The sequence below is a fragment of the Diceros bicornis genome, chromosome 15 (assembly GCF_020826845.1).
Source record: "Diceros bicornis minor isolate mBicDic1 chromosome 15, mDicBic1.mat.cur, whole genome shotgun sequence".
NCBI lineage: Eukaryota > Metazoa > Chordata > Mammalia > Perissodactyla > Rhinocerotidae > Diceros > Diceros bicornis.
The window spans coordinates 21,700,945-22,852,518 of NC_080754.1; the positions used below are offsets into that span (position 1 = coordinate 21,700,945).

Here is a 1,151,574-nt window from a genome sequence, read left to right on the forward strand (position 1 = left end):
GCAGTAATAATAATAGTAGTTATTGTTATAATTATTACTCTCTCCTGTATGTTAGATCGTGATCAGGGTAAAGAGAAACAAGGTTGAGAACAATCTTGACTCATGATGGGTCTCTGCTCTAGACTATGCCACGTTTTGGGGATTAAAATTTGAGAGATTGGTCTGAACTCTCCTTGCCCCTGAGTCTTGATTTCCAAAATTTAGGCTCATTGTCCTGTCTCCTAGTTATATCAAGACATCATGCCTCCTAAACTGGATTTCTACCTCCCTTCCAGCCTCCTCTGATTCAGATATCCTTTCTGAAGCACTGCTTTCATTATTTCAATCCATCTCTCTTCCTCCTCCTCTGACCCCATGTCTCCTCATTAGTTATCAGATGAAGGCCAATTGTTAAACCTGGCATGCAAGGTTTTGAATTATTTCCTTTGCTGAATCCCTCTCAGTTTGGCTTATCCAGTTTGTCCTGGGATGGTTTAAAGATTGTAGTCCAAATCTCAAACAACTGGTTCTTCTCTGTTTAAGATAGTGTTGAAGGCGGAGGGAGCCGTAGTCTTTCAACCCATCGTGAGAAGTTGTCGGCCTCTATATACAGGGGCCTAAAGTGAGTCTGTAGCCAGTTTTGTCATTTAAGGTGTAAGGTATGGTTATCATTAGAAGTTCCTTCCTCTGCCTCAGTTTATTCTTACTGTAGAATTGATAGATTAAGATTAATTGGTAGATTAAGCTTTCCTGAATATCTTTCCCAGAACCAGTCTTCTTTATTGAAGTTTGGGCTCCCTTTATTTTGAAGATTCAAATAATGACATGACGTTTTTGGATCTGGGTGTCTTTGGCTAAACATTGGTTAGAGCCATAAAAGTATCCTCATGACTACTCTCATTGAATTCCCTCCATGTAGGGTTTTTCTCACACCTGGTGAGGTGTTTTCATTGGTGATTGTTTTGGGAATTTGAGTGGTTGTGTATCTTTTTAATTGTAACCACTTGTTCAGCCTGTGTTCCATAATTGTGTTGTTTTACCTTTTCACAGATAGCTAGTCATAACAACAACTATAAACAAGCTAAAATACTTTTAGTCACCAATTTATTCATTTGCAAATACTCATTGAGTACCTCTTGTGTGTAAGAAACTGAACTATACGTTGGAGATGTATAGAGACAACTAAAAATAATGGCTGACATTTATTGATTGTTTTCTAAGTGCCAGACACTGTCCTAGGGGCTTTGTAGTCATTATTTTATTTAATCCTCATTATATAAGGTAGGTATTATTATCCCCATTTTACAGACAAGAAAACTGAGATGTGGGAAAATTAAGTAACTTGCCAAATCAGACAGTTATGATGGGGCTGGATACCAAAATAGTGGAATATGACTCCAAAGTTCATGATTTTGTCCAAATATAATCACTGCCGTCAAGGGACTTAGAGTATAGTAATGGAGATTAAACATGAACCCATAAAAAACCAAATAACCCAATTTAAAAATGGGTAAAGGATCTGATAGACATTTCTCCAAAGAAGATATAGAAATAGCCAATAAGTACATGAAAAGTTGCTCAATATCATTAGCAAATGCAAATCAAAACCACAAAGAGAAACACTCACACCCATTAGGATGATTAGAACCAAAAGATAGGTAATGAGCGCTGGTGAGGATGTGGAGAAATTGGAGTCCTCATACACTGCTGGTGAGGATGTAATAAGGTGCAGCTGCTTTGGAAAAGAGTCTGGTAGTTCTTCAAAAGTTTAAAAAAGTAGAATTATCATGTGACTCACCAATTCCACTCCTAGATATATATCTAAGAGCACTGAAAACATGTCCACACAAAACCTTGTACATAAATGTTCATAGCAGCATTATTCATCATAGACAAAAAGTGGAAACAACCCAAATTTCTATCAACAGATGAGTGGATAAATAAAATGTGGATTTCCAGACAATGAATATTATTTAGCAATAAAAATAAATGAAGTACTGATACATGTTACAACATGGATAAATCTTGAAAACACATAAGTGACAGACACTAGTCACAAAAGACCACGTAATGTATGATTCCATTTATATGAAATATCCAAAATAGGCAAATCTATAGAAACAGAAAATAGATTAATGATTGCCAGGGGCTGGAGGGAGGAGGAATGAGGAGTGACTGCTAATGGGCACAGAGTTGCTTTTTAGCATGATGAAATGTTCTAAAATTGATTGTGATGGTTGCACAACTCTGTGAATATACTGAAAACCATTGAATTATATACTTTAAGTAGATGAATTGTATGGTGTGTGAATTTCATCTCAGAAAGCTGTTATAAACCTGAGGTAACTGAAATATAAAGTAGCATTTGGTAACTGTCATACAGAGGCATAGCCAAATACTAGGGAAATTCAGAGGAAAGAGACCATTTCAGGCTGCTGCAGTTAGGAAAGTCTTCATTGGATGATGGGATTTTGGTAGAGATGGGACGAGGCGTATGAAATTGGAGGAAAGGACAAGAAGAAAGTATTTCTTGAGAAAAAAATGGCAAAAACAAGAAGGATTTTACAGCATACGTCTGGGAAGTGGTGAAAGGTCTCGTTTGGCTGGTGTGCTTGGTGCTGGTGGTTACAATAACCAAGTATTGCCACACTTTGAAGAATATGGGAGAAAATATTTAAAATTATAACTTTGCCCCCTGAATCTAAGGAGCACTGTTATGACATGGTATAAAGGAGGAGGAAAGCTTGAGATGATAAGTTGCTCTAGACCATGGTGGGAGAGGTATGAATACGAGGTGAGGAGATCATCTCTGAGTCTTTCCTCACTGGAAGCTCTAAATCCCATTTCCTTATTAGCTCATGTAGACATACATTCATGAAAAGACTGCCCGGCTTGGGGGAGTCCATGGAATGCGGCACCTGTAGAAAGAACCTTGCAGTACAGAGTATTCTTCACGGTTTCTCAATACCGTGGTAGCATCAGGATGTTCCTCCTCTGCCTCAGTGTGGAAGTGTAACGTAGATCTAGACTCAAGCCCCGTAGCACGAATCAGAGAAGTGACATGAACTGATCACAATGATTTCATTCCATTGTATTCCATTCCCCAGTTATTTTATTGAGCATACTGTGTAAAAAATCTATGCTAGATGTTGTAGGAGCTTTAAAAACAAGACATCCCTCAACAGTTCATGTTAATGGATGTAGCTTTAAGCTTATCTTGAAACTTCATAGATGTTTCCTTCACTGAGCCACTAAAAGTGACTAGAGGAACGGAGAGGTTCTGGAGATCCAAGGAGAGGAGCTAACCACACCATTCACAGCCAGGTGAGGTGAGGGATCCAAGACGAAACTGCTTCAGGCCCCGATCCCCAGCAGGAGGCCTCCTGGTCTTGTCTTTACCTTTCCTGCCCTGTTCTAATAAGCCTGTCTATCAGAAGTGTTCCTTCAAACCCTTGTCTAAAGTTCACCCAGACTGTGTGCTGAGTGTAAGGACTGGGTCAACCCAGTTCAGACGCAGACTCAGTAATCCATGTGCTATGGGGCTGGAGAGGGAGGGGCACCCTAATAAAGAGCTGGCCACCACTGAACTTGAGTTTAAAGGGTAATGGGAAAGGCTTTGAACAGGAGACACAAACCATCCTTATCCCTAAGACGAAGACAATAGAGAATAAATCTCATTTGTTCTCCTTCCTCTACTCTCACTGTCTGTAGCACATTATGTGTATAAGGTCTGTCTGTCCATGTTTTTATTTTTCAGTTATAAAGCATTTATTGTAATGTAAATGTAAAAGATCACTATAGAAAATTCGGAGATATATAAAGAAAACAACTAAAATCACACATAATCTCACCATCTAGGAGTAACCACTGCTAATATTTTGGTGTATTTATTTTCTCTCTTTTCTATATGCACATATTTTTTCCCACAAAGTTGAAATCATACATTTGTGTAAACGTATATTGTTTTTTATTTTTATTTTTTCACTAAAAATGGTAGAGTGAGCATTTTCTATCTTATCTATTTATTTATTTTTTTGTGAAGAAGATCAGCCCTGAGCTAACATCCAGGCTAATCCTCCTCTTTTTGCTGAGAAAGACCGACTCTGAGCTAATATCTATTGCCAATCCTCCTCCTTTTTTTTCCCCCAAAGCCCCAGTAGATAGTTGTATGTCATAGTTGCACATCCTTCTAGTTGCTGTATGTGGGACGCGGCCTCAGCACGGCCGGAGAAGCGGTGCATCTGTGCGCACCCGGGATCCGAACCCGGGCCGCCAGTAGCGGAGCGCACACACTTAACCACTAAGCCATGGGGCTGGCCCTCTGTTATTTAATTATTCTTCAAAAATGTGATTTTTTAAAATGGGCACAGAATGATTCTCCAATATTGGACATTATGGTGTTTTCTTAGCTCCACTCTTCCACCACAATGCCTTGCCAACAAGGCAGCTCTAAGAAATACCAAGTCTCACAGAGCTCGTTGCCAAGATTTTGCTGCAACAGCTTGGTAATAATAGTATCACCAAGCCTTCTCCCTGGGGCCTGCCACACAACCATCCCTTCAAAGACATGCTGACTCCACCTCACTTGCTTCTCACCTGGCTGATCAGAGGGACCAGCTGTGATACAGGTAAGCTCTTTCAATGAGGAGACTATTTATTTGAGAGAAATTGTTGACCATGACTGTGAACTGAAGGATAATGTGGATAATGGATTTTGTGAGTGAAGTGTTTAGTTATCTACTCCAACTGTATCTGGTCCCTTTACACTTATGTCTCCACATAGAGCTGGTTCATAGATTTCTCATAGTTTTTCTGTACATGCGAGGTGAAAAGGGTACAAGCTCTGGAGGCAATGCCTGGGTGCACTGCTGGAATTTTCTGTTTTGGCATAGTTGATTCTTATCCTTAGTAGTGTATGAATTTCTTTATTCTTTTTCCTGTTATATAGTGAAACTTTGTAAGAATGTTACACCAAATTCAATTCAATTCAGTTAATGCAGTAAGCACTTATTGGGTACCTCTGAAGTATGGAACACCATGATGGATGTATGAAAGACAAAGAGGACCCAGCCCTGCCTGTAGGGAACTTACAGTCTAGTAGGGGTGATAAGATATGCATGCAAACAGCTATACGTAGACCAGATTATATGAATATTTAATGATGGAGAAATGCTTACAAAATAGTGTCATGAGGAAAATTAAATTGAACACTCACCTGTATATACAAATTGAGTTCTCTTAAAAGGCGCACATATGAAAAACTGAAAGGGAATACTCCAAAACGGTAATAGTGATTGTCTGGGCAATGGACTTAAAAGTAATTGCAATATTCTTCTTTATTCTTTTCTATTTTTTCAAACATTTTTTTACAATAAATTTGGTTTACTATTAGAATTGTTAAAAATAAGATTTATTAATGGGTGAGAGTACCATGAAAAAGTACAAAATACAGTGGAAGTACAGAGGAGCAAAGATTATATCTGACTGGGGTGGGAGGAGGGGAAGGCTTTAGAATTTAAGTCTTTCATAGTGAAAAATTTCCATCTTAGAAATAGATAATGAAATTTTATGGAGTTGAAAAGACATATTCCTACTTTTTTCCCTATGATATTTGACTATAATCTCTCTATTAACTGTCTATAGCTCTAGTAGCTGCTAGCTGGAATATTACCTTTTAAATTTTATATTATTTTAGGTGTGTCTTTAAAATTTTTTACTAATCTACCACAGAGAGATCTTTTCTAAATCAATAGCTGTCAATCATTAGTCATATTCCTACTTAGGGTATATAGACTTGACGAAGAATGTCTCCATTTATCCCACTGACCCCAGAAATGCTTTATTTGGTCATTGACTGGCAAGGGCTGCTCCTTAATGCTCCTGTTCCTCTGAAGACTTCTGTGTCTGTTAATATTCAACCCAGAGAGCACATATTCTCCAGGGTCTAATAGGCCTCTAGGAAAGAGACTTATTGTAACATTCCACAAGCCATCTGCTCCATCAGCCTGTGAGCTTCCTGTTCTCTTGGTGGACACCCTGGGTGACAGGACTTCCCACAGTGAGTGTGAGTTGCAGAGGTTTGTCTAGACAGAATTTAGGTGACATGCACAGGCTTCAACTAACCTGAAAGGTGAGAGTCTCTGTTCTGTGTGACCCTGGATGAATTATTTACCTTCTCTGTGCCTTAGTTTTCTCTCCTATAAAATGGAGACAATAATAGTATTTACTTCATTGTCTTATTTTGAAGGTTAAATTTGGCATTTGTAAGCATTTGATATACAGTTGCTATTATGCTGTATCATAGAACTGGAAGATTGTGGTGGGGTTTTTTTTCTCCTTAATAAGATAACAGGAAGAAGAGGAGACAAGAAAATATTCTGAGAAGATATGATAATCTTACCTTTCTTACTTTGAAATAGTAAGGGATAAAAAAAATACGTAAACAAATAATGCCACACGATGTGGTTCAGGCAAGGACAAAAGTATGTTCAAGATACACAAGGGGGAATGATGAACTGGCTATGGGATCAGGGAGGGCTCTGAGAAGTGCTACCTGGGCAGAGTTTTAAATGGTAAGTGAGTAGTGAGATGTAGCAGATGAGGGTGGTGGTGATGGGAGACATACCAGGCATGGACGGTCTGGACAGCACCATGACTTAGGCATGGTACTGGTGGAATTGAAGTGTGGGAGGATCAGTGAGAGATGAGACCAGACAGGAAGGCTGGATCCAGCTTAAGAGTAAGATTGTTTTTACCTGTATGTAGATGTACATTTGTGTCAGAGCTTCTCAAAAGGGCTGAGTGTTCCCCGACCCCTTTATCCCACCCCTTCCAGAGCTGTCCTAGGCTCGTTAATACCATTCCCCTTAAAGTGCAGCCCTGGCTGGGAAGACTCATTTAGTGCTGTCTGTTGGTTACTTTTTTCCATTTGGGAAGCATGGCTTCCCAGATACACCTGTACATCTACTAGTTATACCTCTTCTGCTGCCGACTTTCCCCCAGCAACATGCAGAAAGGCCAGTGACAGTTGCTTGGGAAGCTGTCACTGACCCCTCAAACATCATCTCAGGGCTGACCGTGATCCAAATGAATTAACATATGACTCACCTAGAGAGACAGATTTGCATATTATAGAAATAGAGTTCCAGGTTCATATAGCAAAGCAAACAAATCTGCACAGGATCAGCCTGAGTGAACTTGACTTGGTGGGCATCCCACGTCGAATGCTGAGGTGCGGGAAGCCTCTGTTGGCTAAGGGCGCATCTGGTGGGCGTGGAGTATGGAGGTGGTGCCTGTGGGGGCCTTCCTTGGACCTAGCAAGGGTGGCTGGGTTCTGCTGGCCCACACTCTTTCTTGGCTGAAGCAAATTTTCTGCCTTTTTTTTATTCCTTACAGAATGTCTTTCTTTTTGGTGACTGTCAACATACTTCTACTTGTTCGTGATGCTGGTGAGTCACTTCAAAAAAATGTTGTGGGCATTTCTGAAATAGCTTTGGGATAGTGAGGAAAATAGTGATTTGGAGATTTAGAAAAACACAAACCAAGCAAATGATTTAATCTTTCTGAACCCCAGTCTTTTCATTTGTTAGATGAAAACAACAGTGCTGTATTTGTTTCACAGGAAATGGTGAAGAGCAGATGGGAAACTATAACAGACACAAATTGTAAAGCATTATTGTTTACTCTATTTTTGTTTTTTAAAATGAGAACAACCTTCCCATCCCCCTAATTTGGTTTGTCCGTTTGAGGCCATATCTGGATGACTACACTTATTCACACGTATAATTTGAATTCTCTCAACCAAAAAAAAAATAAATCTAGACACTGCTCCCAACTTCAAGTGACTCTGACAAGTGTAAATTTAGATATAGTATCACAGAATATTTGAAATCAGTCTGTCCTGAAAAATCTAGATGGGCAGTCAACACAGGGTTTATGTAACTCTTTATCTTCAAAAATGTTGGGATGAACAGTATATAGACGTTGAAGATATTAATGTAATTCAGCTAACCAAAAGTATATACGCAAAAATTTCTTTAAAAAAACATGTGTATCCCAAACCTGCAATATAACTACTCCACAAAGTGATCAGACACATTTATAGTTTTCAGGCATATGCCATCACTCAGGGACCTACAGCAGTTCTGCCAGTCTTTGAGAGGTGGCAGCAGCTTGAAGACATCTTCAGACTCCACAGATCTACTCAGGAGTAGAGGCCTGGTCTACCCAGATTACATTTACTGGCTCTTTTCGTTTGATGCTTGGTTACTCTGTGTGTGTGTGTGTGTGTGTGTGTGTGTGTGTGTGTGTGTGTGTGTAGAGGGGAGCACTAAGACAAAGTGAAATGGTAATCCACTCATAGTCAGAAAGAACCTAACAAAATAAATTAAAGGAATGGGTGTGTATGTAAATGAGAAAGAGAAAGGTGTGTGAATTCTAAAAATATCTTACATTTTATAGCAACATTGACAACACACTACCATGTGCTAGGTACTAGAGTAGGTGCTTTAGATATATCTTTCCACAGTTTTCAAAGTGTTTTCCCCATTATAAGCTTTTTGCTGAGCTTTTGCCTCAGCTTCTTAGGCCTTGGGAAGGTAGAGACACAATGGTCTAGAAATAATACAGATTGAAATAGACAAAAGAGTTATTCAGATTCAAGTAGGACCATCTGCAGACATAAGGCAGAAGTTGGCTTTTCTATTACCAGTTACATCATCAGTAGATCCTGTTTCATGATTAATTGGCTAGAGCCTTTGGATTCTTGAATCTGAGACCCTTTCCCTTGGGGCCAGAAAGGGTACAGCTGTAGGAGGACCTCCTGGGTATAACCTGAGAAGCTAGGATCAAGGACCCCTCCTGAGTCAGCTACATATTCTTATGAGAGATTGGGAATAGGGACAGCTTACTAACGTATCCACCCATCTGGTCCACTCCTGTCCCTCTGGAAAATGACTGAGCCATGTCATATAAAAACAGTCCCTAAGATCCCAATTGTTGTTGTATTTCATAACAACCCTGGGGCAGGTGTTCTTATCCTAATTATACATAAGGAAACTGTAATTCAGAGGGATGAAGTGATTTGCCCGATGCCAAATGACCAGTAGGATGGATTTAGAACTAGACCTTGAATTTACAAATCTTCAGACTAGGATTTGTTTATAACTATAGTCCACTGCTTCTGGTTTCTAACCACATCAGACAAATAACAATTTGATCAGGAAAGCACTTAGTTTTTTTACATGCAAATCTAGCCTTCTAAAGGTTATGTAAGTTGTCCCAGCCTCCTTCTTCCATTCTCGTCTGTCTTCCTTTGTATTCATTCAGTCATTTATTTAATTAGTCATTGATTCATTCATCAAACCGTTAGAAGAAAGAACACGGCTCAGATGGGGGGCTCTGGATCCAGCCTGCCAGGGTTTGGGTCATAGCCCTACCACTCACTAGCTGTGTGTTCCTGACTGACTTACTTCACCTCACTGTGCCTTGGTTTTCTCAGTGGTCAATTGGGGGATAGAATAGTACCTACTTCAGTATTAGTATGCAGATTAAGTGAATAAATTCAGGAAAAGTGTTTAGAATATGTCTAGCACATTGTAAACAATTAATAAATGTTACCTTATGTATTAGAGTTCTCCAGAAAAAGAGAACAATCAAAATCTATGTAAAGAGATCATGTGATTATGGAGGTGAGCAGTCCCAAGATCTGCAGTGGATGAGCTGGAGACCCAGGAAAGCGATAGTATAGTTCCAGTCTGAGTTGGAAGGCTCAAGACCCAAGAAGAACCTATGTTTCAGTTTGAGTCTGAAAGCAGGAAAAGATGGAAGTCTCAGCTCAAATAGCCAGGCAGGAGTAGTTCCCTATTACTCAAGGGAGGGTCAGCGTTTTTATTCTATTGAGGCCTTCAACTGATTGGATGAGGACCACCCACATTAGATAGGACAATCAGCGTTACTGAGTCTACCAATTCAAATGTTAATCTCATCCAAAACACCTTCACTTACATGCCCAGAATAGTGTTTGACCAAATATCTGGGCACCCTGTGACCCAGTCAAATCGACACATAAAGTTAACCATCATACCTGATATTTTCTTACTGTATCAAGTCCCATGCTAGGTACTCGTGAAACAGGATGGTTAAGATATAGTCTCTGCCTTCTGTGGATAGTCTATGGCCAACCTCACCAAGAGCTACGTGGTTGCCACTGCTGGAATGAGCAGATTGCATCTGTTACTCAGCTGGAATGTCCCCTTGGAATGGCTTAGAAGCTTCCTTGCCTACTAACTTGCACCATTTGGTTTTTCTGTTGGTGCTTCATGTATTTTTTCTTCTATTTCTTCTCACCTTATTATATCAAACAGCACCCTTACTCAGGCTCACACTGGCTAGCTCTTCCTCCTTTCTGATGCTTGTTATCTACACAGTGTCTCTAGGAGAATAAAAGATTCCCTTCTTATTGGAGTCTCTACTTTCATAATGCTTCAGTTTCATTATTCTGTCTTACACAAGTTGGGAATTTAATTAGTCTCACAGGCTCAAAAGTTTGGTAATGATGACCTGAAAAGTTCTTTTTAAACTCCACAGGGTCTTGTTTCTTTCTGTAGTGCTAACAGTATCCTACTTTGTGACCCTGAGCAACTTTTTCCTGGCTTTCAGTTTTGTCTTTTAGCAGCAGAGACATTTGGCAGAAATCTCTGACTCGGAAGCCCATTTATAACGTAAAGTAAGGACGGATTGTTCTGATTGAAGTGGAAAGGGGGTGGAGGTCTCACTGATTTGGTCTTCCCTTGGCTGTCAATAGCAAACTCTGGGGTGGGCTTTGGGGAAAATAGTTTGAAAAGATTTAATCAAATGATCTCTAAGCTTTCTTCCAGCTCTAAGCTATCAGGATTCTATTCCATGTCATGATTCTATGAATAGTACATAGGGCATGGCTGTATTCCCCACAGCCTGTACCCACTTCTGTTGATAATTCTGCTCAGACCAGTAGGTATTTGAGGCAGGTAGAATAGACTGACTTACTGAAAATCTGTTTCTGCTTTCTGATGTGCCTTCCTGGATTGCTGAGATTAGAGAGTAAAAAACTACATTTCTAAGCTTCCTTTGCATTTTGGGTTCTGGAAATGATATATGCTCTGCCAATCTGATTAAATTGGCAACTGATTTAGGTGGAGAGAAAGGTGATAGTGCCTGAGGCATCCTTTCTATTGCCAGTGTGAATCTAGCAGGTGCAATCTGGCTCTGGAGCTGATGCCTGCAGTGATGACTTCCTGATTTAACAGCTTCCTGATATGGCAAAGGCAGCATCCACTGGCAGACCAGCTCTGCAGTGCTGTTCTGAGCCTGACATAATGTGGGGAAGGACAGAACACACATATTGCCAAGTCTCACCTTCCATGACTTCTTTGGGCTCATTCCTCCAGCTAGAGTGATTTCTTTTATCTGTTATTAACCTGAATACAAGAGCTGAGTTTCACTGGTCTCTATAAGTACTTTACTAACTTCATTTCTTCTTTGATGTTCTCAGTGTCTACAGAAGAGTTACGGGCCCACCCTTTCACTGATGTTACCCTCTCCTGCCATTTCTCCTTTGTAGAGGGCCCAGAAAATCTTGAGTTTTCTTGGGAAAGAGAAGACATCAAAGAGGAATATGAGGTAGAGGATGATAAAGAATATTACCGCTTTTTCAGGTACTATGATTTTTTTGAAGTTTTCTCAAAGTTGGTTTACCAGTTTCACAATAACACAGAGCAACTAGAGGATCAAAACTCCTTGTATGAGGGAAGAGTTTCCGTGGATCACGCTGGAATTTCTGAGGGGACTCTATCACTTTTACTAAGAAATGTGAATTTTATGGATGAAGCTATTTATAAGTGCTCAGCCATCACACCAAATGGAAGAGGTGAAAGTACAATTAAGCTAATAGTAGAAGGTAAGGGAATTTATTACATGAACTTGGTTTCAAGCTCTATCTCTGTTCATGGGGTAAATTATAAGTTTTCTCTTCTGGTGTTCTCACTTTTTCTCTTCTACTCAAATATTATAGGCTCTTCCTATTCCCATCATGAGAGTCTGGTATTTGGAATGTCAATTCATCTTAGCTAAAAATATTACTCTGAACCAAAGTTGCTGTATCTGCACTTATCCACATCATTCACTCATTCAAACAAGAAGCAAAACATAAAAAAAAACAAAAACACTGGCCTTATCCCAAACTCACCAAACAAATTGTAACACTAAAAAGCCAAAATGTTACATCACATAATACTCCTACATGAAAACTCTGAGATATGATGTGTGGTTTAGTGAGAAGAGCCCTGCATTGGGAGTCAGGAGGTTCTAGTTCTAATTCTGGGTGACTCTGGACAACTCCTGTAGCTTTTCTAGACTTCATTTACTCACTATTAAAATGTCGGGTTGGAGTGGATCTCCATAGTGCCCCAGGGATCCTCACCCTTCTCAGGATTGCATACAGAGTGGTCTTCTCCCCACCAGAGATCTCATGAGGGTTGAGAGAGGCATGGCAGAATTCCTCCAGGGTAAAAGTTGGAATTGATGGGAAGGTGGTGGTGAGAATCATTTGTTATCGTCTATGATTCTCAGTAGGGTATCTGAGGTCAGCAGAGAGTCTGAGATGAACCCCCCAAAGAAGAGAAGAAGCAGTGGTAGGTGAGACCTGAAGGGCAGGAGCATATGTGTATCCTGATTTTCTCTCACTGTGCCTGGATCAAAATTTTAACTACAGTGAACCTTAAGATGTGTTGCCTACATAAGGGTTAATGTGAAAACTCAGGGTAAGATTTCTGCTAGCCTGATCCTCCTGGGTCTGAGATAAAAAAGGAACTACTTGTTTTATTTTTTTCCAACCAGACTCTGAAATGCCCCAGGTGCAGTTTGATAGCATTAATGATGAGAACGTGGCCACATGTATCTCCAAGGGCTGGTACCTCACGCCCAATGTGACCTGGCTGGACAGGGCAGAGAGGGACTTGAGCAACCACAGCACCGTGGAGGTCCTGGAGGAACAGATGAACGGCTTCTACAGGATGTTCTCCATCCTGAAATACCCTGTCAAGTTAAATGAGATATATGTCTGCCACATAACAGAGACAGATGTGAACAACCAGCCCTTCAGAATCATCCGCAAGTACCCGAGTAAGTGAGTGGAAGCACAGTGTATTTCACCACAAAGAAGTCATCATTCATTAATATTTATTGAATGCCAAATGTATCAGGCACTCTTGGGCACTTTGGAGATTTAAAGAAACATCAGGAACATAAGCTTGCAGCCTGGGGCAAGAGAAAGTGGTGAGGTGGAGTCTCTTTGGGTTTGAAAAAAGCCCACTCTTCAGGGACTGACAGCTTTGACCCTGATCCGTGTGGCTGTTACTATTGGTGAGGCTTCTCTTCCTCTGTTAAAGACATCAGCTTTATGATGTGACAGGCTGAGTAGGCACAGCTGTCATTTATCAGCTTCTCACCACATGCCTGGTCCTTCACATATGCCATTTTAAGTCCTTGACTCAACCCTGCAAGGTAATTATTATTGCTGACCCCCTCCTGGATGAGGAAACCAAGAAGTTAAACCATTTGACTAAGGACACGGCTAATAAGCACAAGAATTAGGATTCAAACTCATTCTTTCTAAATCCAAACTTCATGTACTTTATTTTCTTACACCACACAGCATTTATATATCTAAGACTGTACACTGCATGAATAGATCTAAATCATATATTTGACCCCAGGTACTTTCCACTCTAACATGGTTGACTCAGGGGCATTAAGTTCCTGTGTTACAGCATCCAGAGGCTCAGGCAGAGCAATTGATCTATGCTGCCACCTGTGGCCTCACCTACCTCTTCCCAGGAGGAAGGTGTTGGTGATGAGTAAACTTGCACCATAAGCTAATTCCTTCTACTTTTTTGTGTCCCTGACTTAGATCCTTTCCAAGACCTTCTTGGAGGGTTAGACCTGGCAGGGACTTTAGCCATCATTTTCTACTAACCACAGCATGTAGGAATGAGGAAACAGAAGCTTAGAGAGCTAAGATAGTTGTCCAAGGTCAGACAGCCTCTATACAAGACGTATTAAGGGAGTCTGGATTCATGCAAAGGTTGGTTGGTCACCTTTCAGGTATAGTCTATATGGTCCTGGCAATTAATTGAAGCATTCAGGTCACTTTTGCAATCCTGGATCTCCCAGTAACTATCTGTGAATATTGTACAACTGTTAAATTATTGACTAAAATTTTTAATGACATAGAGAAAGGCTCCCAATGTAAGTTAAGTTAAAAAAAGCAATATGTAAGCTAGCATGAGCCCAAGTTGTTAAACAATATGCAGATTAAAAAGATAGAAAGTGTTATAATAATAATTATTAACAACAATTACTGGTTACTTCTGCATGTTGGGATTATAGGCAATTTTTATTTTCTTTGTAGTTTTCTGTCTTGTGCAACATTCTATAATCAACATGTATTATTTTTATAATCCAAAAAAGCTTTTTTAACATCTTTATGAAATATAATTCACATGCCATAAAATTCATACATCTGAAGTGTACCATTCAATTGTCTTAGTGTATTCCCAGAGTTGTACAACCATCACCACTGTCCAATTTTAGAACATTTTCATTACCCTAAAAAGAATCCCCATGCTCATTAGCAGTTACTCTCCATTCCTCCCACCATATTCCCCAGTCCTAGGCAAAAACTGATCTGCATTCTGACTATACAGATTTGCCTATTTGGACCTTTCATATAAATGGAATCACACAATCTGTGGTAACTGACTTCTTTCACTCAGCATAATGTTTTCAAGGTTCATCATGTTGTAGCATGTATCAGCGCTTCACTTATTTTTATTGCTGAATAATATTCCATTGTATGGATATACCACACCTTATTGATTCATTCATCAGTTGATGGAAATTTGGGTTGTTTCCACTTTTTGGCTGTGATAAATGATGCTGCTATGAACATTGGTGTACAAGTTTTTGTGTGGACATATGTTTTTATTTACCTTGGTATATACATAGACGTGAAATTTCTAGATCATATGGTAACTATTTTTTAATGAATTACCAGACTGTTTTCCAAAGTGGCTGTACCATTTTACATTCCCACCAGCAGTGTATGAGTGTTCAAATTTCTTAACACCCTTGTCATTACTCATTATTACCTGTCTTTTTTTTTTTTTCCTGAGGAAGATTAGCCCTGAGCTAACATCTGTTGCCAATCTTCCTCTTTTTGCTTGAGGAAGATCCACTCTGTGCTAACATCTGTGCCAATCTTCCTCTATTTTGTATGTGGGTTGCCACCACAGCATGGCCACTGACAAGTGGTGTAGGTCCGTGCCCAGGAACTGAACCTGGGCTGCCAAAGTGGAGCATGCCGAATTTAACTACTGGGCCACAGGACCGGCCCCCTGTCTTTTTTATTTTAGTCATTCTACTGGGTGTGAATTTTATCTCATTGTGGTTTTTATTTGCATTTCTCTGATGGCTAATGATGTTGAGCATCATTCCATGTGCTTATTGGTGATTTGTTTATCTTCTTTGGAGAAATATCCATTCAAATCCTTTGCCTATTTTTTAAAAATGGGTTATTTATCTTTTTATTATTGAGTTATAAGACTTCTTTACATATTTCGGATACCAGTCCCTTATCTAATATATGGTTTGCCAATATTTTTTCACCTTCTGTGGGTTATCTTTTCACTTCATGATGATGTTCTTTGAAGCAGTAAAGTTTCTGATTTCGATGAGGTCCAATTTATCTATTTTTGTTGTCACTAGTGCTTTTGGTGTCATATCTAAGAAATCATTGCCTAGTCCAAGATCACAAAGATTTACTCCTATGTTTTCTTCTAAGAGTTTTATGATTTGAGCTCCTACATTTAGGCCTATGATCCATTTTAAGTTAATTTTTGTATATGGTATGAGATAGGGGTCCAACATCATTCTTTTGTGTATAGATATTCAGTCTTCCCAGGATCATTTATTGAAAAGACTATTCTTTCCCCATTGAATTGTCTTAACATCCTTGTCAAAAATCAACTGACCATAAACATAGGGTTTATTTCCGGACTCTCAGTTCCATTCCATTGAACTATGTATCTAGCCTTATGCCAGTACCACATTGTCTTGATTACTATAGCTTTTTAGTAAGTTTTGACACAGGGAAGTGAGTCCTCCAACTTTGTTTTTTTTTCAATATTGTTTTGATATTTCCATATGAACTTTAAGATCAGCTTGTCAATTTCTACAAAAAAAAAGGCACCTGAGATTTTGATAGGGAATATGTTGAATCTATAGATCGATTTCGAGAGTACTGCCATTTTGTGTGTGGGTGTGTGTGAGGAAGATTAGCCCTGAGCTAATGTCTGTCGCCAGTCCTCCTCTTTTTGCTGAGATAGACAGGCCCCGGGCTAACATCAGTGCCCATCTTCCTCTACTTTATATGGGATGCTGCCATAGCATGGCTTGACAAGCTGTGCGTCGGTGTGCGCCCAGATCCCGGCCGCCGGCTGCAGTGGAGCACGTGCACTTAACCACTACACCACTGGGCCGGCCCTAGAGAGTACTGCCATTTTAACAATATTGTCTTCCAATCTATGAACGTGAATGTCTTTCCATTTCTTTAGGTCTTCTGTAATTTCTTTCAGTGATGTTTTGTAGTTTTCAATGTATGAGTCTTGTACTTCTTCTTTTGTTAAATTTATTCCTAAGAATTTTATTCTTTTTGATGCTTTGTAAATGCAATTGCTTTCTTAATTTTATTTTTGCAATGTTCTTTTCTAGTATAAAGAAATACAATTGACTTTTGCATATTGATTTTGTATCTTGCAACCTAGTTGAATTTGTTTATTAGTTATAATAGTATTTTTATGGATTCCTTAGTATTTTCTACATACAAGATCGTGTTATCTATGAAGTTCCTTTCCCAATCATGATTACTTATATTTCATTTTCTTGCCTAACTGCCCTGACTAGAACCTCCAGTGCAATGCTGAATAGAAGTTAGAGTAAACATTCTTGCTTTGTACTTGATCTGAAGGACAAAGCATTCAGTCTTTCATCATTAAATATGATGTTAGTTGTGGGTTTATTGTACATGGACTTTATCAGGTTGAGAATGTTGTCTTCTATTGCTAGTTTGCTGAGTGTTTTTATCATGAATGAATTTAGGATTTTGCCAAATGCTTTTTCTGCATCTATTAAGATAACCGCTGTGGTCTTTGTCCTTTATTCTATTAATATAGTGTATTACACTGATTGATTTTTGTATACTGAACTGACCTTGTATTCCTGGAATATATCACAGTTGGTCATGGCATATAATTTTTTTTATATGTTGCTGGATTCTGTTCGCAAGTATTTTGTTGAGGATTTTTGCATCTATATTTATAAGAGATATTTTTCTCTTCTTGTGTTATCTTTGTCTGATTTTGGTATCAGGATAATACTGGCCTCACAGAATAAGGTGAAATGTGCTCCCTTATCTTCTGTTTTTTCGGAAGGGTTTGTGAAGGATTGATGTTAATTCTTCTTTAATTCTTCAATTTTTGGTTTTGTTTATTTTTCTATTGTTTTCCTATTCTCTGTTTCCTTTATTTCTACTCTAGCCTTTATTATTTCTTCCCTTGCTTTGGGTTTAGTTTGCTTTTCTTTTTCTAGTAACTTAACGTGGAAGGTTAAGTTATTGATTTGAGATCTTTCTTCCTTTTTAATTTACATTAAAAATTGTATTTTAAATTTTAATATACAGCAGTAAGTTTCCCTCTGAGCACTGATTTAGCTACATCCCATAAGATTTGGTATGTTATGTTTTCATTTTCATTCATCTCAAAGTATTTTCTAATTTCCCTTGAGATTTCTTCTTTGACCCATTGGTTATTTAGGATTGTGTTGTTTAATTTCCCCATATTTTTTAAAATTTCCTAAATTTCATTCTGTTATTAAGTTCTAATTTCATTCTATTTTAGTAAGCTTTCAAAATGTGAAGTGTGAGTTCTCCAACTTTGTTCTTTTTCAAAATTTTGGCTATTCTGTATCCCTTGCATTTCCATTTGAATTTTATGATTAGAGTGTCAACTTCTGATCAAAAGTAACCTGGGATTTTGATAGGGATAGCGTTGAATCTGTAGATCAATTTGGATAGCATTGCCATCTTAATGATATTAAGACTTTTGACCCATGAACATGTGATGTCTTTCCATTTATTTAAAGGTATACTTTAAAAAAAATGCAAATAAAATGTGGAGGCCCTGAGGTTAAGTGAATTTGGAGAGAAAAAAGAGTGGTATGTGACACACTAGAGAAGTGAAGTCAACTTTAGTATTAATTTTACTACCGTTGTATTGTTGAAACATGTAATGGCTCAAACCCAAACTCCAGTTGGAGTCATTCATTTATTAATTCAACAAATATCAGCAGAATGCTTAATTGGTGCCAGAGAGCGCCAATAAGATAAACAAGATAGACGTATTTCCTGCCCTCATGCAGTGGACAGGTTAGGGGGGAAGACATAGATTAAATGAGTGAACACTGCAGAGTGAGGGCAGTTATGATGGAGAGAAATTGGTACAGCAGGAGCATGCAGAGGGCCTCCTCCCCTGGTTTAGGAGGCTAGCACTGGGTAGGGTAGTGGCTTTCCAAGTAAAGCCCCCAGACCAGCAGCATTGGCACCACCTGGGAGCTTGCTGGAAATGCAAATTTTCAGGACCCCCCCCCCCCCTACTGAATCAAAAACTCTGGGGGTAGGCCTAACAATCTGTGTTTTAAGAAGGCCTCCAGGAGATTTTGATCTACTCTCAAGTTCAAGAACCCATGGTGTAGGGCATCAGCCCTCGGGGGTGGTGAAGACACCCAGAGCATTTCTGGCCTCTCCCTCCTTGTGAGGATGGGGTGCCATCTCCTCAAAGCCACGTGAGGAAAGCAGAGCTCCTGGCTCCTTACCCTATTCCAGTACAAGACCAACTAGACAGACTCAAGAGATGTAAATGCCGTATTTTGAGTTGTCTTTTCCTTTAAAGGAAAGAAAAGAGGGGGTTATCTGTTCCCCAGACTATTAAGCCAGTCCCCCATATTCAGGAGTAGTTAGAGACTAGAATAAATTGTTAATGAGCTGACTTCAAGGAATTCCCTCTTTTATGTCCCCTGAAATTTCAACCCTAAAAATGGTCCTGGAAATGCCTAAAAGGCCCCTATATTTTACTTTTCTTCACCTTCTTTCATGGACTTATTTGTATAAGGCCCTTTGAGATCTGACATATGCTTGTTTTTCTAGCCTCATGACTCTCTGTTTTTCAACACACGGCTATTGCTCATTGCTCTCAGCTTACTGACTCCTTGTGGTTTCTAGGTTGTTTTATTTTTTCATTCTGCCAAGCCTTTGTAGAGACTCTGCCTATGCTTAGAACACTTTTCTTTTCTTCGACTGCCTCAAAGACTCCTGCTTATCATTCAAGATTTGGCTCAGACTTTAAGCCCTTCTTAACTCTCTTACTCTCATTTCCATTTGTTCAATATTTCATTCGTTCATCAAATATTTGTTGGGCTACAACTCTGTGCTAGATCTCTTTTAGGCATTGGGGATACAGCAATGAACAAAAACAATCCCTGTTCTCATGGAGCTTACATGCTAGTAGTGGGGAGAAATAGGCAGTAAATAAACAAGTCAGTAAATATGTAGTATGTCACTGTATGAGTCCATTTATATGAAATACAAAAACAGGCAAAATTAATCTATGCTGTTTCAAGTCAGGGTAATGATTACCCTTGGAGTATGAAAGGGGACTAGTGGCTAGAAGAGAGCAGGAGAAGACTCCAGAGGTGTTGGTAATACTCTGTTTCCTGATCTGGGTGCTGGTTACATGGCTGTATTCAGTTTGTGACAATTAATTGAGCTAGACACTTACACGTACTTTTCTCTATGTATATTACATTTCAATATAAAGCAAAACATTTGTGTAGTATATAATAGATGGTGAAGAGTCATGTAGAGAAAAATAAAGCAGGGAAGGCAGACTGGAAAGAGGGGAGTTGGGGGGAGGGAGGGTTGCAATTTTAAATAGACTGTCCAGAGAAAGACTCACTGAGTGTTTAAATTTTAACAAAGATTTGTAAGAGGGGAGGGAGCCAGGCCTTGAGGTGGGCAAAGGCTGACGGATGTGAGGAATAGCAAGGATGCCAGTGATTGGAATGGTGAGAATGTGTGGGAGAGTATAAGAGATAATATCAGAAAGATAACAGGAGGCTGGATTGCATGTGCCTTATAGGCCATTGTAAAGCTTTTGGCTTTTGCTCGTACTATGGGAAGAGATGGAAAGCTATTGGAAGGTTTTGAACAGACTGAAATGATCTGACTTATATTTTCTTTTTTTTTTTTAATTTTTTGTTTATTGCAGTAACATTGGTTTATAACATTGTATAAATTTCAGGTGTACATCATTATACTTTTATTTCTGCATAGATTACATCATGTTGCAAAGTGAAATAAGTCAGAGGGAGAAGGTCAAATACCGTATGATTTCCTTCATTAAGTAGTAGATAATAACAACAATAAACAAACACATAGAGACAGAGATTGGATTGGTGGTTACCAGAGGGGAAGGGGGGAGGGAGGAGAGCAAAAGGAATAATTCAGCACAAGTGTGTGGTGATGGGTTGTAATTAGTATTTGGGTGGTGACTTATATTTCAAAAGTATCTTTCTGGCTACTTCTGAGAAAAAACCCAAGAGAGGCAAATGTGGAAACAAGGTGACCAGTTAAGAGGTTGTTATAATAATCCAGGTAAGAGAAGATGATGACTTGATCCAAGGCAGCCCTAGGGGAAGTGGTGAGAAGAGATTGGATTATGTATATATTTTTGAAGGTAGAGCAGATAGGATTTGCTGACAGATTAGATGATGATGTGAAGGAAGGGGAGGAGTCAATGATGACTAAGGTTTTTGCCCTGAGCAACTAGAAGAGTGGAGTCACCATTTATTCTGATCAGGAAGTCCTGGAGTTTGGTTTGCGATGTATTAAGTTAGAGATGCCCATTTCAGGTATTTGAGAGACAATGTTGAGTAGGTGGTTGGATATGAAATTGGAGTTTAGGAGAGAAGTCCAGGCTTGAAACATAAACCTGGGAGTTGTCAACCTACAGATGGTATAACAAATTATGAGACTAGATGGGCTCACCAAGGGAGTAGTCATAGATGGAGGAGAGTAGAGGTCCAGACACTGAGCCCTGTAACCCTCCAACATTTATAGGTCAGGTCAATGAAGAGAAACTAGCAAAGGAGAATGAGAAGGAGTAGATAGTAAAGCAGAAGGGAACTGAGGAAAGTGTCATGACCTGGAAGCCAAATGAGGAAAATGTTTCAGGGAGGAAGTTGTGTGATCACCTGTGTCAAAAGCTGCTGATGGGTCAAGTAAGATGAGGACAGAAGAGATCATTTGAGACAAGGAATATGGCAACTTTAGGGGACTGAGAATAGATCACTGGACAGTTAACACAGAGGACAGTTTGTTTCATAAGGGAGCAGTAGAGAAACGTGTATCAACTGAGAAAGTTACATGGTCTTGTTTTCTTTTTTTTTAGATGAGAGAAATAATAGCATGTTTGTATGTTGATAATGAACAAATGGAGAGCGTAAAGTTGATGATGCAAGAGACAGGGAAGAATTACTGAGTAATGTCTCTCAGTAGGCAGAGGGGCTGGGGTCTAATGCACAGGTAGAAGGGTTGGCCTTGGGAAGATTATGTAAAAGGGGTAATAGAGTATGTGGGCACAGATGGAGAAAGGTGAGTAGTGTGGGAGCTTCTGGAAATTCTCTTCTTGCTTCTAATTTTCTTAGTGAAATAGGAGGCAAGTTATCAGCTGAGTGTGAGGCTGGGGATGGCGGTGTTGAAGGTTTGAGGAGAAAGCATGAAATAGTCACCTAGGAGAGTAGGAGAGATTAACTAAAGAAAAATAACAGGCTTCCCGGGCAGTATGAAAGGCACTTGTGAGGTTCATGGCCATGAATTTAAAGTGAGAACCCTCAGCATGGTCATGTGTTTTTCTCCAGCCACATTCAGTGGCTTGTGTGTGGACACAGAATGGAGGAGAGTCGGGTTAACCAGATGTTGGGGTTTTGCCATGCAAGTATGACAAAGGAAGACAGATGCATGCTAGAAAGTGATGATAATAATCAATCAAGCAATAATAATCGATGGGATCTAAGCTGGGTTAGGAAGGATGAAGGATAAGAAGGGGGGGAAGGACAGTGAAAAAGTGGTAGGATCATTAGGTTTTAAGTCTTGATGGCAGCCAAAGAATTTTTAGAGTTGGGTACTAGAGAGAGTGAGCTGAAAGGATGGAAAGTAGTGATTGGGGAGTTTCAATGCTTGAAATTGAGATAATGGAGTGGTTGTGGTTATTGCTAATGATAAAATCTAATTCTAATCATGGGGAGGGTGGCTAAGATAAGATGGAAAACAAGATCCTTGGAGGAAAGGAGGTCGAAGTCCTAAGGAGGTCAATGGATGGATCATATATGAGATAGTGACACCAAGAATTATGACAGAAGTAATGTTGGACAGCTTGACATAACCAGCAGCTAAAACCAAGGAATGTTGGTGGGGAGCAATAGAAGCCTGTAACATGGAAGGGTAGTGAGTGGAAAAGTATAATGAGAGGAGATTTTAAGCTAGAGGTGTGTAGAGAGGAGGGAGGGAGAATGATCTGGAAGCCATAACGAGAAGCAAGGAATTCACTTACCCTAAGTGTATGAAGGATGTTGGAAAGAAAACCAGCACTACTTGAAAGGGTGATGGGAAAACCAATTTCAGTTAGAGCAAGAAGGTGAAGAAAATGTTAACAGAAGAAGTTGAGAATAAAAGGAGTTTGCTGATGATTGACAGCAAGTTCCAGAGGGCACAGTAGCAGGGTTTCAGAAGTTGGGAATGGGTTGGAAATGAGGTCAGAAGAGGGACGGTGCAGAGTCATATGGGTCTCGGAGTCCATGGGGTGAAGGATACATTGGGGGTCTTGGGCTTCTCGTGGTGTTAGACATGAGTAGGGAAAAAGACATGATGAGATTAGATATGGTGGTTTCAAGGCAGACCATAATGGCAAAGCTGTGAATAGCGTGGAGGGAAAGAGGGTGATGGTGTTGTCAGGAGCACACAGAATTCTGAAGTCCTCTCTTTACTCTCTGCGATGGAGGTGTGGAGGCCAGGGTGGACCAGACTTATCTGGAGCACGTGGAACTCTGGGACTCCTTTTTGATTCTTGTGGGTGATGGCGTGAAAGCTGGAGAAAGAGAAACAGGACAGCCACATACAGCAGCTCAGGTTGTGCATTTTACAATTCAAGGGTGCTCCATCTATATAGAGTCTAAAGTGACTGGCACCCCCTGAATGAATGCAATGTGACTGCCCTGGAAAAACACACTCTCTATTGCACCTCAAACACATTATATTTACAAACTTATTGCATTGCTGAAATTCATTCTTATTCATCTTGTCACAAGGCTGTGAATCACTCATGAGCAGGGACCACGTTTCCCTCTCTCTCTTTTCTGGCTCCTAACACTTAGTAGGCTGTTAGAATAGGTGTTAGCTCTTAACTTCTGAGTCTTATCCTCTTGGCACCAGAGATGCAAAATAACTTGGAACCTTGAAATGGAAATGCACGACCTCCTTATTCCTTTTCTCAGGAAACGTCAGGGGTATCCTCCTCCCTTCTCCCCCTATGGGCTCACAGACTAACAAGCAGACTCTGCAGTCTTTCCTTGGCCTGGGATGAGTTCCTTCAGCGTATACTGGAATGTGGTGGGATTTGCTGACTGATGACATCAGCTCCTCTTACATGTGTCTCAGCCCCACAAGCCTAACAGACACAGCGGTGCTACTCCAAGGCCCTGCGCCTGTTTCGCTTGTGTCCCTTCTCTCTCAGAAAGTTGGTAGGAAATATCTTATTCACTTCCCCTTTCCATTTTGCTTCTTTAATTGTTCCCCAAACAATATTGTTGAATTAATGAATGAGTAAATTGGAATTTTGCCCTACAAATGAAGGAGAGCTGCTAGTGGTGTCTGAAAGTTATTTAGGGCTACTGCTCTTAGGAGGAACAGAGAGAATTCATCTTTCACAGCTGTTCTTTCCTGTGTGACTTTCAGAAATGCACTGTAGCTGAATTCAGGGTTTGCCTCTAATATACAACTCTGGTCAACCATGTTTTCTTCCTTTCTTTTCTATAGGGAGAAGGTATCCTCACACATATGACTACTATTAAGAGATCTGAATCACATCCGCCCAAGGACCAGACTGTCCTGCCTTTAGCCACTGGAGCTCCTGGTTTTCTCTTGAGGATGATATTCTTTTTGTCCCAGGCACCTGTCTGTTATAAACAGAAAAAGAGTAAGGAAGTAACAGGTCCGGTGTGTTGGATGTTGACTAAAACCATAGGAGCTCCCTTATTTTGTCTCTTTTAGGTCTGTATGTTAAAGTCTTATATTTTTAAATCTCTAATTCTCTCTTTTATTTATAAGATTTATTTTTATTGACCTTATGCCTCTCACATGTTAAGTCCTCTGGGTCAAACTTAAAAATCTTAACTGCAAATGAATGACGAGTAAAAGCCTGATGAACTCTCCACCCTGTGTACATTTCATTGATGAGGTGCTTCAGTGACAGACACTGCCGGAGAGTTCAGGGCAGACCGGGTTTTCTCTAAGCCACATGTTTTAGGTTTTGGTAATGATGTTATATGGCACTTCACTGATACAAAGGAGAACCTGAGAAAGAGACATCTTCCTAAAACTGATTATGGATGGGAATTGTTATATTTGTAAAAGCCCTCTCTGGGTATTACTGGGCAAAGCCTATGGAAATCTTGGAAATGCAAAGAAGATGAGACTAACTCTTGAACTCTTCTGATTTGCCCAAGTGATTTCAGAGTCTTTATTATTCCTATACCCCGCTTCCCAAATCTCTCCTATCTCTATGCTTTTTATACAGATTCTCCTCCTTTGTTCCTTCTGGAAAGTAGCCTAGGGGCTGGGCCTTGTAGGAATCAAGCTTAGATTATGGGAGAGAGGAGAAAAAGGCACATAAGAGAAAAGACCAGACAGACAACTGTCCAGGAAGCAGAGATTTTAACTGGCCCAAAACCCAAATTTTTTGAATCACTGGATTCAGGTGATGAAATAATTTCCATGGAAATAAGATATATGTCTGCTTCTAAATCCTCCATAGAGGATGGCACAGGAAGAAGGCACACCAGGGAGGTTTGTACAACTGTACAGATTTGACGTCTGCATTCTAGGGTAAATTTTTACCAGGCTGAACTTTTGAGGTGTGTGCTGGAGGTTGCTGGGGGACCCACATTGGCTGGCATGACTCCTGGACGTGTCACGTCTGGGGAGACCAAGTTGGACTGGGGATCACATTTCAGGGAACTTCACAGGCCTGGCCTGAACTGCATTCACAAATCTACTTAAAAGAAACCAAAGCGGGAGAGGATGTGCAGACAGTGATTAGAACTAAATAAAGAAACTTATGAATTACTGACACAGGATCAGCAGCTACATAATGGAGAACACTAATTAGGGATTAGTGGTTCATACTGATGTGATCTTTCAAATAAAGGGAAACATTGTGTGACAAGGTAGAATGAGTATGAGAGGGACCCAGGTTTGAATCCTGACTCTGTTCCTTGCTAGTTGTATGGTCTTAACAAGTTCCTTAAACTTTAGGAACTGTATGTTCCTTATCTGTAAAATATCTTTTGCACAGGGTCATTGTGAGAATTATGAGAATGTATAATAGATGAAAATAATTGATAATAATAATGATACTTGACACTTACATAGCACTTTCTACGTGCCAGAGACTATTCAAAAAACAATTATATACATTAGCTCATTGGACTTAAAAAAAAAACAGGAATGAGGTAGGTACTATTATCAGTCACAATAAGAACGATGTTATGATTCAGGTCAATTAGAAAGAAGCTGAAACATGAATCTAAAAATGACTGGCATTTATGAAAGACAAAGAATATGTGAGGATATATATTACTGACTACCAGCTTTAACTATGGAGTCTGAATTCTGAAGCAAAGAATTCTGAAGCAAACATTTTGCTTTGAGTTGTCCCTGCTCCTTGGAAAATGACAAATTCTGCCAACTTGTATAATTAAATCTAAGCTAGGAACTAGAAGGATAAAGTCCCTTATCTTTTGGGGGCAAAAATTTCCTTTCAAACATGTTTCATTCTGTTGAAATTTTATACAAGTTTCCTGGTTAAATATTTTATTCTTATTCATTGACAATCTTGTCTCTTATTTTCCTGGCAATACATTGTTTTTATAGGCTCTAACATTGTCAAGTTTTTGTAAAAGTTTCTTATCTGACCACAGCAGGTCAGATAAGACCTGTGCATTCCTGTGATAATCATCAGGGTGCGTTTCTTGTTCCTATCTCCTAAATTCATTTAACTTATTTTCCAACAAGTTGTGTTACTCCATTCCATATGTGCATGGTGGTTCCTTCTCAGTTTATTTAAAAAAATTTTTTTTCCTTGTCAGTTTTGACCTCTTGATAGAATCCACAGTATTATTTTCCATCTGAATTCTCTACATGCTATGCTCTCAGCATGTAGCATATATAAATCCAACCCATGGTACCATTTCTCTAACTGTGTACACTTTTTGTTAATGATGCCATGAGGGAGCAGGAGAAATACACACACCCAGAGATTCTCAAAAGGGTTCTATTTCTTTATGATGGACTCTTTCAATTCAACATTTCCGTTTTTTCTCACTTGACCATCTTGTCTACACAAAGGAATACTATCTCTACGCTGTCTATTCCCAGCTCTCTATCTCCAGCCCAGATCTCTTCTAGAAACTTTTGATTCAACTGCTCACAAGATATCTCCATTTAGATGTCTTAAGGCAACTCAGATTCAACCCGTGCAAAACTGAATTCATCATCTCCCATTCCTTTCTCCCTTCTCCAGCCAAGTAACTTCTGCTGTCTTACCAATCTCAGGAAATGGCACCACTACCAAATTGTCCAAGCTGGAACCTTGGAGTCATTCTTGACTGTTTATCTCAACTCCCAAAGCCAGTCAATAGCCAACTCATGTCAATGCTACCTCTTTAACCTCCTGTTAGTCCCCAGCGCCATTATCTTAATTCACGTCACCATTATTTCTTGCCTCATTCCTGAAACAGCCTCTAACTGATCTACTACTGCTAGGTCTTGCCACTCTCATGACAAAGGGTTAATAACCATATGTGAAGAACTATCACAAACCAATAAGAAAAGGCCAGCAACCAACAGAAATATGAGCAAAGGGAAAGAAAGAAAAGGACAAGAACCAATAATTCATGGAAAGATGCTCAATCTTGCAAAAGGAATAATAAAATAAATAAGTCAAAAATAAAGCAACAATGAGTTTCCATTTTTGGGGATTGTCAGAGGCCCCAAAAGTTTAAAGACACAGCCCTTGCAAAAATGTAGGGAAATAGACATGCTCAGTGTATTTTTGGTGCGAATGTAAATGGTGCGACCTCTTTGAAGGACAATTGGCAATTATAAGCAAATTTCTAAATCTACATACCTTCTAAGAGAATAAATTTTTTCACTGTATTTTCTTTGATACAATTTCTTTTTTTTCTTACCATGTGCCTATCTTACTTTTTCAATAAGAAATAAGTGTTAAACAATTAAAAAAATTTAACTCCTATTGAGAGGACGACTTGCTCATTCAGGCAGGTTAATCATGAAACAGCCCTCAGCATCAGTAGTCCAGGGTTTACTCTCTCCATGCCCCTCATCCATGCTAGATTTACTCCAGGGATCTGAGGCATCTGCTTACATCTATCTACTCATTCATATTCTTTTTTCCCCTCTTCCTCCCCTTATTTCAGAAGTAATTCAAGAGGACTAATGGGAACTTGACACAGGTGCTCCAAAACTAAAGCTAATCAAAGTAATTTGTACTAATTTGCACAATTCATAATATTACATTTTGATTATAGTAAACTTACCTTCTGAATTATGCTTCTTTCAGGCTATTTTAATTCATTGTCACTTCCTGAACATAAACATACTGTGATAACAAGAAAATTGCTCCCACAGCATGGTAGAAGGTTGGGAGGGGCCAACCAGTATTTAGAGTGGTTGTTGACAAGGTACCCTTCAAACTGGGTTTCAGATTCCCTTCTGAGAATGAAAATTTGACGAATTAAATTGTGATTAATGAGATCAGTAATCTGTAGCAATAACATAACCAGAGATTGCCTTTTAACATTTGATTCGTATTTGAGTAATACCCCAAATCCAATCAAGGTGACCTGGCTATAATTTTAGAGAGGCAAGACTTCTACACTTATGACTAAAATTAAGAAAACTTAAATCTCATCAATCGTAATGAGCTCTTTTGAAAGACAGAATTATTGGGGGTGGGAAGTGCATGACACTTGTAAGAATCACTTGGACAGGGAGGCGGAAGGCAAATATTAGTCTCGTGTCTCCAAGATGGAGCAGAACAGAGGGTTTTAACCAGTCGACATTCAGTCCACTTGGAAATATTTATCCCTGTGGGATACATGTGTATCAGGTAAAAAGCCATTACAGTTATCCAACCAGACCCTGGCATGCTCCCTGCGCCACCTTCCCGGGTTTATTTGGCTTCTCATACAGGTTTACCTGCAGTCAGCAGCACCTGATGCTGTTCCAGTCTCATAAGATCCATGGGGGCTTTAGGAGTCACTTAGTTTAACCTCCTCCCAATACAGGAATGCTCCCTGACTTCTCATTCCAGGACGCACCAGCCATGATTCTTTTAAATAAACTTGTTCTATCAGTCCCTGAGCAAACTTTCCCTCCCAGCTGCAGTCCCAAGATTTTATTAGGAGAAACTCTTCAGGCCTCTTTTAAGGCTCCTGAAACACAAATCCACTTTTATGAGGTAAATGGTTAATGTTCTCACAACTTTATTTGACCTTAATTGGGGGGATGGAAACCAATACAGCTATCATTTTAATTTCTTTATTTATCAATAGTATCCAATAAAAAAAAAAGAATCAGGAGTTACAAAAACAAGTTAAATGCAATATGGAAGCCTACTAAATACAAATACGTTTCACAAACACATAGGCAACAGAAATCTGCTCAAATTACTTCTTGAAATTGACTATTTAAAAACATAAGTGTAAAGGAAAGACATTCAGACTGGTCCACGTGGGCTTATTAGCAGGTGGAGGAGCCCTGCTTCCCAAAAACAGTGATGGAGTCCAGAGTCATGGCATGTGAGAAGGTTTCCATGGACACTGAATCTTAACAGATGCTGTAATGTTTATAAAACCATATACACACAGAGAAAACCCAAGGAAGCTTGCAGTCTAAGCCCGGTGCTTTTAGAGCTGGAGGAACTGAACCTGATTTAATCTTGTTTATTTGCTCCATGCAAAGCTCTATGCAAGACTCCCGGAACTAGGCTAGTTAGCAGCTTTCTGTGAATGGTCATCAGATCATGTGATTCCGTGGTGCAGGCAGTAGCTTCCCTATTTACAGGAGGAATGCAAAATTGCTCTTGGGAATTCAATGTTGCAGGGTAAGGTAGTCTTCGATGGCAACCACTGTCCTAAATGTAACTGGTGAGGAGACACTCTGGCTTCTGCCCTCTTCTCTTCTGCCCTCTTCTCTTCTGCCCTCTCTCCCATAGTGTCCAGGGGCTGGCAAATTGATCAAAGCATGCTGTTGGGGGTTCTTCAAGACCCTTGGACAGTGAGGTGCATTTCAGACTGCACAAATGGGGTTCGAAGAGAGCTCTGAAGTGGGATGATATATAAAAGCTTAGAATTCTAAACAAAGTGGAGTTCTCCCTTCCAAGGAGAACAAGGAAACTTGTTTAGAAGGAATTCCATTTTCAGCACAACTTCCTCAGAGCTGCCTGTGCGGCACACCCTACATATAATTTCCCTCTGGTGGTCTGTAATCTGCTTTTTGAAAATGAGATCTTATGTGAAGTTTTTAATCTTTGCTACTCCAAATGCATCTCAGACATGGTATTGAGTGGGGTTAATAATCACAGAGGCCAAGAGACACAGGAACGACTGACTTCTCCCCAATCACGGTTTTAAGATTCAATTTCCATTTTTCCCCCCCTTGAAATGTGAAATCTTCTTTTGTCTTCATTTCTAAAGGGAAAGCCATTTCTGTTTCCAAGGTTAGAAATGAAATGCAAATGGGAAGACAAAGTGGAGTGGTTCTCTTTCCCACTTTCTTCCTGGGCAGGCTTCACCTGAGAGGGCTCTCCATCACACCACAGCCTGTGGGGCCATTCAGACTGAGGTCAGATTTGGTTGTCTTGTTTTTGACTGTCTGACTCTTCTTGTTATAACAACAAGGTTCCATTTATCCTAAGGAGAAGGAAAATCATAGGAGCCTGTCTTCTTCTGGACCAATGATCAGAATCACAGAATTTCTAATTTATCAAATAGAAAGGTTAATGCATTCCTACCTGCTCACTGAGGAAACTGAGGCCCAGAAATAGGAAGAGACAGGGCCAAAGTCACTCGCCACCACTCTCCACTGATCCACCACTCTCACTGGGGGATCAATGAGCATCTCAATAGGCTGGGATATCTAAGCCTTGCTTAGCTGCACTTGTCTCCATCCTTTGGAATATTGATTTGCATGAATTTATCAGAATAAATGAAAACAAATTAGCTTTTTGGATCTTGAAAGCTTTGTATGGAGATGCTTGTTCTTCCCCTGGCTTCTGTCTGAGGCACCCGCTGCTCCTCTGGCAGACTGCTGACCCACTGGAAGTCAGGGGGCCAAACTCTGGGCTGCATCTAGTATGTGATGAGGCGGGGGTGTCTGGGTTAGAGCGGTCCCTGCACCAGGAAGAACCCCAAACTCTCCCACCTCTGAAATGGTAGGACTACTGAAAAATAATTACAAAAGCTTAATTTCTAGTCAAGAAAATAAAATATTAAAAAACAACAACAATAATATAATGATAATACTTGAAGAATGAAGTCAACTTGCCAAAAAAAGTTTTACAGAAAAATAGCACCTTTGGTAAAAAGTATTTTAAAAATTTGGTTAGGTCTCTAAGGGGCTCAAAGTATACAAGTATCTGCATCATTTGGGTAGACCCTCCCAGAAACTCCATCAGGTCTGAGGGACACTGGGTAACTAGCAGGATGGCTGTGCAACTAGAGGCAGTGGTTGGGGCCATGAGGAGAAGCACAGGCCTGTTATGCTGATGGCAAAAGGAAGAGCCGGAAGCAGCAAGTGTTCTTCTCCAACGAGCTTCCCAAACCCCTCCTCTCTAGAACAGCCTGCTAGGTTCCCTCTGGCATTGCTGGCTCTCCCTGCAGCATGGTTATAGCTGTAGGAGACTCAGAAGTGGTTCAGATCTGGGTCTGCTCCTCTGCCAACCCTGATGCAGTTTCCTTATTTGCCTCCAGCCCCCGAGCACCATTTGCACAGTTTCTCTCAAAGCACTCCTAGAAATGAAGGCTATGGCCCTTCCCCTCCTAGCCAGCCACCCTCATTTCCTTTATTGCAAAACAAATAGACAAAATAAAACTCATTGCTATACAAGCAAATACTGGTGATTTGGCGGTTGTAGCAGACACGTGCGTATACTGGACTCAGCGCTGAAGGGGAAGAGGAGGTGCCAGGCTCCAGACACCGTTCCCAGATGCCTCCTCATCAGATCTCTTTGGTGCTCACTCTCTTGATCTTTTCAGCTGTTTCCTTTGAGAAGCAAGAGAAATAACCATTATGAAATACAAAAAAAAAAAGGGCTGACACTTATCTAGACCTGAAGACTTTATATAGCATTGACAGATACATGCTCATGCTGAATTTTATTTCTGTTTACTTCTCTGTCTCGGCTGTGGATGACGAACAACTCGAGGGCAAGGATCATGTCTTATTCATGACTTGGTCGTGTAGGAGCTGTCACTGAATTAAGAGCTGACCCCATTTGAACGCCTATGAAATAATCAGGCCAGACATTATTATCCCCATTTTAAAGATGAAGAAAAGGATACTAAATGGAAGTGCTACAAGATGTTCTGAATCCAAGTCCAGAGAAGCGTTAAGAGCATCAGGCTCTGGAGGTAGACCCCCTGAGCTTGAATCATGGCTGTGCTATTTTCTGGGGGACTTTGGCCATATTATGAAAACTTCTGTGCCTCCACGTCTTCAACTACAAAATGAGGGTGATAAAGTACCACCTCTTACAACAGTAGCAGATTTCTCCAAAGATATTCTCACTTATGGCCAGTAAGCACATGAGAAGATGCTCAATACCATTAGTCATTAGGGAAATGCAAATCAAAACTACAGTGAGATGCCACTTCACACCCACTAGGATGGTAAAATAATGGACAATGACAAATGTTGGTGAATTTGTGGAGAAACTGGAACACTGCTGGTGAGGATGTAAAACGGTACAGCCACTTTGGAAAACAGTGTGGCAGTTCCTCAAAAGATTAAACACCATTACCATAGGATCTAGCAATTCCACTCCTAGGTATATACCCAAGAGAACTGAAAACATATGTCCACACAAAAACTTGTATGAGACTGTTCAGAGCAGCATTATTCATCATAGCCAAAAAGTGGAAACAACCTAAATATCCATCAACAGATGAATGGATACAAAAATGTAGTAGATCTACACGATGGAATGTTATTTAGCCATAAGAAGGAATGCAGTACTGATTCATGCTACAACAAGGATAAACCTTGAAAACATTATGCCAAATGAAAGAAGTCAGACAGAAAATGCCATATATTGTATGATTCCATTTATGTGTGTCCACAACAGGCAAATCTATAGAGGTAGAAAGCAGATTAGTGATTGCCAGAGGCTGAGGGAAAAGAGAATACAGAGTGACTTCTAATGGGTATAGGGTTTCTTTTGGGGATGATGAAAATGTTTTGGAATTAGTAGTGATTATTGACAAACCTGTGAATATCCTAAAACACTAGATTGTACACTTTAAAAAGGTGAGTTTTATGGTATGTGAATTATATCTCAATAAAAAAATTAAATAGGAATAAAAAACAACAACAGTGCCTGGCATCTAGAGGATACTGTTAGTGCCTCATCCATGGCCCCTTGCCTTTAATGTTTCAGTACACTGCATGGCTTCTAACTGCCAGCACCTGCATCTCTCAGCCTGAGGCTTTCTCTGGCTGCTGGAGCCTGCTCTGCCCACACATGCTGGCAGGCCAGATGCCAGGGAATTCATGTTTCCTGGTAGCAGCCCTCAGCCAATGGTTGACGGGAGTTCATGTAGGAACAGCCCAGCTTCCCTCCCCCTCAGGTGTGGTAACTCTGCTCCCCGAGTTCCACAACAGGACTAAGCTCCACTTGCCTACAGTGCTAACTTGTCTGGATATACACTCTCGATTGCTTCCTCCCCTTCCTGGGCTCACTTCCCAACTTCCCTTCTGGTGTTTCCTGGGATTGCCTCCCTAATAAACTATCTGTACTTGAGTCCTTGCCTTAGCATCTACTTCTGAGGGAACTCACATAAAACAGAGACACTTAAAAATGTTAGCTATTATAATTCACTCCCCACTTTCTACTCTGATCACTTCTTCACCCTAGACGAAAGGAATTCCTATTAAGTTCTTTTTTTCTTTTATGGGGCTGTACTCATCTGGAGACTCAAGGCTGCTGAAACATGAAAAAGCAAAAGGCTGCTTTTGTTTAAAAAACTGACATGGGTTTCTACACTATCAGTGACAATAATGATAAAATGCATATAAAAAAACCATCAATAAATATGAGCAATTATTAAGCAATCATTATTAATATTAATAATTCTTTATTTTCAAGTCAAATATTTAATCTCAATAGTTAAGCAGTTCTTGTGACCATTATATTCCTTAAAAACTTATGTCAGACATAAGGCTTGTATTACATAGGGGAGCAGAATTTTCTACCCCAAAATGTGGCTCTTTGGTTTATTTTTAAGAACAAGACTCAGGAAAAACTTTTGACCTTCCACCTAACTGTCTAAAAGAATTTAAGATAGAAGGCCTGTTCCAGGAAGGAGCTATCGCCATAGATCACTATAGTATAGCATGAACTAGGTGTGGTAGACAGGGAGGAACCTAGCAAGGCCCATTTGATCCAAGTCCTCTCCAAGTCTCATTGTCTCTGCAAGGCATGGCAAATGTTTGGTAAACAAACATTTCACCTCTATGTGAATTGCCTTCCTCCCCTTTAAAGTCTCAAACCACTACCCACAACATACTCCTTTGTCTTTAGCTGAAGATGGTATTTAAGGGGGTGGCTTCTGTCATTTTGGCGAGTGACTCAGTTTTCCTGGGTTTCTCCCATGTATTCATGTTATTAAACTTGTTTAATTTTCTCCTGTTATTCTATCTCATGTCAATTTAATTCTTAGACAAGCCAGAAGAACCTAGAAGAGTAGAAGAATATTTCTTCCTCCCCCAAAAATTACCAGACCCAGTCTACAGACAAGTGATCTAAGGTGCAATATCCTTTGTTAAGACTACATGGTAAACCAGTGGAAAGATAGGCCCAGGAGTCCAGCATATCCATGTTTTCTCTCCAGGCCCTTAGCAAATATATCAGTGAATCACTATTCTGCTAAGAAGCTTTTCCCCAAGAAGGCCTTCAACTTAATGACACTGAACCTGAACAGAATTCTTATTTATTATCTTCTCAAGTCTCGAGGAAGCAGAACCTCTAAGTTCCCTGTGTTTGTCAATCCTGGGCTGTGTTCTAGCCAGCTTGGCATTTAACTTAAATCCTTTCTGCTATGGTCCAAATCCACTAATTTCACACTCATTGAGAGCCAACTATATACCAGGCCCTGTGCTAAATGCAGGGATACAATGGTGAGCAAGCCACAGAGCCTGTCCTCAAGGAGCTCACAGTCCTCAGGTCTGGGCACTGACAGGAAACAGTAACACTTCCTTAGACCACGCTCGTTTGCAAACCACTTCCAACCTATTTGCAAATCACCACCTGGCTGATTCTTACTTATAAAACGACTTACCAAGTAGTAACCTACATCTGCTGGAACCTGCTGGCCCCACAAGGACTCCATCAGGGAACCGTCTGTATCGTGGTTTGATACCCTAGGTGTATCATTCAGGATCTACTGTATTGAACAGAGCATGTCTCCCTGGTCTCCTGGGGCATTAGGCAGCGTCTGAGTGGTGGAAGGGCCTGATGGTGACGGCAATACCTGAACCAGCATGGAGGCTACAACTCACCTGGTGCTTTTGGAGCTCCTGGACATATCTGGTCATCTCCTCCCCTGTCTGGGTCTGTGCCCCCTTCTGATTCTTTCCTGCAAGAAGAAATAAGGCTCAGAGCAGTGGTGGCTAAGGGAAGCCCGTGAGGGATCCCACCAATATCTACCTTTTAGGCTCTCAATTTCATCTCCCATTTAACGCACGGAAGGAGAGGTGAATTACCCGCATTTCTCTGAATATCAAGTGTCCTAGTGCAACTGACACCTCCAAAATAACACACAATAAACAAAGCAATCGACCTCCACTCTTCTCTGGCCTCTGTTCCTAGTGGCCCCTTCAACTGCTCCAGCATATCCATGCCAGGAGGCGGCCCTACAGAAAAAGCTACGGAGAAAATCTGGGTCCTGACTCCGGAAGTTCCTCTGGGGCAGTGATTCTCAACCATTCATATGCCCTCAGAACGTCCTGGAGAACGTTTAAAAATACAATTGCTTGGGGGCCGGCCCCGTGGGTAGCGGTTAAGTGTGCGTGCTCCGCTGCTGGTGGCCCGTGGTTCGGATCCCAGGCGCGCACCAAGGCACCGCTTGTCAGGCCACGCTGTGGCAGCATCCCATATAAAGTAGAGGAAGATGGGCACGGATGTTAGCCCAGGGCCAGTCTTCCTCAGCAAAAAGGGGAGGATCAGCATGGATGTTAGCTCAGAGCTGATCTTTCTCACAAAAAACACACACACACACAAAAATACAATTGCTTAGATTCCACCTTCAGAGATTCTAATTTAACTATTGTGAGGTGGGGCCTGGGCACCAGGATTTTGTAGACTCTCTAGGTGGTTCTGATGTGCAGCCAGGGTTGATAAGCATTGCATCTAGCAATGTTTCCCAAGCTTGCCTAATGATAAAAAAAAAAAACCCACCACAGAATACATCTTAAAAACACAGGTTCCTGAGCTGCTCTTTTGTGGATTCTGATTCAGCAGGTTTGGGATGGAGCCCAGGAATCTGTACGCTTATGAGCATAGTGTTTGTTGTTAGGAAACGCCACTCCGCCACGTCTTCCCGATTTCAGCATCTATCTGCCCCTCACAGCAGTCTCCCTCGGCTCTGGCTCCACTTGGCTTCACACTTCAAGGCCCCTTCTTCTTTGCCCCATTGGGATTTGTGATCTGAGAGCAGACTAACTTTCAGGTACTGACCTAAAAATGCCCTGGAATGCCACCTCTACAGTGTCCTCTCAGATCCTTGGGCCACACACCAAGATGTGCTCAGGCCCCTGGGGCACCACCATCTAGAGTGCTCTTTATACCCACCTAGGGCTCTGAACCTGGGCCATCCCAGGAGGGTGGATGAGCTGTCCAGTGGGGCTGTGGAAATGGGCATTGTTCCATGGGGGTGATCATTTGGATTTTGTCTGATGCATGTGATAGGGCTTATCATCCAGATGACCAGATGACCATGCTTCTCCTGTAAACCAGCGGATCACCAACTGCCTGCATCTTAGAAATGGATGGCTACTTCACATGCCAGACCAGGAGCAGTAGGTGCGGAGAGCTACTACAGGGAGTTTTGGGAAGATGAGTACAGAACGCTTCCTGGTTGAGGCAGGCTGGGCAGTTTAGAGATGCTCTCTCTCGGCTTCAGTAGCTACTGTGTGCTTGGCCTTACTACCCTGGCTTAGTTTTGACTTCCAGCAACTTCTAGGCATTTATAGTCTCTAAACAGCCTCTTCCTGCTTATCCACGTGTTTCTGGAATTAGGTTGGCGTCCTGCCTTCCCACACTGAGAAGCGACTTGGTCCCAGGCAGTGGGAGACTAGCAGTTCCCTGGGTAGTACTGAGTTCCATTTGTACTGTTGGTGTTACTTGGGCTTCTTGTCTGGAAGAACCTCTTCCCGGGTCCTTGACCTCTGTCTCCCAGCTACCATCTTACTTGACCTTCCTGAACATGGTCCTAGGACCAGCCTGTGCCTCCCTGCCTCCGTTGAATATTTTAGGTTCATCCCATCTGGTGTAAATTTGGGGCTTGGTTCCTTCTAACTGACCTTTCTTTCAGACTGAATGTGACCCTCCATTCTAGATCTGGCTTCACCCTTCTGTCTTGCCCCCACTCTGAATGGTGCCTGGTTTTTTCCTAGGGCTCAGCTTTGATTCAAGAGTCCCTTTTGATCATTGGCATTATTGTAGCCCAGGATCCTAATGGGAACCCTAGTGGTTTCAACAGAACTTTTGGCTTCTGCGCTGGTCCCCCAAACTCTCTCTGTCATCTCTCTCTCCCCAAACCACCCTGCCCATGTCTCAACTATCTCTTTTTTTCTTAGGATTACCCAATTCTGTTAATTTAAAGAGGGTCTACGAACACTTCTCCTTTTTCTGCTGGGTATAGATTGCAAGGAGTTGTTTTGTCTTCCAACCACCTGAGGTCTTTACACATAGGATTTCCTAAGCCGTCGTAAGGATTAAGTGAATTCATACGTAAAGTGCTTAGAAGAGTGCCTGGCACACAGTTCTCATGAAACAAATGTTTGCTTTCATTATTATTATTACTATTCCAATCTCATATCAACATTTGATCTTGCCTTGAGTCTTGAACCTCTCTTGTTCCAAGCCTCTGGAGTGATTTTTGCACTTAATGCATCTAGCGTAAGTGCTTTGCGCTCAATGCTGCCCCCTGAGAGCTCCAACATTATAAGTCTGAGACTGTCACTTGCTCCCCAGTTCCCTTGTTCCAAGCACTGACTCTTCTCCATCATCCCCACCCTCATTTCTCTCATGGTTATCTCGTGAAGGAAGCTCTCTCCTTGCTGTTCTTTCTTTCTGCCTGAGGCTCAGCTCACCGTCGCAGGTCATGGCTGTGCAGACCCAGTTTCCGCAGGCGCAAACGCAGCGGTTACAGTCCACCTCGGTCTCAGCGCCATCCGCATACGTTTCATCCTCCAGGGCACACTCTGACGGGACCAGAAACAAAGGGCAACAGTTTAGGGTGATGGTGGAACACGACATCTTGGCTATAGTCTGTACACCTTACCCTTTTCCCAGGCAAGACCTGCCTGTCCCTCAGAGGCGCCATATCTGGGCAAATGCCACCATCAACCCTAAGATTTTTGGACCCGAACCGCAGCATGGAGATGATGGACTGGAGCCATCATGGAAGGGAATTTTCTTAGAAGGCTCTGGAGAGCTCCACCGATCCTCTCTATCTGGGCCCCTCAAAATGCCCCCACTCCCTTCAACTCCCTATTTCTTAAGTTAAGCATACTCTTCTCTGGAGGGTTGAAGGATGGGTTGAGGCACTTGAGGAACTCTTGGAAGCTGAGTTTCCAGTCAGCATTTTCATCAGACAGTTCAATGAGAGCATCAACACAGAGTCCTCTGAAACAAAACACAGAGAAATGTGTCAGTAAGACCTCAGCTTCACTCCCCAAGAAAGGAAATAAGCATCAGGATTATATACACCTGGGCCCTCAGAGGAGGCCAAGGTATCTGTTAATGGAGCAAGTTTCTCACAACCATTATCCATCCTGACTCCTGTTATGCATCCAACTCTTGGTTTGTTATACTGGATGTCAGATCACTCAAGCTGTTCAAATGTTCCTCCCAAGACGACTACAGTTTCCTGAATGGTTTTGTCCACGTTGATTGACAAATGTTTCACTACTGGCACACTTCCACTAGCAATTGCCTTTCCCCACAGTATAAGCATCAAGTTAACCAATGTAAGAAAGTCAAAACAGAAGAGATAGGAACAGATGATATGAAAGGAATGTTTGATTGGAAAGAATATGGAGTTCAAGCAAGCATAACCACTATCACCATTCTAGAAAGAGATCTTCCAGAAAAGTTTTCTAGAACCCCAGCTCTCTCACTCTCCTCTTGACCTGGACGGGAGCCCTGGCTCAATCACTTACTACCCCATCACTTCCTACCCAAATGGCCTCGAGCTGGTTATTCAACCCCTCTGAGCCTGTTTTCTCATCTGTAAAATGAGGACAAGGAGCCCTCCTTCACTGGGACCTTACGAGGCTCAAACAGTGAACTTGTAAACTATTATCTGATTTCACGTTATCAAAATACAAAGGATTTGCAGATATTATACTTTAAGGCCATGGACTATTATTAAGAAAGAAGTATTCTAGAATCTGGGCTTCATGCTTTGTATTTCTTTTGAATGCAAGAGGTGCCTTTCCTATTTTTAATTCTCACTGATATACTGGAACCACACCAGAAGTTTCTTAGGGGTTTTTATTAATGTTTACTCTGGAATAATACCAGAAAAGGAGATGGACATGCTCACATTTGTAATAATTAGGGTTCTCTACATGAAATAGCACTGATAATCTTAAAAATCAGAACGAAAGCTATTTTAGACCCACGGTTAAATAATACATTAAAGTAATTCCTTCGGAAAATTAACCATTAAAACATCACCCACAACACTCAGAAACAACTTTGCTTTGATGCAACCTTGATAATTTATTTTAAAATTACATTCTTCTATTCCTTGCAAGTTCTGGCCAAAAACAATAACTACTTGATCAGATATCGGTGCTGCTTAATATATTATTAGTTCAGAATGTTCACAGAATAGACCAAGACAGAATTCCTATTTTGCTTTTTACTTCACACTGACAGTGGTGGCTCCTCTGCAGGTAGGAAGGGGTTCAAATTCCCTCTCCTATCCAGCCTTCCCCTCCTGGATGACTCCTCGACCTACCCACCTAAGCAGCTTGTTGTTCTCCTGGTCTGCATAGGTGGTGATGTTGATGGCGGTTTCATTCTGCTCCACAAATTTCAGGAATTCGCTGGAGTCCAAGCGAGAGTCACCATTATCAAAGTTCTAGAAAGGGGATGAAGAGATCTTTCGTGCAAGTTTTGTAAAACCCCGGTTCCATTATTCCCCCATGTGGCTTGGCCCTTCTTTGGTTCATCTTGTTCTCGACATGTTCCAACCCTGCCCTGGCCTGGCCTCAGGGAGCTACAGCAACAAGGCTTGAAGCCCTGGGGCACCCAGAGAAGGCACCTGCACCCCAAGATGAGACAGTGAAAGTGCCTGGGCAGAGGCCACTGAGGGCCTTTGAAACCCAGACCCTGCTCAGGAGGGCAGCCTGAACACAGGCCCGTGCTGCCCAAGAAGCCTGAGGTGCTTGAGAGCACTCTGGAGCTCCATCCCTGACACGACCCGCAGACATTCTCGACTTTACCCATGGGTCCAGGCCAGCCACCACACCACATTCTCAAACCCAAAAGAACATGTAACAACAAAGTTGTGCATCAGCATCTCTGTGGCGGAGCCCAGGATGTGTATTTCTAACAAGTTGCTTGAGAATAATGAGGCAGGTGATCCTCAGAGCTCACTTTGGGAATCACAGGACCACTTCTTGCTGCTTGATTTCCAGCCTTCCTGGCCTGCTCTCAGTACTTAACTTTCACACTGGTACCCCTAACTGACTACAGAAGGGAGAAGTCAAGGCAAAGGCCCCAGAATAACCTGCAGGCAGAAGCAGTGCAAAGCCCCCCACCGCTCTGCCCTGTGCGGTGGGCCCCACTGCAGATGTGTGCACAGGTCCTCGGCTTACCCAGCATAGGCTGTCCTCATGACCCAGCTGACATGCCATGAGCGAGAGGCAAGGGTATAGTGAGCTCGGGCACTGTCCCTGCTTTGGCAAGATACTAAACTGACACCTCACCCATCTGGGACCATTCAAGATGCCCAGGCCCTAGCTACAGGAGGAGGGTGTCAATTTTAAGGCTCAGATCAAATTCCAAGTTGGACACTGCTGTTCTCCTAAATAGTTCCAATGGAAAAAATTTTTTCAAAATTCCTTCCCTAGGCTGCCTCTTACTGCTGCTCTGGGAAATAATCATTACCTCTATGTTACTTGCAAGGTGGCTCCCCAGATAGTGTAAGGGATTCTGGAAGAAAACTCTGTACAGGTTTCCAGGTAGAAGGGAAACATACAGCCACCGACTCTCCTTCCATGACTGTCAAGTGTCACATGTATTCCACTCTAAGGTGGTAAATCTTTCATTGGCATGTATAATGACAGGTATGTAGAAAACGTGCAGGCCCTTACTCAGTACCTATTTATTTTCTTGTCCTAATTCCTAGGAACAGGTCTCTGATATTCCCTAGTCACAATACATTCACCCTGAGGAAACTTCCCTAAGTGTTCACCTTGTGAGGTCTTGATTAATTAAAGGAGAGAAATGAAAGAAGGTTGGCCAGGTGCCATTCTTAGCAGCACCGGCCTTTCTTGAGTCCAAATGTTGCAAGTGCTGGTCAGACCGGAGCAACCCGCATAGACTCCAACACCATCAGGGCCTGATGACAGAGTGAGTGCAGGGAGAACAGCCCAGCAACAGCTGTAGACCCAGAGGGCATCACGGAGTCCCCGGGACCCAGGCAGTTCTCAAAAGGCGGTGCTGAGGGCACACACTTCACTTCAGTGGGACCAGAATCCAGGCCTGAAGCTGAGAGGAGGTGCCAGCCTGACTGCACCCTTATCTCATGGGGGCCTCCCCAGGCCAGATCTGTATGTGGAATCCATAGGAAAACAGAGGTCTGGTCCCTGAACAGAAACAGCCTGGAATGCCTGGGGGGTTGTGACCTTGGATCACGGACCAACATAATTCACTCGGCCTCTGTTCAGCCAGCAGGTTACAAATGCAGTCCCTCTGTATGCCTGCATTTCCCAGTATACTTGAGATAACAGCCCTTTTCTTCTATGTAACCATAGGGTTATGGAAAGGCAGGAAGATGTGTGTTATGAAACCCGTATTTGGGGCTTACTGCAAGTCTGGAAACCTGGAGACTGTTCAGAGAAGATGGGTTAGGATAGGCACTCACTCACACACAGCAGCTGGGGCAATGAGGGACACGACACCAAGGTAAGGAAGATAAGAAGGCTGAGCTCCAGTTTCAGCCCTGGCCACCAGGAGGCTGCCCCCAGAGTTCAGGCTGTGTGTGACATGGCCATGAAAGGCTCTGTCTCCTTGGGTCTCCCCTCTTCATTCTGCTATGCTTTCACCTAAGAAATGGTGGCTGAATCACCAGTTGAGGTGAGAGTCTGATTTTGTTCTTATCCACATTCTGATTAGATTTGCTTTTCAACTAATTTTCATGTAAGGAATGTCAGCTGGGCTGGAGGGCAGTTCACTGGTTCAGAAACAGTCTCTGTGAGATATCAGCTCTCTCACCAACAGGCAGCTGTTTGCCTATGGGAAGGAGTCTCTCTTTGAAGATAGCACCACATGGGACTCTGATATTCATCAAAAAGTAGATAGTGAAAATGCTTATTCTCTCTGAAGACAGTGCCAGAGTGTCTGGGAAGAGTGAGCATTGTGTTTGTCAGTCATGATCAAGCCTTCTTGGCTGGGAGTGAGAATGCCCCTGAGAAAAGCTACTTTCTCAAGGGGCCCTGCAGTTTGCAGAAGGGAGCCTGTATAGTAAGTAGTGCCAGGGGAGGTGGAGATGTGTTGAGGGGGGTACGGGGCCCAGCTACTTGGGAATCAAATTAATAAGAGCTGTCAGTGATGCCTGAGGCAGGGTGCCATCAAGGGGCCACTATGAATGGTTACAAGGTCCCAAGAGGCCCCTTGGAAAGAGTGTCCTGGGCCCACAGCTCCTGTGCTCTAATGACCATTGCAAAGTCACTGCTCACAACAGATCTGGCAGGTGCTGCTTACTCAGCTTTTGAAAAATCATTTTCTTTAAGTTACTTTTTGCTCCTGTCTGACTCTCCTAGCTCAGCAATACAATGTGTTTTTCTGTAGCCAAGGAACCATCCCTGGCCCCAGGGGCTCCATAATGTGGGAGTGGTTGAGACAGAGGACAGAGTGAGAAGGGTGGAGCTTTCTCTCCCAGGTGTGATCTCAAACACTTGGAATCCAGAGAGAAACCTATAGAAGAGAGAAGCCTCTATCTAAAGACAATAACACAGGGGCCGGCCCCGTGGCTTAGTGGTTAGGTGCGAGCGCTCCGCTGCTGGTGGCCCGGTTTTGGATCCCAGGTGTGCACCAACGCGCCGCTTCTCTGGCCACGCTGAGGCTGCGTCCCACATACAGCAACGAGAAGGATGTGCAGCTATGACATACAACTATCTACTGGGGCTTTGGAGGAAAAAAAAAAAAAAATAATTAAAAAAAAAAATAAAGACAATAACACAAGCGGAGTCTTAAATGGCCAGATATTTCAATCCAACCCATTATTTCTCCATCTGTGGGGTCCATAATGTCAGTCAGAAAAAGGAATCCACAGACTAGGCTGGTGTTGACCACGTTGGGTGGCCACTGAGCTGCCAAAAAGTCCCTCATGGGTCTTGGGTTGCTCCTGAGTTTGGGCTGGTTAGCCCCTGGGCCAGCAGGCCCTAGAGGCATGTGATGAGGGCATGTACATCTGGGGATGAAGCATCCGAGCGCATCTACCCAGAGATGCATGTCTGTAAGTGAAGGGGGCTTTTTGTTTATGTGGGTATCTGAATGTGTGTGTCTGTGTGTAGGATGTGTCTGTGTGGCGCGCACGTCTCTGTATGTGGTGTGTGTGTGTGTGTCTGTGCTTCTGTGTGTGGTATGTTTTATCTCTGAGTGTGATGTGCATATATGTTTGTGTCCTCATCAGTCAGCTGGAAGAGCGCCCTTAACTGCTTCTTCTAATAACTGTCTCAAGCTCTCTGAAAGATCTCTAAGCCATGGTAGCCGTACTCATTGCTACATACTATTTCCTTCCTCATTTTGCTTTTTGGAAGCAGCATCTCTCCTGGCCCTAATTGGAGCAATCTGTCTCTTCAACTAAATATGATGAGAGCAGCAAAAACTAGGTTTATGAAGAATCCTGGACCCATGAAATACTAGTCCATTGACTTGTCTCAGATGAAGAGGATTCTGCAGGACGTGGATGTCAAGTTAATGACTTAGAGAAATATCCAACTGGGTGGGAAAGATGCTGAAGCGACCTGGGCCTGGGTGAGATCAGAAGGTATTTGGTAGCAGCAGCCAGCTCTGTAAGGTGTCATATGGGATTGGGGGATAGAGCCTGGCCATATTTTTCATGGACAGGCTCTCTAAGACCTTTGTGCCTTTAACTGCCCAAAGGGAGCAGTTAAATTTGTGTTAGATCCCAAAGGCTTGACTCCTGGACTCCCTCTGATCAAGTGGGTCAGGAGGTGACTGTCACAGCTCCATGGAATGATCTATGATGAAGAAACACTCAGGGACTCTATGCAGGTTTATATTTCCTCGTGCTCCGGGGAGACGTGATCAGGCAAGGGGAGAAGAAGTCTCCCTTTCTCTGGGGCTGAACAGTCTTTGACCTCAACTCTGGATTACCTTAAAGTACTTGTCTAGGATTTCACTGTAGTTGCTGCCTTTAGAGAACCAGCCATCTGGAATGATCTCCGCTTCCAGCCACTGGATGATGCGACGCCGGAGCTCATCGCGGTTGGACTGATAGCAAACGACTGCAGGAAAGGGGAGGAGGTCAGCTGAGCGGTGAGGACCCCCATGTCACCAGCACCCACTACGTGGGCGGCTCAGTTCCCGGGGCTCTGCCTGTGCCATCTCACCGCATTTTCACAGCACTCCAGGGAAACAGGATTATCACAGAGGAGTCAACCCAGAGTACATGCTGGAAAGTGTCCAACCCAGGATTGAAGCTCATGTCTCTAAAAAATTTATAAAGACTGAGAATATTGAAACAGAGAGATTATGTTGCTTAGGTCAGAAAAAAGTAGAGCAGAAAAATAAAGGACATTTTCATTAATTTTAGGAAGCTAAGGAAAAAAAATCAATCGATAGAACAGCTCTCTTTGGCTCAAAGATGAGCTGAAACAGTAAATGAATAAATGAGAACATTATAATTCTTTATGCCACTGGATTTCTGGTTCTTTCTATATACCTTTTCCCTCTCTCACCAACTGGGTCTATTAAAACTTTCTCCCACTTAAAATTGTACACTGCCTGCATTATCCTTTATTATAAACAACAGAAAAGGAGGCCGAGGAAGGGCCGTGAAGCCCTGCTCTGGACAGCTGCTGTGAGCCATGTGGAAACAACAGGTGGACTGAGAGGTGGGGGGATGGGGAAAATCCTCTGGGATGTGAAAAGGGCACGGGGTCAGGGGAATGGAAATCCGGGCACTGTCCCCACTCTGCCACTTCCTAGCTGTGTGACTCAGGGAAATCACTTAATCTCTCTGAGCCTCAATTTCCTCTTCTATAAGGTAATTACAATAAGAGCTACCTCACAGGGTTACTGTGAAGATCTAAGGAAAAGTATATGCTAAAGGGGTCTATCAGCATAAATCATGATGAAATTTTCACTTTTACTCATAGAAAACCATGGAAGAAGTCTTATTGGCATTTCCAATCATCCCCTTTCAAAAAGAGTTGTGCTTTCTGAATCTGCTCGTCCCGTGACGTGCACATGTCTCACAGAGTACTGGAGGAGAGACTCAGTGGCTTTCCTGTCCTCAGCAAAAATGGAAAACACAGCCAACATTCTGACCCAACTAGCTGCTTCAAATGGCAAGCACAAAAAAATGCAGTTTTGCAGCTTTTCTGAGCTGTGTTGAGGGCGACCAGCTCTAGGTCACAAGTTCTGACACACAGAAGATCTTGTGAGCTTCGGCAGGGATTGTGGAACGTGAAATTTCCATCTTGAAAGGAATCTCCTCCCTCAGATACACACTGTAGAAAGAACAGGCACTCACCTGGGCTGGCAGATGGACGGACAGATTTCTTCTCTGCAAGACAAAAGGAGAAAATGCATAATGCAAAGTGAAGAGAAAAGAAGATTTCTGCACATTGCTAGGATTAAAACTGCCCACGTTAAGGGGGCCACTCGTAACCTCTTCATCACTTTGTCTTGCGTCCTTGTTCCTCTCCTTCTTCCAAGAATGGGGATCTTTTCTTCCCTGCATTGTTTGACATTTTGAGGCCCCCAAGTCCCTCCTGGTCTCACACCTCCTCCTGTTAGCTTGGGGGAGGGGGCCACTGGGACTTTGAGAATTCATATGGAATCATTATGGACTCATGTGAATCATAGGGAAACGGAGTGGAGACCAAGATGTGGGAGAGAGCTTCCTATTTCTCCAGGGAAGTTCAAGGCTGAGAGACGCTGGGCAGGGAGGTGGCTTGGCAGGGGCTGGTGTCTAATTAGCAACAAGCTTGGGACCCCTTCCCTCTTATCCTGATGGCAATGATTTGAGTGTAAAACAGAGGAAATATAATACTACCAGGGCAGAGAGGCGTCCAAATTTAAAAAGCATGGGAAAAGTGAAACTTAACCTGCTTTCTAAAAAGGTACAGAATTTGTTTAAACACTTCCCTATTATTATTGATTACTGAGGTGGTCCCCTACCACTATCCAGCTACAGACAGTGCTGGAAGCCACCCTGGGGGTCTGATGCAGGAAACCCTGGGCAGAGGCCCCGGGCCATCCAGGGCAAACCCGGTAGGCTCATGAACGCCAAGAGGATGCGTCTCCAAGCAACTGGGTGGTCTCCACAGCTTTGGGCGCTGCGGTCAGGGTGGAAAGGAAGCCAAGAAGCTCGCCACACTGGTCTGTGCCCTGGCTTCCCATAGCCGAGTTGCCAGGCAGTGGTGAGAGCACGCCTTACCTTTGCAGTGTCCGTCATAATCGACCTGGATTTTGGAGCCAGTGAGGCAGGCGTCTCGATGCAGCTCACAGTGGTTGAGGTAGGTCTTGCCGTTGCTAGCACACACCGGCCTCTTGTGAGGTTTGCATTGCTGAAACAGACCCGCAGAGGATGATCGTGCAGAGGTGTGCACGTGTGCACGCGCACGCACACAGAGCCATCTTGTGAGGGGACTCCCCACCAGCAGAGATGGCCTCTATCCCACCAGGGCATAGGGAGCCTCGGCTCTGGCACCAGTGACCCTACCTCACTCAATGTTGGAGGCGCCCCATCACCCTGCAGCCCCGCATGGCCCTCTGTGCCGATCCTGGTCTAGGGTCATCTCTTCTATTCAGGGAAGACATAGACCTCCCCTCCCCCTCCCTCTACCTTATCAATTAGCAGGAAAGACATTTTATTAGAAGTCAGGAATCTGGATTCTCTGTCACTTTGTAGAGTCACTCAATGCCTTTGGATGATCTAATAAGATCCCTTAAAATTCCAACATTCTATGACACAAAACAGCTAGAGCTGACAACTGCAAATGTGGAGAGACTGAAAGGCAGGCAAACACACAGCCCTCCCTCAATTCTTCAATTACTCCGGAGTGCAACGATAAGGATCTTTGCTCTCTTGCACTGTTTAGCATTTGGCCATTCTGCTTTCCTCCAAATCTCGCAAAGCTTGCTGTGAGGCAGGGGTGGGGAGGCCTGTTCTTTATGAAGAACTGCAGAGAATCACGACAGGCAGGGAAACGGACTAAAGTTCACTTGACAACTTGATTCTGCTTTGGCTAAAGTGCCATGGTCACAGGGAAGCTCAGTTTCTTTAGACTTCTGTGGTTTTTGAAAGGGGAAAGGGGGAAGCAAGTTCAGCTCAGACCTAATAAAGGCAGCAAAGCAAGAAAGAGCAGACGTGGTGAAAAGAAACACAGGACACTGGAACTGGAAGGTAGCCCAACCTCTCCAACCCAACGAGAAAACCAAAGCCCAGAAAGATGAACTTCCCTTAACCAATACTCATTATTGAGTTCTTCCTACGTGCTGGGCACGGGGCACAGCCAGACATGGTCTCTGTCTCCATGGCATCCAGTGGCAACTCACTTGCTCAAAATCACACAACTATATGGGGCCAAGCTGAGACTAGACGCCAGTTTCTGGACCCTAAGTCAAGGCTCATGCCATCACACAATGGCCAGGTACACCTCTGGTGAGGACCTCCCAGGGTCCCCAGGGGATCTGGTATTCGGTTTCTGAGTCAAGGGACTTCCTTTCTGGGGCAATGGACCAGGATCCTTCACCTGGGGACTAAGTTGGGTGTATTTATTTCAGGAAGACAGACGTATCTCCAGGCATGGGTTGGTTTGATGGAAAGGGGAAAAAAGGGCACACATTCAGGCTATTCATGTTCACCTGAAGAGCGAGAACTCATCAGAATCCTGCTTACGGAAGAAGTATTTCTCGAAAGCTCACTTTGCTTTTTAAACTTCACTGAAAACCAAACCAAACCTGAAAAATGTGCATTCTGTCTACCATTTTTTAAAAAATTTGCATATCCTTTGACCTAGCAAGCCCTAGTGGGAATCAATCTTCCAGAAATAAAGGCAGCAGCATGTAAGGATATTTGCATAACATGTTATTGTTTGTAGTGGTAAACAACCCGTGAAACAACCTAAATGACCATCTATAGGAAAATGATTACATAAATCTGGTTCTTTTACATAACTAAATATTATGCAGATGTTAAAAAATGAGTTAGAACCACATGCACTGACCTGGAGGGTGTCTGTAATATATTAATGGTACAAAATGCAAGTTGCATGTATCTATGTCTATATATATTATGATCCCATTTTTGTGCAAAATAGGGGGAAACCCTGTAAGTTTATAGTAGCACAGAAAAAAAAAACACACGTGAAACAAATATATACCAAAGAATTAACACTGGTTATCTTAGACTAATGAGATTTGGGAGTTATGGGGAAGATTATTAATTTTATATTTGTACAAATGTCTGTACTATTTGACTTATAAAAAGCAATTGCTGGGGGACCAGCCCCGTGGCTGAGTAGTTCAAGTTCTGTGCCTCCGCTTTGATGGCCCAGGTTCGCAGGTTTAGATCCTATTCCACTCATCAGCCATGCTGTGGAGGCATCCCACATACAAAGTAGAGGAAGATATTGCCAACAGATGTTAGCTGAGGGTGAATCTTCCTCACCAAAAAAAAAAAAAAAAAAAGCAATTGTTAATTTTGTAATTTAAAAATCTTACAAACCTAAGCATTTTTCTTCTGAGGAAGATTCGCCCTGAGCTAACATCTGTGCCAATCATCCTCTATTTTGTATGTGGGTCACCGCCACAGCATGACCACCAATAAGTGGTGAAGGTCTGCGCCAGGGAACCGAACCCAGGCTGCTGAAGGGGAGTGAGCTGAACTTAACCACTAGGCCACTGGGCTGGCCCCCTAAAGCTAAACATTTTTTAAAAGAATAAAAAAAACATCCTTGCATTCACGTCTGATTTTTAACTCCTGGGATGAAAATTCCACTTCTTTCAGATAGACAAGGTGTGCATTTACGAAGATGACGAAATCCTTGGCACTGCTCTGCCAACAGGTAGCTCCAGCAAGGCAGCCACACTGGCCCACGCTGGCCACTCTCCTCTGGCTCCTGACCTCAGGACTTACCTCGATGCAGAGGCAGGTGGGCTCTCCCTTCTCTGTGACTGCACATTCCCGGCCGGCTCCACAAAACACATTGGCACAGATCATGGATTTGCTCCTTAGTTCTTCCTAAAACACAAAATCATAAAGGAAACCATGTCACTGAGATGAGCCCATCACGGGAGGAGCCAGTGGTGGTGATTACCTTTCAGGCTCGGGCCTTGGTCTGGAGTCGCGGCTCATGGGGTTGAAGGGTCCTGAACAGCCAGAAGCTGTCCCCAACGGTCAGTCCAGCCTTGCTGGCACTGTTGCAGCCTAGGCCCAGCTACCTCTGAGTCCCTGAGATTGTTTCTTGAAGAGCACGAGCTCATTGCTTGCATGCTTCCTTTCTCCTAAAAATGTTTATTGAGCACCCTTTATATGCCAACGCTACGCTAAGGACTGGAGATATAAAGGCACAGTGCCTGTCCTCACAAAGCTCCAGGGCTCTCTGAGGAAGCAGCAATAAAGAGAGCTTTAGGAACGATTATGGAAGTGCAACAAGAGGAGCACCAGGGAGCTGGAGGGAGGAGGAGGAAGAGAATCAAATGAGACTTTCTCAAGACAGGACGCCTTAACTGATTCTTAAAGTAGGAGAAGAGTGAGCCAGGCAGAAATGGAAACATCTGAGAGATATCTGAAGGACCAAAATCTCACTGAGTAGCGTTCAAGGCAATATCATCTCAAAAAGCAAAAGGATGGCCAAACCATCGGAAACATGGCTCTGCTATTATTCAGTATGGTCTAATTCAGCCCCTGTCCACATCTGCTTCTGGCTTCGAGACAGAGGGCCAAACCACCTAAGAGATGGTAGAACTATCCTCAAACCACTTGTGGTCAGACATTTGTCTTCAGACATATGCAGCAGAACTGACAAGGCAGGGAATGGTCCCAGTCTATGCCACTGAAAATGTGGGTGTTGGGAGACACTAATTGTTGGTAATGCATTCTTTCCCTCACATTAATTGCTGGCAGAAAGCCAGCCCCACATTATTTGCCTCTCAGGCCAGCACTAGGGGTGGCTGAATGAAGGAGAATGTGATTCCTCCAGCCTCTCTCCCTGACTGGATGGGCAAGCAGAGTCACCACAGGCTTCCAGGCTCCTGCCCTTGGGGGCAGCATTGGCTGTGACAAAACCAACAAAGATGGCAGGAGCTGTGATGGGGTCACGGCACTGGCTGAAGTAAAGGTGCGGATAGAACCTAAGATTCCGCCCTTCAGGCCATGTCTACCACGTCATGCAGAGAACTCACACCCACGAAGCTTGCAACAGTAAAATTCTTATAGTCGGTAAATGTTTTATATCCAAGAATAGGTCAAAGAAAGGAAAAAACAAAGTAGATGTTGAGAGCTAAGGGGCTGTGTCCAATACAGCTGGTCTGCTGCCACACAGAGGCTGCTTTGCAAACTCCAGGTTATTATTTTTTCTCTGAGCCATCTTGCCTGTCATGCAGGGCTTCCATTGGTCTAGAAACCCTTGCCATGCTCACATTTCATTGGCTCACATGCTATTGCTAAACCCATTCTTTTTTGGATGTTGCTAAGGCGAATTCAATAAAGCTGGCAGGCAGCGAAGAAAAGAGGAAGTAATTCCCAGAAGGACTGGGAGAGCTGTTGTTTCCTAAATGAGGAGTGGAGATAAAATCGAGCATATTCTCTAGGCAGGGCCCTCCGAGAAACTGTGCCTGGGAGGGGAAAGCAGCTCTAAAAAGGAAGAGGAAAAGGCTATTGCCGATCAGTGTACAAAATCTCAGATAAGACGACCTTCTCCTCTCCCCTTCACGAAACAACACTGTAACCGAGGGATACAGACAAATCGATGCCCCTCTGTGGGTGTCACATGAGTTACAGACACACAAAGTCATAGAAAAGCACACTCAGACATACGCCTACACTCACAGACACACACAGCTCCACCGGCTGACACCCACAAACTTTTACCACTTAGTAGCTGTGTGTTTGTAACTAGTCACTTTAATTCTGTGAACCTCAGTTTCCTCACCTGTAAAACGTAAATACTAGCCCTGCCCTGTGAAGATGAAATGAGATAATATATTTGGAATTGCATCATAAACTGTAAACGAGCTGCCTGTGAAAGTGTTATTCATGTTAATGCTTCCCGAGCTTCTTGCAATCGCCTGTGGCATTTATAGAGCTTCCTTTCATCGTATGCTGTTTTTAGTGAGTGTTAAAAATACAAGCTCTTACTTATAGGTTGAATTCATCCCAAGTCATTTTTTAAAAATAGTTGTCAAAAATCCATTTGAAGAAACAGATACTCCTTACCTAAAATATAAACTAATATTGACAGGCACAATTAAAATTTACAAAGTGTTTTCATACATACCATTTCATCTTGCACTGTGAACAGCCCTGCAAGAACACGTACACTGTGAACCCCATTTTACAGATGAGGAAACTGAAGATTGGAAAGGTCAAGTAACTTGCCCAAGGTCCCAAAGCTAAAAATGGGAGGAGCTTGGATTCCAACTCAGATCTTCAGACAACAGATGATTAAGCTCCCATTTATAAATACTGGGCACTCTATTAAGTGATTTTATTATCCATTGTCTTATTCAAGCTCTACAACACCATAAGTTAGACATCCTAACTATCCCCATTCTACATGTGAGGGAACTGAGCCTTAGAGGTTAAATAACTAGACAGTGGCAGAGCTAGGATTCTACCCAACCAAAGGGAAAACCGTTCTTTTATATATTAATTTCATATCCAGAAGATTTAAGGTTAAGGAAATTATGATGGGGATTCGATCTGCATAATTAGCACATATTGGGAGAAAGTGCTTAAGAGTGTGTCAGAGAGTTAGACTTGAATTCCCACGTCCCCCCTCTGCCCCTTACTTGCCATGGTTGTGGGCAAGGCACTCTCTTTAAACCTCAGTTTCCTCATGTGGGAAATGGGAACACGAATCTCTCCGAGGGCTATGTGAGAGCTACATGAGTGTGCTGCACGTGGCAGAGTGCCTGCCACACCACTGGAAGCAGCCATTGTTACAGTGGGCATCGATTTTCAGACAACTTGCCCACTGAGATGCTGATGTCACCTGGGGCGGTCAGGTCCCCACCTCCCCTACACCAGAACGACAATACTGAGAGCAGGGGGACTGACTGCATGGAAAAAAGGAAGGGTATAATAACCCCCGCCATCCTGTTTGAAGACCACAGAGAAATGCTAGTTACACAAGCATTCCTCTTTGCAGGTGGCACATTTGTCAATAGGTGGCAATCTCTCTCTTTGTCTCGCAGAGCCCAGAGCCGCAATGCAGAAGGGCAGCCTTGGCTCCTGCGGCTCTTCCCAGCTCTGTCCTCCCAGTGAGATGCGGTGCGGGAGGTGGGAGAATGGGGTGGGTGCCCCACAGGCACAGGCAGCAGGGCCTAAGAACTGGAGATTTGCCGACTTGGGAAAAAATGTCTTACTGAAGCCCTCAGAGCCCTCCCCAATTCTTCCCATTCACAGGCATGCTTTAACGCAGACATCAACAACGAAGCAAATTCTCTCTCCAGAGGTGACCTCTTTGTGCCATTGAAAGCCCTTCTCCAAGCCCTATCTTCTCTGGGAGCTGGAGTTCAGGAGCGTCCCTGAGGGTCCTGGAAAGTTCCTTAGGGTGGGAAGTGGTCTTACCCGTCTGCTGAGTGACTGATTCTGAGTGGGGGAGAAGAACATCTTGAGAGGGGATGAGCATGGCATGAACATGCTTATGGGACAAGGCAATGGCTGCCTGGTAGGGAGGGGTGTGGCGAGGAAGAGAGAGATGAGGCAGGGCGGCAGGTGACAGGGGGGCCGGTCTCGCCAGCTGGCCCAAGGGGCTGTCTGTGGATCTGATGGGCAGTGAGGACCTTGGGAAGTTTGGGATGGGGCAGGTGACATGATGAATGTGGTGCTTTGCAATATTAATTTGTGTCCAGTCCCTTCCAACTCAGAAATTCCAACTCAAAGTGCAGGGCAGCCTGGATGGAGAGAGGCTGGAGGCAGGGAAATGTGCCAGGGTGAGGCAGAGATCTTGTGTGTGTGTGGGTGGGGGGTGCCTAGGGCCAACGCTAATTTAATTACAGCACCTACAGCTGAGTGAGGCTCTTCACAGACACCTCTGTCCTCACAATGTCTGTGCAGGTTTCCCTATTTTCAGTCTCATGTAACAGATGGGGAGGAATTTAAGATTCAGAAAAGTTCTGTGATGTAGAGGCCACATAGCTAGTAAGAGCTGAGTCAGAATTGGAACACAAGGTCACCCTGACTCCAGAGCCTCGATATTTCTATGGGGAGAGTTCAAGGGAGCGAGCTGTGGAGAGAGGGTACAGCTATGAGGGCTGGCACAGGGAGAGGTCACTGGGCATAATGCCGTTCTCGTAAATGAAATAGAATTGTTTGCTTTACCACCATAACAATTTTAGAAATTAGGTGTCAAGACTGTATGAGAATTTCACCTATGTATAGACAACCACACTGGCATTTGAATATTCTCTGGGAGTGTGAGGTCACAGGTGTATGAACCCATAAGTCTGAATGTACCTGTGAGAGTGATTGAGTGGCGAGGCGGCATGTTCTGGAAGCATGGACACCCTGATATACTGATAAAAATCAATGAATACTTGCTTCCAGTGGAGAAACATCAGGTTTCGAGTTTTATCCTTCTGCATCATCTCCCTGACTTGCTTCTATGTTGTTTTCATTATGTGTTGCAAGCCATGCTCTGGGGGTTTGGTCTGATGGTTAATTTTCACAGTGCAAACTCCCCTTGGTAAAAGACTGACTGGGAACAGCAGTGACTTTTACCAGGGAAAGAAAAACTTGCTCTCTGAGCAACTGTCAGTCACTGCATGGTAATAACGATACTTTATACTTGTACAGCAATTTCTATTAGTCTGTAATTTTTGCTATTTTTTTTGATTCTGAAAACCTTTTAGGATAGGCAGGCAGGGGTTATCTCTAAGGCCCTTCCAGATGTAATATCCTATGATGAAGAAACCGAGGCTCACGGCTATCTGTGACTGGTCCAAGACCTCATGGTTGCAGAGCTGGGTCCTGGCCCGAGGTCTCCAGTCTTTAATTCCAGCCCTCTTTCCACTGAACCACTTTGCCTCTTTACAAACCAAAGCTCGGAAAGGTGTTGTCTTGGATCCAAGGTCTAAAAAAACAGGAATTATTTTTGCAATTGAAACAGATCCTTTGCAAAGGGAAAAGCAAGTTATTTGCAAAACCACCAGTAGAAGCGATAGTGTGTCTGAGTTTCTGGGCTGACTAGCATGAGGTCTGAACATAAAACACGCTTTGAATGTTTAAAAAAAGTCTTCTGAAGTAAAACAATTTCTGGAAGAACAGTGTGCTTTGGCAGGGGAGGAAGCTTATAAGCAAAGCCATAAAACTGTCAGCTTAATATACCATCATTTCACTAAAGTGAACTGGGTCGGCTCTGTCCCTCCAGCCTTTTCCTCCTTCCCAACTTTCTTTTCGGAAAAAAAAAAAAAAAAAAAACTGCCCTACGCGTGCCAAGGTGAAATTTTGGCTTCACTTGCCACTATTCTGTGACAAAGCGGCTTTGTTGACATGAGAAAGGCTCTCCTTGCTTTGCCAGAATTAGTCATGGAAACTTCACAGGAACACCAGAGCTCCTCAGATACGTGGAGCGCCACGGCACTGGGGACAAAGGAATTCACAGAACTGGGGAGAGCAGGAGGAGGCCTGGGTGGGGTGTGGGGTGGGGCGCTGGCTGCTCTTAGGCGGCCGTTCTGGAATGGAACCCAGTAGCACAGGCCTGAGAAAGCCGAGGAGAAAGCAAAACCACTCCAGGACCTTGAAATCTAGCTGGAGTGTCACGTGGCCTTGCTCCAGTCTCTGATTCTTTTTCTCTCAAAAGAATGTGTTGGTGCGTCATTACACATTCTAGGGAAAGAGGAGGAAGGAGTGGAGATCCCTAGCCATTGTCCTGATGTGTGTGGTGGCATCTGTAGTCCCTCCCTCGTACGTGCTCACAACCAATCCCGCATCTCCAGGTCAATGCACCAGGGCCAGATCCAGGTTTTGTGGGGCCTGAAGCTGAAACAATTTGAGGGGCTCTCCTTAAGAAAAACAATACACCATTATGACTGCAGAGTTGGGCACAGGGCCTTGGAAGGGGCCTTGCAAGTAAACGGTCCGAAACTGAAGCTTCATTAGCTTCACAGTAAATCTGACTCTCCATCTGCCCTATTATTTTCTTCATAAACAAGAAGGCTTTGGGGCCCTTAGTCTGTTAGTCAGAGCCCTATTTAACATTTTATGCACACATAGCTTATCTCAAGTAGACTAAGCGTCTGCACATTTTGGCTTCCCACAGACCAGGGAAAGTGTCCTGCCTGAGAAAATGCCCGGTAAACGTTTTTTACAATAAACGTCATCTGGGGTCCATTCAGGTTAGTGTCAGTGTCAGTGGCCAGTGACAATGGCACTCAGGATGTTTGGGGGAAGGTGTGGCTGGGCTTTATGACAACAAAATAAAGGATGTATCACCCCAAGGGGATTGGTTTTAAGATAAAAAAATAAAAATTACAGGGCCGGCCCCGTGGCTTAGCGGTTAAGTGCGCGCGCTCCGATGCTGGAGGCCAGGGTTCGGATCCTGGGCGCGCACTGACGCACCGCTTCTCCAGCCATGCTGAGGCTGTGTCCCACATACAGCAACTAGAAGGATGTGCAACTATGACATACAACTATCTACTGGGGCTTTGGGGGTAATAAATAAATAAAATTAAAATAAGTCTCATTTATAAAAAAAAAAAAATAAAAAAAAAAAAAATAAAAATTACAGACTTGTCATTCAAGAATTACCTAATTCTCCTTTGTGTTAATTTCTACGTTCAGCCTCTATCACAGCTTATGGGGTAACATGCTCCTGAGGTTCTCTACTCATTATGTGATCATATGGTGTGTGCCTGGAAATGACTACTTTCAAATTTCACATGGGACGAGGCTGTTTACCTTGACCACTGCCTTTATGATTTTACAGATTCTCTCACATTCTCTAAGTGTTTCCCTTGTCAGACTGAAGGATCTAAACTGCCACCTTCACACGGAAGCCCTTTCACCTTCCCAGCTGCTCATCTGCCATCTCTGGAATGCCTCCCCCTTCATATATTAGGTCTTTGTTGAGGTGGCCCAGAAAGCACGGCAAACTAGATGCTTGGTTCCTATATAATGGTGAGTTCCGTTTTCTCTAATGGTCTTGTCAGTCATAACGGAAGTATACAGCAGCATTTGGTAAGCACTTACAGAGTTAGAAATATGGTAGGCCCTTTCATACAGGACTGAAAATAATCTCACAATGGTCTGTGAGGTGGGAGGATTCGTCTCTGCTGGCAGTGAAGAGACTGTGACACCAAGTTGCCCCGTGACTGAGGTAAGAGTCAACCCAAGCGGCTCTGACTCCAGCACCTGAGGAGGGCGTCTCTGCTCTCAGGCCTTCAGGTCATGGCCACAGCGATGAGCTGGGGTGTCTGCTCATGGAGTGCCACGCTGTCTCCCCGACTTAGGCACATCCAGTGACTCCACTCTGACTGACAGGGTCTATCAGCCTCCCCAATATCTGTCAATAGGCCTCAGAGTGATCCCTGGGAACTCCCAAGATTTCCTGTCAGTCTTCCTAAAGAGTGCTTTCTGTAAATCCCCTAGTTTCACAATTTCACCCTTCAGTTTTTTCAGAACGCCCTGGATAGAGCCTTTGAAGCCAGACCATCTCCTCCCTGAATTAGTCTGCTAGGTTTGAGAATGGTATTCATTTTCCATTCTCCGACCATATTCCTAAGACTTGTCCACTTTAAAAGACAAAGTGGAGGGTATGCATAGTCCTCCAGTCTTCTCCAGTCCAAGGCAAGTACTTTAAACTCATCACAAAGCATATCTGATGAATGCCTCTAACAACAAAACAAGAGTGATAACAGCCGGTGACCAGCATGGTGCAAGCTCCGGGGCACATGCTCTGGGGGAGTATAGGATGTGGCCTCTGCCTTCACAGCAGTTCCTAACCTAGTCAGGGCGATGAAACTAACACACAAAGCCCAAGGCAGTCCTGAAGTAAATGGGCTGACTCCAGCAGATGGGGCTTCATGGATGAGATGAGACTAGAGCTGAGCTCTGAAGAATGGTAGGATCTGGATGGAAAACCTGTAGGTTTCTAGGCAGGTGGGTTTTAAGAACAGTTTGGCAGTGGTAAATGGGAAGAAATAGATGAGGAGGAATTGGGGGCACAAGGAAACCAACTGGAAAGAGACTGGGGTGTTGTAAGGTGGTGGCATGGATACAGAGAAAGGAAGAAATCCAAGAGAAATTTGTAAAGAACAAGGAGATCTGGCAACATACTGGATAGAGGAGAGAAAGGAGAGAATCCAGGGAGCTGCCAAGATCTTTGGCTTTGAGGGCCTGGAAGGTTGCTGCTATGTCTGTCAGAGATAGAGCCCTGGGAAGGGACCGAGTGGGGGAGGGGCAGGCAATGATGAGTCAGTCATGGACATAAGTCTCAGGGGACAGTAAAACATCCCACTGACAGTTGACAATAAAGGACTAGAGATGCACATCTGGACATCATCCGTATAGGAGTGAGAAATGGGGTTAAGAGAACAAACGAGCTCAGGAGGAAAGGGTGGGAATGGAGGGCTGAGGGTGGCTGAGCAGAGGAAGGGACAGGATGAGCACAGAGAGGAGCAGGAAGGAGAACAGGCTGCCGCCAGCCCAGATGGGGTCCTTGTGCAAAGGCTCAGAAAAGGTGCCCGCCCCTCTGGGCAGATGCAACACCAGGCCAGGTTACAGGGCTTGGCAAGCAGAGTGCAGGCTGGATTTCAGCACCTTCACCTCCTCGTGCAGTGAACAGCCTGTACAACCGTATGAGGCCTCTGAAGGCAAAGCAGCCAAGAAAGCAGAGTAGGTGCATTCAGAAAACTGGGAGCAAAACCAGGAAGTCTAGAGAGCTCCAAGAAATGGATAATGAATGTCACTGAATGAGAAATGATTTGGCAAACGTTGGGATGAAATAGCCAAAAAAAAAAAAGCTTTTGAACCTCTGCTGAAACTTGAACAGTAACCCAGAGGGCAGACCAGGCAGAGGCAGTGAGGTCCTACGTAAGGAGAACTGACGTGCCTGGAGACGGCCCTGGACATGGCCTTGGACACATCTCTGCCTCTAACGCACTGTGTGACTTAGGGCAAGGTGCTTGACCTCTCTGGGCCTGAGTTTCCTCATCTATAAAATGAAAGGGTTGTAGATGATGCCAAAGTCCCATAAATTGTTAGACTTCTCCTAACTAGAAAGTACAGGAATTTACCATTTCAGACGTTCCTGAATATCAAACTTCAATCTCCCAAGGAAGCTAACCTAAACGCCCAAACTAAAGAGACTGGTTATGTACAGAAGCTCTCACGGGGGCTTCAGGGTTTTTGCTGGGCTTTGGCGGGGGAATTAAAGTTAGCTTTCGTAGTCAAAGGATTTTCATCAGTAATGTCTTTTCATTCCCTCCTGGATCACGGCAGAGGAAATCAGGGGAGCAGTAACGGGACTCCAACTGAGTGGCCCAATTTCACTCTTAGTTAACCGGTTGGAACGCTCTGCTCCCCTAGAATGCCATTAATAACGCTTTTATTCTGTTTGTGTTTGCTTTGCAAGGAAAAAGGGAAGAAAAGAAGGGAGAGAATGGCTAAAGGAAATTCACATGAGATTCACAATTCTTCATTCCTGCCAAGAACCTGTCACTGAAGTATGTCTGGGACTGCCAGGGCTCACATTTACTCAGCATTCATGCTCTAATTATTTCCACATGTAGTTCAAGGAAAATGGTTGATTAAAAGCAAAAAAAAAAAAAAAAAAAAACAACCCAAACACCTAAATCCCAATACCCTCAACTAAAGAGGGGAGGCAGCTTTAGAGCAGCTGTGCAAGAGTTCCGAGAACCAGTTTTAGAAGGGTCCCTGCAGGGCCTGCCACATCTGCACCAACAACCTCGCACATTCCTGCCACTCCATCCCGAGGAGGCCAACCCTCTCCCTCCCGCAGCTTCCCAAGCCCTGAACCAAATAGGATTCACATTCTTTGGACTTCTGAGTGGAATGCAGGATTTATTCCCTTGCTTTGGTGGAAGGCAGAAGAGATATGGATATAGGCTAAGAGCTATGAGTTCTCCTCTTCACCATTTGCCCTGGGATCTACTGAATTTAGGTAGCTCCTGATTTCACATACCTACCGGGGAAGGAATCCACTGTGGCAGAGAACTTGGGTCCCTTCTCTGAACTGGGGAATACTCCCCTACCACATCTGCAGCTCCTTTCCATTATCCCAATGTGCACATGGCTCCCCCTAACCCTGCAAGCTGAGCCACCGCTCTCCAAAGTGGTTCACATGACCTGGCACTGATGCCCGACACTGTCATCTACTTCGCTACATTTAACAAGGTCTTTGGCACGTGGCTCAGTCTTCTTCCTCTCTGCTGGGTGACTTCATTGTTTACATGGCCTCAAGATCCTTGGCCTTCTCACCTCCAGGAACCCTCACATCTCAGGTCCTCTGGCTACAGGGAGCTTCAGGAGATGTCTGTGAATGGAGCAGGAGCCACAGCACACTAAAATAAAGGGGAGAGGGCTCCTGAGGTTCTACATTTTGAAATGAGAACTCATTATCCTTTGAAAATGTCAGCACCACGAGGTATTATTAGACGCTTCTTTAACTTTCAGATGGGCAGAGAATGTCCCACAAGACCAGCTAAAAAAATAATGTCACCATCTGGGAAGTCTGATTCATTGTCTGGATTGCCCAAATTCCTCCTGCCCTTCAAGTCTTAGCTCAAGTTACGCCGCTCCATCCTCGGTGACCTTCTTCTGATTGGTATGAATTCCTCCTTCCTTCTCTGACCTTTCATTCCTCTTTGTATGAATCCATTTTCATCACTTTTTAAAAAATTTAATTGACTGTGCAGATTTTGTCTTCCCAGCTGAATTATAAGTTCCTCGAGGACAAGGAGTGTGTTTTAGAGTTCTTCCACAGGCCTAGCATAGTACCCTGTGCCACTCAATCAACCTATGCTGAAAGCATAAAAGGGCGGCTGAAGCACACGGCCCTGAGGACTTGGAGTAGGGGCAGAAAGACAGCCCCTGTGCCAACTCCTCTCCTGGGACCAGTTTTTTTGGGGAAGTAGCCTAAAGACCCCACCCTTCTCCCTCAGGCCATAAATATTCTGCCTGGAATTTCACTAATTAGAGATTGTTTTAGACCCACAGAAAGACATTGGTGTGTGTGTGTGTGTGTGTGTGTGTGTGTGTGTGTTGGTGAGGTGCACAGGAGAGCAACGGGGGGCCGAAATGGCTCTCAGTCACTTCTTTTGTTCACAATTAATGTATACGCTGGCTGACGTGCTGAGGGAATGAGAACTTGGCGGAGGGAGAGAGGATGGAGGAGGAGGTAATGCGGTAATGTGAGGCACCTCAGAGGAGGGCGAAATTGGGCGAGACTTCAGAGTGCAGGGTGGGGGCGGCAAAGAGCAGCCTGACAGCATGGTGGCCCATACAAGGGAGAAGTCGAGACGAAGAGAAGCAAGTGAGAAGAGCCAAGAGAAATTGTGAAACTGGGCTTATACCCAAGGCAGCTGCTTTGTGTTAACTCTTCTCAGGAACCCTGGCCCCTACAGTGCCCTATGAGGTAGAAGGGAGGCAAGTTGATCAGCCTCCTTAGATCAGAGAAAGAAGTTTCTTGCCTTTTTCTACCCCTCCCCTACGGCCAAAATATTCTGGGGGTCTCCCACCACTCCCCTCTGGCTCACCCACTGGGCTGACCTTGCAGTGGGCTGGAATACACTGAAATGTAGTTGCCAGGCAAGGGCAAGGACTTAGCTCTGCCCAAGTGGTTTATTTCCCCTGGCACTTGGCCATCTTAAAAGGAACTGTGATGTCTAACAAAGAGCTGAGACCACTTGACAGAATGGAGGGGGCAAGGGTGGGGGCACTGCAGGGAGGTCAGGGTTGACTGGGACAAAATAGAGCAGAGACACCCAGAGACTCAGCAGAGCAGTGCAGCATGAGTCTCCGCTTTAAAAACCGGGACAAAGCCCAGGAATCTTCAGGGGCAGTGTTGCTGCGAAGCAGCTGTCAAGTTTCCAGCATCCTGGCAATTATTCTCCAGCCCAAGGAATGCAGAAGGGGTTAAAACCCAGCAAGAAACTTCGGGCTAAATGAAGTCTCCATATGTGTGGCTCGGTATGGTTCTAGGAGAAGCAGACAGATGTAATTAGAAGTTCTCAGACACTGTGTTGCCATGGCAACTGCTGGCCAGGAGAAAAGTGGGGGAAAACCTGGAGTCCGAGGAATATAGTCTTCCGAGGAAATGCCAGAGGCAGGTGGTGTTCATCACCCTCAGGCTCCCAGGGCAGGGCTTGTTCCTCCAACGTGCCCACTCCAGAATCTTGAAGACCCTCCCCACTCAATTCCTCCTTATCCTTGCTTCCCTGTCCCCAGATATACATCCCCCCACCAACTATAAATGCAAATGAAGGGCTCCCTTCAGATGGCATCCAAAAGAAGTCGATTCCTGGAAGAGAGGTTGTGCAGCTGACATTGTCCTCTGGGTAGCTCTGGTCCCAGGAGCTTTCTGGATCTGAGTCTGAGGATCAGTAAGGGAAGCTGCAAGCTTAATTTACATATCACGATGGAGCCCAGCTCCTCTATGAGGAGGATGCTGGATGCGGGCTGCAGGACAAGTTGGGGTATGTGAGCTTGAGTGGTGGAATATCTGCTCGGAGTAGGGCAACTGTATATTTTATCAGCCAAACTGGGACATTTTTGAGAGTAACAGGGGACCTTATAAACTGATATACTTGGACAACAGGATGATGATGTATTAAGATGACACACAGTCACCTTAATTATTAGGCAGCCTGAGGGAAAAATGCTTATTTTTATTTTATAGAGTAGGAATTCTAATCTGGTTCTATGAGCCCCCAGAAACCCAGTTATAGATTTTGGGGCTCGATTTTCCTAGGGCATAACCTAGGAAAGATGAGACACCCAAGAAAGTACTGCTCTGGGCATGGACTGCCTCTTGAGCCTAAATCTCCCTTGACTCAAGTGCCCCCTGAGGCTATTCCTGGGGTTCTGCTGCTGCACAGCTGGGGAACCTGGGTGGATGGGACAACTTTTGCTTCAAAATCTTGGTCATTACAAATCCTTCCAACTGCTTCTCTAAAGACAGAATCATTCATTTCATGCATTGTTGCCAAAGGCAGATGGCTCTCTATGAATTTACGGCAATAATGTGGTCAATGGGGTGGGATCATTCCACAGCAGCGAGACCTAATAAATCTCCCCCTGAAGCGGGGAGGTTTCTGGGGGTGCGTTCTTATACATTCCTTAACAATACAACGAGAAACAGTGGCTCAGGGAGCCTGCGGTCACAAAACCCAGGGAAAGGTCAGACTCTCCCAGGGAACCAGCAGAAATGACTGTATTTTAGGCATAATACAGCCAGCCTAGAAATTACGAGCATGTGGTTCAGCCACAAGCTCAGTTACAAAATTGTAGGATGTTTAAAGGATAATAAGGCCCACCCAGGGTGCAGCCCCTAGTATTTTCTCAGAACTCTGGGCCTCACAGCTATTTGGTATGAGTTCCTGGCAGTTACTTGGCAACCACAGCTGGTGGTGGTCCTCTTCTCTCAACCCTGGCTCAAGGGTGGGAGTCATTGGGGCCAATGTGCCTTATTTACCTGCACCCAAACCCAGACAGTCTTGGAAAGTGGGGTACAAATCTCTTAGCTTAATGTGGAGCTTCCCCAAAGTTTTTAGGTGGCAATGAGGGGCTCTTTACAACCTATAATCACAATTAACACCACTGCTCTCTGCTGGACATGTGTGTCAGGAAGTTCTGGCACCTACTGTGGGTCCCTTGGACTTTTTTTTTTTTTTTGGTGAGGGAGATTGGCCCTGAGCTAACATCTGTTGCCAATCTTCCTCTTTTTGCTTGAGGAAGAGTGGCCCTGAGCTAACATGTGTGCCAATCTTTCCTTTATTTTGTATGTGGGTTGCTGCCACAGCATGGCCTGATGAGCGGTGTAGGTCCGTGCCTGGGACTCGAACCCGAGAACCCCAGGCCGTCAAAGCGGAGTGCACCGAACATAACCACTACGCCACCGGGCCGGCCCCTTAACAGACCAGTTTAGAGGAATGTTAACCTTTCTGGGACAAATTAAGAACTATATAAAATCAGTCCCTTTGAAAAAAGCAACACTCCAAACACAAATTAATCTGCATTTCCTTATCATTGTCCAACGCGGAATTGAACAAAACCTATTTCTAAGCAAGAAGGCAATACACGGGACAAGCTAGCAGCAAAACAGCACACATCATGCTGGGTGCTAGGGACTCAAGAAAGGAGAAAGCACAGTCCCTGTCCCTAGGTTTAGATGAGGAGATGGGGCATAAATACATGGGATTTTTAACAACAGAACAACACAATCTAATAAGAGATAGCTCAAGACCACGTGTAGCTAAACGCAACATACGGTTAAGTGACAAATGTCTAGAGCAGAGCTGTCCAATAGAAATACATCATCAGTCTCATAGATGATTTAAAGTTTTCTAGTAGCCACTTTAAAACGCCACTTTGACATTTTAAAAAGTCAAAAGAAACATAAAATTTTAATAATCTGTTTTATTTAAGCCAATATATCCAAAATACTACCCTTTCAGCATGTAATCAATATTATTAATGAGATATTATACATTTTTTTTTTCATACTAAGTCTTTGAGACGTGGTGTGTATTTTACATTTACAGCACATCTTCATTGGACTAGCCACATTTCAAGTGCTCAGTGGCCACTTATGGCTAGCAGCTTTTCCTACTGAACAGCACAGCTCTGAACAGTAAGTCTGAGGTCAGACATATTCCTGAGGGCTGAATCGACGAGGAGAGCTTAGGTAGAAAGAGTAAGACTTTCTTTAACTTGGAATGTTTTAGAAGTGGCATATATAAGTGAAGTCAACAAATATTATCTGAACACATGGGTAAGGCAGCAGGCCGGGCTGCGTCTGGGACCAGGATACTGAAGTAATGAATACCCAAAAGAGGCAGGCGCCATGGGCACGTCAGCCTAATTCTGGCTCTGCTTTCAAGGCCTGTGGACAAGTCACTTCCCCCCTCTGGTCTCCACTAAGGAAGATAAAATGATTGCCACCTCCTGTCTTTAGGACTTTGTATAACTTATCTCATGAAATAATGATAAGGGGCTAATTAAACTACATATTTTGAGCCTGCTCTTAACTATTTAAATACACTTTTTTTCTGCATAAAAGTCCATGGACAAATTTGGCAATGAAGTGGATATTTCTCAAAACCTTTTTTTCATTTTCTTGGCTTGACTGCTCTACTCTGTTGCCGCCAGCTTTCAGTAATATTACACACACACACACACACACACACACACACACACTTGTAGTGCCTTGAGATTAAAGTCAATGAAAACATGCACGTTCTATTCTTCCTGAGACATTCCTGCCTTGCATTTTTTCCTTGGAACAGTTGGGAAGTCACAGCTGGGGAGAAGGAGCTGTAAAACCTACTTGTGCCAGCCAACCAGGCCTTAGCTGACAGGAGGCCCACCAATGAGAGACTGCCAGGTATTCTGCTCCGTTGTAGCAAAACTCCCTATTTTTACAGAGATGAAAATCCTGTGAGACCCTCAAGCTGTAGCAACAACGCACAAAGACCTCCTTTCCTGTTCTTTTTGTTTTCCCCCAAGGACTACATTAAAAACTCTACACAAAATCCTACTAGGTTAGTTGCTGCAGGCAGGTTATCATTTGCAGTAAAAATACTCCCAAGTATTACGTAGCAATATACTGTAGTTCTCAAAGCTCTGTTCTCCTTCATTTTTAACTGACTAAACACTGGAGAAATGCCACATATTTCACTGCTTTTGCTTACTCGCACTCCACTGAAAAGTGGAGCAACATGCTGTCTGGAGGTCAGGAAAGCTGGTCTGTGGGTGAACTGGAAGAGGCTAGAGAGCAGGACTGCAACTAAGTGGGGGTGGTCTGCTCCCCAGGACTCCATCTGCTGCTGATCTCTGTGCCTTTGCTGGAACTTTCCCCAGGATAAAAGACTTCTCTGAGATCTAATGTGTAAGTCCAGAGACACTGTTTTACCCATACTGGGGACATCACAGTTGCCATTCAAATGAAACAGGAAAGAGAGCAAGAGCAGAAAGGATCCCAAAAAGTAAAGGTCTCAGCAAACGGTGAGGTCAGAGGACAAAGTGACCAGAGGCTTTGGGGCAAAGAAATAACAATAACAGAATTTAATGCTTTATTTTACGTTCCTTGGGACATTAGCTTACTCTGGGAATCATGCCCAGTTAAATCAGAATTGCTCATCATGGGAGGAAAAGATCAAAATATTTACTATTCAGCTAGCCTCTGCTTAAATTGCAGCTTTACCTGGAGCTGAGAGAATCAGAATCCAGGTGGCAGACTACGCAAGCCCAGCATTACTACCACGTCCAAGGTTAAGCAAAGTGTTGATGCGCAAGTGCTGTGAACCACTGTCCCAGGTGCACAATAAACTTACAGAATCTGGCACAGAGATGACTTGGGTACAAAGATTATAGGCAGGATACTATGCCATCTTCTCATATCGCATATGAGATATTTGGATTCATTAATTAATCCATTTGGCCAGGGATTAATTCAACAAATATTTACTGAGCACCTTGCTAAGCTCAGTTCTAGATGCTGGGGATTTACTGATGAATGAGACAGAGGAGGGCTCTGTCCTGAAGGAGCACATATTCTAGGGGGAGGACAGTGGATAAACACAAATAACAAAATCATTTCAGATTGTAGTGAATGCTTAGAAGAATACAGAGGATGTTTGGCAGAGAGATGTGGGAGAGAGGGCATCACTTAGATGGAGTCCTTAGGTAACGCTCTCTTGAGCTGAGACCTGAAGGATGAAAGGAGCAGTTCAGGCAGAGAGAAGAAAAGCGCGAAGGTTCTGAAGCAGGGTGGAATTTGCTATGTTCCTGGAACAGAAAAAAAGCCAGTGTGGATGCGACACAGGGTCCAACAGGGAGAGCGGTGAGAGGTAAGCTGGGAACAGCAGGCTAGGGCTGGAGCACCTGGGACCTTGTAGGTGCCGATAAGAAGTTTGTATTTTATTCTTAATGACAAAGGGGCCACTGGAGGGTTTTACATAGGAGAGTGACATGATCAGACGTGTGTTTTATGAAGATTATTCGGGCTGCTATGTAGAGAAGTAGATGGAGAGAGGCAAGAAGGAAAAGGGGGAGAGCAGCTAGGATGCTACGGCAATAGTCCAGGCACAAAATGATGGTAGCTCAGACTAGATAGTGGCGATGGAGACAGAGAACAGTCAATGGAGGGGTGATACTTTCTGACAGTAGAGCCCACAGGACTTGCTGATGGACTGGGTTTGGATAGGGAAGGTGAAACAGTAGAAAGAAGATTCCTGGGTATTTCAAGTTGATAATCAAAAAACTCAGCCAATTTTAGGTAGGCATGGACATGGCCATGCCAGTGGTCCAGTCTGGAGTCACTCCCAGAAGGGTCTTCCCTCAGACTGGCCCTGGAGTCCACATGAGTCCCATGCCTTCCTGATGAAACTGAATTAGTTTAGGAAGTGAGTTCAGCAAGCCCACTAAGACCTGGGGTCAGATGTAAATAAACTCTGTTTATGGAAATCTGTCTAGAATTGACCCATGTTTCCAAACTGTTCCATGGACTACTAGCCTTAAAATATTTATGGTATTTTTTGAAATGCTGTTCTGTAGTGAAATGTCTGGGAAACATTGCTTATAATACTTTCCACCTAGAGAGGAAAATAAATAATGCACATGGACACTGTAAGGCTCTGAAAAGTCCTGCAACTAAAAAACCATTTAACCTAACACATATATTAACATCACTCAATACACAGTTTGAGAACCCTCAGTCTAGGCTCTGTATGTCTCTCCCTGTAGTTCTGCCATCCCCTGGAATTCAAGCAAAAGCAACAACAAGAAGAATAGCAGCTACTATTTATTGAGCGTTTACCTTGTGTAAGGTACTTCATATTACTATTTCCCCTGGTGTACGCAGTGTATACAGGTCCCATTTTAATTTACAGCTTTTACATTATCGTTTGTTCTTGTGAGTTCTGCTTACAGACTATGCATTCGCCAAGCAAAAACAATCACAAATCTTTTCTGATCATATATATCAGCAGCGTTCACTCACAGTATTTCCTCATGAAGTATTTAAGACAAAGACCAGACATTCTTCACTTTATAGCCCGTCTTCATTTACTTACCTCACTACAAGTAACGGCGAGAGTTTCCCACCCCATCACTGCCTCCCTCCTCTTCCTGCAGTCCTCCTCATCACTATTTTCCTTCTTCCTGTTTACTCCACCCATTTCTAAACCAGAACTGTCTTAGGACAGTTCCTTGAACATCCTTGGGCTTGGAATCTCTATTTTTTGTCTCTCTGTCAAAGAGAATGTCATGACTTTCCGAATATGGCTGTTGCATCTAAATCCACAGACTGGTAGTCTAGAGCCCATAATAGCCCTCAGCTATCCGGGAAACACACACACACGCACGCATGCACGCTCACTTCACCAACTGAGTGGAGAGAGAAGACTTTTTCCTAGAGTTAGACAACAGATCACTGGGGAATGAGGAGGTCTTGACATTCTAGGCCACCATAACATGAGTAATTGTGGTCACTAAATGACAATGCCATTTACACTGAGCAAAATAATGATAGCATTACCCAGAAAAATAACCTAATCACCAACTGAAATGTAGCCACTGGGGAGGAAGCCAGCTTGCCCTCTAATCCATACAGCAATTTGGTGAAGCAACTTAAGCAGGAAATGAAGAGCCTTCTATTTGATCAAATGTGTAGAAGGAATTTAGAGGGAAAATGCAATTACCTAAGCTGTAAAATGACCAACACAGTGGGGTTAATAATCCTCAAGCGTTGGTTGCTCTTATAGGATTTCACATCACCTTCGTGGTTTCTTTATTTTTGTTTAAAACAAGAAGGTGCCTATATAGTGCATGTCACAAATACAAAAATACCAAATTTTATAGTTTCTTATCATCAAGGTTATATTATACACATTCTTTGTAGAAAATAAAGAAAAACACAAAGACTCTTTTCCAGTCGTATTTCTCAGAGAGAAAGCTGTTAACTTTGTAATTGTCCTTTAAACAATATGGCCCCCAAGTAGCTTAGGAGATTTTATTAAGAACTAAGTCTGCAGTGAGTACTGAATTTATTATACCCAACATTGAGGAAAGACTTGAATGTCTGGCCTCTACTCAAAACACTTCCCAATCCCATTCTCCCTTCTAGTCCCATCCCCCAAGAAAGGAAACTGAGAAACCCCAAATGAACTCACACCTGAAGTGGCTGTCCTCGTGCTGGGGTTTTCTTTGATCATTAGCCAGCTTCGGTGCCAGGCAGAAAATTACTCTTCTGTTGAACGTGATGCAGACACCAATTAATGCATCAAGTAAAAGGCCTTACCCTTAAAATAAATAGCTAAACCAGGAACTCTGCTTCCCTGCGTGTGGCTGTTGGCAAGGCCAAGGCCACACAGGATAAGAAAGGAAAGGAAATAGAAAACGCCAAGCACAGAAGACTAGAGGATGTGGAGGAACAAAGCACAAACGGACACATTCCTGGAAGATTCTTAAGACTCGAAGGAGAATTTCCAGATGAGTTCCCCGCTTCTGATGTAGTCCTCAGCCTGCCCCCAATTAAGCATGGCATCGTAATTATTGCATATAGTGAAGACCCAAGGATGGGGATGCCCTTAGAGAAGTGAGGCTGAGCGTTCTGGGATTTGTAAATTCTGCCTCCATCCCAAAGCAGGTTTTGTGAGCTGGGCTGGGCCACCCAGAAGCCACACCTGGGCCTTCCTGATAGAGACCTGACAGTGAAGGGAACTCAGGTATGTCTGAGTCTGTGCTCAGTGTGGGCACCTGGAATTCTGCTTCAATAGCTTTTAGCTGCTTTAATAGGAATTCCACACATATCAATTTTGTACTAAAGTTTAAATGAGCCAGGTATCCTGGTCCGAGACATCAGGAATTTCTCTGGACTGTCTTTGAGCTCTTCATCCATTTTATTTTTCTCTGCTGCAAATGTTAACTGAAAATATGCTTAGTTAGCTTTTAACCCTGACAGAAGCTAGTCTGTCATACTAACCAGGGGATTTGAGAGGAAAAACACACCTCTTATTTTTGGAGTGAGATAGGGAATAAACGCATGAATGAATAACATACATTAATTAAGTTGATGTTCATTAACAAGCAACTTCACAACCACAAAAATAAGCACTGATCTATGTGCCTAGGCTCAGAAAGGAATCAGGACAGCATAACAGAAGTCAAATACTAAACTAAATTAAACAAAACAATCAAATTAAGGGAAATTCAATAACATACAGTTGTCCCTCAGCATTGCAGGGGGATTGGTTCCAGGACTCCCCCGAATACCAAAAGCCAAGGATGCTCAAGTGTCCCTTATAAAACAGCATAGGATTTGCATCTAACCTACACCCATCTTCCCATATACTTTAAATCATCTCTAGATTACTTATAATATCTAATACAATGTAAATGCTATGTAAATAGTTGTTATACTATATTATTTAGGGGATGATGACAAGAAAAAAAGTCTGTATGTACATGTTCAGTACAGATGCAACGTGGCAGACCTTTTGATCCGCGGTTGGTTAAATCCGTGGCTGTGGAACCCACGGATACACAGGGCCAACTGAACTTACATGCTTCTCTTCATTAGTTTTCACAGGAATTTGTTTTTGTGAGGGAAGTGCATTTGAGCTATAGGTAGATGGTCATGTTCTATAAATAGTGAAATTTAAGTCAAGTAAGTAGTGTCAGTTAAGTAGTGAAATTTATGTGTGTGTATCTGTGTAGATAGTCTACCCTGGAGCACAGCCAATTTTAATTCAGTTCTGACACTGTACAAGTAGCCTTCCTAATAAGGAAAGCCACATACAACACTGGGCTGGCCCCCCATTCAGAATCAACAGTCAGCACAATTTAGCACACTGGGATTATCTGGTGGGATTCAGGGACTGGAGTGTACTTAAGGTACCAAGCATTTAAACAGGACTAAAACATCTATGTTGGCCTCTGTTTCCTCACTGGGTTCACCCTTGCAAGTTACTTGATTTAACCGCTGAGGTCAAGGCCAAAGAGTAGTGCCCTCAGCTGTAACAAGAGCCCTGCACTGATTTAGAGAGAAGGGCATGGGGACCAGGCAGGAACTTCAGCAATACCTGTTCAGGAAACCCAGGATCCTGGTCATGGGCCAGGCAACATGGTGAGAAGGCAAGAAGGGTTCCGGAAAACAAAATCAGGGTCCATGCCACATTTTCAGACAACTATTTTTATAAGCCATTTCAATACTGCATCATTATTTTTAAAAGAAAATGTGAACATTTACAAAGATCAGAAGAAAGTTTTTGTTTTTTTAATAAGTTCAATAGAAGCTCAAGTTGCACACTTCGGAATTTTGGGTTGTCTTTTTTTTTTTTCAAGATTCATTGCTCAACCCCAAGGGGACGCAGCATTCTTCATTTCTTGCCCAGTGTTGTTGAGCAGCTGGTTTCTAAAATGGAAAAGTCAAGTGTTTGGGATTCCTGGGCATGAAGACTGTTTGTGTGCCACACGCAGCACTGTTTGTATTGCACTCAATACACACAGGAGGAAGTAGGGGACACAAATGCCTCCTGCTTTTATTCATCCTCTTTTCCCATAGCCAGGCCAGCTTCTCTTTCAAACTGCCCCTCCCTGGGCCATCAGTTAAGACAAGAGCTAATCAAATATCCTAACTCATTAAGTAGAGTATTTTGACAAGCCAAGCTAAAATGTCCGCCTACTTCTGTATGGATAGGATTTCAGAGCTGGGTTTAGAGCCCACTTGCTCTAACCCCCATATTTTGCAGATGAGGCGCCCAGCAACTTGCCCAAGTTCACACTACAGTGGAAGGCAGTAACGAGGCTCATTGCCTGGGTCCACTGTGTATCCTGGGTTCTTTGCTGCAGCCCATCTCCGGCCAATACATGGAGGCTTGTTTGAAGCCAGCTCCCACCAGGGATCTGTGTAAACTCAGCCCTGGCTTTAGCCAGCACTGCGGGGATTCTCTCAACTCTGAACCTCTCAAGACAGCTGACTCCTGGCAGTCTCACAAATCCACTCACCTGCTTCTCGCATGTGTGGCTCATGCCAGCCCCCCCCGCCCCGAGACAGTTTAAGGCAGACTAAGAAAACTGGGGAAATGAGTGAGGAGAGGGAACGCAAGTCAGAGCTGCAGAACCGCGCAGATTGTGCTGGAAGGCGCAGTGCCAAGCAGACACTGTCTAGACACTAACCGGCCTCTCCAGAGAGGGGTGTGGGGAGGAGGGGAGCAAGGCAGGAAAGCCTGCTTGCTTTTTGTTCAGCTAATGCAAACACATGACACCACCTCTGACAGGCTCCAGGCTGGGAGTGCACTCTGTCTAAGACATTTCTTCCTCAGGGCTGGAATTCAGCTGTGGGCTGAGGGGAGTTGTGCTAATCCAGCCATCAGAGGGAAGCTAGGAATGCTGTTCTCAATTCCTGGAGAATCCTAGTTCCCAAACTAGACCGAGTTGGGCAACAGCCAAAAGTGGCACATTTGTGGGTGCAAAAGAAGAAATTTTTAAAGTTTCCATTTCTATCATCTTAGCTAATCCATGAAGAAAATTCACAAAAATACAGAACCGGCTTTTGATGGAGGCCTGTTATGTAAATTTTATAAGACTCCGAATGATGTCAATTTATAAAATGTATAGATAGAGAAATGGCCACCAGAGTCCAATAAGCATCATATGTCCGAGAAAACGTTGGGTTTGAGGAGCTTTGCACATCAGTTAGAGACAAGGTGCCCTTTCCTCTGGGTGGGCAGACAAGCCCATGCCAGGGCACACAGCCTGGTAAGCAGAGTGCAGGGTGGAGTCAGCCCCATTTGCCCCCTTAGCCAGCCACACTTGTGCAGTGGACAGTCTGAACAACCATACCCAGTAACTCTTAGAGCTTGCAATTTGATTTTAGTCAATGTGGAACGGTTGTGAATACATCTGAAGGACCAAGCAACTGCCATAAAACATCTCCTGAGTCGCTGGCCATTACGCTGCAAGCGCTCAGATGGAAGACCTCCACTTCAGTGCGGGTCAGAGAAGCAGCCGGACCTGAACCAGGTCAAGACCACGCCCTGTCTAGGCGGCCAGAATGACCAGGCCTGAAGTGTTGCTCCAGGCACTGACAGCTGATGTGGTGGGAAGAGTTAAATGACAGGGTCTATGCAGTTTTTTTTTCTTTTTGAGTCCCTGTTACCTAGCAAAAATGTCTTCGCTTTGTTTTCAAAGTCACTTTCAGAAATGAGACTCAGCGGACCTTGAGCAGACTTGAACACAGAGGATTTGCCCTGAGAGTTGAAGTCCTGGGTTTGAATCTTGGCTTTACTATTTACTAGGTAGCTGATTTGGGGTAACTAACTGAATTCTCTGAGCCATGGTTTCTTCACTGATAAAACAAAGATTATAATAACTGCGTCATCAGGTTCTGAGAATGCAATAAGATAAGGCTCTTTCCCTCTCCACCCACCTGTTGTCTGGCTACCCACCACTCCTTGTTCAGGGCTCAGCTTGTGGGGCACTCCCTCTCAGAGGCCTTCCTGGAGCCCCCAGCGCCAGGTAAGTTCTCAGCCCTGTCCTAGCACGTTCCACACCGGCTCACTCAGAGCCTGTGCCCCTGTCTGCCTCCCCCACTGGACGGCAAGCTCCTCGGGGACAAGGTCTGTGTTTTAGTCACCACCACTAACTCAGTGCCTGACAGAGAACAGGTTTACTTTCCTTTCTTGAGTTTACTTTGAGAAATTTTACTTTGTCCCAGATGGGTGAAGCAAAATAATGCCTCAAGACTGTGCAGCTTTCTCGCTGCCTGAAATGTGAACCTGGTGGTCTATGGATGTTTTGACAGCTCCTCAAGCAGCCAAACACTCCAGAATGACCTCTGTGTAGTGGCGGAGGAGGAGGATGTGAAAGAAAAGGAGAGATAGGAAGGTAGAGGGGAAAGACGAAGAAGAGAGCAAAGAGCCACACGAGGACCAATAAAGAGACTGGGCTCGGGGGCCTGGGAACCAGTGGCCACGTGGGGCTGCAGTCAGGGCTGGCTGCCAGACACAGCAGTGCCCAGCAGAGAGCTAAAGGTTTGTGTGCAAAACACCCGAAGCGTTGCCTTGGTTCCCGAAGGGACAATCCCAGCCTGCTCCGGGAACATTTCCTACCCTGTCTTTGAGAGGAGGTATTTATTTTTCAAACAATGTAAGCAAAGGGTTCTATTCCTTTGACTGATCCTATTTTTCCACACCCCAAATTTAGAATTTGTGGCCTAGTAACAGGCATGCTATGGAGACTATAGCAAGAATATATGAAAATGACCACTCCAGAAAAAATCCACGACACCTGGTGGCCACCTCCATCTGTAAGAACGAGGGACACAGAAGTGAAAAACTGAACATGGACAAATTCCAGAGGAGTTTTGTTACCTCTCTTCTTTGCCTTTTCTCACTCTTCTTCCCTTGCCAGTTCGCTCCCTTGTTCGTCGTGTCTTTAGGGAGAACCTATGCTGGCTTCCACAGCCCGCTGCCTGTGCACAGGAGGTGCTCAATGAGGGCTTCACTCTTTTCCCGGAGGAATGAGAGAGCTGTGGCTTCACAGAGGAAACGATGTCTAGAAGTCGGAAGGCAAGATTGGCTCAGGAGAAGAAAGGGTTCTGATATGAATTATGGGCATAAAAGCGTCCACTGAAATAAATAATCCTAGTTTTCTTTTAAGAAAGTGATCCTTGGGCCGGCCCCGTGGCTTAGCAGTTAAGTGCGCGTGCTCTGCTACTGGAGGCCCGGGTTCAGATCCCGGGCGCGCACCGATGCACCGCTTCTCCGGCCATGCTGAGGCCGCGTCCCACATACAGCAACTAGAAGGACGTGCAACTATGACATACAACTATCTACCGGGGCTTTGGGGAAAAAAAAAAGGAGGAGGATTAGCAACAGATGTTAGCTCAGAGCGGGTCTCCCTTGGCAAAAAAAGAGGAGGATTAGCATGGATGTTAGCTCAGGGCTGATCTTCCTCACAAAAAAAAACAAAAAAACAAAGAAAGTGATCCTTAATCTCAGGAGAGACTCAAAGAGGCAAGCGGAGTTCTGCAAGGCATGAGCACACACGTGCACACACACACACACACACACACACACACACACAAACTCATATACATCCCCCAACGCTTTTAGAGCTCTTCCAATAGAGATGCCATAAGAATGATCATAATAGCTAACACTTACTGCACTCTGTGTGCCAAGACACTCTTCTATTTGTTTTATAGATGAGGAAACAGGGCCAGAGAAGTTAACTTCCGCAAGATCACAGGGCTAAGGAGGGCAGTGTGAGGATTTAAACTCAGGTAATCTAGCTCAAGGCCTGAGCGCTCAACCCTCATGCTGTACTTCCTCTCAAGGATCAATCCATAACCTGAGCCAGCATACAGGCTGTACAAATACAGACAATGCCTAATGAATGTTAATGTGTAAATTGAGAATTCTCTTGTTGAAATCATTATGGAGTCAAAAACATTCTTTGTCAGTACCTGGTAGGGACTGGCGGAAGGGACTTCATCTCTTGCAGGCGTTCGTTTTTGCTGTTGACTACATGTCATGAGTAGAAGAAACCTTTTCCATTGTCTAATTGGATAGACAGGCAGAGAGACGGCCATTATTCCCACTTGACAGATGAGGAAAGTGAGCTCAGGGAGGTTAAGTAACTTGCTCAAGGACTCACAGCTAGACAAGGCCAGAATTCAAACCCAGGCCACTACCCGAAAGCCTCACTCTTAATTGAAGCTGTAAGTCAGAGACATTAGGTGACTTTAAAAAGGTGATATCAGGTAGAAAGGGGCAGAGCAGGACTGCTGCTAAGTCAAGGACTCTTTCATTATCCTACAATGTTCTTAATAATGAGAAGGGTCTGTGACAGGGTCTGTGTAAAAGATAAGACTTGGAAACACTCAGAGATGATAGAAGGGAATGAAGGAAGGAACTCAGAGGAAGGCTTGAGTGACATGAACATGGGACAGAAGAGAAAAGCACCAGCACCCCAGGAACAGACACAATCTCGGATGCAGTGCCACACAAAAATCCGCCACCTACCGGACGGACTGGTCAAGTGGACAAGGTGGATGGGCTGAAATGGCCCCAGTGGCTCAAGCGGAGCCTCTCAAATTCTGAGAAGGCATCCACCCCACTGCCACATTTCGGGGTTTTCTGAACCAGCAGCAAGAGGTGAGGAAGGGGGTGGTAATTTCTGTGAAAGCCATAGATTTGGCCCCTGATAGCCAGGTCCAGTTGAGCTGTGCAGTAGCTACGGTGGTAGCAGCTCCTTCAGAATAGGGACCTACGTGGTACTGTCTTTTAGTTCCACACTATTCCATGTGCAAAGTGACCAGCACAATGTCTGGCACTTCTATAGATCAATAAATTATACTCATTTTCTATCAATAAAGGATAGAATGAAAGACTAGGGCAGGGGAGACAAATTTTGCCTTAGACACAGGGTTTTAAATCTTGACCACAATAACAAGACAAAGAGACATTTTCCCTACATCAATTCAAGCCCATATCCCATGACACACGCATGTATAAATCTGGGCCTGCAACATAGCATGGCTTTTGCCATGTGTCACATGACTGGTTTTGGCAACAGCTTAGTTGGTCACAAATAGTGTCTGGGATTATTCAGGGAACATTTTAAAGGTCATAAACTCAGACTTAATCCTGGGAATAGTTTATTGGTGATGACTTCCAAACGAGCATATAAAAAGTCTGTGAAGAGATTACATGGAAATCTTCCAACCACAGCAGAAAATGCAGATTTACAGGATATATTTTATACTTCAACTACCCAAAGAGATTTCTATTAGCAGGTTATTGCCAGACAGCTGCTAATGCAGAAGCTGTTATCTATGACAGCAGCAGCTCTGAGAGCTTTAGCGAGAGCAACTGTTCACACCATCAGAACAGCCAAGAAAATTCTCATTATCATATTTTTGTTGATGGCCAACATTAGAGGGTTTGGCTTACTTTAAGGTGTTCGAATTCATCTGAAGAACTTAGAAGTCTAGGCCAGGAATGAAGTGCTGTTTTCTTGACATTTTCATCCATTTGCTGCCCTAATCCTAAGACCTATTACCCCATGTTGTCTTTGTTTTACACAGTCCCAAACTCTGCCTTCGAATCATCTTAATTTTGGCTAAAGATATACCAATGCTTGTCAAATTGGATTGAATTTTCCAACAGGAATGGCAAATATCTTCTATCTCACATGTATATACAGACTGATTGCTGGTGCCTACCTAGAACATTGCTGAGAAGGATTTTCAAACCTCCTCCAGGCTCAGAAGGAAAGAATTCTACGACTGATTAGCAGTGTCTGTCATGGGTAAAGGGAAGGGTAGTGGTGACATGCATGCTATGTTTGTGCCATCTCTGCAGGCCATTTATCTCACAGTGTTGGGAGGCACTTATTTTTATTGCCTACAGTGTCTAGTAGGTGCATCACTTACATCCGTTGATTGATTTTGAAAATTTCTCTGAAAGGAGAGATGAAGCGTTAGTTTATCTTTAGGCGGTGGAATTACTTAGGTGGTGGTAGTTTTATTCTTTGCTCTAGTCTTTTCCATATTCTCTAAGCTTTTTATGAGTATATTTTATCAGAAAATAATACATTAACTTTTTTACTTAAATCAGATAGTGTATATGAGGAGGGTAAATTCCTCTTAAAAAGGAGAGGGGTCACGAGAATCCTCATGATAGATTTTTTTGTTTGTTTGTTTTGTTTTTTAATTTTTTTTTTTTATTCATTTTTTCCCCCAAAGCCCCAGTAGATAGTTGTATGTCATAGTTGCACATCCCTCTAGTTGCTGTATGTGGGACGTGGCCTCAGCATGGCCGGAGAAGCGGTGCGTCGGTGCGCGCCGGGGATCCGAACCTGGGCCGCCAGCAGCACAGCGCGCGCACTTAACCGCTAAGCCACGGGGCCGGACCTCATGATAGATTTTTTTTGTGTGTATGTGTGAGGAAGATTGGCCCTGAGTTAACATCCATTGGCAATCTTCCTCCTTTTTTTTTCCTTGAGGAAGATTGTTGCTGAGCTAACATTGGTGCCAATCTTCCTTTATTTTTTTGTATGTGGGACACTACCACAACATGGCTTTACGAGCACTGTGTAGGTCCGCACCTGGGATCTAAACTCACAAACCCTAGGCCACTGAAATGGCGCATGAACTTAACCACTGCTCCACCGGTGGGCCCCCTCATGATAGATTTTAAGACATTTTGTAATATTTCTCCATAAATTTTTACAGAGTTGTAAGGACACGGCATTGGAGTGGGCAATGTTCTGCTTTTTAAATTGAATCATAATCATTTGCCAGAGCTTTCAAAATTTTTGTAAACATAACTTTTAGTGGCACATATTGCTATCAACTCTTAACTCTTCTCCTGTTGTTGGATATGTAGTAGGTTTTAAGTTTTTAGCTATTATAAATAACGTGATAGGGATCTTACATAGAGTCTCTTTAAAAGTAATAATAACCAGGGCAAAGCGGTCAAATAGAATTATTTGAGTTTCTTTCCTTGATTTAGTTTCTCAGTGTACATTACACTGAGCCCCGGAATATTCTCTGCAAAACAATCAAGTCAGCTCCCCCAAAGCTGATCCAAAGTTTGCTAAAACGGATTCATGTCAATATAGACTGTATTAAACTGTGTTTGCTATATGTCCTTGTGGCTATGAGAAAAACAATTTTCTACTGTAAGCACTGTTAACTACAAGTTAAATGCTTAAAATAATATCCAAATTGCAAGTCTCATATGGAGAAGATTAATTTACCTTTTCATTAATTATTAAAGGTTTATTATTATTAAAACATGAATTAAAAGCTTGCCAAATGTTACTAGGGCCAGATATCAAGAGACTGAACTAATTAAATGATAATGATCCTTGAGTGATGAAATGTAACCTTGATCATATCTACTCCTCACTTTTTTCATTGTAACTGTTTCCACACACCCTGAGTTCATAGCCTCCTTTCTGCACCGACTCCCTCAGTCTTGACTGGGTGGTTGGCTACATGGGTGTATCCATATGTAAAAGTTCATCAAGCTATACATTAAAGATGTGTGCACTGTACTAATGTAAAATAACTTGAAAAACCAAGCGAAGCCCTATGTTAATGTAAAAAAAAAAAGCAATAATAATAATTGTAAAGATACTTGTTCACCTTGTAGTTATAATAATACACATTATAGCTGCCAGAGTTTAAAGCCCCTGGCCCACCATTACTTTGTAAGCAACCTGAGGGTAGAGACCAGGTCTTACGCTTTATCCACGACGCTGCCCTGTGTATAGGTAGTGCTTAGCCTGCAGCAGGGAATACTGCCTGATGGGCACCGTGAAGGGAAGGACCCTGCCATTAATACTCACTCCTGCAGAAAGCGCCCCGCGCCAAAGTCACAGGCACCAGAAGATAGCACCTTACAGAAAAGCATGCATTTCACCTGCAAGATATTAATCATATGGCTTACAAAACGAACTCATCAAAGTGTAAGTTTTTTTTTCAGTCCTATAATATCTGGTGTCATTAAGCTAATACTATTTGTAGCTGCTAGAAATTTTCCGTCTGGATGTCCAGTTATTTGAAGAGGAGTAGGAAAAAGACAGTGTGACATTCTCAATTCTCCATGTGTGACCACTGGTATTCACGGTTCATCCTTTCCTTTCTCCAGTCTCCTGGAAACACGTCTCTCTGCCTCACTGACTCTGAAGACTTTATTTTCTTCTTTGGGACATTACATCCACTGCAGCCTATGCCTCCAATCTTCTCCACCTCACAGCTCCTCCCCCACTAGCTCCTGAGCCTGGGAACTGACTCCTGCTTTCCATCACCCAATCCAGAGACTTCTTTCTATGGGAACTGTAACATGTCCCCCTTCTAAAGACATTCCAATGGCTAGGGCCTCAGTTTGCAGGGCGCTTGCCCATCTGTTTTGGCGATTCAGCAGAGTCCCAGCTATGTTTTAACATCCCAATTTCCAACCATGGTCTTTAGAACCACAGCAAAGTTTATTTGCCAAAGGATAAACAAACAAGAGATTATTTTAGTGGTTTATGTACAAGATGGATATTAAAATCCTAGTTTTGCTGCAGCTCCAAGAAGCAGTCAGGATGTGGGTCAGACTCTAGGCCTGCCTGAATCCACCATTAGAATAATTCTAAAGAATATAGAGGAGATCCCACATCGGCCAATAAAACCCCTACTGGTTGACTGTATGTTGATAATAGGGTGTAAATGAGGTTAAGGAATCTGGCTTCAGAAGGACAATGCCCTAATAATCTTCTTGTCTATTGTTATTGTTCTTGTTACTATTACCTTAAATGATGCACTCACAGTTTGCAGGTTAACTATTCCCTTACTGGAACAAGTGTTCTGATTTGTGAAACAGTCCCCTGTACATGTGCTATCATGATGAATTTATAGAGTTGGAATGCTGGGGATCAGAGTGCCAGCAGAGACAACCACCAAGGAGAGTGGGGGTGTGCCTGGACACCTACCAAGGCTGTCTTTGGGAAGCAGGCAGTTGTGCCACAGGGTCCCCTCCAGCCTGCCATGTAGAGTGGACTCAGCCTACTGAGACTCAAGGGCGCATGCACTAACGCCTCGGTTCTCAACCTCTCCCCGCCTCCACCATCAATGCCTCTCAAGGAACTGCAGTAATTCCCAGTGGGAGGGAGATGGGTGAGGGGAAGGGGGCAGGCCCAACAGAATCGAGTAAAGGGGTAGCTGTGTGATTGTTAGTTGAAGCACTCCCTCTGCTGCGACGCCCCACCTCCTTCCTCATCCATACCAGATACTAATATACGCTCATCAAGAGACATGAGCCACACCCCCCAGCACCTCCTTTCCAGCACAGACTCTAAAGAGTGCCTGGGTGAGAGCTCTGGTGGATGGGGCAGAATTTTGATGGAGACTGCCTGAAGAAATACATTGGTGATAGAGTATTAAGACAAAGAGAGAGTAAGAAAGAGAAGAAGCAATCAAAAAAGCAACCCCGAGCTGCCAGTAAGAGGTCACGGAAAATACTCAAAATATAACACTTTCCTTAATGAGATCTGTCAATAGTTTCTTGAATCTAACCAAACAGGATGTACAGCCTGGCATTAACAATGATGACAACCACCTTTTCAAAAGCTTGGGACACCTCTGATCCTGGAAGTCTACTATTCCAAAGGCCTGGCTTCTTCAAATATGAACATGATTTGTCAGGCGATCACATTTTTAAAAAATATGCTGAGTTGAATCCTTGTGCTTGTATTAAAGCAAAAAGCACCAAAAAACTTAGTTTATTTTCTATATTTCATTTTTTAAAAGTGCAACAATATTTGTGCAATGTTAGCCCTAAAGTCTACTAAGGTGGATTCATGTGACTAGAGGCTATCAATATCATTATTTGGCTTTGTTTGCTATATGTTGTTATAGCCAACAAGGAAAAAAAATTTCAACCACAAGCACGTTTAACTACACGACAAAATGTTTAAAATAACATCTACATTGCTAGGGTTAATTTACCTTTTCACTAATAATGAAAGGTATATTATTATTAAAACATGGAATAAAACTAATAAAAAAGGTATATTATTATTAAAACACAGAACTAGGGCCAGACACCAAGAGAGTGGATTGATTAAAAGATAATCCTTAATAATCTGGAATCATAAAACGTAACTAGATGATACCTACTCCTCCCTCTTCACACACCCTGAGTTCACAGCCTCTTTTCTGCGCCAACTCCCTCAGTTTTCATGCCTCAGCACTTCCTGATTTTGCTTCTTTCCCCATGGATTTTGCCTGGGAATTCTCTGAGAGTACTTTCTGCTCTTCTACCTCAAGCAGGAAATTGCTGCTGAGGGAACTTCCTATGAGAGCTAAGCTTTTCACTGCAATGCACTAGGGGTGGGGGTATATGCAGGCTGCCCAGGATAGATCCTGGACCTTGGGCCACACAGCCTTGTGGTGAGTGAACCAACAGCTCCTCACACTTCATGTGTATTTGCATTCCTGTTCCCAGCGATTTCACACACTAGCTGGCAATTCCTAAGCCCGCTGTAAAACCAACCAGGGATTCACCTCATCCATCACTGGACTGTGGCTGCCTTTTGAGGGCCACAGCAGGGAGGGAAGGGTGTTCCTTAGCTAGGGTGAAATCAGCCAGTGAAGACAGATCCTCCCTCAAATTCAAACCCTGGAAAACAAAATGCATGAGAAGCAGAGCTGGAGTTCAAGATGGGCTCCACAGGTGGGGGAGCTGGGATCAGATCCTTCTTCAGAACTAACTAGCTATGTGACCTTGGACAGCTTACCCAATCTCCCTAAACTTATTTCCTCCTCTATAAAATGGGGATAACAAAACCTACCTTACAAGGTTCGGGAAGCTTTGAAAGAAATAAGGCATGCAGTCCAACATCTGCAATATAAGAAGTACAGGGCAAATACAAGGTTCTTCTGTGGGGTAGTGGTTGAGAGCCTGGAGTGTAATGCTGGACTGCCTAGGTTCAAGTCCTACTCCTACCTTTTTGTTTTTTGCTGAGGAAGATTCACCCTGAGCTAACAACCACTGCCAATCTTCCTCTTTTTGTTTGTGGGTTGCCACCACAACATGGCCACTGACAGATGAGTGGTGTAGGCCGGCAGTGGGGGAACCAACTCACTGCTGAAGCGCAGCACTGGACTTAACCGCTAGGCCACTGCGGCTGGCCCCTACTTCTACCATTTAACAACTCAGGGAAGTGGATAAATTTGTAACCTCACTGATTCAGTCTCCCCATCACTAAAATGGGGTTTATTATAACATAAAGCAGATATCCAGTAAATATTAGGTATTTCTTTACTTCATTGTGAGTAAAAACAGCTAGCGTTTCCAGTTCAACCAACAATGCAGTAGTGAATTAGATGAGAGTTCAGTATAATGTGTATTTTTTTTTTAATCGTGAAGAGCTTGCTTGCTTTTATGATTTTTTGGGACAGAGTCAAGCTGGGATGCTAAGGGTGGGGCTAAACTGCAATATGAAGAAGAGGGAGAGGGAGAATAACCACCCACCAGGGAGCTATTTCTTTTGTAATGTACATTCCATTTCCTCTCCCTCATGCTTTTTAATTCCTTCCACATTTCCTGCCATAATTATCAAATGTTTGGTTTCTGACCTCACTTTTCTGGAGACCAGAGCACAGGGAATTTAGAATTGTTTATTTTCTGTCCATAAACCTTTGAGTTAATGGAGGGGCTTGTGAGGGAAGGGTTTGTTGGTTTGTTTGCAGTGCCTCAGGAAGGTCACTGGAGTTGAAAAGAAAACATTATCAAAAAAGCGCTGAAATACTTTGACTGGAAACGCGGAGCCCCAAAGAGATCAAGGGATCTCTCACACTTGCGCAACGCTAGCTTAAGGGAAAACAGAGATTTTAAAAGGCCGTTACATGGCCCTGATAATAACACAAAATCCGAGGGCATTTTACAAAGAAAAAAAACCAAATTTCAGGGAATCATCATCTTACTTGATAAAAGAGAAAAAAATTTATTCCGCCCTAAAAGAAGAATCTCTTGAGATGTTTTTTCTTCCCCCGAGGAGACAGACTCGGAAGGGAAAAGTCCCCAACTATTCTCAATTTCCTCTGAAGTGAAGGAAAGAACTCAAGGCGCCTCTTTGAACTCGGCTGCTGCTCTGGTCGCCGCCTCCGTCGCGATCGGCCCAGCTCGTCCTCTCCCCTCCCCACTCTCCCTCCATATTAGTGCGGTGCGGCTCCGCTTACGGCCCAAACTACTTTTCCTGATTTTGAGGTCTAAGTTTCCCAAGTAGCATTTCTGCTCGGAGCGCCCCCATCACTCCACGTATGGAAACTCCCGGTCCCACCCGGGAGAGCATCCCCAGGACGAACGCACCGCCCGCCCGACGCGCAGCCCCATGTGGCCCCGGAGCCCGAGTTCGGACCTCCGCAGCGGCTCGCCTACCTCGGCGTGGACCCAGGCGACGGCCACCAGCGCGAGCGCGAGCCAGCGTGTCCACATCTGCGGAAGAGAGAAGAGCGAGACTGAAGGCACCGGGCCCCGCGCCGACCCCGGAAACTTCTTCGGGTCCCGCAACCTCGTCCCCTCCGCCCGGCCACCCCCGGCCGCCCGGAGGGGTCGGGCCGCCGCGCTCGGCCCCGCGCCGCGCACCGCGCTCTCACCATGGTCCCGTCCCGGTCTCCGGAGGGCGCGGGGCACGGCGGCTGCGGCGAGCTCTACGGGAAGGTGGGAGCTTCGCTAGTCGCCAGCCTCGGAGGAAATCCGACCTGCGCTCGCCGCCCCTTAAGACCCCTCCTTCCCCGACTGCCTGCCCCCCAGCTCCTCCCCATTCTCCTCCCCCTTCTGCAGCAGCGGCCCCCGCGGCTCCGGGCTGCGCTCCCTCCTCCCCGCCCCTCGCTCCGGGGAGCCCGCGTGCGTCCTGGCGCCGCCCGCACCCCTCTCCCCGCCGGGCCCCTCGCCGAGCACCCTTCGGTCCCCAGGACGTGGAGACAGAGGCAGAGAGGGGGGTGTCCGGGGAGACGCTGCAACAAAGGCGGAGGGGGTGTGTTGGGGGGGAGGGCCGAAAACCCAGCCCCGGCAGGGGCCGCTGGCTTGCAGCAGCTCGGGCGGGCTGCGGGCGCCGGCTGCGGCGGTGGCCAGGTGGGCGGTGCTGCCGGGGGCCCCCGGCCCGGGCTGGGGCGGGAGCCTGGAGGAAAAGGCGCCCTGCGGCCTGGGGAGCCGGAACCGCCCCCCACGGCTGATAGAGAGAGGGCTGGGGGTACAGAAGGACCCCCCCCACAGCCCTGGGTCCAGGGCGCCACTGCAGCCAGAGCGCGAGAAATGGGCGCAGGTCCCGGAGGACCGGACGGCGTGGAGAAGGCTCCTTTGGGTTCAACTGTGGATTTCCTGGGGGGAAGGTGGCGACCGTCCTCTTCCACTGAGAAGATCCTGACTCCAGCGTTTGCCCGCAGCCTCATCCCGTCCTTCCCAACGGTCCAGGAGCGACTGGTGTCCCCCTCCTCTCCGTCCACCCTTCACCTGTGTCCGTGTTCCCACCTCTATCATCCCAGGTACCCTCCATCTTCATACTTCCCATCTCCACCAACTTCTTCCCAGAGGCCTTCAAGTGTGTGCTGCCTCTTTGACAGTGTTGACTCCCCAAACTGCTCCCAACTGCGGCTTCTTTCCCACCTTGCGTCGGTTTCTCTGGTGCTGAGGACTTGACACCTCAAATTTAATCTGACCAAGGCTGAGCCCCACTTTCCACCAGCTCCCAGGCCTGCTCATCTACCTCTTTCAGAGTGGTGCCTCGAAAACCTATCTCCACTTCCCAACCCCAGCTGTCACCATATCCTGGCAGTTTCCCTTTGAGATGTCGTATGCATCCTGTCACCCCCGTTCACATTTTCACTTCCCCTAGGCCAGACCCTCATCCTCCCTCACTCGGGAACTCTGGAAACCCCCTCTTGCTGCCTCCAGCTCCAGGCTCTCCTCCCCTGGTCTCCACTGAACCCATTGCCAAAGTCTCATTACCTGATCTAAACACTGTCTTCCTCATGCTCTTCCCCTGCTCAGAAACTTTCAGCACTCTTCTTCCCACATCAAATGCAAACTCTCTGCCTTTCTTTCTTGTAAATCTTCCATTTCTGGGGCACCGTATCCATCTAACCTTACTTCAGCTACTTAGCATATGCCCTCTGCTCAAGTCAGGTGAGTCTTCTCATCGTCCTCTGAACTTGTCATAGTCACTCTTTTACTGTGGTTTGTTGAGTGCCTACTGTTGCCGTCTTAGGGGACTTCAAACAACACCTGTATTCCCCATGCAAGTTCAGAATCCATTGAGATAGCTGCAGGAGTCTGTTAGATTGATAAAGAGCAAAGTCTCAGCTTTGTCCCTGGTAAAAACTGGAATGGTGGCCATGGCTTTAGATCTGCAGGGACCAGGACCTGCTTGTACTTCACCCCAGAATTGAACATACCCCTAGTCACAAGCAGAATTGGAAAGTCTGCTTGTATACAACGGACTGCAGTTTTACAGTTTCTGGAAAAGCAGAAAACATGTGCTTCCTGGGGCAGACCTGCTCCCCAAACTTGAGGGGCTGGAGTGACGCATCCCTAGTTCCTCTTTCAAGCTCACCAGTTAGACAATGCATTCCTGCTTCCTTGTTATGGAACTAAGAGAAGTAGGGAACAAATGTCCCCCCACCAGCTACTCTATCTCAGTCTTGTTACTGCACAAAAAGGGATTTCTCTACCTGATGCACATAAAAAGCCAATAATTACCCCACCAGCTTTTGAGAAGAGAAAAGGCTTTATTGTGAGGTCCACTAGCAAGGAGACAGGAGGCAAGGCTCTCAAATCTGTTTCCCTGATCCAGAGCTTGGGGCAAAATTTAAGAGGTTAGGGGAACAGGCTGGTATGCAGAAGTGCTTACAGGGCAGGTTTTCATCGGAGGGCTTTAAACATTTATGGTAAGGTGTGAAAGGGGCTTTAACACCAGATCTTTCTACACAGTGGACCCCTCGCTTCTGTTGAGAGTTCAACTTCCAAGTTCCCCTTGTGTCCTGGTCCTTTGGTTTGGCAGCAGGGGGTTGGTGGGTGGGTGGGGTCGGGGGGGTGGGCAGAGTGGAGGAATCTTTGGTTCCGGTGTTATTTCAGGTCAAGATTTTCTCTTCTGTGCATGCTCTGGCTACATGACTTGCATTTTTTGGCTTTCTCCTGAAAAGCAACCGTAACCTTCTGTTGAGATGGGGTCAGTTTGAACCCATCCTAGAGGGCGCATGGTTACAGTCTCTATGCCACGACGGAAAGGAACTGTGATGTGCAAGGTTTGGCTTCTGTCCTCTAGTAACTCATAACACTTTTCATTTCTTGCACATGCACTGCACCCCCTCAGTATCTGGCACCACCTCCTTTCCTCCCTTCCTCTCTCTGTCTATTCAAATTGTCTCTTTTTTTGCAGGACCCAAGCAAAGCTTCATTGCTTCTCTAGCTCCTTTTCTGACAATAACTTGGCGTAATGGAAAGCACATGAGGTTTGAGGTCAAACAAACCCGGCTTTCAATCCCGTTGCTACCATTTACTAGCTGTGTGATCTTTGTCAAATTACTTAAACTCTCCAAACCTAGGTTTCTGCATCTGACAAAGAACAGCAATAATGCCTTGCGGCAGGGTGTGAAATTTAAATATCATACCTTATAGCAAGTGCCTGGCAGTAGACTCCCATAAATGGTAGCCGTTATGATCTCATTGATCTGCTTTGTATCTGAATTGCAGTTGGTACTATGTGCCAGGTCCTACCAGAGCCATTCCACATGTCTTGTTTTATTTAATTATCACAACAAACTTAAAGGTATTTTTTTATTGCTTCCATTTTCCAAGTAAGGAAACTGAAGCTCAGAAAAATTTGGATGCTTTTCCAAGGTTAATAGTTGGTTTTACAGCCTTACAACTTGGTATTTTATTGCATACTATTATACAATGTTTAACACTTGTTCATATAGTTGTTGCTCTTGATTCTCCAGCTAGATTTTAAGTTGCTTAGGGCGTGAACAATGTTTTTCATATCTTTATTCTCTCTACATTTGGGGCACAACTGATGGATTTGATTACATCAAAATTAAAGATTCCTGTTCAATCAAGGGCATCATAGAAAAAATGATAGATTAGAAAGAGATATTCAGTATGTAAAACTGACATGGAACGTATAACTGCAATATATATGTGACCCCTGCAAATTAATAAGAAAAAGACAGGAAACACAATGGAAAAATGGGCAAAGGGTATGAACAGGCAATTCTCAAAAAAGGAATCCCAAATGGCCAACGAGCAAAGATGCTCGAAGTCACTGGTATTATTTAAACCATGCAACAAATTTATGAAATCAGTATTATTTTATTACCCCCATTTTACAGATAAGGCAACTGAGACACAGGGAGTTTAAGTAATTTGTCCCAGGTTACACAAGTGGTAAATATTACTTTACACTCATCACAGTGGCAAAAATTAGATAGTTGGACAATGCCAAATGTTAGTATGTGAGTAGTGCAGTCTTTCTGGTGTACTGTAGTGATTAAGAGCATGGTTTTAGGAACCAGATTGCCTTGGTTCAAATTTGCCTTGGTAGTAAATCTTGGCTTTATTACTTACTGTCTAACCTTAGGCAAGTTACTTACCCTCTCTGCTTCTGTTTCCTCATTTGTAAAATGGGGATGATAATAGTACTATTTCCATAGGGGTATTGTGCAGATTAAATGTGTTAACATATGTAAATTACTTAGAACAGTGCCTGCTACATAAACTTAAATTAATGTGTGCAACTAAGGGAATAATTCAATAGAAGGACCTTGCAGTTACTGATGATAATTCTGTTACAGAGTATAGTTAACTCTCTACAATAAACAAAAAACAAAACAAAACAAACAATAATAATAATAAAACAAATTGCATGAGGGAGTTGACATATCAGTGAGGAATTTTTTGGTTGCAGGTGATAGAAAAGCCAACTTAAATAAATGGCTTATACAATTAAATGGAATTTATTGGCTCATATAGCTGAGAGATCCAGGGGTAGGTCTGGCTTCAGGAAAGCCTTCATCCTGGAGCTCAAATGAGGTCACCGAGGATCCAATTTCTTGCCATCTCTCACCTTTACCTTCAACAATCTTATTCCATCCCCGGGTTCCACCTGGTGGCTCCTGGGAGTTCTGGTCTGTGCTCTCAGGTGGTAAACTGGCTGCGGTGCTGCCCTCATCACGCCCTTGGACTGCAGCGTCTGCGTGAGGGAGAGAACCTCTTTTGGGAGCTGCTACGAAAGTCCTAGGATTCACTTTTTTTAAAGCCTGAGTTGAGTTTCTTGACATCCCCATACTGATCACTGTGACTGAGGGGCTGGGCGGGGCTGATTAGCTTAAGGCAATGAGGACCCACCCAAAAGAAAATCAGGCTGATGTTGACAGGAAAAGCAAGGAATGAATGCCAAGACTAGCCAAACCATGTCCACTGCAGCAAGGAATCACCAACCTACACTGTGAAACCAGTGATCTCCAAAGGGGGGTCAGGGTCCCCAGAGGGCATGGGAAAAGAATATTAGAACTTCTATTTTTACTTATTTCCAATCTAAAAATAGAAATTGACTTTGCAAATATGTACATAGACTCTGGCGCCCATACTTGGTCCATATGTCATGAGTTACACCCCATCGCCATGTCCCATGAGGAGAGAGTGGGCATGCTCCCACACAAAAGGACTGACAGCAGTGGGCTCCCTTTAACGTATTGTGATGTACTGCAGTGTGCCCACTTAATAGATTTACATATTATATTATCTAGTTTTAACTACACTAGATAAAAAACATTTCAGCTATGAAGCCATAAATTGAGGATAAAGCTTTTTCCTACTAATAATAAGAAAAGGGCAGAGCTGACATGTTTTCTGCTTCTGAAAAGAGTTCACTGTCTGCCACATTAATAAGGTAAGAACAATGACTTAATCAGATCTGACAATAAGTCAGTCAAATAATTCAGAAGTCACAATAGGCTATTTGAAATATGGATTCGCATTCATTATTATTAGTGATATCCTCATCCTAAGTATGCTTTGGGAAATCAGTTAACATGTCTGGAACATAAAGACAAGCATCTACCTTTTTTTTTTTTTTGGTGACGTTTGAAGATATGCAATACTCAATTCAGTACTTTAGAAAATTTCTCTCAATTTAATATTAAATATTTAGATACTTTCTTTTAGGTTTCTTACTTGATGGCAAAAGACATATCTTTAGGGGAAATAATTGTCTCCCTGCTCTAATCAGGAATAGTAGAAATAGGACGTGGAAAACAATATGATGACAAGCTAAAATGCGATCTTTGGTTAGTATACACCAATGGAATTGGAAAAAAAATTTAAAAAAACATATATATACACACACATATATGTATATATACATATACATATGAAGATTAACAGGAAAAAAAATATATGTATGAAGATTAGCAGGAAAAACAAGTATTAGAGCAAATTACACCATGCAGATTTGATATATGGTGAATGAAAATGTAGATATTTCAAATGTTTCCCAGCTTATTATATTGGCTAGATTCTGTTTCAGTAACAAAATAAACAAAAAATTGTTTTTTTGTGAGAAGCTAAGGAAAGCTATACTGGAAAAGATACATTCTTAATAATAAATGACTTCTTTAATGAAAGCAATATTTTCTGGAAGAACCACGAACGTGAAGCCACAGAGGAGTGGTTGCTTTGAATGGATCAGAAGAAGAATTCGAGGTAAGATTCCACAGCTTCCCTCACATGTGGACTCTGCTGTACCGTCGTAGATGAGCTACTGCAGCCAAGACACAGGGGCCAGAGCTGCACAGCATGTTACAGAAAGTCACGGATGTGGTCAATTTTATAAATTAACATAGAACAGAATATTTGTAATAATAATGATATGGGAAGTGACTATGCATACCACATTGAGACTCACAGATTATCTTGGGACAGGGTCTGTAAATATTGTTGAACTTGAAAACAAAAATCTTTGTTTGAGATAAAGATAGCTGTCCCAAATTTGTTATCTTTTTACGTGATAACAAGTAGAATACTACCTATGAGATTAAAAAAAAAAATCCACACACAATCTACCACTTCAAGTAAACTTTGTGATGCTAATAATGAGTAAGAAAATCATTGCTTTTAAAAACAAACTTGTGCTATGGAGAAATTTTTTTTTTTTTTTTTTTGGTGAGGAAGATCAGCCCTGAGATAACATCCATGCCAATCCTCCTCTTTTTGCTGAGGAACACTGGCCCTGAGCTAACATCCATGCCGATCTTCCTCCACTTTATGTGGGATGCCGCCACAACGTGGCCTGACAAGCGGTGCCTCGGTGCACGCCCGGATCCCAACCGGGGCCGCCAGCAGCGGAGCGCTGCACTTAACTGCTCTGCCATGGGGCCGGCCCCTATGGAGAAAATATTTTGAAATTGAATATTTGGAAATGTTTCATCATTAGGTGATTTTGTTGTCCAAAACAATAAAGGTGTGGCACCCATAAAAACTCTCATATATGCACATTTTAAAAACTTGAACAAAATTTTCTAACCTGTTTAAAAATCCTCCAACAAAGAATTCCAATGGTCTATTCATTCATTTGTGAAAAATATGAAAATGCAGGAACTTTCAATTAATTTGAAGGACAAATTATTTCTAGAGCAGATGGAAATTTACCAGCCAAATTGCAACAAAAACTTTTGCATGATTGGTTTATAGGACTGAAAAATGAGTGTCGTATTTTGTGTGTGAGACAATGATGTATATCTTCCATCTAGGTCTGTGTATATTTGGAGTGTATTAGTCTGCTAGGGCTGTTATAACAGAATACCACAGACTGGGTGGCTTACACAACAGCAATTTATTTTCTCACAGTTCTGGAGGCTGAAAGTGCAAGATAAAGGTGCTGGTAGGTTGGTTTCTGGGGAGGCCTCTCTCCTTGGCTTACAGATGGCCATCCCCTACTCATGTGGCCTTTTCTCTGTGTGCGTGCATCCCTGGTACCTCTTCCTATTCTTACAGGGATACCAGTCCTATAGAATTAGGACTCCACCCTTCTGACCTCATTTAACATTGATTACCTCCTTAAAGGCCCTATTTCCAAATATAGCCACATTGGGGTTTAGGGCTTCAACATATGAATTTTGGAGAAACAATTCAGTCTGTAACAGTGAGTTATCTTTCTCACCTCTGACATTCATAAAACCAAACATCAAAATAAGCTGGACTTAGAATCAGACCTTCAACTCCCTCTGTCACAAAATGTTAAGCAAATATTTTCTAAACGAAATAAAAACATCACCCTCACTAAATTTACTATTTTTATTTTTCCAGTGAGAATAAAAAGGATTTTGACCATAGATAAGTAAAATGAAGTGTTTTTAAAATGTTGATTATTGGTAGAGGTATGTGACCACAAAGTTTGAAGACCACTGCTACGGAAAACCAAATCTTTCACTTAGGCCAAAAGAACACATCTAGAATTCAGTACAATATTTATTACTGTTAATCACATTCATTGTGACATTAATTACCTTCATTGTGACATTTTGTTTAATCATTTAAAGGACCTATGACAAGATGCTTTCATTAGCAACTTGGGAAAATAAAGTATTAAATATTTATGTGTTTATTGACCTATACAGAGCAACATACAATTTAAATGTATGCCTATTCTGCCCTGTATAAACGTGCTGGATCCGCACAGTCTCCTCCAAGTTAATTTCTGAAAATTCTGTAAATTGGTGGTATAAATTTTAATATTATATTCACAAAACTAAGATCTATGATAATCAATCTACTTATCACAAGCTTGGCAGGCCTATTAACTTGGATAAATAAAGGAATTTCATATCATGAAATCCTCGTGATATTCAGTACACATCTATTCCTTTTGCAGCCATGCTTTCACCCCCCTTCAGGGAACCATATCCAGCTTCCCTCTAGAATACTACTCCTCTTCCACTGTCCATCTGTGTGTTCTACTCCACTCTAGAGGTAAAGCAATGATTTACGGTAAACCAATCAGTGCATTTCATCCCCCTGACCACAGTTCAGGAGTGGGTATCTGACAGAAGTCTGGCCAATGAGATCCAATTCCAAGATTTTTGTTCTACCCATCAGGAAAACTGACCCTCTCTTCCACTGGCCCAGGTACAAGATAATGTGAGTCTAACGCTGCAGGAGGCCACCTCCTGGGGCCTGAGATACTGCCCACCCTAAAGAGGAGAGCCAAGTGATGGAGCCCAATGATATCACCAGAGCCTCAGACTGAGCTGGACCTAATTAGCCCCAGACTTTTTAGCTTTGTTGTCTGCTTGTTTTTGCTTAGGCTGGGTTTTTTGGTCACAACTGAAAAAATTCCCAACTGATCATCAGGCCATAAAAATAATTACAGAGTGTTTCAAACAATAAAATACTTAGCATAAACAAATGCTACAGTCCTTTAAGCCTAATATTTGTAAGAGCTATGAAACATCAAAGCTGGGAAAAGGAAATGATTTTCTCAAACACTTGCAGAAGAGCAGATGTTCTGTCCACTGCACCAGGCTGCCTCCTCATTTCTCAGCCTGCTGCAGCCATGGGGATGTGTATTATTTAAGATATCTTTAATGCAAGTGACTAAACTCGACTGATACTAGCCTAAGCCTAGAGGGAACTCGTTGGTTGGTGAGGATACAAGGGGTTGAAGGAAGAGCTGCAGAAACCAAGGTCTCAGGGACTTGAATGCGACTTATGATAGGCTAAAAAGAAGCTCCCTCCATCCCTGCCAAGATATATGCACTTCCTAATCTCTGGAACCTGCAAATGTTGCCCTGTATGCAAAAGAGGGAATATTATCCTATATAGCAAAGGTGTGATTAAGTTAAGGATCTTAAGAGGAGGAGCTTATCCTGGATTATCCAGGTGGGCCCTAAATGCAATCATATGCATCCTTATTAGAGAGAGGCAGAGGGCTATTAGACACAGACAGAAGATAAGAAGAGACACGCAGAGAGAAGGTGATGTGAGGATGGAGGCAGAGATTGGAGTGGTGCAGCCACAAGCCAAGGAACACCAGGGAATGCTGGCAGCCACCAGAAGCTGGAAGAGGCAAGGAACAGATTGTGCCCCAGAGCCTGCAGAGGGAGTGTTGCCCCGCCAACACCTTGATTTCAGTCTTCTGTCCTCCAGAACTGGGAGAGAATAAATTTCTGTTGTTGTAAGCCACCAAGGTTGTGGTAATTTTTTATGGCAGCCCCAGGAAATGAAAACAGAACTCAGTGCTGTAAGTTCTCACTCCCACTTTCTCTCTCTCATCAGACTCTCAGCTTACTCTGAAGTTTTAGTTTCTCCACATGGCTGAGAAGATGGCTAGTGCAAGTCCCCACGTTGCATCCTCCTGGCTTTGGAATCTCAGCAAAAGAGAGTGTTTATTTTCTCAAGGTCCGTATATCCAACCCAGGGAAGGATTCTGATTGGTCTTGATGTGTCATATGCTACCCCCGCCCTCCCGAAAAAGCATATTGCCATGAGGGAGGTCCTGTGGTTGGCTGTGTTTGAGTAATGATACCATCCCTAGAGCAGGCATCACAATCTGATTGATAGCCTCTCAAACTTCATAGTATGCGGGAGGAGATTTTTCCAAAGAAGGGACACTCGGCAGACTAAAACAACAAATACTCACTGCAAGGCAGCCAGCCAGATTCCTGGGCTGTTTCCCAGCTTGGGACACAATGGGGACATGTAGAATTGTGGGCAGAAGAACAACAGACTTGTCCCTGGGACATGAGACATTGGGTAGTCCCTCCTCTAATCAGATGTGGGAGTAAACAACTTTCTTTGAAATTCATATGGAGACTGGAAAAGCTGCGTGTTTGATCACAACGATGGGCCCACCCTCCTGTAGGTTCCAGACAGAGTGCGACTGGTCTGGGCTGGATGAAAGGGCAGCCTCAGTGGCACCATGAAGTTAATTGGCAGCATCAGGTTATGGTTAGGTTGGGGCGCTCCTAAGAAGACTCCTGGAGACAGGGGTTTTTATGGCCAGAGCCCAAGGCTGAAGAGATCATTTCCTCATTCTCTGGCCACTTCATTTCCCTCTCTTCCCCTCCTTTTAGTCTCCTTCTCTCCAATACCTCCCTCCCTCTTCTTTCTCTCTTTTTCTCTCCCAGCTCCCACCCTTGGGATGGGATGCTACCGCACCAGCCATGGGCTTTGTAGAAAGCTGTTTATGCTTTTTTTCCCCACTAAAAAGAAAATGCCTTCCCCTGCCTAGTTCTGGTGGAACACTCTATTATCAGCATAATCACTGACATTTATCATAAAACCTCACTGAATGAGATTCTCCCAGGGCTGGGGCTACTCTCTGGGAGTAAATCAGGCACTTCTGAGCAGTGACAGGGCTTCTTTCAGACCCTTAGGTATTATTTTTAATGTACCAGCAAAACCTAAAAATGGAAGTGAATAAATGCAGCTGCTTAAAGGAACTGACCTGCACACGACGGCCGTGCAGTAAAAGAATTTGGCTCATTACGAATGTGTGAACGCGGCAGAAAATGCTCATTTTCACTGACTTTTCGTGGTAAATGGAAAGGCTGCCATTCACCTGCTGAATACAACTCAGAGCGAGCCTACCAGAGACACTGCCTGGCTGCCCCTCCAGCTGGGTCTGCCCCCTTGATGTCTCCTCTTTGCCCTCATTAAATTTTTAGTCGCTTGTAGCTCCTTCCAAAGAAAGCTGACTCTTTCAAGTTACTGATTTAAATAGCTGTAATGGATGCATGGGGGAGGGGGATGTAATATTTCTGCAAGGAAGAGACCTATAGTTTCTTTCTTTAACGTGAGGAAATGGTGCTACTCTAATATGAATGAAAATCTATGGACCCAATTGACTGTGTGTTGGGGGTGCCCAAGACCGCTCTCAGGTTCCATGATTCACTAGGAGGGCTCACAGAACTGGGCACATTGTTGTATTCATGGCTGTGATTTATTATAGTGAAAGGATACAAAGCAAAATCAGCAAAGAGAAAAAGCTTGTGGGGTGAAATCCAGAGGAAACCAGGTGCAAACTTCAAGAGTCCTCTCCCAGTGGAGGCACAGGATGCACTTAACTCCTCCAGCCACAAACTGGGACACACATGCGAAATGTTGTCTACCAGGGAAACTCCTTAGAGACTCAGTGCCCAGGGCTTCTCCTGGGGGCTGGTCATGTAGCCAGTCTCTGCTTAGCACATACCAGAATCCCAGATTCTTAGAAGGAAAACAAGTGTTCAGCATAAGCCATTCTGTTTGTACAGTGTAGGCGCAGTGAGCCACTCTCATCAGCTCTGAGAATGGTAGGAACCTTCTTGAAATCCAAGTCTCCTGATGTCAACCATAGTCCAACCTTGCAATCAGGGCTTTCTAAGGATAGCAGTCTCAGGCCTGATATGTTAACTCTTTTCTGCACACAGTGACAACGAAACTTTTCAATTCTTTAGTCTCCACAATTTACCGGTGACCATAGCATTTCCTGCATAAGTCTCGAAGTTATAAAACAGAACTTATTAAAGATAAATTAGGAGATAAACCACGAAGCCTCATGTCTGTCATGCCCCCAGTTTCTTCTGAATGGTACTCACATGCCCTGTGCTTACCCTGCTATCCTGGCCATAAATGATGGAACAAGGGATTTCTCCTTGAGTCAAAAGTTAGTGTGCATAGCTGGACATGATCGAGAACAAGAGTCATAGAGTCTGACCAAGAAGGGGAGCTCCGGAGTGGGTGGTGACAAACTGGTCCAATCCACTGTCTTTGGAAGAATAAATGCTAGATGGAGAACGTGAAAGTGGGTGACTAGAGCTCAGACTGAGTGAGGACAACGTTGAGATATTGTTCCAGGTCCCTGTAAAGACTGGTGCTTCTCAATCTTGGAAGTCTAGGGTTAAGCTGGAGGTGATACCTCCTGGCTTGCATTCTCATGTATCCTTGCAATGAACATGTTTCCTTCACTAATATGAGTGTATCTTTTCCAAGCAGCCTGAGAAAGCCTAGCTAACACAAGGGTAAATATTCCCTTTACAAAGGGATTAGGCAAGGAAAATGACAATAGTTGTACTACAGGGTGTCCAAGGAAAATTGAAAGCATATCGTTTAGGTCAATAACAGGAAGTAGTACCTCGCATTGCAAAAAGGAAGTTTCAGAACAATTCCATTCCCTCAAAAATAGAAAACATAAGTAGGCTTAAGAAAAGCTTTAGAGCCAGCCCTGATGGCCTAGCGGTTAAAGTATGGCGTGCTCTGCTTCAGTGGCCAGAGTTCAGTTCCCGGATGTGGAACCACACCACTTGTCTGTCAGTAGCCATGCTGTGGCAGTGGCTCACACAGAAGAACTAGAAGGACCTACAACTAGAATATACAACTACGTAATTTGGGGAGGAAAAAAAAACAAAAAACAAAGAAAGGAAGATTGGCAACAGATGTTAGCTCAGGGTGAATCTTTCCCAGCAAAAAAGGACTCACCAATTGTCTTAAAAAAAAAAAGGAAAGGAAAGCTTTTAAAAATTATCTGCATGGTTGAGTCATAAGGAGTTATTGGGAAAGGCTTGATATGTTGGGACTATTTCCTCTCCTATGAGATGGATGTCAGGAAAGAGAGTGATGATCTGCTATGACATAACTCTCGGTGTCCTTGGCACATACAATCCTAGGCAGGATGAACCCAGGATGGTCCGGAGCAAGAGTTCCTCTTGATGAGGCCACCAGCAGGGGCTGTGATGTTGAGAATAGCTCCTGAGTATTTGAGTCCCAGAAACCCCAAACTAGACTTGAATGGTGAGCTGAAGCACCCTGATGGGCTCAGTGGAAGGCGATATTCAACCCGTGTATTCAAATCAGGCTCAGAGGCAGGAGTGTAACGTACTTATCAACGTGTCTGTGGATTAAATATATCTCAAGAGTCAACGTTTTGGGACTCTGCAAGGATGAGGGTAACTGGAAATATCCTCCATGGACACCGCTTAGCCCAGGATGTTCTTGTGAAAGACCCCTCAGAACATGTAGTTAGGGTGTGGGAACACACTACCTGCCACCTGGCTAAGCACTTCAGAGACTCCCATGGGCATGTTGTCGGCCGAGGCAGGACTGTGATTGGAAAGGCTGGTTTCATGCCAACATCGCCACCTTCTTGAGGAAAGGATAACCTCTCTTTATCTGGCATGTGACCTTTTAGTTGAACCTGGAGTGTTTGGGGCTGTTCAGAGATAGTGCTAAATGGCACAAGAATACTTACTCTGTGTTGTTCCCTAGTGAGCTTCCTGCAGTGAAAGTGATAAAGGTTGCCTGAGACTATCAGGTTTTAGTATTGGGGCCATTTCCATCCTTTGTTATTAAAAATGGGCTCGAGGTTTCTTTCTCTATAGGGGGAGGGGAAAATGAATGGCTTCCTGAAGCATTCAGGGCACTGTTATGCTTTTGAATACAGAGCAGTGGGTCAGACTACAGATTCTGGAGTCTGAGAGACCTGCAGCTTACTAGCTGCTGGGGCTAGTTGCCTAAGCTCTTTGCTCTTTAGTTTCTTTTGTAAAATGTGAATAATAATAATATCACACAAGGTTTTTGTGAGAATGGAATTGGATAAGGCATGTAAAACACTCAGCATAGTGCCCAGCACACAGTGAGTGCTCAATGACTATTAGCTGTTTATTTAACTATTTTATTTTTTCATAGGTACCAAATCCTGCATATGATTACTTTGTCCTAGAATTCCATCACAGGAAGTGGTTGAGAGCAGAAAGTTTTATGGACGTTTAGCAGGGGTAGATTTGGGCCGTTTGTAAAATGTAGTAGATCTTTGGCGTTTGTGGAGTTCAGTTTTGTGGTTCCAGCTATATGTAGACAACCTCAAGGGTCCATGACGTAGTATATGTTATTTACATATATCTCGCCTTAGTCTAAAAGGGATAAAAAGAAGTCAGGATGCAGTGGAATCGTTTTGAGTGCCCATCCAGCCATGTCCTTCTCTGAGAACTGCCCCCCACAAGAGAGATGGACCCCCATGGCTGGCATTGTGCCTCATGACCCCTCCCCACAGCTGATTGCACACCTGACCCAGGAGAGCCAGTTCGGTGTTTGAGTCAATCTGATTTTCTCTCCTGGATTGTTCTTGTTTTCAAGAGATACATGAAGAAGAAATTGGGGATAACATCTCATGATATCTGAAATTTCCAAATGGTTCAAGAAAAAAAGTATGTATATTTATTATGCAGGGAGAGAGAGAGAGAAAGCAAACATCACAGAATTATATCATTGGTAAATATAACTAAAGGGTATACAAACGTTCCTTGTATTATTCTTTCAATTTCTCTTTGGTTTAAATTTTTAAAAGTTGTAAAGAGTCTTTAATGGAAAATAAAAAGCCCTTTAAAAAAGAGAGTAAACAAAACTCCTTGAGTTAGAAATTAGCTCCAGAGCCTCTCATCATCTCTCCTAGGCTTTAAGCTGAGAAATTGCGTGTTAATCTTGGGTGGAGGGGCCAAGCGCACCCAGAAGAGAATGCTCTACTTCAGGGAGAGACAAGAGAAGCAGAGGTGCAGACACACGCAGTGGGGAGAGAGCCTGAGGTCCCTGGGAAACCGGGAGCATAGGCTGGATTCCTGCTCTCCTGGTTCTGGCTCTAGAGCCCCGGTTCCGGTGCAAGGCCTGGCTCTTCTTTCTGCCTCTGAGTTCCATGAGGTACCCTGGTATCCTTCCAATAAATTCTCTTAAAAAATTTTTTGTTTACGATAGCTTGTGTCGTCCTGGTCGTTGTGAACCAATGGGCTCTGATCAAGCCCCCTGGCCGGCCTGTGGTAAACCGGTGCACTGGGGCACGTATGGGACTCTTTTTCTGAGTGGTGAGTATGGAATGAATGGCTCAGCTGGACAGTGTGCCCCGCAGACTGCTCACATCTGCCTCTTAGTGGAGTGTGGACAACACGGAATACAAGTATTAACTGGAAGCATCATTTTCATTGGTACTTCATAGCTTCTGAAGAGGTAAATCGTATGTGTAGTGGGAACATATTCTTCAGGCCACAAACTCAGATGTGGGGTGGGCAGTGCAGGGAGTAACGTTCTTTTCTTTTCTATTCTGAACTTAAGTCCTATCTGCAGCCTGCTTTCTACCTGGTAGCAGAATCTGAGTTTGCTCACTGGGTTCAGGGTTTTGCCTCTTTTCCTCTGGGGGAGTATGTTGGGGAGGATGGGCTATACCCCTGGGTCATCACCACTGATGCAAGCCTGGCATCGACAAAGATGTCCCCTCACTCTCTGGTCCTTCTGGCCCTCCTGTGAGGTTTCTCCCAGCTGACCTGCTCTCGGGGTCCAGACCTGCTGCCTGGGTGCACAGGGCCTCTCTGAGGCAGCTTCTGGCCTCCCAGCTACTCCCTCTCTGGGGTCAGACCATTCAACTCTCGCCTGCCCCACAGGGATGGAGTCTTAGTGCTCCCTGGGCTCACATTTCCCCAGCAGAGCCTGAGAGTTCTGTTTCCCTTCCTCCCTGGCTTAGCCTGTGGAGGGCACAAGGGCCTTTCTCAAGTCACCTAGGTGACATTCTCTTTCTCCTCTCTTGTGCAACTCTCATCCCAGGCTTGCATAGACCTCGCAGAATTCTTCTCTGTCTACTGTTGAAGGCACATTTTCTTTTAAAACTTAGTGTTTTGCTGTTATTGGAGTACCTGCACTGAAATAGCATATTTTGTTGTTTTCTTTAATTACAAAATAATCAGAACTAACAAAGAGAGACTTTCTATATTGCTCTTTTAGAAACATGAAATTCACAATCTAATAATATATAATATGGCATGATTTTATGCCCTGAATCTTTTTGGATATTAGCTTTTGATATCTAAAGGCCAAACTTTTGGATCTCAAAACACTTTTTTCTTGCAAAGCCTATTTTGAAACCCAAAAGCTAAGGACTGAGTTCTTTGTTATTTGCCTTTTGTTGAAACAAACCTACCCTGAGGCAATGACAACTTGAGGTCTAGGTCAAATGAAGACTGGTCACAGGATATACGAAAGTGTAGGGGTGGGTAGGAGAAGAACACACCAGGTTATATTATCCACTCTCTATGCCAATGTAGTATTCATGAATTAGGGGATTTAAATAGGTCCCAGAGTTTCCCTTGCCAATGCCAAGGTTTTCCTAGATCTTGATGCCAAGATTCTACTATATGGTAACATCTCATCTACCCGAAACTTGGATTGGACGGGGCAACCTCAACAATCTAAACACAGCTGGAGATAGGAGGTAACAAGCAAAGTCTCTAAGTCACTAAAACAGGTTTCATAGAAGCCATACACCAAAGAATTCATTCATAGGCAAGCCCCTTAAGCCCTCAAATCAAGCCTATTTGTTTTTATTTACATATTCAGACACACTCAGTTATCAAGTTTCTAGGCTAGATTGGGGTTGGAAGTGACAGAAGGATCTGGTTGTATATTGCAGACTGTAAGAAAAACTGCTGATAGCGTGATATCACAGAGGAGTCAGAAGTACAAAAATCAGTTTAAAACATCAATGTTGTCTAGGGACTTCAGTGTAAAGATGACATGTCTTAAATTTCTCATTTGTTCTTGTAACCAGTACTATAACTGATCTGTGTCTTAGAGCTTAGTGGCAATTCAGAGTAATCTAATCCAAGTATGAAATATGGGATTCATAATTTACTAATATGACATGATAATAATAGTGTGACATGATTTTATAGTCTTTTGGGGCATTAGCTTTTGATAACTAAAGCCAAGCTTTTAGATGTCAAAACTTTTTTTTTTTGCGAAGACTGTTAGCGGCTGAATTGTCTCTCTCCCAAAACTCATGTGTTGAAGCCCTAACCCCCAGTACCTTAGAATGTAACTGTATTTGGAGACAGGCCTTTAAAGAGATGATTAGGTTAAATTGAGGCTATTAGGGTGGGCCCTAATCCAATCTGACTGGTGTCCTCATAAGAAGAGTAGATTAGGACACACAAGAGAGACCCAAGGATGTGCACACACAGGGAAAAGACCACGTGAGGAAACACAGGGAGATGGTGGCCGTCTGCAAGCCAAAGAGAGAGGCCTCAGAAGAAATCAAACCTGCAACACTTTCATCTTGGACTTCCAGCCTCCAAAACTGTGAGAAAACAGCTTTCTGCTGGTTAAGCCACCCAGTCTATGGTAGGTCTATCATGCCAGCCCTAGTAAAGTAATACTGAGACTATTTTGAAACTGAAACGCCAAGAACCAACCTCTTTGTTATCTGCATTCTATGAAGAAAGCCTACTTGAGGCTTTATAGTTTAGTCACAGAGCAGTCTAGGGGATTTTCCAAAGTCTCTGGGAAGACACAGACTTGAACCAGGGCTCTTCCCTCTGGGCAGCAGCTTAGGGCAGCAGAAAGAACATAAGGTTTTAGGTCCAAATCGAGGCTCTGCCACTTAGAAGATGGGCTGCAGTTCATATAATCTCCTTCACTTCTCTGAGCCTCAGTTTGCTCATGTATAAAACACAGACGAGCTGTGCAAATTACATGAGATTACATTCAGGTTACATCTGTAAAATACCTAGCACAGGCCTGGCACGTAATAGGCGGATAACAAAACGTAGGTCTGTTATTATATCTACTATGCTTTATTATGACCTTAAGCCAGCAATAAAGATTGTGTTTGGTTTTCTCTGAAGAAAGGGAGGGGGAGTATGTTATTTTTAGAATAGATTTTTAGCCTTATGAGATAAGATCCAAATGTCTTGGTGGTTAAAGGGATAGCATTAGGAATTCAGAATGCTGGATTATCCAGAACTATTCTCCAAAGACTGTCAATAGTTGACATTTCAATGTAAACATTTTGTATCCTCTGAGCTGCTTTTAATTTTCATTCTACTTTTTAGTTCTCCACTCCAAGGACCCCAGTTCTCTCATGTATGACCCATGGCTTCTCAGAATCATTCACAACTTTTTTTTTTTTTACTATATTTTATTCTTTTCTGTATTTCCCAAAATGTCTATAATGACTGTGTATTAATTTTAAACCAAGAAAAACACCATCATAAAATCTACCAAGGGGTCAGGTAAGAGAAGTGCGCAATGAATTTGGTTAGTTGGTCATTGCTGACCTTAATGGATGGCGTTTGAGTGAGTGATGGTGACAGATGCCAGAGTGCGTGGGTGGAGGAGTGACTGAAAAGTGAGGAGGTGAAGGTATGCCTGGATGAGAGTGTGAAAAGGGAGCTGGATTTGGGGAAGCTTTTTTTTTTGGATGGGAGAAGACTTGGATGTATTTATAGGTGGTGAGGAAGTAGCTCTTGGACAAGGTGAGATTAAAAGTATAGATGAGAGCAAAGCCTGGGAGGGGGCAGGAGTGATGGGGTTGAGGCCCACACAGGGAGGAGGTTACCCTGGGACAGGAGGCTGAAAGCTCTTCTTCTAGCACAGGCAGGAAGGAGGAAGTTAGGGCCATGATATGTAAGGTTGGAGGAAGAGGGAAGAGAAGTTGAAGGGTTCCTGCCTGATAGTCCATTTTCTTTGTGACAAGTGATCTCAACTGCTGAGATTGAGGGGGATAGGCTGGAGAAAGGGCTCATGGAGCGAGCGTGGAGTTGCCAACATGGGGAATGAGGAAGGGCGTGTAATAGGGACAGGTGAAATCATTGCTGGTCAGGGCTAACGGCCTGGTCAAGGTTGAGAGAAAAAAGGGTTATAGAGACAACTGTGAGTTATTAAAGGTTTTTGAGAGGAGGAGTGACTTGATAACAAATGTGTTTTAGGAAATTTGTAAAGTGCTGGTATATCAGATGGTGCAGGTAAGCTTTGTCAAATTCTAGGGTGACTGGTAATGGGGAGGAAGAAGGGATGGTGAGCAGGGTCCTCTTGAAGGAAGATCGTCTAGACCTTATTATAAGGGAGATATCGAGTCACATTTCTCCTTGGCCAGCTGGCTCCCTGTGACACTCTGACAGTAGAGCATACCAAATGGAGACAGGAAGGCTGGAGGAGATTCTTGGGACTGTTCTGCTTTCTGTTCCTGTCAGTGTCACCCCAGGAAAGGTTCTTCATCCTGTTGATGACAGTTGGTTCTGGTTTCCATTTTTTCCCCCACTTTCGAGCCAACCTCATAGCGTCCTCTTGGAGACACCAGCCCCAGCCAGCCGCTCCCCCTCTCCTCAGAGATCTGAGGTCCAGTTTAGTGGGTCCCTCCTCTGAGCTTTGGAGACACCAACACAGACAGGCAGCCCCCAATTCTGGGCCCCGGCTCAGCAGGGCCTTTCCTCTAAGCTTCTGGATTCTGATAACCCTGCCCTCTTCCCTTTTCCCCTAGCCCTAGTGATGCAATTCTATGTTACCTCAGGGCTCCCCCTTTGCCTTTCAGTGCCCAATACCTGCTCAAGCAATTTCTGTCTTTTTTTTTTTTGTGAGGAAGATCAGCCCTGAGCTAACATCTGATGCCAATCCTCCTCTTTTTTCTGAGGAAGATTGGCCCTGGGCTAACATCCGTGCCCATCTTCCTCTACTTCATATGGGACGCCGCCACAGCATGGCTCGACAAGCAGTGCGTCGGTGCACGCTCAGGATCCGAACCGGTGAACCCCTGGCCACTGCAGCAGAGTGCGCCCACTTAACCGCTTGCGCAATGGGGCTGGCGCCAAGCAATTTCTTCAGTTAAATTCTTTCTGTAAAAAATAACTAGTGCGGTTTTTGTTTTCTTAATTAAATTATTACCATAGAATCACTGTATTAGTTTGCTAAGTTTACCGTTACAAACTACCAAAAACTGTGTGGCTTCGAGACATTTATTCTCTCACAGTTTTGGAGGCTAGAAGTCTGAAATCAAGGTATTGGTGGGGTTGGTTCCTTCTGAGGGCCGTGAGGGAAGGATCTGTCCCAGGCCTCTCTCTTTGGCTTGTAAATGGCTGTATTCTCCCTATGTCTCTTCACACTGTCTTCCTTCTATGTGTGTCTGTTTCCAAATTTCCCCTTTTTATAAGGACACCAGTCATATTGGATTAGAGCTCACCCTAATGACCTCACTGTAACTTGATTACCTCTGTAAAGACCCTATCTCCAAATAAGGTCACATTCTGACGTACTGGGGATTAGGACTTCAACGTACGAATATTGGGGTAGGGTTGGGGGGCTACTATTCAACCCACAACAGTCACCTTCAGCATAAAGAACAGCAATTAGACAAAACTGTGTGTTTAAGTTTTGGTTAGCCCACGTCCAGCTCTATGTCCTTGGGCAAGTAGCTTGATCTCTCAAAGTCTCAATTTTTATCCTCTATGAAATGGATATAGTAATTCCTACTTCAAAGATTAAATTAGATAATATAAGAAATCCCAATTCTCCTCTTTCTCTTTTAACATATTTTCTAGGAGACGATAAATGTGTTGCTCCTTCCTTTCCTCCTACTCACTCTATTAGTCTTATCCTGTTTAGAAGAAAAGGTGGTGTTTGGATGCTCACAATTGGCCTTGAGACTTGACTGACAAGGGCTGTACTGACCACTGGACATTTGTACCTCTATGAAGAGTTTGCTGCAACCTTTCATTCTAACTCGAGTGGTATCACTAGGGCTTCCTCCTAGCTGCCCTTTGCTCTGTAACTCATTTCTCTGCTCCCTTTGGCATGATCTGGGTGTGCCTCTGTTACAGACCCCACATCCCCAAACAAGTCTTGGCCAAGTTTCTCACTGCTACCACACCGCTGCTTCTCAGGGGAGAGTGCTTTTCCCCACACTACTTTGTTTAGAAATTCTTGTTCCTGGAAGCTAACAAGCTGTGAGTTTCTTAAAATGTAATGGTTACCTATGAACAGCACAGCTAAATATAGTCATGGAAAATGCAGTATTTTGAAACAGAAGAGCATTGTTTAAACAAGATTTTGAATAGTTTCTTCCATGTAGGAATATAGTGAGAGGCCTCAGTGAAGCCTGTAATGTATAATATTTTGAAAAGAAGTGGAATTTCTAGAATGGTGTGATACTTAGTTTTATGTATCAACTTGACTGGGCCATGGATGCCCAGCTACTTGGTCTAGCATTATCCTGGGTGTTTCTGTGAGGGTATTTTGGGATGAGATTAGCATTTGAGTCTGTAGACTGAGTAAAGAAGATTGCCCTCTCTAACATGGGTGGGCCTTATGCAATCAGTCGAAGGCCTGAGTAGAACAAAAAGGCTAACCTTCCCCTGAGTAAGAGAATTCCTCCTGCCTGACTGCCTTTGAACTGGGAGATCAGCTTTTTCCTGCCTCCAGACTCAAACTAAGACATTGGTTCTTTCTGGGTCTTGAGCCTGCTGGCCTTCAGATGGGAACTACACCATTGGCACTCTTGGTTCTCAGGTCTTCTGACTTGGACTGGAACTACGCCATCAGTTCTCCTGGGTCTCCAGCTTGCTGACTCACCGTGCAGATCTTGGGACTTGTCAGTCTCCATAGTTGTGTGAACCAATTCCTTATAATAAAACTCTTTCTATATATATACATCCTATTGGTTCTGTTTTTCTGGAGAACATTGACTAATTCAGGCTAGAAGGAATTTTAGCTGTGCTTCTCAGACTTCATTGTGTCTATGCATCACCTGGGACCTTGTCAAAATGCAGATTCAGATTCAGGAGGGCTGGGGTGGGACCTAAGACTCTGCAGTTCTAAAAAGTTTCCCCGGTGATGCTGACACTGTTTGTCCACCAACCACGCTTTGAATAGCAAAGCTTTAGCAAACACGAAGCAGAGGTTCTCAGTCTTGGCTGCACATTAGAATTATCTAGAGTGCTTTTAACAAATATTGATGCCTGGTTCCCAACCCCCAGAGTTTCTGATTTAACTAGTCTGTAGTTAGACTCAAGCATCAGAGTCTTTTTTTTTAAAGCATTCTAGGTGATTCTAATGTGCAACCAGGGTTGAGAATCACTGCGCTAGTCCAGGGCTTCTCAAAACTTTAATATGTGTAGAAATCACCTGGGAATCTTGTTAAAATGCAGATTCTGAGGCTGGAGCCCAAGATTCTGCATTTCTAAAAAACTTCTAGGTTATGTCAAGGCTGCTGGTCCATGGACCACACTTCTAGTAGGAATGGTCTAATTCAGTGTTTCTCAGCCCACTGACATTTTGGGCCAGATAATTCTTTGTTTCAGGGGGTGTCCTGTGCATTGTAAGATGTTTAGCAGCATCCCTGGCCTTTACCTACTAGATGCCGGTAGCACACTCTCACACCCACCAGTTGTGACAGCTAAAAATCTCTCTGGACTTTGTTGAATATCTCAAGAGGCAAAATCACCAGTACTCCCACCACCATCCCCCCTGCCCTGTGTTGGTCTAATCCAACCTCTGGTTTTACTGGAAACTGAAGTCCTGTTACAATGTCTGCATCTTCTAAGGAACCTCTAGATATTTGAAAGCTGACAGATTACAAAATGACAGAATAATGGCCCCCCAAAGATATTAGTGTCCTGGGGTCGCCCCGTGGCTTAGCGATTAAGTGCACGTACTCCGCTGCTGGTGGCCCGGGTTCGGATCCCGGGCGCGCACCGACGCACGGCCATGCTGAGGCTGCGTCCCACATACAGCAACTAGAAGGATGTGCAACTATGACATACAACTATCTACTGGGGCTTTGGGGGGAAAAAAAAACATATTAGTGTCCTCATTCCTGAAACCTGTGAATATGTTACTTTTCATGGCAGAAGAGGCTTTGCAAATATGATTAAATTAAGGACCTTGAAATAAAGAGATTATTCTGGATTATCCTGGTTGGCACAATGTAATCTGTAGAGAGTGGAAGATGTGATCTTGAAAATAAGGTCAGAAAGAGAGAGATTAGAAGATGGTCTGCTTTGGCTCTGAAGATGGAGGAAGGGGCCACAAGACAAGGAATGTAGGCAGCTTCTAGAAGCTGGAAAAGGCCAGGGAATGGATTCTCCCTTAAAGCCTTCCAGAAGGAATGCATCCTTGCCTACACCTTGATGATAGCCCAGTGAAACCCATTTCAGATTTCTGAACTGTAAGAGAATAAATCTATGTTGTTTTGGGTCAATAAGTTTGTGGTAAATTGCTACAGCAGCAATAAACTAATACCTAGGGGAACTTGATAAGCAGATAAATAGTCCTTTGTTTGGGGGGAAGCAGAAGTAAGGCAGCACTTAGGTAGAATGGAGTAGTTGGGAAGGTGATTGAGGAAACTGAACAGACTCAGAATTGGGAGGAAGAATCAATAACACTGTTCCAAGTGAAGAGTAATGAATGGACAATTCCGTGTGGCCCACGGCAGGGCTAGTGGGAACAGGTGGACAAGGCAGACACTTGGCAGATTTGGGTGGAGTGCACATGTGGGGCCATAGATTACCAGCTCACTGCTTCTGTGTTGTGGGCCCAGCAGGCTTGGGTGGGGCTTTGTGGTCCTCAAGCTGGCTGCAATTAGAATCACCTGGGGAGATTTAGAAACTCCTGCTGCTCAGGCTGCACCTCATACCAATTAAGTAAGAATGTCTGGGGATACCAGTAGTTTTCAAAACTTTGTGTGACTCCAATGTGAAGCCACACTTGAGAACCACTTTAGAAGGGAGAACAGGTGATGGACAGACCAATACATGCACTAAACTCTAATTAACTTGTTTCTGGAACAACAGTCCTTTGGTGCTTTGAGGTGGCTGTGTTCTTGGGGGGATGATGCAGGTGAGAAACCTGGTACCACCTGATGTTGCACAGCTGGTAAGTGGCGGAGGAAGGACTAGGACTCAACCAGGTTGTATGTAGGCGGGTCCAACCACAAGGCAGTGGGGACCTCAGCAGCAGGGCGGGACACTGGGGGGAGAAGCAAGCTGCAAAAGCCGGGAATATTGAGTGCCAGGGCTGAGACTGAGGGTAGGTATCTAAATCATGGCATCCAGAGAAATTTGGGGAATTCACACTCATGCTGGACTAAGGTCAATATCAAGGAAACAAGGGCAAGTCTCCAGGAACCCATGGACCACCACAGCCTTCACCTGATTAACTTCCTGGGTCTTTTAGGGTGTATCTTAGAGGCACTTCTTCCAGGAAGCCTTCCCTAACCTCCAAGCCTGAGTTAGAGTCTCCCTTTTAAAGCACCATTTAATAGCCTGCCACATTTAATCCTTCCAGGCCTGGGGTGTAGTAAATGGTCCTCCATGTCCTCGGGCTAAATGTGATAGTAAAAGCAGTGCTACGGCCCATGGCTAGAGTCTGTTTATTATTACACAGCCTCTGGATAAGGCAAAAACATGGCACTTGCGGCAGAGTAAGAAAGTACACATTGAACCTTGATGTTAAGGGGTAAAAAAACCGCAATTACAACCAATGTAGGTAATTAAGCTAAAGTTTCAGGGTAACGTGCCTAGGGGCCTGAGTTCTTGGCTTCCTATACCCTGACAGGACCCCACCTCCCAACTCCCAGGGTGGCCATTGTCACCAACAGAGAGTGTGTATCAGGAGGGACTAGAGAAGATCCAAGAATTTGTGCTTACCAAGCACCTCTAGCTGATATTGCTTATCCTTTTGCTGACAGCTATATCCTTTAAGCCCATGACAGTAGAGTGAAATTTGCGTACAATCTATATATTTGGGTGTTAGTTCTCATCAATTCTAAAACCCGGTCTTCTGTTGCACTAATGACCACTTTCCACTCAATATTATAATTGCCTATTTGGCTGCTTAGACCCTTCACCAAACCAGAATGTTTAAGGTGGCAGAGAATCTACATTTTTTACTCCTATATTTTCATTATGAATATAGTGTCTGTCACATAGTAAGTGCTTATTCATGTTTGTTATATATGGTTGAGAATGAGATGAGTTTTTGGCATGCTGAGTTTGAGGAGCCTTTGAGGCCTCCAGTAAAGATAACTCTAAGCAGTTGGTTGCATAAGACAGGAGCTTGGGAGGTTGTTCTGGGCTGGAGTTAGGGAAGGTGGTTAATGGCCATGGACAGGAATGAGGTCACTAAGTCAAAGCGTTTAACGCAGGGCATTATCAACACTTGGGGCTGGATAATTCTTTGTTGTAGGGGGCGGTCCTGTGCGTTGTAGGATGTTTAGCAGCATTCTTAAACTCTACTCACTAGATGCCAGTAGCACCTCCCAAGTTTTTGACAACCAAAAATTGTCCCAAGACTTTGTCAGATGTTGCCTGGAGGGTAAAATTGTTCCCAATTGAGAATCACCGGTCTGGAGTGACTGGACGCGTTGGAAGGGCAGCACGTAAATGTGTGCATGTCAGCAAACACGGCTCTGTTGCTTCAAATGAGGGGTCCTTCCTCATTGAGTCCTGACCTCACCTACCCTTCCATCCTTTTTCTCCAACACACGCACTTTGGTGTTGGAAGTAGCAATATGGCATTGACAGAAGCAGTAATTATGTCTATGCTGCTTAGTGTTAAAAAAAAAAAAAGAGTCGTACTCTCTGTCTTATAAAACTGGGACTCTTTCTTGAGCCTTATTTCATCGAGAAGATACCACCTCCCTGAGTGGGAGCCCCGCTCTGAGATGCTTCACAGGTCTTCTAAATTCTTGAGGCCTCGGATAGGAGCTGAGACCTCTGAGAGAAAGTAGGTCTGCCTGGGAGTGGGGTGGTTCTGAGGAAGTAGTTGGAGCAGGTGCCAAATAAGCTATTTCTTCCGGGGCTCCACACACCAACCCTTTCCTTTCATGCTTGGAAAATATGTGCTGAGCTAACCACACAACAATAGCTCCAGGCAGGCCCATGAGTGATGTTTCTAAAGATGGATTTAATCATCAGAATGCTGCACATAAGTTGAAGTTTCAAAATGAATTCACTCTGCCTTCCAAACTATAGGAACATGAGAAATAAAGCCACCAGGGGAACTCAGAGGGGGTGACTGTATGTCATCCCATAACGATGCTGGGAGGATGTTTGGAGGTCTTCTCTTCAGGCTCCAAGCAGGGAGCAGGAAGGGCTATTTTCTTTCTATAGCCCTTCCTGTATCTCCTAGAACATTTGCCGTGTTGGAAAAACCTCATTTAGATTTTTTTTTTTGTGAGGAAGATCAGCCTTGAGCTAACATCTGATGCCAATCCTCCTCTTTTTTTTTTCGCTGAGGAAGGTTGGCCCTGAGCTAACATCCATGCCCATCTTCCTCCACTTTACATGAGACGCCGCCACAGCACGGCTTGACAAGTCGTGCGTTGGTGCGCACCCGGGATCCGAACCTGCGAACCCAGGACCGAAGCAGAGTGCACACACTTAACCGGTTGCGCCAGTGGGCCAGCCCCTCATTTAGATTTTTTGTAGACAAAAAAACAAACTTATCTAAGAAAACGTTACCTCTTCTCTGTCTAGTGTTCTAAGCGTCTCTTTTTTTCACTGTGCCTTGTGATGAAATATTCATTAGAACATGAAAAGGATCACAGTTTAAAAGTAGGAAACATGGAAGGGGCCATGATCTCTGTCAACAGAGCAGCATAATGAAGGTGGAATGGGGCACCGGACCCTTTCATCATTCAACATTTATGGGGCTTCTACTACGTTCCATGCTCTGTGCTGGTTATGGGAGATGTAGATGGAAAAAAGTACAGATTGGAACCACAGGTTGGTGGAGGAAGACAAAAAAAGTAAATAGCTGATTGCCAGCCAGGGTTATAAGCCTAATGACAAGTAAGGAGTGCTGTGGGTACACATAAGGGTTCAGGGAAAAGATCTCAGAGATGGTGTCATGTAAGCAGGTCGGAGTCACCCAGGTGAAGGGTGTGGTTGGTGGGATGGGTGGGGAGTGGGGATTCCAGGCCAAGGGCAATTCAGAGGCTCCAGGGGAGAGAGACCACAGACTGGAAGCAATTTAGTCTGGCTGGAGTAGAAAGTGTCAAGTTGGGGAGCGTTAGCAGAGGAGACTAGAGAAGTGTGCATGGAGGAATCCACGTACGGAATTCTTCGGTCAGGAGCAGGAACCACCTCAAGGCCAGGAGTAGAGGTACCGATATCCCCACCATTGGAGCCTTGCTCGGCCTTAGCAAGAAAGCTCCTCCAGCCTCCTGCTGACTCCAAACCCAGAGATCAGGCTCAGTGAGAAGCCAGCAGGCCCAGAGTGGGGTTTTGGTCTTGGCAGGGAGTGGCGTTGGATTTTTTTGAAGTCTGCATAGGCATAGATGTGTCTAGTTGTCACACTGTAGTTCTAAGGCCAGGCTGAACTTTCTTCCACGATAGTAGGATGTGCTCTAAGGGAATAGTTATGTAGAATGGGGCAGTATGCCTCATTTCCATTTAAAAAAAGTATCTTTCTACCAAAAGATGAGAAGGAGTTCATAAATAATTGATGGTAATTAGAGGTAAGCAGCAATTAGAGGTAGCTGGCGTTTCTGTCAGTCATTAGGGTATAAGCAGACAGTGCCAGCTTAAAGGTACAGTGTCAGGGTGAACCCTCCTCCATGCCACCTGTCAAAATCTCTTCTCCGATTGGCCAAGCCTGTGATCTTGCTGGGCCCCTTAAGAGATCTCACCTCAGTACTGTGAGCCTCACCCTGGGGCCACCTTCTCTGTAGCACTTCTGCTCCCTCACACCTACCATAGCTGGTTCTCCACTCCCAGGATCCCTCCCGTCACCCACCAAACGAGACTCCTAATAGAATTCCATCAAATTTCAGAGCCCGAGGGAGCTTGCAGAGCGTAATATCCAACTTTTTCATTTAACAGCTGAGGAAACACAATTTATAGCTGAGAGCTGTTGCAGGAAGCCATTATCTGAGATGCGAGCTGAGTAACAGAGACAGCCTGACTGCAGCCAGAAAGGCCATGGAGCAGAGAGCTGCTCAGAAAGGAGCAGAGATGAGAGATTGCAAAAGAGGAGTCCCTGGTTGCCTGGTTCTGTCCGTTCTTGAGGTCCAACTACATTCCTGCTGGCAGGTTCCATGAAACATCCCTGGACCCTAATTACAAATTCCCTTTTCTGCTTATGGTAGTTAAAATCAGCTTCTGTTAACGTGTAAGGCTGTTACTTCACACACACAGTGAATCAGAATACAGGCACGTAAAGTCATCTGTAAGAGAAAGGGTGACTCTCAAGCTGAAACTCTAAGTATTGGTGTATTAGTTTCTTGTGGCTGCTGTAAAAAATGACCACAATCCTGGTGGCTTAGAACAACAGAAATTGATGTTCTCACAGTTCTGGAGGCCAGAAGTCCAAAATCAGTATCACTGGACTGAAATCAAGATGTCAGCAGGGCCAGACGCTCTCTAGAACCATGCTTCTTCCAAAGGCTCTAAGAGAGAATCTGTTTCTTGCCTCTTCCAGCTTCTAGTGACTGCCACCGTCGATGATTTGTGGCCACATCAATATCTTCGATCTCTGCCTCTGGGGGTCATGCTGCCTTCTCATCTTCTCTCTGTTCATCAAGTCTTCCTGACCTTATAAGGACACTTGTGATTGTAGTTAAGGCCCACCCAGATAATCTAGACTAATCTCCCATCACAAGATATTTAATGTAATCACATCTACAAAGACCCCTGTGGCCGATAAGGTAACATTCACAGATTCCAGGAATTAGGATGTAGATATCTTTTGGGGGACCATTTTATATCCCACCACGTTTGGAATATTTAAAGACTAAGGTGCCAGTTTAAAAGGATGCTATCTGGAAATGGAATGATAAAGAAAGGTAGCACCAACGAGCATCTTCAGCACTGGGTAGAATAAAAAGTATCTAGACCCAAAGAACACAGGATCTGACCCTCATTGTTAGCATATACCCCTAGAGGAGATGGATGCATCATGTTATTGTTATTGTGGTTCAGACACAAGCCACTATGATGACTCAGCTAGCATCCCTTGTTCTGATTTCAAGGACCTCTCTAATAATTTGGCTGCTTATGTTGATTAACCTACAGTGACAGAATATGCTGTACTGTACACCAAAGTACCTAGTTTGTTGGATCATTACATTTCTCATTATAAATGTAAAAATAAAAATTCTGCGTTTTTTGCTCATTAGTTTCCATGAGTTTGGGTAATACATATCAGGCTTTGAGATGAGGGCTGTCCATTTTACAAGCTCAGAAATATAATTTGCCAGCATGCTAATAGTGAACCCATCCCTGAAGGGGCAGTCAAACCGAGTTGTAATCTCTTGGTTCTAATTCCAAATTCCTAAGGAAAGAGTATCATTGGCCAAACTTGAGTCAATTTCCTACCCTGGAAAAATCAACTATGCCTAGGGAACACGGACCCTTGGAATGTACTGCTTTTATTTTATTTATTTATTTTTTTGGTGAGGAAGATTGACCCTGGGCTTACATCTGTTGCCAATCTGCCTCTTTTTGCTGTGGAAGGCTAGCCCTGAGCTAACATCTGTGCTCATCTTCCTCTATTTTTGTATATGGGATGCTGCCACAGCATGGCTTGATGAGCGGTGTATGGGTCCATGCCCCGGATATGAACCTGCGAACCCTGGGCCGCTGAAGCGGAGTGCGTGAACTTAACCACTACGCGACAGGGCTGGCCCTGTACTGCTTTTATTTTATATTCATTAGGGAGGAATAGGTGAGTCTCCCCAAAGTTGGAGAATGTGGCAAACAAAGGACATAATATCTGTGTTGTACTTTCACTCTCAGAAAGCATTCTATTTCCAAATATCTCCTGTACCATCTACTAAGTCTTCTTCTTGATTACATATTTGTGTGTCTTTTCAGGATTCACGGTAAAACTGTAGTGTCTCCTTCCTCCAGCGTATTCTTCTCACTTCTACCAAATTAATCTCTATAAAATACCTTTGATTTATTATCTATGATGGCTATTCCTCATATACTATCTCTGTGTTTTTAGATTTATGTATGTTTCTCCTGTATTTTATTACTTAATATTTTTTAAGCCAACTCACTCTATAATTAAAAACATTAATTTAAAAAATAAACTCTCTCTACTATAAAGGAAATATTTTCCTTAAATAGAAGGTAATCATACAAATAAACGTAACAGGATGTTAGAATAAGGTTTCCAACAATTTTGACTGAGGCTCCAATACCATATGCAATTTACAGTAGGTAATATTACCACAGTTAGTGTAAGATAAACTCCTCACATGCAAGTTTACAAAGGAAATTGTGGAGAACTGGTTCCATGGTTGTTTTTGCACCCCTTAGTCAGATCAATGGTATTTAAAATGAGTCAGAGTATGAAGGGAGAGGGGGATTTGTGCAGGATCTCTTGGGAAGGATCTGGTGCTATGCCAGAGACCCAAGGGAGGGAGTACTACCTTCTCCTCAGACCTGGTGCATGAAGCTTCCTTGGGATCACATGGAGAGCTATGGAAGGTGTTCCCTGCAGTTAGAGGATATAGAGCAATGGCAACTGAATCCCACCTAAGAAAGGGCAGAAATGGCTGTGCTAGGATTGGGCTGCACTCTCAGTGTCTTGGGGACAAAGGAGGTGTGAAAGTTTTCTGTGGACCAGATGTGGGCCACTTGGGACAAAGAGAACTGGAGTTGGGTCAGATCATCTTGGGTCCTTCCAATTGAGTGGCCTGGAGGAACTCCAGAAAGAAGAAGCTATGGGGGAATGCTGGCTTTTTAGGCGCTAAGAAAGGAGTCAGTGACTGCTCAGACTAGAAATACTTGTGTTGTGTCCTGCAACTGGGAGTGATAGAAATCTTCAAGAAAGTGCCTGCAAGAAGGAGCCAGGTTTCACCTACTTGGCCTGAAGAGCTCTCAGCTACCAGCCAGGAAATACTGTCCTCATGCCTTTACCTCTCCTCCCTCTGACCTCCCCTTTTGTACCCCTGGAAAGAAGTAAGATAGCAGCTAACAAGTGAAGGAGGAAGTGAGTGGAGAGAGCAGAATCCAACCATACTCCCATCGGGAAGGTGGGCAGCTGTCAAGTAGAGGTCTTGCCCAGAGGAGTGGGAGGAGATGGAAGGGTTGACTAATTTCTAGGACTTGACATTCAAATTACCAAATTAAGACTGAGTTAGCACATAAAATACTGTAAGGCTGTCTTTTACCCAAGAGCTAGCAAAAAAAGACACTGGGCTTGCTGAGATATTATCCAGTGGTAGTAAAAACGATTTCCCACTGGATAAAGTTTAAAGGAGACCTGGGAAACAAAATATAAAGTTGGATTTTGATCACGTCACAGTGGTACTTGTTCAACATACTGCTTACAAAAACATTGTGAAAACAAAAAAGTGATACCTTTAAAAGTTAAAATTAGAAAACCCAGGACAATCAAGTAGTAAAGACAATTTATATTTTAAATGCATACAAGAAAATAGCTGCTTAACTTAAACATGTGAAGCACTCCTTGGTCCAGGTTCCAGATTGGCCAGTTGGGTGACTGATGTTGCCACTAAGCCTAGATGCTTCCTTGGTTCAGGGTGGGTGGTGTCCCTGCTTGGTGGTGTGACACAGGTGGGGCACATTGACAGTCTAACCCCATTTGAATGCAATCTCAACATGGGAATGACAGCCTGCATTAAAATAAACACTTTATAAAATAAAAAAAAGTTCAGTGGTGTGCCTTCTGAAATCATGCGTACCACACTCTGCCGGAATCCTTGGGCCCCATCTTACCTGGCAGACTTTGTCTCTCGCTGTCCCCCGCTGGGCCCATCTGTGCAGGGCAAAGCCCCTCTTTGCTGTTCTCCACTCCAGCCCTATTCTCTGGGCTCCAATCCTCTAGTGATTCAAATCTGCTCTTCCTTCAGAATTCGTCTATTTCATCTTTCAATTCTATCAATTTTTGCAGCTCTGTTGTTTGGTACAAACATATTTAGGATTGTTGTATCTTTCTGGTGGATTGACTCTAATTATTACATAATGTCCTTTCTGTCTCTGGTAAGTTGCTTTGCTCTGAGGTCTACTTTATTTGTTATTAATACCACCATTCCTGCTTTCCTTTGATTAATATTTGCATGATATATCTTTTTCCATACTTCTACTTTCACCCTGCCTATATCATTGCATTTGAAGTGAGTCTCTTATAGATAGCATATAGTTGGGTCATGTTTTTAAATCCAATCTACCTATTTCTATCTTTTAATTGGTGTATTTAGACCATTTGCATTTAATGTTATTATTAATATGTTAGGGCCTAAGTCTTGCATTTAATTTTATTTATTTTAATTTTTTGTTAATGAAAATAAGCTTTATTACCTCAAGTAATAAAAACATACAAAGATGACAACAGCTTTAGTCATTTTTTTCCAGATGTTTTGATCAACTCACAGTAAACACAGATGAAATGTATACAGTCTCAGAACAATATTGTTGTTTGGTTGGCTGCTCTGTCTTTTGTCTTTATAACTTGTGCATTTTTAAATTGACTTCAAAGCACTCATAGTCATGCAAATGCTTAAGCAAAAAAGAAGTTACGTTATGCAGAATCTATAACGTATGGCAAACAGGGACTGGCTACTAAGTAAAGTGTGCTGCCAGTAGTCATTAAAACCAAAATCCTTAGGGTTGTGTTGGCTTATGAAAAGGAACAAGGAACGATTTTGGTTACATAAGTATATTCAACAAAAAGACTATAATGAGAGACTGGTATCTTGGAGGCAGACTACAGTTTGCTATGATAGATAAATTTTAGGTACATCTTTTAAATCAATGCTTTAAAAAAAGAAATACCTGAATAGTTCCCAACTACTTAAAGTGCAAATCCTCATCAACTGCAAAATCTTTTCTGTAGGTTCAGAGCCTAGTGAACCAGGAGAGGGAAAAGGGGAGGAAAAAACTAAACGGTCGCCATTTTGAAAATGTGTTTCATCTAAACAGAGGATAGGAATTATAACTTCTCATCTCGTAAAAAAGTGGAAAACCTTTCAAAACTAACAAGGTGGCTAGGATCTGGCATTCTGTACTGTCTCAGCCAAGCTGTCCCTAACCAGTCCTCTAGCATGAACGATGCCTGGGTGTAGATGGGTCTGATCACTTTCAACCCTTCTATGATGATCAGCAGCTCTGCATATTTGCTTTGAGGTACCTGGCTGTTCCCCGTTCCCTGGGCGTAGCCTAGGGATGGTGGCTGGTAGTCACTCAGCAGCAAGCAGGACTGTGAGGACATTGCTGTGAAGGTGAAAAGTGAGTGGATGCTTGCAGCCTTGTAGAGGGAGGCCACGGACATGTGTGCAGTCAAGTTTAGTTTGCACGACATGCCCCTCCCCTCCAGCCATCAGTGGCAGACGGCACCTGGGTGTAGCCAGGGGCAGGCCCCTGAGTGTGGCAGTGGCGAGGCTGGGCCAACAGTCAGATGGCAGTGGTGGCTTAGCCCTGACCTCTGTATGCTGGTTTGTGTACCCATCTGTGTGTTCACCAAGCTCCTGAGCACTTTTTATTATTTCCATTTTATTTTTTGTTTTCTGTTTTCTCTGCTTTTCAGTTCTGATTTTTTTATTTATTGCCTTCCTATGGGTTACTTGAACACTTTTTAGAATTCCATTTTGATTATCTGTAGTATTTTTTTTTTTTAAGATTATTTATTTATTTATTTATTTTTGTGAGGAAGATCAGCCCTGAGCTAACATCCATGCTAATCCTCCTCTTTTTGCTGAGGAAGACCGGCTCTGAGCCAACGTCTATTGCCAATCCTCCTCCTTTTTTTTTTCCCCCAAAGCCCCAGTAGATAGTTGTGTGCCATAGTTGCACGTCCTTCTAGTTGCTGTATGTGGGACATGGCCTCAGCATGGCCGGACAAGCGGTGTTTCGGTGCGTGCCCGGGATCCGAACCCGGGTCGCCAGCAGGGGAGAGCGCGCACTTAACGGCTAAGCCACGGGGCCAGCCCATATCTGTAGTATTTTTGAGCATATTTCTTTGCATAGCTTTTTCAGTAGTTGCTCTAAGTATCATGTTACATATACCTAACTTGTCAATCATTTTACCAGTTTGAGTAATGTTAGAGAAGCCTTACCTTCTTTCATGTCCCTTTACCCTCCCCCATTTGTAATTGTCTTAAATTTGTTACATATGGAAGCACATCAGACAGTGTTGTATTTTTTTTTTTTTTTGGTGAAGAAGATTGGCCCTGAGCTAACATCTGTTGCCAGTCTTCCTCTTTTCCGCTTGAGGAAGATGGTTCCTGAGCTAACATCTATGCAAATCTTCCTCTACTTTGTACAGGGGACGCGACCACAGTGTGACTTGATGAGCAGTGTGTAGGTCCTCTCTGGGATCCAAATCCATGATCCCAGGGCTGCCAGAGCAGAGTGTGCAAACTTAACCACTACGCCACTGGGCTGGCCCCGACAGTGTTATAATTTTTGCTTTAATTGTCAAACATAATTTTGAAAACTCAAGAGAAGAAAAGTCTATTGTATTTACCCACATTTTTGCTGACTGTTCCTCTTTACTAAGGTTCCAAGGTGCCTTCTTTTATTGTTTCCTTTCTGTTTAGAGAACTCTAGTCAGTCATTCTTGTAGTGTGGGTCTATGGTGATAAATTCTCATAATTTTCCTTTACCTGAGAATGTCTTGATTTCCCCTTCACACCTGAAGGATATTTTCGTTGAGTATAGGAGTCTGCGTTGAAAGTTCTTTTCTTTCAGCACTGAAAAATATTGTGCCACATCCCTTTGGCCTTCATGATTTCTTTTCTTTTTTTATTTTTAAATGAATTTTTCTTTTTTTTGAGCAAGATTGCCTTGTGCTAACATCTGTTGCCAATCTTCCTCGTTTTTCTTTTTTCTCCCCAAAACCCCAGTATATAGTTGTGTATCATAGTTGTAGAGTTATAGCTCTTCTATATAGGACACCACCTCAGCACGGCTTGATGAGCAGTGAGCAGGTCCATGCCCAGGATCTGAACCGGTGAACACCGGGCAGCCGAAGTGGAACACACGAACTTAACTGCTGCACCACCGGGCTGGCCCTGTGGCCTTCATGATTTCTGGTGAGAAATCTGCAGTCATACAAATTATTTTCCACTATGGGTAAGGTGTCATTTTTCTCTGGCTGCTTTCAAGAATTTTTCTTTGAAGTTTATTCTGTTTGGGTTTCCTCAGCTTCTTGAATCTGGAGGTATATGTCTCTTGCCAAATTTGGGAAGTTTTCAGTTATTATTTCTTTGAATAATTTTTCAGTGCTGTCATCTTTCTCTACTTCTGGGACTCTGATGACACAAATGCCAGGTCTTTTGTTATGATCCCACAAGTCCGAGATGCTGTTCATTTTTTCCAGTCTATTTTTCCTCTGTTGTTCAGATTGGGTAATTTCTACTGTTCTATCTTTTATTTCACCGTTTCTTTCCTCCGTCCCCTCCATTCTGCTGCTGAACCCATCAACTGAGATTTTTATTTTGTTCTTTGTTATCTTCGGTTCTAAACTTTCTATTTGACTCTTTATGTCATCTATTTCTTTGCTGAGACTTCCTGTTGTTCTGCCGATCCTTTCTAGTCTTCATTTGTTTCAAACATGTTTGTAATTGCTCATTGAAGCATTTTTATCATGGCTGCTTTACTATCTCCGTCAGGTAATTCTAACATCTTTGTTATCTCAGTGTTAGCAGCTATTGATTGCCTTTTTCGTTCAGTTTGAGGTATTCCTGATTCTTGTATGATGAGTGATTTTTGATTGATACCTGGATGTTTTCATATTGTATGAAACTCTAGATCTTATTTAAACCTCCTATTTTAGTTGGCTTTTCTTTGATGCTGCTCTGATAGGAAAAGGGCACTGCCAACTTGTTACTGCCAGGTGGAGGTAGAAGTCCAGATTCCTCATTCAGCTTTCATTGATACCCAAAGTGGGAAGCCTCTCTTTACTTTGGGACAGGGTTAGGAGTTCTGATTCTCCATATGGTCTCCACTGGCACCATGATGGAGGTAGCCTGGCTTCCTGAAAGTCCTGACTTTTCACTAGACTTCCTCCAATACCACTCCAGCAGGGAGGGGAGGTTGAGGCATGTCTCATTACTGCTTGATGGGGATAGAAGTCCAGGCTCCTCACGTGGTGTCCACTGACACTGTTGCACCAGCCCAGCAGAGGCATTTGGTGCCTTGTCACAGCCTTCCAGGGATGGAAGTCTAAGCTCCCTACTAGGACTTCGCTGGTGTGGGAGAGGCTGAAGCACAGTTTCTCCTTTGGTGTTTCAGTGAAGTAGAGTGGGTTTTGTCTAAAAGTCTTCTGTCTTGCTACAATGCCCATTTTCTGGTCCTTTGGCTGGAAAGAGCGGGCTTTTGCTGAGGCTTTCTTTTGTCTGCATCTGTTGGTGTTTCTGAGTTGCACACGTCTTCAGATTCATATCTTGGATCTATGAGGCAAAAAGAACCCAGGAAATTCACCATCATGACATTCCTTGGGTCGTAAAGTCCTGTCTTTTTGCCATCTTTCAGAGTTTCTTATGTTTGTTTTATATTTTATGTCCAGGGTTTTCAGTTGGGCTTAGTGGGAACAATAGGGAAGAGTACATCTTCCCTACCTTCCTGGAAGCATAAGTCACTGGGTATCTTTTAAATCGTAATAAACACTTGGTGATTTGACTTGGGTACATAATTTTCTCCCTTCCCATTCCTACCCTTCACACAAATACAAAAGAATAAAAGCACCAAATTAGTAACATATTTTAAATTAATTAATAATATAAATATATGTAATTAATTAAAAGGTGTGTTGATTTAAAGAAAAAAATTAAGTAAATAAAATAAAGATATAATTTAAGATACATGTATATCTACCTGTGTAGATATTTTTATACAGGTAGTTACACGAAAGCTAACAGATTCAAAAATATTTACACACAGACTGATGCTGCAAATTGGTGAACTGTGAATACCTTCCAGAGGCTCTCAGATTTCAGGCCTTGGGATAGAAGCTGATCGTTACCCTGGATGCAAAACCCTGAGCAGTGTCAAGAGTAATATGTTCCCTATTCTGCACACAGACAGTGGATCTGGGCACTTTGGCTTGTGGCTTCCTAGTACACATATCCTCATCCATCTGTCCTCCAGGACAGTTACAGCAAGATAGTCAGACAGACAGATAGACACACACACACATTGTGACACACTTGAACGAGGCTAATAGAAAAGTGAGTGAAATGGTTTGAATATAAGAAGGAAAGTCTATGAACAATTAATTAGGAGGCATGGTGTGGGACAAAACTAACATTTGTTGATCATTCACTATGTATCAGATACTCTATAAACATTATCTCATTTAATTCTTAAAGGTTGGTGTCATTACTCTCTTTTAATAAATAAGTAAACCGAGGCTTAGGGAGGTTAAATAACTTGGCTATGATCTCATCTAATAATTGCAGAGCCCAAATTTAACCCCTGAATTGTTGGATTTGAACATCTGCTTTGCTGCCCATCTCTCTGGAAGAAGGCGGGGCCTGGGAGAAAGAAGCGTTAAGAGATAAGGTAATAGAGATGTTTCATAAGTCCATGAGGTGGCCACAGGGGATTGATAAGAGTCACTGGACTTCACTGCCTTCCTCAGTCCCTCCTGTTCTCACAATTATGCTGTGCATTGTCCCAGAGTCTGCAGCCTTCTCTTCCCAGGGTGAACTTTTATTTCAAGGGAAAAGTCTGAGCTGGGTTCTGCTCTCCTCTCAGATCTGAAGGGAGTTGGCCAAGTCTCCCACTCCTGAGTGTACATGACTAAGAGGGATGGGAGGGGGCCCACAGCACAGAGACCTATTGCCAAGAACATCTCAGGGTGGAGAGACCTCTGGAACATTTTTTCCATTCTGCATCAGACAGGGTAAAATTGATTAGCATTTAATTGGTTTCAGCTGTTCTTAACATGTTGCCTAGAAAATGTCGATGTACTTTGCTAAGTTCAATATTCCTTATGGTTAACAGATTGAAAGCCAAAAACACCCTTGAAGAAACACCAGAAATCAGTGTTTTGGATCACACTGAGTTCTTTGCTATTGTTCACCCATTTGGAATGCTCTGGGAATGCTAAATACTTTGGATTGGGCATAAGAAAAAGAAACAAATCTGTGTCTGATAAGACTCTTGGGTAGAGAGCTTCCCAGAAATAAAGATATCTAGATTGCAATCGCAGCTTTTCCTGCAGAGCCATTTGATTTTCCTAAACCTCTTCACCTCTCTGGACTGCACTCAGTTTCCTAATCTAGAAAATGAGGAGAATGAGCTCAATGATCTTAAAATTTGCTCCCTTCTCTCAGATCCTGTAATTGATTTTCATTGTTCTGATGCTTTGGTACAATGCTGGTAAAACAACAGTACAATGCTCTCTAATTAAGAAGTGTGCAGACTAGCCATGGCAGATTGCATCTTGGAACCCAATGAGGGAGAGGTTTCAAAGGACATAAAATGGTTAAGGCTTAATCAATAGGCCCTAGAGCTGAATCAATAGTCTTCAAAGGCCAAAGGACAAATGAGGGGCTGGGAAAATCTCCGACTGCTTCCCTGTGTGTTCTTGGGCAAGGACACTTCAGTCCTCACTCTTCATGTCTCCTTCTATGAAACACAAATAACGACACCTACCTGTTAATGCAAAAATATTTGTTAAGAGGTTTGGTCAAAAGATAGGATGCAAATAGTGTGTATCACACACTGAGGGCCACAGAGGGGGTACCCTACAGGAACTGCTCTTTCAATCCTCCCTCTGCTCTTCCCTGCAGTCCCTTAAATTGCTCATTCTCCAACTTTCTCTTTTCCTTTATTTCTTCTCCCTTGCTACTTTTCTCTTGCTGAATCACCTTCTCTGGGTCTTCTTTTTACCAATGCTCATGGAAGACAGAGGTGGCACCTAGAACAGTGAAAAGCCCAGAGCAGTTCCATTCTGTAATGCAGTTGCTTAAGAGGACCTGAGAAGGAGCCTTCTGAAGGCCTGCTTGCCATCCCCTTAGCTTTAGAGGGTCCACAGCAGTTGTTGCTCCCTTACCACCAAACCTCAAGTTAGCATTCTACTGACCAACTTCCAGTCCTGACCCCAAGGCCTGCGGAACTCCCCATCCATCTCCAGCAGTCCCAGGGGCTTCCTCACTTTCCCCCAGGGCTGTGAGGCAGAATGAGGACTTAGTTAGGCTTGAGCAGAGAGAGCCGTGAGGCACCTCCATTGACCGCTTTTCCCATCCTCTAAAGCTAAGAACTCCAGGGCCGGCCCCGTGGCTTAGCAGTTAAGTGCTCGCGCTCCGCTGCTGGCGGCCCGGGTTCGGATCCCGGGCACACACCGATGCACCGCTTCTCCGGCCATGCTGAGGCTGCGTGCCACATACAGCAACTAGAAGGATGTGCAGCTATGACATACAACTATCTACTGGGGCTTTGGGGGAAAAATAAATAAATAAATAAAGCTAAGAACTCCCCTATACTTCCACAGATGAGTTAATACTAGAAATAGCTCAGACTGCTGGACCCATAGCTGATGCTGCTGCATCCATGGTCCAGGACCCTTTAGGGTCACAGGCTTTCACAATGCGGGCAAGACTAAAGCTGGATTTAGCAAATGCTAGAGCCTTGCTGTGAATGGTAACATTGAAGAGCCGTTGGCTTTGGTTCTTCAGGAGTTAACATCCCCTATGAAAAGAGTAGATTTGTGTTAGCAACACACAGAGCTATGATACTGAAGGCAAGACTAGATATTGAAAGTTTCAGGCTGCTTGAAACTTCACAAGAGTTACTGTATCAATGTGGAGCCCTCTTTCCCAGGGCCAAATCCGAAGCGTGGGAGAGAGATCAGTCTTGTTCATTGACTTACCCACTTGGGGATGCCAACCTCACTAGATTGGAAAATGGATGAATAGTGTTGTCTCCCTCTGGAAATGTCACGTGTTCACTTGGGAGGGGAATGAAGGCTTGGAGGCAGCAAGGTCTTCTCAGTCCCATCTGATGGCTTTTTATCAGCCTGGGTAGGACTGGCATGTGCATGCTCTTCTCCATAAGTAGCAGAACATTCCATCTCTCTGAATACCCCTAAAGGAGCAGAAGAAAATTGAGCCTATTGAGTGAGCCTGCCAGCACAGCAAGTCTACTTGCTACACACAGTTGTGCACTAACTACTCCCTCAGAACCTCTCGTGATCTTATTTAGGCCCCCTCACTGCATCTTTCCCTGTCAACTTGGGAATTACTATTTCAGGCACCATTTCTCTTAAGAGTTTACCCGTGGCTGGAAATGTGAGGAATCCATGGAATAGAAATGAGAAAAAAAGATGAAAGTGCTTTGTAACCTCTAAAGTGCTAGTGTTGTTTATTATTGTTGTTGGTATATAAAATCCCACGGACCCTCCCCCAGTGGTTCCTATATTCTATGGGCTGAGTCAGGGAATAGGGCCCTGGCATCTGGTGACATATGTCATATTCCCCAAGGAGAAGCCCAATCCTGTCCTTCTAGGCTGGCTAGCATTGGAAATAAGCCCAGACTCATCTTTTTTTTTTTTTTCCCCCCAAAGCCCCAATAGACAGTTGCATGTCATAGTTGCACATCCTTCTAGTTGCTGTATGTGGGACACAGCCTCAGCATGGCCGGAGAAGCGGTGCGTTGGTGCGCGCCCGGGATCCGAACCCGGGCCACCAGCAGCGGAGTGCGTGCACTTAACCGCTAAGCCATGGGGCTGGCCCCCAGACTCATCTTATTAGGTCCTGATTCTGCTCTTCCTCTGCATAGTCATAGCAACACCCGCAGACATTGACCCCAGGCATTTTCCCTAATTTCCCAACTCGAATTCACCTTGAGTTACAAATGGACGACGGAAGAGCACATAATTGTCTTCATTTTGATTGTGAAGAGAGGACGTGAGGCAGCTTTTATTCTGCAGTCACTCTGTGCTGCCCACATATTGCTCTGGCTCAGGTGTGGGAGAGAAGGGTGTGGTGGGAATTGTGCACCAGGTCTCCCGGCTCCCCCCCAGCTCTCAGCACAGCCTCGGTTTCTTCTCTGGGTTCCTTTCCCAGCCCTTCTGAAGGCTTCTCTTTCTTTCTCTGGCATCCTTTTAGTTTGAACTCCTGTAAACTATTAATGAGCCAGGCAGCGTTATCCAATTTTTATACATTGTACGATAGAGGTTTATAAGAAAACAAGCCACAATTATGAAAGGTGCCGTGAACACCGAGTTCTACACTGCTGCTTTTGAATTGGCCTTCGTTAAAAACTGACCATAATTCTTCTGGGGTCAGGACTGCTAAAAATATTAGGAATTAAGTTGAAAATTCTACGCTTTCATTATGCCATTTTCCCCGGTTGTTTTCAGCCAGAAAATCTGACACATCTTAAGATATGTTGCTTTTGCCATCTGCCATAAACTTAATTTTCAGCCGTTACACCTTGGAAACTCAAGACACTCAGAATATTCTTATTTACATTCAGAAAAAAATATTTTATTTTAATCAATCAGGTTTACCAGTAATTAGGTCAGCTGGGATAAACCTGAATTTTTCCTCTTATTTTTAATGGTGACGAAATGATGGGAACTATTGTATCCCATGATTATGCATTTAGATATTGTGCTATCAAAACACACCAATAAAGGAGAAACAATGAAATGAAACAGATAAATAGGAGAAAATTCTATCCCTCTCCTCCCGCCCCCCATTTTTTTTTGCTATTTGAACATAAACAATTTCACTAACGTCCAGGGAAGTTTAAATTCTTCTTGTTAGGATGACTATTATGAACTCCTCTCTAAGCGAAGATTTTGTGGTCTGAAGTCATTGTATTCTTAGGCTTTGGTCCAAAATGACTTCATTTTCTGCCTGTTGGGATTTAAGAGAGACTGCTAATGTAAGGGCAGCAGTTTTGCAAGCCAAAGATGTCTTTTTTTCTGAGTCATGTTAAATAGGCCTAAACTGTGTGTTAAGATGCTCATCAAGCTTCTCCAAAATTTCAATTAAGTATTGCAGAATTCTACTTGGCTCCACCATGGAGTTAATTAAAATGTACATTACAGATCTGATAAACTTAACAGTGAATTGGCATTGGGAAGGCATAAGAACAGCTATTAAAACTAAAAATAACAGTTCTCAGAGAACAGTTCTCAACCTCATATTAAACACATCAAAATTAATTTCAGCGGCATCAAAATGTTGACATGCAAGTCAGTTGAGGATTTTTTTTTTTTAAATTGGTTTGAATAGAATAGCAAAAGCAATTCTAGGGTTTCAAGATGGAAATGAAGAGTTTACTAATCATGAGTCCGTCTGTTGAGAATGATGCAGCCACCTTAGCTACTAACATCAAGCCTGCCATAACTGACACCACTGTGGACCAGAAAGTCAACACTGCTGCAAGAGCCTGAGCTAGAGGAAAATTGACACCTAAAAGCTCTCTCTCAAGTCAGTTACTCCAGCCTTCAGAAAGCAAAAAAATGTTTCAGAAGTTACCTTAAAAGATAATCCAAGATGTGCAAAAAAGATTTTTGTAAAAGTGCGTTTATTACATTATTTGTCATAGTGAGAAATTGGAAACAGCCAATTAGCCAAAAAGAGGATTGCTTTAACAAATTATGGTACATTCACACAGTGGAACACTATGCAATCATAAAATAACGTTATGTTGTAGTAATACTTTATGATATATTAAGACAATTCTTAAATACATGAAAACAAAAAAGCAAGTTAAAAAATAATGGACTCCAAAAGTTAATAATGGCTATCTCTAGGGCAGTGCCAAAAATCTGAATTTTTTTCTCTCTGTCCTTTCCATATTTTTTCTGTAATCAAAAAAAGAGAAATAAATGCCATAAAAATACTTTTCATTTGCAAAATCTGCTGAGAGATGGTGCGTATTTTAATTTCTTATTTTTAAACAAGAACTCTCAAATTACTTGCCTTTTTAGAGATGCATTTACTTCTTATATTTCTCAACAAGTAAAAAAAATATCTGTCACTTCTTATCATATTTGAGTTTTCTACTCTTTACTTATGTGATGCTTTGGGGAAATTAATTTTGATTGTGCCAAAGTCATTAGAAATGGCCTTCATTTTGCTTCTGTGAAGACTCTTTAAAAGTTGTTAGGTCGTGCTAATAGGCTGTTAAATTGGTCAAGAAGCCACCAGGTCTGAAATAAAACAGTTCTTTATTACCTCAAAAACCTCCATGGACAAACTCCACCCTCGAAGAGACATGCAAAGCCCAGAAACTGAAAAGAAGACATACGTGCTAAGCCAGGGTGCTCCTGCATGCAGAGCACAGATCAAGCTACTTGATTGAGATGGAGAATTGAGGCTTTGACCAGTCAGACTGGGCAGTGGGGAAACATCAGGCCTTAGGTCAGTACACTCTTGTGTGGGAGGATCCCTGTCCGCAGCAATTTCACAGCACAAATGAGAATGACTCTCGGTTAGATGGGAAATTCCATTAAAGCCTATTATCCAGGATTGTCAGGAAACTAAAGTGTTATTGTATTAGCTGTTCCTGATTTGAGATGCATGTTAATAAACTACAAAATCTCAGTCTCATCTCACTTTCTCTCTCTCTCAAACAGAATGCATACACACACAGGCAGCAGAAAGAGAGAGACATTTTAACATCATGACTCATTACAGTAGTTGGAATTCTCCCTGGCACATACTTCAAACCTCCACTCCACCCCCTGCACAAACCCAATGCGTGAAGGATCATGGGGTCCCATTTCTCTATGCTTCTGGTCTTAAATCGCCCAGATTGCATGCTCTAGGGAAGGAGATAGCAGAAACTCTAGGCCACAGAGGTGTGGCTGGCTGGCTCAGGGTGGTGAGATGCAGGAGAATGCAGCTGCTGGGTGCTCATACCGTGTGGATAAGGAGAACCAAGTCAGAGGAGGGGAAGAGTAAAGTGAGGAAGAGTAGAGAGAAACTGGAGGTAAGTGGTTAATAACATGGGCAAGATCAAGGCACTGAGCTTGGCACAGGCAGGGAAGAGAGTGGGGTGGGGCTGGTGTGGGAGTGGAGAAGGGCTGAGGAAAGCTGGATAGGAAGCATGGTTGGCAAAACGAAGATTCTTTCGATGGAGGTTTGTGGATTACAAATAGTTTTAGTTTTGCGAGTCTGAAAATATCTTTATTTTTCTCCATCACTCAAATTGTGGTTTAGCTGGATATAACAGTCTAAGTTGACAGTTTTGTTCATTCAGCAGTTCGAAGACTGTTTCTCCATTGTTTGTAGCATTTAATGTTGCTGTTGAGAAGTCTGAGAGTGCTATTCATTTTTCTTCTTTTTTTTTTTTGATAATCTGGGTTTTTTTCCTGGCACATTTAAGACTTCCTTTTATTCCTTATGTTCTAAGTCTCATTACAATGTTCCTAGGTGGGGATTTATTTTTATTTATCCTTTTGCTACCAAGAGTGGTATTTCGATCTCAGGACATATGTCTTTCTTTTGCTCTGGAGAATTCTCAGCTATTACTTCTGTGTTCAGCAACTTATATTGCTGCTCTGTCGTTCTTTTCCTTCTCTTTTCCTGAGACTCATGTTATGTGCATGTAGCCACTCTTTTGTATATTTAAACCCTTTGTATATTTAAACCTCTCTGTGTCGAATTTTGGGTGAACCCCTCAGTTTTATCTTCTCAGTGACCAGTACTTTCTTTACTGAATCTAGAATTCATTCCATCTATTAAGTATTTTTAAAATTTCAAGGACTACTTTTCCATTTCTGAGAGTTCTCTTGGGTTATTTTGCATATCCATCTGTTCTTGCTTCATCTATGCCTGTTTATGTTCCTTAATGGCGAGTTCCTTTTTATAACTGTTATTCTCTTATTCATCTCTTTGAGCATCCTTGTCGTAATCAATTTGTTATACTGTTCATTGAAATTAATTTCTTTCTGCAGTGAATTCATGTTCTGATTTCATATTTTATTGACTGTATTTTTTTAGGATTAGATTTCTTGGATCTTGGAATTTTTATTTGCAGGCTTATTTTGAATTGAATTGTTTTTGTTGTTTGTTTTCAGTCTGCTTTTTTCCTTTTTTCTCTTTCCTCTCTTTTCCTAGGTTTTCAAACCCAGGCCATGGATTTCTTTCTCTAAGTCCTTTGGTTTTGTGGTTGTCTCTTTACTTGGCCCCCTGGAATTTCATTTGAACTAGATGCAATAAAGGCAGTTCCGGGTCTTGGCCATGGTGATGTCAGAGACATCTCAGGTCCAGTCACCAGACCAACATATGGCTGGGTTCTCGTCCTGATGTCAAGGCTGGATCTGTGTCCTCTCATCTCCTTAGGTAAACAGCCTCTCCTAACTCAGCTCAGCAGGCTCTGGCTAAGGCAATCATCCTAATGCAGATCCCTTGTCTCAACTGGAGTAGGCTCCCAGTCATGCAGCCACCACTGCCTAATTCTGGACCAGGAGACCAGCAGGTCCATGGCTTCAGCCCAACTCACTCTTTGGCACTCTTGCTTTTTCTTGTCCTTGGAGATAGCAATCTTTCTTTCCCCTTGAACTCCACAATGTCATTTTTGTTTTCTTTTTTATAGTTTATCTGTGTTTGAGGGAAGGACAGCCATGCCAAAGTATGAACTTCCTGTCCCATCTTATTAGATGTCCAGCAGCTGTTTTTAAAAATCTACCTTGCCATACTTTCACTTTTCTGTGACAGACAAGTGACCGTTAATGAGTACACAGGCCATGGGTTGTAGTCTTTAAGGACTAAATGGGAATTTTGTATTTAGTAAAGTTAGAATTACTTGCTGGTTACAAAAATAATAGGACATGATTTTCCCCATCAAGGTCAAACCATTCTCACCGGTCAAGAGTTCTGTATCTGAATTGATTTGCAAATTCTGTGGCCCCTCAAGACATAAAATCCAGAAAAAGCTAAGTATATTCTCTTAAGATTTTAGAAAAGATATGTAATCATAGGATTTTGGACCTCAAAGGAACATCAAAGATTGTATATTGTTGGCCCGTCAATTCTGGACCTGGAAAAGGAGACTTAGAGAAATTAAAGGTCTTGCTCGAGGTTTCATGGTGTGCTGGTAGCAAAGCTAGAGCTTGAAGTAGTTGGCTTCTCCTAGGTTTGTATTTCTCTAATGAACTTGTCCATAGCATATATCAGAAGTGATAGAACTAGGATGCTTGATAAATGATTTCTACTGAAATGCTTAATTATTTACAAAGTGGAGGCATTTCACAGAACAAATCACATCCAGGCTTCTTAAGGTCTCAATTTCAATCTACTGTGTGTTTTTCAAATGCAAATATGTGGATACCAGCATTTCTTGCTCCAGATAGGAAGCAGAGTTAGCCAGGATGCTCCTCATTCTGTAGCTCACATGGCCATTTCCTATCAAGTGTCTAATCTAGATAAATATGAGAGAATAAAAAAATAAGAATAGATACAACAATAGCATAGTATATTTCAGGGTCCACATTTACAAGCATCAGAAGCTGGCTCGGGCTGATTAAGCAGAAAAGTAATTTATTACAAGGGTTTTGTGTAGCTCACAAAATTGTTGGAAAGGCTAGAATCAGGCCTGAGGATAAGCTTCCAGAAACAGGTCCCAAACTTTAGAACTAGACTGCTGAGAAAACCCATTGCTGCAAGCCCTGAGCACTGGATGCTGCAGTGAACCAAATGCTTACAGGAACTTGGTTTTACTGAAGCTGTAATTGCCATCAGCATCAATGCCATTTCTGGGCAGAACACATCATGCCGTGAATGCCACCCTCCGGAATGGTGCAGTGTTGGTACTTTTCCAGTCATGGGAGCTCAATTGTAACCCCTGCTGATCCTGAAAGCCAGTCTCCTCTTCCACCACCCTCAGCAGCACAATGGATTCTGTGCAAAGCTTCCTTCTTCAAGCAGGAATCTGCTGTGTTTGGATATGTCTAATTGATGTACTCTGGCTCACACATGACCGAGCTAGCAGCAAATGAGGGGCTGGGGAAGCAAGTTTTCTGTCTTCTATCTTGCAGAGCCAGGGCTCTGAACGCAGAAACTTCCCCAAATATAGCAACAATATTCAGGTACCAGGCAACTAGAAAGTTTGCCAATGTTTTCTGTATTTAGCAAATTAAAATTGGCAAACAAAGGAGCTGAAGTGCCCCTGGGGGTGCCTGTGGGGCAAGACCATCCATTGTGCTTCTTAATCTCCATTTACCCTCTAAATCCACTCTCTACCCTGCACTGTGTCCCTGGGGGCTGACCTGTATGGACTGCATCAACCAGCTTCCTGACCCTCTGCCTCCAGCTGGGTTTGGCCAGTAGGAAGGGCTGGCAGGCGATGGGAAGGTAGCAGAGGGTGAGATTCGGCCATTGAGTGCCCCAGTTCCCTCTTGGCTGGCTGCAGGCTGTTTCTCTCCTGAAAGGCCCTCCTGTGTGGCCTCTCCTGCAGCTGGAGTTCTGGCTACCACTCCTTTCTCCTGCCCATCCAGGCAAGTGGTTCCCACTGTTGTTGGCCCTGGGGCACTTATCCACCCCTGTGGCTTCCCTTACCCCTCTCCACACCTTGTAAATAGCTCCTTTTAAACTCTCCTCAATTATCCTGTTTGCACGTTCCATCAGTTCCCTGTCAGGATCTTGAATAACAAAGACATCCAACCCCACTGGGACAAGCCCGGATCTTATTTTCTCATCTCACCAATCAAATTCCTGAGTATTTTCTCTTTTGTTGTCTTCTCAAATCCAAATCACTGATTAATTGAATTAGATGAAGACAATATTTTAAAATATGACAGTAGGAGAAATATATCATTAAGGTTTCAGAATTTATTTTCTGTAGCTGTAGCTAAGTTCTTTTCAGTCCTGGCCATGCATCATAAGAAGCTCTAAAAAATCATGGATTTGGGGCTCCATTTCAGATCTGGAGGAGGGAGAGTGGGTCATATATATCTTTTTAAAAAGTGTATTGGCTGGTTCTGAGGCGAATCATAGATAGATTTTAGGGAAGAAGGATTCACAGAAACAGCACAAGGTGATAGATACTGCTCCACCATTCCACATATTCCAATGGACGTAGTGCTTGCTTCAGAAGAACTACAACTCTGAGAAGGCGAAAAGTAGTACCCAGTGTACTCAGGGTACTAATTTTTAACAAAGAGAAAAATTGTATGTGTCTGAATTCTCATAAAATTCTTCAAACGGCTTCCTTGCTTAAATAGCTGTTTTCCCCAGTTGTTTCTGATTGATGGATAATTTGCTCTCACATTCTAACAGATGTCTTAGCCATTTCTGTCACCTGTAACATAAAATCTTCTGCACATAAAACCTTTACTAGTATGATACAGTAATGAATCAATTGAAATTTCCACTGCACTCTGCTTAAAAAAAAAAAAAAAGAAAAGAAACTCCCAAGGAAACAAGGTTATATAAAGGCAATAAATAAATGAATCAATTGGCAGTGGAGGTTCAACCCACTCCCCAACATCTACTCTTAGAATCATGTATGTGATCACTGATCTTCAGAATGATGGATGTGGGAACTGCATTATCTTCAGTCTTGAAAAATTGTTTCCCTGTGTTTAATATTTACCAAGTGCCTTTCATATGCCTAGCTCTGCTCCAAGTTTTATGGGGAATGGAGAAATATACTCTGTGGTGCTTGCCCTCAAGGAGCTTGCAATATAATGGGAACAACAGTGAAAATTATTGAAATCATATTAAATGCTAAATAGTGTGGCATTCAGTGGAGAGAAGTTCAGAGAAATCTGGTATGTGCCTGTGTGATACATATTTCAGTGTCTGTAACTGGTCAACCAACTTAGACCAGTCAATCCTGGTGGGTGACCCAGTTGGCAACTGTGCTCACATCTGTCGTCCCAAGGCTTCTCTTAATGTGGCTTGAACTTGTGTTCCATTTTTAGCATCCACATCATACAACTGCTTCTCCAATGGTTTTACAATAATCATTCTAATGCTAGGTTTCTTATATCTGGCACTTATGAAATTCATTTTTTGAACCTATAAATAAAAATTTATACTCATCCTTATTCCAATATTCTGGTTGTTTGAGGCCCCTTGTCCCAATTCCTTAAAATAATTTGGACTCTGTTTCGATCATTCAACTTATTAGCTTTCCCTCCAACATTGGTCACCTGAAATTTCAACTTGGATGCATCTTAATTGTAAGAAATTTTAGTGCCCTGTGAGGTTTGTGAAACCTTGTTTATGTTTTCTCATTTTGTCATCAATGTCTAAGGGCAGTGTTTATTCCCTTTCTTACAAGTGGAGCCACTGAAGCTCAGAGTGGCGAGGTGACTTACTAGCAAGTACAGAGCCAGGACAAGGATACATGTCTTCAGACTAGTGCCTTGGTGCTTTTTCTTTCTTAACATACTATATATTTAAAAAGAAGTCTTTTCGTTTATTTTTAATTTTATAGGCAATATGTTAAGTAACGTTAACATTGCATAAAACCAGACACCATAGATTAAGTGAACATCACTCTTGGCCCTTCCTCCAACCCCATGTCCCTCTCCAAAGGTATTCACCCAACTCAGCTTGGAATATATTCTTCAAGACCATTTCCCATGCGTTTCTTCACTCCTGGAAATAGTTCATTTCATGGGGTATCACATTGCACATGTTTTTCTGAAATTTGACCTTTTCACTTCAAAACATATTTAGAGCCCTTTCCAAGTCAGCATTTATGTATACTACTCATCTTTTTATCTGATGCACAGTGTTCCATTGTAGGGATGTATATAACTTATTTAACTTTCCCCTTGTTGATAGACATTAAGATTGATGTCTATCAATCTCTAGTTTTGTTACCATAAAAACACTGTAATAAATACTTTGTACATGACTCTTTGGGTACATGTACGGGAATTTCTCTAGGCTAGTTACCTGGAAGTGGAGTTGCTGCTTGAAATGTGTATGCATTTAAGATCTTGATAACAAATGCTAAAATTGTCCTCCAAAAAGGCCTCCCGATGTATATTCCCACCAACGTGTACGAGGGAAGCACTTCCCCATATTTCAGTAATATTTATTAATACAAATTGCTTTAGTTTTTACTAATCAGAATTGCTCTAATTACTGAGTTTGAGCATCTTATATTTCTTCTTCTACGAATTCCTTATTCTTATTCTTTTCATAATATTCTCTCTACTATACTTTATATTGTCCTCATATGCACTTCCAAAAAAAAAAATGTGTTGAAAAAGACAAAGAACACCTACAGAGCTATGTGTTACAACCTTAGAGGCCTTCTTTGATGGACGTGGATCCATTATCAGATATTTGAAAGCAATTCTCTGGCCAGCAGTGGATCCCTTGAACTCATTTACAACATCACTCCATCTTGTTCAAATGAATATTATGAGCATCTTTGCAAAACATTGTGTTGAAGAAAAGATTAATTGTGCCTGGTACTCTTAAATTCTACCTACCTTTTAGTTCTATCAGAAAATAATATAAAGTTAGTTTAGCCTGTCTTAATGGTTAGCTCATAAATGTTTATGTAATATGCATTCTAGAACATAGCAGAAAGTAATGCCAAGCTTGTTCACTCTATAGATTCCATAATCCATTCTTTCTCCATTTAGAAAAATCTGTATTTTTGCCTGGCTTAGATTTCTGGCACCTGTCCTATTTTCTATTTCCCTGAGACAAGAGGCAGTGGCTCTGAGACCTATAATCTTTTGTTCAGTCTGCAAAGCTGTATACCGGGTTCGCTCTGACTCTCTCCTCACTTAGCTTGGGCTTCAATTTATTCTCTATCATATCTGTTATACCCTTCTCAGTCTGAAGATCATGTTCCTTGCTGGAGGAGAAGGAAGCAATTGAGTAGCTCTGCCTTTTCTCTGTTATCATTTAACAGAATCTCCTCTAAGCAGTCAGCTTATCCTTTCTTTCATCTTCTTGCTTCAAACTGTGTGTGTGTTTTTAAAGCCCTTTCTGTGGTCCTCATCATTTAGCACTCCTCAGCTCATTCTGAATTTTTGCCTTCTGTCACTTTCATCTTGGTTTGTGTCCTTTCTTTCATTTTTTTGTATGTGTCATTTCAAAATATAGACTCATCAGAGGACTCCATGTTGGGTCATATTGGCTTCTGCAGGTAATTGTTATAGTACAAAGTTTAATTTTTCAGAGTTTCACAATAAAAAAACCCAATGTATTCCTTTTTATTGCCTCTGGCCTTGGGGTTATATTTATATTTCTGTGAACTTGCTAAAGTTTGTTTTTCTAAAGCCTCAATTACATGTCTATTATACCAGAGACGTTTTTTCTATTACAGATTCTAGGGTGACATGATCCCTTTCTTTCATCTTCAGGAAGGCAAGGACTGCATTTTATTTCATATGTTTGTTGAAAGATTTCTATCATATAAACATCATCAACAAATCCATCCTTGCTGGTCAGAATTCAGTCTAGTGTAGGGTTTCCTTCATTCCTTCTTGTACTTTTTGAAAGATGGAATTATTAGGAAGGCAAGTCAAGAATGTATTAAATTCTAAGATTGTTGTAGAGATTTTGAACAGATGTCTAAGTAGTTGAAGTAACACATCAGTATTACATGTTGTCTCTGTAACATTTTTATCATTTGATTTAGGAAAGCATCCTCCAGCTCTCCCATTTAGCCTGGCATTCTTAGCATGCTCCCACAAATAACCATCCTCTCTCGCTCTCATTTAATCCTCTCCATATGCTGTATGCTGTACTTGCAGATTCCACATATTTGCCATTTTGACACATTGTGGTACTATATATCCATTTTTATCAGATCTGTTTATATTGGAAAACATATACCATTTCATTGCTTAAACCAGTTCCATTTCCTCAAGTCTCAGGAACATCTAGGAAATTATATTTATCTGTGTGGTGGATGCTATGATGCTCCACCCATTCCCCTTTGGGAATAAAGGAATTATTTCAGCTACTGGGAGTGCCACTGAAGCCAGTCTTCACCTGTCAGTCTATGTGGGGACTGCCTCAGCTGAGGAGAGCTGCCTCACCTCCCAAGGCCATGCCCCTTCCAGGGTGCCCTGCGTCCAATGACTGATTGGTGTGGGCATCGAAGGCCGGCCTTCTTGCCCCAATTCAGGACAGCTCTGAAGGGTCATCACATCTTCAGAACTCCTCAGCAGGGTTGGCTGAGGCATTACATTGAGACGGTACGGGAACTCCACTTCTCCCTCTGCTCAATTCTGCTTCTTCCCTTCCAGTCCACAGGCATTAATCCCAAAAGCACTCTCTAATAAACTTCCTGCAACCTAATCTCCATCTCAGGGTCTGCGTCCTGAGAAACCCAACCTGGGACAAGCTGCTTGTCTTAAAGTTTCAGTTATATTTTATTATCTTGTGCATTGAAACATGAATAATTGAGCCTTAAGTACTATTTTTTGTCTGGTTCTCTGTTATTTCCTTAGAATTACTGGGCCTCTCTTTCTCCTGCTGTGAATCTTGTTTCTACGCCTTTCACGTTAACTTCCATTTATGTGATTTAGAACTTTCTTCTGAGCCTTTTTCTCCTTTCCCTTCAAACTTCATGTGAAGCCCTTTGACTAGTAAGCTTTGTCCCTGAAACGTTTTTTTTCTAATCTTCCTAACGTGTAGTCCCTGCTTTGCCAGGAATCTGTCATTTTTGGTATTATAAATCAGAATTGAGAAGAAAAATATTGACACCATCTTCTGAGACACTTTTTCACTTCTAGTAATCATCTTAATCTTCCAAAGGCAAAACTTCCAACTGGGAGAGCACGATAGTGCTGGCGTAGTCAGCCCTCTGCCTGTAACCCTCCCTAAGCAGCAGCTCAGGGTCCTCTGTCGGAGGGTCTCTTGCTGGGGGGATTCAGTGTGAGGCATTTCACACTGCCTCTGGAAGGGCCCAGTGAGCTCACGTCCTCAGAGGTGTTCTGGAGGCGAATGAGCCCTGTGTGTCAGTTTGGGTCCTCTGGGAAGCATGAGGGGACAGAGTCAAGAGTTCAAGAGTCAAGATAAAGGGAGAGGAAGCAGGCTAGGATAGGGGGAGATTTCCAACCATGAGGTGGATCCGACACCTATGCGAGGAAAGTAGGAAAGAAGCAGAATTGGGCAGGGAGAGCCTCAGACTGTGCTGTGGATTTAGCAAAGTCTCAGCCAACCCAATGGGGAGATTTAGAGCAAAGACTGCTTGTTAGAGGTGTCCTGCAGTGGGCAGAAATGGCCAGGCCCTAGCATCCCTGCTGTGCTCTGCCTGCCCCAGAAAAGCCTAGCCAGGTCTTGAAAGTTGAGGCAGCTCTTGAAGGTGCCACAGCTGGAAGCTCTCAGGGACCCATACTCTTTGCAGCTGAATGGCAAGTTCTTTCTTTCTTTTTTTTTTTGGTGAGGAAGATTGGCCCTGAGCTAACATCTGTGCCCTCTATTTTGTATACGGGATGCTGCCACAGCATGGCTTGATGAGCAGTGTGTGTGTCTGCACCCAGGATCTGAACCTGCAAATCCCTGGCCGCTGAAGTGGACTCTGTGAACTTAACCACTACGCCACAGGCTGGCCCCACTAGTTCTTTCTTGCACCTCCATGGCTGCCACTGTCCTCCCTTATGCCATGAGGGTCTCCTTCTCTACATATATTCAGGGAACAGCCCCTCCAGGATTCTAGTGGGCCCCTCTTCTTGAGGGGAAGTGTAGAAAAGGGAGTGGGAAGATCTGCAGCCCCCATTGCTCACAATACCGTCTAGAATGGGGTTCTCATTGCCAGTCGGACAGTGAGTGATCCAGGCCCAGCACCTCATCTTATCATCTGCTTTCTTGAACCATTGTCTATATCAACTGTGACAGGTGGGTCCTCCAGGAAGCAGATGCTGAGACACAGTTGGGAGTGCAAGACATTTATGGGGGGTAGGAGGTGGGGACGATGCCTGAGAAAAATAAAGGAAAGAAAGCAGAACAGGGTAGGGAAAGCCTTTTGATCACAATGGTGATCTGGCACAATGGTGGTCTGTGAAAAGAAAGGGAGAAGAAAGCAGAATTGGGAAGCAAGAGCATCAGGCTGCAATGTAGATCTGACAGTCTTGGGCAGCCCAATGGGGAGCTCTGGATCAAAGATGGTCCATTAGAGGAGTCCTGCATTCATTAGAAATGGCCTGGGGCCGGCCCCGTGGCTTAGCGGTTAAGTGCGCGCGCTCTGCTGCTGGCGGCCCGAGTTCGGATCCCGGGTCCGCACTGATGCACCGCTTCTCTGGCCATGCTGAGGCCGCGTCCCACGTACAGCAACTAGAAGGATGTGCATCTATGACATACAACTATCTACTGGGGCTTTGGGGGAAAAAAATAAATAAATAAAATTAAAAAAAAAAAAGAAATGGCCAGACCCTGGCCCCCTCATTCTCAGCCCTTGCCAGGGGGCTGCCTGGCAAGAGCACAGTCTTGGCTCTGCAGCTGCAGGCTGTGGCAAGTTCTTTCTTGAAGGAAGATCTGAGTGGCAGGCCTCCATGCCCCTACACCTTGTCCGAGAATGACAACACAGGCTCCATGACATTAGGGAACCAACTTTCAGCCTCTCTTATGATACGGTCGCATACCCTGGCCTGACTATGGCTTTACAATGTGATGTACCATCAGGGGCCCTAGAAATCTAGTTTGAGGTGGAGGAAGAAAGGCCTTGTTTGTGAAATAAAGCATTTCATCCCATAGGGAGGCTATCTTTCAAGAACACTAAGAGAACACATGCTCTTCAGTACCCAGCAGAGTGGGGTGTGCTGCTGCTGCTTTCGTGTTTCTGGAATTCCCTCAACAGGGAAAGCCCCATGGGTACTCTGGTTCTACTTTTCAACCTCTTGAGAGTTATTTTGCATCATCTCCACCTCCTCAGAATCCTTTTTGTTTCTGATTTTTTTCCAGTATAATGTCTTTAAGACTATCTGGGGACCCTCTCCCTTTCTAATGGTAAGTCATAGCACCAGAGAGAGGGAAAGGAAATGATAACTCTCCTGCTAACACGTCAAGGTGATATTGTGTGGGATTCTGAGATAATTGAAGACAGCTACCCATTTCCAATAAGTGGCAGGGCATTAGGCATGGAAGGCTTAATTGAGAGGGTGGGTCTTAGGCAGGCCAGAGGTAGCCCAGCCTGCCCTTGGTTAGGCCCCCAGGGGCCTCATTGTTCATGAATGGACTGTAGGTTGGACGGGGTTAAGGATGTTATCGTCTGAGTAGAGGGGCCCAGGCCAGATCTCTTTTACCCTGAGGTACAAGGGAATGGGACATATTTAAAGGCCTGGAGAAAAAGCTATGCTTGGTCTTAGATTGTCTTGATTGGTGGTAGTCTCTGTGTTTATTTTCCCATTTGATATCCCCCCAGTCTGTAGTTCAGTCGGAACAATCTTGTCTCGTAGAGGCTGTGCTACAGTTTTCAAGGGAAGGATCATTTGTCTATACTCTGATCAGAGCCTTTAGAAAGGAGGTACTCAGTGTAAAAGGGGAAGACCCTGAAGACAAGCTGACTCTCATCAGGTTGTTCTCTTCAGTCAACATTGAGGATGGCATATTTCCCACAGAGGGTTTATCAAACCTTAGCACTCTCTCTTCTAAGACAGTGCCCACCTTGCATATACACAACAAGTATTTGGTTAGCAACTCAGGCAAAAACAGAAACAGCACCCATCCTCCAAGTCCTACAATATCGTCCTCAGGGAGTATACTTTCTCGGTCTTAAATCCCTCCTCATAAATAAATCATTTTATTAGTAGAATTGGCTAACACTTGAGTACTGATCACTATCCAGGGACTGTTCTGAGTATCTTACAATTATACATGACCCCATCTGCCCTTCACAACAATAAACTCTATGAGGTAGGTACTGTTGTTTCCTCCCATTTTGCAGATGGTGAAACTGAGGAATAGTTCCCTATTCTATGACCTTTTCCGAGGTCATATAACCAGCAGGCAGTGAAGCCAGGGTGTAGACCAAAGCAGCCTGGGTCCAAGTCCACCTAGGAACCCCTAGACTACACTGCCCATTAAAAGATTCATCAAGGGGGTTGGCACAGTGGTGTAGCGGTTAAGTTCAGTGCACTCCACTTCAGCGTCCTGGGTTCACAGGGCACAGACCTACACCACTCAACAAAGCCATGCTGTGGTAGCATCCCACATAGAAAATAGAGGGAGATGGGCACAGATGTTAGTGGAGGGCCACTCTTCCTGGAGCAAAAAGAGAAAGATTGGCAACAAGTGTTAGCTCAGGGCCAAACTTCCTCACCAAAAAAAAAAAAAAAAAGAAAAAAGAGATTCATCAAGTCTCCCTGTGGTGCCTCAAGAAATCTTATAGGAAGATTCAAGAATAGGTGGTTACTTGATAAAATTTAAGACAAAGAAAGGTCCTGTACTGGGTGGGCTCTCTTACCTGTTTCTCTCAAAGGGCGCTAATATTGCCATATGCCAGGCCTCTTCATGAGGGGTGCTGACTCTGGGGCTTCTGAGAAGGCTCTTTTAAGTTTGAAGGTTGGTCTCCCTCTAAGCAGTCTTGGCCTATTAGCAAAGCAATTAATACCAGGAAAGGAGTTTACTTCCCCAGTGGCATTCTACAATAATTTATCTATTTCTTCCCACCTTTTTGCCAGGACCATTCAGTGAGCTTCCTGGTTTAGGGATCCATGAGAAGCCTCTTAAATTCACTTTGGTCTTTTCTAAATTGTTATTTCCTACCCTTAGGGAACAAGCAGACCAGTGAATGCTTAGTAATAAATTAACGTGGAAAGTACACTAATGCATTTTAGAAAGATTTTTCTACTGGAAGGTTTTTCCAGTTAACCTTCCATCTCCCATTACCCAGAAAATTAAATTAATAAGAATGTCCAATTCCCTGAGCAAGCTGGTCAATCCATATTTCAATGTAAAACAAAATTTATGGTCATTAATCTAATTTTTCTGTAGAGAATCTATTCATTTGATTAATGTTTTTCCTCATAACTCTCTCACTTACTTTGTGAATCTCTCCAATCTAGTTTTTCCTTGATGAGAATGGTTTAAGAATTCTGCCTTGAGGATAAGAAAATGTTCTCAGAGTTGGTCCATGGGATAAATATCACAGAGGAGCTACTCATGGGACAAGGAAATCCACATCATTTTTCCCATTGCCTAAAGCAGGGTGGTTAGACATCAATGAGGTTCTGATTTGTGTTCCAGCACCAGCTGGACAATACTGATTGGCCATAATATTGTATGATGTATATTAACAGCTGTTAGATTTAACTGTGAACCCAATGCCATGTCCTTTCGCTAAGTTTGTGGATGTACTAGTTACAAGATTCTTCAAAGCCTATGCAGCATTTCCTGGGTTTCAGGGAAGCTAGGACCGTGTTTCTCAAATCATGGTCCATGACTGTCTACATCAGCTCACCTTAAGAACAGTGTTAAAAATGATAATGCCTAACCCCTTGGCAGAATTACTGAATGAGAATCTTCAGAGTTGGGCCCAGGCATGTGCATTTTTATAGTTCTTAAGCACATTGAAGTTTGAGAACCACAGGCTAGCCAAAGTAAACAGTGTAAGTTAAGAATCAACTGAGGGTAGGATTTTTTGTGGATATTCACAACCTGATTCTAAAATTTATATGGAAAGGCAAAGGAATTAAAATAGTCAAAACCATTTTGGAAAAAAAACTAGCTTGTAAAATTCATGCTACCTGGTTTCAAGACCTCCTAAAAAGGTAAAGTAATCAAAACTGTGTGGTATTGGTGAAAAGATAGAGCTATAGATAAGTGGAACAGAATAGAGAATCTAGAAGTAGACCCATACAAATATGGTGAATTGGGTTTTGACAAAAGTGCAAATGCAGTTCAATGGAGTAAGGACAGTCTTTTCAACAAAAGGTGCAGGAACAATTGGATACCCATAGGCATAAAAGTAAACCTCAAACTATATGCCCAACCTTAAGCAAAAATAAACTCAAAATGGGCCATGGACTTAAATATAAACTGTAAAACTAATAAGAAGAAAACAGGAGAAAATCTTTGTGGGTTCGAGTTAGGCAAAGAGTTCTTAGATAGAACAGCAAAAGCATGATTCCTAAAAGAAAAAAATGATAAATGGGACTTGATCAAAATTTAATATTTTGCTTTGCACAGATATGGCTAAGGGAATGAAAGATGTTACAGACTGGGGAAAATATTTGCACATTACATAGCTAACAAAGGACTTTTATCCAAAAAATATAAAGAACTCTCAAAACTCAACAGTAAGAAAACAAACTCAATAAAAAAATAGGCGAAAGACTTGAACAGATATTTCATCAAAGAAGATAATATATGGATGGCAAATAAACACATGGAAAGATGTTCAAGATCATTGTTTCTTAGGGAAATGCAGATTAATTCTACAATGAGATAACACTATACACCTATTAGAATGTCTAAGACAAAACAATCTGACAATTCCTAGAGCTGATGGGGATGTGGAGCAACTGGAACTCTTATATATTGCTGATAAGAATATAAAACGGTACAGCTGCTTTATAAGAAACTTTGGTAGTTTCTTATAAAGTTAAAGAGAGATTTATCATATCACCCCACAATCCCACTCTCAGGTATTTATCCAAGAGAAATAAAAATTTTTGTTGACCCAAAAACCTATATACAAATATTTACAACAGCTTTATTCATAATTGCCAAGGACAGGAAACAACCCAAATGTTCTTCAGCTGGTGAATGGATAAACAAACTGTGGTACATCCATACAATAGAATACTACTCAGCAATAAAGAATGAACTATTGATACAGTCACCAAAATGGATGACTCTCAAAAGCATTTATCTAAGTGAAAAAAGCTATATCCAAAGGCTACAAACTATATCGTTCTCTTTATACGACAGTCAGGAAGGGCAAAACTACAGGGACAGAGAGCTGACCAGTGGTTTCCAGGGACTAAGGGAAAGGGGAGTTTTTGACTGTCAAGGGGCAGCATGTATGAAGGAGTTTTTTAGGGTAATGGAACTGTTCTATCTCTTAATTGTGGTGGTGGTTACATAACTCTTCGTGTTTGTCATGACTCAGAACTATATGCCAAAATATATGAATTTTACTTAAATGAAATGTAAAGGAAGAATCAGCTAAGGCATGTCTGATTTAAAACTGCCAGTGAATCCAAAACAATATTTATTGAGCACCTACCATGAGCAGGGCCTGGACAGGCGGCATGAGCAAAACAAAGCCTCCTAATCAGCTCCTCCTCTCTGTAGACACTGACACCAATCCACCGGAAGAACAAACAGGTACACAAATAACGACCATGTGCAGTGGGGAGCATGCACCCAATAAAGGAACAAACAAGGTGTAAGGGGAGAACATTGGATTCTTACAAAGAGAATTGTCAGCTTGGAGAACTGGAAGGCTGAGTCACCACAGAAATAAATCAGATTGTACACCGACCAAAAATTAGATGGGAGAAAGTGATGAGCATGGGAAAAAGTGATTATTGATCAGGGAGGGTAAAGTAATAAAAACAAACTCTAAATGTAATGAGATTGAATCAATGCATGTAATGCTATTTTTAAAAAGGCAAGTCAAATAATTCAGTACAGATGCCTCCTGGGGAAGAGAAATGAACAGATAAAGGTTGTGGAATAAAGTTGTATTGACTTTAAATTCCATAAGCCATTTATTTATCAACCTCCCCCCAACCCCAATAAAAATAGTTCCCTCCTCTGAGAACTACTATTGGGAGAAAATGCAGGTCTCCCGTAAGTGGAATATGAAGGTATTATCAGGAGAGACCTCTGTTCCTCCTGGGTGTAAGGGAGTCCTCTGGTAGTTATATTCTAAAGAGGAGGTTGGTATCAAAGAGGTATAAGATTAAAACTCCCGCCTTATAGCATCATGTGTCCCCGATAGTGGATCTCAAAGTGTGGACCCTGGACCAGCTGCAAAGCTTCATTTGGGAACTTGTTAGAAATGCAGATTCTAAGGCTTTACACCAAACCTTCTGACTCAGAAAATGTGGGGCTGGGCCCAGCCAACTGTATTTCAGCAAGTCCTCTGGGCGATTCTGATGAATGTTTGAGAAATTGGAGAGTTTGAGAGGATGTCAAAACTGAATGCTGTTCTTAACGATTGTAACCAGCTGAAGCTCAAGAAGGATTATCAGCTTCTAGTGACCATTCACCCAGACCCTTACTGTGCCTGACTGAAGACTCTCCTGACCAAAAACAATGGGATTTGTTTTAACCAATCACATAAGACCTACGGTCTGGCTCTGTTCTATCCAGAGCATTAATTTTCAATGCTTAATTAGCATAACCACCTTGAATCCCTTCCATCTTTTTTTTTTTTTTTTTGTGAGGAGATCAGCCCTGTGCTAACATCCGCCAATCCTCCTCTTTTTTTGCTGAGGAAGACTGGCCCTGGGCTAACATCCGTGCCCATCTTCCTCCACTCCACATGGGACGCCGCCACAGCATGGCCCGCCAAGCTGTGCGCTGGTGCGCGCCCGGCATCCGGGCCAGCGAACCCCTGGCCGCCGCAGCGGAGCGCGCACACCCAACCGCTTGTGCCACCGGGCCGGCCCCCCTTCCATCTTTCTAAAGCACTTACAAAAGTCTGACTTTTCCCCCTCAGCAAACTAGTCAGTGAATTTTTTTTACTTATGAGTGTTTTTTATTGTCAGGCAAATAAATAAACTCTCAACTCTTGTTTTTTACTGTTAAAGCTCTGGTAGTCTTTGTTTTATTCTTTTACAGAGAGCAGGCAGTCAGCAAATGACTTAAGTATATAAGTTTACTTTTACATCCCTGGACAAGTATCAGAATTGGAAGACCTATATTCCAATCCTGTGCCAACCTAAATTGATGGAAGGCCTTGAACGAGCTACTTAACATCTCCGAGAGTCAGTTTCCTCATCTGTAAAGGGTGAGAATGTAATTATCCCCACCCACCTCAATCACATAAAGGCTGTGAAGTTGCTTAGAAAGTGGAAAGTGGAGACACATGTAAGCATTGTTATCGTTTTGTGAGCCTTTCTCAACACTGCGCTCAGTACCCTCAGTTTTTTCCCTTGTCATCAGAGCATCCCACAGGGAAAGCCTGCAGCCTGGACATGGTCCAGACATCTCTGGAGGCCTAACCAGCAGAGCAACCTTTACTGTCTTGGAATTACTGTGGGTGAATGTTATAGTAGAAAATATTCCAGCCTGGAGGATCATGGATAAAAACATTAGATAATTATAGGAATACATTATAGACTTGCCATCAGAATTTTGGAATGACATTGCAAATTGGTGCGTGGTTTACAATAAAAAATGTTCTAATCCTTGGAATGAGCAATTGGTTTATAGCAAATCTTCTGAGATTCCCCAAAGGCAAGCCAATGAGAATTTTGGGGTGCTGAGCGTCTCATTGCCTGACATAAACAAATAGGGTACCGCTGATGTCAGTCTGTAGCAGTCCTAGGAAATAAACTGCTGCTTCCGGTAAATAGCTGGTAATTTATGTTGAATTATTTGCTAAGGGCCAGATCATCCCTTGTAGTGTGCACAACATTTCTGAAGAATAAAAAATAAATGTTTTTCTGCCTAAATAATATCCTGACTCAAGGCAATTATTGCTGTAATGTATCTGACATAGGAATGATTATGACGCTTCCCCAGGGCCTTTAGGAATAAGATTTTTCTAAATTTTTCTAAAGCATGCTAACATTGAAAAAGAAAGTAGACATCAAGGCTTGGCTTAAAAGAGGCAAGCAGTGAATAAGTTTAATGGAGAAGGGAAGGTGACATCATTTATCTAAAACTTATTGTGTGCCAGGCACTGCACTAAATGTGCATATTAACTTTATCCTCACAATAACTCTGTGAGGTAGGTATTATTACCCTCATTTTAGCAGAATAGGACACTGTGGCTCAGAGCAGTTAAGTGGCTTCCAAAGTCACACAGCACACAGTTTACGGCAGAGCTAAGATTCCAATTCAGTAGGTGACCTCTTATCTAGACAGTTGCAGTAGCCTCCTGTGCTAGATAGTTTCCCAAGCCCCTCCAGATCCCCTCTATGGCCTTCTTCATCTTACTCGGTGCGCACAGAGGCTGCGTCAACTTGCCTTCTGGTTTCCAGTTATGTTTGGCCAATGGTTGGTACTGGCAGAAGGTGAGAGAGAGGGAGAGTGTGGCCAGGGTTTCATGCTCCCCTCTCCAGCTCCCTCCTCCTCCATCAACGAAAAGTCTTAGCTCCTCTCCACACAGAATGCTTCCTCTGGGTTTTGATAACCACTCCCTCCTCTGAGGGCCCTACACCCTGGCCATGTCCTCTCAGATCTCCCCGTTTCAGTGTGCCGCACAGTTACAGTAAATTTTACCTTGACCGGCTTATAAGACATCAAAGCTTAGAAATGACTGCCCCTCCATTTAGTTGTTTTGTTGTTGGTTCTGATTCAAATGAAGTTGTCGAATGATGGACACATTCTGCTTATCCCACACAGTGTTCTATCTGAATGGCTCCTGGTTCAATGCTTCAAGAGCATCTCGACCTCTGGCTCCAGCTCACAGAGAAAAACATACGGGTTTTTTTTACAAGCAAAAGCACTTCGCGGAGCCATATGTGGTTTCTGAATGACGACCTTCAGAGTTTGGTGAAAAATAATAACAGACCCTGACATTTGTATGAAGTTCTATAGCTTTACACTCAGTACTTTCTATTTAAGGATGTATTAAAATCTATATGCATGTCCAGAAAATAATAGCTGAATATGAAGCTACAGTAAAGTTATTTTTTAAAAAACAGGTGATGACTGAACTGTCATCAAGACACATAATAGCTGATGAAGGTCTTGTTCCTGAACTATTTCATTAAGCTAATGAAACTGGTCTGCTTTGGCAGTGCCGACTACCTCCTGTTCTCCAAGTGAATTCATTACCCATGATTTTAGAAGAATGAAGAGGAAATAGAAGCATACTATCAAATAGGAGAGATACAATGAGTATTTATTACATATGTTAATGCTAAAGGCACAAATAAAACCTTTGTGATCAGCAAATGTAACAGTCCTAACATTTTCAAAGGTGTCACTGTTAAAAGTCTAATGTCACACAAGGATGGGAAATAATTTTAAAAAATTGGTTGCATCATATTTTTGTGCTTGAAATGACAAGGCATTTTGGAATCATCATCTTACTTGAAGGTAGTTATTCTATCTTTAGATAATTACAGCACTTAACACAAGAAAAGAAGATAGAAACGGAGAGTATTTTAAAATATCTTTCTGTCACCATGAAATGTCCCTTTTAATCTCTAGCAATATTTTTTACTTCAACGTCTACTTTGCCTGATATTAGTTTACATCAGATTTACTTTGATTAGTGCTTTGTAGTATATCTCTTTTCCTCTTTTCGTTTTCAACCTTTCTCTATCCTTTTATTGAATGTGGGACTCTGGTAAATAGCATGCAGCTGAGTTTTGTGTTCTTATCTAGACAAATTTTGTCTTTTAACTGGATTGTAGACCATTTACATTTAAAATAATTAATGATATAGTTTGAGTCTAACATCTTGCTATTTGTCTATTTGTTCTCTTGTACTTTATTCCTTAATGTCTCATTTCTTGCCTTCTTTTGGATAATGAAAATATTTTCTATTTCATTTTTCTCTCTTATTCCCTTTTTAGTTGTATATTCTTACATAATTTTTTTGCGGTTACCCTAGAGATTACAATAGCATCCTTGATGGATTACAGTCTACCTTAAATGAGTACTTTTGATTTTACCACTTAAATAAGGCGAGAACCTTTGCATCAGTGTAACTACATTTGCCACCTTCCCACAGTTTGCGCTATCGTCATATATTTTACTTCTACATATTATTATTTTGATTTAAACAGTCAATATTCCTCTATATTTAACCACATATTTACCCTTTCAAGCGCTCTTCATTCTTTCCTGCATTTCCATGCCATCTGCCATCACTTTTCTTCAGCCTGAAGAACTGCCTAGTATTTCTTTTGGTTCACAGCTGCTAGCATTGAATTCTCTCAGGTTTCATTTGTCTGAAAACATTTTTACTTAACCTTTATTTTTATTTTTGCATATGTATTGTGGCATGATTTACATATAATAAAATTCACCCATTTTAAGTGTATAGTTTGATGAATTTTGGTAAGTTGCTTGTATACATGTACACAATTGTGTAACTAGCCCCCTGCAATCCAGTTTTAGAACTTCTATCACCCTGAAAAAGTTCCCTTCTGCCCTTTTGCAGTCCATCCTGGCCCCCAGGAACCACTGATCTGCTTCAAGTCATCACAGTTTTGCCTTTTCTAAAATTTCATATAAATGGAATCATACAGTAATATTGCCTTTTGTGGCCAGTTTTTTTCATTTAGCATGATGTTTTTGAGATTCATCCACATTCTACATGTATCAGTAGTTCATTCCTCTTAATTGCTGAGTCGTATTTCATGGCATGGATATACCAAATTTTGAGTATCCATTCACTAGATGATGGACATTTGTATTGTTACCATTTTTGGCTATTATGAATGCTTGTGCTACAAATATTTGTGTGTAAGTTTTGTGACGACATGCTTTCATTTTTCTTGAGTAAATATCTTGAGTGAAATTGCTGGACCATATGGTAAGTGTATTTAACTTTTTAAAAAACTACCAAACTGATTTTCAAAGTGGCTATACCATTTTGCATTGCTGCTTGTAACATATGAGGATTCCAGTTGCTGCACATTCACCAAGGCTTAATATGTCAGTCTTTTACATTTCAGCCACCTTAGTGAGTATAATGCAGTTTTAACTTGGCATTTCCCTAATGACTAATGATTTGAGGCGTCTTTTCATGGGCTTGTGGGCCATATAATATAACTTCTTTGGTAAAATGTTTGCTCAAATCTTTTGTCCAGTTTATCTTCGTCAAGTCTTGAGAGTTCTTTATATCTTCTAAATACGAGTCCTTTGTCAGATACATGTTTTGTTTTGCAAATATTTTCTTTCTGTTCATGGTTTGCCTTTTCATTTTCTTCATGCTGTCTTTGCTATTAATATAGTGGATTATATTGAATGATTTTGAAATATTGAACCAACATTGCATTACCAGGATAAACTCCCTTGATTATGGTGTATTATTCTTTTTATATATTACTGGATGCCATTTGCTAATATCTTGTTGGGATTTTTATGTTTCTGTTTATGACATATATTAGTCTCTAGTTTTGTTTTTAGCACTATCTTTGTCTAGTTTTGATATTAGGGTAATGCTGACCTCATAAAGTAAGTTGGGAAGTGTTCCCTCCTCTTCTATTTTCTGGAAGAAATTATGTAGAAATGATGTTATATCTTATTTAAACATTTGATGAATTCACCAGTGAAACCATCTGGGCTTGGAGCTTTCTTTTTTGGAAGATTTTAAACTACGAATTCAATCTTTTTAATAGCTACACTGCTATGCCAGTTATCATCTTGGGTAGGTTTCACAGTTTGTGATTTTCAAGAAATTAGTTCACTTCATCTAAGTTGTTGAATTTTTGTGTGTAGAGTTGTTGTTCAAGTATTCCCTCATTATTATTATTTCAATATCTGCAGGGTCTGTAGTCATATCCTCTCTTTCATTCCTGATATGGTAATTTCTCTCTCTCTCTATCAGTCTGGCTCAAGATTTATCAGTTTTATTGACTTTTTTTTTTAATTTTTTGTTTATTGCAGTAACATTGGTGTATAACATTGTATAAATTTCAGATGTACATCATTATACTTCTATTTCTGCATAGATTACATCATGTTCACCACCCAAATACTAATTACAACTCATCACCACACACATGTGCCGAATTATCCCTTTTGCCCTCCTCCCTCCCCACTTCCCCTCTGGTAACCACCAATCCAATCTCTGTCTCTATGTGTTTGTTTGTTGTTGTTAATATCTACTACTTAATGAGTGAGATCATACAGTACTTGACCTTCTCCCTCTGACTTATTTCACTTTGCATAATACCCTCAATGTCCATCCATGTTGTCACAAATGGCTGGATTTCATCGTTTCTTATGGCTGAGGAGTATTCCATTGTGTATATATACCACATCTTCTTTATCCATTCATCCCTTGATGGGCACTTAGGTTGCTTCCAAGTCTCGGCTATTGTGAATAACGCTGCAATGAACACAGGGGTGCATGTATCTTTACGCAGTGGTGTTTTCAAGTTCTTTGGATAAATACCCAGCAGTCGAATAGCTGGATCATATGGTAGGTCTAGCCTTGATTTTTTGAGGAATCTCCATACTGTTTTCCATAGTGGCTGCACCAGTTTGCACTCCCACCAGCAGTGTATGAGAGTTCCCTTCTCTCCACATCCTCTCCAACACATGTTGTTTCCCGTCTTGTTAATTATAGCCATTCTGACAGGTGTGAGGTGATATCTCCTTGTAGTTTTGATTTGCATTTCCCTGATAGTTAATAATATTGAACATCTTTTCATGTGCCTGTTGGCCATCTGTATATCTTCTTTGGAGAAATGTCTGTTCAGGTCTTTTGCCCATTTTTTAATTGGGTTGTTAGTTTTTTGTTGTTGAGATGCATGAGTTCTTTATATATTTTGGAGATTAACCCCTTATCAGATATATGGTTTGCAAATACCTTCTCCCAATTGTTAGTTTGTCTTTTCGTTTTGTTGATGGTTTCCTTTGCTGTGCAGAAGCTTTTTAGTTTGATGTAGTCCCATTTGTTTATTTTTTCTACTGTTTCTCTTGCCCGGTCAGACATGGTGCTTGAAAATATGTTGCTAAGACCGATGTCGAAGAGCGTACTGCCTATGTTTTCTTCTAGAAGTTTCATGGTTTCAGGTCTTACATTCAAGTCTTTAATCCATTTTGAGTTAATTTTTGTGTATGGTGTAAGGTAAGGGTCTACTTTCATTTTTTTGCATGTGGCTGTCCAGTTTTCCCAATACCATTTATTGAAGAGATTTTCCTTTCTCCATTGTATGTTCTTGGCTCCCTTGTCAAAAATTAGCTGTCCACAGACGTGAGGGTTTGTTTCTGGGCTCTCGATTCTGTTCCATCGATCTGTGTGTCTGTTTTTATGCCAGTACTGTTTTATGTTTTGGTTACTATAGCTTTATAGTACACTTTGAAATCAGGGAGCGTGATACCTCCAGCTTTGTTCTTTTTTCTCAGGATTCCTTTCGCTAATCGGGGTCTTTTGTTGTTCCACATAAATTTTAGGATTCTTTGTCCCATTTCTGTGAAAAATGTTGAAACTTTGATACGGATTGCATTTATGTAGCTCTCTCTTTAAGTGCAGCTGATCATTTAGTTCCTTTGTGCCACCACTGAGCTTTCAGCAAACCTCCATAGTAGTACCCACTACATTGGGTTGAAATTGTATTTTTACATATCTATCTCTCCCTTTCAAAACTATAAGCTCCTTGAGAACTGAGTTGCTATCTTAATATCTCTTGCTTAATACAGTGTCTGCCACATGATGGATGCTGAATAAATGTTCATGTAATAAATAATTAAACGAGTGAATAAATGAGGTACAATTTAAAATATCTCTTATTCTTAAATTCGTTTAATATTCATTCAATATTTAAAAATTCTTGGAGAAAATTATGAGTGTGCTGTATTTACCGTATCTCCTAATGCAGAAGAACAGAAGGTAGCAAATTAAAGCCTTACAGATATACACTAGCATAAATTCTCAATTTGGTGAGGAAGCTTCTTCACACTCAATCAACAAACTTAATGAAAGTGATACAAGTGTGGGCTGAAGCTACAGGAGGTTAAAGTGACACAGATTCTTACTGATGCAGAAATAGTAGTGAAAGTTTCAACTCTGGGCAGTCACAGAGCATAGAGAATCTTGATGGGAACTCAGAGGATTTGGGTGACTGAGAGGAAAAGCTTGAGGAAACATTATTTCAGTCTGTAATGTAATAATGAAATGCCCCTCGCAGAGGGGCAAGAATGCTTCCCCGAACTCTTCCTTTCTGAACCATAAAGAAACAACTAACTATATAATATTGGTTTTGAATTAACTGCATTTCATTGATAATTCTTTGAAAATCATTCTCCATCTATGTCATCTGTAGTATCTCTTAATTAACTAGATTGTTCAGTTAATGAGCTCATCACTCCATCCCTAACCAGTCTATATAAGGGAAAGTCACTGTGTATTCAAAAATAACAAACCAACAAACCAAATACCCTGATGCCTGTGTTATCTTCTGAACCATAATCTGTTACTGTCATAATTTGGGTCATCTCCAGCTTGATCTATGCTGGAACTTTGCCACCCAGGGTGGGTGGATGGGGGTCAGTGGGGAGCTGGAATGAGGCAGGAATATTCTCTACCAAATTGAGATAAGAATCAGGAAAACTGTCCCAGCCTACAGGGACTGGTGCAGAGCAGGAAAAGAGCCTGAGACAGTCTCAGCCTTCATTTCTGACTTCCGTTTTGGCAGGATATGGAGTCTGCAGTGGGAAGTCTCCTCTCCACGAATTTGGAGATCAGGAACATAAGGTCGCATTTGAGTTGAACTAGTAAAATTCACAGACAATGGATGTGATTAGTGATCTGTGGGTGTAAAGCAAGAGACTGTCTGATATGTGTGGACCTCACAAAACTCGAATCAAGGTAGGCGATTTGGGTGCATCCAGAGGAAGGCAGGTCGAGAATGTGAATATCATTTAGTAGAAGATATTTGATCAATTGAATTATACATTGCCTAGAAGAAGACTTCGCAAGGTGGATGGGGGGGTTGGTGGACAGAAGGGGAAGTGGTCAGCTTGGGCTTCAGAAAATGAAAACCCAAGGAGTCTCAACTTGGCAGTGCCCAGCCAAGCACTGTGCAGAGGAGAGACTCTGCCCTTTGTGGTTGCTGGAGAAGTATGCACGGCTACGGGACAGGAGTGCCTCTTCTGACCTCTCCTCAGCACCCTACATGCCCCATGCTCAGCATTTGTGTTCATCTGTTGTTGGCCTGTGGGCATTCTGATTCTAGGACTGGCTGCCCTGGACGGTGGACAAAAGCTGTTCAGTCCCTGGGAAGAAATGTTTCTCAATGTAAATTTATAAGTTTGCCATGAGTAACCTAGTGGATTTTATTGATTCAAATGACCCTGGATTCCAAAAATCCTTCTGAGATCCTAATGAGGGTAAATGTTGGAATTTGGAAAGTGGTCAGTTCCTCAAGGGGATACTACCCATGAGACCTCTTGGTAGGCAGCTACAGCCTTCTCCCAGGAATGCACTGACCTCATCTTCAGTCCCTTTCTACCTTCAACAGACAGTACCACAGTATCCACTTAGGTCAAGGATTCTTAACCTGATCAGACCCAATGACTTATTTTTAACTGAATGTTTTGTTAGGTCCCATTTATTAGTCTGAAAAGGAATTCACAAATAATAAACCTAAAAACATATTTTTAAAAACTCAATATAATGTCCTAACTACAAAAATAGAGAAAAAATATTGATTGAAGAGGAAAAATTTGTAATAAAATAATATGTATTGTAGTATATTAATACTTGGGGATGACTAAACAGAAGACAGAATGAAGTAGTTGCTGCTTCGAGATCAGAGTGGATATGACAGAGACAAATGGAGATGGAGATAGATGTGCTGGTGACTCAAATGCCAAGAATGATGTTGCTGTCAGTGAAGTGCTTTTCTGAAATTGTGACTACTTTTGGTAAAATTCTGAACCAAACAAAGTACAATCTTCTTTTGCTTTAAAAATGCTTAGAGGTGGTTTACGGAAAATTCAGTGTATATTAAAACTACGCAAAAAGAACTTATATTTCCAGTTAAAATGGGATTGAGTTCCCCACCCAGATAATTACAAACAAGTTTTTCCACACAAATGTCCAGTGTGACTTCTGGAGGTTACACAGGACACATGACATTTCTTGGTTGTGGTGCCTGTGCTGCACATGATTAGACAGCCGGCATCCTTGGTTCCCTCTCATTAAATGCCACTAGTGCCCCTCCCAATGACTGTGACAATCAAAAATGCCCCCTTGAGTTTCCAGTACATCCCCTAGGGGATGGTACCCCTCCTGTTGAGAGACACTGAATTAAGTGAACAGGAATCAGTCTGAGCAAATGTGCCCTGTCCTGGCATGACACAGTCATTCCGTGACCTGACATCACAAAAAACTCTGGCTGGCAAGAAGAAGGGACTAAGCTGGATGAGGTTGGGTAGGGTATTTAGGTCTAGAATGAGAAGCAGAGTTCCAGGCAGGACAACAAGTCAGAACGTATGAGGGTAAACTAGGGTAACAGTCAGCTGTGGGACTTGGGCCAACATATATGGAAGGGCCAACACAGACAGAACTGTGGCTCTGGGGCCACATGGGTACCCAGGTTTGTTTTTGGTGCCCCAGATCCCAGATCTGGCTGAAAGGGAAGAGTTTGGGGTCAACACAGGAACCTAGAAGCAGTGGCTTGGTTTCTAGAACTTGGGTCTGGCAATGTGACTTATTTCCAAACCCCTTATGCACAGCCCCAGCCAGAAATGACTCAACGTCGGGCATGGGTTTAAGTCTTCTCAACTGGTAGCAGCTGAGAAGAAAGCCAAGGCAGGAGAGACCAACAGCCTCAGTGTAGCAGCACCATGCCTGTGACTGGAGAAGGGATATCTACACAATGACATTTGATTTTCTATTAGAGTGTTCTTTGCCCTCATTTTTAACAGAAACTTATCAACTCATTCTTCAAACAAAAATACACGCTCAAGAGAACAGGATTTGGGCATTTACAAACCATTCCTCACCCACTCCCACATCATTTATCTGTCGGTTTCCTGTGGGTGGAAATAAGACAGCTGCCAAGAACTCAGATCTGGAGGCCACTTCCAAAAGCGAGGTCATGAAGGCGTGGCCACAATTCAAGGCAATGCTTATATACTGAATAACACAATTCATAAGGGTAAGTACATAATTTTGCCTGGAGCCTGGACTAAGGCCAGCCCCACAACCCATGCTTTGACTCAGGAGATGAACAACACTCACACAAACCCAATACTCCCTGAAGACCATCTCAACAGGAAGATGCCTCATCTCCTGTGACTGTTCCCAAAGTCCCACCCAAGACAATTATCTAATCTCTCCTTGGGATTCAAATTACCTAATGTTTTTACTCCATTGGATTGAGCTGGAAAATAGTAAAAAAAAAAGATGCTCTTATTTCAATTACCACCCTTTCAGAGGTCTTGTTATTTCATCTGTCCCACATTCATTACAGTGGATGGTCATGAGAACGAGTTCAGCTTCATAGTTCTTGATGGAATGTATTAGCAAAATTAAGTCTCAAAAAAAAGAAAGATAAAGAAAAGCATTTTGTGCATGAAACAAAGATTTTCCATTTTAGCAGGTAAAAAGAGGAAAGGGACTAAAGAAATTATTTGTTATTACAAAATAATCGGAGATAGCCGATGATATTTTTGCTTCTTCCAGAAGCTTTGATTTAATCGTGCTGTGAAGTGCAAGATATTGCTGAATTACACACCTGAGGTCCCGACTCATTTTGCTGACCTCTCACTTGCTGACATCTTCTGTCCCTCCACTCTTTCCACTCTCTCCTGATGGCTCCTACCTCCCTACATACACCATCCTCCAAGCCTGTCTCGGCCTCTAGCTTTTGAGCATGTGCCTGGGTGGATTTGAGGGCTGCTTACCTTTTGGTTGTTCCCACAGTGCCAACGACCAAGGAGTTCATCCTCTGTTAGTTTAAGATCTGAGAGGCTACCAGAAGTAACTCTGGACAAGGCACTCAATGTAAAGGAAGGGCATCTACATGTGTGTGCTGTATATTTCTCTGTGATTTTTTTTCCATGTGAATGTGTCCTCAGATTTTCTTCCTGTGTGTATCTCAATTTAAAAACCTAAATCCAGATCTACTTCCCTGCTCAAAAACCTTATAGGCTCCTGCTGCCCACAAAATCAGTCCAAGTTTGTGAAGATAGTATTCAAGGCCCTCTATGATTTATCCCCCAACACACCTTTCCAAGAAATTAACTCCTCTAGCCAAAATGAGTGATGCTGTAAAAAGCAGTGGCTGAGTGTGAAGCTTCTGGGCTCAACTCCCAGCTCAGTCACGTACAAGCTGTGTCCTCAGGTGAGTTATTTAGACCTCTCTATGCCTCAGTTTCCTCGACTGTAAAAATGGGATAATAATAGTAATAATTTGAATTGTATGAGAGTCAAGAGAATTAGTTGACCTTAGCTGTTGAGAAGAGTGTCTGATAAGTGATAAGCATCATCTACTATTATCATTACTATTAGTCACGACCCTCAACATATTTGCATTTTTCTATTTTTGTACCTTTTCTCACAGTTACCAATTTCTAGAATGCTCTTCCCTTCTCTCCACCCCTCTAAATTCTTCCCATCCTTTAAAGTCTTGATCAGATTTTTCCTTTTCCACAAACTTCCCTGGACTGCTCAATTCACAGTGTCCTCTTCTTCTGTGTACCAATACACAAATTATCTATTCTAATAATTTTGCAAATGGTCATTTGCTGCTTTGTGGCACTTCTTGTATTGCCACCTCATGATATTAACTTCAAATGTCATTTCACCCGATCCCCTCAGTCAGCCTGTGTGAGTCCTTTGGAGGCAGGGACTCAGGCTTGTCCTTGGCTAGAGCTCAGCACCTGTTACATTGTCTTTCCAATAATAGCTCAGTAAATACCTGTTTATTGGACTTGATTTGATCCAGGGGTTGAATGCAAGTTTGCTGGATGCTTTTGGAAGCGGTGAGCTAAAGGGAGTGTAGAAGAGTTGGAACCTTAGCTACTGACTTGTAGAACATTTATGAAGTGTCTGTGCAAGGTGCTCCACTTCCACCTTGCATCTGACAGGGCGTCACTCCCCTCGCTCCAGGAGGAGGCACCAGGACTGTTGGACTGGTGATCCACCAGGATGAGATCAGTACTGTGTTTGGCCAGAGGGGGCAGGTTTGGCAGCCAGAAGGGCTTTTAGAGCAGCAATATGGCAGGAGGCAGGGACACAGTCTCCAGGGCTGGCTGTAACATGAAGAGGTCTCCTAAAGAGCAGTTGCTTCCACAAAGAAGTTTTGCAAATTCAGACCTTCCTTCCCTGGTTGCTCAGAGTTGGCCCTGGGTGGAAACCTTTGGCATTTAAAAGGGCCAAGGTCAGGTAAGATAGGACCAGAGCTAGTGTGGTATTGAGTCAAGATTTCCGGGTTCTAGTTCAGATTCTTTCACTAACTTCCTGGGGGCCTTGGACGCTTATGTCATCTCCATGCTCTGAAGTTTCCTCATCTGTCAATGAGGGTGTTGGATCAATATGTAATCCCTGGGGTCCCTGCTGTCTCTAATATTCTGTCACACTAGGATTCTTCTCATAGTGGAGTCATTGGTATCTACAAGGGGAGAGACAGAGACCTCCCTTGGCTGGGATTCAGATTCTTCTTCTGGCCAGGGGAGCTCAATTGAGTGAATCCCTAGGGTATGGGATGGTCTCATTTATTGGGAGCGGCCCTACTTACCACAGTCTTAAAATCCTTCTCCTTCTCCACCAAATCGAGGAAAGTAAGGACTTGGGACATAGAATAATGAAGAGAGGGCAGGGTAATAATGGGGCAAAGGTCTTAGATTGAGGCCATCTCTGTTTAGCCAATCGTCCTCGCCTCTGGATTATCACTGAGTGTTTCTTCCTTGCGATCCTGATGCAAAAACGGAAGTCACAGTTGCTGATGAGGATAGAATTCCAGGAAGATGCAGCAAGACTGCACCGAGGCTTGGTACCCAGTGTCACAAGTTGTCAAAGAATCTACACAGGCCTTGGGCTCAGCCTTACTGGTGCATTCCCTGGCCTGCCCACCCCTCCCAACGCCAGAAGGCACTCTCTCCTTCTGGTCACCCAGAGGTCCTCAGCTGTTTTCCTCAGATGCTCCTGGCTGCTGGTGCTTCAGCACCACCTCTCCCTCTCAAATGAAGCTCGCAGTAGCCCCTCCCACTAATTCCCCTCTGCTCCCCAGCCAAGGCAGCGAGTCTACCTGCTTTATTTACATCAGGCTCCCGGGGTGTGAGATCACTGAGGCCATGTCTCTTTGTACCTACGAGCCCATCTTGTGCCTGGAAAATCATGCTGAGGAGGAGGAGATTGCTGCTGCCACCACGGGAAACTGGGCTGTGTTCTAGGATTTGGGGAATAGTGTGGCAGGCAGATGACCGTCCAGCGTAGAACATGTACCAGGACACTAGTTCTTGTAGGACAAGTGGTCAACGTGGAAACAGACATCTGTCCCTCTTACTTATTTCGCATTCTCATTTCGCCTTCCCTCTTCCTGGCAATGCAGCAGCCCTGCTAGGTGCGTGGCTCTGTGACCCTTGCAGGAGGGGAGCAGGAAGAAGAGGAAACACAGGGCCTGAACCTCCAAGGAGCTTGCAATCTGGTCCGAGAAGCTAGGTATACACACGTTTGCAAGAGTTCAGAAGGGTGGCCAAGAGTAGGGGGTTTTCTCTGGGGTCTATGTTGAGCTTAAGCATCTAAAAGTCCTGAGTTGATTTTTCTGGAGAGATGAGCCATAATTGTCTGATTTCAAGGGCACACCAGACCTCCCAAAAGGATGAAGAACTGAGCTCAAGTTAGAAGACCTGGGCTGGGCCTTGTAATGACCTTAAGACACCACCTTGGCAGTTTATGTTTATTTCCTCCGGTTCCTACTGATTAGAGGTGGGGAATAACCACTCACCAAGTTTTCCACTTAAAAGTATGCTTTTAAGTACTTGATTGTAATGGGCCCCCTTAACCTACACTTATCTAGACCTAACAATTTTAAAAACAATGTATGTGTTCACTAACTTGATGATAATCTTCTCCAACTGTTCTGTAATCTCTGCTGCCTGACCCCCCTCTCCCCTGCCCAAGGACTCCCCTGCAGAGCTCTCTCCTCCCTTCTAGGCACCCACCTCTCTTCCCTTCCTAAGAGCCTTTCCACCTCCAATTCACCAACATTTGAACAGCTGTATAAGCACAAAATGTTTAATTTGGGAACAGTGTCTGTGGGAAGGAGTGCTTTGTTAGTTTCCAAGTGATGCAAAGCTTAATTTAGAAAGTCATAGAACAATCCTTCTGGTTCTGGAAGTCACGGAGATTATGGATTGCACTGCAGAGGCAACGTGCCTGATGAGGTTAGCACTTTGCAGCACTGAGTTTTTCTGCAGCAGTTTCATTTTTATGCCAGTTCAGAGACACAGTGGGTCAGTCCAGTCGAAGCATTTACTCCCTGAGGACAGGGCCTTTGTCTTGTTCAGCCTCTCTGTGTGGCCAGGGCCTAGCAAGGGAAGCAAGCGGTATGCGTCTTTAAATGTTGGATTGCACTGCATTGCCTGTCTGCCACTACTCCCTACTTTGGTCTTAAACTTGGTCCAAATGGGTTCTGGAACTAGGAACTGGTAATGGTTACCAAGTATTGAGCAGGACAGGGACAGGTGTGATCAGATCAAGCCGCCACTACCTTCCGTGGCTCCAGGAGGCTTAAAGAAAGTTCAAGTGCCAAGATTGAAGAGTATCATGTCCTACCAGATCTCATGTCAGAATCTGCCTCTCAGGGACGCACATGATTAAGATCTGAAAAATAATGAGAACTGGGATAGCACACGATAGATCTGGAGGTAAGGACCATGAAATGAGGAAATGAGGGGGATACATCACCACCACCACCACAGCCACAGTACTGGGGCTGGAACTGAGTCAGCTCCTGTTTAGCAGCACAGCACAGAGCCCCCACTCGGGACACGCTCAGGGCCCTCATTTGGTGTCTGTGGGCTCCAGGGAAAGCAGCCTTCCATCAGATGCTGGGGGTGCTTCTTGACTCTCATGGGAAGTTCTGGAACCTTAAAACACATGCTCAGTTGCATTTCTTGATTCCCCAGAGCCTGAAAGCCCAGAAAAAGAATTTAAACTCTGCCCCTCCAAGGGGTCAGATATATACAGACTGTGTGATGAGCTAGAGGTCCCCAAGGGTCAATCCGGAAAGAAAGACAATGAGAAAGATCCCTGAGAGACAGGTTCCATGAGTGAAGACACTCTGGCTGATCCAGCTGGACTGCCTGAGTATTTGAGGACAAGAAGCTCCAGGTAGAGTGCAGGGCTGAGTCCCTCCATTTCCCACCTGGAGCTCCTCGACCCCTGATCCCAAGAGTTCCAGTGTGTTCCAGAAATGAAGGGGCTGGGTCTGACTTAAGAAACAAAAAATTGTGTCACTAGAGGTACAATGATTCGGGTGTGGGCATCTTCTCTAAAAGTCCTGGAAGACCTTGTTCTGCTGGTCAGGGAGGGAGACCGCCACTGGAGGTCAACGACTTAGGGGGGTGGGCAGCAGCCTGGCAGCAACCAATGAGCAGTAGTGAGACTGTAGGATGGCAGGGCAGCAGGCCCGGAGTACAGAGACCAGAGAATATACACGAAAGACATGACTGCGCTGCTAAGTGGTGGCAGAATTAGCCACTTTTGCTGTACAGCATATTCTAAATTTTATTCAAAGGGTTAGTTTTTGCCACATCTTGACATCTTTCAGAGCTCAGCCTGTGGGTGGGTTCATCTCCATTTATTTTTCATTAACATTTACTAGTGGACCTAGGATGATACAGAGAAATAACGAGAAAGCAGCACAGAATGAAACAGATTCAGAGAAAACCGGAATTACAAGAAGAGATATACACAAAGAGACACTGAGAGAACTTGAGAAAAGGGATTAGAGGTAGAGGAACACGGAGAGAAAGCAATTTGGGGGAGAGAGAGAGATTAAGACGATGTTCTGCGGGATGCTAGCTGGTCCCCCAGGATGGGGATCAGGCCGTCCTGGATTGAGCCTCCCTGGATTGAGAACCTAAGAGAAACCACAAAGCTTCATTGTTTCGTTTGCCTGGGAGGTTTTGGCTCCTAGTAACTTGGGCGCTGGTGTTCTGACACACTGCCTGAGCTCCCCCTGCTGGCCACTTTGCAGAATTTCACCATCTGGGTCCAAAGTGCAATCGGATTACGTAAATCTTCTCCAGCTTTGCCCACTCATTTTTTTTTTCCTTTCTTTTCTTTTTCTTTCTTTCTTTATTTTTTAATTTATTTCCCAAGTTCCTGGTTTCTCCGAAGCCTGCTGTCTAATGCTGGGGCTTGACTGCCCTGACTGATTGCCACAGTCCTAACGCCCAGCGAGGGCAGTCCTGAGAGACCCGTCCTAATGAGGGTGCCCGCAGGAGGCTGGCTGAGCAAACATTTATTAAACCCGCGCCACATACAAAGTGCGGTGGAAAGAAGGCCTGGAGGGAGCTCATTTGGCCTGTAGTCGTCTCGCCTCAAAAGCGACTGCTAGAATTAAACTGGCCTTCTGGGGTTAGGGTGAGGGCACCCTCGTCAGTTCTGAGCCAACAGAGCAGCCGTCCAAAATCAGTCTTGAGAAGAGCCTATCAGGGCTCCGGTGATGGCGCCCTTCCATTTTTCTTCTCCTCCTCTTTCTGCCCGTTCATCTTGTTCTCTGCATGAGGAAGAGGAATTGCAATGTGCAAAGCCCTTGGGGCAGGAAGGAGAGAAACACAAGTCTCCCCAAATGCCAGGCTGATCTTACTGCTAAGAATAGCCTTTATCTCTGGGAGGAAAGGCAGAAGACCTGTTCTCTCTTCTCCCAGATGAAGGTTGATTTTAAAGGGGCAGCACCCAGTCCTAGGAAGACAGCCAGTGAGCCCTGTTTTTCCTCAAGTGACTGAGTTCTGAGTCACAAAGGCTGGAGAGGGGCAATGTGGGAGGAGAGAACTTGAGTCCAGAGGACCAGGGAAGCACGTGAGGGAGGAGGCAGGAGGGAAATGGAGCGGGAGAGAACCAACAGGACGGAGGAATCTCTGTTCCACCCTGAGCCCTGGCTTCTGCAGGGTTATTGGACCCTTGGGGGTGGCGCTAGGGTCAGCAGTGGAGCCCCCTCTGGCTGTACATGAGGATCACCTTGGGGGAAAGGGACAGATTTCCAGACCCCTGGCTAGGATGTATGCTTCCCCACCCCCCACCAGCTACTCAGAGGTTAGAAACCCAAACCATCTCTCTAAAAATTAAGTTTTCTTTCATAAAAGTGCTGCGTTTCTCTGAGGGCTGAAAGTACAAATGTTCCTAAAACATTAGGTCAGAGGCATAAGGTTATTTTCAAGGACTCTGGGTGAAAACATCAGAAAGGATTCCCTTTCCTTTGCTAACTAAAAGCTGAACAGATTTTTACAGTTAACTGCATTGCAGAAAGCCGTAATGGTCCTCCGGGAAGTAGAGTCACTTCTCTTTAGTCCCCTGTTCTGCCCATGCCCACTGTTTCTCTCTCTTATCCCCCTTCCCTCCCCTGGCTTCTCTCCTCTCTGCTCATCTCCGGTTCAGCCTTTCGCTCACACTGTCACCTGGGCTCCCAGGCTCTGGCTTCCTTTTCCGCTCACCTTTCATGTCCCTCCTGGATCAGCCTCCTTGGCCAGAGTGCCCATATGGAAGGAAGGGGAAGAAAGTGTTGCCATGTCTGTTTAGGATCCCCAAATGTCTGATGCCCTGAGAGTCCTAACAGGGCAAACGGATATCCCACAGAACTTGAGGAGAATCAGTCTCTGGGTCTTTCTTTACTCAACACTCAGTCTACAAACCACCTCTGAAAAACTACTGGACAGTTGACAGCCTGTAAATTGTATTATCTCCTATCTCGAATAGCCCTCACCCACTTCTACCGTAGAAAAGTATCTTAGTGACTCATGACTCAATAGGAGCAGAAGGGCCTTGGCAGTCGTCTCGTAAACACAAATCATGGTTATTTATCACAAATGAAAGTGGCTCATAAATAACTAAAACTGGTTCAGTTCTGCTTCTGTTGAATAAAGGGAAAAACTCACAAATGTCGAAAAGTAAAAAAAAAAAAGAGTATGGCTCTGCAGAAGATGTCATTTCTCTGTATTGCTATAGCTGAATAAATTGTAGCGATTTCCAAAATGCTCCTGGAGAAGAAATGATTTTAGAAGAAAGCTTCTCTGTGTTGTGAGTTTGACCAGCAGAGGGCAGACTTCAGTTATAAACGGAAGCCTGCAGAGTGGATGATGGGGAAAGGGCAATGTAGGATTCCAAGGTTATAAATTGCTTATTCCATGCTACGTGTACCCCTGGAGATCATAGTCCAACCTGCTGATACGATATGAGAGACTAGATTTCAAGGAATTAGTTCTAAGCAGGGAATGACATGACTGTAAATGTTCCTTTGTTTATAAGATTGAAACTTGGGCAGAAAAGGCTGGTTCTGTATACCTCCTCTGGGTGCTGCAAGCTGCCTTTTAATGTGAGTCACCGCAGTGACTCAGCCCCATCCTGGATCTGCCACAGTCACTCAAAGCCACATATTGTTTACAGTGGAGATGTGTGAACTTTGTATCTGACTTGGAAAAGCAGGTGCTGTGTCCAGGACTTGGTGAAGAAGTTCCTACTGTTGGTCATTCCCTTTTGTTTACTGAATATAGAGAAACCTATTCCTTGGGAAACAGAGATAGGAATGAAGACTATTAGAAATGTTTCTTTAAGATTGGAGCCAGCCTAGCAACTCCACTTCCAGATATATACCCAAGAGAATTGAAAACATATGTCCACACAAATACCTGTACATAAATGTTCATAGCAGCATTATCCATCTTAGCCAAAAAGTGGAAACAACCGAAGTGTTCATTGGCTGATGAATGGATACACAAAATGTGGTATAGCCATACAATTGAATATTATTCAGTCAAAAAGGGATGAAGTACTGATACATGTAATGACATGGATAAACTTTGAAAATGTCATGCTAATTGAGAGAAGCTAATTATAAGGACCACATATTTTATGATTCCATCTATATGAAATGTCCAGAATAGGCAAATCCACAGAAACAGAAAATAGATTAGTGGTTGCCAAGGGCTGGGGGAAGGGAGAAATGGGGAGTGAGTGTTAATGAGTATGTGATTTCTTTTGGGGGTGATGAAAATGTTCTGAAATTAGATAGTGGTGATGTACAACTCTGCAAATATACTAAAAACCACTGAATTGTACACTTTAAAAGGGTGAATTATATCTCAATAAATCTGTTTCTTTTAAAAAAAAGAGTTTGACCATGGCAGATGTTATAGAGGGTAGCTCAGAGCAGGAAATAAGGAGAATATGAAGAGAATATTTGACTTCTGGGAGAGCCAGTCCTACCTCCAAGCAAAAAAATATTTTGGATGAAAACAGTAGATTTAGTGCAGGCTGGCAATAGAGGTAGCCAAACTCAGTGTAGGAAGCAAGGATAATTATCCACAAGCTGAATGGACCCAGCATCTTCTCTAACTGACTGACTTGTAAAGGGTGACACCTCTCTGATTGTGTGGGCCTGGTAACGCGGGTGCTAGTTCACTCGAGGCAAGAGGGCCACATATGTGTTGATGTCATGGTGACCCCCTGTGCAGAGGGAAATAAGGGAAAATCACACTCCTCAGGCCACAGTAACAAGAAAGACTTCCCAAGCTCTCAGGAGCTGGCGAAGAAGGAGGGTGATAATAGTTAAGTCACCAGCACAGCTGCTGGGGGCCTCATGTCACACTTGAGTTCCAGGTGTATTATCAATAATGCCCACAGACAGAGTCTAGGAGCTCGTACTCTGTTCCTCCCCCAGCTCCCCCAGCATCTCGCAGAGGCTGAGCCCATGAGAGCCCTCAGTAAGGACCTGGAAGAAGTGGAGAAATGAAGAAAGAGATGAGCACACGACAGAAAGGCCTAGCGAAGTACCCTGGGGTGACCGAGCCACGGCCTTTTACGCCTTGTGTGCCTTTTAAAATGTATGTTTACTGATTAAAAAAAGAAAAGCTCCTTCCTGTTCTGTAATTGCTTGTGGTGAACAGGGAGAGCAATGATCCTGGAGTATGATAAAATATTTTCCAGTCCCGTGTTTTTCTCCAAGTCTGGTCCTCTGGGTGAATGTTACGCATTTTAGGGAACCGGGGACTATGTCTAACTGTGTCTTACAAAACCTCCTTAATTATAGATTCAGCCAAGAGATGGGAACTCAGTAACTAATTATGTAGCTAGGGCTTCAAACAGGCATTGGAGCCAGAGCTCATAATACTTCTAATTATGCAGTAAATAAGAGGTTAAAAACAACTGCCCAAACACCAATTGTTTTTAATAAATTATGTGAGTTCAGCTGTAGAAAGAATTAGATTTGGGAGCTGGGCAGATCTGGATCTGCCACTTGGCCATGGCCTTCAGTTATTCCTTTAGTAAATGTGAATTGATCGCCTCCCATGTACCAGGCACTATGTTAGGCATTGATGATAGAAACACAAATGAGAAAAGTTGGTCTCTACCCTCAGGGAGCTTACAGTCCCAACAGCTACTCAAAATACCTGTTATCTTCAAAATGTTGCTAAACCTCTCTGTCTAGATCTGTAAAGTGGGAAAAAAAAAGATACCTAATTTGAAAGTTGTAGTAAGAATTAAGTTGAATAGTATGAACAAAATGCCTAGGACATTGCATTTTTTTATTAATTTTTTAATTGATGTCATAATAGTTTATAACATTGTGAGATTCCAGTTGTACATTATTATTTGTCAGTCACCATATAAATGTGCCCCTTCACCCCTTGTGCCCACCCCCCAACTCCCTTCCTCCTGGTAACCACCAAACTGTTATCTCTGTCCCTGTGTTAGTTTATATTCCACATATGAGTGAAGTCATACAGTGTTGGTCTTTCTCTGTCTGGCTTATTTTGCTTAACATAATACCCTCCAGGTCTATCCATGTTGTCGCAAATGGGACGATTTTTGTCTTTTTTTTTTATGGCTGAATAGTATTCCATTGCCTATATATACCACATCTTCTTTATTTAATCATCTGTCTATGGATACTCGGGTTGCTTCCACTTCTTGGCTATAGTGAATAATGCTGCAATGAACATAGAGGTGCATAGGCTCTTTGGATTGTTGATTTCAAGTTCTTTGGATAAATACCCAGAAGTGGGATAGCCAGGTCATAAGGTATTTCTATTTTTAATTTTTTGAGGAATCTCCATATTGTTTTCCATAGAGGCTGCACCAGTTTGCATCCCCACCAGCAGTGAATGGAGGTTCCCTTTTCTCCACATCCTCTCCAACATTTGTCATATTTTGTCTTGGTGATTATAGCCATTCTCACAACTGTAAGGTGATATCTTAAGGTGCTTTTGATTTGCATTTCTCTGACAAAAGATGTTGAACATCTTTTCATAAGCCTATTGGCCATCTGTATATCTTAAGACATTGCATTTTTAAAAATGTTGCTTCTCAGGGCCGGTCTGGTTGTTAAGTTTGGCATGCTCTGCTTCGGTGAATGGGGTTCGGTTCCTGGGCGCAGACCTACACCACTCGTCAAGTAGCTAAGCTGTGGCGGCGACCCACATACAAAATAGAGGAAGATTGGCACAGATGTTAGCTCAGGGCGAATCTTCCTCAGCAGAAAAAAAAAAATTACTTCTCTTCCTTGTATATACACCCACTTGGTAGCATTTTATCATTTACTACCACATGCTAACATCTTTAACCAAACATTCCTAGCTTAAAGTGAGACCAAATGGGTCAGGGCTTTGAATGGAAACCCCAAAGCAAATCCGTTAAGAAACAGTATGTGTTGTAGTTGGGAATGTGGGGGGCATCAGAGAGATCTCTGTTAGAAACCAACTATGCCACTTGCTGATTTGGGGCAAGTTATTTAACCTCTCTAAGCTTCAGTTTCCTTCTCTGTAAAGTGGGGCTAATAAATCTCATGGAGTTGTTTGGTGATTAAACAAGATACTATATGTAATACACTTAGCCCAGTGTCTGGTACATAATGGGTGCTTGGTAAAAGTTGGTATTATTTGTCTGTCTTACTCTTAGAATATCAGCTTTTAGGACTGGTGCTGGTCTTGAATAGCGTCATGCCCAAGTCCTCGCTTTACAGATGAGGAAACTGAAGTTCAAAGTGGTTTGGCCAAGTCATACAGTTAGTCAGTGGCAGACCTGGAATCTGATTCCCACCCCAGTGTTCTTTGTCTCTACTTCATGTTCAGAGGCGGATTTGACTAGAGTATTGGTTTCTAGGGACATTAAGCTCACACATACAGGGTATGATGGGAGGCCATCTTCCCTCCCTTAGCTTCAGTGTCTTTATGTACAGTGATGGAACTGCCTAAATGATTCTACTCAAGGTTCTAAGACACAATGTCTTTCTGAAGAGAAGCTAGGGAACACAGGCAACCACGAACAACTTCATCTGGTCCTTGCTTAGGTCAGGCTCCTGTTCTGTTTAGAAGATTAGGTATAATAGATGTAGGATTCCCATCCATGCCTTCCGCTGCAGGGAACCATGCCCGACCCTAGAGGTGGCTGCCCTCTCAGCAACAGTGACATTCAAACTGCAGATCATAATCTATTGGTGGGTCTTGGAATAAATTTAGTGGGGCAGCATTTCAAGAAATGAAATAGAAGAGAATTAGAAGTACCAGAGTGTATACAAGTAGTAATAATAAGTATTATTTTGTGAAATCTTTGTTAGATATGTCATATATGTGTGTGTTGATTTATGTACTATGGTTGTACGTCACAATTTAAAATATATTTTTTTTTATTGTGGGCTATGGTCCAAAAGAATTGAAAGCTACTGCTTTAAGGCATGATCTATGTTGCCTGAAATTTAAAAAAAATTTTCACTTTTTAATTACAGATTCATTCATTCACTCAACAAATACTTATTGAGCATCCACTAAATGCCAGGCTCTGTTCTAGGCACTGGGAATATAGCAGTGAGCAAAACAGACAAAAAATCCTGTACTCATGGGGCTTACCTTCTGGTGGGGGAATGCAAGTCATGTATAGATAAGGTACAGAATTTAGGAAATACACACAAGGAGAAAGGAAGGAGGGAAGGAAGGAAGGGAGGAAGCAAGGGAGGAGGGAGGGAGGGAGAAATGCAGGGCATTCATAATCACACAACCCAGAGAAAACACTGTTAGCATTTTGGTTTATGTTCTTACAGATTTTTCTTCATTTGCATACGCCATTTATCTTGCCATGTAGAGGACTTCAGGGTAACAGGTGTCACATAAAATACAGGATGGATGCTGACCAAAACACAGTCCTCGAAGCAAGACAGGAGAGCCTTAGCTTTTCTCTCCATCTGCTTCCCTCCTCCCTCTTCCTTTTATTCCATGGTGGCCTCCCCATTGCTGCTTCTCTCTCTTCTATAGTAATTGTACCTCCAGCTCCTCAGCCTTGGAGCTGGAGACCTCTGTTGGACATGAAATAGGCACAGTGCTGGCTGACCCAGCAGAGAAGTTCTGTGCCAGGGTTCTGATGAATATTGACTTTTAATGACTTGAGTGATTTAATCATTTTATGGATTTAAAAAAAAAATTTGAGGTCCAGAGAGGTTGTGACTTGCCCAAGGTCTCATAATGGGACATAGAGTCAGGAGTCTGAAATGCCTTGTGCTCCACTGTGTAAGGGCTTTGGTTTGGCCATCTCCATCTGCCATGCATTTCAGATTCTTTTCTTATTGTGACAATATATTAAAAAAATTTTTTTAAAGATATTAAGCTGTTGTAGTTGTTTTAAGTTGTTTTCTAGGAGGTACAAACTGGTTAGACTTATCCTGACTTAAGAGACCATTAATTTAGCCAATCTCCTTGGATTTTGTGACTGCCATACTGGAAGCCTTAAGAATAAATGTAATAAGAAGCTGCACTTGGGTCCAGCAGACAAGAAGATAGAATTGGGTCCTTTCCAAAGCTGTATTTATACTCGGATGCCTCAGTCTTTCTCATTTAATTTAACAAGCTATTTCATGAGGTAACTTTATCTTTAAAGAAACTTTTTTTTTAAAGGGGAGATGGTTTTTAGGAGAGAGCAAGGAACTGAAAATCAAGAGGTTTGGACTCTAATCCTAATTCTGCTGGGTGACCTTGGACTAATCACTTCTCCTCTTTGAGCCTAAATTCCTCATTTCTACAATGTGTGTGTGTGTGGCGGGGGCTAGACTAGGAGTTTTCACACCATGAAGTGGGGCCTCAGGATTTCCAGGACATATTTCTGGGCCACACTGGGAGATCTAAAGGGGCTCCAGAACCACACCGCCCTCTCATCCTCCTCCCCTCCCCGACTCAGAGCAGCATCCCTTTTCTTTGCCTCACAGGCGGAGAGTCTGCATAAGATTCTATTTGACAAAAAGGTTCTGGTTTTTTAGCATTGAAAAATCACCAGAACGGCTCAACGATCTGAAAGAACCTTTCTTGTTCTAACACTTTGTTTCTAAGTTCAAAAATTTGCTCCTGATTTTTCTTTTTAGCGATTTCTTTGCTCTTAGGGACACCCTCACTGATCACCCCTTACTTATAAATACTTTCTCTGCTGACTCCAGCTGACTGCTAACCGTGTGTTATGCTGGCTATAAAGATCCTGGAAATGAGCTGGTCTGGTAATCCTGCCCTAATAGCCTTGCGACTGGCAGGGAAGAAGCTTTGCAGCACTGCTCATTTGCTGACCGGGGATTTTATTTATTTATTTATTTTATCTTGCAGATGTTTGTTCCAACCACTTTGGAAAAACAGTTCCAGAATCGTCCCCAGCCCCGGCCGGCACAGCAGCATCCTCATTTGTATGCTGCCGCTTTGTCTAGCAGAAGGCATTCTGCAGCGCCATTCCTAAGTGCTCCCCACGTAGTAAGCAGCTATGCAGGGCGGATCGCACAGCCTCTCCTGCAGATTTAGTTTTTCTGGCTGTCTGTTTCGCCACCATGTGCTCGCAAAGTCGCCTCCGAAAGCCAGCGATCTTTGGCTGCCCCTGCAGACGGGGCTGAGCAAGGCTGTGCCAGCCTAGCCCTTCCTAGAGCATCCCAGCCTTTTCTGGTACAGATTTATTTCACACACAATGTAAAATATTTTCCCAGAGCGGAGCAAGAGAAATTTTTCTTTACACAGAACCAATTTGGACTTTCATCTAAAATTCACTAGTGCTAAAAGCAGACAGAAATAAATCAGCATTTTCTACGCCTGCAGGTCAGTAAGGTTCAAGAACTTGCTGCTAGATGTGTAAAATCAGGATATAGGATGGGGAAGGTGAACACTGATTCAGGGCCTGTTATGTATCACACTGAGCCTTTTTTACCTCATTTAATCCTTTAATAACCCTCCTAGGTAGGTACTCTGATTCTCTGATTCCCATTTGTTAGAGGAAGAAACCGAGGCTCAGAGAGGTAGAGTAACTTGTCTAATACACAGTTAGGAAGTGGCAGATGCAGGAACTGAACTTGTTCTATCCAGCACCAAATGCCATGCTCTTTCCACGCCACCATGCTGCCTCGTGAGAGCATGCTGACTCATTTGGGAAGTTATGTAAGCTTGTAAATCACATTGAGATTCTCAGATAATGTGACTGCATAAAGAAGAACAAAGTGTTGCCACGAGAGCTTTGGTGCAGTGGCACCAGTGGAGGGAGGTGCTCCACTGTCTGGGAAGGATTTTGCGAAACTGTTGAGAAGTAAAGGGCTGTACCAGTGGAATCCTAACCAGAGGCAATCATTTGTCCCTTCCTCTCCCAACTTCTTCAGTAAATAAATTTGGTTTTAATTATAAACATATGAATAAAGCTATCTATCCATTGAATTCACAAGTAGTTACTCAAAGTCTAGTCCAAAATCTGGCCACCTCCAGAAGGTATGTAAAGGTGCCCAAGACCATAGGGTTCAGTACCACTCAAGACAGTCACCTCCATCAGAGGAAATAAGCAACGGTGGTCTTTAGCATCACACACATACCCTTTTTATTGAATACAGGAGTGCCAGAATCACAACTGCACTTTGGGAAGTTATCCCTGGCCTCTGTCTGGGGAGAGAGTGAGAAGGGAGGCAATGAAGTGGGTACCATCGTTGTCCTTCCCACATCCCCTTGGTACTCACCACTACACACTGAAGACCTGTGACCCGCTGTGTTCTAGCTGGCAGCATGCTCAGCCCATACACGACACAGGCCAGAAGTGCTAGGGAGTTCTTGCCCCTGAGAGCAGCCATAAAGCAATGATGGGTGGAGAGTTGGATAAATACCTCAGCTCTCTTGCCTGTCTGTTGGAATAACTCTGAAAGTGTGTTCTGTATTGTCTCCTAGAGCTTCCCAGTGGGATGGAGCTCCCTCCCTGTCCTGCAGTGCTTGATAACACACCCGGACTGGCTTCTTTCACTTCCCTGTATCACTCCCCAACTCAGCTCCCAGCGTCTCCTGGGATCACCTCTCAAGTAAATTGTTTATACTCAAATCCTTGTCTCAGGCTCTTTTTAGGGGGCTACCCAAAGGAAGACCTTTCAATACCTCAATGTAGAGGTACATAATGGGGGCCTGGAGGAAGGGAGCAGAAGTGAGAATGGAGAGGAGGAGATGCAATATTCATTCTGAGATTAAGGACTTCAAAACTGGCTTAATGGAGCGCCAGGGAGAAGGGAGACGGTGAAAGGACTCTGCAAGGACATTGGGTGCCCAGCTTGAGCTCCTGGGTGGATGCTGATGCCTTGAACCGAACTAGGGAATATATATGTTTGGGGGTACGAAAGTAAATCCAATTTGGGATACGTGGGAGAAAGTGGCATCTGGCCCTGTGATGTCATCTGCAGAGAGAAAGTACCCCCTTTGCCAAAAGCATCTTCCCAAACTGCTTACCATAGGGCTTGAAATTCTATATTACTCATTCCTTTGGCTTGCTTTTTCCAGAATCCTATTTTTAAAATGCTAGTGAGATTATTGATAATTTTGTTACGTGTGATAATAGCATTGAGGTTATGTAGGAAAAAAAGCTCCTTAACTGTTAGAAATACATGCTGAAGTATTTATGGGTAAAATGAAACACTGTGAGGAATTGCTTTAAAATAATCCAGCAAAAAGAAAAGTGAAATGTATATGGAGGAGGATAGATAAAATGACATTAGCAGAATACTTACAATTGTAAAAGCTCAGGGATGAGTTCATAGGGTTCATTATACCATTTCCTCTACTTTTGTGTGTATTTAGAAATTTCCATAATGAAAAAACAGAAGTCACCCTGATATTTTAAAAATGCTCCTGGGAGGATATCATACCCAACCATCTTTAACACTTGTGAAAAAACAACTACAGAAGTGCGTTTTAAAACTTTGGTTGGGTTTTATATTTTTAGAATATTTAGAAGAAAAGGGGGCTGGTCCTTTTAAGAAATAGACTTGTTAGGAGCTGGATTTTAAAAGAGAGAAGAAACTAGGATTCAGATGTAGAATATCATACATTTTGCCAAGCTTTTATCCTTACCACCATTCTCCAGAGAGAAAGAAGGCATCTAACAACGTTCCATCATGCCCTGCCATGATGGTCCTATATCAGGACCTCATTTTATCTCCAACACTCTGTCTAGGGATCCATTTGACAGATGAGGAAACTGAGGCTAGAAAGATCAAGTCTTTTGCCTAAAGATCACATGGTGGAAAACTGCAGGGGACACTTGGAGAGGGGCCTGGGTCTGAGGCTCCATGCATCTGGCTCTGAAGTTTGCGATGTCCACAGCCTTCAGACTTGCTCACCGTGGTTGGCCCTAGATCAGCTTGCCATTCAGAGAAGTGGTCATTCACACACTGGCTCCCACTGAATAGATTTTCTGGGAATTGGCCTGCTTCTGCTCAGGATGAGCCCAAACCAAGAGAAATTAAGAGCATGCCCTCTTGGGACGACAGGGTGATAAAAGCTCACAGACCAAGCAAGGAGTGTCAAGGAAGCATCGAGCCTGTTCACCCCAGAGCCGCATGGGATTGACAGGAGGTGGCAGGAGAGCTGGAGGTGGGCACAGCAGCTGGAAGGGCCAACAGGGGTGAGAGGCAAAGATAAACTGAACTGTAAAAAAGCAAATAACTCCATGAGTAAATGTAAAATGTTTAGAAATGCAGTGTTTCTTTAAGTACTTATTTATACTTTTATTTTTTTAACCAACTTTAAGAAAGAGTAAAGGAGATAAGTAAATTATAATTATTTCCTCTTGTTGGAGTATTATGAATCCATGATATTATGGATATAATTATAATAAAGACTACAGAAAAAAATGCTTATTTTAAAAACTTAAATGAAAAAGTAGAATACAGTATATCTATAGCATCATTACAATTTTCAAAGAACATCCTCTACATGGAAAAAAGATTGGAAGAAAAAAATGTCAAAAATTTTGTGACTGTCCTTAGGTTGTAGAAATACGGATTTTTTTATATTTTAATTTTTCATTCTATTTTTTAATTTTCTTACAATGAAATGTATTTCTTTTTGAAATAGAAAAAAATATTTAAAAAGAAACCAAAGAACTTTATTTTACTTTTTATCCTTGTTTAATCCAGGATAATGAAGATGCTTATTAGAATAAAAGAGGGTAAAGATATTTATGGTTTCATGCTGAGAAGATAAACATAATTTGGTAGGAAATCTGAGCGAGTGATGGTAGGTTATATCTTAGCTGCCCTCAGTTAGCCATATACGCATGAAGCAAACCTCATCACTGGGCCTCCACCCACTTTGATTGATCAAGAGATCTGTTCACCTGAAGATCACACTAATGATAACAGAACACAGACCACTGGCAATAGGTCTCTCTCTAGACCTCAGGAGGTTAAATTTGTACGCCAACGCTTTTAGTTAGCCACCTCCTTGGCATTTTTAAGGAGTCCTAAGAGTCAGATTTTAACTCTTTCAGGAGCCCTGATAGTCTTTCAGAGGCCACACTGGTGCTGCATTTTTGAAAGCCAGACTCAACCCAGGCAAAAACATCAACTGTATCTTTTACCTGGATAGAGACCTGCTCTCCAAGACTGTTGAACACAAAGCTGTGCTACACCCACCCACAGTATCTACAGAGTTCCTTCACAGTGGGAGCGGTTTCTGCTAGCTGATTGTTTCTAATCTGTCATTTAGAAACATGAAACTCAGTAGCTTTATCGAAGAGGCTTTTACCAAAACCTAATAAAGGAAATACAAAAAGTTTCATTATAATCCAACCAGCAGTGGAGTCTGCTGTGCACAGGGGCCTGAGCCAGCCTCTTGAGGGGACATGTAGAGTAAGAAACGGAACTGGCTCTTAGAGGAAAGGGAGAGGAAAACAACCACCACGTTGCCTGTAGAACTGAGTAGAATAAAGGAAGTAGTGTATGTATTTGGGGAAGAGAAAAATCACCTCTACTTGGGGGCTTTACAGAAAGGTTTCCAGAAGATGTGGCATTTGACGTGGACCTTGATGGATAGAAGATTTCAGTTGGCCACAGACAGCAGGGAGGGCATAGGATGGCATTGATAGAGGGAGGGATATCATCAAGTAAAGGAAAAGATTAAAAAAAGGACAACACTATCTGTTCCACATTTTAAAAAACACAAGTGGCTCTCTGAACTAAGAACCCAGGAGTTATGACGTGGCCTACAGCTGCACTTGGTTTTGCTGAGTTTAGATTTGGCGGCAGGTGGAGGAGGAGGCAGCTTGGCTGGAGGTGCTCCCAGAGCAGACTTGGCAGGGGGTAAAGGAGGAGTCATGAGACAGTGCCAGCTGCAGTAGAGCTAGGACTGGGGGGAGAAGCAGAGATGTTAAAAGGGCATTTTGTTGGGGCCGACCTGGTGGCACAAGCAGTTAAGTGGACGTGCTCCGCTGCAGCGGTCTGGGGTTCGCTGTTTCGGACCCCGGGCACGCACTGATGCACCGCTTGGCGAGCCATGCTGTGGTGGCGTCCCATATAAAGTGGAGGAAGATGGGAATGGATGTTAGCCCAGGGCCAGTCTTCCTCAGCCAAAAAAAAAAAAAGAGGAGGATTGGTAGATGTTAGCACAGGGCTGATCTTCCTCACACAGACACACAAATAAATAAAAGGGCATTTTGTTTTGTAATATACCATTATCCTCTGTAACCACATAAAATCTTCAGTAAAAGTTGACATTACCGGACAATGCTTTTGGACTTGAGTTTTGAACTTGGGGTGGGGTGAGGTGGGGCCGAAGGGTGATGGGAATGGAGTATAGCCTGGAGGTGAGCATGGGATGAAAGCAGAGGCAGCCGGAGGGCTGTAGGCACATTTGCTTAATATACTCACTTTGAAGTGAAGAAAGGCAACTGGTCACTTATTCATTCACCACTGCCGTGATGTGCCAGATACCGTGCTGGTGTTGGGATGCAGGATGAGCCAAGCCTGGTGTGGTCCTGCTCTTCAAAGAGCCTCCATTCTAGTGTGGGGGTGGGGAGAGACAGGGATTAATTAAATAATAAAAAATGTAAAATTAGGATTGTAATTAGTGTTATGAAGGAGAGGTCTATAGCGCCACGAAAGCTCATAGGAGGATTTGAGCTTGCTGGTTAGTTAAGGGGCTATAGAATTGAGTTCTGAAGGATGAACAGGAGTATCGAGCGTAATGTTTAAGGCGGAGTGAAGAGTAAGTGCAAAGGCCCCATGGATGGAAGGAACTGCAGAGATGCCAGTGTGGCTGGAGCACAGACAGCGATGGGGAGCACGGAGCCAAGTGCAGCTGAAGAGGCACGGAGCAGACCCCACCGGGTCTTGAAGTCATGTAAAGGCTTAGTTAGGGGTGACAGGATAGTGTATATTTAAAGAGGTCACTCTGGCTGCTGTATGGGAAAGAAATGGGAATGTGGCAAGCGTGGACGTATGTCAGAAAACCAACTGAGAGGCTCTTGCTCTCCCCAAGCAAGAGACGATGCTAGAGCAAGACTTTATCCCAAAGAAGAAAGCATGACATACCTCAGCTAAGAGAATTATATGTGAAACTGACAACTTGCAAGAAAATGTCACCTTACACTTTGTAGGAAACTTATTGTTCCTTTCAAGTACAAATATGTGCTTATGTAAGTGACTTTAGTAATAAGAATAGATATATGCTAAGACTAGGATGAAAAGACTGTCTCTGAAGAAGGGGAATGCAAAATGTAATATTCATAAGCTTTTGGATATGTCTACATGACAGATGTGTTTCTAAGTGTACTGTATATTTTAAGCAGAAATCTTTTCTTTCCTGGTTGGTTTGTACACAGCACACTAAATGGATGGAGTGAACAAACCATTATGTATGAGTTGCTTTGTCTTTATGCTAAAAACAATTCACAGATGCACACGTATTAAAATGTTTCCAATTCACCTTCAATTCCCCCTGTGTATTCCAATCTTGCTCAAGGAGAAATTAACAAACCACAATGGCATTGGGAGATTATAATACACCTCTATATTGTAAATAGATCAAATAGACAAAGATGAATAATGATATGAGAGATCTAAACCACACATTTAACAAGCTCGATTTAACCTTGCAGTCAATTAATACAGAATATACATTCTTTTTAAGCTCACGTGGAACTATTATAAAAATGACTAAATATGTTTACAAGGGTGTGTTCACCTTGTAATAACTCATTTAATGGCAAATGACTGTTCAAAAAACTGACCACACATGAGGTCACAAAGAGAGCCTCAGCAAATTTCAAAGGACTAATATTATACAAAGTTCTCTGACAATAATGCTATTAAATTAGAAATCAACAATAAAAAGATAGACAAAACAAAACATCTTTTGGAAAGTGAAAAATGCATTTCTAAATAACCCATGAGTTAAAGAAAAAAAATGTAATGGAAATTATGAAATACTCGGAACTACATGACAACGAAAATACTAATAAAAACTTGTGGAGATGTAGCTAAAATGAAATGTACAGAATTATATGCATAAAAAAGTATAAAACATGAATAAGCATTCCGCTTAAGAAGCTGGAAAAAAGAACATTAGAATAATCTAAAAAAAAAACAGAAGAAATAAGTATAAGAGGAAAAATTATTGGTTAGAGATGATTAACAAAATAAAAAATGGGTTCTCTGAAAAGACAAGGTAGACAGGGTCGGCCCTGAGGCTTAGCGGTTAAGTGCGCGCGCTCCGCTGTTGGCGGTCTGGGTTCAGATCCCGGGCGCACACCGACGCACCGCTTCTCTGGCCATGCTGAGGCCACGTCCCACATACAGCAACTAGAAGGATGTGCAGCTATGACATACAACTATCTACTGGGGCTTTGGGGGGGGGGAATAAATAAATAAAATCTTAAAAAAAAAAAGACAAGGTAGACAAACCTCTAGCAGAGTGGATGAAGAAAAAAAGCAATAAATAAATAATATTAGAAGCAAAAAGAGGATCATAATTATAAAGACAGTGGAGACTGAAAAAAATCATAAGATGAGATTAGAAACTCTATGGCAATAAGTTTAAAACAAGATATTTGAGAAAATTTTAATTATCAAAATAGATTCCAGAAGAGACAGAAAATCGGAACAAACCAATAACCACTTCAGAAATTGAATTGAAAGCCAAAAGTATCCCCTGAAAAAAGATGAAAGACTCAGACAGTTTTATAAGATAATTTACCAAGCCTCCAAGGAATAGATAGTCCCTGTCTTATATAAACTGTTTTGGAGAGTTTTAAAAAAAATGAAAGAAGGAAATCTAGCCAACTCGTTTCATGTAACTGTATCACCAAAACTAGACAAGAACAAAATAAGAAAAAGAAAATTATAGTGCTAATTCACCTATAAACATAAATGGTAAAATTCTAAATAAAATGCTAATACATTTAATTCATCAGTATATTAAACAACATTATCATGGCCATGAAGTAGAGTTAATTTCAGATGCAAAATGACTCCACATCTGAAAAACCTACCAAGGTTCTCCATCTTAATTTCAGACTAACAGAGAAAAATCATATGACAAGATGCCAAAAAATGCAGAAACAGCATTTGATTAAATACTCATTCAAGATTTTAAAAAACTTCTGGCAAGAAATGTAAGGGAATTTTCTTAACCTGATAAAGGGCTACTACCAAACCCTACAGCAAACGTATTTAATGATGAACTAACAGACGATTTCCTTTTAAAGCTGGGAATAAGGTGGGAGATCCTCTATTTTCACTATTATACAACATTGTACTGGAGTCCTAGCTAATGTAATAAGAAAGGAAAAAAAAAATAAATGTAAGACTTGGAAAAGAAAAGGCAAGATTGCTATTTGCAGAAGATATGACTGACTATATGGAACAATCACCAAAAGAATGTATAGGAAAGCTAACAGGACTAATGAAAAGTTCAAAAGGAATACTGGTTCCAAGATCAGCATACAAAAATCAATAATATTACTATATGTTAGCCATAACCATTTAGAAAATGTAATAGGAAAAAGAAACAACAATAGCAATGAAATCTATAATGCAGCAGGAATTAATCTAATAGAAGAGGCCAGAGTTCTTTATGGAGAGTTACAAAGCATGATTGAAGGACGTAAAAGACCTGATTAACGATCATGGATGGGACGATGCAATATTATAAGGATGTCTATTCTCCTCAAAGCAAGCTATAAATTTAGTGCAATTCAGATCAAAATCCCAATGGATTTTTTTTTCATGAAACTTGACAACTTAATACTAAAATTCATCTGAAAGAGAAGAGGAACAAAAGTAGCTAAGACAACTTTGAACTATAATAAAATGGAGAGATTTGCCCCATGAAATAGCAAGACTTATCATAAAGCTATAGTAGAAACATATAGAAAGTGATGCGTGTTTGTAATGGACAGACTGTGAGGTCTCAAAACGCCTGCTGGGTACAATACCACTTCTGAAGAAAGCAACTCTACGTGAGTTTTCTAAATATGATATGCTTCTGTGACTTAGGTGGATCTGCTGGATAAAAACAGTTATGTAATCTTGTTCATGACTGATTTGGACAGTGCCCAAGTCAACAGAGCCATTGATAAATTGTATACAATGAAAGCTTTGGGGCAATCTAGATAGAACAGTGTCAAACTGACTCAATAATATCCTCTTTTAGAGAAATAATAAATGCTAGGTAAACAAAGCGAAAGTGGGTTACCTGAGCTTAGGTGGGATGCTGGAAACTCTGGAATATTCTTCTTATTCTCCCTTGGAACTGCTATTGATTTCAATTTTGGAAGACAAGTTCCCAGGGTGGCTACACAACCGAAGAGATGATTCTTTGCTACTCCGTGTTCCTGGATCTTCTTGCAATTACATTAATTCACATACCGCTCTGTGTCTCTTCCTTGCAGACTTAACAAGACTGACAACAGGAAGATCCAGGTTTGATGGGACTTGAAGCTTATATCTTGAAATAATGCAACCAAAAAATTAGGAAAATGAATTTATCTTATATTTAACACATTTTAGGTTACAATCACAACTGTGTGCTTATTCTGATAAATCAAGTATTAATATGTGGGGACATTATTTTTATTTAGCTCATTGTCCTTCACTTTGCATTTGATTTTTGCAGCTGGGACATATTAGCAAAAGCGTTAGAGGGTTTTATCCAGTTTCTTTAAGAAAAAATTCCAATGATGCCTAGAAGAATTTTCCACAAATTAGCTCCTGGTTCTGTATATTTTATTTATTTGTTTATTTTTTTTTTTGGTGAGGAAGATTAGCCCCGAGCTAACATCTGTTGCCAATCCTCCTCTTTTTGCTGAGGAAGATTGGCCCTGGGCTAACATCCGTGCCCATCTTCCTCTACTGTATACGTGGGACGCCTGCCACAGCATGGTTTGATAAGCGGTGCGTGGGTCCGTGCCCGGGATCCAAACCTGTGAACCCCGGGCCGCCGAAGCAGAGTGTGTGAACTTAACCACTACGCCACTGGGCCGGCTCCCTGGTTCTGTATATTTTAAACCTTCTTTCTCCTCCTCTACCCACGTATTACCCGGCCAGGCTCATAGGATGAGTTCATATCACAATATAAACTCTCATCCTGCACCTTCATGGCACACTGGGTGATAGCAGTATCCCTGGAAGCCATTCCTGCACCCGGATGGCTAGCAATAAGCAATAATTTAACTCGACCTGGAATTGACGTGAATTAAATAAATATATCCCACTAAACCCAAATTTTCATTTGCCAGATCCCCAAAATGCTTAAGGCCACTGCCATACCACCCAACAGGAGGGAAAATGTGATAGAAGGGAGGTCCAAGAGGAGAGACACAGCAGGCTTAGGCAACTATGATTAAAATATCTTATTTTTCTAATTTTACAAAGAAAAGAACGACCGTGCGAACACACTGCTAGGGCCTTGCAGTTGTATTTGAGAGGGCTCGTGTAAGGGGGCCTCTTCATTAGCGCGTCAGCATATCCTTTGCTGACATTCAATGTTAGGACAAGATTTCTAAAAATAATAATAAAGGAAAATACTCACTAAATGTCAACTGCTATTAATTACTGATTAGTTAAATCTCTGAATATTGGGTTTATTCTCAACCCAAAGTTAGGACTTTATTCACAAATTTCCCTATGATCCTACCCAATTAAAAGAAGGAATACTCTTCATATTGTTGCAAGCTGGAGGTTATCTGCTTCTTAGGCTTTCTGTACTCACCTGTCTGTCTTCTGTTCCCTGAAACCCGGCCCCATTCACATAGCGTGACCATCCCTGCATATCTGCACTTCTCTCCTCTACTTCACCACTTCATCCTCCCACTTCCGGCCAAATACAGGTACATATACTTAGTCCTTGTAATCCATGTCCCAATAAATTCTGATAAATTCTATGAGGAGATTTCTTAGAGAAGTAAAAGTCTTCAAAACATGAAATATTCATTGATGAAATGATAAAATGACCACTTGTGAAACTGCTCTATCTGCTAACCCTAGTGCCTACACCCACCCCTATCGAAGTCTTGGTCATCCATTTGGGGATCTCCAGCCCTCAAATACAACAGAAATCTATCGCAAATCTTACAAAAGATGTGGAATTTCATAAAACTGATGAAAGTGATGTTGGTGAGCTGTTGGATCCACAAGCAAAGTCACTAATACAGGAAGAGCCCAGAGTTGGACCAGGTAACAAATGAAAAACAGAAAACCGATAAGAATGATGACGACATCAATGCTTCAAAAGGAAATAATTTAGTTTCAAAGGATTAAGAGAGAGCCTTGGGAAAACTGGATAAAGCCCTCCAACACTTTTTCAAATATGACCTTGCTGCAAAAATCAAATGCAAAGTGAAAGATAATGAGCTACATAAAAATAATGTCTCCACAAATTAACACTTGATTTATTAGAATTAGCACACAGTTGTAATCGTAACCTAAAATGTGTTAAATATAAGATAAATTCATTTTCCTAATTCTTTGGTTGCATTATTTTAGGATAAAGTCCCAATCAAGTCTTTTTCTTTCACTATGGAATCTAGGTCTCCGTCTTAAATAGATTCACTCTGAGGTCCTTTTCTGGAAAAAAGAGGGACAGGAAGACCTCTTGTACTCATCTCTATGTTTCCCAAACATGCAATATTACAAGAATCCTCTCAGAAAATTGTAAAAAGTACAGACTCCCAGGTTCCTCTGCCAGACCAATTCTGTATCTCCAAGAGCAGAACAGAACCTAGGACTCCATATTTTTAACAATCACCTTAAGGAATCCTTATGACAATCAAGCAAATGTTATTCCCACGTAACAACCTTAACTCACCCAAAGTGAAAGGATGAGCGTATTCTCTCTGTCTCCCCCTCCCTCTTAACCTTAGAATCTTTTTTCAACATCGTCAGGGGCTTGTACTCACTGTTCCCCTTTCTTTTTCTTTTTATTCTTTTTACACGCCCTTCTTCCTACATCAGTGTCTAATCTATAAACAAAAGGTTTTTGAAACTTTTCAATGTAGTCTTGAGAATTAACAACCTGCTCCTGCTTCTCATTTTGTTTCTTCTTCTTAATATATTAAGACACCTTTGAAAAACACAGAACTTCCTCTTTTTCTCTCTCCTTCAAAATCAAGTTGAGGGCCGGCCCCATGGCTTGGTGGTTAAGGGCGCACACTCTGCTACTGGCGACCCGGGTTCGGATCCTGGGCGCGCACCTACACACCGCTTCTCCGGCTACGCTGAGGCCGCGTCCCACATACAGCAACTAGAAGGATGTGCAGCTATGACATACAACTATCTACTGGGGCTTTGGGGGAAAAATAAATAAATAAATAAAAATTATAATAAATAAATAAAATCAAGTTGAGTGATTTGTCTCAAATTTCTTTTCTCTATATTCCCTCAGCCTGTGTTCTTATGAGCCCATTTTTCTCTGTATTCATTGGGACATTAAACTGCTTTGCAAATATTATCATATTCTTTCTGCACTTTCTGTACTGCCTGATTGTCAGCTCCTCGAAGACAAACACCACATCCTTCACTTCTGCTTTTCCCCCACTGGACCTAGAAGATTGACTAAGACTGACTAGTGTGCAGTGTGCTTCACGTGATGGGTGCTTAACAAATATTTTAAAACAGTATCAAAATGTTGAAGAAATTTGACAGCAATGCTGTTCCTCGTCACTTTAAGTGCCAACACTTCCTAGGTCCCTTTCTCTGCCTAGCAACCATTTCCCAACATACCTACACGTCCCCGGACGGTTCACCCAAGCTGAAGCTCTCTTTTGATCCAGCTTTTCTTGCCTGAGTTATGGAAATATTGTTTACATATTTTCCCCTAAGCAGTATCTGATTGGTACCCAAAGAGCCTGCCATGCAACTTGCAGTTGCTCTTTTCCCTTGCTAACAGTGGGGCAGAGAGAAGGACAGTAGGGATGGAGAAGATGTCTTTTCAGGTTACCTTCCTTTCCTCCTCAAATTGTCTTTCACAGTCGGACACAATGCCCCAATGCATATTTTCATATCTCTAAGGTTGTTTTTCATTCTTAGCACTTGAAGAATGCTAAGGATTTTAGATAGGAGGTTTAGTATTTTAACTAAGATACTGTTTCTTCACGAGCTTTTTTCAATACTTCATTTTTTTCTGACCTACTCTAGTCAGGCAGGCAACACTTCTCTTATAACATCATTCTGCTATTAAACGTTATTTCATGCCTATGAAAAATACTCTGCTGCTGAATTTGTATGGATCTACCGTGGTAATGTACAGAAAAGCTTACTCTCTTTTTCTTGGATAGGGAATTATGTTTTGCAAAGCACTTTGGCATCTACTCATTATTTTATGTAATCCTCACAACTCTGCTAGGTGGACAGAATAGGAGTCATTATCTCCAGGATAAGGTAGAGGAAACTCAGAGAAGTTAAAGGGACTTGCCCAAGGTCACACAGCTTGGATGGACCCACACTAAACAGGATTCCACAGTCAGTCCCATTTCTGGTCTCTGCCAGTCCCACACAGCTCAGCTTCACATAACAAGCGCTGTTATGTCAGTAAAGATAAGGCTGCTAGGAAGAAGCGACAAGCGATAGATCGGTGGGGATGGGGGTGGGGGTGGGGGGAGCACACTGCGCATGCGCAGATCGCTAAACGGGAGCCAGGACACTGACGAAGGTTGAGGAAAGAGGCTGAGTTCCTTGCTAAACTCTGTCTCCAACTTCCGGCTAACGCGCAGGCGCACTTCTTCAGGATGACGGTCAGAATAAAAAGGGCGCCCCCCCCCCCCCCCGCCCCCGAAGCCGCGCAGGCGCACTTGTGCGCCGGGCTGCCAAGATGTCGTTCCCCAAGTACAAGCCGTCGCGCCTGGCCAGCCTGCCAGGTACCCTCGACCCAGCTGAGTACGACATATCTCCGGAAACCCGGAAGGCGCAGGCCGAGCGGTTGGCCATAAGATCCCGGCTTAAACGGGAGTACCTGCTTCAGTACAACGACCCCAGCCGCCGAGGGCTCGTCGTGAGTGGGGGGTCGGCCGGGCGGGAATCGAGGGCCAGAGTCCGGGCGGCCCCTTCAGGCGGGGCAGCCCAGACCCGCCAAGGGTGACCACACAGCGGGGCAGCCACCGTTCCCGATCAGTGTCTTAGAATTGAGCCCTCTTCCAGGCCCAGGGAGCAGGCCAACTCACTGGCCCTTTGACCTTGGGCAGAGAACTTGGTCAAGAGGACGGGTTCTGGATTCATACCTGGCTGGGTTTGAGTCTTAGCTGGCTCACTTCCCGCCTGGGTGATCTTGAAAAAGCTATTCAACTTTGCAGCTAGCCTCGGTTTACCTATCCGAAAAATGGGGGTAATATAGTACTTCGTATCTTATGAGGCTCTTAGGAGAATTAAATGAAATAAGGCACGTGACCGGCCAGCACAGTGCCTGGCTTGCAATGAGTTTTCAGGAAATGTGTTACCTATAAAGCTGTTCTCCATCTTTCAGTGCACAGTTCATAGCAATATTGCTCTCTCCTGATGCGAATATAGTGATTCTTCAGTTTACATCTTTTAAAAATCCAAAGACCCTGCAGCTTGTTGACGCTTAGCAGTCAGATGCCAAGGCACTACATACTCGCAAAGTATGAGCTTGGGCAATTTGCCTAACTGCTCTGAACCTTAGTTTTCTGATCTTCATATATGGGACCGGTAATACATTCTTTATAGAATCATTGTGAGGTTAAATGAAATAGTCTGTGAAACATTCCCGGCACATAATATATGCCCAGTTATCTGATAGCTATTATTATCTAACAAGTGTGCTTTTAGATAACTTTCTGCACACGGGCTGTGTAAGTATGATGTCAAATAGGGTTTTTTTTTTTAAAAAAGGCTTTTCCCAACAGTTGCATTGTCATTCTGTAGAAATCTTAGGAAGTTGTGAGGATTGAAGGAAATTTACAGTGTGCCAGGCACTGGCTAAACCCTTTCTGAATATTATTCAAATATCACAACTAATCAGAATTAAGCCCTATAACTATCCACATTTTACAGATGAGAAGACGACATGGGAAGGACAAGTAGGTCACAGAGTGATACTCCGTTAGCAAGTGATAGAGCAGAATTTGAACCTTGGTCTGTGTAACCGAAAGCATCTACTTAACCATTTGGCTGTACCATCCCCAGCTGGAACTTTATTTGGGAAGAAGGTGTGGAGAGAGACATTTATTACATATGTACTCACACAAATGGATTTGATGTGCCAGATAGTGTGATGTAGTAAAAAAGAATGAGGCCTTGAGGGGCTGGCCTGGTGGCATAGCGGTTAAGTGCACGCGCTCCACTTTGCTGGCCCGGGGTGCGCAGGTTCGGATCCCAGGCATGCACCAGTGCACCGCTTGTCAAGCCGTGCTGTGGCAGAGCCCCATATAAAGTAGAGGAATATGGGCATGGATGTTAGCCCAGGGCCCATCTTCCTCAGCAAAAAGAGGAGGATTGGCATCGGATGTTAGCTCAGGGCTGGTCTTCCTCACCAAAAAAAAAAAAAAAAAAAATAAGGCATTGAGTCCGACTGAGCTGTAGTTTAAACTCCAGATTTTCTTTTTTCCAGTTCTGTGACTCAGGGCAGTTTCAGTTTTGTCGTGTAAAACAGAAGTAGTCATACGTGCCTCATTGGTTGTTCTGTTAATTAAAGGAATGCCTGGCACTTAATCATGTATTGATCAATACATGGAAGGTCCTTCCTAATTTTTAAGAACGATTGATTCAGTGAATAAATAATTGCTCAGGGTCTGTTATAGGCCAGGCCCTGTTTCAGATGCTGCAGTAACAGTAGAGAACAAAACAGGCACAGACCTCTGTCCTCAGAGAGCTGTGTTTCCAGTGGGGGAGACAGGTAATAAACAAGTTAAAAAAAATTCAATCATTTAGCATGTTAGATAGTGGTAAGTGATAAGAAGAAAAATAAAGCAAGGAAGGGGATTAGGAGGGTGTGTAGTAGGGCGGGAGAGCAGCTGCAATTTTAGATAGGCCCAGGAAAGGCCTCGCTTGGTAGGTGACATTTGAGTGAAGCTCTGAAGGAAGTGAAGAGAGGGAGCTAGCCACACAGCTTTCTAGGAAAGTGGCGTTTTAGGCAGAGGGGACAGCAGGTGCAAGGGTCCTTGTGCAGGAGTGTGCCTGGTTAATTCTAAAAATACTGAAGAAACCATCGTGGCTAAAGTGGAGAAAGGTGAGGGCAGAGTACAAAGAGGTGAGGTCAGAAAGGTACCTGGGACTAGATCACACCAGGCCTTGTAGGTCATTGTAAGGACTTTTACTGAGTAGGGAGTCCCATAATCTGGACTGACTTTTAACGAGATCTCTCTGGCTGCTTAGTTGAAAATACACTGTGGGGAGCAAGGGCAGGAGCAGGGAGAGCAGTTCGGAGGCCTTTGCAGTAATCTAATCTCTCTGTTGACGGGGCTACCCGGGTGGTGGCAGTGGAGGTGGTAAGAAGTGGTCAGTTCTGGGTATGTATTGAAAGTAGAGCCAACCAGGTTTGCTGGCAGATTGGATGTGGGGTGTAAGAGAAAGAGAAGAGTCAAGGGCAACTCCAAGGTTCTTGACCTAAGCGATTGGAAGAGTGAACTTGCCTTTTACCAAGATAGAGAAGCATGTGAGAGGAGCAGGGGTGGACGTGGAGTGCAATATTGGGAAATCAGTATCGGATACATCACATTTGACATGCCTGTTAGACGGCATGTCATCACTGAGCAGGCAGTTGGATATTACATCCAGTTCAGGGTAGAGGTGTAATTTGGGGGAATCATCAGCCTAAACATGGATTTTTATAGCCATGTGACTGGAGAAGGTCGTCAAGGGAGTGAATGTAGCTAGGAGAGATCAGCAAGGTCTGAGGTCCAATATTAAGAAATTGGAGAAAGAAGGAGGAAGAGCACAAAAGAGACTAAGAGGGAATGGCCAGAGAGTCAGGAGGAAAACCAAGCAGCTGTGTGCTCTGGAAACCAAATGAAGAAATGATTTCAAGAACGGGTGTTCACCATGTTGGATGCTGCCGATAGTCCTTTGGACGTGGAGTGGTATCAAAGAACTGTCTCCCATGGCGTGTGTATTGGAACCTCTGTTAACAGTACCAGGCTCAATGAACTATGGTCATGGGGCTGTTGGTATTTTTATGAAATGAAATGTCTGCTTCTGGAAGACCGATCTGGCAGATATTAAAGTGTAGAGCAGTGACTGGCAGATTGAGAATTCTATCCTGAGGGAGTCATTCAAATACGTTCATAGCAGAAGGGTAGATACAGAGTAGAGGTATTTATCCTTTCACGTGTTGAGCTTGAACATCCCCATGAAGCTGTATCTTGTGTCTTCACCTTCTTTACTACTTCTGCAACCAGTTTGGTTTAAGATGTTAGTGTGGAAGATCCAGTTTAATTTTTGTGGTCCTACCAATCATGACTTCTTGGTGTTGGTTAGGACCTTGAGTGTTCCTCTTGCAGCTTAGTGTTAAAGTTTGACCTTGAATGTCCTCCTCACAGCTTAGTATTAAAGTTTTAAAGCAGATTTTATTTGCTTATTTTTATCTCTCTATCAGTTAATTGGAATAAATAATTTTGTAAAATCATTTGGGACTTTAGCTAATTAAATTTAATTGTGTGTTTGGGGTAGATTTTGCTATTCTTACATATTCTAGTGTAAATATTAAAAATGGACAATTACTATATTTTTGTTAACCGAGACAGTCTGATGATTTTTCTTTAAAAACAACCTTCTCTCTTCTACAAAGCTGTTCTAATAGTGTGAAATGTAATAATTTTGCTCTTAATATCAACCAGTCAGCTTAAAAACCTTACAGTTCAGAGTTAGCCTACGTCATTCTTCACTGTCCTGCAGTTTATCTGTTGCCTGCAAAGACCAATGTGGGGGTAGCATTAGAAAGGGTCCTGGAAACAAAGTACAAAGCATGACAGAGCAGATGAAGTCTGTTTGTCCTCATCGGGAATACTGTATGGTTCCGTTGGTCACACTTCAAGAAAGACAATGAAGCTGAAAACAATCTAGAAAAGAATTTTAAAAAATGATCAAAGAGAAAAACTGGCTTCTCTGACATCTTAAGATTAGGATTCTTAAATTTTAAACAAATAGAAAGCTGAAGGGTGATATAAGAGTTTTAAATTCTGAACGATTTGAATAGGATCATCAGAATTATTCAGCAAATACTAGAAATGAAAGATCTTCCCTGAAGCTGTTTAGGAGTATTCAGAGTGTACCCTTAGCTGTAGTCAAGAACAAAGGCATCTCCTATGCTCCTCCACACAGGTCCTGATGAGACTGTTACTCAGTGTGGCCCGGCTTGAGTTCCTGTAACTTTTTGTTTTCATGAATTTTAGGAAGATCCTGCCTTGCTACGTTGGACCTACGCAAGATCAGCAAATATCTATCCCAATTTCAGACCCACTCCCAAGACGTCACTCTTAGGAGCTCTGTGTGGAATTGGGCCCCTCTTCTTCTGGTATTACGTTTTCAAAACTGACAGAGTAAGTATTAGGACGTGATGTTGGGTGTCTGGTGGGTCCACTCTGCTGGCCGCTGCTCTGCCTCTTGGTGACTGCTCCAGCTCCTCCCATTGTGGCCCTCTCCTCTTCCTGCACGTCCTCTCTTCTTTTGGCTTTGTTCCTTTCCAGCAAGAGTTGAAACAGAAAGTTTCAATTATATTTTTGGTTTTATTGCTTTATTGTTTAAACTCTTATAGAAATATACTTTGTTAAAAATCTTGATAGTCTCTGGGTCTTTCAAATTTAGCTTAATGGCTGCTCTAGAATTTAAAGTAATAAATCGATCAATTTAAATTTCTAAGACTTGAGCTTAGCTCATGAAAGTGTTCCTAGCGTGTTTTAGATGATGTAAGAAAATTATACTGTGAATGTTAAGTGAGAGAATACAGAAATAACTTTAAAAAGTTAATTTCTTTTTTCTCATTAGATATACAGAAGTTAAACTTTTCTATTCTGATTAACTTTTAGATATTGTCTTTGCAAATTTTTATATTTAGTTTTCTCAGTTCATTTGTTTTAAAGAGAGGTGTTTATTGGATTAAGTATTAGCAGACTACATAAATCATTTAGTGTATTCTCTGTTTGCATAAATTCTAGTTATGTTGGTCACATTTTGTGACTTAATGTTAAAACTTTTATTAATACCCTAACAACAGAAAAGCAAAAGCAGCCTGTGGTGGGAATCACTGCCATCAGTGGCCTGGGTATATGATTGCAGAGAAAGCCAAGCTTATCTTTGATGGTAGACCACTCTGGTGCTAGACCTCAGCCCCAGCCCCCAGGCCTCATGTTGCCATCTAGAATGGAGCCCACCCATGTAACTCTGCCTTACACTGGCCAATCCACTCTCCTTTTAGAGAGTATGTATTTTGATTATCTGATAATTACCACTTAACAAAAAAGTAGGCCACACTTACCCAGGAGGTGTTTGCGTTTTGCTTTTGATGTATGCTTTTTAGTGTGGTAATATAGTTCTTGCTAAAATGTGGGTAAGATATTTTTCAATAGAGTGTCTGCTTATTGTCCCATTCTTTCTTCAGACTACCACTTCCTCACTCATACTCCATAGGCTTTAGAGTATGGGGGATTGGAATTAGGATTGGAGTGTTTCATTCCTGTTTTTCGAAGTTGTACCATGGGTTATGCCAGAATGCATTGTTTGTAATGTACTTTTTTTTCTGTCTATACAGGATAGGAAGGAAAAACTTATCCAGGAAGGAAAATTGGATCGAACATTTAGCATCTCGTATTAAGTCTGGCAATGATGACTATATGTATTGTTTAAATAAATCTTCTATTAATCATTAAATAGTTTCTCTTTCTTAACATTACGTTGATTCAACAAATGCTTGCTGGACATTGTGGAATCCCTAGTTTGTAAGCGTTCATAGTTTAATGAAGAAACACATTCACGTTCATTCGTTCAACCAGTCATTCAACAAATGAGTGTCTGCTCAACAAATGAGTGTCTTCTGTGAGCCAGGCCTTGTGCTATGTGCTGAGAATACAACAGTCAGTGAGACAAACTTAGGTCCTGAGCTTCAGGAGTACATACTCTGACAACTGTTTATTCAGCAGTTATTATTTGAGTGCTTATTATGTGTCTGATACTACTTAATACCTAAGGTCTTGTCTGGCTCCAGCCTCAGTGGTAAATGCAGCAGAACAGTAACAACAGTGTGGTAAAAAATGAAGGAGATTCAGGAAAGTGATGTAGGCAAGCTGATGGGGAAGCAGTTCTGTCTAGGGAGATGGCATTTGATCTAAGCTCTAAAGATCAAGGGCCAACAGGGCAAAACAGTAGCACAAAAGGGCAAGGTGTGTTGGGTATGGCTGGACTGGGGCCACTGTGGGGTGTGGAGACAGACAGGGTGGAGGCCATGCTGAGGAACAGAAGTAAAATGATTTAGAGCATGGGCGTTGGAGGTCAGATCTGGCCTTGGAGTCTAGCAGTTAGAATACCAGGCCTGCGTATCCTCATCTGTAGCATGGAGATAGTGCCTCCTACCTCATGAGGCCACGAAGATGAAAATGAAATAACAGAGTATTGCTCAATAAAATAAAGCTGCCCTGTGCTTTGTAGTCCAGTCTTGAAACAGTAGGGTAACCAGTTCACCTACGAAGGCAGAGTAAAACCAGGTGTAGGAGGAACAGCATGTTCTCTAGGGCTGATTTACGTTAGTTTATTGGTTTAACTTTCAAAGCATATTCACAACTATTCTTCCATTTGGTCCTTGTATGAGCCTGGGGTACCCCAAAAAGCAGGGCCCAAGAAAAAAGCTTGTATGCAGGTAGTTTATGTTGAGAAGTGATCTGGGAGAACAAGTGGGAGACTCATCCGAGTGAAACGGGTAGAGGGAAAGCCCATCACCTGTGCTACTGGCCTGTTGCCTCAGAGTAATGGGCTTAATTCCACTAGGGACCTTCTAAGGAGCCCTGTGGAATGTACACAGAATTTTCCCTCCAGATATGGAAAAAGCGAATATTTATCCAGTAGCTCCTTTTCCTGTTGGTTGAAAGTTGTCTCATGCGGTTAATTCCCATGCATTTCCAGGTATGGGCATGCCTCAGAACAGCTGGCTGGGTTATTATAGGCATCTCACATGGAGGAGGAAGGAAGCTTAGGGCGGAAAGCAAGTGATGTGCTGTTAGGCTGAGGTGAAGTATTGTCAGGTCACACCTGCAGGCAGCTGAGAGCTTCAACAGCAACGGGAGTAAAAAGATGGGCCAAGAGGAAGTGAGGCGGGCACAAGAGGTACACGATTTCCTCATCCACTCCAGGCACTGCTTGGATCTGTGCACACATTAAGTCCAATCTGTAACATGTCATTCAGGGTGGTGGCTGGGTACAATCTCAGCATAGGAGGGTTAAAGTCCACACTGTTGCAACTGGTCAGAGGCCATAACTGATATTCATCATTTCCCCCCACCATGCTTTCTAGATTTCCCTTCCCTTGGCCATCAATTTACCAGATCTAGATTGCTTGCCTGATGGAGTCAGCAGGACCTTCATTTCCAAAGACCAGAACCTTAGTTACTCTAGCATCATCAGGCCTTGGTTGCAGCAATCGCCTGGTCACAGTTATCCCTGGACATGGAAGCATCAAGATGCACCAGTGAACCCCTGGGCTCCAGGCATATCCCATCCTGCCCCCACTGTGTAGCAGCAACCCTAGCTCCTTGTAATCACGGTCACTTAGTGCTGTCAATATGGAAACCTTTTTTTTTTTCTGTCTACTGTTTCCCAGGTACAAAAACCTGAAAGTGACCAGGAGAGAGTCAGAGCTTCAGATTAAAGTGAAATCTTGTGATACTGTGATTTATAATAAGAAATATATATTTGGTCTTTGTCTCTGTTTATGGCACAGAGCTCCTAAAACCCTTCAGATTTCCTGAGTGATGAGATCAATAAAGGTGTCTCTTGTTATATTAATGGAGTGACCTTTGGACCACACCTAAGGATGGGGGCTGGTTGCCAGGAGAACCAACCATGTGATTAGGGGGTTGGAACTTTCAGTCCCACCCCGCTGACCTCCTTGCCTCTGTATCCTTGCTCCTCCACTTACTGGTGAAGTGACCTGGAAAGTATTTAAATTCTCAGTGTCTCAGTTTCCTTATTTTCAAAATAGATATACATACATTGTTATTAAACTCATTGTTTAATGAGTTATTTATGAAGTATTTAGAGCAGTGTCACACATTAAGGTCTCAGTGTTTATTATTATTATTTTTAATATGATTGATAAAAACTTGTTAATTTGCTTTGCACTTATTGAGGTCTAACTTTTCTTCATATATTTTTGTCCATTTATATTTATTTTGTTATTTGCTTGCTCAAGTCCACTGCCCAATTTTTCTGATGAAATATGTCTTTTTTCTTAATGATTTTAAGGCTTAAACAAGATAAATTAAAGATATTAATCATTGATCATACCAGACTTCTTTCATTGGGAGTTATTCTAGTACACCTTAGTAACAGGATAAACGTTGACAGTATATCTTTGGTGCTTAAACTCTGAAAGAAGGCAGTACCCAGAGAGGCATAGTCAGAATTTTTTAGAACTTTTTTTAACATTGACTATTATTGAGCAATGTGTTCTTGAGTTTAATCAATTTCAAAAGATTTTTTATTATCATGAACAATGCCCCAAATTACACACAGAAGTGGTCTGGTGACAACATCAATTGCCACCATATGAGCTCTTAATGCTGCCATGTGTCTTACTGATGCTACTAGCCCTGGGCACTGGGCACAGGAGCCCCCACTGGTACTGCTGCCTCTGTTGACCCAAGAACCCAAGTTTGTTGCAACCACAGCCATCAGAAAGACTTCCTCAAGGTCCCTATATCTTCCCATCACTTGCTTCTCAGTCCAGGATCATATGATTGGCTGAGCCTAGGTCATGTGCTTGAGTTCTAGCTGCACGGGAGCTGCAAAAGCAAGCATGTGGCATGTTCAGCTCTCAAGTGTGAGGCAGGTAAGGACTTCTCAAACATAAGAAAGTGGTTCAAATGCTGAGCATCCAAAAAAATGACAAGTCTGTACTGAGGAAGGAAACCAGGAACCACGGCATAAGGCCCTTATCACAGTTAAGGAGTTTAGACTTCATCATGATGGCAATGGGAGCCATTGAAGGCATTAAGCAGGAATAACCTGATCACATTTGCATTCCTGGAAGATCATTCTGGATCCTGGAGGATGATCTCAGGGCAAGAGAGGCTGGAAGATGACCAGTAATCAGGTTGTTGTAAGACTTTAGGCCAGAAATGATTTCCAATTTTTGAGACAGCCCTCAATGCAGAACAAAGTAGCCCCTACAAATCCCAAGATGACTCATTTGGATGTGAACTTGTTGAAAGCTTTATGAAAGTCTGAATATATTATCTCTATTAGTTCTTCTTTATGCACATGCATGAGGAGTCAGTCTTCTAAATAATTCCTTATCCTTGTATGACATCCCTTCCCCTCTCTCGAACAATATTGCTTCCCTAACAAGCTGATTTGCTTAAGTACTATGTCTTTTCACCCTTTATTATAGATCCTGCCTGGAGAAAAAGATTACATTCGTGCTCTGATTGAAATCCCCTTGGGTTCAGTTCCTGATTTATTTTCCTTCTTATTTTTTCTCATTCCTAGTGGCACCTGACACAGTCTTCTCATAACTTTGGGAGAGACACAGGGTATTGTTTGTCTTTACATTCTTTAGGATCCTTAATGGGTTATTTGAAGAGATTAGAGATCTGTACAAGAAACTGTCTTGATCAAATATGCATGATTAAAAAATATGGACAGCATTTTAGATTTACTAAAAATATATTCAAAGATTCTGAATTTTCAAAGCTTCCGCTGCCTCTTTCTACCTTTGTGGGAACAAATAGAATTTTATCATGTTTCCGTTAGAGGACCCATTTGCACCTATAACTATGATTGTAATGCTTCCAGTAATTTCCCCTCTGGCCGTCTTATTTACTGCCATTTCTCCAGCTGAGATAGAGACTCCTCCTTCTGCTGATAACCCCTGAGCCGGGAGAGAAACTGAGCCGTGTCATCTACCTGGAGACCCTTCATCATCCCAAGAAAGCACAGTGTGCATCGATCTCATTGCCAAGCTTCAAGGTTTAAAGAATTAAAGTCAAGCTCCAAGTCTGACATCTGACCTCTGAATGTCCCTGGAGAGGGATGGCTGGTGAAACATCTGAGATTTCTGGAGCAAACCGGGCATTAGAGTTCAAGTTCATTTTCCCCATAATCACCAGGGGTATCACCTTATCAGTTTTGAGTCAATTCTTTACTTCCATGACTAATTGCATTTAAATCGTTCATCTCATTTAATAATTAGGCTCTGAAAAACTCTTGGAGGTTGGGAAGGAGGCAACTTGCTGTGGCTAGCTCCAGAAATTAATATAGGAGGGACTCAGGGGCTGCAATCTGGTATGAAATTGTCCTGGATAGGAGAAGGTGGTAAGGGACTTCTCTTGAAACTACATTTGCACAGTTAAGTACATTTTTTTCTACTTACACTATATGTTTCATATCAATTAAAAACACAAAGTTTTCTAAAGAGGGTTTTATTTATACTTTACGTAAAATGGAGACAGCATCAAAGAATGTTATTATTTCATATGGAGTGGCTGGGGTGATGGTAGATGGAGATGCGGGTGGTCAGTTACCCTGAAGCCATCTATTAGAAGCTGGATAGGCAGCTTCTCCTCCAAAATCAAGCTCTGCAGAAGGGGTGGCACAGATGTGATTTGGTCCCATCAGGGCATTTGGGAGGAGACACCAATGCAGGCTGCAAGGACAAGGAGCCACTGTTGGTCTGCAGGTATTGGGGACGGTTGGTTTCCTGGAGCCACTGGGGCAGAGGAGCCTGTATTCTATTGAATTCTAGTAGGACACTGGCCGTCAGATTTCCTCTGCATTGATCAAACGCTTATTGAGCCCTGATCATTTACTAAGCACTGAGAATACTAATATGAAGAAGATACAGCTCCTTCTTGGAGGGACTCCCAATGGAGAAAAACAATTATAGCAGCCAACACTCACTAAGCTTTTAGCTGTGTTCCAGGCACTAAGCTAATGTAAGGGCTTTACACACCTCTCAACATACTTTAAAAATTCCCGTTATGCAGATGAGATTTAGAGAGGTTAAATAATTTGCTTGAGTCCTCTAGCTAATAGGGGCTGAGAGAGAACTTAAATCTGGGCAGCCTGACTCCGGAGGGCATGTCTTTGACATTCTTTGAAAGGGATAAAGACGCATGCTGTGGGGAGTCCAGTACTGAGAAAGGCGAGCAAACCGCCCCATTTGTTAAACTTCTCTTCCAGGCCGTATAGAACTGCACACACATGGCTTTTACAAGATATCCCTGTCAATAGTGCTGTAGTGGGTTGTGTCGAAGCTGCTGATTTAATTTTAGATTTAAAAAACCTGGAGTAGGCTAATTAGCGTCCCAAAGACCCACATGATTAGGCAAGATTCCTCCAGGAAAAGCTCTGCCTCGAGTCGTATGTGAACTACTTGTATCAAAGCCACTTTAGATTTTGTCTTAACTTTCACTTTAATTGAGCTATTAGTATGCACTGTTGAGATCTTAAACCGAACTTCAATATGGTTTTCTTGTTTTAAGACTGAAAATATGACAAAAAGGAGGCAACACTTCTAAATTTTCCCCACTTTGGGCTTCTGTTACTTATTGCATTAGAAGGTTACATGGCTTCCTCTTCAGATAAATGCTAGTTTACCCAGGGACAAGGATCTTGGCTTCCCCATTCCAGTGTCTCCTACAGCAGGTGGCACAATAGCCTGCCTAAGGCAGGAACTACAAAGTATTCACTGAGTCATAATAGCAACAATAAACAATAACAACACTAGCTAATATTTGCCTATGCTCACTATGTGCCCAAAGCAGCATGGGTGCCTTCAATGCCTGCTCACATTTAACTCCCACCAAGTCCCTGTGAAATAAATCATTTCCTTCTGTCAAATGAGGAAAGTGAGGCTTAGAGAGGTTAAGTCACTTGCTCAAATTCATTCAGCTATGACAGCACCACCTGGATTCCAGAGTCTGGATTCCTTACAAACTAAGTACTATCATTATCCACGTTTTACAGCTGAGGAAACAGAGGCTCAGAGAGGTTAAGTAACTTGCTCAGGGTCACACAGGTAATATGTGGTAGATCCTGGATTTGAACCCAGGCAGTCTGGCTCTAGCATCTGTTCTCAACCATGCACTCCACTGACTCACAAAAGGATAAATAGCTCAGATTTGTGATGCAATTATATACAGTTGATTATATCAAATTGAAGGCTAGCTGATCACTAAATGTAACGAAGTTTAAATGTCAGCTCTCAAGCCTATTTTTTTTTTTTTTTTTTTTTTGTGAGGAGATCAGCCCTGAGCTAACATCCGCCAATCCTCCTCTTTTTTTGCTGAGGAAGACGGCCCTGGGCTAACATCGGTGCCCATCTTCCTCCACTTTATATGGGACGCCGCCACAGCATGGCTTACCAAGCAGTACTTCGGTGCGCGCCCGGGATCCGAACCAGCGAACCCCGGGCCGCCGCAGCGGAGCGCGCGCACCCAACCGCCTGCGCCACCAGGCCGGCCCCTCAAGCCTATTTTTTATTTTTATTTTTTTCATTTTAGTAGTAAAATATCTTTCCAGAAGGACAAAATTTCCTTCAAACCCAGAAGTGATAACTCATCACTCTGGAAATCACAACACAGAAACTGCACATTAACTTTAACTTATAAATAGTTTACATCTCGGCCTTAGGTTTCCTAACTTCCCTCTCCTCCCTCTGCACTCTCCCTACGCCCCTCCTGGGCATCAGAGCTCATGCTTTCTGGTGGGAGGCAGGGGCCCTCCCCACCACTGCCTGGTAGCCTGCTTTTCCTCCCAGGTAATCCCTCACTACACACCCTGCTCCATCCCACCCCGTTTACTGGAACATTGGGAGCTTTGGGATTTTTTCCATCTCCTTTCTGCAGACTGTAGGAAGCCCTGATTTATCAGGACCAGGATCTGAGGTTGGAAACAGAGCGTGTTTTGGACACTGATTTTAAGTTGGTTTCTAAGACGGTGGTCCTCAGCCTTGCGTGTGCATTGGAATCACCTGAGGAATTTCAAAAAAATTTCTCATTTGGGTTCCATCCCCAACATTTCTAATTTAGTTGGTCTGAGGTGTACCCTGGGCACTTGGAGTTGTAGAAGCTGCCAGGAGATCCAATGTGCAGCTGGAGTTGAGAACCATGGTGTCTAGAGGAGGGTTTCTCAACCTTGGCAGTATTGACATTCAGCACCAGCTAATTCTTTGTCATGGGAGACAGTCCTGTGCATTGTAGAATGTTTACCAGTATCATTAGCCTTTACCTACTAGATACCAGCAGCATGCTTCCCAGTTGTGATACCAAAAATGTCTCCAGACTTTGCCAAATGTCACTGGGTGGGGGGAGGGTGCAAAATCACCCCTGTTGAGAACCGTGGGTCTAGAGCCATTGCTGGTAGCCTGAGCTGTGAGAGAAGTCTCCCCAAAAGAAGAGAAGGGTGGCTTCTACTGCACTCTCTCTAAAAGGAAGATATAAAAAGATGCCACGGGGATCTGGCAGAAAACCCTCCTGTCGTTGGAGGAAACCTAATCAGGGGGGCTTTTTCTTTAGATTTTCTATTTCTAAGCAAAAAGATGGTATATTTCTTGGGAAGCATCGTAGAGGAAGGTAGCTTTGAGAAAAGGGAATTAAGGAAATGATACAGATCTTTCTAGCTGATCTGAAGCACAACAGAAGGAAACTAAATCTTTTTTTAATTAGCATGAACAGCCTGGCCTGGATGAAATATTGTCTCCTGCTGACGAGTTGCTGCCAGTGTGAGGAGCTAAAGTACAAGGGCTTGGATGCTAAATGGATGTAAATCCAGAACGTTGCCTTAGGAAGACTTTACATCAAACTGATGATAGAGTGAACCAAAATGGGTGAGAGTCTAGGTACGTGTATAGACCAAGGTTAGAATGAGCTCATTATGGAGAGGCTGGAGTTTGGGAATAAAATGTTTTAGTGGTTGTCTTCTTTGGGGTTATTCTAGGGAAGAGCCCAGGAAGCACCATGGGAGAGTGGGGAAGTGAGAGGGAAGGAAGCTAACAATGGGGACATGATCAGACATAGGCAGTGGAGCTCAGTCCCTCTGGAAGTGCAGGGAGCCAGGGCTAAACACGAGCCTCAGAGGTTTAGGGCAAGAGAGCTGGCGTGTTTATCCACCAATTCCCATTCGTCATTGTTTGGGGGCTGCATCCAGGGCCATTCAATCCTCAGCACTTTCCCGGGTTCTGGTTTGGGCCTCAGGCAGAGTTCTGGTGTGGTGCTGGCAATTGGAAGGGCCGGTCAGCTCTGGATGGGGGTGCTGATGGGATGTAAGTGGGCCACTGGCAACTTCTGCTACAGTGGTCAATTTTAAAATTCACATAAAGGTATTGACTGCTTTACTAGTTAACAATGTTTAATTTTAAATAAAGACTTCTTTATATTAAGGAACATTGGGAAGGCACACCAACATTTGTCACCCTCCAAGACATCTTCACTTTATTGTCTGAGATCGTGAAATACCACTGCCAGAAACCCAGCAGTCATCCCAGCCCTGGCCTCAGCTCCTCTCTCCCTCATCCCTTACATCCAATCCACTAACAAGCTCTTTCAGGTCTATTCCGAAACATTCAGGAATTTATCCCCTTCTGTCTCTGCTGCCACCTTATCAGTCCAGGACAACGTTGTCTTTCACCTGGACTATTGTAGCGGCCTGCTCCTAGCTCCCCATACCTGCTCTTCTTTCAGTTTCTTGAACCCACAAGGCTTTTCCTTGGAACGCTCTTCCTCCCCACCCCACCCCAGCCCAACCCTACTCTTCCGATGACTTGCTCCCTCCGATCCTTTAGGTCTGGCTAAACGTCACTTCTTCATTGAAGACCTTCCTTTCTAAAGAAATATCTCCTCATCCCACCTCTTATTCCCATCTCAGTTCCCGTTTGTTTTCTTCTTGGCATGTTTCACAATTTGTAATTATTCTGTTTGTTTATTTCATCTGTCTCCCTCTCTGTAGGGAGGGAGAATGTAGAATGTAACCTCTTTAAGGGCAAAGACCCCATTTATCTTCTTGACCACCCATATCCCTCATAGGGTTGCCAGATCTAGCAAACAAAAATACAGTCTTCCCAATTAAATATTTTTATGAATAATTTTTAGTATAAGTATGTCCTATGCAATATTTGGACATACTTATACTAAAAAATTATTCAGTTTATCTGAAATTCAAATTTAACTGGGCAGCTTGCATTTTACCTGGCAACCCTAGTTCCTAGGCCCTGACACATAGCTGACTCGCACTACATATTGCTAAATACAATTTGATAGCAGTATATCAAAATTGCTACTATGGCAACAAAGTGGGGGAAATGTACTAAAACTACAGAATTAACAAATACCACTTCCCATTCCTCTCTGTTCTGATTTGCCTGTCTTCTCACTCCAGGGGAACCTAAGCAACTCACCAAAGCCTTGGGCACCCCACTACTTTGGAAGGGATGGTGACCGTAGGAATGGAGGTGTTTGGAGCAGCTTTCCTACACAGCACTGCCTCAGTTTTGTTGTGGCTCTGTGCTCGGGCCTTCATCTTCTTTGGCCCTGATCTCCCCAGACTGTGACCTCGCTAAGGGGGAAGACGACTTCTTCCTTTTCAATCCTTCATCCCTAGCATCTTGCTCTGTAGCTGGCACATAGCAAGGACTCAATGCATGGTTACTGAATGGACTGATAAATGAGTGAATAGTAAGGTGACTAACTGTCCTGGTTTGACTAGGACTGAGGGGTTTCCTGGGATGTGGGGCTTTCAGGTCAAAAATCGAGATAGTTGGTCACCCTCAGTGAATGGTGCTCACTCTTGGTGGCTGGGCTTCTTGTCCATTATCACCATATTGGCTGCTACATGACTACCAAGATTAGACAGGCTCCTGGCTTGGCTGCCCATGTTTTAGGATGAGACTGGATGTTTGGAGCTCTGCTGATCCCCCCACCCCCCATGCTTCCCTATACCTGGAGTGACTCCTCAGGCCTTGGCCTTGGCATCAGCCTCAGCTCATGGTCCTTATGTTGGCCTGTCCTTCCTTGTGGTTTGGTCTTGTGGTCTGTGGTAGACACCCTGCGCTTGTGCTCCTAGAATAAAGGCACTCAGGCTAAGTACATGTGAAGGGGTCCTGGTCTTAGTCCAATCTCATGGACCCCAGTCTTGACTGATACAGGTCCGCCTCATCAAGACCTGATTATGACGAATCGCCACTTCCACAGAACACCAGCAAGTCTTTATTAAGTAATTAAGCTGACAGAACTTTCCAAATACATTTCTACAAATGTTTGAGTTACTTGACTGTGAAAAACTAAGTTCTCATTTTAACCAACCTCCTCCCCCAATGCTGCCAGAACGTGTAAGATTCTAAAGGAAACGGCACGAATCCAGCCTCAATTATGGTAGCAGTGCTCCAGTCTCAATGAGGTCCTGCTGGGTTCCTGGAATTGGGAGTGAAGTGGCTCTTGAGAGGTTCCCAGCACTTGTAGTAGTTCTCATCCAAACAATTAGAGGTCTTCAGCCCCCACTTGGTGACAGCCAGACTTAGAGATGACTCAAACATAAATGTCTGTAGGAAATGAAGATGGGGACAAGAAAGAAAAAGTGAGGTGGGTAATAAAACACCTTTGATCAGATGTCAAGAGATAGATGTCAAGAGAGAAGATGTGGGTGAGCAGAATCTTTGAACAATAAATCACAAGCGCTAGCATGGTGAAGAGAGCAGGCTCAAGGCTTGGGTTCGGGCTTATAAGCACATGATCCTTTGTGCAAGACCCCTCACTTCTCTGAGCCTCAAGCTTCATTCTACAAAATGGAACTGGGCACGTAAGCCTCACATTGTCCTTGTAGCACTATGGAGCTAAATGTGCTAGATCCAAGAGCAGAGGCGGGAGAGTCCTAGGAATATTCGTCTTCTAGGGGCCATCACTTTCTGTGGCTGTGTCCTTGTGAGGGAGGTCATTTTGCTGAGGAGGAAACTGAGACTCAGAGCTGGGAAATGATTTGTTTAAGGTGACGGTAGCAAGAAGTTGCAGAGCTGGGATTTGAGACTTTCTTTTTCACGACTCTGATCAAGAGAGAGGCTGGAAAAAGGAAAAGGAGGAAAAGAAGGAGTGAGGAGGAGGCAGAGGGAGGGAGGAGGCTGGAATGGCTGTAGCACTTTTAAAAGCCCTATCCCAGAGGGTCTGAATGGTGGATGTCCTGCTCTGTTCAGGTTTTTGTCTACAATGGAAAGAATATGCAAGTGCTCTGTGCATCCTCGACAGTCCAGCTTCACCAATTGCTGATTTTCCTACCCACTGTGGCTTAAAAGAAACAACAAATAAAACCTTACAATTCTTATGTACTCACATTGTTGGAAATTTTAAAAATATAGATGGACAAAAGGAAGATAATTCTCTCGTACTTCTCAACCCCGAGAACCCATGTTAATGTTTGGTGTCTAATATACATTAACTTCTTTTTGCCTAAAACAATGGAGATGTTTATCCCTGCCTGCCTTCCCATGACAAGCTGGATATGAGGACCAGATGAGATCATAGGGAAGTGCTGTGCACATTATAAAGTGCTATTCAGATATAAGGGTGGTTATTATGGCCATTATTGCTGTTGTCTCTTTGCTGACTGCTTCTTAGGAGACTTGCTGTCTGACTGAAGTAACAAAACCCCATCCCAGCTGAGTTATGAAGACAGTATTATATAAAGTTAATTTATTCCAAACTGGAATAAGGATAAGGCATATAGATGGACCTGGGTCCAAATTATATGACGGGAAATGGTGAGGAAGACACAAAGTTAGTCTAGGTAAAGTGTTGGACCTTCCGCCACCAGGTAGTCTGGGCTCCCTGGCTACCTAGGGCTCCCTAACCCCCTACATAGGAGAGCTCTCTCTCCCTAGTGCTCCAGGCCCTAGGCATTTCGCAAAGCCTTGCTCCGCACAGAAACAGCTCTGTCCTGTGCCTCAGTGCTGCAGAACACTGCTGCCTGGTAACACTGACTATCAAAGCCAAGTTGGGCACCCAAGGTTACTGAGTGCCAATTCTGGGGTAGCCTGTGCACCTCCAGGAGCCTTTGGAGGCAACAGCTTGACTGAGATTGCCAAACTGCTTCTCATAGAGACGTGGGGGTTCTACAGAAACTCTGCAGAGGCCCTCAAAAGGGGAAACAGCCAAGGTCAAGCAGATGGGACTCTTGCGCTCTCGCCCTCCAGATCAGCCCCATCAACTCTGATCTTGGATTAGGGACTGAAAGCAAACGCATTGGTCAGAGAGACAGATCAAGATCCCCGCTTAGGTAGTTTGCAACCTGGGCATGGAGTCAGGCAGGTCTGTGCTATTGATTTTAAAGTCAGGTAGCCTTGAAGGCATTTGTTTAAAAATGTAAAGCAAATTTGCATATTATTTAGCATAAAATTACTCCTTGTGGTCCATAAACTCTACTTCCAAGCATGCAAAAATAAAATAAAATCAAGTACCGCAGCCAACTGCAATTGTGTTCGGCCTCAGGGTTTACGGTCTGACACAGGAGGAATACAAAACAGGTTTTAAATCCCATCAGTTTCATCCCACGCCAAAGGCAAGCAAAAGAAAATAAGAAAAGAGCTGAGAAGTGCTGCTCACAAGCCCTGATGACAGTGAGGCAAAGGCTTCCTGACTTGCTTTGGCTTGAGAAACTGGCTGAAGGTGAGATCCTGCATCGCCTGCTATGTGGCCCTAGAGGATTCTTTCAAAACGCAGGAAACGACTCTGAGACAGAGCATATATACACAGGGCTGCATACAGATAAGGGAAGACCCCCCCACATAGTATTAATAATATCCCCTTATATTTGAACAGTACTGGACAGTCTGTAAGGTTAAATCACAGCCACCTGCTGGGTTGGATACCATGCCCACTCTACAGATGGAGAAGATGAAGAACAGAGAAGTTAAGTGGCTTGTTCAAAGTCACACAGGAACTAAGAGCTAGGATTTGAAATCAGGTCACTCCAAGTCCAAAGCAAGTTCTATGCTATCACATCAGGAGTCTAGTGCACACACAGGGGAGCGTGCATACATACATGAGAACGTACACACACTCTCCTCTGCTGACTCCTCCTCTGTGACTTTGGAGAAATAAAAAATAGCCACTCCTCTCAACAAGGTTGGGGAGCCCAGAGGCCACCAGAGCGTGGCGTTTAACTTGCTTACCATGGTGCCTTCAGCAATCCTCTCAGGGGCCAGCTTGGCTTTGCTGGCCTTCTCAAAGCAGTCGGCATCAGGCCCGTGGGGGGTCATTGAGTTGTGCAGGCTGCCTCCCCCTGGCAGGAACCCACCTTGCTTTGCCTCATAGTGACCTTTGATGAGGCCCATAAATTCACTCATGCAGTTCCCTGGGAAGGTTGAAACAGTATTATTTTTATTATCCAAGGCAAGACCTATAAAACACCAAGACCTCTCAAACATTATTTCTACAGAATGCCAAGAAGATAGGGGAATCTGACAAATTTTATAGGATTAATAAAGAATACAGATAAACATGAAAACAACCACAAAACATTCATTAGTGTGGAATTCTTGGTAGGCAAAGCTCTACTCCATGGCCATGTGGCTTATCAGAGGCCTTAAATTCCACTGTCTGAAGGAAATCATGCTAGATCTAAAGAAAATTGGAGCCTAGACAAGAATTTTAATAATAATTAAAATGCACATCATAATAAAGAGCTCATATACTCCATCATCTAGGCTTACAAGCCCCATATCAAAACTGTCTTTTTTCCCAGATCTGAATCCCTTCCCAAATTGCACCACAGTTGTACATGGCATCACCATATTTCTGGTTCTCAATCTAGAAAATTGAAGTGGTGTGTGTGTGTGTGTGTGTGTGTGTGCGCGCGCGCGCGCGCGCGGGCACGCGTGTGCACTGATGGAAGGTTGATGTAATGGAGAGAACCCTGGACTTGGAGTCCATTATCAAATGACAATCTGTGTGAAAGGATCTTAGTATCTATAAAAACCAGTCCATAAATGCCATATATGCTAACAAATATTATCTTCTATATCTGAGCCTGATATCACCTTATTCTCCCATTTTCTAAAATGCCTCTTAGATTCATTCTTTTCTTTCTACTTCCATTGACATTCTCTCTATAGAACTCTAAACTCTTAAAACTGGAAGGGATCCCTACTTCTATTCAATACAGAAGAAATTTCTATATCATTCTTGACATATTACCTCTTGGGCTCTGCCTGAATGCCTCCTGTGAATGGAAGCTCTCTACTCAACAAAGCAACCTATCATATTATTGAAGAGCTCTGGGTGTTGGAAAGTTCTCTCACATTAAATAGAAATTTGCTTTCATATAAGTTAAGTATATTGGTCCTAGTTGTGCTTTCTGGAATAAACAAAATTTGACAAAAATCACCATGTTCCCATTTTTTCGATCTTATGATTCTATTGCAAAAAGTTCCTTATTAGAATAGTAACACATTTAGAGCAGGAATTAAAGAAATATAACATCTGAGTAAATGTAAGTGCCTTTCCATCCATCTACCCATCTATCCATCCATCCATTCATCTCTCCATTCCCCACCTCATCTATCCGCCTATCCATTCATCCAGCATATATAATTGGACACTGTGCTAAATACTGTGATAGAGATGAGTACGACAGAGCCTGTCTAAAGTTATTCTTAGTCTGTCCCATGAGAGCGCTGAGAGTGCAGATCATGGACAGAGGAGAGAGATATAACATTGGCAACCCTTGCAAAGCCAAAACGTTTGATGTGATAAATGCCCCTCCCCTCTTCTTTGCATGCGAAGTGTAACCAAGTGTCAGAATACTTCCGTAATTAACTAAGCAGCCATAACCATCCTGCCCAGAAAACAAAATGCTGCTGCAGGCCTCTGCAGAAAAGGTGCGACCCAGATCAGAGCTCTACTTGCTTCTTCATGGAGCAGAAATCGAGGAAAAGAAGCAACTGTAACCCTCAAGTGTCCACATGTTAAAAGCAGTTCTGCGCATGACTTAAGGATGCTGTCATACTCCTCAATCTAGTATGTGTCCTCAGGGTCACCTTCATGGCTTAATTTTAAAAGAGAGCCAGACAGAATTCATCTTGGATCTGAATATGAATTTAGGTAGCAATGAGTTTGGTGATGACATTTCTATATCATTTTCTATATTTCAAAGGACAGTGAGAGGGCAGACCTTGCCTTTCTGATTAATGCTGAATCCAGATGACTAAGGTGCATTAAGATGACTGGAGGCAATATTTGTACAGAAATAATTCTCCACTTCTATAAAGTCACATCAAAGTAGCAAAGATTTTGATTATTGCTACAGCAATATTTTTAATATCTCTGGTAAAAATAATTTGTAACTTGGGGTTCTGTGGTTTTTCCAGCTAACTCAGGGCAACCATACCTTTCTGAGATCTATCTATCCGGGGCCAAATTTACTTGAGAGTCTTTTAAAAATTTGTAAGAGGCATTTTACAAAGCCATTTGTTTCAGGCAGTCTGAACTACAAACCAAAATCAAAGAGTGGGTTGAGAGCTGTATCCCAGCAGCAGACTTGTCCAAGTCACACTGCTCTGTTGTCTCTGGCCCTGGGTGGGGAGACAAGCCCAGGCCAGCATTTCTCAACACGTGGTCTGCAGCCCTTGTGCAGCAGAACCCCTGACTTGCTAGTTCAAAATGCAGATTTTGAGGTTCAAACTAATTAAACTTTCTGAAAGTGGACCCTGGGAATAAAAATTTTTTTAAAAAAAGCATTCTAAGTGAATTTTTTTTTTTTTTTTTTGGTGAGGAAGATTCGCCCTGAGCTAATATCTGTTGCCAATCTTTCTCCTTTTGCTTGAGGAAGATTGTCTCTGAGCTAACATCTGTGCCAATCTTCCTCTATTTTGTATATGGGATGCCGCCATAGTATGGCTTGATGAGCAGTGTGTAGGTCTGTGCCAGGGATCCAAACCCACGAACCCCAGGCTGCCAAAGTGGAGCATGTGAACTTAACCACTACACCACCGGGCTGGCCCACTAAGTGATTTTTATATCCCCTGATGTTCTTAAAGTGTGGTCCTTGGAACAGTAGCATCAGTATCACGTGGGAACTTGTTACAAATGCAAATTCTCAGGCCCCACCCTGGACCTACTGAAGCAGAACGTCTGAGGGTGGGGCCCAGGAATTGGTGTTTTAACAAGCCTTCCAAGTGACTCTGATGCATGCTAAAATTTGAGAACCACTGCTTCAGGCACATAGGGCAACCTCAATACAAGAACTACGTGAACTAGGGAATTATCAAAGACTAGCATATGAGGTACAGACTATAAACCAGAGCAATTCTCTCTCCTAGACAACAAGACCTCTAGGGCACTAACTTCCAGGAGAAGAGTTAGGGCCCGTGATGGGCTAGACACTCTTCAGAAGCACGTAGTTTGTTATGACTCTATTCACAAAGTACCTGCTGTCTTTGTAGTGGTAATTGATTGTGTCCTTTTCTCCACCATAATGGTGTCACCTTAAAAAGGTGATGCCAGAATTTGACCATGAAGTGGCCTTCTTCCATCCTGAGGGCCTTGGTTCCCTACCCCATGCAAATGCTTAAGTTGCCCATTCAGTGTACTGTTGTGTCCTGTTGAGCCCTGGGAGCTGGTACATACAGAGAGGAGCCTCGTATAGACAGAAGACCCTGAGGTTACCTAAGGAAAGGGGGTTGTTTTTTAGAATGTCCCAACTGAAATGCACCTCAGAGTCCTTCCAGAACTCTGAGTATAAAAATGCCATCTCCAGGAAGTGGAATTGTACGCTGACATTTAGGTTGGATCTACAGCTAGCTACTGGACAATTAAATGCCAACCTCATTAAGTACAGCCATGAAGTACCTGACTCATTCTTGGTGATGCATTCACTTATTAAATAAATATTATTAGATGCATATCACAGACCGGACGCTGTGCTAGGCCCATCAGTTAGCGGTCATGAGTGTCTGCTCTGGCATCAGACTGCCTTCAGTTAAATCCCTACTCCACCACTTAACTAGCTGTGAGGCCTTGAGCAAGTTACTTAACCCTTCTTGTCTCAGTTTCACTTTCTGAAGAAAAAAGGGGGTGATGATACTACCTATCTCTTACAACTGTTATGTGGATGAAATGAGTTAGTACTTTTAAAGAACTTAGAGCCATAGAAAATGGCCAATAATTGTTAGCTATTAGTAATAATATTAATAAAGTAAAAATAATAGATTTGCTAAGTTCTAATCTAGGCAACAAATGCTGTGCAGAAACTGCTTCCAGAATAGAATCCAACCCCTAGTGTGGACTGCTGTTTGCTTTACCCCACCGAAATTATTGGAGAAGGCACATTTACGGGCTCTTGAACCAGACTTAGGTGATGAGCTTTCCCAAAACAACAAACTAACCAACAACATCCCGCTGAAACTCCTCCCCACAAAGAAGCATCTGAAATGTAAGGAAACTTCTTGCTTCACACTTGACCAGCCTTTCTGCCTCTCTTCAGGGCCAGAGAAACTGGGTCTTAGGCCTTACCCAGTGTTTTCTTTTCAGTGTCAACACATCACTGCCATCCCCACAGAAGTTGCGGTATTTAAGCAGCTTAAAGTCTAGGCCTTGGGAGGCAGGACCCTGAACTCCAGCCTGGGCAGAGTGTTCCAGAAACACCTGCAGCAGTATTCCCAATGGGTAATGCTCACCGTTTTGCTGTCTCTTTGGTTTCCAAATGTGGCTTGGTAAAAGAGAGACTTACTATGGTAATAAGGAGGCCTGAAGGTCTTGTCAGCAACCCCCCATCGAGGTGGGAAGATGACAAAATCAGCGATGGCCACTCCAGGGCGGACGGACTTGGCAGTCAATACTGTGAAAATGGATGGGTCCTGTGAAAGCACAAGGAGAGACAACACACGATGAAAAGGAGGTGACTGGACCATGACACACATGTCACCCACACATGAAGGCGTTTTCAAGTGACACTCTAATTTCTGTTCAAACCACACAGGCCAGCCTAAGAAGTCTGGGCTTGTCATCAAGGTGCAGTAATCACTCATCTGACTTTCCCCTCTTGCTGTGCTTGAAGCAAAATGAATTGACACCAGCTAAGAGGATTCTGAGCCGCTTTTTCACCCTGCTGAGCCCCCATTTCATGTAAGTACTACCCCGTGGGGCTGAGAAGCAGTGGTGCCTGAATCACAACCTCAGGTCAGGATGACCAGAGCTGGGATGTGCTGCAGGGAGCTCTGGGCAGAAGGGATGCTTGGAGGAAAGTAGAAATAGAAATAAAATAATATCCAAGTTTTGGCATAGACGTAGGATGTGCTTCTCTTTGGGGGAAACACAGAGACTCCAGACGGTATGCTCACTGCTTTCTTGCCCTTGTTTGACTCCCAGGTCTATAATACACCACTTACATCACTAGTTTAGGCGGTGGTAGTGTAGAAGGGAATAGGTTCAGGGACAATATTACTATTTTTAATGAACTTCAGAATCCTTCAGTGGAAAAACTGAGATTCAGTTTAATTGAAATCAACAATCATGTTTGCTTTCAGATGCCATGAGCGGGTCTGGGATTCAAAGATGACTGAGATCTACTCCTTGCCCCTTTAGCATTATCGGTGACAGGAGTAGGGATGGGGCACTGAAGGAGTAATAAAACAGGTGCATGAATAACTCATCACAGCAAGGTGTCAGGGGCAATCTAGCTTTATAGATACAGATCCAAGGGAGTACAGAGAGTGCCCCTCTACACCTGAGAGGATCAGGGAAGGCTTCAAAGAGGAGGTGACATTTGAGGTAGGTCCTGAAGAATGGAAGGAGAAAGAAAGAAAAAGAGAGGGAAGGAGGGAGGAAGGGAGGAAGGAAGGAATGAAGGAAGGAAGGAGGAGGAACGGAAGGAAGGAAGGCAGGCAAGAAAGGAAAAGGCATTTTAAGCACAGAAAACAGGAAAGACATCAAAATGCCCAGAGATTTTCTAAGAGGCAAGAAAGCTAAGGCCCAGGGTGCATTGGCAGAAGGGAGAGGGGCAAGAGGTGGTACTGGAAAATAAGTCCAGGGCCAGATGGCGAGGAGCATCAGATGCCACGCTTCAGAGCTCAGACTTAATGCCAAACCACGGGGAACCTGCAAAGGTTTTCTAATGCAGTGGTAGAGCGATCAGATCTGAATTTTGGAAAAATAACTATAGCAGCACTACAGAGGAGACTGAACCCGTGTAAATGCAAGTCAAAAACCAACCCTTGTTGCTGTGAGAGTTAACACTTCTTCATCTGTCATGAGAAATGATCTGAAACTATTAAAGAAAAGGTAGTGAGGCTCAAATCAAACTGATTCCATCAGTGTCTCAGGATCCTTCTTCATGCTGTTTGGGGCTTGATGCCTCGTTTTCTTTTCCCTTTTGGTTTTATTAAGAGTTGCTGCTCTTCAGAAAGGTAGTTTTTTCCCCTCAGAGATAAGCTGAACTGGCACAGTCATCTTTCTCTCTCCGGTTCTTCGGCTTCTGCTCCAATTATCCCTCAAGCTTGTGGGTTAAGCTCATCTATTATGAACTAGGCTGCAAAGTGAAGTCCCCCCCAGGATCTCAGAACTAGCGCTTTATCACCAGTGTGGGGCTTTGGGAACCTGCACTGTAGACCAGGGACTTATTTGTGGCCCCCGAATTGAGTGAAAAATATGATCACATTCATATGCTAGAATTTCTTTGGTTTAAATTCAAGCCCATGAGGAACTTTAGAAGGGGGCTGTCTGCTCCATCACTGCTAAAAGCAGCCGAGAGTGGAGGCACTGGAGAAGGCAGCTGGAAAAGCAGACTCTTGGTATGTGTGAGCAGGACAGAGAACTTTCCAAATCCAGAAATGTTCCTTTTTCATCACTCCATTCCTAACATTAGCAATTGGTTTTCTTCTTGGGATACACTTTCCATGAAGAAATTGAGTTCTTAGCCATCTATGAGGGCTACTGTGAGTACTCTGTGTAGAGGACTGCACTGTGAGTGTTGAGTGTCTGGCTTGGCTCTCTCACTAGCTGTGTTGTTTACTCCTTCACCGAAGCCTTCTCGCAGATGACTCAAATTCCTGTCAGCTAGTGACAAATGACTGTATCTCAAGCTTCCAAGGGTGACACTGGAAATGTTAAACCTGTGAATGTCAGGGATCTACTGTGGACCCCTCCCACCCAAGTGTTGCCCTATCCCCAGAGCCCCTCCATGGTCCAGACTTACTGCATGGTCGAAGGCCACCGAGTTGATGACCATGAAGTTCTCCAAGTTGTACTTGTAGGGTGTATAGTTGCCGTGCCAGGCCACAACATTGAACGGGGAGAACTCCTGATCACAAAAAAAGCAGGAAAGGGTGAACTTAGCACCTAATGCTTTTGTAGCTGGGATTCCACAATTTGTACTTGGCATTACTCTCTCTTTTTTGATTTGATCTTGTCCTCATAATTTAATAAGACCATCCTTTGGGAGAAGTATAAACCTGAATCATTGTGTGGTTGCTACATACGTCCTCAAACTGTCCCTCGCAAAGCCACTAACCCTATTTTTCCAGTTCATAAGCTGCAGCTGCCTCTGATCCTACATGCAGCAGAAGCACAGCACATTCTCCAAGTAGTGCCTTTTCAACAATTTTTAACACAATTGTGAGAATATGTGGATGCCAGTAATTCTCAGACAATCTGGGCCACCGTCTGGGTTTCTTGGTGCAGAGGGCAGGCACTTGCTGTGACTGGTCTCCAGGTAATTTCTGCCTAGAAGAGCTTCTGGTAGACCTAGTGCCTGGGACGGTGAGTGCAGGAGGGCAAGAAGGTCTCTAAGAGTTCCAGCCCCAAGGACTTGGGATTTCAGAGCAATCCGCAGGTGGTGCTTCTTGGGCCTGCCCTGGCGTAGGAGAGGTCAGTGTTCTATTATAGGAAGGTGGTCCCCACTGTAGCTATGGGTCTGTTCTGGAAACAGAATTCAATTCAGAATGTTCTAAAGACAACTTTACTGAAAGGACTACTCACAGAGGTGTGATTAGAGTTAAGTGAACTGACTTGAGATGGTGAGGTATCTGAGCCTACCAAAAGTGGGAAGACATTGCCATTCTTAGGCCCGTGAGATACGGGAAAGAAACAACAAGGTCCTAGTTGTTGTAGGACTCTGGCAAGAGCTAGAACCATGAAGAAGAGGGCTTCCCAGTGGTGTGCTGGTAAATATTTAACAACTAGCTTTCTGGGAACAAAATAAAAAGCTCTGATTTATAGTATTTATTGATTTCTGGGGTATAAATACTCTCACCATGATCATTTTTGAGCTACCAATGTGAAGTCATGGAACACAAAGCTGGGAAGAGATGTGTATATCAGCTCTTGCAAGCCAGTATGAACTGCCTCCAGCACACTACTGAGGCTACCCAACAGGAACAGGGGTCATGGAGGGATGTAGTCCCAAACAGGAGAAGCAGGAGAAGAAAAATCCCAACTTGTCTTTCCTCCTGCCCTCCAATTTTCTGTGAGGACCTCCCACTGGTTGAACCCAACCAAAAGCCAGCTGGCTAGGGAGCCTGGGTAATAGTCCATATCGGTCAACCTCCCAGGGCACAGATCATGGCAGAGAAGGGAGAATGGATCAGTGGGAGCTCACACAGAGAATAACCAGCACAGGGTCTACTTGGAAAGTAGAAACCCATGGAGCTGCTGGGTGCTTCTAGAATGGTGGTTCTCTATCAACCGCACATCAAAATTAATATGGGACACATGCTAAAAATTTAGATTTTAATGTAGATTTCCACACCCCACCCCCCAGAGGTTATCATTTCTGCCAGGCTGAAGTAGTATTTAAGGATCTGCATTTTAAATAATCTTCCCTAAGAATTTCTGATGCAAATGGTCCTGAACCACATTTTGAGAATCTTGACCCAGAGAGTATGAGGGTGACAAAGTGTCAATGAGGGTGACAATTAACCTTATGGGTTAATTTTAAGTGCCAAACTAGTTGGCCTCTGCTGATTAGCATACCTTTTCGAAGCTGCCCAAGGGAAATAACATGCCTCGGCAAAATATAAGCAATAAGTCAAATGGGAAAAACAGAGCAGAAAAATAATGGTAAAGAGCAGAGATCTTTGGATAATTTTTGTTATATTATTGCTTTATGCTAATATATTACATATTCAGTATATTAAATAAAAATATAATATTTATGCCTTTGCTTATCTCCTGAGTTTACCAGGCTGGTGGTATAAACCAAATCAGGCTATTTAACTGAGTTCTACTTTTTTGTATCAATCATTGCTTGTATTTGAAATATGGTGGTCATTGGTGAATATAAATCTTGGATGATAGCTCATTAACTTCTTTCCTTTTCAGAACATATTACCCTGCCTGTATAGTATGTTTTCCACACCATTTATAGAGACCAACATATTGCTGGGATTTTCCTTGCTTGGTGAGTAGAAAGAGCATGACCTTTGGAGTCAGAAAAATATGGGTTTAAATGCTGGTTATGCCATTTACTGTGACATTGGGTAAATTATTTGTCACTACTTGGCCCATTTTCATGACTACAAATAAGGCAAATAGTACCTTATTATAGTATCTTAGTGGTATGGTAAAGATAAAAGAATACAATATGTGTAAAGTATTTAACATTGGCCTTGGTAATCAGTAGGTACTCAATAAATGTTCATTCCCTTCCCTGCCTACCCACCCTCTTACTTTACCTGTTTAGCAGAAAATAGCTTGCCCTGGTATTTATTAATTACAGTGTAGCCATCTGGCACTTGGCGATCTTCATACCAGGCAACAGGTATCAAGAAATCACGAGGATTGGCCAAGCCATTGGCTCCTGGAACACAGTCACCCAAACATCTTTTAGACACTTCCGAAATCACACAGGAAAGATGCCCACGGTTGCACCAAGACAAAGGGCTTTCTTCCACATCAGGAGCCACTCCACAATTTGCTTTCATTGTTCAAAGACCCATTGGATTCCCAGTCTTGCATCTTTTTATGAAGACCCAAGGAATTTGGTCAGAAAAAAATCATAAAAATTATCATTATCATCGCCAGCATCACCTCCTAAATTTGTAGAGTGAATATGGTTTATAAAACCATTTTACATGCATTATCTCATCTCTACAGGTGAGAAGAGGGGAGGAGAAGAAGACACCAGAAAAGGGGAAAAGGAAATATATGGTAGAATACTAGACCTTTTTTTCCAAGAAAACCCTGATGACTAGAATTCATCTACAGTCCTCGAGAAAGGGGGGGTCACATACTGTTGCCCAGACTCGCCTCTGCTCCTCAGACAGAACTCAGAATCAATCCATGTCTGTAAAATGGCTCTCCAGCCTGACAAATCTGTCTGCCACTCAGGGGAAAGCTATTCAGGACTTGCCAGCTTACCTCTGCTTAGAAGCGAGTGTTCCTCCAGAGAAAGAAAATAAATCAAAAGACCAAAAATGAAAAGCATAAGTGCAAAAACATAATTTAACTCTGAGAGGAGAGACCTGGGGAGTGTTTTATCATTTCCAGCTCCTGGGGTTAAAAAATATAAACCCCCAGCTGGTTAGTAAATTATATATATTTTCCAGAGGGTTCGTGTTCCATGGAACCTGGAGGCTATGCTGACTGTGGAGCAGCAGGAAGCCAGACCCAAGTGGGAAGAGCGGGTGGTGAGCAGGATGACAGACGGCCCATCATGGCTCCAGCTGCTTCTCTGCTGCCTCCCACTTTCCTCTGACTATTTGGATCCCCCCAGGGGAGTGACCAGAAGGCACATGCTGGCCTGTCCCTGTTTTGCTCTAAAAAAGCTGTTGACAAGGAAGGGAAGAACTGGGAGGTGTGGCCACCACTTTTAGCAAACATGCCAAAGATGAAACCAAGGGGCAATTTTCCCAACTACACCTTTCACTCCAAGAGATGTTTTGAGAACAACCCCTCCTACCACCTTCACTTCTCTCCTGCATCTCCTGCTCCAGCTTGCCAGAAGAATCGGGGGTGGGGGGAACTTGGTTCACTTGTGAAAGTTTTAATCTGCCTCATGGAGGCTGTGGTTTCTAGCTCCTTCATGGCACTGAATGACGTACCTTTTCTGACTGTTAAGTGTGTTGTTTTTGTGGAGTGTGCTCAGTAGGCATGTGACGTTCACAGATTATATGTCTCTCAGTCTGTTTCCCCTTTCTGTAGGAATATGGCCCCTGCCATTTTTATGGCTTCCCCCACTTTATTATCTACATACAACCGATTGACTTAAGAAAATGATACCTCTCCTATTCACAAAGCTCATTTCCATTTGTATGCTTTCCCTTAAGCTGCCTCTTTCCTCTTTCTTTTTCCTCAACTTTCCTCAAGAATAAGTCAAATCTCCTCTCTTCTGTGAAGTTATTCCTGGTGACTTGGCCCACAGTAACCCAAATTTCTACACCCTTTAGGGTACACCGTACAACCAGAAATCCATAACATACCATCTTGTTCTCCAATGGTCTGTATACTATTCTAGAGAGAAATTTACTTAATGGGTTGGCTTGGGTCATTTTCTGTTATGCATGTATTTCATGGGAAGAGGCTTGTGTTACCCTCATGAGGTTCCTGTCATTACCCTCAGCACAACATGAGAGCCGAGACAAGCTGAAGGATTGATGCCCTCATGAGCTAATTAATGAAGATTTCATTTCATCAGTTGGGTCAGCCATGCAGCATGGAGCCCCTGAACTCAGAGTTCTGAAAAAAACATCTGGGATTGCTCAGGGAGTTTCTGAAATACCCAACTACACTTGGTCTAGAAAAGAAGCTGTATAGAGAGGAAAGTTGAAGTTTGAGTGAGATAATGAGGGGAGAAGGATGTTTAATTTTCATGCAATTATCTGTGTCCTATATCTCAAGCCAGGCTTAGAGGCTTGTAGTAAAGATTTACCAATTGGTCCCAGGTCAGGCAACTCAAAGTGGACACCATAGACCTCCAGGATGTAGCCCCTGGTCTCCTCGAAGACATCTATGCTGAACCGCATTCCTCTCTGGAACAGGAAGCAGACACTGGTATGTCCTCCCAAATCATATCTGTAGTTATAAAGAACTTGCCCCACAGCCACAGCCAGCCCTACATGCATAGGTTAAGCTGTAGTCCGTTGAACTGTTTGAGAGGTGACCAGCTCAAAGATGAGTTAGAAAGCAAAATTTAACTCTTAATCACATCTGTGACCCAAACCAATTCTAGTCTATTCTCTCACTGGGTTCAGAGATAACAGTGCCCTGATTTAGCCAAATTTTTAAGAAATTCATCTTAACTGCCCTCCACCCCCATCCAGGGCCTTATCCAGAGTGCACATAAATATTTAGGAAGGCAAATTGACAGTGCTCTTTGCTTGGTGACTGTGTACTATTTTAAAACAAAGCAGGCACCCAAGCCTGCTCACTCTTCTGCACAGGGAGCCTTCTGTGAAACTCAAACTCCCTCCCCATTGCCTAGACATGAAAGAAATTTTAGAGTTGGAAAATTTTAGAGTTAACAGCAGTGCAACATCTGATTGCTCCCAAATTAGGGAGCAGCAGGGAGGAGAAGGGGACACACCACCAACCTGAATGACGCAGATCTCGTTGGGCTGTACAAGCATCTTGCCAAACTCAGTGTAAATGAGAAGTTTCCCTTTTTGGGGAACTAACAAAAAAGACAGGGCAGCTGTGAACAACTCTTTTCGTGCAAGAACTACTTCATGAAGAGTAAAAGGCTTAAGGGCTGCATTTGCATTTCCATTTCAAATGAAAAGAGCTTTATTGAGTCTTATTGGGGAAAATATATATTCTGACAACTTAGGTTAGCTATTTGACTATCTAGAAGAAAGTGAATGAAAGAATTGACTCTGATTTCTTTTTTTTTTGGTTGCCCGGTAATGAATTTGTATATGCACAATTCTGTAAATTAACCAAGAAGGGCAGCAGAAATAGCATGGAAAATCACCCATTTCTGATCATTCCTGTAGGATCCTGGCATTTGCATGTCTAATGTCTACAGCAAAATGTTCACTCCAAAATATCGGTACTAAAACCATCAAAAAGAATAGGCAGACTACAGAAATCTCTAATAGACATTCCATTTTAGTTGGTTTCATGAAAATTTGTATTTAAATTCCAGATATCAATGACAGATGGCTTTTTCTTGGGCAAGTTTGAAGGCAAATAGAGTTATCTTAATAAGTTAATCACACGTTGATATTATTCCTCATTTCTTTTCAGCTGCCCAGATCTCCCATATCAGAAAGGCCCAGCAGAAATGGGCAAAGACAGAGAGACCAGGAAATAGAGTAGGAGCTTTAGGTACACTGCGAATCTTTCCCAGACCATCAGTTGCCTTTAGACCACAGTGTGTAAGTTGCACTAAATAAGACAAATTGAAAGATGAAGGAAAATAATATGTGTAAAATTAAAAAGCAGCTTGTGACTAGGGATCAGTAAACAGTGAAGGGGTCTGAAATCTTCAAAACTTACCAATCAAGAAGTCCCCATCTGAATTATAAAAACATCTGAAACATATAGAATAATTCCTGTGATTTTCAATTTTAACACTCTCCAGACAAATTAATTGACTGCACAGATTATTATTCAGTATCCACCATGTGCCAGGCTTAGTGCTGGGTATAAAATGGTGATGAAAATGACCCATTCTCTGCCCTCATGGAGCTTAGAGTCAAGCAGAAAGTCAGACAGCAATCAAACAATTACAGCACTCTATCATAGCAAACTGTAACAGCACTATGAAGGTCAAGGTCAGGGGAATGGAAGAATAATGGACCTGATCTAGTCTGAGGCGTCAGCAAAGGCTTCCCTGAAGAAGGGACACTTAACCTGAGATCAGAATGAATCATCTAGGCAAGGGTTTGAGGCAGGGGAGAACATTCCAGGCAGAAGGAACAGCATGTGCAAATGCTCTGAGGCAGGAGGAAAATGCTCTGTGGTAGGTTGAAAGAACTGAATGAAGGCTAGTGTGGCTCAAGTAGAGAGAGAGTAAGTGCTTGCTAGGAGGGTGGACTCAAAGGGACATCTCCAGTGTCTTGTTATAAGGCTATGATCTTGGTCCTGATTCATGGCTCAGAGAAGTTAAGTGACTTGCCCAAGGTCACTCAGCCAGGAAGAGTGGATTGGGCTTTGGACACAATGCTCTGGTTCCAGAGGTGGTGTGCAAAACCACTATGATATTCTGCTTCTCAAAGAAAAGGCAAGAATGCCATTTACACATATTTTCTGATTTAAAAAAATCTAATAAGTGCCTCTATTTAGGAACTTTAAGCTTATATTACAAAGCTATTAGCTGAACCCAAAGTCTGTCAGCTTGACCTGCCATCAATAGGTGGTCCCGATGTCTGCTCATGCAGTGTGACTTTGGACTCAGAAACAGCCCTGGGAAGCCTTAGAAATTAAGGATATTCTGACTCAAACCTAGATAAAGTCAAAACTCCTCTTGGGCCACTCCTGCTTTCTAGTGCCCATTGTTCCTTTTCTATTTGCATTGCTATAGTGACATTCTTGTTTATGTCACTGGACTTGGTCAAGATAGACATGTTCACTTATTATCATTATTAATAAATGTATATAAACATTGCTGTGGAAAAAAACAATAACAACAACAACAAAATCCCAGCCTTCACTCTCTGGACAACAGCTCTTGGGTAATGGGGATGTCCTGCCCCAGCACTGAGCCACTCACCTGTTCGCCATGGAGGTGTTGCAGAGGAAAATGTGGATGGCAAGCCCATTGTTAGACCTGATGTCTCCAGCTCCACACAAGGTGTGTAGGCCCTGGGGGAGATCCGCAGAAGAGGGAAGGGTGAATGTGAGTAGTGCCCAAGAAACCAGCCCTTCTCCTGGTCCCTGAGCGCTATGAGGCAAGATTCTACTGGTCCCTTTGGGACCAGTGAGACATTTGTGATCCAGGCTGCCTCCGGGGAACCTGGGATTTATTGACTTATGTCTGGTAGGTGGTGGCTCACCCTAGTTGCCAGCCATGGCCCTAGATCTTAGGGCCATCAGATGTTCTTACAGAGCATCAATTCATTATTTGGCATTTTATCAGTTTGGTGTTTAAGATCAACCTGAAGGAGAGATTCCTTTGGAGGTAAAATCAAGCACCTAAGAGGCTTGGGGAGGAAGGTTGCAACATTAGAGACCAGTTAATGTCCCTCACATACACACCACTACGTGGGCAGCCCTCTGCTTATGAATAGGGTCAGCCCTAATCTCTCTTGAATAGCACAGAGGAAAGCATTCTGACCAACTGTAATCCTCTCTACTGATAATCCACAGTCCAAGAAATCTGAACACACGGGCCTCCTGAAAACAGCCCTCAGCCCCAACCTGCAGATAGAGAGCCCAAATTCACACGGGGTGGGAGATTTCTTTTCATATTTCAACTCAATTTGCAACTCGGGGGTCTATTTAGATGAGTCTACACAGAGCTTGGAGCACTTAATACAGATAAGGAATTCAACATGATCCATCCAATTTGGCCTAAGGCTGTGTACCTGGACTCTCCTTAAGTAAACCATGAGGTGAGGTTCATCTCCAGAACCCTCCACTGGCTTCTTTGAGCTCCACTTCCTTTTTTTTTTTTTTTTTTTTGTGAGGGAGATCAGCCCTGAGCTAACATCCGTGCTAATCCTCCTCTTTTTGCTGAGGAAGACCGGCTCTGAGCTAACATCTATTGCCAAGCCTCCTCCTTTTTTTCCCGAAGCCCCAGTAGATAGTTGCATGTCATAGTTGCACATCCTTCTAGTTGCTGTATGTGGGACACGGCCTCAGCATGGCCGGGGAAGCGGTGCGTAGGTGCGCGCCCAGGATTCGAACCCTGGCCGCCAGTAGCGGAGCGCGTGCACTTAACCGCTAAGCCACGGGGCCGGCCCTGAGCTCCACTTCCTTGTAGCTCCCCTTCCCCTCCCCTATGTATGCTTTTCTCTGAGCACAGGTGTTCCAATACTCCCAGCACCTGTAACTACCAAGCAGAACTTATAATCAGTATTGTACTAACTAGAATGCCACTCTCAGTTGATGCGATTCTAGCTCAGGGACCCATTTCGGGGAGTTCATGAACTGGGATGGAAAAAAAATTACGTATTTATTTCACTAATCTCTGACTGAAATATATCATTTCCTTCAATTAATGCGAATGTAAGCAACAAACCACAGCGGTGTTAGAAGTGCCTGTAACCTTGTCACTGATAGAAACATGCATATTTTTATATCATATTCGGTTGTTATAGATACCCCGAAATATCAGTTACGCTCATACTTCTAATAACCAAAGTTATTAGATCTTTTCATAGATCTTGTGATTTACTGCATTAATAAGGAAGCATATATATTACTATAAACCATACCAAATTTATTTTAATATTTTTGTCATTGTATTTCAACATAATAGGCTTCTTTGTAATTTTATGTACTTTATTTTATGCATTTAAAAACACAGGCTTCACCAGACTATCAAAGGAGACTATGGAACAAAAAGGCGAAGAACCTCTATTCTAACCAAATACAAAGGAACCTGAGGTAGGTAAATGCTCAATTTCCATTGGCCTTCAGAGATGTTGTAAATAGCTCACCGGTGCCCTTTGGTGTTAGGGGCCATATGGTGCCTGTAAGTAAGACATCCGTCAGCCAGCCCCCAAAACAGGCAGGTGGTACTGTCTCTGCTGCCTCTCCAAGGCTGCTTCTCCTTGGCATTTAGCCTGCAAATGGCTGGATCGCTCACCGCGGAAGAAAGGAGAGCAGTGGGAAGGTGTGGATAGTATTGACTTACACTCACGAAGTCCACTTGCTTCTGACATGCTTTTGGAATCTCAAATGGTTTCCATCTAAGCTGGAAAAAACAATACACATACAGGAAAATCATTTCACAAGGGGAAACTCCAGACTTTTTAAATAAATAGCATCGATTACACAGCAAAAGGGCAGCTGCTCCCTCTGTGAGGCTCCCACGACTTGTGATTTTATTATTTTAAATTTAATAATTATCCATCATTTCCTTAAAGAGGATCAGTTGGGTTCTGCATGTGTATGTGGTGTGTCTGTGTGTTTAACCCATATATACATATATATTGTCTTTGTTCTTTAGCACTGTAAATTATAAAAATAAAAAAAGATCATTGCTTCTTATTTCAGAATCTGTTTGTTTCTTTTAACATTTTGCTCGGGCACATCAGTGAGTTTTGACTGATGCTGCCTTTCATGGCTATTTATAATCAGCTCCCTTCCCTGGCATGCCCGCCTCTCTGTGTGGGCTGCTGACACTGCAGGGGAAGCTTCTACTTCTACTTCCAGCCCTTGGAGTTTTGAATTATTTCTTTAAGAGAAAGAAAATGCATCCAGCTGAGACTGGATTTGGTAAAGGCAGTACCAGGTTCAATTTCTTCACCAAACCCCATGTTTGTCCCCAGGTTGCCGGAAGGTTCAGTTTAAATCACAACAGTCTTTAACTTAATAATGAAATGATCTAAGAAAGTGGGGAGAAAAATCAGCAGGTCTGGGCCCTACTCGAAGTATCAGCCCAGCACTGATTAATCAACTTGGCAGCAGGCCTGATCCCACCAGGCTGGCAGCTGATAAACCTAGCAGCCTCAGGACATCTCATGGAGTGACCTGCACCCTAAGAGCTGGCTCCACTGGCTGCAGCGCCTGGTCAAGGCAGGCTGGGCAGGGGGCGCAGTGCCTTCCATATTTCAGAGAGACAGCCATGTGGGAAAGATGCAGCAAGTGGAAAAGGTGACGCTGGGATGATTTTGCCTGTCTGACATACACAGTCAGGCAGCTGCCTGTATTTCTTAAAAGCAAAGCAGGATTATCACACTCTGGGTCTACCTGAAAAGGATGTAAAATGTTGATTTGAAAAACTATTGAAATCATGCTTCAGCAAGAAGGAAAAGGTTTAGGACTAATTCATTAAAGATGATATTTCCTGGGGGTGGAAGGGGAGCTGGAGAGCAAGGATCTAGGTCAGGGTCTCTCAACCTTGGCACTATTGACATTTTGCAATTTTTTTTGTGTGGGAGGCTGTCCTGTGCATTCTAGGATGTTTAGTAGCATCTCTGACCTCTACTCACTAGATGCCAGTAGCACTTGTCCAAGTTGTAACAACCAAAAATGTCTCCAGACATTGTCAAATGTCACCTGGGGGACAAATTTACCCTGGTTGAGAACAATTGACCTAGGAAGTTATTCCTCTGACATCTGGAAGGGCCACAGCTAAGCACTGCTGGCTTTTCTAGGAGAGGTTCTGGTCTACTATCAACCATTACTTGCTGCTTCCCTGTCTAGTAGCAGTGCAGAGTTTGTATACCCAGGAAGATTGTCTGGAAGATAACACTACCTAGAATCTTGGTTCCAAGCAGAGTCATCATTCTAGATTTTCCAATGGAAGGAACTTAAGTATCAGATCAATGGTTTCCTGGACAACTTTTAGATCTATCCAAAGATTCTGAACTCTGTTTACCCATGAGAATCACCTGGAGGGTCTTTGAGACCCAAGACAAAATTAAATCAGAATCTGTGGAGGTGGGGCCAGGCATCAGTATTCTATAAAGGCTCTTCTAATGTGCAGCTACAGTTTAAGAATCAGCACACCCAACCTAGAGAGTCTATGATTCTTGTATTGCTGAACCAAGCACTACGTTCAGAAAAGTCCACCCAGACAACCAACCAACCAATTAATCAGTCAACTAAATCGTGGTAACTTGGGCCAGATGTGGCAGTGACATGCCAGTTACCAAATAGCAAGGATGATTAAATAACGCAAGTCTAAGAAACAAACCTAAGAAAAAGGGGAGAGAAAGAAGAAAGAAAGGAGAAACAGAGAGGAGAAATTCCAGTAAGAGGGAAGCACTGCCTGTTTTGTTGCACTGAGACAACACCTTTGTAGATCTTCCCAAAATTAAAATGCCTGTTGTGAGTAGAAATAAAGTCCTGGCCCCCAGAGAAGAGGTTCATCTTCTGTGAGTGGGAATGACTAAACCAGAGAAGCTGATGGGTTGGTTTGGTTAGGTTTTTGCTGGTCAGTTTTTCAAAGTCTTCTGTAGCACATCAGCCCTCAAGTCATGGGGTAAGAGAACCTGGGGTGGTAGGTGGAAGGGCATCCCCATGATGATGTCAGAAACATGCCTTCAATAGGGCCCACACCCTGGATGAAGTAGTGGCCTTGAAGCACCTTGTCTAATGCAAAAATGATGCCCTTCAAAAGATGGAGATGGTATAGGGAAAGGAATAATTTATCTGCTGGGTCTGAGGGCAGCAAATTGTACAGGGCCTATATTCAGCATATCATGAAGGATAATAAAGACCCCAAGGTGGTTCTGATAAACCCAGTATCCACAAGAAGAAGCCAGCTTTGGATCTTCAGGCAAGGGATTTGGGTCAGGGTCTTTGGTGTGATATCTTGTTGAAGATGAGGAGGGAGATTTGGGGAGAGGATGGACAGGAAGAGTCCATGGAGTGGAGCATAGAAATATCTCCTGCTAAAGTTAGATGTTCAGCTTAATTGCATGCTGTAGACTAGCGACCCTCTGAGTCAAGGCCAGTCCAAGGGGGCTATGCATTGGGCTGAGCCAGGAGACCTGGCTTCTGTTACTGCCTCTGTTACCCTTTACTCTGTGACGTCAGGCAAGTCATTTTCTCTCTCTAGATTGCGTTTTTTCTTACATGTAACAATGGAGTGCTGGAGAAAACTATAATTCCATAATTCTCTTCAGAGAAGAGCTTCTGAAAGTAATAAAAGATGCTTGTTAACTGATCTAGTCCTATAACTTTTTAACAATTTTTTATCCATATTATACATTATTGCTAAATATCCCCAACATAGAATTTAATTATTAAATATTTCAAAAACAATGAAATCAATTGTAGTACCTGATGCAATGTCTTGACTATAGTGGATATTAATAAATTAGTGTTGAAGAGTTGAATGAGTTAATAAGTATAAGGCACTAAGAGCATTGCTAATAACTCAAAGAACAAGACTAAAGCAAAATTGTGAGATTTTTGGAAGTCAAAATGACATTCAGGCAATATCTAGGAAATTCACAAATGCTTCTAAAAGTCCAAAGATTATTTCTAAAATGTAAGTCTGTTCTTTACACACATAAAAACACCTTAGTTCTTCCGTTTTCTTTCTGATTTTCTGCCCAGTCGTCCTATCAACTGTTGAGAGAGAGGTGTTGAAGTTTCCAACTATAATTGTAGATTTGTCTATTTCTCCTTTCAGTTCTATCATTGCTTTACATATTTTTCAGCTGTATGCTGCAAATTCTGTTGGAAAATAAACTTTTACTTACTAGAAATGAAGTAGTCAAAAATAATGTGAAAAGCATGTTCAAGGGAGTCCAAAGTCAGAATTAAAAATTCTTTAAGGTTACCAAAGGAGAAAGACAGAGAATCAGTGGCAACATTTAATGATCAAGATTTGAAATTCATACTCAAGGATGAAAAGTTAACCAGAGAATTAGCCTTAGCATTTCCAGAGTTAGAAGACCAGGAGTTGGACTGGAGGATCTAAGCATCCCTCTGAACACTGAGATTCTTTGATTTACTGATATTCTCTCCAAAATTGCCTTGGACTCAACTAGATTGGATGAGTTAGACACTCTCAACAACACTGGCTAGCTAGAGGTAGACATATCATTAGAAGTCAGTGCCATTCATCCAAGAATTCGGAAATAACTCACAGATGCAGTAGTGATCACAAAGTGTAAGAAATTATTAGCAGCAGCTCTGGCTAGGAGAGGTCCAGGGTCACCCACTACAGTGAGTTTCAATCCAGACTAGACAGGTAGAGAGGTGAATAAAATAACACAGTGGCTCGCTAAATTCTTCAGCAAATCTAACAATTTGAGGAAAATAGCAACATGATTTATGTGAAGAGAAATCAGGCTTTGAGTGACTCATTTGAGTTTTTGAGGTAATAGGCAAGAGTACAGGTAAGGAGGATTCAAGTTCTGTACTTTATTTAGACTTGCAAGTCTTTCATGAGGCTACAAAAAAGATGAGCATTTATGGGATTTGGATGACATTTTTTCATGGATAGAAGCCTGGATCCTTGACCTTGCCCTTGAGTATAAAACTAAGGGCATTACATCCATTACTCAGCACTTAGCATAGAGCATGAAACAGTGGTCACTCAATAAATATTTGTTGGTTGACATTTAATTCTCACAACAACCTTCTGAGACGCCTATGATTATTATCATCTCTATTTTAGAAGTGAAAAATCTGATGGTTTAGAGCAGTTAAGTTTTCTCTACCAAGAACTGAGGCCAATACTCTCTCAGCCTCTCTTAGTAACCTATACCCTTTAGTCTCAGCCTGTCTTGATCTGCTTCCCAAACTATTCACGATATTGCTGGCTCTTGAATCCAGGCTTTGCCTCCTTTTAATGGTCTTATACTTGGTCTTCCAAACTGACCCTTATTTAACTGCTCCTCCAGTGCTGAGTTGATGGCCTAGTCTGACTCTTGAGACCTGAACTCTGCTAAGGTCCTCCAGTATCAACATTCTTATCTAATCCTCTTATATTAATTCATTCAAGTGACTTATTGAACCTCTCCATATGCCAGGTTTTATACTAGGTGCTGGAAGTGAACATGACAGTCTCCTCCCTCAGGGAACCTATTACAGAAGACCCTGAAATTGTGGACATTTTCTGATAGGAAATGGATAAGTAGAAATGACTTTAGAAGAGAAATATAAACAGGAATGTTCCCTCAGGAATAAGTCCTGGCACAGGGCCCATTTAACATTTTTATATATGGAAAATAAGAGACACGCATGATGAAATAATCTGGTTTGCAGACAGCTCCAACATCTTTCCAAAGAGTGAAATGCAAGTTAATGGAGATGAACTGCAAAAAGAGCCAGTAAGCTGTTCATAAAGGCTGAAGGGGGCAATGTGCACTGCAATGTTGGCAAACATCAGTGAATACATTTTAGGGAAATGCAATCTAGTCTATTTATAGCATGATGGGATCTGAGGTATCAGGGCGTCAATTCAACACATATTATGATTCTACTATTTGGAAGAAGGCATGTGCTGGACACCGCAGGTCATATGAAAATGACGGAGACACAGATCCTACTCTCAAGTACTCTGAGAAATAGAAATGGTTCAATGAAGAAAGTGGTATTTAAGATGAGTCTTAAACTACAGGTGGGATTTGGATGGGTGGATATTAGTGAGAGAAGAAGAGAAAATTCCAGGTAGATGAAAGCATAAAGTACTAAGGCAGGAAAACTTAGAATATTGTCCTGGAATGGTGACAGTTCCAGTATGGCTTGTGGGGAAGGGAGATGGAAGAGAGTGGAGGGTTTGAAAGATATGATAGTGAATCAGGGCTCTTGATCACCTGTCTTGGGAGCCTTCACTTGATTGGCTGGGCAGTGGAGGGGAGGGGTCATAGTAGGATTTAAAGATTTTCTAGATGATAACTTAGTAAACTGAATCTAGCAGCAAGGTGTGGGATAGGGTGGGGAAGAGACATGGATCAGTTAGGAGGCCATTATAACAGTCCAGGTAAGAAGAAATAAGGTCTGAGCCAGGTGGTGTTAAGAATAGGAAGGAGAGTATAGATACCGGAGATATCTTGGAAGCAAACTCTACAGCAGTATTTCTTAAAGAGTAATACAGAGCCAACCTGCGTGGAAATCATCTGGAGAGATTCCTGGGTACCACCCCAGATATACTGAATTAGAATCTCTAGATAGTGAGTCTGGGGAATCTACATTTTCAACAAGTCCTCCTGGTAATGCCTATGTACACTTGGGAATCACGATTCTATGGACTTGGCACCTAATTCAATGTAAAGGGAAAAAGAAAGAAGTTCTCAAAGGTGACTTTAAGGATTCAAACCTGGGTGTGTGAAAGAATGGTTGTGTCACTAACAAAGAAAAGCCAGGGAGAGAAGAGAGTTTGGATAGGACTATGATGGCTTCAGCATGGAACCTGTTGCATTGGGATACATACACAGCAATGTCCAATGCAGGTTTTGAAGTTGGAGGAGAGATTTGTAAAACATATTGCAGAGAGGTGATAGTTAATGTCATGGGAATGAATGACATTTGTTAGACTTTAAAAAGTAAAATATGGGAGATGTGGAAGATGGCAAGAGGGAGATGAAGAGGATAATAGAGTGTAAATAATGTTCTACAATGAAGGTAGCTCCAGAATGGCTTCCAAACCCTAGGGTGGTGGGACTGACTTCTACGATGTGGCCTACCAGGTTATATTAAGTTTGGGGTTGGAGATATGTTGGGTGAAGTTAGATCTCTATAATTCTGCCTGCTGAGGTGTGTGTATATGAGGGGGATTTTGGGGGAGAGAGAGGTGGGAAGCAGAGTGGGCTAGAAAAATCCTTGCTGCTCAAGGAGTTCCTCCTCTTAGTTCACCAAAGCTGGGTATTTCTTACCAACAGTGATTAACCTTTCATCTCTAAGGCAAAGAGAGTCCAACAAAAGTGGGAATCACTAACTGATATTTGGAAGGAAATGGGGAGGAAGAAGATGGAGAGTGTTTTGGGTGGAATTTTCTCCTAAAAATTCATATGTTGAAGTTCTAACCCCAGTACCTGAGAATGTGACTGTTTGGAGATAGGGTCTTTACAGAAGTAATTAAGTTAAAATGAGGTCATTCAGGTGGGCCCTAATCCAATATGACTGGTGTCCTTATAAGAAGAGGAAATGTGGACATAGAGAAGTAAGTGAAGACACAGGGAAAGGCAGCCATCTACAAGCCAATGAGAGAGGCCTCAGAAGAAACCAACCTGGCCAACACCCTGATCTTAGACCTCTTGCCTCTACAACTGTGGGAAAATAAATCTTCACTGTTTAAGCCACTCAGTCTGCGGTACTTGGTTACAGCAGCCATAGCGGACTAATACACAGCGGGGGACAGCAGGGGTGGAGTGGGCAGATGGAGATAAGAAGGAGAAGAAAAGAAGAGGGGAAGAAAGACAATAAGGAAGAGGGAGCGAGGAGCAGGAGAGAGGAAGTACTTTCCTGTCTCCCAGGAGGGTGATGGAGACAAGAGAGTCCAGTTCAGGACCTTGAAGATCGCCTATTTTGCAGGTGTATAAAATGTCATAGAACCCAGGAAAGTTCAGAGATTCAGGAAGAAAAGAGGGAAATCAATTGTTCTAGGCTTTGGGATATTGAGGAGAACAGAATTGTATTTAGCCATGGATGACTTATAATAGTAAAAACAGAAACAATCTAAATAACTGACAATAGAAGAATTATCTTATAAACATAGATAATAATGTCACATTAAAAATTATCTACACTCAAGAAGTTTAAAAAGACATGGAAAAAAAGCACAAAATATGACGTTTAAATTTAAAAATCAGAATGTAAAACTGTATTATAGCACGAGTTTAATTTAGTAAACATATATGTAACTGATTTTTTTTAAACAGCATTAATATGAGTATTCACAGCCTCTTGCCCTTCCCTTCCCTGCTCCCTACAGAAAATTCTGATTTGCCCATTCCCACTCCTCTCAGTCTCTTGAACTCCAGTCTTGCCATGTAGATCAATGTTATATGTGTGTGTCTCCTAGGAAAAGGGGATGGGGACCTACACTGTAAGGGCACTTTCTTGAGGCAGAAGGGAAGAGGAAGCAAGCCATGAACCAGTGGTCCAGGCCTGAGTAGCTTGGGGAAGATATGAGGTGAGACAAGAGAGGACTAGAAGCATGAGGGGATTGGAGTCTGGGAAAAACAGGGAAAAGAGGATTTTAAAAAGTGTTGGTATAGGTCATATGTTGGATATTCTTGAACGTTTTCAGGAGGAGCAAATAAAGATTGGAATTATTTTCAATTACTTTTGGTCTCCGGATGCATAGGACCCCAGGCTTTATTTATTTACATATAAGTACAAAGAAAAAGACTGGAAAGAGAGAAACCAAAACATTAGAAGTGGTTAACTCTGCATTGGTGAGATTATTGGGCATTGACACTTTTATGTTAGTTTTGAATAAAAAGATGTATTAATGGTGGGAGGGTGCATTACTGTTGTTTAAAGAAGGTATAAACAATTTCAATAGAGTGGTCTGGGCAGACTGAATTGCAAAAGGTTGAGGAGTGAATGGGGGTGATAAAGTGGGTTTAGATTACTTTCTCAAGAAGTCTAGCTATGAATAGGAGAGACTTGGGCAAAAGCTTAAATAGGTGGGAAACCCAAGACATTTTTGAAGGGAAGGGGGCTTTTAGGACGGGGAAACCTAAACAGTTTGACAAATTAGACAGTAAACACCCTGTAAGGTATATTGTTTGAAACATTTTTGATAATTTGCACATCCTGGAGGCAGAGGGAATTTTATGATGTGGTCTTTAATTAGCTTTGAGGTGTTTATCACTTGGTCCAAATTATACTGGCTGAGAACTAAAAGGTAATTTCCTCAGCTGAGGCTCAACTGGGTCAAGAATCTGACTTCCCAACAATCAAGAGGTTAGGGATGTTACAATAAGAAAGATAAACTTTAAAGGACTCTGACCTTTTCACAGAGAAATGCTGATTCAGGAATTCTAATTGAAATCTGTAAAATCACAGTTAAATTGGATGCAGATTTGGTCATTAAATTCTGAGATTTGAGAAGTTAGAGGAAGGCTCACGATGAACAAAATTAGGTATATTTCTTATGTGAGACATTAATGGATTGAACTTGTTATGTCCACAGGCTGAATCTAAATATACTCACAGAGAGTTTGTATTAATTTTTAGACAACTGATTAAATATACACTAAAAGAAAATGAAGGTTTTGGGGGCATTGTCCCCAATCTTACTGGGAGGGGATCAAAGATGACAGTGATGACAGCATAGCCCATGATGCTTTCTTGGAGGAAACATTAGGTAATTCTCAGGCCTTCAAATTCCCAGAGATGACTAACAAGGGGAGTTGGTGAAGCTAATGAATTATTTGATTTGGTCTGTGACAGGTGAAGACATACCTACCATACAGACTCCAGCTGGGAAGGACTGTCAGATGAGTACCTCAATATAATTTTCTCAGATTTTGTCAGTGAAAGTCTGGAATACATACTTGGAAGAGGTTATGAGAGGGGGAAAGTGATGAATGTAGATTGCTGTGGTTATTAATGAAGCATAAAATTGGAAAGAGATATTAACTTGTAAGGAAGGTGTAAATGAAAAGAAAAAAGCATAGATATAGTGAGAATGGCCAGGGTGTATATATCAGGGCAAGGGAAGCAGGATGGCCAGTGACGTAGGTCACAGAACAGGAGGACAATAAACCACTACCTTGACAGAGCTGGTGTCCACAGAGGCACTACCGAGTTCTAGCGCACATCTGTCCCAACATGTGTGAGCACAAGGTTGAAAATGAGCAGGAGAAATATTAGAGAAGAAATTCATTTGGTGGCCCCCTATGGCAAGTGTTTGAAGGAATTCAAAACAGGAGAAAGGTAACAAGTTCAAGGAGAAATGCAAAGCCAAGGTTAGAATGGGAAACCTAGGGAAGGGGGGGGCGAAACAAATAGGTATTGAGGATCTACTAGACAGCAAGCACAAACTTGTGATGCAGCTGTTTTGATGCCTCTGTGTTAACTCAGGCTTTTTAATGCAGTTGCCTCACCCGTCTCAAAATGTATGTTAAATATTTACGAAATAATGGATTAACATGCACAAATGGCATACCTAGCTCTCACCTATGATGAGAGACTTCCATTTTCTACTTTGTTAATTTCTACATCACTTGAGTTTTTATAAGTATATGTTATTTTTATAATACGACAAAACCAGAAAAATTCTATTGGAAAGAGGTTAGCTTCCATGGGTAAGCTACCTGTACCCCAAAATAATCATTATAAAGGGGTATATTCATGTTAAATAAAATGCATCTATAGTAGTCATAAAATAATAATAATATACAATAAAAAGATATTACTGAGCATATTACACATCACACAGTAGATTCATATCACGCACATTTTCCTTAAAGGTTAGGTTCAAAACCTAACCCCCACCGCAAATAAAATTATATAAAATAAGTGTGGCTCCACTCTTGCCCACATAACCACAAACAAGTCTATGAAGATGTATTAAGGTCATAAAGGCTTAGATGACTGGTGTGGATGGTATGAGCAGGCAGGGCCACTGGAACTCCCCGCTCCACCCCATTTACCACTAGTTATTTGATAGTGTCTTAAAAGTCCCAGGATTTGAATTCCCAAATATCTGCCTATGGACTTTTCCTATAGTCCTTCTTTTAGTCTAGCTCAATGGTTCTCAAATTTAGTGTACATGAGAATTACCATATACAGTAGCACACACAAAACCAAGTATCCTATACTTTATGGGTGATTTAAGAGATTTTTCAGAGATAATTTTCCTTGTACTTAATTTTTGTCTTACTTGCTGATTTTAAGTTCCTCTGTATAACAGGATATTTGGCTCTACTTTAGAGAACTGCCAAAAACTTAATTGCGGATTTTTTTGCCCCCAAAGCCCAGTAGATAGTTGTGTGTCATAGTTGCACATCCGTCTAGTTGCTGTATGTGGGACGCGGCCTCAGCATGGCCGGAGAAGCGGTGCGTCAGTGCGCGCCAGGGATCCAAGCCGGGGCCGCCAGTAGTGGAGCATGCGCACTTAACCGCTAAGCCACGGGCCGGCCCTAATTGGGGATTTTCTATGCTGCCTGAGGCGAAAATTAGAGAACTCATTGTGGTTCAAGTACCCTTTCAACATTCCAAAGCTAGTCTATAATAAAGGCTTAATTTATTTAGCCTGACCAGGAATCCTACCAAAGTACAGGTATCCATCCTTTATATTTTCTAATGGAAGATGGAATCCTGTTATCAAGCAGTCAGGTCTATTTATTGATCAAAAAACAAACGAGTATGACTATTGTAACTCTAAGAGAGAAATTAGAGAATTTGAGATGTAACCCATTGAGGAGTCAAGCAGATTCTCAGAGAATGAACAGTGACTTTGGCTAGAATGATTTATGGCCCTTTAGGAGATGAGTGGGGAAGTAAATGGTTAAATGAGTGAGGTAAATGATTAAATGAAGATGTTCTGCCAGATGCATTCCTAACCCCGGAGTGTGGGAGAGAAGGGATAAGATGGGATTGGATGAGGAGCCCAGGCAAGACTCAAGGACAAGCTAAAGACAGGGTCCCCAGATTGGTTGTGCAGTTGTGTCCCGCACAAGGGCCCTGCCCGGTGGAAGGGGAAAGGGGCAAGAGCTGAAAGCCTGGCCTTGTGTCTTGGCAGGGGACTGTGCCTGCGGGGCTGGGGGCTGGAGCAGGGGCTGACTTTTTCCCATATGCTCAAAGGCAATGTATAGGCCAGTGGTGGACTGAGGAGGATGTCTGCTTATACATTAAACTTCACACAAGTTTAGGGGTCAGTTATTTAGACAAAATATCCTTGCTTCAAAATGGCTGTGAGGTGGATAATATTTCAAGATGTGAACTCACATTTTTTTTCCACTCTGAATGCCTCCTTTTTGAAGGGGGGTGAGTAGTATTCAAGCAGGTACTTAGTGCTCTGAGATTTCCATAATTAGGGAAGAGAGGCAGCAGAGCAGGAAACCAAAGGCGACTATGAATTATTCAAGCTTTTATTCTACAAAAAATCTAAGCATTTAGGGGAAGGGAGTTTGTAGGTATAGACAAAACATCTTGGTAAACCAAGAGGAGGCAACAGATTTCCTTGGGCTGTGGGAAGGAGAGAGAGAGAAAAAGAGAGAGAGAGAGGCTGATCAATTTATGTGGACTTTGAATACAGAGGGGCTCTTGAACCTGTGACCTGGCAACTCCCAGAAGGAGGGAATGGCTGTGTGGCATATCCAGGGCCACAGGACCAGAAGTGGCCTTGCAGATGATTCCATGCCCAAACTTGCCATGACAGTAGCAGAACAGTGGGCATCTCAACACTACCCAGTGAGGGAAGACCAACCAGCAAGGCCCAACTCCACTCCTACTTTGGTATTGTTTGAGACCAGCGATTCCCAGGGAAGACTGAAATGAATTTGTTTTCTGCCAGTTTGGCAGATGGGGACCTCAGAATAAAACACAATATAAAATGAAAAAACAAATTTACCTGAATACAAATTCTGAGATTTATATGTACTACCACTGCCTTTAAGTGAATATATCAAAATGGCTGTATCAAAGTCATAGTTCTTGCCTCCTGTGTGCCTGGCACTGTACAAAGTATGTTTACACATGTTCTCTCACATAATCTTCACGACAGCACTGCATGGCTGATGTCGTGATCATCCCAGTTTATAGATGAAACACTGGCTCAAAGACACAGTGGTAAGTAGACGGGTGCGGATGCAAACCCAGGTCTGTTTTTCTTTCTGCATTCTATGCCTGTTATCAGTGACAGGTACCTAAGCACAGGGATGAAGGGAATATGCTGGGGTTCTCAGAAAGTTGAAAAAATAGAGCTCAGTCCATTACACCATGGGGTCTGTCTCAACACTGGAAGTAGAGTATGTAAATGGTACCGATACACAGAAGAACAGCCCACTGGTCACTAGACCAAAAGGAGGAAACTCTTAGGAGAGGAATGGAAGTTCCTAGGTCTGCAGAGAATGTGACAGCAATCCATCACCACAATGGAGTTACAGAATCCAGCTCAGAATCCAGCCTCTCATCCCTATATCAGAGGCCTCTTTTCAGATATGTAAATGTTGAATGTGTTTTCTATCTTCTGTGGTAAGTTAAGATTAAAACCAACCAACCAACCAACCTATGGACTTGTAGATATTTTCACTAGCCTATATAATTTCCATTCATCCAACTCACCTGGGCACTCCTACAGAGTCTGAACCACTTCTGTGCCTACCTGGAAGCCATTAGGCTAGAAAAACACAAGTTTATACCCATACACACACACACACACACACACACACTCACAATCAATCAATTCCAAAATTCCCACCCAAGTTTGAGCAAAAGAATAGACATGCTTTAGTATTTATTTTTTAAAACTGTGTAATTTCTCAAAGACCTAGGCTTAACTTAAATATTTATATTCAAGGCTTTGGATATATGGTATGCTCCAATTCACAGGGCCAGGTTACCTGGTTGGGATCAGGATCAACTTCATCCCAGTTGTGAGTGACATGGCCTTGGTCAATGGATTCAAAGGGCTTGTGAGAAACTGAAGGTAGAATCCTATACAGCCAGCTAGGGGGAAAACAAGGACACAGAAGTCTTAGGGTGATGTTATGAGTGATACACAGACTGGCTCAGGAAGTACATCAGGAAGACGCTCAAGTCAACAACGATCTGTGGGCTTTAATGTGAGAAGCAATGACACAGCATCACTTCTTAATAGCCACTGCTGTCCAGAGCCCCAGCCTCTTCTCACTTTCCACTCCACCCATCACTCTTCAAATTGAGGCTCAGCTTGTGGTTATTCCCATACTGACAAAAAATGAAGCACTGTCCTTCCCAAAGACAACTATAAAGGAAGGGGAAGTACCTTGAGGGATATCTGTGCAGGAAAATCCATAGAGAAACATTAGCTTAGGGGCCGGCCCCGTGGCTTAGCAGTTAAGTGTGCACGCTCCGCTACTGGCGGCCGGGGTTCGGATCCCGGTGCACACGGGCGCACGGCTTCTCCAGCCATGCTGAGGTCGCGTCCCACATACAGCAACTAGAAGGATGTGCACCTATGACATACAACTATCTACTGGGGCTTTGGGGGAATAAATAAATAAATAAATAAAATTATTTAAAAAAAAAAGAAAAACATTAGCTTATATACGTCATCAGATACTAATCTTTGCTCTGGAAGATGAGGACAATGAATCCTATGCAGATTGAGAGAATATGGGTGGTTTCTTCGTTATTTTTGAAATATAAATCAATTTTCTTCTTTAAAATAATAAAAGTAATACAGACCAGTGGTAAAAATAATTCAAGTAATGCAAAAAGTCCTGAAAGGTAAATGGCTTTCTTCTCCAATTTTTTCAGGGCCAAAATCCTCAGACTATTTCCATGTATATTCTCTCAGATATCTCCAATGCATATATAAGCAAAATTGCCAAATCATTGTACCACTTTGTTCTCACAACAATAATGTAGGAGAGTGCTTGATCGCCCACATCTTCACAAATATGGGGTACTATTAATACTTTTGGCCTTATAGGTAAAAAATAGCATCTTATTTTTATTTTGTATTTCCTTTATTATGAGTAAGGTTGAGAATCTGTATGTTTATTGGTCCTTTGTAATTTTTCTATAAATTACTTGTACAAGTCCTTTACCAGTTTTCTATTGGATTGTTTGTCTTTTTGATATTAATTTGTCAGAGGTTTAGAAAATTAACACTTGTGTACTCCAAAATTATAAGACTATCCGTCCATATTTTCTTAGGGTACATTTATGGCTTTGTTTTTTCTTTTTTTCTTTCTTTTTTTCATGTTTTACTATCTGTATACGTCAAGGCCTGAGCCAAAGATCTCCCTGCCAGGACCCATATCTCAGGCTTTAGGAAGAGAAGACGATACTGATGAAGGACATCAGGAGGAGAACTCTCCAGAAGTTGAGAGGAACACTGACACTCACTAAGAGGGACCCAAGTCCTTTCAGAGGCCGTTACCCTGACAGAGAAGGAAGAGGAACACTACTTCTGACAATGGAAGACAAGACCTACCTGAACAGGCTCTGATTCTTTAAGCCCTAGGACAGTTTACTTCAGGGAGTGGAGGTGGCCTGGCCTGGCCCCCTGGGGAGTGGAGCTGGTTACTGAACCATTTGGGAGACAAAAGGGCTAGATTTGTTCAGTTTCCATTTGATTCCTACCATTCTAGATGATGCGACCTCAGACCTTGGACTTCAGACTATGAATAAACTAAGCTTCTTCAGCTTCTAGTAGTACATGGAGTTGAGAGCACGTGTGTGTATCTTGGAACCAACTGTGTGATCCTGGGCAAGTTACAAAACTTTCTTGATCCTATGTTCCACATTCTTATCTCTTAGGATTGTTGTGAGGATTCAGAGTTTATGTACCCAGAATGCCCAGCACATAGTAGGTGCTGGCTATTAGATGTGTGTTGAATTGTCTGTCTATCCCTAATCATCTTGGTTTTTACGATGGTCCAAGTGTTCCACATTCTCTGTCCTGACTCTCACCTTCTCAGGACCTAAGGGATCAATCAGCTAACTAATCTGATAAAAATTAATTCCTGATAATCTCTTATAGTTTTGTGGATGCCCCGTACTCTGTGGTTTAAATGAGTAGTGACTAACTCTAAGAATTCTGGGCTTGCTCACCTATGGGTGGGGCTGGTTCCAGCTTCCCACTGGGGATTTTTGAGCATTTTCACAAAATTCTTGTGGATACCTTTGGAGAGTTCTAAACAGATGGGTGAGCCATGCCTAGTGTCCCTGGTTTTTTAGCTGAGTTTATAAAACTCTCCAGGCAGCACTACATTGCCCTGGACAGAGATTTAATTCTAATTCAGGGAATGGTGCCAGCTTCTTAATGAAATGCCAACAGCTCCTTTTCAGCCTCCCGGAACAGAGCTCAGCTCCTGCTGGCTGAAGATATTGCTGAATAATGGGGGCAGGCAGCAGAATCTGGAGTCCAGGTGTCCCGTTAGTGAATGGGCCATAAAGTCAAGAACACAGTCATGGAGGCCAGGTTGTCATAAATTAGAATGGATAGGAATTGTCTGTGTACTTACCTTACCTTGACTATTTGGGCTTGTAGAAAGATTAAATAGCAATATAATTAACCCCTGATTTTTGACAAGTGTGGAAAACTCTCTCTTCCTCCCTCCATGCACGTATCTACCAAGAGAGAGGCAATATTGATATTGACATGGTAGCACAGCACCTGTCATATCTCACACTCAGTTCTCTGACAGCCTCCTAGGGATAGCCTGTATTGGAGGGAGAAACTCTGCTATGGTGGCAATAATAATGATTATGATTATAATAATTAATGTTAATTGAGCATTCACCATATGCCAGGCAATGTGCTAGGCACTTTACAAACATTCTTTCCTTTAATCCTCACCACAACTATGAAATACGTTCTACTATCTCTCTACAAATGAGGAAGCAGAGGCTCTGAGAGGGTAAATGACTTGCCCAAGGTCACACAGCTGGAAAGAGAAGGAACCAGGATTTAAACTTGGGGGGCCTGACTCCAGAGTGGGCATGATTAACCACTAAGGTGAACAATCTATGATTTGTGTGGTCTGTTGTGCTTTTGTACTCACTATCTCTTACTTCTCAGGAGGACTCTGTGGAGATAAACCCAGTCCCTTCCACTAGGCAGTACAAGACTGCCTGCCCTCCTCCACAAATCTCCAATATCAGTAGCAGCCCTCCTCGCACATGCCCTAGCTTGAAATTTCTACAATTAGATACCACTTGCTTAAGTCACAACCCTGATTGCCTTTCCCCAAACCACAACACCTGCTGCATGCAACCTGCCCCATAGGAGTTAATCGAGGGAGTGAGTTCATTGACCTAGCTCGTAGGATTAGAGCAAACGTGGAACATGACACATTGTGCTAATGAATGAATGTGCTGGTTTCCAGCAAAGGCAAATTCCAAAGAGTAAAAACCTTATTAATTCAAACCACAAGGGCCCATAATATGTAACCTTTCAACTACCCAAGCTTGGATTATCCAACATTTTCATGCAAAGAACATAACACTTCTAGTCAGCTGAGGAAGATATTGTGCTGAATCTTCTATAATTTTGCATTAATCATTATTTAAAAAAAACAAAACAAAACCAAATACACCAAAACCCAAAATTCAACTGGGATTCAAAATTCAAAATTAAATCCTTAGGGGATGGCCAGACTATCGGGAACATTTCCTTCTGAGTACAAATGAGAATCTGTAAATGGAACTGGATATCTGTGTTTTCCAGGCTCTTTGCAGCTGCTCTCTCACCTTCTTCCACCAGTCACTTGATTCCAGTGGGAGATAAGGCCCATCCTCCCCTGACTATGACCCAGAGCACAGCCTGTGAGAAGCAGGATCTTGGGCAGCCCTGGGAGGCTGTGGCCCAGGTGTCAGAGACAGCACTCAGTACTAGTCATAGCTCCCACAGTCTGCAGGTCAGAAGTAACCTCATCCTTGTACCTTCTCTTATTGGTGCTCCTCGGACAAGTGAAAGCCGATCCTGAGAGCTGCTCAGCATACAGATTGTAGGGGCAGACTTGAGGATTATTCTAAAACAAAGGAGGCAATAAATAACATCACTCCAATCAGAAAAGCATCCCATCTTCCCACCAAGCAACACAGTGGGGGAATTCTGTCCTGATGGGGTGCTCTGGGCCACTGCACATGACCATTCCCAACCCATATATATACTTCCTGGTGTAACTTTTTAGGTAACTTTTTCCCCTGATTAGAAAAGTAATACATGCTTATTACAGAAAATTTATAAAACATAACCCATTATCTCACCACCCAGAAATAACCCAATATTGACATACTGGTATATTTTCTTCTATTCTTATCCTCCAAAATAAGGATCCTATGATATGTGTAGTCCTGTAATAACCAGGACTTTTTTTTTAGAGAAAACACTTTATCAGGAGCATTTTTTTCATGCCATGAAATATTCTTCAAAAAATTTTGAAAAAAATTTTGTTTGTCATATTTTTCCTGTTGTAACCAACACTAGAGGGAACATCTTTGTGCATATATTTTTTAGGACTGATTATTTTCTCATCATTGTCATATCTTATGCTGTTCAAGGGAACTGCAAGAAATCCCCTTAACCATGGACCGAGGAGATCCTCCTGAAAGTCCTACAGTTAGTCTACTATTTTGGATTGGGTGCTTTGCCATAGGTAACCGTTGTCCAACTTTATTGTCCATATGGTCATTGTTCTGTAACCCAATTGTCTTAATGATTTGTGAAACTCCTAGACAGTTCACAGGCTAAATTACAAGAGCCACGGTGGGTAGAAGCTCTTTGGCCTAAGGGCTGCTCATTCATTTCTACAATTCAGAGCTCTCTACTATTCACTCATACCTGTCCTTCTGGCAAGGCACCTGGACAGCAAGGGTCCTCTGAGGCACACTCATTCCCGAATCCAGAAATGTACTGCATATGACGAAGACACAAAGGTCACCATTAATGGGATTTAAAGAGCATTTGACAACACTGACAGTCTATGAAGGTAAGAATTTCTATATGGACATGTATTTGTGTATGATGTTCCATACATAACATCTTTGCTATGTCTTGGTGTGTGAACATTTAGGAAAGATAATATGCTCTGTGTGAATTTTAAATACCACCAATTAATTGAGAGAAGAGTGCTGGATGTTGAATACACTGTCCACCCTTAGCTGTACTTAGTTCATTTATGGGCTTGTTCTTAATTATCCCACTCCAAGAACAGGCTCTTTAATTCTGGTTCCATCAGGGAGTTCCCAAGAGAGGAGATGGCTCAGGCATCACTTCAACTCCAGGTTAGTAGGATCTTGCTGGGCCTAAATTGTAACCTCCTTGAATTTGAGCTTCGTTCCCCCTCCATACTCAGAAACAAGCAATAGTAAAGAGGCATGTGGATCCAATCTGACAGCAAAACCCTTGAGAGAGACCTCTCCACACTAGCCTCGCTGCAGGTAGAACCCTGCATTATCTGGCTCATCTATAGAGCACTTGTATATATATTTATATCTATGTAGGTACATGAAAAGGAAGTTTGAAGATATGGGTGGCTTTCAGGAGATGTGCCAGACCAGAATCTGTCCACAATGGCACAACGCAGTCTATTCTGATTGCTATCTGTTTACTTTACACCCAGAGAAAAAAAAGTTAGGGGGTTTCTTAAAAAAGTCAAGTATGTGGAGCCCCTGAAACATTTTCTTACAACATTTAACACCTTGTGAATTCTTGTTCACTGTCTGGCTTCTCTGCTGGTTTGTAAGCTCTGTGAAATCTGGCACTATGTCTTGTTTACATCTATACGCCCTGCGCCCAGGTATAGAAGGCACTCAATAGACATCTATTTTTTGATTTAGTTTTTCACTTAGAGCCATTTCTAATATGAGTGTATGTATGCTGCTCTAAGTAGAGTCAGAACCCCCTTTTCTCCAACTTCAACATTAAAAAAGGCCATTTTCTACCCATAGTTCTTCTTAATAAGTGTGCTTAGTTTTAGCCCAAGATAAAGAAAGTGCTTCCTCGCTCAGTCAGTGAAATGCCACCATCTGAGCACATGTCTGTAAGAGATATAAGAAGGATGGAAGTGGGTGGAGGGTAAGCCTTCTAGAGTTCTCAGCAGCATGGAGAAGGATGAGCTTGATGGAACACGCCTGGATGTGTGAGCTATGATCAGGCCAACAGTCTATATTTGGAAGGAATATCAAATGTGAAATGTTATGACCTAGAAAGCAATGGAAGTGAAATTATTCTTTTTGCCTCCAAACACAAATTTTTGGATATTTGAAAATCTATCAGCTCTAAAAACACCAAGTTATACTATAGACAGATTGATTGACAGCAGTGGCATGATGTTTGGAATGATTTCTTTGGGGAAATGGCAGAGACCATCCAGCATTCTGACTCCACCGAATACAATTTTCTTCTCTCTAAACGAACCTCATGCTCACCATCAACAGGATTGAATTTGAGCTGCTGAGAAATGGTAATGATGTCAAATTATCTTCAATTCTGTAGAATGGAATTTTAGCCCCACGTGTGACTGAAGCCACCGTGTATTACAGGGCCTTCACTTTGTTCAGCTGGGCATTGTTTCTTTCTGCAGGAGAGGAAGGTTGGAGTGCTGAGGAACACAGCTGAGCTTTCTGGTGGGCAAGGGTGGATTTACTCATTAACCTTCCCCATTCTTTGCAACTGCTGGCCTCAGAACAGAGTCCAGGGTTATACGTATGTTGGGACAACGTATGTGTGGTTCTGAAGCATTCGATTCAGATTGCTTTAAAAAATAGAAAAGAAAGTAGAAAGAACAGCTGGTGGTTAGGAAGAGAGCCACCCAGCTCTGAGAGAGGTGTGAGTTCTGAATCTGTTTCTCAATCTTTGCCGCCTTGCATTGGCTGAAGAGGAAGGTGAAAACTGCTGAGTCACTCTCAAATCAGTTGGTTTTCCTAATTCTCTGAGAGAAAAATTACAGATGAGTTTATTAGAACTTTAAAATGCCAGGTCCCTCGCTGTTGAAGGTATCGGAATTGAGGAAGCAGTATTCTGCAGCTGCTTTCCCAAGGCTTTGAGATCAAAGACAGAATCTGAAGTCTGCTTATATTAGCTGTGAAAATCCAAGCGTTCAACTCCAGCTGGTTCAGTGACTATCTACAAATATACCTCATACAAAAAACCCCTCAAAAACCTAACATTAAACAAGTGTCTTTGTATGTTTTCTTCAGTCCAGATTTCTGAATAATTTGATCCAATGTAAAAATATGATTTCATTTCTTTCCAAGAGAATTATATGCATCCTCTCTAAATGAAAGAACAAATTACTGAGCTCCATGTAACTTGAGGACCACCATTCTTGGGCAGCTCCCTAGTATACCGCTTTTTAATTCTCACCTGGTCCCCAGGATATGATTTGTTTGTCAGAGCTGTTTTATGGGGTGCTTTCTCCTGACTCTGATTCTGGGTAACACCCCGATGGGACAAGCAGATGGTACACCTCACTTCCTTTTACTGGGCATGAAGGAAAGAGAGAGAAATCAGGGTAGAGATGGAATTACAACTACGTTTCTTTTCCTGTGGAAAGAGTCCAGTATTTCCAGTTAACTTCATTGGGAACATAGAATATAGATTGTTAGGGGAACTTGTGGATTATTATGGGAGGCCGAATAATGACCCTCAAAGATATCCATGTCTTAATCCCTGGAACTTGTGAATGCTACTTTATACAGCAAAAAAGACTTTGCTGATGTGATTAAAGTGAAAGATCTTGAGATGGGAAGATATACTGGATTATAATGTAATCACAAGTGTCCTTAATAGAGGGAGATTTGACTACGGAAGAGGAAAAGGCAATATGATGATGGAAGCAGAGATTGGAGTGCTGCACTTTGAAGATGGGGAAAAGAGCACAGTCAAGGAATGTGAGCAGCCTCTAGAAGCTGGAGAAAAGGGCACAGTCAAGGAATGTGAGCAGCCTCTAGAAGCTGGAAAAGGCAGTGAAACAGATTCTCCCTTGAGTCTCCAAACGGAACCAGCCTTGCCAACACCTTGACTTTAGCCCAGCAAAACTGATTTCAGTTCTGACCTCCAGAACTGTAAGAGAATAAATGTGTTGTTTTAAGCCACTAAATTCCTGGTAATTTGTTACAGCAGAAATAGGAAACTAATACAATAATTTTGTAGACCAGTGGGTTTGTCTAATTGTTAGAATCACCCCAGAAGTTTGTTAAATACAGACCCAGACCTAGTGAATCAAAATATTTGGTGGAGCCCAAAGTCTGCATGTTAAACAGCTCTTCATTTTAGAAATGAGGAAATCAAGACTCATAGAAGTGAAGCAACTTGAGAACATAGGGTGGTCTATTTTAAATTTAATTTTATTATTTTATCTTTTGTATTTCTTTCTCTAGTTGTGCTGCTTTTATGCAAATGTGATTTTATTTGAGGCTTTGTGTTGACATATCCATTAAAATGAAGAAATAAAAGCTGAGAAATGTTTTTTTACTTATATAATGTTTATTGATCAGAATGATGCAATCTGGCTTTCTGTGTTTGGATTCCTGATCTCTAGAGCTAACCTTTCCTTGTGGAGATTAGACAGCAGGCTGGGAAGAATGCCTTTGAAATCAAGAACAAAGATCAGCACGCAATTTACATTGGTGTGCTGGTGCTGTGCATAATAAGTTGCTTAAAAATTTCAGCAGGATAGGATTTTAGATATAATTTATTTATAAATGGTAAGGATGTTTCCAACTCCTGCTGAACTCCCCCATAGGATTTTCATCAGGAAACAAAGTTTTTATGCACTCTTCCTCTTCCAAGACTTCAACTACCACGATTGATATGATGACCTCCCATATCTATTCTCCTAGCCCTACCCATTCCCCTGAGATCCAGATCCATACTTCTGACCACCTCCTGGGTATCTCAACTTGGCTGTCCATACAGCAACTCAAATTTAGCTGAAACTCGCTTGGATCCCAGCACATGCAGGGCTCTCTCTATGTGCTGCATCTGCACTCGGTGTTTCCTCTGGCCCCCATCCCTTTTCACTTAGCCAATTTCAACTTCTCTCTTAAGACTCAGCTTAGGAACAGCCTCCTTCAAGAAGTTTCTCTTGACCCTACCTAAGCCAGACTGTTTCGTTCCTATATTAATCTGTGGCTTCATGTACTAATATATAATGTTTGCTGAATGAAAGAATGAGAGTTCTTTCTCAGCCTTTCTAACTCTCGATCAGACATAAAGATAAAGAAACAAAACTCTTTTACTTTGGTGCTGAGTGTTTTCACGATCCCTATTGACTAAGGAGATGTTTGATTCTTCAAAGTCACCATTAGTTGAAGGGCATTAGGGAAGTGCTCAAACTCTGGATTCTAGAAAGAAGCCTGGAGTCTGGCTCACCTGGCTCAAGTCAAGGTTCCGGGCAGGTCTATTCAGTTTCACATGTGTCTGTTGGGCACTGATGCAAGCCTGGGCTGGACAGTAGGCACGAATTTAGAACCTGGGAACTTACTCTCTTTCTCTGGCTTTAAGGCACTCAGTGTAGTAGATGCCATTAAGGCTCCTTTTGGAGCCTGCGCTTTGGATTTGGACAAACCCAGGTTCTAATCCAGTCTCCATCACCTAGTGGCAGCGATCTTGGGCAAGTCACTTAATCTCTCTGAACTTTACTTTTTTTGCTGGTTAAATAGAAACAAGAGTGCCTACATCCCAGATTTATTTTGAAGATCACAATATGAGTTAATTCATTAATAGCACATAACCCACATATACTTTTCAACTGCACATCAAATAATAAAAAGGAATTATTTCGTAGAGGAAGTGCTAGGGCTTCTACTGGCCAAGGGCTGATTGTGAGCCTCAAAATAACTGACTAGATTAAGCATATCTAATTGGTGAGCTAGAGGTGGTCCAGGAAGCTGCAGCAACAGGAAGGTGTCGGAGAGTAGGGGCTGGGAAGCAGACACAGTGAGAAATGTGTCCGAGGTGGTGGAGGGGAGCCCTATGATGTCTACAGATTCCCAAAACAAACAAAGGCAAGAGGTAGACGATAAGAGCTTCATCTCTTTTCTTTATCATCTCTCCCTCATCCCCGCATCCCCAGCCATGCCTACAGACAATATGGTGAAGCCTCTGAACACAGGGGTTTGGGCCAGGGGCTCTCTAAGTTCTTTCTAACTCTGACACTGGAATTCTCAGAAGCTTCCATAAGTTCCAGCTGAAGTGGCCACGGCAAACTTGCCAGATAGTTTCTTACCTTCAACTCAGCCATTTTCCTTCTGCGGCAGGCGTGATGACTTCAGGAAACCCAGGCCCAGAGAGGGTATGAAGCCAAAATGCTTCTGCTTTTCCTTCACGTCACTCTCTGGATGTGGTTATTCCCACCGCTGCACTGTGCTTACCGGTCAGCAGGCTGCTCAAGCCAGCCACAAGAATTGCCAAACTGACAGAGTAGGGAGAAAGTCCAACACGCTTATTTCCAAATTGCTTACACAACTGCCTCTGTTTTTTATTAAACTCAGGCTGTTTCTGGAAGAGTTTGCAGAGGCCTATTTCCTCTTCACCTGAGGAAAAAATTGGCCAATTATTTGTTCCAGTTAAGAGAAGGAGGCTTATTACTCAAGGCAGAGAAGTTAAAGCTCTTTAGGAAAGGAATTGTGGTACTGAGTGTCTGCTGTGTGTGGCAGAGGCTTCTTTGCTCAGTCCTGACTCAGGCTGGGAAGGAACAGAGCATAGTGCTTCCTCTCTGGATAGCAGTGAGAAAAAGAATTGTGCTCTGACACACATATGTTGACACACAGCCACCTGAAACAGGAACTAGGTTTAGACAGCTCTCCATAGACACCTCTGAGGGATGGGCTAGGTTAATTGTTCAGAGCCTGAAGGACTTGATTTAAAGCAAACTATGTTTACTATTGCTCCTCTTAATTTCTTAAATATATGTAGTGTTCTTATAAATTCTTTAAGAATCTTGTTTCCTAATGCCTTTATCCCTCTAAAAACAGACCAAGGGATTAATTTCCAGCCACCTTTTCCATGACTCCTTTGTCCTTCGTCTTGGCCATTCTCCTTCGCCACGGTCAGGTATTAACTTCATGGCTAATCGTATTCAGGAACAAAGAAACCATATATCAAGTGCCTGTTCATGCCAGATTTTTCCACAGACACTACCTCATTTAATATCACAAAAACAACTTTGTAAACTAAGCTTTCTTATCACAAACTCAAGTGCAACAGACCAGGCAGGAAATGTAAATGGGTTAAGTAGGCTAGGTGATTTTTCAAGATAAGACTTTTTATATGAAGCTCCAATTTTTAAACATTGGCAACTAGAACAAACAAATGAATGAATGAATAAATAAAACCATTGTGGTAGATTGCAAAAAATGCCCACAATTTCCATCCATCCTTGTATGCATGCCCCTTTGCAATGTGACTTTGCTGCTCCTCTCATCAAGAGATGCAGTCTTGTTCTTACCTCCTTGAATCTTATTTTGGCCAATAGCAAACATGATACAAGCAGATGCTTGAAAAGTGCTGTGCCTCAGGATTTGCCCATTTTTTGCTACTTGAGACCACCATGCAAAGAAGTTGGGCTAGCCTCCTTGAAATTGAGAGAACACATGGAGAGAGAAGTTCAGGCAACAGCTCAGCGCGAAATGCCAGCCATGTGAATGAGGCAATCTGGCTGCCAGATGATTGCAGACACGTGAGTGATCTCAGGTGAGACCAACAGGAGAACCACCAGCTAAATTTAGCCCAAACTGCTGACCCACAGAATTGTGAGCAAATAGAATGGTGTATTTTATGCTACTAAGTTTTGGGGTGGTTTGTTAAGTGGTGGTAGATAACTGATACAGTTATGTCAAAAAACATGCATGCAGGTTTGAAATGACTATGGGCTGCAGTTTAGACCCTCTGCTTTAGATAAATGGGTCTAAGCAACCTCTAGATGTCCCCTGGTTCCAGCCTACTGCAGTAGCAGCAGAATGATTTGCCTGTGTATGAGGTGTTAGCACAGACAGAGCCAGACCAAAGGGCCATGTCAACAGAAACAAGTGACAAGTTGGTAACAAATTGTGTGGATTGATGCCTGCGGACCAGGAAGTTTATAGGACATCTCAGCATCTGTCAGCATAGACAGATGACATTGTGGTATTACACAAGCTTCCCTGGAATTTATATGCAAATCTGGAAGGAAGAGGGGGGTGTAGACCCCAGCTATCCTGAGGCTGTTTTTATTATTCCTGCAGGATGCAGGCTCAAAATCAAAATTGAATTCAAGAAAAATATTTCTTGCATCTGAGTTTATGGGGACATTGGGTCTTGAATCTCTATTGATCTTGGGAGTTAGTCTTTGGTAGTTGGGGAAAAAAAATGAATGTGAGCCAATAAAAGACAAAGGAAAAGCTTTACTGCTTAATTTTTCCATAAACTTTCTAGCTCTTTCCACTGAATCAACTTTGAAGGCAGATTTAAGAGATGTTTCAGTTCTTTCCTGAGGTGTGAGAGATTTCCCAAAGAGTGAGAAAGAGGTAACAAATCCTTGACTGGATAACAATTACTTTGAGGGGCCTGAAAATATTTAAAATTGAATAAACCTATTGACAAACTTGAGGGATTTCTCCTAAGTGGGTTAACTTTATTTCCTGTCTTTTTCTGTTTGTATAACAATAATTCAATAAAACAAATAATTGCTTTGTAACTGCTGTGCAGGCACTGTGCTATATACACACAGGACACAGAATAAACAAAACACAGCAAGAGAGAGTTCTGATTCTACGTTTGATGGCTTTCCATTTTAATTAATGTAAACACACACATTCATTTTACAGTTATTGAGGACCTGCTATGTGCCAGACTCTGTGAGATGTGGGGGATACAAGAATGTCTAAGATTCAGTCCTGTTCCCTGGTAGGGCAGCGTACTGGAGAAGACTGACCAATCAATGGGCCGCTACAACGGAGTGCCACATATGCCGGGACAGGGAAGAGCCCAGGGTGCTATGGGAGGGATTAGGGGTGCCTAGCCCTAACTAGCAGGGCACAGAAGGCTTCCCAAAGGAGATAATGCCTGAGCCAAGTCACATAGAATAAGAGTTGGATAGCGCATTGAGCAGAGGGAACAGTGTGCGCAAAGACAGAGAAAAGGAAGTGCAGGGCATTCAGAGAACTGTGTTTATGGCAGTGTGACTGAAATAGCATTATGGAGGGGTCTAGTGAGGAAGGCTTCTGGAAAAGGGAGAGTTTGGGCAGGTATTTGAAGCAGGGGAGTAGGGGGACCTTCTGGGCAGGGTGTGCCTTCTAGCATTCATAAAGACACCCACCAGAAGGAGCAGGTTTTGTGGAGGGGCAAGGCAAACATATACTGGACCAGAAGAGTCACAATACTGAAGTGTTGAACAAGAACAAAGATGCTAAAAACTAGACAAAGGAGGATGGATTCAGTGAACTGACATTGGGAACATGTGAGATGGAGAATTTGAAAAGGACTAGGAATTGGAGACCAGGTATCTGCTTCTCCCAGATTATAGCAAGAGATAGGTTTACTCTCTGCAGCAGCTCTGGAAGAGAAGCCAGAGAAATTCCGGACTCACAAACACCAGGGAGTAGGGAGTAGGACCAAAACCAAGTGTAGTAAGTGATGATGAAACCTCCAGCCTCCTTCTCCTGCTGCACTTCCAGAATGCTATCAGCAAGTGTTCTACCCTCCAGACAGGAGACTGGAGGATTCTTCTCTAGGACAGCCCATAAATACTATTTTGATAAAATAGTTAAACATAAAAGGTAAAGTCTTTCTGGAAATGCTTCTTTTAATGAGGTGGATATCTCTCCCCCAAAGCCCATTAATTCATATATCCATGAACAATTCTTATTTCTAATTCTCATTTCTAGAATGAGACAGGATTCAGCATCACTTAATCTTCTTTTTTGGTTTTACAGACATAAGTGTTCAAAAAATTTGTTCACCTAGATAAGTAGCTATGAATGGAAGGAATTTTGTTATGATATCACTCACTTCTTCTGAATTAAATCACATGGTGATCTAACATTAAACATTATTTTTAATGACCTATCAGTCAACAACTCAATTAGGAAAAGCCTTGGTTACCCAGCTATTGGAATCACTGACTTTAATTAAATGTTACCCTTTCACTTAGAGGTGCTTTGTCTCATTTACTCAGACACGGTTGGTAAAATAAAAATGTTAATTTTATACACCTTTGCCTTAATAATTATTTTTGATAAAAATGTCATTTTGATATTTTGATAGACCAAGCAAGAAGCCTTGCTATGAAAGATTGTGCCACAGACTTAGATATTTCTTACCAAAGCTCTCTTTGCTTTGTTCTTAGGAACTCTTTCTTAAGACCTCTGCATTTTTTTTTTTTTTAAATAATTAGGGGGAGTGGAACAAAGTCCTTAAATAAAACTAATACTTAGAACTGTCCTTTTGTTGGCATTCCTGAAGACGTTCACACCCTGGGGCAATATAGATTTCTACTGTACTACTAGAAAGATGTTCCTTTTCTGTAGTGGGAAATGGGCTACTATGAAAGTAGAGGAGGGAAATAACTAGCATTGAGCTGCATTCGCAAACAGATCAATTTTAACATACATATGGGAATTGATGACCTGGAAAATGATTCCCTTAAAACTGTCTGTGCCCATGTACCTCTTAGTGGGGATATTTGTACCTATCCCAGTTGGAAGACCACTGAGCCACACCAAGAAAGTGGAAAACATTACATACAAGAAGCTGGGGATTGTTACAGGTAATACGAGGGAGAGCGTGACAGGCCAACAGAGCAATCGCTCCAGAATGGAGTTAGAGGACAGAGGACTCCAGGACAGATGCCTCCAAGAAAAGATGGAACTGATAGATTACCTGATGTACTTGAAGGTATTGAGCAAGATTTTACATCCTTGTTGGAGTTTAGGGGTTTCGTTCTTCACCATTACTTATTGATGACTTTGGTAAAGCCTAGTGGTTAGACAGCTGAGAAAACAAATGTGGTACAAGAGAGGAGTTGTGAATAAGAAAGTCAGTCATCTTATTACATTAGAAACAGACACACTTAGAGGGCAAAACATTGGTAGCAAATAAAAATGGTAGCAGTACATCAAAGACAAACATTTCCTGTTTTGCCAATAGAGGGTGTGACAATCAGGTCATGATTGCTGTGGCATGTGTGGCCTTGAGAGGGAGGAGTGGCTCAGTTCAGTAAGGTGAGATCAAGTAGAGGAAGCCAAAGATGAACTTGATGAAACTCTGCTATAATGGTGCCATAAAGCACAGAATCTGTAATCCATGTATTCTCTACTTTTTGATATGAGTTCATTATCTTTCTCAAAGGGTGGATCCTGGACTACTTGCAGCAGAATCACCTGGATTACCTATTAAAAATACAAAATCCTGTCCCTATTGCTATACATAGAATTGGGCGAGGGGGACTGATGAAATCCTGGAATCTGCATTTTAAACAAACACTTCAGAGGATTTTTATGTACTTTTGCGTTTGAAAGCTACTGCTTTAAGTCCTTAAATGGAAGTGCTGACTAACTGTAACTGGAAGTCGGATCCCTTTCCTACTCTGTGGAGCAGCCCTGGCAGGATCCAGCTCCAATTTTGCATGAGGCAAACACACTGCTGACTATTTGAGGCTCAGGGTTCCCCCAGGGCTAGACTTCCTGGAACCCTTCCTCTCCCATCACAGTGATTTAACTCAGTCTTCGGATTGTGGAGAAATGAATTTTTCATTTCCTTCTCCTCATTTCCCCCAAATAGTATCTTCCTTTGAATTTTAACAGATATTAAATCAATGCAGACATCCTGTTGGACCTTCAAACTTCTTAAAATAGATGCTACCTGTGCTTTAAAAATTTCAACTAAATCAACATTTATTAAATACCCATACAGGGCCCTACCTAGGTTGGGTGCTACAGCATACACTATTGAAATGAAGACTCAAAAGCTCTGATTATGGCAGCAATTAGGAGGTTTTCATCTCAGTCCGACGGCCCAGCACGTCAGTTCCATGCAGTCCATTTTCAGAATGGAGAGAAAAACAGCAGGGTCAAGGCACTTGGATTATATCATGGATGCCTCAAGTTCAGGGACGTCTGAGAACCCGAGATAAAGCTGATATGGATCAACCCCCTTGGGAGCAGCTCTTCTTCTTAGAGCACTAAAGTGGACAGACCAACCCAAATCCCTAGTTGGATTCCAACTAAGAGTCCTGCCACCTGAGGGACAGATGAGTGGCCATATGCCTTCACATCTGGTTGCCTCCACAATGAGTAAGAACACTGGTCAGACATCTAAATCACAGCAGGAAAAAAAAAATCTTTCTCTGTTGGTAGCAATTTGTTCCATCAAGACACTAAGAAAATTAAAGACTAACATTTTTTAGAAAGTATTTTGGTATTTACATTTGTTTATTATCTAAAAGCAACTTTTATGAGCAGGTCTCAGGAAATCTTGATAAAATTATGTGCCAAAAACATTCTTTTTGAAGAACTCTGGCTAATAATATTCATTTTGGCAAACAGCCTTATTTTGCTGCTACTAATACTTGCAACAAACGCACCCTAGATTATTAAAAATTATTTTTTCTTAGAAAACCATAATTCAGGGAGTCAAGCCTGACGGCAAGAAGGAATGGAGTTGAGGAGTACTGCTAATTTTTCAAGGCTGACCCTGAAGGCATCAGTGTTGGGTTACTTTTATTTTATTTTTTAATAAGGAAGAAAAGAAAGAAATTGGGATTTTTTTTTTTTAAGGGAAAGAAAGAGGCAGAAAGAGGAGAACACGAAAGGGTTATTGATTTATTTTTTAAAAGAGAATACAAAGAGCCTTAGCTGGTTTAGGTCTTTGTGTATACATTTGTTTCTACTTCCTCACTGGACAGCCTCTGTCACAAAACACTTGTGCCAAATTCCATCCAGATCCTGATTTGCATAGCTCTCTTTTACGCCAAAAAACAAATCAGGGCTAAGTCTTCTGGGGGAGGATGCAAAGAAAGACTGGAGAATATTCTAGCTGATGAAAAGTGTTTTAAACATCCTTTTCCAAATTCCCAAGACTGCCTTTCTAAAAGCACTCTCTAACATTCTTATTTTAATATCCTCTTTCAGCATACCTTGAATTCCAAAGTACTTCTGAAATTTAATTAAAATGGAATAGAAAGTAAATTTAGTGTTTTTTTCCTAGTTTTAAAATCAGAAGCTGAAACTTTGTATTTATTGTTACTGTATTTTAATATGGAACAAAACCAGGAGTGCAGAGACCTGCAGCAGAGGCAGAGAGAGAATGTGGGTGAAAAGGTGTTGTTGAATAAGGCAACAAATTACAGTTTTTGGAAACTAGGTTTATATATTAAAGAAGAACTGGGGAAGAGAGAAATCAAGAAGCAAAAAAAAAAAACATGGGTAAAAAAAGTAACGACAGGGGCTGGCCCCGTGGCATAGCAGTTGGGTACACGCGCTCCACTTCAGGGGCCCGGCGGGGGGGTTCACGGGTTTGGATCCTGGGCGCGCAACGACGCACCACTTGTCAGGCCATGCTGTGGCGGCGTCCCATACAAAGTAGAGGAAGATGGGCACGGATGTTAGCCCAGGGCCAGTCTTCCTCAGAAACAAGAGGAGGATTGGCATCGGATGTTAGCTCAGGGCTAATCTTCCTCACACACACACGAAAAAGTAATGATCAACAATTATGCATATACACACACATCACCCTCCCCCAAAATTTTGGATTATGAAATCCAAGAACCCTAGTCCATAATTCATGTAAATGTGTTGCTCTGGAACTTATTTTTACTTCTCCCCATAAATACATTGTTGACATAAAGAAAGATATTCTTAGTTTACGGACTATAGTTAAGGGACAATTCAAGAGTTGATTTTTCCTTCAAAAAAATAAAAACTGAAGAGGCTGTAAATCTCTCTTGCTGCCCTTGTGCAGGTCTTAGATTTCAGCCTCCCTATTTCCAAACAGAAAACAGTAAGAGAGTGCAGACAGCTGTAACCTAAAGAGTGAAGGATTTAGTGAGCCATCAATTTCTTGCAGAATTCTTCCTTTCTGGTACTGCTGTTCTCTATGTATTATTAATCTATTTATATTTAACTCCAGCTATTAGTCTGCCTCTTCCAGCCACTGAGCCATTTTCAAAGGAGAGGAGAGGGAGACAAGGGTTGCTATTATTAGGCATCTTTGTGTGTGATGAGGGTGGAGACAATTAAATAACACCATTTTGCTTCTTTGAAAATGACACAAATTATTTGGGGTGGACAACTCAGGGCTAGTTAATACAACCTTTACCTTCAAGAAGGTAAAACAATAGAGATACATTTCTGAGGTACTTAATTAAGCCTTCAGCAAGGAGTGTGGGAAAAATACAACCCAAAATACCCTCCAGTTCTAGGCAAGAGTCAATTTTCTCTGCAGCTCTGTCACTGCTCATTTACTGCATCATTTTGACAACATCGCATATTTCCACAAGGCTTTTACATAATCTATAAACAGGGAAAGAAAGATGAGGAACAGAGAGAATGGGGACAAAGTTGGGGACCCCACCCCCCACTGTCACTTCCTTTCGATTTTCCATTAAAGGGTGAGGCTGAAGGGTGGCATTTTAAGATGATTTCCTAAAAGGCTGAGACGTTAATAATCAACATAGCAAGAAGAAAGCTGTGAAAAACTGCCACTGCTTGCTCACTCTTCCAAAAGATGAGTGCAATTCAGTCATAATGAAGGCTCTTCAATGTTCCTCCCCCAAACCTCTTTCGATCAGGAAAGCCTGGAATCTGTAGGCAAGAAAGATAATCGCATTAAGTCTCAAGCAGAGTTCAAATGCTAATAGCCTTTAAATTTTTTCCCTTAGTTTTTGTTTCTGTATGTTGCCTCTTGTTCCTTAAAGAAGCACTATTCTGAGGTTTTACTCAGAAAACCACAACAGATCAAATAAGAAAAATAAATTCTACCAAAATGGAAAACATTTGCCAACAAATTGGTGATAGTGTCACCTCAATCAGAGAGGATGAAGGTGAATCTCGTAACATTCACCTATTGGACTTTCATATGAATTATCTGTATTGTGGTAGACTCTGCATATATACCTTTGGAGTCTAAAACAAATGATTCTTTTCTATTATTTTATAATGTAAACTTATCCCATTTTTTTTGGTCTCTTAGACCCTTATTTTCCCTTGATCTGATTTTTTCTTTCTTATTTAACAGGACAGAAGAAACTCAGTTGCTTGTGCCTACAAAGGACTTCCCTCCACTTTTTTAAAATCACTTCTGAAAATAAATTTGGAAATCACCAAATTTAGGAACCCATTTTATCAAGAAAAGATACCAACCTGATTACCATCTCTTAAAAAGTATCTCTTCTCTATGACCTGTGAGAAACAAATAAAGATTTTAAGGGTTTAGCACACATATCTGGAAAAAGTGGTTAACTGCAATGTCCACTGACAGGACTAAAAGGCATATATCCAAATTAAGAGTCTTTTTAATCGCTATAGACATCTAGTAAAATGAGTTAAACCTAGCGTTAATGAGATCAGGATTGTGGGAGTATTTCCATAAAAGTCTGCCTCATTCCAAAAAGCATTAATGATAGATAAAAAAATAAATTAACAAACAAAAATGACTAAATAATAAGAAAATGACATAAGATCCCATGCAATTTCTAGTGTATGGCAGGAAATTTGGCTCTAAATTTCCTAGCAGTCAGCCTCAAAAGGTACCAAAGAGAATCCATAAGATAAAAGCAGAGCACTCGTCTACTACAATAGTACAGCTCTTCCTTACGGAGGAGGCTGTGTAACGTAATGAACAGTGATAAATTCTGTAGGTCCTCAATGGAGGTGGATGACACAACATCAACAGCAGTCAATTAGCTTCTTTTTATGGACTTAATCTGTACCCTTCTTCAGTAGTTTCAGAAGTATGGTTAGTGGGAGAAACAAAGTGAAGCAGTAGATGTATCTGCACAAATCCATCAGCACTATGGAAAAGAAGCCCTCAAAGTATATGCCCTAATATAATGAGTTTACGAGCACCATATGTTCAGATGATGCAAAACTTTTTAAAAAATAATGAATTTTGTTCTAACACTTGAGAAACTACAACGGTTGCAGAGACAGTATTATTTTCTTTACTTAGAGCTGTTGTGATTAAGAAAAGTTAATCAGATGAGAATACAAATTAGCTGGAGATTAACTCTAAGACATTGGAATCTAGAATTATGAAGCTAAGAATGCCTCTGAATAAGTGCAGAGCATCTTCTTCCAGGCCTGTGCCAGCTTGCTCACACTGGCCTGACAGCCAAATCATTTGGATTCTTTCTATCTTTGTGACTACGGCTGGGTTACTTTTAGCCACAAGAGACCCAGGGTAAGGTGGCATTCACTGACCCCAGAGGTTTAGAAAAGTTGGTTCATGATTAGTACACATCTCAAAATACTCAACCCCACAAAAACCAAGAAGGGACTGATTCTCTTTCCTCTCTCCAGGGCAGCACAGGAATATCCTATCATGTAGAGTGGCAACGAATTACTACTAGCCAAAGGAGACTAGAGGAGGAGTTAGATTCCCTCTTGGAAAAGAAATCTTTACACTAAATTCTGGAAGCTACGATGTAGAGAAAACTGGGTGAAATTTAGCTGCCAAGTGCCTTGGTTTCAGGTAACCACCTCAGTCTAGAGATCTGGCTAACCTCCTAATCCACATACTCTTTGTTGCGATTTAGGCAATGAAGAGAGAGGCTACCTTTTTGCTTTTGCTCATAACTCCCTACTTTCACCTTGCAATGTCCTTCCCTTACCAAATCTTGCTCTCTTAAAACCAACCAAGTTCCCTCTGATTTTTTTTTTAATAAAGCCTTGCCTGACAACTTGGGTCACACTAGTCTATAACCCATTATTTCACTAGAATATAACTCATTACATTTTATTTTTTAATTTCAAAATTAACAAATTTAAAAATTTAAACAATATATTGTGGGGTCTTTCCATGTCAGATACATATCTCTAAGATGTTCATCTTAGGGGATGGAATTGTGTATCAGATGGGGGCCATAGATCTACACCAAATGAAAGTTCTTACATTTTAAGTTTGAAAACAACGTAGAGAGAAAATCTGGTTTCTTGCAGTGTTTCCCAACATTTTTCATGTCATGGCACATTTAGAAAATGCTAATATTTGTACAGCACACTGGGGTAAATGGAAGAGGCTGCCGGTCACCCAGCCCAGGGGGCTCTGGCTGCTCTGAGGACTGAAGGGATCAATATCTTGGCACACTTGTGCCCTATTTGCCACACAGCAGTTGGGAAGTTCTGCAATGAAGCAAAAATTTCCAAGTGATCTAATATTAAACAGGGAGGGGCATGGGGCTTATCTTATGCTGACATACTGGATAAAGGGCCAAATATTAGATCCTTAATTAGCTAAAAGAAAAATGATTAATAAAAAAGAGCTATGAGAAGAGAAATGTTTTTCTTGGGAGATTACACTTAAAAGGAACTATAATACAGAAATTAATCTTTCTCAATAATATATACAGAAACACATTCTATTTTACCTTACTACACAGTGTCAATATTGGGCAAACAACTTAAACTTGGGCAATACTACGTGCAATGCAGCCATATGGCCTTGTGAAGGAAAGACAAACAGTGCTCTAATTTCCCAGTACGCTGAGTCATTCTACATTCTCACTCCAGTTCAGGACAACAAGATGAAGCTAGCAAGAGTCAATAATTGGAATGCAAATGTTTCTGATGGGGAAAGATTAGGGAATCAAGAAGACAACATAACCTTAAAAGCAATAGTCATGTTTATGTGGAGAATATTAACAGCTGAGAGAGCAAAAAGAACTCAGGGCTTTATGCAGAATCTCCTCAGTTCAGTGCCTTTTGTGGCGGTTAGGAGGTGAATGAATACAAAGAAAGCTAGAAAACAGGAAAACATAAATTGTTCTAAGGAGGAGAATTAAGTATCTTTTAAAAAACCCCATTTAAATCCAGTAGCTTTCATCCTTTGCTTAGAGAACACTGCTGATAGAACAAATATGCCAGCAGGTCTTGAGCAATAAGATAAGACAACAGATAAGACAGATCAAAACAAGTATTATTCAGGCTGTGAAGTCTAAGACAAAGGAATAAAAGGACAAAGCATTCTACAAAAAATTTAAATTCTCATAATATATAAATTAAGTTTAAAAATAACTTAATTGAAGCCATTACCTTATCAAAAAACCTACTGAGCTTGACAGCATTGGAAGAGCCCGCAGCTAAATATCGTGGATTTGTGCAATCCTAGAAGATAAAACATAAGATCCACAATTAAAAGTTAGGAAACATAAGCTCTTTGTTAGTTACTACTGTTCCTGTTGCACATTTCTATAGTAAAATATTAGGCATAATACTCTCATAAAATATTCATGTAATTTTCAAATTATAATGTGCAAAGCAAAGAGAAAAGCACTAAAGGAAGATAAGGCTACTTTTGTTATTTAAGCAATTTTAGAGGACACTGAACATATTCATCATCAAATAATTCATAAAGGAAAACAAGAGTGCTAATACCTTACTAATAACAAAACCAACATACTAATCAGGTGACCTACCTACATTTACCCTGAAAAGCAGACAGAGCCATTAAAAGCAGCAAACACTTCACTTTTTCGTACTAGTTACTGAATAATGCTCAACTAATTAAGTACTGTGCAGTTCATACGAATAGTAGGAAGCATGAATAAAGACTTAAGAAGAGCAAAGAACAAATAGAACAGTTGCCAGAGATTTCTCTCATTGACTGCAGGGTACTACATCTCTTGGTAGGCCATTAAAATAATAATAAACAACAGACATATTTTTTGATAATAAACAATAAGTTTGTTATTATTAAATATCATTAAGTATTATTATTTAATAATAATTAAGTAAACAATAATAAATAAGAGATATATTAAGTAGGATTTTTAAAAATAGGGAAAAAATGAGGCCCAGAAGAGACACCCCAATCTGGAACATTAAATCATTACAATGATTTAATGTTCCTTAAAGGTTTATTATCCTTTTCCTGGAATTCCAGCATTGTGTTGCCTTTGCTTGTCATCATTGACTTGCCACCTCAAGAGAGAATACAGTGACGCACCACATGACAACGTTTCCTTCAATGACGGACAGCATATACGACGGTGGTCCCATGGGATTAGTACCATACAGCCTAGGGGTGTAGTAGGCTATACCCTACAGGTTCGTTTAAGTACACTCTATGATGTTCTCACAAGGACGGACTTGTGAGAATGCATTTCTAACAAGGCATTTCTCACAACGCATTTCTCAGGATATATCCCCATCAAATGACGTATGACTGTACTTTGATTTTTACCTCAAATGCCACCTAAGACCAAACTATGAGGATATCACATAGGCTTCTTTGCAAGAATGATATTTGTCTTTCAGTTGTAGATCATCTGTGTCCCTTGGGAAATTACTAAAATTACTGTTGTTGCATTTACTCTGTTTTGTAATCTCGAAGCCTATGTGATTCCTTTCCAATGAATTTGTAACAATCACCTATATTATCCATATACAACATTCCAAGACTCACATTTTAAAATTTGGCTGGAAACTATATAATACATTTCCCAAAACCACAATAAAAGAGACTACAACAAACTTTTCATAGATCACAGAGTACTAGAAAAATCAGAGGTCTTTGAAGCCAGCAAGCCCTGAATCAAATATCTGTCCCAAATTTCTAGACTGTGTGACATTGGTTAGGTTATGAAATCTTTAAAGTAGAGCTTGCTCATTTGTGAAATGGGGTAACCTCACTTATCCCATAGGATTTTTGTAAAAATTAAATGAGATAATGCATGTCTGGCACACAGAAGGTACTGAAATATTAGCTCCCTTCTCTCTTCTTTCCAAGAAAATGCTATCTGATTGAATTATCAGACACAAAAGCAGCTAACATAATAAAAGAAAATTCTATATATGGATTACATAGACTGAACTATCATTGTGCAAACTGTTGTATTTGAAATAACGTTTGAACACATTTATACGGCAGTTGGGGCACATAAGAGAAAACCTTAGATAGACTTAATGGTAGATATGTTTTACAAAATGGATATTGATTACGTAGTTATCAGAGTGTCAAAAGACTTCAGAGATGATTTCAAATAGAGCTGAAGTACTAAACACAAAAACTAAATCAAGCAGCAAACAAAGTCTCCCCAAAACTTAAGTCTAAGGATCTACAATTTCAGGTTGACTAAGCTAGAGAAACCCAATGATTTTAGGATGAGAATCTTAAAGCTGACAGAGCCATCTGCTATTGATCATGGCTGAAGGCAAAGCCTGAAAATTAATAGCTCTAAATAGCTTGTCTAAGCTTGAGAAAGGAATATTAACTAGGGAAGATGCTTCAATACGCTCACTTGGAAGTAAACACATAGACAAAAATTTGTACTAGAAAAAATAAACTTATCAGGATTTAAAAAAATAAGTAATCTTCTCCCTGTTCATAATTTAAACAATTTGCCTTTTTTCAGGCACAAGTTAACTTTGATTCCATCTTTGATGGATACACAAGTTATATTCTTACTTTTCTATAGTTTTAAGTAAATTTATACAGTAATCAAAGATGCTAGCACTAATATTGTTAATTAGTTTTTTAGTTGAGGCTTTATATTTACTTGCTGAGTCTTTTTGACTGCTAGCTCCTTTTGAAACTCTTATCCAATTCTCCTCTTCCTTTTTTCTTCCCTACATACTCAAGATCCTCTTGTTTCTGCTGTGTTCTTGAAGCAGATACTGATAACGGACAAAAGTATGTTGTACATGAACTCTGTGGAGACAGTGTTTGCCAAAGTACCGCCACTTGAGTACCTTACATCTTGTTAACAATGAAACGATGACCCTACCTTTGCCAGTAAAGTAGGAAAAACATATCTAGGTGATTGTCACAGAAATCCACAGGCACTAGAAACAGATACATTCCAAAATACATTAAAAGTAATTACTGCAACGAATTAAGTGTATTGAATGGTCAATTTCCCTTTGGAAATAACATTCAAATGAAGTAACCTCAGCACTTCTTCAACAAGGATATTATACATTCTAAGTAGCAAGAATCCTTTGGAATATCACGGTCCTGTGCTGACCACTTGGGGTATATGCTGAATATTCCATGGTGGCAGCTAAGAAAAATAAGGCAAAGTAGAAGGTAAAAAACAATGGAATGGTAGACAGAAGCTGACTCATTTGTTGGTGAGGTTGAACCAAGCGGTGTTCACAAATGTTGACCCACAGAGTAAGGGCATCAGAATCACCTGGGTCACTTGTTAAAATTACAGAGTCCTGGTCCTTCTGCCAGACCTTATGAATAAAAAGCTCCAGCTGTGGGGTAGTTATTCAAATTTTTTCACAGATACTGTTGGTAATACGAATATGCAGTCAGGGTTGGGTAACTGTTAATCTAGATGATTTCTAAGAGTTCTTTTAGCTCCAAAATGTTAGTTGAAGGATAATTAAGTGGAAAATAGGCTTAAATGTAGAGCACAGTCTCAGAAGTCAGAGTGCTTGGTTTGACCTGTGTAACCTTGGCCTAGTTAACTCTCTCTGCTTCTAGTCTTCATCTTTAAAAATGGGGATAATAACAGACCTACCTTATAGGCATGATGTGAAGATAATGCATGTGAGATAATGTACGTAAAGCACTAGAACAGCGCTCAGCACGTAAGTGATCAATCGATGGTACCCATTGGTACTATGAAGCCACCACTCCCACCACACGTCTGAATGCCAGTGCATTGAATATGTGGCAGAAATCCTACTTGTGAACAATGACACATAAACCATGACTGAAGCTGCTGGCCAGAATCCTTCTCTGGGCAACACTAAGTGGTTTATACGAGGACTTTTCTTAGCCTTTTTAGCGCCCAGTTCTAACTGAGCAAAATATCTCAGGGAAAGACTCAATCCTCTGTATACACGTAAGTTTATATAAACTAATGCTTATGAATCACACCTGGTTCACAGTTTGTAATTTTCTCATTTATCTATTTGTTTGCCCTTTAAGGTAAATTCTGTAGTTTAAGAAGCTAAGAGGCTTTTCTAAAGAAATAATAATCAAGGTACAGTATCAATGACTTTCTTTGTCACTTTAATTTAATTATTTTTAAAAAAAAATTAATTAAATTACTTTGATTTTGGTATGATTTTTAAAAATCTTTTCAAGAAAAAGCCCATCATTGACATTATTCATAGAACAAAGTTTGAATACTACAACAGATCAGCATACAAGGAGGCTGAAATGACTACGGACATCTGACAATCTATGTTGATTCCAATCTTCACTACATTTTGGACTAGAACTCAGCCTGATTTCAAGTATAAAGCTTCTTTTGTGAGAATATGTGACTTAGGAAGTCTTTGGTTTTGCCTGCACCTGATAATAATACAAAGATGCATTAGTGAAAATACACACCAAATTAATCTCTTCTGCATTGAAATCCTCGGCCAAGAAAGCAGTCCTGGTTAAAACTTCATGGCGCTTGTTTTCATGAATCTGGTCCAGTTTAGTCCCTATTACCAATAGTGGGATTTGGTTATCAGCAAACTGTTCCCGGTCATAATCCCTGTGATAAATAATAACGAAGAGGTGAAGAGAATTTACCTTTCTGATGTAGATATGTAATATTTAAATTCAGCTAGCTTATACTATTTGACTGATAATTCACTGATTCTTGGTCACCCATCACCAATAAAACTACTTTTCTCCCAATTTCTTCCATCTACTTGTTTATGTATCAATCCATCTTTACCATCCATGGAGTTCCAACTATTCATCTAACTACTCAAAATTTGTTCCCATGAGTCTTTCTAGACTACTTGAATAGCTGAGTGCCCACCAGGTGTACTAAAGTAGGTTAAACTGACTTCTCTCAAAGCTAACAGCTCAGGAATTTTTCTGCGCAGATGCAGAGAGTGGCTTCAAACCTCAGTGGAGAGAAAACTCAGGAACCTAGCACGGCACTCAAGCCTTGTGCCAGAGGGGAAAATGGTAAGCTTCTAGGTGCTTTCTGGGGTATGTAAAAGCTCTATATCTACCATACACATTTCTGTCTATGAATAATAAAGAAAAATAGATCATTTCAGGAAAATAAGAAATAGGAATGCTGAAGGCCAGAAGAAATCAACCACAGGTGATGCTATAGCCTGGAGAAAGATGGATTCAACAAATGGGAAGGGAAGGAAACAGCTGAAATGCAAAATGAATAGTAAAAGGAAAGAATTAAGTACCAAATAGTTGTTTGTCCTGACACAAGAGCTGCGGGAGGCAGAGGACAGGCAATACGAATCATTTAGGGTTAGTGGTCTTGGGTCATTAGCTATTATAATCCTTTTCTTCTATTTTTACCCAAAGGACAGAGTGGTGTTCTTTCTATTACTGAAAAGAACATAGAGCCCAATGTTGCTGAATTAATTTAAATTCTATTCACATATGAGAAATAAAACAGATTTGGATTTCTGACATGTTATAAGCTCAATTTACAACAGTCAGCAAAATCTGGTTGTAAACACCTTATGACAGTAAATCAATATTGCATAATACAATCAATACAACTCGGTTGAGCACAGCTTTTTTCTTTCCTTTAACATTACTTTTCTTTCTCTTTGAATAATCTAAATTGGGGGTGTGTGCAAAATTTTCAAATCTTTTTGCCCTTCATAATAATCTTACAGAGCCTCAGTTACTGTTCAGCCTTGGAACACAAGTGTTTTGAACTATGTAACCTCCCATTTCATAAATATATTATCATTCTATTTAGTGCATCAAAGCCAATAATAAGTTGAGTTAAAGATCTTTGATTTTTCTTGCCAACATCAACCCTGACTTAGGAGAAATGGTCTAAAACTGAAATTTGCTTTATTAGAGAATGAAGTGTTGAGAGTGTCCCCCTTTTGGATTATTTCCTTTTCCTATACTCACTAACTCCGACTCACAAGCAAATTTTTACATATATTTTTATCAAACGTCTTTGATACACATATATCTCTGTCATTTGTAGTCTTGCACAATCTCTTGCACATTAACATATTTAAGTATTATAAATGTAACATAACATATATGTGTTGCCATATATATATACAATTTATTCTCTTATTTCTCTTTTCAGCTTTCCTTTTTTCTCACTTTCATTAAATCTTACATACAATTTGAAACCAGATCTTTAGATTCTTTGTTTTTAAACCATTAGGTAAAAAACTAATGGATAGATAAGGCTGATAATACCTTAACACCACAAAGAGACAGACAACCAGGTATTGTATTACATGCACAATACCACCTTGGCAAAAACAAAAAACGTTGCATCTTTCAGACCACTATATTTAACTACCATTTTAGAGAAGATTTAGGATTCAGAGAAACAAATTTAACAGACATTACAGGGATACAATCAGCAAAATCCAGGATATACAAAACTCTACAGGGCAAACAAGGCATCTTCTTTCACAAATAAACTGCTAGAGGGTAAAAAAAAAAAAAAAGGAAGGGGAACTTAAGATCAAAAGAAACTTAAGAAACCAAACACAATGAGTGGACCTTATTTAGATACTGTTTTGAACAAACCAACATTTATGAGACATTTGGGGAAATTAAAATAATATGTGATATTAAAGACTTATTGTTAAATTTTAAGTGTGACAATTATATTTTGGTTATGTTCAAAAAGTCTTATCCTTTAAAGTTACACATTGAAATATATATAGACAAAATGATGTGATGTCTAGGATTTGCTTCAAAAAATAAATGGAGAGACATACTGTGTTTATGGATTGGAAAATGCACCAAAAATTCTCCCCAATTTGATCTATAGGTTTAATGTAATTCCAATCAAAATTCAAGCAGAATTTTTGTCAATATAGACATGCCGATTTCAATTTTATATGGAAAAGCAAATGAGCTAGAATAGCTAAACAATTTTGAAAAGGAATAAAGTGGAAGGAATCACACTAATTTTAAGACTTACTCTAATGCTACAATAATCAAGACATTGCTGAAGGGATAGACACACAGATCAACAGAACAGAATTAAGGAGTCTAGAAACAGACCCATATAAATATGGTCAACTGATTATTGGCAAAGGAGTAAAAGCAATTCAATGGAGAAAGGGTAATCTTGTCACCAAATGGTTTTGGAACAAATGGACATTCATACGCAAAAGTCAACCTCAACCAAAACTTCACACATTATAACTAATTCAAAAAGGATCACAGATCTAAAAGCAAACTTAAAACTCTAAAACTTCCGGAAGAAACATAGCAAAACACCTACATGATCTGGGATTAGGCAAAAAGTTCTCAGACATGATACCAAAAGCATAATACCTAAAAGAAAAACTTGATAAATGAGACTTTATCAAAATGAAAAACCATTGCATTGTGAAAGACACTGTTAAGACAATAAGAAGAAAATCTACAGACTGGGAGAAAATATTTGCCAATCAAACATCTTACAAAGTGTTATTTTGGGTACATTCCTATGATTGCTGTAACATTTCAAACCAATTGTGAAGTAATCTGGGCTTACCCATTTGTTACCAAGACTCCAGTTGGCACCAAATCCCTGTTGAGAGCCTCCAACGACCAACGATACAAATTTTGGGATGACTTCTTATTTGTTAAGTCATGTACTAAAATAATACCTAAAATAATCAGAGAAAACATGTTGATATTCTAACAATTCCTCTTCATTTTACAATTGGCAAAGTGAGGCTTAGTAAATACAAGCATTAGGTTGCTTAACAAACCTAGTATTTTAGTATTACTAACAAACTCAGACACAATTATTTTAAAATTTCCTCTAGAAATTCTTACAAATGATTACCTACAAAATTTTCTTTGTCAGTTATGTAACTTTTTGTAATTCTACGAGGGCTGACAAAATGTCATTAAACTTTTAGAATGTCTTTTCTTCTTCATTCAACACTTACTGAGTGCCTACTCTGCCTGGTCCTAATTGCAAAACTACCTCGTCAATAAACAGAAGCAAAACTACATCAAGTATATAAGAAATTATATTCATTCGAAAAGTTAACTGTTTCTGCACGGTGCCTAGTACTGTCACAGACATTATACATACACATATTACTTACATTCACCAAAAATATTAAATAAAAAATGCATTAAAATGGTATTGATTTAATTTGATACAATTTCTATTCTTTAGCTGACAAAATGTTTTTCTGTAGATCACCTGGGCCTAAAATCAACTCAAAAGTCTTATTTTTTAGTTCATTGAATTAATGCTTAGCTATGTAAGCTTGCTACCTACAAGAGATTTAGTTAATAGAGCAAAAGAAACATGCCAGAGAAGAAAGTAGGAAGAGACAGTCAAGAAATATGAATAATAGAAAATACATGGACTTTTGAGAGATTGAGGAAAAATAACAAAATGTAATGAAGTTTAGAAATACAATTAAACAGAAGCAGTTAAGATCCTAGACAGAAAGGCAGAGCAGGTAATTATTACAATAAGATACAGACAAAAGAGGAAAGCTTTAATGCCTAGTGGAATTTAGGGTATCATCTTGTGGTCAAAAGACTACAGGTTTTCAAACCCCCAACCCTTTCGTATATTACCCAGATTCTACTGTGAAGAGAGGACAGGAAAATGATGATTCCTCCATCTTCAAGACGTGAGATATGTCAATTGGAAAAAGAAGGGCAGAAGAGTTAGAATTATTTGGCTCCTCTAGTTTTTACAACGAAGGTGCTTGTGCAAGTTATAGTTGACTTGTTCCTCCTAGCTCAGATAAATCTGTATCACTCCTGGCATCTGGAACAAACAGAGATCTGACAGTTGCCCCCATATCCAACTGCACTCACTCTACCTTCCTCAATAAGGGGTTCTATTAGGCATCAAGGACACATGATAGAGGATAGACTTAAAAAAGGAATAAAGAGCTACCATTAAAGAATATAGCTAACATTTACTCAGCACTTATGTGCTACACATTGTGCTTTACATGTGTTATCTAATTTGATTTTCAGAACAGTCCTATGAGGTAAGAATTGTTTTACCTCATTTTATACATGTGGAAACTGAGGCTCAGAGAGGTTGGGTAACTTGCCCTAGGTCATGTGGTAAGTGGGGGTAGCCAGAATTTGAACTCAGGTAACCTGACAGTAAAAGGCTGAGAGAAAGCAGAATCAAGTCTCACTTAAGACAAAAGAGTGGCAGATATTTTCTCCTCTCCCTATTTCCCAGGTATAAATATCACAAAATTATGGGTGAGACTTTTGGTTGGGAGGGTGAAAGGATTACAAAGGCCTAGATGAGCTATTAGATGGACTGGGAGGAGTTTATCTTTTGAGGATCTCTATTTAAGGCTTTTGAGCTCTTAAGGGCATTTGAGTACCCTTTTCCTTACTCTCCCTCTTTCATTTGGGCTGAGAGTTCTTGCTTTGTAGACTATGAGGTGGGGCCCAGAGGAAAGAAGTCAGGGTGATAGTTGATCAGAATATGTTCTAATCTTAAGAGAGAGAGGTAGGACACTTTATAGGTTTCTTTTGGGGATTACCAGCCTAGTTCATCACAGTGGGAGGAAAGTAGCATATGGAGGGGAGAAAGTTATTGCTAAGAATAAAGACTGTGCATTTGAATGGAGTGATCCTTATGCTCTGTTTCTTAGGAGACTAAGAATGGTAGACGGAGTAAAGAACCTTGAGTGCTTCTACCAAGAGAAATGTTCCATTGCTAGGATGAAAGAACACAGAAATTTGCTTTTATTAACAAGGATTTTTTTTAACCTTTAAGAAACAGGAATATATCTCAGTCTTATCTGTAAAACTAACATAGGATATACACAATTATTTCAATAATATTCAAGGACGAGACAAGTCACTAATGAATAGTTAGGTATAGAAAAATAATCAAATAAATGCGGATTTAGATGGATTTCTTCTTCAGTACTTAAGTTTGCAACTCAGCATTCCACAAAGTTTCTAGGATTTGAATGGTCTTTATTATTTATTTATAATTCTTATCTTAACTTCTCAAAAAGATCTGAACAGCAAAAGTGTTATATATCCAAACTTCTCTTTGCCAGATCAGATTGATATCAACTTTGACAAGTCATTTGGCTGATATAATCCAAGCTTATCACTTGATTCTAGGTCTAAACCAGGCTTCATTTCTTTCTCCCCTTTTCTCTAAAAAATCACCTAACATTATACCAGTCTTATCTGACTGTTTTTCTCATCCATATACATTCTATTAATATATGCCATTATCATGTACTTTCTTGCATGACGATATCATATATTAACACCACCATCTTATAACAATGTTTTGTTTCATTTATGAATGTTCTGTTTCTTCAATTAGATTGTGAAACTTGTAGACAGAATTCTGAGCTAAATGGGACATAGGTCTGAACTAACACAACTCATCCTGTATTCTATACTATGTATCCAATAGCAAGAACCTTCTTTACTTCTTTTTGTAGTATCCACAACAGCTTATGATATGAGAAGACAAGCTATTGAAAGAAGAATATAAGGAGTTAAGAAGGTACTGAATGCAATGCTTCATTCAGTACTGAATGAGGTCTAAGCATAGTATAAATTAGGTCCTATTAATAGCTAAGCAAACACCTGGAGGGAAGGGGTGAGATGCCAAATCTTTTGGTACCTCAATCAAAGACAAGTTGAAATTATATTTCACAGTATAAAAAGTGGCTTAAAGAATGAATTATAAAAAGAGAAGACGATAAAGAAACGCTATAGGTAAATCACAGGCGCCAGTGGTTTAGTCCCTTGATACAAAGTAGGAACTCTATGAATTGCAATTATGTGCTCTATTACACACCTCCACCTGGAAGTCTGCTCCAGGTATTTGAATATCTATAACTCGATGAAATTTCTGCACCCCTAAAAACACCATTAGGTAGCTGTTTATAATTACACAAGACTCCCTCTAAGGGAGAGATGAAAGAAATCTTTATCTTGGTGACATCTGGCTTATACTGTGGGACTCCTAATGGTTCTATTGTACCTACTCAACTGACTGGAGAACAGCACTCCCAGGGGACAGTGTTTTGAAAGTTCCACGTTTTACGTCAAGTACCCAAAATACAATTTTATTTCTCAATATTTAGCATATGACAATAATATAAATAGAAACACTTAGACAAAGCAAATATTTAACGTTCTGAATTACATGGTTAGAACCTAGAAACAAAATGGTATGTGATATGCAGATTTAAATTAAGAGTTGTGAGTAATCAGATCTTTCTTAAATTAAGTCCAGCATCCTACAGCATTCCATATCAGATGATCTATATTCCTAGACCATTAACAAATGGTAGAAATAAAAAATGCTTTACCATTTACAGAGTTGTAGAATACTGCTCTTGTGCTTTTTACACTGCTGGCACTGCCCACAGAGCCTCCAACATCCCATAATTCTATATAGTAGGTCTTCTCTTCTGGGGTTCCTTCTTTGTAGTCATGAACCTAACAAATCAATCCATCAAAATAATTATTATAGCCACTAAGAAAACTGATAAGCACTCTCATCCCAGTTTAAAGCATTGGACAGTCCATATCAGCATCTCACCCTCTGATCCTCTGACTACCACCTGCTATCTTTCAAGCTTCCTCCCTCTAATACTTCAACTCTAATGATAATCTTTGACCTCAGACGACCCTATAGTGACCCTATAGTTAACTGATCCTAACACCTTTCAGGGCTCCCCCTTCCACTTCCAAATCCTCACTTTCTTCCTAACTAACCATAAATTCCATGATTCATTATTTTAGTGAAGAATCATATTGTATTCACCCGAAAAAAATTCCAACCCGATTACAGTCATGTGTCACTTAACGACAGGGACAAGTTCTGAGAAATGCATCGTTAGCCAATTTCGTCTTTGTGCAAACATCAGAGTGTACTTAAACAAACCTAGATGGTATAGCCTAGTACACACCTAGGCTATAAGGTATTAACCTTATGGGACCACCATCGTATATGTGTTATGTGGTGTACGACTATATATTCACCTTTTCCCTGATTCCATGTCTGCAACCCAGCTAGCTGAATGTGAAGCTCAGAAAAATACACACTCAAGTGGGCTGGATTCATTTTAAATTCCAGTGTACCTTTGGAGCTGCCCTTCAATCAGTTCCATAGTCCATTTCCTCTTTTCCTCTCCTAGATAACTCGTACTTTCTTCTCTTTTTCAAATTTCCAATATCTCTTCCCTATTCTTAAGCACAGCTAATAACCTTGCTTCCTGAGACAGAAGCCATCAGAAGAGAACTTCTACAACCTGTTCTTCCCCTATCTATCCACATCCTTGCATCTGTGCCCACATAATCTGCTTACCTCCAGCTATTATAGATAGGCTATCTGTGTCCCTAAGGCCAAATCCCCCTCTTGTGCATGAGATCCCATCTCCTCTTTCTTATCAAAGAAAGATAAGATTGGTGTAGCTCCACCAATTCTCCCCTCTCTCCCTTTCATCATCAAATTTTCCCTCTCTGTCAGATAATTCCCACCAGCACACAAACATGCCATAATTTTTCCTATCTTAAAAAAAATCCTTCTCTTGACTTCATGCACCTTCTCCAGCTACCATGTCACTTCTCCATTCCTTTTTACAGCAAAGCCCTCCAAAGAGTTGTCTGTTCTCAACTGTCTCTAATTCTTTTCCTTACATTCTCTTCTGAACTCATTCCTGTCACACTTTTGCCCCAGTTACCCCACTGAACTATTCCTTGTCAAGGTCACCAATGGCCTCCACATTGCTAAATCCAATGATCAATGAACAGTTTACATCTTACTCTACCATTTGACACAACTAATCACTCCTCTGCCTTGCAATACTTTCTTCTCTTAGCTTCCACGATATCATACTCTCCTGCTTTTCTTCCCACCTCTCTGGCTAATCCTTTTCAATCTCCATTCGGGTTGTCCTTATCCTTCTGAACTCGTATTGTTGGAGTGCCTAAGGTTTAGTTCTTGGATCTCTTTTCTTCTCTCTCAACACCTGCTCTCTTGGCAATTTCATCTAATCTTACGATTCTAAATGTCATCATTATGTTGATGAATTCCAAATTTATATCTTTTCTGGACCAGTCCCTTGAACTTCAGACTACCATATTATTAGAATAAAGCTAAGAACCAGATTATAGTATGGTGGTTCAGGGGTGTACATCACAATCTTCTAAGAATTTTTTTTTTTTTAAGAAATATACAAGCTAACAAAAGCAAAAATAAACATATGGGACTACATCAAATGAAAGAGCTTCTACACAGCAAAGGAAACCAGCAACAAAATGAAAAGGCAACCTATGGAATGGTAGAAAATATTTGCAAATCATACATCTGATTAGAGGTTAATATCCAAAAGATATAAAGAACTCACACAACTCAATAGCAAAAAAAACCAAACAATCTGATTAAAAAATGGGCAGAGGATGGGTTCAGATCCCGGGCATGCACGGACGCACCGCTTCTCCGGCCATGCTGAGGCCGCGTCCCACATACAGCAACTAGAAGGATGTGCAACTATAACATACAACTATCTACTGGGGCTTTGGGGGAAAAAAGGAGGAGGACTTGCAATAGATGTTAGCGCAGGGCCAGTATTCCTCAGCAAAAAAGAGGAGGATTAGCATGGATGTTAGCTCAGGGCTGATCTTCCTCACCAAAAAAAAAAAAAAAAATGGGCAGAGGAACTGAATAGACATTTTTCTCAAGAAGACATACAGATGGCCCACAGGTACATGAAAAGGTGCTCAACATCCCTAATCATCAGGGCAATGCAAATCAAAACCACAACGAGCTATCACCTCACACCTGTTAGAATGGCTGTCATCAAAAAGACAAGAGAAAACAATATTGGCAAGGATGTGAAGAAAAGGGAACTCTTGTGTACTGTTGATAAGAATGTAATTTGTTGTAGGCACTAGTGAAAACAGTATGGAGGTTCCTCAAAAAATTAAAAACAGAACTACCATATGATCCAGCAATCTCACTTCTGGGTATATGTCAAAAGAAATGAAAACAGGATCTGGAAGAGATATCTGCATTCCTATGTTCATTGCAGCATTATTCACAGTAGCCAAGACTTGGAAACAACCTAAGTGTCCATCAGTGGGTGAATGGATAAAGATGTGGTATATATACGCAATGGAATATTTATTCAGCCGTGAGAAAGAATGAAATCCTACTATTTGCGACAATATGGATGGACTTTGAGAGAATTATGCTAAGTGAAATAGGCCAGACAAAGACAAATACTACATGTATCACTTATACGTGGAATATAAATAAACGGTCAAACTCATGGAAACAGAGTAGAAAAGTGGTTGCCAGGGGTAGGAGGTGGGGGAAATAGGGAGAGCCTGGTGAAGGGGTACAAACTTTCAGTTATAAAATGAATAAGGTCTGAGGATCTGATGTATAACATGGTGACTATAGTTGACAACGCTGTACTGCATAAGCGAAATATGCTAAAAGAGTAGAACTTAAATGTTCTAATTAAAAAAAAGATAAACGTGCAGTGATGGATGTGTTAACTGGATGGGAAAAATCCTTTCACAATGTATACATATATCAAATCATCACAATGTACACTGTAAATATCTTATAATTTTGTCAATTATATCTCAATAAAGCTAAAAAAAAAGGAGAGAGAAAAGTCCTTAAAAAAAAAAAAAAAGGCAATATGCATGGCAGACTTACAGAATCAGGACCTTTGGGGTTCAGTCCTACGCATGCTTACTTTGAACAATTCTCCAAATGATTTTGCTGTAACCCTAGTTAAAAACTGCTGATTTTATAGAATGGAACTATCAGGAGGTGTAGATTGTACTCCTTGATTGCCATTCATTATCTCCAATATCTTTGGGCCTTAGTTTCTTTGTCTATAAAATGAAGGAGTTGTATTATGTGTATTATGTGGCTTTGAAATAATAAAAAACAAGATAGCCTGGTAGTTAAAATAGATGTCATAAAATGCAGTAAAACTCACATACTGTATTTAATAGAATGCTTCACACTTTTTACTTATTCCCAATTTTTCTGTTCAAATCCTTTTGTCTAAGGAAAAGTTTAAGTAAATAAAATACTCTACAGATAGGCAAATTGACATTAAGAGAAGACAATTATCAACTGATTGACAACAGAGGATAGGACAGAAAAACAAGAATAGCAAAGTTATAGCAGTTGGGGACCATTTTGGATAATGGAAATTAATCCTATATATTGTGATAAAAAGTATCACTATGTTGCTATATGGCATAAACAACTAATCACATGTGATCATGCTAAGGCATCAATAAAAAGGTTTAACTACATGAGTTCTGTTTAAGAAAACAGGGAAATGTATATTTTAACAAGATTTCCAAGCAAAACCTCTGAAAAAAAAACAATACAAGGTGTTATAAGTAGTCAGTTATTTGTTATCAAAAAGCTCAGCCACGTTAGTGAAGATTTCTTCATCCTGCTTCCCTCCCCCTGTACCCTAAAACCAATCAGGGCGGGTTAGGTACTCCTCCTATTTGCTCCCATAACACCTTGTACACCTCTATCATTTCACTAACCACACCGTCTTATTTATCTGCTGACATCTCTTCTATTAGACGATGAGTGTAAGGACAAGGATTATGTATTATTCATCTTTGTAGGCCTAGAAAATAGCATAATACCCAGCACATATTAGATGCTTGGATATGTTTGTTTAAATCAACAAATAAATTTAGGATGTCTCTTCCTCCAAGGTTTTATCACATTCAGTTTATTATTTTACTGAATTCCAGTGCTTCTCAAGTACAGTTCTGAGAATAAACTAAATCAGAACCAATAGGAAGCTTGTTAAAAATACAGATTCTTGGACCGCTCCTGAAGCTTCTTGTGTGGAGCTCAAAAATCTTTATTTTTAAAGAAAGCTCCGTAGGTGATTCTGATACATAATTAAGTTTGGCAACCACTGGAGTACCCAACATGTTTCTCTAAAATTATTTAAAATGTCTAATGTTGCCTCCCCCAAAAGACTGTAACTCCTCTAAGAATAGCCACTGTGTAATACAATTTCAAGGTAGCATGCTCTCTTGTTAGCTTTGCAATGTACCAAGTCTGCTAGCCAGCTCCCTTTTGGCTACACATACTCCCAGACCAGATTGACCTACCCACCTCTAGTCTTCACCACCACAAAATACCTTCTCTAATCAAATCTTTTCACGTTTCCTTCCAGAATTAGAAGAGAAGGTGGCCTTCTTTTTTTCCAACTTGCTCAATTAATACTAAGTTTAACTTAATTCACATGGAATGAGTCCTAAGAACTTTAAACCAGTGGCTTGTAGCTTGTAGCTATGACATTCTATCCTTTACATGGATGAGTGATCTCCAAGGGAAAGCTTGACATTATAACAAGTATTGCTCTTGACACAATAAGTGGTACCTTGGGGCTATACTAAGAGCCCAACATGATGGAGGGTAATGCCCAACTATAAGAAATGTGTTTTATATTTAAATCAGGTCATCAAGGATCTGATACTTAAAGTTATTACAGACCTTACAGCTATACAAGGAAGGATTTTCTCAACAGGTAGCAACAGTATGTGCTGATCATCAAACGGGAAAAGGAGACATACTCCTCAATGCTGCTGTCACTTTTGGTACTTCTCTTGACTTTTTATTGGAAAACAAATCAAGACTAACTACAAAGGTTTTGTCTCATTTGAAGACTTTATTCATTGTTTGTAACTTTTAAAAAGCAGAAACAAATTTAGTAAAGAAAATTATATACATCAAGAAAGAACACTGGATATTATAGATGCTCTCTAATAAGTTTGGTTTAGTATGTGTGCCTGTAGGATTACTATTAAAGAGAAGCAGGAAGGCAGGAGGTTTTAGGAGAGAGTTAGGAGAAAAGAGAGGACAGAAATGAGCAACTAGGAGAGTGCAGGAGGAGCAGGAATTGAATTTGTCTCATTCACTGCTATACTTCCAATTCTTTATGGTGTCGGATCCCCAGTAGGTATGCAACATATGCACTGAGTGAACAAATTAATGAATGAATAGTATAAAGGTTGCTGCTAATTGCCCTTTCCTATCCAGTAATCTTGTTTCGCCTTCAGCCAAGCTCATTTTCTCTACGGTATTTTTTTAAAAAAAACCTTCACTTTCCTTCTGTTCTGTACCCATTTACGGCATTACTTAACCTCTAAACTTTGTGAAAGATTAACTTAAACCCCTGTCTCTATTTCCTCTCTGCCTACTCACATCATTTGGTTTCTGCCACTAACATTCCATTGCACTTTCAAAGGACAGTACTGACTTTGTCATCACCAAATACGATTCTTTTTTCTCTCCCTCAGTCCTTTATCTCTATAGTATTTCATACTAAAAATCAAACCCTCCTTCGTGAAATTCCCATCTCTCATCGCTCTTGTGGTATTTCATCATCTTGGCTATCCTCCTACCTCTTTGATCAATCTGTCTCTGACCCCTCTTGTCACCTTCAACTCTCTAAATATACCCCTAGGTTGTCCCTCAGCTCTTCTCTCTCTAAATTTTCTTTTTTGAAAACCTCGTCAGCTTTCATGGTTCAGGATTATCTCTGCACGGAAGACTCTAACTCAGAATTCTCTCTTAAGCTTCAGCATCTTATTTCCAAATGCTTTCTGGACAGCTTCAGTTGGATAACTCACAGATACCTCCCTTCATCATGTCCAGAACTGAATTTATTATCATTTCCTTCTCTTTCACGTAGAATATATAGCCCCTCCTTGGGGAATAGTCCATTTGTCCATTGCCCAGGCCACTCATTCAAACACTAATACACAGTATAATTTTCCATTCTTCACAGGAGCCTTACTTTCTCTCTTGAACTGCTGTAACACTAATTTTCAGTATCAGTGCTGTCCCACAGAACTTTCTGTGATGATGGAAATGTCCAATATCGTAACCACTAGCAACATGTGACTACTGAGTAGTAGAAATGTGGCTAGTTCAACTGAGGAACTAAATTTTTAACTTTGGTTAATTTAAATTTAAAGTGCCACATGGGGGCCGGTCCCGTGGCTTAGCGGTTAAGTTCGCGCGCTCCGCTGCTGGCGGCCCGGGTTTGGATGCCGGGCGCGCACCGACACACCACTTCTCCGGCCACGCTGAGGCCGCGTCCCACATACAGCAATAGAAGGATGTGCAGCGATGACATACAACTATCTACTGGGGCTTTGGGGGGAAAAAATAAATAAATAAAATCTTTAAAGTGCCACATGAGTTTAGTGGCTACTGTACTTACAAGTATTAGAATACTTTTTTCTTAATACCATTCTGGAAAAAGAGGCAGCACAGAGTAGGGAGAATGGAAAAAGAGGCAGCACAGAGTAGTGATCAAGAGCACAGGCTCTTGAACCAGACTCCCTGGATCTGAATCCCAACTCCATTACCTACTAGCAACGTGACCTTGGGCAAGTCATTTAATATCTCTGTGCCTCAACTGCTTCATGTGTCAAATAGGGACAGCAATAGTACCTACTTTGAAGGGTTGTTGTGGGAATTAAATGAATTAGTATGTAAAACAGGTGCCTAGCCTAACTAAAAAGTGTTAGCCATAATTCATTATTATTATCATTTTAAAGATCATTTATATAAAAATCTTGTCCCACCTCTAGATCCCACCTCATATTCTTAGTGAGGATAGAGACTGCTTTTTAAAAAAATTTCTCCACAGTGCTTCCACAGTGTTATGCTGCCCAAAGAGAAATTCAATAAATATTGATTGTATGCAATGTGTAAATTAGAGAGTTAAAATCCCATTAAAGTGAACCAGAAATGACAAATCAATTTCCTTATTTATAATTTGTGAAAAGATTAAGTTCCGTAAGTCTTGTTTTCATAATTAAGAGTAGCCATGCATTTATATTTGTCTCATTAGACTTGGGGCAACAAAATTAGAAGACAGGAATGAATGAATACCACAAAATAAAACTTTTCTCCCTTTTCCCTTCAGTTCAGTTATGAACACCTCTGTACTGCATACTAAATCCAGAATGTTAATAATTACTGAGTACATACATTAAGCTCATTAGCTTTACCCCATACTTGAAATTAAACAATTACATTATCACCTTTATCCATCTCTATTTTTGGTTGGCTCTTAGATGTGAAATGAGCTAAATGGGGCAACTGTTTCTAAGAGTTCTGAAGAGTGTGTATTCATGGGTCTACACTGATTCCGGAGATCCTTCTCACAGGTTTCAATTACATGGAAGCTGTAATTGTAACATAAAAGCTGCTACAGAAGAAAGTGTTCTTTCAAGCTATTTAGGTAAAGGCTTTATCAGATTTAATCATTCTTCTAGAGGGAAGAAACGTTCACTTCATTATAACAATAGCCAAAATGATTTACATGTCTAAGACAACTTTCCTTAAGATTATCAATCAAGAAGGCCTTTCACTTATGTTGTTGCTCAAGAAATGCATTCTTCATACAGATGGAAGACAGAGATCAACCAGCCCAAGATACAATGAAGGGTAATAAAAGTAGGTCACTTTCAGCCCCAGATGCTCCATTCTTCCACAATAATGCAATCCAAGCCAGGCTGGCTTTAAAGGAGTCAATTAGTACCATACTCTTTCCAATAAAATCAGTCACGTTACATGAGATGTGTCTTTGACTACTGTAGCCTTTATTCCAGCCTCTTTTTGGGCAGTTTTATGTCCTTCCTAGTATTCTTTGGAACTATGGAGGGAGTTAAAAAATCTGTAGTCTAGCATTAGCTAACTCAGAGGAACTCCAATTTTACTTTCTCCAAAGCAGGGGTTTCCAAAGGGAATTGTTACTGTCACTTCTAAAACTGGGTCAGAGTCTTGAGAACTAACTAATCTCATGCTGGACTGCTCTCTGGCACTTGCATAGAAGCACTCCTTGCAGACACAACCAAGCCTCCATCTTCATATACAGGGGACTGTTGGGACAAAGTTTCCTTTGGAAATTTTGCCACCAGCTACACTCAACACATTTTACATCTCTGTTATCCTCAGTTACCACACTTTGGGTCCTTAATTGGTTTCTCATATTCTCATCCCTACCCTGCTTTCTGCTTCCTCTACCCATCATTCAACCTCTAATTGTTTCCTTCCTCCAAACCTTTCCACTTTTCTCCTGGAACCTTACTCCATGGTTATAAAATTCCAGTATATCCTTATCTTCAACCTCACTGTACCAACTGATGCCAGCCTCTACTCTGAAGACACAACTTCTCCTGCTGCCCTCTCAGATGGATGCGGTTCACTCTTCCTCATTCTAATTACCTTGGAGTTGAAAAACAGGAAATGCCTTGCTTACTCTTCAAAGCTCCTTCCAGTACATTAGTCCTCTGCCCTTATATAAAAAAACCTGTATTCTTTAGAGGCTTTGGGCCATCCAGCCCTACTCCCTTCCCTCTCCCCTAGCCTTACTGTTAATACCTGCTAGCTTCCTATCAGTATCGGATTCATAGTCTTGCCCCTCTGCTCTAAGTCGTCATTAACCACTCCCACATCCACTTGGAAAACTGATTCTACATCCTGTTTGATCAGTCTTGCCAGAGGTCTATCAAGGACCATTTTTTGGCTTTGTTGATTTTCTCTATTATATATTTGTTTTCTATTTCAGTAATCTCTATTCTTTTCTTTATTATATCCATACTTTCTTTGGGTTTAATTTGCTGTCTTTTTTTCTAACTTCTTGAAATGGGTAGTAGTTTCACTGATTTTTTTCAGGCTACCTTTTAGAGCTCTAAGGCTCTAAATTTCTATCTACACACAGCTTTAGCTGCATCTCTGAAATTTTGTTCATTGTGTGTCAAAATATTGTTTCATTTGCATTGTGATTTCTTCTTTGACTCATGGGTTGTTTAGAAATGTGGTGCTTAATTTCCAAACATTTGAGAATGTTTATTATCTTTTTTTATTGATGTTTTAATAGTTTATAACATTGTGAAATTTTTGGTTGTACATTTTTGTTTGTCCATCACCATATACATGTCTCTCTTCACCCCTTGTGCCCACCCCCCACCTCCATTGTCCCTGGTAACCCCAATACAGTTTTCTCTGTCCATGTGTTGGTTTATATTCCACATATGAGTGAGATCATACGGTGTTTGTCTTTCTCTTTCTGGCTTATTTCACTTAACATAATACCCTCCAGGTCCATCCATGTTGTTGCAAATGGGACGATTTTGTCTTTTTTTATGGCTGAGTAGTATTCCATTGTATATATATACCACATCTTCTTGATCCAATCATCAGTCGAGGGACACAGGTTGCTTCCACTTCTTGGCTATAGTGAATAATGCTGCAATGAACATAGGGGTGCATAAGCCTCTTTGGATTGTTGATTTCAGGTTTGTTGGATAGATTCCCAGTAGTGGGATAGCTGGATCGTAGGGTATTTCTATTTTCAATTTTTTGAGGAATCTCCATACCATTTTCCACAGAGGCTGTACCAGTTTGCATTCCCACCAGCTGTGTATGAGGGTTCCTGTTTCTCCACATCCTCTCCAACATTTGTTGTTTTTTGTCTTGGTGATTATAGCCATTCTAACAGGCGTGAGGTGGTATCTTAGTGTTGTTTTGATTTGCTTACCCTGATGATTAGTGATGTTGAACATCTTTTCATGTGCCTATTGGCCATCAGTATATCTTCTTTGGAGAAGTGTCTGTTCATTTCCTTTGCCCATTTTTTGACCGGGTTGTTTTTTTGTTGTTCAGTTGTGTGAGTTCTTTACATATTATGGAGATTAACCCCTTGTCAGATATATGTTTTGCAAATATTTTCTCCCAGCTGGTGGGTTGTCTGTTCATTTTGATTCTGGTTTCATTTGTCTTATAGAAGTTCTTTAATCTGATAAAGTCCCACTTGCTTATTTTTTCTTTAGTTTCCCTAGTCTGGGTAGGCATGGCATCCAAAAAGATTCCTTTATGACCAATGTCAAATAGTGTGTTGCCTGTATTTTCTTCTATGAGTTTTATAGTTTCAGGTCTTTGATCCATTTTTGAGTTAATTTTTGTGAATGGCGATAGCAGATGGTCCACTTTCGTTCTTTCGCATGTGGCTGTCCAGTTTTCCCAACACCATTTATTGAAGAGACTTTCCTTTCTCCATTGTATGTTCTTAGCTCCTTTGTCGAAAATTAGCTGTCTGTATATGTGTGGTTTTATTTCTGGGCTTTCAATTCTGTTCCATTGATCTGTGTGTCTGTTTTCGTATCAGTACCATGCTGTTTTGATTACTATTGCTTTGTAGTATGTTTTGAAGTCAGGGATTGTGATGCCTCCAGCTTTGTTCTTTTTTCTTAGGATTGCTTTAGCTATTCAGGGTCTTTTGTTGCCCCATATGAATTTTAGTATTCTTTTTTCTATTTCTGTGATGAATGTCACTGGGATTCTGATTGGGATTGCATTGAATCTGTAGATTGCTTTAGGTAATATAGACGTTTTAACTATGTTTATTCTTCCAATCCATGTGCATGGGATGTCTTTCCATTTCTTTATGTCATCATCGATTTCTTTCCATAATGTCTTGTAGTTTTCATTGTATAGGTCTTTCACCTCCTTGGTAAGATTTATTCCTAGATATTTTATTCTTTTTGATGCAATTGTAAATGGTATTATCTTTTTGAGCTCTCTTTCTGTTAGTTCATTATTAGCATACAGAAATGCAACTGATTTTTGTAGATTGATTTTGTACCCTGCGACTTTGCTGTAGTTGTTGATTATTTCTAATAGTTTTCCAATAGATTCTTTAGGGATTTCTATATATAAAATCATGTCATCTGCAAATAGTGAGAGTTTCACTTCTTTGTTGCCTATTTGGATTCCTTTTATTCCTTTTTCTTGCCTAATTGCTCTGGCCAAAATCTCTAGTACTATGTTGAATAAGAGTGGTGAGAGTGGGCAGCCTTGTCTCGTTCCTGGAGAACGTTTATTAATGATTGATTTCTAGCTTACTTTCATCGTGCTCAGAACATACACTGTATTATTTTATCCATTGAAATTTGGTGAGATTTGCTTAATGTCCCATTATATGGTCAATTTTGGTAAATATTTCATGCACACTTGAGAAGAATGCTTTTTCTGTAATTGTTGAGTACAGTGTTCTAAATACGTCAATTAGGCTAAGTTTGTTAACGTTTTGTTCACATCTTTATCTCTGATTTTTTTATCTGCTTGTTTCATCAGTTGCTAAGTGTTATAAGGATGAGTATTATAATCTCCAACTATACGTGTTGATTTGTCTTTTTCTCATTTTAATTCTGTTCATTTTTTGTTCACATAGTTTAAGGTTATATTACTAGATGTGTATTAATTTAAGATTATTTAAACTTCCTGAAGGATTTAACATTTTATCATTGTGATATGTCCCTCTCTATATCTGGTAATACATTGTGCCTTGAAGTCTATCTTGTCTGATAATAAAACAGCTAAACCAACTTACTTTTTTTCCAGTTTTATTGAGATATAGTTGACATTTAACTTTGTATTAGTTTAAAGTGTGTAATATAATGATTTATGTATATATTGCAAAATGATTACCACAATAAGTTTAGGTAACATCTATCACCTCACATAGTTATAAATTCTTTTTCTTGTGATGAGAACTTTCAAGATCTAAGTGTCCATCAACAGATGAATGGATAAAGAATACTATTTAGCCATAAAAAGAAGGAAATCCTGCCATTTGCAACAACAAATACATATAAATATATGTATCTCTTGTAAGTAGGATACAATTAAATTTGGTTTTGATAACCAGTCTGACAATCTTAGTTTTTAAACTTGATTCTTGGACCTTGCCCCCAGATATTCTGATTCAGAGTTATATATGGTGCCCAGGAATCTGCATTTTAAGAAGCACCTGAGGTGATTCTGATATAGGTGAATAGTGCTTTGAGGAAGACTGGGATAAGAGAAAAGCTACAAACTACCTATACCAGAAATGAAAAGAGGAATATTACTAAAGATCCTACATATATTGAAAGACAACAGAGGATACAAGAATAATTTTTTTGACAATTTTCATGAAATGGACAAATTCTTCCAAAAATGTAAGTTACCAAAATTAACAAGAAAAATATAGTCATTTTCATATTTTCTTTAATGCTATTTAAAAATTTCCCAAAAAAAACTTTAGGCTCAGATGTGAATTCTTTCAAATATCTAAGCAAGAAATAAGACCAATCTTACATAGACTCTTCCAGAGAATAGATACAGAAATAACACTTTCCAACTCATTTTATGAGGCTAGCATAATAATCCTGATATCAAAACCCCACAGGAAGATTATAAGAAAGGAAAATGATAGGCCAATCTGTCTCATGAATTTAGATGTAAATATTTTAAAAAATATTAGCAAACTGAATCTAGCGATATACGAAAAGACCAATATATCAAGACCAAGCTGGATTTATTCCAAGAATGCAAAGTTGGTTTAACATTTAAAAGTCAATCAACATAATTGATCATAGTAACAAAATAAAGCAGGAACATTACAATTATCATGAAAAAGCAACGGATAAAATCCAACGCTGGCTCATGATACAAATTCTCATCAAAATAGGAACAGAAGCGAACTTCTTTAACCTGATAAAGCATATCTACAAAAAATCCTACAGCAAACACCATACCTAATGGTATTACGTTGAAAATTTTCCGAGATTGGGAATGAGACGAGGATGCCCATTTTTACCACTTCTATTCAACATTGTACTGGAGATTTAGACAATTCAATAAGAAAAGGAAAGAAAAAAAACATGACAAAAGGTAAATTACATGAGCAGACTGGGCTCTGGGTGGGGGATAAGAGGGGCAGGGCAGGGGTAAAGAGGGGGGCAGAAAATTGAACCATTTCAGTTCAATTTCAACTTCAACTTATAAAGCACTATGCCTTAACTTCACATCTATTAAGTTTCTCTGATCCTCCCAACAAACCTGCAGGCTAGATAAAGCAGGCGTTATTTACCTCTATTTTGCAGATGACATACTAAGGCTCAGAGAAGTAAACTGATTAGTCTACAGTCACTCTTTAAGAAGCAAAAGGCAAGACGGGGATCGACTCAGGAGGTGGGAGTTTAAAGGGAGCTAGAAAAGTCCAAAGAGAAACTTGTGAAGAACTTGCTACTGGGTGTCCCAAACTTACAGAAAGTTGCCACTGAACTCATTATCTGGAATTTGTTTTTTTTTCTATATCTAAGAATTTGGGAACATAGCAGGCTGAAATGACACTGACTTCAAATTCATAGAAATGCCATAAAAATATTTTTAAAAATAAAGAGGACAAGCTCAAGAAAGGAAAATCCCCAGATGCTAGAAAAGAAGACAAAACTTAAAATCAGAGTGAGAAGTGGGAACTGACCCAGATTCAGATATAGCTTCAGGGGCTGGTCCCTGGAGTTTTAGTGCCCATCCAGGAATAGAGATTTGTTCTCTGTATATGTGGGTGAGTGACAAAGACAAGACTGTAGCTCCCTTCATGAAACCTGGACCCTTGATGAGCTTCCCAGTCAGTGCAAGAGAGTAGGAAAAACTCTATCCACCGGCTCAGGAAGGCAGGAAAAACTTTCTATTGGGGCCCTTGGGTAGGGGTGGTAGAGAGTAGATAAAAGGTCCACAAGAAATGGAAACCACATGCCCATGCTTCAATCAGATATTGGGGGAATTTACATTATCTAGATGGCACGGAAACTCCTAGCTGAGAAATTACAAGGACCACTGAAATCCCTAGTGCTCTGGCAGCAACAGAAATGAAAAGGCACTGTTCTTTCACAACACAGCATATGGGACTTCCACAGGGAAGAGGAAAAAAATCCTGTTGAAGATGTGATCATCTTTAAGAACTACAAACTATACAAACACACATTTTCATGAAGTAGAGTCAGCATACACAGCAAGTAGGACATCCACAACCCACCCAGAAAAAAATAGAACCATCCAAAAGAAACCATAAAATAGTATGTTAAAAATGATTAAAATAAAAAGTAAAACCATAACGAAAGATCAAGACATTTTGAAAATTATCAACATTTGAAAAAGAACCAAAAGGAACACCTAGAAATTAAAAATTACAGTTACTAAAGTGAAAAACTGAGTGGATATATTAAAAAGCAAATTAGACATAGTTGAAGAGATTTTTGGTTAACTGGAAGGCACATATGAGTACATCACCCAGAAGGCACCAAGGAGAAATAAAGAATAGAAAACATAAAAGTGCAATTAACAGATATAGAGGACAAGGCCGGCCCCGTGGCACAAGCGGTTAAGTGCGTGCCCTCCGCTGTGGCGGCCTGGGGTTTGCCGGTTCGGATCCTGGGCGTGCACCGACACACTGTTTGTACAGCCATGCTGTGGCAGCATCCCATATAAAGTAGAGGATGGGCACGGACGTTAGCTCAGGGCCAGTCTTCCTCAGCAAAAAGAGGAGGATTGATATCAAATGTTAGCTCAGGGCTGATCTTCCTCACACACACAAAAAAAGATATAGAGGACAAAAATCTAACAGAAGTTCAAAAGGAGAGGATAGAGGGAATGAGGGAAGACAAACAAACAATGGCTGAAAATTTTGAAAAATGAAGACAGATATGAGAAGCACAACAACTTCTGAATAGGATGACTAAAAACTAATCCACACCTAGACACAGATTAGTGAAACTACAGAACATCAAAGACGCTATTAAAAAAAACCTTTTAAAAGCAACTAGAGAAAAGAAATTACCTTAAAAATGAATAATAATTAGGCTGACAGAAGACTTCTAATTAGCAGCAATATAAGTCAAAGACCTTGGAACAACAGCTTCAAAGAACTGAAGGAAAATAACTGCCAATCTAGCTACCTACCATTCCTTCTCTATTTATTTCTTAGCTCAACAGAGAGAGGTATGCCAGCAGAAGAGACACTTAGGATGAGCTGGAATTAGCAAACACCAACAATATCTGGGAAGATACTTAATTCAATGGAAACTGCACCTGTGTCTCCTATATGTGAAGTGGAACAGATGACCTATACAGAAGCTTTTGCCTTTATACTATATTTCTAGCCAAAAGTTGGCTGTCTCAGTGGCAGAGGCTTAGGCAGAATTATTTATGGAACATGTTAAGTGAACTCTAGATATATAGCATAGTAATTAAAATTGAAATCTCTGGAATCAGACTAATTGGGATCAAATCTTGACGTCGCTTGTTACGCATTGAGTTAATTTGGTCAAGTTACTTTACTCCTCTATGCCTTAGTTTCTGTAGCTATATCTCACAATTCAAAAAAGATTAAATAAGCAAAGACATGTAAAGCATTTGGCATGGTATCTAGCACAGAATAGGTGCTTAATAAAGCTCAGGCATTATTATTACTTAGTCTTGACTAGAGTACTGTAATTTGATCATGCAGTTTGAAGGAGTTATCTTTAACATGACTACAAAAAAACTAAAATATAAGAAACACATACTCTGACATCCACTGAGCAGCCCACAGTCCATGATGGATTTCCCAGCACTTGATTTTGGCACAGAAGATGAACTAGTGAAGATTTCCCAACCCCTGAAAAAGATATGAGAACTCTGGTCATATAAGAGACACGCTGAAATCTATTATGGCAAAAACAAGATTGAGAATATGCAGTAATAATGGTATGTAAAGTATGGCTGTTTAAAGGATTTCACCATACCAACCATTTAATAAGCTTTATTGATAAAGAGAAGATGGTCGAGGACAGTGGTTCTCTTAAATTTAGCATCAGAATCACCTGGAGGGCTCATTAAAACACAGAATGCTGGGTCCTGCCCCTAGAGTCTCCGATTCAGCAGGCCTGTCTTGGAGCTCAAAGATTTTGCACTTCTAACAAATTCCCAGGTGATGCTGATGCTACTGGTCCAAGGGCCTCGCTTTGAGTACTAGTCTAGGGAAATTTCATATGAACTAATCCCTTTCCTTTCGAATGATTTCATCTATTTAGCCTATTTTAGAATTGTAGAATATTAACAGATCTTAGAGGTCATCCTCTATCCTGACCACCAAGGCAGAAGTCTCTACCACAGCACCTTGTTAGATAGTCTTCCAGATTGTGCTTGAACACTGTCAGTAACAGGGACTCATATTTCACAATTCCATACTTAAGACACTTGAGTTCTTCCACACAGTGATTTTTAAAAGGGAGCCAACCATTTGGCCCAGACTTACCCTGTGGAAAAAGAGAACAACTCTACTCCCTCCTTCTACAACATGGCCCTTTATCTTAGGGCAGCATTTTATTTTCTTTTAGAGCTCCTGGATTGAGGGCAATCTAGTTATTAATGCTAGGGCTAGCATTCTGAGATCTGTATGAAGAGGAAAGGAAATGAGTTCTCCCTGTACGTCCATGTGTAGTCACTCATTCAATTAACAGCATTTTAAGATACCATCATGACAAGCATGATTGGTGAATCTTGATGCATCACTAGTTGTATCAAAATTTAGACCATCCCTTTGTGTGCATTGTGTGTGTATGCAACTATCACTTACGTTTATTTTTTATTATAAAAAGTTATATTTACAGATAATCTAGAAAGTATTAAAAAAAGGAAAAAATCACCTGAAGAGCACTGTTGTCAACATGTAGGTTTATTTAATTCCATAAGCAGGGTTTTTCTGTAAGCAGGTTGTTACCGTGAATATATACACAGTGTACTTAGCAACAATAAAACATAAGCCTTTGTTTACACAGCTGGTTCTGTTTGGAATATCCTTTCCATCCTCCCCCTCCATTTCCCCTCTGTTGGCCTGGTGAATTATTTTTAAGACTCAGCAACATTCTAGTTATAAAGTCTTTTCTGACTCCACACAGGTAGAACTGAGCACATCATCCACCATCGTCTGGGTCTCCACTGTATCCTGTACATTTTTCTACAGAGCACTTAAACACATTATTGCACTTGTTTGTTTATAGGTTTTATTCACTCTGTTTAAGTTCTCTGAGGACTGGGACTGGGTTTTACTTATCTTTTTATCTCCAGTACTCAGAACATGGCCTTAATTAGTATTTATTTAGTGACTAAAATTTTCCATGTTACTACAGAATCCTCCTAAACATTTTTAATGTTTCCATTGTAGTTCAGAGAGTTGACATGACAATTTACTTAACCACTTCCTCATTATTAGATATTTAGGGTGTTTTGAAATTTTACTATGCTAAGAAAAGATTTCTATTCAATGTTTAAAATTATTTCCTTAGTATACTTTCCCAGAAGTGAAATTAATATGTAAAAGGAAGTGCACATTTAAAGTTCTTGATATATATTGACAGCTTTCATCTGGTTACTCTGCCACCAGACATACACATAGGCCTGCAGGTCTTGTTGTACCTCAACACTATTGTGTAGGTGCTTTTTCATCTTTGTTAATTTGATAAGAGAAAAAAAGGGACATCTCGCTTTAGTCTGCATTTCTCTACCTTCTGGTAAAGATACACATTATGATCATCTTTGCTAATCACTTGTCTTTCTCTCATGAATTATCTATTCATGTGCTCTGCCCATTTATCTACTGGGTTTTAGTGCTATCAGTTTACACAACCTCCTCATATATTAGCGGTCTCCTGTAACTGATGAAACATTTTCCAGGTTTCCCTTTTATTCTTCTTCTTTTTTTACATACAGACATTTAAGATTTTTGTGCACTCAAACTTAGCTTTGTCTTTGTATTTACTGCATTCCATCTGTGACCTTCAGGGCATGCTGTTGATGTTTGTGTTTGCACGCAGGTTTATGTTGGAGACATATATCTAGGCATTTAGTTATCAGCTTGATGCAAGGCTTGAGCTTCTAGTAACGCTTAACTGTGTCAGAGTAAACATCTTTATGCAGTAATACTGTATAGCTCTCCATGAATTAACTTTGGGTGATAACAGTTATCTAACACTGGATGAACTCTCAACAGTAAGAACAACTGAAGTACCAGGAACAATGGCTAACTATTTATTTATTTAAGAATTTTGGGAGGTTCTGATTCTGTGTTTTCACCATTAAAACTAAATTAGATCAAAAGAATGCACTTGGTTTGCTGGGGGGACAAAGGCCCAATATAATGAAATAAATACCAGCTCCAAATATAATTGTTGGTAATGTGTTATGCTCATCTCTTATCTCTGAAAGAACAAAGAGAAAACAGTATTTGCGGATTACTGACACTTTCATGATTCCTAACTAAATTAGCAAATATCTCTATGGGATACAAAAACAAATCTCTAAGTCCCAAGTCATTCCTTTACAAATTTGTGAAATCCTCAAAATTTCATGAGGGAAATAAGCCTTTATTCAAAAGTAAACTTTTAAGTTTGAATACAAAGGCAGATGAAGTGTAAAAAGTATATTCTAACCTGTCAGATAGCAAATCACTGTTAAAAGGGAACTGATAAAAAGACAGTAACTGACTTGGCACATAGCTTAACATCACTGAATGTGTGACGAGATTAATCACTTTTCCTGGTGGGCATGGCTGAGACTTCTGTTTTATAACTAAACTATAATGGGGAAAAAAAAAAAGCTTACTAATTGCCTGATCACTTTTCTACATTTAATGCAGCAGCCAATTCAACTCTGTTATGTAATGCATTGATGTCACAGTTATAACCCCAGCACCTAATACAGTGCCTGCTATGTAATAGGTACTCAAGTATTTTTGGAGGAAAAAAAAGAAAAACCGACTAGTTCCAACAATATGTAACATGGAAGGATCGTTAGATGCAATGGAAAAGGGAATTATAGATGAGTGAGAACACCCACTTCACATATCATAAAGAACCATGTTAGCTCTGGATTCCAGTTCTAAATCCTACTTGATGATACTCTTGCCAAGTCTCTTCAAACTACCACTACTTTCTTCATCCGTAAAACTGAGTAATTTTATTAAATAAACATCACCACTTCAAGCTAAAGAACTGGAATTGACACAAATTGGATTAGGTCAATAGAATTTCCTAATGCAACTTTCTTAAGGGAATATTAAACAATGCTCTCTGTAAAATTTTTCACAATACAAATAGTCTTCAGGCAACGTGAAAACGTTCTTAACCTTCTCCTCTCCCTAACAACTTTGTTCAGTTCTTTAAGGCTAGTTCTCAAGCTCTTTGGGGTATGTCCTCTCCACTTCCAATCATCTGGCACAACGTCTTTGCTCACAGCACACATTCAAAGGTCAACTCCAGAAAAGCAAATCTATGAAATGCACAGCTAGCATTTATTCCAATTTCTTAAGGAGCATAGGAGTGGAGGTTATAGTGAGAAAGAGAAGATAGTGAGGGGGGAGGGAGAAATGCAGACTTCAGTTCTAGTTTTCAAATGTCCAAGGTGTCAAAAGAAGAATTTTAACACTAGGATTAAATTGGGCTTAGCTTCATAATATGGTCTTTATCTTAATTTCTCTATTTCTTACAACTTAGCACATAATGGACTTTCAATTACGATTAAAGAGAACAAAGAAATAAAGAAGCCCAGCTGAGAGTAAAATAGGACTACCACCCAATATCTCATTTCATAATATCGCTTAGTATAAAGTACAGGGACTCTGGGTTCAACTTGGTTCTATCATTTACATCTCTCTGCCTCACTTTTCTCACCTGTAAAATAGGGTAATAGGGCTGATCTCAGGATTAAATGAGTTAATGCATGCAACGCATTTGGAACAGTGTGTAAAAATTGACTACAGTGGAGCCATTAGAGTTGGAGCTGCCTTTCCAGAAAAACTGCTTTGCTGTCTTGAACACTGGACTGGGCCAAACCTTTGGACCGGGCCAAAACTGCAATTGTTTTACAAGCAATTGTTTGAGAAGTCAGCAGGAGAATCGATAACCAGGTAGCAAAGACTGAGGATGTGGACTTTCTGAAGATAGAATCAATAAGCAGTCAATGTTTAGCCAAGACTAGCTCTTTGCCTCCAACTGCAATTAAAACTCTTTGTAATACAACCTCCCTTTGCCTTTAAAAGCCCCTGACTTTTACTCCCTAGCGGAACATGTTTTGGATTTCTATCTGAATCTGTGTCTCTCAAACTGCAATTCTAATTGCCCAAATAAATATCTGAGGCTTAAATTGTAGTGATTTTTACTCGGTTGACAAGTGTCATCCTTCTTAGTGCCCGTTTGACCTCCTTAAGGAACAAAATCTCTTGAGGGCATAGTCCTAACTTCTGTCTCCTTTGCACGACGCCCAATACAGTACTCAGTGTGAGCATATCTTTTAAAACAAAGGAATTGACAATACACGCTAGTCGCCAAGGAGACCAACGTGGAGAGTTTCCAAGGCGGAGAAGGGCCGGGGCTCTAAGCCCCCCACCCACACGGCGCCGCTGCTGCGTCAGAGCAAAGTCCTCTGGGAAGTGTAGTCTTGAGGGTTGAGAGGGCTTTCAGCCACAGGCCGGAGCCAGTTAGTTGGAGGGGAGGGACTAGTGAAGCGGGAAGGTTATCGAATAACTCAAAAGTGCCGGGAGCCCCAGAGTTGGGTTAAACCGCTCACCTGAGTCTCCCAACACCAGTACCTTCACCCGATCCAGGGACGCCATCTTGCCACAACCTTGCCGGAGTTAACGCCTGTTCCGGGATTGTAGGCCAATCAGAGCTGAGTATGGACGGCCGAGCCTTCAATTTCATTGGCCAATCGGAGCGCGACTGTCTTGATTGAAGGCTTCTCTGTGCTGATTGGCCCGCCTGGTTAAGAGTAGCTGTGGTTTCCAAAGCTGGTCGCAGGAATAATGCGTTTTCTTTGTCGCACGGGTGGCGTGGCTCCTTTAAGCCGGTAGTTGAGGCGCTGAGGGAAGCTGTAGTGGGAGTGTTCGAGGATTCGCTTTGGTAAACCTTATTCCCTGTTCCTTGTTCTCGGTTCCCTGACCCGGAGCCGCATTTCAGGGTTTCTCCTTCTCTTCGCTCCTCTCTTCTTAGCTACCTTCCTCCTCTTAGCTCCTCTGTTGACTTGGTCCTCTTGTTGGTCCTCCAAAGAACCATTGACCCCGGAGCGGCCCCGTGTGCGACCTCGGGTAGGACGGCCTTGGCTGCGACGAGCGTGGCCCCCGGACTCAGCTGGCAGAGTCCGAGGGAATCTAGGGCCTCGGGGGCTCGCAGTGGGGAGGAGTGAACATTACTGAACCGGGCTCGTGGAGGGCAGCTGGTCCGGAGGTTTCGCGGTGATAGCCGCTTTATGTAGGAAGGCGTGGAGACTACTATGAAATATGGTAACTGAGAAAACCACAGTTAGATGTATAGAATCCAGGTTCTAGAACTGGAATAGTGGTATACTGAAATAATCTACCTGGGCTCTCCGCATCCACTCCTTTTTCCTTTTATTTTTCACCCTGCAGTCAGCATAATCTTTTAAAATCGCGAATTTGATCCAGTCACCTCCTGCTTAAAACCATTTGAAGTTAATGAAGAGGGTTTCCAATAGCCTATCTCTCTTTTACTCTGGAAGCAGCAGTGGAGGCAGTGAATTGGGGGAAGCTGGCAGGGTGGGCATGTTAGAAGAACACGTGCTTAGGGGATCTGTTGAAAGTTTTATGGAAGTACTTGCCTAGCTGTGCTGGAGGCTGGAAAGTCATTGGTGAACTATTGTAAGCCCCTGGTCTCAGAGATAGACATGGAGAAAAGTACAAGTCTACGCACCTGAAGGAAGAACGGGAAAGAGCTATGGGAACGTGTGGAAGGGAGTCATACTAAGCTACTCGGGAATCTGGAAAGGTCTCTGAGGAAATGTCATTTGAGATATGAAGGATGGCTAGGAGAAGGGAGTTTGGGCTTAGATTTGGGGGCAGAAAGAACAGCATGTGCAAAGGCCTGGAAGTGGGGAAAGCATGTGTGGCTCATAGAATTGCGACAATGCCAGTCTGTCTGGAGGTGAGGTTGACAAGAGTAGACAGTGCAGAGAATGCATTCATTTCAACATTGTTTCTCCAACTCTGTGCCTGGTACACAGTAGTCCTTAAATGTTTTTTTTTTTTTTCTTTTTTTTTTTCCCCCCCAAAGCCCCAGTAGATAGTTGTATGTCATAGCTGCACATCCTTCTAGTTGATGTATGTGGGACGCGGCCTCAGCATGGCCGGAGAAGCGGTGCGTCTGCACGCTCGGGATCCGAACCCAGGCCGCCAGCAGCAGAGCGCGCGCACTTAACCGCTAAGCCACGGGGCCGGCCCTAAATGTTTTTGTGATTAGAATGCATATGGTTCAAAAACAAAACCAACTTGCCTTTGGGGTCTGGGCTGGGTAGGGAGATAGGTGAGGCTGGGAGATGACTGATCATCATCTCCCAAGGGCTAGCCCTGAGAAGTCACACACTCAAAAGTCTCCAGAGGCCAGCCAAGCTCCTTCCCTGTTTAAAACTGTCGACTGCTCTTCAGCTTATTGTTTCCATGTGGTAGCATGGCTTCACGTTTTTCCTCAGATATTTCCAGTTTTCAAGAGGAGCTGAAAGTTGAATTTTATGTTAAATCTCACGATTTTTAAATGTTGACAATGTAATTGTAATTCAGAAAATTTTCAAAACATTCTTTGGGTTAAACAGTGTGGCACAGGATGCCAGTTTGAGACCTCTGACCTAAGTAACTTAAGAAATCCAGAGATTGAGGAGGAGATTCAGCATAAGTGGGGAAGTAGAAGTGGTGGAGGAGAGAACGCAGTGGTCAGGAAGGAGGATTTTAGAACACAGATTTTGAACAAGGTGGCACAGCATGACTTCTTTCCTGAGCTCCAGGTTCATTTGTTCAGCTACCTGCTGGACATCTTCACCAGAATATTCTGTGGTATCTCCTCAAAGACAAGCAACTAAAAGTTGAATACCTCGTTTCTTCCAAACTTGTTCCTCTTCAGGTGTTAACCTATTTCTCATACTAGTACTTTTCTCTTTCTGGATACACTGGCTCAAAGCAAATAGCTACATGTTATTGTTTAATAACATATTAAACTATGTTATTGTTTAATGGGTATAGCATTTCACTTTTACAAGATGAAAAGAGTTACGGAGATGGATGGTGGTGACAGTTGCACAACCTTATGAACGTATTTAATACCATTGAACTGTATACTTAAAAATGGTTAATTGGTAAATGTTATGCGTTTTTTACCATAATAAAAAAATTGTAAAAAAAAAACACCCCTAAATAGCTATTTAAATTTTTCCTACCCTGTTACTCCATTTCCATTATTATTGGGTCCTTTTGATTTTGTTTCGATAATAAGTTTCATTCATCCTGTCCTCTTACAGTTGTGCTCTCCTCCGCAGCTTAGGTTTGGTTGCTATATCTCCTCATACCTCCACAGTGCCTGCATCTTCACTTACTTCAGTCCAGTTTTCATATTGTTGTCAGAGTCACTTTCCTAAATAGGGGGTCTTATTCTGAATGCCAATACATAATGGAACTCTTATATCAGCCTTACATCTGCTTTCAAATCAGAACACTTTACACGAATTATCTTATTTAATCCATCCATCAACTCTATGAAGAAGGTGCTGTTTATCACTTTTTATATATGAGGAAACTGAGACTGAGAATTTTCAAGGGTCCTGGGCTAAGAAATGATGGAACTGGGATTCAAAACTCAAAACAATTGGATTGCGGAGTCCTCATGTCGCTCCCTTGCTCAAATCTTAAGGGCCCCCTAAGGTGTTTCAGGCAAAGGAAACAGGCTGAATGATAAGTGGCACCGGGTCCTCCCCATGCGGGATGTGCATTGCCAGTATATGTAATAGCCAGGCACCAGATTTGTCTGGAGCAGTGGTCAGGGACTTTTTCTGTGTATTAGAGATACCCAAAGAACTTTTAAAATAAGATAATTGCTTGATCTGGCCCTCCCAGCCCAGCTGAAAGAGAATCTCTGGGATTGGGGCCCAGGGTGGATATTTTTAAATGCCCTGCAGATGATTCTGCTTTACAGCCAGGGATGAGAATTATTGGTCCGGAAAATGGAGTGTGTGGAGTGGAAGATCAGGGAGGGGAATACAATAGTAGGAAATAACCCTGGAAAAGTGGGTTATTTTGACATTTGTCTGCCATTCTTTGGTCTGTTGGAAGTTTCTGAAGCCATATGTTGTGTTCTGCCAACTGTTGAGCATGTGAAACAAAACAAACCAAAACTGGATTCAAGTACAATGTATAACCAAATTGGAAAGGAGAATAAAATGTATCCAACAGCTGCTTTGGTGTTGACTCCAAGCACTTGCTTGACATCCTTAAGCCTTGGGATGATGAGAAGGCTCTAGGATCACAGGTTTTGATCTAGGTGCTACTTTGTTATCTCTTGTATATAGTCATGCCTGAGTATTTACAATCTGAAATATATATTATAACTGACTTTCCTTTTATTTTTCCTTTATTACAAGTAGGGCATTATATTTTTCTCCAAAAAACTATGTGTGTAGATTGGTTATTTAGGAATATCTTTTTAATGTAGTACAGTGGATATAAAAATATTTCTTACAAAAAGATTAAATCTGATAAGGTTGATGATAACCACTGATTTTAAATAAAAGGTTCAATAGAAACTAGTGTTAATAACAGAAGATGATTCCCTATTGAAATAGTTCAATAGGATGTCTCTGTTAAAAATTTCCCTATGGTGTAGGGAAATTTCATTTGACATAGTCTGTGTGGATAGCCTGGTCATTTTTAGTTTCGGGCCTTTTAAATCGATATGGAGGCTATCCTTATTAACAGGTGCTTCCTAAGCACATTACTTACATTCTCATTTATTCATCACAACAGCCTCATTGAGGTACTTGATATCTGTATTTCTCAGAGAGTAAACTGTGGCTTGCAGTTGTTTAAGGGTTTTGCTTAGGTTCACACAGCTACTGAAACAAAACACAGGCTGTCTAACTCTGAATTCCAAAGCCCAGGCTTTTTAACAACATATGAAAGTCTAGCCCATGCCAGTTTGGGCTTCTAGAAGACAGGTTTCTGGGTCATGACAGGAGAATTGTGTACAGTTAGCTTCTGCTTTGTCCTGCAAGGGATCCAGCATTTAAGAATATCTTGAGCTTTTTTTCTTTTTTAAGGACTGTATGGTGTTTACTTAATTGGTCATCAGATTTAACTTTGCAAGGTTGGTAAAGCTATCTGGATCTAAGTGTTAATTTCTTTCAGATTTATAACAGTGATTTTGCCAAACACCCCAACTGGTGATTACTTATACTCTTATTGGTTTGTTATGATTTTATTGTGAGAGCATGACTATGTAAAACATCCTAGAATCTATCTTGGTAGAAGAATTTTACTCAAGAAAGACACTTTAAGGATATGCTAACTGCTGGGTTTCTCAGGGGGGTTCCAGCATTCCAGATACCAAAGATCTATAGCATTAAGAACAGTGAGACTTCATTCAGCTTTTTCGTGTGTCTCTTTCTGAAGTGGGCTTGATATATTGTATCATTGCTACAAGTAATAAGTTACTTTTTCAGATCAAGCACACTGTAGATCATGAAAATAACTTTAAGAAATATGTCAGGGCCGGCCCCGTGGCTTAGCGGTTGAGTGCGTGCGCTCCACTGCTGGCGGCCCGGGTTCGGATCCCGGGCGCGCATCAATGCACCGCTTCTCCGGCCATGCTGAGGCCGCGTCCCACGTACAGCAACTGGAAGGATGTGCGGCTATGACAGACAACTATCTACTGGGGCTTTGGGGGAAAAATAAATAAAATCTTAAAAAAAAAAAAAAATATGTCAAACTTTTTAGATGTAATCTTTTGTGTACTCTAGAGGAAAATCTTGTTCTCTGTTAAATGCTTAGGTATTACATCTTTTAAAACAATGTTTTGAGTACCTTTGTGGCACTCCAAAAATAGTGGTAGCTACCAGCTACCTAATGGGTTGATTATTCTAGATTTAAAATGATTACTATGTCCTTAGCCTAGCTAATTTTCTCTCTCTCTCTTTTTTTTTTTTTTTCTTTTTCTGAATTCAGTATATTTAAAGCTGAAGTTTGCTGCTAAAGATGGCAGACCCAGATGTCCTCACGGAGGTTCCTGCAGCACTGAAGAGGTTAGCCAAGTATGTGATCCGGGGGTTTTATGGCATTGAGCATGCTTTGGCCTTGGATATCTTGATCCGGAACCCCTGTGTGAAGGAGGAGGACATGCTGGAGCTGCTCAAGTTTGATCGGAAGCAACTTCGATCAGTTCTGAATAATTTAAAGGGAGACAAGTTCATCAAATGCAGAATGAGGGTAGAGACTGCTGCAGATGGGAAAACCACTCGCCATAACTACTACTTTATCAATTATCGTACTCTTGTAAATGTGGTCAAATATAAATTGGACCACATGAGAAGGAGGATTGAAACTGATGAGAGAGATTCCACCAACCGGGCTTCCTTCAAATGTCCTGTCTGTAGTAGTACTTTTACAGACTTAGAAGCTAATCAGCTCTTTGATCCCATGACAGGTGAGATTTTTCCAGTTTATAAATCTTTCAAGTAACTTTTAAAAATAAAATATGTATGTATCCTTTTTCTTAAATTGATTCATCTAATTTTTAAACCAGTCATGTATATTATTATAAAAGTGAATGGATTGGTATTGGTCAGCATATAGTCATTTTTAGTCTTATTGTCCAGTTTGACTATCATACTACTTTTAAAAACTTTTACAAAGCCTTTCTCCTTCACAAGGGAGTGTACTCTCCCATCCATGGCCCTCTTACCTCTGTTCCCACCCCCACCCCTTATTTATTTATAGCTGCAGCCTAATCTGAAGGGTTGACTTTGAGGCTTTTCTGACAACTTTATTTTTGACCTCTTCATTCAACAAATATTTGAGCACCTACTTGTGCCCATCACTGCCAGACAGTTACAGTACAGTGTTTTTAAATGCTTTGTTAGTGGAAGTGCAAAGTGCTGTAGGAGTATATGACTAGGGCACCTAATCTGAATTGGGAGAAGGCCTCTGGAGGAAGTTAAGTAACAGCTGAGACCTAAAAGATAAGTAAGAGCTAGCCAGGTGAAAGCAGAGGGGCACCTTTTCCAAGTTAACAAATCGATAAATATTTAGTCTCTTAGCTATTCATTAATGGAAGAGAATTGTCAAAAAGCAACAAATCTGCTTCATTTAATTAAATAGTTTTAAGGATTTTTATCAATACAGAATTCATAAAACATGCATTTTCTAAAAAATGCAGTATGTCTAGCATTAACATGAGAAACTTTAAAGTGCTAGGTTGTCTAGTTATTTTGTCTTGCTATTTGTAAATTAGAAAAGAGACTATAGTTTTGCTAATTACTCAGTGAATCAATTCTGTATTTTCTAGAGGTAAAAATCGAAAGAAAGAGTCAGTGCTGTTAAGTTACGTTGTCACTTTGTAGGGCTGAATTTAGGAGTATAGGTCACTTTTTAGTTCATAGATCTACCTTTTAAAAAACTATCTGAAAAATGTAATTTAAACTTGCATACATGAAATATTTTATTGTAAAAAATTACAGATTTATGTACACATTTAATTTTCTAATTTTTGTATATGTTATGTATTGTACATTTAAAATTTTTTTAATGGGAAATAATCCCAATATCAATTAAGATTGTTGACAAAAAGAGCTAGCGATAGCCTATGACTTTTTTTTTTCCTTGTTTACTGTGAAGCAGTCATTTTGGATGAAATCATCTTAAGTATTCACATTTGTGTTAAATATTTAATTTGTCTGAACCTAAGTAGTTACCTTGAAAGGGCTTAATTAGGAGAGATCTTGGTTATAAGAAAATCTTAAGCATCCTGAGTATGAGAATTGCTTGAGTGTGCTGTAGAGGAAGGCTGTAGAGTACGTCTGGGGCTCTTTCAAAATAGACTAGAAAAGTCTCATGATTTTTGCCATTCACTCTAACAGATTTCTTAAAGGAGCTCTGGGGTTTGGTTTTGTGGTTCTCTGCAGATGTTGGTGTTACAGTGGTCATCTTCATCACTCTTGACTGCAGTGGAAGGTGTTATCCAGTCCCTCAGAGAGGGTAATCTAAAGTAATGTGCTTCTACTACATTTATTCATCATTTGATTCTTATTTAATTTCACGAAACTTTCTAAAAGAAAGTTGTTCCACTACTTGTATATCAGTATTTAGGAGATTGATCTGTGATGCTCTTTGAATTTAACCTAGGGTTAGTGTCTGAATGAAACTAGTTGTAATCAACAGGTGGCCTCTGGAAGAGATGGCCTAACACCCAAATATAGTCAAGGTTATTTGAATCAGGGAGTTGAGATAGGGTAGGGGGCATGAAAACATTTGCTAAAAAAAAGCTAAAACTGAAACAGTCATTTTGTGGCCAGTCTGAACAAAGACTGTATTATGAATATGAGGGTATGGTCAGCATGAAATGGAAAGAAGGGGTTCAGGAGAGCAAGAGTAAGTCGCTTTACCTTGGTATCACTCAGGGGAGGGTGCCCTGATCCGCCAACATTCATAATCAACTTAATTGGCAGTTATGCCCCTACAGTGAAGCCTGAGGTATCATGGAAAATTCTTAATCATTGGTGACCGTCGTTCTGAGAATGTTCTTGACTTTTGATTGTAATTTGGTTTTTCATTTGGACTTTCCTTTAAGGAGAGCATGTGCTGACTGGGTGATAAACTAGGCCCCAGTCTGTTTGTCAGCTCTGGGGTTTTGTTTTGTTGCACTGTTAATACCTTGACACCTTGCCTTGGTCTATACATTCCCTTTAGAAATCTTAGTCTGTTTCTCTCTGCTCTCTTCCTATTTTGCTCAATATTCACGTCCTTCTCCCTCATTTTGAAGAAGATAATAAACATTTGGTATGTGTATCAAAAAGGAGGAGGGAACTTCTTTTGCTGTGATATTTATGCTCTGTTTAAATGGATAGATTACAGTTTTCATTCTAAGCCCAGTCCTGTACAAAGCTATTCTATGTCATGGTTTCTATTGGAGATTGACAATATTTCTGACCAAATGATGGGGGTAACTGATGGGCTTCTATCTCCATTCCCATATCAACACTTATTAGGTTGAACTGTGGTTTATATTACCAATTAGGGAGTATTCTGGAATTAGATATGAAGCCTTCTAGAGTTTACTGTTTCCCTGACAAAAAGTTCATAACTCGAGTGTATGGAGAGCTCTCTGCCACTGGACAAAGGATAGTGACTCCTAGATGAGCATTGGGAATTTCTGTGCTCAGGAAACTCTGAGTCCAGCAAGAATTGTTTTACCAGTGTTGATTTGCACATAAGCCAGTGATGTTCCCACTTCAGTTTACAGATTTTCCCTACCCCTTCTCTTATTCCTAAAGATTGTAGGTTCTCTCCATACTTTCCATTTATATTTTGCCTTTGGTGTTCTTGGGTTGAACTCTCTCCAAATGTTTGATGTTTGGTATGCATAGATACTCTATTTCACTAAAATGGAATAGCCTAGCCTTTGCCCACTAGTCCCTGGTTTCAGAAACTTAATCAGGCAAAACCAGCTGTTTTACTTCCTGAAATATGGGTGTTTTGTCTAGTTAAAACAAAGACAACATGACATGAAATCCCTCAAATTATCAAAATAGCATCTTGTGGTTCATAAATGTATGTTTTAGATTTAGCAAGCTTTCTGACCACATAAACAGACTTAGAATTTCTACTTTAGCAATCTCAACCATGGATGATTGAGTTAATGGCACTTCTAAGTTAAATTCAGCAACATGCTTCCCCAAAAGGGAGGAGGAGATCATATTCTCTTTTTAGATGTTAAGGTTAGATTATATGGAAATAGCTTTATATTTTCCATTTTTAATTTAAAATTATGCCGCCATAAAGCCAGAGAAATTTTTGAAGAGAAAAAATTGCCCACAAAACCACCAGCCTTTTGCATAATACCTATAATTACAATCATAGCCAAGAATAGTTTGTGAACTCTTGGTTCCATAATGTATCAAACTCCAGTTTCTATCTAGTGTTCAAAATGTATTTTAATAGATATGATCCCCCCCCCCATTTTCCTTTCCACCCCTTTTGGGCACTTCGATTTTATCTATTTTTTTGCTAGTATACATTTGATGCTTTGAATACTTTTGTGTATATAGCATTTTATTCCTGTTTAAGTTTTTCTTTAAGAAGAATTCTCAGCAGTGGGAATAATGGGCAAAAGAATATAGTTTTAAAGCCTCTGTAAAGGCATATATGGCACTGTCGTTTTATTGTGGGGTAAAATTGTTAGATGTTTGAATTAGAAATAGTTTGGGAGCTGCTGTTACTGAATTCACCTAGAGACCTGGGGATCTCATTTTAAATAAACTTTGAAATAAGTTAAATTTTTAAAAAAGGAATCTTGTAAGTGTGTATTTAATAAAATCTTAGAAATAGAAATTTAGAGATTATTTTATCTAGCTCAGCTCATCAAATGATGTGTGTGTGTGGACGCACATACACATGCCTATGTTGTACTCTAGGGTTTGGAGGATCGTACAAAGTAATAAATAAATCGAGGGCTATATAGATTTCTAGGATGTTTTAGATTGAATATTAGGGAAGAATATGATAGCTTTCATGGAGACTCAGCTTGTTTTGTGACTCCATGGAAAAGCCTTAGAGACAGACAGATTTTAGGATTAGTATAAAAGAAGTCTTTAATAACGAAGTCTAAAATAAAATGTCTCAACTGCTAAAAATAGCCAACAGTGGGAATTGTTGTAGCTCTTCCAGTGGTTGGTTCTGAGTCACTTGGAATATTCAAGTAAACCCCATATCTACTTGGGGTAGTCATATATAAATTTGGGGTTAAATCATAGAATCCCTTCTTGCTTTGTGACTGCAGGTAAAGCTTTTTGGTTTATAGACAGATTAGTTTCCTGATCCCCATTTCATTAAAATTCCTCTTTAATTCTCTTACCTAACATTTTTAAATTGTTAGGGTCTTACATTTGTGGGACTCTTCAAGACTTGTTAATAGTGTTTACCTTCATAGAGTGGGCTACTTTTTCCTGTCTTCACCTTGTTCTACTTAGGACAGGAGATATCTTATAAGCAGTGTTTTCAATTCCTAAAATGCTAAAAACACAAACAAACACAAAAGAGAAATCTTTCTAGGATTATTTTGCTCAATTGCTGAATTGGAATCTTCCCCAGGATGGGTTCATTACAAAATTATACTGGAAAGCTCAGAGGTGTGGATTTTTTTGGGGGGTGGGTGTGGGTATTATTAGAATAAGTTAAAAAAATTAAAAATAAGTTATAGAAAGATGTAAGGAACAAGTATCTTACTTCTTTTACCCCTTCTCCCCACCTCACCAAACCCTTAGCTCTGATTTATTTATTTATTTATTTTCTTGTGAGGAAGATCAGCCCTGAGCTAACATGCATGCCAATCCTCCTCTTTTTGCTGAGGAAGACTGGCCCTGAGCTAACATCCGTGCCCATCTTCCTCCACTTTATGTGGGACACTGCCACAGCATGGCCTGACAAGTGGTGCGTCAGTGCACACCCCGGATCCGAACCCCGGGCCGCCAGCAGTGGAGTGCGTGCACTTAACTGCTACACCACCACGGGGCCGGCCCCTCCGATTTTTTAAAATAATTTTGTTGCTATTGATTTTGAGGATTTGAGAGCTTGTTTTAAAAAAAAAAAAATCTTTTGTGTTTTATCTTTTTTGCATTTTGATGCTGATTACATTGGAGCTAATTTATTTGTGAAGAATTGCTTTTTAGTTTTGATACTGGCATATAATATTCTTTTGATAATTGTCTTTCAAATAGTCATATCTAAACCACAGACTTTTTGCCTGCTCACTGCGTGTTGAAATGAATTTGATTTAGGCCTAATTTAGAGAATTTATTGCAAGCACCATACTTCAATTTGTTATTTTCCCTCCCAGGCATAGTACATTTTTTCCCCTTTATAATGAGTTCCAGAATCTAGGAATGATACATGATTAGACCAAATCTAGATGTGTCCGTTTAAGGAAGGACAGAAACCAATTTGGTTGATAAATTGAGTTTTGAGGTATGGGGTTTTATTGTGTACATCATTAATAAATTTGAGATCTAAATTTAAAAATACATTAAACCTGCTTGATTTTTTCCTTTTGCATGCAAACAAATGAGTATTTTACAGTGTTATGTGTTCTGTAGTGAATTGTTAAAGGATGATTTTTCAAATTCCTTTTTATTATAGATAAAATAATTCTAGGAAACATATAACTATATTCCTGTCACGTCCGTTACTATTTTATAATAGCAATTCCTTTTCCATACATTTACCCTTACCCAATTAAACTGAAGAAATTTGCTTTATGAAATAAAGTTTGGAAATTAGAATAAAGGTGACTTTTTGAGACTAGCGTTTTAATATATATGCCCCTGAACATTTTGAGGTATAAAAGTTATAACAAAGGACTTGATAATACTTTCAAAGAATAGCCCAAGAATGACTGTATAACTTCTGTATATTAGTTAAGAGGGGGTTGAGTGCTTCTGGAGAATTCAAAATAACATTTGTTTTCTTTCTTCTAAAAATACATAAGTAATATAATGAATATATGTTAAGGACTCAAATAGTAGAAAAATAGGTAGAATAAAATGGCAAACTTAGTTTTTCCTCTCTATGTTCTCCCACTCAACCCAGTCCCTACTTGTCCCACCTTTCAGTGTGTTAACAACTGTTAAGTTTTGTGGTTATCCTTCCAGTCCTTTTACATTACATCCCAACCCTACCTTACCGCCCCCCATAAGCCCTTTTGAAATCTAAGAAATCAAAGTGATTCTTAATTAAGTATTTTGTTGTTATAACAGCTTATAGTTATTAATGCTTGGCCAACTTCTGATAGTATTGTCAGGTTTTTTAGAGCACTTATTACATAGAGGCCTTTTGCATAATCACTGTGTTCAGTGGACATCATTTTCAGAATTTTTTTTTTTTTTTAAGCCATACCTATACCATAGTAAAGTGACAGTGTATTAGGATTCTAGAGCCCTGGCTTCTTGTCTTGGGCTATGTTGGTAACTGTTGTCTTGGGCAAGTCCTGTAATCATTTGAGGACTTTTTGTAGCATGTGTAAAATAAGTTCAGTTTATTCTATACCATGTATGGTTTCTCTCAACTCTAATTTGAAAGCACCCTTTAATTTGGAGAATAGTTGACATTTTAAAAGTATATATAGGCTTGGGATTGTTTTATCACTGCTTGTAGAGGTGACTGTTGGTTAATTTGAAAGCCTTGGTTAGCAATTGAAACTCTTGGTTATAGTAGTGTTCTTGTAGAGAACATGCTCTGTTCAATTATGCCATCGTCAGAAACACATTGTGACATAATGCAGAATAATATTTACAATTTTCTGGCAATCTTATTTTCCCAAGATCCCCAGTTCACTCCCTTTCCCTATATATACAAAATCCATAAAATATTCAGTGGGAGGGGAACCAATGTCCAAATATGCTTCCTAAGGTGTATATGGTGGTTGGATTTTTAGAGTGTGGTAAAATTAATCTGATATGTTAGTGACATGTCTTGAAGTTTTATAGTTTCCTCTTTATCTCACTAAAATCCTAGGAGTTCTGGTTCTAGATACTTGGTTTTAACATGGAACTGTTAATTGTCTTTTATTTTTTTTTTCCTGGAAGCTTTCTGAGTCAGGAAGAGTAAAATACTTTTTTTTTTTCTTCCCCAAAGCCCCAGTGTGTAGTTGTGTGTCCTAGTTGTATGTCTCTCTAGCTCTTCTATGTGGGACACCACCTCAGCATGGCTTGATGAGCAGTGCATAGGTCTTAAGAATTTGGTTTTAAGTTAAAATAAGTATAAATATCTTAGAAATATGATTAAAAACTGTTTGCTATGCCGCACTTAGGGGTGAAATTACTTTGAAATCCATCAGTGATAGATGGATAGATAGGTGATAAATATAGCAAAATATTAATTGTAGAATCTCGATCATGGGCACATAGATATTCACTGTAAAATTCTTTCAACTTTTCTGTAGATTTGAAAATTTTAGTAATAACTTGGAGGAGGAGGAGTGGAGATATAAACTATTTGCTAAAGGCTAGACTTGAGGATTTTTCTTGCATGACCTGAGACTTTTGTTTTCTCTGTAGGAACTTTCCGCTGTACTTTTTGCCATACAGAGGTAGAAGAAGATGAATCAGCAATGCCCAAAAAAGATGCACGCACACTCTTGGCAAGGTTTAATGAACAAATTGAGCCCATTTATGCATTGCTTCGGGAGACAGAGGATGTGAACTTGGCCTATGAAATACTTGAGCCAGAACCCACAGAAATACCAGCCCTGAAACAAAGGTGAGTGTAGGCCTTGTGTCTTAACCAAGAACACCTGGGAGCTTGCCCTTGTCTAACTACCTGTACTTTGGAGAGCAGGAGTGGGTAAGTAATTTACCAGGAGACTAAACACTATAATGTTATGTGGATTCTAAGCTCTGCCACACTTGGCTTATTAACTTGTGCCTGTGGTGAGATTTGTTTGTACTGAATGCAGAACAGTGTGGGCCTTAGGCAAAAATCTTTAAATAGTCAGATTTGACTTCAGCTACTCACTCTGCTTGGGCCTGCTACAACTCTGCCAGTTGTTATCTCATCCTCAGTTGGTTGTGCCTCTTGGGGATATTTGAATTTTCCTAGCCAAGTTCTGAGGGGTGAAGTTCTTGAAGGGATACAGCATTCGCTTTTTTGTTTTTGAAGCTTTTAACCACACATTTCTCGCCTGCCTTAGTTTTCAGTGCAACTTCCTTGAAAGTGAAGTATAGTATGTGTTACCTATGGGTTAATACTTCTGACTATGGCTCTCTATTTTTATCAGTGTTCCCTAACATTTGAATTGCAGAGAATTGTTGGACTTGCAGCAAGCCAACTGGTTGGTGATATTTAAAGTCTTCCTATCTTTCTTAAATGGAATTCCTTGCCTTTTCCATCATCTCTTATTTAACACTCACCTTAAAGATCTTTAAAATTTTAGTTTTGAAATAATATTCTTGCCTTACCCTGAGTAGGAGTTGTATCTTTTAGAAGTTCTAGAATTTTTAAAATAATCTAAAAAGATTTAAAACTGAATTGTCACTAGTGTCATCATTAAGAGACATTCTCTTTGTAGAAGAAATTTAAATATGCAGAAGGAGTGAACCTAGGTGTCTCTCATCTACATTTTCTTTAGTATACATTTGCTGGTGATTTAGATTTGTCTGTGTCTGTGGGGAAGGTAGAAATAAAATCTGAACTCTCCATAGTTAAACTTACCTTTTTTTGTTTTTGAGGCCATAATAGTTTATAACATTGCAAAATTTCAGTTGTACATTATTATTTGTCAGTCACCATATATGTGCCCCTTTACCCCTTATGCCCACCCCCAACCCTCTTCCCATCTGTTAACCACTAATCTGTTCTCTTTGTCCATGTGTTTGTTTATCTTCCACATATGAAATCATGTGGTGTTTATCTTCTCTGTCTGGCTTATTTCACTTAACTTAATACCCTCGAGGTCCATCCATCTTGTTGCAAATGGGACGATTCTGTCTTTTTCATGGCTGAGTAGTATTCCATTGTATATATATACAACATCTTCTTTATCCATTCATCAGTCAGTGGGCACTTGGGTTGCTTCCACGTCTTGGCTATTGTGAATAATGCTGCAATGAACATAGGGGTGCGTAAGTCTCTTTGAATTGTTGATTTCAAATTCTCTGGATAAATACCCAGTAGTGGGATAGCTGGGTCATGTGGTATTTCTATTTTTAATTTTTTGAGAAATCTCCATACTGTTTTCCATAGTGGCTGCACCAGTTTGCATTCCCACCAGCTGTGTATGAGGGTTCCTTTTTCTCCACATCCTTTCCAACATTTGTTATTTTTTGTCTTGGAAATTATAGTCATTCTAATGGGTGTAATATCTCATTGTAGTTTTGATTTCCATTTCACCAATGATTACTGATGTTGAACATCTTTTCATGTGCCTGTTGGCCATCTGTATTTCTTCTTTGGAAAAATGTCTGTTCATATCCTCTGCCCATTTTTTGATCAGGTAAAAATATCTTTTAAAAAATATTCTTCCAAATTTTAAAATTTGTTTGACTTGTATTCAAATCTCTCCTGCCTCAAACTGGAATAAAACCAATCTTGAGTTTCTGTAATGGAGTACTGAAAACAAAAGACTTAAATGTAGTCTTGTGCTAACATTTATTTTAACTGTCCTGTTCTTTTTCTCTACTCTTCATGTTCTTCTCTACTCAAAGTACTAAATACTTGCTAACCATCAGAAGATAGTCTTCAGAGTTAATTCTAAAGATAGAGCATAGATAAAAACTGTGTATTCAAGATTATACACAGAGAGAAACAGAGTAGCTTCAGAAAGAGTGAGTGACTCATTTAAGAGTCTGGATGAAGGGGAGACAGATAAGGACAGGGATGTAGTGGGCCAGGTCAGAGCTAGAGAAACCTTGGGTGGAGAGAGACTGAAAAGACATATGGTTAGCTCAGGGAGACACTTTGGGGGCAAACAGGCATATAGAGCAAGCTCGACACAACAAAATAAGGATCTTGGCTTGAGGATAGTAGAGACGTTAAAAGGAGTCACAGAGACAACTGAGTAAGAGAGAAGAGACTCAGAATGCAGGGCAAACATAGAAACTCATAAATACAGATCACACCCAGAGAGAAGAGAAGAGAAAGAAAAGTGAATGCTTGAAGGAGACCAAAATTCAAAAGGCAGCTTCCACCAGAGTGAACAGATTATAGTGAAGGCAGTGACGCAACCTTTTGGAAGACAACATGGAACAGGTAGAAGATAGAAAGAGCACGACTAGGGACAGATAAAGATTAGACTGAGACAAACCTAGTGAATAGTGTAAAAGATAACATTAGATGAACGCAGAAAGAAATAAAAGGTAGAAAGAAACCAATTATTTGCAAGTGCAGCATAAGACTTTAAAATATAGCAAGACAAATAGGTGGATTGGGCACAGAGAGGTGCCTAGTAGACCTAGACTCAGAGTGGGAGAGCAAATAACTGGTATGAAGGCCATGGGAAAGGATGGTTTCCAAAGCAGCGCTGGGTATAGCTAGAGGCAGTAGCTAGAAGGCATGGATTAAATGACTGGACCGGCGTGGATTGGACAACTGGAGAGTGCACATTTCTTGATAGCAGAAGTGGCAGTGGGCCTGTAGAGATCCAGAGGCAGAGCAGGAGGGATGGGATAAGCCCAGCATTACCTCCAGAGGATGGTCAGAAACACAGTGCTCTCAGGGAGCGATGTAAGGGGCCAATCAGATACATGGGCAGAGATATACATCAGAGAAATCTCAACTGAGCATGAGGCAGAAGGCTCAAGTAGATATAAGTGGGCCCAGAAGAGCAATGGAGTAAGCAGGAATGAAGTAGGGCCAAAAAAGAAGGAAAAATAGTGAGTGGCTTCTGAGAGAGAGAAGTGGCACAGGACATAAAGACAAGTGAAGACAAGTATTGCGTAGGCTTCAAATGAGACAGGCCTCCACCAGGAGACAGTCCAGGATCCAGGGAAAAGATTTAGAGAAAAATGAAAGAGAAGTAAAGGAGAAACATGGGGCAAAGAGAGTCAGTCAGTGGACACTGAAAGGAACACAGCAAAAGGTATGGAGACAGAGCAGGTAGTTCATGAAACATGAAGATAGTTTAGGGGATAAAACATAGCTGTGTAAAGAGAGAAGAAGGGAGAATCATGCACAGAAGTTGATGCAGAAAGCATCAGTAGCAAGCAGAGAAAGACAAGGCATGAGCTTAAACACACAGAGAATCAGGTATATTCAAAAGAATGTGGAACAGACTGAAAGTGAAACAAGTAGATAGAGCAGCAGAAAGACTGAAAATTTGGCTTAACTCATAGAGATGAGGAAACATAAGTGACTAGAGAAAGATAAGGAATGAGCAGGCCTGGAACAAGCTGAGAAGATCGTGGGTAGCAGAGGTAAAAAGCAAAACAAAATAGACTGAGAATTAGATCATGGTTACTGGGTAGACATAATGGTGGGGGGTGGACATGGAGCATCAGTGTAGGTGCAGAGATGGAAGAATACAACTCAGTAGAAGAGAGGCTGATCTGTGCATAGGGATATGCCTTATTTGGTGAGTAGCTGGAGAAGAACATTAATTCTAAGTTGAGGTCTGGCTTTGTAGAATACTTTTCTAGCTTCTCAGCATGCCAAAAAGAAAAGTGCACAAAACCACTTAGAATTATTCTGGGTGGAGCTGAGAGAATGCTTTTAAAAATATAATATGTGTTTTGTTTGTTTTGATTTTTTTGTTTTGTTTTTTAAACAAAATACTCGTGAAAGATGTGACTGGGAGAGATTTTTGCCAGACCAGTGTCTTTAAGTGGATTATGTCACCATATCATTCTCCCCTCTTCCTAAGTAGATTTATTGAAACATCTTAAACTATAAAACCTTAGTCAAAAAAAAAAAAAAACTTAGTCATTTATATGCACCAGAGGATCCAGGAACTTAAATATAAATATGATATATTCTTCTAACCCATTCAATTTTCACCCTGAGGTGTGAGAGAGGTTTCTCAGAATTGTTAAAGCATGATTGCTAGAGAGCATTTATTTGTAATACTTCAGTGACCACCTCCCCAGCTGCCCTTCTTTTCCAACACCAAGACTTCAATTTTTCTTCTTCTTGTCCTCCTCTGATCTTTTTATATAGCAAGGACCGTGCAGCAACTACCGCTGGATCTGCTGGCCTGGCAGGTGGGCACCACCGGGAAGCATGGGCCACCAAAGGTCCCTCCTATGAGGACCTATATACTCAGAATGTTGTCATTAACATGGATGACCAAGAAGATCTTCATCGTGCTTCACTGGAGGGCAAGTCTGCCAAAGAGAGACCCATTTGGTTGAGAGAGAGCACTGTCCAAGGAGCATATAGTTCTGAAGAGATGAAGGAAGGTAAGAGTAGAAGTCAGTAAAATGAATATGTCTTGGGTTCAGTAGAAAATGAACCTGACTTAGCGGGAAATTGCCTGGGCAATTCTTAGTTTTATTAGTAATCCACTATATCTGTTTTACCAAACATTTGCATTATATTAGGAAGTAAGAAATTGAGCAATAAGCATTAAAGCCAACCAATATACTTGTATTATCCTTCAAACTTAGTTGAAATAATAAATAGACAGCTTTTTAAATCTCCATTTTTAAATTTGAGAAATTACTATCTCTTTATCTTAATTTCTTGGAAAAGTGCTATTGTGTTCAAAGTGGCCAAATTCACTTCGTTATTCTTCTGTTGCCCTAATTTACGTACATTTTTATTTCTCTGAATTGGGACCCATAACTATACACTAGTCCAAACTTTTTTATGTTGTCTCCTCATAAACACCAAGGAGTTTGTGCTATTTGAATTACATAAAAAGATGCTACCTGAGTAAAGAATCAAAGATTCTCACCATCCAAGAAGATTGGTGGAACTTTATACTAGAAGATTTTAGAAATCTCTGTGAGCCCTAAAGTGTTAAGAATTGCATAATAACCAGAAGTTTGAGAACTGCAAGATTTTACTTTTTAAATTTGAGTCTTAAGTTACTGGATTCAAAGACTTTAGGTGATGGTGGTTGAGGAGTGTGTAGAAAATAGGAGGTAAGACCAAACAAAAATTACTCAGAAACTAGGAAGCAGAGACGAAAGGAAGTCTGTACCTCTGGTTAGATTTCTTCAGCATTAGAATCTATGTGCCCCTATTCCCAGGTTGTGTATTATGACTAGCATATCACCTGAGTATGCTTCTTTAATGCTAAAGAATCATCTAAAGAATCATCAGTAACTGAAAAACACTTGATTTTGGCCTTTCTCCTAACCTCTTTTCCCTTCATAATTAGTATTTACTGTGTCTGCTAAGAATTGTAAAAGTAGTGCGGAGTTGGGTAGTGATGGTAAAAGCAGGAAATACTAGTAGTGTGATTCTCTTGGTGTTTTAATTCCAATCAGAAAAAGTTTTCCTTGGCAACCATACTTCACTCTCCCTCCTTCCCACTGATTAGCTTGGCTATGATGTTTAGTTATTTCAATTCAAATTGTTTTAGATTATATAGTAGTTGTCAACTATTTAATAGGTGTGTTTTCCCCAACTTGGCTTCTTGCCTGTTCTTGAAGCAACCAAACCTTCTTTTCCTTGAAGTTAGAAGCAAAATTAAATACAACTATTGTTAGGGAATATTAAATACAGTTCGACTCATAAGCTTAACATTTGATGTTTACAATTCCTAGAATGATAGAATTTGATTCATAAGGCCTTAAATAAGTCATCTAGTCTACCCAATTTAGTTTTGTGAATATTTCTTTCTATATAAAATAGGATAGTATTGCTGTCATGTCTAAATTTGTCTTTGTGAAGTCTTATGATAGTAGAATAGGCTCCATCCAGTGAATGTGTGAAGTGAGTCTTATTTGTCCTACACTTAATTTTCATCAGACTTTAAGTCTTTTTAATATCTTTCAGAATTTTATGGACTTCAGTCATGTCCTCATTACTATACTGAAAGTTCTAATTTTTTTTGATTCTGCTTTCGTTACAAATAGTCCTCTTCCCTCAAGCCACCTCCACCCACAGTTTTAGTTTTATTTTAATTGTCTTTTTCTGGACCATCTTCAATCATATTATACTTTACTTGATACCTAGTGACCAGAACAATACATGTTGTTCATGTGTGGATTTATCATTAATGATTTGAGTTCTGTTTCCAATGTCCTTCTGGTTTTTGCCTAATACTTGGTTGGTTTGGTTCTGGAAGCATATGAAGACCATGTGCCCGGATTTTTTCAGACCCTCTCCTGCCCTGTATCTGATAGCTTGGACCATGTCTTTCAGTATATTTTAGATTATTTTTCTATAGGCAGATTTTCTTTTGCCAGTATAGAAGTAGATGGTCCCCGACCTATGATGGTTTGACTTAGGATTTTTCAACTTTACAGTGGTGTGAAAGCAATATGCATTCAGTAGAAACCATACTTCAAATTTTGAATTTTGATCTTTTCTTGGGCTAGCGATATGTGGTACGATACTGTTGTGATGGTGGACGGTGGCAGCGAGCTGCAGCTCCCAGTCAGCCATGCGATCACGAGGGTAAACAACGGATACACTTAGAACCATGCTGTACCCAGACAACCGTTCTGTTTTTCACTTTCAGTACAGAATTCAATAAATTACATGAGATGTTCAACACTTTATAGGCTTTGTGTTAGATGATTTTGCCCAACTGTAGGCCAATGTAAGTCTTCTGAGCACATTTAAGGTAGGCTGGGCTAAGCTATGATGTTCAGTAGGTTAGGTGTATTAAATGCGTTTTTGACTTATGATATTTTCAACTTACGATGGATTTATTGGGACATAACCTCGTCGTAAGTTGAGGAAGGTCTGTAGATCTGCCACTCTTCTGCCCACGTATACAACCTTCTGCTCTTCCTATATTTTTTTGCTATCTTCTTGGCCTTTAAGCACCCAGAATTGCTTAGCATCATCTGTGAACATGACAATTTCACAATATATGTTTTCTATGTAATTTATAACTATTAAATAAGACTGTTCCTACAACCAATGTTTCTACTTTACCATCCAGAGATTTGTTCATTTACCTTTATTTTTTGTTTCTTGTCTTCATCTATAACAGAAAAATTCCTTTTTCTCCAAATCTCTCAAGACCTTTATCTGTTAGATATGACTTGATTTAGTTTACAAAACTAAATTGCTTTTCCCCAAATTTTATATTTCTTTAAACATTAATCAAAATATTATGTTGGTAATATTAAGCTATTTGGAACGTTCTTTTAGAAGCAGTGATTGCTGTAGAGACTTGTATGCATTCCTTGTCTTTTCCTGTTGAAGAACTGCATTGGCAGTAAGGGCTCTAGGGAGGAGGTTCAGCCTTTGGCAGTGTTTTAAAGTAGTTAAGTTTGATTTTAATTCTCAGTTTTACATCCATGTTATCAAAAGCCTGTTTTCTCTGACCTAAACTTTCACTTTGTGAATTCCTGTTTCCCTTTCTCTTATCTGCCCAATATCTCATCTCAGGAGCTAATCCATTCTAATGTGTTAATGAGAAGATGCTTTCATTTCATCCATAGCCAGAATTGACCATTTCTGAGCCTTCTCTTGATGATAATGATGATAATATTCTAAGTGCCAGGCTTATCTTAAGCACACCACAAATATTCACTTAATCCCCACAATAATCCCGCAAGGTAGATGCTATGATTTATTTCGCTTTTTGTACTTGAGAAAATTGAAGCAAAGAGAGATGAAGTAACTTGGCCCAAATCATGCAGCTAATAAGCGTTAGAGTCAGGATTTGAATCAAGAAGCCAGGTTCCAAACAACATTTTTAATCCTTTTATATATTTTAAATGGCGATATGTTTAATATTATTTTCAGAATACAGAATACAAATGTTTTTCTTAAATTTTTCATCTGTAATGTATCAGGCAAGATGTGTACAGAAAATGATAGGAGGTGTGTGGTGAGAGACACTTCATTCCTGATACTAGATTCCTTTTTATACAGAGTTCAAAGTACGCTTAGTTTGCTTTAGGAAAATGAAGCTGCATTTATTCACTCATTTATTAAATATGTATTCATTGCCTAACAAATGATAGGCACTATTCTATTATTTAAATAAATAAAATTATAAAAAAAACAAAACAAAAAAACCCATGTACTTAAACATTATGCTACTTAAGTTCCAGTTTGTGAGAAACAGCTTGAATATACTATAGGCAGCAGCTCAAAAAATGGAACCAGTGAAGTCTGTGTTGTTTTCTAATATTATCTTATATTTAAATATAATATATTAACATATTATTTCTTTTATTAGGTATAAAGGAATGTCTTATATACTTTCTGGGTTTTTCCTCCCAGGTGGCATAGATATAGACGCATTTCAAGAGCATGAGGAAGGCCGTGCAGGGCCGGATGATAATGAGGAGGTCATGCGAGCCCTGCTCATCCATGAGAAGAAGACCTCCTCTGCCACGGCGGGTTCAGTGGGGGCTGCTGCTCCTGTGACCACTGCCAATGGCAGTGACTCAGAGAGTGAGACCAGTGAGTCGGACGATGACTCCCCACCCCGTCCAGCAGCTGTGGCTGCACCTCATCGGGAAGAGGATGAGGAAGACGATGAGTTTGAGGAAGTAGCAGATGACCCCACTGTTATGGTAGCTGGCCGTCCATTCTCCTACAGCGAAGTGAGCCAGCGGCCAGAGCTGGTGGCCCAGATGACACCAGAGGAGAAGGAAGCATACATAGCAATGGGACAACGCATGTTTGAGGACCTCTTTGAGTGAGCTTTCCCTACCTTTTCCTCCTTTCTCTAATGCTCACTTCAAAAAGAAATTCCCTACCTTTGAAGACAAGTATTTAAGTGGCTTTCTGACCCTCTTGATGTAAAGCAACTATTAATCTTGCACAGAGAATAATGGGAGAGAAAGTTTGATTTTTATGCCAGAAACTTCCCAACAAGGTAGGTTGGCTATAAGCATTCCTTTTCCTGCTATTACTACAGTATTAATATTTTACTGTATTTCCTTATCTAATCTTTTTTCTTTCCTTTTTAAGACACATTTTTCTCCCTTCTGAATGAGTGAGGGAAGTCTGTAAGGTAGATTCTTCCTGTCTGTGTACAGAAGCCCACCATAATAGGTTACAGTAATTCACTGAGCACATCCGTTTTGTCTATTCTGACAAGCGTTCCAAAAAATCCTGATATTGCTGCCAACCACAGCAGCTTACCAACAAGCAAATCATTGATGAGGGAAAAAACAATCTTAAAACTTCATATTGCCTCATAATTGAGGATGGAGTCAATATGTAAGAGGAGGTGGGAGTGTGTACAGAAGTGGGATAGATATGCCTAAATCTCATGATCAATATCTAAACCAAAATTTGTGTCTTGGGAACTGACCTGGCTGGTAGATTCTATTTTGGTTTGGATGTTGGATGATAGAAAACAGAAAGTGTGGTAAACCCATATGAAGAAATTAGAAACAAACATGGACATAGGACAAGGAGTCCATGTAAAGGGCTGAAGAGTAGACATCATTGGAAACAGTGCCTTTTAGAATTGCCTGAATTTTTGCTGATTTGGAAATCCTTTATATAAAGCTGAGACTGGTCTCCTTTTCCCTTCTGTAGTGCTATAAATCGTTCAAAGAGGCCATTCCAGCAGAAACCAGCATATAACAATTGATTACTCCTCTCTTTTCTCTCTCTCAACGTTGAAAGCCTTGTCTCCCTTTTGATTCTTGTCAGACATGATATTTTAGAGTGCATCCAGTATATTGTTGAGCATTCTAACCTCAAGGAACATAGTTTATTTTTGGTTCTGATATGTAGCATGGTATTATTCCCTAAGGCAGAAATTCAGAAATAAGGAACTTTCATACAAGGATCTATAACAATTGTATTTTTTGTATTATTTTCTCTTGCATTGTGATTTTTAAGTATTTATCATTTATGTGTGAAGTTAAGATAGATTTTAGAGTATCTGAACCTTGTATGAAGTGATGTTTCATTTACCTGGGTTGTATTAATGACTGAATGTTGACAATAAATCTCTTTTATACTGACTGAAATTTGTTCATTTCCAGCTCTGTGACATCTTGGAGCATAATTAAAATGAATACTCGTCCCATTAAAAAAATGTTTCAGACTTGTTTCTCTTATTAGTTGTATCCCAAATAATAGATGCAATTGTATATGGTCTAAACTTTGTCTGGCAATAAGTTGCCTTAAGAATGACTTTTATGTATGTGCCTTGTACACGTGGGGCTATTCAACTTTTAAACATTGTTTTTTAAACTTTCATAATTCTAGAAAGAAGTTCATTTAAATAAAATTGTAATTAGCTGTTAAGTTTTAAAACGTAGCTGTAGGTGAACTGTCAGCTCTTTATTTCAATGAATAAATGTTTCTTGCTATTTTTTCTTAAATCTAACTTGCATGTTCTATTTCCTAAAGCTACTGGTCTATTTTTCTTTCCCATTATCTACCAATGTCTTAAAGAATCATGTAGACTAGTTGCATGTTTCTTTCATCTCCCTCTTGCAGTCTGAGTTTAGCCCTGTTGCTATACTGAAACAGCTTTCTCCAGTCCTCATTGTCTAGCCTAACAGCTCTTTATTTCTCAGTCTCTTTGGCTGCTCTTCAATATTTGATGCTGTCAACCCATCTTTTCTCCTTGAAATATTTTCATTTGGTATCCTAACCATTACTCTGTTCTGGTTCTCTTTACTTAGTTGGCTATTGGCTATTCCTTCTCAGTCTTCAGACTTTATTTCCTCCTCTATATGTATGAGCATACCTCAAGGTCTAGTTCTTTTTTCCTTTCTTGTGTGTGTGTGTGTGTGTGTGTGTGTATGGAATTTGTGTTATGGAAAAACATCACAGTGAAGACAAAAATATGAATAAGTATATTCATTGCTGCAGTGTTTGGAATAGAATGGATAGATACATAGATAGACTAAATGTGCATTAATCATGAATTAGTTAAATTATTTTTCCATATAGCCATCAAAAAGAATGTATTGTTAGGAAAAGATATCCATAATGTGTTAAGTATAGAAGGATTCCATTTTTCTACGTGTATGTGTGTATATAAAGAAAAAAGAAGCAAACATAGTATTTACTATGTGTCAGACACTGATTGCTTTACATATGTTGACTCATTTAATTCTTTATAACAAACCTGTGAGGTAGATATATGTATAAATATATATATAATTAGAGATGAGAATTACAGTGGTCTTCATGCGTTATAATGGAAAAGATACTCCCATTTTGGAAAAAGAATCAAATGGACATTTAAAGAAGTGCATGTAGAAAATACCTGGTAGAATTAAATAGCAGAGTGACAAAAGCAAGCTTTTTATGTTAATGCTAGGATTTTTAGGTGTGCCTTTTTTATTTTTTAATCCTGGGTTCATCATTTCCTTAGACAAGCATCTCTGAATTTATACTCAAAATTAATAGGAAAATATAATTTAATATGTAAAATTTTGGACATTACCCACATATTTCAATAACATATCTAATGACTAAATAGAGTTTGATATTACTTTGTCAGACAGATTTATGTCTGTTGAGTGGCACGGTATTCTGGTGAGAAAAGCCAGTCAGTGTCAGAATGGCCAAAAGTGGGAGCCCTGCCAATTATCAGGCTCTGAAGGTCTAGTGAGGCAGGCTCACACCCAAGGTTGGTCAATACATGTTGTCACAGTGTCTGTTGACCTCAGGATGGCTGGAGTTACCACCCACAACCTATAATAAGAGATGGCCAGGAGCTCGTAGTCTCTGAGTGAAATTGGCTATAGTATAAACCAAGTGTCAGCGACCCAGGTGTCCCAACCTTTCCACTGTCCATTAAGATTTTAATAGAACATTTTTATCCTAACATCATGGGATGCTTCTTTCAGTATCATTTCTTTTTGTGGGGGAGAGTGGAGTGGAGTGTGGAAGGGGTTGGTGGTTTGTATCCTCCCACTCTACCTCTCTGCTTCCCTGGCTTCTCCACCTGTCCTCTGCACCCCCTATACCGACAGCCACAGTGCCATCAACACAAGTCTGTGTAGCAGATCTTCACTGAAGTTTTTACAGTAATGAGCAGTGAGAGTGGTTTTTTTCTCAGCTTTGAATAATCAAGGACTATAAGAGTGGATCGTATACGTCCTTGTTCTTAAAGAGTCCCTTCGCCATTCTCACATTTTCATCCCAAGTAGAATCCTGCCTCCAAATCTTGCTAAAATGTCAGCTTCCTTTTTCCTTCTCTTCATCACCTCTTTCTTTCCAAAGGCCGTGAAAAATTATAAGTGAATTAGAATAACTTCACTCTTTATTTTATTCCTATTCTAAATAGTGCCTTGAAAGCTCCTATCATATCCAAAGTGGGCTATCAAGATGTTTCCCTAACCAAGGAGCCGTCTCCCCCTCTAGGAGTCAGCATGGGATGTGAACTGTGGCATTAAAAGGAGTTCTCTTCTCTTCCCACTGCACTAAAAAATGTTACTCATCATACTTTGCCAAAAGTGAGGTGATGAATAACAACCCTGGCCCGAGGTGATCCATAACCTTGTATCTAGTGGAAACTGCATTCATTCTATCTGCCCTTGAAGTTGAAGCCTTTATCTTATTTAGCTGCCCCTTGTTCTCAAAACAACTTAAGGAGTGTTAAGTTTACATGATTAAAAGAAAATATCATTTAGCATAGCCTGGAAGTCAGGAGGCTAGGTTCTAGTCCCAGCTTCAGTTAACTAGACACTTGCACTGTGATGCTGTTACCTGATGTAATCTTTCTGGGCCAGTATCTCAGCTGTCAGTAATGAGAGGATTATGCTAGAATCACCAATGATTCCCTTCTGCTCTGATATTTTATGGACGTAAGTGGCAGGTAATACATTTTAACATGAGGCCAAATAGTAAAAACCCCCCTAAAAAAACAAAAAGTCTTCTGATGTGCTACAGCAATTCAAACCAGGTGAAGGATATTTTAATTGAGGGAGTAGTGTAGGTGGCGGGTTTAGGATTTAGAATGTAGCAAACCACAGCATAAACAATTGTTAGTTATGGTTCCTTTTTCCTATCTTGCCAACATACTTCATTTCTAATCATCTCAAAGATGGAGGAAAAAAATAATTGAATATTTCATAACTCTGAGTATTGTTTTGAGAGAATTGGACACTGGATGGGAACAAGATTGGGAAGAGCAGTTCGTTTTCTTTTCTACCAGTTGGCTGTATGGCTAGATTCCCAGCCAGGACCACAACAGAAAGACTTAACATATGTACTTTCTTGTTCTCTTTATTCTTGAGTTTAAAAAAAGTAAGAAATGACAATCAAAAAAATCAAATACGAAAATCTTTAGAATTTAGAAATTGGTGTAATTCCATCTTTTATTTAGCAATTTCACATGTGTTATCTAGCAGAGCGGGGCTACTATCTCTGTTTTTTTAAAATATCTAAAAATCTCTTGGGGAAGTGAGGAAGATTTTCAGAAAGAAAGTGGCAGTATAATAAATTTACCGTCTGTTCTGTTGGCTTTTTATATTGTAAAAGAAGCAAAATAAACTGTGAACCAGATAAGTACCGGCACTCTTAAAATGTAAAGCCAAACAGATTGAGAAGGGGAAAGAGTCATGCAATTTTACTTCTTCCTTTGAACAGCTAAAGGAATGAACTGATTCTGTGTGCCCTCCAAGGAAGAAACAAGTACCTAGCTCCTGTTCAGAGCTTCATGTCCTTCTGAGTACTAGAGGCTGCCTTTCCTATTCCAGTTGCAAAGCAGATAGGCCTAGTACAAGACCCAGTTTCAACAAGCAACCCACGTTTCCCATCACACAAAAGGACATTATCGCCTACCTAATGTAAATATGTCTGTGAAATTCGTCTGGAAAGAAGGCTGGTGCCAGGTCCTAAAGTGCCTTGTATCATGTCAAGGCGTACAGAATGGTCATACAGTTTTTTATTGTTGTTATATAAATGTATTAATTATTTAAAAATTCAACCAGTAAGACTTACATAGTAAAAAATGAGAACTCGCCACCTAGCCCATCCCCATCTCACTACCTCAAGATAACCATTGTTGATAGTTTAATGTGTATCATCACAGATTTTTTCTAGGCCTTTAGAAAAAACATACACACATACAACAGATATATTGTAATGCTTTTTAAATAAATGCAATCACATACACATTGCCATTTGCTTTTGCCATCTGCCCTTGGATCTTTCCATATCAATATATTTAGATCTGCTTCAATTTTTAAAATAAGGACTAGATAGAATTTTATAATATAGTTGTATGATGGTTTGTGTAACAATTCCCTTATTGAATGGCATGTAGGTAGTGTCCAGTTTTTCACTATTAAAATGCTATAATGAATTACCCTCAAATTTTCATTCTCTGAGTATTTCTGTAGTATAGAATCATAAAAGAGAGCCGGTCAAAGGGCATCTTCATTTTAAACTTTGATAGATATTACCAAATTGCTCTTCAAAAAGACTGTTGAAGAATTTAAGCAGGGGAACAATTTATAGCATTGATGTTGGGTTGGAGTTTAAACCTGGAGATTATTAAGGCCATTTCAATAGTCTTGGTGAGTAATTTGGTCTAAAGAACTGCCCAAGTCAGTGGGGATGGAAAGGAGGGAACAGATTTGAGAAACTTTGGGGAGGTAGAATTAATGGATTTGGTGACTCTTTGGTTAGGACAGGGCCTTGGATGGGGCTCAAGTTTCTGACTGGATGGTGGTTCCATTTACTAAGATTGGAAATATAGAAGGAGGGGCAGGTTTTGCTTCTGTTTCAGCTCCCATCTCAGTAAATGGCACCACCATTCCATCTACATGCTCAAGCCAGAAATCTAATAGCCATCCTTTCTTTTTTCCATCCCACCTCCAATTCATCAGGAAATCCTGTCAGACTCAAAATATAATCTAATTTATATAATCTAATTTTGAAGGTAGAGCTGACGGGACTTGCTGGTAAACTGAAAATATATTCTAAATCTGACTTCTCCGGGCCGGCCCCGTGGCTTGGCGGTTGAGTGCGCGCGCTCCGCTACTGGCGACCCGGGTTCGGATCCCGGGTGCGCACCGATGCACCGCTTCTCCGGCCGTGCTGGGGCTGCGTCCCACATACAGCAACTGGAAGGATGTGCAGCTATGACATACAACTATCTACTGGGGCTTTGGGGGAAAAATAAATAAATAAATAAATAAAATTATTAAAAAAATAAATAATTTCACCTGGGCCCAGCCCCATGGTGGGGTGCTTAAGTTCGGTGTGCTCTGCTTCGACGGCCTCGGTTTGCGAGTTCAGATCCCAGGTGTGGACCTACACCACTTGTCAGCCATGCTGTGGCAGCAACCCACATACAAAGAGGAGGAAGATTGGTACAGATGTTAGCTCAGGGCAAATTTTCAGCAAAAAACAAAAAGAGAAAAAAATAATTTCAGCTGTTTCTTTTTACTTCTTTTTATGTGGCTATTAGAAAATTTAAAATTGCACATATGGCTCACGCCTGTAGCTTGCCTTATATTTCCACTGGACAGCACTGGTCTAGGGCATTGTCTTCAGGAGCTAGAGTTACGTGTACTGTGCTTAGTGATTATTTGAAATTTTCCTCATATACAAGTTTTTGACCTGAATGCTGTGTCCACCCCATTTCCTCCCCAACCCTCTACCAGAAAGGTAGGCTCTGTTTTGTTTGTAGGCTTTGTTCTTGGAAACAATAATGGACTTTGCTTCTCATTTAATTTTTCCCCTTTTAGGGATGGGGGTGGTTGGGGTGAGGTATTTTTATTTTGTTGTTTTTTTTTTCTTGAAGTAGGATGAAATGTAGAGATAACATCAGCAATGGTGATAAGCAACTGAGATATTTTGACTATTGAGACCAATGTTGTGATGTTGAAAACGCTGCGGACTCCTGGGTAATGGGGAAACCTGAGCACCCTGTGAAGCCCTGCTGGAGATGGAGGAGCTAAGAGCCACTCCTAAATCAGAGGAGAGTTGGAAGCCCAATGTGTTGCTCTCTATGTGTTACATTAACATAGAGTGTATGTGAAAGCGCTTATGTGTTTACTGTCTGTATCTCCCCCTCGCTAGAATGTAAGCTCCATGAGGGCAGAGGCCTTGTCTTTCTTGCTCATTGTGGTGTTCTGCTCATGTCCCTGGCTCAATGCCTGGCACATAGTTAAGTAGTCATCAATACATATTGAATGAAGAAACAATTATGTTTATTCAGGCCAGGAATAAACTATGGCCTTTATATAAAAGACTGTTATTTTCAATTCTATCATTCCTTGTATACCTAATGTTTGTGATGCTGTTTTGTATTAATTATCTTCCTGTTGGGAATGCTTACAGATGGGGAGTGCTGATCTGCATAGCCAAGGGTGTTTTCCCAACACCCGGTGAAACTACCTCACCAAAAGTACGCCTAACAGATACATCCAACCCCAGGCTTACGCATGAATTGGTTCACTTGGTCTAGGTTAAGATCATTCTCTAGAGAGGAAGTTTGTAACGAACAACGATTGTCCTGTTTCTTCAATTAGGGGGTTTTATTTGTCTCATAATAAAATTGATGATCCCATGGTTTCCTTCATATCAAAGACCCAGCTTCCTTTTATCTTTCTGCCCAGCCATTCTTGGCAAATGTTTATTGCTTCGTGGTCACATAATGGCTGATCCACCTATACCTTCAGGTAGAAAGAAGAGAAAGAGTAAGGGGATAAAGTTTTATGCCAGCTGGTCAATATCCCTGTCTCTTTTTTTTTTTTGGAATTTTTTATTGTGAAATTCACATGACATAAAATTAACCATTTTAAAGTGAACAGTTCAGTGACATTTCATACATTCACCATATTGTGCAACCACTATCTCTATCCAGTTCCAAAACATTTTCATCACCCCCAAAGAAACCCCAGTACCCATTAAGCAGTTGCATCCCATTCTCCCCTCCCCCCTGCCCTTGGCAACAACCAGTTTTCTTTCTGTCTGTGGATTTACCTATTTTGTATATGTCGTATAAATGGAATCATACAATATGTGACATTTTTGTCTGGCTTCTTTCACTTAGCGTAATGTTTTCAAGGTTCATTCATCAGTACTTCATTCCTTTTTAGGGCTGAATAGTATTCCGCTGTGTGTATATACCACAATTTGTTTATCCATTTAGCTGTTGATGGACATTTAGATTGTTTCCACATTTTGGCTACTGTGAATAATGCTGCTGTGAACATTCATGTACAAGTGTTTGAGTACCTATTTTCAATTTTGGGGGGTATATACCTAGGAGTGGAATTGCTGGGTCATGTGATAATTCTGTGTTTATGTGCTATTTCTTTTTAAAGTAATACCTCTCCCAGCACTGTGTGCAATAATTACTGTCATTAATTGGGGAGTAGACAAGGCCTTGTAACCAAGATGTCTGTTTTGGATGTGAGAGTCAACAGAGAATTCCAGAACTCTGGGGTTTGTGACCAGAGAACCTTTCCTGGCAACAACTACAGAGGAAAGACCAATAGGAAGCATGCATATGAGGTAAGCATTCAAGAGTCCTGGATTTCCTATCCTGAAGGAATTAGCTTCTCTGATTTCCTCGTTACATCCATTCCTGGGATTCAGACACTAAGTCATAACATGGACTCATCCTGGCTCCTAGAGCTCTAACCTGAAACTGATGTCTATGCTCCTATTCTCTGTCACATAGTCAAGCCTTTAATCCAGGGTCAGAAGTGGGCTAATGTCTTCATCTGGTTAAGCATGAGGTAAGGCCCTTCTGTTTGAACATGCTTGGAAGTATACCAATATCAGGGATGGTGATGATGGCAATTGTTAAGATCCAGAGGATGGATTCAGAACTAAATTACCTCTCACAAGTATTTGCTCAGTAGGAATTCAGCTTTAATCAGCCCTATTCCACTGGTTTCAAAAACGGGAGGCTGGCAGCTTTTCATTTCAGGGTAGTGACCTACCTGGGAGGTCTAAAGAATGATTCCGACAACGCTCCAAGAGAATGCTTCCCTGCTGTTACGTGCCTATGTGCAGGTATAATGTGTATGTAGGAGGGTGGAAAAAAGGCAAGACAGGGCGGGCCTTTATGTTTAGTGGGTGGGTGGAGAGGACCTACTGTGCTGTGTATGTCAGTCACATTTCTCATCTCTTTGACAGGCTGTAACTTCCAGTAAATTTAGTGATAATTTCTTTGCTTTTTCCACTGAGACTCATTAAGCTATAAAATTATGGCAGTGTTATGGTCATCTCTGTCTGCATTGGTCTAGCTCCTTCAAGACTGACACAGTCCTTTCTCTCCCTCTCCCAACCCCAACAGTTGGGACAAAAACACCATTCAAGCAAAGAACTAACTGAAAGTCTGTTTCAGTGGCTGCTTTTGCCTCCTAAACAGCCATTTCTCAAAGAGTGCATTGGGCCACTTTGGGAATTCTTCACTATGTCCTCATTGTGCTCTGACAGATCTCGGGGATTCAGCACCTGTCTCCTTACACCACCTCCCCATCCCCCAAAGTGCACTTGGTAAATTCCTTTTTAAACTTACTTTTCTTTCTCCAGTAAGGGCTACTCTCCCTCTGCCTTGAATTCTCCCTTGATTTTCTTCCCTCCTCTGTCCTGTGTCCTCTTCTCCACAGTCATCACTTCTGGAACAAGCCTCTGAAGCCCACTTCCTAGGGTGGACCTGGGTGGCTTTCATTTGCCCACCACAGTTTGCATTCCTCCCCGCTCTCCGTCTCTGTGATTCAGCTGGGATAGGCGGCAGTCACAGGGATTGATTCAGAGAGGAGCATATCATCCAGGCCAGGCAAGGAGAGTTACCTCAGGATTTTCATTGAAATAAGAAAAAGGCACCCTCTTTTATTTACTAGGGTTACTAAACTAGCAGAGCATTACTGGTAGCTGCTGGGGACAATCTTTGTCACCATTTGAGGATAATATGCCTGAAAATGAAACCAACACAGCAGAAGGAAGACACAAGAGATAGAGAGAGAGACAGATTTCCAACCATAACACTTTAGCATCTGAATCCTGCCACACTTGAAGCCATTTTTCCCCTTGCAATTATTTCTATTATGTGAGTCAATACATTTTATTTTATTCTTAGGCCACTTTGAATTGGGTTTCTATCCCTTGCAATTGAAAGTCTTGACTTAGACAATGCCTCTCAGCCCACTGATATCTCCACTTCACCTTCACTCTGTCTTTCCCTCTGGGCCCTATTCAGTTGGAGACAGCGCCTCACCTCCACCCTAAATCTCCTCACCTCTTCCTGCTGACCCACATCAGTGTTATAATCCCATATGTACACTTATCTAGGACTTTGTAGTCTACTGAGGGGCTCTCCTATCTCATCTGATCTTCACATAAAGCTCTCAGGAAGGTAGAGGAGGCATTATGATCTTCTTTCTTCAATTGAGGAAGCAAATTGAAAGAAGTTTATGATGATTTGCCCATATTGTATTCATAGTCACTGCTGGGACGCAAACCCAAGTTTCCCGACTGCTGATCCAGAAGAGCTCTTCCTTTTATATTGTGTTGCCTCCCCTGGGTAGAAACATGGCTCTAATGTAAACTCACACTCTTTTCTCCCACGGAGACCTCCTTTCTCTAACACCTGTAGGCCCAGTGGGGCAAATGACCTCATCTTTGTTTCAGTATCTCTTTCATGTTGGCTGTTTAGGGGAGCAGAATTTACCACCCCAAAATGTGTCTCTTTGGCTTGATTATTTTTAAGAACAAAAGACTCAGGAAGAAACTTTGAACTTCCCCCTAACTGCCTAAAAGAATGTGCAATAGAAGGCCTGTTCCAGGAAGGAGCTATCACCATAGATAACTATAGTATAGTATGAACTAGGTGTGGTAGACAGGGAGGAACCTAGCAAGGCCCATTTGATCAAAGTCCTCTCCATGTCTCATTGTCTCTGCAAGGCATGGCAAATGTTTGGTAAACAAACATTTCACCTCTATGTGAATTGCCTTCCTCCCCTTTGAAGTCCCAAACCACTACCCCCAACATCCTCTTTTGTCTTTAGCTGAAGATGATATTTAAAGGTCGTGGCTTCAGCCATTTTGGTGAGTTACTCAGTCTTCCTGGAGTTCTTCCATGTATACATGTTATTAAACTTGTTTGATTTTCTCCTGTTATTCTGTCTCATGTCAATTTAGTTCTTAGACCAGCCAGAATAACCTAGGAGGGTAGAGGCAAATTTCTCCCACCCCTACAGCTGTCTTCCATTTTTTATCATTTGGATTCCATTTCATCTGTCTGTACCATCTGCTACAAGTCTTTGTTATAGGTTACTTCTCAAGAACTTAACCTAGTTTAAGAATATGACTGATTCTGGGTTATATTATGAATTTGGCCCCACTGCCCATTTGAGAACCCCTTGACTGCTTCAACTCTCCAACATCTTTAACAACCCAAGACCTCACATAGGGCCCCTCAAATCACCCACCATCCCTACATATCTTCCTGATATGCTTTTTATGCTCCCATGCCTGGGCTGGAGAGTGCATCAGCAAAGCTAACTCAGGCACTACTGGCCCTGCTGCCTATTGTCATCTGGGCCCTTCCTGCTGTACAGATCTCTAGATGGCTACAGTCCTACAGTGGTTGCTTCTCTCTCCCTCAACCTTTGCCAATCTGTTCGTGATCTTGTTTTCTCCATTTCTTTGATGTCAGATCAGTTTGCCTTCATATAACTTCTATAATAAACATTATTTGTTGCCTATTCAGCATCCGTTGCTCCCTTCCTAGTAGTACCTAATTTGTGCTAAGGGATCCTCTTCCCAAGACAGTACATGTGCTTCAGGAGAAGCTAACTCTATAGTCATCTGTACATTTGGTCCTGATTGAGCCAAGGATAATTGTAGTGGTAACTGGGGCTATTCACAAATATTCTAATTCTCTTAGATACATGGTAAGATTGCATTTCCTAGCTTGTTGAAGTTAGGTGTGACCATGTGACTTGCTTTGGCCAATAAAATGTGAATAGAAGTGATATATGTCATTTCCAGGCAGAAGCCTTTAAGAGCCAGTGAATGATTCACTAGGTCCTCTTTCCCCTGCTGCAGTGATTGCTGAAGCATGTGTCAAGATGAAGCCTCCATCAGCCGGGGTCCCAGAGTGACTACAATAGCAGAGCTCCCCCTGCCGATCTACACTGACATGTAGTCAGAGCAACAAATAACCTTTGGCTCTATTAAGCCACTGAGATTTGGGAGTTGGCTGTTACTCTAATATAAGCAGGCCATTGTAACAGATATAGTAATCTCATCTTCTTACCAGCGTCTGGGTCAGGAACCTAGCCTAAGACAAGCAGTCCATGCCATTCTTTGGTCAAGGAATTGGTTGAGAAAAAGGCTCGTGACTCACTTGGTGCACTGAGATGAAAATGGAGATTTACTGGGTCCTTGAAAAAAGGAAGTTTCCTCACATTTAAGAGAGCCACCAGAATAGATGGATTCTCTCTTCCTCTGGATGTTATGCGTAAATGTGAAGCCTGGAATTACTACGGTCATCTTGCTACCAGCCTGAGGATAAAGCCAACACACGGAGAGAGCAGTACCAAAAGAATCACAAAGAAATGAAGCCAAAACCCTGACTGAGTCATAACCAACCATTACCCTACCCCTGGACTTTTTCAATTAGAAAGGCCAATAAATCCCCTTCACTATTTATGCCATTTGAGTTGGGTTTTCTGTTAGATACCTCCAAAAGCAACTGAACAGTTGTAACTTCCTTTCTCATTTCTTATCTCTACTTGCCACTCTTCCATCCAGTCTCAGAGAAATAATAACTAATAATAGTGTCCATTTACAGAAGACTTACTCTGTGTCTGGCACTATTCTATGTGCTTTCCAGAAAGAGATTCTGATTCCATTTCAGAGTAGTAAATACATGTGTGAGCTCCTTGAGAACGGGAATCTTTTCTTATCTATATTTGTTTCCCTCACAATGGCAATTTGGTACAAAGTAGGTGCTCAACAAATATTGATTAACAGAACAAATATAAATTGAGCTTTACCCTTAAAGAGCTTACCGTAGTATTGACTATCCAAGTCTCGCAAACCTGAAAGATTAGAGACCAATACAAGACAGTATAAGCTGTTAGGTACTAAATTGAAGTTCCAAAAGGCATGTTACTAACAGCAAAGGCTATGGAGAAAAGGCTGAAGGTTGGGAGTGAAAGGCTTTGAAGAAGGTCAGACTTGATCTAAAAAAAACGGTCAGATTTGGATAAGCATAGCAGAGTGGGAGAGTCGATATCACTCAAAGTTAGGGCAAAACAAGCAACAGCATGGTGTCAAGAAGGAACATGGTGCACTAAAGAACATTCAATTTAGGTGCTCAATAAATTGTATATTTTTAAAAAATTTTTCTCATGAGACAATAGAGAGTCATTTTCTCTTGAAGTGTTTGATGTAGGCTTGATGAAAAAAAAGGTGTTGTGGCCACTCCCCTGACTATTTAACTACTTACTTCCTCAAACCTCTTGCACATGGTAGGCAGTCAAAGATGTTTGTGAAATTGCAAAGACATCCATCCATGTGCTATTTCTCCCCAGAGAAAGGAGTTTCCAAGGACTTGTCTGCCAAGCATTCTACTTCTTTTCTTGCTCTCTTAACTCAATGCTGGGCACACATTGGCGCACAGTAGGCCCTTAGTTAAGTACTTGATTGAATTGATTTAAATCATCTGGTTTAGGAAGAAATTATTTGCCTAGTGAGCCTGGTCTCTCAGTATATCAACACTTCATCAAACCTCTGTCAGATCAGATTCTCAATAGGGTATCTTAAATACATGCTATTAAAATACCTAAATAGAAGTCCCATCTGTTTGAATAGACTGAGCCTGATGAATCAGCTAGAGAGGTGGGAGGCTGATCCAGCCAGATGTGAACCGATCAGGTGGGGAACAGGCAGCTCTCTCTCCGTTTGCCATCCTGGAGTGCTCACACTAGAACGTACAGATTTATAAAGAGAAAACTGGATCACCAGTTAGCAAAACATGAGGACTGAAGCAAGCCACAGGGCAGTGTCTGTGGGCTAATTGACAGAAGACTGGCTGGAGCCCCTCGTCCCAGCTGTGGCTCACGCTAAAGTGTGTGTCAGCGCAGGAGAAAGAGGAACCCAGGGAATTGCCCCTTTCATAATTCCTGCACCTCTGGAAGCTAGATTTTGTTTTCATGCAATTGTAAAAAAACATTTTAAAAAACAGGATTTATTTCAGGAACTGTCACTAGTGAAGTCACCAAGGACTTAAAGACCAAAGAGAAAACACAATGATGGAAAAGTGTTGAGGAAGCTGCATACTTTTTTATTTCCCCAAGAAGGATTTTGCACAAACATCCTTCCCTGATGAGATGTCATCAAGCCCACATTTCCATGGTCTTGGCTGCCAGAGTCCTAATCACGGTCAGCTTCTCAATGACCACCATCTCCCTTCTCCCACCTCCCCTTAAATGCTCTGGTTGTGGATTGTACTCTTCAATGCTGCCATTAAAGAAGGAAAAATATTTGAGGGGTCACTCTTCACCACACCAAAATACATGTTAAAAAATGTTCTTTCCTAAGCTCTACACCTCTTGGTAGCACTTAGTGCACAAGGCCTTGCATACAATAGGTGCTCAATCAATAATATGGTCATTTAAATTGAATCACTTCTCAGTTTTCTTGGCTAAGAAAAAATTTTGATGTCCTTTCATATTATCACCACTGATCTGATTTCTCTTCTGCTCTGCTGTCAACTTGCCCCTCCATAGCTATGTCCTTAACCCAGAGCCCCATACACACAAGCAAACACAGTCCCACACTATCCCATTCAGGTGTTTCTATTGCTCCTTTAGAGTTTTTTTTAGGGTATTTTCATTATTAAATAGAGGAAGTGAGAAGAATAATGTATAAGAGTCAAAAGATCTGGATTCTGGTCCTAGCTGTGCCATTTACTTTGGATCTGAGGTAAGTGACTATGTGCTCAGATTCCTTATCTCTGAAATAATAATAATAATAGTAATAATAATATATACCCGACTTACCTCCCACGTTGGCGCAAGTGTCAAATGAGCTAAAATATATTAAAGCCCTGTGAGAACAGAAAAAGCATTTTGAATGACTGTTCTTAATATAAGAACCTCACCCCTTCTTCCAAGATCATGTTATCAGTGAAAGCACATGTAGTATCAAGAAATCTTCCAAAGTGTGTTTCCCTGGAAAATGGTCTCTTTTCACCTCCTTTCCCCAGGAGAGGCCAGTTGGCTGGCCTCCTGGGGCCTGGATGGGACATTTTTACTCTGATGAATTCACTGAAGTCCAGGGTCAGGCCCTCAGTTTTGCAACACCACAAACTTGATCTTGGCAGAGCCTCTGAGTTGATCAGACTCAGGGATGCTGACCATCTAACTCACAAGAGGCTGATATACAACCAGAATGCCAGTTTATTAATTTACAATGGGAAACCTTTGGCTTGATCTTCCCCTTTTCTCCCTATAGGCCAGTTGCAAGGGAAGGGAGATCATCAGAAGGTTGCTCACTGAGTAGGGAACTTTGACGAGGGGAGTTAGATGATTCAAATGTTTAATAACATCAGGCTCTGCTCATCTGGCTCTGCTAGCTCCTCAACAGGAATCCACCCTCCAGGTGGTCTAGATGTTTCTGGCATCCTGGTAGGGGACCCAATTCCAGAATCCTGCTTGCATGAGCCCGAGTGTGCCAAATGTGCCCTTTTTCCCACGTTCTCTTTGCTGACCAACACTCTTCTCACCTACACATTGGTCTTTATATATGTTAATTCTTTTCAGACCTCTTGCAGTGGAACTATGGTTCCCAAAGCCAGTCTGCTGACCGGAGTGGGGCTGATTGTCACAAAAGCACCTGGAGGATTTACAAGGAAATAAAGACTTTTTTGGCTCTACTAGAAATTCTAATTTTATTGGATCTGTGGAAAAGTTTAGGAATCCGAATATTTACGGGGATCTCAAGTGACTCTGATCATTAGCCAGGTTGGGGAACCATTGATATAAAAGTCTTATTTGGCTAAGAATCTATACTATCGCTTTAAGATGACTTTGCATATTCTGATCTGATCCATTACGGATTGATCGTATAGACTAACTCTCAGAACAAAATGTTATTTCCTAGTTCTCAAGGGCCAATCACTGTTGCATCCTTGAACCAACCAACCTTTCTTCCCTCTTTCCTTTCTTCCTTCTTTCCTTCCATAAATATTTATAAATACATAATGCATAAGGAAGCTTACCAAGAGAAGATTGTGGTAATCAATGCTCCAAGTGCCAAAAGCAAAAGCTGCTTTTAAGTGATAATAGACTTTGAGGATTAAGATATATAATCCTGGTGCATAGATAGCTCTAAGGCCAGCCAATAGAAACCAAGGCCTGACATTGAACAATCTAGAGACAATTTCCCTGTGGTAAGTAACCCTGGGTCTTGGCATACTTCCTGAGCGCATGTCCTCTAGGAAACAACCTTATGCTCACAAGTGGCCTTGAGGGAAACTTACAAGTACCATGTCCCCATCCCACTCATGGCAAAGAAAACAGCTGTCTTTCCTCTCAAAATGGGACATGGTTCCCATCTCACTAGCACCTGGCAGTGGCTTGCTTCCAGCAGCACACCTAAATCAGGGGAATTAAGTGAGAATCGTCTAAGGAGGGGTGCCAAGTGTGAGCGGCATCTCAATATACAGGCATTGTGCCCCAATACTTGATATGCCTTCTTTTTGTTAGTGCTGTCCAGTCAATTCTTACTCCTAGAGATCCTGTGTACAGCAGAGGGAACCCTGCCTAGTCATTTTGCACCATCCTTTCACCTTCCAGTGCTATAGCAGACAATGCTCCGCTGCTATTCATAGGGTTTTCATGGCCAATTTTTTTGGAAGTAGGTGGCCAGGTCTTCCTCTTAGTCTGGAAGCTCCACTGAAATCTGTCCACCATGGGTGACCCTGCTGGCGTTTGAGATACCAGTAGCATCACTTTCAGCATCACAGCAATACGCAGCTGCCAAAGTATGACAACCAAGAGATGGGTGGTGTGGTTCCCTGACCAGGAAATGAACCTGGGGCCACAGCAGTGGGAGCAATGAATCTTAACCACTAGACCACCAGGGCTGGCTTGATATGCCTTCTGCATTACAAAAAGCACTGATAGGGGTTAATATCCCCATTTTGCAGAAGAAGAAATAAAGCTCAAAGAAGTTAAGTAACTAGCTAAAGATCATGCAAGCAGTAAGTGGTGGAACTGGGATTTGAATCCAAGCCCACTCAGCTCTTTCCATGATCCATACTGCTTAGTAAACGGGGTTTTGAAGTGGGAGTTTTGAGCATAAGATTCATTGTGCTATGCATATGTATTTATAGATAATACTTAAAGTGTCTCTATACAGAAATATACATATATATATCTTTTTCATATATTCCCCAATGACAACTATCACATTCCCACGTATAAAATATACTAGCATCTAAATCTGTATTTGGTTACACAGCTAATTCTGATTCCTTTCTGGAAATAAAAAAGCTATAATTGGGGACAGGATGGGGAGTCAGGGAGTTAGGATACCTTGGCTCTGCCGTTCACTCACCATGCGCCTTGGGAAACTCCTTTTTCCTCCCTGTGTCTCAGTTTCTTCATCTGCGAAAGGAAAGGTCAGACTTGATCTCTAACATGCTAGGATTCTAAGAACCTGGTGACAACTGTTACCACGTTTCTTAATTATTTTACATCAAAGCATAGCAATTGAGTACCAGAAAAAAGAAAGCTGAACACATATATTAGAAGAGTATTTAAAAATAACTAACATTTATGAAGCACTTTACAGATGCCAGGGACTGTACTAACTAATTTACAAGATTTTGATTAATTCTTATCACATCAACTCCATTTTTATTTATCTGGCTCTGAGGCACAGAGAGATAAGTAATTTGCCCAGGATCACATGGCTGTTAGGTAGAGAAGCCACTACTGACATCCAGGCCTGATTCTAGGGCCAGCTCCTAAATATGGTCCTATCCTCTACTCTCTTGCTGTATGGCTCCCATTCTGATGACTGTGTAGGACAATTCTCCAAGTTCATTAGAGATTATCTGACCTTGAAATATGAGGAAAAAGGAGCCCATATGAGCCCATGTAAGGGAATTTCCTAGAGACTGTTGTTATGATCATCTTCCTCTGAGGTGGGAGCTGTAAGAGTCAGATTGAATATGTTCAGATTCAGAAAGTATGTTTTCATTTCAACTGTATCAGAGAAAATATGATACTGGTCAGCAGGCCTGGCCGTAAAATTGTTTCTATTCCTTAGTTTTATTAGAAAACTTTGTTTTCCTAATATCAAGCTCATAAAAGTTAGGCCCCAATTCCTCTGACTGGGTTTAAATAGGAGGAAATAAATCAATGAGGGAAAAACTCCTTTGCTGTCTGGTACTGATCTCTGGAGGTGAAGGGAAGAGGAGGAAGGGATGGTTGCTGGCAGGAAGACAGAGAACCATCAAGGGGCTGAGTCTTGTACAGACTGGGGCTGCTGCATTTGACGTCCATCCTGTTCAAATGATGCCTTAATACCAGCCTGTCGCCTCTGATCTTCCTGGACAGGGAAGTTGAGTAGCTAGGCAGAGCCCTGGTCTAGGAGGAACTATAAACATATCATCAGCCTCATCCACCCCCAAGGGATGATACCTGGATCAGATCACAAAGTGTCCAATCCTGGGACCAGGGACAGGGGAATAGGGCGGATGGTGCAGGTAGTGTCACCACTTCTTTCTGTTTTCCTCCTTGCTCACCAACCGTATTAAAGAGGCCTCTTTTTCTTTTTTGTGTGCCTTGTATTAACACGTCATGCAGGTGGGTTGGAGAGAATTGAAAAAGGCTGTCTATAAATTGCTCAAGCTAATTTAGAAGTTATTCTGCATCATGTACCCAAGCCTACACTTTCAATAATGTCAGAAAAGTTTGCTTTACTTTTGCAATGCATCAATAGATTAAATGGCATTTTTACTAAACCTACAAGTGACACAAAGCTGGAAAGTATAGCTACAAGCCTAAATCAGAATTCAAAATTGTCTAGACAGTCTGGAGTGTCTTGTCTAACTCAATAAGATGAAATGTATCAGAAATTATTGCAGAATTCTATATTTAGAGTAAAAAAGAAAACCAGCTGTTCAGGACGGAGGAGATTACCTGGACAGTGTTTGTTCATATGAAAGAACTGGGAACTTGAATTAACCACAAGTTGAATACTTGCCAACACTAGGATGTGTCTGCTGAAAAAACCTACCCAATCTTTGAGTGCATGAAGGGAAGTGAGGTGGAGATCACAGGCAGCCCTGGTCCTACTGCAGTGGGCTGTGGTTAGACCACACTGAAGTACTGGGTTCCGTGGTAGGGACCACAATTCTTGGGGGATATTGACCAACTAGAGCAAGGCAAATAGGATGATGAAAGTCAGGAAATCAAAGGTAGTTAATAGAAATGGTCACATTTAACCTAGAGAAGAAAAAAAGTCAACCAAAGGAAACCAGATCATTGTCTGCAAATATTTCAGAGGCTCTGTGTGACAGGCAGAATAAATTTGTTCTTTCCTGTCAAGATGTAGAGCTAGACCAAGGAGTAGAAGTTAGGAAGGCATATTTCAGTTCAGCATAAGAGCTGTTTAACAGCTGAGCCATCGTCCCAGAGAGGGGCAGCTCCTGGGTTCTAGAAGTACTATGGCAAAGGATACCTTGGAGGAGACCTTTACACTAGGCAGAGGTGAGGTGAGAAGTGAGGAGGCATTATTTGTTTGATTTATATTCCTTAGACCAAAGTAGCCACCATTGTCTCTATTTTACCCCAATTGGATTCATTTCTCTGATTTCACCTGATATTTCACATTTATTCTTGGGCCTCAAGTTTGAAGCCACCAACATCAGCCAGAGGACCAGGCCTGAGGATTCAAGGCCCATGACTTTCTGAGCAGGGACCACCACTTTGGAAAACCTGAGCCCCTTAGGAATTCTCCCCACAGTGAAACTCAAGCTCTTGTTTTCATCCATTTGCTTAAAAACAGAAAGACTCACTTTGTTTTTTGAGCATATATTAGACAATTATTGTTTCTGCTGCAGAAATATTTTCATTATTCCATATATGGTACTTTTATTTCTTTGAGTTTTATTGGGTAATTTGTAGACACTTTTTTCCCTGCTTTTAAAAATGATGAAGAGAGCTTTGATAATATGATAATTTTAATAATAACTAAATTTATTACATAAAGGAAAAAAAGATGAATAGGAAGTTTCTGCTGTGAGGCTTGACTGTGCGGTTAAAATGATAGCAGGAGACTTCTCCCTGCAAGGTGCATCTATTCAGCCCTGAAAGAGATTGACCACCATGCCCCTATCATCTCTTACCTTACAGCTATCCCAGTAGGAAAGGCAGACAGTCTCATTCTTAAAATCCTTGATCCAGGAGCTTAGGAGAATTATAGCCCAAGTTTCTTTTCAGGAGAATACAAGCATGGCTTCAAAATCTTGTGGAATAAAATAATAATAACAAAAACAACAAATACTTTCAGAGCACTTACCATGTGCCAAGCACTATTTAAGCATTTTACGTAATATAATTCGTTTAATCTTCACAATAACCCTGTGGTAGGTGCTATTATTATCTCCATTTTATAGATGGAGAAAGTAAGACATGGAGAAGTTATGTGACTTGCTCAGAGTCACAGAGCCAGCAAGACAGGAGGCTGGGAGTTGAGCTCATGAGTTCTGGCTCCAGAATCCAGGCTCTTAACCACCATACTACATATACTACCATACCATGCACCCTCTCCTTTTTAGAACAGCACAGTTCCTTAAGATAAACCCATGACTAAAGTTTCTAGCTTCAACATCTTATAATCTTTTTCAAAATGTGTACTTTTTCCATTATAAAAATAATAGTATAGTGGCTCAGAATCCTGACTTTAATGTCAGATAGACCTGGACTCACAAGCAGGCTACTCACTGATAAGCTACTTAATTTCTTCAGTTTCCTGATATGTGAATCCATAATTTGTAAGGAGGATTAAGCGAGATAAAATATGTAATGTGCTTAGCAGAGTGCCTGGCCCAGAGTCAGTACTCAGGAAATGTTAGCATTCATTAATACGTATTATAATCAAAGAAAACATGAGAAGACTGAAAGTAGAAAGAAGAAAAAAAACCACCTATGGTTCTACCACCTGAACTGAATTTGAGCTATTTTCCTTTTGTCTTTTATCTATGTGTAAAAGAAAGTAATGTTTTGCTGTTGTTTATAACTCTGAGAGGGTGGTCCTGATAGCTAGGATGCCCTCTGTTTGTTGAGCACGATTGGATGGTGGGGATAAAATTTGGAGGTAGAAGTTAGTGTGTATATGTGTGCAGAATTGCTCTGCATAATACAGGCAGGTAAATGAGATTCCCTAGGGGAGAAATGACTTAATCTCTGGATTAGATCCTCTGAGCAGTCCCTATTAAAGACAGAGAAGGAAGCCATTGAGGGACCAAGCTTTAGAAGTGCCCCTGTCAGAATGGACTACATTTGTGATGTCTTTATACCAGTTCTACATTCATTGAGCATAATCATGAGTCTCTGAGAGCTGAGCTTGAGACACGTGTGAGGAGAGCCATTTATCCAGCCCGCCATCCCTCCAAGTCATTCTTCCCTGACCTATTACTCCCAGAGGCAGCCGAGGTGCTCTCTTCCATGTTTCTTTATCTCAAGTTGGGCTCTTGTGGGAGTGGGAGCACACATGAGCCAACTTACATCACATTAGTCAATAGTTCTGTGAATGCTTTATTAATAGGGAATCTGGACCAGGAAGATTGCTTCCCTGAGGGCTCGAGTTAAGGATAGCCACCTGAATCCATGGAGAAAATACTTGACCAAACTAATTTATCATCACAAGCTAATGTTGCTGAGTGATAGCCTAGAGAAGGATTTTACTTCCCACTAAAATCCAGGCACCAATGTTGCTATTTAATAATTTAGTTTTCTTTGCTTATTTATATCCACAAGTGGGATATTTTAGATTGGTTTGAAAGTTATCGCTTACCCATTAAGTAAATCTGGACCCTAAACTTTGCAGATCCCTTGTGTTGCCAGAATCATACCTCACTGAGAAAGATTAAGGGGTAAAAATAATAAAACAGAATAAAGTCTCTCTATTTCTATGGCTAACCTTTTATAGAACCAGAAGCTTCTTCATCAGCCACCTGTGGATAGATTTTCAGCTTGATCTAATCAGCCATGATTACCTCTTGCTGGAACTATGGGGAACTAGTCCCTCAGTTTGATCAAGACTGTTAGGAAGGGAAAAAATAAATCCTGGAATTTTAGATAAAATTTGAGCACATCCTAGAGTATGCTCTACAAAGACATATTACATGTAAATCTTCTGTTAAGCATTTAGTAGAAAGTTGGCCAGGATGACCCCTAGTAGGTACACTAACTAAAATGAGGAGGGGATAGGAGTGAGGAGGTGGAGTTTAGAAGGAGCAGCAGCTTCCCAGGCAAAGCCAGGCCCTTTCGGGAAATGCAACGGGAAATAGGGCAAAGGTAAGAGGAAAATGAGCCCAGCCCTGGGAGTCCAGAGAGTCAAATCCAAAGAGTCCAAGGGCTAAGGTTCTGGTCTTGCCAAGGCACCAGTGCGGGAGGTAGAGGTGCATAAGGAGGACTGAGAAATCCCAAGTAACCCAAAGATCCAGATTTAGAGGAACCATTAGTGAATCCAAAGAGGGCACTCAAGGGAGGCTCTCTCTGAAAGCATTTTGGGGTTGTTTGGCTCCTGTATCATTAGCAATTTTTAGCTTCAAGTAAAAAAAAAAAAATCTGATAAAAGTGTGACTTAAACAAGATGGACATATATTTTTCTCTCAAATAACATAAAGTTGGGTAGTCGGTAGTCCAGAGTGGGTGTAGCAGCACCACAAGGTCATCAATGTCCCGGCCTTATTCTTTCAGATGCCAACACCCTTAGCTTGTAGTTTCCATGTTCAAGATTGCCTCATGGTCACGGTTGGTTTCTGCAGCTCCAGAATTTACCATACGGGTAGGAGGAAGGAGGAAGGGGGGAGAGCAAACATACACTTATCAACTGAGTCAGCCAGTCGCCTCGAAAGAGCATTCCCTGCAGTATTTCACCCTGTGATTTCTTTTTACATCTTTTCACCAAATCTGTTTCACACGACCAATCCTAACTAAAAGAGAGGCTGCGGAAATATGGTTTTTAAGCTTGGCACTGAGTTGCCTTAAGTAAAATTGAAATTCTCTTAGTAAGGTAAAAGAGAATTATGGATATTAAATAGGCAATTGACAGTCTCTGCCACAACCCCCAACCATTGAATGACAGAAAAATTATTTCCAACTCCCAGTTATGTGTTGGGTGAGGCTGTAGATGTACTGGTGTCTCTGGATGTCCTTTCATTGAGGTTAAGGACAGATAACAATGATATTAAAAAGGGATGCCTATGAGAACAGCCTGGAGGAAGCACATCATGATGATTACAACGGTGGGGAAAGTGATGGGAGCATGACTTTTCTACTTCTCTCGTTATGCATTTGTTTTATTTTAAATTTTCTTTTTTAAAAATAGAGGATTTTCTATTGAGTTCCTTTTTCCTATTTTAAGACTCCTTGTAGAGGGAAGGCATTTGGGCCAGCCTACTTAAAATGAGACATATGCCCAATGTGCAAAGTAGGCCAAAAGGCCACAAAATGTGTTTAGGAAACAAACCAGGGCATCTGAGATTGCTCATGTATAAACATACTGTGTGTGTGTCATTTTGAGCTCCATGTCATAGGGGAGCCATAACGAGCTGGCAAAGGCCCCCAGGAGGGAAAATCAGAAGATGAGAGAGCTGCCCCAGGAACGTTACTGAGGAGCAGGTGGCACAGTAGGAGGCCTATGGGAGGGCGACCTGGGTTCTAAGTCTTTCACCATTCCTGCCTTTAACCAGCTGCACGACCCTGGGAAAATCAACCTATTTTGTCCTGGTTTTCTTACCTATAAAATGAGAGAAGAGGACAACGTGATCATTAAAATTCTTTGCAATCCTAAATAGTTGTATTTTCTGGAATTGTGAAACCAAGAGAGAAAACTGAAATATTTTGCAAGGTAAGGGTAAGGGGCAATGAAAGTAAGCAAGTAGTCTAACATGTGAAGAGGTTTACCCAAGAGTAAAAAGACTTAGAAGAGGAACATGAAAACAAGAAAACCATTTAGGGATGATTTTAGGTGCATGGTAGCTATATGGAACCCCCTTGGTTGGGAGATTTAATATATACCCTGTTGATGAATTGAACATGCTGACTGCAATTCTAGCACCAGGAGGGAATCCCCATGTGCATCTGGTTGCAGCCACCCAATTAAAATTCCTGAAAAAAAGAATTACTTTTATAAACATCTAAGTCAGTGAAATGGACTAATTCCCTTAGAAAGACCTGTAATGCAATTATTTTAAGATAGCATTAATTCCACGATTCTCTTAACCTTGCTGTATACATTTCCCTAATGTCTGTTCCTTCAAACTCCCAGTCCTTTTCTCTTTAAATCTGCACAATGTTTTCCTCTTTAGATTTAGGAACACCTAGTGATCAGTTTATCTTACTTTCTGAATGCCTTCTAATTGAAAAAGTATGTATGTACTTTTAATTGGAAAATTAAGTGTCTGTGTGCACACATGCAAGAGATTGCTATGGTTCTTCTGAAACATTTTCCTGGAAAATACCTTATAATCTAATATACTGCTCTAAGGAGATTTGTTTTTCAAATGCAAATAAGGCCCTGAATTCTGCAGAAGAAATGGAGCTTCTGGCACTATCACACTAATTACAATTATTTTGTTATAATAGCGGTTCCTTGAGCAAAGCTTTGCTCATTCTTCCTGCCACCTGAAACTTGAGGATGAGGAGGTAAAGTCTGTTTCCTGGGTTGGTGGAGAAATCAATGAGCAGAATGTTAAGGAAGAGGAAGCAGAACAGTGCAGATTTAGCCCCAATTCAGTGCAAATTCAGGCTCTTCACCTACATTGTGGCCTCAATGCAGCCTCCACTCCTTGTTCTCCCTAAGCCTGAGCCTTCAGGATTGCTTTGATAAACTTGGGGATCCTAAGGCTTCTGCTCCAAGCCTCTGCTTTCATTTTCAGCACACGGCACTGACGTCATTCCATGAAACTGCTCTTTCAAAATCTCCCTTCACCTTGACGTAGAGAAAACCCTTCTCATCCTTGTTCCCTCATCTCACCCTCCAGATCCAGAGAAAGAGGTCTAACCTTTGCCTATAGGTAATTTCTGTAAATCACACCCCTCCAAAGTTATTGGAGACCTTATCTCTGGTAAACCTGAAGGAGCTGGGCTAACTCTCATCAAGGCCAGACTCAGCACATTATTGGAGACTAAAGAAAACCTGAGGCAGAAAACTCTGAAGAGCAATGTAGATCTTCACTAAAGTTTCTTAAGGAGATGGAGAACGGATAAACAAAACTTCCTTAAAATATCTTGTGAACGTCTCTCCTTTCCAAATCCCACTTTCTTCTTACCCGCATCTCCTTCTCTATTCCCACCACCTGATCTTTGCCTCTGGGAGTCAACTTCATCTTCTGAAGCCATTTGGCTTCCATCAGCTTTCCCAGTGACCCTCTCCCCTCCTCACCATATGGCACAATGAAGGCTCAATAATTAGCTGCCAAAGAAAATCTTCTTTCTTTTCAGAGCCCAGAGGACTGAGTAATACTCAACATTTAACATTACAAAATAAGGATAAGAATCATACTTCACAGAGTTGTTGTGAGAATTAAATGAGATAATATATATAAACTTCTTAGACTAGTGACTGGTACAAGGTAAGTGCTAAATACATTTTAACTCCTATTAGCTATTTTTTTTCTGGCATACTTTTCCTTTTCTAGCAGGTTTTATTTCCCATTTTCTCCTATTGTCCCTCCTAAACAATCTACATTGACCATTTCAGACTATTTTTTTCTTTATTGTTTTTAAATGCTAAGCTTCTTGGAAAGATAAGCTATTCCTCTACATTTTCATTTTCCAAATGCCTATTATCTCCTCAAGTTCTGGATTTCCAGTTCAAAAGTTGAAAATAACATGAAAAGAACACATTGCAGTACTTAACCATAGCCTTACAGAGCTGTTAGTGCTAGAAGGATGATGGGATGGAGAGAGTATCAGGCTAGGTAGAGTGGGCTGGGAAGACTTTAGTAGAGTTCGGGAAGAGAGGAAGACAATTTTTGGCAGAGAGTGAGGAAGGGGATTCGGATGGGCATGAACTGTGGTTCAGAGCAGAAATGTATAAGTTGTGTTCAGGGAATAGTAAGATTGTTATAATGAAGCAGAATGTCTCCAACAAAGCAATGAAATGTGAGGTTGTTGAACAGTATAATTTGTGATGAATGAAGATTAGGCTGGAGGTAATTGGTAGAGAGCTTAAAGCAAGTATCTGGATTTAAAGCAGGGAGCAAGAGTAAGACCATGTAATTCAGGCTCAGTATTATTAATAATGACGATGATAGTCTTACTTTTGGAGGGCCTACTGTGTACGAGGCATTGTGCAAGAACCTCCTAAATGGTCTCCCTGCATTTTCTCTTATTCTTCTGCTAATCCTTTCCTCAATAGAGCAGTCACAGTAATTTTTTAAAAATATAAATCTGATCCAGTTACTGACTCCTCCCACACCCTTCTTAAAATCTTTCACCAGCTTCTCTTTGCTCTTATGAAAAAGGCCACAATCCTTTACATGGCCTATTAGTCTTGCCAGATCTGGCTCCAGCCTCTTCAGCTTCAAGTCTTGCTCTCTTTTGGTCCCTTAACACAAGTCCTGCCCACTCCTGGCTCCATGCTTCACAGACGCTCTTTCTTATCCTGGGCAGCTCCTGCCTGCACCTCTTGGTCTGGTTAACACCGCCTTGTCCTCCACATCTCCATTTAAATGACACTTGGTCAGGGAAGCCTAGGTTAGGTTCCGCATTAACCCCTCTTACAGTTTTCCTTCATAGCACAGACAGCCATGGAGGTACACCAAGTGGGTCTCCCTTCAAGAATTTGCCATTCAGCTGGAAAGAGTGCAACTGACTGACTGCCTTCTTTTTGTGCCTTCAGGACCTGTCTTAGCTTTCTAGTCAAGGCCACATTCTTCTGGGACAGCCCCAATCTAATGACTGGACGTAGTGGGTGGTCCTACTGCCCGGTCATTTCTGTCCAGTGTGGGATTCTTTAATGGGCAATGTTTGTTCCTAAGTCCCTCTTGAACCGGCCAAGCCTTTAACAGATCTGCATTGTAGTCTGAGGCTCTTCCTGCCTGATTCTAGTTCCTCTGCCCTTAAAGTTTCTCAGGCACTAACCCCAATAAATCTCTAATGCTTCTAATTCTGTCTTTGCATCTGCTCCCTGGAGGACCCAAGTGACACATAGCACTTATCACTATTTAAACTTATATATTTATTTCTGTAATATGTAATTCATGTTTGCACCACACTGAAAAATTCATGAGGGGAGGGGCCACTTCTACACTCAAAATTATAACCTTAGTTGTCTTCCAAAATACATAAACGCCCTCAAAAACTATTTGTGGCAAGAAAGTGAAGAACTTTCACATGCATTATTTCACTAATCCTTTGAAAGAGTTTCTATTATTGTGCCATTTTGAAGATGAGGAAAGTGAATGAGAGAGATTAACTTGCCCAAATTTGAATCCAGGTGTGTCTGACATCAAAGATCTTCTAAACCTCTACTTAATTCCCTTCCTGAGTAGGTGAAAAAGAGGATCAGAATGACTCTTCAACTAGGACCTTTGGGTTTTTATCTTGCTGGGTCCTTGTTCCTGCCAAATATTGTGAGCTTGATTTGAAAAGGGCTCTTACCTAATTAGTTTTTGTATTTCTAAGAGTGCCTGGCACACAAAAGTGCTCACTCCATGTAGTAAACTGGATGGGCAGTGGAGGGAAGGGATGATGCTTAAAGAAGATGATTCTTGCTGCCTCTATAGATGCCAGTAAAGGAGTATGAGTCAACTCTACAGATTCTCAAGGGGAATCAATGCCCAGGACTCTGCAGCACAGCATTCTTTGATCTCAACTCTCCTCTCTCCATGTCTAAGGCTATATGGCAGTGTCTTTTGTAAAGTTTCCATTTGTGCTGCAAACAGAAATCAGTACATCTGAGAGCCAGTCACTTTCCTCTTGCCTTCAGAGTTGTGATGCACTTGATGCAGCTAAGAATGAATTATTGCAGTAGAGCCTGGAAGGAACCTTAGAGAAAGATTTATCCTATCTATTTTGTAGGAGGAAGAAATTGAGGCCCTTAGAGGTAAAGCAACTTGCCCAAGTAGCCAGGGTAGAACTGGAACCAGATCAGATGTCTCTCCATTCCTGACTTCCAGCCTGCAGAAGAAATTAAGGATCTTCATTTTGCTTCTCAGCGGTAAAGCTAAACTTTGCTTCAGAGAGAGTCACGCAACCATCTTTTGCTGGGATGTGGCCCGGGGGAGAGGAATGGGCCATGGGGATGAACAGGATGTTCTAGAATAGCAGTACTGTGCAAGAATCAGTATTTCCTAGACAAGCCAGACTTCTGACAATAAGATATACTCGCTGGGAAGAGAAGTGCAGTCCTTGACTACAGAGTTACCTAATCTAGTTTGGATCTTATTGTTGGAAAGTCTGACCAAATTTGAGTTCTCCTGCACTACTTTCTCAAATCTTTAATAGTTCTAGCCTAAAGCAGTCACTGTTTTCTTCCAAGGAGCTCGTGCCACTGCTCTGACATTGAGTGTCCCTGTGTGAATATTTGTGCCTTCCTGGTATTATTTTCATCTTATAAATAAAAAAGGGCAAAAATAGGTCCTGCGAAAGGTCATGCCACCTCAATATTAGGACAAATCTTTCTTCGTTACAAGGGTCAAAGGGATTCTCAGAGTAGGAGAGATGGACCAGGTACCCCGGTTCTCTCCCAGCTGCTGGTCCTCCCTGTCAGCCTGCCAAGAGCCAGTGCCGCAACTCTCTTAGTGCCCATCATTATCCTGGTTGGCAAGGAGGCCCTGCTGGGTTTGGCGAGGGTCAGGGCACAGGGCCAACCAAGATGAGAGGCCACAGAGAAGAAGTGAAGAAAAAAAATCCTGGGGAAATGCATCAAAACAGTGCTGAGAGCAAAACTCTGGCTACGGACTGAGGATTGGCAAGAAAGCGAAATAGCCCTGTTCAAGGTCAGAGACATGAGGACATTTCTCAAGTTGGAAACTGAAATCAATTCTTTCCTTTCAGCCTTGCAGCTGCATCTGGTGGGTGCCTAGGAAGCTGGAACACTAAGAGACAGGCCTGGCAGCAGCACTAGTAAAAGGCAAAGAGGCCCACAGACACAGGGCTGGAGCCAGAAAGGAACCCATTTGTTGACCCTTGTTGTGGGCCCCTTGCTAACAAAGGCAGAGCCACTCCATCATGGGAGCATCTATTCTTGAGCATCTATTCTAGAGCATCTATTCCCATTTTCATTATGATTAGTTTTTCATAAGCTTGTTTTTAAAATATAGGAATGTCCTTGTAGCTAAGGCTATGTTTTGATGAGAGTCGGGGTAAGAGGAGACACTTCCTCTATTATGAGGCTTAAAATTCAGGGCAGGAAAGCCACTGTACTTCTTACCAGAGTCAGTTCTTGCCAAGACAGGGCCAAGTGTTTTGGATCGATGGGACAAGAGGAAGAGAGGTGGGGAGTATAAAAAAATAAAGCCCCTTTTCTCTCTCTTCTGCTTCACTGTTTGGTGGAGTGCATAAAGGTGAATGTAATTTAGGAATAGAGAAGGGGGCGAGGGAAAATAGCATCCAGAGAAGAAAAGTATCACAGAATGAGAATTTCTAGATATAGAAGAAAATTCATATTTTGAAACTTTAAGTATAAAAGACACATTTTCACACATATATAGTTTATGTAGATCCATAAATGAGCAAATAAACTGAGACGTGAAAGGGAGAGGGAATACAATGGCCACGACAATGTGGACTGGAGGCAGATCTGACAGCCTCTACAATGGAGAAGAAAGAGAAAAGATGTGGTGGAGGCTAATAGTCTGCCCTTTTCACATTTCAACTCAACCAACATTTATTGAACACCAATTAGGTGCCAGGTATTGTGCCGGGCACTGGACACTCACGAGCTAACAAGATGAAAATTATACCACTAAGGAGTTCACGTTCTAGAGGACAAAATAGATTTGTTCACAGACAATATCAAAACAAGGCGAAACGTGACAGATTCAATTGAAGTACAAGCTGCAAGCTACAGAAGACAGAGGAGGCTGAGATTAACGCCATCTAGCAGATCATGGAAACCCTCATGAGAGAGGTGACTTTTGATCTGGAATTTGAAAGATGATTTTCTTTTATTTGTTCTTGCATTGATGTTTTGCTTATTTGAATAGGTTAATTTATTAGCTTAAGAAAATTAAATCTCTCCATTTTGCATTAAAACAACAATAGCAACAACATGTGTGATAACTCCTTGGGGGACATTATCGTTATCCATCAGAGCTAAGGTCCACATTCAATTGCTTCAAAAGCCATGCAAAGGGTCTTTTGGAAATAAGAGAATGCAGAGTCCAGAGATAACCTAACAAACTACAGTAAGAAATAGGAACTTCTCCAGCGCAAATGACAACACATTATTTAAGAAAAGCAATATTGGCCCTTCCCCAATAATATGCAGCTATTGCATCCTCGTGATCCCAGCTCAGATCATATTTATAATCCACTTATTTTTATATGTGAAATTGCTTTCAGAATATAGCAGATGTTAAAGTCAGAGATTGGACTGCCTCATTCAGGTGTTTTAACCAGAGGTCAGCAAACTTTTTCTGTAAAGGCCCAGATAGTACATATTTTCAGCTTTGCAGGCCACACGGTCTGCCATTACAACATGAAAACCAGCTATAGGCAATATGTAAATGATGAGTGTGACTGTGTTCTAATAAAATTTTATTTACAAAAACAGTGAGCTGGATTTGGTCCTAGAGCCATAGTTTGTTGACCCCTGCTTTCAACCATCAGTTTAGCATGACTTTCCCCAAACCCACCTACTTTCCCACTTCTGTAATGTGAAGGTATCCATCGAGAGCATAGACCTCCCTTTCAACCCCCCATTTGTATTTTCTAATCAATAATTTCCTTCTTATATTTTAAAATCAAAACATTCTATCCCTACCCTCTAACCTAGATTTTCACCTCCATTTTTTTCTACCTCTAGCCAGGCATGTCTTAGTTACATGGATTAATCTTCTCATCCTTAGCAACAACTGTGGCTAAGCTGCTCTGGAAACAGATTTTCCAGAGCTCTATCCTAAAATGCGGCATAGATTGCTAGTTGTTAATCTCAATATTTATTCTTCTCTTTCCTTAGTAATATAACCCCCAATATTTATCTAGGCACATAATCACCCAGAATATAGACATTTCCCAGTCTCCTTGTAGCTGACTATGATCAGGTAATTAAGTTTTAGCAAATATGACATAAACAGAAATATTGTGCAGCACCTTCTAGGAAACCATTTTAAAAGGCAGCTGCTGAGTGTCTTCTGCCCTTCTTCTTCATCCCTTTTTCCATCATGCTACCTGGAAAAATGATATGATGACTGAACTCTAGCTACCCTCTTGGGCCCTGAGGGCAAGGACTTTATCATAAGGATGTCTAAACAGTGAGCTGGAAGAAGCATTAATACCTGAGGACTGTGGATTCTCACTCTACCCCTGGGCCACCTTACTTTTAACTGATAGAGTAATAAACTTCTGCCTTGTTTAAGTCACTGTTACTTGTAGCCATACTTAATCCTAATGAATACATTCAGATGCTTTAAAATTTTAAATAAGAAAAAAAATTTTTAAACAAAGACTGAGATGAGCTTCATTGTAGTTCTTAAAATGACTATTTTTTAAAAAAACAATGACCATTTTAAGTTTTAAATCATTGAATATTTATGATTGTTGCAAGTGCCAAAAGAGAGCACAGGTGTCTATTTGAATTTATTGGAAGTTTGTACTATAGCTTGTAAACTTGCATTGCTTCTTATGAATTCAAGTAACAGAGGGAATTGAGAAACATTTACTAATACATTAAGTAATCCTTGGATCTGGAGCCTGCTGGTTCTCTCTGCAACACTGTTAAAGCAACAGGGCAAAGGTCATGCTATATAACCAGGTTAAATTGACACCATTAGGGTGCTGAACACAGCAGTAGCTCTCAGAAGAGCTGAGGGTGTGTTTCGTCTACAGTTCACCTGTTGCCTACTTGCACACCAGGCTTGCAATCTGCTGCAATGCCTCCCCCACCCTCAAGCTTGCACTCTAAGGCCAGCTTGTTGGAGGAGGTAATCGAGAGGACATGGCTGCCAGTTGACCTGAGAGTTGGACCCGGGCAATCAGAGGCTCCTCACCCCCTCCCCTGTCCTTGGAATTTACGTTCTGCCCACCGTTCCCACAGTGGGAGCTGTTCCATGAACACAGCCTTGGGAGAGAAAGGCACTGTTGAGACCATCTGGGTGGTATATGTGACTGAGCCCAGTTAAGGCCTCTATATACACTTTACGATTCTGGCAGGCAGGTGCGGAGATCTACTTGTCTTGTGGGGGCCCAAGACAAGCTTCATATGTAAGTTCCCTTGCTTATTAAACCTGCCACCTGCCAGTCTGGAGTGGTCTGCCTCTTTCTTTGGTCTCTCCTCGCCCTCTGTGTAGAGGGGCCAGTTTGTGAACCAACACAACTTCTTGTGGATGATAGGATATACAAGGACCAGGGAATCCCACAGGCATCAGCTTACACTCTCATCTCTTCGCAGAGGAGTTTGTCCTTTGGTTATCAGTCACACTGTCTGAGTTCTCACACTGTTGTAGGAGTTCCCTATGAGGCGAGGCCTGGCAGAGCAGTCCTCTTCCGCCTGATACTACAGAACTGGGCAGCATAATTTGTCTCTTCCTTCTTTGCATTTGGTGTGGTGTTCCCTGGCATGTTGATTTGTAAGACACAGGACAGAGGCAAAAAGGTTACACACTGGCCCTGTTTTTCTCTATCTGCCACTAGCTGGGCAACGTGGAAACAAAGATTGCCCCTTTCCTCTTGCGCTTTACTTAAGAAAACGAAAAGTAATAAACCACTATTCTTTACTTTCATTCCTCAGAAATGTTTTAAGGCAGTGGTCACAAAGTTCCTGAAAGATTTGTCTTTCAGGGGCCCAAGATATCCCAGTCTATAGTTTATCTTTCTTTCCAACCTTATCTCCTCAAACACTACACTTCCTCCTTCTCATACTAAGATGGGGAGATGCTACTGCTCCTCACCCTATAAGACCAGAGCCAGTGCCACACTTTCTTCAGGTATATTATTTGACACCCCATGCCTGGTACCGATTTCAGGTTTAGATAAACTCTTTCGCTTGCAAGGAACAGAGATAAATGAGGAAGAGGCGTGGCTATTCTAAGGATCTACTTGGACTGTAACTGAGCTTGGAAATCCGGTAGGAGCCAAAGCAGTTCCAGAGACTGGCCACTTTCTCCAGTTCTCTCAGAGACTTATGGCTTCTCTAACTAATGCTGTCTCTGATGCTTTCTTTTTGCTCTCCTAATTGGCTTTCTCTTCATTCATCCACCAAATATTTGCTGGTCACTTACCACGTGCCAGGTACTGCTCTAAGCACCAAGAATGGAGCAGCAAACAAAACAGACAAAATCATGGAGTTCAAAACTGAATGAGAAGAGACAGGCAGTAAACAGATGGAAAATGTGTAATGTCAAGGAGCAATAAATGCTATGAAGAAAAATAAATCAGGGTAAGCAGATAGAGAGTAGCAGGGTGCTGTTTTACATATGATGGTCAGAGTCAACCTCTCTGAGAATGAAATGGGTAAACCATTCATACCTATGAGGAGGCACAATTTGAACACAGACCTGAATGAATTGAGAGAGGGAGACATGGGGGCAGGGCGTGCCTACAGAGGAAACAGCAAGTGTAAAGATTCTAAGGCAAGAATGTGCTTGTCATATTAGAGGATCAACACAGAAATCAGCTGTGGCTGGAATGCTGAGAGCAGGGAAAAATTCATAGATAATAGAGGTCAGAGAGGTATCCAGCAGCCAGATTACACAAGGCCCTGTAGGGCATGGTAAAAACAGTCATGATCTGATTTCCAATTTAAAAGTGTCATTCTGGTTGTTGTGTGGAGACTAGAATGTAGGGGAGCAGGAGTGAAAGCAGAGAAGCCAGTCAGGAGGCTAGTGTGATAATCCAGAAGAGAGATGATGACAGCTTGGATTAGCATGCCACTGCTGGGGAGGTAGAAAGTGGATGGAATGGGATAAATTTTGAAGAATTTGCTCATGCAGTGGATATTGAATATGAGAAGAAAAAAGAAATCAAAGATGATTTAAAATTTTTTTGGCCTGAGAAACTGGAGGATGTCATTTACTGAGAAGGAAAACATTGGGGGAAGAGTAGGTTTAATTAGAGGATATCAAGATTTTAGTTATGTTAATTTTTTTCTCATATCGATGAGTTTATTTTAGTCTCTGAAATTACCTGTTAATTCTCAGTGGCATTTCTATAGCATTTAAAGATAGTAAATTAAGCGTGACAATTGTGACACGTGGCATAGCAGCAAATACAATTTGGAGTTAGAGAAGTCATTATTTTCATGATCCTTAGCAAGTTTAGCAATAAAAAATAGTGAAATAATAACAACGGAAAATTATTGGTTAGCAGTTACTATGTATCAGGTACTATTCTAAGCCCTTTACATTATATTGGCTTAATCCTCTAAACAACCTCAGGGGAAACAAGCATAGAAAGGTTTCCTACTTGCCCTAGATCACACAGCTAGTGGTGGAGCTAGTATAGAAACCCATGTAGTTAGTTCCAGGGCCCATGCTCTTAGCCATTATGCTCTAGTGCTTCATGTGCTTTTATCCTTTAGTCTATTAATGCGGTGTATTACATTGATCAATTTTCATATGTCAAACTACCCATGCATTCCTGGGATGAATCCCACTTGGTGGTGATGTATGATTCCGTTTTCTGGTATTTTGTTGAGAAGTTTTGCATCTGTATTCATAAGCAATATTAGTCTGTAGTTTTCTTTTCTTGGGATCTTTGTCTCATGTTGATATTAGGATACTACTGGCCTCATAGAATCAATTAGGAAATATTTCACCCTCTTCGATTTTTTAGAAGAATTCATGAAGGATTGAAAAGCTGGGCTTTCTTCTTGGGAAGTTTTTCAATTCCTAATTCAATCTCTTTACTAATTATAGGTCTATTCAGATTTTATATTTCTTCTTGAGGCAGTTTTGGTAGTTTGTGTCTTTCTAGGAATTTGTCTATTTTCATCTCTATTATGTATTTTACTGGCATACAGTTGTTCATAGTCTTCTTTTAAAATCCTTTTTATTCCTGTAAGGTCAGTAGTAATGACCTGTTTTTTATTCCTGATTTTAGTAACTTGAATATTCTCTTTTTTCTTGGTCAGTATAACAAAAGATTTGTCAATTTGTTGATCTTTTCAAAGAATCAACTTTTGATTTTGTTGATTTTCTCTATTGTTTTTCTATTCTCTATTTTATTTATTTCTGCTCTAATATTTATTATTTCTTTCCTTCTGCTTGCTTTAGGTTGAGTTTGTTCTTTTTCTAGCTTATTAAAGAGGAAGTTTAGGTTATTGATTTGTGATTTTTTTCAGCTTTATTGAGGCTAAGTTACAAATAAAATTATAATATATTTAAAGTATACAACATGATGATTTAATACAGGTATACATTGTGAAAGGATTCCCACAATCAAATTAACACATGCATCACCTTATATATTTAAGTTTTGTGTGTGTGTGTGTGAGAACACTTAGGTTCTACTTTCAGGAAATTTCAATTATACAATACAGCATCATCAACTATAGTCACCATATTACATATTATATCCTCAGACCTTATTCATTTTATAGCTGAAAGTTTATACTTCTTTAGCAACCTCTCCCCATTTCCCCCACCCCATAGTACCTGGCAACCAACATTCTACTCTCTGCTTCTATGAGTTTGATTTTTTTTAAAAAAAATATTCAACATATAAGTGATACCATGCAATATTTTTCTTTCTCGGTCTGGTTTATTTCACTTAGCATAATGACCTCCATCCATTTTTTTTGTGAGGAAGATCAGCCCGAAGATCAGCCCTGTGCTAACATCTGCCAGTCTTCCCAGTCTTCCTCTTTTTGCTGAGGAAGACTGGCCCTGAGCTAACATCCGTGCTCATCTTCCTCCACTTTATATGGGACGCCGCCACAGCATGGCTTTCCAAGCAGTGTGTTGGTGTGCGCTGGGGATCCGAACCAGTGAACACTGGGCTGCAGCAGCGGAGCACATGCACTTAACTGCTTGAGCCACCAGGCCGGCCCCTAATTTTTTTTTGTGTGAGGAAGATCAGCCCTGACCTCTTTTTTTGCTGAGGAAGACTGGCTCTGAGCTAACACCTGTGCCCATCTTCCTCTACTTTATATGGGACGCTGCCACAGCATGGCTCGACAAGCAGTGCATTGGTGTGCACCCGGGATCCGAACCAGCGAACCTCCGGCCGCCACAGCGCAGCACGTGCACTTAACCGCTTGTGCCACTGGGCCAGCCCCCATGACCTCCAGATTTATCCATGTTGTAAATGGGGTTGCTTTCTTAATTTCTCTTTCCAAGTCTGTTTTTAGTGTACAGAAATGCAAGTGATTTTTATATATAGATTTTGTATCTTGCAACTTCATTAAATCAGTTTATTAATTCTAACAGTTTTTTTTGTGGACTCTTTAGCATTTTCTATATATAATATCATGTCATTTAAAAACAGAGACAATTTTACTTCTTCCTTTCCAATTTGGATGCCTTTTATTTCTTTTTCTTGCCTAATTGCTCTGGCTAGGACTTCCAGTACTATGTTGAATAAAAATGGCAAGAGTGAGCATCCTTGTCTCGTTCCTGATCTTAGAGGAAAATCTTTCAGTTTTTTACCACTGAGTATGATGTTGGCCTTTATTATGTTGAGGTACATTCTATCTATACCTAATTTGTTGAGAGTTTTTATCATGAAAGGATGTTGAATTTTGTCAAATGCTTTTTCTGCATCATTGAGAGGATCATATGATTTTTATCTTTCATTTTGTTAATGTAGTGTATCATATTTGTTGATTTGCATATGTTGAACCATCCTTGCATCCCAGGAGTAAATCCCACTTGATCATGGTGTATGATCATTTTAATATACTGTTGAATTTGGTTTCCTAATATTTTGTTGAGGGTTTTCCATCTATGTTCATCAGGGATATTGGTCTATAATTTTCTTTTCTTATAGTGTCCTTGTCTGCCTTTGGTGTCATGATAATGCTGGCCTCATAAAATTAATTTGGAAGTGTTCTCTCCTCTTCAATATTTTGAAAGCATTTGAGAAGGACTGGTATTAATTCTTCTTTAAATGTTTGGTAAAACTCACCAGTGAATTTTGATTGATTGAAGTGTTATTTCCATTTACATTTAACGTATTACTGATAAGGTAGGATTTATGTCTGCCATTTTATTATTTGTTTTCTACATCTTATATCTTTTTTGTTCCTCCATTACTGCCTTCTTTTGTTTTAAATAGATATTTTCTAGTGTACCATTTTAATTCTTTTATCATTTCTTTTACTTTTTTTTTGGTGAGGAAGATTCGCCCTGAGCTAACATCTGCTGCCAATCTCCCTCTTTTTTTGCTTGAGGAAGATTAGCCCTGAGCTAACATCTGTGCCAGTCATCCTCCATTTCGCATGTGGGATGCCTCCAAAGCATGGCTGATGAGTGAAGTAGGTCCATGCCTGGGATCTGAACCCACGAACCTGGGCCACCAAAGTGGAACATGCAGAACTTAACCACTTGGCCATGGGACTGGCCCCCTCTTATTTATTTTATTTTCTTAATGGTTGCTCTGGGGATTATAATTAAAATCTTAATTTAAAACAATCTAGGTCAGATTAATACTAATAATTTCAATAGTATACAAAAACTTTGTTCCTACATAGCTCCATCCCCTCCCCTTTCTTTGTTCTATTGGCATACAACTTCTATCTTTATTCGTTATAAGCCTATTAACACAGTTTTATAATTATTGCTTTATGCAGTTGCCTTTTAAATCAGATAGGAAAAGAAAAGAGTTACAATTAAAAAATATGTTTATATTGTCTTTTACAATTACCTAAGTAATTAACTTTGCTGTTTCTCTTTATTTTTTCATATGGATTTGAGTCATTGCCTAGTGTCCTTTCATTTCAGCCCAAAGATCTCCCTTTAACATTTCTTGTAAGGCAGATCTGTTAGTGATAAATTCTCTCAGTTTTTGTTTATCTGGGAATGTTTTAATTTCTCCTTTGTTTTTGAAAGAAAATTTTGCTGGATATAGGATTCTTGGTTGACTGTGCTTTTCAGTTAGCATGCTGAATACATCATCCTACTGTCTTCTGGCCTCTGTGATTTCTAATGAGAAATCAGCTGTTAATCTCATTGAGGCTCCCTTGTACATGATGAGTTGCTTGTCTGGCTGATTTCAAGATTTCTCTCTCTTTGGCTCGCAGTAGTTTGACTATGACGTGTCTCAGTGTGAATCTCTTTGGTTTTATCCTACTTGTAGCTTGAGTTTCTTGGAAGTTGATTAATGTTTTTTGGTCAGATTTGGGATATTTCCAACCACTATTTTTTCAAATATTCTCTCTGCCCCTTTCTCTATCTCTTCTCCTTTTGGAACTCCTGCTATGCATATGTTGATACGCTTGATGGTGTCCTACAGGTTTATGACACTCTGTTCACTTACTTCATTGTATTTTCTTTCTGTTCCTCTAACTGGATAATCTCAATTGACCTATCTTCAAGTTCATCGATTTTTTTTTCTTCCAGCAGCTTAAATCTGTTGTTGAGCCACAGTAAATTTCTCATTTCAGTTGTTGTACTTTTCAACTCCAAAATTTATATTTGCTTCTTTTTAAAAAATTATAATTTTTATCTCTTTATTGATATTCCCTATTTGGTAAGACATTGTTCTCATATTTTCCTTTAGTTCCTTAGACAAGATTTCCTTTAGTTGTTTGAACATATTTATAATAGCTGATATAAAGTCTTTGTTTAGAAAGTCCAATGTCTGGGCTTCCTCAGGGACAGTTTCTAATGACTGCTTTTCCTTGTTTCTTTGCATGTATCTTAATTTTGTTGTTGAAAACTAGGCATTTAAAATAATGTGGCAATTCTGGACATAAGATTGCCCTCCTTCCCCATGGTTTGTTGGTTTTGCCCTTATTGTTACTCTTTACTTATTTAGTAACTTTCCTGAACTAATTCTGTAAATTCTGCATTACTTGTCATGTTTTATCGCTGAAGTCTCTGCTTGGTTATCCCAGTGGTCAGCTAACGATTGCACAGTAATTTGCTTAAATGCTTTGAACCAATATGTCTCCTAGCCTTTGCTGATGAGCTCTGTGTATAAGCTGGGGCACACCTTCAACTCTCTGGTAGTTTAAAACTCTGCCTTATCCTTTACTTCCTGCTTATGTAGAGCCTCAATGTTAGCCACAGTCAAGAGATTAGGGCCTTCACAGGTCTTTCCTGGGCATACACACAACCTTGCACATGAGTGTAGCCTTCTAGATTTCCAGGAATATGTTGGAGCTTTTCAAAGCCCATATGTATATCTCATTCCCCAGCTTTTATTTATTTATTTTTTTTTTAATTTTTTTTTTTTGTGAGGAGATCAGCCCTGTGCTAACTTCCGCCAATCCTCCTCTTTTTTTGCTGAGGAAGACGGCCCTGGGCCAACATCCGTGCCCATCTTCCTCCACTTTACATGGGACGCCGCCACAGCATGGCTTGCCAAGCAGTGCGTCGGTGCACGCCCGGGATCCGAACCAGCGAACCCCGGGCCGCTGCAGCGGAGCGCGCGCACCTAACCGCTTGCGCCACCGGGCCGGCCCCTCCCCAGCTTTTATTTTTAAGTTTTTTGGTCAGCCTCTGATTTGCCCCCAAATTATCTCCCCTTCAGGCAGTTGTGACATTAAACAATGACCACTAATTGTTTTTGACCAATGCCCCAGGGAAAAGGCTGTACACACTGAATGAGCTCTGAGCTAGATGAGAAAAAGCCCTGTGAGTTGGGGTTTCCAGGGAGCTGTCAGACAGGTCAAATAATAATAGTTCTCTGATATAGGGGTGCTCCAAAGCAATTCTCTTTCCCTCCGGTGGCTGCTAGGCTGCTGATTTCCACAGCTATTGTATTCACAAGGCTGTTAATTTTCAAGGCTACTGAGGAGTTGGAAAGAGGGGCATGGGAATAAGTCAAGCTAAAACAAAACAAAACTCACTGTTATTACCAAAATTTGACCATTTTCTTGAATAAATGCCTTTCAGATTGTTGCAAGTCTTTGGTTAATTTCCAGAGTTCTGAAAAGTTGATTTTGACTATTTGTTGTTAGTGTTCTCTTTGTTTTTATGGAGGAATGGATTTTTGGCGGTCCTAACTCTACCATTCTGGAAGTGTTTCTCTTGAATATGTTAAATTTGAGTTATTTATTAGCAGAAGGCAGGATTGCAAAATTAACAGCATGTAATCTGGAAGCAGATTGGCTTGGTTCTGCCAATTTCTAGCTGTGAGAACCTTGGCCTCAGTTTCCTCTTCTATGAAGTGAATATATTAATAGTATTTATCTCTTAGGCTTGTTGAGAGTATTATATGAGTTAATCACAAGTAAAGCATGTAGAATAGTGCTTGACAAACTATGACTTGTGGGCCAATCCTGCTTACTGTTTTGTTTTTTAGGGTCCATGAGCTAAAAATGGTTTTTACGTTTTTAAATAGTTTTAAAATCAAATGAATATTTCCTGACACATGAAAACTATATGAAATTAAAATTCCAGTGTCAATAAATAAAGTTTTATGGATACGTAACCATGCCAGTTCATTTACATGTTGTCTATGGCTGCTTTTGCAGTAAAACAGCAGAGTTGAGTAGTTGTGACCAAGGCTGTATGGCCTAGAAAGTCTCAAATACTTACCATCTGGCTATTTTTAGGAAAAGCTTGCTGACCTCTAAGATAATACATTGACAGGCATGAAAGAACTCAATAATTGTTAGCTGTAATTTTTACTAGATAACTCGTAGTTACTGCTCAGTCTCTGCTCTTTTTTAGAGGTATATTCCACAGAGTCCACACTTGTCTCAACTCTGTCTCATTAGGTCACATTGTACTCACCATGGCCTCCCAGTCTCAGCATGGTCTGGCTCCTGTCTCCCTCTCTGAGCTCATCTTTCCCTCTTGCTCCCTCTGGTCTAGTTGCCCTAGCCGTCTGTCAGTTCTGGGAATGTGCCGAGCAATTGCCTTCCCCAGGGTCTTTCCATTCGCTTTTCTCTGTGTTTGGAATACTCTTTCCCTGACTTTTCACAAATCTGGGTTTATATCATTTTTCAGGTCTCAGTTTAAATCTCACACCTCAGCAAGCCCTTCCCAGACCATTATCTAGATCACCCCCTTGCTATTTCTTATCCAAATACTCTATTTACTTCCTTCATGGCAATAATAATAATCTGTAATTATCTAATCTATTTATTTGATTAAACTACTTTTTTGTCTGCTTCCCCACTGGAAAAGCTCCTTGAGAACAGGGACTTTATGTTTCTTAGTCTTTATTATAACATGGTAGTGCCCTCATTAAATATTTGTTGAATGAATGAATGATATTTTAGCTTCAACACCTATAGTTAAGTATATTCATTCTTTTCTTTTCCTTATATTCCCATGCCAAGGAGACTGATTGCCCTTACTTATCTTTTTGGTCAAGGGTATGTCACAGGTCTCTGGCTGAGCTATTGTTTGGCTGACTTTGGTCAGATACCCTTCTCTGGTCTGATCGACTATGGCCAGGAACTGGGAGTGAAGTGGAGTCACAAGGGGCAAAACAAGGCTCTCTAGGGTCTGTCCTTTCAGCAGGAGCTGTGGATGTATAGGAAAAAAGTAGAGTGCAATCAGAAAACAACTTTGTACTTTTCTTTCACTGCCTACATTCTGTGCAATTACATTTTCCTCTACTCCCAGATGAAATCTTGGGCAGACCTCACAGTTTATATGCTCACAATTAGATAATAAAATCCTGTCTCCATTGGTCATTTGATTTCCTAAAACAGTCTTAGTTCAGTAATTAGTATGTCTAGTCCAGTGTAATAGTAAAAATTCTGAACTTCATTCAAAGTTACGTCATCTTCTTTCCTCCAACTTGGACGTACTTCAACTGGAAGCTTGCTGTGCAGGTGGGTGTGGGTTGTTTCCTTTTCTTCTGTCCCACTCACTGGGCTCACTCTGGCTCCTTTAATATTGAAGTGTGAGGAGGCAGGAGGGATGTGGGACAGCAAAAGTCTGACCAGCACTACTGTAGTGGTCTTAATTTCTTCTGGCTGGGGCAGAGATGCAGGCCAACTCTCTAGGGGTGCTTTTGTGGCCTCCTCAGAGATCCCCCTGAAAAGTACTCAATTGTAGCCCCTTCAACTGTCAGAGGGGGGCTGCTGACAACCCCTCTCTGCACCTCCCCAGAATTTCTTTATCCATTGATACTTCTGAGCCTCTTTCTGCTGAAGGTTCTCTTGTCCCTCAAAGAAAACCCTCCTGGCACTATTCTAACCAGTTCCAGGTCAGCAGCCTCTCTGCTGCATTGTCCACAACTGACTCACAGCAAACAAGCGCCATGGCTCATTGTCGGCAGGGATGTAGTTACTTACCAGCTGCAGTGCTTTGTTCTGCTGCCTCAGGTTACTTCAAGCCGTCTCTAGCCCTTTAGATTTCTCATGGTTGACCTGGAGACACATATTGAACTCTGGTGTCCTCCTTGACACCCCTCTCACTGGGCTTGAGGTACAATACAGGGGTCCATGTGGGTGCAAGTTAGGCGTGATGAGGAAAGCAAATGTCACCACGCTTCCACAACTCACTCGAGAAGATATTCTTTTCTCAATCTCCAAAAACTCTCTCAGCATCTCCAACCTTATTTTTCTAGGCAGGGAAGGGGTGACCAAGTAATGGTTACAAAACAGTAAGTCCTGCCTAGGGGATCCGGCACCTCACTTTGGAATGTGGGAGTGGTTGGCATTCATTATCATAGAGGCTTTGGCCAAAGGCAGACAGAGTCTCATTTTAACGTCTCATTACACATGTCTGGTACCCTCTGAAATATTACATGTCTCATGCATGAAACGCTCACTTAACTTGTGTGTGTGTGTGCCAGTTTTTATTAATTCCAAAGATGCATCATACACTTTTCAATCTGTTCTGGTGGTTTTGCAAAGGCCCATGGCCAAAAAGTTTTAGTTTCATTTATAAACTAACTTAGACTATTGGGTCTATATGAAAAATATCACAAGCAAAAATTAAATATTTTTAAAATAGTTTCAGGTGTGCTAGGTGGGGTGGTACAGTTTTATTGCATGGCAGATTCTACTTATATCCCTTGAAGCATCATTTTTGTAACATAGCTTATAAAGGCAGCAGAAGGTAGTTCTGCATTTATTACTTATGTGTTGGTGGAGTGAGAAAGAACAATTTCTAATTTCTGCCAGTAAAATTCTTTTCTGTTCATGTCTGTTGAGCTTGTTCTGGCAGTAATCATATTCTCCCTCCCTCTTTCTCCCCCTAACCTTAACAGAGATACATTTGTGCTCATGCTGGATTGATGTAGGAAAAGTAGAAAAACTCTTCTTGTTTTGGAACCATTAATTTCTTCTTGAATTCAGAAATTAGGATTGAGTAGCCTACACATCTAATTGTCTTCTCTGCTATAAAGTGGAGAGAACTTAAAAAGACAGATGCAGAGTTCAATGCTTTGTGACATTTTATTAACAGCCTGAATCTCTTTAGCCCTTACTAATTATTTTCTCTCCACTCCGCTATCTATTCATTGACTTACTCTTTTCTAGAACCTTCTTTTTTTGAGTGTGGATGACATTGTGCCTGGATCAGCATAGGTGCTCAATATATATTAACAAATGGATAAATGATTTTCTAGGAGTATCTGCCTATATGGGTACTATGGGTACCACAGTATTTATAGAGCCTCATGTTAGGGCTGCTTGATTAGAGAGCTGTCCAGGTATATAGAGCCAAGATCAAGAGGCTATGGAGTTGGAGGGATATTACAAAGTGCAAGTCCCTGTTCTAGTTGATGCTAACTGCCCGTGGACTCAACGCAAACAAGAATAGTTTGACCCACACTTTGTGGCTCCAAGGCTGATCTTAACTGGCTAGAAGAAGAGAAATGGTAGTCTTACAAACTCTGGCTTAAAAAAAAAAGATAGATCTGTGGGTCGTATTTTATGTCACTTCCAGCTCACATCTAAATAATCAATTAACATACCTCTCAGGAATTCAACCCACCAAGAAAGCTGTTAATATTCGGTTCTGTTCTATAGTTTGTAAGTTTTGTGGAAGATGATCCTTTGGAGCCCTGGGCACCCTCACACTGAGGCCCAACTCCCTTACCATGGAGACTACGCTCTCTAATCAGAAAGAGGAGCTGCTATAGTTTACCATGCATGCCTCTCTCCTTTGAAAACTCCTTGTCTGCCTTATCTTTTAAATCTGTGTTCTTAACTACGTATAGTAAAAGCTGCCATTTATTCATCTCTTACTATATGCCAGTCACTGTGCTAAGTACTTTACATAGATTATCACATTTAATTCTCCAACGTTCCATCCTAAATCCTGAGTTATGCTCTCTCTTTTCTCTATTCACCAGGAGAGCTCATCTGTTCCAATGGCTTCAACTATCACCATCATACTTAATCTGGATATGTCCACATTACCAGGTCCACACACCAAAAGCTCACTCAATGTTTCTCCATGGATGACTTGCCATCACTACTCTCTAATTCAACATCTTGGAAACCTGTTCTATTCTCTTCTCCTGTATTCTTTCTCTGTATATTACATCATCATCTTCGCCATCACCCAGGCCTAAAACTTGCAGTCATCCTTGACTCATTCTTCTCTTCTTTTCATGTATATATGTGAGAGAGAGATTCACCAAGTCCTACTGATTTTCTTCCCTCTGTTCCCTGTACCACAATACTACATCAGATCTCCTCACCTTACATGTGAATGATTGCAACTCACTTCTGAGGAGCCTACCCAATTCCAGGTACTTTGCTCTTTGATGCATTTTGTCACCACCCTTGGCCAATCTTTTACACACCCCTTTCTCGTGTTACTCTGGTTGCCAGTGGCCCACTGAGCTGAGTCCACATCCTTATTCTGGCCCTGCTTACGTAACTCTATCCATGCCACCTCTTTTTTTTTTTTTTTTTTTCCAAATATGCAGTCACTGCCCTAGTCAAGTCCAGGGCCTTCTGTCATCCTCACCACCAGGTCTCTGTTTATACGGTTCCCTTCAACTAGAATTTTCTCCTTTCCATTTTTTTGGATGAAAAATCCAAGGCTCAGAGAAGTTGAACAATTTTCCTCAGATTATACTGCAAGTGATTGAGCAAGATTTAAACCTATTCTTCTGATCCTCAAGACAGTGCTTTCTTTCCTTAGCCACAACGGCTTGTTTCAGAATCAGATTAATATAGGATGGAATCCATAGATAGAAACTCAAATTGCATTTGTGTAGCCCCTGCCTGACAATAAAATACTACCAGCCAAGACAACTCTAGCCTCTGAAGATTGTCACTCTAATACTGGGCCCCAGCCATGGCAAATGAAGACATTTTAACATGTCCAGCCAAAGTAATCTGCAAAATATGGCTTAATTTTTAATAGCTATGTGATCTGCGGTCCCTTCAAGAAGACTTAAAATTCAAAGAAATGATAGTTGGATGCCCACAATTTGTTTCAAAGTTACTGAAATTCTCCATTCAAATTCAAATTCAATCATAGGGGCGTTGCTCCTAGTTGTCCTAGGTTTGTACTTTAAGCTGCACCCAAAGTTCTAGCACTGGTTTTTTTATGTTCTAAAAAAGGATCAGATAGCATATGTTCAAGCTGAGCAAGCTACTAGGATGCCAATAGCATGTTTCTGTAAACTTTTGATTGTAAATTTCCTCTGCAAGTAGGATTTCTTAGGGTCCTGGCTAGTGCTGCTTTTAAATGAGGACATGACCTTTAGTTCAAATGGATATCAAAGATGACTAGACTCTTATCTAGAATCTTTCTTAGGTGTCCTTAGAGTGCAGAGATCCGGATTTGTGATCTAGCTGCTAACTTGCTGAATAACCAACAGATGTCTTTCTCCATTCCCATTTCCTTTTCTAATGAAGGAAGGTAACAATTGTCTCTTTCCACGCTCCCAAGGGAATCAAAGGATTAAGGATGTTGTGAACATTATTGAAAGAGAGGTTATATTTTATTACATAAAAATATCATGAATGTAATCCCATCTTGGCAATAGCTGAGTTTTATTACAGGTACATACAATGGGCAGTTTTTGTTCTTATTTAGTCAGCTGCATAATTTGTCATCACCACATTGATTTCAGTCTGAAAAGCCAGATTCTCAGAAACATAAACATCAAATTTGATTCAAACTAGCAACACTCATGGCCCTGATAAACCTTTAAAGAGAATTAGAAACTAGACAGTTGTCAAAATCTGCCTCTGGAATCTTCTCTTTTCTTAGATTTAGTGTTTCAGCTCCAGAGGCTAGTTGCTAATAGCAGCAGAAGACATGTCAACCTCATTCCAAACTCTCCAAACCATGATGAAAAGCTACTAATCTTCTGGGGTGAACACAGCAACTTCTTTCCATTGTCTTCCCAGTAAAAGAAAAGCACATATTATACCACAAGCCAGATACGTTGACTACTCATTCTTTAATTAATTTGATTAATTTATTAAATTAATTTAATTAATTAATTAATTTATGGTGTGTAAAATATTCTTTGCAATTATTGGGGATGGGGAGGAAGGTTCAAAGCTGAATAAGACACAGTCTCTGCCCTCTAGGAACTCATAATCCAACACAAATTTGTTGCACTATCAATACCATAATTTATATTTCATATCTAATAACTGAATTATTTTTCTGCCTTTCTTTCTTTTTACACACGGAATGGTGTAAAAAGCTTCAGATGAGTGGTTCAAAAACTTGGGTCTTAAGACTGGCTCTGACATTGACAAGCTTGTTTGACCTTGACAAATCAGTTTACTTCTCTGGGCTCCACTGTCTTCATCTGTAAAATTCCAAGCTTTAAAGTTTGACTCATTCCTCCAACATTCATCAGCTACTGTTAGAGGACCTACTGTATGCCAGGCACTGGTCCAGTACTTGGTTTACCTTAGTGACCTAAATAGACACATATTCCTGCTCTCATCTTCTCTTGCATTCTATAGGGGAAGAAGACAGACAATGAACAACATAATGATAAATAAATAATAGAGTATATTAGAAGGTTGTAGTGCTATGGGATAAAAAGCACAATGTAAGGGGGAATCAGGAGTGTGGGATAGGGTGGAGTTGCAATTTTACAGAGAGTGATCAGGTGAGACTGCAAAAGCGCCATTTAAGCAAAGACTTGACAATGCCCTGTCCATTGACCTCTCCAAGTATTTTTTCCTATGTGGTAAGAGGGAAAACAATTAAGACAAATGATGGAGCAAACACCACAGAGATGATTCTACCTTTTCTTGCTTTGTTCTTTCCTTTCCTTGCAGCTGAAGTTAGATATATGATCTAGAACTTCTCTGTCGAATATAGCAGTCAATAGCTATATGTGGCTATTGAGCTCTTGAAATGTGGCTAGTCCAAGTTGAGATAGTCTATAAGTGTGAAATACAAACCAGATTTCAAAGAATGTAAAATATCTTGTTAATGTTTTTATGTTTATTGCATGTTGAAATGATAATATTGTGTGTATGTTGGGTTAAATAAAATATATTTTTAAAATATATTTTACTTATTTTTTTCAGTGTAGCTACCAGAAAATTTTAAATTATATATGTAATTCATATTACATTTCTATTGGGCAGATCATATCCTGAACTTGAAATGGGGGTTTTGCTATTAGAGCAAATGTCAGTCTTGCCTTGCTAGGTAAGCCATCTCTCATTTTGCTGAATGTCTTTCCTCTGGCATTCCTCAAAAGTTTTCCCCCTGTGGCTCTTGTGTCGTGGAATGCAATCACAGGGTTCACATTTCTAGAATTTAGGATACTTTAGGGCTATAATTAAGATACAATGTGGTGGGGCCGGCCCCGTGGCTTAGTGGTTAAGTGCGTGCACTCCGCTGTTGGCGGCCCGGGTTCAATTCCGGGCGCACACCGACGCACCGCTTCTCTGGCCATGCTGAGGCCGTGTCCCACATACAGCAACTAGCAGGATGTGCAACTATGACATACAACTATCTACTGGGGCTTTGGGGGAAAAAATAAATAAATAAAATTATAAAAAGATACAATGTGGTACAGGGAGGGGAGGAAAAGAAATTTAGGTTCTGGGATAGAACATAATTTTGCAAGGTCATGTTTTAGAAACTATAAGGCAGGCCATTTTGATTTGGTGGTTATGCTAATTAGAATGAATTATTTCTATCTTTAATCTTCATTCTGAACTTAATGATAGAAAATGTTAGCTGTCATTAAGTGGTGAATGAGGGTAATGCTGGTATAAAATAGGAACCATCTCTCCAAACCACAGCTAGTCACGGAGGTCAATACACCTTTGAGAGTCAAACTTAAAATTGGGAGAAAGGCCTATATAAAATACAGGTACCTCTTTTTTTTTTTTTTTTTTTTTTAATAGAAAGGGTATAGCATGGGACCAATTGAACATACAGCTCTAAACAATTCACTTTCTAGAATCCTGAGTTCCCCTGAATCATATTTTTGGAAGTATTCTAGAGCCAGGGAGAAGGCTAAAACATTGTTCGGCTACCTTTCTTTAAGCAGGCAAAGAACTAAATTTTCTAGCTCAGGGAATTTTCTGTTCTCTTTATGATGATTCCTCAGGGATAGCAATAAATACTTACTGAATGACAAGAGATTCCAAAATCTCCTTTAGGATCCCATTTCAGTATTTCATCCCTCTGATAGGAAGCCTTGCTGGTATACAACCAAAATAATATTCTTTATTCTAAGCCAATTTTCTTTTCTTTATTTATTTCATCCATGGAGAACAACTGATGGGCACTAGTCTCTCAAAATTTTTCAGGTATATAAAAAGTTTGAATGCAATTCATCCCTCTCTTCTTCCCTCCAGCAAATTATTGTGTTAGCTGTAAAGCTCTACACAGTTGCACAGTGGTGTTCCCTACTTTGTATTTATATTTTTGTGCCTCTGTCTATAAATCAACTACCTTGAATTTTCTTTATTGAACTTCATCCTGTTGTTCTATTTTTGCATTTATCAAGGTCACTATCAATGTTCTTTCTTTCACCTCATCTTACCAAATAGATGTGTTCCTGAACCTGCAGTATCAGAATGCCATAAACCATGGCACTACTAAAATATATGTTGCAATAGGGAACCAACAGAAACCAGCTTCCACTGAAGAACATAGAAAAGAAAGAACAAGGAATGTGGCATTATGAGAAAGTCAGTAATTGAAAACCAGATAGGAGCCATTCACCACAGAACACAGGGAAGAGGAAAAGACAGAATTCATTGAAAATACAACGATTCCTAAATATCCCAAGTTAAATTATATAATCTGAATATTCTCAAATAGGCTATTTAGAAGTCCCCTGCCCATCCAGTTTAAAACAATTCAGTTTGAGCTCTTTTTTTCAGAGCACTATTCTTTGAGGTCAATGGAGAGTAAATCTTGTTCAGGTCCCAAAGGCTCTTCTAGCCATTCTTTGTAGACCAATATCACCATTGGTGAGTTCTCAATCTAACTGTTGTTGTCTTGCTAGGCACCAAATAAAACTCTAACTGAAGGGAATATAACCTTTTCCAACTGACCTGAAGAATCATTGCCTCAATAAAAATGTAAAATACTCAGGAGTCAATTGCTTACTGATGACTCAATCATCATGCGTAAGAAAGTGTAGGGTAATACTGTCTTTTGTGACTATGTGGATGAGGGAAGGGGAATTCCTAGAAAAGTAGATGACAATTCCAGGTGTCTTATATAATTACAATTATCTAGCTGCTTCTCTGTCTCCCTCACTGGTCTGTAAGCTCTTTGAGGGTAGTGACTGTGTCTTATTCATCTTGGGATCTCCAGGTCTCACTTCAGGGCTCAGAACAAAAGGTATTCAGTAAGTAGTTGATCAGTGAATGAACGAATCTATATATAAATGAATCAAGTAACCTATCTATCCATGAAGGAAAATAAGTGGCAATATTAATATTTCAAAGCAAAATTATTCATTTATTTCCTATAAAATCATTAATAATCTGTGTATAATTCTATTCTACACTGATGAAACATTAAAGTAATAAAGTCTTTAATTTTATATAAATTAGTTTGGAAGATAAAAAATATTAATATATAAAATTATATATATACATAATGTATATGTATATATATGACAGTAGATGGAAATGACAATTAAGGTGATCATCAGTGTGGCCAAGGTTTAACCAAAGAAAGTAGCAAGTGAATCTTGAATCTGATTTTAATTGAATGATGGCCACAAATTGATGGGGAGATGTTGAGAGCCACCCAGGCAAAGGAAAAATCATTAAAAAATGAACAAAAATGGGAATGATCAGGAGTTGGGAGGAAAATGGTAAGAATATCAATTTGACTTACCCCATGCACAGAATACTAAGAAATGAGGAAATATTAATACATACACATCTATCTATCTATCTATCTATCTATCTATCTATCTATTTATATTTGAGTCAATAGGCAATTGGAAGAAATTGGTGGCTCTTCAGCAAGAGAACTGCAAGATGAACAGCTGTGCCAGGAAGAACTGGAGACCAGAGGAAGGAAATCCAGCCAGGAGGATATTGTGATGATATGAAGGTGAAGTGATTAGGGTCTGTACAAGAATGATGACTATGGGATCACATAGGAAAGAAGAGACATGAAAGACATTCAGTGAAACAAACCAAGGTATATACATGGAACTTTGTACCAAGGTATACACATGGAACAAAGAAAGGTACTCAAAGGTACCTTTGTACCAAGGTATACACATGGAACAAAGAAAAGAAAATTTGAGATTGTGAGTAAGGGGAAATTTAGGATATATGTATCATTAAGAATAATGGAGAATTCAGGAAAGTACCATATTTTGAAGGGGACAGTTTTTGACCTAAGTTTTAGTGTCATTAAAACAGCTACTTCTAGAAGTAGCTAGAAGTTTAGGACTAACAAGGAGAAGTCAGGGCTAATTTCTGAATCTTCCTTCCTCTCAGCCTGATTGCTTCTCCACTCTAGGAATGATTTTCTGTTTGTTTATTTGTTTGTTTTATTTGCTGGCTTTGGACCAAATTGGAGACACACTCCTGCCTTTATAGGAAGTCTGTATGAGTCTCTGAGCCAAGACAATTCTTTCATTTATTCAAGTGACATGAACTGAGGATCTTCTCTGTGTCAGGAACAATGCCGAGTGCTGTAGACACAAAGATGAAAAGATGACCACTTAGTAGTCATCCAAACAAATAATTACAGGGCAGGCCTGGTAGCATGGTGGTTAGGTGCACACGCTCCACTGCGGCGGCCCAGGGTTTGCAGGTTTGGATCTCGGGTTCATACCGATGCACTGCTTGTCAAGCCAGTGACAGGTGGAGGAAGATGGGCACAGATGTTGGCCCAGGGCCAATCTTCCTCAGAAAGAAGACGAGGATTGGCAAGGGATGTTAGCTCAGGGCTAATCTTCCTCACACGCAAAAAATAATAATAATTACAAAAAATATAATAATTACCAGTGAAACCCAGGTTCCTTAGTCATCCTTGCTTGAGGGTAAAATTCAGGGTATAAAATTCCTCATGAAACTATGTCTCTAGCTCTGTCCCCAACCTGCTCAGCAGAAAATCCAGCCCTTTCAAAAGCCTCCAAAATAATTGAGGATTTCTCAGAAGTGTCACACATTTTCTCTCAGCTACCAATGGTATCTTCTTTACACATCAGGGTGCATGAAAAGTTCTAGATCTAAACCTACTTCAGTACTGCTAGAATATAAAGTATGGAGTAAAGCCTAGTAGGATATGAGGCTCGACAAGCAGGGAGAAGTCGTATCTCTACTGGATCTCTCTGACTTCTGTAAGATATCTTCATAATTTGCTTTTATGAAATGGTACCTAGTCTTCATAGGAATATTCCACAGGACTGCTGTTTGTTCAGAAGAATAAAGAAAATTAAACAGATCCCTTTGTTCTGCATACTTGGAAATCTTTAGATGTGAGTTCGGCTGGCTTCCTCCGATGGAATGCTGCCATTTGCCTCCTTTGGACTCTCCATCTCTCCGTTTTTCTTATTTTTTGTCTTGTAACAGAGCCTCTCACCAATTTAATCTCTGGCTCTTTGTGACTAGGTAATCTTCTCCAAGTCATATACCTCTCTAGGCCTGAACACTGCCTTTGGGACTTTCTCCTGAGAGGGTCTTTAGAGATACCTGATTGTTTTTTTTTTTCACTTTTACCTACTTTGCTGGCCAATGAAAGGAATCTGTTCTCTCACAAGAGGTGCCATCCTGCCACCTGCAGTAGTGCTGGCTCTCTATCCTCAGATTTTCCCGAGCCAGCTTTGGTTCAAACTGCGACTCGTTATCTGCCTCTAATTCCACAGATTAGCCCCTTCCTCCTGTCCTCTCTTTATATAGTCTGTAATGCTCTTTTCGGTTCTCCAGGGATATCCTAGATCAGTGCTTTTCAAACTTTAAATTACACAGGACTCACTTGGGGGTCATGTTAAAATGCAGATTCTAATACAGCAGGTCTGAGCTGGGGCCTGAGATTCTGAATTTTTAACGGTATCCCAGGTGAAGCCCATGCTACTGGCCCATGGATCACACTCTACATAGCAAGATTCTGAAGACTTTCTTCTTGGGGGCCTACCCTAGCTCGGGTCTAAGTAAGCTACCTCATCTGAAGATGAGATGGTGGTTGCCACTGCATCTGGTGGGTCCAGTTACATTTCCTTTTGCCTGCTTCCAACTTGGCCTCTCAGGACTCAGCATGAGTCAAAGTGGAATCAACCTCATGTCTGGTCACCAAATGACAGTGAACATCACACAAGCCCTTCTACTACTCAGCTCCAAGCTGCCCCAAAGCAGTTCTCTGTGTTCTCCTGCCTTTCTTTCTGCACCTATTACCATCCTTGGAGATCTGTTTCCCCACTAGTTTGGCTACAGAGTGAGACACAGACTCCTTAGCATTCTAGTCTCACAGCCTCTTGAGGCCCACAGGCCCTTCTAGTTTTAAGGCTGTTCTAATTGTTTTGGCAAAACAGTTTCTTGCTATATTTATAATAAAAATTATAAACAGAAGGAAGTTACAGAGATTAAAGTTTTTAAAATCCTGATCTCTGTTTTACAACTGCAGCCATCTTCCTCTGAGATGGTAAAAATGGATGCCTCAAGTCCCTTCCCTCTGTTATCAAAGTCTTACATTCTTCTGGATGCCTCATATCTGTTATCTTTTGGTTTCTCCCTGCTTTTCTGGTTTTGTGACCTCCCTCCTTGGTTTCTCTCCAATATCTCACCCACTCTCTGATGACCCGCTCATTTCTTCTATGTTCTGACTCTGACTTCCTAATTCTGGTCCCTTGCGTGCTGCAACCTGTCCAACTCACCATTTTGCTTCCTCCAAGGAGGCAAGGAACCAGAAGACCATGTTGGTTTGACAGTAATCTTTTAGATGTTTTAGAATGCTGACCTTGCCACTATTACTTGACTTTGTTCCCCTTGACTGCAGCTCTGTCTCCTGACAGGTACTTTGAACCGTGGCTGTATTAGGACCATGCCTTTTTCAACTGCCTGGATAAGCCACTGAACTGATTATTTTCTGCCACTTATTTTGGACTCCCTGTCCCTATCCCCATTTTCTACTTCTAATCTACAGACCTGCTGCCAAACAACAAATATTTAGCATAAAGCAATTAGGGCTATCCCCTACATTTGTACTGGATTTACTATGAACAAACTGACTGTCCTTGCTACCTTTTAACGAGTTGAAAAATCTCAATTTTGTATTACAGATTCAAAATAAGTTGAGAGGGAATATGGATTTCTTTGAAAGTTGATCCACTATTCTTCAACTGCACTGGCCTCTTTGCATATGCTGTTCCCTTCTAACATTTCCTCCCACTGCTCTTTACATGGCTGGTTCCTTCTCATCATGTATGTCTTAGCTTAAACCACCTTCTGGAGACCCTGGCATCCTATCTAAGAAGTTTCCACCTTCTTGTTTCATTATGCTTGGATACTTTATTCTGTGTATTTTCTACTTACCCTAATCACAAGTTGTGCTCATATATTTATTCTGATATTATTTATTTTTTATCTATTCACTAGGCTATAAATTCTACAGGGACATAGGAATTGTGTCTGGTTATCCAATATTAAATCAGCATATTAAATAAATTTAATACTTGGTGAATGGATGCTTGAACTGGACCTAACCTTGGTAGGAAACAAACATGCCAGCATTAACTCAACCAAAAGAGTGTTTTAAGACTTCTCAATGATGGTGGAGGCCCAAAACTTTGAGTTGAAATAGGCTGAATGGGAAGCCTGTAGAGTCATGTGGAATTCTATAATTCCAGAAACCCCAAATGGGTTTCAAGGCTAATAAGCAATCAAGCATGGTTGGTCCTTTGACCTAGTTTTTGCTGAAATCCCTCCTGAGACCATCAAACATGATTAATTATTGGATTAACAGATAAAGGATTAACAGTGCCTCCTGGTTCAAATGGTTTGAAAAGTTGATGTAAGGCATTTATATTCTCTTGTATTCAAGTCTGTCCCTTGAAAGATTATTCTTTTTTCTCTGCCCTTAAATTTTTTGCTATAGCTTCTGTAAATGACTGGAAAGATTATCACCTATTGATTTTTATTTTTCTTTCAGTACAGGTAAAAAAAAACAGATGTGAGGTCTCTAGGTGAGTCAAGAGGTGAATGGGGAGAAGTATAGCCTGGTATGATTAGGGAATGGAACTCTGCACGATTTTAGAAAGGTTAAATATGTGGTTAGAGCTCCCTGAAAACAGCACTGAAGAAAATAAAAATAATTTTCTGCCATAGTTGTGAGAAGGGAAAACAGGAGCATAGTGAACATTTTATACAACATTCTCAGTCTCCGTTCTCAGAAGAAGGCTTCATTAGGTTTAGACTATTCAACTTTATTAAACCTAGAAAAAACAAATAAGCTTCATGTAAGAGAATAACACATATATGAATGTGAGTAGATGTAACTGTAAGAGGGGAGGAAGAGGAAAGTCATTCTTTGTATGCACAGCAAAAAACAAAGTTCTTTCCCTGGAGTGTGAAACCATTAGAACTGCAAAAGCGCTTGGTAGAACTAGAACCAAATATGTGCCTACCATGTAACTCAGCAATTCCACTCCAGGATATACCCAATAGAAAGGCATACATATATTCACCAAAAAACATGTACTTGAATGTATATAGAAGCACTATATATAATAGTCTCAAACTGGTACTACCCAAATGTCCAACAAAAATAGAAAGGAAAAATAAATTGTGATATATCCACACAATGGAATACTATCCTGCCATGGAGAATTAAGATCTAAAACTGAACACAACAATCTGAAAAAACTCCACAAATGTAATATTGAGCAAAAGAAAACAGACACAAAGAGTATACATGATATGATTCAAACGATATAAAATAGGAATACAGGCAAATCTATGCTGTTAGAAATCAGGATAGTAGTTACCCTTGAAGAAGAAAACGGGGACTAGAAGAGGGCATTGGGGATTCGGGTTCTGGAATGCTGCTAATATTCTGTTTCTTGATCTGGGTATTGGTTAAATGGCTGTATTCAATTTGTGAAAATTCATCAAGCGGCATGCCTATGATATATGTACTTTTCTGTAGGTACGTACTACATATTAATTTTTAAAAAGACAGTTCCCCTGTGGGACTAAGGATTCTCTATTTCCCCACCTATCAAATAGTTACTCTCTTTTCTCCCTGCTTTCATGCTGTTTGGTTAGTATCTTGAAAATTTAGAAGAGGAACAAGAAGCAGTGATTTAAATGGCTAAACCCAAATGAAAAGAATGACAAATAAAGTTAAAAAAAAAAAAAGAAAGAAAGGCAGGAGCAAGAAAGACCAAAAAAAAAAAAAAAAAAGAAAGAAAAGAAATCCCATCACCTAGTGTCAGCCCTTATCACTCCCTTCTGGTGACTGAGCTTCTCGACCCTTAAGCAGCCTCCATCGTGCCGCAGCCTGTCCATCAGAGCAGCCAAGTTCTACACAGTCTGAGAGCTTTGTCAGGAAGACACGGCTGAATGGAGAAAGGAGACAGAATAAAAGAGGAGGAAAGGATAAAAAGAAAGAAAGGGAGTCACCATCTTCAGTGAGACTTTTTATAAATCACTACCTGCACACTGTTTTGAAAATTTTACTTATTTTCTTGTCATTTAACTATTCAATGGCCACTTTGGGAAATACACTCAATAAAAACCTGAGACTATAGTTTTTAAAACAAACACATTTAAACTAGATAAAAGTTCTCCATTTATTCCTTAATATAAGCAAAAACACTGAACTTATTCTTTCAATACCTTAGCCAAATTTTACGTTTTATCTATTTCAAACGGTATTTATGTAAGTGAATTGCTTTCATTCTCAAAAATTTCAATGGCCTACAGGAGATAAAACGAGAAATTACTTTCTGACAAGACCTGACCTGGCTGGGGCCAGTGAGTTAAGCCAGAGAGTAAAAACACAAGAGTCAAACAGTTTGATCCCAGGTATCACCAATGTATAGGATGATTTGTGATGGCTCCTATCTGTTCCTGGGGTATCTACATGATAACTTCTAAATGAAAAAAGCCAACTGGCTCTTTTGTGTGCAGAATACCAAACCTTCCGGAATATCTGGATGATCCATTTTCCATCCAGAAATGAAGCATTAACATAAATATTGTTACTATTTTCCAATAAGCTGGAAAACAAATTCTCAGAAGTCTAAAGAAGCCCCATGGACTATAGTCCTAGGTAGAAGAAACTCCAGTGATCACCAGGTGCCAATTTCTCATTTTTATAGACAAAGAGGCAGAGGTGACATAGCTCATTCAAGGTGACACAGGGAGTTGGTGACTGGAGCCCCGGCCAATCCAGTCGGCATCCCTGGGTAGTACGTGATGCATGTTATCACATATTCTTTTAAAAATCTGTTTTCATATCAGTTTCAGGGCACAGAAGAGACTGAAACTTGACAGTTTTTAATTTTTAGATATAACTATCATAGAACTGATTGATTGTAGAGTACAGTACAGATTGTAGAATAAATTCCTCCCCAAAATTTCTTCTTTAAAAAATGTGTTCCTCCAAGGATATTTTCTCTGTCCCTCATCTTTTCTTCCATAATCTCTTTCCTGCCCTTTCCCAATATCACTCAATCTTTCATTATCTGTTTTTATTCATTCATTCTTCTTGTTTCTGGATTCAACTAGGAGATGATTTAAAAATAAATATGTGGATGAAAATTTTCACATATAGACCTTTTACTAAGTTATAAGAATATTGAAGTAGGAATAAAATTCTGTCTTATGTAAAATTTTACCCAAATTCTATTTCCTTTTGGAAAGTATTTTGGTATAGAACATCATTCTGAATTTTTTAAAATAAATTATTTTCTCCTTAATCTTGAATAATTGTGGAAATTTAAAGAATATTTGGTAGTAAATAAGTATTTTGTTATGTAGGTAAAGTTTTTACAAAGTCTTTAAAAGAAAAAAGCATTTATTTTTCTCCTTTGGAAAAAACAAGGTTTAAAAGAGTTGTCTCAGACACTAGGGTATCATGAGATGAGGATATAATCTTTTACAGTTTACAAAGTATTTTAACACAAATTAAACTTGCTTAATCCTTACAAAAGTATGAGAAGCAAACAGGAGAAACGTTGTTATTACCATTTCACAGATGAGGAAACTGAGACTAAGAGAGGTAAAGAGATTTTTGCACAGTCACATAGCAATTTAGTGGCAAGAAACAACCTGAAACTAGATTTTTGGTCTCTAAGTTCTATGTTTTTTTTAAATGCTATAACATGGCTGCTACCCCTGTTCTCCCTCACTACCCCCCCACCCCTTCAACTGCCCTCCGCATTCCACACGGTGCTTCTAAGGTAGACTGTTCAGAGAATGTACTCAGGAAGACATATTGAATTAAGAATTCTGGCTGTACAAGCCTCCGCCCTCCTACCCAAGTGAAAAAATTCTGGCAAAGCCATCTGTTTAGTCAAGCATGTGCCTGATGGCTGTGGGAGGATCGACAACTGTACCACCATGGATTCAGGCCCTAGAGAGTAAATATTGAAACATGTGTTTGTTTCTGTACATGTGCCTCAGGGCTCAGTGATGGGCACATTTTAAGGCTCTAAATAATAATAGTGATGGTGATGCTGCCAGCCCTAGTACTATGGCAGTACCTGAGCTTCACTTGAAGGAGAGCTTCAGCCATTTTGCTGATTACACATTGTCTCTCCCATACCTGCCTTGGTTCTCTCCTTCCTACTCTCCCAGCCATATTTTCTCTTTTGAAGGGCCCGCTGTGTATTCCCACAGATTCTTGACAATTAACTTCTTCCAAGGAGATGCCTAAATTCCTATTTTTTCTCCTCTATATGATGGGCTACCTCACTCCCTGTATCAGTAAGAAGCAAATAATACAGTCATGATTTCTCAAGTAGGGTGAGCATCAAGTGTCATGGAAATATACAAAACAAATAGAAAGCTGTACCTGCCCTCAAATACCATCACAATTGGTTTGGAGGGTAAAAGATCGGGTCACCTAAGAAAAGCAACCTTGAAATAGGTGCTCAATATTATAGGTGATGGCACATAACAAGAGAATCAAGGGAATTCTGAGTGAAGGAATCAGGTGGGGTTACACAAAGGTAGCATTTAGGAAGGAGAAAACAGTGTCAAGTGGTGATTTAGGTGGGCTTAGACCCAATAGTCTCCATCAGCACTCATTCCCAAACTATGCCAAATAAACCTACAATCCAAGTTAAGAAAAATGAGTTTTCTATCCAATATCAGTTTCAAAATAAGACCCCTTGCTACTCTCCTCAGATCAAGTTGCCACATAACCTAAGTTTCTCAAATTTAGAAGTCCTGGAAATACACTGAGAAGTGAGTTTCAAATGAAATGATGCATGTAGAATTTTAGAAGAAAGATTTGAGACAATTTTTTCACTTGGAGACAGAAGTCTGTATAAAGCCAGTAACAAGTATGGAGAAAGGAGATGCTGCTCAAGTAAAAGGAAAGCCATGTCAGGTTGTAGAGAGAAAGGAAAATGGAGACTGGAAAAGAAGGATGAACTGATGGAGGTTCCTGAAGGCCAGACTAATAACAAAAATGGCTAACATTTATCAAGCCTCAGTTACATACCGGGTTCTGTGTTACGTATCATAGTACACCATCTTATTACAGTTTCACAACAATCCTACGAGAAAATATTACGAATCCTATTTTTGATGATGCAATAAAAGGGTTAAAAAGTGTACCAAAGTCACACGGCTAATAATTGACACATCTGTCTGAATCTGCAGTTCATGTCTTTTCCCTTTTCATAATTTGAATAACAAGTAGCTTAGATCTCCTGCGTTAGGAAGTTGGGAATCTTTATAGGTTTTATTGTTCAATTAAATTTTATTTTTATCAGAATAATATATGCAAATAGTTTTAAAAGTCAAATATAGGACATAAAATTTAGCAGTTCCCTGTCCACTCCTCCCCATCTCCAGGTACTGCTCCTCAGAGGCAACCACATCCATTTCTTTTAGTTTTTTTCATTCTATTCCATTTTCCATATTTCAAAACGAGATGGTTGACTACTATGTATTATCATTTTTAAACATTACCTATTGATATCTTGTTTTTGTAGGTGAAGATTTATTTTTTATATACTTCCACCTCTTCTTCCTCTCTCTACTCTATCCTCTCAACAATTATATGATTTGGGGGGGGTAAATTAATAGTCAGTGTTTACATTATGATATATAAATACTGTTTACTGCCTAGCTAGGTAATATACTCTGATTATGTTTCCTTCTTATGTAACTTTTTGGGTTTTTTTTGGAGTAAGAAATTGTTTCAGTTTTTTAATGAGTTTGTTTCTTATACACCTATTGCTAATTCTTTCTAAATGCTCCATAAATTTTTAAAAACATCTCAAAATACTATTTCCATATGGTCAAATGCATCAGATAACCTATCAGTTCCTTTTTTTTGGCCTTGAGAACCTCTCTCTGTCCTTGTCTCCTGCCCCAATCTGAACCAGTTGTCCTACTGTCATCTTTCCCTACTCTCCCATGTTGGAGTTCATGTTTCCTGAATTCTGTATCTTTTCATTGCTTAGTTTACTCTATTGCTTTTGGTGGAGCACATCCCCCAGAAGCATCCTAAGAAAGGGTACGTGGAAGATCCAGTATTGAGTCCTTGAATGCCTAAAAAATATTATTAGTCTATTCTTATAATTGATTGATAATTTGACTTAGTATAGAATTTAAGGTTAAAAATCCCCTTAGACTTTTTTTTTTTTTTTTTTTTGGTGAGGAAGATCAGCCCTGAGCTAACATCCATGCTAATCCTCCTCTTTTTGCTGAGGAAGACTGGCTCTGAGCTAACATCTGTTGCCAATCCTCCTCCTTTTTTTTTCCCCCCCAAAGCCCCAGTAGATAGTTGTATGTCGTAGTTGCACAACCTTCTAGTTGCTGTATGTGGGACGCGGCCTCAGCGTGGCTGGAGAAGCGGTGTGTCGGTGCACGCCTGGGATCCGAACCCGGGCTTCCAGTAGCAGAGCGCATGCACTTAACCGCTAAGCCACGGGGCCGGCCCCCGTTGGACTTTTAAAGGTATTTCTCCGGTATCTTACAGCTTCCCGTGTTGATTTTGAAAAGTCCAATTATTTCCAATCCTTTGTTCATGATTTGTTTTTTTCAGAATTTTATGTTTATCTCTTATGCTATTATTTTCTATGAGTCTTGGTGCCTGGGTCTTTTTCTTATCCTTTCCTTTCTATTATCCATCTTGTCATTTATTCTTTGAGAGCTTCCACGTCTTTGTCTTCCAAGCATTCTATTCCATTTTTATTTTTATCATATTTTTATCAGAAGTTCTCTATTAACTTTTAACTGTTCTTCCCTCCCCATTTTTGCTTCATTAGATGCAATAGGTTTTCTTTGTTCCCCATAGATATTAACCTATGAGTATTTTATTTTTGGAAATTTTTTTTCTTCTCCTTGCATTTTCACTGTTTCTTCTATGCTTTTTTTTTCTTTTTTCTGTTTGTTCAGTCTATTTTTCTTTTTATTTTTTGGCAAGGAAGATTCTCTCTGAGCTAATATCCATTGGCAATATTCCTCTTTTTTTTGCTTGTGGAAGATTAGCCCTGAGCTGACATCTGTGCCAATCTTCCTCTATTTTCTATGTGGGATGCCTCCACAGCATGGCTGGCTAGTGAGTAGGTCCGCGCCCGGGATCCAAACCCACAGACCCAGGCTGCCGAAGCAGAGCGCACAGAACATTAACCACTTGGCTGCGGGGCCGGCCCCTTGGTCTATTTTTCATATTGAAGGCTTTCTTCAAACGTCTGGTCATCCTTGTCTTACCATTCATGTGTAAGAATGAAGGATTATAAAACTGGAAGCTCTGTGTGTGGGGGCAGTAGAGGGTGATAGAGCAGCCACATAGCTTTTTCACTGAGGACCCCCAAATGCCATATAATGACTATTCTGTGGTGTCCTTCGGTGTCTACAGAGAAAAATCCCCCATGTATTGTTTGGGGCCAATATCCCAGCCTTTGTGAAGAGAGTTTACAGGAAGAAACAGACGAAAGGGGAGCAGTCTTCCTATTCAACATGCAGACTTTAATTTATTCCCATTATTTTCAGCTTCCACCCTCCCTCCTCCTCTAGTGACCCTAGCAACCCCAAATTCAGAGGCTCCCTAGTCCATTTTCCAGAAAATAAATCTCTAGTTTTATGCAAGGATAAAGGAAGAAATCTAGGAGCTGTAAGCCTTTGGCACATTGATTTCAATTGGTCTCCTGTTATCAGCTTTATTCTTATGTCTGTCTCCAGGGGCTCCTGTTCTTCCAAGTCCGGAGGCTTTAAGAGGTCCTATGGAAGAAGTCACCCAACTTCTCATCAGCATCCCACTCTACAAGCATTTTTGTTGCTTCCTACTTTCTGCTAGGATGACTATTATTCCTTCATCCACCAAATTTCTTTTTTTGTTTTCTTTGACCTAAAGAGTTAAAAACAACAATACTTTATCTTCATTTTAGTGGGATTTCTGAGATATGGAAGATATGTGTATGCCTAATCTGCCATGTTTAACATTGTCACAGGTTGAGTTCCCTGGAAGCAGATGCTAAGATAGTTTAGAGTTCAAGCTTAGAGACTAATACTTATGAAAGGAAAGAGGAGTAAGCAGGACTTGGCAGTCAAACCATGATTCAGGTCTGACAAAGCCTCAGCCAACCCAGCAAGGAGCTCTGTAGTGAGCAGTGCTAGTCAGAATTGTCCTTTATCCTGCCTTACTGGAATGTGGGCTGCCCCAGAAGGGTGTGACCTTGGGTGTAAAGGAAAATCTCAGTTTTCCACCTGTGTTTTTCTCCTATGTGTCTCCTTTACTATTCACACTGATCACTTAACTTTTGACCCTTCTGGTCACCAAATATGTGGAGACTTTTCCTCACAAAAGCAATTCTCTGCACCCCAGCTGGGTGTCCTAAAACTTAAGTCAATTCTGACGCTATCTACCAGGAGATAGTGTCAGATCCCACAGGTTAAGGACTCATTACCACAAGACTTCTTCTACCCCACTGCAGATGCCAATTACAAGCAGTAGGTCCCCAGGTTACCCACAACTTCTGTCCAACTTTTCTACAAATCAGAGGTTCCCATGACCCCTTCCTCAGGTTCCATTTATTTGCTAGAGTGGCTCACAGAACTCAGGGAAACACTTACACTTACCAGTTTATTAAAGGATATGATAAAAGATAAAGAGGAACAGTTGGATGAAGAGATAGATAGGGCAAGGTCTGGGAGGGTCTCTAGTGCAGGAGCTTCTGTCGCTGTGGCGTTGGGGTGTGTCACTCTCCCGGTATGTGGAGGTGTTCACCCACCTGGAAGTTCTCCGAACCCCCTGCTATTGGGATTTTTATGGCGGCTTCTTCACATAAGTATGATCAATTATTCACTCCATTTTCAACCCCTCTCCCCTCTCTGAAGAAGCTGGGAGTGGGGGGCACGGGGTTGAAAAATCTAAGCTTCTAATCATGGCTTGGTCTTTCTGGTGACCAGCCTCCATCCAGGAGACACATCTTTAGAACAAAAGATGCTCCTAGTGCTCTTATCACTGAGGAAATTACACGGGTCTTAGGAGCTCTGTGCCAAGAAATGGGGGCAGAGACCATTACATATAGTTTCCATTATTTCACATTGGGCAAGGCAGCTCTCTGAAGCTGAGGCCGACCCTGAAGGAGCTGACAGCGGTAGGCTCTGTGCTGACTGTGCTCCTCTCGGCTGGGCAGCAAGTCCTTCCTTGAAGGAGAATCTGGGTATTGTATCTACATGGCTACAACAGACAGAAAGCCCACATAGGTTTTCTTCTAAAACAGCTTTATTGAGATATAATCCACATACCAAACAACTCACCTACTTAAAGTGTACAATTCAATGACTTTTAGAATATTCACAGAGTTGTGTACCCATCACCATAATTTTAGAATATTTTCATTACCCCAAAAGGAAACCCTGCTCCCCTTAGATGTCACCCCTCAATCCTCTCATCATCCCCAGCCCTAGGCAACCACTAATCTACTTTCTATTTCTACAGATCTGTTGTAGCATACATCAGTTCTTCAGTTCTTTTTATGGCTGAAGAATATTCCATTGTATGGATATTATTTATCCATTCATCAGTTTATGGACATTTGTTTTTTTTTCACTTTTTGGCTATTGTGAATAACACTGCTATAAATATTCATGTACAAGTTTTTGTGTGGACACATGTATTCATTTCTCTTGGATATAGATCTAGGAGTAGAATTGCTGGATTATATGGTAACTCTATGTTTAACTGTTTGAAGACCTGTCAAACTGTTTTCCAAAGTGGCTGCACCATTTTACATTGCCACCAGCAGTTTATGAGGGTTGCAACTTCTCCACATCTTTGCCAACATTTGTTATTGTCTGTTTTTTTTTTATTATTATTATTGTAGTCATTCTAGTCATGTGAAGTGGTATCTCCTTGTGGTTTTGTTTGGAAGTTCCTTGATGGCAATAATGTTGAGCATCTTTTCATGTGCTTATTAGCCATTTGTATAACTCTTTGGAGAAATATCCATTCAAATTCTTAGCCCATTTTAAAGTTGGATTATTTGTCCTTTTATTATTGAGTTGTAATGGTTCCTTATAGACTCTAGATACAAGTCCTTTATCAGACATAGATTTGCAAATATTTTATCTCATTCTGTGGGTTGTCTTTTCACTTCCTTGATGATGTCCATTGAAACACAAAAGTTTTAAAATTTTAATGATGTCCAGTTTAATCTATTTTTTCTTTTGTTATTCAAGCTGGTGTAATATTTAAGAAACAATTCTGTAATCCAAGGTCATGAAGTTTTATACCTATGTTTTCTTCTAAGAGTTTTATAGTTTCAGCCCCTACATGTAAGTCTTTGATCCATTTTGAGTTAATTTTTGTATATAGTATAAGATAGGGGTTCAAATATGGTTATCCAGTTGTTCCAACCACCATAAACGTTAAAGCTTGAGAATGGCATGATTAATTTAAAAAAGTTAAGAAAACAGATATTGAGCATCTACTCTGTATGGAGGATTATATTAGGCATTATGAGCTATAGGACTACTGTCCTCTTTCTGGTCATTAGTTTCTGATTCTTATGCACTGGACCATTTGCTTTTAAATTTTATTTAATAATTGACTGTATGAGAGTGTTGAACAGGATAATGGTCATGCACAGAGTATTTAAAATATGCCACTTAAGAATTCTTTTGTGGTTGACATGCATCCATTAAAAAGTTCCTTTTGAGTAGACTTGTTTAAGCACCTATGAGAATTCAGGAAAAATGGATTGAGTACTTAGTATTTGTTATGCATTGAATTAAATGCCAAGGATACAAAGAAATATAAGACATGCTCTTTTCTGTCATTGAGCTCACAGTGTAGTGGGAGAAAGTGACACATTCTAAAGAAATTTCAACCCACTGTCTCAACCATCATCCTATCTCATACCAAATCACCTTGTCCCTGACATTCTAAGAGACTTCTTTTTTTTTCTAAGAGACTTATTGAAATAATAATTTGTTTTCAGAATTCTTTGTACTTAACAAACATCTAATCTTTTTTTTTTTTTTTTTTTTTTGTGAGGAGATCAGCCCTGAGCTAACATCCGCCAATTCTCCTCTTTTTTTGCTGAGGAAGACGGCCCTGGGCTAACATCTGTGCCTATCTTCCTCCACTTTATATGGGACGCCGCCACAGCATGGCTTACCAAGCAGTGTGTCGGTGCGCGCCCGGGATCCGAACCAGCGAACCCCGGGCCGCCGCAGCGGAGCGCGCGCACCCAACCGCTTGCGCCACCGGGCCGGCCCCAAACATCTAATCTTAATTAAGGAAAATGATTATTTTTTAGGATCCCATGCTGGCTCCTGATGGTCACCACTTCTTTATCTATGTGCTTGAAGCCATTATAAATAAATCTGTTTTCAATTTTACACTTGTTTTTCCTTAGTTCCTATTCATAGAGTAACTTTCTCTTTTACCTTGCCACTTTTGTTAATTGGCCAAAAGTTAATCCATTCCAATCTTCAGGCTCTTTTACTATTTTCTATGATTACTGAATATTAATCTGTAACAGTTCTGCGAAATTGACTTTTCTCATAAATTTAGTTAGGAAAATTTTCAACCTTACAATCTGACTCTTTACGTAATACTCTTCTTTTCCATCTTAGTAAATGCAATCACTTAATAGTGGACCAAGTAGGGCAGGGAGATACAGTCCAAAATCAAGGGCTATAATGAAGAAGAAGTTACATTATACAAGGTAGGGAAAACAACTTTTTAAAAAAGATAATGTATGAAAGTGACTCTCTGTAATTTAATGGGATGGGAAAATAAATAAGAATAAGCATAAAGACCTTGATCTAATTTTTAAAGTACAGCATATATTTTTGGTCCTGAGGGTTCTAGTATAGATAGCAAAAACTTATCCGAGCCTCAAATATCCTTATCCTAAAATAAATACACTTGGGTCTGAAAGCATGGTGCAAATTCATAAGTGTCTTCCTCCCTTCCCTCTCAAATTCCAGCCTCGTCTTGGCTATATGCACTCTGGGGGTCTGATTATATTCTATTTCCTAGGAACTGGCCTAACTGGCCTTCTCAACCCCTCCCAAAGCAAATTTACTTTTTCTAGCTCAAAACTCCCAAAATTCTTTGAGTTCTTGCATTTAATCTGAGTTTCTCATTTGAGAGATGTGCCTTATCCACAGGTTCGGCAAAAGTAACTGACACGTGTTCCCCTTTTGAGCTCAAGTTATTGATTCTTACAACTCTGGGTAATTTGAAGACATGGAATTACCAGAGAATGTAATGTTTTTTCAAAGTTTGAGGATTTTGTAGAATAAGCGAATCTTTCTGACTGTCCATCACCTATTATCGCAGATGATGTACCCAGCAGAAGTTTGTAAAATTATGGACTTCAGAATATGCTTTAAAGTTACTCTTAAAAAACCTAAATCCATGACGTCTAATTTTTTCTTGTACTTTGTCTCCTTCTAAACATATAGAGCCATAGAAATCATCCTCAAGTGAGCTCAGCCTCAGCAGTTGGGTTCCTATTAATGGAGATTTTACTATAGGAAAATTCATGAAGTAGAAAATGTCTTTACTAAAAAACAAACAAGTGATTACAACCCAAACTCTACCAATGCTCCCAACTCATGATTAGAAGTGAACTATTTTAAGTCTTTCCCCTGATTTTCACATGCAGACAAAGAATTGTGTAAGCTGTATTTTCTGTTTATCCTTTTTATTGTAATTTCACTGTTTACGCTGCACCATGAGGAGAGGACCATTATATGCGAAATCATTATGAATTATTGTTGGCAGGAAGAAGAACAGCCAGAATAAGTGATTAAAAAGAGAATGAGGCAAGGGTCTGGTGGGGATAGGGTGCGGTGCTGCAGCTGCTGCCTCAGCATGAGAACAGAGACCTGTTATGCACGTGGGGGGAACACATGGTCCGCTTCCAACCTTGCAGAGTCCCTATTTCCACTGAGTTCTCTGCTGACTCTGGTTCTCAGTCCAGAAGGAACTGGCACAATGTTTACTACCTGGAGGGATCAGAAGTAAAGACCAAGACCCCCACGGTGCCTTTGAATAAGTAAGCTTAGAAAGCCCAGAAGGGTGGACAGATTGTTAATAACAATGAGAGATGGGTATGCCTTCTATAGTAAGGTCTAAGGGAATACTATCTATGGGCAACCAGGAAGAAGAGCCAGATCTCTGCCAGAAAAACATCTCATTGCCTGGGTGGGGACTGATCAGAGACACTGGCCCTGTGTTTATATACTGTTTAGAGGACCGTTTAGGAAGAATGGGCACAAAGAAGCAGCCATTCCCCTGTTGGAAATTGCCTCCTAGAAATTGCCTTCCCTTGGCATGGTAGGCCCCTCATTTTTTGCATAAAACACGCTGGCACCCGGACACAAAGCTCTTTGGAAATTCTCCCAAGTGTCCTTTCTGGGAGATGCCAGGTTCATGTCAGTCACCTAGGATCACAAAATCTTAGAATCAAAAAGGAAGAAGGGGCCTTAGAGGTCATCCAGTTAGCTGTGTATGCCCAACAGACACTGAGTGAATCATGAGTTTTCATCAAGTTTGGCATCTGCCTGTGAATTTACATGATGTCATTTCAATGCTGACAAATGTGCAGCCTGGCTAGAGCCAAACTTGTGTGGGATGCTTCATCTACAGGGGTTAGCTGGTTAATTTGATGAGAAATCAGTTCTTTCTGACTCAGTGGCCTGCAGCATCAGCACTCTTGCCTGGTGTGGGCTTCATTTTCCTGTCACTGTCACCATGATTGCTGGGGCTATGATTTTCTCCCTTCCCCATTCTTCTGCTGACTTTCTGGTGGGCTAGCTAATTGGCTTACTCTTCTCAGCCCCCTTGCACTCTGCCTTCTCACAATCTCTCCCCTCAAATCAGGGAGAAAGAGGGGCATAGATCAGGCCTCATGTCTCAGAATGAGGGTTGATTGTCCATCTTCTCTCAACTTGAAATTCTTCCCTTCTCTTCTGGGGTCAGGATCTCTCCATTCCCCTCACCCCCTCCCTCAGCAGCACATTGGGAGGAGTAAGCAGTGGAAAGTCCTGCATTGATCCTGATTTCAGCTTATGGGTCAGGGCCTGAGACCAGGCCAGACATGAAGATGGATCTGCAGAGATTTAGTTCCAGAGAATACCCTTGAGTGGGGTGAAGACACAGGAGTCTGTGTCCTTCAACTAGAGGACCTCCTAGCTACAGAAGCAGTGAACCAGAGGTGGGATATGCTGCAGACCTTTCTCTTAAACCCCCTTGGCCAAAACTTCTCTCCTGACCTGAGGCCATGGGACTGAGAGAAAGATACAATCATGTTAGAGAAAGAACCATTGAGAGAGACTATATGACTGAGAGAAGCCGAAACAGGAAGAGATAATTTTACTTTGGAGATGAATAAAAGCAATATTCGTCCATTCCATTTCTAAACCAACAAGTAATCCTTCTCTCATCAGAGAAGCTTAAGAGGTATGATAGGTAAACATCTATATTAAGGGGGGAAATCTCCATAAACTCTGAATCAGTGATTTTCGACTTTGGCTTCACATTGGAATCATCTGGGGAGCTTTAAAAAATACTGATGCCTGAGTCCTACTCTCAGAAATTCTGATTTAATTGGTCTGGGTGCTGCCTGAGCATTGGAATCTTTAAAATCTGCCTGGTTAAATCTAATCTAACAGTCAAGGATGAGAACCAATGTTCTGAAGAGAAATGATTATATGTAACAGGGAAACTTTTCAGAAAGTTTCAGAAACTTTTCTAGAAAGAGAGATACCATCAAACACCTTGGAATCACTTAGGACTCTCCTATAGAAGGGAAATTACCCTGGAATCTGAAGGTGGTTTCTTTCAGACAGGCAGGGGTACAGGAGCCCCTGGAGTCTGAACTCAACAGCTGCTGTCTAGAGAAGAGGGGATATGAGTACATACTTTGGGTTTTGAAAGTTCAAAAGAAAAAGCTACTCAACCCTTTGCTGCAGATCCTCAGAGAGAGAAAAGGGATAGTGGTTCAGGGTCCGCTGATGTCCTGGCAGGTGCCTGTGTGGGGCTCTTACCTTTGCTTTTGCTGCTCTGCGCCTCAAATTCTTCTCCCTCTTCTCAAGTTCCCAGCTCAGAATGCAGCTCTCCTCCCTGCAGTTTTCCCTGACTACCTCAGGTAAAACTACCTCAGGCATTCCTAGAGTCCGCATGCATATTTCTATTCCCGCACTTGTCACATTGTATTACAGTTATTTGTTTACCTGCCTGTCTTCTTTCCCAGCTAGACTGTGAACTCCCTAAAAGGAGTGACTTCACTTTTCATCTTTTCGTAATAAACGTTGAGAGTGCCTGACACATGGTAGGTGCTTCACAAATATTTATGGAACTAATCAGAAACAATAGATTAGGTTCCTAGACTAGTTCAAAATCCTGTTTAATTTACAATGTAATTGAAATAGATATACAAGTAATAAATGATTGAAAGCAATAATGTGGAATCATCTCCATCTTTATAGTACTATGAAATTTTTTTAAACACACAGAATAAATAAGAACATTAAATTCATAATGTAGAAATTTCTCAACACGCTACCAGTCAGTGTCCAGGTATCACGTGCCTGGGGTAGAAGAGTGGCTGGAGGTGAGGATGGGAAGACTTATTGGAGCTGTTGTGAGAGGGTATGCATGCTGGGGGAGGCATTTGGACTTTACTCTGTGGAGGTAGAGGAGCCCTCCAAGCAGGAAATTACAAAATCAGATTAGTCATTTAGAAGAAGATCAATTGGTTCAGAAAAGGATCCGTCTGGTGGCTTTCTGGCAGATTTATCGTAGTGTGGCAAAGTAGGAATACCAGGTAGGAGGCTACTGTCCAAGTGAGAGGTGGAAAAATGTGTCTTCCATTTCTAGTTCCAGATAATAGAGTTACCAATCATTATGGGCTGAATTGTGTCCCCACCCCCCACAGCCCAAAATTCATATATTGAAGTCCTAACTCCCTAGTACTTTAGAATGTGACTATGTTAGGAGATAGGGTCTCCAAAGAGGTAATTAAATTAAAAGGAGGTTATTACAGCAGGCCCTAAGGCAATATGACTGGCGTCCTTACAAAAAGAAGATATTAGGACACAGATACATACACAGAGGGAAGACCATGTGAAAATATGGGGAGGAAATGGCCCTCCGCAAGCCAAGGAGAAAGGCCATAAGAAACCAACTCTGATGACACCATGATCTCAGATTTCTAGCCTCCAAAATTTGTGACTTTCTCCTCCTCTGCCCTTCCATTCAACCTCAGACATACACTCATGTGCACTTAAATATATAACCTTAGAGAGAATCTGCAATATAGCCCTGGTGGCTCTGTTGGTAGCAAGTAATCCTGTCCCACCTTGGTTACAGTGACCACAGTAGTTATCTGACTCAAAGAGACCCATTGTATAGACCAGGCTGACCAACTGGTCTTTCTCTCTCTCTCTCTCTCTTTCTCATTTGAACCAAGAAGCCCAGGGGTTGAGGGCAGTGGCAGCTGAAAAATGTTTATGGTGGAATCTTAGATTGAAAACTGAGAGTGGCTATTGCTGAGGTTTCTGGACTTGTTTCTTCTGAGGCCTCTTGGTTTGCAGGAACACTGTATCTGTATAATAAACTCCACAGCCCCCTTTCCTTGAGTTCTTTTAAGTAGATTTCTCTTCCCTGCAACCAGACGTGCCCTAATACAAAGGATAAAATGAATTCTAAGTCTGAGATTAAGCTTTAGAGACTAAAGCCATGAATAACCACAGATACACCCCAAAATGTATATAATTTCACATATCCTTTTATTCTTTAGAGCAAAGGACAAAGTCTGTACCATATTGGGGGGCAGAATAGAGAAAGAAAAACAAAAGTGGTTAAGCAGCTGCTTCCAAGATTTATGTGAACTTTGTTTTGAATCTTCTTAAAAAAATATTCTCATTTATATGTGAGTGAGTACATATGTCTGAATATATGCATATGCCAAATATACCAGAATAATGGATAGAGTGCTGCTTAGAAAGGAAAGAAGGCAGAAGATATGGAATTGAAGCATGAAGTTCCATGATACACATAGAAAGCAAACAATTTAAAATCTATTCCCATAATACTAAAATGTATACATGAAACATGAACATTGTATAATTTTTTTCAAGAAACTCTAAACAGATGCCTAAATTTTTCATTTTCTTCAGCAATTTTAAGTGTTATGAATAACCAATTGGAAGGTCTTATCTAAATCCATGTATTATTTTAATCAAGGAAAATTTTAGTAGCTTTCTGAATTATAATCAAATTCCTATATGTGAGTAGTGAAATCATTCCTAATTCTTTGAAAATACTTGATGGGGTGATTTTGAGGTGTGATTCATTTTCTTCTCTCTGACTCATTTTCTCCACAGGAGCATTGCTTTCTATGGGCACTGCCTTAGATTCAGGCTAATGGCCCAGCTTCCTCTTATAAGAGGGTTTGGGGAGGCTTTCTGGATTCAGTGGAACATTTCTAGGCAGAAATGTTCCTGCATTCAAGATTAGGATCTGAATATGGGATTCTAACCTGGTGAGGTGTGGCATTCTGAGGGAGGGGGCTGGGTGCTTCCCTCTTATTGACCCAGAACTGGCTGCCCCTCAGGATGGCCCTCCAACTGGCTCTCATTAGGAGGAGAGACAAGCCAGGCAAGGTGGATCTGACCTTCCCTTCTCAGTATTTGTGATAGAGGAAATAACTGGAAATCAAAGATTAAGTGGTTAGTCCAGGGTCAGAAACATGGAGGCCAGGCTGGTTTAGAGAACAGAAGAAACAAAACAATAAGGATGGTCTAACGGTTGGGTGCACAGGTACAAAGTAATGCTACTGGGGCTCATACTCCAGCTGGCCACTTATTTACTGAGTTTCTTGACCTCTCCAAGTTCTAATTTCCCCATCTGAATAGACATATGGTAATAATAGTACCTACATCATAATGTTGCTTTGAGGACTAAATGTGATAAGATACGTAAAATGATTTGATTCTATCTCTTGTGTGACCAATGTTTTATATTAGTAATATAAAGCTCGCCAACCTAGAGGAGAGACATGCAGTGAGGAGACAGGGCCAGGGGCAGTAACATGGAGTGGGTATGGGGTAGGTATAGGCTGCATCTCATACTGCCTTGTTCTCTACCTGTGCCTGTCACAGAGGTAACCTGTGCTCTTCTGGCTGGGCAGCTGCACCAACACATAATAAGAGATTTGGAGACTCCTCAGAAAGCAAGCAACAGCTGTGCCTTTCTCCTCTGCTCAGCTTATTTTCTACTGAGATTAAAAACAACCCCCCCCCGCCCCACCCAAAAAAACAAACAAAAAAAAAACCCATCTCTCCAGTGAACCAAGAGATGTAAGTGGCAGGCCCAGCGACAGAATATCTGGCTGTCTGGCTCCTGTGTGCTGGAGCCTCTCCACCCCCGCCCATCTCCATCCTAGTTTTGGCTTCTCCAGTCAGACTTCTCTGCATAGCAGCAGAGGGTGTGCTCAGCAGCTCTGTCCAATGACTGATGGACCTGCAGCAGCCCCCGCTGAGGAGGCCAGGCTGTGATTCAGACTTCAGAGCACATTTGGAGGGTACTGCTTCTCAGCTGCCAGTAACAGCATTAGATTTGGTATTTTATTAGTGATGGGCACTCTGGTCACTTTTCTGACTAATCAGTTCTCTTGTCTATCTAACCCTCTTCCCAACTACCCTGTATCTTTACCCTTCTCTCCCCTGTCATCCTTCTCCTTATTTGTCCTTGTGAATAACTACATATTTCAATGTATTTGGATATAAGATCCTCTCTCTAATTTGATGGACAATGAAACTTAATTGTGAATCCCTTTGGGAGGGTTCTACTTAATAGTAGGTGAGGCTATTCAGAGGAAGCCCCTTAGCCTACAAAGCCAATGCCTTTTAGGGTTAAATGAGGATCCTCAGCTGGCCTATACATCCCATAGACATTTTATTCCACCCTTAGGTTTCCAGATTCAAGGACCCCTCAATCTGATCATGTGTGCAATCAGACTATTCTTTCCAAAGCCTGGGACCTTGAACCTTCAGGGACAAGTCTGATGCCTCTCATAGTCCTATGGTAAATCCAGGTTATCTTATCTACATGCATACTGTATTTTTGCAAACCACACAGACCTGTTGTTGATTGTGACTGAAATATTTTTAACACAAGGACTAGACCAGAACACTAGGGTTTGACAAATGTGCCCCAGAGATTGCTGGGGTGACAGTGAGTGTAGAAGGGGGCAAACTGGCAGGCTCTGAACCTCCCCACCCTAATATAAGAAGAGAAACTGCTCTATGAGTTTTGCATATTTGGTTTTGTGCTGGATATTCTGCTTGCCTGTTTAAATCTATTCTCTGCCCTTCTCTATCTTGCTCTTTGCCCCTAGGAAGCTGACTTCTATGGACTTTGTCATTTGAGCTCCCTTGCCTTCTAGCTTTCCATTGGGTTCAGCCAATAGGGGGAGCAGCAGGAGATTGGAGGGAAGAAGGAGAAAGAAGCAGGGATATTTACTCCCCTGACTCCTTCCCATCTAGGCTGTGGTTTGGCAATGGCTACATTCCTCTACCAAGGTCCACAGCTCCTATCTGGTGGCCCTTCCTATAGCTACGGTTCTTGCAGGTTCTGGTAACCACTCTGCCCACTCGCTTGCCCCTTCAGGCCTAGGGGTGGCCATGCCATTCCACTGTGGCTAGCCCTGTGGTACTTTCACCTTTCCTTGCTGTCTTCCCTTTACCCCACCCACACTTTTGTGAATAGTTCCTTTATTAAACCCTCTTCACTCACCCTTTTTGAGTTTTCCATCTGTGTTTGAATTTTCCATACTAGGACTGTGACTGATTCTGTCTACTATTATAAGATTTTGTTTAGCAAAGGATTCTACCGCTAAATAAAATTTGGGAAACCACAACACTGGATCAATCAGAAGCACTGTAAGAACAAATGCCACATTCTTTGTGCGTGTGAATTACCCAAGACGGCTGAAGCAATGTCTTCAAAAAGCCATTGAATTAGATGATCTTTACCATACATTTTAAAGTTTCTATTGAGGAGTATATTTAATTCAGTACTAAATTTAGTTACTAAATAAAGGCTAAAAGAACTCTGGAATCAGACAGACTTGAATTCTGACTCTGGCACTTACTATTTCAAGTAAGTATTTAACTTCCCTAAACCTCAGTTTTCTCATCTGTAAAATGGAAATAATAACATCCTGTAGCTCATGGAATTGTTGTGAGAATTAAATGAGATACTGTATGTAAAGTGCTTGATACTGAGCGTGATAGTTAGCTTGATACTCAATAAACTTTAACTTTTGCTATTATTATTTATAACAATAAAATGCAAAAGAATATATCAAATCAGCCAAAGTTAGCAGTTTGAAGAAATAGTAGTTTGAAAATCTAAAGTTCTGGATGGGGAAGCAACAAGTGTTTCACTTAGACAAAGACCAGAACTGTTTCTTCCTGGAGCTGGCAGTTGTTTAAATCAGCCTTCCTGTCCAAAGACCCATGGTGAACCAACATGCATTCTGTGCCAGGAGAGATTTGCTGGTGTCATCACTAAATTCAGCCAGGCATACAAAAGGCAGAGAAGGTAAAAGTAACCTGAGGAAGTTACCAATGCTGGAGATCCTCCTTCAAATCTTGGCTCAAATCTCAATGAGATCTACCCCTGACCTATTTAAAACTCCAACTCATTCCCAGTGCCCAGAACTCCTGATCTCCCTCCTGTTTTTTTTTTTTTTTAACTCTGTTGCGCCCATCAGTTTACAACATTCCATACAATTTGTTTATTTATTTATTACATTTCTTACTTATTGTCTTTCTCCTCCAATTAGGATATAAACTCCATAAAGGCAGGATTTCTTTGCCTTGTACACTGACGTCTGCCAACTCGGTACTCAATAAATATTTGTTGAATGTTGTTGAGTCATCTCTGCATTACATTGTGTGTGAGATTTGGCTACCCAAGTATGCAAAATGATAACCACAGGGTGATTATTTAATTTTATTTAATAGATGTTTACATCAGTTTAACAAGTCAGTTGTCATTTATGTCTGGCCTCCACTCGAACTGTGTCTGTTTAGCAGTCTGGCACAAAGTGGGCACTCAATAGGTGTTAGTTCTCCTGCGTGTTTAACTGTTGGATATAGCTTTTTTTTTAAATCAGTCTCTGTGTACATGTATCTGTGTGGGTGGGTATATCTCTGAGGCACATCTGTGCTTGAGAGCAGTGTCAAAAGCCCTCAACTATCTATTTACAGCTTATCAGAGAGAAGACATTAATTGCTTCTTTAGTATTCCCTTCTTGCTTCTAGTGTTTCCCCCTCATTTCCTTCCTCCCCCAACCCTGGAATGACACATTTAGTTTTCTAAGTTTTAACTGTTTAGTTTGTTTCCCACGTTGAATGTTTGATAGGACAGAAGCAAGCAAAGCCCAGCAAAACTTCTCTTAGTCAATACGGGTCCTGTTTGTACTTTTTCTCCCCTATTAGAAAGCCTTGTGATTCCTGTCCCAGTTACCTTCTAATGTGAGCAAGAGCCCCTTCACTTGCTTTCTTCTAATCAAAGGTGAGATTGGAATTTGACTTGATAGTCCATAACATTAAGTCCAAAGGCATAGTCCAAAATCTGGAACTAAATCCAAGACAAAGGATTTGTGATGGACATGATACATGATACCAAGTGGAAGAATCTTGGAAGGGGAAACCAGAAGTTTTCTGAATCAATGGGAAGAGAGCTTTTATAGGACACCTGTGATATGAACTGTTAAGAGTTCTCATCTGCTCTGGATGGCTATTACCTATTTTCTGAAGACCCATGGAGATAAGGTATCCTAACAGGGGATAGCAAATACGTTCCATTGTATGGGCCAACTGTGTTTGGTTATGACTGAAACAGTATTTCTCAGAGTGTGATCCCCAACCAGCAACATCAGCATCACCTGGGAACTTGTTAGAAATGCAAATTCTGGGTCCTTACCTCAGACCTACTACATCAGAAACTCTGAGGTAATCTCTATTTTATAAGTCTTCCAGGTGATTCTGATGCACCCAAAGTTTGAGAACAACTGGTATAGAGTTCTATGTTGAGAAGAATTCTAATCTGAGCTCAGTGGAGAAAAAAATTCAGTAATCTATTAGTGATGTCTGCCATGAACATGAGAGAGAGGAGTGGCAGCGAGTATGCCATGTATTTGTGATCACAATTCTAGATAGAGTTAATAAATATAATGCCAACAAGTGATCTAAACAAGCTACTAAACTTTAGCTACCCAAAAGTTCTGAAGAACTAAAAGAACAATTGGTCAAAGTAAATAACAAATGCAGATGGAATGGTGCCAGTGGACTGATGGAGAGCCACATGACTCCTCATCCATAAACAGTGCTCTGGAGGAGACTCTAGAAAATATGTTTCACTCTAAATTTGGCAAGATGTGATGGTAATAAACATAATATTTATTGTAGCAGAGAAAAATAACTCACAAGTATCCAGAACTTCTTTTCTCTTGATCCAGAAGGAGAATTATGTGCTCAGTAGCTGAGTTTATGGGTCTTTTTAAATACAGAATCAGTGTGAGAATTGAAGAAGAAGATTGAAAGGGACCCAGAAAGGAGGGCTTGCTCTACAAGGGTAAGAGAAGAAGGTTATTGGAAGGATAATATAATAGGCCCAAAATGTGAAAGGAATGTAGGATAAGAGCCAAAATGGGCTGATTTGTGGAAGGGATTTATTTTGAGTTTTGAAAGTGGTTTGGAAATGGAATTGAGGGAGGTGAAAGGTATATATAGAGAGAGGGATAAAATTTTAAGAACTTTCGCTGTGTTAGGACAAAATTGGTATTTTTAAAAGGTTTCTGTAAAAATTCAAATAGGTTTTTAATTATTATTATCACTATACTTACTATTTTGGTTGTTGAACTATTTCAGAGTGATGCCATGTTAAAACTGAGCTTTATTTAGGTTAAATATTTGTATATTTATTTGTTTGTTTGTTTATCCCCTGTCTTCCTCTAAAAATGCTTTATTTAAGGTGGCTCACAGACAACAGTAATGCTAATAGCTTGTTTTTGTTTAAAATTTTGAAATTGTAAAACTGTTTTGATATATCACCTTTACGGTAGAGCATCATGGTGAGGCAAGTGGCATGACATTATTATCCCCATTTTTCACATGAGGACACTGAAGCTCAGTGAGGTTATATACCTTGCTCCCAGTGAAACAACTAGTAAATGATGGGTTTGGGGTTCAAACTTGGGTCTCTGAACTCCAAATCTAGCATTCTGTTTATTACCTCAGATGGTAACAAAGCATAAATTAGGAACATTAGGAACATTAGGAACAAATTGGGGAAGGTAATTTGTTTTAAACTTGAAATTTACATGGTGTCTCATAAAATATGGTTATACTTTTCACCACACCTTGGTATGTAAGGAATTGGGATCTTATCTGAAAGGTGAGATTATTACAGGTTTTTGCAATTGTGAACAAGGAAAGTTTTTCAGACTAAAACTGGAACAATGACAGGTTGAAAGCAGAAGGCACCCAGTCTAGCTTAGTCTAACTACAGAGGATTAAAATCAACTTTTGGTGGACATTACTAAGAGAGGGCTTTGGGGTTAAGTATACGTCTTCAGAGAGTGGGTACAGATGGAATAGGACAGAAAGCAAGCTTGCCACAAGACCATCAGAAACCTGTGATTGTAAACTGCATTTTTTTAATGTTGTTGTACGCTATATTTATTTCCCTTTTTGTTCTTCCCTTCCTATTTAATAGAGCTATGTTGAAAGTTCTGTCCTGCCTAAGCCACACCAAAGGGAACCAAGGAAAGGGGTTTGGTTCTATTCGGGTCAGAGCTTTACCTGTAGACCCCTGAGGTTTCAAAATGGTGGTGTAAGTGGAAAGGTGAATCTCTAGGAGAAAGAGTTGGGCTGATGTGGTCAGTTGGCTCTTCCTACCTAGAGATCCCTTTTCCTTGGATAAAATGTTGGAGGAATGTAATCTTTTTAGTTTTGTTTATTTCCTCGAGAGAGAGAATCTTGTATCTTCATATGATTTGTATGAGAATTGAGGCAGAGTAAAGCAAAGGAGCGGTTGGGAGGAAAAATTAATAATTATCTTATAAGCATAGAATTTAAAAAAATATGTTGATACTAAAACTGTCAAAAAAATAAATAAATGTTTAGAACGAGGCTTTTCTCTACTGATGTCTGGTCTTTGCACTTCCCAAATTCAAAAGAAATATTTTTTTTATGTAAGTTCTACACAGTGTCAGATGACACACAACACAGTATAGCTTTCAAATGCAAAAGTAAAATAAATTTGAGGATGCCTTTCCATTTTTCCAAACTGAAGAGAAGAAAGAATTAAGGGCTTTATTTGCTTATAGACTTCTAGTGTAAAAATTGGGGAGTTTTCCTATTCTGCTGATTAGGCCTTGAAGCCTGGAGATAAACAATGGTTGCAACAAATATTTACCTCCTTAGAAACTGGAATCAAGGAGCATATTGCCCTAATTCTTCAAACACCATAGAGAAATAAAGAAAGAAAAAGAGAGAGAGAGAGAGAAGAATAAATAAATCTAAAGATATAGTAATTGGAATATGGCTTTTCCTGATCCATGAAGGACTTGAAAGATCATCATTGACAAGTTAGAGTTCAAATATATACAAATGAGAATACTAGACTATATTTTAACAACATTAGCATGTTTTCCTAGCCTATATAAATTGTCATTGAAGTTCTATTTATCTGGTGTTATTACATAATCACCTGCTCCACCCTGGCAGTGAAGTGAAGCCTGTAGCACTAGAAATTTATTTATATTTAATTCTGTGGGCACCCATCCCTACATTGGTACATGCTGTAGGTTGGTATTTACATGCAAACTAGCCAGCCAATTATTTATATTTTTGTTTCCCCTACAGCAGAATGGTGAAACCAATTTCTTGCATGTATAATTCTAAGAAGGAGTGTAATTCTAATAAGAAAAAAGGATTCATATATACTGTCCACTAAAATGTATAATTCCAATGCTACCAGGATGACCAAGCACATTTTTATATGTAAGATGTGTACTGCAGTTTGTTTTTTAAAGGAATCCTTCATGGATATAAGAGAGGAAGAATCACCAAGAAGAGAGACAAGTTGCTGTTTCCACTATTCTATTGCCAGATGTTCTGTTGCTACTTCTGCAAAGTGAACAGAAAGGTACCCAATTAACTTCCTTGAGTACCCAAATATTTAAAAAGAGTCAGCACACAAAAACCTTTCAGCAACCTTCATTTGTAGGCAGGGTAACCACAGAGAATCAATAAATAAATTGACCAAGCACTTGGAAGAACAATGTATTTGTCACAGGGCCATGTTGCTTACTGACAGTACACCTGACTGGCTTCCTGTTCCCGGATTCCCCTAACCCAGGTGGCTGCTCCTTCCCAAATCCACTTGGAGGCTCTGCTTCCTCCCAGGTCTTGGAACAAGTCTTACCCAACTCACTGATTTGAGACCAAGTCAAATTTGATGATAGCCTCTCTCTAACTCCGGTGTCCCAATTGTTCCTGGTTGGGTTCATTTCCTATCCAATTACATAATTGAGTGGGTTTCTTGCCAATTTCTCTAGATCTCATGTTTCTCTCTTCTCTGAAGCTTATATATCAGTTTGCTAGGGCTGCTGTAACAAAGTACCACAAACTAGGTGGCTTACACAACAGAAATTTATTGTCTTACAGTCCTGGAGACTAGAAGTTCGAGACAAGGTGTTAGCAGAGTTGGTTCCTTCTGAGGACTGTGAAGGAGAATCTGTTCCATGCTTCTCTCCTGGCTTCTGGTGGGTTGCTGGAAATCTTTGGTGTTCCTTGGCCTATAGAGGCATCACCCCATCTCCACCTTCATATTTACATGGCATTCTCCCTATGTGTGTCTGTCTCTTCACATGGCATTCTTTTTATAAGGACACCAGTCATATTGGATTAGTCATATTCCACTATGACCTCATCTTTAATTATATCTGTGACAACCCTATTTCCAAACAAGGTCATATTCTGAGGTACTTGGGGCGTTAGGACTTCAACATATGAATTTTAGGGGAACACAATTCAACCCCATAACAGCTTAGTAACTCTTGTCCTAATTTTCAAATGTTGTCCTACTTGATTTCTGCCAGTGGCATGCATGTGGCTCACCTTTGGTTGCTTACTCTACCAATTCTTTGATAAGCATCTTGGATTTGATTTCAACTTCACCTGACTATACTCATGATCTTTCTCCTCTGACCTTATGACACTAATGCCCTAGCTCTACATCTACCATGGGATTCACGTCTCATTATGCTAGCCCTGTGTAGCAGGCAGAATAACGTCCCCCAAAGACATTACAAATCCTAATACCTTGAATCTATGAATATATTAGGTTCCATGGCAAAGAGGAATTGAAGTTATAGGTGGAATTCAGGTTGCTAATCAACTGACTTTAAAATAGGGAAATTACCCTGGGTTACCCAGGTAGGTCCAATGTAACCACAGGGTCTTTAAAAGTGAAAGGCGGTCAGAGAAAGAGATGTGATTATGGAAGTAGGGTCAAAGAGATGCTGTGTTGCCTCTCTGAAGATAGAGGAAGGGGGTTGTGAGCCAAGGAATGCAGGTGGCCTATATCATTGGAAAAGGCAAGGAAATGAACTCTGTCCTAGAGCAACCAGAAAGGAACAGAGCCCTGCTGACACCTTGATTTTGGGCCAGTAAGACCCATGCCAGACTCCTGAAGTATAGAACTATAAGATAATAAATTTGAATTGTTTTAAGCCACTAAGTTTGTGGTAATTTGTTATGGTAGCAATAGAAAACTAATATACCCTAGAATGAAAAACTTCTGGATGTGCCCTTATGTTTAGACACAAGTCTTTGGATGACCCTGAAAGTTCTCCTCTCCCCCTACTCCTAGGCTTGCCCCAATTAACCCACTCTGCCACCACTTTGAACCTTAGAATGAACATGCATTAGATGCAACATGGTGTAATGCATTAGAGTTTGCATGGGCATTGAAGCCAGATTTGACTGCAAATTCTGGTTTTGCCACTTTTTTAGAAAGATGTATGACTTTAGATAAAGCACTTAACCTTTCTAAGCTTCAATTACCTTTCCTTTATCTACAAAAGGGAGATAATAAGGCATGCTTTTTACTTTGAGGATTAGTATTAATATCTGTAAAGGCACCAAATGCAATGCATTGTATATATTAGGTACTCAGTAAGTGGTATCTATTATCAAGGCATTTAAAATTCTTAAGATTACTGTTTTATTTTTCTACCACATGTTATTTTTAATCAAGGTTCATTTTGGAGTCAGGAATGTAAAGAGGTAATGGGATCTTGAAAAGAAGACTCAGTGAGGCATTGTGTCTCACAGTACTTATTGATGAATGGATGGATATTCAGGAATGAAGAATCAAAAAACTGACAAAAATGTGTCCAATGACTTTCTTCGGGGGGGAGACATCCTGAAATAGAAGAGGACAGCACCCGTACATTGAGTTAATTATGGAATATGTGTTGTTCTTCAGTAGACAGAGAATAAAAAGATATTTTCTCTGTTGAATAACAATGTAATTAACTTGAAAGCTGTTTGGGAGATCACATGTACGTATTCTTTTTCCTTCAAAGGACTCTACATCTCAGGGCCTAAATCTGCTTCATCACGTCATCACATCATCACAAAGTTGAAAGCCACCAAAAGATCTTTAGAAAAATGGAAGTTACAAAACATCTAAAAACTACTCATAAAAAAAAGTAGTTTATTAAAAAACTATTTTTAAAAATTTCTTCTGTCTAAAAAAAGCAAGGGAAAAAAATAACGCAGAGAATGCTAAAGTGACACTAAAACCTTGTAGTGAAACTTGATGGTTTGAAGTGATAATTTCCTTTGAGAGTTTAAATAAAAAAACTTCAAGAAATAGCAATAGTTGTTGATAATCTTAATGTACTCAGTTAAAACCAAGGGCAAACCACCTAAGGCAGTACTTTCTGAGTTGAACTACAGAGCTACAAACTCCAGAATATTTAAAACCATGGTATTTAGCAATCATTGCATCTGAATCAAATAGTGCAGTTTTGTTAAATATTTGTCACCTAATTAATGGATACAATCAATTTAAAGTATATTTTGGGACTCAAAATGTATTTCTAATTTTCAGAAAGAAAGAACATAAGTAATAGACTTTTATTAAGAAACAGGAGTAATTGTCATTAGTCAATTCTTGCTGCTGCAAATTTCTTCAATTCAAAAAAGGGAAATATGGAGTTAGCACCATGATCACATTTTACAGAACTGGAAAGCAAATGGTATCACCCTTGGAATGGCAGATGGGATCCAATGGATAATTCTAGTTGCAGAGAGCAATTGTGGTGACTGGGGTGAGGCCAGAACAGCAGTTGTAAAGCAGAGGCTCTTCAGGGGGTAGGGGAAGCTCCAGGATGGAAGAAGAGTACCTGGAAGAAATACACATCTCCCTCCTGGAAAGGAGCCAGATACCAGGTTCAGACAGGTTGAAGGTTGGAATGTGGCACCAGAACCCATGTGATGTAGAAGGAAGTAAGTGGGATTTATGAAGAAGTAAAAAGGTGCTAGGCATGTCTAGGAGAGAGAGAGAGTAATGAAGAAATAGAGCCAGAAACAGCATGACATCACCCAGGATCACTGATCGGGAGCAGACTAGGGGACACACTGTGGGACTTCAGAACCCAGCAGGCAGTTACTTCTAAAGATGAGCTTGTGGGCATGGCCTAATTTCTACAATGTCAACCAGGACCTTCTGCCCACTATTCTCAATTCTTTAAGTGGTCAGGTCTGGCCAGGTGGACAACAGTGTGAGTCTTGGCAAGCAGCCTTCTGGTGATTTGATATTGCAAAAACAGAATGTCTTCAGGTGGTAGGCCCCAGAATGCAGTCTGGGATGCTGCCAAACAAATATATCCTGAAATATGCTGGAAAGGCCTTGCACAGCAAGGCTATTGGCACTTCTTCTTTCTTGTCTAAGATGTTCCGATTTCTTCAGCCAGTGACAAAATTGAACATTCACTCCAAACCAAGACATAACCTGATTTGTGATGAAGCAGAAAATTGTTGCAATTTGGGCAATCCTGTAATTTTTAGCAGTCTATGAAATGGGAAAATGAGATATCAGGTACCCAGAGTCAATTGGAAACTTCCTAATTCATCTCAGTTATTGCTTTATGTAATCATTTCAGGCAAGTGGCCTTGAACGAGAAGTGAAGTCCCCAACTACATTTATAATTCTAAATGGAATATATTGGTGTAATATCTTGCCCTTTGAGTTGGGAACACTCTAACCTCATTCCAAAGATTGATAAGTTGTTATATGAACTGGGAGTGTTTGCTCTAGTTTACCTGGATGCACAAGTTAAGTATACCCAGCTAAAATACAGAAAAATATCTGAAACATTGCAGGTTGATGCTACATGCAATCCACATCTAATCAGAAACCATATTATTTCAATTCTGCCTTTTAAATATCTCCTAAATCAATCCACATTTTTTTCCAGGCCTTTTAGTGACATTATTCTAGTTTAGGGCCCATCACCTAGATTATTGAAACAGCTTTACCTCATTTCTTTTTTTCTTTTTTTGTGAGGAAGATCAGCCCTGAGCTAAAATCCATGCTAATCCTCCTCTTTTTGCTGAGGAAGACTGGCTCTGAGCTAACATCTATTGCCAATCCTCCTCCTTTTTTTCCCCCAAAGCCCCAGTAGATAGTTGTATGTCATAGTTGCACATCCTTCTAGTTGCTGTATGTGGGACGCGGCCTCAGCATGGGCGAAGTGGTGCGGCGGTGCGCGCCGGGATCCGAACCTGGGCCGCCAGTAGTGGAGCGTGCGCACTTAACCGCTAAGCCACGGGGCCAGCCCTCTCCCTCATTTCTTCCAATTTCTTTTCCATACTACAGGAATTACGGTCTTTCTAAATATTTAACCTAATCATTTCACTTTCCTGGTTAAAACCTTTAATGGATTCCCACTTTTCTTGGGCTAAAGCCCATATTCCTTAAAATGGTCTACAAAGATATTCATGTCATTCACTTTACCAATTTGAATTCCCTATTCCAACCCCAGTGGACAACTTTCAGCTCCCATCTGCCATGGTCTCTCACCTCTGGGTCTTCTACTTTATGTTCTCTCTGCCTGTCACATTCTTCATTAACTCTCTCCCAGTCCTCTCCCCTGTTCAACTTTCATGGCTAATTGCTACTCGCCCTTCAGGTTTGGGGTACACACTACTTGTGCTCACTAGTATCCATCTTTCCCTCTTCATCCTTGGCACCTGGTGGGACTACATTTCCTAGGCTCCCTTGCAGTTAGGTGTGACTGTGAGTTAAAAAAAAAGGTGGTGGAAGTGATTTACTACTGTCAGACCTGGTCCATAAACCCTGCCACAAGTAACCTTTGCTCTATTTCTCCACCCACCATCTGACTAGAAAGTATTCAGAGGACTTTGAGGAGGACAGAGATCTAAAATGAAGGTGCCTGAGACTTTCATTTGACTATAACGTGAGCAAAAAGTAAATCATTAGTGTTTTAAGTTGCTGAGAAATTGGGGTTTGTTTCAGCAGCTGGCATTAGTCTCCTTAAGCAACACAAGGTCTTAGCTTAGTTTTAAATTTCCCTGAGAAACGTTCTTTGATTGACAATATCTATCTTCTTCACTCTATTGTAAGTTCAGTAAGGGCACGGACTATTAACTTATCACTATCGTATCTTCAGTTCTTATTACGGTGTCTGTACACAATGCATGAACAACCAAAAATATCTATTGAATGTTAAACTAAGGGGCTTTATACTGAAGCTTAGAAAATTCAAACTTGAGTTTTCAGAGGTTAAACATATAAGATTAAATTAGGAAAAGTACATTTAATGCCTCCATGGAACAGAGAGGAAACGACGAAAAACTGGAAAATTCTTACATCCATGCAAAAACAACTTAAAAGACCAAATCAGCATGTTGGGGACAAGAAGTTAATACAAAGTGCCTCACTTAAGCACTCTAGCTGGTCTGCTTTTGGATTTTACTTAGAAGAGAAAACCATGATAAGGATATATGTCACCTGGAATGTCAAGCAGCTTTTGAAAAGCTGAAATAAGCTCTGATTTTTCCTATCAGTTTTTAGAGCTCCAGGCATTTCAAACCTGTTCAAAGTGGCAGTTGACATGTCCGATAATGGTTGAAGCACTTTGTTATAAGACCACAAAGTAATAGTCATCTACTTATGAGAAAAATATCACCAAGAGAAAGAAATTTGTCTTCTCTATAGCATTAATGTAAAGCAATTTGTACTTCTTGGATAAACTGGATCTCTATCTTTGGCCAAGATTTTTTTGTGTGTTAAGTGATCACCAGGCTCTCTCTTAGTTAGGGTGTGCTGGCCTATAGAAATAATCCTGGAAATGGCAGTAGGAATGAATTTTCAGAGAGGGAGAGAGAGAGAAAGAGAGAGAGAGAGATCACATACTAGAATATTCTCTGTGCGAATAGAAAGCCTAAGATTTTCGTATTTCATGCATCTCCCTCAACTAATAGAAGTTATACAATTGATTTTCACCAAAATTAGTTATGCCATGAATAAGAGAGGGTAAGGAGAAAGTGGTATTCATAATTTATTATGGTTCTACATTTCTTTTACTCATTAGAAATTATTAGATCTCTACCTCACCTGTTTGCTAAAGGAATGCAGAAAACATGATTTCAGATTGGATTTTTAAGGCAAACACCATTAGTTGTCTGCTCTAAATCCATTCCTGTTTCTTCCTTGCCTGACTTTGTTTATGCCCAGCCCCATATGATACAACATGATTGGTAAGCCAATTATGACTACTTTCCTTTCCTAGTCTGTCTTGCAGCTCAGGGTAGCCATGTCATCCAGTTATAGACAGTGAGCCCTAAGATGAAATCTGTGGAAGGAGTTTCTGGGAAAAATTTTCTTTCCTGATAAAAAGAGACAAATGCTGCTGGCACTGTTCTTCCTTCCTATTTTTCCTACTTTGAATGCAGATGCTACTATGAGGCAATAAGCACTTTGGCATTGTTGAGCAGATGAACATTAGTTCAACAAAGATTAGCCCTTGTTTCTAGGCTATTAGCAATATGAGAAAAATAAGCCCCTATTTGTTTAAGCCTTCATTAGTCAGATTTTCAGAAACATTCAAAAGCCTTGACCAATACATAGAGAGAAAACAGTAGAAAACATATTGAAACATATTTAAAACTCACACCAGATTCCAATGCATACCTTCCTCTCATTAGCTGGCCTAATAGAGTCTGGGATATAAGACTTATGTGCATTTTGGTATTCAATTTATGAGTTGAATTGTGAAGATGGGAAAAATGAGTACATCATTTAGTTAAGAAATGCTGTTGTCAGTTACTTAAGAAAAAGCCTGTGTGACTTTTAAAAAGTGTCTTACACTGAATCATGAAGAAATAGAAAATTTCAGCAGACCAATAACAAATAAGGAGATTGATTCAGTAATCAAAAATCTCCCAATGAAGAAAAGCTCAGAACCAGAGGATTTCACTGGTGAATTCTACAACACATTTAAAGAATTAACACCAATCCTTCTCCAACTCTTCCGAAAAATTGAAGAGGAGGAAATACTCTCAAACTCATTTTACGAGGCCATCATTACCCTGATACCAAAGCCAGATAAGGACACTACAAGAAAAGAAAACTACAGGCCAATATTCCTGATGAATATATACGCAAAAATTCTTTTAAAAAAATGCTAGGAAACCAAATTCAACAACACATTAAAAGATCATACACTAGGGGCTGGCCTGGTGGCATAGTGGTTAAGTTCGCACGCTCCACTTTAGCAGCCTGAGGTTCCCAGGTTCGGATCCTGGGTGTGGACCTACACACCACTCATCAAGCCATGCTGTGGGGGTGTCCCACATACAAAAAATAGAGGAAAAATTGGCATGGATGTTAGCTCAGCAACAATCTTCCTCAACTAAAAAGAGGAAGATTGGCAACAGATGTTAGCTCAGGGCCAATTTTCCACACCAAAAAAAAAAAAAAAGATCATACACCATGATCAAGTGGATTTTATCTTTGGGATACAAGGATGGTTCAACATACACAAATTAATAAATACGGTATACCACATTAATAGAATGAAAGATAAAAATCATAAGATTATCTCAATAGATGCAGAAAAAGCATTTGACAAAATTCAACATTCTTTCATAATAAAAACTCTCAACAAGCTGGATATAGAAGGAATATACCTTCTATTCTAAAAACCCTCTAAAACCTTCTGAAAACCCTCAGCTAATACCATACTCAATAGTAAAAGGTTGAAAGCTTTCCTGCTAAGATCAGGAATAAGACAAGGGCCCACTCTCACCATTCATATTCAAATAGTAGTGGAAGTCCTAGCCAGAGCAATTAGGCAAGAAAAAGAGAAAAAAAAGGATCCAATTTTGAAAGCAAGAAGTAAAATTGTCTCTAACTGCAGATGATGTGATCTTATATACAGAAAATCCTATACAGTCCACCAAAAAACTGTTAGAACTAATAAAGTTACAGGATACAAAATCAACATACAAAAATCAGTTGTGTTTCTATACACTAACAATGAACTATCTGAAAAAGAAATAAAAAATCTCATTTACAGTAGCATGAAGAATAATAAAATACTCAGAAATAAGTTTAACCAAGGAGATTAAAGATCTGTATGCTGAAAATTATAAGATATGATGAAAGAAATTGAAGAAGACACAAATAAATGGAAAGACATCCTGTGTTCATGAATTGGAAGAATTAATATTGTTAAAATGTTCATTCTACACAAAGCGATCTACAGATTCAATGCATTCGCCATCAAAATTCCAATGGCATTTTTCGCAGAAATAGAAAAAATAATCCTAAAATTCATATGAAACCACAAAAGTCCCCAAATAGCCAAAGCAATCCTGAGAAAGAAGAGCAAACCTGGAGGCATCACAAGTCCTGATTTTAAACTTTATTACAAAGCTATAGTAATCAAAATAGTATGGTACTGGCACAAAAACAGACACATAGACCAATGGAACAGAATGGAGAGACCAGAAATAAAACCACGCATATACAGTCAACTAATATTTGACGAGGGAGCCAAGAATACTCAGTGGGGAAGAGAAAGGATAGTCTCTTCAATAAATGGTGTTGGATATTTTCTATTTGTAGAAATGGATATTCACATGCAAAAGAATGAAATTGGACCTCTATTTTATACTACTCACAAAAATTAACTCAAAATGAATTAAAGACTTAAGTGTAAAACCCCAGACTTTAAAACTACTAGGAAAAAACATAGGGGAAAAGTTCCTTAACTTTGGTCTTGGCAACAATTTTTTGGATGTGACACCAAAAGTACAAGCAACAAAAGCAAAAATAAACAAGTAGGACTACATCAAACTAAAAAGCTTTTGTTCGGCAAAAGAAAAAATCAGCAAAATGAAAAGGCAACCAAAAAAGACATACACATGGCCTTCAGGTACATGAGAAGGTGCTCAATGTCACTGATCATCAGGAAAATGCAAATCAAAACCACAACAGAACTACTATATAATCCAGCAATCCCACTTCTGGGTGCATATCTGAAGAAATTGAAATCACTATCGTGAAGAGATATCTGCACTCCAATGTTCCTTGCAGGATTATTCACAACAGCCAAGGTATGGAAACAACCTAAGTGTGCACTGATGGATCAATGGATAAAGAAGTTGTGGTATATATATATACAATGGAATATTATTCAGTCTGGAGAAAGAAAGAAATCCTGCCATTTGAGACTACATGGAGGGACCTTGAGGGCATTATGCTAAGTGAAATAAGTCTGACAGAGAAAGACAAATACTGTACATTCTCATTTATATGTGTAATTTAAAAATGCCAGACTCATAGAAATAGAAAGTAGAATGGTGCTTGTCATGGACTGCGGAGTAGGGGAATTAGGGAGATGTTGGTCAAAGCGTACAAACTTTCAGGTATAGGATGAAGAAGTTCTGGGGATCTACTGTACAGCATGGTGATTATAATTCACAGTACTGTATTACATGCTTGAAAGTTGTTAAAAGAGTATATCTTAAATGTTCTCACTACACACACACACACAAAATTATAATAATGTGAGAGGATAGAGATGTTAACTAACCTTACTGTGGTAACTGTTTCACAATGGATTTGTGTATCAAATCATCATGGTGTACACCTTAAACTTACATATATTATATGTCAATAATATCTCAGAAAGCTGGAAAAACACACATACATTCTCTCCCTCAGCAAGGAGAAGCAGGTATGTACCTCCTCAAGCTGCTAGGATAGATATCACCACAGCAGCAGCATCTTCCTGAGTATTCACTGAGGAACCCCTGCTAGTCAGGAACATAACAAGATTGCTCACTGTCACCACTACTAGTTAACATTTCACTGGAGGTATTGCTCAATTCAATTGCATGAGAGAAAAAAAACAGAGGTATAAAAACTGGAAAGAATGAGGTCAAAATTATGACTATTTACAGATGATATCATTGTATGACTGGAAAACCCATGAGAATCAAATGACAAAAAAACACTACAAATAAGAAAATAATTAAGTATGTTGCTGGGATATAAAATTAAAACATGAAAATGAACAGTTTGTAAAAAAAATGTCTTATAGTTACAAAAACATAGGTACTATATTAGATGGGACTAGCAGTTAGACAGATAATATTAGAATGCTGAGATATTATTCTCACATGTGAGGGTTTTTTTTTAAATTACCTATGACTGTGAACAGGATTGGTCATGAAGTCTGGGGCATGGCCAAACCCATGGTCCAAGCCAGGTAGGTGGACTCAAACTATGGGATTAGGGAAGATAAGTCACTGACAGAAATTGTCCAGAAAGAGTTTTGATCAAGTCATGGCTTTATAGATCCCTATCAACCTATTATGGGGATTAGAAATGTTTGATTCTTAATTTTTTGAGGGTTGGAAAATTTGGAACTCACTCATCAAATGTCTCTCAGTATTAGAAGTTGGGCAAGCTCAACCATTGAGCTGACCCAGAGCATGTTAAGAAAGAATAAATGTTTGGAATCAGAAAACCTGGGTTTAAGGTCAGAGCTCTGACACTTAATACCTCATTGACCTTTGTGATTGAAAATCACTCTGATACTCAGTTTTCTCCATGAATATAATACTACTTTTCCTTTGTTCCTTCCAGGGTTTCTGCTAGGCTGAGATAAGATAATCTATGTGAGATCTTTTTGTATACTGTTAAATGTTATGTGAATGTTAATTGTTATGATGATGGTGATGATGATGGCAATTCAGATGCCCAGTGTGGTTCCTGGTTATTACTCAGGAATTACTAGCCTCTCTTAATTATTTCCTTCTAAAAATCGCAGCAGACTCCTGAGCACTGTCATTCTATAAACGTCTCTGGCTGGGTTCAGAGAGCAAACAGAAATCGAGGGTCCAATTGCTGGAGTCATGGCTGTGCTATCAGTTAGCACATTTCTGGTAACCCCTCAATGTTCCTGCCAAACTGAGGTGTGCTTTTCAGCTCACAGACTCCTGTCATCCGTCACAGGCTAAGAGATTTTTCGCGAGGGAAGAAAAGTCTAAGAGACTTTTGTCTTCTTGCCCTTGAAAAGAAAATATAATTGTTTGGCAGAAAAACCATTCACAGGTCTGACAAAGGCCTAACATTTATTCTTGTAAAATGCGCTTATTATGAAATAGTGCAGACATATAAAAATTTATAGTGAACATTCACATTCTACCCAGCTTAAGAAATAAAACACCAGAGATACAGTTAAAGCCCTTTGGTACCCCTCCCAGATTGCATCTCAGGTAACCAGAATCTTGAATTTTGTTGTTCATCATAGAGGGCTTTTCTCTGTATTTTTGTTACCAACCAACATCAATTCTTTATAAGAACAGATCTTACCAGACTTATCACAGTTCTATATCCCAATATTCCTTCTTCATCTCCTGTTTTAAAGGTTATAGCACTTCTTTTTAAAATTGTAAGTTTCTCACTATTATACATGTTTTTGACATCTCAAGAACTCAGTTTGTTGGAATATATATATTTTAGTAAAAAAATAAAGCACCAATACTCATTCTCTTTATACATTGCAGAATGTCTTCCCCACACCTCTCCTCTTCCTGAACCTCTTCCCCCTTCTTTATTTGCATTGGCATGTGGACTTCTTGTTCCCACCAAATGAGTCAGTCGAGATAGAACGGATGTCAATGTCTCCCGAAAAAAAGATGCCATACTGTCTTGTAGAGTCACAAAAAAGCATTAGTTTGAGCCAACACTGAAAAAAATTGGGAGAGCTCACATAAAAGTCTGAATTTCTGGCTTTTGAAAAATTGAAAAGACTGGTAACACAGTGCCCACATTCTTAAATGGCAAAAATCCACTTGAACCAAGTAGGAGCTGCTTCTTGTAGATGGGGCACTCTCCATTTTACCATACTCCTCTCACTCTTTTCTTCTCTCCCTGAGACTAAGACCAACGTCAATTGCCATTTATTAATATACTAGGACTGCTGATGTTCCTCATGGTAAAGAAAGAATTTTTTCTTTATCCATATCAGTGCTATCAAAAGTGGTGAAACAAAAAAATCAATCAAAAGGGCCACATCCACTCTGAAGCTCCTCTCAAATAAACACAGGAGCCTAGAAAAAAGTGTGCTCACTTCACTATCACAACTTTAAGAGAAGTCCCGTTGTTCCTTTGTCAACCAGATTGTTGTCTCTAAGGTCCTCATCTATAAAAATGTATTCTGTTCACTCTCCCAACACACAAAACCACCAGCCTCTTCCCTTGTCTAGATTCACATGCAGTTTTAAGATAGACTTGAAGCAATGAGCGTGGAAAATGAGACAAGAGAAATATAGAAAGAGGATAAATGTCAAAACACTCCCAACATAAACCATAGTTTCAAATTTAGGAGTGAGGCACAGGAATAGACACATAGTAGACAGCATTATTTGCAAAAAAATTTCACAGAGGAGACCTACTTTAAATATGATTTATAAAGTGTTACTGGTGGGATTAAGATGTCTGCTTTTTTAACATCTCATCAGGAAGCCAATCTAAAATATGATGATGAAGGATAAGCTCTAACCTTGGAAATTAGATTGAGAGGTAAGGCTGTAATGACCGAAGCACTTTCTGGACTAATAGGGAATATTAAAAAGGAAGAAAAGGAAAGTAAAAAAATTGTCTTTAGCTCACAGCATCCAAGGAAAAAAGTCACTGTGTGTCTGGCAGATAGACACAAGATTTCCAGCCACTAGCAAGGTATTCTCTGGACAGAGCAGGTATAAATCTTTTGGCTTTTGCATAAATTATTCAAATACTTTCTCTCTGACTTCACGCTTAAGAAAAATCTTCTAATTATTATTTTGGGAAGAGTGTGTCCCACCTAATAGACATGAGGACAAGCACCCCCTGGTGTAAGAACATCTGATTTACAAACAGCTGGTACCTTTGGAATATTTTCTCAATAGTACTCACAACCCTGTTTCACATACCAATCTTCCCATATGGGATACCCCTGCTGTTTGTTCTTCTACTGCAGGTCACATGAGAGGTGTGGTAGAGAGGTGGGAAATTAAATGTATGTTTATCTAGAAGCATCAACCTAGCCCCAGGTGACTGCTCCTATAGTAATCCCCCTCTTCCCACCTCTTCTTCCCTATGCCCCTCTACCATCTCTGTCATGGGAGGAAGAGTGTCAAGGGTGTCAAGGATAAATGTATTCTTGGTATCTTTATGAAGAATTCAGAACGTCTTTTCCTATGTAAATAATATTATAAACTGTGGCTAAATGTAGTTGAAATAGTACTGAGAGCACCACATTTGAGCATATTTTTGGCTTGATCAATCTTTTTGAATTAGCCTGGGACTCCAAGTCTGATTGAAAAACATACTCCACACTTAAAAAAAAAAATCTATGTACAAATGAGATTTTGGAAACAATTTGTTTCTGAATTTGGGAAATGTCTTTGCTCTTTATAAATTATTGCTCATCATTAATTTATAATCACCTGGTTTCATTATCCTTGATTAGAACAACACCAAAAAAAGTGTAATAAGGGGATCTGACTTCTTCTGGGAGTTAGGGAAGACTACAGAAGGCTAATTTGGGGCCTGAAAGATACGTGGGAGTTAGCCCCTTAAACAAATGGAGAACAAGTATCCCTGTTGAAGAGCCAGTATCTGCAAAGAAGCCGAGGTGAGGAGGAGCTTGGGGTACCGGAAGAAGTAAAAGGCGGCCAGTATGGCTAGGGTATATTAGCATGAGCTAAGGGTGGAGTGATAAGCAAGGGCTAGATCCGGCAGGATTTTGTAGGCCATGTCATAGATTTTAGACTTCACTCTAAGATCAATGGTAAACCATTGGAGTATTTTAATCAGGAGAATGACATGTTTAGATTTAGTGTTAGATCCAGTCTCTAGTCTACAGTGACCCCATGAATGTGTAGCTGTCCCCCCAAATTAGCCTGTAGCAAATAGCTGCCTCAACCCACTATACTGCAACCAGCAGCATGCTATATAATGCATTTCTATACCATAACCAGTAGCATTGTATATAATGCATTTCTAAGTCCATTCTCGGAGTGAGCCCTATAGGATCTTTGTGTCCCACAAGGCCTAAGGAATGAATACAGTGACTAATATTTTCTTTATTTCATCTTCAGTCTTTTAAAATCTAAATAATTTATCAATTTTTCCACTAGCCTCTAAGCTTCTTCCTAGAAGTTTGACAGGAGTTCAGAATTTGTGTCAACTCTTTTAGGCCACTAGGAATTCATTTAGGGAACTGAAGTGGCACTTTATCAGCAAACTGGCATGGAAGCCCATTTCTTTATCTTTGTATTTGTTTCTGCTTTTGGGCCATTCTGCAAAGTGGCAGTTACTTAAGGCCTGAGAGAGTAGATGCAGTGTCCAGATTGTGTAATTTATGAGCAGTGAAAGATTCTACTGGGAGAACTTGGTTCATTATAAAATGCTTTATATTATAAGCATATTTAGAGACTCTTTGGCATCAGTCTTTTTAAAAAAATTAAATAAATAAAAGTAACTAAATATAATTCAAACCCACCCCAGACTTGTGCTATTGTCTTTGTCTCATATGTGCAGAACTCTCTCTGATTATCCAGAGAGCTCAGCCTGCAGAAGCAGTGTGTGTGGGGGCGGGGTGGACAGAATGAGATTTTGGCCCTCCATTTGCAAACTGCTGTCTTTTCAAATGATGCACACATGCTTGGTCCATCTGTCTTCAAGGACTCGGCAGAGTAGTCAGTAAAACTTTCTATTCAGTGTTCAAAGCTGCATTGCCAAATATTAATAACTCATTTTATTTATAACTTACTTTCCAAAGAAGGAAAAACAGGTGGTACTTATGAAGAACTCAATAGTAGCCAAATTTCAAAGGTCAGATGCTGCAAGTGTGGAATGAGAGAAAGCATTTTGCGTTCATACTCTTACTGTAAAAATGTTTGCCTGTGGTTCCTATTCCCAATCATAACACTAGTACTTAAGACTGCCCAGGACCTCTCTCTACAGCTGCCCCCACCCCCTAAATCATCATAGAAGTTCCCCAGGATGCAGACTTTTAAAAATGTCCTCATGGTCCTTCATTTACTTCCTACACAGTCTTGTTCTGATAAATTATGGCCATCTAATCTCACAAATTGATCCATGAATTGTTTTAGTGATGATTGTTTGGTGTTAAGCCCCTCCTGGACATGATGACTACACAAAATAATGTGTATGATGGTGAAAGATTGTAGCTATGTGGCATATAGGAAAGATAATGTGGACAGATAGAATCTTTCTCTTGTCAGTCTCCCATCCTATGGTCATGAGAACAACAATAAACTTCCAAGGAATCAAGAATAGAAGAGATGCTAGGAGACAGATTAATGAAGCTCAGATTTTCAAAAGGGCTTTCCAATCTTTCCTTCTTTTCATGACAACACTGATTCTTCTTTTGGGAAGTTACTTCTTTCCACAGTGGAATGGAATATTAGGGTGCTTGATGTCCCCTAGCCGTGGGGTGGCCATATGACTCAATATAACCAATCAATTCTCAGCCCCTGGATGAGCATCAGAAAGACTGAATTTGTGTGGATTTCATTCACCACAATAGGGGCACCTTGAAGAGGCCATTGATTTATTCTTACTACTGAGACACCCAGAACTGCTCTGTTTTTGATCTTTCTGAACCTGGTTATTTAAATCTTCTCTTTTTAGTCCTTTCAATGAATTCCTTTTCATTGCTTAAGTTAGCTGGAGTCAATTTCTGTTGTTTGCAAAGAACTCTAATTGACACAAATGTTAATTCTAAACTGGTGAATATGGTATTCATTCTGTAAGATTTTAGGGATATGGGCAGTCATTAGTATTATCCACTAAATCTTTCCATTTCCCCTACCATTTATGTGGTAGGACTGTTGTTCTAAGTCCCCTTTGAAGGTGTGGCCATGTTATTATTTTGGCCAATGAAATGTTATTGGAAACGATATGTAGCATTTCTAGGTGGAAACTTTAAAAAGCCAGTGTGCAGTTTGCCACTGTTTTGGTGATGAGGGAAGCTCATGTCCTGATGAAATCTATTAGCATAGGTCTCCGAGTGACTATGATGAGAGCTTGTCTGATGATCTGCATGAGGCTTGTAGCATGAGGTAGATAAACTTTTGTTATATTAAGCTATTGAGATTGGGGGGGGGGTGTCACTAACTAATACAAAAGTGACTTTAGAGGATATAGAAAAATGGATAGTTTTTTGGTCGCCAGCATGAAGTCATAAAGGACAAGACATGTTGGATATTTTATTCCTTCACTTTTAAAAGTCAGAGTCATTAGATTAGAAATATAAGGAAAATGGAAAAGACTGGCATTTCTCCAACTTAAGTAATAATTGAACCCTATTACGAGGAAAGAGAATAGAATCTATCTGAATTATTTTTATTTTAAGGATAATTAAATATAAATAAAACTATATACCAAGATCATTCAATATGAATGCTAATAAAGCTATAAAACCAATACTATTTACATTCATTCCATTAATTTCATGTGACAGTTGCTATTATTTAGATGAACTAAATACACTGCTTAGCAAGGTGAACATGGCACTGACTTCCACGGGTTTGATCTTCCAATTCTACCACGTCATGTGATGATTCAGGTCACCCACGTCTTTTCTTTATTTGAAACACTGCAAAATCATCACTTATAGAGGACACAATGATGTCATTTGGTCTGCTATTTGTGCGCATGCATCATTTATGTATTAAGGCACCCTCTGCTTTTTTTAAACTCACAATTAAAATAGTACTTCTTGGTAACCAATGTCAGGATAAATGCAGACCCAGGAAGAGAAGAAATGTGGCAGTCCTCAATTATAAAGAAGTCATCCAAATTATATTGCATATATCTGTATTGATTTTTAAAATATTTTGATTAAAATGAAAGGACAACATCAGAATAATTATCATATGGAACTTGAGGACTTCTGAGGATATATCTGTGGTCTACTAGGGGCAGTATATGCTAGTCTGAAAAACATTGAAATTGATATAAAATATCCAAATTTCAATAAGACATGTGAGACATGTCTCACAACACTGGACATCATTATGGATGGACAAGATAATGAAATTATTAAACCATAGCATAATTAGCTGGATGTTTATTAATGGGTCAGTATCAACCTGGAGGGAGGTCTCTAATGGCATGGTTTGGAGTTCTATCCTGAGACTTGTTTTGTTCTATAATTTCATCCAAGCCACAAATAAAATACAGACTATGTATTTGACAAATATATCAATGATAAGCTGGAGATGAAACCAAATATGTTGCATAAAGAAATATCCAGAACAACCTCTAAACCATCTCCCTCCCAAGATTTGATTCTTATGCCATCAGATGTCTATTCCACTCACTAGTCTGCCTGTTTGCAGTCATGTACTGACCCCCAGAAGATCACTCCTCCTCATTTCTGTCACTCTCTCCAATAATACAGCTGTTTTGATTCTTGATGATTTCTTTATACACAGAGATGATCCTTCCAATTACCTGATTTTTTAGTTTCTTGACCTCCTCTCTTCCAATGACCTTTTCTTCCACCTCACCTCAGCCACTCTATAGGTCATACCTTAAACCTTGTGTTTGTCAATAACTGAAACCCCTGCATGATTTCATTTCAAGCTTTCCACACTGACTACCACCTCCTCTAACCTTTCCAGTTCATTTCTTCCAGTATCTCAATTCCAACAATCCTTTGAACTCACAAGGACCAAAAGTATCTATCCTACTTCCTTTTCACTATCTCATCACTCGTCTTCACTTTTTTTGTTATTCAGCTTTAATTCTGTAGTGAATCATTATGCTAACTCCCTTGCCTATACTCTCAGCCTCTTTCCAGTTTCTCACTATATTGTTCTCACTTGTCTTCAATGCTGGTTAAAACTAATTTTATGCCTCTTGCATGCCTGTGCTTGTTTAGTTGACATGACTAAAGAAAAACACACAATCATGCTGACTGGTCTCACTTCATGTTCATGATCATTAACCTTAAGCGGGCCCTTAATGCTGCCTAGCAATTATACTTCCACTCTGTTAGACTTAGATAATTATTTCATTCCTTCTCCTTTCTTCTTAAACCTTCTCCCTCATCTTCACTCTTAGTTTATGATCTTGCTTCCTCTTTTCCAGAGAAAATAGAAACAATACTCAAAGAATTTCCAAAAGCAACATCACCTTTTCTATCCACCCTAGTGCATCTGTGACCATATACTCTGCTTTCTCCCGTTACTATGGATCAACTCTATGTACTTCTAGATAAGGTCAGGCCTTCAACTTGTGTTCTAGATCTTTTTCCTTCTCTCCCACTTGAGGATATCCTCCAACTATTCTCCTCAGTTCTCATGCATCATTGATTTCCTCCTCTCTAATGGATTTTTCCTAATAGTAAACAAACATGCTGTTTTTATTCTATCTCCCCCCCAAAATCACCCTTCTCTTGATCTCACTTCCCTTCCAGCTACATATCATTTCTCTTCTTTCCTTTATAGCAAAACTCAAAGAAAAAGTTATTTATACACTCAAGTGTATAAATAAAATAAATCTAAAATAAAATAAAATCTCCAATTCCTCTATTCCCATTCTTTCTTGAATCTGCTCTAAAGAAGCTTTTGCTCTTGCCACTCCAACACAATCACTCCTTTCAACATCATCCATGACTTCAAGACTTCATCCTATTAGACTTGCAGCAGTATTTGACACAGTTGAGCACTCCCTCCCTTCACTTGGCACGCAGAACACACTCTATTGGTTTTTCAACTACTTCATTGACTGCTCCTTTTCATTCTTGTTTCCGAGTTATTACTTCTTTATGTTGGAATGCCCTAGGGCTCAGACTTTGCACCTGTTGTCTTTTCTATCTATACTCATTCCCTTAGTGGTCTCATCCAAAATAATGCCTTTAAATACCAAATGCTGGTGACTCACAAGTTTATGTATTTCTACTATTTATAGCTCAGACCTCTCCCCTGACTTAAATATGCAACTATAAACTAACAGGCACCAAAATATTAACAGGTCCAAAACTAAGTCCTAATCTGCCATTCTCTAAAACTTTTTCCTTCCTAAGTTTTCCCCTGACCAGTTAATGGCAACTCCATTCTTTTAATTGCTCAAGCCTGAGTCTATAAACTTCCAGTAATAGTGTGACATCATGCACTAATGGATTATCAGTTATTTAATGGTTCATCATATTAGTAAATTTTTTTCAATTATTGATCAACTACTTATCTCAATATTTCAAGTAAGAGAACTTCTATTTTAAGTTATCTAGGACCAAGAAGCTAATTTCCATATTTCTGGGAACTATAATTTAAGAGGGCTACAGGTATCTGGAGAGTAATAGGAGGAAAGTGATCAAGATATTGAGGGAAAGTAAAGCCATGTTTTATGAGGAATAGTTGAAGAAATTGAGGATATATTTAACCTAGAGAAGAAAGAAATTGAAGAAGTGATATCTTATTAGATATTTCTAGAGTCCTTCATGTGGAAGGGTGATTACCACACTTGGACTATCCATCTTGGTTCAGTTAGGCCATCAGAGATGTAACAATGCTCTCTTCCTCTGAGAATGGATGAAGTTGATAATCAGCCACTAGGAGAACATGATACTGCAAGACCTTGGTCAGTTAGTTGCCAAGATATCCTTTATATATATAACAACAAAGAAAGGGAACAATATCTTGAGATGTTTTACAATCTTAGTATCTTGCTGTATGTCCTGAGGATTTTTGCATGATTGTTACTTTGCAATATCTCTACTAGAGTATAGAGGAAGCCCATCATTCAGTGTCCTAAAAGAAAACGTTTACTTGGATATTATCATATCTCACATGAGAAAGAGATCGGCAGGCATCTCACGGGTAGAGAAGCAGTGATAGGATCATGTCCATAGAGCCAGACTCCACATGAAACTTTTTCTGTCCAATCCTCTTAAGACAGGTGCTTCTCTTCTGCTCAGATGTGTAAATGTTTAAGGGATATTTCCTTCAAGGGCTAAAAAACAAATGGGAGTTATATGTGATATCTTTCACTTATTGTTCTGAACCTTTCACTCGGGCTTTATAAAAATAACCTATTATTTAATTTTTGATCTGGCAAGGAGAAGACAGTCTTTCCCTGAGCTTCAGCTGAGAATTCCCAAGAAAACTTCTTTTAGCACCAATAGGTCAAAGTTGCAGAGTGACTGATTTTGGACGCCTATGAAAACAATTTTATCATTTTCAGGATGTATTGCCTCTAGAGAGGTGATTCTCAACCTTGGCTGTATTTGGAATCACTTGAGAAGTGTTAAAACATTCTGATTTTGGGCTCCTAACCCTAGAGATTCTGGTTTAGTTGATCTGGTCGATAGCCTCAGCATGGAGATTTTTAAAAGCTCCCATGGATGTTCCATTGTGCAGCCAAGGTTGAAAGCCTCTTCTCTAGAGACATTTTACTCCTTCTTGCCATTGCTAGCGGTGGTGAGGGTAGGGTGTTGAGTGGGGAAAGAGTGTTACAGATACATGCTGGATAACCACTTGGAGCAAATGTTGTTGAGGTAATTTAAATATTAAACAGTTGATTGTAGTAGATGGTCTTTTATATCTTTCCCAACCTTGAGATTCTATCATTTTGTATTTACTCACCACAATGCACCTATATGGAATCAAAGAAATACATACAAGGACACAAATTCCACTGAGCTGTATAAATCGGGATGATTTTGCAAGTATAGCTGTATTCCTAGCTGCTGCCTCTTTGGGTGGGTGAACTATTCTTTTATTCTGACTGCTTTTCAGTGCACATGATACAGTTTTATTAGATTACATTATTCACAGCATCACTGATTCAAAGTGATGTTATTAACCTGCTTTAAGAAGCTTCTTAACCAGATGTGAGGGCTCGTTAATATACATTATGATGTTAATAGTGCACGTGAATATGTGTGAGTAGGTGGTAGGGAACAGAAATTTAAACCAAATTAAAAATGTGAGAGAGACTGCAGCACATGGGAAATAAATGCTCATTGCTACTAGTCTCAATTATTTTTCATTATTTTCAAGGTCAAGCTGGCAATTTTTCACAACTCCTACCCACAAATGCCCTTCCCGATTGATTGACTCTTACAGCTAGAAGCTTTCCTTACACCCAGGAGGCAAGTCTGCTTTTTTATCGTATTAAAAAAACCTAAATGCCAAAGTGAAAATAATACTGAGTTTCTGTTTATTTTTATCTGAAAATTGAAACACCATGCAAACTCTAAAGCAATGAATTTAGTATTAATTCAGGATTTTTAAAGAAGTTTAAATGATTTAAAAAATAATATGCTGAGGAAATTTTTATTTTTACACAATGTAAATAAAGCCTATTATAATCCTGCTAGGTAGGAATCTTCTAATTCTGCCTTCCCACTTGATTAAGCATGCTCTCTGGTGTGGCAAAAGAAAGAAAATCTTTCCGTCACCATACCTTCACCATTCCTATCGTAGAATGAATAAATATGTTCACTTATAACAGTGTAGGACTTTTTCTTATGGATATTTTTGTCCCCTAAATCAACCATAACTTGGAGAATCAGGGTAAATGATCATAATTCTGCATGTAGAAAAGACGAGAGGTTCCCAGGGATTCTAATTGTCATACTGATGCAACAAAGAGAAAGACATATATGAAGTTTGGTAGGAGTAAGAGAGTGTGGTTAAACGGGAGAAGATGGGAACAAGGTGGGAAGTAGGAGCTTTTAGTAGGAAAAATCCCTCCTCAGTTGCTAAAGGGGTGGGGTGAGAGTTGGAAGGCATGGGTGGGTGCTGATGTTAGTATCGTCTTGAAGATTTGATGCTAGGAGGACTAGGACGTTATCATTTAATGGCTTCCATTTTCTCTATTCAGGGCAAAGCTATCAGCTGGGGTTGCAATGAGACAGGAGAAGTTGAAGGGTTGAAAAAGGAAATATGAAATAGTCATTGCAGACTATGGACTTGTTCAATTGGTTATCATATCTTACTCTTGGATCTTTAATGGTTTGTTCTCTGGTTTTACCTCTCTGCCTCAAAATATTATTCATTCCTATCCCCTCCAGCCCCTCCTTTTTCACTTTTTCATTTTCTCTGCTTTCTCCTTTTCATTTACATTCACACTTCTTGAAATAGTAATTCATAACTATCAATTCTTTTTTTAAATTTTTTTAAATTTTTTTCCCCCAAAGCCCCAGTAGATAGTTGTATGTCATAGCTGCACATCCTTCTAGTTGCTGTATGTGGGACACAGTCTCAGCACGGCCGGAGAAGCGGTGTGTCGGTGCACACCCGGGATCCGAACCTGGGCCGCCAGCAGCAGAGCGCGTGCACTTAACTGCTAAGCCACCGGGCTGGCCCTATAACTATCAATTCTTGCTCACATTCCATTTGCTCCTTAAATCCTTAGTGGTTGGGAAAAGGAAGATGACCCAGTGAAGGAGGGGAAAGAGATCTCAAAGAAGTAGAAGGAAAATCAGCATAGAGCTGTGTTGAGGAAGCTAAGTATAGAAAAAGGTTCAAGAAGAGCTAAAACCAACCTTCTCAATTCATTCATCTCTTCTTCATTGAGGCACCTGAAAGAAATAATTGGTTATTCTTTCAATGCCATCACAGGGCTCTGCTTATACCATTCACATTACTCTCATAACAGTGTTTTATAATTAATTGTTTGTGTGTCTGTCACCTCCCATACTCAATTATTATCAGCTTTTAAAGTCAGTATTACTCTTTTTCTTTTTTGTTCCCTATAACATCTAGTATTCTACCTAGTGCAAAACATGCATTCAATACATATTTGTTGAATAAGCAAAGCATTTAATCTAATTTGTGGCTTAATTACATCTTCAAATCCAGGCTTGAAATTCTAGCATGAATCATGAATATCATGTAGAGTCACTCATTCAGCACATATTTACCTATCATGTGCCAGGCACTATTGTAAGTGCTGGGGATATAACCATGAACAGAATAGGCAAAAATTGATGTTTGTAAGCCATTTTACAGATTATAAAACTGACTCATATCTATTCTTGGTATTTTTCCTCTTTTCTCATCCTATACTATCAAAGTCTAAGGCTTTCATGAAGCCTGAAATGGATAAGGGGAATAAGCCTCCTTCCTCATGATCTCCTTTGCTTCTCACATCTTTTGGAACATGCTTTTGTAGCTACTCCCCTTGATTCCTTCAGTTTTCTTCCTTTCTTGGACTGTGGCAATCTCTGTAAGAGCTGATGAATTATAAATATGGTAACCACATTTTTAAATTTACAAATCAGGGCACATATTCTTATAAAAGGTTTATTTTTTATTTGTAAGTGAATTTACCAAAAGTCTTACAGTGGTGTAAAATTTAAATCACATTTAATTATACATATAGTGAACAACCATCATTAAATAGTATGCAATTACATGAAGAGAAATAAAAAAATTCAGTCAAGACATATATTAGTTAATACAATATTTGCATTGTCATTTTCATCATCTGCCGTTGAAATGATGGCACATTATTCCTCTCATACTTGTTTAAAGAACTCAGCTTGCTTAATAATTGTTTGTTCTTTCCAGTTTTTTTCCAGCATTTCTTGGCAAGTTTCTGAGTTCTTCATATGGATTATCAGGAAAGATTTTACAATATCAAAGTCTGCCAATGGTTATTCCAATCTTTAAAAGTTGTTAACGAGGAAAAAAACAGAAACAAAGAACAACCAAGAACAAGCAAATAACAGCAACAATTCTCCATCCTGGAGTTTGGACAGAAAGAGACTGAGTTTACACATTTCTTTCTGTTTGGAAGAATAATGTTTCTATGTTGAAAATCTTTAAACATATTCAACCATCTTTGATCTATAGATACATTTTCCATTGTCCCATTTCGCTAGCAAGTTTTTGTTAAGATATGACCTAAGGACAGAGTGTTTATTAAACAGATAATATGACTAAGTTAATCGCCTGTTTTCCAAGATTAATCATTCTGGGCTTCCTCAGCTAAACCCAGCCAAGCTTATAGTTTCTACGAAGATTTCCTTTCTGAAAGACTAGTTAATTATTAACCTAAAAATACCCAGCTCCCTACTTCCCAAGGTCCAAATCATAACAAACAGTATTTTAGTAGTTTTCATGTTAAGGTCTTTTACTTTAGTGGTAAAATTAAAATTTTTTTCTTACAATTCTCTTATGATCACCAATACTCATATGAGATTTTTGGCACTGAAAAATAATAGCTAACATATGTGGAGGGTTTCCTATGTGCCAGGCAGCGTGTCGAGTGCCAGCATGAATTCTCTCAATCTTCACAGCCATCCTATGAGGTTTGTAATTTTATCCTCCTTTTATAGATAAGAAAATTGAAACCCAGAGAAGTTAAATAACTTGTTCAAGGTCACACTGAGTAAGTAGCAGACTCAGGTCAGTCTGAAATCATAGTTCCTGCTCTTAAAAATACGCTATTGTGTATCCTCCCTTCCCCATAGGTTTTGCCACTCAAATTTAAAAATGGCATTATGAAAAACAGTGGTATTTGTTGAGAAACTGGATGGTTTTTGAGATGGTTTTGATGGTTTATGAGAACAATGGTACAGAATATTTTAAATAGAAACTCCCAGAAAATTCAAGAATTTTGGTCTCCATAATTAAAGCACATTGGACACAGATACACTTGAAAAACTACGCAAAACAAAGTAATATTTGCATTAAATGAAGAATCATGGCTAAAGACAATAGAGAATGGGAATAATGGGGAGGAAGGAAGGAGGCAGAGAAATAAAATTTGTTTTTCTAACTGAGTAGAGCTGGAAGGAGCCATAAATCACTCTGGCTGTTGCTGAAAAAAATACTTGTAAAGTTCCTCAGCTTGGCAAAGGTTAAGAGAACAACGTTTTGGCAGCCCAAGCTAGCTAAGGAGCTGGTTGAAATGGAAAGCTTATCCTACCTGGCCAGAAAGGACCCACTTAAAGGGTCTTCTCTTGTCTTAGAGTCTGCAATTGGGCAGGCAAGAAATCATGCATCCTTCTCCTACTCTCATGGGTCTGTTTTGGAACTTTTGTTTATGGTAAAGCAAATTTAGGCTGGCATCCTGGTTTATTCTCTAAAATGCTATTGTGCCAATTTCAGCAGAGCTAATAATTTATATGGACATTTACAAAATCTTAACATCTTAACCCTTTGTTAGCCATTACAAAACAATTAATTCAGTAATAGTATTATTAAATTTCATGATTGCCATAACGAAAATAAATGCACATCCCACTTAAACTGGTGCAACCGTCATGAGTCATGGTGAATCAAAGCTTTGGGAAAGGAGAGGGGCCAGGTCTAAAAGGGACCGTTTCCACTTGTCTCCATATTCCAAACCCAAGAAAGGCTGTCAACCCTTTGTAGTTTTTAGCATCTAGATCAGGGTCAGAGAACCTATGACCATGTGGTCTGAATCTTGCTCTCAGCTTCAATTTGTATAACAAATTCCAAGGGTTCACATCTCTATTTAGTCTATAGTGGTGAAAACCCAATCTGGTTTTAAAAGTTTTAAATATTCTTTTAAGATTTGTTTGTTTTCCCATGAAATTATCCTTCTCTAGGTCTATCTATGTTTCTTTCTCTATCTTTTAAGCTCCCCCATGCTTATTTTCTCATTTTTTCCCCTCAAATGGCAATAACATATGGCAAAATTATAATTTTAATTTGCTGATATAATTGAATGGAGGTTTATGTTATTACTTTTTAAATTTGGAAATCAAACACTGGAATTACTAAATTTCTTTCTAACCTTAAAGTTCTGTGAAAACTTTTATATTTTCTTCCTCCAAACTGAAATTACAAGCTTTGTTTAAATTATGTTTTACCTTGTCATGGTTTTCTACTGTTTAGTTGATCATCCTTACCAATTCTTACCATCTTAAAACTCTCTTTGAATTTTTTTCAACATCTAAACAAAAAAAGTCAATGTAGGTGGTATGGGATATCACTTTACAAAGGTTCATTGTAACATGAGTTCTCCACAGGGATTTAAGCTCTTAATGAGGGTATAAATTGGTGCAAGCTTTTAAAAATAAGTAAAATTTAGAACTAAGTATGAAGACATATTACTTTGACATAGTAATATCCCCTAATAGAAAAGCTGATTGAGGAGTTCTGTCTGAGGAATTAATATTATGCATATTTTTAATATATGAGGCAAATTTATGAAAAAAATCTGAAACTTTGCCAAAGATTTAGTATGAGTGTTCTCTCCATTATATTTAAAATAGTGTAAAATGAGAAATAAAATATCAAAGAATATGGAAATGATTAAATACATTGTGTAAATATCCGTATGATTGAATATAATATTGACATTCAAAATGGTATTTCTGAAGAAGATTTAATGAAATGGGGAAAGCTCGCAACAAAACGTTTAGTTAAAAAAACCAGGAATCAAAATGGTATATACTGGACACTTCCAATTTAAATATGTTCTGAAAAGGACTAGAAATAAATGTCTAGATTTTCTAAAGTTTCTATAATAAGCACACCTTACTTTTATAATCAGACATACATGCACATGTATATAAATAGAAATAGTAATAAAAAATGTGATCTCCAGGAATCCCTAATTGGGAGACAGATACTTTTCAGGATTCCTGTGTTTTTTGCCTACTGTAGGCTTCAGTTCATCTCTATTGGCCAGTACCTACATAGATACCCTTTTAATTACCTTTTCAATGAGGCTTTGTAGAATTTTGGAAGAGAATGCAGTGAACTTTGACCAAATAAATCATATAAAGACAGAACTTTGGATTGGAAAGAACCTTAAAGATCATCTAGTCTGAACCCTCTTCCTCTCCTTCAATTTCAGCAATAGTCAATCCAAAGATGCAAGTGACTTTTATACTAATAATAATGGGAAAATAAATTCAACTCTAAAGTCAATTCCTATAAACTATTTCATTAAAGCAAAAGAATAATGAAAATAATAACAATACATTTGTATAATGGTTTGTATTCTACAAATCACTTTTATATATATAATCTCATTTGTTCCTTATAATAGCCTACACAATAGCTTATATAAAGAAAAAACTGAGGATGAGAGGCTGAAAGTCCTTGTTAAGTGCCCCAGCTAGAAAACTCAGTCCTGTCCCAAAACTAAATCCCTTTATCTTACCATATCCCAATGTGATGGATGGATATGTGAAAATCTATTTTAAAAGATGTACAAAGAGCTGATTTTAATTACATGTTTAATAACAAATATTTGAGTTTTTCCCTAGAAGGCATGAATTCTGTTTGCAATTCTGTCATTGATTGTGTGCTGAGCCATACTTTGTATGTTCTGGGTCTATCCTAATGACCCCAGCCTGTTTATCTGAAACCCCTGAGAGCCATGACATTATTTAATTAACCTGTGTTTTCTCCCTTTGTGCGCTTGGAGTAGGCTGAATAAGAGATTTTAATGCTGGTTGCTATTTCCTTCCATATGACAGAAAGCTGACAATTATCAACCAGTACCCCTCCTGAAGGATGTATAATAGAGTCAGAAAAAAGTCAGATGAAGATTTAGTAAGGAAAGATAATTCCTAAGCCTCTTGAAAGTTTTAGCAGAAAGGATACAGGTGGAACCTATTTTTCAACTGTGTTCTCTTAATGAAATTCTAACTCCTAGACTGGCAAATAATAAAAGATGGTGCTATAAATTGACTGACAAGTCAGAAGTGAGTGATAAGTTAGGTTGCTCAGTCTAAGACCCAGTATTGCTTCACAGGAAGCAGACTGAAAATGTTCACACTTGCTAATGTAAATAATTGCCAGCCCAGCCTTATGGTAAGTCTTGCATCATCACCCTCCCTCCACCTAAATTCTCCTTCCAGCTGTTCTGATATTTACTGAGACTACAGCCTCTCTGAGCAATTTAGTACTGCCTTGCTACGTCTAATTAGTTATTGAATAATTGATTTTCTTCTTTTTTAGTGGGATACTCCCCTGGGACTCTTAATATATTCCAAATTATACTGAGATTTCTTGTGAGATAAGAACCTCTTATTAGCTTGCCATCCCATAAGTTCTCTGCTTCTAGTACTCACTCTCCTCAACTCCCAATGTCTTTTTAGTTCCAGTATCCAAACTCCTTAGCAGCTATTTTCCCTCTTTTTCTGTTCTGCCTGTTTTATCCTAATATTTACATTTTGTAATAATTTCCTTTTCTAATATCAAATATCTATATAATGGGACTTCTTTGGTTTTCCCAAAGAAACCTAACAGCATAAGGAAAGAGCTTTGGGATATGATTTATATGAGTCCAAATTTCTATTTCACAACCTTCTAGACGTATGATATTGGGCATACTACTTAACCTTTCTTGCTTCCATTTTCTCACCTATAAAATGGAGTTATCAATAGCTGCCATACATGATTGTTGTGAGGATTAAATGAGAAACTAAATGTAAAATTGTTTACATGGTTCCAGCTCATAGTAGATGCTCTCCTCAAAGACTGTTGAATTTGATTATCATATTGTTACGGGCTGAATTGTGTTCCCCCAGAATTCTTTTGTTGAAGCCCTAACCCCCAGAATGTTACTATATTTGGAGATAGGGCATTTAAGAGGTGATTAAGATAAAACGAAGCTATTAGGATGGGCCTTAATTCAATCTGACTGATGTTCTTATAAAAAGAGGAAATTTGGATACACAGAGACACCAGTATGTGCACACACAGAGGAAAGACCATTTAAGGATACAGTAGGAAAGAAGTCACACGCAAGCCAAGGAGAGAGGCCTCAGAAAAAACTAAACCTGATGACACTTTGATTTTGGGTTTCTATCCTCCAGAAGGGTGAGAAAATTAGTTTCTGTTGCTTAAGACACCCAGTCTGTAGTATTTTGTTATGGCAGCCCCGGCAAACTAACATACTCACTATTATGTAACATACATTCACTATTTCACAAGAATTGACCTCTACCCTTTTTCTTATTTCAGGTCCTATTTAATCTTCTAACTAGTAATAGGACAGTGATTAAGAGCATGATCTTAGAAGTCAGAGAGGCTTGAATTTGAAGACTGGGTTATCCACCTAAGCGACATTGAGTGAATTTCTCAAATGTTTCTGAGTCTCAAATCTCCTCACCTGTAAAACAGCGACAATACTTGTCTCATAGAGTTATAATAAAGATCAAATTAAAAGAGATTTTTGTAAATTTCATAGTATAGTGTCTGGCCCATCAGTGCCGAATTACTGGTAGAACTTATTATCTTCATACATGATGAACCATTTGCATGTGTTTTGTCAATCTGGCTTAGTTTTCTCCCAGCCTCGTCAGTTAAGCAAATATTCTCTGTGTGAAGTGCCACACGAGTAAATACTTTCTACAATTATTTGATTATTTTTTGCATGTGGAAAAGCAGCTTCTATTAGCTTCATTGTTGGCTTGAATACAAGACCACAATCCCTTAAAGAGAGTTGTAATATATTTTTAACACATATCCTAAAAATCCTTCCAATGTACTAGATTTGTTTAAATGATTTTGTTCCAAGGACCAAGCTTAGGCTATTTTTCTTTTTTGCAATTCTTCATACTTATCATTTTGGGAAGACATCATGACTTATCCGAAACTCCTCTCCATGAGGTATTCTTCTAGTTTGCAGCAGAATGATCAAAGCTCTCCATTATTATTATCTGATCCAATTCTAAAGTTCCCTACATTATTTATAAGGTATATTTCTTGGTCTGAACTCTTTCCCTGTACCAGATGGTTTATAGAATAACATCTTATTTATCTTTAATTAATTAAGGGTAGAACTTGCTTTCATAGACATTTCATTGTGCTGCTTTCACTTTGTAAGATTTTTAGGCTATAATTGTTTATGCTGTCTCCTCATGTACGTAATGATCTGTCTCTTGCTCATTTCTGTCCTTTGCTCACAGTTTGTAAATTGGCATCACAATATCTTCTGTCCACAGGTTCTCTCTCTCTATGAGATTGCAATTTATTATGTTAAGATTTTTACTTGCTGTCATTTGTTCAAATTAATATTTACTGGGCACTTACTATGTATAAGGCACTGTGCTATCTATTGTGGAGGAATAAAGATATTTACAATAGTCCCAAAGAGTCCACAATCGCAGCCTAATCATATTTTAATTTTTTGGGCTTCTAATATCCGTTTGGAAACATTTATATATTTTGACTTGGCTTTTCTTCTACTTCTCATTCCTATTTGTTGTCCCATCTGAAGTGATATCTACTCTGTCACCTCTTTTTAACTCAAGTAGGCCAATGAATTCTCTCCAGGGTCCTCAAGCAGAGTCTTTGTCAATCTCTTTTGTGCACTTTTTCATTCTCAGTTCTCCCCCCATTTTTAGAATGAAAACCACCCCTTCGTTTGCTAAGATACTACAGTGTTAGTGTTGGGTGGTTTAACCGGTTTTCTTGCAAGAGTTATATCTCACTTTGCTGAATCAGGATATCTTTTTTCTTCACTCTCATCAGGAGACCAAACCACCATTTGGTATAGGCTTGTTTTCATTTATTTGAAAATTAAGAAGTTGCTGATAGACTTTCTGATGAAGGGAAGGAGGGCACCTAAATCCATTGTGTTAGACAACAATGTTTACTTCTCAAAGAGTTAGAGCAATACTCTTTTTCTTAAAGAAAAGCGAGATATAAAAAAGAGGAAAGCAAACTCTTTAGCCTTAATAGGCACCTATGCTTGAAGGTGAAATGAGCTGGGAAGAAGAGAAGAAAAGTGGAAAAGGAATAAAGACAAAGATACATACAGTTAGGAATCCAATATAAAATTTGGAACCCTACCAAGATCTGGTTTACATCAGACATGGCATTTGTTTCCACCCTTATTTTTACCTCTCCCAAACAGGATATAATTGGGTACCATCCCATAAATCTTTTACTAATAACCATTAATAAACCAATTGCTCAAATCCCTTTAAGTGCCTACTATATGTGAAACTGTGCCAGGTGCTAAACAAGATAGGAGAAATACACAATTCTATGCCTGCCTTCGAGTGTTACTGCCTAGCTGTGGCAATGAGAGACTACCAGACAGTATTGGGGGTCTTGGGGAGGTCTCAAAAGGAGTAAAATAGACATTAAGTACTGAAAAATTCACAAGGAGATGGTGAGCGTTGAGCTGAGGATCTGAAAAACTGGGCTCTATTCTGTCTCTGCCATTTCCTTGCTACGTGACCTTTGGAAACTCATTTCTTTCAGGTCTCGCCTTTCATCTCTCCCATCCCTTGCCTCCACAAGGGGGTGGGGGGAAGACAGAGAGAGAAAGAAAGAAAAAAGAAGAGGTCAACCTTGAGGATTTCTAAAATGTAAGAATATTTGGGATGATTACTAATGAGCTCTGTTGCGTTGCCCAGACTGAAGTCTACAGCTGGCTACGGCCCTCTGAGCTGCCCTTCATTTTCACAGACCAAAACAAACGAGGTATAGATTTTCCCCAATTCAGTAGCAAGTCAGGGATCAGAACCAAATCTTCCCGTCCTGACGCTGTTTCTTAAAAAAATAGTGCATCTTTCAAAATGATTAGTGTGACTCACAAAGCTTAAAATATATTCTAAACACGGTTTACTAAGAGAAATGTTTCTTGAAGAAAAAAATAATCTTCGTATATGTCAAAATAGAGGGAAGGGGTAATTCTACGTATTAGAGGAAACAAGGTGAGCAACTAATTCCTTAGTATCTGGAAGGCTATATATTCCAAAACTCTATTGAAATACAATTCCTTCTGGCAGAGGTGACCCGTTAAGCCATTATGCAAGTAGCATGGCAGTGAGGGGAGCCCAACAGATGCACCTGGAGAGCGGGAATAGGTTCATAGAGGTGATAAACTGGAAAACACTCGCCCAGTCCACAACACTGTCCAGCGCCAGACCTAGGGAAACCCTTCCTGCAGCCTCGGACTCAAGAAGCCCGAGTTCGCACGCTTCCAGGCATTCTATTGATTCACACTTGCGTCCTTCAACAGGTAGCGCCAATTACAACCCCCAAAGAACGGCCCCCCAGCATACTGGCCAATACCGCTGTCAATCAAATACTTCGCCTACCTGTCTAAATTCTCCCCTCCTCCTTCCATTGGCTTTTTCTCCGGCCTATCCCCAATTTCTTCCGCGCCTCGCGACCGCGTAACTCGGTCCTATGGAGCCAAAGATTGGAGCCGAGGCTGCTCCCGCCCTTTGACGTCCCGGTGCTCTCCGCCCCTTTCGCAGGCCCCGCGCGGCCAAGGCAGGAGGGGGCGGGGCGAGCGAGGGGGCGGTTAGGGGCGGGGCTTGCCTCCCACGGCGGGAGGGCGGAGCCTGCAGTGGAGCCTGCATGCTCGGTTAGGACCTCGGAGAGCGCCGGGCGCCGTGACCAGAGGGACTGGAGAAGCGGCCGGAGCGGGCCGGGCCGGACCGACGCCTGCGAGCCCGCCACTCTCCGCACCCTCAGCTTCCCGGGTTGGCAGGCGGCTAGTGACGGCTGAGGAAGGTGCCTAAGTCGGGAGTCAGATAGTCATACCTCTGGGACGCCGACGCCGCCGTCCAGCAGCGGCTTCCTCACACCTGTGTGTGTCTGTGCGCGTCAGCGCCCGCGCGCGAACGTCTGTGTGAGGGTGTTTGTGTGTGCTCCGGCTGGGCGCGCGGCTGTCTGTGTGAGGGTGTTTGTGTGTTCGCGCGCCCGCGGGCGAGAGCCCCGCGCCTAGGCGCTCGGCCCGGGGAGGGACGGCGGGCACGGCGGCTCTGCGCGCCCGGCAGGCTGAGGCGGGACTCGGGCCGCAGCAGGCGCCGCCACCGCCTCACGTCCCCCAAGAGCCGCTGCCGTGCTGCGGGGAGAGCGGACGGCGGGCGAGCGCGGCGGCGGCTGCGGACAGAGCGGGGCCGGGTGGAGGGGGGGAGCTGCAGACGCGGGGAGGGAAGGGGAGGCGGAGGGAGAAGCGGAGGCAGCCGGCGCCGCCGCTCGCCCCTCCCGTCGGCTGTTGCTGTGGGTCATCCGTAGACGCTTTGGCGTCCGGGCTGTTGTGGGGTGGGGAATGGAAAAAGGGCCCCCCATTTCCTATTGAGAAAAAGGGAGCGTTGAAGATGATGGGGGAGAGCCCAGAAGGTAGTGGCAGAGTCAATACCGGCTACCTCCTCCAACATCGTTTTTCCGAAAATAAAATATTCTGAGCTGAACCTTTAGAAGAAAAGCCCGCTCTTAAGAGAGAGACAGAATCTTGGTCTGTTGACTCTGGTTTGATTGTATAATAATGATGATATAATGCTAATGACGATGATGACACTGCCTTTTATTTTTACCCCAGTGCTGATAAAGCGTAGCTACAGCTGGGGAGAAAGCACTTGAAAATTTGATGTACGAGGAGGAAATACTGTAGCTTTTGGAATTGTGTTTTATTAATTTTTTTGAAGGATATGCTTTTTAGAATTAAAATTTGACAAGATGAAGCCTGACTTTTTTTTTTTTTTAGTTGTTTATAGCCAATGCTGGTAAAATGAGGACTGTCTACTGCCTTGACTAATGAAAAGCTAAACACTTTTACCCAGGTATAATTCCATGTGTTAAGTCACCCTTTCCTTTGAATTTCTCAACAGTGTTTAAAATGAAGAAGTTTAATTTCCGAAAAGTTTTGGATGGCTTAACTGCCTCCTCTCCTGGCAGTGGTAGCAGCAGTGGCAGTAACAGCGCTGGTGGGGCTGGAAGTGGTTCCGTGCATCCAGGAGGGACTGCAGGGATTCTCAGAGAGGAGGTTCAGGAAACCCTGACTTCAGAGTATTTCCAGATTTGCAAGGTAAGTTCTGAATTGGCTTGAAGCCTATTATTTCTTCATTTTACTGTTGTTTGGAAAGAAGGATAAAACAAAAAACAAAAAAACCCACCAGGGACTGGAAATTGTTGAGAGGCCAGAATCAGCAAGTGTGGTGCAGAGAACTCTGTGGATAGGTCAGTTTGAATTAATAAAGATATTACAGGCATCAACTTCGGCATCAATTTAAAAAGCAATGGTAGTTTAAGGGGGAAATAAGCAAACAGAAAAAGTAGAATTTGCAAGATTAATGTTAAGGCCCAATAGTGGACAAAATTTTAATGTAATATTTATGTATGAGTAGTAAACTGAAGGAGAAAACCGTAATTCTCGTTAATCTTGTGTTGTCAGAGAAACTAATTGTCTTTTTATTTCACTGTTCAGTATAAAATAAAGCTATTAAGATGTTGCTAGAATTAAGTAGATAATAGCTAGATTAATATATCCATTTTAAAAGATCTAATGGCATTATTTTAAAATCACTGTTTAAGATTCTGAATAAAAACACCTCCAGCTTAAACTCTTAAACAAACAAACAAATGACATGGGCTTAATACTTGTGAGAATTTGTAATACTTGTCAGAACTCAGAAATAGCTTGTGTTCTGGTTTAGTGAGGAAACATTTTAGGTTATTATACTTTAATGTTGAGATTTTAATAAATAAGCAAGAGAAATTTCTGATGGGGAGAGATGAGAATTTACAAAACAAGCATTATGTTAATATGTAGAAATACTGTTATATTTGCTTACATAAAGTGATTTACAATTTTATTGTCTTTTTTTTAGGGTAGCCTAGAAATGTGCTTTTGACCTGCCATGTGCAATAAAAGAGCTACTAAGTCATTCATATGATACAGATGAATATAGTTTTATAAATGTGTTTGAATACATAAGAAGAAATAGTAAATTTTTGAAATCACAGAAATTAAGTATTAAATTTTTTGGCACTTCAACCAGAATTTTATTTTGAAATTATTAAAATTATTTTTGTATTAAACAAATTATGTATAATGAGATAAGTTTCGATTATTGCCTTAGTGGCCATTCCCAGTAGGGTCGTTATAAAAACATTAAATCTATAGTTATTAAAATATTATAAATTAGTTTACATAAAAACGAGTTTATTTTGAATTAGGTTAGATAAGCAGATTTAATTCTAACCTACTCTGTGAGGTTTGTATACAATACAATTTTGTCCTCCATTTGAAGTAATAGATATTTTGTCATATCAGAGAGGGGCTTAATAGTGGTCATGAGACAAATATGTAAAAGGTCCTGGGGGCCAAATTTGAACTTCTAGGCAGGGAATTATGCCCTGATTCTCTCGTTTGATGTATTACTATTTCTATTCCAAGATTCTGAAAAATTTTCCAAATTCTCTGAGTTCATTAAAGTGATAGTGTTGCAGGAGAGGTTTGGTTTAGTAGAGGTAAAATTGCTATAGAAAAGATAAACTTCTGAAACAGAATGGCATTGGGCTGTTGAGGTGAATGCAAGAGAGGAAAATGGGATATATAGTCATCTTATTTATTCAGACAAGAGATAGTCATCAAAAGTGGCAGAAGTTAAATACATACTACTTCAAAAGCATATGGCACGGTAAGAGAAGCACTGGCCTAGGAATCAGAAAATTTGTGTTTTATTTAAAGCTCTGCAACTTGCCAGCCATACAATCTTGGGCAAGCCATTTATCTGCCTTGAGCCTTGATTTTCTTATCTGTAGTATGGTGATAAGTATTTCTGCTCATCTTACGTAAGAGAGTTGTTGGGAAGCTCAAACAAGACAATTAGCTGAAGGCAATGTATACATTGGAAAGGCGATAAAATGTATATTTATATTATTGTTAAAGTTTTAAAATCACCTTGTTCTTAGTGGAATGACTATAACCAATTGGTTATAATGATATTAGGTAACAATTTTCAAAGAAATTATAAGGATAGATAGCTGTATAAGCTGAACACTAATAGTATTGAAATCTTACTAAATGGGGAAAGTACTATGGTATCTTTGGATAGGCATATAGTTAATTTTAAAAAGTGGTTGTATAACTGTACTTTAGGTTACCTGGACTATAATAAGATATAAGAAAATGAATTAAGGAAATTCCAAAATTAGAACTATTACTAAAATAGAGACTTCATTTGGACTCACTGAGTCAATGTGCAATGAACATTGTATTCTGAGTACTAAGCAGTTGGCACCTTCTGGGTACTTCTACCTTTTCAACATGGCCAAAATTAAAATACAAATCTAGAATGTGCTCTTTTGAAAACCATCCTCTTCTCTATTTTCTGATCAGTCATCAAATCCTATCTAGTCTATTTCCTTAGTATGTCTAAAATTTATTCCCTTTTCGCCATCTCCAGGATTTGTTTATTCCATTGTATTTTTTTGCTTGGTCTTTTGAAATCACTTCCTAACTGATCTTCTCACTTCTTCTTTTACCCTATTCCAATTTGTTTTGTTATAATAATGGTTATTTCTGAATTATGTTAAGTATTTCATCTCCCTGCTAAAAATTCTATGTTGGTTTCCCTAGAGCAGTGATGCTCTACAAACAAAAGTCTTATGTGAAACTCCAGTAAATGACATCTATTAAAACCAATAAATATGGTCCTTTATTGGCATACTCTTTTTAAATAAATTGTAATAATATATTATACAGTCAGTCAATAAAAAATATTTTTTTATATTTGGTTTTTGTTGTATAATATTATCCATAGGCAAGTAGTGGGACATTTGCTAGCCTTAAAAAAGTAAAAATAGAAAGCTACAACCTTTATAATCAGTGACACATCTATAAGAAATTCAAACACACAGAAATGGTGGAAGAACTTTCTGTTGAAGGTCAGCAAAAAACAGGTTAATACATTGGTTTACTGCGATCTGTTTTAAGTTTAGTATGTATGCATTTGAATGCTCGTGTTTAGATATTTGTGAAATACATACATGAACTGCCCTTTATGAACTTGAATTCTATGAAACACAATTTGAAACCACTGCTCTGTACAATAAACTTCAAACTGCTTAACTTGATCTTTATATAGTTCCCTTCAGAAGGGGTTCCTGTTTACCTTTCCATCCTCATTTCCTCAGCTCTCTAAGCATATTGCATTCCCTGAAAACACCATATTTTCTTATAACTCGATGCCTTTTCTCAGTCTATTGCTTCTAACTAGAATATCTCTTACAGCTTTAACATAATTGGAGAATTCCCAGTTACCCTTTACCTCATAGTACAAATACCACCTCCATAAAACCAGCTCTAGCTACTGCCTTCCTCGTCTACCCACTCCAGGCAGAGTTAGCTTTGTTCCCCCTGTTCTCTGTTTTCCTATAGCACCTGGTGTATACCTGTAGTGTGAATTTAACACCTTATTGTGATTAAATTTTTTTTTTTCTGTCACTGTCATTATCCTGTGAACTCTTTAAGAGGCAAATATATTTTGTTTCCTTATCATTCTTAGAGTGCTCACTACCTAGTAGGCCAGTGCTTCTCAACTCTGTCTAAAAGAGAGATTTCTAGCTCCACCTCAGTCTTAGAGAATCAAAGTCCCTAGAGATAGGGCCTATGTGCTTGCATTTTTTCAAAAAGGCCCGCAGGACATTCTGATGCACTGTCAGTATTGAGAACCATTATAGTAGGCACTTGATATACTTTAGAAATGAAGCAGCATATACATGGTTGGTTGATTAATTGAAAATAAATTAAAGCAGAAAGTCATTAATTATATATGTCTTAAACATTTTATTTTAACTGAAAACATATAAATATAAATCACTTTACAAATCACTTGATAAATGACCAGGATTTTTTTGTTGAGTATTGGTTCTCTGATGAGAGTTCTGTGTGGAATTCTCTTCCATAAACCATCTCAAATTCATTAGGTACAGTTTTCAGTTTTAGTTTATTTAAAGTAGAATAAGAACTTATATGCTTTTGAAGCAAATTAAATGTCGGGCCCTTCTGGATGATATATATATATATTATCTGAAAGTTTATACACGCGTGTGTGTATAATCTAGAGGAATATATATACACACACACGTATACATATAAAGTATAGATGAACATATATTTTTATAGTTAATTGACGCAAACCTAATTAAGCTGGAAGCAGGAGAGTATGAGTATTCTAGCTAGAGAGTTTAGTGGTTTTAAGCATTCAGTGAACCATTAGTATCAGTCTATGTTTTACAAAGAGAATGGAGGGGTTTTGTTAATGTAGCAAGTTGGTTAAATTAAAATTAGAGATATCGCATTTGGCCTTTGTAACAGTCCTGTAAGAAAGGCAAGGAAAGTATTAATATTTTTATTTTACTGATAAGACATCTGAGGTCAGAGAATTTAAGTGGTATTCTTAGGTTTCCAGGTTGGTAAGAGACATAGGTCTGTTCTTTGATACTCAAATCCAGTACTTTTTCTGCTTCATCTTTCTTATTTATTAGACAAGGCAACATGATCAATTCCTCAGGAAACATAGAGACTTTGAGAAGATAAAGACCATTCTGTTGGCTCTCCGTTCAAAATAGATCCCAAATCTGACCACGTCTCTTCACTTACACCATATCTCTTGCCTGTACTACTCTATAGCCTTCTAAGTATTTTCCCTGGTTTGACTCAGGCCAGTCTCATGTCATAATAGGTAGAAGAATCCTTTTAAAATTTAAACCATATCATGCCATTCCTGGTCACAACTCTCCAGTGGCTTTTCATTTCTCTTAAAAATAAAAGCACAAGTCTTATTATGTCTCGTAAAGCTCTAAATGATCTGGCCCCTGACATGACATCATTTTCAACTGTTCTGTTACTTACTCTGCACCAGCTACTTTGGCTTTCTTACTGTTTCTCAGACGTGATTCCTGCCTCAAGGCTTTTGCATTTGCTGTTTCCTTTACACAGAACATTTTTCCCCCAAATAATTATATTACTTGTTCTCTTTACATCATTCAGTTCTTAGTTCAACTGTTAACTTCTCAGAGAGATCTTCATTCACCACTGCTCACCCCCTTTACTCTCTACCCTTATCCTGATTAGTTTTTCTTGATAACACTTACAAAATTATATTATAGTTATTAAATTATATATTTATTTGCTTCTTCTATTATAATGTAACTCCATGAGTTCAGGTCTTTATTTTGTCCACAACTGTCTCACTAATTCATAGAACAGTGCCTGCCACATAGAAGGCAGTCAAATATTTGTTTAATGAATGAATGAATAAGTGAGAGCAAGGAAGCTGATAGAATGATGTGTTAAGAGCAAACTAGATATTATTCTGAACAGCCTTTTAGAAAAGGCTTTTATTAAATAAATTTTATATTACATAAAGACAAGGAAACCATTCAGTGAAAGTGTGACACCACTTTAGGAACATGGTTTATAATTTTCAAAAAGATATGGAAAACAATAATGTAGAAAGATTTAATTAAATTTATTTCAGTTTTTACGGAGGAAGATAGTAACATTCTTGTTTCTAAGTGATGTTTTTAGGGGAACAATTCAGAAGTATTAGATTCACAGTGACAAACATACGGAGTGTTCTAGACCTAATTAACAAAATAAACAAAAATAAATACATTACCGGAACCAGATGGCATAATCCCTGAAGTTGTGAAAAACTCTTGAATTAGCCAGCTCACTAGTCATCAACATTTATAAGCTGTTTTTATAAGTGGTCATGGCATCAGAGCCAACATGTGGCTAACTAGTGTAACTTCTGCAGGGAAATGGATTTATAATCACGATTCTTATACCAGATGTAGTATCAGATCTTCTCAGATAAGTAGGTATAAAATCAGAAACATAGATGTGGGCTGTGGAGAGTTGGGCTTTCCAGGACCCGGAAAGCTGAAAGGAGATTAAGTACCTAGATATCCCTGACTATTATGTCTTCTTCAGGTTTTCCCTTGTCTCCACATTCTTCTAATTTCACATCATTTTACGTGGGAGATTCTGCAACTGAGATTGGTACAAGACCACGATCACAGTTCTACATTTCTGTAATTTTCATTCATTAAAAGAACTATACAGGATTCCCTGAGCTGTGTAGACTTGTGTCATTCTATACTTATAAACCAGTAGAATAAAATATAGTACAATTGACACTGCAGGATAACTTATTATGGATAAAGCATCTGACAATGACTTCATGCTCCTGTCACCAAAATGGACAGTAGAGGATGGGCATTTTTAAGAATAGTAATGAAGGCAAACCAGAAGGATTAAACTACCTTGTTAGGATTGAGATATTAACAAATTTAAGAACCAAGAAGAATTAAAATAAAAAAATTTTTAAGAACCAGAAACCAAAGGCAGATTATTCAGTACTCTAGGCTCTCTACTTTCCTTATCTTAAGAGCATAAGGGTCCAGGGGCCGGCTTGAGTAAGTAATTATAGACTTGTGGGAAGTATGTTTATAAATTTTTTAAGTTACCATAGAAAGCAATCACGTTTTCTCACAAAAGGTCCTTTGATGTTAGTATGTTGTCAGCAAATTGGGTGTTGATCTTACTTAGTATGGCAGTTCTTAATGTTCTTAAAAACAAACCGTGCTGTCATATTTTGTGTATGTCTCAATATAGAACTAATTTAAAATCTTACCTAATTTCCAAGTTTATCTATCTATAGGATTATTACTAGTGATTAAACTAAATTCGTATTTCTTGAAGTTTAGTGCATTTCTGTAGAGCCCCTTCTGCCTTCACTTGAAGATGTGCCTTTGAAAAATCAGAGTTAAATTCCATAGTTTACTTTTTTTTTATAATTTATTTATTTATTTTTATTTTTTCCCCCAAAGCCCCAGTAGATAGTTGTGTGTCATAGTTGCACATCCTTCTAGTTGCTATATGTGGGACGCGGCCTCAGCATGGCCAGAGAAGCGGTGCGTCGGTGCGCGCCCGGGATCCGAACCCCGGGTCGCCAGCAACGAAGCGCGTGCACTTAACCGCTAAGCCACTGGGCCAGCCCTCTGTAGTTTACGCTTAATGATAGAATGATTGTATTGGTTTCCCACATTATAGTTCTATAAACCATTTACGTATTAGTTTAATAGCAATAAGTTTGACTATATCCATTAAAGGTTTCAAGTAGAAGCCCTCTTAAGCTTTTAAATTTAGTTTTTTTCCCACAAGAGAAAATTGAGTTTTTGTTACTACTTAAATGTCAAAATAATGATATTTATGAAAGATTTTGGTTATAGCAACTATTCTTTTCCTTTTTAATGTAAAAAAGAAGATAACCTTTCTTAATTCTTTTTAATATTTGAAAGACTAATTTTTAATGTGTGTAATACACAAGTGTTTTTATTTAAAAATATATATTAATATACAGGGGAATCATTTCTAATTTTCTAAGTAATGCTAAAATTTATTTATAAGAACTGATAGAAAATCAATGATTAAGTTTTAGAAAGCAAAAAATAGAAATTATATTTAAAGGATTTAGAGAAGGTAGTTGTAAAGAATAAAATATAAGAACCTCCAAAAAGTACATAATAGGCCCACTGTGATACCTGTGGAGAGGCTTAGTTAAATAGAGCATTCATAGTCACTGAAGGAATACAACAAGAAGATATTTTGACAGGTTTATTATTCAAAAGATATTTATTATACAGTGTTAAAAATGATTAGGACATAAACCATTCTCAGCCAACTGACTATAATAAAAGTGAAATAATGCTTTTTGGTTGATTTATCAACGAATTCACTTAAGATATTTTCTGGACTTATGTAAGATATTGGAAAGAAGAGTGTGATCTTTGTTCTATTGGAGGCCCCAAATTAGTAGTTGATATTGGTGGTGTATAGAATGATTTTGAATATAATGTCATATAATAATGATGTATAATGAATACAATGAATTTGAGTTGGAAAACAAATATAGTATTTAATGTTTTAATTTTAGTTAAATGTGTTATAATTGGATTATATGTATTCAGTAAGTATCTCTTGAGTTTAAAATAGCATATAAGCAACATCTATTAAGATATGTAGGTTTTATTATATATAAAACTGATCGTTTTGTAATGGTGGGTTTAGATGTAGATGTAATACCTGGATTTAAAAGGTAAGGATTGGTGGCTAGAGAAAACTGTTCTGTTTCTTCTGTTTTTCTGCTCTGTTAATCACCTATAAATTTCAGTGACATTAGAAATCTAGTACTTTACCTAAATAAACACAATAAAATTAGTTAGACGTCAAGAAAATTGGATTGCCCAGTGTTTAGTCTAATTTGTTCATTATAAATTGACTAAAAACCTGTGTATAAATCTACAAACTAAAAAAGGTTGAAAATCATTAGTGGTACAGTAAATTGAGAAGTTAGATTGAGTCTGGGGAAAAGCCTATAGTTTGTAAACATCTGGATAAAGGGGAAATGTAAAGCTAGCAAAGGAGACATAGGAGAACTGAGCAAAATGATATGAGGAAAACTCAAGAGTAGAGGCAGATAATCTGAAGCTTTCTTTAGAAAGAATATTAAGAAAGAGAGAAATTCAAGAGTGTCTCAGCATTGCAGAAAGGTCAGGGATGGTGAAAATAAAACAAACAAATTCAAAACAAACAAACAAACAAACCAGAACTGCCAAGAGACAGCTGAATTAGACCAAGAGGAAGTTGATTAGGGTAAAAATATTTTCAGTGAGATGATGGATAGAATTAAGGTCACACTATAATAGAGAATAGAATTGATAGAATCAGTACTTTTGAGTAGATGTATAAGAAGTTGATTTTATGTAAGATAAAAGTGGTGGGAAAGTAGCAGAGATGGTACATTCTGATATCATTTTGGTATATTGTAGGGTGTAATACAGTTAAGGCACAGAAGAGAAATTGAGGCTACCAGAAAGGGAAGGGTAGGTGGGGAATCGAGGTAAGATTTCCCTTTAAATTAGTAAGGGTATCTGACTTTGAAATTTTTTCTTTACTTGATGAGAATACATATTTCATTTTAATTCTCAGTAAACTCTGTGCTTTATCTCCTTTCAGGTAAATAAAAATATGTGATTCTACTAGAATATTGAATTAGTTTCCTATTTCTGCTGCAATAAATTACCAAAAACTTAGTGGCTTAAAACAACGCAAATTTCTTATCTTACAGTTCTGGAGGTCAGAAGTCTGAAATGGGTGTCACTGGACTAAAATCAAGGTGTTGGTAGGGCTGCATTCCTTTCTGGAGGCTCTAGGAGAGAGTATTTTCTTTCCTTTTTCAGCTTTTAGAGACTGCTCACATTTCCTTGACTGGTGGCCCCCTTCTGTCTTCAAAGCCAACAGTGGCCAGTTGAATCTTTCTCACATCGCGTCACTCTGACACTAAGTTTCCTGCTTCCAATTTCCGTACTTAAAGACCCTTATGATTATATTGGGCTCACCAGAATAATCCAGGTTAATCTCTCCATCTCAAGGTCCGATGATTAGTAACCTTCATTCTATCTGTAACCTTAATTCCCTTTTGCCGTATAACCTATTCACAGATTCTTTGGGGAGCTATTATTCTGCCTGCCGCAAAGATGCTCATTACTTTCATCTGTCTTTTGTTTTTTAGTTATTTTAAGGAAAATAAAATAACAAGAATAGAGAGAATAGTATAATAACCCCCCGGCTTCAACGATTATAAACTTTGCAAATCTTTATTTCCCATTTCATTATTTTAATGCAAATCTCAGACATTATACCATTTCATCTGTGAAAACTTCCAATACTAGATGAGGACTTTTCTCCACCCCCTCCTTTTAAAAAATATAAACCCAATACTGTTATCACATATAAAAACGTTAACACAAATTTCTTTACATAATCTAATATGCAGTTAATGTTTAAATTGCCTCAATTGTCCCCTAGTGTCTTTTTGTAATTGATTTGTTTGGATTGGGATCCAAATAAGGTCCACATTGCATTTTTACCTGGCTTGAAATTATCTTTAATTACATTTGTGTAAAGACACAGAATTTTTTGTTTTTGTCAATAAGATCAACTACCCTGTGCTTTTGTGTGTGTTGTTGAAACAAAACTCTTTGTGTGATTCCTTTATGAACTAGAAGACTATGTGTGAGGAGGTGGGTGGGTTGTTCAGTATACCACAAGATGAAAAGTAGACTTTTAGAAGTTGTTTTCTAGAGCTGGTTACATCTTTTAAGAAATTGGAAAAAGAATATTTTTAAGTCAGCCTGAGCTATTCCTACTTTTTGATGCTGCTGTGGGGGTAGATTGCCCTGAGAATATTAGAAAAAAGGAAAATATAAAAGACAGGAAAGACATAGGATATGTCGAAGTGAATAAGAGTGGATTGGATTCTTTAGGTTGCACTCAATGGTATTAATTTTTATCTATGAAACAAGTTATTGGAGGGATAGGATGGGATACAGTTTCACATATGTCTTCTTTTAAGTGAATATTTAAAAGACAGGTGAAAAAATAAAACATTTGACAAGAACTCACTCTGCAGTACTTAGAATTATATAGCAAGAAGCTGAAAATAGATTGGCCAAGTCTATTTTATCTCTAACTTAGGTTTCCTCTAAGTTATAGGATACCCAAGACTCAGGTTAATAGGCTAAATATACTTGAAGAACTGAATTGAAGGATGGTAAGAGGAGAATCAAAATAGTGATGAGAAACATACTTTAATTTATTGAGAGTTCCATTTATAAATAATGTGTACATGATTTTTATTGACTACTTATGTAATTCAGAATGTTCCTTATTCTGATTCTCTGCCATCCTCTGGTAGTTTATTATTGGATCTGTCTTTGCTTGTTTCAGTTCTATCTTAATCAAAATTCTTTTGCTGTTTGAAGTAATATTCAATACTCTTGTGTTTTGACACAGCCACCCAGCCTAGGTATTAGATAATTTCTCTACTGATTACATACATTACTTATTTATTGAAGGCCTATTTTATATATAACTCTATACTGGGCACTTCTTAACTGGGCTATCATTTTTTAGGAATGAGTTTGCAAGGCCAGCACACACTATATGAAGCATTTATATTTTTATGTGATTAATGATTTGCATTATGTGTAGTTTAACTTTTTGTAAATTTTATGAAATTTCCTTTTATTCTTTTTTTTTATTTTTTGCTGAGGAAGATTTGTCCTGAGCTAACATCTGTTGCCAGTCTTGCTCTTTTTTTTGTATGTGAGCCACTGCCACAGCATGGCCACTGATGATTGGTGTAGGTCTGTGCCTGGGTACTGGGCCACCAGAGTGGAGCGAGCCAAACTTAACTACTACGCAGCCAGGGCTGGGCCCTTTCATTCTTTTTTTTAATGGCTTAAATTCTTTGCTCCCTTGCCCTTTCCTTCTTCTTAACCTTTTATTTCTATTTTTGAATCATTTTATAATGTATTTACTGTCTTTCTGCTTGTCCTTTACTTACCTTAATTTCTATTTATATGCTTTTGGCTAAAAGCTCTTTTATTATAAAATGAAAGAAACTGGAAAATGTTTAAAACACATTTCTTTTGCCACAATTTTGTTCTCCTAACAAGTCTAATACTCTTGTTGGGACTATTAATATAACAAAATAACTCTTTAAGTCACAGTTTCTCTTTTATTTACCAATTTCTTCTTGAAAGAATTGGAAAGTGTTTAATCTTGATCTGCTCAGTGTGGTCCTCAAAGAATTATCCTCAAATCATGCTTTTTTGTTCCCTTTAACTAGTTTAATTTCTGTCTTCATACAAAGCAATGTTATACATTTACCATGAAAAATTTAATTTTATCTTTTTCCACAATGCCCATATATTTTTTTCTGAGGAGAGCTATAGGTTTAAAAATCTTGGAACAGAAGATAAATATCAAGAGGATGGGGTGCTAAGAGCTGAACGCTTGTGAGTTGACAGTTGAAAGCTTAATTGAAAGTTAAGTCAGTATGATATTGGCCTGTTCTTACGTCAATATCATACGCACTTAATTTTCAGGCACTAAAGACTGGCCAAAATAACTGGGTTTTGGAATATTTTGGAATATTTAAAAGTAAATGTCCAACCAAAGACTGCATACCTGAAGTCAAACATAGTTGGGTTTATTACAAGGGAGATTGCATGCCGTAGGGAACCATGAGACATCTCAGTAAGAGGGTATTAGGAATGGCTTATGACAGGATTTGGGCTTGTGTTAGGTGATTTTGGGAAAGTTCAATGAAACATGAATTGAGCGTTGTCAGAAAGTGAGGAACAATTCTATCATTTGATATCCTAAGATTTTTTATCTAGGAGGCAAGAGGAGTGGCATGGGGCTAAAGCTGTAATTACTAAAGAAGTAGCAGTTGCTTACGTTAGCTGGATGAGGGGAACATTTAATCATTAGTGTGGTTTGCACAGTATTCTTACATTTATCATTATCCAGACATGATTCTGCAGCGGTTTTGTTTTTGTCTTGCTTCATCACAGTCATAGAGTGGCCTTGTTTGATGTTGGGTTTCTGTGAAATTGTTCATGTTCAACAGGAGAACACCATAGCCTAGCTGTTAGTGCCAGGCAAGCTCCAGCTGACAGCTGTTGGAAGCTGCTTTTTTCTCCTTTAGCGGTTTATTACTTTTAAAGTAGGGCCGGCCCCGTGGCTTAGCGGTTAAGTGCGCGCGCTCCGCCGCCGGCGGCCCGGGTTCGGATCCTGGGCGAGCACCGAGGCACCGCCTCTCCGGCCATGCTGAGGCCGCGTCCCACATACAGCAACTGGAAGGATGTGCAACTATCTACTGGGGCTTTGGGGGGAAAAAGTAAATAAATAAAATCTTAAAAAAAAAAAAATCTTTAAAGTAGTTTTTGTAGCTAAAGTGGCTACAATATGTTGCTAAGCAGGCCTGCTTCAATACGTGGATAAAAGAAATTTTTCTTGTTGATTGACAGCCAGCAATCCACATCGGTTGATTTGAATTTGTTATGTAATTGTTGGACAACAGCTATTGTTTAGTATAATTATATACTTGACATAGTGTATTTGAAAACAACTATCCTAAATAAATATAACACTTTCTTGTGCTCTTTTCATTTGCACTGTTTCTCTATTTATTTACATTTTCTTTTCCTCTCCATTCTGAGAAAATAATGCAGGTTTTACTTCCTCCATCTAATAGTCCCTAGCAAGCAGCCATTTTTAACTCTAGCAGGTAAATAGAAGATTTGAAGTAACTCTTGTTTTTTTGAGTGTTCAACCCTGCAAATCAATTTAATATTTTTGTATAGCCAGGTAAATATACAAAATTCCATTGACTGTGGAAATAAAACTAATTTTCAAAGATAAAACTATTTATAGAAATAAAACTGATTTTAAAAAATCCTGTAGGAAGCTCTGTTGTGTATGTATTAGTCTGAGTGAGGTAAGCTGCCTATAATGCTCTGATTTTTCACCTAACTGTGTGACATCAGCTAAACCAGTTACTTTAGCTAAGTTCCAGAAGGGAAATTATTATCTGGCCTGCATTACTGCAAATATTTTACAGTGCTCGAGTAGTCTCACTTCTGTTTTTCTAACCCTTCTTTTTAGTCACTCCTTTACTGGTAAACATAGATTATTTGATAAAAGAAAATTATGTGAGGTAAAATAATATCCTTAGCAAATATGTGTTTTGAGGAGAGCATTGTATTTGGTAATAGGATGGCCAGGCTGAATAAATCATACTCAGAAACTTAACTTACTGAGTCTGGTGGAGATTCAGGCAAGGAGATGCATAGGCCGTGGTCATAGAAGGCAATTTTTCTAAAAATTGTATTTGCGTGCTTTAGTGGGATCACATATAGGCAGAGATTAAAATTCAAGATGAAAGCTAGAAGAGTAGAGGCAAGAATGGTGCGGGAGGAACTGTCATACTGGACACGATTCCAAATGCTCGGGTTGATCTTGAGGAATGGGGATTAATGATCATTGGCGGACCAGCAGCAGAGCTGACTCAATACCAAGTCTATTGGCCAGGGTTTTATTAATCCTCTTGACCCAGTGAAAGGATTAATTTTAAAGGAATGGTAATAGTTTGCTAAAACCACCAAACTGCTTTCTTCTTGTAACTTCACACTACAAAATAATTTTGAGATTTTTTTCTGTCCCTTTTACTCTCTCTGCCCAGGTTAGTTCTAATGAGCTGCTGTTCTTAGCTTTTTTCATGATTTATTTCTTTCCCTAGGTTTTTCATCTTTCTTTGTTCAGTCTTTGTGCTGTCTCAATTGTTTTTGCCAAATCATATTCTGACTCTGTTTACAAATTAAGAATAATTTTTGGTACCAAATTGTCTTGAAGCATTTTAAAATTTCCTTTCAATATCTTTTTAATTTCTCTTAAGATTTTTTCTTTGACCTGTATATTATTTGGAAGCATATTGTTTAGTCTCCAAGTATTTTGGGGTTTTCCAGCTATCTTGCTCTTATTGATTTCTGGTTTAATTTCATTGAGATCTTAAAGCATACTTTGTATGATTTCAATTCTTTTAAATTTGTTAAGATGTGTTTTATGGTTCAGAATGTGGTTTACCTTGGTGAATGTTCTATGTGAGTTTGAGAAGAATATGTATTCTGCTGTTGTTGGATGAAGCACTTTATATATGTCAGTTAGACCTGGTTGATTGATAGTATTTTTCAGTTCAACTATGACCTTACTGATTTTTGGCCTACAGGTTCTGTCAATCGCTGACAGAGGGGTGTAGAAGTCTCCAACTATAATAGTGGATTTACCTATTTCTCCATGCAATTTGATCGGTTTTTGCCTCAGGTATTTTGATGCTCTATTTGTTAGATGCATACATATTAAGGATTATTATGTCTTCTTGGAGAATTGACCCCTTTGTCATTATGTAATGCCCCTCTTTATTCCTGCTAATTTTCCTTGTTCTGAAGTCTGCTTTGCCTGAAATTAATATAGCTACTCCTGCTTTCTTTTGATTAGTGTTAGCATGGTATCTTTCTCCATCCCTTTACTTTTAATTGATCTGTGTCTTTACAAATGGGTTCTTGTGGACAACATATACTTGAAGTCTTGTTTTTTTTTATCCACTTTGACAGTCTCTGTCTTTTAATTGGTGTAGTTAGTCCATTGATGTTTAAAATGGTTATAAATATAGTTGGATTAACATCTACTGTATTTGTTACCATTTTCTATTTGTTCCTCTTGTTCTTTACCTCTTTTTTTTGGTCTTATACTCTTTCTCTGCCTTCTCTGGTTTAACTGAGCATTTTATGTGATTCAATTTTCTCTCCTCTCTTAGCTTATCAATTATGCTTCTTTTTATACTTTTTTTAGTGATTGTTCTTGAGTTTGCAGTATATATTTACATCTAATCCAAGTCATCTTTTAAATAACACCCTACCACTTCATGGGTAGTGCAAGTTCAGTATAATGGAGTATTCCAAATTCTTCTCTCCTGTCCCTTATGGCATTACTGTCATTCATTTCACTTATCTATAGGTGGTAATCACTAAATACTTTGTTGCTATTATTATTTTGAACAAACTATGATCTGTTAGATCAATTAAGAATAAAAAAAATAAAAGATTTTGTTTTACCTCTATTTATTCCTTCTCTAACACACTACTTTTTTTAAATGTAGGTTTAAGTTTCTAACCTATATCATTTTCCTTCTTTCTGAAGAATTTCATTTAACATTTCTTACAAGGCGGGCCTACTGGTGACAAATTTCCTCGATTTTTGTTTGTCTTAGAAAATTTTTATTTCTCTTTCACTTTTGAGAATAATTTCACTCAATACAGAATTCTAGGTTGGTGGGTTTTGTCTTTAAACATTTAAAATATTTCATTCCATTCTCTTATTGCTTACATGGTTTCTGAAGAGAAGTCTGATGTAATTCTTATCCTTGATCCTCTGTAGGTAAGATTTTGTTTCAATCTGGCTTCTTTCAAGATTTTTCTCTTGGTCTTTGATTTTCTGCAGTTTCCATATGATATGCCTAGGTTTAGATTTTTTGATATATAATTATCTTACCAACATCAAACAAGGCCACTCTATGACTGTGATGAAGCAAGACAAAAACAAAACCACTGCAGAATCATGTCTGGATAATGATAAATCTAAGAATATTGTGCAAACTGCACTGATGATTAAATGTTCCCCTAATCCAGCCAACATTACTTACTTAGAAAAAAAAAATCTTTTGGTATTCTCTGCGTTTCCTGGAACTGCAATTTAGTGTCTATCATTCATTTTGGGAAATTCTCAGTCATTTTTTTTTCTTCAAATATTTTTTCTGTTCCTTTTTCTCTTCTCTTTCTGTTATTCTCACTACATGTTTCACACCTTTTGTAATTATTCCACAGTTCTTGGATATTGTCTTCTGATTTCTTCATTCTTTTTTCTCTTTGCATTTCAGTTTTGGAAGTTTCTATTAACATTTCTTCAAGGTCACTCATTCTTTTCTCAGCTGTGTCCAGTTTATTGATGAGTCAATCAAAAGCATTCTTCATTTCTGTTACAGTGTTTTTGATTTCTAGCATTTCCTTTTGATTCTTAGAGTTTCCATTTTTCTGCTTACATTACCCACCTGCTCTTGCACATTATCCACTTTTTCCATCACAGCCCTTAGCATATTAATCATAGTTGTTTTAAATTCCTGGGCTGATAGTTCCAGAATCTCTGCCATATCTGAAGCTGATTTTGATGCTTATTGTCTCTTCAAACTGTGTTTTTTGTATTTAAGTATGTCTTGTAATTTTTTTTTGAGGGCCAGACATGATGTACAGGAACTGAGATAAATAGGCTTTTAGTGTAGGGTTTTATGTTTATCTGGCTAGGGACTAGGCTGTGTTTTCTGTTTGCTGTACCTGTAGGTATCAGAGGCAAAAATTTTCTCTGATGTCCTTGTTTTTTGTCTCCCCGGTTGTCTTTGGGTTTCCCTAGAGACTCCTGCTTAAATAAAGTCGGAGTTGTGCAGTTCTTGCAGTTGTTTTCCCTTGTTGTTATAGAGGGGCCCTATCAATATGGTGGTAAGATGCAAGGGAGCGGAAGTATTATAGTCCTATGATTAGGACTCAGCTTTAGTGAGCCTGTGTCCTTGGGCTGTGACTTTCACAAGTGCTTCTCAGTTTGTCTTTTTTCCCTTGGGTGAGACAGGAAGGCTGGAGTTGGTATTTCCCTTTCCCCACCTTGAAGGCTAGAGGGGCCTGGTGTTGAGTATTTCCCTTCCCCATGTTGGTTAGTCTCTGGTAAAATGGTTTCTCTTGAAGACAGGACTTATTAAGAAGAATAGAATCTCTGGGCATATTTCAAAATGGCTACTTTTTCCCTCTTCCTGCCAGGAGCAGGAGGGGTTTTTCTCCAGTCTTCACTGTAAGAACCTAGTACGGCTCCTGGAGGTAAAACTCATGGAAGTGTGGGGACCTGCCCTAAGACTGGGCCCCTTGGAGTTTTTAACACTCAAACTTGTCCACACTGAACCTCCAGCAATTTGTCAGTTATAGTTCAGGTTTTCCTACTCTGATACTGGTGCGTTTGTGGAGGTTTCCACTCTTGGGCTTCTGCTCCAGTAAGTTGTGATTCTCTATGTCTGCCTGTCTGTCTCTCCAGTTTTGGGGTCAGTGGTTTGCCCTGTGACTTCAGTTTTCTGAAGGTTTTAAGAAAAGTTGTTGATTTTCACTTTGTTCTACTTTTTTTTGTTTTATAGATGGGAGTGATGACTTCTAATCTCCTATGTACCAGACTAGAAAGTAGAATTTCAGTTACTTTTTTTCACAACAAATAAACTTAAAACCTTGAAGTCCACACTGGAATTAATTTATATAATTAGAAGAGGGTTTCAGCATCATAATAATAGTAAATAATTGTTGATGATTTACAACTTACCAAGTTATTTGTAGACTTTAAATCTGATTTTGAAACACGTTAGTAAGGGTGACACTTTAACTTTTTCAATTATATTGAGGTTCGCTGTGAGTTATTTTAAATTCAAGAAGTGTTTAGTGAGTATCTAAGATGTACCCAGAATTCTTTCTTTTAAACTTTTATTTCATTTTTTGTTTTACAAGTAATGTATATTCCTGGTGGAAAAACTAGAAAATACAAATAAGCAAAAAGAAAAACTCCCATTATTTTACCCAGATATTACCACTATTAATGTTTTGCAGTATTTATTTTTAGATGTTTTTCTATGCTTATGATTACATGTAAAAAGTTTTTATATAAAAATGGGATCTATACATTCTTCTTTGTAACTTTTTCCTACTTAATATATTATGAACATTTTCCTCATCTGGTTATTTATTCATTTTTTTACATATATTTGAGTGTTTGCCTAGAGTTCTATTATATTTATGCATTCTAGCTTGTTTAAACTAATCCTCAGTTATTTCTAGTATTTTACTTTCATGAAATAACTATAATAAATATCCTTATGCATCTTTATTTACTTAGAATTTTTCCTTAGGATAAATTCCTAGGAGAACAAGTTCATAGCTAAAGAATGAGCATTTTTTTTAAGGTTTTTGATATATATGATCAAATTGTTCCATTGAAAAGTTGTACAAGTTTATATTCTTATTAGAAGTTTATATTTATTTGTCAATTATACCTCAGAAAGATGGGGGAGGAAAGAAGCTTATAGGAGTAGTTGCTTCCTTTTACCTTTGAAAACCCTGGAAATTGCCATTATTTTAAAAATATTTGACTATATAATTGGCAAGAGATGGTAACTCAGGTTTGTTTTAATTTGTATTTCATTGGTTAGTAGTGAATTTTGTACATAAAAATATTTATTTCTCATTTGCTTTTCTTCTATAGTTAGATGTTATCTTTTGAGTATTTTATTTTGGGCTATTTGTTTTTTCTTATTGTTTACAAGAACTTTTTATATATTAAAGATATTAATACTTTGTCTACTGTGTTATGTATAAAAAGCTGTTATAGCACTTTGTCTACTATATTATGTAAAAAGGCTTTAATGCTCCCTTAATCTTATACGAATATGTGCCTAAAACAATTTGTAATATTTTGTTTTTAATATGTTTTTTTTTTGTGTGAGGAAGATCAGCCCTGAGCTAACATCTGATGCCAATCCTCCTCTTTTTTTTTTTTTTTTTTTTTGCTGAGAAAGATTGGCCCTGAGCTAGCATCTGTGCCCATCTTCCTCTACTTTAAATGGAATGCTGCCACAGCACAGCTCGACAAGCAGTGTGTCAGTGCTCACCTGGGATCGAACCGGTGAACCCCTGGCCACCATAGCAGCCGCGCTCTCACTTAACCACTTGTGCCACCGGGCTGACCCCTTAATATATTTTTGTAGTAATACATTTTAATCCATCTTGAATTTTATTGTCATATGGTGTGAGATAGGGATCTAAGTTTGTTAAACAATCAGCCAGTTGTTCTAGTACCAGTTATGGAATAACCCTTTTTTTCCTCACTGATTTGATTGCTACTTTTAATCAGATATTCAGTTATTTTATTTACTTGGCCTGCTTTTCAGCATTTTATCTTATTCTATTAATCTATGTCTTCTTATACTAGTATCACAATTAAAATTATGATTGTTTTATAATATACTTCAATATTTTATAGCTCTTCCATCTCTTATACTTCCCTTTTCAAAAATTCTTGTTTAGTTTCAGGTTTATATTTCCAGATAAACTTTAGTCTTCTTTTTCTCAAGTTTCATAAAAATCCACTTGGCATTCTGATTGTTATACATTATGTTTTAATGTTAATTTGGGGAAAACTTGACATCTTTTGAATATTGAATCTTCTGATTTTGTGGTATACCTCTCTAGTTATTTTATTTTATTTATGTATTTTTTTACATTGATCAGGAATGTTTTGTAGTTTTTTTTTTGGTTGTTGTTTAAATAGGTGACATGTTTCTTGCTAGGTTTCATCCCAGAATTTTATTTGTTTTGCTATTCTGAATAGGAGCTCTTCTTACAATATATTTTTTGTTTAATACTAATCTAGAAGAAAGCTAGTATTTTGGCATATTGATTTTGTAACTCTTTCAATAAACTTGCTAAAGTCGAGTTGGGATAGAGAGATCCCTAGCTTTACTGGAGAGATATTTAAGAGAGTGTACCAATTTGTATTTCTGGAATAAACTCTATTTAATCCTGTTATACTTTAAAAAAATACGCTACTGGAATTACTTTTCAAATATTTTACTTGGGCCTTACCTTTTGTCTTTCTAAATAGAATTTATGTGTAATTTTCTTTGGTGTGGGTGTCTAGAGTGTGTATGTGTGTATATATGTGTAGTCTATGTAAGGTTTTTGAATTTGAGTTTAATATCTTCATTTTTTTCTGTCTGAAGGTTTGAAAAATACTCTTTTGGCTGGGATCAATATTTTTGAGGGAATTTTTTTTGAAACAAAAATTTTATGGTAATTGGTCAATTTGGATTTTTGCCTTTCCTTTAATGAAATTTACTAATTTATATTTTCATCGGAAATTATACATTTCATCCAGTATTTTATATTTATTAGTACAGAGTTATATATATGTTTTTATAATAAAAACTCTTTTGTAACTGTGGCTATATTTCTCAATCTAACATTATGTGTTTATATCTTTTCTTTTTCTCTTTTTTAACTTTTCCAGAGGTTTGTCTATTTTATTTGTCTTTTAAAAGAACTAGATCATGGAACTGATACTTAACCATTTAAATTTTTTAATTTTTCCCCTTTCACTAACGTGTCCTCTTTAATGTCTACTCTTTGGAATTTGAGATTTTTCTTTTTGTGAGTCTGTATGTGATGAATCATTATAAATGTTCAATTAACACTGGAAAGGAGCGCTAGGAAGTATTTTCTATTGGGGGGGACAAAATTCATTATATATTTGTAAATCTTACTAGTCATATATACAGTGCCTCCATATCTTTGTTTGTTTTGGGTTTACAAGATTAGCTAATAGCAGAGAGATATATTATCCCACACAACTGTTGCATTTCTGTTTTTCTTCTTTTATTAATTTATCTTTTATATTTCAATACAGTGATATTTGTGCCAAAGCATTATGATATGTCTCCATTGTGAGGTATACTCTTTAGCTATATAAAATATTTGCCAACCCATTTAATGCTTTTTGCCTTGAATTCCAGTATTACTAGTGTAATCCCAATTTTCCATTTGTTCACGTTGCTTTAACCTGATATTTTGCTAGTTTTTACGAGATTTTTGGAGTTTTTTCTAGGTGTTAATTTTGTGAAAATATTACAGTTAGCTTTTGTTTTTTAACACAAATTGAATGTCTTTTTCTTATTAATATATGCTTAGGTAAAATGTCTAACAGTTCCTCTCCCTGGAGGCAACTAACGTGATCAGTCTTTCATGTATCCTTCCAGAGATAGTTTTTGTATACACATGTAAATATATTTTCATTCTGTAGCACAAATTATAGCATAGTATACATACTTCTGCACTGTACTTTTTTACCTCGATAGATAAGATGATATCTTATATATCATCATATACAGCTCTACCTTACTCTTTCTATGAGTTGCATAGTATTCAATTGTATGGCTATGCCATCATTTATTTTACCAGTCCCTTATAGATGGACATTTAAATTTTAAAAGGCATTTATTATATGCTGTAATAAGCTCCCTATAGATAAGCCTTCATTCCTAGAAATGGAATTGCTTAGTCAAAGGAGATATATATTTTAAATTAGTATTTTAGTGTTGAAACTTCTCCCATTTATATTTATTATTATAGCTAACACATTCTTTTTGTAGTTTTTGAATTTTATTTTATATGTTTTTAACAGCTTTATTGAGGTATAATTCACAACCATACAATTCACCTACTTGAAATGTACAATTCAAGGGCTTTCAGTAAATTCACAGAGTTGAGCATCCATCACTACAATCAATTGTAAAACATTTTCCTTATCTCAAAAAGATAGCTGTTACCCTTTAATCCTCTCATCTCACCCTTCCATCTTAGGAAACCAGTAATCTACTTTCTTTCTCTATAGATTTGTCTATTCTGGACATTTAATATAAATGGAATCATACAATATGTGGGCTTTTGTGACATATTCATTTTAATGCTTTTTGTCTGTTTTCTTTTTTTGATTTTTGCTATATAGATGGCATTTTCTTTGCCTTTTTCAGTGTTGAGGAATATACATATATTTTCAGTGTTGAGGAATATGTATATATGTATATATTTATGCACACAGCAGATGCACACGTGTAGACACACATTCGTAGACACAACAAAGTTGAGTGTGTGGTGTGGGTATATATATTTTTGATTCAATTAGTGATTACTTTTACATTTTTCAAAAACTATTCTTTAATTCCTCCTTATCTAATTGTCACAGTTAAGTGTGAAATAGAATCTTTTGGGTCTGTTTTTTGCCTACTTTTTAACTCCATTTTGAGATGTAAGTTTAGCATACTTTTATTGTATACTCCTACGTCTATACAAGCCTTTTATTGGTATAGTCCTGAGCTTTAGTGTCACAATGTTGTTAATTTTATAAAAGCTCTCTTAAATTTAGAAACAGTTTTTGACTTTTGCATTATTTTGCAGCTATTTTATTTAAATTAAAATAAATTAAGTTTAAATAATTTAAATATCTATTAAAATTTATCTCTATTTTTACTAGTTTCAGTGCTCTCCATTAATCTTTTTATACCAACACTTTCCCATTCATTTTATAAATGGTATTATATACTACACTTTCTGAGTTCTTTGTATCTAAGAATATCTTTCTGTAGTCCTAATACATGAATAAAAAATTGAATGGTTAAAAATTTCTCTTAGCCTTTTCCCCTCAAAATCTATGTTGTTCCATTTTCTTTTCAAATGTTTTGAGTAGCAAAACTTCAAGATCTGCCTGAGACGTCACATAAAATAGGACAAAAATATCTCTTGGATTGATCAATAATGAAGTAAACCTATTGGTGATCTATTTTTCCCTCTTGGAGATTTAAATTTTCTTTTTATATGATAAAAGATATAAGATGTCCTCTGGTATAGAAAGCCATTTACCTGTATTTGAACATTTTCCAAACTTATGTGACCAATGTCAAACTTTGTGACCAATTTTCAAACATATGTGATTTATGTGGGTGGTTATGTGACCTTTTTGATATAACACCACTTAATATCCTCCAGAACTACTGTTCCAAAGAATATACTTAGGGAAATAATGATTTAGTGTATTTTTCCATAATTAAATAATCTCCTTATGCAATACATTATTGAATATGTGAATACATAAATTGAATTCAGGACTATTCTACTCGTCTCATAAAACTGGGATGCAGATTGAAGACTTTCAAGTCTTGGGGAAACCATTGAATCTCTTGGAAATAATTTGAAATCATCACAAGATTTTAGACCTGGAAGAGAATTTAGAGATAACCAAATCAAATGTATGCCTTTTACATTTAGGGAAATCAAGGTCAAAGAGATTAAAATTACATTATTAAGATAACATTAAGGTTACATTAAAGTTAGATAGCGTTAACTATTGTTAGATTTTTGTCAGATTTTTGCAAAGGAAAATAACCTATTCTATGTTCTTGAACTAGAGATAGAACTCTATTTTAATAAACACCTCATAAAATTTAATTCAATATAACAAATATGTTCCCATATCCCATCAGTGTCTTTTTGTTAATCTCTTGAATACTGATTCTTATTTAACTAATGCTTTCATATGTCTCTTTGATTTTAACATGCTGTTCAATAAAGCTGTACTTTTATTATGGCATTTTTGTATTCAGCAACTTTATCTTAGAATAACTTTTTATTTTAGTTTTTAAAAATAAAAACCTGTGATGTGTTTTTCAAAATTCTGTTGACTGTATAAAGAATTACTTTTTTTAATAGAAAATTATAGGATATTGTGATGGGGTACTCACCTCATCACTTTGATAGAATGTCTGCTTTATACATACCATATGTCATTGTCTAGAGTAGAAGATATCAGATATCACAGGAGGAAATTTTTTATTTGGAAGAGTTAATTAGACATCTAGTTTTTGAGAGTTTGTATCAAGTATGCTGTTTGCTTTTGGTGGGTGGTTCAGGTAAATGGCATTTGAAATGCCTTTTGACATGTTTGCAGTTAAGTGAGAAGAGGAAAAATAAGTTGAAAGTTATTATTGCTAGGTGTACTGTGGAAAGGTAAATCAGTTCAATTTTCCTTTCTCTGCTTCCTACCTTAACTCTCATAGTAAATTAGCCACTGATAATTACTTTGCAAACAACTTAATAATTACTTAATTTTTATATTTGGAATTGATTCTGGAAGGAAAACTAGATAGCGTTCTTTTCTTAGTCTCCTTAACAAAAGAAATAAAAATAATTTAAAACAAAGGAATTAAGATTCTGCGAATATTTGGTGAACGAATTCCACTGCTTTTTATTAGCTGGAAATAGTAAGAGAACTTTATGGCAAACCCAGTCAGCCTACAAGGGCTTTGGTGAGCCCTACGAGGGCTAAAGGAAACCTTAAGTTGTATTTTGGGGAAATATGGATGTTTTTGAACTCTTGATGTAAATCTTTACTTTTATTTTACTGGAATGGTTCCTAATTGTCTCTGTGATAAAGAAGATGCTCAAGAAGTGATGAAGGAATATGAGAGGGTCTCTGTTTTGGATGAAGGGGGCCTTGGTTACTATATGAAGCACTATATGATAATATGAAGCACTATGGGTACATAATATGGTAATTTACAAAGTGATGTGGATGAGTTTTAGCTGTTTGTTATCTGGCTAAACCCACAATTGCTACCCTAAGCTGACCAGTGCCACCTTTAGTTTTAGTTTCTGTTGGCATTGAATTAAAACAATTTCTAAAAGCAGAATACCCTGTAATAAACTCCAAGACATTGATAAAATAGCATTGCGAAAAATGCACAGTAGGGGGGAAAACACCTCTTTATATAATATCCTTCTTATCCCTACTTATTTGAAAATATGATATACATTTGGTGTTTTCCTTATGAAAACCAATACTAATAAGAACAGTGAATGTCTTCTACATAGTGTATAGCATTGGACAACTATTTTTAGTGAGGATTTTGAAGTATTTTGAATTGTTAAAAGGTATTTCAGTTTTATTTCTGATTCCTCTTAAGTGTAGTACTAATCTGACTGGTAGAATAGTCTATATTCCAGAGAGTCCTTGAGATAGATAAAGAAATTGAAAGGCAAGGAAAGCCTATTCACCCACTGATCCACCCATTTGGCTGACTAAGAATTCCTTAACAAAGAAATTATATGGAAAATTTTAAACATATACAAAAATAGAAGAGTATTAAAAACTATATGTCTCCATCACCCAGTTTCAATAATTATCACATTTTGTTGTTCTTATTTTGTCTGTTCCTTTCCCATTTCCTCAAACACAGAGCCTCTTTTTTTTTTTTTTTTTATTGGGGAAGATTCGCCCTGAGCTAATATCCATTGCCAATCTTCCTCTTTTTCCTTGAGGAAGATTCACCCTGAGCTAACATCTGTGCCAATCTTCTTTTATTTTGTTTGTGGGTCACCATCACAGCATGGCCACTGACAAGTGGTGTAGGTCCACACCTGGGAACTGAACCTGGGCTGCCGAAGTGGAGCGCACTGAACTTAACCACTAGGGCATGGGGCTGGCTCCCACAACTTTTTATTATTGGAATGTTTTATTTTATTCTCATTTTGGTATAATTTCAGACTTACAGAAAGATTACAAAAATAATACAAAGAATTCCATATATCTTCATCCAAATTTCACAAATATTGTTTTACCACATTTGAGTTACTATTGTTTTCTCATTTTCTGAACTGTTTGAGAGAAAGTTACCCCTTTGTCCCTAAATATGTAAGTTTTTGTCTCCTTGAAATAGGGACCTTTTTTTTTTTTTTTTTTTACAAAACCAAAGTACAGTGATCAAGATGAGGACATTTACATTGGTATAATACTATTATCTAATCTATAGACTTTATCCAAATTTTGCAAATTGTCTCACTAATGTTCTTTATGGTAAAATAAAAATAAATTTTTTTCTGAGCCAGGATCCACTCCAAGATCACATGTTAGATTCAGTTGTTGTATCTTTTTAGTCTTCTTTAAAATGGGACAATTAGTCTTTCTTTGCCTTCTATTATCTTGATATTTTTGAAGAGTACAGGCCGGTTATCTTATAGAATGTAGAAACAATTTGGGTTTACTGGAATAATTTAAAACAATCCTAGATATTTATTATTTCACCTAAAAGTACTTAACCTATGTGTCTCTAACATGTAAGGATTTAAAAGAAGCAACTATAGTGCTCTTATCACACTCAGCAAAATTAATAATAATTCCTTAAAATTACTTAATATCTAATCCTGTTCAGTTTTCCCTGATTATCTCAAAAATGTCTTTTTATAATAGATTTGTTTGAATAATGATACAAAGGCTATACATTCTATTTCTTTGCATATATCCCTTAAGCTTCTTTTATTTTATAAGAGTTCCCCTTCCTTTTTTCCTCATGCTATTGATGGTTGAAGAAACTAGGTCATTTGTCTTAAAGAATTTCCCATGTCCTGTATTTGGCTGATTGCTCAACTGAGTGCTCTTAACTCCAGGCTTTTTAAAAAGAGGGGCAGTGGCTTAAGAAGGAAATAATGGTACAAAACATCTATTCCCCTGATCTACACCCTTGGTTCCAGGGCGCGTTATTTTCATGATTGAGGCATTCTTCTTTACAATTGTTATAGTGTTGTTGATGACTCTTCAGTCATGGTTTGGCTTTGCTCTTCGGTGTCTGCCAAAAGTGCTCCTTCTAGAGTCGGGCAAAAGAATCAAGTTCAGTCTAAAATGTCGTTTGAACTATCATGATGGTCACTGTAACAATTTTAGTAGATGATCAGGGCTTATTTAGTCTCGTAATTATAATTCTATTCAACTCCATCTGCTCTATTCCTAGTCCTAAAGTTGTTACAACAAAAATGAAAGATTATTTTTTGTTAGCTTGTTCTACTCCTAAGAATAATTTATTTAGAAGCAAGGGTGTAAATATTATTGCCTCATCTGCTTTATCTTGCCTAGGGAAAGACAATTGAATAAAATAGAAAAACTATTCTTGCCAGTAATGACCAGTTCAAGCTAATGCCTTTCTGCCATTCCATAGAACTTTGCTAACTTCATCATTTTTTTTTATGTTTCATCACACAAACAAACATAAATATATCCACATGTGCCACTAACTAGACTAGATCATCAGCCTCTCAGGAGGAGAAGGTAATGGTAAATTGAGAGATGCTAAACATAGAGCAAGTGGATTTAAAGGACTAGATGAAGCCAAGGATAGTCCAAATGGATGTCTGATATCATTTTTGATATTACATTTAAATAATAAAAGAAGGCAATGCTAATAATAGTTAACATTTATTGAGTGCTTACTTCTGGTCATGCACTGTCTGAAGCACATTAGAAGAATTACCTCTTTTGATTGTCATCACAACAACCCTATAAAGTAAGAACTGTTCTTATTCTCTAGAATCAGCTAAGGAAATTGAGGCTTAGAGAGGTTATATAACTTGCCTAAAGTCATATAACTAATAAGTGTAGAACTGTGATTTAAAAATCAGGTCTGTCTAACTTGAGAGTTTAAGCTCTAAACCAGGTCAAATTTTCCAGTTTTTGTGACTTGTTTCACTACTGCTAAGTCTTTTATTGCTAGTAGTTCTGACTCTTAATTCCTGCTTATTTAGCTGAAAATAACCTCCACCCACTTAAATATTTGGTTCTTTTAGACTATCTTGGGTCTTTTCAGACAGATCTGCCTAACAGCAAATGCAGCCTGTCTGTAAAACAGGCAGGTCTATCCATAAAATCTTGTTACTGCCAAACCAAAGGCTTTCTTTTCTTTCCTTCTTTTTTTGAGGGGCTTTACAAATAATCATTTATTTTGCTTATGATTCAGGTTTTCTGGTCTGGACCCACCAGCTGATCACAGACAGGGACTTGGCTCTCTGCTGTGTCTAGGATCAGCTGGTGGGTTGGCTGGTGGCTGGATGATCTAGCATGGCCTCACTCACATGTTTGGTGGTTTGCACTGGCTGTCAGCTGTGATACCTTGGTTTTTCTCCCTGTGGCTGCTCATCCTCCAGTAGGATAGCTTGGGCTTGGATCAAATGATGGTCTTGAGGTTCTAAGAGCAGCAAGAGATCAAGCCTCAGTGCACAACCACTTTTCAAATCTCTGTTGGATCTTGTGTTGCTAATGTTCTGTTGATCAAAGCAAGTCACATGGCTAAGGCAGAGAGGGAAGAAGGATATAGACTCCCCCTGTTGATTGGAGGGAAAAGACTTTTTGGCCATTTTTGCCATCTGTCACAGAACTCCAGGGTGGGAAACACAGTGAGCCTTTTGAAACATTTTAGCCAGGACTTAGAGCTCAATGAGACATTAAAACTGTGTGTAGTGTGACTGAGAACCTAAAATTATTTTTCTGAGTAGTTATTTAATTTCCTGAATTCCAATTATTGAATAATTAATTCCTTCCCTAATGATTCTTGATGTTTTCTTTATCATGTATAAATTCAACCAAAAATCATGGTCTGCTTCTGAGATATCAATTCTGTTTCATTCATCTGTGTCTATTCTTACCCCAGTGCCATACTGATTTAATTATTATAGATGTAGAATATGTATTAAGTGGTTTTATTATTATTTATTTATTATTAAGACCTAGTTTTTTCTTATTATACTTTTCCAAAGTGTCTATATTTCTTGTTGAACTTAATAATCTCCAAATATATCTCCTCTAGCACACATAAAATGCATTGAGATTTTGATTTAAAAAATTGTATTAAATCTGTAAATTAATTTGAGAAATAAGTACCTTAATAATTTTCCTATCCATGCAGGTATCTGATCTCTTTCTCCATTTGTTCAGATCTTTTATATTGGTCTTTTTTATCCTGTGTATTTCTCGTCATGATTCCTGATTCCTGGTATCACAGAGTTGTTGCTACTGTGAATGAGTATATTTATCCTGAATCCAGATCTTTTAGTGAAATTGATTAATAGAGGTGTGTGTGTGTGTGTGTGTGTGTGTGTGTGTGGTGAGAACTCTTGAGATCTACTCTCTTAGAAAATTTCAAGTATACAATATATTATCATTAACTGTACTCACCATGCTGTACATTAGGTCTCTGGAACTTATTCATCCTATAACTGAAACTTTGTACCCTTTAATTAATCTCTCCTTTACCCCTACCCTCCAGCCTCTGGTAACCACCATTCTATTCTGTGTTTCTATGAATTCAACTTTTTTTTTAGATTCTACATATAAGTGAGATCGTGTGATATTTATCTTTCTGTGTCTGGCTTATTTCACTTAGCATAAACTCCTCCAGTTTCATTCATGTTGTCACAATTGGCAAGATTTCCTTCTTTTCAAAGCCTAAAGAATATTCCATTTTGTGTGTGTGTGTGTGTGTGTGTGTGTATACACCATATTTTCTTTATGCATTCATCCATTGATGGACACTTAGATTGTTTCTGTATCTTGGCTACTTTGAATAATGCTGCAATGAACATGGGAATACATATAACTCTTTGAAATATTGATTTTCGTTCGTTTGATATATACCCAGAAGTGGGATTCCTGGGTCATATGGTAGTTCTATTTTTATTTTCTTGAGGAACCTCCATACTGTTTCCCATAATGGCTGTACCAATTTACATTCCCACCAACAGTGTACAAGTGTTCCTTTTTTTCCACATACTCACCAACACTTATCTTTTGACATTTTGATGATAGCCAACCTAACAGGTATGAAGTAATACCTCATTGAGGTTTTGATTTTCATTGCCCTGATGACTAGTGATATTGAGCATCTTTTCATATACCTGTTGGCCATTTGTATGTCTTCTTTGGAAAAAAATGTCCCTTCAGGTCTTTTGCCCATTTTATAGCAGGGTTATTTGTTTTTTGGCTATTGAGTTTTATGAGTTCCTTATATATTTTGAATATTAACCCCTTATCAGATAGATGTTCACAAATATTTTCTCACATTCCATAGATTGCCTTTTCATTTTGCTGATGGTTTCCTTTGCAGTACAGAAGCTTTTTAGTTTGATGTCATCCCATTTGTTTATCTTTGCTTTTGGTGTCTGTGCTTCTGGTGTCAATTTCAAAAAAAAGAAAAAAAAAATCGTTGTCAAGACCGATGTCAAGGAGATTTTCATGTATGTTTTCTTCTAAGAGTTTTATGGTTTCAGGTTTTATGTTTAAGTCTTTAACCCATTTCGAGTTGATTTTTGTGTATGGTCTAAGGTAAGAGTCCAATTTCATTCTTTTGCGTGTGGCTGTCCAGTTTTATCAATACCGTTTATTGGAGAGACTATTCTTTCCTCATTGAATATTCTTGGCTTCTTTGTCAAAAATTAGTTGTATATGCATGGATTTATTTCTGTGCTCTCTATTCTGTTTCATTGGTCGATGTGTCTGTTTTTATGCCAGTACCATACTGTTTTGATGACTACAGCTTTGTAATACAGTTTGAAGTCAGGAAGTGTAATGGCTACAGCTTTGCTCTTCTTGCTCAAGATTGCTTTGGCTCTTTGGGGTCTTTTGTGGTTCCATGTGAATTTTAGGATTGTTTTTTCTGTTTCTGTGAAAAATGCCATGGGAATTTTGATGGAGATTGCCTTGAATCTGTTGATTTGTGTAGAATGGACATTTTAACAATATTAATTCTTCCAATCCATGAGCACAGGATATCTTTCCATTTATTTGTGTCTTCTTTGATTTCTTTCATCAATGTTTTAAGAAAATTATAAGCCAATATCCCTGATGAGCATATATGCAAAAATCCTCAACAAAATAGTAGTAAACTGAATTCAATAGCACCTTAAAAGGTTTATGCACCCTGATGAAGTCAGATTTATCCGTGGGATGCGAGGATGGTCAATATGCACGAAGCCATGAAAGTGATACATCACATTAACAAAATGCAGGATAAAAATCATATGATCATTTCAATAGATGCAGAAAAAAGCATTTGACAAAATTCAATATCGTTTCTTGATAAAAACTCTCAAAAAATGAGGTATAGAAGGAATGTACCTCAACATAAAAGCCATATATGACAGACCCACAGCTAACATAATAGTGAAAAGCTGAACACTTTTCCTCTAAGATTATAACAAGACAAGGGTGCCCACTCGCACGACTCCTGTTCAACATGGTACTGGAAGTCTTAGCCAGAGCAATTAGGCAGAAAAAAAGAAAGAAATAAAAGGCATCCAAGTTGGAAAGGGAGGAGTAAAATTGTCTCTGTTTTCAGATGACATGATCTTATATATAGAAAACCTGGAAGACTCTACTAAAAAACTGTTAAAACTAAAAAATAAATTCAGTAAAGTTGCAGGATACAAAAATCAGTTTCTTTTCTATACACTAACAACAAATTATTTGAAAAAGACATGAAGAAAACAATTTCATTTATGATAGCAACAAAAAGATAAAATACTTAGGAATAAATTTAACCAAGGAAGTGAAAGATCTATATACCAAAGACTTTCTTGAGGTTACTATTTCTATAGCTTTCTGCTACCCCAGGGATTAGGGATTATAAATCTTTAAGTATTAGCTTTGGGATTAGTGTTTTCCAATATGAAAAAGACCTCCTCCATTCATAGCTTCTATTTCAGTAGATGAGGTTGGTCTTCAGCTTCCAGTCTTTTCTTTCTTAACTTTTTCCCTCCTCTTATATTGATACCTCTCCCTTCTCTAGGAATAAAAGCACTGCTACTCATTATGATAATCTCATTGTGAAAAGGTATTTAGTCAATGTATTATTTTATAAAATGTCTGTCTAAGTGTTGTCTTTCCCAGGTATTTGTTTTTTGAGTTTTTGTTGCTGTGGTATAAAAAAATTTGTTGTCCTTCGGAGAATTGCGTCTTGGGCAGCAGAGTAAAATAATGGAAATTTTGGGGGTGAATGGGGCCAGAAAATATTTACATTTCTCCTGAAATTCTGCTTTGGTGAATACAACTCTTAGAGTCAGAATAAACAGCTCACATTTTGCCTTCTCAAGTATCTACCTCCTTCTCAGTTGTTACCTTATGGACTGTGCTGGCTGTAGTTGAGGCCTATTACCAGCAGTAGCTTAAGGTGGAGGTGGCCCTGATAGTGCGCAGGGTCACTAGCCTCTAATTTGTTTTCCTTTAGTAACCTTTGCCAGCCTTTTCTTTTCCTCTCTGAGCATAGACCTTGTTCTCCCCTTCTTAATCATAAGTTTTTGAGTTCTTGTGTCCATTTTTTACTGTACTCTGAACCACTATACTTTGCCATCACCCGTGCTCTTGTTTTTTTCTGCCATATATTTGCAAAATGAACTGTTTTTACACATTGCAGGAAAATTAATAAACTAACGCTTTAGATTTTTACAAATACCTTGAGTTACAAAGCCTTGCAAATTTAAAGGGTTGCATGGATCAGTTTCTTTTTAACCTAACATGGCAAAGCTTATTCTAAAATGGCCTTGGGAAGTAGGAGGTAAAACAGCATTTTGCTCATCTTTATTGCCCTTTTTTTCATACCCTACCACTCAAAGATCAGAAATGACCACTGCTCCTCCTTTTTTGATACATTCTTACTATTTTGTTGATTGAAGCATGAGGCATAAGGATCAGTTGATCTTATTTACACTACTTAGTAAAGTTAGGAGCAGAAGTGTTTGGTTGTTGTCTTTGTGGTTGTTTTAATTCAATGGCTGATCTTGATTCTACCCCAAGCTGACACTTTGAAAGCCATTTCTGGCTCTGGTTTTAAATTCCTGTTGTGCAAATAAGGAGGTTACATTCTTTCATCCTGGGACAAGACCAGAGTACTGAAAGGCTACATAGCTCTCATTTCCAAAGCTGTCAATCAACCTGTGTATTCACCAGCTTAGTGACCTTGGACAAGTTGGTTAACCTTACTAGGCCTCAATTTCTTCATCTGTAATGATACCACATACCTCATAGGGCTATAGAAATAAATGAAGATTAAATGAGATAATCCATGTAAAGTGTTTTCCACTGTACATTATGTGTAGTAAACAAATGGTGGTGACAGCAGCCTTGGGGGCAATGATTGTGTGCATGCAGTCTTCATTGTTTATTTCTAATGTAGCTAGAGGAAACTGTCATTTTCAAGTTCTTTGCTACTGACAGTAAATAGGCTGAGGAAAGAAAGATATCAGTTCTGCATTACTTCTTTGGTAGGGAGCAAAATGCTGTTGTTTCTGCAAGTAGATTGTAAATTTAGATCTTATTTTTATTTATAATGGATGCTCAAAATGCCCACCGTCTCTAATATTGGAGATTTAAGGAGGTGCCATTGAAGAAGAGAGGTGGCCCCAAATACTTAAAGGCTATTTATACTTATAGACATAACAATAGTACCAGATATCTCAGCGGACTGTTTGAAATGCAAGTGTGTAGCTCATGAGGGAATCAAACTAAATAAACAGCAAATCATCTTTAATAGTCTAACACCATAATTAGTTAGATAATTAGTCTTTTTGAATCAGGGAACAGAACACTAAATATAAACTCCTTGTTTGTTTCTTTTAAGGAATACATTCTTAGTGAGAAATACAGAATTACCTATCTTTCTATCATGTGTCCCTAAGTCTACCATGGTTTCTAGTGCTAGTATTTCTACTAAGAGTACAGTATGGAATTGGAAAGGATCTTAAAATAATTTTGTTCATTCTCATTATCTTATAGAGGAAGAAACTGAGAGCTTAAGTAATGTGTCCAGGGTAGATAGTCCGTGACAGAGCTGGGACCTGAGCTAGATCTCCTGATTCCTAGGGCAATATACTTCCCCATCATCCTGTCTATAGTTTTGCTCTACAAGATTTTCATTTTCTTTTCTTTTAAAGTGATTTTTATTTATTTACTTACTTTATTTTTTGCTGAGGAATATTCGCCCTGAACTAATATCCACTGCCAATCTTCCACTTTTTGTATGTGAGCCGCCACCACAGCATAGCCACTGACAGATGAGTGGTGGAGGTCCGCGCCTGGGAAATGAACCCCGGGCTGCCGAAGCATAGTGCACCGAACTTAACCACTAGGCCGCTGGTGCTGGCCCATAAAGTGATTTTTATCTTACTCCAGAGCCAAATTATTTTTCTATGATTACTAATTTCTATTTTTATTATATATCTATGAGGAAAGATCTTTAAGTTCACAGAAATTTGTTTGATATCTATATAGACGCATAAAATAGATTCAATAAAAATGTACATATTTCTTTCAAGCATGATATAGAATTAAGTTGAAATGTGTTGAGGTGTTAAATAAGCTGTGAATAGAGGCTTGTGTAGCCAGAAAGAAAATAAAGGTTTTGGATAAGTAGGAGGGTTTAAATGGAAGTACTAGGATAGTAGGAAAGATGGAATGGAAGTGATGACAGGAAAAGATATTGTGAGTGAATAGACAGAATGCCACATTTGACTTCTTGAAAGAGATCTAGAAGTGTATGATGATGAGGCTGTGTTCATTTGAGGCTGATTGTATTAATTGGTGATGGTCAGTTGAGTTGAAAGAGAGGGCAGAATGATGTAGTCAAGGTGTATGATAGATTTAGGCAAGGATATTGAAGACATAAGGCTGTTAATAGAGCTTAGAGTAGAGAGAAAACATGTAAGCCAGAAGATAAAATCACCCAAGAAGATGAAAATGAGTCGTAGGGGTGGAGAAAAGAATAACAATGGAAGTACTTTGGAGAGAACAATCTGGCCACACTGGAGACTGTTCTATCCTTCAGTTCTGTGTCCTTTATTACATAATAAAGATGATCGAATTGGATACCCTCTAGGGTATACCTATGGTTAGTTCATGTTATTAGTGTGCTAGTATTCATATTACTGCTGTCAGTACATATTTGTATGTATGTCTCTATATTTTTCAGTAGGGAGAATTGGGCCTGTTCATATATTATTTGGTGTGTTTTTTGAAGGTGTGTGTTAACATACCCACAGAATACTATGAGAGAAGGTGATAGTATGAAAGATAATGAGAAAATATTAGAAAAGTAAATGCATTTAATTTGAACTTGATTCCCTCATATTTTGAAATGACAGTTTTCTAAGTACTATAAACTTGTGTTTATATAGTATGCTCAATTTATACAATCTTATTTACATGCATTCTCTCAATTATGAGTTAGATTTTTTTGTAACATTAACAGTATGAACTATAGAATCAAAGTTACTCACTGTATGTTTTAAACTGTTGTGATAAAAGTCAGTAGTTCTTTGAGTTCCTGTGAGCCTCTTGAGCTTGAAACAACAGAATCTCTGACCTCAAATGGTTTGTAATAAAATATGACAGGAATAAACACAATTAGGTAGTAAAGAATAACCGTTTATATTAGATTTAGTGATACATTAGTATCTATAACATATTTTCAATTAAATAACTGTATATATTAAAAATATCATCCAAATGTGGATGCTTGTTTTGTTTTAACACCTGAGCGTTGTATAATTCAGTTGCATAAGGTTACAATAATCACAAAGGTGCTCAGAGGGAAGAGGGTGAGAATGATAGCTATTAAACTTTCAAAAAAAATCTCAAATGTGCTTTCTTTGCTATGAAAAGTTGAGACAACAGCTCCAAATATAGAGATAATTATATATTGATTTAAAATTATTCTAGATAAAGATTTTATTTCAATACTTCAAATGTTCAATACTTCAAAAATATTTGATTACAATTATTCATCTTTCTTAAAAATATAAGAGAATAGTTTTGAAGGAAATATTGCTTATATGTGTTAATCATATTGTTGAACTTTGAAAAACCTAACTATTTAATCATAGCACTGAGCTAAGTGAAGGGGACAAATTAAAGGCATAGTCCCTGCTCACAAAGGAACTTAGAACTTATCTGGGGAGACCAAAGGGCGATAATCATTCTTCAGTAATTTTAAGTAAGTGCTAAACTGTGGTGTTGGCTTAGAATTTTAGCACATATTTCATGTAGGAGTGAAGCCTTGACCTGGAATTTGAGAGATAAGTAGGTGAATATTTTATTTTTGAAAAATTCTAATAATTAGGACCTCATTTGTTTATCATTATGTATAAATAATTTTTCCACTATTCGGTTTTTGTAGATACTTTGAAAAGAGATGCTTTTAGCAGCTTGAATCACAGAACAATAATGAAAAAGTTTTTGAGGTATATAAACAAATAATTGCTTCTTGAATACTAAATTCTGATGGGATTTTGTTGTCACAGCTACAACACAAACTACGTCAGCTCTTTATTTCTAATGGAATTCTAACAGTTGTTTTGTAACTTCTGTAGTACTAAATAAACATTGAGATATATGAGTATAATCCTGCTATTAATCAGATTAAATTCCAGTCTAGTGGAAAATATTTTCTCTCTAAATATTTTACATATTAGAAAATATTTTATTCAGTGCTACTGAATACAACATTTGTTGTAGACTTTTAACAAATTTGACAGACTTCAAATTAACAACTGAAAATCTAGATGGGGATTTCCCCCCAATTTTATTATAATTGGTTATTGCTAGTGCAGAGGAAAGTTACTGATTTTTGTTTATCACCTTGTATCTAGACGACTTACCACATTCTTTTATTTCTAAAAAATTTTAGTAATCTATTTTGTTTCTTACTTTCCTATATTTATATATATTATTTCAATTTCTTGTCTTACTGAATTAGCTTGAATCTATAAAAGAAAGCTGAATAATAATTGGAATAATGAACATGTATGTTTTCTTCCTAATTTTAATGGGAATGATTATAGCTTTTTGCTGTTTAGTATCATGTTTGTTGTTATTTTTGTTATTGTTAATATTTATCATCTTTAAGTAGTTTTCCTCTAATCATATTTTACATAAGGTGTTTACTTGAATTGACTGCTGAATGTTATCAAATGCCTTTCCAGAACCTTTTGATATAATCATAAGGTTTTATCTTTTAATTTGTTGATTTAATGATTATCAATACATATCTTGATATTGAGCTGTCTTTGTATTGGTTTAAATGAGATTAGGCAGTCAAACCTTTGTCTAAATCTAACAGAGAAATACCTTTAAATTTTATTTTCTCTTCCATGCATATTAGAGAAAAAGAAAAAGTACCAATGATTTTCTTCTGGCTTTATAAAGAAAACTCACATGTATTTATATTTTTCTGAAAATGCTATGTCAATTTAAATATTACTATCATGGGAACACATTATTAAGTAAAACAACCACTCAGAATTACAGACTCCTTAGAGATTAAAGATTACATTCACAAGAGGTAGTAGCAATCTATAAAGTACAGCTGTCTTATTAGACTCCTTTTTGGAAATAACATTTGCAAAGACTTTTATATGATGAAGAATATTATTTGCTTTTCTGTATCTGTATCTTGCCAAAATTTATTTTGTAAGCAGTTAGAAGTGCCCCTAGTTTCAAGGCTGAGGCCTGGAAAACTTCAAATTTAAGTTAAGGAAAGGAAAAGGGTGAAATATGTTAGTAACAAATGGAATATGAGGTATATATATTTAATATCTATACTTACATTTCTGGAATAAACTTTATTTGCTTATGGTTTATCATTGTTAGGATACATTACTGGAGTGGATTACTAGTATCTTATTTAGTATTTTGTAACTATATTCATAAGATTTATAGTGCTTAAAATAATCTGAAATTATATATACTGTATTGTGTGATGAATTTCCTGTGAAATCACTAACACAATCAAAATAGGGAACATTTTCATCACCTGTGGCTGTTTGCAGCAGCCCATCCCTCTTTCTGCCCCTGGACCCAGGCAACAACTGATTTGCTTTTTTGTCACTAGAAATTGTAGGAATTTTATATAAATAGTCCCTCCCTTTCTCTCTCTTTCTCTCTCTCTCCCCCCAACCCTGTCTCTCTCTCCTTCCTCTCTCTGAATATATATATACACTTGATGTGTTGAACATATTAAAAGATGATTTGGGTAAGTGAGGGATGAGTTTGGGGTTGGATTAGTGACAAGCCCATAAAAACTAAGCAAGTGAAACTTGAAAAAAAGTAACCTCAGGGAACAAAAACATTTGTGAAGCAAAATAAGAGACTAGTAATAATAGAGTGTTAACACTTAGTTCTCACTGGCCCTGTACATGGAGAGCAGAGAGAGACCAAAAAAAGAGGCAGACCATGCCGGATTGATAGGTGGCAGGTTTAATAAGCAAGGGAACTTACAAAGGAGGCTTGTGTGGGCAGCTGCAAGACGGTAGATCTCCATATCCGCCTGCCAGAATCTTAAAGTTTATATAGAGTCCTTAAATGGGCTCAGTCGTGTATACTGTCCAGATGGTCTCAGTGCCACATTACTATCTCAAGGCTGTATCCTTGGGAAGCTTCTAGCTTGGGGAAGGCAAATGGTAGTGCATATTCCAAGGACAGAGGAGGGAGTGAGGTGCCTCTGATTGCCCAGGTCAAGCTCTAGAGTCAACCGGGGGTCATGTCCGCTCGAGAATCTCCGTCAACATTCCACCCTTGTGACTGGCTCTTACAATCTTCATATGCCCCCCTCGTCCACAGCATACTTTGAGTGGCCAGCAAGGGCTTTCACTAGCATGGAGGTGGCTCATTTGGCAGCTATCTGGCTGCATTGGAGGCAGATGCCACAGCAACAGTACAGACACATGCAAGAGAAAACACAGATTAAGACAATGATTCCCAAAATTAGTGACAATTTTTTCCACCAAGAACTCCATGATCTGAACCACTGATTTATTAAGCCCTCTGGGCTGGGAGTCGAATCACTCAGGGCATTCACTTGTGCTTTCATGTGATTTAATAAAGATGATACATTAGCAGACTTATCAGGTATGATACAACACGCAACATTCTGTTTGGATAATTATACAGGTGCTCCCTTGTAAGGCAGCGATAATGTCCAAGCCATCCTATTTTGGAGGATAGCTTTTCTCATTAGAGACATTTCAATGTTCGATAAAGACAGGCTTAGCTGGCTATCATTTAAGGCTTGCTCGGTGAATTTACTAAGGGCTTCTATGTGTGCTCTAATGTCCTCCAGGCCAATGGGTGGGACAAAGACTGTAGCCAAATGATCGTACCAGTGGAAAACAGAATATGCCCACCTGGCCTTGAGGAGAGGGAGGTTGGCAGCCTTAGCAACTTGACGTGATTGTGCATACCACACATGTTGGCCAGGGAAGGCAACACTATTAGGCATGAGGAGATGGAGTTGGGGCAGGATATGCCAGACCAAGACCCCTACCTTCTCCCCTCTTTCAACTCCATTCCAGGCATAGTTCATTTCAAAAGGTCTGGCTTGCAGCAGGACGACAGGATCTCAGTGGAGACTGAGTCATTTTCTCTCACCCAGGGGTGCAAAGTAACTCACCCATCCTGGTGGGAGGTCCCATTGCAAATTCCAGTGGATAATGCCTTTCCTAGGCGTGATGGGACTTGGTCTTCTCAGCAGCTTAGCACATTGATCCATGGTGAGAGTCAAGGCAGTGGCTGTTTCCTGTAACTTCCCTTCCTTGGTTGGGTGTCTCAGCAAAGGTCCCCAGTCTGGCATATGGGGCAACAGGCCTTACTGGTTGATCGTTCAAATGTATTAAAGCCTGGGATAGTACATTAATCCACCTGGCCAAGGTGATTTTACCTGTTAGTCTGCTACTTTAATATTCTATTTTTCCTTTCTACCCACCCTGCTGCCTGTGCATTATAGGGGAGGTAGAACTTCCATTCAATGTCATGTTCTTTTGCCCAGTCTTGCACATCGTGACCTTTGAAATGTGATTCCCTGATCACCATCTATTCAACAAGGGTAGCCATACATGGTACTCAGCTTTTCTAATCCCCTAATGGTGGCAGCCTGGTTTGCATGGTGACAGGAGAAAGCTTGGGTTAAGCCAGATTTGGTTTCCACACAAACCAAGGCATATTTAGAACCCTCACTCTCAGGGAGAGGGCCAATATAATCAATTTGCCAATCCCTCATGGGTTGGTAACTCTAGTGGATGGCCCCAGACTCCTTTGGTAGTCGTCCTGGTTGTTGTTTAGAACACACAGGACATGGTAGTTACTGCATTAACCAAGTCACTGTATTTCAGGGGCACACAGACATCCTTGGCAATACACCATCTGACATGGGCATTCTGGTGGCTGCTCTTTCTAGGCTCCCAATCTGCTGTAGCTACTGAAGAGTCAGTTGCTAAGGCTCATACTTGGGCTAGGGCATCAGCTTCCTGATTGCCAGGGAGTGTCAGTGCCTTATGAGCCAGTTGTGGAAAACAATGAGGACTGCCTGAGGCTCTCACAGGTGGACCCAAATGTCTTTCCACATATCCTGACCCCACAAAGACTTATTCATGATCAGCCAGATCCTCAGCTTCCCATTGTCCAGGCCATAGGGTTAATCCCTTTAGAACAGCTCAACTGTCAGTGCAAAGAATTAACAGCCAGAGCTCATGAGTGATCACCAGTCAAACTGCTCTGAGTTCAGCTCACTGGCTGCTATGATTTGTTCCTGTTTCCATCCAGATAGTGTCAGTGATAGGCTGAATAATGACAGTAGTCCATGTGGACAGATTGCCTTGACTAGATCCATTTGTATATCGGGCATCAGCAGGAATTTCCCCCACTCCCTTTCTACAGGCTGCAGGGGCCACCAGAGGAATAGGGGTTGGGGCATCTAGAGGATCTACATATTCTACAGGGCATAGTAGCACCTGTATTTCTAGAGACAGTGGACTGGTGGACAGAGTGCTCCTCTGTTGCAAATAGGCATACCGTTTAGTCAAAGTGGGAGTTTGAGCCATGGCAGAGGTGGGTCAATGGAACATATTCTTACCACCTCTTGATAGAAGGGAAGTTCTTACTGAAATATGCTGTTCCTTCGTGAGAGGCTCTACCTGGAGGAGCGCTGTGGACACTGCTAGGAGGTGTTGCTCTATGGGGGTATATCATGTTTCTGCCTCCTATCAGAACTGGGACCAAAATCCTAGAGGTACTCTCTCCTTCTGTTGTCTCCACCACAGTGCCCAAACCATACCTTCCAGAGTCACAGACACATCTAACTCAAAAGGTAGCCCTGCTTGGGACATGCCCAGAGCTTTAATCTCTTCACTAGTATTTTTACTTTCTCAAAGGCAGCTTGCTGCTCAGATCCTGAGTCCCGCAGGTACCCATTCTTTACCAGGTGATATAAAGGATGGAGCCAGCCTTGGTGGTCTAGTGGTTAAGGTTCAGTGCTCTGCCATAGCCTGGGTTTGTTTGCTGGTCAGGGAAACACACCACCTGTCTGTTGGTTGTCATACAGTGATTGCTGTGCATTGCTGTGATGCTGAAAGTCTGCCACCGGTATTTCAAATACCAGCAGGGTCATCCATGGTGGACAGGCTTCAGTGGAGCTTCCAGACTAAGACAGACTGGGAAGAAGAACCTGGCCACCTACTTGAGAAAGAATTGGCTGCGAAAACCCTATGAATAGCAATGGAGCATTGTCTGATATAGCGTCGGAAGGTGAGAGAAAGGCGCAAAAAGATTGGACAGGGTTCTGCTCTGCTGTACACATGGTTGCTAGGAGTTGGAATCGACTTGATGGTACTAACAACAACAAATAAGGGATGGAGGCACTGTGCCAGGTGGAGAATGCAAGTCCTCCAGAGCCCCCAAATTCCTACAGAGGCTTACACCTCTTTCACGTCCTTAGGGGTTAGATAGGTTTGTACCTTGTCAATCACAGCTTCTGGGACAATGTGCGTCTTACCTGACCAAACAACTCCCAAAAACTGTACAGCAGTGCCTGGGCCTTGAATTTTCTGTGGATTCCTCTTATGGGTACCTCTATCCTTTTCCTCAAAGATGTTCCAGCAAAACTGCAGAGTGTCTTGCAGCAGAGGCAAGTCTTCACATGTTAACATTATATTGTAATGTTATTGTAATGGGCCCATTTTGCTAATATGGGGAAGGAGAACAGGGTCATCATCCCATGACATATTGTGGGGCTCTGCAGATAGCCTTGGGGAAGCACTTAAAAGTTTCATTATTGCCCCTCCCATGTGAAGGCAGATTGATCTTAGTTGTCAGAAACCTGTCCTTCTCAGAGTCTTTCCATGAATCTCCTGGAAGATAAAGGACTTTTATTAATCACATATATTTATACAAGATAACCTAAAGAAAGTTTAGCATCACTTCTTATTTGACAATGCTCTCCATGTAATTTAACATATCAAATAAGCCTAATTAGTTTAATATCCTTCTTTTATCAGGAGAGAGAACACATCTTTTGAAATATTTTAAGGGCCTCTGGAAAATCCTGAAGTTAGTTGAAGGTCAACAAGACTTCATTTAGAATTTGATTTTGGGGAAGCTTGTCAAAAATACCAAAAAGTTTAAAAAACTTGATTAAATAGGATCAAAGGTCACTGTGAAACAGTACTTAGTTATCCATTTAACCAAAGTGATGAATAAAGACTTCAAAGGCAAATGCAGCAAGTTCTATGGTTGTAAAAAACAAAACAAAACAAAACAAAACAAAACTTAGCTCTTTTTTTTTTTTTTGGTGAGGAAGATTGGCTCTGAGCTAACACCTGTTGCCAACCTTCCTCTTTTTGCTTGAGAAAGAGTGGCCCTGAGCAACATCTGTGCCCATCTTCCTCTATTTTGAATGTGGGTCACTGCCACAGCATGGCTTGATGAGTGGTGTAGATTTGTGCCCAGGATCCAAACCCGTGAACCTGGGCCACTGAAGTGGAACACACAAGCTTAACTCTACACCAGGCTGGCCCCCAAATTTAGCTCTTTTAATAGAGAAAACTCAGTTTTCTTAAGTGATGGAAGACCTGATAAAGACAACATGAAGCATAGGAAATTATTTTGATAAAACATAGAATCTTTGTTTTCCCAGCAGATTACTTAAAAGGTAAAGAAAAACCTTTCACAATCTCATCAAGAATAGACCAATAGTACAAGAAAACTTTGTCTTTTAGTGGATGAAAGAAAAATAAGTTTCAGTATTACATAAGTACACTATTGATATTAAAGCTTATCTTTCTTTAAGCCAATTAAAGAGCTTTTTTACAAATTAATTTTGACAACACTCTGCGGAAGTAGAAAAACATCACATATACATAACATATATTCATAGATATACATAAACATATAGATAGACACAGAGACTCCATAGCTTTCATTCCTGCAGTGAATGTGGCCTGATCAGGGCTGTCAAAGGCAGGGGCATAGATTACCCGTCTCATTCCCAACTCCCTAAGAATTTGCTGTACCTCCTCTATAGATTTCCAGGGTCCCATATGCCCAGGGACGTTCCCCTTGTTGGGCCAAGCCTTCCTGCAGGATAGAATAATCCGATCTATAAGGGAGTGAGTCCTTGAACCCCCCAGTGCCATGCAGGGACTGCCAGAGGGCAGGCTGTGTGGTGATGTTGCTCATTTTCTCCTCCTCCTGCCCAGTCAGAGAAATGCTATCGCCTCCCATATGCTGTAGCCGCACTAACCATGCCTGGATACTTTCCCTGGCATTTTGCTGGAACTTGGCAACTATATCAATAAGCTCAGTAGGAATATATTCTCTCATTATGAATGTTTCCTGAACTGGGGGCTGCCCTGCTGGCTGGGGTTTGTTGCTTTGTTTTTGCTTTCCTTTGTATTAGGGGTTGGACAGCATGGAGTGTTTTGTCCATTTCACTGTCAATTATCACAACACCCTCCTCTTCACTCTCCTCACTTTCCCAGGGATTCCACCTCTTAGTGTCCCAAACAAGCTTTGTCACAAGTGCTTGGACCTTAATCCATGGCAACTTATGCCCTCCTAGCTTTGCAAAATGGCATGCTATGGTCTCTAACTTATTATCCTGTTCTCTCACCTTGTCTGCCAGCCCTGAAGCTAGCAGAGTGGTGGACGATTGCACAGCCTTCTCTAACCTCAGCTCTTCTTCCAACTTTCTAACTCGAACTTCAGCCTCTAGTTGGGCATCAGTGGGCAGCCAAACTGCTCACAGTAGAGGACAGCTCACTGCAGCAGCCATTCATTTTTCTTCTTTGCCAAGTGCACCATGTACAGTTCCTCAAACAAGCACATTAGACCAGCTGGTGTTTTCAGGGCATCCTGGTACTCATGCAGTGGTCTACAAGCATCTAACAGAGAAGCCACTCCTCCCCATATAGAGGTTGATGGTCAACTCAGAATTTCCCCCGTGGATGCCTCTTTCCCAAGGCCCATTTCTTTGGTCTCCTGGCTGGCTCACCAGTTGTTCGTTCCCAAATGGCCCTGTACATGGAAGGTAGGGGGAGACCAAAGAAAGAGGCATACCACTCCAGATAGGTAGGTGGCAGGTTTAATAAGCAAGGGAACTTACATATGAGGCTTCTCTTGGGTGGCCACAAGCTGAGTAGATCTCCACACCCAACCACCGGAATCTTAAAGTTTATATAGAGGTTTTAACAGGGGTCAGTCATGTATACTGTCCAGATGATATCAACACCACATTACTATCTCAAAGCTATGTCCTTGGGCAGCTTGGGGAAGGCAAGAGGAGCACGCATTACAAGGACGGGGGTGGGGGGGTGAGGTGCCTCTGACTGCCCAGGTCCAGCTCGTGGGTCAGTCAGCTGTTATGTCCTCTCAATGACCTCCTCCAAGATCACTGACTGTTATGATTTGTTGGGAGGATGGGAATATGGCAAGGGTGCTTGTATGTGTAATGAGAGGGTGGGTGTAAAAGAGAGAATCTTTTTTTGAAAAGTCAGTAAGTAGCAATATAAAAATGTTATTTTGAGACACATTAGGTAAATACCAAAATAAATAGCAAAAAGATTGAAAAGTAGTTGCGTCTGGGAAGTAGGAACTGGGAAAGGGAAAGGGACGGATGACTTCTAATTTTCATAATATGTCCTATGGAATTACCTGACTTGTTAAACTATGTGCATGATTGAGTGTGATAAAAATATAACTAAAATGAGAGGAAAAAAGGATGTAAAATTTCAAAATATTAATGTTAATAAACAAACATTCCATTTCTATTATATCTACTTCCAAATATCTTGTAAAATGGTGGTGTAGTAGTGCTTTATTCTTCTTTAATTTTAATATCAACTGCCTTTTAGATCTTTGAACATAATAGTTTTCTCATTCTTTCAGGAAATTTAAAACTCTGCAAAATTGGTACCAAAATTTCAATTGCCAGTGGCATTTGTATAAGCAGGTACTTTGCCAGACTTGTGCATATAGGTCAATTTTACCTTTTTGTCACAGTGTGATGGGGTTTCATAGAAACTTCTTATTTTTGTTACTGTTATGCCACTCCGTGGTGTCATATGCCTGTCATAGTCCTCTTAGTCTTTTCCTTCATTTGAGGGAGCTGGAAATTATTCAGCAATACTTTCAATGATCCAAGATGACATCAAATTCAGGGAAGAGTTGTGGATATACACATAGGCCTAAAAAGCTCAAAGTTCTTAAGTAATCTGGCTGTTATTGGAAACAAATATCATTGAAATTGAGAGAATTTATCAATAGGAGTTGCTCCACAGTTACAGCAATAGTTGGTTTTTGCTTACCAGAATATATTGTGTCCTGTGAATGTCCTTTTCTGCAGGGGAATAGCCCAGATATTTCATCTCAAGTTATTTGACTTTTTGACTTACTGAACAAATTTTGAGACTACAATTAACTTCCAATTTCTGGATTCAAGATCAGGAATGATTACCCAACTCAGCCCTTTCCTCAGAGAATAATATTTGTTGACCAAACCAGGCAAGTGAACTTAATAGCAGAAAAAGCATGTTTTGTATAATCATAAATATTTACAGGCAAATCTTCTATCTAGAAGAATTTTTAAATAAAATAAGTTTATTGCCTAACTGTAATATTCTATCTTCTGTAATCTATGTGTTTTTTTTTTTCTATATCTGGTAGTTTTCAATCATTACATTCATGTTATTAGGTGAAGCCTAGTGTGTGATTCCAGGTGTTATATGCTCAGATTATAGAAATGATAGCTTTGGCATATCAGTACTATATGGATGTGATAAATAACAGGCATGAACTACCAATGTGGTAGCAAGCTGGAGTCCTAGTAGCGTAGAATCAAAAGCCATATTTATTTCTTTCATTTTTCAGACTAATGATCAATACTGGGGAACATTTCTCATAAATTAACTTGGTGTTCTAATAAATATTTACTTCTTTTTAGGAATGAATGGTTGAGGTGGATATTAGGATGCCAGTTAGGATTGTAACAGGCCATAATAACTGTGGATTAAAAAATGTCAAAATTTATTTCTCTTTCATGAAATCTGTCCAAGCTTAAGCAACCCAGGACTGATTCAATGGCTCTGTGGTGTCTAGAACCCAACAAAGTCTTTCTATCTTGTTTCTCTGCTATCTTGAAAATATGGCTTCCATCTCATGTTCTAAGGTGGCTGTTCCAACTCCTGCCATTGTATCCATTTTCCAATCAGTAGGAAAGTGAGAAAAATAAGTAGTATTTGCCTTCACTTTAAAGGGTTTATATAATTTCTGCTCTCATTCCTTTGTTCAGAATCTAGGGTAGCCTGCAGTGGAGGCTGGGAAATATAGTGTGAACTGGATTGCTACGTACAGAACTCAAAATTTTATTACTAGAGAAAAAGGGGAAAAGAAGATATTGTGGAGCAATAGGCAGTTTCTGTCACAGGTAGTTTTGAGGCTGTTTTGAAATATTATGATAGTATTAAGCCTAGTCAACCAGGCCTAATATAAATACTGCTTTGTCTTAGTGTATTGCTTTCAGTTCCACGCTGGGCTTTCTGTGTTTTCTATATACTGAGAAAATTAAAATTAGAACTAAACTAAAACTAAAATGTTCAGAATTCCTTGCCAGCTGGGTTCTGGTTACATTGTGCCAATGGGAGGCACTTGTACCAGATTAAAAGATATGAAGAAAGAAAAGTTCTTTTGCTTTTGGCAGTGCCTCTTTCAGTGTCAGCAATGAGTACAGGTTTGTGTCTTTCATCTCAGAGGTGGTAGCACCTTCCTTAACCTATGGTAATATAACCAAGTCTTCCACATATTTGTAACCAATTCTCTGTTATATCTTTCTTTGCTTCAAATATCTGGAGAGATTTATGAAACTGTTGATACAGTTGGCCACCTTACCTCATCCCCTGCAATATTTTGAAGGGAGAGTGCTATGGACTGAACTGTGTCCCCCCAAAATTCATGTTGAAATGCCCAACCCCCAATGTGATGGTATTTGGAGATGGGGCCTTTGGGAGTTAATTAGAGTTAGATGAGGTTGTAAAGGTGATGCCCTTCGTGATGGCATTAGTGCCTTTACAAGAAGAGGAAGACAGAGAGAGCGTTCTCTCCCCATCATGTGAGGACACAGTGAGAAGGTGGCCATCTGCAAGCTAGGAAGAGGGCTCTCACTATGAACTGAGTTGGCCAGTAATTTGATCTTGACTTCCAGGATCTAGAAGTGTGAGAAATAAATGTCTTGTTTAAGCCACCCAGTCTATGGTATTTTGTTATAGCAGCCTGAGCAGACTAATATAGAGAATAAAACAGAAGAAAACAAGAGAAGCAAAATAATGTTAAGAAAAATTAAGAACCTAATTTTATTTGTTGGTGATTAGCTTTGCTGCCACCATCTTACTTCATCAACTGAGCATAAACTATAGTATTTCAATAACCCTTTCTGACTGTCTAAAATTGAGAATTTTTTGACCTTGACGTAGTAGTCTTCAGACTCTGTTCCCCCACATTTTTCTCTTGCTTCCTTTTTTTACTGCATCTGTCATTCCAGTTGGTAGCCTTGATTCTTTTGAAATCAGCCAGGTACTCCAACTCATCCTCACGTCTTATCGCATACTTTGTCTGATGATGCAATAGCAGAACATTTGATATTCTTGAGGGGAACAATATTTTTTTCTTTCAAAATAAGATATAATTTACCTACCATACAATTCACCCATTTAAAATGTACATTTCAGTGGTTTTTGGTATATTTACAGAGTTGTGAACAACCACCATAATCAATTTCAGAACATTTCATCACCCCCAAAAGCAACCTATCCCATTAGCAATCAATTCCCATTACCCAGAGCCCCATCCCCTATCCCTAGGCAACCAGTAATATAATTTATTTCTCTATATATTTTCCTAGTCTGTACATTCCATATAAATGGAATCACATAGTATGTGACTGGCTTCTTTCAGTTAGTGTAACGTTTTCAAGGTACATCCTGTTGTAGCATGTCAGTACTTCATTATGTTTTATTTATTTATTTTTTTGTGAGAAAGATCAGCCCTGAGCTAACATCTGCCAATCCTCCTCTTTTTTTGCTGAGGAAGACTGGCCCTGGGCTAACATCCATGCCCATCTTCCTCCACTTTATATGGGACACCGCCACAGCATGGCTTGACAAGCAGTGCGTCGGTGTGCGCCTGGGATCCAAACCAGCGAACCCCGGGCTGCCGCAGCAGAGCGCGTGCACTCGCCACCGGGCCGGCCCCTCATTCTGTTTTATTGATGAATAATATTCCATGGTATGGATATACCACATTTCATTTATCCATTCATCAGTTGATGGATATTTGAGTTGTTTCTGCTTTTTGGCTATTATGAATAATGCTGCTTTGAACATTTGTATAAAAGTTTTGTATGGATTTCTTTTTCTTTTCTCTTGGTTATATACCCAGGAGCAGAATCACTGGGTCTATATTTTCCATTTTGAGGAACTGCCAAGCTATTTCCCAATAAGACTTCATGATTTTACATTTCCACCAGCAATGTATTAGGGCTCCAATTTCTCCACATCTTTGTCAACGTGTGTTAATATCTATCTTTTTTTTTTTTTAAGTATTTTTTTCTTTTTTTTTAAATTTAATTAATTAACTTATTTTCCCCCCAAAGCCCCAGTAGATAGTTGTATGTCATAGTTGCACATCCTTCTAGTTGCTGTATGTGGGACGCGGCCTCAGCATTGCTGGACAAGTGGTGCGTCGGTGCGCGCCCAGGATCCGAACCCGGGCTGCCAGCAGCGGAGCGCACGCACTTAACCGCTAAGCCACGGGGCCTGCCCAATATCTATCTTTTTTATTGTAGCCATTCTAGCGGGTGTGCAGTTGTATCTTATTGTGGATATGATTTGCATTTCCCTAATGGCTAATGATGTTGAGCATCTCATCGTGTGTTTATTGGTCATTTGTATATATTCTTTGGATAAATGTCTATTAAGACCCTTTGCCCATTTTTACATTGATTGTCTTTTTATTGTTGAGTCGTAAGAGTTCTTTATGTATTCTGGATATAAGTTCTTTATCAGATATATGATTTGCAAATATTTTCTCCCATGCTATGGGTTGTCTTTTTACTTTCTTGATGGTATCCTTTACAGCACAGTTTTTAATTCTCACAAAGTTCAATTTATGTATTTTTAATTTTGTTACTTGTGCTTTTGATGTCATATTTAAGAAACCATTGCCTAATCCTAAGTCACTGAGATTTAAGCATATGTTTTTTCCTAAGAGTTTTATAGTTTTGGCTCTTACAGTTAGGTCTACAATCCATTTTGAGCTAATTTTTGTATACAGTATAAATAAAGGGTCCAACTTAATTCTCTTGTATGTGATATCCAGTTTTTACAGCACCGTTTGTTGAAAGACTATTCTTTCCTCATTGAATTGTCTTGGCAGCGTTGTCAAAAATCAGTTGACTGAAAATGTGAGGATTTATTTCCAGAATCTCAGTTCTGTTCCATTGATCTTTGTGGCTGTCCTTACACCGGTACCTCACTGTCTTGATTACTGTAGATTTGTATAAGTTTTGAAAATGGAAAATGTGAGTCCTCCAAATTTGTTCTTCTTTATCAAGATCATTTTGGTGTTCTGAGTCCCTTGACTTAGGGTCATATGAATCGTAGGATCAGTTTGTAGATTTATGCAAAAAAGCCAGCTGGGATTTTGACAGGGATTGCATTGATTCTGTAGATCAATTTGGGGAGTGTTGTCATTTTAACAAATGACATTAAATCTTTTAATCTATGGCTATGGGATGTCTTTCGTTTTACTTAGTTCTTTTAAAAATTTTTTCAACAATGTTTTGTAGTTTTTAGCATATAAGTTTTGCACTTCTTTTGTTCATTTTATTCCTGAATGTTTTGTTCCTTTGGATGGTACTATAAATGAAATTATTGTCTTAACTTGATTTTTGAATAGTGCATTGCTAGTACATAGAAATATTATTGATGTTTGTACATTAATTTTGCAACCTTGCTTAACTCCTTTATTAGTTCTAATAATTTTTCATTGTATTTCTTAGGCTTGTATATCGTGCCATCTGCAAATAGTTTTAGGTCTTCTTTTCTAATCTGGATGTCTTTTATTTATTTTTCTTGCCTAATTGCCCTGGATAGGACATGGAAGTGGCAAAAGCAGACATACTTGTCTCATTCCTGATTTTAGAGTGAAAACATTCATTCTTTCACTAATTAGTATGATGTTAGCTGTAGGTTTTTTGTACATGCCATTTATCAGATTGAGAAAGTTCTCTACAGTTTCATTTGTTGAGTGCTTTTTAAGATGAATGAGTGTTGGATTTTCTAAAACAATTTTTCTGCATCTATTGAGATAATCATGTGATTTTTGCCCTATATTTTATTGATGTGGTATATTACATTAAATAATTTTTTTCTGTTAAGCCAACCTTGCATAACTGGGGTAAATCCACCAACTCATGGTGTATATCCTTTTTATATGTTTCTGAAATTAGTTTGCTAGTTTGCCCCTGTATTGAGGATTTTGCACCTATATCAATAAGAATTAGTGGTTTTCAGTTTTCTTTTCTTGTGATGTCTTTGTCTGTTTATAGTATCAGGGTAATACTGGCCTCATAGAATGAGTTGGGAAATGTTCCCACTTCTTTTATTTTTTTGGAGAGTAAGTATATTCTGATTTTTGTTATCCACATTGCTCTACAGGAAGATTATGAATATCTCCTTCTTGACAGTGTTATGTTTATAAGTCTGAATAAAGAAAACAGTTCCGAGTCAAGAGGGAAAAACCTCGGTTAAGAATCATAACTAGAAAATGTTTTTATCTGGGTGTTTTTTTACCAACTTAGTTGAGAATTCTCTGGAGACTATAGAACAGTGGTTGGTTAACGACATCATGGTACATTCATACTATAATAAGCTCTTCAACCTTTAAATAGGTTGAAGTACATTTACACATTTTTTTTGTGGTAATATTTCCATGATATACTGTTGAGTAAAAAAACAGATTGCAGATCTGGTTATATATTATGTAATACACATATGCATATATGTTCATATATACTTTAAAAGAAAAAAAGAAGGTTATGCAATGAACTTAGAGTTTTTTTCTGGGAAATAAGAGTTTTAGATGAACTACGTACTGTAGTTTATCTTTCATTTCATCTTTGACTATTTACAAGTACAATATTTTGTTATAAAAATATTTCCATTAATAAATAGTTCTTGGAGCACTAAATATCTGATGAAGCACAAGATGAAGGTCTCTTTTTTCTTATATATGTGGGTTCTCTATTTCTTTGAAAAGTTATAGCACATTTCATGTTGAAATTAATTCCTAATATTGCATATTCCTTTTTCACATGTTAGTCTTATATCCTTTATATTATGAGCTTTTAATATTTTTCTTTTCTTTTTTTTTCCATTATGTTATTATAAAAGCTTTCAAACATACAGAAGAGTTGAAAGAATTATACTGTGAACACTCATGTATGTATGTATGGGTGTGTATATACACCCATACACACATACTCAGCATCTAGGTTTGACAGTTATCATTTTGCTGTATTTACTTTATTGTATGTCTATCTACCCATCTATACATATTACTTTTTTGGATGTATTTTGCAATAAGTTGGAAGTGTCAATACACTTCACCTGTTAAAACTTCAGTATGCATGTCATGAACTAGAGTTCAGTATTTGTTTATAATGCTTTTTTTCTTGTTTTTTTTTCTTGAGGTACAATTTACATACAGAGAAATCACAAATTTTATTGTACCATTTGATGAGTTTTGACTAATGTTTACACTTGTGTAACCTAAACCTCTATCAAAATGTGAAATACTACCTTCACTCAATAAAATTTTTTCATACCCCTTCCCAGTCAGTTCTCCTCAAGTTAACCACCATTGTGATTTTTTTTCACCATGGGTTGGTTTTGCTTGCTCAGAATTTAATATAAATGTGATTATACTATATGCACTCTTGTATATTGCTCCTCTTACTTAGCGTAACGTTTTTGAGAATCATCCATGTTATTGCATCTGTCTGGTTTTCTTTTTTAATTGTTGAATAGTACTCTATTGTATGAGTATACCACAGTTTTTTTTTTTAATTCTCTTGTTGTTGGACACTTGGGCTGTTTCTAGGTTGTTATATATAAAGCTATTAGGGGCATACTGATACAAATTATGTGGACTCTTCATTTTCTTGAATATATACGTAGGAGTGGAATTTCTAGGTCATAGGACAGGTATATGTTTAGTTCTATAAGAAACTGCAAGACATTTTTCCAAAGTGGTTGTGTCATTTAATACTCCTACTAACAACATTTTGTAGTAGTTTTTTTTTTTTAAATAACAAAAATATTTTAGTAATTCTGGTGGTTGGATAGTGGTATCTTGTAATTTTAATTTTTATTTCTCTTGTGACTGTTTTTACTGTTTGTTCTCTTTCAGACAGTTCGGCATGGTTTTCCTTATCAGCCCACAACATTAGCCTTTGATCCAGTTCAGAAAATCTTGGCTATTGGGACGAGAACAGGTGCTATTCGAATGTATCCTTAATTTTTGGTTCATTATTTGCTATATTAATACCAATTATATTTCCTTAAATATTCAGGCAAGTGAAATATTAATGATCAAATTAAGTTTATTTTTCCTTAAAAAATGAGTAACAATTGTGAAAACTCACATTGTCAAATTTATTGGCATATTTTTAATGTATGTGAGAGAAGTATTGATGTCCCTTCTTTAATTCCTGATACTGGTAATTTGTATCTTCTCTTTTGTCCTGATCGGTCTGGCAAGAAGCTTATCAATTGTATTGACTTTCAAAAGAACCAACTTTTGGTTTTATTGCTTTTCTGTATTGTTTTCCTATATTATATTTCATTGATTTCTGCTTTGATCTTTTTTATTTCCTTTTTTTGCTTAACTTTGGGTTTAATTTGATCTTCTTATTCTAGTTTCTTAAGGTGGAAACTGAGGTCATTGATTTGAGAATTTTCTTCTTTTCTATTACATGCCTGTAGTGATGTAAATTTCCTTCCCAAATCTGCTTTAATGTCATCCCATTTTTTACATTAAACTTTTTATTTTGAGATCGTTGTAGATTTAATTGTGGTAAGAACAAATAATACAGAGAAATTCCATGTACTCTTCACCCAATTTCCTCCAACAGTAACATCTTATAAAACTGCAGTGTAATATTACAACCAGGATATTGACATTGATACATTCAAGGTACAGAGCATTTCTATTACCACAAGGATTTTTCATGTTGCCCTTTTATAGCCACACCCTGTCTGTCCAATTTCCCTACCCCTATCCTTGACTCCTGACAATCACTAATTTGTTCTTTATTTCAGTAATTTTGCCACTTTAAGACTATTATATAAATGGAATCATACAGTATGTAACATTTTGGGATTGGCTTTTTTCACTCAGCATAATTCTCTGAAGATTCATCCAAATTGTTGTATGTATCAGTAGTTCACTTTTTTTTATTGTTGAGTGCTATTTCATGGTATGGATGTACCACAGTTTGTTTAACCATTCACTTATCGAAAGACATCTGGGTTCCCAGTTTTTATAATTTTTTATAATTAAAGCAACTATGAACATTTGTGTTTCTGTGTGAACATAAGTATTCATTTCTCTGGTATAAATGCCGAGGAGTGCAGTTAGGGGGTCATGTGGGAGTTGCATGTTTATTTTTATAAGATGATGCCAGACTATTTTCCAGAGAGGTTGTAATATTTTAAATTCCCACCAGCAGTGTATGAGTAATCCTATATCTCCACATCCAGCAGTGTATGAGTAATCCTATATCTCCACATCCTTTCCAGCATTTTCTGTTATTTTTTTATTTTAGCCATTATGATAATTTTGTAGTGATACCTTGTGGTATTTTTATATATTCTAGATAATAGTTCTTTGTTAGATATATGGTTTGTAAATTTTTTTTTCCAGTCTTTACCTTGTCTTTTCACCATCTTAACAGGATCTTTCAGAGTACAGTTTATCAGTTTTTCCTTTATTGATTGTGCTTGTAGTATCATCTCTTAGAACTCTTTGCCTAACCCTGGATCTTAATTATTATTTTTTTCCTAAAAATTTTATAGTTCTACATTTTATATTTAAGTACAGGTCCCATTTTGAGTTAATTTTTTATTGGCATAGTCTTTGTTTGGTTTTGGTATTGGGGTAATATTGGCTGCATAAAAAGAATTGACAGGTGTTGCTTCTTCTGTTTTCCTAAGAGATTGTGTAATATTGCTGTTAATTCTTTCAATGTTTGATAGAATTCTCTATTGAAAGTACTTGGGCCTGGAGATTATTTTATGAGAGATTTTGTATTACAAATTCTATTTACTTAATAGTTATAGGACTACTTTGCTTTTCTGTTTTATCTTAGTTGAATTTTGGTAGTTCATAATCAGTCTTACTAGTGGTTTATAAATTTTATTGATTTTTTGGAAGAACCAGCATTTTGTTTAATTGATTTTTCATTGTCTTGGTTTCAATTTTTTTCTGATATCTTTTTTTATTGAGATATAATTGGCATACAATGTTATATTAGTTTCAAAGTGACTTATCTTTATTATTTCTTTCCTTTATTTTTCTTTGAGCTTGTTTTGCTCGCTCTTTCTAATTTCTTTCTCTCTCTTTTGGTGAGGAAGATCAGCCCTGAGCTAACATCCATGCCAATCTTCCTCTTTTTGCTGAGGAAGACTGGCCCTGACCTAACATTCGTGCCCATCTTTCTCCACTTTATGTGGGATGCTGCCACAGCATGGTCCAACAAGCAGTGGGTCAGTGCGGGCCTGGGATCTGAACCCGGGCCTCCAGTAGCGGAGCGCGCACTTAACCGCTAAGCTATGGGGCCGGCCCCAGGTCTTATTTATCTTATAACTGAAAGTTTGTACCTTTTGACCACCTTCACCAGTTTTGCCCACGCCCCCCACCCCACCTCCAGCAACCACCAGTCTGTTCTCTATATCTATCATTGCGGTGTTTTTGTTTGTTTGTTGTTTTTTTTTTTTGATTCCACATGTAAGTGATATCATACAGTATTTGTCTTTCTCTGTCTGACTTATTACACTTAGCATAATGCCTTCAGTGTCCGTCCATTTTGTCACAAATGGCAAGATTTCCTTCTTTTTATGGCTGAATAATATTCCATTGTGTTATATACCACATTGTCTTTATCCATTTGTTCATTAATAGACACTTAGGTTGTTTCCATATCTGGGCTATTGTGTAAGTAATGCTGCAATGAACATGGGGGTGCAGGTATCTTTTTGAATTAGTGTTTTTGTTTTCTTTGGATATATTCCCAGAAGTGGAGTTTCTGGATCATATGATAGTTCTATTTTTAATTTTTTGAGGAACCTCCACACTGTTTTCCATAATGGCTCTACCAAATTACATTCCCACCAACAGTGCACAAGGGTTCCCTTTTTTCTACATCCTCAGCAACCCTTGTTATTTCTTGTCTTCTTGATAATAGCCATTCTAACAGGTGTGAGGTGATATCTCATTGTGATTTTGATTTGTATTTCCTTAATGACTAGTGATGTTGAGCATCTTTTCATGTACCTTTTGGCCGTCTGTGTGTCTTCTTTGGGAAGATGTCTATTGAGATCCTCTGCCCATTTATTATTATTATTTTTTTATTTTTATTTATTTTTATTTTTTTGTTTATTGCAGCAACATTGGTTTATAACATTGTATAAATTTCAGGTGTACATCATTATACTTCTATTTCTGCATAGATTACATCATGTTCACCACCCAAATACTAATTACAACCCATGTTTTAACTGGATTGTTTGTTTTCTTGCTATTGCATTGTATGAGTTCTTTATATATTTTGGATATTAACCCCTTATCAGATAGATGGTTTGTAAATATTTTTTAGTATTCAGTAGGTTGCCTTTTCATTTTGTTGATGGTTTCCTTTGCTGTACAGAAGATTTTTAGGTTGATGTAGTCTCACTTGCTTATTTTTGCTTTTAGTGTCAAATCCATAAATCATCACTAAGACTGATGTCCAGGAGCTTATTGCCTATGTTTTTTTCTAAGAGGTTTATGGCTTCAGGTCTTATGTTCAAGCCTTTAATCCATTTTGAGTTAATTTTTGTGTGTGGTATAAGATAGTGGTCCAGTTTTATTCTTTTGCATGTGGCTCTCCAGTTTTTCCAGCACCATTTATTGAAGAGACTAACTTTTCCCCATTGAGTGTTCTTGGCTCTCTTATCAAATATTAGTTGACCATATATGCATTGGTTTATTTCTGGGCTCTTGATTCTGTTCCATTGGTCTGTGTGTCTGTTTTTATGCCAATATCATACTGTTTTGATTACTATAGCTTTGTAATATAGTTTGAAATCAGGAAACATGATGCCTCCAGCTTTATTCTTTCTCGAGAAGGTTATTTGGGGTCTTTTGTAGTTCCACACAAATTTTAGGATTGTTTGTTCTATTTCTGTGAAAAATGCCATTGGAATTTTTATAGAGTTTGCATTGAATCTGTATATTGCTTTGGGTAGTATGGAAATTTTAACAATATTAATTTTTTCAATCCATGAGCATGGAATATCTTTCTATTTATTTGTGTCTTTAATTTCTTTCATCAAAGTCTTATAGTTTTCAATGTACAAGTCTTTTACCTCCTTGGTGAAATTTATTCCTAAGTATTTTATTCTTTTTGATGCAGTTATAAATGGGATTGTTTTCTTAATTTCTCTCTCTGGTAGTTCATTATCGGTGTATAGAAATACAACTGATTTTTGTATATTGATTTTGTGGGATCATTTTCTTTCCAATCTACTCTGTCAATCTACTTCTTTTAATTGGTATATTAAGGTCATTTACTATTAAGGTAATTATTTATATGTTAGGGCTTAGGTCTGCCATTTTTATTTCTTTTCTTTTCTTTTTTTTTTTTTTAAATTAAAGGGCCTCAAACAAGGCTGCTCTATTTACCCGTCTGGAGAAATTGATTGGTTGATTGACTGATTGATTGATGAGGAAGATTCACCCTGAGCTAACATCTGCTGGCAATCTTCCTCTTTTTTTGCTTGAGGAAGATTAGCCCTGAGCTAACATCTGTGCAGGTCTTTCTCTATTTTGTATGTGGGTTGCCGCCACAGCATGGCTGATGATTGGTGTAGGTCCACGGCTGGAATACTAACCCGCAAACCCTGGTCTGCCAAAGAGGAGCGTGCTGAACTTAACCACTATGCCACGGGGATGGCCCCTTTTATTTCTTTGTTTTCTGTTTGTTTCCTGTGTTTCTTGCTCCTATTTCTCTTTTCTTACCTTCCTGTGGGTTTTTGAATATTTTTTAATTATTCAATCTTGATTTATCTGTATCGTTTTTGAGTACATTGCTTTGTAGAGTGTTCTTAGTGGTTGCTCTAGGTATAATAAACACACATAAATTATCATGGTATACTGGTATCAACGTTTTTTCATTTCAAGGGAAACATAGAAACCTTAGTTCCAATTAGCTCCCCTTTCTCTACTTTTAAATTATCTTAAGTATTTCCTGTATATACCTTGAGTACCATTTCAGATGGTACTATAATTTTTGCTTCAACCATCAAATATGATTTCAGAAACTCATAAGAAGTAGAATAATCTATTGTATTTACCCACATTTTTACTCATTCTTATGTTCATTTCTGATCTTCCAAGCCTTCTTCTTTTTACAGGGTCTTTAAGGTGAAAATATGGGGTGTTGATTTGAGATCTTTCATCACTTCCTTCTGGTTAGAGAACTTCCGTTAGATATTTTTTAAGGGAAAGTTTGCTAGAAACAAATTGTCTTAGTTTTTCATCATCTGAGAATGTATTTATTTCTCCTTCATTCCTGAAGGATATTTTTGTTGGCTATGGAGTACACAGTTGACAATTATTTTCTTTCAATACCTGAAAAATGTATGACTTCCTTCTGGCCTCCATGATGTCAGATGAGAAATCTATTGTCATTAAAATTCATGTTCATTTGTAATGCTTTGTTTGTCTCTGGCTGCTTTCCAGAGGTTTTTTTTGGTTTTCTTTTTTTTAGTTTTCGCAAGCTTAATTGTGATGAATTTGGCATGGATATTCCTGGGTTTATCTTATTTGGTGTTTGCTCAGCATTTTGCATCTGTAGGTTTATGTATTTCATCAAATTTGGGAAGTTTTAAGCCATTGTTTTTTATAATAGTTTTTCAGAGAAGAAAAATATCTTCTCTCCTTCTGGGACTCCAATTATATGAATGTTAGATCTTTTGTTATTGTCCCACAGATTTCTGAGACTATGTTCATTGTGTTTTTCCCCTCAGTCTCTTTTCCCTCTGTTGTTCAGATTGGATAAATTCTATTGATCTCTCTCCAAGTTTACTGATTTTATCCTCTGTCATCTCCACTCTACTACTGAGCCTATGCATTTTTATTTTGGTCATTGTATTTTTCAATTCTATGATTTCAGTTCTTTTTTAGAACCTTTCTTTCTTTACTGCTCTTTTCCATTTTTAATTTGTTTCAAGAAGATTTATAATTGTTTATTGAAAGATTTTTCTGATGGTTGCTAAAAACCTTTCTCAGATAATTACATCTGATTCATCTTGATGTTGGCATGTTTTGATTGTCTTTTCTTGTTCAAATGTTATTATCGTGGTTCTTAGTATGATGAGTGATTTTCAATTGTATCTTGGATATTTTGGATATTATATTATGAAATTCTGGAGTCTATTAATCTTTTTTTACCAGGTAGTTTTCCTGTTGAGGTATAGCTTGAGGGCTAGGTGGGTGTGTATGTTCGGTTTCCAGATGGGCCCTGTTAACACACCCACCCCCAGCAAAAGTGGGTACTGACTCACACTGCCTCATTTCAGATGGGTGGCGTGGAGTAATCTTCCCACTGGGCCCAGTGACATCAGGAGAGGTAGGAAGCATAGTATCAACCACCTCTCCTTGCACCACCTTCTCCTGCCTCATTAATGTGAGTAGAGGTTTATCTCCTAGTAGGCTCCTCTGACACAGCAGAGGTGCTGATTAGCCCTGCTTCCCCCACCTCGTTCAATCTTGTTGCTGTCAGGTGGCTGTGGGGATTCATCTTCCCAATGACTACCCTGCTGACATAGAGTGCTAGAAGAGTGTATGTGAAGCCTAATGATGACTAGCCCCACGTGTACCACCTCATTAAATCTTGTTGTCACCGAACTCCACTGATGCTACCTTGGTGGCAGAATTCGAACATCTCTTCCTTATGCTGGACAGCAAGTAGAAGATCAGCTGCTCATTCAGACTTACTGATACCACCCCATCAGGATTGGATTGCTGCCGCCTGCCTCCGCTGGTCTGGAGATGGTAGATCAGCATCCTGTGTAGCACACTGATACCACCTGGCAGTGGAACAGAGTGCTACCTGCATCTGCCAGGCAGGAGATGGATGATTAGCTTTCTGCTTGTGCTCTTCAACATCACCTGCTGGGGGAATTGAAGTGTGCTCCCTGAAGGGTGGAGGTGGGATGGGGTGGAAGATCGATTTCCCAGTCAGCCCGGTTGAACTCCATGGAGTAGGGAAGAGGAGAGTATGTTTTTTTTCATTATCCTTTGGCTAGAATAGGGTAGGTAATACTGCCAAAATTTGCTTTTAGGCCACCCTCTTCTCAATCCTTTGGCTGGAAGAACAACCTTTTCTTGGAGTTTTTGTTTTTGTTTTTTGTCTGTGCCAGTTGATGGTTCTGGATTGGAGACTTCTGCAGTGCTCTGTCCAGGATATATTGGACACAATACGGAAACCCAAGGAACCCACTGCTGTGTCATTCTTCAAGTCCTGAGGTTTTTAGGCATTCCTCCTCCTTTCTACCTTTCAGAGTTTCCCTATTCTTGTTTGTAATGTTACATCCAGGATGTTTTTAGTTGTAAGAGACAGAAAGTAGGAGGAGTGAGGCTACTCCATCGTGGCAGAATTGGAATTCTTCATCCCCCCATTTTAATACATTATGTTTTCCTTTCATTCAGTTTAAAATATTTTCTAATTTCTGCTTGCTTTTTTTCTTGACTTATGAGTTATTTATAAGTGTTATTAGTTTCCAAATATTAGATATTTTTCTAGAGATCTTTCTCTTATTGATTTCTAATTTAATTCCCATTGTGGTCAGAAAATATACTTTGTCTGACCTGAATTCCTTTTAGATTAATTGAAGCTTGTTTTATGGCCCTGTCTGTGGTCTATCATGATAAATGTTAAATGTGCATTTGAAATGAATGTGTATTCTGTTGTTGGGTAGATTGATTTGTAAATATCAATTAGGTAAAACTGATTGATAGTGCTATTCAAATCTTCTGTACTGGTACTGATTTTCTGTCTACTTCCATCTATTACTGAGAGAGTGGTATTGAAATCTCCCACTATAGTTGTAGACTGATCTATTTATCCTTGCAGTTCTGTTAGTTTTGTTTTGTTTCATGTATTTTGAAGCTGTTATTAGCTGTATAAACATTTAAGAGTGTTAAGTACTCTTGATAAGTTGGCTCTTTTAACATTATGAAATGACTTTATTTGTCATTTCATTTGTCAAATGAAATCAAATTTCATTTGATTTGAAATTGCTTTGTCTGATATAGATATAGCCACTAAAGCTTTCTTTTGATTAGTCTTGACATGGTATATCTTTTTCCGTCTCTTTTATTTTAACCTATTTGTTAAAATAGGTTAAAATATAACTTAAAGTGTGTTCTAGGCAGCATATAGTTGAGTGTTGCTTTTTTGTCTAATTTGACAATCTTTGCCCTTTAAAATTATAATTTTTTGATTTTTATATTAAAAATAGATTTATGTTTTAAAGAATTATTTTTAAGAGATGTTGCTTTTCTTGTTATGGCATACATTAATCAATTTTTAATTTTATCTTTAAATATTATCATATAGTACATTTGACTTTTCTTTTCATATATAGTTCTATAAATTTAAATACAAGTTTGCGTAACTAGTAACATAGTCAGGATACAGAACAGTTCCATCACCCAAAAAAAGTCCCTTATGTTGTCGCTTTATAGTTAATCCATTTCCCTACCCATAACCATAGCAAGTACTGATTTATTTTTCAATTGCTATAAATATTATTTTTGAGAATATCGTGTAAATGGAATCATACAGTTATGTGATCCTTTGAGGCTGGCTTCTTTCACTCAGTATAGTGTCTTTTAGATTCATCCAAGTTATTATGAGAATTAAAAGATAATTCATTTTTATGTTGGAGTTGTCTTCCCCTGTATGGATATACCACAGTTTGTTAATCCATCCACTTGCTGAATAATATTTGTGTTGTTTCCAGCTTTTAGCTATCACCAATAAAGCTTCTATGAACATTCATGTATAGATTTTGTGGTAATGTAAGTTTTCATTTGTTGGGTAAATCCAATGAGTGGGATTGCTGGATCATAAGGTAATCATATGTTTAAATTTATAAGAAACTGTGAAATCAGTTTCCGGAGAGGCTGTATCATTTTGAATTCCTACCAGCAACGTGAGTTGCAGTTACTATTCAGCCTTGCTAGCAGTTGGTATCGTTAATATTTTTTGTTTTAGCTATTCTAATAAGTATAATAGTGTTATAATGTGGTTTTAATTTCCATTTCCCTAATGGCAAAGAGATGAACGTCTATTCATATCCTTGTTTGCTGTCCTTACTTCTACTTTGTTGAATTGTCTGTTAATGTCTTTTACCCATTTTTAAATTGGATTATTTGTTTTCTTATTGCTGAGTTTTGAGAGTTCTTTATATATTCTGAATATAACTATTTTATTGAATATGTAATTAGCAAATATTTTCTCACACTCTGTAGCTTGTCTTTTCATTCTTTTAATGCTGTCTTTTGCAGAGCAAAATTTTTAAATTTTGATGAAGTCCAATTTATTAATTTTTTCTTCTATGATTGTCCTTTTGGTATCATGTCTGAGAACTCTTTGCCTAACCCAAGTTCAGGTAGATTTTCTCCTGTGTTTTCTTCCAATATTTTAGGTGTTTTTGGTTTTACATTTAAGTCTGTGATCCATTTGCAGTTAATTTTTGCCTTTGGTGTAAAGTATGGATCAATGCTCATTTTATGACATGTAGATATTTAATTGGTCCAGTATTTTTTTGTTGAAGAAACTATTTTTTCTGCACTTAATTCCCTTTGTACTTTTTTCCAAATCAGTTTTCATATATACGTGGGTGTATTTCTGGACTCATTATTTGTTTATTTTATACCAATGTATTGTTTTGATTATTTTAGCTTTAAAATAAGTGTTGAAATTAGAAATTTATTCTTTTTCAATTTGTTTTGGCTTTTCTAGGTTCTTTAACTTTCCATTAGAATTTTAGTAATCACATTGCCATTTTCTACCAAAAAATTTTGTTGAGATTTTGATTGGAATTGCATTGACTCTATGGATTAGTTTGAAAGGAATTGGTATCTTAACAATATCGAGTCTTCCAGTACGTTAACATGTTCTACTTTTCCATCCATTTGTGTGATTTTTATTTCCTTAATCATAGTTTTGTCATAGTTAGTACTTATACCAGAGTTAAAGTGAGTTGACAATAGTCTACACATGATATCTCTTCATCCTTGAGTTAATGTCTTTTATCATTTAAAAAATATAGAACACACTAAGGATGATATAACAAATTTTTATGTCTGCCAACCATGATGTTAGTTTTTTGTAATGTTCACTCCTTTTTAAAAAAATTACTTAAAATATTACAGATAAATTTGAGATTTCTAATTTCCTTTCTCAGCCGAGTTTCTATCCATCTCTACCCAAAGTGGGTCATTTATCATGATTTGGTGTATCTTTTACTTGTTTTTGTTCAACTTTTTTTTTTTGTGTGTGTGAGGAAGACCAGCCCTGAGCTAACATTCAATGCCAATCCTCCTCTTTTTTTGCTGAGGAAGACTGGCCCTGGGCTAACATCCCTGCCCATCTTCCCCCACTTTATATGGGATGCCACTACAGCATGGCTTGCCAAACAGTGCGTCAGTGCGCACTGGGGATCTGAACCGGCGAACCCCGGGCCGCTGTAGCGGAGTGTGCACACTTAACTGCTTGCACCACCGGGCCGGCCCCATTGTTCAACTTTTTTTGTGTGTGTGTGAGGAGGACCAGCCCTGAGCTAACATCCAACGCCAATCCTCCTCTTTTTTCTTTTTGCTGAGGAAGACTGGCCCCGGGCTAACATCCATGCCCATCTTTCTCTACTTTATATGGGACGCCGCCACAGCATGATTTAACAAGCTGTGCGTTGGTGCACGCCCGGGATCTGAACCAGCAAACCCCGGGCTGCCTCAGCGGAGTGCGCGCACTTAACTGCTTGCACCACCGGGCCGGCCCCTGTTCAACTTTTTAAAAAGCTTTATTGAGATATAATTTAAACACCATTAAAATCAACCATTTAAAGTGTAAAATTCAATGGTTTTTAGTATGTTCACGGAATTGTGCAATAATCACCACAATAAGTTTTAGAACATTTATGTCACCCCCAAAAGAAACTCTGTTTCTATTAGCAGTCACTCTCCATTTCCCTTCAGCCCTCTTAGTCCCACGCTACCACCAATTTAATTTCTATCTATATAAATTTTCCTATTCTATATATTTCATCTAAATGAAATCGTATAATATGTGGTCTTTTGCAACTGGCTTATTTCACTTAGTAAAATGTTTTCAAGGTTCATCAGGTTGTAGCATATATGAGTACTTCATTTCTTTCTATTGACAAATAACATTCCTTTGTATGGATATACCACCTTTTATTTACATTAATCAGTTGATAGACATTTGGATTGTTTCCACTTTTTGGTTATTATGCATAAATGCTGCTGTGAACATTTGTATACAGGTTTTTGTGTGGGCATATGTTTTCATTTCTCTGGGGCATATACTCAAGAGATAAATTGCTGCATCATACGGTAACTCTGTATTTTACATTTTGAGGAACTGCTGTACTGTGTTCCAAAGAGGCTAGATGGTCTTACATTCCCACTAGCAATGTATTGGGTCTTCAGTGTCGCCGTATCTTCCATATCCTCCATATGGATATCCTTGCCAACACCTGTTGTTATCCATCTTTTTTATTATAACCATCGTTAGTGGATCATGCTATCTCATGAATTGGTTTGGATTGGCGTTTCTCTAATGACTAATGATGTCGAGCATCTTTTCATGCACTTGTTAGTACTTTGTATATCTTCTTTGGACAAATGTCTATTCAAATCTCTTGCCCCTTTTAAAGTGGGTTATTTATTGTTTTATATTAGTTTGTAAGAGTTCTTTATATATTCTGGATACAAGTCCCTTATCAGATCTATGATTTGTGAATATTTTCTCCCATTCTTTGGGTTGTCTTTTCATTTTCTTGACAGCATCCTTTAAAGCACAAAGATTTTTGATTTTGATGAAATTCAGTGTGTGTGAGAGTGTGTGTGTGTGTGTGTGTGTGTGTGTACAGTCATGCTCCATATAATGGTGTTTTGGTCAACGACAGACCACATATGTGAAGTTGGTCCTATAAGATTAGTACCATATAGCCTGGGTTTCTAGTAGGCTATACCATCTAGATTTGTGTAAGTATACTCTGTGACATTCACACAACAACTAAATCACCAAATGGCACATCTCAGAAGGTATCCTGTCATTAAGCTATGCATGACTGTATATACATTTTTTTTTTTTTTTTGGATTGAGGAAGATTTGCCCTGAGCTAACATCTGTGCCAATCTGCCTCTATTTTTGTATGTGGGTCACTGCCACAGCATGGCTGACAAGTGGTGTAGGTCCGCACCCAGGATCCGAACCCGTGTACCCGGGCTGCTGAAGCGGAGCATACCGAACTTAAGCACTACACCACGGGGCCGACCCCTATACAATTTTTTTTTTTTGCTTATGCTTTTGGTGTAGTATCTAAGAAGTCATTGCCTAACCCAAGGTCACAAAGATTTACTCCCGTTTTCCTCTAATAGTTTTAGCTCTTATATTTAAGCCTCTGATCCATTTTGAGTTAATTTTTGTGTATGGTTTAAGGAAAAGATCTATATTCACCCTGTGGCATGTGGATATTCAGTTGTTGTAACACCATTTTCTGAAAAAACAATTCTATCTCCATTCAGTTGCCTTGGTACCCTTGTCAAAAATCAATTGACTAGGTATGTGAGGATTTATTTCTGGAATCTCATTCTGTTCTATTTATCTATGTCTGTCCCTATGCCAGTACCTCATTCTCATGATTACATGTTGAAATTGGAAAGTTTGAGTCTTCCAACTTTATTATTCTTTTTCAAAATTGCTTTGGTATTCTGTGTCTCTTGTATATTCATATGAATCTTAGGATCAGCTTGTCAATTTCTGCAAAAAAAGCCAGCTGGGATTTTGATAGGGATTGAATTGATTCTGAAGATGAATTTGGGGAGTATTTTCACCTTAACAATATTAAGTCTTTTGATCTATGGATTTGGGATATTTTTCCATTTATTAGGTGTTCTTTAATTTTTTTCAACAATGTTTGTAGTTTTTAGAATACAAATTTTGCACTTCTTTTGTTTGTTTCATTCCTGAGAATTTTATTCCTTTGGATGCTACTATAAATAGAATTATTTTCTTAATTTCATTTTTGGGTAGTGCATTACTAGTATATAGAAACATAACTGATTTTCATACATTAATTTTATAACCTGCAGCCTTGCTGAACTCCTTTATTAGTTCTAATAATTTCTCAGTGTATTTCTTAGGATTGTGTATGTACAAGTTTATGTCACATGCAAATAATTTTAGGGCTTCCTTTCTAATCTGGATATCTTTTATTTATTTTACCTGGATAAAACCTTCAGTACAATGTTAAATAGAAGTGGCAGGGGCAAACATATTTTTCTCATTCCTAATCTTAGAGGGAAAGCATGCCTTGTTTTACTAGTATGATATTAGCATACATGCCCTTTATCTGATTGAAGAAATATCCTTTTATTCTTAATTTATTGAGAGTTTTTATTATGAAGGTGTATTAAATTTTGTCAGATGCTTTTTCTGCATCTACTGAGATAACCAAATGGTTTTTGTTCTTTATTCTGTTCATATGGTATATTACATTAGTTGATTTTTCAGTGTTAAACCAATCTTGCATTCCGGAGATAAATCTCACCAGGTCGTAATAAATGACCCTTTTTAGATGTTGCTGGATTCAGTTTGCTCATATTTTGTTGAGGATTTTTTGTCTATATTAATTAATTATTGATCTTTAGTTTTCTTTCTTTGTAATGTCTTTGTTTCTGGTATCAGAGTAATACTGGCCTAATAGAGTAAGTTGGAAAGTGTTTCCTCTTCTGATTTTAAAAGAGTTAATGAAGAATAGGTGTTAATCTTAACTATTTGGTAGAATTCACCAGTGAAGCCATCTGGGCCTCTGCTTTTCATTCTGAGTTGTTATTTGAATATTAAATCAACTTTTTTAAAGGTCGACTCATATTTTTTATTTCTTTCGAGTCAGTTTCAGTAGTTTGTGCCTTTCTAGAAATTTGTTCATTTCATCTAAATTATTGTTGGCATATAATTATTTATAGTATAACCTTATAATCTTTTTTATTTCTCTAAGACTGATAGTATGTCCCATTTTTTACTTTCTGGTTTTAATTATTTGAGTGTTCTCTCTTTTTTTCTTGGTTGATCTAGCTAAATGTTCATAAATTCTGTTGATTTTTCTGAAAGAACCAACTCTTGGTTTCATTGATTTTCTTTATTGTTTTCCTATTCTGTATTTTATTTATATCCGCTCATCTTTATCATTTCCTTTCTTCTGACTTCTTGGGTTTAGTTTGCTCTACTTTTGTAGTTTCTCGTGGTGGAATGTTAGGTTAATTGAATTGAGATCTTGTTTTGTCTAGATGTTTACACCTCTTAATTTCCATCTAAGAAGTGCTTTATCTTCATCCCCCAACTTTTATTATGTTGTGTTTTCATTTCTATTCATCTCAAATTATTTTCTAATTTTCCCTTGTGATTTCTTTTTTGACCTATTGTTATTTAGGGGTATGCTGTTTAATTTCCACATATTTGTGAATTTCCCAAATTTCTTTCTGTTACTGATTTCTAACTTCACTTCATTGTGGTCAGAGAACATAAGTTATATGATTTCAATGCTTCTAAATTTATCGAGGCTTGTTTTGTGGCCTACCTGGTTTCAACTTCAGCATGTAAAGAGCTTGGAAGTTGTCACTCCCATCCTTACAACAATAAAATGTTGATCAAACTTAAAATTAACAACTTTCCCTGGACATATGAGAGAACTGATATTGCAAAACCTACACCCTAAAATCTGGAGAGAAAAGCAAATCTAGAGAGTCCCAGCTGGTACAGAAGCCACTGGAGCCATAAGCTAGTAGGAATACTCAAACGGTAATTTTTTCAAATTGTTGGATGCTGAATGTAGGATTAGCATGAAAGTAAGAAACTTCTGGGTGCCAAAATGTTAGGGGAACTCTTCCATATTTTCATGAGTTTTACCTCCAAGAAATGCACCAGGTTCTCATGGTAAAGATTTGAGAAAGATCCCCTCAGTACCCTGGAAAGGGGAGGAGAAGAATAATCATTGTGAAATACACCCAGAGCATTTTCCATAACAAGGACTTACTCTCCTGGGGAAAAGGCTTTACCAGAGCCTTATCCCAGCTAGGGGAAGGATATTGCTCCAACTTTAGACCACTGTAGCCTTTCTGTCTTACCAAAGTGGGGGCAAAGGCAATACCACTGGAGAAACACTTGTGAGCGTTGCATCTCAGATACACAGGCCTATTAAAAGACAGAGATTTAATCACAATATTATTGAACACTTCCTTTCCCTTATACCTTATCACAACAGTAGGCTCAGTATAACAGATGTAGACTCTCTCTGAGAGGGAATAGAGAAGTCCAAAGTCAAGAGGGGAGACAAAAACAGACACCACAGAAATTTGAAGGCTCTGACATACATATACAGCTACAGAAAACATCAAATACTCCTAGCCAGATTAATATAAATGCTTGCACTAAAGGCCATTTACCTCAGTTTCTATTAACCTATACAAACATGTCTGATTCTCAAAAAAGAAATTGCAGGGCATTCCAAAAACAATAAAAGATGCAATCTAAACAGCAATAAAAAATACAATCTAAACAGGTAAAGCAAGCATCCTAACCAGACTCAGCTATGACGCAGATTATGGAATTATTAGACAATGAATTTAAAATAACTATGATTAATATACCAAGGGCTCTAATGCAGACATTAGACAACATGTCTAAAAGTAGACAACGTGTTAAGTGGATAATGTAAGCAGAGAAATGGAAACTCTTGAGAAATATTCAAAAGGAAATACCAGAAATCAAAAACACCATAGAGAAACGAGGAATACCTTTGATGGGCTTACCGATAGACTAGACTCAGGTGAGGAAAGAATCATTGAGTTTGAAGAGAGGTCAATAGAAATTTCCCAAATGGAAATGTAAAGAGAGAACATAATGGGAGGAAAAAACACAACAAAATATCCAAGAACTCTGTGACAGTTTCGAAAGGTGTGATATAAGTGTTATTGGACTACCAGAAAGAGAAGGAAGAGTGAGCAGAACAGAAGAACTATGTTTGAAGTAATGATGGTTAAGAACTTTTGAAAATTAATAGCAGACACCAAATTACAGATCAAGGAATCTCAGAGAACACCAAGCAGGATAAATACAAAAAAGAAAACTGCCCTAGGCATATAACATGCACCGTAGATAAGCAAATGCAAAGAGAAATTCTTGGAGTGATATCACCAAGACGGCAACATAGGTCATGCCTGACTTCACTCCCCCTCACAAGAAGAATGACTAACAACTATTCATGAACAAGACACCACTGAGAGAATCCTAGAATACAGGAAAGTGGCTGAAGCAACTCTCTGCACCACAGAGACCAAGATGGACTGCATTAGAGGGGTAAGAGAAACAGCTACACACTGACTGTGTTGCGCCTTTCCCAGGCCAGCACAGCACCACGTGGAGAGGTCTCTCCTGAGCTTCCAGTTCCTTCAGTGGGAAAAGAGAGCCCAGGGGGCATAGCCAACGCCCCCCACAGCATTGTAGGTTGCTTCGTGGGGGCCCCTACTCTGGTCTTGCCCCATGGGGATTGCAGGGGAATCTGTGGAGCTCAACCACTGGAACTCTGACTGTGATGGAGAGGCGGGGAGGAACTTGCAACAACCAGCACATGGATCTTGGCAGACTGAGTTTATACCTGCAGTGCCCACGTAGTAATTCCACCCAGCAGCTTTGCTCATCTGCATAACCAAGTCTGTGGTGCATCTGACTGAGGAACTCACTGGGTGCAGATCTGCCTGATTCGAGTCTTCAAAGAAGGAGTTTTGCCAGCCCTACAGCCTAGTTTGCCCACGCCCAGGCAAAAAGCTGGGTCGTACCCCCACCTCCTGGAGAGAGTGTCTCCTGGCCCCATCTGGCCAAGAGGCTGGCAAGAACACCTGGAAGCTTTGTGGCCCAGCAACATTTGAGCTGAGAGGCTGGCAGGTGGAGCTGATCCTCTCCAGAGCAAGGCCAGTACTGGATGTGGAGGGTTTCCCTGCTATGCCCAGGCAGGGGGATTAATTCATAGCCAAGGCTGAGGGTAGCTCCCAGCCCCTGTGGACTGGAAAGCCTGTTTGGGAAAAATTAGGAGTTGCCTGGACTGGCCTCTCCCCATCCTGCCCAGACAAGGAAACTGAGACATAGCCCCACTCACTGTGGAGAGTGTCTCCTTGTCTCCTCTGACCAAAGGGGCTGGTGAAAGTACTGGGAAGCTGTGTAACCAGCAACACCTGAACTGAGAGATGGGTGGGCAGAGCTGATAGTCTGCAGAGCAAAACCAGTGGCCTGTTTGGCCAGGGAACTTGGGGCTTGAGTTGGCTTGAGTTAAGACAACAAATAAAGAGCTTTACTGGCTTTAGAACTGCTTCTCCCTTTGTCCCTGGGCAGGGAAACTAATTCATAGCTCCTCCCTCTCATTGCTGAATACAACCTTCAGCCTGCCCTGTCACGAAACCTAACCAGAGCACTTGGGGAGCTGCATAGCCCATCCAACAGCCCTGCTTACAGTGGCACTTGAACAGAGAGCACAGCCTTGGCTTTCTCCATCTGTAGGGCAAAATCAGTGGCCTAGCCTGACCAGGGAATTCAGTACAAACTCTTGCCTGATTCAGGTCCCCAAACAATGAGCTGTACAGACCCTCGATCCTGACCTGTTGCCCTGCCAGGGCAGGGAACCTCATTCATAACCCCATCTACTATTGAATATAGTACCCAGTTCTGACTGTCTAGTAGGCCTGACCAGAGAATCCAGGCAACTATGGAGCCCATCCTACAGCCTCTTTTGGGTAGGGAATGAAGTCGGCAGTCATATCCAATTGTTTTTGGCCAGTGGCATACTCCACATCCCTGACCTCAGAGCTCAAACGGTTGCCTTGCCCCCAAATAGACCATAATAGCAGACACAAGGACATTACCAGCAGACATGCCCAGAAACCCAAAGTGAGCAGGGACTTCTTTGAGTCGAAGTGAAAGGACGCTAATTAACATCATAAAAATATAAACAGGTAGTGTAAAACTCATCGGTAATGATAAATATATAGTCAAAGTTAGTCAAAGTTAGATTCTGTAATTGGGCAATGGTGGTGCGTAATTCATTTACAACTTCAGTTTATTTATTTATTTTTTTTTATAATTTTATTTATTTATTTTCCCCAAAGCCCCAGTAGATAGTTGTATGTCATAGCTGCACATCCTTCTAGTTGCTGTATGTGGGACGCGGCCTCAGCATGGCTGGAGAAGCGGTGTGTCGGTGCACGCCCGGGATCCGAACCCGGGCCGCCAGTAGTGGAGCGCGTGCACTTAACCGCTAAGCCATGGGGCCGGCCCTACAACTTCAGTTTAAAAGTTGAAAAAAATGAGCCTAGTAATAATAACCATAACACAATAATCTGTTATTAGTTACACAATATAAAAATATGTAAATTCTAATAGAAATAACCTGAAATATGAGGGGAAGGAAAAGTAAAAGTGTAAAGTTTAGGAATTCTATTGAAGTTAAGTTGTTATCAGCTAAAAATAGAGTGTTATAATTTTAAGATATTTTATGTAAGCCTTATGGTAACTACAAGGAAAAAAACCTGTAGCAATTACACAAAAGAACATGATAAAGAAGTCAAAGCATAATGATACCAAAAGACATAAAAAAAAGACAGCAAGATAAGAAACAAGGAACAATAGATCTACAAAACAACCAGAAAACAATTAACAAAATGGCAGTAAATGGATTAAATTCTCCAATCAAAAGACATGGAATGGCTGAGTGGATTAAAAAACAAGATCCAATGATGCTACCTATAAGAGACTCACTTTAGCCTTAAAGACTCACATAGACTGAGAGTGAAGGGATGGAAAAAGACATTTCAAGCAAATGGTAATCAGAAAAAGCAGGGATGGCTATAATTATATAGGACAAAATAGACTTTAAGTTAAAAATGGTCAAAAGAGACAAAGAAGGTCATTATATAATGGTAAAGGGGTCAATCCATCAAGAAGATATAACAATTGTAAATATTTTTGCACCCCAAATCAGAGCACCTAAATATATAAAGCAAAAAGTAACACATCTAAAAGGAGAATAAACAGCAATACAATAATTGTTGGGGACTTGAATGCCCCACTCTCAACAATAGATAGATCATTCAGACGAGAATCAATAAGGAAACAGTGGATTTAAAAAACACTATAGACCAAATGGACTTAACAGACATATACGAAACATTCTATTCAACAACAGCAGAATACACATACTTCTCAAATGCATGTGAAACATTTTCTGGGATAGACCATATGTTAGACCATAAAGCAAGTCTTAGCAAATCAAGAAGATTGAAATCATACCAAGTATTTTCTTTGGCCACAATGGCATGAAACTAGAAATAATAAGAAGAGGAAAACTGGAAAATTTATGAATACATTAAATAAATAACACTTTTGAACAACCAGTGGATCAAAGAAGAAATAAAAGGGGAAATAAAAGTTCTTGAGACAAATGAAAATGGAAACAACATACCAGAACTTATAGGATGCTGCAAAAGCAGTTCTAAAAGGGAATTTCATAACAATAAACACCTACATTAAGAAGCAAGAAAGATCCCAAATAAATAACCTAACTCTATGCCTTAAGGAAGTAGAAAAAGAAGAACAAACTGAGCCCAAAGCTAGCAGAAGGAAGGAAATAATAAAGATTAGAGCAGAAATAAATGAAAAAGAGAACAGAAAAGCAATAGAAAAGATTAACCAAACTAAGAATTGGTTCTTTGAAAAGATAAACAAAATTGACAATCCATTAGCTAGACCAATCAAGGGAAAAAGAGGATCCAAATCAACAAAATTATAAATGGAAAAGAAGACGTTACAACTGATACCACAGAAATACGAAAGATCATAAGAGGCTGCTATGAACAACTACATGTCAACAAATTGGACAACCTAGAAGAAATGGAAAAATACTTAGAAACATACAACCTACCACGACTGAATCAGGAAGAAATAGAAAATCTGAATAGACCAATTACTAGTAAGGAGATTGATTCAGTAATCAAAAATCCCTGTGCCAGCAAGATTTTTCCTAGACTGTGACTGAGATGGGTTGGAACCCAGTTACGGGGCCATTTCAGAATCTACCGTCTGACCAAATTTGGCAGGTTTATCTCCAGTGGCTCCCACACTGCAGCTGAGAGGAGCTGGAGCTGGTTCCAAGGGCACTTCCGGGTCCACAGCCAGGACCAAGGTCTGTATACCTATTACCTGATGCATGGGTGGGTGTGACTCCTCTGGGTCCCTGGCATATAGCATATGCTGGTAACAGACACAAAGCCAAACAGGGCTATAGCCAAGTTCTCAGGGGTAGGGAGCTATTTCCTTTTCTGTAGCTGAGACCACAGTCAGTGAGTCAGCCACCTGGGTTTGAGCCTGTCTTCTCAAAACAACTCTCTTAACTCTTGGACTGCACCGGGGTTTCACAGTCTCCTACCTGCATCCAAAGCTCCCAGGGAGACACTTTTTTCTGTGCATGTATGCCAAATTATTGTTGGGGGAAATAGGTGCTAGCGATATGTCTTATTTGGCCATTTTGCTGACGTCTTATGCTGTATAATGTAATTTGCATCAACTAAGACTAAGATTTTTCAATTCTTTATTTACAAAAATAAGGATGACTAAAAAGCAAAACATTAGTTGCTAGTAAGTTAATTTCTTTTTACTCATTAATATTGGTGCTAATTAATATGTTAGAATCCTTGACTTTTATTATATTAGACTCGGGAGACCTGGTGTTGATTGTTATTGCCAACATGAAAGTGGTGCAGCTGTCCTGCAGCTCCAATTCTTGATCAATGAGGTAAGGATTTTCTTGACTGTTTATCACACACACACACACACACACACACACACACACACACTGCATTAGTTGATATTATCTTTTTTATACTATGATTCTAAATGCTTAAAGATATATATGAATGCAATATTATTCATGGTCACATTTTTCATAAAGGACTGTACTCCTGTATTTGTCAGTCTATTAAACTTAAAAGGGAAAAGGTTGTATATACCAAAAGATTCTGTTATTGTGATTGTGTAGCATTATTTATAGATTAATTATTTAAATAGTTTATAAAAATTTACTAAAATCCTTGGATTGTCTTACTGATCATTAAAGCTTCCTTCTACACACTCTTCTCCTACCAACTTAAATTTTATAATCCAGCACTAGCTTCATGTTTTGTCTTTATCTTCCATGAAATAATCTTTTTTACTTATTTACCTATGGACTCTTTTATCTGTCTATATCTCCGTATGCATTTGTTGGTATGTGAAAGCATTTGTATTTATTTATGTATCCATAGCTATTATGACAATTGGCTACGTACTCTAGCCCTATTTTTATAGACCTATGGTGATGAGGAACTCCCTAAAGACAAAGTGTGTATTCATAAAGCTTGGAAAGATTGCAGACCTTCCATTACTTGAAGGCTAATTAAGGCCTTCTAGACTCAGATTTTTACAGTGGATCCTTGAGTTTTCTAGAGCTGTTTTAAGTGAGCTAGTCAATGCAAAAATGCTTTAAGAGTTTGTGCCATACCAAACTCAGGCACTTAGCAGATTGAACTCAGTGCCTTGAGGAAAACAGATGAAATACCACTGGTTGTTTTCTTACAACATGAACAAGATCTTTTATTCAATGTCTTCATATATGTGTGTATATATCTCTTTCTAAGAGTTTATAATCGTAAACATGGATAAAATGCTCAAAGAACATTGTGTTAGAGATACCTGAGGCATGAGAAATTTGTGATATTGGCATATGTCCACTATTTACTTCTCCTGGCTCAAAGTCTTTGTCAGAAGGCTGTGAGAGTCTCCTTATTCACAAACCTAGCATATTTTACCTTGTAGGCATACTTGCTATGGGGTACCAAAATGAGAGAAGCAGATAAGGAAGAAAAGGGAAAATGTTTTTTAAAAATATTTTATTATAATAACCAGTCATTAGTATCTAGAATGATAACCTTTTTGAAGTCTCAGTGTTACTCTGTAGCTCCTAGTTGAGAGATCTCAGCCTTTTGCCTTCTGCATGGATGTGTACTGGCAGGCATAAATTGTTTCCAGGTGATTTTCTCTGGGTTCAACCCTCTGAGAATTGTCTTCAAGGCCCTAAGTTTACCTCTGTTCTACATAGCTAAGAATAAGTACAGACAAGCCTTCAGCATCCTTCCATTGTTTACATTGTCTATCCTGAACTACTCACCTTGATCTACCTCACACTCAGCTTCTATACCTTTTTCCAGACTTCCCAGTTTCTGACCTCATGACTGGTGTTTTTATTCACAGTTTTTAATCTTTTCACAGATCTTCGTTAGCAGTGCTTCTTGTAGATTCACTTTGCTTTTGTAAATGAGCCCTAGACACCCTGCTGATGTGCTTACTTTCATGTGTCTTATATCTCTGTTGGTGCTGTTATACTTCCCTCTAAGGATGTTACCCCTAGTTTTATCAGATAATTAGTAATATTGACTTCCTCTCTAGATTTATTCAGCTATTATACTATTATTGAACGTATGCTGCTTTATTTTAATTCTGTTGCCTTTGGCATGTTATATCTTTTGCATAGCACATAACTATTTACTGTAGAGAGTGTTTTATTAATTTCATATATCAAGTTCTATCCTATCCTAAGTGAATTTCCACTTTCCTGAGAAATGAGATCTGTATCTTATATCTCAAAGAAAAAAAAACTGTAGCTCATCAGGCACTTCTAAGCAACCCTAATAAATTTCCAGTTTGTATATATGAAACATTTGGGAACAGTTTACAAGTAAAGCAAGCAAACAAACATAGAAATCCTCCAGGCATATGTAGGGTACATTTTATTGTATGGAATGTAATTATCTATGAGTTCATATTAAAATGTATATACCAATGTGTATCTCTTTGAATACGTGTATTTATTACATATGCAAATTTATAAAATTTTTAACATTTTTAAAGGATATATTCTCTGATTATGATTGGTGTTTTAAAAGCTATTCTTTGAGACAAAAATCACGGGCAAACAATAGAAAGAGAACCATCGTAGGATATATGAGCATTTTTGTCTTAGGAATTTTTATGAAAGAGCATTTTTGGGGGCTGGCCTGGTGGCATAGTGGTGCGCTCCGCTTTGGCAGCTCGGGGTTCGCAAGTTCGGATCCCAGGCGTGGACCTGCACACTGCTCATCAAGCCGTGCTGTGGCAGTGTCCCATATACCAAGTAGAGGACGATGGCACAGATGTTAGCTCAGGGATCATCTTCCTCACACACACACAAAAAGAGCATTTTGATTCCTATTTTCTTCTCTCCTCTAATTCCTAAAGAAGAAATAAATTCTAGGAATTTCAATATAGTTCTTCCTGGCATCTACATGGGATAATCATTTTAATATCTGTGATTAGTGTTATAAACTATGAAAGGTTACTTGTAACAGAGTTCTCTGGAAAATATGAAAAGAATTTTAGGTATCTCAGGAGGACCATGATTCTGCAAGATCACTTTTAGAGAACCCATTCAATACTCTAGAGTAGCTTCAGGCTCTGTCATAGGGCAAGCATTGACATTTTTAGCCAGAAAACTCATAATGCTAAAAGTTCTGACATAGTTTAAGATAATCTTACTTAACTCAGTGAAATAAATAGTTAGGCATATATATGAAGTCATACATGGCAGCTAGTTATCTGTCCATATGGTGTCTGCCATATTAAGAGGTAGAAAACATCCTATTGTATTTGAAATAGGATTAATTATATTTGGAGATTTTGTATAAAAAAGAATGTTAGTATTATTTTTATAGTTATACTGAATTCCTGTTTGAAAAATGTTTTCTTTTATTATAGATGTTTTCTTTTATCATAGATGAAGCTTCTTGAACTATAAAAACAAATTAAAATATACCAGATATACTTTTTTAGGAAGAATATATATTTTCCAACTATGTAGAAAATTCTTACAAATGGTGAATTTTTATATGATCAGATTGCAGTTGTAAAACTGGGTTGGCTATTTGCTTCTCTGTAAAGCTATGTGTAGTATATGTGTGACTAGAAGAAACAAAAAAATCAAATTTTTTTGATTGTATCTTCTTCCCAAAGAAGATACAAAAAATTCTTTTTCTTTTCTGAAGAGAATACTCCCTGAGCTAACATCTGTTGCCAGTCTTCCTCTGTTTTGTATGTGGGCCACTGCCACAGCATGGTCACTGATGAGTGGTGTAGGTCCGTGCCTGAGAACCGAACCTGGCCGGCCGAAGCAGAGCGTACTGAACTTAACCACTAGGCCACCAGGGCTGGCCCACAAAAAATTCTTAATAGTCACAATGATGCTTACAATAATTATTTCTTTCCACTGGTAAATGCATATTCCTTGAGCTAGTCATCCTGACTAATCCATATGTAGTAGTTCACTTGCTTCTTCCACTCTCAGCATTCTTAGCCTTCCTGATTGAAATATGTGCAGTTGTCTCTTCTTGTATCTCTAGGTGATATAGAAACAAATAACTCTTCCAGCAGTGAAAAATTCAGTAAATTGTTCAGCTCGTTGTTTTTGCTTCACAAAAAACCCTAAATTAAGTAAATCACTCACTCACTTTGTCTTCTTTTTGTTCAGGGTGCTTTGGTCAGTGCAAGTTCAGATGATACACTTCATTTGTGGAATCTTAGACAAAAAAGGCCAGCTATTCTTCATTCTCTTAAATTTAACCGAGAACGGTAAGAATGTATGAGTTAAACAATTTCTCAATGTACAATAAAATTATTTCCGGAGTGAGTTTCAGGTTAGCTTTTGAAAGACTTTTTTTTTTTTTCATAATCTTAATAGCTAGAAATAATTTAATGCTTATGCTTGCTTTATAATAGTTTATTTTCATAGAAAATTCATAATTGATATAGATTCAGTCATCTACTAATGGGGAACTCCTAACATTTTTGTTCTTCTCACTACAAACCAGCACTTCAGCAATGATGTGTTCTTTTCCCTGGGCCAGGGAGTTGAAAACCTTGACCTAAAATTTAAAAGTTAAGTAAATACTAAATGTACTTCTACGCCTTTTCATTGTGGCAGTTACTTCCTACACTTTCACCCTTTTGCTTAAATGTTTTTTTATGTTTAAAAAAATATTGAAACAAAAGTTTTAGGTATTCAAAAATGTTGGTACTAATTGTTGAGCAGCATTACACATCCAAGATTAATGTTTTCAAAGATGGTTATTTGATCAAAATTCAGATTCTTCCGTTTTATAATGAAATATTAATAATCAGAAAGAGAAAATTATATGAATGAGTATGGGGAAAGTGTTTAGATTTTATTTGTAACAAACTATACCAGTTTTAATGTTTCTAATGTTGAATTCAACCAGGCTTAGAACACTCATCCACTTAACTGATAGTCTACCTGAAATGAAGTAAAATTTGTATTTTATTATCTGTCTCTGTAATTTAACTATAAAATAATCTGATATTGTTTACTATTTAGGAAACAATCAGACTCTTTGCAGTGAATGGGAAGGGCCATCACAGGAAAATTTGATATTAATGAAAGAAAAAGAAACCTCTGAGAAGTAAATTTATTCAGATTAGCAAGTACTGTCAAACTGAGAGAGGTGAATAATAGAGGCAGGCAGTCTTTGCTGAAAACTCAAGATAGTGCTCATTTTATTTTGTTGAATGGTAATAGTTCATAAGGAATCATTGCTATATAGACAGAGCTTAATAAAATAAACCTGTTTTTATGGGCATGGTGAGAAAAAAAGAAGGCAGCTATACAGACATTCTTCCTTTTTCTACCTGAAGCTTTTACTTTTTCTTTTCATATGCATACTATACTATTCAAATCATTAACCCTCCGTATTCTGAGTAGTATTTGTGAGTATTATGTCCACAGTATTTTAGGATTCAGCATCAATGGAAATTTTTATTATATCCAATATTTTTTGAGAGGAGGGAATTTATATTTTAGATATTTGCTAAAACTAGATAGGCTATCTTTCTTTAGATTGGATCTAATTTTGGTTATTTTATATTAAATTTTAAAATAATATAGCAGAAATTTCAGGGTATTGAAAAATTTAAAGATCAGTCAAGAGTTTTCATAATATTCCTGTTTCTTTACCATTTGTAAGATTTTTTGCTTGTTTGTTTCAATGATTTGAGTAGATCTTGCTCTACGCTTTTGTGTTAATGGACACAATGGGTTTTTTTCCCCTCACAATTGGAATGTTGAAGGAAATGTTCTGGCCCCTTTTATGACCCTGTTACCACATGAAGGGCACGATCTGCTCACCACAAGACAAAAGCCAATCGTCAGGAGGCGAGATGATGGCAGAGAAAAGGCATTTTATTACAGCTTTCTACCGAGAGGGAAGATGGCAGACTAATGTCCAAAAGAACCATCTTAAGGGGGCACAAAATCTTACAGCAGTTATATAGGCCGGTGGGTTATAGGGGCAGGGGTTAGGAATGTTGACCCTCTGGTGTTACAGATTGGGAGTCGCCACACCAGATCCTTCAGTTTTCATTGATGATATCAGCATAGACGCTCTGTTTTGGGGTCATCACATTCCTAAGGAACTCAAAAGACTCATAAAATCTACAGGGCAGTTAGACCTCCTGGAGGGTGCATATCCAGCTGTGTTAGTTAGTCAGAGGTCATTCAAAGTTACAATAGGGTTTCTTTTCTACAGTATGGCTTCCCTTATGTCAACCTTGTCTTGAGCCAGTATCAGCCCTTTTGGGGGGAAGAAATAATTGATGGTGAGGATTTCCAATTATAATTTTATTATCTCAATTGAGGTGAATTTAACTGGTAGCAACATAAAAAAGCAAGCTAACAGATTTTGGACAAGTTTAAATCATAGGAACTTTGTAAGCATTGCCTATTTTAATGTTTGCAAAAAGTGATATTTATCTTTTTGAGAAAGATAAATTCATTATCTTGAATTCAAGAATAATCATTAACTATCTTGACTTGAGAATAATCATTAACTATCACAATTTTTTGTGGAGGGGGAAAATTATCTTTAAATGTATGGTAAATGGGAGGTTTAGGTCTATAAAGGAGAATTTAATCAAGCATCTTTTGGAACTCTAAGCCCTCTTAAATTAGCCATTTAACTATGTAAATTTCTATATATCCTTATGCTTATTGCCATATATATACATATGTATATATATTTAGTTTATATAGTTTATGCTATAACTTTTAGTGGTTTTTTTCATAGGGCACCTTCAGCCTTTGGTCTTACAGTCTTTGAAGGCAGCAACCAGCCTTGATTTTGAGATATAGGTTTAGATATTCCAGCTGCTTCTGGTGGATGATCCTTGGATTCCTTTCAGATATGATTTAAACCTAAATATGGAAGAGAAACTGTTTTGATTTCTGTCATGCATGATATGAAAAATGAATAAAATAAAACATTCACATTTTAGCCATATTATAGCCCTTGCTATCACTGATCATAAATTGTGTAATGTTGGAGAAAGCATAGAGTTGTTTTATATGGTTTTCAAGCAAAATTCAATATGTAGGCTATGATATATAGACTTTAAATTATTTGTACTTATTATATCATGGTTTATTTTTTCTATCCGTGGTGTTCTTCTAATTAATATCATCAGCATACTTCTAAGGAATAGTAGCTAAACCACAGGGAAGGAATATTTTGTTAAGAATCCTATAATTTATGAAATCTTTAGTGATTTGATCCATCAGAGTTGTCTTTTGGAGACACAATTCATAACCCAAATTTAAAATATTTTGCTTTATAAAGGTAATTTGAATTATTTTTCTTTTAAAAATTTCCTGAATAGTTAACATATTTGCCTGGTTTGACATTCAAAATATGCAAGTTATATATACAGTGAAGGATCTTTGTTCCATTCCTGTCCCCTGGACACTTAGTCCCCATCAGCAGAGGCAAGCAGTGTTATTAATTTTTGTGAAATTCATTATGTACATATATAAGCCAATATTGTATGTAACATAATTTTCTTGTGTATTTATAAGCAAATATGAAAATATATATTTCTGTTACACAGATTGTAGCATGTTATACAAGCAGTTTTGTATCTTACTTTTTTTCTCTTTATAGTATACTCTAAAGATCATTTCTTATCAGTGTGTGAAAGGCTTCTTTATTCTTTTATTGGTGTGTAATATTACCGAATTATCAAGGAACTATGTAAATATGAAGTGTACACCTTGAAATAATTTTATACCCATGTAACAAACACGCAAATCAAGAAACAGAAAATTACTAGACCACAGAAACCCTTCTGTGTTACCTTCCAATCACTACTTATCCCCCAGGTGTAACACTCCTGATTGGAAACAGTATAGATTAGTTTTGCCTATTGTTTTTGACAATTATAGAAATGGAATCATACATATATACTTGTTTGTATTTCGCTTCTTTTGCTCTATGTTATATTTGTAAGTTTCATCCATGTTGCTTGTAGCTGTAGTTTGTTATTTTCATTGTTATATAGTATTCAATTTAATGGATATTCTTCAATTTGATTAACCAGTCTACCTCTATTCTCTTGCTTATAATTAACTTTTTTATTTCCATTTAAACTTTAAAAATAGCTTGTCAAATTCCACAATAACATTTGCTGAGATTTTAATTGGAAATAATTTGAACCTGTAGATCAGTTAGGGAGAACTGACATTTCACTTGTTGATGAGGGACAGCAATATTAGTTCATTGTCATTGACAATGACAACATTGATTTGTTCAATCTATGAACATGATACATGTTATATCCCTCCATTTACTTAGGTTTTCTTTGATTTCTCTAAATAACATTTATAGATTTCTCTCTAGAGTCTTCTACATTTTTATTAGATTTAGTCATAAATATTTGATATTTTTAATGCTATTGTAAATTGAAAAATTTACAATTATATAAATGATACTTAATGATAAAATTATATTAAAAATATTTTCTATAAGGTTTTTGTTGGAATATGGAAGTATAATTGATTTTTATATGTTGACTTTGTATCTAGTGACTTTGCTTAAATTCAATTAATAATTCAAATAGTTTATCTGTAGTAGATTTTCCTATGTACACAATCATGCCATCTTCAAAGTTTTATTTCCTTCTTTATAGTTTATATGTCTATATATATATGTTTATTTCTTTTTATTACCTTATTGCACGGGTTAGAACCTTGTATTAGTTATTTATTGCTGTGTAACAGTATTACCACAAACTTAGTGGCTTAAAAAAACATACATTTATTATCTCATAATTTATGGATCAAGAGAGTAGTCGTGGCTTAGCTGGGTTTTCTGCTTCAGGGTCTCACTAACTGCAATTAAGGCAGCTGCCAGGGCTATGGCCTCAGCTGAGGCTTGATTGGGAAAGGATCCATTTTCAAGCTTATTTGGTTGTTGGGAGCATTCAGTTCCCTACCAAGTTGTTGGATCGAGGGCCTCAGCTTTTTGCTCTCTATTGACCAGAGGCCATCTTCCATTGCTTGCCATATGGCCCTCTCCATAGGCCATCTCACAAGATAGCAGCTTGCTTCTTCAAAACCAATAAGGGAGAGAGTCTCCTCAAAAGATGGATGTCACAATCATATGTAATTTAGTCATGGAAGTGACATCCCATGACCTTTGCCATATTGTATTTGTTAAAAGCATGTCACAGGTCCTGTGCACACTGAAGGGGAGGGGCATTATGCAAGGACAAAAATATCAGGAGATGGGGATCATGGAGACAACTTTGGAATCTGTCCGCCATAGACTTCCAGTACAATATTGAATAAAAAAGTCAAGGACAGTGCTTTTCTTGTCTCATTACTGATCTTAGGGGGAATATTTTCATTTTCATGCTGTAGGTTTTTTTGTAGATATTCTTTATTAGATTAAGGAAGTTTCTTTTGCTCCTAATTTGTTATAAGCATATATATTTTTAAATCATGAATGGGTGTTGAATTTTATCACATAGTTCTTATGCATCTATTGAGATGATCATGCGATTTTTCTCTTTTTTATCTATTAGTGTGGTAAAAGACATCAATTGATCTTTGAATGTTAAATGAACCTTCCTAGAATAAATGCAACTTTTGTGATGTGTTAGCTTTATTGTATATGCTAATATTATATATGCTGGATTTGCTAATATTTTGCTAATGAGTTGTTTCAGAGTTTTATATCTATGTTAACAAGAGCTTAGAATGTAGATTTCCTTTCTTTTGAATTCCCTTTCAGGTTCTTATGTCATAGTTATTCTGACCTTATAAAATGAATGTGTCCCTTTTCTATACTCTACAAATATTTGTGAAAGATCGGTGTTGTTTCTTTCTTAAAATTTGAAAAAAATCACCGGTAAAACAATCTGGGCCTGGGTTTTTCTCCGTGGGAAGATTTTAAATGTCATATTTAATTCCTTAATAGGAGTAGGAATATTCAGATTTTCTGTTTCTTCTTGAGTCAGTTTTGGTAACTTGTGTTTTTGAAGAAATTTGTCCTATTCATCAAAATTTTTCAAATTTATTAGCCTTAACAGTAGAGTCTATATAGTAATTTTCTGTTTTCCATGCCTGATATTGGTGATTGGTGAGTTATTTTTTTTCTTCATCAATCTTCTGGGGATTTATCATTTTTGTCATTTTGATAGATTTATCTTTTGATTTCATTAATTGTACACATGTTGTTCTAGTTCATTGATTTCTACTCTTTTTGCTACTTTCGTTCAGTTTAACTATCTTTTAACTGGATTCTTGAGATGGAAACTTACATAATTGATTTAATATTTCTTCTTTTCTAATATATGAATTTAGGCTATAATTTTTCCTCTAAATACTACTGTTTTAGCTGCATCTCACAGATTTTAGGTTTTTCACATTATTTTCATTAATGTCAAGCTAAAATCTTTTATAATTTCTCTATGATTTCTTCTTTGAATGTTGTGTTATTTAGAAATGACTTAATTTCCAAGCAATTGGAAGTTTTCTATTTATCTTTTTTTGTTAGTAAACAATAAAATGCTGCTGTGGAGAGATCATAGTCTATATGATTTCATTTCTTTTGGCATTTATTGAGACTTGTTTTATGATCCAGAATATGGACAATCTTGGTTAGTATGTACAAACTGAATTTTTACTCATCTGTTGTTGGATTCGTGTCCTGTATGTGTAAATTAGACCAGGTTTGTTGATTTTGTTGTTTGGATATTTACATTATTACTGATTTCTATTGGTATTTGTTCTATCTGGTATTAAGTGAGGAGTGTTAAAATCTTCCACTATGATTATGGATTTGACTATTTCTCCTTTTAATATTAACAATTTATAAGTTTTGAAGCTAAATTGTTGGATGCATACAGAATTGGAATTGTCCTATGTTCCGTATATGTTTATTCCTTTATCATTATGAAATATCTCCTTTCTCTTTAGTAATATATCTTGTTTTAAAATATACATTGTTGGTAGTTGTATTGCTACACCAGCTTTTCTTGATTAGTGTTTGCATAGTACTTATTTTCCCACGATTTTATTGTCAACTTTCTATGTTCTTTTCTGAAGCATATAATTTAAAAAATCAGTCTGACATTCTTGGTTTTGTACTTGGTGTATTTACATATAATATAATTTATGATATATCTAGATTTATGTCTACTGTGTTAATGTTTTTTATTTCACTTTAATTTTTATGTTCTTTTTTTTTAATTTACCTTGCTTTCTTTTGACTTAATTTAATATGCATTTTTTTCACTCTTTTTTGAGGGAGGTTACCTTACGGATTTCAACATGTAACCTTCACTTATTTCAGTCTACAACAGTATTTCTTTTACCATTTCTTACATAATGACAGTAATTTAAACTTTAACCTCCATTTACTACCATCCCCTTTGCTTTTTGCGTTGTTAATGAGTTGTATTTTTTTTTTTTTTGGTGAGGAAGATTGGCCCTGAGCTAACATCTGTGCCCATCTTCCTATATTTTATATATGGGATGCCACCACAGCATGGCTTGATGAGCCGTGCGTAGGTGCACGCCTGGGATCCGCACCTGCGGGCCGCCGAAGCAGAGTGCGCAAACTTAACTGCTACGCCACCAGGTGGCCCTGATGAGTTGCATTTTATTTCTACATTCATTTTAAACTCCATAATGCATTACTAATATACTTTAGTATGTCCATATTCAGCTTTTGGTAATATATTTTTACCAATATATATTTATTCTTTCTTTTGATCTTCATTTCTTTTTGTAATTCTGTTTGGATTAATTTCCTTCTGTCTGAAGAAATTATTTTACTGCAGGTTTGTTAGGATGGAATCTCTCAGTTTTTGTTTGTATTATTTCACTTTTTAGAAAACTTTTTATTTTTAAATAATTGTATATTTGCAGGAAGTTGCAAAAATAGTACAGAGAGGTTTTGTTCCCTTCACCTAGCTTCCCCCAGTGATAAAATCTTATATAACTATAGTACAGTATCAACCAGGAGATTGACATTGTACAGTCCACAGATTCAGATTTCACCAACTTTACATGCACTCATTTGTGTGTCTGTGTGTGTGTGTGTGTGTGTGTGTAGTTGAGTATACAGTTATATGCAATTTAATCATGTTACACTTTTGTAACCAGAACTAAAATTAAGATACAAAACTGTTCTATTACCGTAAAGATCTTTCTTAGACATCTACTCACTCTCCTCCCTCTGCATCTCATTCCTAACCCCTGGAATTCACTAATCTGTTCTCCATGTCTGTAATTTTGTCATCCAAGAGTGACCAAATGGTGCATCGGCTCTTTCACTGAACATAATTCTGTGGCAAATTATCCAAGTTGTGTGTATCAATAATTCATTCTCTTTTATTGGTGAGTAATATCTCACAATATTAGTATACCACAGTTTATTCATCCATTGAAGGACATCTGGGTTATTTCCAGTTTGGGCTTATTACACATAAAACTGCTATTAATATTTGTGTACAAGTATTTTTGTAAACATAAGTTTTCATTTCTCTGGGATAATTGTTCAGAGTGCAATTGCTGATTGTATGTTAAATGTTTGTTTACTTTTATAAGATGTAAAACTATTTTCCAGAATGGCTATATCATTTTATATTCCCACCAGAAATACATGAGATCTGTTTCTCCACATCCTAACTAGAATTTGTTATTGTCACTACTTTTTTTTATTTTTTTTTATTTTAGCTGTTCTGATTGGTAAAGTAGTGGTGCCTCATTGTGGTTTTAATTTGCATTTATCTAGGGGCTAACAATGTTGACCATCTTTTTGTATGCTTATTTTCCATCCATATATCCTCTTTGGTGAAATGTCTATTCGTGTCACCTGCCCATTTTCTAATTGGATTGTTTGTTTTTTTTATTGTTAGATTGTGAGCATTCTTTATATATCCTAGATGTCAGTGCTTTATCAGATATGTGGTTTGAAAATATTTTCCTTCAGTTTTTAGCTTGTCTTTTTATTCTCTTAACAGGGTCTTTCACAAGGAAAAACTTTTAAATTTTAAGGAAATGCAATTATCAATTTTTTTCTTTTGTGAATGTTTTGGTGACATGTCTAGGTCATGTCTAGGTGTCTTTGCCTAGCCTTAGGTCACAAAGATTTTCTCCTATTTTTTTCTAAAAACTTTTTATGGTTTTACATTTAGATCTATAATCCATTGTGAGTTAATTTTTGTATGAGGTGTGAGATTCTGGTTGATGTTCATTTTTTTGGAGGATGTACAATTGATGTAGTACCATTTGTTGAAAAGACTATCCTTCCTATATATAATTACTCTTGCACCTTTGTCAAAACTCACTTTGATGTATTTGTGTGGGTCTATTTCTGGGTTCCCTACTACTTTCCATTGATCTAATGTATCCATCCCTCTGCCAATACCACACTTCTTGATTCCTGTAACTATATACTAAGTTTTAAAATTGGGTATAGTGATTCCTCACATTTGATTTAATTTTTCTCTTTCAAAATTGTGTTAGTTTTCTAGTTCTTTTGTCTTTCCATATAAATTTTAGAATAAGTTTTTCTAGTTCTACAAAAAAATCTTTCTGGGAATTTGATAGGAATTACATTAAATCTATATATCAATTTGGGGATAATTGACATCTTCACTGTGTGTCTTCCAATCCATAAATAGAGAATGTTTCTCCGTCTATTTAAATCTTTGATTTCTTTCATCAGTGTTTTATATTTTTTTAGCATACAAATCCTGTACATGTTATGTTAGATTTATGTCTAAAATTTACTTTTGGTTTTAAATGGTATCTTTAAATTTTTGGTTTCACATGTTCATTGCTAGCATATAGGTAGATACACAATTAATTTTTTTATGTTGATTTTGTATCCTGCAACTTTACTGAATTCACTTTTATTAGTTTTAAGCAGGATCAGTTTTGTGTACATGGAACCTCTACAGTCGGACAGGGGCCTGTGCTGAGAAGGGCCTGTGCTTGGTTAAATGCTCTGCTTTCACTGTCTTGAAATTCTTAGTAATTTTATGTTTGAACTTGTGTTTTATAAATTAAGTTTCATGGGACAATGGAACATGCATGTGAACAGAAGATATAAGCACAATGTATGTGTCTTCTGCCATTTTTTGCTGCCCCATTCTCATATGGCATTTGTACTGCCCACCACAAAGCTTCTATAAAACTCAGTCTTTACTCAGAGCTCTGTGCTCAGAAGGACTCATGCTTGGTTAAAGGCTCTGCTTTCACCATCTTGAAATTCTTAATAATTTTATCTTTGGATTTGTGTTTGGTAAATGAAGTCTGATGAAACAATGGAGAATGTGCATGAGCAGAAGAGAGATGCACAGCATATACGTTCACTGTTTCTTGCTGTCCCATTCACATACAGTGTTTGTGATGTCCCATGAACCAGAATTCTGAGGGATCCACAATGCATGGGAATTTGGCAAGACCAAAATGAGCACAAGGAAAGTATATTACATCTGCAACTGAGAAATCAGGGACACTGACAGGCCTGAAAGACTATACTTTTCATACAAACTAAAACTTCCTTCAAATGCAGAAAGAAGTCAATGGCATTCTAAGAATCACCAATGACCAAGGAACCTTATCATATCCTTTTTTATTCATGTTACTTTCCTCTAGTAGCTAATCACTTATGCTGAAAATAATGACACAGAAAGAATGGTACAGCAATCCATAGTTCCTTTTTCTTTCATTCTTTCCTTCTTCATCAGTAAGCTGAAGGTAGAGAGTGTTGGTAGCATGTGTGTTATCAGGAAGTGAAAGAAAAACAGTTGTTAGCTTTGTAGTGATTATACATTTCTCATAAGAACCATATACGTATGCATCTATGAGCTATAAAATAAAAATTGTTTGGTGATTCTGCATATGAGTTAAATATTCTTATATTTGCATTTAAAATGGTAAAGCACAACATAAAGATAATGATAAAAATCAAAAAGTTTAAAATTCTAATTTTTGTTTATTTAGGAAAAGCCACGATGAAAAATCAAGAGAGACTGCAAAAGAAAGAAAAAGTTTTATATTTTATTACCTTTCATGACTCTTTTTCCTGCTTTTTGAATAAGAGACCCTGTACCTTTATTTTGCACTGGGCCCCACAATTTATGGAGCCAGCCTTAGTTCTAGGAATTTCTTTTTTGTATGTTCCATGGGATTTTCCACTTAGACCAAGATGTCATCTGCTAGTAGGAAAAATTTTATTTTTTTCTTTCCAATGTGTATGTCTTTTATTTCCTTTTTTACCTTATTGCACTGGCAAGATCACGTAAATGAGAGTGGTAAGAATGGACCCATTTGCCTTGTTCCCAATCTTAGGGTGAAAGCATTAATTCACTCTTTTACCATTAAGTATGATATTAGCTGTAATATTTTGTAGATAATCCTTATTAAGTTGAGGAAATTTCCTTCTACTCTTAGTTTTCTGAGAGTTTTTATCATGAATGGTGTCAATATTTTATGTAGGAGTTGAAACTTACCTCCATGTAGGTCACCTTGTCTTCCTTCTTTATAGTATAATTTTCTTACATATTAACTCTACATAGATTTAAAATAACATCAGTGTTATAATTTTTGCTTTAACTCTCAAACATAATTTTAAAAACTCAAGAGAAGGACAGAATATTATGGTTACTCGTATTTTTACTCTATTTGCTATTCTTTCCTCATTCCTGATATTCCAAGTTTACTTCTTTTATCATTTTATTTCTGTTTGAAAAATTCCTTTAGCCATTTTTATAAGTTAATTCTGATGGCAACAAATTCTTTTAGTTTTACTTCATTGCATATGTCTTGATTTCACCTTTATTCCTAAAGGATATTTTTACTGAGTATAGAATCCTGAGTTGACAGTCTTTTCTTAGAGCACTTGAAAAACACTATGCCAATCCCTCTAGCTTCCATGGTTTCAGATGAGAATACCACTGTCTTTTGAATTGTTGTTCCACTATGGGTAATGAGTCATTTCTTTCTAGCCTCTTTTAAGATTTTTTTTCTCTTAGTTTTCAAAAGTTTGACCATGATGCATCTTGGATTTCTTTGGGCTTATCCTGTTTGGAGTCTAGTCACCTTCTTGCATCATAGGTTTATGCTTTTCACCAAATTTGAGATAATTTCACAAATATCTCTACCATTATTTCTTCTAGGACTTGTTCAGCCTAACACACTTTCTCCTCTCCTTTTGGGATTCTGATGATACTAATGTTAGATCTTTTCCTGTTGTTCCATAGATCCCTGAGGCTCTTTTCATTTTTTTTCCAGTCTATTTTCTCTTTGTTGTTCAGATTAGGTAATTTCTGTTGATCTGTCTTAGAGTTCCCTGATTCTTTACTCTGTCAGCTCTACTCTATTAGGGAGTCTATCCAGTGAGCTTTTGATTTTGTTATTGTATATGTCAGTTCTATAATTTCTATTTGATTGCTTTTTATAACTTCTATTTCTTTGCTAAGATTTTTCATTTGTTTCAAGAATGTTTATAATTGCTCATTGAAGCATTTTTATGATTGCTGCTTTAAAATTTTTTTCAGGTGATTCCATAATAGGGCCTCTTGTATTGGCATCTGTTGATTGTCTTATCTTATTCAAGTGGGAACACTTGAATCTTGGATAACCAGAATTATCCTGGTTCTTGGTATTTATCCTGAAAAGTTTGGGTATTATTTTGTGAGACTAGATGCTATTTAATCATTTTTGGCAGATAGTCACTCTGTTTACGTGTAGCATGCAGGACCAGGTCGATTGGAAGTTTAGCTTCTCCACGTTCACCCACCCACCCTGCTGATACCTCCTAGCAAAAGTGGAGCACCAATTTTCAGCACCTCATTTCTGCTGAGAGGGAATATAAGTTGAGCTTTGTAGTGGGTACTACTGACGCTAGGATGGGGGGAAGTGGAGTATCGAGTAGCCTGAGTCTTACTGCCTCATTTTGCTTCACTGATGCCAGGTGAGGGCTGATGCTCAGCTTCCACTTGATCCCACTGACACCAGGGTAGGGAAAAGGTGGAGTGCCAACTAGTCCCTTCTTGTACTGCCTTGCTCAGTCTTATTGCTACTGGGTGGGCGTGCAGGCTCAGCTCCCTGCTGGTCCCTGCTACACTAGAGGGGTGGAAAAGTAGATTGCTGATTAACTCACCTTGCACTAGTTCATTCAGTCTCCTTGCTGTTGGGTGTGGGTGAAGGATCAGCACCTGCTGGATGCTACTGACATCCAAACAGGGGAATTGCAGTACTACCTTTCCCCATCAAGTAGGGGATGCGAGATCAGCTCCCCACTTGGCCCTGCAAACACTGCTTCAGGAGAATCAAAGCATCATCACGTATTTCTCCCTACTTGGCCCTGTTAAAATGGGGGATGAGGGGCAGTTTTTCCTTTTTTTGTTTGTATGAAATGGGGAAAGTATTTTCAAGAAGGTATTCTGTTTTGTGAGGTAACTCTTTTCCCTGTTTTTGTTTTTCATTTTTCTTTTTGCTAAGGGGAACAAGCTTTTACTGGAGTCTTATCTTGTTTTCACTTATGAGCAGTTGTAGATTAGAGGCTTCTCCAGAGCCATCATAATATATGAGGCAAAAAGAAAATCTTGGGAACTCACAGCCATGGGGTTCCTCAAGTCTCAAGATCCCGTGGCATTCCACCTTTTTCTTTCCATGTTTTAGAGTCTTTCTATGTGTTATTTGTTTGTGTTGTATCCAGAGTTTCTTAGTTTTAAGAGTTTTTTTTTTTTAGAGTTTTTTAGTAAGGCAGAGAACCTAGGATAAAAGAGGCTATTCTACCTTGAGCAGAACTGGATGTTCCAATTTAATGATTTTTATTAATTTTTTTTGAGATAATTATAGATTCATATGCAGTTAATACAGAGAGATCCCATGTACTCCTTACCCGGTTTCACCCAATGGTAGTAACATTTTTCAAGACTATAGTACAGTATCACAAACAGGATATTGACATTGACACAGTCAAGATACAGAACATTTCCTTTACCACACGTTGCCATTTTATAGTCAGACCAACTTCAATCTCACTCTCCCCTCCCCAATCCTTAATGCCTGGCAACTACTACTCTGTTCTAAACTTTAAATTGATTTTTTTCACTCAGTTGTAATAATCTGGAGATTCATCCAAATTGTTGCATGTTTCAAAAGTTCATTCCTGAATAGTATTCCATAGTATGCATGTACCAGTTTTTTTTCCTTAAAACTTTTATTTATCTTTTCCAGTTTTATTGAGATATAATTGACATATAACATTTTGTAAGTTTAAGGTGTAAAATGTGATGATTTGATGTGGGTATATATTGTGAAATAATAACCACAATAAGGTTAGTTAACACATCCATCACCTCACATAGTTACCATTTTATTTTTGTGGTAAGAACTTTTAAGATCTACTCAATTAGCAACTAACTTTCAAGTATACAATACAGTATTAACTATAGTCACCATGTGGTACATTAGATCCTCAGAACTTATTCATCTTATAACTGGAAGTTTGTACCCTTTGACCACCTTCATCTATTTCCCCCCTAGTTTATTTAGCCATTCATCCACTGAAGGACATCTCAGTTATTTCAATTTTTTAACTATTACAAATAAATTTGTTATCGATATTCATGTACATGCTTTTGTGCAACTGTAAATTTTCACTTCTCTGGGATGAATGCCCAGGAGTGCCTTTGGTGGGTCACATGATAATTGCATGTTTCGTTTTATAAGAAATTGCCAAACCCTTTTCCAGGGTGGCAGTACCATTTTGCATGCCCACCAGCAATGTTTGAGTGATCTAATCTTTTCACCTCTCGCCAGCACTTGGTTTTGTTAATATTTTTTATTTGTATCCATTCTAATGGGTGTTTAGTGATATCTCATTGTGGTTTTCTTTTTTCATTTTTTTAAGACTTTATTTTTTTTAGAGTAGTTTTAGCTTTACAATAAAATTTTGGGGGAGGTACAGAGATTTCCCATATACCCCTTGCTTCCACACATGTATAGTCTCCCCCATTATCAACATCACTCCCCCATTATCAACATCACTCATCAGAATGATACATTTTTACCAAGGATGAACCTACATTGACACATCATAATCACTCAAAGTCCATAGTTTACCTTAGGGTTCACTGTGTTTGTTGTACATTCTAGGAGTTTGGACAAATGTATAATGACATATATCCATCACTGTAATATCATACAGAGTATTTTCACTGCCTTAAAAATCCCCTGTGCTCTACCTGTTCATCTATGCCCCCCACTCCACCTTTGGCAACCCCTGACCTTTTTATCTTGTTCATAGTTTTTCCTTTTCCAGATGTCATATAGTTGGAATCATACAGTATGTAGCCTTTTCAAATTGGCTTCTTTCACTTAATAATATGCATTTAAGGTTCCTCCATGTCTTTTCATGGCTTAATAGCTCATTTGTTTTTAGTACTGAGTAATATTCCATTATCTGGATGTACCAGTTTATCCATTCACCTACTGAAGGACATCTTGTTTGCTTCTAAATTTTGGCAATTATAAATAAAGCTGCTATAAAATGTGCATTTTTTGTGTGGACATATATTTTTAACTCCTTTGGGTAAATACCAAGGAGTGTGATTGCTGGATCCTATGGTAAGAGTATGTTTAGTTTTGTAAGAAAGTGCCAAATTATCCTGTATTCCTGAGTGGCTGTACCATTTTGCATTCCCACCAATGATGAAAGAGAGTTCTTGTTGCTCTATATCCTCACTAGCATTTGATGTTGTGAGTATTCCAGATTTTGGCCATACTAAGTGTGTAGTGGTATCTCATTGTTGTTTTAATTTGCATCTCCTTGATGACATATGATGTGGAGCATCCTGTCATATGCTTATTTGCCATCTATATATCTTCTTTGGTGAGGTATCCATTAAGGTCTTTGGCCCATTTTTTTAAATCTGGTTGTTTGTTTTCTTATTGTTGTGTTTTAACAGTTCTTTGTATATTTTGGATAATAATCCTTTATCAGATATGTCTTTAGCAAATATTTTTTCCCAGTCTGTGGCTTGTCTTCTAATTCTCTTGACGTTGTCTTTCACACAGCAGAAATTTTTAATTTTAATTAAGTCCAGATTATCAATTATTTCTTTCATAGATTGTGCCTTTGGTGTTGTATCTAAAGAGACATTGCCATACCCAAGGTTGCTTAGGTTTTTTCCTATGGTATCTTCTAGAAGTTTTATAGTTTTGCACTTTACATTTAGGTCTATGATCCATTTTGAGTTAGTTTTTTTGAAGGGTGTAAGGTCTGTGTCTAGATTCCTTTTTTTTTTTTCGCACGTGGTTGTCCAGCTTTTCCAATATCATTTGTTGAAGAGACTCTTTGCTCCGTTGTATCACCTTTGCTCCTTTCTCAATAATCAGTTGACTGTATTTACAGAGGTCTATTTCTGGGCTGTTTATTCTGTTCCTTGCATTGTGGCTTTAATTTACAATTCCCTCCTGTCTCATTTTGCTGAACATCTTTTCATGTGCTTATTTGCCATCTGTATATAAACTCTTCATTGAAATGTCTATTTGTGTCTTTGGTCTATTTTCTGATTGGGTTGTTATTTTTTTTTTATTAGACTTTACTTTTTGAAAACAGTTTCAAATTTACAGAAAAATTGAAAAATAGTACAGTTCCCATATACCCCTTTACCCCATTTCCCTTATTATTAACATCTCACATTAGTATGGTACATGTGTTACAGTTAATGAACCAATATCAATACATTATTATTAACTAAAGTCCAAATTTATTCAGATTTTTTTAGTTTTTACCTTTTTATATTCCAGGATGCCATCCAGGATACCACATTACATTTACTTTTCAAATCTTCTTAGCTCCTCCTCTTGGCTGTGACAGTTTCTTAGAGTTTTCTTGTCTTTATGACCTTGACAATTTTGAGGCTCCCTGGTCAAGTATTTTTGTTGGATGTTCTTCTATTGGAATTTGTCTGCTGTTTTTATCATGATTAGACTGTGGTTATGGATTTTTGGGAGGATCATAGTCCTCCCAAAGGATCACAGAGATAAAGTGTCATTTCATCATCTCAGGGGTACGTACTATCAATATGATTTAACACTGTTGATACTGACTTTGGTCACTTGGCTGAGGTAGTGTTTGTCAGGTTATTCCACTACAAAGTTACTCTTTCTTCCACCTTTCCATACTGTTCTCTTTGGAGGGAAGCCACTATGCACAGCCTACACTTAAAGAGTGAGGATTTATGTTCCACCTTCTTAAAGGCAGAGTATGTATAGAAATTATTTGGAATTTATTTGCAAAGGAGATTTATGTCTTCTCTCCCATGTATTTGTTTATGTATTTATTCATTTATTCATTCAATTAATCATTTATTTGTATCAGTGTGGACTCATAAAATCTTATTTCATATTTTGGGTTATAATCTAATTCTAGTTTATTATTTTGTTGCTCTTATTATTCCATCTTTGGTCATCAGCTCTTTCAGTTGGCTCCTGTGTCCCTTCAACTTACCGGCATCATTATAGGCTTTTTTATTTTAAACACTTTCTTACTTTTTGCTTCATCTCGTATACTTCATGCCCCGGTTCTAGAATCAGCCATTTCTCCATTTTCATTTTATTGTATTAGAAACCAAGATATGGACACTAGGTGTGCTCTTTGCTACTGGACCATGGTTGCTTCTAGGCTCACTCAGTTAACACAGCAAAGAAATATTTGTGTATAAATTAACCCATGTCTCTATGCATATCTATAAATATTTTTCTTTGTAACTATTTGTATCTATATTAAGGTAAATATGAATTCATCCTGATGTCTCCAACTGTAATTCATTACCACGTGGGTCCTTCCTGCTTCTTCCCCTTGCTTATCTGTAAATTTCCACTCAAACATTGAGAAACCTGGCTCCTACCATCCACTATCCATTTACTTAATTATTCAGCTTCAGTATACTTGTATATCAGTATCAGAATTATTAACCCATACCCCTGTGGGAAACAGCTTTATCAACTAGCGTATACTGTTTATGTGCAATTTCTTTTGTCTTCCCCAAATTACTTAGGTCAGCATCTTTTCCCCTAACTCTCTTCAGTGAGGTTGTTTCATACATTTGTAATAGAGTATCTTATCACAGTCTGCATTCCTTCCAGGGATCCTCTGAATTCTAAAAATGATTTTTGAAATTTGCATACACTAAGGTTTATTCTTTGTACTGTAAACTTGCATTGGTTTTGAAAAATGCATAATATCATGTTTCACCATTACAGTTTCTTAAAGAATAGTTTCACTACCCTAAAAATTCTGTGATTCACCTATTCAATCCTCTCCCGTTTTCCCCGAGCCTTTCGCAGCCACTGCCTCTCTAATTTACTTTTTCCACGATGTCATATAATTGTACTTTTACATACAGTATGCAGCCTTTTCAGATGGTCTTCTTTCACTAAGCAATATGCATTTAAGTTTCCTCCATGTCTTTTAGTCACTTGATAGCTCATTTCTTTTTATTGCTGAATAATATTCCATTGTATTGTTGTATCAGTTTGTCCATTCACCTATTAAAGGACATCTTGGTTGCTTCCACTTTTTAGCAATTATGAATAGAGGTGATTTGAAAATTTGCATGCAAATTTCTTTGTTTTTAGTTCAGTGGGAAAATACCTAGGACCACAATTACTGGATCACATAGGACTATGTTCAGCTTTGTAAGAATCTGCCAAACTGTCTTCCAAAGTGGCTGTACCATTTTGCATTCCCACCAGAAATTAATGAGAGTTCCTGTCACTCCATATACTTGCCAGCATTTGATATTGCTTGAGTTTTGGAATTTAGCCATTCTGATAAGCGTATAGGGGCATCTCATTGTTGCTGTATTTGCAATTTCCTAATAACAGATGATGTTGAGCATCTTTTCATCTGCTTATTTCCCATCTGTATATCTTCTTTGGTGAAGTATCTGTTTAGATCTTTTGCCCATTTAAAAACTTAGTTGTGTTCTCATTGTTGAGTTCTGAATTTTTTATATATTTTGTATACAAGACCGTTAATGTATTTTGTATATATTCTGCCAAGTCTGTGGTTTGTCTTTTAATTCTTCTAACAGTGTCTTTTGCACAGCAGAAGTTTATAATTTTAATGAAGTCCAACTTTTCACTTTTTATTTCATTGATTGTGCTTTTGATGTTATATCTTAAAAGTCATTGCCAAACCCAAGGTCATTGTAGATTTTTCCTGTGTTTGCTTCTAGAAGTCTTATGGTTTTTGCATTTTGCATTAAGGTTTACGATCTATTTTGATTTTTGTGAAAGATGTAAAGTCTGTCTAGATTCATTTTATTTGCATATGGATGTCAAATTACTTAAGTACCATTTGTTAAAAAAAATCCTTTCTCCAATGAATTGCTTTTGCTCCTTTGTCAAAAATCAGTTGACTATATTTGTATGGGTCTAGTTCTAGTCTCTCCAGTCTATTCCATTGATCTATGTGTCTATTCTTTTACTAGTACGATGCTGTTTAGGGTATAGTCACTTCAAAATAAGTCTTGAAAGTAGCTAGCGTGAGTCCACCAGTTTTGTTGTTGTCGTTGTCTTTCTCCTCATTCTTTCCCCATTTCTCCTCCCTTACCCCAGGCCCTGCTCCTCCTCCTCTCCCACCTCCTTCTTCTCTATTGTGTTGGCCATTCTGGGTCTTTTGCCTTTCCATACAAACTTTAGAATCATTTTGTCATTATCTACAAAATAGTTTTCTGAGCTTTTGATTAGGATTGCATTGAATCTATACATCTAGTTGAGAATAGTGGACATATTAACAAAATCAAGTCCTCTAACCCATCAACATGGAATATCCTTCCATTTGATTTTTTTAAATCAGAGTTTTGAAGTTTTCTGCATATAGATCCTATGTATATGTTGTTAGAATTATATCTATGTATCTCATTGTTTTGGATCCTCTTATAGATGGTATTGTGTTTTTAAATTCAAATTCCAGTTGTTTATTTATATAGATAGGAAAGCAGTTGACAGCAATTGTCCTGTATCCTGAAACCTTACTATAATTGCTTATTAGTTTTAGGAGGTTGTTTTTGTCAATTCTTTGGAATTTTCTACATAGATGATCATGTCTTCTGTGAACATATACAGTTTTATTTCTTTCTTTCCAATCTAGAACCTTTTGTTTCTTTTTAATTGTCATATTTCACTAGCTGTGTCTTCCAATACAATGTTGAAAAGGAGTGGTAAGAGGGAACATCCTAGCCTTATTTTTGATCTTAGGGTACAAGCATCTAGTTTCTCACCATTGAGTATGAAGTTGCTGTAGTATTTTTGTAGATATTCTTTGTCAAGTTCAAGAAGGTCCTCTCTATTACCAGTTTACTGAGAGTTTTTATCATGAATGAGTGTTGGATTTTTTTCAAGCAGTTTCCCTGCATCTATTGATATGATCTTTCTTCTTTAGACCGATGATATGATTGATTACATGAATTGATTTTCAAATATTGAACTAGCCTTGCATGCCTAGAATAAATCACACTAGGTTATAGTGTAGAATTCTTTTTATACATTTTTAAATTTGATTTGTTAATATTTTGTTGAGGATTTTTGCATTTATTTTCATTAGAGTTATTGGTCTGTACTTTTCCTTTCTTGCAATGTCTTTGTCTGGTTTTGGTATTAGGCTAATGCTAGCCTCATAGAATGTGTCAGGAAGTGTTGCTTCTGCTTCCATTTTCTGAAAGAGAGTGTAAACAATTGGTGTAATTTTTTGCCTTAAGTGTTTAGTAGAATTCACTAATAAACCCATCTGGGCCTGGTGCTTTCTTTTTTTGGAAGGTTATTAATTATTGATTCAATTTCTTTAATATATATAGGCCTATTCAGATTATCTATTTCTCTTTGTGTGAGTTTTAGTAGTTTGTGTCTTTCAAGGAATTAGTCTATTTCATCTAGGTTATCAAACTTGTGGACATAGAATTTTTCTTAGTATTCTTTAATAATATTTTTAATATCCATGGGATTAGTACAATGATCCTCCTATTTCTGATATTGCCAATTTTTGTCTTCTCTCTTTTGCTCTTGATTAGTCTGGCTAGAGGTTATCAATTTTATTACTCTTTTCAAAGAACCAGCCTCTGGTTTTGTTGATTTTCTCTATTGTTTTTTTGTTTTTGTACTTCTGCTCTGATTTTTACTATTTATTTTATTCTCCTTGCTTTAGGCTTAAATTGTTCTTTTTTCTCTATTTCCTAAAGTGTAATATTAGTTTATTGATTTTAGATCTCTATTATTTTCTGAAATATTAATTTAGTGCTGTAAATTTCCTGGTAGGCATGCTTTCACTGTACCCCATAAATTTTGACTAGTTGTGTTTTCATTTAGTTAAAATATTTTAAAACTTTTCTTGAGATTTCTTCTTTGAACCATGCTTTATTTAGATTTTATCTCTCATTATATGGGGATTTTCCAGCTATCTTTCTGTAATTGATTTCTGCTTTAATTCCATCATGTTTTGAGAATGTACTTATATAATTCCTATTTTTAAAATTTGTTAAGCTGTGTTTTATGATCCAGAATGTGTTTATCTTGGTGAATATTTCATGTGAGCCTGAACAGAATATTTTTTGCTTTTGTTAGTTGGAGTAATCTATAAATGTCAATTAGATCAAGTAGATTGATGGTGCTGTTTTAGTTGCCTATCTTCTTACTAATTTTCTGCCTGCTTGATCTATCAGTGACTGAAAGATGGGTCTTGGAGTCTCCAAGTATATTCGTGAGTTTTTCTCTTCTTGCCTGCACTTCTATCAGTTTTTCCTCTTGTATTTTGATCTCTGATGTTAGGTGCGTACACATTAAGGATTCTTATGTCTTCTTGGAGAATTGACACTTTTATCATTATTTAATGCCCTTCATTCTCCCTGATACTATTCTTTGTTCTGAAGTCTGCTTTGTCTAAAATTAATATAGCTACTTCAGCTTTCTTTTGTTTAGTGTTTGCATGGTATATATTTCTCCTCCCTTTTAACCACTCTGTGTCAGTATTTTTAAGAGTTTTTGTTTAGATATAGTAGGGGACTTCAATACTCTACTTTCAGAAATGGATAGATCATCCAGACAAAAAAATAAATGAGCAAATAATAGACTTGAATGACACTTAGACCAAATGGACCTAACAGACATACACAGAACATTCCATCCAACAGCAACAGAATACACATTCTTCTCAAGTGCACATGGAACATATTCCAGGACAGATTACATAATAGCTCACAAAACATGTTTTAGTAAATTTAAGAAGATTGAAATCATACCAAGTATCTTTTCCAGCCACAGCTCTATGAAATTAAAAAGCAATATCAGAAAGAAAGCTGGAAAATTCACAAGTATAGTCATGCATCAATTAATGACAGGGATATGTTTTGAGAAATGTGTTGTTAGGTGATTTCATCATTGTGCGAGCATCATAGATAATACTTATGCAAACCTAGGTGGTATAGCCTACTACACACCTAGTCTATATGGTACTAATCTTATGGGACCACCATCATATATGTGATCCGTCATTGAGTGAAATGTTGTTATGTGGTGCATGACTTTATGTGGAGATTAAACAACATGATCTTGAACAACCAATAGGTCAAAGAAGAAATCAATAGAGAAATTAAGAACTATCTTTAAACAAATGAAAATAGATGCAGAACATGTCAAAACCTATGGGAGATTGCAAAAGCAGTTCTAAGAGGGAAGTTTATAGGGATAAACACCTACATTAAGAAACAAGAAAAACCTCGAAAACCTCACTTTACACTTCAAGAAACTAGAAAAAGAAGAACTGACTAAGCCCAAAGTTAGCAGAAGGAAGGACGTAACAAAGATCAGAGCAGAAATCAATGAAATAGAGACCAGAAAAACAGTAGAAAAGATCAATGAAACTAAGATGTAGTTCTTTGAAAAGGTATACAAAAAGACCAAAGTTTAGCTAGATTAAGTAAGAAAAGAAGACAGAGGACTCACATAAATAAAATCAGTAACGAAAGAGGCAACATTATAACTTATATCACAGAAATACAAAGGACTATGAGAGACTACTATGAATAAGTATATGCCAGAAAGTGGATAATCTAGAAGAAATGGATATATTCCTAAAACATATGACCTACCAAGGCTGAATCATGAAGAAATAGAAAATCTAAACAGAGAATAATGAGTAAGGAGATTGAATCAGTAATCAAAAACCTCCTAACACAGAAAAGTCCAAGACCAGATAGTTTTCCAGGTGAATTCTACCAAAATTTAAAGAACATTTAACACCAATCATTCTCAAACTCTTCCAAAAAATTGAAGAGGAGGGAACACTCCCAACTCATTTTATGAGGCCAGCATTACCCTGATACCAAACTCAATATAGACACTACAAGAAAAAATTACAGGCCAATATTTCTGTTGACTATAGATGCAAAAATTCTCAACAAAATATTATCAAACTGAATTCAACAGCACATTAAAATGATCATTCACCATGATCAAATGGAATTTATCCGTGGATCAAATGGGATTTATCCCTGGGATCCAGGCTAGTTCAACATACACAAATCAATAAATGTGATATACCATATTAATAGAATGAAAGATAAAAATCATAGGATCATTTCAATAGATACAGAAAAAGCATTTGATAAAATACATCTTTTCATGATAAAAATGTTTGACAAATTGGGTGTAGAAAGAATGTTCCTCAGCATAATAAGGGCCATATATGACAAGCCAACAGGTAACATCATACTCAGTGGTAAAAGTTAAAATCCTTTCCTCTAAGATTAATAACAAGACAAGAATGCCCACTTTTGCCATTTTTATTCAACATAGTACTGGAAGTCCTATTGTTTTTGGATGACATGATCTTATATATAGAAAATGCTAAGGATTTTAAACCCTCCACTAAAATTTGTTAGAACTAATAAATGAATTCAATAAAGTTTCAGAATACAAAATCAACATACAGAAATCAGTTGTATTTCTATATGCTCACAATGAATTTTCTGAAAGAGAAATTAAGAAAGCAATCCCATTTACAATAGCATTGAAAACAATAAAATACTGAGTAATAAATTTAACCAAAGAGGTGAAATACCTGTACACTAGAAACTATAAAACGTTAATGAAAGAGGTTGAAGAAGACACAAATAAATGGAAAGATATTCCAGGTTCTTGGATTGGAAGAATTAATATTGTTAAAATGTCCATACTACCCAGAGCTATCTACAGATTCAGTGCAATCCCAATCAAAATTCCAATGACATTTTTCACTGAAATAGAAAATGATCCTAAAATTTGTATGGAACCACAAAAGACCCCAAATAGCCAAAGCAATCCTGAGAAAGAAGAACAAAGCTGGAGGCATCACAATACCTGATTTGGAGCTATATTACAAAGATATAGTAATCAAAACAGTATGGTGTTGGCATAAAAACAGGCGTAGAGATCAGTGGAACTGAATAAAGAGCCCAAACATAAACCCCCACATATATGGTCAATTAATTTTTGACAAGGGTACCAAGAACACACAATAGGGAAAGGACAGTCTCTTCAATAAATGGTATTGGGAGAACTGAATATCCACATGCAAAGCAATGAAATTGGACCACTGTCTTACACCACTCACAAAAATTAACTCAAAATGGATCAAAGATTTAAATGTAAGACTGAAAACTGTAAAACTACTAGAAAAAAACAGGGAAAACGATCATTGACATTGGTCTAGGCAATGATTTCTTGGATAAGTCACCAAAAGCACAGACAAGAAAAACTGAAACAAACAAGTGGAGCTTCTGCATAGCAAAGGAAACAATCAACTTGAAAAGGCAACCTAGAGAATGGGAGAAAATATTCACAAACCATATATCTGAAAGAGACTAATATCCAAAATATATAAAGAACTCATACAACTCAATAGCAAAAAAACCAACTAATCCAATTATAAAAATGAGGAAAGAATCTGAATAGACATTTTTCCAAAGAAGACATACAAATAGCCAACAGATATATGAAAAGATGCTCAACATCATTAATCATCAGAGAAATGCACATCAAAAGCACAATGAGATATCACCTCACACCTGCTAGAATGGCTTTTATCAAAAAGCAAGAGATAAAAAATGTGGTTGAGGATGTGGAGAAAAGGAAACCCTCATACGCTGTTGGTGGGCAAGTAAATTGGTACAGCCATTCTGGAAAACCGTATGGAGGCTCCTTAAAAAGTTAAAAATTGGGGGCTGGCCCAGTGGCGTAGTGGTTAAGTTTGCATTCTGCTTTGGTGGCCCAAGAGTTTGCAGGTTTGGAATCCCAGGGGTGGACCTACGCACTGCTCATCAAGCCATGCTGTGGCCGTGTCCCGTATACAAAAAAAAAGAGAGGAAGGTGGGCACAGATATTAGCTCAGGGCTAATCTTCCTCAGCAAAAAGAGGAAGATTGGCGATGGATGTTAGCTTAGGGCTGATCTTCCTCACCAAAGCAAACAAACAAACAAACAACAACAACAAAATTAAAAATTGAACTACCATATGATCTAGCAATCCCATTCCTGGGTATATATCTGAAGGAACTGAAATCACTATCTCAAAGAGATACCTGCACCCCCATGTTCATTGCAGCATTATTCACAGTAGCCAAGCTATGGAAACAACTTAAGTTTCCATCAATGGGTGAGTGGATAAAGAAGATGTGATACATATATACAATGGAATATTTCAGCCCTGAGAAAAAAGGAAATCTTGCCTCTGGAAACATGCCTACCTTTGTGAAAACATGGATGGATTTTTTTTTTTTGAGGAAGAGGATTGGAGGGCTGGGATGTGGCGGATGGGGGTGGGCGGGGGTCTGGGCAGGGAGTGAGGAGGATGCAGCCGTAGGGGGATGGAAATGAGGGTGGAGGAGAAGAGGAGGTGGGAAGAGAGGAGGCAGAGCTGCAGGGGGGCATTGAGAAATGGGACGTGTGGGAGCAAAGAGCACTGTGCGAGGTTTGGGGCTGGGTGGGCCTGAGGCCTGGGTGATGCCCTCTCTGCTTAGGCTCGGAGCTCGCCAGGCCCAGGCCCAGGCCCAGAGTCTCCAAGGTCATTGGTTCCCATACCACCCAGAGAGTAATTGTCAAGAGGTTGGAGTTGAGGTCCCCTTTTGCTGTGTGCTATGGGAATACTGGACCCAGGGAAGGACAAAAATTGCTTATCCTTAAATTTTCGCTTAATCCTCACTTTAATCCGTCCTCCTTTTGTGGAGAGAAGAGGCCGACTGAAGTGCAAGGAATTGAATCTGCCAAGGTCTTTTTTTGAGGCCTTGATCTCTTCATCGAGATACCCCCCTTCCCAAGGCCTTTAGAAGGAAGTCAGGGAAGGAAACAGGCCTCCATGGCCCCCACTCCCATGACAGCTTTCACCATGATGAACATTCTGCTCCTCCCAAGGCAGTTGACTCTTAAACCCAGTTCTTCAAAATGCCTCTCACCTCGGCTCCTTCCCTCAACATGGATGGATCTTGAGGGCATTTTGCTAAGTGAGATAAGTCAGAGAAAAACAAATACTGTATGATATCACTTACATGTGGAATCTTAAAAAAACTGAACTTGTAAAAACAGAGAGTAGAAGGGTGGTTACCAGGGGCTGGGCTGTGGGGAATTGGGGAGATATTTAAGGTTGCAAATAGTAGATAAATAAGTTCTGGAGATTTAATGCACAACATAGTGATTATAGTCAATAATACTGTATTATGAATTTCAAAGATGCTAGGAGAGTAGATCTTAACTGTTCTCAACACAAAAAATGAAATTGTAATTATGTACTACAATAAAGGTGTTAGCTAACACTACTATAGTAATCATATTGCAATATATAAATGAATCAAACCAACACCTTTTACAACTCAATCTTACACATATTATATGTAAATTCTATCTGAATAAAAAAATAACATATATTGTTTTATAGGCAGTGAATATAGCTTATAACGAAGAAATAAGTATTCCCAAATCCTCCCTCTTGTCCATTATGTTGTTGTTTCCTTTTAATTCATCTATTTGCAATAATCACATGATACAGTATTACTATTATTATTTTAAACAGGCATTTGTCTTTTCTATGAATTAAGAAAAAGAAAATATGTTCTTTTACCTTCATTTATTCCTTCTCTCAAGCTCTTCTTTTTCTAATGTAGATTCCATCTCCCTGAAAAACTTTCAACGTTTCTTACCAGGCAACTCTGCTGTCAAAGAATGCCCTACCCTCCCCACCCCGCTTTTTTTTCTGAGAATGTTTTTATTTCTTCATTTTTGGAGGATAATTTCTCTGGATGTAGAAATCTAGGTTTGTGAGGGTTTTTTTTCCCCCAACACTTTAATTCTTTCACTCCACTCTCATCTTGCTTTCATAGTGTCTGGTGAGAAGTCCACTGTAATTCTTATCATTTTCTCTCTATAGGTGGCTTTTTCCTCCCCTCTGGCTTTATTCAAGATTTTCTCTTTGTTGATTTTCTGCAGTTTGAATATGATATGCTTAGGTGTAGATATTTTGTATTCATCCTTCTTCGTGTTCTCTGAGCCTCTTGGATCTGTGGTTTTGTGTCTGTTGTTAATGTTGGCAAGTTCTCAGTCATTGTTGCTTCAAATATTTCTTATGTTCAGTTCTCTCTACTCCTGGTATTCTAATTATATGTATGTTATGCCTTTTGAAATTGTCCCACAGTTCTTGGATATTCTGGATTTTTTCTTTGTATTTAAGTTTGGCAAGTTTGTAGTTACCGATGTTCAAGCTCATTGATTGTTTCTTTGGTTGTGTCCACTGTACAGATGAGCTCATCAAATGCATTCTTCATTTTGTTTACAGTATTTTTGATTTCTAATGTTTCCATTTGAATGTTTGTTAGAGTTTACATCTCTCTGCTTATATTATCCATCTTGCATGTTGTCTACCATTTCCATTAGAGCACTTAAAATATTAATCATAGTTATTTTAAATTTATCTAATAATTCTATTATTTTTATCGCATCCTAGTCTGGTTTTCAGATGTTGCTTTATCTCTTCAGACTTTTTCCCCTTGCCTTTTAGCATGTCTTTTTTGTTGAAAGCTGGACATGTGTGCTGGGTAATAGGAATTGAGATAGATAGGCCTTTAGTGTGAGGTTTTATATTGACCAGTAAGGAGTTAGGCTGTATTGATGTTTGCTGTAGCTGTAGGTGCCAGAGGCTTCAAATTTCTCTAGTGCCCTTGATTTTGTCTTCATTGTTTTCTGGTTTTCTTAAGAACTCCTTCTTATATAAAGATTTTTTGGGTTGTAGTTTGTCCTGAGACTTCAATTCTCTCCTGGGTCCAATAGAAGTAATTGATTTTCATTTTATTAGGCCTTTCTTTTGTATTTTTTTTTTTTTACCATTCAGTTTTGAGAATTTTAAAATTTATACTAAATAGTAGTCTTTTGTCGGATATGTGGTTTGCAAATATTTTCTCCCAGTCTATAGCTTGTATTTTCATCCTCTTAACAGGATTTTTCATAGAGAAAATGTTTTTCGTAGAGAAAATTTTGATGAAGCCTAATTTATTAATTCTTTCATTATAGATCATACTTTTACATCAAATCTAAGAATTTGTTGCTCTGTCCCAGATCCCAAGGATTTTCTCCCATATTTTTATTGTAAAAGTTTTATATTTTACATGTAAATGTGTGCTCTGTTTTGAGAATTTTTATGTAATGTTTGAAGTTTAGTTGGAGATTCATTTTTGTCTGAATAGATATCCAATTCTCCAGTACTATTTGTTGAACTCTTTTTCATTGGATTGCCTTCTACATTTGTCACAAGTCAGTTGAACATATTGAGTGGGTTTATTTTTCTGTGTTCTCGGTTCTTTTCCATTGACCTATATTCCTATCCCTCTGTCACTACCACACAGTCTTAATTACTGTAGCTATATATTAGGTCTTGAAATTGGGTAGACTGATTTCTCCTACTTTATTCTTATTTTTCACAGTTGTTTTAGCTCTTCTAGTTTCTTTGCCTTTCCATATAAATTTTAGAATAAGCCTGTCTACAAAAATCTACAAAATATCTTGCTAAAGTTTTGTAAAAATGTGAATAGACATTTTACTATGTTGAGTATTAACATCCATGAACAGAGAATGTCTGCTTACTTAGATCTTTTATTTCTTTCATCTGGATTTTGTGGGTTTTATCATACAAGTTCTATAATTGTTTTTATGTTTATACCTCAGTATATCATATTTTGAGTGATTTTAAATGGTATTGCATTTTAAATTTTAGCTTCCACATGTTAGTTGCTAGTATCTAGAAATGCAATTGAATTTTCTATGTTTATCTTATATGCTGCAACGTTGCTGAACTCATTTATTACTTATAAGAATTTCTTTGTAGATTCCTTGGGGTTTTCTATGTAGACCATTATGTTATCTGCAAGTAGGGAAGTTTTAGTTTTTCTTTTCTGATCTACATGACTTTATTTCCTTTTCTTGCTTTCTTACACTGGCTAGAACTTCCAATACTATGTTGAAGAAGAATGATGAGAGCAGGTATCCTTGTCTTGTTCTTGATCTTAGGGGGAAAGCATTCAAGTCTTTCACCATTAAGTATAATGTTAATTGTAGGTGTTTTTTGTAGCTTCTCTTTATGAAGTTGAGAAAACACCCTCTCATATTATTTTTGATAGCTTTTATCATGAATGAGTGTTGAATTTTTTCAAATGCTATTTCTGCATCAATTGATATGATCATGTTATTTTTCTGTTTCAGCTTTTAATATGGCGAATTACAATGACTGATTTTTGAGTGTTGAGCTAGCCTTGCATTCCTGGAGTAAGCCCTTCTTGGTCTTTTTATATATTGCTGAATTCTATTTGCTAATATTTTGTTAAATACTTTTACATCTGTATTCCTGAGGAGTATTGGTGTGTAGTTTTCTTCCTCCTCCAGCTTTAATGAGTTATAATTGACAAAAATTGTATCTATTTAAGGTTTTCTTTATTTTTCTGTTTTTATCTCATTTTGCTCTGAGGTAATCCTATCTTCCTAGAATGAATTGGGAAGTTTTCCCTTTTGTATTTCCAGAAGAGATTGCTAGAATTGGTAGTGATTCTTCTTTAAATGTTTGATAGAATTTTCTAGTGAAACCATCAGGGCCTGAAGATTTCTTTTCTGGAAATTTAAAAATTATTAATTAAATTTTCTTAACAGTTATGACTATTCAATCTATTTCATATTTGGGGAATTGTGCTAATTTGTGCTTTTCAAGGAATTTGTCCATTTTATCTAAGTTGTCAGATATACTTGTGTAGAGTTGTTATTATCATATTTAATTTTGTATGATCTGTAGTGATAGTCCTTGTTTCATTCCTAATATTGATAAATTGTCTTTTCTATCTTTTTTTTAACTTGTAGGTCTTGTTGGAAATTTTTCAATTTTATTGAACTTTTCAAGGAAACTGCTTTTTGTTTCATTGATTTTCTCTATTGCTTTTCTGTTACCAATTTCATTGCTTTCTGCTCTTTATTATTTCCTTTTGTCTATTTGGTTTGGGTTTATTTTGCTCTTATTTTTCTAGGTTCTTGAGGTGGGAGCTTAGTTATTGATTTGAGACTTTTCTTCTTTTCTAATGTATGTATTTACTGCTATAAATTTCCTCTGGGCCTTGCTATAGCTGTGTTCCACAAATTTCGATTTATTATATTTCCAGTGTCATTCAGTTCAATGCAGTTTTTTAATTCCCTTGTGAAAACTTCTTAGACCCCTAGATTAGAAGTATGTTGCTTAGTTCCAAGTATTTGGAGATTTTTCCTATTATCTTTTTTTTTGTTGATTTCTTAGTTTGGTTCCGTTGTGTTTAGACAACACATTCTATATGACTTGAACTATTTTAAATTTGTTGAGGTTTGTTTTTTAGCCTAGGATGTAGTCTATCTTGGTATATGTTTTGTGGATGCTAGAAAAAATTTACTATTTTGTTGTTGTTTGGCAAATTATTCTATAAATGTTGATTAGTTGCTGTTTATTGATGGGTGTGTTGAGTTCTTCTGTAACTTTACTGATTTGCTAGAAACAGCTGTTGAAATCTCATACTAGAATCATGGATTCTGTTTTTCTTTTTTCACTTCTATCAGTTTTTTTGTGTGTGTGTGAGGAAACTTGGCCATGAACTAATATCCATTGCCAATTCTCCTTTTTGCTGAGGGAGGTTGGCCCTGAGCTAACATCCATCCATTCCTCTATTTTATGTATGGGATGCCTCCACAGCATGGCTTGATGAGCAGTGTGTCAGTCTACGCCTGGGATCTGAACCCGCAAACCCTGGGCCACCTTAACACCACTGGGCCGGCCCAGTTCTATCAGTTTTTGCTTCATGTATTCTGCAACCTGTTGTTTGGTGCATGCACATTTAGGATTGCTATGTCTTCTTGGTGGACTGACCTTTTTATCTTTACATAATGTCCCTCTCTGTCTCTGGTCATTTTCTTTCCTCTGAAATCTTTTTTATCTGATAATGATATAACCACTCCTGCTTTCTTTTGATTAATGTTTGCATGATATGTCTTTGTCCTTTCTTTTACTTTCAGCCTACCCATGTCAATATATTCAAAGTGAGTTTCTTGTAGACAGAGTATAGTTAGTTGGGTAGTGTTTTTTAATTCACTCTGCCGATTTGTGCATTTTAATTGGTGTTTATATTTTATGTAATTATTGATATGTTAGGGCTTAGTTCTCATTTTATTTTTTGTTGTCTGCTTGTTTTCTCTGTTTTTCATTTATCTGTTTTTTTTTCTTGCCTTCCTGTTGTTTAATTGAGCAGTTTTTAAGAATTCCATTTTGATATATCTGTAGCTTTTTTTTTCAATGTGTCTGTTTGTATTGCCTCACTTCTTTAGTGGTTGCTGTAGACGTATTATATATAAACAACCTATCACTCTCTACTGCTGTTGAATTTTCCCAGTTTGAATGAAGTATAGAGAACTTTCCTTTCTTTACTTCACTCATTTATAATAAATTTTCTTCTCTCTATATTTAGAACCACATCAGACTGTGTTATAATTTTTCCTTCACTATCAAACATAATTTAGGAAACTCAGAGGAGAAGGAAAATGTATTTACCCGTATTTTTACTCTCTCTGTTGTTTTTTTCACACTTGATATTCAAAAATTCCTCCTTTTATTATTCCTTTCTCTTTAGTGAACTCCCTTTAACCATTCTTTTAGAGTTCATCTTTTAGTGACAAATTTTTAGTTTTCCTTCACCTAATAATGAGTCTCGTCATTCTTTATTTCTCCTTTATTCCTGAGAGATATTTTTGGTGGATATAGAATTGTGGATTGGCACTTCTTTTCTTTAAGCACGTGAGTAGTGTTCTAATTCCTTCCGTCCTCCTGTTTTCTGATGAGAAATCTGCAGTCATTGGAATTTTTTCCCCTATGGTTAAGGTGTTATTTGTCTCTTGCTGCTTTCAAGAATTTTAAAATTCTTTTTAGTTTCAGGTGTTTAGCTATGATCTGTCTTGGTTTTATTTCTTTAGGTTTATCCTGTTTGGTTTTTCTGTTTCTTGAATCCTTTAGTTTGTATTTTGCCAAATTTGGGAAGTTTTTAGACATTATTTCTTTGGCTACTTTTTCAGTCCTATCTTCTTTTCCTTTCCTTCTGGGACCCTGATAACATGATTGTTAGATATTTTGTTTTTGTCCTGCAGGTATCTGAGTCTCTGGCATTATGTTTTTACATATATTTTCTACTTGTTCAGATTGCATAATTTATGTTGTTTCATCTTCAAGTTCAGTGATTCTTCTATCCCCTCCATTCTGCTGTTGATCTTATCCATAGGTTTTTAAATTTTCTTTATTGTATTTTTCAGTAATAAAATTTGCATTTGGTTCTCCTTTTTATCTCCTGGTTCTTTGCTGAGACTTTCTAATGTTTTTTGATTTCATTCATAATCGCTTGTTGTATTTTTATGATAGCTCATATTAAAGATTTATAAGTGAATTCTAACATCTGTATCATCTTGGTGTTGGTTTATATTGTCTTTTTTCATTCAAATTGAGATTTTCCTATTTCTTGGCATGATGAGTGATTTTTTTTTTTTTGTGAGGAAGATCAGCCCTGAGCTAACATCCATGCCAATCCTCCTCTTTTTGCTGAGGAAGACCGGCCCTGAGCTAACATCTATTGCCAATCCTCCTCCTTTTTTTTTTTCCCCCTTTTTCTCCCCAAAGCCCCACTAGATAGTTGTATGTCAAAGTTGCACATCCTTCTAGTTGCTGTATGTGGGATGCCGCCTCAGCATGGCCAGACAAGCCTTGCGTCAGTGCGTGCCCAGGATCTGAACCCGGGCCGCCAGCACTAAGCTACGGGGCCGGCCCCAATGAGTGATTTTTAATTAAAACTAGACATTTTAGATATTATGTTCTGACACTCTAGGTCTTATTTAAACCTTCCGTTTTGGATGAGTTGTTTTTACATTGCTCTGGCAGGGGAAGGGCAGATATCATCTTGTTACTAACAAGTGTGAATAGGAGTTCAAGTTCCCCAGTTGTCCTTCATTAACACCTGAGATATGGAGAGACACTTTGTTTCTGCTGGTTGGGGTGGAATTATGTCTCTCCCTTACACTTCTACTTTTATCAGCCTGATCAGGAGATCAGTGCCTCATTCCTGTTCCCAACATGACTCTCACTAACTCAATACTCTTGTTCAGAAATTGAAATATTCTGTGAATTTAAATGAGTGTAGAAAATGTTATTTCATTTGCTAGAGGAGAATGAGAATAAGCTTCTCAGAGTTGCATTTGCCAGAATTCATGATGTTATTCTCTATGGAAATGGAGAGATTTGACTTATTTTTAAAACTTGACAGTTTTGGAACTATTACACACAACAAAATCAAGTGAGTTTCTTATTGTCTGGTTAGTTGATTAATAGCGCCTTAACGCTGTGAATGAAATTCGATGAAATTATCACTTATCTGTTTAATTTTGTCTCTTGTATTATAATTTTAGTTAGGTATAAGTTGTCCGAAATGATCAGATTTTTTTCTTAAAGAAATTTTAATTCTTTATTTTTTCTTTTATATGATTTGAGTTTTTCCACTAAAATTCTTAAATATCAGTCTTTGACTTAAGATGCTGGGAAATCCTAGGGTAGCTATCTATCCCTTTCCCTGGCTGTTGTGGTTCTTATTGTCATCATTATTATAATCATCATTAGCTCTTTTGGGGAGCCTATATAGCCACAAGGCTTTATCCCTACTACTAACTGAGTAATTGAGATTCTTATCCTAAAACTTGAAGAGTAAGTAAGCAGCAGTCATTCAACCACAGAACAATGTTTTTTAAAATATAGTTCATAGATTATCTGTATCGGAATCACCTAGAGAAGTGCTTCCTAAACTTTAGTGTGTACATGACTCGCCAGGGGGTTCTTCATAAAATACAGTTTCTGATTCTGGAGTAGGGCCTGAGATTCTGAATTTCTACTAAGCTTCTAGGTGATGTCCGTGCTGCTGGTCTTTAGACTTTATTTTGAATAGCAAGCACTGAGGATACTTGTTAAAATATCAGTTATATGTCTCATCCCAGATCCATGGAGTCACAAGTTGTGTGGCTGGGAACTGGGAATATGAATTTTAATGAGATATTTATTTATACCAAAGATGAAAAATTGTTGCTATTATTTAGTGGTTCTTAACTATGGTTGTGCATCAAAACCACCCATAACACTGTTGCTAAATATTACCTCAGAAGTCCTGAATTATTATCTCTGGCATTTGTATTTTTAATATGCAGAATCATTATACACATGCTTCTGAGTGTAACCAGGTTGTCAAGCATAATTATAAGTATTATAGAGGGGATTGGAGACATTTGTCATCATGCTTGTTACTAGAGGTTTCACCTGAAATCCAGACAAAAAATAGGACTAAAATTGAACGATGTTAGAACTTAGGGGGAAAGAATTTTCAAAGTTGAAATCTCCCACTAAATTTCGTATACCATAATTTCTGTAATTTTAAACCATTTCCTTTTTTAAAGTATGTTTTTGGCTTGTGTATTGACAGTGTTTCTCAAAATAAGGTCTGGGGGCATAATCTTTGGGTTATGAATTTTCCACAGTAATTTTTGATTGTACTATTATTATTTTTATAAGCAGACTAATGGAAACATTCTGAATGATTTGAATAAACCATTTTGTGTAAAAATACGGGTCCAATATGTGAAGTTAAATTTGCATTTGTGGTTGTGTTGGCACCAACTAGTGTTATTTTAGTTGTTATTGATTAATAAAAGAACAAAAGTGGACTATGCACATGTGTTATGTATTCATGCCAAATGATTGTAAGATTATGTGATGGTGTACTATACAATGGAGTTCAAAGCTGTTCAAGTAGAGGCAAGTGGTGCAAGAGAAGCACTGAGTAAGTATAGACACACCAAATTCAAAGAACCTGTGCAGTCAGAATCATGTCCATGTTGTGAGGTTATTTTCTTTCCATAAAAAAATTGATGTGTCACATAAATTAATGTCATTAATTTGAATTCTAGTGGTAGTTTTATTTGTATTTAGTTTGTACTTTTTGTTTTGTGTGTATATAAGAGCTATAAGTATGAGGGATTTATGTCTTATTTAATTTTTATACATAAGTTAAAAAATTATAAAAGTCAAAAGTGAGGATCAGCAAGAAATTTTAAAGCTTTGTACATTATTCAAGCTTGAGAAACATTTATTTTGTTTCATATCATTGTGTAACATATATATCAAATTACAGTTATTTGATCTTTAATGGCCCAATTCAAATACAATTTTCTACATTAGCTTTCCTTGATTTTCTTTACTGGAATTTATCCCTCCCTCCTTTGACCTCTTTGTAGCAATTAACACATTTTACTTTTATTTTTCTTACTTGTCTTCTTGTCTTATCTCTCCTATTAGATAGTGTGTTTTTTGAGGGGAAAAGAGTTGGTGTGTTGTGATCAGGGACAGTACTTTTTATGAAGAATTATTCAGTGAAGTTTGAATAAATGCATGAATGGATGGAAGACTGAAAATGTCTTAGATGGACAACCCACCAGCTGGGAGAAAATATTTGCAAATCAGATATCCAACAAGGGGTTAATCTCCATAATATATAAAGAGCTCACACAACTGAACAACAAAAGAACAACCTGCACAAAAAAATGGGCAGAGGTTATGAACAGACTTTTCCAAGGAAGATATACAGATGGCCGATAGAAACATGAAAAGATGTTCAGCATCACTAATCATCAGGGAAATGCAAATAAAAACTACACTAAGATATCACCTTTATACCCGCTAGAATGGCTATAATCACCAAGACAAAAGATAACAAATGTTGGAGATGTTGTGGAGAAATGGGAACCCTAATTCACTGCTGGTGGGAATGTAAACTGGTGCAGCCTCTATGGAAAACAGTATGGAGATTCCTCAAAAAATTAAAAATTGAAATACCTTATGATCCAGCTATCCCACTGCTGAGTATTTATCCAAAGATCCTGAAATCAACAATCCAAAGAGGTTTATGCAAAAGAGAGAAGTCAAGATGGCGGCATAAGCAGACTCTGAACTCACCTCCTCCCATGGACACAGCAAAGTTACAACTACTAGTGGAAAGATTACCCCTGAGACAGAACTGAAAACAGGATAAGGGGAACTCCTGCAACAAAGGACAATCCTAATCGAGGTGGAAGAGGCAGAAACTCCCTTCTGGAGAGAAAAAACAGCCCCTTCACAAGCCGCAGCGCCTCATGGCCGCCTGGGAGCAGCCCACAGGTACGCAGCCTTCCCTGGAGGAGCGGGGCCCTGAGCCGGGGAGCGCCCCCGCTGTGGGCATTTTGTGGACCCAACACAACTGAGATGAGTGGCATAATATCTGACTTTGCCTGCTACTAAAACATTGGGGAGTACCCCCAGAAAAGCTGGTTCACAAAGAAATTAAAACCGGCTCTTAAAGGGCCCACGCGCAAACTCACTTGTTTCAGAAAGCAACCTAAAATCACCAGAAAGAAAGGTGCACAGTGCTTTGGTGAAAAGAGACTCACCTAATAGGCCCTGAGTGCATCTCAGTGAGAGGTGAGACCCCAGGGACTGGGACATTGGCGGCGGCCATTGTTGTGGCCTGGTGTGGGCGTGCTGACACAGACGCCATTGGAGATCTCCCTGGGGCCTGCTATCCAAGGTCTGCCCCACCCACTAGAGCACTGATTTAATCCAGCTCAGCCAGGGCAGGCAGCCCACCCTAGAGACTGACCCCACCCAGCAACAAGCCCTCAGGCAACTTGTGGGCCTGCATAGATTGGTGACTGGATTCTCTGCAGCCTGACAACTGAGCCCACTTCAGAGGGGCAGGGCATGCACAAGGAGTGGGTGGAGAGTGTGGGGCAGTGGTGGAGTGTGTGGGGCTCCTGCCGTGGAGAGACTGGGTCCACTTCAGGAGGTCGGGGCGCGCACACGGGGCAGGACTGTGTTGACTGTGTGTGTGGACCTGTGGGTGGCAGGGCTTGTCAGCTGCAGAAGACTTGTGCTTCTCAAAGACCCACATAGGGGGTTTGCCCCACCTTCCAAAGCCTGAAACAATTGGGTGCTCCAGTGCCTGAGGCCAGCCCCACCCAGCTGCAATCCTCAGAGAGTTGACAAGCGACCGAAAGGCTGGAGGCTTATAGCAATTGTAAGCCCCTGAGCCTAACAACCTGCCACGCTGGGGGCCTACTCACTTAAAAGAAATACTGCAACACAAATGTGGTATTAGAACTTGCAGCCAACTGTGCTGGGGCTCCCCACACCTGATAAAGAGACTGAAGGGCCCACAACAACTACAAGCAGCTGAGCATTACAACAGCTGGCCAGGAGCATAACTCGGCCTCCCTGGGTGCCTACAGAGAGAGCAAACAGGCCACAACAGAAGGACACACATAGACCACATAGGGGTCACCCCTGGAACGTTATGAGCTGAGGGAAGCACAATGCAGGCCTCCTAAGGCATCACTTATATAAGGTCACCTATCCAAGAGCAGGAGACGTAGCTGACCTACCTAATACATAGACACAAGCACAGGGAAAGAGGCAAAATGAGGAGGCAAAGGAATACATTCCAAGTAAGGGAACAGGACAAAACCCCAGAAAAGGAACTAAGTGAAACAGAAATGAGCTACCTACCGGACAGAGAGTTCAAACAAAGTGTTAAGGATGCTCACTGATCTGGGGAGAAGAATAGATGAACTCAGGGAGAATGTCAACAAAGAAATGGAAGATATAAAAAAGAACCAATCAGAAATGAAGAATACAATACTTGAAATGAGAAATTCACTAGAGGGACTCAAAAGCAGAGTAGAGGATACAGAAGAATGGATCTGCGAGCTGGACGAAAGACTAGAAGAAATTACCGAAACTGAACAGGTAAAAGAGAAAAGAATTAAAAAGAGTGAGGACAGTCTAAAGGACCTCTGGGACAACATCAAGCGCACTAACATCCATGTTATATGTGTCCCAGAAGGAGAAGAGTGAGACAAAGGGGCAGAGAATCTATTTCAAGAAATAATAGATGAAAACTTCCCTAACCTAAGGAAGGAAACAGACATCCAGGTACAGGAATCACAGAGAGCCCCAAACAAGATAAACCCAAAGAGGCCCACACCAAGACACATCATAATCAAAATGTCCAGAATTAAAAATAAAGAGAGAATCCTAAAAGCCACAAGAGAAAGACAAGTTACATACAAAGGAAACCCCATAAGGCTATCAGTTGACTTCTCAGCAGAAGCCTTACATGCTAGAAGAGAACGGCGCGATATATTTAAAGTGCTAAAAGGAAAAAACTTACAGCCAAGAATACTCTACCCAGCAAGGTTATCATTCAAAATGGAAGGAGAGATCAAAAATTTCCCAGACAAGCAAAAATTAAAGGAGTTTGTCACCAAGAAACCAGTGCTACAAGAAATGTTAAAGGGACTGGTTTAAGGGGAAAAGAGAAGACCACAAATAGGAAAAATTATCTATTTCCATGATAAGAGGGTAATGGATACAAATGCACAAAAAAGAGGTTAGATATGATATCAAAAACATAACATGAGGGAGGAGGGGAGTTAAAGAGTAGAGCTTTCAGACAGAGGTCAAACTAAAGAGACTATCAATTCTGTATAGAAGGAGAAAGGAACAGAGAAGGAGTACTAAAACACTGAGAAAAAAAGTTAAAAAATGGCAGTAAGTACATACTTATCAATAGCTACTTTAAACGTCAATGGACTAAATGCTCCAATTAAAAGGCATAGGGTGGCTGATTGGATAAAACAACAAGACCCATATATATGTTGCATACAAGAGACACACTTCAGACCTAAAGACACTCACAAACTGAAAGTGAATGTCAATGAAAAGAAAGCTCGGATAGCAGTACTCATATCAGACAAAATAGACTTTAAAACAAAAACTGTAAAAAGAGACAAAGAAGGTCATTACATAATGATCAAGGGAACAATCCTACAAGAGGATATAACACTTGTAAATATCTGTGCACCCAATGTAGGTGCACCTAAATATATAAAGCAATTATTAACAGACATAAAAAGAGAAATAGACAGTAACACAATAATATTAGAGGACTTGAACACTCCACTTACACCAACGGATAGATCATCCAAACAGAAGATCAATGAGGAAACATTGGCCTTAAATGACACACTAGAACAGATGGACCTAGTAGATATATAGAGAGCATTCCATCCAAAAACCGAAGAATACACATTCCTTTCAAATGCACGTGGAAGATTCTCTAGGATCGATCACATATTAGGCCACAAAACAAGTCTCCATAAATTTAAGAAGATTGAAATAATACCAAGCATCTTTTCTGACCACAACGGCATGAAACTAGAAATCAACTATAGGAAGAAAATCAGAAAAGCCACAAATACGTGGAGGTTAAACAAAATGCTACTGAACAACGACTGGGTCAATGAAGAAATCAAAGGAGAAATCAAAAAATACCTGGAGACAAATGAAAATGAAAATATGACATGCCGGAATTTATGTGATACAGCAAAAGCGGTTCTAAGAGGGAAGTTTATAGCAATATAGGCCTAGCTCAACAAACAAGAAAAATCTCAAATAAATAATCTCATAATGCACCTAAAGGAACTGGAAAAAGAAGAACAAACAAAGCCCAAAATCAGTAGAAGAAGGGAAATAATAAAAATCAGACCAGAAATAAATGAAATAGAGACTAAAAAAAAATAGAAAAAATTGATAAAACCAAGAGCTGGTTCTTTGAAAAGATCAACAAAATTGACAAACCTTTAGCCAGACTCACCAAGAGAAAAAGAGAGAAGGCACAAATAAGTAAACTCAGAAATGAAAGAGGAGAAATTACAACAGACACCTCAGAAATACAAAAGATTATAAGAGAATACTATGAAAAGCTATATGCCAACCAATTCGACAATTTGGAAGAAATGGATAAATTCTTAGAATCATACAACCTTCCAAAACTGGATCAAGAAGAAGTAGAGAATTTGAATAGACTAATCACCAGTAAGGAGATCGAAACAGTAATCAAAAACGTCCCCCAAAATAAAAGTCCAGGACCAGATGGCTTCCGTGGTGAATTCTACCAAACATTCAAAGAAGACGTAATACCTATCCTTCTCAAACTCTTCCAAAAAATTGAGGAGGGGGGGAAGCTCCCTAACTCATTCTACAAAGCTGACATTACCCTGATACCAAAACCAGACAAGGACAACACAAAAAAAGGAAATTACAGGCCAATATCACTGATGAACATCGATGCAAAAATCCTCAACAAAATACTAGCAAATTGCTTACAACAATACGCTTAAAAGATTATACACCATGATCAAAGTGGGATTTCTTCCAGGTGTGCAGGGATGGTTCAACATTCGCAAATCAATCAACGTGATACACCACACTAATAAAATGAAAAATAAAAATCACATGATCATCTCAATAGATGCAGAGAAAGCATTTGACATGGTACAGCATCCATTTATGATAAAAACTCTGAATAAAATGGGGATAAAAGGAAAATACCTCAACATAATAAAGACCACATATGACAAACCTACAGCTAATATCATCCTCAATGGTGAAAAACTGAAAGCTATCCCTCTAAGAACAGGAACCAGACAAGGATGCCCACTGTCACCACTCCTATTTAACATAGTACTGGAAGTCCTAGCCAGAGCAATCAGGCAAGAAAAAGAAATAAAAGGGATCCAAATTGGAAAGGAAGAAATGAAACTGTCACTATTTGCAGATGACATGATTTTCTATATAGAAAACCCTAAAGGATCCAGCAGAAAACTTTTAGAAGTAACAAACCAATACAGTAAAGTTGCAGGATACAAAATCAACATACAAAAATCAGTTTCATTTCTATACACTAACAACGAAGTAGCAGAAAGAGAAATTAAGAATACCATCCCATTTACAATTGCAACAAAAAGAATAAAATACCTAGGATTGGATTGGAATAATTAGCATAGTTAAGATGCCCATACTTCCTAAAGCAATCTATAGATTCAATGCAATCCCTATCAAAGTTCCAACAACATTTTTCACAGATATAGAACAAAGAATCCTAAAATTTGTATGGAACAACGAAAGACCCCAAATAGCTAAAGGAATCCTGAGAATAAAGAACAAAGCTGGAGGTATCACACTCCCTGATTTCAAAATATACTGCAAAGCTATAGTAACTAAAACAGCATGGTACTGGCACCAAAACAGACACACAGATCAATGGAGTAGATTCGAAAGCCCAGAGATAAACCCACACATCTATGGAAAGCTAATCTTTGACAAAGGAGTCAAGACCATACAATGGAGAAAAGAAAGTCTCTTCAACAAATGGTGTTGGGAAAACTGGATAGCCACATGCAAAAAAGTGAAAGTAGACCCTTACCTTACACCATACACAAAAATTAACTCCAAATGGATTAAGACTTGAATGTAAGACCTGAAACTATGAAACTTCTGGAAGAAAGCATAGGCAGTACGCTCTTCGACATCAGTCTTACCAACATATTTTCAAGCACCATGTCTGATGGGGCAAGAGAAACAATAGAAAAAATAAACAAATGGGACTACATCAAACTAAAAAGCTTCTGCACAGCAAAGGAAACCATCAACAAAACAAAAAGACAACCTAACAATTGGGAGAAGATATTTGCAAACCATACATCTGATAAGGGCTTAGTCTCCAAAATATATAAAGAACTCATGCATCTCAACAACAAAAAAACTACCAACCCAATTAAAAAATGGGCAAAAGACCTGAACAGACATTTCTACAAAGAAGATACACAGATGGCCAACAGACACATGAAAAGATGTTCAAAATCATTAACAGGGAAATGCAAATCAAAACTACAATGAGATATCACCTCACGCCCGTCAGAATGGCTATAATTAACAAGACAGGAAACAACATGTGTTGGAGAGGATGTGGAGAGAAGGGAACTCTCATACACTGCTGGTGGGAGTGCAAACTGGTGCAGCCACTATGGAAAACAGTATGGAGATTCCTCAAAAAATCGAGGATAGAGCTACTATATGATCCAGCTATTCCACTGCTGGGTATTTATCCAAAGAACTTGAAAACACCAATGCGTAAAGATACATGCACCCCTGTGTTCATTGCAGCATTATTCACAATAGCCAAGACTTGGATGCAACCTAAGTGCCCATCAAGGGACGAATAGATAAAGAAGATGTGGTATATATACACAATGGAATACTCCTCAGCCATAAGAAACGATGAAATCCAGCCATTTGTGACAACATGGATGGACATTGAGGGTATTATGCAAAGTGAAATAAGTCAGAGGGAGAAGGTCAAGTACTGTATGATCTCACTCATTAAGTAGTAGATAATAACAACAATAAACAAACACATAGAGACAGAGATTGGATTGGTGGTTACCAGAGGGGAAGGGGGGAGGGAGGAGGGCGAAAGGGATAATTCGGCACGTGTGTGTGGTGATGGGTTGTAATTAGTATTTTGGTGGTGAACATGATGTAATCTATGCAGAAATAGAAGTATAATGATGTACACCTGAAATTTATGCAATGTTATAAACCAATGTTACCTCAATGAACAAAAATAAAAACAAACAAACAAACAAAAACAAAGAGGCTCATGCACCCCTATGTTCATTGCAGCATTATTCACTATAGCCAAGAAGTGGAAGCAACCCAAATGTCCCTTGACTGATGATTGGATACAGAAGATATGGTATATGTGTGTGTATATGTGTATATATATATACACACACATATACAATGGAATACTACTCAGCTATAAAAAAAGACAAAATTGTCCATTTGCAACAACATGGATGGACCTGGAGGGTATTATGTTAAGCGAAATAAGCCAGACAGAGAAAGACAAACACTGCATGATTTCACTCATATGTGGAAGATAAACTAACACACAGGCAGAGAGAACAGTTTGGTGGTTACCAGAGGGAAGGAGGTTGGGAGCTGGGCACAAGGGGTGAAGGGACACATTTATATGGTGACTGACAAACAGTAATGTACAACTAAAATTTCACAATGTTATAAACTATTATGACATCAACAAAAAAAGTCTTAGATGATTTACTATAGGGGAATGATAGTGAATATGGATATAGGGACAAGATCATTTTTCCAAGGCTCACATATCACAGAAGATGCTTCATCTTGCAGGTGGTGGTGGTAAAAATACATTACAAATGAAAATGTGACTATTAAACACAATAAATTCAGTTCTATAAGGGTATTGATTAGTCACTTATTAGGGTTATCGAATATACAGCACAAGTGTAATCATGCCCCCTCTCTCTCACCTATGTCAGTCATCTTAAGTATTTCACATTATTCTTTTTTATTGGGTTCATATAAAGTCTGGGACTCTTTCTTAATTAGTTGTTTAACCACTACCCATCGGTTGGACACTGGACATTAGATGAAACTCTTTTGTCATCAAGGGTTTAGTTTCTTGTCAAAAAGAATGAGGAAAAAAGAAGTATTGGTTCAAGGAATACTACTAATTCTGTTTGGATCTTCTTCATGTATTCTATTGTTCTTGTACTGTAAAATCTGTCTGTATTAAAATTTTGTCTCCTAATAGTTCTTAAACTTTTCTTCTTAACCTTGGAGATGACTGTGTAATATTGAAGTGCTCTTTTTCTACCCGAACTCCTGTATTTCTGTCTACTTTTATGAGATTAGTGTTCTTTCCTACTCTCCCTGTGATTCAGAAAGGATGATCTTAAATTCTCTTTCAAATGAGTTTCATCTTTCTACTTAGGTTGAATTGAAAATTGATCCTTCATTGCCTAGAAACATGACCATCAAGTTATTTCCTGTGGAACATTATTAAATATCCCTTGGCAATAGCAATTCTAAACTTTAGGTTTTAATCAGAATTGTCTAATATCGTATAGGTTATACTTTAATTAGACTGTCAGTTAACTCTGTGAGTATGTAATAGCAGGGCTTCTAGTTTTTTGGATGTACCGTGCAAGGTGCTTTCAGTGGAATACTTTTTTGTGTGTGTGTGAGGAAGATCGGCCCTGAGCTAACATCTGCCAATCCTCCTCTTTTTGCTGAGGAAGACTGGCCCTGGGCTAACATCCATGCCCATCTTCCTCCACTTTGTATGGGATGCCACCACAGCATGGCTTGACAAGAGGTGCATCAGTGCTCGCCCAGGATCCGAACTGGCGAGCCCCGGGCCGCTGCAGCGGAGCGCGCACACTTAACCGCTTGCGCCACTGGGCTGGCCCCACAGTGCAATACTTTTGAGTAGACAAAGTTTGGTTTAGAGAGGTAGGCTGTTGAATAAGTCAGTGAACCACATTGAGAATATAAATTCGACAGACTGGATGTTAACTCTTATATAAAGAGGTACAAGATGGAATCTTATTGGGAACTTACCATTCACATTCCTTTTTTGTTTGTTTGTTTTTTATTCCATATTGGTCTGTCCACGTGGCATCAGAATACTGTCCAGCTCTTCTAACAATTTACCGGCTCCTTTTCTGAGTAACCTCTAGGAAATATGATTCAATAACAAGTTCTAGCAGGGGATAACCATGATCTTATCCCCCTTGTCTTTTTAAGAGTGATTAAGGACCATGAGTAGGCCATACTAGAAAGAGTGATAATGCTGTGAATAGAAGACTCTGGTAAATTCTCAGATTTCATATATGGGAGTCATGGTTGCTCTGACTGGAACAGGTTCCCAGAGCTGATCAGAAAGCCCATTTGAAGATGAAGGTAGAACAAAAAAAATAACGGACTAGTACTGTGAATCTCTGACCTTCCAAGTTTTCGTTATACTACTACTTAGGTGCCAAGCATCTGAATAAAACGTAAATAATCTATCATCTCATGCAGACATAGCTAAAAACTCTCTGAGAACTCTGAAATTTATGTTTCAAATGTCCCTAATTTCTATTTGAACTGACTGTTACCAAAAAAACCAAGCAAACAATGTAGCTTGGTAGAAAGATGGTACTTTTGCAACCAAACAGGAACGGATTTGAATCCCAGCCTTGCCACGATTAGCTGTCAGTACTAGGCAAGTAAAAATAAAAATTCTTGGCCTCAGTTTCCTCTTTGTAAAACAGAAATATATATCTGTCTTGTAGTGCTGTTTTCAGAATTAGAAATAATATATATTAATGCCCATCTCAGACACTTATTTAATAGAGGTTATTATTATCATTATTTTTAATGGTATTTTCTATTGTTATTTATCCTATGCCCTCTACTATAACTAAATGCTACTTGAGTATATACTAAACTTTATTGTTTATATAGCTATCACTTCATAATAAGTGTAAGGAAAATATAATGCTGGCCAGACATAAAATTTAGATATTTTAATTGTAATTTTCTTTCTTTCAGAATTACTTACTGTCATCTACCTTTCCAGAGTAAATGGCTCTATGTTGGAACAGAAAGAGGAAATACACATATTGTAAACATTGAATCTTTCATTCTTTCTGGGTATGTTATCATGTGGAACAAGGCAATAGAACTGTAAGTTTGAACTTGAATATCACTTTATTTGACTTAAATATTTCATATGGTTATGTAACATATATATCAAATTACAGTTATTTGAAACATCTATAGCTAATTTATGATTAATTTGAGTTAAAAGTTTAGCTAAAGTAATTTAAAACCATAAAGCCTTTTAGAAATAGATATTGTAGTATTAACATATATAATTTTAGACTTTCTAACTACTGTAAACAGTTAAGGGTTATGTATGCAAAATTTGGTGATAAAATAGTAAGTCTCTTTCTGAAAGTTATACATGGAAATCATCTCATTTCTTTGTAGTCAACCTTAGTATAGCCACTTCCAGCAGGAATGGCAAGTGGATTGTGACCACATTTAGTTTTATGTAAAAATAATCATGATCAGTTCACATATTTTTTAATGCTGGCAGGTTATTCTTCACTTGCCTCATTAACACATTGCTCTGGCTTCAAAAGAGAATCAGTTTATCAATATATTTCCTGTTGTGATGCATATAGCTATTTGGGTGTGTAGTTGATGGCAATTACCACTTTGACTTTGGCACTCATATTTAAATTTCTGCACTTATAAAATATGAAATCCTTAAATGTGAAACTTTGTGGAATTCCAAGCCATCTATTTGTAGTATGTACACAAACAATTCTCCTGATTAATGTGATAATCAGAAAAACAATTTTTCTTTAATAAATGTTTATGCTCTGTACATATTAGATCCTTAATAAGATACGTTTGACTTGAGGCTGGCTCATTCTCTCTCTCATATATATATTCTAAGTGACATAATTAACTTTTCTCCAAAACTCAGATTAAAACAGCCTATTTTTATGAAACTTGACTCTTGTCTTTATAGTAAATCTACTATTCCCTATTCCCAGTGTTGCAATGTGCATGTGTTTTACTTGATAGGGAAAGTCGTTACTAGTTATATTCTTGTTACAATATTCCTTTTGTATTATGTCCTAATGGGTCTTTTATTAATGATAATTTTTCCTTCCTCATTAGATTAACAACTGCTCCGGGGAAGAATCTTTGTTTATTGCTCTTTTCCTTTTTTTTTATACTTGGTTTATTTTGGTGATTTCCACAGAGTAGCTACTAAATGACTAATGACATTATTGAAGAATTAATATGATAAATAGTTACACACTACTATTGACTTACAGCTTTCATTTATATTTATAATTGGTCTGAGCTATTTTGCTCATATACATTTTAATGTTCTGTATATGTATTTTTAAAAACATTTATTTTATAGACAATTATTTCTCCCCCAAAAAGTTAGGAGTTTTTAACTATTTAGGAAAGACTTTTTCCCCCTATAATCTTAGTCCTATAAAAGCAATAAATAGGGCTGAACTTAATGCTTTTTTTCATAATATTGTTTTAGGATATTGATAAAAATGCAAATAAACTTGAGATTGAATTATAGAGCTTTTATACAAATTTAATATTAGTACAACTAGTAATAGATACATCATTTGTGTTCAGCTGAACACAACACAACACACACAATTGAGCTGCTAAAGTAATTATAAAGAGTTTATTATCTAAACAGATTAAATATTTCACCACTCTTGCAATGTTTTTTATATATTCATTTACTTAAATCCTTTTCATAGTTCAAATTAATACTACCTGAACTAGTGACTTATACTTTACCTATATGTATTTATATAGTCTATACTTTATGATGTCAGGCTAATGAAGAGTTTAAAAACGTATATTATAAAGAAGGGTAAAATTAGGAGAAATTAAAGAAGTAAAATAAGGCATTTTTATTTTTCATAGTATACTCCTATATATGCATCAGAATAAAATCTACCATTTGTATAAATCCAGTGTTTTATAGAGTTGTGCATGCCTCTGAAAATGTCCTTGAAATATCCTCAAGAAATTATTAATAGACAGCATCACCTCCTGACTATTTCTTGGTTTACTTAGACCAGATTTCCAAAAGTGTTTTCCATGGCATTGTAGTTCCATTGTGATGGATGTAATTTTAAATGCCAACTTCCAGTCTCCCAGAACTGTCTTTTAATTGCTTTCTACCTCTTGAGATACATAGAAAATGCATGCCACTTCCTGTTATTATGTGTCAAGTGTATGGGACAATAATAAAATATGTATTAATTATAAATAGTCATTTCATAAATAGAATTTTAGAGATAAATTTTAAGAATACGTTTTCTAAATATGACAAATGCAGAATTGTCTATAGGATATATGTGAGATTATTTCTATTTGAAGTCCTTACTTGAAATACTTTTCATTCAATGTTTGTTATTTTTCAGCTTATTTCTATTTTTAGTGAATTCCTACTTGTAATTATAGGCAATTCCCAAAATTATAAGTGGTTTGTGTTCCCAAAATGTGTATATTGATTATTTGGAAACTGGAACACATTTTCCATAAAAACAGTGATGTTTGTAGAACACCTCATAAAATAGCAGTATAGAACTAAACTGACAGTACAAAAATATTTTTCTGAGAAAATGTATTCCATGTTATAGCACAGAAATAGCTGTTTCTGCAGGGCAACCCTAGCTTTTTAAAAAATTTAACCTATTTTTTCTATATATGATTAAAACTGGAATGTGAAATTCAGAATTAAATCATAAGTGTAAGGCTTGTATTTAACCAACAATCATTCAAACATATTTATTGAGCACTATGGTATGCCAGTTGCTGGAAACAAATATGAACTGGTAAGACATGGTTTCTATCATATCAGGGCTTCCAGTCTAATAAAGGTGAGATTAAGTAAAAAGGCAATTATGATACATTGGAAATATAATGTGGCAATTCCATAAGAAGGACACCTAAGATAGACATGGGGTCTCAGAGAAGTATCTGTGAAGGAAGTTACATCTAAGCTGAGGTCTGGAGGATGAGTTTCAGTTAGATGAATGGAGACCTGGGAGAGAGGGGTGAGAGTGTTCCAGGAAGAGGGAACAGAAGATTTAAAGGATGGAATATGAGAGAGTTTTTGTTTCATGCACAAAAATTTTAAGTAGTGTAGTTGACTGGAATGGCCAGAGGAGAGGATGGCAAGAGATAAAGCTGAGGAAGTAATCAGGATATATAATATGAAAAGCCTTGTAAGCAAATTTGAGAAGTTTGGACTTTATCTAAGGCAAGGAGCTAGATTTTGATGGGTTGTGAGCAGAGAATTGACTTGATCAAATTTGCGTTTAGGAAGACTACTCTGAATGCAGGTATGGAGAAATGATTGGAGAGAGAAAAGACTGTATTCTTGGTAAAAATTATGATGGTGGATAGGAGTGGACATATGCTGACATATTAAAGAAAAAGAAGGTAGGAGAGGCAAGACTTGGGTATTGTGGGAAGACAAGAATAATAGAGAAGAATTAAGAGTGATCCCCAGGTATATGGCTTGAGCAACTGTGTACATAAGGGTGTCCTTTAGTGAAAGAATGAAGGAAATTGAGTAGATTGGGAGTAAAATAATGAGTTCAATTTTAGCTAGGTTGAGTTGTATGTGTTTATAAGACATTCAAATGGAATGGTATGGGAGAATGGCAGAAAGTGGGATATATGGATCTGAAGGTAGTGAGATCAGAATTTACGTGGTCATTGAAAACATGAGAATAGATGAGATTGTGCATGCAGAGTGTATAGAAAACAGGTAGCAAACTAATAGACAGTGAACCCATTCTGACTCATAAATATGTTTTGTTTGGCCATCATAGTATTTAAATATGTTATGAATTATTAGTTTCTAATATTTAAAAATTGGTAGAGTATAAATAAAAATGTGGATTTATAGCTTCTCGTGAAAAAAATTCATGATGAGACAATCCTAGTCCAGTATTCTTGAATGGCAGTCAGTAATCAACTAGAACTGAGTAACAACTTTCCTTTTGTAGGTGGCTAATGAGCTATCCAGTTTGGCACAGTTCTTATTCAGCCTGTTTAACTCATTGGAAATACCTTCCTGACTCCTGTGGGCTCTTGAATTCATGACCACATATAATATGAGAATAGATTGCAGTCTAGAACAGAATAGAAAGGAATACCAATATTTAAAATATAGGAAAAGAAGGACAGTCCACAAAGGAAACTATCAAGAAGCCATTGTGGTGAATGAGAGGAAGAGAAATAAATAGAGATACTCAGAAGAATTACTGAGTGTTAGTTAGAGGGATATTACATGAATTTAAGTTCATTGATTAATTCTTTCTAAAGTGATTTTTGTGGGATTTACAGAATCCAGAGTACATAGATGCTTTTTTATTTTTTAAGTCAATTTCTAATGGCCATACATTTTGCAAGAAATAGTTTTTGGTTTTTGGAAGTCTAATGTTAGGGAAAAATTCAGAAAAAGTACATCAAAATGTTAATAGTCATAGCTAGGCAGTGAAATAATATGATAAATTTTTCCTTTTAACTTTTGGTATCTTCTAAGTTTTTTTTTTTTTACAATAAATAATATTTCTTCTATAGTCTTAAAACGTCATTACAAATAATTGAAGTTTAATGCTAGATTATTTTCTGAACTTGAGTGTTTTATCAAGTCTGAGACTCTAAACAGAAGAGTTACACTCTTCTAATGGAAGAGTCTTGCGTATGGTCTAGTGTTTCTCAAAGTGTAATTCAATGATTCTCTTAATATGGCCAATGAAAAAGGATTCTATGGACCAATAATTTTGGAAAATATTGAAGTTTGCAATGGTAATTTGCATATTATGGCTCTAAAAAGTTCTGTAGAAGAAAAAATATTAAACTTTGTTTAATTCAGGGTCTCCCAAACTTTTTTGATATGTAACATTCTTTATGTGAAACACCTTTTATATTCACTAGTTTATCATGGAGTATACTTTGATATTTGTTGTTCCAATCAAACCCAAGAGACACATAGGGTTTTGTGGTTTGTTGGATATTATTAATTCCCAAAGGATAATTGAAGGACATTGTCCCTTATCAGAGACATTTATACTGTAATAAAGCACTTCATTTATGTGTAAATGATGTGTTACATATAAACACGGAAGAACTCCAAAAAGCTCTGTAAACTTTTTATGAAGCCCTGTTTAGTTTCTTTTCTTCCTGCGTATATTCTAGAATAGTAACTCTGATTTCCAATTATTCCGATGATTTACAGTGATTTTCTTCATATTACCAATCATAATGCATACTATTTAATGAATACTTACTATGTTTCAGCATTGTATTAGGTGCTGTATGTATATTCTAATCCTCACAATTGTTTCATAGGGTCACTACTACAATCTGTATTTTTAGATGAGAAAATTTAGGATAAAACCACTAACAAAATATGTAAAAAATCTTTATTTATTCCTCTGAGTCACTCTGTGGAGTCAGTATCTGGGGAACCTTGAGTTACTTAATTTGTCACTTTTCTCTGATTGCAAAGAGTTTCTAAAATTTAAATCTTTATTATTTTGTGCAGAATCTTCGATGGTTTTCATGTGTGCTTAAGAAATAAATTATAACTATGTCAATATAATCATAATAAAATTAATCTGGCACAATTAGGTCATTGAAGAAAGGATGAGGAAAGAAAATAAATCTATGGTAATATCAGGTCATATCATATTTAACCATGGCATAATCATATTCAGCAATGATATCAGTTAAAATAGGAAATATAAAGAAAAATGCCAGATATCAGAGTAGAATAAATTTAAAGTCAGATTGACAGAGCATAGGTCACTTTAACAATATACTCTTAGACTTATAATTATCTGTTATTGATCACCATAGATAACTAGATAAATGAGATATAACCAGTGAACTAGGTTTCCCTAATTTGTCAGTTTTCTCTAAGCTGCCTATTGCTACAGAGAGTTTCTTTGTAAATCAAAGGAGCCACTGTACCTTTTCTTAGGAGCAAAATCAGAGATTTCATTCAAAGGAAATTTCAAATCAGGTATGTACTTTGCAATTTGTCTGAAACAGGACTACAGCATCAACCTTGTGGCTGTATAAGTTTTCTTTTGTCTGTGTAAGTAAAAGTTCAATTTCACATTTTCAGAGGCCCAGATCTGGCAACAAACATATAAGATAGTGAAGAATCTCATTGCTATGTGGATCTATAGGTTTAAACCTGATTTCTTTTTAAATCACACCTACTTTTATAGAGTTAGTAGGAGAAAGAAAAATAGTCTTAAAGAAAAACAAACAAAAACTCAAATTAATCTAAACTAAACCCCAGAATATTGAGAATGTATTCCAGTATAATCTTAATTTCTTTGTTTCAGTCTCTAATGGTAATGTGTTTTAATGTTTATTTTTTAATTACTGTTTTGAATTGATTTAACAGATCCACAAAGACTCATCCAGGTCCAGTTGTACATTTAAGTGATAGCCCAAGAGATGAAGGGAAAGTGAGTATTATAATACCATTATTCTTGCATTTATTTTTTTCATTCTTGAATAAAGTGTTTCTTACTATTATTTTATAGCTAACATCTATTACAGTTCACAGCATTCAATGAAGGGAAAGTGAGTATTAGAATACCATTATTCTTGCATTTATTTTCTTCATTCTTGAACAAAGTTGTTTCTTACTATTATTTTATAGCTAACGTCTATTACAATTCACAGCATTCAGTGTAATCTAAAATTAAAATATGTTGAATGAATGAATGAGCAAATAAATGATCGAATGAATTATCCACACTAATAATAGTCCCAAGTTAAGTCTTTAGTTTCACCTAGAGCTAAAGTTGATATTTAATTCTAGAATTTTGAGGAAGGCATGTAATATGTGGAACAATTTAATTTTCAAATATTCTGTGGTTGAACTTTACAATATGATTATCAATATTATTAATCATTGGCCTCTGCTATTCAGTTTTGGTAATGATAAATGACCAATATTAAATAATTGTAAATGAGCCAATCTTGATTTTATAAATAGGTAATAATATAGAAAATGTTTTCAGATTACAGAAACAATCCTTATTCATCTTGAAAAAATTACAATTTTTCTTTGATGATGAGGAAACAAAGTAGATAATGTGAAAAGGTCTAAAGCATCACTTTCATTATAAATATTGTCTCTTCAAATATATAATTTTGCTAAGTACTATAGAAAATACTTGAATAAATTATTGGGTCTAGGTTTGGTTCTTTGTTTATTTTTAAATGATAGAAACTAAATCAGCCTAATGAATATTGAACTTGAAAGGCAAGTCTGCCTGATGGTGATAGAAAGAACATTGGATTTCTTCAATTTGATCCATAAATACGGTGTAATCAGGTGTCATTAGAATTTACTTATTTTTTAAAAATTCACAAACTGATTCTAAAATTCATAAGAAATATAAAATGTTGAAGAATAGCCAAGAGATTTTTGAAAAAGAAATACATTGTGGAGAGAAGACAAGAGGGTGGCGTAGGTGGACTCTGCACTCACTTCCTCCCACGGACACAGCCAATTTACAACTACTCTTGGAAAAATTACCCCTGAGAGAACTCAAAACTGGATAAGAGGAACCTCTGCAACAAACAACAATCCTAATTGAGGTGGAAGAGGCAGAAATTCCTTTCTGGAGAGAAAAAACGCCACCTTCACAAGCCACAATGCTTCACGGCTGCCCGGGAGCAACCCAAAGGTACGGAGCCTTCTGTGCAGGAGTGGGGGACCTGAGCTGGGGATCGTTCCCCCATAGGCATTTTTTGGACCCAGCACAGCTGAGACGAGTGGCATAATATCTGGTTTTGCTGGCCGCTAACAACAAATTTATATAGAACAGCAAAAGACCCTGAATAGCCAAAGGAATCCTGAAAAAAGAACAAAGCTGGAGGTATCACACTCCCTGATTTCAAAATATACTACAAAGCTATAGTAACCAAAACAGCATGGTACTGGCACAAAAACAGATGCATAGATCAATGGAATAGAATCAAGAGCCCAGAAATAAACCCACATATCTATGGACAGCTAATCAATGATAAAGGAGCCAAGAATGTACAATGGAGAAAGGAAAGTCTCTTCAATAAATGGTATTGTGAAAACTGGACAGCCACATGCAAAAAAATGAAAGTAGACCATTATCTTACACCATACACAAAAATTAACTCAAAATTGATTCAAGACTTGAATATAAGACCTGAAAACATGAAACTTCTAAAAGAAAACATAGGAAGTACGCTCTTTGACATTAGTCTTAGAAACATATTTTCAAGCACCATGTCTGATGGGGCAAGAGAAACAATAGAAAAAATAAACAAATGGGACTACATGAAACTAAAAAGCTTCTGCACAGCAAAGGGAACCATCAACAAAACGAAAAGATAACCTAACAATTGGGAGAAGATATTTGCAAACCACATATCTGATAAGGAGTTAATCTCCAAAATATTTAAAGAACTCATACATCTCAACAACAAAAAACTAACAACCCAATTAAAAAATGGGCAAAAGAACCGAACAGACATTTCTCCAAAGAAGATATACAGATGGCCAACAGGCACATGAAAAGATGTTCAACATCATTAACTATCAGGGAAATGCAAATCAAAACTACAATGAGATATCACCTCATGCCCGTCAGAATGGCTATAATTAACAAGACAGGAAACAACAAGTGTTGGAGAGAATGTGGAGAGAAGGGAACTCTCATTCACTGCTGGTGGGAGTGCAAACTGGTGCAGCCATTATGGAAAACAGTATGGAGATTCCTCAAAAAATTAAGGGTAGAACTACCATACGATCCAGCTATTTCACTGCTGGGTATTTATCCAAAGAACATGAAAACACCAGCGCATAAAAATGCATGAACCCCTGTGTTCATTGCAGCATTATTCACAATAGCCAAGACTTGGAGACAACCTAAGTGCCCATCAAGGGACTAATGGATAAAGAAGATGTAGTATATATACACAATGGAATACTACTCAGACATAAGAAACAATGAAATCCAGCCATTTGTGACAACATGGCTGGACACTGAGAGTATTATGCTAAGCAAAATAAGTCAGAGGGAGGTCAAATACTGTATGATCTCACTCATAAGTAGAAGATAAAAACAACAATGAATAAGCACATAGAGACAGAGATTGGATTGGTGGTTACCAGAGGGGAAGGGGGGAGGGAGGAGGGCAAAAGGGATGATTAGGCACATGTGTGTGGTGTTGGGTTGTAATTAGTCTTTGGGTGGTGAATATGATGTAATCTATGCAGAAATAGAAGTATAATGATGTACAACTGAAATTTATACAATGTTATAAACCAATGTGACTGCAATAAAAAAAAAAAAGAAAAGAAATACATTGTGATATTGGTACGGGGGGGATCCAAGACCAATAGATCTAAATAAATATTCCAGAAATTGCTCAGGCATTTGGGGGAATATTGTATATTTTAGAGAAAATGTTTCAGGACATGATAGACTATTGAATAAATGGTGTTGGACAGTTGGCTATCCATTTTGAAAAAAATAGTAAAACCTCTACCTCATACCACTCATAGAAATAAATTCCAGATGGGGAAAAGACATAAACATTAAAACCACAACTCAGAAAATTTTAGAAGTAACTGTAGGAAATGAATTGTTACTGTGAAGTAGGGATGTCCTACTTCGTCCTGTCCTTCATCCCTAGGCAAGATATAAAACCTAAAAGCTTTAAGGAATATGCCATAACAAGACAATCATGATAATAGACAAGCAACAAGTAGGAGACAATATTTGCTACATATATAGCGACAAATAATGAACATGCAAAATATATAAAGAACTTGTACTAAATCTTCATCTTTCATAATCCAAAATCAATAGATAATATCTAATAAATCGAGAAATGGCAATATAAATATATTTAGAAAGATGAAAGTAACTTTACTAGAAAAGACAATTATAAGAGTTGAAGTTATGGTTGCCTCAACTCTAGAGAGCAGAGTTTGGCAGTGAGGAGGAAACAACCTTGCTAGTAATCACTAGGGGAATGCAATATACCATTTTTTTATCCATCAGATGGGCAAAATATTAAAAATTAAAAATAATAATATCAGGTAATGAAAAAGATATTGAGAAATGGGGATCTAGATGCAGCAATACTAGGTATATATCACTGTGGGCAATTTGGCATTATCAACGTTTAAAACATGTATTCATTATGACTTAGAAAATCCATTTCGGATATCTATCCTATTTATATGACCAAGGAGCAAAATATTGAAAACAGCCTAAAGGTCTATTAATAGAAAATTGAATAAATGAATGCTAATATATTCTTTTTTGTTTGTTTTTGTTTTGTTTTTTGTTTATTGCAGTAACAGTGGTTTATAATATTGTGTAAATTTCAGGTGTACATCATTATACTTCTATTTCTGCATGGATTACATCATGTTCTCATGTTCACCACATGCTAATATATTCTTACTGTTGAATGCTGTGCTGATATGGAAAGTTCTTTAAGCCATATTTTTGAAAGAAAAGTTGCAGAACAATAAGTGCAGTATAAAACCACTTGAATAATGCATTTGTATTTTTACTTATGTATTCAAATACCCAAGACAAAAAGCCTGAAATAATATGTACAAATATGGAAAGGATACTGGAGATTGGAATTGGGGAAAATGGTCAAAGTTATTTTTATTTTACTTGTGTTGTTCAAAATTTTATGAACTTATATATGAATATAATGTGTGTTAATTGCATAATTAAAAATGAGAAGGAATGCAAAATAAATTGGCGTTAGAGTCAGAAGACTATATGTTTGAATTGTGGCTCTACTGCTTATTGGCATATAACCTTGAATAAATCACTTGACTTCTTGTAGATTAGTTTTTCCATCAATAGCCTTCTGTCACATAAAAGTTTTTAGATTTAATATATTCAAATTTATCAGTCTTTTCATTTGATTCTGGCATTTTGTTTCTTATTCAGTAAATCTTTGCCTTCCTGCGTGAAAATATAATCCTATTTTTCCTATCAGTTTTAAGGCTTTCCATTTCATAATTAGATTTTAATTGATATGTAATTTATTTTATGTTGGCTTGAGATAAGGGTATACTTTAATTTTTACATGTAAATAATTCATTTATTGAATAGTCAGTTCAGTTTCCACTAATTCATAAGGACATCTCACTCATATATCAAGTTCCCATATTTGGGTGGGTCTTTTTCTGCACTTTTTCCTCAGTTACATTGATATATTTATCTATTATGGTACTAATAGCACACTTTATTAGTTATAATAACTTTACAAAGTATCTTAATATCTGGTAGGCCCTCCTCCTTCTCCCTCCCCCATCTTGGCTTTTTCTGACCGTTTATTCTAGTATATGAATTTTAGTATCAGCTTATCAATCTCTATGTAAATCCCTGTTGGGATTTTGTTTGAAACTTGGACATATTGATTAATTTAGAGAAAATGTATATCATTAAGATATGAGTGTTCCATCTATAAATATGACATATTTACTTTGGCTTTCTTTTATGTTTTGCTATATATAGCTTTATCACTTTTTTCACAAAAGTTGTACATATCTTTTGTTAGCTTAATTCTAATTACCTTATAGATGTTATTGCTGCTGTGAATTAATTTTCTTATAATCAGTTTCATAGTTGATAGTGTATGAAATATTGATTTTTGTTATTTTATATTCAACTACATCACTGAATGTTTTGTTTTTAAGAGCTGTCCTTAGATTGTCTGGAATATTCTATGTATAAAAGCATAGCAAATGTAGACAAATTTTGTTTCTTCCTTTCCAATATTTATAGTTTTGTATATATATATTTCTTTTGTTGGAGAGGAACCCCATGCAGTGTTGAATATAAATGGTTTTAATGGGAACTTTTTTTTGTTTCCGACCACAAAGGAAATGCCTCCAAGATTTCAACATTAAGTAAGATGTTTGCTGCAGGTCTTTGGTTGATTGCTTTTATGAAGTTAAGTTTCTACCTATTTCCAGTATTCTAAGAGTTCTAAATTATGAGTGGTGTTGAATGTTATTGAATGCTTTTCTACATGTATCAAAATGTGTTTTGTGCCAGTTGCAGCCTATTGATAGTGATGCTGTCATCTAGAAATGCCTGGGGCCACTCAACTGGGCCTGAGGCGAGCTCCCACAGATATTTCCCCTTTCAGAACTTGTGTTGTGGCTGGACTGGCCCTTGTGGTTCTTGTTATGATTGCAAGATGCACTTCAGCAACAACCATCAGAGAACTTTGAAAAACAAGATTTATTACTCACAGGTCCTGTAGGGTTCATTGTATGCGCAGGGCCACACAGTGAGGTCATGGGTGGAGAGAGAGAGCACGTGCAGAGTTGGGGTTCTGCTTTTACTTAAGTCAAGGGTGGAGTGCCTAGGGTTTCACAGGTTCACTTTTTATTGGTGAATTTAAAAGAGAAGAGCGGAATTAAAGTGCAGGAAGGGAAAAGCAAATGGTCAAATGGTCAATTTATCTAGGTCAACCAGAGCTTTCTAAAAAAAATACCCAGAATTTCACGGGTGGAGCAGCCTGGCTCTTTCTCTAGTCATGTAGCTGGCAATGCGTTTATTTGAGATAGAAGTTCTTGAAGTGGAGGCCTCAGCAATCAAAAGCTGAATGTCAGGCACTTATGTTACAAAAAGCTAACTGTCAGGTGCTTACACTATAAGATGATTTTTTCCTTAATTTGTTCATTTGTTGAATTATTAATAGATTTTCTAATTTTACACGTTTTTGCATTTCTGGGATAAATTCAATCTGGAAGGGGAAGGCTTCCATGGAGGCTTGTTGGTAAAGTGAAAGAAGGAACAAATTACTGATGTTAAGGTTCCTACTGAAACAAGATAGTATCATAGAATTGGAAAGGAGACCACCCTCTCCCTAAGATACTGTTTACTAAAGAAGCTGCACATTAGTCTATCAAATAGAAGAGGGTGCTCTTGAACTGAGAGATACCTGTATTGGGCATAGTGTTGTGTCAATCTCCTTGGATTCTCTCAGCCTTGCTTGTCTCCCAAACCCTTGGCTGCTTGCTTCACCTCAGTTTGTCAGGGTTGATCAGCATCATGCAGTACTGCTTCCTGAAGTTGACTGGCTATATTACCACCCAACTTGGAGCCTTCTGCTCGCCACAAGATGTGCCAATAGTCAAGAGGCAAGGTGGTAGGAGAAAAAGGACTGTTTTATTACAGCTTGCTAGCAAGAGGGAAGATGGCCGACTCATGTCCAAAAGAACCATCTTAAGGAGGCATGAAATCTTACAGTCATTATATAGGCCATTGTGTTATTGGGGAGGGGGTTAGGAATGTTAACCTTCTGGTGTTACAGACTGGGAGTGCTATACCAGATCTTTCAGTTTTCACTGATGATGGCTATCAGCATAGATTCTCTGTTGGAGGGTCATCACATTCCTAAGGAACTCAAAAAAGCAGTTATCATCTTATGCAGCTAGGAGGTACACGCAAAAGCAGGGATCATAAAATCTACAGAGCAGTTAGATCTCCTGGAGGGTGGATATCCAGCTGGGTTAGTTTGTCAGAGGTCATTCAAAGTTACAATAGAGTTTTTCTTTTCTACAGTAGGGCTTCCCTTATGTCAACCTTGTCTTGAGCCGGTATCAGCTATGCCCAGAGTCTCTGGCTCCTCCCTTTAATTCTTCAGAATTATTATGTGCCATACTATATGGAATTATAATGTGCCATACAGAATTATAATGTACCATACTATAAGGCATGAGATCTTGCTTCCCTAACAGCTGCCAAAGGAGTCAAATGACAACTCTGAAGTGAGAGGGTGTTAACTTCCCATGGAAAAAACCTTGACCAATATTAGATAAGACACCTAGGTACCCAGGTGACAAATGGAGTTTTGGCTCAAGTGTGTCTTATAGTAAGTCCAATGAGTATGCAGATGCACCCAGTTATTTCACAGCCCAATTGTATAATTCGTACAAGTATGTTTAGAAGCTGCCATAATCCTCATATTGGTTTCCTGACATTGGAATTAGAGCCATTACAGTTGGAAGGGACAAATGGAAACTTCTGAGACTGTCACTCCCTGCCAAAAGTACAAACAAAAGCCAGGCCATATCTCTGGAGGAGTTGCAAAGCGTAGTTAGACTTGAGTGATGCAATGGTAGTAATCACTGATACATCCTTGTTGAATTCCATTGTCTGGGTTCTGCAAAAAACAAGATCGATGGAGCTTGGTGTTAATAGACCACTGTAAAATTAACCTAGTGATACCCCTAATCACAGTTGCCTTGCTGTTGATACTTGTACAGGTGCAGATCAACACAACCTATGTCACTTGATAAGCAATGACTGATATAGTGAACTCTTTTTTCTCAATATCCATCAGCAGAGAGGATCAAAAACAGCTTGCTTTTATAGAAAGGGAAAACAATATAACGTCACAATCTTTTTTCAGGACTGTGTTATTTTTCCTGCTCTCTGTCGTAGTATAGTCCTCAGAATCCTTGATTGTCTTGATATTCCTTAGAAAGGATACTACTTCACTTTCTTTATTATATAATACTAAGTGGATTTGGTGAGAAGTGACAACTACCTATATAGCTCATAAGACTCATGTATCAGAGGGTGAGAAGAAAATCCCACCAAGATCTAGGACCTTGCCTTATATGTGATGATTTTGAGGATCTAATTGTCTGGGGCATGCAAGGGCATCTCCTCTAAGGTAAAGCATAAGCTTTTGTACTTCTCCTTCCTAAAAAAGCGTCATATCACTTTGTGGGCCTTTTTGAATTTGGATAATAGTATATAATGCCCTTGAAATTACTGTTACAAATTATTTTTTTAAGTTATCCAACAGTCTGCTAGTTTTGAGTGGGTCCTAGAGACAAAAAGGGCTCTTCACTAAGTCCAAGCTGCTTTGCAAGCTCCCCTACCACTTGGTATCTATGATCTAGTAGGTCTGATAGAATTTAATGGTAGATAAGAATGCTCTGTTGGAAAGCCCAATAAGAGAGTCACAATAGCTACTCTCCATTTTCAAAGCAACTCCTGGCATGCTAATGGGCCCTTGTAGAGACTGAACACCTAACCATGGGACACCAAATGGCTATGTAACTTGAGCTGTCCAGCATGAATTAGATATTATCATATTCATTGAGTCATATGATTGGGTGAAGGAAGTGACAATCCATTTTACAATGGAAGTGGTATATTGAGAAAATCAGCCTTGAGCTTGGCATAAGTAAGTTAGATAAATGGAGATCCCAGAATTTCATCTGCAACAATGGCTTTCTCTCAAGCCACATATATCGACTCATGGGGTAAGAAAGGAATACGTGAAATCAACTGATGGGGGAGGATAGAATTCAGGCCTTGTTCACAGGTCAGATGATTGGTTGGTACTATCTGGACACAGACTACTGCTCAATTACATCTCCACTCAGGGATAACTCTGAATGACCTGATGAAGAAAAATCCTTACGGTGGATAGATCCCCAAGCAATACACTTGATTGTGCATTTTATATGGAGAGTGAAACACAGTAATAAAAAAATCCAAAATAAAAAAATTTCTTTCCACTTGGAAATTTAAAGACTCTTCATTAAATAACTATTAGGTCAAATAGAAAATACAAACCAAAATTGAAGAATAAACATTAACAATAATGGGGCTGGCCCGGTGACATAGTGGTTAAGTTAGCGTGCTCTGCCTCAGCAGCCCAGGGTTCACAGGTTCAGATCCTGGGCATGGACCTACACACCACTCATCAAGCCATGCTGTGGTGGCATCCCACATACAAAATAGAGGAAGATTGGCACAGATATTAGCTCAGGGACAATCTTCCTCACCAAAAAGAAAAAAAATAACAATAATGCAATACTACTTATAAGAATCTATGAAATATAATTAAAACAATTATCATAAAATAATTCATAGCCTTTAAAACTTATATGAATAAAAACAGAAATTTAGGTAAATTTAATATGAAATAAGAAAGCTAGAAAAAGAACAAGAAAATAAAGCCAAAGGAAGCAGAAGAGATATATAAAAAGCAGAACTTGAGTTAGTTCTGATTTTAAGGTATCTTATAAATTCATCAACATGCTGGTTCTTTGAATAGAACATAAACAAAATATGCAAACTACTATCTGACCTAATCAAGATAAATAGGGAGAAAACAAAGTTACACAAATAATACACAAAACAAGGGAAGCACACTAAAACTAAGGAAATGTTTAATAAACATTCAAATTAAATTATTTATACAACTCTAAGCAGATAGATATAAAAGCCTAGGTAAAATGGGTAATTTCCAGGGCAAATAAATTTATCAACATTGACACCAATGGAGACAGCTTAAGAAAATGAGAACCTTATTAAATTATTATTCCCATACATAAGTTCCAGACCCAGATGGTTTTACAAGGAAATCTTACTAAATTTTCATATACTATATAATCCCAATGCTACATAAACTATTCTAAAGTAGGGGTTGCCATTATGGCCAGTGGGACACAATCTGGCCTGCCTCCTATTATTGTAAATAAAGTTTTTTTTGAGACTGTATGGTCCAAACAGCTTAAAATATTTACTATCTGGCCCTTTACAGAAAAAGTTTACTAACCCCTGCTCTGAGTATACTTTTAAAAAAGGAAAATATACAAATTGTTTTTATTTTGTGAATGACAACTAAGCCTGATAAAGGTTGCACAAAAAAGAAAAACATGGATTTATTGAACTTATTAATATCAATGGAAAAGTCTTAAATAAAATATCAGTAGACAGACTCCAATAGCATGTTCAAAAACCACACACTGTGACAAGTGGTTCAAGGATGCATACTATGAGAAAATCCATCAATATAGTTCATGTTGTTAAGAGATCAAGGGAAAAAAAATTATGATCATCTCCATTGATGCTGAAAATGTCTTTGGATAAGATTTAATACCCATGGTATTTCCATTTTTGATAATAACAGACTACCTTATTTCAGATCAGTCCTCCCACTGGGAGAACTTGAAAATTTGGACAAAATATTTTTGAAAATCTGAAGGTACCAGACAGTGACCAATGTAGTGAAGATTTGGAGGCCCTAGATCCCAGAGAAAGCAACACAGAGAGGTAAACCAAACATCTGGCACCACCTCTCTCCTCTAGGCATTTTCCTATTTGAAAAGAATGGCTGAGATATTGAGTAAACAGAAAGTTATTGGCTGAGAGGCTAAGCAAGGTTTTCTGCAGTTTCATGGGGCAGGAGGGTGGTGGTGAAAAAAAGGAGGTCAGGGCAAACCAAAAATAAAAGTCTCTAGTAATCACTCCAAGCTTCCAGTGTGACCCCAAAGGAACATGCCCTACAGGTAAGGTTGAACTGAAAATATACCAGCCTTCTAAATGACTGAAATCCTTGTTAACATTATCTGAATCCTTTTTGGGATTAAGTTGATCTGCTTTAGTCTAATTACATGACGAAAACAAAGATTAATCCTTTCTGGAAGAAGAAAACACTACCTAGAGCCTTTATTTGTCTCTACATTTCTCCTATACTTAGCCTCTATATTTAAAGTAAAAATAACATTGTGTATACAAGAATCAGAAAGATCAGAATTGACCAGAAACTAATTGACTAGAACAAACAGAAACTAGGGATAGATCAACAGGAGATTCAAATAGCAGTTATAAAACATGGACTTTAAAATAAATGTGATTGAAATGTTTAGTAAGCTAAAAATGATGGGGGTTTCAGCAGAGAAGTGAAAAATATAACAGAGAATAAAATAACTGATGATAAACAGATAAAGAGAGAATTAGTGACCTGGAAGATAGATCAGAAGAAAATATCCAGGTGAAATGGTGAGACAAAAGGTTAAGAGTATTTGGAACATAATGAAAAGGTGTAATATATGTGTAACTGGAGTCCCAGAAGAAGAGAGAAAGAGAGAGAATGTGATAGCAGCAATATTTGTAGAATGAGTAGATGATAATTTTCCAGAACTGATGATAGATAATCAGAAATCCAAGATGCACTACAAACTCGGAGCAAGCTTAGCAAAAAGTACAGTTCACCTTGGCATATCAAACACAAAGAGAAAAATCTTAAAAGCAGTCAGAGTGTAGAAAGAAAGAAAGAAAGAAAAAAAAACCTGTAAGACTAACAGCAGACATCTCAAGAGAAAAACGGGCAATGAGGACAATTGAGTGATAATGTCAAGGTGCTGGGGAAAAAGGCAACTGTCTACACAGAATTTTATACTCTACAAAAATATCCTTAAGAACGTGTCATCAAATTATTGCAACTTAATATAATTTGCAATATTTCATTAACAGAAAATCTGCTCTAATGATAAAAACTAAATAAATTCTCTCATAAAATAAAGTTGATCCATTATAAAAGAACAGAGATAGAGCAATAAATAACAAGAAACATTAGTAAATCTAAGGGAATAGTTTATAAAAATTATAGTAATGACTTCTAGGAGTATAACATATTGAGAATTAGTATACAAGTTAAAAATAAGTCAAAAGTTGGGGGGAAGTCCACTGAACTAAAGTTCCATGGTCCTTATAACTTCTAGAAAGTAACACAAGTACTAATTTACATTATAGTTTGACAAGTCGTGCAAACATTTTGTATTCTTGTGAGTACCACTAAAAGAATAATAAATATATGTATAATGGATAAGTTAATAGAGTAAGATACTGGGATAATAAAAATTAGCAACCCAAAAGAAAACAAAAAAGAAGATAACATTAAACAGATGAGATAAATATAAAACAAGTAGGTAGATTTGTTCTAAAGTATGTCAACAATTACATTAAATATAGACAAACTAGCAACCTAAATGGCAATAATTTTCAGACTGTCTTAAAACAATGATATGCTTTTTCAAGAAACACACTTTAAATTTAAGGATATGAAAAAGTTGAATATAAAAGGATAGGAAAAAATATAGCATGTAAACCCTAAGCAAAGAAAACTGATGTAGCTATACTAATATTAGACAAAGTAGATGCCTTAGTTGAGGCTGCTGTAACAAAATACCATAGACTGTACGGCTTAAACAAAAAATGTTTATTTCTCATAGTTCTGGAGACTGCTAAGTTCAAGATCAAGGTGCCAGCAGATTTGATGTCTGGTGAGGGCCTGGTTTCTAGAAGGCCAACTTCTTGCTGTGTCCTCACGTGGTAGAAAGGGAAAGAGAGCTCTCTGTAGTCTCTTTTGTACGGGCACTAATCCCATTCGTGAGGGTTCCACTCCTATGACCTAAGCACTTCCCAAAGGCCCTGCTTTCTAATACCATGACATTGAGAGTTAAGATTTCAACATATGAATTTTAAGAGGACACATACATTTAGTCTATAAAAGTAGGCTTAAAGGCAAGAACATTTTCTAAGAGGAACATTTTGTAATAGAAATAGAGTCAATTCAGTAGGAGATGTGATAATCCTAAATTTGTATATGTGTAATAACATAGCTTTATAGTGTATAGGCAGTGCTTCCTTTGCATGGTACCGTGTTAACTGAAACGTGCACATCTGAACTGTGTTTTTGTTTTGCATGGTTCCTTGGTGTGTGGGTGTGTGTGTATGTATAATTTGACAGAACTAAACAGTAGTACTGTATAGTAGAACTATACAGTAGTCGCCCCTTGTCCACAGTCTCGCTTCTCATGGTTTCAATTACTCACAGTCAACCAAAGTCTGAAAATATTAAATGGAAAATTCTAGAAATAAATAATTTCTAAGTTTTAAATTGCATGCTGTTCTGAGTAGTGTGATGAAATCTTTGCCATCCTGCCCAGGATATCCTTTTATCCAGCCTATCCCATACTGTATATACTATCTGCCTGTTAGTCACTTAGTAACCATCTTGGCTATCAGATTAACTGTTGTGATATCACAGTGCTTGTGTTCAAGTAACCCTTATTTTACTTAGTAATGGCCCGAAAGTGCAAGGGTAGTGATGCTGGCAATTCAGATATGCTGAAAAGAAGCCATAAAATGCTTCCTTTAAGTGAAAAGGTGCAAGTTCTCGAATTAATAAGAAAAAAAAATCATACGCTGAGGTTGCTAAGATCTACGGTAACTTTTATTACTGTATATTGTTATGTGTTCTATTTTTTTATTAGTTATTGTTTATCTCTTACTGTGTCTAATTTATAAATTAAACTTTATCATAGGTATGTACATATAGGAAAAGACATAGTATATATAGGGTTCAATACTCTCCGTGGTTTCAGGCATCTACTGGGGGTCTTGGAACGTATCCCTCTCAGATAAGAGAGGACTACTGTAAAGCAAATTTGACAGAACTAAAATGAAAAATACTCAAATCCACAGTTGTGTTGGAGGTTTTAACACACCTCTCTGAATCACTGAGAGAATAAACAAACGAAGTGATTAGTGAGGATAAAGAAAATTTGAACAACATGATTAACAAACAACTTAATTGACATATACAGTACCTTACATCCAACACGTGCAGACTACACATTATTTTCAAGTGCACATGAAATATTTACCAAAATTCTACATTTGTTGAACCATAAAACATGTTTCAATAAATTTCAGAGGATTAAAATAATACATAATATATTCTCTAACCACAGAATTTAGCAAGATTGTCAATGAAAGATAAATAGGAACTCTCCCAAATGCTCAGTAATTAAGCACACACTTCTGAATAACATATGTCAAAGAAGAAATCAGTATTGAAATTAGAATATATTTTAAATTAAATTACACTGGAAATATGATATGTCAAAACTTATAGAATGTAACTAAAGCTATGCTTAGAGGGAAATTTATAGCTTTTATTGCATTTATTAAAAAGTGAAGAAAAACTGAAATTCAATAATCTTAGTGTAAAGATAGTAAGATAGTGAATTAAACTCAAAAGAAAGTAGGATAAAGATAATAACAAAGATGTGATGTTTAATTTTATGTCTTAACATGAATGAGCCATGGGGTGCCCAGATATTTGGTCAAATATTTTTCTGAGTGTTTCTGTGAGGGTGTTTTTGGATGAAATTAACTTTAAATCAGCAGACTGAGTAAAGCAGATTGCCCTTCCCAATGTGAGTGGACCTCATCCAGTCAGTTGCCTGAATAGAACAAAAGGGCTGATTGTACCCTGAGTGAGAGAAAATTCCTCCTTCCTGACTACCTTTGAACTCAGACATCAGCTTTTTGCTGCCTCTAGACTTGACCTGAAACATCAGCTCTTCCTGAATCTCAAGTCTGCGGGCCTTAAGATTGCAATTATACCATCAGTTCTCCTGATTCTCAGGCCTTCAGACTCAGACTGGAACTGTGCCATTGGGTCTCTGGGTTTCCAGCTTGCCAGCTCACCCTGCAGATCTTGGGCCCTGATAGCCCCCATAATCACGTGACCCAATTCCTTATAATAAATCTCTTTCTCTCTATATATACATCCTATTGGTTTTGTTTTTCTGGAGATCTCTGACTAATACAAAATATGAGATCAAAAATTAAAAGAAATAGAAAACAAGAATGTAGTACATTAGCAAAAACAAAAGTTAATTCTGTGAAAACACTAATAAAACTGATGCATCTCTAGCAAGTCTGATCAAGAATCAAACAGAGAAGGCACCAAGGAACACAACCAATTTGCGTTCATCCCAGGAATATAAAGTTGTTTTAACTTTTCAAAATAAATGTAATTTGCATATTAACAGAAGTAAGGAGAAATAAATGCATGACAATAAAAAGCTACATAAGAAGCATTTGATAAAATTCAGCTTCTCTTCATGATAAATAAAAATCTCTTGTTACAGTAGCAAAAGGAAGGAACTTCATTAACCTGAACTTTGCTAATTTACCTAAAACTATGAAAATATTCTCCTTAATGGTGAATTAATAAAAGTTTTCCTCCTGCAATCAGAAATGAGACAAAGATGCCGACTATACACCTCTTCTGTTTAACGTTGTACAGCTATTGACAATATTAGTTTTTAAAGAAGGTGAAAAGGAATTGGAGCTCTCATATGCGGCTTATGGAAATGGAAACTGGTACAACCACTTTGGAAAACTGCTTGGCAGTATCTATTAAAGTTAAACATACTCTTATCCCATGGATCAGTATATACCTGACAGAAATGCATACATGTGTTCACCAAAAGACATATACAAGTTTGTTCTTAGCAATATTATTTCATCAACTATGAAATGAATAAATAAATTGTAGTAGTGTCATACCCAAACAATGGAATACTATTATATTAATGAAAGTGAATGAATTACTGCTATAAATATCATGTTTAGAAATAGGAGCAGGACAGAAAAGGATATGTAATGTATAATTCCACTTACTTAAAATACAAAAACAGATAACAGTAACCTATAGTGTTAGAAGTCAGGATAGTACTTACCTTTAGAGAAGAGGATGAGGATATTGACTGGGTAAGGATATGAAATAGGCGTCTGAGTGGCTTGTATTGTTTTTCTTCTATTTCTTATTTTTCTATTGTATTTCTTGACCTAGGTAGTAGTTTCATGGATATGTTCACTTCATCATAATTCAATAAAGACACATTTATAATTTGTGTACTTTTATCTATGTATGCTTCAATAAAAATATTTATTAAGAAATTAAACACCTATTCCTAATAAAATAAATTTATAAAAAATGAATCAATTCATACTTCTTAACTATATATATGTCAAATATATATATAATCTGGGATTTATTTAATGGGGAGACACTAGAGGCATTGCCACTAAAGTCAAGAAGAAAGTAAGGATGCTCACCCGCTCCACTATTTTTAACACTATAGGATGTTTTAGTAGTGCAGTTAGACAAGTACAAACAATTAAAAGCATAAAAATTAGAAAGGAAGAGTAAAATAGTCTCTATTTTAGATTATATGATAATATACCTGGAATGCCTAAGAAAATCAACGTTAAAATGAATACAAACAATGAAAGAATTTAGAAGATAGCATACTAAAATCCAACTATAGAAACCGTGCACACAGAAAAGATAATGAAGAGAAGATTCCATATAAAATATCAGCCAAGTATTCAAAACAATTAGCTATAAAGTTAACAAGAAAATCTCTATACAGAAAACTTTAAACTTCCTAAAAGATGTAAAAGTATGCTTGAGTAAATGAAAGGTATCCTTTACTCTTAGATAAAATGACTCATTATTTTTTCTTCTGTTTCTTGAAGTTTACTCTTTTTTTCCTTGACTCTCTAAAATCAAATGCTTATATTGGTAAAAAATTTTTCTTCTTTTCATATGTATTTCTAAAACTATAAATTTTCCGCTTGATGAAGATTCATCTATATCCCACAAGTTTCAATCTGAAACTTGTTCAGTTCTATTTCATACTTTTCATTATGATTTCTTCTTTGACTATAATTACTTGGAAATATATTTTTTAGTTGATGGTCTAGGTTTAAGATTTGGTGCTCTCACTACCATGGCCTGGGTTCATTTCCCGGGTCAGGGAACCACACCACTTCACCTGTCTGTCAGTAGTCATACTGTGCCAACTGTGTGTTGCTGTGATGCTGAAAGCTATGCCACTGAGATTTCAAATACCAGCAGGGTCACCCATGATGGACAGGTTTCAGTGGAGCTTCCAGACTGAGACAGATTAGGAAGAAGGACGTGATTACCCACTTGCAGAAAAATTGGCCACGAAAACCCTATGAATAGCAGCAGAGCATTGTCTGATATAGCACCAGAAGGTGAGAGGATGGTGCAAAAAAGACAGGACATGGTTCCAATCTGCTGTACACAGGATCCCTAGGAGTCAGAATCTACTCGATGGTATCACCAACAACAAAAAATATTTTTTAGTTTCCAAAATATTTTTGTCAATGATATCTAATTTCATTTCATAGCTGTTAAAGAACATAGTGTCTATGATTTTGATTCTTTGGTATTAAATAATTATTTTAACAGATATTTATCAGATACCTATTTTCTTCAGATACTGTTTGAGGTCCTGATGATATGTAGTGAAGAAGTCACCCTACTTCTTTGCCTTTATGGTACTTACATTCTATTGTGAGGGAGCTATTTTTTAATTGACATGTATATATAAACATATAACTATATAAAATATATAATTATACCAAATTGTATTTATAATATATATTTGTAGCTTGGGCTATGTTCATGATTTGGCATGGTCAGACATGATTGCAGAGTGTTCTTGTTTTTAATCTTGATTCATCATGGTCAGAGAGTGACCTTGTCTGATGTCTCCTGGGTGTCAGGGGCTGCTTTTCTCTTTCTCAATTCTCTAAGTGATTCTAATATCTTTTCATATTTCCTATATCATAATATTGTATAGTTATCTCAGTAATTTATGACATTTTGAGATTCAGTATTTTATATATTTTGTGATTACTGAGGCTATTTCTAGTAATGTTTTATAAACCAAACAACTTCTATCTTTCAGTTGTTTACTATGAAAAATGTAATAGCATTTTAGAATATTATTTCACTACATCTTGGGGCTCAAATTTTGAAAGGTTATGTTATTCATTTTCTTGCTTAAGTTGGATTTTCGAAACTTTTTAGACTTGCAAATCTCCTTTCCATACACGCCATAGAAATTTTTTCTCATACACTCCACAGGAATGGTTTTATAATTCATCATTATGTCTGGTATTAAAAAGAGTTGATTTGAAGTTAAAACACATCTTAGTACAGTATATATGACTTCATATAAATTTTATTTTAAGAAATATTCTTTAAGCTCACACTTAATTTTGACTTTTTAAATTTAGCAAATCATTATGCCATTTATTTTAATTTAGTATGTAAAGAAGCTCAAATTTTTTGTTAAATCAATTTTAAAATTTATTGTGTGTAGTTTAAAAATAAAACATTTAACTATATGTTATAGCTTCAAAAATAAGTATACGTTTCTTTCATGACCTGATATTTGAAATTTTGTTTTCTGTTAAAACTACTAGCTGGTTTATTTTTGTTATTTTTTGTGTTCTTTTATAAAATGTTGAGGTAAGTGATTAGATCTCAGGATGCTGTGTAGGAGTAGCTTATAACCACCACTATATTTTCTGTTTTTATCATTGGTTTTTGGAATTATTGAAACATCATTATGTACTGTATAAAAATTTTCATCAAAGAAATACTGCTAATGGATTTCAAGAAAATCATCTTAAGGCAAATTCATGGGAAATATTATCATTATTTAACATTGGTCTATTTTTATTCTTCTTGTTTTTTTAACCAGTGATAGATTAAATTTGACAAAATGTAACTACAGATAATAACTCAGAATTGTATTATAGTAAAAATCATCAGTGCAGCTTCAGTGTTTAGCTGAATGACTGAGTCTTGAATGATCATCTAATACTCATCTGTTCTCAAATACTGCTGTTTTAAAATGAAGAATATGTATTTTGTTAATTGTCTTATTGATTTATACATAAATATCAACCATTTTTAATGATATGAATCTCTAGAATACCTTTGTGAACTTCTGAGGGTTCATAAATCATCAGTTTAAAATATTGACATGAGTCAAAGAGAAAATAAGATTTGATAAAGAGAAATTTGAAGCCAAATTTATGGCCCCATTTTTCATGTGCATGCACCTGAATTGTATATACATTGTTTGTTAAACTTATCCCGTTTTATCCTTTATTTCATTTTCATTTTCGATCCCGTTTTTCTTTGGTTCCAATTTTTAATTTATTTTTATGTTGTATCATATATATTTACATGTTTCCTAAATTTCTCTTTGGAATAAGGCAGATTTCATTGGTAAATATTGAAGTAGAGTTTATTTGCCAGTTTTCTAAATGTAGGAAACCTACATTCAAGTTCTGGAAAAATTAGAATTCTAAATAAAGTTGTGTTATTCAGTATGATTTTACTTTATTGTATTAACATTAAATTTTACTTGGAGCAAGTTAAAATTAATTTTAGAATTACAAAAATGATTGTTCTAATGTTTTCCAGCTGCTAATAGGTTATGAAAATGGTACTGTAGTATTCTGGGACTTGAAATCTAAAAGAGCAGAACTGAGAGTTTATTATGATGAGGTAAGTGATTTCCACTGAAATATATGAAAAGAGTCTTGTGACTTCATTCCTGCTTTCTACATTTAAGCTTTGTACATTACCAATATTTTTATCATTGGACAACTGCCTGGTTCTGACCCAGTGTCTCACACTGCCTATTGGTATTCACAATTTCCAACTCTGGGTTGTTCTCCTGAGTGGGAATTCTGCCTTGACTGCTATTTTGGCCCTTTTTGACATCTTATATACATTGGCGACTGGGGCTTATTACCTATCCTTTTCCTTCCTTTAGGCTCCATGGTTATGTCTTGCCTCATTGCCCTTAAGGTCTCTAAAGACACTATTCACACCTTTCTTTGAAAATTCTTTTTCTGTGGCAGAAAGTTTAAGTGGTCAGTTTGAAAGGCCTTATCTTCTAATACTTTCTTCTTAGAATAAAGAGAGATTTTGTAAATAGTAATACTTGGTAAGACTCAGTAAGATCTTGAAGTAAGTTTATTGTACATAGTTGAGACTTGATTAGGTTTTTATTTAGAGAAAACAGTTAACTTCTATTTATCAAGGAATAGTCTCTGAATTGATTACTTCCGTTGTTCAAAGATTGATTCTAGGCCATTAATTACTTCCCCTTCAGAAGATGCTAGTGTAAAGATAGGGAGGCTGGGGCAAAAGATGAAAAAGTGGAATTATTTCTTGTAGCTGTGGAAATAAATAAAGGTGATTATCATCTATGCTCTCAATTAAATTTTAAAAATGGTAGAGTGAGGAGAAAGAGGAGGAAAATACAGGTCAAAAATCACTGTTTGGTATCACCCACACTTATATGGGAAAAGTGTTGAAGAATTTAAGGCAACACTGAAATAAATAGAGAAAGAAATTTTAAAAACAAACAAAAACATTTCTTTTAAAACACTTCACTTTTGTGCTCCCTCTCATCTTCTCATAATAGTTAAGTTTTTAAGTTTGGTGCTTAAAGATATAAGCCTTCAGCTATCTCACTGCCCCGCTCCCCGCAAATTCGTTTGTTAGTGGTTCTGGCAAACTAATATTTTTCGGTATCTATAAGATAGTTCTCATAGTCACAAAGAGTTCAGAGGTAAATATTATAGCAACTGGGTAATTTGGTCATGATTGATGAAAAATACTGTGGCAAGTGATGTCATACAATGGTGCTCTTTAAGATCAACTTCCAGGGCATCTTGAATCATAAGGAAAGAGGGTCCTAGGCAGCTAAGCTCGGATTTTCCTTTTGTTAAATACACAAAATACAAAGATGAGGATGGAGATTGCTTCCTCTCTAAAGACTAGCAGCTAGATAGGAGTCCAAATACCGTCTGGGTATTTAGCCAGTTGGAACTAGAGCAGACTAGCTAAAAAGGAAATCCAGAGGAAAATGATGAATCAACTAGTTTTCCTATGGCCTTAAAAAGTGTAGAAGGAAAGTTTCTAACCTTAAATTTGAGCAAAAGTAATTTTGCAATGAATTGTTTAAATAAGGATTAACAATGTTCAAGTCAGTAGAGTACTATACTACATCTACTTTATACCTAGAAGTCATTTTAAATATTGATTTATATAATATATATGTATAAATCTATCATCTATCTTAATGCACAATTATATGTCCTATCATTTTAATAGAAATAATTATATACTTCATTTTACTGCCAAACTTTTCAAACTTTCCTCAGCACTTTATCTCTCATATTGAGAAACCATCTGTAATACTTATCTGAAATGGTTTTTCATAAGTCATCAGTGATCTCCTCATTAATACACACAGCGACTCCTTCTTAGTCTTTTAAGTTCCTCACTAAACCTGTGGCTTGACATCAGCCCCTCCTTCTTAAAATGGTTTCTTCCCTTGTCTGTGTCTTGCTACCTCATTTTTTTACTGCTCCTGTCTCCATTACTGAATCCTTCCTTAAAGATACTCTTCAGGATTCTATGTCTTCACCCTCTTCATTTCTCCTCTAATTGACGTATATGTTCATATCCACTCCCATCAATTCAAATATTACCTTTATACTAATAAATTTAAAATCTATATGTATATCTCTAACCCTTACCTGTCTCCTGAGCTCTACATCCAAATATCTACTTGTTACATAAGTCCAGAAATATCCCAGTGGCACTGAATTTATATTTAAAGACCTGAACTTTTTTCTATGTTCTCTTTTTAAATTAAGTTTTCATTAGTTATTTCAGTTTAGAACCCTCAGAGTCATATTTGACCCTTTCTTCTTCTTCATGTATCATATGTAATCAGTTTTGTAGTATTCTTTTTTTTTTTTGGTGAGGAAGATCAACCCTGAGCTAACATCCAATGCTGATCTTCCTGTTTTGTTTTTGTTTTTTTTGCTAAGGAAGATTGGCCCTGAGCTAACATCTGTGCCCATCTTCCTCTACTTTATATGGGAAGCTGCCACAGCATAGCTTGACAAGCGGTGAGTCGGTACGCACCCGGGATCCGAACCCACGGAACCCGGGCCGCAGAAGCGGAGTGCGCACACTTAACAGCTTAAGCCCCCAGTTTTGTAGTATTCTTGATTATATTTTTATATGTATTGTCTCATTTATTTCCCCTTTTTTCATTCCTACATTCAATGCCCTAGTTTAGGTTATCTTTTGCCTGGAAGACTATAATAGCCTTTAACTAATCACATATCTTACTTTTTCAGTATATCTTTCACTAATAAAATAATCATTTTAAGACATAGTCAGATCATGGAATTCTCTACCTCAGAACCTTTGAATGGCTCCCAATTGTCAATACAAAGTCTTTATTCCTTGACATGATGTTTAAGGCACTGCTGCTATCTTTTCCCTTTAGTTTAATTTACTGCATCCTTCTATATACTCCTTACATTTCAGACATATTACTATCTCCTAAACATACCATTTATTTCCCACCTCCAAGCCTTTGCTCCTGCTAATTCCTTATTGTGACCTCCCTTCTTTCCTCTTCTGCATATCAAAATTCCATTAGTTCTTTAGCAACTGTAAAGCTATTTGGACTATCAAACTAGCCCATTGATGAATAGGCATTGATGAATTGAGAGTTTTGTTTTGTAAATCCAAGATCATTTTCAGAAATAACTATAAGAATTTTACTTCCACATTAACTGTGAAATTTTTCATTACATCAATATTTCTTAAATAATCTCTCAGAGTTTGACATGAAGATAACCTTTTTAATTCCTTGAGTAACTACTGTTTTTCCTTTTTCAGATTGTTGCCTAGCTTTTTGGGTTTCCTTTTTCTTTTTTGTTTTTAGGAAACTTAGTCACAGCCACTGAGTTGACCAAACTGGCTAGTGTTTTATCTTCCATATTATGTTTTCTATTTTTCAAAATTCTTGAATTAGTTGTATTATATGTATCTTTTTCAGTAAACTCTTAAAGTCCTTTTTTAAGAAAAGAGTAGGGTATAATCAAATAAATAGAAATTGAATATTTACCCATTAAGTCGGTTCGAATGCCAACTCGTCAGTAATGCACTATTTGACATCCTCTTCCCTGAGAAGTTGGTTTTACATGCCTACTCTTCAGTAAAATAAATGTACTTCTTTTATAGTACTCACATAGTTCTGTTTTATGTTGTAGCTGTTATTTTTATATCTGTCTTCACCAGTAGGTAGAAATTCAATGGGATAGGAAGAAGAATTAGGGCTGGGGATGCTTTCTCTGCCCCCACAATTTGTAGCAAAGCAGTCTAAGAGAACTTGAAATTGAGTTTCATCCAAGTTAACCATAGAGGAGGCAAGGAGAAATGACATTTCCCTTGAGCCATTTCCCTTCTCACAAAAGTGAGAAGAAATAGGCAGAGGAACAGACAAAGGAGACTTTTTTTCCTCTAACTGCCTCTACTGAACCCTGGTGAAAAAGAAGTCATCTCTGCCTGGTAATGAAGGCAAGAGTGAGAGAAAACATAAGTCCAGGGTTTCATATTATCTCTTCCACTTAATCAAATCTTACTTCTCTTGAGGTACAGCTCATATCCTATTTCCTTTATTATATGTCTAATGATTACTCTAGCCATCAGTTATCTATAACTCTAATAATACTTACTGTTTGGAAGTTCCAAACAATAAGTTAGTTTCATGTATATGTGTATATATCTATATCTATGTCTGTATCTATATCTATATCTATATTTTAGTATGTAGTATAAATACATAACTTTTGTGTGTGTGTGTGTATATATATACATATATGTATATATATATAACTAAATGTTAAAAGTTCCAAACTGGGGTCCGGTCCGGTGGCATAGTGGTTAAGTTCGCGCACTCTGCTTCAGTGGCCCAGGGCTAGCGGTTCGGATCCCAGGCGCGGACTGACCCACCGCTAGTCAAGCCATGCTGTGGCTGCATCCCATATAAAGTAGAGGAAGATGGGCATGGATGTTAGCCCAGGGCCAATCTTCCTCAGCAAAGAGAAGAGGATTGGTAATGGATGTTAGCTCAGGGCTAATCTTCCTCTCACACACAGACACAAAACGTTCCAAACCATAAGTATTATTAATATGCTTTTATGTCAATCTTTCCTATCTCGCAGTTTTTTAAGTTCCTTTAAGGAAAATCTCATGTTGTATACATCTGTTCAGCTTTTATGACTACTAGAGCTTCTCTCATTGTGCTTAGCACATTACCCAAGTTCCATATATACTTTATTAATTTAGGAAGAATACCAAGAGTGTGGAAATATGTGATGACATTACTTATTCAGTCAACAGATATTTTACTGGGTACCTGCTTTATGCAAGACACTGTGCTACCACTGGGAATAAAACAATTTTGGAAAATGGAATAATTACATTTTAATTTTGTCTAATTCATGTCTAGAGAGTGAATCTGTAAATATAAAAAATTTTTAAACCCTTCTTGCTTTAAATCAATTTAAATGGTATATGTTAGAGGCAATATGGTAAAGAAAATTGGGTTTTGTAGTTAGATAGACCTTCGCTTTGAGTTGTGTGACCTGAGCAAGTATCTCAATCTCTCTATGTGTAAATTAGAAAAAATAATACCTGTTTTATAGGATTAAATGAGATCATGTACATAAAGTGCTTACCATGGGATCAGGCAGGTAGTAAGCCCTCAGATGGTAGCTTTTATGTAAATTATTTTTTAAATTGCCTGCTTTAAGTGTAACTAGGCCTCTACTTTACCAGAAATTATCTTCTGATAACCTTGCTTTTACTTCTACGTAAATAATTTTTCGAAGAAGCATTATAGGATATAGGGAGGACATAGACTTTACAACCAAAAATTCTGGGCTCTGTTGATATTACGACATTTACTTAACTTTTCTTTATCTCAGGAGATGAGTTTTTGTAGCCTTTTATAAAGCCTGTAGACAGTTGAAGCCAAAGATATTATGATCTGGGTCAGAAAAATTACATATATTTCTTAAGTGTTATTGCTGTAATAATTTTATGTCAGAATATTTTTCCTTTGGAATATAAAATGATGTAACATATCGACTTTTCTTCTACTTGTTTCTAAATGTTATTTCGTTAGGCTATTCATTCAATTGATTGGCATCATGAGGGCAAACAGTTCATGTGCAGCCATTCAGATGGTAGCTTGACTTTATGGAACCTGAAAAGCCCAAGTCGTCCTTTCCAGACCACAATTCCACATGGTAAGATGTATGCTTTCAAAAGAAATAAAACTCTGGAGATACAGTGCCTTGACTTAAAGAAGGAGAGGTGGTATCAGTGTGTTTGGTAGAAAGAGGTGATAGGACATCGTGTCTGATTCTCAATACTTTTTATACCTCCTTTGGATCCCCACATTATGTCCCCAGACTTTCTGTACTTCCCTTCTTCCTGTCTATCCACTTTCCTACTATGTAAGTGATACTTATATAAAGACTTTCCTGACCAAAAGTTGGATAATGGATGGTTTATGTATCTGAAGCAGAGGAGATAATATAGGAAATTTGGCCAGTTTTAAAGGTCAAGGAGCTAGTGAGAGAACGGCACTATATAGATCTGACTGTCAGACCTAATTCCTATGCTGCTTTATAGTCTGTTGTTTTCTAGATTCTCTCAATTATTTCTATTTTTACCATTTGATTCCACTAAATTATGAGAACTGTGGTTTTTATCATAGGTTGTATCTATCTTATCATCTTCCTCGTTGAAAGGAATTATTTAGGATTTATGTAGGACCTGTCTACCTAATTGGGCAGAATAAAAATTTCAAATGTATGCATATCTTTTATTCAGATGACCATATTATTTCCGAGAATATTGGTGATGATCTGAGTTTCATGTTTATCTCACACCGTTGGTTGTTTGTAAGAACAGAGAGGTCAAAACCTAGCAGTTAATCAAACACATTCTATTTTATACTTTCTGAGCATTTATTATAGTGTCACATTTAGAAAATAGTGGTGATACATTTTTTATAATGAGTGACCCGTAAATCACAAGATGGAATTATTCCGTCTTGTATCGATCTGCCCTTTTTTGTATTGTAGTTGCATGCTTCATCTGAAAATGATTAAATTATTACAATGTTTAACCTAGCAGCTTTACTTATAGATTACTTTACATTTAGACACTTACTTAGACATACTTTATTTAAAGATTGCCATTATGGAAACTTTGAGTAGGTGTTTGCTATACATCCCACTTGGGTTTAATTATTTGTTTCTACGGTGGGTTCCCTTCCTGCCCCCCCCGCAAAAAAAATCCTGATGCCTTTTATTTGCAATTATTTGCAAGTGTGTAATATAATTTATTCATAAATTTTCTATTTACTTCTATTCTTCTCAACAGCCAATTTCTATACAAGTTCTTTTTGGCTTGATTGGGTATTTGATACTTTCATGTGTTCTGGCATATCCATATTTATTTTATCGATTTGGGTTGTTTTCTATAATTCTCTTTTCCTGTTGGAAGAGATGAAGTTCTGTTCGCAGGTTGTTCAAAACATCAGCATCTGTGTCTCTCATAACATATAGATCAGATTAAATTCCTGCTGCCTCACCATGACATAGTTAAGCAAATGTCAGTGATTTTGACAATAGAGGCATCCCTAGTCATATTTACCTACATTCTTCAGGTTCATTTTGGTCCCTTTGGTTTCAGCTGTTTTTATTTTCTAAAATAAAAATTTCCTATAAGTACCACTCTAGTTGTAGCCTACAAATTTTCATATGTAATATCATTAATAATTTGTAATTTTCATTAATATTCAGTTTGAGGTATTTTCTAATTCCTATTATAATTCTCCTTTAACCTATGAGTTATTTAGATGTATGTTTTCTAATTTCTAAAAATATTTTTTATTATAGATTCTAAAATTAATTGTAGTCAGAGAATGTGGCATGATACTATTCTACAAAATTTACTGAGATTTGCTTTATAACTAGATACACACAATTACCAGAAAGTTCCAAGTATGCTGGAGAAAAATGTACATTTTCTAACTGTTACACAAAGGTCAAATTTGAAATTTTTTTTTACTTTGTATTGTTTAAATCTTGGTGAAGATTTTATTATTTGATTTTTGAATTCTGAGATAGGTAAGTTAAAATCTCTATTATTATGGATTTTTCCTTACAATTCTGTTCATTTCTGCTTTATATACTTTAAAAACCAAATATGTCAAGGTGGTTGGTTGATAATGTTACTCAGATCCTCTGTAATTTTACTAATATATGACTAGTGCTATCAATTTCTGAGAGAGTGGTGTTAAAATTTCCCAATGATTGTAGAATTGTCTACTTTTCACTTTAATTCTGTCCTTTGTTGTTTCATGTATTTTGAGGCTTTATTATTAGGCATCCGTTATGTCTCCTGTAGAGAGCATGTAGTTGGGTCTTGCTTTTTTATCCAGTCTTATATCATTTAGTTGGAGTGTTTAGTCCATTAATATTAAATACAATTACTGGTAGGATTCGATTTAGGTATACAAATTTATTATTTGTTTTCTGTTGGTCATATCAATTTTTTGTTGTTCCTTTTTTCTCTCCTTTTTCCTTCTTTTGCATTATTTGAAAGTTTTTATTAGAATTCCATTTTAATTACATATAGGCATTTTATCTTCATATATTTTTTTAATCAGTTGCTCTAGGAATTATAGTATACTTCCTTAATGTTTCAGAGTCTGTTCGAGTTAACATTATAACACTTTACATAAGTAGAAATTTCACAACCATATATATTTATTTACTTTCACCCACTGTCCTTTATGCAATAGTTATCATATGTATTATATCTAAATATATTGTTATAATTTTTGCTTTTTTTTAACTAAAAGGAAAAATATTCTTTTGTATTTTGTCTTATTTATAATTTTCAGTGCTTTTCACTTGTTGCTGATGATACAAGAACATCATTTAGCATTTCTTGTAGAGTGCCGGTCTAATGGAAATGAATTCACTTAGCTTTCATTTATCTGAAAATTCCTTTTTTTGCTTTCATTCTTAAAGGACACTTTTGCTGGATGTAGATTTGTGGGTTGACGCTGTGTGTGTGTGTGTGTGTGTGTGCGCGCGCGCGTGCTGTTTTTAAGGTGCTGAACTCTTTAAAGGTGTTGTTCCACTGTCTTCTGGCTTACATAGTTCCTGAATGAGAAATGTGTGGAATTTCGATTTTTGGTTCCTCCGTATATAGTGTATTGTTTTTCTCTGGCTGCTTTCAAAAATTTTTTGTACCTTATATTTTCAGCAACTTGATTATGATATGCCTAGGCTTGTTTTCTTCAAGTTTATTCTGTTTAGGGTTCTACTGAGCTACAGAGCTTCTTAAATTTATAAATTTATATCTTTCACAAATTTTGGGAAAATTTCAGCCTTTTATTTCTTCAAATATGTTTTTCTGCTCCATTTTCTGTCTTTCTTCTCTTTCTGGGACACCAGTTACCATTTTGGTAGAATTTTTGGTTTTGTCCCACATGTCTCTGAGCCTGTGTTGGTTATTTTTGGCAATCATTTTTTTCTCTGAATTTCAAATTGGATAATTCCTATTGATCTGTCATCAATTTAACTGCTCTTTTTTTCTGCAATCTTCATTCAGCTTTTAAGCACATAAGTTATTTTTTTATTTCAGGTATTTTTTCGAGTTGCTACTTTTTTTTGTTTTCTGTTTCTCTGCTGAGATTTCCTCTTTTCATTCATTATGATCATTTTCCTTTCCTTTCCTATCCTTTGAACATCGAACTTAGCTATAATAGCTGCTATAAGTGTTTGTCTGATAATACCAATATCTGCTTCACCTTGAAGTTGGTCTGTGTTCATAAGAATGGCTCACATTTTCCTGCTTCTTCATATGTCTAATAATTTGGAGTGTATCATGGATATTCTAGATGTTATGTTGTATATACTATAGAATATAGTCTTGTTGCCCCCTTCCTTCCTACCCATTGTGTCTCCTAAACTGAGAAACTGTATCTGGATTCATTATTTTTCTACAAATCAAAATTTTCTAGACTACAATAGTAGGCTTTGTCTGAAACTCAGATTATTGGGCAATGGTGGGACAAGAGGGAGGGTGGCCACAGCCAATGAGGTTAGATTAGTACCTATTTCTCTTGACATTAGCACTGTGATGACATTGCCCTTGTTGTAGCTGGTTTTCACTGGTGCTGCAGACATTGATATTTTTTTTCACAGTAAATTGTAATGGTTTCAAATATTTATTCTTCAGTCATAATGCCCTCAGCTAAACACACACACATGCACACACACACATCTACATACATGATCTTAAACCCAATGCTATCAAATACTTAATAGCGATGTTGCTCAGAAACAGGACAGAGGTGTCAACAGTTATCATTGTTACTTAACATTTTCCTGAAAATACTTTCCAATGTAATTAGACTTGGAAATGAAACATGATATTTAAAAGTTTAAAAAGAGTTCAAAATTATAATTCCTTTTTGATAATGCAATTGCACACCTAAAAAATAAAAACTAATTAGGAATACTATTGAGTATAACATGAGAATTCTGTATACAAAACAAAATACAGTGGATGTATAGAAACATTTTATTTATTTATTTGTTTTTATGTATGTATGTGCTAGAAACTACTTATTTTATTTTATTTTATTGAGGTCACATTAGTTTATAATATTATATAAATTTCAAGTGTACATCATTATATTTCAACTTCTGTATGAACTGCATTTTGTTCACCACCAAAAGTCTAGTTGCCATCTGTAACCATACACATGTTCCCCTTTACCACTTTTGCCCTCCCCCTGCCACCTTCCTCTCTGGTAACCACCAAGCTGTTCTTCGTATTGGTATGTTTGTTTATCTTACACATATGAGTAAAGTCATACCATAGTTGTCTTTCTCTGACTTATTTCACTTAGTATAATACCCTCAAGGTCCATCCATGTTGTTACAAATGGGACAATTTTGTCTTTTTTATGGCTGAGTGATATTCCATTGTATATATATACTGCATTGTCTTTATCCATTCATTCATTGATGGGCACTTAGGTTGCTTCTAAGTCTTGACTATTGTGACTATTGCTACAATGAACATAGGAGTGCATATATCTTTCCAAATTAGTGCTTTCATTTTCTTTGGATAAATACCCAGATGTAGAATTGCTGGATCATATGGTATATTTTTAATTTTTTGAGAAATCTCCACACTGTTTTCCATAGTGGCTGTACCAATTTACATTTCCACCAGCGTTGTGTGAGGGTTCCTTTTTCTCCACATCCTCTCCAACACTTGTTATTTCTTTTTTTTTTAAGAATAGCCATTCTGACAGCTGCGAGTTGAGACCTTGTAGTAGTTTTGATTTGCATTTCCCTAATAATTAGTGCTGTTGAACATCTTTTCATGTGCCTGTTGGCCATCTGCATATCTTCTTTGGAATAATGTCTGTTCAGATCCTCTGCCCATTTTTTGATTGAGTTCATTTTCTTGTTGAGTTGTATGAGTTCTTTATGTAATTTGGATATTAACCCATTATCGGATATATGATTTGCAAATATTTTCTCCTTGTTGGTGGGTTGTCTTTTCTTTTTGTTGATGTTTTCCTTTGCTGTGCAGAAGCTTTTTAGTTTGTTGTAGTCCCATTTGTGTATTTTTTCTTTTGCTTCTCTTGCCTGAATAGACATAGTGTTTGAAAAGATACTGCTAAGACCCGTGTCAAACAGCATACTGCCTATGTTTTCTTCTAAGAGTTTTATGCTTTCAGGTCTCACATTCAAGTGTTTAATCCATTTTGAGTTAATTTTTTTGTATGCTGTAAGATAATGGTCTACTTTCATTCTGTTGCACGTGGCTGTCCAGTTTTCCAAACATCACTCGTTGAAGAGACTTTCCTTTCTCCGTTGTATGTTCTTGGCTCCTTTGTCAAAAATTAGCTGTCCGTAGATGTGTGAGTTTATTTCTGGGCCCTCAATTCTGTTCCATTTATCTGTGTGTCTGTTTTTGTGCCAGTACCATGCTGTTTTGATTACTATAGCCTTTATATTATATTTTGAAATCAGGGAGTGTGCTACCTCCAGCTTTTTTCTTTTTTCTTTGGATTGCTTTGGCTATTCAGGGTCTTTTGTTGTTCCATATAAATTTTAAGATTTTTTGTTCTATTTCAGTGAAAAATGTCTTTGGGATTCTGATTGGGATTGCATTGAATCTGTAGATTGCTTTAGGTAACATGGACATTTTAACTATGTTAATTCTTCCAATTCATGAGCATGGAACATCTTTCCATTTCTTTATGTCGTCTTCAATTTCTTTCAATAATGTCTTATAGTTTTCAGTGTGTAGGTCTTTCACCTCCTTTGTTAAATTTGTTCGTAGGTATTTTAATCTTTTTTTGTGATTGTAAATGGGATTGTATTCTTCACTTCTCTTCCTGCTAGTTTGTTGTTAGTTTATAGAAATATGACTGATTTTTGTATGTTGATTTTCTACCCTGCAACTTTATTGTATTCGTTAATTAGTTCTAATAGTTTTTTGGTGGATTCTTTAGGGCTTTCTATATATAGAATTATGTTATCCACACATAGTGACTGCTTTACTTCTTCCTTTCCCATTTGGATGCCTTTTTTTCTTTTCCTTTCCTCATTGCTCTGGCTAGGACTTCCAATACTATGTTAAATAAGATTGGTGAGAGTGGGCTTCCTTGTCTTGTTCCTGTTCTTAGAGGAATAGCTTTCAGTTTTTCACCATTGAGTATGATGTTGGCTGTGGGTTTGTGGTATATGGCCTTTATTATGTTGAGGTACTTTCCCTCTATGCCCATTTTATTGAGAGTTTTTATCATAAATGGATGTTGAGTCTTGTTAAATGCTTTCTCTGCATCTGTTGAGATGATCATGTGATTTTTGATTCTTCATTTTGTTAATGTGGTATATCACATTGATTGATTTGTGGATGTTGAACCATCTCTGTGTCCCTGGAATACATCCCACTTGATTGTGGTGTTTTATCCTTTTAATTTATTGTTGTATTCAATTTGCTAATATTTTATTGAGGATATTTGCATCTATGTTCATCAGTGATATTGTCCTGTAATTTTCCTTTTTGTTTTGTCCTTGTCTGGTTTGGTGTCAAAGTGGTGTTGGCCTCATAGAATGAGTTAGGAAGCATCCCATCCTCTTCAATTTTTTGAAGAGTTTGAGAAGAATGGGTATTAAATCTTCCTTGAATCTTTGGTAGCATTCACCAGAGAAGGCTTGTGGTACTGAACTTCTGGTTATTTAGAAGGTTTTTGATTACTCTTTCAGTGTCTTTGTGATCAGTCTATTCAGATTCTCTGTTTCTTCTTGACTCAGTTTTGGGAGGTTGTATGATTCTAATAATTTATCCATTTCTTCTAGTTTATCCAGTTTGTTAACATATAGCTTTTCATAGTATTCTCTTATAATCTTTTGTATTTCTGTGGTATCCATTGTAATTTCTCCTCTTTCTTTTCTGATTTTTTATTTATTTAAGCCTTCTCTTTTTTTTCCCTTCATCCAGCTTGGGGCTGGTCAATGTTGTTTATCTTTTCAAAGAACCCAGCTCTTAGTTTTATTGATCCTTTCTATTGTTTTTTTAGTCTCTATTTCATTTATTTCCACTCTGATTTTCATTATTTCCTTCCTTCTACTGACTTTCGGCTTCATTTGTTCTTCTTTTTCTAGTCCTTTTAGGTTTATTGTTACATTGTTTGAGATTTTTCTTATTTCTTGAGGTAGACTTGCTATAAAATTCCTTCTTAGTAACACTTGTGCTGCATCCCATACGTTTTGGTATGTTGTGTTTTCATTTGCATTTCTCTCTGGGTATTTTTTGATTTCTTCTTTGATCTAGTAGTTGTTCAGTAGCATGTTGTTTAGTTTCCACATATTTGTGACTTTTCCAGCTTTCTTCTTGTAATTGGTTTCTAGTTTCATTGCATTGTGGTTGGAAAAGATGCTTAATATGATTTCAATCTTCTTAATTTATTGAGGCTTGTTTTGTTTACCAACATATGAGCTACCTTTGAGAATGTTCCATGTACACTTGAGAACAATGGGTATTCTGCTGCTTTTGGATGGAATGTTCTATATATATCTACTAAGTACATCTAGTGTATAGTGTTTCCAATGTTTCCTTTTTGACTTTCTGTATGGATGATCTATCATTGATGTAAGTGGGGTGTTAAAGTCCATTACTGTTATTGTATAATAATATTCCATTGTGTGTGTGTATGTGTATATACACAATGGAATATTATTCAGCTTTAAAAAGGAAGGAAAATCTGACACATGCTACAACATGGATGAACCTTCACGTTATACTAAGTGAAATAAGCCAGTCACGAAAGAAAAAATACTGTATGATTCCATTTACATGAGCTACGTAGAGCAGTCAAATTCATAGATGCAGAAAGTAGAATGGTGGTTGCCAGGGGCTGGGAGGAGGGCTGAGGAGAGTGGGAAATGGGGAGTTATTGTTTAATAGGTATAGAGTTTCAGTTGGGGCAGATGAAAAATTTCTGAAGATGGATCATGATGATGGTTACACAACAATGTGAATTACTTAAAAATGGTTTAAATGGTAAATTTTATGTTATGTGTGTTTTACTACAATTGAAAAAAAAGTACGTTTTCTAGTCTCTCTTGCAGGTATGTATGGCCATGTGACTATGTTACAGTCAGGGAAACATTACTATTTGGACTTCTAGGCGAGTTCCATAGAAGGAGAACAGTTTTCAGGGACACTTTTGCCCTTGTTCCCTCTTCCTTTTTTCTTCTTGCCTTAAATGAAGATGTGATGTCAGTGGCTCCCATAATCATTTTGTATCTTGAGATGATCTTTAGGATAGAAGCTATCAACTAGAATGGTGGAGCCAAAAGTGGAAGTAGTCTGGGTACCTGGTGATCAGGAAGCCACCCTACCAACGCTGAACTTACTTTCTCTGGACATCTGTTATGTGAAAGGAAATAAACCTGTATTTTGCTTAAGCTGCTGTTATCTGGCCAAATGCAATTTCTAACTATAAAGAGGTTTTTAATATTAAAAAAAGAAGAAAAATATTTTATAAATGGGTCACAGAATAAAACTCAACTCTCTGCCTTAGAAAAAGAGAAATACAGAATAAAGAATTGAAAAATGTAAAAGTATAACAGGCAAACCAAAAGTATAACAGCAGATTGATATCCTGACATTATACAACATTGATTTCAGTTTAAGAAGGATGCTTTGTAATGCTATAAGCTAATAACCCCCAATGATGACATAACAATTATGATTATCTAAGCCTCCCCTCCAGCAAAAATTAGCAACTGCTCTCATGAAGCAAAACCACGTGAAATACAAGGAGAAAGAGAAGGAAATAAACTAAAAACAGGAGGCTTTAACACACATACTACTTTTAATCTAAGATAAGTCAAGTGGAAAACAAATAAATAAAGTTATAGAAAAGTTAATAATGTAGATCTTCTAGATATGTAATGAAATTTATAACTGATAACACAAATTATACTTTCTTCTCAAATACATATGGAATATTAAAAATTGACTATATGTTAAATCACAAAGAAAAATCTTAATAAATTCCATAAAGTAGGGATAATAAAGCATTCCCTGACAATGAAGTTAAATAGAATAATTTAAAATATATGTCCTTTGTGTCTATCAATGGATGAATGGATAAAGAAAATGTGGTATATATGTATAATGGAATATTATTCAGCCTTGAAAAGGAAGGAAATCCTGCCATATATGACAACATGGATGAACCTTGGAAACATTTATGCTACGTGAAATAAGCCAGTCACAGAAGGACAAATACTGCATGATGCCACTTATATGAGGTACCTAAAATAGTCAAACACATGGAAGCAGAGAACAGAATGGTGGTTGCCAGAGGCTGGGAGGGCAGAGTGAAATGGGGAGTAGCTGTTCATCTGGTATAAAGTTTCACCATGATTAAGATGATTAAGTTCTAGAGATCTGCTGTACAACATTGTGCCTGTAGTTAAAAATGCTGTATTATACACTTAAAAATTTGTTAAGATGATAAATCTCATATTAAGTATTCTTACCACAATAATTGAAAAAAGCCTTAAATAAATAAATAAATGTCTTTCTATCAAGAAATGTAAAAACTCTTTATTAAATAACATTCAAATCAAGGGTAAAATAAAAACAAAATTGTAGACCTTCTGAAAAATAATATTGAAAATACTACATACCAAAACTAAGGAATTCATTTAAGACAATAGTTAGAAGAAATCTCATAGCCATATTTAATGTAAATAAAAATGAAAGTCTAAAGTAATTAAAATACCACCCAGAAAGCTAGAAAAGAACAAAGAAGTAAACTTATAGGAAGAAGGAAGGAAATCATAAAGATAAAACAGAAATTAACAATATGAAAAAGTAAAAACAGAACAAACAAAAATTCTAATGTATTGTTAAAACAGTAAAAGAAAACAGATCTGTAGCTAATCTAATCAATACAGAAGAAAGAAAATATGAAATAAGAAATTACATGGGAGAAATAACCTTTGAAATGGAGGAATTTTTAAAAACTCATAAAAGTGTATTTTGTACAACCTTCTGCAAGTGGAGTTGAGAACTTGAATGAAATGAATAATTCCAAGGAAAATACAACTTACCAAAACTAACCCCTGTAGGGATAGAAATGATAAATACACAAATTTCCATGGAAAAAATAGTTATCAAGTACCTAGCCAATGCTAAACCACGAGGCCCAGATGATTTTAGAGGATTTTACCAAATTGTCAGACCAGATAATTCCAGTGTTACAGAATTTGCTGTGTATATTGTGCCAGAAAATAGAAAATGGGGGGGGAGGGCGGGGAAGAAAAACATCCCTTTGTTGTTCTTGATCCTAGAGGGAAAGTTTTCCTTCTTTCACCATTAAGTATGATGATAGCTCTGAGTTTGTCATAGATGTTCTTTATCAGGTTAAGGAATTCTCTTCTTTTCTTTGTTGAGTTTTTTTTTTTTTTCACCACTTAAATGTGTTGGACTTTGTCAAATGCTTTTTCTATTTCTATTAAGATAATCATTGTAATTTCTATCCTTTATTTAATATGGTTTATTACATTGATTGATTTTTTTGATGGTAACCATATTTGCAATCCTGAGAAAAATCTCAGTACTTCATTGTGATATCTCTATCTTCTCTTCATACCAGTGTAATAGTGGCCTCATAGAATGGATGATGGCTTTATAGAATGAGTTAGAAAATATTTCCTCTTCTGTTTTGGAGAGTTGGTGAAGAATTGGTATAATTCTTCTTCAGAAGTTTGGTAGAATTCATCAGGGAAGCCATTTGGGCCTGGGCTCTTTGTGGGAAGTTTTCCAATAACTAATTCAGTCTCATTACTTGTTATAGGTCTATGAAGATTTTTGTGGTTTTTTTTTTTTTTTTTTGGTGAAGAAGATTTTCCCTGAGGTAACATCCATCCCAGTCTTCCTCCATTGTGTATGTGGGTCACTGCCACAGCATGATGGACAAGTGGTGTAGGTCTTCACCTGGGATCCAAACCCATGAACCCAGGCTGCCAAAGGGAAGCGCACCAAACTTAACCACTATGCCATGGGGCCAGCCCTGATTTTCTAATTATTCTTAAGTCAATTTTGCAAGTTTGTGTCTTTCTGGGAATTTGTCCCTTTCATCTAGGTTTTCTAATTTGTTGACATATTGTTATTCATAGTACTCCTTTATAATCCTTTTAATTCTATGAGGTAGGTAATGATGTCCCCTCTTTCAATCTTGATTTTAGTAATTTCAGACTTTTTTTTGTTGGTTTGGCTAAAGCTTTGTCAATTTTCTTGATCTTTTCAAAGAACCAATTTTCAGTTTGATTTCCGGTATTATTTTTCTCTTCTCTACTTTATTAATTTCTACTCTAATCTTTATTATTTACTTCTTTCTGCTTGCTTTGGGTTCAGTTTGCTCTTTTATTCTGTGTCATAAGGTGCATAGTTAGCTTATTGATTTGGTATGTTCTTTTTTAATATAGCTGCTTATTGGTATAAATTCCCCTCTCAGCAATGGTTAAGCTTCGTCTCAGGAGTTTTCGTACATTGATCATACATTCTTCTCCAAGTATTTTGGTTTCTTCTTTGATCCATTTATTATTTAGTCAGAAATCAGCATTGTCACTGCAGCTTTCTTATGGTTGCCATTTAGATTTATCTTTAAATCTAAAGTGTGCCTCCTGTAAACAGCTTGTAGTTGGATGTTGTTTTTTTTTAATCCAGTCAGACCATCTCTGCCTTTTGATTACATTGTTTAATCTGCTGACATTTAATGTTATTATTGTTATTGTTGGATTGATGTCTGCCATTTTAATTTTTTCTTTTCTATATGTCTCATGTCTTTTTTGTCTCTCTAGGTCTCCTTTACTGCTTTTTTTGTCAGTAAGTTAATATTTTCTAGTGTAACATTTTAATTCCTTTAATGAATTTTTCACTATTTTTGAGTTATTTTCTTAGTGAATGTTCTAGGGCTTACCATATAACCTTAACTTATGAGAATCTACTTCAGACTTATACTAACTGAATTTTAGTGTGATATAGAAACGTATTCATAGATGATTGTATTACCTTTTGCCTCTTTTCATCCTATTATTATACATTACATCTGTATGTGTTACAAACCCAACAATATATTGCTGCAATTTTTACTTTATACATTTGTATGTCTTTTAAAGGAGCTGACAAAAGAAAGTAGATCAAGTGTATATTTATAGAATTTGTTACATTAACCTTTTTGCTTATCATTTGTGGTTCTCTTCATTTGTTCCTGTGGATTCAAGTTACCACTTGGTGTCATTTCCTTGCTCCAGTGTAGCTTTATTCCATCCACCTTCTTTATGTTGTTATTGTTAAATTTATTATATATCCCACATTACAATTGTATACATGTTTTTTTACAATTGCTTCTTAAATCAGTTGAGAAGATTGGAGAAGAAATATGCAATTATACTATCTTTTATAATTATCCGCATAATTACCCTTACTGATACTCTTTGTTTTGTGTGGATTCAAATTACTGTCTTTCAGCCTGAAGAATTTCATTAGTTTTTTTTTTTTGTAAGAGAGTTCTGCTAGCAACACATTCTCCAGTTTTTGTCATCTGGAAATATCTAGATATTTCATCTTCATTTTTGAAAGATAATTTTCATGAACATAAGATTCTTGGTTGACAGGTTTCTTTTTTCTTCCAGTACTTTAAATATATTATTCCACTGCCTTTTGGCTCCATTGTTTCTGATGAGAAAGTCAGCTGTTAATCTTATTAGGGCTCTCTTGTATTTGATGAGTCATTTTTCTCTTGATGCTTTGAAGATTTTCTTTTTGGCCTTCAGCATTTTTACTGTGATGTGTCGGGGAGTAGACTTCTTTGCTTTTATCCTATATGGAGTTCACTGAGGTTCTTAGATGTGTAGATAATGCTTTTCATCAAATTTAGAAAGTTTTCAACCATTATTTCTTTGAATGTTTTTCTGCTCCTTTCTCTCTCTCCTCTTCTTCTGGTACTCCCATTATTCATATGTTGGTGCAATTAATGGTATCCTACATGTTTTTGAGACTGTTCATTTTTCTTCATTCTTTTTTCTCTCTGTTTTTCCTGCACTGTTGCAATAATCTCCTAGTTTTTCCAGCATCAGTATCTTACATCTTCAAAATTACTGTATTAAATAAAGCCATATTAATATTTCTGAAACATTGGTTTACACACATCACCTTCCAACTTGAAATCTTCCAATGTATCTCCATTGTCTGTATTGAAAATTGGTTTTATAAATTGCCATTGTATGGCTTCTTTGTACCTCATCAATACTGTTTTAACTATTCTCCTCTATGAATTATTTCATCTAACCCAAATTGGCCTATCCATTATTCCCTCAATAGAGCACAAAAAAAGACATGAAAGAGACTTCATGTCTTTTTTTCTGCTCTGTTACCCAAATCCCATTTTTTAATGCTCAATCTAGCTTCTAGGAAGTCTTCTGTAAAAGTCTAGAAAGTTTTCTATTATAAGAGGAAGCCACAGGTTTATTCTCAATTCCTACAGCATTTCATGTCTATCATTCATTTGTTTATGGTACCTCATATTGTCATTTTTATATTTATTTTGTTTAATCTAGTAAATTTTAAACTTCTTGGTGGTCAGTTATTTCTTCGAACCCTGCCACTTAGTACAGTGCTCTGACCATAAGCAGTAGCAATAAATGCACTTGCTGATAATGATGTTTTATACAACATGACCTTTAAGCTTATTTCAGTTACTACAGGTAATGAATATAAACAAAGCAGAAAAGTTCACCCTAAAATTAATTAGCAGATTTGGAAATTGAAATAAAACATTAATTAATTAGATAATTATTTTTTTCTACTGAAATCAGTGCGTGATACTGCTGTGTATTGATTGAAAAATAGTAATTGGTTCCATATATATATATAAACAACTGCAAATATACTGTTTTGATTAGTTAATGGCTTGGAAATTATTAGAGATGCACTGAACGAGAAAGATATCAACTGAGAATAACGGATCTCTTTCCTGGCAGTGTCACTTCCTTCAGTTCCTTCAATTCCCACTCATTACCGTTACTACTCATTCCTTCCCTCAATTCCCACTCATTACCAAAACCACTAATGACCAACCAGTTGTTCCTCACCCTTAAGACCACCATTTAGAGTGGGTCCCTGACCCATAGTTGTCTCTTTGTAAGGCCTCGTGGTCTACATATAATGTCAGCAGTTCTTTTTTATACATAATACTGATACTTTTTAATCTTTTTTTATAATGTGAATGAATATGACCAGTATTTTATTATTGGTTGCTTATTTAGTTGACATAGGGTAAAAGAAAGAGAAGGCAATTTCAGAAACCATGCTATGGAGCAGATAAGGTATGTTGTATGCTGATACCCTGCCCTTTAAACAAATTGAATAAAACTATCTTGACATGCTATTTGGATTTGGCTGGGCCATTCTGAAGCTATCCTGAAAACGTAAACTTATATGCATACAAACGTCTCACTACATAATAGGTACCTGTGTCTATAAACAACAGTGGCAATAGAAGAATAAATAAGGGTACTTGTTAAAATAAAAAATATATCATCTTAAAAAACTTGTCAATTTTATCAAAATGAGACACAATTATAAGGAAAAGCATAACTAGAAAGATAAATGTGTTATATGCAGAAGTAGCTTTACTTCCATATCCTACTCTTTTTGATCCTTTATTCAAAATCCCATGGAGTCTAACATAACCCTTCCTCTACGAGAAATTTATTTTTGCTTTATGCAAAGTACATCATTAAAATTCTTAAAAATCATGAAATGTGCCATCTGTGTTCGTTGTCTAGTGGACTTTCCTTTAAATGAATTTGTTGAAAATGCAATGATTTTGATAGTCTATCATAAGCTTTAAATGGCAAGTATTTCTGCATATGAAAGGGGTTTGCTTGTATTTGTAGATAAAATTTTGAGCCTAGTATGGATTTTCATAACAGTACATTTCAGTATGCAGATAAGTATGTATGTGTGTGTCTTCAATTCTAAAGTTTATTTTATCTTGAAACTTAAATAACTAAAATAACTTCCTGAGACTAGGTTTATACGTGGAGAATGTAAAGCAATACAAATATGATAAAGTTTACAAGGAACTTTATTGATTATATAGCAGTCAATTGTTAGGACTCAACAAATTGTTTACAAATTAAACACAAATGTTAGGATGCATAGACGTGTTTATCCTCTTAAGAAAAACACATTATTACATTATTATTCTTTTTTCTTTATATTCCTGTAGTCAAACTTTTTAAATTCTCATGGAAGAGGAGAATTTAAATCAGATTTAATAAAATTCTTTTTCTTTCTTTAGGAAAAAGTCAAAGAGAAGGAAGAAAATCTGAATCTTGTAAACCAATTCTTAAAGTAGAATACAAGACCTGTAGAAATAGGTATGCATTTTTACTTTGGGGGATATGGGAAAATATGTAAGAAACAGAGCCAAGAAAGGCAGATAACCTTTAATGTTTATGTATTGTTTAAAGCTTTACATAATTATATTAACTGGCTGAATCCTCTTCATTGATAATAACAGATTTCTTATTGTTGAATAGTCATATCTATGATGTCATTATTATGAATATGACAAATAACAACTGTTAATTATTTGTAAATTTCTATGAATATTTAGTTGAGTATTATATACATTAATTTTAACAATGTAGGACTTTTTAGCCATGCACATTACAAGTAGCAATTATTCAGCATTATTAAGCAGAAGCGATGTACCTATTGGTATTGCACATGAAAGTATTAAATACATAACCAAATACATAACCAAGTCTCTGTACTTTAGGATCTTACATTCTGAAATTGGAAGGATTATAGTGTTGGAAAGATAAGCATTATGAGTATTGGCATAATAAAATAGTAGTAAATTTTAAGATATAGAAAATTACATAAAAAATAATATTAAATAAAACTTTATCTTGTATAATGTATAGCAGACATATCCTGTACATCAACAATGTTCTTTTTACTTGCAATAATTGTTAATGGCAATATTCTCATCCAGAATTACCATAATTACAAATCTTGCCTAAACCTTAATTTTATTTTAACTCTAAATTGGATAATCCTACTTTATGTTACTTATGTGCTCACACTAGAATGTTTTCTTGTCATCATAGGTACATTTAATCTTTTTTATAGCTGCTTTTCTAAAGGTTTAATAGTATAAAATCACGGTCATTTTTAACTAGTTAGTTTATATATATATATATAAACTAGATAGATCAATACCTCTTTAGCCCAGTCTAGTGTGACTATACATAACTAGTAAAAATGACCACAGTTTTATACTATTATAACTAGAATATTAAAACATTTCAAATTGAATCATTATGGATGGAAACATTTTACATATATTCTTTTCTTTCTTAAAATAGCGTTTATAATTTAAACTTTGCTTGAGTCTTCAGGTTCAGTATTATTTACATTAGTTGTTATATAGAGTTGCACTTCAAGGATTATTGAGGTGTGGGGTACTATATTAGCTATTCCTAGCAGCTTGTGGGTTTTTTTCCCCTTTGTTTTTAAAAGTTTTTCTCCCTCCTTCAGTTTTGGGCTACCAGGACGTCTTATAATTTCCATTGTGTTATCCACTAGTATCTAGTCTTTTGTTTTCTGTAGACTAAGAAATTTGAAACCCAAATTTGTAAAATGAGAGTAAATAGGTTCATGTGAAGACATGAGAGGTTTTTCCATGAAAAAGTACATGATCTATGGACTTTATGACATCTATTTTGTTTCTCAGAGGCTTTTTAAAAAATGTATTTCTACGAGGGTCTCACCGATATTTAGTTTAATTCAATTATAACAGTATATTTTAAGATATTACTAAGTACTATGCACTGTGTACTTTGTGTTCTAAAATGAAAGTGAGTACTGCCTGCTTTTGAATCTGTTATGGTCTAGTAACAGAAGGAAGGCAATAAACTAGTGGTTTCTATACAGCATGTGAGGTGCTTTTATAGAGATATGCTATGAGAACGCTGCAAAAGGGCACCTAACTCCAGCCTAGAGGGAGTGGGAAGGAGAACAGTGAAGAGAGAGATCAGTGAAATTCTTCTTGGGAAAGGAGATACCTGAGATGGGACTTAAGGGATGATAGGATGGTGCTAGACAAATGGAGAAAAAGGTGAAGGTGAAGAGAAGGTACTTTAGGAATCAGGAATTCAAGTCAAGGCAGTATGAAATAATGATTAAATCATTGGCTTATAGAAGAAGACAGCTATGTAACCTTGAAAGTTTTAATTAACTCTTTTAAATTTTAATTTCCTCATCAGTAATACCCATCTTGTTGTGATGTTTGTGAAGATTAAATGAAATTATGCATAAAGTTTGTAATGTCATGAGTTTCATGAATGGCACATAGTAGATTTCTTAATAAAAAGAAATTATCATCATCATCAAAGCCATGATATTTCACATTGTTAAAATTATTCAACTGATCCTAAATTGTTGATTTGTTCTAGTAATTAGTAATCCAACTTTGTGTAGAAGTAATTTTTGTGATTTCTAATGTCAATTAATTATATATTATTGATCATAATTACTACCGTTTCACCTATTGTGCACTTTAGTATGTTGTGTCTATTTGTTGTCATTACTACTATATTAGAAAAGTCACCTCAGGGCCGGCCCGGTGGCGTAGTGGTTAAGTGCGCATGCTCTGCTGCGGTGGCCCAGTGTTCACAGGTTCAGATCCGGGTGCGCACCGACGCACCACTTGTCAAGCCATGCTGTGGCGGCGTCCCATATAAAGTAGAGGAAAATGGGCACGGATGTTAGCTCAGGGCTGATCTTCCTCACAAGAAGAAAAGAAAAGTCACCTCTAGAAGCAGTGGTTCCACAGCTCAGAACACAAGGAGACTAAAAAGCAGAGGAACATTGAAGTTGAGTACTGAAAGGTATTGCCACAGCACCATGAGCCATAGCTGAAAGTGGAATTAAATAGCTATATTTCCACTCCATCTAGTACACAGTAGAAATTTTGTGAAGTCAAAAATTGAGATGGCTGTGGCAGGAGCAGGAACGTTAAGAAGAGTTCTACCACATATGCTGCAGCAATAGGGCCTCTTAAAGGACTGCATAGGTAGCAGACGTAAGGGGTATGTTTTCTGCTTAATTTTATCTTAGACCAGCCATTCACAAACTTGCTTTACATTTCTAGGGATGAACAACCATTCTGTTTAGGCATCTTCAGTCCCCAATCACCAATTTGCTTACTGACACTCCAACCACAATGGTCTCTAGCTTAATAATTTTATCCTCTTCAAAAAAAGGAATATTGATCTCTCTACCTGCTACCACTAGCATTACCAGGTTCTCTGTAGTTAATAAAAATTACTTTCTGCTAGTCCTTTAATCCCTTCCTATCATGGCCACCTACTGATAGGCTTCATGTGTATTTAAGTTCTCCAAGCCTCAGTATACCCATCTGTTAAGTGGAAATAATAATAATAGTTCTCTCATTGGGCTATCATAAGGATTAAATACAATAATGCATATAAAGTTCTTCACACAATACCTGGAACATCATAAATACTCAACAAATGTTATCTTAATATGTATTATGTTACGCTACACAATTTATTGTTTAATCCTGCTGCCTTCATTGAGACAAAATTTTAATGCTTTTTTCTTTAATATATTTTATCTATTTTACAAATTATACAGTAAAATAGACTTTTCTTTTGATATACAGTTCTATGGATTTTAACACATGTATAGATTCCTGTATCACCACCACAATAAGAGTATAGAACATTTCCATACCCCCCAAATTCTCATTTGTTATTCCTTATAGTCAGACCTTTCCCCAGTTCTAACCCATGGCAACCACTGACCTGTTCTCCATCAGTATAGTTTTGCCTTTTTGAAATATCTTGTAAATGCAGTTATATATTATGTAACCTTTTGAGCCTAGCTTCTTTCACTCAACGTGATGCCTTTGAGATTTATCCAAGTTGTCATTGATAATTTATTTTTATTAATGTTTTATTTATGTATGAAGACACTGTCAATTATATAGTTATTTATTTCTTTTATAATAATCCATCTGATAAGTATCCCAAGATACACTTGTATTAAGTAGTAAAGGAGGCAGTTTAGTGTAGTATAGCATTTACCAAATTGTGTCCCTTTAATCACTAACAGTATTCATGGAAAAAAGGCATCTGTAATCAAATAAGTTTGAGAAATCTGAGAAATTCTGGGTTATATAAAAATAAATTGGATTCTTTATAATTTCTCAGAATCTTTAATATATGGCATGAATTATATATTTTTAAAAGGGAGATATGGTTTACAAGTGTCAAATTATTAAATTAAATAATTATTTTTTTGCAAAACACCTAATAAGTTGTATTCCGCAGTTTGGGAAACATTAGACTAGACATGAAAAACATGGACTTTGGGTCTGGGTTTGAATCTTTGTCTGCTGCTCACTAGCTGCTTGACCCTGAACAAGTTGTTATTTAACCTGCATTGATTCCAGGTTCCCCATCTACAAAATGAGTAGTAGTACTTTGTTTATCACAGTTGAGGATTACACAGTTGTGAGGATTACATGAAATTTATTTTATATGTACACATAGCACAGTATATACCACATGGTAAGCATTCAGTAAATTGTAGCTATTTATTACTACAGGCAGTGTAGACCACTGTTTAGGAGACTAGGCTTTGAAATCTGATAAATCTCAGTTTTCTTTTGGGTTTTTCTGTTTAGTTGTTATTTAACCTCATTAATAAAATGAGAACAATACTTATGAGGATTTAATGTGATAATTAAATATCTAATGCAATTATCCATGAGTGGTTCCCTGAGCATTTTCCTGAGGAAATAACTTCTTATTCAATCGTTCAGTAGTTTACAGAAACATGTATATATATCAACAGTTATCTTCAGATCCAATGTTTTTTGATTCAGAGTCACAATAAGAGCAGAAAAGGTTTTGCTTCCTTGCAATAGTTTTAGAAAGGACATATTTTCCAATGTGCGTACAAACAAAGGGAGAATAAATTGCTTTTTATCCTATGTTTGGATTAGTACTAGGAGATGAGAGTAAATTCACCCACTTTTACATAGAAAAAAATAGATATTTATGGCTTTTATTAATATTTGGAGCAGATAGTTAAGTTCAGTATGTATGAAGAGATATTATGTTCTCCAAGTCTTGACCTTTGTTGCAAAACAAAGCAACAAACACAGGTGCAAAAACCTGTACTCATTTCATTAAAAATGATTTTTAAATCTGAAGAAATCATCTTAATAATATAAGTATATATTTTATAGAAAAAACAAACTTGCTTCTTACCACCATTAGTAGGTTGGTCATTTACTATGTCAAATTACTGGGACAAGACTAACTCAAGTCAATTTATGCAAGACTCAAGGAAAATAAGAGCATTTTTCCTTATTTAGCTTGCAACTCAAATATTTGTGTCAAAATGTTAAGACAGAATTATAAATAAAAAATAGTACAAGCATTTTATATGTAGGTTTTGATGGAGACTTTGAAAAAGCTTTTATTCTTGTTATACAGCCAGCATAAGACTGGCAAATGTCCCATTGGTAATATTTGGTACTATGTATAGTACAAAATGGAAAAGAAAGGGAAATCTTATAGAGGGATTTCTAGAAACAAGTAGACTACTCAGTATAGCAGATGGATGGAAGTGAATTATTTATAGAAGCATATGTTCTTAAAAAATTTGGTACAATAAAATGTGTAGTTCAATGTGTAGTTCTTTTTATAAAAATTTTTGGAGGAGAATATTTTCAACTTGGTATTTACTTATTGAAAATACTTCATATCAACACATATTTTCTTTTATGTACATAACTAGAGATATAGGTATCATTTGAGAAAAGTGAAAAATTATGAAACTATTTCATAACTTTCTGACAACTGTAATACTTTATGGTCATCTCAGCCCCACTCTATTATCTAATTGTATCTTGCAACTAAAAAAGACTAAAAAATTTGTTTGAAGTTAGTTTTACAAGCTAAATAGAACTGGCTGGCCCTAGGTAAAATCAAGAAGAAGACAACATTTATTTTTAGTGAACTATTTTTCCCTTACATATTAGTTTTCTCCATCTGTTTATCATAACCCTTTTTCCGTAGAAATTTCATTATGTAGAATTTTCATGTTACCTTCCAGCATTCTGAGCTTACCACTGTCACATTTCATTTCATATTGAAATTTGCCTCTTTTACCTCTTAGAGATTTTGGGCCCCACATGCCAACTGATTAGTATGTTAAACTAACATAGCCTAATATTCTAATGGTAGTGATTTTGATTTTGGGAACCAACATAATATATGTGAAGATGTCCTTTTGAGTCAGTGAGTACCTCCACCTTCCTCCAACCTCGTTGCCTTTCCCCCACCCCACCTCAGCACCTTTAGATTGATTTATTAGTAATTTTCATGGTGAGATTGTACCTCCAGAAAAAGGGAAAAAGTAGAACAGTAAATTGTTGGGTGAGATATTTTGGGCCATGAAAGACTTTTGCGTTCTGTCAAATTACATCGTGTATACTCCCCACCAAACCTGTTCTTTATTGGTTCAGTCTCTTTGTGTCATCTTAACTTCTCAGTCTCATTAACTTTTTTCCCTATGTAGTGAGCCATTCATAATATTTTCTGGTGGACTGTCCTATGACAAAGCTTGCAGAAGACCAAGTTTAACCATCATGCATGGAAAAGCAATTACAGTGCTTGAAATGGATCATCCTATTGTTGAATTTCTAACTTTATGTGAAACACCCTATCCAAATGGTAAGTAACTGAAATGAAACTATTAATGTTGAAAATCATTTTGAAATGATAAGTTCCTATAAAATTAAGCTTAAATATTTTTAGTTTTGGCAGCTGACGTCTACTGTGGTACACCACTGTGAGCCCAAGGTGCTGGAGCAGGTTCTGCAAGTGTACCTACTTGACAAACTGGAAGTAAGACAGATGTAGTGCAGCAGTGCTGGAGTTTCAGGTTCTAATATCAGGTAAGTGCTTTAAACTTTGATAAGGATGGTGGAAGCTGAGCTGGGAGGGTCCAATAGGGGTCTGGGGTGAAATCACTTGGGGAAACTAAGGTCTCCTAATAGCTCTCCTAGACCAGCTCCACCCATCCCATTCCAACGCCAATCAAAGTTAAAGCACTTACCTAATATCAGTGATCTGTAACTCTGGTGGTGCTGCATCTGTTTCACATCTGGCTTTGCTTCAAATGCAACTGCAGCACCTCTGATTATTCTAGGATTGCTGATGTGTGGTTAGTGATTTATTTCAATTTTGAGTAGAATTAGTCAGAAGGGCCTTTGGGAGGAGATGCTTATATATTTTTATCATCTTAAATATAAATACTTTTTGTAAATGTAAAAACTAATCTAACTTATATGTGAACTGTGTAATGGAATCTATTGATGATGAAATATTTTACTAATGAAATCTAAAAATTGAGAAGAGTGAAACATAAAAAGGGAAATATGAGTTTATGATTAAAACAACATAGTATGTACATACATTACTACATTTTCAAGAGGGAACGTGTAGATATAGAGGAAAGAACACTGGAATTGGAGACAGGATATTTGGGTTTATGATTTAGCTCTGCCATTTGCTACCTATGTGACCTTAAACAAGTCACTTTACATTTATGAGTTTGACTTACCATTTGTAGAAAGAGAATAATAATACTAACTCCACATGATTATTGGAAGGCCAAAGTGAACACACTTTGTAAACTATGAAGATATATATAAATTGTGTTTTATTTTAAATATATTGTTTTAAATTCGTTAGTTTCATATTTAAAAGATGGGATAAATTGATATGAAATAACATTCAATGTGGCACTTTATTTCCAAGTTGCTAGGGACAGACAAATTACCCGTGTCATTAATTAGTCAATGAATATTTATTGGATGCTTCTATGGTCTCAGTACCACAAGGACTAGTTGAGAATACAGATAAAATATGAAACTGATCTCTGATGTCAAATCACAAAATCTGGTCAGATGAGGGAGGTAATTATGACTTAGGTTTAAAAAATATAGCACCTTATTTAAGTGCTCAGTTATATGGGTCATAGTTTAAATAATGTACTAATTTATAGGCTGGGCAGATAGTTGATGACTGAAATATTCATGCAAAGCTTCATGGAAAAAGTAGGATTTAGGCCTTGAAGAATGACTTAGGCCTTGAAAAGGATATTGAGTAAAGGTTGTAGAAATTGTGAGGTTTGCTAGAGTGAGATCAATTTATGGAAAATATTGAAAGCCTTTTGGAGATATTTGCAAATAGGGAGCTACAGAGGAATTTTGAGGAAATAATAAGGTGAAAGAAAGCAATGTTTTTAGTAAGATTTTCTCAAAAGGAGTGTGTGAATTTGAAGAGAACACTGAAATCTAAAATTCCAGATTCCTGCTGGGAGGCTTTTATGATAATGTACATTAAGATGGTCAAGATCTGAAACAGAGTGCTGCCTGTAGGAATGGAAAGAGGAAAACTCAGTGAATTTGGTCAACAATTGGATTTAGGGGGTGACATGATAGATGAGTGAAAGACAACATATTTTAAGAGTAGTGTTTTTTATATGCAGTAATAACAGTTTTTGGAGAGAAAGATAAGTCTGATTATGAGTCAGTAGAGTTGTTTGGAGAGCAGAAAAAGAGAAAAGTCTTTAATATTTATGAATCATCAGAATACCGATGTTCTTCGGAGTTATGAGAATGAATGGTAAAGGAACAAAGGAAGAATGAACGGAGGACCAAAAGCTGAGCTTAGGAAAATGCTTCCTATTAAAGATCCTAGAGAAAGAAGATGTGCATGCCAGAAATAGAAAGTGATAATGTGTGGTTGCAAAGATCAAACACTATATGTGTATGTGTATATAAATTTCTGCACATCAATAGAGATGTTAGGACAATATCTAATAATGTTAAATAAATTATAAATGTTCTGTAACCAACTCTAATCACTTCCAAGCCACATATACAAGTCTTTGTTTTTCAGAGAAGTGGTAAGGAGGATGGAACTTTTTGTTTGTCAGGGGCTAGAAGAAATAGTTTAACTTGACTCAGTAAAATCTAAATGTATTTTATTAACTATTGCTAATTAAAACAATAATACATCAAAATGCTAGAAAAGTACTCTAAAATACGCAATATGAAAACTTTCTTACTGCCCTTCCAGAGGCAATCACTATTAACTAAGTTTCTTATGTATTCTCTCAAAAATAATCTATGGTGCATGCATATGTGTACTTATTTATGTATGTATCCATTTTCTCTTTTTTTCTACAAATGACAGCATACTCTATGTGCTGTTCTGTATCATACTTTTGTTTCACTTAACAGTATATTTTGATTATGATTCCATATTAGCAAATAATGGAACTTCAATTTTCTTTACAGCTGCATAGTGATAAATGTTATACATATGTTAAACAAAATAAATTTGTTAACACTTTTTAATATTGCTGAATCATTTGTGACATCTGACAATTCAACCCATTTCTCAAAGAACACAAATGCCTAATCCTCTTATCTCAAGGAATATTGCCCAGAGTAACTAACCAACTATACTCAGAATTCATCAGTTTCACATCTAGATTTAACTGTATATGGTCCTTTACAAGTGTTATAAGTAATACATTTCTCTTCAGAGAAGTAGTAATTGTGATAAAGCTTTTCGCCTTATTGGAGGCTAGGGTTAAAATACTGAGCCTGCTCAAAAATAAACCAGTTAATCTAATAAAGGAAGTAATACAGTTGGCATCTATTGAGCACGTACTATGTGTTAGGCTTTGCAGTAAACATCTTCACATACATCTAATCTTCATAACATTCTAAGGTAACTATTTTGCCATTTCAATGGGTAAAGAAATTGAAGGTCAAAGAAGTTAACTAATTTGCCTAAGATCAAACCGTTAATAAATAATAGATGCAGAACTGAAACTAGTACTAACTCTTAAGGAAATCTTTTTATTCAGTGGATACCACAGTACACCAAGTACTTCTACAAAGGTGAAATTTTTGCTCCTAGTTTTTATTTGAAAAGAAACAACAATATCTAAAATAGATGTAACTGTCTAAAATGATAATTTATTACTTTTGCTTATTTGTGCCAATGTCTCGGCTATTTTATTTTTGTGGCAATTGCTTCCCAACCAATGATTTTCCTAAAGAGGGGAGAGAAGAAAAAGAGTAAACTAGTACTATAGAACACCAGTGTTTTTCAAACTGAAACCAAAACCAAAAAAATAAACAAAAAACAAAAAAAAACCCCAAACCTAAAAGTATTGAAACAATGTTGAAAAACTTAAAACAGCTCTAAGAGATGAGGGAGAAAGGAGCAGGGTCGGGGGGTTCAGTTTGAGAACAGGTTGAGTAGCAAACAGTATGAGTACTGCATACTGTCACACAGATATGTACTCAAACAAGGACATGCTCCTTCTCAGTTTTTTGTGTCTATTTTTTCTCTCATAGCATGTGACTTATAAACATAAATATGAATAGGTTCTGTAGCTTCTCAGGACTGGAAGGACTGTGAAAGCCATCTATTCCAGTTTCCCATCCAAGAATTGAATACTTTGAACAAAATTCTTACAGAGTGATTGTTAAGTTTAGGATTAAATACCTCTTAAACTACCCAGTAGAAACTGCTGGTATAGTGAAAACAGAATGGAATTTAGAATCTGAAGTCCTGCGTTAAGGTTTCAGCTCTGTCACTTACTAGCTTTGTAACGGTGTGCCAATATCATAAACTCTTTGGACCTCAGTTTTCTCTATGAAATGGAAAAATAGTAATACCTGCTCTAGCTACTGAGAATCAAATATCATGTATGTAAAATATAAAATGTTTTTATAAATACTTTTTCCTTAAATTGAGAATAACACTTTAACTGTGGCTTTCCCTTATTAGTCCTTTATTAGAGATGGAAAGCAATGTCTTCCCTGAGCACTATAACTCAATTAGCACTCCCCCACCAACCACAATTCATTTCTTATACCATTGCCTTTATTCTTTTCATAGCTCACATTACCTTCTGAATTAATCTTATTTATTTAGTACTTGTTCATGGTTTGTATACATCCCTAGAATGTAAACTCTATGAGAACAAGGACCTTGTCAGTCTTATACTCCATATATCCTTTGTTCTTAGAACAAATCCTAGACTACCCTCAGACTCACTGCTTTTTTTGAGGTATATACTCTTGGACACATAGTAGGCAGTCTTTAAGGACATGTTAAATTACATTCAATTGCAAGTAAATTTTTGGTATAAGGAGTGTTGCTCTCATGGGGAGGTGAATATGTATCATAGCCTAGAGAATCAGAACTACTATTTCCTTAGTATATCTCCTTATAGGCATGAAATCATATCTGAAATGGAAGGTTATGGAAGAATAGGATAAATGTTTGTGAGATGGAGGTGACGACTCTCTCTCTTCATATAATCTACTGCTATCAACACCTCATGATTATTGAGATATATTTAACTCTATGCTATGCAACTTCTCATTTCTTTGTTGTTCCCTGTAATGGTCTTAAACATTGTTTGAGAAACACAACATACATTTTTTAAAAGTGCTCTTTACTTCTTACTTTGGCTCATTTTGGTCTTCTCAAGTCATTTAAATGACATTCGTATAGGAGACAACGGAAAAGCAAGTTTGGTGATTTTATAAAATGTGAAATATGAAAACTTTTCCATTTTTTCTTTTTTTACTTGTAGAATTTCAAGAACCCTATGCCGTTGTAGTGCTTCTGGAGAAAGATCTCATTGTAGTTGATCTGACACAAAGCAAGTAAGTTATCCATGTACAGATTAACAGTAATTGTTTTTAAACTCTACTCATTACAATTAAAATACAGGCAGACATTATAGATAATTGGCATTAGTATTCTTTAGGTGGTAAATATTCTTTATGTGGAATATTGTTTTACTAGAATTACAGAAATGTAATTTGGTTCGATAATGAAAACTAAACCAGCAGAGTTTAAGGGACACTGAGGAAATTGTGAGACATTTTAAAGGCAACGCCTAATGTTTGGAAAGACGCATTTGGAGACTCAGGAGACATAAAATGGATCACATTTATGCTGTTTCCCTAAGCAAAAGCAACTGTTATGAAAACTTGTCTAATGTGCTGTCTGGCCGTCTGTGAGTCTGTTGACTAAAGGAAAATGACACATGATAAAAGTATTACTGAACTCCTGCAGCAGACAATACAGAAGAGCAGGGTCTCGAGGGCAGAGAAGATAGAGGCCTTCTTTTACTTTCTTTGCTTTTTCGTTATCTTGTGGACAATGGAAATGAATATAAAATATTGCTGTTAGAGTGGTACTCTCCACTCCTTTGCACGAACAGTAAAAGTAGACTTGAAATTGATGAACACTGTCTTCCTGCTGCACATTTTCATTATAAATGATAGGCATGAAACTGATTTTCTCTCATTCTTTGCCCTAGACTCACTGATCTTCTTTTAGACCCTTGTATTTGTAGAATTTTTGTACATTTTCTCTCCTCTGCATGAAATAATCTTCCCTTCCTTTTTCTCCTTGTTAACATCTTATCTATAAGACTCTCAACTCAGATATCATTTCCTCATGGAAAAAAATTTTCATTACCTATATAATTTGGTCAAATATCCTATTAAAGGCTCTCATAGCTCCCATATTCCACTCTTCATAGCTTTGTCATAGGTGAAATTTTCCATTTGTTATTGTTTCAAAGATTGTTTCCCTACTAGCCTGTAGGCCTCCTGAAGGAGGGGATTTGTCTCCACATGGAGTAAGTTCTCAATAAATTTTTGGTGAATAAATTAAATCCTGAGTACTACTTTCCATGTAGTTTGTAAATATAACAGTCCAAGTTTTTTTTTCATGCTGATTTGCAGCATATAATATTTCAATATTTTGAAAAGGATATAGGATTTGAGCCATAAGATCATCATAACTGAATTCTGCCTAGCTGCTCTATTTATCAACGTTAAACTTGATTAATTTTTGTGTACATGTATGGATTTGTATCTCTTCCTCTAAGTTCTAATATAGGTTTTGTTAAAATGCACTCTTTTGATCTTGCTGGTACTTGACTCTGCTTTCTGTGCCATATTTGGTGATTCCTCATACCTTGTCTAACATCCTCCAAGATCCACTATACTTTACCTTTAATACTCACTTTCTTCAGTATATACATTTATTCTTTTGTTTTAAACCTTTTTATTGTGGTAAAATATACACAACATAAAAGTTACCATTTTTATACATTCTTATTCTTTTCATTACCTCATATAAGTATGTGAATTGACATTTTGTTTGCAAGTTTTTATCTAACATTTCACCTTCTTCAGCACCATGTTTTAAAATCTGTGATATTCTCATTTCATTGTCTATTACAAGAAATTTAACATGTCGAAAACTGAATATATTCTCTTTCCCTCCGAACAGTTACCTTTAAGCCATGTTTAATGTTAACATTAAATTGCAGCTTTGTATTCCCTTTCAAATTAATTTGTAAATTCCTTCTTCTTTTCTTTCTTTTTTTCTGTTTAATCCTCTACATGAAAGCAAGCATTAGGGCTTGCAAATTTTTTCCTATTCTTGTTTTCTTGGATTTATATCTTCACTTAATTTCCACAGCAAGCAGTTTATGCTTTTACGTCTAAATTCCTATAGTACATTTTTAGTTATTATTTCTCTCTTAAATATCTTTTTCCCTACTCTTTGCCAATACACTAAAATAACTTCCCCAAACATTTTCATGATTTTGCTCACTTTGTCAGGAGTCTATCATTGTAACATCTTGCAGTTATCAAATCCCAAGTTGTAGATCTGATCTTTAAGGTGATCCATTTATTTTACTTCTAATTCTTCAATCTCAGAAATATTGATAATTTCTAGTCTGAAACAGGAACCTCTGATCCATCTTGTTTAACCTACTTGCCATTTAGTAAACACAATTTGCTTCTTTCCATCTGATTTTGCATATACTACTATTCTTATCTGGGATACCACCTGTAGCATTTCAGATTGGAGGGTAGAGAACTTCTGTCAACAGACACACACACCCATCCCATACTCTCTGGAGATTGGACTAAGTTTCTAATTAATTTTCTAATAATATGGGGAGAAAATTATTTTTAATAACCTCTCTCCCCTTTGGTTTTGTACTGATACCTATTTTTAAAATTATGATTACATAGGCTTGAGGATATGAAATTTACTGTACCCATAACTCTACATTCCCACTATGTTCTCTAGTTTACACAGGAAATGATCTTTAACATATATAATCACACACACATCTACACAGCACACACATCTTTCCAATTACTCCAGCAGAAAACAAAAACAAAATACTTGCCGATATATTACCTTCCTTGGAAAAACATGTCAAATTTACTAAGATATTTTAATACTTATAAATATATAAATATTTAGATAAAATTATACATAAAGTACCTAGTTGATATGTTTGAATAAATTGATCATTCAACTTGCTGCATAATATTTTCAGTTTAACAAATTCATTCTATTCATATTAACAAAGTGATGTCACTGAGGAATTTTGGAATTATGGGAAAGAAAATGAATTTATTCAAATAAAATTCTAGCAGTATTCATATTACATTTTATAGATAAATATTTTTAAAAGAGCATTCTTGTTCATGTGATCCTTGTTTTATGATGCTTAAAACACAATTAAGTGAAATGTATAATTAATATTTAGATTTTAGTGTTTGTTTTATAAAAGTTATTTCATTTTTTTACCATTGCAAAATGACACTAATATATTGTCTTCATCTGTTAGTTTTCCAATCTTTGAAAATCCGTATCCCATGGACATTCATGAATCTCCAGTTACATGCACAGCATACTTTGCTGATTGCCCGCCAGATTTGATTCTAGTACTCTACTCTATAGGAGTCAAACATAAAAAACAAGGATACAGTAATAAGGTAAAAGTAACAATTAAAAACAAGTTTTCTTGTGTTCATATTCACATTAAATGATCATACTTTTTCCTGTTATTTTCTGACTTTCTATATAAGAAGACTTGAAATAAATTCTTTTGAAATCATAAGCTGGCATCTATAAAAGACATAACTTCTGAAATTCAAATTTCCTAAATGCTACATAGCTTTAAACCTACAGAAATATAAATTTCTTATATACTAAGTATATAATTATACAGTAAGGTATATTTATATATCATATATGTTTATATACTTAGTATATATTTAAATTAACATATTTGAATCATAAGATATAACTTTTAATTATTTTATATGAAGGGTTATGTTTTAAGAAATTTTTAAGTCAACTCTAGTTAATCATTTCTTATCAATCGGTGGTTAGCAAGACAATTATCGAAAGTCATTTGTTAAATAACTTTCTAAAATTACATTTTTTTATATTAAACTACAGGATTCAAATACTTACAGTTTTAACAGACCCCCTATTATGATTTTTATTATTTGTACAGGGCTGTTGGGATGGACAACTCTAGGAGTCATAATTTACATAGTATTCTGTGTTAAATTGCACCACAGTAGTTTGACAGTACAGACAATGTGGCAGATGTAGCAACACTGTATTTGTATGATTAAAAAATACTTTGATTTTTTATATGAATGGTAATATTTGTTGAAATCTATATTTTCAAAGAAGATGTCATTGTGCATTTGGAATTGTTTGTTCAATGAAAGCATTAAAAGATAGCTACACACTTCATCCTTCATTACTTTCTAAATATTTATTTTTAAGTGAACCTTTTACTATTATTTTAAAATATTTTCATTTTAAATTCATAAGTCATTCAAATTAAAAAATAAAACTTATCAATTCTTCCTGGATAATCTGTTTAGGAGTGGCCAATCAGTGGAGGAGCTTGGAACCTTGGAACACAAACATATCCAGAAATTATTATTACTGGGTAAGTGGGATGTGATTTGTGAGTTTATCAATTAATCAACAAAAAGATTTCATTGAATTTTTCACTTTCCCATAATTGTGCTCTAGGCAAACTGACAGTTTAAAAGTAAAAATATAAGACACAGCTTCAAATCTTGATGGGAGATGGAATCAAACCTTTAAAAACGTAGACTTATAACAAAAATAATTAAGTGTAGATTACAAGAGCATAAGAAAGTGAAAAGAAGAAAAATACTAATCATGAGAGGTTAGTAAAGGAAGAATTCCTGTGGAAATCTTAGATTATTAGCCTTAGAAAGGCCCTTACTAACATCTGTTGAGTCCTGGGAAATCCAGGAATCACTGCTTTGTATCCCCATCAGGTGGTTATTTAAAGTATGCTTCAAAACTTATAGCATCAGAAATGTCACTACTTCCTATAGCAACCCATTTCTTGCTCTAATATTAGGAATGAAAATAAAGACATAGCAACAGATAAAGATGAGATTTAAAAGATAATAAGGAGTTCTGCTTATGAGATAAGGCATAGATGTACTTTTCCCTATTCTTCCCGCTAAGTACAACTAAAACCCCTGGATATTATATATTAAACAAGTATAAGATGACTGGAAAAGATGGAGAGAAGTCAGACTGGCTAGGGCCCCCGAGACTCAAGGAATAATATGGTGGTGAGTTTCCTGGGTTTTCTTTTTGCCTCATATATCCCAGAGTTGGAGCTGAAGAAGCTGGCAACCTGGAACTGTTAATGGGCACAGACAAAAAAAGCCCAACAAAAGCTAGCTCTCTCTAGCTAAAGGATGAGGAAAGGGACAGCTTATCAAGACAGAAAACTTTTAGAAAATAATGTCTTTACTCTAGGTAACACAGAAAAAAACTACGGCCCTACCCCAACCCACTCCAGCAAAGGCTGAGTGTGGAATCCAGACTTTCACCCTCATCAGGCTGTAACAAAGTGCCTCAACTTACCCACAAAGGGTGTATCAGTCACTAACACAGTGCAGAGGCTGAGTAGGGAGCTGAGACTTTTAACCCTGCTGGGTGGTAATGAAACCTACCACCTGTGGTGTTAGAGGAGATCATGTGAGGAGCCAGAATTCCCACCACTGCCCAGCAGTAATGAGGAGCCACACACTCTCCCTGTTTTATGTCAACGGAAGTCCAGTGAGAAAGGAGAGAACTGAAAGAGAACATGGATGAAAAAGTACCTAAGGAAATAGTGGCAGAAAATTTCCCAAATTTGGTGAAAGACGTGAACCTATAGATTCCAGAAGCTAAGTGAACCACAAGAAACCCACAACAAGATGCATCATAGTCAAACTTGTGAACACTAAACACCAAGAAAAAAACTCATGAAACAGCAGGAGAGAAATGACACTTTACCAATAGGGCAAAACCAAGTTGAATGATGGTGGATTTCTCATCAGAAACCATAGAGGCCCAAAGGAAACTTGAATCTTTTTCAAGTGTTAAAAGATAAGAACTGGCAACCCAGAATCCTATACCTAGAAAAAATATCCTTCAGGAATTAAGTTGAAATCAATACATTCTCAGATGAAGGAAACTAAGAGAATTTGTCAACATCAGACCTCCACTAAAAGAGTGACTGAAGGAAGTTCTATAAACAGTAAGCAAAAATATGGGTAAATACAATAGGCTTTCCTTATCTTGAGTTTTTAGAATTATATTTGATGGTTAAAGAAAATATTATAATTACATTGTCAGATGTGGTTCTACATATGTATAGAGGAAATATTTAAGACAATTATAAATGGGAGAAGGTAAAGTGATGTAAAAGGGGGTAAAGTATCTATACTTCCCTCAAAATGGTAGTATGATGACACCAGTAGACTGTGAGAAGTTATGAATATACAATGTAATACCTAAAGCACCCATTTAAAAAAACCTATGCAAAGAGATATACTCAATAACATTATTGATGGATTTAATAAAATAATTCAGGTAACGCAGAGGAAGGGAAGGGAAAAACACTGACAAAAAATAGAGGGAAAAAATGGCACACTTAAGCCCTAACATATTAATAATTATATTAAATGTAAATGATCTAAATATACCAATTAAATGCATAGACTGGCAGAGAATTAAAAAAATGATCTAACTATATGTTAATTACAATACAGTCACTTCAAAGATAACAGTATAGTCAGGTTAAGATAAACAGGATGAAAAAATACTCTATAAAAGAATCAATGGAGAGTGACGTCAGAAAGATATCAGAATACTAGTCCCAGACTTTGTTCTCCTACAGAGACACTGATGTAACAACAATATATGGTCCGAAAGCCTTTATGGAAACTCCAGAAACCAAGTAGGAAGTCATAGTATCCCAGGCAAGCTCAAAGCCACAAACAGTCTCATTGAAATGGGTAAAAACAGCCATTTCATTTCAACTGTGCCAGCTCCTCCCCCAAATTGACACAGCTCTTGTTCAGGAGGAAAGCCCAACTTGCATCTTCTTTTATGAGAGGGAAATAGAGGAGTAGAATGTACATCCAACGTTCCTGCTTTTCAGGAGGCTTCCCAAGAGACTAGTTTCTATCTTACCTGAGTCAGAGTGCTGATGGAACCTGGATGCCTGGGAGCTGCACAGAACAAAAGTCAGCTCAGTGGCTTGTTGAAGTGCCAAAAAGTACTGCAGTTAGACAATAGAGGGAGGAAGAGACTACAGGCTCCTGAAAAAGAAACCAATAAACTTCTCTAATGAGGAAATTAACGCACATAAGCCCAGAGAAGACGCATATCCATTAAATGTTTGAGAGCTCCCCGGGATCTCTAGCTGGGCTGACTATTGGAGGTTTTCCTCTGTACAAAGCCAGTCCATTAGAGGTGGCTGTATTTTCAAATGCTAAATTCACAAGAAGAAATAACAAGAAACAGGGAAACATGGTCCAATCAAAGGAACAAACTAAATGTCCAGAAACTAACCCTAAAGAAATGGAGATTTGTGAATTACCTGACAAACAATTCAAAATAATTGTCTTAAAGAAGCTCAATCCACTACAAGAGAATACAGATAGACAACTAAACAAAATCAGCAAAATGATGCATGAATGAAATGAGAATATCAACAAAGATATAGAAACTATTAAAAAAATAACTAAATTGAAAAATTGACTAGAAGGGATCAACAAAAGAATTAATTAATCACAAGAAAGAATCAGCAAACTTGAAGATAGGTGATATGAAATTATTGAGTCAGAGAAAGAAAAAGAAAAAAGAATGAAGACAAGTGAAGAATGCCTAAAAGACTTATGGCATATCATTAAGCAGACCAATATAAGCATTATGGAAGTTCCAGAAGGAGAAGACAGACAGAATGGGGCAGAGAACTTATATGAAGAAATAATGGCTGAAAACTTCCCAAATCTGAGGAAGTAAATGGACATCCAAATTCAAGAAGCTCAATATTCTCTAAGGAAGATGAACCCAAAGAGGCCCACACTGAGACACATTATAATCAAATTGTCAAAGACAAAGAAAGAACCTTGAAAGCAGCAACAGAAAAGCTATTCATGTATATGGAAACTCTCATAAGATTATCAGTGGATTTCTCAGCAGAAACATTACAGGCTAGAAGGGAGTGAGTAATATATTCAAAGTGCATGAAGAAAAAACAAAGCCAGGCATGAATACTACAGATGGAAAAGTGTACTTCAAAGGAGAAATAAAGACCTTCCAAGATAACAAAAGCTGAGAACATTTATCACCACTACACGTGCCTTACAAGAATTGCTAAAGGGAGTCCTTCAAGTTGAAATGAATGGACACTAGACAACAAAATGAAAGCATATGAAAATATAAAGCTGCCTGGTAAAGGTAAACATATAGACAAAAACAGAATCCTATAATGCTGCAGTGGTGGTATGTAAATCATTTTTAAGTTCAAGTATACAAATTTAAAAGATAAAAGCATTTTTAAAAAACTTTAACTATAAAACTATATTAATGGTTACAAAATATAGAAAGATGTAATTGTTGACATTGATAACATAAAATGGGGGAGAAATGTAAAGGAGTAGGGTTTTTATATGCAATTGAAGTTAAGTGGTTATCACTTTAAAATAGATCAGTATAAGTATAAGATGTTTTATCTAATACACATGATAACCACAAAGAAAATACCTCTAGATTATGCACAAAAGAAAATGAGAAAGGAATCAAAGTATGTCACTTCCAAAAATCAATGAAACACAAAGGAAGGCAGCAAGAAAGGAAACAAGGGGCAAAATAAATACAAGATAGGAAACAATTTTAAAATGTCAATAGTAAGTCCTCTCATATCAGTAATTTCTTTAAATATAAATGGATTAAACTCCCAAATCAAAAGACGTAGAGTAGTTGAATGGATAAAAAGAGATCCAACTATATGCTATTACATGAGACTCACTTTAGATATCAAGACATACATAGACTGAAAGTGAAAAGATGCATAAAGATATTCCATGCAAATGCTAACCAAAAGAGAGCAGGGGTGACCATACTTTTATCAGACAAATAGACTTTAAGCCAAAAACTGTCATAAGAGACAAAGAAAGACATTATATAATGATGAAATAGTCAATTCACCAGGAAGAAATAAAAGTTATAAATATATATGTACCTAACAACAAGGCATTCAAATATATAAAGCAAACATTGACAGAATTGGAGAGAGGAATAGGTAGTAACAAAAAAATATTAGGAGATTTTAATTCACCACTTGCAGTAATGAATAGATCGTTCAGACAGAACATCAATAAGGAAACAGAGTACTTGAACAACACTATAGGCCAATTGGATCTAACAGACATGTACAGAACACTCCAACCAACAACAGCAGAATACACATTCTTCTCAAGTACACGTGAAATATTCTCTAGGATAGATCACGTAAGGCCACAAAACAAGTCTGAACATATTTGAGAAGATTGAAACCATGACAAGTATCTTTTACAACCACAATGAAATGAAACTAGAAATCAATAGCAAAAGGAAGAATGGAAAATCCACAAATATGTGGAAATTAAAAAACACCCTCTTGGACAACCAATGGGTCAAAGAAAAAATCACAAGGAAATTGGAAAATATCTTTAGATAAATGAAAATGAAAATACAGCGTACCAAAACTTAAGGAATGCAGCAAAAGCACTACTAAGGGCTTTATAAGTAAACCTCTGAGAAGTTTATAGTAATAAATGCCAACATTAAATAAAAGATCTCAAATCAACAACCTAAGTGTACACCTCAAAGGAGTAGAAAAAGAAGAAAAACTAAACCCAAAGTCAGCAGAAGGAAGGAAATAATAAAGATTAGAGAAGAAATAAACAAAAATGAAATACAGAATAGAAAAACAACAGAAAAAATAATAAAAACTAAGTTGTTTTTTTAAGAGATCAATGAAATTGACAAACTCTTAATTAGACTAAGAGAAAAGAGAAAAGTCTCAACAAATATCAGAAGTGAAAGAGGAGACATTACAATTGATGCCACAGAAACAAACTGTTTAACCTCGAAGAAATGGGTGAATTTCTGGAAACATCCAACCTACCAAGACTGAATCATGAAGAAATAAAAAAATCTGAACAGACCTATCACTTAGTAAGGATATTGAATAAGTAATAAAAAACTTCCGAACAAAGAAAAGCCCAGGACTAGATGGCTTCACTGGAGAATTCTACCAAACATGTGAAGAAGAATTAATACCAGTCCTTCTCAAACTCTTCCAAAAAATTGTAAAGGGGGGAATACTTCCAGACTCATTCTATAAGGCCAGCATTACTCTGCCACAAAATCAAAGATACTATCAGAAAAGAAAACTACAGAATAATATCCCCAATGAATATCAATGCAAAAATCCTCAACAAAATACTAGCAAATTGAATTCAGCTACATATCAAAAGAGTTATACATCATATCCAAATGGAATTTATCCCTAGAACGTGCGATGTTTCAACATATGAAAATCAATCAATATGATACACCACCTGATCGTCTCAGATGATGCAGAAAAAGCATTTGATAAAATTCAACATGCTTTCATTATTAAACATTTAACAAACTAGTAATATAAGGAAATTGCCACAACATAGTAAAAGTCATACAAGAAAATCACACAGCTAACATCATATTCAATAGTGAAAAACTGGCAGGGATGCCCACTCTCATGACTCTATTCAACATAATTCTGGAAGACCTAGGTAGAACAATCAGGCAAGAAAAATAAATGAAAGGTATCCAAATCAGAGTGGAATTATCTCTGTTTGTAGATGACATGATCTTGTATGTAGAAAACTCATAAGTTTCCACAAAAAAACTGTTAGAATTAATAAACAAATACAGCAAATTTGCAGGATACAAAATCAACACACAGAATCAGTTACATTTCTGTGCACTAACGATGAACAATCTGAAAGAAAATTAAGAGAACAATCCCATTTACAATAGCATCAAAAAGAATAAAATATTTAGGAATAAACTTAACCAAGGAGGCAAAACTCTTATATAATAAAACCTACAAAACACTGATGAAAGAAATTAAAGACAACTCAAATAAATGGAAAGATATCACATGCTCATGGAGTAGATTTAATATTGTTAAAAATGTCCATACTACCCAAAGCAATCTACAGATTCGGTGCAAATCCTTATCAGAGTCCCAATGGCTTTTTTTGCAGAAATAGAAAAAAAACCATCCTAAAATTAATATGGAATCTCAAAGAACACCAGATATCCAAAACAATCCAGAGAAAGAAAAACAAAGCTAGAGTCCTCACACTTCCTGATTTCAAAACATGATACAAGCTAATCGAAACATATTACAAAGTAATCAGAACAGTGTGGTACTGGCATAAAGACAGACATATAGACCATTGGAACAGACTAGAGAACTCGCAAATAAACCATCACCAATATGGTCAAATCTTTGATAATGGTACCAAAGCTATACAATGGGGAAAGGATAGTCTCTTCAACAAATGATTTTGGGAAAACAGAATTTGCACATGCAAAAGAATAAAGTTGCACCCTTACTTTACACCAAAAATCAACTCAAAATGGAAAAACCTAAATATAAAACCTGAAACTATAAAACTCCTAGAAGAAAACAGGGAAAACCTTCATGACACTGGATTTGGCAATTATATTTTGCTTGTGACACCAAAAACACAAGTGATCAAAGCAAAAATGACAAATTGGACTACCTCAAACTTAAAAACTTTTTTGAAGCAAAGGAGACAATCAAGAGAGTGAAAAGGCAACTTTTGGAAAGGGAGAAGATATTTACAAACCATGTATCTGATAAGGGGTTAATATCCAGAATATATAAAGAACTCCTACAACTGAATAATAACAACAAAAAATCCAATTAAAAATGGGCAAAAGACTTGAATAGATATTTCTCCAAAGGATATATACAAATGGCTAACAAGCATATGAAAAGATATTCAACATCACTACTCATCAGGGAAATGCACATCCAAACCACAATGAGATATCACTTTACCCCTATTAGGATGACACTATAAAACAACAGCAACAAGAAACAGAAAATAACAAGGGTTGGCAAAGACGTGGAGAAATTAGACCCTTTGTGTATTACTGATTAGAATGTAAAATGGTGCAGCTGCTATGGAAAACAGTATATAGTTTCCTGAAAAAAGTAAAATTAGAATTACTGTATGATCCAGGAATCCCACTTCTGGGTACGTATTCAAAAGAATTGAAAACAGGATATCAAAGACATACATGCACACTCATGTACATTGCAGCATTATTCACAGTAGCTGAGAGATGGAAACAACCTAAATGTCCATCAACAGATGAATGGATTTACAGAATGTTGTATTACATACAGTGTAATATTATCCAATTTAGTCTTAAAAAAGAAGGACATCATGTTGTATGTGAACTTCATGGAAATTAGGCTAAGTAAAATAAGCCAGTCTCAAAAAGACAAATACTGCGTCATTCTACTTATATGAGATACTGAGAATTGGCAAATTAATAGAGACAGAAAGTATGATGGTGGTTGCTATGGGCAGGGAGAGTGGGCAAAAGGGAATTGTTTGATGGATGTGGAGTTCAATTTTGCTAGATGGAAAAATTCTAGAAATCTTCTCAGCAATGTGCTAGTTAACACTACTGGACTATACACTTAAAAATGGTTAAGATGGCAAATTTTATATTATGTGTTTTTGGCCAGAATAAAAAAAAGAAGCAATGTAAATTATAAAACTGAAAGTTATTATAACTGAAAATAAGAACTAAATAAATAGTTTTAACAGCATGTAGTCACAGCTTAAAAGAAGATTAGTAAACTGGAAGACAGTGAGTAGACAATATCCAGATGGAACCACAAAGAAAAATAATAAAAGCATAAGAGATAGATGATACATGGTAAAGAAGTTTAAACATATGTGTTATTGGAGACACAAGAAGGAGATAGAGAATAAAGCAGAATAAATTGTTGAATGATAATAGCTATGATTTTTCCATTGAGACACAAATTCAAGAAGTCCTAAAAACCGAAAGCAGAGTCAATAAAAAGAAAACCATTTACATGGATTGCAGTAAAACTGATGAAAATAAAGCACAAGGAAAAATGTTCTGGAAAGCAGCCAGAGGTGAAGATATTTTACCTTAAAAGGAGCAACATAAGGATTGAGAGTTGATTTTCTTAACAGAAATGGTGAAAACAGAAGGTGTTGGAATGACATCTCTATAGTGCTGAAAAAAATTACCAATGTAGAATTTCATGCTTAGAAAAACTGTCCTTCAAGTATGAAGGCAAATGTTTTTTTCAAACAAATGTTGAGAGAATTTGTTGCCAGCAGAACTGCACTAATAGAAAACAAACCTAAAGGGAATGCTTTAGATAAAAGGAAAACAATATCAAATAGAATAATAGAGATGCATAAATTAAATAAGAATAATGGAAAAAAGTAAACATAGGAATAAATCTAAATAAATATTGACTTTTTAGAAGAACAATAGTATTATGTTTTGGTATAAGTATTAAAATGTCTAATAATTTTTAATAATATTGTGACGTAGAATGAAAATACATTTTAATGATAGCACAAAAGATGGGAGAGAGGAAAATAGAGATAAAATATTTAACATTCTTGCTTTGTCTGGGAACATGTAAACTACCAGTTTAATCTGGACTCTTAATTTAAGGATCAATTTTGTAATATCTGTAGTAACCACTAAAATGATAGTACAAGAATATGATACCTAAAAACTAATAAAATAGAATAATATTTTAAAATGTGATTAATTCTTAAAAGGACAGAAAGGAAAGAGGAAGAAGACAGAATAGGTTAGACAAATAGAATATAATTGTGAGGATGGTATATTTAAATCCAGATATATCAGTAATTACACTAAATATAATTTGACTGAATTTTCCAATTATAAGACAAAGACTGTCAGTCTGAATAAAAAAATAAAGCCAAACGCTAAGCTGCTTATGAGAGACACATTAAATATATGTATACTAAAAATTTGAAAGTAAATGTATGAAAAATTATACCGTGTAAACACTTAAAAACATTGGTATAGCTCTACTTATATCAAAAGTAGTTTTTCACTGCTGCATAACAAATCACCCTAAACCTAGCAGCTTAAAACAACATCCATTTATTAACTCACAGCTCTATAGGTCAGACATCTGGCACTGCATGATTGGAATCTCTATTCAAGGTATCATGAGACTGAAATCAGTGGGTCAGCCAGGCTGAGTTGTCATCTGGAAGCTCTGAAGGAAAAATCTGCTTCCAAACTCTGTCTTTTTCTTAGAAGAATTTAGTTCCTTGTGTTTGTAGGACTGAGGTCTCCATTTCCTTGATGGCTGTCAGTGGGGGCCATCTTGGCTCCCAGAGGCTGCCTGCATTCCTTGCCATATGGCTCCCTCCACCTTCAAGCTAGTAACAATGCATCTAGTACTTCTCATGCTTCAAATCTCAGACTTCTTCCATCTTTGACCTCTAGACCTGTATTTATAGGGCTCACGTGATCATGTCAGGTCCATCCAAATAGTCTTCCTTTCTTGGAAGTCAACATAATATAACTATCATGGGAGTTATATATTCTGTATCATATTCACAGTCCCAGGGCTTATATAGGAGTATCCCAGGAGGCAGGAATCCTGGGGAACATTTTAGAATTTTGCCTACCACAGTAATTAAAGCAAGAAGCATTACCACAGGTAAAAGGGACTATTTCAAAATAGTAAAAGGATGAATCCACCAGAATTTTGAGTGCAGAGCCTCAAAATATACAAAACAAAAATTGACAGAAAGGAGATATAGACAATTCTGCAATAAATGGGACAAATTATTACAAAAATCAGAGAAAATCCATAATAATAAAGAAGTTTTCAAAAGCATGATTAATAAACCTGACTTAACTGACATGGTTAGAACATTACACTCTACAACTCAAGAATTTATATTCTTTTCAAGTGCACATGGGACACAGACTAAAACTGACCTCATGCAGGGCCATAATACAAAGTGCTAATAAATGTCAAAGGATTGTAATCATATATAAGATGTCCTCTGATCACAGGAGAATTAAACTAGAAACGCATGACAAACATATATATGGAAAACTCCCAGTTTTTCAAAATTAAGCAATTTACTCCCAACTAACTTAGTGGTTAATGAAGAAATCACAATAGAAATTTTTTAAATATCTCAAACAGAAAGATAGTGAAAATACAATACATCATTACGTGTGGCTAGATCTAAATCTATGTTCTGAAGTAAACTTATACCCGTAACTATATGTTAATAAGAAGAAAGACTAAAATTTAGTGATCTAATTATTTAAGTTAGTAATTATAGCAAAGTTATCCCAAAAAGAAAATAATAATGTTGAGAATAAAAATTAATGAAAGAGAATGCAAATGTACAGTATCAAAGATCAACAAAGCTAAAGTTGGGTTATGGAAATAAATAATAAAGTTGGTGAAGGTTTGTAAGATTGTCAGGAAAAATAGAAGGAACAAACTTTATTTATTTATTTATTTTTGTGAGGAAGATCAGCCCTGTGCTAACATATGCCAATCCTCCTCTTTTTTTGCTGAGGAAGACTGGCCCTGGGCTAACATCCATGCCCATCTTCCTCCACTTTATATGGGACACTGCCACAGCATGGCTCGCCAAGCGGTGCATCGGTGCGCGCCCAGGATCTGAACCGGCAAACCCCGGGCCGCCGCAACGGGGCACGCGCACTTAACCGCCTGCACCACCAGGCTGGCCCCAGAACAAACTTTAATATCAAGAATGAAAAAGAGGATTCACTAAAGTCTTACCATCAATTGAAAGATAAGAGGATGTTTATGACCAACTTTATAGTAGCAAAATTTGAGAGAGAAAATTTTTAGAAAAAAATACAACTTACCAAACCTGGCACTAGAAGAAATAGAAAATATGAATAATAATATATCTATTAAAGGAATTGAATCAAAATTTAAAACCTTCCACAAAGACAACCCAGGGCCAGATATTTTCTTTGGGGAATTCTTGTAAACATTTAAGAAAGAATACTACCAACCTTTCACAAAATCTTCCAGAGAATAGAAAGAGGAAATATGCCTAAACTCTTTTTATGAGGCCAGCATATTTTTTATACCAAAACCTGGCAAGTACATCACAAGAAAGGAAATTTATAGGCCAATCTCTTTCATGAATGTAGATGCAAAACTCCTAAGTAAATTGTTAGCCAATAGAATTCAGTGAAATATAAAAACCAAGTCAGTTTTATTCCAGGAATGCAATGCTGGTTTAACCTTCTAAAAAAACTCAGTGTAATTCACCTCAGTATGTAAAAAAATTTGAAAAATCTCATGATCATATAATTAAATGAGAATTTGATAAAATTCATCATCTCTTCATTATAAAACCTAGCAAGCTAGGAGTATAAGGGAAATTCTATCGTCTGAAAAACAGTTTCTATTAAAAAAAACGACAAACAACTAAAGCAAATATTGTACTTATTTGTGAAATATTTAAAGCCTTTCCCCCTATATAGAGAATGAGACAAGGGTGCCTGCTGTCACCCCTGATATTCAACATTAAACTTGGAGACCTAACCAGTTCAATAAGGCAAAAAATGGAAATAAAAATATAGAGATTGGAAAGGAAGATATAAACTGTTGTTACTCAGAGACAGCATGATTATGTATGTGGAAAGTGCAAAATAATGTACAAATAAACTATTTAAATTAACTTAGCAAATAAACTTTAAAAAGACTTTAACGAGTCACTGAATACATTAGTATACAAAATTCAACAATATTTCTATATACTAGCAACAATTATAAAATAAAAAATCTAAAATTATACAATTTAAAATAGCATCCAAAAAAATCACATAATCTAGAAATAAACCTAACAAAAGATATGCAAGATATCTTCAATGAAAATTGTGAAACAAATTGAGAAGTAGGAAAAGACAAATATGTAGAGAGATATACTGTGGTCTTTAATTAGACTCAGTATTGTAAAGATATCAATTTTTTTCCCAATTTGATCTAGAGATACAGATGTGTTCACTTTGTGACACTTTGTTGTACTGTAATCTTTTGATTCGTGCTGTGTGTTATAATTAAAACTAAAAATTTATTTTAAAATATCAAGAAGTTACATCACTGAAAATGTCTGAGTAGCCCTTGGTCCTTCCACTAAAGAAATGGTTAAGTTGGCAAAAATGGAATCAAATTTTTCAGAACTCTAGAATCTAATAGAAAATGTATAACAACGAGGGGAATGCTTAACACAGAAAGAAATTGCTATAAATTAAACAAACAATGGGGATGTAATGTACAGCATGATGACTGTAGTTAATAATACTGTATTGCATATTTGAAAGTTGCTAAAAGATTAGATCTTTAAATTTCTCATCACAGGAAAAAAGTTCTATAACTATGTATGATGATGGATGGTAACTAGATTTATTGTGATCATTTCACACTATGTACAAATATCAAATCATGTTGTACACCTGAAACTAATATAATGTTGTATGTCATTTATACCTCAATTAAAAAAATAGAGGAGCACATATGTAGATGCAAGTTATTAGTAATGTTAGTACTTTGTTTGGATGGCTGACTTACAGAATTTCAATATAATTATATTCTATATATTAAATCTATATTACTGTTTTGAGAGGTTCAGTGGATTCGATCGGAGGCGTAAAAGAAACTTTCCAACCCAAACAAATGGACTGGATGCACACTTTATTATATAGGGAAGGGTAAAGGCAAAAGTCAGCAAATAGATCCGAATAGGTCAATAAAAAGAGGAAACAACATCAGATCAGCCGAAAAGGAGAAACATCAGACCGATCGAAGGGAAACAAGATCAGATCCACCAAGAAGAGAACTATCATATCGGCCAAAGGGGAACAACATCTGATCGACTGAGAGAGAAAAATCAGATTGGGTACTTACAACATCCACGCTCTTACACCAGGGAGAGTCCCTTTAAGTGACACGGCTAGGTGGGAGTGCCAATGGAAAGAAGTCCTGGGCAAGGCGTCTCCCCCACAGGCGAGACTCTCATTAGGCCCCAGGTTCTAGCAGCTTATATAGTATGAGTAATCTCCAGAGTAAGCTTTTGCCAAGTAAGCATTTGGTGTTCTCATGCACAAATGGTTATCAGTTGTGTACGTGCATTGAGCCCCTTGGCTATTGTCCCAGCCCAGCACAGATGGCCAGTCTGCTCCAGGCTACAATGCCCAAAGAGTCTTGTAATCTTACAAATTGCAACTATCTCTGTGGGAGAAGGGCCAGTCCCCTGGAGAAGGGCCAGTTTCCACCACATAGAAAGCCGCTTTATATTCCTTTGTATGCTAGTGGCTGTAGGTCCATGGAACGGCCAAACATGGCTGTACGCATGTCAAGACAATTACATATATTGTTCTTTGCATATACAATATTGCATGATAAAAAATAAAATAGAATTAAAGGTAGTTAGAGTATAGAGTCTCAGACCATCATCCTACAGAATTTTTCGGTAATAAAGTTTTTTTTGGTTATATCTATAAGTGAATAATTAGAGTACATAAACATACAAAGCATTCATAACAGCTTTATTTATAGTAGCCAAAAACTGAAAACAAACCAAATGGTCATCAACCGGTAAATGGGTAAACAAAATGGGGTATATCCATACAATGGAATACTATTCAGCAATAAAAAGGAACACATTACGGATACATGCAACAATAGGGATTATCCTCAAAAACATTATGCTAAATGAAAGATATAGACACAAAAAAAGTAAATATTGTGTGGGTTCCACTTATATAAAAATTCTAAGAAAACAAAATAAATCTATACAGGCAGAAAGTAGATCAGTGGATATCTACTGGAGATGGAAAAGAAGATTGCATATTGGCATGAGGTAACTTTTGGAGGTGATGGAAATGTTCTAAAACTAGATTATGGTGACACTGTATTCAATTTACTAAAAATTATCAAACTGTACATTTATATTGGGTGAATTTTATGGTATGTAAATTATATCTTAATAATGCTGTTAACAAAATAAAGGCACTCAATTAGCAACTACAACCCTCTCAAAAAAATCAAGTGACCATATATGTGTGGGTCAATTTCTGGACTATCTACTCTGTTCCATTTATATATGTGTCTATTTTTTTCACCAATAACAATAAGTTTATGGTAGCTTTAGAATGAGACTTAAAGTTAGGTAGTTTCATTACTCCAACTTTGAAAAATTTTTTTAAATTTCCTTGGGTATTCTAATTCTTTTACTTTTCCATATAAATTTTAGAATCTGTTTATTTCTACAAAAAAATTTTTGTCATATTTCAATTGAGGTTACATTGAATCTATACATCATCTGGAGAGAACTGACATCTAGTAAGTCTTATAATTTAAGAATACATTATATTTCTCCATTTATTTATGCCTTATTTGATTTCTTTGATGAGCATCTTAGAGTTTTGAGCATGCAGATCTAGCACAAATTGTGTTAGTTTATATATAGGCATTTCATGTTTTTTGGTGCTATTGTAAATGGTACTCTTTTGTAATTTCAGTTTCCGAATGTTCATTGCTATTACATAGAAATACAATTGATTTTTGTACGTTGACTTTGTATCTTACAGTTGTGCTAAACTCATATATGAGTTCTAGTATCCTTTGTGTAGATTCTTTGGGATTTTCTACATAGCCAATCATGTGATCTGCAAATAGAATTTTATTTCTTCGTTTTCAATCTTTATTCCTTTTATTTCTTTTTCTTCCCTTGTTGCAGTAGTTAGGACCTCCAGTATGATGTTGAATAAGATCAGCGAGAATGAACATTTTTCCTTTGTTCTTGATCTTAGGTGGAAAGTATTCTATCTCTTTCACCATTATGTATATTAGACAACATCTGTAGGTTGTTCCTAAAAGCCCTTTATCAGGTTGAAGAAGTTTCCTCTGTTCCTAGTTTATTAAGAGTTTTTTTCATGAATGGATGGTGAATTTTTGTCAAATGGTTTTTATGCATTTATTGAGATGATCATATGGTTTTTCTTCTTTAATCTGTCAGTGTGATGTATTATAATATGGTGACTGATTTTTTTTTTTTTTGAATGTTTAACTGGCCTTGCGTTCCTGGGATAAACCTCACTTAGTCATGATGTATTATCCTTTCTATGTATTTCTTGATTTGATTTGCTAATATTTTGTTGACAATTTTTAGATTTATGCTCAAGGGATATTGGTTTGTAATTTTCTTTTCTTGGAATGTTTTTCCCGGTTTTGGTGTCAGGATAAAGCTGACCTCATAAAATGTGTTGGGGAGAATTCTGTCCTCTTTATTTCTAGATGAGTTTTTATATAATTGATGTTATGTTATTACCAAATAATGATACAACTCTAGATAGGTTTAAGGATTTGCTTTTTATGTTTTTGAAGCTTAACTTTAATTTCACTATGATACTCATTTCAAAATTATTTTAATGTAATCAAAATTAACTCAAGTATCATTTTTATTGAGTGTAAACAATTTTATATAAAAATAAATTGTTCATTTTCCATAGGCCAGTTTTCATTGCTCTCTATTACACAAAAAAACTTCACAGTAAAATCTAAGTAATTATTGTTCTTTTTAAATTTAGATTTTCATGTATTGTTTAAAAAATAAACCATTGTTTTGAGCTTAGAAATGGTTTAGCATACGTTAGTTTTCATTGGAATGGTATTTTTGAATTGAATTTTAACAGCAGCTCACGTTTTTGTACGTTTAGAATGATTATGATCTTTTTATTTACTATACTTTAATTAATGCTAATTTATTTCCTATCTAGTCATGCAGATGGATCAATAAAATTTTGGGATGCTTCTGCAAGTAAGTTTTAAGTTTCTCTATAACAGAAAACACTTGGTTAATTTTTACTCATAGCCATTCACCACTTTTTGGTTTGGGCAATTAACATTTCAGATACATTTTTAGTACCCATACATGGCTGTGTTACAAAAATTCATTTCCTATATTATTTGATGAGTTTAAATATTATCTCTACTGTATTTTTCTTCTATAATATAAACAGGACTGAAGTCACTCTTTATCAGCAACCCATTATATTTTCAAGAGGCAAGGTACATTGAAAAAAGTACCAAACTTTGTCAGAATAACTCTGTTTAAGAAATTCATTTCACCTCCTAGCTCTGTGGTCTTGGAAAAGTGCTTTTATCCCACTAGTCTTCACTTTTCTTTCCCACTTGTCTACCAAGTCCTGGGACAATCAGAAGAAATTATTTGATAAATGTGAAATTTCTTTTCAAATTCTTGAGAATTACATAATTTAAGGAATAAATAAGGTACTCTGCTCAATGTTAAAGGGCATGCAAAGATATTTAAGACTTGATTATACCCATACATACCCTTCAGAAAACTTATAGTCACTAGAATAGATAAAGGAATGCACGTATATAACTACAGGGCAAACAATATGATAAGAACTCTAAATGTAGTAAAACCCAAATTCTGTTTGTTATCAGAAATGAGAGCTTTATTTGAACTAGGTAGATACAGGAAGAGTATTTTGATGGGTAATATTTCATGTGAGTTTTGAAAGATAGTTAAAATTTTGACAGGAATGGGAAGAGAGAAAAAATGAGCAATGACTCTAAGTCAGTAAGATATAGGTAACTCTTTTGGAAATAAGAAATACAAGATAGTTCTGGAGGTTGGGATTTTGTAGTAACACCAGGAAATCCAAGTAAAAACATCTAGCAGTTAGGAAGAACAGTCAAGAATGGAAACTAATGAAAAAGCAGCATAAAAGTAATATTTGAAGCTACAGAGGTGAACAACTTCTGAGGAAGACTATGATAAACAGAAAAGCAGAGGGAAGAAGGTTGAATATTGATGATACTCTGAGCCTGCAAGCTAGAGTCCTTCAGCAATGGAGCAAATGATTAAAAGATTTAAAGCCATGAATTCTGAGGCTCCTTTCTGACCTCACACAATAAAGAGCAATTGCTCAGGGAGAAATTCTAAAGGAAAACAGATTTTCTTTTGACGAACATTTTCATGTAAATTTGAGTTTGTTCTAGGAACGCAATTAATTGCATACTGACCTCATTGCTTGATTCCCACCACCTGAAAGTCACTCCTTAGCTTCTAAAATGTGAGAAGACACTTTAACATTCTAATGATTAGAGTACATACCACCCTTAAGCATGCATGTTAATATTTTAAGAACTTAATTTTTAAATAAAATATTGTTTTACCACCTTCAGAACATATATTGCAAAGGTTTGCAGCATATTTAATATTTTTAGTGTAATCAGTTATAAGAGCATATCTCCAATTTAATGGATGTAATTAAAGAAATATCAGTTTGCCAATTTTGTGGAATTCTGTCCAGTACAGGAAGTGAGGTTATATTGAATTTGAATAATTGAGTTTATGCTATGTGTATTAGTTTTAAATTGCTGAGTAATAAATTACCACAATTTAGCAGCTTGTAAAATACCTATATTATCTCATGGTTTCTGTGTGTCAGGAATCTGGGTACAGTTTAGCTAGGTTCTTTGCTTGAGATCTGCTGAGACTGCAGTCAAGGTGTTGGCTAGGGCTGTAATTTCACCTGAGGCTGAATGCTCTTCCAAGCTCATGTGGTTGTTGGAAGAATTCATTTTCTTGCAGCTTTAGACCTCAGTGGTGACTTGTTGCCTCAAGGCCAGCAAGGGAGTGTCTCTCTAACCTTAGGGAGGGCCCCAGTCCCTATTTTAAAGGGCTCACTTGATTATGTCAGGAGAATTAAGATAATCTCGGTTGATTAACTCAAAGTTAACTAATTAGGGGCCTTAATTCTGTCTGCAGTATCCTTTTACCATTGCCATGTCACATCAGATAATGATGGGAGGGATACCCCATCTGACCCAGAAACAGGGCTGTACCACCTAATACAATGCCTTGTGCATTTTAAAAACTATTTTAGTTTGACATAATTTTAGGCCTTCAGAAAAATTGCAAAAAAAATTTTGAAGTGTTGTATAGCCTTTAGCCAGATTCCCCAAATGTCAATGTATAATATATTTGTTCTTTCTCTCGCTCCCTCCTCACCTCTGTCCCCCTCCCTTATTTTTTCTCTCTCCCCTCCGTATATTCACACATGTACATATATATAGCTTTTTGTCACCATTTGAGAGTAAGTTGCAGACATGATGCTCCTCTAACACACATGCCCCTAAATACTTCAGTGTGTATTTCCTACAAACGAAGGCATTCTTTAAATAATCAAATTGTAGTTATCAAAATCAGGAGATTAATATTGATACAATACTATCATCTAACTGTTACTGCCCAAAGGGGGGTATCGTCTGTCTGCCGCAAGACATGCCAATAGTCAAGAGGCAAGGAGGTAGGAGAGAAAGGACTATTTATTACAGCTTACTAGCAAGGGGGAAGATGGCCGACTAATGTCCAAAAATACCATCTTACAGAACAAAGACTACAGGCTGGTTATATAAGGGGCTGGTCTCCTGGTGGAGAACCATCTGCTCTCAGGGTGGGGCATCCATGTAATCTCCAGGTGGAGGCAGACATCTTGTCTTAGTTTCTGATAGTCTTTTGTTTTATTGGATATGCATCAAAGACCTGAGTAATGCCCTATACCCTGATCTTTCAGTTGTCCTTGATGATGGCTATCAGTATAGACTCTCTGCCCAGGGGTCTTCATGTTCCTAAGGAACTCAAAAGAACAAAGTTAACCACGTATTGCAGCTGGGAGGGGCCATAAAATCCACAGAGCATGTCAGTTAATCAGAGGTGATTCAAAGTTACAACATGGTTTCTTTTCTACAATATGGCTTCCCTTATGTTAACCTTGTATCGAGCTGATATCATAACCTCCAGATCTTACTCAGTTTTTGCCAGTTGTCCCAATAATATCTTTTACACTAAAAGAAAATCTAGGATCATTTATTGCAGTTATTATATCTTTTGAGTTTTCTTTAATCTAGAATGGTTCCTGAGTCTTTATTTCATGAAATTGACATTTTTGAGAAGTTCAGGCCAGTTATTTTGTAGAATCTCCTTCAGTTTGGGTTTGTCTGATATTTCTCATGATTAGGTTCAGATTATGCACTTTTGGCAGGAACTCGCAGATTTTTAGAATTTTTCTCAAGGGTCCTTGGTAGAATCAGAGCTTTTTTATTGGGGAGTTATCATCAGGGTCTAAAATGGAAAAAATATTCCCCCAAATAAATATTCCTGAAAATAATTCACAAACCCAAAGTTTGTTAAAATTATAACTGACCTATTCCTAACACAAAGCCACTCTGAAAAGGTTCTTTCTAAAATAATTACAGATTACTGGACTCCCAGTATTACTAGCTGGTAAATTATAAATGTTTCTCATCTGAAGGAGTGTCTAAAACTTTGTTTAGAGGAGTAAATCATCTACAAATAGCATCAACCTCTCATTAAGCAATCAAAGGAGAAAACTGTAAAAAAGAATTGAGGGGTCTGCCTTAGTAGAGAGTTAGGTTCAGTATTTCCATTGTAAACTATCTGAGCCCCAGTGTTTTTGTCAATAAATGAGGATAAAAATACTCACTTCATGGGACTTTTCTAAGGATCACATGAGACAATGCATACAAAGGACCTACATATTCCTTGGTTTATAGTGTATGTTCAATAAATGTTTATGTTTTCCCTGTTGTCCTCCTCCAGCTAAACTGTACTGATATGAGAGCATGACATTGAGTGCTTACTTGTTAAAATGTAATTTATTTTGTCTACTTGGGTTTTACTTTTGTGGTTTAACAAATCTAAGAATTAAGTTCAAATTAGAAGATAACTCTGCTTCAATATCTTATAGTAACTCTGCAAATGCTGTACAAGCTAAAAACTTCAAAAGTGTTTGAAAAACAGAAAGTAGGAGAAGGAAAACAAACATGTGAAATTGTGGAGGAAGATCCATATGCTGTTCAGATGATTTACTGGTGTCCAGAAAGCAGAATATTCTGTGTATCAGGAGTCTCTGCATATGTCATAATTTATAAATTCAGCAGACATGAAATTACAACAGAAATAGTGGTAAGTCATTTAAAATTTAACTTTTACACTTAAAGTTATTAAAAGACAGCAATTATCATAGTTAGCTAGTTTGTATGGTTTTAAGCCATCAAGAATGCAGTATGTGGCCAGTAATCCAATTCATAGGATTTTTTTTTTTTTTTTGTGAGGAAGATCAGCCCTGAGCTAACATCCGATGCCAATCCTCCTCTTTTTGCTGAGGCACACTGGCCCTGGGCTAACATCCGTGCCCATCTTCCTCTGCTTTATATGGGACGCCGCCACAGCATGGCCTGACAAGCAGTGCATCGGTGCGTGCCTGGGATCCGCACCTGCAAACCCCGGGCCGCTGCAGCGGAGCGCGCGCACTTAACCACTTGCGCCACCGGGCCAGCCCCAAAATTCATAGGGTTTTTAATTATTCTTATTACTTAGTATAACATATTAAAAAGTAGTTTGGCTTAAAATGACAAAAACAGTTCTCTATAAAAATTTAGGATTATAAGATAGGATGGAGTATGCCTATAGGTTTTATACAGACAAAAACTGATTTATTTTATGTACAGATGTCAAATTAATGCAGGCTTTGTTCTATATCTTTATTAAATTTTTTAAAGTTTGTCTTTTCTTGTCAATTAATTGCCGTTAGTTATTATTTCTCAACTACAATAAGATTATTTTTAATTATTTTCTATGTAGCAACATTTTTTATAAGGTAGAAATAATTATGAGGCTGCCTTACCTAATCTTAACTTTAAAACTAATGAAATAATTTTTGTTCAAAATAGTGATGCTTTCCTGGGATAAAATAAATCTAAATTAAGTCACGTATAGATAATGGGTCTTCTCTACCCAGTCCATTTTGTCATTTTATCAGAAAATAAAGATTATCTACTAAAGGGCTGTATATAACTGTTTTTACCTTGACAGCTGAAATCAGGTATTATCCCTTTAAAGTACGTTAGTTAAAATTCCAAGCTTTGGAGTCAGATAAGCCTAGGTTTTAATTCTGGCCTTACCAGTGAATACTTCTGTGACTGAGCAAATCACAAGGCTCCATTAGTTTGTAGCAGAGTCTGGGTAAGACTCAGTTTTATCACCCATGTAATTTCCTGTATAAATAAAATGGAAAAAGGAAAGTAATAATAAACTAGAAATAATAATGCCAATTTCATACAGTTCTTGTGATGATCATATAGTCACTAGCATAGTGTCTAAGTATAGTTAAGCACTTAATAATTGGTAATTGTTATTGTCACAAGACCTTCTTTGTAGGTTTAAGATAATTATGACAGTCATTTTGGTAATATTGCTGTATTCACCACCCCATAATGATATGTTTTGTAAGCAGTTGTTTTCAACCTCAAAAATGCTGATTTTTACATCGGAAAACAAATGTTTGTTATAAAATCAATTTTAATTAAAGCGTTGAATGCATTCATAAAGTACTTAATTTTTATACATTTTTAGTTTAAAAAAAGGTTTTTGATCACCTTTTTATTTGAATATAAATTATCATCTGTTTTTCATTAAGCAGTTCTGACCAAGCTAATGAAATTAAACAAGTAAGAGCTAAGCTAATGAAACAAACAAAAATATGGAATTTATTTTGGAAAATTTTTACTGAATTAATTCAAAGTCAAAATCGAATGAAGGTTTTTTTAAAACTAAAAAGACGTACAAAAAGCGATTTGTCCAGTTTAATTTCTTTCATTAGAATAACCATGACCAATTTCTCCTTTTATTTATCATATATGGAATTGTAATTTATACTTTATCGTAAGAAATATTTACTATATAAAAACTTTATCTCCACTAGTAGATATTTTTCTTACAATTCTGAAGAATTAACAAATTTTATATTTTTTGTGAATGTCATTGGATATCCATGTAATTCACTATTTAATTCAGTTTAAAATATCTCAGCTTTACTATAAATTGAAATTGAACTTATTAACCTGAAAAAATAATGAATTACCAAAAAATTATCAGATGTTTTAATGTGATTATTTATTATTATGACTAGATGTTTTAATGTGATTATTTATTATTATGACTCAAATTAAAACTTGATTTTTTTTAAGTCATTAGAGGTACGACTTCAGTATGATGTTGAAGATATTATTACCCCAGAACCCGAAACAAGTCCTCCATTTCCAGATCTCTCATCCCAGCTTCCTTCTTCAAGGAGTCTTTCCGGAAGCACTACCACTGTGGCTAGTGAAGGAGTAACAAAGGACAGTATCCCATGCCTCAAGTAAGAGTCGCTACCAAATTTTAGAACAATTTTACATATTAATCCTATAATTATTTGCAACTGTGTCAAATAAAATCATTTTTGTCTCTCATTAAGTTGTTGTCAAGTAACCTACAATCCACCAAAGGGTATCCTGGTCTTTTCGTTGAATATCCATGAAGGGGACACAATATTTTCATTCTTTGTTACTAATTCATATATTTCTTTCCGTGAAGGACCCTAAAGAAAACATGGCTTTGATAGAATGGGAAGACATTTGGCAGGGCAGAAACTTGACCACTTGCTTAGTAGTTCCCAATTGAAAAAGTATATTTGGGGAATTTATTCCGCTTTCTTGGAATCAAAAAGAAAGCCAGGTTTACTATCTACTACAAGAATACTATGGTAGAAAAAAGGGTTTCTCTCATGATTGCTAGGATATTGCACAATATTTCTTTCTTTCTTTTTAACTGATGCTATTTGGTAATAAATTATATTCTCTCGGTATAGCTAAACAAAGTTTAGTGTTATTATCAAATAAAACTTAATCAAGCCCATAGTAATATTATCTTAATTGTTTTTATGCCTTTTAGTAATAGGGTATGAAAGAATGCAGTTTCCTTAAATTACTACTTACTGCTTCTACATCATCAAACCAAAAGTTTTTAGTATTAGCTGGTTGGAGAATTGAGCCTAAACAAGGAATTTCTCTGAGCCTCATATGAAAATACCGGCACACCTCAGTGATACTGTAGGTTTGGTTCCAGACTACAGCAATAAAGCAAGTCACATGAATTTTTTGGTTTCCCAGTGCATATAAAAGTTATGTTTATTATACTGTAGTCTATTAAGTGTGCAATAGTGTTATCTAAAAAACAATATACATACTTTAATTAAAAAAATACTTTATTGCTAAAAAATGCTAACCATCATCTGAGCCTTCAGCGAATTGTAATCTTTTTGCTAGGCAGAGAGTCTTGCCTTGATGTTAATAGCTGCTGACTGATCAAGGTAGTGGTTGCTGAAGGTTGGGGTGGCTGTGGCAATTTCTTAAAATAAGACAATGAAGTTTGCTGTGTCGATTGACTCTTCCTTTCACAAACAATTTCTCTGTAGCATGCAGTACTCTTTGATAGCATTTTACCAGAGTAGAACTTTTTTCAAAATTGGAGTCAATCCTCTCAAACCCAGCCACTAAGTTTATCTGATATTCTAAATCCTTTGTTGTCATTTCAACTGTCTTCATAGCATCTTCACCAGGAGTAGATTTCATCTTAAGAAACTTTGCTCATCCATAAGAAAAAACTCCTCATCCACTAAAGTATCATGAGATTACGGCAATTCAGTCACATCTTCAGGCTCCACTTCTAATTCCAGTTCTCTTGCTATTGCTACCATATCGACAGTTACTTCCTTCTCTAAAGTCTTGAGCCCCTCCAAATCATCCATGAGGGTTTGAATCAACTTCTTCCAAACTCCTGTTAATGTTGATATTTTGAACTTTTCCCATGAATCATGAATGTTCTTAATGGCAACTAGAATGGTGAATCCTTTCCAGAAGGTTTTAGTTTACTTTGCCCAGAACCATCAGAGGAGTCACTATCTATGGCAGCTATAGTCTTACAAAATGTATTTGTTTAATAAGATTTGAAAGCCCGAATTACTACTTGATCCATGGGCTGCAGAGTGGATGTTATGTTAGCAGATATGAAAACAACATTAATCTCATTGTACATCTTCATCAGAGCTCTTGGGTAACCAGGTGCATTGTCAGTGAGCAGTAATATTTTGAAAGGAATCTTTTTTTCTGATCAGTAGATCTCAACAGTAGGCTTAATATATTCAGTAAACCATGTTGTAAACAAATGTGCTGTCATCCAGGCTTTGTTGTTCCATTTATAGAGCACAGGCAGAGTAGCTTTAGCATAATTCTTAAGGGCCCTACAATTTTCAGAATGGTAAATAAGCATTGCATTCAACTTAAAGCCACTAGCTTTTGAAGTTTTGAAACCAGGCATTTACTTCTCCTCTCTAGCTATGAAAGTCCTAGATGGTATCTCCTTCCACTATAAGGCTGTTTTGTCTACATTGAAAAATCTGTTGTTTAGTGTAACCACCTTCATTAATTATCTTAGCTAGGTCTTCTGGATAACTTGCTATAGCTTCTATGTTAGCACTTCTTGCCTCACCTTGCACTTTTATGTTATGGAGTGGCTTCTTTCCTTAAACCTCATGAACCAATCTGCTAGCTTCAAACTTTTCTTCTGCAACTTCCTCGCCTTCACAGAATTGGTGAGAGTCAGGGTCTTGCTCTGGATTAGGCTTTGGCTTAAGGGAATGTTGTGGCTGGTTTGATCTTCTATGCTGACCACTAAAACTTTCTCCATAGCAGCAATAAGGCTGTTTCACGTTCTTATCATTCATATGTTCACTGGTGTGGCAATTTTAATCTCTTTCAACAACTTTTCCTTTGCGTTCACAACTTTTTGGCCTGTCTTGGCTTTTGACATGCCTTCCTCACTGAGCTTAATCACTTTTAGCTTTTGATTTAAAGTGGGAGACATGAGATTCGTCCTTTCACTTGAACACTTAGAGGTCATTGTAGTGTTATTAATTGGCCTAATTTCAGTATTGTTGTGTCTCAGGGACTAGGTAGACCTGAGGAGAGGGAGAGATACAGGGAATAGCCAGTCAGTGGAGCAGTCAGAACACACACATTTATTAAGTTCTCCGTCCTATATGGACGCAGTGTGTGACGCCCCAAAACAATTACAATAGTAACATCAAAATCACTGATTACAAATCATCATAACAAATATCATAATAACGAAAAACTTTGAAATGTGAGAATTACCAAAATGTGACACAGAGCCATGAAGTGAGCAAATGATCTTAGAAAAATGGTGCCAATAGACTTGCTCAACACAAGGTTACCACAAACCTTCAATATGCAAAGAACGCAGTATCCGTGAAGCACACTAAAGCGAAGTACAATAAAACAAAGTATGCTTAAATCTGAATCTGCTACTCAAGGAACTTGAGACAACTAATTTTTTCATTTCTTATGAAAACACTTTCGGAAAATTTAAAGATAAGATTTCAGGAGCAAAATCAGTTTACCATACACTTAGCAGTTGCTATACTTTGTAATCATTGATTTTTCCTAAAAAATTTTCTTGGGAAGTAAGAAAAGGAAATATAAGCTGGCATTACTGGTAGGAAAATCTACGAAGAGGAAACATCATCATAAAATTTTAGCAAATGGGAAACTTTCATAATCTTATAATTTCACATATTTAATTTTCCCTTCATATCACTTAGCTTCATGTAATTGATTTTTATTAAAAAGAAAACCGGAAAGAGAGCAAGCAGTTCTACAAAGCTCAAGAAATCATTGTAGGTTGATTTGTTTATTAACTAAGAAGACCAGTCATTAAAGTGTGGGTCCTCAAATGACCTAAATATTTTTCTATAAAATTTTTAAAATTTAAAAGAAAAGGATAAGAGAGAAAAACTAGTGAAATCAACAAAAATCTGGTAGTGAAGATGAAGTAAGCAGTAACAAGTGTTGAAGCATTTAATGTTAACTTAAAAAGTAGCAGAGACAATCTTAAGGGTAATCAAGAGAACCAAAGGGAAAAAAATCAATATAATCCTACATTATGTATATAACCTTCTAGGGACCAAGCAGCAGAACTGATCTAAATATGTTATTCTGTGCATCACATCATTTACAAGTGGTTCTTGAGTTGATATAATCCATGCTTTGCTAAATTACATGTTGGCATCCATCCCTAAATGACTTTCCTTTGCTGGATTTAGATTTCCATATACCTTAGCTGATAAATAAGCATTTAAACTAGCCAACTCTTCATTTTTGGCAGTATTACAGTTCTTATCAATATTCACATTTGTGCAATTATTTGACTTTTTTTTTTGCCTTTGTGCCTCCTAGTGTATAAAACGGGTGGTCATGATAAGCATCATTAAGTGGGTGATAGATGAGGGAGCTGGCTGAAGACTATCTGGTGGAAAAGTGTTCCAGGCAGAAGGCACAGCTAGAGCAAAAGACTTAAAGTGCCTGGCATATAAGGAGGTCAGTGTAGCCAGAACAAAGGGAACAAGGTGGATGTAATGGGGAGCGTAGTAAAAGATGAAGTGAGATAGGTAATACAGGGCCCATTATAGGCCATTGGAGGACATTGGCTTTTATTCTTAATTAAACGGGGAGTCATTATAGGGTGATGAATAAAGAAGTGACATAATCAAACTTAAATTTTAAATTCATCACTTCGGTGGCTATGTTGAAAATGGATTTTAGGGTGGAAGGGAAGGCTAGAAGGTGGGAGATCAGTAAGGAGGCTATTGCAGCTAAACAGAGATGATATTAAGAGCTGGAAGATTCAGCAAATAAAAATACAGGATACCCATTTAAATTTGAATTTCACATAAACAATGAACATTTTTTAGTATCAGTATATCCCAAATATTGCACGGGACATGTTTACAGTAAAAAAAAAAAAAACTTATTTATTGTTTATTTGAAATTCAGATTTAAGTGAATATCTTGTATTTTTGTCAACTGTAATTAGGATGGTAGCAGTAGAGAAGTAAAAAAGTGGTCAGATTTTGGATATATTTTGCAGGTAGCACCAACAGCATTTGATAATTGATTGAATGTGAGGTACAAGAGATGGATATTAGTCAAGGATGACTTTAAAGGTTTTTTAACCGAATAACTGGAAAGATAGGAGTTGCTATCAAATGGAATATAGAAGCCTGCAGGTGGAGCAAATTTAGAAGGAATTCGGATTTTGGATATGTTGAACTCTTAAGTTGGGTGGGAGATTAATGGTCATTCTTTTTATTGTTATGCATTATGAGTTATATTCATATATGTAACAATTATTATATAAGAAAAATAATTAAATGTTAAAAATACTATCCTCAAAAGGAAAAAAGTGATAAAGGCCAGTTGGAGTTGTGGACCTGACTGACTGAAAACTCCTTAAAGAAAAAACTAAGGAATCACAAGTGGCTTGATGTATTTTGAGAAAACTAGAAGACATTGTTCACCTGCATACTGCCCTCAATGTCTGGTGTTGTATATTTCTGTAAGAAGATTCTATGTAAATTCTGAAGATAAGCATGAGCATACTTACTTAAACTGTATGTGATAGAACTACTTTTTCTTTTTATTCTAGTGTTAAGACACGACCAGTGCGGATGCCTCCAGGGTATCAAGCAGAACTTGTTATTCAGTTGGTGTGGGTGGATGGTGAACCTCCCCAACAGATTACTAGTCTTGCTGTAAGCTCAGCGTATGGAATGTAAGTAGCTAACGTTCTAATTTGTATTATTTATCTCATATGTTTGATGTATTTAAATGTTTCTTTTAAAATACTTAAGTGAAGTCCTAAAAATGGAAAGAAGCCCTTATCTGGATTTTTATTAGATTGGAAATGGTATAAGAAAAATAATGATTTAAATATAAACTGTGGTTATTTGTTCTTTCTTGATGTCAAACTTGTGATAATATTCCCACTTTTAATGTTGTTAGGATGTTATTACAATTACATTTTTTATTTTTTATATTTTCTATCCTTTTCCTTCTTGTGTTTCATTTTGGATACTTTCTTCTGACTTGTCTTTTAGAGTTCACTAATTTTCTCTTCAACTGTCTCTAATCTGATGGTAGATCCACCCATGGAGTTCAATTTCAGTTATTTTCAGTTTTAGACCTTGCATTTGGTTCTTTTTAAAGCTTCCTGTCATCTTCCTAAATTATCATTCTTTTCTTTTACTTCCTTGAAAATGTTGAATATGGTTACTTTAAATATGTGTTTGATAACTCCAAGTCTGGTATCTAGTTTATTATTTGTCTTGGTTTTTGGTCACATTATATTGTCTTCATATAACCTAGGTTTGCTTTTTGGTTTTGTTTATTTTTTTGTAATTGAACATTATATGAGCATTGTATACCATCATACATACAGTCATGAGTCACTTAATGATGGGGATATGTTCTGAGAAATGTGTCCTTAAACAATTTTGTCATTGTGCAAACATTATTGAGTGTACTTTACAAACCTAGATGGTATAGCCTACTACACACCTAGGCTTTACTAATCTTATGGGACCAATATGGTATATGCAGCTCGTCACTGACTGAAACCTTGTTTTGCAGCACATGACTGTATAAACATTATAGAAATAATTTAAGGTTTTAAATGAAGTTTATCATCCTCCAAAAAGTACTTACATTTTCTCTGACAGGCTAAGCTAAGAGGCAGTAGAAGGCTTAGAACAACATAATCCAATCATACATCCTATCTTTGAAAGTTGGATTGTATTTCCTTTAAAAGCTAATTTAATTCTAATTAATTCTTAGTCCTAGGTTATAGCCCTCCATAGAAATTGTGCCAAATTATATTCCCACCAGCGATGTTTGAGAATGCCTGATTCCCCACAACCTGTCTAACAGTAGTATATAACCAAACTTTTAATCCCTGTCATTTTGTTAAGAGGAAGTATGTTATTGTAATATTACTAGACTTTTCTCACATCGTAAGTGGCATTGAACACCTTTTCCTGAACTGTGACATTTCTGTTTATATTCTTTGTCCATTTTTCTGTAGAGTTGTTGGTCTTTTTCTTATAGTTTTGTGAAAACTACTTAGGTAGTAGGGAAGTTAGCTTTCTCTGTGATGTAACTTATAAATATTTTCCTTGCTTTTGTTTGCTTTCTGACTGTTTAGGATGGTTTTTTCCATGCATAAATTAAAAAAAAATTTTAAGTAATTCTATTTTTTTCTTCTTTTATGGATCTAGATTTTGTGTCATATTTAGAAAAGCCTTCCTCACTTCAAGATAATAAAAATTATTTTATTTTCTTCTAATATATTGCTTCTGTAATATATTTAAGTATTTATCTGGAATTTATTTAGGTATAAGGTATGAAATAGGGATTAAACTATATTTCTTTCCTGATGACTATGAGTTGTACCAATACCACTTAATCCTTTTCTTTTTCCTCTAAATTTGGAATTATCTTTTATCAAATAATACATTTTATAAATATATTTTGCTCTATTTCTATACTTCTCAGTCTGCCCCTAAGCTAAGTCTGGTGAGCTCTAAAAGAACTCTTTGAAGGCGCCTGACAGGGGGACTAAAATAAAATCTTATCTTGTATTCCTGAAGTTTTTGGGGGGTGGAAGATGTATATGAACATAGATATTAGGAGCTTGCTTCTTGACTGAAAAATTCTTTGGTAGGAAAGCTGGCAGGAAGGGAGGAGAGGAAGGGAGTGTGGGACAGCCAATAATCCTATTTTGTATGGCAGAAATATATGCTTGTCCTCTAGCCCAAGAAGTTACCATGCAAGATGGCTGAGCACAAGCCATTTTCAGTGTTTCCTACTCAAGAGATTGACCTACAAAGGCAACGGGATGGCAAAATTAAGAGCCTATGAAGGTATATTTCCAGGTTGGGAAGCTGAAGCTTGTTAGAATAAGTCAGTTAAAGAGCATATGTCCCATGTAAAGTAACTGTGGGGGTGACAATCACTACAGAGCCTCTGAAGAACCTACACTTGTCTGAGAAAGACAGCTTGGACACCTGCCTCATAGACATATTCACCTGCCAAAAAACTCCAGCTCAAGTGGCTACCCATATAAATTCCACCAAAGTTTTAAGGAATAAGTAATATCAGTATTATACAAAATTTTTCTGAGAATTTTGAAAGAAAAAATCATATTCATCTCATTTTATGAGCCCCACATAACTTGATGCCAAAACTTGAAAAGGGTATTACAAAAAGTGAAAATTATAAGTTTATATCATGCATGAACATAGATGCAAAAATTCCAACCAAAATATAAATATAGCAGTAAAAAATTACATATCATAACCAAGTTTGGTTTACAACAGGAATGCAACATTTAACATTTGAAATAAACCGGTGTAATTCATCACATTAACAGGATAAAGTAGAAAACCATATGATTAAGCCATAAAATGCAAAAAGCAAAAACATTAGATAAAATTCAACATCTATTCATGATTTAAAAAGAAACAGTTAACTAACTTAAACAAGAAGGAAATTTCCTTAATCTGATACATGGCAGCAAATATCATTCATACAATGTTGAAAACAAGACGAGAACAGCTGCTATCACCACTTCTATTCACATTGTGCTGGAGGACCTAGCCAGAGCAATATAGGAGGAAAATAAATAGAAGTTATATGGATTAGAAAAGAAGGAAATGGAAAAAAAATTATGATTGTGTATGTAAAGCATCTAAATAGCAGATAAATTATCAGAATTAGTCATTGAGTTTAACAAAATTGCTAGATATGAAGTCAATGTAAAAAGTATATGTAAGTCCATATACTTAAAAAATAGAAACTAAAATTGTATAAAAATAAAGATTACATTTACAATAAAGTAAAAATAATAAAAGATCTAGGAATGCATCTAATAAAAGATGTTCAAGACTTCTATACAGAAAACTATAAAACTTAAATTATAGAACCTAAATGATGGAATGGAAAATTCAATAATACTATAAAGATGTCAGTTTTTCACAAATTGATCTATAGATATACCACAATACCAATATAAATTTCAGCAGATTTTTTTCCTTGAAATTTAAAGCTGGTTCTAAAACTCATAGAGAAATGCAAAGGGCCACAATTAGCTAAGACAGTATTGAAGAAAAACAGAGTTAAAAGATTTGCTCGACTAGAAGACAAGACTTATTAAATAAAGCTATATTAGTCATGACAGTGTTTTTATTGGCACAAAATAGGTAGACAAATAGACCAAAGGACAGGATAAAGAGCTCAGAAATAGATCCAGGCATATATAGGTAAATTGGTTCTGCAGATGAATGGAGGAAATGACTGTTTTTTCCCCCCAATAAATAATACGAAGTCAATTGAATAATTATATAAAAAAATGAAATTTGACTCTTTTTTCCCACTGTACACAAAGATTCTAGAAGATATTATAAGAAAATATCTTCATAATGCTTAAGTTAAAGAAATATTTCTTCAACATTACTCAAAAAGTATTAACCATAAAAGAAAACGTTAAGAACTTGGAAAAAGGCATCATTAAGAGAGTGAAATGGCAGGACAAGGAAGAAATATTTGGATTAATTGCATCTGACAATAGTCTCATATCCAGAGTGTAAAAAGAGTCTCATGAATCATCAATCAGAAAAAGACAACTCTGTAGAAAAAAATTAAGAAGAAATTTGAACAAATGTCACAAAATAGGATATCTAAATGACAAATATATTTTCATGTATATATGAAAAGGTACACAACCCCATTTGTAATATTGGTAGTGTTTTCAAAGATATTTAGTAGCAGGAATTCTCATACACTATTGCTGAGGGTAAATTGATGAATCTACTTTATAAAATTGTTAGCCTTATTTACTTCATTTTAGCATACATATATCTGCATACCCCGCAACGCAAAAGTTTCATTTCTAGGTATATACCAAATGAAATGTAAGCACATGTGCACCAAAAGACAGTAGCATTATTTGCAATGGCAGTATTATATTTATAATAGTCCCAAATTACAAATAATCAAATGTCCATCAGAGTAGACTGAATAAATAAATTATAGCATATTAATCCAGTGAATTCTACAGCAATGAAAATGAATGAACTACATTTACAAGCAACAATATATAAGAAAGAAGCCAAACGTCTATCAAAAACAAGCAAAACTGATTTTTGGTATAGGAAATCAGATTCTAGGGGAGGAGAGAGGAGTAATAATTGAGAGGAGCATGAGGTAGCTACTGGTAACATTCTATTTCTTGACCTAATGTTAGTTACATGGGGTTGTTCACTTCACAATAATTCACTGAAGTGTACAATTATGTACACTTATATTTTTGTATGTTATACTTGAATAAAAGAGTAAAATATGAAGAAAATTGTTTTTAAATAATTAATTTTATTTTTAGAAACTTATTTCATAAATATACTCAGTATTTGAGTGCAAAGTAACTTATGAAGGATATTCATTGTTGTATTATTAATACAAAAAGACTAGAAGCAACCTAATTGTCCATCAACAAAGTTCTAGGTAAATAAATTAGAGTACACACAAATATTGTGAAGCCATTTAAAAAATTAGCTTCCTGTGAGTTTCCATAGAATAATTACCAAAATATATAGTCAAGTTAAAAAAATCAAGATTCAGGATATTATTTACACTATGCAACATTTTTTTATCTCTAATATGCTATAATATAAAAATGCAAAATACATTTTTAAAATTCCTACACATTGATAAGAAAAAAATAACCCAATCAAAAAATAAGCAAAGTATATACACAGGCAGTTCACAGAAGAAAAACAAATGGCCAATAAACATGAAAAAATTCTAAACTTCACTAGTAACAAGGAAAAAATAAAATAACAGAATAGAAATTTTTGTCCATTATGTGGGCAAATTTTTAAGGATTGCTAATATTTTCTGTTAACAAGAATATGAGGAAATGGATCCTTTCATATGCATATATATCTTTTAAAATAAAACCAAGTGTATCTTTTGACCCTGAAATTCTAATCTTACTGAAATTTTTACAATTTCTGGAGACTCTCACTTATACACAATTTTGTAGAAGGATGTTCCTTGTGTCATTATATGTAATAGCGAAATATTTGCCACCTCTGTAAATGTCTATAAATAAGAAGATACTTTTCTAAAAACGTTATTTTTGTACCATAGAATACAATGCAATAGTTAAAGAACACAAATAAGGAAATATCTCTTAGACATATTGTGAAAACAAGAAAGTTATAGAACAAAAATATGTGCTTGTTAAAACATAGAAAAAGGGCAAGAAAGAGATAAACAAAACTGTTAATGGCAGTAATCTGTGAAAAGGGGATTGGCATATAGTGGGTTGATTAATGGGGACTTCTATGTTTTATTGTTTGAATTTTTTAAAGTAAGAATATTTCAAGTATAATTTTTAAAACTTAAAAAAATAAACAACAAGAAAACTTGGTGCTGTGCCTCTGAAAAACACCTTCCTTAGGGGTTTAGGGATGTGAGTTGGTGAGAATCATTAGGTACCAGAAATGGTTAGAAAAACTTGGACCTCTGAAAATACTCACTCCCTAGAATGCAGGGGAAAAAATTCCTGCCCTTATTCAATTTATATTCTAGTCAAGGTATGTAATAATGGAGGTATATAATATACTGTGACTTGAAAGTCATTAAGAAGAGTAAATATAGAAATTGATAGAATGCAACAAGGTAACTGAGAGAACAAAATGTGTGGAAAAAAGAGGTTGAGAAATCAAAGTCATTGAAGGAATCTAATGAGAAGATTAAATGTGATTATTTCACTTTTATTCTAAAGATAAAAGGAATTATGTTGAGTCAGCTCTATTATTATCAGCTCTTCTTCTTCCCATAATTTCCAGAGGATACAGAACCATAGAGCTTGATGGTTAGAGTTAGTGGAGAGCTCTGTTTTTTTTTTAACTGAGAAAATCTGTAGCGTTAAAGAGCATAAACGCTAGAGGCAGATTCTTTGGGATTCAAATCCTAATTCTGCTACTTTCTAGCTGTTGGATCTTAGAAAAGTTACTTAAGCTTTCTGTGCTCAGTTTCCTTACCTGTGAAATGAGGGTAAAATGTTGAGAGGATTAAATGTATTAACAAATATAAAATGTATCTTTTAGGCTCAGAGCAGGATACACATGACATATTCAAAATAGGATAATTTGAGGATTTTTTAAGAAATGGATTATTTATCTAGGATGTAGAGAAACAACAAGAGATAGTGTAGTATCCCAGGGCTAGAAAGAACAGTGCCTTATTACCACCTGTCAAAGAATAACTCAAAGACATAGTTAATTATTACCATGTTATTTACTTGAATACAGAGTAAACCAATAATAGGTGATTTTTTTCTAACAAATACAAAAACAGAATTTATATATAAGAAAAAGAAAAAGCAGAGAAAGAAAAATCACAGACGCTTTCTAAATAATAAACTTTGTGTTTTCCTTTCATTGGGTAAGATGCTAATGAGTTAGCAGCTAACAAAGAGACCAGTCAGGGTATTTGCTCTTGGGCAGCTGTATGAATCATCAACTAAAACAGTTTTAGTTATTTATGGCTTCTCCAGAAGACCTTAGCTGTTTAATTTGTGACGTATATGTCAAAGACATTTTCTGTATTATGTTTGTCATCATTTAGGAATACTTCCATCTGCGTTATGCCAGATCTGTACCATTTTTTGGTTAGAATTCTCAATTTCATCCTTTTGGTCAAACTCATTTCCTAAGCTGGCTGATCATGAGAGCCTCAGCCTCTTTGTGAAGCAGATTATTAGTTGAATTGTGCCCCAGGACAATGGCTTTGTAGCAACATTTGAGTACCTGACATTAGATATCAAAGAAGGACAAAAACATGAAAATAATCACAATTATTATAAAAAATATTTGAAAATCACTTACTGTCTGATATCCTACTTGGCCTAAGTCTAAGTGGGAGAATAAATCCCAAGGATCAATGTAATCAAGTTTAGCTGAGTAGTCCTGTTTTTCCATTGATTATTGACTGTTCTACTCTTTTGAAGAATTTACCAAGGGGCAACTGTTAAGTCAGAAACTGTGCAGGGTCTGAGATTGTTCCCTTTTACAAGCTAGTTAATTAGCCTGCCACACTTTTGTGTGTTTATTTATTGACAGAAAACAGGCCTCTGGCTCAGAGACAAAGGTAGTTTATCATGAACAGCAAAAACAGCAGCTAGAGCAACATCTTGCATCAGTTCCCTGAGCCTCAGCACCAACAGGGTAACATGGTGAGGGACAGAGGGTACCTGCATATACAGTGGTATTACAAAAGAAGAACTCTTAAGTTTTAAAAACTCAGATCTGAAACTAGGTCTGCTGGTGACCTGTCCTTCCTCCCATCTGGAGAGAGACACCTTGTCTTTACTCTGGAATGTAAGCAAATCTTCTCTGGGGAAGTGAAGGAGGGTCTTTATCTTTACTACCCTGTATTATCTCCAGGGAGGGAGCTACCTCTAAGCTTTACTATCCTGGGATGTCTCCTTATACAAACATTGTTAACTTGGCTATAAATGCCTTCACTAAGAGGACCCAGACCATGGAGAATGGTCTACCAATAGTAATACGATGAGGAACCTATTGTACATTATTATTTAGGAATAATTTAGCCAATTTGTTTGTATTAATCTGTGAGACCCTTAAAGCTTGAATTGTTTTACTTGCCATTTGAGTCTATGATCAGAGATATATTGCGGACTTCTCATTTTTGTTTAGGAAGTTTCTTCTAGAATAGATTCTTGTCAGAACCTTTGAAATCTAATGTCTTGTACTTTTTTGGGTATATTTCCATATTAGGCTTTTAATAAAATGTGAGTAACTGAGGATTTTTCTCTGAACTTGGAAAGATAATGTAACAAATTTAAGAGTTGAAAATTGATCTTACCATTTCAGTGTCTGTTTCTTAAGAACGAGGACATTCTTTTACATCATAAGCACAGTACGTTTATTAAAATCAAAAAATTCTACTTTGATTCAATACTATTATTGACTCCACAGAACATATTCAATTTCTGCATTTGTCCAAATAATATCAATTATACTAGTTTTTCCCAGAACAGAATCAAATCCAGGATGTTACATTGCTTTTAGTTTTTATTTCTTAATCTCCTTTAATCTGGGACAGTTCCTCAGCATTTATTTGGGTTTTTTGACCTTGATATTTTTCAAGAGTACAGACTAGTCATTTTGTTTAATGTACGTCAGTTTGAATTTGTCTGATATTTTCTCATGGTTAGAATCAAATTAAGCATTTTAGCAGGTATACCACAGAAGTAAGGTAGTATCTTTCTCAGTTTATCATTTCAAAATGTACAAGATGATGGTTTATGCTAACATTAGTGGTGCTAATTTTGATTGCTTGGTTAAGGTGATGTCCACTAGGTTCTCCACTATAAAGTTATTATTTCCCATTGTAAATAGTAATTAATTTATGGAGAGATATGTGAAATTATGTAAACATCATCTTCATCAATCTTTCACCCATTAGTTTTAGCATCTGTTGATGATTTTCTAACTCCATTATTCTCCCTATATTTATTAATTAGTGTTTTACTGGTTAGAGAGCATAACTTCCTATCCTATATAAATATTTATTTATTCGCTTATTTACATCAGTAGGGAATCATGGATTTCTGTTTTATTCAATGAGTTAAGATCTATTACTGTCATTTGTTGTGATGCTCAAATTATCCCAGATTTAGCCATATGGAACCCCATCATGATGGCTTCTGTGTCCTTTTGATGTGTCCCCACCATTTTTTTAAGCAGGTTCTTGTTTTCTGGTACTATATGATGTTCCAGGTTTATCTTATAGATTCCTTACCCTAGCCCTGAAATCAACTTTTCTGCAAGGAACTCTGGAGAATTCCAGAGAATATTATTGGAGAATGTTATTTAGAAACTAGTATCTGGCACATATATACACATATATATATACACACACATACACACAAACACACACACTCAAATACTGTATATATGTATATATTTATTTATAAATATATATTTGTATGTGTATATATATATTTTTATGTATGCTTGTGTGCCAGATATCGGTTTCTAAATAGTATTCTCCCATATATATGAATATATATATGTGTGTGCATGAATGAGTGTCTAATTCTCTTATTGCTTGGAAGCTTACCAGTATATGAATACATCACAATTTGTATATCCATTCTCCTATTAATGCACATTGGGTTATTTCTATTTGGAGGCTATTATAAATAAAGCTTCTCTTAACATTCTTGTACACATTTTGGGGGACATGTACTTTCATTTCTATTGGTAAATACCTAGGATTGGAATTACATGGTAATAGAATATGTTTAATTTTAATAAGACACATCCAAAAATTTTCAAAGTTTATACAGTGTACATTCTAACCAGCAGTATGTTAACATTCAGTTATTCCACATCCTCACTGATAAATTTGGTGTTGTAAGTCTTCTTAATTTTAACCTTTCCAAAGGGTCTGAAATAGTATTTTATTGTGGTTTTATTTTGCATTTTTCTGATGACTAATGATGTTGAGCACTTTTTTCATGTCTGTTGATCATTTGTGTGTCTTCCCTTAGGGAGTATCCGTTCAAATCTTTTACTCAATTGTTTTTCTTTTTATTGTTGACTGCAGAAGTTTTTAAAAATAAATTCTGTATTCAAGTCCCTTTATTAAGTATATATGTTGCTAATATTTTCCCCCAATCTCTGACTTACGGATCCATTTTTCATGGTGCCTTTTTATGAGAAGATTTTAATTTTGAAGTAACTTAAGTTACCGATTTTTTATTTTATGTTAATTGCCTATTGTGTTCTTTTTAAGAAATCTTTGCCGACCCCAAGGTTGTTTGTTTGTTATTGTTGTTTTAATAGAAGTTGTATAACTGTTGCATTTATATTTAGGTCTGTGATCAATCTCAAATTAATTTTTGAGTATGATGTGTAACAAACAGTTGGTTTCCTTTTGTCCACATAAATTCAGTTGTTCTAGTACCATTTGATAAAAAGATCCTCTATTCTCCATTGAATTCTTTTGGGGTGGTTGTCAAAAATCAAGTGCGGGTCTATTTCTGGAATCTCAACTCTGCACCATTAATCTATGTTTCTCCCTATGCCAATACCACATTGTCTTAATTAATGTAGCTTTGTAGTAAGTCTTAAAATCAGGTAGCATAAGTCCTTCAAATTTATTCCACTTTTTCAAAATTGTTCTGGCTATTCTAGGTCTTTTGAATTCCTGTCAGGAACACAGCTGAGCTGTTAGGTGTCAGAGTAGCTAATTAATACAACAGTGAGCCAAAATTAAGCCATTAATCACTTACTTTGAAGGTGTAAGTAAGAAGCTACAACTGGAAAAAGCATGAACTCCTCCCTCTTCTATTTTCCCTCCATGGAACAACATAGCAGTTGAAGGTCAAGTGGATCAGCTCAGGCATAGAGTTCTTCTCACTGTTGAGGTTGCCCCAAACAAAAGGCTCTGGCAGTCTTATGGTCAGAGGAGAGGGTGAGGGGGGAGGGCTAGGAGTGGAAGAGTATAGGGTACAGAGTCAGAGTGGGGAAAAGTGTCTTCAGAGTCTCCCCCTTTCCCCAATAAGGATATCTCAGCAGAGGCGCTTGAAGAAGACTTCTGCACAGGCCTCAGAAAAGTAGACCTAGCAATGAAGGCACTTGAGCTAGGAATGCAAATGGGCATAAAAACATGACCTGCCCAGAAAATGGGCCTGAATCTTTGACTGCAACTTCCTTCAGAGACGGCCAATGCAGTTTAAGACCAGACTAAGTCTGGTCTTAGGAGGTCAGCTTTCCCCTTGAGAGGCCTGCCAGGTGAAGCCTTTGTAATTGCCTATGGTGAGACCTGAAAACTCACACAAAGGTTTTTAGCCAGGAGCTAGACTCCTCAATTTCCACATACATTTTAGAATCAGCTTGTCAATTTTATCCAAAAAAGCTTGCTGAGATTATGAATGGGGTTACATTGAATCCATAGAAAATTTGAGGCCAATTGGCATGTTCATATTATTTAGTCTTCCCATCTATAAACATGATATAGTATTCCATTTATTTGGCATCTTCATTTCTCTCAGCAATGTTCTGTAGTTTGCGAGTATACTGTTCTTCCGTATATTTTGTTAAATTTATCCCAAAGTATTTCATATGTTGATGCTATTTTAAATAGTATTATTTTTAAATTTGTTTTCCAATTGTTCACTGCTGGTTTTTAGAAACTCCAGTGTTTTTGTGTATTTAACTTGAATCTTATAACCTTGTTAATTCACTTATTGGTCCTAGTAGTTGCATGTGGTTTCCTTAAGATTTTCTACATAGACAATCATGTCTCTATGAATAGGATCAATTCTACTTTTGACTTTCCACTCTTTATTTCTTTTTCTTGCCTTGTTGCACTGGTTAGGACTTTTAGTACAGTGTTGAATAGACATGGTAAGAATGGACACTTTGCTTTCTTCCCAGCCTTAGGGGGAAAGTATTCAATATTTCACCATCAAGAATATCATGAGCTCTAGACTTGTCAAAGATGCCTTTTAATCCTAATTTGCTGAAAATTTTTATCATGAGTGGCTTGTGGATTCAATCAAATCCTTTCAATGTATTAATTCAGGTGATCATATTGTTTTCTCCTTTATTTTGTTACTGTGGTGAATTACACTGATTAATTTTCAAGTAATGTACTATTATTGCATTCTTGGGATAAATCCCACTTGGTCACAACATATTACCCTTTTAATATGTTACTGTATTTCATATGACAATTTGTTAGGAATTTCTTTTGATGAGGAATATTAACCTCTAATTTTCTTTTCCTGTAATGTCTTTGTCAGGTTTTGGTATCAAGATTTTTAGGCTTCATGAAATGAGTTGAAAAATGTTCCCACCTACTCTACTTTTAGAAAAGTTTGCATAAGATTGGTATTATTTCTTTCCTAGATGTTTGACAGAATTAACCAGTAAAGCCATCTGGGCCTAGAGTTTCTTGTGGGAAGGTTTTAATTACAAATTCTATTTTTAAAATAGATATATGGCTATCCAGATTTTCTGTTTCTCCTTGTGTCACTTTTGGTAATTAGCCCTGAGCTAACATCTGTTGCCAATTCTCCTCTTTTTCCTGAGGAAGATTGGCCTTGAGCTAACATCCATGCTCATTTTCCTCTACTTTATATGTGGGATGCCTACCACAGCATGGCTTGATAAGCAGTGCGTAGGTCCACGCCTGGGATCTGAACCTGTGAACCCCTGGCTGCCGAAGCAGAGCATGTGAACTTAAACACTATGCCACCGGGCCGGCCCCTGTTTAACATCTTTTAAGTGCTTATTTCACATTTGTACATCTGTTTGGTGAAATGTCTGTTCCAATCTTTGCCTATTTTTTTATGAAGTCATCTTCTTATCATTACTGGGAGTTCTTTGAATATTCTGAATAAGGTATATATTTTCCAAATGTTTTCTCTCAGTCCATGGCTTGCCTTTTCATTTTGTTAATGGTATTTTCTGTAGAGCAAAATGATTTAATTTTCATGTCATACAGGTTATCAATTTTTTATTTTACAATTTGTGCTTTTCGTGTCCTATTTAACTGTTGCCTAACCCAAGATTACTGTGATTTTTTCTTGATCCATTTTTTTTTGTCAGAATTCTACTTTCAAACTCAGTCTTTTTTTTTTGCTAGGAAAGATTCATCCTGAGCTAATATCTCTTGCCAATCTTCTTCTTTTTTTTCCTTCCTCTCCAAAGCCCCAGTGCATAGTTGTATATTCTAGTTGTAAGTCCTTCTCATTCTTCTATGTGAGCCAGCGAAACAGCATGGCAACTGACAGATGAGTGGTGTAGTTCCATGACTAGAAACCGAAGCCAGACTGCCAAAGCAGTGAGAGTGCCAAACTTTAACTGTTAGGCCCTCAGGGCTGGCTCCCTTGATCCATTTTAAGTTAATTTTTTTGTACTATGGAAGGTAAAAGTTAGGGCTCAATTTTTTACTTATGGATATCCAATTGTTTCACCATCTTTTATTGAAAATATTATCTTTCCTCTGAAATGCCATAGCACTTTTGTCAAATGTCAATTGACCAATTATGTGTGAGTTTATTTATGGACAGTTTTTTTCCCATTAATATTTATGTTTATCTTTATTTTAATACCAGCCTATCTTGATTCCTGTAGCTTTAGAGTAGGTCTTGAAATTATACAATGTAAGTCCTTAAACTTTCTTCTTATTTTTTGAAACTGTTTGGGCTATTCTAGATCCATTGCGTTTCCATATACAGATGGTCCCCAACTTACAATGATTTGACTTATGATTTTTCAGCTTTATAATGGTACAAAAGCAATACACATTCAGTAGAAACCGTACTTTGAATTTTGATCTTTTTCTGGGTTAGTGATAAATGCGGTATGATACTCTTGTAATGCTGGGCAGTGGCAGCAAGTCACAGCTCCCAGTCAGCCATGTGATCACAAGCGTAAACAACAGATACACTTACAACCATTCTGTACCCAATCAACCATTCTGTTTTTCACTTTCAGTACAGTATTCAACAAATTACATGAGATATTCAGCACTTTATTATAAAATAGGCTTTCTATTAGATGATTTTGCCCAAATATAGGCTAGCGTAAGTGTTATGAGCATGTTTAAGGTAGGCAAAGCCATGATGTTCGGTAGGTTAGGTGTATAAAATGCATTAAATGCATTTTCAACTTATGATGGGTTTATCAGGACGTAACCCTATTGTAATTTGAGGAAGATATGTATATTTTAGAATCATGTTTTCAATTTCTTAAACAAAAAAAGAAGTCTGCAGGGATTTTGTTTGGAACTGCTTTGAGTTTGTAGATCAATTTGGGGAAAATTAACAAGATTGAATCTTCTAACTATTGATCAAAGTACATCTCTCCATATATTTAGGTCTTCTTTAATTTCCCTCAGCAGTGTTTTATAATTTTCCGTGTACATATTTTCTACATATGTTGCTAAATTTGTGCCTAAGTGGTTCATAATTTTGATGCTGTTATAAATATTGGATGGAGAGTTCTATAAATTTCAGTTTAGTCAAGGAGGTTGATAGTGTTGTTCAAAACTTCTGTATCCTTGCTAATTATTTTTTGCCTAATTGTTCTATCAATTATTGAAAGAAGAATGTTTGCATCCTTAATTGTGGATTTGTCTATTTTTCCTTCCAGTTCTTAATTGTTGATTTGACTATTTTCCTTCCAGTTCTCAGTATTTCTCCATGTACTTTGAAGCTCTATTGTTAGATGAATCCACGTTTAGGATTGCCATATCTTCTTGATGAATTGACCTCTTAATCATTATCCCTATTTATTCCTCACAATTTTCCTTGTTCTGAAACATACTTTGTCTGTACTAATATTGCTTTAATATAGCCATTTAAGCCTTCTTTTAATTAGTGTTTTCATGTTATATGTTTTCCATCCTTTTACTTTATATTTAAAGTGGATTTGTTGTAGGCAACATGTAGCGGGTCTGAGTTTTTATCCACCTAGGTAATGTCTGCCCTTAATTGGAATGTTTAGACCATTGACATTAATGTGATTATCCATATAGTTAGGTTTAATGCAAGTATTTTCCTATTTGTTTTTCTATTTGTCTCATTTGTTCTCATCGCCTTTTTTCCTCCCTTCTTTTGAATTGCATATCTTTTAGTGATTCTATTTTATCTCCTATATTGTCTTAAGTATTTAATTTTTTAATTTTAATTTAAAATTTTTTTTAATTAAATTTTTTATGGTTTGCTCTGTGGTTTACTATATATATCTTTCTTTAAATTTTTATTTATTGCAGTAACATTGCTTTATAACATTGTATAAATTTCAGGTGTACATCATTATACTTCTATTTCTGCATAGATTACATCGTGTTCACCACCCAAATACCAATCCCAACCCATCACCACACACATGTGCTGAATTATCCCTTTCGCCCTCCTCCCTCCCCGCTTCCCCTCTGGTAACCACCAATCCAGTCTCTGTCTCTATGTGTTTGTTTATTGTTGTTATTATCTACTACTTAATGAAGGAAATCATACGGTATTTGACCTTCTCCCTCTGACTTATTTCGCTTTGCATAATACCCTCAATGTCCATCCATGTTGTCACAAATGGCTGGATTTCATCGTTTCTTATGGCTGAGTAGTATTCCATTGTGTATATATACCACATCTTCTTTATCCATTCGTCCCTTGATGGGCACTTAGGTTGCTTCCAAGTCTTGTCTATTGTGAATAACGCTGCAATGAACACAGGGGTGCATGTATCTTTATGCAATGGTGTTTTCAAGTTCTTTGGATAAATACCCAGCAGTGGAATAGCTGGATCATACGGTAGTTCTATCCTTGATTTTTTGAGGAATCTCCATACTGTTTTCCATAGTGGCTGCACCAGTTTGCACTCCCACCAGCAGTGTATGAGAGTTCCCTTCTCTCCACATCCTCTCCAACACATGTTGTTTCCCGTCTTGTTAATTATAGCCATTCTGACGGGCGTGAGGTGATATCTCATTGTAGTTTTGATTTGCATTTCCCTGATAGTTAATGATTTTGAACATCTTTTCATGTGTCTGTTGGCCATCTGTATATCTTCTTTGGAGAAATGTCTGTTCAGGTCTTTTGCCCATTTTTTAATTGGGTTGTTAGTTTTTTTGTTGTTGAGATGCGTGAGTTCTTTATATATTTTGGAGATTAAGCCCTTATCAGATGTATGGTTTGCAAATATCTTCTCCCAATTGTTAGGTTGTCTTTTCGTTTTGTTGATGGTTTCCTTTGCTGTGCAGAAGCTTTTTAGTTTGATGTAGTCCCATTTGTTTATTTTTTCTATTGTTTCTCTTGCCCGGTCAGACATGGTGCTTGAAAATATGTTGCTAAGACCGATGTCAAAGAGTGTACTGCCTATGTTTTCTTCTAGAAGTTTCATAGTTTCAGGTATTACATTCAAGTCTTTAATCCATTTGGAGTTAATTTTTGTGTATGGTGTAAGGTAAGGGTCTACTTTGCATGTGGCTATCCAGTTTTCCCAACACCATTTGTTGAAGAGACTTTCTGTACTCCATTGTATGTTCTTGGCTCCTTTGTCAAAGATTAGCTGTCCATAGACGTGTGGGTTTATTTCTGGGCTTTCGATTCTATTCCATTGATCTGTGTGTCTGTTTTTGTGCCAGTACCATGCAGTTTTGGTTACTATAGCTTTGTAGTACATTTTGAAATCAGGGAGTGTGATACCTCCAGCTTTGTTCTTTTTTCTCAGGATTCCTTTAGCTATTTGGGGTCTTTTGTTGTACCATATAAATTTTAGGATTCTTTGTTCTATTTCTGTGAAAAGTGTTGTTGGAACTTTGATAGGGATTGCATTGAATCTATAGATTGCTTTAGGAAGTATGGACATCTTAACTATGTTAATTCTTCCAATCCAAGAGCACGGAATATCTTTCCATTTCTTTGTGTCTTCTTCAGTTTCTTTCAGCAATGTTTTATAGTTTTCGGTCTACAGATCTTTCACCTCTTTGGTTAAGTTTATTCCTAGGTATTTTATTCTTTTTGTTGCAATTGTAAATGGGATGGTATTCTTAATTTCTCTTTCTGCTACTTCATTGTTAGTGTATAGAAATGCAACTGATTTTTGTATGTTGATTTTGTATCCTGCAACTTTACCATATTCATCTATTACGTCTAAAAGTTTTCTGGTGGATTCTTTAGGGTTTTCTATATATAAAATCTTGTCATCTGCAAATAGTGACAGTTTCACTTCTTCCTTTCCAATTTGGATCCCTTTTATTTCTTTTTCTTGCCTGATTGCTCTGGCTAGGACTTCCAGTACTATGTTAAATAGGAGGGGTGAGAGTGGGCATCCTTGTCTGGTTCCTGTTCTTAGAGGGATAGCTTTCAGTTTTTCACCATTGAGGATGATATTAGCTGTGGGTTTGTCATATATGGCCTTTATTATGTTGAGGTATTTTCCTTCTATCCCCATTTTATTCAGAGTTTTTATCATATATGGATGCTGTATCTTGTCCAATGCTTTCTCTGCATCTATTGAGATGATCATGTGATTTTTATTCTTCATTTTATTAATGTGGTGTATCACGTTGATTGATTTGCAAATGTTAAACCATCCCTGCATACCTAGAATAAATCCCACTTGATCATAGTGTATAATCTTTTTAACATATTGTTGTATGCGATTTGCTAGTATTTTGTTGAGGATTTTTGCATCGATGTTCATCAGTGATATTGGCCTGTAATTACTATATATATCTTTAACTTAACAAATAAATAAATAAATGACATTATACCACTTCACATATACTGTAAGAACTTTATAACAGTATACTTCTATTTATCCTCTTGTTCTTAGTACTATTGTTGTCATATGTTTTATTTCTATACATGGTATAAATCCCCAATAAAGTATTATTTTTGTTTTAAATAATCAGTTATATTTTATGAAATAAGAAAACTCTTTAACATTAATCCACATATTTACCATTTCTGGTGCGCTGCATTACTTAGTGTGGATCCATTTTCTATCTGGTATCATTTCTCTTCTGCCTGAGGACTTCTTTTATTATTTCTTGTAGTACAAGTCTCCGAGTGATAAATTCCCTCAACTTTTATTCGTGTGTAAAAATCTATATTTCACCATTCGAAACATATATATGCTGGGTATAGAATTTTATTTTTACAGATTATATTCACTTGTTATGTTAACGATGTCAGTCTATTGTCTTTTGGTTTCTGATGAGTAGGTTTCATCATTCTTAAGTTTGCCCCTGTGTAGGAAATATATCTTTTTCTCTGTCTGCCTTTAACATTTTCTATCACTAATTTTCAGCAATGTCATTATGACGTTTGTATTTTTCTTTGTGTTTATTCTGCTTAGGATCCTTTGAGTTTCTTAGATCTCTAGGTTTATTGTTATCATGAGATTTGGCTATCGTTTGGCTATTTTGGCTATCATTTCTTCAAATATGTTTTCTGCTGACCTTTCTTTCTAAAAGTCCAGTTACGTTTATTCTAGATTGCTCAATTTTGTCCTGGGGTCAGTGATGCTTTGTTGGTTTTTTCAGGTTTTTTTCTCTTGTGTTTCATTTTGGAAATTTTCTATTGCTATTGATTCAAGTTCACTATTCTTGTCTGATACAATGTCTAATAGTCAGAAGATTTTTCATTTCAGATATTATAGTTTTATCCCTAGAAATTTGATTTGAGTCTTTTTTATATCTTCAATTTCTTACTTTATCACAGTTATCTTTTCCTCAACAGTCTGGACTATCTGGAATATATTTTTTATTTTATTTTTTTTATAATTTTTTTTCTTTTTTGTGAGGAAGATCAGCCCTGAGCTAACATCCATGCCAATCCTCTCGTTTTTGCTGAGGAAGATGCCCTGGGCTAACATCTGTGCCCATCTTCCTCCACTTTATATGGGATGCCGCCACAGCACGGCCTGACAAGCGGTGCATCGGTGCATGCCCGGGATCTGAACCCGGGCCTCCAGCAGCGGAGTGTGTGCACTTAACCTCTATGCCATGGGGCCGGCCCCTGGAATATATTTTTTAAAGCATTTTTAATATCCTTGTCTGCTAATTTTATCATGTTTCATTTATAGGTATGTTTCGGCTGATTTATTTTTTTCTTCTGGTTATTGGTCATATTTTCTTGATTCTTTATACGCTTGCTACTTTTTACGTAATGGACGTTGTGAATTTTACATTTATGGTGGTGTTTTGTTGGATTCTTTTTAATAGTGTTAGATATTTTTCTGGAAGGCAGTTATGTTACTTAGAATCATTGTTTTTAAGCTTTTTTATGGTGGGTCCAGAAAGGCCATTAGTTTATGGCTGATTTGTCCCCACTGAAGTGTCCCTATTGAAGTGATACCATATTTCTGCTTTTCCATGTATTAGGAGATCTTAGCAATTTGCCTGGTAGTAACCTGCAATATTCTCAACCTTGTGTGAGCTTTGGGAATTGTTCTGCTTTATTTTTTGGTGGTTCTTTCCCAAACCTGAGATAGTTTCTTCACATGGATACACAGATCAGTACCCAGCCAAAATTCTGGACCATTCTGTAAATCTCTAGTGTACTTTCTCTCTAGTACAGCTCTCTTTTCTCTAGTATTTTGCCTCATAAATTCTAGCTACTTTTGCAGCATCAGACTCTGATGTCCGTCTCCTCAATTCAATGAGACCACTGATCTCTCTTTGAGTTTCAGTTTCCTGTGCTCTAGCATGGGAAATCTCTCCATTCACTAAGCTAGAACACATGACTAGAATTCCTAGTTAAAGTTTACCTCCATTGTTATTCTCTCATCTTATGCTATGTTGCCTGTTGACCAATATGTGAAAACTGTTGTTTTATATATTTTGTCCAGTTATCTAGTTGTTTATGGTAGGAGATTAAATCCAGTATCCTTACTGACTTTTCAACAACCATTGTCTGACCATACCAACGCTAAGGTATAACTTTCTAGTATTTTTATTTTTAGTTCCAAGATAAAACTAATTATTTTGGTTGGTGTCAAACGTTCTAGTTGCCTATTTTTATTCTTTCAGTATTGCATTTGGGAATTCTATCAGACTTCTAAGCAGAAATAATTAACTATATTTTAATATAAAAAGTTTAGAGATATTAACTTGCTACAATATGTAGTATGTAAAAGATTGCATTTACTTATAATAATATTAAGATTGATTATACTTTTGTGTGGAAAATTTTGAAAGTACTTTAAGAACAGATTTCTGATTTGTTACTCATAAAAACCCTGTGAATTAGATAAATCTAGTATTATAATTCTCATTATAAAGTAAAGAAAGTAAAACCTGGCAAGATTCATTCATTTTTCTCCAAGTCATATAACCTATAAATGATAGAGATGGGATCTTCTGACTTTTATAACAATACTTTTTCCAGTTTCCAAAGTCTGTCTTACTGGAAGATGTAGAATTCGACGTGAAATAGCAAAACTCAACGTGAAATAGCAAAACATCTAGTATGGTGGAATTTTTCTTTTAATTTGTTGTGAGGAAGGCAGTGTGGTGGAATGGAAAGAACTAAATTGAGAGTAAGCAGATGATTTGTCAACCGGATTCAATCTAAGTAATAAAACAACGTGGAATTTATGTAAAATGAGCAAAACAACATTCATTCAGCTAGTGTATATTCAGTTTAGAAAGCAAAAAGCACAGATTTACAATTGTTCAGCCAGAGGGCATGCTATAAATGGAGAAAAAGAGAGTAAGTGTATGCCTAATGGTTAAGTTGACCACAATGCCTGCTTAGGAGAGCTGTTTTAATTTTTCAGTAGATTTAGTTAATAAAATAATCAAATGGTCTTTGTCTTTTAATAAATGGGACAAAATAAAGAACAAAGGAGTGATAAAATTTTAATTTTTTGTGAATGAAAGTTATATTTCTGTTTATATCTACTACAGTGTCTAAACCTTAAATATATGAGTTAATTTTTATGTAAAATTTTGTGTTAAGTATATACTCTTTGTTTAAGAAGAGAACTAATTTGGAGCCTAATAATTTTTTTAAAAAGGCATCTAATTAGATACCTAAGCATCTGTAGCTATTAAAGTGTAACATTACTTGACCTTTGTGCCCCTTGCCTAGTAAAAAGATTTTATGTGATTCTTCTGTAAAAACCTAAGACCAAGTTAAAGAGCAGATTGGGTAAACACTACTTATATGATAAAATTGATGATAAAACGTGATTGTGGTTCATTCCTGTTTTTTGCAGTGGTAATTATACAAGGTCAACCTATCCTATGTAAAGGCATAATATCCTTCGTGACTTTACACCAATCACTGCCTGACTCTAAGGCGTTACTTTCCAATAACCTTATCTTTAATTCAAGGATAAAAATAATAATGGTTTCTGTGATACATTCTAGTTGCATATTTTCTTTCTCCCAGAGTTGCATTTGGGAACTGCAATGGGTTGGCTGTGGTGGATTTTATACAGAAGACAGTACTGTTAAGCATGGGAACCATTGACCTATATAGATCAAGTGACCTATACCAACGACAACCCCGGTCTCCTCGAAAAAACAAGCAGTTCATTGCAGGTAGGAGATAAAACAAGATGGTTGTGAACTTGATTAGTTCATCTGTTTTCTTACCTTTAGATTTCTTGTCGTTCTGTGATGCTATTCAAATGCATGGCAATATAAAGTCAACATAATTTACGATACCGTGTAAGTAAAACTGGACAGAAACATAGTGAGAAACTTTGAAAGGGTAAAGAAGGTTTTTAAACTTCAGTTTGCTGTTAAAGTTAGGAAGTATTTCAAATTCCTTAGGTTGAATTCCTAAGAAATAACAGAAAATAAGAACCTATTAAATATAAAAATGCTAAGATCAGACTCTAGTTGAAAAAAACTTCTTGCAACGGTTGTATTAAACAGGATAATTTTCTTCTAATACATCTGGCCCTTTTAAAATATAATATTTGGTCATTCACTACTTTTAATTTTTTAAATTAACTCCATATTTTAGCTGTCATCTTTCCTTGTTGGATGAAGACTTTCTTGGTGATATTTTTACAAATGCAAAAAAACGTTGTTAATTAACATTAAAAAATGCTACGAGGGGGCGGCCCGGTGGTGTAGTGGTTAAGTTCGGGTGCTCCACTTCTTTGGCGGCCCAGGGTTCACAGGTTTGGATCCTGGGCACAAACCTATGCACCACTTGTCAAGCCATGCTGTGGCAGCATCCCGTATAAAGAAGAGGAAGATGGGCACAGATGTTAGCCCAGGGCCAATCTTCCTCAGGAAAAAAAAAAAGTGTTACAAAAGATGATATATTTCTTGACAGGACCAATAAATTGATTTATTTAACTATAAAATAAAAATACATAAGGTTAATTAGGATATAAGCAGAAATACTTTCTATATAATGCCAAACTTTGATATGCCAAATTATGACAGATTACTGAAATTTCAGTATATATCCAAATAGTTGGCTTTGTAAACATTGCCAAAATTTTGTATATTTTCTGTCCACTGACAGTTTAGTTAAAAAATTAGCTGAGCTAAAAGATTTGCAGATGGAAATGCATCCTATAGTGTTATGTTATTTTAGACAGTTCTTTTAAATTTCTTTGCTTTTTTTAAATAATCAATTGAATATTGAAGCCTTTACTAAATATACCAGTGCAAAAAATATTTTAAAATAAAAAGAGTACATGATGGTAGGTGTTATTTTCTAAATAACAGGTGTGCCAAATTTTACATCTGAATGTGATAATAAAGGAAGTTTCCTTTTGGACTAAGGAAAAATTACATGATATCCTGAAATTCTTCTTGTTTGTTAATCTTTCTTTTGTAAACCACAGCCCTTTTCAAATTGCTAGTTTAGACCCTTTTCAAGAGCACTAAAGTTCTCGTTCAGAACCTGGAGTTTCTTTGTTTTTTGTTAGGGATCTAAATTTTTAATAATATTTTAGGAGAGTTGGAAATTTCAAATTCTACAGGTTCTGCCTCTACTCCTGGCTTTTGAAAGGAAGGCAGAATAAGAGAAATTGTGCATGTGTGTACCATAAGATTCCCTCATGATTGGGAAAGAAAAGGTTGACTTTTGAAAGTTTATGGACTCTATGGTAGGAAGATATTAGGGACTAGTATGTACTGTTTGCATGTTGAAAGCAACAATTCAATCAGAAAAGCTGTGGATCCTATGACAGCATCTAAGTTACTTGTTGGATATACTAATAGTGTCAAATATACTTTGTCACTGGATATACTAACTTTGTCAAAGTGTATATTTTGACAAAGGTAGTACAACTGTTATTTAATTTAATTTAAACGTGATTGAGCCTCAAAATTGTGATTAGAGATTAGAATTTTAATGACTTTAAAATCAGAAAAAACTGTGATGAAGTCATAACTCCGTATTTAGTGTATAAAGTGACTACAATGAGTACTCACTTTATGTTACAAAAATAAAATATTAAAGGTGAAAATCCCTAAGCTTTCTTTTTAATATGAAGATTAAAGGCAACCATTTTGATATTTATGAGGTAACATACATATTATTTATAAGCCAAATAAGTTTACTATGTAAAAAACATATGAGAAATATGCCATCTATTTTAATGATTTGATTAAATAAAACTACTACAGCATTCTCATCATTCATCTATCACCTCTTACTTTCTAATTGATTTATTTTTTAATATCTCCTTTCTAATTTGATTACCTAAACTTGCTGCAATTTCTTCATCTTGGCTGTTCTAGATACTGGTATGATATCACTTCCTTTCACTTTAGACTATTTTTCTCTCTTTTCTCTGCCTGCTGCTGATGCTGGTGTTCTGGCATGTTCCAAAGACAACTTTTGCATGCGTGGCCTGTCTAACTTTTATCCTGATTTAACGAAACGGATCCGTACTTCCTATCAGAGTAAGTTCTATTAAGGTTAGGCAAATAGCTTTTTAAGTCATAATGCTTGAGTTAAATCCATACATCTGTGCTTGGTAATGTGTTTTTTAAAACACATTCAGCATGCATGCAAATTTTTGTTTTGTTATGGAAGTGCAACCTGATAATTTTAATAAAAATTATACAAATAGTTCAAATAATTATTGTCATATACCCATTTACTCATATCCATTGTTTCAGTGTTTATTTCAAACCATGCAGACCATGTCCTATTAGTTCAAGAGTCCTTGTCTTTGTTTTGAGGAGGAAGAGCCACGGTGTCCTTGTAAATAATAAACCTGATATACCAGTATCAATAATAATTGAATGCTTTCTTATTTTGGAAACCTTGTACCTTTGGCCATTTTATAAAATTATTCTAACCAGGGCCACAATATTTGCTTTTTCTAAGTAATTAGATTTCTTAGAGGTAGCTAACTATTCCTAATTTCTGATGCTTTGTGTTAAAATAGAAAACGCAAACAGGTTTCTATAGTGATTTTAGGTACCAAACACTGTGAAGTTGGGGAATTAAGGTCACAAATTAAAGAGTCAATAATATTAACATTTAGCATGGTAGCAAATGCAAATCTGAAGATGGTAGAGTAAGCAATTCTAAAAACTGGTGCAGAAAGAGTAGGGAGTGAGGGTATACTTGGTGGTGCAGATGATACTAGTAATGTTATAGGTGAATATTTATTGATATGAGAAGATGCTTCCAATATATTGATCAACGTTACATTAAAAAAGCAGATTACTTAACGATATATTTAAGATGGCCTCATATTTGTGTAAAATATACATATATATGTATACACACATAACGCACATGTTGTTTGTATCTTGACTTTCTTCAGACCTCACCTCACCAGCTTGTAGAACTAATGCAATCACATCACTTGTAAAAACCTAAAACTTTGTGGGGCCAGCCCTGTTTCATAGTGGTTAAGTTCGGCACCCTCCACTTCAACAGCCTGGTTTCACGGGTTCGGATCCCAGGCATGGGCCTACACCACTCGTCAGCCATGTTGTGGCGGCGACCCACATGTGAAGTGGAGGAAGATGGGCACAGATGTAAGCTCAGAGCTAATCTTCCTCGACAAAAAAAATTAAAAAAAAAAAAAAACCTAAAACTTTGTGTTCTTTTAGCTAATGGAAGTCAATTGCTATGCAATCCTTAAAATTTTTCTGAGAGTTCCCAGAGGGTGACTTATTTTTGCTCATAAGTATTCTCCAGTTTTCTGCTCTAGCAGAGCACCCCCTTTGGGGTGCTTCCCACTGCCTCTGCTCCTGATGCTTTGTGATGGAACACTGATATCTATATTGGCTTCTGCTGCTCCTAAAACAGAAACTTATTAGGTATTATGATCGTCTTTCTTGACACCTAAAAATTACATGAAATTTCAGTTTTCATAAATAAAGGTTTTTTGGAAGACAGCCATACTTATTCATTTACATATTGTCTGTGGCTGCTTCCACACGACGATGGCAGAGTTGAATAGTTACAACAGAAACCTTATGGCCCATGAGACCTAAAATATTTACTGTCTTGCTCTTTACATAAAAAATTTGCTAATCCCTGCCCTATACCATCCTTTCACATCCATCCCCTGCCGCGTAAAGGGTTTCAGCCAAAACCTTTCCTGTAAATAGTCTCCATGTGGTTTAACACACATACTCAGACTTCTGAATCCCAGGTTAGCCTTCTCAAGGTGGAATCCTCCTACGTGTGTGTGTGTGTGTGTATGTGTGTGTGTGTGTGTATGTGTGTGTGTGTGTGAATGCATCCATCTATATAGATAGAAAACGTTTCTGGAACATGAGATTGTGGATTTTAGAAATTTCTTCTTTTAGTTTTAATTTATTTTATGATATTTCAATAATAAACATGTAATGCTTTTATAGTAAGAGAAATTGGATACTGAGAATAAGAAGCAGAAACACGCTCTTAGTTAATCAGAATTCTACAGTATCAACCACAATGTAAAGGTTAAAGAAGTACTGAGACATGCTGGTTCACCTCTGACCCTTTAAGAATCTTATAATTGCCCTCAGAATAAAAAAAGCAAAGATTTTTAAACTTTCATTCAGGGTACTTTAAAATATAATTCCTATGTATATCTTCAAATGAATTTTCCACTACTCTTCTATAAAAATACTCACCTTAAGCCAAGTGTATTTATTTTACTACCCTTATGATTTACTCATATCATCCCCTCTTTGGAAATGCCTTGCTCAAATTTCACTCCTTATAGTAAACCTTTCCTGCTGCCATCAGAGCCCTGTTGTGCCAATTCCTTTATTTAAGTGCCTACGGTGTACAGGCTAGTACACAATAGTGTCTGAACCATTTACTTGGTACTTATCCTAGATATGTTTGTATGTTTACTTATTTTTATGCTTATGCTCTACATTTCCAAATGCATAATAAGAACCTGAATACCATATCTAAAATTCTTTATATCCTCTACACCAAGCACAGGTATGACCTCAGTAAGTAAATGATGGTAGTGGGATAGAGCATGACAGCAGGCTCTTTTCACTCACATGAATAGCCAAGAGACTTTTCAAATTTGATAAATGAGAGCAGAAATAGCTTCTATAGTTACTGGGTTCACTGGAATTTTGCAAAAGAAATCATGGTTTCTTCTAAACAAAGACCTAAAGTATCAAGACAGAAGTAAAATCAAGTCTTTAGAAGGCCATAGAGAGATTTTCCATGTCTCCACCAGTGGACTCCATGGGGGCTCAGACAAGCCCTGGGATTTTAAATCAGATTTCTTAAAGTCCTCTTGATAATCAACATCTTGTATTTTGATAAAGGACTGAGTTTTTAATGACTTGAAGGTATATCCTAGAATTTTCTTTTAAAAATAAATTTTATGAAAATTTGGCTGTAAGTTTAACTATTGGGTCATATAAACTGGTTACATTTCTACAGTTTCATTTTATTATAATAGAGACTGTACAGATTTTTCATGAATTGTTACCTAGCTTTCAGAAAACCATATCCACATTGTCCCTCTTTGGGGAAACTTAACCCACTTCCATTGAGTGTTTATTCTATTCTGGGATTGTGCTCAGCAGCTTGACTCAGTGTTATATTATTTAATGGTTGTTATAACCCTTTGAGGCAAATAGATATTTGTTAGTAGATTCCCCTACAGATGAGAAAATTGAAGTTGAAAGAGATCAAATTAGTTTCTCCAAGTCACACAGAATAAGTGGGACTCAAACTTAGGCCTGTCTGATGCAAAAGTGACTTCATATGCTTTCCGCTATGTTATCCTGTGTCTCTAAATCTTTTAAAGTTTCAGGTGCCTTGGAAACCAATTCCATTATTCTATAATCAGAAACCACAATTTTTTTTCAGTTTTCACCCACAATCAATGAAATAATATATTCATAAATGAAATAATCTAAAGTTGTTTTTCACAATTGAAGAGATTGGACAAGGTGCTCTGTGAAATCCATTTTTATATTGTATTATATTGTATCAGTCTTGCTCTCAACGTGACATCACATTCTATTTTGAACCTTATAGGTTTCATTTCTGGAGAAACATCTCAATTCCTGTTTTTTCCTGGGCTCTTTCACTGGTCACCTTGTAACGTAGGTTAGGCTCCAGGGAGCTGCGTTCTCTAAACCTGTAAATTCTCATCTGCAACTCTTTCACATCATAGAATAATAAAACTTTATAGTTCAAAGTCTATATTTTACAGATTATGATTTGTGGAAGCAGTGAAATGCTTTGGAAACAACAGCAGACATAGGGTCATAAGGTTTATATTAAGTTCTACCTTTTCTACTTATTAACTATTCATGACATTTGTAATCTTAAGCAAGTCATTTAACTGCTCTGAGTTTCTTTTTTCTCATATATAAAGTAAAAATTATAATTTCTAACTCCCTTAGAGACTTTTGGAACTTTTACGGGTTAATGTTTGTAAAAGCACTTCTATAAATATTAGACATTATTATTATAATAGATGAAACCAAGCCGCAGAGGAGTTAAATAACTTTTCCAGAATTACAACCAATCTTTGGAAGATTTAGGGCTAACACCCAGTCAGCTGCTTCATCACCTAGTGTTCTTTCTACTTGTGATTATGTCAGAAATTTTGGTAGTTAAAAACTGATAGTATGCCATTTGAACCAAAGGAGGTTTGAAAAGTAGGCTTAAGGTAGAGCATTGTCAGAAAAATTTGCTTGTGCATTAATTTGTAGTTATGCAATGGGGAATCCTTTGGAAAGTCTCAAGCCTATCTCTAGATATTTTTTCTCTTCCACTGTATGGTTTTTTCAGAATGTGGGGAGTGATAACATCCTGGAAACACAAATCAGAAACATAAAGAAAAATTGAAAGGGGAAGATAAGACTACGAGAGAACTAGCAAAGAGAGGCAAAAAAATATTAAAAAAAATGAATGGAGAAAGTCAAGAATGGAGGAGGAGTAAAACAAAGAAAGAAAAAGAAAAGAAGGAGTGCCTCAAGGAATAAAAACTAGCAAAAATTATGGTAAACAATAAATGTGAAAATTTCATTCATTCAAAGAATATTTGTTACGTATCTTCTGTGTCAAACATTTTCCTAGACACTCGGTATACAGTGATGAGTGAAATAATTATGGTCTCTTCTCTCGATTTATAACAGAAAACACATAGATAAAGAAATCCATAGATATACGATTATAATCAAAAAAAGGCAGCAATGCTATGAAAGAGAAAAATGAGATGAGGGAGAAATAGACCTATTTTTGAGAGTGCTGTCAGGGAAGGGCCTGTCTGAGGAGGCAACATTTAAGTGAAGCTTTGCAGGATAGGGAGGAATCAGACAAAGCTTTAGACTTAACTTCTGACCAAGATAGAGTAACAGGGACCAGATTTAACCTCCTACTTCAAACAAACAAACAAACAAAGAGACATAATAAATGAAACTATGGTTTTTAAGACAAAGACATGAGGCAATGAAAAATAGTAATCTCTGACAGGAAGGGAAACAAAAGAAGTGAACCCTACAACTACACCTGTTTACTGCCCTGAGAGAGTTTCTATCCTACAGCAAAAGGAGGAGGGGAAAACCAGAAGGAAACCACTCGACTCCTTGGTTGAAGAGAGGGAGATGAGAAACCAGGGAAACCAAAGCAGCTAAAGTTCACAAAGAGAAGATCCCAGAGTTCTACAGAGTTTCCTGCTCAAACAAAGCACTGATCAACACATACATATCACGAAACTGACCAGTGACAGGTAAAGAACCATCTGAAAGGAGTGAAGGAAACAGTGCTCAACACTCAAAGAAAATAGTGCCTATTCCCAGCAGCCAAAGTAGAAAAAATTTATAATTCACATCCACTTCTAGTTAACAGAGTCTAGCCAGTGTAATCAGGCAAGAAAAAGAAATAAAAGTTATCTAGATTGGAAAAGAAGTTAAATAGTCTTTTTTAAACAGGCAATGTGATCATCTATGAAGAAAATCTAATGAAATCTACAAAAAAGCTGCTAGAAATAATAAGTGAGTTTAACAAAGTACAGGATATAAGATCAATATATGAAAATCAATTTTATTTCTATCTACCCACAAAAACAATTGAAATTAAAAAATACCATTTATAATGACATCAAAAATATGAAACACTTAGCCATAAGTTAGACAACAGATGTGAAAGATCCACACATTGAAAACCAGAAAATATTGCTGAGAGACATTAAAGAGGACCTAAAAAAATTAAGAGTTACTCCGTGTTCATGTTTCAGAAGACTTGATATTGTTAGAATGTCAGTTGTTTCCCAATTGATCTGTAGTCAATACAATCCCAATAAAAATCCAGCAGACTTTTAACAGATTTTGAGAAAATGATTTGAAAGTCCATACAGAAATGCAAAGGAGTTAGAGTAGCCAAAACAGTTTTTACAAAGAAACAATGTTGGAGGACAAACACTACCTGCTTTTAAGACTTTTAAAAACAAACTAGTGTTGTTGAGGCAGTTTGGTATTTCTCCAAAGACAAATAGATCAATGGAACCCAACAGAGACTCCAGAAATACACCCACACATATATGGACAACTGATTTTTGACAAAGGTGCAAAGGCAATTAAGTAGAGAAAGAATGATCTTTTGTACAAATGGTATTGAAACAATTGGATATCATTGTGTAAAAAAATTAACTTTTGTCCATACTTTGTACCAAATTTTTAAAAATTTGCTTACGATGGATGATGAACCTTAATATAAAACCATAAATCTAGCTAAAAAGGAGAAAATTTTTGTGACCTTGAGATAAGCAGCAGTTTTTTAGATAATAACCAAGAACATGCTCCATAAAAGAACTTATGGATAAACTGGACTTCTTCAAAAGTAAAAATTTCTGCTCTTCAAAAGATACTGTTATGATAATAAAAAGTTAAGCCACGGACTAGGATTAAATATTTGCAAAGCATATATCTGATAAGGGACTCATGTCTTGAATATATTTTAATAATTTTTGAAACTCAGTGATAAGAAAGCAAATAACCCAAAAAAGAATATGGGCAAAAGGTTTGAAGAAACAGTTCGCAAAAGAAGATATACTGATAGCAAGCATAGGAAAAGATACTCAACAACATTTATCATTGAGGAAATCAAACTAAGACTATGAGATAACATTACATATCTATTTAGAGTGGCTAAAATTAAAAAGACCCATCATACCAAGTACTGGCAAGAATGTGGAAGAAATGGAACTCTCCCACAGTAATGGTGGGAATGTACAATGATATAATCATTTGGCAGGTTCTTAAAGATTTAACCATACACTTATAATATGATCTAGCCGTTTTACACCTAGTTATTTACCCTAGACAAATGAAAGCATATATCCATACAAAGACGTTCATAGCAACCAAAAACAAACATTGGTAATAGTCAAAAACTGAAACAACTGAAGTCTCCATCAATAGGGTAAATGGATAAGCAAATCGTGGTATATCCGTTCAATGGTTTACTACTCAGCAGTACAAAGGAATGCACTATGGATATATGATACAACGTGGATGAATCTTAAGATAATTACACTGAATAAAAGAAACCAGACAAAAAAGGGTGCATACTGTATGATTCCATTTATATAAAATTCTAGGAAATGAAAACTAATGCATAGTGACAGAAAGCAGATCAGTGGTTGCCTGGGGATGGGATGGGGCACTTATAGGGAGGGCTGGAAGGAAGGATTACAAAAGCACACAAAGAAACTCTTGGGCATGATGGAATTTTTATTATCTTGATTGTGGAGATGGTTTCACAGGTGTATACATATGTCAAAATTTATCAAATTATGTACTTTATAAATATGTCAATTGAACCTTGATAAAGCTATTTTTTTAAAAAAACTAGCCACTTGAAGAGCAGGGAGCAGTGTATTCCAGGCAGAGTGAACAGCTTATAAGAAAGTTCCAAGGTGGTAAAGGACTTAAGTATCTTCTGGAAATAGAAAGAAGGCCAAAGAGGCTGGGAGTGTATTGATTGAGAGGGAAAGTGGGTTAAGATTTTGATGTCTAGATGAGCAGACACAAGCAAGTATAAGAAATTCAGTTTTGTTTTAAGCAGGGCAATGATATGCTTTGATTTATGTCTTAAAAATATCATCCACACTGCTGTATGAAGAAAATATTGTGGAGCCAAAGAAGAATGAAAGCCAGTATACTAGTTAGGAGGCCAGTATTGTACTCCAGGCAAGAAATCAAGGTGGCTTTAACTAGAGTGGTATCGATGTCGTTGGAGAGAAAAGGATAGGTCCAAGAATCATTAGCACTTATAGAGCTACTAGTTATTATTCAATGTGGGAAATCAGAGAGTGGAATCAAAGATTATTCCCAGATTTCAGCTTGAGCACTGATTGTGTCTTAATATTATTTACAAAGATGAAGAAGCTGGTAGGGAATAAAGAGTACAATTTTAGACATGTTAAATTTAGTATGTCTGTCATTTATCTAAGAGAAGATGTCAAGTGGACAGGTAAACAAATCTGAATATTAAGGTTGTAATTTGAGTCTTTAGTATACAGATAGTATGTAATGGCATGGGAATAAGTAAAATTACCTAGGCTGCCAGGGTTTGGGGGGAGCAGAAGGAGGGAAGAGGAGATTTATGGATAGAAGCATCAAGAATTTCAACATTTAAATTCCAGAGGAAGAGGAGTAGTTGGCAAAGAGGACCTGCCAGAGAGAAGAGAAAAAATGAGGAGACTGTTGCAGAAGCCAAAATAAGGGGGAGCGTTTCAAGAAGTGGTCAGCCATGTCAAATGCTACAGATAGGATAAATAGGAAAAGCCCAGAAAAATGACTAGTGGGTCTTGGTCTGTGAAGGTTATTAGTGACCCTTTAAAAATAGTTTTGGAAAAGCAAAATTATATTAGACTGAGGAGTGGCAAGTGAGGAACACAAAAGTAGATAACTGTTTCAAGATGTTTGGCTATGAAGGGGTGCAGAAAAATAGGTCAGTACCTGCACTGGAATAAAATGTTAAAAGAAGGAATTTTTTGTTTTTTCATTTTTAGATAAAGAGCATGTTTTAAATTTAATGTGAATATGGAATAATCTATAAAGAAAGAGTTTGATGATAAGGGACAGAGGGAATAACTAAAGGAGCAAAATCTTTAAAATTTTGGGGATGGAGTCAGAGCATATGTACAAAAATTGGTATTTGATAAGAGGCTTTCTTTATTGTAATAGATAGGTACATAAAAGGAGAGAGCTAAAGAAGGAGAAGGATAAATTGAAAAATGTGTGATTTGGTTGAGGAATGAAACAAGTGATTTCTATATCTCTGATTTTCAGTTCTGTATTTTAATGAGTTTCCTTTCTTTTTGAAATCAGTTTTACGGTATAATTTTTCTCATTCCAAAATTTGTGTTGAAAAGAAACTTAATTGAATTGTATTTAGTAGGTAAAATATAAGGTTCCATCTTTGAATTTTAAAAAAATAAAGAAATAAAAAATAGGGGAAATATTACTTTGTAATATGTGTGAGTTTTCTGAAGTTTAGTTAACAGTAATCTCAATGTGAGTCAAACAAATAAAACAGGATGATATAACTTAAGGCAACCAGGGATCAACCAGGGATGATTTTGTCCCCCAGGGAACATTTGGCAATGTCTGGAGACATTTTTGGTTGTCACAATTAGTAGGAGTGGTGCTGCACTGGCATCTAGTGGGTAGAAGCCAGAGATGCTGCTAAACATCCTACAATATACCACCCCACAACAAAAAATTATCTGGCCAAAATGTCAATCAAATTGGAAAACATTCAGACCAGAACATTTTATGTGGTAAATGATAATTTGGTAAGAAAATCCCAAAAAGTGTAGACTGTTATATGTATGGAGACATTTGTGTACTGGGGATTAGTCGCCTAAAGAATACTGATATTTTAGCATTCACGAGTGGGTACTTCAAATACTATCATGATTATTGTTATCAATTAAGGTACACTATAGGTTTATATTCTTAGAAATTTATAAAAGTTGATATAATTCATTGTACCCAATAGAGTTTTGTCTTCCAATATTCAGTTGTCTGTTTACCATAAAATTTTTGTATCTGTTCTCAACCAGGATTTATAGAGTTTTTTTAATGAATCACTGTACAATTCTTCCAAGTTTAGTAGTCAGTTTGCTTGACTTTATTCATGTATCAGACAAAACTTTCTCCACATAATCTCATGGAAATCTCGCCATTTAGTGCTCAATATATTATTAGGAAAAGCACAATTATTTGGCATGCACCTTGAGCACTTTAATGAATACCTACTGGTGTCAGTAATGGATTAACCAATTTAACTGGTTTCCATTCCTTTGGTCCTCATGTCTTCATTCAGCTTCCACAGTATTTCCAAGACGTAAAGTATAAATGAAGGAGGGATTTCCATTTCCAGATAGGATGTTGAAAGACATAAAAGTCCTTCATCCCTATGGTAATGACAATGATGGCAACAACAACAGTAGTAAAATCCTGTGATAATAACAATGATAAAATTAAAATCGTACTTTTCTATGAAGCTATTGAAGAGTGGTGGATTCAAAGAATCCTTGATTAACTGAATTCCAGAAAGAGAAGAGCCATTCATAGATGAGTAGAAAGCTGCAGCTGCTTCTATACCTGGGGCAAGTGACTGACCTAGGCACAGGGGGAAGGAGTGAGCTTTCCATAATTGGACAGACTGCAAAGAATAGGAAAAACCATTGTAATTTATTAACTGCCTGGAATGGCCTATTGAGTGGGAATCTGAAATAGCTCTAAACACAGAAACAAATTATTCCATTTGGCAATTCTCTGCCACCTAACACTCACCACTTTCAGAATTTTTTTGAGAAAGTGGCGGTGCAGGTGGACCTTAAACGACGAGAGAATTCATGTGGTTTCAAAGTACTTGCATTCTGAGGTTATTATAGAATTTGACCTAAGGTGAATTAAACTATCTGAAGCTGCATCCCAACCCTCTCCCTTCACAAATATTGAGAACTTTAGGAATCAGCCCCTCGGCAAAGGGAGCGTGGATCTTTGAGTGTTGGACTGAAGAGGAAAGAGAGATTTTCTTGGTCCGGTTTTAAAGGGAAACTTAATTTAATTAAAGCTGCAGGCCAGCCGCAGCTCAATTCAATACTTTGTAGAATCTGAATGATTAGCCCTTCCCTTAAGCTGTCTGACAAAAGAAATGAAAAAAAGAAAGGATATATATATATATATACATATATATTCCAGTCATATATATATACTTCAGTCCCCACTATTCTTTTATACACAGCATACTATCAGAAATTAGAAAACATGCAAAGAAGCAGAAAATCATGGGGGGGGGAAAGTCAATCTAAGTAGACTCACAGATGACCCAAATTGAAATTAGCAGACAAGAACTTATGAACAATTATTATAAGAATTTATAGTAAAAGGTGGATTAGAATAGGGGAATAGGTTTGGGAATTTCAGGAGAGAAATTGAAACTCTAAAAAAGGACCAAATAGAAATTCTGGAAATGAAAATAATGTATCTGAAATCAAAAGTTCACAGAGTCACTTTAACGATATATTGGACAGCCGTAGAAAGTATCAAAGAAGTTGAATACAGGTCAATGAAAATGATCCAAACATAAGCGGAATTAAAAAAAAAAAAGTTAACAAAACCTAAATGAACATCAGTAACTTGTGGCTGAACTTTTTTTTTGAATTTGATGAAAAACATGAACTCCAAGATCCAAGAATCTCAGAAAACCCTACACTAGAAAAATTCAAAGAAACCATACTTAAGATTTTAAAGTAAAACTACTGAAACCAACATCAAAGAGAACACCTTAAAAGTAGTAAATGAACATACATACACACGGGAACAATGATATGAATAAAGAGTGATTTCTCATCAGAAATAATTGAAGACAGAAGACAACAGAATGACATCTTTTAAGTACTAGAGAAAAATAATTGTAAATCCAGAATTCTATATCTAGCAAAAATATTTTTAAATGAAAGAAAATAAATTTGTCATCAGCAGACCTGCACTACAAGAAATGGTAAAGAAAGTTTTTTATGGCTGAAAAAAATACCAGATGGAGATTTAGATATGCAGTAAGAATGAAGAGCACTGGAAATAGTAAATATCTGGGTAAATATAAAAGATTATTTTATCTTTTCTTAAAATCTTTAAAAGTTACTTTGCTCTTTAAGTTAAAAACTAATAATGTATTGTGGAGTTTATAACATGTAGAAGAAAAATATATGAAAACGGTAACAAAGGATGGGAGGGAGGTAAATAGAATTATACTGTTGTAGTTTCTTTTATCATAAGAGAAATGATGCAATAATAATTAAAGGTAGATTGTGATGAATTATAGATGCATATTGTAATCCCTAGAACAACCACTAAAAAAGTACAACAGAAAGGTGTAGTTTACTAGCCGAAGAAAACATAAAATGGAATACTAATAAACATTTGATTTTCTCAAAAGACAGAAAAGAAGAACAGTGGAAAAAAGAACAGAGGGGACAAACTGAAAACAAATAGGAAGATGATAGACATAAACCTAACTCCATCAATGATTATATTAAATGTAAATGGAAGAAACATCCTCCCCCCGAAAAAAGGGGCAGATATTGTGAGAAAGGATGAAAAAAAGACCCAACTATATGCTCTTTATAAGAGATGCACTTTAATTATAAAAACACACAAATAGATTAAAAGTAAAAGAAGAGAAAAAGAATTCCATCAAAACGCTAAGCCCAAGAAGGCTGTTGTGGCCATATATGAGATGAAATAGACTTCAAGACTAGGAGATAGAGAGGCAGTTCAAAATTATAAGAGTTGCTTTATCAGGAAGATATAAAAATCCTATACTCATATAGACCTAATAAGAGAAATTCAAAATATATAAAGCAAAAATATATAAAGCAAAAATTGTCAAAACTAAAGAAAGAAATAGGCAAATCTACAATCATAGCTGAGGATTCATCATTTCTCCTCAGTAACTGATAGGACAAATAGACAAAAACTGATAAGGATATAAAAAACTTAAGCAACTGTCTTAAATTTGACCTACTGACATAAATAGACACCTACACCACAGAAATGAAAATATGAACTCTTTTCAAGCGGACATGGAACATTCACAAAAATAGACTGAGTTATAAAACAAGTTATAATGAAATATAAATTATAGGAATGAAATCAAGCAGAGTATGTTCTCTGATAACAATGAAATTAAATTAGAAAATAATACTAAAATTGTGTCTTAAAATCCCCAAATATTTGGTAATTAAAATTAGCTCCTGGCTTAAAAAAGAAATTACAAAGGAAATTTTAAAATATTTTTGAACTGAGTGAAAGTATAAACACAAACTATCAAAATTTGTGAGATGTTGCTAAAGTAGTGCTAAAGGAAAATTTAAAACATTAGATACTTATATTAGAAAAAAGAATGATCTCAAATTAATAATCTAAACATCTTTGTTAAGACACTGAAGGAAAAATGTAACCCAAAGTAAACAGAAGGATGGAAATAAAGATCAGAAATCAGTGAAATAGAGGGTAAACAACAGAGTAGATCAACAAAATCACAAGCTCTTCAAAAAGATTACTGAGATCTATAAAACCCTACCAAGACTGATGAAAAAAGAAGAAAGAACATAAATAACCAATACTAGGCATGAAAAATGGAGCACCACTGTGGATTCTACAGACATTAGAAATAATAAAGTAATGTTATTGACAACTATATGCGTATAAATTGACAATACACATGAAATAAAGAGATTTCTTGAAAGAAAAAAATTGCAAAAACTGACACCAAACACACTGAAAAATATAAATAACCTCATATCTTTTAAAAAATCTTGAATTCAGAATTAAATACAGGAAAGAAAACTACAGGCCATGAGTGGCTTCACTGATTGATTCTGTCAAACATTTAAGAAAGAAATAACCCTAATTTTATGCAAACACGTCCAGAGAATAGAAAAAAGAAGGAACTCTTCCCAACCGGTTATCTAAGGCCAGCACAGTGTTGAAAACCAAAACTTGGCAAAGACAGTAACTTAGATGAAAAGTACAAGCTAGTCTCACTGATGGACATAGGTGCAAAAATCATAAATAAATTATTAACAAATGGAAGACAGACATATGTAAGAAAGAAAAAACATCATAACCAAGGTGGATTTATCCCAAGAATGTAAGTTTAATATTTGAAAATCAATCAATGCAAAACATCTGATTAACATAATAAAGGAGAAAATAATCACCTTAATATATGCAAAAACAAATTTGTCTTAATTTGACACTTATTTATGATAAAAATCCTGAGAAAACCAGGAACAGAATATTCCCTCAATTGAATAAAGCTCATCTATGAAAAACCTACAAATAACATCATGCTTGATTGTGAAATATTGAATGTTTTTCCACTAAAATTGGTAACAAGGTGATGATGTCCACTCTCATCACCTTTGTTTAGCACTGTACTTGATGACCTTGTAAGGGCGAAAAGCAAGGTGAAAAATAATATGCCTAAAGATTAGAAAGAAAACATTAAAACTCTCTTTATTTGCCAATGATATGGTGTATGTAGGAAACCCAAAGGAATCTTCAAAAAAAGCTACAAAAACAATGTGTGAACATAGCAACATTGAAAAATACAAGTCAGTATACAAAAATCAATCATATTTCTATGTAATAGCAGCAAATAATTGAGAAATGTGTTTTTAAAATGCCATGTACAGGATAGACTTCCAGATGGCAACTTAAAGAGCACCATGGACACATTCTCCAGAGAAAAAGCATAACTGGTGAAAACTATTAAAAAAAAATCATTTAAAGTTTCTGGAAATTTTCCTAGGAGGATACAGAAAATGAAGAAACATTCAAGAAAATCTACTGAAACTTGGTAAAAAATGAGAGTCTGTAATACTGAGCCACAACTTGCTTCATACCTTTCCTGCCTTCAGGTTGCCAGCATTTCTCATCCCCCCCCAACTCCAAATTGAAAAGGCCAAATTCCTGGTCAATGTGGCCAAGAGGTCAGAGGCTTCATTCCCCTGCCTATCCCTTACTAATAGGACAGAAGGTTTACTCCAGGCATGGCAAGGAAAAAATGCTGAGGCCCTGATTGCTCTGACCCCAACTTGCTCATAGGGCAGAGATTTCATGCCAGAAAAGTCAAACTGAGAAGACCAGAGGTTACTATCCCTACCCTGGGCCTAGACTAGTGGCTCAGAGGTTTTTCCCAGGTGAAGAGGCAATCTTACGAAGAGCAAACTCTGAAGCTCTCCCCAAAGGAACTAGCTTTATTTGAAAGACAATTTGGGGATGTTCAAGCCTAAGGATGTCTGCAAAACCAATTAAGTATTTGGTGGAAATCAAATAAGAAGCTGGTAGCTTCTTAATTAAGAGCAACCAGCTAGACCATAGGTGAGCTGGTGAACTAAGAAAAGAGACAGCTAAGAAGACCTATCCTGGGATTTGAACAGACCTCAAAGACCGGCTTCCAGTATGACCCCTGCCCGCATTTTATTGGATTAGAATGTTGAGTAATATATGTCCCAGGACATTGTCAAAGACAATAAAGCAATCACCTGGCTGTGATTGTGAGACCTAATAGCTGGATGTGATATCAACAGAAGCAGACAGCTTAACAGAGAGATTAGGGAAAGAGACAGTCAAAGAGAACCCTGCTAAAATCACATACAGGGTGACTGTATGTACACTGAAGCCTGTACCCTCTGAGAAGCAACCTCAAAGTTTTCACAACGTAAGGGAAATAAACTTCACCAAAATAATCTAGCCAAGTCACTAAACAAATAAGCAAACAAGAAAAACCAAAAAGGAGAGAAGGAAATCAGTAATTAGTTACCAGAATTGCTATATTACCTAAAATGTGTAGTTATCAAAGAAATATAATGAGACATGCAAAGAAACAGGAAATTGTGACCTATTCATAGGAAAAAAACAAGCAACAGAAATTGCCTCTGAGGGAGTCCAGATGTTGGATTTAACAGACACCTCACAGCAGCCTTAAAAAATATGTTTACACACATTTGCTTAAAGAACTAAAAGACAGCATGCTTAAAAAAGTAAAGGAAACTATGATGATGATACTTCACCAAATAGAGATATCAACAAAGAGATGGAAGTTATAAAAAGAACCAAATGGGACTATCTTACATCATACACAAGAATTACCTCAAAATGGATTAAAGACTTGAACAGAAGACCAGAAACCCATAAAAATCCTAGAAGAAGACATAGGCAGTAAACTCCTCGAAATGGGTCTTGGCAATGATTTTCTGGATTTGACATCAAAAGCAAAGGCAACAAAAGCAAAAATAAACAAATGTGACCATATCAAACTGAAAAGCTTCTGCACAGTAAAGAAAATCATTAACAAAATGAAAAGGCAATCTACTGAATGGGAGAAAATATTTGCAAATCGCATATCTGATAAGGGGTTAATATCCAAAATATATAAAGAACTCATACAACTCAATAGCAAAACAAAAAAAAAAAAAATCCAAGTAATTCAATTAAAAAATGAGCAGAGGATCTGAATAGACATTTTTCCAAAGAAGGCATACATATAGCCAACAGGTATATGAAAAAGTGATGCTCAACCTCACTAATCATTAGGGAAGTGCAAATCAAAACCACAATGAGAATATCACCTTGCACCTGTTAGAATGGCTATTATCAAAAAGACAAGAAATAACAAGTGTTGGTGAGGATGTGGAGAAAAGGGAGCTCTTGTGCACTGTTAGTGGGAATGTAAATTGGTGCAGCCACTGTGGAAAACAGCATGGAAGTTCCCTCAAAACATTAAAAATGTAACTACCATATGATCCAGCTATTCTACTTCTGGATATTTATCCAAAAGAAGTGAAAACACTAACTCAAAAATATATATGCACCCCCACGTTCATGCAGCATAATTTACAGTAGTCAAGATATTGAAACAACCTACGTGTCGATCAATGGATAAATGGATAAAGCAAATGTGTATATATGCAATGAAATATTATTCAGCCATAAAAAAGAAGGAAATCTTGCTATTTGCAACAACGTGGATGGACCTTGAGGGCATTAATGCCAAGTGAAGTAAGTCAGACAGAGAAAGACAAATACCATATGATATCTCTTACACGTGGAACCTAAAAACAAAGAAATAACAACAACAACAAAGAGTTCATGGATACAGAGAACAGATTGGGGTGGTTTCCAGAGGCACAGGGTGGAGGGTAGGTGAAATGAGTGAAGGAGGTCAAAAAAAAAAAAAAAAAAAGAACCAAATGGAAATTCTGGTGTTGAAAAGTACAATAAGTGAAAAGAAAAATTCACTAGAGGGACTCAGCAGTAGATTTGAACTGGCAGAAATAAGGATTGGCAAACTTGAATGTAGGTTGATAGAGACTATGCATTCTGAAGAAGAAAGAGAAAAAAAATGAAGAAAACAACCTTCAGAGAAGTGTGGGATACCTTAAGTGTATCAACATGTCCATAATAAGAGTAGGAGGAGGAGGGAAGAGAGAGAAAAAGCAGCAGAAAAACATTTGAAGAGATAAAGGCTGAAAACTTATGAAATTTGATGAAAAACATTAATGTACACATCCAAGAAGCTGAATGAACTCCAAGTAGGATAAATTTAAAGATATCCATACCCAGACACATTATAGTAAAAATGCTAAAAGACAATGAGAAAATCTTGAAAGCAGTAAGAGAAAAATGATTTGTCACATACAAGGGAACTCCAATAGGATTAATAGCTAATCAGAAACGTTGGAGGCTGGAAGGGAGTAGGATGACATATTCAAAGTGCTCAACGGAAAAAACTGTCAACCAAGAATCTTATATCCAGCAAAAATGTCTTTCAAAAAGGTAGGTGAAATAAAGACATTCCCAGATAAACAAAAACTGAGAGAATTTGTTGCTAGCAGAGCCATCTTACAAGAAATACTAAAGGCAGTTCTACAGGCTGAAAGAATGTGACCCCAGATAGTAATTTGAATCTACTCAAAGGAAAAAAGAATACTTTTAAGGTAATTATGTAATTATAAAATAATAGTGTAAAAACATATTTCTTATTCTCTTGATTTAAAAAGCAATTTATGAAACAATATGTATAAAATTGTATTCTTAGGCCTATAACATGTAAAAATGTAATATATTTTCCAATAACAGCACAAGGGAGGTGGGTGGGAGACATCATTGTATTTGAATAAGCAGGTAACACCAGATAGATGTACCAAAACAAATGAAGAGAGCCAGAAATGGTAAATCAGAATGTTAATACAAACTTTATAAATATATGTTTGCTTTCCTGTCTTCTCTCACCTTTTATAAAAAAACATAAAATTATGTAAAGTAATAATTGTAACAATACATCGTTGGGTTTGTAACACATATGGATATATACCAAGAATAGCACATAAATGGGAAAGAGGAAATAGAGATATAAAAGAGTCATATTTCTATATCTCACTGGAATTAAGTTAGCATACATCTGAAGTAGATCCTGGTAAGACATATATGTTGTCTTAGAGCAACCACAAAGAACTGCAAAAATATAGTGAAAATTTTATTAAAGAAATTAAGAGTTACACTAGAAAATATTTGCTTAAAGCCAAACAAAGCAGTAAAGGAGGATTAGAGAAACAAAAAAGACATGAGACACACAGAAAGCCAAAAGTAAAATGACAGATGTAATCTAACTATATCAATAATAACATTAAATGTGGATAAACTATCCAATCAACAGATAGAGATTTTTGGACAAGATTTTTTTAAAAATCAGGATCCAACTCTATGCTGTCTTAAGAAAACACAGAAAGATACAAATAGGTTGAAAGTAAAAGGATGGAAAAATATCATGCAAACAGCAACCATAAGAAAGCTGGAGTAGCTATACTATTATAGACAAAATAGATTTCAAAGCAAAAAATGTTACTAGAAATAGAGACATTTAAAATAATAAAATCATCAATCCATCAAGAAGATATAACAATTATAAACATATATGCACCTAACAACAGAGCTACAGAGTACATGAAGCAATACCTGACAGAATAAAAGGGAGAAATAGACAATTCAGCAATCATTATTGGAAATGTCAATACTCCACTTTCAATAATGATAGAAGAACTAGACAGAAGACCAAAAAGGAAATAGAAGACTTGAAAAATGCCAACTACAAGACTTCTATACTGAAATCTACAAAATAGTGCAGAAAGAAATTTTCTATCATTTAGATGGAGAGGAATACCATGTTTAAGGGTTGGAAGACTCAATGTTTTTAAGATGTTTATTCTACCAAATTTATCCACAGATTTATCACAATCCAATAAGAATCTAGCGTATACTTTTGTAGAAATTGAAAAACTGATTCTAAAATTTATATAGAAATGCAAGGAATCTGGAATAACTAAAACACTCTTGGAAAAGAACAAAGTTGGAGGATTTCACTGCCTGATTTCAAGATGTACTATAAAACCTACATTAATTAGATAGTGTGATAGTTGGAAAAAGATAGACAAATAGACCAATGATTACAGAATAGATAGTCTAGAAATAGACCCACACATATATGGCCAATTTATTTTTGACTAAGTCATTAATAAAAATCAATGAAGAAAGGAGAATCTTTTTAACAGATAATAATGGAACACCTGGGCAAATATATAGGGGAAAAAATGAACCTTACTGCCTACTTCGCACCATAATCAATATAACTTGGGATGAGTTATAACCCTAAAAATAAAAGCTAAAAATTAAAATGCTTCTTGAAGAAAATGAAGAATAATATCTTCATGACCATGGGGTAGACAATGATTACTTATACTGGAATTGCAAAAAAATCACAATAAAAGAAAAAATTGATTAATTTTCCTTCAAGGAAATTAATCTACTCATCAAAAGACACTTCATTTTCATTAAGAAAATGAAAAGATAAGTCACATACTCAAAGAAAATATTCACAAAACCTACTTCTGATAAAAAGCTCAACCAGGGCCGGCCCCGTGGCTTAGCGGTTAAGTGTGCACGTTCCGCTACTGGCGGCCCAGGTTCGGATCCCGGGCGCGCACTGATGCACCGCTTCTCCAGCCATGCTGAGGCCGCATCCCACATACAGCAACTAGACGGCTGTGCAACTATGACACACAACTATCTACTGGGGCTTTGGGGGCAAAAAAAAAAAAAAAAAGGAGGAGGATTGGCAATAGATGTTATCTCAGAGCCGGTCTTCCTCAGCAAAATGAGGAGGATTAGCATGGATATTAGCTCAGGGCTGATCTTCCTCAGGAAAAAAAAAAAAGCTCAACCAAAATATATAAAGAATTCTCTTCAAGCTTTGGCACTAACTTAGTTCTGTAACCTTAAATAAATAGTTCAAACTCTTTGAACTTAAGTTTCTTGTCTATAAAACATAAGGGTTGGGCTAGAGTATCACAGTGGACTTCTAAAATTCCATGATTTTTTGAACCTACAGCAAGTTTATTGGTACAGATTATATAAAGAAGGGGGTGGTGGGAAGGAATATGAACAAAGATAGTTTTTGGTAATTGACAATAGCTCTTAAGTACTTCTGGGTATGGAGATTTACATTAAAATAGAAGCTCTGAATATTTATTTACAAATAAAAAGTATGTGAGACTCTCCAAGAAGGATAGGAAAATCATAATTAATGGTATTTTACGAATGCCATAGAAATGCAGACTTGCAAATAGTGAGAATTAAGAAATGTTTATTAATGATGTATTGTCTATCCTTGTTTCATCAGGAAAGTAACAGAATAGAAAATAAGAAATATTAGAAATAAGAAAAATTTAGCAATCATAGGAAGGAATTTGATACCATTGAGCAAATCACTTAGTATGTACTATGCAATACTGCATTTTTATATAAAAAAGTATAATATTTAAAATTTGTAGCATCTCCTTAAAGGTCTTTTTAAAAGCCAATAAGCATTTCTCTTGGAAGTGGAAGATTTGATTAGGCCTTTTTTAAAAACACCTTCTAATTTGTATTATTCTTAGTCTATTTTCAGATGAACTAGGTCATTTATTAAAGTAGCGATTTCATATTAAAAAAATAAAAGAAATTTTATATCTTTCCACTATCGTGTTCAGTTACCCTTTGTATATCAGTTAGTTATTGCTTCTTATTTTTTCCTGTATCACTTGTGAAAACAAATTTTCAGAATAACTGTCCTAACATGAGCATAAAAAAGTAGTTTTCACAGGGGAAAAAAAACCTTTTTAAACTTAGAGGAGTTAAGAAATAAGAATTATCTATGAAGTGTTTGCAAAAGTTATCTCATTTTTTTTATCATTTTATTTTCAGGTTTAACTGAGCTGAATGACAGTCCAGTTCCCCTGGAACTTGAGCGCTGCAAGTCTCCCACTTCAGGTAAACATGAGTGATATTTTTCAAGCTTCTGGTAATTCACTGCAGTAATCTACTGCTTATTTTCATAATTCTTATAATGTAACATTCATAATTTTAGTAATTACGTGTAATTCAGTTTTTGAAATTTAACCATAAGCAAATTTGATTCCAAAATCAAATAGAAATAAATGTCTTTAAAAGTATTTTTGGCCTACCAAAAAATTAAGATCAGAAGTATGAGTGTAATACTTTTAAAGACATTTTAAAGGAAAGTTATTTTGCAAATATATTAATAATTCTAAGTAAAAATTGATAAAATTATGCAGAAACTCTGTCTTCTTATAGCTAGAGCTGAATTAGTGGGAAATATATACTATAGGTACAGGAGCATATGATACCATCCGTCTGGACCATAGTTTGGAAATATGTATATTCATTGACAAAGAAAGAAAAAATGATAATATGTTGGAAGTAACACATCAAGATAAAGCATGAACCCATTAAAATATATTAAAAATGTCAATATAAAGATTCCTAGGAATAAGTCTTTAAGGTATGTAAGAAAAATGTTAACAGTAGACATTGTTGGGTGGTGGGATTATGAATGGTTTGCTTATGTTTTTAATTTTTATTTATCTGATTTTTCCATAATGCATATATAGTAATGTGTAAATTCTTAAGCACCAAAAATATTAGATATATCTTTGACATTGAACTGTAGATCTATTTTCACAATCAAAAAATTATAATTTTTATTTTAATTATTTTATTTATTTTTATTTTAACTTCATACAAATTTATAAACATTTAAGAACGTCTTTATAAAGCAATGAATTTTGACTTTTAGAAATTCGTTTAGAATTATGACATTTCTTCAATTTACTCCATCCTTTAAGAGTTGTTAGTTGTTTATCCTTATTCTTCAGGAATGTAGGCCAAGTAGAACCTAGTTGTGTCCTGTGTAAATTTTTGTTTTAATCATATCTATTTAATCTTTATTTTACTGTTTTTATTTTAAATATAGTCTTATACATTTACCCTTTCTTTTGCATTCCCATTGGTGCCATCCTAATTTAGGTATTTATTACCCCATACCTAGAGGATCACAAAAATGTTTTTTTTTTTAATTTTTATATTTTTTGTTTATTGCGGTAACATTGGTTTACAACATTGCATAAATTTCGGGTATACATCACTATACTGCTATTTCTGCATGGATTACATCACATTCTCGTGTTCACCACCCAAATACTAATTGCAGTCCATCACCACACACATGTGCCTAATATCCCTTTCACCCTCCTCCCTCCCCACTTCCCCTCTGGTAACCAGCAATCCAATCTCTGTCTCTATGTGTTTGTTTGTTGTTGTTATTATCTACTACTTAATGAGTGAGATCATATGGTATTTGACCTTCTCCATCTGACTTATTTCACTTTGCATAATACCCTCAATGTCCATCCATGTTGTCACAAATGGCTGGATTTCATCGTTTCTTATGGCTGAGTAGTATTCCATTGTGTATATATACCGCATCTTGTTTATCCATTCGTCCCTTGATGGGCACTTAGGTTGCTTCCAAGTCTTGGCTGTTGAAAAATGTTCTAACAAGTGTCTCTGCTTTCTAACTCTCCCTCTTACAATTCATTTTCCATATCATGTTGCAAAATTAATCTTCTTAAAATATTACTTTGATCATATTTTCCTGTGTCAGAAATCTTCAATATAAAATATAATTTGATATCATATATCAAATTTAAAGAATTTAACTTCACTTTAAATTCTCATCCATAATCTGAATTTGAATAGTAATACATTTATATGGTTCAAACATCAAAAAAAAATGAAATAAAAAATCTCCCTCCCATCCTTCCCCATACATTGTTTCTCTACTCTTGAAATATAATCATTGTTTCTTGTTTATACTTCCAATTTGTGTTTGTAAACAAACCAAAAAGACATATTTTTTTATACAAAAGTGGTGTTTCTTATGCATTTCACTATACTTTGCTTGTTTTACTTTACTGTGTGTCTTGTCTTTCCATTACATTACATAAAATATTTCCTCAATCTTATTTACAATGGTATGATATTGAAATTACATACATGTACTATAATTTAATCATTTTGCCAATTAAAGGATACTTAACTTGGTACCAGTCTTCTGCTATGTCAAACAATGCTGCAGTGACTAACCTTAGTACATTTCTCATTTTAAACGTGTACAGGTATATCTGTGGGATAAATTCCTAAAATTAAGTTGCTGGGTCAAAGAGTACATGCCTGTCTAATCTTTATAGATACTCCCGAATTGTTCCCCTTAGGGTTTGCAACAATTTTCTATCCTTCCAACAATAACATGCAAATGTTGGTTATCAATTTTTTGTACTTTGTGAGTCTATTTGGTAAAAAGGATATGTCCATATAGTTTCAATTTAGTTATCACATGTTATAAGTGATGTTGAATACCTTTTCATATGTCTAAGAACTCTTTAAATATTTTTTCTGTAAATCATCTGTTCCTATACTTTGCCAATTTTCTATCGAGTTGTTTGTCCTTTTCATATCAATTTGTATTACCTCTCCTTAAGTTAATAAGATTATCCCTTTGTGACATGAGATCCAAATATTTTTCTCAATTTTGTCTTTTAACTTTGCTTGTGCTATCTCTGCCTTAGAGCAATTTTTTGTAATCAGACATTGGTCTTTTAAAGACTTCTTTCTTTATGCCCAACAATTTAAATACTATTGGGATTATCTACTTTTTGAAGTTTTGGTAGAATTCCCTTGTCAAGTCATTTACCCTTTATAATTACTAATTTTGTATACTTATACTTTCTCAAAGAAAAATATTTTCGTTATGGAAATTTTCTAACAATGTACAACGTAACATATGCAAAGATTGAGATTCTTTCTTTCTTTAATTAGGCTAGCTAACAGTTGATTTATTTTGCTGTTTATTTAAACCCAAACAAAGGTTTTACTGAGTTTTTTGTTTTTTAACTTATTGATTTCTGCTTTTATCTTTATTAGTTCCCTCCTCTGCTTTCCTTTTATTTTTTCCCTTTTCAACTTTTTTGTGATAGATGCTTAATTTATTTATATTTATTATTTCTTACTTATTGATATAAGTAAATAAGGCTAAATTTCTCTTTGAACTCTGCATTAAATGTATCATAGCTTTTGATAAATTGTGATTGCATTAACAGTATTTTCTATATAGTAGATAATTTGTTTATGTTTCTGTGACACAACAGTTATTTAATGTAAACATGTAGCATTAAGCAGCTATGTGTTACCATATTAATTATGTTATTTAAGTCCTTCATGTCCTTACTTATACAGTCCTGTGTCACTTAATGACGGGGATATGTTCTGAGAAATTCATTGTGCGAACATCATAGAGTGTACTTACACAAACCTGGATAATATAGCCTACTACACACCTAGGCTATGTGGTACTAATCGTGCAGGACCACCATTGTATAGTATGCAGTCCGTCCTTGACCAAAACATTATTGTGTGGTACATGACTGTATTTTGATTACTTGACTTGTCAAGGATGGAAAAAAAGCAAATTTAAATATCATACCAGTAATGTGTTTCTATTTTTCCTTGTATCTGCTGTGTTTTTATTTTTAAGAATATTCAAGTGTAGATATTCAAAAATATATCCACAAAAAGTACATCCTTTACCATTAATTACTCTTGTGCATTTCATATTATGTGTTCTTCACCTGAATTCTTCCTTGTTTACTATTAATACCACAACTCTTGCTTTTTTTATTTGGAATTTTTTGTATACTTTGGCCTTAGCTCTTTTGGGGTAAACTTTTTGGCATTTGTTTTTTGTTTTTTTTTTGTGTGTGTGTGTGAGGAAGACCGACCCTGGGCTAACATCTATTGCCAGTCCTCCTCCTTTTTTTTTTTTTTTCCCTTTTTCTCCCCAAAGCCCCAGTAGATAGTTGTATGTCATAGTTGCACATTCTTCTAGTTGCTGTATGTGGGATGCTGCCTCAGCGTGGCCGGACAAGCAGTGCGTCGGTGTGCACCCAGGATCTGAACCTGGGCCGCCAGTAGTGGAGCGCTCGCACTTAACTGCTAAGCCACGGGGCCAGCCCTGGGGTAAAGTTTTTTAAACTAAGGAATAATATATAAACATCAAATTAGATAAATCTTGAGAATTCAGCTAGACTAGTTTTTACAAATGAGTACACCATGTAAACAACACTCAGATCAAGGTATAGAATATTTCTAGAACCCCAGGAACTTCCCTCATGCCCTTCTCAGCCACTAACTCCCACAAAGGTACCTACTATTCTGACTTCTGTCACCCTAGGTTAGTTTTGTAGGTTTTGGATTCTTATATAAATGGAATCATACAGTATTTATTTCTTTTGTTTCTTGCTTCTTTTGCTCAACGTTATGTATATGATATTCATCTGTGTTGCTGAATGATTTTTATTATCACGTAATATTCTATTATATGAATATATCTCAATTTATGCAGTTTATTGTTGAACATTTAGATGGTTTTCAGTTTGGGGCTATTATAAGTAAAGCCACTATGACCAGTCTTGTACAATTTTTAATGCAAATATAAACTCCTTTCTGTTGTACCTGTATCTAGGAGTGGACTTTTTGGGTCATAGGGTATGTATATGTTCAGCTTCAGTAAATACTACTGAGTTTCTAAGGTGGTTGCACCAATTTTACTTCCACTAACAGAGTATGAACGTTCTGCCAATGTTTAATTTTTTAAAAAAATTTTAGTCATTCTGGTGTGTACGTGGTGCTAATAGAATTAAATCGAATTGCGTATCCCTGATGTCTAATGATTTTGATGAGCTTCATTTGCATTTCTTGACTATTTTTAATATCCTCTTTTATAAGATATTCAAGTCTTTTACTCATTGTTATTGTGTTGCAAACTTTTTCTTTTGATGTATAGGAATTCTGTGTATGTATGTGGATAGATAAATACATACATACATAAAAGTCTTTTGTTGGATGTATACAGTGCAAAATATGTTTTCCAGTTCTGCGGTTTGACTTTTACTCTCTTAATGGTGGTTTTTTGATAAACAGAAGTTTTTAATGGTAATGTAATTCAATTTATCAATATTTTCTTTTATTGCTAGTGCTTGGTGTTTTGTTTTAAAAAAATATTTCTCCACCCCAAGATCATGAAGCTATTTTTCTATGTTATCTTCTAGAAGCCTTATTGTTTTATCTTTCACATTTAAGTACAAGTTCCATTTGGAATATGTTTCTGTGTGTAATGTAAGGAAGGAGTCAAGGTTCATTCCTTCAGTTTAGGTATCCAGTTGATAAGCACCATTTATGGAAAAACTATCATTTCTCACACCACACTAAAGTGGTACTTTTGCCACAAATTAATGTACTTTAACATGTGTGTATGTGTGTGTTTCTAGACTTCATGTTCTATTTCATTGACATGTTTCTCATTTAACCAATTCCACACTTTTAATTGGTATAGCTTTACAGTATTGCTGATAGTGTAAGTTCTCCAATTTTGTTTTTGTAGTTCTTTTTCAAGAATTTTATAGGTATTCTAGGTCTTTTGTGTTTCCATATAACTTTTAGAAAGGATTTTTCAGTTTGCACACAAACCAATGTGTTTGGATAGTGGTTGCAATTTCATTGGATCTGTGGATCGATTGGGCAAAATAAACGTAGTCAACAATATTGATTTTTACATTTACTGTCTCTCCATTTATGTGTGTTTTCTTTACTTTCTCTCAGTAATATTTTTAGTTTTCTTTGTAGAGACCTTGTACATCTTTCATTAGATTTATTCCTTTGTATTTAACGTTTTTTATGTTGTAAATTTTTAAACATCTTTTTCTTATTGTTTGTGGCTAGAATATAAAATACAATTAATTTTTGTATATTGACCTCATATCCAGAAAACTTGATAAATTTATTTAATTCCAGTAATTCGTAAATTCTTTTGGATTGTCTCTGTACCCAATTATGCCCCTATTAAAATGATAGTTCCATTTCTTCTTTCTTTCTTTTTTTTTTTAATAATTTTATTTATTTACTTTTCCCCCAAAGCCCCAGTAGATAGTTGTATGTCATAGCTGCACATCCTTCTACTTGCTGTATGTGGGACGCGGCCTCAGCATGGCCGGAGAAGCGGTGCGTCGGTGTGCGCCTGGGATCGAACCCCGGCCGCCAGCAGCGGAGCGCGCGCACTTAACGGCTAAGCCATGGGGCCGGCCCCATTTCTTCTTTCTAAAGGAAGAAATTAGCTAGAATCTCCAATACGATGTTAAATAGATGTGGTGTTAGCAGACATCTTTTGCTTGTTCCCAATCTCAGGGATAAGTCTTTTAATATTTCATAATTAATTATGATAATTGTGGGTTTTTGGTAGACATCCTGCTTTTAGCCCTCTGTCTATGATGTTTCTTCTTTTATTAATGTTAGAGCAGATCTGGAAACACCACCACCACCACCACACCACAGTCTGCAAGGCAGACTCAGAGGACTTTGCATGCAATCAGTAGATTGCTTCAAAGCAAAAAGGTTTTGACTGTTTTTATATTATGCTACTTGGAACAGAAATGATTCACTGTGATAAGATTCATTTATCATTTCAGTGCCTTATTTGAGACTGGTTTGCTGGGCAGGTCTCACTCTTTTTTAGGAGCAACTTTAAATTATAAATAATCATAGTAAGGGATGAGAGGTTTTTTTTCACATAACAGCTTTTTAATCATTATATGTTACATTTGTTAAAATATGTGAAATTTATCTTTCTAGGAAGAGTGCCAACATACTTTATCTTACTTAAGAATACTGGAAATAATATTTGCTTATTCCATTCATTTCCCATGAAAAAGAAAAATAAGTAATTGTGTTATATTAAAGGGTCTTTTTTTTAAGCCCACAAAGGAGAATCTGCCCAATACTATTTGCAGAATACCATAGCAACACATGTACATAAAACTACATTCTGCAATCTCTTGCTATTGTAGGAATTGCTACATCCAATATAGATTATCGGGAAAAGTATAGTTAGGATAAATGGAGACTACTTAGCCCAATCTCGCAAAACTAAAATGTAACTATGAAAAAAAGCAAATTTAAGACTTTAACAATAGTTTACAAAACTCATGAAGCTTATTATCTCTAGAGGTAGAAAAGAATGAAAACATAACAATTAAAATGTTTAGATAACTTATGAATGACAGAACCAATATACGTAATTAAGGGAAACTAGAGTATTTGTAATACATTCTAACTTTTGAAAAATTAAGAAACGCAATCATAGCTCCTAACAAGTCTCCTTGATTTATATACTCAGAAACAGTTCATTAGGTCTCATTAATAATGGCAATTATGTTTCTATCTGGGTATATCTCCCTTTTTTATTTACATGTAGCATTTAAGAGCCAATACTATTCTTGCTTTCTCTTTTTTTTTCCTTAGTGCAGTGGTTCTCAAACTTAAGCCTGTATCAGAATCACGTGAAGAGTTTGTTAAAACAGATTGCTAGTGCCAGAAATTTTAATTCAATAAGTCTAGAATGTGGCCTGAGATTCTGCATTTCTAGCAAGTTCCCAGGTGATGCTTCTGGTCTCTGGACTACTTGAGAACCATGGCTCTGTGAAATTTGATTTAATATTCTTTTTTCAGTAGTTACTTTCCTTCTCAGTATTTATTTTGAGATCTCAGACCCTTGCTCCTTTAAAGTCTGCTAAAAACGGGTTAAAACATTTACGCAAATATCTCTGAGTAAGAGAGGTTAGAAATTAGGGAAGCTAGAGACCAGTAATCATTTTATAACTCTAATTTTCTACATGGATCTGAAACTCCCTTTTAGCCCAATAAACTAGAAGAAAAGTACAGTGAAGTTTCAAACTATTAAATATTTCCTTGAGGATAACGAGAGAGACCAGAGTAGGAATTGTGAGCTGAAAGAATCCCAATGAGCCAACTAGAATGCTGATATTCTTAGCTTCCTGGATAAAATAATAATTTCATATTATTTATTCATTCTCTGAACTATTCAACAAATAATTTTCAGCATCTACAGTTAGATAGATATTATGCTATCCACTGAGAATAAACTAGTGAACAAAATAAACATACTCCTTGCCAAGTGTGACAGTCTATCTGCAGAAAGCAACATTAAACTAATAATTTTACAAATTGTTAGTTGTTTTTCCTTAAAGCTGCATAACCCTTTTCACTCACCAGGTAAGGTTGTGCAATTTGTGTACTGCATAAACACCTCCCAAGGGGGTGAGCAGGAGCTGATAGTCAGCCCTAGCTCCACTTACCTGGCACAGAGCTGTAATCCTCTGAAAGAAACTGCCCCTTTTTCTTTGGACAAAGACTTGAAAACTAACCAAGCCTTCAACTGCAGGGTTATATCTACCTGCAAAGTGTGTATTTTTCTAATTTGTCCTCCTTGAAGGCTTGTCTTAAAAATCGCTTGTTCAAATGAACATCTTCTTCTAGGCTAGCATCAGGTCCTAATACTGCTGCCACCTATACAGCCATCCATCCTCATGATTCTCACTGTGCACAATATGTAATAGATTTATTATGCTATCAAGTTCAAGTGAATGCTAGGGTGATAGAAATATTTATCTTTATTAAAATGTTTATTTAGATATCTTTAGTAAAGATATCTTTATTAAAATATCATAGAGGCTAACATCACAAAATACTAACAAAGAAGTAACGAGCTCTGTTGTTCTCAAACCTGGGTTGGGACTGGATTTTACGGCCTAGTTCAAATGCTCCTTCTGTGTGATTCTATGTGCCTAGAACCCCACTGCATCCTCCCAAGAAGAAAGTTTCTTCCCTCCAAACAGTCCTCTTCTGGGGCAGTACCAAAATACTCACATAAAGGCACAAAATAGAGACCCTTCCAAATAGTTATCATGAAATTCACCTCTAAAGTAAAAATTCTTGGTTCACTTGGGCTAAGAAATTACATGCCAATAGTTTTTTATTCCCTTCCTTTAGGACTTGCTACCAGAACTCCCGAGGCATCACCAGGCTTTTATAGGAATGAAATACCAGCTGTGAGACAGAGGAATCAAGTACATCACTTGCCAGGTGAAAGTGAAAATCTCTTTTATTAACAAACAGTTATTCATATCTCCATAATTTTCTAGACTTCACAATTTGTCTCAAAAGTTTTATTATTATTTTTTGTGCTGAAAACACAGGTCCCTCATGGTGAGTGAAGATAAATTTCCCTGAAGCAATGGTTAAAACCATAGACACTGACTTCATGAGATATAAAGCAGGAATTCCTAAGGCTTTTGTGAAAGATTTTGAAATGTTCCATAGGATTTTGATAGTGTTGTTTTTCTACTCAAAACCTGAATAATTTCATCAGGCCTATAAGAAAATATGGAGGGGCCAACAGAGAATTCAGGGAAAACTTAAGAGCCAAAAAGTAGAGTGGTTTTATAAAAATTCTCCATAATTCTTCATAACACAATTAAATATTTTCTATAATCAGAAACAACTATGATGATCATGGAAACTCCACCAAAAAGTTGCCTCAAAGGGGCAATGTTTTCTCTCAAAAATAGTGAGCAGAAAGGAAGGTCCTATAACCTAAATTTTATGCAGAGTCATTGACATTTGCTGCTGTTCAGAAGGCTGAAATCACAATCAAACACAGATTGTACAGCTTCCTTAAATTAGACATTCGTTACAAAATGGTTGTGACCAGATTTGCAACTTGAAGAAGCATGAATTACCAATGCTCTAGACCCTAAAATCAGTAACCAAGGTACCTAAAGATAATTATAACCCACAATTTTCCAGACAGTAGTTTCTTTGTTTCTTACATAATACAACACCCCTGTGACATCCCTTTTTCTAAGGAGAAAACTGAAGCTCAGAGTATTTAAGTAAGTAGTGCTGGAATTTCAACTTAGTTATATTTGGTTGTAAATTCTATGTTTTTACCCTGATTTTCTTTAATGAAATGAGAAAAAGAAATATGGAGTTACAAAAAATAGTCACAATTGAAATTATATGACTTGTGAGCAGTGAGAAAGCAAGAAGATGCTGAGTTATGAGAAGACAATGTTTTAACAAAGAAATTCAAAAGAATTTGATATACTTTGCGTGAAACATCAGAAACCGTTTACCATTTAAGTTCCAGGAAAAACTGGCTTTGAAAATAAAATTAGTTTCTATAGTGCATAAAATCAGCAAATCACCACATTTTGAATTTATTAAGGCATGTTTGCTAAAAATTGTAATCAACATTGATATAGTACTTTAAAGCAAACAAGGTATTTTTCATGTGTTTTGTCTTATTTATTCCTGCAGAAACCCTGTAAGGTTGGTATTGCTCTCTTTTATATGGATGGAGAAATTATGGCTAAGAAAAAAAATTCTCTAACTTGCCCAAGGCTGCCCTGCTAGTAAATGGCTTAGTCTGAACCAACTCACATCTTCAGATTTCAAGGTCCTCTGACCCCAAATTATTTGGCCTCCTATTGTGTTCTTTAAAAAAAAAGTGTATTGAAGAACCTAATTCTCTCTGGGAGTTTATCATTCAAGACAGACAAGAACAGAAGTAAAGTTTCATAATCATTTAACATTTGCTCATATGACACTAACAAAAAGTCACTGATTAACATCATCTAGATAGGAATATAATACATATTTTAAGGTAGTGAGAAAAGTAGTTATGATGTTAAACATTTTTATGCTGGGGAAATTCTGATAAAGATACCTCTTGCCTGGCTGTATCTTAGCCACTTCTGAAAAAAAAGGAAAAATGACAACAAAATTAGAGACATATGGGACCTTCAGGGCTCCACAATGGCATGGTGATCCCAAAATGTTTGTGTATGTGTTTTCCTTTTTATCTATGCCTATTGACATACCAGGTGTTTTTGTTCTATCTTAGTTTCTGGCTTAGGGAAGATAGAGACAAATAAAATTCATTACTGTATTCCCACCAGTCAGTTAATTAATCAATAGATAAATAAACTTTACCAACATTTTAATCTAAACAATTTATTTTAATTTAGTGTTAGATTTATTTATTTTATAGAAGATATCTAGGTCACGATATCTTCACGATATACCACAAGTGGTATCTTCTATATCAGGAAGATAGTGTTGCTTAGTGGAAAGGGCATAGCTTTGGAGTTGGAGAAATGTGACCTTACCCTCTGAATTTCTACCGTTATAACTTTAGCCAGTTTTCTTAACCTTAACTGTGTGCTCATGTCCAAAATATAGATTCTCAATAATATATAGTAGTGGCTATTATAAAAACAATGATGAACATCCATGGCCTAAATAGACTGACCTTGGTTTCCTTGACCATTTTAAATTTCCAAATTAGCTGTAGCTTAGCCATAACAAAGTAGAAATCCTTCACTGGAAATCAGAAGTCAATCCAGTTGTTTCTAATAAAGAAACAACTAATCAGAAGCTTTGAATTAGAAACTTCTAACCTACCTGTTTATATTATTTCCCATTAAAGTAGTAGCCATATTCAGACTGATTCAGGGTTCACTCTGTTCCTAAAATTTTTATTCAAATGTGGAGCCAAGGATCTGAGACTTATTGGAAGCCAATACAACATTCTTCTGATGAGCCAAGCTGCATTATCCATTGACCTTGAATTGAATTAAGAGTTAGGAAAAAGGCATATGAATATACAGGTTATTGAAGGAGATAATACAATCAAGATATATGAAGCCCTCTAAGCAAAATCCTGTTGTAATGCCTGAAGTTCTGTTCACATTTAGGGCTGAGCATATGACTTCATTCTGGCGTAAACTGTGGTAAGCCACCAGACTACCCTGCCTCATTACTGTAACTGAACCTGAATTTGAGAGGCAGAAAATCTAGGAGTAAAGATGAATAGTCTTGCAAAGTTTATAATCTGTGCTATTGTAGGGCGTGGCCATCACCTGATCCTTAGGCCTGAATTTATAAGTAAATCTTAACACGTATTTTGCATTCAGCCAATCTTTTCATTCATTTGCATCATTTTGATCTCTTATGCCATGCTACTTAAAAATTTCTAGGTAAGTCAGAAGGTAATGTGATTGGGTAAGTGATTAACCCTAGGTGTGGGGATGTTTTCTTTTGAATTTTCTTTTTTTTTTTTGGTGAGACAGATTAGCCCTGAGCTAACATCTGTTGCTAATCCTCTTCTTTTTGCTGAGGAAGATTGGCCCTGGGCTAACATCTGTGCCCATCTTCCTCTACTTTATATGTGGGACGCCTGCCACAGCATGGCTTGATAAGTGGTGCATAGATCTCTGCCCAGGATCTGAACCTGCGAACCCCAGGCCACTGAAGCAGAGTGAGTGAACTTAACCACTATGCCACCGGGCTGGCCCCTGTTTCTGTTTTTTTTTTTTTTTTGAGATATAATTTACATAGAATAAAATTCACCTTTTTTAGTGTACAGTTATGAATTTTCTTTCCTTAGTTTTTATTTTCAAAAATGTATACTATGACATGTTAAACTAACAAGAAGAATTTCCTGACAATTTGCCCAGAATCTAACAGGACTAGGATTATAAGAAATCAAACTGTTGTAAGTCTAACACTCGCTGCAGCAATATTCCCTACCCCGCAGCTGTATTACCTATGGTACTATTTGTTGTGTTACTGTCTGTGAGCCAAGGCAGGCAGTTTTTCAAGGTGTGGAGGATTAAAGATGCTATTCCATGTGAGAATGCACAACATGATTTAAAGAGATTTTTATGGAGACTAAGCTCATTATGAATCAAGTGTGTGATGTCACTTTTGAAGGGACAGTGAACTCTTAGGAAGTTCTATTGTGCAGAGCAAAGAAATAATAGTACTATGTACAATTAGAGGCTTTATCAAGTGTGCTGTGTTTAATCCTAGGCACTAGATTTTAAGTAGGACATGTTGCTCAGATAAGTCATTTTTGATATAGAATGACAATCTTTCCTTGACAACTAAGTTTAATAATGAAAATAATAGTTAATATTGAAAGCTTGTTGTATACCACACTATGCTAAGTGCTTTACACATATTCCTTTAATTAATGCTGACAAGATCCCTTTGAAGTAGGGACTATTATTATCCCCATTTTACAGAGAAAGGAAAACATAATATTCCTGAGATTAGGTAACTAGCTCAGGGTCACTGAGCTGAGTCCAGCTCACCTGTGTTCTTGATCACTGGGCTTCAGTTCAAATACCGGAAAACCTGCTTTGGAGAAAAGCAAGACTTTGTGGAGCTTTACAGAGGGGGAAAAAAGGCATCTAGCCTCTTCCAACAGGGGCATTACTATCCTTGTAACTACGACCTTTTATTCCTCGTTAGAAAATGGAAGATCAAAGATAGATATGATGAAATATTTTTTTTAATTACTCAAAAAAAGGAACCAAAAAAAGTACCTGTTAACTTAAAAAATATAATCATAATCACCTTAAAAGTCTCAGCAAAGTGATATCTATATCTAACTTAACAACTTAAGAACACTATGGCATCTTTTGTATGGAAAATCTGAGATGCATGTCAGGAAGAACTTTTTGTGGAAGGATCCTGAGTGAAAGTCCCATAGGTTGATTAATGTTTATAAAACTGTAAAACGTTATTTCCTGAAATGTGATCTACCAACCTCTTGGCATCAGTATCACCTGCAACACTTCTTAAAATACAGATTCCTGCTGATCTACTGAGAGTACCTGGAGGTGGCCCCTAAGTATCTGCAGATGCTTTTAGATCTGGCATGTGAGAGCAAGAACCAGTCACTCGTTATTGCTCCAGAGGTTAGGACTACGACAAATTAGTAAATGGTAAATGAAAGTAGTTTGAGTTTAAGAAGGAAGTCTTGTAGCAATTATAGCTACCCAAAATTAGATTCTTTTTTATACCTTTGAAGGTTTCTATTGTGGAACTATTCAAACAGGTAGGATGTCAAGAATGTTGTAGGAGAAATACTTGCATTGAGTAGGATATTGAACTAGATGACTTCTAAGATTCCTTTGAGCCAGATTCTCCATCTCTCTTCTCTGTGCAGTGTGCTAAGCCAATGAGTAGGGAGAAGTTTCTATTTCCCATTTTCTCCCCTTTGGCTAAAAATATGAAATGATAGTGGTATGTATGCTTTAGCTTAGATAACAGTAAAAATGAAGAAATTCAGAGAGCTGCATTCCTAGGGACACGTTGCGATACAATTGTTAATACGTATTGTTTTCATTCTATACATTTTCAAGACTACTTGCCTCTTATTCCCTCTTGCCTTATTCATCATCCAACCCATCTTCCAACCCAAATTCTCAAATGTTAATGTGTAACATATTCCTCTAACACTTGAACATACTTTCTCAGTCTGCTTAGCCCTCTTCAAAGTAACCCTTCACCCCTACCTTCTGACTTTACTCTTTTTCCAACATTCATTCAGCAAACACGTATCATACACCTACTCTATGCCAATACTTTACGAAGTATTGGGAATACAATCCCTATCTTTGGAGAACTCAAAGTTTCAGGATGTTAGTGGGTAGTAGACAGTAAAAAAATCCAGTAAAATAAAATGTGTTAAGTGTTTTAAAGGAGATGTGCCTAAAGTGCTATGAAAGTTGAGATAATGGCACCAGATGAAGCCTTAAGTTTGAGGCTGCCTTCAGAAAGGAGGTGATTTTTGAGCTGTCTTGAAGGATGAGTAGGAGTTTATTAGTTGGATAAGCAAAGATGGGAATCATTCTGTGCGTAAATAACAGATGCCTGTTATTAACATTGTTATTTAAAAAGTTCCCTAATTAATCCTACCATCTAATCATTCCCTTTCCCTCCCCTAGTTACACAATTTAGTACGGGGTTTGTGAGGGGGCCCCCAATTTTCAGGTAGGAAGAAGTCTACAGGAAGCCAAAAAGGTAGGTGGTAAAGTGGAGGGGTGATCCCAAAAAGTGGAGCAGATTTGAGAGCCAGAGAAAGTTAGATACAAGAATATAGGAGGTGAATTTTCCATCAGGGAGAATAGGGGGGAGTGGGAGGGCATCTGACATTGTGGTCATTGGTCATTGTTCTGCTGTATGCATCTAGGCTTATTGACTAATAGGCAGGGACTGTTTTCCCCCCTTTTTGAAGCATTTTTGTAATCCATTTTTGAAGTAATAATACTATATAGATGTGTTGAAATACCCTACTTTTTTAAAAAAATACAATTAAAAAGATAAATTATGAAACAAATCCTTACATTATAAAAAATAACTTCCTATTAAAAAAATTCAAGATTATTTAAATAGGGAACACCCACTCCTTCAGTTCATCTGAATTATCAATTTACAAAATATGCCTTATTTGCAACCTCTTCTGAAACATGATTATTATATTTATTTAGTTTGCCATATTTTGTTATAAATAACATCTTTTTGTTTGTGCTGCTAATGCTAAACCCAAACTACTAAAATTTGATTTGATTTCCCCTTAATCTTAATAGAATTATTTTTTAATGTCTTTTTGTAGAGACAACTGCTTGCTGCTATTATTTTTATTAGAATGATAATACTTAGGTTTCCTTTTATAAGTAGTTTAGCATGGCATATTGTAGTCAGCAAAATACAGCCCACAGGCCAAATCCAGCTTGCCACCTATGTTGGTATGACTTATGAATTAAGAATGGATTTTTAGGGGCTGGCCTGGTGGCATAGCAGTTAAGTGCGCACACTCCGCTTCGGTGGCCCGTGGTTCGCAGGTTCGGATCCCAAGCACACACCGATGCACCGCTTGTCAAGCCATGCTGTGGTGGCATCCCATATAAAGTAGAGGAAGATGGGCACGGATGTTAGCTCAGGGCCAATCTTCCTCAGCAAAAAGAGGAAGATTGGCATCAGATGTTAGCTCAGGGCTAGTCTTCCTCACCAAAAAAAAAAAAAAAAGAATGGGTTTTTAATTTTTAAATGGTTAGAGAAAAATCAGAAGATGAGTAATATTTCATGACACACAAAAAGTATATTTAGGTTTATATTATATTTAAGTTTTATAAAACCTATTATAAAATGTAATCCAATCATATTCCAGCTGAAACATTAGAGAGAGTATCAAGAATGTTATTTGACAGATGAGATTAAGCTGAAAATTCATGAAGGGATTTTTTTTCAAAGTTATATCACTAAGTGGTAACAATTCCAAAAGCCAGCCTTGGTGGTCTAGTGGTTAAGATTCAGCGCTTTCACCACCGAGGCCCAGGTTAGTTTCCCAGTCAGAGAACCACAGCACCCATCTCTATGTTGTCATACTGTGGCCGCTGTGTGTTGCTGTGATGCTGGAAGCTATGCCACTGATATTTCATATACCAGCAGGGTCACCCCCAGTGGACAGGTTTCTGTGGAGCTTCCAGACTAAGACAGACTAGGAAGAAGGAACTAGCCACCCACTTACAAAAAAACTGGCCATGAAAACCCTATGAATAGCAGCAGGAGCGTTGTCTGATGAAGCGCCAAGAGATGAGAGGATGGGGCAAAAAGACCGGGCAGAATTCCAGTCTGCTGTACACAGGGTTTTTAGGAGTCAGAATCGACTCAACGGCACTAACAACAAGAAAAAATTCAGAAATATATGAGCCATGTTTTCTGATTTTAAATTTAATATTCTTTCTACTCTATCATCCTGCATCTTTATTTTAAAGTAACTTTCCTAGTTGTAAATAAAATCACTCATTAGAAGGTATAAATTAATTGATAGTATCAATTTGAGTCTTAATAAAGTATTGATTAACAGAAAAGATTTCTAGTGTGATTTCCCCTAATGCATTTCTTTCTATGATAACATGCATTCCAGTTAAATATTTTATGAGATGCTCAATGTAAAAGTTTTCTTAACATAAATAATGAGGAAAGTTTTTCCATAAATTATAGAAGTTTTTTTGGTTTGTTCAAACATTTTCTGATAGCTTGATTTATAATAATATAATTAAATTCATTTTCAAATATTTTGTATTTTCAAGATTTTCTTATCTACTGAATTTAACCTTGTAGTATTCAATACTGAAGTCATTTCATCTGCCATAGGCATGGTAAAGTTTCCTTGACTACATTGTCTACATCTATAATAGAATTTTCATTCTATTTCAAAAAAATGTTGACAGAGTTCATTAGATTTTACCCTTATCGTTGTTATTTATGATATGAGCTTATACATTTGTTACAATATTTCTTTACCTATTAGATTTATCTGAAATTGACTTTTGGTTCTTTTTGAATTAAATAAGAAATCACTTCTTATACTACATGTAAAAAAACTATGCAAAGATACACTTCATTATTTACTGTAAGAACAATTGCTTTTCTAATGTTTCTGTTTGCATATTAAATATTTACTACTGAATGGCAATGAACTAACACTGAACAATATTTCTGCTTCCATACATGCTCACTGAATGTAATGTTCATCAGGATTTTAATAATTATACCATAAAACGTACTGTTCCCCCACACTCCTCTTTAATTTTATATAATTAACAACTGCCTTTTTCCTTTTTCTGTTGTTTCAGTTAAAGGATCAAGAAAGTTAAGTCTGCCAACAGATCTTAAGGCTGATCTTGGTACGGTAGGCAAAAGCCAACAATTTTAAGTTTTTTTACATTCATTTGGCTGAACATTTTTACCAACCAGTCCATGAATAACACAAGTTTCCTAGATGGCAGTGTTTGATGGCTTTCCAAAAAGGCTTTCTTAAAAATCACCATACAGTTCTGTTGGCAGCATTCAACATTTTGTTTGTTAACAATCATTTTACAAAATTATGTTTTATAAATCATTACCTACCAAGGTATGTAATGTTTTGTTTGTTTTCTTTTTATCATGAAAATATTTTTAAACATTGAATAGGCACACATATGGACCCTTTGTAGCCATAATCTTGTAAATGAGCCTCTTTTATTTCTGTAATTATTTTCCCTAGTTTGTGTATTAGTATCATTTACAATTAATGCTATTTAGAAAAAAAAAGTCTGAATACATAAAAGAATAGAGCTCTGGCCATTCTTTTATTTTAGGGAAGTTATAGAAAATTTGATTCATTTTTAGTTTGTTTTTTGTGGTGATCACGGGCTTATTCATAATTCGAGCTTTGAAATAAATAAGGCTTTATTAAATAGCCTTTCATAAATTTTTCTCTCAGAACTTTTATCTGCTTGTTCCAGCATGGTTTTTCTTTTTTGAAATTTAATTGATATACCTTTATGTTCTTCTCCTTTATTCTGACTTAAAGCCATAGCATTAAATCCTACTAATGTCATGGTTAAAATAACAAAATTACAATAATTAATCTTTGCATTATTCTTTAGAGTTTACAAAGCTGTTTCATATATATTATTTTATTTGATTTTCTTAGCAACACTTTAAAGTTGTTGTCACTATTCCCATGATTTTCTTAGCAACACTTTAAAGTTGTTGTCACTATTCCCAACCTTTTCTTTTTTCCAGAGCAGAAACTGAGGTTATGTTGTTAATAAAAGGTAGAGTTAAGATTTGAACCTAGGCCACAGGACATGGTACCCAAAGTTTATGGAGTGTATTCACATACCTCATCTCATTATGTCTAAATTAAATAACTGTTAGACAACAAATAGTTTATTACATCTAAAATGTAATTACATATAATCTTTTGTATAAATTTGATTAGATAATTATAGTATTTTTTAAATTCAAGGCACTAACATATTAGGTATTATCATTAGTTCAATATTAAAGAAATTGTATGAAGTTGATTAGTATTTTACCAGTGTAATTGATGTCAAAGGAAGAATCACCATTATAGTTTCATTTATTGATCTCCTACTGTGTGTCAGACACTGTGCTGTATGATTTGTACATACTATCTGAGATAAAGTATGTGATATTGTTCTCACGTTACAAATGAATAAATTAAGGCTATGAAAAATTCAAATTTGCCTAAGGTCGCACAACTGGTAGCGAAGCTGAATTTAAATCAAGTATACATTGTTGCAAAGCTTATAATCTTACAGCTACCTGTCATTTTGTGTAGTATGTACTCTGACAAATGTCAAATGAATTCTATTTAAAGAACGATAACACTTTTCTCTAGAAAAATATGCATTCTGATATTTATTCACGTAATTTCCACATATCATAATTTCTTTCCTGGAATGTTGAAAAAGAAAAATAAAAAAGAAAGAAGATTCCCAAGCTACTTCTATATTTATTATAAGTAGCAAAGAAAGCTCTTAGTTATAATTCTAATCTGGAGGTCAATTAGGCATGGTTGTTATTAATAAACATAATTTTAAATTTTCTACAGATGTCAGTCATTCAAAGTCTTCAGTCATCTCCATTCCAATTGCTTCATTCTCCCTATTTTCATGCATACTTTAAGCAAAGATAAATTATGAAGACTCACATATATACAGGAGATAAAATAGTCAATTGCTTGTCACTTTACTAAGGGATTTTTGCACTTAAAAGGATTCACAATAAAATTTCGTTAAATCTCTATTTCTAAGTATATTGTCAACATAATTTCATATTTAAAACTTATTTCCCACAAATTTCCAGAAAAGAAATCATAAGCCTTCTGAAAGAGGGTAAATGTCTGTATATATGTAAATTTTTCCAACATAAAACCTTGGTATAAAATATACCCTGGGTTGCTTGTAACATACTTTAGGAAGATTATTTTCCAGTAATGTATAAGCCATCAGTGAAGGAGGAAGATGTTTAAGAAGCTATTGCAGTAGGCCAAATGAGGGCCTGAAGTAGGATAACTACAATGAAATTGCAAAGAAGGAGAGAAGGAGTTTCTATGGGAGACTCTAGAACTGATGGGATTGGGAACAGTGGGGGAACAGGGCTGGTAAGGCATAAGAAATAGGAGGAGTCAAGGATGACTACAGAATATTGAGAATAGCTCTCATGGAGAATACCTGGTTTGAGAGGAAAGGAAAATGAGTTTGAGTTGCTACAGGGATATCCATGCTAACCATTCAATGAGCAATTAGAAATGTAGGGCTGGAGTGTAGGGGGGGATCTCAAACCAAAGTAATAGATAACATTCATCTATATAAAGGGATTAATGACTGTGTATATGAGCTGTTCTCTGAAGACAAAGGAAAAATGACAATGTGTTGGAGAGCTTTGGATATTAATGTAATTTCTTTGTTACAACAATTCTTAACTGGAGTAGCGGTATAACAGTAACAGTAAAATAATAGTAATAACAGTAAAGACCTCATACATGGGACACTTATGCAGTTAGAACTCTTAAGTAGTTAGTGTTTTATGAAGTAATTGCAGATTCATGGAAAATGGCTTTATACCTAACATGTTTGCATTTAGTGAAAAACTATCTTGTTTCTCATTTTTAACAAAAAATACAGGCATTTCTCTTTCCTAATAAAAAAGATTTTGAATTAAAAACCAAAAACAAATTAATTTTATAGAATTCAAGCCTTGAATGTGCATAATCCAGGGGCTGGCACATAAATTATGAATTAATGGTTATATATGCATCATAGAATACCATAAATGAAACACGGGCCCTCATGAGCCCTTAAAAAATAAGTTTAGGGGCCAGGCCTATGGCGTAGTGATTAAAAGTCCGCATGCTCCACTTTGGTGGCCCAGAATTCATGGGTTCAGATCCCAGGCACGGACCTATGCACCGCTCATCAAGCCATGCTGTGGTGGCATCCCACATACAAAATAGAGGAAGATTGGCACAGATGTCAGCACAGGGCCAATCTTCCTCACCAAAAAGAAAAAGAATAAGTCTACTACAGGATGATCTCCAAGCAGTGAAAAGATGCATGGAGAGACCATAGTCAAAGGACAAGTACAGTCATGAGTCACTTAACAATGAGGATACGGTCTGAGAAATGTGTCAGTAAGCGATTTCATTGTTGTGTGAACATCATAGAGTGTACTTACTCAAACCTAGATGGTATAGCCTACTACACACCTTGGCTATATGGTACTAATGTTATGGGACCACTGTAGTATGTGTGGTCCGTCTTTGACCAACAGGTTGTCATGGAGTGCATGACTGTAGTGATCATTTAACTTATTTAATTGTAGAACTAAAGTTAAACAACAGTGGCAAATATGATTATAACGTAGAATGTAAACTTAAAATCCATAACAATACAGAAATAATGGTGTCATTTTAAAATGGAGAAATAGAAGGTAGAGAGGAGATTAAAGTTGCCAACAAAAAAGTTAATAATTTTATAGCTAATTTTAGTGCTAATTGGTGGTGAATTGAGAGCAAAGACAAAGAGGAATTATACTAATTTTACCTTTCATACGGGGAAATCAATTGATATTATGCATAGATAACAATTCAAGAAGAATTAAGAATATATCTTCAAAGTAACCACTAGAAAAAAATTAAAATACCTAAAACTTCAAAAATTAGACAAAGGATAATACATATAAATAAGAAAGTACAGAACATATAGTGAAAGTGGCTACAGAAAGCATTAAAAAAGAAGATATAACCCACTATAAAAGTGGCAGAACGGAACAGAGCCTGTTCATGTTGACTGACCAGAGTCTTCAAATTCTCCACTCTGAGCCTGTTAGGACTGCTCTGAACCCAGTATTGTAACCTTTGAAAACACCAAGAATATTTTCCCTGCAGCAATTTTTATTAGAGTCGATTACTTGTCATGCCTGGAACATACTCAGATTGCCCTTCACCACAATACCCACACAGTTCACGTCTATAAGAAGAATGGGAGCCAGTGGGTGAAACCTCATGAACTCCAGGAGCACTCCTGGACACATCACAGGTATTGACTTGGCTCTCAAACATGAGCACATTGTCCTTGCAGGAGTCAGAAAGATGGTGTCTGGAAGCTAACCCTGGTGATCTTGAGAATTAATCATGCAACCACTTTTGTGAAGTGGTCCCCTCTAGAGAACAGATTTGCTGTGGATAATGAAGCACAATTCATTTCTATTTGTTATAGGAGCATGAAAATGACAAGTGGGTAAGCAAGCACATTAAAAAGCCAATTCATATGGCAACTGAAAAAAAAGCCAAGTCATTTGATGTCCATGGTTTGGATTGGCATCCTAACAATGTTTTGCTGGCGACAGATTCATGTGACTTCAAATTCAGAGTGCTTCTGCATACATTAAGGAAGAGGATGAAAAGCCACTCAGCATGCCATGGGGCAGTAAGATGCATTTTGGTTAGCTGATGTCAGAGTTTGGTGGCACTGGAGGCTAGGTCTCAGATTCAACTTCTCTGCCGGTGGGAACTCTCTGGCCTAGGTCAGCCATGACAGCACCATGTCCATTGCTGATGGTTTAAACAGTGTTCAGTTTTCAATCTGAAACGAGTTACTACCACTGCTCATTTGTCTCAGAGAACAGTGTTTTTGTAGCTTCTAGCCATGACTGCTGCCCTGTGCTCTTTAACTAAAATGACCATGGCTGCTTGACCTTAGTCTTCAAACTAGGCATTCCAAAACATAGCATCCAGCACATGTTAGCCATGGAATATTTCCACAGCATGGACAACAGAGTCACAATCAAGCACCACAATACTGCCTCAGAGATCTGCACCAGCTACTAGAATAGCATCACTCAAGTACCTATTTATGAGGTGGACAAGCAAGATTATTGGAAATTTTACCCTATAAGAATCAGTGGAGTCGTAACAATTTGGGATTTCAAGCCCTTAGAGTCTTCTATCCAGGGTTTTCACATAATATGAAGCTGAGTGAACCTCTGTGATCTAGTATGACAAACTACAACTGACTGCAACTGTCATTTGCATGATGGAGAGGAAAGCCAAACACAAGGAAACACTGAAAACACATGTCATGCAAATATCATTTGTGTCTTTTCTTTGAATTTAATTGGTGGAAATGTTGGATTTTTAAAGCAGCAGTCTTTTAAAATTTTTATATACTTATTTATTTATTTGGGTTTTTTGCTGTTTCATTCCACTTTTGACCAAAGCTTTTCTTTAAGCAGGTCGCTATGGAAAATTGTTGCATTAACTTGGGGGAGAGGGGTATGTAAATTGTCTCCCAGAAAATTAAGTAAAAATACTAAATGCATTTTTAAAAATGACAGGACTAAGCTGAAATGTCTCTCATGTCAATAGCTATAAGTAAAAAAAGTCACTTTTTATAAGAAAAAGGCTTTCAGCATGTATCACAAAACGAAAACCAAAAGGAGAAACATCTAAAGCAAAGTGATTCAAAAGTTAGTAGTAGAACATACTAGACAAGTACTAGCAAAAATAAAACAGGGGTTATGATGTTGAGTTCAAGGCAAAATACATTAAATTAGAAAACTACTTACATTTGTAGTGATGAAATGTACTATCCACAATGAAACTGTTTTACAGATTTTAGTAAGCCAAATAGTGTAGGATTAACAATTGTACATCAAAAACTATAAGAAATATAAGAAACAGAAATTCAATAATAATGAGAGATTTTACTATAATTTAATGACAACTCAAGAAGACAAAAAATAAGAAAGACCACAGAGGAAAAAAGAAACAATTTACATGGGAAATTTATTTAAAATATCTTGAGCTTTATACTTTGAAAACATATTTTCAAGTGCCCATTGAAAAATTTACAAAATTTAAACCTGTATTAAAGCCACAAGAAAAGCTCAGTACTTAAAAGTAGAATATTACAAACCACAGTCTTTAATCACAAATTTATGACATGAGAAAATAATACCAAAAAATAGAAAACAACCCCTGCCGGCTGGAAGATTTTAAACCCTCAAACAACGCTTGGGCCTGGTCTCTGACTTGCTGGATCAGTAGCTAGATTATTTTTCATATCCCCAGTAATATCATGGATCAGGAACTCTGAAAATTATATCCTAGGGGTCTAGAAACTAGTGGAGAGCAACTACAAAACTATTTACTCAGGGTAGAGAACAAAGAAGGGGAGCTAGAGAAAAAATTCCAGACTGCATAAAGAATTCTAATGCTGGGCCAGCCCCGTGGCTTAGCGGTTAAGTGCGCGCGCTCCGCTGCCTGCGGCCTGGGTTCGGAACCCTGGGCGTGCACCGACACACTGCTTCTCCGGCCATGCTGAGGTCACATCCCACGTACAGCAACTAGAAGGATGTGCAGCTATGACATACAACTACCTACTGGGGCTTTGGGGGTAAAAAAATAAATAAATAAAATTATAAAAAAAAAAAAGAAATCTAATGCTAAGAAAGACAATGAAAAACTTAACTACTACAACAACTCATTCCAGATGAAATTAATTTTATTAAAAGAATAACAAAGACTTTAAAAATAAGACTTATTAGCTTACTCAGAGTGATGAAAAAATAACTTTAATTTTTAAAAAGATCGAGAAATTATGAAGCTAAAACAAGTAAAAATGAAAAAAACAATTAAGAGTCTTGGATAACAATGAATGAATAAATGGAGACTACCAATAAAGAGGTAGAAATTCTGGAGCTAAAAATTACAGTAGCTGAAATGAAAAATTCACCAGAGAGGTTCAACAGCAGATTTAAGCAGGCAGAAGAAATTGGCCAACTTAAAGATAGTACAGTTGAAATTATCAACTCAGAGGAACAAAAGGAAAATGAAAAGAGGGTAAGAGACTTGTGAGACACCATCAAGCTTACTAACATATTATGGGAGTGTTAGAAGAAGAAAAGAAAGAGAAAAGGCAGAAGAAAGAATATTTGAAGAAATAATGGCTCAAAACTTCCCAAACTTGAGGGAAGATGTGAATCTACACATCCAAGATATTCAATGAACTCCAAATATGATAAACTCAAAGAGATCCACACTGGGACATGTTACAATCAAACTTTACAATGACAAAGAGAGGATCTTAAAATCAGCAAGGGAAAAGTGACTTATCATGTATAAGAGATCTTCAATAAAATTAATAGCCAATTCCACATCAGAAACCAGAGAGGCCAGAAGGTGGTAGGATGATATATTTAAAGTGCCGAATGAAAAAAAAAAAAAGCTGTCAACAAAGAATTCTAGATCTGGCAAAATTTTCTTTCATAAGGGAAAGAGAAGACATTCCCAGAAAAACAAAAGCAAAAAGAGTTCACCACTAGTAGACCCTCCCTAAGACAAATGTTAAAGGGAGTCCTGCAGGCTGAAATGAAAGGACACTAAACAGTAACTTGAAGCCATATAAACAAATAAGGAACACTGGTAAAAGTGACTACATAGATAGATATAAAAGCCAATATTATTATATATATATATTTTTTTTTGTGAGGAAGATCAGCCCTGAGCTAACATCCACGCTAATCCTCCTCTTTTTGCTGAGGAAGACCGGCTCTGAGCTAACATCTATTGCCAGTTCTCCTCTTTTTTTTCCCCCAAAGCCCCAGTAGATAGTTGTATGTCATAGCTGCACATCCTTCTAGTTGCTGTATGTGGGACGTGGCCTCAGCATGGCTGGAGAAGCGGTGTGTCGGTGCACGCCCGGAATCCGAACCCGGGCCGCCAGTAGCAGAGCACACGCACTTAACCGCTAAGCCACGGGGCTGGCCCCTATATTTTTGTTTTTTAACATTTCTTTTGTGTTTCCTACATGATTTGGGAGACAAATGTATAAAACAGTAATTATAAATCTTTCTTAATGTTCATAGATGTATGTATAAAGATATTAAGACAACAACAACATAAGGGGAGGTGATGGAGCTGTATAGGAGCAGAATTTTGTATGCTAGTGAAGCTAAGTTGTTATCAATTCAAAATAGATTGTTACAGATTTAGGATGTTAATTTTAATGACCAGGGTAACCATTAAGAAAATAACTCAAAAATATACAGAAAAGGAAATGTGGAGGGAATAAAAAAGGCATACTAGGAAAAAATAAATCAAACAAAAAAGAAGGCAATATTGTAACAATTCAGGAACAATAAAAGATATACTTTTAGAAAACAAATAGAAAAGGCAGAAGTAAGTGCTTCCTTGTTGGTAATCACTTTAAATGTAAATGGATTAAACTCAACAGTTAAAAGACAGAGATTGGCAGAATAAAAATAAATATGATCCACCTATATGTTGTCTACAAGAGACTCATTTTAGATCAAAAAACACAAATAGGTTGAAATTAAAAGGATGGAAAAAGATACTCCATGCAAAGAGTAACAAAAAGAGAGCTTGGGTGGCAATATTAATATCAGACAAAGTAGACTTTAAGTGAAAAACTTACACGAGACAAAGAAGGATATTAAATATTGATAAAAGGGTCATTTGGTGAGAAGATATAACAATTGTAAACTAATATGCAGCAAACAGCAGATCCCAAAATATATGAAACAAACATTGACAGAATTAAAGGGAGAATCAGACAGTTCTACAATAATAGTTGGAGAATTTAATAGCTTGTTTTCAATATTAGTTAGAAAATATAGGCAGGAGATCAAAAAGGAAATAGAAGACTTGACTAACACTATAAACCCACTAGCCTTAACAGACACGTGTAGAGTACTCACACAACAACAGTGGAATATGTATTCTCGTATGCACATGGAACATTCTCTAGGATAGAATATATTTTAGGCCACAAAACAAGTCTCAATAATTTTAAAAAGATTAAAATCATACAAAGTTTTCTCTCTGACCACAATGGAATGAAACTAGAAATCAGAAGTAAAACTAGACAATTCACAAAATTTGTAAATTAACAGCACACTCTTAAACAACCAATGAGTCAAAGAGGAAGTCACAAGAGAAATTTGAAATACTTTGAGATGAATGAAAACGAAAAGCAAAATTTCTTGGTTACCTAAAGACACAGATCAGAGGGAAATTTATAGCTTTAAACGCCTACATTAAAAAGAAGAAAGATCTCAAATCAATAACTTAACTCTACACCTTAACAAACTAGAAAAGAAGAGCAAATTAAACCCAAAGCTAGCAGAAGTAAAGAAACAATAAACACTTAGAGAGAAGATAAAGAAAATAAAGGGGCTGTCCCTGTGGCGTAGCGGTTAAGTGCGCATGCTCTGCTGCTGGAGACCCAAGTTTGGATCCCGGGCGCGCACCGATGCACCACTTGTCAGGCCATGCTGTGGCGGCGTCCCACGTAAAGTGAAGGAAGATTGGCCAGATGAATGTTAGCTCAGGGCCAATCTTCCTCAGCAAAACGAGGAGGATCGGCATGGATTTTAGCTCAAGGGCTGATCTTCCTCACAAAAAAAAAGAATAGAAAAACAATAATCAACAAAACAAAAAGTTGGTTGTTTGAGAAGATCAACAAATTGACAAACCTTTACCAAGACTGACTAAGAAAAAAGAAAAGAAGATGCAAATAATTAAAATCAGAAATGAACATGGAGACATTACTATCAACTTAACAGAAATAAGAGCATTATAAAAGAATACTGTGAACAATTGTATGCCAACATTAGATTACCTAGATGAAATAGGCAGATTCCTAGAAACATATGAATTACCAAAACTGACTCAAGAAGAAAGAGAAAATCTAATCATAGCTATAACAAAGTAAAGACATTGAATCAGTACTCAAAAACTTTCATGACAAAGAAAAGTCCAGGATGAGATGGCTTCACTGATGAATTCTACCAAATATTTAAAGAAGAATTAATATCAATCCTTCTCAAAGTTTTCCAAAAAATACAAGAGGAAGGAACATTTCCTAACTCATTCTGTGACACCAGCATTACCCTAATTTCAAAGCTAGACAAAGAACACGATAAGAAAATAAAATTAAAGACCAACATCCCTTATGAATATACATGTAATAATTCTCAACAAAATACTAGCAAACAGAATCCAAGAGCATATTAAAAAGATTATATACCATGACCAAGTAGGATTTATCCCAGAACTGCAAAGGTGGTTCAACAGAATAAAATATAAAAACCACACTAATGAAGGAAAAACAAAAACACATGATCATCTCAATTGATAGAGAAAAAGCGTTAGACAAAATTGAACACCCTTCATGATAAAAACACTCAGAAAACTAGGAATAGAAGGGAAGTTCCTCAGAATGATAAAGGGCATTTATGAAAAACCCACAGACAACATCCTACTCGATGAAAGACTGAAAACTTTCTTCTTTAATATCAAGAACAGGACAGGGATGCTGTTTTCACCTCATCTATTCTATATTGTACTGGAAGTTCTAGCCAGAGAAATTAGGCAAGAAGAAGAAATAAAAGGCATCCAAATTGGAAAATAAGAAATAAAACTATCCCTATTGAGAGATGGCATGATCCTATATTTAGAAAATCCCAAAGAATTCACAAAATAACAACTAGAACTAATAAATACATTCAGCAAAGTTGTAGGGTATAAGAGAAACACAAAAAAATTAGTTGTGTTTTTATAAACCAGCAATGAAAATTTTGAAAAAGAAAGTTTTAAAACATTCCACTTAAAAGTCTCCAAAAGAATAAAATACCTAGAAATAAATTTAACCAAGGAGGTGTAAGACTTGTATACTGAAAAGTACAAAACATTGCTAAAAGAAATTAAGGAAGACCTAAATAAATAAAAGACATGACTTATCTTTGGGTTGGAAGGCTTAATATTGTTTAAACATAAATACCAACCAAAGCAATCTAACAGATTCAATGCAGTCCCTACCAAATTACCAATAGCCTTTTTTGCATAATGGAAAAGCTTATCCTAAAATTCATGTGGCAATGCCCAAGCAAGAATACCCAAAACAATACAAATAAAGAAGAACAACGTTGGAAGACTCACACTTCCCAATTTCAAAACTTCCTGCATATCTACAGTAATCAAAACAATGTGGTACTGGCATAAAGATAGACATATAGACCAATGGAATAGAATTGAAAGTCCAGAAATAAAACCATAAATCTATGACCAATTGATTTTTGACAAGATTCCAGGACAATTCAATGGGGGAAAATGTAGTCTTTTCAACAAATGGTACTGAGACAGCTGGAAATCCACATGCAAAAGAGTGGAGATGGACCATTACCTCACATCACACCCAAGCAGTGAATCAATGGCTTAACTTTAAGAGCTAAAACTATAAAACTCATAGAAGAAAACATAGAGGAAGATCTTCATGACCTTGAATTTGGCAATGTATTCTTAAATATGACACCAAAAAACACAAACAACAAAAGAAAAATATTGGTAAATTAAACTTCATCAAAATTAAAAACTTTTGTGCGTCAAGGGACATTATTAAGAAAGTGAAAGAACAACCTATGTAGAAAATATTTGCAAATCATATGTCTGACAAGGGTCTACTATCCAGAAAATACACAGAACTCATAAAATTCCACAACAAACTCAATTCAAAAGTGGGCAAAAGACTTATATAGGCATTTCTCCAAAGAAGATATAGAAATGGCCAATAAGCCATGAAAAGATGTTCAACAGCGTTAATCAATAGGGAAATGTGAGTGAAAACCACGAGATAACATCTCACACCCAATAAGTGATGGCTACCATCACAAAAAAAAAAAAAAAATTAAAAAGTATTGACAAGGATGTGAAAAAATTGGAACACTTGTACATTGTTGGTAGGAATGTGAAATGGTACAACTGCTATGAAAAACGCTATGGCAGCTCCTCAAAAAATTAAAAGTATAATTATCGTATGATACAGCAAATCCACTTCTGGGTATATACCCAAAAGAATTTAAAGCAGAGTCTCGAAGAAATGTTTGTACACACACGTTCACAGCAGCATTGTTGACGATAGCTAAAATGTGGAACCAATCTAAATGCCATCAATGGATGAATGGATAAGCAAAATGTGGTATATGCATGCAATGGAATGTGTTCAGCCTTAAAAAGGAAGGAAATTCTAACATATACTACAACACGGAAGAACCTTGAGGATGCTATGCTAAGTGAAATAAGCCAGTCACAAAAAGATAAAAATAGTATGATTCTCATTATATCAGGTAACCAGAGTAGTCAAATTCACAGAGAAAGAAAGTAGAATGGTGGTTGCCATGGGCTGGGGGAAGGGAAAATGGGGAGTTATTGTTACTGGGTAATGAGTTCCATTTTTACAATATGAAAAGAGATCTGGAGATAGCTGGTGTTGATGGTTGCACAACAATACGAATGTACTTAATACCACTGAACTGTACACTTAAAAATGGTTAAGATAGTAAATTTTATGTTGCGTGTATTTTACCACAATTAAAAAGTATTTTGTTTTAAAAAGGAAGTACGGATACATGCTACAACATGGATGAACCTCAAAAAACATATGAATTGAAAGAAGCCAGACATAAAAGGCCACATATTGTATGATTCCATTTATATGAAATATTCAGAATAGGTAAATCCCTAGAAACAGAAAGAAGATGGATGGTTGCCAGTGGCTGGGGATGAGTAGAATGGACAGTGACTGTTTAATGGGTCAGTGCTATTTTTGTGGCGATGAAATGTTTCAGAACTAGATAGTGGTGGTGGTTGCACAACATTGTGATGTACTAAATGCCACTGAGTTGTACATTTTAAAGAAGTTAACTTTATATTATTTGAATTTCACCTTAATAAAATATGTAGAAAAAAATTTTTAAAACTGGTGAAATACGAATAAACTCTAGAGTTTAGTTAATAGTAATGCACCAAGGTGAAACTTGGAAAGGAGAAAATGAGAAATTTACATATTATCTTTGCAACTTTCCTCTAAATCTAAAATTTTCCAAAATAAACATTTATTTTTAAAAATGGGCAAACTGCTTGAACAGACTCTTCACCAAAGAGGATATACAGATGGAAAATAAGCACATGAAAAGATATTTAACATCATTAGTCACTAGAGGAATGCAAATTAAAACAACAATGGAAGACCACTAAATACCCGTTAGAATAACTAAAATTAAAAACGCTAACAAAAATAGGTGATGTTGAGGATAACACAGATCAGCTGGAACTCTCATACTCTGCTGGAGGAAATGCAAAATAGTACAACCACTATAGAAAACAGACTGGCGTTTTCTTATAAAGTTAAAATGCAATTACCATATTATCTAACAATCCCACTCCTGGGTACTTATTCTAGAGAATGAAAACTGATATTCGCTAAAAAATATGTACACAGAGTTCATAGAACCTTTAATTGTAATAGCCGAAAACTAGAAACAACCCAATGTCCTTCAGTGGGTGAAAGGTTAAACAAACTCTGGTACATTGTACCATGGAATACTATTCAGCGATAAAAAATAACAAACTATTCATGTACACAATTTGTATGGATCTCAAGAGAATTGTGCTGAGTGAAAAAAAGCTGATCTTAAAAGGTTAAATATTATATGAATCATATAGCAGTCTTGAAATAACAAAATTATAGAGATGGAGCAGTCATTAGTGTTTGCCAGAAGTTAGGAGTGAGTGACGGAAGGAGTAGTATGGCTATAAAGGAGTTAACAAAGGACACACTCGTGGTGATGGGACAGTTCTGAATCTTGATTGTAGTGGTAGTTACCCAAATCCACACATGTGACAAAATTACATAGAAGTACACATATATGCACACAAACATACAAGTACATCTAAAACTGAAAATCTGAGTAAGCTCTGTGAATTGTACCAATGTCATCCTCTTGGTTTTGGTATTGAACTATAGTTCTGCAAGATATTAGTGATGGTGGAAATGGGTGAGGAGTACGTGGAATCTCCCTGTACAAATTTTAAAATAACATATTTTAATATACTTTATGTTTTAAAATGATTTTAGGTTTACAGCAAAACTGAGTGGAAAGTACAGAGAGTTCCCATATTTCCCTGCCCCCACACATGCACAGCCTCCCCCACTATTAACATCCTCCACCAGAGTGGTGCATTTGTTACAACTGATGAACTTATATTAATACATCATCACCCAAAATCCATAGTCTACATTAGGGCTCATGCTTGGTGTTTTGACATATGTATAATGACATGAATCCATCATTATAGTATAATACAGAATAGTTTTACTGCTCTAAAAATCATCTGTGTCAACCTATTCATTGCCCCCTCCCCTTAAACCCTGGAAACCACTGATCTTCTTACTGTCTTCATAGTTTGCCTTTTCCAGAATGTCATACAGTTGGCATCATACAGTATGTAGCCTTTTCAGATTGACTTCTTTCATTTAGTAATATGTGTTTAAGGTCCCTGTATGTCTTTTTCATGGCTGTGTAGCTCATTTCTTTTTAGCACTGATAATATTCCATTGTCTGGATGTACCATAGTTTGTTTATCCATTCACCTACTGAAGGACATCTTGTTGCTTCCAGGTTTTGGCAATTAATGAATAAAGCTGCTATAAACATTCAAATGCAGGTTTTTATGTGGACATAAGTTTTCAACCCCTTTGGGTGAATACCAAGGAGCACAATTGCTGAATCATATGGTAAGAGTATATTTAGTTTTTTAAAAAACTGAAAAACTGTCTTCCAAAGTGGCTGTCTAGTTTTGCATTCCCACGTCAATTAGTGAGAGTTCCTATTGTCCTCATCCTTGCTAGCATTTGGTGTTGACAGTGTTTTGGATTTTTGCCATCCTAATAGGTATGTAATGGTTTCTCGTTGTTGGTTTAATTTGCAATTATAAATATTTTTATATGCTTATTTGCCATTGTCTATCTTCTTTGGTGTAGTATCTGTTCAGATCTTTTGCCCATTTTTTTAGTCAGGTTGTTTCCTTATTGTTGAGTTGTAAGAGTTCTTCGTGTATTTTGGATAACAGTCCTTTATCAGATATTTCTTCTGCAACTCTTTTCTCCCAGTCCGTGGCTTGTCTTCTCATTCTCTTGATATTATCTTTCACAGAGTAGAAGTTTTTCATTTTAATGAAGTCCAACTTATCAATTTTTTCTTTCATGGATTGTGCCTATGGTGTTGTATTAAATAGTCATTGCCAAACCCAAGTTCATCTAGATTTTCTCCAATGTTTTCTTCTAGTAGTTTTCTAGTTGTGTGTTTTACGTTTAGGTCTATGATCCATTTTGAGTTAATTTTTTGAAGGGTGTAAAGTATGTATACATCCGTTTTTTTGCATGTGGATGTACAGTTATTCTAGCAACATTTGTTGAGAAGAATGTCTTTGCTCCTTTGTATTGCCTTTGCTCTTTTGTCAAAGATCAGTTGACTATATTTGTGTGGCTATATTCCTGGGGATTTTTTTTTTGTATTGAAGTATAATTGACATATCTTATTATGTCATATATATAGGACGTAATGTCCTATTTCAGGTGTACATCAGACTGATTCAATATTTATATACATTATAAAACAACCACAGTAAGTCTAGTTACCATCTGTCACTATACAAAGTTATTAAAATATTATTGGCTATATGCTTATGCTGAACATTATATTCCCATGACTTATTTATTTTATAACAGAAAGTTTGTACCTCTAATCCCCTTCACCTATTCCACCCAACTCCCAACCCTTCCCCACTCTGGTAACCACCAGTTTGTTTCCTGTTTCTTTTTCTGTTTTGTTTTGTTTGTTCATTTATTTTGTTTTTTAGATTCCACATATAAGTGAAATCATATGGTATTTTTCTTTCCCTGTCTGACTTATTTCTCTTAGCACATTACCCTCTAGGTCCATCCATGTTTTCGCAACGGCGAGATTTCATTCTTTTCTTTGGCTGAGTAATATTCCACTGTGTGTGTGTGTGTGTGTGTGTGTGTGTGTGTGTGTGTATCACATCTTGTTTATCCATTAATCTATTGATGGACACTTGGGTTGCTCCCATATCTTAGCTATTGTAAATAATGCTGCAGTGAACATAGGAGGGCATATATCTTTTCAAATTAGTGTCTTCGTTTTCTTCAGATAAATGTCCAGAAGTGGAATTGCTGGATCGTCTGGTAGTTCTATTTTAAAATTCTTAGGGACCTCCATACTGTTTTCCATAGTTGCTGCACCAATTTATATTCCCCCCAACAGTGTACAAGGGTTCCCTTTTCTCTGCATCCTTGCTAACATTTGTTATTTTTTGTCTTTTTGATAATAGCCTTTCTGACAAGTGTTAGGTGATAGCTCATTGTGATTTTAATTTGCATTTCCCTGTTGATTAGTGACATTGGGCATCTTTTCACGTGCCTGTTGGCCATCTGTGTGTCTTCTTTTGAAAACTATCATTTGGTTCCTTTGCCCATTTTTTAACCCGGTTGTTTGTGTTTTTGATATTGAGCTGTGGAAGTTCTTTATATATTTTGGATATTAACCACTTATGTACGATTTGCAAAAATCTTTCTCCCATTCAGTAGGTTGCCTTTTCTTTTTGTTGATGGTTTCCTTCACTGTGCAAAAGCTTTTTAGTTGGATGTAATCCCATATGTTTATTTTTGCTCTTGTTGACCTTGCCTGAGGAGACTGGTCCAAAAAAATATTACTAAGATCAATGTCAAAGAGTTGAATGCATATGTTTTTTTTTCCTAGGACTTTTATGGCTTCAGGTCTTACATTCATGTCTTTAATCCATTTTGAATTTATTTTTGTATATGGTGTAAGATAGTGGTCCAGTTTCATTGTTTTGCATGTAACTGTCTAGTTTTCCCAACGCTATTTATTGAAGAGACTGGATCTTCCCCATTGTATATTCTCGCCTCCTTTGTCATAAATTAATTTACCATATATGTGTGGGTTTACTTCTGGGCTCTCTTTTCTATTCCTTTGATCTATTTGTCTATTTTTTTTTTTTTTTTTTTTTTTTTTTTTTTGTGAGGAGATCAGCCCTGAGCTAACATCCGCCAATCCTCCTCTTTTTTTGCTGAGGAAGACGGCCCTGGGCTAACATCGGTGCCTATCTTCCTCCACTTTATATGGGACGCCGCCACAGCATGGCTTACCAAGCAGTACTTCGGTGCGCGCCCGGGATCCGAACCAGCGAACCCCGGGCCGCCGCAGCGGAGCGCGCGCACCCAACCACTTGCGCCACCGGGCCGGCCCTATTTGTCTATTTTTATGCCAGAACCATACTGTTTTTATTACTCTAGCTTTGTAGTATAGCTTGAAATCAGGAAGCATGATACCTCCACTTTGTTCTTCTTTCTTAAGATTACTTTGGCTATTTGGGGTCTTTTGTGGTTCTATACAAATTTTAGAATTCTTTGTTCTAGTTCTGTGAAAAATGTCATTGGTATTTTGATAGGGATTGCATTGAATCTGTAAATTGCTTTGGGTATTATGTACATTTTAACAATATTAATAGTTCCAATCCATGAGCATGGTATATCTTCCCATTTATTTGTGTTGCCTTCAATTTCTTTCATCAATGTCCTATAGTTTTCAGAGCACAGGTCTTTAATCTCCCTGGTTAGATTTATTTCTGGGTATTTTATTCTTTTCGATACAATTGTAAATGTGATTGTTTTCTTAATTTGTCTTTCTAATAGCTCCTTATTGGTATATAGAAATGTAACCAGTTTCTGTATATTAATTTTGTATTCTGCAACTTTACTGAATTCATTTATTAGTTCTAATAGTTTTTTGGTGGAGTCTTTAGGATTTTCTATATATAGTATCATGTTCTCTGCAAATAGTGACAATTTTACTTCTTCCTTTTTGGTTTGGATGCCTTTTATTTCTTTTTCTTACCTAATTGCTCTGGCTAGGACTGCCAATTCTATATTGAATAAGAGTGGCAAGAGTGGGCATCCTTGTCTTGTTCCTGATTTTAGAGGAAAAACTTTCAGCTTTTCATCATTGAGTATGATGTTAGCTGTGGGTCTGTCATTTATGACCTTTATTATGTTGAGGTACATTCCTTCCATACCCACTTTGTTGAGAGATTTTATTATAAATGGATGTTGAATTTTGTCAAATACTTTTCTGCATCTATTGAGATGATCATGTGATTTTTATCCTTTGTTTTGTTAATGTGGTGAATCACATTTATTGATTTGTAGGTGTTGAACCATTCTTGCATCACTGGAATAAATTCCACTTGACTGTAGCATATGATCCTTTTAATATATTTTAATATATTGTTGAATTCAGTTTGCTAATATTTTGTTGAGGATATGCATCTATGTTCATCAGGGATATTGGCCTGTGATTTTCTTTTTTTGTGGTGTCTTTGTCTGTTTTTCTTATAAGGGTAATGCTGGCCTTGTAGAATGAATTTGGAAGCATTCCTTCCTCTTCAATTTTTGAATTTGAGAAGTATAGGTATTAACTCTTCTTTAAGTGTTTGGTAGAATTCACCTGTCTGGTCCTGGACTTTGTTTTTGGGGAGTTTTCTCATTACTGATTCAATTTCATTGCCTATAATGGGTCTATTCAGATTTTCTATTTCTTCATGATTCAGTCTTGGAAGGTTGTGTGTTTCTAGGAATTTATCCATTTCTTCTACGTTTTCCAATTTGTTGGTGTATAATTGTTCATAGTAATCTCTTACATTCCTTTGTATTTCTGTGGTGTCAGTTGTAACTTCTCCTCTTTCACTTCTAATTTCATTTGTTTGAGCCCTCTCCCTTTTTCTTAATGAGTCTGGCTAACGATTTTTCAATTTTGTTTATCTTTTAGAAGAACCAGCTTTTCGTTTCATTGATCTTTTCCATTGTTTTTTCAGTCTCTAGTTCATTTATTTCCACTCTGATCTTGATTATTTCCTTCCTTCTACTAACTCTTGGCTTTGTTCTTCTTTTTCTAGTTCTGTTAGGTTTAAAGTTAAATTGTTTATTTGAGATTTTTTTTGTTTCTTGAGGTAGGCCTATATTGCTATGAACTTCCCTCTTAGAACTGCTTTTGCTTTGTTCCATAGATTTTGGAAAGTTGTGTTCCCATTTTCACTTGTCTCAAGGTATTTTTTTATTTCCTTGTTGACCCATTGGTTGTTTAGCAGCATGTAGTTTAGTCTACCCCAGCTTTCTTTTCATTTCCATGGAATATCTTTTTCCATCCCTTCATTTTTAGTTTTTGTATGTCCTTAGGTCTGAAGTGAGCCTCTTGTAGGCAGCATATAGATGGGTCTTGTTTTTTTTAATCCATTCAGCCACCACATGTCTTTTGATTGAAGCATTTAGTCCATTTACATTTAAGGTAACTATTAATAGGTATGTACTTATTGCCATTTTGTTCATTGCTTTCTGAGGTTTTTGTAGTTCTCTGTTCCTTTCTTCTTCTCTTGGTCTCTTCTCTTGTGGTTTGATGGTTTCTTTAGTGTTATGTTTGGATTCCTTTCTCTTTATTTTTTTTGTGTGTCTATTGTAGGTTTTTGGTTTGTGGTTACCCTGAGGTTCACGTGTATTGACCTATATATATATAGAGGTCTATTTTAAGCTGATAGTTGCTTAAGTTCAAATGCATTCTGAAAGCACTACATTTTTACCCTCTCCCACATTTTCTTTTTGATGTCATATTTTATATCTTTTTATTTTGTGTATCCCTTAACTACTTACTGTAGTTATGGTTGATTTTACTACTTTTGTCTTTTAACCTTCATATAACTTTTTAAGTTGCTGATTCACTGCCTTTGCTATATATTTGCCTTTACCAGTAAGATTTTTTCTTTCACATATTTTCTTATTTTTCATTATGGCCTTTTCTTTTCCACTTGAAGACAACCTTTTAACATTTCTTATAAGGCCAGTGTACTGGTAATGAACTCTTTTAGTTTTTGCTTGTCTTGGAAACTCTTTCTCTCTCCTTGAATTCTGAATGATAGCCTTGTCGGGTAGAGTATTCTTGGTTGTAAGTTTTTTCCTTTTGGCATTTTAAATATCTCCTGCCACTCCCTTCTGGCCTGCAAAGTTTCTATTAAAAATCAGCTGATAGTCTTATGGGGTTTCCCTTGTATGTGACTAGCTGTTTTTCTCTTGCTGTCTTTAAGATTCTCTCTTCATCTTTAATTTTTGCCATTTTAATTTTAATATGTCTTGATGTGGATCTCTTTGGTTTCATCTTGTTGAGACTCTCTGTGATTCCTGGACCTGGATGTCTGTTTCCTTCTCCAGGTTAGGGAAGTCTTCAGCCATTATTTCTTCAAATAAGTTTTCTGCCCCTTTCTTTCTCTCTTTCCCTTCTGGAACCCCTATAATGTGAATGGTAGTATGCTTAATGTTGTCCCAGAAGTCCCTTAGACTACGTTTATTTTTTTTAATTAAAAAAAATTTTTTTTTTGCTGTTCTGATTGGGTGATTTCCACTATTGTCTTCCAGATCACTGATCTGTTCTTCTGCATCATCTAATCTGCTGTTGATTCCCTCTAGTGTATTTTTCATTTCAGTTATTGTATTCTTTGGCTCTGATTGGTTCTTTCTTCTATTTTCTAACTCTTTGTTGAAATTGTGTGTTCATCCATTCTTCTTCTGAGTTTGGTGAGCATCTTTATGACTATTACTTTTAACTCTTTATGAGGTAAACTTACTTATCTCCACTTCATTAGGGTTTTTTTCCTGGGGTTTTATGTTATTCTTTCATTTAGAACATATTCCTCTCTATATATATTTTGTTTGACTCTTTGTGTTTGTTTCTATGAATTAGGTGAATCAGCTACTTCTCTTGGTCTTGAAGGAGTGGCCTTGTATAGGAGTGTCCCATGTATAGATTGCATGTGCCAGGCTGCTTTGGCAGGCCAGTTGGAGCTGGAGTAGGCACAGGCCCGGGGACCCCAGGGTGTGTTGCACCAGGGTCACCCCAGCAAGACAGCTGGAGCTGGGACAGGCCCAGGCCAGGGGGTCCTAGGGCATGCTGCGCCAGGGCAGCCTCAGTGTGGTGGCTGGAGCTGGTGCAGGTGTGGGTCAGGAGGTCCAGGGGCGTACCATGCCATGGCCACCCCAGTGGGATGGCTGGAGCTGGTGTCGGTGTGGCCTGGGGCGCACTGCACTTGGGCTATCTTGTGGGGATGGCTGGAGCTTGTGTGGGCCAGGGGCCCAGGGCATGCTGGGGCAGCCTTGGCAGGTTGGCTAGAGTGCCTCAACCAATGCTCCCATCCACACTATCAAGGTTGGGGGTAATGCAAAAAAGGGCACTCGCTGGCCCCTCCAAACCCAGAGTGAGTTCCAGCAGTTTCCCACCTGTTTGGCAAATGCTCTAGGATTTGTAAATGGATTTTCTTCATGTATAGTCTAGGTGGCCTTTAAACCACTGTGTTTTTGCTGTACCCAGGGTGGGCAAGACTGCATGCAGCACCTCAGTGATATCCCTCTGTACCACAGGTTGCTGCATCAGGGATGGGCTTCCTATTTATACAATGTCTCTGTTTCTCCTACTGTTATCTATGTGGTCCCTTTATCATTGAGTGTGCAGAAGCTGTTCATTCATCCCTCACTTCTTCAGGAGGAATTGGTTTAAATGTAGGTGTAGATTTGGTGTATCCATGGGAGAAGGTGAGTTCAGTGTCTGCCTACACCACCATCCTGGATCCTCCTTCTGGCCTCTCTATTCTGTTCCGTTGATCTATTTGTCTATTTTTTCAACAATACCACACTGTCTTCATTACTTTATCTTTATTGTAAGTCTTGAAGTCAGGCAGCATTGGTCCTCTGACTTTGTTCTTCTCCTTCTATGTTGTGTTGATTATTCTGGGTCTTTTGCATCTCTATAAACTTTAGAATCAGTTTGTCAATATCCACAAAATAACATAGTGGGATTTTGATTGAGATTTTGTTGAATCTATAGATCAAGTTGGGAAAAACTCACATCTCGACAATATCAAGTCCTATCCATGAATATGGAATATCTCTCCATTTGTTTGTTTTTCAGTTTCTTTCATGAGTAAAGAAAGTTTTTTGTAGTTTTGTAGTTTTCCTCATATAGATCTTATACATACTTTGTTAGATTTATACCTAAGTATTGCAATTTTGAGAGTACTAATGTAAATATTATTGCTTTTAATTTCAAATTCCACTGCTAGTATATAGGAAAGTTTTGTCCCATGTGAATGCTCACCAAAGGGTGACCTCAGCAGAGGAGAATTTTAACAATCAAGTGGATAGCATGACCCATTCTGTGGATACCAGTCAGCCTCTTTCCCATCACCTAATGAGTTCATGAACAAAGTAACCATAGTGGCACGGATGGAGGTTATGCATGGGCTCAGCAACATGGACTCCCACTCACCAAGGCTGACCTGGCTACAACCAATGCTGAATGCTTACTATGACAGCAACAGAAATCAACACTGTCTCCAATATGGCACCATTCCCCAGGTGATTAACCAGGTACCTGGTGGCAGGTTGATTACATTGGACCACTTTCATCATGGAAGGGACAGTGTGTTGTTCTTACTATAATGGACACTTACTCTGGATATAGATCTGCCTTTCCTACATTGGATGCTTCTCTCAAAACTACCATCAGTGGACATATAGAATGCCTTATCTGCCTTTATGATATTCCACACAGCGTTGCTTTTCATCAAGGAACTCATTTCATAGCAAATGAAGTGTGGCAATGGGCCAATGTTTATGGGATTCACTAGTCTTGCCATGTTCTCCATCATCTTGGAGCAACCGAAGATATAGATATAGATATATAAAATTATTAATTTTTGGTTCATGTTAGCATGGTATATCTTTCTCCATCCCTTTAATCTATATATGCATTTATACTTAAAATGGGTTTCTTGTATACAACATATAGTTCGCTCTTGTTTTTTGAATTACTCTGATAATCTCTGTCTTTTAATTAGTGTATTTAGACCTTTGGCATTTAAAGTGATTATATAGTTGGATTAATGTCTACCATAGTTGTTACTGTTTGCTATTCATTGCCCTTGTTCTTTATTCCTATTTTCTTCTTCCACTTTTTTCTGTTTTTTTTTTTGTTTGTTTGAATTGAGCATTTTATATGATTCCTTTTCCTCTCCTTTCTTAGCATATCAGTTATACTTCTGTTTTTTACTTCTTTTTAGTGGTTGCTCTAGAGTTTGCAATATATATTTACAACTGATCCAAATCCACTCTTAAATAATACTATATTGCTTCATGGGTAATGCAAGTACCTTATAGTAACAAAGTATTCCTAATTCTCTCTCCTATCCCTTCTATCATTACTGTCATTCATTTTACTTATCCATAAGCTGTACTGTTATCCTGTATAATTTTTGGCAGCTTAGTGTGGTTTCATAATTATTTCAAAATAAAAATCAAAAAACTGTAATGTTTCTAAGAAATATTATTGTGCCTTGGAACACAGCTCAGGAATACCTAAAGAACAGAAAACAAATTAAACCTAATAACATAAAATTCACAATATCTGGCATCCAGGCAATGATACTTTGTCAACAAGAAAAATACAACCCATGATGAAGAGAAAATATCAATCAACAAAAACTGACCCAGAAATGACACATTGGATTAAATCAGTAGACAAGGACATTAAATCATCTATTATAAATGTACTCCATATATTCAAGGAGATAGAGAAAATAACAAGCATGTTAAGAAGGAAGATGGAAGATATAAAAAAGACCCAAATCAAACTTCTGGAAATGAAAAATTTAATGTATAAGATGAAATATACACTAGATGGGATTAACAGCAGAATTGACACTGAAAAAGAAAACATTACTGAACTCACTATCCGAAGTGAAACAAAAGAAGGAAAAGACCAAACTCACTGAACAGAGAATTAGTGATTTACTATTCAACTTCAAGTTGCCTCATACACATGTAATAGGAGTCCCAGAAGAGGAAAGAAAGAATGGGACAGAAAAAATGTTTGAATAGGTAATTCCAAAAATCTTCCTAATTTGATGAACAATGTAAATCCACAGATCCAAGAAGCTCAGTGAACTTCAAGCATAAGAAACATGAAGAAAATTACACCAAAGCACATCATAATCAAAATTCTTAAAAACAGCCAGAGGGAAAAAAACAATATATTATCATATAGAGGAACAAATATAAGAATAACAGCAGACTTATCCTCAAATAATACAAGCTAGGAGACAGTGGAAAAATATTTTTAAACTACTGAAAGAAATCATTGTCAATATAAAATTCTATACTTGACAAAATATCATTGAGAATGAAAGTAAAATAAATACTTTTACAGACATACAAAAGCTGAGAGAATCCAGCACTAGAAAATCAGCACTACAAGAAACATTATAGAAAGTCCTTCTGGAACAAAGAAAATAATACTATAGGGAAAGCTAGATCTACACAGAAGAATGAAGAGCACTGGAAATGGTAAATATGTGGGTAAGTAAAAATAATTATTTACTTAGTTTTTAATCTCTTTAAAAGATAATTGATGACTGGACACACCCAGAATATTCATCAATGAGTGAATAAACAAATTGTTGCATATCTGTACAGTAGAATACTCCTCAGCAATAAAAAGAAATGAGCTCTGGATACATACAACAACATGGCAGAATCTCAGCTGATGGATATATTCATTATTTTTACTGTGATGATTAAGAACAGATTGGTGGCTGTCAGTTTTAAATATGTGCAGTTTATTGTATGTCAATTATCTCAACCTGTACTGAGGAATCTAATTGTCAAAAAAGGATCTATCATCCAAGAATAATGGGGAATATTGACTTTTCTAGACATCCAAAAACTAACAGTTTACCATATATAGATTGGTAGCTTACATTTTAAATACTAGTTAATGCAATTAAAGGAAATAAATATTATGTATATGTATTCAAAAGAATGTGATAAAATTATTATACTTGTAGGGGATAAAATTTTATACCTGAAATCTCAACAGAATCAAATGAAAAACTAGTAAAAATAGAGAATAAGAATTCAGTGATGTCATAGAGGCAGAGATTGGATTGGTGGTTACCAGAGGGGAGGGAGGAGGGTGAAAGGGATGATTAGGCACATGTGTGTGGTGATGGATTGTAATTAGTATTTGGGTGATGAACATGTTGTAATCTATGCAGAAACAGAAGTATAATGATGTACACTTGAAATTTATACAGTGTTAAAAACCAATGTTACTGCAATAAAAAAAAAAGAATTCAGTGATGTGTCTGGTTACAAAATTCATACCCCAAAATTAAAGGCTTTACTACAAATAAACAAAAATCAACTTTAAAATGAGAAAAAAACTCATTTACAATGCTATCATAAAGATAAAATATGTAGGAATAAAGTTCAATCTATAGGATCTATGTGAAAATGATTTTAACCTCTATTAAAGAAAATAAAAAGAACTTGAATGAATAAGACATACTTTACTTTCCTGCTTTTGGACAGGAAGACTTGAAATTGATGTACATTTTATATTTTAAAAATAAATAATTCCACTGAAAATAACAGGGATTTTTCAGAGTAAACAAGGTGATTTTAAAATTCATATGAAAAAGTAAACGTAAGAATGGCCAGGAAAATTCTGAAAAACAGGAGTCATAAATGAGGTCTATCTTCACCACATAGTAAAATACAGTATAAAATTACCATTTAAAATATATTATGTAACTACTACTAATAATTATACCATTTTTGGTACTGATGTATGAAAAGTTCAATCAATGGAACAAAATAGAAATTCCAGAAAGAGACCCAAATGCTTACAGAAATTTTGTAATTGTAAATAAGTAGCCTTTAAAATCAGTGAGATAAAGGTAGGTCATTCAATAAGTGTTGTTGGGATGTCTAACTTGGCATCTGAAAAATAATCTCAGGATACACTGTACTTTTTTTCTTTCTCTCTCTCCCCGATCTTAATGTGGAACTTAATGTGATCGCTTACTCATATGGCTTAGGGCAAGGTGTCAGTTTGCTTCTTCAGCATTAATAAGGAAATAATGGCATTTTAATGTTATAATTTATTGTTATTTTGAGTTCTGGTCCAAGATGGAAACATAGGAGTCTCCTGAAATCACCTCCCATGGACACACAAAATTATAGCTACACAGGGAGCAATTCCCTCTGAAAGAAAACCAGAAACTGGCTGAGTGACCCCCATACATTGGACGAACAAGAAAATACCCACATGTAAATGAGTCTTGGCACACCCTCAATTACAGGGAGCCACTAAGAACAGAAAAGGTGGCTTAGACAATGACAAAAGGTTAAGAGACCAATAAGAGCGTGGGCCAGGCTGAATGATAAGGTTCATCTCCTACATAGACCACTCCATCAAGACTGGGAGAGGTGGCTGTTTTATCTATTGTGTAGAAACCAACACAGAGCGTCAAGAAAAATAAAGAAACAGAGGAATATATTCCAAACAAAGGAACAAGATAAAACTCCAGAAACAGAGGTTAGTGAAATGGAGATAAGTGCCTTACCTGATAAAGAGTTCAAAATAATAGTAATAAAGATGTTCCCTGAGGTCAGGAGAAAAATGTATGAACAACTGAGAATTTAAACAAAGAGATAGAAAATATAAGAAAGTAGCAAACAGAAATCACAGACCTGAAGAAGGGATATCAACAGAAAAATTTAATAGAGGGGTTCAACAGCAGACTAGATGAAGCAGAAAAAAGAATCAGCAAACTTGAAGACAAAGCAGTGCATTTCATCCAATCAGAGAAGCAAAAAGAAAAAAGAATGAAAAATAGTGAAGATGACTTAAGGGACTTAAAAGACAACATCAAGTGGACCAAGATTTTCATTATAGGGGTCTCTGAAGGGGAAGAGAGAGAGAATGAGAAGAAAACACATCTATCAAATCACCACGATATACACTTTAAATATATTACAATTTTATGTCAGTTATACCTCAATGGATCTGAAATTGTAAAAATAAATAAATTATTGTTATTCCAAGTTAAAACATTATAATCATCAGTGACAAAGCCTATGGCAATGTTTTCAGAAAGAGATTATTTTCCCGAACATTGTAAATTTGGTCCCAAATAGTTTTTAAACATTCACTTAAATGAATGCAGGAGAAATTAAACTTGAGAAAACAAACGGGGGTAATTATTGAGAAATAGGAAGAAATTCTTTGAAACTTTGGATTTCAGAGACTAAACATTAAATAAGAATTTATAAACCTGTACTCATTCAAAGTATTTTAGCTTTGACAACAAAATCGTAACCTTGAAAACTTTGCTATAGAAGAATCAAATGAAAACTGGGAATAAAAATTAAGCTGACTTCAAGGGGAAATCTGTAATTCAGTCCCTTTGGGAATTCAGCTTAAAATTCTTCAGAAAAGTACCCTAAAAATGAGAGCTTAAAAACCTCAAAATTGTCAGCAAAGAAGTAGAGGAAGATAAATAGCTTATTCCTTGTTTGACAGTCAAAAACATGGAAAGGACAAATTAAAAATTATGTAAACCTCAGTTTTGGTGAGTATGATGGCAGAGATGTCCTGCTGTAGCAGGCCAGCAGTAGCATAGCTCCTATCATCTAGACCCCAGCATCATCAATGCTGAGCCACTGACAGAGTAGCATCTTAACTAAAACAGAACTCAACTCGGTGTGGTTGGGCATTGTTTTGGCTGCAAAGCTTCTGAGTTCTCACAGGTTGTCCTTGAGATTTTGAGCTGCCTAATATCCTTTAATAAATATTTTCCCTGCTTAAACAAATTAATCAAGCAAACAACCAACATTAAGTCAATCAACAAACCAACTTGTCCTCCAACCAGGGTTACATAACCAATGATTAAGAATGGAGGGAGAGAAGAAGAGTTACCTCTTAAGTGTAAAAGTAGTCAAAGGTAAAGTAATGTGGGTTTTCAAATATTTTAATCAATTGTTTGATATTGGCTATATTTTATATGGTTAAATGCAAAGCCTTTTTATTTCATTTATTTTCAAGTTTTTACAATCCAATGCTTATTTTGACTTAGTATTATGTTCAACATTTATTTCACCATAGAATCACCCTCTGTGGCATAGGCATAATACTAATTTTCATTTTCTGGGAACTGTATGGTGTATTTAAAAGTTTATTTAACAAGACTGGTTTACCAAGTATTAAATTAAATCTTCATTTACATTCTTCTATAAAGCTTTGACAAGGACTATGTTAAAAATAATTTCAATTGGATTCAATAAGCCATTTTTCAATAAATCACTGTTGTACCTTATACCTTTTACAATAAATACACTAAATCAAATTTTGATTTAAAGGCATAAGAGAATCAGCTACTTTAAAGAAACTTGTATTTTTTTTAATTTGGGACTCTTTCTGTAAAAAAAATAATTTCCCTTTTGTTTTAATTTGCTTATTGTTTTAAGGTTGAATTTTTTAGAGTGTTGAATTTTCTGTACGTGACATAGAGCTCTACAACTGGGCTAAGGCACCTTTGTAATAAGAGAACAGTTGTAGGAAGCAGAAACCATTCTAGTTATGTTATGCAGAAAGTGATTTAATACAAGAAATTAGATGCTCATCAAATCATTGAAAGATTGGAGAAGTAAACTCTAAACTTGGCCTACAGGTATGATTTTCAGAGTAAGGCCACCAAACAGACACTCCAGGGGAGCAGACACCTTTGCTACTGTTAGACAATCAGAAGACTACTGCCAATCAATTGTTGAACTGGAGAGCAAATAGTTGTAAGATCAGGAATCGACTACAACTGCCCCTTGACATACAAAAAGCTTGGGACTGGACACTGGAATGTTGCTATCAAAATAAAATGAAGTCTCCATTGCAATAACACGAGAAAGCAGCTTTCATCCCATTTTCAAAATCATTTGCCAGGCTTTTTGAAGTCCTGAGCCACTATGTAAAAAAGGTCACCATGCTATGAGGAAGCCCAGGCCTCCTGAAGAAACCACAGTCCTAATTGAGATCAGCCATTGCATCATGCCAGCCCAGCCATGTGAGTAAATATGCTTCCAAAGGATTCCAAGCCTCCAGCCATGCAAGAATTCCCAACTAATGCCCCAGACATCATGGATATAATATCCTCACCTTGCCTTAGCCTAAGTTCTGGCCCAAAGAATCTTTGAGCATAATCAGATGGTTGCTGTTTTACATCATTAATATTTGGAGTGGTTTTTAATGCAAAAAGAGCTAACCAAAACACATAATATCCTAGATATTTTTATGTTTCAACAAGCATTTCAGAAACATTTTTAAAGGTTATAATACTCTATTATGTGATATATACCACAGTTTACCTAAAACTTGATGCTCAATTGTAAAGGATAGCTGGTTTCCAATTTTTATAGCTAAAACTACAGTGATTAATTTTATCAATAGAGGTTTTTGTGTTTTTCTTTTGTATTTAGCATTATTTCTGTATCATATATTTCCAGAATGACTATGCCGGGCCATGACCAAATTTATTTCTAAATATTTTGTGTCAATTCATATCTATCTTGAGTATTTAGCATGGTAAAAAAGAGTTTTAAAAAAAGCAAATTCACTGCATATATTTAAAAAATTTAACTACAAAAGTAAATCATTTAAGTTAATCAGTCCTATTGAAAACAGAAGAATATGGCCCAAAACTCCGGGTTGCTCATGTATGTATGGTACTGTCAGCCAGACCTCGTGAGTCGAACATGAGAAGCTGGGGAAAATTGGCCCCTACGGCAGGTAGGGGGAAAAAAAAAAGGAAAGGCCAGCATGTTGAGTAATCGAATTATTGATACTGCCCTGTTATGAGCTGAAATGAAGCAATATTCACATGAAACAGCCACCAAAAGATGGTAATAGCTAGGTGAGGGCTTTGGCTTAGCAAGTCCAAAGAGTCCTGGCTAAGTGAACAAATTTTGCTATTTTCAGGGCTCTGCCATATACTCTTGTACCTAGCTAAGAGCGGGTGAAGAGGGCTGCAATCCATCCCACATTCCTCTGGATAAGCAGTAGGCCCTAGAACAAGGCAACACATCTGCGGAAGGGGCAACTTTTCCTAACTGATGTACCCAGAGGGGGGTTATTTTTGCAATTTGTACCCCCAGAGTCGTTGCCATTTTCTTATTCACTCTAAGACCTTGTTAGTGCCAGCTGTTGCCCTCAGTGTTCCTCTAATTTTAAGACTATTTATGTGAGAAAACCTGGATTATAATCGTGCCTCCATGAATGCTACTTATGTAATATTAAACAATTTTCTGAACCCTTTTTTCTCAGCTGCAGTTTCCTCATCTGCAAAATCAGGATAATAAAGCACCTACCTTGCAAGGTTGTTGTGAAGATTAAATGAGTAATGTGTATAAAATGTCTGGCATTTAATATTCAATATATGTTAACTCTCATTTTTAAAAAACAGTAAAACACACTAGTGCATGTAAATGGTAAAACCTAATTCTCATCCTTGCACTAGCTGCAAGGGAATCCAGGAAATGTACAATTTGAATCTTTCAGACTTTAAATACAGAAAGGCTATAATGGAGGAGACACTGAGTGCCAGTTCCCCATGTCCAACATGGACATTAAATATGATTCTTCTCCATTTAACTCTATTGTCCTTTGAATGACCAAAGAAGCAAATTTTAAAATGGATTCTGAATATTGAAGAACTATGATATAATGTTTTAAATATTAATTGTTAGCATTAAGAAAAAAAAGAAGACTTGTTTTTAGTGCATTTATTTCCAAGTTTTTAAATGATATCAAAACAGTAAGCTCACAAACTCTAAATAAACAGGTCTATTTTTCTTAGACATGAGCAGTTTTAATACTCTGGAACAAGAATGACAATCATAATTAATTTTTGTTCATAGTTTGCCATATACCAGAAACTGTTCTGGCATGTGACATGTATTATCACAAAAACTCCATAAGGTAGATAATCATATTCCCAGTTTACAGAAGAGGAAACTAAAGCATGAAGACTTCAGTAATTTGTACAACTAGTACGTGGTAGAACCGGGATTTGAGCCCAGGCAGTCTGGCTCTAGAGTCAATATTCTTAAGTACTATTCTCAGCTGCTGCCATTCTATATTTTAAGATCCAAGCACTGGAAGTACTTTCAAAACTTATATAAATAAGTGTATAGTTAATTTATGCAAAAGAAAGTCCAATACTATAACCTATTTTTATATTGACATTAGATGGTAGAATACATAATAGGATGTAGAATAAATTTTAAACTATGTTAACTAGTCAAATTAAAAAAATGAATCATATTTGATAAATATCTTATGAAATTTTTGGCTAACTACTGGAATTGTGAGTAAATCTCAAAATAGCAAGGACTTAGCCATCCTAATACAGTTTGAAAGAAAAAAAATTCTCACTGTATTTCATTTAGTAATCTGCAACACTTGGGTTCCTTTATATTAAGATTGAATGATGATATTTATGCTATCTTCTTCCTCTTGGTACAGATCATGTTAATGGACACTGCACAAGTCCAACTTCTCAGAGTTGCAGTTCTGGAAAACGTCTTTCTAGTGCTGATGTTTCAAAAGTAAGTCGCTGGGGTCCTGGAAGACCACCATTTCGAAAAGCACAGTCAGCTGCTTGCATGGAGATTTCTTTACCAGTTACAACAGAAGGTAGGTTAAACATACAAATTTTTGTGGATACAATTAAAATTTGCTATACCATGGTAATGGAAGCTGGAGGACAAAGGATGGAGGTCACATGTAAAAGATACAAAAAACTGCAATCAACTCTAGGCAATGAGTAACTGAGAGCCTGGTAGGGCTGTGGCCATGACTCCAAATCCATTCCTAACTATACTTTCTTCTTCATCTCTAAAAGCGGAGTGGCTCTGATTATTGGTAGGTTCCCACCTCCTCTGTACAAAGGGAGACCTATGCCTTAATCTGTTCTCTACACTCACCGTAATAATTGAATATTTCTTTCCATCTCAATGATAAAGCTCTTAGTGTCTCTATCTGTAGATAATTATTTAACATCTTGCAACCTTAATTTCCTCAACTGTCAAGTGAGTATGACCAAGAAAAAGGCAAGATATTAAATTCTAAAGTTTGCAATCTTCATTTTCATATGTTTTTAAAAGGAAGAATTATTTCCTTATTTATGGAATGAATGTGGAGGCAGGGAGTAAAGTATAAGAGCCTGAAGGCCAGAAATTTTTACAAAGGGGAAAAAAGAAGGGAATCACGTAACTGCTGCTACTGTCTTGCTGATCAAGAACGTTGGGGGAAGAGATAGGAAAAAATAATCTTACGGGGCTGGGCCTGTGGCCGAGTGGTTCAAGTTTGGCATGCTCCACTTTGGCAGCCTGGGTCGTGGGTTCAGATCCTAGGTGAGGACCTACATCACTCACCAGCCATGCTGTGGCGTCGTCCTATATACAAAGTAGAGGAAGATTGGCACAGATGTTAGCTCAGGGCTAATCCCCCTCAAGCAAAAAAAAAAAAAAAGATTGGCAATGGATGTTAGCACAGGGCGAATCTTCCTCAGCAAAAAAATAAAAAAATAATCTTAGGAAGATTTTCTATGGTAATTCTATGCTATAGAGTAATTCCTCATTTACTACCCCTCAACAAATTTGATAGTAATGAACCGTATTATTCTTCAATTTTTTTTAAAATAAATTTTTAAGTTTTTGTTTTTTTAATATTATGCCATAATATTAAAAGACTGGTCCATGGACATGCAGATAATGATGTTCTCTCTCTCACAAGTGTCTATGAGTAGCAACCTTGCATGTTGATGAACAATGAATGGAAAAATTTTGAAAACTATTAGCTAGGAATGTTATAATAGAAGCAAAATAGAAAGTTTATAAAAGAAGTAGTACTCAATCACTGGACTGAGAGCTGAGAATTTTGAGTTTTAGACATTTCTGCCTCTAACTTGTGCTGGATTCTGGGACAATTACTTAACTTTTAGGTCTCTGTCTCCAAATCTGTAAAATATATAGATTATATCCAAGCTCCCTCTCATCTCTAAATTCTGTTACAAAATTATTTTTATAAACTTGCTAAGGGATAGAAGGGGGAAAATTAGGAATACTATGTTTTGTTTTCTAGAAAAAGAATAGTCTGAGGACCTTATAGTTTTTTTTAATAAAATGAATCACACTTGTATCTATCAAGAGGGAAAGGAGAATGAAGGCACTAGAAAAAGGAGTATGAGGAACTTGTACTCTGGAGTGATTATAAGAACAATACAACCTTCCTAGTATCATATAACGAGATGGTGAGTTTATGCTTGTTGGAGTGTGCATGTGTGTAAGTGTTGATAAGTAGGAGAACCTGAAACCATCTTGTTTCCTTTAAGTGAGCTGAAGCCCTCTCAGAAAGATTACCACTGTCAATGGGATGGCACTGTCTACAGCTCCTCGTTTGGACCTAGGTAAAGTTAGGGCTAGATATGGATTCAAGGTAGGCAGCGTGAAAATAGTTTAGGGAGATAACATTTGCTCTTTAGCCTTGGTAGACAGTGCAATTTTTACAACTGTAATTACTCCAGATATAGCATACCAAAAATTGTGTTAGTTAGGTGAATGTATTCACCACAGAACATCTCAATCAAGAGAGAGGAGGGAAGCGTAATTAAAATGGTACCAGAAATTCTTGTAACCTTGACTATTTAGACTAAATTTTTTTTCCAGAGTAGAGAATTTCAACTAACTTGTGAGGTAATGCAGAGAGAAAAACATGGTAAACTGGAACTCCAGAGACTCAAGTTCTAGTCCCAGCTCTGCCTAAGTTTATGATTTACACTTCTGCACTTCAGTCCCTTCATCTTCAAAATAAACTGGTGAACTGGATAATCTGCCTTCCAGATGAGTTAACAAAGAATCAAATTCTACTTCCCCCTCATAATTTTGCTTTTCACAAACTAAGTCTGACTTTACTTGTTCTGGAAACACACTAACACTTAATTTTTGTTTTTTTCAATTTCCATAGAAAGTCGAGAAAATTCCTATAATCGTTCTAGAAGCTCTAGCATCTCCAGTATTGACAAAGATTCTAAAGAAGCAATTACAGCACTATACTTCATGGAGTCCTTTGCTCGGAAAAATGACTCTACCATCTCCCCTTGTTTGTTTGTTGGAACTAGTCTGGGAATGGTGTTAATCATCACCCTGAACCTACCTTCAGCAGATGAACAAAGATTTACAGAGCCAGTCATGGTATTGCCAAGTGGTAAGAGTTTTTATTTATTCCTTCCTTGGTACTTTTTCAAATTTAGATATAAGATACTGTAAAACATTAATTTGTACTGATCTGGAGCAAAGATTATAAGTATTCTGTGTATTAGGAACTATTTCATAAAAAAGGAGAATTGCATAAATCATATACTATCCCAACATTTGTCATATTGCAACTTACCTTTCCTTCAGGGTAAAATAGTACAACCATTTCTATGGCAGTAAACTGTGGAACTGCCAACCTAAACAATGCCTTGGGAAATAAGTTTCTGAAAAGCACTGAGGAAAACCGTAATGCAAAAGTTAAAATTTTATTTTTAATGAATTGAAGCATTTCTCCAAAGTTCCGTGCCAGATCAGAGCCTATGAGTGTTTTTACATCATCCTTGAAGTATTTGGAATGATTAAGCTAGAAGTGGTCTGACTTGAGGTAGCTTTCTAAAGTCTTTGATAATCTTCCCATCTTGTTTCAAGGCACGCCACAGAATTTCTTTCCTTTTTATCCTACTGCCTAGAGAATTTGACCTAAGTTATGAGTATTGTTGCTAAAGCATATGTTGTATTCTCTTCCTTCCTTAAATTATCTTTTTTTTCCTTTCAAAGAAGGGATGAGTGGGATTTCTCCTGTTATTCCTTTGAATATTTTAAAATCTGTTCTTATAACTTTTATTGTCTCTTATCTATGATAAGATATGTTTTTCAGATAGTTTTTAAGTAAAAAAAAAAAAAGAATTTCATTAATATATAGGATAAGGGATTTTATTTTAAAAGAGTACGTATATATGGCATGGTAGGTTAAAGTTGTGTTTTCTTTGTTAATTGGTATGCTAAATTCATATAGATGAATTGTTACTTATTTTAGGTGGAATAGTCAACTCTCTACTCGTGTGGCAAATTCAGATAAGTGTATTGTATTTTGTGTGTGTGTGTGGCTTAAACAACAGAAATTTATTTTCTCACACTTCTGGAGGCTGGAGGTCCAAGATTAAGGTTTGTCAGGTCTGGTTTCTTCTAAAGCCTCTCTCTTTGGCTTGCAGAGGGCTGCCCTCTTGCGATGTTTTCACATGGCAGTCCCTCTGTATGCATGTACCTCTGTTGTCTCCCTGTGCGTCCTAATCTTCTCTTCTGAGAAAGACACCAGTCAGTTCAGATTAGGGCCCACCCTAACAGCCTCATTTTAATTTAATCACCTCTTTAAAGGCTCTATCTCAAAGATGGTCACATTCTGAGGTACTGGGGTTTAGGCCTTCAACATATGAATTTAGAGGGGGGATACACAATTTCAACAAATGTATCACACTAATATAAGATGTTAATAATGGAGGAAAAGACGAAGGGCGCTTTTGGGAACTCTCTGTACTATCTGCTCAATTTTCTATAAATCTCAAACTGCTCTAAAAAAATAAAGTCTATTAATTAAAAGAAAAGAGGTACTTATAAATGAGAAAACTATGAGGCTGGGTTCAGATATGTTTTATAATTAACCATGGAAAGAGGGAAAGCCTAATCGGAAGCCATAATTTATGACAGTAAAAAGGAAAAAGGGGGGTGGAGTTTCGTAACAAAAGATAGGGGTGACAGAAAGCCAATTCAAATTTAAAATAGAAAACTCAACCCCTCTTCCTTTGCAGCTCACTTCTTAACTCCCACTGTTCACCCTCTTTCCAATATCTACTCTCTATCCCATCCCTGCTCCACTAGTCCCTGCCCTATTTGGTACTGCTCTAGATTGTGGGAGCCATTAAAAAAGGTTTGGAATTGGAGGTGTTTCCTCTTCCATTGGCAGTGCTGAAGTGGGTGACGTGCTCTCAGGCCCTGAATGCATTTTTTTCCTGTCAAACACTGTTAAATAACCTTTTGTCAGTTGGAAAATGCATCTGAGTTTAGCAATTTCCTGAAAGTTGAATAAAATCCATTTTGAAATTTATTCATCCATTCATTCAACAAACATTTACCAAGCCCATACTACTGAATTAGGCACTGGGGATACAGTGGTGATCAGGACACACAGTTTCGTTTTTCTTTGTTCACAGGTATTCGTAGGGAAGAACAAAAGTAAACAGAAAATCACAATAAGGAAAGTAAAGAATACTGTGGCAGCATGGGAGGGAGATTTGGGGAAGACCTCCCTAACAAAGCAGATATCTGAAGTAGGAGTTGGACAGGTTTGGGAGGGAGATGTGCACAGTACTGATGTTTAAGAGTAATTAAGGACAGCATGAGTAAAAACCTAGAGGTAAAAAGAACATGGCATAGCTAAAGACTAGAGATAGAATTGTGCTAGATGAGGCTGGAAAAGTAGTCAGGGGAAGATTAGAGGGCCTTATAAACTATGTTACGGAATTGGAAAAGACTTCCTAGATCAGTGGATTTTTTTTTTTTCAGCACAAAAATTATGACATGACATGCTTTTTCTCTCAAGTGCTGGTTCTTAAATTTTACAATTGTAAAAATCAAAATACAGAGGAAAATAAATGAAAATTCTGCCACCAGCAAACTTCCCCCTTCTCTGTCTCCTCACCCCCTCCATATTTTCACCCCTAGGAATTTTACTCTCTATCAGTAATTCTGTGAGAAATTTGCCAAGTCTCGTTTTTTTTAAGCCACTTTATTGAGGTATGATTGACGTACAAAAAGCCGTATCTATTCAGTGTAAATGACTTGACAAGTTTGGAGATGAGTATACATCCATGAAATCATGACCACAGTCTATGTCATAAACATATCCATCACCTCCAAAAATTTCCTACCCCTTTGTTTTTTTATTTTATTTTATTTTATTTGTGAGGAAGATTGGCCCTGAGCTAACATCTGCCAATCCTCCTCTTTTTGCTGAGGAAGACTGGCCCTGGGCTAACATCCATGCCCATCTTCCTCCACTTTATATGGGACACCACCACAGCATGGCTTGACAAGCAGTGCGTCGGTGCGGGCCCAGGATCCGAACCAGCGAACCCTGGGCCGCTGCAGTGGAGCGCGCACACTTACCCCCTTTTGTATTTTTTATACTCATTTTAAATTATATTTTATTTCTACTTAATGCTTTGTGCTGCCTGCTACAAATTATTCTGTAATTATCAATTCTGCCACATTAAGTACCTAGCACTGCTTTGTAAAAGAATTAGATTCCTTATGATCAAGATTCAAACTCATCATTAAACTAAAGATTCCTCAAAATAAATTCATTCTCTTTACCCCTATACTGGTTCTTCTTGCCACTCTCCCCATTTCTATTAATAGTGCCATGATACCACCTAAATCACTTCCATCACTTCAGTTTCTTCTTTTCTGATACCTTTTACTCACTGCCTCCGTACTGGTCTTACTCCAGTATTGTTTTCATCACCTAATTTCCATGCCCCATATTCTCTGATATCTTGCACTTACCCAAAGAAGCAATTTCAAGCTCTATGCCTTGGAAATCAATGATCTCTATAAGCTCAGCCCTATTCTACTTCTAATCTTATTTCCTGCTACTTCCTAGCACCAGCTCCCTGGTCCAGCCAGTCTTATTTACTCACTTCCCTTTTCTCTCTTTACCACCTGTCAATCATCTATCATTGGTAAGTGTCATATGAACTTTCACGTTTTTTGTCAAAAGTTCAGAAAACCTGTATCAAGTTTCTTGTGTGAGCTGTAAGATTTGGAGGAATTTTCTACAGTCTAGCTTTTGCCTCCATACATTTCAAATTTCAAATCTTCTTTGTTCTACATTATGTACATATTTCTAATGTCAACACGATATGCCTTTGTAATATGACCTCCAGCCCTGCGCTTTCACGTCAAAATGGTACTGAGTTGCATCAGAGTAGCAGGAGTTTTCCAGGGAGCCATTCCTGTTCCTGGAGGGCTAGCAACAACCTAGACCTGGTAGTGACTGTGAACCACCTAAATATATCTTACTAAACCCAAGCTGATGTACTCCATCTCAATTTCTTCTTGTCTAGATTCCTGAGAAGCTTGTCCACTACAGTGTCACCTAACTGGAGGAAAGTTAGAGTGGAAAAAGAAAGCAGTTTTAACTTGATTGTGTTAAAATATTTTAGTTTCACAGATTTACTAAAAACACACGAACACATAAACACATTGTTAGGGTCCCTGTCTGGGCCTTCGAACCAATGCTAGTGAAGGGCCCTGAAGTTTAAGCTTCATTAGCTTCATGAGAAATCTGGCTCTGCCTCCAGCAGGGTCTGACACACCGTATGTGACAAGTGTAAGATAGGAAGAGGGCAAGCAAAGATTAAGAAATCTAGCCAAAATCAACATTAAAAATCATCATCCAAACAGGTTATACTAATGAAACCTTGGAAAGTAAGGAATTGGAAAAGCTGTCATCACTAAATTAATTCCATTAAATGTTATTAATACTATCAACCATTAACATACCAACAAGGTGCTATATTTCTAAGCCTAGATAAAGAACAAGTACAATTGCTTACAAGGACTCAGCCCAAATCCGTCTAGACTTAGGGCTTGCATTTTGAGGTGTTGGAGGTAGAGGTGGTATATGTGATAACTCACTTAAAGAAAGGCTGATAAAGAAAAATTAAAAGATTCATGTAAATGGACTTAGTTCTATACATTTTGCTCCCTTTGTATACTAAAAATATGATTTTAACTTTTTAATTCAGTTTTTAATTAAATATTATGTAAGCTTAGGTATATTTTTGTTTTCATATGTATATTTTCAACATAAAGCGTATGCAAAAGTATACCAGAGATGATCGTCTCTCGTTTTTTTTTTACTATTTCTTTTTCTTCCAGTATTTTTGTGTTGTCTTTTGCCTGCTGAGAGAAATAGCCCCTAGACCGGCCTTCTACTCTAGACTTTTCCCAACCCACTCTCTAGGTCAAACTTATTAGCCAGCATTTAATTCCTTTGAAGTCCAGCTCTCTGATGAAGAACTAGTAAATTAATTTATGCAAATATAAAAGTGGGTTAATGTGCTATCTCACAGATATTATATGAAACTAGTTAACAGGCTTTGGAGATCATTTAGTTAAAATGAGAAGGGTATGGTTTTTAATCTTAAATCTAAACCTTGATGAGAAACTTCATTATATTAAAGTATTTAGTTAGGGCCTTTCAATATAAGATGAGTATATTTCAACATATTTATGAAATTCATTCATTATAGCTCTTACAAACTGCAATAAAAACTAATAAAGTTCAATCAAACATAATGATTATATTTGACTGAATAAATATAATCACAGCCTAATACAGAAAAATAAACATACTCCCCATTTATAGGTAGCAGCGCTGTTAGGTGTTTACAGTTGTTATTACTGTTATTAGTCACATTGTGTTTGTAGAAATTATATTTTCCCCAAAGTAGATATAATGTCACTTGAAACTGCTGAGTGTAAACTATGGAATCTGTCTAAGCCCTTAATAGCTAGACTAACACATATAGGAAGCAATTAAGATTTTTAGATATTTTTAATTCATTGAATTAAAAAAGCAAAATAAAATTCTCTCCAGGTACTATCAAAAACAAATGAAACTTCATGTACCCTTTTGTCATTTGCTATTGTCATGAATTCAAACTTGCCAGAATAGGATCCTTTCTTAAATGGAGAGATGAAAAAATATATAATTTCTTTGTGAAAATCCAGTGATCTAGGTATATAGTTCTTAATATAGTAGGAATAGTAAGTAACCTTGCAGATGTGTTACTGGCAAACATTGAAAGACCATTTGTCAATTATATACATCGTTCCTTGGGCATATAGCCTTGAGGTATTTGCAATTCTACATCTTTTTTTTTCAGACTTAACCAAACCCAAAACAAAACAAAAACTTTGTCACATAGGAAAGCTTGAAAAGGAAAGATAATCTTGAACTATGGAAATACAAATTGAAAATGAGGAAAATTTCTTTTCAAACAAATAGAAGATTAAAGATTATGACTTTTAATAAAGGCTGAATTTCAAAAGCATAGTCTTACAGATGAGAATGGTACATACCTTAAATTATTTCTGCTAAACTTTTAGTCATTCAGAAAATACACTTGTATTTTCTCCGTATGGTCAGGAAAAAAAATCAAAAGAAAAAAAGGAGCAGAATTATTCATTTTGCAATTTGATCTTATGTCTTGAGAAACCATAAAGTATAGTTTTAAAAACAAGATCAAAAAGTACATAAGCATTAGATCCAGAAAGCCCTGGGTTTAGATTACAGCTCTGCCAATTTCTGTCAGTGATTTGGGATAGTCATTTAACTTCTGTGAGCTTCAGGATCATAAAAAAGTCCAAGACAGCCTCCTCTAAGCAGTTGTTGCACGGATTACCTGAGATAACTCATGAAAAGCACTAAGCACATAAAGCATGCTCAATAGGTGTTAGTTCCACTTTTATTTTATTTTATTGTGGTAAGAACACTTAACATGAGATCTACCCTCTTAACAGATTTTTAAGTGTGCAATACAGTATTGTTATCTATAGGCACAATGTTGTACAGCAGCTCTCTAGAACTTAGTCATCTTGCATACCTAAATTTTATACCCATTCATTAGCAACTCCCCTTTTCCCCCTCCCCCAAGCCCCTGGTAACCACCATTCTATCCTTTGCTTTCATGAGTTTGACTATTTTAGATATCTCATATAAGTGGAATTATGCAGTATTTGTCCTTCTCTGACTGGCTTATTTCACTTCCTCAAGATTCATCCATGTTGCCACATATTACAGGATTTCCTTCTTTTTTAAGGCTGAATAATACTTCATTGCATGTATATACCACTTTTTGTTTTATCCGTTCATCTGTTGGTAGACATTTAAGTTGTTTCTACATCTTGGCTATTGTGAAGGAACATGGGAGTGCTAATATCTCTTCAAAATCCTCAATTCAATTCTTTTGTGTAAATACCCAGAAGTGAGATTGCTGGATTATATGGTAGTTCTACTTCTAATTTTTTTAGGAACCTCTATAGAGGTCTTCCATAGAGCTGCACCATTTTACGTTCCTACCAACGGTGTACAATTTCTTCACGTTCTTGAAAACACTTGTCTTTTGCTTTTTTGATAATAGCCATCCCAGTAGGTATAAAATGATATCTCATTGTGGTTTTGATTTGCATTTCCCTGATGATTAATGACACTGAACATCTTTTCACATACCTGTTGGCCGTTTATATGTTTTCTTTGGAGAAATGTCTATTCAAGTCCTTAGCCCACTTTTTAGTGAAGCTAAGAATTGGTTTTTTGAAAATATAAACAAATTGACAAATTCAGTTAGCTAGACTAACTAAGAAGAAAAGAGGGAAGACTCAAATAAAATCAGAAATGAAAGAGGAAACATTACAACTGTGCCACAAAAATAAAAAAATCATAAGACACTACTATGAACAATTATATGCCAACAAACTGGATAACCTAGAAGAAAGGGATAAATTCCTATAAACATACAACGTATCAAGACTGAACCATGAAGAAATAGAAAGTTTGAACAGACCTATAACTAATAAGGAGATTGAATCAGTAATCAAAAACCTCTCAACAAAGAAAAGCCCCCTTCTCTTTTCTAAGGCATCTTTTCATATTAATTTATCTTGGTTGTCTTGACAACAAATTTTAATCAATGATATAGAAATTTCAAGTGCACTAAATCATCCAATTTTAGAGTGGGTAAGCACCTAGAGATTATCCATTCCGGTAGCTATCACTTTAGTCTGTATCAGAATCACTTGGAGGGTTTGTCACAACACAGATTATTGGATCCCACCCTCAGAGTTTCTAATTCAGTAGGTCTGGGGTGGGGTCTGAGGATTTGCATTTTTAACAAGCTCTCAGGTGATACTAATCTTACAAATGCAATTTTACATGATAGGAGGGAAAAACCTACAATTCTTTCCTCTTGTATAGGGAAAAATCCAAGTCCTTCCTTCTTCTGTGTGTTTCTCCTTTGTGTCTCCTTTACTCTCACACTACTACCACACTCACAACACTTCTGACACCAGATGTGGGGAAGTTTTTCCCCACAACAAGCAATTCTCTGCAACACCAGCTGAGTGTCCTACAATTTAACTCAATTCTAACACTATCTACCTGGAGATGGCATCAGATCCCACCGGTTAAGGGCTCAGTCCCACAAGACTGCCCCCACCCTCCTTCAGACACCAATCGCAAATCAAGGTTGTCACTTGTGCTTCTGACCCATCAGCTATAAATCTGAGGTTCCCACGACCCCCTCCTCGGGTTCAATTAATTTGCTAGAGCAGCTCAAAGAACTTAGGAAAACTGTTTACTTATTGTTTACCAGTTTATTATAAAAGGATACAGATGAACATCCACGTGGAAGAGATGCATAGGGCAGGGTATGTGGGAAGGGACGCGGAGCTTCCATGCCCTCTCCAGGAGCATCACTCTCCTGGCACCTCCACCTGTTCACCAATCCGGAAGCTTTCCAAACCCCATCCTTTTGGGTATTTATGGAGGCTTCACTACACAAGCATGATTGATTAAATCATTGGCCATTGGTGATTGAACTCAGTCTCCAGCTCCTCTCCCCTCCTGGGGAGTGGAGGTGGGTGGGGCTGAAAAGTGCCAACCTTCTAATCACATGGTTGGTTCCTCCTGGCAACCAGCCCCCATCCTCAGGTGAGGTCCAAAAGTCACCTCATTAATATAACAAAAGCCAATACCTGTGTTGCTCTCATCACTTAGGAAATTCCAAGGGTTTTAGGAGCTCTGTGCCAGAAACTAGGATAAAGACCAAATATATATTTATTATAAATCATAATATCACAAATGCATATTCAGCTTAATCACAATCCTGGTTAAATTTAATTCTACCTACTTTCTTTCCATGCCTGTGTAGCTGAATATGGCTGGAGAAAATATATAACCACACTAAATAGTCTCATTTTGAAATAAATTATCAATAACCTCAAGTGTGCTCCTGTGCTGCTGGGTAATCATACTATATTTCCTTAATCCTCTCTCCCACTCTCTTGAACAACAGTTGCATATTTTCTCCACTCTCCTCAAACCTCCAGTACCTCCTCCACTGTTTTCAATCTCAGCTAATGACCATGTGTCCTCTTTCACTGAGAAAATTGAAACAATCGGATAAGAACTTCAATAGCTGCCACCACCACCTCTACCAAGTTATGTGCCTGTATCTCCACGGCCTCTATATTCTCTCCTGTTGTTATGACTAAACTGTGTAAGCTCCCAACTTGGCCAACTTCTCCAGTTGTACATGAGATTCTACCCCCTTTCACCTATTCAAGAAAGTCAATCCAGCAATTTTTTCTTTGTTTCCTTTATATAATTATATTAGTATATATAATTTTTAATTATAATAAATATTTCTCTTTCTTCTAGATCAGCATACAAACATGCTGTTATTTCTTTCATTAAAAGAGAAAAATCCTCTTGAATCTATTCTTCTATAATGTCCCATTTCACTCCTTTTTCTTTAATGCAAAATTCCTTGAAATGGTTGTGTTATATTCACTATTACCAATTTTATTCTCCCATTCTGAGTCCATTCTAATCAAGCTTTCTCCCACACCAATCAATGAAACTCCTATATAGGTCACCACTGACCTCATTGCTAAATCCAATGGTCAATTCTCGGGCCACACCTTACTTGACATATCTGCAACATAGTACACAGTTTACTGTTGTCTCTACCTTAAAACACTTCACTTGGATTTGAGAACACTTTATGTACCTAGTTTTCTTCCTACCTTTCTAGCCATTCCTTCTTAGTCCGCTTTGCTGGTTCCTCCTTATTTCCCTGGACTTAAAACATCAGAATGCCCAAAGACTGATTCCTTGAACCTTTTCTGTTTTCTGTTTATATTCAAGCCCTGGGTGAAATCAGCCAGCCTTATGACTTTAAATGCCATTTATAATCTAATGGGTCATATATTTATATTTATAGTCTGGACCTATCCCCAAATTCCTGACATAGATATCCAGTTATTTCACATCCATTTGGATATCTAATAAGCATTTCAAACTTAACATGTCCGAAACTGAATTCCTGATAGTCCTTTCCTTTCTCCCATAGTCTTTCCCACATCTGTTAATGGCAATTCCATCTTTCCAATTCTCAGGTCAAAACATTAGAATCATCCTTGACCACTGTGTTTCTTTCACACTCTAAATCCAATTTATTAGCAAATTCTGTTGGCTTGACCTTTATAATATACTCAGATTCTGACCATTTCTCACCACCTCTACTGTTACCACCTCGTTTGAGAAGCCTCTGTCCACTTCTCCCCTGAATTATTGTACTAACCTCTTAACTGCTCTCCCTTCTTCCAACTTTGACTCCCTTTAGGATATGCCCAGCAGGAAGAGTAATCCTGTTAAATGAAAATTAGATTATATCATTCTAGTCTCAAAATCCTCCCATTTCATACCAACTAAAACTCTAAGTCTTTATTGTATCCTACAAGAACCTACATGACCTAGCTCCATATTACCTCTCTGATCTCATCTTCTATGAATCTGTCCATTGCTCTAGAAAATCAAGATCTGTAAATAGCTTTAAATTTTACTTTACTTACTTGCAAGCTAATAAAGTTAGGTTGCCAGTTTCATGGATGCTGATAGAAGACGTGAGATTCCTGGGTCAGAGATGAAGGATAATCACAGTAGCCAGAATATCAGCATTTTGTGCTGGTTTCTTGAGCCCTAATTCCCACAGTATGTTGTGAAGAAACCCGCTCTTCTGAATTAGTCTGCTCAGGCTGCCACAACAAAATACCACAGACTGGGTAGCTTAAACAACAGAAATTTATTTTCTTACACTTCTGGAGATTGGTAGTCCCAAATCAATGTGCCCCCAGGGTTGGTATCTGGTAAAAGCTCTCTCCTTGAGTTGCAGACAGCTGCCTTCTCACTGTGTCCCCACAGAGAGAAACAGAGAGCTCTCTGTTGTCTCCTCTCAAAAGGACACTAATTCTGTCAGATCAAGGCCCCAACCTTATAACCTCATTTTACCTTAATTATTTCCTTAGAGGCCCCATCTCCAAATACATCCACACTGGGAGTTAGGGCTTCAACATATGAATTTGGAGAAGGGGAGAGGCACAAACATTTAGTCCATAACACCTTCTATTCTATTTAAAATTTAATCATACCTTTTCCTAACAGTTCCTATTCCCTTTTCTGCTTCATTTTTTCCCTTAGTACTTATTATTATCTAATATCTCATATATACTTCTTTAGCATGTATATTGTCTGTCTATATCATAGAAATTAAGTTCTATGAAGGTAAGGATTTTTGTTTTATTCACTATTATATTCCCTGTCCCTAAAACAGAGCCTACAACACGTAGTCAGCCCTCAGTAAATATTTGTTGATCGAATGAATGAAGGTTGTAGTGGAGAGGGCTGGTAATTTGGAAAGCTGGAGTAAGATACACTTCTAGCCACTGAGACCTCCTTTAAGAGGAAAGTCCTAATTAATTGTGTGGTTAATTATTTACTGTAGACTGAATTGTTAAGATCTTATTATTGAAGTCCTTAAATTTAAGCTTACTTTGTAATGAAGTGTATTTCTGAAATAGTAACAGCTGGTAATTTGTACTTGCTTAAGTATTTTTTTTTTTAAAGTTAGGAAAGATAAAAGACAGTTATAAAGATTAATAATGCATTGTTGGGAAAACATAAACCCTGTATAAACCTAATGAAAAGAATATAATCAACACATTTTTTACCACAAATTAGGAAACAAAGCAGCTGTTTTGGCAAGGGCAGCTTATTGAGAAACTGTCATTTTGATGCTGACAGCTTGTGAGCATCAGGTGTAAGTAAAATGGCTTCCAAAATGTAGATTTCTTGTCATTTTAACCTATTTTAGGCTAGCTCTAAATTGAGGATGCGGAGATATTCATACTTAGAAAAGTCTTCCCATGGCAGCAGGTATTTATGGAAATGTGGTTTTATAGAATAGAAGGATCAATCCTAGATGAATTCTAATTAAATCATTCATCATAGCTTTTGACATTTTTTTTCCTTCATGGGAGGTTGGGAGAGCTGTTCATTTATACCTTGACCCTCATACTGAAGCCCCTAAACGCCTACTCTCTTACACTCTTCAGTTACCCTTGTTGGACATTTACAGGCTGCTTAGTTTTAAAGTGGATTTAAAAATACAACTGAGATATTAAATCATCTAAACACGTTATTTTGAATTTAATAAATTTTAAGTACTTTAAATTATAAAGTACTTTCTAAATGGAATGTATTTTTATATATCACCCTTCCCTTTTCAAGTCTCTGTCACATGTACACTCTTGAGGCAGATCAGCCTGGGTTCACCCGCTTCCTCTCTATATGATGTCAAAGGACAAAAGAAAGAAAAAGCTCCTAGGGCACCACTTAGGGGAGAGTCTGGAAATGTCCAAAGGTCAGTCTATCCCAAGTTATCTCCTAAGCCTTAGAGTATCCTGTCCTCCAGGACTGGTAAAAATCACCCATAGGCAATAATCTGGCATGGATATTCAACCTTGGAGAATCCAGGTAAGTAAACCTCTTTTCTGTATAAAGATGCATAAGCCTACCTAGGAGCCAAAGATAGTTTTTTTTTTTTTTTCATTCAATCAAAATTGCTAGCATGAACTCTAGATATTGAAATTTCTTGAAATTTATTCTGAGTGTTCAATTTCAGAAAAAGAAAAAACCATTTTCTAGCAAATGAGCCTATGAAATAAAGAAATGGAATCAGATGGCATGATTTTCAGTTGAAGTTATTTCAATAAATGAAAATTATAAATTTTCAAAATTTGCTTTTTAAAAAAAGATTTTAAGGGGGACTATATAGTATAGTGAAAGAATACTGGATTAGGAATCAGGAAACCTGAGTTCTAGTCCAGGCTTAGCCACTAACTTGCTATGTGACCTGGCCCAAGTCTTATCATCTTTCTGGGCCTCCATTTTCTCATTAATATGATGAGAGGATTTGACAAGTTGATGTCTTAGACTCCTTTTCGATCCAATATTCTATGATTCTGAGTTAAAATAACTGATGAACTCACAAATCTATTGTAATAATAATCTATATTATGACACTATAGAGATAAACTTTCATAACATAAAACATTTAATGCCCATAGATGAATAGCAGCTGTTTTAGAAAGATTTTCATGTGGCAGTGATATGAAATTGTTTTTATAGGTACGTTCCTCTCATTGAAAGGAGCTGTTCTAACATTCTCCTGTATGGACCGAACTGGCGGATTAATGCAACCGCCATATGAAGTTTGGAGGGATCCAAACCACATAGATGAAAATGAAAAATCTTGGAGAAGGAAACTGGTCATGAACTTCCCCTCTCCATCCCAAGAAATAGGAGATCATCAGTATACAATAATCTGCTCAGAAAAACAAGCCAAAGTCTTCTCACTGCCTTCTCAGACTTGCCTTTATGTTCATAACATCACGGAGACATCTTTTATACTGCAAGCAGATGTGGTGGTCATGTGTAACAGTGCCTGCTTGGCATGCTTTTGTGCCAATGGGCATATCATGATAATGAGGTACTTGCCTTCTTTATAAATTATCTGGTAATCAGAACAGTGCCAGCAAAGTACAATTCTGAAAAGTGTGTAATGTGCAAGATGTTATCAAGAAACAACCTGAGATCATTGTTTCATTATGTTTGTGAGTGTTTTATTGTTCAACAATTTGAGGAGAGTTTGGGTTTTTTATTTTTCGTTTTTGTTTTTTTTGCTAAATATGCTTTACATTGTGAATGAAATATATATTTTAACTGACATCAAGGAATCTAAGGAAAGAGTGATCTTCCAGTCATTAACACATTCATTCAACAAACGTTTATTGAGCATATGTTATTTCCCAGATGAATAAATTATAAGGAAAAGAAATGAACTGTTACTTTTACTATGTTTCATAGTCCACACAAGAATTTTGCATACAAAATTTAATTTGATCCTTATAGCTTCTCTAGGACATAGGAAAATCAAGTATTATTTGCATCCTCCATTTTACATATGTTAATAAATTAAAGTTTAAATTTGCCTGAGGTTGCAAGTCTAGGAAAAAGTGAGACCATTACTGAACAGTATACTAAAAGTCATCAGACACTTTATTTTTTTCCAGCTTTATTTAGAGATAATTGACATATAACATTGTATAACTTTAAAGTATACAACGTGATGATTTGATATATGTATAGAGTGTGAAATGATTACCACAATAAGGTTAGTTAACACATCCATCACCTCACACAGTTACTATTTGTGTATGTGTGTGTCGGTGGTGAGAACTTTAAAGATCTACTCTCTTAGCAGCTTTCAAGTGTAGAATACAGTATTGCTAACTATATGTATATATATGTACCATGCTGTACATTAGATCCCCAGAACTTATTCATCTTCTAACTGGAAGTTTGTACTCTTTGACCACCTTAATAATAAGGTATCAGCTGAGAGATTTCGTTATACTGTTAGTGAACTGAAATAAAATTCATGACACACAATAATTACCTAATAATTTTATGAATTCAGCAAACACTGAATAAACATATAGTATGTAGAAGTCACTGTCATTCATTTTAATACCATACCTAGTTCCAAACATCACTGAGATAGTTAAGCATTATACTAGGCCTGTGAAGGATATAAAAATTAGTAAAACATAGTCCTAATCCTTAAGAAGCTTACTATCAAATTGGGGCCATAAGACAGGTATACAAGTAATTATAACACAAAGAACATGGGTATTCCAACAGAGGAAATATATAGTTGAATCTTCTAGTCACAAACTAAGTCCCCAGAGTTCAAAGTCATGAGATAGTTGAATATATGTTATAAAAAAGCAGTTGTTGGGAGGAAAGGAAACTGGAGAGGTAGATTGGGGCACATTGTTGAGGACCTTTAATGGCAGGCTGATGAGCTTGGCATTATCAATTAACAGGAAATGGGGTTTTTAAAGCAAGTAATTAACTGGCTCTGGCATTAGGAAATACACATGGAAGGAGAGCTTGGGATGATCTTTTGAATGAAGTGGTAGTTATATAGAAGGCAAGGTGGAAATAGATGTGATGAATAATTGAGGGAGACTTGCTGAATGTAAAACTAATTGGTTATAAAAAGTATTGGAGATCTTTAAATCTCAGGGTTAGAAGAGAACTTAAAGGTTAAAAAAATTTTTTATGAACCTGGATAATGGTGATATCATTAGCAGATAGGAAGGTCAGGAGAATTTGGAAAGGCTGATAATGAGAATTTTGAGAATGAATTGAGAATTAATGCTTGGAATTTGAGGTACTTGTAAGCCATCCTGCAGAAGTTTAGCAAGCAATTTAAGGTCTGGACTCTTAGAAAAATATGGGTGGAAGATCCAGCTCTGGAAGCTGTGTATGTGAATGCATTAGTGAAAGTTATGATAGTGCATGAGCTCATCAAAGACAGTATAAAAAGAGAGGAGAAATAGACTGATCTGGGGACAAAAAATGTATGTCTACATTTACGTAGTGGAAGAAAGAAAATCCAGCAAAGGAGACTGAGAAGTCATCAGAGAGATAGGAAAACGACCAGAATATATAACTTCAAATGAAAAGGATACAAGAGTGTCAAAACAAAGGATAAAAGACCATGAAAACAATAGTCAAGAGGTTCAGATATAGCAGAGAGGCCAAAGAATTTGGGTACAAGAAAAAACACTAGACCTGGCAACTTGTAGGATATTAGTGATGTTTGAGAAAGCAAATCTTAGAAGCATGGTGGAGGCAAAAACTAAATTTTCAAGGAGGCAAGAATAGAGGCAGTGTTATAGATCAAGAGTTGACAAACTACAGCCCACAGCCCATATCTGCCCACCCCCCAATCTGACATAGTACAGCCTGCAAGCTAAGAATGATTTTTACATTTTTAAATTGTTGAAAAAAATCAAAGAGAAGAATATTTCATGATATGTGAAAATTATATGAAATTCAAGTTTCAATGTCCACAGATAAAGGTTTTTTGGAACACAGCCATACTCATTTGTTTACACGTTGTCTGTAGCTGCTTTTGTACAACAGGGCAGAGTTGAGTAGTTGCAACAGAAGCCACATGGCTTATGAAGCCTAAAATATTGACTCTCTGGCTCTTTAAAAAAAGTTTGCCAACCCCTAGTATAGATTATTCTTTCAGGAAATTTTGTGGTAAAAAGAGAGATGAGAGACAGGAAAGTAGTTCAAGAGCAAAACTAGGTTTTTGAGAGTGTTTTATTGTTATATTTTTTTTAATAAGGGAGACATGAGTAGATTTATAAGCCAAGGAGAAGTAGTTAGTGGAGAAAGTTTTGAAATCATAAAAACAATAATTAATGGTCTGCTCATTCTCTTATATATTTCTCGTTCTTTCTCTCTTTATCTGGTTTCTCTTTCTCAAACTATTTTTAGAGATTTCTGATGAAGGTCATTCCAGTCTTCTTTGAAAATGATGACTTAACTCCTAGACATGCCTTAGTTTGAGAAAAATAAAAATGCATGTACACACACACACTCCCCTCCCCTAAGCCCAAGTTTAGTCACTCAAAATTTTTCTTTTAAATTAAAAGACATTAAACTATGTCACAATTGAGATTTTACCTTGATAGTGATTATCCTGTTTTTGCAAAATTTTAGTGTCGTTTTCTTGAATGCTATTGAGTGTATCTGAAAATTAATTTCTATTTAAATGAATATGTGCTACCATCTACGTTTATGAGGAGGGAGATTTCTTGAGAAATGAAAAACAAGAGAGTTTAAAAAGCAACAGGAGTCATAGCAACAGGAAAGATGATATCTGTCTTCTTCGGCCCTTTGTAAAAGCTGCTTTACATGATAATGACTACTTTATTATTATGTCCTAGTGGAGACTCTTCATGTGTTCCTGAGGATCTCAAAAATATTTGAAAAGGAAATGATTTTGACATGATTTTAGTAATATATAAGGTGTGGCTAGGAAATAATATGTGGCTTGAGGAACTGAATCCTACAAATTGCCATGTTCCTAACTTTGATCATCTTCCCGTGCTAAGTATATTCCCAGATCTTTCCAGACCCTATCAGAACTTAACTATATTGAGCCCAATCTCCTCAAGTCCTAGTTTTCTGATAGATGGCAAGTAGTTAATAATTGCTTATGTGCTAATGTGCCCAGACCTAGAAAAGAGTGGAGAGGGATACAAGAGGCTCATCTATGTATGCGTTCTCAAACTGGGCCGTTAAGAGCCATTTTTAGTGAGAACCATCTTAAGTTACGTGACACTATTTGCTTATAAAAGTGTCCCTGCAAAGAAAAAAAATCTATTCTTTCTTTTTCAGCTTTAAGAGCACTTGTTTCCTAGCTCTTAGCAATGGACTTACTCTTTTCCTTTTCCTACCTAAAGTGATTACACCTTTTTAATTTTATTTTCTTGGCTTACTTTTATTATGCTCCATAGACGATGTAGCTTATCAGAAAAGTCCATTGGGCCCTCTTCCCCACCACCACCCGCTAATTTGACCGAATCTATCATGGAAGAGTGTTTAATTGGGTTTGTTTCGGACTCTTATCCTAGGGAGCTTAGTTACTTGAAATGCCATAACATATTTTTTTCATACGAAGTCCTATTATTTTCATACTACTTCATACTAAGAAATCCAGTGTGTAGTTTACACTTACAAAACATCTCAATTCATATGAGCCACATATCAACTGCTCAGTAGCTACATGTGGCTGGTGACTACCGTGTTAGACAGCACAGTGCTAGAACCTCATAAAAAGCTTATTCCAAAAGCACAGATTTCAGGTCTGCCACATCTTACATAGTAAAGTTCCAAGGCTTAAATTGTGATTACAAATTATTTTGATAAGAGAAATCAGTACTTTTTTTTTCAAAGTGCTATTTTTATGATCTGGGATAATTTAAAATCATTGTGCACACTAGATCAGCAGAATGGTTTCAAAGCTTATGATTTAATTACAAGTTTTTATTTTTCTCCTTTTAGCATTAGAGGTGTAATTTAAAAGCAACGAGACTGGTTTTCTTCAGTAGTTTATAAAACTGACTCTGACAGTATCCAAAAGGACATTCTGATGAATATTTAAGCAAAATCATTGGCTACAACATTAGAATAAGCATGTAGCCATTCAGTGAGACACTTGAGATGAGTGGTATTCATTAGGAGTGCAAATTCTGATCTATTATTTACAGCTTATTCTCATTCCCTTACAGCCCCGGCCATGTTTATTTATTAATCATGCCTTCAGTGCAGGTGCCCTAAGTCATAGGTACTTTTCATTTCCTGTGTATAGAGGGAGTAAAGGAATAGGAAGCAAAGCCACTCCATTCCCAGGCACAGTGAACTGGACTCACTCCACATCTCCATCAGTGCATAACCTCCTCAGACTCAAGAGTTTTGCCTTAAAATGGGACAACAGACCAAGTATGCAGTCAGCCACTTTCTAGCTGTGATGTTTCTGTCATAACCAAAGACTATGACTATATTGTAGGAATCTGTGAAATGCTGCAAAAAGTATCCTAAAATTGCTGGCCACTGCATTTAATCCATCCTTCAAGGACATTTGCCAGGTATTTGTGTGGATTAAGATAGAAGAACTGTGCCTATGATTCTTTGTATATATGATTTTAAGTGAAAGCCTAGTTTACTACCACTGAAACTTCAAGAGGATAAAAAGAAACAACATAAAATAGTGGTATAAAAATTAGTTTTCATGTAAGGATCTGAAAATTTTATACAGAGAAATTAAAAGCTTATAACAACTAGGATATGAAATGTGAATTTGCTTTCTTTCATTCAGCCTACCTAGTCTTCGCCCAATGTTGGATGTTAATTATTTGCCACTGACAGACATGAGGATAGCACGGACGTTTTGTTTTACCAATGAAGGACAGGCATTATACCTCGTCTCTCCAACTGAAATTCAGCGGTTAACATACAGCCAAGAGATGTGTGATAATCTACAGGTAGGTCAGGCTCATTTATGAATAAACATTGGACATGGTTGTAAAGAGAGAGAATGAGAGAGATATCTAAAAGCTAAAAATATTATTGGGCCAGATAAGAAATGTGCATTCCCTATATGTTTTGAATATATGTTCATCATTGTGACTCTACCAGGTTCTAGTATGGTTCTAGGTAGACACAGAAAAAAATATGAAAGAGATGGAGAATGTGAAGATCATATATAATAATGGTTAATTGTTTTTGTTGTTTATTTCATTGTTTGGTTTTTTGCCCATGGAGAATCCTCTGAAAAATTATAAACTCTCCCTCCAGGGTGGAGAATATGTATGTACACACAAAAATTTTGCATACAATTCAAGGAGTTCATGGATTTTTGAAGAAACCTTAATTTTGATTAAGAGCCATGCAAAATAAACACTATCCTGAGGGTTAGAATTGGGCATTTGTCTTTGATCATAGCAGTAAACAGAGCCTAGACACAGGATAAATATAAAAGCCTATCTAATCTTGGGTAAGTAAAAATGGTCACAAAATTTTAAAAGAGCATCTTAGAGATTTAATTGGTTCAACTCCTTCATTTTGAAATAAGAAAACTAAAACCCATTCATTATAATATAGAGGTTAAGAGTATAAGCTCTGAACCATTTAGGTTGTATTTTGCCCACTTGTATAACTTTGGGCATTTGATTTAACCTATCTGTATGCTTTACCTTAAAAGAGCACTGTTGTGAGAATTAAGTAAGAATTCATATAAAGCACTGAGCACAGTGTCTGGAACATAGTAAGTTTTTAAAATAAATAATAATAAATATTATTATTGTTATTCAACAAATACTTATTGAGTTTTTACTGTATGCCCGGTACTTGGCTAGGCTCTAGGAATACAATAACAAACAAGATACAAGTCCCCACCTGCTAGTGTGGAGGGAGAGATAAGAGACAACCACAACACCCTGTGGAAAATGCTGTCTACATATGGCTGTGCCAGTGTTGGGGAGATGTGTGAGAGGGGCACCTGGTTGATGGAACAGAGAAAGGGGGTAGTTAGAAAGGGATTGTGAAGGGCGACTAGGTGTTATCCACAGGAATGGATGGCTGAGGGTGGAAAAGGTAATGACATTCTCAACAGAGTAGTGGCATGCAAAAGCCCAGGGCTTCAGGCAACTACTAGCAAGGTGCAGAGTTGGGAAGCGAAAAGAGTGGAGGGATGGTGCTGGAGAATTAGTCTTGGGCACCTTTGTAAGCTCCTTAAGGGATCTGGCGTTTATCTCAACAGTAAGGAAGTCATTAAAATGGTTTAGCAAATTTGTTTATTAAAATAAATATTCTAGTTGTAGTATCACAATTGGTTTTGAGGAATTAAAACTGAAGGTTGAGACAACAATTAGAATGGTTTTTAAAAAATAAAGGCCAAAAATAACAGTGGCTTGAAATAAGGCAGCCAGCAGTGAGGATGGAGAAAGATAGCAGATTCAATAGCTATAAAGTGTAATCAGTTGGATTGTAGAGTTATTAGATGTAGGAGTGAGGGAAAGGAAGGAATTAATAATTATTCTTGGGTTTCTGTCTTGGGGGAACTAAGTAGATGGTGCTGCTATTTCCAAAGAGAAGGGATTCAAGAGGAAGAGTACAGGTCTGGTGAGTAGAGAGGTGAGTGGAGATGATGAAGATAAAGTCATGCTGCAAGTTCACAGACAAACTGATATTAGGTCACAGATCTCCTGACTTTTGGTTGAAGTTCCTTCCTCCATACCAATGATTCTCAGATTTTGGTCTGCTTTAGAAAGACCAGGAAAGAAGTTAAAAATATAGATAACCAAAGAACATCTATGTAGATTCTGATTTAATATGTGTGGAATAAAGCCTGAGCATCTGTATTTCCACCAAAATGTTTCTCTAGTCATTCTAAAGCACATCAAATATTGAGAACAACTGCACCTCACCATGCAGTAGCTGCCTATTTTGACTCATCTAAATTATCTTGAGCCATTTCATAATTTTGTACTTGATATAAAAATAAATCCAACCTTCCCCACATTCCACCCAAGGCTTCCTATTTCATGGGGCGGTCCATGCTTGATTCAGGAAAGGGAACTAGGACAGGAAAGAGGCCACAGTAATTGAAAAAGGATCAGAAGTCTAGGTTGGTAGTCATTGATCAGGTGGAAATTAATCGTAGGGTGAATATATTAGCTTCCCATGCTTTCTAATTGTAAAAGGGAGAAGAGGGCAGAAAAATGAAAATTTTAGGATGTCAGTTACTAGAGAAGGGAAGGAAAGGAGGTGGAGAAAGAAATGTCGGAGATAGAACTGGGAGTAAAGCAAAAATCACCAGAAAAATATATGGCAAGTAGATTGTCTTTTCATGATGTGCTCTAACATCCTACAGTGTTATCTTTTGATCTATTAATTTATTTTTAGTTACTGTAATGCTTTTTTCTTTGAATTTGGTACAGGACATGCTAGGAGATTTGTTTACTCCAATAGAGACACCAGAAGCTCAAAACAGAGGCTTTCTCAAGGGACTGTTTGGTGGAAGTGGACAAACGTTTGACAGAGAAGAGCTTTGTGAGTCAACTCCTGATTGTAAAATTGTATCACAAAATAGAAGACCTGTTTCTGTGTGTGTATGTGTTTGTGTGTATAACAATGTAATATGTGATCTCAAATTCTGGACTAGGTTTTTTTTGCTTCTATACCATAAAAATTATCTCTGTTTACCAAACATGAGTAAAATTGGTCACTTCATATTAGGAAATAGTTTAACAAAAACAACACATGTAATTCATACAAACAACGAGTAAGCTAATGTGTCATTTGCCAGTAGATCATACCTGCAAGGCAGGGTGAAGACATTCGGTTACTAAAGTCTGGAAGAAATGTTTTTGAATCTGCCTGCCTTTAACCACTGCTGGGAAACAGATTCTTTATTCAGAACACAAGGTTTATCAATGCTGCAGAATAAACTACTTTAAAAATCTACCAATGAGACTCTGATGAATAATAATCAAAAAGCAGTAGAAAGATACTAAGGAACATTTTAAGAGAGAAGAATATATTTTCCAGAATATCTCATCACCATTTGGCCTTGCAGATTAAAACTCCTTTTCTCTTGAACTTTTAACTTATGCAAAAGATCTAGGTGCTTCCATACAATGGAATATTATTCAGCCATAAAAATGAGTGAAGTTTGGGGCCAGCCCGGTGGCGCAAGCCGTTAAGTGCACACGTTCCGCTGCGGCGGCCCGGGGTTCGCCGGTTCGGATCCCGGGTGCGCACTGACGCACGGCTTGTTGGGCCATGCTGTGGCGGCGTCCCATATAAAGTGGAGGAAGATGGGCATGGATGTTAGCCCAGGGCCAGTCTTCCTCAGCAAAAAAGAGGAGGATTGGCATTGGATGTTAGCTCAGGGCTGATCCTCCTCACAAAACAAAAAAAAAAAAAAAAAAAAATGAGTGAAGTTTGATACATGTTACAACATGGATGAATCTTGAAAACATTATGCTAAGTTAAAGCAGGAAGACAAAAAAGGCCACATATTGTATGGTTCCATTTATATGAAATGTCCAGAATAGGCAAATCCATAGAGACAGAAAGTAGATTAGTAGTTGCCAGAGACTGGGGCAAGGAGGGTTTGGAGAGTGACTGCGGATGGGTATGGAGTTTCTTTTTGGGGTAATGAAAATGTTCTAAAATTAGATAGTGATAATAGTTACACAACTCTGTGAATACACTAAAAACCACTGAATTGTACATTTTAAAAGGGTGAATTTTATGGTCTGTTAATTACATCTCGATAAGTCTCTTATTTTTAAAAAAAATTTAGATTCCATTCCTAATGTTACATCCTTAGGAATGCTCATTAAATTTCTACCAAAATAGCTGTTTTTCGATAAAAAAAAATTTACTTCATTAAAATTAAATGAAACTGAGCTTTGTAAGTGTTGGGGAAGTTTTTAGTCTTTGATAAAGTAACAAAATTTCAACATATGTATATTAATGTCCATCATGCATATACCCCATTCTCTAGTAATTACACACACACACACACACGCACGCACGCACACACACACACAGATTTAAAAACAACTGAGGCCTACAAAGGCTGATAGCAAGATGAATAGAGAAGGTTGGAATGGACTTGAGCAGAAATTTAAACAAATGATCAGGCCTGAGACTGGAACACACACTAGTAGGGGTTAAATATGAGGTCACATATATTGCGAGCATCCCAATTCAGCAACATCAAGAAATGCAATTATGCCATATCGTATGGAACCTGAATACACACCAAAATGTATGTGGAAACGATATCTCTCTCATCTCTTTCTAGGCATTTTTCTTGGGTAAGTGCTAACATCTTTAAACGTCTGTGATAGAACCAAATATGTCTCTCTTTTAATGAGAATTATGACAGTAGAATTTAATATATGTACTTTGGTGATAAATTTGGCTACAATTATTTGAATTACTGACAAAATGTTTTAAATTGCTATGGCTTGAATTCCCAGTTGGGGAAGCTTCAGCAGGAAAAGCATCCCGCAGCCTTGCACAACATATTCCTGGACCAGGTGGTATAGAAGGGATGAAAGGCGCTGCTGGAGGGGTGATGGGAGAGCTGACTCGCGCACGGATCGCACTTGATGAGAGAGGCCAGAGGCTAGGCGAGCTGGAAGAGAAAACTGCAGGCATGATGACCAGTGCAGAAGCATTTTCCAAACATGCACATGAGGTAAACTGCCTGTGTAAATAGAGGCATCTTCATACAGTAATAACTTTAAACATTTAGGTCCTGCACAAGAAAGCTTAAATAGAGATGCCACTGTAAGTAATCCTGTGTGAGAGCCAAGGTAAATTGGATCTCATTATAAGTATTATAATTCCTTCAGTATTTGGGAGAAAAAAGTTTTTTAAAAATAGTGTATTAATACTTCTTTACCTTAGGGGATAATTTAAAAGAAGATTATCCATTGGTTCTGATACACTGGGTCTATACTGTGCATCAGCTGCTAAAAAGGTGCTTAGGTAGATTACATGATCCCCCAAGAAAGTGTGAGGGCAGTAGAGGCTGGGATCCACACGCTCCTTTTTGTCCCAATCATTAAAAATCATTTCCTGTCAGCTGAGTCTTTACAGCTTGATTGACTTTTTTTTAAAAAAATCTTTTTCATATGTACTTTATTTCACAAAATAAAGGAAAGTTTTCTAAGGTTTGAGATTTAGTTAGATATGCATGATTAGCTCAATATGAGCTTGCTTTGATTAGCACTTTTAAAGATTTTTTTTAACATCTTATGGTGACTATTTTTTCTTTGCAGTTAATGCTGAAATATAAAGATAAGAAATGGTACCAATTCTAAACTTCTAAAGAAGCTGAGACTGCTTTGAGAAACCATTATTCAGGGAAACCAAATTTATTCCCAGCATCACTATCCAACTGCTAGAAGCCAGTTTCTTCTACAAAATGTTCCATTACAGTCCATCTGAAGTTATCATAAAGGAGATTTATCAGAGACATGGTACAACCCAAAGGCTGGAACCTTGGTTAAAATCCCAAGATATGTCTGGACTTGCCTTTTCCCACATGGAATGGAGCTATCATCTTGGCATGTCATTTGCTAAGGATTTACGTTTAGAAACTACGGGGAGTCCTTCTGGTTTGGAAAAATCCTGTACAAACAAAAGCATTAATGCACTTAATGAAAAAAAATCTTTGCATGATAAATTAACATCTTAAGAGGAAAAGAAAAAAAGCATGTGTGACAGAAGCAAAAAAGATTTATAGAAAACTATTTTTGTAAATTGGGCCACACCTGACAATTTTAAAAATCTGCATTGGAAGATATCAGTGCATTTCAAGTACATTTGCCATTCCCAACTGAAAAAGAAAACAAAAACCAGAGTTTTCTTCTCATCTGTAACTTTCATTGTACTAGGACATTATTGAATTCTTATGGCAAGAATCTGATTAATGTTCCTCTCTCTCCATAATATTTTACATCATTCACAGTTCTTTGTCATAATCAAGTATTGCCAGATTCCTAACACAATTATTTCCATTTCTATCACCTTCAGAACAAGTTGCTATTTTTAGTCACATACTATGCAGGATTGGGTCACCTCAAAGCATTTTTTCAGCCTGGCTTGTACTCTGCAGGAGAGTTGATGATAGGTTTGGGAAACTAGACTATAGGAACAATGCAGTTAGCTTTGAGAACTGATTTCACATACACTTTCAGTTTCTAAAGTGATATACTTTTAATGCTCCATTTGTATCCTTATCTGCCAATTACACAGTATATTACTGTTCAAACCCAGTGGGGTCTTCAATCCAAAGGTGCTCTTGCAGCCTGACGCTCAGAGACCAAACTGGTCATTCTCTTTAGTATGATTCAGTAAAACCTCAGTTAATGTTTTAGGAAAGGGATTCTGATTTATTACATTTCTGATTAACAAGGGCTTTCATTAGAAAATATTTTTTGGTTTAATACTTATTATTGAAAATCTTTATAAAATGTAGTGGTGTTTTTGCTATCTTGGCCTCAGTCATCATTATGGACAACAGAAATACATAGACAGTTTAATGATACAAAATCAATAATTTTGTTACTCATTAAGCTAAATAATATAAGCCACAGGATTATGTCAATACATACCAAACACCTTTCCTTATTAAAAACTCTCTTAAAAATGGAATAAAGAATATCCTTAACATGATAAAAGGTGTCTGTCATAACTCAACAGAGAACTACTAGAGGCAAAACAAAATAAAGATACCTGCTATCATTATTTAACATGATTCTGGAAGTGGAATGTCATAGGAAATGAATATATGGAGATTCCAGGACCCATCCTGTAATACATTATTCCTTCAAAAAGAATCTTTTTAAAAAATTAATGGGTTCGGCTTGTTGAATTTTGATTAATCATGGTCTTACTAGATTTACATTTGTGTTTCTTAAGCATTCACCATTTTCCTGAAGTCTAGGTTATTTTAAATGCCAAAAATAGTATTTCTGCTTGTTTTCTTAGATTTTTTTATTTTTAGTGAATTTCTTTGAAGTGACTTCCTTTACAGTGTTCTCAGTATTTTTGAGAAGAGCAAAGATGATGGGAAGAGGCAGAGAATTTATAACAGGATAGCATTTCTCAGAGTCCTTGAATTCTCCTGATTTCTCAAAAAAGCCTTTCCATGAATCTCTCCAGACTCCTATGAACAGTCAACTTGGAAGTACAAACATGATACATAAAATTATATAGTAAAAATATTAAAGAAACTTGAGACCAGGATTTGGAAAACATTGGTAGCCAAACTGCAGTGCACTATTTGTATCATCAGTTTCAAGGACCCAGTTTTCTGATTTTCTGAAAAGATACTTTATCATTTCTATATTGAAAAAAAAAACTAAGAGAGTAAAATATTGGTTTATTTTAGAAACAATGAAATTCCATCCAAAGTGGTATTAAATTCAATGAGTATCTCCAAAGTCCCCAACAAGATTTGATTTAACTTGTTCTACATCAGGATTTCTCAACGGGGGCACTTTAACAGGTAATTGTTGTGGGGGACTGTCCTTTGCACTGTAGGATGTTTAGCACTGGCCTCTGTCCACTAGATGCCAGTAGCAACCTCCAATTAATGACAATCAAAAATGTCTCCAGCCATTGCCAAAATTGCTCCCAGTTGACAGCCACTGTCTTCTACATCATTTAAAGACAGATTAAGTGTGAATGAGTAATATATGTCTGGTACAAAATGAAACATCCTAAGTGCACAGTGTCTTAACAAGATAAATTATTATACCCAAAATTACGTGTGGTTCATATGCAATTTGGAGAAAGCTTATATGAGTCAGTGAAAAATAAAAATTACAGAATATTGTAAAGCATACAGAAAAAAATACCAAAAAGGACAATATAGCATTTCACAGTAGAAGTGCTTAAAACTCTGGCTTTAATGAGTAGATCAAATATTTATAATTGGTATATCAATTGGAAGTGAACAGGTGCTTCTGAAATGCTTTAAAAGAACAGGTTCTTTTAAATAGTTTAAAATGTGACTTTCAATATTGTTTTTATAAACCCTTTCTTAATGTAAGGGTAACTGCATCCCACAAACTCCTGATTAGTGGAATACAAATTAATGAGGTTTTACTGTATCAAAATTATTTTTATAATTCAAAGAGATAGCAATAACAAGACTCTAATGTGGATGTGATTTTTCTCTTTGAACATTTCCATTCTGTTGCACTGACCTTAGCGCGCGTGCGCGCATGCACACCCACACACCATCACCACCACCATCATCATCTTATCATTATCTTTGGAAAGTGAGTACTGTTGATCCATGTAATTCTTTACAACTCTCCTCTCTACTACTTAAGTATCTTGCCTCTATCTTGAAACATAAGAAAAATATTCCTAGTAACTTGGACAATGATAGAGAAAATGACTCTGAGCCTTAGTTGTCATCAAGATTACATTATATCTGCTAAGTTGGCATCAGAAGATAAGGTTACAAACCAGTCTCTACAAGTTAACTTTATCTCCCTTTCACTCCCTCAAAAGATAAGCCCTTCTTAGTGTTCCAGGAGAAAATGAGCCTTTGCATTCTATTCATCAGTGAGAATCTACAAGTATTTGTTTTCCTGGTTCTCATAATGTAAGCAATAATCCCTACCATGAAATCATTTATTAACCTTGGAGTTTGGAGTGAAGGATGATTGATTTATCATTTATTTTAATCCTCTACAAAAGCAGTACTATTGACTTGCTTCCAATGCTTCACTGAGACCCAGACTTAGTGCCCCAATCACCATCAGCGTCTTGTCTAACTAACTTTGGAAGAACAGTGACAGAACTGAGTGAGATGTCTTCTGATAATTCAGTCATAAAGACAATTTTTCAGATCTTTCATATAGCCTTTGAGTGATTCTCAAGTTAATAAATCAGAATCCAGGTGTCTATTCCTCAAAGATCTTAAGGGATCATAAAAGAAAAATCTTACTGTTGGAGTTCCTGTTTATGTGACCTGTGTGTCCAGTTTTAAAGGTACCATTTGTCTGTTATCTGCGTTAAGGGATCACTATGGCTTCGAGAAAGAAAAAAAGATTATGCCCAAAATTGCTTGGAGAAGATTAGCTCTTTGAGATACTTGGTTATAAAATGTTTGGCAGAAGAGAAAGTGAAGCAGGTCTAGAAAAGTTAGCTAAGAATCCTCTCCTTGGTTTAGGATCACTGGGACTACCCAGGAGTATATCTGTGTGATTACAGCCTGTCCCTGTGGGAAGACACTATAACTTGACCACTTTTGTTCAGAGTGCAATGCCAAAAGGAGTCAGACATTCCTATCAGACCTTGCTCTTTGCGTCAAGAGAAATGTGGTGTCCTTCACAGCTTCTCCATCTCTGTCCTCTCTAGCCTCACCCTTGTTTTTGACTAGGTACTGTTTCACATACACATTGCGCCAAGTACTGGAAATACTTGCCAGTAAGTCATGTATTTGGATCCCATTCCAGGGAGCATCATTATCGCATAGCAAGTTCATTGTATATATTTCTAGACAACATAGCCCTGAAAGGGGGAAATGCATAATAGGTAAGGTCTGACTTGGGAAAGGAAGAGGAAGTACCAATTTGATGCAAGAGGTTGGGGTCAGGGGGGACATGGGAGCCAGAGTGAAGTGGAAGAGGCTTTGATAAGGAACTAGAGGCAGAGATGGTTGCCTTTGTTTATATATTTAAGTAGGGAAGTGATTCTCAACCTTGCCTGTGCATAAGAATCACCTAAGGAGCTTTTAAAATTCCCAATCATATCAAAATCTCTCGGAATGGGAACCAAACATCAGTATTTTTGAAAGTCCCCAAGGTTGTTCTGATGTCCAGCTCAGGTTGATAACCACTGTTTTATGGCCAACTAAGGAAGACATGCTTGTCTACCTTGGCTGGTGTCCAAGCCCCACTTCTGAGGGGTCAAGGAAGGCAAGATGTAGGAGATAGAGTGTTGGCTGGATTGGTATTTATTCTGTGTCACAACCCAACCAAATGTTCTGTGCGAATTTCTGACCAGGCAGTGCCCCGTTAACTCTTAATAACTCTGTCTTTGTGATTTTCTCCTATGTGACTTGGCTATTAATTATTCCAATCCAAACATCCAGGTTTTGATTGTCTTACACATGTGGCATCATAAGACACCAGAAATATCATAAGGAATTCAACAGCATGTAAAGCTAAGTGGAAAACTAATTCTCAATAGTTGGATAGTAGAAATTCTCAAAACAATCATTTACTAAATCAGGTCCAAATTTAGTATTCATTCTTCATTTGGAGGAGACGTGGGTACCAGGTACATGTTCTGCTATAGGTATATTTTATAGGACTTGATCTTGGCAAGAAGGGAGAACAACTCTTCCTTTTTGATTGTTGTCTTAGCTCCCAGGGCCACTTGGATTTATTTTCTTAGTTCCTGGACATGTATTTAAAGAGAGAAGAATGCCTGTAAGTCACTATCTGGCCTCCAGTGCCCTGAAAAAGTGCTTTCACCTTCAAAAAGGGAGAGTCTGCCTATCCAAGGCAATAATACTCAATGAGAAAACTCGAGAGTTCTCTCCTCTCATACTGTTCCCCTCTGGTACTGGCCCACCCTTCTCAACTGCAAAGCCAGAAAATAAAGTAGGTGGTAGTTATGGACAAGTGTACACAGGATCAAATCAAACTCTCTGATAACTTATAATTTTTAGTACTTAATTATGTGATGTTTTATTCTAGGAAATAAGAAACAGATGACATCATTGATGTATCTTTCTTTCATCTTCAGAATTTTTGCATCTTTTCAGAAAATGACAAATTACTATTTTTCTTTGCACTCAGCAATTGTGACTAAACTTAAAATTCTTGTAGTCTGTAGAGATATCAATAAAATTGTATATGTTTGTACATAGATTCTCTCTTATGTTATGTTTCTGTGCAATACTACTGATTTTTGCCAAGATTAAATATGGACAGATTTGCAACACTGTGAACCATAGTTTTGCAAAGTGTAATTGTTTTGTTTTAAAAAGACAGGGAGGCAGATGGAGGAGCAATATACAGCATATTTATTTGAACTAAAAAAGAGAAAGAAAACAAAGGTAAACACAAGTTCTCCACACTTACAGACTTTCCTATGGTTTTTTAATCCAAAAGGGCAGAAATAGCCATTCAAAATGTCCATCGAATTGGGGAGATGTATAACTTTTCATTGGAAAATTTTGGAGACAGTTTTTGAGGCTGTTAACTGATTTCACCTTCAGTGAAGTACAAGTAAAACTAAGTTTGGTGAGAGTGCATCATAAGAAACTGAGGCTGAAAAAGATGTACGTACAAAACTTAAGATTCAGACCTTACTTCCTCACTTTAAAGCTCAAGTTTTAATCCCCGTGCAGGCAAAAAATAAGCTATTATGGGCTTATTCCACCACCTAGTGGGTACAATGAGCATTCATTAACCCAACACCTCCAAAAGTCCCCCAGAAGGAGCACACGCTCCTGCTCCTCTGGCTTCCTCTGCACAGTTAATTCCTCTTCAGGCACTTTCTTTATATTTACCTACACTGTGGCCTTAGCCAACTAATCTTATTTTTCCAAATGCTCTAATTATCTCAGGAACAACTTCCCACCACTACAATTTCCCTCCTAGTTTTGGTTCCGTATAAAAATGGAAAACCAACCAACCAACCCTAGGCTAAAAAATGTTTTTCAATTAAAAGCAGAAATATAAAAAGACAGACCCTTTAAAATCCAAATGCCCAGTCTTCCAGTCAGGATTTTCTCAAAAAGATCCATTTATCTCCTCATCTCATCACTCGGGCTCCACATATCTGCATTCAATATTTAAAATACTGATTTGACATCCTCCCTCTCTCCCTCCCTTTCCTTTTTTCTATTCATTCAGTCCAAAAGTCAAGCAAGCTGAGCAGATTGTTGATGGCAGCCCAATGCAAGGACTGCTTTGGAGCAGAATGAGAGGGACAGCCCACAGGAAGACGAGTTGGAGTGAGGTGGCAGGGTCAGCCCTGAGGCAATTGGTAATGGTGGCCTGTGTGACATAGGCATTAGAGCAGGCCAGAAGGCAGCCCAACCAGTCAGGACATTGGGGATTGAACAATTAAGTAACTATATTGAGGATACAGGAGCCAGATTTCTCATTGATGGAGGAGAGAAGTACAAATAAAAGGGTGAGAATAGACTCTGTAGTATTGGATTAGAATTGGAACTATCAATGTGAGTTTTATATATGTATACATACACACACGCATATATCGTTTAATAAACATATATGATATAAAGGTGTGTCTGTGTTGTACATATATACATCCTAATTCTGAACACTGAGAGGTCTTGGGAACAACACCCCAAGAACGATGAGCACAGCTAGTGTCCGGATTTTGATTTCTAAACACTAGTCTCTGCTAAAAGAAACTGGGAGCTCCTTGAAGAAATAGCTGATTCAAGGCTGGAACGTATTCTTGTGCCAGAAAATAAAGTAGTCAAAGAATGATGGCGCAGTGTCAAAAGGACACAGAAGCCAGCTTGAAAGGGCCCACACAGGCCAAATCAGGGATAATCTGAGTATCAAAAGTAATGATAGTAATTGAATAAAATAGGTACCCACAAGTCCACACTGATATTAATTAATTAATTAGGAAAAGAGAAAGCCCTTCCTTACAATAGAATGTCAATCAATAAATGTGGAGGAATTAACAATTATTATTTGGCAATCATCACTGTAGTAATAATATGGGCAACGAATACCAGTGGATGCTAAAACTAGTGGGTTAAAGTGGGATAGAGGAATAGGATATTTACATAGTCTCAAAGTATCCTCACAAAAAATACGTGTTAATCATAAACAAAAAATATAATTTTACACCAGCGAAACCTGGCAGATACTATTTTAATCAAGTGATCACAGTTACCATCACCAGTAAGGGAACAAATCATGTGCCATCTGACAGCATGTAATGAGAAGAACACATCACCTCTGTCATAGTTCTGCCAAAAATGCATAATCCAGGTCCAATCCTGAGGAAATAATGGATAAAATCAAATTGAGAGGCATTCTATAAAATGACTGCCCTGTATTCAAAATTTTTAAGGCCATGCAAGTCAAGGAAAGATGGATGGTCCAGATTTAAGACTAGAGAGACATGACAACTGGGTACAACATGTGATCTTGGATTGGACCCTTTTGCTATAAAAGACGACATAACTGGAGCAATTCAGAAAACTTAACGTGTTGTTTCCCATTTGAGTGGGATTCTTTGTACTATTCTTGAAACTTTTATTTAGGTCTGAAATTATTTCAAAATAAAATTATAAAAATAAAAAATATTTTCAATTTTGTTGAATTACTTGCATATGACATTGTCCTCTATCTTTCATAGCAAATAGCTGCTCTATGAGGTAAAGAGTAGTTTTCTGAGCTGGTTTGGGAATCCAACCATTATTATTTTAAATTTTTCTTTTAAAAAATTTGTTTTAATTACGCAAATAATACATGAATGCATATTTATAATCACACCAAATAAAAAATTTAGGCAAGATAAAGTGAAAGTTCCCCTGGGTCACCTCGTACCCTTATCTATACTAGTTATTAGTTTGTTGTGTTTCCTTCCAAACATTTTTCTATGCTGCAACTTGCTTATTCATGTACCTACTATGCCTTAGATATCTTTCCATGTCAGTACAGTCATGCGTTGCTTAATGACAGGGATATGTTCTGAGAAATGTGTCATTAAGCAATTTCATCATTGTGTGACCATCGTTAAGGTGTACTCACACAAACCTAGATGGTACAGCCTGCTACACACCTAGACTATATGGTACTAATCTTATGGGACCACCGTTGTATATGTGGTCCATCGTTGACCGAAAGTGGTTATGTGGCACATGAATGTACTTATAAATATCATTCCTTCTTTTTAACTTATATTATTCCATGGTGTCAATAAAGCATAATTTGTTACCATTCCTCTATTAGTAAACAGCTATTTTCCTTGATATTACAAACAAGACTGCAATGAACATTGTTGCACATGCATTTTGCAAATCTGCATTTCTCCAGGGAAGATACTGTGGAATTGAGTCAAAGGGCATGCTCATTTAAACCTCTTAAATAGATGTTGTCAATTAAACTAGTATTTACCAGTATATAAGAATTACTATTTCCCTACATCTTTGCCTATTCTCAATATTAGTCTTTTTTTTTTTTTTCACAATCTGAAAGGTGAAAATGGCATCTTATTGTTTTCATTGGAATTTCTCTGATTAATGAAATTGAACACCTTTTTACTTTTTACACTCATTCCCTCTTCTATCATGTCTGTTCGTAATTTTTGACTATTTTCTCTGAATAGTTCTGTTGTGGCCACCCTACAGAAGCAGACTGGACACCCTACCCAAAATTTGGTTTGGATGTTGAGACTGATGACACCACACGCACCCTAAGAGGATATGAAAAAGGTTTATTACATAAACAGACTTTCTGAGGGGAGCAGGGTGGCTCCCAAACTGGTCCAAAAATGGCTTGAGAGAACAAGGAACAGAGATTGGCTTGGGGTTTTTATTATGGTTAGGGGGTGGGGCCAGGGTTTGCAGAAAGGGGCTTGCATGGTAAAGAATGGGGGACCCAGGCTTTCTCCTCAGTTTACCCAGATGTGGGGCAGAAGGGGAAGAAAGAAGATGAGGCTTAAAACTTGTCAGTGTATAATGATGTACACCTGAAATTTATACAATGTTATAAACCAATGTTAATGCAATAAACAAAAAATAAATCAATAAATAAAAAAAACTTGTCAGCAAAAGATGGAATCAGACTCTATTACAAGTCATTTGTCTATTACTGATTTTTATTATAACTCTGGAAATTAATGTAGCTTATTTTATGTAATTGATTTTTCCTTATTTTTGAGTCTTCCTAAAGGCTATTCAGATATTTTCTCCTTCCTCCTCGCAAGATTGGCTTCTGGGTTTAGAGGAAGGCTTATATGACCTCATGGCAAGAGGAGAGGGGTGGTAGCCCTCATGCTTCCCTGAGTCCTCTATGAATCCCTCTATAATAATGGCTGGACTATTCTAGACCCTTGAGTACATTTCACTCACCTGTGCTGAAGTACAATTAATGAATGTGTGACTTGCTCTCTTGTTTGTGCCAGGGCCCTGTGGTCCTCACTTGCTAACTCAGCCCCATCTAGGCTGTGGACCCCTTTTGGGTTCTCTAACATGCCCTGGCCCCTAGGTTAGACTGTTCAGTGTCTTGATGTCATCACTTTTTCATATTGAGGATTTTTTCTTTTAATGCTGTCAAATTTTATAATCTTTTAATTTTTATGACTTTTGAACTTTGTCTTAAAGGCCTTTACTTCTATAAAATAAGTGGTCTCTTGGGGCCGGCCCGGTGGCGCAAGCGGTTAAGTGCGCGCGCTCCGCTGCGGCGGCCCGGGGTTCGCTGGTTCGGATCCCGGGCGCGCACCGAAGTACTGCTTGGTAAGCCATGCTGTGGCGGCGTCCCATATAAAGTGGAGGAAGATAGGCACCGATGTTAGCCCAGGGCCGTCTTCCTCAGCAAAAAAAAAAAAAAAAAAAAAAAAAAAGAGGAGGATTGGCGGATGTTAGCTCAGGGCTGATCTCCTCACACACACACAAAAAAAAATAAGTGGTCTCATTTCTTCTTCTTTACTTTCATAGTTTTATTTTTCATATTTAGGCTTCTAATCCATCTGGATTTTTGGGATAGTGATCTAACTTGATATTTTGACAAATGAATAATATATCACTACACCTCTATTTCTGAATGACTCATCCTTTCACCACTAACATGAAATGACATTTTAAGCATCTGCCATATGTGTATAAGTCTGTTTTCTAAATTCTTTAGTCTGCTCAAGTAATCTATTTATCTATTTCTATGTCCTTATCAAACTAAGTATTATATCTTTATAATATGTTCTAATATCTGATATCTTTGATCTTTTTCAAGTTAGATAGCCATTGATTTTTTTTTCTCTAGGTAAGTTTTAGAATCTCTATCTAAAAAAATCTTGTTGAGACTTTGAATGGAATTACAGTAAATTTATAGATTAATAAGTAATGAAGGTTTTTACTGGCATCACTTCCTCTAGGACATCTTCACCCTTTTTGTCACAACTATTTTTCTTATTTATGTTGATAATTTTGCCTTCACTAAGTTTTTCAAGTTGCATATCTAGAATATCTTGAATGGCATGAGTGTCAATATTTCCACAGGCAGCTATTTATTCTATAACTTTATGTTCAATTTGAATTTCAATTCTAATATTGTTATTTTTATTTCTCTGGTGCACTTGCATCTTTATTAGCCAATTTCTTCTTTTGATTAACCATTTTTATAAAATGTCACATGGATTTAACACTGGGAGACAAGGAGTCAACACTGCTACACACTTGACTGTGTGTGTAAAGTGAATAACACATGGGCAGTCATCAGTCATGGACAGACTTGGAAAGAAGTGATGTAATTGGTAGCTCATCGTGATGTGCGTATTAGTTTCCTATTACTGCTATAACAAATTACTACAAACTAACTGGCTTAAAAAAACACAAATTGAGGAGTGACATCACCAAGATGGCAACATAGGTCATTCCCAACTTTACTTCCCCCTCACAAGAAGAACAACTAACAACCATTCATGGACAAGACACCACTGAGAAAACCCTAGAACACAGGGTGAGGCTGAAGCACCCCCCTGCACCAGAGACTGACAGACTGCACTAGAAGGTAAGAGAAGGGGCCACATACTGACTGCACTGCCCCTCCCCCAGGCCAGCACAGGACTGTACCAAGAGGTCTCCTCTAAGCCTACAGTTCCTCCAGTGGGAAAAGAGAGGCCAGGGGGAACATCTAGCTCTTCCAGCATTGTGGGTCCCTTTTTGGGCATCCTACTCTGGTCTTGCCTCACAGGGATCAAGGGGGAATCTGCAGGGCTTGACCACTGGGAATCAGGTTTTGATGGAGAAGGGAGGCTTGCAACAACCAGCAATTGGATCTTGGCAGACTGAGGTCCTGCCTACAGCACCCAAGTAGTAATCCCAACCAGCAGCTTTGCTCATCTGCAGAGCAAAGACAGTGGCGCATCTGATCAGAGAACTTGGTGGGGGCCTGCCTGATTTGGGACCTCAACTGAGCCTTTCTGGCCCTGGAGCCTGATCTTCCCCCACCCCCCTGGTCTGGGCAGGGGAGATGAGTCATATCTCCACCCACTGTTGAGTGTGGCTCCTGGCCTGCCCAAACATTAAGCCCGGCCAGAACACCTGGAAGCTGTGTAGCCCAGCAATGCTCAAATGGCAAGTCTGCCAAACAGACTTGATTGTCCTCAGAGCAAAGCCAGTGGCACCATCCTGCCAGGGAACTTGGGGCACAGGCTGGCTTTAGTCAAGACCACAAACAAAGAGCCTTACTAGCCTTGGAGCTGGTTCCCCCACTCCACCGGGGCAGTGAGGCTGATTCACAGCCCTACCCACTGAGGAGTGTGGCTCCCAGCCCCACCCAGCCAGAAATCCTGACTGGAACACCTGGGAGGCTGCTTGGAGCCAGGTCTCTCACTCTGACCAGGCAGGGGAGCTAACTCATAGCCCCATCACTTCTGAGCATCACTCCCAGCCCTGCCCAACCAGGAAGGCTGGCCTGAGCACCTGGGAAGCTGCGTAGCCCAGCAGTACTCAAGGAGAGCCCCGCCAACAGCACTACCCAGTAGCAGAGCAAAGCAGGTGGCCCTGTTCAGCCAGAGAACCTGGGGCATGGTTCTGCTTGAATTACGACTGCAAACAAAGAGCCTGGCCAGCCTTGGAGCCAGTTCTGTCACTCTACCTGGGCAGGGGAGCTAATTAATAGCCGCACCCACTTCTGAGGGTAGCTTCCGGCCCTGCTCAACCAGGAAGCCCGGCCTGAGCACCCAGGAAATGGCTTGGCCTAGCAGCACTCAAACAGAGAGCCTGGCCAGCAGCTCCGCCCATCTGCAGAGACAAGTCGGCGACCCCATCTGGGCAGAGTGTTTGGTGCACAAGTCTGCTTGATTAGCTCCCCAAACAAGAGTCTTGTCAGCTGTGGGGCCTGCTCTGTGCCCACACCCCCTGGGCAAGGAAGCTAATCAGTGGCCCCACGCACTGCTGAATACAGCCTCCAACCCTGCTAACCACGAAACCTAACCAGAGCTCTTGGGAATCTCCTGGAGCAGCACTTGAGTGAAGAACCTGACCAGTGGTTCTGTGTCTACAGAGCCAAGATGGTGGCCCCATCTGTCCCGGGAGCTTAGCACACAGGTCTGTCTGATTTGATTGCCAAATAATAGTCTTACCAGCAATGGGGCCTGTATGGAGCCTTGCCCGGGCAGGGAAACTAATTCCTAGCCCTACCTACTGCTGAATACAGCCTTCAGCCTACCTGACCAGAGGACCTAACCAGAGCACAAGGAAAGTTGCATAGCCCATCCGACAGCCCTGCTTACAGTGGCACTTGAAAAGACAGCACAGCCCTGGGCTATCCCCAACTGCAGACCAAAAGTGATGGCCCCATCTAGCCAGGAAATTCAGTGCAAAGCCTAGCCTGATTCAGGTCCCCAAACAATGAGCAGCGCAGGTCTTGGGGCCTATTCTGCTGCTCTGCCAGGACAGGGAAGCTAATTCATAGCCACGCCTACTACTGAATATAGTACTCAGTTTGATTATCTAGGAAGCCTAAATAGAGAACCCAGGCAATCAAGGAACCCATTCTACAGCCTCGATGGAGCAGGGAACCAAGTCAGCAGTCCTATGGAACTGTTCTCAGCCAGCAGCACTGCCCTCTCAACTTTGACATTAAAATGTGGGCAGTGGCCTTGCCCAAAAATAGACCCTGATAGCAAGCCCCACTGGCCAAAGGACATTATCAGCTGACATATCCAGAACACCAAGCTGAGTGGACTGGCAAAGAACTGTCTCTGCCAAAGTGAATCTGTAAAGTCTGGAAAAGGAAACTGCTTATTCAAATGCATAGAGACCAATGTAGAGAATCAAGGATCATGAAAAATCAGGTAAATATGACATCATCAAAGGAAATTAATGAAGCTCCAATAATTGACCCTAAAACAATGGAGATCTAGGGGCCAGCCCGGTGGTGTAGCAGTTAAGTGTGCGCACTCCGCCATGGTCGCCCGGAGTTCAACAGGTTCGGATCCCAGCGTGCACTGACACACCGCTTGTCAAGCCATGCTGTGGTGGCGTCCCGTATAAAGTAGAGGAAGATGGGCATGGATGTTAGCCCAGGGCCAGTCTTCCTCAGCAAAAAGAGGAGGATTGGCGACAGATGTTAGCTCAGGGCTAATCTTCCTCACACACACACAAAAAAACAATGGAGATCTATGAACTATTAGACAAAGAATTCAGAATAATACACTTAAAGAAGTTTAGTGAACTACAAGAACACACAGACAGACAACTAAATGAAATTAGGGAAACAACGTGTGAACAAAACAAGAAGTTCAACAAAGAAATAGAAACCATCAAAAAAACACCCAAATCCTAGAGCCGAAAAATGCAATGAGTGAACTTAAGAATTCAATAGAGAGCTTCAACAGCAGACTTGACCACGCAAAAGAAAGAATCAGTGACCTAGAAGACAGGACATTTGAAATTATCTACTCAGAGGAGCAAAAAGAAAAAAGAATGAAAAAGTCAAGAAAGACTACAAGACCCACGGGACACAATCAAAAGAAACATTATCTGCATTATGGGAATCCCAGAAGGAGAAGAGAAAGATAAAGGCACAGAAAGTATACTTAAAGCAATAATGGCTGAAAACTTCCCAAACCTGGGAAGAGAAACTGACATCCAGATCCATGAGGCCCAAAGAACCCCAAATACATTGAACTCAAATAGGGCTGCACTGAGACACATTATAATTAAATTGTCAGAAGTCAAAGACAAAGAAAGATTTTGAAAGCAGCAAGAGAGGAGACAAGTTATATACAAGGGAAGTGCCATAAGGCTATGGGTGGATTTCTCAACAGAAACCTTTCAGGCCAGGAGAGAATGGAATGATATATTCAAACTATTGAAAGAAAAAAACTCAACCAAGAATTCTAAACCCAGCAAAGCTGTCCTTCAGAAATGAAGGAGAGGTAAAGACTTTCCCAAACAAACAAAAGCTGAGGGAATTCATCACCACCAGACCAGCCTTACAAGAAATGACAAAGGGAGTTCTTTGAGTGGAAGTAAGAGAACACTAATTACCATTACAAAACATAAGAAGGTAGCATAAAACTCACCGCTAATGTTAAAAGATATAGTCAAAGTTAGATTCTGTAATATGATAAAGGAGGTGCATAATTCACTTATAACTCTAGTTTAATAAATAAAAAAATAAATGTAGTAAAAATAACCATAACTACAATAATCTATTTTTGGATGTACAATATATGACATGTAAACTGTAACATCAATAACCTAAAAATGTGAAGGGAAGGAGAAATAAAAGTATAAATGTTAGGAATGCTATAGCAGTTAAGTTGTTAGCAGTTTACAATAGGGTGTTGTAATTTTGAGATATTTTATGTAAGCCTCATGGAAGCCACAAGGGAAAAACCTATAGCAATTACACAAAAGAATTTGATAAAGTCAAAGCACACTGATACCAAAAGATATCAAAATATAAAAAAAGACAGCAGGATAAAGAAGCAAGGAACAATGGATCCACAAAACAGTCAGGAAACAATTAACTAAATGGCAGTATTAAGTCCTTACCTATCAATAATTACTTTAATGTAATAGATTAAATTCTCTAATCAAAAGACACAGAATGGCTGAATGGATAACAAAAAAACATCCAATGAGATGCTGCCTACAAGACACTCACTTTAGCCTTAAAGACACACACAGACTGAGAGTAAAGGGATGGAAAAAGATAAATCAAGCAAATGGTAACCAAAAAAAAAAAGGGGGGGGAGGTATATCAGAAAAAATAGACTTTAAAGTAAAAATGGTAAAAAGAGACAAAGAAGGTCATTATATAATGATAAAGGGGTCAATCTATCAAGAGGATATAACAATTGTAAATATTTATGCACCCAACATCGGAGCACCTATATATATAAAACAAAAACAGAACGAAAGGAGAAATAATCAGCAATACAATAGTAGCTGGAGACTTTAATACCGCACTCTCAACAATGGATAGATCATCCAGACAGAGAATCAATAAGGAAAGTGCAGATTTGAACAGCACTATAGACCAAATGGACCTAACAGACATATACGGACCATGCTATTCAACAACAGCAGAATACACATTCTTCTCAAGCGCAAATGGAACATTTTCTAGGATAGACTATAGGTCAGGCCACAAAAAAGTCTTAACAAATTCAAGAAAATTAAAATCATACCAAGTATTTTCTCTGAACACAATGGTATGAAACTAGAAATGACAACAGGAGGAAAACTGGAAACCTCAAGAATACATGGAAATTAAACAACCTCCATTGGTTGTCTCCTGAACAACCAATGGATCAAAGAAGAAATTAAAGGGCAAATAAAAGAGTATCTTGAGACAAACAAAAATGGAAACACAATATACTAAACTTACAGGATGCAGTGAAAGCAGTTCTAAGAGAGATGTTCATAGCAATAAATGCCTACATCAAGAAGCAAGAAAGACCTCAAATAAACAACCTAACTCTACAGCTCAAGGAACTAGAAAAATAAAAACAAATTAAGCCCAAAGTTAGCTGAAAGAAGGAAATAATAAAGATTAGAGCAGAAATACATGAAATAGAGAAAAGGAAAACCATAGAAAACATTAACAAAACTAAGAATTGGTTCTTTAAAAAGATAAAATTTACAAATCTTCAGCTAGACTAACCAAGAAAAAAAGAGAGAAGACCCAAATCAACAAAATTATACATGAAAGAGGAGTTTTACAACTGATACCACAGAAGTACAAAGGATCATAGGAGGCCAGTATGAACAACTATATGCCAACAAACTGGTCAACCTAGAAGAAATGGAAAAATTATTAGAAACATACAAACTACCAAGACTGAATTAGGAAGAAATAGAAAATTTGAACAGAGCAATTACCAGTAAGGAGATTGAATCAGTAATCAAAAACCTCCCAACAAACAAAAGCGCAGGACGAGATGGCTTCACCGATGAGTTTTATCAAACATTTAAAGAAGAATTAATGCCAATCCTTCTCAAACTCTTCCAAAAAATCAAAGAGGAGGGAACACTCCCAAACTCATTTTACAAGGCCAGCATTATCCCGATACCAAAGACAGACAAGGACACTATAAGAAAAGAAAACTACAACCAGTATCCTTGATGAATATAGATGCAAAAATTCTCAATAAAATATTAGCAAACCAAATTCAACAGTAAATTAAAAGAACCATTCACCATGATCAAGTAGGATTTATCCCTGGGATGCAAGAATGGCTCAACATACACAAATCAATAAACGTGATACATCATATTAACAGAATGAAAGAAAAAATAATATGATTATCTCAATAGATGCAGAAAAAGCATTTGACAAAGTTCAACATCTGTTCATGATAAAAATTCTTAATTAGGTATAGAATGAATGTACCTCAAAATAATACAGGCCATATATGACAAGCCGACAGCTAACATCATTCTCAATGGTGAAAGGTTGAAAGCTTTTCTTCTAAGATCAAGAACAAGACAAGGGTGCCCACTCTCACCATTCCTATTCAACATGGTCGTGGAAATCCTAGCCAGAGCAGTGAGGCGAGAAAAACAAATAAAAGGCATCAGAATTGGAAAGGAAGAAGTATAACTGTCTCTATTTGCAGATGACATGATTTGAATACAGAATACCCTAAAAACTCCACCAAAAAACTGTTTAAACTAATCAATGAATTCAGTCAGTAAAGCTGGAGGTTATAAAATTAACATACAAAAATCAGTAGCATTCCTATATGCTACAATGAATTATCTGAAAAAGAAATAAAGAAAATGATCCCATTTACAATAGCATCAAAAACAATAAAATATTTAGCATTAAATTTAACCAAGGAGGTGAAAGTTCTCTACTCTGAAAACTATAAAACATTGATGAAAGAAATCAAAGAAGACATAAATAAATGAAAAGGCATCCTGTGTGCATGGATTGGAAGAATTAATATTGTTAAAATGTCCATACTACCCAAAGCCATCTATAGAGTCAATGCAATCTCTATCAAGATTCTAATGTCATTTTTTACAGAAGTAGAAAAAACAATCCTAAAATTTATATGGAGCCACAAAAGACCCTGAATAGCCAAAGCAATCCTGAGAAAGAAGAACAAAGCAAGAAGCATCTCATGTGCTGATTTCAAGCCATATTATAATGCTATAATATATGATATATAATATATATATAATATATAATGCTATAATATATAATCAAAACAGTATGATTGTGGCATAAAAACAGACACAGACTAATGAAACAGAATCAAGAGCCCAGAAGTAAACCCATACATGTACAGTCAACTAACACTTGACCAAGGAGCCAAGAATACTCAATGGGGAAAAGACAGTCTCTTCAATAAATGGTGCTTGGAAAATTACAGATTCACATATAAAAGAATTAAATTAAACCCTTGTCTTACACCACTCACAAAAATTAATTCAAAATGGATTAAACACTTAAATATAAGACCTGAAACCATAAAACTCCTAGAAAAAAAATTGGGAAAAAGGCTCCTTGACATTGGTCTTGGCAATGATTTTTTTGGATATGACACTTAAAGCACTAGCAACAAAATCAAAAATAATCCAGTGAGACTACATCAAACTAAAAAGCTTCTGTACAAAAAAGAAACAATCAAAACAATGAAAAGACAACCTATAGAATGGGAAAAAATATTTGCAAATCATATATCTGATAAAGGTTAATATCCAAAATATACAAAGAACTCATACAACTCAATAGCCAAAAACAATCAATCTGATTTAAAAATGAGCAGAGGAACTGAACAGACATTTTTCCAAAGAAGAAATACAAATGGCCAACAGGCAGATGAAAAGGTGTTCAACATCACTAATCATTAAGGAAATGCAAACAAAACAACATGAGCTATTACCTCATACCTGTTAGAATGGCTGTTGTAAAAAAGACAAGAGATAACAAGTGTTGGTGGGGATGTGGAGAAAAGGGAACCCTTGTGCACTGTTGATGGGAATGTATATTGGTGCAGCCACTACGGAAAACAGTATGGAGCTTCCTCAAAAAATTAAAACTGGAACTACCATATCATCCAGCAATTCCACTTCTGGGTATATATCCAAAGGAAACAAAAACACCTGTCAAAGAGATATCTGCACTCCCATGCTCATTGCAGCATCATTTACAATAACCAAGACATGAAAATAACCCAACTGTCCATCAATGGATAAATACATAAATAAACTGTGGAATACACAGCATATACAATATATATACAATGGAATATTATTCGGCCATAAAAAGGAGGAAATACTGCCATTTGCAACAACATGGATGAATCTTGAGGGCATTATGCTAAGTGAAATAAGACAGATAGACAAAGACAAATACTTATAAGTAGATTCTTAAAAACTCAAAGAAAAAGAGATCATATTCGTGGTTACCAGAGGTGGCGGGTGGGGAGTGGACGGTGGGAGAATTGGATGAAGGTGGTCAAAAAGTACAAACTTCCAGGGACTGGCCCAGTGGCGTAGTGGTTAAGTTTGTGCACTCTGCTTCAGTGGCCCAGGGTTTGCAGGTTTGGATCCTAGGTGCGAACCTACGCACCACTTATCAAGCCATGCTGTGGGGGCGTCCCATATACAAAATAGAGGAAGACGGGCACAGATGTTAGCAATGGATGTTAGCCCATGGCCAATCTCCCTCACCAAAAAAAAAAAACCCAACAAAACAAAAAATACAAACTTTCAGTTATAAGATAAATAAGTACTGGGGATGTAATGTACAACGTGATGACTATAGCTAACACCACTGGATTGTATATTTGAAAACTGCTAAGTGAGTAAATCCTAAAAGTTCTCAACACAAGGGAAAAAACTTTTTTTCTTGTATCTTTAAGAGATTATGTATGTTAACTAAACTTACTGTGGTAATCATTTCATAATACATGTCAAGTCATTATGCTGTACATCTTAAACTTATACAGTGCTGTATGTCAATTATGTCTCAATAAAACTGAAAAACAAACAAAAAACAACACAGGGGCCAGCCTGGTGGCATAGTGGTTAAATTCGCACACTCCGCTTCGGTGGTCCGGGGTTCTAAGGTTCAGATCCAAGATGTGGACCTACACACTGCTTATGAAGCCATGCTGTGGCGGCATCCGACATATAAAGCAGAGGAAGATGGGCACGGATGTTAGCCCAGGGCCAATCTTCCTCAGCAAAAAGAGGAGGATTGGCAACAGATGTTAGTTCAGGGCTAATCTTCCTCACACACACACACACAAAAACCCACAAATTATCTTACAATTCTGGAGGTCAGAATTCCAATATGGTCTTATTGGGCTAAAATCAAGGGGTTGGCAGGGCTTCATCCCTTCTGGAGGCTGTAGGGGAGAATCCAATTCTGTTCCATTGCCTTTTCCAGCTTCTAGAGGCTGCCCACATCCCTTGGTTCATGGTTCCTTCTTCCATCTTTAAAGTCAGCAATGCCACATCTTCAAATCTCAATCTGACTCTGTTTCCATTGTCACATCTCCTCCTTTCACTCTGACCATCTGCCTTCCTCTTTTAAGGACCCTTGTGTTTACACTGGAACCACCCAGATAATCCAAGATAATCTCCCCATCTCAAGATCTCTAACTTAACCACATCAGAAATGTCCCTTTTGCCATGTCATATAACACGTTCATGGGTTTGGGGGATTAGGATGTTGGGGGCAGGCATTATTCTGCCACAATGCACATCTGTTATTTACACAGTGATTTGTGGACTGAAGAGGTACTAGTGAAGTTTGAACTTTATACAATTACTGTTAATATACCATGGTAAATGAAATTTGAATTGTGTTGCAGGGGCTCTAGTGTTATTTAAGTGAACCATAGTAACTGGAATTTGTGCATAACTGAATCATGCAAGGCAAAAACTGCCTATTTTAAGTCCAGCTGATGAGTCAAAAAGGATGAGAAAATGCATGTGACTACACATGCAGGGTCATGGCTGCAGAAATAACTACATGTCTGCACTCATATTTGGAGAACACTCACAAGTAAATAAAATGAGCTTTCTCTTGTGCTGGATCTCAAGGCCACTAGAATACTGACAGCATTACAGCTTATCTCTCTGAGAAACATGGTGCAGGTGAATATGGAAAAAACTTGAAAAATAATGACATAACTTCCCTCTTACCTTTGCCATCTTCTGCCCACTCCCCCTCCCCCGCAAAAAAAACATGTCTGAGTATCTTGCACACTAATATCCAACCACTGATAGTGTGTTACACTTTGTTTATAAACTGTCTTTTTTCTTTATTAATAAACATAAAAGAGCTCTTCTGATAACTAAGCATATAATAAGCACTTCCTATGTGCACAGACATTGTTGAGAACTACAGAATAAGTAAATAGCAGACATGGGTTTCTGATACTCGTAGACCAAACACAATTTTAAAAACTGAACTGCTGATATAAAGTTTCTCACAAATTCATTTTATTTCAACAGCAAAAGGGTCAGTTATACACCTCTGACTGGGCTTATAAAGTACAATCTTTTTGCATGGGTGCTCTCACCATGCCACAAACATAGAGGAGGCACTAAGGGACTGATAAGGAGGTGTTTTCCTTGGCAGTATTGTATTAAACTGCAATATAAATATCTGATCTGACAGCACAGGATACCTCTCGAAGAGGTGTAGCTTATTTTATAATACCTAAGTATTGCATATACCTTCATTGCATGAATTGGGGAAAGAACAGGAAGAAGAAACAGCATTTCATTAAAGTCCATTCCTAGACTACATACCAAGTCTTACCACTTCAAGAATTCATAATTTATTAGCCAATCTATTTAAAATTACTACGTCAGTAGTCTTAAATTGATATTGGAGAAAAATCACACACAATGCCTAAGCCTGGTGGTGTATGTGAAACCAAATCCTTATCTGCCTATGGCTCCCGTTGGGGTCTGTTTCACAAGTGTCTGAATCCTGGATAGGGCTGAAAATGCCCCTGAGGCAACAGTTCCATTTTCTTCATGCTCAGCTCAGACAGATAAGGACCCAAAGTGTTAAGTGCATATTTCAAGCATGTGTTCTAAACCTGTTTAGAGCCACAGTAAACTATAAAAGGCAATTTCATAGATACTCTTTGAGAGTGAATATAATCATTAGCCTTGGTATTTCACCTCAAAAAAAATTTTTTTGACGCTACAGAGAATAAACTCTGATACACATTTTGAAACTCGCACTATAAAGTGACTATCATAGGTCCATGGAGACTGAGGGTGTCTGTTTTCATGAAGCAGGTGAAACGGTGATCTCTGTTCTCTCCAGGGGATTGCACCTGCACCAGACCTCCCCAGGAGGACTTCATCAGCTGTACAATCACACATCAAAGTCCTTCAGCTCACCCCAGCTGGCACCTATTTTCACTTTCACTTTCAGTTTCACAGAAAGTTTTATGGCACTTTCCATTTCATTCTTGACAATTTGAGCTACCTATTAAAAAAAAATGGTTAACAAACTCTGCCCAATCAAAGAATGTTCCCCAACCCACCCACTGAGGTGATAAGCCTGACTGGAGCTCTTCACTTAATGGTGCTTAAAACACAAAATCCACAAAGAGCCACGCATCCCAACATCCCAAATTGGTCTGCACTGACGAGCAGGAGCTCTGCCAGATCTAGCTAGAATGCTCAGAGTGTCTTACGTTTCTATAGACTGGACACAAACACTGCAAACACACCTGAACAACGTCCTCTTCTGCCACTTCATATAAGAGTTCGTCGTGGAGTTGAAGGATGAAGAAGCCACCTCTGACTGGACAGAACATCCCTTGCAGTTTTCTTTTTGGTAACAATCCTACCCCATGAAAAAAGTAGCATATTGATCAGCGTGTTACTGTGCCATAGGAGAATTTTTTTAGAGATTTTGATAAACTGGGAAATTTTAATTAAGAGATTAAAACACATAAGACTTAGAACTATCAGGAAAATAACTACTTGCTGGCTGCTACCTAGCCCACCTATCAGGTAAACTCAAATCCCCATCAACTTCCTCCCAGAAAGAAGGAGTCTAACAAAGAAATCAGTAAATGGAGTTTGAAGAACTCTGCTCCAAACTCTAGTCTAACTTATTTCTCATAAACAACCAAGATGTTCTCTTTCCATGGAGTCCCCACTTCCAACTCCTCTGAGTAACAGCACCAGGGTAGTATGGGGCCTGATTCCTGCTCCAGGAAAGTGAACTGCTATTGTCATTAGGTAGTGTTTTCTAAGGGGGACACTCTCTGATGTCTTGTTATGGCCAGAAGTGTCACTATGGTACAACTGGTGCTTCCCCAATTGGACCAAACACTGTGGGCAAGTAATTCTAAACCTAAGGTTAGAATGTGGACCTCAGAGAGCATGTGAATCCTTTGAAGTTATATGTAAGAGTCTATGCACATTTTTCTGTGAAGATGATCTACCCTTTCAGTAGATGCTCAAAAGAACCCATGACTCCAAAAATGGTTAAAAACTACTGTACTAGACTTAGTGATTATTTTCTAACTAGCTGGGCCTAGTGGTACAGATTATGCCCCTCTGATCACTAAGATAAGGTTCAACATGAATACCTTTGGAGTAACTGCCTTTACTTGTCTGCCCATGTCTCACAGCAGTCCTTCCTTTCTGCCATCCAAATTTCCTACTTATCCTTCAGGATGGCACAAGTACCATGTCCCTCAACGTCTGGTGCTCCCTCAATATCTGATGCTTCCCTCAAAGAGTTCTTTAATGTTACTATCTGCAGCCCAAGTTTTCTCAGAGGTGGCTCTCACAAAGTAAGAGAACAAAGGTAGATGAGGCCATGGCAAGCTGCTTCCATACCAGGGCTGCAAAGGCCGTGCATCTGTTTGCCTGTTTGGCTGGAATCTGATCTGCCCCATTGGCCCCACTTATCTCACATCATTGGCTGTCTGGATGCTCTGGCTTTTCTGCTTTCTGATCACCGTACCTTTGTCCTCTTGATTTCCCTTGGTTACTTGGCTTCTGATCCAGAATGCCATGATCCTCCTGTTCTCTCTGTGGTCTGCTTCCTCAGGCTCAGCTCCCTTTGATCCCACTGACCTACTACTACCTTTAACCCAGCACAACACCATGAAGTCATCCTTAGTGACATATCCATGTGGGCTTCCACTCACTCTAAAGGTTGTTGTTGTCTATATCCTCATTTTGACACTGCATCACTCTGCTGTGAAGAGTTAGGAAAACATTTCACAGTCAGGTATCATATCTTCCCTTCCTTTCCTTAGATTTTAAACCTAAACATAGGTTGATAACTTTTATTTCTAAATCCTTCAAAGTACACAGTACAGTGTTATTCCCCAAATAAGTTTGATCATATATTCTTTCTCTATAAATATAAGCGTGTGTGTGCACGCACATACACACACACAAAATGTTGAATGAGCAGCCTTAGATATTTTGAGGAGACTGAAGATAATAAAATTAACAATCCTCAGTTGATGGGCAAATACGTTTTTACATCTATTCATTTTTATATATAAGTAAACATCTTAATATCTATGTACCTGGCTATATTATTCTCTACAACATGTGTGTCTCTTCTAGAAATAACAAATTCCATCCTCCACAGCTGGTCTCTACCTTTTCTGCCCATCTCCAGCAGTTATTCTTCCCCTTTATGCTCCAAACCTTAACTTCTTCCCAGGAAAATTTAAAACATGGCTGCTGTCATGGTTTGACAATCTCAGTGACAGTGAAATCGCATTTAAAGTGGAAGTACGGACATGGGACAAACTGAAAAGGAAAAGTTCTGTGTACTTGTTAGAACAAGAAATAATCTATCCAAGCAATAAGGAGAAAACTTAGGAAAAATATTCTGAAAAGAAGAAAAAAATGTATGTGATAACGAGGTCAACTCAGCGTATATTCCCAGACTGCAGAGAACACGGAAGGTCATGAACAGGAAAATCAACATGTTCTTAAGGTGTGGTCTGAGGACCACAGAGGATCCCTGAAACCCTTTGAAAGCATCTTCAAAGTCAAAATTATTTTCATAATAACACTCAGAGGTTATTTTCCTTTTTTACTCTCATTCTCTTATAAGTGTACAGCAAGCTGACCAACTATCCTGGTTTTAGCACTGAAAGTCCCACATCCTGGGAAATCCAGCACCAACTGGGACATTTATCACCCTAGACTGTACAGAAGGTTTTCCAGAGCTTACAGGACAGGTGATATTGCAAAAAATTGCATACAGAAACAGATAAGAGAATCCAACTGTCTTCTCTTAAGCCAGATGTTAAAGAGATTTGCAGACATGTAAAATAAAGCCACCATCACAATTTTCTTTTGTTCTGAAAACTGTAGTTATTTTCATGAAAATATGTTACTTATGTTAACATATGGTGAGTTTATCATTGTTATTTTTAAATGTTAATAAATGTTTTTAAATTCCATGTTTTAATTTCTAATATGGAAAATAGTAGTAGATATAACCCACATAACCAAAAGCTCTTTGGGATCCTTAATAATTCTAAAAGTGTAAAGACATCATGACACCAAAACGTTTGAGAACTGCTGAGAAATAATATATGAAATTCTTCCCCTTTTCTTTTCTGATACAATTAATCTCACCATGTTATAGCAGGGGCCTCATTTATGAACAAACCTGTTCTGTCACTTTGGAGCATACCCTCCCAATGACCATGGGATTTGAAGGTTGAGTGGAAGGTCTCTAATTGCTTCTGAATGTTAACTGTGGCTATTTTGACAATATCAGCCGCCGAACCTTGGACTGTTGTGTTGATAGCCTGACGCTCAGCCTATGAAAAACAATAACAATAACAGGTCTCCATAAGATAACACCAACATGGTTTCATACCTGCTTTTAGTGTTCATAGATCACTGCTCACATCTGCAACCAGACTGGAAATCTGGACCGAGATGTGACCCAGAACATCAACTATTTTTTTTTTTTTTGTGAGGAAGATCAGCCCTGAGCTAACATCCATGCCAATCCTCCTCTTTTTGCTGAGGAAGACCGGCCCTGAGCTAACATCCACTGCCCATCCTCCTCCCATTTTTCCCCCAAAGCCCCAGGAGATAGTTATACGTTGTAGTTGCACATCCTGCTAGTTGTTGTATGTGGGACACGGCCTCAGCATGGCCGGAGAAGTGGTGCATCGGTGCGCGCCCGGGATCCGAACCTGGGCCGCCAGTAGCGGAGCGCGTGCACTTAACCGCTAAGCCACGGGGCCGGCCGAGAACATCAACTATTAAGCTGCATCCTAAGAATAACAACTAGAACGATCCAGGGCTCTAGATTCTGGGCTGTCATCTACGTGAGGATAGAATAAATAGAAAAAAATCAGATTGCTTCCATTTAAAAATCTTCAACACTCAGTTAGGAACCAAAACCTGCATTATACTTAAAATATATTTAGCAGCTCAAAATTATTTTATAATTTAGTAGCTCAAATTTATTTTATAAATTTATATTATCAATGTTCCAGCTGTTCTAAACTTCACTCTAAAGGATCTATTCTTCAAAATACAACTCCTCTTAATCCTAAATTCATATAAATAGAATATCATTCCTTGTGATGTGGGTTGGAATGTTCCAAGCACATCCCCCATATCAGTGGCTTCTGGGTCCTATGTAGAGTTTGACCCCAGCAGGTCTGGAGCCCTTTGGTATGAATCAGAGCTTTTTATGGGCTACTGGGGCTACTCATTAGCTGCTAGTGAAAATGCAGATCCTAGATCCCTAGGTATTAAGTTAGAACTTCCCTGAAACTATTGCTGCCAATGAGCTTCTTGGCAGGCAACCATAGCTGCTAAAAATGATCGTCCTGGGGCAACAGGGCTGGGGGTCTTGGTTAATATCCAAGGTGTAACCTATCCATGAATATCATTCCTATTGTCCCATAAGGTCTCAGAAAATGGGAACAGTCTACTCATTGGAGGGATCTATGTAACTTGAGAGGTGTTCTTAAGTTCCCTGTCACCTGGAGTACACCCAAATCCTAGTATATTAAATATATGTTAAAGAGATAGACTTTCTCTTATTAACTGCTGTTTTGTCAAATGCTGATGAATCCATTCTAAACTCAATTAGTTGTCACTGTGTAAAGAGTGACTGAATTTCAGAGTTCTACTAACTCCTCCCCTTCTTGAAACTATATGCCTTTGTATAGTTGATTGTGTTATCGTTGCTATTACTTGCTGCCTTTCTCTGTGAAGTTACACAGCCCACCCATTGCCATGTAATTTGAAGTGTTTTTTGCTCTGAAAGGATGGCCTTGACTTGTTTTGGCCAATGAATTGTGAGTAAAACTGACATAGGGCACATCTAAGCAGGTTTAAAAGCTATCCAACATTGTCACAAAAAAAGGCTTATCCCAGATAGGGACTTTTCCTTCACTCTGAATTCCAGAATGAAGAAAATATGGAGCAGAGCCACAGTCAACCCAGAGCCAAACTGTAACATGAATTAAAAATAAAGATTCTTATTATAAGTCACTGAAATTGGGGGATTGTTTTTACTGTGACATAAGCAAGCAAAAATATGACTAAAGTGTATACTTCATTCTCATGATACCATACTTCCCTGATTCTCTTCCAAAATAAGAAAACTTGGCAGCCTTGGCTTTGTGTCCTGCAATCTCAGTCCCTTCATCACCAGGGCTTTCTCATGTACATAAAAATATAGGTTTCTGGTAATGGAAGATTAGGCCATTAGGACCAACCCTCCCACTGATAACCAGAAAAGCTAGACAGAAAATACCTCATTGAATGAATCAGACAGTTAAAAAGGAAGTGAAGAATTATAGACCCTAGAAAGCTATGAGAGAAAGGAAACGAAGGAGGTGATCCTGGCATCGGTAGCCACCATTTCTTCCAGGGAAATCAAGAGATTACAGAAGAGGCAGCTGAGAGGCTAAGCAGCAGGGCAGAGCTTGATGGTCTTGAGGAGCTTGGAGTTTGGAGTTTGGGTTTGGGGCCCAACAAGTAGAAGGAGGCCTAGTAAACCATCAAGCTGCAACTCCCAAACTAACACCCTAGGAAAAAAGATAAACTAGACATAGTCTGGTCCTAACACCCTTACTTCAAGTCATCTCTAGCCCCGAAGTTGGATCAAAGTAACCCTATATTGTTGGCCATTCTAGTCTCCTGCTGAAAGCAAATGTAAATCCTCAGAATAAAAGTAACATTATCATACAAACCTCAAATTATATCCACAGTCTTTCATAATCAATGTGTGATACTCAATAAAAAATAACCAGGACAACAATGAGTTGAGACAATATAATTGTTTTTGTAGAAAACTAATAAAAACAAAAGGCAATAGGAACAGACTACAGGGATACAAGTATGAGACTTAATAGACTATAAACTATTATCAAACTTATTAGACTATAAAATAATCATGTTAAATATATTCAAGAAAATAAAAGACAACATTGACTATTTCAGCAGAGAATCAAATACCCATAAAATAAGAACAAAAAGAAAACTCTAGAACTGAAAATTAAAAATAACAGAACTTAAAAAACTTAGTATTTTCTTTATAGTTTGGTGGGTGTGCACAGGGGGGATGGTACTGACTTGGAGGGAGCATAAAGAAGACTACTGGGGTGCTAGAAAAGTTCTGTATCACTTAGAACTTAAAAGCTCAACAGCTGAGTTCAACAGCAAATTGAAGAGCAAATTAGAAAACTGAAAAATAAGTTAGAAGAAAATATCCAGAATTAAGCATGATGAAATATAAACACGGAAAATAACAAACAGAGGATATCAAACATGAGGAATTTAAAAAAAAGATTTAAAAAATTTATAATAGGAGTCCCAAAAAGAGAGGAGAGACTGTGATAAAGCAATAATTGAAGAAGACATGGTTAAGAATTTTCCAAAATCAACAAAAGATATCAAGCTGCAGATTCAAGAAGTTCTAACACCCTCAAAGAAGTATCAATTAAACACACACCCACACAGAGACACATGAATTAAAACACACACACACACACACAGGCATATCACAGAAAATCTGCTGGAAACCAGACAGACAGAAAAATACTGTATGAAAGCAATGTAGAGAAAAAAGGCAGATTACATTCAAAGAAAGAACAGCTAGACCAGGGGTGGGCAAACTACAGCTTGCAGGCCAAATCTGGTCCATCTCCTGTTTCTGTAAATAAAGTTTTATTGGAACACAACCACACTCCACACTCACTCATTTATGTATTATCTATGACTGCATTTGCCCTACAACAGCACAGTTGAGTAGCTGTGACAGAGACTCTACGGCCTACAAGCAGATATATAAGGGAGCTTACTTTATCTGACACAGGCACTATTAAAAACCTAAACAAAAGTTCTACTTATCAGTAAAATATTTAAAATTTCCCTCTGAAATCTGAAAAGAGGCAAAGATGCTCATTATCACTATTTCTATTCAACATTGTCCTAGCTAGGAAGTCAAGCAGAAGTAACAAAAGGAATAAGGTTTGGAAAGACAGTTATAAAACCACTTTTTTTGCAGATGATAAGTGTATAGATAAAATATCTAAAATTATCTACAGATAAATTATTGGAATTAGTAAGTAATATCTGCAAGGTTTCCAGACAAAAGAAAAATAATAAAAACAATTATATTTCTACATACCAGCAGTAAAGGGTTAGAAACTATAAAAAAGGAAGAATTTAAAAAGATATCATTTGCAACGGCATCAAAACTTGTCAAATACCTAGCTATAAATCTAATAAAAAAGGTATAAGATCTCTTCCCCAAAACTATACAACGTTATTGAGAGAATTTAAGAAGACCTAAAGACCTAAAGAGATGGACAAATATATCATGTTCATAGATTGGAAAACTCAAATTTATAAATATGTCCACTAATCTCATCTTGATCTATGAACACAAGGCAATTGCAATAAAAAAATCCCAACAGAATTTTGTGTTTGTAAGGAAATTCACAAGCTGCTTCTATAATTTATAAGGAAATGCAAAGAATCAAGAATAGGCAAATATTCTTGAAAAGAAAAAAAAAGAGCAAGGTAAAAAAACTTACTTAACCATGTATCAAGATACCTTACAAAACTGCATAACTAAAGCAGTGTGGCATTGTCTAAAGGACGAGCAAATACAACAAATACAACAAAATAATGTGTCCAGAAACAGACACATCCATATTTGGAAATTTAATTTGTGGCAAAGGTGGCACTACTGAGCAGTGGGGGGAAAACTCAGTCTTTTCAATAAATAGTTTGAGACAACTGTATATCCACGGCGGGGCCGGCGGGGGGAGAGAGAAACCTTGACTCCCAATCTTTCATAATACATAAAAATCAACTCCTGGTTGATTATAGATATAAATGTAAAAGGTAAAACCAAAAACTTCCAGAGAATATTTTCTTGACGTTGGAGTAGAGAAAGCTTTCTTAAACAGATCAGAGAAAGAATTATAATAATACAAAAGACTGCTAAATCCATGTAAGCAAAGGGTTCATACCTGGAATATATAAAGGATTCTCATAAATCGGTTAAAGGATAGATAACTCAAAAAACAAGACATAAGACTCAGATCCTTCACAAAAGAAGATATCCAAATGGTCAATAACATATAAAAAAGGAGCTCAACATCACTAGTCACTACGGAAAAGCAAATTAAAAGCACAATGAGATACCATTACACAGTTACCAGAATGGTTAAAATTAAAAAGGCCAATGATATCAAGTAATGGCGAGAATGTAGTAGATACAATCTACATAGCTGATGGCAATGTAAATTGGGATAACCACTCTGCAAAACTGTTAAGCGGTATGTACCAAAGGCAAAAATATGCTTACTCTATGACTCAGTAATTCCACTCTGAGATAATGGAATTGGGGGCATATGTTCACCAAAAGACATATACAAGAATGCTTATAGCAGCTCTTTTAATAATAGCCAAAACCAGGAAATAACCAGAATGTCTGCCAACATTAGAATGGATAAATTGTGGGTATGTTCCTATAATGGAATACTACTCAGCTAAAATAAAGATGTGAACTATAGCTGCACATGGCACTGATGAATCTCACAGACCTATATTTGAATGAAAAAAGTCAGACCCAAGAGTACACATAGTATGACTGCATTGAAATAAAATTCAAGGTCATACAAAACTAACCTATAGTTTTATGTGTTTGCTCAGGGGGGATAGTAATGACTTGGAGGGAGCATAAAGAAGCCTTCTGGGGTCTAGAAACGTTCTATATCATGATCACGACGGCAGTTACACGGGTATATACATATGTAAAACTTCAAGCTTTACACTTAAGTGTGTGCCCTTCACTGCACATGTTATGCCTCGATAAAAATTTTAAGAATAAACAAAATTAATACCCTCTCCTCACGTAAAATTACTAATAACAGAATGAAAAGGCAAGACATAGTGTGGGAGAAAATATTTTCCACACATGTAACCAATAATAGGCTCCTGCAAATCGATAACAAGAAGACAGAAAACCCAACAAAAAACGAACAAGAAAACTTAAATAGGCACTTTCCCAAGAAAAAATAATTAAATGGCTAATAAATACTTGTTGTTTTACCTCATTAGTATTCAAAGAAATGCAAATTAAAACTACAAGATACTACTTTACACTCACCAGAATAGCTAAAATTATATTAACTTCATAGCAAATGTCAGCAAGGAAGCAGAGCAATGAGAACTCACATACACTTCCCATGGGAGGACAAATTGCTACAACCAGCATGAAAAACAATTTGGCTTTATCTACTAAAGCTGAAGATAAGCAGCAATTCTATGACTAGGTCTTTACCAACCATAAATGGAAGCAAATGTGCACCAAGAACCTTGGACAAGAATGCTCAGATAGCAAGATCCCATAATAGCTGCAAACTGGAAACCCAAATGCCCATCAACAGAAAAATGGACAAATTGTGGTATAATACAGTACTGTACAGCTACCCCATATGAAACAACATGAATGACTTGCCTATGTAATTTTGAGTGAAAGAAGCCAGACACAGAAGAATACACATATATGACATATATAGAAGTCAAAAATACATAAAACTATAGGGTTAGAAGTTATGATAGTGGTTATTTCTGGGAAGTGGTGGGTGGTGATTAGGAGGCATGAGCAGGGGCTTCTGGGGTGCTGACAATATGTCTTTTTCTTGAGTCAAGGGGTGGTTACACAGGTGTAGCTCTGTGATAATTTACTAAAATTTACATTTGTTCCCTGTGCTTTGTGTGTGTTTTTCAATATAATAAAAATTTAAACAAAAAGTAAAACTAAACCAAACCAAAACGAAAAAAGAAATCTAGCTATATGTATTCTATTCTTAATTCAGAGGGCTGAAATTTTTTCTTTTCTCAGCAACAACTTAATGAATCAGAACTTTGACTGCTAAGGATTTGGCATGAAAAGTCTTGCTCTCACATTTTTAGGTACAAAAATATTAGTTTTCAAAAAATTATATGGTTTATTTACATTAATAACTATCTTCCATTTTTCATCATGTAAATTCCAAGAAACATAATCAATTCCTGTTAGATGAAGTCCAAATTTCTCAGCTTGCCATTAAAAGCCTTCCACAAGCTGGCTCCATCTGACCAGTATAAAATCATCTACCCCTAAGTGACAACTCAAACTCTCCATTCCTGCCAGATTAGATTCTAGCCAATCCTCACTCAAAGTCATCCACTTGTGATTGTCTTTTTCTCATGCCCCACAATCTAAACTTTAAATCATCTTCAAGAATCTGTTCAAGTCCAACCTCTTCCCTGAAGCCTAAATAATTGAGTATATAGTTATTTTTATGTATTTTTAGTTTGCCTTATCTCTTCCAATACATTTTAAGACTTATTTTTCCTAGTGCCTCACCTACAGTGGCTAGTTCATTTAGAGATATGTGGTAAAAGCCTGATAAATAGCTGATCTCTATATGTGGATTTATGGGAGGTCAGAGAGTAAAGGAACAAAAAGTCAACTATTCCTCTATGGTCCCTAAGAGCATTATTGCTCTGAAGGCTTCTAGCTCCAGAAAGAAGTTTCTGGGTTTGAGGGTTAGGTATTTTCATTCCATACAATGTTCAGTGGACACTGACATGCAAAAGCATGGAGGAAGGGCAAAATACAATCAGTTAAAATAGGAAGATTTGGACTACAATAGGAGTTTAAATGCTCAGATACACAGAATACTTCTACGAATCCCAACGATTTCAGAAAGAGATTTTAATCACAATTTGAGCAAATTCCATCAATAAATCTTTAAAATGATATTAAAAATAGCCTTCAATATTTTGGGTATCCTGATAACCTCTGATGAACCAGCGCTCTTAAAACAAATAAACAAGTGGAATGAACAAAAAATATCACAAATTAAATGACTGGCTAATCTTTTAAGACACTGGCAATCTGGTATGATATGACAAACTAGTATATGGTATCTAAAACAGAACAAGTAGCAAATGTGAGAATTAAGTTTATTTATAACTTATTACCAAAGCTAATAAATAATTTGCTTACTGAAACAGAACATCTTTAACTGAAGTATTATCAAGTGAACCCACATTTACATTGGCCTCCTAAAGAGTATGTTCAGCAAATACTGGCATGTGCCATCACTTCAGCAGTCTTTAAAGAAACCGAAGATCCAATTAATATGCCAGCGATCCCTAAAAGGGACATTAGCAGTGTTTAGTCTTTGTTGAAAAAGTACATGTCATTGAAATACTAAGTTAAAAATCCAGAGAAATTTCAACATACGTGAGCTTTATGATAAGGATTGTTGTCTTTGATTCCTGGTAAATATCTACGCCTTCCCAAAATGGTCTGAACAAACCCATCTCTTTTACAATTCTTCACTGTCTCTCTCATGAAATGATTAATCCCTACAAAGGAAATAGAGAAATAATTACAACCAAAATTCAATTTTATGTTCATTTACTAGTCTCAATACAGTGAAACAGACCAAAACCCCACCATGATTCTTAACACTAATATCACATCATCAAAACTTTGCATATAAACTTTCATTCACTTTTTGTGGACTCAGAAAGTTAGAAACAGAAGGGACTTTGGAAATGACATAATCTAATTCTCTCTCTGTTTTTTAACCAATAACAACAACAAAAAATATGAAACTAAACTCCCGAAGAACAGAGCAGGTACTAAAATCTAGGTGGTTTTACTCCAGGATCTTAAGACTATTCCATGCTACTTTTCACAGTTTTCTGTTCTTTGATCGTGTTAATCCTCTTTACTCTTTGATGTTCTCATTTCCAGACTTAAAACATTCTAAGAGCTCCTTGTTACCATATAAGCTATGAACCAAATAGGTGCTAGCTGAAATTAACACACAAGTTATAATAAATATTTCATTAGGAACATATACAACCCACTTCTTAAAATTCAAAAAGACTATGTATACTGTTCTATCGAAACACATTCATATTCCCTATACCACCACATTTATATTTCCTATAGCAGCGTTCATCCTTTGCAATACAGGTCCATTATTATGTCTTCTGGATCTCCAGGACGAATTCTTTGCTGCAGGTGGGCCAATCTCTTCACTGTTCAGTCCTGTCTCTGAGCTAGAGAGGTTCTTCTCTCCTGGAACATTTTTTCTCTATATTCTTTAAAACACAATCAAGTATAGAGACTGTGCTGATCTGTCTTTATTCTTATGTGCCATCTCTGCTTTCTCACAGCTCTGCTTGTCCTAAGTAATAAACACAATTGAGGATTTCTGTTGTATGGCTGGCACAGGAAAGACATTTGAGGAGATTGTGGATGAAAGGAAGGGGAGAAAACCCTGCCAAGTGAAGGTGAAGGTGATAGTTGACCACTAGCATAAGAATGTCAGAAAGCAGTTAGGCTCTGACCTTTTTCCTCTTTAAGATTTATTGTGATTTTGTGTGTGTGTGTGTGTGTGTGTGTGTGTGTGTGTGTGAGAGAGAAAGAGAGAGAGAGAGAGAGGAAGATTAGCCTTGAGCTAATACCTGTTGCCAATCCTCCTCTTTTGCTGAGGAAGATTGGCCCTGGGCTAACATCCATGCTCATCTTCCTCAACTTTATGTGAGACACCACCACAGCATGGCTAGATGAGCAGTGCGTAGGTGTGCGCTGGGAATCCCAACCTGCGAACCCTGGGCCGCCAGAGGTGGAGTGCGTGAACTTAACCACTACGCCACTGGGCCAGCCCCAAGAATTACTGTGATATTTTTGAGTAAAGAACAAAGAAAAGGATGAGATTTAAGAGACTGCACCTCTACAAATTCTCTTACTAACTCCCATAGGAGGCTTTCAAATATTCAGAGATTAGAAGAACTACTTTAAAAAACAATCAATTTGGAGGCATAATTTACATACAATAAAAGGCACCCAGTTCAGGTGAACAGTTTGATGCATTTTAAGCAGTGTATACACCCTTATAACAAACACTACAAAATATGAAACATTTTCATCGCCTTTACGGTCAGCTCCCCATTATCAGCTTCAAACATTTGCTGATCTGCTTTATGACACTATATTTTAGTTTTTCATGTTCTCAAAATTCATAAAAACTGAATTATACTGTATGATCTCGTCTGTGTCTGCCTTCTTTTGCTTAGTAGTATTCCATTGCAGTTATACCAAAATCTGTTTATCCACAATCCTGTTGGCAGACATTTGGACTGTTCCCAATCTCTGGCTGTTATAAATAAAACTGCTATAACATTCACGTACAAGTCTTTCTTTGGATATATGTTGTCATTTTTCTTCAGCAAATACCCAAAAGTAGAATTGCAGGATCATATGGTTAGGTGTATGTTTAACTTGGCATGAAAAAGCCATACTGTTTTCCAAGGTGGTTGTACCATTTTACAACCCTACCAGCAATGTAAAAGAAAAACAATGTTTTTAATTTTTGCCATTCTAAGGTTTTTTAATGGTATCTCCTTGTGGTTTTAATTTGCTTTTCCCTGATGACTAATGATGAAAACATTCGATGTGGTCATTCATATATCTTCTTTTCTGATATGTCTGTTCAAATCTTTTAACCTTTATTTTATTGGATTGTTTACCTTGTTAGCATTGAGTTGTAAGAGTTCTTTATACATCTGGGTGCAAGTCTTTTGTTAGATAATAGGAACTGCAAATATTTTCTCTCAGTCTGTGGCTTGCCATTACATTTTCTTAATGGTGTCTTTTATCAATGTTAATCTTTTATGGTTAATTCAGTGTTATTATCACCTAAGAAATCTTTGCCTACCTCAATGTCAAAAAGCTTTTCTCCTCTGTTTACTTCTGGAAGACTTATAGTTTTAGCTTTTACTTTTAAGTCTACGCTCCATATCAAGTTAATTTTTGAATATAGTGTGAGATAAAAGTTGAAGTTTATTTTTTTCGCTTACTGGTATCCAGTTGCTCTAGCACCAATTGTTGACAAGATCATCTTTCATCCATTGACTTACCATGGCAACTTTGTTGAAAATCAATTCACCATATACATATAGGTCTATTTCTGGACCCTTTATTGTGACTCCTTGTTTTCTCTGTCTACCCTCATGCCTATCTTGATTATTGCAGTTTATAATAAGTTTTTAAATCAAAGAATGTAATTACTCAACATTGTACTTTTACCTAAAAAATTATTCTAGTTATTTCAGGCCCTTTGAATTTCCACATGAATTTAGAATCAGCTTGTCAAATTCTACACAAAAGCTAATGGAATTTTTATTGGAATTGCATTGAATCTATAGAACAATTTACAGACAACCGTCGTCATAACAGTATTGTGCCTTCTAATAAATTAACATGGTAAATCTCACATTTATTTAAGTATTCTTCGATTTCTCTCAGAATTGCTTTGGAGTTTTCAATAAAGTCTTGCACATACTCTGTCAAATTTATCCCAAGTATTTCATATTTTTTGATGTTATTGCAAATGGTTGTATTTTTACCTCATTCACTAATTGTTTGTTGCTAGTATATAGAAATACAACGGATTTTTATAAACTGACCTTGTATGGTGGGACCTTGCTAAATTTAGTTCTTTGTTCTAGTAGTTGTTTTTGTAAAATTCATATGATTTTCTATGTACAAGGTCATGTCACACGTGAATAAAGTTTTCTTTTGGGGGTTGGGAACAGGGTTTATTACAAAGGGACTTAAAAGAACTTTCGGGGGTGCTGGGGTGATGGTTCCACATCTTGGTTGTGGTATATATTATATGACTATTGTCAAAACTCACAGAACTACACACCTAAAAAGGGTGAATCTTGTTGCATGTAAATTATACCTCAATAAACTGCCAAAACAAGAGATAATTTAAAACAATGATACTCAAACTGCTCTATAACAGCAATTGTTCTCTCATGGTTTCTGGTACATTTAATCCATGGTTTACTGTTTCAAATTAAAGCTATCTAAACCTAAAGCACAGGACAATTCCAAGAATTTATAAGATGTTCACAATGACACAGCGGCATATACATCAACTGCATTTTGCTATTCCATTTCTGTCTCTACTTTTATGACAAAAGCACATCTTAGCAAATATTCATAATAAGATTAATGTTATTTAATTAACAATGCCAGATGGAAACTTCTGATTAATAGAAACGTTAATAGAAAATTCTGTAACAAATATTTTAAAAGTAATAAAGTATGGAAAGATAGTTGAAAACAATAGTATCTAGAAGATAATTAACACTCAAGGCTTCTTTACCTGTGTATCTGGATTTGAAGGAGTCAATGTAGCAAGCAGCATCATTTTCTTTAATGCCCATCTGCTCTCCCAGAGATTTAGCTCCCATTCCATAAATGATTCCATAGCAAATCTGAAAGGGAGTCATCACACTCTGTAAGTAAATTAAAAGCCACAACTACATAAAACTCAAATATAAAAAGCTCATTAGGGGCCGGCCCCGTGGCTTAGCGGTTAAGTGTGTGCGCTCCGCTACTGGCGGCCCAGGTTCGGATCCTGGGCGCGCACCGACGCACCGCTTCTCCGGCCATGCTGAGGCCGCGTCCCACATACAGCAACTAGAAGGATGTGCAACTATGACATACAACTATCTACTGGGGCTTTGGGGAAGAAAAAAAGGAGGAGGATTGGCAATAGATGTTAGCTCAGAGCCGGTCTTCCTCAGCAAAAAGAGGAGGATTAGCACGGAGGTTAGCTCAGGGCTGATCTCCCTCACACACACAAAAAAGTTCATTAGGATCAAAATTTGGTAAACTTTTTCTTTTGTTTTGTTTTGTTTATTGCAGTAACATTGGTTTATAACATTGTATAAATTTCAGGTGTACATCATTATACTTCTATTTCTGCATAGATTACATCATGTTCACCACCCAAATACTAATTACAACCCATCACCACACACATGTGCCAAATTATCCCTTTCGCCCTCCTCCCTTCCCCCTTCCCCTCTGGTAACCACCGGTAAACTTTTTATTTCATAGTGAGTCTGAGAAATGATTACATCTGCTTTTGGGTTAGATCCATGGAAGCTGATATCCAATAAACATCTTTTCTGCCTTTTAGCAATACAGCCATCTGTAGCTTAACGATGGGGATACCTTCTGAAAAATGCATCATTAGGCAAATTCCTCGTGTGAGAACATAGAGTGCACTGAAGGGGAACAAAATTTGCCATCAGAATGGTCTTTTAACATGAGGATTACTTTAGGCTGATTATTTTTAAGAAACAAAAGACTCAGAAGTTTTTGTTATCTTCCCTTTAACTGCCTGAAAGAATTCAGATAAAAAAACCTGTCTCAGGAAGGGAGCTATCACCTTAGCATAACATGAACTAGGTGGTGGACAGGGAGGAACCTAGAAAACCCTGGTTTGTTGGGCTCCCCTCTGTGTTCTTCTGTTTCCATGTGGCCAAACACTTGTTTTCCAGACATTTGCTCCTTTTCACCTACCTGTGAATTGCCTTCCTTCCCTTTGAAGTCCCTAACTCTCCCCACCCCCAACATCTTCTTGTGTCTTCAGCTGTGGATGGTATTTAAGGCGAGGGCTTTGGCCATTTTGGTGAGTTACTCAGTTTTCCTGGTTTCTCCCATGTATACATGTTATTAAACTTTTGTTTTTCTCCTGTTGATCTGTCTCATGTCAATTTAATTCTTAGACCAGCCAGAAGAATCTAGAAGGGTAGAGGAAAATTTCTTCCTCCCCTACCATACTTACACAAACCTAGATGGTACAGCCTACTACACACATGGGTTGTATGGTACTAATCTTATGGAACCACCGTCATATATGCAGTCCGTTGTTGACCGAATCTTCATTCATGACTACTTCTTATTTTGAGGGGTTGGGGGTGCAGAATATGAACGAATATGAATGTGTGTGGGGTTTAAGAAAATAATCCTAGTGATTGAAAAGGGAAGACTTATTTCTGACTCTGTCATTTATCCAGCAGTCTTCAGAGCAGCTTTCTACTCCTCATAAAACCTCCTTAACTTCTCCTTAGAGGTGCCTAGGAGTCAGGAAAGAGAAACATTACAAACATTCTTTTCTTCACCCTTGGATAGGACTAAAAATGCAGGAAGAGTAGGCTTCATGGCTTGATAATAGGGAAATTTCATTGCAAATAAATATCCTCTTCACCTGATAGCCACCTGAAATCCCACAACTGCAGAATTCATTTGGGTTAAACACAAACTCCTGAGGAAATTCTGGGAGTTGTGGAGGGAAATGATCTAAATAGGTTAATAAAGAAACTCTGATTTAACAATAAGTATTGCCTGGGTTAAAATCCTAGTTCCAGCATTTAAAAGATGTATTATCTTGCACAAGCTACCTAAACTGTTGGTATCTTGATTTCTTCTTCCATAAAATGAGGATAGTAATACCTACATTGTTAGATTGTTAGTATTAAATGAGTTATTACTCATAAGTGTTTAGGAAACTGCCTGACATAAAGCAAGCTCTATAAAATGTTGTTCAATAAAATTCAAAAAGATAATTTGCAAAAAATGATTATCAGAATTCCAAAATATTTTTAATGTGATAAGACAGCTAGAGGTTTTTTGTTGTCTTCCTTTTTTTTTTAATACAGTTAGAGGGATTTTTTCATCCTTTTTTCTTTTCCTTTTTGATCCTTTTAAGTTTTATTTTGTTATGACTCCTACTTTTTTTCTGTTAACTTGGATATTATATCAGCACTGGCTGAGATGTCAGCAAGACTCAAGGATTAGATGGTTCAGTGCATGGTGATATAGGAGAAAAAATGGTATAGCATGAACACTATTAAATGATGCAAGAACTTATTAAATAGAGGTAACTATCATCAGTGGATAAATGTTTAGGTTATGGAGTCAGAATGTCTAAGTTCTGGCATTCTGAACTTATCCTGGCTCCACCACTTATAGTTGTATGACCTCAAGCAGATTAGCAACTTTCTGTGCCTCAGTTTCCTCCTATAAAAAATGGAGACAATAATAATACCTATTTCATAGGTTTATTATGAAGATTAAATACTGGAATATTACCTACTTTACCTAGAGTTTGATTTTTGCTAAATGCAGGAGCCCAGAGAAGATTAAACAGAAGGACAAAGCTGGCTTTCTAAATAGTGGAGGAAACAAGTGTTGGTGCTAAACAGGCAGTGGTGAGAGAAAGTGTTTCATGCCTAATGAGCTAGTCAAGAATTACAGCTGTGAGTAAACAGAAGTGTAAACGTAAAACTGGTGAAGGGGATCTTAGAGGTGGGAGTGGTGTGCCTTTACCTCAGCCAACAATCCTACTCTCTTGAAAATGGTATCAGATTTCCCACAGGTCATGGGGTAAGGAAGTATCAGTGTTAATCCAGGCCAGGAAATGGTGTAAATGTGGCCTTTGACTTTCTCTGTGCCTGACAGTCACCCAGGAGTAGGAACTAATATGGATCCACTTCAAAGGTCCCAGGGCAGTATGAAGTTGCACAGGTAGATTAGCTTAACCAATGGCCTCAAAAAACTAAAAAGCTATCAGTTATTAATTATAATCCACAACTCAGTAATATTTATTTTTCAACAAACATTTAGAGAGTATCTTTCTAAAAAAAGCATTGTGGCTCAACGCTGTGTGAAAATATGGATGCTTACAGACTAGAAAGAGATTTAAAAAATACACACACACATACACACACACACATAAATAACAAGTACCACCACCACAATATCTACCACTAATGCATATGGCTTTCTTGACACTATGTAGCCTCAGACCAAGTCTATCTGATTCTTTCTACTGACTCTGTGAAGGAAAGTGTAATGAATACCATGAGACAGGTTCAGATGAACATGGTTTGAAAGATCCAAAGATGGAGAAATCATTCCTCAACTGCCAATGATCGAGACAACTTTTAAAGTTTTTTGACTCAGTAAAATTCTCATCATTTATGTTAAGCACGTTCACTAAGATCACCTGCTTTGCTTGTTGCCTCAGATCATCCCCAACAGACTCTGGCTCAATCATTTTCCATTCAGCTGCAATACTCCTGAAAACATCAGCTCCAGTGTTTAATACTTGAATGAGACGACGATCATGGGATAAATGAGCCAAGATCCTCAGTTCAAGTTGAGAGTAATCAGCAGCTAATATTACACCACCTGAAGAAGAAATGATTTTGATAAAGCTGATACAAAGACAAATCTAAGTTTTATATAATTGAGCAGGATGACAGAAATTTAGTTCTAACATGCAATTCAGGAATTCGCAAATTTAGTTGACAATGCAATTCAGTTCTGTAACTTAGATCATTTTTTTCCATTTAACTTTCAAGTATATGTAGTATGTGTAAAGCCACTCCTGACCTCTGCCCCCTAACCACTGTGGTAGTGCTTTCCTCAGTGTTCCCCCAGCACCTGCCACATAATCTAAAACAGTTCTTTCATGCCTCTGCCATGTAGCACTGAGCCATTAGAGATGGGAGACTTAATTTTCCTTTGCATTCCATAGAAAACCTTACACAGTTCCTGGAACATAATAAGCCCTTAAATAGTTGTTAAATGAATGAATGAAGAAACTGGTTGCTAATATGTGCACATTTTAAGTGGGCTGGAGAGAAATGTGTGCTCTGCTTTGACAATAACAAAGACATTCAATGAAAAAAATCAAGTGGTCGATATGTGAAGAAGAGTTATTAAAAAGATTCAGATAATTTACTTATGGATTAGAAACGACTGGATTAGATATGCATGGCAAAAATAAAACAAATAAAATAAAAGCAGAGTCCAAAGAAAAGTAGGAAAAATATTTGCAACTGATGTTACAAAGGACTCATTGCCATATAATAAAAAAGAGGTGCTACAAATCAAGAACAAGACAAAACATAAACAAGCAGTTCACAGAAATAATCAAAACAAAAGAACCTTAAACATATTTAAGAATGCTCAACTTCATTCACAATAAAAGAAATGCAAATTAAATCTACAGCAAGAAACAATTTTTCTCTACTTATATTGCAAAACTCCAGAAGTTGGACAGCATACTCTGTGGCAAGGCTGAGAAAGAAATACTCATATATTGTTACTGGGAAGTAAATGGTAACTGTTCCCCATTAGATGGCAATTTGACAATATCCATCAAAATTAAACAGGTTTTTACGCTGTGACTCAGCAAACAAGCACGCAGATTGCTGCACAGATTACCTGCACACAGATTAAACTAGTTTATGTTCAAATTTCTTTACTGATAATCACAAGTCTCCAGTATAAAAACATTAAATGAAAAAAGCAAGGCACACAGCAGTGTACATGGAACATTTATTTTTTTATAAGAATAGAGGAAGAAAATATTACATATTCATATTTGCTTATATCTGTATAAAAATACTGGAAGGATATATAAAAAACTCATATGTAGTTATTTATAAGAGTTGTAGATAAAAGGGTAGCTAGGACAGGGAAGGAAGCAAAGCTTCTCAATATATACCTTTTACATATTTTGATTTCTTATCGACGTGAATGAAATGACAATTAAAAAATATATGAATACGATTTAAAACACATAACCACAAGTTCTATGGCCTTCCTGCCATAAACAAGATAAAACCAGACAGAATATATGGAAAAACTATTTTCAGATGTTGAACAACAGGCAATGCAGAACTATAATCCCTGAGAAGGAGAGGAAAAGAGAAGATGAGGTGAACCACGCAGCTGTCTCGGGTTTCCGAATGGAGGCATGCTCCAGAATGCATTGCAGGGAAGGGAGACAAAACAAAGCACTGTGGTCTCTCTGAGCTGAGGAAGCAGAAACCGGAGTTTGGGCCTACTGAGGCAGCTAGAATTTGTGAAAATTTGGAGAGAAAGGAGCTGTGCAAAAAAGAAGCACCAGAAATATGCACAGTAATCCCTTGGATTTTTGACCAAATACTAAGCTGTGCAGGGAGAAAGTTCAGAGAATCAGGTAAAGAATAAACACCAAAGGAATAACTATTACCAAAGAAATATGCAACCACCATTGCACAGCTGTCAGCTGAACAACTACTTGAACAACATGCCCTTGCGTGTTGAGAAATGTTCGAGCTCTGACCAGACTGAGTGGAGAGACCTTGTTAAACAACTTGAGCACCAAGCAGAGATCCCAGCAAGGCCACACCTTACAATCAAAGCTAATCTACCCCAGAAGAAAAGCTACTCCAAACATTTGCTAACAAAGCTTTAAAAGTCTCAAAATGCTATTAATGAAGACTACAAAATCCAAAGAATGAACAACGTAGCAACCATAAGTTCCAGCATACAATAAATAATACTAGAAACATGAAGAACCAGGAAAATGTAACTTTGACCAGGGAAGTATTCAATCAATAGAAAAATGACCTAGAAATTACAGAGATGATGGAATTTGAAATAGCTACCACAAATATGTTCAAGAATTTAAAGAAACATGAACATAATGATGTAACAAATAGTAAATTGCGAAAAAGTAATAGAAACTACACAAAAAAATCAAATGAAAATTCCAAAACTAAAAATACAACATCTGAAATGCAAAATTCACTAGAAGGATGTGACAGCAATTAGACACTGTAGAAGAAAAGATCTGTGAACATTAAAACAGTCAAAGGAAAGATCCATTGCAGCACAGGGTGAAAAAAAACAGGGAGAGGGGAATAAAAAGGAAAAGAAAAAAGCTTCACCGATCTGTGGGACAATACCTAGTATTACATACATGTATTTGGAGTAATAGGAAGAGAGAGAGAGGGGGACAAAAATTAATGGTTGAAAATGTTCCAAATTTAATGAAAAATATATAAGCTTTATATAAGCACATAGATTCCAAAAAAAAAATAAAACTAAGCAAACAGAAAATTCAGCAAATTCAAAAATCCAAGAAGCAAAGCATGAAAAACTACCCAGAGACTCATGCCCAAATAAAATTGCTAAAACTGAATAACAAACAAAAAATTTAAAAAAACATCCAGGGAAAAGATACGTTACGCTTGGAGGAATAGCAAGAAAAATGGTGGTATGCTTCTCATGAGACAAAATGCAAACCAGAAGCTAAGGGAAACACATATTTAAAGTGCAGAAAGACAAGGACTGTAAACCTAGAAATCTATGTCAAATAAAAGTATATTTCAAAAGAAGGATAAAATAAAGAAATTAGAGACAGGAAAAGCTGAGAGAAATCATTGTCAGTAGAACTGCACCAGAAGAAACCTTAAAGGAAGTACTCTGGGTGAAGAAAAATGGTAATAGATGGAAACTTGAATCTACTCCAAGGAATGAAGAGTATCAGAAATGGTAAAAAGTGGATAGAAAAGACACATTTGTTTCTTGATTTCTTTGAAAGATATTAGACTGTTTAAAGCAAAATCAATAACTACATAGCAGAGTTTATAACAGTCACAGAAATTCAATCTAATGTAAGAAAGGGGAAATGAAAAAAACTCCTTACATTATGCATGAAGTGGTATAAAATTATTTGAAGATGAACTGTGATACGATGCATATTGTAAACTCTAAAACATTTAAGATATATAGTCAATAAGACAATAGAGAAAATAGAATAATAAAAATAGTCATTTAAAGTTTTAAAAAAATAAACAGAATAAAATATAAAAAACAAGATAGTAGACTTAAATCCAACCATATATCAATAATTACTTTAGATGTAAATGTACTAAACACTACATTTAATTGACAGAAATTTTCAGACAGAATTCACACACATTTAATTTAATTTAAAAATTTTAAACCAAAGCAGTATAAAATATTGTTGCCTTAAACATATGATCATGAAGACAACGATGACTGTTATAAACCTGGCAACACAAAGAGGAAAATGAGGCTACACTGAAGAGAAGAAAGGACGAGTCTTATTTACAATGCAGGCTTTATCAGTGCTTTGAAAACCATTCCCACAGCAATGAGAAGCTCAAAACTCGTCAGCCACCTTACCTGGGAAAGGTACAAAGGCATGTCGCATGCTGACTGAAAATGGCACTCCTCTGTCTGAGGCTCTCTCCTCTGCCTGTGCCTGGTGCCCAAGGTTTAGGCCACAACCCTTCTTATTTCCTCTTCTGCCATGCAAACAACATCAACCGGACATGAAACCATCTCAAATATATGAAAAAGGTCTGATTTTTCAGTAAAGTCAGTATTTCCATCTAAGAATCTTGAAAATCTTATTATTTGAAACTCATTTCAAAGCTTAACAAAGATACTAGATTTTTTTAGCAAATGTTCAGTTAAATAGGAATTAAGACATTTCTGTAATAACCTTTCCCACAAACTGCTTCTGAGATAATTCACTGACATTCAGCTCAACTCAAGAAATCTCTTTGACCATATCCAGTTTAAATTATCTGTGCTTTTTCTCCCCTTCGTGTGTATATGGGAAAGGCAGGAGGGAGGATGTTCCTGACATTGCTAAACTCTTCCCTTTAGTATTCGACTTAAGCATATTTTGCTGGTTGATTTAATTAGTGGCCCAGGTTTTCAGCCTTTCACCATCAACTAGCTTCTTTATAGACAGACTCAGGGTTTGAAACGGATAGTGCCTAGGATAGAATGTGTATTCCCGGATCAGAAAATTAAACTAATTTCATTATTTTGTCTAATAGGCTATGTTTGAGCCATTCATACTCACAAAAGTACATTAACACAAATTCAGAGAAAGAGTCTACCTGCCCATGGGAAGTAGGCCTTTGCCTAGGGCTTGGGAAGGCGGGCTTTCCCCTACTAGTGTCGGCATTTTGATCTCAAAATCTCTTGGCACATTCTGAATATTTGGTTCTGTAAAGGTTATTCGTCCTAAAATCAAGCAAAATGAAGACATAAAATTAGAGGGGGAAAATCTGACATTTATTTTAACAGTAATTGTATTTCTGAATTATCTTAAAAATGCATGCTCTATTATTGCTAAACTAAAATAAATTCATGTTTAAATGAAATATTTTTCATTATGTTCATGTGTCTAACAATGATAAAATAAATACATGACCAATCCCAGTGTAAGTGCATACATGAATCAGCTACAATACAATGCTTTTACATTAACCTAGCTCTCTAGAAAACAATCCCATGATATGAAGTAATTTGATAAACTGAACTATTCCTATGCTACAATGAGTACCAGATGTCAGCACTATAAGATGTTAGCAGTTGTACTGAGTAAAGACCAATCAAATGGATCCTAGGAGAAATGACTGTCAGAGTCTTTAAAAGCCAGGAATGCACAAGATACAGAGAAGAGGATCTAGAGCAGAAGAACAACTGAGTGTTGAAGAGGGACAACTGGCGCCAGAGGAGTTAGCTAATGTGGGAGGGGGACAGTAGCGACACCACCTTTCTAGACAGCACCTGGCCAGTTTCTTCATCATCATCACTCACCAGGAGAATCAACCGGAGTACTGACATGGCTGGACATTAGAATCAGGTGGTTAATGAACTTTCTAGGAAACAGAAAGCTATTTGTTTTAATGCTTATAGCATTTATTTCCCCCCAAATATTTTACATTTTATTTATTTTTACTTATTGGTTGAATTTTTCTAAAACACATAAGCATTGTTCAAAACAAGTTTGGGTGACAGACTTTGTTACTGCAGTTTTTATAATACACACATAGTGATACAAAATTCTCTGTTTTATGATACATTCCATTGTAGCAGGCTCTCTACTAGCTACTATATATAATATCTTCTTTTAATGAATCAGATATTTTAAGTACCTTGGATATTGTTTTTCTGAATAAACCTCTGATATTATGTCCTTGTTATTTAGCTTTTAGCAAAATTAGTGCTCAATAAATGGTAGATATTAATATACTTATTATCATCAAATGGCCTGTTCAATGTTACAAAGGAAACAAACAGCAGGGGAAGGAATCCAAGTTTCTGTCTTCTTTTTTACAATACTTAATATTCAGGTCTATTGTTTGAATTAGTGAGGTAACACTGGCAGACAAACAAGACGGCAAAAATAAATTACAAAACATGGATGTAGTTTCATGGAAATAAATTCTAATAATGAAATGGCTTTACTGTGCTTAGCTAAGTTTGTATTTCTAAAATATTCTTTAAATATAAGCATACAATGATGAAAACCAATCAAAAAAAAAGGAATTGATTACTTTCTGCTTTATAAGCAACGAATAAATGTGCAACACCTTTGAAAACTCTAGGTTGATTTTGTTTTTTCACCAAGTATTCATTTTACATAAGTTTACAGCATTAGCGTATGTTTCAAAATGAAATTGAAATACCAACAAGGCAAGAAACGGCTAGGAAGGACCAAGAGGTTAGTTAAATAGGAAAGAAGAAAAAGAGAAGTTGTTTAGAACAGAGAATAAGCAAGCAGAGAGAAAAGCAGCTCTTCATGGTGTCTCCATTTTTAATAACAGCAACAACTGATAATGAGCCCTGCGCTAAGTGCCATGCACTACTCTAAATTAATCGTCAGGATGGCCCAGTGAGGTAGGACTATTATTACCCTGTTTCATACATGAGAAAACTTAGGCACTGAGAAGTTAAGTCCCTTGTCTAAAGATTCAAAGCACCAGGATTCAAACCTTGTAAACATCTGATATCAAAGCCCACATTCTATACCACTAATCTAAACAGCCTTCCCTATGCAGGAGTTAACACTGCCCTTTCTTCTACTGCATATTGCATGTGGCAAATAGTTAGAGTTTTGCACTGCCTAGAGAAAGAATGCTTTTTTCCTCACAAATTACACTCATAGCTATACCAAGAGGGCCATGAGACACCCAAACGACTGCACTGTTTTCTTTTCTAATGGAGTAAAATAAGACACTCACTTTATACAGATGCCCAAATCCTACAAAGATTCAACTTGGAGAGAATCTTAAGAGGTTTGGGAGTGGGCTGAGACTGAAATTAGATAACATCACTGACTCAAATAAATATTTAATTCCTGGGTATATTCTCATCCAAAGCAGTCTCAGACATCACAGTTACTCTATATAGTACTTGAAAGCAGGAACTATATCTTACTAAATCTCATCTCTGTATCTAGCTGGTAGCCATCCATGCTTTGGAGGTAGTATGCATTTCATAAGCGTTTATGGAACTTCATTGAACCCAATGATCAAAACTTGAATTCCTTGGTCATCATAAGCAAATATTACAGATGAAAATTTTTTTCTTTTAAAATTCGATATTATCCATATTTAAGATTCCTCATTACCTGTAGCAGTGTGTGACTGTGATACAGGATAGATTCTTTCCATTCCAAGAAAAGGATTCAGACGCTTTTCCCGCTGTAGGGGAAACACTACTTTGGTAATAGCGTTAGTGATTCTTCTCCACTCTAGTATCAAGCCCGGTAAAGGATGTAATGCCTTTAATTTATTTAAAATATCCTGCCAAAGAAATATAATAAGGTAAGATCGGATTCTTGTCCAAATTCCATAGCAAACTAGAATCTCTTTTAGGTAAAACATATAGTCTCAAGTTTATTTTTATTTTTATTTTTTTGTTTACTGCAGTAACATTGGTTTATAACATTGTATAAATTTCAGGTGTACATCATTATACTTCTATTTCTGCATCTATTACATCATGTTCACTACCCAAATACTAATTACAACCCATCACCACACACATGTGCCGAATTATCCCTTTCACCCCCCTTCCTCCCCCATTCCCCTCTGGTAACCACCAATCCAATCTCTGTCTCTATGTGTGTGTTTGTTGTTGTTATTATCTACTACTTAAGTTTAAATTTGTTAACTCCTGTATTTTCAACTCAAAATTACTGTTTGGGTTTTTTGGAAATCACTACAATGATAAAACTATGATAACTATAGATTATAAAATGTAAACATATTAATATCAATTTAGATCTACCTTTGGAAAAAATCAATGAGACGTGAACTTAGAAAAGTAACTGGCTCCCCACACCCCACCCAAGAGTTTACATCTTCTCTTTTCTTTATCTATATTTTCCTCCTTCATTCCTCATGTGATTGGAAGTTTCCCAGGTTTTTTTTCCCTTTTTGCCCTAATACTTTCATAGTTTCCATATCAAGGAAATCAGAAGACATTTATCTTTAAAACTTTGAATTTTCCATACTACAGAATTTGATGAACTATTAAGGATTAGAAACTTGAAAGAGAAAAGGGCCAGTGAGATCAAATAAAAAGTTTTGATACAGAATGGAGCCGTGGAAACTTTCCCAACGCAGGCAAGTCAAAGTTAATGATATTAGGGTCAAAATTCTACAGAATGGCAACTTGGACTGCTCTTTCCACAGCTGCTGTGGCTGTACTTTCTACTCCTATTTTTTCTATTGAAAATTCATTCAATAAAAATGCAAAATTAAGCCCTTTCTTTCTTCTCTCCCATGCACACAGTTTCCATGGGTCATGATGAGCAATTTTACTTTGAAATTAGCAGATTAGATTCTTGAAACAAACTCATGGAAAACGTACTATTTTGCCCTGGAATTGGAAAAAAAAAGTTTTATTTTATTTATTTATTTATTTATATTTATATTGGCTTGGTTTTTTTCCTTTAATTCTTCCATACTTTTGTTCATGTTCAAGGAACTATACAAATCACATTATACTGGAAGTCTAAGAGTAGCAGATGTCAATAATTAAATAATGTCTACAGGCCTGAGTTTACAAACCTTATACTGTTTTAATGATAGGAAGGACACAATTGCTAACTCAGATTATAGTCCAGATTTTGCCATACTGGAATGTCTCCACAGTTTTTGTGGGCAGCTGAACCACAAACCAATTTGTTTTTATCTGGATAAATTCAAATGGTGGGCTACGTTGGATCTTGATTTCATCAGCATTCCTTCAAGACACCAAAATGCTAAAAGTAGTTCAGATTCTGTCCTGTGACTGCCCCAAAGAGCACCTTACTAGTGCTGAACTGTTTTCCCAGCCTTAGTTTGCGTCCATTGTCATTCCCTCTTCTGGTAGAACCCAAAGTTTTCTTGCTGCCTTGGTTTTTTATCTCTCCATTTGGTGGCAACTTCAATTCCAAAAATAAAACCTGCAAGAAATTAATGCTTCTTTAGTTAAGAATCAAATTGTAAATACTGTCATTCAAAAATGCTGTAAAAAGTTATTTGAGAAAACAATCTATACAGTTCAACATGGGTCGGAAGAATGTGGGATTTTTTGGACAATTTGGAATTATCACATTTAATAAATAATACAATGAAAATGAAAATTTATATGTTAATAGGCTCTCCATATCCTAATTTAGGTATTATCAGATTAATACTAACACCAGGGTTTTACACAGTCAAGAATACAGGAATGTATACTCTGCTAAACAAGTGATGAATAAGCTATTGACACTGAGACTTTAGGTTACTCTGAGGATTATGAGTTCTCCTAAATACACTTTGACGTGGTAACCAACATAGCTGCTCAATATTTAAGCCCCACAGAGGGTCAACATGGGAGCCTTCGTGGCTATTGTGTGATCACAAAAATCAGAGAACACTAAGGTAGGAAGGGGTCCCAAAAGCCGTCTAATTCCACCACCATAAGGCTGGACCCTGTGAGTCCCTGGGTACAAAAAGTCAAGAGAAGGTGGCCAACTGAATGTAACAATAATGAAAGCTAGAGAGTGGTCAGTAAGCACCCACTGAAGAAAACAGGCCTATATAGGGTAGGGATCCAGGCTCAGGGGCAGAGGAACATCCCATATATACCTAAAACTCACTAGTTCAAATCAGAGGGGTTAAAACTCAGGCAACTCAGAACACTATCTACTATCTCTACTCATTCATTTATATACGTTGAGTGGGCTTTAGTGAACCTCGGGTTATTTTCCCAGTAATAATCTTAAAAATTAAAACCATTTGCATAAGGATAAGAATTTTTTCCACAAGTTGGGCCAGTGGTGGAAGGAAAGAATACCTGTGCTTTCCTAGAACAGTAGTGATGACAGAAACAAAGATCTGGTTCCAGTTTTAAGTAGTGGGAATAACTGGGTATGAAAGTTATTGAGGCTTACTATGGACATTAGTAACTATTTGCCCAAGAATTGTGTTATATAGATATGCATGTGTAGGGATTAGGGTTGTCATATTTAGCAAATAAAATTACAGGATACCCAATTAAATTTTAATTGCATGGAGCATACTTATACTAAAATGTTGTCCATTGTTTATCTAAAATACAAATTTAACTGAATGTCCCGTATTTTATCAGTCAACACCAGTACACATATCAAAGTGTATATGAATGGCAGGATAAGAGAGAGAATCAAATAACTGAATAGGAAAAATGAAACATTATTAAAGTAGCAATAAATCAACAATCCCAGGAAGGGAGAACTATCATGATTAAGACAATTCAAAGATCTCAAGTTATGTATTTAAAAGTTCTTTATCTTAAGCTTCTATTTTTGGTGACTCTTTCAGAATTAGTTGTGAAAACTTCATACATAAATTACCTCTTCAGGTCTCAGTGAATACATCTGTGGAATGAGGGGGCTGAACTAAACAGGGGCAAGAGGCACTAATACTGATTAATCACTTACTATGTGCCAGCCGTTATGGCAGGTGCTTTAACATGTATCATCGCATGTAATCTTTATAAGAAATCTGTGACAAAGCTGAAAACGTTAGACAGTTGAAGAAATTCACTCAATATTACGTGGCAAGAAAGTAGTAGAATTAGGAATTAGAACCCAGAGTCTTCTAACTCCTTCCACTACCCTACACTTACTTCTAGACCAGGGGTCAGCAAACTTTTCCCATAAAGGGTCAGATAACAGACATTTTCAGCTTTGCAGGTTTTACTGTCTGTCACAACTTCTCAACTGTGCCATTACAGGAACAAAAGCAGCTACAGATAATATGTAAATGGACAGGTCTGGCTGTGTTCCAATAAAATTTTATTTACAAACAGGTGGCAGGCCAGATCTGGCCCACAGGCTGTAGCGTGCTGATCCCTGCTCTAGACCAGTACCATCCAAAACAACTTTTTGCAATAATGGAAATGTTCTATATTTGCACTGTTCAATAAGGTAGCCCAGCCACACACGGCTATTGAACATTGAAATGTGGCTAGCACAACTAAGGAACTGAATTGATATATTTTATTAAACTCTAATTAAATTTAAATAGCCACAAGTCGCTAGTGGCTCCTCTACTGGACAGCGCAGCTCTAGATGATTAGTGATATCCTGCCCGGTTCAAAGATTCAACTTAAAATCACCAAGGATTAAATAGTCAATGTGTGAAACTGTTAGATTACCTTAAATATAACTGCTATTTTAACATGAAGACCTAAGAACAGCCAATAACATCAAAGGCCTTTTATTCCAGCCCAGAGTTTGGTCTAGGCCTCTGGCTCACATGCCTTAGTGCTCACCTGAATCACAAGGGCACAGATTCCTGCTTTTGCCCCAAGCCTACATGTGCTGAAAACCAGAGATTCTATATTTTTGATAAGTTCCCTAAGTAATTTTATGTGCTGTCAACTGGCTTGGGGAGTTCTGGGCTGAAAAACTCAAAAGAAAATATAAAAAAATACCCAAAAAGGCACCCCTGAATTCAGTACAAACGTAACACGTGGTTAGGAGAAACAAAGTTCCTCATTTTTTTTTAAAACATACAACTCTGTGGCTTAAAAAAAAAGTGCATTTTTATGAGTGTATACAACATTTATTGAGCACTTACCAGGAGACGGGCACTATTCCAGGTGTTTTACATTTATCATTCCCTCCTCACAACGCTCTGAAGTAGTTCTATCATAACTCATTTCACTGATGAAGAAGTTGAGATATAAAGAGTTGATGCACTGGCCCAAGGTTATGGAGTTAGTTAATAAATGGAGGAGGCAGGATTCAAACCCAAGAAGTCTGGCTCTAAAGCCTGTGATCTCTACCAATATGCTATATTACTGAACACATCTAGAAGACACTAGAACATCAATGCTATCAAGCACCCACCCCGTATTTGTAACCCTTCTAAAGCAACCCAATCACCTTTCGTGGAGTGTGGAGAGAGCAGAGAACACCAAACTTTGAAAATAAAAATAAGAGTAAACTATGTCAAAATTTATGTAAGGTGATAAAAATCCTAATAAGGTTTAAAAAAGCAAAAAGTCATAAAAATCCCTTCATTAACAAATGAGAAAAATATTTAATTTTGTATTCTAACAAAAGATTTTGGGGTGAGGAAGAAGTGAGAGTTCATAAAATAACAAACCTCATGAAGAAACGGCTACACTGTTATGCAACTACCACTACAGATGTTTCGTTCAACAAATAGTTACTGAGTGCCCCTTTTGTTCCTGGCAAATTCCCTTCTCATGGAGCATACATTCTAGGAGCCTTCTTTACTACCTTCCTATTTCATAAATATAGATATAACTTATAAATTAGATGCTAGAATATCTCCAAAGTAATCTGATTAACTGAATTTTTTTTTATTGATCTTTGATATTTAGATAAACACATTTAGGAAATCAAACACACGCAAATCATTTTTAACTCTAAAAATTACTTTTCTAAATTCTCTATCCCCATGATACAACCTCAGCGATGTCATCTGAACTGGTGAAGGAAAAACTGCGGCCGGCTAGTTGATAGGCCTGAGTCTCAATTGCATCCAGCTTGGCTTGCATTATATGTTTCTGACTTTCACATTCTGCAGTACTAAAGCCAATTCCATTTAGTTCTAACAAGGCCAAGCAGTACTGAGAGGGCATTTCCACTTTACAGAAAACATCTGGAAGAAAAAAAGAAAAGTAAAACATTAATTCTAGATCAGCATCATTACCTAAACACACACACAATTTTTCTAGGAAAATCCAGACACAACACACGGTATCCTTCAAGATTCAGTCTTCCGAGCAGCATTCTCAAATCAACAATGAACGGTGTAAAAGTACTTTCCACTTTTCCACATAAGCACTAGACTACTATCCTTGTCTCTGCAGACAGTATAAGAATTGGCAATCTTGTGAATAGTCTGGATTACAAGAGACAACATTTCTCTCAAGATAACGTTTCTGCTTCTATTTCTAGCAAGAGCAAGATACCCAGTCTTATTTGCTAAGCTGATTACAAAGGGTTAATTCTCTGAAATTATATCCAATATCCCTGGCCCTGTGGTATGCATGCTTGCACAAAGAACTAAATATGGGGTTTTATATTTTCCAATGCTTTTACCAAAGAGTAAAGGATCAGATTCCTGAAGTAAGAATCAGAGTATTTTTCTATAGGCTCACATTTCTCAAGAGTAGTCTTCATTCTAAATCAGTTTTCCCAGTATGTTCATTAGAATTTTAGTCTCAAAGATACTCTGTAGAAAGGGTGGAGTTGAGAGACACTGTATACCATGAGTTTCAGCATTTATATACTGTTCTTGGATATTCATGACGCCTGCTAATATATGTAAGGCTCTGAGAAGACTTGAAGCAAAGAGAATTATTTAATTTTGTATTAACCAAAAGTCTGAAATTATTTGACCATAAAATCCTTTATTTTATATGATACTTATTAACGTCCTGAAAAGGGTCCATAGAATGCACTGTGGGAAATGCTGTCCTAAATCATTAAGAAAAAAATCCATACCAAAGACTTCAGCTTTCAGTACTATGGGTCACTAGGACTCTGAGTAATCCTGGCCTGCCCTTCCCAGCTCCACATACACACATTCTTTGAGGCATTACTGGTCTTAATCAGCAGGAGAGATCTCCAGAGACACTGATAACCACCAAAAGCAAACAAACAAGTGAGAGCTATGGGCCTCTAACTGGGCAGGCAGAGCCTGGCTTTGGAAGCCTGGACCCAGAGCAGAAATTCATGGGATGTGGGACCAGAGAAATAAGGAACTAGAACAAAACAGTCAGAGCAGCACGAAGTCAGAGTGACAGGGAGCCAGTGTGGATCCTTAGGCAGTAGGAAGGAGCTGAGTTGTCATGGGAATGAAGTCCTATACCCAAAAGGTTGAGGGAATACAGATCTTTGGAATAGAACAGGAGGAGAAGCTGATCCTCAGACTCCTGTTCTGAACCCAAAACTCTCAAGGAAGGCTAGTGTGGTCCTTGGGTGTGGTGTAGTTTGGTAACCAGCAGAGGCAAGAGCAAAACTCTTCTAAAGGAAGGCTTCCCTCAAGTTAGGCCTGCAGGGCTCCACTGATCAAATCGTGTTGGAACTCACAGAGAGTAAGAAAAATACAAGATAGCAAAGAAATATGAATGGGATTCAGCAGAAACAACAAACAGCAGACTTAGATCCCCAAGAATTGCAGATAAGGAATTGCTAGAACAGAGCACAGAGCATAGGCTATGAATGAATTATTTACAAAATAAAAAAAGAGATGAATAGAAATGAATAGAAATACATCAATAATCACAATAAATTGGTAAATTTGTAAAAAAGTAGGTAAGTTTGAAAAATAAACAATTAAGTTATACTTTGTTTATAAGACACATCTAAAGCACAAGGACCTAGAAAGGTTAAAAGGGATAGAAAAAAGATACGTGAGGTAAATATTAATCAAAAGAAAGTTGGTGCTGCCATATTCATTCCAGAACACAGACTAAGAATAAAAAGCCTATTAGTAGTAGAGCTGGTCACAACATAATGACAGAAGGTTTGATTCACCAGGAAGATAAATCAATTTTAAACATGTATGCATCTAATAAAATGGTCTTAAAATATATAGTTTAAATTGACTGAACTACAGGGAAAATTAGATATAGAAGATTTAAACAACAACCTTGACTTAGCAGACATTTATAAAATTCTGCATCCAGAATTAGAATACACATTCTCTTACATACACATAGAACATATACACAATAGTTCAGGTTTTAGGTCACAAAGCAACTCAAGAAATTTCAAAGAATGGGTATTATACAACCATGTTCTCTAACCACAATACAATTAAGTTTGAAGGTAATAATAAAAATACAAAATAAAAAGTTTCCAAATATTCGGGAATTAAAAACCAATCTTCTAAATAATTTATGAGTCAAAAAGAGTCATAACAGAAATTTTTAAATATTTAGGATAAAACGAAAATATTACATGTCAAAACTTGCGAGATACAATGAAAGTAGAGCTTTGAGGGAAATTTATAGCCTTAAATATTTAAGTTAGAAAAGAAAAAAATGATTTGAAAAGTAATGAGTTTAGTGTCAAACAGGAATTTCGAAAAAGGACTGCAAAATAAAGTCAACGGAACTAGAAGAAAAGAGATAATATAAGTGTTGACAGAAATAAAGGAAATAGAAAACAAAAAACAATAGGAAATATCAAAGGCAAAAATTGGTTCTTTGAAAAGACTGAAAAATTGGATAAACTTCTAATGAGATGAAACAATAAATAATATTATGAAAGAAAAAGAGGACATAACAGATAAACCAGAGATGTGAAAAACTCAGCAATAGCTTTATGACAATAAATTTGAAAATTTGGACGAAACAGAGAAATTCTTAAAAAATTATAGCTTACCAAAACATAATTAAAAAGATATAATTGAATAATTTTACAGTTATTGAAGAAATCAAAGTAGTAGGTTAAAAATATTTCCACAAAGAAACAGTTTATAGGCAAATTCTACCAAAATTTCAAGAACATATCATTTCTATGATACATAAACTCCTCCAGATAAAAAGAGGTTGTATTCACCAACTTACTCCATGAAACTAGAATAACTCTGTTACCAAAAACAAAACACAAGGAAAGAAAATTAGTCATTTTAAAACCAATGAATTGGCAAAGCTGAAACAATAGGAATCAGCAAGATATCTTGCACATTGCTGTTTAGAAAGTAAACTTATACAACCATTCTGGAAAACGATTCAGCATAACCTTATAAAGTTAAAAATTCCCATTCTCAGGAAAGAGCAATTCCATACCCAAAAGAAATTCTTGACCACATGTACCAGGAGACATGTATATGTGTAAGAATATGTAAACAGAACTACTTGTTATAGCAAAACAAAATACAAAACTAGAAACAATCCAAACATTCATCAATAGGAAAATGGATAAATTTTGGCACACTTACACAGTGACATATTACACAACAGTGAAAAATGAATCAACTATAGATACTTGCAATAATATGCATGAATCTTATTAACATGATGCTGAGCAAGAAAAGCAAGTTATGGTGTGACAGATGTTTTATAAAGTTCAAAAACAAGCAAAACTAAATAATATATTGTTTGGACTTAGATACATATATGCTAAAATTTTTTTAATTAAAACATAAAATTTAAATTAAAAAAATAAGATAATGAGGGGCCAGCCCAGAGGTGTAGTGGTTAAGTTCATGTGCTCCGCTTAGGTGGTCCAGGGTTCACAAGTTCGGATCCCAGGGGCAGACCTATACACTGCCCACCAAGCCATGCTGTGGCGGCATCCCACACACAAAATAGAGGAAGATGGGCATAGATGTTAGCTCAGGGCTAATCTTCCTCAGCAAAAAGAGGAAGATTGGCAATGCATGTTAGATCGGGACCATCTTCATTACCAAAAAAAAAAGATAATGATAAACATAAAACTTGGGATGTGCAAGAAAGGAGGAACACATAGGTAGACACAAATGTGAAGTTATTAATAATGTGTTAACAATTATTAATTATATTATTAAAATAACAAATAAATAATAAAAGGACCATACATGGACCGATGATAATGTACATGAAAGAAAGATTATGACTAACACAAATCTGTGCAGCTGAGGCCCTTTAAAAAAAAGAGAAACCAATTCACTCCATACCTAGAAAATCATCTCATATATGTTCAAACCACTCCAGAAAGGACCTGATTGATTCATGTGTAGAGAACAGGATGCTTTGTCCTGGCTCACATTGAGCAAAGACACATTCTGTTATTAATATTTATTTATACCCAAACAAAAATCAGCTGTCTACTGGGAGAAAGTCAGCTGCCAGAACACACCCACCCAATAGGCAAAAGGATGAGAAAAGAAAAAGATGAAGTTTCTGGAGGTCCATTAAAATAAACAAGCACATCCCGAAACAATTATTTCTAAACAAAATTTGACAGCTGTCCACATTTTCTCCGAAAACTTTTCTTATCTCAGTGTACTTTAATTCTATGAATTCTTTCAATAAGAGTGCATTCAATACCTCCTACTCACACACTTTTGAATATTTGCAGAAAAAAGAACCTATGAAGACACACTGAAATTGTGAAAGTTAAAAATAACAAATCTAGAGGGTTATTTTCTAGAAAGGAAAACCATAGTCTCCTTTCTTTATAGGTGAAAAACTGTCTTTAAGTAGTGGAACGGTCCCCTCCCAAACATACTGAAAGCTTATAGTTCTGATAATGGGCAACAAATGTCTGTAAAAAGTTACATACTAATCTGTATCACCACCATCAAATGTTAGTGTCTAGGAACTACAGACTAGCCAGGACGCCTATCCTAGGGGCAGACTAAGCAGACTGAGAGGGAAAGAGAGCTGTGTTCATTCAGCTTTATCATCCACGAATGTAGAAGCAGTCCTGTGTCTTGTGTGCCACATATTCCCACTCCTTGGCCTGTCTACACTGGCTTAGAGAAAAGCTGAGTGAGATACTATAGAGCTGTTCAAGAGCTGCTAATTATAATTTTATTTATTTATTTTTTCCCCCAAAGCCCCAGTAGACAGTTGTATGTCATAGCTGCACATCCTTCTAGTTGCTGTATGTGGGACGCGGCCTCAGCATGGCCGGAGAAGCGGTGCGTCGGTGCGCGCCCGGGATCCGAACCCGGGCCGCCAGCAGCAGAGCGCGCGCACTTAACCGGTAAGCCATGGGGCCGGCCCCAAGAGCTGCTAATTAACAGCAGTTAAGCAAGTCTCCTATGAACAAACAAGTCAGTGTGGTCTTTGAATTATTCTACCCCAATGATACTGAGGAGAACACGACTATCAGCTCAGAGGGCTTGTGCTAGCAGTAAAAACAATAACAATAATCAACTAACACAATAATGAGCGTCTACTCTGTGGCAAACACTACACTAAGGTCTCTCTCATTTAATACTTATAACAGCATTATATGAACTAGACTTAAGAGTTTCAGTAGCTTACCCAAGGCCCCTCACTAATAAGTGATACAGCCCAGATTCAAACCCTGGTCTGTGTGAATTCATCAGTATGCAGTTTCTAGTATTTATTAATCAGGCAATAAATTCATGATTTAAATCTTCTCACAATGAAGCCAACTTTGTTCCACTTCATTTGTACCATAAGCATATGCTATGCTCTCTGAAGTCAAGGTACTCAATCTGGGACAGCAGACTGCACAATAAATCCATGCTATTTTTCATGAGGGAAAAAAAAGATTCACATGAATAGCCTTTGCTGAAAAAAAATAAGTCTTAATAGTTCTAAAAAGAAAACAGTGGGGCCAGCCTGGTGTCGTAGCGGTTAAGTTCGTGTACTCCGCTTTGGCGGCCCGGGGTTTGCAGGTTCGGATCCCAGGTGCGGACCTACACACCGCTTGTCAAGCCATGCTGTGGCGGAGCCCCATATGAAGTAGAGGAAGATGGCCACAGATGTTAGCCTAGTGCCAATCTTCCTCAGCAAAAAAGAGGAGGATTGGCATCGGATGTGAGCTGACGGCTAATCTTCCTCACAAAAAAGAAAAAAAGAAAAAACAGTTCACTTTTTTAAATCCATGAAAGATACGTTCTAAGTGTGACTAAAAATCATTTGATAAAGTTCAAATATAAAATTAGCAATAAATGAATAAAATGCCACTAATTGTCTTCATTACAGTAGAGCCTGAGGTCAGCTAACTAAAGCCAAACAAGGGTCAGCTGTCTGCTTTTGTAAATAAAGTTTTATTGAACACTCGTTTTTGTATTGTCTGGCTGCTTTCCTGCTATTAATAGCAAAGTGGAATATTTGTGATTGAGATCATCTGGGCCACAAAGCCAAAAATATTTACTCTCTGGCCTTTTATAGAAAAGTTTGTTGAACCCTGGACTAGATAATCCAAAGATAGGGTTTGCATAAAAAGTGTAATTTACCCATCTGTGATAAAGAATGGCTAATTATTTAACTATCATCAGTCTGCAACAGCATAAAAATGCCAGGAACTTATTTTTACCTTGAAGGTTTTCCTTCTTCAACAAAGCATTGAGTTGATTCATAGAGTTGAAGGTGAGAATGGACTCTACAGAGGCTCTGTATCGCCCAGAATGCTCAGTGTGGACATTCAGCCCCAGGCTTTGAATCCCTTGGCCAGTCTCTATCCCTTCCAGGAGTGGAAGCTCATGAGGAAGAAAACTGGTAACTATGCTGTGAAGAGTCGGCTCCTTAGAATCTGGATCTAGCAACCAGCATGCCACCTGAATGGGATAGCAAGCAGAACATTTTCTTGATTTTTCAAAGACATTTCTGTACCCTTAAAATAAAAGGGGAAAAAAGAAAGCCATTTCTAACCTCACTCATATTCACTTAATACTTACTCAGTGGTCTTCCCAGTAGAGAAGAAAAGGATAATTGTATGAGGACTCATTTTTGGTACCAATAAGAGCAGCAGCCTTCAAAGAAGGAAAACTTAAAACTTCTCCATTTTTGCAATGCTCCCACTGATCCAGTTCTGAAGGAGGCTTGAAAACCAAGTGCCTCTCAGCTAACGGAAACCATGTTTCTGAAAATACAGATGGACTCTTCTCCACTGAGGCTCATTTCGGCTAAGCTGCTATAATAAAGATGGGCCTATATACTTTTAGGTTTATTTAATTCTTTCAACATTGGAAGAAGTGAGGCATAAATGTTTTACCATTACAAGTTCATATCCATTAAAAGTTTTATTATAAAAGTTCAGAGTTTTAGAAAGCCTCTAGGCTTTCCCCCTAGGATAAGGGCTTGTCTCAGGACCATTCAACTAGTCATTTGATTGCTACTTTTAGCTTCCCTATGAGATTAGAAGACCTGTAGTTTCTAATACTAGACCTAGTAAATCAATACTGGATTTAGAACAAGGAAATCTAAACCCTGTTCATAATTCCAACAATTACTATATGACTCGGTTACTTCTTTTGTAGGTTAAGAATGTAGTTTCAGGGCCGGCCCCATGGCTTAGCAGTTAAGTGCTCGCACTCCGCTACTGGTGGCCCGGGTTTGGATCACAGGCACGCACCGACGCACTGCTTCTCAGGCCATGCTGAGATGGCGTCCTACATACAGCAACTAGAAGGGTGTGCAACTATGACATACAACTATCTACTGGGGCTTTGGGGAAAAAAAAAAAAGGAGGAGGATTGGCAATAGATGTTAGCTCAGCGCCGGTCTTCCTCAGCAAAAAGAGGAGGATTAACACGGATGTTAGCTCAGGGTTGATCTTCCTCACCAAAAAAAAAAAAAAAAAATGTAGTTTCATAGGGGGGTGTGATATTGTAAATTATAATAAGAAATATAAATTTGGTCTTCATCTCTATTTCCAGAACAGAGCTTTTATTTATTTATTTATTTATTTATTTATTTATTTATTTTTTTGGTGAGGAAGATCAGCCCTGAGCTAACATCCATGCTAATCCTCCTCTTTTTGCTGAGGAAGACCGGCTCTGAGCTAACATCTATTGCCAATCCTCCTCCTTTTTTTTTTCCCCCAAAGCCCCAGTAGATAGTTGTATGTTGTAGTTGCACATCCTTCTAGTTGCCAGAATAGAGCTTTCAAAACCCTTGGAATTTCCTAAATGGTGAGAGAGAGAAAAGTGTCTTTTGTTAAGTTAATGAGGTGACTTTTGGAATGCTCCCAGGTCACCTAAGGATGGAGGCTGGTTACCAGGGAAATCAACCCTGTGATTGGAGGCTTGGAACTTTCAGTCCCACCCCTTGACCTCTGGGAGGTGGCTGGAGGTTGAATTGATCACCAATGGCCAATGATTCAATCAATCATGCCTATGTAATGAAGCCTCCATAAACACCCAACAGGTCAGTGTTTGGAGAGTTTCCCAGGTTGGTGAACACACAGAGGTGCTGAGAGAGTGGCATGTCTGGACAGGGCATGAAAGCTCTGCTCCCCTTCCCACATACCTTGCTCTATGCATCTCTTCCATCTGGGTGTCCATCTGTATCCTTTATCATACCCTTTTATAACAAACTGGTAAACGTAAGTAAATGTTTCCTTGAGTTTTGTGAGTCGTTCTAGCTTATTAATTGAAGCCAAAGGGGGAGGAGCTCACAGGAACCTCTGATTTATAGCCAGTTGGTACGAAGTACAGGAAACAACCTGAACTTGCAACTGGCATCTGAAGTCCAAGGAAGGGGCCTTGGAACCTCCAGTCTATTGTCGGTTGGTCAGAAGTACCTGGGCTAGTGATTGGCCTTGAAGTAGAGGACAGTCTTATGGGACTGAGCCCTTAACCTGTGGAATCTGACGCTACTTCTGGGTAGACAGTGTCAGAATTGAGTTGAATTGTAGGACATCCAGCTGGTGTCCCCAGCTTGGTTGGTGGTGTGGGGGGAAACCTCCCACACATGTCGGAATTTGTCTCAAAGCCACTTTAGTTGGTGTCAGAGAAGTGGGATTTGCTAGAAAGGCTCTGGCTCACAGATAAATGCAGTTTGCGAAGAGAAAGGATAAAAGGGCGGGGGATGATGATCCTTTGATCCGTGGATGGCTACCTAGTCACCCATGGTATGAAAGTACAGCTGCATTGCAATCAGTTACTAAAAGTAAAAGTTACCAGTGGAATTTAGAAACGGTAGTAGACCTGACTTTTGAGGAGTTGGCTCATTGGATATATAAGGAAATGCAAAATAATAAGCACGCTAAACATAAAAATCTCTTGGTTATTGTTATGCGTAATAGCTAAAATGAAAGTAAAAGAAAGCGCTGGGTCAGGCCTTGATGCTAAACCAAACTCAGATTTGGGTCACCCTGAGCTTCGGCCACTAGCCTCAATGCCGCCTAGAAAGGGAAAAATTATGCAGAGGCAACAGAAAGTACCTCTTAGACCTTTGGTCACAAGAAGGTAATCAATGTAAAGGGAGGGCAAAAGCAAGAAACTATTGAAACCAGAGGGGACAGTGTGAAGTTGTTTCATTTTGTGGATGTGTATCATCAGCTTCCTGAGGAACCTTTACTCAAATGGACTATGAGAGAAATTTAGGAGGAGTGTCAGGTTTTTGAATGCTGTAGAAGGGGAGAGCACGTTTGGGTTGACACAGGACCTACAGCTCACTATGGAACAATCACAGATGATTATATGTCACCCAGACACACCAGAGGATATTCCCGAGGGAACAGCCAGCCTGGTGCATGGGATAAAAGCCACTGTGAGGTCTGTATCCTGAGAAGGGGGACTGTTTGTCTCCCCGTATAAATGCCAAATGGAACACCCCAGATGAAGTAGCTGATATGCTTTGTATACAAGCCATGTGGGACTGACTTTATAATGACCAGGATATTCAGGGCTGAATATGCCCATCACCCAGGTCATGGTAAATGTGGTAAACCATGGCTGTAGTTAAGGGGGCCCCTTTCACATGGGCACCCCATATAACCTTATTGTTGCAAAACCTAGGGATAGTTTGGGAGCCTGATCAAATTGTCTCAGCTTCCCCTCACATGTCTTACAGATGTTAATAAAAACATTAGGTTAATTAACACGAGAATGGGAAGAGGCAGAGGGGAGAGTCAAGAGACTTCCCAACAAGGTAGAAATTTTTTAAATGTTATCAAGAAATAAGGTGAATAAAGCAAATATTGATAGGAGCGCAAGAAAGAGGAAACAGAAAGGGGATAGTCACAGGACTCATCCTAGCATGGTGGAAATCTTTAGATGGTTATTCAGAAATCGGATTAATAAAACGGGCATTGATGAGGTTAAAACAAAGGTTTTAATGCAACACTATCATAGGTTGGGCAGGCCAAGGCGACCCTCTGCTGGTTCCCCAGTATTAAAGGGCCTCAAATAAGTCTGCTCTACTTATCCCAATTTAAAGAAATGTAAAAAGCCTGAAGGCAAATATTACAATGAGAAACCTAACCAGCAATCACTTAGGGCAGTGATTAGGCAGATTAACCAAATTAAAGATTGATAAAAGGGCCAGATCCCTTGCTCAACCCCTCCCTGGGGACCCCAAAGCCTTTTGCACAAGAGTGGGTAAAATGGTCAGGGGGTTGGGAAGAGAATTTTCCAGGTACTGTGGTACCTGGAATTGTGGTACCAAAACTCATTGGTGAGGCCCTGACTCAGCCTACAATTAGATTGAGAGACTGTAAAAATATAACAGCTGATAGGATTGTGCAAATTGGAAGGTTTAAGCAGGTATTATGTAAAGAAGTTGTGTCTCCTTTATCTGAATCTTTTATGGGAATGAGTATTTTGTCTGGCAGGGGAACACTTTCCCTATTTGGTTTTGCAAAACCAAAACCTTAATGAAGTCCATGGAGGCTACAGTTAGGAATGTAAGGGTTGAGGTAGAAGTTTGTAGAATTGGTATGTTTGAAGGGGCTTTAGGAGAAGTGGTTGAGTCTTGATTGTATTTTGGAAATGGAGGTTACGTCTGACTGGGAAATGTTTCCCCTTCCTAGTATTGTAAAACAGAAGACATGTAAATTGCCCTTCAAGCAATGTTAATCCGACATGCTAAATGGGAAGCAGTACGACTGCCCAAGCCCATATAGCGTGGAATAGAAGCTGGAGTGCTGGTAGGGACAAATTCTCTGTGCAATATCCCTATGTGGGGCATAGACTGGGGCTTATGGCAAGAGCCTGAGTGGCTCCCAGTGACAACTACTGGGACTTTAAACAAGAGAATTTCCACTTGAGGGGCATTTACTACCTTGCTATCTGACATTATTAACTGAAGCTACTCTTATGACTGAGGGACATAACATGATCTTGAAACCTGAAATACCCACAAAGTCTTGGGTGATGTCTAAGAAATGCTCTAATGGAGATGGCAGTGCCCAAAACAGTTCCATAATATGCCTACAAATAGGTCCTGACAGGAATAGACACTGACTCTGGACTGTGCTTTGCTTACCCAGTGGTAGATACAAATGCTGAGTGATATAAAAGAACTGGAACAGAAGATATTGCACCAGTTTGGATGGCCGATTGTCATTTCTTCAGACCAAAGAGCACACTTCACAGTCCATAATGTCCAACAATAGGCAGAGAGATATCATCCTTAGAATACTAGTTTCATAGAGAATTGGAATGGGCAATTAAAACATTAGTTGTCTAAAACGGGGGAAGATAAACGCATGAGAGCTGGCTTACATGCCTTCACAAGTGTGTGCTCCCACTCAACATGAACATGAGTGAGGCTAAAGAAGTGGCCCCACAGGATAGATTTCTCTGTTTTTCTGGAGGATCGGGGGAAGAAGGGGTAGAGAAGGTGCTGGTATACTTTCTCCCCCGCATCACCTCAACTTTTTTTTTCCCCTACTTGATGTGTTGATCACAGGACCAGGGTTATAACTTAAAAGGGCTGGAAGCAGGGATGATTCTGGAAGCAGGATGTAACTGTGTTTTTAACCTTTATGTTATAATTCCTAAAGGCCTGATGAGGCAGGATGTGCCTTCACCCCATCTGGCAAAATTGGGGCTAACAGTGAATGCAGCTATTGCCTGGCGGTCAGACAGCCCACTAACTCTGCACCTACGTGACCTTATCTTACCTGAATGGGAGTGGACTGAGGGCGAGGCACTTGATAGACTAGTACTGGGTTGTCTGCAATCTAGACCAGTGAACCTAATATCATTTCCACGGAGAGAAGGAAAAATAGTAGCTATGGGTAAAGGAATGAATAGATGAGTTATGTAATGAGGGAAATCCAATATTACATTAACACCTTGAAAGAGGCTCAAAGCAAGATATGATATCATCTCTTAGCTTGATTATGACAGATGCCTGAAAGGGTGAAGCCATGTATTACTGACTCCACTCCTGTTTTTGGAAGCTGACGAAATCAAATGGAAGCCTGCAACCTGGGAGACATTTTCATACATTAATGATGGTAGACTGGATAGTTATTAATGACTGAATGGGATTCTAATATTGTGCCAGTATCTTTTGACTTTTATGCTGGTTTTGCTATAACAATTGTATTATGACAATCAGGTTTAAGACTGGGGATAGACTGTGATATTGTGAATTATAATAAGAAATATATATTTGGCTTTCATCCCCATTTCTAGCACAGAACTTCCAAAATGCTTGGAATTTCCTAAATGATGAGAGAGTTAAAGTTGCCTTTTATTATGGTAATGAGGTAACTTTCCAAATGATCCTAGGTAACCTAAGGATGGGGGCTGGTTGCCAGGGGAACCAGCCCTGTGATTGGAGAGTTGGAACTTTCAGTCCTACCCCTTGACCTTCTGGGATGGGGGAGGGGTTGGAGGCTGAATTGATCACCAGTGGCCAATGATTTAACCAATCATGCCTATGTAATGAAGCCTCCACAAAAACCCAAAAGGACAGGGTTCGGAGAGCTTCTGGGGTTGGTGGACATGTGGAGATGGGGGAGAGTAGCACGCTTGGAGAGGGCATGGAAGCCTCATGCCTCTTCCCACATACTTTGCCCTATGTATCTCTTCATCAGGCTGTTGATTCGTATCCTTTAATATCCTTTGTAACAAACCGGTAATCTAGCTAGCAAATTGGTTTCCTGAGTTCTGTGAGCCACTCTAGCAAATTAATTGAGCCTAAGGAGGGGGTCATGGGAATCTCTGATTTATAGCTGGTTGGTCAGAAGCACAGGTAACAGCCTGGGCTTGCAACTGGTGTCTGAAGTGTGTGCGGGGCGGGTAAGGGAGGAGAAGTCTTCTAGGACTGAGCTGTTAACGTGTGGGAATCTGACACTATCTTCAGGTGGATAGTATCAGAAGAGGTGAATTGTAGGACACCTAGCTGGTACTTGGAGAATTGTTGGAGGTGTGGGAAAAAGCCTCCTTCTCACCATTAGAAATCGGTGATCAGAACTCTTTTAGGGGTTATTGAAAAGGACAGTCTCCTATAAAAGCTGGCAAATGTTTCTTATAGAAGTCAGATTTTGTAAATTAATAGTTTAACTTCTTACATCAAAAGTGTTGTAATTAACAAACAGATTATGGAATATTTCAAGTAGTTTATGCAAAAGGTGCTATATAAATCTGAGATGCTAATGTAGTTTTAACGAGAAGCTCATATTACCCATGTTCTCATTTTGGACTGTGGAACATCAAAATTAGGTGACAACCTTTTATATCCAGTAAAGGTCAGTTTAGAAACTACATGGAATTTATCACACGTAAACCAAGCCTGGCTTGAAGTGCAGAAAAGGGCAGTATCTTTAGTTTATCTGATATCGCCTTTGAAAATCTTTGCCAAAAAAGCTAAAAAAACTAACAGACTAAAAATTATCCTACTATTATTAGTTAAATTGATAACAACAACCAAGTAGTATTATATTTCAACTCAAAATTAATATTCCACACACCTCATGTATCCAGTATCAATAGCGGGGAAAATGGCATCCCTCTGAGGGCCCTGATACTGTAACTAAATGTCTTCTGAAAATGCATTATACTCTTAAGTGTATATTACGATAACATAAGTTACCCTTTTCTTAATAACTCAGAGTCATCATTATGAAGAGTGTATCACACTTTACTATTATACAGGAAAATTCTCAGGGGCTAGTCAGGTGACTTGTTCTTATGCTAAACGGCCCCTAAATAGTATTTTTGACATCTTATATCTACACATTTTCCTATTTTCTGCCTCACAGATATTTGAAACATCCTGCTATTGTATATCTAAATATTACAGTTCTTCTTTCATTTCTAATTTACTCTGAGACAGAAAACTTAGAACTTATGACCGAAATAAAAATTTTTTAAATCTCTGAGAAAAGATATGAACTTTAATGCTTGGAATTTGTGACATCTCTGTTTTTATCTACACAGAGGGATCTGGTGCATAATATTCTGTTCTGGGCAAATGAGATTACTGGATAAAGGACTGACTACTCTAAAAAACTGAAGTTGCATTGTTGGAGCTAAATAAATACCGAGTCATTTAAGAATTAACCCTAAACATTAAAAAGTTTTTTTAAGTATGTAAAAATTAAGACATGAAACCTTAGGATCTTCATAACTTTGTTCCAGGGAGATACCACAAGATAGAAGAAGAATTTTATAGCTCTGGATGAAGTCATAGACGATAACAGAACGTTCTTTATCAGATTCCTTTTGAAAGCAGGATTGAAGGTGCCACATTCTATCTTTCACAGTCAGGCTTGGATCCAGAGAAGGTGGGACCAAACTGGCACTAATTTCTTTAGGGGAAAAAAAAAAAAAGTCAAGGCAAAAATTATATGCATTCACTTGAAGCAGCAAACTTTACTGCAAAGACTGAATGAAAAAGACTCAAAAGTCTACGGATCTAGTTCCATGTAACCAATAATTCAGCACGACCTTATCCAGGTCATGTCGGCTATCTACATAAAGTACTTCGTAATCTAAAAATTATAGTTTGGGCTAGATGATTTATAATGCTCTACTTAATTAGGTAAGAGAAAATTCTAAATATCAAGATTTCTAAAAATAAATTTACATTTATCACAATGAGGTATTAAAGACAGAAAAGTTATTTTAAAATGAATTTTAAAGGGATATTTAGTATGAATGCACAATGTTACATCTCAAAAAAGAAGTAGAAGTTCAACTAACTACTCACCCTAACATATTTCCTGCAAAACCACTGAAAATATCTCATGCTTACTCAGGAACAGACATTATATGGCACCCTTTAAAATGTTTCCTTATTAATTTTGCTCCCATCTAAAATCAATCAATCTGTTAAGTATCCAACAACCATAATCAGATCACAAGGTATTTCCAGATAATATCCTTTCAGTTCCAAAGATTCCTCCAAAGGCTGTGTGATTCAACTACTGTGGATAGTCTCAGCCCCTAAATGAGTTCCAGACCCAGTTAATAGGAGGAAAAAAGTCTGAAAAGAAACTGCTATGATCCAGTCTTTAAAAGCAAACCCTCAAGGTGGCCAGGGAATCCCTGAGGCTCTGCTACCACCAAGAAGAAAAGATAGCATTAATTGTCCCATGTGACAAGCAGAGGGGAGTAAGGGTGGTGTCTCTTAAAACATTCATTCTAGTTATTATATGAAATAATGAACACACTAGCCCCTAACCAAAAAAAAAAATCTTTTTTTAACCCTAAAAATAAATTCTAGGTAAACAGGGAATTATTCTCAACAAACATGTCACTATCCTAACAGAGGTTACATTAAAATTATACGATGACTTAGTCAAATAGTGATTACTTACCAGAATGCTTTTGCTCCTTCTGCAATGAAAAATAATAGGCATCTCTTCCACCCCAGCATACTGCCAGTCCAACCACCAAGATGTCATCACAACCTTTAATAGGAAATCCATCATCTCTAATAGGGGTTTCCTGAGGTGAGCTAACTAAGTAAATCAAAAGTGAAATAATTAGAAACCTCTAAAAATAAAGCCATTACACTGAATGTTAAAACAATGATAATAATAAAAAACTATCTGATAGGCAAAATTTCCAGATCCCTAAAATATGGCATTATTTGGATAGTCATTTTTAGATGTATGTAAGATCTTTCTAGGATTCTCATCAATTAAGATAACTGTCACTATAAAAAAAATCTACCAAAGATTTCTTAAAATACATCTATAATAACGACTAAAATGGGTATTAACTAAATTTTTTAAAAGGTGCATCTATAACTCACACAAATAAAGACCACTTGCATGCCACAAAAATTTTGTAGTGAACTCAGCAATTCTTAACTCGAAGAAACTCCAGAAAAATCAAGTCTTACTTCTTAGAGAAGAATTAGGTATGATTTTGTATTTGGAGTCAATGTTTCTCCTAAAATAAAGCATCTCCAATTTTACAAAGACATAGGTCAAGAACCAACCTATTTTATTTGCAATTATATCCCTAATACCTGGATAATAACTTGTGCATATTTGTTAATTTAAGTGAACATTTTTATCCCTCTAACCTCTAGCACAGAAAATGTGCTCAATTTTGTTTGTTGAATGAAAAATAGAAAGTACTAGTCAACACTGAAAGTACATAAAACTTTATTTACATAAAACCTCTATAAAATGTATATTAAAAATTGATATACATAAAACATCATTAACACGTGTTCTATGAATTGAAGATCAAACGAATACTCAAACATTTATGAACAAATTCATTCATAAATACAGAGAATTAAGAAATCTGACCAAATCTTTGATTTCTACAACAGTAGAAATCAAACTGTAGTCAAACTGACTACAGCTATTCCCTGTGACACAGAATCCTTACTGTAATGACATAAGACAGGAATATACATGGCATTATTTGACCAGAAGGTTCAATTCTCTCAAAACCTAGAAGAGCTCTGTGAGGCTTTAGGATCAATCTTTCAATATAGAATTCATGACCATCAGTGGAGGTACAAATTCTACCTGAGATAAGTATTGGAAAATGTAGCTAATGTACATTGTGAAAATTATAGTGCCTATTTCCTATGTACTTTTGTGATTATATAAATGAATAAGGATGTTACAGTTTAATAGAAAATAATACACAAGCAATGATGATTAATAAAAACCATTGTTATACCATTAAGATACCATAACAACAGTGATCCATATTCCAAACATATATCTTAATTTTTATAAACTTATATTCTATTTATATATTTATATAATAATATATATAGTTATTATATATATACATGATTTTTTTTCTAAGAGAAATGTTGTTTAATGGTAAAGCTTAACACACTCTAGCACCAGGCATTGCCTGCAGCTGAAGCAGCAGGGATGCGTAGATGACCACGGAGCCTCACAAAGTGGGGATGAGGAATGCAACCAACAAACAGAAGAGCCCCATGGCCTCAGAGCAAAGCCCAGAATGGGCATAGAAGAAAGAGCTGCTGTTTGAGAGACGGGTTCCTGGCATAACCAATGATCAAGCTGTCAAACACTGTGCCAACGCTAGCCTTTGAACCAGCCACACCAACTGTGGTGGTTCCAGCAGCAATAAGCTTGGCTACTGTGTCAATGTCCCTGGAGACAATATTGGTCTGGAACCCCCGCTGGGCCACGTAGAGTGGGGAGCTGCTGCACGAAGGCTGGATGGGATGTCTGGCCTACTCAGAAGGAGGCAGACACAGGCCTGATCAGACCCAAGTACAACAGCGGATCAGAGCCAGACGAATAAGTAGTGCCTTGGTCTGCATTTTCCCAGCTTGAGCTCTTGGTCTCAGTACTCAACTCTCCCACCCATGTCTTCTCGGGTCACCCATCTCTTTAACCAGAGGACAATTATTATTAATCTAGTTGGATCAAACAATAAGGCTGTTCTACATATAAACCCACATAAGAGAAACTTATTAAACTTTGAATAAATTTATTACATTTAATAGCCAATACTGAAAAGTTTCAGTTCCATCTCAATCCATGAACTATTTTACATACAAATGTGAAAAATTTTTTAATTAATAAAAAAATTCTTACCTTGCTTAAACCTACAACCAATAGTAGCACTTTTAGAAGATGTCAAATTACTGATCTTTTCACAAGCCAGTGAGATGGAAAATCGCTTTTTGCACTGCCACTCCTTAATGAACGTTTGAAAGAGAGTTTGGTCACTTGCTACATCAATTATGGCCAAACTTTCCAAACTGCATGAAGCTGGAGTTAACTGCAATCCATCCTGTGATAACTGCAGTGAAAAACTTGTGTCTCTAATAGGACTGTTGTCTTTGAAACCATTTCTACTCTCTGGACTTAAATTACGGTTTTCAATATCTGAAGGTAAGTCAAATGAAGAACTTTCACCAAGTTGTAAAACACTACTAGTTTTCCGAAGTTTTACAGAAGATGTTCCAACAATACCTGGAAATGCCAGCTTAGAAGCAGATGCTGGAATGGGTGTAGGAGGAATGAGTCCATTATCCTCTACTATACAGCTTTGTTTATAAGGCAAGAGGGATGAGGTTTCATCATGAATAGCATTATTCTCTAGTGCCTCCATCTTGCTTTTTACTTCATTAGGGGAAAATAAAATTCCCTGTACCTGATTTGGCTCCAAATTTGAAATCACTTCTTGTTTGTCATTTAACTCTGTAATTTTTCCATGCAAACTAGACAAGTTTGTAGTGGTTAACTTTAGCTTTTCATTTTCTAGAGGACTGGACACTTTATCTAAAATCCTTTGTAGTCCTGGACTTAAAACAAATGATGCCCCTGACCATACAAATGAATTATTTTGCCTTATCCCAGTTAATTTGGATTTTTGAGACCCTTCATCTTTATCTCTTCCAGTTACCTCTCTTTGGAGATAATCATTACCTACAATTGCTGGATCATTTAGTTCTAAGGCTCTAAGAGAGTCTGCAGGATTATTCGTCTCTTGGACAGGAAATATATCTACATTGTCCAAAGCTTCAACCATCTGAGCAGAATCCATTTCTGAAAACATAAGAGACTCATCACTGGAACAAGTCAATTGCTGCCGATTATCTTGATTCTCATCCATACTTGATTTTTCAATTGGGCCCTCTGGTTGTAGACACAGAGAATCACTGAAATGGTTTGACATTATTTCAGAAGGAAGGGGGTCTTTCACTTGTACATCAGGTGGTTGTTTTTTCACTAAGTAGTCTTCACTGAAACTGTCAAATAGTAAACTATCACTCAAATTCAAACTTGTTTCAGGATCTGGCAGACATTCTACTTCTACACCAGCAGGAGTTCTCTTTTGAGGAACCAGAGGTATAACTGGTTTCACAGCTTCTTGTGTTTGATAACCTTGAAGAAAACTATTTAATTGGGAGTCAGTAACAGAAAGTTCATTCCCTTTAAAACAAGGGCCATTTTCCCTCAATAGTATTGGAGAGTGAAAAATTGGGCTTTCTGGAGTCAGGATGTCAACCCCATGTGAATCAATCCTTTTCATAGTATCTACAGTCTTAAGTTCCAAATGATCTATATTTGTCACTCCTGGAGAATGGTGTTCACCAGGAGGGGTAATGTGAATCTCATTCTGAAAAGAGCTCACCGAGCTCTGTTTGTTTAAGCTCTTCTGCATCACCCCTATTGCCAGGTTGCTGTCCTTTGCTCCTTCTTGTTTGGCATTTTCAGTTGCCATCTGTTGTATTATTTTCTCTGACTGAGTATCCAGGTAGAAACTATCTTCAAAATCACAGAGAACTAAACCTAAGTCAGAAACACGATTATTTTTAGTTTTGTTTGCTGCATAAGCATCTGTTTTTTCTTGTATTCTAGAGGTATTTAGAAAATTCTCATGCTGACCTGATTTGCCAAATGTTACAATTGGTAGATGTACTCCACTGGGTATCTCAGTGCTGCTTATATTATCTCCTGATACCTGAATATTATTTGATTTATTTTCCTCAGCATTAAATTTTATACTTTCACATTTGATAACAACATTTGAGTCTCTATTCATATAACTACTGACTGTCTCACAGGGCATTTGTTTCTCCATTATTTTTTTCTGTTTGGTATAATTGTTTGTCTGTTTATCAGACTGCTTTTCCAGGCACTGGTTAATTGGATGGGTGTCATGGTGTTTCACATAAACATTCTGGTTTTTTGAATCATTTTGTAACAGCACTTTGTTTATTTTTTCTGACTCAACCACCGCTAATCCTCTTCCATTTTCATTAACCACATTAGTGGCTTGACAGGTCACTTTTTTACTCTGGGATCCTGTGATAAAATGTTCCACAAGAAAATCATTAGTTATTGTTTTGTTTCTTGCATAACTTTTTTCTGTTTCTGATGGGAATAATACTTTTTTATATTTTCCTTCAGCACAGAAGGACACATTTTTGGCAAATGGACCTGGATTTCTAAATTCCATATTATTCTCCTCTAAGGTAAATGAGTCTTCACAATAAACAGAATTAGACATAGTCTGTTCTTGTAATTCAATTCTACACAACCCAGAGTCTTTCACAGGGCTACTGTCTCTGGATCGTTTTAGATGCTTACTATGTTTCCAAGATCGAAAAGTTGTACTCATCTTTTCTGAACTGAAATTCAAAGCTTCTTTTTTCGTTTTCTCAGACGAGAGTATCTGAACAACTTTCTTAGTGCTTGTTTTTTCCTCATTCAGAGAGGTTCCTAGCTTCTCTTTATTTATATTCAAAGAAGCCCGTTTTCTTGCTCTGGAAATGGAATGTACCTGACGTTCTTGATTTTCATCCTGAAACTTACAATAAAAGGAATTTGTATGCTTTCTACTTTTATCTAAATCTTGCACTGTATTTGGTGTATTCTTAACAGAAGAATCACTAAGTGTTGTGTTACTTCTTTTCTTTGATGTTAATCTTTTGCAGGAACTCTTAGTTTGGGGTATAAATGTGTGTTCCTTTACTTCTGACTCACTGTTGGTCAATGAGCATGTATCAGAATTTAAAAGGGAATATGTATTCCACTGCACTCCCATTTCAACTAAGTCCTGCTGCAGAATCATTTTGGCTTCTTCCACTATAAGGACTGCTGCTTCCCTTTCAGTTAAACCTTTGCCAGTCAGCCAAATAGTTCGCATATTCCGACGTTCTTCAACTGCTTCCTCATCCTCATCCACTGCCTTTCGGGCACTATACAAGAGACAGGAAAAGAAGTAAGTTAATGCATTGATTCATTCATTCATACAACAAATATTTAGTAAGCATCAATCTGAGCTCCTCTAGGAACTGAAGAAATAGCACTGAACAAGAGGGAAATATATATGTATAATTGGGGAAATTAGAAAACAAACAAACGTTAAAACACATTCTGTGTCAACTGATGACAAGAGCTGTGGACAAAAATGAAGCACCAGGAAGGGATGGGTGGTTCTGCAATCTTTAAATAGCACAATTAGGGAAGACCTCCCTAAGACAGATTCTTCAAGTGGAAACCTACAAAAAGTGAGTGTCATAAAACTTTCATTGCAAACAAATCCTTTACAATATGAACTCTGGACAAGATATTTGAAGGGACTTGAGAGTGACAAAAAGAAAGCAGAAACTGGAAGGGGGCTGAGACTAGAAGAAAGAAATGGCAGTGGGTGAATTTTCACACTTTTCACCTGACGGCAGGCCCCAGTCAGTGCCATGAAGAACTAAAAACTTGAATAAAAACCTGGATTTCATTAATTGACAGAATTTGAAAGAGAGCTCAGAGTAACTAGAGGAGATACACAATGAAGGGAGAAATTCGAAAAATGAGAGGTACAGAGAAGGAGAACACCAAATTCTTCATATAAATTCCGCCCAAATATCGGGCTGACCTCTAAACTGTGCAAGTGCGGGCAGACTCCAAGCAGCCAGTTAAAAGTCTAAACAGATATTTGAGCTACTGCCCACTACAGGAAGACAAAAGTTTAGGTTGTTTGAGTTCAACCAAGCTAACTGCCTGATAAAATATGAATGCTCTTCAGGGAAAATAATAGATTTTACACCTTAAAAGGTCAAACAGATACATAATTGAAGTGCCATGAGGAGAAGAAAGACAGGATGAGGCACAAAAATGGTGGAAGAAATAATGGTCAAGAGACTTCTGTTTTCAGCCAAGATGGAGTAATAGGGACTGATTTAGCCTCTCACCCAAAACAACTAAAAAACCAAGGCTAGGTCAGAAAAGACATTGCAGCTTCCATTTTGCTCTCTCTTGGATCACTCACTTTGGGGAAAGCTAACTATTAGAGGATGAGGACATCAAGCAGCTCTGTGGAGAAGCTTGTATACAGAACTGAGCACCAACTTGCCAGCACGTGTGTGAGTTGTCTTAAAAGCAGATCCAAGACAACCCTTCAGGTGACTACAGTCGCAGCCAACAACTTTACTACAACCTCATGAGAGAACTCAAACCAGAACCACCAGTAAAGGTGCTTCCAAAATCATGAATCATAGGAACTTTGAGTTAATATATATTTACTGTTGCTTTTAAGCTACTAAGTTCTTAAGTAATTTGTTTGGAGGAAATAGCTAACTAATATGTCTACTGAAACTACCAAACTTCAAATATACGAAAGAGAAATCTCAAAGCCTACAAATTGAGAAGGACAAAAGAATCATACTCTCATCAGAATTCTCAAAAACAGCAATCAAAGCAAAGAAATAGCATTTTCAAAAAACTCCATAAAAGAAAGTGTGGACCAAGGATTTGTATCCAGCCAAGATGTGCTTCGAATATTAAGGTTATAGAAAAACAGTTTTAAACACATAAGAACTAGGGAACTCTATACTATATAAGCCCTCCTTGAGGAATGTACTAGAGGATAAGTTTCATCCAATCAAGAGATGACTAGGAATACTTCAGCAATAAGACTAATGTAAGAATTTGAATAAATAAAAATGTAGATTGTATTAGTCTTCCATCCATCCTCTCCACGAGGGTGGGGACAAGGATGGAAAATTAATGTATAAATGTTATATGTTGAGACAAAGTAGAAATAATGAACTTTAAAAATAGGAGGAGAAGGGAGAGTGAAAAATAAAGTAAGCTCAGTGTCAATCATTGCCGTTCAGGCAGTAGGCAGGAATTACAAGATACCATTAAAATTTTGAAGAACCAGATAAAAAGTACAAAGGTACCCACTAGAACAAAAACATACACCTTTCTAAATTTAAAAATAAAACATTAAAGGGTACCCTGAGATAGAGAAAAAAACCTAGAAAATATCACATAATACACATAATCATAAAATAATTTGAGAGAATTGAAACCAAACACATTAGTCATATTGATAAATGAGAACAGGATTAAATCATCTATTAAAAGAAAAAGATTTTCAATTTGGTTCAGAAAGCACAACTCAATGTGGCACACAAAAAGCATTTCTAAAACAAAGTGATTCCAAAAGGCTAAAAATAAAGGGACGGACAAAGGAATTCCCAGGCAAAGGTAAACAAGAAGAAAGTAGTGAGGGATATTTTGGACTAAATGTAACAAGGGTATAATTTAATGCTCAAAACCAGAATCACAATAAGATAACATTATCAATCAGTCATATTTACTACGAATATTTATACCCCAAAAAAACAAGCAACCACTTTTATGAAGCAAACACTACAACAGATATAAGCAGACAGAGAAGTGTACCAACAATTAGCAGACTTTAATAAAACACTCTCATTAAAAGACAGATGAAGTGTTGGCAGGGGCTATAAAAAAGAATAAAGAAGACTTAATGAACATAATCAAGAAGGTAGACTTTATGAATATATGTTAAACATTTTACCTTTATAATAGAGAATATATCTAGTTTGCATTGATCATATATTAGGTTACAAAAAAAACATCAGTGTGTTCCATAAAGTACAAATGTTATAAACAACACTCTTAGGTTGCAATGCAATAAAACTAGAAATTATTAACAAAATAAAAAAAACAAAAAGCACGACCACCTGGGCAAAGAGGGAAAACATGCAAATTACATAATTTCTAAGAATTTAATAATAAAACCCCTACATTTCAGAATCTATGGGTTACATAGAGACCATAGGAAAATTCACAGTACTAAATTCATAGAACTAAACTAAAAACACATAGTATTTTATTTATCAACAAAAATAAAACAATTAAACTCAACAAATTAAATTCCCAGTTCAACAAAAAAAACTAGAAAAAGTACAAAAAAGTAAAACAAAAGAAAGCAGTAGGAAGGAAATAATAAAATTTTAGGATGGAATTAATAAGGTAAATTATTTTTAAAAAGTAGACTTAAGTAATAAAATCCTAAAATTTTTTTAATTTATAAAACAAACCACTAGCTACACTGATCAAGGAAAAATAGAAAGTAGAAATTTACAAAATAAAAAATGACAAGGGAGGAAGAGCCACTGAAGTAAAAGAAATATTTAAAACTCCTAAGACTCATCTATAGATTTCTATGAAAATATATTTGAAAATCTAGATGAGATGGATTCTCCTAGGGAAATACAGATTACCAAAACTGATCCCACTAGAGATAGAAAGCTTAGAGAGACTAATTTCTGAAAAAATAAAATAGAGAAGGTGATCAAGGAACTAATTCCATAAAAAAGCACCATCTAGGATGGCTTCACAGGGTAATCATATTAAACCTTCAACCAGTCCCAAGACTCCATAAATTACTGCAAAGCACTGAAAATGAAGAAAAACTTCCTAATCTTTTTTCATGAAGCAAATGTGATACCAAATACACCAAAACTTGAATAAAGATAATGCAAAAAACACACAAAGAGACTAGAGACCAATACTATTTATGAATAACAATGCAAAAGTATACCATATTAAATATTAGCAAATAGAATCCAACATCATGTAAAAAAATAATATACCATGACCAACTGAAATTTATTCTGGAACATAAGATTGATTCAATACTGGGAAATCTATCAATCTAATATACCATGCTAATAGATGTAAAGGGAAAAAAACCCCTATGATTATGGCCACAGGGCTGAAAAAGCTTTTGACAATTCAATACTCATTCCTCATAAAAATATTCAAGAAAATTACAACTAATGGACATTTCCTTAAAATGATAAAATATATATACACTATAGTCCTAAAGCCAGTATCTTACTCGAGTAACACCAGAGGCATTTCCACTAAGATCATAAAGCAAAAATGCCCACTGTCCCTATTACCACTACCTATTAGAGGTATTAGCTAGTTCAATTAGACAAGAGAAATCAATTAGAAGCTTAAGAATTGTTAAGGAAGAAGTAAAATATCTCTATTTGCAGATGATATGACAACACATGTGGAAAATCCTAGAGAATCAATGATAAAAGTAATTCAAACAATAAAGAATTCAGAAAACAGCAAGATAAAAAAAATATACATAAATCAATAGCCTTCATATACTCAAATAATAACCATGAAGAAGACATCATAGATGAGAGCCATCTATTAAAATAACAATAAAGATTAAATAGGAATAAATTTAACAAGAATTGTACAAAACTTGTATGAGGAAAACCTTAAAACTCCTGAAAACCTATATGAGGAAATCTTTTTAAAACTCCTGAAAATCTGTATGAGGAAATCTTTTTAAAACCCCTGAAAATCACAAAGACTAGATCAAATGCAATATTACTTATTCTTGGATAGGTTTACTTAACATTATAAAGATGTCAGTTCTAAGTGAAATTTCAATCCAATCCCAATAAAATATCAATAAGCACTTTAAATTTCACATGGGCAAACATGGTAGCCAGGAAAATACTGAAAAACTATTAGGGGTAAGTTGCCCTACCATATATAAAGCCTTTATAATTAGGAGCGTGGCACTGGTTCATAAACTGACAAGAATAGTAAATAGAACAGAAAGTCCAGAAATAGACCTACTTAAACATGTGGATATTATTTATCATACGATGAAGGTGGCATCTCAAATCACTGCAACAAAGAGAAACTTTTTTATAAATGGGAGAAATTGGGAAAAAGATAAAATTAGATCCAGACTTTATATCATACACAAAATTAAATTCTAAATGCATCAGGAATCTAAATACAAACTCAAAAATACTAGAAAACGTTTAAATTCTTTAATCTTAGGTAGGGAAAAGCTTTCTAACTATGACAATTCAGAAGCAAAAAAAAAGACTGATAAAAAATAAATCAATAGAAAAATAATAAAAATTCTGCATGGAAAAAACCGTACCAAAAATCAAAAGACAATTTATGAGTTTTGAGAAAATATTTGCAATATACATATCAAATAAAGGGCTAAGAACTCTAATCAATTTAAAAAAGAAAAGATTCTTTAACAAAGAGAGAGAAAAGACCAAAACCCAGTAGAAATATAAGGAAAAGATATAACCAGATAATTCACATAGACATTAAAAAAAAAGATCCTGAAACACGAAAAGATAGTATCACTCACAATTAGAGAAATGCCCATTAAAACCTTACTGAGATACAATTTCTCATCTATCAGACTGGTAAAATGAAAACCACTAACAATGGATTCCACTGGTGAGGCTATCGGGTATATAGGCTAGTGAGAGTGCAACTTGGTACAACCCTTCTGCAGGGCAATTTGGAATCTAATAAAGCTATATACACATTTACCTTTTGAAATCCCATGTCTAATAATATACTCTGAAGAAACATCCCAACAACACGAAAATACATATGTACAAGGTAATTCATTGCAGATTGTTGGAAATGGCAAACTGAAACAATCCAAATGCTAGCTGAGTTCTGGCTCTTATGCACCAAATACTAAAAGGAAAGGTAGCCAGGTGCTGGATACACTAGTTTCTATTCAGAAAATTAACATTAATACAATACTATACCTAATCTACACACCTTATTCAAATTTCACCAGTTGTTCTACTCATGTCCTTTTTCTAATCCAATCTATAATGTGGTGCATTTAGTTGTCTCTTTATCTTCCTTTAATTAGAAACCCTCCTCGGTGTTTGTTTTTCATCACTTTGATATTTTTGAAGAGTACTAGCCAATTATTGTGTAGAATGACTCCCAATTTAGGTTTGTCTGATGTTCCTTATGATTAAACACATATTACACATTTTTTACAAGAATACTCCAGGAATAATGTTGTGTCTTTATCAGTGTGTCACATGAGGGAGGCACATGATGTTGATTTGTCCTATGACTGATGTCGCTAATTTTGATCAGTAAAGTTCTGGGCTTTCAGAAGAGGCATAGTCATGGCAATAACAGCCTTAGCATAATACAGAAGTCATTCCAAAATATATTAACAAACAACTTTTTTCCAATTAAAATTTTTTAAATGTGTACTGCCTTCAGATGACTCCCTGGAAGGGTCAAGTCTGATGCGTGGTATGTTATTCCGGAGATACTTCCACACCTGAATTTTTTCACCTCAGGAACAATCAGTACATATTTCTGAGCAAGTATGAATATATCCAAAGATTCTGTGAAAATCAGAGGCTCCAGAGGAGATCAACAACTTTATAAGTAGGTTTGCTGGGATTTATTTTTTGCTATACTCTCTCTCTATTTTTCAAGTTTTCTGTAGATTTTGTTTTTTAATTGAAATTTTTGAAGTACTTGTAGATTCACATGCATTGTAAGAAATAATATGGAGACATCCCATTTACACTTTCACCAGTTTCCCCTAATGGTAACATTATGCAAAACTATAGTCTAATATAACAACCAAGATATTCATATTGATACAATCCACCAGTCTTATTCCTTGTTCAGATTTCCTCACTTTTACTTGTATTCGTGTGTGTGTGTGCACAGTTATGTCTTTGTGTGTACACATTTAGTTCTTTACAATTTTATTACACGTGTAGGTTTGTGTACCTACCACCACAGTCAAGATGCTGAACAGTTCCATTACCACAGGATCCTTGTTGCCCCTTTATTACTACATTTATCTCCATCCTCCCTCCCCCACCATCCCTAATCCCTGGCAACCACTAATCTGTCATTGAAAAAATGTTATATAAATGGAATCATATAGCATGTAACATTTTGGGATTGACTTTTTTCACTCAGCATAATTCCCTGGAGATTTATCTAAGTTGTTGTGTGTATCAATAGTTGATTCTTTTTTATCATTGAGTAGTATTCCACAGATATGTACGTACTGCAGTTTGTTTAACCGTTCATCTGTTGAAGGACATCTGAACTAATTCCAGTGTTTGGCTATTACAAACAAAGCCGCTACGAACATTCATGTACAGGTTTTTTTTTTTTTTTTTTGTGAGGAAGATCAGCCCTGAGCTAACATCCATGCTAATCCTCCTCTTTTTGCTGAGGAAGACCGGCTCTGAGCTAACATCTATTGCCAATCCTCCTCCTTTTTTCCCCCCAAAGCCCCAGTAGATAGTTGTACGTCATAGTTGCACGTCCTTCTAGTTGCTGTATGTGGGACGCGGCCTCAGCATGGCCGGACAAGCAGTGTATCGGTGTGCGCCCGGGATCCGAACCCGGGCCGCCAGTAGCAGAGCGCGCGCACTTAACCGCTAAGCCACGGGGCCGGCCCCAATGTACAGGTTTTTTTTGTGAACATAAGTTTTTATTTCTCTGAGATAAATGCCCAAGAGTTGAATTGCTGGGTTGTATGGTTATAAGTAGGTTTTAAAGCATACTCTAGGTTGACTTCACTAGAGGCACACCCAAAGTGACAAAATCGCACACTGGTCACTCTTCCGGTCTGGGGTCACAGGAGTGGCCCTACCCCCACAGCTCCACTGGGTACTGCCCTAGTAGGGACTCTGCAGTGGTCCCCCAATGCGGCAGTTCTCTGCCTGGGCTGTGTGCCTAAGGTTCTAGGCAATTCCATCCTTCAAAATCTAGGTGGAAGTGGCTATGTGCCCACAGCTATGCTGGGTGTAGTGCATGCTGCATCAGGGCCCACTGGAGCCATACCTGGGGTGGCCGCAGAATGCACGGAGCGGAGCCCATGAGATGAGGTGGTGCTGGGCAGGGAGGCCCCTCCTTTGACTACCCCCTATCCCTTCCCACAAATATTACAAGTTTCAGAGCCTGTGTCAGGCTTAAATTGAGTGGGAGGGAAGAAGCACTGAATCAGAAATCAGACTGATTTTTCAATTTAGAACAAAATTTTCATACCTGAAAATAAAACTGTTAGTATATGAAAGTGCCTAAATAGCTGAGATTTCACATAAGAGTGAATTCAAAGAACAGTGGCTGAGAAAATAATTAAGCTATTCCTTGATTATACGCTGAGTCTAGCCCACGCAATGAATTGGTTACACACACAAGGAATAGTCAAGGAATCCTCTTCCCACAAATTGTTTTGAGGGACTAGTGTTCCAAAGAACATTCAAGTGGAGTATATTTTTTGTTTTTTTGGGGGGGAGGAAGATCAGCCCTGAGCTAACATCCATGCCACTCCTCCTGTTTTTTTGCTGAAGAAGACTGGCCCTGGGCTAACATCCGTGCCCATCTTCCTCCACTTTATATGGGATGTCACCACAGCATGGCCTGACAAGCGGTGCATCTGTGCGCACCTGGAATCCGAACCCGGGCCACCAGCAGTGGAGCGCGTGCACTTAACCACTATGCCACGGGGCCGGCCCCGGAGTACATTTTAAAGTGCTCTTGTCTAAAGAAAGTCTAAGATGAGCCCTGGATATATACTGGAAATCAAAATCCATTAAAGCAGAAAGCATTGGTCATTTACTTTTACTCACTCTTTCTAGAGAGAATTATACTTTTAGAAATGTCTTTTATGTCATGAAATATTTTCAAAATATACAAAATAAAAAGTAACCCTAAAAGGGGAAAAAGCAGCCATATTTTCTTCTACTCACACCAAGTATGTCATGACATTATCTAAGTGAAAAATATTTTAATACATTATCTATTATTTACAAATTGACATGATTTTCCTTTAATAACCCTATGTAGACAAGGGGACTTTCTTACCTTTTAAAAGGCACAGCATTTTTCAGAACAGTCTCCACCTCAGCAATATTTGCTCTGGCAAGATCTGCCACAGTAAGAAAGCCAGAAGCATAGAGGAACCTGGCTCGCTGTGCGTTAAGCAGGGACACCCGGATGAGGTCACACAGCTCCCTCTGGATGCCGAATGTAAGACGCTTCTGAAATTGGGAAAGTAGCAGCTCCATGTTGTGCCAGCCCAGGCGATTGGAAAATACTGTAATCATCCCTAGAATATTCATAGAATATTTATGGAATTAAAAATTCTTTATAAATCAATTCTCTACTTCTTTAGATGTACTTTTGTTTCATTGTTTTATTTCCTGCTGAACTGTAAAGTTTAACAGGCCCAAGGTGTAAGTGAACAGGAGAGTAGACATATGTAAAGGCCTAGCTAAGTGGCCAATAAATGTGCTTAACACATGAAATATCATCCCATTTATTCTTAATCATGAACTTAACATTCGAAAAAACTGAGGCAGAGCACACAAACACAAAACAAACAAAAAGCCTTCACCCTAGTTCATTCCTCTCTCTCACTCTTCCTTTCTTTAAGAGAGAACTCAAAAACAGGGGAGGGACTCTTTCCACCTAAAGGAAAATAAGAGAGCTGACTTAAATATTCATATGCTGAGAGAACTACAAAAAATGAAGCTCCCACTGATATTTTCTTCAAAGAAAGGTTGCCCAGCTCAACAGCTACACCCTCTTGAAACAAAGAGGCCAGAGCAGCCAAGTGCCGAGTCACTAAAAATATCACTTCCCTACGAGAATATTAACCCGAGAGGCAATCTGAGATCTTTGATGCCAGTGAGTTGAAGGGTGAGTCTCTCTCTTCTTATCACCCTCTCCCCCCATCTTTCCTTCAGTACTCTCATATGTGCACACAGCTTCACAATGAAACCTCTCACACATATAAATACACACACTCTTCCTAAGGGCTTGTAAGGATTTCTTGGTAAAATCAGACTTAGAACTTCCCTGTTTGCCCAGCTTAGAGAATAGGGCTTTAATTTTATTAAGGGAGCCCAGTATTTCTAGAGAACAGATAATATTTAAAACAGTCAGCAGAAGTCTAGAAATCCCTCTCCATTTGCCATCCTCCTCCTCAATAACAAGTATTAATCAGTAACTTGATGAGAAAAGGGAGACCATTGAGAACTTTGTGTCTGTTTCTTCTTGCAACAGGCAACAGGGGAAAAAAAAAAAAAGAAAACAGAAAGGAGAGGGATGGTCAGCAGGTTGCAAAGGAATGGTAGGGGACTAAAGTCCTGACACTCAGCTAGCTGCGAGTCTTCTGTAGCAGGGTAACTGAACCCAGAGGAGCCATAGTTTTAGGTGTTCTGATGATAACAAGGACTACACAAAATCATGGCTTGACATGATCCCCTCACTTTTAGAGAAGCTACAATAAAATGAAATTTGAAAACAAAGTAATCTTAACTTGACCTCAAACCACAGAGTCTTAAATAAATGTGGAAACCCTTGTTTAACTGACCTGCATAAACAGCAGCTGACTGTTGTAAAGACTGAACCTGTCCACGATTGCATCCATATTTCTGATTAATTTTCTTTAAGGGAACTTCACTGATTAAATCTAATAGCACAAGACTGGTAAAAAACCTGGAAAGTAAATCACCAAAAAGCATGGTAAGAGATCACTTATGTCTACTATGAAAGTACAATGTATGTTGTGAAACAAATAAGAACCAAAAAGGCAAGACAGGGTTCATACACTCTGAGAAAATACCTAATACGATATAGGAGTAGTGGACAAAGACTAAGCTCTATGTTTGTAAGGTAAGTTCTGACATAAATTAGTACTATAGCAAAGAACTAATATCTGTATAACAAAAAAGATTTCCTCTATATTTCAATACTGCTAACTAATTTCAAAGACTTGAAGGTTCAAGAAATGTGATGGCACAAAAATTTAAAAGAACTCTTGATAACACAGTTATATGATCATCTAATCATATTTCAATAAAACGACAGAATTTGATTATAAAACTCAAAGTTGATTTAAAAGGCAATAGTGCCACAAATAATTCAAGTACATAAATCCTTACAAAATTTACACTTGACTATGTTGTAAATAATATACTAGAAACTAATGCTTTAAGAAAAATAATTTTATTATATTCCAAAGAAGCTAAAAGCCTGTGCAATTTCCCCATCTGAATCTTTTAATTAGCTCTTCCCTACTGGAAATGAATCATTTCTAAGGACGATACAAAGCATATCCTCGAATGAAGCCACATTAAGTTGGCAGTTCCAATTCACATCTTCTTTAAGGAAAGGAAGTAATTAAATGTTCTACTTTAAAAGGTCTTCATATATAATGGTTTCTAAACTACAGGCTGCAAGGAAGAAACTAAAATATCAATAAATTCAGTAAATATGGAAAATTGAAAAGTTTTACTATACTCAGCCAAAGCTTTGATTTTAACGACAATTAAAGTGATTACAATAAACTGGATACCTACTGTATATCCAGTACTGTGTTAAATACTGGACAGTCCAAGCTCCTTCATGCTTACCTTTTATGAATGGCCATTTGTCGGTGCTGTCTCTCAGTTCTGGCTACTATTTTTCCCTTCACACAGCGAGCCAAGAACCCCTCTTCAACTCCCACTAGCTCTGCCACCCGTTTCATAGAAGTTGGCAACTTCTCCCATAAACAGAAAAATCGATACCAATCAATAGTAGTCCAATCCTCAAACATAGGTGTAACCTAAAAGGAAGAAGCATCATTCATTAGCTAAAACTACTGCACTACAAAAGGAACAAAATTGTAAATGTGAACTTCATATTAAATACAAAGTCCTCAATATTTGGAAAAATTTCTAAATGTGATAATACCTCATTTATATAGAAACTGCATTTATTCACAAACAACTCACAAGTTGAGAAACTTCCTCGACTTGATAAAGGCCATCTGCAAAAAACTCTCAGTTCACATCATACTTGATAGTGAAAGACTGAATGCTTTCCCTCTAAGATCAGGAACAAAACAGAGATTTCTGCTCTGGCTACCTTTATTCCACATTTTATTGGAAATTCTAGCCAGGTCAATTAGGCAAGAAAAAGAAATAAAAGATATCCAGATTGGAAAGGAGGAAGCAAAACTATCTCCGTTTGCAGATGACATGATTTGTATACAGAAAATCTTAAGGAATCCTCCAAAATACTATTAAAATTAACAAACAAGTTTCACAGATTTCAGGATACAAAATCAATATACAAAAAAAAGAGTTTTTCTATACATTTTAATAAACAATCTGAAAATGAAATTAAAAAAGCAATTCCATTTATAACAGCATCAAAAAGAATAAAATGCTAGGACAATTTAACAAGAGAAATAGAAAACTTATACTCTGAAAACCATAAAAATTGTTGAAAGAAATTAAAGAGGACCTAAATAAATGGAAAGACAGTCCATGTACATGTAGTGGAAGACAATATTTTTTTTTAATATATTTTACTTATGTATTGTTTTGTAATAAGCATTTTTTAATTGAGATCGTAACAGTTTATAAGATTGTCAAATTTCTTTTTTTTTTTTAATTTTTTGTTTATTGCAGTAACATTGGTTTATAACATTGTAAAAATTTCAGGTGTACATCATTATACTTCTATTTCTGCATAGATTACATCATGTTCACCACCAAAATACTAATTACAACCCATCACCACACACATGTACCAAATTATCCCTTTCACCCTCCTCCCTCCCCCCTTCCCCTCTGGTAACCACCAATCCAATCTCTGCCCCTATGTGTTTGTTTATTGTTGTTATTATCTACTACTTAATGAAGGAAATCATACGGTATTTGACCTTCTCCCTCTGACTTATTTCACTTTGCATTATACCCTCAATGTCCATCCATGTTGTCACAAATGGCTGGATTTCATCGTTTCTTATGGCTGAGTAGTATTCCATTGTGTATATATACCACATCTTCTTTATCCATTCGTCCCTTGATGGGCACTTAGGTTGCTTCCAAGTCTTGGCTATTGTGAATAACGTTGCAATGAACACAGGGGTGCACGTACCTTTACAAATTGGTGTTTTCAAGTTCTTTGGATAAATATCCAACAGTGGAATAGCTGGATCATATGGTAGTTCTATCCTTGATTTTTTGAGGAATCTCCATACTGTTTTCCATAGTGGCTGCACCAGTTTGCACTCCCACCAGCAGTGTATGAGAGTTCCCTTCTCTCCACATCCTCTCCAACACATGTTGTTTCCTGTCTTGTTAATTATAGCCATTCTGACGGGCATGAGGTGATATCTCATTGTAGTTTTGATTTGCATTTCCCTGATAGTTAGTGATTTTGAACATCTTTTCATGTGTCTGTTGGCCATCTGTATATCTTCTTTGGAGAAATGTCTGTTCAGGTCTTTTGCCCATTTTTTAATTGGGTTTGTAGTTTTGTTGTTGTTGAGATGCATGAGTTCTTTATATATTTTGGAGATTAAGCCCTTATCAAATGCATGGTTTGCAAAACATTGTGAAATTTCAGTTGTACATTATTATCTGTCAGTTACCATATAAATGTGCCCTTTCACCCCTTGTGGCCACTATACAACTCCCTTCCCCCAGCTAACCACCAAACTGTTCTCTCTGTCCATATGTTAGTTTATCTTCCACATATGAGTGAAATCATACAGTGTTTGTCTTTCTCTATCTGACTTATTTTGCTTAACATAATACCCTCCAGGTCCATCCATATTGTTGCGAATGGGATGAATTTGTCTTTTTTTATGGCTGAGTAGTATTCCATTGTATATATATACCACATCTTCTTTATCCAATCATCTGTCAATGGACACTTGGCTATAGTGAATAATGCTGTAAGGAACATAGGGGTGCACAAGCCTCTTTGGATTGTTGATTTCAAGTTCTTTGGATAAATACACAGTAGTGGGATAGCTGGGTCATGTAGTATTTCTATTTTTAATTTTTTGAGGAATCTCCATAGAGGCTGCACCAGTTTGCCTTCCCACCAGCAGTGTATGAGGGTGCAATTTTCTCCACAACCTCTCCAACATTTGTTATTTTTTTGTCTAGGTGATTATAGCCATTCTAATGGGCGTAAGGTGATATCTCAGCGTACTTTTGACTTGCATTTCCCTGATAATTAGTGATGTTGAAACATCTTTTCATGGGCCTATTGGCCATCTGTATATCTTCCTTGGAAAAATGTCTCTTCATATCCTCTGCCCATTTTTTGATTGGGTTGTTTTTTTTGTTGTTCAGTTATGTGAGTTCTTTATATATTATGGAGATACCCCTTGTCAGATATATGATTTGCAAATATTTTCTCCCAGCTGGTGGGTTGTCTTTTCATTTTGATCCTGGTTTCCTTTGCCTTGCAGAAGCTCTTTAGTCTGAGGAAGTCCCACTTGTTTATTTTCCCTTTTGTTTCCCTTTTCTGAGTAGACATGGAATTCAAAAAGATCCCTCTAAGACCAATGTGAAAGAGTGTACTGCCTATATTTTCTTCTAGGAGTTTTACAGTTTCAGGTCTTATCTTCAAGTCTTTGATCCATTTTGAGTTAATTTTTGTGTATGGCGAAAGATAATGGTCTACTTTTATTCTGTTGCATGTGGCTGTCAGTTTTCCCAATACCATTTATTGAAGAAACTTTCCTTTCTCCATTGTATGTTCTGAGCTCCTTTGCCAAAGATTAGCTGTCCATAGGTGTGTGGTTTTATTTCTGGGCTTTCAATTCTGCTCCATTGATCTGCGTGTCTGTTTTTGTACCAGTACCATGCTGTTTTGATTATTATAGCTTTGTAGTATATTTAGAAGTCAGGGATTGTGATGCCTCCAGCTTTGCTCTTTTTACTCAGGATTGCTTTGGCTATTCAGGGTCCTTTGCTGCCCCATGTGAATTTTAGGATTCTTTGTTCTATTTCCGTGAAGAACGTCATTGGGATTCTGATTGGAATTGCACTGAATCTGTAGATTGCTTTATGTAGTATGGACATTTTAACTATGTTTATTCTTCCAATCCATGTGCATAGGATAACTTCCCATTTCTTTGTTATCATCGATTTCTTTCAGTAATGTCTTATAGTTTTCATTGTATAGGTCTTTTACCTCCTTGGTTAAATTTATGCCTAGAAATTTTATTCTTTTTGTTGCGATTGTAAATGGGATTGTATTCTTGAGTTCTCTTTCTGTTAAGTTATTAGCGTATAGAAATGCAACTGATTTTTGTAAGTTGATTTTGTACCCTGCAATTTTGCTGTAGTTTGTTGATTTCCAACAGTTTTCCGACAGATTCTTTAGGGTTTTCTATATATAAAATCATGTCATCTGCAAATAGTGACAGTTTCACTTCTTCCTTTCCAATTTGGATTCCTTTTATTTGTTTTTCTTGCCTAATTGCTCTGGCCAAAACCTCCAATACTATGTAGAATAAGAGTGGTGAGAGTGGGCACCCTTGTCTTGTACATGTTCTCAGAGGGATGGCTTTCAGTTTTTCCCTATTGAGTATGACGTTGGCTGTGGGTTTGTCATATACGGCCTTTATTATGTTGAGGTACTTTCCTTCTATACCCATTTTATTCAGAGGTTTTATCTTAAATGGATGTTGGATCTTGTCAAATGCTTTCTCTGCATCTGTTGAGATGATCATGTGATTTTTATTCCTCATTTTGTTAACGTGGTATATCACATTGATTGACTTGCGGATAATGAACCATCCCTGTGTCCCTGGAATAAATTCCACTTGATCATGGTGTATGATCTTTTTAATGTATTGCTGTATTCAGTTTGCAAATATTTTGTTGAGGATTTTTGCATCTATGTTCACCAGCGATATTGGCCTGTAACTTTCCTTCTTTGTATTGTCCTCCTCTGGCTTTGGTATCAGGGTTATGTTGACCTTGTAGAATGTGTTAGGACGTGTTCCACCTTCCTTTATTTTTTGGATTAGTTTGAGAAGGATAGGTATTAAATCTTCTCTGAACGTTTGGTAGAATTCTCCAGAGAAGCCATCTGGTCCTGGACTTTTACTTTTTGGGAGGTTTTTGCTTACTGTTTCAATCTCTTTACTTGTGATTTATCTATTCAGATTCTCTATTTCGTCTTGATTTAGTTTTGTGAGGTTGTATGAATCTAAGAATTTATCCATTTCTTCTAGATTGTGGAAGACAATATTTTTAAGATGACAATATTCCCCAAATTGACCTACAGACTCAACACAATCTCTATCAAGATCCACCTGGCTTCTTTGCAGAAACTGACAATCTGATCCTAAAATTCATAAGGAAATGCACGGGACCCAGAATAGTCAAAAAATTTTCAGGGAGAGGAAGTCAAGATGGCAGTGTAGGTGGACTCTGAACTCACCTCCTCCCATGGACACAACAGACCTACAACTATTCTTGGAACAACTACCCCTGAGAGAGAACTGAAAACTGGATAAGAGGAACCCCTGCAACAAATGACAGTTCTGGCTGAGGTAGAAGAGGCAGAAACTCCCTTCTGGAGAGGAAAAAAGCCACCTTCACAAGCTGCAGGGCTTCACGGGCGCCTGGGAGCAATCCAAAGGTATGCAGCCTTCCCTGGAGGAGTGAGGGACCTGAGCCAGGAAGCATTGCCACTACAAGCATTTTTGGACCCAGCACAACTGAGACGAGTGTAATAACATCTGGCTTTGCTGGCTACTAACAACGATGGGGAATACCCCCAGAAAAGCTAGGGCATAAGGAAATTAAAGCTGGCTCTTAAAGGGCCCATGCACAAACTCCCTCGTTTCGGAAAACAACCTAAAATCACCAGAAGGAAAGGTGCACCATCCTTTGGTGAAAAGAGACTCACCTGATAGGTTCTGGGTGCATCTCAGTGAGACTTCTCCAGGGACTAAGACACTGGTGGCAGCCACTGTTATGACCTAGCATGCTGACACAGACGGTAGCAGATGCCATTAGAGTTCTCCCCCTGGCCTGCTAGCCTAGAGTCTACCCCACCCACTAGAGCACCACATTAATCCAGCTCAGCCAAGGCAAGCAGCCTGCCCTAGGGAATGGCCCCAGGCAACAACAAGCCCTCAGGCAACTTGTGGGCCTGCATAGGCTAGGTGCCTGGATTCTCTACAGCCATGCAAGTAGGTCCACCTCTGTGAGGCAGAACGTGCACAAGGAGCAGGTGGAGTGTGTGGGGCCTCTGCTGTGGGGCAACTGTGTCTGCTTCAGGGGGTCGGGGCATGCGCATGGGACAGGACTGTGTTGACGGTGTGTGTGGCTGTGTGGGCGGTGGGTTTTGCCAGCTGGAAGGCTTGTGCTTCTCAAACAGCTTCTCAAACATAGGAGATCAGCCCCACCTTCCAAAGCCTGAAACAATTGGGTGCTCCCATGCCCGGGGCCAGCCCCACCCAGTGGTAATCCTCAGAGAGCTGACAAGAACCTTATAGTCCAGAGGCCTATAGCAATTGTAAACCCCTGAGCCCAACAACCAGCAATGCTGAGGGCCTACTCACTTAACAGAAAAACTGCAACAGGAATGTGCTATTAGACCTTGCAGCCAACTGTGCTGGGGCTCCCCACACCCGATCAAGTGACTGAAGGGTCCACAACAACCACATGCAGCTGAGCATTACAACCAGCCAGCCGCGAGGACAGCTTAGCCTCTCTGGGCACCTACAGCAAGAGCAACCCTGTCACAGCAGAGGGACACACATAGCCCATATGGGGGTCACTCCTGGAACGTTTGCAACTGCCGACGAGAGGGAAGCACACTGCTGTGCCTCATAAGGCATCACTTACATAAGGTCACCTCTCCAAGATTAGGGACATAGCTGACCTACCTAATACATAGATACAAGCACGGAGAAAGAAGCAAAACGTGGAGGCAAAGGAATACGTTCCAAGTAACGGAACAGGACAAAACCCCAGAAAACAACCAAATGCAACAGAAATGAGCAATCTACCTGACAAAGAGTTCAAACAAAGAGTCACTAGGATGCTCACTGATCTTGGGAGAAGAATGGATGAACCCAGTGAGAATGTCAACAAAGAAATGGAAAATATCAAAAAGAACCAATCAGAAATGAAGAATACTAGAAATGATAAATTCACTAGAGGGACTCAAAAGCAGAGTGGATGATACAGAAGAACAGATCAGTGAGCTGGATGAAAGACTAGAGGAAATCACCCAAGCTGAACAGATAAAAGAAAAAAGAATTAATAAGAGTGAGGAGAGTCTAAGGGACCTCTGGGACAACATCAAGTGCACTAACATCCATGTTATAGGTGTCCCAGAAGGAGAAGAAAGAGACAAAGAGGCAGAGAATCTATTTGAAGAAATAATAGGTGAAAACTTTCCCAACCTAATGAAGGAAACAGGCATCCAGGTACAGGAAGCACAGAGAGCAGCAAAAAATATAAACCCAAAGAGGCCCACGCCAAGACACACCATAATTAAAATGTCCAGAATTAAAGATAAAGAGAGAATCCTAAAAGCCGCAAGAGAAAGGCAACAAGTTACATACAAAGGAAACCCCATAAGGCTATCAGCTGACTTCTCAGCAGAAAACTTACAGGCTAAAAGAGAGTGCACGATACATTTAAAGTGCTAAAAGGAAAAAACCTACAGCCAAGAACTCTACCTGGCAAGGTTATCATTCAGAATGGAAGGAGAGATAGTCTCCAAGACAAGCAAAAATTAAAGGAGTTCATCACCAAGAAACTTTTCCTACAAGAAATGCTAAAGGAACTTATTTAAGGGGGAAACAGAAGCCCACAAACAGGAAGAAATCATCTATTTCCATGATAAGAGGATAACAGATACAAACGCAGAAAAAAAGAGGTTAGATACGATATCAAAAACATAAAATGTGGGAGGAGGGGAGTAAAAGAGTAGAGCTTTTAGAAAGAGGTCGAATTAAAGAGACCATCAACTTAATATAGATTGGTATATACGTAGGTTATTATACATGAACCTCATGGTAATCTCAAACCAAAAACCTACAATAAATAGACAAAAAACTAAGAGAAAGGAACCCAAACATAATGCTACAGAAAGCCATCAAACCACAAGGGAAGAGAGCAAGAGAAGAAGAAAGGAACAGAAAAGAACTACTAAAACACTGAGAAAAAAAATTAAAAAATGGGAGTAAGTACATACTTATCAAACTTTAAATGTCAATAGACTAAATGCTCCAATAAAAAGGCACAGAGTTGCTAATTGGATTAAAAAAAACAAGACCCATATATATGCTGCATACAAGAGACACATTTCAAACCTAAAGACACTCACAAACTGAAAGTGAAGGGATGGAAAATGGCAAATGCAAATGGCAATGAAAAGAAAGCTGCGTAGCAATACTTACAGCAGACAAAATAGACTTTAAAACTAAACTGTAACAAGAGACAAAGAAGGGCACTACACAATGATCAAGGGAACAATCCAACAAGAGGATATAACACTTGTAGATAGCTACGCACACAACATAGGAGCACCTAAATATATAAAGCAATTATTAACAGACATAAAAGGAAAAATAGACAGTAACACAATAATACTAGGGGACTTTAACACTCCACTTACACCAATGGATGGATCATCCAAACAGAAGATCAATAAGAAAATATTGGCCTGAAATGACACACTAGACCAGACGGGCTTAGTAGATATATACAGCACACTCCATCCAAAGAATACATCTTCCTTTCAAATGCACATGGAACATTCTCCAGGATTGATCACATATTAGGCCACAAAACAAGTCTCCATAAATTTAAGAAGACTGAAATAATACCAAGTATCTTTTCTGACCACAACAGTATGAAATTAGAAATCAACTATAGGAAGAGAATCAGAAAAGCCACAAATATGTGGAGATCAAACAAAATGCTACTGAACAACGATTGGGTCAATGAAAAAATCAAAGGAGAAATCAAAAAATACTGGAGACAAATGAAAATGAAAATACGACACGTCAGAATTTATGGCAAATGGCAAAAGTGGTTCTAAGAGAGAAGTTTATAGCAATACAGGCCTAGCTCAACAAATAAGAAAAATCTCAAATAAACAATCTAACAGTGCACTTAAAGTAAATGGAAAAAGAAGAACAAACAAAGCCCCAAATCAGTAGAAGGATGGAAAAAATAAAAAGCAGAAATAAAAAGCAGAAATAAATGAAATAGAGACTAAAAAAAAATAGCAAAATAAATCAATGAAACTAAGATCTGGTTCTTTGAAAAGATAGAAATTGACAAACCTTTAGCTAGACTCACCAAGAAAAAAAGAGAGAAGCCTCAAATAAATAAAATCAGAAATGAAACAGGAGAAATTACAACATACACCTCAGAAATACAAAAGATTATAAGAGAATTCTACGAAAAGCTGTATGCCAACAAATTGGGTAATCTAGAAGAAATGGATAAATTCTTAGAATCATACAACCTTCCAAAATTGAATCAAGAAGAAACAGAGAATTTGAATACACCAACTGCCAGTAAGGAGATCAAAACAGTAATCAAAAACCTCCCAAAAATTAAAAGTCCAGACCCAGATGGCTTCCCTGGTGAATTCTACCAAACATTCAAAGTAGACTGACTTAATGCCTATCCTTCTCAAACTCTTCCAAAAAATTGAAGAGTATGAGAAGTTCCTAACTCATTCTATGAGGCCAACATTACCCTGATACCAAAACCAGACAAGGACAACACACAAAAAAATTACAGGTCAATATCACTGATGAACATCAATGCAAAAATCCTCAATAAAATACTAGCAAATTGAATACAACAATACATTAAAAAGATCACACAGGGGCCAGCCCAATGGCGCAAGCAGTTAAGTGCGTGTGCTCCACTGTGGCGGTCGCACCCCGGGTGTGCACCAACACACTGCTTGTTAAGCCATGCTGTGGCGGCGTCCCATATAAAGTAGAGGAAGATGGGCACGGATGTTAGACCAGGGCCAGTCTTCCTCAGCAAAAAAAAAAAAAAACAAAAAAACAGGAGTATTCGCATTGGATGTTAGCTCAGGGCTGGTCTTCCTCACACACACACACACACACACACACACACAAAAAAGATCATACACCATGATCAAGTGGGATTTATTCCAGGGATGCAGGGATGGCTCAACATCTGCAAATCAATCAACGAGATACCCCACACTAACAAAATGAAGGATAAAAATCACATGATCATCTCAATAGATGCAGAGAACGCATTTGACAAGATACAGCATCCACTCATGACAAAAACTCTGAATAAAATGGGTATAGAAGGAAAGTACCTCAACATAATAAAGGCCATATATGACAAACCCACAGCTAATATCATTCTCAGTGGTGAAAAGCTGAAAGCTATCCCTCTAAGAATAGGAACCAGACAAGGATGCCCACTTTCACCACTCCTATTTAACATAGTATTAGAAGTCCTATCCAGAGCAATCAGGCAAGAAAAAGAAATAAAAGGGATCCAAATCAGAAAGGAAGAAGTGAAACTGTCACTATTTGCAGATGATATGAGTTTATATATAGAAAACCCTAAGGAATCCACCAAAAAACTTTTAGAAATAATAAATGAATATGGTAAAGTTGCAGGATACAAAATCAACATACAAAAATCAGCTGCATTTCTATACACTAAAAATGAAGTAGCAGAAAGAGAAATTAAGAATACAATCCCATTTACAATTGCAACAAAAAGAATAAAACACCTAGGATAAAGGTTACCAAAGAGGTGAAATATCTGTACACTGAAAATTATAAAACACTGCTGAAAGAAACTGAAGAAGACACAAAGAAATGGAAAGATATTCCGTGCTCTTGGATTGGAAGAATTAACATAGTTAACATGTCCATACTTCCTAAAGCAATCTATAGATTCAGTGCAATCCCTATCAAAGTTTCAACAACATTTTTCACAGAAATAGAACAAAGAATCCTAAAATTTACATGGAACAACAAAATACCCTGAATAGCCAAAGGAATCCTGAGAAAAAAGAACAAAGCTGGAGGTATCACACTCCCTGATTTCAAAATTTACTACAAAGCTATAGTAACCAAAACAGCATGGTACTGGCACAAAAACAGACACACAGATCAATGGAACAGAATTGAGAGCCCAGAAATAAACCCACACATCTATGGACAGCTAATTTTTGACAAGGGAGCTAAGAACACACAATGGGGAAAGGAAAGTCTCTTCAATAAACAGTGATGGGAAAACTGGACAGCCACATACAAAAGAAATGAAAGCTGACCATTATCTTACACTATACACAAAAATTAACTCAAAATGGATTAAAAACTTGAATGTAAGACCTGAAACCATGAAAATTCTAGAAGAAAACATAGGCAGTATGCTCTCTGACATTGGCCTTAGCAATATATTTTCAAGTACCATGTCTGACCGGGCAAGGGAAACAATAGAAAAAATAAACAAATGGGACTACATCAAACTAAAAAGCTTCTTCACAGCAAAGGAAACCAACAACAAAACGAAAAGACAACCTAACAATTGGGAGAAGATATTTGCAAACCACATATCTGATAAGGGGTTAATATCCAAAATATATAAAGAACTCATACATCTCAACAACAAAAAACTAACAACCCAATTAAAAAATGGACAAAAGACCTGAACAGACATTTCTCCAAAGAAGATATACAGATGGCCAACAGACACAGGAAAAGATGTTCAACATCATTAACTATCAGGGAAATGCAAATCAAAACTACAATGAGATATCACCTCACTCCTGTCAGAATGGCTATAATTAATAAGACAGGAAACAACAATTGTTGCAGAGGATGTGGAGAGAAGGGAACTCTCACACACACTGCTGCAGCCACTAGGGAAGACAGTATGGAGATTCCCCAAAAAATTAAGAATAGAACTACCATACGATCCAGCTATTCCACTGCTGGGTGTTTATCCAAAGAACATGAAAACACCAATGCATAAAGATACATGCACTCCTATGTTCACTGCAGCATTATTCACAACAGCCAAGACTTGGATGCAACCTAAGTGCCCATCAAGGGAAAAATGGATAAAGAAGATGTGGTATATATACACAATGGAATACTACTCAGCCATAAGAAACAATGAAATCCATCCATTTGTGACAACATGGATGGACACTGAGGGTATTATGCTAAGACAAAAAAGTCAGAGGGAGAAGGTCAAATATCATATGATCTCACTCATAAGTATCATAAGTAGAAGATAAAAACAACAACAAACAAACACACAGAGACAGAGCTTGGATTGGTGGTTACCAGAGGGGAAGAGGGGATGGAGGAGGGCAAAAGGGATAATTAGGCACATGTGTGTGGTGATGGACTGTAATTGGTCTTTGGGTGGTGAACGTGATGTAATCTATGCAGAAATAGAAGTATAATTATGTACACCTGAAATGTATATAATGTTATAAACCAATGTTACTGCAATAAAAAAATAAATAAATAAAATAAACTAAATATTTTCAAAAAGAAGAACAAAGTTAGAGGGCTCACATTTTCCGATTTCAAAACTTACTTCCAAGGTACAGTAATCAAAACCACACTAGGGTACCAGCATAAGGATAAACATACAGATCAATGAAATAGAGTTGAAAGTCCAGAAATAAACCCTCACATTTATGGTCAATTGATTTTTGACAAGGATTTCAAGACAATTCAATGGATTTTGAACAAATGGTGCTGGGACATCTGGATACGTGCGTGCAAAGGAATGAAGTTAGATCCCTACCTTACATCAGTCACAAAAATCAAAGTGGATCATACATCTAAATGTAAGAGCTAAAACCATAAAAGTCTTAGAAGAAAACATATGAATAAATCTTTGTGACATTGGGTTACACAATAGATTCTTAGATATGAGACAAAAAAATTTGATAAATCGAACATCATTAAAACAAAAAACTTTTGTGCTTCAAAAGACATAATCAAAAATGTGAGGACAACTCACAGAATGGGAGAAAATATTTGCAAATGATATATCTGATAAGACACTTGTATCTAGAAGACATAAAGAACACTTACAACTCAATAATAAAATGATAAATAACCCAATTTAAAAATGAGAAAAGAATCTGAATACATATTTTCCTAAGGAAGATATTCATGTGGTCAATAAACACATGAAAAAATGCTTAACATCATTAGCCGTTAGGGAAATGCAAATCCCAACTATAATGAGATAGCACTTTGCACCCATAAGGATATATTTAAAAAGATAAAAAGAAGCATTGGAGAGGATGTGGAGGAATAGGAACCCTTGTACATTGCTGGTGGGAATGTAAAATTATGCAGCTGCTTCTGAGGCGTTTGGAAGCTCCTCAAAATGTTAAAAATAGAGTTACCATATGATCCAGCAATTGTACTCCAAGGGATATATCCAAGAGAATTCAAAACATATGTCCATGCAAAAACTTGTACACGACTGCTCACAGCAGCATTATTCATAAGAGCCAAAAAGTAAAAACACACCAGGGGCCGGCCCGGTGGCGCAAGCGGTTAAGTGCGCGCACTCCGCCGCGGCGGCCCGGGGTTCGCTGGTTCGGATCCCGGGCGCGCACCGACGCACTGCTTGGTGGGCCATGCTGTGGCGGCGTCCCATGTAAAGTGGAGGAAGATGGGCACCGATGTTAGCCCAGGGCCGTCTTCCTCAGCGAAAAAAGAGGAGGATTGGCGGATGTTAGCTCAGGGCTGATCTCCTCACAAAAAAAAAAAAAAAAAAAAAAAAAAAAAAAAAAAAAAAAAAAAGTAAAAACACACCAAATGTCCATCAATTGATGAATGGATAAAGAGGAAGTATATCAATACAATGGAATATTATTCTGCAATATAAAGGACTTAAAAACTGTTACATGCCATAACATAGATAAACCTTGAAAACATTATACTAAGTAAAAGAAACCAGTCATAAAAGACCACATATTATATGATTCCATTTATATGAAATTTCCAGAATAGGAAAGTCTGTAGAAACAGAAAGCACATTAGTGCATTAGTGGTTGCTCAGGGCTATAGGAGGATGAGGTTGAAGGAAAATGGGGAGTGACTGCTAACAGATACAGGATACAGGATCCATGGCTAATGGATTCATTTTGGGGTGATCAAAATGTTCTGAAATTAGATATTGGTGATGACTGCACAACTCTGAACATACTAAAAATCATTGACTTGTATACTTTAAATCGTTTGCTATGTGAATTGTATTGCAACAAAGCTATTAAAAAAATACTCAAATTCCCCATGAGAAAATTTTCAGAACACTCTTGAAAGCCCAAAAATAGACATAAAGAAATAGAGAGACATCCTTTCTCATAAATAAAACCAATCAACTTAAAAAAGAAGGATGTCAGTCAGTTCTCCTCCATATTAATGTATAAATTTAACAATATCAGTGAAAATACCAAGTTAACACTAAGCATTATATTAAAAGGTAAGCAAGCAAGAATACCTGTGAACATTCAAAAAGGAGAGCAATGAAGGAAACTAGTCCTACAAGATAAAACAGACAATAAAAGCCTTTAATTAAAACAGGTACTAGTGTACAAATTGGTAAATAGGTCTGTTGTGAGATCAACAAATGAAACAGAAATATACCCAACCACAAATAGAAATTAAAAATATATCCAAACACAAAAGCAAATCAGTATATAAGATAAAAGTTGGAGAAAAAAGTTAAAAGATAAAAGCCAAAGAAAAATCTTCAGTCATTATGTGTAAATGAACCTTTTAATAAATGAAGCGGTAACTACAGATAGTCAGCATGAAAAAAAGATAAAATTGAAGAACTATATACCAGAATAAACTCCAAATGGAACAGAGCTCAAAAGAGGGGGACTATAATCATACAATTACTTGAAGAAAATGTGAGAGAATTCCCTTACAATCTCACAGCAAGAAAAGCATTTCTCACAAGTTCATAAATTCAGCTACATTGTTAAAAAAATGCTAGACAAAACACACAATAAATAAAGACAAAAGCCAAGTGAAAAACTAGGAGAAAAATACTTTCAACTCACACCACAAAGCACTACTCATCCTAATATATAAAAGAACATTTAAAACTTAAGAAAAAGACCAAAAACACAATAGAAAAATGAGCAAAAGACAAGGACGATTCAAAGAAGAAAAAAAAAAAGCACAGTGCCCTTAAACACATGGAAAAAATGTTCAAATATATTCATAATAAAAAAATATAAATTAAAACTACACTGAAAAATACAAAAGCTAGGGGCTGGCCTGGTGGCATAGTGGTTAAGTTTGCACACTCTGCTTCGGCGGCCCGGGGTTCATGGGTTCAGATTCCAGGCACGGACCTACACACCGCTCAAAAAGCCATGCTGTGGGGGCATCCCACATACAAAATAGAGGAATATCGGCACAGATGTTAGCTCAGTGACAATCTTACTCAAGCAAAGAGAGGAAGATTGGCAACAGATGTTAGCTCAGGGCCTATCTTCCTCACCAAAATATATATATAAATATATATATTTTATACATATATAAAAGCTTGACAATGTGTTCTATTCAAGAAGTTGTGGAAAAATAATCACTCTCATATAGCACTGGTAAAACTGGAAAATAATACAAACTCTATAGAAGGCAATTGTGCAAAACCAAAATCACATACGCCTTTACACTTTACCCAGCAATTGCACTTCTGGGAGTCTTTCCTAAAGATACACCTCTATCAAAATTAAACAATACATGCACCTAAGTTATTACTGCAGCATCGTTTGCCATAACAAAATATTGGAAACAACCCAAATGTCCATCAACAGAGAACTGTTTGAATAAACAATAGTATATCCACACAGGAAATGGAGTTACACAGATATAAAACAGAATAAAAAATCTCCATGAACTGATACAGAATGATTTCCAAGATATATCATTAAGAAAAAACAGAAGGTACAAAATAATGTATGTAGCATACTATCCTCTGTAATAAGAAAGCAGGTAAAGTAAGAATATCTATAAGAGCTTGCTAATATTCATAAAATGAAACAGAAAAGAGAGAACACCAAAAAGTAATGAAAATAGTTATCTACGAAGGTGGATGGAAATGGCATGCAGGGGACAGCTATGGGTGTCAGACTTCACTGAGTATTCCTTTTGATATAGTTCTGACTTTGAATCACATAAGTGTTTTAAATATTCAAAAAATAAAATAGTCCATGCAAACGATAAATGTTTGATTTAACTTAAAACATAAATGTATATTAACTTGACAATATTTGGAGCTAAGGTCAAGGCCTTTTCTATCGAGTGTGATGTGAGTCTGTTGATTAGAATTTACCATTGCTTTCTTATGTAAACCATACCCACAATACATTGTCTAGGAAATCCAATTTCTGTTTTGGTAAAGTGAAGTTAGATATTAAAGATAACTGCAAAATAATCTCTGAGCAATAACCTTTAGTTTTTTCCCATATAGACTTTTATAACTTTTTCCAGAGCTTTTACAGTTGTCTCACTCACACATTCCATCAGCAATTATTTTAGTACCTCGCATTCAATCTAATTTTTATGGACGTATACTGGCAGTCTGACCCTAGAGCTCATTAATCTTAGCCACTGTTTAATAAATGAGACTTATTTTTAAGGTGATGGCAGATAATAATAAGACCACCTTTGAAATTCTTCCTAGTCACATTCTCGGGCACTGAACTTTGAGCACATTATCACCAATATATTGCACATGTGCACTAGAAGAAAAAAAAAATGGCCCTGTCCAGACATTTCCCCTCTGCTCACCTATTTGGTATTTTTTTATTGAAATACATTTCTTGCTAAGCCTTCCTAATTCTTAAGAGAATTTCAATTTTACCCTCCACTCACTTGCTTATCAAAACACATGCATCTGCTCCTTTCCCCTCTCCAGCTTTATTAAGGTATAATTGACAAATGAAACTATATATCTTTAAGGTGTACAATATGATGATTTGATATACATATTCATTGTAAAGTGATTACCACAATCAAGTTAATTAACACATCCATCACCTCACATAGTTACCATTTTGTGTGGTGAAAACATGAGATTTACTAAGTAATTCCAAGTATATAATATAGTATTATCAGCTATAGTCACCATTCTGTACATTAGATACTCAGAACTTATTAATCTTATAACTGAAAGTTTGTACCCTATGACCAACATCTCCCCATGTCTCCTATACCCAGACCCTGACAACCACCATTCTACTCTGAGTTTGACTTTTTCAGATTCCACATATGAGTGATACCATACAATATCTGTCTTTGTCTTTGGCTTACTACACTTAGCATAATGCCTTCCCGGTTAATCCATGTTGTCACAAATGGCAAGATTTCCTTCTTTTTTATGGCTAAATGACGTTCCATTGTATATATAGTTACAACATCCTATCTTAAGCTGATAACTCCAATTTCATACAAAAACTCTGTACTTTTACTTCTCTACCTCCTCACATTTTAGGTTACTGATGTTACAATTTATATCTTTTTATATTGTGTATCCATTAACCAACTGTTGTAGTTAAAATTATTTTTAACATCTGACTTTAACTTTTGTATAGAGTTAAGTGATTTACATACCACCATCACATTCAGAATTCTGAATTTGACTATAAATTTACCTTTACCAGTCAGTTTTGTACACTTATATTTTTTTTATATTGTTAATTAACATCCTTTCATTTCAGCTTGAAGAACCCCCTTTAGTATTTCTTATAATGCACATCTAGTGATGATGAACTTCCTCAGCTTTTGTTTGGTAAAGTCTTTATCTCTCCCTCAGTTCTGAAGGACAGCACTACCAAGTACAGTATTCTTGGTTGACAGTTTTTTTTCTTTCAATATTTTGAATATATCATACCATTCTCTCCCTCCAGGCTTGCAAAGTTTCTCCTGAGAAATCCACTGATACCTTATGAGGGTTTCCTTGTATATTATGAGGATCTTTTCTCTAGCTGCTTTCAAAATTCTCTGATTCTTTGATTCTTGACAATTTGATAATATAATGTGTCTGGATGAAGTCCTCTCTGAACTGTATCTGTTTAGCTTCATGTACCTAGATGTCCATATCTCTCCCCATATTTGGGATGTTTTTAGCCAATATTTCTTTAAATAGACTTTCTGCCATTTTCTCTCTCTTCTCCATCTTGGACTTCAATAACACATATATTATTTTGCTTGACAGTGTCTCCTCAGTCTTGGAGGCTTTTTTGACTCTTTTTCATTCTTTTATTTTTGTTGCTCTGAATGTATAATTTCAAATGACCTAACTTTGAGTTCACTGATTCTTCTGCTTGACTGAGTCTGCTTTTGAAGCTCTCTATTCAATTTTTCATATCAGTCGTATTCTTCAGCTGTGAGATTTCTGTTTGTTTGTTTAATGGTTTCTATTTCTTTGTTAAACTTCTCATTCTGTTCATGGATTGTTTTCCTAATATTGTTTAATTGCCTACCTGTGTTTTCCTGTAGTTCACTGAACTCATTAAGTGGATTATCCTAAATTCTTAGTTGCCCTGACTCTTCATTATTCTTGTATCCTTGCATTGATGTCTGTGCATCTGAAGAAGTGGTCACCTGTTCCAGTCCTTACAGGTTTGCTTCGGTAGGGAAAGACCTTCATAGTCAGCCCAGCCTGGGGTTTTCCAAGGGCCAGCTGGTAGAGTCTACAGAAGGGCAGGTAGGGCTTGCTGCCAGGGTCCTTGGTTGGGTGGGGCCACTGGCTCAGCTCTGCCTTCAGGCAAGACTGCTGCCAGGGCTGCTTGGTCAGGTGGGACTGCTAGCTGGGCTCCGTGGATAGGCGTGGCCATTGGCTGAGCTCCACAGTCAGGCAGGTTCACTGGCTGAGCTCTCCAGTTGGGTGGGGCCACTGCCTGGGCTCTCTGGTCAGGCAGGACCACAATACTCCCTGACTAGGTGGTGCTATTAGTTGGACTCCACATTCAGGTGTGGCCAGAAGCTGTCCTCCCTTGGGTGGGGCCACAGGATGAGGTCTGTTATCATGCAGTACTCCAGGATGTGTCACAGTCAGGCTCCCTGGTCTGGCAGGGCTGCAGGCTGAGATCTGCTCACCCTGCTTCCTGGCCAGATGGGGCCGTCAATCTGGTGCCATGCGTGGGTGGAGCTACTTGCTGGGCTCTGTGATCTGAGGTGGCTGGGAGGGATATAGTGCCACCACGAGGATCAACACACTAATCAATGAGCCCCACCCCCGTTATCTGTTCCTAGTAGGTCTCAGGTGTTCCAGCCTTGCCAATTCCCCCAGTGTTCCCATGAGGCGAGACAGAAGTGGGCTTCCTGGGGAATGCTAGGGAGGCTGGATGTCCACCTCGGGCTCTCTTTTCCCTACTGAAGAAACTGTAGGCCCAGGGGATCCCTCTCAGTGTGGCACTGTGCCAGCTTGGGGGAGGGGCAATGCAGTCAAAGTAAAACCACTGCTCTTAGCCTTCTAATGTGGCTTTTCTCAGTTTTTGTGCTCCAAGAAAGTTTTTCAACCTCAACACCAGGTTCTGGGATTTTTAAAAAGGCATTCTTGTCTGTGAATAGTTGCTAATCTGTATTGTAATGAGGACTAGAGCTAGGGACCTCCTATTCCGCCATCTTGCTTACCTCACTCCCCACATCTGCTCTTAATTGACAAAATAAAGTGTCTCTGGCCAGGTTCTTGCCAGAGAATATGATCTCAAACTCCATCTTATCCAATTCTTATAAAAATCTTTGTTATAAGAAATAATATTTGTAAAAGATTGTCTAATGTAAACAAACTTTTAAAATTCTTTACTGCATTTATTATAGAGATTATAAGTCTCATAGCGTCTTTTTAGGACTAACTTTCTCTTAGGCAATAAAATGCAATGCTTTTCCTAATTCTTCTGTTTTTTATCTTATGAATTTTGAGACTAATCAAGCTTTCCTCTTTGCTGTAGTTGCTAGAAAGCCCAGAACAAAAGTTGGCCACAGCAACTGTACATGACTTAATGGCATGCATGTTTATGTACCAACCTTTGCTTGAGTTTTACATTATGATCTTATCTTTAATTTCCTGATAGCTCATTGTCCTTTGCTGTTCTCTTATATATTGTAAAATACATGGGTTTTTTTTTATTTTTTTTTTGTGAGGAAGATCAGCCCTGAGCTAATATCCGTGCTAATCCTCCTCTTTTTGCTGAGGAAGACTGGCTCTGAGCTAACATCTATTGCCGATCCTCCTCCTTTTTTTTCCGCAAAGCCCCAGTAGATAGTTGTACGTCATAGTTGCACATCCTTCCAGTTGCTATATGTGGGACGCGGCCTCAGCATGGCCGGAGAAGCCGTGCGTCGGTGTGCGCCCAGGATCCAAACCCGGGCCGCCAGTAGCGGAGTATGCGCACTTAACCGCTAAGCCACGGGGCCGGCCCCAAAAAATACATGTTTTTTATAAACCACCTCAAATCCTTTTTAAAAGGAAGTTGGAGAAAATAGATAAGCAGGCAAATAGATTAAAAGGTCACTAGAACATTTGGCTTATTACTTTAAAACAGTTCTCTTCTTACCTCTTCTCTATTCTCAACACTACTACCCTAGTCAAGGAAAACAGACAACATGTTCCCTTAGGTATCTTTGATGTTCAGGATTCTATATACGTATTTTCTCTCCATTTTCACAAATATAATAGTGAAGAAAACAGAACTTACCAGATAGACAATATGCAGATCATTCTCTAAAACAAAGCTCTTCATTGCTCTTTGAAGGTCAGCAAAAATATCTAAAGTATCAGTTGGAGCAAGTGAAGAAGAAAGAGTTGCCGAGCCAAGATGTGTTGGATGATACACCTTTCCTGGTTTGGGGATGGGGGTCAGGAAATAAAGGACCAAATGTTAAAAATAAAATAAAACAAAACACCATCTTTCTGTATTCTGTAATTAACCTTCTGGGCTGTGATGAATTTTAGAACAGAATCTTGCCCAATGCATGGATATTTATTAGCAGGCTCTATGCTAATTGTCTGACGGTTGCTGAACACAACACTGACTTACTAAAAATGAGTTGATACACTGCTTGAAAAATCAGTTTCCTTTTATACTGCAGGAAAAGTCAATTTCCTTTTACTAAGCGTCTTATACACGCTAAGCCATTACAGATGAAAAAGTGAGTAAATTGCAACTAAGAAGTCATATTTACCTTCTGTTCCATCACTAGCTTCGGTAATCTGGATGAATTCATTTTCTAGCAGCCACATGACACAGGCCTCAATTGCTCCAAGTTGAACAGAATCTTGATTTTTCTGAATTCCCTGCTTCCCTTCTTTCATACTTGCAGCCAAAAATGTGCAAGAAGCATAAGTCTGCATATCTTGTGATGTACTTGCCACTCCACCAACTATTATCTGATACAAGAGGTTTGAAATTTTCTGTAACTTTTTAACAAGACATGTGGGCCCTCATGATATAAAGGTCATGATTTTTGTTCTCTTAAAATATTCTCAGCATCTTAATGTAGAGACTCTTTATTAACTCTTCCATCATCACTCATTATAAATGTAGATAACACCTACTGACAACATGAAAAAATTTTTTAAAAGTAGATACAACATTTTCTCATAAATTAAAATAAATGAATCATTATCTATCCAAAATGTGAGAACTAACAACATCTATAAAGGAGGTATTAATGGCTCATGGCCATGAACCAAATTAATTCTTCTCATCCTTCCTTCTGAAATATGTGGCATATAGGAATGCTAGTACTGAATACTTCCCACCCAGAAGAGGGGTGGGAATGGGTGTAGAAAAAGATGAAGTCAGTTGTGTCTTGCGGATATCATTTTCCCACAACTATTCTATTATATATACTAATTTGCTCCTTGCCTTCGTTCATTTAACCTACATTGGAAACATACCAAATCATCCTAAACAGAGCTATCTCATTCCTTTTAATGACCACAAAACATAGTTTTACCAAGATTTATTTAGTATTAGTGATATTTTGGTTGTTTCCAGTTTTTTCTTATTACCAGTGACAGTCGTATAATAAACATTCTTGTACATTCAATTTGATGTAATTTCACAAATACATCCCTAGGTAAAATTCCTAGATGTGAATCTGCTGGATAAACAACTATGTGCATTTTTTTTTTTTAATCTTCATAGGTATGGCCAAGCTGCCCTCTAAAAGAGTTTCATCAGGGTATGAGAGTACCTACTTTCTACATCTTTACCAACTCTATGTTATCAATTACTTTCTTTTGTTTTTTCAAACTGAGAACTAAAAGGGAAAAAAGGGTATGAGCACAGGTGCCAACATCCCCAGCAGTGGCACTGAAACCAGTAGCAAGGCATGCTAGTATAAAAATAGAAAACTTTTCTGGATGAATACATGAAACACTTAAAGGGGTTACCTTCGAGGACTCTGAGCAGGTTTTATTTTTCAATTTAGATCTTTCCACATTGTTTGAAACTTCTAATCACGTATATTTGTAATTTGATTTTATTTTAATGTCAACAGGTATTATCTGGATAGAGAAACTAGGGTTCATTTTTGTCACCTTTTTTTAATTCAGAAAATAATAAAGAATATCTAAAAAAATTTTTAAATCTGGCATTTGGGTTTTAATCCACTATTTTGAAATGGATTGATACAGCACTAGCTATACTAAACTCCAGAAAATAACTACAGAAAATACAAAAGATTCAGACTTGGGAAGGCTATAAATAATCTCCTCAAGAAACACAAAGCTAAGATTTTTCACATACTAAAGTTCTGCCATTGTATTATAGTAAAACTGGTATAAATGGTAATGTAGTGAACTCTCTCACCTCCAGAATAGCTCTTATCATGCTCCCAGTTACTTCTTCTCCTTCTCGTCTCCGCAGACAGCTGCGAACAGGTTTTAGCGATCCCTGAAGTAGAGCTATGCCTTTTGATTTCTCAGAGTTCTTACAAACTAAAATACTCTCACCTATAACCAAAAAAACCATATATTTGCAAAATCCCAACACATTTCCATAAGATACCTGCTAAAGAGAATTTAAATTGTCTTACTTGTTTAAAAGGAGATAATAAATGATAGTGGTTGTTATAGAATTATTGCTAATGTTTTTATTTTCTGAACTTTGGATTGAAGGGGATCAGAAAGTGCCATACCAAAATATGCCACTTTGGCAAAAAGATTATTTTGATCTGAAGGCAACTGGGAAGTGGCAAACACAGACAGAGCTCTTTACTCTCTCCCTATTTGCCTAGAAGCAGGACACAAATTTCTCTTAGGGTGTTCCCCATCACATCTCCCATAGCAAGAGAACAATTTTTATCACTGGGGACAGAAAGTCAGCACCAAGATGGGTCTGCACAAACCTTGACTAAATAATTCTTAATTTCCGTTAGTTTCCAGCATACATTTACCTTCCCACAATTTACCACCCCTAGAAGCCCAAACCCCTTTTCCTTTCCCTTGTCACTTCTCCACAATTTATCACCCTTTGTTAAAAGGGTATATAAGCCCCCAGCATCTAACCACTTCTTTGGATCTTCATTTCTTTTCTATATAGGCTTCTGTGCACATAAAAAATTAAAATATTAACGTCAAATTAAATACGTATGCCTTTTCTCCTGTTAATCTGTCATTTGTCAGTTTAATTTGCAGGCACTAGCCATAAAACCTAAGAGGAAAAGTTTTCTTCCTTCCCCACAGAATTAACTATTATTATTGAATAATTAAGTATATAACAATAGTAACAGAAGTACTTTGAAAACCAGAAAGGAAAATGCAAATTATTACTGGTTATACGTGATGAGAATATAAATTAAAAAAAAATTATGGATACCTAGAAATTACATTATAACATTCACTAGTCTAAATGCTTTAGGTTATTGTGACAATCAAATGAACAAAAATATGTGAAAACACATAAATTAAAAACATACACAAATATACAATTTATACAAACATAAACTACTATAACAATTAAGACTAGAGAAAATCATAATTTTTTTTTCAAAAATCAATCCAATAGTAGAGGAAAGGAAGCAGATAAATAAGATGTTCAAGAGGCAAAATGAAGGCCTTTCGCATTAAAGAAAAATACAAGTGCCACTGTGGTGGTACATACTAACCACTCCAGGCAGAGAGAAGGTACAGATGATGCTTCCCTAACACCAACTGCCAAATTAAGCATCAAAATAGGATAAAGAGAAGGGACTATAAACTTGATGACCATTGGTTATTTATCCCAGATATAATGACAAAAAGATAGATGCCATCAAAAAAAATAGGCAAATAAAATATATCCCCTGGCTCTAGCAATGACTACAAAATAGCCCAGCTTAAGACAAAAAAATTACCTAGAAAATGGATCAACTAGCATTAGCAGCAAGGTAAAAAGCCACTTTGGGCTGTTTAAACCTCTTCCAGGTATTTATTCTTCAAGAAAATGGACAACCCTTTTTCAGGATGATCAAGATTTATGAAAGTGCCCAAATTAATGCCAGTACACACATCCAGTTTCCTGCTCCCACCTCTCTGGGGAGGTGGTATGCACACCACGATAGAGAAGTCAATTAGAATCAAATCATTTATTACTAACTATTTAACTTACAAATCACTATTTTGGCACAAAGCACTATCATCCTACACTGGAAGGTTCCAGGAAATTCACAGACATTAAAGTGTCATCTAAATAAAACACCATGAACTGTCCAGGAAATATTAACATCATGTATAAAATGCACAGAAGTTGCAAAGATGCTACACAGTCCAAAAGCATGACCAAGTATTTAAATCTTCGTAGTTGATGTGAAACCCTATATCCGCACATTCCCCACTTGCTGGAAGTTTTGAGCAAATCATATGCCATCCTAAAATGGAGCATTATGGAATATCAAAATCTCAGAAGTTTCCAAGACCTTAGAAACAAAGGTATAGTGGTATATTTTAGTTTTATTTGAATGTTATCTGACTTAAGGCTTGATAATTAACCAGGGCACCAACCTTCCAATTATTCTTCCCTATGAGACAGATGAGCACAAGCCAAGAATCTAGCAAGGCAAATAAAACTTTATCTTCTACATTACCTTAAAGACCCTCTGGCCCTAAAAGAAGAGTGTCTGTGTAAAATAAACTTACACTCCACTCTCCAGAGTTGAGTCAGCTGAGAAATCAGAGTTGGGGGAAGAGCAGAGGGAGGCAGTTAGAAATGGGAAGGGAGTGTCTTAGTCTCTTCCCCTCACTCTTTTTAAACACATACATGTAATCTGCATATTTTGTAGGTAAAGTAAAAGACAGAAGCAGGATAAACTTCTTTGATGTCTACAGTAGGGAAAATCCAACGAGTTGGAAGTTTTTTTGATCATCAAAATTTTTAGGGCTTATATATACACAATGGAATACTACTCAGCCATAAGAAACAATGAAATCCAGCCATTTGTGACAACATGGATGGACATTGAGGGTATTATGCAAAGTGAAATAAGTCAGAGGGACAAGGTCAAATACCATATGATTTCCTTCATTAAGTAGTAGATAATAACAACAATAAACAAACACATAGGGGCAGAGATTGGACTGGTGGTTACCAGAGGGGAAGGGGTGAGGGAGGAGGGCGAAAGGGATAATTCGGCACATGTGTGTGGTGATGGGTTGTAATTAGTATTTGTGTGGTGAACATGATGTAATCTATGCAGAAATAGAAGTATAATGATGTACACCTGAAATTTATACAATGTTATAAACCAATGTTACTGCAATAAACAAAAAACTAAAAAAAAAAAAAAATTTTAGGGCTTAAAAAGGAGGCAGATCAATGGCCCTTCAGAGATTATAGATAGAGGAGTCATTTACTGCTGGGGTTGAGACTGATGGTTGTCCCCTAATAGCCATTCTCTCATTCTTCCTTTAATAAAACCCATAAGTGTTAGTTGGGTACATGGCCACTCAGCTAAAGATTATATTCTCCAGCCTCCTTTGCAGTTGGGAAATGTAATCATGTGACTAAATCATTGTATGTGAGGAGAGATACTATGTGCAGTTTCTGAGAAGCGCCCTTAAAGTTAAGGCAGGATGTCCCTTTAATTCCTCATCTCCCCTTCCTGATGGCTGAAATGCAGATGTGACGACAGAGACTGGAGTAACCGTCTTGCACCATGGATTGAAACTAAATTGCTGAACATGGAAAGATAAACTAGAAGACTAGGTCCCTGATAGTGGAATCACCATATCAGTCTCAGATTACTTACTATTGTACTGTTATATGAGAAGAAATTAACTTCTACTTTGTTTAAGTACCTATTATGGTGGCTTCTGTTATAGCAGTGAATTTATATTCTAACTAATGCAGTCACCCATAAATTAGTCGATTCTTGTTATTTTTGGTAGTTACAGTACATAAAGTCACCATGAACACTGAATTAGGGAATACTGAACCATTGCTCCTAGGGGAAATACAGGGTTAGCTTCCCTGAAGCCTCTAGTCACATTTTCATTAATCAATCAACACAAAATCTGGTTTTATGTGTGTTTCTGTTTAAAGACACCTTATTTAACCTATATTGTTGATTTATTAACATTGAACTCATAGCCAACAGTACTATCACGGCTAAACAAAGCTTATCTAACACACATTTTCTCTGTAGGGCACATCACAGCCTTCTTACACTTAGGAACCACTAGATAGCACTTCAGCACTATGCTTGGGGGTCATCTTAAACAGTTACATCACCAACAAAAAGCACAAAAATGTGAAAATGTGGCACTATATAGACCATGACAAGGATGATTGTTTACAGTATGAAAGCTAAAACAAGAAGGTAGAGTCATCTTGTTCAACATCAGCATGGAACGTGTGCTTCCACACTCAAATTTCTCATTGCCCTGCACGTGTCCATGAAAGCCCCACAAGTACTGATTTGGGGGTTATAAATACATTTTAGTTAGTGGGCAAATTCACAAATATGAAATCCACAAATAATAAGGATCGACTGTATCTGGGGACTTCACATGACAAGTCAAGTTATTCTAAAAGTCACTTCCTCAGTATACTCCCCAGGTTTTTGTGCCCAAAATATTCCACCATATTCCCATTAAGACTTTGTCTTTTCTCTTCAATAACATAATTTCTTTTGAGTAGTCACAGAACTGTTTGCCTGTTTATTTGACATATAGTATAATATTGCAGTCAATAAACTACATCTGAGAGAAGAAAGATGAAGTGACAGAGAATGTTCCTCCCAAGATTCTTTATGTAGAAGACTCATAACAATGTAGCCACACCCAGAATAACACAGCAGGTTAGAAATAATATTTGCTGCTATCTTGATATTTAATTCAAACAAGCCTCTTCCTCATTGCTTAAGACAAAACTTTTGGTTGGATTGCTGGTAATATTATCATTACTTGCTGTACAAGATAAGAAACTGAAAAGGTGTTTTCAGAGCCAGCACCAATCTAGAGAGAAAAAAATGGTATGTGAAGCTCCTACTCCAAAAGTGTGAGAGTACGTCCCAGCTCTCAGCATCCCTATTGAACTCCCTCTTAGAGAGAACTAATACTCACAAAAATTACTCCCTTCGTTAGCACTAAATAGTAGACTACACTGGAAATTAAAAATCATCTTCCAGCTAATGTGATGTCATCTTGATTAACATAATACTGAATCATTTCACTGTACATAATACAAAAGAAAATCTTAATTCTCTTTTGAGAAAATCAATGGTTGATGACATTTCAAAGTTATAACTTATATTATTATAAAGATTTAGTATATCCAAAAGGGTTACATTAGTGCTTCAGATAATACAGAAATATAGCATGATGAGAAATGGGTTGCCAGGCACTAGTGAAATTTCAAGTAGACTGACACTGTTCTTAAGCAATGTTATTACAATTAAATTCAAACTCACTTACCTACTGTGTCTACTCCTTTCCTGCCAGCACGACCAACCATTTGCTTGTAAGTAAGAATATCTAGAGATCGACCACTGAAAATAGGAGTCCGAATAATTACACGACGTGCAGGTAAATTCACCCCAGATGAAAGAGTAGAAGTTGCTGCTAAGACCCGAATCTGACCTTGACGAAAGGCTCCTTCAATGATATCCCTCTCCTCAAAGGTAAGACCTAAAAAAAGGAAGTTACAATAACATATATTTACTAACATATAATGAAAATATTGTACTTAATCACTTGCAAATGGATCTGAGAATCTGCTACAAGCCTCTAAAGGTTTTTTCCAAAATACAGTTATGACTAATAAACAAGAAGTCATCACAGTCTATTTATTTAAGAGTATAATCTGCCATTCCTAGTATATTTCTATCTCTACTAGACCAGGGGTTGGCAACCTTTTTCTGTAAATATTTTAGGCTTTGCAGGACAGATGGTCTCCGTTGCAACTACTCAACCCTACTGTTGTCACATGAAACCAGGCACAGAACAAATGGGCATGACTGTGTTCCAAAAAAACTTTATTTATAAAAACAGATGGTGGGCTGGATTTGACCAGCAGACTGTGGTTTGTTGAGCCCTATTCTAGACAATGAACTCTTTGAGGGTAGAGACATGCTTTATTCATCACAGTATTTTCAGGGCTTATGCAACACAGTGGTCAGGCACAGTTTTGACACAAATAAATGTCTGAAGAATAAACACATAAGTAAATGAAAAACAGTAGATAGGACATATACTTATCTGGCTTATTTTTTATTTTATTAAAAAAATCAAAAGGATTAGGGCTCTAGTTTGTAAGTTAAATGGTGAGTCCACAGGTATTTATTTTATTAGCATGCATCATAAGTTATATACAATGAAAATATCCTCTTGTGTGTGTGTATATATATATTTAAAAATTTCGTTACATATAGTATGATAAAAATTTTATATAAATTGAAAAGGTTAAATTTCTAATTTTAGAAACTATATATTCTTAAACATATCCTTAAGTGCATATGATCAGGGACAGATAACTCCCTGCAAGAAGTTATTTAATTCAGTGACTGCCATAATCCTTGCAATTTTGTCACCCCACCTATTTGATTTTTAAACACTTCTAGTCCTCTCAAAATACAATATGACAATTTCTAAAATTAATTTGATTTTGATATATTTGTGAGAATATTTCAATATTCCTTGAGGTAAAAGGAGACAGAGTGGCATAAAATTAGGGTAGCAATCTACCGTAACCACTCTAACCTAAATTTTAAGGAAGCAAAGTATAGAAAGCTAACAATTTTAGAATTCACTTCCACAATAGTACAAAAAAGCCTACACCTAGTATTTATATACTATACAGATAAGTAAATCTCAACATGATTGTTTTACTCTTGTTTAATTTTAATCACACAATTTCTTAAAATGAAATCTCAGAGTATTAAGTGTGGTTAGCAGGAAATCAAATGCATACAAATATAAAAATGAAGAAATTATGAGGATTTTGGGAGGGGGCTTCTTAGTAACAGATTATAAATATGGATACCTGCATGATGAAATGCTACTCCCCATGGTACAGTTTTTTGTAATACAGAGTCCAGTCCTGAAGGCGAACGTTTTAACTGATCCACCACTTCGAGGAGGCCCTTTTGTTCCAGTATCACTGGTGGAATTTCAGATGATGTTACCAATCCTGTCACAAAAAATTATCAACACTGTTCACTTCTGACTGGATGTCTTTAAGTGCTATCTGCCTAAGTCATGACAGAGCTAAATACTAGGGCAATGGTTCTGAAACTACTACATATAATTATCACTTGGACATCTTTTAAAAATATTGATGCCTGGCTCTCACTCTTAGACATTATGATGTAATAGGGTGCAACCTGGACATAAGAAATTTTAAAATCTCCCCAGGCAATTCCAACGTACACCACAGTTTAGGAAACACTGTATTAGGGTGAGACCAAACCCACAGGAGGGAATCAAAGGAACCAGCTGAAGGAGGGGGAGGATTACAGATACTACCACTCAGAGCCTAAAAATCAAAATCCAGGCTCAAAGTGTGTCCCACCAACCACCTAGGAGACTAGTTCTATATGACATTTTTTCTAGCCTCTTTGATACTAACGTGGTAATTAATCACACATTACCTTCTGTTTTTGCCTCTCTGTGAAACCTTCTCCCCCAGTAAGACCTTAAGTTTCTTAGATGCAGAAATTATGTTTTATTAAAGAATTTCCCAGACTTTTGATTTCTGAACTAGTAAAACATCTCATAAAATATATTTTAATATATCTTATATTTTATATATTTTTAAACTTTTTAGGTAAATTTTTCTTAAAATTTTAAGCACCCACAGAGGGTTGCCAATGTTTTAGTATGCTAAGGACAATTAAAAATTTTTTTAATTATCATTGATCAATACCTTTATTTTAAAAGAAGAGTCCTTTTAGCATAAAAAAGTTAGTAGGGATAATTTCAGAATTTTAAACTTCAGCTTTATGAAAAATCTGCTGCCTTGCCTTTACTTTTCTGGTGAAAATTTCATCATCGCCCAGGCTCCAGTCCAAGCACTAGGATTTGGGACCCACTGCTATAAATCAAAATAACAGAACCTCAAGCAAAGAAAATAATAGTAATGTTTCTAGTTATTAAGGAATATAAGTTATCACGGTATAACATAAGGAATATAAGTTGGCACAGTACGAAAAATATAAATTAAGAAGGAATAGAAGAGATATTATAATGTTGGACCAGAGCCTTGTCATGATGCCACTGGCATAATGAAGACATAAATTTCGTAATGTTCTGTGACCAGAACTTGTCTGTCTTCCCTACACTTATCTTGGACCCCAAGGGACCACAGGCTAGCAAAAGTGGTGAGGGAACAGTGCTCATCCTAGAATCAGAGAAAATATATACTAATGGTTATAGCCATACACTAGATCACTATTAAGCAATGAAAACGGAACAAACTGGGGGGGCCAGCCTGGTGGTATAGTGGTTAAGTTTGCACGCTCTGCTTCTGCGGCCCAGGGTTCACACATTAGGATCCTGGTCACAGACCCACACACCACTCATCAAGCCATGCTGAGGTGGTGTCCCACATAGAGCAACTAGAAGATATACAACTATGACATACAATGATTTACTGGGGCTTTGGGGAGAAAAAAGAGAAAAAAAAAGGAGGAAGATTGGCAACAGGTGTTCGCTCAGGGCCAATCTTCCTCAAAAAAAAAAAAAGGAACAAACTGGTAAATGTAACAAACTGAATGAATCTTAAAAATATCATGCTGAGTGAAAGACACCAGACGTATAAGACACATACATACTATATGACTTCTTTCACATGAATTTCTTAGAAAAGGCACAACTAATCTAGAGTGACAGAAAGCAGATCAGTGGTTGCCTGGGGCTGAGGATAAAGGGAGGAGATTGACAGCAAAAGAGCAAAAGAGAACATCTTAGGGTGATAGAAATGTTCTATATGTTGATTATAGTGGGGGTTAAACAGGGGTATACATTTGTTAAAATTCATTAAATTATATACTTCAAATGGGTACATTTTATTGTATATAAATTATACCTCAATAAAGCTAATTTTAAAATACATATGTGTATATATACACATATATGTATATATGTATATATATATATGTATGTGTATGTATATGTGATTTTTTTTAGAGTTTGGAAATACAAAGAAAGATATGGCTGCTTTCCCCAGAAAAATGTGTATACGTGAAGTATTATATACAATTTAGGTGCTTCAAAGACCAACTTCTCAAAGCCCATGGATCCCAGATGAAGAATCTCAGTATACACCTGTATAAATCCAGTATTCTAAAAATCTGAAGATTAGCCTAAGTGTGTGTACACATTGTCTGTAGTGAGGATAAGGAGAGGAGGAGTCACAAAAGCAGTTTTGTAATGGAGTGTCCAGTGGGCAGGTGATGGCAATGATGAAAGACAGCCATGTTTTGCTAATATAATCATTAATATTACTTTCAAGCAAATGTACTAAGCATGGAGGCTTTCATTTCCATCAGTAACTTACCCTCAGGTTGACAGTGTAGATGGTAAAACTCACGGGCAATGATATCTGCCAGCTTCTCACACCATTTCTTTGATGGACAGAAAAGTAATACTGAATGGTTATCACGAATGGTCTCATAACATAAACTAACAACATGGTCCTCATCTCCCTAAAAAAGAAAGAGAAATAGCCACTCTAGTAGTATTTTCAAAACATTTTCACATCAGTTTAAAGTCACTCATTTTGCTTCATAGGGAAGGTTTTTCTACTCAAAGGCATAATAAAAATCAGTTACAAAGTCAGTAACAAAACAAAGAAAAAACAAAATAAGAAGAGAAAAAAAGAAATAAACCTCCTTATGATGCAATGTGAGAAGGAAGTATTTTCTATTCATTAAACTAATATTTATTGACTTTCAATCCTCAGGTAATGGGGATATAATGGTGAGCAAAAGAAAGTCAAGGTCCTATCTTCAAGGGGTTTAGGTCTTACTGGCGAAACATATTAAGGTGCTAAATAAATAAATGCAAAATACAATCACAAGATGTACTATAAAAGAGAGTTTTACGGTGTTTTGAGGCCTCATATTTGACATAAATTTGACAGAAAGATGTGAAAGAAAGGTTTCCCTAAGAAAATGATGATTTAGTTGAGATGTGAAGGAGGGGAGGCATCATCTCAATGAAAGGTAACTGAGAGACAGAGGAAACATTTCAGGCAGAACAAAGAGCATACCTGAATGCCCAGTGGTAGCCCAGAGAGTTCTCAAAACCAGAAGGTCAGTGTGTGTAACTGGATTAATTAATTCATCCATCCATTTACTCATTAAACAAATATTTATTATGTGCCAGATATTGTTCTAGGCACTGGGGATGGACAACAAAGCAGAAAAAAAGCTCTGCCCTCAGGGTGTTTCTACTCCAGTAGGAAGAGACAATAACAACAAAAACAAGATAAGTAAAACACACAGTATGTTTGATTTTGAAAAGTGCTATGGAAAAAAATAATACAGGGAAAATAGGGACAAGGAATGGGAGGACATTGAAATTTAGATAAGGTGGCCAGAGAAGGTCTGAGAAAGTGACATTTGAGTAAAGGTCCAAAGGTGAAAGAGTAAACCATACTGACGCCTGAGGGGAAAAGCATCCAGACAAAGAAAACCTGAGGGAGGAGATTCTTGGCATATTATGGAACAGCAAAGAGGATGCAGAGGGAGTGAGACGGAATGTAGCAGGTGAGATCAGAGCACTAAGGGAATGGGGGCAGATCATGTAGGGTCTTGTAGGCTACTTTAAAGACATTGTCTTTCATTCTAAATGAAACAGAACCATCAGAAGTTTTTAAGCAGAATGGTTACATAATCTGACGTTCATTTTAAATAGATCACTAGCTCTTGATTTAAGCACAGACTGAAGGGGACAAGGTGGGAAGTAGAGAGATCAATTAGGAGACTATTTCAATAAACCAGGTAAGAGGTGAAAGTGATTCAAATAGGGTGGAGGCATAGACATGATAATAGAAGAAAAAGATTAACAAGAGAGTAAATGAATATGTTTACATATATATTTATTGAGGTAACCAAGGTATAGTCAGGTGCAATTTGGGGCACAGAGCAAAGCAACTGAATAAGATTCCATACCAGGCATACAGAGATTACAAATGCATAACTATGAGGGTACTGAAACATATGAATTTAGTCTTATTCCCAGCTCTAAACTTACCCTTAGCCATTTCAGTACTCAGAGGCACAGCTCTACATAAAAATAGATGCCTCATTCCATAGATATTGAGTCAGTCCTTTAACCTCAGGATTAAAGAATCAGGCTTAGAAAAATACTGTCAACTAAAACTTTTTAAATGTATTTAGGGGTGATGAATGGAATTTATCAGGAACTTTCTAGATGCCAGACAATTTTTAAAATCATATTTAATTCTTACAACATTAAAGATAAGTATTACATCTCATTTTACAGATGAAAAAACTATATTCAGAGAGGTTTTGTGATTCAACTAATATCACAGTCATATCAAATATCTCTATTAAGTATCAGATGTAGGTCTGACTCCAAAATAATGTCTTTTCCACTCTATTATATATTATACCTACCCTTTAACAAAAGGTTAATGTTCCACATTAGTGTTTAGTGTAAACTAAGCCACAAGAAAATCTTTTCCAAGTTGAAAAGGAAAATCTAAAAAATTAGGTATTATTATTACTTATATTATTTTTTATTACTTATAGGAAATGATAATCATTTAAATTGAAGGTACAACTGCATTTCCTCTCTTGCTATCACCACCAATTCTTTAAGATGAAACTGATGAGCTTAATATTAATAATCCTTCTAATGGATATGTAATGCATATTTAACTACTTTGTGATTCCTATCTTACAAAACTCAACAACTTGCTAGAAAATGAAATCAAACACAAAGTACTAGTGGTAGTGATATAAACATATTGACTTACCTTCACTTGTAGCATGGGTTGAAATTCCCTCACAAGCTTCATTGAAGAGTCATATATGGAATTTCCAATTTTTATTGACTCCAACAGTGGTACAGGACGAAAGTCAGTGTGGTAGAGTTCAGCATTCAACCAGGAAGCCACAAGGTCCAAATTAGGAAGAGTAGCACTCATGCCAACGATCTGCACGGCATTAGACAGAGGACTGGATAAGTCTGCCTGGCTGTGAAAACAAATGAAAAAGATGTTAAAAGGTAGATAGTATTGGGCCTGCCCCGTGGCTTAGCAGTTAAGTGGACGTGCTCCGCTACTGGCGGCCCGGGTTCGGATCCCGGGCGCACACCGACGCACCACTTCTCCAGCCATGCTGAGGCCGCGTCCCACTTACAGCAACTAAAAGGATGTGCAACTATGACATACAACTATCTACTGGGGCTTTGGTGCAAAAAAAAAAAAGGAGGAGGATTGGCAATAGATGTTAGCTCAGAGCCAGTCTTCCTCAGCAAAAAGAGGAGGATCAGCATGGATGTTAGCTCAGGGCTGATCTTCCTCACAAAAAAAAAAAAAAAAGATAGTATTAATTACAAATAGTGGTGCTAACAATATTCTTAGTCATGTCCTTTGGTACATATGTGCGTACATTTCTTTAGGATATATACCTAGGGGTAAACTTACTAGGTCATAGGTTATCTTCAATTTTACTAGATAATTTCAAACTGTTTTCCAAAGAGACTGTACCAAAGTAACACCACCACAATCCACGTGTGTTTTATTGTTCCACATCCTTGTCACCACTTAGTACTGTCAATTTTTTTAATGTTAGCTATTTTGGAGAGTGTGTGGTAATATCTCTTTGAAGAGATAATTTATATTTCCTTGATTACTAATAAGATTAAGCACCATTTCAAGTTTATGGACCATTTGGATACCCTCTTATAAACACCTGTTCAAGTTCCTTGATATATTGTGTTGTGTTTTTCTTACGCATGTGTAGAGTTTTTTAATGTTCTGGATAACAACTTTCATCTTTCATTAATTTTTGACCTTTTCTTTACTATTTCTTTCCTTCTACTTTCTGTGGCATTATTTTACTGTTCTTTTTCTAAATTCTTGAGATTGATAATTCATTAATTTTTCAGTTCTCTCTTCTTTGATAATATAAAAATGTATATATTATTAATTTCCCTTTAAAAATAACTTTAGCTGCATTTCAAAAGTTTTGTTGAGATATTTTTATTATACTTGCAGTTCAAACTATCTTCTAACTTCTATTTTGATTATTTTTTGACCCAAAAATGGGCCAAAATGTATTTAATTTCCAAACATGTGGGCATTTTCTAGTTATGCTTTTCTTATACTTATTTCTAGCTTAATTCCACTGTTGTCAGAGAATATATTTTAAATGACTTAAATCATTTAAAATATGTCAGATTTAAGTCATTTAAAATATGTTGCTTTATGGTGCAGCATATGGTAAATTTTTTTTGTAAATGTTCCACGTGTAACTGAAAAGAATATATACTCTGCTTTTATTTGGTAATTGTTCTACATACATCCATTAGGTCAAATTTGCTAATTGTATTAGTTTTATCTTCTATATCCCTGCTGATAGATGATTATCTGTATGTTTTCTCACATACTGTGAGAGATGTATTAAAATCTTCCTAAACTGAAAGACAAGAGCTCCCAGATGGAAAGAGTTTATTGAGTACTCAGCACAATGAATGAAAACAGACCAACACCAAGACACATCAGTGTGAAATTTCATACTACTGAGGAAGAAAAGGAGCTCCTAAAAACTCCCAGAGAGAATACAAATAATTTATACAAAGGATGAAGGATCAGCATGGCATTGGATCTCTCAATAGTAATGGGAAAATGAAGTAATATCTTGAAAACCCTAAAGGAAAAATATCTAAAATCTTGACTTTTAGGGGCCAGCATGGTGGCATAGCAGTTAGGTTCATGCACTCCGCTTCAGGGGCCCAGGGTTCACTGGTTCAGATCCTGGGAGTGGACCTACGCACTACTCATCAAGCCATGCTGAGGCGGCGTCACACATAGAGCAACTAGAAGGATGTACAACTATGACATACAACTATCTACTGGGGCTTTGGGGAAAAAAAAGGAAAAAAGGAGGAAGATTGGCAACAGGTGTTAGCTCAGGGCCAATGTTCCTCAAAAAAAAATTCTTGACTTTTATACCTGGACAATCTATGAAATAATTGTAAGGCATTTTCAGACATGCGAATTTTCAAAAAATTTATACCCGTTGCAGCCTGTACACTGAAATAAAGTGGAGCTTCCTGGAAGATATCCCACCAAAAAGAGGAAGTAAATCAAGAGAAAGACATGTGATCCCAAAAAAGGGGGCTCTGATTCAAGCAAAAATCAATGGGAATGAATGATAATAATAAAGAGAGATCCCAACATAATTGCTGTGCAGCACATATATAGATTAAGCACCCATCCAGATTGGAACAACTCGGAAGGCTTTAGGAAAATCTTCTTCAAGAAGATGAATTTGGTAGAATAGCAAATGTTTTGAAACATATTGGGTGGAGATTTACACAAGTGGGGAAGAGGCTGGGGAGAAATCAGTGATAAGTAAAGCAAGAAAACCAAGCCATCAAACAAAAAAGACATTTATTAATTTCAGAGAAAACAAAAAGTTATTTAGAAAGTAAAAGTAATCATAATATACTACATGGTTCAGTTGACAATGGCATTTATAAAGTCATGATAGAGTAACACTGAATACTGATCTAAGCAAAATTATGACATAACTATATTTGAAGAATGGGAAGATGACAAGAGGATAAAAAGAGACAGTGGGTGAAACTATATTTGGAGAATGGGAAGATGACAAGAGGATAAAAAGAGACAGTGGGTGAGGGAGGAGATTGGGTGGGGTGAGTAAAGGAAATAAAAAAGAGCTAGACATTCATCTCCCATAGTAAGAATCAACACATAATGTGTAAAACTAAAAACTCAATAGCTGCATTTAGAGATACCACTGTAAATAAATTTTTTAAAAAGCTGTAAGAGTTGAAAATAGTTGCTTCTGGGAAGCGGGGAATGAAGAAATGCTATTTTTCAAAATTAGCCTTGACTACTTAAATATGTAAGTGACAAAGACAAAAACTGGACTTGTAAAATTCTTTCATAAACGTGGTGAGCAGTCAGAAACTTAAGGATGTTTACAAAATAATCTAAAATTAATTTCAGTCTGAAATACTTCTTTTGGAACAAAAATGAACTGCTGTACATGAGTTTGTTCTAAATAAGTACTACTCTCCTTCTTTATTTAACTCATTATGCACTTTTGCAGGCACTTTCTCAACATTGTTTGAAATCTCAGGAACTCATTTAAATATATGTGTATATAAATAAATATATAAAGTTATTTATATATAAATCTCAGGTACTCACCAAGATGCTGATTTCTTAGTAATATAGCAAATCTTGGTCAGCAAAAGTTCTAGCAAATACCCTCGGTGAGAGTCTCCCAGCATATGCAGTTCATCCACAACCACCATTCCTAAAGAGATTTTCCAGATACTAGGCTTTACAGAATTTCACAATTCCAAGAAGAATTTTAAAACACTTAATACCTTATATTGTATACAGTAAATAGCTGTCATTATAATATATTGCAGGTGATGGAAATTTCTAACCATAAAACAAAAATCAAGTTACACATAATGGACAATTCTTTTCCAAGATATTTCAGGTATCATAAGTAGTCCTACTACAATGTATTCTGGGTCTAAAAATCAATGATTCACTAACTCAGGGCTAACTCAGGGAAAACTGCCTCTTGCTACTCAGACACTTCCTGATTGGCAACCTTGTAGAAATATGTGTACAATGAGATATCAAAGACAGCTATGACTGTTATTGAAGTATTGACTTTTCTATGTGGAAAACAGCCAGGGCAACCATCGTGATGTTAGAAAGTTGCTTAGAAAAACAGAATCAGATCAAGGAGAAAGAAATGATTTTAAGAGATTTTTTTGTTTGATTATGTTAGGCTAAGTGAGTCACCTCACCACAAAACATAAATATGACCATAATCCCCTTCTCCACTACTTGGAGAATCAAACTAGTCTATGCACTTGGAATAATGCTTGAGAATTACTGAAAATTTAGTGTAAACCAATGCCTTCTTTAGTTAAACGTTTTCATAATATCACAGTTTTCACGTGCACTGGTATCCACCCTCGAAATTCTCCCCACGAAAATCAAGATCTTTCAGACTATTTCCTAACGACATATGATGCTCCTTTTCCTCAACAGTAAGCTAGCTCCAAATCATACTGTATGATGAGTTACCTCAGCACTTATTCATTCATTTATTTGTCCAAAAAATATTTATTTTACCTAGTACGCCAGGCACTGTGCTAGGTATATTGGATATAACTCTTAATAAGATTCTATTGCAATCCCCAAGATATTTAAAGTCCATAGGGTCACAATTAATAAGACAATTCTGATACAAATTGACGAATGCGATTTCTCTTTCTAAGTTTTATAGAGCAGAGCTCATGTGTTCTTAATCTTTGATTTCACTCCCTACCCCTTTCCTACCCTACCCTACCCTACCCCAATTTTACCATTTAAGTTCACCAGGATCTCAGTGAATAGCTAACTGATACTCTTGCTGCCTCTTTTGCTTCTACAATCATTTTCTTCCTGTTGCTACCTCTACATAGTGGGCTTTCCTAAGTGGTAAAAAAAAGCATCAAAGTAGAAAATCTTCATAGAGTCTCAAGCTCAAATACAGTGTCAGTTTCTGTAGCGCCCTACATTTCCCTCCTAAATGGTAGCCTCTGGGTACAGGCCTAATCTAGATACCATAGCACCAAAATATGATAATGAATATATATATACACTAATTGAAGAGATGGAAGATCCAGCCCCAGCATGCTTCCTTCTATTCCTGGTAAAGTTTAGACAGGAAAGAAGCAATGAGAAATGACTTGAGAGCTCCTCTATGTTTTTTAAAGTGCAAAAATACAAGGAAGTAGAGTCAATAACAGCAGCAGGACACAAAATTTTTTTTTCACACGGAGTTCCTAACAGTACAGATGCCAGTTCTCCTCCAGAAGTGGATAACAGACAAGATAAAAAAAAATGAGACATATAGAAATGACAACAGCTCCACTCCATTCCAGTAAAAATAACAATAGAAAGTATTTGCTTATTTCCTAACTTTCTTACCTAATAGATCCATCTTATTTTCCTCTATGAGGCGATTGATCAGACCATTGGCTCTCTCAATTGTGCAGACAGCAATATCCAAGGAAGAGAAATGCCTTGTTGGAGAGGTACTGCCCATATAACCGTCTACTTTTATTCCTACTTCCTGAAACAGACTCTAAATTGAGTAAAAATGAACAACATAGGTGAAAATATTTGAAATTCATAATTGTAGACTGGTTCTATCCCAGAACACAGACCTAAGTAACCAAAGACATTTATCAGATTACTGTTAGTTGTTCCTGACAAGGACACACTGGTTCTTCTTAGAATCATATACTAAAAATATGAAGTTTAGAACTGACAAAACTCAGTACAGAGACTTTCTGCTTAGAGTCAAATAAAATTAAGTATGCCATTTTAATGATAGCATTTAACAATCAAAGAAGTTCTAAGAGCTATTTATAGAAAAGTGGAAAAAACTACCTTAAGCACTAACATTTTTAATCTAAAAAACAAGCAAAAAACTAGCTCTTTAACACTAATGTAATACTTTAAGAAACAAATTTATACTTCACAAGGAAAATATTTTCATTATCCCACTAATTTTTTATATAATGGAAGAAAAGTTTTCAAAAGTCAAATGCAGTGGGATTTTGATGTTAATTTTTTTTAGTTTAACTTTTAACTAACATACCTTCTCAATAAAAAGGATCCTTTCATCATTTTGTTACTTTGGTCTAAGTTGAGAGGATGTTACCATGTAGGACCAGCTTTGTTGGCTATTTGGCCTCTGAAATAATTGTTAAAAAGATTTATAGAATTTTAGAGCTGTTCATTCTATAAAATGTTTCTGAGAGTTTATTGAGTTAACCCACTAGGGTTAACATCCTCATTTTATCAATGAAAAAACTGAGGCCCAGCAGATTATGTGCCTGGCCTGAAGACATAGTGGCAAAACTGGGACTAGAACCCACGTTTTTTGGACTACCAGTACTACTAGTAGCACATTTTTTCACTGCAGAAATCACAATAATAAATTTATTCTACTTAATGAAACATTGAAATTTGTAAAAATGCCTTAAAAGTGAATATCATACAAATGAAAAATGTTATCATTCATTTTTGCAGAACAGAGGAACAGACCACAGCCCTGGCGCTTTACCTAAGCATGAATGGATTTTGTTCTCCATCTCCTAAATGTTCCCAAATAGCCCTCAATTAGGATGGGACATACTTCCCTAAACAGTCCTTCCTTTCCATGCTTCAGTCTAGTCCTACTATTCAGTTAAAATGCTGATTCTTAATTTGCATGCTTATATGCCGAATGAAGTATTCTGTTTGCTTCCTAAGGAAAAGTTTATAAATTTTAACACAATTTTCACCAATTATTCTTTTGATTTGATGGCTTTTTCTCCTTTATGCAATAATAAAGAAGTTTCCCTTCATAATGGTCAACTTTTAAAGCTACATTGGGATGCAATAAAAGAAACTTTATTTTCCACTTGCTTCTCTAATTCTATTTCAAATGAGTAAAGCCACAGCTGTCAATAAACAGCCTTATCACAATTTCAAAGTTAGTACAAGAACATTACCTGGAGATAGTATTTCTTCTCTTTAGCCACAGAGACAAATGGCAGAATAAACAAAGCTTTCTTCCGCATTTCCAAAACTCGCTTCAAAATAAGCAGTTCCGCAACAAGAGTCTTCCCGGCACTTGTAGGAGCTAAACACATGTTATTCCACAAGGTTATCACAAAAAGAAGTAATATTTGATATACTGCATTAATAAATGTTTTAAACTATATCCAGTAACTGCAGAGCCTAAGACTAACCTATCATTAAGGCCCCAACTAGCATTTGAAACCTTTATACCCTTAAATGTCTCTGACTTTAAACCAACACTCTACATAGGTCTTACATTGAAAATAGAGAATTATTAAATAAATCTTATATCAGCAATAAACGATGAATATTTGAGTACCTAGCTTGTACCTAAAGATCCTTTCCTTTAAGTACTGAATGGTTAAAAGCTCTGCTTTGAGGAAGGAGATGAACAACTTTCATATATTGTGATGGGAGCTATAATAGAAGTTGAGGGAAAGGAGCTGTAAGAAAGTTTATGAAAAGGAAACAGAACTTATGAGAAGGAGGCGAGAAGGGAAGAGGAAAGGAATGCTAAGCAAAAGAAATAGCATGTACAAAGGCCTGGAGGAAAGCCTGGTATGTTCAGATGACAGTAAGTAACTTAGTAAGCCTGAAATATAAAACAAGCCGGGGAATGAAAGAAGAGATATAAATGTGCCACATGGCAGAGTTTTATAATCTCACCATGTAAGGAGTTTTAGAATTTATCCTGAAAGCAACACAGAATGACTAACGAGTTTTATGGAAAGGAATGACAAGATCATACTTGCACTTTATAAAGATCACTTTGGCTGCAGGAGCAGGTCAAGACCAGAGAGAAAAGATAAACTAGTTATAAGGCTACGGCATACACTAAAGATGATAGTGAGGATACCACAGAAGAAAGATGATAGTAAAGTAGGTAATAGAGCTAAAAACAGGGAGAAGTAGTCAGAATTAAGATATTTGAGGCAGTAGACACTGGACATGGTGTTAATTGATGTGAGCTGCTGACCAGAGCTGTGAATGGCATTCAAGTTTTGGTTTAAGCGACTGAAATGGTCAGACCATTCTACCACTGCCACTAGTTAGCCTTTACTGTGTACTTTCTATATGTCAAAAACTGTTCTAAGCACTCTCTCTCTAGTAATTTGCAACATTACAAGCCAGTGATAGAGACAGTTTTCAAACCCATCAGTCCGATTCCCCAGCCTGAATTTATATCTACTGAAAAGTTAATTGTCTAATTACTTTTTCCAGCCATAATAGAGAATCTGGATGACTCACAGTTTCAGAGAAAACTGATACAAAGTGCATCTTGCCAAATGATTAGTTTCTAAAGTCAGTATAGTAAAAAGGTTAAAAAGTATATATGTCAGAGTTCCTCTTGAAAGCCCACTTAAACCTTCCATAAAGTATATTACACATGGTTTTGTGTATACAACCCTGTACAAGCACATCCATTTATAAACATGTATAATGTTCACACACCAAAAAGCAACTGAGATCAACAGAGAGAAGAGCAGATTTACATCTCCCATTGCACACTCACTCTGGGACATATGTTTGTTGAAAAGAATGGTTGGCAGAATAGCTCTCTTTAAGTTGTCATTTTCTTGCTTTTTCTGCCCAGCCATATAATGTAATTTGAATAATTAAAATATGCATATGACGAGAATCCACTTATATATTATTTTAAGATTTTCTCTAGTTATAAAGCACTGTCTCATCCACCTTTTAAAAAAAATTGTAACTACCTCAATAGAGTACCCTTTACATTCAAAATGTCTTTAAAACAGTAGAAAAATTAATCTGCACAAATTTGAATACCTGAATAGACTAAATTCTTTCCTTCTAGGACTTGTCCAAGCAAAAGGCACTCTGCTTGCCATTCAAACATCTTTTTTACACCAAAACTGTGATATTTCTCCAGAACCGCTGTAGGAAGTCCCCAATTTGCCAATAGCAGCTTGTCTATCTGATCGTCAGGAACTGTCTGCTTGCATTCCCCTTTCAGGAAAAATAGAAAAAAATAATTAACAGTTGAATCCAGTTCTAACATTCGACTTCAGTAGTTACCCTCCACTCTGTTCGGAATTCCTATGTGATGGAATGAGGCTATTTAAAGCACATCCTGACACAACGCACATCCAACTTAAGGATCTGTAAGGATTACTGGGCACTACTAGGAGAGAGCCGCCTGCCGGTGACGAGGTTTGGCCAACTAAGAAATTGTTTCTGTAAAGGTCGAAAGACCCAGAAACCACCTGAATGTTACCGCCAGGCAGTCGCTGACTATGGGCTTAAAGCAATTCCATGTCTGAACAGAAAGTGACCTCCCGTTCCAGGCCCGAGTCACAAACTGAGAATGGGAGTAGAAGCCGAGAAGGACGCGCGAACAAGCCAGTCCGCGCGGTGAGGACCCCTCCCATGTGGCCCGGCTGAGCTGCCCACCTCGCCCGTTGCCCCCCGAGAGTGCCTGGGAGTACCTGCAGCTCCGGCCGGAGGGCAGCCGCGGTCTTTCAAGCTGCGTCCCAGGCCCGGAGGTGGGCTCAGCACCGGCCCCGAGGGGAGCAGGGGGCTGTCACTGCTGTCACCGGCGCTTCCCGAGGAGTCTGAGCCTGATGCTGAACGCCGCCGTTTCCCACTCCAGCGCGGAAGATTCATCGCGAACTCTTCTTGACAGTTCAGGGAAAGCCGCCGTCCCGGCGTCCTCCCTCTCGGGAGAAAGCCGGCCTGCTGACAGCTGTGGCCGCCATCTTCCCGCCACAGTTTTCAAGCTCAGGCCTCCTAGCTCGCCCCGGAACCATAGAGTTCTCAGGGGGGAGAGTAACCTGAGAACCATAGACGCCTGGGGAAGGAGCGGCTCTCGCTGGCGTCTTAGACTTCCGGCCTGTCGCGTCAGCCATTGGTTAGTGTGAGAGAGCCAGAGTTGGATTTAGATTAAAAGAAAGAGAGAAAAAAAGACTCTGCGTGTATAATCTGCATTTATAATCAGACTGGCCTAAACATTTTGTCTTTGTCCATTTCTGGTTTGAATTAGCAAGGTTTGCTAATTTCATAAAATGAGCTGCCTATAATTAGGGAAGTAACTCTTAACGTATTAGTATTTTTTTAATTATTACGGATTATGTGTGCAAAACATTCAACAAGTAAAACCTAGGATTTCCAATGGAGCATAATCTGCCCCTCTCTCAGTGTATGATGGTAGGACAGAGGCTATTTCTGTACATAATTTCCACATTAGCCATAACACACCATGAGGAATATGTGATGGGAGTTGGGGACTGCTGGCCCCTGGACGACTCAGATAGCTCTATGAACGCTGCAAGGAAGGGGCCTGAGTGATCATTCTGAGCCAAGAACTTATTAATAGACCTGTGCTCTAGCTTTTGGCCGGCTTGAATCAAATGAATTCTGGACATAAACTGCTCCCCGTTGATTACCTAGTTGCACAGTTCATTTCACCAAGCAAATCTAGCAGGCAAAAGACCTTCCCTGAAGAGGCTGTGCTATTCTACAGCATTAAAAATCTCAAAAGGGCCAGTTCAATTAGAAAGATTCTAATACAAGTCTGGGAAATAGCCCCTGACAATCAATTCTCTTCTGAAAACCTACCTTATGAAAAAAAAATTTTTTTTGAGCGACAATATTCTCAAATTCCACAAGATGGAGACATTACTCCACGAAGGAAATATCTTTCCTAGTTACCTTTTATGCATTCATTCACTCAGCTGTTTATTGAGCATCTACTGCGTGCTAGGTGCTGGGTATATGGCAGGGAAATGGCATGAAAATGGCTCCTGCTCTCAAAAAGAAAGAGCTTAGAGAAGGAGACAAACATTAAAAAAATTAACTAACAATTTTAAATTGTAGTAATGCTCAGGCAAAAATGAACAGAGTGCTATCAAGGAAATAAAAGGGACCTTAATTTAGATTTAGTCATGGAGGAGCTTTCTGGATGCAATATAGCATAGGGGTCAATAGTGCAACTCTGGAGCCAGTCAGTCTAGGTTTGAGGACTTAATAGCTGTGTGATCTTGGGCAACTTGTTTAACCCCTTTGTGCTTCCTTTTTTTCATCTATGTGATGAAATAGTATCAACCTATTTGATTATTACGAGCATTAAATAAATCAATATGTGTAAAGTGCTTAGAACAGTGCCCACCACATAATAAATGCTATTCAAAGAAAGTCATATGTAAACGTTCTAATATTGCTCCCAATACAAACCTTGCATTTTTTCCTTTTTTTTTTTTTTGGTGAAGAAGATTGGCCCAGAGCTAACATCTGTGCCAGTCTTTCCTCTATTTTGTATGTGGGTCACTGCCACAGTGTGGCTTGTTGAGTGGTGTATGTCTGTGCCCAGATCCGAACCCGTGAACCCAGGCCACCGAAGTGGAACATGATGAACTTAACTGCTATGCCACAGGGCTAGCCCTAACTCCAGTATTTTGATGGGAAAAAAATAAACCAAAGAAATCTCTCACAAAATTATTCTATTTTTATTAGGTGAACTATGATCAGATGAGGAAAATAATTAGGAGGGAATTGCAAGGAATGGTTTATATCATCCTACTAAGAAGCCTAGAGAATATTTTAAAATTTACAATTTATTTCAAACATTCAACCTCTATTTCTAATTAAAAAAAAAACTCTTAGAAAATAGAGAAGTCTACTTCTCAAAAATATTGAAGAATATTTTATGCTGACAGTTACCATAACAATTATCGGTAATATACCAGAAGTTATTTCTCATCTGTCTTTTAATTGTGTCTGAGCTTACGTTCCTTGGAATTTTATCTCTGGTAATTCTTCCAGCTCTGAGTTAAAGCCATCTAGAAAAAAAATTTGCACATATTTCTGCCAGTTACCTTGGAAACATACCGATTCTGAACTACTTTAAACTTAATCTCTGGAATAGCATTGTTTTAAGATACAGAAGTAGTAGAATGATGTTAGACACCCAGAGCCAGATTTGGACAGGTTGCCAGCCTCACCATCTCAATCTGCAGGATAGATATTTCTCTGCTTTACTTACTGAGGGTGCTGCCCTTCTTGGGTTTTGGCTTTATACAAGGGATATTAGATCTTACCTCTCACCCTGCTACAAACCCCAGATTCCTATTCTCTAGAACACATAATCCATTAAAATCCACACTCTGGACCACCAGGTATCAGCAGATATCACTAGGGAAGACTTTGGTTCTAGTGCTTCACTTACTCCTTTAGATTATTTGATTATTTGACATTTCTATCCTACAAAGAATTCTCTGATTTTACCAGTTTAGTCATTAATTTTAAAAGATGTATTTTTTTACAGAACATCCAGAATTTTAAGGAAAGTGCGCTGTACTAGAAGTGATTTCTTGTTCAGTCTAATATTGCTGAAAGCAGAAGCAAAGAAAACTTAAATAACAGTTGATGTACATTGCAAGATGTCATCTGATTATTTTAGTAACTTTGCACAAATAATGAAGAGTTATTTTTCCATTGAAATTGCAGAGGTTATATGGAAAAGTAAAATGTACACAAACTACATTTGTGAATTGACTAGAACAGAATCATCTACCCAGACTGCATAAACTCTGTGCTTTTCACATGAGTGGAAGTGATTTGCAAAAAAAGAAGGAGCTGGAAAATACACAAGATCAGAAACACAGGATGAGGTGGTGCTGATTGGGTCTGATGTGCTCAGAATAAAGGAGATGCTAATTAGGAGGATTTTGTGTTTGAAGTTCAGTGGTTCTCAACTGGAAGAAATTCAGTGGCTACACATCAGAATCCCCTGGGGAGCTTTAAAAATACTATCCTACAGGGGCCAGCCTGGTGGCGTGGCGGTTAAGTTCGGTGGCCTGGGTTCGGGGGTTCAGATCCCTGGCACAGACCTCATCAAGCCATGCTGTGGCAGCGACCCATGTACAAAAAAAAGAGGAAGATGGGCACAGATGTTAGCTCAGGGCCACTCTTCCTCAAGCAAAAAGAGGAGGATTGGCAACAGGTCTTAGCTCAGGGCCAATCTTCCTCACCAAAAAAAAAAAAAAACACGCAAAGAAACCTATCCCACTCCTAGAGATTCTGATGTAATTGGTCTGCAATGGACTGTAGGCCCTGGTATGACTGAAAAGCTCCCCAGGTGTTTCTAATATGCTGTTTCTAATATGCTGAGAACCACTGGTATAATCCAAGGGCTGAGGCAGACAAATTCAGGTGGCTTCAGTCAGAAAGTTTTAATAAGAGGCTTAAATTAACAAGGAACTCTGAAAAAGACATATTTCTCCACAATGATCCAAAAATTCTGAACCAGTAGAAATAATTTATTCGCGGATGGGGATGGAAGCAAAATTGAAATAACTTCAAATGTCTAGGTTAAAACATCAGAAAGCCAACTTAAAGGTGGTAAAACTAAACAGTGAATGCCTGAAAGAGACTAAATTAATTGAATATGTGAGAACACAAAGCTTTAACTTCCAAATTCATTTATAGGCTGTTCTCCCACTTCTCACATGGTAATACTGCTAGCTGCTTGTGTAGTAAACACCAAGGAGACAATATGAGGAAGAAGGGTAAGTAGTAAGGCCAGGAATCCTAAGAATGTGGTTTTTTGTGTGTGTGTGTGTGTGTGTGTGTGTGTGTGTGTGTATGTGTAAGGAAGATCAGCCCTGAGCTAACATCCAAGCCAATCCTCCTCTTTTTGCCGAGGAAGACTGGCCCTGGGCTAACATCTGCGCCCATCTTCCTCCACTTTATGTGGGACGCCGCCACAGCATGGCCTGGCAAGCAGTGCGTTGGTGCGCGCGTGGGATCGCCCGGGATAGAACCCCGGGCCGCCAGCAGCAGAGCATGCGCACTTAACCACTATGCCACGAGGCCGGCCCCAAGAATGTGGTTTTTAAAGTATAAACAGCCTTTGATTAGACGGGGAGAGGGATGAATATCTTCGCAGGGAAAAGTTATCAAAAGGAGCCATGGGGGAACAACCTCCTGCTTATTTGGGGGTAAGTGGGAACTCAGAGCATGTCTAAGCAAGCATTCCATGGCTGCCATTTGGGTCTTTGGATATATAGTTTTTAGATCAGCCCTTACAGATTCTGAGGATTTCTCTGGATGTTACTTTTTTTCTTTGATATACTCAACCCTATCCCTTTTCTTATTTAGACAAAATCTTCCCCAAATCAGCAACAACAAACAGGAAAAATGGGTGGAGGATTTGCTTATAGCCAGCTGCTTTGGTGGAGGGTCACAGATGCAGGCCTAGTCAGGGTTGAATGTGTGCTCCCCTTCCTAGCCAGGGTGGACTCAACAGAAGCCTAGTGGAGAACCTAAACTTTCACCCCCACCCAGCTGTAATGAGGTCCTTCCCTCTCTTCTCCCCCTCACTCCTTCCCCCAGGGTCAAGGGAGGCTGAGTGGAGAACTTGGACTCCCCCCCACCTGACAGTAATAAGGTGGTGCTCCCTCCATTATTGGGAAAATAAGACAGTACGTGAGATAGAAATTGAGTTTTGAAAGAGATTCAGAGAGAGGAAGGAGACAAGAAGAGGAATAGAGGAGGTGGGAAGGGAAGGAGGAAGGAGGAAACGGATAAGTAAGGAGTGCAAGAGAAGGACAGGAATAACCGAAATTGGTAGACATAGATAACTGAGAGACGTTGAAAAAGAGAGTGAGATACCGAGAGAGAATAAGAGAGATTGTGAGAGAGATGTTGGGGTAAATTGTGAGATTTTCCTGCACTGAGTTTCTCTTTCTGGAACAGCTGTCAATCTTTGTCCCATTTCCTGGGTTGATTCTTTAATGCCTAAATCTTTTCTTTCCTGTTGTCTATTGCTTTATATTTTTGCTTTACTTTGGGTACATTTCTTTTGTCACATGCTGAGTTTCCATCTTCTTTCTTTGGTAGGATGCAGAGTGTGAGTCTAGTTTTTTGTTTCTAAATCTATGGTTTAGTCTAGGACCTATGCCCTCTGGGATAGCTGATGGGAGAAGTGGGAAGGGCCAGGATCAGAGTCCCTTCCTCTGTCCAGAGAAGCATAGTCCAACAAGCCAATGGTTGCTACTGTGGTTTGAAGCGGGAGTCAAGTCTATTATAGTCATAATTGATGCCCCCCCATGCCAGAATAGTGCTTGTCACCCAGTAGGCACTCAATAAATATGTGGTGAATAATGTACAGCATGGTGACTATAGTTAATACTACTGTATTGCATATTTGAAAGTTGCTAAGAGAGTAAATCTTAAAAGTTCTCATCAAAAGGAAATTTTTTGTAGCTATGTGTGGTGATGGATGTTAACTAGACTTATTGGGGTGATCATTTTGCAACATATTACAATTATCGAATGATTATGCTGTACACCTGAAATTGATATAATGTTATATGTCAATTATATCTCAATTAAAAATAAATAAATAAATGAATTTGTGGGAAAAAAATAAGTGATGGATGAATAAATGAATAAATGAGTGAAAGAACAAACAGATGAGTGATTGAGTGAGACTTCAGTCAGTTTGATGAAGATGGTGGCAGGGGTGGGTGGGCAAAGCACCATAGAGAAAACAAAATTAAAGGTCAAGAAAAAGTATCAGTCAAAGCGATAAAATGTATGTATCAGACTTTTAGTGTTATGGCTAAACAAGCTACAGCTCAGAAAGATAAGGAGATGACAGCAGTTGAAAAATAGAAAGAATAGAATGAGAAAGTCTAATATAAATCTAATGGAAATTCCAGAAGAAGCTATTAGAGATAAAGAAAGACAATATTCAAAGAGATAATGGCTCAGAAATGTCCATAATTGAAGAAATGCAAGAGTGTTTAGATTGAAGACCTATGGTGAGTCATGGACGAGATAAATAAAAACAAATCTTACCTAAACACTTTGCGGTAAAAATATAGACTTTGGACAAAGCACAAATCTTTTAAAAGCAACTAGAAAGAGAAATATTACGTACAAAGGAATAAATTTTGACTGTCAGCAGACTTCTCAAATAAGTGATTTTTGTACTCATCTAACCTATTATGCAAGATCGACAATGTACTAAGTACATTTTCAGGCAAAGAAAGTTTGAAAATGTTTACAACTAATAGACCACCACTAAAAGAACTACTAATGATTCCACTTCAGAAAGAATAAAACTGTGCCCAAGAGGAAAAAGGAGGAAGCAACGATGATCAAAGAACTTGATAAACATTAAATCTAAATAAATATTTATGACAAAAAATAATAATGACTACTTTTATGGCCATAAAAGCAACTTTGATCTAAAATAGTAGACAAAAATAACATGAAAGACTGAAGGTGGGGAATTCACTGTTAAAAATCCAAAGAGCATTTTATTGTTTGGGAGAAGTATAGAGAAACTGATTGATTTTTGATTTTTTAAAAATTAAATATGTATGTGAAAAAATGAATGGTGACTTTAAATCTTGCATATAACTTACTATTGTGGGAGCGGGGAGGGAATAAAGTGCAACCATTCCAACAGAAGGCAGGAAAAGTGGAAAAAAAAAACCACAAAGATAAGGAAGTAGAAATCAGTTCAAATATATTATTAATCATTATCCTATCAAACATAAGCAGATTTAATCCATCTTAAAATTCTCAGATGGGGTGCCAGGCTGGTGGCGAAGCGGTTGGGTTTGCACGTTCCACTTTGGCAGCCCAGGGTTCACCGCTTTGGATCCTGGGTGCGGACCTGCTCACCACTCATCAAGCCATGCTGAGGTGACGTCCCACATAGAGGAACTAGAAGGACTTACAACTAGGATATACGACTATGTACTGGGGTTTGGGGGAGAAAAAAGAAAAAGAGGAAGATTGGCAACAGATATTATCTTGGGACCAATCTTCCTCAAAAAAAAAGATCCTCAGATGGGATTGCTATTTTAAAGAGACACACTTATAATGTTAAACAACGCAAGTGTAAAAGTAAAGATATGGTGGTATCAAAAGGCCACAGGAGCCAGCTTAAAGGGTTGGTCAAAGGTAGAAACTTTGAGTACAAAAAGAATAATGACGCTATTTCCAGCAACAGTTATATTAGTCTTTAAGCATATTTTTATTGGATGAATAAATGATTGAATAACGAAGGGTGGGACATTAGGGGTGTGTCTGGGTGGTGCAAGGGTCTGACTGTATCAAAAATTACATTTAAATACATCGTGTTTCACCATGAGGACACACTCAAGAAACTGCATTTCCAGAGAGACGCATCAAGCAGGCTTGAAAATGGGCGCTGCAAGGGGATTCAGGAGCGGTAAGCAGGGAGAAGGGAGGGAGGAACGATGGGTTCTAGAATGTGGGATTTAAGTGGTCAAAAAGAGTTCAAAAGATCAAAGGAGCAAGATTAAAGGATGCAAATCACTCAGCTCCATTCCCACTGGAGGGAGATGATAGAGAGTGGCTTGTAAACTGAGAATGGAAGGAAGATCAGAAGGTCTGATTGCCTCATGAGAGTCAGGGTGAATGTGAATGTTATCCAACCTTTCAGAGTAATTGGCTCTTTGCCTCTCTCTCTCTCTCTCTGTCTATCTCCCCTCACCCTCTCTCCCCCATCCTCCCTTCCTCCTTCCTCTCTCTCTTATAAACTCTTTTCTGGCTCTTTTTCCTCACTCTGACACATCAGCTCCTCATAGCCAGTTGTTGCCAAAGGTCAAATAAAGGAACAATAAAGTAGAAGCAAAAAGAAGCGTGGGTAAATAAAATTGCTTTTGGAAGGAAAAGTACATGGTGCTAAGAAAGAGATAAGAGAACACGGAACATGGTGAAGTTGGGAAGAGAAGGATAGCACCTGCAAGTTAGTGTTGTTTAAACTAAGACAGGGGAGTAGGTGTTGACTAGCTGTTAAGTGGAAGATAAACAGCAGGGATGAGCACGTGCAAACACCCAGAAATAGGAGGCTCCTGACTAGTTCAAAGAATTGAAGGAAGTCCAGTGTGGCCAGGACACAGAGAGCCAAGGAGAAGAGAGGAGAGCTCAGCAGGTGCCTAACATTTTTGTGGCCAAGACAAGAATACAAATGGAAGCCCACATACTATATATCTTAAGTTTTTAAAAACTGTCAATCAAGCTATCAAACTGTTAGGTAAAATATGTTCTACCTGGCCATCTTGACAAATATATCTTCCTGGAACTTGAGATTCAAATTTTGAATTCTTGGGTTCTTTCAAGTTACACAGCAGAACACAGCAATGGAGGGAGAACTAGCCCCAGCCCTTCCTCCTCATTCTCACCCCTGTCTGCATACTCAAGGTCAAGGCTCTGTTGATATCCCTTGACCAACAGTCGCCCCTTGGGCCAGTGTGTATGCACATTGACAGCATGTTCTCCACTCAGGAGGATGAATTCAGGGAAGAGGTTATGCAGGCTCGGGGCCCTTTGGCAGAAAATCCTGTGTTCCCTGATACAGGGAGTATGATTTAGAAGTGGGCAAGTATTCCAGGTGGTCGTGACACTTTTGTCCTGCAGACTCCATTCCCAGTGGGGAGTGGCACATACAGAGAGAACCGAGAGAGGCCCTCTTAAAGCCTTGTTACTCTAAGTCTTACTTGCAGATCAGTAATATCAGCATCACCTGGGAGCATGTTAGAGCTGCAGGATCTCAAGCCTTACCCCAGACCTACTGAATCAGAATCTGCATTTTAACAAGATCCCTAGGTGATTTGTATACTTATTAAAGTTTGAGAGGTGCAGGACTCAATGAAGGGACTTAAGACAAGGGCTGCTTTTGCCCATGTCTAAGGCAGCACTGCCTGCTCCTGTCAGGCTCTCTAGGCCAGGGTCAGTGAGGATGTGGGATTTATCCCACCTGCACTGGAGAGTCATAGAAGGGTTCTCAGCAGTACAGTTACATGGTCTGAATTACTTTTCTAAATAACAGCAGTCCCCATCCTTTGAGCATTACTTTGCAACAGGCTTTGTGATTTACTGATAGGCTCTCGGTGAATCCTCGCTATAGCCTAGTGAAGTAGAGATTATAATTATTTTTCAGCAGGAATAACAGGCTTATGGAGGTCAAGTCATTTTTTCTTTAAATTCACAGAGGTACTATTTGAGTGACCTGCGATTCAAACACAGTGGCCTTGAATACTTTGCATGCATAGAAATGAATGAGCCATCACTCTCCACCCCAACCCCACTCTGTTCCACAGACCTACCAATGCAGCTTTCTGGTGCCCAGATGAACAGAGGAGCCCCTAGGACTCCCCAGACCCACTCTTATAGCCACATGAGTGATTACAGCATTGACATGATACAACAAGACCAAGTTGATCGCAGTGAGTACAACAATGGTCTGCCTTCCTTCCAGTCTGACCTCCATCTCTGGGGGTCCCACAGCCCTCCTCAAAGGAGGGACAGTTGCAACATTCAAATGAATCCCAAGTGCCTCTGGCTCAGACTGAATCCTACTTTCCAGGATGGATTAACTTGTAACACAAAAAATAGGGTGCATTAGTCTGGGTCCTCTAAGAAGCAGATAGGATCAAGATAGGGTTAAACCTGCAAGGATTTTATTAGTGGAAATGCCTGATGGAGAAAATGGGGAGGGAGTCAGGGGAGGCTGGGAGAGCTGTCAGACCATGCCACAAATTTGACCCCTAGTGAAGGAAAAGTGAAGGTTGAGTAGAAGCGTCCTAGACCACCCACCATGTGGTCTAAGTCGGGCAATGCTGTTGGTGAAATCTGAATAAGCTTGATAGATTGTACTGATGTCATTTTCCTGGTTTTGATAGTGTACTATAGTTATGCAAGATGTCACCATTGAGAGAGGCGGGTGAATGGTGCACAGGACCTCCTCCCTGTATATTCTTTTTTTTGCAACTTCCTGTGAATCTGTAATTATTTCAAAAGAAAAAGAAAAAAAACCTGCTAGACAATGTGATAATTTTTGTTTTTAATATTCATACATATATTTCAAATAACTTAAATTAGTCTATTTTATTTAACCAGATATTTACCATTTCTGTGGCTCTTCCTTCATTTCCAAAGTTCCAATTTTCCCTCATGTATCATTTCCCTTCAGCCTGAAGAACCTCCTTTAACATTTCTATAGAACAGGACTACTGGCCACAAATTCTCATAGTTTCTCTTCATCTGAGAATGTAATCATTTCACCTTCACTTTTGAAGGATATTTTCCCTGGATACAGAATTCTCAGTTGACAGTTTTGTTTCAACACTTTAACGATTTTGTTCCACTGTCTTCCTTGGTTTCTGATGAGAAGTCTATGGTCATTTGATCTAGTCTAATTGTTTAATTTATCCATCTTTTCATGCATAGACTGTTTCAACAATCTCATTAAAGAAAATACCCCATACTCTGAGTCACAAAGATATGGGCACACAATGTCTTTTAATATTGCCAAAATTTCATTTTTGACTAAGACATCTGGACATCTATGGTATAAAATGTGAATCATCTTTCAGCTGAGGCAGAGGTTCCAGAGGTTAACTTCCTTTGTCTGAGGTCATTAGAGCAAGACCAGGCCCCTTGAAAACATTGCTTCCCAGTGAATGAATGACTTTGTCAGCTTCCCCTTTTCTCATAGGCTTTCCATCTCAGATTTCAGAACCCCTGATGAACAGAATGACCCCAGAGAATCCCCAGCCATACCTGTTTATTAACATGGATGATTCCAGCATGAACTTGATACCACAGGACCCAGCTGATCCCAGTGAGTATAACTCTCCTGTGCCCTCCCTACTCCACCATTGCCCTCTTCTCATGGGGCCCTACAACTGTATTTTGCATTTGTTTTAAAGCAGTTATTGATTGTTATATCTTCTTTCAAAAATCTATTCAAAAAATGTTCTCATCATAAAAGAGGAAGTTATAAATTTCATGTCCAAGTCAAATGCCTTTGGCCCATGCTTGACCAAATTATTACAGACAAGCTGAGAACGCCAAATGTAGCACAAGTAAGAATGTTTTTCTAGGAGGAAAGGACTGAAGCATAGGCAGAGAGGAATACAGAAAGCCCGTTTTCCAAGCTGGGATACAATTCTGACACCAATTTCGATATGTGGGTTTTTTCCCCACACCAAGCAGTTCTCCAACATCAGCTGAATTTCGTACAATTCAGCTCAATTATGACACTATGCACCTGGAGATAGCATCAGATCCCACAGGTTAAGGTCTCAGTCCTACAAGACTGCCCCCACTTCAGATGGCAATCACAAGTCCAGGTTGTCACCTGTGCTTACGATGGACTGGCTATAAATCAGAGGTTCCCACAACCCCCTCCTTGGGTTTAATTAATTTTCTAGAGTGGCTCACAGAATTCAGGAATCCAGTTTACTCACTAGATTACCAGTTTATTACAAAGGATATTAAAGGATACGAATCAACAGCCAGATGAAGAGATACAAAGGGTAAGGGCCCGAACAAAGGAGCTTCTGTCCATGAGAAATGTGGGGCCAAGCATGGTGCCACGTGGATGCATTCTGGTTCACCAACCTAGAAGCTCCCTGAAACCCCTCCTTTTGGGTTTTTATGGCAGCTTCATTACATAGGCATGATTTATTAAATCATTGCCCGTTGATGATTGACTCAACTGCTCAAGCCCCACTTCCTTCCCCAAATATCAGAGCATGGGACTGAAAGTTCCAACTCTCTCATCAGGGTTGGTTCCTCTGGCAATTAGTCCCCAATCTTTAGGAGATTTTCAAAAGTCATGTTGTTAACATAAACCCAACTGTGGTGGAAAGGGGCTTGTTATGCATTACAAGGCACCTATTTCATCTTTATGGCTCTGAAGCAATTTCAGGAACTGAGGACAAGAGAACAAATATTATGACAAAAGATGCTCCCATTGCTCTTACCTCTTAGGAAATTTCAAGGGTTTTGGGAGCTGTGAGCCAAGGATCATGGATGAAGACCAAAATATATATATATTTATTATAAATCACAATATCTCGGAAATATTGTGGTCCAATATGGTGGGTAAACGGGGAAAAGACCCTTCCTCCTTTTATTGAAATGGGCATATAACAGGAAAATTAACACAGCATTGCCTTGAGTTCTATAACCTACGTATGTTCTTGTGTGATTATTAGTCTATTCAGGGTCTGCAGTTCTTTTTTAGCAAATTTTGGTAATTGTATTTTCTTGGAAAATTTCTTATTTCTCTACATTGCCATTTTAAAAAATAATCTATAATTTTTCAATCATCTCCACATATTTAGTTATGTCTCATTTCTTTTTTTTTTTTTTGGTGAGGGACATTGGCCATAAGCTAACATCCGTTGTCAATCTTCCTTTGTTTTTGCTGAGGAAGATTGGCCCTCAGCTAACATCCGTGCCCATCTTCCTCTATTATTTATATGGGATGCCTACACAGCATGGCTTGATGAGCAGTGTGCAGGTCCACGCCCAGGATGCGAACCTGAGAACCTCAGGCCGCTGAAGCAGAGCACGTGAACTTAACCACTATGCCACCAGGCTGGCCCCTATGTCTCATGTCTTATGAACCTTTTCCCAGAGGAGTGAATAGAGCTTCAGAAAGTCTGGAAAATCCATTTTCCAGACAAAATGGACTAGGTTCCTGAATAAATAAGTGAAGAAAGGAAACTCATTTTGAGGAGTGTGTTATATTCAGGTGCAGGAACATGAGGTTTCTTCCTATTTTCTAAAAGAAATAAAGCATGAAAAAGAGGAGGGAAGCTACTGTCCACTGTCCTAAGGTTAGGTAGATAGACTGAGTAACAGAGAAAAGGTTTTTCTGTTTTCAGTGCAGGGCAAACTGAAACTCAAGGGAGCCAGTTTCCAGAGAGAATAGACTGAGTACAGAGAAAAGTAAAGTGGTAACATTTCCTAGGGGGGACAAACTAAATCTCAGAAAACAGAAGACAGAGCACTGTTACATAGGACTTAGCCTCCTGGAGTCAAGACCTGGGATCTATCACTCCTGGATTCCAAGCCTGATTGGAAGAAAGTCATGGGAGGTTCACAGCTGTGGTGTTTGGAGGAGAGGGTAGTGTTAGTGTAACCACTCCCTCTCCATCTCTGCTCTACAGCGATATGGAAGAAGCATCAAGAATGCACCTCATTCACCCACATACAGCATGAAGAGTTGGAGGCTCTGTTTAGCCATACCATGTTTCCAGATAAAAATCTCCAGAAGGAACTCGCTTTGAAACTCAACCTACCACAGTCAACGGTAAAGGTCCATCTAATCCCCTGAGAGGAGCTTGGTACACTATCCAAACCACATTCTACTATTCAGCCTGGAAATTCCCTCCATAACACAATAATAATAATAACATTTCATTTATTGAGTACCTACTGTGTGTTGGTACTGAACTGGGCATATATTGGCCCTACTATCGTCTAGTTTAAAAGATGAGGAAAACTAAGATTCAGGGGCAAAGTGACTGCATCACAGAGGTAATAACCAGTGTAACTGAAATTAGAACTCCAGAGGTCTTGTATATACAGCTCAAATAGAGGAAGGACTGTCATCCGAACAGACTCCTCATTTAGGGTCTTCTCAAGCAAAACCCTCCAATCTGTTATTATAACTCCCCCCAACCTCTGAGCCTGCTAAGGCCCCAAATTTTTGTTGGAGTATTTTTCACTGTAGAGCCATTCTAAAATAATCTTGAAAAGCCTTCACTTCAAATTCCCCACCTCTCCATAGTTCCTTGAACTAGCTTCTCTTCTTTAGAGTTCAGGACCCTTTCTCTGAACCTCCAGCACAACCTCTGAAACATATCCCCTTTCTTTCCTTCTTCCATCTCTGGGGTCCCCGTTCTGATCCCTCACTGTTCCTCCTATTGACTCCGCTCATGCCTACCTCTGTGCTCTCAGAACTCAGTGTCTGGGTGACTTGGAGAGGACATGAGGGTTATCATCTGGCTTTTTTTCACCCAGCAGAAGCCTCAAACTCCTTCTCCATTAACAAACCATAATCTCCACTCTTCTCCCACTCTCAGACTTGGTTCAAGAACCGGCAGTTCAAATTGAGGAAGCAGCAGCGATAATAAGAGCAATCACTAAAGCAACCATACCAGACCCTTCCAGGCAAGAATATGCCCCACTCACCGACAGCACCAACCAGGCCTCATTCTTTTTTTCCTGCAGTTTCAGATTTCTATAGCTCCCTTCCACCTCAGCCCTTAGGCCTTCTAACTGGGCATGGGACTCTGTCATCACTGAGAGTCCCACAAGTGATGTCCAAATGCAAGATCCTCAGTTGGAGAGGCTAGTGGCCTCAGTTCCTGCCTTGTACTCGGATGCCTATGACATAGCCCAAATCATAAAACTATATAGTTTTCCTGATGAGGATGAGATATCCAGATCTTCTTTTCACTGTCTATATCAGTATCTCTCACCCACAAGGCCCCAGCTAGGAGAACAGAGTTCCTCTCTTAGCATCTTTGCTGGTCTGGCTTTAGGTCTATCTCCTGGGCAAACCTGGTCCAGTATGACAAGCTGGGGCTTTGCAGCCTACAGTCTAAAGAGACAGTCTGGAATTCCAGAACCCCTCCAGCATGGTGGACTTTGGATTTCATTGATTAAAGTGCTAATAAATACCAGATCATATAGAAAAAGGATCTTGCCTCTTGTATATGCCTCTTTTCTTTCTTTTTTCTGCTTCTTAACCCAAATTTCTGGCTTGGTGTCACTTTGATTTCCATGGAAATGTAAAAACTAAAGTTTTTTAAAAGTATAGCTCAGGACTTTACAATCAGCCCCACAACTCTCCCTGAGGAAAGGCCCTCTTGGTCCCTTAGATGACCGATGAGACTCCACAATCCCATCTTCCCAAAAATATCTTAGATTTTTTTAAGAGTGTCAATAGCCTTTAAGGGTCATTCACTTTTAATGGGAGCAGGTTATAAACTTACATTTTCTTTCCAATCTTTAGGTCTGGGGTTTTCTAAAGGGTATTTTCAGTCAAAATTTAAAGGGAAATCACTATCACCATTAGTTTTAATATAATATGAGTCCATACATAGTAAGAAATGTAAGAACTGGCATGGGAAGAAATGAAACAGATTTTTGAAGATGAGATGATCATCTAGGAAAACCAACAAAATTAAGAGTCAAATATTAGAATGACAGTTCAGCAAATTTTCCAGCTACATGATCAACCTACAAAATTAATAGCATTTCTCAAAACCAATAATAAACACATAATAAAATAAGTACCTCAATGAAAAATATAAAGTATCCAGGATTTAACTAAGAAAATTAAGTCCTCTGTAAGGGAAACTTCAAAACTTGAATAAAGGACATAGGAAACATTTTGAAAAAAAGGCATTGAGGCCACAAAATAACAAATTTAAAAGGATTGAATTAACATAAAGTATGTTCTCCATACACAATGGAATGAAATTAGAAATCAATAGCAGAAGAAAATTCAGGATATTCACGAAATTCACAAATATATGGACACTCCTAAATAATCAATGAGTAAAGAAGAAATCACCAGGAAAATTAGGAAATACTCAGAGGTGAATGAAAAGAAAAACACAGCATACCAAAACTTATGGAATGAAGCTAGATCAGTGCTTAGAGGAAAATTTATAGCAGCAAAAGCCTATATTTAAAAAATAAGATCTCAAATCAATAACCTTTTTTTAAACAGGAAGGAAGCTGGCATAGTTATATTAATATCTGTCAAATTAAACTTTAAGGCAAAACACTTTGTTGGAAGTAAAAATACATTAAATAAGGACAAAAGGAACAATTAACCTGAAAGGTGTAATTCTGAATTGGTATACATTTAACAACATAGTCCCAAAATATATGAAGTAAAAACTAACAAAATCCTTGGGGAAACTTAGCAAATGCACAACCATAATGGAAGATTTTAATATAATACTCAATAATTGACAGGTCAAATGGATAAAAATTTAGTATGGGTAAAGATTTTAACTACACTGTTAATGAGCTTTACCTAATGGAAGTATATAGATTTCTGCATCCAGCTAGTAGAGAATACACATTCTTTTCAAGCACATTGTGACCACACATTAGACCACAAAGCAAATCTTAACAAACTCAATTGAATCAACAACATACAAACAGCATTCTTTGAGCATAAGGTAATTTAATCAGAAGAAACTCCAAGCTCTCTATTTAGAAACTAAAAAGTATGTTTCTAAGTAATTAATCAATCATGGAAGAAATCAGAATGTGAATAATCTGGTATCACACATTATATAATAATAACTGGATTAGCATTTACTGGGGGAAACTAACAGAGACTATAGCAGCAGCAGGTTTGCAGGTCCCTGTTACTCATCACATTCTGGGTCATCGTGAAGGGATCTTGCAGGGCAAGATTGCAGACCTAGGAAAGAGACATTGGGACTTAGGCTGTGAGGTTTTTTGTTTATTATTTTTTTTTCACTTTTGATTTTTTAAATAATCTTTATTTTTTAGAGAAGTTTTAGGTTCATGGCAAAATTAGAAGACACAGAGATTTTCCATATAGCCCCTGCTTCCACATATACACAGCTTCCCCCACTATTAACAACTCACACCAGAGTGGTACATTTGTTACAATTGATGAACCTACCTTGATACATCACTATCCCCTAATGTCAGTAGTTTATATTAAGGTTCACTCTTGGTGTTGTACATTATATGGATTTTGACAAATGTATAATGACATGTATCCACCATTATAGTATATAGAATAGTTTCACTACCCTAAAAATCCTCTGTGCTCCACCTATTCATTCCTCCCTCTCCCCTAACTTCCAGCAACCACTGATACTTTTACTGTCTCCATAGTTTTAGCTTTAAATCAATAAAGTTTCACCTTAGGAAACTAGAAAAAGAAGAGCAAACCAAGTCCAAAGCAAGCAGAGGGAAGCGAACATGACAAGAGCAGAAATAAATGAAATAGAGAATAGAAATCAATGGAGCAAATCAACAAAATCAAAAGCTAGTCCTTTGAAAAGATTGACAAAATGGCAAACCTTGACCAAAAAAAAAAAAAAAAAAAAAGGAGACTCAAATTATTAGAATCAGAAATGAAAAACCTTACAGAAATAAAAAACATTATGAAGGAATACTATGAACAATTGCATAACTTTTATAATTTGTATGACAAATTAGATAACTTAGATGAAATGGACAAATTCCTAGGAAGACACAAAATACGAAATCTGATTCAACAAGAAATAGAAATGCTGTGAATAGAGCTTTAACAAATAAAGAGATTGAATTGAAAATCAAAAACTTCCCATAAAGAAAAGTCCAGGCCCAGATGGCTTCACTGCTAAATTCTACGAAAAGTTTAAGAACTAACAATCCTTCAGAAACTCTTCCAAAAAGCAGAAAAGAATACTTCCTGACTCATTCTATGAAATCAGTATTACCCTGATACCAAAACTGAACAAAGACATTGTAAGAAAACTATTCTCATGTCTCTCATGAATATAGATGCAAAAATTCTCAACCAAATACTAGAATACTGAATCCAGCAACATATAAAAAGGATTATATACTAGACCAAGTGGGGTTTATCCAGGAATGCAAGGTTGGTTCAACATACAAAAATCGATCAATGTAATACAGCACATTAATAGAATAAAGGATGAAAACCGCATGATCATCTCAACAGGCACAGAAAAAGCATTTGACAAAATTCCACACCCTCCATGATAAAGATACTCAACAAACTAAGATAAACTATCAAATTTTTCAACTTGATAAAGGCCATCTATAAAAAATCCACTCGTAACATCATACTTAATGGTGAAAAACTGTAGGCTTTCTCCCTAAGATCAGGAATGGGAACAAGTTAGGGAGGGCCACTCTCACCACTCTTGTTCAACATAGCACTGGAAGTTCTAGGTAGTATAATGAGGCAAGAAAAAGAAATAAAGGGCACCCAAATTAGAAAGGAAGAAGTAAAAATATCTCTATTCACAGATGGCATGATTGGTTCTAGGTACTTTTGCCGTAAGCATCTTTGCTGTAGACATCTTTGCCGAAAACATTTCCACTGCATAACTAATTTGACTATAAGGCAGTTTTGTAAAAGATAAAATAATGAAAAATAAAATAAAAGAGGAACATTAAAAAGGACATAATGAAACAAGTTGTACATATCCGGACTACATTTAAATGTTCTATCACATGCCCAGTCCCTAAATTTCACCAAATCATCTAAACCAGATTCTGTGCCAAATACCAAAATTCTGTCCACATCATGTTCTCCACTATCAAATAGCAAAAACTTTTCACCATTTTCAAGAAACATATACTCATCAGGAATCACATAACTATTTCTCTTTTGGGGGGGTGGAGAGACAGGAGGGGAGCTTGATTCTTCTTTTGCCTCCAACTTCTAATATTGCATGGTAAATTTGGTAAAGATGACATTGAAGAACAAGCTGTTGCATCTAAATTAGCTAAAGAATCCATAATTAATGCTCTCAAAGAGAGTCGTGAATGACTAGCTGCCTCTTTTATATTTGCCATAGCTTGGTAAACTTTTGGTTTTGATGGGTGGGAGGGATGACTCTCCTCACTGAAGAATTTGCTGATATGTTATCATTTTCTAGTATAGTATGCAGTCTGGCTTTACACTCTCTTTAATTTCACACTTCCAGTAAGTTTTATCACCATACTTTCTAGCTGAAACCAAACTGTCAAACCAAACTGTCAACCAGTTATTTTATCTTTTATGGCAAAATTGCCTTACGGCCAATTACAGTCGTGTGTCACCTTAATGATGGGGATACATTCTGAGAAATGTGTCATTAGGTGATTTTGTTGTTGTGTGAACATGAGAGTGTACTTACACAAACCTGGATGGTCTAGCCTACTACATTTATATGGTACTAATCTTATGGGACCACTATCATATATGCGGTCCATTGTTGACTGAAACGTCATGCAGTGCATGACTGTAGTTATGTGGCAAAAATGCTTGCGGCAAAGATGTCTATGGCAAAGATGCTTAAGGCAAAAATATTGGACACAGGCATGATCTTATATGTACAGAAAATCCTAAGGAATTCGTAAGAAAACTATTAGAACTAATAAACAAGTTCAGCAAAGTTTCAGGATACAAGGTCAATAGACAAAATTTTTACAATTTTCAACTGCTAATTTCTCACCCCAAATAAGTCTACCTACTTGGACATATATGCATGGAAGAATCCAGGGGAAAAAGGAATTCAGTGTCTGTTAATTACAGCAGAATTTAGCATATCTGTTGTTAGTCCATACCTTCAAATAACTGCATTCTTGAGCAGTTGTTATGTGCTAGACATCATTTATGTGCTTTACACACATTAATACATTAATGTGGTAACATATTAACACATGGTCACACCCAGTATTATCATCCCCATTTCACAATTGGGAAAACTGAGGTAGAGAGTGGTTAAGCAGCTTGGTCAGAGCCACATACCTAGAAATCAGCAAAGCCAGAATTATATATTTTCTTTCCTCATAAGATAGCTGAATGGGCTTCTTTGAAGAGGATGAGGTAAAGAAGAGCACCAGACTGGGAGTTAGAATAACTGAGTCTTTCCTCTGTCTCTTCTGCTAGCAAGCTGTGTGGCCTCAGACAAATGATTTAACCTCTGTCTCCTCATCTGTAAAAAGAGGAAGTTGGACTAAGCAATAGCTAAGCCTCCCACCACCTCTAATTCTCTCACACTGGATTTACTCTATGCCTGATTTCTGAATTACAAACTCCCCCTTTTTCAGCCACCAGGGAAAGAAGAGGGCCAGGAGAGGACAGCCACTTACGTGTCATGACAAGAAATAGGAGATACAGAAACAGGACCTCTTGTCACTTGCACAAGCTGCTGCTTCAGCCAGTGACGGGCCTAGGTGAAAAGCATGGTTATAATTAGAGCAGCAGCCTGTCCTGAATGCTCCACCAGCCACTGTGAGCACAGCTGGATCTGCCGACTGCACGCACAGAAGTCTGAGAGGCTGCTCTGGCCTTGAAAACGATCCTTCTTAAAGGGATTTTACTCCTTCCTTGAGGGAAAGGAAACCCATTGATATAAAGCCCTACTTCCCTCCTGGCTTCCTCTGCTCGATGCCACTCCGGTAGATACCAAGTGTTGATAAATACAGGGGAAAGAAAAAATCGTAAGCTGAGCCTGGTCACATTGCCTCTTGCGATATAGTTTTATTTTTAACTTGGAAACACTTGAACTATTTCTGTTGAAGTTTTCTCTCCTTTCCCTGCCTCCTCAACAGAACTCTGTCCTCTGCTGCAGCTGAACTCCCAGCCACCTCCTGCGATCTGCTTGCTCACAATCAAGGGACACAGGTGCAGCAGACGCTGGTTCAGCAGTGCCATCAAGGTAAGCTTTTCCAACGTGAGCAGGTGCACCAAGGGGACTTTTGGAATGGTGAACACGGAGACAGAGGCTGAGCTGCACATCACCTTTTTGCTCTGAGCAAGACAAGAGGGTTTAGCAAATTAGTTACACATCGGGGGAAAAATGTTGGCACTGAGAATGAGACCCAGCCATATGTAAACACCTGTTTTGAATCAAAAATCTTAGGGCAGGAAGAGATTGCGTGCTTTCCAACAGCTTAGGTTCTTTCTTCTACAATCAACCAGACTGGTTGTGTGATATTTCTCAAGTTACACAGTGGTGATGGTGGGTCGGGGTGGTGAGGGAGGAGATGGTGAGGAATTAGGTGGAAGGCCCAGACCCCAGGATTTCTATTTTCTGAAGTCTAAATGCTGTGATCTTTTCACCAATCAACATTTGCTCTGTTAATTGCAAGTCATTCTCAGGTACCTGAAATTCCATCCCCATGTCACACCACCGGTAAATGTAGCACAACTGTATTTACTGCATGGACTATTTAAACTTGGCCGCAGAGTTTAAAACCTTTTTTCTCTGACAATATCCCCTAAATATGGCTCTCTTCTCTTCAGCTCTCTTGAATCCCAAATGCATCTATGGAATAGAAGTAAAACTATTTTACAAGTTGAAAAACTTATACAGGCTTTTGCATGCAAATCAAAAATTATTACAAACTTGAAACTTGTACATCCAGAGGGACAAAGTAAAATGATTAATGATCTTTGAGGTATCAAAAGCTTTAAAATGTAGGTAGATTATTTCTAGCTTTCAGAATAACTGCACAGTGTTGCATGCACAAACAAATCGGCAGAGATAAGGGAACAGTGTTTATTTTCTTGTATTCCTCTGGGCCTCACTTTAGTATTATATAGTTCAAAGTTCAGATAAGGACATCCTGGGAAGTGGCCTATGCAGCAAAAGAAATTCTGTACGCTCTGACCTTTGCAGTGTACAGGCTAATGCCACCAATGCCAAGTAAAAGGAGACCTACCCAGACACAGTAAGTCTTGGTTCCTTCCTGCCTGACTCTGTAACATCCAGACGGATCCCATAACTCTGCTATAGGTGTCTGGATTATAATTATGCCTGTTTGCTAGGCACAATCATTTAAATGCACTGTGTATAATTGCCTGACTTCATTTAATTTGTCAGGGTTTTCATGGCACCAAGGTCTTCAAAGTGCGTGCTGAGGTGCTGTCCTAGCGAGACTGGGGTTTGTTGGCCTAGGAATAACCGAATAGACAGGCTGACTCACAGCCACCCCTGGATAATTTGGCTAGTCAGTACTTTCTTGGCCAATACAAAACAGTAACTTAAAATACTGATACTAATAATATAATTATCAGATATGAGAATTAACTAATTAAATGACTAGAAAGTTTAAAAGTAGAGAGATTTCTAGCATAAGTGGAGAAGCACAGATGGTGAAGTTGAATACCTTTGGAGAAGGATGGTTATGTTTTTAGGGTATAGTGAAAGTGCTGGAATCATAGCCCTGAAGCCCAGGATCATGGAACCAGATGCGGGAATTATCCTCAAGCCGACAGGTTGTGTTAAAATCTCAAGAGGCAAAGGGATTACTTTAATATTTAACTTTACACATTTTCTTTCCCTAGAATTAAATATCTCCATAGCAGGGCAACAGGTTAGCAATGTATAATTAAAGTAACCAATTAATTGGCTGGTTAACAAGTTAAGAATTAAAGACTATCTCTGATCTTTAACTTTTGACCTTGTCCCTTCCCCTGAGGTTAAAGCTCAGGAATAAATAATTATTGCCAGGGCTAGCCACACGAGGAGGCAAAATAGTTAGTCACTGACATCATGTGAGGGGTGCCGAGAGGGCCCCTTGCCTAAAAATATCTCCCTGACATCAACCCTGTTTGCCTACTAACTTTAAAATTATAGTAAAGAATGTTAAAACTATTATCTGTTAATCCCATTCTCTTTTGCTTGAGTCAGTGATTTAAATATACCTGCTATCTGCCTACTCATGACCTTGTTGGCTAGCAACACTTGGTCACCACCTCTGTCCTATTTTGCCTTCGGTACCATTTAAGCTGCCCACATGCTCTTGGCCACTGCCACACAGGTAGCTCTGTGTGGCACTGTGGTTTCTACAGAGTCTCTCAATAAAACATCAAGGTCAAGTAGAAAAAAGAAAAGCATGTGATGAGAGCCTCAAACTCTTTTTCCATTCAGTTAAGTCTACATTAACTTAATAAAATGGAAAATATTTCTTTTTCTTCCTTAAAAAAAATTATCGTACATCTGACATCATTACACTTTTCTCCGAAATCTGTTTCAAGTCGCTCTCACAGCTCTTTCAAAATGCTGCCTTCTTTAGGGTTCTATTCAATTTCATTCAATTCATTCCTATTCAATAAAGGTTGATTGAGGGCCGTGAGCAGTGTTAGCTGTACTTGCTCTCTCAGTCCCTCAGAAACCATTCCTCACGCTCCTTGAGGGGCCCTCCCTCTCTCCTTTGATATTCCCATCAGAGTTCCTTTCACTGCCTAAACACACTCACTGGTCACGGCACCTCTGTTCCATTTACGCTCTTCATCAGACTCTCTCTCGCCACTCACGCTTTACAGCAACTTCCCTCAGGTTGTACAGAATCCCGCAGCCAATGGCAAAAGAGAAGCGAGTCTCGATGGACACCTTCCTTTTTTCCTTAATGAACAAAATAATGTATGTAAACAATACTTGGGCCTAGGAAACAAAGATGCCCTCAGATTGCCTTGTGGCATCTAAGAGGTCGTCCAGGCCTGATGCAGTACTATATGAATTCCTACGTGTTTAAGGAATAAATACTTTGTGGTGATTACAAGGGGCCAAAAAGGAGGGGAGATTAGGGAAATTCACGTTCTTAAAGGAGTGAGGTGAGTTTTTTTTTTAAATGGGATTTGCTGATGATTAAGCTGGTAGTGGTATATAAGATACCTTGGAATGAGGGAGAACTGAAAATTGAAAGGCCAGCCAAAGGCTGTGAGAGTGATGCAATGGGAAGAAGTAAAGGCCTGGACAAGGGAGGTGACCACCAGAATGATCTTCCTGATAGAGGAAAGACTAACAATTGAGTGACTCATATATTAGACACTTTCTCTACTTTATCTCATTTGATTCTTGCACAAACCTATGGGTTATTAGGACCTCCATTTTATGAATGAATAAATTAGATTTCAGGATATTAAATGATTTGTGAATTATTTAATTACTTAGCTAATACAGGAGAGTGTTCATTAACTTATTTTATATTGGGGGTGTCAGGTAAGGCCTCTTCGTGGAGGTTAACATGTAAGCTGAAGTCTAAAGGCAAGAAGGAGCCCATGATGCAAATGAGGAGCAAGGGGAGAATTTCAGTAGCACGAACAAGTACAAAGGCGCATGCAGGAATAAGCTGCAAGGCTGGAGCTAAGTGCTCAAGGGAGAGAGGTGAGGTACAAGGGCAAGGAGGGGACACTCATGCAGGACCTCTCGGGCCAAGATAAGGATGTCAGAGATTATTCCTTGTGATGGGAATCCACTGGAGGTTTTAAGCAGGGGAGTAATAACCTAGTGTTAAAAGCTGTTAAAATCACTCTTTCTGCTGGTGAATATAAATTATGGGGCACAAGATGGGAGGAGTGAGGCTGATTATAAGGCTATTGCACCAGACCCAATGAGAGATGATGGTGCTCGGACCTGGGCAGTGGTGGCGGAGATGGAAAGAAATGGATAGAATTACCCACTGCCCTTTCAGATCTTTCTCCAAGGCCTTCCTACCTAACTGGGCAGTAGTTTCTTTGCGATTGGGAGCACAATATCAAGCTTCTTCTAACTCAGTGGGTTCTCAAACTTGAGTTTACAACAGAATCAGTTGGACTCAGTAGGTCTGATTCAGTAAGTTTGATTTGGTAGGGCCCAATAATTCACATTTCTAACCAGTTCCCATGGAATGCTGATGCTGTTGGTCTGGGTACCACACTTTAAGGACCACTATTCTAGCTGACTTGCTTTTGCTTGTTAACTTACTGCTTTCTGAGTGGTCCACACAGTGCCGCAAACCTGCATCAAATAAAGTTTCTGACCCATGCCAGGTTCTAAATTCTCCCCTATTTCTTTAAAGAAATATCCATCCCTCAAACTCATGCACCTAGTCTTTCTACCTACTCCTATTCCGCTTAAACTGCGTCCAGTACACCCAGTAAAAAAACTCCAGTAAAATCTTAGAACAATTTAATTCTAAATTATATTTGACTGCTGTCTCCTCTAGACTGGGGAACTTTAAAACTCATATTTTGGGGACTTGATTAAGGTTCACTTTTAAAAGGATAGAATGTATTGCCTTTTCAGATAGAAAGCAAGACTTTAGACAGGGGCATAGAAACTGGAGGAGGAAATGTCACCCAGATAACCATACTCTGTTTCAGGCATAGAATTGTCAGTTTTTTCACAGTGAAGAGTTTCTATAATCTACGTGCTTTGATTTAGTCAGTGTTTCATTTTAAATCTCAAAATTCACATTGTAGTGAGGATTTTTAACCTTAAAAATCTTCCCTTTTTACATTTGTATTCCCTGAAATGCAAAGCCATGAGACCTGGATACTCTTCTTGTTTCCTCTGTTCAGATGGGGCATAGTATGGAATGTGGTCCAGAGGAGGACAAAACAAAATCATCATAGAAATGGAAGTGCTTCCTAACGAAGAGCATCCGGCTCCCCTACCATCTGGAAAGATGATACATGTAGACACCTTTCTGTGCCACAACTGGGGGAGGAGAGGCTCTCCCCAGATAGACACAAGCCCTGGGATTACATTCTCCCCAAGTCATGGGGATGGACCGCATATGTCTCTCTGGGTCTCTGAGGAACACAGTGTGATAGAGCAAAGAGTACAGAATTTGAAGCCAAACAAACTTAGGCCTCTTTGTGCCTCAGTATCCTTGTCTGTAAACTGGAAATGGTAATACCCAACTCCTATGGTTATTGGGAGGATTAAATGAGATATTATGTAAAAGCACATGTTAGGCTCTAATATCTTATTCTTCTTCCTCCATGACATCCAAAATGTGGAGAAACCACCCAACCTAGGAAAGTCAGACAAACCCCATGGAGGATAAGGATCCAGTCACTACACTGGAACAGAAATAGGAGAACAGGGCATCTTATGTCACAAGATAATGAATGATATATCTAATTTGGTTAATTTGGGGCAACACCAGTTGGCTCCAACCTAAAGTGATCAATCACCTGTCCAAGTTTGCCTGTGACTAAGAGGTCTCCTGGGACCTGGGACTTTCAGTGCTAAAACCGGGGAGTCCCCGGCAAACCAGGACTATTGGTCATCCTGCTTACCCAGCAATAATTAGACTATCAAGAATTTTGGATTGTCCTTTATTTCAGTGGGAATGATTTTCCCCAATATACAACAAAAGGTTCAGATGTGATTTTTTTATGCCCTTAGGCTACATTTATCTTTCTCCTTTCCTCTACTGTCAAACTCCTCCAAAGAGTGGTCACCGCTCACTGTGTCTTTCTGCTCAGCACATGTCCTCTCCCAAAGTCACTCATCTGGTATTGCTCCAGAGCCTGGCAGAAGGTCTTTAAATAGCAGCATTAAAAAAAACAACAGCATCTTTGTTGCCTGCATGCTTTGTTTTTCTTTTCTCTTAAAGGGATATTTTCAAATAACTTCAAAGAGATGATGAGCAATAAGGCTCCACCACAAATGTTTCCAGCTTCAATAACAGTGTTCCTAAGAACCACACTTTATAATGCTGAAGGATAAGAAATGATTGGGTGTAGAGGTCATCACCACTGTCCCTCCAGCCAGACACATCCATGGTGCTAGGGCAGAGTTCTCGCAACACACATGGAGCACACACAACTAGCCAGGCCGGCTTTTCCCTTTCCAGGCACGGGGCTAAACTTTATCTCAGTGGGAACAATTTCCCCCAGAATCAGGCTGGCACATGTGAAGTTAGACATTCCTGGTACTGGTAACTTTTTTCATGTAGCCTTGTTACATTTGTGATCTCCCTCTTCTTTCCCTCCTAAAAGCCAGCAGGGGACTCGGAGTCATCCAGACTCCATCTTTATTGATGAATGTCTTTTATGAATAGAAAGCAGATGGTCACATTCTCCCAGCCAGGGCACAGGCCCTGCCAACATTGGAGTGTGTGCTTAATAACTTCCACTTCCCCTCCAAGCAAACACCACATTTTAAATGACCAAAGGTCCCCCTGCACAGCTGAAATGCCACGTTTGCTCTGGCAAGAGCTCTTTGGGGAACTTCCACGAGCAGTGGCCTTGTCATCATTGTTCTTAACCTCACGGCAGCATTTGAGGCTATCGCTCACCCTTTCCTTTACATGTGGGCAACATGGTCCCGACTTTCTTAGCTTTCTGGTCTCTGCTTCTCTGGCTCTACTTCTTCCTAATGTCCTCAAAGTGGAAATTCTCAGCTATTCACTTCATGGCTCAGATTTCTATTCTGTGTTCTCTCCTCCCGCGTTACAGCTTCCTCTCTCACTTTTAAGTGGATAATTCTCAAGTCTGTGTCTCTATATTCTAACCCCTCATATTCCCATCTACATGATCTATCATCACCTCAAGCAACTTGTGTTACATTTGCTGGATCTATATTTCCTCCCAAAACAGTTCCCTCCTCAGAACTCTATTTTTCTCAGAATTACACCCAATATTATCTCTTCTTGGTTCAAAATCTTGGAATCACATTTCACTCTTCTTTTTCCCACATCTACAGCCAGAATCAAAAATGTTAGTTGATTTTCCCTTGTAACGTCTTCTATCTTTCTCATCTTGCCTATGTCTACTGTCATCAGTCTTACCCATCCAAGCCTCCATCGCATTCTCTACGTAGCATTTTCTAACTCGACATCTTCCCACTCCATCCCTCCACCTCTACTAGTTAACAGCCAATTACAATGTTAAATGGCTCCTTATTGAGTGCCAAATAACTCCAGATGCTTGAGCCTAATATTTATGAATTTCCAAAATAAATCCACAATGGACTTTTTTCCCCCAGGAGTGATATGGAATATGGCAGAAGCCTACCTGAATGTTAAATTGTATGTTAAAAGATCCAGTAGCTGGACTCTTGCATCCAAAAGATGTGCTCCTTGCCTGATCCTATTCTGCTCCCTCTCAATCCAACCCTCAGAGCCTTTCCACTCTGCTCAGCACCCTGTCTGGCTTTAACACCTTGGTTTATCTTCTACTGGGCCCTGAACCTGTTGATGTTCTGGCTTGCAGCTTCTCACCTGACTCCTGATTCAGGCTGACTATTAGGCATATAGAGCGCTTGGCATGAACCATCTTTCACACTCACTAATCCCAGTGGATAAGAATATGATGGGGAATGTGTTAAGAATATAAATTCTGGGACACACCCCTCACTCGGGTTAGGGGTGGAGCCAGCATTCGTAGCAGTGTTGTCCAATAGAACTTTCCATAAAGTTGGAAATGTTCTATTCTGTGTTGTCCAATAGAGTAGCTAATAACCATATATGGTTACTGAGCACTTGAAATGTAGCTAGTATGACTGAGGAACTGAATTATTAATTTTATTTCATTTTGATTAATTTAAATTTAACTAGCCACATGTGGCCAGTGGCTCCCATATTGAACAGTGCATATCTATAGATTTAACAAGCATCACAGCTGAATCTAATGAACAATAGTGTTTAAGGACCACTTTAACAAGCAGCCAGGTGACCCTTATGCTCGCTTCCTGGCAGGTAATCAACAAATGTTTGTTGAAGGAATGGATGAACAAATGAATACATGAATGAACTAGAATACAATTTCCTTGAGATTTAAGGCTTTCTCTTCTGAAAAAGAAAAGTTGAGAGGGCTTTTCCAGATTAAAAGAGGCTAAAAAGACTTACCAACCAACTGTAATAAATTGACCTTAAAAGGATCCTGGTTCAAAAACTAAAAATAAAATAAAATAAAAGTATAGAAGATATTTTTGGGACAATTGGGGAAATTTAAATATAGACAGCATGTTACATGATATTAGAAAATTATTTTTAGTTTTCTGAGGTAAGATAATGTTATTGTAGGTAAAAAGGAAAATGTCTTTATTCTTAGGAAATATATGCTGAAGTACTTAGGGATGAGATGTCATGATATTAGCAACTTATTTTCAAGTGGCTTAGTCGGAACTGTGTGTGCATATGTGTGTGTATTGAGAGAGAAAGCAAAGTGAAAAAATGTTAATTGTTGAATCTAGGTAGAGTATATTTGGGTGCTCATTGTATATATTCCTTCACCTTTTCCGTATATTTGAAATAAAAAAAAAAAAAGTTGGAGGAAAATTCACTCACAATGAATTGGTAAATCCTAAAGTAAAATAAAATAAAATTTTAAAATACTACATCTTCTGACTTTTGGGTGCTAACCCCAACCCCACCCCACCCCATCCCACCCCAGACTAACACAGTGCTGAAATTATGCTACAAATTCTCCAGACCAGGTATTGCAAATGGGCAACTATAGATCCTGTCTAGCCTGCATACATGTTTTCCTTGGTCCAAATAGAGGTTTTCTTAAAAAATTAAATTAATTGCCAATATTTAAAATTCCAAGGATTTTTATCTTGATGTATTATATAAAAAAATATTTTGCATTACAATGAACTATAAAACACCTGTTTGATAATAGCAACCATGTATAGATCACTTCCTACAAGACAAGTACTGTTCTAAGAGTTTCGGATATATTTAACTCATTTCCTCCTCACAACAACATGATGAGATAGGGACTACTCTCGTCCTCCTGTAAAGATGGTGAAACTGATGAACAAAAAGGTTAAGGAACTTTCCCAAAGTCTCACAGCTACTGACTTGTAGTGCCAGGGTTGAATCCCATGCAGTCTGTCTTCTAACCACTGCGCTATATCACCACTCACAAAAATTCTGCATCCCCAGTTTCTCTGAAAAGTCAGAAGATCTGGCAACACATTCCCGCATGGGATCAATTGACCAGAGCTGAGGAGCTGTGTTCCCCTGAAGGTAGGGCATCTTCTCTTCTGCTTGCCAGAGTACCCACTCAGCCTGCTTCTGGGGCCTCTGAGGTTTGAGCCCTGCTGTAGCCATGGCACCACTGAATACACCAGGGTGAATGACACATGACAGATATTTTACAGATACTTGTTGACTGCCCCAGACCAAGCTGGATATCAGGCTGACCTCTAAGTGGACATGAAGTCCCAGTGAGGGAGAAGGCTAGAAGGGTAACTCGGGCCAGATTATGGGGGAGGGTTAGGATGCCAGGATAATTGTTGGTAGACCATGAAGAAAAGTTACAGGAAGCATAAGTTACACATCCTGTGGTTGGTAAGGTGCCCGATCAGAAGGCAGTGTGGGTCAGTGAACAGAGCGTGGGGCTAGCATGGCCTGGGTTGGGACCTGATTCCATCACTTAGTAGCTGTATAACCTTGACAAGTTATTTAACTTCTGCTTCCATTTCCTCAACTATAAAATGGAGGCAAAGACACTTCCCTCCAGGGTGGTGGAGACTTCATACTCTTTGTGATGTCTCTTTGGCCCCTGTTAATGTAGATAACCAAAATACTTTTCTTACTAATCATTCATATTCATATTTTCATATTTTTCTCTAGAATTACAAATCAAGAAGAAACTGGGAAGCTATGGTAAGTACCATATGCTTTCTGGATCTTCACCGTTCAGAGGTCCGGGTCTGGCTTCATTTAGCCTGTAGCCCAAGCAGCTGGCAGACTTGTCCTTATGATTTGATGATATTTATTGGCTTTTTGTCAAACCAGAGATGCTAGAGAAAAACTAGAAGAAATTGACACGGAGTAGGGGGAAAGCAGAGATCTGAGATAGATTTGTGAGCAAAGATTTTTAGTAAAACTTTAAAAATGAAAAAGCAAAACATCCAGCAATAAACTAAATGGCTGACAATTTCTTCGTTCAGCAAATATTATTGAGTACCCACAGTAGCCCAGAATCTGTGACTGGTGCTGGGACTGCAGATGTGCACAAGGCCAGACATGGCCCCATCCTCCCAGCAGGCCCCTGATGGTAGTTGGTTAAAAGAATGACAGCACACTCATTCTGGAATGGCACACTGCCATTATGAAGAAAGTTTGCAAAGAATAATTAATAAAATGGTCTAGTCTCATGTTATAATAGAAAGTTAAAAAGCAGGCTGCAAAATTCTATTCATAGTATTAACTATGTAACATAAATCACCCATATTCCACAACTCAAAAATAACAATTATCAATACTGTAGTCCATTACATTCAGCTTTGTTTTTTTCTATTCTAAACACATCTACTACGTACATGGAATAAACTATTGGAAAATAAAGAAAAGTGTTGATAGTTGCTATTTCTGGGTTGTGGGATTACGAGTGATTTTTGCTTCCTTCTCTATGATTTTCCGTATTTTCCAAGGTTCCTATAATAAGCATGTATAAACAGGAATGAGTCCATTAAAACACGGTTACAGACACGCATAGAGCTTCTCTTCCAGCAGTCATTTGTTTTCTCTTTCCCCTTGCCTTTGGTGTCTCCAGGGCAGGGCACGCAGGCCTCCACCAGGGCAGCACAGGCATTGTGAGAGATGCTTTAACCGTCACTGCCACATGCCTGTGGAGCCCAACGTCTCCTGCCTGGTGATAAATTGCCACCTGTCCTGTGGCGCTACCTTCCACATGTGCAAAGAGGCAGAACATGAGCTTCTCTGTCCCTTAGAGCGGGTTCCGTGTCTCAACTCTGAATATGGCTGCCCCCTTTCCATGTCCCGCCACAAACTGGCCAAGCACCTGCAAGTGTGCCCTGCCAGTGTGGTCTGCTGCTCTATGGAGTGGAACCGCTGGCCAAACGTGGACTCTGAAACAACCCTTCATGAGAACATCATGAAAGAGACCCCCAGTGAGGAGTGTTTGGACACAGCCCTGGCCCTCCAGGACCAGAAAGTCCTTTTCAGATCTTTGAAAATGGTAGAACTTTTCCCAGAAACTAAACAGCCCACTGAGGAGGAACCTACTATGAATGGTGAAGCCAGCTGGGAGGAAATGGAAGGAGCAGTAGGTGGAGCAGATGCTGGGTTGGTATCAAACGGCACTCTGTCAGCCACTAACGGAGAGATGGTGGAGCTGAGTCAAGAAGAACGAGAGACGTTAGCCAAAACCAAAGAAGGGATGGACCTGGCCAAGTTTGACAAGTGGGAAAATATGTTCAGCAAAGAACATGCAGCCTCTGCTTTAACAAGCTCATCAGTGAGCTGTGAGAGCAAGAGCAGGAACGGCCCGGGGAAAGAACAGATATCCAGTGGCAATAACATGGTAAAAGAGGATACTGCCAATGAGAAAGAACCACAGGAAAACCAGAAGCAGCAGAACTCTCACGGAGCCATGGAAACGACAGGGCTTGCCCCTTGGCAGGATGGTGTTCTGGAAAGACTGAAAATGGCTGTGGATGCAAAGGACTATAATATGTATTTGGTGCACAACGGGAGGATGCTTATTCACTTTGGTCAGATGCCTGCTTGTACGCCTAAGGAGAGAGACTTTGTTTATGGCAAGCTAGAAGCTCAGGAAGTGAAGACTGTTTACACCTTCAAAGTTCCTGTGAGCTACTGTGGGAAGCGGGCTCGCATTGGAGACGCCATGTTAAGTTGTAGGCCAAATGAACACAAGGCAGTAGATACTTCAGATTTGGGGATCACTGTGGAGGACCTGCCCAAATCAGATCTTGTCAAGACCACCCTCCTGTGTGCTTTGGAAAGAGAACTCAAAGGTCACGTCATCTCCGAATCCAGGAGCATTGACGGGCTGTTCATGGATTTTGCTACACAGACATACAATTTTGAGCCAGAGCAGTTTTCCTCTGGGACGGTGCTGGCTGACCTCCTAACCACTGCCAAACCAGGCGGGCTCCATGTGGAGCTCCACAGTGAGTCTGTGACCAGGAGACACAACAAGAGCAGCTCTGCCTTCACTTTCACTTGCAACAAATTCTTCAGGAGGGATGAATTCCCCCTGCATTTCAAGAATGTCCACACAGACATTCAGTCATGTCTCAATGGCTGGTTCCAGCATCGATGCCCCCTCGCCTACTTGGGATGTACATTTATTCAAAACCATTTCCGTCCCCCAGGGCAAAAGGCAAAAGTGATCTATAGTCAAGAGCTCAAGACTTTTGCTATCAAGCCGGAGGTTGCTTCAGAGCTCAGTGAGGGAAGGAAGAACAACCACCTCTCAGGCCATGGAAGAAAAAGCCAGAATTCTCTGACCAGCCTGCCCCTGGAGATTTTGCAGTACATTGCTGGGTTCTTGGACAGCATCAGCCTGTCCCAGCTCTCCCAGGTGTCCGTGCTGATGAGGAACATCTGTGCCACTTTGTTACAAGAGAGGGGGATGGTCCTCCTGCAATGGAAGAAGAAGAAGTATTCCAACGGAGGCACCTCCTGGAAAGTCCACAGAGAGGCAAGTAAACACTCATTCATTCAACAAATATTTATTAAGAGACTCCTATATGCCAAGCACTGTACTAGGCACTGAGATCTCACTAGGTTACTGGGAATAAGATGTAGTCCCTGAACTCAAGGAGGTCAGTCTAGTAGGGGAGACAGACCCATAAATATACACATGGCAATACAGATGGTAGTGCCTGTTTATCTCTACGTATGTGTCCTGAATATCTCCTGTTTGCTCACATGATCCATTCTCCAACCTTCTCCACTGTGATCTGTCCACCAGGAGGCTGACCTCTATGGACTGCCTTAACCAGCTCCCTGGCCCCCCAGCTTCCAGTTGGGCTAATCTAGTGGGAGTGTATCAGCAGGAGAGGGGAGGGAGGGCAAAGAAGGAGGTTAACATATCTATTCTTCTGGCTTCCTCCCTACATGCATTCTCCCCTCCATGACACTTTGCACTGACTTTTCCCTCCACTGAAGGTGGCTGTATCAGTATTCACACAATTACTCCTCTGTTTTCCGATAATCTCCTTTCTTCTTCACTTTCAGGCCTTGGGCTGTAACATTCTAGATTGTTACTAGCCCAGGTACTGCACTATATCTTGTGACTTTTCTACACCCTCCTCACACATTTATATATCATTCCTTTTTAAAATTCTCTTCAAATTACCCAATTTAAGTGTGCCATCTGTTTCCTGCCTGGACTCTGATTGATATAGTATGCCAACAAATTCTCCTCAGTCACATGTCAACTAATTTTTCTAAAGCATTTTTTGTCTTTGTTAAAGGCATTTTGAAATTCTGAAATAATTTGATCCATTGATTTCCCTTGGTTCAAATTCTATTTAATTTTTCAAAAAATTCTGCTGTAGAAATCAAAGAATCTTTCCCTTTGGAAAAACCTTTTTCCTTTTTCCTAGTCAGGTTATGCTTGCTTAACTGTATTACAACTTCTATCAGCTTGTGTCATACAGAAGTGAGACTCCTAATTCATCATGTCCGAGGTGCTTTTAGCATCCTGTCTCATGTAAATTTGGTAATATGAACCACAAATTTATGATGCCCATTTAGGTCAATAATTCCATAATCTCACTGTTGAGTTTCTTCCCAATATGTGGGGTATGTGCAAACTGGCATTGAGGAGTTAGAGTCATTTGCATCTATTTTTATTGATTATGTCTAAAACATCTTGTATATTTCCCATTATTTATCCCCTGAGCAGTTTCTTCAAAAAATAATTATGACACTCTCCCTCATGTATCCATGCCTGCACCCATGTGTTAAATAAACACTGACTGCCCACCAACCACTCGTTAGGGATAAACATGAATGAGACCAAGACTGTGCCCTCAGGAAGTGTATAGTCTAGAACTGCCTAATATCTTCCTCTGTAAAATCAGATACAAATAATTTAATTTACATACTAGAAATTCCATTATTTTTTGGCTCACATTCATACCCAATTCAGTGATTGCTGACCACTCTTAAATATCATTTGGGACAAACTAATTTCCTTGCAGAAAGGAAGAAAGAGAATTTCATTGGAGCTAAAGGATGCTCACATTAAAATTGTTTTTTAAAGTAAAAAGGGAAATAGGTCTAAGATCCCCAGAAACACTTTTCTTACATAAGAACAATGACAAGAAACTGAAGGTGAAATGGTCAAGTTGAAAAGATATCAGATTATGCCCACCCTGATAGCCAAATTTTAAAACTAGTGACTTTGCCACCACATCCTAGGTGGAAAGGCCAGAGGGGGGCTGAGTACCAGACTCCTAGATTTCTCCTGAGGTTTCTGTTCTAGTGAGACTCTTATTAGTTAGAATTCTTTTAGTTTCAAGCAATAGAAAACCAACTTAAAATGGCATAAACAATAAAGGGAATTTATTGGCCCATATAACTAAAAAGTTCAAAGGCAATGGCTGCAGATAAGGCTTGATCTAGCAGCTCAAAATGCCCCCAAATGACTTTTTTACTTTCTATTTCTTATCTCTACTTCCTTACTAGCGGCTCCATTCTAAGACACCGTTCTCTCTTGGTAGTCCCTGGTGGCTGCCTGCAGCTCCTAAGACTGCAACTTCCCAGTTCAAGTACAGAAGGAAAAAGAGAATCTGCTCCCTGACATCTCAAACAGAATTTCTGGAGTAGAGTCTCATTGACACTAATTGTCCTGATTTGAACCATATGTCTATTCTAGAATTAATTGCTGTCACTGGGGGTAGGGGGAGGGTGTGTGTCAATATGCAGATTAAGGTTAGTCATTCCCACAAAAATACATGGCTGGCTGGGAAGATTACCAATTGGAAGGGGGAACTAGGAATTGGACGCTGGAGAAGGAACTAACAAATATCTGCAGCACCACTAAACACTCTCTGGAAACCAAGAACAGGAAATACAGAAAGACATTCCCTTATACTGTTCAAATAAAGTCAGCCTGAGGGTGTGGCCGCAAAGTTCACGTCTGAGCTTCTATCTTTCCTAACAGATCTGGCAATTCAGCAGCCTCTTCTCCAAAGTCAAGAGCTGGGAGTTTAATGAAGTTGCCTCCATGTCCGAGCACCTGAAGTCCTGTCCTTTCAACGTTGTAGAGCACAAGACTGACCCGATTCTTCTGACCAGCATGTGTCAGCCCCGCGAGCAGGCCCGAGAGAGCTTAGTTACCACCTTCAGAGCCAGAGCACGAGGGAGACACGCCTACTGAAGATTCAGACGCCGCCATTCTTGGATTCCCCCTCAGAGTTTCTAAAAATAGGACAGAGCGTGGTTTTGAGGACTTGCCTCTATAAACTGCATATGTGCCTATCTGGGTGTATTGGAACATGCAATGTCCTTCAGAATCTGAGCAGCTGCACAAGGTCTAAGAATTTTGTAAGCCATGGCTTGTACGATTGCTATAGTGCCTTATTGATACCTTTTTTTTTCTAAAGTAAATCAGAGGAGAAAATAAGTACCTTGAGGCTACTTGGAAGATAGGCTCAAGTCCTTAGGAGATGAGAGAGCAGTGAAATTCCATAACCAGCACAGGCCTGTGCTTTTGTGGAGAGCTTTTCAGTTTATAAGCACTTTCAAATTTATAAGGTAGGCAGTGCAGGGATGGGGACTGAGGTGCCTCCCAGGGCACCCAGGGTGAAGGGCACACAGTTTGACAGTTCTGGAGCTGAGGTTGTCTTGACAGTCAAGTCCAAGGCTTCCTTTAGTGGCCCCACTGCCTCTGAGCCTAGACAGTCCAAACACAGCCCGACAGAATAGTGACCTTGGCTGCGCACAGCAGCCTCAAGGACACTGCAAGCCAAAGGATGAGAGGCAGAAATGAGGTCACAGAGTTTGTTGTGTAGACTCTTGGCAACATACAGAAGGACGGCCTTGAAAAATGAAAAGTCCAAAGGAGACCCTATATTTATGCAGAAAATTAGGACGAAAATCTGCAACCCTACTTTTAAACATTTTAATAATGACTTAAGTGTCAAGGTCCTTTTCTGAAAATTATATTCTAGGTCTAGATTAGGGAGAGCATAGGCATAACCCAGCACCACCTTGGGCTATCTGAAATGACCTCAAGACACTAACACCAACTTCAGTGTCATGCTGGAATGCACAGGGTAGCCCAAGGAGACCACACATTTGGCAAAGTCCAGGCAAGGCCCACTGTAGTTCCTGTGGCACCAGTCACCACCTCCTGGACACCAGTTGAGTGCCCCACGGGGGATCTTGGGAAGGAAGACATGTGAACGTAGTGCTTTCCTGTACTTTCTCCTACTTATTGCTGGTCACTACTCCAGTCTGTCAAAAATGAGGGATACTGTTTTTTGGTAACAAACAGTGAATACTCATGAGAACAAAAGTAAAATAAAAATATACAATAGAAACTGGCATCCCCTAAAGCAAGGTTTTTCAGAACTAACAACATTTTGAACTGGATAATTCTTTGTCGTAAGGGACTGTCCTGTGTGTTATAGGATATTTAGCAGCATCCTTGGGCTCTATCCAAGAGATGCCAGTAGCACCCCCACAGCTGTAACAACCAAAAATGTCTCCAGACACTGCTACATACCCTCTGGGAGCAAAATCGCTCCTGGTTGAGAAGCATTGCTCTAAAGGATGACATACCAGTGGCAGCATGTTAGGATAAGCTTTTTAGTAGCAAAATCTTATCTCACAGAGTTATCTACAATGGGTATGATTTCATGCAGCTCTTCTTTAGTTACTAAGTAGGTTTTAGACACATGGTGAGTTTAAGTTGGGAACCAGATGGAGCTCATTTGTTTGATGTGGCTTCATGTCCTTGGGTCGCATGCGAAAATACATCCTTTCAGCCCTCTCCAAGTGTAGCTGGAGCCAGGAAAGTTGAGCTACTTGTCTTGTGTTTATCTCCCTATCATCTTAAGTGGTGCCATTTTCCCGGCAGTCCCCAAGCAGGTGAGAAAGAAGGGAAAAGGAGGACAGGCATTGTGGGGAAGCAGAGAACAAAGCATTTAGCCAACAAAAAAAGAGTCTAGTCAATCTGGATGCTTGTTATTGCCTGAGTCTCTCTGAGCACAGTCCGGAGCTGGTGTAGATGAAGTAGACGACACCTCTGAGAAGAGTCGAGAAGGCGTTAGAGCAAGTCCCAGAGTAGAAATTTGCTCATCTTTTCGTTATTATGTGCCGCTTGGTAGTATTTGGTAATGTGACTCTATTTTTCCTTATCCTTATCGTTTGGTTTATATTTCACATTTGTACATAAGGCACTGTTTTTCTAAAAATATAACCAGAGTATGAGCTAAGATTTTATTCAGTGAAGATGAGCAATTGGAAACTTCTAGACACTGAAGTGGGGCGAGAGGAAGAGTTCTCAGGGGAAGAGGTGTCAGTTCCATGTGTTTTGATCTAGTCCTTTCTGTGTGGAGAAAGAAAGCCCCTAAAGTCCACTCTGGGTTTCTTATTTTACTAGAAAAAGAGAGAAAGGGGAGCTAGAGACCAAGGAAGATGAAAATCAGGGGCTACTGTTAGATGGGTGAGAAAGACAGAGAAAGGCAGAGAGCAGAGGGCTTTTCCTTCACAGTGGGGGCAGCACAGGTGCGGGAGAGCAGTCAGGAGAGGGCCCACACCTCTCTGTGGCCTGCACACATCCAGTCACACTTCCCTTTCCCAGTTGCTGCCTTCAGAGCAATATTGAATTGATCAACATCATCAAACACATTTGATAAGATATCGAATTGTACACGTTGCGGGAAACCAGGCTACAGCAGGTGTCCACTGGTCTGCCCAAACAAATGCATTTTATGGTGACAGGGCAGTGGAAGCAAAGGGAAGCCCTTTAGAGAGACTGTGGATTAGACAGAAGAGGATTTGATTAGTGAGATGAGGCTGTAGTGGGCAGCGTGAGCAGCAAGCATTATCTGACCGAGGCAAGACAGTTAGACATGGCTTCAGATTAAGAAGCAGCTGAAGGGAGTGAAAAGGGACTGGTACCCGGGAATAGGAGCCTGGATGGGGACCTGTTCCTAAGCAGAGCCCTTGATGAGTATCACCACCAGGAAAATCAGTCCAGAGAAGATCAGCTGAACAGGGAGGGTGAGGTCTGTAGAACAGAGGCAGAAAGGACCCTGTTACCTTAACAGTGTTGGGATCTAGAAAAGAAGTTTCTGTCTTATAATGAAGGGAAAAGTGAAAAGCCAGGTGGGACTTGGAGATGTAACAGGGAACTCATGTGAAAGTCTGATCTATGTGTGATGTCAAATCAAACTGAAGTGAAGAATGAGATCATGTACATCTATGGTCACTTACCTCAGTCTACTGGAAATCCCAATGTCTCTATAAGCAGAAATAAAAGCTGCTTTGCACACTGGAAGGCTAACTGGCTGACTCTTATAAGTTAGCTCTAAAGACAGATTTGTGATTCGCTGGCATAGAAGTCATTGCGGAAACAAAGGAGTGTATATCTTAAAGAAAAGCCAAGGAATGAGCCTGAGGGACGCAGTGTTCTAGGCACACGGGAAGCTCACCAATTTTATGAAGTCCTGGAGCAACTATGGATCTCAGACACTAATCCTAGCTCTTCCTTGATCCCACTGTCTTCTCCCTTTTTGAAAGCTGGACCCAACTTCAGATACTGGTTACAGCACAGACGTCTATGTCCTACCAACCAAAGATCCCTTACACCAAATCCCTGACTTTTATTTTGATTTTATTTGATTTTACCTAGAATCTTCTATCTCGGACTTTGCTAAGCCCAATGCCCTGGGGCTGGGATAAAACCCACCATGCCCTGGCGTCTCATTCCCCTTCATCTCCATACTTTACTTGGTGATTCTCTTTTTGCCCATCAGTGGTTGTTCAAATGTTCTCACCTCTTTTCCTATCAGCCTTGGTCCTGGACTACACAGAAGCTTCATGAGCTTCCTCCATCTACCCTCTTTCTTTGCCATCAATTTCAGTCACCCAGCTGAAAGGAAGCCTGGACTTTCTCTAGGAGAAGCCACGGTCTCTGACTCCAAATCTTCTTAACACCTCGTTGGAGCCTGTGTTCCTTTAGCTTTAGTCTTTTTTTGTTGGCCAAATCTCCCTTTTCCTCCTTCCTATCCCCTAATTTGTGCTTCTTCCTCAAGAATCATCATGTCCTAAAAAGATGTACTCCCAGGCAGAAGGCGCCTCTCACAATTGCAGAAGCCAGTAGAAGTTGAAATGCCTTAATGTGGACACTTTCTGGGCCCCTGTTCCCCTACCTTACTGCCATTCCCCAGGTCAATTTGTTTTGGACTGGGTTTAAGTACAGTCTAAGGAAAAGGCCCAGCTCTTGACATCCAGGGTGCAGGATGATGGACAGTGGTAGGAGGGAAACTTCTGAATACGCCTGAAAAAGGGAAGAAGAATTGAACCCATGACAGTCAGAGCCATTGAGGGCTGCATAAAAAGTACTATTTACCACAGCATAGAGGTGAACCATTGTCCCACTTTATTTCCAATTTGGAACTGAGCAGAGAGAAGATTCAGAGATATCTCTGCAGAGAAGGAAAGTGGGCAAACAGCAAAACAAGGCAAACCAGGCAATCTAGACATACCTTCCCAGGTAAGCAAACCAGGAAGCTCAGAGTTCACAAACAGAGGAAGGCAGAGCTTGGGCTGTTGGGGGGGGGGGGCATTCATGAGGAAGGAGGCAGGAACACAAGATAAACGTCCATGAGCTCATCCAGGGCAGAGAGGACACTGAGGGGAAGTAGACTCCCCCTCCTCATGCTGTCCCTGCCCCAAGCCCTAATGGAGAGGGAGAGGAAAGTCTGTCTAGAATCTCATGACATCCTGTTAGACACTTGCAGCAGAAATGGGGAGGGGATGGAGGCAGAGCCACTTTGGACATGGGAGGTCACAGTCCAGAAGACAGGGAGAGCCAGTTACTAGAGGAGCTTGACATAATTTGCAGGGAAGAGTCCAAAGTGTCCGCGGCAACGTCCCCGCCACCAGCCCTCATCCACCATCTCAATGTCAGTGATGATGTCATCTGGATCAAAGGAAATCTCGTCACTTCCCTCTAGGGAGGAAATTGACAGTATATTAGGATGGTCAGATAGGAATCCCTCTGACCCTGTGCCGACTGTAAACCTCAGGGAGAGAAATAGGCCTGTTCTTCTTGACACCAAGCCTGGGACCTTCCTGACCCCCAGAATTCATCCTCCTCTCTTGTACTACGGGCCGCCAGGCACCAGATCCCTCAGGCCACTCCCAACCTACCTCCTTGGTAATCATACAGGGCTACAGCTGAGATCCCAGCCCCAGCCCCTGCCGGGCAGCCTGATGATCCTGCAATATGAGAAATATAAACATGATCTCACCAATGTGGAAAAGGAAAACCCAGGTCCTTCTGAGTGATGAGGTAATTGTTCTTCCTCTTACGCTCCTCTAGATCTGACCGAATTCAGAAGCTGCTTCTCCCCCCACCACTCACCAGCCACAGTGGACTGAAAAGAGGGATCGTCAGGCTCAAGCACATCCTCATAGTCCCCCTCTGCTTCATCATCCTGTTCATATCTGTCCAGCTCTGCAACATCCTCATAGTCATTCTCAGGCTCGGGCTCAGGTTCAGGCTCAGGCTTGGGCTCGGGCTCGGGCTCGGGCTCTAGTTCGTACACTGGCTCTTCCTCCACCTGGAGGCCTTCCAGAGTCCTGGGGGGCAGAGCTGGGGGCTCCTCATAGTCCTGAGAAGAGACAGTATGGAGCAGCGTGACTTTCACTCACCGGGAGCTGCCTCTCCAAAACCTCCAAATGGAGGACTGCTAAGACCCCACCCATCACTATCCTTCCACATCTATCCTCCATCCTTGCCTCCATCTAACAGCCTCTCCTAGGGAACACAGTCTTTCATCCACCTTCATTCCTCAACCTCCTCCCATACCCACCCACTCAAAACACCTACCAAGAGATGACAGGAGGGGAATGTAAAAGGTATGAGGAGAGGGAAGTAGAAAGCAAGTCAGATTCCTTGGAAGACCAGGAAAACACTGAAACAAAAGCACATTGTTTGGAGTATATACCACAGCTAGGATGACCAAAGGCCTAGTCTGCCCAGGACTGGGTGGGTTCCCAAAGGCAAGACTTTCAGTGCTAAGACCAAAACAGTCCCAGACAAACCAGGATGGTTGGTCATGCTGTATAGCCCACCTTCCTAGGACATGAGGGGACTGGGAAGGGACAGAGAATCTTTGGGGCTCTGCTTACCTCTGGGGGATTCTGCCTTGGGGGCAGAGTGGGCACTGGTTCTTCCCTACTGGTTCTCACAGGCTCAGGCTCCAACGGTGGACAGCTCCCTGCTGGAGGCCAGGCCTGTGAAGAATGAAGCATCTCTCCAGTAAGCAAGCAAACCTCCACCTTCTCTCTTACACTGACCTGGAACACCCCCTCCTATCTTTGCCAATCTAAATCAATCATCCCTCAAGATGGGCTCCAACCTCAAGCGATGGTTCCTTACTCTTGTTCCTGCAGTAATGATTGGCTGCACTGGCTGGTGACCTTTCTTCTGTTGCACTATGTAAATCTTGGTTTTTTCCTCCTAACATTCTGGTATATATGAGGCCCAATTACACAGCCAGACTGAAATCTTCCTGAAGACAGGGACAGCAGTTATAGACTTTGCCTAACACAGAGGAGACCTGTGTCTTATTTTCTACCAATGATTTGGACCCTTTAGGCTCCTGTCTGGACAAGAAATCCTGGATGTGGATCCCAGAGGGCCAAGCACTCACCTCTGAGGAGATTTTCTTGGGCACTGGGGCTGGCACCACTGGCTCTTCCACAGTGGCTGCTGGCTGCCGAACCTCCTGGCTCATCTTTACCAGGGCCTTTCTCTCCTGTTGCTGCCTGGCCATCTGCTGTGCCTTCTCTTCTTCCTCCCGCTTCCTCTTCTCCTCAGCCATGGACTCAAATTTTGCCTTCAGCCCACGGGCACCACTAGAAGCTGCAGACACAGGCAAGAAGAATTAGGGTTGTCTTGGGTCAGGGGTGGGAGTGGGGAGGTGGCACTTGAAGGAAGCAGAGGAATCAGTTAAATATCGGGGGGAGAACAGATAGAAAGAGACTCACGGAAGGGAAGGTAAAGAGGTATGGATGGAGAAACAAGGAAATTATAGGAGGATGGTGTAGCCCTCATGCCTAGATTTCTATATAGCCAGGCCATGCAATCTCAGACTCTTGTCCTTTCTAAATTATAAGCCTTGGGCCCCTAACCCACATCCTTCCCTGTTCATATTCCTTAAATCTGTATGCCCCCTGGACCACCACCCACCATCTACCCCCCATCCCAAGCTCCTATCCATATGTATTCCCCCTGGTGGCTCTCCACCCCTCCCTCTCTGTGTTCTCTGCTCACAGTTCCTTCCTCAATGTCACTCTTTCCTTCTATACACTTAACCTGGTTTTTCTAGGAGAGAGAATCTGGGAATATGAGGGTAGGGATCAAGTCTACCTCAGCTAATCTAGGTGGTTGAAGGCATGGAGGAGGTAGTCTAGTAAGAAGAAAGAATGAGAAAGGAGAGGTGGTTGAGGAGCAAAGAGAGAGGGAATGGTTAAGACTCACCAGCCTCTATGGGTGTCGTCTTCTTATAAGCTGTGGTTGGGGCCTCCATTTCATTGAAGCCAACAGCGCTCTGCAGGTAGGAGAACAGTATGTGTAATGTGCGGGGGGCGAGGGGAGGGAGTGGTAATGACCCAGAAGGCAGTATTGAGGATTGGGGCCACTGCAGGAGGTATGCTTGACCATCTGATGCTCAATAGTTAGACAGGGTATTACAGTATTGTTGTTTTGTAGCAGAGAGGGTGTAAAGAAGTTCTAAACTGGTGGGCTCAGCTCCCCTTTTTGAAAGCTCATGTATACCTAACATCTCACATCTCTAAGTCCAGTTGCCTGGAACACAGCAGGGACCCTGGCCAATGCATGCAGAGGAACTGGTGTAGGGGAGGACAGTAAATGGAGTGGGAAGAGATTATAGATTTGGTTAAGCAATGCCAAGTAATCTAGGAAATTTCAAACTTCACCTTTCCCTGGAGTTTATCTGTCTCTCTCTGCCTCCCTCCACTCTCCTTAGTTAAAGCTCAGGCTTTGGAAGACATGCCCATTAGATGCTGAGGGCAGTCAGTGAGGAGTGCTCAGGGCACCTAGCTTTTCCGATCCTTTTTCCATTTTCGCCTCTCATTCTTCTCTGTGCACTCCAGGTGCAGTTTAGGGAACTCTTCTCAAGACATTGGTGTTCTGTTGCTTTACCTTATCCACTCGGTCCTTCTGGATTCCATACTGACCACCAAAGCCCTTCGCATAATCTGCAGGATGAAAAGGTCTGAGAGTCATAAGACGAGTTAAAATGCTGGAAATATGTGGGAAGAGGGAGCAGTGGGAAGAAAGACTAGAAGACAGGAATGTGGAAAACAGAGAGATGAATGAGGAAGTGTGAGAATCAGAGGATAAAGAGAGGAATGGATGGGAAGAGATGGAAAAGGATGGGGAGAAAAAATGTTGGGAGAGAATGGAGGGGAGAGAGATGGGAAGAGGGAAACATGAAAAGAGAGAAGTGACAGAAAAGGGAGAAACATAAAGGAAGAAACAGGAAAAAATAAGGAGAACCCTCCAGCTATCCCCTATGTGTCTCAGGGAAGAAGGAGGTCTCTCTGTCCTCTGTGGGGCAGAGGGGCCTCTAAGACTCATAGCCAAATCACACTCTTGCCATCACCCAGACTGTCTGTCTTCATCCCTTTCTCAATGATCCCTTCTCTTTGGCCTCCCTCCTCTGTCTTGCTCCTAATCTTGCTGTTTTCCTCTCTGCCCATCTTGGTCTCCCCCCACTCATCCCCACATCCATACACTTACTCTTCACCACCCCCGCCCGACCTCCGCTGCATATCTGGGTCTTCTGTGTCAGCTTCCAGAAAGGAAGGAAGGATGGCTCTGTGCGACTCTATGACCTCCCTCCTCTCTAACCCCAACTCACCTGTCTGGGACTCGTGCTTCTCTGTCTCTCCCTTGTAGTCATATCCCAGAGCTGCCTTGTCTCGTTTATCCTTCTCTATCCCATAACGGCCACCAAAGCCATGAGAGTAATCTACGGTGGAAAGAACAGTCATGAGAGACCACTCTCACCCTCAGGAAAGTGCTGTGAAAGAGAGGAGTCAGCAGGAACCAGTGCAGGGTGATAGGGGCCTGGGAAGACAACAGGGCTCGAATATAGGTGTATTAAAGAGAAATGGTGTTCTAAGCCATTTTTGCAAGCTTTAATTCAACATCGCTCATTCTTTTCCTCTTTTCCTTTCCTCTCTTACTTCCATCCCAAGATGAGAAGATCATTTCAAGGGGAAAGCATAGAGAGTATAAGGAGAGACTTCCAGAAAAAAAAGGGCAAATATGAATGAAATGTATGCCTTTCCCTACTCCTGTATAAAAACTTAGAAATGTCAGCTAAAATATAACAATCATTTTTTTTTTAATAGTGAAGCTCAAAAGAAAAGAAGTAAAGAAAATTCCTAGCTCCAAAAACAAATAGATGAATCAAAGCAGTAGATATGAAGATAATTACGAGCTGACACCAAAGAAAACCCAAGGGTATTTTAAGTCACAAATTTAGTGCCTAGGGATTAGGATTTGGGGTCTGGGGTTCTAATTTCTATACAAGCCTGGGGAGCAGGAAACGAAGCTCTGCCCACGCCTATAAAAGAGTTCTAGAAAAATTCGCTTGTCCAGAGAAATGGTAAGGAGGTTGCAATTTGTTCAACATTTGGTAGGGGTAAAATTTACCTATGAGATTTGGAAACTACAGGCCTACACTCAAGTGTGTGGAATACAAATATCCAATTTTATACTACTTATATTATACAGGAATTCTAAACTGAGAAATTAATTTAATACTGATCTAGGAAAATAGATACCACAGAAAAAGTAAACATCAGAAAGATGGCAAGAATATGAGACAAAGTAGACCTCAAGACAAAATGCATTCTAAGAGACAAGAGAGACATAACACAGCAATAGGAAAACAATTCTTTCATCAGGGACATGTATGCTGGGTATAAACCTATTAACAGAATCAAAATTCATGAAGCAAAAACTGATGGAAGCAGAAAGAGAAATAGACGAATTCATGATCATAGTTGAAAATTTTAACATCTTTCTCTCATTAATTGATAGAAAATTTAGACAAAAGAATCTAAAATTACACAGGGCCCAAAACACATTATCAACTAACAAACCTAAGTGACATCTACAGAACATTACACCCCAACTGCAGAATACACATTTTAATGCAAATAGGACATTCACCAAGATAGTCCATATACTGGTCCATACAATAAGTTTCAATACATTTCAAAAGATTGAAATATTCTCTGATCGTTATAGAATTAAATTAGAACTTAATAACAATAAAATTATCTAGAAAATTTCCCCAACACTGGGAAAATAATTAACACACTTCAAAATAACCCATGGGCCAAAGAAGAAATCATAAGAGAAATTAGAAAATATTTTAAACTGAATAAAACTTAAAACACACATATGCCATTGTGGAATGCAGCAAAAGCAATGTTTAGAGGGAAATATATAGTTTTAAGCACCTACATAGATGATAAAGGCTTAAGATCAATTATCTAAGTTTCTACCTTTAGTAGCTAGAAAAAGAACAAACTAAACTCACGTTAAAATGAAGGAAAAAATAATAAAGATAAGAACAGAAATCAATAAAATTTAAAGAACAAGTCAACAATAGAGAAAATGAACAAAGTCAAAAGTTAGTTCTTTGAAAATAATAATAAAATTGATAAGCTTCTAGCAAGAATAATCAATTAAAAAGAGAAAAAACACATATTAACAATATCAGAAATGACAGTGAGTATATCACTACAGATCTTACAAAGGTTAAAAAGAAAATAAGGGAATACTACAAGTGAATTTATGCTAATAAACTTGACAACATAGAAAAAATGGAAAAATTCCTTGAAAACACAGCATACCATAACTGACTTAAGAAAAAATTGAAAGACTGAATAGATGTATCTATTTAAGAAATTGATTTCATAATGGAAAAAAAATAAATTAAAAATGGTTCATTACTCTTAAGACCCCTAAAACTCAGCTAGAAGTAAAGGTAAAATTTCTCTTTGTGGGAAACTTACTCAACCCAGTGCACATGAAACTCCCATAAAACAAATAACCCTCTCCCCCACTGAAATAAGTTCACAAACAAAAATTACAACCATAAAAGAAATAAATAACCATGAGGGAAAGCAGATTAATCAAACAGAAGAATTAGCACCCCCAAACTTCAAATAATATAACCATATAAAAGAAACTATAAAATAATTTTTTTTTTTTTTTGCTGAGGAAGATTCACCTTGAACTAACATCTGTTGCCAATCTTCCTCTTTTTGCTTGAGGAAGATTTGCCCTGAGCTAACATCTGTTGCCAACCTTCCTCTATTTTGTATGTGGGCTACTGCCACAGCATGGCCACCAATAAGTGGTGTAGATCCATGCCTGGGAACTGAACCCAGGCCACCGAAGCAGAGCGTGCCAAACTTAGCCACTATGCCACCAGGGCTGGCCCAAAATAAATATTTTTAAAATAATTAAAGAGCTTAAAGAAAGGGGAAAAACATAATGAAAGCATCAGGACATTATAAAAAAAGAATCAGCAGATTTGCAACAGAACCAAAGGGAACTTCCAGTAATAAAAATATCTGAAAGAAAGTTAAAAATTTAATGGACAGCTTAAACAATAATTAAACATAGCTGAAAGGAGAATTACTGAAATTAACATAGATCCAAGTAAGTTACCCAGAATGTAGCACAGGGAGATAAAGAGATGGAAATAGAGAAGAAAAATTAAGAGACATCAAGAACACAACTTCTCAAAATGTGGGTGATGCAGTGAAAGCAGTGTTTAGGGGGAAATTTATAGCATTGAATGCATATATTAGAAAAGAAGAAAAAAAGGAAATTAAATCAAAAGTAAGAAGCAATAGTCTAAATTTCCACTTTAGGAAACAGAAAAAGAATAGCAAATTGAACCCAAAGTAAGCAGAAGAAAAGAAATAAGAATTAAAGCAAAACTCAAAGAAATTGAAAAGAGAAAATCAACAGAGAAAATAAATGAAACCAAAAGCTAGTTCTTTGAAAAGATCAATAAAATTGATAATCCTCTAGCCAGGCTAAGTAAGTAAAAAAGAGAGAGCACAAATTACTAATATCATAAATGAAAGATGGGACATCACTACAGATCTCATGGAAATTAAAAGGATAATAAAAGAATACTATGAACAACGCTGTTGTCACAAATTTGATAACCCGGATGAAATGGACTAATTCCTTGAAAGACACAATCTGCCAAAACTCACACCAGAAGAAATAGATGATCTGAATAGGTCTATATCTATTAAAGAAATTGAATCAATAATTAATAATCTTCCAAAATAGAAAGCACCAGGCCCAGATGGATTCACTGGAGAATTCCACCAAACACTTAAGGAAGAAATTATATCAATTCTCTACAATCTCTTTCAGAGGATAAAAGCAGAGGGAATATTTCCTAACTCATTCTAGGAGGCCAGCATTACTCTAAAACCAAAACCAGACAAAGACATTATCAGAAAAGAAAATCACAGAAAAATATCTCTCATAAACATAGACTCAAAAATCCTCAACAAAATATTAGTAAATTGAATCCAACAATGTATAAAAAGAATTATACACCAGGACCAAGTAGGATTTATCCAAAGTATGCAAGGTTGGTTCAACATTTGAAAATCAATTAATGTAATCCATCACATCAACAGGCTAAAAAAGAAAAATCACATGATCATATCAATAGATGCAGAAAAAACATTTGACAAAATCCAACACCTATTCATGATAAAAACTCTCAGTAAACTAGGAATGGAAAGAAACATTCCCAATTTCATAAAAACTATCTACAAAAACCCTACAGCTAACATCATACTTAATGATGAGAACCTTGACGCTCTCCCACTAAGATCAGGCAAGGATGTCCTCTCTTGTCACTCCTCTTCAACATCTCTACAAGTCCTTGCTAATGCAATAAGGCAACAAAAGGAAATAAAATGTATACAGACTTGGAAGGAAGATATAAAACTGTCTTTGCTTGCAGATGACATGATTATGTGTATAGAAAATCTGAAAGAATTGACAAACTCCTGAAACTAATAAGCAATTATACAAGGTTGCAGGATACAAGGTTAATATACAAAAGTCAATTGCTTTCTTATACACCAGTAATGAGCAAGTGGAATTTGAAATTAAAAATACAGTACCATGGGCCGTCCCCGTGGCTTAGCGGTTAAGTGTGCGCACTCTGCTACTGGCGGCCCGGGTTCGGATCCTGGGCTCACACTGACACACCGCTTCTCTGGCCATGCTGAGGCCGCATCCCACATACAGCAACTAGAAGGATGTGCAACTATGACATACAACTATCTACTGGGGCTTTGGGGGAAAAAAAAAGGGCGGAGGATTGGCAATAGATGTTAGCTCAGAGCCGGTCTTCCTCAGCAAAAAGAGGAGGATTAGCACAGATGTTAGCTCAGGGCCGATCTTCCTCATTAAAAAAAAAAAATTACAGTACCATTTACATTAGCATCCCTGACAAAGAAATACTTAGGTATAAATCTAATGAAATATGTACAAAATCTATATGAGCAAAACTAAAAAACTCTGATGAACAAAATTAAAGAAAAACTAAATAAATAAAGAGATATTCCATGTTCATGGATAGGAAGACTCAATATTGTCAACATACCAGTTCTTCCCAACCTTATCCATAGACTCAATGCAATCCCAACCAAATTCTCAGCAAGTTATTTTTTGGAAATTGACAAGCTGATTCTTAAGTTTATATGGAGAGGCAAAAGACCCAGAATAGCCAACACAATATTGAAGGAGTAGCCAATGCGAAGTCAGAAGACTGATGCTACCCAACTTCAAGACCTGCTATTAAGCTACAGTAATCAAAACAATGTGGTATAGGTGGAAGAATAGACAAATAGATTAATGGAATAGAATAGAGAGGCCAGAAATAGACCCCCTTAAATATAGTCAACTGATCTTTGACAAAGGACCAAAGGCAATACAATAAAGCAAAGATAGTCTTTTCAGCAAATGGTGCTGGAACAACTGGACATCTATATGCAAAACAAAATGAATCTAGACACAGGCATTACACCCTTCATAAATATTAACTCAAGATGGATCATAGACCTAAACGTAAAATGCAAAACTATAAAACTCCTAGAAGATAACATAGGAGAAAACCTAGATGACCTTAGGTATGGTGATGCCTTTTTAGAGACAACATCAAACACACAATCCATGAAAGAAATAATTCATAAGCTGGACTTCATTAAAATTAAAAATTTCTGCTCTGTGTGAAAGACACTGTCGAGGAAGTGAGAAGATGAGCCATAGACTGGAATAAAATATTTGCAAAAGACACATCTGATAAAGAACTGTAATCCAAAATAAACAAAGAACTCTTAAAATTTAACAATAAGAAAACAAACAACTCAATTAAAAAAATGGGACAAAGCTCTTAACAGACATCTCACCAAAGAAGATATACATATGGCAAATATGCATATGAAAAGATGCTCTTTATTATACGTCATCAGGGAAATGCAAGTTCAAACAACAATGAGATACCACTACACACCTATTTCAACAGCCAAAATCCAGAACACTCACGACACCAAATGCTGATGAGGATGTGGAGCAAGAGGAACTCTCCTATATTGCTGGTGGGAATGCAAAATGATGCAGCTACTTTGGAAGACAGTTTGGCAGTTTCTTACAAAATTAAACCTACTCTTATCATAGGATCAAGCAATCACACTCTTTGGTATTTACCCAAAGGAGCTGAAAACATATGTCCACACAAAAACCTGCACATAGATGTTTACAGCAGCTTTACTCATAATTGCAAAATCTTGGAAGCAACCAAGATGTCCTTCAGTAGGTGAATGAATAAATAAACTGGTACATCCAGACAATGCAATATTATTCAGCATTAAAAGGAAATGAGTTATCAAGCTATGAAAAGACATGGAGGAAACAAATGCATATTACTAAGTGAAAGAAGCCAATTTGAAAAGGCTACATAATGCATGATTCCAACTATATGACATTCTGGAAAAAGCAAAACTATGGAGACAGTAAAAAGGTCAGTGGCTGTCAGAGGGGGTGGGGAATGGATGAATAGACAGAGCACAGATGATTTTTAGGGCAATGAAAATACTTTGTATGATATTATAATGATGAACATATGTCCCTATACATTTGTCTAAACCCATAGAATGTACAACACCAAAAGCGAACCCTAAGGTAAACTATGGACTTTGGGTGATTATGATGTGTTGATGTAGGTTCATCCTTGGTAAAACATGTACCATTCTGGTGAATGATGTTGCTAATGTTGCATGTGGGGGGGTATGAGTAATCTCTGTAGCTTCCTCTCAATTTTTTTGTAAACCTAAAACTGCTCTAAAAAATGTCTTTAAAAAAAAGACATTGAGAAGAGAATGAAAAGTTCTAATACACATCTAATATGAGTTCCAGGAGAAAGAATAAAAGAGCATAGAGGAGAAGACTATCCAGAGAAAATGCCTGAGAACTTTCCATAATGAAAGTCATTTCTCAGGTTGAGGAGGAGTGATAAGTCTCATGTAGGATAATAAAAATAGATCCAACACCTAGACATATCCAGATGATATTTAAGAATATCAGAGACAAAAAGAAAACCTTTCACACACACAAAAAAACAAAACAGAGAGACAAGATCCCTACAAAGCAATGACGATTAGACTGACACAAGAGAGATGCCAGAGACAATGAAATAATATCTTCAAAGTGATGAAGGGAAAATAACAATGAAGAATGGAGCAAAATAAAGACATTTTTCAGACAAAACCTGGGAGTTCTTTCATAGACTCTCACTAAAAGAATTAGCAAAGGATATACTTTAGCAAGATGGAAAAAGAAGAAACAAAGAGGAAACAATGAAATACAATAAACAATGATGAGCTAGGAAGTTGGCAAATATGCAGGTCCATTTAAACAAGCATTTACTAAGTAATAATAATGACTAATTTTTGTGGGGTTTAAAAACACATGGAACCAATATACTGGACAACAACAATTGTCCAGTTGGTACAAAGAATGTAGAATGTAGAAGGAATGTAATTAAATTATTTTACATTTCCTTTATTACTCAGGAAGAGGTAGTGATTAATTTTAAATTTAAGTCAAAGATGCATGTTAAAACTTAGGGATTACTTCCTAAAATGAAGGAGTAGAACACCTTATTTTCAATCCACTAGAAAGAAAAGGGGACTAAAGAAAACTTGATCAATCTCATAGAAAGCGATAAAGGAGAAAGAAAGAAGCAAGAACATACTTGAATTTAAAAATAAATAAAATAGTGGGGAAGTGGGTCATGGAACTAAAGGGAGTTGATGACAGCTATTGGGAGCTAAAGTCTGAGCAGAATAGCAGGTCAGTCAGATTGCTAACGCTGAAGGGCAGGGTCCTTGCCTTTCTGAGATGCGTGTTTCTCCACTTCTCCTTTGTAATCAAAGCCAACTGCTGACTACAGAGAAAAGGAGAGAGAATTGGTTAGAATCAGATCTGACAGTTTTTCTCCTCCCCACTTACCCTTACTCCTAGCTCAGTCCGGAGGTTAGTTTATAGGGGCTCAGGGCTGAGTATGGGGTTTAACATAGAAACAGATGGTAGCCTGACAGGCTGGTATAGACACAGTATGCTACAGAGCAAAGAACACAGGCTCTGGACACAGACCGCTCTCGACTCAAACCCCAACCTCACCTTCCCTGTTTAGAGTTGTTTAACTTTAGGTATGTCCTTTAATACTACTGAGCCTCGGTCTCTTCAAATATGAAATGCAAATAGGTATGCCTGCCTTATTAACCTCAACTATAAAATGAGAGAAATGATCCCTCTTTGTTTGGGATATTGTGAGGACTAAATGGGGCAAGGTATATGAAGCATCTGCATTGGGTCACTCAGTAAACTAGGGCTTTTCTTCCTACCTCTCATGAAACTAAGATGAGATAATAGCTAGAAAAGTGCCTCGTAAACTATAAAGCACTATGTGCATGTAAGAGATATTATCCTGTTCCTAATTGATTCTACTGTGCCTCTTCTCTTTCCCTACTCAGCAGTGGAAACCCAGATGTGGATTTTGGTGAGATGAGAGGCAACCAGGAGAGTCTGGATCCTAGCTGTTCCAGGACTGGATATATTGGCCTGTACCTAACATCCCCACATAGCTGCGTCCTTATCTGGCTCAGCAACTATGAGTCTCTAAGCAAGTCTAGATTTTGCTTCTTAAGAGCTAGTCATGTGTACTGTTTCTTGATTTACATGACACACTGATTGTTTAGGTGATTTAGTTTGTGGCTCTGGAGGCAGAAGATGAAAGAGAGAACAATGAAAGATTAGGCAAAGGCAGGAGGGGGGCCAAGATGGAAAGGAAATTCCATCCTGATTAGAAAAGAATATTACATGCTCCATATTCCATTAGTCTTAAAAAATTACCTTCTGCGCTTTTCCTTTCGCTTACAATGTTTTGAACTTTTCTGCTTTTTCCCCCCTACAATGCAAATAACATTCTCACACTTAACTTCAAGGATTCAGGCCCATCTAATTAACAACTGCAGGTAAAAAAAAATCTCTGCTAGCTGTAAAGATGTCCTCTGTGCGCAGCTGCAGGAGAAGAGACACTATTCTGCGTAAAAAATGAGATCAAAGAAGCTGATCTACTAAGATGTGAAAATAAGAACATCAATGTTATCAATCGTGCTCTCCTGACCACTCTCTCATCAGTAATCATACTGTCCTTGCTTTTCTCTTAAAAACTACTTTTTTGTACAAAAGAGTCTTTAAAACACCTGGACTTCATGGATGTGATGCTAAGTCCTGTGAAAAGTAACATTTACCTTTTAAAAACATTGTAACCCTAATTAGTTGTGTTTTTTTTTTGATTATTTGATGCATGGTAATAATATTTAAGCTGACATCTCTACTTTCCTGAAAAGCGTAAATTTTTATAAGGTTTTGAAGTTTGACCAAAAGAGGAGCTTTGGAATTCCCCTCTTCTCTCCTCATGCATACAGATATAATAAAAACCAACAGAGTCTTTGTCTCATTTAAAGTAACGCCTTTCAGCTCAGCACACGTCCTGCAACAGTGGCACCAAGGAACTTGCTGAGGGAGGCCATGGGAACTATCCTTGTGATGGACCCTCCTTGAGTCCACTGCCCCGTCTTTCCACAGGAAAAGCATAGACCCACATTCAAGGGTGAGTGTCCCACATGATTCGAGTTGGGTGGTGTGGGGAGAGAGTTGTCACTTACCTTGTCTGCCCTGTCCTTCTCAACTCCATATTTGCCCCCAAAGCCTCTGGCAGCGTCAGTCTGAGAAGAGTGCTTCTCCACCTCAGCAACATACTCATGGCCCACAGCACTCTGAGAAAAATCAGGGATGGATTGAGTGACAAAATGACCATGAAGAAAAACAGATACAGAGACGGAATGGAATATAAGAACACAGGAAATTTCATTCTGGGTCAGACTCATAGCCTCTGACAGTGGTGCCAAGGAAAATGTGATGGACGAGCAAGGTGACTTCTTCTGAAGCCTTGCACATCCTGGTTCTTCTTTAATACCATTAGGAACTCATCATTCAGGACACTCCCATAGGACGGGCTGGGAACCAGAAGGATAGAAACTAGGTAGATGGAGCAGTATTTAAACCAGAAACAAAAAGAGACCTAAAGCAAGGGCTTTGTGCTTCAAAAAAAGAAATGAGGGTAGTTACAGGGGAGAGACCAAGGGGGACTGAGTGGATGCCATAGACAAGATTGAATATTTCACCAAAACAGCCAGGCGCTTTTTCTCTGGACCTTTGCTCCTGTATGACCATCAAAGTTCATAAGTGCCACCTGAGCCCTGATGTTTAGCAGTGACTGACTCTTTATACCAAAGGGGGTTGGTAGACAATACTGTGACTAGTCCAAGATGGCGTATTACTTAAATCTTTTTTATTCCATCTACTGTTTTATTTTCTATTTGCTCTTGAAACATACATCTCTTCTAATATTTAGATCTGGATGCCTTAGTAATCTGGGAATTGAGTAATATTTCAAACCAAATAATGATATCTTGCAGAGTCTCAACTGAGAAGAAATTAGAAAGCTTCTCTTTCCTCCTGTATTTCCAATCCTATGCTCCAATAAACAACACCAATACACAGATTGATGTAAAAGCACTGCCCTAAATGAGCTTCTGGGAACTCATTTTGCAATATTTTTGGGTCTGTATAGGTCAACTTTGCTTGTTGAGTTTAAGAATGAATGACTGCTTGTCTATTTTATTTTTTCCTAGGAATTTTGTGGGAGAATACAATGCCTACACTACACTTTACACAATGACAAAACAAAACACTTCTTGAGGGTGAACTAAAGGCTTTCATTGGATTTTTTTTCTCTCCTTGGAGAGAAAACCTTTATTCTTATAGGAATATATCTCTGTTTTTGAGGTTAGGAAAATCAACAAAAATATGATTCAATATACAAGCATTCTTTTATCATGCTTTTAGAGCATCTAATGGATAAAGGGAAAACAATATTCATATTTGAGGGCATCTAATGGATGAATTCACATCAATATTTTTCACATCTGTGTGCGCATCATATAAATAACGTATAATATATATACAAAAAGAACACTAAATATACAGTAAAGAAAACTACTCTTGAATAATAAGAGAAGTTGCAACATAGACAAAATACACAAACATTTAAAAGCAGTAAATGATTTTAAAACATATATTTCCCTTCTCTACTTGTGCTTCCTGTCTTCTCAGTCTAGGACTTACAGCGTGCCTGGGCCTACAATAGGTCAGTCCTTCTAAATACTTGGCTCCCATTTTCTGCCATCCATATTTTATGTGTTGAGATCAGGGGAAAAAAATGATACAAATAATATGTGGACATTCTATTTTAAAGGCCAAATGAACATTGTACTTTCGAACAGGTTTTAAACCATGAAACCAACAAATGAATCAATCTATCTTTTTTTTTTAAAGCAAATACCTCCCTTTCAACTCACCTTGTCCATTCGGTCTCTTTCCACCCCAAACCGACCTCCATAGCCATGGGACGCTTTGGGCCCTGATTCCATCTCCTTCTTCTTGAGAATATCATGCTCCTCTGATACTTTGTTCCTCAGCTTGTGGATGCTGGAAGTAACCACATGACAGAGACCCATCTAGCACAGGGAAGTCAGCGAACCCACCTTCCCAGAAAATTGGAAATGTTGATGTGTGATCTGTTTACTTTTAGCAATAAACTGAGGCCCCAAAGTCTACCAGTGTTGGGTCTGAGAGTAAGAGATTAGTGTGGCCTGCATACCATAGCCTGATTTAAACTCTCCATAAGTGAATATTATTTCCTCTAGACTGTGATTTTGCTCACTAAATAATCTTCTAATATTTAGTCCCATTTTTCATGTTCCTAAATATTAGAGGACAATGATACCTATATTCTAGTAACTGGGAAGTTATTTTCCTCTCTGAATGGATTTGCTTTCTAGCAATTAGGTACTCTATGTCAAGAAGCACAACAATATTCATATACCCTTTTACCCACACATTCTAGTCCTGCGAGTCTACCCCAAGGAAATAGTTTAAAATATGGCAATGCTTAATGTCTAATGATATTCACTGAAATATTGTATACAACAGCACGAACCAAGAAACAACTTATGTGGCCAATAATTGGAGAATAGTTAAGTAAATCACAATATTGCCTTTCAATTACATACTAGGAAGTCATTAAAAATGATGGTTATGAAAAATGTAGCACTGGGGAATTTATCTATACAGTAAGTATTTAGTGTATTTTCTTGTCAAAAATGAATGCTCTTCACCCCCACCCCCAAATATGATAATTCCTGAAATAACTAAAACTAATAAAAACTAACTAATAAAATTCACTTTTATTACTAATTGTTATAACACTTTAAGGCTCAAATAACCTTAATTTGGGACACCTCTATCCCCAAGAGAATGTAACACCAAAAGGAGACATTCTCCTTCTTACCTCACTTTTGTCTTTACTATGAGGGTAGAGAGCACCTTTTCATATCTCTTTGGCCTGAAGATATGAAGTGATAGCTCAGTACCAGCACCAGCACCAATAAGTGGCAATCAGAACTGATACTTGGACACAGATAAGGACCCCTGGGGATTCTTAGAAACATTTGGGCAAGAGAATCCTAAATAAAAAAATTTGACTTCCTGCAGCAAGAAATGGAGGTTTAGGGAATTGAGATAGTGATGTTACTGGGACTTACTAGCTCAGGAAAACCAGACACATTGGTTACAGGTAGAATGGCCATCTCACAGCGGAAGTGCTCCTCTTTCATGGAAGAATAGACCCATCTGGTGGCCTTGTAGTCTAAGTCCACCAAAGGTCTTTTTAAAAAGTCTTCTCAGCTTTAGTCAGTTAATTTTGGAAAGCTGGCTTTGAACCAGATGAAATTAAGCTAAGTGCTGGAAGAACCCTCTGTTCCGGACATGCCCTAAACTCTCTGGCAGCAGTGAAGGCAGAGATCCTGTGTTGCTGGTTCAACAACACCAACACTTTAGAAATGTCTGTGTCCAAAAAGCTGTTGGGTCCAAAAACATGTAAATGACTATTTCCCAACAAAAGTATTCAGATGAAGAATGAAGAAAATAGGCCTAAACATTACTTTCAAATGGGAAAAATCTGCAAAGTTTTAACGAATCCAATGATTGCTACATGGGTCATAACTATATTATAGTTGAAACAAGTTTTTATATATATATAAATATTTGGGGGGGGCTTTGACAACTCATTTATTTAGTTTTTATTGAGGTAACATGGATTTACAACATTATGTAAATTTCAGGTGTACATCATTATATTTCGATTTCTGTGTAGACTACATCACGTTCACCACCCAAAGACTAATTACCATCCATCACCACACACATGTGCTCTGTCACCTCTTTCACCTTCCTCCCTTCCCCCTTGAAACAGATTTTTAAAAGGGATTAGAAAATGAGATTCAGGAATATCCACCTAATGGATGACAGCAAGTCTAGTCAGATGATCATGCCAACAGATAATATACTTTGAATGAAAATGTTGGGGCCCAAGAAGACTAACTTCTTATTAAATTCTTTAGAATATAGCTGAAGCCACTCTAAACAGGTCTTAGTTATATCATCCCTTCGTTCAATAAATATTTAATGTTTAATTTTTATTTTTTTTGCTGGGAAAGATTTGCCCTGAACTAACATCTGGTTGCCAATCTTCCTTTTTTTCCTCCCTCTCCAAAGCCCCAGTACATAGTTGTATATTCTAGTTGTAAGTCCTTCCAGTTCTATGTGAGCTGCCACCACAGCATGGCCACTGACAGACAAGTAGTGTGGTTCTGCACCTGGGAACTGAACCCAGGCCACCAAAGTGGAGTATGTCAAACTTTAACCATTAGGCCATTAGGGCTGGCTCTAATTAAACTTTTGAGTGTGAGGCACTACTAGGCTCTGAGGACACAAAGATGATTAATGTATGGAGATAGTGGTCAGGTGGAAGACATAGAGAGGAAAACAAAAAATTAGAATTCAGTGTGCTAAGTGGAATACCTAAGCAACTTTTAACACATTAACTCTCAGATACCTATTTTAAATTTTAAAATACCTTGGAATTGATAAAGCAATGCAGTTTATGGGAACCAAGTGAAATCCAGTGCCTCAAAGATGAGCTAAGAGAAAGAACAGATCTTTTTGTTTTTATTACAAAAGTAAAAGCACAAAGGTGAGTGACTCAGACTATAAGATTTTATTCACAGACAATATGATCATAGGTGTAGAAAATCGTAAAGAATCTACCAAAAAAGTGCTACTAGAACTATTAAGAACTATTAAAATTTGGCAAGGTCACAGGATACAAGGTCACTATCAAAATCAATTTTATTTCTACATACTAGCCATGAACATTTGGAAATTGAAAGTTAAAAATAAATACCACTTACCACCACATGAAATATCTTAGGATAAATTTAACAAAATATATGCAAAATCTTAACACTGAAAAATTTTTCTGAAAAAATTAAAGAAGATCTAAATAAATGGAGAGCTATCCCATGTTCATGGATTGGAAAACTCAAGATTATTAAGATGTCAGTTCACTCCAAAATGATCTATAGATTCAATGTAATCCCAATCAAAATACCAACAGACGTTTTTGTAGGAATTGACTAACTTATTCTAAAGTATATGGGGCAATGTAAAGTTCCAGGATAGTAAAAAGTTTTTTCTAAAAAAAACAGAGCAAATTTGAGGACTGCCTCATTTCATGACTTATCATAAAGCAACAATAATCAGTGCATATGGTAGGGGTCAAGGTAGACACATAGATCAATAAAGTAGTCTAGAAATAGACCCAAATGTATACGGTCAAAGATGGAAAGTAAGTCAATGAGGAAAAAATAATCTTTTAGTGGTGTTGGAATAATGAAATACCCATATGGAAAAAAATGAACTTCAATCTCTGCCTCACACTGTACACAAAATCTAATTTGAAATAGATCATAGACTTAAATTTAAAAGCTATAACTATAAATCCTTAAGAACAAAACACAGGAGAAAATCTTCACAATTTTGAGATAGGTAAAAATTTCTTGAACATATAAAGCATTAACCATAAAAAAATTTTTATATATTAGACTTCATCAGAATTAATATCTTCTGATCTTCAAAAAATGCCATTAATAAAATGAAAAGGTGAGCTACACTCTGGAAGAAAATATTTGTAAAACACATATCTCACAAAAGACTGGTATCCAGAATATACAAAGAACTCTTAAAATGCAAAAAGAATACAAAAAACCCACTTTAAAAGTGAGAAAAAGATTTGAACAGACACTTCAAAATGAAGATATATGAAGACATACGAATGGCACATGAAAAGATGCTTAATAAAATTAGTCAACAGAAAAATACAAATTAAAATGACCACACACCCACAGAGTGGTTAAAATTAAAAATACTAACAATACCAAGTATAGACAAGGATGTGGAGAAATTGAAACCAATACATTATTGGTAGGAATGAAAAATGATACATTCCTTTAAGAAAACAGTTTGGCAGTTTCTTAAAACGTTAAACCCACACTTATTATGTGACTCAGCAATTCCACTTTTAGGTATTTCCCAGGAGAAATAAAAATACATGTCAACAAAAAGATTTGGACCAAAATGTTCATGACAGCTTTATTTGTAATAGCCCCAAATTGTCAATAACTCAAATGTCTATCAACAAGGTAATGGATAAACCAAACTGTGGTATATCCATACAGTGGGATACTACATGTCCGTAAAAAGGAACAAAAGACTGATACACACGAGACCATGGATAGATCACAAAAACATGCTGAGTGAAAGAAGACAGACAAAAAGAATACATTCTATATTATTCCATTTACGTGAAATTCTAGGACAGGCTAAACTAATCTATAGTGACCAGAAGCAGATCAGTGTTTACATCCAGCCAGAGGTGGGGGTGGGACATATTGACTGTAAAGAGGCACGTGAGCAAGAGTGGGCAAGAGTGGCAAGAAGATGGAGGAAAGGACAACAGCCCTTGAAAACCAGGCAGTTCCTAGGAAACACTAGGCTGCTTGGAGCTGCCTGGCCCAGGACTCCTCTATACAGTAGATGAGGGATAAGTAGGATCATTTGAGCTATTCATCAGATTACCAAACCACTCCCCAAACTAAATTTATTTTAGGCAGACCTAAAAAAGAAAGATCACGGTGTGGGGGAAGACAGCGAGCTTAGTGAGAACCACAATCACTTCCTTTTCCTGCTTTGGGTCATGTGAGCTCTGCAGCTACTGCGCTCCTCTCTAACTTCCCCCTCCTTCCCAAGGACCTCGGTGATTTCCGTCTGACCTTAAAGATTGTCTTAGCTCACACTAGCCAGAGAAAACCCCAGAATATTAGAGACTACCTACTGAGAAGTCTTCCAGAGGTCTTTTTGATCCCAATGAGAAAACTGAGAATCAGAGAGAAAAAGCGACTTGTCCAAGATCATCTGGCTAGTTACTAGCAGAGATTGGGCTTTTACACTTCGGTAGCTTGGGAAAATGGGAAGGGAGTGGGGTTTTGTGTAAATGTCTCCACCATTTATTCTGTCATATATAGATCCAGTTAGCGTAATAAGGAAACATCCAGGGTCATCACCTTTTACACCTCCAGGGAGAACCAGTCAGAGTGATGTACGTACTGGATTGTGCAACACAGCAGTCCAGGTAACACCACTTAGAAAGAAGGAAGGTTGGCATCAGTTTACATGTTTATGTTAGGTTTTCAGGAAGAAAAATCTGATTAATCTATATTAACAGGAAATAGAACATTATTGAGCTGCTAAGAGGTGCTAAGTACTGTACTAGACATTGATAAATGCTAGCCCATTGAATTCTAACCATACATCTGCAGGGCAGCCATTATTATCCTTATTTGGTAAATAAATAAACTGAGATTCAGAGAGGTCTAATGTCTAAATTCACATTGCTAGTAATGGCAGAGCTGTGAATTGAATCTAAATTTATCTGATATCCAAACAAGCTCTTTTCATAAGATTATGGCAGAGGTTTAGGAGTCTTCCTTAAAATGTTCTGCTCCTACTATGCATGAGACAGGCACTGGGAGGGGAAAAGTACAAGGTGAGTTTGTATCCTTGTCTTAACAGCTCTCAGGATATTAGGGCTGAGTGGCCTTTACTCAGAAAAGGAAAGGGGTCTCAATTTTTTTTTTGATCTATGAGCCTACAGCATCAAGAAGCTTCCTGCATGACCTGTTCCATTTTTTCATCTCTCCAACTGCTTCCAGAATTTCTTGGTTTGTTTAAGAATAATATTCATTACAGTTACTTAAGATAAACTATTTATGTCTGATTAAACAACAATGCATGGTATTGAATATTTTCAAATTATATAAACACAAGCCAAGTTTTCATAGTGTGTTGTTTGGGCAATGTGGTCATCCACTGACATTTTTTAAATCTAGGGGGAAAAGAGGTAAAAACACTGTTGTTAGAATGTGGGTGCAAAAAGTTAAAATGGAGCTTAAAAATGTGTTAATTTTGCCAATTTGTGTGTAGTTTTTGCTTTTTTATTTTTGCTCTTGTTATACTGTTTATTGTGTCTACCTTGCTACTAATAGTTGACATTCTGATACTATCCAAAGCAGACAGCCCTGGTTAGATGATCCTGAATAATCCATGGAAAAGCAGAGAGAATCTCTCAATCTGAATATACACAATATCCCACAGAAACCCTGGATATGTCTGTGAGTTCCTTTTCTCTTATGGTATCAGTTTTTGGTTTGTTTTGCTTTTTTTCCTGATAAAATATTGGGTTATAATCTTTAAGATCCCTAAACACCATTACCAAAATAGTCTTAATCAACGGGTTTTCCAAGTGTCACATTTCTTCGTTAATATTCATGTCTTCCAACTTCTGTCAAGTAGCCAAATACAAATTTTTATTTTAAAAGTCATTCAGGCCAGGTATGGAACCTGATATTGTCCTCTTTTTACAATATTTATTCTTAGTTCTTTACCTTGACATTTTACTGAATCCTCCTTGGCCCATCTGAGGTCACCCTATATTCTAGACACACATCTATATTTGTATGACTAAATAGATAGATAGGTTGATTTAGTGATTGATAGATTGATAGATAAAGTGATACAACCTCAGCATTTGAGCCATTTCCTCTCTGAATCCCTTATAATAGTCCCTCTTGAGGAAATAGCATAGTTGTTACAAATAAAAGAGAGATAATAGGGTTGTGGGGATAAGAGGAGAGACAAGAAATAGAAATACACAATGACACACACAGGGACACAGAGGTACAGATTCAAGTAAATATAAAGACAGAGACATATAGATATGAACTACCTTCTCTCTTTCCTTCCTCCCTCACCTTCCCCTGAGTCTCCGGCTTTTCTCTGGGCTCTTCCCACATCGCTTTCCCACTCCCCAGTACTTTTGGCACCTACTTGATATGTTCTGTGCGTCCAGAGCCTTCGACAGTCTTGGCTCCCCACCGTTGCTCCTTCTCAGAGATGTCATTCTGCAAAAGACAGCATTCTGCAATAAGTAATGGCAAGAGATGTGCTGCGCTGAGAGGCCATACAGCTGACGCTCATGCCCACCACGTCCCCTGCATCTGCTGCCTCCTTCAGTCAGGGTCTTTACCCGGACTCCTCTCTGTTTACCCCACCCTGACCCCCATGTTAAAATTAAACTGGTGAGCTCTGAAACCTCCCTTCCTACTCTACATCCCTCACATTTTCCGCTTCAGGTCTCCTACAACTTCTGAATCTTCCCAAAATACACATGTCCAGCCCAACTCCTGGTTCCCAGGCCAAAGGAGACCCAGACTAACCTGCTCCTCACCTTCAGCATAGTCTGCCATTACCCGTCAATCACAATGTCAAACTCCCCTGCACCTGTCTCCTTCCACCTCCAATACCAGCTTTCATGCATGCCCCACTTATCACAGCCAACTGTCCTACCAGTAAGTCCCACCATGATGCTATCTCAGTCCCAGACTGTCCTTTTCTAAGCCCCCTCAGAGGTCAGAGAGTGGCCCATATGCCTCTCCCTTCCCTGCCCTTCTTTGTCCAAGCAAAACTATTTCCAAACTCACCACAAAGTCAGGGTCTGTGTCCCAGTCATCACCCTGGGTCTCCACGGAAACAGAAACATCATGCCCTACTACAGACTTCCACATCTGAGGGTGACAGAAGATGGGAATAATTAAGGGGAAAAATTGGGAGGAAGGAAAACAAGAATTCTGAAGTCAATGATATAGCAGCTCAACGTTTCTTGCCATTTTTTCTTGGAAGAATATAGAAGCTGAAGCAAAGCAGATGGAAGTTTTAGGAAACCACTTCTGCTCAGTTAGAGGAGAGAGGATGGGGATTTATTCAAGAAAAACTAACATGGCCTGGCCACACCTGAGTCTGGAAAGAAGTAATCCTGGGTGTAGGTAACACTAAATAACCTCGGTGTCAAAACTGTTGGATCATTCGCTTGTGTCCAGTGGCTAGTCAGGCAGTGGCTTGAAGTGGTAATCAAGGAGGGGAGCTAGAACATCCCTAGAATCATAGTGCCATTTCACTCTACATATGACTCCTTTTATAGTTGTCGAAATCTAGATTGGTCCAGCTCCTGATAAAACGAATATTTACACTCCTCTCTGCAAGCTGCATGAGGCCAGTAGGGGCAGTCAGCTGAAATTCCTACACTGCACAATGCACAGGGAAGCATTGTTTGCTGAGAATAAGTCATTTATTCTTCAATTTTTAAGAAGAGTTCAATTATATTTCTAAAGAAGATAACTGGTTCAAAAAATAGCATGTAACAAATCTCTTATTTTGAACATTAAAAGCTATTATATCTTTATTAACTAAATAAATGATAAAGAAATATTTAGAGAACCTTAGTTTGAGGGAGTACCAAATTATTACTCTACTGGGGCATCCCCAGTGTTTCTGTTGGCCCTGCCAATCATGTATAAGGAGGAGCCACGCAGTGGCTCTGCGTCTGTGGTATCCTGGATCTTGGTGTGAAGAGGAAACAACAGCCAACGCTCACCCGCTCTGGTGGCCACTGAGCCTTCTTGACCCTGGTACCACTTGCTAGCTGGCAACTCCCCTGCTCGTCGTTCCCTGCTTAGATTCCTCACCTCACTGGTGTCTTTCCCCACGATCTTCATTGTCTCTTTAAGGAGTCCCTCTTACACCCACTCCTAGGACTCTCCAGTTTATCCACCCAGGCCCTCAGACTCTTGGATTTTTCTTTTCACTTGAAAATTCCATCGTTCTCTATGCTCTTCGAAAAACCCCTTGGAAACTAGCCCAAGGGAAATTTGGGGGTAGATTGGTTAAAGAGATGCAAAGAGCACACTGGAGAAGTGTTGACTGTGTCAGCTGCACTGTGGGATGAATCACTGCCGAGAGCAGCTCTGCCTTCCCCAGCGGGCAACAATTACAAATGAGGCGTCAGGTAGACAAAACCTATGTTCTTGGCTCCTGGGCTACTCTGCAACCAAAGGACTTCACATGGAAAGCTGGAAAGGAGAAGTTTCTGAAATATTCGTAAGCAATACGGAAGCAATGTGGACTGACGGTCCTGTCGTCTTTCCTGCTGTTCCTCTGAGGCCTCAGCCTGACTTTCTCATAAACCTCCCATCGTCATGTATTTTCAAAACAAAAGGAAGAGTTTCTGACACAGAGGCAATTTAGTATCTATGAGGTACTGGCCAGAAATAGGGAGGCTGAGAGGTGCAATCTAGAGGTGGTGATGGGCAAGTAACCTGGTGAGGCATGGTGCCCAGGATTGCAGGCTCAATCAAGGGTCTCATCACAAGGCTGCCTTGGCATCAGTAAAGTATATGAGCTTGGAGTCAGAAGATCATTCCAGCTCTGTTACTAAGCCCCTGTGGGAGCATGGATAAGGGAATCAACAGTATGTACTTATTTGCCAGGTACTGGGCGAGGCAATTTACAAATATTAAATAATTTGGTAAATCATTGAACATCTCTGATGCTCAGCTTTCCCTAATGGAAAGTAAGTGAAGAGGTTAACCTAGCTGATCCATCAAGTTCCCTCTGTTTCTGACATTCTGGGATTCTGCGATCCTATAATCACAGAAACTAGCCCTAGTTGAAGCATCACGCCTTCATTTGGCCTGCATCAGCGCTTGGTTCTCAGAACTGGCGTCCATTAGCACCTACTTCCTGATCTGTTACAGTGTCTCCTATGTGGGTTTTGTCTCTCTGCTAGACCATATGCTCTCCTAGGGCAGAGACTTTGTCTTCATCTCCTGCAGTCCTCTTCTCAACTCAATGCCTAGGAGCCACAGGCCTTAGAGAGGGTTGTAGATTGTCAGCAGAAACCAGGGGTCCTGGATGGCTGCTGAATCATGTTCCCTGGGCTCCAGCCCCCCACTTCTGTTTCCATCCCCAGATGTTCATTATCCATAACGACTTACACCCAGGCCTTCTGGCCATAAAAGATTAAAAGCCTGCTAGCGGTGACTTCATCTCTCAGCAAGGACTAAGAGCTAGGTAGGATCCTCTTACTTCAACATTTCTCCTGTGCTCCCCAACTTTCCCATTGTTCCCAGTACCCACCTCCAATAGTGTGAGTGTTTGCTCCAAACTCCCAGCTCCTCACGTCGACACTCGGCTCCCTCTCTGGCTGCTGCTACTTCAGAGCAAGAAACTGAGCTGCTGCTTCGGTTCCGTATTCAGGTTTCTGTCATTTCCTGCCACCCTGTCCTCATAGCTACTTCCTGAAGTTTTGAGTCAGTTCCTTCTGCTTAGGCACTTAAATAAGAAAGGATTAAATGCTTCTGTGCCTCCTCTTTTGCAAGGCTTTGAGGGTCACGAGGAAGTCATAGAAAATGCTGCTCTTACTCTGAGCTTATAATCTGATCAGGGAAGCAAAACATTCAACCAGGAAACACATAAAAGAATGCTGTAGGACAACATTTGTGTCCTAAATAGGTGAGCAGTTGCATCTATTATAGTAAAAGAATTTAGAGAATTTGGTATGGGCTGAAGTAATCAAAAAAGGCTTAATGGGAAAAATGATTTTTATGTGGATTTTGAAGGGTAAGATTTAAAAAGAAACTCATTTCTACGTTACCCACAGCACTTAAAATTGAGGTTTGCATATAGTAGACGTTCAAATAAACGTTGAGCAATTGAACGATGGAAGGGAATAACTCACAAGGGGAAAGGCAAGACGTGGAGGGAGAAAGGTGCAGAGATAGTTCAGGAGACAGCGAGGAGTCTGAGCTAACTGGTAGAAAGATTTTGTTCCAGACAGAAGGAAGAAGTCTGAAAGAACGAGGTAGTACCAGGGGATGGAAGGTCTTTGTGATATTCTGTATTTCTGTTCATCAAGATTTGCTGCTCCTCCCTTCCCTCTTGAAGTCAGACATGCTCAGTGACTTTGTTTTGGCCAGTGAAATAAATGAAGTGAAACACATCACTTTCTGGTGGAGACATTAAGATCAACGCGAGCTTTGCCATGCTCTTTCGCCCATTGCCCACCAAGGCAACCTGCAATTCTCCAGAGTGGCTCCTCTGGCAGCCTGAGTAAGAGGGTCCCCAACATGATGTCCCCAGTGACTACAACACAAGTAATCCTTTTAGTTACTGAAAATTTGAGGGTGTTGGTTACTGTATCTGACCTGGCCTCTCCTAATCTAGATTGACGTGGAGTTCTAACTTGATTTGCTCAGTTGTGAGCTCCCCCATGGATTCAAGCAGAGACTGGATGAAATTGGTCCAAGATGCTGAGGGGATTTCTGCATTAGTAAGACTTCAGTCACGTCCAAATCTAAGGATTCTACGCCTGGGGGCAGTTGTATTTATTGATCTCTCCTACTTCATGACCTCTCTATTATGGCAGCACCAAAATTATTTTAAGGAAGAGTAAATTTGTAGAAGGTGAAAAAATCTTTTATATCATTTCAAATCCTAATTCAGTGTCAAAAATAGGAATGATCAGATCAGATATTGTGACACACCATCCAGGTATAATTTCTTTAGAGAAACCATAGAATTTAATCAGAGATGACAAGAAACCCCATCTGTTCTTAGCAAATGTCCCAAGTTCATTCCTGATGAGACACAGTGAGATGGAGCACATAGAAATAGCATGGGCTTTGAAGCCAGATAGACTTGGCCCAATTCACTTACTTACCTTGAGAAAGTGAGTTAGCTTTTCTCAAGCAGTGACCTAACATAAAAACATAATGCCCATCCTGCTATTCCCTATTAGATTCCCTTCCCCCACGCCACTCAGATGGATTCCTAGGGGCCTAATATTTTCAGTTAGAGTTCTCCCAGGCCCAGACACAAACCTGCATGAATCTCATGCCCTAAGGCCCAGCTTCTTTGGTTCAATATTAGGATGGAATTTCCTCATTCCACTTCATCACCCTGGGGTCTAGTGGCTAAAGCTAGGACACATGCAGCCATTACTGATATTGGCCAGTGAAAAGGAGGCCTGAATAGGCAGAGCTTTCTACCCGTATATACATTCCTGGCTACCCTATCCCTATCTACCTTCCTCCCATCAGCGCGCACACACATATATGTAGGCACCCGTGTATACATACATTCACATACACGCACACACCACAATTTTTCATTCTGAAAATAATTTTATTATTTTACAGTTGTTCGGGACAGTTCCTGGGTTGCTGTGACCAAGATTTGGTCACCACAGAAAAAAGGATTAGAGCAGATCAGTCAGTCCACCAGTTTTCTCTCTTCTTTGGGTGCTGAGAGCAGGCAGGGAACACATCATGTGCATAATGAGAAAATAACCAGTAGGTAAGTGTTGAGGGGGAGAAGAGGCAAGGAATAAGCAGAAATGGAATTCGATTCTGGCTGTCATTCTCAGGCCTAGATTTAAATATTTTGTCTTTATATTCTCCCTCCATTTTCTTCAGCTCTCTGTTACCACAGAGGGCAGATGACTTTGGGACTGAGAAACTGGAATAACTGTCACCAACAGTAAAGTAGCTTCATACTTCAAGAGACTAGGAGTGGTCGTTAGACCAGTCAGATCTTCCTGACTGGGAGTCAATGCCTCACCTAGGACTGGCTCCTAGTGTACTGTCTTAGGGCCCACAAGTGAGGCATATCCAGGTAACACAGGAATGAGAAGAATCTGAATCCCGCTGTGCTGTCCATAGCCAGTTCTTCCTACCTTTCAGTGAAATGAAAGGCATAAGCCACTTACTACCTTTGTTTACATGTGATCAAGGGCATAAGCAATGGGCTCCTATCCTTACAGTTCAGGATGAAATCTCACTCCAATTATGTCTGAATAGCCAGGGAAGGAGATGCTATCCTCCCCCAGGATCCAAGAGCTGAAACCTCTGGGGAGTTCTTCAGCTCCCATCCTATCTTGCAGGAGACCTAATCAGATATCCTAGGAGACAGTGTTCCCCAGAACTTTGTTTGTGGCAGGTCCACCTTCCCCCTGAAGCAGGAGAAAATATAAGGAAAACAAAGAAAAGACGTATCAATCAAAATGATACTGGACTTCAGATTATTAGGTTTATTGGAACCATCCTCCTGGCTGAAAGACATTCCTCAGCATCTTTCCCAGGACCACAAAAGATCAGGGCCCTGTAAAATCTGAACAAATATTGGGCTCAACAACCAAGTATGGGGGCTCCTCAGATGATGCAGAGTGTTCAGGCTCGTGCAGTAGAAGAGAGCAGACTCGCTGGGGCCTACAGCTCTAACCTGTGCTCACATCCACCTCTTTTTGCAGGCACTTTCTGTGGAGAGTTGGAGAGAGGACCTGTAAGTGGGAAGACTGTTCCAATGGAATTGATGGTTTTGATGTTAGAGGTGAGGGAATTCCATGTTCTGAGGGGAGTGATCCGAAACGTGAGAACTAAGTTTATAGACGGCCTGTGAAACACAGAATGAGTAGGACATGAACCATCAGAAAGTAGATGGCTGCTAGCAGCGGCACTCGGGTCCGGGAATGACAGAGAGAACGCAGGACGCGCTTCCATCCAGCACCACTCCGGGTCTGAAAGAAAAATGTGAAAATCAGAGAGTTTTACCCTATGGGGACATGTCCTCACTTCTCCAGCCACTATAGAAAAGGAGTATCCCAAGAGAAAGGCCCCTCATGGTCAACCACTTGGCAAATTCCACTAGGTTCCTGCAACCTTCCACACCCTTCCAGTCTAGTGCCTGGACTTCCACATTCCTTTTCCTTGACCCCCTGCCCTCAACACAGCCAGCCCTGTCTGATAGTACAGTCCCCTCTCTTTATCCTTCTTCCCTTCTTACCCTTCGACAACTGTTGCCTGTAAGATCTATTAACAGTGCCTGCTCTTGAGTGCCACAGGAGCCAATGATAGGAGACCGGGCAGAGTCCCATTCACCGAGCTCCAACCTGTGTAAAGACAAAAAGAGGCATGGCATTGGTTCACAGCACGAGAGGCTGATCGGGTGAAGTCTTCCCAGTCATCTTGCTATGTGATGTAGCACAAGGGACTTGCAGCACAGGCTGCTCCCACAGTCCCTGCCCCCATGCAAGGAGTACACAGGCAGATGGTAAAAGGTGATGATAACTACCATGAGTCGACTGCCTACTATGTATCAGATGCTGGATTGGGTGCTTTACATACATTTAATCCTCAGGTTTGAGGTTGGTGTTATTATCTTCAAAGTAAGGCTTAAAGAGGTAAAATTACTCGTCCATGGTGGCACAGTCAGTTAAGAGGCAGAGCCAGAATTCAAAACCCAGGTTTGTTTCTAAACTTCACGCCCTTTTTTTCCCACTACACCACACCTGACTCAGAGAAACTCATTAAAATTTTTTTCTTTTATTAAAGGCTAATAGGCAAAAGCATCCAAGAAAGATTTTTGTGGGGTTCTTAGAATTAAACTGAACTGGCAGCCTCTACTGCTTTCTCCTTCATTTTTTGCTGATTTGCTTATTTATTTAATACTGGAACTTCTCCATTTAATGAAGAAGCTGCCTTTATCCACTCAATGGTTTCTCACAAAAACAAGAACCATATCAAAGGAGATGTAGGAAACATATAGCATATTTGATCAAGCATTTGCGTACAGGGATGCACTTTTTAATTGTGGTGGGGAGGAGGGAACTCTACTCCTGATGTTTCCTCCACAGGAAGGGATATCCATTAGCCTAATACTCCTGGCCTCTCTCACTTTTCTCCAGGAGAGAAGGAACGCTTTAATCTGATTTGTGAGTCTGGAAAGAGAAACTGATCATGCACAGCCTAGCTCCATCCTAATTGCTTTCCTCTTGAGAGCCAGGCGGACTACACAGTACACCTTCTGTGTCTGTTCCTCCTTATGATAAACTCTTCAGGGCAGCCTTAATCTGGAACAGCATGGTCTGGTACTATGTAGGTCAGTCTGCCAACTTCTGTAGGCTAGGCTGAGGAAAGATGAGATGTTTGTAAGGACTGGTGAGCCACACAGTATTGGCTGCTTTTAAATTGCAAGTCCCGGGGACTGGCCCCGTGGCTTAGTGGTTAAGTGCGCACGCTCCGCGACTGGCGGCCTGGGTTTGGATCCCGGGTGTGCACGGATGCACCGCTTGTCTGGCCATGCTGAGGTGGCGTCCCACATACAACAACTAGAAGGATGTGCAACTATGACGTACAGCTATCTACTGGGGCTCTGGGGAGAAAAAGGGAAAAAAAGGAGGAGGATTGGCAATAGATGTTAGCTCAGGGCTGGTCTTCCTCAGCAAAAAGAGGAGGATTGGCATGGATGTTAGCTCAGGGCTGATCCTCCTCACAAAAAAATAAATAAATAAATTGCAAGTCCCCTGAGTTCCACATGCTCTATAGAGTGCAGGTGAAGTTCTAAGGTTAAAATGGCAGGACTGGGCCCAGGTAGGGAGCACTTGATTAGCTACCTCAATTTCCATTCTGCATCAGGGCCAAAGAGGGAATTGTGGAGGAGCTAAGCTTGGATTAACGTGGCTTGGCTTGACCCTAAACTCATTGCAGCGACCATCTCAAGAGGAGAATTAGATCCTAATCTTTCCCAAGTCCAGCCACTGAAATGGACACGAGGACGATCAGGAAGGATCAGAAGTGAACAGAGGCTCTCGCCCTCAGCCCTTTACCGCCTGATCTGCTCCTCAGCCAAGGAGAGGGCAGTCTCAGCAGCCACTCTTTGGTCTCGTTCTTCTTCCAGCAGCTTCCTCAATTCGTTCATCTCCTGTTTAGCGTTGCCCAGCTGCTGCTGGGCTTCAGAAAGGCTTCAAGATGAAAGGAAAACAAACAACATCATTAGATGCAGAACACAGTGGCTGATACAAGGGATTCAAAGTCTTCAAAAGGTTATAAAGCAGGAAAACTTACAGAAGCCTGTACAAGCTTGTAAAAAGCTTGTACGAAGACTATTTTAAAAGCCTAGCTGTAGCAAGATTAAATAAAGCTGCAGAAAATGCCGTAAGAGATTTCAGGGATTGACTGAACAGCTTTCACCTTGAATACCATAGGATTAGTGGCGTGTGTTTGTGTGTGTATGTGTTGGTGTTTTTGCTTTACAAACTTTTCACACACAATTTGTTATTGTAACTGTTACTATTTAATCCTCACGTCAATTCTGTGAGGCCAATAAGATAAAAGGAGATATTAAATCCATACAATGGATTCCAGTTCAATCTAGATGACCGCCTAATTTCTGTATACACAGTGCACACTCCAGGGCTGAGAGCTGCTCCCCTACCTTAGCTGTGGCTCCCTCAGTTCTTCAGGCTCACTCTTCCTGTGAGCTCCATTCTTTTCCTGGGGAGCTCCTGGAGCAACATCTATATTCACTGGGCCCTAGAAGAATACATTTAGTAATTGAGTGATGAAAGCGCTTAAGAAACTACTTGGGCAAGACAAGAACTCATTTAACATTGGAGAGAAGAAGAAATCTTGGAGAGCAATACCTCTGCTTATCATTTTCTTTGGTACAGATTTAGAAGTGAGAATCTTCTGCTCTAATAGGTTAATTTCCTACATAAAACTCTATTAGATTTTCTTCCAGATTCTCATTCTTGAATCTCTCCTCCTAAAAGTTTAAAGCTTACCGCTGAAATTGGCTTTCTTCTAGGGGAGGCTCATGGATTTTCCAGAAGCTACTCTGATCTTTCCCTTATTCAACAACAACTCCCAAACTCCTTCTCTTCCTTCCACGTCCTATTCATCTCCATACTAATTCTCAGTCTCCTCAAGCTCCAACAATGCACTCCTCTCCACTGCCATCAACAGCTCTGCCTATTTTGTTTCTCAGGTCCAAATCTTCCTACAGCTTTCTTATTTCTTGAAGCAAAATCAAAACTTAGTTTTAGAGTTCCAAAGGCCTTAGTCGCCACTGTTTCCCACTCACTTTTTGATGTCTCTCCCACCACCTCACTGATCTTTTTTCTTCTAATCCCTTCACTCTTTAATTTTTCCCAGACCTTATTCCCACATCTCAATGAACACTCTCCTCTTCTCTTTCACTTTCTTCCATCACACCTTAATCTTCAGGCTGAACACATCAACCTCTTCAATGCTGCTCTTTACACTTTTGTCATTTGCACTCAATTTCCCAGCCTCTCACCTTCTTCTTACTCACCACTTGCAGCTCCTGAACCTGCTTCTCCAAGACTGCACAGTGATTAAAAAGGTCACTGTAGTGCTGCTGGTTCTCACGAAGACTCTGACTGGTGTCGCAGAGCTGAATTGAAAGGGTATTTTTCTCTTCAAGTAGTTGAGAGAACTGAAATAGAGGAGAGGATAAGCATCATCCCACAGGACTGCCTCACTACAAGCAGTGCCGAGGCAAACTGTCCTGAGTTTTAAGGATCTAATTTTTTTATGCAACACCTTTATTTCAATAATAGCAACAACAGCACCGTGTGTGTTCCTTCAAAGTGAGAACACTCAGAATTTTTCAACTGAGAAAGGAAAACAATTCTGGGGCAGGAGTAGGAAACTTTATTTATGGTGCCTTAAATACATTACTTTAACTGAAAAACCAGGAAGCAGAAGCCCACAAGCAATCTAATAGGACAGTCTATCCCAGGTATGTAAGAGGAGAAAGGCAACTGGCTTGTTCAAGTTGAAATTACTAACAGATGACTGTAATCCTGAGAGCTCAATATGGCTGGAGATAGAGCTGTTGCCTAAAAATTCATACAATAATATTATTAGGCAAATTCTTCAATGCTGTGGAGAGTTACAAGTTACCAGGAAAGCAGAATAGAAATTATAGTATGTTGTAGGAGGGATAAACAGAATAAATCCTAATATGCTTATGTACATGTAAGAAACTATATTAGGAGCATAGATGCTCATAGGTGGAAACATTTCAGTCACTCAAAGGAAGACTCTTCCCTACTACATGAGTAACAGGTAGTTACTCAGTCTTTCCTTGAACATGTCCAGTGTCAGAGGTGCTCACAACCTGACAAAGCAGCCTGAGCCATTTTTCACCATGTCAAAAACAGAATATTATTTTTTATATTAAATGAAAAATTGATCCACTGTAGCTTCTACGCAATGATTTGAATTCGGTCCCCTGGAACTATACTTCTAATTCTTTACTTGCAGGCTGTCAAGTTTTAAGTTTCAGTTATGATTAACATCCAGATACATTAACAACCACAGAGATGTCTCTCCAAAGTACTATTGTAGGACTATGTACATTATATGAAAGGAAACTGGTATGTCTGACTGCACATCCAATCTTTTCTTGAGTGTTCTTTGTTCTAAGTATTCCGGGTAAAGTATTAATGTTTGTGTAAAAAAAAGTTGAATCAATGTTCAGAGAGGAGAAGACACACAGTGTTCTAGAGATACTCGAACTGGGAAGGACATTTGATGCATACAGAAAATTAGATTAAGAAATCCATGTGGTATAACAAAAACATTTGCATAGGCAGAATGAAAAACACAACAAATAACTACCTCTGAAGAGCAATTTTCAGTTTACAAGGCACTTTCAAAAGTATCATCTTATTTGAGAGAGGCAGAAGAAGGATTTCTGTTCTCATTTACAAATGACCAGCAAACAAAGAGATGAGCAGTGACTTGCCCAACATCATGTGGCTAGTAGATGGTGGACCAGGACTCAAGCATGGTTCTTGATTCCAAGTCTAAACCTCCATCTACTACCTGATGGTGTCCCATCTGAGAGTTCAGCAAGGGAAGTGAAGCAGGTTATGGGTTTTTTGCGGGGTGGGAGGAGTTGGTAAAGTCATATAAACGTTTGAGAAGCAATACTGATTTGAAGACAGGATCTGAGTACAATGACAACTACAGGGCTCTGAGACAGGGAGGAACATGATCCTCTCCTAACACAGAAGAAAGTTAATTTTCCTGGTTGCAGTGAACAGCCCAAAACATACCAAAAAAATTAAAACCAAAAAAACAAAAAAATCCCTCTGTATTGAAAAAACCGAACACTTTTTCCTTGGCAGATCTAGAGGAGAAAGGATAGACTTGTAAAACTCACTGGAAGCAAAAACTCCCTTAACTGGAAAAGTCTGATTGCTTATAAGCTACCCTTACATAAACTATCTTTTATGATGTCTGCATTACGCTGTCTAGGATAGACACAGATCCCTATAGTTTAGGGGTTGGCAAACTAGGATCCAGGGCAAACTGCCTTTTTTTGCGTGTGTAAATAAGGTTTTACTGGACCATAACCCACTCTATGTGTTTATGTATCGCCTATGGCTGCTTTTGTGCTATAACTGCGAAGCTGAGTAATTGTACCTACAACTGTAGTTGGCCTACAGACTTAAAATATTTACTATCTGGGCCTCTAAGGAAAAGTTTGCTGACCTCTGCTCTGGCTCATAAACTATTGTATTTCACCATATCTGTACTTGTAAAAGCAGAATAGGAGGGAATAATCTAGACTACATTAAGCCAATAATCATTCTTCTCACGTTTTTAAGTTTCATGTTTTAAAGTCTGCATTACATACAAACATCCAACCATGCTAGCAGAAAAATATATCAAGTCTGAGCATCAATGGAAAGAATTAGGGCAGTGGCTTGGAGAGGAGCTATTCTACGTTGACAGCCCACATATTATGATCTCATTCTAGGGCCCAGGAAGCAATTCTCCTAGTTAGCTGGGACCCATTCAGAGGGAGGCTTTAAACTCACTGGACTCCATGAGGGGCCACTGTGTGTCCTCAATACCTAGTATATGGCCAGGCTTAGAGGAGGTAAATAATAATTGGCTTGATGAATGAATGAATGAATGAATGATGCTAGTGATGAAGATGCCTCCTTACAGATGATTTCTAAAGGAAGAACTCTTGTTTATCCAAAATGACAATAACCTAAAAGCAGTATTTCTCATACTTCAATTAAGTGGTATGTGAAGTATATCTCAATAAAGCTGCTAAAGAAAACATTTGATTATGACTCAGAACCCAGCACATAGATATACGTAATTAAAGCTAAAGTTTCTCAAAGCAAGATATACTCTTTTTTATATATTACATAATACCTACATATTCCAATCTCCTTTCTTTTGTTTTGTAAAAAACACTATTTGACTATTTTTAACAGCCCCAAACTGGAAAAACCCAAAAGTCCTTTAACAGCAGAATAGAGAAATTACAGTATCTGACTATAATGCAATACTCTACAGCATGAGAATGGAAAAATCACACTATACACAACAACATGGATGAATCTCACAAAATAAATGAGGCAACACAAAAGAGAAGATATGATTCCATTTATATGTAGTTCTAAGGGGGTGGTAATGAATAGAAGAGGACACAAGGGACTTCTGGGGTTCTGGTATATTCTGATTCTTGATCTGGCTACTGATTACATAAGTGTCTTCACTTTGTGAAAATATGCCATGCTGTATTTATGAAATGTGTGCTTTTCTGTACATTTTACTTTAATAAAACATTTATATTAATATTTTTTTAGTTACTATCCACTAAAATGACCTCATCATCTACTAATAGCCCTGAACTGCAGTTTAAAATACTGTCCTAGAAGATAAACAAATACACGGACAAAGAGAATAGATTCGTGGCTACCAGACGGGATGGGGGTTAGGGGGTGGGCATAAGGGGTAAAAGGGCACATATATATGGTGAATGACAAAAATAATGTACAACTGAAATTTTACAATGTTATAAACTATTATGACCTCAATAAAAAAAAAAAATACTGTCCTAGAAAGACAAATGCCCAGAATGATTCACAGTCTAACGTTCAGGAGAGCAACTATAACAAGGTTGAGATGGCATCTAGTTTATGGAAAGAAAAGGTGTTACAGAGCTATGAAGGGAAGAACTTTCTGGAAACAACTGACTAGCTGGAAGGGGAACTGGGTAGGAGCTGCTCTGGCGCCCCCCTGAAAACTCCCAAATTCCCCAACAAAGGGCCTGCAATTTTACCAATTAATTTCCATCAACAAACCTATTTAAAAAACGCAAATTTCTCTGCCAATAGTGTTAGCAGTCTCTGATACCTCAATGTTAATTAGTCGAATTTAACAACATTTAATAAGTACCTTCTACATACACGACACACTTATCATATTTATCTCAGACTGACCTCCTCCTAACACCTTAGGTAAATTACTTAATACCTACAGGACTAGTTTCCTCATCTGTGATACAGCCTAGTGATCTTTACCACTTTTGGATCACAGATCTCTTGGTGAACTGACAAGTTCTTGTGATGAGAAGCTTACACACACACCATTTTGCATATTATTTTTGGATATTCACAGCTCTCCTCAAAGCCAATCTCTGGACTCCAGAGTCTAAATGATCTCTTGAATCCCTTCTATTTCTAACATAAACTACCCAGCTGGGTTCCTCTGAAGAAGGCAGAACCAGGGGAGGTGCTACTAGAGAATATTCTGAATAGTCAGAGAGCAACAGGAGTACAATGATTCATAGGCAGGTGGGGGAGGGGAGGCAGGTGAAGGAGGAAGAGAAGCAGAGAATGGATGAGGAGAGAAGACAGAGATGTGAGAAGGCACCCACAAATAATTTTCTTTAATCTTGTCTTGGCCTTTGCTCTAAGGACCAGATGGCAGCGTCTCTTCCCTCTAGAAATAGGTCCCCTCTACTCCAGCATGCTTCCCTAAGTGTCTGGAGTGGCAAGGTTGGGGTTTGGGAAAAAGCAAGCTGGCTTCTTTAGTTCCGGAACATTAGACACACAATGAGGAAGCCTATAAATGGAGTGGAATGAGGAGCAGACCTCTCACCTCTATCCCTGCTATTTAATCACATATGAAAAGCCTCCTTCCTCGTTCCCGAGACTCTTGCCTGTCGCACACTGGTGGGAAACACAGAGGAACTTGTTGGAGTATTTGTGAGGAGTTATCTTAAGATTACCGATAAGTGATACAGATGGGGAGACAAGGCTGGGGAGGAAGGTTTCCTAAAGTAGTCGGCTTTTTTATTCTCATTGAATGGACTTCTCCAAATCATTCCCAAGAACTCTCCAAGGGCAAGGAAAAGGAAATGGCCCTGTGTCCAGCGCTGGGTGAGCAACTCAGGCTCTGAGAAAGGTAAAACTTCTGTACCCAAAGATATGCTATAGCTAGAGCCTAGGCTTAATCAGCTTCTACTTACTTTCTTGCTTCCAGTCATAGAAACAAGAAATTTAATTCCAGTCTAGCAGGAAACACTTACCTTGCTGTTCAGTTGCTGAATTCTTAATTCCTTTTGGTGAATTTCCTTTAAGCTGTCATTGAGCTGAGTCCTAAGAAGTTCTGTCTCATAAACTAGGTTTTGTGATCCATCTAGGGAAGCTGATGTCTCTGGGGATGCCTGCCGAAATACAAGCACTGATGAAATTCTCTCCTAACATTGTTCAAGCTTAATTCCTTCCCTTCAGAAACCCTGTCCACCTCATAGGAAGTCATAAGATGGCTTCCCTAATAGTGGCAGATGGGCACTTAGCTTGCAGGAAGCTGATGCTTGCTGAGTAGAGGTTACCTCTGAGTAGCAATCAGCATCGAAATTCCTCACCTGTCTTTGGTACTGCACTTGGAGGGTCTCAGTCTGGGAGGCAGAAGATCTCAATTCCCTCAGAAGATTTTGCAGATGACTGAGCTGCTGATCTTTATCTGAGATAGCCATAAGGTACTGCTCCTTCATTCTCCTCTCATGAATTTCCCAGGAACTCTTCTCCATCCTAGAAAAAACACGAAATAATCACATGCAATATACTTGTGAGAATAATTACACATTCTAAACAGTATAATGGGCTGTAGAGATGTAGTAAAGAAAATACATAACCAGAGTGCAATTTATATTATAAACAGAACTGTGCAGCAAGATGATGGAGCAGAACTAAAAAAGAATTTCAATGGCAAGACCGGGGAAGATTTCACAGAAAAGCAGGCATTTGGTCTGAACCCTGAACAATGAATCAGTTTTCCATAATGGGAAAAACATTCCAGGTTCAGAGAACAAACTAAACCAAAGGCACAGTGAATTTTCGAACTGCGTAGTAGATAGTGTATAGAGTGAATAGGGTAGAAAATGAGGATGGAGAGGAATGAGGTCAGATCATGTGGGGCACTGAATAGCATGCTAAATAAAGCTTACTCTGCAGCAATGGGAAACCACTGCGATCCTTCAGAGAGGCAGTGCCATGATGCAGTATAACATCATGGTTATGAGAATGCAACTGCAGAGTCTGAAGGACCTGGGTTCAAATCCTGGCTCTGTCATACCTAGGCATGAGACCCTGAGTAAGTTACTTAATCTCTCTGAGCCTCATTGGTAAAATGGGAATAAACTATTTATTCCTTAGGATTATTGTGAAGATTAAATGAGATATTCTATGTCATGCACCAAACATACAGCCTGGCACATCATAATAACTCAATAAATATTAGCTGCTGATATTTCTATTTGTTTATTCTCTAAGTTTGGCCAGGAGGGAGGCTTCTATTTGACCTCAGCTAATTTTCTGCAGTACTACCAAAAACTGCCTCTCTGCCATATTCTTTAGTTCTACTTCTAAAACTATGCCTGAAAAAAACCCATTAGGATTGTAATCAAATTTCTGCAGCATCTCTTCACTTTGAGTAATACCCATGTCTCTGTTTCTCCCAATAACAAAAGGTTTTGTTTGAAGTGCATCTGACAATTTTGTCTTTCTCTCTAGAAATAAGGTAAGATGGTCTTTTCTAAATGACATATACCTGTTATGAAATAATCCTACTTTGCTAAGAGGTGACTTAAATTACAGTCAAAATCTTTTCAAAAAGGCAGAGCTAAAACTTAGAAAATAAAATAAATTTTTATTACAATGCACTATATGTAAAAGGCACAGGGATTTTCTAAAATACTTTCTTTGATATTCGTCTGTGAAAAATGAGAGAGAACAAGAAAGACAGAGTGTAAGAGTGAGAATGCATGAGAAAGATCACAATCTAAAAGACTCCAAGCTACCATTCTTTTGGAAGGAGAGATAAGTGGTTATGGTCCAAAGAGACACTCAATGGAGAAGAGAGGCTAAGGAACAAACCTGATTACTTAATAGAACTCAGCCATAAAAGGGCTATACCTCACCTACCCCTTAAGCAAGAGAGCACAAGAACCAGAACAGAATATACAAACCAGGAGCCAAGAGTGGAAGAGAAAGGTCATGGTACAAATTCAGGCTCTCCTGATAAGCCAACCCCAAGGCCCAGAAAAGCTTGAATAAGATGTTCCAGCTTTTTCAAGTTTGAAAAGCCCATTTCTCCCAAGTATGTCAAGAGCAAAAGACAGAGAGTCTTGAAGATATTCAGCTCAAGAAGCTGGTCCTGAAGTCAATGAATCACATCTGTGTCCTCATTTTCTTCTTCCTTCTAAAAGTGAAGTAAAATGTCTTCCTTTCCTTCTCCTAATTTACTCACATCCACTTGATATATAATTTTACTTTTCTTCCAAATTGCTTAAATGTGGAAGGTAAAGAGAGAAAGGCTAAGAGAAAGGTGGAAAGGGAGAAAATGAGGGGGGAAAAACCCACAATAGACCAGAAATCATTTTTTATCCTCCCCAAGGGTCAACTTTATAAGGAAAGTATCCTTTCGGAATGCCCTTTGAGGAAATTTAAAGAGGAACAGGGGTCTGCAGAAAATAAGCTTTTAGAGCTTTGCAGCTCTTCTTACGTTTACATTGGTAACCAGACACTTAAAAGTTTTTGTAGCTCCAGGTGATCTGGAGATAATATGGGAGACATCAAGGTGATGCTCCGATATGGTCCCAATCACCTTTGGAGGGTCCTAAATTCAATGGTCAGCACTAATGTACTTCTGGAGGAAGAGAGACTGAGAGCCTTATCTCTTGATGATGAATTGAGATTATTATTTTTTTTTTGTGAGGGAGATCAACCCTGAGCTAACATCCATGCCAATCCTCCTCTTTGTGCTTCTGAGGAAGACCAACTCTGAGCTAACATCTGATAGCTGCATGCCATAGTTGCACATCCTTCTAGTTGCTGTATGTGGGACATGGCCTCAGCATGGCCGGAGAAGCGGTGCTTCGGTGCGCGCCCGGGATCCGAACCGGGGCCGCCAGTAGTGGAGCCTGCGCACTTAACCGCTAAGCCACGGGGCCGGCCCCCTGAATTGAGATTCTAACAGGATAAAGCTCAGGCAGCTACTCCCTGGGAGAAAAAAAAGATGAGTTTGAAATGGAGCAATTCATCTTTTCTCTTGCGGTTCAATTCCAGAAGAAAGAAACAGAAGACATCTGTATTCACAGAGAGCAAAGATGGACAGTTGTCTACCTTCTCTGCAATCACCATCATTTGGCAAAAACCGTGTTCTTGTATTATCTGGGGAAGCTGCCCACTCCATGGAATAAGTTTGATACATTGTCACTTATGAGAAAGTCCATAAAGATGTTAAATATGAAAATCTTTTGGATGTAATTTTACTCCAAATTTACTTTTGGATAAAATTTAAGTCACCAAATTCCAAAAAGTGTTTTGCTCTATCAACTTTGCTCTATAAAGTTTATTTCAAATATTTATTTGAAATATCATGTCAATAAAGCAGACTTCATCTAGGATCCATGAAGGAACAAATCTCTTGTAGAGCTCTCTTAGGGAGGTCAGAATTATTATTTTACTCAAGCGATATCTGTTATCCTGGTAGCCCCTCTGTAAGGTGGATAGGAATCTAGACTCCACCTCACAGTCTCTGTATTCACTGCTCGTGGTTGTCCTGTAGCAGCAGGCGAGACAAAGCAGGTGCTGCTTCATCAGCAGCACTTTCCAACATGGAGATTTTCCTTTTAGTACCAAACCTTGAAAGCTTTGGGTTTGATTTTATTAAAGTGGCATGCACCACCTAAACAGTAATAAATTCCCAACAACAGGACCTGTTTTTTATACCGTTAAATGTTTATTCTTTACTTTTTCCCTTTAGATCAAATTTGTTAGAAACAACTGAATTAAAAAACCAAACAGAATTACAGTTCCCATCATAATTTTTTTCTGCTCTAATTGTACCATATAGTTATTCACCTTTAAAAGTAAAGGGCTTGGATTTCTGGATCAGACAAGATGGAGTAGATGTATTTCTCCTTATTCATCCCACTAAGTATAGATAAAAACCCTGGGAATTATTTATACGTATATATATATAAACAAATACAAGACGACTTAGAAAGAGGGAGAGAAGGTGGAACAGCTAGGGACCCTAGGACTTGAGGAAAGATATAGCGGTGAATTTGCTGGTTTTTCTTTTTGAGTTCTATATACCCCAAACTGGGTGAAGGAGGATCCAACAACCTGGAAACACCAATGAGTGCCAAGAAAAGTTTGCTCTCTCTTGCCAAAGCCAGCCTAGCGAGACAGAAACATTAATGACAATAACCACCCTACTCTAGGCGAACACTATGGAAAAATCACAGTACCTCCCTCCTCTCATTAACAAAATCCTAGTGGACAGGCCAGATTTACACCCTTGCCTGGAGGTAACTAAGTGCATCTCACCCTCCCTGCTGGGTGGTGTCAGAAGAGGCCAAGTGTATACCCTGGACTGTCACCACCAGTGGTAAAGAGGTGCCTCTCTCTGACTGCCCCCACCCCCACCCCCACTGCGATGTCCAAGGAGACAAGATGTGGGGCCTGGACATCCACCTCTACCCACAACAAGGAATGAAGTGTTCCTCCCTGTCCCTGCAGAGACAGTATCAGAAGAGGCCAAGAGAGAAGTTTGGACTTCGGGCACTACCCAGTGCTAACAAAGTGCCCCTCCTCAACCATTCTCCTGCAGTGTTAGTGGAGACTGAGTGGGTAGCCTGGACTTTCACCAATGCCCAGTGATCATGAGGTGTCCCTCTCCACACTCCCCAGTGGTATCAACGGAGGCCACGTGTGGAGGTTGGACTTCTACTGTCACCTAAGAGTAATGAGGCACCACTCCCCACTAACTGTGGTGTCAGTGGAGTACAAGTGGGGAGCCTAGACTTTCATCTCTTCCCGGCAGTATCAGGGCACTCCCTCCCCCAAGGGGTATCAATGAAGGCTGTAAGGAGCCCAGTGGACTTCACTCTCCATCTGGCAGTAAACTGGCAGTGTTCCTCTTCCCCTGCTAGTGTGGTGTCAGTGGAAGCCTACTAGTAAAACAGAAGATTTAAATAAGATTGAGAGTTTTATAATCTCCAATATGCTCAGGATACAACTGAAAATCACTCATCATACTAAGAACCAGGGAAATCACAACCTCATTGAGAAAAGAAAATCAACAGATTACAACACCAAGATGATACAGATGTTGGAATTATGTATATGGAATTATAAAAGGATTTTAAAGCAGCCATCATAGAAATGCTTCAACAAGCAATTACTAACACACTGAAGACAAATGAAAATAGAGAAAGCCTCAGCAAAGAAACAGAAGATATAAAGAAGAACCAAATGGAAATTTTAGAACTGAAAAATCCAATATCCAAAATAAAAAGCTAACTCAATGGGCTCAACAGCAGAATGGAGGGGATGAAGGAAAGAATCAGTGAACTTGAAGACAGAACAATAGAAACTACTGAATCTGAATAAATAGAAAAATAGTCAATAAATTGGACTTCATCAAAATTAAAGAGACCTTATTGAGAAGGATGAAAAGATAAACTGAAGACTGGGAGAAAATATTTGCAAGCCACATATTCTGACAAAGAACTTGTATCTAGAATATACAAAGAATTATGAAAATTCAACAGCGAAAAAGTAACAACTCAATTACAAAATGGACAAAACATATGAACAAACATTTCATCAAGAAGGATATATGGATGTCAAATAAGCACATAAAAAAAGTTCGACATTATTAGCCATTATGCAAATTAAAACCACAATGGGATAGTATCACATACCTATTAAAAACAACTAAAACATAGTTACAATATCGAAGGCTGATGAGGGTGCAGCATTTGATAATTGAAACTTGATCACTTATATACTTCTGGTAGGAATATAAATTGGTACAGTCATCCTAGAATATACTTTTGCAGTTTCTTAAAACACTAAACATACACTTACCGTACAACCTAGCATTTGCACTCTTGTGCAATTATCTCAGAGAAATGAAAACTTATTGTCCACAAAGAAACCTCACACAATGTTTATAGCAGCTTTATTTATAATAGCTAAAACTTAGAAACAACACTCATGTCCTTCAATGGGTCAATGGCTAAAGCAGTACATTCATACCAGGGAATACTATTTGTCAATAAAAAGAATGAACTATTGATACATGCAACGATGTTGATGGATCTCAAGGGAATTATGATTTGTGATAAAGCTAGTTTCAAAAGGTCACATACTATATGATTCCACTTAAAAAACATTCTCAGAATGACAAAATCATAGAGATGGAGAACATATTACTGGTTGCCAGAAGTTAGGGATGCAAGGGTGGGAGGGAGGAGAAGAATGTGACTATAAACTAGTAGCACAGGGGACATATTGGTGGTGATGGAGCAGTTGTATATCTTGGTTGTGGTGGTGGTTAGATGACTCTACACATATGATAAAGTTGCAGAGAACTATACACACACATACTTGAGTGAATGTAAAATTGGTGAAATCTCAATAAGGTCTTTGAATTGTACCAATGTCAATATCCTGGTTTTGATATTGTACTATAGTTATGTAAGATGTTACCAGTGGAGTAAACTGGGTGGAGGGTACACAGGAGCTCTCTGCACTATTTTTGCAACTTCCTATAAATCTGTATTTATTTCATAATAAAAAGTTAAAAAGAAAAGAAAACAAAAGAAAACAAAAGAAAAGCGTCGAAAAGCAGGAATTATCATACCTGAGCTGATGCAGCTCATGCTGCCAGGAGAGGTTTTCCTGCCTGAGCTCTTCTTGCATAATCTGAAATGTTTTTGTCTTATCTTGATACTCCTGAAGTTGAGCCTTCAGTGGACGTAACTCAGTGATTTCTTGATTAGTCTGTAAGTATTGCTGTTGCAGATTCTTCAGTTCTTTCAGCTTTAACCAAAGGGAAAGTAAAAGGGTGATTCACCACATCTCATTCACCCCGCTCTAAGTCACCAGCAGCTCCCTACTAAGTCAGTCAGACAACACAACAGACCACCGGCACCAAACAGTCCTTTGACAATTCATTGCAGCATGAGTCCCTAAAGTGGTGGAATACATGCAGCCAGGCTGGTGGGAATCACCCCACGGAGCTGCCATCAAGGCTGCAGGGCCTGACCCTTCCTGCACCTTCTCCCCCAGTCTCCCACCCTGAAGTCCTAAGTTGACTCTAAATCTACAACTCTGACATGGGATAGACTTAAGGGACCTACAGCTTCTTTGTGGGTGGTAACTCCCTAGAACAAGAAGTGCAAAGACGGATCGGCTTTCTATTTAGCCATGTGCTTTGGTTAGGTTTCTAAACTTTCTTACATGGATATCAACCTTAACTCTAGCCTAGCTGATGTTGATTATAAAGAGGCAGTGGTGCCCAGGCCCAATGTTAAGAGCACTTAGGCTTTGGAGTCAGATGTCCTGTTCGTCTGGGTTGTGTGACCCTATGCAAGTTCCTCATACCCTCTAAGCCTTAATTTCCCTCACCCATAAAATGAAGATAATTACAGTACCTCTCATAAGATTATGAGAATTAAATGAGAAAATTAATGTACTCCACACACAAAGTTAGTGGTGATGATGATGATGACGATGATGATGGTACAATGATGATGGACTTGTCTTTAATTAGCAAAAGTGCTTATCTATATTCCAGGTATATCTTTATCCCCAACACTCATTAAAAGCTTGGTAGTAAGAAATAACGTCAGGACACCTGGACAAAGAGGGGGGCCTTGAACACACATCTCTTTTACCCACTCTGGAAACATCACTAAAGCTACAATAAAAGCATCATTTTTTAAAGCATAAAATACAAGAACAGAAAGAACAAGAGAGAAGTTGGCAGCAACAAAATTAATTTTGGAAGCTGAAAAGCAGATACATACATGGTTAACAGACTTAACAGATCTGGGAAAGCCAAATCTTAAGCTGGCAATAGGGAAAGCCATGAACCAAGAGAACTTACTCTGCAGAATCTTCAAAAGGCTCAGGAATTAACAGCACCAGGTACCTCTGGAAAAGATGGTGATCGGGGAGGAAGGGGGTGGTAGCTGAAATAAGGAGGATTAGATGAAAGCTGCTTAAGAAACAATTGCATCCCTCCTCTCCTCAGCTCCATGTATTTTGTTACTCTGACAGACAACTAGTTTTATTCTCTGGAGAAGGTAAAAGAAGTGTCTCTGGACTATGGAACCCCAGGCACAGCTGAAGGTAAGGGTACTGCTCTAAAACAAGGGTGATCAAGTGAATGTATGCTTTCTGAATGCTTGAAGCCTTCCCCTTGCTCAGCTTGGAGAGTGCTGGCACACAGGCCTTTACCATCCATGCAGGAAGGGAGAAGTCTCCTCTAGAAAATCTGACCAGCCCAAGAGGAACTAAAAATACCAACATGGAGACTACCCACAAAAACCTCAGCAAACACCCCACAATGAAATTCACAGCTGGTAAGCCCCACCCACAAGCTTTTTAGATCCTACCCTTAAACATGAAGAGTAAACCAAGGATTAACCCTCACCTGCAGAACGGCTAACATTAAGGCAGGGATGAAAAGAAACTAGAAGAAAAGTAATTTGGAAGAGATTACCAAGGGAAAGAATGTTATATACTCAAAGATTTAAGAGGGAATATTGGAGATAAGAAACATTATAGCAGAAATAAAAAATTATAAAGAAAAACTCACTACAAGAAAGCTTTAAAGAACAAAACTATCACTACTATTCTTGAAGAGGTAAGAGCCTATACCCATGAGACAGGCAAAAAAAAAAAAAAAAAAGAAATCCTTAGAAATTAGGAACATGACGGCCAAAATGAAAACTTCGATATAGCGTTCAAAAGATGAAGGTGAGAAAATCTTCCCAAAGCATAGCAAAAAGAATAGAAAAGCTAAGAAAATTACAGAACCAATCCAGATGGTCCTACATCTAAATAACAGCATTTTCAGAAAAAAGACAATAGATAAAAAGGATAGGGGAAAATGGTAAAACATAATTCAATAGAATTTCCCAAAATTGATGAGTATGACTTCTTAGATTCAAAGAATTAGACAGAATGATGAATGAAAATAGACCCACACCAAAGTACATTATCATGCAATTTCAGAACACACAGAACTAAAAGATTCTACATATTTCGAGAGAGAGAGAGATGAGAGATGAAAGGGAGAGGGGGAGAGAAAGAGTGAGAAACAGATCACAAACAAAGGATCAGGAATCAGAAGAACTTTAGACTCCTGAACCACAATGTAAGCTTCTTAGCTTACATTGGCAATAAACCAATGTCTCCACAATTTTGAAGGGAAATTACTTTCAGCCTAGAATTCTATACCCACCCAAACTATCAGTCAAGTATAAGAGATGAAAAGACATTTTCAATAAATTTACCTCCCCTGTTATCTCTTCTTAGGGAGCTACTACTGAATGATTTATTCTAATGGAACGATGGCACAAAACCAAGTTGAGGAGGATATGGAATACAAGAAACAGGAGATCTAATACAGGAGAGAGGTGAAGGGCGATATTCTAGGATGAAAATTGTGTCCTAGAAGTACAGGGCAACTGGTTCACATAAGAGCACGAAAGAGATTCCAGGGGAATTTTCTTTATAAAGACAAAATTGATAGGAATTAACATTTTGAGAGGAGATGTGGATAAATGGTAGTAAATCTGGGGTGAAATTACATTGATAAGTGCAAAGAAAACTAAGTAAGTAACAACAAAAATAGTTCTTAACTAGGAAAAACAAAGATATTGAGGAAAATAAAAGTAACACATCTCAGCTCTAATAGCATTTGTAGTTATAAAAATGTAAACACTGAATATTGATTTAACTAAAATTAAAATTAAATTAACATCAGGAGAATGGGGAAGGAGTTGTATAAAGAAAATGTGCGAATGTACCACGGAAGCGGTGGGAGTAAAGCAAACTAAACCCTGTTAACACAAAAGAAAGTTAGTAGCTAACACAAAGAATGAAAAGCCAAGATGCACTATGAGCATGATATTTAGGTAGTGAGTAAACACCAAAATAATAAATTAAAAGGGTTGAAAGCAAATTGCTTCTAGAGAAGGAGAAACAGGGTTGTGGGTGCTACTGTTTATTTTTCTCATCAAACATTGTAGAATTTAATGACTCATTAAATATGTGTGTATAGCTTTATTTTTTAATCAAAAACTAAAATAAAAACATATTTTTGTTTTGTTTTAAAGCAAAAATATATTCTTCGTGCAATCCACTCACTCCTCTAGTCCGGATACTCTAAATGTAATCCTTGGAATAGACCAGATCATCAGAAAGCTTTGTGTCTGGGACTGCGTTTTAGCCACTTGTAGAGGTACCTTTAGTGAACTGTACAAAATTCTTTTGCTATGCACTTATATCAAGAGACAGCTAAATAAAAACCCCACGAAACTATTATCATATTTACATATTAGAGAAGTAAAGGATGTTTCACTTCATAGTGTCCTCTCTATGGAAACACAGAAGAAATTTCTTGCAGGCCTCAATACTTAAATAATAACTATTCCTATCTTGAACAAGTTTTTCTTTTTACCTTTTTCCTAAAATACAGACACTGTAATTCATGCACATGGTTTTTTCATTTCCTATTTCTGATGGTTGCCAGAAAGCTCAGAGCAAAAGTAGTGGCCCATCTTTCTAACAGAATATTGTGACATCTCCTTGGGACACTAAACTTACTCCTGCTTTAATCTTTTTCTCTCCTATCCTTATTGTCCCTTCCTTCCCAGTTTCTTGTAATACATTATCTTGAAAAACTGTTCACATCTTTATATGCTACCTCAAGTCATTTTCAGAATAAAGTGAGTATAGGTAAACAAATACAGGGACCTATAAACAAATACAGGGACCTGTAGAGATTTGCTCTCCATCCTTTACATAGGAATTGTCTAAGTGCTTCATCTGATTAAGGGAAAGTCCTAAGGAAGTCTGGACAGGTATGAAAACTCCAGAATGTTTTCAGAGTTGTTTGTTATACCCTCGTGGAATTCCCTGGGCTAATGACCTGCCTCAGATTTTATTTGGAAAACTTCCCCTTGACCAAGTAAAGAGAAGAACCAAAGTGACCTAAGTCCCTTTTAGACCTAAATCATCTCTGGGGTGGTCCTGAGGGAAAGGGTGTGTAGTGTAGGCAGAGGTGATAACTGCTGGCCTAGGCTGAATGTTTAAACTGATAGCGAATGAAATAAGATATCTCCCATATTTATCGTACATGCAGCCACTGATTCAGAGACTAGAAACTTCAAAGACCATTGAGACAGACTGAAAACAAGATATGTGGAAGAGAAGAGTTGATGGACAGTCAACAATACAATGAGAAAGTACGCTGAAGGGCCTCAGCAGACTGCAGCAGACCAGTATTCAGTATCACCGAGTCAGACTGTCAGGCCTTCACGTGCTTTATAACCCCGCCTAGGCTTTATGACTCGTTCATGGCAGATGTAAAAGCCTCAGTCTCAAAAGTTCCCATAACTCCCCTACATGACAGTTTTACAAAATGGAGAAAATAGTGTTCTCAGTAACAACTACAAATATAATGACTACCAACTGTTGATTATCGACCATACAATTAATTACCCCAATGCTAAAAACCATGGGAAATACAAACAAGTACAAGACATGACACTTACTTACCAGGAGTTTGCAATCTAATTGGGGAAAGAAAAAATAAGTGTACAGAAATTAAACACACATAGATACATACGCACACACACACCAAGACAATATGGGACAAAGGAAAAGAAAAGCACTAGGGACGTACAAACAGAAGGTGACAGACAATCAAATGATCTGGAAATGCAACCAGAGGATTTGAGCTCTGGGGTGACCTTTAAAGACCAGGAAACATTTGCCCAAAAAAGGAAAATTGGGAAGGCATTTTGGTTGAGAGAATGGTAATGTAAGTAAGTAGGAAGTACTAGATATGACTATTGCATAATAAGTAGATCAGTATGGCTGGAATGAAGAGTATGAGCAGGGGACAGTAAAAGGGAAGCCTGGAAAGAAGGCAAGGACAAATTATAGGGTCTTAGCTGCCAGACTAAGAGGTCTGAATCAGCTTAGGAACTATTCTAGAGATAGCACAACGTTTAAATGTTTTTGAGTAGTGTGGTAATAAGAAAGTAGAGTTTCAGAAAGATTTATTCAGCAATGATATATACAATGTACTGGAGAGGTGACAAACTGGGAGCAGCAAAATTACAACAGTTTAAGGGTAAGGTGTTAAGAACTTATCCTACCTAAGATGTTGATGATGGAAAAAAAAAGAGATATTTGAGGCACATTATGAATAAAGAAATGATAGAACTTGATGCTTAAATGAAATAAAATCATAGCCTTAGGGAACAGATGAACACTACTATGAATTAGACAAAAATGGAAATAAAAAAATCCTGGTTTGGCTTATAAATATCCAGCAAACAAAAATGTGAAATGGGGGTCGACAGACAGAAAGTTTAGTCCCTAGTATTTACACTAGATAAGAATAGTAAAGCAATTCACTGAATGAAACATAGTTAACTCAGAATCTATCCTAACAGCTTCCAGGAAACAGATTTTGACTTAGAAGATAATCAACACCTGGGTGTTATAAAATACAGCTTTGAGATATATACTGTCCTGATGAAAATCTTTTACATTTGCATTCTGAAAGCAATGACAAAAGGTTAAGCTCCTAGGACAAAGTCAGATGAACTCAAACTATTTTAAAAATATAAACAAATATGCATAAATTGTATTGATGTCAAAACTATAGCTGAAAAGGGGGGCTTTGTTAGATTACAAGAGGGAAAAGATTGTCTGTTGGATATTAGCGTAATATGAATGAACACATTACGTACAAAGAAAAAGAAAAATTTGCACAACACTTTACAGTTAGAGGAAATGATCTTTTCACTAGGGCTAATCTTAAAAACTAGAATTTTTTTTTTTTTTTGGTGAGGAAGATTGGCCTTGATCTAACATCTGTTGCCAATCTTCCTCTTTTTGCTTGAGAAAGATTGTCCCTGAGCTAATATCTGTGCCAATCTTCCTCTATTTTATATATGGGACGCTACCACAGCATGGCTTGATGAGCAGTGTGTAGGTCCATGCCTGGGATCTGAACTCGCAAACCCTGGGCCGCTGAAGCAGAGCATGCAAACCTAACCACTATGCCACCGGGCTGGCCCCAAAACTAGAATTTTCATATTCTGGGCATGGGTCACTTTTAAAAGTGGAAAATTCAGCCTTTTCAAGCTCAGTTTATTTCCTATTTGGCCTAAGTACATAGCCTCGACAGAGTTAAGAGACTGTCATTAAAGTGAAGATAGTAATGTCACAAAGTAGAATCCCCTGGCAACCTATCTTGGCTCATATAGTTCCAGTTTTTGCCTCTGAATCTTGATGACCTGAAAGTTTTCAGAAAAAAAGACCTTGATTAAACTACTGGATCCTACTAAAGGCAGCAAAATTTTAGCATTAGAGATCCTCCTTATCTTTCTCTCAGATTGAAAACAAGTTGGGTGGGAAGGGGGTGAACGGTTCAGTGTGCAAATAAAACTTTACTAAATAGTCATTTAAATTTATTTAAATTAACCCTTTTTACATTTAACTTTTTTTTTGACAAATTAGGGTTAAATTATACATAAGTATGAGACAAGCTGAGTCCTCTCTACCCTTAATTCTACCAGAGGATCTGTTGCTAAACTGTCACTGTAAGAAGGCACTGAGTGATCCCTCTACTTTTGTTCAATTAAACTATGACAAATTCTGGAAACATTTATGTGTGTGTGTATAAAATATATAAAATAGCTTTTCATCTCTTGGTCCTTTTACAACCAGTGGAGAGTTTTGTGCAAAGGAAATTTGTAATTTTTTCAAAATGGTACTGGCAGATTTAAAGTAATTTAAATAATGCTTCTGTGTTTTTCTAAAACCAAACAGAACCTGTGGGATGTATAATACTGTCCCGGAGTGCCCAGAGAATACGTATAAGAATTTGTTTCTCCTTTTCTATAGAAGTGAAAATCAATTTAAAGGAAGGTTCAAAAACTCTCAAATGAAGATCAGAAAGAAAGAATTAGACACTCACTAGTCGGTCTCTGTCATTTTGGAGTGATGACATAGCTTTTTTTAAACTCTGTACTTCAGCTGGGCTGGTTGCAGGCTGGGCTGCAGACCTCTGCTTCCCTTCCTCTGATTTGCGGAATTTCCCCAGTTCATTCAGCAGGTGATCTCTCTCATTCTGTAGACTGGCCATAGCCTTGGAAAAGGACTGCACTTGGTTGTAAGAGTCTTCTAGTTGTGAGGACAAGTGAAGCAGTTGCTCATCTTTGGACAGAAGCTGTTGGTTAAGTTTCTCAAGGTGAGGTGAGCTGTTATCCTCAGTGGAGTTTACTGGAAATGCAGCTTTAGAAACAAGAACATCTCTCTCTCTGCTTAAGAGGCCCTGTTGTTCTCTCAGCTGTGCCAACTCCTTCAGACTGGTATCATATTTCCTTTTCAGTTCATCAAGCTCCTCATTAGCATGATCTCTACTATTTTGTAGGGAACTCATAGACCTTCCAAAAGATTGGATTTGTGCTGTGAGATCTTTATTTTCTTTGGTGACCATGAGTAACTTCTGTTCCATCTCCACCAGATCTCTTGCTAGCTCCGCCACCCTCTCTTCTGCTGTTTCAGTTTCATTTCGCATTATCCCTGCATCATGATGAAGATGCTTTAACTCTTTCTTCAGTTTATCTTCAATTTCACCCACCTTCTTGGCAGCTTCCTTCTGAACATAAACCAATTCCTCTTCCAGTTCTGTAATTCTCTTCTGAGAGGAGGAAAGGGTAGTATTTAACCTCTGTACCTCTTCTTCTTTTACTTTTAATTGGGCCTGAAATATTCCTACAGTACTTTCTTCTTGCAAGGCTGTCAATTGTTTCCTTAGTTGAGATATAGATACTTCCAAGCTCTCAATCTCTTTAGATAAACCTTGTTTCTCTTCCTGTAGGACAATGGAGGACCTCTGCAGATCCTCCTTTGCTGCCTCAGCCTCCTTCAGCTTTTCTTCTAATTTAGCATATTCACTTTTTAGCTCCTTATTCTGCTGAAGCTGAGCTTCGAGGAGTTGCTTTTGCTGATGGTCCTTTCTTGATATCACTTGGTTCAGGTCTTCTCTATATTGGATCAGTTCTGCATCTAGCTTGGCATTCTCAGAATTGAGATCATCCATATGACTCCTCAAGCACCGAATTTCTTCTTTAAGCTTATTATTCTCGGCAGCAGCGTCTTGGATGAGTTGGTCTTTTTCCAAGATTACAGAGAGATGTCGCTCTTCTAGCTGTTGGTAGTCACCGACTATGCGGTCACGGTCATCCTGGAGAGAAGACATGGATTTAACAAAGGAGTTCAACTGAGCCTTCTGCTGCATGTTTTCCTTTTTGATGGTTTTCAGTGTTTCCATAAGCTGATTGGTTTTGTCAACAGCTTTTTTGTTCTCCTCTTCTAAGACAATATTCTCCTCTTCCTCCTGGGACAGCAGATTTTCCAATTCTTTAATTTGTTTATCATGTTGCTGATGCAGTTCAGCAACAGCTACTTGGATTGCCTGTTCTTTGGCAGAAACCAGGCTTATAATCTTCTGCTCTTTCATGTTTATTTCTTCATGCAGCCTACTGGTCAGTTGTCTGGAGGCCTGAAGATCAGTCTCTAGCTGTTCATAACTGAACTTCTGGTTTTGGATATCAGCCTCTTGCTGCTTTATGATCCCTTCCAAATTTTCTTTATTTTCCTTACATTTTTCTAAAGAGTTATTCAAATCAATTGACTGGTCTCTGAGAATCTTCAATTCTGATTCCAACTTAGCCAATTCATTCTGAGAATTGTGGTAAAGATGTCGAGTCTCTTCTAGCTGGGACAAAAGTTCTTTGTTTTCCCCCTGGAGAGTATCACAGATCTTCTGCTGAAGCTGGACCTCTGTCTGGGCCTTGGACTCCCAAATCTGCTTGTCATGTTCAAGCCTAGAAAAAAAAGAGAGGTCATTAATTACAGATTTCAAGGAAAAAGTACTTGATGCCTAAGGAACATATACATACATATCTGAGCACAAAACATGTACTCAGATCTACAAAAGAATCAATATTCATAATCGAAGGTGTTTATCTTTTTAATGAAGAGATATTAGTTCTATGGAATGCTCTGTATTAAAGGTATATTGCACCTAAGCACTCATCTATTTAAACCATAAACTCCAAAGTATGTTGCTTATTTTAATGACATGGCTTTGGACACTCTAAAAAGTAATACTTTCCCTTATTTTGCTTTACTTTGCTCCAGACAAGTTAATGTCTGGCCCCTTAAAGGAATAATCTTGGTATGAGAGACAATGAGGAAACCTGTCTCAGAGCAGAAGGATTCTATTAAAAGTAGAGGAGTACAAAGTGTGGGGGACATTGTTAGTTCTTGAGCTTGAAAAGTGATAAAAAAGTGGAGTTTGAGGAAAATAACTCTAAAAGGCATATGCAGTATGAATTCATGTGGAATGTGGAGAAGAGAAAAAGAGGAGATCATTTAGGAGGCAAGGGCAATAATTTGGGAGTGCTACAGTAAAAAACCAGACAAGGGTAGTGGAAATGAAAATGAAAAGAGAGGGAGAAATCTAAGAGATCTCTCAATAGAAAGACAGGAAGAGAAGCAGTTGTGAATTTTTCATGTTAATACAAGTTATTGCAGAAAGTCATTTGCTAAAAAAAAAAGAGAGAGAGAGTCAGAAGCAAGAGAGAATATATCTTCCAGGGGAATTTAAGCCAAAATTAGTTCCATAATATTAAAGGGAATAGAAATAGTTTAAATAGAGACTTTCTTTGCCTTCAATTGCCTTTGGAAGAGCAAAAAAATTTATTATTCATTTACCTAGAAATGTTGATCTTCAATTCCTCCATATGGATGGACATCTGCTTAAGTTGATCCTTTAGAACACTGCAATTCTCCTCTTTGAGTCTAATTTCTTCTTCTTTGGTTTGAATAGCATCACTGAACTTCCTCTCCCATTTCTTGGCTTCATCTATCACCCTGTCCCGATCATCCTGGAGGGAAGACATGCTCTTAGTGAAAGCCGCAAGCTGGGCCACAGTACTATCCAAGTGCTCCTGAAGTTGCTTAACTTCTTTGTCTTTCTTGTTCAAAGTCATCTGAATCTCTCCAAATGTCTCTTCTAAGTGGACTTTTTCTCTACGCAAAGCATCCAGCTTCTCTTGCATATTCTTCTTCTCTTTCAGGTGTTTCTCTTCTACCTGCTCCAGTCTTCGCTCAAGATCTTCATCCTTTTGTTTCATTTGGCTTTTAACTGATTCTTTATTTGACTGAAGTTCCTTCTTCAACTTGAGATTGTCTGCTAGAACCCTTGCTGCTTCACTTTGAGTGTCATCTAGCAGTACTTTGAAGCTAGCTAATTCTGTTTCTGCCTTCTGGCGGTTTTCATTGGCTTGAGCCAAATTTTCTTTGGTTATTTCCAAATCTTTTTGGGACTCAGTCTGAACAAATTCTAGGGCCTTAACAGTTCTCTCCAGGGCACTAATTTTCTCTTGGTACCTGATGCAGTCCTTCTGCAGCTGCTTTACTTCCTGTTGTTTTTCTTTTAACAGCTCCTGAAGTTCCTTTGCATGGCTCTTATTGCCAGGTCCTTTCTGAGCACCTTGTATTTTCTCCATATATTCCTTTCGTATTTCTGATTCCACCTTAGTTTTCTCCTTGACTAACTGCTGCTTTTCTTCTTCCAATTCACTCACACACTTTTTAAGGTTCTGCATTTCAGACTCTAGCAGCTCATTTTTCATTTGGGCATCTGTAACATCCTGATAATAATTCCCAATGCTTCCATTAAGTTCTGCCAATTGATTCATAAGCCTCTCTTCCAAATCATCTTTCTCTTCTTCTGCTGTCTCCTTTAGCTTGGTAACTCTGGCAAGTTCTTCTTGGATTTGCTGATTTAAAAGGTTAATTTTGGTTACTTCTTCCTGAAGCATTTTTAGTTCACTATCTTTTGCTGACATCTGATTCAGCAAAGCATTTCTCTCATTTTCTAAAGTCTGGCCAAATTCTTTTTCTTTCTGCTTCTCCTCCTCTAATTCAGCAATTCTTTCTTTGAGCTGATCAATCTGCAGCAGATAGTTATTAATTTCATCATGTGAGCTGAAATTCTCAGTTATATCAGGCTTGGCACTGTTCTCTGATAGAATGGATTCTGAATATTCAGGCTTTGTGCTCATGCTCGGAGAGTCTTGCTCATTAGCTTCACCTGGGACAGTCTGTGTGGCCTCTTCAACGACATTCATTTGGTTATCGTGTTTCTCAGTGGCCTCTAGGCTAGCTTGTTTGGATACATTACCTTCTATCTGATGCTTTAAACCTTGAACCTCTTCACTTAGGGAGTCCTTTTCAGCCATTAAAGCCTCAAACTCCTTAGAAAGGGTTTTATACTCTGTTTTGACCCTTTCTAGTTCCTCCTTCATGTTGGAATTGGAACTTCTTTCTTCCATACAATCTTTAGATATACCTCCTGCAGGAGGTACTTCTGCTCTAAGCCGGTCATTCTCTTCTTCTAACTCTAGGATTTTCTGCTGTTTTGATTTAGCAAACTTTCTCATCTTTTCTTTCATTTCTTCCATTTCCTGTTCAGCTTCCTGCAACTGCTTTTCTGTCTCTTTCTTGTTTGCTTCTACACTCCTTAACTTGCCATATAGTTCTTGCTTCTCTTGTCTCACGGCTTCCACCACATGCTGAATCCTCTCTGCCTCATTACTAACATTCTCATAGGACTGCAGAAGAATTTCATATTCTTTTTGTAACTCTTTGTGTTTCTCTTGCCACTCAGTGCTTTCTGCAATCTTAGAACATTTCAAAGATTCAATTTCCTTCACTAAGTTTTCCTTGTCTTTAGTAAGACCCTCCAGAGCTAATTTCAGACTTTCACAAGAGCCATTGAGACTCTGATTTTCCATTAATGATCTGTCCATTTCTGCAATGAGTTTGTCTCTTTCTTCCTGAAGAAGAGCTAACTTTCCTAAGAATGTATCTTTTTCTTTATTTTGAGCAGAAACTTGGCTTTCCACATCTGCCAGAGACTTAGTGAGATGTTCAATGGTATCTCTGGCCAAAGACAACTCCTCTTGGAGACCTTTGTTTTCTTTTAGTGCTTCTTTTCGGGAAATAAGGGCAGCTTGCAGCTTCCTCTGTATTTGTTGCTTTGCTTTACTTTCTTCTCCAGTCTCTTCTGGTTTTTGCTTCATTTCACAAAGTTCCACCTGTAACTGCTTTATCTTCTCATCATGTTCTTTGGCTTGCATTTCCAGCTGTGTACGCAAAGCCTTAATTAAATCCTCTTGTTCTATTATCTCTGTCTGCACTTTAGTAAGGGCTTTTTCTTTCTCGCTAAGCTGTCCAGAAAGGTATCCAACTTCTTCTTCCTTTTTGCTTAAGATTTTTTGCAGTTCATCTAGTTCAGGCTGTAATTTTCTTAAATGTTCTAGTCCAGCAATTTCTAGTTGACTGCTTTCCAGTTTCTCCCTCAGGCTCTCTGTGTGGGCTTCAGCTTCCTGGGATGCTGCCTTCAGACTTTGGATTTCTAAACCCTGTTTATTTATCTGCTCTTGTAACTGAAATATCTCTTCTGATTTTTTGCTAAGCTCACTTGTTGTAGAACTAACCTTCAATTCTAATTCTTCTTTCTCAGCCTCTATTTCTTTCAGGTGGGTCTTAGTCTGAGCAACAGAAGTACTGCCCTGCAGAGCACTTGCATCTTCAGGATGAGAAGGCCAGTCTGGGCACAAGTCAGACCCCGAAGCAGGTTGAGCAGGTTGCTGCTCTGTAGCTTTGAATAAAGTTTCTTCTAAACCTTGAGTGGGAGAGCTCGGTTCCTGCTGGTCAGTGCTTGGGAGTTTTCTGTCTATAGACTCCCTTACTTGAAACTGGAGTCGCCTTAGCTGGTCTCCAATGTTCTCGTTTTCCTTGCTTTGCTCATCGAACTGTTCTTGCAAGCGATTATAATCATCTTTCTGTTGCTTCAGCTCTTCCTTAAGATGTCTTTCTTTCTCCTGTGCCTTTTTTAGAATCACCTTGCGAGAGGTTAATGCTTCCTGTAGCTTCTTTTGAAGTTGCTCCTTTTCTTTTTCGAGGTCCAATATCTTTTCTTCCAGTTCTGGTTTCCAGTGTTCTCCACCGCCTGCACCAGGTGGACTGATCACTTCTGTTTCTTTTACAGGTGCTGCTGAGTCTCCATCACCTGCATCCTTATTACCTGTGGTTAACTTTCGGATAATTGTTTGGTTTTCGATGATTTCTGCTTGGAGCAAATCTATTTGGTTTGTCTTCTCGTGCAGGTTCTGATGCATTTGTTTGACCACAGCCTGTAACTGTTCTTCGGCTGCTGCCTTTTCTTCCAAATCCTTCCTTACGTGCTCTAGTTCCATTTCTTTCTCAGATATTGTCTGTTTTAAAGAAATTTCTATTTCTTGGCATTTAGAAGTCATACATTTTTCTGAGTCCTCTTTGCTTTCCTTATCTTCCTCCATCTCCCCCCTCTCACTCTCATTGAGCGGGATCTCTTTTCTAGATTCATCTTTCACTTTGGCCAATTCCTCTTCCAATCTACTGACTCTCTGTAGAAGTTCCTTCCTGTTAATAAGAGCTGCCTGGAGCTTTCTCTTTCTCTGCTCACTTTCTTTCTTTACAAGGTCTAATTCATGCTGAAGTTCTTCTTTACTTATTAGCCTGGCTGGGCTCAACTCATCATAATTCTGCTTAAGGCCAGAAACAACTTCTTGATCTTCTTCCACTTGCTCTTTTTTTGCTTCCTCAGCTCTGGATAATAAATTCAGCTGTTCTTTGAGAGTCTTAATTTCAACTCCAAGTGAAAACTTCTCTTCATTGAGCTGAACCATTTTCTCAGACATACTAAAGCTGATTTCTGTCACTTGCTGATCCTTCTCCTCAATGGTTTGTTGGAGGGTTTCCACATCTCTCTTTTTCTCTAGTAAGAGTTGATCCATTTTTGCTATTTCAAGTTCCTTCTGTGAAAGAGCCTGTGAAAGTTCTTCCATCTTATTTGCGATATCCCTCACATGTTCTGCTCCCTCAAGCACTTCACTTTCCTTCTTCTGCAGCTGGCTTTGCAGACTTTTTATCCGTGTATTCTGCTCAGAAAACTGAAGCTGCACATCATCCAGTTCATTCTGTAGAACTTCAATTTTCACATCTTTAGATTTGGCTTCTATGCTGAGACTGTGGATCTGTTCAGTAAGCAAGTTGTGATGAGCAGTTTGACTTTCATAGTCAAGTCTTCTTTGCCTTTCTGCTTCTGCAAGGTTCACTTCCAGTTGTTGTACCTGAGCCCTCAGTTCTGTTACTACACTAAATTCCTTCACCTGAGAAAGAAGCTGGTCTCTTTCTTCAGACAAAGCAGTGAATGCACTGTTGGTGTTTTCTGCATTTTTCTCTAACTCTTCAATCAATTGGGTTAAGTTGCTTATTTCCTTAGCTTTGTCATCTAAATTTTTCTCATAAGTTTCTTCTGCTTTATGAAAGCTTATCTCAAGCTCCAAAATTTGACTTTTTAGTCTTTCCAATTCATCCTGGTGACTCTCACAAATATCTGGTACAGCAGAAGGCAGGTTATCAACATCACCCTGCTTTGCTGATTTCAATTCCATTCCAGTGTCATTCAGAGATATTTCCTCAGATGTTCTTTGTGGATGTTCAGTGCTCATCTGCTCTTCTTTTTCAATTGTTGGAAGACTGCCCTCTTCATTTGGCACTGGGGGAAAATGCTGCCCTGTATCTTCAGGCAATACTGTCATTCTAACTGGAGATACTCCTTCATTCTCTATCTGCTTCATTTCTTTCTGGTCAAGCACCTCAGCGTCCCCCTCTGCCCTTTTACCCTGGAGCTGCAACTTAAGAAATGCAATCTCCTCTTGAGCTTCTTTCATTTCCAGCAATAAAACTGATAGTTCTTTATGTTTCTGAGAAAATGTGTTCTCTAGCACATCTTGTCCACTTTCCTCGGCAGAAGAGCTGCTCTTGTTGAGCCTGGTAATATCAACTCTGCTGATCTATTTAAAAAAAAAAGAAAGAAAGAAAATGTTTTTTAAGAAACAGCCTAACTGAAAACTGTATTTTTTCCATTTCCCAAAACCTGAAATTTTACAGTCCAAACCTTCCTACCATAAAACTGCTAAATACTTTTAAAATCAGTTTTTATTTTCTCAAATTGGACCTCTAAGGGCTCTCTGTCAATCCTGCACTGAGGTCAAGACAAATTCATAAGACCTAAGGAAACATGGAACTCATTTTCTAGACATTCCTTACTTGGAAACTTTTTTCTTAAGATTAAAACTTCTACTTGTTTCTCCTAAGAACTGCTTCAAAATAAAAAGAGGAGCAGGAAATGACTAAACTTTTGTTTCACCCCATGCCAAGGAGGAAGGTATGGGATTCCTTTTCCTAAACTATCAATTGAAATGAGAAACATTTGATAAGATAGCCATTAACGATAAGTAGATTATCAAACAAGTAGATTGAGAATAATTACCAGGATGAAATCATCAAAAAGGAGTTCTGCTAGGGCTTGGGTATGAAATTATGGACATGTTTGACAAAATAATTACCAAGTTGTTATTACAAAGCTTACTGTGTTAGACTGCTCAATCCATAAAACTTCTTCCTCTAGTTGTTTTCTTGGGAAATGAAATCAGTGAATCTTATAGTAAATTTAACTAGTGTCTTATTAAATGAGTTTGGGGACAGTGTAAACAATAAAATCTCCGCCTTTGCCAACAGCACCTTTTTTTTTCCCCAGAAAAAAATTTCAACTTGATAGGAGGAAAAAAACCCATAGGATTGTCAAATAACGTAGTGGCCAAGAGGACAAGCTCTGAGCTTGCCTACCTGCGCTCACATCTTAGCTCTGTCATTACTAGCAGAAGCTGGCACAGAGTAAGTAGTCAATGAATATTAGCTATTATCTTGGTATCATTCTCAGCCACTAAGAAAAAAATATTCATTATACTAGAATTTATTATTTTAAGAAAAGTTATCTCATTTTTCATAAGCATTATTTTTAATCATTTACAATTCTTCACTCTCTGCAGTACTCATACTCAAATTTCTATAGACCAAAACTGGACACGGTGTTAGCACAGTGAAAAAGTTCCTTTATAATTTCTTCATGTCACATTCCTATTTATCCATCCCTACTGACATTAACAACCTGATATAGTTCAGGCATCACTTCTGCCAGAAGACTTCAATGTAACTAACTTCTTTCTTATTCTCTCTTATCTAAGTATTCTTATTTCCTTTTTTCTAACTGTCACACCACTTCACTCACTCTCTTCCTTTCCTTAGTCATGCCCTCTGATGCTCCCCACAATATCCACCAAGTTCAACTAACTTTTTGGCTCACGTAGCAAATCAACATCATTCCATAATGAGAGGACAGAGAACCAGAGAACTCTGCTCTTTCCAGGCACTCTCATTACTTTCTGTCCTAATACTTGTCTTCCCCTTTTGGCTGCCCTTACACTTTCTATGAGCCTTCTCTACTCTCTCTTACCCCAAGGGATTATCCTAGTCACCCTGCCTTTTGCAATTCCTGTGTGTTTTATTTTTTCCCTTTCTTTTCCATTGTACCCTGTTTATTTGTTCTCCCTTCTGGTTGTTGTCTTTTTCTTTCTCTTTTTCTTGACAGATTCTCATCTTTCTTATCTGTTCTTTTTTGAGCTAAGTTATCTTATTTTCACTAGACATTACCACCAAGCATCTTAAAACATTAAGCACCCCCTTGGCCAAACAAGATTCATTTTTACTCTGGACTCTTGTAATTTGTCAGTAACCATATAATGCTACAATTTTCAAAATTTAGTCCCCTTTTGACAATGTTGTGAAGATAGCATCAGTGGCCCCAGGAAAAGATATATAAATGTGGTGATTAATTTTATGTGTCACCTTGGCTAGGCCATAGGACCCAAATACTTGGTCAAACGTTATTCCAAATGTTTCTGTGAAGGTATTTTATTGGTTGGATTAACATTTAAATCAGTAGACTTTGAGTAAAGCAGATTACTACCTTCTATAATAGGAGTGGGCCTCATCCAATCAGTTTATGGACTTAACCAAAGACTAATCTCCTTCAAAAAGAGGAAATTCTGCCAGTAGACTGCCTTGGGACTCAAACTGCAACTCTTTCCAGCTCTCCAGACTGCTGGCTTATGCTGCAGGTTTTGGATTTGTCAGCCCCCACAACTGTGTGAGCCAATTCCTTAAAATAAATCTCTCTCTATATATGCACTTCCTATTAGTTCTGTTTCTCTGGAGAACTCTAATACACTAAGTAAGCAGATACTTCTGTTAAGAAGTTACCTTATTCCTTAAGGCCATTTATGATTCTGTCACTGACTTCTTGATTGGAAGAACATAGCTAAATAAACACAATACAACTAATAATAATCTTAACAGAATATTAAGCAACCACACATTTCTTATAGTAATTTTCAGGTTATAAAAAGCATCATTCTCCAAAGATATCCTTTTTAATATAATCCTAAGTGAAACTATGCCGATTGGTGAGGGGGGACTAGAGATTTTTATCTAATCTCTTCATTGACAAACTTCTGAGATGGGCAAAGAAATTGAGATAGATGATAGCCCATGAGAAATGGGTTATCAAATCCCAAATAAGTGGCTAATGTACTTATGTTGATTCAGGACAACTAAAAAAATCAAAATATTCTAAAACAAATGAGAGTAAATGAAAAATAATGACTCTCTTAAATAAATCTCACTTTCTAGGTAATGTAATTCTCTGTCAACATTAGAAAATTGCTGAAATGTTTTTTAGGTTTGAGGCTACCTCCTCTTGATCTACTTCATATTTGGTTATTTTAAGAACACATCACTTACCTCACCGACTTCTCTATCTGCCCCTCCAGTTATATTCTGAGCCTCCAGGAGAGTAATCTGAGAAGACAGTTTTTCTGAAAGTCACAAAATAAATATTCTTAGAAGACATATGTAGAGTATTTGAAAAAACAGAGGCATGATTGTGTGGGAGCCTATTTGAAATGAACGAAATAATCAAGAGGAAAGAAACAGACAAACTAGTTTGGGGGAGATAAAAGGCATATTTTATTAAAATAAAGAAGTTGCAAGAGAAGATGAGATATAAGATAGAATGGTAAGACTTGTGGTTACCAGAGGCAAAGGCTAGAGGCGGGGAGCGGGCAATTGGAGGAAGGCGATAAAAAGGTACAAACTGCGTTATAAGATAAATAAGTATTAGGGATGGAAGGTACAACATGATGACTATAGTTAACTTGGCTGAATGATATCTAGTAAAGCTGTTAAGAGAGTAAACTCTAAGAGTTGTCATCACAAGGAGAAAATTTTTTTTCCTTTATTCTTTTCTTTTTATTGTATCTGTATGAGAAGATGGATGTTAGCTGAACCTATTGTGGTAATCATTTCGCAATATATGTAAATCAAACCATCATGTCTTACACCTTAAACATATACAGCAATGTATGTCAATTATTTCTCAATAACTGTAAAAAAATAACTAAAAACTGTAAAAAAAAATAAAAAAAGAATGTTACTAGGTGATGGTAATTAACCTGAGTGAAGTATAATAAATAGTGGAAGGCTTTGTACGGAGAGTGATGACAGAGCATGTGACAAGAAGGAGCTATTCCTGCGGCATAATTTGGGACTTCTAGGGCAATAAATTTGCCTTAATTTACCCATGACCCTACTGTGTTGATAATATACATCTTGCATTAATATACCACTTATAATGTCTTCAAAGTTCTTTTGCATATGTGCATAAAGACATCAAATTTTAGCACCAGAAGGGAGCTATCCAATCTCCTCAATGATCATATGAAGAAACAAAGAGATGACATGACCTACAGCTAGCGCAGAGAGAGATGGTATCAGAATCTAGTCTTCTGAGTTCTACCCCATGGTCTATTACAATGCATATACCTAAAAAGGGTAGTAGTACCTTGGAGGATAAAAATATTGAGTATTAATATGCCCCCAAGGAGTTTATACTCTTTCTGAGATGCTAAGACAGATATACTAAAGAAAAAAAAAAAAGCATTTTTTTTTTTTTGTAAGGAAGATTAGCCCTGAGCTAACATCCAATGCCAATCCTCCTCTTTTTGCTGAGAAAGATTGGCCCTGGGCTAACATCCATGCCCACCTTCCTCTACTTTATATGGGATGCCGCCACAGCATGGCTTGACAAGCAGTTCTGCGGTGCCCGCCTGGGATCCGAACCTGCGAACCCTGGGCCGCTGAAGCCAAGCACGCGTACTTAACCGCTACACCACCTGGCCGGCCCCAGCATATTTTTTATGCTACATCCAAATGTCTTAGCATGACCTATATGGGCCCTCATGATTTGACCTCACTTATTCTCCAACCTCCTCTTCTTGCGCTGCCCATTTTTTGTTTACTCTACTCCCAAAACACTGGGCTTCTCTCTGTCTACAATCATATTGAGTTTATTCATACCTCAGGGTATTTACACTGCTCTTTTCCCTGCCTGGAATGCAGTTTGCTCTGCCTCCTTGCATGGCTGTCCCCTTTTCATCAGTCAGGTTTCAAGTTCTCGGAGAGGCCCACTTTGACCACTCTAATGCTGCTTTCCTTTTCCCCTAGGCACACTTGCAGTAACCTGTTTTATTTTTATCCTAATACTTATCACTCTCTGACATTTTCTTATTTATATACATGTTTATGGCCTGTCTTCCCCTCTAATATATTCAGAGCAGCATTGTCAGCAACTAGATTAGTGTCTGGCACATACCAAAGGCACCACAGAAATTTGCTGAATGAATGAATGAAAATTCATGAAATAAATGAATTCAAGCCAGTATATAATGTGTTCAGACACTTCACAAGATTATTTGAAGAAGTATAGTGGTAGAAATGAAAGTGCAAAAGGTAAGCTGAGTAGAACATGACCCATAAAGCAAAAGTAACCTATAAGACCAGACATGAAAACTAACACTGAAAACTTTAAAGTCCAGTGATCCCCGCAGGAAAGGCCAAAGAGAATGAAACTCACATAACACCTCTAAACCATAATGAGCTACAAGGCAGTGACAAGTATTGTTTGCACAACTGCAAAATAAGCATCATGGATATGGTCTCAAAGAAGTGCTCTGAGTGGGTTGAATAATGAGCTAAATTTGTGGAGTTCTTTATGTATTAGCAATGGTGGGAATAGTCTAATCAGGGTATATAACCCCCAGTTTAAAGCCAAGTGGAACCATAAAAGGGTTAAGGTGGAAATATTGGCTTTAGAGTTTAAGAAATGGTACTAACTTTACTTGGTGTTCATTCTCACTCTTAGAAGATCAAGCATAGTAGTTAGTTAATCCAGGATAAAATAGATCAGTAAAGCATTGTTAACTACGTGCTACTAAAACCAGAAAGTCCTTCTGAAGCAGGTGATAAATGCAAGGGGGTATGTCTTCATTTTTACTAACTGTTCACACACAGCCCAATACAATAAAATGCTGAGTTTAGTTCAATCCAGCAAAACTTTATTTAGCAGCCACTATTTGCCAGGTACTATACTAGTTCTTGGTAAAGGTTAAAGCAAAGATGAAAAAAAAAATGGCCCCTGCCCTTGAAGAGCTTATACTTTATCTTTAAAGAGTATATAGTATAAAATATAAATATATAAACAGATGATTTTAATACAATGTTAAAAGAATGCTAGGATGTTATAGAAACACAAAAATGCATTTAACTCAACCTTGGGGGATCAGGGTCAACTTCCTAAAAAGATAATGTCCTCGTTGAGGCTTGAAAGATAAGTAAGAAGTAGCCAGGTTAAAGGAAAGGGATGGAGGTTCTAAGCAGTACATAGCATGAGCAATAACCAACATGGTTTTCTACCTTTGAACCTTTATGTACTGATCTCTGTTACCTCATCCCACAAATTTATTACCGGGAATGTCCTTTCTTTCTTAATTTTGCCTATTTAAAAATTCATTATCTTACTAAGGTCCTATTCAAGCCATACTTCCTAGAAGATTCCTTGACCACTCCAAAAAGAATATAATACAGAAATCCTGCAGCATTTATAGCCTATACTTCAAAATGTTATATTTATGTAAACACAGGTATTGTGCTTAAATTGTTTAACGTGTATTAATCCTATCTTCGATAACTACCAGCTCTGCTAAGACCTTTATTATCATAGAATCAGAAAATCTACATGTTATATACGTACAGTGATAAAAGTAGAGGCACTTGTGGGTTAAGAAGACAGAGAATTATGGTTTTCATTTATACGTACCATTCTCAGCTTTCAGCTCCTCCAGCTCTACAGAACTAAGGAGCAAGGCTCCCTTTTCATTCTCTAGTTCTACCACTCTCTTCTGCAAAAAGGCAATATTCTCCTCAGTGACTGCCTAAATTATAGAAAGAAACAAATTAATGATTCTCCAGTGAAAAACTCTCATACTAATGCCCAGATAGCCTCTAGCACTTTGGTCTTCTAAAAGTTCTCCAGCCATGAAAATACTTTAAAAATAGCATCTACTTATCTGCCTTGGTAATCTTTAAAGTAATGCTTTTTATCTGAAGTAGAAAATCTTTCACACAAACTTCTAGTTCACTGGCTTTTGAATTTAAGACTGAAGCCTAGATTACAAAGACAGAAATCCCAAGTCTACTGCACAAGAAAGAACATTTTCAGGTCTACAAACAAATAATATTACAAAATTAGATTAATGCCACCTGGTAATAAGGTCACTCTCTTGAAGGAGACTGAACATGAAGAGAGGCTCCCAAAGAAGATCAGAGGCAAAAGTAATATGTATCCCTTAAAAAAGAAGAAGAGTCATAATTGTTTTTGTTTTTTCCAAGTATAATAAAAATTCTATTGCACTTAATCTATGCATCCCTAATGTTTGGTTTTCCTAATGACACGCAAATATTTAATTTTGCCACATCTTTAGTTTTATGTCTTTTTATATTTTTATATGTTTTTCTTCTCCAAGGGGATTATTCTATATAATTTTTCATAAAATTATACAGAATTTTTGAGCCTTGAGGGTCTTTACATTTCACTCACCCCAAACCTTCGTTTGATGTTTAAAGAAATGGCAAGGGATGAGTATAAGCATTTTATGGCTTTTATCTTGAGGGAAGTTCCCAGTTTGCATTACACAGGGCAAGTAAAACACCAACAGAAAAGCCACAAGTCTTTCTGGCTTAAAGAATGAGAAGACAGACTTTGGGACAAACACAGCTGCCAGAATGTGAGGGGGGAAATCATAGAGAGGAGAAAAAAATTTCAGCAAGGGGGAGCCCTAAATTCTATGTATAAACTTGGCCCAAATCTCTAGCTGAACGATGAACTATGCATTTACAGGGCTGACTCGAAGCAGTCCAGTGAAGACAAAAATAAATGAACTGAGTGGGTGCCCACCATAGGCCAGAGTTTGTGGTCTGAGTCCAAATTATTGGCCGATAAAAAGTAATCAATACTCTACTGTGATGCCTGAGAGGTGGGACAGAAATAAGGTGAGCCAACAACTAACCAAGTTTAGTGCCTTAAGAGAGTTTCCAGGCTGTGGCCCAAGAAGACGGAACCTAGGCAGAGCCAGGTGGACTCCCTAAGTTGAGGAGGGAGATCAAGTGGCTGGAGTTCACAGAACAGAGTACCAGATAAGAGAGATCTACACAGAGAGAAAACCCTGGAGATCTGCAGAGGGTCCTCAACAAGTATTAAGCACAGTACAGAGTAGCACACGAATGTGAGGAAACTATCCAAGGCTATCTGAACTACCCAAAACTCCCTGAAGAGATTAGAGAATGACACTTGGTGCTCACACAGGGCCGGGAAGAGTGCCTCTTCCCATAGCCAAACATGAAAAAACTTACACTTTGCAGGGCATTGAGCAGGGCACTAAGCAAGGTCTTGCCTTCGTAGCAAGGAATGACTGAGCAAGTATTAAGACCTGCCTAACAAATCAAAGAGGCAGGATCCAAAAGGATCAAACTGTTTTCAAGTAACTTAATTGCATCCCATTAAAAACTTCAAAATATTTATGCGAATACAAAAATATCCAGCAACCACAATGTCTGGCAACCAATCAAAGGTTATTAGGCATGCAAAAAAGAAGGAAAATATAAGCCATAATGAAGAGAATAATCAATTGAAAATGACCCAGTCCTGACACTGATGTTAGAATTAAAAGGTAAGGACATTAAAACAGTATAACTGCATTCTACATATGCAAAAAGTCAAATAAAAACATGCAAGATATTTTTTAAAGCCCAAATCAAATTTCTAGAGAAGAAAACACAGTGTTTGAGATATAAAAATACACTAGATGGAATTAACAACAAATTGAACACTGCAGAAGATTAGCGAACTTGAAGATAAAGAAACAGAAACTAACAAATGAAAGAGAGAAAAAAAGAATGCAAAAAACTTAAAAGAGCATCAATGAGTTCTGGAAAAACTTCAAGTCATCTAATATATGTGTAATTGGAGTCCCCAAAGGAGGAGAGAGGGTCAGAAAAAATATTTGACTAATTAATGACAGAAAGTTTTCCAAATTGATGAAAACTATAAACATAGAGATTCAAAAGGCTCAATGAACTCCAAGCACAAGAAACATGAAGAAAACTATGCCAATATACATCACAATCCAAGTGCTTAAAACCAGTGATAAAATCCTAAAAGCACTTGAGGAGGGGCGGGTGGGGGGGGAAGACAAAAAATGACAGCAGATTTCTTGTCAAAAAAAAAAAATGCAAAAAACAAGACAGTAGGGTAATAGCCTTAAAGTACTAGAAGAAAAAAACAACAACTATCAATGTAGAATTCTATAGTCAGCTTTTAAAAATATCTTTCAACAACAATGGAGAGATAAAGATGTCTTCAGAGATATAAGAGCTTTAAGAACCCATCAACAGCAGACTTGCACGTACACACACACACACACACACACACACACACACTAAAGGAAGTCCTTCGGGCAGAAGGAAAATGATACCAGTTGAAAATATGAAACTTCACCAGAGTTCAGCAAACTTTGGAGGCCTTCCACCTGTTTTTGTAATAAAGTTGTAATGGAACACAGCCACAGCCCATTTGTTTACCTTTGTTCTACGTCTGCTCCTCCTCTACAACAGCAGAGTTGAGTAGTTACAACACAGACTGTATGGTCCAAAAACTGAAAATATTTACTATTTGACCCTTTACAGAAAAAGATTGTCAACTCTTGATCTACCCCAAAGAATGAAAAGTACCAGAAATGGTAACTGCAATAGTAGTTAAGATTTATTTTCTTATTATTTGAGTCGCTTTAAAAGATAATTGATTAAACAAAAATAAAATTTTTAAATAACGTGTTATATTTTTTGTTTATAACAAATGTATAAGTAAAACAACAATAACATAAATCCCAAGAGTGAAGAAATGCAAGTATATGACTGTAAGGTTCTCATTCCATACATGAAGCAGCATAATATTATGTGAAGGTAAACTATGATAAAAATGTAGACTATAATCCCTAATGCAGCCACTATACAAAACAAAGAATTATAGCTAATAAGATGAAAAGGAGGAAAAACAGAATCATAAAAAATACTTGGCCAATTTTTTGTGTGTGTGTGAGGAAGATCAGCCCTGAGCTAACATCTATGCCAACCCTCCTCTTTTTTTGAGGAAGACTGGCCCTGAGCTAACATCTGTGCTGATCTTCCTCCACTTTATGTGGGATGCCGCCACAGCATGGCCTGAGAAGTGGTGAGTCAGTGCGCGCCTAGGATCCAAACTTGGGCCTCCAGCAGCGGAGAACGTGCACTTAACCACTAGGCCACGGGGCCAGCCCCAGGCCAAGTTTTTAAAGGAAGGAAAAGTAGAAAAGAGTAAGACAACAGTTGGGAAAATAGAAAACAAATAGCAAAGTGAGAAACTTAAAACTATATCAATCACAACATTAATGTAAATGGTCTAAACGCTCCAACTAAAAGGGAGAGATTGACAGACTAGATAAGAAGTAGGATCAAACTCTATGTTGCATATAAGTGATGCACTTTAAGTATAAAGATACAAATAAGTTAAAAGTAAAAGAAAGAAAAAAGAAACACCATGCCAACACTAGTCAAAAGGAAAGCGGAGTAGCTATATTAATATCAGATAAAAATACATTTCAGAGAAGAGAATGTCAGCAGGGATAAAGAAGGTCATTTCATAGTGATAAATGCGTCACTTAATCAAGAAGACATAAGAATCCTAAATGTTTAAGCCTCCAATAACACAGCTTGAAAATACATGATGCAAAAACTTATAGAACTATAAATAAATCCACAACTATCACCTGAGATTTCAATACTCCTCTCAATAATTTGAGAGAACAAGTAGGCAGAAAAGCAACAAGGATACAGTATGCTTTAATAACACTATCAACGAACCTTACATGATTGACATTTATAGAACACTCCAGCCAACAACAGCAAACTACACATTATTTTCAAGTACACTTGGAATATTTATCAAAATGACAATATTCTAGACCATAAAACAAGTCTCAATCAATTCTAAAAGATTCAAGTTTATGAAGTATGTGCTCTAACCACAATGGAATTAAATTAAAAATCAGTCACAGAAAGACCTCTAGATATATCATCCCCAAATATTTTGGAAACTAAATAACCCAGGGGGCAAAGAAGAAATCAAAAGGGAAATTAGTACTTTGAACTGAGTGAAAATGAAAACACAAGAGAATTTGTGGGATGCTGCTAAAGCAGATTTTAGGGGGAAATTTGTAGTGCAAAATGCTTATATTAGAAATAAGAAAGGTCTCAAACTAATGGCCTCAGCTTCTACTTTAAGAAGCTAAGAAAAAGAGGAAATCAAATCCAAAGTAAACAGAAGAAAGGAATAATAAAGATCAAAGTAGAAATCAATAAAATAGAAAAAACTGAATCAATGAAACCTAAGCCGGTTTTTTTGAGATCTTTAAGTAAAGTTGGTAAACCTCTGGGCAGTCTAACCTATGTAAGAAAGAAAAAACAAATTACCAATATCAGGAATGGGAGAGGTGACACGACTACAGATTCTATACATACTACGAGGATAATTAGGGATTGTTATGAATAACTTTATGCCTATAAATTTGACACTTCAGATGAAATGAACAAATTCCCTAAAAGATATAAAACATGAAAGCTCACTCAAGAAAAAACAGATAACCTGAATAGACATGCAGCTACTAAACAAATAGAATTTGTACAGAAAAATGCTCCTACAAAGAAAACTCCAGGACTAGATGGCTTCACTGGTGAATTTTCACAAAACATGTAAGGAACAAATAATATCAAGTCTACACAAAATCTTTCCAAAAACTAAAGAGGAAAGAATACTTCCCAATTCATTCTAAAAGGCCAGCATTACTCATATACAAAAACAGAAAATTACAGAGAGACAAACATTCTTCATGAACACAGATGCAAAACTTTAAAACAAAATTTTGGCAAACTGAATCCAACAAAATAGAAGGATAATATATCGTTACCAAGTGAGGTTTATTCCTGGAACTCTCATACACTGCTGGTGGGAATGTAAAATGGTAACACCACTTTAGAAAACAGTCTGGCAGTGTCTTAAAACCTCCCAAATATCTCCCATATGATACAGGTATTCCACTTCTAGGTATTTACTGAGAGTAAAGAAAACATAGGTGCAACCAAAGATTTGTAAAAGAATATTCATAGCATCATTTGTAATAGCCAAAAACTGTCAACAACCAAAATCTGTCCATCAACAAGTAAACGGATAAACAAACGTGGTATGTACAATATCCTCCACAATACAAAGGAATGAATTATTGCTACACACAACAACAGAATGAATTTCAAAATAAGTATCCTGAGTGAAAGCAGCCAGAAAAAAAAAGAGTACACATAATTCATATAAAATTCTTAAAAATACAAACTAATCCATAATGACAGAAAGAAGATCAGTAGTTGTCTGGGTTGGGGGAGACGTGAAGGAAAAATTAAAAGGGGGCATGAGAAATTCTGGAGGATATGTTTATTTTCTTAATAGTGGTGTTGGTTTCACACATATGTCAAAACTTATCAAATTGTACACTTTAAAGTGTGCAGATTATTGTATGTCAATTATACCTCTAATACAGCTGTTTAAAAGGAAAATAAGTCAAGCATAACCTAACCATACGCGCCTTCAAGACATTCACTTTCAAGAAAGCGGTAAATTGAAAGTAAAGGACAGAAAAGAATATATCATGCAAACAGTAAACATAAGAAGACTGGGGTTCTTTTATTAATATCAGATACAACAGAACTTTAGGTGAAGAAATATTACTAGAGATAGAATAACATTTCATAAATGCAAAAAGGAACATTTCATCAGAAGACATAAAATCATAAATGTGTATGCACTTAATAATAGATTCAAAATACAAAAAAGCAAAAAGCATCAGTTAAAAGGAGAAATACCCAATTCCACAGTCATAGTTAGATACTTTAAACTCTCTTAGCTATTGGACAAAAACTAAACAAAGCTAGACAAAAATCAGTCTAGTTTCAACAACTGGGCAAAGATTGGTCAAAACAAAGATAATCTGAATAACATTATGATCTAAGTGATATTTGTAGAACATTACATCCAATAACTACAGAATATACATTCTTTACAAGTGCACAAGCTATGTTCACCAAGACAGATCATATGCCATGTCATAAAACAAGACTCTATAAATTTCAAAGGATTGAAATCATATAGAGCATGTTATCTGATCACAATGAAATTAAATTAGAAATCAACAATAAGATACCTAGAAATATAACTAAATATCTACATATTAACACACTTCTAAATAATCCATGATCAAAAATCACAAGGAAAATTAGAAAACTCTTCAAAAACTAAATGATAAAAACACAACATATCGAACTGTGTGCTTGAGAATTGTGTAACTTTAAATGTTTACATGAGAAAAGAAGATCTGAAATCTTTGATACAAAGTTTCACTTTAAGAAGCTAGAAAAAGAAGAGCAAAGTAAAACCAAATAAGTAGAAAGAAATACCAAAGAGCAAAAATCAATGAAAGTGAAAACAGACCAGCAATAGAGAAAATTAACAAGCCAAAAGTTAGCTCTTTGAAAAGACAAAAAAAAAAAGTTGAATACTTTCTAGCTAAGGCTGATCAAGAAAATGAAGCACATATTGAGGAGATATTGGTCAAAGGGCACAAACCTGCAGTTAGAAGAAAAACAAATTCTGGAGATCGAATCTAACCAGCATTTTGATTACAGTTAACAATACTGTATATATACTTCAAAGTTGCTTAGAGACTAGATCTTAAATGTTCTTACCACAAAAAAGAAACAATAATTGACATGATGGAGGTGTTAGCTAAAGCTATAGTGGTAATCATACTGCAATATATAAATGTATCAAATAAACAAGTTGTACACCTTAAACTTACACAACGTTATGTGTCAATTAAAAAAAAAAACAACAATAATAGGGATTGGAGTAGGAGTGGGTACCACTACAGAGCTTATAAGCATTAAAAGGATAAAAAGGGAATATTATAACCAACATATGACAGAAATTTGACATCTTCAGTGAAAAGGCCAAAACTTCCAAAAAAATTCAAAAATCCAAACGGACACAAGATGAAAAAGAAAATCTTATCAGCCTTATATCTGTAATAGAAATTCAATTCATTATAAACTCCAGACCCAGATGTTTCCACTGGTAAATTCTTTTAAACACTTAAGAAAGAAACAATACCCATCTTACACAAACTCTCAGAAAATAAAAGGGAACACTCATTTTATGAGGCCAGCATAACTCTAATACCAAAATCTGACCAAGATACTACAAAACAAAGAGAAAATTATAGACCAATATGTCCTTCATGAATATGGATAGTAAATTCCTTCACAAAATAGTAGCAAATCAAATTCAGTAATATATGAAAAGGATAATACTTTATGACCGTTTATCCCAACAATGCAAAGTTGGTTTAATATTCAAAAATTAAAGTACTGCACCATATTAACAGAATAAAGAAGAACACTCATGTGATCATTTCAATAAATGCAGAAAAAGCATTTGACAAGATTCAATACCAATTCTCAGCAAACTAGGAATAGAGGGGAACGACCTCAGTCTGATAAAGGACATTCACGGAAAACTTAAAGCTAGCAACGGCTAAAGGTAAAATATGGAACACTTTCTCCTAAGATCAGGAACAATACAAGAAGGCCCAATCCTACCACTTCTGTTAAATAGTGTAATGAAGGTCCCTTGCAAGAAAAAGAAAGAAAGGCATAAGGATTAGAAAAGAGTAATTAAAATTTGTCTTTATTTGCAGATAAAGTGATTGTTTATGTAGAAAATCCTAAGAAAGCCACAAAAAGAGACTAGAACTAACAAAATAAATATTTATCAAGTTCACATAATATAAGGTTAATGAGAAAAATTCAATGTATACTTACATCTTAGCAGCAAACAGCTGGAAAATGAAATTAGAATAAGTCCATCCACAATAGCACCAAAAAATATGAAGTATTTTGAATAAATTTTAAAATGTGCACAACTACTCCAATGAAAACTGTAAAACATTGCTGAAAGAATTTAAAGAAGATCTAAAAGGGGCTGGCCTGGTGGCGCAAGCAGTTAAGTGCGCACGCTCTGCTTCGGCGGCCTGGGGTTCACAGGTTCGGATCCTGGGCGTGCACTGGCGCACCACTGGTCAAGCCATGCTGTGGCGGCGTCCCATATAAAGTAGAGGAAGATGGGCATGGATGTTAGCCCAGGGCCAATCTTCCTCAGCAACAAGAGGAGGATCAGCAACGGATGTTAGTTCAGAGCTGATCTTCCTCACAAAAAAAAAAAAAGATTTACATAAGTGGAGATATATACTATACTCATGGATTGAAAAGTTTAGTAGCGTTAAGACACCAATTCTCTCTAGACTCGTCTATAGATTCAACACAATGCCAATTTGAAATCCCATCCAACTTTTTTTTTAAGAGAATTTGAAAAATCTGATTGTATAATTTCTGTAGAAATGCAAAGGACCTGGAATAATCAAAGCAGTTGTGAAAAGAAGAACAAAGTCAGAGGACTTATAGTACCCAACTTCAAGACTAACTACAAACTACAGTAATGAATACAGTGTGATAGTGGCATAAAGAGTGACAAAGAGATCAACATAACAGAATAGAAAGCATAGAAATGGATCTATTAATCACTTGATTTTCAACAAAGGTACCAAGGCAATACAATGAGGAAAGCAAAGTCTTTTCAAAAAATGGTGCTGAAACAACTGGATATGCACATGGGAAAAAAAAATAAACCTTGACCCTTATCTTACCCCACACACAAACATTTACTGAGGTTCAGAGGGTTAACTGTGACAGCTAAAACCATAAAGCTTGTGGAAGAAAACATAAGAGTGTATCTTCATGACTTGAGGTTAAGCAAACGTTTCATAGACAGGACACAGGAAATTATAACCATAAAAATTGATAAATAATAGGCTTTACCAAAATTAAAAACGCCTGCTAATTAAAAGACATCATGAGGAAAATGAATAGGAGGCAAGCCACAGCATAGGTGAAAATATTCACCAAACATATCTGATAATAAATTGGCATTCAAGATATATAAAGAATTTCTATAAATTGATAATAAAAAGACAGATAACTCAATTTTTAAAATAGGAAAATGACTTAAAAAGATACTTCACGAAAAGAAGATATATAAATGGCCAAGAATCTCAAGAAAAAATGTTCAACATCATTTGTCATCAGGGAAATGCAAATTGAAACCATAATGAGATACCACTACACACCCATTAGAATGGCTAAAATTTTAAAAACTGACAATATCAAATCGTGGAAAGATGTAGAGCAACTAGAACTCTCATATATTTTATTCTCAACATAATACAACCACTTTGGGAAAAAATCTGGCAGTTCCTTAAAAAGCTAAATATATACTTACTCTATGGCCCAGAAATTCCTCAACTAGTATTTACTGAAGATAAATGAAAACATATGTCCACACAAACACTTGTATGAGAATATTCATAGCAGCTTAACTCATAACAGACAAAGCATGAAAAAGCCCAGGTATCCATCAAAAGGAAATTATAGCACAATCATGCAAAAGGAAAATGCAGTATACTCATAAAATGGAATACTTCTCAGCAATACAAAAGAATTATGATATATGCACCAATATGGATGAATCTCAAAGCATGCTGAGTCAAAGAAGCTTTACATAAAAGAGCACATATTGTACGATTATATTTATATGGTGTTGTAAAAGAGGCAAAACTAATATATGGTGAAAAAATATAACACTGCTCATCTCTGGAGGGGAAAGCTGGGGTTGACTACAAAAGGGTATGAGGATACTTTGTGGGATGATGGTGATATATCTTGCTAGGGATTTGGGTAACACAGGTATATGCATTTGACAAAACTCAATGACTGGTACATTTAATATTTGTATATTTCATGTTTTGTAAATCTTACTTCAAAAGAAAAAATGCTGAAATATAGAAAAAAATGTATTGAAGTCTACAACTTACTGTGAAATGTATAAAAAATTAAGATAAATTGGTGGATGGATAAATGGATAGATATTTGATAAAGCATATGTTGATAGAATCTAGATGGTGGGTATACAGGTGTTCACTATAAAATTCTTTTAATTTTTTGGAACTGCTGAAAAATGTCTTAGCAAAACATTGGAGGAAAAAGTTGAGCACGGTAGAATAGAAGAAATTGGAAAGCCTAGATACTGGAAACCAGGAAGCAAAAATTTTTATCAGTGCACAGTACTGCCCAGGAACCATGGGACCCTGCTGGCCAATATGTCTGTCAGTTTGGAAGGGTATAATCTTATAATGGAGACGAATGAATCCAATTATCACAGCTTGACGCTATCACAGCCAATTAAAATCATCAAACTAACTCTCCTTGTTCTGATATTTATGCTCAATAAGCAGATTTCTGGTAATTATAATCTAGCTTACCACAAAGATTTTTACAGGACAAAGAGAGAATACACTGGCCAATCAATAGCCACTTGGCAATTAAATTTTTTACTGTTAACTAATTAATGGGAGCATTATGATTTCTATAATAGACTTTTAAGTTTGGTTAGACCAAATTACACACATTAAGCCTGATCAAATCTCAGTCTACCAAAAACTAAATTCACTTCTCAACTGGGAAAACTGATTCAGGATCAAAAATAATAATTCATCTCCAATACAGAGTTCTAAGACCTTAGAATCAGAAAGGCTCCTGAGACCATGGTGCTTGTTATCTACTTTTTTCTCATTATTTGTTGTTGAGACACTACATTAATGTCTTTCATGATTCCTTTCATATGGAATCACCTCCAAAAAAGCTTTTTATCAAGCAGACAAGACAGAAGACTTATACAGCTTTCTGGAAGAAACTCTCATCAGAACATCTAAGTATAGATATAGCGAAGACAAATAGACCATATTCATAAGAATTGCACATTTAATTACCTGTGTGCCCTCATTATAAACATCTGGAAAAGAAGTTTGAGATGCTGTTTCATGTCTTTGCAAGGTTGGTTTATTTAGAAATTGGCTAATTTCTTTGGATTTCTGCTGGAGTTGATCTAAGGAAAAGAAAATAAGTACATATAAATGATCTCTGCCTCAAGTCTGAAACTTAGTGAGTTATTATCTTCTAGGGATACACTATATGCTGTTTACTCAGTTATCTGAATTAAAATTATGATGCCAATGACAAAATTTTTTTTTTAACTGTTTACATGCTCTCAAGGACCAAAGCGGATCTCAGCAAGCCACTTCATTCAAAAGTAAAATAACACAGGCCTAGGCATTTTTTAAAAAGTTATTTTTCTTTTCCCCCTTGAAAATGCCTTTAGCATTTTTTATTTTCTTCACTCTTCACTTAAGATTCTATACCACAGTTTTAAACATGAACATGGTCCAGTTAAGAGGACAGTGTGTTCATGTAACACATTGTTCCTATGTAATGCCCCTGAAGGCTTTCTGGTTAATGTTCAGTTCTTCAATAAAGATCTTCAACTCCGTTCTTTCTAAAATCTTTCCTTTAGATAAATGCCAATCTATCAGAATTAAACTAAATTAGAGGCATGTATTACTTTAATAATAATACATTTAAAAAAATAAGTTTTCTTTAATTCTTAAAGGATAAAAATTTTCTTTAAAAAGAAATTTTCACTTTTTTTCAATTATAAGAAAAGCATTCAGATCTATCTGTAGAAGTAAGGATGGCTCCATGCAATTCAGTCTCCCTACCTACGCACCTAAATCTGGCCTGAGTTTGCCATAAATTAACTCAAATCCTACTCATTTCAGTTACTGAATCCTTCAGACCATAGTCACGTTTCACATGGCATTCTTTTTAATATTTGACACATCACCAGCAATAGTTTTTAGCACTATAATGATATTTATAATATTAAGCCATATTATAATTTCAGTCAGAGAAAGGAGAAATGCAACAAAGAATTCAGAAGAGATGCCTTTCTTAATCCTTCTGTTGATTAAACTGCTTTGAGCAAATGATGTCATTAACAGATCCCTGAAATTTTGAAGTAGGAGCCACTCAGGTACTAGACAAGTGGGCTTCAAAAGCGTTCCAATACTGACCTTCCAGCTGTTGAATGGCCTGGGCTGAATGAATTGCCTGTTCACTCTTATCTTGGAGAAGCTTTGAATTTTCATCCTTTAGGGCATCACAGGCAGAGTGCAGCTCTTGTTCAGTCTTTTGAAGACTCAAAATGTGACAGGTCTTCTCTTCCATTTCCGCTTTATGCTTCTGCTCCAAAGCACTGTACCGGGACTGTAGTTCAGCCTGGGCTTGGCCTCCTTGCTCAAGCTGTTCCAGAAGATGATGCATTTCTTCCTGCAGGTTATGGAAGGATAATTTTCTCTCTGCCACTTCAAGTTCCATCTTCTCCATCAGCATCTTGGACTCCTGTCTTTCTGTTTCAATAGTGTTCCTTAAAGTATTGTGCTCAGCTTCCATCTGCCGTAACTGCTGAGAGAGCATCTAAGAAAAAGAGACAAAGCCTCGTGAGCCATAAATTGTTTCTTCCATTTCATAGGCATAGTCAAGTGCCTCTTCTAGGTGAAGCATGGGGCTAGACACTCACGACCAAACCTACAATTGCATAAGAACCTCTGTTTTTGCTTCTTGATACATTTGACAGTTTATATTCATCTGTGTCATTATTTTTTATTCTCTGTCTCTCCCATTACAAAATAAGTTCAATAAGGGAAGGGACTTCTCCAGCACTTAGCACAGTATATAGCATATTGAGTACATGGTACTCAACAAATACTGAATGAATGAATGAATGAATGAATCCAGCTTCTGCCCTCAAGGAACTCAAGAGTTCAGTGACAGAGTCACACTTAACCAGATAATTATAATACAAAATGATAGAGGCCATGAGACAGACACTTATAAGGTATTAACAGGAGCAGAGAAGAAGGGAAACTTGCCAAAAGTCACATAAATGTAACTACCTATATAGTACCTATTAAGTAGCACAACTGGGATTTGAACCTGACTATCTGATGAAAGCCAGAGATGGGCCTCAGGGTCAGGGTATGGTTTTTGTTAGCATGGGAGATACGGGAACATGCTTCTATGCAGGAAAGAAAGTCCTTCTCAAGGAGAGCTGAAAATTGAGAAGAAAGGATATGACTTTCTCCAGCAGCACACTGCACCCAGATGAATGAGCAAAGAATGTGGACACTGATTCCACATTAGGATTTGGCTACTTGGGTGTGATAGGACAGGGACACAGGGAATCCAAGGGCTGGTAAAAGAGTAGTCCAAATGGTCAAACACAGTCCATTCTAGACAGGGAAAGGAGAGAGGCCAAGAAAGAACTAACATTCTAGAGGAACAATGTGAAAGGATCAGGGGACGGTAATGAGATTGAAGGTCAGGACAGTCTGAGAAAGGGAATGACATGATGGGTACAGTCAAGAATGGGATACTTGAGTGTAAGATTTTAGAATATCAGTGTCCCGGATTACCTTTAGATTCAAGGGAATATTGCACGGTGGGATTATTTCAATCTGACAGAAAGTCAACAAAGAAGGGAAAGTACATAAAGCACAAGAACCATTCAAGATGGAGAAGGGGTAAACTGACAGAAAAGAAACTCACCAGAGGAAAATATGACATTCTACAGAAACTAGGACCCTAGACCTAGAGTCACAAAGGAAAAGAGCAACAACAAAAGATGTGAAATGTAAGCCTCATGAGGGAAGGACTGTATCTGTTTTGCTCATCATTGTATCACCACTACTTAAGACAGCAAATCTATTGAAAGAATGAACAAATGGCATCAATTCTCTGAAGGCTTATAATAGAATTTCATATCCACTGCCTGGCAAACTAGTGGATGTGAATACTCCCAAGCCAGGCAGTAAAGACTATAAGGCAGTACCTGGTTTCTCTGTTCAGCAGCAGTCAGCTCCTGTTGCAGCAAGTCCACGACCTGAGCACGACCCAACAAGGCTTCTTCATGCTCTTCAAGCTTCCTCTGCAGCACCCTCAATTTCTGAGAAGAAAATGTTTTAGACATAATGTGCTAACAAATGAGCACTATTACTTGCTTACCTTTCAAAATGTCATGTAGATTTGTGTACTTAAGATTTTTGGATGTTGAGGATGACAGATTAAAGAGTGAGACACCAGCATGCCATGCTCTCCATCCAGCAGCAACAAAGAATCTCCAAAAATGCCTTCTCCAGAGCACTGACAACAACTAAACTGAGACACAAGCAAGTCCCTGAATTAGGGAGCCTTTTTAAATTAAAGAAAATGACACATATCCCATATCAATGTCCTGTACCTAAATAAGATAGGTACATGTATATCTCACTCCATCAAAGAGAACATTCTCTGCAGGCAAGAACCATTTCTCTTTTAGTGTCATGCATAAGACATGCACTCAATAAACATTTGTCAAATGAATAAATCAATGATACATGTATACATTAACATTCTACTTAAAAAAAGTGTTGTATTCTGAAACCTCATTTAGTGGTGTATTCTGAAGTACTGCTTAGAACTTGGAAGAAGTTTTCACTCAAAAACAATTAAATGGATCAACCAGGAAATACCACTGGAGTGCCTTTGGGTACCACACTGCACTACACACTAAATAGAAACAAATACCTTTGAGTTAGTAGATGATAAATTCAAAAACAATGAAGCCAACTTTCAAAATATACTCAACACATTTTTTTAAAAGAGAATTATTGATTTAATAAAAGACATTATGGCTTCAAAATCACTCCTCTTCATCTTTTATTTTTTGCAAGTTTAAAATTGGCTTCATTGATTTGAAGCTTTGGATCAGGTTTTTAATGCATCTATGACGAGCAAACTGAAGAGAAACCAATTTCTGACTACCACATAAATTTGCCAATTAAACTCAGCTTTTGAGTACCGACAACCTGGTTAAAGGGGTAGGAGGAAAGGTAAGGATAAGAAAAAATAATTAATATGCAACAGAAGACAAAAACACCAAAAAGAAGCCAATTAAAGAGCGCACTAGGACCAAATGAAGAGCAGTGGGTAAAAGTAGAAAAGTGGCTGTGATCATTTAATTAAACGTTAACCAAAATGACAATCATTCTACTAAGTTTTAGCAACACACCTGTTGCATCTCTGTTTCCACATCTGCCTGGGTTACTAACTGAAGAAGCTCATCTTCATGAAGACGAACCTGTGTTTCAAAGCGGGCATCTTTCTCTCGGACCACCTGCTGCATGGAACTCAACTAAAGACACACACCAGAGAAACTGTACAAGTTACACTCCCCGAATATTGCACAAACAAAACTCACAGACTGTTCTCCAAAGATACACTGAGAATTGATAGACAATAGGTTTTTAAATTAGATTGTGAATGTCAAGGATGAGAATGTTGGAAGAGAGATATAGTCAGGCCCGACAGTAACTTCCACATGTGAGAGAAAGCCTATTACCAAATTCAGAAATCAGCCTAAATATAAATTTTGATTAAAAATTATATTTGCATGGTTACTAGAAATGTTTAAATACATAAGAGGTATATATTTTTAAAGTTCTAAGGAGATTAGAATATTAAACATACAAAGTGAAGTTAGGTTTCTGTTAAGTCCTAGACACTTCTTTCAATATCACACTCATGCTCAAAAACTTGCCATGAAATTCTCATGTCCTATAAGTCAAACTTCAAACTAATGGATCTTTTATTCAAGATTCTCTACAACTATAAATATAAATCTTTCTTTCTAGTCTTATTTTCAAAGAATTGCTTCTACCAAAGAACTTCGTATATTTCCAAACCCACACCACGTCCCCAGACAGCTATTTTCAGCTGTCATTACTTACAGGCTTCTAGATCACCTTCATTTGTAACCCGCTCTTAACAGAATGAAATCAAAATATACTGACTGATTATGAGCCGCTCAATACCAATATTTTTGTTTTGTTTTGTTTTTAGGTTTTGTGTGTATGTGTGTTGTGTCTGCGTGTATGTGTGTGTGTGTGCTTATCCGTTTCCTTAAGATCTATGGTTGGGCATGCCAACCAGCTCTTAGCTTGCCCATTTTGCACCGGTCCTTAACTATTGCTGATTTCTCAGTTTGCGACACTTTGAATTGACCTTGGTTATCCTTCTAGGTAGGACAAAAAAATCTTCATAATTTTTTTATCTGAATTCTGACATCACTATGAATTTGGAATCCTGTGTTTTAAATACACAGGCACTGGAGTCCTTCATTGGCCAAACACATCTACACATCCTTTCCCATAAATGTACCATATTCTTTTTCCTCTCTGAGACTGCTCACACCATTCTCCACAAATAGAATATCTTCCCTCACCTTGTCTAGAACATTATCTATCCATCACAGTTTTGCCTAAATTCTAACTTTTCCATGTAACTTCCTGGTTGTCACACTCACAGTGACCTCTTTCACCTCTCAAAATACTTTTGAGTTTGAGTTGCTACTTGCTACGCACTTATTCTGAATGGCTTGCATCATGACAGATCTGTTAACACATTTATATATCTTGGCTTTTCATGCTTTAAGCCTCTCATGGGTAAAAATCATATTTTGTATTTTCCATCCTACATTGTATAATAGTGCTCATACATAAAAGGACACAATAAAAGCTAATAGGTAAAAGTAAAGATTTCAGGATACATAATTTTAACTGTATAGACAGCAGTAAGCCATCCAAAGACAGAAGGCATCACTAATACTCAATAAAGTTACCAATAAAGTAAAAACCAAATACCCGATGGACAAGGTTAGTGATTGTGCAAGGGCACTTCAGGGAAAAAAAATGTTTTATGAGTCAAAAGCATTCCCAAAGGAGAAATATGGGAGTAGGTGGTCAAACTGGAAATTTATAAAAACAATGAGAGTTGAGGACGCCAGTCCAAAAAGTCTGGTCCTGGTAGCAGAAATAAATATGAAGAAGAATGTTACATACTGGTGCCATTTAACATTGAATCACATAACTTACACCACTTTCTTATTACATACTCACTAAGTAATCTTCTGATTATAATTTAACTTCCCATTAAGATTTTACTATAGGGAAAGAATGGACCCAATCATTTGTATTTCTTTTGGTTTATGTGTCAGTCTCTTGTGAACTTAGCATGAGCCCATTCCTAAGAGACTGAATCTTTGTATGCTATTAAAATCAAGTTTCTGGGCCTGGAGAACTAAGAAACAGTCATCAATTAGGCTACAGCAAATTCATCAAGGTAAAAACACTTCTTCTAATTTCTTCTACTACCACATCCTTCTAATTTCTAATTTAATATTCTAGCTCTTATACTTTCATCTACTAAGGTTTTAAAAAGTGACTGAATTGCCTTGTCATGTAATAACCCATTAGACTTTCACGATTCTTTATTCTGATTATGAGGAACCCTCTACCCTACCTGAGCAGCTTGCTCTGCCTGCGTCTGGCTGAGCTGGGCTTGCAAAGTGCTAATGAGTTCCTCCTTCTCTTGGAGCTGTTGCTTCATCATTAAAAATTCTTCCATCTCTTTCGAATTCTTATCAAACTGAAGACGTAGAAGGAAAAAAAATATTTATTCAAGTAAAAGAATTAGCAATCTTAATTCTTTGACCTCCCCTTCCCATTTGCCCTAAATATCTACCAATAGCCATCTAATGTCCACTTAAAACGAAAAGGAATTGCATGTACTATGGTTTTTAAAAAGTAATCATCAAAATTTATTTGTCAGAGGAAGATAGAACCCATCACAGCAGTTTTTCAATTTCTCTGAATGCTCACATAGAAAGAGATAGTACAACTAAATAGTAAAATCAAAAACCCATGGACAATATTTACAACAAAATTAGGAAGGCAGTCCCACAAACTCCAAAATACAAGTAGGTAGGGACAAACCACCAAAAGGTGTGAGACCTGCATGGTATTAGAGTCTGTGGAGAGGAAAGCAGAAGGCAGCACAAAGCAACATCCTTGAGAACAGGAAAATCCCCAAATAGCCCATAATTACTTATTGGAAAACACAGTTGCCCAATCTTAGAACAGCAGCTTAAATTAGCAAGACCTTCCCATTCTCTAATATTGGGTATGTGCAAAAGGTCCACGGTAAGAAGGACTAAAAGGCTAGAACAATCTAGTTCCTCTGGACTCTCAAAACTGACTTATCAGGGCTGCCTTCCAAGACCTGGACCTGCACTAAGCAGAAACATCTAGGAATGAAATAAAAATTAAGCAGATTAGGGATAACTGAAACAGAAGGAAAAGGTCTATATGTGTACTATATAACTCATTACCAACTAGCCACATGTGGCTATAGAGGGCTTGAAATACAGCTAATATGAATGAGGTATTTAATTATTAACATTATTTAATTTTAATTAATTTAAATTTAAAAACTAAAGAAGTATAAATTATTTTTCCATTAAATACAACTGTTTTAGTATGACTACATTTCACTTTATTTGTTGCATCACGTAAGATATTGTTGAATTGTCTTGCAAGTAACAAGCGTGCATGTTGTTCCTAGCGTTATAATAAACCTGTCACCTATCTATAGTAAGTGTCAATGGATTGATTCAGTTTGAATGATATTTTTTCTACACACCTACATAACATTATAATGTGCTTATTTGAATACCTTATGCAGACAGCATGAGTAACAGTTGATACCTATGTAAACCATAACTGGTAATTAAACTGACATAAAAGGCTTATTACTATTTTAATGGTAACTGAATTATTTTTCTAGTTCAAAAATAAGTATAGACACATTTTTAAGTGTAAAATGAAGGCATAGTACTGATGCATAGTTCATTCCATTTTATTTCTAATTAGCAGTCCAGTATGTAGATATACCACAGTTTGTTTCAATATTCACCTGTGGATGGACATGTGAGTTGTTTCCAGTTTTTGGTTATTACAAGTAAAGCTGCTATAAACATTCACATACAACTCTTTGTACGGACATATGCTTTCATTTGTCATAGATGTTGCTTTGTAGTTGATATGCTTTTCAAAGTAAAATTAATTCTCCTAAAAATAATGAACCAGTTTCTCAATGTCGACGTAAATATTAAAGGAAAATGATGTTTCAGCACTCACTTCAGTTACTGGAAAGCTTTTAGGTATGTTGGGAACAACTTGAGTAAATGAATCTATTTTCTCAATTAGAAATTTTATTTCATATAAACACATTATTTCCTAATGACATGTAGCATCAAAATTCAGACATAATGTAAAATGTACACCAACTTTCAGACTTAGTGCAGAAAAATATGTAAAATAACACAAAATTTTTTTTCTGTTCGTTTTCCAACTTTCAGTTACATTACAAAAAACCTCCATCCAGTGCTTTAGCCTTAACATACAGAAAAGGAGGCGGTGTCACCACAGAGCTAATGCAAGGGGAATCCATGTGGATGTGACTTAATAAAAGTTTTAAACTTATACCATGCATATTTACATATATAGGCCTACCACGCCTTCTGTTTAAGTCAGTTGCTTGAAAAATCATAATTGAAATCCACAGGAAAACAATATTAAAAGAGGGATTATAGGGGTCAGCCCGGTGGCATAGTGGTTAAGATCACGTGCTCTGCTTCAGCAGCCCAGGGTTCACAGGTTCAAATACCGGGTGTGGACCTACACACTGCTCATCAAGCCATGTGGTAGCACGTGTCCCACATAAAATAGTGGAAGATGGGCACAGATGTTCGCCCAGGGCTAATCTTCCTCACCAAAAAAAAAAAGAGGGAGGGGGCAGAGGATTATGAAGGGTAAGGATTCTCTGATGTAAGGAAAGGCAGCGTTGGGTTTCCTGAAGCTGGGCTTGAAGAGGCCTACACAAGTCTCCAAGAGAGTATATGGTCACAGAGAGAGTTGTTTCAAATAGGGTTTTGAAAACATCAGCAAGTGTTATGAGAAGAATTACTAGTGTATAGTAGATGACCAATAAACAGTTGTTGAATGACTGAAAGAATTATTAAAAATATAGTAGGGTTGATGACACAGGCCATAATTCAAACATGCAAGAAAAGTAATTATTTTCTACAAGGAATCTCATCTTGCTTTTGAGCCCACTCGACAGAAAACAACAACTATCTTCAACTTGTCAATGAACGTAACAAAGTCTCTTCCAATTTTAGCCAATCCTTTTCATATATTATCTCTGTTGCTTCAGGATTTAATCTCAGTAAATTACATCTTTTTTCTCCCTCCTTCTGATGACTTCCTCCTCAGGGACTTTCTAAGTTCTTGCAGATTTGAGGTAGAGATGTTTTGGCATTGACATGCTCTGGTCTAGCTTGTCCCAACTGGCAGGGCATCCTGCTCGTCTCACCTGCTTCCAACTTGCACCCACTGTTGAAATGGGTAGACCCTACTCTAGACTCCAGTCACATGGTCCCCATATTCTGCAGCCTCCTTGTCCTGACCCCATGCGTCTTCCAGTCCTCTTAGCATTTGTGCATGCCCCACCGAAATTCTGGACTCCTTGATGATACATACATGCCATGGGAACCAGAGGTGCTAGCACAAGCTCATTTGCCTAGACCTCATCTTCAGACATTTCAAATCAACCACAGCTGGCTGCTTTGCGTACTGAATACAGGGGTTACAGTTTCCCCAGGCTATGCCCTTAGAAACAAGGAAGCCCCCTGCTCCAGGATTCTCCTAATCTCTCTGGCCCTCACTACCCTCTGCCTGCTTCCCAAAGATTGGATTGTAGGGTAGAGGAAAAAAAATTTTATATTAATCTTGAAAATACAATATTTTGAATATATTGGGCTCAATGAAATATACTGTTAAAATTAATTTCACCTGTTTCTTCCTTACCATTTGCAATGAAGCTTCTAAAAAAATTTTAAATTATACATGTGGCTCACATTATATTACTATTGGACAATGTTGGCACAGACCAAAGTTAAGGGCAAGGGGAAGAAAGCCAGGAAACCTCAGAAATCTAGCTGCCATATCTTTGAACACAGCACAAACACAACAGAAGAGAGAGGTATGCTAAGTAAAAAAAGTTTTCCTGAACCAAGCCTCCTTCTAAAAGTTCAGGAAAATTAATTTAACACAAAAATAAAAAACAGAAAAGAATTGAAGCCCATCAGCTACTACTAAAAAAATCTAAGGAGCAGACTAATATACTTACAGGTGATAAAAGCATATCAGAGGCATGCTCAAAAACCAAATCAAAATTGCAATTTATTTCAAAAGGTGCTAAAAAAAATTAATAAAATTATACAAGACATGAAAGAACAACATAAAACAGAATTAGAAAAACTTAGACATGAGGTGACAGAACTAAGGAAAAATTTGATATAAAAGAAAATATCATTTTAGAAAAGAAGACAAAACAAGAAGGAACACAAAAGTAAATAAACAGAAAAAAGAAGGCCTTAAGAGAAATAAAAAAAAGAGGAAACTTCTAAAAAATGAAGAAAGAGATAAAAAGGAATCGAGAGAAAGTGACAAATATCGAAGATAATCAAAGATAGAACATACAGATAATAGAAGTCCCTAACGAAGAAAACAGACCAAATACTACAAGCTACCTAATTCAAGGAAACTCTTCTGAAATAAAAATACGTGAAACCATACATTGAAAGAACATACTGGGTATCTACAAATATCAACCAAGAATGACAAACACCAGTGCATGGTCTAGTAAAATTACTAGACTTAGGAAGGAAGAAAGGGAAGAAGGAAGGAAGGAAACTGATAGATAACACAGATAAATATCCGTTGGGCATCTACAAAAATATGCTTGTCATATAATCATCCCCTGGGCTTTAGTGATTTTCTTAATGATTATGAGGTGACTTACACCCCTACCTGTGCAGTTTGGTCTGCCTGTGCCTGGGTAAGCTGGACTTGCAAACTGCTAATTAGTTCCTCCTTCTCCTGGAGCTTATGTTTTATCTTTTCTACTTCCATCTCTTCCTCCGTAGAACTCTTGTCATGCTGAAAATGCAGGAGATAAAGTCATTTATTTAAAAGAACTACAATTAATATACATTTGATCTTTTTCTCTAATTTGCCCTAGTCAACCATTTGATTACAGTTTTACCAAACTGGTGGGAGCAAGAAATAACACCTGACCTGACAACAAGGAAGGAATCTTAAAGAGTTTTCCAGTTTCAATATGGCCAAGTAACTCCTATTAAACCCATCCTCCCTCCGATAACAGCTATAAACTCTGGACAAGAGAGAAGAACCACTAACAGAAAATGCTGGAGAGCAACCAAAAACGAGAAGATAATGGAGGGACTCAACTTGGAAGACACGGCACCGAGTTGCCCATTTTTATGATTTTCAGTTTGAGGGAAAAAGGAGTTAGCACCATGCAGGACTAAAACTTAATAGAAAATTTGTAGTCTCACTGTCTTGAAGAACCAGAGGATGGGATTCAAGAAACCACAGCAGCTGTTAAGTGAGGGGCAAAACATCATAAAAGAGCCAGTGAAGGGAAATCCGAATCTTTCAATAGTCTATTTTTCTCCCCAAAAGCTCTTCCTTAGACTGAACCAGATTCTGCCTCCCTATTGAACTCACCACCCCTAAACAAACCTAGTCTGCTTATTGGTACAACACAAAAATAATTTTACACTTTCTTCCACATAATAGTCGGTCAAGCATCTGAGGATTGCCATTATTTCTTCAACCATACTTTACACAGAATACCTAGCTCTGTAATGGGTAGACAATGGTTAAAGGGCTGTTGTGACTGATTGCTGGAACTTATAAATCATTTAATCCAACCCTTTTATTTAACAGAGGAAGGAAATGAAGCTGTAAGATGTTGATTTAAGGTCTCAGAGGCTTTAAAAAAAAAAGCCAGAGGATAAATTGGATAATTTAAAAGTCTAACAACATAGCAGAGGGAAAGTGAGAAGAAACAAAGCAACATGGGGAGAGATAGGTTTGTGTGACCACAGCCAGGCAAGGAAGGAATTATTAGAGGAAAAGCCCAGAACTAAGAATAGAAGAATCAAGATGAAGAAATTATTTGAGAAAAATGAGAGAAGCACCTAAAATAAGCTTTGAGAAGTTAGGCTTATCATAAGGCTATCAATGCAGGAAAAGTAACATCTCTGAGCATTAGATCCAGAAAGGAAAGACTAACCAAAGTCCCAGGAAGCTAACTAGTGACCCCAAAGGTTATGCCTAGAGAATCGATTAAAACCTCATTTCCCAAGAACTAAAAACATTGAGAAAAAGAATACTAGTGGGTCAAAGGGTGAAATTAAGAAAATAAAAAGATTTCTTATGCAGAGTAAAGTCTAGGCCAACTGTAGTGTGCACATGTGATATGCTGGCCTCCATATATTCTCACCAAACTCTTCACAAAACTGAAGTTTCTTGTTCTCTAAACGGCTGGCTGAATGTGAATATTTGGGGTTTAACCATTGAGGGCAGGTAGTAAAAATGAATACTGGGACAATGCTTTACTCCTCAAAACGCACCACCTTCCTGACTCCTCTCTCTATCTTAACTGTTTTCTTGGTAGCAGTCATAAACCTAGAGAGCCCCCCTTACAGGGAGCCCAAGGAAATCTAGCTGATTTGGCCCACAATGCATGAAACTTTAAGCCACTACTATGTGGCCATATGTGGACATAGAATATTCTGTATCATGTCACTGAATTAAAGTATTTCAGGGCTGGCAGAAACCTTAGAGACCATCTAGTTTAATCTTCTAATCAATGATGAAACTTCCCCAAAGGTATGTGCCTCTCCTATCTGAACGCCTCACTTCAGTATTTATTTCTTCCTGTTAGCCTTTTAAATTCTCTGGAAGTCTGTGTCACAACTGGCATTTCATTTCCATGTTTCCTGTTGGCCTTTTATTCTCCCTGTGTGTGGCCCAGAGCCCAGCTAGACTACAAGCTCAGTAAGAAAGAAGAGCCTTTACTTTAGTGCTGTATTACTTTAGCCTCAAAAAGGTTTGTGATTAGTGAAGATCTGCTATACTAGGAGGCTTTTTCCACTCAGAAAATATGTATTATACCCAGTCGCCATACCTTAGAGAGTTGCTCCTCTGACTGAGGTTCTGTAGGCAGAGCAGTCCCTCCTTGTGCCTTCATTTCTTCTATATGTTTATTCAAAGAAGTTAATTTGGCCTTAGCATGAAGTTTTAGTTTTTTTATTTTGTTCTCAGCAGCTTTTCTTTCTTCCTGCCAGAGAACAATGATGGTAAATGCATAAACGTTTACTCATCACTTATCTAGCACATAAAAGTTATTCTCGGTAGGCATCATCTTACAGTACTAGGGAAATAAGAAACAGATTCTCTAATAATCTAAGTGAAGAGAAAAATATAAGTGAATATTATGTCTGTGTTTTATGAAATGCTCGGCAAGAAAGAACAAAACAATGTTACCTGTAGAACTTCATCCTGTTGCTGCAGCTGAATATCCTTCTGTCTAATGACTTCTTTTAGCTCCACCACCAACTGCTCTGCATAAGCCAGGCGCTCCAGAACATCCTCTTGTGTTCTATCATTAAATTCCATGTCAGATGGTTGGGGTAATTCCTAGTATTTAGACAAAAAGGTTGCCAATGCACCAAGGAAAAGGTATTAGCTTCCAAATGGGAGTTCTTTCATTCTAATGTCATTTATCTTTTGCCCAGCTCATATCCTTGCTTGAGAAATCTTTCCAACTCTGATCCAATAATAATTATTATCATAGCAATATATTAAGTATTCTGTAAATGTTAAGCACTTTACAAACATTATCTCATTTACGTTCTTATTATCCTAATTCTACCAAAGAGAAAAATAAAGGGAAGCAAAGATCACAAACCATTAAGTGGAAGAGTCCAAAATCCAAAATTAAGAGAGTATTTGAATAAAATTCTCTTAACCACTAGGCAATACTGCTTGTCTTTTAGGAGAACTAGAGGACTTCTTTTGATTCCTATGTGGCCTCAGAAAATACAATCAAACTATAAGAGAAGTGGTAGATGGCTTTACAATAGCAAACAGATATTCTCAAACATGAAAAGTGCTCCAGTTCTGCCCCTTGTCATTCAAACCTTTCCTATGGAACAGGAATATATACCCCAGGGAGAGCTGAAACAATCTAGCGCTAAACAAGGCTCACAGGAACAAATGAGCAAGACTTTTAGAATCTCATCCAGGAGTTGATTCCCATCACTGTGGCTCTAAGGCTACAAACTTGAAGACAGATCATTTATAAAGTCTCAATATTTTTCTTAATCCTCTCTTCCACCTAGCACAAGGGAGGCTGCTCACACCCTTCTATCTTAAATTCTTTTCCTCAGAAGAACATAGAACAGATGTTTCCTTAATTTAATTCAGAACAGAGCTACTCACAGGATCTAAGGAAGCCCTTATATTCTGATCAGTGTCATCTCCTGATAATTCATGTAAAACAACATTTGCTAATCCTGACAATCGGCTCAGCATTTCTGCAGGAAAAGAAAACATAAGAATCAGTAAAATGGATACAGGCTTCTCCTATATCAGTAACTATAACATCTACAAGTGAAATAAGAAAACTGTGCAGGTGATATATATTAGACACAGACTGTACATGATGATGTCTTTAAAAAGACAATTGAGTATATACAGTGTAGTCACACACTGTTCTTTTCAGTGGCAACTGCACAAAGATTTTAATCACCATCACTAAATGAAACACACATACATAATTGTTTAGTGGAAAATAATACATGTTCTCTTTAATGCCTTTTCTTTCACCACGATTTCATTTACAAACATGAACTTCTAACTATTCCTTCCCCTGCCAGACTGTTACTTTGTCAATTAAACTCCATGATTCAGTGAAATTTTTCTTTTTATGTGCCTCATAAACCCCATTCTTTCAGGAAGCTTTCTTGATACACCACGTAGTTTCACTAAAATTTAAATATAATCCTTGTTCAAAATGTATAGCATTAAATGCACATATTAGAAAAGAAGAAAACTCACTCAAGAAGAAATAGACAACCTGAACATATTGATATACACACACATCATTTATTCATTTACTTATTTATTTATATATTCAGATCAGTGTCAACTGACAGTCCATAAACTCCTTGAAAGTAAGAATATATTTTGATATGAAAAATAAAAATAAAACTGGACTGTACATAGCACTAATATAAGTGATTATGCTGAATTTTATGTTTAGTGATAAAATGTTACTTGACTTTTAAAACCTTCAGCAGAGAGAAATATAAAAGCTGTTGTACAAAAACAAGCACGTGAATAAAACTAGTCTCTGCTACAGTTTTCTTCTACTCAGAGTAGTAACAGTGTTTAGGGTCGCCATGGTCCCTAATCAAGAAAGAAGTGAGGAGACCTTTGTTTCTATAACAGGTTGTCTTGGATAACCTAAGTAGCATACAGCATTTGAAAAATATGTGTGAAACAGGAAAGGAAAGAGAGAACCACTCCCAAGAGGGCAACATAGGACCATATATAACTACACATATAGCCACTGGAAGGGCAACATAGGGTCATATATAAGTAGCAGGACCATACAGAACCACTCATTCAAGCTGTGAGACTCATTACTAGTCAGTTAAAAAAACAAATCACAACTCACCAGTAGACGGACTCTAAACTTTCTTTTCAACTCTACAGATTCAATTTTCTGTTAATGAAGGAAATGAACACCATAAGTAAAGAGTCTTTATTACGCACATATGTTTGCACTCAACAAAGGAAGTCACAATAGAACGTAATTTATCAAACAGAATCACTTTATCTTCAGATTTTTCAGACTCCACTGGAAACAAGCAAAAAAAAAAATCAATCAATGGGACTCTGAGAAGACGGTAGTAGCAGACAACATAAATTTTAGATCTTCCTGAATTCTCACATAAAAATAGACACAGCAACTAGGTAAGAAAACCAAAAACCAATAGACAGGCTTTCCCAAAAAAACTGTAACAAAGTTTCCCACAAACTCCAAAATGAACATGGATTAGACAAACAACCAGTAGCCATAAGATCTGCGTGTCATCGTTGTCCATGCAGGAGGAAGAAGAGGGAAGAGAAAGGTGGCAGAATATGCCACCCCAAAATATGCCATTTTGGGATAAGGATTATTTTGAGCTAAAGGCACATGATAAACAGCAGGTACAAGAAGAGCACTCTGACCTCCCCTTCTTCTTCCTGAAAGCAAGAAATAAACGCTGCATATGGAAGATGTCCTCCCTATACCAGGAGGAAAGTAACATTCTTATTTCCAGTGATGGGGAGTTGTGGCTGAGAGAAATCTGTGTAAACTAACACTTGTCTTCCTAGTCACTTCTCCATGATTAACCATCCCCTTTTGCCTTGTCTCATTTTCACAATTTACTACTGTTTGTCCAACTCAATATATAAATGTTAGACTCTTACTGCTTCTTTGGGTCTTCATTTCCCTATGAGGGCTCCTGTGTGACATAAAACTTACATTAAATAAATTTGTATGCTTTTCTCCTGTTAATCTGTCTTATATCAATTTAATTCTCAGGCCCAGACAAAAACCCTAAGAGGATAGAGACAAAATTTTACCTCCCTTACAGAAGCTATAAGAGTGCAACAGACCTGATACCAAGAGAACCGCAAAAGAGCCAGTGGGACAAATTCTTAGAAACATACAACCTACTCAATCATGAAGAAACAGAAAATCTAAACAGACCAATAACAAGTAAGGAGATTGAATCAGTAAACAAAAACCTCTCAACAAAAAAATGCCCAGGACTTGATGGCTTCACTGGTGAATTCTACCCAACATTTAAAGAAGAATTAATGCCAATCCTTCTCAAACTCTTCCAAAAAATTGAAGAGGAGGGAACACTTTCAAATTCATTTTACAAGGCCAGCACCACCCTGATACCAAATCCAGACAACGACACTACAAGAAAAGAAAATTTATAGGCCAATATCCCTGATGAACATAGATGCAAAAATCCTCAACAAAATACTAACAAACTGATTTCAACATCACAATAAAAGGATCATACACTATGATCAAGTAGGATTTATTCCTGGGATGCAAGGATGGTTCAACATCCACAAATCAATCCATGTGATATACCACATTAAAAGAATGAAGGATAAATATCATAAAATTATCTCAATAGATGAATAAAAAGTATTTAACAAAATTCACCATCCTTTCATGATAAAAACTCTCAACAAATTAGGTACAGAAGGAATGTACCTCACCATAATAAAGGCCATATATGACAAGCCCACAGCTAACATCATACTCAACAGTGAAAAGCTGAAAGCTTTTCTTCTGAGATCAGAAACAAGACAAGAATGCCCATTCTGGCTACTTCTATTCAATATAGTACTGGAAATCCTAGTCAGAGCAACTAGGTAAGAAAAAGAAATAAAAGGCACCCAAATCAGAAAGAAAGAAGTAACATTGTCTCTGCTTGCAGATGACATGATTTTACATACAGAAAACTCTAAAGACTCCACCAAAAAATGGTTAGAACTAATAAACAAATTCAGTAAAGTTGCAGGACAAAATCAATATACATACAAAAATTTTTGTATTTCTACATACTAACAATGAACTGTCAAAAAAAATTTAAGAAAACAATCCAATTTATAACAGCATCAAAAAATAAAATACTTAGGTATAAATTTAATAAAAGAGGTGAAAGATCTGTACACTGAAAACTATAAAACACTGATGAAAGAAATTGAAAAAGACAAATAAATGGAAAGATATCCCATGTTCACAGACTGAAAGAATTAATTTTTTTTTTTGAGGAAGATTAGCCCTGAGCTAACATCTGTTGCCAATCCTCCTCTTTTTTGCTGAGGAAGATTGGCCCTGGGCTAACATCCATGCCCATCTTCCTCTACTTTATATAGGACGCCACCACAGCATGGCTTGATAAGTGGTGCATAGGTCTGCACCAGGGATCAAACCTGCAAACCCTGGGCCGCTGAAGTGGAGCCTGTGAAATTACCACTATGCCACTGGGCCAGCCCCAAGAATTAATATTTTTAAAACATACATACCACTAAAAGCAATCTACAGATTCAATACAATCCCTATCAAAATTCCAATGTCTATTTTCACAGAAATGGAAAAAAAATCCTAAAATTGTATGGAACCACAAAATACCCTGAATAGCCAAAGCAATCTTGAGCAAGAACAAAGCTGGAAGCATCACATTACTTGATTCCAAAATGTATTACAAAGATATAGTAATCAAAACAGTATGATATTGGCATAAAAACAGACATATAGACCAATGGAACAAAATAAAGAGCCCAGAAAAAAAATCTATGCATCTACTGTCAATAGATCTTCAAAAAAGGTGCCAAAAACACAGACAGGGAAAGGACAGTCTCTTCAATAAATGGTTTTAGGAACACTGGATATACACATGCAGAAGAATTAAATTGAATCTTTATCTTACACTATACAAAAATCAACTCAAAATGGATTAAAGACTTAAAAGTAAGACCTGAAACTGTAAAACTAGTAGAAGAAAACATGGGAAAAAGCTTCTTGACACTGGTGTAAGTAATGATTTCTTGGATATGACCCCAAAAGCACAGACAACAAAAGCAAAAATAGACAAATGAGACTGTATCAAACTAAAAACCTTCTTCACAGCAAAGGAAACAATTAACAGAATGAAGAGACAACCTACAGAATAGGAGAAAATATTTGTAAACCATACATCTGATAAAGGATTAATATCTAAAATAAATAAGGAATTTAAACAACCAATAGTAAGAAAACAAATAACTCAATTTTAAAATGGGCAAAGGATTTAGATAGACATTTCTCAAAAGAAGACATACAATGGCCAACAGGTATATGAAAAATGTTCAACATCACTAATTATCAGGGGAATGAAAATCAAAACCACACTATCACCTCACACCTGTTAGAATGTCTATTATCAAAAACACAAAAAATAACAAGTATTGGCCATGATGTGGAGAAAAGGGAACCCTTGTACATTGTTGTGGGAATGTAAATTGGTACAGACACCATGGAAAACAGTATGGAGGTCCCTCAAAAAACTAAAAATACAACTATCATATGATCCACAATCCCGCTTCTGGGTATATATTCAAAAGAAATGAAATCAGTATCTTGAAGAGATATCTGCACTCCCATGTTCATTGCAGCATTATTCACAATGGCTAAAATACAGAATCAACCTAAGTGTCCATCAACAGATGAATAGACAAAGAAAATGTGGTATATACACACAATGGAATACTACTCAGCCCTAAAAAATAAGAAAATCCTGTCATTTGTGATGACATGGATGAACCTGGAGGACATTATGCTAAGTGAAATAAGCCAGATACAGAAAGACAAATATTACATGATCTCATCTATATATGGAATCTAAAACAGTTAAACTCATAGAAGCAGAGAATAGAATAGTGGTTGGCAGGGACTAGTGGGTAGGAGAAATAGGGAGATGTTTGTCAAAGGGTACAAAGTTTCAGTTACACAGGATAAATAAGTTCTGGGAATCTAATGTTCAGCATGGTAACTATAGATAATAATACTGCATTGTATACTTGAAATTTGCTAAGAGAGTAGATCTTAAATGTTGTCACCATAAAAAAAATTTTAACTATGTGAGGTGATGGATAGATTAATTAGCTTGATTGTGGTAATCATTTAACAATGTATACGTATATCAAAACATCATGTTGTGTACCTTTAATATATACACTTTTTAATTTGTCAATTATACCTCAAAAAAGCTAAAAAAAAACCAATATCTACTTTCAATATTAACACCTACTTGACATAAATTAATAGCTAGGTATTAACTGCTAAATGTATGTGCAGCACCTAACAGCACAGCAGAGCACAAACGATATGTATCATATTTACTTTTAAGAAAAATTAAACTTTGATACTCTCACCATTTTGTATGATGCAAACTTTGCTGAACACATACATATAAGATGCTTTCTTCAAATGAATTAAAACAAATAAATTTATCAATTATCTGCCCCCTAAAAAAGCCAGAAAAACCCAGAAATGAAGAGTATATACAAGAAATAATAGAAAATTTTAAAAAGTCATTTTGGAAACAAAGATGAAACTAAAGGGAACAGGAAAATGAATAACCACAACAAATCATGCCTTAAGAAAAAAATAAAGTTGAAATAAAGGATAATTTTAAAAATCAAAAAGAAATTAACTATAAACTAAACATGCAACTACTTTATGACCCAATAATTTTACTTCTAGGCATTTATCTCAGAGAAACGAAAACTTAAATTCACACAAAAACCTGTACACAAACCTGTACAGGAATAGCAGCTTCAGTTGTAAGAGCCCAAAATTGGAATCAGCAAGGATGTCTTTCAACAAGTAAATGGTTAAACAAACTACGGTACATACATACCAAGGAATATTACAGGGCAATAAAAACCAACAAACTACTGATACATCCAACAATTTAGATGAATCTCCAGGAACTTATGCTGAATGAAGAAAAGCCAATTCCAAAAGGTTACATACTATCTAACTCCATACTTATATAATATTTTTGAAATGACAAAATATACCCGAGTTTTATTTTACAATAAAAAGGTTTTCAAAAAATCAATTAACAGCTCAAGTTGTTCATAAGGAGGTTTCGCCACTTAACTCCTAGCTCGTTACCCATCCTGACCTGTATATACCCCACTTTCAGATCAGATTCCCCAGCCCACCTCTGTCACAGCCCTGCTGTGTGCACCCACACGTTCTCCTGTAAGTAGCCTGGATCCTACTGCTACTGCCACTACCTTTAGGGCTTAACAGAAAAGTACTGAGATTTCAGACATAGTGACAATGTTTCTCAACCATTTTTAAACCATATACTCTTTAGAGAAACGTAAAACTATCATGTATACACAAACATGGGCACACAAATACTCACCCACAGTGGTATGCCCTAGATCAAATCTTTTGCATATCACCATTAGCCGAGAAGATTGGGGTGGATATGTAATTTCTATTGTGAAAATATGATTTTTCATCTTCCAAATATAAAATGAAAATCCTGAATGGTGTTTTCAAACTGAAACTCCCCCCCCAGTCCACCACTACCATACATGAGATTCTGATCACCCTCCCTAGAAAGGTGTGTCTCCACCAGCATTCTAGCGAAAGTTATTGCATATGATGGACACATACAGACAAACATAGGATAATAATAATATTAACAGTAACAATTATTAAGCAATATGTACCAGACACTTTATATATATTTCTCTCTAATCCTTACAAAATCTGCAAGGTAAGTATTATCATCATCCCCATTTTATAGATGAGGAGAACTGACACTCAGAGAAGTTAAGACATTTCCAAGTCTCTCAGTTAAATAAGCAGTATTGAATAAGACAAAAAAGTTCTTTAAATGGAAAATGGGTTACTTTTCTCAAACAACCATTTAAAAATATGTACATTTGAAGAAAGGAAAGATCAGTATCAGGGATGTGCCATTTCAGGCTTAAGTAAAAGGAGCATCTCATAGACTGATTCAACAGTCTGAGAGGTCCATAAGAAGGTAGATGGCACAGTGGAAAGAGCACCAAAGTGGGAGCCAGGAACTGAGCTTCCAGTCCTGGCTCCAACACAAAGAGGTCATGTTGTGCTGGGTAAGTCACTCTACAGTTTCCTCATCTTAAAATGAAGAAGACTGACAAGGAGCATTCTAATGTCCCTGTATATGACTCCATGATTCAAGAGTGATTTCTGTGGCTGTTGACATGAAAGGAATCATATGGAAATGTAAATGGGAAAGGCATCTCAGGCATAGTTAAGCGCTTTAGGTAGCTCAAAGGTTGGGAACTTGAGGGCAAGAGAGCCACTAAGTAGCCAGCTTAAACTAAATGAAGAAAGACGGATCTCACTGTAGGACAGAAATGGGCAAATGCATATATAAAAATTAGTGAAGGGGAAAATATTCATGTTCATAGTAATAAATTCATGTAAGGAATATATGTGACTGCTGGACAAGCAATGCCCTTGCTATTATTTTACAAAGCACCAGAATCATGAGTAGCAACTCGGGAAAAGACTAAAATAAAGAGCTTCATGCCAAGGCCAGGCTTCAATAAAACACTTAGGCAAATAAATGAATCCTTCAAAGTCAATGCTGGCCACACCTTCCACAAACCCTGCCACAGGATCTCGACACTTACAATTCAATGAGTCTTATTTTCTCAAAGTCTCCACTGAGATCAATAATTATTTTCAAAATACCTACTTGGTGTAGAGCATTATGCCAGGAGCCACAAAAATATAAAAAGAAATATAAGGCATGTCCCTAACTACGAAGAACTTAGTACAAAATGCATGGGAAAATAAAATACCTGAAGACAGTGAATGCATGCCTGTGTATATAGGCATATGCACAATTTGCTTTGGAATTTAAATCACATTTTCCCACAGAAATAAAAACACAGAAAATGGTTAGACTTCCAGCTCACGCCTCAAACTTATTTAATGCTTATTTAGTTGAGCCTCAGTAGTTTTCTTTAATTCTCAAAGTGATTATCAACCAGTTTGAGGAGCTGATAGGAAATAGTGCTATATAGCTGGAAAAAACAAATGCAATATTATAGTTTTACAATTAAAAAATTAAAATTATTTTTCGTGAAACAAAACCTTACTATTTTCATTAACAAATTTAGAAGTAAATGGTAGCTATAATTTATACACACAGTACTATGCACTAAGTACTGCTCCAATTGCTTTACATATAATAACTTATTTATCCTCATTACTGTACTCATTTTATTATTAAAACAACCCCAAGGAGGAGGTAACTACAATATCCCAGTTTTAAGGTGAGTAAACTAAGGCATAGGGAGGTTAAGTAATTTGCCCAGTCACAGAGCTTGACAAAGCTTCTTGGCTGGTAGAGATAGAGAAGATAAACTATTTTCTTTGTAACCTCATCACCCAACATTCTTCACTGGGGCTGCAAATAGGGCTGGAGGCATGAGGGCACTCATATTCTTTATATATACTTATAATTTTATAAGCAGTATTTTCGAGCAATACATAGACTAAAATGAAATGATTCAGAGTAGTATAGCCCCAAAGAATTCCATATTGTTTATATTACAGATAGGCTCACGCAAGGGCACAAGGATATACGAACATGGATGTTCACTACAGCAGTGTTTGTGATGGCTAATGTCTGAAAACAACCTAAATGTCCATCAACAGAGGACTGGCCAAATACATTTTGATGTTTCTACAAGGGAATGCTGTATAGCTTTTTAAAAGAATGAGGTGGTTTTATACTTACGGATATAGCAAAATACCTAACATATAGTATTGAGTGGCAAAAGAAAGGTGTAAAATAGTATGTATATTATGATTCCACCTGTGTGAGAGAAAAAAGGAGGGGGGTATATACTATATATGTGCTTGAATATGATCAGAAAGTTTCTTAAGAATAAATACAGTGCTTACTCTTGGGAAGTAGGGAATGGGGAAAAGGGTCAGTAGACAGAGGAGAAAGAGATTTCTGTTTTAACATTATATCCTTTGGTATTGAATTTAATTTTGCCAAAAGCACATATTGCTGATTTTAAAATAGCTTAATTAAAAATAGAGTATTACAGAGCCTAACATCCTTTTATATAGTGGTTCCTAACAATAGACTAGTATGTAATGACCAGTGGTGAGATGTGCCCTAAATAATTTATCCCTAATAGTAGTTAACCTAGAGAAGTTTATGATTTATTTTTTATCAACAAGAGTAAAATCTACATCCCTTTAATTAATCCATTAATGCAAAAGGTTAAAAAGAGAGGAGGCCTTTAAGAGTCAAGCACAAAGAAAAAAGAATTCTCTCTTAAAGATGATCACTTTTAGGGGCCGGCCCGGTGGTGCAAGCGGTTAAGTGCGCGCGCTCCGCTGCGGCGGCCCGAGGTTCGCTGGTTCGGATCCCGGGCGCGCACCGACGCACTGCTTGGTAAGCCATGCTGTGGCGGCGTCCCATATAAAGTGGAGGAGGATGGGCACGGATGTTAGCCCAGGGCCGTCTTCCTCAGCAAAAAAAGAGGAGGATTGGCGGATGTTAGCTCAGGGCTGATCTCCTCACAAAAAAAAAAAAAAGATGATCACTTTTAGCAGAGGCTGTTATCCAGGCCTTAGAATAAAAAAAAAAAGAATGCAAGTTCCCCCTAGTCTGGAAGTCCTCAGAAATACAAACAGACTTCTTGAAGAATAAGGAAACACCTTTATGTGATCTCCAAATTAGGTTGAGAGTGTCCCAGGGAATGGGCAAGAATTTCTTTTGCATCTTTTAAAATACATGTTTTGGAATAAGTAATGTATTTACACTGCAATTCATATAGTATCCATAATTAAATATACAATATTTGGAGGATGCTTGCTCAAAAAGGTTTACTGATAGAGTTTCCAATTAAAAATATTTGGGGGGCCGGCCTGGTGGCACAAGCAGTTAAGGGCGCGCGCTCGCGGTGGCCCAGGGTTCCCCAGTTCGGATCCCAGGCGCGCACCGACGCACCACTTGCCGAGCCATGCTGTGGCAGCGTCCCATATAAAGTAGAGGAAGATGAGCATGCACGTTAGCCCAGGGCCACTCTTCCTCAGCAAAAAGAGGAGGATTTGCAGATGTTAGCTCAGGGCCCATCTTCCTCACACACACAAAAAAATACTTGGAAGCTACTGATGTAGTCAAATTTAAGGCAGTGAAGAGGAAAGCATTAAATGGTCATTCCGTGGTCAAGAGATGAAGCAAAGCTGTGAAACAGTCAGTGTACAAGGCAATTTTTTAGTTCTCTTCAACTTTTAACTGTATATCTATTCCAGGATCAAATCCTGTCATTTTCCAAAAGAACGTTTCCTGATTTTGAACATTCGTAATCATTCTGACCATCCAAATTTAATTACTTCATGCTTCTGGAAAAGCCTCCAACCTTTCTGCAAGGGATTTCACTGCCATCTTGCACAGAACCGTTAAGATTCTTTAAAAGCTCAGAAAGTTTCCAACTACCTCCAAAAGTGAAAGTACTTATCCAGTTATTTTAAATATTTCTGTCCTACTCTTAAGTTGTTCTCTCCCCATAGGCCAGCTGGAACTCTTTAAATAAGTCAGACAAATATATTCCTCATTTGTCAAGGGGCTCAACCTTCCCTTCACATTCCTACACACCACGCCCATTAAGCAGAATAAACATCCTCCACACCACGCCCATTAAGCAGAATAAACATCCTCCACACCACCAAATCAAGTTCTTTTTCCTCCAGAACTTTCCTCAGGGTTCCATTTCCTCTAACAGTCTGCCCACCTTATTCCTGGGATTTTAGTGTTGATGGGGTCACAAGAATCATCCCTCTCTCCGAATCTCTCCAGCAACTCATCAGCGGGATCGTTGGACAAGCCCTCGTTGGCGTTAATATCTCCAATGTTTCTATGATCTCTGCCCTCACGACCTTTGATTTGTTTGGGTCCCGCCTCCCCTTCCGGACACTAAGTTTGTTCCGGGACTGAGCGCAGGGGCCCGGCAGGTTCTCTCCTACGTCAGCCGCTGTGTACCCAGGCCGGCCTGAGCAGGCCGCTCAGGGAACAGGGCCCTGCGGACAGGACTGACCCGAGCGCCTTTCTCCGTCGCTCCCGGAGAAGAAACGTCCTGCGAGGGGGCAGACAGCGCATATGTCCCCAAGGCCGCGCAGGGCGACCCCGAAGCCCTCTGGCGGGGCCAGCTAGAGTGTGGGCGACTAGAACTAGGCCTGATAGGTAAAGTGAGGCGGATGATGGGCCGGATTCGGGACTGAATCGAGGGGAGGCGGGGCGAGGAGGGGACCCGAGTGGGGCTGCTTCGGCAGCCCCCGCGGGCCTTGTGGCGGGGGTGACTCTAGGAGGGAAGGAGTCGGGGAGCTTCCCCCCACTCACCTGGAAGAGGCTGCCACCGGAGGCTTTAGCTGCCCCGCCTCCCAAATTTAAGCCACGTCAGCTCGAGAATCCCATACGCGACACCTACCGCCGCCGCACCCCGCCAAGGGACTCAACCACTCGCAGTTGGGATGGGAGATGGAATTAGGACAAGGACCAATCAGGGCTATCGGCAGAGCGTTCCCAGGGAGACCAGGCACGCCTTGTTTGTAACTAACCCATCAATAATGACAGAAACCAATCGACGCCCGGAAATGCTCCTCTTCCTCAAAGAAACAGCCAATGGACTCTAAAGAGTGGAGGGGGGCGGAGTCAGACGCCAGCAAGTGTTCCGGAAGAAAATCGGGGGAGACCCGGAAATGCCGAGAGGGCGGACGGTCTGGGAAAGGGCAGGTGTTTCCAGGGTGAGGTAGCTCTGCCGGTTTCCTCCGGTTCCTCCTCCAGAAACCAGTTCCTCCGCCACGTAGGCAGTGACCGCCCCCGACTACAGCTTAGGCTTTTGCGGAGACCCCGTACAGCCGGCACCAGCTACCGTTAGGATTGTCGAGTGAGCTTTGAGAAGGGCGTGGGGATGTGGGTTTTGCTTTTTTGAGTCGTTAAATATTAGAGCCGGGAAGTAGGTTGTCTTATATGACTTTTTAGGGATGAAAAATGAGAACCAGATTAAAGTGACTCGTCCGAAAACAAATAGCGACTTAGTGTTGGAACTCCGACTAGAACCCGGCGTCTGAATGAAAGAGGATCAGAGATGTCTCTAAGGACATGAGCGAGAGAGAACAGTATACTAGGAAAGTGCCTTTTAAGAAGTGGCACTTGAGCTGGGCCTTAAGCAAAAAGTGAAATTTGAGGGCTCCGGTACTGAGATGGGAGTCAATGAGGAGCTCCAGGAACAGTCACCAAAATCATACATTATCTCCTGAAGCCCCTAAGGAAAGGGAAAAAAGTAGCCAGCTCCCGTGATTTCAGGCACTCTTGACAATCAGAGTATTAGTTTGAATTTATTGAGTCTTATTGTATGCCAGGCACTCAGCTAGCCCACTATATGCGTCCTCACCCTAATGCTTACGCACCCCTTTGAAGTTCAACATCAGCTCAGTAAGGTGTTTGCTGGCTAGCCATCTAAAACCGCAGTCCCCTGCAGTTACTGTATACTGTTCTTGGACATGGAGATACAGCTGACATCAAAAGAGACAAAAATTCCTGCCGTTTTCGGACTAATAATTTAGTAAGGAGAGAGAAAATAAAAATAAATAAGTATAATTTGGCAGATGGCAAAATGCTTAGGGAAAAAATAAGCCAAGAAGGGTTATAGTGCATACAGGGGACAGCATTTTTAGAAAACCTGAGACCACACCTGATGACTTGTTTTATGCTCTTGTGCTCCTTAAAACTTGGAATGTACAGGGCAGCCTTTCCAGAGCCTGACATAAGACCGGAGCCAGGGCTTGGAACGTCTTCTGCAGGATCTCCCAAGAGCTTCTAGTTGAGGTCTGGGCAAGGGAATGTTGCTGAATATCAGCTGCAGCTGTTTAGGGCTGAGGCACCCAGCCCACTGCATTGACAGCTGAAACAGCTCCCTGATGATGTGCAGACCTCTCACGTAGCTGGTCTGAGTTATATTTAAATACAGTCCTCATTAAATAAAATCCTAATTAATCAGGATTACCTAGTCGTGAAGAAAAGTCTAAATTACGAGATTTGGCTTTTGTATAAGAATATCTGTGTATACTTGCTCTGCAGAGCTCTGAGTCCTTATTGGTTATGTTCCCCTACATCAGCAAAAATCCCGGAAGAATCCAGAGTACTAAACACCCCGTACTCAAAGCCTAAGAAAAGGTCATTTTTTAAACTCACCAGCCCTCATAGGTAGTGAGTCATGGGTGTCTTCTCTGGAAGTGTGGAGGTACCTGATTATACTTTGGTGCCCATTTATTGACTAGGGCTTGCCTGCAGAATGCAGCTGCAGCAGATGGGAACTGGTGTCCCACCTATGCTGAGGACAGAGATACTGCTGCTCTGTGAATTATTTGGGTTCTGTTCTGGTGTTCCAAGGAAGCCAATATGGCATGGGGTAGATTAGACCATTTGTCTCCATGTCACAGTGGGTAGTCATCCTTCATACCAATTGACTCCTAGAAACAGATGCCAGAGGAGACTTTCTACAGGAATTGGGACTTTTGTTCTCCTGACTTTCCTCCTGGGAATGTTGACACTCCTGATTAAGCACAGACCCATGGTGAGACTGGGCTGGCTTTAGGAAAACTGAGACTAGGCCTGGTGACTTTTGTTTCATCCTTTTGTGCTCCTTAAAACTTAGAAGGTACAGCAGCCCTTGGTGTGTATTTTCCTGCCCAGCTCCAGGTTCCTGGTCTCCACGGGTCCCTGTATATAGTCTGTCTGAGGATGGAAGAGATTGAGATTTGAGGACCTATTCTGTCTATGGTGCTTCCTTACCTCCTGCTGGATGAGCATTGGGTTGGGGAGTAAGTGTGGCAGGTTGGTCTTGGGAAGGCTGTAAGTGTGGAGTGAGCAGATGTCCTGGTTCCAGGCTTCTGAGAGGCGTCCCTCATGCCTGAGGGATACAGAAGCTTGCCAGTTTCTGCTCCTACTTTGATGTTAAGGCCCCAATGCCTGTCTTCCAGCTCTTGCTGAGCATCTTCAAGCAGTAGCAATTTCCCCAAAGGTGGGCAGGGCTAAGCAGGGACTGTGGCACATGAGAGAGCAGGAGAGCTAAAGAGACAGACCAGGCATCCTTGCCTAGGGGATGACACGGTTGTCTCCCAGCCGTGGTCTGGCTGGGAGCTGCTCCTCTGACAGCTAAAGAAGAGATCACTAAGACTCCTATTGTGTCTGCAGGGCCTAGAGATGCTAGAGCTGTTTGATTCAAAGGCCTGGAATAGGCCAGGCTCCAGAGAATTGATTGAGGCCTCTTTTAACTTCAAGAGTCTTCCCCACAGCATCAGCAGGCTCTGGGTACTTCATGGAGCATGTGGAGCCAGGCAGAGAACCTTGGAAGCCATGATAGGCAAAGAGTGGGGAATGGCTCAGACAGGTGGGCTTGTTTTCTGTAGGGGATGAAGCAATGGTATTTTGTAGAGGCTAAGCAGCATTCATGCCACAGTGAATCAGATACTATTTCTGTATGAATCATTGTTGAGCATTTTTAATATATGAGGAAGTCATATGGGGAATAATAGTGACTTTCTCATCCTGGGCACTTAGAGCCAAAGGCACGAGGAATCTGAAATCAAAGAGAAGAGAATTCCTAGGAGGTGTAACCATAAAGCTCTTATTCAACATTCATTCAACAAATACTTTGTAAGCACAGACCATGTGCCAGGCACTGGTGTGGCTTATTTTTGATCTAGGATCTAAGAATAAATCCTAGGCCTCTAAGCAAGATTTGCGATGGGGGTTTCTCCAGCCCATCAGTTTGAAGAATATTCTTATCGTGAATCTTAGGGGATGTGGCAGGCCACTCTTTTGGAGAGCTCCCAAGTACTATAAATGTTCTTTAGGATGTAGCTCTAATATATACTAGCGCAAAGAGGCCAATAGAACTCAAGTTATCTATCAAACTGACATCTCTGATATGCTTCATAGGTACTTTCAAGGACTATATCACTAAAACCTACTCTCACTGATATTCCTAGCAAAGAGCATCACCAGAATTAACAAAGTCACCCTACCATTGGTGATATAAGTAATAAATTTGAAGATTTGCATATAGAGCATATATTGTGAGAAAGTCTATGGACTTCCTAATTGTCTCTAAATTGTTCTAGGTGTGTCCTGCTCAGTAAACTTCCCTTGATCTTTATCATAAGATTTCTTTAACAGTTAAGAGATTTTTGGGGGGCTAGCTCAGTGGTGTAGCAGTTAAGTTTGTGCGCTCTGCTTTGGTGGCTCGGGGTTTGCGGGTTCAGATCCCAGGCGTAGACCTACACATTGCTCATCAAGCCATGTTCTGGTGGCATTCCACATACAAAATAGGGGAAGATTGGCACAGATGTTAGCTCAGCGACAGTCTTCCTCAGGCAAAAAGAGGAGGATTGGCAAAAGATGTTAGCTCAGGGCCAATCTTCCTCACCAAAAAAAGAAAGAGAGATTTTCTCCATTTACTGCTTTAGAGTACTAAGCATGCTGTTTAAGAAGGTGTATTCAACCTAGAGTCAAAACCAAGTTTATATTAATAGGTTTTGTGTGACCAGGAGTTAACAGCCTCCCCTCTGATCCCTGAAGGAAATGCAGCCCTAGCCTATGTCTCCTGCCTTATTCCTCTCAACCCTCAAGATTAACAACCTTCTCATTCACTTGCCTTACATTTTAATTAGGTTGACAGGCACAAGACATACAGACTGATTAATATGAATGAAGGATTTGGCTGCATAATTTATAGACCTGGTAATAAGACACTTTATAGGACTCCTATAAGGACACAGGTGTTGAGTCTCTGCTCCCTGGGAGACTCTTTTCCGTTAAAATTTGTGCTTCCTCTATATGCCTGTGTAGTGCTGAGGGTTGCACATTCAAGAGCCAGCCATCTAAGACCTTGCCTTAACTTTCTTGTCTTCTGTATGTCATATGGGCATCCTGTAAAGCCAATTTATTCATTCCATATTTATTACTTTAATTTTATTTATTTTTATTAATATTTCTATTCTGCTGATTATTTATTCTTGTGAGTGTATTACATGAAAATCCAGAGCACTTAAAATTGCTTGGATCTCTTAATGTCAGGGAAAGCCCACTTTTCCATGTGTGCTAGACTAATCCACACTCAGCAAATAGTTACTAAGTGCCTCTTCATAATAAATTGGTTGAATAGATATAGTATTTTTTCATTTCCTCTGACTGGAACACTTCTGCTCCTTCAACTGATCAGTTCATTCTTCAGTTCACTTCCTTGAGGGGCTTCTTGTGTCCATCTCCCAGACTAAGTTAGTGATTCTCCTGTACATATCACTCCCTGCAAAATAACAGTCACCACACTGTAAATCATTTACTTGCTTAATGTTTATCTCTTCTACTGGAACGTAAGCTCCATTAGCAGACACTATCTGTCTTCTGCGTCTAGCATAGCGTCTTGTACATTATAAATGCTTATAGATATTCATTGAATGAATAGCTGTATCTTAGAGTTTAACATCTCTGACATAATAGACACTTGGTCAAATACTGAGAACTCAGTCATTTAACAGATATTAATTGCATACCTCAAAGTGCATAATGCTTAGTGGAGGGACTAAAAGAAAAAATGCAGGGCACAATCCTAGCCCTCAAGAGGACTTCCATAAAGCTGATGGGCCATTTTCATGCAACCAATTAAATACCTACATAAATCCCAAGTTCCAAAAGAGTGAGTGAATGAACGATTAATTGAAATGAATAAGTGGTTCCTTTTAGAGTTCAACTTGGGCAAGTTAGTCAGTGTCTCTCAGCTTCAGTTTTCACATCTATAAAATGGAAATTATGCGTGTTCCTGTCTTGTAGGGTTGTTGTAAGGATTAAATTGGGTGATGACCATAAAATACTTAGCAGAGATGGGCACATATCACACAGTAAATGTTATTATTTAAAGCAGTAGTAGTATCATTACGTTCCTGGAAAGAGTCAAGGTGGGATGATTTGATGAAGGGTCTATGATTAGCATATCCTTACATTCTCAAATAGATTAGGTAAGGGACCAACTGGTAAAGAGTAATGCTGAAATGATCATCCTAGATCAGCAGTTTTTAAACTTTTGAGTTTCAGGATCACTTAATATACTTAAATATTAATGAAGGCCCTATATAAGGTTCTCCAGAAAATCAGAACCAATAGGATATATAGAGATATATATACGAGGAGGTTTACTGTAGGAATTGGCCCACACAGTTAGGAAGGATGAGAAGTCCCACAATTTGCCTTCTGCAACCTGGAGAACCAGGAAAGCCAGTGGTGTAATTCAGTCCCAGTCAAAGGCCTGAGAACCAGGAGCTCCTATGTCTGAGGGCAGACATCCCAGCTAAAGAAGAGACAGCAAGAATTCGTCCTTCCTTCTACTTTTTTGTTCTATTAGGACTCTCAAGAGATTGGATGATGCCTGCCCACATTGGTGAGGGTGGATTTTCTTTACTCAGTCTATTGATTCAAGTACCAACCTCTTGCAGAAACACTGTCACAGACACACCCAGAAAAAATGTTTTACCAGCTATCTGGGCATCCCTTAGCCCAGCCAACTTGTCACATAAAATTAAGCATCATGAATCCCAAAGAACTTTGGTGTAGGTAAATTATATCCAGTGATGTGCTAGTAAATGTTTAACAACCAGGGGAAATGTTTCTCCAGGGGTGAAATTTCGGATGTGTACCATTTACTGATTTCTGCAGTATGGGCACACCTAGTATGACCGATTTCAAGCTACCAATGTGTCATAACTGAATATGCAGAAATGTTCAGGAACACACACACACAGTATATTCTATATACAGGTACAATAGACATATTACTTTTATTTTAAACATTATTTGTAAGTTTATATAATTTTATTTTTTAATAAATGCCTTTTAGTTGATATTAGCATATACTCAAATGTGAATGCATATTAATATATTCAAGAGTTGAGGTTTAATAAATTAATTTTTACTGCTTCATCAAGAAGATTCTTAAGTGGGAGTCATCTTTTGTCTTCAATACTGTGGATGTGTGGCTATGGAGAATACAATGGCTGCTAGAACAGTCGAGGGCCTTTGCCTTGATTTGTGCCTGCAGTTGCGCTCACCATTGCTTTTGTACCATCAGAGCAAATATCACCACAGTGTAAAAGGCAAATAACATCTTAGTGTTATTATGAAAATAGTTTTGACCCTTCTATACTGAAAGGGTCTCAGCCCTCGCCCCCTCCCACAGGGGTCCATGGATCACACATTGAGAACCATTGTTCTATACAGTGGACTCTACAGGAAGAGATTGACTTTAATTAAAAAAAAAAATTATGTTGCTTATGTTACCTAATTTGAAACTCATTTACCCAACTACAACATGCAGATGAGCAACTCTCCAAATCGTTTTTAGTTTTACAGACATTAGGTATGCATCAGTTAACTTTTGCCCACAGAACACAAGCTCTTCAGTTTCTCCTCTATTTGGCTGACAAGGAAACTATAGAACCTCTGTTCAAAACACCCATTGAAAAAGTGAAGCAAGTAGAATTTTAAAAGTTTTATTAAGAAATAGGGAACAAGGGTTGGCCTGGTGGTGTAGCAGTTAAGTTCGCATGTTCCACTTCGGCGGCCCAGGGTTCGCCAGTTCAGATCCTGGGCGTGGACCTACTTACTGCTCATCAAGCCATGCTGAGGTGGCGTCCCACATAGAAGAGCTACAACTCTACAACTATGACACACAACTATGTACTGGGGCTTTGGGGATAAAAAAAAAAGAAAAAGAGGAAGATTGGCAACAGATGTTAGCGTAGGGCCACTCTTCCTCAAAAAATAAAAAAAAATAAGAAGAAGAAATAGAGAACATAATTTTTTAGATGTAAAACTTTTAAGTTCTTTAATTCATAAGAGTATAGTAGAGTGCTATATAAATATAGTCCTGTTGCCATGAACGTTCTTGACATTTTGGCAAAAAGAAAATAGGTCTTTGAGAACATCATGTTTCCCTCATTTCTTTGAGATATTTAGAAACTGAATGTTTTCTTCATCTTGCTAAAATTGATTTCTTTATAATATTATATTTAGTGAATATATTTTGAAGGCTAAAAGACATTTAAAAACAAACTGGGCTAATATTTCTATGTGGTTGCTTTTATTTTAAATGTAAATGTGGGCTATGAGAACAATTTCTATAGATGCTTCTATTTTCAAGATCTTATTTAAAATGTATAACTTTTTTGACATCATTTGAGACTTTGAATATCCCCATTACATATGAATTATTTTGCAACAGTCCTAAATAAGAAATGATTTAAGAGGCTATGGAAAAACCACAGCCACGAATCCATGGTATGTACACTGAATCATCCAAATGGTTCATTCCATCTTCTCAGATGCTGTTGTATTCACTCAGATGCCTCCCATCACCTTTATTGAGATATTTATTTCTTTACATAGCTTTGAGTTACTGTCTAGTATCCTTTCGTTTCACCCTACAAGACTCTCTTGAGCATTTCTTGCAGGGCAGTCTTAGTGGTAACCAACTCTCTCAGCTTTTGTTTATCTGGGAATGTTTTAATTTTTTCCACACTCTTGAAGAATAGTTTTTCCAGATATAGGATTTTTGGGTGACAGTTTTTTTCTTTTAGCACTTTGAATGTATTAGTCTACTGCCTTCTGGCCTGCAAAGTTTCTGACGACAAATCTGCTGATATCTTATTAAGGATCCCTTGTATGTGACAAGTCACTTTTCTCTTGCTGCTTTCAAGATTCTCTCTCTACCTTTGGCTTTCAAAAGTTTGATTATAATGTGTCTCAGTATGGGTCTCTTTGCGTTCCTCTTACCTGGAATTCATTGAGCTTCTTGGATGTTTATATTTATGTCTTTCATTGAATTTGAAAGTTTTTTGTTGTTGTTTTTTTGGTGAAGAAGATTGGCCCTGAGCTAATACCTGTTGCCAATCTGCCTCTCTTTGCTTGAGGAAGAGCAGCCCTGAGCTAACATCTCTGTCCATCTTCCTTTATTTTGTATGTGGGACACCTCCATAGCATGGCTTGATGAGTGGTGTAGGTCTGCACCTGGGATCCAAACCCACGAACCCCAGGCTGCCAAAGCAAAGCATACTGAACTTCACCATGCCACTGGGCCAGCCCAAATTTGCAAGTTTTCAGCCATTATTTCTTCAAATATTCTCCCTTCCCTTTTCTCTCTCTTCTCCTTCTGGGACTCCCACAATGTGTATATTGGTCCACCTGATGGTGTCCCACAGGTCTCTTAGGCTCTGTTCACTTTTCCTCAATTTTTTTTCTTTCTATTCTTCGGACTCAATAATTTTCATAGTCGTATCTTCATGTTCACTGATTCTTTCTTCTGCCTGCTCAAACCTGCCTTTGAATCACACCAGTGAATTTTTCATTCCAGTTATTGTACTTTTCAGCTCTAGAATTTCTTTTTGGTTTCTTTTTAGGTTTTCCATCTCATTGTTGATATTTCCATTTTGTTCATTTATCATTTTCCTGAGTTTCTCTACATCTTTCTTTAGTTCTTTGAGCATCCTTTAAGACAATTGTTGTAAAGTCTTTGTCTAGTAGATCTTCCATCAGGTCTTTTTCAGGCACTGTTTCTGTTGCTTTCGTTTTTTTCCTTTGCATTGGCCATTCTTTCCTGTTTCTTCATATGCCTTAAGATTTTCTGTTGAAAACTGGACATTTGAATCTAATAATGTAGTATCTCTGGAAATCAGATTTTCCCCCTTCCCCAGTGTTGGCTGTTTTTTGTTATTGTTTTTGTTTTTTTGATTGTTGTAGGCTGTCTCTGTGCCAAGGATCAGCATAAGGTGTAGTAAACTTAAGATTTTCTCAGGTCTTTTCTGAGCCTGTGCCTTTCTCTGGGCATGAGTGATCACTTTCTAATGTTTTCCATATATGCAGTTGCTTTTGAATGCCCTCATCTTGAATGTCTGGCTCCCAAAGGAGAAAAAGAGAAAAATGAAGGGAGGGGAAAATGGGGTACTATTCCTTTAAATCTCATGTAAGTCACTTCAGCCAGAGGGGGAGTGGCTTGCAATAGTGTGGGAAGGTGCAAAATCAATGCCACCCTGTTCTTTGTCTGGACCTCTGTGATCAGAAGCAGCAATCATTGATTAGAGAAGAGATCATCAGTATTTGGAGAACAGGGTTGTTTTTGCCCACACTGGCTCCCACAGATTGTATGCAAGATGCTCCAGGAACATATACACGGCTGCCTGCCATGGGGTTGGGGTGGGAGCTGGGGGTGGGGGAAATGGTAACTGATGTTGTGCTAAGAGCTGAAATTAATTGCAATTTGCTGTCCAAATCTTCCCCTAGAAGTTGCAAATCTTCTGTAGACTCCAGAGTTCCAAAATAGCTACTTCAGACATATTCTACCAGTGCACTTGTTGTCTAAGTGGGGAGACAGATTCCTGGTGCTTCCTACTCCACCATCTTCCCAGAATCTTCTATACATAATTTATTTTTAATAAAGAACTAGCTCATAATATTCCTGAAAAATTTAACAATCAGCTTTGGTAAAAACCAGTATGAGAAAGCTCCAGCACACCACTATTTATTTATATCTCTTGATATTTACCATATTAGAATTAAGACAGAGAAATATTAAAAATATTTATTGATTAATTAAGAAGTAATAATAAACTATTACATGTTAACATAACATATTTTTATGAAAAATAATTATGTTTTCCAGAACGAAAGTTTTAAAGAAAAAAGTGACACTTTTTTACATTTTTGTAAAGCTCTTTAATGTCTGGCTTAAGAGAAGACAAGTGGATTCTCATATCTGCTTCTGTGTTCAATCTGTTGTGTTACGTTGTTTTGTTTGAAGTATTTGAAGAAAATCCAGCTTCACACAGACAGGTAATTAGAAAATAGAGGAAGATTTTACTAGCCTTTTCAAAAAATTGTGGATATTCTTTCCACACTGAAACTCAGCAAGTAGTAGTTTCTCAACCCCAGCTACAAATTAGGCTCACCTGAGGGGCTTTTAAAATGCACTGATGCTTGTCCCCACCCTAGAGTAATTAAATTAGATGTGGGGCACAGCAATTGAATTTTTAAAGGCACCCTAGGTCAGTGCATCTTAAAATTTAACGTAAATATGAGTCACCTAAGGATCTTATTCAACTGCAGATTCTGACTTAGTAGAATCTGAGATTTTGCCTTTCTAACAGCCCCCAAGTGATGCCAGTGCTGCTGGCAGGGACCATGGAACACACTATCACTAGCAAGGCTCTGGTGATTTTTATAGGCAAACGAGGTTGCGAACCCAGGCAAAGGGCTTGCTGTGCGTTAATTATTGATGGATTAAGATTTGCAGTAGAAAAGTACAAAATAATCAAGAAAACTAGACACTGACAAGGGGAGAAAGCCTTGACAGCAATCTGGAGTTGTCAGTAGTTATTGCTGAAGAGTGATGGGTTGAGTCAATTTTATAATTAATAATAAGTTAACAAAAGCAGAGTATTCTCTCCCAAATTTTTACATAAGAACGTGGAATCTGTGTCTACAACACTGTGATGGATGTTCAGCTATGACATAGGTGGGCTGATATGATATATGAGGGCAGAGCCAGGCTTTTGAAGCCAGTGAACCAAATTGAAAATAAGGCTATTTTAGAGGATATAAAGAGATTGTGTTGTGTTAACCAGAATTTAACATTCCATGTCTGAGAAGAAATCTTTTTGCCATATTCAGAATTAATTAAACCCTGAAATATTACAAAAATTTTTCAACCATTGAATTCTCAACTCTGAGTAACTTCTCCTGATCAAACTTTTTGTAGTTCTACAAGCTTTTTCCCCAGTATAACTTACTGTTCCTCCACCATACTCCTATTCACATTCTTAGACCCAGCCCCCAATTCTCCAATCTGTTTTGTTTTTTTGGTGAGGAAGATTAGCCCTGAGCTAACATCTGTGCCCATCTTCCTCTATTTTATATGTGGGACGCCTGCCACAGCATGGCTTGATGAGTGGTGTGTAGGTCCACACCTAGGATCCGAAATCGCGAACCCCGGGCCACGGAAGTGGAGTGTGTGAACTTAACCACTACATCACCAGGCAGGCCCCAAGTCTCAGTGTGCCAAAACCCAATCTCTTTACTTACAGAAAGTTAATCATGCCTCCTCTCTGCTCTCTCTGAATCGCAAAACACTTCTTTTATATTGTTACCATGCTGTGTTATTATCATTCTCTCAAATCTCTCTCCCCCTCCAGGTGAAGAGCTCTTGAGAGACCTTCATTACTTTCTTTGAATCCCCAGCACCTGGCACAGTCACTGGGACATGATAGGCGCTCCAAAATATTTGAGGAATTATACTGAAATTAAGAAATATTGGAGAATCTTCAGAGAACAGCCAATAAAATGAAAACAGTATTCAGGAGAAAAGAAAAAAGAAGAGCTGGCACAGCTTAACCTAAAAAGCAAAATTAACGAGGCATTTACTAGTCTTCAAATAGAGTTTACACTGAATTGTAAATAAAAAGATGCTGACCCTGAAGGAGTTATTTTTACATATGTAAAAATTCACCAAACTGTATACCAGTAGAGAATCTTATGTATGCTCTCTCTTAATCTAAAAGATCAAAGAAAGAGGAAGGGAAAGGAGGGAGGGAGGGAGGAAAGAAGGGAGGAAGGGGTAAATCAAAATACTCAGAAATGGAGACATAATGGTAAAAGACTAGTAGTAAGTGTTGAATCTATTTCAATATAAGATGGAGATTGAACAATGTGGAGGGTAAAGTAATAAAACAGAACATAAGTGTTATTAGAATTAAAAAATAAAACTAACAAAAGCCTAAAGGAAGAAAGTAAGAAACCACAAAAGTGTTATAATTTCCTTCTATAGCAGAGAGTCAATAGATACTGTCTAAAGTTGAAACAAGTAATTAAACAAAGATTCCAGGAAAAAAAAAGTTGCTGTGCAGTTGTTTCCTCATCTACCCAAAAAATTAAACCAGAGAATGTACTTTGAGTGCTATTGAGTTCAGTTAGATATTAAGAACTACCTTCCTGAAATCAAAATTAATTGCGGACTATCCTTTCTGTAAAGTTAAGACAGGCAGTAATCTCCACATTAGACGTTTGGTTGTTTTTGTTTTTTGTTTTTGTAAGATTAGCCCTGAGCTAACATCTGATGCCAATCCTCCTCTTTTTTGCTAAGGAAGATTGGCCCTGGGCTAACATCCGTGTCCATCTTCCTCTATTTTATATGTGACGCCACCACAGCTTGGCCTGACAAGCGGTGTGTCGGTGCGCACCCAGGATCTGAACCTGCGAACCCCGGGCTGCCGAAGCAGAGTGCTTGCACTTAACTGCTGCGCCACCGGGCCAGCCCCCCTAGTTCCACAATTTTTGTCCAGCAGCAATAGGGACATTGAACACGATGAAGCAAGATGAAGAATATGTTAACACATTCTTTCCACATATACACACACAATCTTTTTGTACACATGCAGCCTCGTGCACAGATGCCCTAAGTATCCCATGCCCTTCCCCTGCACACTCAGAGAACTCCCCTTACTTACCTACCACCTGCCATTCATTCATTTCCTCCCTGTTTCTGGTTCTCTCTTTTACTCCAGTGTCTCTTCTCAGACAAGAGCAACACCCCTCTATCTCTGTCTTTTGACATCAACAGACAATTGATGGGGTTCAGGGCAGGCCACCTCAAGAAGTGCCACTCTGGTATGTGGATTATTTCAAGCTGAAGACAATAAAGGCTCAAAAGACTCTGAAAAAAACTTTGACCTCCCCCCCCACTAACTGCCTAAAAGAGTTTAAGATAGAAGACTTATCCCCAGGACAGGCCATCACCATAGATAACTCAGGGTATGGATAGACTGGGAGGGTCCTTGCTAAGCCCATTCTTATCACAGCTCTGAAAACCAAGTAAAAGTAGAAGTTATCATTTGTAAGAGACTTTTATATTTATAAATAAGGGAAATCTCCATTTATTTGTAAAAGTATCTCCCTCTCTGTACCGGGAAGAAGGGGGATGACTTTATCTCTAGAAACTCTTATCAGTGCAGAAGGCAAGGACTTAAATCTGCATATTAACCTTACTCTTGTTTACTGTGCTATTCTGGTAATCTCCCATAGCTTACTCCCCCGACCCCCAACATCCTCCTTTGTCTTTAGCCGAAGATAGTATTTAAGATGAGAACATCCACAATTTTGTCGAGTTACCCAGTTTTTCCTGGATCTCTCCCATATATATGTGTTATAAAGCTTTGTTTGATTTTCTCCTGCTGTTCTGTCTCATGTCAATTTAATTTGTAGCCCAGCCCGAAAGAACACAGAGTGGGTAGAGGATAGGTCTTCCTCCCCTACACAGTCTGTAGCTTTGCCTTCACCATAGAAACTTTGGGGCATTGGGAAGTAGGAAGAGGAGGAGAAAGAGTGGTGCAAACTTTGATTGACTAGTGATTGTCAAGGCTTGAGGCAGATAACAGCTGGGAAAAGAATTAGGAGGCCAGAGAGGGCACAAGACAGGAAAAGAAAGGGAAACTTTCTGGGCATGTTGCTTTGGCTGGAGAATGCGTTAGAAAGAGAGGGGAAATCTGAGCCTGTCATTGTCATTGCCCTGCTCCCTAGGATGTTGAGTCTTAGGCCAAGTCTGAGCAATTCACTGTGTCTTTCCATTCAAACATTAATGTGACTGGAGTGACTGGAGCAAAATCACCATGTCTCAGTGCCCCAGCTTCCTCATGAGTACAAAGGGCATAATCATAGCTAGAAGGAGGATATATAAAATGATGGACAAGAAAGCCTCTTAAAACATTCTAGAGAGAGGCAGAGGGCCACAGTATTATACGTGAAGCCCCTTACCTCTCTGAACAGATGAACAAAATTTTTTTATGCCATGCCAACCAACTCCTCTAGGAATATGAAAGAAATATGAGATGGAGGATATTTACAGTGCAAGTGTAGGAAATGAAGTAGAAGGCAGAAGTTGGGAAAGACGTGCCATGACCTGGATACTTTCTTACAGCATTAAGCTGTGGCAGTCATCGGGTTTATGTCATTTGTTTCCTGTAGAGACATTCCCTCAGTGCTTGAAGTTCAGTGTCTTCAAACCTGTTGTTTCATACATTATGTGTTTGTTTTTGTGTTTTTCAGGTGGGAGTGTCAATATGGTTCCTGTTACTTTATCTTGGATGAAATGCTTATTTTAAACTACTAAGTTTTGGGGTGGTTTGTGATGCAGCAATAAATGATACTTAAATTGATAGCTAGATATGATACGCCGCCATGAAAAAACTTGCAATATTTGGCACTAGCTTTCTGACCAGGCAGCAGGCATAGGCTAGAAAAATTGCAAGGACATTGGAAAACTGGTAACTCACATTATGTAGTAGTGAAACTATTTGTAAACCTATCACCTGCAGAAAATTGGCAGAGTGAAAATTTATCTAATGAACTTTTGTGTATGATCAATGAAACTTTCAGGAAAAAAAATCTTACTTGGTGAGTATGATAAGAAAGTACAAGAAAATGATAAGCTAATGAAAGAATATGCCAGTTTGCAAGCGTAATTTAAAGAGAGCATAGAGCAGCCAGGACAGGTTTAGAAAACGTAGCATTTCTCATCTCCCATCTACCCACTTGGTAAAAGATTCTCAAAGTCAAAACTTAGATGATTTACCTTTAATGTATTATTGATATAGGTGGGTTTAAATTTATCATTTTGCTCGTTGTTTTATGATCCCATTTTATCTGCACTATCTTTACCCGCACTATAAGAAGTTGTACCTCTTCTTTTATTGTTTCAGTGGTTGCTCTAGGATTTGCAATGCACATACACAACTCATCATAGTCTACCTAAAAATGATATACTTCTTCAGTTATAATTCAAAAAGCTTAATAACTCCACTTTCTTCCTTCAGTTTTTTTGGCCTATTGCTTCTACATATATTATAAAACACAAACACATTGTTACTAATTTGACAGTTAGTTAACTTTTAAACTGATTAAAAATAAGAAAAAATCTTTTATATTTATTTTTATCATTTCCCTCACTATTTCTTTGTGTAGATCTAATTTTTATCTTGTATCCTACTCCTTCTGTCTGAAAAACTTCCTTTAGCATTTCTTATAGGGCAGGTCTGCTGCCAATGAAGATGATTAGCTTTGTTTTTCTCAAAAAATCTTTATTTTGCCTTCACTTTTTGAAAGATATTCTTGCTGTACATGGAATTCTGGTTTGATAATTTTTTCTTTCAGAATTCTAAAAACGTCATTCCATTGTCTTCTGGCTTGTATAGTTTCTGATTAAAAGTCTATTGAAACTCTGATCTTTGTTCCTTGGTATGTAATTTTTCTTTTTTCTCTGCTTTCATGATTTTCTCTTTATCTTCGATTTGAAGCAATGTGACCATGATGTGTTTACATGTGTTTTTAAATTTTTTATATTATTTTCTGTTATTTATCCTACTTGAGGTTCTCTGGGATTCTTGAATCTGTGGTTTCATTAATTTTCAAAAAACCTTGGCCATTTTTACTTCACCTATTTCTACCTCATTTCTCTTCTCTTTCTGGGACTCCAATTACATGCATGTTATACTCTTTGATATTATTTGATATTGTCTTACAACTCATGGAGGCTCTATTGTCCACTTTCCCCACCCCATTCTTTTTCTTTTCTCTTGGCGTTTCTGTTTGGAAAATTTCTATTGACCTATTGTCAAATTCACCTATTCTTTATTCAATTCTAGTCTGATAATGAACTTGTCAAAGGAATTGATCTCTGATATTGTGCTTTTTCTAACATTTCCACTGATCTCTTTTTTCTAGTTTCCATAAATTTCCCATCTGTTTATGCTATGTTGTCAAGTTTTACATCATATCTTTTAACATATCAGTCAGTTATTAGGGTCTTTTTTTGTGTGTGATTTCCAACATCTGAGTCATCTCTGAATCTGGTTTTGTTGTGTATCTCTTCACAAAAGTTTTTTTTTTTCTTTTCCCTAGCTTCTTTGTGTGTCTCAATTTTTGACTATATGTCAGACATGTGTAGAGCAGAAAGACTGAGGTGGATACTACTTATGCCCAGATATGGGTACACCTCTTTTTATATTAGACAGTTAGTGTTGGAGTACTGTATAGAATTTGTTTGTTCTTTGTCCCAAGTTCCTGGGAGGGGGGCTTCTAAACCCTTCTAATTTCCTGAGTGATAGGATTGTCTTTGTTCTTAGTAGTGGGCTCTTGGGTCACACCTGAGTTCATGCTAAGGAGATGACTTAAGTTGGGGGTAAGCCATGTCAGATAGATCAACTACGTGATTAGAGAGTTGAAGCTTTGAGCTGCATGATATCAGCCTGACCTCCTGACCTCTGGGGAGGGAAGAGGGGCTGGAGATTGAGTTCAGTCTCATGGCCAGTGATTCAATCAATCATGCCTACATAATGAAACTCCAATAAAAACTGAATATATTTGCTCAGTGGAGCTTCCTGGTTGGTGAGCACATTGATGTGCCAGGAGGGTGATGCATCTTTGTTTAGCACCCTCTAAGACCTTGCACTAAGTATTCTTTATTTGACTGGACTTGATTTGTATCTTTATAATAAAACTAATGAAAAGCATAGTGCTTTCCTGAGTTCTGTTGTTTGTTGTAGCGAATTATCAAACCTCATGGGGTTGTGGGAACTCTCAAATTTGCAGTCAGTTGGTCAGAACTGTGGGTGGCCTGGGGAAATCTGAATTTATGGCTGGCATCTGAAGTAAGGGCAGTTTTGTTGGGGACTGTGCCCTTAACTTGTGGAGTTTGCATTAAATCCAGTGGATAACATCATATGGCAATATAACTTGTTGGCACAAACGGCCAACGAGTACATGAAAAGGTGCTCAACATCACTAATCATCAGGGAAATACAAATCAAAACCACAATGAGATATCACCTCACACCTGTTAGGATGGCTTTTATAAAAAAGACAAGAGATAATAAGTGTTGGCAAGGATGTGGACAAAAGGGAACACTTGTACATTGTTGGTGGGAATGTAAATTGGTATAGCCATTATAGAACAGTATGGAGTGCCTCAAAAAATTAAAAAATAGAACACCCATATGATCCAGCAATCCTCTTTTCTGGATATATATCTGAAGGAAATGAAATCAGTATCTTAAAGAGACTTCTGCACTCCCATGTTCATTGCAGCATTGTTCACAATAGCCAACAAACATGTAGCAACAACCTAAGTGTCTATCAATGGATGATGGATAAAGAAGATGTGAGATATAGTATTATTCAGCCACAAGAAGGAAGGAAATCCTGCCATTTGTGACAACATGGATGAACATGGAGGACATTATGCTAAGTGAAATAAGCCAGACAGAGAAAAACACTGTATGATCTAACTTATATATGGAATTTAAAAAATAAAAAGTCAAACTCATATAAACAGAGAGTAGAATGGTGGTTACCAGGGAGGTGGGGGAAATGGGGAGAAGCTGGTCAGAGGGTACAAACTTTCAGTTAGATGAATAAGTTCCGGGGATCTAATGTACAGCATGGTGACTATAGTTAATAATACTGTATTGTATACTTGAAATTTGCTAAGAGTAGATCTTAAGCATTCTCACCACACACACAAAAAGGTGATGGATGTGTTAATTAACCTGACTGTGGTAATCATTTCACAATGCATATGTATATCAAATCATCACATTATACACTTTAAATATATAGTTTTGTCAACTGTACCTCAATAAAGCTGGGGAAAATAAGTCTTCAAAATTTAATCATTAAAGTTCAGTCTAGCAATCATGCATTTGAATTCTCTTTAGCCATAATTTGAAATTGACCAAATTTCCAATTATCCAAATGAATATGGATATTCCTAAAATGAAAATCATATGGTACAGAGCGGCTTTTCTACAGAATTTCTACTGACTACAGAATTTTCTATTTCTATTTCTAGGCACTCTATAGGTTCATAAAAATGAAATGTTAAGTGTTGTGTTTCTCATATTTGTATTATACTCTGTCCAGCACTTTATGCTGTATAGAAAAATGAGCTCTGATAATGTGAGCAAGTCATCAAATTAAATTGTGAAAAATTGATTAAATAATTATTGATAAACTCACTGCTTCATGTGTCTTATTTTTTACCCTTATCTGAGTAGTGCAGAATTATTGTTTTAACATAGTAAATATAACAGCATTATAAGTCAGAAGACAGCATTAAGTCAGAAATTAAAAGAAAAAAAAAAAGAATTGTATGGCAGTATTGCACGGGGTTGAGTTAAACTAGTCAGGAGTTTAGCTTTTTATCTTCAATGCACCAGACTTCAAGTTCCTTTATTTTTTAGCTGCTCTTACCTTGTGCTTAGAGTAGGGTCTGGAAAGCTTGAAGGTTTTTCTGTGTTCCTACTCCACCCTCCACTTTCAGCCATCCCTGTATGTCCTTGCCACAGAGGGGGTCTCTCCATGCACTTTCCCCTACCCCAGTGGTAAAGTGCTATTGCTTATTACTTGGTGCTAGGCTAGTTGTTGGAACATGGGTGGGCTGTTGTCCTGATCCAGCCTAAATTTTAGGCTAGGTCTCTTCTTCCTGGGGTTGGGGGTGGGGCTTTCTCAGGTGTCCTATCCTTCTACCCCATGGCAAACGGCCTCATATCTGTTGCTGCTCTTGAGCAGGAAAGTTCCCTTCCCAGCAGTAGCAGGCCTCTGCTTTGAATTGGTGTAGGATTTCTGGGCCCAAGATGCTTTCCTGTCCCTCTCCCAGGAGTGGAAGGCTTTTGTTTCTCTCTCTCCCTCAGCAGCGCTGGATCTCTTCTTGTGTCTGGGGCTAGAGCGTTTCCCATCCCTCCCCCCAGGGACAGATAGGTTTTGTTTCTATTCCTTCCTTACATGCAATGGAATTTTGTCAAGGCTTGCCGCCCCTGCTCTAACAGCTTAAGGCTTTTAAGAGAAGGGTTTGGGAAAACGGGTAAGGCTTTGGGCATGCCACCCAGCAGCAGCCTATCATCTCATGTTTGCTTGCGCCACTAAGGGCAGCTCTTCAGGCCTCCTGCCCTGCTCCCAAACTTTGAGTAGTCATGCCTCACTTAATCACAGGGATACATTCTGAGAAATGCATCTTTAGGTGATTTCATGGTACAAACGTCAGAGTGTACTTACACAAACCTAGATTGTACAGCCTACTACACACCTAGGCTATATGGTACCGATGTTGTGGGACCACCATCATACATGCGGCCTGTTGTTGACCGAAATGTTATTATGTGGCACATGACTGTATTTGGTAGAGTTCTAAATTCTCCTGTCTGAGGCTCCTGTGTATTCTAAACTGACACGCTACTCCACACTGGGCTTTTAAGAATTTGTTACAATTTTAGTTGATTTCTTCTTATCCAGCCACCACCTTCTCCCGTGCTCTACTCAAGAAAAATAAAATACTTCATTTCACAGATACTGAGTCCCACCTCAATTTACTTGGTTGTCTTGAGGCTTCAACTATCGGATAGGCTCAAGAAAAATTTTTGTAGATTACCTGGCATTTTTTTTTGTTAAGGTGGGAGCAACAGTTTCATGTAGCTTTCAACATTCTTAGTGAAACCAGAATTCTCATCTACTTATTTTTACAGATGAATTTTATACATTTCTTTTCCAATTATAAATAAAAATTACACTAGAATTTTACTAAACTTAGCTTTGGAGGAATGGACAACATTATACTATTTGATCTTCCCATCCAGAAATACTGGTATTTCTACTCATTTATACAAAATGCACACTCCAGGTTCCTTATGATATGGAGTCCATGATTTGTTAATTGGTTCCTCATGACATGGAGTCCACGATCTGTTAATTGATTTTAACTTAAATTCCATATTGTTACAAACACAAATACAGGTAGCTTCTGGTATTAAAACACAGTTAAAGATAAACAGGGAAATCAGAAATTATTAGGTTGAAATCAAATAATCATGTAGGTACCTACAATCATAACAGAAATTAGACATTATATTTAGCTGTGAGATTCCTAGGAGACAAGACAAAAAGGGATATAGTGGGTTACGTAGTTCTCATAGTTTAACAGAAAGATTGCAATTTTATCTGGAGAAATTTTTCTTGCATTGAATTCTAGGATTTTTTAATGTAGTTCTTTTTAGAAATAACAAGGTAGAAATTGAGTTCAAACACTGTTTTGTAGAAAATAGACAAATATCCTTCAATTGACCATTTCTTTTCCTCACCTTAATAAAGGCCAGGAGCACACTTCCTATATTAACAGAAAAACAAGAATCTAAATAATAAATGTGAAAAGTTGAAGTAATTCTGACAAGTTTTTCAGAACTGTTGAAAATATTTATTTAGAAAACATGTTTAGTTGGAAAACAGCAGAAGCAAAAACATATATATATATATCACATTTCATATAAGCAATAGAATGCCATGCTGTTTAGTTCCACGATAAACAGCACCCCAATTTGTGTGTGTGGCCAGGGATGGGTGTGTGGTAAAAAATAAAAAGAGAACTAAGATAGAGGTAGAAGATAACTCTGCTTACTGCTTGCAAGTCTTGTTCGGAGAGGAACCTCTGGAAAACCATGAGTTAAGATAGCTCTAGTCTACTAGCAAGCCAGAGGCAGAACCAATATAATCTCCTGAAATATAAAATATGTGTAATTTCTCAGGGTAACTTCTTAAGGGGGTTTGGTTCCACCAATGAATAAAGTTCCTAACTCTACACTAAGCTCATCCTTTGGGACATCAATCTCATCTCCTGCTTCTTCTCCAAGCTTCTTCCACCAGGGTGCTTGTATGTGCTTCAGGGTGGTGAGATGGGCCTGCTTGGCCTTGGCTGCCACAGGCCTGGATCTACTCAGGAAGAGCTCAGGTTCTTTCCCTTCTGCCTCCTTCAGACTTGGTGCCTCTGTAGTAAACAGAAAATAAACAGGTGAGTAGAAGAGTTCTACACCAAACAAATAGGAACTTGGAAACTACACAGTTGGACCTCTGAAATAGTAGGCAGGAACAGGGTTCCAACTCTGAATCTATTATCACTGCTAGCTAGAGATGGCGCATGACTATTCATAAGTTGTAGCTGTGACTGGCATCAACTGCCCCCCGTACCCCATTCTGTACTTAAAAGAAAAGAATAAAAAATGATGTAGATTTTTTGGGGGCTGGCCCTGTGGCGCAGTGGTTAAGTTCATGCACTCCACTTTGGCGGCCTGGGTTCGCAGGTTTGGATCCCAGGCATGGACCTACACCACTCATCAGCAACGCTGTGGCGGCAACCCGCATACATAGTAGAGCAAGACTGGTACAGATGTTAGCTCAGGGCTAATCTTCCCCAAGCAAAAAAAAAGAGGAAGACTGGCAACAGATGTTTAGCTCAGGGCAAATCTTCCTCAAGCAAAAAAAAAGAGGAAGATTGGCAACAGATGTTAGCTCAAGGCAAATCTTCCTCAGGAAAAAAAGAAAGATGTAGACTTTTTTAGATGGCTTAAAGAACAAGAACTTTTAAAATAACAGCGAAACCCCATCCTATAGATGAGAGGATCAGTTATAGCCATCTACCCATTCAAAAATACAAACTTTGCAAGTAATGGCATTAAATAGAGAACCCTGGCCCTTCCTATGCCACATATACTAAAAGTGTTTCAGAGGCTGACTGAAGCACTGTGGCTTCATGGATGGGAACTCTCATTAAATGCACCAGTGGTTATGAGGAGCAGATGAAAGCAATTCATTAAAAATTATAAAATGGCACTGTAACTACTGTCATCTACTTCTAAAATATGATCAAAAGCTTCTGAGACTACATAACAGAACCTGGCTAGTAGGGCTCAGTATCTTTAAAATTAATAACTTTGTCTGAGTTGATACACGTGAATGATAGCAAGGCTGGGGGAAGCAGTCTAGAAGGAGGTTATGGGATCTACATCATTTGAAAACATTGTGTACTAGTATGATCTAGATTTAGAAATTTCTAAGGACAGAAGATGGGCTAATAGACCATTAAATGGAGTTTTCCCTCTGAAGATTTTGGATGTCACAAAATCTTGCATAGGTTGTTCTTTTTTTGGAAACAAAAATGGAATGAGCACATACTCAGTAACTGTTCAATGTTGGTGCTGATCTGGGCCATCAGAGCCTCCCTGTGCTGCTGGGCTCTCTCTTCCAGGGCCCTGCCCATGAAGTAGTGCTGCAGCCGTTCTTGTGCTTGGGAATGAAGCTCCCTGCTGGTCACTTCTGACATCGGAGAGCCCTGGGAACAGAGGACAGGAACAACATATATATCAAAGTTTCTTTCACCCAACCACTTAGCCGAGGTTCCAGAATGCTTAGCTGTCTCTCACTTTTCAATTGAATATTATGATTGATGTCTACCTTGTACTCTTGTGCAAGCAATAAATAGCTTCTTAAAAGCAGCTTTAGATGAAAATGCAGTTGGGAAAGTTTCTTTTTGGTATCCTTCCATACCTTACTTCCCCACACAATGTGGCATTCTGGTAGAAGAGATACGATGGAGAGATCATACTGAAAATTACAAATGGTTTGGTAAAGACCCCGGGCTGGAAGAGGAGTAACAAGGCCAACTCTTTTGTTCTGGACCCCACCAGATAGAGTATCTTACTTCTCATCCTATCCCCACTCCCAAACTTACCTAATGTTATATGTCATATTATCTAATATTATAATATTTTAACTACTGATTTCATTGAACAAGGGACAAAACCAGCCAAAGGACCATACTCTTTTGGCTAGCCAGCTACTTTAAAGGAACTTAAGTAATTAGTTTGGACAAGGATGAAATAATCTTAACTTTGAAGCTGATAAAGCTTCTGACACCACAGCTTTCTCAAATATTCCACTTCCTAGATCTTGGAGGCAGCCCTATTCCAGTTAACACTCTACTTTTCAGCCACAGAATTTTAAACACCTACACTAGAGTATGGCTAAAGCAGCACTTCCTTTTTTTAAATAAGAGTATGCATCAAAATAACACATAGTGCATTAAAAAAAATAGAGATCAAAGATCTAAAATGTAAGAGCTAAAGCTATAAAACTTTTAGAAGAAAAGATAGCAGAAAAACTTCATGACATTGGATTTGGCAGTGATTTCTTGGATATGATACTGAAAGCACAGGTAAAAAAAGAAAAAATAGACAAATTGTATTTCTTCAAATTAAAAGCTTTTGTGCATCAAAAGACATTATCAATAGAGTAAAAAGACAGCCCACAGAATGGGAGAAAATATTTCCAAATCATATATCTGATAAGGGATTAATATTCAGAATACATAGGGAACTCTTAAAACTCAACAACAAAAAACAACCTGATTTAAAAACAGGCAAAGGACTTGACTAGACACTTCTCCAAAAAACATATATAACTGGCAAATAAATACATGAAAAGATGTTCAAAATCACTAATCATTAGGGAAATACAAACCCAAATCACAATACCTCTTCACACCCATCAGAATGTAAAAACAAAAAATGTTGGTGCGGATGTGAACGCAGTCTTGCTGATGCAGTATGGAAAATAACTGACTTGAAGCAAAGTCTTTACTACTGACTATACTTCTATGGCCCATGTAATTATAAGAAGACTCCAAATCCATGAACTCTACGGTAAAGCAACTGCATTACCTTATACCAATAAGACATGTACATATACATCTGAGACACTGCTTTGTTGGTGAATATCATGCACTGAAATAATGTAGCACTGATATCATGGCCTACATACTGGATGTCTTCTGACATAGTCATCCACTTGTCGCTTCAGTTCAACTCTGCGTGCATCAGTGAGTTCTCTGAGTCCTTGCCAATGAGCAAATAGTTTCTTTTTCTTACGGCACTTTGCTAGGAATTTAAGAGCCTGAAAAAAAAGAGAGATTTGTGATTTTTCTTCCCTAAAAGAACTATTTTCTTCTTACAACAACATATAGTAGCAACCACACTGTAACAGTTAATTCTGAGTGTATATGGGGAGAGGGATGGGATTGTGACAGGGGTGAGGGCGGACAATGACTTTTTAATTATATTCTTCTGTAGTGTTTTAATATTTTTAAAGGATATATTCATGTACTATTTGTACAGTAAGCAATAAAGAGGAAAATATAAGAAATACGCATTGGATTATAGTCTCAATTCTAGTCCCTTATAAACTGTATGATTTTGAGTAAGTCACTTGATCTCTATAGGACATGTTCTATGTCTACAGAAAACAAGGACCCCAATTCTACTTAGCCTACAGGATTATAAAGATCAAAGAGACAGTATATAAGAAAAAGCTTGGTAAATGAATGTTCTTCCTCATGTCCTTCAGAAAGGACTCTTGGTAAAACAAGAAATTTTGTAACAGAAAATATTTGAAATTATTATACCCAACTTTTTTTTTCATTCTTCTCCTTTCTTTGTAATTTTTATTTTCATCAAAGTTACATGCTCACATTGTTTAAGGCAAGGGTTGGCAAATTATGGCCACAGGCCAAATCCAGCCTACAGCCTGTTTTTGAATGGCCGGAGAGTGAACAATGGTTTTGCACATTTTATATGGTTACAAATTTCAAAAGGAAAAGAATATTTTGCGATGTATAAAGTATACGAAATTCAAAATTCAGTGTCTCCAAATAACGTTTTATGGAATCACAGTCATGCTCATTTGTTTACATACCGTCTACAGCTTCCTTTGTGCTACAACTGTAGAGGTGAATAGTTGCAAGAGACCACATGGCCTGCAAATCCTAAAATATTTCACTGTTGAACACTTTCCAAAAAAGTGTTGATGTAATTCTATTGTTTAACATGTCAGTTTTACAAGAATTATTAATAAAAAAGCTATTTAGTCTCTGCCCACTTATCCTGCCCCCTCCCCCAAAGACAACAACTTTAACACTTTGGGTTTTCCTTTTATGTTTATCTCTATCTACTTTTCTTTGATTTTCCAGATATAAGCATTTTCTATTGACTTTCTTGAACGGAAGGTAAGGATTTAGCGCTCTTTTGCTGCTTGCACTCCTACATACTTGCTATATCTTCAAACCTCCAACATTATTATATCAATTTTAGTTAATGTTGTGTTTACATAATTATGACTACATATAAGGCTATCATTTTTGAGCCATATAGTATATGATGATTACTTTTCCTTCCTTGCACATTTTTTATTTTCACTGGAATTAATATTCTATTGTTTTCCTGTGCTTAGTTTTCTATACACTTACCACCGATTATATACCACAAACACTGCCCTAATTGTCAATACATTAAAACACATCAGGCATTCTATCAAATTCATGTTCTTGGACACACATTTTCTAGAGCTTTCTGACCTGCTCCAATCTGGACTGACTGTTCTCTATGACTGGTGCATAGCTGTCATCCTGAGGTCTCCATTCACCATCATCTTGGTGCCTCCTTTCCATCTTTCCTTTCTGTTTCCTGGATTCCATGTTGTCTCTTGCTTGGGTTATTCCTTTGTTTTAGAGACTTTGTGATGCATAAAAATGTCTTTAGGGGCCGGCCCGCTGGCGCAAGCGGTTGGGTGCGCGCGCTCCGCTGTCGCGGCCCAGGGTTCGCTGGTTCAGATCCCGGGCGCGCACCGACGCACTGCTTGGCAAGCCATGCTGTGGCGGCGTCCCATATAAAGTGGAGGAAGATGGGCATGGATGTTAGCCCAGGGCCGTCTTCCTCAGCAAAAAAAAAAGAGGAGGATTGGCGGATGTTAGCACAGGGCTGATCTCCTCACAAAAAAAAAAAAAATGTCTTTAGTTTATCTTTACTTTTAACTGATGGTTTGGTTGGGTATAGAATTCTAGCTGGAAATCATTTTCCCTCAAACATGTGACAGCCTTACTCCAGTACCTTTTAGCTTCCAGTGATGCTACTGAGAAGTATTTTTGTCCCCAGAGTATTTCATAGTAATGTGAAATAAATGTGAGTGTGCTTCTGTCATTGTATTGGACATTTAGTCAGTCCTTTTAATCTAAAACTCCTGACATTCAGTTCTGGGAAATCTTGAATTATTTGATTTCCTCTCCTCAGGTTTTTTTTTTTGTATTCTTTGTTTCAAATGTTTGGATGTTTGACTCCTGGACTGGTTATCTTTTCTTTCCTAGGAGATTTCCCAAACCTTCTTTCCCAGCCCTTTTATTATGTCTTTTATGTTTCCTGTTAAATTTTATTCTATTTGTTACCTCCTATGTAGCATCTTAGTTTTGTTTCATGTATTATTTTCCCTTAAGTCTGTGAGGAATTAATAGACTTTTAAAAGTTTTCTTATTCCTGCAATATCTTTATTTCTACCAAGTAGTTTATTCTGTTTGTTTTGGTCTTACCTTTCCTCAGATGTACAGTGATACTTTCAGCCGATATTTAAGAGTAGGCAGTAAAAAGCTGTTTAAAAATTCTGAGCAGGTGTGTAGGGTTTATCTATTGTGTACTTCAACCTAGGGTGCTGAACTGGGCTGTTTTGTTGGGGTACCCCATTGTGAGTATACTTATGACTTTTCTCTTGGGCTGTTTAGATTTCCCAAAGAAAATGCTTTCAATTTACTGTTTGCAGGATATAAGCCTCACTGTACTCCGGGAGCTGAGAAGAAAAAAAGGGCTGGAGGTCTTCACATTCAGTATATAAAATTTCCCTAATATTCCCATTTTTAGTATGGTACTCGAGCTTTCAACTATGCTTGCATCCTCCTGTTGAGAGACCTCTCCTTCTATTCTCTTTACTTGATTTTTCTTCCTTGTTTCTCCTTCTCTCTCTTCTCTACCTCCTGTTTTTAGTATCACCCTACCACTTATGATGCTATGCTGGGAACTTCAGAGTAAAGGTTCCAGAACAAAGGAATCTCTGCTCCTGTATCAGAAAAGCCCACCTTGACTTTTCTCTCTGTCTTTTCCTCATTCTTTGTCATTTCAGGACTCTCTGAAATTGTATTTATCTCCCAGTTTTTATTTATTTTCTCAACTGCCAATGGTTTGTTTCACTAAGTGCTTTTGTGGTTGGTCTGTGATGGATATGTATAATAGTGCTGTAGTAATTTTCTGCTATAATCAAGTAGCAAGTATTAGCTATCCTTCTGGCTCTAGAGACCAGACACCAGCAACCATCACATTCCTTCTGAGCTTCCTAAGAGATGAGAAAGCAAGAGAAGAAAATCCTGGAGCATTAAAAGGGAAAAGGCAGCTAACTTTTACCTCAAATTTAATTTCAACACTAAATCAACTACAGAGAACTCCAACTTGTCTATGCAAGTAACGATGTATAATTTGAAATTAGCAAGTTTACATAAGATTTTCTCTATTTTTAGCTACCTGAGAAACAGTGCCTCTGCTTTTACACAAAGTAAGGGAGAGACAGAAGGTAAAGAACAGTTCTTCCTCTACCAAGGACATTAATAACCAGTTCCTCCTGAGACACAAGTTCATTGAAATGATATTCCTACTCCTTTCTGTTAAACTGATGAATTATTATTTCCTTTTCTTTCTTACCAAGGTCAATTGCAGTGCTAATAGAAATATGATGCAAGTCACATATGTAATTTTAAATTTTCAAGTAGGCACATTAAAAAAGTAAAAAGAAATAGGTGAAATTAATATTTTGCAAATACCGATTTATGTAAACATATTATAACTCAACATATGTAAAATATTAGCATTTCAACATGTAATCAATATAAAAAATTATTAATGAGATAGTTTACACTTTTTTTTTCCATGCTAAGTCTTCAAAATCTGATAGGTATTTTACATTTACAACACATCTCAATTTGGACTAGCTACATGTGAAGTACTCAATAGCCACATGTGGTTAGTGGCTACTGTATTGGATAGGGTAAGCCTAGAATATATCTTAGAAATAGATGATTCAAAAATATGGTAAAATGTGTCCTTTACTGACCATTGCCCTGTTCTAATTTTCTCTATTACATTCCTTTTTCTTCTCTCTGTACTTTATCATTTTTCTTTCTCTTTTCCCTCTTTGAAAATAATCCTCTTTTTTCTTTTTCTATTTTCTATATTTCTATTTCTGAAGTCTAGTTTTGCTTTGATTTCACTGTTATTTTTACTAGTGAGCTGCAAAGACTATAAACAAGACCTTGACACATCCCTTTTTGTTCTTACTTCAATGGAGACCGATACTCCTTTTTTTGGGTGGGGAAGATATGAGGCAGACGTGACTTCTTTTCCTCTTATGCCAAAGGAAAGCATGAAAATCCAAACAACTATGTCTTCACAGCCCACAGATATCTTCCTTTGATGACCCCTGCTTCTCTCTCTGGGGAATGGTGGACAAACTGAGGTATCTCACTTAAGAATAGAGGACCCGGGCCGGCCCCATGGCTTAGGGGTTAAGCGTGCGCGCTCCGCTGCCGGCGGCCAGGGTTTGGATCCCGGGTGCGCACCGACGCACCGCTCCTCTGGCCATGCTGAGGCCGCGTCCCACATGCAGCAACTAGAAGGATGTGCAGCTATGACAGACAACTATCTACTGGGGCTTTGGGGGAAAAATAAATAAATAAAATCTTTAACAAAAAAAAAAAAAAAAGAAGAAGAATAGAGGACCCTTTTACAAAGTACCGGGCTTATCTAAATCAGGCAAGGTAGTAAGTCAACTTAATAAGGACTCAGTTGATTCTTTGACAGGAAAGAGTTTAAAAAGGAGGCAGCCATGAGGTAAAAGTATTAGAATAGAACCAAGGATTTCTCTAAAGGAAGTGTCTCCAACACTGATATCCACAGGGTAATGCTTAGATGGCCTTGTTTAGCAGAGGGTAAACAGCAGGTGTGGGTGTGATTCAGTGATGGTGCAGGACTGTTTGTTGCAGATATAGCCTGAGATCCCTAGAAAAGCCTGAGGAAGAAGGAAGTGGTAGACATCTCTTTCCATTTCCCTAGTACTTTACTCTGTTTTTTAAATGGTTTTAAAAAATCTTGGTAAAAGGTTATTCACAGAAAATTCAACAGACTGTTCAAAATCTATTACTGTGAAAAAGTGAAACTGACCTGAAGTTCAACAATAAGAAATTGTAAAATTAAATGCTATATGACCTGAAGTCCTAATATGAAAGTTAACCACATATAAGTGAATAACTGGCTATTAGGAAACTGGCCATTAAATGAAATAAATAGCCTTGTGCTGTGCTCTTTCAAGGCAGTAAAATATTACTATGCTCCAGATAAGTCCCAGGAAAATTATTATTTAAGAATACTATTCTATAATTCAAGAATTATAATGATCTAATTATATCTAATACATTTTCTGTGCATTAAAAAACATCAAATATGATATGTTGCACTTGCATGGGACTTTGTAATTTACAAAATACTTTCCCATAAATCAGATCATCTGATCCACATAACAACTGAGTGAAAAAGGTAGGGTAGACATCCATTCACATATCAAACACATGCAGAGAGCTGACAACAATAAATAAGACTTAGTTCCTTATCCTTGAGATGCTCACAGCCCAAGTAAGAAAGAAAAAAAATTAACAAATAACAACATTGCAGTATGGTAAATGTACAAGGGTCTATGGAAGTACTAAGGACTGAGTATCTAAATCAGTTTGGCCAGGGGTAAGGAGGTTCTTATTTTATAGAGGAAGAAACTAAGGCTCAAAAGAGCTAAGTGACTTGACCAAGACTTTACAGCAGGTAAATAGCAAAGTTAGGTTTGAACCCATGTTTTTATCTCCTAATCTAGTATTCTTTTTACTACATTAGACTCACTGCTCTTTGAAGTGTGACAGCTGCTTTATACTCCGTGAGAGATGGCCTCTGTTGGCGAAAATTTTTCCTTTCCCTGTACCCTCTCCAATGTTTCTGGATAATCAATGCTGATTTATCTTCTATTTCCCGATTATGTTTTTCCACTTGGCCTAAAAAGATGACAGACACTATTACAACATACTCACTTCTATGCTTTCTCAAGTTCTGGAATCAGGACAATGATAGTAACAACAATCTCGCAGAATTTTTATTTTTTTCAGTATTGTTCACTGATTATCCCAATTCTATTATTTTACAATGGCTCTAAGATTTTAGCAACAAAGAGCTCCAAAGCGTTCTCAGATTATGGAGTTTCTTTAGAGTAAAAACTCATATAATTTCTTGTCAGAGGAATGAAAAAGGGCTGAAAATCTAATAGCAAGAACATTTAGAAAAAAGAATCACAAGAACATGTTTAGGAAGTCATTCAGTACCACCAGAAGGAAAGGGCAAAACGTGTGTATGTGTTATCTACTCTGCGTGCTTCTAAATTTCTCTTCAGTCACTCACTTGGTTCTACAGATTACTTTCTTTTTACTTTCTAGGTATTGGTCAGCATATAGCCCAGGGTTCACAGTAGCTAAGTGATAGAAAAGGAAGTAGAAGGTAACAATAAAAAAGGATGTATTTGAGAGAGTACAAAAAATTGACAGGATTTAATGACCGACTGGATATGGAGGTGAGAGAGGGAAAGAACTTTAGGATGTCTCACAGATGGGAAACTGAGTAGATTGTTAGTACAATGATCTGAGACGGGGAAGAGAGAGATAGGAAATCAGTGAGGGGAGATAAGGACTAGTTTCTGGGATGCCTGTGTATATCTAAGTAAAGCTACCCAATAGGCAGCTGGCTACAAAGCTGAGTTGTGCAATGTAGTAGACACTAGCCACAAATGGCTACTCAAATTTAAATAAAGTAAAATTAAAAATTTAGGTCCTCAAGTGCACTAGCCACATTTCAAGTACTCAACAGCCACCTCTAGCCAATGGCTACGGTATTGGAGAGTGCAGATATAGAACATTTCATTTTGTAGAAAGTTCTATCAGGCAGTGCTGGTCTAGAGCTTAGAAGAGAGGATGAGGATGCAGACAAGATCTCAGAGTGGTAAGCACTTAGTCGGTAGTTAAAGCTACAGTTATGGATGGGATACCCTAGGAAAAGCAACATGAGAATAACGGGGTGAGGATGGAACCATGGGGAGCATCTATATTTAAGGGAAAGAGAAATAAGAGGCTAGTGAAGGACACTGGGAATGAGTAGTAGCAGAGGAAGGGAAGAATGCAAAAAGAATCTTGAAACTACCCAGATTTTCCCAGATTACACTTTAATTTCAACTTAGTGTGTCAAAGGTGGCAAGAATGTGTCATAAGGTCTGTGCTGGAGTATAAGTAAAGTTCTGATGGCAGAATGTAGCAATATTCTAAGTCCTTACTTAAATTCAAGGGGATTCTTTCTTTATGTCACTGACAGTTATCTTTTAGCATAAATTTTTATGTTTACTAATTTATCTGAAAGAAAAGAAAAACCAGTATAGAGATTGCTCATCATCAATTAACAGACCTTAATCAGAAAAAATAGTAATTTTTTTTTCGACTCAAGAGATTTAATAAGGTTTATCTGAAAAAGGAGAAACAGAGAAATGGTCCAAATTAAATAAAGGAAATCGTCAGGTAGCTAGAAAATTTGGCTTATTAAATGATACCCTAACCATTCTTATTACATTTATAAAACTGATAATGCCACCCACCTGGATGAACTATTTCAAGCATACTCAGCCGTAATTCTCTGGAAAGTCTCATGGCTCTCTGTCTTTGAAGTTGCAATCGTAATCTGCGGTCTTCTTCTTCCTTCTGCCTATTTAGCTTCAGTAATATTTTTGTTCGTTTAGATCTGCGATGGAAACAAATAACTTACACACAATTTCCATAAATCATGTCTACCCAAGAAGTATATGAAAAAGTGCCTAACTTCACTAGTAATCATATAAATACAGACAGAAAAAAAATTTTTTTAAGATAATTCCTAGTGTTGTTAGAGTATGATGAAGTAAGTTTTCACGTGCTGCTGCTGTACCACCTTTCTGGAGAAATATCTGGATATATGCATCAAAAGTCTGAGAAATATTTAACATACAAATCAAAAGCCTTAAAAATGTCAACTAATTAATTCCATTTCTAATAATTTTCTTAAAAAAATCTGCTATGTATGTAAAACTTTATATTCTCTATAGCACTACAACAGCAACAAGCTGAAAACAAACTGTATGTTCCACAATAGTGAAATGGATAAATACTGGGGCCGGCCTGGTGGCGCAAGCAGTTAGGTGTGTGCGCTCCGCTGTGGCGGCCTGGAGTTTGCCGGTTTGGATCCCGGGCGCTGACCGACACACCACTTGTCGGACCATGATGTGGCAGCGTCCATATAAAGTGGAGGAAGATGGGCACGGATGTTAGCCCAGGGCCAGTCTTCCTCAGCAAAAAGAGGAGGATTGGCAGATGTTAGCGCAGGGCTGACCTTCCCCCCCTCCCCAAAAAAAAGGATAAATTACTGGTTCATTCACTGGATGAGACGCTATGAACTATGAAAAAATAAAAATTTCAAACAAACATTAAAATTTCAACAGGGATTTTCACTGCTTGGTGTGATTATGGATGATTTCAATTTTATTCCTATGTTTATTTTTCAACTATTGACTAATATTTTTATAACTGATTATAAAAATTTTCATGTGGCCACAAAAACTTTAATTAGCATTTCTGTATTATCTGCTTTTATTCACTGAAATTTCTCCTTAGCCATTTCTACCCATTTTTGCTTCCTACATCACTATATAAGGAGATCATAAGTATTAGTCTATAGTCAATATACTCAAAATGCCTTCAGATACACATAGAAAAAGAAACTAAAGAGGATAAGAAAAAAAAAACAGAATGCATTATTTATTTTATCTCTATGGACCTACTTTGCATGTGTCTCACTCAAGACCATTTCCTTTCTCTTAGATTCTTTTCTTAGAATTAAACTGTCAACAAGTGTGGTACCTTAGCTACAGCTTTGCAGTCCTAACAGGCAGGCATCATAATGGTGTAGTTAGAGAGGATTCTAATGATTTTTAACTCAATTTCTTTTGAAAAAGCAAAAACAATTAAGCATAATACAACTTTAAAAGGAAATATTTCAAAGCAGAGAAGGAAAACTCACAAAATTATTTTGATAAAATTTTGTGTGGGGGTGTCTGCATAGTTTTTGCTTGTTTTCTTACAATTTCTTAACTGCTACCAATTACAATTTAAGTTTTCTTTGGCTTTCCATTTAGGCCAGAGTTGAGGGTTTAATTGTTTCAAAACATCTTTCTTAACCCTATTATCAAAGGTCAAGAAGACCCTCAAGTATTTGTATACGCCAAAAGGAGAAGGGGTTCCAGAGAGGATGTAGGGTGAGTTGACTAGTTTCTAAGTATCTCTTGTTCCTCCTGAGAGTTGGAGATCAAGTAAGGGCCTTCCTCTTCCCAAAGAATGGCTGATGGCAACTTGCCTCACCTACAGAACTCCCCCTCCAAAAGTTCTGGGTTGTATAGCATGTCTATAAGAACGTTTTGTCCTTCACCTACTTAATGGAGGGTAAAAGAGAATGTGCCCCAAACAGAATCTCCTTTCAAAGTGACTAACAAAACACACCTCTGTTTCTAACTTCTATTTTACCATAGATTAATGTCTAATTACCAATTTTTTTTTGCTTTTTTTATTGATGTTTTAATAGTTTATAACATTGTGAAATTTGGGGTTGTACACTTTTGTTTGTCCATCACCATATATATGTCTCCCTTCAGCCCCTGTGCCCACCCGCTACCCCACTGCCCCTGGTAACCACAATACAGTTTTCTCTGTCCATGGGTTGGTTTATATTCCACATGAGTGAGATCATACAGTGTTTGTTTTTCTCTTTCTGGCTTATTTCGCTTAACATAATACTCTCGAGGGCCAGCCCGGTGGCACAAGTGGTTAAGTGCGCGCACTCCGCTGAGGCGGCCCGGGGTTCGCCAGTTCGGATCCCGGGCACGCACCGATGCGCCACTTGTGAAGCCATGCTGTGGCGGCGTCCCACATAAGGTGGAGGAGGATGGGCATGGATGTTAGCGCAGGGCCAGTCTTCCTCAGCAAAAAAAGAGGAGGATTGGCAGATGTTAGCTCAGGGCCGATCTTCCTCACAAAAAACAAAACAAAACAAAAAACCATAATACCCTCCAGGCCCATCCATGTTGTTGCAAATGGGACGACTCTGTCTTTTTTTATGGCTGAGTAGTATTCCATTGTATATATATACCACATCTTCCTCATCCAATCACCAGTTGAGGGACACTTAGGTTGCTTCCACTTCTTGGCTATAGGGAATAATGCTGCAGTGAACAGATGAGTGCATAAGCCTCTTTGGATTGTTGATTTCAGGTTCGTTGGATAGATTCCCAGTAGTGGGATGGCTGGATCATAGGGTATTTCTATTTTTAATTCATTGAGGAATCTCCATACTGTTTTCCATAGAGGCTGCACCAGTTTGCATTCCCACCAGCTGTGTATGAGGGTTCCTGTTTCTCCACATCCTCTCCAACATTTGTTGTTTTTTGTCTTGGTGATTATAGCCATTCTAACAGGTGTGAGGTGATATCTTAGTGTTGTTTTGATTTGCATTTCCCTGAAGATTAATGATGTTGAACATCTTTTCATGTGCCTATTGGCTATCTGCATATCTTCTTTGGAGAAGTGTCTGTTCATTTCCTCTGCCCATTTTTTGATCGGATTGTTTGTTTTTTTGTTGTTCAGTTGTGTGAGTTCTTTATATATTATGGAGATTAACCCCTTGTCAGATATATGTTTTGCAAATATTTTCTCCCAGCTGGTGGGTTGTCTGTTCATCTTGATTCTTAATTATCAATATTTTTAATATACTATGAGTATCAGAAACAGTAATCATTAAAACTGCATTGCTAGGACCTTTAATCTGTCAGAGAACTGGGTTTGGGAAACAGTTTAGGCATAAAATGTGGCGAAATGGAAAAGACCATGGAGCATGCAGGTGGAAATAAAATACAAACCAGGAAGACAATAGAGAAGTGAGGTTCAGTAACTGAAATAATGACTATAAATTGTATTTATGCATGTTTCTGGATTCATATGCTTTAATTTCATGTTTTAAACCATTAGGAATTAATGTGATTTTAAATGTTTACTCCCTTCCTTAGGAACATTCTAGTTATTTTGTGGGTAAAAGTTTCCATAATCACTCAAAATTTAAAATTATTCATTTAACTGGTTTCATTATAAGAAAGAGTAGGCATTTGGCCATCTGGCATTTGTATTGTACTTCTGAAAAGGAAATGATCAATCAGATATCATATTCTCAAAATAATTTATATAAGTACATTCCATGATTTACATTTAATTAACATGAATCTTTAACATCGAAGAGGGAGCTGACCAAACTATCTGCTGCCAAGACATCAGGAATTCTCCAGGAATTCCTCTGTGTAGAATAATAAGTATGAACATATGAGTTGTTGATGGGTTCTGTTTATCAACTCAAACAACATTTATCTGAGTGATTGCTGCCTGCTTGGTACTGTCCCTGAGGCAAACAGAGAAGAGACACAGTTCTGCCCTTAAGGAGCTGTTTCAAGGGGAAGCTGAAGGGTAGCAGAACATGCCACTTTGGCATAAAGATTATTTTGAGCTGGAGGCAAATGAGAGTCAAAAATGCAGAAAGAAGCCTTCATAGGAGCTTCCCTTATCTGACTAAAAGCAGAAATGTCTGAGAAATGAGGAGTACCATAAATCCCCCCTCCCAAGGAAGTTTTATGGTCATGAAGAAGATGGAAAGTTGGCACCAAGATGAACCTGCACAAATAACCCATATCTTCCAATAGTTTCCCCAATACATTTACCTTCCCACAGCTTGCTACCCTTGGAAGCCTAAAACTCTTTTCTTGTCACCTGTCACCTCTCTACAAATTTATTATTCTTCGTTAAGATCTATATAAATATAAGCCCAAGTTCTAACTACCTCTTTGAGTTACTCATCATGTCAAGTTTCTTCTGCGTGATGTGCATTGCATGTGTGAATAAACCGTTTTTCTCGTTAATCCGATTTTTTTTGTCAGTCTAATTTTCATGGCCCCAGCCAATGAACCTAAGATGGGTAGAGGAAAAAACTGTTTTCTTCTCCTACAAAGTCAAGCACGTATAATTAAGACACCTAAATATCAACACCATGGTAGAGGCAGGTAAATTGTGAGGTTTCCCAAAGGTAACTGGAGCAGCTGACAGCTGCTACAGAAAACCTTGCTGAGGAAAAGAGTACTTAACAGAAAATAAAGTTTCTGACCATGAAAAACAATTAAATAAAAAAGAAACCCCCACGAAAGTGCTTTAGCAGGGGTGTGACTATAAAAGAGTGGCTCTTGTTGAATCTCAAGGGCACTGATGAATCTGGGCCCATAATTGTGAGCGGTGGGCAGTCCTTCCCCCCAAAAAGCATGGGAGGAGGAAATTACTCTCAGATAATTACCTGACCACAAAGAGACAGAAATAACCTTTGCAGAAAGCCTAGCTATAAAGGAAGCAAGAGAAATTTGCATAAACTGTTGCAACTAACAGAAGCCTAGAGCAAACTTGAAATTACAAAAGTAAATAGGACCTAAAGGTTAAAGCTATACTTTAGTCTGTCCTAAAACTTCAGACTCCAAATACTGAAAAGGAAACAAACTCATTATAATGTGAGATTTAAATCATTTTGGCTTCACAGCTAATCTCTTGTAATGGAAATATTTCTAACAGATCTGGTTTTGTTACATAAAGCAATGGAATTTCTATTTTAAAATAGTGGAATATTAACTAGATTCAATGGATATACTTCTAAGTGGACAAAATCTGTAATCCTGGGATACTTTTAAATAAAGATTTTACATATTGCAAGAGAAAGTAAACTGGCAAATTTGGCAACTATTCTGAGACTACACATTAAAGGTCTGAATCTATGGTATAGTGGTACCTTTAAATGTAAGAGGACAGATAGCTGAGAATGATAGCAGGTAGAATCCATAAGTAATAACTACTCTACCTGAGTTCACAACAGAAGGCAAGGCTATCTCAAGAACATCTCAGATTCCTGAACAGAAGAATGTACATTGTGACTCTCAAAGTATCCATTTCCCTTATTTATTTGACCAAAGGAATCCTTTCTTAATGTTTTTTAAGAAATGGCTTGTACGATAGAAAAACTTTTGAGCAATGCTGGAATGGATTATATTTGCCTCCCACGAGTACTATTTATTTCACAGATCTGTTTATCTAACTAGATTTATAAATCTTCAAGGGCAAAAAATGTGCCATATGCATTCATGTGCATTCCTCGGCCCCCTCCATTTTCTAAGTGCCAGGTAATATGCTAAAAAACTTTATATGACTTTAATCTTGTGTGGTACATAGAAAATTATCCCCATTTTATATAGATGGAAAATTTGAGGCTGAGAGAGGTGGGGCAACTTATCCAAGGTCATTCAGCTCATAAATCGCTGAGATGGTATACAAACTCAAGTCTGTTTAACAATCCCAATACTGAGCATAGCCTCTGGCATATATTAGGCACTTAAAACCTGTTTAAAAAATTAATGTGTTTTTTTTTTGCTACCAACAAAACTCATTCCCAATAATATTAATAAGCTATCTTTTCTTCTCTGAAGGAAACTTTCATCAATGAAAAGGATGTCCACTAAGGGACACAGTTAGCCAGAGGGGCTTCAATATCCACCACTAACCAATCCAGATTCTTAGAGGCAATGGAAAGAACACATGCACACACACAACTTAGCTCTTAGGTGATTTATGATAAAGTAGAGCCATCTCAGAGGTGATATCTCATGCACCCCAACTTAAAGCTAAATTTTAGTTCACTATTTTAAAACATTTTTATAACTGAGAAATGCAGCTGCAGTTATTAAAATAGTTTCAGTTTTCTTAAAAAAAATTGACTTCTGAAATAAGCAAGTTTCACTTTAGTGAACTAAAATCAGTCATATCAAAAACTGGGTCATGTCTTCAGTATTTCATTTTTAGTCCACTTGAAACAGAGATAAATGATAAACTATGTTCTATCTCAATGACCATTACCTATCCATGCCATACTTACTGAGGAAAATCAGGTTAATATACTTAAACCTTTATATACTTATGCATGTTTTTATCATAATTACATATGAACAATTATGGCAATTTTTGGTTTTAAGGGTTTAATAAGATAATTACTATCACTGGCTCCCTCTGTAGGCTTGGCCCCAAAGGAAGTCTTATTAAGTGAATAGGATTGTGTATTTGTTACAATAGATTCCTGTCTTACATTATATCCTCTGCTTTGAAAGTCATCTGGTTACTGGAGTGCTGGTACTCAGAAATGTATGGAACAAGAATGAAAGCAAGAGTAAAAGAAACTGGGGCCGGCTCCGTGGCTTAGCGGCTAAGTGTGCGCACTCCGCTGCTGGCGGCCCGGGTTCGGATCCCGGGCGCGTACCGACGCACCGCTTCTCTGGCCATGCTGAGGCCGTATCCCACATACAGCAAATAGAAGGATATGCAGCTATGACATAGCACTATCTACTGGGGCTTTGGGGGAAAAAAATAAATAAATAAAGTTAAAAAAAAAAAAAAAGAGTAAAAGAAACTGATTAAAAAATTGGAAAAAAAAACCCCAAAAAACAAAAACCTTAAGTTTTCTCTCAGCAGTACTCTAATAAGACGTATCTAGCAGCCTGCTTAGATCATCATTCCTCTCACTAAAATTTTTTACCTGAAACTCCTCTGCAAAGTAATCACAGCAGATGGAAGCTTCTTTAATCTCTTTCTAGTTTGGAAACCCTTCCAATAAGCTTGAATCAAGCAAGCTGCTTGATGTAGTTTCTGAAATTAAAAGCCAGAATTAATTTAGAGACATCTCTACAAAAGTCTTTTAGAAGTTTACCTCTTAAAATATTAAGCCTGGGCAAGTATTAATCTCCATCTCTAATAAGTTGGGCAGGAGGCAACATTTTCATAGGCCCAGGACAGGGAAGGCCTGAGGATATTAAACCTGGCCTTCCAAAGGAGGTACATTAGGCTCAGTTAGACAACACCTAGAACGTATTCAAGATATAGTTTGGTTATCTCCAAATTCTCCCTGATTAATCTCACTTTTACTCCCTTGACAAGGATTTCATAGTTCTGCTTATTTAATGCTTTAACTTCTTTGCTTGACTTCTTATGCCCGGCCTCACTTATTCAAGGATTCAAGGGTATGAAGAACTCTTTGTACTAGCTAAAAAAAAAGCTCTGGGGTTAAAAATTCAGTCCATAGTCCATAAACAACCCCTTTCCCCAACAAAATATGGCTGCTCTGGATCTCAGGGAGAAATAAGTAAAGAAAGGGAGAAAGAGAGCAAATAAGATTCAAGAGACTACCACTCTCCAATATTTTGAAACTAAATGTTTACTGAACTGTTAGCAAATATTGTGCAAATTATTTTTATAATTTAATACCTGTTCTTCTACTTCCTGATAGGCCTTAGGGTTTAAAAGGCCAATGAGCTGTCTAAGTTCTTGACTAAACTCTGTCCCGGGCTCTTGTTTATTTAGTAGACTTCTGAGGCCTGAAATGGAATAACAAAGGTACAACTATTACTAATAAAATATGATTTTGTTATCTAATCAGTATTAACTTGAGGTTAAAAAGTCTGGTTTAGAAACAAATGAACATAAGACTAGTCACATGATTTTTCTTTTTCCTATGCTCAAAGACTTCTAGACTGAGGTCGTTAAGACATTTCTCTGTCCTAAGAGTTTTTATGTGCTTACTTGTAAGATCTGAAGCAAAATTTGTCTAGTCAATCTCTCTAATTAAAAAAAAGGGAGTAGAATCATTGTGGTAAGTCAAAGAGTAGAGATTTATAATTTTCTTTGTTTGAACATAAATACCTCAAATCAAAACATTTTTTAAAAAGGTAATGAGTACATACTGAGTAAATGCCTACCGTACAGAAGCACTGAAGCAGGCTACCATTAGCCATTATTAATTAAAGTTATTATTAAATAAAAATACACAGTAATGTATGTAATCTGGGGAAAATCAATAGGTTCCTGAGCAGATGTTACAGGAGAAGTACTATAATACTAAAATATTGCATTTTCATTCCAAAATAAAACAGTAGTAGTATAAGGTACAAAGTAAGTACTGTTTCCACGGCATGTGGGAATAATGTATTATAATGCGTGTATGCAATATAAACAAGTAAAATGGCATTGGAGTATACAACTGGGGAAGCCACTATATGGATCTTTCCATGCCTTATACACTCTTCAAGACTCAAGTTCTCAGCAGTACTAATAATTGTAAAATATCTTGAGGAAACTGAATAAGCTTTACTATTGAGGAAAAAAAGGGAGACAAATCCATTAAGGTGAAATTTCTTTATAATGAACTCTGTGGGACATTCACATTTCTATAGAAGAAATCTAAATACAGAATCAAGAAATGTATATCTGGCACTATATCAACTAGAGAGTTCTATTACCGACACTTTCTCCCCCTCTCTATTCCTATAACATATAAAATAATTATAATGTTCACAGTAATGACTGATACAAGGTAAGCTACTAAAGTGCCTTCTAAGTCATCCAGAATGATTAAAAGGCCACTGTAATAGTTTTGGTATTAAATGCATACCTAGCCTAGAAATGGTAGGCTATATAAAATATAAAGTTTAATCTTTAAAAGTTTAATCTCTAAATATAAAGTCTAATCTTTAAAAATTTCCATATAATATAACCCTGTATTAAGAAGTATATTTAATGACCTAGAGGCATATTTCCTGACCATGTTGAATAAGAAAATATATTGTAATGAATTCAAGGCTCTGTCTAGCAAAGAAAATAAAACAACGCTAACATATAATTCTGCTTGGCAGTTGGGAAAAAAACTGTGATCTTGGGTAAATTACCTAATTTTTCCATGCCTCTGTTTCCACTGCTATATATACTCTGTTTCCACTATAAAATGAGGATAAGAGTAAATATCTCACAGCATTGTTATGAAGATTAAATATTTTAATGCACACTAAGTATGTACAATAGTATCTGACATAGTAAATGCTCAATTAAATGAAAGTTAGTATATGGGAATGGTAATACACTGAGCTCCTTCCTCCTCAAATTTTCCAACTTTTTATTCACATACACGTTTGATTTTGGAAGTGAGCGAGATTTTTTTTCTTTTTGAGAAAAGGTGGTGAAGGAGTTGAAGAGTATTAATTGATGCAAAAATCAAAAGTGCTGTCAATCAGCTCTATATTCTCCAGTAAAACTAGTCCTGGTAAGGTCACCAATCTTTTTGGTCGTTATTTTTACTGTACTATATGGTATATTCAACACACAAACTTTTGGTCATAGAGGGAATAAATATTCATCGTAACCTCAATAACAAAGTACCATATGCCATCTGCTGAGACAGGAAGATAGCCTGATTACATAAAAACTGTTTCCTGAATTGGTATCTGTTGTGATAGGGTTTTATCTACACACTTTAGTTACTGACTTTTTCAAAACAGAAATTTTGTTTTCCATAAATCATCAATAAAAATGTTCTTTTTGAGAATCTCAAGAAAAGAAGGAATATATGCACTACCTTTGTAGCAGGCACTTAGTCTCAGTAAAATCAAAATTTCCTGATGGGATTCAGCCATCAACAGTAGCAGCTTTGTGGCAGTATGTCTTATGACTGGACTAGGAGTTGATAAAAGCTTGAAAACAACTTCGTCTAAAATTGAATGCAGGGTTTTTCCTTCTATTCTCAGTAAATCACCACTAATAGAACAAAATAAAAAAATAAAAAATGTACCATTACTATTGAAGCATAGGTATAACAACAAATGAAACATAAAAGGTTCAGCAACTTGATGCCTGACTGTGGCCCAATCCAAAAAGATAACCAATTTTTTAAATGTATAGCTCAGTTCCAAGAATATATCACATTAAATTAATTAGTATTTATTGAATTCTTAATGTGTGTAAGGCACCATGCTAGGTAAAATAGGGAATACAAAGTATCCAAAGGCCCTCTCCTCAGAAAAACTGCAATCAAATTGTGGAGGAAAGATAAACGTGCAAAATATTAAATCGATGATTCAAAAGCTTCAAGGCAACAAGAGGAAAATCCCAAGACAGAACATAGTTCATTGCTTAATGATGTATGAAGATAAAAATGCTATAGGAATTCAATTATTGTGTACTTAATATCGGAGGAACTTTATCTTTCCTTTGGTATTTCCTTCATTATACTCACAACCTCATCTTGCCTTACTTATGGCAAAAAAATTATCTGAAACTTATGAATAACTCAAAAGGGATTACTGGGTATCCTTTTACTCCCTCCACTAAGGAGTATGTGATTTTCTAGGGGTGTCTACCTTTGTTTGACTATTTCCTATTGATTAGGTATTTTGCAATTCTGTAAAAGTAGAGGTTGGTCTGCGGAAAATGAGTAATGGCAATGATTCTTATCTGAGGGCAATGCAAATAGATTCTTATTCAACAACAATATAAACGACTCTTGTCCAGTAGAAAAAGTAACTGTAAAGACTATACCCGATACTCTCTACCTGTTCAGCTTCTGTGATACAGTGTTCTTCTGGTCCCCCCTCCATCCTCCACCCACAGATTTTTGACCATTCTTTCTCAGTCTTCTTCATTAGCTCCTCTTCTCCAGTATACTCCTTAAAGGTTATTCCTCAGGATTCCATTTCAGCCCATTTCCTTTTTCACTCTATTTATATTTCCTACTGAGCTCATCTTCTCTCATGTTTTTAACTACCATTTCTAGGCTAATGATTCATAAATCTATAACTCTAGACCAGATCTCTTCCAGAAGTAAAATTATCTATTCATCTATTGATGGACATTTGAGTCACCTTGTCTTTGGCTATTACAAATAAAGCTGCTTATGAATGTTTATGTACAAGTCTTTGCATGGACTCTTATTTCACTGTCTGCTGAATATATCCACCTATGTTCAACACAACCAACACTGAATTCATCACCTGTCTCCCCAACCAAGTAATTATATGTTCTTTGTTTTGGTTATACCACTCTCTATCTAATTACCCAATATAGACAACTTGGTTGGTGTCATAACTGAATGCATCTTTTACTCTGTCCCATAACAAAATGCTCACCAAGGCCTGATTTTTTATTTTTAACAGTTTTGTTCAAGTATAATTGATATAAAACAAACCACACACATTTAAAGTGTATAATTTGATAAATTTTGATGTTTTACCACTACATTCAAGGTAATAAACATATCCCTCACCCCACAAAGTTTCCTTGAGCTTCAGTGTAGTCCTTCCCGCCTTGGCACCCAGGCAACCACTGATCTGCTTTCTGTCACTATAAATTAGTTTACATTTTCTAGAATTTTATACAAATGGAATCATATAATATGTACTTTTTTTTTTGCCTGGCTTCTTTCACTCAACACAATTATTTTGATATTCATCTGTGTTGCCACATGTATGAGTAGTTTATTCCTATTTATTGCTGAGTAGTACTCTATTATATGGATTTACCAGTTTATTCACCTGTTGATGGACATTTGAGTTGTGTCTAGTTTTTGGCTATTACAAATAAAAGCTGCTGCGAACATTTGTGTACAAGTCTTTGTAAGAACATATGCTTTCACTTTCCTTGGGCAAATACCTAGGAGTGGAATGGATGGGTAATATAGTAGGTGTGTTTGCTTGTTAAGAAACTGTCAAACTATTTTCCAAAGTGATTGTACTATTTTACCACTCCCACCAGCAGTGTATCAGTTCCTCCACATCCTTGTCAACATTTGGGTCAGTCAGTGTTTTAAATTTTAGCCATTTAACAAGAGTGTAGTGGTATCTCCCTAACGACTAATGTTGCTCAACATCTTTTCATGTGCTTGTTTGCCATCTATAGATCTTCTCTCATGAAGTGTCTGTTATTATTAAATTTTGAGAGTTCTTTCTATATTCTGGATACAAATACTTAAAACATGTGCTTGCAAATATTTTCTGCCAGTCTGTGTCATCTTTTTCATTTTCTTAAACAGTATCTTTTGAAGAGCAGACTTTTAAAATTTTGATGAAGTCTAATTTATCAATTTCTTTTCTGGATTTTACTTTTGGTGCCATATCTAAGAATCTAAGCAATTTTTCACAACCTAAGGTCATAATGGTTTTCTAATATTTTTCAATAAGTTTTATAGTTTAGGTTTTACATTTAGGTCTATTATCCATCTTGAATTAATTTTTACATATGGTGAGGTATAGATCAAAATCCTTTTCTTTACATAGTGATAGCCAATTGTTCCATTATCCTTAAAAAGATCATCCTTTTTCGACTGAATGACCTTTACATTTTTTTTGAAAATCAATTGTTCATATAGGTATGAGTCTATTTCTGGATTCCATTCTCTTCCATTGATATATTTGTATATCTTTGCACCAACATCTCATTGTCTTAATTATGTTAGTGTTATAAAAAAGTTTTAAAATTAGGTAGTGTTAGCTCTCCCAACTTTATTCTTCATTTTCAAAGTTGGTTAGGCTATTTTATATTTTAGGTCCTTTGATTTTCATATAAGTTGTAGAAATGGGCTTGTCAATTTGTGCAAAAATGGGATTTTGACTGGGATAGTGTTTAAGGTATATATCAATTTGGAGAAAATTGAAATCTTAACAATATTGCATCATGGATCAACAGTTTATCTTTCCCTTTATTTACAAATTCTTTCATTTCTCTCAGCAATATACAGTTTTAAGTAAATATATCTTTCATATCTCTTACCAGATTTAACCCTACACATTTCATATTTTTTGTGCTATCATAATTGCAATATTTTAAAATTTCAATTTCAGAGTATTTAATTGATGGGTATAAAAATTCACTTTATATTTTTACACTGATTTTGTATTTTACTACCCTGCTACACTCACTTATAGTTTTAGCGACTTTGTACATTTGGTTGGATTTTCTGTATAGATGACAGTGTCATCTCCAAATACAGAAATTTTTGTTTCTTCCTTTCCGTATGGATAACTTTTCTTTTTCTTGCTTGACCGTACTGGCTAGAAACTCCAATGCAATGTTGAATAGAAGTGATCAGAGTGGACACCCTTATAAACCCAACTTACTCAAGACGCATTAACTAGAATTTTTGCATCTACATTCATTAGTATATTAAGGAGTCATTTTCTTATAACATCTTTGTCTAGTTTTGGTATCCAGGTAATGCTGACTTCATATAATGAGTTGGGAAGTAATTCTATCTCCTCAATTTTCTGGAAGAGTTTGTTTAGGATTATTTCTTCCTCAAACGTTTAGTAGAATTTATCACGGAAGAAGCCATCTAGTCATGGAATTTTCTTTGTGGGAAGTGTTTTAACTAGAAATTCAATTTCTTTATAGTTATAGGGCTATTCATGTTATTACTTTTTTTTTTTTAATGTGTTTTTGGTGAGGAAGATTAGCCCTGAGCTAACATCTGTTGCCAATCCTCCCATTTTTGCTGAGGAAAACTGGCCCTGGGTTAACATCCGTGCCCATCTTCCTCTCTACTTTATATGTGGGACGCCTGCCACAGCATGGCTTGACAAGCGGTGCACAGGTCTGCATCCGGGATCTGAACCCGTGAACCCCAGGCTGCCGAAGTGGAGTGTGTGAACTTAACCACTACCCCACTGGGCCAGCCCCTATCTATTGCTTCTTGAATGAGTTTTGGTAGTTTGTGTCTTTCAAAGAACTTATCCATTTCATCTAGACAAGCATAAAGGTGTTAATATTATTCTCTTATGATATTTTTAATATCTACCAACTCTATTGTATTGGCCTTTCTCATTCCTGATATTGGCAGTTTGTACTTTTTCTCTTGATCAGTCTTGTTATAGGTTTATTAATTTCATTGATCTTTTCAAAGAACTGGCTTACAGTTTCATTGATTTTCTCTATTGTTTTTGTATAATATTTTACTGATTTCTGCTTTGATCTTTATCATTTTCTTTCTTCTGCTTACTTTAATTCTCTCTTCTTAGTTTCTTAAAGTAGATGCTGAGGTCAATGATTTGAGATCTTTCTTTTTTTCTTATAGGCATTTAGGGATGTAAATTTTCCCATAAGTACTGCTTTTAGATTCATCTCAGAAATCTGCATATGTCGTTTTCATTTCCATTCATTTAAAAATAATTTCTAACTTAATTTTTATTTCTTTCTTGTCCTTTGGGTTATTCGGATATGCATTACTATTTCCCACATATCTGGGGATTTTTCAGAGATCTTCATGGTATTAATTTCCAATTTAATTTCATTGAGGCAGAGAATATACTCTGTATGACTTAAATGCTTTTAAGTTTATTGAGACTCGTTATATGGCCCAGAAAAATGGTCTTTTTGTAAATGTTCCATTGCATTTGGAAAGAATGTGCATTTTGCTGTTGTTTGGTACAGTGTTCCAAAAATGTCAATCAGGTCAAATTGATATTGATATTGTTGTTCAAATCTTCTGTAGTCATACTAATTTTTTGTCTACTTATTCTATCAATTATCAAGAGAGGGATATTGACATCTTTCACTTTAATTGTAGATTTGTCTATTTCTCCTTGTAGTTCTGTCAATTTTTGAAGCTCTGCTATTAGGTCAATAAAAATGTTTTCTTGGTGAATTGACTTCTGTATTACTATGAAATAACTTTATCACTGGTAATATTCTTTGCTCTGAAATTTACTTTTTCTGATATTAATATAGGCACTCTAACTTTCTTTTGACTAACATTAGCATGGTATATCTTTCTTCATCCTTTTACTTTTAAGCATACAATAGTATGCTTCCATTTCTCTCTTCCCAGTCTTTATGCTATTGTTGTAATATGTTTTACTAATCATACATATGTTTTAAAACCCCAATACATTTTTATTATTTTCGTATAAGCAAATGTTATATTTTATATAATACTGTCATAATAAGAAAAATAATTTTACACAGTTACCTATATAATTACCATTTCTGATATTCTTCATTCCTTTGCGTAGATCTACTTTCCCTCTGCTTAAAGAACTTCCTTAAACATTTCTTGTAGTGTGGGTTTGCCGGTGATTTCTGAAAAAGTATTTTGCCTTTGTTTTTGAAACATACTTCTGCTGGGTATAAAATTCTAGTTTGACAGTTGTTTTCTTTCAGTATTTTAAAGATATCACTCAACTATCTTTTTGCTTGTGTTGTTTCTGACAAGAAAGTTGCTGTCATCCTTATCTTCATTCCTCTGTATATGTGTATGTCTTTTCCCCCCCGGCTGCTTTTGAGATTTTCTCTGTATCACTCGTTTGAGCACTTTGATTACAATGTGCCTTGGTGTAGAACTTTCTTCATATTTATTGTCCTTGGGGTTTGATGAGCTTTTTGAATCTGCAAGATTATAGTTTTTATCAAATTTGGAAAATTTTCAGCCACTATTTCTTCAAATATTTTCTTCTGACTCTACTACCTCCTTTAGGTACTCTGATTATACCTATATAATGCTGTTTGAAATAGTCCTCCAGATCACTGATTCACTGATGTGTTTTCTTTCCTTTCTTTCTCTCCTCCCCCCTCTCTCTCTTTCTTTTGATTCCTTTTCTCTGTTTGTTTCATTTTGGATAGTTTCTATTGCTATGTGCTCCAGTTGACTAATCTGCAATGTTAATTCTGCCCAGTGTATTTTTCATCTCAGAGATTGCCATTTTCATGTCCTCAAGTTCATTTTGGGTCTTATGTCATATATGCCTCTATTCAACGTTTTGAGCATATGGAATACAGTTATAATAACCGTCCTGATGTCCTTGTCTATTAATTCTCATATACTTGATGTTGATCAACTGATTATTCTCATTATGGGTCCTGTTTTCCTGCTTGTTTGCAGGCCCGGTACTTGTATGAATTTTATCTTGTTGGATGCTGGATATTTTTGTTCTCCTAAAAATATTTTTGAGTTTCCTTCTGGTTAGAGATTTTCAAGTGCCATGTACAAATCATATGCAACCAATGCTTTAACAAAATTGGTATCAAATTGGTAATGCTTCTGACCAAAAATAAAAAAACAGTAAAAGTTTGTAAAAACCAAGCTGATCTGTAGAATGTTCTATAGCATAGTTATGATTGTAGATCCTATTTGAACACTGTCAGTTTGTAGTAACTGCAAGAAATGATCACTTTGTATTACTAAAGGAAGACAAAAAAAGAGATCAAAGCAAAGATTCTATGATGGCACAAGTAGGATTTTCTCATCCTTTTAAAGCCAAATCAAAGCATGACCATTTCTGCTAAACTTTCTGCCTTTGTATACTTTCCAGTAAAGACGACTTTAAGATGTAGTCAGTTTCAATAACCAGGTGCAATTAAGTTACTCGGAAATAATTTGATCCTTTCGGGTCTTGCTTTTATTCTGTTTGGATGGTCCAGAATAGTGCTCAGTCTAGTGCTAATTATCCCCCCATTACTGACGTAAAACCTTCCTGAATACTCTACCCAATGCTCCATTATTCATGAGGTTTTCCAGTTTGGCTGCTGGAATCAGGCAATATTCCTGGCTCTGTGTTAGCTTCTGGTACTCTTTATTTTAATCCTTTGGATTACTGTCTGGGTAGTTTCCTCACACCTATGTGCTGATCAGTACTCTACTGAATAATTGAAGGGGACCCTCTGCAGATCTCTGGGGTTCTCCCTCTGTGTAGCTATTTCTTGTATGGTATTCTATATTGTGAACTCTAGCCGTTTTGCCGTTTTGTTCTCCCCAGACTCTCAGCTCTACCTCTTGAACTCAGCCTGGCTAGGATACCCCTCCCACCACCTGGAAACTCTCTCAATGCTATAAGTTAGGGAAATTGTAGGTTCATCTTGTTCATTCCTTTTTCTCAGGGCTCACGGTCTTTCGTTGACTGAAGTCCAGTTTCTTGAACACTGTTGTTCATGTTTTGCCTGGTGTTTGTTTTCTCAGGTAGTAGGGTAAATCCATTTCTCTTATGCCATTTTTATTTTTTTACAGATTTATTTATTTATTTTTTTGTGAGGAAGATCAGCCCTGAGCTAACATCCATGCTAATCCTCCTCTTTTTGCTGAGGAAGACTGGCTCTGAGTTGACATCTATTGCCAATCCTCCTCCTTTTTTTTTTTTCCCCAAAGCCCCAGTAGATAGTTGTATGTCATAGCTGCACATCCTTCTAGTTGCTGTATGTGGGACACGGCCTCAGCATGGCCGGAGAAGCAGTGTGTCGGTGTGCACCCGGGGTCCGAACCCGGGCCGCCAGTAGCGGAACGCGTGCACTTAACCGCTAAGCCACGGGGCCAGCCCCTCTATTATGCCATTTTGATCACAAGTGGAGGTGAAGTCCTGATGATTTTAATTCATTAGTTTTTAAAATCCATTCTCCTGGTACCAGCGCCCAAGGCCAAGATTTTATTACTTTGCTTGGATTACTATGGTTGCTAGCATCCTCTAATTGCCTTCTCTGTCTAGAGTTTTGTCCCCCCTAAATCTTTACTCCCCACAGTGACCACAGTGACATAAGTGAATTGTAATTTGACCATTTTTATCCACTTTAAAAATCTTTCAATGGTCCCTATTGCCTACAGGATAAGACTTGGTTTCCTTAACACAGCATATGAACTCTTTGTGACTTAAGTCTCTGGAAAACTTGCTGGCCACCTCCGCATACCAAACTTTAAATGTCAGCAACAATGAATTGTACCCATTTTTCACCTTGGCATGTTGTTTCTTATCTCTGTGCATTTGCTTATGTTGTTACCTCTGCCTAGAAATACTGCTTTCTCTTCTTCTTCCCTGGCTAATTTCTCATCCTTAAAGTTTCATCTCAGCTGTTACCTTCTCCAGGAAGCATCCTCCATCAGTTTGGGTTAGGAGCTCCTCTAACAGTTGTGCACACCTTTAACATTGTAAGTTAGTACACTATAATACAATTATGTTCGTGTATCATTCTCTTTCACTATATTGTAAGCTATTTGAAGGCAAGGTTTATATCTTAACTTTGTAAACCTAATGACAGACACACACTTGGCATATAGTAGATGCTTAATAAACCCATATTGAACTGAAAAAATCAATTATTTCAACTGTTTATACTCTGCGTTTCCATTTTAACCTGGGAAAATTTCCTATTAACTACTTTTATGGCCTTGTATAGCACCTGGCATAATACTGAGCTCACAGTTTACTAAATAAATATATGATTAAGCATTTTCTAATGTGATCCCAATATTTATCTGCAGATATCACAGTAATTTTTCTTCTCTAAGCCTGAGATTTGGTCTAAAATCTTAAGCTCTCAGAGAAGACACCAACTTGATAATAAATTTCCAGTCTTTTATGGTATTTTATATTCTTTTTCTTCCCTGAAAGACAAGGGTAATAAGAGAGCTTTCTAAGTATCATGTACAGTTATATACAATCAATGATTTCAGCAAAACTGGAATACAATTGGTAATGCTTCTGATCAAAAATAAAAAATTGTATTTTGTAAAATCAAGTCACCTGCTGATCTGTAGTATGCTCTGTAGCATAGTCATGACTGTAGATCCTATTTGAACATTGTCAGTTTGCAGTAAGTGCAAGAAATGATCACTTTGTAGTACTAAAGGAAGAGGAAAAAAAGAAAGATTAAAGCAAAGATTCTATGATGATACAATTGGGATTCACTTGTTCTTTCAAAACCAAATCAAAGCATAACCATTTCTGCTAAACTTCCTGCCTTTGTATACTCTACAATAAAGATGATTTTAAGATAGGCAGTTTCAATAAACATAAATAGTCATTCTATTTCTATGAACAGTTATAAATAGAAAGCATCCACAAATACCAAGCTAAGAATCTTTATTATCTCCTCTTAAATTAAAAATAAAATATAACATATCCTAAATCTGAATCTCTTTTTCTAGCAGTGAATTTAGTGAATAAAATCAATTTCCTGTGAAGAAGAGAGAAAATGAAGGCATAGAAATGGTACAGATGACTATAATCAGTGGCTTATGTCCTTAAAAAAATTTGTTATCTAATGTATCATGTTTGCTAATATCTTAAGTAATAATGAAATCATTAACTATAAAACATTTGTTTTTATTGGTTTATAATTTTTAGGCTCTGAGCAGCCAGTTATGAAGACTTGGCATTGGATGCTTATGCAATTGCTTAACCTCTCAGAATATCCGTTTCTTAATCTGTAAAACTAGAAATAATAGCTCTCTCACAGGCTACTGCAGAACATCCTAGAACAGGGTAGGTTCCCGGTAAATGTTGGTTTCTATTCCCTTCTCTGCTAACTGATCAGAATTTTAACTAAAGTGGGCTCAGGTATGCTGGCAAGGCAGCTCTGTGAACACTACCCTAGCTTCTATAGAACAACTTCACTCTTTTCCTCTTTCTATCTCCTGAGGAAACATATGTGATTTCTTTCACATACTAACTATTGTTCTTCATTTCTATATACATAGTCCAATATTTCAATATTTTTCTAGACACCAATTCAAAAAACAATTCTACTACTATTAAATATATCTATGGCTTCTTATTTTCTACTAATTCAATAGTAAATAAAATCCTTTTCTGTCGGTGGGATAAGTACATTATTCAATTTTTGTCTACTTAAAGATGTCTTATTAATAACTGTTTAATTAACTTTGAATTCAGTGAAATCATGTAATATGTAGTGTTTATAAGTTTACCTTTTTCCTATATTGAAAAAAATTATGCTAAAATAATTTATTAGTCATTCCATTTTATTTTTTATACTGTTTGTCTTATAATATATTATTATATAACTTATTTTTGGAGCTCTTATTCTGTTTTTCAAGTATGATCAGATAACTATGTGGTTCCCCAAATAAGAACTGATACTTTTACCCATTTCTTTGTTTAATTAAACTTTTTTAATGAAAGTTTCAAACGTACATAAGAGTAGACAGAATAGTATAATGACTCTGCATGTACCAGTCATTCAACTGGTTAACAATTAACAATGACCAACTCATAGCCAATCTTGTTTCACCTACCCCATCCACTTCCTGCCTCTCATTTTATTTTGAAGCAAATCCAAAACATAAAATGCTTTTATCCACAAATATTTCAATATATATTCCCAAAAGATTTGAATTATTGAAAAATAAAACATAGCCAGTATCTAACCTAAATAATCATGATTCTTAATTTTATCAAATATCCAGTAAGTATTCCAATTTCCAACTGCTCTCCGAATTTTTAAAAGTTAGTTTGAGTCAAGATCCAAACAAGATCCACACATTGTAATTGGTTGTCTTTCAAATTTCTTTTAATCTATGGATTCCTCTTCTACCTTTTTTTTTTCCTCTTGCAATTTATTTGTTGACGAAACTATGTCAATTGTCCTATGAGCTTCCCACAGTCTAGTTTTGGTAAGTGCATTCCTAGAGTGTAATTTAATGTTTCTCTGACCTTCTATAAATTGCTAGTTGGAGCTAGAGGATTGAAGTGATTCAGGTTTGAATTTTTGGCATATAAATTTCATATGAGAGGTTATGATGAGCCATTAGGAGGCACTTAATATCTGGTTGTCTCTCCTTTTGATGTTGACGTTGAAGGATGATTAATTTCTAAATCCGTTAATTCATTCACTAAGGGTTGCAAAATGGCACTATTCTATCATAACTTTTTCACTTACTAATTGGAATATTTTTATAAAGGGAAATTTCTCCTCATCAATATGTAAGAAAAGGCCGGATAAGTGCTGGATTCTTCATTTACCAGTTTTCAAACTGAACTGGTTCCCTAGCAGACTCTAAGGATAATTTTTTTAAACAGTCTCACTATATTTGAAATGTTTCAATCCACTGTAGTTATTATCGTTATTATCCTTATTACTGTTCACACTTCCCAGTTTTGGCTGGTAGAGGCCTCATTCTGGTGGCTTCTGAGTCCTTTTCACAAAATCCTAATAGACTTTGCTTCTTTCCTATCTGGTATGCAAGATACTTTAGGCTTATCTTGCATATTTTCTACCCCAGACCTATAGTCAGACATTTCTCCAAGACGTTGATTCTTTTAGAAAAGAGGTTGTTGGAGAACCCAATTTTGTACCCATTTATTTTTTGCATATGAATTTCACAATTGTTTAATTCAGGTTTTTTTTCCTTTTTTTTTGAGGAAGATCGGCCCTGAGCTAACATCTGCCAATCCTCCTCTTTTTGCTGAGGAAGACTGGCCCTGGGCTAACATCCATGCCCATCTTCCTTCACTTTATATAGGATGCTGCCACAGCATGACTTGCCAAGCGGTGCATTGGTGCCTGCCCGGGACCCAAACTGGCAAACTCCGGGCTGCCACAGCGGAGCGCGCACACTTAACCGCTTGCACCACCAGGCTGGCCTCACTATTGCTTAATTTAGTTTTAATACCTACTTTATTGATATTTTAAATCTCAGATTGACTTGAGGAACACTGTTACTTTTGTTATAGTTACTATTTTTTTTTTTTTTTTGCAGGAAAAGATTCACCCTGAGCTAACATCTGTTGCCAATCTTTCTATTTTTTTTTCCTCCCCAAAGCCCTAGTGCATGGTAGTATACCCAGTTCTTCTATGTGAGACACTGCCACAGCATGGCAACAGACAGATGGGTGGTATGGTTCCATGACCGGAAAATGAACCCAGGCCACTTAAGTTGTGAAAGGGCCGAACTTTAACCACTAGGCCATCAGGGTTGACTCAATATAGTTACTATTTTTGAAAAGGAATATGGCATATTTTTAAAATTATTCAAGTATTCTCTCTCTTGCTGTCTCTCTTTTTAGTAGGTCTTTTACATCCCACTACAGTAAGAATAAGTATTTTATATTTTTAGTAAAATATTTCTTTAAATTGGGAACTTCATAACATTTGTTCCATAATGGGACATGAATAGATAATACTTAAAAAAAAAAAAAGGAAGTTTCTAAGCACCTTATTATCACTATATAGAGATAACTACCAAAAGTATTAGTTACACTAATTGCAAGCAGCTACCTTTAGAAAATGGGAAATGGAGTGAGGCAGCTACAGACTGTGTTTCCTTTTTTTTTAACAATCTTTATAGAACTATTTGATTCTTTATGTGCATGCATAATTCTGAGAAAAAAAATAAAATTAAAAATAAAAATTCAGTTCAACTTTTATTTTCTTAAAAAAATCAAACAATGTTCTTATATAGTTACATTTATCTTAGATTAAATCTTTCAAGAGGACAGGAATGTTGTCAAGATTATCTTTAAGGATTACTTTCTCAGTCTTAAGAAAACATAATATAAAACTAACATATATTTATACTTCTCAATGTAAGTGTAGAAATAGTCTACAAAATCATTTTCAAGTTCAGTAAAATGCCATTATATAAAAGCTTACTCTTAGATGAACAGTTAGGCTATGAGTTAAATCATATCTACTTTGTACATAGGGATTTCTCTCATACTAATTCTAAAATACAACTGTAATCTTTGAAACTTAAAAAATTTTTTCCCTAGACTAAATTGTTAAAATTATCATTAATTCTTATCTTGGATTTGCTAAATAGAAAAAGCTAAGAAGAAAGTTATATTTTAGCAATTTTCCCCTTAAAATAATATTCACATTGTCAATGTTGGCTGTTTAAAGCTAGAATGTCCAAATGGGCTTTTATTTTTGTGTGTGGGGGGTTATTTCAACGTGGTTTCATTGAACTGTGGTTATCTATATGGTTAATGAGGTATTTATTTTTAGAAAAAAAGATCAAACTGTTTAGAGGTAACTCTACAATGACTATCAGTTACATTAAAAATCTTTTCTCTTACCACTTTGGATGAGTTGAACATGGTCTCCCAAGAGCCAGAACAGAGAATCAGTCACAATTTGGAAAAAGTGTAGTAATTCATCTTTTTCTTCACCCTTCACACACACAAAAAAAACTCAATTTACTTTTCTGTAATTACTTGATTAAAAAAAAAAAGAGACTTCTCTATGGGGAGTCAGAACACCTGGTTTCTGGATCTAATTTAGCTATTTATAAGGTACATGATCTTGTAGCCTTTAGTTTTTTAATTTACATAACTTGTGGTCATAGGCTAGTAATACTTACTCTATTTACTAGAAATGGTTGTTATCCAGAGGTCAAATGAGACAATATAAGCAGTATAAGAACTACAAGTCGATGCACTAACATTTCTCAACACTGGCTATGCATCAGAATCACCTGCAAAGCTTTTTTAAAAATACCCATGCACAGGCTTTAGTCCAAACATAATGCATCTGAATCACCAAAGTTCAAGTCTGGATATCTGTACTTTTACAAAGTTAAGTGGGTGATTTGGTAATGCAGCCAGGGTTGAAAATCACTGCATTATGCAAAAGTAGATGTCAGTATGTAAAGCATTCTTATTAGTGCATATTATTAGTGCTTTAGAAGTTACAGCTTCTTTCCTATGACTCCATGAGGGCTAAATGACCATGTCATTTAGCTCTCCGCACTCTAAGACAGTTCTGACACACAGTAAATGGTCAATCAATATTTATTCAATAAATAAATGACAATTTTTCCTGCTTCCTCTTTTCTGGAAAGTAAAGTGAGAAATTATTCTAGATTAGAGCATGTATCATAATGGGAAATAAGAAACATATTCCATTCACAATTCTGTCATTTACTGGCCATGTAACTTTAGCAGAAAGTTGTATAAAGGCCACTAATATTATCCATGTCCTGAATGTTTGTACTGTAGCACAAAAGTAATGATGACAACAGCAAAAACATTATGATTGCTATGATTATTCTTCATAATAATGAAAGCATTTTCTTCCTATTATTCTAGCACAGGTTTAGATAGGTGCTTAAATAGACAAGTGCTAACCTAAATATAACAATCAACAACAACAAAAAAGAAATGTCACATTAGATCAAGAATCTCTTTAGTCCAATAAACTGACTTTGCCAGTTTTACCAAAAGACACAGCAGAAAGGGCATAGTAATTCTCATTGTTATCAACCTCAAAGGATAGTGCTGGGCTCCAATACTTCCCACTTTCCTTAAAAACTCATTAGATAATGTCACCCATAAATTCATGGCTCCTGAGACTGATTAACAAAATTTATTCTTAAATCACTTCAGAATTCTTGCAGAGGCGTTTTTCTATTCTTATATATAAAACACATATATATGTATGTATGCATATATATGTACATGTGTGTGTATATTTGAACCAGTTTGCAGTTGAGGCCAGAACATCCTGTGTATGTCTCACCATGTGATCTACTACCTATATGCTGGCTAATTAAAAAAAAAAAAAAAATCCGACCCCTAGGTGGGAAACACCTAGGTAGACAGAACAAATAAATAAATTCAGTTTTTTTTCTCCTTTTTATCCCCGTTTTAATTTTGCCCTGTGATCAAGTGGCCCTCCTTTTCTATAGATGATTTACTCCCCTTGATGTCTGTACTAGACAATTTATCTCTATACAAATACCATAATAAAGAATAGGAAAGTATTATGAAAAGTACTAAAGTATATAAATGAAAAGAATATAATTATTATTGCCCTTAAAGAAGGTATATTAAATAAAAGTGCTTTGATGAAAATACAAAGCTTTCATACTGGTCTGAGCTATTCATGAGATAGAAATCATCTTACAAAGGAAGAAACTGAGGTACAATGAAATCAAGTGATTTACCTAAGAACCCAGAATTAGTTTGTGGCACAGCCTGAAGAAGAAATCAAGTCCAACACAATTTCCATGATTCATGTCGCTTTAATGGACTTGAATTAAATTAAATGTAGCAAATATGCAAATATTTGGTGCTAGCATCCCTCAAAATGCTATTGGAGATACCAGGAGTAGAATTTGTGACCTATTACACAGAAAGCATATACTCTATCACTAATTAAATTACTCTATTAAATTCTCTGCCAACAACAGCTCCTACACTCAAACTACTATGCTGTCCATATTGTATTGTTGTATGTCTCGTTCAATTTCACTCTTATAATTTTTTAATTTATTTTTTGAATTAAAAATACATTTGTCGGGGCCGGCCCGGTGGCGCAAGCGGTTAAGTGCGCGCGCTCCGCTGCGGCGGCCTGGGGTTCGCTGGTTCGGATTCCGGGCGCGCACCGACGCACTGCTTGGTAAGCCTTGCTGTGGCGGCGTCCCATATAAAGTGGAGGAAGATGGGCACCGATGTTAGCCCAGGGCCGTCTTCCTCAGCAAAAAAAAAAAAAAAAAAAAAAAAAGAGGAGGATTGGCGGATGTTAGCTCAGGGCTGATCTCCTCACCAAAAAAAAAAAAAAAAAAAAACACTTTTGTCTTAGGTTTCTTATAATAAATTTCTAAAGATCCTGTATACTTTATTAGCCTGGGAGTTCTTTAAGCACAAGACTGTGTGTATTCCTTATATACTCAAAGCATCTCAAACAGAACTTAATACCCCATGATGGCTTAGTTACACACAACTGCAGATTTCACATTCAAGTACAGGGAGCGTCCTTGCTTTTGCATGGTACCATGTTAAATGAAACTTGTGCACATCAAAACCTTTACATGGTTCTGATATGCGGGAGTTTCAGTATAGACAGCACTGTGCAAAGCAAGGACTGCTTGTAATAAAACATTCACCAAGATAAAACATACGGAGGGCCATTAAACAAGTGCGAAAAAATTTCAAAGGATTGAAATGATACAGAGTATGCTATCACACCACAATAGAATTAAATTAGAAATCGATAACAATAAAACATCAACAGAATGCTCAAATATTTGGAAATTAAGCATCACATCTAAATAACTCATGGATCAAAAAAAAACAGAGTCCCATATAGTACCTAACACAATTCACCCAAGAAATATTGTTGGATTGAAATGACCCTTATGTTTGAGTTGAAATATTTTGGCTAGAGAAGATCTGAAAGATCAAATAGACAGTTCACCTTTATTCTTCTTCGCCATTGGAGCTACTAAAAGCCTTCGGCCTAGAAAACAATACTTTACTGTTAATTTAAGTAAAAGTATGTTTTAGGAAGATGTTATGAAAATAAATGTCTATAGGTGCTGCTCAGAGTTGAGTAGTAAGGCAGATCCTTCAAAAAGTCATACAGTATGCTTCAGCCAGCACTGTAAAATTTTCAAATGTAGAGATTTTTTGGGGGGGGTTGTAACTTTAAAAATGTTTGAATCCACTACTCTAATTGTAGTTCCAGCCAAATATTGCACATTTGAAAAAAATGTGGAACATCTTCTCAAGAATTAAACTGTTTTGGCTACAAAACACTAAATAAATACATATACCTTAGCTGCATTGATGAAGCATGTTTGCAATCGTCTCCCCAAAACCAGAAAATTTTCTGCAGCCGATGGAAGTAATTCATTGTAAAATTCCTCTGCATCTTCTCCTGGCTCCAAGCCCACACAGCAATGGCTGAAATAAGAGCACAAGTTTGTGACTCAGTTTGTGTTAATTATAAATTTCAGTTGAATGCTAAAGCTTCTATAGACACTGTGCCTTAATGAGAATTTTTAGCAGCTTTCTTTTGTTGCCAAGGCAATAAAGAATTTTTGCTGGAAAATTAGTATAACAACTTTCTAGAAAAGTAAACAGTGGTGTGGACTTTACCCAGAACTCATATACCCTAAAAACCTACTTGTCAATCTTTCAGGAAACAAAATAACTTGGCTCATAATAAAGAAAAACGAGGCAAGTTTTCAGCAAACAAGCTACAAACACTCTAAAAGCAATAGGATACCTAGAACGCCTAATTCATGAATAACATTTGTCTTAATTGATACATTTTAGACATCTGATAGCTGAAAAATACCCAGGGTAGGATCAGTCTGCAAGGGACAGATTAGGAAATCAAACACTCTAATTTTATATCAATTCTATTTTCCAATTAATCTACTTTCCTAAAACTGCAAAGAATCTGACTGCACATTGCTTGTATCAGAAGGGGAAACAGCAAAAACCTAACTCTAGTAGGAACACTTTACAAAATACATCAGAGAAATTCCTTTAGAGAAACGAGCCCTCTTGAATCTGCAAATAAAAGTCACTCTCTGGATATAAAACGAGTATATTCAAAAGTCTCAGGGGCTGGCCTGGTGGTGTAGTGGTTAAGTTCACGTACTCTGCTTTGGCGGCCCAGGGTTCTCAGGTTCAGATCCCAGGCGCGGACCTATGCACTGCTTATCAAGCCATGCTGTGGCAGAGTCCCATTTATATAAATTGGAGGAAGATGGGCACAGATATTAGCTCAGGGCCAATCTTCCTCAGCAAAAAGAGGAAGATTGGCAACGGATGTTAGCTCATGGTCAATCTCCCTCACCAAAAAAAAAAAAAAAAGTCTCAATAATAAAAAATATTTTTGTAGACTAATACCAAAAAAAGACCCCAACCCAAGAATGGTCTCTGTGTGTATATTCTAATGAGGAAGTATTGCTGTTTGAGGCTTTTCCACAAAATGTGCAGACACTGATAAGCAATAGTGACTACATATTGAGCATGTTAAAAATTTAACTGGCTAATGCTCAATGTATCATGTTTTCTTTTTTTTTTTTGCACATCAATTCCTAAAGTTAATGGACTAACACGCACATGTATTAGTTTCTCTTTTCCTTTGGTTCCTAAAGTTAATTATTTCAGAGTACCTAGTTTGATTGAGAACATTAATAAACGAAATTGTTTTTTGTAAATTCACAAACATGGCAATTTCTTAAGACTTGGATTCCACCCGTGAGAGCCTATCTCAATCAACATTTTCATGAGCTAATATATCTAATCAAAACAAAGACATAAGGCTTTATTTACTTATACTTTAATTAAAGTATAAAAAAGAATATTATGGGCCAGCCCCATGGCTTAGTGGTTAAGTGCACGTGCTCCGCTACTGGTGGCCTGGGTTTGGATCCTGGGCACGCACCGAGGCACCACTTCTCTGGCCATGCTGAGGCCACGTCCCACATACAGCAACTAGAAGGATCTGCAACTATGACATACAACTATCTACTGGGGCTTTGGGGGAAAAAAAAAAGGAGGAGGATTGGCAATAGATGTTAGCTCCTCTGCAAAAAGAGGAGGATTAGCATGAATGTTAGCTCAGGGCTGATCTTCCTTACCAAAAAAAAAAAAAAAAGTGCTGTACCATCGGCACAGAAAAGAATATTATGTACATTTGTTAATTGTTTTTTCTAACTGTATACCTTGAATCTGGCCTTTATCTAGTAACAAATTAGGAGTAAGCAGTTTTGAAAGCTAAGATCCAATTAGTAATGCACACTTCCAGTTACTTAATTAGGAAGTGGCTTAGACACTGAGAACACCTGGTTTATTTTATTGTCTCCTTTAAAAAAAAGATTTTGATCTCTTTTCTCTTAATTTCTAGCATGGCAGTAGATGAGTAAATGCTGCTTCTAAATTTTATTGATGGGATTTGGGTTACCTAATGAAATATCCAGTTGAGATAGCTAAATCAATACACAGTGAAATAAACAGTTTCTATAGTTGTTCTATAGTACTTTGCTTATGACTTTCATTTCAGCACTATTTCATTCTGCTTTGTATGATGATGTCTTCACTTTTATCTTAGTATCTTCACTTCTTCATATATTCCTTAGTCAATGAAGAGTCTGTTAGGTACTTGGGATTCAGTGGTGAGCAAAACACATGATCACCATCTTCACAGAGTTGATGGAATAAAATTTTAGATAGTGAAATATTCAAAAATACAGTTATGAATAATAATATATAGTATGAAGGAAAAGTACAACCATAACCTACCACAGGAGGTTGCCACTGCTCGTTAGGCAGATGAATAAAAAGAAGCAAGTGTTGAAAATAAGAATCTACTACTATATTCCTCAAGAACAAGCTGACTTACTGCTTTACTTTACCTTAATATCTGTGTAAGCTGGGAAATTGTAGTCCAACCACCCTGGATTCGAGAACAATCTTGACTGAGGACCAAGAGGCAATATTGAATGAGGTCATAACAATATATATCTTGTTTGATTTTCTTCAACTCTGAGCTTCCTAAAGGTGTGTTGTTTATTATTTCTAAGGCAAAAGGAAATAAGATATACTTATTTTTGCTCAATAAATCCAAGAGCTATCTGTATTTTTATAGGATGAATAATAACTAAAAAGTCATTAAAAAGGAAAAAAAATCACTGCTTTATCACAATGCTAAGATTTCTCCGAACAAATCAGAAACAAATGCTAAAGTTGTACCCATGATGGAACTGTTTTGTTGCTTAAACAGTGTTAGCCAATCACAAAGATTTTCTTACCTTTTAACTTCAACAGTATAACAGGGACATTCTGCTCAGGACTTTTTGCAACTTCAGCAGCTAGAGATAAGATCCTTGGGTCTGTACCTGTTGGCTTCATTTTTCATATCACCTATATTTTAATAGATTCAGAAAAATAAAGGTCAAACAGCCCTAAAATATTCACTCCCTAAGTAATGTTTGAAATATAGTTTCAATATAAAGGAAAACAGCTTTGCCTGCTTTCTTTGAGAAGTGAAGAGTAGATTTTTTTTCATTTCTTCCTTACAGAAAACTCTTGTTTTTCTAACTAGTGTACCTCTAAAAGAGCTAGAGACCCTTATACCTTACAGTAACAGTTACAGTGTTATTTATTATTCACTCATTAAGAGTCAGGAACTGTGTTTGGTGCTTCACATGCACTCTCTCTAGTCGGCACAACAATCCTAGAACAGGAATTTTCTTTTATCATAAGAGAGAAACTGTGCAGAAAAGAGCTAACACAGGCCTGAGACTGCTATCCTTTCAAACAGCTCCTTACAAGATTGCCCTTGGCTGGTGTCTAGGAACTTGGATTTCAGGAGGGTTTCCACCATTCCCTAATAAGAGTGGTTCACTGTGCTTAAACTGTTTGTAAAAACAATGTGGTTTATGATGAACACCTGCTTTCCTTCCCGAAATTTGGAATGGTACATAACAGCAGAGGATGCCTACATGACCATCCTCCAATAAAGACTCTGGTCACTGAACCCCTAGTGTGCTTCCCTGGTAGACAACACTTCAACATGTTGTCACAATTCATTGCAGGAGGAATTAAGCGTGTCTTATGTGATCCCACTGGGAGAGGACTCTTGGAAGTCTGCATCTCTTTTCCTCTGGCTTTTGCCCCATGTGCCTTTTCCCTTGCTGATTTTGCTATGTATTCTTTCACTGTAATAAATCACAGCTGTGAATGACTACATATCCTGAGAACTGTGAGCCCTTCTAGCAAATCACTGAAACTGGGGTTGGTCTTGGGGATTTCCAACACGAAACTCAGAAATGTTATGTAATTATAAGATAACCAAAGCTTGCTTATAAACAGCATAGTGAATAAAATCAATTATATTAAAATAAAAAAAAATCCACATCCTGATTCAGTTTGTTTCTAAAACTTTTCTTTATAAAAAGTTTTAATTTAAGGCATTCAAAGCTCAAAATGTCATCATTTAAAAAAAGCATAATCTTTACCTATAATTAATAAAAGCTAACATACATTAAGTGTTTACTATGAACTAAGCACTGTGCTAAGTGCTTCTACATGCATTATCTTATTTAATCCTAACAGGACTATGAGGTAGAGCCTATAATCATCTCCATTTTACAGGTAAGAAAAATAAAGCTCGAAGAAGTTGACAAACTTGTTCTGGTTCCAACTGCATGTGGTAGAGTCAGTAATCAAATTCAGATCAGTCTGACTTCAAAGTCTGTGGTTTTCATTACAATGTTCATTATATTCCCTCCCATGTAAAACAGTAAAAAACACAAAACATATTCCCAAGTGACCTACTTCTAACTCACTTTTTTATCTATTATTCTTCATAACTGGCACCACAGCCCATCCTTTATATTGACGAGTTGGCCTAATACATGCATCCAAAAATCATCCCTTATTAGGTAAAATATAAATCATTAAAAAACAAGTTTTCTGGAAATATTTTAAAGAAAGCCCAGCACAACTCTTGGCACATAGTAGGCATATAACTTTCCAAGAGACTACATAGAGAGTTATCTCATTCTTTCGAATGGCTGCATTCTGCTATGCTTCCTTTGTTAAGAGTGTATCAAAATGTATTTAAACATCCTGTCTACTGGAAGTCATTCACAGTGTACACTATCACAAGCAATGCTGCAATGAATATCAATGTACATGTGTTTAGGCACTCATGCTAGTACTGGTAGAGTGAATTTCCCTTGAAGTTGGATGGCTTGGTCACAGGATATATCTTTAAAATTTTGATTAGATGATACCAAATTTTTCTCTAAAATGGGTGTTCTAATTTATACTTCCACCAACAATGTATGAGGGTGCTCATTTTACTATAAGTTTACTAATACATAATATGTTCTTCTACATTTTTGCTAATCCACTAGATGAAAAATGGTATCATCTTGTTTTAATTTGTATTTCTTTGATTATTAGTAGGTTAGGCACATTTCATGTTCCCTGGCCATTTCTTCTTTCATATATTTTCTATTCATATCTCTTAACAATTTTTCTATCAGCTTGTCTTATTCTTTCACAGAAGCTTTAATCTATTCATACAGGGATATGAACTCTTTATCCTTTATATTGGCTATAAACACTTTCTCCTTGTCTGTCATATAATTTTTTAAGTTTGATTATAGTGGCTTTACCATAGTTTTACAAATTTTTTATAGTCAAGTATAACAATCTTTACCTCTATGGCTTCTGCCTTTGGTGTCATGCTTAGAAAGGTTCTCCCTACCCTAAGTGCTAATATATATTCTCCTAATTTTTTCTAGTGTTTTTATAGTTTTGTTTTACTTACCTTCATTTACTTATATCTTTATTTATATCTTCAATACACATGTAAGTTATTTTTGTGAATGGTGTAAGAAATCTAAATTTTTTCAAGTTAGATGAGGTTACAGATTGGTGAAAAAAGAACAAATGCACATAGCTGTCAGAAATTCCTAAGGTAATTTCTCATGAAGAGATATAATAGAAGCAATCTGAAATGTCACTTGGGCATATTTTTAGAATCTATTTAGTTCATTAATCTATTTGTTTATTTCTGGGCTAGTACAACAGAATTCATTTTAATATATGTTTAGAGAAAATTCATACTAGAAAGTAAGCTTCACAAGGGCAGAATTCATACCATCCTTGGTTGTCTTCTTATCTCTCTGGTTCACTACTACATTCCCAGAGGCTAGACTAGTGCCTGGCCTGTGGTAGGTACTTAATAAATACATGTTGGAAGAATGAATAATTGCACAAACTTTGAGCATTCCAAAACTCAATTTCCTGACCCTCTGCTTTTCTCCTTGTCACAAAATGGAAACCTCAGATTTCTGATTGGAAGCCTTTTTAAGGTAAAATCGACTTGAAACACTGTTCTTGCTCTCTGGCTAACATAATGAAACATCACTGAAATATTGTCATTATCACCACATGTGTGTAGGGCACTATGTTAGATGCAAGCGTCACAAAGATTTTATATAGGACAGATGCCCTGCTCATGTTCTGGTTGGGAAAGAAAAGTATACACACACACATATATACATATATGTAAAATAATTATATAAAAAGCGTTACGTGCCAAATAGATGACACAGACAATAAGAATACAAACCACAGAGTTGGTGGACTGGGCATCCCTGAACGAGTTTTCTTAGCTGTAAAGTAAACAAAATAGCAATTCCTACCTCCTAGAATAATTCAAGATTTAGAAGAGAAGGCAGCCACCACGGATGGTCCTAAAATGTTGCATGAGAGCAGAGTTAAGCCTCAATAATAACCATTTGGAAAGCTTTTACTATATGCCATGAACTGTTTTAAACGCTTTCATGTATTAACTCATTTAACCCTCTCACCAACTCTCAGGTATAAGTACTATTATTTTTCCCCCAGTTTTAATGACGAGCATACTTAACTTTGGTTTGCACAAGTCACACTATACAGTATGAAGCTGAGGTTCAAGTCCAAAAATTCTGGCTCCAGAAGCTGAGCGCTTAACTACCACATGAAACAGAGTACCCCTTAAAAGAGCAGAATTAAGACAAGCAGAGAGGTTGCGGGAGACACATCCATCTACCCGCCTGGAACGATAAACCGACAAATCTGGCTAAGGCAGAAGGTCAGTGAAGGAGTAGAGTCTGATCACATAACTACCCTGAAAGACCGCCACCTGATATGGCAACGATTTGTAAACTTTCTCATGGGCGCTTCTCCTCTAATACAGCACTTCTCTCCTCTTTACCATTGAACTCACGAACTTTTGACAGAGAAAAAAGACAATTAGTTTTCAACTATTAAAGCTATTACCCTGTTGCCAGAGCACGAGCTCGATCCTCTGGGAACCTCGTCTTCCCGGCCTCCACGGATCACCGCCGTTACCGCCGCCGCGGATCACTGTGAAGGAAATAAATAAAAGAAGCAACCCGATGCAATCGACTTGCAACTGATCCTAAACATCTGCAGTTCCTAACTCCGAATCATTTTTTCCTCTCCCTCCCGGTCCCCTGTCCCGGTCCTGACACCACCGGGAACTTCCGCTGGGACAGAAGGTCAGAAAACGATTGCTGAGGTAACGGCGTCGCCTCCAGTCAGGTCCAAGGACCGAGGCTCCGAGGCCGCGGGGTCTTTTACTCGGCATTCTAGACCCAGCTCTGGCGCTACCAGGCCTTGGGCAAGACGCCAGGCCTTGTGCCCAGACTCCGCCCCTCCCCGGGCCTCAGTTTCCACACCAGATCTCCACAGAAAGGGCGTGGAGCACGCCGATTCTCCCGTTAAGAGCCCCTACGTGCCGGGTCAGTTGGCCCAGAAACCTTGGGGTGCCGGCCTGCCGCTATCCCGGGGCCCTCTCCTTCCCCAGCCGCCAACTTCGGACGGTCACCTCATGCTCGCTCGGCGTTCCTCCACCAAAGCACCCCGCTCCCACCACCCACCTCCCTTGCGCGGCTTCCCGGGACGGCGTGCGTCGCAACGCGGGAATGGGCCTGGAGGCGGGACCACGATCCTCGGAGCCAAGGGGCGGGGCGCCACTAGCCAGGCAACCAATCGCACGCGAGAAGCGCCCGGTGGGGCCGCGCGCGTCGGGCGGGGGGCGGAGTCCGTGGTGGCTGGGCGGGCCGCAACAAGTGCAGCTGGTTCAGGCTGAGGTGGCAGATGGTAGCGAGCGGCGCGAGTGGAGGCCAAGTCGGAGCCCGAGCATAATGATGAATGGAACAGGGGGACGCCCGCGCATTGACAGTCGCGAGCGGGTTCTCAAGTTAGGCGAGAGTTTCGAGAAGTATCCGCGCTGCGCCTTCCACACTGTGCGCTGTGAGTGAGGATGACCCCGGGGAAAGAGGGGGAGCTCTGGGTATGGGGGTGTGAAGGCACAGACCTCTCTGAGCTGTGTTCCCACAGACCTCCTTCCTCTGCTGGAGAATGGGGTGCCAGCGCGATCCGCTGCCCTCCGTGAGGTCCTAGAAGGTCAGTGGAAGGAGCCGGAGTCGAGCAGGTGTGGGTAAACCCTGGGCAGAGAGATTCAAGTGAGACCAACAGGCAGAAAAGGAAACTTTGTGGACAGGGTCTGCATGGGTGACTGTGGAGACAGGCGTGACTGGTGGATGATGCAGAGGTGGAAAGGAAAATAATGTGGCAAATGGAAGAGAGCAAAGAACCCAACTATTATGCAGGGGGCAGAGAATGCCTGGGGCTGGTGGGGAAATATTCTCTCCCTTCTTCACTTTTTCTGTCTCTGGCTGATGAGGTTCTTATTTAGTGTGTTCCTGGGGTGAGATTCTGAACCATTCTGATCTGTATCTCTTTTGGACCCCTGATTTCATTCAGTCACTTATCAAATACTGATTATCAAAGTGTTGGAGGGTGTGTCTTTAATTTCTTCATTAAAAAGATACTTAACCTCCCTATGATTTCTTTTGATTTTCTCTTGGTTGTCCTCTGGGACTAGTTTTGATAAATTATTCTTTTTTGTGTTGTTGAGGTGGAAAAGGGAGCTCTTTTGCTTTAATAGTTGGATGGTGTAGATTCCAGGAAGGAAAATGTAGCATATTATGATTTGGCATGTAAAACATTCCTTCTTTGCATAATAGCCCTCATAGAATTATAGAGCGGAAAGGAAACTCTGAGGTCATTGAATCATAACCTCTTATTTTTCTGTGGCAAAATTGTGAAGTAGGTAGTTTTTCACTTCCTTTCCCCAGCCCTGCCATTCCTTTGTGTCTCATCATTCCACCTTTCTCAGTCATTCTGCCCTTAGACTGTCCACAGATCTCTATGGTTTTTATTCGGAAGTGTTCCACGCTTCCATCAAAACACCCAATTAAAACTCACATTCTCCAAAAGTTTACTTAAGTTTTAGATAATCTAATGATAGTAACTCACAGTAAAGGTATGAAGAACCAATAGGTTGAACTTTCCAAGGATATATTTACATTTTATAAAAGGGTTTTATTAAGCAAAATTAATATCCAATTGGTAGAATAAATGAGGGAGGTATTTGCAAACAGAAGATCTTCAACAGTGTCTCTGGTTTATTCTTCTTTATCTAACTCTCATCCAAGGATCCCCACAGTGAGACAGCTAGTGCTGGCTGTGCAGTTTCTCTCCTTCAGTCCCATTTTCCAAAAGTATGATATAGTTCTTATCTGGTTTCTCCATGCCTTTCTCTCAAATAATATCTCCTCTCTCCTTTCCTCTTCTTTCTCAGGTATGCAGTAGTTTTAGTATTAATTTTTCAAGTTACAAACTTTAAGATTATAAAAATTTCTCAGAGGCCGACCCAGTTGCGTAGTGGTTAAGTTCGCGTACCCCACTTCGGCGACCCAGGGTTCGCCAGTTTGGATCCCGGACGTGGACCTACACACTGCTCATCAAGCCATGCTGTGGCAGCGTCCCACATACAAAATAGAGGGAGATTGGCACAGGTGTTAGCTCAGGGGCAATCTTCCCCACCAAAAAAAAAAAAATTTGCTCAAGAATATATTTTCATATAACTCAGGTATATATTCTCTTTTTAAGGGCATGAACCCCAAATTAAGTGAATTAAAAAAAGCCTTTGAAAAACACTTGGCAGGTGCTTCAGAACCTTTCATTTATAAAAGTTCTCAAAATGCTGGAATTGTGTCTTCAGAGTCAGAGAATCAGATGATCCAACTACAAGAATGAAAATAAACAAAAATAAGCAAAACAACAGCAGTAATAACAACCACAATAAACCCAGAGGTTTGAATACACTCTTAGTCCTGTGGAAGACATTAGAAAGGTTTTCAGGCCTTAGTTTTATTCTTATTGTTGAAGCAGGCAGAATATTTCTAAATTTATTTAAATAATACTAGTCATTATCCTTGAGGATAGGTTCATTTCCCATATGATCCTCACTCTTAAGGACTCAGAGTGAGGGATGGAAACGATAGAATAGGAAATCTGACTTTCATACAGAGCAGATGGACCTAATTTATAACAAACACTGAAGTCAATGTAATCTGCAAGGAAGTAAAATTCTATCTTTATGTATAGAGGTAAAGACTGTCCAATATGCTGAGGCTTTGAAAAAACCTGAATGTGAATTCTGGCCTCCACCACCTATATATGTAGTGTAACTTTGGAAACATTCTCTAAGCTCTCAACCTCAGTTTTCTTATATGTAAAATGATAATAATAATATCAACATTTCAAAGTTTTTAAGGATTAAATAACATAGCAGAAACAACCTAGCACAGTATTTGGTGCATGGTAGAGAATAAATAGTAGTTACCATTATTCTTGAAGGGTTATATTCATGTGTATATGAGGAGTGCCAATGAATGTAATTTACTTAGACTTCCAAAAAGCATTTATCAGGGCTTGGCGATAAAACCTGTCAAAAAGATAGCTAGCATGTGGTAGGGAAGACATGGGATGTTCTATAAATGATAAGCTAAATGCTTAGCAACAAATGTTTCACTGGGTAGAAGAGTTTGAGTAACAGGACCCACTAGAATAAATTTTCGATTTGGGCTAGTGCTAGTTTTACAATTTATATGCAGATAAAGGAATAAATGTTGAAATTCTTAAGTTTGTAAATGACACCACTTTTTGCTGTCATGAAATGATGAACTCATGGGCAGTGAGTACAGGAAGGCTGTCTGAGGTGTCAAGTGGAGCCACTCCCCAAAAGGTGGTTGTTAAGCTTTGGTGTGAGCAAATATTAGAAAGTACACAAATGAAAAATATGATTAAAATTATATTCACAGTTAATGTTCTCTGATCAGTGCAGTATATTGGAAAGGGTGTGGGTTTTGGAGTTAGTTGAATTAATTCAAATCTCAGGAAGTAAATTTATGATAGTAATTTTGGATTCTTTTATGAAGATATTGATGTTATGTGATGCTTCAGCCAAAATAGTCAGAAAAGTGATCAACATTGACAGAAAAAGTATTAAGTACAAAGTAGAAAATGTTTTTCTACTCTTTATGTAATATAAGTAATTGTACTGTAAACCTGAAGAAAATAGCAGGATGAAGGAAATCCAGAGAGAATAAATGAATGGTAAAATTGGTGGTGAGGTTTCCAAACCAAGAAGTACCGAAAGAAAGAAACTACAGTAATCCCTCTTTATCAGAGATTTCGCCTTCCTCGGTTTCAGTTACCGATGGTCAACTGTGGTCCAAAAATATTAAATGGAAAATTCCAGAAATAATTCATAAGTTTTAAATTGTGTGCCATTCTGAGTAGTATGATGAAATCTCACCCTGTCCTACTCTATCCTACCTAGGATGTGAATCATCTGTTTGTCCAGCATATCCATGCTGTATATGCTACCTGCCTGTTAGTCACTTAGTAGCCATCTTGGTTATTGGATTGACTGTCGCAGTATAGCAGTGTTTAAGTAACTCTTATTTTACTTAATGATGGCCCCAAAACACAAGAGTGCTGATGCTGGCAATTCGGATATCTCCAAGAGAAGCTGTAAAGTGATTCCTTTAAATGAAAGGTGAAAGTTCTTGACTTAATTAAGGGAAGAAAAAAATTATACGCTGAGGTTGCTAAGATCTACATTAACTTTTTTTTTTTTGCAGGGGGAGGATCAGCCCTGAGCTGACATCCATGCTAATCCTCCTCTTTTTTGCTGAGGAAGACCGGCTCTGAGCTAACATCTATTGCCAATCCTCCTCCTTTTTTTTTCCCCCAAAGCCCCAGTAGATAGTTGTATGTCATAGTTGCACATCCTTCTAGTTGCTGTATGTGGGACACGGCCTCAGCATGGCCGGGGAAGCGTTGCGTCGGTGCACGCCCGGATCCGAACCTGGGTGGCCAGCAGCGGAGCTTGGGCACTTAACCGCTAAGCCACGGGGCCGGCCCCCTACATTAACTTTTATTACAGTTTATTGTTATAATTATTCTATTTTACTGTTATTGTTAATCTCTTACTGTGCCTAATTTATAAATTAAACTTTATCATAGGTATGTATGTATAGGAAAAAAACATAGTATATATAAGGTTCGGTACTATCTGCGGTTTCACACATCCACGGGGGAGCATATCTGCTGCAAATAAGGGGAGACTACTGTATTTAGTCTGGAATCATAGCAACTTAGAAAAGAATACATTTGACATTTGGAAGCATAGAAAGCATGAACATGAGATTATTCAACAAATGTTATAATTATAGAACTATACTCAATCCCTTGAAACTCAAACATTATATACTTAAAAAAAACTTGTTTGAAGCTAAATAAAAGAAAACATTGTTTAATAAAATGAGTAATAAAAAGTGGAATTTATTAATTCTAACAAGAGAATAATTAGAAATGTAATTAGGATCAGAATAGTTTTTGACAGACTTATTGATTATAAATTTGTACTTATCATTAAGTAAAGCTACAGATATTTTGAGTACATTTCTGTCTCTTATAGTTATCTCATATACTATAGGCATTGATAGGCTTCAGGGGCTTCTGAATCCCTTGAAATTATACAGTATTTGATATGTATGCTAATATATGCGTTTTTCTGTGGAGAGGATCTATGGCTGGTCTATAATTTTCATCAGATTCCCACAGGGACTTATGACTATTCCTCATCTTCTAACACTCCCCCCAACATAAACAAAAGTTGAGAACTGTGGATATAAGGCAAAGAAGCTATGTAAAATGAGTGGATAGAGTATGTGGCTTGAGTTCCTGACTTCATCTTTTCTTGGCTTCATTACTTTAGAGGAGTTACCCATTTGTAAAATATAAGTGACAATATTCAATTCAAAGAGTTGTTGTGGAGATCAAAAGTGATTGATACAAAGAAAAAGAATCAACTTTTAAACACCAAAACCGAGGTTATAGATTAACAGCCTATTGGCTGAGTTTGACTTTCGTGATGCTTTATTTGACCCACACAGTTGTTGTAGTTTTAACATTAATTAGTTGTAAATACCTAAAAATCAAGATCTTTTATACAAAAATATGGATTACCAGTTTCTCTTCAAAAAATCAGAAGATAACTTGGCAATACTGAGCCCATATTCCTCTTGGCAGCGATTGGCTGGAGCCGGGTTGTGGTTGTTCTCTTGACATTGGGCTTAATCATTCTCTAGGTCACTATGGTTCATGCTGGTCAGCTTCACTGCCTTGAGTTACCTGTCTGGCCTCTCCTCTAACACATTATTTAGCTGTAGTTAAATGACAGTCACACCTCTCAATGTTGTCCTTTGTGTCACTGTCAGAAAAATATGGGAAGTCAGAGGGCCGTGGTTTTACTCTAGGATGTCATTTCTAATGTTTTACATATTTGTCATAGCGAATTCTTTACTGTCAACTAATAAGTGATGGGTGCACTTTATGAGAACAGAAGTATACTATGAAAAGTACAAAAGGAATATGGCAATATCTACCCTAAAGAAATGAGAGTCTTGAAGTAGAGTTGAATCTGATTCTCAGGAAACAAGTAGAAAACAAGCCTTTTACGTATAAGTTAGCTTAAATAAGTTTATACTTAAAATAAGGTTAAAGGTGGTTCAGAAAAGGGTAAACAATATGAACTAGAGTCAATTACAGAGATCTTTTATGTACCCATTATATTAAAGATATTGTGCTGGGAGCCACAATTCTGTAGGAATTAAACTATGAGGTATTGTGCTTTAAAAAATTACAGTCTAATAGGACATGTCCACAAAGAGGTAAATAATATCAGGTAATTTATATTAGGTTTTGATGAGTGGTGTGGTAAATGCTACAGAAGTGGATAAGAAATTGAGATTTTTGGAGAGTAGGGAAAGGGCTGCACCCTGAGATTTTGGAGAGTAGGGAAGGGCTTCCCTCCTTCAGGAAAGAGGACATTGAAATAGGATTCAAATTCTAAGAGAGCAAAAGCACAGAGAAAAGCAGAAGGGCGAGCTGTAGTACTTTGATAGTTTAGCCTTTTGTTGATTGAAAACCAGTTTGTCCTCAGCAAGAATCGAAGGAGACGGCTCTGAAAGATGTTATGAAAGAAGACATAATGATTAGAAGTGAGTGATGAAGAAGATTGAGGAATATTTAGAGGAATACTTACATTGATGAGCAGAACCTTGAAGGATAGTTAAACTTAGAAAGTTGAGGACATTTTTTTTTATTGATGTTTTAATAGTTTTCAACATTGTGAAATTTTGGGTTGTACATTTTTGTTTGTCCATCACCATATATATGACTCCCTTCACCCCTTGTGCCCACCCCCCAGCCCCCTTGCCCCTGGTAACCACAATAGAGTTTTCTCTGTCCGTGTGTTGGTTTATATTCCACATATGAGTGAGATCATACAGTGTTTGTCTTTCTCCTTCTGGCTTACTTCACTTAACATAATACCCTCCAGGCTTATCCATGTTGCTGCAAATGGGACGATTTTGTCTTTTTTTATGGCTGAGTAGTATTCCATTGTATATGTATATACCACATTTTCTTGATCCAGTTGTAAGTCGAGGGCCACTTAGGTTGCTTCCACTTCTTGGCTATGGTGAATAATGCTGCAATGAACATGGGGGTGCATAAGCCTCTTTGGATTGTTGATTTCAGGTTCGTTGGATAGATTCCCAGTAGTGGGATGGCTGGATCATAAGGCATCTCTATTTTTAATTCTTTGAGGAATCTCCATACCGTTTTCCATAGAGGCTGCACCAGTTTGCATTCCCACCAGCTGTGTATGAGGGTTCCTGTTTCTCCACATCCTCTCCAACATTTGTTGTTTTTTGTCTTGGTGATTATAGCCATTCTAACAGGCATGAGGTGATATCTTAGTGTTGTTTTGATTTGCATTTCCCTGATGATTAATGATGTTGAACATCTTTTCATGTGCCTATTGGCTATCTGTATATCTTCTTTGGAGAAGTGTCTGTTCATTTCCTCTGCCCATTTTTTGATCGTGTTGTTTGTTTTTTTGTTGTTCAGTTGTGTGAGTTCTTTATATATTATGGAGATCAACCCCTTGTCAGATGTATGTTTTGCAAATATTCTCTCCCAGCTGGTGGGTTGTCTGTTCATCTTGATTCTGGTTTCGTTTGTCTTGTAGAAGCTCTTTAATCTGATGAAGTCCCACTTGTTTATTTTTTCTTTAGTTTCCCTAGTCTGGGTAGACATGTCATCTGAAAAGATTCCTTTATGACCAATGTCAAATAGTGTGTTGCCTATATTTTCTTCTATGAGTTTTATAGTTTCAGGTCTCACCTTCAGGTCTTTGATCCATTTTGAGTTAATTTTTGTGAATGGCGATAGCAGATGGTCCACTTTCATTCTTTCGCATGTGGCTGTCCAGTTTTCCCAACACCATTTATTGAAGAGACTTTCCTTTCTCCATTGTATGTTCTTGGCTCCTTTGTTGAAAATTAGCTGTCCGTATATGTGTGGTTTTATTTCTGGGCTTTCAATTCTGTTCCATTGATCTGTGTGTCTGTTTTTGTACCAGTACCATGCTGTTTTGATTACTATTGCTTTGTAGTATGTTTTGAAGTCAGGGACTGTGATGCCTCCTGCTTTGTTCTTTTTTCTTAGGATTGCTTTAGCTATTCGGGGTCTTTTCTTGCTCCTTATAAATTTTAGTATTCTGTTTTCTATTTCTGTGAAGAATGTCATTGGGATTCTGATTGGGATTGCATTGAATCTGTAGATTGCTTTAGGTAATATAGACATTTTAGCTATGTTTATTCTTCCAATCCACATGCATGGGATATCTTTCCATTTCTTTATGTCGTCATTGATTTCTTTCAATAATGTCTTGTAGTTCTCATTGTATAGGTCCTTCACCTCCTTGGTAAGATTTATTCCTAGGTATTTTATTCTTTTTGATGCAATTGTAAATGGTATTATCTTTTTGAGGTCTCTTTCTGTTAGTTCATTATTAGCATACAGAAATGCAACTGATTTTTGTAGATTGATTTTGTACCCTGCAACTTTGCTGTAGTTGTTGATTATTTCTAATAGTTTTCCAATGGATTCTTTAGGTTTTCTATATATAAAATCATGTCGTCTGCAAATAGTGAGAGTTTCGCTTCTTTGTTACCTATTTGGATTCCTTTTATTCCTTTTTCTTGCCTAATTGCTCTGGCCAAAACCTCCAGTACTATGATGAACAGGAGTGGTGAGAGTGGGCAGCCCTGCCTCGTTCCTGTTCTCAGAGGAATGGCTTTCAGTCTTTCCCCATTGAGTATGATATTGGCTGTGGGTTTGTCATAAATAGCCTTTATTATGTTTCCTTCTATTCCCATTTTGTTGAGAGTTTTTATCATAAATGGATGTTGTATCTTGTCAAATGCCTTCTCTGCGTCTATTGAGATGACCATGTGGTTTTGCTTATGTTATTTTTTTGTCTGTTTCCTAAAATCTAGGAATAAGCATCAAGATTTTAAGAGATGGTTATTGCCTGTATTCAGTTTTGAATTAAAGCAGCATGAAGAATAAACCATATTATAAAGAATACTTTGTGTGAATTGTTTATATTCATATGTGTTTAAGGAACTGAGAAATGTATTTCATTTCTTTTCATAGAATTGTTATGAGAATTAAATATGAAGTGTTAAGCAAGGTGCCTGGCATGTTGTAAGTGTTCCATAAATGTTAGCTGTTGTAATTGTCATTGTGAAGCAGGGCCAGCCTTTATTTATTCACAGAGTGATGATTTGATGAGTACTGGAAGATTCTCCTTTCCCAAGATCTGCCCATTATAGTTTCCTAAATTCCACTAATAAATATTCATTACTTTGGATTTCGACTTTTTGCCTTTGGGGCTTCCCTGTTAATATAAAGATACATCTCCTGGGGTAGGGGTAATTGAGAGGGGCCTCTCAGGAGCTGATAATGTTCTATTTCTTGATCTGGTTACTGATTACACCCATGTGTCACTTTGTGAAAATTCATCAAGTTTATGATTTATGTTCTATTTTGCGTGTATGCTGTATTTTAATAAAAAGTTAACCTAGATATGGAGATTCCTCAAAGACTTAAAAATAGAGATGCCCTATGACCCAGCCATCCCACTACTGGGAATCTATCCAACGAACCCGAAATCAACAATCCAAAGAGGCTTATGCACCCCTATGTTCATTGCAGCATTATCCACCATAGCCAAGAAGTGGAAGCAACCTAAGTGGCCCTCGACTGACGATTGGATTAAGAAAATGTGGTATATATATACAATGGAATACTACTCAGCCATAAAAAAAGACAAAATCGTCTCATTTGCAACAACATGGATGGTCCTGGAGCGTATTATGTTAGGTGAAATAAGCCAGAAAGAGAAAGAAAAACACTGTGTGATCTCACTCATATGTGGAATATAAACCAACACATGGACAGAGAAAACTGTACTGTGGTTACCAGGGGCAGTGGGCGGGGGGGGTGGGCACAAGGGGTGAAGGGAGTCATATATATGGTGATGGACAAACAAAAATACACAACCCAAAATTTCACAATGTTAAAAACCATTAAACCATCAATTAAAAAAAAAAGTTAACCTAGAAAATATAAATATAACTCGAGGAATTCTATATCAGAATTATTATCAGTCATTGATATATATTTATGTGAATTATTTTTAAGTGGCTTTCATATCTTAGAGATGTTTAAGCTTGTTCAGCATGTGAAATATGTCAGTACCCTAAGTTCCTTCTAGGTAATATATTCCAATGACATCATTTGAATTATGATTTAACTCAGAATGAAAATTTAATTTCTTCTGAAGTGGCAGATTTGGTTACATTTACACATCCTTTAGTAGTGTGCATATACATGAAAAACTCAAGCTTTAAACTAAATAAGATTCCTTTTTCTTAAGTTTAGCCGTGAATATGTCTTTGCTGTGTATTCATTCATTTTGTATTCCACTAGGACAGCAGACAAGTGATAGTAGGCACCCAAGGTTGTTTAAGAAAAATTTATGGGAGAAAAAGACTGAAAATCGAAAACATTCTACTGTTACCAGTTTTTAACAAATTGTGAGAACACTGACATTATTTAGTTTTCAGCAGTGGAACATCACAGTCTAGTTCATCTTGATCTAAACAGGATTCTGAGGGAGCATGGTTTGAGGAATAGTGTTTAAGCTATTTCTTTTTTTCTCAGAATTATACATACAGCAATAAAGTGGATTGTATTTTGTTTCTTTGTAATACAAAGACTCTTCTAAACCATTTTAATTACTGGCTATTGAAAAATGATTTATCACACTGAAACATGCTCATGTTTTTGATATCTAGGTATCCAGGTATTGTTCCATCTTATAAAAATCCACATCTGTGTCTATTTTTAGATGACTTCAAACCTGCTTCTATTGACACTTCTTGTGAAGGAGAGCTTGAGGTCGGCAAAGGTGAACAGGTGACAATAACTCTGCCAAATATAGAAGTGAGTATTTTTATATATTTAAACTAAAGGGATCTTTTTGCAGGATTTCCACTAAATTTAAATGAAAATAATTGCACAACTTATGTAGGGATAGTCAGTTAAAATGATTAATAAACACACAAAACAAAAAACCTTATTTTAAACTATTTTAGGTAAAACAATCTTAAAATAGTTTTATCTAATAAGTTTCAAGAACTATCATATCAAATGATTTGAAACAATTGGAGGTCTGAACAAATATTTATTAAATTACTATTATGAGCCAGATTTTGTACTTTGAACTAGGAATAATAACATATCCCCTGTCTTCTAGTCCTAATCTTTTTTTTTTTTTTTTTTTTTTGCTGAGGAAGATTTGCCATGGGCTAACATCCGTGCCCATCTTCCTCCACTTTATATGGGACGCCACCACAGCACGGCTTTGACAAGCGGTGCGTCAGTGCGTGCCCCGGATCCGAACCTGCGAACTCCGGGTCATCGAAGCGGAGAACACGCACTTAACCACTTGCGCCACCGGGCCGGCCCCTAGTCCTAATCTTTTATAGCAGATAGACATGTAAACATCTAGTGCTATAAGTTAGAGCACGTATAAAATTCTGTGCAAGCACATAAGTGGAATCAGATACTCTGCATGGTGGAATCTTGAAAGGCTTCACAAGGCAGATGCTATTTGAGCAGAGCCTTAAAGGACAAGTAGAATTTCATCCAGTAGAAAGGGAGTAGAATATTCTAAGTAGAAGGAACAGTATGTGAAAGGCTCTAATGGAGAAAGAACAAGAAGTTTGTGAAATAAATGAATTAATGTAGTAAATTACAGAATAATGAAAAATGATTGAAAGAAGTAGAGACTGGAAAGGTAGATTGGGATCAGATTATGAAGAATCTTTTATGTTGTAGTGTAGAATTTGGACTTTATCCCATCGGTGTTAGAGAACCATTAGAGATTTGTAAGCAGAGAGCGAGCTAACATGGTTAGATTTGTGCTTTTGGAGTGATTTTAGTAATAGTTTGGGGAATGAGTTGGAAAGAAGGAGACTAGGTTAGGGAGGCCTTAACCAAAAGTTTTGTCCATTTTTTAAACTTCCAGGTGTATCCAAGTAACACTGTCAATGCTATTTACATAAATATACAAGTTCTTTGTTCTATGGTCTAGTTTTCTCAGTCCTTGAGTTAGAAATTTCTTAGCATTCAACCTAAGTTTCTATTTCTTCTTTTACATTGACTTAATCTATTCTCAGAGAACACCAAGACTGTAACTTTATACTTTAACATATAAAGAAAACATTGGACTTTCTGAGATTTTTTTCTTTGTTTTGTTTAATTTTTGTAATAGGATCAGCTTTGTGCTGGTTCATCCACATTCTCTTCTATGCATTTATGAGACGGCTTGTCATGGTTAGAGTACGTGTAGCAAGCAAGCTCTCTATCCTCTGGTCTTCTGTCTTTTTCTTATTTATTTATTTATTTATTTGTGAGGAAGATCAGCCCTGAGCTAACATCTGTTACCAATCCTCCTCTTTTTTGCTGAGGAAGATTGGCCCTGGGCTAATATCTGTGCCCATCTTCCTCTACTTTATATGTGGGATGCCTGCCACCGCATGGCTTGCTAAGTGGTGCATAGGTCCGTGCCTGGGATCCAAACCTGTGAACCCCAGGCCGCTGAAGCGGAGCGCACGATCTTAACCACTATGTCACTAGGCCGGCCCTATCTTTTTCTTATTTTTATCAGTCAACACTATTTATTAAGAGCCCACTATTATGTCTCACTGTATCTGTTGCTGCCTCTGAAGATTTTCCTAAGGTTAATTAAATTTATGGGGTCTTTTTATTGTATATTTCTTATTTGCTCTTGGAAACTGAAGGAAATGAAAAATCAATTCAGTATGCGACGTTGTAGATAAGTAAACCTTTGTATTACTCTGTTTTGAAAAGGTATTCAGATTCTGGTGTCTCTAAAATAGTCTGGAAATTTGGAACCCAATAATCTAAGCCTTTTTTGCTTTATGATGTTTATTAAAGAAACCTGAACCATCTACTTAATTTTAGAAGTTATTGAAAAGATATAAATTGATAACAGACACAACTAGCATGATCTCAGATTATAGTATTATCGATCTGTGATGTTTGCAGAAAAACTTGAGTTGAGTTCTTCTTTGCCGTGTAGAATATTGTTTTCTCCAATTGCAGTCTTCCCATCCTCATCGCTCACATTGCTTTTCTACTCCAAGCAGATGGGAATTCTTACATTTATTAATAAACCATTTTCATTCATACATATCCTGCTTTAATCAAGACTTACCATCCACCGTGTGCTTGGTTATGGTCTCAATTGAAATACCTCTTAAAGGAATGACAAATATATGAGGAAATTTCCAAGCCTTCAAATTGTAAATTTCTGAAACAGCAAAGAAATCATTTGGGAAAAAGTAACTCCCTCCGCCAGTCCACCAGAGATATGTCCAGAAAGAATATGCCTCAATGTTTTTGTATGTGTATATGTGTGCATGAGAAAGAGAGAGACAGACAGATGGACAGACCATATAAACATGTACCTTCTGTGTGGTAAGTCCTGTGCTAGGTAGTTAGTGGGAATCCAGAGGTAAACTAGACATGGTCAGTATCCTAAAAAGTACTACTGTTTAATGAGGAAGATAGGAAATAAATGAATAAAATATAGAACTATAGGGCTATCATAAAGATATGCACAAAATATTATGGGAGTACAAAAGAGGAGTAACTCAGCCAGGGGAGGGAGAGGAGACATCAGGACACGCCATCTTGAAGGTGAATTGAAGTTACCCAGGTGAAGGAAAGAGGGAAGAACTTTTTAGGCAGAGAAAAGAGAAATACATGGGCTAAGACAAAGCAACAAAAGTCTGTTATATTTGACGAACTACATATAAGCCACTATGGCTAAGTCAGAAGGTGTGAAAATGGGGACATATTGGAAGATAGAAAAGTATTTAGGATCAGATAATAAAGGGCCTAAATGTGTAATGCGAAAGAATTTGAACTTTATCTTGTAACTCTTTTAGACATCTGGAATGAAAGAGAATTGTTAAAATTACTACCTGTCAAGAGCAAATATTTTTTCTGCTGGGCATACAGTCCTGGAACAATTGTGAATAAGAATAGAAATTACATTCTCAAATAAACTTTGTGAGTTTTTTTCCTCCTTCATTAAAGAACTTCTTTATAGAAGTAGGAGGATTATGTTTCTTCCGAGTTCTTAAGTTTGGGGGTATTTTGTGGAAATGCAATGATTATTAGTTTGAGGCATTTAGATTCTCCTATTTTCTTTGTAAACTTGCTTTCATCATACTGGTAAAAATGCCTACAAGCTTGGAGTCATCCTATAAAATAGAATTTTTATTATACTATACTCTGAAGAGTGCCTTTAGGTCCTGGTGGTTCTTTTACAGGTTAGATTTTCTAATTCCATTCCTCTAGGTTTTCTTTGGTAGGACCAAATAGGAGAAACTAATAAAAATGAAGATTTAGACTGGTTTATATTGGGCATTTACGAATATCTCTTCCTTACAAACAATTCTCTAGGGTTGACTGCTATAAAATTTCAAAATGTTGACTTTTGAAAGGAAAAGACTTACTTGACCATTACGATTTGTCATTGGTGCTGTCCAAGTTTGATGTATTTTAGATGCAGACTCTTTATCTTCTGGGGGTACTTTTGAGGGCCTTGATGAAATAGCCCACTGGAAACTTCCAACTATACTTCTTGTTATGCAGGAAATACATCTCTAGTGATTGCTTATGATGTTCACCCTCAAACCCTGGACTTATGAGAGTTCTGTATGTCTGATGGGCTACTGTGCCACTCTAGACGACCCTCTTGGGCAAAGTCCCTTCCAGAATGAACCTGATCTGATTACTTCCATTGAGTTTACTTAGCTCACATGGGAAAATAGCCCAACACATTCTTGGGACCTCAGCCTGTTTTAGGACCAGAATCCTATTTTAGCATCCTGTTACAGTTATATTTTAAAATGAATTCTCTATTTTATCATTATAAAATAAACCTTTTTTATCCTGTTTTCATGATTTTAAGCTTAAATACCACCTTGTCTAATATTAATATTGCCATCTTTGCTTTCTTTTTGTTTTCATGTTCATGGAATCCTAGTGTCCCTTCCTTTTATTTAGTTAACTTTTTAACTATATCTTTCATTAACAGAATAGTCTGTGTTTCATTTTTAAACCCAGTTTGACAGTTCCTTTTTTTTTTTTTGGTGAGGAAGATTGGCCCTGAGCTAACATCTGTTGCCAATCTTCCTCTTTTTGCTGAAGAAGATTAGCCCTGAGCTAACATCTGTGCCCATCTTCCTCTATTTTGTATATGGGATGCTGCCGCCACATGGCTTCATGAGCGGGGTGTAGGTCCAGTCCTAGGATCTGAACCTGTGAATACAGGGCCACTGAAGCGGAGCACGCGAACTTTTACCCACTACATCATCTGGGCAGCCCCTGACAGTTCCTATTTTTATTAGGGAATTCTATCCACTTTTAGTTCAAAATTGATAGACTTGATTTTTATTTCTGTCACCTTAGTGTTTATTTATTAGTTATTCTAATTGGTTGTTTCGCTGTTTTTCTTTATTAATGTCATGAGGTATCTCTTCTTTCTTTTCTTTTTGTTTCTTTTTCTTTGTGTTTCTTTGAGGGCATTATCGTACTTTTCCATTCCATTACTGATTACTTTCCTTTCCTGGTATTCATAATCAGGAATGATCAGATTTGCCTGTCAGAAGAATGGGGAATAAAACTAGAAGGAGAGTAGGGAAAAGGATATCAATAATCTAGGTGAGATGATTCTTGGGTTCTGAAGTTTGGTGATAGCAGTCAACATGGAGATGGTATCATGTATTCAGTAGTTATTTAGAGGCAATGATAGTTCATATGCTTAGGAATTTGCTGGTACTTTAATACCCCTTTCTTGGGGCATGGAATAAGGGATTGGGCAGAAATTAAAGTTTAAAATAGGAATGGTGCTCAGTTTAATGAGGGAAAAGTTTAATTTTAAAAAACTTGTTCAAAGTGTAGGAAGCAGGTATAGAGCTTATGAAAAACTTATTTAACTTGTTACTTATGATCAAAAAATGTTCGTATTGTTTGTATTCAACATTCATTGAGTATCTGTGAAGGGCTTGGTATGTTAGGTACTAGGAGCAATACAAAAATTAATGATCCAGAGTACAATAATGTAATGTAATTTTAAGATGTATTCTATTCTAAGTAAAAATACAAATATCTTTAAGAAGAAAATATTGCACAAATCTCTTATCAACTGTAATTTGAAGTCCTTGGGTTGCTATTTTGGGATATCTTACTCAGTTGTTTTCAGCCAAGACATCTGAAAAATGTATTTATCAGCCAGGTAGGCCCAGTTTGTTTTGTCATGCTCCTCGCTCTCCACCTTACTAGGGCTTCAGCTAAGTGCTTTACATCTCACCCCTCTAGGCCCACTCCAAATATGTCCTCATTTGTGTGCTGTGCATGCTTGATTTCCTGTAGATCACTTTAGTTTTCGAGGTGAGGTGAAAAAACGTATTCCTTTCTTTTGGTTTTATCATTTTCTTTCCCTACCTCTTGGAAGTTTCTAACCTACTCCCCTTTTATGACATCCTCAGTCACCAAATTTATCTCCTGCTCCTCCTGGTGGTCATGTGTTAAATCTCTAATGATTGTTAACTTTTGAAATATGATAAGCCCTTTAGTCTTTTTAGAAGTCACTTTTTTCTAACCTGATCTAATATTACTATTGTATCTGACAAGATTATTATAATCAGTGCTTTAGAAATTTAATGCACTTTTATAAACTTCAAAAACAAACAAATATAACACTATGTTGTTTAAGAATACATGTATATAGGATAAAGTAAGAGAATGATAAACATAAAATTCCTTCAGGGTTGAGGGAGGCCAGGGACAAAGGATAGAGGAGGAGCACGTAGGTAGTCATAGGTTGTTAGTAATGATCTAGGTTTCTTTAATCTTTTATTATGGAAAATAGAATAGTATAATGAAGCCCCTTGTACTTATCACTGAGCTTCAACACTTATCAACATTTTGCTAATCTTTTTTATATATTCCCCTACCACGTTTTTTCCTGGCGTATTTTAAAGCAATCTTAGGCGCTATACCAGTTTATAAATGCTTATGTATGCATCTCTAACTGATAAGAATATTTTTATTTTTACCTAAGTACCATACTATTATCACATGTAGCAGAATTAATTATAATAACTGGTCCATATTCACATTTTCATGATGGTCTCAGAAATGTCTTTTTACAGTTCTTCCCCCTAGGAATACAAATAAGATTCTTATATTATATTTTAATATTATGTTAATCTTAAGTCTCTTTTATTCTATAAAAGTCTTTTCCCCTTTTTATGCCATTAGTTTGTTGGAGAACCCAGGTGATTTGTCCTAGAGAATATACCCATATTCCGGATTTCAAATTACTTCTGTCTGATGTTATTTAACTTATTCCTCTATTCCTCATATTTCCTGTGAACTGGTAGTTAAATCTAAAGGCTTGATGAGAGTTACATTCTTTGTGAGCTTTTTTTTTTTTTTAGGCAAGAGTACTTTATAGGTGATGCTGCATGCTTTCTTTTTTATCACATCATGAAGCATTTAATGTCTAGTTGTCCCACTTTTAATGATGCTAAAATTAATGAGTGGATTTAGTGTGACAGTGTTCCTCAATACATTCATTTTCCTTAAGCTGCATAGGGATGCACCACTTTAAGAAAATACCAGATTTAAAAAACTAAACTTATGAAGGAGGAAGAAGAGGGGTAGGAAATATGATTTAGGACTTCTGTTCCCTTATCTGTAAAATATATTGGTTGTATTAGAATTGAATCCCAATTGCCTGTTGTAGACCAGTGACACAAATCTTTATGGCTCAGGGCAAGTATTTTCTCTATTCTTTCCTCAATGATAGCAGCTTTGAGATCACAGCCTCTCTTCATCTCTGTCTTTTTTTACTACTCTCCCTGTTGTTAGAGTAGTAAATTTAGGCAGTTAGGTGACTTGAAGTATAACATAGATTGAGAAACAGAGAAGACCTCAAAGGCCCTCCCAACTGAATTTCTGTGATACATTTCAAGTAATGATAATTAACTTTTTAAACAGGGTTCAACTCCACCAGTAACTGTTTTCAAAGGTTCAAAGAAACCTTACTTAAAAGAATGTATTTTGATTATTAACCATGATACTGGAGAATGTCGACTAGAAAAACTCAACAGCAACATCACTGTAAAAAAAACAAGGTATGTGGTTAATGAAGTAAATTATTTTATCAACACAAAAATTGATAAGAAAATGTCAGTGAAAAAAGTTATTGGATTAAGTCACATTATTATATAAGGGTTATTTCTGTGTGGTACAAAAATGTTTTTATCTTTTTCCAGGTTTAAATTTGGTGGAGATCCTTAGCCAAAAGCTTTTACCATTTCTTCCTATGTTACATAGAAGCATATTTTCTTTCTGAATTTTTTTATATGTGTAGGTATGCATTTTATTCTATTGTAGATGCTTTCATAGAACTGGACTGAAAGGAGTCATTATACACTCTCCAAAATAATTTCCTCTTCATTAGTGAAAATTTGTTAAATGCCTAGAACATGCAAAACACTAGAAAGAGGAAAGTTTCCTATACAAATACTAACCTCAAAACTTCTGCATTTTAGTTGGATTAACAGATAATTCTATTTAAAAAGTCAGTAAGAGAATATAGCCATCCCAAATCCTTTTTTGGAAATAGGTGGTGCGTTAATTACCATGTAATATAAGGGACTGGCTCTAAAGGCTGTACGAATAGTATAGACAAAAATTGTTCTGGGAATTAAAGGAAGGGGGAGGCTGTAGTTGATTGGAGCATTCAGGGAGCCCTTGTTGATGTACTTTGAGGAGGTTAAGATTTAGGGCTTTTTTCCACCCCTAATCATACTTGATGATAAGAATTACTTTGGGTGCTTGTTAAATATATGAGTTCCCAAATCCAACTTCAGATCAGGGAAGGAGTATGGGAAGCTCTTTTTTTTTGGCTGAGGAAGATTCGCCCTGAGCTAACATCCTGGCCAGTTTTCCTCTGTTTTGTATGTGGGTCACAGCTGCAGCATGGCTGACAAGTGGTGTAGGTCTGTGGCCAGGAACCAAACCCATGAACCTGGGCAGCCAAAGCAGAGTGTGCCAAACTTAACCACTAGGCCACAGGGCTGGCCCCTGGGAAACTCTATTTTTTATTATCCCCTCCCTGCATGTGATTTTTATTAATAGGAAAGTTTGGAAAATGCTGATTTAATTGATCAGAGAAAACATGAAGATGTAAGCAAGATTTGGAGGCAGGAATGTATCTGATTTATTTTGAGTCAGTAAACAAGACCCATTTGCATAGAGCAGAGATTTATCTCTGTGCCTGTGTATAAGTATTGGAAAGTGTGGAGTGAGGTTGATAGTGGATAGGTGAGGTTGTACAGATAGGTTGAGGCTAATGCCTTCAGTATTAACTATGAAATTAGGACATTGTTTTAATGACAGTGGTTATTTTTAAAGTTTTTTAAACCAAAGATTGACATGCTTACATTTTTGTTTTAAAACATTAATCCACAAAACAAACAGAGTAAAATGAAACAATGTGAGAAACAGAAAAATACATAAACCATGATTTTTGAGAGTGGGAATGAAGAGAAAAGTTAGGTTCTGAATACCTTGTGAAAGAAAAACTGACAGGATTTAGTGACTGGAAATGGGAGAGGCAGAATTGTGTGATAACACTCTTTTCTTAAAAGTATTGAAAGGAAAGTATATGAATGTCCTTTAGTAACATTCTTAAAGTTATGAATGAAAAATGTGGAAGTGATTTAATTTTAACAGAAATGATGATTATAGAATTTAGGGAATACATGTGCCTGGTATATACACTTACACATAATTTCATTTTATTTTAGTCATTTATGTATGTCTTACTTCTTCAGTTTTGAGCAGTGGTTTTGTTTTTATTTACGTTTGTATCCCTCATGGAGCTATGTGTATGCCATGCACATAGCAGGGCTCAATAAATATTTGTTAAATAATGAATTAAATTACTGTCTTTATTCTCGAATGTCATTTTAAAGATCTCTAGGGAAAAGAGTAAGTGGTCAATTTTAGTAACTTTCTAAGTTGAAATTGTTTCGTTGCTGTCATACTTGTTTTGACCTTTGATATTCTTAACTGCAGATTTGAAGGAAGCAGCAAAATTCAATATCGTATAGAGCAACAGCAGCAACAAATGCGGAATTCAACTAGGACTCCCAATCTTGTAAAACATTCTCCATCTGAAGACAAGATGTCCCCAGCATCTCTGATGGATGATATTGAGAGAGGTAAAATCTAAGTGTATATAATGTATATAATGTTCCTTCATAAGAAATTATTAAGAAACGTTAAGTGAAAATTTTCATTTTAATTAACAAAGGAACTAACTATAAACTTTTATTGAGAGCATAATATTTTTTGTTATTATGGGTTTTTCTAGGGGGAGAGTGTAGTTTATAATTTACGGTATTATGTAATTAAGACTGTATCTATATGAGAGATTTTTTTGTTTTATTATTCAGGGTAAAAAATTGATTGTCAGATTATAACTGGAGTTTTCTTCTTTTTGACAGTTGAGATGATTCAAATTCAATTCTTCACAGCATCTTCCTGTCGAAGTTCTTTATGTATAGCCAGACTGTAGATGTCTAAGGTGTCACCAAACTAATAGTGAAGTGAGGATGAATAGTAAGCGTAAGCAGCAGGCAAGTTCTGAATTGCTGCTCGCTTCTCAGCAGGAAGATGTTTCTAGGGAGGCACAGTCTTTTGAAAGTAAGGAATTTAAATCTCCATTTTTTTTCTAGGTGCAATTTGGGTGTTGGTATTATAGTAATTGTGGTAGGAATAAGACCCTGATCACCAAAGTATATTTGCTTCTGCACTTTTCCTTCATAATTTGCATGTAGCTCTCCAATTCCACTTGCACCCTTAGGCCCAGTATAGTATTAGTTCCCTAATATATTAGTGTTCCCTTTACAAACAGTAAGAAAGATATAAGTTCCTCAGAACCCTTATTGCTACAAGGGATCTTGAGTTTTATTTTATTATTAAATCATATCTGCTTCCAAAATCTGTTTGAACCATGATGTCATTATATACATGTACACAATAAAATACTGAAACTGAAAATCAAGATATTGAAGCGGAAGAGGAAGCAAATTTGCTAATTATTAAAATATTAAATTTAGATCTGAACTTCCCAGCCACCAAGACGAAAAGGAAAACCCAAGTATCATATTTTGTATTATCTGAGAGACAGGTTCTAAAGAACTAGACTCTTTCCTGCTACTAAATTCTGAAAAGAATTCATCATATGCAACCTATTCTTTGTTGTTGTTAGTGCCATTGAGTTGATTCCAACTCCTAACGACCCTGTGTACAGCAGAGTGGAACCCTGCCTGGTGTTTTTTATGCCATCCTCTCACCTCCTGATGCTATATCAGACAATGCTCTGCTGTTATTCATAGGGTTTTCATGACCAGTGTTTTCAGAAGTGAGTGGCCAGGTCCTTGTTCCTAGTCAGTCTTAGTCTGGAAGCTCTGCTGAAACCTGTCCACCATGGGTGACCCTGCTGGCATATGAAATGCTGGTGGCATAGCTTTCAGCATCACAGCAACATGCAGCCACCACAGTATAACAACTGACAGATGGGTGGTGTGGTTCCCTGACTGGGAAACACACCTGGGCTGCAGTGGTGAGAGCGTTGAATCTTAACCGCTAGACAACCAGGAACTTGTTCTAGGGAGCATTTAATTATATAGTATCTTCAACTATAATTATACAAGAGGTTCCTCTATGTGACAGTTTTTTAGCATAGACTTGAATAGATGCATTGTATTGAAGCATTATGTTATAGAGGGTAAGTTAACATGATCCAAGCATAAGATCTAACTTTGTATAAGAATTTACTTTGAGATGTTTGTATAGTGTGTTCCTTAGACTGTCTTCTCTTAAATATTTTCTTGACCCTACTATACCAGTGCCTACTGTTATGGCTGAATCATCTTTTCAAATTTATGACTAGATGTCTGGCAGTTGTACTAGTATTTCTGTTGTTTAATTTTTACATTTACATCTTTGAGCCATCTGGAATTTTAGTTTGAGAAATAAGAATCCAAATTTCCCTCCTTCCCAATGGTATTGATAAATAGGTATTGATAGAGAATCAACAAATATGGTGTTGATAATGGAGTATATATCAATATCCATTTATTGAATAAGCCATCATTTCTTCTGCTGATATGAAAAGCCATTTTTATCACATGCAGAATTTCTATATAGACTTAAGTCTGTCTCACAACATAAGATATACAAAGGCCAATAAATGTATGAAAAATTGATCAAACTCACTAATGCTTTTAAAATGCATATTTTAAGATTAAGAGATATTTTTTCATTTATGAGCTTGGCAGTAGCTAAAACATTTGTCAACATCCAATACTGGTGAGGACATAAAGAGAAACAAGTTATGTTCATACATTTTTAAAGGAAGTATAAATTGGCGCATATTTATTTTTTGTAGAGGAATTATTTTTCTGCAAAGCGCTTAGAACAGTGTCAAGTACATAGAAAGTACTTGTATAAGGGTTTGTTATCATTATCATCATCCTTATTCGCTAATAAATTTTAAAATAAAAATATGCATATTCCTTACCTAGAAATTCTAGTAATTTCTTCTATATCGAAACTTGTACAAATAGAATCTACATAGTTATATCTATATCAGTCACATAAGAATGTTCCATGCAGCATTTTTCATACTTAGGAGAAAATGGAAAAATCCCAAGTGCCCATCAAGAAAGGAATACAATACTACACATCCATTTAAAAAAAGAGACCACATTTTAGTAACAAAGAAGGCTATCCAGATATATTCTTAAGCAAAAAAGCAAGTTTTTACATATTATATAATATACATATATGTGTGTGTGTGTTTGAGTGTATGAACCATTTTTGACAACAAAATTTGTGTATTTGTAGATGCGTAGAAGAAATTGGAAGAATTATGCTAAAATGTGAGCATTATCTTTGAGAGTTTAGATTATAGGAACTTTTCACTTTCTGTGGTGCAACTTGTTATTTGAAGTTTTACAATGAACTTGTTATTTTTCAGATAATGATTATTTATTGAATATACAATATAATGTTGAAGAATAGTGTTAATATAAAACCACTCATAATCACACCACCCTACTGCAACTGTGTCAATTTTTGCTTAAAACTGTATATTTTTTACATTATGTTTTTATAGGTAACTACTGTGTGCCAAGTCTTCTCATACATTATTTTAATTAATCTTAAAAATTTTTCTTACGAAATATTTCAAACACATAGAAAATACAGAGAATGATGTAACAGATCATATTCCTACAGCTTAGATTTAACATTTTACCACTTTGGCTTTAGGCTTTAAAAAAAATTACAGAAATCTCTTTCCTTTCCAACACATTCTTCTTTTCCTGTCTATCTGTCACATGTCTGAATGTACTCTAAAAGATTTATATGCTTTTCTATTCTTTGAAGCAGTTTGTCTATGATAGATTTTTCTGATTCTTGATAGTTTGGGTAAATTTCTTTAATGACTATAGGTTTATTCAGGTTTTGCATTTCTTCTTTATGAATTTTGATAATTCATATTTGTCTTGAAAATTATCAGGTTAATCTACATTTTCAAATTGCTGGCATAATTTATCCATATAAATCTACAATTTCTGTAGTTATGCCTCTTTTTTATTCCTAACACTGATTATTTGTGCCCTTTCTCTCTTTTTCTTGACCAATCTTGCTAGAATTTGATTTATGTTATTAGTCTTCAAAGAACCAGCTTTTGGTCTTAGTGAGACGTGGTATATGTGGTGACTGAGAATGACATCTTTGGAATCAGACTGCTTGCATTCAGATCCCAGCTCCATCACTTATCAGCTGTATGGCCTAGGGAAAGTTACTTAACCTCTTATTCTCTCTATATATGTTTCCTTATTTGTAAAATAGAGGTAATAATTAGGGTTGCTGAGAGAATAAAATGCAGTAATACCTATAAAGTGCCTAAAGCAATTCCTGGCACTAGGAAGTGTTCAAATATTAGCTGTTGTTTAAATTTTATTATTGTTTTTTTTTTCTTGTTCCTTTGTTTACTCTTTCGTTAATATCTGCTCTTTAAAAAAGTTATTTTTTTCTTTGACTTGCTTTGCATTTGCTCTGTTCTTATAATTGGGTGCTTAGCTCATCTATGTTGAATTTATTTCTTGTATGCATTTAAGAGTATAAATATCTTTCTAGATATCACTCTAACTGCATCCACTAAATAAGTAACACTTCCATTGTAATTAAACTCTAAATATTTTTGTAATTTCCATTTCTTGACAATAAATCATTTATAAAATGTGTTTTGGTTTCCAAACATTGTATGGAATTTAAGGAAAATTTGGGCGGGCTTAAAACAATGACGACATGTTTTCTGCTAATAAATCTTCAATTTGTGTAGGGCTCAGTGGGGATAGTTCATTGCTGTTCTACTTGGTGTCAACTGGAATGACTTGAAGTCTAGCAGCTGGAATCATTTGAAGGCTCACTTAGTCACATGTCTGCCAGTTGATGCTGGCTTTTGGCTGAGTTGTCAGCCAGGAAACTGGCTGACAACTCCAGGAGTTGTCAGCTGGAAAACCTACACATAGCCTCTCCAGGTGGCCTGGGCTTCCTCACAACATAGTGGCTGGGTTCCAAGAGTAAGTGTCCAGAGAGAGAGAAAGGAAGAAAGAGGATAGAGGAGAGAGAGGTGAAAACTTTATCTTTTTAATTACATGGGCTCAGAAGGCACGTAGCATCATTGTGCGTGTGCGTGTGTGTGTGTGTGTGTGTGTGTGTGTGTGTTTTAACAGCTTTATTGAGATGTATCTGACACAAAAATCTTCACATATTTAAAGTACAATTTGCTAGGTTTTAGCATATGTATATATCCTTGAAACTACAACCACAACCAAGATCAGGATAATGAACGTATTTATCACCTCAAAAAGTTTCCTCCTGCCCCTTTGTAATCCCTCTCTCCCACTCCTCTCCACCATACCCATTCCTAGGAAACCACTGATCTGCTTTATGTCACTATGATTAGTTTGCATTTTCTAGAAATTTATATAAATGGAATCATACAGTGTGTCCTCTTTTTTGTCTGGATTCTTACACTAAGCATAATTATTTTGAAAATCATCCATTATTGTAGCATGTATCAATAGTTCATTCCTTTTTATTGCTGAGTAGTAATGTATTTTATGGATATATAACAATTTGTTTATCTGTTCACCTGAAGATGGACATTTGGGTTGTTTCCATTTTTTGGCTGTTACAAATAAAGCTGCTATGAACATCACATACAAGTCTTTGAAAAGACAAATATTTTCTTTTCTCTATAGTAAATATGTAGGAGTGAAATGGCTGGATCATATGGTAGGTGTGATTTAACTTTTTAAGAAATTGCCAAATTGTTTTCCAAAGTGGTTGTACTATTTTACATTCCTACCAGCAGTGTACGAAAGATCTACTTCCTCTACATCTTTGTCAACGCTCTGGTCAGTTTTAATAGGTGCATAGTGCTATTTTATTGTGGCTTTAATGTGCATTTCCCTAATGACTAATGATGTTGAGTATCTTTTCATGTACTTATTTGCTGTCATTATATTTTCTTTGGGTAAAATGTCTGTTCAGATCTTTTGCCCATTTTTAAAAATTGGATTATTTATTTTCTTGTTAGAGTTTTAGGAATTATTTATATATTCTGAATACAAGTTCTTTATCAGATATGTGCCTTGTATGTATTTTCTACCAGTCTTTTCATTCTCTTAACAGTGTCATTTGAAGAGCCAAAGTTTTTAATTTTGTCAACGTCCATTTTATCAATTTTTTTTCTGGATTGTCCTTTTGGTGTCATATCAAAAAAATTTTTGCCTAAAACAAAGTCATAGTAACAAAGGTTTTCTCCTATATTTTCTTTTAGAAATTTTATAGTTTTAAGTCTAGGCTCCATTTTGAGTTAATTTTTGTATATGGCACATGGTGTGCATCAAAGTTTTTTTTTTTGCATGTGGATATTGAATTATTCCAGCAGCATTTGTTGAAAAGACTGTCTTTTGTCAAATGGATTACATTTGCACCTTTGTAAAAAATCAATTGTCCATATATGTGTGGGTCCATTTCTGAACTCTTTATTCTGTTACATTGATTTATTTGTTTATTTTTATACCAACACTATACTGTCTTGATAATTATAGCTTTATAATAAGTCTTGAAATCAAGTAGTTTTAGTCCAACTTTGTTCTTTTCTTACAAAGTTGTTTTGGGTATTGTAGGACTTTTCCACATTCACATGAATTTTAGAAATAGCTTCTCAATTTCTTAAAAAGCCTGTTGAAATTTTGATTGGGATTGCATTGAATCTGTAGATCAGTTTGGGGAGAACTGACTTCTTAGCTAATGAGTCTTCTGATCCATGAACACAGTATCTCTCTCCATTTATTTAGATCTTCTTTAATTTCTCTCAGCAATGCTTTATAGTTTTCAGTATGCAGATCCATCACATATTTTGTCAGATTTATCTATAATTATTTAATTTTTGGAAGGTATTATAAATGCTCTTGTTTTTATAATTTTAATTTACAGTTACTCGTTGCTAGTATGTAGAAATACAATTGATTTTTGTATATTGTTGCTATATGCTTTAACCTTGCTAACCTCACTATTCTAGTAGCTTTTTGGTAGATACCATCAGATTTTCTACACAGATAATCATGTCATCTGTGAATAATGACAGTTTTACCTCTTCCTTTCCAATCTGGATGCCTTTTATTTCTTTTGCTTGACTTATTGCACCAATTAGAACCTCCAATACAATGTTGAATAGAGGTGGTCAGAGTGGAAAACTTTCTGTTATTCCTGAACCTAGAAGGAAACTGTCAGTCTCTTACAATTATGTGTGATTTCAACCGTAGGCTTTTCCTAGATGTCCTAACTTCCCTTCTATTTCTATTTTGCTGAGAGTTTTTATCAAGAACGACTGTTGAGGGGCTGACCTGGTGGCATAGTGGTTAAGTACGCATGCTCTGCTTCAGCAGCCTGGGGTTTGCAGGTTCGGATCCCGGGTGCATGCCTACGCCACTCGTCAGCCATGCTGTGGGGGCTTCCCACATTAAAAATAGAGGAAGATGGGCACAGATGTTAGCTCAGGGCCACTCTTCCTCAAGCAAAAAGAGGAAGATTGGCAACAGGTGTTAGCTCAGGGCCAATCTTCATCACCAAAAAAAAAAAAAAAGAATGTTGAAATTTGTCAAATACTCTTTCTGCTGTTTTGAGATGGCTTTTATTTTTTGGTTTTTAGTATGGTGAATTATACTGATTGATTTTTGAAACTTTGTTTTCCTGGGAAAACCCTTCTTGGTCATGATGTATTGTTCTTTTAATATATTAGCATTTCTCAACCTCAGCAATATTGGCATTTGGGATTGGATAATTCTTTGTCAGGGGCTGTCCTGTGCATTATAGAGTGTTTAGCAGCATCCCCAGCTTCTACCCACTAGATGCCAGTAGCACAACTTGGCCCAGGTTGTGACAACCAAAAATGTCTCCGGGCATTGCCAAATATTCCCCTAGAGGATAAAATCATCACTGGTTGAGAACCATTGTTATATATTGTTAAATTTGATTTGCTAAAATTTTGTTTATTTTTGCATTTATGTTTGTAAGGGATATTGGTTTGTAGTTTTTTTTTTTTCTTGTAATGTCTTTGTTGCGTTTGGTATCAGTAATTCTGGCCTTAAGGAAGGAGTTGGAAAGTATTCCTTCCTTTTTAATTATACAGAAGAGTTTGTGTCAAACTGATATTATTTCTTCTTTAAATGATTGGTAGAATTCACTAGTGAAGCCATCTACACCTGGAGGTTTGTGTGGTTCACCGGGATGAGGGAAAGTTTTAACTACAACTCAATTTCTTTACAAGATTTAGAGATGTTCAGGTTATCTGTTTCTTCTTGAGTAAAATTTAGTGGTTTATGCCTTTCAAGGAATTGGTCCATTTCATCTAATTTATCGAATTTATGGGCATAAAGTGGTTCACAATATTCCTTCCTATTCATTTAATGTCTGTAGGATCTGTAGTGCTATCATTCTTTCATTCCTGATTTTAGTAATTTGTCATGTCTTTTTTTTTTTTTTTTTTGGTGAGGAAGATTAGCCCTGAGCTAACATCTGTTGCCAATCCTCCTTGTTTTGCTGAGGAAGATTGGCCCTGGGCTAACATCCATACCCATCTTCCTCTACTTTATATGTGGGATGCCTGCCACAGCATGGCTTGATAAGCAGTGTGTAGGTCTGCACCCAGGATCCAAACCTGTGAACCCTGGTCCATTGAAACAGAGTGTGCAAACTGAACTGCTTCGTCACCAAGCCGGCCCCCATGTCTTTTTTTTTAATAAACTTGGTTGAGTTTTATCAATATTATTTATGTTCTCAGACAATCAACTTTTGGTTTCATTTATTTTCATTATTTTTTTTTCTATTCTTTTTTTTTGGTTTTTGCTATTTTTTTCCTTCTGCTTTCTTTGGTTTTAATTTGCTTCTTTCTCTGGCTTCTTAATGTACAAATTTAGTTCATTTAATTGAGACCTCTTTTTTTCCCCAATATAATCATTTAATGTTTTAAATTTCTCTCTAAGCTGTACTTTAGCTGCATTCTACAAATTTTGGTAAGTTGTGTTTTCATTTTCATTCAGTTTGAAGTATTTTCTAATATATTTTTTACTTTTTTTCTTTGACCCATGGGTTTTTTAGAAGTGTGTTCCCTTCTCAAATATTTGGAGATTATCTAGATTCTATTTATAAATTTTTAATTTTACTTTGTTTTGGCAGAGAACATAATCTGTATAAATTCAATCTTTTGAAATGTATTGTGGGACAAGATGGCATATACTTAGCTCTCTGTGCTTCTCTCCACTAACTAAAACTATAAATCATGGAAATAATGCAAAAGACAACCAAAGGAGAACTCTGAAAGGTGGAAAGAGGAAGGTAATCTGGTTAGGAACCCTAGGAAAGACTAGAGGAACAGTACAGTTAGGGCGTCTTATAACCTTCCCCTCCCAGAAGATGACAGTTCAGGCCCAGCATGGCTTAATCCCCTACCTAGCTATAGAAGGCATCCCAGATAGGGTCATTCTTCTCCCACATTGAAAGAAGTATCCAATAACATCAGGCTAGCCCAGACAAGACAAACAAGGGGATGGATAAAATGCCCTGCTGACAATTGTGACCAGGGAAAGTACTCTCCGTTCTCTCCAGGCCTGAGATTCCATTCCTCCACTCAGAGATGCTTCTCGGCCAGGGGCTCGTGACAAGAGGTAGGGCAGGGTCCCCCCACAAAACTGGCAAGGGGGATCCCATCATAAAAAGTGTCCAGCCCAAGAACTGCTCCCTTTCTCTACCAGACATGAGACCCACCCCCCCACCCAGAGACATCTTATGTATATGTCTGTTGGGGAGATGCTTACTGGCAACAGGGTCATACCACAGCAAGTACCCGGCTTGGGAAGTTTCTTTGTCTCTGTGGGCCTGAGACTCTTCTCCCCACCCAGAGACATTGTGTGGCCTGCTTCATCAGCAAAGGAGATCCTGCCACAAAAGCAGCCCTGGCATAGGAACTGTTCTCCTTCTCCCCTGGGCCTGAGACTCCTCTCCCCCGCCCCCAGAGACACCATACAGTGAGGGGAACTGACGAAGGGTATCGTGTCACAATGAGTGGCTCCAGTCTTGGAAGTGCTCTCCTTCCCTGCCTGACCTGAGACTCCCGTCCCCCATCAGAGATACTGCATGGCCAGAAGGCACCCACAAGTGCAATCCCATTATGATAAGCACTTCAGCCTGGGAAGCCTGTTCGTTACCCCCAACCCCCCAGCACTCTCCCTGCCCTATCACCCTAAGATTTCTCTGTTTCATCCAAAGACATCCTGAGACTGGGTGGCACTGACAAGGGTGATCTCACCACAACACCCATATTGCTATGAAGCACTCTCTATTTTCCCCCGCCCTATGCAGTGCAGATCCTGCCTGGTCTGGGAACCATCCTAGCAGGCCAGAGACTCCCTTTTGCCACGTGTGGGTGTCAGCCTTCCCCACCTGTAGGTACCAGCCTTCCCTGTCTGGTGAAGTTCCTTTCTTCCTTCAAGTAGCACCAGCAGGGACTAGTGAGAATTCCAGCTGCAGGAGATTTACTACAAAGACCAAGATAATACTACAAAGGCTCTGAAAATTAGGTTGTCATTTGAACCAAAGCCCACAAAAGTAGGCAAGGATCTGCATGATAAAATAGAATTTGAAAAATGCAAAACCAAAGAAGATATCAACATTACTGCTTTTTATCTACTGAAATATTTATAGTGAAAGTTATAATGGGAGCTGGCTTTTAGGAAATACTTAGAATATTCCAAATCCCCATTTGGAGGAGAGGGAACCTAAGTAAAGATGCTTCATCAAAATGTTCTCTAGGACAACCAGGAAAAGAATGAAATTCATCTGGGTGAGGTGACGGCAAGATGGTTGAGTAGGAAATACCAACCTTCGTCCCCTGAGGAAAACCAAAAATTAGACAGCTATCCATGAATGAAAATAGCCCTGGAAGGGCTTGAGAGTCCAATTAAGAACCTATAGCAGTAGACCCTCATTTCAGACCCCAGCTCTGTGGCTGCTCCATATGCATCTGCATATTAGACATCAGTGCCACCACCACTATGAGGGCACCCAGAAGCCTGACCCAGTGCCAAGAAGGATCCCCTCAGCCACAGCATCCCCATGGGAGAAAAAGAGATCAAGAGGACCCCCAGTAGCCTTCAGCATTGAAGACTCCAAAAGCCCTCACGGCTGCTGTGGGCATTCGCAGCCTTGGCTACTAAGGCCGTGTGCAATCTTCACTGACACTGATCTCAGGTAATGGAGGTGCACAGAGACTGAACTGCTTGGCCTTTCCTGGAGCCAGAAATGCTCCACCTCACCCAGCCAGTGCCCTTGCATCCACCCACAAGTGAAGGTGTTTTTTTATCAAAACCAGTCTGTAATGGGGGCCAGCCTGGTGACATAGTGGTTAAGTTCCTGTGCTCTGCTTCAGCAGCCTGGGGTACATGGGTTTGGATCCTGAGTGCAGACCTACACACGGCTCATCAAGCCATGCTATGGCAGGTGTCCCACATATAAAATAGAGGAAGATGGGCATAGATGTTAGCTCAGGGCCAGTCTTCCTCAGCAAAAAGAGGAGGATTGGCAACAGATGTTAGCTCAGGGCTAATCTTGACAAAAAAAAAAAAACCATAATGTTTGGAAGAGGTGGCTCCTCCATCAAATGCACAGACATCAGTGCAAGGCTACAAGAAACATGAAAAATGAAGGGAAAATGACACCACTAAAGGAACACAGTAATTTTCCAGTAATAGACCCCCAAGAAATGGAGATCTGTGAATTGCTAGACAAAGAATTCAAAATAAAGCTCTGTGAGCTGCAAGAGAACACAGACAACTCAACAAAATCAGGAAAACAATACGTGAAGAAAATTAGAAGTTCAATAGAGAGCTAGAAATAATAGAAAAGAACCAAACAGAAATTCTGGAGCTAAAGAATGAAATTAAAAAAAAAAAAAATGCAATAGAGAGCATCAACAGCAGACTTGATCAAGCAGAAGAAAGAATCTGTGAACTTGAAGATAAGGCATTTGAAATTAACAGTTGGAGGATAAAAAAGATAAAAGAATGAAAAAGAGTGGGGAAAGCCTATGTGAATTAGGGGATAGCATCAAGCAAAACAATGTATGAACTATAGAAATCCCAGAAGGAGGAGAGAGAGAGAAAGGGGCAGAAAGCTTAGAAATAATGGCTGAAAACTTCCCAAATGGGGACATCTGGATATGGATATCCATATACCCAGATATATGAAGGCCAAAGGACTCTAAGCAATACCAACCCAAAGAGGTCTTCACCAAGACTTATTATAATAAAAGTGTTGAAAATGAAAGGCAAAGAGAGAATTTTGAAAACAGGAAGAGAAAAGAAACTCCTCACACACAAGGGACCCCAATAAAGATATCAGTGGATTTTTCAGCAGAAACCTTGCAGGCCAAGAGAGAGTGGGATGATATTTTCAAAGTGCCAAAAGAAAAAAAAAACCCTGCCAACCAAGAATATTTTAACCAGCAAAACTGCCCTTTAGAGATGAAGGAGATGTGAAGACTTTCCCAGATAAACAAAAACTGAGGGAGTTCATCACCACCACACGTGCCTTACAAGAAATACTAAAGAGAGTTCTTCAAGCTGAGGTGAGAGGATGCTAATTAGTAACATGAAAACAAATGAAAGTATAAAAATTACTGGTAAAGTTAAGTGTATAGTCAAATTTAGAATACTCTAATACTGTAATGGTAGTGTAAATCACTTAACTCTAGTTTAAAAGTTAAAAGACAAAAGTATTAAAAATAGCTATAGCTATAATAATTTGTTAATTGCTACACAATTTAAAAAGATATAAATTGTGACATCAGAAACATAAAACATGGGGAAGGGAATATAAGGGTTAAGTTTTTGTATGCAATAGAAGTTAAGTTATTATTAACTTAAAATAGACTTATAACTGTAAGAAAGTTTATGTAGCCTCATGGTAACCACAAAACAAAAATCTCTAGTAGATGCACAAAAGATAAAGAGAAAGGAATCAAAGCATACCACTATGGAAATTCATCAAATCACAAAGGGACAAAGGAACTACAAAATAGCAGAAAACAATTAACAAAGTGGCAGTAGTAAGTCCTTACTTATCAAGAATTGCTTTAAGTGGAAATGGATTAAATTCTCCAATCAAAAGACATAGAGTGGCTGAATGGATAAAAAACAAGATCCAACCATATGCTACGTACAAGAGACTCACTTCATCTTTAAGGACACATGTAGGCTAAAAATGAAGAGATAGAAAAAGATATTCCATTCCAATGGAAACCAAAAGAGAGGAGGGGTAGCTATACTTATATCAGACAAAAATAGACTAAGTCAAAAACTGTCACAGGAGACAAAGAAAGTCATTATATAATGATAAAGGGACTAATTCATCAAGAGGGTATAACACTTGTAAATGTATGTGCACCCAACAATGGAACACGTAACTGTATTAAAGAAATATTAATGGATCTGAAGGGAGAAATAGAGACAGCAATGCAATAATAACATGGGACTTCAGTACCCCACTTTCAACAATGGATAAATTATCCAGACAGAAAATCAATAGGGAAACATTGCATTTGAACTATACTTTAGACCAAATAGACCTAACAGACTTATGTAAAACATTCCATCCAACAGCAGCAGAATACACATTCTTCTCAAGCAGACATGGAACATTCTCCATGATAGTTCATATGTTTGGTCACAAAACAAATATTAACAAATTTAAGGAGATTGAAATCATGTTAAGTATCTTTTCCCACCACAATGGTATGAAACTAGAATCAATAACAGGAGGAAAACTGGAAAACTCACAAATATGTGGAAATTAACACACTCCTGAACACCAATGAGTCAAAAAGAAATCAAAAAGGAAATTTAAAACTGTCTTGAAATAAATGAAAATGGAAGCACAGTATATCAAAACTTATGGTATGCAGCAAAAGCAGTTCTAAGACAGATTATAGCAATAAATGCCTACAATAAAAAAGAAAGATCTCAAATATCCTAACTTTACATCTCAAGGAACTAGTAAGAACAAACTAAGCCCAAAGTTAGCAGAAGGAAGGAAATAATAAAGATCAGAACAGAAATAAAAGAGGCTATAAAAACAGTAGAAAGCTGAATGAAACTGAGTTGGATTTTTGAAAAGATAAAATTGACAAACCTTATACTAGACTAACAAAGAACAAAAGAGAGAAGATTTACATAAAATCAGAAATGAAAGAGACATTACAAGTGATACCACAGAAGTACAAAGATTCTTAAGTAACTAGTGCGAACACTTATATACCAACAAATTGGATAACCTAGAAGAAATGGATAAATTCCTAGAAACAAACAACCTACCAAGACTCAATCATGAAGAAACAGAAAAGCTAAACAGACCCGATGAGTAAGGATATTGAATCCAGAAAACTCCTAGCAAAGAAAAGCCTAGAACCAGGTAGCTTCACTGGTGAATTCCAACATTTAAAGAAGAATTAACAGGGCTGGCCCCATGGCTTAGCGGTTAAGTGCGCGCACTCCGCTGCTGGTGGCCTGGGTTCAATCCCGGGCACGCAGTGACACACCGCTTCTCCGGCCATGCTGAGGCCACGTCCCACATACAGCAACTAGAAGGATGTGCAACTATGACATACAACTATCTACTGGGGCTTTGGGGGAAAAAATAAATAAATAAAATTATAAAGAAGAATTAACACCAATCCTTATGAAACTATTCCAACAAATTGAAGAAGAGGAGACAGTTTCAAATTCATTTTATGAGGCCAGCCTTACCCTGATACCAAAGCCAGACAAGGACACTTCAAGAAAAGAAAATTACAGGCCAATATCTTTGACGAAAATAGAGGCTCATATGTTCCTCAACAAAATACTAGTAAATTGAATGCAACAGCACATTAAAAGGATTATGCACCATGATCAAGTGGGATTTATGCCTGGGATGCAAGGGTGTTTCAACGTATGCAAATCAATAAACATGATACACCATGTTAACAGAATGAAGGATAAAAATCATGTGATCTTCTCAACGGAAGCAGGAAAAGCATTTGACAAAATTCAACATACTTTCACAATAAAAATTCTGAACAAATTAGATGTAGAAGAAATTTATTTCAACATAATAAAGACCATATATGACAAGCCCACATCTAACATCATACTCAACAATGAAAAGCTGAAGTCTTTTCCTCTAGGATCAGGAACAAGACAAGGGTGCTCACTCTCATCACTTCTGTTCAACATAGTACTGGAAATCCTAGCCAGAGCAATTGGGCAAGAAAAAGAATTAAATGGCCTCCAAATCAGAAAGAAGAAATAAATTTGTCTCTGTTTGCAGATGACATGATCTTGTGTATAGAAAATCCTGAAGACTTTACTAAAAAACTGTTAGAACTAATAAATGAATTCAGTAAAGTGCAGGATACAAAATCAGTATACAAAAATCAATTGCATTTCTATACACTAAAAACAAACTATTAGAAAGAGAAATATGTGAAATAAGCTACACAGAGAAAGCGAAATACTATCTGGTTTTACTTATATGTGAAATCTAAAAAAAGAAAAAGTCTAACTCATAGAAACTGGGTGTAGAAGGGTGGTTGCCATGGAATAGGAGATAGGGGAAAAAAGGAGATGTAGGTCAAACTCTCAGTTATAAGGTGAATAAACTCTGGGGAATTAATGTACAGTATGGTATCTGTAATTAATAATACTGTATTGTATACTTGAAATTTGCTAGGAGAGCAGATCTTATGTGTTCCCACCACACACAGACACAAAAATGGTAACTATGTCAGGTGATGAATGTGGTAATTAACTTGATTGTGGTAATCATTTCACAATGTATATGTATATCAAAGCATCACATTGTACACTTTAAATATATGCAATTTTATTTGTCAGTTATACCTCAATAAAGCTGAAAAAAAGAAATTCATCTGTATGGATTGCATTGCATGATATATATTGGGGGAATAAGAAAAGAATCGGAGGATGGTTTCTGCTGAAATAGATTTTAATTTTTGCCATTTTAATTTTTCAAATTCTTTATTATATTTTATTTGAATTACATTTATATTTAAGTATAATAGTGTAAATCAATGTGATATGTAGATTTAGACATTGCCTAGGTCTTCATTTTCATAATCCCAACGTTGAAGTGTGGTTTGGATTGATAGTAGAGGAACCTTTTATTTTGGTGGAGGGGTCCTTGAACTGTGTGTGTATGTTGTCCAGAAATGGAACAGGGATGCAGTTTTTGCTGTAAAAATTGCTCTTTTTTAAAAAAAACTCTTTGTTGAGTGGTAACAAAGAGAGTACTCAAGCTCTAACAATAGATGAGTTGCGTGTCAAATCTAAAATGCCAGTTTGCAAGCAGAATTTAAAAACCTATATGGTCACAAGGAAGTGTTGGCAGTGATTGTTCCTGGGGAGTAGGATTAAAGGAACTTGAGGAGGAGGTAGGAAGAGGGATGTTCCTTTTACTTTGTACTAGTAGAGGAGCTTTTTAAATAAAATGCTTTAAATGCTGTAAATGTGTGTTCAGTCTTATTTTCTGGGAAACTAATATTCAAATTTTATTTGATTTAATATTTATATTTAATATTATTTATTCTATCTATCTATTAACTTCTGCTTTATTTTCAGAACTGAAGGCAGAAGCTAGTCTAATGGACCAGATGAGTAGTTGTGATAGTTCATCAGATTCCAAAAGTTCATCATCTTCAAGCAGTGAGGATAGTTCCAGTGACTCAGAAGATGAAGAGTGCAAATCTTCTCCTTCTGATCCAGGGAATTATGTCTCAGGTCATCCTACCATGTCTGCCATGCCACAGTGCAAGATTCCTGATATACATGCTGGTCATAATAGATACGACAACAGTGGCCTTCTGATGAATACTCTAAGTAAGTACACGTAAGCGTGAGTAATTGGAAAAGTAAGAATTCACAGTGGAGCCATACTGATTATGATCTAAACTTTGGATAAAGAGAAAGACTCCTATTTTATTCATTAGATACTATTAACCATTACCTTTTTGAATTATTTATTTTCTTTTGACTCTGTGACATAATGCCTAATTGGTTTTTCTCCTATCTTTCTAGATACTTTTCTCTCTGCTTTCCTAGTTATAATCTTCTACCCAGTCATTAGAGCTGGAGCTCCTCAAGGCTTAATCCTAGGTCCTTTTTACTGTTTATTCTATACTCTTTTCCTAGATAATCTCCTCTATATTTCTGTAGCAATTAATAGTTATGTATAGATAACTTGTAAGTTTGCATCTCTGACCCAGACCTCTGACCTCTAGACACTTAAGTCCAACATCATCTCTTAGTAAAACATATTTCAAATTTACTTTGTCCAAAACCAACTTATAATCTTTGGCTGACCATGTTTCTGCTTAGTGAAAGGCAAGATTCATCTAATTATGCAAACCAGAAACCTGATTGTATTCAAGGGTTGACTTCCTCTGCCTCTTTACAATATAGTCCATCTTTCACGAAGTCCTGTTTATTTTACGTCCTTAGTATTTCTCAAATTCATCTCCCCTTTTTGCATCTTCACCACCATCACTCTAGTTAAACTCACCATTATTCCTTGCTTTACCTATGCAGTGACTTCATAACTGGTTCACCCCTTATCTACTCAAACCCATTTTTGATCCATTATGTACGTTGCAGCCATGTTGATCTTTTCATAATTCAAATATAATTTGTCATCTCTCCTGCTTTAAACTTTTCAATAGCTTGTAATTTCTTTTAGAATAGAGACAAAACGCCTTAACATTATGGTCTTGCTCTTTCTGTTCTAGCAACATTTGCCTTCTTTTTGCCACTATCCTCAAATAGTTTCACATACCTCGGGGCCCTTATACATGCTGTCCGTTCAGCCAGAAACACTTCCTTCTTTTCATGTCATTTACCTTTTCTCCTTTAGATTACAGTTCAAGGTTTACTATATTAAGGAAGTCTTCCTTAACCTTTCTGATAAAGTCAACTCCCTTTTTTTATAGACCTTCAGAAAAATATCTTCTTTATATCAGTTGTCACAATTATAAATTTATTTGTGTGATTTGTTCTCTTCTTCTAAAGTATAAGCTCCAGAGCAGTCTTGTTTATTTTTGCTTATCATTGAATACTAGCACATAGCACGGCACCTGATACATAGTAGATGCTCAGTAAATACTTTTTAATAAAGGAATGCAGATTGATACTCTCTGGGGGAGAAGGGAACTTTCTGTATGTTTAAAACTAATCTCACTGTGTTAATTTATAGTGATAAAGTAAGCAGCTAAGAAAGACTAACTAGCTCTAGCCTGGTAACAGAACAAAACAAGGGAGGAGCCAAGACTGGGTGGGAGAGAGTTACAGTAAAACTATGAGTTAATTAGGGACCAGGAAAGGTCTTTTGACCTTCCAGTCATTTATGTCTTTAGTGCTATTATTCCTAACTTGAGAGGTAAAATTGGAGTGGCTGACTTCTTGAATGGCCAAATAATGACAAAAGTTTCAGCTCACCAGGAAGATAAACAATTAGGAATTTGTATGCCCATAATAATATATCTTCACCATGTGTGGACATATATACAGGCATACCTTGGAGATATTGTGGGTTTGGTTTCAGACCTCTGCAATAAAGCGAATATTGCGATAAAGCGAGTCACATGAATTTTTTGGTTTCCCAGTGTGTATAAAAGTTATATGTACACTGTCATGTAGTCTGTTAAGTGTGAAATAGCAATATGTCTAAAACAAATGTACATACCTTAATTAAAAAATACTTTATTGCTAAAAAATACTAACCATTATCTGAGTCTTCAGTGACTCATAAGGTCTTGGTAGAAGGTCTTGCCTTGATGGTGATGGCTGCTGACTGATCAGGGTGGTGGTTGCTGAAGGTCGGGGTGGCTGTGGCAATTTCTTAAAATAAGACAACAATGAAGTTTGTAACATTGATTGATTGTTCCTTTCACAAGCAATTTCTCTGTAGCATGCAATGATGTTTGATAGCATTTTACCCACAGTAGAACTTCTTCTAAAATTGGACTCAATCCTCTCAAACCCTGCCGCTGCTTTATCAACTAAGTTTATGTAATATTTTAAATCCTTTGTTCTCATTTCAACAATCTTCACGGCATCTTCAGCAGGAGAAGATTCCATTTCAAGAAACCACTCCCTTTGCTCATCAAGAAGCAACTCCTCATCCATTTATAAGTTTTATCATGAGATTGCAGCAATTCAGTCACATCTTCAGGTTCCACTTCTAATTCTAGTTCTTTTGCTATTTCCACCACATCTGCAGTTACTTCCTCCACTAAAGTCTTAAACTTCTTAAGGTCATCCATGATGGTTGGAATCAGCTTCTTCCAAACTCCTGTCAATATTGATATTTTGATATCTTCTCATGAATTACGAATGTTCTTAATGACATCTAGAATGGTGAATCCTTTCCAGAAGGTTTTCAGTTTACTTTGCCCAGATCCATCAGAGGATCTATGGCAACTATAGCCTTACCAAATGTATTTCTTAAATAATAAGACTTGAAAGTCAAAATTACTTGTTGATACATGGGCTGCAGAATGGATGTTGTGTTAGCAGGCACGAAAACAACATTAACCTCATTGTACATCTCCATCAGAGCTCTTGGGTGACCAGATGCATTGTCAATAAGCAGTAATATTTTGAAAGAAATCTTTTTTTTCTGAGTAGTAGGTCTCAACAGTGGGCTTAAAATATTCAGTAAACCTTGTTGTAGACAGATGTGCTGTCATCCAGGCTTTGTTGTTCCATTTGTAGAGCATAGACAGAGTAGATTTAGCATAATTCTTAAGGGCCCTAGGATTTTCAGAATGGTAAGCATTGACTTCAACTTAAAGTCACCAGCTGCATTAGCTCCTATCAAGAGAGTCAATCTGTCCTGTGAAGCTTTGAAACCAGGCATTGACTTCTCCCCTCTAGCTATGAAAGTCCTAAATAGCATCTTCTTCCAATATAAGACTGTTTCGTCTACATTGAAAATCTGTTCTTTAGTGTAGCCACCTCATTAATTATCGTAGCTAGATATTCTGGACAGCTTGCTGCTGCTTCTACGTTAGCCCTTGCTGTTTCCTTTTGCACTTTTATGTTATGGAGATGGCTTCTTTCCTTAAACCTCATGAACCAACCTCTGCTAGCTTGCAACTTGTCTTCTGCAGCTTCCTTACCTCTCTCAGCCTTCATAGAATTGAAGAGAGTTGGGGCCTTGCTCTGGATTAGACTTTGGCTTAAGGGAATGTGGTGGCTAGTTTGATCTTCTATCCAGACCGCTGAAACTTTCTCCATATCAGCAATAAGGCTGTTTCACTTTCTTATCATTCATTTGTTCACTAGAGTAGCACTTTTAATTTCCTTTGAGAACTTTTCCTTTGCATTCACAACTTGGATAACTGTTTGGCACAAGAGGCCTAGCTTTCTGCCTATCTTGGCGTTTGACATGCTTTCCTCACTAAGCTTAATCACTTCTAGCTTTTGATTTAAAGTGAGAGATGTGCAACTCTTCCTTTCACTTGAACACTTAGAGGCCATTGTAGGGTTATTAATTGGCCTACTTTCAATATTGTTGTGTCTCAGGAAATAGGGAGACCTGAGGAGAGGGAGAGACAGGGAATGGCCAGTCAGTGGAGCAGTCAGGTCACACAAAACATTTATCAGTTAAGTGTGCTGTCTTATATTGGCATGGTTCGTGGCACCCCAAAACAAATACAATAGTAATATCAAAGATAACTGATAATAGGTCACCGTAACAAATATAATAATAATGAAAAAGTTTGAAATATTGTGAGAATTACCAAAACGTGACACAGAGCCGTGAAGTGAGCAGATGCTGTTGGAAAAATCACGCCGATAGACTTGCTCCACGCAGGGTTGCCACAAACCTTCAATTTGTAAAAAACGCAGTAACTTCCAAGCTCAATAAAGCCAAGTGCAATAAAACGAGGTATGCCTACATTAAAATATATCGTTATATATGTGTGTGTGTATAAAACAAAAATTGACAGAACTAGGAGAAATTGACAAGTCTGTATTATAATGGGAGATTTAACGCATCTGTAGTCAAGCAGCCACAATTAGTAAGAGTATAAAATCTTTGAACAACATAATTAACATGCCTGTTCTAATAGTAAATACATAGAATCCTACAATCCAAAAATGTGAAGCGGGCTTTTTTTTAATATATATACAAAATATTTATAGAAATTACTTTCTACTAGGACAAAGAAAATAACACATTCCAGAGAATTTATATCATGATTTCTATTCAACATTGTACTGAAGGTTCTAGCAAATGCAGTAAAACAAGTAAAAGAAATGAAATATAAGAATTGGAAACAAATAATACAATGCCCCTTATTTAAGTAGACAATGTAATTGCCTACATAGAAAATCCAAGAGAATCAATGAATTATAGAAAGAAATAATAATAAGAGTTTGGAAAGATTGTGGATGCAAAAATTATATGCAGAAGTCAGTAGTGATCTGCTTATACCATTAATAACCATTTGGCATTTGTTTAAAAAAAATAGTGAATTTCTTTTCCTGATATATTTTATCCAAACTAGAAGTTTCCTAATAAGAGGAAATAAACTCTCTCTTACTGTTACTGTCTCAACATTGTCAGATGCAACACCCTCTTTTATAACAGATATTTTTAAGTCCCTTTTACTATTTTGAAATGAATTTTATAGCTTAATATCACCTAGGTACAAACATCTTTGAAAATAATTAATTTAATGAGATATTAAGACAAAATAAAAATAATTTATAGTAAAGTAATATATTTCTTACTTTGTAAATGTTCAGGCATGGCTATACCAGAAGACATAATGAAGTAGCAATATGTTTGCACTTACCTTTAATGAATACATTTGGAATTAGGAAAAGCAGGATAACATTCAACTCATATTGTCAACAGTTTTTCTTTTTATTTAACTTATGGAAATAAGAACTGGAAAAGTATATAGATGTATATTCATAGAATTGTGTATACAGACAAGTATTGAGGTGCTGTACTGCTGACCCAAATGCAAGGAGTTAGCATGACTAATGTGTTTTCCAAAATGATTAAAAAAACAAAATCTTTGTAAAGTTCTGAAAACAACAAAGTAGATTCTTCTTTCAGTTTATGTGATAGTTGCATCCTTATAAATTTCAGTGAATTTTCAATCTCTGCAAAAGAATACTTTTAGTTTATAAAAATGCAATTAGGCCTTAAAATTATAAGCAAGTCTTCCAAGTACATTAATATCCCACAGGACTTTGAAAAGTTTTGCAGAATGGAGAAGAGTTCTTTATTGTGCAAGACTAACCCCTCCATTGCAAGACATTTAGCATTCCTAAATTCCCCCCTCACTAAATGCCGCTAGCAATCTGCTAATCATCGGGACAAGCAACCCGTCATGTAAATTTCTGTAACATCTCCTAGGGGGCAGTATTACTCTCATTGAGAACCATTGGTTTAGGTGTCTGCATTTGTTATGGGTAAACTTTCTTTTTTCCAAGTCATAATTACCATTTTGATTGAAAACCTTTTTCCTTTGCTAAGCATCTCATATTCATATCTCATATCTTCAAAACTGACTGAACATTTTAACTAACAGTATGGTGATACTGCGCATATAACCTCCATAGCATGAAGTCTATTAAGAAAAGTGGAACTCAGAATGTTTGGGTTTGTGTCACTTGAGAAGCTCATGTTACAGGCATCATGTCAAATTGAGCTTTCTTACACTATACAATAGTTGTATAATGAGTGGAAACTTAAGCCTTGAAAATGGTAAAATGGTTATGGGAACCAGATGTGCAAAAGAAGCTTTAGCATCTTTATCAAATGATATAATCAGTTCTGAAATTCATGGACTGAGATATCTTACAACTTATAGATAGCATACAAACTACTCCTCTTAAATTGATATTTATATCAAAATATGACAGCTTTTGTTGATTGTGGAGTAGTTAAAAAATACAAGAATTTTTTTAACCATTGTAATTTACTATCCAATGATTTTATCCAATCCTATAGCTTCAAATAAACCCCCATAATCAGTGACTCCCAAATCTTTATTTGCAGCTCCAGTCTCTACCTTGAGCTCCAGACTTGTGTATCCAATTGCCTATACCATGTATACTTGAATATTTACTAGGTATCTCAAATGCACCATGTCAAAAATTGAACTTGTGATTTTCCTCACACAATGTTACTCCTCTGGTGTTTCTCATCTCAGTAAATGATACTGCCATTTATCCAATTGTTTAGACCAGAAACCTTGGGTGTCATTCTTCACTTTTCTCTTTCTCTCATGCCGTAAATCCAATGCTTTTGATAATCCTGTAAGCTCTATCTTAAAAGTATATTATAAATCTTACCACTTAGCACCACCTCCCCCTGAACCACCTGAGTAAAAGCCAATATTATTTCTTATGTGAGAAACTTAATAGACTCATAACTGCTCTCCCTGATACCATTATATTCTATTCCCTTATAGACAATAGTGTTCAAGCCATTTGCTTGCTTAAATTTTCCAAGGAATTCCTGTTACATTTCAAACAAAATCCAAAATTTTTACCATGACCTAGAAACCGTGGTCTTCTGCATATCTTTCTGACCTCATTGCCTACCATTCTGTTGCTCATTCATTCCCCTCCAGCCATAGTGGCCTTCTTGCAGTCAGAGAACACAGCAAGCATGCTTCTGCCTTGGGGCATTTGTATTTGCCATTCCCTGAGCCTGAACAGTTCCCCGACTCTCCGTATTTTCATGACTTTCTCTCTACATTTGGATCTCTGTTCAAATGTCACCCCTCAAGGAGGCCTTCCTCACTACCCTACCTAAAATAGCACCTCCCACCACTCTCTCCATACCCGTCTTCATTTTTTCATAGTATTTATCCTACTTGGCATTATATTATATATTTGTTTATTTGTTTATTTGTTTACTGTCTGTCTCCCCCACTGGAATGTAAGTTCCATGACTATAAGCACATGAATGAATTACAAAAGGGATCAATGATGAATTACTCTTAACATACACTACTTAACGATTTTGAGTGAATTTTAAGTAAAAAGCTATATAAAATTTTTTTCACTCTTCAAAATGATATAGTCTAATCTTCTAAACCACATTTTCTCTCATTTCCTGGTATAATTAAATCAGTGGTGTGAAAAGAAGGGTGATATTGGTATATGAAAGAAGACTAAAATAGATGCCAGGTGATACAAAAACTATGCTGACGATTGATGGTTTATTTTTTTCTTTACAGGCCGTATTAATTATATGAGTTATTAATGATGTGACTAAGTTATAGGATCAGCAGTCTGATTATTAATGACAAAATGCTGACTAACAAGATCACCGTTGGGTTATATTTTGCGTAATAGTTATGTTTTCCAAAAATAAATCTATTTTTCTATTTTAGGAAATGATTTGCAGCTGAGTGAATCAGGAAGTGACAGTGATGACTGAAGAAACGTTCAGCTATAAATATAAAATTCACAAGGCGTGATTATTTTTTATTAAGAATAAATATCCTAAGATTGAGGAAAGTGTATGTTAACTTTTGATGATAAAAGAAATTAAATTAGATTCAGAATTTTGAGTTGATGTTACATTTTTGACCTTTTATGAGTACCAGCATTTTCATGTGTTTTTCATTTAATTTTAACAAAACTTTTTTGAAGTTTTACAGATAAGAAAACAGACTCAGAGGTTAGGTGACTTGCCCACACACTGCTAGTTAACAAGTGGCAGATCAGATGTTCAAGCTCAGTGCTCTGTTTTCCTACCCTGCTGTCTCCAATTGTGAAATGTCAAAACTGTTGATTTATAATAAATGTCCATGGTTTTAATTAAATCTCTGAGCCTCTTTTATCTAATAGTCCTTAAATTTTCATTGAAAATATTTAAATTCTTGATGAAATTAAGCTACAATTTAGGGTAAAAGTAAAGCTAAATAATTGTTTTAATGAAACAACTGTTCTCTTACCTCTTACAATATTTTTCATTATTTTATTTATTTTTTCCTTTGCTGAGGAAGATTTGCACTGAGCTAACATCTGTTGCCAATCTTCTTCTTCTTGTATGTGAGCTGCCGCCACAGCATGGCCACTGACAGACGAGTGGTGGAGGTCCGTGTCAGGAAACCAAACCTGGGCCGCCGAAGCAGAGGGTGCCAAACTTAACCACTAGGCCACTGGGGCTGGCCCCATCGTTTTCTTATGTTGCTTTTGAGAGAAAAATTAGCACTTAATTGTTAAGGAGATAAATAATTAATATTTACATCTATAATATTTTTGAATTGGGGGGAAATAAATATTAGATTATAGTCAAAAGTTGTTGACCAGTAGCAAGTTCTTTTGTTTTTAATTAATAAACTTCATTTTTTAGATTCACAGCAAAATTGAGCAACAAGTACAGAGAATTCTCGAATGTTCCCTGTCCCCACACGTGCACGACCTCCCCCACTATAAACATCCTGCACCAGAGTGCTGTATTTTTTTTTTTTTGATGAGGAAGATTGGCCTTGAGGTAACACCTGTGCCCATCTTCCTCTGCTTTGTGGCATGTGGGATGCCACCACAGCATGGCTTGATTAGCAGTGTGTAGGTCCACGCCTGGGATTTGAACCTGCAAACCCTGGGCTGCCAGAGTGGAGCACGTGAACTTAACCACTACGCCACTGGGCTGGCCCTGACTGTTGCATTTTTTTGTAATTGATGAACCTACATTGACACATCATTACTGAAAGTGCATAGTTTACATTAGGGTTCACTCTTTGTGTTGTACATTCTATGGGTTTTGACAAATGTATAATGACATGTATCCACATCGTAGTATCTTACGGAATAGTTTCACTGCCCTAAAAATCTTGTGCTCTGCCTATTCATTCCCCCCTGTCCTCAACCCCTGACAATCACTGATCTTTTTACTATCTCCTTAGTGTTTCCTTTGCTAGTGTGTCTTACAGTTGGAATCATGCAGTATGCGGTCTTTTCAGATTGACTTCTTCACTTAGTAATATGCGTTTAGGTTTCTTCATGCACTTAAGTCGTTTTCATGGCTTGATAGCTCATTTCGTTTTTTTTTTTGTTTTTTTTTTTTTGTGAGGAAGATCGGCCCTGTGCTAACATCTGCCAATCCACCTCTTTTTGCTGAGGAAGACGGGCCCTGGGCTAACATCCCATGCCCATCTTCCTCCACTTTATATGGGATGCTGCCACGACATGGCCTGACAAGCGGTGTGTCAGTGCGCACCAAGGATCCGAACCGGCGAACCCCAGGCCGCCGCAGCAGAGCGCGCGCATTTAACCACTTACGTCACCGGGCAAGCCCCATAGCTCATTTCTTTTTTTTTTTTTTTTAATTTTTTGTTTATTACAGTAACATTGGTTTATGACATTGTAAAAATTTCAGGTGTACATCATTGTACTTCTATTTCTGCATAGATTACATCATGTTCACCACCAAAATACTAATTACAACCCATCACCACACACATGTACCGAATTATCCCTTTCACCCTCCTCCCTCCCCCCTTCCCCTCTGGTAACCACCAATCCAATCTCTGTCCCTATGTGTTTGTTTATTTTCCAAAGAAGATATACAGATGGCCAACAGACACGTGAAAAGATGTTCAAAATCACTATCAGGGAAATGCAAATCAAAACTACAATGAGATGTCACCTCATGCCCGTCAGAGTGGCTATAATTAAAAAGACAGAAAACAACATGTGTTGGAGAGGATGTGGAGAGAAGGGAACTCTCATACACTACTGGTGGGAGTGCAAATTGGTGCAGCCACTATGGAAAACAGTATGGAGATTCCTCAAAAAATCAAGGATAGAACTACCATATGATCCAGCTATTCCACTGTTGGGTATTTATCCAAAGAACTTGAAAACACCAATTTGTAAAGGTACATGCACCCCTGTGTTCATTGCAGCGTTATTCACAATAGCCAAGACTTGGAAGCAACCTAAGTGCCCATCAAGGGACGAATGGATAAAGAAGCTGTGGTATATATACACAACGGAATACTACTCAGCCATAAGAAACGATGAAATCCAGCCATTTGTGACAACATGGATGGACATTGAGGGTATAATGCAAAGCTCATTTCTTTTTAGCACTGAATAACATTAAGTTGTCTGCGTGTACCACAGTTTGTTTATCTACTCATCTGCTGAAAAAATCTTGGTTGCTTCTAAGTTTTGGCAAAAATTTTTTATTCAATTTCACCTCTTACCATAGGAATTTCTTTAGTTATGTTTTAAAAAAAAATCATTAAATTTTGGTTTTAATCTCTCCCACTTTCTTCTCTCTCCCTTCCTCTCTCTGGCCTACCTTCAACTAATCTATTTTTATCTTCACTTTAATTTCTGTTTTATTCATCAATATTTATCTGAGAACCACAACTATGTCATTTATTACTTAACTAAAGCAAGCTCAAATATTCAAAGTAACTAGTAGTACATGCTTATCATTTTAATATACGAATACAAATTATAATGGTTTTTACTGAAAGTTGTTATGCTGAGATTTCTTTTATTAGTGTTTACTCTACCAGAAATGAGTACATGGTGATATGAGCTGATACATAACACACATTATGTTCTCAAACTATACCTCCTACAATCTAAACAGCTCATTCTTTTCCCCCCTTAATATTTCCCCCAGAAATGAAATATGTCCTTAAAGACCTATTTTATGGATTGAATACCTAGTATATCATTCTCTATACCCCTTAAGGGTAAATATAAGAAGCTTAGAGAGGAATGAAATACTATCTATCTGCTGTGCTTCTGTAGCTCCTTATTTGATGCATTTCCAAACAATGAAATGTAGGGAGTTGTGGATGAGACAAGTTCTCAGATATGCGGTTCTCTGCCAGAACCATCTGATGATGATCCTGACATGATTGTAAGCACATATCTTTTTTCTCTCAGCTTTATTGAAATATAATTGACATAAAATTGTATAAGTTTAAGATGTACAATATGATGATTTGATACATGTATATATTACAAAATGATTACTACAATAAGGTTAGTTAACATAAGCACATACCCTTTGTTTGACCCCTTCTGAGTGATTTGATGAAACTGGTGATGGTATAAGCATGCTAGTAGGAAAAGTAAGTTGGCTACAAAGGAACAAAAATTAATGGGCTTTGAACTATTCCATAACACTACACTAAAACTCTCTAAGCATCTGCACATGGGTATCAGTGTGACCTATGAATTATGTATTCGTTAACTGTCATCCATAATTTGGTAAGAAGGCATTCTTAGACATGTCAGAATTCAGGAATTATTCATATATCATTCCTGTAATAATTACTTTAGTAATTTCCAATTTACTAAGAAATGAATCAAAATTAAGAATTCAAAGGGCCAGCCCGGTGGTGGTGTGGTTAAATTCACCTGCTCTGCTTTGGCACCCTGGGGTTTGCGGGTTCAGATCCCAGGCGCAGACCTACACACTGCTCATCAAGCCATGCTGTGGTAGCATCCCACATGCAAGCTAGAAGAAGATTGGCATAGATGTTAGCTCAGGGCCAGTCTTCCTCACCAAAAAAAAAAAAAAAGGAACTTAAGAATGAAAAATGCTGGGCAGTGGGGGTGGGCCAAGAGCTTAGCCCTACTAGCCTGAGGGTGCAATACTAGTTGGGGCAGTGATATTTCAGGCTGAGGCTATGTACATGTGCAGCAGAGACCAGCGATGCCTCAAGTTATTGACACACTCCTGATCAACCCTGAGGCCACATGCATGTGCACAGGATACTGAAAAAGGCCTGATAAGAAGTAAAATCTGGGAAGACTTGAAAACAGCCTGAACTTGGAATACACTCCCCTTCACATACAGGTCCATCAGCAAAGGACAAAGCCTCATTGGCTCAAGGTATTTGACCATAACCTCTGTCCAGTCTTTGACAACTTGGAGTAATACCTGCTACTTCACTTCCACCTCTCCAATCTCACTCAAGTTTTTCTGGCCTAGAACCGTACAGAGAAGATGATTCTGGGAAGCATAGTTCCTAGCTTAAAGTAAGTTGACAATAGCCAACCCTAAAACTGGAAACAACCCAAATGTCCATCAACAAAAGAATGGGGAAATAAATTGTGGCATAATTGTACAGTGCATTCTACCAACAATGGGAAAAAAAAAATCTTGTTACAGGCAATAACACAGATGAATCTCACAGATGTAGTGTTGAGTAACAGAAATCAAACACAGAGAATACAAATAGTATTATTCCACTTATGTGAAATTCAAAACAGGTGAAACAAATCTATGGTGATATAAGTTAGAATAGTGACTATCTTGGGGGAGGAGGGTTTGACTGGGAGACAGAAGGGAAGCAGTGAGTATTACTCTCTGAGGGACTTCCAGCACTGGGGTGCAAGAAATATATATATATATTTTTTATCTTATTTGGGTGATGGTTGTGTGAGTTACACATATGTAAAAAATAATGGAGTTTTACACTTAAGATTGTGCATTTTAAGTTTTATTTAATGTTAAAAGTCCACAAACAAAATCAACAGAAAAAATATTTGCCACATAGAAGCTTGCAGAGCATTAATATCAATAATATAGAAGAGCTCTTACAAACTTATGAGAAGGGGACAAACAACTCAACAAAAAAATGGGCAAAGGAAATGAATAGGCAGTTCCAAGAATTATAAGAACATATACTTTTGTCTTAGCAGTCTCACTTCTGGAAATTTATCCTACAGGTACCTGTGACTTGTATGGAAGATTATTATTGCAGTATTATTTATAACAGCAAAAAACTCAAAACAACCTGAATACGCATCCTTTTGTTACTGATTTTTGGAGTTACTGACAAAGTCTGGACACAAATCCTTTGAGAGGCATCTATAATATGAATATTTTCTCCCACTCTGTGAGTTGTCTTTTCACTCTTAATGGTGTCTTTTGGTGAACAAAAATTATTAATATTATTATTGTCCCACATATCAATTGTTTTTCTTTTATGGTTACCATATTTTATGTCTTGTTTAAGAAGTTGTGGCTTATTTCACAGCCATCAAGATGTTCTTATGTTTCCCTCTAAAAGCTTTATTTTTTTTAACTTTAACAAATCTGCAAGGTATATAGAATTGGTTATGTATGGTGTAAGATGAGGGTTAAAATAAGTTTTTTTCCATATGGATATCTGGATGGTGTTTATTTATTGAAAATACCATCATTTCCCCCACTGCACTGCAGTGTCACCTTTGTCACAAAAGATGCCTCAGTATTTGTGTGGATCTTTTCCTGCACTGTGTTCTGTTCCATTGGTTGCCTTATTTATCTTTATGTCGATTCCACTCTGTTATAATTACTGTAGCTTTGTAATAGGTCTTATGTTGGGTAATGCAAGTCTTCCACTGTTTTTCTTCAAGATTGCCTTTGTTAGTCTTGGTGTTTTCCATCTCCATATGACTTGAAAATCAACTTGTCATTTTCTATACTAACAAACCAGTTGGGATTTTGTGTTGAAACTATAGGTTGATTTGGGGAATGTTGACATCTTTACAATATGAGCTTTCCAAATCACGAGCATGGTATCCCTCTCCATTTATTTAGATATCCTTTAATTTCTTTCAATAACGTTTTATGGTGTTGAGTGTTGAGGTCTTAAACATCTTTCGTTAGATTTATTCCTAGGTATTTTTTATGCTATTATAGCTGGTATCTTTTTAAAAATTCCCTGTTCTATTTGTTTTTGCTGATATTTAAATACAATTTATTTTTGTGTGCTGATTTTACATTCATACACCTTGCTAAACACGTGTTCTCTTTTAATTTCATATTTACCTCTTCTGACTATATTAGTATCTGTCATTTTATAGCTTCAGTCTCCTTTCTGTACATGACTGTAAAATATCAATTTCTGCTGTCATAATCACTGAGGCCACAAATATTTTTTACTCTTACACTGATATTTTAGATTCTTCCATTTTCGTTATCTATTTTGTCTCTGAAAAAGGTTTGCTCATTTCTGTCTAGGAGTTGCTTTTTGATCTTTTCCCTTTCATCCTTCTATCTGATTTCAACTTGGCAAAATTGGTTGCCAAGAAGCATCTTGATATGATAGAAAGGGCTCTAGAATAGATCCCTCTAGAATATATATCATCCTAAATGACTCTTATCATCAAGGAAGCTTAGTTTACACAGGACAAGGTTAAGATTTCTTCCATCTCTGATATTTGATTCTATGAATGCTAGCATTGTATTGCCGTAATCAAAAGAAGAGTTTCATCTAAACAAAGGAGTATCAGAGAACCAATGCCAATACTCTAAAGTTTGGTATTTTGGGTACCTATGAACACAAATGAATTGGTGCATTGCACGCAGGTGCCATTCCATCTGCTCTGCCAGATCAAATGCTATCCTAGAGGTATAAGGCCAGAGCAAGGATAGCCACTGACAATTAGATCTTCAAGCCGTCTGTGCCTCTAGTGGTTATCTTGACTAGTAACTTCTAACTGTTCATTTGTTTTGCATCCAAAGTCACTAACCAAACTAGATCAGAAAGGGCATTACTTCCTGAAAGAATAACTACAGCTTAATCATTAATGCCACAGTCAGAAATGAAGCTGGACTCTTCTTTGGGTAAAGATTGATGGGAGAGAGGGGGGATGAGGGTGTAATAGAAGCTGGGAAGACATGGTCAAAGTCTGCGTTAGAGTTTAAGGAGGAAAGGGTAGAGTTTATCCTGGCCTTATTTGTCAATAAATTACTGAAATAGGTAGTGTAAGAAGTTTGTGAGGGATGAGTCATAATGTCTCTCTCATATTCTCAAATAAAATAATTCATTCTCCTGTTTTCTGACTTCCTTGTTGTTTTAGTCCTCATTTTTCTTACAGCTCTCTGGCCATTCTTTTCCTTTTTCTTTTGACTGACAGCTGAAAGGGCACCATACTCTTTTGTTCTTCTCTCACCTCTTTGACTTAGCAAAAATAATACTGTATGAGATGCACCTATCATCATCCTGCCTGTTCTTGTTCCTCCTCTGATAAGGACTAAGTATATTTCTGGAGTCATTTGGGAGTCCACCCACTGAAAATTAAGGAAATTGCTGTTTGTAATAGTACCTGGAAAATAACTGATTCATAATTTTTGTTCAAATTAAATTTTATTTATTAATGAAATGATAGATTCATCTTGAAGTGAGAAAGTGAAAACACAGGGAATGAATTTAGCAAAGGAGAAGAATGATTCCCAAATGTACATCACCAGCCCTTTCTCTCATTTTCTTTAGCCCCACCTCTTTAATTGCTTATAGGATATTTCTAGTTGGACTTTATTATGTTGAAAACCAAAATCAACATCTTTTCTATCTGACTAAATTAAATTTTATGATGACTTTCCCTCTTCAATGCATTTCAATTCCCCTACATTCCTACATTTCTCTTTGCATAGCCTCCATACCTGAATAATGACCGTAGGCATTACTGATGCTAATCTCGCTCATCTGTCATGGCATAGCAATTCTGGATCTGCTATTTACCAGCCATGTGACTTTCGACAATTTACTTAAGCTCTTGGGACATTAGTTCCCGTAAAATGGGGATAGTAGTAAGAATTAGAACATATATATATACATATATATACACACACACATTATATCTATATAGATATAATATATATGTAATACA

General features: G+C 37.9%; 12 protein-coding genes, 1 long non-coding RNA gene and 3 pseudogenes across 22 annotated transcripts; 7 read left to right on the forward strand and 9 right to left on the reverse strand.

The window, feature by feature from the left end:
* Window positions 1–29,006: 29,006 nt before the first annotated feature.
* FSTL1 (follistatin like 1) lies at window positions 29,007–84,070 on the reverse strand. The gene is made up of 11 exons (XM_058555867.1): window positions 83,978–84,070; window positions 83,760–83,816; window positions 49,552–49,656; window positions 46,849–46,978; window positions 45,940–45,972; window positions 44,559–44,689; window positions 39,953–40,071; window positions 38,494–38,606; window positions 38,072–38,182; window positions 35,258–35,334; window positions 29,007–31,744 (listed from the first exon to the last, which is right to left on the reverse strand). The coding sequence occupies exons 1-11, from the start codon at window positions 83,978–83,980 to the stop codon at window positions 31,700–31,702; spliced, it is 924 nt and encodes a 307-aa protein (XP_058411850.1). The 5' UTR covers window positions 83,981–84,070; the 3' UTR covers window positions 29,007–31,699.
* Window positions 84,071–117,114: 33,044 nt separating this feature from the next.
* LOC131414532 (cyclin-dependent kinase 2-associated protein 1-like) lies at window positions 117,115–117,428 on the reverse strand (annotated as a pseudogene).
* A 66,103-nt stretch (window positions 117,429–183,531) lies between these two features.
* On the forward strand, window positions 183,532–189,585 carry NDUFB4 (NADH:ubiquinone oxidoreductase subunit B4). Its single transcript, XM_058555869.1, has 3 exons — window positions 183,532–183,738; window positions 188,090–188,236; window positions 189,445–189,585. Exons 1-3 carry the CDS (start codon window positions 183,559–183,561, stop codon window positions 189,505–189,507), a joined length of 390 nt encoding a protein of 129 aa, XP_058411852.1. The 5' UTR covers window positions 183,532–183,558; the 3' UTR covers window positions 189,508–189,585.
* Window positions 189,586–200,088: 10,503 nt separating this feature from the next.
* Window positions 200,089–250,239, reverse strand: HGD (homogentisate 1,2-dioxygenase). Its single transcript, XM_058555870.1, has 16 exons — window positions 248,906–250,239; window positions 247,866–247,976; window positions 243,235–243,541; window positions 237,843–237,914; window positions 236,942–237,030; window positions 232,909–233,014; window positions 219,618–219,677; window positions 217,530–217,621; window positions 216,314–216,348; window positions 215,407–215,486; window positions 214,746–214,845; window positions 212,551–212,675; window positions 210,075–210,179; window positions 207,612–207,738; window positions 203,056–203,237; window positions 200,089–200,436 (listed from the first exon to the last, which is right to left on the reverse strand). Exons 3-16 carry the CDS (start codon window positions 243,247–243,249, stop codon window positions 200,287–200,289), a joined length of 1,338 nt encoding a protein of 445 aa, XP_058411853.1. The 5' UTR covers window positions 243,250–243,541; window positions 247,866–247,976; window positions 248,906–250,239; the 3' UTR covers window positions 200,089–200,286.
* Window positions 250,240–250,326: 87 nt separating this feature from the next.
* RABL3 (RAB, member of RAS oncogene family like 3) lies at window positions 250,327–287,625 on the reverse strand. The gene is made up of 8 exons (XM_058555873.1): window positions 287,548–287,625; window positions 282,510–282,601; window positions 266,399–266,528; window positions 262,600–262,714; window positions 259,491–259,641; window positions 255,233–255,304; window positions 252,344–252,382; window positions 250,327–251,785 (listed from the first exon to the last, which is right to left on the reverse strand). Exons 1-8 carry the CDS (start codon window positions 287,591–287,593, stop codon window positions 251,720–251,722), a joined length of 711 nt encoding a protein of 236 aa, XP_058411856.1. The 5' UTR covers window positions 287,594–287,625; the 3' UTR covers window positions 250,327–251,719.
* A 179-nt stretch (window positions 287,626–287,804) lies between these two features.
* GTF2E1 (general transcription factor IIE subunit 1) lies at window positions 287,805–311,875 on the forward strand. Of its 2 annotated transcripts, none has more exons than XM_058555871.1 (5): window positions 287,805–287,879; window positions 292,976–293,453; window positions 301,075–301,276; window positions 305,666–305,907; window positions 309,866–311,875. In XM_058555871.1, the coding sequence occupies exons 2-5, from the start codon at window positions 293,006–293,008 to the stop codon at window positions 310,288–310,290; spliced, it is 1,317 nt and encodes a 438-aa protein (XP_058411854.1). In that variant the 5' UTR covers window positions 287,805–287,879; window positions 292,976–293,005; the 3' UTR covers window positions 310,291–311,875. The 2 variants fall into 2 exon arrangements, with proteins under 2 accessions (XP_058411854.1, XP_058411855.1); XM_058555872.1 differs by lacking the exon at window positions 287,805–287,879 and adding an exon at window positions 287,905–288,064.
* Window positions 311,876–423,099: 111,224 nt separating this feature from the next.
* On the forward strand, window positions 423,100–760,883 carry STXBP5L (syntaxin binding protein 5L). Its single transcript, XM_058555874.1, has 28 exons — window positions 423,100–423,181; window positions 424,282–424,478; window positions 477,153–477,250; window positions 498,076–498,157; window positions 501,959–502,059; window positions 547,754–547,888; window positions 554,199–554,262; window positions 573,764–573,847; window positions 579,351–579,474; window positions 595,170–595,248; window positions 601,496–601,650; window positions 606,611–606,683; window positions 609,692–609,839; window positions 610,749–610,816; window positions 627,145–627,185; window positions 631,171–631,388; window positions 633,452–633,624; window positions 638,808–638,933; window positions 660,171–660,322; window positions 683,516–683,581; window positions 692,570–692,662; window positions 732,644–732,814; window positions 735,146–735,385; window positions 748,529–748,889; window positions 754,146–754,311; window positions 756,769–756,880; window positions 758,824–759,044; window positions 759,631–760,883. Exons 2-28 carry the CDS (start codon window positions 424,290–424,292, stop codon window positions 759,670–759,672), a joined length of 3,582 nt encoding a protein of 1,193 aa, XP_058411857.1. The 5' UTR covers window positions 423,100–423,181; window positions 424,282–424,289; the 3' UTR covers window positions 759,673–760,883.
* Window positions 705,075–706,262, forward strand: LOC131415047 (actin-related protein 2/3 complex subunit 1A-like; annotated as a pseudogene).
* A 20,013-nt stretch (window positions 760,884–780,896) lies between the features above and the next one.
* On the reverse strand, window positions 780,897–889,386 carry POLQ (DNA polymerase theta). Of its 3 annotated transcripts, XM_058555879.1 has the most exons (30): window positions 889,105–889,386; window positions 888,446–888,625; window positions 886,585–886,715; window positions 885,011–885,167; window positions 883,220–883,328; window positions 879,791–880,010; window positions 877,343–877,490; window positions 874,829–874,975; window positions 873,262–873,474; window positions 868,181–868,323; window positions 866,547–866,751; window positions 866,060–866,202; window positions 845,935–846,128; window positions 844,893–845,017; window positions 843,380–843,623; window positions 831,491–834,606; window positions 829,262–829,405; window positions 828,054–828,250; window positions 820,076–820,316; window positions 813,529–813,722; window positions 809,885–810,022; window positions 808,199–808,373; window positions 805,677–805,803; window positions 804,949–805,070; window positions 800,966–801,150; window positions 797,270–797,381; window positions 793,321–793,445; window positions 785,203–785,356; window positions 782,273–782,388; window positions 780,897–782,025 (listed from the first exon to the last, which is right to left on the reverse strand). In XM_058555879.1, exons 1-30 carry the CDS (start codon window positions 889,280–889,282, stop codon window positions 781,912–781,914), a joined length of 7,797 nt encoding a protein of 2,598 aa, XP_058411862.1. In that variant the 5' UTR covers window positions 889,283–889,386; the 3' UTR covers window positions 780,897–781,911. The 3 variants fall into 3 exon arrangements, 2 of the variants coding, with proteins under 2 accessions (XP_058411862.1, XP_058411863.1); XM_058555880.1 differs by lacking the exons at window positions 780,897–782,025; window positions 782,273–782,388; window positions 785,203–785,356; ... (3 more) ...; window positions 804,949–805,070; window positions 805,677–805,803 and having other exon boundaries at window positions 808,284–808,373; window positions 809,890–810,022; window positions 889,105–889,353; XR_009222226.1 differs by lacking the exons at window positions 780,897–782,025; window positions 782,273–782,388; window positions 785,203–785,356; ... (4 more) ...; window positions 805,677–805,803; window positions 808,199–808,373 and having other exon boundaries at window positions 809,965–810,022; window positions 811,526–813,722; window positions 889,105–889,353.
* LOC131414764 (uncharacterized) lies at window positions 821,961–898,804 on the forward strand. The gene is made up of 3 exons (XR_009222227.1): window positions 821,961–822,085; window positions 873,289–873,467; window positions 898,759–898,804. It is a non-coding gene; the product is annotated as an uncharacterized LOC131414764 (long non-coding RNA).
* LOC131414761 (ATP synthase F(0) complex subunit C1, mitochondrial-like) lies at window positions 830,736–831,322 on the reverse strand (annotated as a pseudogene).
* A 31-nt stretch (window positions 898,805–898,835) lies between the features above and the next one.
* FBXO40 (F-box protein 40) lies at window positions 898,836–928,970 on the forward strand. The gene is made up of 6 exons (XM_058555882.1): window positions 898,836–898,884; window positions 900,156–900,281; window positions 909,794–909,900; window positions 919,547–919,579; window positions 920,472–922,385; window positions 924,861–928,970. The coding sequence occupies exons 1-6, from the start codon at window positions 898,836–898,838 to the stop codon at window positions 925,074–925,076; spliced, it is 2,445 nt and encodes an 814-aa protein (XP_058411865.1). The 3' UTR covers window positions 925,077–928,970.
* A 316-nt stretch (window positions 928,971–929,286) lies between these two features.
* On the reverse strand, window positions 929,287–955,285 carry HCLS1 (hematopoietic cell-specific Lyn substrate 1). The gene is made up of 14 exons (XM_058555881.1): window positions 955,149–955,285; window positions 952,658–952,741; window positions 952,005–952,078; window positions 945,020–945,149; window positions 943,265–943,375; window positions 941,424–941,478; window positions 933,826–933,936; window positions 933,105–933,160; window positions 932,421–932,490; window positions 931,591–931,802; window positions 931,067–931,171; window positions 930,297–930,546; window positions 930,083–930,151; window positions 929,287–929,882 (listed from the first exon to the last, which is right to left on the reverse strand). Exons 2-14 carry the CDS (start codon window positions 952,739–952,741, stop codon window positions 929,749–929,751), a joined length of 1,461 nt encoding a protein of 486 aa, XP_058411864.1. The 5' UTR covers window positions 955,149–955,285; the 3' UTR covers window positions 929,287–929,748.
* A 2,793-nt stretch (window positions 955,286–958,078) lies between these two features.
* On the reverse strand, window positions 958,079–1,032,766 carry GOLGB1 (golgin B1). 3 transcript variants are annotated; one of them, XM_058555875.1, is made up of 23 exons: window positions 1,032,674–1,032,766; window positions 1,022,353–1,022,400; window positions 1,021,113–1,021,207; window positions 1,020,156–1,020,308; window positions 1,019,797–1,019,949; window positions 1,017,609–1,017,737; window positions 1,013,197–1,013,322; window positions 1,010,909–1,011,031; window positions 1,009,691–1,009,804; window positions 1,007,874–1,008,276; window positions 1,006,734–1,006,849; window positions 995,477–995,591; window positions 992,065–992,138; window positions 984,022–989,216; window positions 981,215–983,129; window positions 973,847–974,025; window positions 967,554–967,719; window positions 967,215–967,352; window positions 962,160–962,303; window positions 961,281–961,378; window positions 960,673–960,807; window positions 958,851–958,956; window positions 958,079–958,584 (listed from the first exon to the last, which is right to left on the reverse strand). In XM_058555875.1, the coding sequence occupies exons 3-23, from the start codon at window positions 1,021,203–1,021,205 to the stop codon at window positions 958,450–958,452; spliced, it is 9,810 nt and encodes a 3,269-aa protein (XP_058411858.1). In that variant the 5' UTR covers window positions 1,021,206–1,021,207; window positions 1,022,353–1,022,400; window positions 1,032,674–1,032,766; the 3' UTR covers window positions 958,079–958,449. The 3 variants fall into 3 exon arrangements, with proteins under 3 accessions (XP_058411858.1, XP_058411860.1, XP_058411861.1); XM_058555877.1 differs by lacking the exon at window positions 1,032,674–1,032,766 and adding an exon at window positions 1,032,069–1,032,607; XM_058555878.1 differs by lacking the exon at window positions 1,010,909–1,011,031.
* A 20,885-nt stretch (window positions 1,032,767–1,053,651) lies between these two features.
* IQCB1 (IQ motif containing B1) lies at window positions 1,053,652–1,099,151 on the reverse strand. 4 transcript variants are annotated; one of them, XM_058555884.1, is made up of 15 exons: window positions 1,099,074–1,099,151; window positions 1,098,503–1,098,589; window positions 1,094,473–1,094,584; window positions 1,094,077–1,094,239; window positions 1,091,479–1,091,608; window positions 1,088,000–1,088,093; window positions 1,083,704–1,083,803; window positions 1,074,790–1,074,968; window positions 1,072,650–1,072,759; window positions 1,071,925–1,072,034; window positions 1,064,840–1,064,982; window positions 1,063,054–1,063,202; window positions 1,057,064–1,057,195; window positions 1,055,420–1,055,576; window positions 1,053,652–1,054,235 (listed from the first exon to the last, which is right to left on the reverse strand). In XM_058555884.1, exons 3-15 carry the CDS (start codon window positions 1,094,570–1,094,572, stop codon window positions 1,054,006–1,054,008), a joined length of 1,797 nt encoding a protein of 598 aa, XP_058411867.1. In that variant the 5' UTR covers window positions 1,094,573–1,094,584; window positions 1,098,503–1,098,589; window positions 1,099,074–1,099,151; the 3' UTR covers window positions 1,053,652–1,054,005. The 4 variants fall into 4 exon arrangements, with proteins under 4 accessions (XP_058411867.1, XP_058411868.1, XP_058411871.1 ...); XM_058555885.1 differs by lacking the exon at window positions 1,099,074–1,099,151 and having other exon boundaries at window positions 1,098,503–1,099,064; XM_058555888.1 differs by lacking the exons at window positions 1,098,503–1,098,589; window positions 1,099,074–1,099,151 and adding an exon at window positions 1,097,884–1,098,496.
* A 183-nt stretch (window positions 1,099,152–1,099,334) lies between these two features.
* EAF2 (ELL associated factor 2) lies at window positions 1,099,335–1,143,747 on the forward strand. Of its 2 annotated transcripts, XM_058555890.1 has the most exons (6): window positions 1,099,335–1,099,501; window positions 1,109,934–1,110,028; window positions 1,117,190–1,117,326; window positions 1,119,278–1,119,423; window positions 1,135,522–1,135,779; window positions 1,143,324–1,143,747. In XM_058555890.1, exons 1-6 carry the CDS (start codon window positions 1,099,393–1,099,395, stop codon window positions 1,143,368–1,143,370), a joined length of 792 nt encoding a protein of 263 aa, XP_058411873.1. In that variant the 5' UTR covers window positions 1,099,335–1,099,392; the 3' UTR covers window positions 1,143,371–1,143,747. The 2 variants fall into 2 exon arrangements, with proteins under 2 accessions (XP_058411873.1, XP_058411874.1); XM_058555891.1 differs by lacking the exons at window positions 1,099,335–1,099,501; window positions 1,117,190–1,117,326 and having other exon boundaries at window positions 1,109,967–1,110,028.
* The last annotated feature ends 7,827 nt before the right edge of the window (window positions 1,143,748–1,151,574 follow it).

Bases quoted from the DNA above. Each gene is read 5' to 3' on its own strand.
- FSTL1 (XM_058555867.1), bottom strand. The intron at 44,690-45,939 runs GTGAGTGCCTGT...CCTTTCCTGCAG, and splicing joins CCGTCCATCTGCCAGCCCAG to TCGTTTGCTATCAGTCCAAC. The intron at 35,335-38,071 runs GTGAGCTGAGCC...TTCTTCTTGCAG, and splicing joins CACAGCCATGACCTGCGACG to GAAAGAATCAGAAGGGGGCA.
- NDUFB4 (XM_058555869.1), top strand. From the start codon at position 183,559: ATGTCGTTCCCCAAGTACAAGCCGTCGCGCCTGGCCAGCCTGCCAGGT. The intron at 183,739-188,089 runs GTGAGTGGGGGG...CATGAATTTTAG, and splicing joins CCAGCCGCCGAGGGCTCGTC to GAAGATCCTGCCTTGCTACG. The intron at 188,237-189,444 runs GTAAGTATTAGG...CTGTCTATACAG, and splicing joins ACGTTTTCAAAACTGACAGA to GATAGGAAGGAAAAACTTAT.
- HGD (XM_058555870.1), bottom strand. The intron at 207,739-210,074 runs GTAAGTCTGGAC...GTGCTTTCACAG, and splicing joins CGGTGGCCTTCGACCATGCA to GACCCATCCATTTTCACAGT. The intron at 200,437-203,055 runs GTAAGCAAGTTA...CATTTCCTACAG, and splicing joins GGATTGCTGAAGGCACCATG to ACATTTATGTTTGAGTCATC.
- RABL3 (XM_058555873.1), bottom strand. From the start codon at position 287,593: ATGGCGTCCCTGGATCGGGTGAAGGTACTGGTGTTGGGAGACTCAG. The intron at 259,642-262,599 runs GTAAGCCCAGAT...TATTTATCACAG, and splicing joins GGAGTCTTGGTAACAAATGG to GGATTATGACCGGGAACAGT. The intron at 251,786-252,343 runs GTTGGTATCTTT...TCTTGCCTACAG, and splicing joins TTTTAAGAGATGGTAATCAG to ATTCCAGGCTTTCCTGATCG.
- GTF2E1 (XM_058555871.1), top strand. From the start codon at position 293,006: ATGGCAGACCCAGATGTCCTCACGGAGGTTCCTGCAGCACTGAAGAGG. The intron at 293,454-301,074 runs GTGAGATTTTTC...TTTTCTCTGTAG, and splicing joins GCTCTTTGATCCCATGACAG to GAACTTTCCGCTGTACTTTT. The intron at 301,277-305,665 runs GTGAGTGTAGGC...CTTTTTATATAG, and splicing joins ATACCAGCCCTGAAACAAAG to CAAGGACCGTGCAGCAACTA.
- STXBP5L (XM_058555874.1), top strand. From the start codon at position 424,290: ATGAAGAAGTTTAATTTCCGAAAAGTTTTGGATGGCTTAACTGCCTCC. The intron at 547,889-554,198 runs GTAAGTTTGAAC...TTGATTTAACAG, and splicing joins TGGAACAAGGCAATAGAACT to ATCCACAAAGACTCATCCAG. The intron at 756,881-758,823 runs GTGAGTCAACTC...TTGAATTCCCAG, and splicing joins GTTTGACAGAGAAGAGCTTT to TTGGGGAAGCTTCAGCAGGA.
- POLQ (XM_058555879.1), bottom strand. From the start codon at position 889,282: ATGAATCTTCCGCGCTGGAGTGGGAAACGGCGGCGTTCAGCATCAGGC. The intron at 880,011-883,219 runs GTGAGTACCTGA...TTGTTTTCACAG, and splicing joins ACTAAGAAATCAGCATCTTG to CCAGGCAGACTTATCCAGTC. The intron at 866,752-868,180 runs GTGAGAGAGTTC...CTCTTGTATCAG, and splicing joins TGATAAGAGCTATTCTGGAG to ATAATAGTTGGTGGAGTGGC.
- FBXO40 (XM_058555882.1), top strand. From the start codon at position 898,836: ATGAGTGATTACAGCATTGACATGATACAACAAGACCAAGTTGATCGC. The intron at 900,282-909,793 runs GTGAGTATAACT...CCTCCTCAACAG, and splicing joins ACAGGACCCAGCTGATCCCA to AACTCTGTCCTCTGCTGCAG. The intron at 919,580-920,471 runs GTAAGTACCATA...TGGTGTCTCCAG, and splicing joins GAAGAAACTGGGAAGCTATG to GGCAGGGCACGCAGGCCTCC.
- HCLS1 (XM_058555881.1), bottom strand. From the start codon at position 952,741: ATGTGGAAGTCTGTAGTAGGGCATGATGTTTCTGTTTCCGTGGAGACC. The intron at 945,150-952,004 runs GTAGGTGCCAAA...GGTTACTTCCAG, and splicing joins GGACGCACAGAACATATCAA to CATCCACAAGCTGAGGAACA. The intron at 930,547-931,066 runs GTAAGCAGAGCC...GTCTCTTCTCAG, and splicing joins CAAGGCAGAATCCCCCAGAG to GACTATGAGGAGCCCCCAGC.
- GOLGB1 (XM_058555875.1), bottom strand. From the start codon at position 1,021,205: ATGCTGAGCCGATTGTCAGGATTAGCAAATGTTGTTTTACATGAATTA. The intron at 1,008,277-1,009,690 runs GTACTGCCTTAT...TCTTTTTCTTAG, and splicing joins CTGCTGAACAGAGAAACCAG to ATGCTCTCTCAGCAGTTACG. The intron at 962,304-967,214 runs GTAAGTGTTTCC...CCTCTATTTCAG, and splicing joins TTCAGCAACTGAACAGCAAG to TTCTCTCAACTACTTGAAGA.
- IQCB1 (XM_058555884.1), bottom strand. From the start codon at position 1,094,572: ATGAAGCCAACAGGTACAGACCCAAGGATCTTATCTCTAGCTGCTGAA. The intron at 1,063,203-1,064,839 runs GTGGGTGGCATT...TCATCTTTTTAG, and splicing joins GCTTGAAATAGTTCATCCAG to GCCAAGTGGAAAAACATAAT. The intron at 1,057,196-1,063,053 runs GTGAGTCTAATG...CTTTTTTTTCAG, and splicing joins CTGTCACACTTCAAAGAGCA to GCTCTTAAATTCCTAGCAAA.
- EAF2 (XM_058555890.1), top strand. From the start codon at position 1,099,393: ATGATGAATGGAACAGGGGGACGCCCGCGCATTGACAGTCGCGAGCGG. The intron at 1,099,502-1,109,933 runs GTGAGTGAGGAT...GTCTATTTTTAG, and splicing joins CGCCTTCCACACTGTGCGCT to ATGACTTCAAACCTGCTTCT. The intron at 1,135,780-1,143,323 runs GTAAGTACACGT...TTTCTATTTTAG, and splicing joins CCTTCTGATGAATACTCTAA to GAAATGATTTGCAGCTGAGT.